Consider the following 1,067,351-nt stretch of genomic DNA (forward strand, 5'->3'; position numbering starts at 1 on the left):
GCTCATCGCGCGAAAAATCAATGTTACATCGTATCCTGTATTACAAATAAAGAATGAAATCAATAAAGTCAATGCGTATAGTTGGCATGTTGTGTAAGTGATATTCGCAGATTTTTTTTCTCAACTCATGATTTACGATTTCAATATAAATCGGATTTACGGGGTATATTTATTACACGTATATTTACACAGCATAGTATAATTACCAATGATCATTTAGTTGATTCTACGACTTTTTTTTCTCAATGTAAACCTTTACGTGAATTCACGACTTTTCAATATACAGTTTTTCAATGTCGGTCTAGACGTATTTTTACTTCTGGTGCTATAAGAGTATGTGTATTCGGTGTAGTCATAGCCTACGTTACAAATGGTGACGACGAATCGAAAATAAATCCTTATCTACGAATATCTGCTTTCACTAATTATTTGAATATACCGTGATTTTTTTCCATTTTCGGAGCTATCGGTGTGCCTGATTCAGGCAATCGGAATCACAGCTCATGTAGAGGTTGAGAATCATATCCGGCTACGGTCATCTCAAACGCCAAATATTATTTACACCACGCAAGCATGTTTTACGTGGTTTTAATGCCGGTATTCGGTACTTAAAGTAGATATTTTAGCGATACTGTATAAATAAAGATACTTTGTGGCTCCTAGGTGTTAAAAGTGCTGGAAGCAAGTCTTTAAACGACGTATTAGCAATATGATCGTCTTCAACTCACGCATACGAATTCGCCTTTGGCTCGTTCGCGCGCTCGCCTGCCACTCGTATATTGCAAACTCACGCTCGGCATTAAAAGACCTACTTTGCCGCCTTGGTACACAATCTACAATTGTTGTGACAACGTCGAATATCATTTGTTTTGACGAAGTTTCGGATGCCCGTACGGTATAAGATGCTTAACTTGAACATGGGCTGTAACTCTGATTGCCTAAATCAGGCGCACGGATGGTTTCGTATGTAGCAAAACTCACGGTATACAACATAAAAATACAGGTTGCTCATGTTAACTCCAGACAGACTTCTCGGGTGTATAGAGGTTGCCTAGGGAAACATTTTGAGGTAAGACACCCATAGTCGGAATCTCATCCGAATGCCTATGGAGGGCTCTGTAGTATTGGTACCGCGCGCTTGTTGTGTAACGAATCAGATGTAATCAACAGCCGTAAACAACAGTACGTACAAAGTTTGTGTATGAAGTCAACAAAACGACAAGCTTTAAAAAAAAGCGATAAACAACGAAAATAATAACAAAACAATTTCTTCTGGTTGGCAATATGTCAGATTTGTTACGTTCCACAAGAGTCAAATAAACACTGTGTATATACTGTAACATTGCGCTTGCGGCGCAAGTTATGGACCGCCACCTCCACCCCAAATTCTATTATCAAACGGTAGCAACGAGAAGTCATGGCGTACAATATGGGCGGAATTAGAATTGAATAGAATATTTTCCTCATCCTGTTTGTTTTAAATATCTCCCCCCATGTCTCGACTACCTCCAATCCCTTCCCATGAGCGGGCAACCCGAGAGCACGTCAACAAGGGGAACGCCGGCAGCACATAACCTCCCGAACGCTTCTATCAACCTGGGCATGCGATCTTCTCCCTGGCTTCACCCCGGGCAGGTTCCTCAACGCCGCAGCCAAGTATATGGGTCTCTACCATCAAACTCCCGAAATATCTCCATGACTTCCGTCTATCTACGGGACTGTGTCCATCAGCTGAGGAGAAAAAGGGCATCTCCGACCCATTACCGCCGAGACCGGACGACGTCAAGCCGATTCCGCGTATTTCCCGTCGCCTTCCGCGACGCGTCACGGGGACTTACTTGTAATCTGTTTTACCGACGAGGTTGCATGTACAAGGTTGCGTAGTTGAGACCTTTCTTATCTGCCTCAAATAAATTCCTCTCTTACCCACTAACCTACGGTGCTTTGTTTAACGTGTTTTGTTTCACTCTTTACCCCCACGTTCCCCTCTGCCAAAAACTGACAGCTAAGCATCCCGAGGTCAAGGTTCGCAGCTGAGAGCAGCTGTTTACCTCTTTTGTTTTTAATTGATCTGCTTCAACTTATTACCGCTTATATCGTGGTCGTTGCGACCTGGCGCCCAACAGCTTTTTCGTTTCTGATTCCAATTAAATTTTATAATTATTCCTTGTGCACGTTGCGAGCGTTTGCTGGCGACCTAGCTTGTCCTTAGCTTCCCCGTAAGGCGAGTGTGGCCGTTACAATACACACTTCGGCTTTTCGTTTTCAATAAGTTTTCCAAATACTGTTCATTAGCACTGGAAATTGTTTTTTTTTTTTACGAAGTGTATTGTTTTGTTCACTTCATACACGAATTTCGGGGGGCACTTCCGAAAAGCCCATACCTCCGACCGATTTGAAGTTTGGTATGCCTACATATTTTGACGCGCCGATGAATGAGATAATGCTCTAATATTTGCGTTTCATCGAAACTCCATTAGTTTTGATATTATATATTTATGTTCTTTGCGGCAGGAATGTTGGGGTTCGGTCTTCAACAGAACACGCATACCTGAACAACACGAAGGGTGACTGTGCAGCCCAGAGGTTAAAATAAGTTCAGCCTTCGTATGACAGGGGCATAACCACATCCACACACACACAAACGTATCTATACGCGAAAGATAACTGTCGCAGCAGGAAGGTTAGAATAAGTTCGGCCTTCGTGCGACAGGTGCATAACCGAAATCATATCACACACAAACGTGTCAATACGCTAAAGGTGACTGTCGTAGTCGAAAGGGCAGAATATGTTTGGCCTTTGAATGACAGGGGCATGACTGGGTCCACACACACATAAACGTGTCGATACGCGAGTGTTATTATTGTGAGTTTAAACCTCGAAAATTGAATATGCGGAAGTTTTCACGATGATATCTGTGGTCAGCGCGTCAAAATACAATTGGTATACCAAACTTCAAATCAATCGGAGGTATGAGCCTTTCGGAAGTTTATCCAAATTTTGTATTATTACCTAAGGCTGAATAAAACATTGTGTCGAAAGTGATCACATCTAATTCATTACACGAACAAGCGCGCGGTACCAAATCCTTCAAAGCCTTCCGCAGCTGTCAGGATGAGTTTCCAGCCATGTGTGTCTCACCTCAAAATGCTTGTCTAGCCAGCCACTATACATCTTAGAATTCTGTCCATAGTTGACATAAATACCATGTATAACATAACTGGACTGCGCATTGAGGTTGTTAAAGCAAAAATTTTATCCACCACGATATATGTTATCAAAGGGTATTCTAGTTTGGAACTTTTAAAAAATTGATTTTTTCTGTGCACATTTTTAAAGTTAAGACATTTAAGAATGTGTCGCCAAGGGGATTTGTGAAAATTCGAATTATTTTTGGAGTCACAGTTATTTTTGTGATACGCCGACTAATCCGGTCCGGCCGGCCAGGACGAATCAACAATAGACGTTAGGCAAACTCTGGCTACCTGGGGGAAGTACACACTATTGAAATCACGAATTTTATAGCTGTTTGTACTTTTAATGACGGTTTTTCACCACCTTTAAAAACATGAGCATCATGGGAATAATAATTGGTCTGGAATTTTACGCTTTCGTCAACAACCGGAATCAACAACGCATTGATCGCTCCGAGTTGCGAGCTTCTGAAGCAGAAAATGTCAATTTTAAAGTGAAAGAAGGTACACCATATAAGGCAGGGCTTGTTGATTGAGAAACTTTAAGTATAACACACCATCAAATGACTCAGACTGCGCGAAACTCGACTCCAAACTTCAAACGCGGTTTTCTCGAAACTACTTTTTCGATACGGTTGGCATGATATCTCAAATTCTGATGTACCGATTTACCTAATATTTAGTACAGAGCTTCTCTATATATCAAAGCATGACATGACAAAGCGTTTTTTGCAATTCTTACGTTTTTACTATTTTTCAAAAATTCAGAAAGTTGGAAAAAATACGCTAAAATATCATTTTCTTTCACATTGCCGCCATTTTGCGAAATATTCTTTTTTTTCCAATTTTCTTCAGGAATTTCAAAAAAATTTTTTTTAGAGATTATTGAAAAAGATGGAACCCTGTCAACCAGGATGCACTGTTTTTTTTGCGAGCTCCCACTTTGTAGAATTTAACCTTTTTCGATTTTGAATTTCTGTTGTAATAACACTTTTTTATACTTTTCAAACAGCAATAAATAACTGATAAAAAAATGGATGGTAAAAATATTGATTGGTATCTTTTACGGCGTCCGAGAGAACGCCTAAAATTCAGGCATCTAAACCGGAATACCCCCTTAAGATAACTTGGAAGGTGCAAGTAGTGGGCATTTTGGTGGGCGCTATAAAAATGTTCTGCGACCCTACTGGCCTTTTTCAGGTGACCAGCAAATGATGCTTGCTGATTATGTAACACAACCTCCCGCCCCTAACAGCGTCACGTCTTTTATGAACGACTCCTATCCGCTGGAGGACTTCACGTGATCAAGTCGTATTATTTTTTCGAAAGGTGTACATGGAGCGTGTGTGGCAGGTGGTCACCTTTCTTGCATCTCCCGTGGCGCTACGATGGCCTGTACTTTAGGGCATCGCTGCGGGTTGTAGTTACATATATTTCAATGGCATAATTACAACCACCGGCTTACATACAGGTTTGGAAACTCCAGTGTAAGGGATAGGTTGCTGATCAAATATTAAAGATCCGTTGGTAGTCTACTAGCCGTTAATAGGTTCTGTGTAAGCATCACACTTTCGCTTGCATGGGCAGCTACGGACGGGCAGTTCATACGTAATACGGTGGTCCAGACAAAGAGCAATAATTAGTTATGCTTTTATCTGTCAGTATTGAGGTTATGTATATCATAGTAACAGAACCGCAACAACACCTAGTGGTCCCGTTAGCAGCGAAATTTGGCCTTGCACGCCGCATGTAATCGTGGCACTCAGCATTGCACTTTCCAGACCTGATATATGTAAGGGGGCATCTATTAATCAGGTGATGCCTTTCTGAATAATTTTAGACTACCTCCTCGACCGAGGTTGTCCATGAGGTTTTGTTGTCATATACTGGGTGAGCTGTAAGAACAACTGTCAACATTCACCGGATACCGAAAAATACAACAATGAACATATTTTTCAACCGCTGTTGTGAACTATGATTAAGTAAGACCGAAAAAAATTTATGCAAACCTATCCTGTCACCTCTAGGTCTGTTATTTTTCTGATGAATTACTTTTTCTTAATGATTTCAATTTTGTCGGAGAATTTCAGCGACTACGGGAAGGAAGTAGTGTCTGAATCGGTAGAATAATAACACAGGCCTGCGATGGTTTCCCCTGTGACAAAACTATCTACTAATTTCGGTAGGAATAAGGTACGAAGCGATAAAAAAGATATTTGAAAAATTCTATGACGTAAATTCCCTCAGCGTTTTCTTTCTGTTTTCTTAGTACGACTAGAGTTAACTTCCAATTTTTAATTTAAATATGAATATAAATGGTAGTATCGATATTTAAATATTCATCTGCCATCACTAGTTGTTGTTCATGGTGATTTTACGCATATTTGGAGCAAGGTTGATAAAAGAGAAAAAGATTGACTGCGAGTTTTGAAAAAAGCAGAAAAAGTTATCATAAGTCTTTTTGATTTGTTTACCCTCGTCTTTTTTTTGAATTAATCCTGTTAATTCTATAATTAAATATACAGTTTCGTATTTATTGTATTTTATTTTTTCATAACTGTTATTAAAAATCAGTAGAGATGCATATCTTGCATGAAAAATAATCTCGATGTGCTGTAAAACAAAAAACTAGCGTTACATTTCAATTCAACATACCTATATACCTAACAAGAAAATGTTGTAATTCTTCGGGGATGGTCAGAATTGAATGTCAATTTATTTCAATGTTTCAGCCAGGCCCGGCCAGACACCTTCAGGACTGCATACAAAATGATGAACAAAAACATATAAAAACAATATTCTAGTTGTATAACTATCCCTTCCACAAGTGTAAGTGAAACATATTCGTTCGTTACATTTTAAACTTGAAAGGAAAAGTATACTTAAGTGACTCAAGGTCAGATAGTTTCCGTAAAGTTAAACGAAATTACCGATTACATTACATTAAAGGCGAAAACTTAGAGTTTAGGAGTGTGTGCAGGTGAATCGCAGCTTTTTCTAGAATACGAGTGGTATAAATTGTGGTAGGAAAATTAATATTACTCACAAAAATAGTAACAACCAAATGGACTAGATGTTAACTTTGCGCCATGATGAGTAGAAGTGCCTTCTTTTTCGAAAGTAGGTTTGGATTTGATCGATAATCGATACATTATGATTGTCGCATAGAGTAATACGATTTTCCTTCCTAGTCGATCATGAGAAAGGGCGCGGGAAATTAAAAATTTATAATATGTGCGAATATAGGTGACTGAGGTTCTGAACATCTGTTCTTTTGTTACAAGTGTTATTTATATTCCTGAAGATGTTATTTTCGGATGTTATCACTGTTGTGTTGTCAAAATCAAGAACATGGCCTTCTGTTAGACTGTGCTGAATGAAAGCTCATTTGTCTGGATCTTGTATTCGAATATTAGATTTGTGACCTGCGGTCCTGTTTTTTAGATGTTGAGACATTTGACCAATATAAGATTTATCACAATTGGAGCACTGTATTTTGTAAATTATGTTTATGTGTTGAAACATGGGAGTTTGGGACTTGAGATTCGCAAAAAGGTTCTGCGTGTTGTTTGTGATTTTGTAAGTTACGTTGATGTCTCGTTGTGATGGTGCTTTCTTAATTTTGTGAGATAATTCAATGACATATGGTATGGATATACATACCTTGGTACGATCTTGGTTTGTATCTTTTCCAGCTCTATTGTAAAAGACATTGATTCTGTCTTTTTTGATGTTACGTATTAAAGAAATGGGGTAGCAATTAGTTTGTAAGGTGTGGTCTACCAGTTTTAGGTTTTGTTTTCTAAAGTATGGATTGGATATTTTGATACATCGATCGTATAGGCCTATCGCGACAGATTTTCTATGTGTAATTAGATTCTGAGAAGTATAATTGAGATATCTACCAGACCAAGTGTTTTTTGGTACCAGTCAAATACGACAGAGTTGTTTTTGTTAATACCCTATAGCGTCAAGAAAAATGATGGAGTCGTCTGTAGGGATTGTTTTTCCTTTTATTTTGTTAACAAAGTCTGGAACTTGTGGAACTTTAAGAAACTTTTGGTCCTACCGCCAGAAAGGCTTTGATATGTTCTGGAATTTAAACGTAAATTAAGTTGACAATCCATTTATCAGGTATGTGTATCTGAGGATATTGATCATTGTCTAATTTTTCAATTTTCTGAATATTTTTGGCTTTTATCAACTGAAAAAGTCTAACTGCTCTGTTGATGTCTAGTTTGAATTTCTTGAGTTCGGTTGTGGATTGATTTAAGGAGTGAAAAGTAATGATTTTTTGGTCTATTAAACTTGTTAATCTAATGAAGGATTTGTATGAGTTACTGATTTCTACGATAAGTGCAGTATGTTTTGATTTTATTGTCGCACTTTCAAATGATCTATCTCTGTTGAGGTGGTTGAGACCTTTGAGATTGATATTAATAAACCATTCCAAAATTTCTTAATATCAATGTCTTAAGACAAAAAGACATTATTCGAAAATTTCTTCATTTCTCTTGATGGTGTTTCGCTATTTACTAACGTTCCGACATATTTCGCTTAAGCAATTCTGAACAGAACCTGGGCATTCGTCAAACCCCACACTAAAATTTGCAAAAGGGATTTCATCGAAGCACTGTGTACACAAAATACAAATACAGCCTCTGCTCAAGAATTTCAATAATTTTCACCCTCGCATTCAATTTACATGCGAAATCGAAAAAGATCGTAAAATCATTTTCCTTGACACTATGGGTATTAACAAAAATAACTTTGTCATATTGGACTGGTACCAAAAAAACATTTGGTCTGGTAGATATCTCAATTATGCTTTTCAGAATCTATTACACATCAAAAATCTGTCGCGATGGGCCTATACGATCGCTGTATTAAAATATCCGATCCATACTTTAGAAAACAAAACCTAAAACTGGTAGACCACACCTTATGAACTGATTGCTACCCTATCTCTTTAATACGTAACATCAAAAAAGACAGAATCAATGTCTTTTACAATAGAGCTGGAAAAGATACAAACCAAGATCGTACCAAGATATGTATATCCACACCATATGTCAGTGAATTATCTCACAAAATTAAGAAACTACCATTACAACAAGACATAAACGTAACTTACAAAATCACAAACAACACACAGAACCTTTTTATAAATCTCAAGTTCAAAGCTCCCATGTTTCAACAAATAAACACAATTTACAAAATACAGTGCTCTAATTATGATAAGTCTTATATTGGACAAACGTCTCAACATCTAAAAACAGGATCGCACGTCACAAATCTAATATTCGATCATGAGACCCAGACAAATACGCTTTAGTTCAGCACAGTCTAACAGAAAGCCATATTTTTTATTTTGACAACACCACAGTGATAACATCCGGAAATAACTAGCACAAACGTTCGATGAAAGAAATGATACACATCTTCAGGAATATAAATAACACTTGTAACAAAAGAACAGATGGTCAGAACCTCAGTCACCTATATTCTCACATATTTTAAATTTAACAATTCCCGCGCGCTTTCTCATGATCGACTTGGAAGGACAATGGTATTACTCTATGCGACAATCATAATGTATCGATTATCGATCAAATCCAAACCTACTTCGGAAAAAGAAGACACTTTCACTCGTCATGGTGCAAAGTTAATATCTAGTCCATTTGGTTGTCGCTATTTTCATAAGTAATATAACATACGTATTCTAGAAAAAGCTGTGATTTACCTGTACACACTCCTAAACTCTAGTTTTCGCCTTTAATGTAATATAATCGCTAATTTTGTTCAACTTCACGCAAACTATTTGACCTTGAGTCACTCAACAATCATAACAAGATAATGTATACTTTTTCTTTCAAGTTTAAAATGTAACGAACGAATATGTTTCACTTACAATTGTGCAAGGGATAGTTATGCAACTAGAATATTATTTTTATATGTTTTTGTTCATCTTTTGTATGTAGTCCTGAAGGTGGCCGACCGAGCCCGGCTAAAGCGTTTAAATAAATTCACATTCAATTCTAACCATCCCCGACAAATTACATCATTCTACAAACACCATGGTCAAAAATCACGCATCATTAAAAAAAAGGAATATTATTTTAAGAGGAAGTTGAAAGTTATATTTCACAGGCCTGTGTAATCAGAGAATCCAGTATATATCCAATATATATATATATATATATGTATATATCCAATATATACATATATATATATATATATATATATATATATATATATATATATATATATATATATATATATATATATATATATTTGGATATATATATATATATATATATCCAATCCAATATATATATATATATATATATATATATATATATATATATATATATAAGTCCGTAAGTTGTACACATAATAATAAATAAAATACACTTGAATAATTGGCAGCGACTTCTAAATATTTTTTTTATGCTATGCGCTTCAGCAACAACTTTTTTCTGGCACCGCGTTTTCAGGTGAAAGGCAAAAAAAAAGTGTGTAAGTTCAAGATGAACTATCTTAACTAGGTGTGTGTCTGCGTGCGTGAGTGAGTGTTGTGTGTCTTGATTTCTTTAGTCGATATCAATGTTGCATATCGCTTTCAAATAGTTTTAATATATATGTATTATAGTAAATGTATATATGACTTTAAATGTGAATAATGTTGATTCTAAGGTGTTATACGTCGTTCCAAAGAGACAGTCAATTTCTTTACAGTACTACATAGTGTGATAATTCAATTGCCAATACAAGTGTTTATAGCGGAAATCGTAACGTACACACGTTTAACAACGTACGCGCAATACGCATTCGTGCAGTGCAATGTCTAAAGTTATACGTATGTAGGTATTACATCACAGATTACATACATGATCAACTATTTGACAACTGAAACGACTCGAGTCCCGTTTCATGTTCTCTGGAATCATTTCTTATCTTACATGGATGTGTAAATTACATCACACTACTTTATTATGGTAGTAATACGAGTAATTATTATTATACGTGATTGTCGCATTTTCTTTCAGACCGGAAAATTTGCATTTCTTTACTGTCTACAAAATAATAGATTTTCCTTATGATTGTCGATGAATATCTAAGTTTCAATTTTGTTACTAGATTTTTTCTAAATATTAAATTTACTTACTTGAATTGGCGTTCTTTGAATTCATTTTTATTTTCCTTTACATGAATTGGAAAAACCTCTGTTTCGCCTAGTTTTGTATAATTTTTTTATACTCAAATTATTCACGACAAGAATAACCCATTCAATTCAAAATCATTGTATTCTCATTTGGTCGTACAGGAGGGAAATTTAAAAAAAAATCACGACCTCAACATCGCATTGATACACCGAAAGAAAAAAAATATCAAAAAAGTTTTCCTATTGAGAATTGCTTCATTATGCTACATATTAAATTCATAAAAAAATGTTTCAGGAATTCACGTTTCAAAAATCATACGGCATTCCTCCAAATCCAGTGTAATAAAGTAACCAAAAAATATCAGCCGCAAGATATACTTCTATCAGTTTACAAAAACTGTTTATATTTTAATTTTGTTTCTGTACTCATATTCTACAGTAAATATTATAAGAGAGCGGTTCCGTTCAGCATCACCAGCATTTGTTTTAGATATCTCCGGTATTTGTAAACTTCACTGGCATTTTTACATATTATCATGACTTGCAGAAAATGAGCGATAAAATGAGCTGTAAATAATTATGTTTAACTTGTTTCATACACCACTGTGATTATCCATTAATCACCAATTCATAATCAATGTATATTATAAAAGTGTAAACATGGCATATTCAAGGACCAAAAATTTCACTTCCAAAAATGAATTCTGACGTCATCTTTGAAACGACGTACAGTTATTTCATGAAATTATTATAAATATATCAACCAAAATACCGGTTATTAAAAAAAAAAACGTGTACCTATAATGTAACTATGTACGAATATACACATTAAATGATAGAAATGATAATTCTTTCAACTGATTAGTCCGAATTTCTGAAACGCGTTCATTTTACTTTTGATTAGTACGTGAATAAGTTGCGATAATCACGACATTGTCTTTATAATGGGTTAACCCTCGTCCTTCAAAAGCATGTTCAATCTGAGATCAAGCTCGCCTGCTTCGAGGGCCCACTCTTCTTTCAACCATCATGGGGAGTCTGCATTTTGAGTGCCTAAGGTATGGATGGGGAACAGAGGGTACCATCCAACGGTTAAACGGGTCAGGGTGAGCAGGCCCAAGTTAACTTCGGCACCGCCGAGGCCTTGGTTACTCCCGAAGCCCATATTTCGCTCCCACAGCATAACGAGGAGGTTCTTGTCCCTTGCGTCACAGCTACCGTATTTCAACGTCTGACAGTACTGCGGCTCCCGCGAATGACGCACCACTCTGGTCTTACGTTTTTGTAGCCACCGCTCACCGTCCCGCAAATACGTTTTCACGTACGTGTCTGCATGGAGAATCAAAGTTACATACCATGAGGTCACAACTTGAACTGTAAATAGGTGTTTGCAGTCATACTATTTGGCCAGCTTGCACAATTGACAGTAATATCTATCTTCAGGTAGACCTTTAGTTTTACAACTCGTATATTTCAACTCAAAACACAATTAAGTTGGATTTCCTTAAAAGGTACGGAAATAATGGGTCATTGGAAAGAGTTGAATTGCAGATTACAAGATTGAAGTATTGAGTGAAGTTTCTTGAATAACGTATTGAAGTAATGCGTTATTGAATAACGTTCTAAAAAGTATGGGTAGTTGAGTGAAATTTAATTTATGCATTATGAATGTAACGAGTAGTTGAGTAGGATTCATTTTCAACGATAAGACTACGGATAATTATACAGAGTTTAATTTTCGCACGTCGCAAAAGTATTGGGTAACTTGTTTGAATTTAAAGAACGTTATGGGTAACTTATTGAAGTTGATTCCGAGACAGTAAATTTGATGTGAAATTAACTGAAGTTTACTTTTATGCAGTTCACAAAATTATTCGGAAAAACTCACTTATTACAAAAGTAAGGGGTAATCTAGTCAGATTAAATGATTTTTTAAGTTAAATTGAGGAAAAACCTTATAAAATTGAACAGTAACAGACAGCTGAATGCAGTTTTAAAAATTTTCCCATAGCATATGTAATACATAATTTAGTGTTGTTCAATGATCGTGCTATGTAATATTGTAAAGATTTCAACGTACCGGGCTCGATGGGCTCGCCGGGACAAATTCCTCGTGCACAAACCACTTCGACTTCCAATGTTTCCTTGCCCATGAACAACCCCAGTTTCACTTCTCCGTTCGGCACACCTACGGAGTTGACAATAGGTAGTAATTTCGTTAGTTTAAAAGATTGTTGTACATTGCCAAATCAAAATAAAAAGTTTACAAATGCATTGACAAGGATTTTGAAGACAAAAATCACGGTATACCTACCACCGGTCAATTTGAATCCGCGGGGAGCTATTTGTCCAGGTCCCAATTTTACGTCGAGGCCTCCGTTGTCCTTAGCCAATTGACTGCACAAATGAAGAGGAGTACCAGATTAGAAGTTGCGACTTACTTGAGGATCGCATGGCGATTAGAAAAAAAATCCTTATCAAACATTTTTTTTTAATGAATTCACTCATGATCTTTGCGTTAATTCCAACGAAAGTTACAGAATAAAACTGTAGGTCAGAACCCACTCTTAGGGTTTGAGATGATTCTCAAAATGGAAGATTTTTTGTACTGTTCATCTGTTTTTAGTTTTGATTGGCATTCAGTAACGTTGTCGGCTCGTAAGCTATACATACCTCCATTTATCTTCGTCATCAGACTCGCTGTTTCGATCAAACAGTTTCTCAGGAATATCCAAGACACTCTCCTTGCGCTCACCCTGCCCTAAAAACATGTCCACAAGTAATTTGAAACTACTGAATCAGTTTTCTCACACATATCTGTAGTTTGTTAACTTGCATGACTTGTACTTTCTCCTACGAGTGATCTAATTTATACCTACGGAGCTAAATTCTGACGAATTCAAGGGCACCCATACTGTCTGCCGCTCAGGGTAAATAAATAATAGCAGACAACACCGGTGATCTTGAAACGGACAGAATGCACCTTCGTAGGGGTACGTATGCGTAAACACATACAACAATTTTGGTAGAAGTATCTTCAGTCTGAGTTTCATAAAAGAAAGTATATTTATTTTAATAAAAATCAACTTTTTTCACTTCTACAGAAAAAATAATATAGTGTGTTACAAGTGTAGAAAGTGGGTGATTTCTGATAAGTGTGATGTTTCCATCGTGAGCTGCAAAGGCGAATGCTGTCATCGCACAATTCAGAAATCTTCTATGCACACTGCAGCACAAACTTTTTTTTCAACCTGTGTAAGGGAAAGTTTGATTTAAGAAGCAACGAAGGTGACACTGACAGCTCGCATAATCGGGGTGAGGTAACTGACGCTCAGTGACACAGCGTGTAAAATTGATATGTTCCAAAGTGCGCATACATGAAAGAAGAAGCCACAGAAGCTTGGTATATAAAACAAGGAATTCAAATTGGGCACATGCGCCAACGTTGTTTTACTGCACTTTTCAGAAAAGAGACACTTTGCGCACGCTCCGAAAGCTTCGAAAATCGAACTTTCCAATTTGGAGTTGGGCAAAAGAACTCCAACATAGCTACGCTTGCATGGTTAAAATTTTCAAGAACGCATTCATCGCTTTGTTAAAAAGACATATGTACATCTATAATCTACGTATACATTCAAGTATAATGTATGTAAGGTTAAACCTTAAGGAAGATTGAATTTCGCGGACAATCGCGGGTCGGTAAGGTAGAGGCCTAAAGACGAGAGAGAAGAAGAGAAGTAAGAACAAGAACGTAACAAAATCAGATTAAACAGTAATCAGATAAATTAAACAGCTCAATAGGAAATCGACATCGAATGTTGTTTTATAATGTGACGTAATTTTCCCCCTTTGAGGTTAGGGCTGACTCAATAGGTTAAGCGAAAAGTTTCTCTGGAATAAAGATTTATTTATTTCTTGATTATTACAGTTTGCTTATTTTTCTACATCGATTACTAACCTGCAATGAAGAAACAACATTCGAAGTCGATTTCCTATTGAGCTGTTTAATTTATCTAATTACTGTTCAATCTGATTTCGTTACGTTCTTGTTCTTACTTCTCTTCTTCTCTCTCGTCTTTAGGCCTCTATCTTAGCGACCCGCGATTGTCCGGGAAATTCGATCTTTCTTAAGGTTTAACCTTACATGTACTTGCGTAACAAAGTCAAGCAAGGTATCTTACTTCTGAAACATATACATAAGTGTATGTATACGTGTAATTTATAATACGGATTACTTTTTACTCAAAATTGTCCATCTACTATAATACAGTCATAAATACAGTTTCAAACAACTTATACTGCAATTTTACATAGTATCTAACTACTTTATACTTTGTTACTACATAAAGTGAGGTTGTTCTTCTTATTATCTGTAAAAGACATTCCGCAACGTTTGATAATGAGGAGCCATGTATAATTTGAAAAATTACGTTCTGACATGTGCAAACTATATCATTTTTCAATTTCGAGGCATTACTTTTTTCAAGAAACACGTACGTCTATTTTGTCAGTTTTATGAATTGAATACATGTCTTTGAAATTTTATAACTTTTTGTCACCGGGATGAAATAAAACCTAATGCCTTTCCGCGTGAAAGGTATGATCTTTCCGAATATGAAATCCATTTTGATAGATCGTCAGTAAGCATAGAAAGAACACGTTTCCTTAACCTTGTCAGTCATGCATATGCGAAGGCCCCCAAAAAAATTAGTTTTAATTTACTGTTACAAAAAGTAAAGATTTTAAAGTTCATCCCGATAATTTACAGAGTAGGATCAAAATTTATACCATTAGATCGTGATCAAATTGGTATAAATACTCTAAAGATCTCAAATTTTCGAATTGTTTATGAAAAAGATTATGCATTAAATTGTTCGTTTTCACTATGTGTTTGATGGAAGGGTCGGCTCGGACGAACCGCCTAATAGGTGAGACCTGGTTTTTTGTGGAAACAAAGATATTTTCGAAAAATAATTACTATGAATAAGATAAAATCAGGAAAATTAATTTTAACGGAAACAATAATCGAGGTTTTATAAATTGAATTACCCTGTGTTCGGAAACATTAATGCAATAAAGGCGTAGCTAACGTGAAATCGGTGCTGCGCTGGTCGGACGAGAAGTGCCGCTTACTCTGTGGTAGCGCTTTTACAAGAAGCGGTTGGGCGTATCATCGAGCATTCAGTAGTCGCTCGGTGACGTCAAAGTTCTAGGAATAGCGAATGCCTCATTCTCCTATCCCTTGCTAAACTACAATCGTAGGTGATCATTCATTCATTGTATGCGAGAGTGAGTTCGATAGCGTTGTAGTTTTAAGGGGAGATATACACCTAGATGGTCGAAAAAAACGATTTTTTTTCATTTTCTTGAAGTTTGAGGTCTCCAGAATATCTGGTGAAAACGGCAAGTTAATATTTCGGTAAATAAGCCAGTTACAGCCGAGAAAGTGAAACGGGTTTTACGGCGCCGAGCCGACAGGCAGTGGGGGCTGGAGACTCTGAGACGTACACGGGAATAGTAAATGCGATACCGTATGGTGATGAGATTTGAAATTGTAGAAAAAAATGCGTGGGACACGTTCAAAAGCGAATGGGAACCCGTCTTCGCGGATGCAAGAAAAACAATTCCGGAATCGGCGGAAAAAACAAATTGACGGCAAAGCTTATAGATAAACTGAGCATTTACGTTGGTTTAGTTATCCGCAGAAACTGTAACTTCAAGGATGCCATGAAAAAAGCAATATGGGCAACATTTCACCATTATGGCTCAACAGACAGCAACATCATTTTTGTCCCGAAGGCCCGAATCGGGGTGCAAGTAGCAACAAGCGAAAGTTAACGAAGGACTGAAAATTTTCCGTCACGATTATTCTGCATTGCCAAAAATGGTGTGAGATGTCATCAAACCAATATACGAAGACCTCAGCAATGACAAATTCTTAGGACGTTGTGTTGGCGGATATATCCAAAACTGCAATGAGAGCTTCAACCAACTTATTTGGAAGATAGCTCCCAAAACGATGAACAGCGGGGTCAAAATCGTTAACATTGCAGTATTTCTTGCAAAATAAACGTGTAACAATGGTTTCACGTCATTATTGGAAGCTATAAACGTGTTAGGAATATCGGTTGGATCAGGAGCGCACTTGTACGCTGCGCAAAAAGACGAAACTCGCATAGCGAAAGCCGAGCTACAAGCGCAAGAACAAACTAAAGAAGGTCGAATACGGCACCGACACCAAAATTTAGGAGCTATGAACATTCCGTCGACCGGACAAGACCTACACTATGGGCCTGGTATCGATGATTCCATGTAAGTTGGCAAATTTCATGATATATTCATTCTCAAATTTTCAAACGCATTTTTCTCAAAACCACGTATTTCAAATCGGTACCCAAAATTTCTCTAAAGCCAATGAACCGTTAGCCTTGAGGTATTTTGTGGTTATTCTGTACACCATTATTTAGTACTTCTCATGGGATTTTTTTTTTCGTCACTTAATTTTTGTTTTATAGGCAAAATAATAACTAATTTTTGGCCTATAAATCACTATTTATAATGGCGCAATTTATAAATCACGCCATTTTGTCATGAATCGATATTTTTAAAATTGGCTATGACAAGTACTAGATTATAGTATCTAATTCAATAATCTGTTTGGTTTTTTGTTTTCAGATAATTTTTGAGGAAACGCCAGTGGGTACCGTATACGCAGATTTTTTTACGACGCTCCAGGGATCGCACAATATCCTTGTATATTTTTGATATTTTTCAATAAAGAAAATTAAACATACTTTTGAATGTATATAGTTTCAGATAATTTAAACCCCAATCCAAAATTTCAAACAGTTTTCCTTGAAAAAATTCACAAAAATTACCTTTTTTCCGGCTCCTAGGTGTATGTCTCCCCTGGTGCTAATAAAGACGCGTTGTACACCTCAAAAACACAGGGATGCAAAACTCTTATACTGCTCCAGCGATCAGAGTAAAACTTAGGCAGTTAATGCCTTATTTTGGAAAAAGGTGGAACGAATTTTTACTTTTTCAAAATTTGGAAAAAAAAATTACAGGTTGGTTACCACCTACTGAAGTTGGCCAAATTCTTACAGTTGCACTGAATTGATCGAACTCTCCGGTATGGTGGCCACTCGGCGATGATGAAACATACATTTTGAGCTCAGTCCCATGAGAATTGATGGTGAAATGACAAAATGGCAGCTGATCTAGTTTCGATCGAGCTGATCTCATTTTGGCGACATTTGTTTCCGAATTTTTACGATTGCCCGTAATTTTTTACTGACATTACACGCATACATTACCGGCATGCGCGTAATGTTGGTAACAAATGTCGCTAACATTAAAATGAGATTTCGGTGTACTTCGTAATCGAATACCAGATCAGCTGCCATTTTGTCATTTCACCATCAAATCTCATGGGACTGAGCTCAAGATGTATGTTTCATCACCGCCGAGTGGCATCATACCGGATAGTTCGATCTATTCAGTGCTACTGTGAAAATTTGGCCAACTTCTGTGGGTGGTAAACAATCTGTAAAAATTTTTTCCAAATTTTGAAAAGTAAAAAGACGCTTCACTTTTTGCCAAAATAAGGCATTAATTGCCCAAGTTTCACTCTGATTGCTTGAGCAGTATAGGAGTTTTGCATCCCTGCGTTTTTGAGATGTACAACGCGACTTCATAAGCACCTTAACGACAATTTATTCGTTTTATTACAGAAAATATAACAGTCAAGTTTCTAAATACTATTTGAGAAAATAGACATTTTGGAGTATATCCCGGAGTTTTCAGAGTGGAATGAATACTGAATCATAATTCCGTCGGTAATATACAAAAACTGAGTGGAGAAATGTGTTGTGATTGTATTGTTTTAATATTATATTCTCCCCGTGTGTTCTTAACCTAGTCGCTACCCTGTGTGATGATAATAATAAGCCCATAGGCTAAAATAGAGGATAGGATGAGAATAACATGGTATGAGAGGACCGAGAGGGAATGACGTGTCGTAGCAGTCATCATACCCATTTCATTTTTAAACAGCCGAAAAGGGGGACGGCCATAACCCACCTCGATCAAAATATAATCCACCGTCAAGGTGGAGATGGCTACCGATTGGGCATATAAACCAGAGCAACCCCAACTGCCATAACCCACCTCGATCAAAATATAATCCACCGTCAAGGTGGAGATGGCTACCGATTGGGCATATAAACCAGAGCAACCCCAACGGCAAAACGCTCATTCTGCACCCTCCTTCGGAGATATTGATCAGCTAGTTAATCAGCTAAGTTCTCTCAGCTGATTTAGTCTTGAATTCTTCTACAAAACGCTGTCTTTGCGTCCTTCCTTTGGAAGCGCTAATCCACCGACGGTAACAATCACCTGAGCCTTCTTAGCTGATTTAGGTCCTGCTATTTGAATTCTTTGGTTGACATCCATCTTAAATATTATATTATCTTATTTGAAATTCCCATTATCTTCTCGTACTCCTCAGAGAAGCTTTAATTAAAAGACTTGTTCATGATTTAGTGCCTGATTAGCTTCTAATACCTAATATTTATTTTTTACTCATATTTATCGTCATAATCTATTAAGATTATTCTGGTAGTTGGCGTCGGTATTCGGCCGCATTTATTGATTTATTTATTTTTGTTCATACGACCTATCTGATCATTGGTTTCGCATGTCTTTAATTTATTTTCATTTCTGTATTTGCATAAATAGAGCCATAGAGTTAGCAACAAACAAGCATTGTGTTATATTCTTATATAACTACGAGCGTTATTATTTGCAATTGCCTGCACCTCTATATCAAACATTAGCATACAAACTCTCACTCACACTCTTCCTATTCCTACGCCCGAGACGCGGCTGTGTGCCATTGTCGTGCACAACCGTTTTGCCACCCTTCCTACACCTAAATCCGTGGCGTGACTGTGTGCTGTTGCCGTATAAAGGCGCCTGCTCACTCCTTCCACACACAAACACACGCACACAACGCAGACATATTATCATCAGTACCCTCCAACGTCGAGTCATCGCTGCTATCGCACGAAATAATTCCAACCTTCGGGAGAATCCAGAGAAAAAGGAGTAACTTCCATCCACCTGCGATCGACGCTAATACGGAAAGTCACACTATTCTTGGAATATTTATATTAATTCAATTATGATACCGTTTTTACTTTACCTCGAAAACTTCATGACATGGTTTAAAATGTCTACCTTATCACAAAAAATACTTGTAATAATTTAGGTAATTTATTTTTTGGGCCTTTGAATATAACTTTTTGACAAATAATTTCCAAAGAACGTGGTTTTGGCATGTCATGAGGATATACTTCACAACTAATGTGAAATTCGGAAAGACCTCTTTCACAGAAAAACACATTAGGTTATATTTTCTCTGATATGACTGGAAGTACTAAAAATGAGGGTAAAAATCAGACGACAAGGGTCTAATGGAAAAACTGGTAAACTTGGTTAACATGTTTTCCATAAATCGTAAGGCCTAGACACGTTGAAATTGGAAGATTTTCATATCTCATTCTGCAACAAAACAAATTCAAATTTAAGCCAGATCCTAATTTTGACCCTAAAAGTCTGGTCAAAAGTTTATGGAACTGGTCGTATTTAAAAATTCTTTGCATGTAAAATTCTCATAGAATACAACTGCATTGTTAACAAAATTAGACGTACGAAGAGTTTTATTCTGAAGATTACGTAGAGACTCCTTAGAATAGTTCTGATTCATGCCACCAAATACCATATTGTTCGGTAAGCATCGTGAATACAAGGTGCGTAAAACAAGTATGGGAGGCTTAACCAACACTGTTCATGATAAATTTTTGACCAGTCTCAGAAATTGAGTTTGGGAAACCAGGAATGAAAGCATACGTTATGAAATGAACATGAACTATTTTCAAGTACATATATTATCATCATCCGTGTAGTTTATTTGGGATATTTTGTTATAGTTACGGTCAAGTCATTAGTTTGCTGTGATTACATTTTAGTAGCAATACAAGGGGGATTCTGCGTAGAAATACCTACTTTACCGGCAAAGCACCCTCCCCCCGCCCCCGCCCAGCCCGGACGCAAACCCATCAAGGTTATCCCCACTTCGGCGAGCTGTCAGCGTTCTGCGTTACCATCACTTTGAGTCTTGTCGGTAAGGGGTTACCATCGTTTTGATCCTTGTCGGTAAGAAATCCGCTAGATTGATGTGCCGGTCGGTAAGAAATTCCCTAGATTGACGTGTCGGTCGGTAAGAAGTGCTCTGTCAGTTACCGTAGATCTTACCCTTACCATGCCTATCGAGCGTGATCGAGCGGGATCGAGAATCTGCCTTACCGAGTGCAACCGCGAACCCTCAAACGTTCGAGCGCACCTCCGTGAATCCTTCAACGTCCGAACAAGAATCTTCGCACGTGTCGCGTTGATAGCTTCCAGAAAGTTCTAGAAGATTCTCCAACGATCGAGAGGTTTTCGAGGCGGAAGTCCGACGTTGGGAGGCTTACGCAATGACTCCGACAAGTTTCGACTTAACGTCGAGCGGCTCGAGGTCGAAGGATTGCGGTGCGACGTTGAATACGACGACCCTGAACGAATTCTCGGAATTTTAGGCTGACAAACAGTTCTTGGAATCGGTCGACGAGTTTCGACTTGACGTCGGAAGGCCTGCGTCCATCGGTTTTCGGTGCGACGTTGAATTCTGGAAGGTTCCGGAGCCGTGAGAAAGATAACCTGCGACCCTGAACCGATTCTCGGAATCTTAGGCAGACAAACAATTCTCGGAATCGTCCGACGAGTCGCGACTTGACGTCGAGAGGCCTGCGTCCATCGGTTTTCGGTGCAACGTTGAATTCTGGAAGGTTCTGAGCGCTTGGTGGGAGAAATATGGTATAAAAGCCTGAATTTCAGAACGTTATTCTCACAACGATTCTTCAGCTCTCATGAAGAGAACCTCCGACAAAGCACAACTACACCGGCGAATTGATCTGTTCTTAAAAAATCTTGAATACTTGAAAAAAATTGTTCATCAAAAATCTGAACTTAACAAAGTGACAAAGAAGTTGAAAAGTTTGAAATTGTGAAAAAATTAACACCAACAATGGATTTCACAAAATTGAACCAAATTGGCAAACTGCAAGAATTCCTACCAACGAGGAAGCTATCCGACTTGGAAGTTTTAAAAAATTACCGAATCACAAGTGTCAGGAGGGTACAGACTCGATTTGGTCAACGGGTGGTCGTCGATGTGGATGCGACGTTCAGCGTCTTTCTCCCGGCACGCATGGCGAAGGTACTCTGCGAGGACGACGGTCTGATGCAGAACTTGGTGCAGGCTGTCGAGGAGGATCGCTTGCTGCTGAAGTATCTGGGCGGTCAATATAACCCGGTGGAATTCACCGATGCGTCTACTCTTGAATAAGTTTGCACTTAATTCAAGTTTTAGCAATTAAGCAAAATTCTGTGCATTATTGTTTTAAAGAATATATTTTTGACAATAAATTTTCATATCTTATATAAAAATTATAATATGTTAGTAAATGATGAAATTCTTTGTAAAATTATAATATGTTAGTGAATGATGAAATTCTTATACGTCTCTGAAACACACAAACAAACAAATCATGTGATTTTAGAGCAATACACCTAGTTTCATGGTTTTAGTTGTAAAAATAAAGAAACCAATCAATTGAATATGTTGTAAAAGTTATGAATTTCGTGTGAAATAAAAGACACCAGATAATCGAATTTTTTACAAAAAGTTATGAAACCATTGTCAAAAAAAAAAAATTGTTATTGAGCAACATTATATTACGTGTTTTTCCTTGTCTTGAATAATGTAAATTTCGTACTGTTAAAAGAAGAAATAAATGTAAAATTCCATCTTACATTTTTTTGAATAGCCAAAGTCCGTTGGTTGTCACAGTCAGTTTGGCTGCCACCCCTGCCTGGTAAACGATTATGTCACTTTCACCGGTGTTGAAGATTTCGATGCTCCAAATCACAGAGGTCATGATGAAGTCGTATGGGAGCGCCGCCCACTCGCGCGGCACTACCACGTTCGAGTTCGGCAATTGATCGTACTCTATGTCTAGAAAAAAAGAAAAAAAAACTGTCATCGTACTTCATCGTATAATGTTAAAAAAATCGTATAATGTTAAAAAAAAATAGCTGACACAACTCACCGATTGATATGGCGATGTTGTTTTATTGGAAAAATCTGAAAAAAACGCACATACGTTAAATTATTTCTCTTCGTTTAAGTAAAAATCAAAAGTTGTTGCACAATAAACGTTAAATACTTTATAACTGCATTGATTTCGATCACCCACCTTGACGTTTTCACGGTTCGACTGTGAATGATTTCATCAGGCTTATGGAGCACCCCACTCTTCGTGCAGCTTCTTCAAGTGTTGAGGTTCACAATTAAACCTATACGAAATCTCGAAGTGGTTGACACTTGTCGGTTACGTTTGTAAATTACCGCTGTCTTACTCTGCTCTACTGAACTAATGCAGAGGTCTCGAAATCGTAAACCTGACACCGCTGGCAAAGTAAAAACATCCCCATCGCGCGCTCAGAGAACGATATCTACTGATACTATTGCACTACCACAGCTCTGTCTCGTACACGAAGCGTGTGAAACTTCATCGTCGAGTTCCAAGAACTGTCTTACCATCTTACACGAGCAGCAGATTCGCTCGGAAAGATCTCAAAATTTTCGTTAAAGAATATCGTTCGCTCAAGTTCGATGATATGTGTGAGTCACGATGTACCATAAAAGGGACCGCGTCGGCGTAGAGCAATCATTACGATGCGAGCTTTGCAACGATAACTCTTGTCAAGTGTGCGATTGAAGAAGAAACAAACATGGATTCCGAAAAGTGCTTGAAATTGATAAAAATCATGGAGACGGCGTTCAAGATTTTTAGCGAGAAATCTTCACCGGCCGAGGTTCAGAAATGGATGCGATTTGGAACCCAAAATACAAGGCTTCTTCTGAACAAAATTTTACGAAAGAACGCCTCGACGATCGGGGAGAAGACACGGATTTTGACAACGATCGGAATATTGAAATCGTTGACTGCAAAATTCCAACAGTTTCGAAAAGTAGGCGACGGATTACAAAGCCGACGGCGCACAGAGGATCAAATATCTAATAAACCTGGCCAAAAGTCGAGATTTGCGTAATGTCATATAAGTACGGCAAACTAGCATTTTTTGACTGATATTTATCTTCACTTTGAGCATCTAAAATATTTATTATGTGGATTTTTTTTTAAGGCTGTAACTAATGTGCAAAGTCGATGTTCTTAATTTGTTTATTTAAATAAACATTTATTTTATTATGAAATTGCCTAATGTTTATGTATATTACTATTTTTTAACTCTAATAATCTTTTAATAGTGAAGCAAAATAAGTAGAAAAAAAGTAAATTAACTATACAGCAATCATTAAAAATGATACAGTCGATTAAAATATTAAATTGTTGCTAAAAACGTATTTTTTTGTCTTTTTTCAATTCTTCTGTAAATTGCTCCGTGCCCCTCCGCGCGCTATCTCGCTCAAGAACTTTCTCGTTATGACCTAAACATTGAATTCAAGCAGGAAAACCTTGCGGATAGTTGCGCAATTTGTAATAAATGCGTGTGAAAAAAATGGGGATTTTTTGGAATTTTTAATTTTTTTAACTACATTTTCCCGAAATTCTCCTATCAAAATTTGCTCCAAAAATTTGTGGCTACTTTTTTCGATCCGCTAAGTAAAATAAAAGTATAAAGAGTTAAGTTTCGGATATTGAACCTTTAAGGTTGGAAGATAAAAACTATTATTTGCTTTTGAGGTATAAAACGTGAATAAATCACTTGCACCAAACTCAAGCAAATCCCTTTGAACGTTGAGTCAATTTGTCTAATTTGGTCTGGGTATTGTATGCTAATCAATATTTGTTCTTCAACTTCTTGATTTAATGTGTTTGTTGTTAAAGTATATTCAAAATGAGTTATACTGCAACTAAAAAGCAGTTGTTTGAGGTCTTGTGCGAAAAAAGAAACAGTTAACAGAAGTAAAAATATAAATAATAAGCAAAAAAATATGCAAAAAAACAAAAAAAATTTAAAAGTAAAAAAAAATGAAAAAATGAAAAAAAAATTTTTAAAATTAAAAAAAAAATATAAAAATTTTAAAAAATGAAAAAAATGCGTTTCAAAGTTCCCCCACCAAACCTTCTCGTTAGTGAAACGCGTGAGTAGATTTTTTAAATCGAAACTAATTGAGTGTGGGCAAATCAAAGTATAATATATGGGATTAATCCCAATTTTCAAATCTAAAGTAGAGATTTTTTATGGTTTGACCTTGAAATAACCTTGAAGGACATGTATCCGAGACTTGACACTATTTTTTTCGTACTCAGCGCATCGAAAAACGTGAGTATACCAATTTTTGTACCACGTTTTTGATTGCATTTTTGGCCAGGTTTTCGGATAATTCGGCCCACTGTGCGGCGGAGCGATCGAGTAAAATGGGAAGATTTGGAGACGGCGTTCGAGAGTCGAATTAGAACGGGTGCTGTAATAAATCTGCAACACAAGGATTTGGGTGTGTTTTTGAAAGATGCCACCTGGTCGTTGCAAGACTCAAGAACATGCTACGTAAGACGGGAAGTTTGAAAGCCAACTGTGTTTTATTCTGTAAATTTAGTGTTACAAAGAACGCTGAAATTGTGGAAGACATTAAATTTTTTAACACCAAAAATCAAGTTATCCTCCAACCACCGGACATACATGGGTGGTTCGAAGAGAATGTCAAGCAGAAAGTGATGGCTAAGGTGGAAGACTTCCAAGAAAAAGACTCTGGCTGGTCTTTGACTGAAATCATCAATTTGACTGTGAATATCAACAAGTACGTGCCACTACGAGGAGGTGTGTTCACATATACACCACTACCCAAAGATATTCAAGATAAGAAGGCCGTTGTCAACATCCGTAACAGCGACTCGTATTGCTTTCTATGGTCGGTCACCGCAGCCCTCTTTCAAGCCACCAATAAAAATCCCAATGAATTCAGCTCGTACCCACATTTCAGCTCAGTGCTACGGTACGACGGTTTGAATTTTCCAATGTCCTTAGATCAAATTCCAAAATTTGAAAAACTCAACGATCTTTCGATTAACGTCTACAGTATCGATTATACTGACAAAAAACGAATGAACAGTGAAATTGTACCCGTTTATTTAAGTCGAAGCAAGTCTAATAAACCTGTAATTCATCTTTTAATGTTAAAGACTAAAATTGACAATGATGATGATGATGATGATGATGATGATGATGATGATGATGATGATGATGATGATGATGATGATGATGATGATGATGATGATGATGATGATGATGATGATGATGATGATGATGATGGTATGGAAAATTACACAAAGAACAGAAGAATACACCATTTTGCATGTATTCGAAATTTATCACGATTAACAAGATCTCAAATTTCTGGTCACCGTGCTCGTACTTGGTTATGCGATAGGTGTCTGTCACACTTTCAATCTGAAAGATGTTTGTTGAAGCACAATGTAGATTGCCTGAACTTGAACAAAACCAAAGTTATTTTACCGACCGAAGAGGACAAGATTCTTAAATTCAAAAATTCCAATCATAAAGAAACTGTTCCATTCTGCATTTACGCAGATCTAGAATGTCTACTGCAACCCACTCTTGAAAGCCTTGGGGAAAACAGAACAATTTATCAGAAGCATACGCCGTACAGTATAGCCTATTATCTACATTGTGCGTTTAATGATTCAATTTCAAAATTCGAAATTAATCGTGGAGAGACTTGCATTCAATGGTTTGTGACTGAGTTAGAGAAATTGGCACGTTCGTTAGAAACTTATTTCAAAACTGTTGTACCAATGGAACCGCTCAATTTCCATCAAATCAACGAACTTCATTCGGCAACAGTGTGTCACATCTGTGAAAAACCGTTTACGCTCGAAGACGTCAAACATCGTGATCACTGCCATTTCACTGGAAAGTATCGTGGTGCTGCTCATCGAGGCTGCAACCTGAATTATCAAAACTCACATACAATTTCTGTGATATTCCACAATCTATCGGGTTATGATTCCCATTTTTTAATTAAAGCGTTGGCTACATCGTTCGAGGGCACAATCCAGCTTCTACCCGTAAACAAAGAAAAGTACATTTCTTTTACGAAATATGTCAAGGGAACAGATATGAAGTTTAGATTCATAGATTCGTTCCGCTTCATGCCCAGTAGTCTTGAGATGTTAGCAACGTATCTGGGCGATGATCAAAAATCAATTACACGAAAGTTTTGCCATAATTTAGATAAATTTCAGTTATTGACTAGAAAAGGTGTTTTTCCGTATGAGTATATCGATAATTGGGAGAAGCTTGAGGACAGACGATTACCGACCAAACCACAATTTTATTCGAAATTAAACGATCGGGATATATCAGACGACGACTATGCACATGCATGTGAAGTTTGGCAAACTTTTAACGTTCAAACTTTGGGAAAGTATTCAGATTTATATCTACAAACAGACCTATTCTTACTAGCTGACGTTTTTCAAAATTTTCGACAGAATTGTTGGACAACTTACAAACTGGACCCATTACATTACTACACAGCGCCCGGTCTGTCGTTTGATGCAATGTTAAAGTGTACCGGCATCGAGCTCAAGCTTCTCACTGATATAGATATGATGATGTTTATAGAAAAAGGTATCCGAGGTGGTGTGTCACAGTGTTCGAACAGATACGCAAAAGCCAACAACAGATATATGGGAGAGGCATTCGATCCCCAAGTCGAAGAATCTTATCTCATGTACTTCGATGTTAACAATTTGTACGGTGCTGCTATGAGCTTTGCTCTGCCATACAGTTCCTTCGAATGGGTATCAGACTTCAGACAATGCGACGTTCTTACCATCTCGGACGATGCGGAGTTCGGTTACATATTAGAGGTAGATTTGGAATATCCTGCGGAACTGCATGAAATGCATAAAGATTGACCACTGTGTCCGGAGCACTACATACCTCCGATCTCGAGTACAGAGCAACCGAAATTGACGACCACGCTACTTCCTAAACAAAACTATGTTATTCATTACCGTGTTTTAAAATAATGCTTACAATTAGGTCTGAAGTTGGTTAAAATTCACAAAGTTCTCAAATTCCGGCAAACACCATGGCTAAAAAATTACATAGATTTGAATACTGATTTACGGAAAAAATCGAACAACGAATTTGAAAAAAACTTTTATAAATTATTGAACAACGCAGTTTTCGGTAAAACAATGGAAAATGTTAGGAAGTATAGAGATGTCAGGCTGATCACGAAATGGGACGGAAGATACGGTGCTCGAGCTACTATAGCTAAACCAAATTTCCATAGCTGCACCATTTTTGATGAAGATATGGTAATAGTCGAATTAAAGAAAACGAAAGTCAAACTAAACAAACCTTTGTATGCAGGTTTCTCCATCCTAGAGCTTCCGAAAACTTAGATCTACGATTTTCACTACAATTATATTAAGAATAAATTTAGCAACCAAGCAAAATTAATGTACACTGATACAGATAGTTTAGTATATCACATCACCGTCCCCGACGTATACCAGTGTATGAAAGTGGACTTGCATAAATTCGACACATCTGATTACTCAGTCGATAACGCTTACTGAATGCCTTTATCAAATAAAAAAGTCCTCGGCTTGATGAAGGATGAAAACAACGGTCGAATAATGTTAGAATTTGTAGGATTAAGAGCAAAGTTATATTCATTCAGGGTCTTAGGAGATAAGAACGACAAAAAACGTACTAAAGGGGTTAAGGGATCAACGTTGAGAACAATAACTTTTAATGATTATTTGGAATGTGCTTTTCAACATGAAAATTTGATCAAAAGTCAGAATTTATTCTTGAGTCAAAAGCATGAGGTTTATACTGTGGAACAGAAGAAGGTGGCACTGAGCTGGAATGACGACAAGCGGATCGTGTTTCACAACACGACCGACACGCTTCCGTGGGGCTATAAGCCTGGACCTGAGCTTATACGTTTGAGCTTTGTAATTACCGTATCGTGATCTATAGGTTATGAAATATAATTGTACAACGTTGTATATAATTATATAGGATGTAAAATAAAGACACATGCCTATTTGCAATAGAATCTCATTTATTCAATAATGATGTTACACGTCAGATTCATTTATCCAACTGTTGTGTGTACTGTCAAAACCTAACCATTTAACATATAATTTCTTTCCACGCTTTTTGAGAATCTTCACCACGAGATAGATGTCCGGATGTTCAACCTTGAGGAGCTCCTGTTCGTAGAAACCGCCAGCGATAGTCTTTGAGCTTGTACGTGAGGGGATGAGTATTTTCCACTCGGCTTATTGTGAATATTTCAGTCGTCCAATTGGGAGTATAACCTTTCTCGAAGACGTTTTTGAATTTGCTGATTCGGACTTTGTCGCCAGTTCTGAACTTTGTCGGTTTGATAGGTATCGCTCGAAGCCCTCCGTACGCCTGACGCAATAATTGCCTCTCGTTTGCAACCGTGACGTCCGATGGTTTCATTCGTATAGTTCGGTGTTTGGTGGTGTTGTGAGCCAATACCAAATCAGATAAGATGTCGAGCCACTTGTAGCTTCCTTGCATGCTGAACTGTGTCCACATTTTGCTTTTCAGCGTACGATTGAAACGTTCACAGATCGAAGCCTTCACATTACTGTACGTGGAGTAAAGTTTTACTCCATAGCGTGTCGAAGAGATCCGAATTTTGAGTTGTAAAATTCTGTTCCTCTGTCGACGTGTAATTTTTTCGGTACACGTCCTTGAACAAGCACAGATTCCATCGCCTTTGTAACATCATCCCCGGACTTGCTCTTTATCGGTACAGCCCACGCATACTTTGAAAAAATATCAATGACTGTGAGCATGTAGTTGTAGCCTTTGTTTTGTCCAGCGTACGAAATCATATCAACAAGATCCGCCTGCCAGGTCTCGTCGATGCCACGCACATCTACACGACGACGCGGGTAATCCCGGCGTGCAGGCTTATGCAGTTCCGTCACCAGCGCTAGCTTTTCCCCGTTCATCTTCCAATGCTCTCAGTCTGGTATCCAATTTGGAAATAATTTCAGCGTTTCGAATCGACAGGTCTCTGCCTGTTCTAAAATCTGTGAAGAAGGTGTCCAAGGCTTTTCCTGTGGTGGTATCCAATACTTTGATCATTTGATCAAGATTGTCGGGTTGTTTTTGCAGCAAGTGGAATTTACGACGAAAGATTTTCAAAGTTACAGCATTGTTTGGCTCCACGGGGTCAGCTATATTGCATAGTCTTTTGTTGCGTATATCGTACGCCCATCCGCTGTTACGTGAAATCCGACACCCGGAGGACCTCGAGTGCTCGCAGCTGTGTTTTTGTTCAGCTGACGTCCAAACACGTCGACGCTCATCTCGTAAATGATTGCAGAAAGGGTGTGAATTGATTAATAAATGAATCCAGCTTCCCGCAATTCTTCGAGAATCGACATAATTTCGTTGTTGTGACTTGTATTTCCAGCCGCTTGAGATGCCGTAAGCAAACGAAGACGTTCCACCAACTCGTTTGCGTCGTCCCAGAAAATATAATCTGTTTTAACACCCTGTCGTGTAACCCAAGCCTGAGGTAGCAAAACACTTTTGCCCGTACGCTTCGATGACGATGGTGATGATGTATTGATGTTGAGCAGCTCTGCAATTAGGTGCTTGAATTTGGCGCTGGGGGTGTTTCGGATAGGCTCGGTGGCGCTGTAATACTTTCTGTGAGCATTTGTTGCGAGAAGGATGTTCTTGTAATTCTTCTTGTCGTTGGGGGTAACGTGAACGCTGTTCGGCATCTTCTTGAACAACAACTCCAGCAGACCTCGAGTTTTCGGGTAGACTGTACTTCCTATGCGAATAGAATTGCGCTCGAAGCTTATCGGTGAGTCACCAACCATCAGCCCGGCGGTAGAAAGGTTCCGTACCCCGTATAAAGTATCCAGCTCGTTCTGTCTGTTTTCATCCTCGAGCGTTCTAAGATATTCATCTTCCAATCCTGCAGATGACTCTGTGATTGTTTGATCCTCTTCCTCTGCAATTGCAAAAGAATCTTTAGCTTCAGATTCCATTTCGTTCTTCGGTTCATCCGTCGTTTCAGTTTTGATTTCTTCCTTCACCTCCTGCTTTACAGGTTTCGTGTCTCGAGAGACGTTGACTAATTCCTGCAGCGGGGTTACCACAGGTTTGAAGACATCCTTCATTGTTTCCTGCAGTGACTCTTTTCCCGTCTTGAGGATTTTATGCTTCCGTCGAATTGCATTACTCGCTTGAGCACTATGGGGCAAGACTTCTTTTTCCTTCCGAATTTCCTGCATGTTGACACAACTAGCTCAGCAACGCTACTGTTTCGTTCCCCTCGATGACCGTCTACTTTATTCCGTTGTCATGTTTATAAAATTGTCGAATCCCTTCCTATATCGACCGTTGTCGAGCTCTCGATCCTTGTCGATCACGAGGAACCCATATTTGTCACCGTTCCAGCAAGCCACACACAAGTCTTTAAACTCTGTGTACGTCATATCGGTGTTTACGTGATCGTTTTATACGTGTCTCAGGTTCATTTCGTCTTGTTTGAATAAGACCAGCAGGTTAGTGTTATCGCGTACGAGATGCTTGGGGATCTGCGCGTACGTCTGACAAAGATGGAAACAGTCTACGTCATGATGTCTACCCATACAAAAGTATGCGCGTACGTTGTCCTGCTTCTCGCACGCTACGTCATCAAATATCATGATTGAGTTAGGTTGCGTCTCGTTCGGTGCGATGAGGTGCTCATGCTCGTCGAAGGGGAAGTATTTAACACCGTCGACGCTTTCAAGCACTTGACTGAGAAACTTGTATTTCGGTTGATTGAGAGATTTTGAGTAAACGTACAGGTTTTCAAACCTCAAACCGTTCGGATGCGTTATAAGTGAGAACAATGCGTTGGTTTTGCAACAGTTAGAAGGTCCACAAAATACCGTACGTACACTACTCGGTAACAGTTCACCGTGGCGTTTTTTCGGTTTTCCATTTTGCTGCGTACATTTGTCAAAGTTCACCACAGGTAGCTTGATCGATTGTGTCTCAAACTTCATCTCGAACGTGACTGCTCGATTTTCTATAAATGCATCGTTTATAAGGACTTTCCCTCAGTCGAAGAGCGAACATGATTGTGCACACACGCGATCGTAAGCGATCCTCGAAAAAACGATCACGTGGGAGAGGATTGGTGAATAGCATCATCAACAAACTCCCGATCGAGCTACATGTTCCCGGTTACCAATACTGCGGTCCTGGTACAAAGTTGGCGAAAAGATTCGCGAGAGGCGATCCTGGTATCAATCCTCTCGACGCAGCGTGTAAGGAACGCGATATATCATATTCGAAAAATCGTGAAAATCTCGAGGCTAGAAACGTCGCGGATAGAATATTAGCCGAGAAAGCCTGGAAACGGGTTTTAGCAAAAGCCGCAAATTTAGGTGAAAAAGCAACCGCTTGAGCTGTAGCGAACACGATGAAGGTAAAAACAAAGTTAGGCATGGGCTGTCGAAAACCCAAGAGCGTTCCCTTGAACAAAATCATACGCGCGGCAAAGCAATCCATGATACCGAGCCACAACGCGACAACAAGTATCAAATCTGCACTGAAAGGTGCTCGAGAAGCTGTGAAAAAAGAAGGTGGTAAACATAACGTGCGATCACCGCGCATTCTACCGGTACCCTCAAAAGTTGGTGGATTTCTACCTTTTCTCATACCCATTTTTGCTGGTCTAAGCGCTACGGGTGCATTAGCGGGGGGTGCTGCAGGTATAGCAAAAGCTGTCAACGATGCGAGCGCGGCTAAACGAGAATTCGAGGAAAGTAAACGGCACAACGAAACAATGGAAGCGATCGCATTGGGTAAAGGTCTCCATCTCAAACCGAACAAGAAAGGTTTTGGTCTTCATCTTTCAAAAAACTAAATGTGACGCTACCACGCCGAGCGTTAACCAATTGGTATTTGTTGGAATATGCAAAATTTATGAAAATTCCGTATTTCGGAGGTATCTTTATGCATAACTAAATGCCCAAAAACGGACCGCGTAAAAACGAGGCAGCCGTCGTCAATCTTGACGATAAAGACGGTCCTGGGACACACTGGGTTGCGTATAAGAAACGTGGCAACGATGTCATCTATTTCGACAGTTTCGGTCATCTTCAACCTCCGTTGGACCTCGTGCAATATCTCGGTGTTGATAGCGTGAAATATAACGATAAAAGATATCAAGATTACGGTACGTTCGATTGTGGACACTTGTGTCTGAAATTTCTGAGCGGTGAGCTATATAAACGTCGTACATAATTTAGTGAAGGCAGTCTAACACTTGCAGCCATGGATGATTCGTTTACGTTAACGATATCGGGAACGTCTTCGATTCTCGAAGCGCAATATTTCCCCCCGATCGAACTTGCTTCAGACAAAAATTACACTATCGGTCTCGTTGAATTGTTAACCTTCAATTCCATTCCCAACGTTGACGCTGGCCACAATAAATTGTACATAGGTGATAAGGTAGTCACCATATCTACCGGCAGCTATGAAATTGAGGAAATCGAAAAGTATGTTCAAGACGCTCCGAAGAATACAGACATTGAAATCAGCATCAAACCTAACAATAATACGTTATGCAGCGAAATCAAATGTAACCACGTCATGAAATTTGAGCCTAGTGATTCTATTGGTCAGCTTCTTGGATTCACACCGCGTGTATTGACGGCTAACCAAACTCACCAATCGGATATGCCTGTAGCTATTCTCAAGGTCAACGCGTTGCGAGTCGAATGTAGCATTACAACGGGTGCCTACGTCAATGAGCGCAAAGTTCATACTATTCACGAATTTTTCCCCATCGTTCCACCGGGATATATGATCGTGGAAGTGCCGTCGCACGTCATTTATCTTCCGATCACCGTAAAGACCATAGATCACATACAGCTTCGGTTAGTAGATCAAGACGGTGACTTGGTTAATTTTCGCGGAGAAGTTATAACTCTGAGACTGCACATCAAATCGCAATAAAATATGGGTATTGTATATAACAGATTACCCAACAAGAGTTATATTAGTAAGGCGGCATGTCCCGATCAAGTCAGTCATCGATCGATTCCCAAACCGTTAACACGTCAAAACGTGGAATTCCTGATAGCTCTGGGTCTAAAAATGACACCTTTTGGAAGAGGAATTTCCAACGAATAAAACTACGGTTCTGCTGTTTCGTTGTCTGCTACGTACCATGGAGGAGGAAATCTTGAGCATTCAAACACCCGTCGCCTTCGATGAGTTGATCGCTCACCAAGAAATACATGCACACAAGCCGTATGCGTCATCAACTTTTAACAACAGCGACGAGATTCGCATCACCGTTCAGCATCAGGATTTATGCATATTACCAAGCAAGAGTTCGCTGCATGTCTCGGGAAAATTGGTCAAATCAGATGGCAGTCCAGCAGCGGTTACAACCCTGGTCAACAATGCCATCTGCCATCTGTTCGAAGACGTACGGTACGAGCTAAACGCTGTAGAGATTGACAAATGCAAAAACGTTGGTCTAACCAGTCTGCTGAAGGGTTTCGCTTCGCTCAACCCTGGTCAGGGTTGGCTTATGGAAAATGCTCGATGGCTCGATGTTCGAGAAACGAAAAACTTAACTGACGCCGATGGCAACTTCGATGTGGTTATTGCCTTAAGCATGATATTGGGCTTTGCCGAAGACTATCGCAAGATCATCGTCAACGCGAAGCATGAGCTGATTCTCACAAGATCAAAGAGCGATCAAATGCCATTGATCAAAATCAAGACGAAGACTTTCGAGTCGTGATCGATCAAGTGGAATGGTTAGTACCGTACGTGAAGCTTTCGGATCAACGAAAAATTGCTCTGTTGAATTTCATCGAGAAAGATACACCTGTCTCCATGAGCTTCCGCAGTTGGGAGATGTACGAATATCCTCTGCTACCGGCAACCACGAAACACGTGTGGACTGTCAAAATGTCCACTCATTTGTAGAAACCGCGATTCGTTATTCTCGGTTTTCAAACGAATCGAAAAAACAAAGCCGACAAAAATGCCAGCCATCTTGATCACTGTAACATCACCGACGTCAAGCTCTTCTTGAATTCCGATTATTATCCGTACGGTAACCTGAACCTGGACATTAGTCATAATCGCTTTGCACTGCTGTACGAGATGTATGCCAACTTCCAGGCCACGTACTACGGCAAGGAACCCGAACCTTTGTTGACAAAGAGCGAATTTCTACAGTACGAACCTCTGATATTCATCGACTGTTCGAAACAAAACGAGGCTCTGAAATCTGGACCGGTTGACATTCGTATCGAATTTGAGGCTAAAAATAACTTTCCCGCCGGTACATCTGCCTATTGCTTAATTTTACACGATCGTATAATCGAGTATAATCCGCCGAGTGGTGGGGTGAGAAAATTGGTATAAAATCCTTGAAGGTTGCGATTTTCGATTCAGTCTTATTCACGATGGAGTTCATAGTTGACGTGCAAGGATTCAACAGACCAGGCTCTGGTTTTACCCCAAAAGAGTTGGCAGTTATATGAGTCAACGAAGAAACTAACCCATCAATTTTTCTCTTCCAACCGCCGTGCGATTGGAATTCTTTACTCGCTCCGTTCAAGAGCGAAAATTTGTGGCTGTCACGGAATCATCACGGAATCATCACGGGTTATCCTGGGAAGGCGGTGATGTACCTCTCGAGAAGCTTAATTTCACCGTCGAATGCGTGTCGCTGCGTGACGCGTTAACGGTTTACGTAAAAGGATTGGAGAAGAAGATTTGGCTGCAGAAAGTTCTAAGCGAAAACGTTGAAGTTGTCGATCTGATGGACTTGGGTTGTCCGTCGTTGCAAAAATTGAACAAAATGTCAGATACTAAATTGAACTGTACACATCACTCTATATCACATCCAAACTGTGCTGCTCAAAACGTATTGTTACTGCGAAATTTTCCGTTGAAATACAAAAGCCTGTTGGCATCCACTCGACCAGTTCTTAATTCTTACTGTCCGGAGCTTGATGGTCAGGATACCGTTGAACAAGAGCAAACATGTAATACTGTACTCTTTATTATCAGTAAAAAAAAGTTTTTACCAATATCAACCGTTGATTCAAAACCTCTTCCCTGCTAGTTAAGAGTTAGCGTTAACAAATTTCAGAACTTTCCAGAATTCAACGTTGCGGCGAAAACCGATGGACGCAGGCCTCTCGACGTCAAGTCGCGACTCGTCGGACGATCCCAAGATCTGTTTGTCTGCCTAAGATTCCGAGAATCGGTTCAGGGTCGCAGGTTATCTTTCTCACGGCTCCGGAACCTTCCAGAATTCAACGTCGCACCGAAAACCGATGGACGCAGGCCTTTCGACGTCAAGTCGAAACTCGTCGACCGATTCCGAGAACTGTTTGTCAGCCTAAAATTCCGAGAATTCGTTCAGGGTCGTCGTATTCAACGTCGCACCGCAATCCTTCGACCTCGGGCCGCTCGACGTTAAGTCGAAACTTGTCGGAGTCATTGCGTAAGCCTCCCAACGTCGGACTTCCGCCTCGAAAACCTCTCGATCGTTGGAGAATCTTCTAGAACTTTCTGGAAGCTATCAACGCGACACGTGCGAGGATTCTTGTTCGGACGTGCGAGGATTCTTGTTCGGACGTTGAAGGATTCACGGAGGTGCGCTCGAACGTTTGAGGGTTCGCGGTTGCACTCGGTAAGGCAGATTCTCGATCCCGCTCGATCACGCTCGATAGGCATGGTAAGGGTAAGATCTACGGTAACTGACAGAGCACTTCTTACCGACCGGCACGTCAATCTAGGGAATTTCTTACCGACCGGCACGCCAATCCGGGGGATTTCTTACCGACCGGCACATCAATCTAGGGGATTTCTTACCGACAAGGATCAAAACGGTGGTAACCCCTTACCGACAAGACTCAAAGTGATGGTAACGCAGAACGCTGACAGCTCGCCGGAGTGGGGATAACCTTGATGGGTTTGCGTCCGGGCTGGGCGGTGGCGGGGGCGGGGGGAGGGTGCTTTGCCGATAAAGTAGGTATTTCTACGCAGAATCCCCCTTGTATTGCTACTCATTTTACATTCCGAGACAAAGAATATTGAACAAAAATTTCTGCATATTGTAACGCTCGCCCTGTAGGCACTGCAAGTGCCGACAGTGCGCCGGTGAGTTGTCTTTGTCCTGTTGTCAGTCAAACCTCTTTACAATCAAGTTTCAAGAAAAAGGACATCCAATCCTCAGTCGGTGCAAGGTTATGAGTTAGTACGTCAAGTTGTCTACTCTCAGCTCAGGTTTTACCCGTCGCTATTGTTGAGCGCGGATTTCATTCGTTGCTCCTGATCTATAGTTAGTGTGTTATTCCTAGCTTAGGCGCGGGTTTCATCCGTTGCCGTCGAGCGCGGGTTTTATCCGTTGCTCGCCCCTCTCTATTGGTATGTTACTCCTGGTCGAGCGCGGGTTTTATCCGCTGCTCGTTCCCTATTTATTTGTTTGTTAGTATGCCGTCGAATGACTTCAAGATATTTTTTCTTTAATAACTCTAATCTATAATTTATTGAAGAGCTTGAATAATATGTACAACTATCAATTAATTCTATGTACAGATGTCTGCCCACTTGTAGCCTTATATTATTCTTCACCATGCGTGAATTTTCTACAACTAAATGAATCAATATACTATTTGTTCAAAATATCAAAATAAAATAAAAGAAAAATGGAAAAGAGCAAAGAAAAAGAAACTAAATTGAATTGAGAATTAAAACCTCAATTGAGTAGAATATTTGAAATCGATAATTCGATGTAAATGCTGTGTATTTATTCAAACGTTTATCTAATATCTTGTGCTAGATTTTCTTTGATATCAACCGGCTCAGAGGCTGGTCTGATATGGAATGATTTTCAAAAATGCAGTGAGTTAGCCGGCTCGGTTGCCTCAGGTCTGCTGCCGATCCGTGGTTTGCCGGTCGGATATTTGGTGGCCCGTGTTGCCGTTGCTGCGAGCCCCGGTCGTCGCGTCGTCCATCTGTCGGCGTCCGGTCAGTACTGTCCACGGTCTTTGTTGTCTCGTAGTCTGTCTCTGTCGTTGAAGGTGGTCAGTCCGTGGCTCCTACTCAGGGGTTCCCACCCGGTGACCAACGTTGTGACGCGACCAGTCACCGGTCACGTTACAATATATGTGATGAAACCTCACGAACTTGTGGATTTTGGAATAAAGTGATGCAATACAGTTGTTTACAGTATGCTCATATGATATGTGTATACTCGTCGTTATTATAGTGGCATAATAACATTAATACTTGCACATTCATGGGATACTCTAACCTGAAAGAATGTGTTCAGTTCAAATATTATGAAATCTTGTTTCGAGTAGAAATATTTGAAGAGTGGTAAAAAAACGAATTAAATTTTTTCCTCGATGTAGTTAAAATATTTTGAGGTCTCGTTTCGAGTACAAATATTTCAACTTTGTTGATATTATTTAATTTTGTACTCAATATATTATAGGGTATTTTTCTACCTGATACACGATGTGTCACCGTGTTTAATAAACACACAAAAAGCTCTACTTATGTAAAAAAAACAACTAGTACGCAATTTTTGGCAATGTAATATTACAGCTTACAAAATGTCCTTTCACTCATACATGGTTTTTGAAGACAAACAATTCTCATTCAACTTCACCAAATTGCTTTCAATAGAAAAATGTTGAATACTTTGATCTAGTTGGAATCTATCTTATACGATGGCCTCCATGTAATCTATCTCTTATTGTTAGCAAATTTATCAAAACCAAACTTCATAACTTGGATCTACGAGTTTCCTTCAACTGAGTTCAAATTGATAAACAAAATCTCCCATCGGCCACTTCTTTATGCTAATTCAGAATGTATCATCCATGCAGCAAAGAAATTGTGAGAAACGTAAGGGTTTGATTATTTAGGAATATTGAAAAATTTACGTGAATTTGTAGCTACTGTAACATTTGCAAATTTTCCTGGGTTCTTATAACCTAAGAAAAACTGCGCCAGTAAATATGTTTACTCCGATCTACTGAAATTTAAGTGAATTTAAAGGGACTCCTCTTGTCGGTGGGTAGAAAATGTGATGAAAATGGCTACTCTAAGAGACCCTGCTTTTTGCGGCTGTTTGTTTGGAGGACTCATCATTTTTTACATCAAAGCCGCTTTAGTCTGAATTTTTACAAATTCGGATTTTCTACGTCAAAACTGCCTTATCATATCGTGTCACAGACTAGGATTTTAACGCCTTCTATTATAGACCAGGGTGTTTTATGCTGTGGTTGCCTTCTTATTCCGTTCAACTAAATTTTTCTCCTCCAGACCAAGGTTGTTCACGCCGTAACAGTCTACCAGGCTTGGGTTTTTCTTAAATAGTCTCAGACTCAGATTTTTCACGCCAGAGTTTTCCACTATTAGCGGTTTGCTGAAGCTGTCGAGCTATTTCGACTTGACCGTGAATCGATATGAACAATACAAAATAAAGTAACTAATAATAATTGAACTACAGTTGACCTTGTCAAGAAGAGCGCTTCGACTCTTCCCGGTTGTAACCATAGACTTATAAGATAGACTGAGCGCTCTTATGAGTCGCTTGAACCAAGGATATAAAGGACAGAGATATGTCGGGAGTATTTCTCTCTCTGTCTGGCGATATTAGTGGCGGGGACTGAGTAGAGGAGAACGAGGAGAGATACGCATATGACAGGCGCAAAGCTGTTTCACTTCCACTGCTCCGTTGTCTCCCACCATGACGTCGATTGAAAAGAGAGAGCAGTACTCCCGGATATCTCTGTCCTTCATATGTAAGCGTCAGTGCCTCTTATAGAAGCGCTCGGTCTATCTTATAAGTCTATGGTTGTAACACGCTTCCAAGTGCGCTGTGATACACCGAATACGTGTTATTTATTTACGTTTTTTGTATACAGCATCTGCAGGTAATTATTCACATTATTCACGGAATATATTATGATTATTGAAGAGTTATCGAAAGTAATGAGGAACTCTATTCCCGACTCAACCATAATGTTTACTTTTTTTGACTTGAGAAGCGGGATGAAAGTAGCATATTATTTCCAGTGCACTTTTTTCCCCCATTCCGCGAGAAATATGGCCCTATATTTCCCGCAAATACATTTTCTCACTTCACTCGGGTAGTAAACGCACCCGCGGGAATGGTCTTCGATTTTATGTTCTTGTTACTCATTGTACTATTCCGTGAAAAACCTAACCTTTGTTCGTCAAAATATTTGCACGCCAGCACTACGTGGATTACACACTTCAGCGCGGAACTGGTTACGTAAAAACTTTATTTATTCCTAGCTCAATAATAAAGTTAACTTTTTTGAGCTGAAAGGCGAGACGATAGTGGCAGATTTTTTCCACTTAACTTTTTTCACCTCTTTCGCGAGAAACAAGTCTACTGTTTTCTCGTAAATCTCATTTTTTCCGCATTTAGCGGGCTTCTAGAAAGGGCAGGAAAGGGCTTCGCCCCGTGCACCTCCACCATGGACTCGCTCCAAAACTAGACTTGAATGTTAGTTTCAGAAAAAAAAAAAAAATATTGAGGATGTGGGACCAGATGTGGGAGAAATTCTTGCATAAAAAAAGTGGAAAAAAATGTGCAATATATACATGGGGTCGCTGAGACCCCAAAATTTTTTATCATTTATATTTTCCCCGCAAAAACAACCATGATTTGAGCGCGCTGACTCCAAATACGGTAAAGTCGATATTGGGGTCAACTGGACCCCAATGTAGTGTTATGGACACCAATAAGAAAAACGAAAACAGCAAACACAAACCGCCCCAAAACGGCATCCGCTCGCGCTGCGGTCGACATCGAACGCTCAGCTTCTGTTCGTGAGTTATCCCACGTTTTGAGTCAATAGATATGGCCAGGGTTGAGTCGGAAATGAACTCGTATATATGATAGAGGAGTAAAAGTCGCCTCTTCCCTTGTGTGACTAATGTCCGAGCGAACCGAGAATAATCTCCCACCTGCGAGAATGATCTCCGACTTTATTCCCTTGTTACATAATGTACTATTTAGAGTTAGTTTTTCTTCTGTATATCTACTTATATAAGCGATTTTCAGCATTTTTTTGTGAATGCAGTGAAAATGGATCCAGCAAAGGGGAAGAATTACAAAAGTACCATTCACATAAAGAAAAAGTGGTAAGAAAACAACGAACGTGAGAGCTTTGAATATTATAGGTCAAAACGAATTTTTGAATTGCATCCGTGAATTTTAGAAAAAAACTCACGAAAAAAAATTATATCATCTGTATTTTTGGAACAATTTGGTATTAATCAATTTGTAAGGCCAAAGGCCAAAAGTTACAAGGCCAATAAGCTGAAGGAAACTCTCGTAAAACGCGACCCTGGCGGGGTACCAAGGAAACTCCACACAAAAAAAGCAGTAACTAATACTTTTCTTTGTAAATTCTGTGATACCACACCTCGGCGCAAGCTAACCAGGTACCAGGACGACCATAATTCCGATCACCGAGGGATCAACAGCTACCGACAACTATTGTTTCCAGGTCCCAACGAATTCAACCTCCGCCCCTACTTCGATTCCTAGCTTTCTCGGATGCCGTAAGGATGAACATACAGAGCAGACCGCAGCCTGTCGACCCCCGACTTATCGGCCAGGTGCCGGACCAACCCCAAAACACTACGTCTATGTTGATGAAGCTCTCGTTCTGAGGATCGACGCAGCCTTCCTATTAATAAGGACTACAATCATTCTGAGTCATGAACCATGAACATAAAGTTGCTGTAAGCCATCGTGTGACTGCATAATTTCATTAAATTATTAATTTCTTAAAAATTATCGTTGAGCGACCTCATAGCTATCGAATAAATATCTTTTTACGGCACGGGCATTGAAAAGTCCACTTTTTGTGGCAGTTTTCGTTCCGTAAAGTGACGCTTTATACGGCAGCGAACAAAGTTGCGGAATAAAGTCATCATTCCGCAGTTTTGATGCGCAGTTCGAAGTGCGCATCCCAAACTGCCGAATAAAGTAGCTTCGTCGAACAGATCGCGACATAACCTCACTCTTCGTTTTGCTTTTCAATGCCCATACCGTAAAAAGTATTGTATGTGGCATGCCCGTAAACTGTTTGTTGGCTCGGATAATTTCAGTACTCGCTTTTGGCTCGCTTTCGGCTCGCCTTCAGATCGTACTGAAATCTTTATCCTTGCTAAAAAAAAACAGGCGGTTTACAGGCATGCCACATAAATAGCTATTTGTGTCTCTGGCTTCTCTAATTTTCCTGTAATTTTATGCTAGAACTGCTTTTGTAATTTCTATCGTCTTTTCCTATCGCTATTTCTTTTTATGCTAGTATTGCTTACTGCTTGTGTATCGTACCGCGTTATATTTTATTTGCTTTTGTGCATGATTTTTGTATCGTAAATCGAGTTACTTGGAGTACAGCCGAGCGTAGATTAGGTCGCTTAATACTACCAAACTTTTGCTACCGCTTATTACTGATTGTGTATTGCTTATTGCCTGTTATACTTTTCGTGTTTCTTGAATATCGTATTTCTTTGTTAATTTAAGTTTTGCTCGTCGTAATCAGGTGTATTCAGTGTATTTCTTCATCTTGCGAACCTTTCTCTAAATCTCTCACTTGCATGATTTTTATAATGTCTCGTTAATTATGAATTAGAATTTCTTTGATTGCTACTTCGTACCTTTGACTGTTGTAAAGTATCAATTCGATTATTGTAATTAATATCCTCTCATCTGAGCGACCGATGTTTGAAGATGTTAATCAACGTCAGTTCCCCTTGTTAGTTACAGTCTATCATAAATTCGATACCAGTTCTTGTCACTGCCTATCCGCTATCATCAATTCCGTCAACTATCGATTTCCAATAAAGTTTTGCTCTCACTTTGAGAAACTAATAATTATCATAGTGTCATTTTCGAAAAACTTGGGTAAAATCACGTCACTCAGTGACGTGCAGTCTTAAGTAGTCTTTTGCATTGTACCGCTTCTTCCGACCAACGCTTAATTTCTCGGTTAACTATCACCTCCATTCAAGCTATCGTTTGACTTTATTTTAGCAGAAACCTTGTGAACTATCCTCGTTGACTAATTCTTCATTGCTACCTTTTGTAACAAACTTGACTGATCTAACGTTTGTGAATCTAATTGACAATATATGACCGATTGACCCGTTAATTTCTTTGACTTGGGCTTTTTTCTTCATTTCCTTATTATTCTCATTTCTTTAATTATCGTTAACTGCCTTGGATACCACCACTTTACTGGTTTGCGTGAGTACCTGAGCCTAGCCAGCGACACAAGGGGTTCTATAATTATTACTTCTGTGTCTTATATTTCCTTTTTTTTGGAGAATTGACGCTGAAACGTCTGGCGCCCAACGAATACCTTTTATTATCGTTTAATAAACTACCGAATAATTGGAGAATCACGCCAAAGTGTCAACGGTAAGTCCTTAGCTGAGGGTAACAGGAAGTTAGCGTTTACAATATATAGGAACATTTCTCAAAATGTTCAGCAATTTCTCTCCATTTTTAAAGTGGGTGATCTCTTTAAATTTTCTTAATTTCAAGAAATATCTTGTATTTCTGTTGGAGGGTAAGAATTGTCATCTGATATGGAGGCAGCTGAGGCATGTAAAGAAACATTCAAGAAAATTGTCGCTACACAATTGACAGGAATGCAAACTTCCAATTTTGATGAAAGTTCCTTGTGCTTTGAACCATATCCGACCAAAACACTTGCTGCTAAACACATTACCATATTTTTCTACAAAGGAGATTGCATGATTGAAAAACAATTGACTTTTCACTAATTTTTTCAAAAAAAAGTTGTATCACCAAAACGTCAGAGTTTTTAAAAATCTTACTTCAGCGAACGCTCTTATTAAAAGAGTTGGTAATGAATCTGGTCGCATTAAAAATTAACACGGTAGTGGGGGTATTGCTTGGTCGTTGATGAGGGCGGAAGACACTCTTACCAGGAAGGTTGACGGTAATACGATTTGAATGAAATATAATAATGAAACGAAACCAAATTTTACGATGTTACTTGAAATGCACAGCATGGCATGCTATAACAAAGGAATCGCAATAGTAACCCAAAAAAAACAAAACATCAAGTAAACAACATATAAATCCTGATAGAATATTTGGCTGCGTTTATTTCTAAATTCTAAGTGTTCTTCAAAGATGGTCTTAGATATCTGTGTCCTGTTTTGGAGTGATAATTTTCTACATTTCGGTTCAATCCAATTCTGATTCTCGTATCTTGAATGTCAGGAGGTCGGAAAAAATGAATTTTTTAAGAATTTTGCGTGAGAAGACTTTTAATTTGATAGAGTAAAAATTTGTACACATATTATGGTAACTTGGAACTGTATTTTACAGTTTTATATTGTAAAATTAATTATTTTGAAAGCTGCTATAGCTCATCTCGGGAGCACCTCTAAAAAAAGGTGTCTTGCGGTGAGCACGATATATCTAGAGTGAATAATGTAAAATAAAAAAACCAAAAATGTTCCGTTGATATAATGTATTATCTAGTAATTAACCGGAGAAATAAGCAAAATAATAGATTTTTGCAAAATAGTGGCTTGTGAAAAAAAGAAAATGATTCTTAATAAAATGGAAAATATTTATCAGTGAGAAAAAAATTTCTATTAATTAGTGAAAAATAAACTTGAAAAACTTGTGTCAAAATGTAAGAGTAATCGGTTAAGCCGTTTCCAAAAAATCTTGCTCGCCGACTTTAAAAACATAGTTTTGAGAAAAACGCGTTCAAAGTTTTAAAGGCACTTCACATATTTCGAAAACAAAATTGCAGCTTACATCGAGTTGTAAATATTTGCTGGTTTGACAAGAAATTTTTCATGTGTATACTTGAATATACATACATTACGAAAATTAAATAATAAGAAAATACATTTTGTGAAAATTTTGACTGTATATAACCCTTTGAAGGGGGGGGGGGGGGGAGGTCCATCGACTCAAGTAGCTACTAGAACTATAGATCGCGGATGGCTGTCAATTTTTTTCTGAATGCTGTTTTGTGTTCCAAAGAACATGCCTAAAGCTCACAGCGAGAAAAAAATTGACAGCCATCTACGATCTATAGTTCTGGTAGCTACTTTAATCGATGCACCCCCCCCCCCCCCCCCCCCCAAACTAAGCCGCTCATCTATTATTACAACGAAGCACCATTCAAACAGCTTATTCAGAGTTTTGCTTTATGGCCATATAAATTTAACCTCTATTGACTGGACTGTATTCCATGCACCCGTCTTCTTCGTGAACTCTGACAATGTAGCGGCCCAGCTAATAAGCCGAGCACATTACGCCACATGTATTATATTATTTATGATATTGTGATAAGACATTGCAACAAGAACACATTACTGAGGAATATGGGGAAGAGATGCAGGGACTATTTTGCTCCTTCAAAACGATGGCAGGATTTTGGAATGTGAACTTTCAAAATTTCAATAACGGTAATACGAAGTTGATTAATTGCTTTTTTGCAGGTGCACGGAAAGAAAAATGCTGTATATTTTACGCGTCCTGTGGTGAATGTATGGATAACACTTTTTTGGCGTTAAATCTACAGCAATTGTGGCAAGATTTATAAATCCACTCGTAAGAGTTACAAAGCCAATGGTATAAGTTACAATATGCTTAGGTAGATCTACCACAATTGATGTACATTTGACTCCAAAGAAGTGGTGTCCATACATTCATCACGGGAGATGTAAAGTCTTCATTGCATTTTTTTCGGTGCCGCGGTGACCATTCTCCGAATTCTTGCAACTATATGCGAATTACTCACTACACAAAACTTACATAAACTGTCAAATTGCATCGACGGATTTACTTCAATTTGAAATATTCTTAGTCGTTATTAATGTATAGCATAGTGAAATCATTCCTGTAATCCAACTCAGAATTTTACGTTATTAGATGTAAAATAAATGCGTTTAAACCTTAAAACTCCATTTCACCTGACCTTTTCCTACATGACTGAATCATGGAATATGGTATTCTTTCTAATCCATTTCTGTCCGTGAATTCGAGCATTCCTTGATGTCTCTGAAAAAATCTGTGCTGCGCAGTTGTCTGAATTCAGTCTTAACAAAAGTATTTGAAAATTAGGTACCGCAGGATCTACGATTACATAAAAATATCGTACACTCAAGTCGCAACTATGTATCAAGCCCGTAAACTATCACGTTTCTCGTCAGTCGGAGCAGCAAATCAATTAGGGGAACGAATAGTACCATCATCATTCTGGTCTTTGTGTCGCGAAAACTTCTTTTCCTCGTGACGTTTATGAAAATTGACTTCGAATTATTAAAAATACTTGTTATTTTGATTCTCACACACTCCTGTGTCTGACGAGGAGAATAATCGGAAGGGTGAAGATGCGGTTTGAGGTGAAATCATTCCGGTCACTCGTTTCTTCTTTCATCCAAATCATAATAGTTACATACAGTTTGTTTACTACGATTAACGGTATAATTACCATAAAGATACTTCAAAGGTGGTACTTGGTACATAACAAACATGTATACAGGTAGAGGGATAATGTGAGTAAGCGTATATTAACATATCTTTTGAACGTTATGTACATAGCTATAATCATCAAGAAACTGGGGTTATTGAATGAAGTTTTCCCTATACTTGGAAAACAAACAGATGAAATGTACAATGTACGTATTATCTTTTTTTTCAAAATAGTCAATAAGCGATGGACTGCACATATGATCTGCTGAAAAAGATTTTATATCAGATTGAGAAAAAATCATTCAACAATAATCGTTCATTTGAAGCATTGATAGGATTCTCGATACGCAATAAGATCCTAATTGGAATGAGCAAATAAGAAACGCAGAAGACAATCTGAAAAAACATTTCTAATATGTAAATAAAGTAATATGGGTATCAAATACGATAATTATACAAGCGTTCGCTAACTTTACACAGGGGCTCAGGAATGCGATCGCATCAGGAACTCCGAACGACTGTCAGACCACGAGGATGCGGGTTTTAGAATATAGCTTATTGTTAGAGTATAGAAATGTCCGCAGTGCTATATTCATCAACAACCCTTTTACACTCGACAATAATTCGGAGTTTGATGCGAACTAGAGAGAGACATACAGTTTATATACTTTTTGGTCAAAAGATGTGGACAAGTGATCGGGATTAAAGATTTAGGATTCGTGCAGTCAGGACCATAATATACACGTTACAATTTATCCTCAGACCCAGACCAATGCTAAGGAAAACCATGTTCAATGCAGTGTCAGCAGTAGATGACAGTTATTATGATAATACGAGATCCCCGTAGTTAGCCTCAACCCTGAACTTTTATTTCGAATGTTAAGAAGTCTATTTAGTAAAGTAACTTGAAATACATATGGCGTATTTAGTCTTTTTTTCAATATCAATTGCGAAAGTTATACGTGATTTAATTCAAGTGTTTTTTCTTTAACGAGGACTAAGAACCAAAAGAGTGTATCCGGCGGTTTTTCAGAATTCGATGATCTTACTACCGCGAGGGCATATGCAACAAAAATGAAGAAATGCGGATTTTATCCGCAAATTGAAGAAACAATGGAATCCCTTTTGGTTGTTGGTCTTCGATACATACCGTAGATAGCTTACTAGTATGAGGCACCACATAACTCTACTGTTTTGAATCCATCGAATGAGCTACCATTTTTTTGCAATTGGAGAATAAAAAAACTTTGCGATAATTGTTTTTCTTCAACATACTTGGAAACTTAGATTTTTTCAGCCTCTGGAGCGTGCGCAAAGTACCTTATTCCTGGACAGTTGCAGTTCGGTGAAACGACACTGTGCAAGAGCTTGGATAAAATTCTCAATTTTACACACTCTGACATTCTTGGCACATGCGCACTTTCCTATAACTTAATTTCACGCAGGGACTTTACGTACTGCCAGTAATATAAGTGGGTTGAGATCAAATCCAGTGAAAAACAACTGTAAATACTGTAGTGTTTCCGTCAATTTTCCAAGATTTTCTGAGTCGACCCACAAGCACGATAATAAATCCTATAATATACCAAAGTTTGAAGAGATTTCAATACTTAGAAAAGAGAAATAATTACGCGAGTACAATACGCCCTGATGTATCAGACGGGCGTCCGACATTCCTTTAAGAACAACGCACACATCAAATACTAGTAAAGGTAGACACATGAACGTATGAGTCGATAAACATGTATTTCTTATTGAATAAAAATTCCCATTTGCATGTTCTAGATCTGATGTAAAAACTCATATATTCAAGCACATGAAAATAGAATACACAGATAATCTTGAGATTTATAGTTTGGATGAGCTATTCATCAAGTCGACACGTAGAATCAGCTGTCGGGATTAGGTGGGGTCTTCGGATGAGTCGTAACGTTGCAAATGTATTGTGACGATAGTAGGCAACAGCGAATGCGGGACTGACATGGGTGTATTGATGGACGGCGTAGATTGATATTACAATACAGCGGGAAGACAGAAAGCTCGAGTTAGTCGGATACTCAGAGAACGAGAGAAGAGAGTAGAAGAACAGGGTGGAGAGAAAGAGAATAAATCTTACCAGAGCCCCCTATCGATGGTTGATAGTGCGTTGCGTAAATTATCGCGGTGGTGTAGAGTGCGTAAATGCACTAGAAGAGGACGATTTAGCAGTCCTCGGTGACACAGGCTCGCACTGCCACACAGTAACGGTTGGTACAACGCATCCTGGTTGTTGGATGCCGGTCGTAGCGGTCGAGGGTGGGTGGTTGTATTCGAATTGACAGAGATGGCAGGGGGTTGAGCGGTGCGATTCAATCGAGCGAATGTTACGGGTTTACGGTTGTATTTTGTTTCGAGTTCCGTTTTCAATTTTTGAGATTCACATTTTGGTTTTGGGTCGTTTGTTAGATTTTTTTTCGTTTTTGTCAATATGCAAAAAGTTATGAACGATCATCATTAATATTTTTTCAGAATAAGCCTTGTATACAAATTATTAATATACAACTCTAAACTTATATACAATAAACATAATAAAGACAGTAGCGTGATCGATGATCTTGATCAATACGTAGGCAGAAATATAATAATAGTTAATGGACAGTCGTGATTGTGCATACAGGACGTAAAAATGCATACTATAATGAAACAGTTATGAAGAAGCAATAATTATACACAACACGTGAAGAGAAGAGAGACACGACGTATAATATGCGGTGTCAAGTTGATTTGCTGATTCCGTAATTTCACATTACAGTATAAATTTCCACGATTCAATGTAATTGTATGAAAATTTATGGAGTGAGATAATTTTTTTGACTTTTTTTTTCGTAGAAGTGACGCGTCACTAGAAGAATACACGTTGAACATTCATTTTATTCCTTGCAATGGCAGAAAAAAAGAACACGCGGTTGAAGTTCACAGTAATAAGCTGATCAGAGTCACGCCTACGTCTTCAAATAATGCTGCGCTCGGAATCTGATTCAATATCTACTTTTGTGAGATAATTTGTTCAAAATTCCATCCTTACACAGGTTGAACATTCATTATTTTCAGTTTCACCGTAATCATGATCAAAAGTCACTGCTCAACTTTATCGAGATCCTCAGGTCGTTCACTCAAGCCACTTGTAGTATGAAGTTTTACTTTGTCTTCTTTTTACTGATTTCATTTTATTCTTCTGGTCTGCGTTCAGTTAGCAAATAACATTTGACTATGTAGGCGAATTTCTTACGTAGTATGAATAGATATTACTATTTAAAAAATGAACGTACAACTTCACGCATTCATTATACTTTTGCAGTCAAATTTTTCGGTCGGTGAGTAACACATGTGAATGGTAGGTAAATGCATACTGTGACATTCTCCCGACGAGATACGTATACAAAGTAACAACAGAGCATATACAGTATGAATTTCTTACGACAGTATGGTCCGTTGTTTATTACAGTTTAATGCGCTATAAGAACTTGCACATTATAGTCACATATAGATACACAGCGCTCAATTCTAATGTGACGAATGAAGCTGCGCTAGCACTGTGTCAGGTAGTCAATCGCTGTCTTTCAAAGATTTACCATGTTGGCATAACACTTAAAACTACTATTTTATACGTATATTATTCATTTACTACATTGCCTGTTCGAACCCTGTTCGGAAAATTTTATGTTTATTATGTTCGTGATAATAAATCGAAAGTACTGATACAATTAAAAATACCGCAGGCTCATACTAAAATTAAACCGATTCAGCTGCAACATACGACGCTTCTAAAAGGTAAGCATACACGACTCATTGTTTGTCCGAAATCTCAAATTCACTCATCAATGTAATTTGTAATAATATTTTGTTGATTGACAACTGTACATTCCCGTTACCGATCCTTCATTCACTTTTCCAAACAAAACAAATCTAAATAATTGAACAATCATCCTGATAAATATTTACATAATTTTTATTTTCATAGAACTAAATATAGTTTTGAGAATTTTGTTACAGCCTATGCACTACGTCTGAGATCAATTGTTGCTAGGGTGACCAACCGTTGTGAACGTTACCCCAACAATTTCGACAGTTGCTGCTGGCAGTCGTGTTCAATACCGACAGCTTTCGAAGTTTTGGACGTTACGTACATCGTGGTGAGCTGTCATCTAAATTTATGATAGTTGGTCGCCCTGGCAAACAACTCTTCACAGATTGTAACCCGTGCGCATTGAACTATAGACAATGATGGATTATTCTATCGTTAGCAATTCACACTGTATGTGTGCAAACAAAAAAATCTCCCCACGGAAATCGGTTGAGCGGATTGCTTCAATATTTCACAGACAGTATTACTGTGATGTTACACGTGATCCAGCCAATGCATTTTAAATCCGATTAGAGATTTTCAGTCCAATATCGGGATCCGAAAACCATGGAGAGAATAGCTAGTGACTATTCGATAATACCGTAATATGCGATCGCCGACAAAAATTGTTCAAGTTTGACGTGAATTACTTAGATGTGTGATGGAAAATTGATCGATAAACATTTTAAGATAAGACGAAGTAACAGAGAAAGAGAGCAAAAAATAGTGAGTGAAAAAGTTGGAAACGACACAATAACGAATAATATTTGGCAGGGTGGTTGGTCGGTCAGTCGATGGATCAAGAGCCACAGAAAGAAGAAGCGAGAGCGGAGAAGACGCAGGGGGAGAGGGAGGGAGAGAAAAAGAAATACCAAAAAGAGACGCCACGATAAAATGCAAGCAATGCATGTGATACGTATGATGTAATGCATTGCCACGTGACAAGTATAACAGGACATGTAGAAGATATCACGTAAACGATTATCCGATAAGAATGCGACGAAAATACAACGTAGAAAAAACGAACCGAAATAAAAACTCAAAATAATTAGTAAAACGAAGTAAGCATCAATAAAGCGGATGATCATGAAAATATTCATTTCTTACTGATTAAATTCATCATTCTATTATCAATACTCACGACTGCCTCGCCTTTTTTCCGATGACAGACTCATGGTTCGACCCAGCTCGCCCTTAACAGCTTTTAAAGATCTCAATATCTCATCTGGATCTCGCATTACCCTAGCACATGAACTGCGTCGGCGGTCCCGATTATAAACGACGGCTGGAACGTCAGCTTCACCAGTGCTACCACCTGGAATTAATAAGGGTATTGAAATGATTTCAAATAAATTTAAGTAGGGTCGATGTACCGATTTTGTGTCACCTTAGTATTAGTTGCGACAATGCCATACAGATAATAACAGATACAGTCAGAAAATAAATGGTACAGTCAGTTTACCGAGTAAAAGAGAGAGAATGTCAAGGTACTCCCATCTGTCCTCGTCTACCAAGCATACGCAGCGTGTCGTTGTGTAAAGGTAGAGCAGACATGAGCGGATCCACGTCACTTCGCTAAAAAAAAAACCGTCAAGTCACGGAACTTTGCGCCATTTAAAATATCCGTAGTACTATGTAAAAAAAAAAATACAATTTCAAGGATTTTGAATTTTTTTCAAAAATGGCCGAGTTCGAGCTATGTAAAGTTTTGTATACCACTGTTGCACTGCTATGTTTGAAAATTCATATCTCCGAAAGTATACATCGGAGCGGACTGATCCTGCAATCGTTCTGTTCGTAAAAAAATGCGCTTCGAAAAAAAAAAATTTATTTGGGAAAATTTTTTTTACCGTTTCTTTTTTTGATTTCGCTGCCATTTCCGCGGGACTAACAACAATTCATGGAGATAATTTTTTTCGGATACCTGTATCCTTCCTCTTTGATCCTAAAAAAAAAAAAATTGATGGAGAAGTTACCAGGGCCGGAGAAAAAAAATGAAACGTCTCGTCGCGCGTCACCGCGCGCGCCGATCCACGTCAGCGCTACTCCCGCGAATTCGGTGTGTTGCGTATATTATATACGATAAAGTGGAGTTCAATTTGATTTGATGCTCTTCCACTTACCCGGGCTATCCATTTTACGGAAATAGATATTAACCACCCTAGCCCTCAAGTATCCGTCCACTGGTCATCCTTTCTTGGAGTTAAACTGTATACCTGTTCTGAGAATTCCAGTACGGTTATGGTTCGTTGAGCATTCCTGTGCTGAAATTGGGTTTAATTCTATTTCACTCAGTTTGTGTTACATGACTGATAGATAATCTTGCAATATGTTGGCTCTGAAAAGGGCCGATATTTTCAGCGATGATTCGCAGGATAACGCTTAGTAGCCAACCTCTATTTGAAATTAATTCATAATTTTCGTCGAATCAAATTTTTCTGATGCGGAAAATAATTTTGTTTTGATGAGTTTATGAGATACTGGAATAACCGCATGTAATTTTAGAGTGCCACGAACTGTCAAGGCTTTATCGAATCGATTTTGTGAAATAGATTCTTCCGCTTGATATTCTGCAGACGTACAGTATGCAAAAGATATGCTCCGAAAATAAGAACCTGCCCAATTATACAGATCCAGCGGTGTTTGGATAGGATCGGAATTGCCAATCAGTTGTAAACTCGTACGCAAAGCTAATCTCTTAACAGTTCCACCAACACCATCACACGGCCATTTTCCATGTGATGTAGCAAAAAAATACCATTCGGCTTCGCATTGAAAGTCTTCGAAGTGATGTGTTATGTTTATGAAATTTCTTTTTTTTCTAATATTGGGAAGCTGCTCCATCGGAGAAATGAATTATTTTCTCTATAGGAATCGAATTTTGAAACTTCTCTCTGATAAAGTTGATCAACTTTTTTTGAAATAAATGAACCGCGACTGTATCATGTTTCAGATGCTCTGAAATTATCACAAAACTAAAGTGTCTCAACTGATCGTCGGCGTAAATTTTATGGTAAACCACGATTGGATGAATAGTCACCTGATTATTGGTCTAGTGAAACCCTTGCGTGGAATCTTGTACAACAAATGCATAATTCTCAGCGAAATCGCATACTACTAAAAATTCACCAACTCTGCAAATTTACAAACACCGATTTTTTTACCCGGATAACGATCACGGAATAATCGATACAATTCTCTCAAATTATTCAACATCAGATGCTTCTGAACAGATATTTTTTCACCATTTCTTTCAACGGTTATGCAGCTTCTTTGACCTGGAATTATGTGACTGACCTCCTCACTTCGATACATATACATATACACAACACACCGAGTTCGCGGAGTAGCGCTGACGTGGACCGGCGCGCGCAGTGACGCGCGACGAGACGTTTCATTTTTTTTCTCCAGCCCTGGCAACTTCTCCATCAATTTTTTTTTTTTAGGATTAAAGAGGAAGGATACAGGTATCCGAAAAAAATTATCTCCATGAATTGTTGTTAGTCCCGCGGAAATGGCAGCGAAATCAAAAAAAGAAACGGTAAAAAAATATTGAAAGAAATGTTTTTTTTTCAAATAAATTTTTTTTCATCAAAGCGCATTTTTTTACGAACAGAACGATTGCAGAATCAGTCCGCTCTGATGTATACTTTCGGAGATATGAATTTTCAAACATAGCAGTGCAACAGTGGTATACAAAACTTTACATAGCTCGAACTCGGCCATTTTTGAAAAAAATTCAAAATCCTTGAAATTGTATTTTTTTTTTTACATAGTACTACGGATATTTCAAATGGCGCAAAGATCCGTGACTTGACGGTTTTTTTTTGAGTGAAGTGACGTGGATCCGCTCACATACCTAATCGCGCGTTCACATGGTCGCGGCATAGCGCCATCAATCAAAGGATGGTCACATGCTACGCCACCATGGAGTAGAAGGGAGCCGCATCTTTAAAATAGAATATGGGTAACGGTATAGGTGGCGCTGTTGTCAACGAAGAACCGCGAACTTCCGGCCGAGTACGGCAGTACGCTGGCGCGTACATACCACGTGATACCATAGAGAAATATTCAATAAGTGACAAAGTTTAGAGTTCTGTTTTAAAACAGTTACTGAGTAGTGAGGGATAAGAATTGGTAGAACGTGCATCGCCTCAAGATGCACGACCGGTGATAAAAATCTGGTCAAAAAATAATAGAAAAAAAGGAGTCACAAATAAAAGACTGTTTAATGTACCAAAAGTAGGTTTTCAGGTTAAGAGCAAATAGTTCGGAGAAAATTTTAATGCAACTAATTGTGATGTATTTCTGTTTCAATAAGGATGCTCATAAGGATGGGTCAAAAAAACTGACTATTTTTTTTATACTTCATACTCTGAAAAATCGGTTGCTATACACCTCTAAAAAATACTCACCAAGTATGAACTCTTAATTTTGATAGGAAGGTCCTCCGCTTTATAGTTTTCCATTTGTTCCTCAGTATTAGAAACGAAAATTTATATTTCTCTATTAAATGTTCGTTAAAAAATATCTCTTCTTATATTCTTGTAGAAAATTGAAAGCTCTACAAAAAAGGCCTCGTATAATTTTTCCGTAAACCTCACCGTTTGAAAGATATCAAAGGTTTAAGTTTGATTATTTTGAGACGAATTTCTGTTTTGCTTATGAATTTTATAACTCAATAAAAAAAATTTTTTTTCAAATGCGCAGTCTATATTTTTGTAGGAAATTAACTGTTCTACAAAAATGGTTTCTTATGATTTGTCGATTAAATTAAGCGTTTCAAAGATATTCGTCGTCAAACTCCAATGGTTGCAAATTTTAACAGTTTTTGATTGATAATTCAGAAAATTTTAATACCATTGATAGTGGTGCCTATCCTGTAGGACTTCGGTTGGTGTGACTCGAAATTCAAATATCGTTGTGACCAGGTCGGTTTCTGAAACCAATCTGTTTCTATAGCCAGATGGTTATTGATGGTCGTGACATCTAAGAAATTGATACTATTGTTCAGCTTTGTCTCGATAGTGAATTGAAGGCGTGGATTATATTTGTTGAAAGTACTAAGTAAAACAGGAACAGAGTTCTCGGGAACTGCTGTGAGAATGTCGTCCCTGTATCTGTAGTAGAATGGTACCACAAAAGGTAATCTTTTTATACAATTTGATTCTCAATGATCCATCACGAAATTTGATAATACTGAAGAAAGTGGAAAAGCCATAGTTAAGCCAAGGGCTTGCGACAAAACTGTCTCGTTGAATCTAGAAATGGAAGCATTGAAACAGATCTGTAGTGCAGAAGTGAACTGATCCAGAGGGATTGTTGCTGTCGTTCAGTTGGTTCAACATCTTTGTTCTATAATCTTCTCTGGATATACAAACCGTGGTGTTACCCTTGTCAGCTTTTAAAAACGTAACCTCAGGGTGTGATTTCTTGGATTATTTAGTGTTCTTGGTAGATTCGTAGGAAAAGTAAGATTTAACTCTTGTATTGTGTTTGAAATTACAAATTTTGCCAGAAAAATCAATTCTGGCTTGATTGTAACTGCCGTGAGGAAGCACATGTATGTTGGATTCAAAATCCGCTATGAGGTTGGCAATAGGAATGGAATTATGTTTAGAAGGCTGTTATGTATAAAATAAGACGGTACCAAGCGTTATTCCATTTGCAATCGTTTATTTCGGAGCGGTGTTTAAATCGTTACTTCCGAAACGAGACTGGTCTTCCAGCTCGGGCGAGATCCACAGGTCATTGTAGTTTGCAAGAATATAGATATATAGCAAAGGCAAACCATGGACCTAAGCTTATAGCGGCCATAACATATTCCTGGATTGGAGTATTCGTTAAATTCACCACCCATTTATAATTATCTATTTTCTTAGGTTTGCGGATATTATTGTGAGTTAGAAGTTTCTCTAGATTTTTCCTATTGGATGATTTAATTCTTATAAATTCAATGTCGAGATGTTTGTTTTGAGACTCAAAGAATCTCAAAGCGATTTCCTCAGGCAGGAATTTCTTAATATACTTTGTTAAATTCAAAAGTAATTTCTATAACTTAATGACCGTCGCATGGGTGTCGCTAATTTCTAGGTTTAAGACACTGCGTTGGAATTTGTACAAGGTGGACCTAAATTTTTGTTTGTATACTTGGATGAATTGAAATCTAGCCTATCAGGTCAATTTTTTGAGAACTTCAGAAAATTGGGAAGAAGGTCATGTTTCCTTAAAATACTAATCTCTACGTGAAGATGACCATCTTTTATGGTATGATTTGGTATAGTACATATATGGGCCAATCCACCAATTATCAACGAATGATCTGGACGTGAGAAAATTGATCTGTCTGCAAATTGATCTGTCTGAAAATTTAATCTCTCTTAGTGTGTACTGAGATTGCAAACTTCAGCAAGTTTTAACTTTCTAGGACTTACCGTTCGCGAGAAATGTCACATCAAAGTTCATCATTTCGACCTAGCTCAAGTTTAAACGCGAATTATTTTATTATTACGGGCATGAAAAATTACGAAAAATATGTGTCTGATATAAGACTCACTTTTCCGGACATATTATTCATTTCTGGATAACTTCTCAAAATCAACTTCAAAAACACTCTTTTAGGCAAAAATCCACTTTTTCTCATTCGCCTCCAGACTGTATCTTCCTTTTGAGTTTTTCATGTGAGAGCTGAGATTTTTTCAGTCAGAATCACAAATTTTCAGAGTGAGATGGCCATGGGATCCTACGTGAGACACGTTTAATTGATAAAAGTCTGTTAATAATACACTCCTTTTACAATTTAACGGAATATTTTTATTTCTTTGAATTGTTCACTGCTAGAGAGAGTCTTAACCCATTGGATCACACGGGCTTCAGTGAACCCCAGGCAAACTTTGTGGATATTTTACGTCCAGAACAACTTTTTTTTTACATTATTATTTAGCAAGTATAAACATACCATTGCCATTTCAAGAGATTCAACAAAATTCGTAACTTCCAACTTCCAAGATGAATATACTTTTTTGAAAATTCATTAAGGCTCTATTTTTCAATTGAAAATATATTGCTTCACGAGTGAAATGCCGTATGTTTTAACGATATTGCGAAAATTGAAATCTCAGTGAATTTTTTTGTAAAAAAATTTCAATTTCGTGACTTTGTCTTTTTTATCAATTTTTTTAATAATACACAATCTCAAACAGAAAACAACTATAGAATCATTCGGAAGAAATTTTAAATTGGAGTTTGGCGCAAGATTCAAGTCAATACGTCAAATAGAATGCAAATAGGATCCGTTTTTCTGCACGGGGTCCACTGGACCCCGTGTGACCGTAGGATTGTTACTGGGAGACGTGAATGCAATGGGTTGAATACCAAAGTTGTCATCGGAAAAATAAAAATATTCCTTTGAATTTGAAAAAGAGCGTATTAATAACAGACTGTTATCAATTTAATGTGTCTTACGTAAGATCTCATGGCTATCCCACTATGAAAATTTGGCTTACTTGCTAAAAAAAATCTCAGTTCTCACATGAAAAACTCAAATATAAGATAAATATTGGCGGCGCATAAGAAAAAGCAGTTGGCTGCGTAAAAATGTGTTTTTGAGGTTGATTTTAAATAGTTATCTAAAAATGAATAATGTTTTCGGAAAGGTGAGCGATTTTCACATATGATACATATTTTTTTCAACTTTTTTATTCCGGTAACGATACGAAAATAATTCGCGCTTAAACCTCGATTAGGTCAAAATGATAAACTTTGATGTGGCATTTCTGGCGAACAGTAAGTCCTAAAAGGTTAAAGCTTGGTAAAGTTTCCAATCTTAGTACACACTAAAAGAGAATAAATTTTCAAGAAAGTGAATTTTATGACGCCTAGATCATTCGTTGATAATTGATGGATTGGGCCCATGTATAGTTTTAAATTTCGTAGTATCTATAGAAGACCATTACAGCTTGATGAGTTTTCTATTCGACTCAATAGAAAACCATGATCAGTGGCAGCCTAGGCCTTTCTCCTTCCCTTTCTTATTCGGCCTTTGTACAAGAGCACTCGAGGCTGAAAATTCTCTACTTCTCCCTTCACCCGAAAAATCAGAAAATGCTAAAATTCTACCGTTTAGCACATTCCTGTCCGGCGATTTGAAAGCACATCAATCACCTACGGATACTGCGTTCTTCGTCCCCTCAGTTGGATGACGTGCGGTATCACGTGCATTATCATGTGCAGATGCTAACGTTCTTATTGACGCCTTCACTCTGTGTAGACGGTCACTGCTGAGTGAGTTGGTCCCGGAACTGAGCATCCAGCATAATGTTGATTTTTTAATATCGACTTATTACCAGTACCATCTGCCACTTGCACGAAGGGAATATTTGCGGGAAGATCAGCCGTAAAAAATTTATCATTTAATATTTTGAGGGTCAATTCATCTGATGAAATAATACACGTGCCCTTACATATTATATCATCATCCACGATGGTATTGTTGTTTCCTAGATTGGTTCTGATAAGTATATCTTCATACGATATTGCTTTATCTCGGATGCGGTTATCCAGATAGTTGGTTAATACACTTTCAGCTTCTATATCGCTTTCATTATTATCATCTTTGGGTAGTTCTGAAGGTAGCTCTTTGGAAATAGATAGAATTAGAGAAAAAATCTCGGAAATTTTGACCACCTGCATATTCAGCCCCTCAGCCGTGTGTAAAGCATGTTCCTGTGCGATCGGCCGTTCAATTTCCTCGTCATTATGTGAATAGGAAGTTGTCTCATCACTCAAATTCCCAGGTCCAGTCTCCAATACGGTCGCTCTCTTATTATTAGGAAGGCCGTAAGTATTGTCCGGTGTTTGAGACACATCTTTTTGTAAAATTTTCCGCCAAACGTGGTGCAGAAACTCCAGCATGCTGGAGTTGATGATTTTAGAATAGGTCGATGTCATCGAACGTGCTGAATGGAAAAAAGACTCGCATGGCTGGCTACTCCATAACCATGGCTTCAACAATTGTTAATTATCAGTTTTTCGTAGGTATTTGACCATTTGGATAAGAGAATGCGCAAACAGCTCGAGACACGTGTATGTGTTTACCGTAATGAAATTCGCAGTTGCCGAATACCTGGTATCTTGGTGCCATTGCATCCAAGACCTCATAAAAAATACACACTGCCAGATATTCTATATCTGTAGTAGTGGAGTTATTTGGCGATCCGTGAAGGAACCCACAGACAGCCGGGACGTTTCAAGATATGTGACAGCAACCTTTGCTTCGACCACACTTTTCGTCAGTAATTGGGTGACTCGTTTATCCCACATCTTCTCCATCGCTTGGAAATTCATCTTGTCCTTTGGTCCGAGATCCGAAGGGGCGAACATATGTTAATCCTAGCTCACCTGTGCTATGAGAAACTTGAGGTAACGTGGGGATACCAAATACTACCCCATTGGTAATACAATAGATGATTTCAAAAGTCAAGTTCTGAATTTCGTAGCAATGTGAATATGGTTTTGGACAAAACTTGGAATTCCGCTAGGATTACCCAGGAACCAATAATCTCAGTGTGGCCCATCCCTCGGGATCTCAGCTGTGTTCATGTCCATCGTAGTAGCGAATGCACGGCATTTCATTGCTTAAAGTAATTTTGAATCTCCGTCAGAGGAAGAGCCAAGAATTTGGATATTTAACTTGCAAGCTTTTTTTATCATGCAGTCCCATTTGTTGATGACATCTTTGCACTTAAATTTATCATCAGTACCATACAATGATAAGTCGAATAGTGGGGGCATTGTTAACGAGGGGCTGAGCCATGATACATTACTATCCGCAGTTTCATGCTTATAATAATCCTGTATCACGACGAGACACTCCATCCGAGTTCAGTGGCAACATGAGTCCAACAAGCAGATTAGTCACAGGATCATACCAAACTTTTCCTATGATTCTCATGGCGTTCTCCAATATCCAAACTTGAAGAGAATATTGCCGCGGTACCAAAAATGCTTCCAATTCAGAAAATCGAAATTGAAAATCCTACGTTACGGAGCTGGTGGAAGCACTTATAATGTGTTAGACTACGTTATAGATGGTAACGCACCACTCAAATTTCCGTACGAAATCTCATACATTTTGCACCCTTCGAGTAAAAATAGATATGCTACAAATTTCTTACGCGTGTCAGCATCTTTACGACACTGCTCACTCCCTTTTTTTTTTGCCTGCATTTGTCTTAGCAGTATGCGTGAAGCGTGAAGGAAATTAATTCCAGGACGACTGGCATCATTGCTAGCTGTGTCTTTCTTCGCTTCCATGTGACATTTCAAATTTTCTCTAAGCATAGCATTTTCGATTAGCACTTTAATCTGGTTCCAAATAGGAAAATAATATGTAATATTTGGTGTACGGACGGCAGATCTGTTTAATTCTCTCTTTCTTCTCTCGACTCTGCTATACTGCTTCAACTTCCACTTCCCCTCTAAACAAGGTCTGTTCTTCTTTCGGACGGTGGCTCCAGACCCCAATAGCACCTTCGCGTTCGAAAATTCTTTACTGGAATCTCAGGTGTGATATCGTTTTGAGAAACTTCTTCTAAAATTGTATGTTCATCTTCCATCCGTCTTAGCTTAGAAGTTTTGAAACGAATTGGTATATCATCGTCGGATTCATTGAAAGACATAGACAGCAACTGACGTGATTCAGAAGGCCCGGAACTCAACGCCATAGGATCGTCTTCCATTTCCTAATTGGATTGGTTGGTAGAATTTCCCTCGCAACTTTCCTTGAAACTTACACTGTGGGCGTCAGGCTGCTGAAACATGTCTACCATTCGTTTTTCACCAGTTTTCGGTATTCACTGGGATATCAACTTCGTCTTTTTCCGTACATGTGCTTTAGTGTGTAGGTGGAAACTTGACGTGGACCCTTTGTTTTGCACTTTAAACAGACTTACTGAAGCGATGCAGGGAGGAAATCCGAATTTACATTTGATACCGACCTTGTATTGGTTTTCCTCGTCCAACGTGACATTTACATCCAAACATATATCTATCATCATCAGGTCGCTATCATCAGAATTCTGTCGCAGCCAATGTAACAAAATTTTGGTGAGCTATCGCGTTTTTGTGGCAATGCAGGCGCTTTGTGCGGCTTGAATGATCTTGTTTTCTTCCCTAGGAACGTCTTACTTCCTAGTACCCGTGGATGGCGTTTTCGCGGGATTTGTCTTCGATACCTTATTCTTTTCCGATCGGAAGAAGTCTATAACGCCTGTCAGAAAAGCCTTATGCCCAGATGAAAATTGAAATATTTATGAATGTAATCAAGTCGCTTTCTTCTGGGATCAAGGAAGCAATGGTCATACGTGTGATGTTCTCCATTTCTGTGAAATTTTCGGTTTTGAAACCACGTAAGATCAATTCGTTATCAAATCCCATCAAAGCTACATTTTTATGCAGGCGAATTCATGTTTGTAAATACAAGCAGGAATATTCGCGGTAATAGTTGAAGTTGACAAGTCGCTGATAAATTTTGTAGCCTGCATTACTGTACACGAAGATGAACCCCTGACCCTCATTATTGAATCAAGTACCAAATTTAGATTTCGAATGATTATGATATTATTTTCGGGCTTTGGACATAATATTCAGTTGATGTCATATTCGGTAACAGCCGAACATCGTATTCTAACCTCGATTCAAACCCCGAATTTCACGTACAATCTAATTGCAGATTTTACTTCAAAACACTCCCAGAGGAATTCGATAGCTGAACATCAAACATACAAGAATAGTAATCATACCTGATGAGCGTCAGATATGGCGCCTTCAGCTGCCATTTTGAATCAGGGTTCAAATTTAGGTTTTTTTGATAATAGATATGAAAACTGACTACCTCAAGTATGGAATATGTAGCTCGCGAGGTAGCTCGACAACGTCGTCAGCAACGCTCGTACCGACACCATGGTGAATTGGCTTTACAATGGCGCCACCTTAATTTTGGTCAAGTAAACATTGCAGTTTGCCATCCGATTACAAGTGATTACTAAAGATTACTGTAGATTACAGGAGATTACAAGTGATTACTAAGATTTTCAAAATACCAGGTGATTACTTAAGATTACAAGTGACTACACATTCCATGTACACCAGATTACAGGAGTGGTTAACTCCTTACTTGCAACACATGCGTAAATGCGTATGCAAATAAGGATAGATGAGGGTTCCTCAACTTTCTCTCTCTCTTCATCGGCACGACCTTACCACTTATTCTAACCCCTGTGTTTTGCCCACTCTATCTGCCATGATTTCTATGGATTACATTCACTATTTGCGATCTGAGGTTATGTCTACAAATGGTACAGAGCTACTTTTATTTATGAAAACACAATGTTTTGAACTATAAAATCTACTATGAATTAAGAACTTTCATCTAAAATTTGGTAAAGGCCGAACTTTTTTCGTGATTTAAGTAACTAAAGAAATTCAAAGTGAAATAATTGAATACTTAATTTTATGAAGATGGCCACTCATAGGACTGTGACTGAACATATATTTATAGAATTACAATGACTTACATGAATTCAAGGAAACTCACAATACGAACTCAGATGACTTAAAGTTACTTTAAACGACTTCAAGTAATTTCAAAAAAAAATTTCAAAGACCTTGTGCCAGCGCTAACAATGAGTGCTGATTAGCTGGATCTCAGTGTAGTTACTCGTGCAGCTGAGCAGAAACAATTTTCAAGTGAAGGAGCTATGAAATAAAAACTAAACAAGTGCAACTAATTGTAGGGTCAATCAATTGGTATTTGATCTAAACAATGTTCTCTGAATACGAAGGCACAAAAAGCGGATACATTTTCTCGGGAAAATCTCATTTTCAACAACTTTGCAAGCCTAGAATACTATTCTCTATTAATTCAGATAAAAAAACTATGTTATACAAATAATTTTAATCAATCGTGGCTAATTTTATCTATAATTGAATTACCTTCAAAACGGTTGAATTTGAATTTTTACTTAGATCTTCAATGATCAACAAACGACTCGTTTTGAATAGATACAAGTTGTGATGTGTATGTAAATATCCCCATACAGAAAATATGCCTACTTTACAAATCTCGAATATGCTAGTAAATTAATATGATAATTGAAACCCATAGAAGCTTATCGGAGCACCTAGAATAGGCAGAATACTCTGGAATCTAATTGAATGTCACAGAACTGATAGAAGGTCGTAGAAGCCTCCAGACGGCAATCGCTCTTCGCGACGCACGTCTTCTTCAATAACCCATATCTATTATTTGCAACAATAAGTAAATTATAAATAATATCTGTAAAACAATAACACCAAGATAAATGTTAAGATTAAGCAATGCAGTATTATAGTTTAAGCTGTGATTAAATATACGCGCCAAGGCGTGCACTGGTGGGCGACACCTATATATTAAATATTATACTAATGCTGTCGGTTTCCGTTTTACTCTCGCACTTCCGTCCTAGTTAACAACCTAAAAACATGTACTTCTGACACCTTTCATTTCTAAAATATAAAATCCGTTTGTAAAAAAGCTAATCACGTTTATTTTGTGTAAATATAACCTACATCCTGCAACAGGTTATGGGCCTAGGCTCGTTAAAGGTTATATTTCTGTACTTTTCTTCTGTATAAATCCGAAATTAATAAAAGTTATTTTGAGGTTAGTCTGGCCGCGTGCAAGAGCAGCTAACCAATATGGACAACGAAACAGTGAAAGTTACCAAACTGAAAGGACTTGAAAATTGGTCTACCTGGAAATTTCAAATTTCTATTTTGTTAAAAGCACAAGGAGCTTATGAGTTGATAACTAAAGCAAGACCACAAACAGCCGCTGACCAAGCCGCACCACTGGCTTCATGGAACAAAACTGATATCGCAGCGCAGAAAATCATCGCATCAACTGTGGAAGATAGTCAACTGTTACATCTGATGAATTGCAAATTTTCGTATGATATGTGGGACAAGCTGCATAACATCTATGAACAGAAAAATCAAACTGGAATACATATGCTACAACAGAGATGGTACCAAACATTGAAGATATCTACTGACAGCATAGCTGCGCATATTGCCAAAATAGAAGACTTGGCACACAAACTTAGAGCTCTCGGTGAAGATATGTCGGATTCCATGGTTATCACAAAAATACTGATGACTCTCCCTGTTACGTATAACCATTTCATCACCGCCTGGGAATCGACTTCGGAACCTCAACGCACTCTTGGAAATCTGACGGAGCGACTGCTAGCTGAGGAAATGAGGTTAGGCAATCAAGAGGATAAAAACAACGAGGCTCTAGCTGCATTAAATATATCAAACAGGTCTAAGAAACGCAACTCTGAACATTCGAAAGCTACCAAACAAAATCACAGTTAGGGTTCTTCGAATACAAATCGCAAACCAGGTATGTGCAATTACTGCAAAAAACCAGGACACTGGAAAGCAGATTGCTATAGATTAAAAAGAGTAAATGAGATGAATAAAAATGTTGAATCAGACAAAGTAACGAACGAAGCTCTTTTAGAAATGTCTGCATTGTCTGCAGATTCGAAAAATTCTAGACAAAATGCGTGGTACATTGATTCCGGGGCTACTGACCACATGTGTAGTCACAGAAACTGGTTTGACGAATTTGAAGTTTTTCAGGTACCTAGATTGATTAAACTAGGAAGTGGCTCAACCATACAAGCAACTGGACAAGGAAAAATAAACGTTCTTGCTACGCTGGAACCTCAAACATCTGGCCAAAGTAATATTTGTCCCTGAGCTGAAATATAATTTATTTTCAACTGGAGCAGCTCTTGACAAGGGAATGGAACAAGTGTCACAGGCGGATGGCTGCAAATTCACACGTTCAGAAAGAATTGAAGTGATCGGAGTACGTCGAAACAAATTGTACGAGGCACTACTGAAGGTTAGAATCCCAGAACACACATCGAAAGCACATTCAGAAGCCTTGACTAATATTGCTGGACCTTCTGACCTACAAATTTGGCATGAAAGATTGGCACACCAAGACAAGAGACACGTACAAAAATTTCTGGAGCAGAATCGTATTAAGGTTAGTGCCACTGAAGACTTTAAATGCAAAGGGTGTATTCTAGGGAAAATGCATAGGAAACCCTTTCCAAAATCTGATAATAAGGACAACAAGACATCACAGCCTGGAGAACTAATACACGCTGACGTTTGCGGACCGGTGCCTGAAAATTCCATTGGCGGTTCCAGATACTTTCTATTATGCAAAGATGACTATTCGCGCCACAAAACTGTCTACATGATCAAGAATAAGAGCGAGGTGAGTGATTACCTTTTGAAATACATCAAGAAAGTCAAAAATAAGACAGGAAATTTAGTAAAATGCATCAGAACTGATAATGGTCTGGAGTTCATTAATAATGACGTCAAAAGAATTACAGACAAGTATGGAATAAAACATCAGAGAACTGTTGCATATTCTCCTGAGCAAAATGGAATTGCTGAAAGAGAGAACAGGACGATCATGGAAGCTGTTCGCTCTATGCTATATGAAAACAACCTACCGAAGAAATTATGGGCAGAAGCTGCCAACACTGCTGTCTACGTGATGAACAGAACTGCAAAAAGTAAAGTTCCAGGAAGAACACCACAAGATGTCTGGTCAGGAAAACAAAACAAAATTGAAAGACTGATAATCTTTGGAGCCAAAGCCTACGTACATATTCCGAAACAAAAAAAAAAAAAATTGGATAGCAAGGCTGAAGAGGGAAGATTCATAGGCTACGGCGAGGACGTTAAGGGATTTAGAATCTGGTACCCTTCAACGAATATAGTAAAATACGCCAGAGATGTGATATTTATAGAAACCAAAGATGACTTACCTGCAAACAAGAAGACTGAAAAAGATGAAGAAGCTACTCTAGAAATAATACGAGATAGAGAACAAATCGATAATGTATCGGAGCATGACGATTCAGAAAGTGAGGCAAATACGCCGAATGACTCAATCTCATCAGACTATACTGAAAACGATGGAGCAGAAGGAGATTCAGAAGACGGGTCAGAAGACGTTTTTGAAGATCCAATTGGAGACGTAGCTCGAGATGAACCGCAAAGACAATTGAGGAACAGGGATACCATACGAAGACCAAGCAGATATGACGGTTTTCTGGACATCGACAATCTATTCCTTACACTAGATGGAGAACCTCAATCGTATCAAGAAGCTATCTCGAGACCAGATTCTGAAAAATGGATTCAAGCTATAAAAGAAGAAATAGAATCCGTGAAGAAAAATAAAGTCTGGACACTTGAATCGACCCAAAATGAAAAGGATGTGATCGACTGTCGTTGGGTTTTTAAAATAAAGAGACGACCAGACGGGCACGTCGACAGATACAAGGCAAGACTGGTAGCAAAAGGATATGAACAAAAACACGGAGTGAATTATCAAGAAACATTCAGTCCTGTAGTCAAATTTGATTCACTCAGGATGATCCTAGCTATCACAGCAGCAGAAGATATGAAGCTGACTCAATTCGACGTCAAAACTGCCTTCCTATACGGAAACTTGGAAGAAAACACACTGATGAAACAACCGGAGGGCTGCGATGATGGAACGGGCCGTATATGCAAATTAAAGAAGAGTTTATATGGTCTTAAGCAAGCATCAAGATGCTGGAATGAACGATTTACAAAATTCCTCAAAGACAATAATTTTAATGAGACTCATTCTGATCCTTGCGTCTTCATAAACAACGAGAAGGGAATTTTAACAATACTTGCCATCTATATCGATGGTGGATTATTAGCAACCAAAGACAAAAAATTAGCCAAAGAATTACTCCAAAAACTAGGTAAAGAATTTGATATAGTACTAAGTAATGCAGAGTTTTTCTTAGGATTTCAGATTGACAAACAGGTTGACGGATCTATAATAATACACCAGACAAGCTACGCCAATCAGTTGTTAAACAGATTCAATATGAAGGATGCACATCCAGTCTCGATTCCGGCTGACAAAAATCATGATCTCAATCCAAATCTGTATCCAAACAGTCAATTAGTTCAAGGAGTACCTTACAGAGAAGCAGTAGGGAGCTTAATGTACTTAGCCGTCGGAACAAGACCTGATTTAGCGTATGCATCAAGTACCGTGAGTCAATTTTTATCCAATCCACTTAAAATTCACTGGGAAGCTGTAAAGCGAATATTAAAATATCTAAAAGGAACTACTGACTATGGTATAAAATCTGTTAAACAGAAAGATTTAGTTTTAGTAGGTTACAGTGATTCTGACTACGCAGGCGACTCGATGAATAGGAGATCGACTAGCGGTTATATCTATAAGGTTGGCAAAAGTCCAATAGCTTGGAATACTAAAAGGCAATCGATAGTGGCTTTGTCAACCACAGAGGCTCAATTTATCGCAGCAGCGCATGCAATCAAGGAAATGATCTGGTTAAATCGTCTTAAAGGAGAAATGTTGGGTGAGAATAAACAAAAACCAAGATTACTCATGGATAATCAAAGTGCAATACGTCTTTTAAAGAACCCAGAGTTTCACAAACGTAGTAAACACATCGATATCAAGTATCATTTCGCTAGAGAAAAATATCAGAAGAATTTATTTGATTTAGAGTATGTAAAGAGTTCAGATCAAGAAGCCGATGTGTTCACAAAGCCTCTACCTAGAGAACAATTTTGGAATCTCTGTAACAAAATAGGATTAAGTAAAATAGAATAAGATAAAACATGTAAAGAGAGGAATAATACTCATTGAGAAGGAGTGTTAAAATTAAGCAATGCAGTATTATAGTTTAAGCTGTGATTAAATATACGCGCCAAGGCGTGCACTGGTGGGCTACACCTATATATTAAATATTATACTAATGCTGTCGGTTTCCGTTTTACTCTCGCACTTCCGTTCTAGTTAACAACCTAAAAACATGTACTTTTGACACCTTTCATTTCTAAAATATAAAATCCGTTTGTAAAAAAGCTAATCACGTTTATTTTGTGTAAATATAACCTACATCCTGCAACAATAAATAAAAAGCAAAATCCGAACCGCATCAATTAGTTAAAATCCAGATATCAATTGTATCATAAAGGACCATTAGAATGCAATAGAACTTTCCAGATACACATATACACAAATTCAAGAGATCCAAAAATCTGTGGGATGCACTATATAAGCGAGGTAGTCCAGAACTCCTCAGTTCATTACCGCATAATCTCTATCCGCGAAAAGTCAATCAAGTAAGAAATCCTCCTCCTAAATTTGTGAAGTGATATAATAATAATAATTAACTTAGAATATTTGCATAAAATTGATAGAAACAACTTATAGTAAATTAATAAACTCAAGTAAAAGAACAAAGTGTCCATTCTGTTGATTAGTCTAATTGTAAGACTGATTAACAATTCCTTATTTTCTTTATTTTCGTTTTTTTTTTATCTTCGATGATTTTCTTGAACGTGAATGCATACAGCAATTTCCTTTTGATCTGTGTGAAATAAATGCTAAGTGACATATACAATTTTCAAAAAGACAAGTGTAAGTGTCAGTGTGTCAGTGCGCCCTTTCCTTACAAGTCCAATACAATTACTAACCCACCTACAAGAGCTGACGGTGACACAATCGTCGGCAGTGTCTTCTTCATGCAAAGTCAGCACTCGTCCAGCGATCTGTGCTACCTAAGCATATGGCACAGAGTAATTGCTCATCTGAACATCCAATACGTGATCAGCAGTTACTAGCAATTCTCGTAAGCAGATGCGTATTCTCATCTGGCAATTTTATTGCAAGATTGCAGTTCGTTGACATACGGCAATTGACAATAACATATCTGCGCACTCGTCTTCACTTCCCTACTCAAGGCGAGGACTGGAAGTCGTAAGACGGAGCCAGAAATCGACAAGACATCGCACCCGCTTTGCACGCGTCTTGTGGATTATGAATAATCGTTAGCTAGGCCATACGCGTTTCGGGAATCTGAGGCCCCACTCACGTACACTAGCACGAGGATACACGCGATAATTCGGCAGTGTACACGCGTACGGGTGCGACGATACGTAAACAAGACACAACGATACGCGATCGGTATCCATGAATGTAAATCCGAGATAATTACCCTTTTTACTCGCGGGTCCAAGACGTGAACTCACGAGTACATTTGAAATCAATTAAAACTAAATATAAAGATGTTCTATAAGGACCGTCACAAAGTTGTATACATTAAACTGATGTTCCATTTGCAAAAATACTCATGTTAGCAAAAATACATTATAGATGACTTGCGCAGAGTTCGCTTACCAATAAAATGAGCTATCATTCAAGGAAATTGAAAAACTGAATTGGGATGTAAAAAGTACTGTGTCATAATATAAGATGTTTCACGAGGCGGGTGTCCCAAGTCCATCATAGGGGACACGTTTCTTGTTAGATTATTAATCAGTGGACTGTATTGATGAGCATCTATGGTTTTTAACATTTGTCTATACCAAGTGTAAAATAATCTCTCTATATCTATAAAAAGATCTTGGAGATACGTGAAGTTAGCGTTTTTAAGACGTTTTTCGGAAAACGCATGAAATTAGCGTTTTGAGGACGTTTATCATAAGACACATGAAGTTGACTGCTTATAGCTGTGTATTACTATAGACCTGAAGCGGGCACAGAATCTTTAATCGTGGTCCAGGTCGCCGGGACAATGTTTTTCGTCATCCGGGACCAGCATCCCGTAGTATTCGTGGTACAGGTCGACGAGAAGATGACTTCCGTCGTACAGATGGACGGAACGATGTTTTTGAAACACAGAAAGTGACTGTCGCAACCTAAAGGTAAGAATAAGTCCGACGCATAAATGAGGCGCGAAGCACCGAATTCAAGTTGATGATTTTAAATTACAGCTGCTTCACTTTTTCCAGTTCAGTGACTTTTTGACTGGACTGTACACATGAAATATTCGAAATGAGACTCTACCAAGATTCTGGGTACTGAAAAAACTGCCTATGGCAACAAAGACTTACGTTTACTGTCAGTCCCTCCTTGACTCTGGAAGCTGCTTCTCCGGCTACCTGGAAGCGATCTGCTGTAGTCTTTGTTTAGTTCGTAAGGCTCGACTTCGAGCTGTTCAGACTGGCTTGATCCCCTTCTTGAATTGGCTTGCCAGGCGTGATCAGGATGAAGAAAACACGGTTCAGGGCTTCCGTTCTCACTCTGCGTGTCATCGCTGATACTCCTTTCTCGGAAATCAGTTCTTCTCAACAGTCTTTGAGCAATTTCAGTAGACAAGGAACCACGCGGTGAACAGTGTGGCGATTTACCAAAACGCAAGCCACGTGGATCCTCCAGACGGTACCTGTACATGAGTATTTTTAGAAAATAATTCCCCATTCGTTAAATTCGCTAGTGAGAAATTATATAAACCGGTCGTGATCTGTTCTTAAAGGGTACCTTGGTTAAGAAGGGCCAAAGGACCCTGTTTCGAAATTTTCAAACTATTCGGTCAGTAGAATTTCTAAGGACATAAAAACATGTGTCCAGCAGTTTATAACTCAATAACTACCTCCACCCATTCCGGGGGTACAAAAATGACATTTTATGCATTCGATTTTTTATCTCAAGAGTGGAGTCACGGATCTTCATGAAAAAAATGGTGGGTACTCGTTACTGAAAGACTTCTTACTTAAATTAATCGCACAAAGAACCACTCCCAAAGTCCCGAAAAAATTTATAAAAGTTAAAAATCGTTATATTTCGAAAGTTAATCGGTGACGTAAAAACTTCCTTCTTGTCATTTCATTGGTTTAGATGTATATTACCTGCACGAAGTATTTCAGATTTTCGCGAGGGGTCCACCACGTCAAAATGACGATTTTTGCGCTTTTTGCCATTCTTTTACTATTTTCCACCATGTTTTGATAAACAGTTATCTGAATAGGTATAGAATATCGACATTTACCTTTTAAATACTACTTTACCTAATACCTTAAAACGCCGTCCGGTATATAAAAGCTTTAGGTTGACCAAGTGCTTTGGGTTCGAGCTAAAAATAATAAGTCGTAGCAAATTTTTTTTTTTTTTAGTTCCTCAACAAGTCGTAATCAGTTTTTCCGAATAAAATATAACACTGGTAACAATTATGATCATAATATATGGGATTCAAAGAAGGTTTTGTTCTTGTAGGAATGCCGTTCGTGATTGCATATCATCACGAAATGTGTTACTAATGGCAATTAGCAGTCACTGTTTTAAACAAATATGTGAACGAAGTTGTTTTATGCTCGCATCCATGACTGTGTAGATATACTTATCAGCTGAACAATGAGACTAATATGTCATTGTTTTTAGACCATTTTCACAGCTACAACAGTACCCTTTGATTGCGTCGATACCAAAATCATTCTCGTCGTAACGTATGTTTTTGATTGATATGCCCTGATGTTATTTTAAGTCTTATGATTCCAGGTTCTTGCTCCAGATAACTCCATCAAAGCGAATGAAAGCATTTCTCCTAGATAGGATATAGTCTGGAAAAGGTAATAGCATCCAGTGACGAGGACAAGATATCATCTCCACTGTAAACGTTTAGTTGCAAGGAATATTTACAGAATTATGGATCGGATTATGAAACAATGTTTTTCACGTATTTTCCCAAACAATGCCCGCCAATTGTCATTAGTAACATATTCCGTAATGATATGCAGTCATCAATGACTTTCCTAACAGAATAAAACTTTGTTTCATTCCCATATATTATCATAATTATCGCCAATACTGTATTTTATGCAAAAAATTCATCTTTGATTTGTCAATGAACTATAAAAACAGAATCAGTTCATTTTACGACTGATTATTTTTAGCCCTAAAACAGAACATTTCATCACCGCAAAGCTCTCATATACAGGGAGGCGAGGCTGCATATTAGGTATAATGATATTTTGAAGACTATTCTCGATATTTCATAGCTATTCAGACTACTTTTTCTCAAGACATGGTCGAAAATAGTGGAATAATGCCAGTAATTATTTAAATGAACATAAAATTTATCTTTCAAAATTTTATGACGATGGACTAATAATTAGAACATAATTGGTCCTAGCCCCTTGCAGATTTATAACCCCATACAGATTTGAAACGAAAAAAGTGGGGTACATGCAATTGATAATTCATACATGAATAGTTCAGATTTGTCAGTAACAGTTTTATTGCACTGCAAATGACATGAATTGTTCTGTGAATATTGTCAACTGCAGCTATTCTCTGCAGTCTTGACTATATTATCTATCGCATGCACCCCATGTTTTTCATTTCAAATTTGCATCGGGCTAAGAGAAATTATTTTGTACCTTTATTATGTCCGTGTCAAGAAAGATTTAAATAAAAAATTTATAATTATTTTCTGATCTAGTCTTGTGTGTGTAAATCTTTGAAATCGATTTTAAATATCTTGCTGAGAGCATAATAGAGACATGTCGCAAATTTCGGGTTTATTTCAGTTTCTTTTTAACTGATCCTGGTTGAAATCCCAGTCCGAATATGCGATTTTTTTTTCTCAAATTTTTCAGACAACCCAATGATATTGCATTGTCATTCAGTTCTGACCTATGTTTACAGTTTCAAGTCTCTAGTTCATCAGGAAGTTAGTTTCAAATTGATTGCTAAATTTGTACCGAACAGATACCGACAAACACAGACAAAGAAACAGACAGGAAGACGAAAAAGCGAGTTAATAAAAACATTCTGAGAAATTACAAGAACCGTCGCTTTCACATGTGTGAACTTAGCATCTCATTTGTCAGCATCTCATAATATCACATCAGTTCTTATGGCATCCTATATAGTTCAAGAGTTCCTGATAGTTTATAATAATAGTTCTGTTGAATTTATCTCTGAAACAGCATGAAAAAGTGAGATGCTAATGACCGGAAGTTAGCATCCCAATATAGCACAAAAAAAAATCAAACAAAAATTCGATAGATCGATAGGTGAGTTCCGTACTCTAAACTATGTGAATCCCTTATTTTTAAGAATATTTCTCTGGTCCAAGTACGTATCAATCTCTCAGGTACGTACTCTCTCTCGGAAAATAGTATTGCTCTAGCATAAGTTCAGAAATGTTTTTACGATTCTGAGGGTGTAAAAAGTTCATTTGCACAATCACAACAATAGCTCAGACCATTACCATAACTCAATGATTATAAACAATTTTGAAACAAAAATCTGGATAATCGTGAGATGCTACTGCCTGAGTTCTGCACTTCATAGAGATTTTACACGATAGTTATAGTACTCCTACAAAAGGGTAAGAAGAGTTTTGAACTTTCAACTTTTCTCGACAATTATTGAAAAAAAATGTATGAACCACAAATCCACAGGGTCGTAAGATGGCCTACACCAGTTACTTTACCACTAAAGTCACTCACGACGAGGAGATCCAGTCCTACGTTATAGTTCTAGTACTTACCGATGGGTTCCAGAGAAATTCCGACGCCTCGTTATTTTTAGAGGGGGGATTACCATCTAGAAGCTTGTCTTTGAAGTAATTGTCAGGAATTAATTCTGTGAAGACTATCAAACCTACAGTGCTGAGGTTTTTGACCCATAACAAGACATGCTTTGACCAACAACGCAAATTTTAATGAAATACTTCATTGAAATCTATACAAGTTATGTGCTGTTATGCAGGTCGTGGTGTGAGACCATATCAGCGCAATTGCCCCGCGAAGTTAATTTCGTCAGCTAACCAAGGCGACCAACGTACACGAAATGTGACAAGGCTCTGAATATCTCGCGCGTAAAGTAGCGTATTGAGATTATGTTGATATTTATTCCTATTTAGCGTAATTTTTTTGAGAAAAATGTCATTCAGCAGTACCGTAGTTGATATTAGAAGATATTTAATCGACACAATAAAGGCGTCAATGAAGAAACAAATATCAAAAGCTACAGAAATCGGATCAGTTATTTATTGAAAGAAGGAATCTGAAATTAAATGTGAAACGTCATCAACAAGTGGGAGTCTAGACAAACTGAGGCAGGTAAGTGAAAATATTGTTTATTTCAAACAGATTCTTTATTTACATAAAATTAAAAATAAATGGATTGTTGAAACCCAGTAGAAGGTAGCTCCAGAGTAGATTTGTTACAGTGCAGTGCTCCGGAAGCCAGTAATCAGTGCCGATAAACATGAAATATTGAAATAAAATCAGTAACAAAGAATGAAAAAAATGGTGTTTCTTTAAACACAAAGCTTAGGAGTACAAAAAGTAGCAATTCGTTTTTTTATCTCAATTTATTGAAAATTAGTGGTATCCAAAACAATCAGAACCTCTTGTCTAATGATAATACCTTTGAATATCTTAAGGTAGAAAACAAGCCATCATCAAAGCGAGACTAAAGTTGTCAGGCATCGAAGCTTGTAAGTAAATTTCTGATTCTGTGATCTGTGCATATAACAATATTTTCACATGTATTCAATGATGAAATCCGTTTGTTCTGACAGACTCAAAGTTTCAAGTTCGGTTAATAGGAGGAAAATAATATCTTACCTGATGGTCAAAATGTTCAAGTTGCAACGACCCTAGTTTCTCGATTGGTGCCACTCTTCCACCCATCAAATCTGCTTGTTCCGTTGTTCCATCAGACAACAGGTACCCGGGGGAATTTCTTCAGGTCATCGCCACCTTCTGAACATCAGTCGAGACAAAATTGAAGAGCACGACACGCGACAGATCACGGTGTCTGAATATTCGATCATTCTAGATTAATGGAGCCAATATTAATAAGTTTGTTATTCAACAATTGCTGCCAACTAATTTTACAGAGCAATCATTTTGTGCGATATTGTTATCCAAGCAGTATTATTGGCCCGCATTATTTTTAAAATTTTATTTTCGGCAGTTTTGATATTTTATTTCTTACTCTCTTGGCATTCAATTTAGATGAATAGTGTTTCAAGTGTCAAATCAGATTCCAGGCATGAATTTTAATAGGTAAACTGAACCAATCTCAATCTAAAAATGTTGGATAACTTCAGTAGAAAATGTCTTTAAAGTAAATATTAATTGACGGTATCATCTGACTAACTAGTTGCAGCTATCATCCATACATCAGTCTCGTTCAACTCCAGCAACGTCTACAGAATCCATTCACTTACTAGTACACGTTACAAATGATCACTTGGTCTACAGTAGGATTTACTAGCTGGCTAACTTTTTTATTATGAATCTCTATCAAGGAATTATCTAGTAACTTTTCGAAAGCTTGAAACCAGATTCAATTTTACACTCTTACCATGGTCCTTCGCTTAGACTGAAGGTTTGTGAATCGCCATTCATTACAGTTATTTCTGCATCCCATATTAACACTGTCCGAAAGAGAAAAAATCTCATCCTGAGATTGAAAATGGAATCCGCAACGCAAAAGTTATCTCGAGGCACAAGTTGCAAACAAAGAATTTTATAATGGTTTCTGACACAGAGGGATTCCTTCCGGATATCCATGTCGTTGACTGAGGATATATAAAGACTGATAGCCTTATGGGACTTTTCGTAACCGAATATGAAGGAGAAAAATTCATCGTCAAGCGGTGCCCTCTGCGTCTACCCTGCACCCGCAACTCAAATCGGTAGGCGGTCGGTACGCAAAGGTGACAAGAACTGATGATACCATCGCTCACCGCGTGTACCCAGACAATGCAGAGTCGAATATTATTATGCCTATGAAATGACGAACGAGAACGGACTGAAATTGTAATATAACCACGTATGGACGCCGCATGCCTTTCATCTATGCAAATTCATTTGAGCCAAATTTAACAATGATAATCCAACTCCATCGGAACGATAAAAATAATATTATCTAAGTAGGCTGGTTCCATTTCAAACCACCCAGCAAGGTTGGGACAAAAAATTCAAACGACTTGTAAATAATTTATATGATTTGTTGAGTAATTTAAGGGGACCCGTATTTGGTCATTTTGCTCTGAAAAAATTTCATCTCTCCGCACGGCTATTACCATTTTTTGTCAAAAACTCGATTTTACAGATTCCGTGAATTGACTGTTCTAAAGTGCTATAACTTTTGAACGAATCAACGGATTTAAGTGATTTTTTTTCAAAATGTGCGTATTTTTATCTTCTTTCAGAAAATTACAAGTTTAGGAAGATCGTCACAAAATCACCGGAGTTATTCAACGTAATGTAAAATAAACCGAAAAAATTCAACCCCGATTTTCGGGAATTGCATATTTTTTTTTTCTCTCACCAATTTTTTCTCGAATAGTTCTTTGAAGATACTAACTCTTTGCACAAGTTTCGTTAGCGGATTAGTTCTGTAAAAAGAGTTATGAATTTTTCAATATCACGAATTTTTTATATTTTCAGGTGGCTTATATTTTGTACTGTCAATCGATTTCTTTATGTTGCTACATTGTTTCTTTCTATTTAATACATGTATACGACGAAATAAGTGGGTAGGAAAAGTATGAATAATCTATTAAAAAATAAGACTATATTAATCCCAAAACAGTTCAATATTACAATAAACATGAATTCACTATAACTATGTTTGAAGCATCTCATACATCGTCAATTCATTTAAATTGTTGCTTCTTCAACCCAAGGGTGCTGACTTGTTCTTGCAGTAAAGGTACAGTTCGTATCTATATCTTTTTTCCAGACGTGAGTCTTGTGAATGCTTTTGATTGCATTCACTTTTTTTCCATTTTTCTGTTTTACTATCGCGGAATAGCTGTAATTCTTCGGGTCTAATAAGACAAAGTTTAATATAATTATTTAATTTATTTACCTGGTGTGTGCTAATATTTTGTTAATATTCTCATCCCCATTTCATTTGTATTGTATCATCACGCGTATCACCCCCCCCCCCCCCCCGTGTGAGTGTGTGTGTGCATGTGCGTGCGATTCTTTATTAGTATTAGTAGCGTCTCTTCATTATTCCGCCCATATCTAGTCCATATACTCCGTGTCACAGTATAGTTTGTTACCGACATCGCGTATAGTCGACCGCAATTGTTAATATAAAATAACAAGGACCGAGAAAATAGTCAGTATTCGATTAATATTCGCGACAACCACCGAGGGTTGTCCCTTTTGTATAATATCTTCCTGCCTGTTTGTGTTATTCATATTGTTCTAACTATTGTGATCTGGTGATATTATATCGAATAAGTCCTAGAGGAATTAATATTCCATTCCCGCGTGTGTAATTATCGATAAATAATTTGTTGGAACATTGTATGTCGAGTTAGGTGTTCTAGTTTAGCCATTTTGTACCGCTTAGCTTGGCGTCACCGTCCATTAATTGTATCCCTGATATTAATTCTTTTGTTAAAACCTTGTTATTCTCGTTTCTCCCCCCCCCCCCCCCCCCGTGTTTCCCGTCGCCTTTCGCGACGCGTCACGGGGACCTATCTGTACTCTGTTTGACTGACGAGGTGGCATGTTCAAGGTTGCGTAGTTGAGACCTTCCTTATCTACCTCAAATAAATCCCTCTTTTACCTACTAACCTACGGTGCTTTGTTTTACGTGTTTTGTTTCACTCCTTGCCCCCACGTTCCCCTCTGCCAAAAACTGACAGCTGAGCATCCCGAGGTCAAGGACCACAGCTGAGAGCAGCTGTTTACCTCCTTTTTTTTCGTTTTCTTTTGATCTGCTTGAACGTATCACTACCTATATCGTGGTCATTGCGACCTGGCACCCAACAGCTCTTCCCTTTCGGATTTCAATTAAATTTTATAATTATTCCTGGTGCACGTTGCGAGCGTTTGCTGGCGACCTAGCTTATCCTTAGATTCTCCGTAAGGTGAGTGTGGCTGTTACAATATATATATAGATAATGAAGCAATATATATATATACATATTGAAGCAACGTTTTGCACGTGATAGTTGTTGATTATGAAGAACTTCTTTTACTAGCCTGGTCGGTTACTTGGTCGATAATACGTGAAACTGCTGATACCCCCAGGCCCACCCAGGCCCGCCGAACTGTTAAGAAAAATAACCCAGGGTTATAAGTCTTCATATATATATCCTCAGTCAACGCCCATGTTACTGGATGATGTTCGGAGCACTATGAACAAGATATTGTATTGGATTCAGGTTTGAGTAAATATTTTCATGAACTTCGTTAAAAATTAGATATTCATTTGTTCCAAAGGAACAGGGGGTACAATCTTGAATCCGTCAAGTCAATATCTTTATATTAATGTCCTGAACATTGATCTAAAACACGGTTATCCTTAAAGTCAATTGTGACACTGAGGCACATTTTGAAAATGTTTATTTTCAAATTGTGTCACAGAACGTTTTTGAGTTTTACTCTTTGAATTAGATTTTTTTTAGATTAGATTTGAAATTAAACGAAACTGTAAGACCTACAATTTCCTTCGCCAACCAACAAAAGTGGCGATGATCTCTGCACGTGTCATGAATTGAATGGGAGGAAGAAATATCAGCGAACAGCAGAGATGCAATTATTTTGACTGTATTTTCTGCTGAAAGAAAAATTTTTTATTGTTATTCCCAATGTATGAGGTAATTAAAATGATCGAATAAAGTATCCCCACCTACCTGCTGCGTTTCTTCCCAGCACCCAACATTTGAACAGATTTCTTGTTGCAATCGAATAGGACGAATTTTAAAAGAGCATCAGCATTAAATTCCGACCGTTCTTTGAAGAATCAATTTTCAATAAGAAATGCTTTCCAAGCCTTTCAGAGTGACTACCTCAATCACTTGAGATTCTAACCTTAGAAATGCATGTGAACCACATCGCCGTCAGAAACAGAGTTCAACAGCAGGGACTCGGGGTGGCCAGACTGCACGGACGGCCGATTTAAGCTTGCGCATGCGCAGTTCTTGTATAGTCTCTAGATATTGTCCCGGTATAAGAATGGACTGCATGACCGGGCTGAGAATGCGATAGCGCAATAGAAAGAGGAAGTTGCATACGGAACCACTATGGGACGTTGATATGGGATCTCTCTGTCTTCGTTTAGCCGCGCATGCGCGGGGTATGCGTATTAGAGCGAGCTGAAGAACGCATTAGACAAGGATAGATGGGGCCCATATGCAGCTTTCTCTTTCTATTGCGGTGTCGCATTCACAAACGGACCACGTCCATACTTTTACAGTCTATTCTTATGAAACACACGAAAGAGTACTCGAACTATGACTCGGACTCACAACAAACCCAGAACTGATGCCAAAAATAGTATTGGTATATCTATGGAAAAAAGTCGTGCGCTTAATGTTTGATTTGGTGAAAAAAAAAAAAAAATTTACACCACATTCTCGTGAGCGGGAGACTGTTCTACGTTGGTCGTACAATTGTTGGAAATTTTTCCAGATTTGTACAAATGGTCCTTTTTTCAGTTTTCTTGGATTCAAAAAATCGTTACTCTGAAACGGTTGCTTCCAAAAATCTGAAAGAATTGATAAAAATATTTCAGAGCAAGGATAACAACAGAAAAAATCACGAAGCGAATCAAAAATGTTGTGGTCTGGATGATAGCTAATTTGACGTGGACAGCCCTAGATATAATGAACTCCCACCGTTCAGCACACGTCTTACCTCCACGTAACAGCCTTCCTACCCAGATTGATTAACATAAGAGGTCTTTTGATAATGGATACCCACAATTGTTTCCGTAAGGATCCGCGAATCGAGTCTTGAGATACAAAGTCGAATGCATAAGATTTCATTTTTGTACCCCCCCCCCCCCCCGAGGTGGTGGTGGGGTTTTTGAGTTATGAACCCTGTGCACATGTTTTCGCGACCTGAGAAACACTTCTCAATGCATTGTTTAACATCCCGAGGCAGGGGCATTTGCCCCCTCTTATCCAGGGACACGCTTTGATCAGCTCTTGAACATATTTATATACTAGCTGAGCCCGCTCCGTCCACCGTCTTGTACTGTTCTGAGTAAAAACTGCTTAAATAAATTTATCAAGCATTTCAGGTTATGCGGTAGATTACCAATCATTTATATCCTGATTCATATTATAGATCTAAGGTAATGGGGGGCACAAACGTAAGATTCGTTAAACGGAAATTGGTCAGAAAATTGAATAAACCGTACAAAAAGTTGAAGAAATAGAAAGAGGAGTGCATTTTGGAATTCGCTTGAAGTCCCGTAGGTCTTCTGTTCCCCGTCCACGGTTAAGTGGCAACATGACAGCAGATTCTGCCGTAAAAGATCTGTTAAAAAACTTGAGCAGGTATTCTGTACTTGTTAAAGAAGATAACATATTAGTATGAAAAAACTGGTGTCAAACTGTAACAAATTTCCTCTCAGAAGTGACTGCATGAGTGTGCGGTGCAGTGAGTCATAGACACGGATGCACGATTGAATAAATGCTTACTCAGAGCTAGTTATATATTGTTACACTTTTTAGCGTAACGAGTAAAACGAGGGTAAGAAGCTTAGTTAGGTGAGCAATTAAAAGGCGCTAAATGAGAAATATGCTTTGAGAAAAATGTATTTGGGGTAAAAAACGTGTTATCAGCTCAAAGTCTGAAACAGATCTGTTTTTACAATAATAGCGGTTGACGCAGCAACCTTATTCATTTCATGACATAAGAAGACTTAGTTTTCTTGCGTCACATGCCGACTACTAGATCATTAGAAAAGGGGGTAAAACGGGTGATTTTATCCTTTGTAACAATATTATTAGCACTAAATTACATATCTCTCGATGTTCTAAAGACAGTTTCTATAACTTTTTGAATATATTACAATAGCTTGCTTCCACTAAATATAACAGGAGTACATATAAAAGAGTTGAGTGTTGTACAGTCAGAAAAAAATTTGGTCGTAATGACCAGTTATTATTGTAACAGTCAACTGACTGTAGATGGTCTATGACGGACCCGTATTTACACCTAGGCTAATAATGCTCCAGCTTAAGGAGGAACATACTGTTACGAACGGCCTTCAAGGCACGGTACACGCGCCAAACGTCAAGCTGCTGGCCTGGCGCATTCCTGCGCCGTCCGCTCCCTCGTGCTGACTAGATCAGTCAGGAAGTGCATTGTCACGGGCGCGACGGCGACTCGATAGAAAACACACCCTACCGCCGACAAAACCGAGTCGTAATTCTGGATCGACCCACACCATCACGGCAGTCGAATTTGGGAAGTGTGGGAGTCAACGAGATCCCAGCCTTGCGGTAACCGAACGGTGCACCCCATCGCAAGAACCAGCCAACTGGAGGGGCCTTCCAACAAGTTACGACTAAATTTGGAGACTCAGGATTCTTCTCTACAGTACGGCTCGGGGAATCGGTGGTGTATCCTAAGAGTTACCCTCGCGTTACCCAAGGTGGCCCACTTCCTGACTCACCTGTTTCAATATCTGTAACGTAGTACCTAATTCTTCAGTTCTTTATAATTCATAGACCGACTAGCTAGATTATTCTAAATCTCTCTCTTATATTTGTATTTTCCTCATTGATTTCGTTTGTGTCTTCATCTTTCCAAATTATAAATTATATATATAAATAATTTTATTTTTTCTTTCATAAGGTTCCCTTGAATCTTGAAAGCCAGTACCATTGCCAAATTTGAAAAAGGTTTTTGTTACTCCATTTCTGAGTCCTCGGAAGTGAGAATTTTTCGTCGATGTTACCTTGCGACTGGAAAGTCACAACAATATATACTTTAATTTAACAGATATAAATGTAGGGAACGACTTGAGAATTTTCATCAGATGTTATAAAAAATAACCTTGATGGGATGACGGTACACACACATAGTAATCAATACAAGGATCAAATTCGGGAATTAAATAGGCTATTGGCTATGGTATGGCTCAGGTGAAAACTGCTATCATGGTTCTATGTCAACATATCACATTATTCTGCCAGTTGGCAACATAGGAAGAATCGAGCCAGAGACAGATATTCATCCTGCTGTTACGTCCCTGCCGGTAACTACGGCGGCGCTTTCCCTGCATCCTATCTTTATCGACGCGTAGTTATCACAAGAGAGCTTCAAGCGCTCTTACCCTATGCTTAGCTAATACCTACATACACAATTACCATCATAATATGCATTACCCTTAGATCAATAATTTTAATATTCACCATATATATATATATATATATATATATGTTTGAGCTTTATTAATGAAATAATGGTGAATAATCAAATTATTGATCTAAGGGTATATATATATATATATATATATATATATATATATATATATATATATATATATATATATATATATATATATGTCGGCGCAAGAAGCCGGCAGCCTCAGCGCTTGACGCTCGTAACTGCCATACTATTTTTGTTTTGATTTAGACCCACACGAGAGTATTGATTTTAAGTTCCGATCATTGTAATATAGCAGAGGGGAGGGATAAGGTACCTGGCTTGAATCCAAAGGTTTACCTTGGGGAAGTCGGGACTCGAAAGATCAGTGATAGTCTGAGGCTCGAGCGTGAAGGACCGAGAGCGTCTCGAAATCCCCACACTCCTACCCGCTGCTACAGTAGTTTAAGTCTATTTTGACAGAATAAAAGAATAGTGAACTTCAGAATTATGAGTGACTCTCCAGACCACCACTATCCTCCTTTACTAACTACGACATCAGAAGTGGGATCCCCGCGGCCACCTCTAATCGGACGCGACCAAGTAGTGAGAAATGAAGAGAGAGACGAACAACATTGGAAGGCACTTTTAGAAATGCAAAACCGTAATATGCTGGAATTGATAAGAACTTTGAGGACTCCCGCACCGCCATCACATTCGAAGATTATACTACCCGAATTCAACCCAGATTCGGAGGGTGCCAACGCTCGAGCTTGGTGTATAACGGCTGACCTGTGTATGGAGGAACAACCATTACAAGGCAGCGCACTCGTTATGGCGATCAGTCGGGCATTAAAAGGATCCGCGGCCGCCTGGGTCTCGCAAATCGGTTATCCCGGTATAACCTGGCCACAACTAAAAGAAATTTTTCTCGCACGTTATGATACGGTGGAAACGCCGACCGCTACACTCGTCCGTTTCAGTAAGAGTCGCCCAAAAGAAGGGGAGTGTTTAGCAGCTTATGCGGGTAGGATGATGACGACGCTAATGTCTCGTTGGCAGTCGATGTCTGTAGAGGAAATCGCAGTGTCAACCGTAATGGCTCACTGTATGAAAATCGAGCCACAATTACAACGGGTAGCTTACACCACTGAGTTGGAAACGCGTCAGAAGATGCAACAAGAACTCATGGCATTTGCCTATAGAAAACGGAGGGATGCTGACGTACCTGAAAAAACTCTGGCAAATGGACCTACCGAAGCCAAGCGACCAAGGATAAATACACCCCTGAAGTGCTTCGCGTGTGGAAAGATCGGACACAGGGCCAGGGAGTGTCGCAACAAAAATAATCGCAGCCAGCATCCAGGGAGGTCGCAGGAAATCACTGACCCAAAGGGATACACGCCAAAGAGGAAGTCAACGGTCACTTGCTTCAAATGCGGCGAAGTTGGGCACATCGCTCCGCGCTGTACTAATCTCAGTGCAAGTGGTAGCACATCCCAGACACTACGTCGTGTCGAAATCTGCCATATCAAACCTGTATCTGCCCAGCTGACACAATCCGGTGAGTCGTTTCCATTTTTTTTTGATTCCGGTGCTGAGTGCTCTCTAATTGCGGAAACGGTATCAAATAAATTCTCAGGGAGGCGAAAGCAAGCTCTGGTAACCTTACTAGGAATCGGAAAAACGAACGTAAATAGTACCTATCAATTGACGTCTGAGGTTGTCATCGACGGGTATGCAGTCGAGCTGACATTCCACGTACTCCCAGATTTCTATTTATCTAGTAATATTTTGATTGGTCGGGACTTGCTTGCATTGGGTTTTGCAGTCGAAATCTCATCCGATGCATTTCTTCTAAAACGAAAAAAATTGCCAATACTTGCGAAGTAGTTTTGAACGTTGTGGACTTACAACACGTTGATACCGATATCTCGAACAAAGAAAAATTCGAACTTCTGAATATTTTGAAAGAATTTCACCGATCATTTATAGGGGGTACACCAACAGCTAAGGTGACTACGGGTGAACTGAGAATCCGACTGATAGATCCTAATCGTACTGTACAGAGGCGACCCTACCGGCTTGCTCCTGATGAGCGACAAATCGTCCGCGACAAAGTTAAAGAACTTTTGACAGCGGGCATCATCAGACCGAGTTGTTCGCCCTTCGCTAGCCCGGTACTTTTAGTAAGCAAGAAAGACGGGTCAGACCGATTATGCGTTGACTATCGCGAATTGAATAATAATACGGTACCTGATAGATACCCCCTGCCACTTATAGCCGACCAAATACAGAGGTTAACAGGTGCAAACTATTTCACAACCCTGGACATGGCCTCCGGATTTCACCAAATCCCTGTACACCAAGATTCCGTAGAGCGCACTTCTTTTGTTACCCCGGATGGTCAATTCGAGTACTTGTTCATGCCATTCAGATTACGAAACGCGCCGTCGGTTTTCCAACGCGCGATGAACAAGGCCCTTGGTGACTTAGCTAATACTTTTGCGATCTGCTATTTAGACGATGTTATCATCCCTTCAAGAACAGTATCAGAAGGTATGCAGCGATTACGCACAGTTTTAGAAGCACTTACTGCGGCTGGATTCCTTCTCAAGTTGTCGAAATGTTCGTTTCTGAAAATGGAAGTTAAATATCTCGGTTATGTAGTGACCTCAGGGGAAATAAGGCCAAACCCCGGCAAAATCACGGCCCTCACTCAGTTACCACCACCTGAAACGGTTACTCAAGTAAGACAGTTTATCGGTCTCGCCTCCTACTTTCGTCAATTTATACCGCGTTTTTCTCAATTGACCAGCCCACTCTGTCGGCTAACGTCAGGTAAAGGCAAAGTCGAGTGGAAGCCACGATACGAAGAAATCCGACAAGAAATAATCTCACACTTGACTAAAGCTCCGGTATTAATGATATTCGATCCAAACTTTCCCATTGAGTTGCACACTGACGCGAGTTCGGATGGTTATGGCGCAATTCTGATGCAAAAAGTTGACGGCAAACCTCGCGTTGTCGCGTATTATAGTAAAAAAACAACGAGTGCAGAATCTCATTATCACTCTTATGAACTGGAAACTCTGGCCGTAGTAAACGGCATCAAACATTTTCGTCACTTCCTACACGGAAGAGAGTTTACTGTCATCACCGATTGTAATTCCATTAAAGCGTCACGTACGAAGATGGATTTAACTCCACGTGCACACAGATGGTGGGCTTTCCTTCAAACGTTCACTTTTGATGTCATTCATCGCGAGGGTAAACGTATGTCACATGTTGATTTTTTCTCGCGCAACCCTTTACCGGTACAAAAAGTTTTCGATAAAATACCACAAAAACAGATTAATTTTACCGAAATATCTCACAATTGGCTCTTAGCTGAACAACACCGTGACGATAGTATCTGTGACCTTATCTCTAAACTAGAAAATGAAGAACTCGAACCAAACACGGCAAAGACTTACGAAATTAGAGAGGGCGTGCTTTACCGTAAAGTCCAGCGAAATGGTCAGAGCAAATTTTTACCGATAGTACCTAGAGCATTACAATGGTCAGTGATAAATCATGTCCACGAGTCCCTCATGCACTTGGGTTGGCAAAAGTCTCTGGATAAAGTTTTTCAACATTACTGGTTCCCAAATATGACTAAATACGTCCGAAAATTTGTCGAAAATTGTATCACTTGTAGAGTATCTAAGTCTCGCTCGGGTAAGGTACAAGCAGAGCTTCACCCAATTCCGAAAACCGCCATTGCGTGGCACACTGTACACATAGACGCGACGGGAAAACTGAGCGGGAAAAACAATGTCAAAGAATACGCTTTTGTGGTCATCGACGCTTTCACAAAATTCGCTCTTCTTCTTCATACCGTGCGTATTGATGCTGCTAGTGCTATAGAAGCTTTCAAATCCGCGGTTGCACTGTTCGGCGCCCCGACTCGGGTGATTGTGGATCAAGGCAGGTGTTTCGCGAGTAAAGATTTTAAGGATTTCTGCAACTCTCATAACATAGCCCTCCATCTGATAGCAACGGGCACTTGTCGCGCCAACGGGCAAGTCGAACGTTTTATGAGCACCATAAATGACATGCTCACATGCGTTGAGACTAGCAAAGAGAGAACTTGGCAGCAAGCGTTAGATGACGTGCAACTAGCCCTAAATTGTACAACATCTCGCGTTACTAAAGCTAGTCCTTTAGAACTGATGATAGGTAGGGTTGCCAGACCGCTTGGGTTAATGACTCTGAGTGATGATACTGAGGAGGTTGGCCTTTCTGAGATTAGAGAGCGCGCAGCGAGGTCCATCGAATGGAATGCTCAAAAGGAAAAAGAGAGATTTGATAATACCAAGGCGAAAGTTTCAAGGTTTGCTGTTGGCGATTTTGTGCTACTCGAAAATCATAAACGAAATCAAACAAAGCTAGACCCAAAATTCAAAGGACCCCTCAAAATCACCGAAGTGCTAGCCGGTGACAGATATTGTTTAAAGGCCTTAGACAGTAACAGAACCTACAAGTACGCGCATGAGCGCTTGCGACTTATGCCCGACTGCGACGTTCCTAATGAGCTTAATCCGTGCTTAGAAAAAGAAAGTGTGGAAACACTGTCAGAAAGTGCCGATGTCGGCGGAAGTGATTGAGCTAAGACACACAAATAGTTGATACCCATTCGCTTCGCTTATTAGTCACAAGTCATAAAAACCCTACCCCACTAATGTGGACGGAGACGGCGTGATGCAACGGCGAGCGATGGGAGACATGATCACATGGTTGATCGAATCGCATGAGCGATTGATAGCTACATGGATAGCGAGCTGTATATTGATCACATGGTTGATCGAATCGCATGGGCGATTGATAGCTACATGGATAGCGAGCTGTATATTGATCACATGGTTGATCGAATCGCATGGGCGATAGTTAGCTACATGGATGAAAAAAAAAAAAAAAAAAAAAAAAATGTTCATTTTGGGAGCAACCCCAAGTTTTGAATTGGTTGTATGAACCACCCTAGATTGGGAACGTGGCAGTCCGTTAGAATTACCCTTATGTTTGTTATGGTCAGGAAGACCGAGCAGTGAACCTAATTTGCAAATTTTCAGTTGGAAAATGAGTTGAACTGATACCACACGAGGACGTGTGACAGTCAGGACGGCCGTGTCGGCGCAAGAAGCCGGCAGCCTCAGCGCTTGACGCTCGTAACTGCCATACTATTTTTGTTTTGATTTAGACCCACACGAGAGTATTGATTTTAAGTTCCGATCATTGTAATATAGCAGAGGGGAGGGGTAAGGTACCTGGCTTGAATCCAAAGGTTTACCTTGGGGAAGTCGGGACTCGAAAGATCAGTGATAGTCTGAGGCTCGAGCGTGAAGGACCAAGAGCGTCTCGAAATCCCCACACTCCTACCCGCTGCTACAGTAGTTTAAGTCTATTTTGACAGAATAAAAGAATAGTGAACTTCAGAATTATGAGTGACTCTCCAGACCACCACTATCCTCCTTTACTAACTACGACATATATATATCTATATATATATATATATACTGTAACGTGGCATTTTTTTTTGATGCTCGTTACAAGTGGCTCCCCGAACCTTAGGCGGGACTCTAACAAGGGATTTCGCGACAAGAATGATTATCTAATTCGTAAAGAGCGCCAGGACAAGGGTCACGCATCCGAAACACTGAGAGGGGACCCTTTGCAGGCTAGCGAATGGAGTATTACAGGGTCTTTTTGTTTAATTTTGTTTTAAGTATTTGCGACACCAACCAGGGAGATAGACGACGAATTCGAGAGTGTGGAACCGGCCGTAAAGAGAGACCTCAACGGAGGATACACCGCGAGCGAAGGGTCTCACACGAGGCTACGGAGGGAGCGCCAACGCTGAGCTCTGCCGCGAGGGAAACCAAGGCGGACGAGATTCCCGCTGTTGGCCAGCGAACCGTAACCTGCCTTCCTCGCGATACACCATCATGCCAACGATCGTGCTGCCTCTACGCCACTGACGAGGACTGAACACCGGAGAGTCCAACGACCAATCTGCGAGCCGCGACAGCGGAAACCGACGTTAGCGATAAGCTAGAATTTAAGAGACGCGTAATTCGATACCCAATAAGATTCGTCAAATTTCGGAAACGACAACGCCTCGGTTTGAATTTTTGGCTCGGTGTGACGGAGCAGGACACTTGCGTCCTGGTGCTGAATCTAGCGAAGGCTGCGAAAATTTTGTAAAAATAGTTTTTTGGGTTATTGAGAGAGTTGAGCGATCGATGTTAAAATTTTGGGATTCGCGGAAGACGGGACTATTGTCCAATTATCGTGACGGAGATTTTTCTGGTCTGGATTCATTGCGGTAAGCGCTATTGCTTCTTTGCGGACAAATTTCGAGAACGGTTTAGGTCGGCACACCGGGTAACGGTTGGCCATGTTGAATTGCGTCAAACAATACTCGAAATTCGTTTGCCGATTTCCTTGGTTGGTGGCCGGAGCTTGATTTTTATTTTGTTTGTTTTGCGATAACGTATCGAGTCAATTTTGGCTATTGTACATGTTGAGTAGAGTCATTCGTTTCGTTATTTGCGAGCAGCCCAAATTCCGCTGCACAGGGTCAAGTCGCGTTCGCGTGTTCAGAAACTGTCACCTCTCGTGTGGGTCGCGTATCGCTAAGTGTGAGCGCTCTGTTTGGCTGGGTTATTATTTCTAGTTTCCTTGTTTGATTTGTTTCGGAAGATAGTGAAGTTTCGGATGCGTCGCGATTAATCGCTTCGATTTAAGTTGTTAAGTAAGAATTACTGTCAAGTACTTGTAGGGTATGTTGTGCGATTAGCGCAATAATTCTGTTAGGGTTTGGCGAATAGCGCCGATATTTATAATTAAGGGAAGGACGATCACGAGTAGCGTGTTCGTATCGTTGTCGATTTTCTGTATTTTGATTTTTGTTTTGTTGATCTCGTTGAGACGAGGAACGCGACTAGCGCACGTAAATTTAAGGTCTAGTTATGATTTGATTTTCTTTCTATTTTGTTTGTGGAATCGCGGGAGGCGAATTGAGTATCTGTTTCTTTTTCCGTTTGTTTTGTATCGCTTCGAATTTTTTTTTTTTAATATATTATTTTATTTTGTTAAATCCTGTATCGTGTCGAGTGTCCGTTCTTTCTCTCCGCAAAACTACCCACCCCCCTCTCCGCGGTACTGAGCCACCTGGCATAGAGAAGGATAGCCGAGGAATTGCGAAGGTAAAGATTCGAGGCGTGTTTATCACGCCAGGCGCCCAACAAAATTTCGCGATAGCTTTGGTAAGCTGCAGATTGCATCGCGGGTTGCCGAATCATTGTGCACCAGGTTAACTCTTGGGAACGTCTCCGGGTGAACAAGAGCAGCGAAAAACCTCGTCACAATACATACTTACATATTTACATACATATATTTTCACATTTTGACCGTTATGTCTTTCAACATTAGCTTTCACATCAAACTATAATTTACGATACTCAGTTGCAATGTCTCAGGTAAGAAACACTTGCACTAAAATTTCAAAACTTAACACTCAATAAAGATAATCGAGTAGACTAAGCATTGGAAACATGGGAAGAAAGATCATACATGACTCAGAAATAGATAAAACCTCATTCTCAGAATTAGGGATAGCGCCCTTATTTAATGATCATGCGGCCAATTAGCGCATCGCCGTTTGCTTTCTAAACCAACCACCTCACGCTAATTCCCCGCCAAGATCCTACGCACTAATCAGAAACCTCACCCCCATAATAATTAACATCCTTATCCAATCATCCTAGACCCGCAAGAATCCGCGACTCCTTTTAGCTCTTCCTACTTTTTCCACCCCTTTTCTCAACCCTGATTCAAATTAGATGAGAAGAGTTTTAGACACATTAGAAAACAGAACATGAGAGAGAGTAAAATCAGACCTAGTAGAAAACAGAATTAATCCAGATATCATAGAGAAGTTTAGACTCAGTGAGAATCAATCGCGCTTTTAATCAAATCAAAACTTGAACGAAAATCGCAGAATCAAGTTATCGAATAACTAATTCAATCATCAATAGCTTAAAACAGTTTATCATTGTTATAAGTGAATATCAACAGTCATTAACCACTGTAAACTTTACTATTGAAACCTGTGAAGTTTGTGTGAATAAATGTGTATAAAAACCAAGTGTTGTCGTAAGTAATTAATAATTCCAGTCACGTATAGTGATGGTTGACACGAGCTCAAAATAACAAACTCTCAGAATTGTGGTGAGCTGAGTGTGGAAACAGAAGATTTTCCAGGCTCATAATCAACCACTACGTAAGTCAAGAACGCAACTTCAATCACGCAGCGAATCAAACCTCCTCACGACGTCCCTCTCAGCACGTAACACTGCGGACGGAGACAGGCGGAATAACCGTACCCAGCGCTCCTAGGATTTAAGGTGAAGCGCGAGGAGATCTCATGCCTCTTAATTAGTGTGATCACATTTATTAATTTCCTTTCACTCTTTGTACTTGTTGTTACTTATTATACACGCCTCCTCACAAGCTAGGGATAATAACGTGAGTGTCCACATAGTTTGACCGGCCGGTTCGGAGAAGGTCGGACTGGCCTACAACTGACCGCGACGAGCTGAGTAAAACCCTCCCTCCATCTTAGCATGTAAGGACAATTGTAAAGTAGTTCCAAACTGACAGCGCACGTCTACAGGTGATAATCTATAACAAGCAGCCTGAGTTGGGAAATTCGCAAGAAAGCCAGGGTTACCTCCTTGCATGCACTCAGAAGGACATTTGTTTATTCGTTGTAATGGTTGTGGGGGTGGTTGCCCACGGCCAGGCCAGGTGACGTGTTGTCCGAAGTCTTCTACGGGGCAGGGCTCTCCCCGTTTTCCAGACGTTGGGGTCCTGTGACGAGCTGGACTTTCGCCATCCGGAAATCTTCCTTTGCCCGGCGACCTGTTCTAGCAGAGAGGGTGGTCACAGCATCACAGCGCACACCGTGTATTACGACAATATTGCAGAGGGTGTACCCTCCGATAAGTAAGAGAATTCTCTCAGTTGATTTAGTCAAGCAAATGATCATTCCAACCACGATAAATTAGGTTAGAAGTTAAGTCTGTGACTTGTGCTGTCTTGTTCACCCTTGTAACGTTATTTTTGCCGTTTTCGCCTTTCATACCACAAATATTATATTAAATTCACGGAAATGCGCATACAAACAAGGACATGCGATATAGAATAAATAGTCAACATAGATTTCAGGGTAAATATTGAGACTTGGATGAAGATGTTTAATATAAACAAAGAATTCGGACAAACGGTAACAGGACAATTGAGTAACGTGATTGCACACAGTACGAAATATAAAGAAAAACTATTCATACACTGAATTACTCCTTAAAATACGCCTAAACTGGTTAATTGCAATAAATCATTGCAAGCTTGCTGTTTGGGACTCTAAATTATAAATGTCTCTACTTTAACAAATGATTCAAAGTTCAGCTAAGTTTAAATCAATGCATAAACGCGATTATATAAAAAAAATAGAAAGACCACTTTAATATATTTTATGCTAAATAAAGGAATGTTGCATTTGCACCTACGATTTCTTCATTCTTTAAGACTTAGCTCGGATTTTCCAATGAAAGGATGTGGCTCGGTGGCTCCCGTAGAGTGAAAGCGATGTAGCGACTGAGCTCCGGAACTTGGTCATGCATGACTCTCGTTGTTATTATACACTTATTTGACCCTCTCCGATGATAATTTGGTTCGGGCTATTTCCTTCTGATGGCAGGTGTCGCCATGTATCTGTCACACCCTTTCATGTACTTGGGTTTAACTGATTTAGTTCAATTAATTCCCCATCATTCATTGGCTTGCTTGAGCTTTTCACTCTACTTCGTGAGGGTCTTTACGCCTCAGCAAGTTGTTGGTTGTTAGTTTGTCCGCGCAATTGCCATGTTCTTATTTAAAAGACCCTATCACTCATTTCTTCCTGAATTTTCCCAATTGTAGTATAAGAATAATTCACAATGGCTGGAGAAGGACCATCATATGTTGCAGGAGCATTTTCACAATAGTACGTCACAATTATCAGAGCATAATTTAAAGTAGACAAAGAAGTTCCAAAAAAATGTTTGAGCTTGACTTTTTCTTTTTGAATTTTTCATACGAAATAATTTTTATCCAAAACATCTTGTGATGTTTCAAGTTTTCCAACAATTACAACTCTGGGAAAAATTTCAAAACTCGTTTATCTCGGAACAATATTTTTGGTGTTGTGTCGTAAGGTTTTTGAAGCACCATTGGTTCGATTGAGGTCGATGAGGGCTTGTTTTGTTCAGTAAAGAAATTCCTAAATATTCGAACAAGGGTGTTTTTTTTGCCAAAGTTGTTAGCAAAATGGAGATTTAAATTTTTGAAATTTTAGATAATTAACTGTAAATTTTTACACTGTTATTTCTCTTTCAGACCCCCGCCTCATAAGATATCATTGTTGAACGGTGAACTGATATCAATGGTGTGTTTGAAACTTGACAAAACAGGTTTGGGAAAACAACATATTTTTGTATGTGATTTTACGTCGTCCACACCTTAGATTCTTGTCCCAGACTCTGACAGCTACCTTATACCCTGTACCCTCTTCTCATCATCACCTTACTGCCTCAGTTGTTATACCGTATCGGCAAAATGCTCTCTACTCATAAACTGCAACTAGCCAGTCTAGTTCATCCCTCCCCCTATATATTCACACTCTTAAGTCATCTTCCATTCGGCCAATATCTAAATTCCTCTCCCTCCGCTTTTTCCTCCTCCATATGTATTCATTGTACCATCCATATTTTCAACAATAGATTAATTACATACTCGAACATTCAACTTCTCAATACAAGTCCCATTTATTTCCTCTTTTCTTTCATGCACGTAGTCGCCGGGTTACGAACCCGAAACAGGCCGTAATAACATCATGGCTAGGTGTCGATACGATCATCGATAGCCGCTTGTCGGCATCACAATCGTCTACCCCGTAATAGTGAAATAAACTTTGGTTTGAGAAGAAATGAATTCAGGAGTACTTGAAATTTTTCAAACCAAGCTGTATTGGTCCTCTTTAGGGGATGCAAGTGCAGGATCTTTACAATGTTGCAGGCTTTTTTGTGTGGGTCGACGTTGTGCGTGAGCCTTTTAGGCGTCTACACAGCGATCTCTTCACCTATAGCTCTGGAGCGGGGCCAGCAGTATGCACACTAGTGCAGTGGACAATCGCTAGCGTGGAGTGCTCACGGAATGCGCGGACGTAAGAGTGCGCACTAGTCATATTACGACACATAGCAGTGAATTGCAACCAACTTCAGTTCCTAACAGTCACATGGCACACTAGAATCACGCTAGTGAAGTTATGTATAAAGAAACACAATAATACGGATCTCAGGTAATTTTCAAACATATACTTTGTTTTGATGAAATGTTTCGACGTTCTGGAAACTGTATACAGTTAGTGTTTACGCAAATATTGCCTACGTTCGGTTAATATCGGTCTATGAATACACTCCACCAGGCATATGTGGTTTGATAATTTCTTTGTTTCAACGGAGTTGGCGACGCTTACAACAGCTATCAAAAGTATACTGAGCATGTCAGACTGCGCGGTACTGTGGTGTGTAAAAGTGCGTGGTCTTGCGGTGTGTACGAGTGCGCGCGCACTCTGGAAAATCATTGGCAATAGCAGAGAGTACTCTGAAAAAACAACTGAAAAGTTCGAAGGTGGCTACAAGTCTTGGAAGATATGAGACTACTTTCTCAAAGGAAATAGAAGAAGAACTGTGTAGATACATAAAAACTCTAGACGATATATTCTATGGGTTAACGACAAAAGTCCTGAGAGGCTTGGCATTTGATTTTGCCGCATTTATAAGAAATCGCATCGTTTCCACGCATCTTTAAAAATGACCGGTAAAGGCTGGCTACGTGGGTTTTTACCAAGACACGACCATATTTTCCTGAGACAACCAACCGCTACCAGCGTCGTGAGAGCCATGGGATTCAATCTCATGCACCACAGTGCAAGAGATTTTACAACAATCTTTTTGAATTAATGGTGTAGTATAAGTTTCCGCCACACGCTATTTACAACATGGATGGTTCAGGATTTTCTACCGTCCCGAATAAACCTTCTAACGTTCTCTCTACAAAAGTTAAAAGATGCGTCAGCAAAATATCTAGTGCTGAGAGAGGTACAAATGTGACTGCTGTTTGCGCGATGAGTGCAAGTGGGCAGTTCATTCCTCCTGCTTTCATATACCCTAGGAAGAGAATGAAGGCAAAAAGATACTTAAAACTACACGTCACTGGGCGACGTGATTTTACTCAAGTTTTCGAAAAACGACACTACGGGAATTTGATAGTTTGATAGGTTATAGCAAGATTGAAACTTTAGCGAAAATCGGTCGTTGACAGTATTTACGATAGCTCGGAACGGCAGTGACAAGAAAATATAATAGAATTTTCGATAGATAGTAACTAGCAAGAGAGATTAACGTTGATTAACAATTTTCACAGATCGACAGTTTAGACGAAAAAATATCATTTACAATAATCGCATTCATACCTTGCAACAGTTAAAATGACGAGCTAAAATCAACAAGGAAATTCGAAATTATGATTAACGAGAGAATACAAAAATTATGCGAGAGTGAGAGATTTAGAGAAAGTTTCGGAACACAAAGAAATACACTAAATACACCTGATTACGGTAAGCAGGACTTGAATTAACAAAAATAGTATATTGTGTAGCTAGTGCGTGAAGCAGGCGATATCCGAAGAGTGTGAAGTTTGCTGCACGAGCCGACGGCGCATACGGAATTCGCACGAGTTCGAGTGTGGTTTGCGGCACGACCCGAAGGCGAGTGCCGTAATCACACGAGGACTCGCGCAAATTCCATATGCGCCGAGGTGAGTGCTGCAATCACACTCTTCAGATATCGCCTTCACGCACGTGCTGCACACGCTATTTTTTGTAATACATGCATAGGAAAGTGTTATTTGAGAGGCAAACCAACGTCGAATTGTATAGAGTGCCGCGCGCGAGGCGGGGTCCTAACCTGAAGTTAGGCAATAGTCGAGACCGTACATACGCCGCTCAAGCCAAATGGCGTTGCTGTCGACCGTGTTGTCGGTGACAAGAATACGCTGCACCGGGAAATAGAGCATATCGAATGTGCGCATGCGCTACGAATCTTCCGCACCGGGAAATAGAGCATATCGAATGCGCGCATGCGCCAACTCTATTATTCAGGAATAAGGCCCTTTACGCACGTTACACGACCCTCGACAATGACACTTTCCATGCAGGTGTTACAAAAAAAATGTTATTCAATAACCATGAAGAATATAACATAATAAGCAACATAAAGTCAGTAGTAAGCGGTAGAGAAGTACGGTAGTATTCAGCGGCTTAATCTACGCTTGGATATACTCCAAGTAACTAGATTTACGATACAAAATTCATGCACAAAAGCAAGTAAAATTTAATATATAGTACGATACAAAAGCAATAGGCAATACTAGCAGAGAAAGAAAAGATAACGATAGAAAATACGAAAGCAATACGAGCATAAAATTACAGGAAAATTAGAAGTAAGAAAGATATTTATTCGACAGCTACGAGGTCGCTCAACGATAATTTTACAAAATTAATTATACAGCGAAATCATGCAGTCACATGACGGCTTACAGCAACTCAATGTTCGTGGACCATTCACAAAGAAACTGACATCATTCGATGCAACCAAAAACGATAATTCAGATACGAGAGGAATTGAAGTTAGGAGCAACATCGTAATCGTACGATAGAAGGGCAGAAGCCTTACCTTGGTTGGCGACAGCAATAAGCAAACACTGATTCTGAATTAAAATAAACTTAGCGATAGAAAAGCAAAAGAGCAGGAAGGAAATTAACGTACGGAAAGGAAGAAGCTAACGGTAGTAAAAACAATAAAGGAAGAAGAAGAATCAACGGTTGCGATAAAACAGAAGATAGTACGATAGAACGATAGAAGAAAAAGAAAGATTAGCTGAAGGAAATCTAGGCGTGACAATCGAGGTAGTAGCAAAGCTGTCTCCTGGCGGGTTGAGCGTTGAATAGGCAGAGTTCGGGGCCCAGATCACCGATCTTTCCGTTGTCGTCAGGTGATTCTTCTCCCCTATGATTGGTCGTTTGTTCCCCACCATAATTGGGTCACCCCTCTGTGCCGAATATCGGTTACGCGTTTTCAACGATTACCGTTAAATGTTGCACCGTAATTCCGCCGTTGATATCAACTCGTACGATTCTTCGGCTGCTTTCCCATACTATCCAGGTCGCCTATCATTGGAGATTCCTTCTACAGAGGCAGGTACGTAGGCTGTTTCTGCAAAAGTTATCAAATGGAGTGCAAGACCTCATTGTTTGCCTCCACCGGCTTCATCGTATGGACAGTGGCCTTCTGCTCACAGTATATCACGAAGATCATACAGTCGCACAACGGCTTACAGCAACTCATTGTTCGTGGGTTATGGTCCACAATGATTGTAGTCCTCACTGATATGAAGGCTGAATTGATCCTCAGAACGAAGGCTTTATCAAACTGGACGTAGTGTTTTGGGGTCGCACCTGGCCTGTAAGTCGGGGTACGATAGACTGCGGTCTGCGCTGTATGTCATCTTCACAGCATCCGAGAAAGCTGGCAATCAAAGTAGTACGGGAGGTTCATCATTTCGAAACGGTAGTTGAATTCGTGGGAAACAATAGTTGTCGTAGCTGTTGATCCCTTGTTGAATCGAAGGAGGGTGTTGATTCCTCGGTGATCAGGATTGTGATCGTCCTGGTACCTGGTTAGCTTGCGCCCAGGCGCGGAATTACAGAATTTACAAAGAAAATTATTATTTACTAGTAGTTATTGCCTATTTTGAATCAAGTTTTTTTGGAGTACCCTGCTGGGGACGCGTGTTACGAAAATTTTCTTCAGTTTTTGGCTTTGTAACGGGTCATTCTGAAATGCCACGTTACAGACCATATAGATACGAGACATGCATGTAAAACTCTATGCGCACTCTTAGAGACTCAAATGCGTACTGTTAGAGATTGGGTAGATCTGTAAGAGTGCGAATTACTTTTGTTAATCATTAATTTTTTTTTCCAAAAGTTCATGAATGAATTTTTAAGTGTTATGCCACAATGTTCCTCAAGTCCCAAAGAGTTCAAAAAAAAATTTGTGATATTTAAATGTTATTACTTTCCTTTGTATGACCAGTCAAACCTTAAGTGCGTACTCTTAGAGCACTTCTAAGCACCACCTACGCAGTATTCAATTTTTCTCTATGAGAACGCTTGGTTTGGACGGGAGGGGCCAGACAGTTGCAGGTCACGGTTGGTCATGGGAATGATTAAATATGGAAAACGTGAAAGAGTAGACCATTACTAGTTCATGAACAATGAACCCTTTTCTTTCAGTCTTGTGCTGACATATTTAAACAGCCCGGTTTAAACCCCACTCTCAGTAATCAGGAGTCTTGCCCTGAATTAATTATACAGTCTCAGCAAATGATATTAGATCCGCGAGAAAATGCCACCCTTTCAAATTCCTACCTCATTTATAAAATCCTCAATAAAGAGCAAAGCAAAATCAGAACCATTCAGATTCAGAGAAGAGACTTATCATTCGATATTATAGAGAACGGAATCTGAGAAAATCTCAGAACCTCATACACTAGTAACATGTTGCACTGCGATTGTTACAAATCATACAAACCTTAGTTGAAACCCAACTCGGAGAACTGATATAAAGAACTTAATAATAAATGTGTATTTAAACCAAGATCTGTTGGCAATAATCATATTTCAATCACACAGAGTAATAGTTGGCGCGATCAAAACTATCTAACTATCAGAAATTGGTAAGCTGTAGGACAAGTTCAAAAGAGACAATCAGCAGCTGTCCTAGATTCAAATACATCAAAATACGCAAGTCCAATGAAAAACCAAATCACAAGGCAATCCAAACTTTCTCGCGACGTTCTTCTTGGAACGTAACACTGATATTTAACTGCTGAAAGTTTAGGGAGCCTGTTACGGATGAGGCTGTTACACTAGGCATTGGTATGATGTAGGAATAGTAGGTGCGTTGCAGAAGTACTTATTGCTGAGATTTTTAGATGGAAATTTCAACGACTTCTTCCGAATGACGTTGCTGCAGACGTTCGCTTATCAGTATTAAGCCCGCGGGGTTAATGACTCATCGATTTGATATACATCTGATTTCAAGATCACAAGGATTTTAAATGATTTTGAATTGTTTCAAAAGATTTCAGGAATTGCAAAAGATTCCAGAGTCTTCTGAAGATTTATAAGGATTTCAAAAAATTTCAAACGATTTCAAAAGATTACAAGAGATTTAAAAAGATTTCAATCAATTTCAGTAGATGTTAAGAGACTTCAAAGATTACAGAAGATTTCAGAAGGTTTCCGGAGACGTCCGGGCTCAAAAAAGTACGAAAAAGGCTCATCGCCAAGCATATAGAACTTTCCAAAAAGGAGCCCAAGAGCCTCAATCACCTGCCGAAGGGGTTATGTATGGGCCAGGAATCGTTAATTAAGGATGAGACACAAAAACGGCACCGTTAGTCGAATAACTTGCATAGATCTGAGGAGACTTTAAATCCGATTGATATTAAAGTTTCGATACATCACGTTTAGATACATTCTCTACAAAGCAGCGTACGATTTCAGCGATAACTTGATCAATTTGTTTTTTATTTATGTCAGTCACCTGTTGTGTTCACATTATTAGTATTAATTGTTCAGCTACTGGCTTACCAAACCGCTCGATCATCAAGAAAAGCCTTTTGCAGCTCGACCGTGCACTCCCCCATGAAGACACTTTCTCGATCAGGGCAGTAGTCCCACAGAGTAACTTCGATGCTTCGATCCATCAGATCGTCACCGGGTACTCCAGAAAAATTGAGGGTTGCATTCCAAATTGGGTTCTGAGTAGGCTCAGCAACATCTGTTTTCAGCGAGCTCTGATCGCCACTATAAAAACCAAGATGTTCTACACAAATTGTCAACCAGAAGTGATCATTGGTGCAATAGAAACGTCTGGAGACAGTGGAGCGCTTTTTGTATAATTGATCTGGAATTGTGCAAAGAAACTCCGCACATCAAACCTACCATGCCGGAACTAGACGGAGCTTTGCATATGCTTCAGGAGCAGTTCCGTACCCAGTGTCCTCGCGAGTACACAATTCGTCTCCAGCCAGCACTGAGACTACAAGCTCTTTGCGTTCGGCTTCATACCAGACTTGGATCTGAACTCGCCCTGTGACTTGTTTTTCTTTGGCAATTTGTTCCTATAAGAATGGAATGAAAACTATTTAAAGTAACTTTAGTTATAATAATCAGAGTCAGTACTTACATCTGACAAGTATCGATCTATGCATTTGATTATACAAAGAAAACGAGTTCTATAAGTTACGATAAATAATGTATAGTATTGCAAGTAACGAATTTCATATTCTAATGGTAGGTTAAAATGTTTTAGAATTTGATTAAAGTGACAATAGTAGCCTGGTTTTCTTCGTTATCTTATTATCCTTGAATTATTATTTAACGGGGAAATATCCAGTCAACAAAACTCGTTTTTGTCTTGTCATATCATTGATTATACAGGTTCATACAAATAAAACAGTTGTGTGTGCTGGTAGTCGGACTTTATTTTTGCTGTGTATTTTTTTCCGCAGGTCATGAATTTGAAGTCAAAATTAGGGATCGATGTACAAAATCTCAAAAAAAAAAAAACAAACATAAAAACCCATGTTTTAGCAATTTTTTCTTATGGTTCTTGCATCTAAAGTTTTTTCGTTTATTTGTCTCGGTAACATGTACCAGTACTCGACAAATATGTATTTTTACGTCGTTTGGGGGCGTTCGGAGGTTATGCATGATTGAAAAAATTACAAACATGTTTTTAACCATGCAAATATATTTGTACCAATCGTGTAAAAGAGAAAAATAATTACAAATATGTTCTTGACCTTGCAAATATATTTGTACCCATTATGTGAAAGAAAAAAAAAAGAATTTACGAACATGTTTTTAACCACGCATCACCTCAAAATGGCCCCGAATGAGGGAAAAATACATATTTGTAGAGTACTGGTGCATGTTACAGAGAGAAATAAACGAAAAAAATTTACATACAAGAATCATCAGAAAAAATCGCTAAAGCATGGTTTTAATTGGTTTTTTCAAAATTTTTCACATCGACCCCCAATTCTGACTTCACATATGTGTTCGGCAGAAGAAAATAAACAAGAAAAAGACAGTCGACCCCCAGCACACACAAGTTTTTTATTTCTGTGGACCTGCGACTTATTTTGTACCGGAAATACTAAGTGGGTTGATAGCTGAAATTTCTACTTTTTTCACTTGGGGCCCACTCAAGCTATATTTGATTTTTGTGAAGTATAGGTTTGTAACCTTAAAGTAATGACCCAAGAAATAAATAAAAAATTTTAGAACTTTCAAACTGATTTGTAAACGTTGCGGTTAAAATGAGTATATTTTGCTTTGTCTATCGAATTTTCGTATTGTCCGTTAGGTCGACGTTTCAAAAGTGCAAGACCATAAACCTTTTGAATTTTGAAACATCATTTTATTACGAGATTATTGTTCAGATAAATCGTATTTTTCATATTTCACTGATTCTGTAGTTTATTGTACTAACTCTTGAGCTTTTGCCATACAAATTTTGTTGACCGGGTAATCTGTATCATGTATGTATTGTGTATTGGGAAAATGACAACTTGTCCATTCAAACATGCAAAAGCGATTTACAAGTTTTACGGGGAACGTGATGCTTTTCGACAGTATACAATTATGATAGTGATATTAAAAAGAATACTAAGGTGTCTACTTGTTGGTCGCAAAAAGTAAAAAGAAACCAAAATACATGTAAAGAAACTAAATCAATACAGAGAGAAAGTTTTACCTATTGATAGATAATTTCGTTAGTGTGTGTATATAATATATATGGTACTTTACATGATTATACAATAATAAGTATGTAATATAATACTAGATACATAATATATAAGTAATCCAATTTTCTACTCTTTTTCTCTTTTTTAAATATAGAGGTGTAGAGTTACAAAGGCGAAGAGTATTTTTATACGTGAGTTCTTCTTCGGTTTTGAAAAAATGTTTCATGTTCATTTTTCATAACGTAATTTTTTTCATCCTCTGGATGGATGAATTAAAACAACAAATTTTGTCATACTTTCTCTATAACAACTTGTACTTCTGATTTTCTCAAAAAAAAAAAAACGAATCAGAAAATTTTTGATTCGAAACTGAGAATGAACGTGAACAAAGAAGTGTACAGTCTAACAGAGATTCGGATGCAATCCCGTAATCATAGAAATACTATTGATTATTTCTTTTGATTTTTTTTTCTCACAGCCGAAGAAGATTCATGGCCTAAGCGAAGCAATCAAAAAATGAAATCAGGCTTGGACTAGCCTTGCGACTGGGTTCAATTGATTACATATGATTTCATACACGCAAAAAATTCATCATGGGAATATCATATAAGTCTGTAGTATACATACAGACTAATCGCAATGTAAATTATGTAATTTACTGTGAACACAGATTTATACCCATTCTGAAAATAAAGTGCCGCCAGTCAACGAAGCAGTCCAATTTTTTAATGGGCTCGTGAAAGCCGCAACTAAAAGGGTTGACTGCAGGGGCAGCTTATCAATCCCAAAGTAATGGAACTATGGGTCACTCTTGACACTCAAATAGATTCAAGTTTCTTAGCATCAGGTTCTTTTTGTGGAAAAGAAGATGGTGAGAAAAAGTAGAAATTTCTAGCAGCACATTTGTACTCAGTATTTGCCCTGCATGTCGTTGGGTACATTAAAAGTTACATGAATTTTGTTTTGGAATTCACACGTTGTATGTTCAAATCTATTTTATGACAAATTTGAATATCAGAATGTGTTTGTTTGACAGAAAACAACTAATGGAGTGAAAAACTAGAGTTAGGTTGAATAGTTCTTAAACATATTGGATCATGAATTTCTTACCGTTCTATGAATGATGAAAAACAGGAAACAGATTCTTTATATTTTTTCAGATTCTACCATATGTTTGTACAGAAAATTATTACGTCACATAATGTTAGATTGCAGTGAAGCAAAGATTAAGTCTAAGCATTACTTTCTAAAATTTCAGATAGAAAGAAATCCATAACCAGATCAAGCACGCCCCTGCGTCTTAATACATAAGTCTAATTCTTAAACGCAAATAACTAGTTCGTGCCAGTTGGGTGAGAGTAGCGTGTACTGAACTATAATTCACTTTTTATACACTTACATTATTTTTCATCTGCAATGTCATTTTTTTTTAATTTCAGGTCGTTTCGTTTTGTTTTTCATCTTTATTCTTCTCTTGTTCAGAGAGACAGACAGACAAGCAGAGAAATAGTGAGAGTAACAGTTCAATTTACGTAAAATTTTCATATTTATATAATTATATATATTGTTATTTAGTCTATATAACATGAAATTACATCCAACTTTAGTTATGTGGTACAATTAAAGTGAATTAAGGTAGTAAGCTGTGTGAAAATTAAAGAACACGACGCTCAAAAAAAAAAATAAAGTTTAAAATGAAAATGAAGAAAAATACGAATCAATCCCTGAAATTGTCTTGTAACATTTATTCCCAACGTTTACATTCAGTTACGCGTGAAATTGTTTCACTGTTGTATGGGTTCGTTTTCGTAATATTTTCTTCAACTTTCAACATTTTTGATGCTTTTTTGTCTTTTTCTCTTTGTTGGTTCTTCGAATTAATCCAATTATTATGTATACCAACATGTAATATTCGACTTTTCTTACGTCGGCAATGTTAAGTTGGCAGCCATCCATCACAGAAATTCACTATAACGATGATTTATTAACCACTAATGGTTTTTCAGAGCTCTGTCTTTTTTAACGATTCATGTTTTTTTTGCTTTGATTATTTTTCTTATTAGGTAATGCAGTTTGACTTCTATTGAGATTCGCAATGTATTAGGATGGCTTTAGCGATATGGTATTAGTTGAATGACCAGCGTATTGTTTTTCACGAATAACACGAATGTAGGGACACGGAAGTTGGCGCCAGCAGGAAAAGCCGTATTTTATTCGTTTGCATGAATGGATCGTAAAATATGAGGAAAAACAATCATTGATTATGAAATATGATCCGTTCGAAGCATCACATTGTTTGCGACTAGGTGATGGAATTTCTCGATGCTTTGGATCTCAATAATTATCAATCTTGATGGAATTAGATTATGTATCAATCATGCGTAGCCACAAGTTCAGGACGGGTGAAAAAACGACTTATGGCAAAGTGAAGGAAATGAAAGATTCAAACGTAACAAATTATAAAAATTGTAACCCATTCTATATGACGACAACTCATATGAAGGTCACAAGCGATATAATAATATGCCTGAAAACGCGTTAAAGTACTTTAAATATCCTCCACGGGTGTAATATAATACGTGTAACATGTTAAGTAAAGATAATATACCTGCACGGTAAGATTAGGCTATGTGCACAAATTTTCTCATCCATTTCCTTGGATTGTTATACCTGTAATGCATATGTTCATGTATGTATAAGGGTTGAGTCAGTACAAACTCCGAGAATAGAAGGAGCTTAATTGATCAATAGGCATCGTATGTGACACAGTCAGTTGCTTTGATAATAACGTAAGGACACATACGAGTAATACTGAACGATGCCGAATCTGTTGTAAAATATTACGTAATTCAAATGTCAACTAGTTTCTTAGAATAGTTCTGACTGAACTTCTGTATCGAATGAGACGTCGATCAGTTTGAACAGTTTTCTTAGAAATCATGTAGACCAGTATTGACACACTTGTTGCTACCCATGCGTGTATTTTGATTGTAATACAACGCCAATACTAAACAACTTACATTTCAGTCCTTTATCAATATTGGCGATGTAATCGGAGAGCTCAGAGCCGAAAATACCTCTGGTTTACTAATGACTAGTTTTATGAGATTTGGTTGTACGATTCGTATTCACGAACATGCTGTGGCCACTTAAACCGCCATTGGGGCCAGAGTTACAGGTACGTTTTCGAACACAGTGTGAATTCGAGGGAGGTGAAACGATTTTCCTAAGGCTGAAATTTATGTAGAGGATATATAATATACACCTACAACAAAATGCAGAAGTATGGTAAATAGCCCGTACATAAGAATGGGGGTGGGTAGTCAAACTTCATGAAAAAAATACAAGTGAATTTGATTTTTTAAAACTAAAATTTTTTTTACAAGTACTTTATTGAAAATAAAGTAAAAAATGAAATAGAATAGCCACTCCACTATTTGATAGAACAAGATTTGGCAGGCATTGCGAAAAAGTAAATATATCGAGTGTGCGATCGGCGCAGCGGGGGTGCTTGTTCTTCTATTTGTTGTTTTCTGGCCGAATTATTTTTCTCGGGAAAGATATAGGCGCGGAAAAAATTTCAGATTTTCATGATTCTTTTTAAAAAGAAAAACTTCTTCAAAATTTTTGAGCATTCGGATATTTTTTATCATACGTTTTGGCTGTTGCATCGTATTTTTCTTTGGATATTTTTCAACTCTTCGTCTGTAAACGTTTTTTCAGCACCTCCCGACTGTGAACCTGGGTCTTTCACTTCTAGCCGCTTCTTTGACCCAGTGTATACACTTAAAAAATTCCAAAAAGTTCATGCTAATATTGGAAACCTCTAACTTGACATATCAACCACAAATTTGTAGAAAAATAATTTTTTTTATTTTTTGTTAAACAAATGAAGCAATTCGGTGGGAAAGCAGTAATCTACTCGGAAAGTTTCAACTTTACAAATAATTAAGATAGTGAAACTTATAAAACGGTTAATTGAAGAGTAATAATACAGCTTCAAAAAGAAAATATTCCACTTCACTCATTTAAAATTAAATGCTCAAGTTTGGACAGGTGAAAATAAATCATTTATTAGGCACACATTTTATTATTACAACCTAAATAATCTAAGACTTCTAATCGTCAACTCTGATGCTACAAACGAAATTTCAAATGGTTAAACAAAATTATTTTGATGGTGAAGTACGCGCTTCACCTGTTCAGCCAACCTTTGGTCCCTTTTGTACTAACCTACGAAAAATATGTATAATGTTCTTCTTATTCTGTAGGTTCACTGATGCAAAAAACACGTTAAAAGTTTTTTAAAAATTCACTCACTCACGAATTTGGTCAACGCAGTCTAAAAGCCTGGATGTTTTGTTTCCGATCCGGATTCGACTTGTTCACAGCAACTGTCCAGAAGGGTCAGGGACCTTTAACTTTGGGAACCGGTTCCCCCTCTTACATAACTTTTCTTAGGTGGGGGTAGCAGCGCCATCCTTTCCCTTTTCAGAAAATTAGTAGTCGAAACCGTTTTGGCCTGGACATCAAATATCCAGGCTTACAGATGAGGGTTAAAATAACGGAGATATGATACGGTATCACCATTGGGTGGTGGCGAATTTCATCAGTGTCACATCCTCGATGCCCTCTGCCCCTACTCATTAGTTTTATTTCAGTTTTCGATTAAATTCATTTATATCTTATATTTTTGAGTCTCCGTATGCATTGTATGCATACGGCTTTCTTTATCACTTTTTACGGCTCTGGGAAATAACCACCCTCAGCTTATAATAATCTTACTCGTTAAATAATGTTACGGGATAATCCTTACCTAAACAGACTAGAATATACAAACTCTCTAACAGTAACCAGATGACCGGAAATCGCTTCTCGATATTTCCAGGTATGCAGAATCTGGCACGCACGTGCAACGGATTAAAATCCATATAGCCATCTTTGAAGTGTCTGTTTGGACAGGGTCATCCCGAACATACAGTAGAATATTTTTTATCATGTACCAAAACAAGCACGGCAATTCCCACCCGCACTCATGGAAGAGGCGGGATTAGTTAAGATAGTTTTGCATGCTACACCGTACTCAAAGGGCGAGGGTAGTTATGGCGAATGGGAAACTCAAAATTTTATCAATACTTCCTTATTGGGCAGCTCTCTCAAAGATGCTGGGAACCAATCAGGAAGTAGTTTCTCTCAATTCTCAATTCTCAGTTTTTCTGAACAGTCAGTCGTGGGATAGTCGTCAAACAGTTGTTACCGTTTCGTCAAACAATCGTGGAATAGTCGTCAAGTAGTTCTTACCGTTTCGTCAAGTAGTTGTTACATGTTTCGTCAAACAGTCGTCGTTACATAGTTGTCAGCCAGTCTTCATCGAGACGAAGCAGCTCTCAGTTTTTTCAAGACATTCATTGCTCATTGTTTATTCGCAATTCTCATTTTCTCAAGTCTTATTCTCAGGCTTCATTTTCTAATATATCTTCTCAGTTATTGACAGTCTTCGACCAGAAATCGTTCTCTCAGTTTTAGGCAGATCAATCAGACCAGAGAATCTGTTAGAAATTCAAAAGGTCTTTTATTTTATTTAATTCAACAAACTGAAACGCTAAAAGGGAATTCCGTGACTTTACATTTAAACCTTCCATATTTTATAATTAAAATCATTATAAGAATTTTCTTTAAACTTAATTTGAATAAACAAATACTCGTGTGTTAAACCTTAATTGAATAAACAAATACTCGTGTGTTAAACCTTAATTGAATGAACAAATACTCGTGTGTTAAACCTTAATTGAATAAACAAATATTCGTGTGTTAAACTTACATCGCGAGTTGAACAATTAATTACCTTTAACACCTAATATAAGTTAAGCGATCAGTAACTTTAAACAATCTCACCACCGGCCGAACACGCAGAGCCGCCCACATAGCCCGAATCAACGGTCACCAGCAAAAGGTAAGTGACCATTTTATTATCAAAGTCGGTTCAACCAAGAGGGAAAACGACATCAAAATTCAAATAATTCACCATCCGGGAGAACTAGTCCGAGCCAAGCGTTATATTTTTGGGAGTGGTTTGGTCATCAGCCAACCCAGCCCATAACATCAGACTGCATGATATATAGCATCTGCTGGACTAATCGGAAACATAACAATCAAGGATTTTTCTTTCAATAACACTCAAATTCAGAATATCAATCTTTTCAAAGTTGAAAATGTGAAAATTTTATAAAATGGTCCACTCTGAAACAAAAAAAAAATGAAATTTTTTAACAAACGATGACCATATTTTCAATAAAAGCATACTTTTCGATACTTCATCCCAAAAGTATTTAGATTTATATGTGAGATAATAGTCATGAATATTCTTGACAAATTTTGTTAAAATCGGTCGATCAGTTCTTCAGCTATACGTCACGGAAGTTTTAAAAATGTAGTTTTGAGGAAAGCGCGTTTGAGGGCGGGGTACAACTCTTGATTCAGACAGGGTCGATGAGTTATTTTCTCCGCTAACTTTTCACACCCAATGCAATACCGAAGCCCGCAGAAAAAATGAATATAATATTTGGAAGTTTTGAAATTATTCGATTTAGAAATAATGAAGATATCGAAAAACCCATACCCTTGTTTCTTAAGGGGTTAGGGGTAGTCAGAGCCGGGAAAAAATGAGTGTTTTAAATCATTTTTTTTTTTCATAGTAATTAAATTAATTTTATAAAACCAATTATGAACAATTATTCTTTGATGTTTCAAGTGTATTTTTACCAAATTTAAAAGAAAAAAAAAAAAAAACATCCGACCCTGGTTTCTAAAACATCGGTTGCCGTGACAGCGACCCGAAATCAATCGGATAAGAATAAGTCATTAGTTCAATAGTTAATCTACTCTTTAAGGTGCTTATAAAGACGCGTTGTACACCTCGAAAACGTGGGGATGCAAAACTCCTATACCGCTCAAGCAATCCAAGTGTAACTTGGGCAGTTAAGGCCTTATTTTGGCAAAAAGTTGAGCGTCTTTTTAATTTTTCAGAATTTAGAAAAAAATTTTGCAGATTGGTTACCACCCACAGAAATTGGCCAAATTTTTACAGTTGCACTGAATGGATCGAACTCACCGGTATGATGCCACTCGGTGGTGATGAAACACACATTTTGAGTGATGGAGAAATGACCAAATGGCAGCTGATCTGGTTTTCGATTACGAAAAATACCGAAATTTCATTTTGGCGACGTTTGTTACCGACATTACACGCATGCATTACCGAAATGAAAATTTGGCCAATTTCTGTGAGTGGTAACCAATCTGTAAAATTTTTTCCTAAATTTTGAAAAATTAGGAAGACGCTCCACTTTTTGCCAAAATAAGGCATTAACTGCCCAAGTTTCATTTATATTGTTTGAGTGGTATAAGAGTTTTGCATCCTTGCTCTTTTGAGGTGTACAACGCGTCTTTATAAGCACCTTAATCGAAGCTTTGTTGATTTTTTTAAACATTACCAAAATGGCGGCTTCTGAAAGGTTTTTCGTCGATTTTGAAGAAAAAAAGACTAGTTTTTTTGGTACGATGAAATAAAAGTTTTTAAATTAAAATTAAATCCTTCGATTGAAGACTAGTTTCTGATGCTCTCAATAACTGGTTTTTGATTTACAGCTGTCACCGACTTTGAGAACATAGTTTCGAGAAAAACGCGTTCAAAGTTTGAGACCTATTTTGGTATAGCCTTTTCGTTTCATTTTGATATTGGTGGATGAAGTGATACTTTCTATGTATTTTGATCCGCTGAATCCGAACATAGCATTATTTTTTTCTGAAAACCCACGCATTCAATTGTTGAAAGGCATTTGTTTAAACAATTTTTTTTTTCAACATTTTGGGCCAATTTAAAATGGGAGTAATTTCTACAAGATTTACCCTCATGTCACACTTTATGAGTTATTAATTTTTCAAAATTTTCAAATATTGCAGTTATTTAATTTAAAAAAATTGATCATTCAAGAACTATGACTTTAAGCCAAATCTCGTGGGAATAACTTTCGTTTCAAAATTGCCTGAAATATTCAATAAAAAATAATGCATACAAAAAAAATGTTTAAACAATTGCCCTCACACAATTGAATGCTTGGGTTTTCGGAAAAAATTAAATGTAGGATATCTCGAAAACTATTTGTCGGATTGACTTGAAATTTATAGGTAATATTTTCGTGACATACGCCAAGAAAAAATTCGTATGTTCACAAAAAAAATTCGTATGTTCACAAAAAAAATTCGTATGTTATGTGAATATGCAAACAGTACATGTGTTGCACCGAAAACGTCAGCGGAAGTTTGCACAATCTTATATGGCGTAGCTGTCCTGAAGAGACTCCTGTTTCGAAGAAAAGAATAGAAATTACTGTTCTCGAAGCGGTAGCTAAGTACAACAAAGGTTGCACTAATACTTGCACCAGAGTGCAACAAGAAATCGGACTGCCGATTGGGAAAGTAAGAATCCAAATGGCATAGTAACGAGACAAGAGAAGACTCAATGCCAGTAAAGAGCGAACCGCTGCTACGTTCCAAAAAGTAAGAATTGCGAAGAAAAGAGATGAAGAGCTCACCGACAACAAGATCATTAATGATATTCAGGTATGTATTCGAAGAAAATATGTTGACTATTTATATTTATTATAATTTGGCAGATCATCGTGGTGGCCATATGAAATGTACATTAGTTTTGAATAACTCCTGAGGGTACTGATGCGAAATTTGCGCATATAACCTGAAATTTGTCATTGTTTACGTCTGGCGAAATGTCTCTACCAACGCCTTGTAGTGATTGAAATATTTGGGTGATGAATAAAACACAGACTATGATATTCACTGACCACTAGTAGTTTGTTTATTCTTCATAGTAACGAAATTTTGGCTCAGTGAGATTTAAAGTGAAGTTATATAGATTTAATATCATTGACATGAACATTAGGTCATAGTTTGAGGAAACAGGTCTTGTAGCTCTTGTAAAAATGTCAATGATTGTTCAAAACATGTTTTTGACTTATCGCAATAATATTCATACGTGCCAGCGATCTGTGATTTATTTTAATAGGTATATGAATCGCTAATTAATAAATTATTACAGTTACGGACAAAACGGACGACACAGTACTCTATGGGGATACGAACATATCCGTAGAAAATGAAATAATGATATTACAAATTTCGGGTACAGACAAGGGACAATTTTCATTGAAGACAAATGTGTGATATCATGAAGTTTACACTGAACACAAACATTAAACATTGAATATAAATGCTTCGACTCTTGATAATATATCTATGGAAGGGCCGCATAGCCGTATACTTAAATTTGGAATTTTTTTAAAGCTGTGGTTTCGTCGGATTGGTCTTTTTCCTAACAGAGCGTCGTCGAGTTATTGTATGCACATTTTAATTTGTTAATTTACTTTCAACCACCAGTTTTCCCTAAGGATGCATGAGATTATTATCGATACATTTGAGTTTTGAGAGACACGTCTGTCCTCTTTGCAGGCCACGAGTCGAGAGAGCGATTGCCGATCACACGATCTTCCGGCTCCTACATATAGTCAAAATGTGGTGTCGCCAAGCGTACCACATTAGTCAAAATTTATGGCGCTGATTTTAAATGCCTGTATCGTTACAGCCTAATTGAAAAGGTATAATAAGATCTCTTCCCAAAATACATCAACGTACATTATTCGTTGTTCTGCTTTCGACTTTAGATAGAATGTCATTGTCAAACGATCCATCAATTAATGGGAATACATGTTTTAGCTCCAAACAAAGTTTCAATTGTGAAATGTTTGCTAGTGGAAGAAAAAGATGATTAGAATTAAATATAATGTACTGACAATTAACAATGATCGCACAGGACTGAGCAGCTCCTTCAATATTAGAACATGCCTCGTGCCACCACAGTTCGCAAAGTTGGCATTAAATCCAGTCTTCAGTTTGTGGATCCTTGTATTGTTCCTGACACTCTGAGCAGAAAATATCAGGATCACTATTCGATGCTACTTTTTTAGTTTTAGCTTGCTTGGTGACTTGTTTTCTTTTCACGCTTTTGGCCTTCAATCTTTCTTGCTTACGTTGCTCTGCATCGAGCTTTTATTTTCCTTTCTCCCCCAAATGTTTCTTCACAGATGAACTAGTGAGAATTTCATACCCATTTTAATTTTTTTGCTTAGTATTTACAGGTTGTTGAGTCCTGGGAAGTGACTGAATATTCCACAGTGAAAGCAGGCTTCCATTGCTATTTGTCTGATCAGTTTCTGTCTTCCTCTATCCGAGAGGCATCATTCTGTACCTCAGGGTTATCGGTATGTTTGTGCAAATTATCAGCAGTTGGTTGAGAATCCTCCACATGACTTTGTTCTGCATGTGGAGTCATAGGTCTGTCGTTATTATATACGTTCTTGATATCACGATCGGTCGTTACAGTTGCTATTCGTGGTTGGGAAAGATCTGTGGATTATAGGGCTCGATACCACAAAATTGGAAACAGTTCACTGCATTTCCAGCTGTTGCAGATTTCAGGTATACAGTATCGAAACAAGCCCGAACGTGCTCATCAGTAATTGCTTTTCTCGGATTTTTCACCATGTTAATATTACAAGCTTGGTTTTAAGGTTATTGAAGAGTGGAGATCACAGGTACAAAAAAAAAAGTTTTATTTGAGACTTTATAAGAGTATATTTGTCTTATATTTATGGATCGAGAGTTCGAGCCAGACTAAATTGTTGCGCGGAGACGAATCACCTGGACGAGCTGAGAAGGATTATCTGGGCTTGTGGTAGTACATACATGTATTAGTTATGGTTGATTAGTCAAGCTTAGCTAGAAGGCGTACACATATAATGCGAAATAATTATATCTTAACACTTCCTTTCGCATTCTAGCTAACAATATTCAGTATAAACCATATGTAAGTTTGACGGCTCCCAAACTCAGCTGTTTACATGTCAGGTCCCACGACTGGTCGGCTTGTCAGCGTGGTCTCGTTACAAGCGACTGGACTCAAGAGGAGCCATTCGCTGATAAACTATGCTGCGTCATAGTCGCACTCCGCGAATTGTTTGAAAACCGACAATTTGTGTTGATTTAGGTAAGACCTATATAGTTATATAAGTTATGTATTGTACTAAGTGTTTTCTTTAATTATAGTAATTTCTCACTGCAACAACACGTGTTGGTTATCTGATCCTGTCAACGATCATAATTGTTGAGTCTCTACGACAGAGACTTACACATATTCGTTAAAAAACATTTGCAATTTTAATTTCGGTAGAGCTTTAGTCAACATGTCTGCTAGTTGTTTAGATGTAGGTACATAAGATACATTGATATTCTCTTCTTTCTGTTTTTCACATGAATAAAAGAATTGCACATCAATAGGTTTAGTTCGCTTAGTGCAATGTAGATTAATGACTATCGATATTGCCCTTTGATTATCACAGTAGACCTCTGTGGTCAATTTTTGGTGAAAAATACAATTCATTCAACAACTGTCTGAACCATACAACAACGCAATCTGTCTCGCCATTCACCATTGTTTCGTTGCTGGCATGTAGGTACCGTTGGCAATACAATTTTATTAGGTATTTCGTCGCGTGGTGACTCGCATCGAGGATTATTGGCTGGTTTTCAAATTCTCCGTGCAGAATTTTAGTTACCCTGACGTGCGTTCGTAATATTCCACGCTCGTCTAAGAAAGGTTTTAATCCAACGATCTTACTTGCCCTCGGGTTCTTTTTTCTTTTCCTAAGCGATTTTAGCTCCTTTGAGAAACATGCCGACTGAATCTGGCGTAGCCAATAATTTTCCGCGTCGATCATATTTTCCACTTTATTACGCACGTTTGACGTATTTCTCCGTCGGTCGATTACCCTGCGTACGCGTTTTTCTATTACAAGAAGGCCTGGCCATCCCAGGAGTCGCCCAGAAAGCGGGATCTCGGGCTCTGGCGTTGCTACCACGCACACTCCCGTTTTTCGCATTTCCAAACCATCGATCGCATTTTTCGTTCAGCGATTAACAGGTTCTTCCACTGGCCCATCTGATTCCGGGTGAAGTTCGGAATCTGGTCCTTTGAACCAACAATGTTCGGCCTTCAAGACTCTATCAGACCGTCGGGAAGCATCATCCACGGGATTCAGTCGTGTTGGGATCCAATGCCATTCAGAGGCTCGCGTTAATTCGGCTATTTCTCCTAAACAGTTAGCTACGAAAATTTGTTTATTTCTTGAGTCAGAGCGTAACCAGTTTGTACTTCTTTCTAACTCATATCTTATATACTTTGCAAGTCTGCTTCCCAGGAGGGCAGCTTGAAACTCTAACCGAGGGACGGTCATCAGTTCAACTGGCGCTAAATATTTTCTATTTCATTGATTCCAAAATCTCGCGGGTCATTTGAGGCCTTGCATAGGAAAATTTCCAGCTGTGTTGATGTCTATCACATCACGCGTTCATTTTTCAGCTTCGTCGACCGATTCTTTGCTAGCCAGGAAATCGTCCATGTATCTGTTGCGGACTAGGCTTCTCGCGGCGTCAGGCTTCGAATTCGCGTATGTAGCGGCATTGCGGTTTTTTACATAGATTGCCATGCTCGTGGAGGAAGTAGCTCCAAGAATTAAACAGTTCATTTCATAAATTTCTGGGGGCTACTGTCAGAGTGGCAAACATTACTTTTTATAATTTAAACTCATTGGCGCCAACGAAGAGTTCAGCGCCATATTGTACCACCATTACCGTTATGTGTTCCGTTGTTCCGATTTTTATATTTGTCATCTACCCGCACGTTCAAAAAGACCTTCTTCAATAAATCTGATTACAACTAACTTTAATCCACTGTTTTTTACTGCAACAACTACCCATCCATCAGTAATTACAGGTTATGGGCCCAGGGAAAACAAAAACAATTAAGAACGCAAGAACAGTTAAAGTAAAATCAGTGAATTCCAGTCAAAGTAAGAATCAAGAAAAAGTGAGGTTAAGCGAACGCGTGTTCATCAAGCCATGAGTCATGAATCCAGCAAATCAAGGAGTTCAATCTTCTCAAACAAGAAATTATCTCTACCAGCGGACTACAAAGAGTGGAAATTCGCCATTCGCATGTTATTATTTTACGAAAAGCTTTGGGAATATGCGAGCGGAGAAATTACGCCCGACAGTGACGACTACATCACGGAAAAGGATCGACAAGCCCTTTCCACAATATGTTTATCAATCGATCCGAAATTATTCGTTAACGTGGAATCAGCAGGCACAGCAAAAGCAGCGTGGGACAGCCTGGCAAAAACTTTCGAACCACAAGGTACGGCTGAAAAATTAGGCATGTTGCAGCAATTAATATCCACGCGACTAGCAGACTGCAAGGGTATGAGCGAATACGTTAATAAGATGATGAGTATTGGACAAGAAATCAAGGGTACAAACTTAAAAATCGAAGAGTTAATAGGATGTATGATGTTAATCGGGCTTACGTCCACCTATAGACCAATGGCAATGGTCCTAGATCATACAGGGCAAGAATTGACAGCTGATTTCGTGAAGACTCGTCTGTTAGCAGAGGAAGGTCGTCATGCTTTCGAAGACGAACCCACTAAGAACTCAGCCTTGGCAGCAAACTTCAAGGACAAGCGCATGCGAAGCAGATCTTCGTTGGAATGTGGTTACTGCCACAAGCTCGGACACATCAAGAAAGAGTGCTACAAACTGAAAAATGCTCAAAGCAAGCAATCCAATCAAGAATCGAGAAACCAAGAAAAAAGCTCGGAAAACAACAGTTCCGGTAACAAGAAGGTGTCTGCGCTCTACGCTGCATTAAGTATCAAAGAGAGTGATTTATCAGGTCGAGGCTGGTTTGTAGATTCCGGTGCAACAAATCACATGTGCAATAATAGATTAATCATGCGTTCATATCAAGAAACATTAACCTCAGGTGTAACGGTTGCAGATAATACTCAATTAGAAACAGTCGGAATCGGAAACGTGCCGATCAATTTGTCAAATGATACAAAGATCATACAAGAAGTACTTTGTGTACCTAGATTGGCAACCAATTTGATTTCTGTCTCTAAAATGGTAGACGAAGGCCTAATCGTCACTTTTTCAGCGAAGAGGTGCCAAGTATATCACAAAGACGACTTTTCGTGTATAGGTGATATCCAATTCACAGCATCACGAGTCAATGGACTATTCAGGTCAATGAAGCATTCAAAGTAAACGAAGTCCAGTCGGCAACAGAACGCGACATTCAACAGGATATTGAGATGTCCTCGGCCCTGACGTCAAGAGCGGAAACCAGTGCAAACAATGCTGACCTATGGCATCGCAGATTGGGACATTTGAATATGCGAGATGTGAAGACGCTAGGACTTGATATCAAAAATCAACAGGTAACTTCACCCTGCACCACTTGCATCTCTGGAAAAATGTCTAAGAAACCGTTTACTTCAAGCGTCAACATTAGAGCTCAAGAAGCACTAGGATTAGTTCATTCCGACGTCTGTGGACCCCTCGAAGTGTCACTTGGAGGCTGCAAATATTTCCTAACCTTTATCGATGATCATTCAAGAAAGGTGTTCATTTATTTCCTTAAGTCTAAAGATGAGGCTCTGACTACATTCAAAGAATTTAAAGCTCTGGCCGAAAATGAGTCCGGAAAAAGGGTAAAAGTGTTAAGGACTGATAATGGTGGCGAGTATGTCAATAGAGCAATGGAAGAGTATTGCGTGGAGCAGGGCATGAAACACCAATTAACCGTGCCATACAACTCACAGCAAAATGGGATTGCAGAGAGGATCAACAGGTCACTATGCGACATGACGCGTTGCATGCTGGTGGATGCACAGTGTTCACCGAAATTATGGGCAGAGGCCTGTAACACAGCAGCTTACCTGAAGAACCGTTCACCACATTCAGCGCTGGATGGACAGATACCAGAGGACGTATGGTCTGGACGAAAGGTTAAGTTCGACCACTTGCGAGTATTTGGGTCACAATGCTACGTGCATGTGCCCAAGGAAAAACGAAGTAAATGGGAGCCCAAGGGCAAGCCGTAGATGTTCGATGGGTACAGCGATGTAAGTAAGGGTTATAGAGTACTAGATATCGAGACAGGGAATGTTAGTGTAGCTAGAGACGTTATATTTTTGGAGTCAGTGTTAAACTACAAGAATGAACATAAGAAAGACGAAGGCTGTGATGATTACTTGTCAGTATTTGAATTACTCATGAAAGATAAAGTAGAGGAAGAGAACAGAAATTTAGAATCTAGTTTAAGTTTAGAAATAAGTCGAAACACTGAAAGTGATGAGGCTAGCAGTAGATATGAAGACATAGAAAGCCAAGCTGAAAACTATGAAAGTGAATTCAATTCGTCAGATTCAAATCAAAATGAAATAGTAGATTTAAGAGAAGTAGAAGCTCCAAGGAGATCTGAAAGAGTAAAAAAGAAAAGGGTTTTTCCAGACCATGTAGTATATACAGTTTGTGCGCACCTAGGTGACCCACTGACGGTCAAAGAAGCTATGGAGAGATCAGATAGCGTGTTATGGAAAAAAGCCATGAACGATGAATTGAGGTCACTGAAAGATAATCAAACATGGACATTGGTAGACAAACCGATGGACCAAAATATAATTCACAGTAAGCGGGTATTTAAGCTCAAGCGTGATAGCGACGGGAGGCCAAACAAGTACAAAGCTAGAATTGTAGCAAGGGGTTTTTCTCAAGTATCATGTATAGATTGTGAGGAAACGTACTCACCAGTTGTAAGGCGTGAAACAATTAGATTTTTATTTGCACTGAGTGCTCAGCACAGTTATGATATCACTCATTTAGACGTAAAGACAGCCTTTTAAAATGGTGATTTAAAAGAAACCATTTACATGTATCAACCCGTAGGTGGAATTGAAAAAGGACACGAAAACAAAGTATGTTTATTAAAAAAGGCCATATATGGGCTTAAGCAGGCATCGCGTGTGTGGAATGAAAAAATTCACAACGATTTAAAGAATCTAGGCCTTAAGCAATCGGAAAAAGAACCATGTGTATATTACAGAATAAGGGATGATTGTATGCTAATAATTTTACTGTATGTGGATGACTTATTGATATTTAGTAATAACGTAGAAGAAACAAAGAAATTGAAAAATGAACTTATTAATATTTACGAAATGCAAGATCTCGGCGAAGCGAAGATGTGCATAGGTATAAAGATAAAAAAGGATAAAGCGAATGGTACGATCACAATAGATCGAAGTCAGTACATAACAGAGTTGTTGGAAACATACAACATGACAGACGCACAACCGATCTCTACACCAATGGAAGTAAATGTTAATCTCAATTACAACAGAGCTAACAGTGATAAAAAGAATGTACCTTATCAAAACTTGATAGGAGCTCTAATGTATTTGGGTGTTAGTACGCGACCAGACATAATACATGCAGTCAGTAAACTTAGTCAATACAACACGTCGTATACACTGGAGCACTGGAAATGTTTAAAGAGAATTTTGAGATATTTGAAACAAACCAAAGACTTATCACTAGTTTACACCAAAAATAATGCTCCACTGAGAGGATACATAGATGCAGATTGGGGAAATGACACTCCAGACAGATGTTTCTATACAGGTTATGTGTTCACTTATGGAAACACAGCAATTTATCTAAAAAGTATAATCAGGGAATTAACAGGTGCTGTTGAGCCAACAGTATTATACAACGATAGTCAAAGTGCTCAAAAGTTGGCATCAAACAATGTTTTTCACAATCGAAGTAAACACGTGGATATACGCTATCATTTTATCAGGGATGCAATCAAAAATGATAAATTCATATTGAAGTATATGTTAACTGAGGAAATGATTGCGGATAATCTGATAAAACCTGTACCACAACAAAAACTACAAATATGTAATAAAGGTATAGGAATGATAAATGTTTGAGGGGGAGTGTCAGAGTGGCAAACATTACTTTTTATAATTTAAACTCATTGGCGCCAACGAACAGTTCAGCGCCATATTGTACCACCATTACCGTTATGTGTTCCGTTGTTCCGATTTTTATATTTGTCATCTACCCGCACGTTCAAAAAAACCTACTTCAATAAATCTGATTACAACTAACTTTAATCCACTGTTTTTCACTGCAACAACTACCCATCCACGAGTAATAACAGGTACGTTACGTTTTGGCACTGCCGTTTGGGCGCCCGGACGTTTTGCCCCCGGACGTTTTGGCGCTGGCCATTTTGGCGCCGATCGTTCGGCCCCGAATGTTTGGGCATAGGACGTTTGGGCTCACAGATATTTAGGATCGCATTCACGATTCTCAAAATGAATTTCTCTGGTCATTATTATCCAGCCCAGGGTTGAATTACAAGCTCATGTGTAAGCCACTACTTAAACCACCATGGGGGGGCCTGCCAAAACAGCGACACCAAAACTTCCTCTTTCCCTGACACTTAGCAGGATTTCTGCCGATTATAATATCTAGATACCATATGCCGAACACCATCATAAAGTACAACAAGCAATAAAAATCGATTGCACTCAAACTAACAAGCGGAAATTAGAGGAAGAAAAACAGATTAAAAAAGAATCATGGAATATCGTATACAGTTGAGAATATTACACGTATAGTTGGCATGGGGTTTATGATATGATGCAAAAAACACATCAAGTACGAAAAAGCTCACACAAAATAGTGTGATGGTGAAAAGCATTACAGAAAACTCAAACTTAGCAGGTGCATACATAATTCACCATTTCGAACAGAAATAAGAAAGAGCTGCCATAAACCACTATGCAGTAAAAAGCTTTACAGAAAACTAAAATGAAATATATCATTTACAGTTCAGAACACAGGTTCGAAAACCTCAACGAAAGAATAGTGTAAGCATTAGAAAAAGCTACAGCTAAATCTACCATCTGATTTTGGTATGCTTATAACTGCCATCAGTCAGACAAACCAAAGAAGGATCGACTTAGCCAATCAAGCAAAAAGTTTTGTGCGATGCCTGTCAGATACTCGATAATAGTTCTATTGGCAAATCGGCGCACATTTTCGGCGAATCTCGCATCCGCGTCCTGGTATTTCCGTCTTTTATAGGGGGGTGGTATTCCCCTCAAGAATTCCGCGTAATGCGTATCCCTACTTTTTTGGACGATTCGTAGTCCATCTATGAATTTACAAATTGACGGATGTTCAACATCTGGCTCTCTTTGCAGACTTCGATGCGCTGCTCCTGCAAAATTGTTGGTCCTGTTTTGCCCCAACAAAACTCTGTTATGTACGGACCAAATTTTGGGCTCAATCAAAGGGTCCGAGCGTGTTCCATCACGTTGTAGGTGGCTTATACATATAATTATCCTGTACACCCAGCAACAACAGTATTAACGTGCATAAAGGCCATACTTCATTATATTAAGACAAACCCAAACTACAAGAAACAGATAAACGGAATGATAAAACCATGCATAAAAGTCAAACAAATATTTCAACGAATCACTCCCAACTAGTCCCGCGAATTTTAGTGAAATCTGATGAGGTGGAATTTAATATCATGAAGAGATTGAAGGTCAGTGACACAACTAAGATTACATATGCCGGTGGCAACGGTTCATAACTATACTAGATATGATATAGTATTTGTACCTCGAATCACTCCAAAATTCTCAGTAAGGATACAGGAAAATTATCATACAGCCGCATGACTGCTTGGTGTAAATTTTCTATCGGCACAAATGCCAGAGCGACGATCATTCGCGCGTTGAGCGCATATTCAGGATCGTTATCATATTGCGATAATAAATGTTCTTTTACCAATTTCCTTTTAATATTTTAGGACAGATGAAACAAGCAGCCCCGGATTTCTACCTCAGGAAACTGCTCAGCTATACTGTTTAACATCGCCATTTTACAATCCGAAGTAATGTTTTCGGGTTTGAAATCTGGTCAAATAGATTTTATCAGGATGGAAAGCCTGCAATACATTTCCTGCCTCTTATTTGGAAGCAGAGCATACAAAACAGGGAAAATATATCCGTCTCGGTCCACGAGAATAACAAACACCTACGTGAATAATGATGGTGCTAATTTGAAGGTGCCATCGATATATATATTTCGCATAAATGAGCTCCATTCTTTCGAATCCTCTCGCCCGATAAGAGAATCCGATCTTCGGCTTTTCTCGTGTCGCCCAGGAGAAATAATATCGTTTCATGCTGCATAACAACGTAACATTGATACTCATCAGAAATTTCCAGAGACAATAAATCTTTTGGTGATGGCGGTACAGCCCGAATGATGTTACGCTTCCGTTGGATGACAAGCATCCTTATGAGGCAGTTGCCCTTGTACTGCTGCCGAGGTACCCGCCATAACATTGGCCATAATTTGAGCAGGTGTCTCCACAGTCACTACCGCTCTACGTTTCATATCATTTGTGAGAATTTGAGCCTCAATTAGGCCAGGATCACTCCCATGTGTGTGTTTATTAGACCACAACAGTACCTTAAATAATAATCGTATCATACTTTCTCTAATTACTTCTCTAAATACTTTTCGCTTTATAAAGCATTCTATCCATTCAAAAGCCACAGCAATCGTTCCGTATTTCTCATGTTTGTGTGCGTGTGTGTGTGTGTGTATGTAAGATCAGTGCCCTGACCTGACCTTACCTAATCTAACCTCACTTATTCTAGCCTGTCAAAAGGAACAGCCACCCTCTGCGTATTTCACATATTTTGTGTGTGTGTGTTGGATCAGTGGGGTGGCCTATCCTGTTCTAGCCTATCTCGAGCAACAGCCACACTCTGTGTGTTTCGCATGTTTTGTGTGTGTGTGTTGGATCAGTGGGGTGGCCTATCCTATTCTAGCCTGTCAAGAGCAATAGCCACACTCTGCGTATTTCGCATGTTTTGTGTGTGTGTTTTGGATCAGTGGGGTGGCCTATCCTATTCTAGCCTGTCGAGGGCAGCAGCCACCCTCTGCTTATTTCGCATGTGTGTGTGCGTGCACGCGAGTGCGTGTGTGTGTAAGTGCGTAAGCGTATACATACTTAATTAGTACGCACACGTGTGTGAAGTCGCGTTTTACACCCATCCGTTTTTCTGGTGCACCCCTAAAACTTTTTTCCCCCACACTTACTCTGCTTGTCAAAAATATATGAATAGCCGTTGTCGACGTATTTTACATTTCCGCGAATGGAAACTAGTTTCGCCTCCATCATGAATATTTGGATTATGATCTTCCGCTACCAAACGCTACCACAGGACTGACAACACGATCGACTTGATGAAAATATTCGAGCAATATAGACACCTAGGTATTTATGTTTCCATTGAAGCCGTATAGGAATCCTAGGCATGTAAACATCAACAAACGTCAAGTGTTCATGATAACAGTAAGTTATGGCGCTAAAACGTTTGTCGCCAAAACGGCGGCACTGAAACGTCCTGCTCCCAATTTTGGGCGTTATTTCTCTGTTTTTACCACGCCACAGAATTCATTGGACTCCTCTGTCTTCAGCTCTCACTTGTATGCGCAGAAACATATCTGTAATATGACCTTTTATCGCGACTCTGAATTGTCTAAATCTTATCAGAACACCTGCTCAAGGTTCTAATAGGTCCAGACCGCGTTCAAGTAGGTCGTTGAGACTAATACCGTCTGTTCTGGCCGCGGCATCGATGATTAGTCCCACGTTATTCGGTTTATTTATTCGGGTATGTTTCGAACTCCAAATAATAGTAGGTACCATAGAGACGGTCGCTCTGGGTTTTCCGCTACTTTTGATAGACTGATATCCCTCTTGAATAAATCTTTTTATGTCATTGTATAGCGACGCCACGAAACCCGGATTACGATCTAGTTTTTTCTCAAAGGAAAGAAGGCATTTCAACGCGGTCCTTTTACCATCAATACCTCGCACTTCTTTGTACTTCCACAATAGACAGGTCTCCCAGCCTTTCTTTAATTTTCGCGTGTATCGCTCTAAGCTCTGAATCGCGTTCCTTTTTGAATATTTCCTTTTGCCCGATTCGCCGACGCCTAAATTTTCTATCAAAAAGTATTTACGGATTAAATCGTCTGATATTTTATCGTCGTTTTCTTCTGGTATTTTCGATTCCTGACGCGCAAAATCGTTTCTTGTTTTGAACTCGAAGCTCTTACGGTTTTCGTACCCGTTTACAACCTAACCCAGAAGTGTACGTGATATTCCGAGATCGCTCCCCTTTAATTTGCGAATTTCTCTAGAAACTAATGAGCGCCAGTTATCCTGCCCTATTAACATTTTTGGTCACGCTTTCTCATATGAGGAAACGTTCACTCCTAGCATCTCCTTGATCCGTTGGACCAAGGCGGGCGAAAGTGATTGCGGGGTAGCTGCATATCAGGCACTGTTCCGGCATGGTTAATCTGTCGTTTACCTTCAGCGTTTCGTATTTCTACGATTATTTTCTCTCAACGCGTGTGTACTACCTGTCTGTTGGTTATTCCAGTAAGCGTGATGAGCAAACGCGTCCCGCGTATTTCGTAAGCGTGGAGCCTTGATCTGATAAAGTGAAGGTGTCCATAGATTTTTGCGGCCCTATCACGCTTATCGGAATAATTTTCAGCGGCCCTTCCCCATTTTCAACTCAATTGCATCTACTCAAAAGCACTGGAGTCGTTTCGTTTTCCTTTGGGTCCCGTTTCTTGGAATGATTACTTTCCTGACTAGTTCCTTTATCAGGTTTGAATTCATACAAAGGGCTACGGTGATTCGGTTTGCATACGTGACAGGGCGTTTTCTTACAGTCATCGCGTCTGTGACCGAAGGATAGGCATTGGTAATAGGGACGATTATTCCCTACAACGTACCATCGTCGCCTTACGTTCTGTTTTGCAAAATCTCTGCAGTCCACCAAACGGTGGCCCAATCGTTCACCGAAAATGCATTTCTTGGGTTGATTCTTTATTTCGTCGTTTACGATCGTATCAGTGCGTTCTGAATCAATTAGTGTATCCCCACGTCAGATGTTTTTGTGACAGTGCAAACGACACCCGATTTGAGGGCCTAACGCGTTTCCTATTTCGGATATTATCGTTATTTGAAACACTTGTGGGAGGCATTTTGAGATCTAAAATCCCTCCAGCTACAGCTAACTCGGCTTCCTCGTACAAAAATTCCGCGAGTCTCTCCAGGTCTGTCTTGTCATTTGCACGTTTCACACCATATCTATTATACGCGTATTTAAAAGAGTAGGGAAGTTTACTCGCGACACTTTTGAGCAGATCCGGATGATTAAGGTAACCCGTGAGTGATAATGATTTAAAGGCACACACGGCATTTCGCAACCTCGTCGCAAACTGCGATATAATAATTTCTTCCGATTCCAAGGCTGGTGACTCGTATAAGTCCTTCAATATTTGACTTGCTACTATATTCGGATGACCGAAATGCAGCTTAAGGGATTTCATGATAGCATCCGAATCAGCGGTCGTGGCTAATAATGAACGCACCGTATCGCGTGCATCACCGTTTAGTGCTTCGAAAAGGCGCCGTATGTTCTCTCGGCCTTCAGATCTGCCAAGTTCAGATGACGTTTCATAGATCTCTTGAAAGTGCAACCATTCTTAAGGATCTTCGTGAAACTCTCATAGTATACGCGCAAATTTTAAACGATTTCCAAGACGCGAGTCACTGTCGGTTATAGGCGTTTCTCTTCGATTAGCTAAACTTTCTATCGCATTGGCCAGACGTGTTAACGGGTCATTCTTAGAAAATGCACCTAAACACTTATTATGACTCGTTGTGCTGTAGAAGTTGTAGTGGTGACGACCTTCATATGAATGTGCACGTTGCGACGCAGCATCGAAGAAATGATGTGCTGCATTCCCTAGTTGCGATGTATGGTCCGAGGTATGATGTGGTGCACGTCCTTGGTAATCTGCGTGTGTGTCTGCTTTTACAACAAAATCTTTGCTTCCTCTTCGATCGTACACTTCTGTGCCGGTATGGGATAGTGGTATGCCGTGGAGTGGCTGCCTCATTGGATCGAGTAGACCTTTCCGTAGAACCTCATCCTCGAGGATGCGCGAGACGTTTGTTTTCTTCAAATGCCGTTTCACCTCTTCATCAGCATCATTCTCTGATTTCACTGGTCGTTTCAACGCGCCATGCGTTTTTCCTTTCGAAATCTCCTCCGCAACGTCTGAGTCAAGTCTCTCTCCCAACTGTTGGCCGCGTAAGCTTCTCGCTTTCATCTCATGCTCACCAGCTTTGCCTTGAATGCGCGCACGCGTAGTAGATCCTGCACTCTGGACGCTCGATTTAGCAATCACGGGCTCAGCCATGGAGGTAAAAGTCCTCATCTTTGGCCTGACCACCTCGGGCTGCGGCAGGTTCCTTTTCTTAGGGGGCATAACGCCAATGTATTGAGCAAACGGAACGCGGAATTAAAATTCCCAATATTTGAATCGATGCAAGATAACCTTGGCTGAGTGTATAAATTCAAAATTCTGAATCAAACTCAAACTCGATGTTTCAGGTCAATCAGAATCAATCTGTTCTGTTCAAAACAAAGTTTAAACTTAATACATCTTCTGCTTTAACCCGCAGGACCTCAGGCTCCTCATCTGGGGCACCATGCTGTTCGGGTCAAGATGAGGAAAAGAAAGGTTGTTTGTAAGAAGGAAAAAGGCTCATATATAAATTGATTCATTTGACTTGATACACTCAACGCGGAGATCCTCTACAGACAGCGCCTCTCGCTCCGGCGTGCTCGCTTATACAGCCAGAAAATCTCCCCTTTTTTTCACCAATCACGGAGCGAGAGGCGCACGCAGGCCACTGGTAGTGCTTGGAATGCGCGCGCAGACGACAATGCCTGTCATTCCAAGACTCTTTCTTCCAGTACAAATTATACTTATATTCGTTAATTGCTTATTAATTATTCGGATATTATTTGGCGCTTTTGTTAATAACACAAAATGAGATAGTTTTCTGATCAAGGCCCCACACGATCAAATGAATATTTTCTTAGAAATTTAATAGAGAATAAACACTTCTTCGACAGTTGCGTTTTCAATTCTCTCTCTCTCTCTCTCTCTCTCTCTCGCTCGACGAGGTGATGTCGAGTTGAGTTGACGTGCTTCGTTTCGCCTCCGTGTTTATTTCTCTATATCCATTGCTGTATCTGTGATAAAAAGTTTTAATATAGTTCAATGGATGCATCGCTCCAATATCTTTTATCTGGTGAAATTCATTAGCAGTATCTGGTTATTAATACCATCTTTAGCCGGTTTTTCTTTGTGCTAATTTCGTGAAAATTTTTCTCTCTGATTGGGAGCCAACCGCTATTCTCTCGTGTCGCGTCGGTTAATCGGGCATCGTCATCATCTGTGTGTGTTTCGTATGTGTATTACCGCGTACCGGTGTCCGCAATTTTGCTATTTGTTTTCATTTAACGGCTGGTTGTATGGGCTCGATATGCTATTGTACTAGCGCGTTCTATGAGAACACATAAACGTTTCGTGACTGGCATACAGATGCCAACCTATGTTATCTATTATTAATCGTTGGTGTGCGTTGACTAACTACTACGAGTGAATATAGTGATACAGAGAACGGGATATCTCTCTGGTTCGCCGAGCTCTTCTCCCACTACAATACTTTCGCTTAGGCTAGCGCTGAGTTGTCTCTCTCGCGTGCCGCCTCGCTTGTTCTCTCTCCCTCTCTTTCGCCTTAGCGGTGCGTGTGAATATGTAACAGTGATATACTTAGCCGGTTACTACTATTGCGATGGCAGGTCGTTGTAGGCTTTGTGGACTAGGTCTACGCGGGCGAGGTGACACTGTCCAGTGCACAGGTGATTGTCACTCTGAGTTTCATACCTTGTGCATCAATAATCATTTCGGATGTGACGTTTCAAGTGAAGACAGTAAAAATAATTTTCTCTGTGACTCTTGCGCAATGCAACGCTCAACTATTGTGCAGCGAACACCTCCATCGAACAATGCCTCCTTACTTGACTTGAATCGTCAAATATTATTAGATAACAGCGATCTATCGCCGCATCTTACCTCGTCTGATCCGGTGCGTCAAACTACACACGAAGCTGTCTCCCTAGAGGACGTTATACGCTTGCTGCAACAATCCAGCACTAAGTCAGATTATAATTTTAGAAAAATGCAACAGTCTTTTGCCAGTGTCGAACATAATATTGCTGAGTTGAGGTGTGATATTGCCGATCTCGCATCTACTCAAGCGGCTCTAACGTCTCGCATTTCTACTCTCGAGGCTAACTCGGAAAATACTCGCTGTGAAGTGACTGATCTGGTAAATCAGAATCACAATCTTAAGGCTCAACTGGAAGAAATCTCTAACCGTGTGTCTTTGATCGACTCAAATCACTCTTCTTCGGAGCTCACGATAACCGGAATACCAATTGCATTGACTGACTCGCCGAACGAGATGGTCCAAAAAATCTTCGTTGCACTTGGTATCCCTGAGCTACTAAGTGATGTGCTGGATATCCGTAAATTACCGAGGAAACAAACATCAGATGCACCTTTTACCACAAAATCCTTGATCGTCACGCTTAAATCTTCGATGGTGCGTGATCACATCATTACCAAGAAACGGGCGAAAAAAGATTTAACTGTTCGTGAAGTATTCTCCATTGATTCACCGGGAAAAATCTTCGTAAATGAACTGTTACCATCTGCTATCTACAATTTACTCAAGAGTACAAAAGCCAGGGCAGCAGCAGTTGGCTACAAGTACGTTTGGCTGAGATCGGGAGTCATTTGCGTTCGCAAGGCTGACAATCAACCTATCATAAACATTCAACAGGAATCTGATCTCTCAAAACTTGTTTGACTACCTCCGATTCAACCAGTCACCAGCCAGCTCAATCCTCGCGTCGCTCGCCAGTCATCGTATTCTTCGCTCGCTATTGCACAATTTAATGCCAATTCGTTACTTGGTCATATAGATCTTGTCCGTGCTCACTTATCATCACATTTTTATCATATTATCTCCATTTCCGAAACGTGGCTTCACTCTGGCGTGCCTGACTCTCTCATATCGCTTGAAAATTATGCTCTCATCCGTAATGATAGAGAGGGAAAACGAGGTGGTGGTGTAGCTTGTTATATTCACGAGTCACTCGAGGTAAGAATTCTAGCATCCTCACCGAGTCAATTCTCCAATGCTCCTGAATTCATTTTACTTGAAATACGATGTCCACACGCTGAATCTCTGTTATTTACGTCGATGTATAGGAGACCGAAAGGTCTCTTATTCAACGACTACATAGAAACACTATCTCGATTTTCTTTTGCGTACAAAAATATTATCATTGGAGGGGATTTAAACTGTAACCTACTTACTTCAAACTACGAATCCTCCTTCCTTCGCGAGCTCACCACGTCGTTATCATTTCACATAGTAAAATCAGATGCTACTTTTCACACAACAACTGGAGATTCATGGCTTGATGTCTTTATAATTGATAACTCTTCAAAGCTACTATCTTATAATAAGTCCGATGCTTCGTTTATTGCAGGACATGATTTAATCGAGCTAGAATACGAGTTTGATAATGTGCCAACTATCCAACGTACCATCTCACGTCGTAATTATAAAAAATTTGATGCACCTGCTTTTCTTTCTACTCTGTCTTTGAAACTAGATGCTAATCGAATTCGTTTTTCTACACCTAATCAGACTCACCGCCGCTCTTCACATACAGACATTGACCATTTATTGGATTCTTTACGTGGCGCGATGCTTTCAACATTGGACATTTATGCACCAATTCAAACGTTTAAGGTTGGCAAGCCACATGCACCGTGGCTCTCTAACTCTCTCAGGCTTCGTATAAAAAAGCGAAATGCCCTTTATAAGCAAGCCAAGCGAGCGGGGAGTCTATTAGGACTAGCTATATACCGTAATTACAGAGACCAACTCACTAGCGATATCAGACATGCTAAAAACGAATATAATCTGCGGAGGCTTGCTGAAATCAGAGATGTTCCGAGACTGTGGAAGGAACTAGCGACTCTGGGCCTCGTCAAGCCTAATCTATCTTCACCTCTAAAATTTTTTTCGGCAAACGAGCTCAATTCTTTTTACGTTAATATCTCTAGCTCTCCAGGTGCTTGTAATGTTCAGGGTTTCGCACGCAATGAAATGGATCTACCACATGATCGTGTACTTTTCGACTTTACACCGGTTACTACTCAATTCGTAACATCCCTCATACTCAGTACTACTTCCGTCTCGTATGCTTCGGGTCCAGATGGCATTTCATTGTTTGCGATTTACAAAGCTCTCCCTAAAATAGCACCAATGCTTGCGTCTTTATTCAATGACTCTTTGATGCGCTCCTATTTTCCGACGACATGGAAACGAGCTTACATTCGTCCACTTTTAAAGGTCAATCGTCCACTCTCTCCGTCTGACACCCGTCCCATCGCAAACCTGTGTGAGCTTTCAAAAATTCTAGAAAGAATAGTCCATGGCCAAATGACTAAATTCATTGAGCAACACAACATTCTTGATTCACGTCAGTCTGGTTACCGAAGTGGTTTCAACACCCAATCAGCCTTACTTAGAATATGTCACGATGTTAGACGTGGTGTGGACGATAGACGCTTAACGATTCTCGTCTTGTTCGATTTCAGCAAGGCTTTCGACATGGTGTCCCATGAACTTTTGTTAATCAAACTATGTAACATTGGATTTTCCGATGATGTGCTCAAATGGGTTTCTTCCTATCTTTCGGGCAGATCGCAAGCAGTTATTGACTATGATGGAAACATGTCAACTTGGTTGAGTACCTCCTCGGGGGTTCCTCAAGGGTCTGTTCTGGGTCCTCTGTTGTTTTCATTATTCATCAATGACATCGGTAACGATCTTGTGCATTCTCAGCACATGATCTTTGCTGATGACACCCAAATTTACCTTAGCTGCTTGCCATCTGAACTTAATGCAGGCATAGCTCAGATCTCTTGTGATGTCAATGTTATAGCGCGATTTGCGGACTCAAATGGTCTCAAGCTAAACATCGCGAAATCGAAGGTCCTTATTCTAGGTAGTAGTACTTATATTAGTCGTATTGATACCGATAGTCTAGACCCTATCTTGGTAAATGGAGTCACTATTCCATATGTAAACGAGGCTCGTAACCTAGGCGTCACCATGTCCTCAAACCTCTCCTGGCGCAGCCAAGTCATGACTATCTCTCGCAAAGTAAATTTTTCATTGTTCAAACTAAAATATCACAGAAATGTACTCTCTCGTCAGTTAAAATCCATGCTCGTTGTTTCTCTCATCTTCCCTCTCTTGGATCACTGCTGTCTTGTCTACAACGATCTCACAAATGAATTAAACACAAAACTTCAACAACTCGCGAACAGCTGTATTCGGTTCATCTTTGATCTAAGGAGGGATGAGCATATTACTCCCTATCGCAGACAGCTTGGCTGGCTCACAATACGTTCTCGGCGCCTATACTTTCTTGGTATTTCGGTTTTCAATATTGTTCATGATAAATCTCCAGCTTATTTAACCGAACTCTTCATGAGACATACGCCATCCACTCATTCACTCCGTCCTACACCTTCAATTTATTTTAATATTCCTTCTTACCGTACTTCCTGCTATCAAAACTCGTTTCTAATATCCGCTATATATTTCTGGCATTCACTACCTCCTGTGGTTACATCTTTGACATCACTAGCCACTTTCAAAAGTAATCTTTTCGCTCACCTCTTTGCTCTTGAAGCGTAATTCTCAACTAGTTTTAAGTTATCGATTAAGAATATTTTTACTTTCTACTCCGTCTAGTACTTATTAACATTTATTACACTTACTGCTGTTCATGTAATATTATTTTGAGAAACACTATGTACAATTTATTTTAATACTCGCTCTGTATCTACATTTGCCTCAAGGATCTATCCAAGGCATAAATAAACTAATCAATTCAATTCAATTCTCTCTCTCTCTCTCTCTCTCTTTTTTAATGATCTAGCTCCTATTGTTGTAAACGATACAGTGCTCCCCTATGTTGAAAAAGTACGCAATCTTGGCGTTATCATGACATCTAACCTATCTTGGAAGAACCACATCTTGTCTATCTCTAGAAGAGTCAATTTCACCCTCCATAAATTAAAATATCATAGAAACGCATTGTCTCAAGAGATAAGAGCGCATCTCGTCAAATCACTTGTTTTTCCTATCCTAGACTACTGTTGTCTGGTATATAACGATCTCACTGGTGAGCAAAACACTAAACTGCAACGGCTCATCAATAGTGGAATTCGATTCATCTTCAACCTAAGACGTGATGAACATATTACACCATGCCGCAGGCGGCTTGGTTGGCTGACGGTTGAATCGAGGCGGCTTTACTTTCTGGGAATCTGGGTTCACAATATTTTGCATAACCGTTCACCGCCCTATCTTACACAACTCTTCACACAACCTCCTCCCCCCCAACGTCCTGCACGTCGTCTCACACCGGATACCTTTCACATCCCTCTACATCGCACATCGACCTACCGGAACTCATTTCATTTATCGGCAATTTATTTCTGGCATTCACTTCCGGTAGAGGTAACCTCCTCGCCCACACTTGGTTCGCTCAAGATTCGCTTACGCTCTCATCTTTTTGCCTCAGAGCATCACGACCATGATCGTTAATCGAATTCTAGTTATGTTGTTTCTTATGTTATTGTCAGCTCTTCCTTGCGACCGCCTACACTTATGATTCTTTTGTGCGTTACACTGGCTGACTGTACTTGCGGTTCTCTTGCGTATTACTCTATACTAGTTCTTAGAAAATCGTAGATCTATAATCAAAATACCGTAACCATAAGCTAATAGATTAACCGTATATTTAAGAAAAATAAGTGATAGAATAAATTTAACTTCAGCTGTATGAATGAGAGAAAAAACCTAATCTTTATAATGTTATCATTTAGTGCATTATTATATACTTTAATACTTTGATACTTTCTTCGTACTATTACATAATCATGTATTTACTTTGTAACTGTACTCACTTCGTTTGCCACAAGGTTTTTTACCATGGCATATTAAAAACATCAATCAAATCAAAAAATCTCTCTCTCTTTGGCCTGAGGCGGGATGCGCATATCTTGGACTGGTACCGCGCGCTCTCCTGCTCGGATCCTGAAAATCGACGGAAGTACTTTCTAGGCACGCTAACGTACGTCGTCCTAAAGGAAGAAAAACCTACCTTCCTACGTGAAATGCTCATTTTACGCGACGAATTACGAGATAGGCCGTCCAGAGGCTCACCCCTTGATCTAGCCACACCATATGCTCGCACTGCGATCGGTCAAGGCTCATACAGGCACTCTGCTACCGCTCTGTGGAATAGCCTCCCGCACTATGTACGCTCCGCCAGTTCGCTCGCCCTTCTCAAATCACGACTCTTCTCGCACCTGCTCTCTACGTGAGGCCGAAAACACCCTACGCTCCCCATCCCCCGAATAAGCCAAAGCGAGAACATACTTCTGCCTTCGGTCTTACTCACCATTATCGTATCTTAAAACTGCCTCATCTATTTAATGTACGTAGTCCAGTACGAAAGCCAGATAATGTGCACTGCATATCACTAATTACACTGTATAATTAATATTTTTATTTTTATTTTTATTTTTACGAACAAATGTTGCTCATTATAAACCATCTACTCTGTACGCTCTTATGGGCTAACCCCCAGAGCTTAAATAAACAATCAATCAATCAATCAATCTCTCTCTCTAAATACCATATCTCTTAATCCTTAAGTCACATACGAAATTATCTCACTTATTACACTGTGAACTATACCATTAGTTACACCATCACTGTAAAATTAATATTATAAAACCACTAGTTCTTATACTATCACTAAATTACCTATTATTCACTATGCGTCATTATATTACTACATACCTAAGTCACCAACAAATTGTAATTTTTGCCAAAGGCTTGCCACGGCATAATAAAGTTAATCAATCAATCAATCAATCTCTCTCTCTCTCCCATTGGAAAAAAACTTGTTATTAAAATTTTGATTGTATCCATATTGGGAGGAGGTGTCAAGATTTTTTGTAAGGCCGGTTATTGTGGTGACGGAGAACTGAATCGAACAACTGTAACCCGCAACCCCCTAGCCCGACGCTCACATGCTAAAGAGCCGGCCCTGCAGAGAAATCGGCAGCGGCCCGGCTCTGTGCCGGCTGGAGAAAGGGCACGCGTGGGCAGATGAACACGGTTTCTTATGCAAAACCAGCACACGTTATACATTGCGTAAACGCCCGCGCATCCAACCGCGCCGATCATCCAGCCGGCCGGCCTCTCTCCGTGGTTCGCGCTTGTCTACAAGATCCCGGCCATCGGCCGGGATCGACACATTCGATAGCCAGCAGCTAAGCGACACTCATCTAGCCACAGCGACCGGTAGCTCCACCAGGATAATAAAAAGCCGTAATAACGCAAACAAATCGTCCTTTTCAGGATTCGGCTTCTTTTTTTCTACTCACCTATCCGCATATCTTTCTCTCTCTATCCTTTCTTACTATTCCTTCCTCTATATTTATCTATCTCTATTTCTTTCTACCTCTCTCTCTCTCTCTCCAATTCCCCCGATACTGGACCTCTCCCCCCCTCCCCCCCCCCGGGATCACAACTTTATGCCGGCAATTATATTCATTTTCAACACGGGACGAGACGACAGAAATCAATTTACATTTATGGGGAAGTTTACTTTGACCCATTTTCGATAAATTTACAAACTGAATTTAAACTAATCCCGCCTTTGTTTTGGGTAGCACACGCTCAACTCTACTCGTTTGTTATCCCGATCTAACTGCCTCCTTTTCCTTTGCTCGCGCAAATCTTTTCACTGTCCCTTTTCGGACTTTGCTCCGATCAACTCACGTACATATACAAACACACCCACACATACATATACACACTTGCAACTCAGACCCAATCGTACATATATATCGCGACAGCACGCGCTATCGTTAACAAACTAATTTTAAATTGTAGTATATCAGTGGAAACGTAATGATTCCTTACTTCAGTAGCCGCACTTCGGCTGAAATTTTGAGCGAGTTACGGTTGCCAATCTTGAAATTGAATAAAATCATTTTGTGTACTGTGCTGTGCCAAGAGCTTTCGGACTACCACCGCGTCGACTTATCGCGCATTGTCGACAATGAAGTTCGGATTCCGGGTGTAATGTGATAGACACAAGTGTACACATTACGCGACCTTGAACTCAGCTGTCTTTGCTGGCCAACCGAGTGCGTGTTACTCATTCAAGCTTTGATTGCTCGTGCGAGTCTTATTGCTGTGTCATAGTATTGAAATTTGTATTTTCTTTCTTCAAAATGCTGTGCTGCCATCGGCGGATTCGATATTGATTTGTATATATGAGGTATTCCATCCCAAGTGTGTAAATCCGTGACCCTCACCCTCTCGGATTTTTTTGATTTTTTTTTTACATGATCGCATTGAGCCTAAAAGACACCCTCATATTTTTTCAGATTTTTTCAAACATCCCTTATCTCGAAAAAAAAAAAATTTTCAAAAAAAAAAACGCCATTTTTTTTAAATCTGAAAAAATTCTCAAAAAACCGTGATGTTACGGTACAGGGGGACGGCAGTCCATGTACCCAGCCAATGGTGTTGGTTCGGGTGCTATTTTTGTTGGTTCGTAGTCGTCGCCGTCTTAGGTCAGGGAACGGAAGGGAAAGAACAGTAATTAGAGAATGAATATAACTTTTATTTTGATTTAGAAATTGGGTGAAGTCGATGAGGAGTAGTTAAGGTAATGTTTTTTGGGGAACGGGAGTTGAAGCTGAATGAGAGAGGTAAGAGCGTTGGGATACGAGTGAGTCTTTTGCGTGAGAAAATGAGCGAGGATCCAGGGTAGAGGGGGATCGAAATAGCAAAGTAAGGGCGATAGCGAGTGGTGTAAGGCAAGATGGAAATAGGATTGTGTACGATTCGGGTAATTTTGAGACCTACTTCCGTCCTTACTAATAAACCCTCTTTTCGTTACCTTATTTTGGGCAATTTTTATATCAGAAAAGTGTGTTGTACGTTTACTATCTGGCCACTCCCCTCCGCCAAATACTGAGCTACCGAGTTCCTTTTTCCCTTCCTCAATTTTCTTTTAGATTATCGTGGTACATTGTACCTGGCGCCCAACTAAATGCCCTTCTGTTTATTTCGGCGAATTACTATTTTTCAGCCTAGTTAACCGATTAAACAATTTATTTTATTTTGTGACTAGTGGAGTAAGTCTCCGGCTAAGCATCGCTAGATACCAGGTTCGATTCCTGGCTCCGTCGTTAATTTTTCAAGTCAACCAATTAATATTCGAAATTAAATTTTTCTATATATATTGTGACGTGGTATTTTATACCCCGTCACATGGTTTGAATATCGCTCACCTTATTTTCAGAATGTCGTAAAAAGTAACGAAAACACGTCTGAGGCCAATACTCCAAAAAGAACAACTAATTAATTTATAAGTGAGACTTAATTTTTAAGCTAATTCCTGTCTTCTTTTTTTTATCTTTGTATCGCACTACGAGAACTATCTTCAACGACACCGCTTCGAGGGAACTGAATATCGCGAAGCAGAGGTCACGTACCGGGTCAACAGCCAACTATCGACAACTGCAACAGATCGGATACCGCCAAGTCAACTTCTCTCTATAATACCTGTTCTTGACACGTCAAGATTTCTATTTCTTGTTTATCGTAATTATAATATTTCGTCGTATCGCATATATCGCAAGCTAGAACCTACGTATTTCTCTAATTTCTCTTGTAATTTCTATCGTAATTTCTCTTTTAATTTCTATCATACCTGTTTTATATTATTTCGCTATACTTGATTATTTCTGACTTCGCTTCAAGTATCAAATCATCTCACTGACTTGTAATCCTTGCCTTGTCGATTAATTGCAATATCTGTTGTTCTCGATTAATTGTAATATCTCTTGTTTCTCGATTAACTATAACATCTTTTGCTTTTTGACTAACTATAATATCTCTTGCCTTCTTTTGCCAATTGTATTCTCGTATCCTCTATCTATTATCGTGCCTCATTATTGTTACACATTGCTGCGATTATTCTGTATTTCTATGTGATCATATATTTCTCGCCATACTATGCTATTTGATTTGGATTGTAACAATTAGTTTAAGAACCTTAGATTGTGCATTGCATGCTAGCCTATTTCTTATCTGCTTTGTAAACTTGCTGATTGTTATACCGAGTAAAAGTATCGCGATCACCCGCTTCATACCGCTAAATTACTTGAATAATTGTATCGCTACCGTTTTATCCTTGAACTTAACTTTCTCTCTGGCTGTACCTGAATTTCTCTACTTGTCTTTTCAGTATAATTGATACTAGTACCATTTTTTTTTAATATTGTGTTTTATCGAATTGGATACGACCCATCCCCTCTACCATTATCTTTACCTGCTGAGTGAGCTGTGCAAAACCGTCGTAGAATCTGATCTATTTCGTTTATATCGTATTCTTTAATTATCGTATCTCTGACGCTACTGCGTCTGGCGCCCAACACTTATCTCTTTTTCTAATTATCGTTTCATTTAGTGATCAGGTCAGTAACTGCGCCGTAGGGTAGCGTGATTATCCCTCCCTCAAAAATTATCTCTACTTTCCTTATTAAATAATAATCACGTTGCAATATATATGCACGTGTGGTTCTGCGGCGGGCAAGTGCATGTGTGTGGGACTTTGGTGGACACGGCCTGCAGATTTATTTGCGATGTCAAACGAATCAGCTTCCATGCAGTCATCGCCCTCGCCCATTATCTGCAAAGGCTGTAAAAACGAAGTAAAGACTTCCTCTGTTTGCTTTATTTTCCTTGGTCGCTTCCACCAAAAATGTATGGTTTTTGCAAAGTTCACTGTAAATGGTAAGTCACTTCTTAAGTGCAAAACGTGTACAGCAGTAGCATCTGCAACTTCTTCGGGTGTTGCTGAATCTTCGCGACAATACTCAGCTAAGGAATCTGTATCTCTTCCGGCCACGAAGTCTACTGCCTGCTCCGCAACAACTCGATCGCCGACTCCTCATGTTATTCTACCAGCTGTTACTCAAAATTCTGCCAAAATGGACGGGCTGTTGGCACTCCCTGCCCAGCTTAAGGACATTGCTATGCAACTTACGAGGATTAATTTTCAATATTTACTTTCTATATAGCTCGTTTTTTTAATGCCTTACTTCAGGCCTGTATTTTTCCGGACGTTTGGAAGAGAACGTATGTAATCCCTCTCAGCAAATTAAACCTTCCAAGTTCTGAGGCTGACAGTGGGCCTTATCGTTCGCCTAGTACAACAAGCTAGCATAAAGTCTGACAATGGCTTTAAAAGAATGCAAGAGTTTTTTGCTAATGTTGAACACAACATTTCTGAGTTGAGAAATGACGTCACTGATCTTCTGCCACTCAAGTGGCTTTACCATCTCGTATATCGACTCTTGAGGCTAATTGTGATGGTACTCGTAGCGAAGTGACTGATTTGGTCAACCAAAATCAGCATCTTATGGCACAGCTTGAAGAGATTCCAAATCGGGTTTCATTGATAGACTCTAATCACGCTTCTTCTGAGCTCACGCTGACCGGATTACCTATCGCATTGACCGACTCACCGAACGAGATGGTCCGTAAGGTTTTTGCTGCACTTGATATCCCTGATCTTCTAAGCGATGTACTGGATATCCGCAAACTGCAAAGGAATGGACCCTCAAATGCCTCTGCGCCTCTAACCACAATGTCTCTGATCGTTACACTCAAGTCGTCAAGGGTGCGCGACCATATCATTATTAAGAAACGGGCGAAAAAAGATTTAATGGCGAATGAAGTTTTCTCTACTGACTTACCTGAAAAAATCTTCGTAAATGAGCTACTGCTACCTGCTCTCTATAAGCTACTGAAGCACACTAAGGCCAAGGCTGCTGCACTGGCTATAGGTACGCCTGGACGAAATCTCAAGTCATTTGCGTGCGCAAATCTGACAATCATCCCATCATCAACATACATCACGAAGCTGATCTCGCAAAGCTCGTTTGACTGCCTCGAAATCATTCAGTCAATACTCAGCACGATCTTCATGCCGCTCGTCAGTCATCGTATTCATCGCTTAATATTGCACAATTGATTGCTAATTCGCTACTAGGTCATATTGATCTCGTCCGTGCTCATCTATCATCGAACTTTTATCATATCATCTCTATATCTGAAACATTACTTCACTCTGGTGTGCCTGATTCTCTCGTGACGCTTGATAACTACGCACTCATACGAAACGATAGAGAGGAAAAGCGAGGTGGTGGCGTCGCATGTTACATTCATGAGTCTCTTAAAGTGAAAATCTTAGCATCCTCTCCTGGTAAATTCTCTAATGCTCCTAAATACATTTTACTTGATATACGTTGTCCAAATGCTGAATCTTTATTATTTACGTCAATGTATAGGAGACCGAAAGGTCTTTTATTCAATGACTATATTAACACACTATCTCAGTTTTCTTTTGCTTATAAAAATATTATTATTAGAGGTGATTTGAATTGCAATTTGCTCACTTCCAATTATGAATCCACTTTCCTCAAAGAGCTCATTGACTCGCTATCGTTGTGCATAACAATTCTTCTAAGCTATCATTCACTAGGTCGGAAGTCCCATTCATTGCGGGCCATGACTTAATCGAGCTGAAATATAAATTCGATAAAGTGCCATCTATCCGACGTAACATCACACGTCGTAACTATAAAACATTCAATGCCACATCCTTCTGTTAAATTAAACGGTATAACGCGGAATCGGAGGGGTTCAAATAAGCGAGAAAGTTATCAGGATTTCGAATTATGCCGGCAATTGATTTAATTATTGAACTATTTAATTGACATACAGAACAGCACAACAGAAACCGCAAACGGCGTGTCGAGGTTCACCTCGGCACGAAAAACCAATTACAAAATACAATTAACGAATTTGAAGCTTAAATTAATTATCTATTATTTATCGCGCGCGCTCTACTTTTCGACTCCTCACGTTCGCGATCTTACACGCACTCATCTTGCTTTTGCTCGCTCGCCTTTTCCTAAGCTGTCTCTTGTGTTTCGGACTTCGCTCTGTTCGGGCCTATTACCTATATCCGTACCTTCGCACATACATAGTCACATACACATTTCGCATACATACATACATACACATTTCGCATCGCGCAAATCGTTAACACTCGGCCATCCTCACTGGTGCACGTCCTCGTGCACATTATCACAATCGAACTTCGCGCGCCGTAGCGAGATTCTTCTTGACCTTCGCGGCCTCTCAAGATTCTCATGGTCGTTGTCGTGAGTATCGGGATCTTCGGGCTCTTCGTCGGGGTCATAGTGCGGGAGCCAAATTTTTAGCTGGCTAGCGTGCGCGGTGGCGGCGTATCTACGACCTTGTTTGTCTTGTTGGAGGTCTGCAATAGCGTAAGTGGCACTCGGCAAGATCTTTGTGATAACCAACGGCCCGCGATATTTGTTTTGAAATTTTGTTGATTCGCCAGTCGTTACCCGTGCCGTTTTCATAAACACGACGTCCCCGATATTGAACTTGGCATTTTTCGACCGGTTCTCATCGTAGCGTTCCTTGAAACGTTCTTGCCCAGCGGTGATACGTTGACGAGCTTCCCGTTGTAATTCTTCAGGGGGGTGATAGTTAGCTTCGTTTTCAATAGTGAGCTCTCTCAGCCTGCCTTCGTCATGGCGTGCGTTGTACCCATGTAGCAACTCGAAGGGTGATTTTCCGGTGGTCGCATCGCACGAGTTGTTCAAATCGCGTTGCGCGATTTTTAGTTTTGCATCCCAGTCTCGTCCTTCGTCGTCCTTGATGCTCGCGCGGAGTACCGGGATGAGCGTGCTGTTCATTCTCTCGATTTGTCCATTCGCTTGCGGGTGTCGCGGCGAATTCAAGGTATGTCGGATCCCGTGACGTTGGCAGAACTCTGCAAACTGTTTGGCAGTGAAGCATGTCCCTCGATCTGAGATGATTCGGATAGGTGCTCCATAGTTGAGCACGAAATCTTCCATGGCTTTTACTACGTTCGTGACCTTGGTATTCCGTACAGCCTTTAAAATTACAAATTTTGTTAAATTATCGATTAAGGCGAACATGTATTTATTCTTCCGCGGGGTTGTAACCAGAGGTCCGAGATGATCCACGTGAACCACGGCAAACGGTCGATGACCCGGCGGGATCGGATGCAGTAATCCGGCTTGAGCACCTGGTTTCCCTTTTGAGATAATACACTGCAGGCACGCACGTATATGGTACTTTACATAGCGCCGTGCTCCAGGGAGATAATAATAGTTGGCAATTTTCGCGATCGTTCGATCCAATCCGGGGTGTCCTTGCAAGTCGTGCAATCGGATTATAAGACCTTTCCGCATCGATTTTGGTACCACGTATAGTAGTTTTTGTCCTTCTTTCTTATAAAGAATTCCTTCTCTACACTCATATCCGGTCACTTCACTTTTCTCTCGATTTGTTCGCGCACTCACTGGTTTCATTAAAATTTCTTTCTTTTTACGCAACTCATCATCCGCATACTGGTACATTGTTATTTCGTCCTGTTCACTCAATATCGCAAATATTTCACCCAACCGCTCAGTCATTTCGCTTTCGTGCTCTTCCGAACCTACAGGAGCTCTACTTAGCGCATCTACGTGGGCTTATTTAGTACCCGGGCGATGGGTTACTTCGAAATCGAATTCACTTAATTCGTTCGCCCACCGTACTATTTGCGCGTTTTTGGTTTTTTGTGTGTTTAAGTATAATAATGCTTCGCAGTCCGTGACTATTCTAAAATGTATATTGATCAATAGATTTCTTAACCGTCCTATCGCCCACACTATAGCTAGTAGCTCGAGCTTACTTGAGTGATAATTCCGTTCCGGTTCGTTAGTTCTACGACTAATTGCGTAAACAAGGTGCCAAAGATTGTCCGCCCCACGTTGTACTAGCATCGCTGCTAATCCCTTCGCGCTGGCATCTGTATGCAATTCGGTCGCGTTCTTGGGGTTAAAGGCTTGTAAGATAGGTTTGTTCGTCAGCGCTTTCTTTAACTCTTCGAAAGAGCATATTTCTGAATTTTTCCACGTAAAGGGTCGATCCTTTTTGAGTAATTCGTACAACGGTCCGGCGATTTCAGCGAATTTTGGCACGAAGCGTCGAAAAAAACTAGTCATGCCGAGAAATCGTCGTATCGCGTGAATATCTGTCGGCGTTGGGTAGTCTGCGATCGCTTTAACTTTTTCCTTGCCAGGTTCGATACCGTGTCTTGAAATTTCAAATCCAAGATAAGTTACCTTTTCCTTCAAAAATTCGCACTTAGACAACTTAACCGTTAATCCTGCGCCACGTAATGCTTCGAAAACGGCGATAAGTCTCTCCTTTAGGTCACTCCAGTCTTTCCCTGGAATGAAAATATCGTCAAGGTAGAACAGTACTACTTGGTTCCTCAACGGTCCTAACGCTTTATGCATAGCCTTCGAAAAATAAAATGGGCTATTCATTAGGCCAAACATCATTCTAGTGAATTCCCCGGTTTCGTCGGGCGTAATGAACGCTGTTTTTGCGCGGGCCTCTTCGCTCAGTGGCACCTGCAAATACCCGTGAGCTAAATCTAGCGTAATATACAAGGAGCTATCGCCTATCTTTGTTAAATGATCATCAAGATCCGGTAATGGAAAGTGAACTCTCTCCGTTTGTCTGTTTAGTTTTCGGTAATCTACAACGAGTCTAGCTTCACCGTTTTTCTTTTTGACTAACAATACTGGACCAGCGTATGGTGAGTCCGTTTCTGTAACAATACCTTCGCTTTTCCATTCTGAGACTATAGATTTTATAACTTCGCGTTCCGCGTCGCTCGCTCGGTATGCTTTACTACTTACGGGTCTCGCTCCGGGAATTTCGTGTATATCCATTTTTACGTTGTTCGCGCATCCTAATTCTTGCAAATTTGTTGCAATGCTATCGCGATATTTATTTATCACACTTAATAAGTCCTCTACTGTTTCTTCTGGCTGCTGTGCTCCCACGTTGATGTCGCCTCGTTCGATCGGTCGTCGTACTGCGTCTGGCTGCATTGTCGGTAGTCTCGATACATCGCCGCGTAGGTTTATGTTTTTTGGAGTTATCGATTGTACGGTGGTACTCAGGTTAAGTACGGGGAGATCGTAGATCTTATCATCTACTTTTATTTCAATGAAATTGACAGAGTATGGCGGTAGTTCGTGTCGCGCGCCTTGGCTTGTTGTTATCTCACCGTGCTGTTGATCTTCCTCGCTCCTTTTGAATGTCAGCTGATCACCGACTTTGTGGTATTCCACCATCGGAGCCTCTGTGAACGTACGACCCACTAACACATCTACGGATTGAGCGTCGTCGGGGACGACTCTTAGTGTCACATTGTCTACTGTCACACCATCGACTGTCATTGACGCGCACACCACTCCGGGGGATTTCACTTTAAATTGTTCCGGTCCGAAGCTTTTCAGTTCCGTTACCGTTCGTATGACGTCGAATTGTTCTAATAATGCGACGGTGGCCTTAATGGTGCACTCCGAACTTCCGGGGTCGATAAGCGCTTTCAAGTTACTTTCGTTGACACGAACAATTTTCAAATATTTATTGACCGCACAGGGATCGTTGCCCGTTATTAAATTCACCGGTTTTTGCGGCGCGTTTTGTAGCACAGTACAATGTCGTTGGGTATGTTCTTTTCCGTTGCACTTCAAGCACTTTAATTCTTTTCGCGGTTCCGGGCAATCCCTCGATAAATGTCCGTATTTGTTACAGTTGTAACATTTTGGTTGTCCAACTTCGTTTACCAACGGTGGTCGTTTATCCGTGTTTCGATTACTCGTATTATTACCAATCACCCTGGTCGTATTTGAGTTTGACGTTGCCGTCGGGTTATTGGTGGGTTTTATTCTATTAGCATTTGCTTCCTTTTGTGTTCGCATTCGATCGATCCGCTGATTGATCATCCGGTCGTATTGTAGAACGTCATGCAGTAGTTCGTCGCGAGTTGCATGTATTCGTGCGGCCATAGCGTTACACAATTCGCGGGACCAGAGTCCAATTAGAATCTGTTCTTTCGTGTCGTCAAGGTTTAGTTTGATATCGTTGCACAATTTTGCCTTCGAATGAAAATATGTGCATAGTGATTCGTCCTTTAGCTGTACTCGGTCGGTCATTCTTCTCCATAACACCGTCGTGCTTTCGGAAGTTACAAACGTTACCCGAAATGCCGTTCGAAATTGGTCCCACGATCTTATCTCGCGCGCGTTGATCGTGAACCATTCGCGTGCGCCTGATTTTAGGTGCATTCGTGCGGCTTCTGGGGCGAAATTATCTGGCCATGCGTGTAGTTGACGCATGCTTTCTATTGTTTCCAGCCAATCTGTGGCTCTCATACTCCCAGTATCACCTGTAAAGTCAACGATGTTAGCGCTGAGGTCGGGCATGACATGATACGTAGGTACTGTTTGTTGTGGTCTGGCGGGGCGGGGGGGGGGGGGGGGGGGTGTAGCGGCTGTTCGTTTGCTGTAAGTCGTTGGAAGAGAGCTTGTAATACCAAGTCTCTTCTTCTCCCTTCCTCGACCATAGCCCACATAGCGTTCTCCAATCCGCCGTGATCACGTGTTGCTTCCGTTGCTCGATCCTCTAGGCCTATCGCCTTCTCTGGATCGATATCGATACTCCCGCTCGTATTGATGGATTGGTTGCTGAGGGATCCAGCTTGATGTGAGGGTGCGCTACTTTGTTGCGCACGGGTTCCTTGCGCTGGTCCGGTTCTTCTTATGGCGCCTCGTCCTCGGCCCCTTTCATTATCACCACTATTTCGAGCAGCGTTAGCTTGGTTTTGATTGCTCATTTTTGTAGGGTCGGTCTGCATCGAGCTGAAGGAGATGTTCCTAACGGATTGTTCGAATTGATCTTCGGTAATCGTTAGTCGATCGCTTGGCATAATTTGAATCACACCACATACTGTTCATCCACGCACTCAATTGTCCTGCCATATTTGTCGGCCATTTTTCGCGCACCGGCCGTTAGGCCACGTTTTGAAATTTTACCGTCTTTTACGTTATCGGTTCTCGTTTTCGAATGAGCTATTCTCTTTTCTCCGGTAAGCGCGTTGATCATCCCACTTCTGATTGTTAAATTAAACGGTATAACGCGGAATCGGAGGGGTTCAAATAAGCGAGAAAGTTATCAGGATTTCGAATTATGCCGGCAATTGATTTAATTATTGAACTATTTAATTGACATACAGAACAGCACAACAGAAATCGCAAACGGCGTGTCGAGGTTCACCTCGGCACGAAAAACCAATTACAAAATACAATTAACGAATTTGAAGCTTAAATTAATTATCTATTATTTATCGCGCGCGCTCTACTTTTCGACTCCTCACGTTCGCGATCTTACACGCACTCATCTTGCTTTTGCTCGCTCGCCTTTTCCTAAGCTGTCTCTTGTGTTTCGGACTTCGCTCTGTTCGGGCCTATTACCTATATCCGTACCTTCGCACATACATAGTCACATACACATTTCGCATACATACATACATACACATTTCGCATCGCGCAAATCGTTAACACTTCCTTTCAACTCCATCTTCGAAACTAGATGTTCCTCCTAATCAGCTTCAATGTATAACGCACTTAGAAATCGATCACCTTTCTGATAGTTTATACGATGCGATGCTCTCTACTCTTAATGTTCATGCACCAATCCAAACGTTCCAAATCAGCAAGCCACACGCGCCATGGCTTTCTGACTCACTCAAACTTTGCATAAAAAACGCAATTCTCTTTACAAGCAAGCAAAGCGAGCGGGTAGTCTACTAAGATTAGCTATCTATAGGAATTATAGAGATCAACTCACGAGTGACATCAGACATGCTAAAAATGTGTATAATATGCAACGTCTCACAGGAATTACAGATGTATCCAGATTATGGAGGGAACTAGCATCTCTGGGTCTCGTTCAGCCAAACCTTTCATCTCTACTAAAATTTTTTTCTGCAAATGAACTTAATGCTTTCTATGTAAGCATCTCGTGCTCTTCTGGTACGAGTGATCATCAAAGATTCGCAGACAATGAAATAGCTCTTCCACGTGATCTTGCAATTTTTGAATTTACTCCTGTCACAACCGAATTTGTATCATCTCTAATATTGAACACGACATCTGTCTCGTATGCTTCGGGTCCGGATGGCATTTCATTGTTTGCGATTCATCAAGCTCTCCCCATGATAGCGCCATTGTTGGCGTCTTTATTTAATGACTCTCTCACGCTTTCACATTTTCCTGTGTCATGGAAACGTGCCTTCATTCGTCCACTTCTTAAAGTAAATCGTCCATTATCTCCATTAGACACTCCTTCTATTGCCAACTTATGTGAGCTCTCTAAAATTCTTGAAAGAATCGTCCATGGACAAATTACTTCATTTATCGAACAAAATAATATTCTTGATCCACGCCAGTCTGGTTACCGACGTGGATTGAGCACCCAATCGGCTTTATTAAGGATTTGTCACGATGTCAGACATGGGGTAGATGACAGGCGCTTAACGATTCTCGTTTTGTTCGATTTCAGTAAGGCTTTTGACATGGTATCACATGCAATTTTATTGACCAAGCTACGCAACATCGGTTTCTCTCATGGTGCGATCAAATGGGTTCACTACTATCTATCAGGCAGATCGCAAGCGGTAATAGACGATGATGGAAATATATCAAGCTGGTTGAGCATCTCATCGGGGGTACCACAAGGGTCTGTTCTTGGTCCCTTGTTGTTTTCACTTTTCTTAAATGACATTGCCGATGATCTTGTGTACTCTCAGCATATGATTTTCGCTGACGATACTCAGATGTATCTAAATTGCTTGCCATCTGAACTTGATGAAGGAATTGCTCGAATTACTCGTGATGTGAATGTTATTGCTCGTTATGCGGATACAAATGGTCTTAAGTTAAATTTTGCGAAATCTAAGGTCCTTATTTTAGGCAGTAGCACTTATGTTAGTCGTATTAATGCCAATAGTTTAGTTCCCATCTCCGTGAATAGCGTTACCCTTCCTTATGTCAACGAGGCACGTAACCTTGGCGTTATCATGTCCTCCAACCTTTCGTGGCGCAGCCAAATCATGATGATCTCTCGCAAGGTAAATTTTTCTCTGTTTAAACTGAAATACCACAGGAATGTACTTACTAGTGAACTGAAATCCCTACTTGTGGTTTCTCTCATTTTTCCACTCTTGGATTACTGTTGCCTTGTTTACAATGATCTAACCAACGAATTTAATATGAAACTTGAACAACTCGTAAACAGCTCTATTCGATTTATTTTTGGTCTAAGAAGAGATGAGCATATCACTTCTTATCGCAGACGTCTCGGCTGGCTCACGGTTCGCTCTCGGCGCCTGTACTTCCTTGGTATTTCAGTTTATAATATTGTTCATGACAAATCTCCGACATATATCACTGAACTTTTTACTCGACCTTTACCAACCACTCATTCGTTGCGTTCGATTCCATCTACGTATTTTCATATTCCTTCGTGTCGAACTACTATTTTTTTTAATTATTTTCTCATATCCGCATTATATTTTTGGCATTCTCTTCCTTCTAAAGTGACATCCTCGCCATCGCTAAATACATTTAAGAGTCGGCTTTTCAGTCACCTTTTCACGCTAGAAGCGTGAGTCTCAGCTAGTTTCAAGTAATGATTAAGACTGCTATGTTATTCTATTTTACTCTTCAATACTCAGTAAAATACTAGTTTTAGAAATACTTTGTAAAATTAATAATATTACTGCTTGTATCCACATTTGCCTCAAGGAAATATCCAAGGCATAAATAAATCAATCAATTCAATTCAATTCAATTCAATTCTATTTGGAGAAGTTTGCTATCCTGGATCCCCTGCAAGCTGGTTTTGGGAAAGGTCATAGCACCCAGACAGCCCTGCTCAGGGTATTAGACGACGCGCGGAAAACGGTTGATAACCGCTGTGCCACAATTCTGCTGCTGTTTGATTTTTCTAAGGCTTTTGACAATATTGATCACTGCATATTATTAGCAAAAGTCAAGCAGTATGGTGTGTCAAATAAGGTGATGAAGTGGTTTCATTCCTACTCGACTGGTAGATCGCAAGCAATGCAAGATCTTCTCGGTACTTACAGTAGCTTTATGCAGAACCTGTCCGGAGTGCCTCAAGGTGCAGTTCTCGAGCCTCTTCTCTTTCAAATCTTCATAAATGATATTGGGCTAAATCTGCAGTACACTTGGCACGTAATTTTTGCTGATGACCTTCAAATATACCTGCACACTCCTCCAGATGAGGTTCTGTCCACAATTGACCAAATCAGCTCCGATGCGGATGCAGTCTCAAACTGGGCCTTGCGTAATAGATTAAATATGAATGTTAGTAAGACGAAGGCAATTATTCTAGGTAGCTCTGTCTACGTCGAGCAATTGTGTCAAAGAAACCTACCACCTATTTTTATCAATGACGTAGCGGTACCTTATGTCGATACAGTCCGAAATCTTGGCTTCTTCATCTCCAGCAATCTCTCTTGGAACAACCATATAGCGCATGTTTCAAGGAAGGTGCATGCCACACTACATAAACTGAACTATCGTAGAAAACTACTCTCTCCTCAGATCAAAGCTATGCTGGTTTCTGCAATAATTATGCCTTATATCAATTACTGTAGTTTTGTTTACCACGGCCTTACCGATTATCTGAATCTCAAGCTTCAGAGGCTGGTCAATTATAGCATCAGATTTGTATTCAATCTGATGACACATGTACACGTTACGCCATACCGTTTAAGGCTGAAGTAGCAAACAGTAACTGATCGTCGTCTATTGTTCCTTAGCTCCACCTTCTACCAGATCCTTCGAACGTCCTCTCCCCCCTGCCTTTGAGAGCTCTTCGTTGAGGAAAATCCTGATATTTGACGCTTGTCCAGTTTAGCGATTGTAAATCAGACTTCCTCTTTTGCTGGTCCTGCTCACAGTACTTCCACCCACCGGAACTCTTTCACGCTCTCAGCCCTTCATCTATGGAATAACTTACCCCTCGCTATAAGGTCTGCGCCCACCCTAGAGGTATTTACGTCAAGGCTCTCTGAGCATCTACTTTCCGTTAAGTCAATTAATATCTCCATTGTCGACTGAGAGGGTCCGTTTCAACTTGTTACTTCTACTCAATTCTTAGTTTTCCTCTAATTTGGCTATTTATTACTTATTTATTCATTTATTCTGTTCGGATCTCTAATTGCTCCATCATTCACTATGTAGTAACCATGTATTCATTTCATTTTATTTTAATTTTAATTTTTATTTGTGTTTTATTTATATTTATATTTTCTATTTGTATTTTTTATTTTTATTTATATTTTATTTATATTTATGTTATATTTTTTTATTTATATTATGAACTATTTATTTGTTTATTATTATTTATCTATTATTATTCATTTTTTATTATATGTTACTCTGCCTAGTATGTTATCTATTGGTTCCTTATTGCCTTCCTTGTTTCTTGCACTTGCCTTATGGCCTTCGATTGGGCTACGGCATCAATAAACGATTTGTAATCTAATCCAATCTCTCCGTCTCTCTCTCTCTTGAGATATTATAAATTAAAACCAGTAAGTTCTGGTATTATTGATTATTATATTACTACTGACTACAAAATGTAGGTCATGTTGTGAATTATTTTTTATTTCATATCTTATTTCTATTATTACTTTTATATCATTTTGTTTATTTTGTATAATTCTTATAATTTTTTATTGTATTCGTATTCATCCACTCTTGCAGCGAATTACTGCTAAGTTTCGCTATACTTCGATTATAAATTATGTTACTACCCAAATCGATTATGTTATTTTATTTTGTTTTATTCTACATTCTAAGTTAATATATTATTAGTATATTATAATTCTACTCAACATTTATGTTATATATTTTTCAAAACAATTTTCTGTTATCATCATTATTGTTAATTGCCTCAAGGCACAACCAAGGCATAAAATAAACCAATCAATCAATCAATCAATCTTGAGTTGACTCAAGCTGACGTGCCCACGCATCGTTCCGTTCTTTTGCACGTCCTATTGGAGAAACAACTGTCGGAAAAAAAGCTGCTGCAGTTTGCTGGGGGCACATAAGTTACATATTCCATAGGCCGGCGTATTGCTATCTCAAAGCGAAAATTATTACTGTTTCAACCGATATAGTAATTCGCGTCGGGTGTGTGAAAATTGTATTACTGACAGTGAGACAACGGTCAGTCTGAAGTCGCGTTCAGTGTATATGCTACGTGAGTGTCACCAAGCGCAAACTATTTATCTGTCAATACCAGCTGACTTTATATCCGTGATCTCTTGATTTGTCTATATCTTGTGCCCAGTGTGCGTGCTCTATTTACATTCGCCTAGTGTTTCGAGCAATTATCTGCCTTGAATATACTTATAAGCCTAGGCATATACATGAGAACAATGCATTTGTGTTTGTTGTAGTATAGCTTCTACTCTTAAAACGACGACCGACATTACGCAGGAATCGTGTGTTGATATGGAGTATGCAAACGTCTAGCGAAAAAAGGATCTGAATTAATTGTTTGTATGGGTGACTGTGGTCTTGCGTATCACATAGAATGTGCGAGCCAAAAATTTCAACTCGACTTTGACGTGATGTGAGTGACAACACAACTCTGTTTTTCATTGTGATGTGTGTGTGATGCAATCCCCTGTAATTACCCCGCGCACTCCCAATGATGTACACAAGTCGCCGTCAGTTAGGAATAATGGGAATATGCCTTATCTAGATACTGTCACGCTAGCTGACCTTATGAAACAATTGCAGATGTCAAGTGCGTCCTCCGACTTGAAATTGGGAGTGATTCAAAATACACTAGCTAGCGTGAAAAATAATGTCGCCGATATTCGTGCAAATATCTCTGGACTCAAGTTATCTCATAAAATCATGGCGAATAGAGTTGCTGTTCTCGAAGCACATACCGAAAACAATCGCTCAGCTATGACGGATCTCGGATCCGAAAATCGGGCAGTCAAAACGCCAATCAGAAGCAATTACGAGTCGTTTGTCACATCCGGAATCTCCGCAAGCCTCTGCTGAGATCACCTTGACTAGCGGTCCAATGATGGTCACTGATCCGCCGAAAACGATTGTTTGAAAAATCTTTGAAGCATTAGGCATCCCTGATTCAATCAGTGATGTGCTGGATATTCGCAATCTTCCAAGAAATGCAGCAAATGTGGTTGGTGAACGTCAGGGAGCGACTAACATAAATCCTTCTTCAACTAAATCTTTTGTTACGAACGGCCCCTGTTTCCCAATATTTGCTAGTATTTATCAGGCATGCAGTCAACGCATTCCTGCACATGGTCGCTTTTCCGGAAGTATAACAAGAAAGTGAATGACGCAGAGAAACCGCGATACAGCCAATTCTGCTGAGGTTGCACCTTGCCTCATCAGCAGACAATTTTGAAATCAGGGCAACCCGAAGTTTCTTTATCGAAACCGCGGAGATTGCCGTCAGTCCTTTTGCCGCTTTTGGTGAGTGCCGCGGGCAAAATGCGCCACTACCCGAGACCCTTCCGAGGCAGCACCTAATCGCTGGAACACCGGTGCCGACATGACGGTAAAATAAGACCAGGGACGTGGAAGAAGTTGAAGGTCTTTAAACAGGACAGCTGATACATCTTACCCGGTCCCCTGGCAAGGCACTGATCGTCGCACCCGGACAGCCAGCGGTAGGTCAAACCGAAGCTGACCCGGAACGGTTAAGGGAAACACTCGGGCTCACCCCTTTGCCTCATTGATTCTCTTGTTCTAACAGTACACCCCTTACCTACTCATTTACCATAGGAATTCAATTGTTAATGTTTAGAGTAGCATACTAATAAGTATTGTTCAATAAATAATATTACAGTTAGACTTAACCTGTACCTCTGTACGTAATAAAACCGTTCGTCGTTCACCCCTCAAGTTATCTCAATAGTCAAACTTGATCATTCACTGAATCACAGGTGTCCTTAGGACTTTATTCAAGCTAAGCCCACGAAGATAGTCTCTAACCGCTCGGGGATTATCCTCATTTTTCAATAAGTTAACATCAACCGATGCCTTCAGCCTCGGTTGCACATAACACTTTGATTGTAACTCTCAAGTCTTCGATGGTTCATGATCATATTTTGCTTAGGAAACGAGAGATGAAAATCCTCCCCACAAGTGACGTCTTTGATATAAATTGTTCGGGGAACATCTTTGTGAACGAGTTTTTACCTGCAGCTGCCTACAAATTACTACGTCACGTCAAAGTATTGGCTCGAAATTTGGGTTACAAGTATGCATGGATACGCCTGGAAAGATTTGTGCATGCAAGACAGATGGATCCCCATTTATCAACATCGATTCCGAGGCTGACCTCGACAAACTCCCGTAACTTTTACCATGCAACAACCATAACAGTGAAATGATTATCGATCGAGCCGTAAATTCTAGTGTTGGTTCAAATTTGAAAATAGCCCAAATCAATGCCAATTCCCTATTAGGTCATATCGATTATATTAAAGCGCATTTATTGACTAACTTCTATCATATTGTTACACTTCAGCATAACGAGTAAAAACGAGGGTAAGAAGCTTAGACAGGCGAGCAATTAAAAGGCGCTAAATGAAAAATATGCTTGGAGAAAAATGTATTTGGAGAAAAGAACGTGTTATCAGCTCAAACTCTGAAACAGATCTGTTTTTACAATAATACTGGTTGGCGCAGCAATCGTCTTTACTTTTTGACATACGAGGGCTTAGTTTTATTGCGTCATATGCCGGCTACTAGATCATTAGAAAGAGGGGATAAAACAGGTGATTTTACCCTTTTTAACAATATAATATCTATATCTGAGTCTCAGCTTCACTCTCTATAGTGCCTGATGATTTGGTATACTTGAACAACTACATTCTTATTCGTAAAGATAGCGAGGCAAAGAGAAGTGGAGGAGTAGCTTGGTATATCCATGAATCACTCAAAGTAAAATTATTAGCAGCTGCTCCGAGTCGCTTTACTGACTCACCTGAATTCATTATGTTGAAAATTCGCTCGATGAATTCTCGACCATTACTGTTCACTTCTATGTACAAAAAACCAAAAGGGCGTATGTTTAATGATTTCATGCAGTTATTTAATCAATTTTTGTTTGCTTACTCTAATATTATCATTGTTGGTGATCTAAGTTGCAACTTGATGGCCTTGATTATGAAGGAGCTCATCTCCGTGAACTTGTTTCGTCACTGGCATTACACATCGTTGAATCTGAAGCGACACATCACTCGGCATCATCTGATAGATTGCTCGATGTTTTTATAATTGACACCCCTGATAATGTAACTTTTTTTACAAAAACGAAATCACCTTCTATAGCAGGACATGACTTAATTGTGATTCATTACGAGTTTGAAGTGATGCCGGTTATCGATCGTACCATAATTCGCCAAAATTTCAATCAATTTAACAACTCTGACTATTGTAATTCCTTCTCGTCTATACTAAGTGACTGTGCCCCTCCTGTTCATGAAAACTACGCATCTACAATGGATATAGAAAATCTCACGAATTCGTTAAGTGCATCGATTATCTCACTGTTTGATATGTATGCCCCTATGCAAACTTTTCAAGTTCGTAAGCCTAATGCCCAGTGGCTTTCTGAAGATATTATGCAGTGCATGAAAAAACGTAATCGGTCACAAAAGCACGCCAAGCACTCACGAAGCTTACTTGATCTAGCAATATACAGGCAATATAGAGATGAGCACACTGTAATTATCAGGGAGGCAAGAAACGAGTTCCATCTAAATATGCTAACGCACATAACGGATCCATCGCAATTGTGGATGGAACTATCAAAACTAGGACTAGTAAAACCGCATCAAGATTCTCCTTCAAACTTTTACACTGCCGATGAACTGAATTCATACTATATGACCATATCCAATACTTTACCGGAGTGCAATGTGCAACAACTCGATGACATTTTAACTGAGTGGCCGCTAACCGAACCTCTTTTTACTTTTAAGCCGATCACTTCTGATTATGTGGAGTCTCTAGTAACCTCGACTACATCACCATCTCACGCCGCTGGTCAGGATGGTTTATCTCTGTTCGCACTGCACAAGTCTTTACCACAATTGTCTACGTATCTCATGGCGCTTTTCAACTATTGTTTGCGATTCTCTCACTTTCCTCAGTTTTGGAAGCGAGCTTGTACAGGGTGATTCAGTACTCGGGGACCACCGGGCACTGACGGATTCCTTGTGAAAAAATAAGACTAAAATTTCTCTTGACAATTTTTTTTTAAAGCCACGGTTTTTGAGTTAGAGCCGTTTGAAGTCCACCAATCACGGTGCGCAGATAGGGCCAGGCGCACGAGCCTAGCACGAGGCTAGCGTAGGCTAGCGTACGCTGCATCGGGCTCAACTACACTAGCCTCGCACTTGGCTCGCCCGCTCGGTCCTATCTGCGCTGTGATTGATGGACTTCAAACGGCTCTAACTCAAAACCCGTTGCTTTAAAAAAAAATTGTCAAGAGAAATTTTAGTCTCATTTTTTTACAAGGAATCCGTCAGTGCCCGGTGGTCATCGAGTACCGAATCACCTTGTATACGGCTACTCTTAAAACTGAGTTCTCCTCGATTTCCGTCCGATACGTGACGAATTGCTAATTTATGTGAGCTTTCGAAGATTCTTGAAAGGATAGTTTATAGGCAGATTACAACTCTCCTGAATCAAAACAACATACTTGATCTGCATCAGGCAGGCTATTGAAATAGCTTCCTAGAGAATTTACCATGATGTCAGGAGAGCAGTTCATGATGGGTGCCTCACGATTTTGGTGCTATTCAATTTTGGCAAAGCTTTTGACACAGTGCCACACACAAATCTGCTTACCAAACTTCGTAAAACGGGATTTTCGGACAGTGCTCTTACTTGGATGTTTTCGTATCTAATGAACAGGATTCAAGCTGTCAAGGACAATAATAGGAATTGCTCGACTTGGTTGCGCACAACAACTGGTATACCTCCGGGATCTATACTTGGCCCTTTCTTATTTTCGTTATACAATAATGACATGGGAGCTAATTTGAAATACACACAGCACATGATTTTTGCTGATGATACCAAGATATATTTGAGTTGCCCTCTAGCTCAACTCGATGACGGTATTGCCAAAATAACGCGTAATGTTAACGTTATTACTGATTACGCAAAAGTGAATGGCCTTAAGCTCAACCTCGGGAAGTCCAAGTAATTAGTACATTAGTCGTGTCATACTTGACGATCATCCTCCGGTTAAAGTTAATGGTACTACGCTTCCATATGTCAATAAAGTGCGAAATTTGAGTGTTTTAATGGCATCCAATTCATCGTGGAAAAGCCATGTTATGTCTATTTCTAACTAGGTCAACTTTTCCTTTCACAAACTCAAGTATCACTGGAATGCTTTCTGTTAATCTGAAAATTACACTGGTTACCTCTCTTATGTAACAGGATGTAACGGGTGGACAGAACACAAAACTCGAGCAATTAATAAACACTGGGATTAGGTTTATATTCTATTTACGTAGAGATGAGCATATCCCGCCTTATCGAAGACAGCTCCGCTGGTCGACTGTGCGATCTAAGAGGATGCATTTCTTTGGCATAACTATATTTAATATTTTACAAAATACCACCCCGGTTTATGTGTCTAATACTTTCACCTTATCGTAACCACCTCACCGTTTACTGCGCCAGCAAGCTGCCTCTATTTTCCATATACCTTATCATCGTACTTCTACCTATCGGAATTCTTTCCATCTTGCATACATTTACTTCTGGCGCTCTCTCCCAACTGACATCACTTTAGCTTCTGCTATGGGAATTATAAAAACGTGCCTTTTTGATTATCTGTTTGCACGGGATCTTATTTCGATATAATCAATATCTAGCATGAATGATACGTGTCCCACTGTACATCATCAATACACTTTTACTTTTATCGTTACGGAATAAATTGCTACTATTATTATTCCTTAGAATATCCGACACAACATCTAATCTATCATAACTGTAAATTGTGGCATACCTAATGTAACTGTATTATTTAACTTATCTTATTTCCTATGTATATTAGTTATTGCATTGATATTGTATCCTGGTTCATCTATGATTGTTCAATACTATGTTGTTTTCACATTTTATAATTCACGGCCTCAAAATCAATCAATCAATCAATCAATCAATCAATCAATCAATCAATCAATCAATCAATCAATCAATCAATCAATCAATCAATCAATCAATCAATCAATCAATCAATCAATCAATCAATCAATCAATCAATCAATCAATCAATCAATCAATCAATCAATCAATCAATCAATCAATCAATCAATCAATCAATCAATCAATCAATCAATCAATCAATCAATCAATCAATCAATCAATCAATCAATCAATCAATCAATCAATCAATCAATCAATCAATCAATCAATCAATCAATCAATCAATCAATCAATCAATCAATCAATCAATCAATCAATCAATCAATCAATCAATCAATCAATCAATCAATCAATCAATCAATCAATCAATCAATCAATCAATCAATCAATCAATCAATCAATCAATCAATCAATCAATCAATCAATCAATCAATCAATCAATCAATCAATCAATCAATCAATCAATCAATCAATCAATCAATCAATCAATCAATCAATCAATCAATCAATCAATCAATCAATCAATCAATCAATCAATCAATCAATCAATCAATCAATCAATCAATCAATCAATCAATCAATCAATCAATCAATCAATCAATCAATCAATCAATCAATCAATCAATCAATCAATCAATCAATCAATCAATCAATCAATCAATCAATCAATCAATCAATCAATCAATCAATCAATCAATCAATCAATCAATCAATCAATCAATCAATCAATCAATCAATCAATCAATCAATCAATCAATCAATCAATCAATCAATCAATCAATCAATCAATCAATCAATCAATCAATCAATCAATCAATCAATCAATCAACCAATCAATCAATCTCTGCTTTCTCTGTATCGTGTGAGTATTGCTGGTCGCTACCTAAATTCGCCCTTAAATATTGTTAGATATTTTCTGCCGCATCCCGCCTTCGGGCGACTTGTGTTGCAGGTACTTGCAAACCACTTATTGCACTCATCCAGATTTATAGTTTTTGATCTGTTTGTCTGCAATTGACGAATTTTGGAATATAAGAAGTGTGTAACACTCAACCTTACATTCCACGAGGCTTGCGCTTGGCACTCCTCGCTGCTTCTCCGGTACAGTGTGCAGGATCAACGGATTACTTCAAGAGCGAGTATTGTGAACCACTCTTCGTCCTTTCTTCGCTCAACGACTTTTCAATTGTGACTGCTCAACACTCAAGCTACCTGTCCGCACGCTTATGAGAGCTTACTGTGTCCTGCGCTTCAAGTCACCTGAACAACGGCTCTACCACTACCACCACGTATGCGCTTATCATTCTGAGACAAACGATAGCATCGACTCATGGCATCGATTCGTGCTTAAGTATTTGCATGTCTAGCCTTATTTGTCATAAGTGCAGCAAACCTATATAGCAGCTGGCACAAGAGTAGCTTGCCCGGCATGCTTTAAATTTTGGCGATAGACCGGCGGGGGCCTAGGCAGCCGGTCTGTTCGCCGCGCTCTGCTGCGGGTTGCGAGGGTGGTCCTGCTAAGGCGGCATCGTCCGTTCGGCATCGGCGGGCCCAGGGGGAGATTGAGTCTGTTAGTTTGTGGGTGCCAGGTGGCGAGGCCGGGCTTATCAGAGACTCAGGTGGGGGCACTCGACCCCTGGGCGGCATCGATGGTCAGGCAAGCAACAGCGCGACTACTGGGTCCGGGGCTTCGAACTTCACGTCAGTCGTCCCGTGGTCCCTCCGGTTTCCCGCGACGGCAGCGCAGGGTGGTTGGTGGACGGCATCGGCAGTGGCGGCGGCAATGGCGTTGGCAGTGGCGGTCACCGTAGAGAATTGGTTGGGGGAGTAACAAAAGGCATTAGCAATAATACATAAATCTTAAAGCTAACTCTGGTTGTTCATTGGCGGCACGGCAGGACTCTCCCTTGCTCCTTAAGAGCGCTTGACGCGGCCGCCTGGGAGTGGAGGTGCGGGTCGGTGACGGGCTGGTAGACCCTTCACGTCACAATGTGCATATTATTACCGGCCGTCCGCCGTTTTTTAAATATTAGTATACATTAATTTGTATATATATAACAAGGAAATATATATATATATATATATATATAACAAGGCAAAAAGGTATACTACAAATTAATGTATACTAATATTTAAAAAACGGCGGACGGCCGGTAATAATATGCATATATATATATATATATAGTTTGGCACGTAAGGATATTTCTTTGACCTGTTGTGTATATATATATATATATATATATATATATATATATATATAAGATATAACTATTGTACGGGCTCCGCCGATTTATTAACCCGTCATACTCTGTTTAGCACGTAAGGATATTTCTTTGACCTGTTGTATATATATATAGTTCAGCACGTAAGGATATTTCTTTGACCTGTTGTGTATATATATATATATATATATGTTTACAGGTCAAAGAAATATCCTTACGTGCTGAACTATATATATATACAACAGGTCAAAGAAATATCCTTACGTGCTAAACAGAGTATGACGGGTTAATAAATCGGCGGAGCCCGTACAATAGTTATATCTTGATATATATTTATATATCTTTATAGATATCTTTATAGAATCTTAAATATAAAATAATAAAGATATATAAATATATATCAAGATATAACTATTGTACGGGCTCCGCCGATTTATTAACCCGTCATACTCTGTTGAGCACGTAAGGATATTTCTTTGACCTGTTGTATATATATATAGAAAGACAGAAATATCAACAGCGTATGCTGCAATCAACTTGGTATTCAACAAATTATTATAGCTAATATATATATATATATATACGCTGTTGATATTTCTGTCTTTCTATAGTGATCCAAAGTGACGATCCAATAAACTGCAGTTATTATTCCAATAACGTGTCTCAATTATTTCAATTACCCTACTTCCTCCTATACTGACCCTGGTCGACTCCGAGCATCCGGCTCGGGCGCGGGGGGGGGGGGGGGGGGCGCAACCACCACCGAAGGGTAATCCGACCGACCAGGACCGGTAACACCGTTACAACTAATCAGAAACCTTACCCCCATATTAATTAACATCCTCATCCAATCATCCTAAACCCGCAAGAACCCACGATTCTTTTCAGCTCCTCCTACTTTTTCTACCCCTTTACTCAATCCTGATTCAAATTAGATCAGAATAGTTCCATACATCATAGAGAGCAGAATAACTTCAGACATCATAGAAAGCAGAATATCAGAGGGAATAAAATCAGACTTCGTAAAGAACATAGTCAATCTAGATATCATAGAGGAGTTTAGACTCAGTGAGAATTTACCGAACTTTTAATCAACTCAGAACTCAAACGGAAATCGCAGAATCAAGTTATTGAATAACTAATTCAATCATCAATGAGTTTATCATTGTTATAAGTGAACATCAACAGTTATTAACCGCTGTAAACTTTACTATAGAAACCTGCGAAGTTTGTGTAAATAAATGTGTATAAAAACCAAGTGTTGTCGTCAGTTATTAATTATTCCAGTCACGCATAGTGATGGATGGCAGAGCTCGAAATAACAAAATCTCAGAATTGGTAGGTGAGTTGAGTGCAGAAACCCGAAACGGTGATCAGAAGATTTCCCAGACTCATAATCAACCACTACGTAAGTCAAGAACATAACCTGAATTACGCAGCGAATCAAACCTCCTTACGACGTCCCTCTCAGGACGTAACAGTAGATACTTTTTTGTGATCTGAAACCTGATTTCCTCTGGAAGACCTCTCTTCACTATCTCTTCCCACCTTACTGCAAAATTCTGGTGGATCGACGGAACCCACACTCTATCTTGTATGAAGCGTTGCCCGATGACACTTAGGACTTCGTTGCCCAGAGAATATTCCACGGGTGTTTGTCCTGAGTCGCATGCGGGATTGATTGTGTGAAGAATATCCGCTATCTGTTCTGTTTAGCTTGATGAGCCTTCTGTCTCATCCTGAAACTGCGTCGTATGTCCGTCCTGACGATGGATCTCCCTTGAGCTTTTCTGTCGGGATGAGATAGACATTTCTTTAGGTTACCGAGTATTAAATATCGAGAACGGATTTTTTTTCATTCCCTGATTAGAGTCATAACTTGATCTTGAAAGTTTTTTCCCCCGTTTTGCGAAAATATTGAGCAAAGCAATAACTCTGTCAGGCAGTTAATAACTAGGTCACGTGTATCATTACATTCGGAGGAAAATTATTGATGAATAACCTTTCCAACCAGGTAATAACCTGAACTCGTTTGTTTGTTGTTTTTTTTTCATTTTATTCTTGTTTTTTCTCGCATAGTCTATGAACCAACAGAGAATAATGATAACCACACCTGATTTGTCTGTGTCTATTGCGTGTCCTCTTCTTCAACATTCGTTTCAGTTTTCTTTCAAGACGCAGTCTTTTCTCCAGCAGATTTTATTTATTGTCACTGTCTGATGACGAGCTTCTACTTCTTTTTGGACTCATGTTTTCTAGAATTTGTATGTAGACACGTTTGTAATGAATGGAATAAATGGAGTGAAAAGGAATTAAAATCAGGCTCACGCACTGATCTCTATTATAACTGGATAGTGGGTGCACGGCCCTGTTGTACAAAATTTATGAAACCACCTAAAGGTGGGCAGTCGCCATCTCTTCTATGGCCACAGGCCACTTTTCAGCGGAAGGTCTGGACGAACTATTGGCGAATCGTTCGCACGTCAAATTAGTAAATGTCTAAGATTGATAAATCACTATTAACATAAATGCTATGACATATGGCGGATTAGGAAAGCGGCTTACCGAAAGTGAATTAATTACAAGTAATCAAATGATCATATTCCGACTCTAATCAAAGTAATATGTTAAACATAACCATGCCGTGTTAATTAACTGACCACTGTGGTGAAGTTTACTATCGTAGTTCAGTGCCGACAAGATTCAAATGAATGAGCAAATTATCCGATATACAAATAAAGGAAACATTAATTGTCATAAAGTTGCATATATACCTATGTAGGAGTGTTAGTGCGACACGGCCTGGGAGGGTTCATAGCGTATGGGTAGTATTCATCCCTATTTAATATCCTCGTGAGGTGTCCAAGTCGGGAATTCATTATCGGCCTGCGTGGCCCTTTATATAGTCCCTCGCGGGACCATTTGAACTGCGCGCGCAGTCGGTAGGACTGACAACAGCGCCTTCCGAGTTCTAGCGCGATCGGTAGTATGTGTTATGCGCTGACACGCGATCGGTGGTATGTGTCATGCGCCGAAATATATGCACAAATGAAATAACATTTTACAAAGATAAATAAACAAACTAATGTAGTCAGTTTTATATATGTATGTATATATGTAAAGAAAATCGCGACACTCGTATACTGTCGTCGCTTCTCTTCGGGTTTGAATCTGCCGCGTTACCGACGAAGGCCACCAACCGATGGCGCTAGAGCACGGGCCTGGTGAGATGACAGGCAGTTTTCAGAGAGAGGAGAATTGGGAAAGGAAAGTTGAAGATTGTGAAAGAGAAAAGAATGGTTATCGCTAAACCGTTATAGAGAAATAACATACCTGAAATAAAAGCTTCAAATGTTGTTTCTTTTGTATTTACAGAAAAACGCAGTTAAGCATTTATTCTAACCTCCAATTTGGAAAAGGAAACTTTATTACATATATTAAATATATTTTCCCTTTGGGTTTACATGAACTTTCAGTATTGTATCACAGCTACTATACAACACTCTCAACGTTAACTCACTCTACCTTATTCTATTTTCAACGCTTAACCCGACTTCCTCCTTCTTCGTTGTACGACTTATTATATTTAGAGTTCCTTATTTTTTCCCACGTGGCCTCCGTCTGCTTTTTGCTATTCTTCATCTTTATTTCTTTGTATACTAATCCTTGGCTTTCCTCTCTTTCTTGTTGCGCCCCCTTTCCCGTGTATACTCTGTTTTAAATTCCTGCTTATCTCTTTCCCACCCTGACAGATTTTCCGCCCTTCTTTTTCTACATTTGCAGGCTCTTGGTCTTAGCTTTACTCTCATGAATTCTTCTCTTATATACCATATATTCTGGTTTTCTAGTCCACCCCTAGAACTCATTTTATAAATTCTTCTTGAAGCGCCTCGACTGCTCTTTAGTCTGATCATCTCCATATCTCCTTCATATACTCTCCCATCGTCCATATCAGTCTTTCTAACCCTATCCTTTACATGCACCGTTTGTCTTTAATTTTTGATCATCAAGTATCCCAGGTATTCAAATTTCGTTATCTCTTCAATCTCTTCTCCTTGCCACCTCCACACTACTCTCTTGTTTTTTGCCCCTCCTCGTTGGCCTCTTATTATTTTTGTTTTCATTGCATTTGGCACTAGATCCTTTTTATCATGAGGATGAAGTTACTAATGTTACTGTCACAATGCATGTTTAGGATAAATTGTTACTTCACACTTTTATAAATGCCTAAACTTCAGTCAACCATCATAAACGAAATATACGATGATTTTAAAAAGCCAACTCCTTGGAAGTCATCCTAAAGTTGCCCAATAATCATTTTTTTCTGATGCGTCGTTACGTAAACGTTACTATCTTCAGCCTCTCTGCTATTTCCTCTCTTATACACATCACCATCCTCTGTAAAAATTATGCCATCGCCTTCTTCATCGAACTTCTGAATATTGAGCAAGCTTCAGACTTGTAATCAATAAAGAAAAAGTTATATGGTTTTTAATTCTTTGATGAAAATTAGTAGTAGGTGTTAGCAATTAGTATTTTGGAATCAATATAGAAGATGGAGGGAGTTGTATATAGTATAATATAGGTATTGAAAGAATTCAATATTAGGAATACGGTGGGACGAATTTTATTTACAATGAACGGCATAGGTAAGGTAAGGAATATACGGTAATGTAAAAGGTCAAAAATAAGGTCAAGTACAATGAATAACGTAGTTAAGGTTAGGTATATAGGGAATGTACAAGGTAAAAAAAGGGTAAGGTAAGGTGGATAAAATATCATGTGATCACATTAAGAACAGGTGTTTTGTTGACAATATGTGACCTGGATAAATTAGGTTTAATAAGATATGAACGGAAGGTGACTACTTTGGATGGATTGAGGCAATAAAGCCAGATAATTCTCAACACGCATTGCTATACCGCTATTACATTTCCAATGCAAAGTATAACAAAAAAAAAAAAAAAATTACTGGTTTTGCCAAAAAATTTGGTGGGTCATATGATGACGGATTTTCGTCCCAATAGCAGCTTCTGACGCAATTTTTGTTGCTGCAAAAAGCCGCAATTTTATGTATGCCTTGAATACATTTTCTTATTAAACCATAAACATGGTTTGGCAATTCCTCTAAGGCATCGTCAAACACGTGATCACCTGAAGACGAAAACAAAGTTTTAGGTGACTGAAGCAGATCCATTATAACTTTAGAACAGAGAACAGCAGGAAAGTTCGAATCTTGCGTCATCAAACCTTTATTAATATTTAAAGCTGCCCTTAACAGCTTCTCAGTGTACTGGCATATTTTGATTACTGACTGGCTTGGAAATATCAAACCACCTCGAGTGTTTGCCAAAATGAGAGCGCTATCACAAAATTCTGAAATGATCTGAGAATCTTGAAATGGAGCATCGCAACACTTGTCACATTTCACGATTGGATTTTTTTCATTAAGCAACTTTTTCACAACCCAACCACCCATATAAGCTACGCAATCATTGCAAAAATCAGAAAGCATTCTTGAAGGTGCTGACTCAAACTGAAGAAACTCACTGAGAATTCTTCATTCTCGTTATTTTCAACGTCTTTACATAAGTCATACTTTTCAGATATTCCAATATCAGTCAGATTGTCATAGACAGCTGCATCGTAATAATCCGCTTTTTTATTCTTCAAAGCGGCCGAAAAAACGACTAGGACTGTAGTAGAGTCCATAGCTTCAACATTTCCATTTACCGCTGCTATTTCGTGGCGTACTAGCGTTGTTTTTTACGCTGAAGAGGATTGTGTACAGGTGGGATTAGGACGCCAGCCACCACAACTTCTAATTGCACAAAAAAAATGATTCATGATAACCCTGATTTAATTTATAAGTTAGCAGGTATTTCAATTCTGACCTCTCCTGTTCAACGTAAGTATTGAAAATATCAATAACGGACATCACTGCTGTAACCAGACCCACAAAAGAAACGTATCTTATCATATTCCATAATGGTTTACCCGTTGCATCTGTAATATTTTTCAGATAGTCTGAATAAGTTACAATTTGCGACCTCTGGAAAATCTCATTGGATTGCCGTAATGGAGCCTTGATTCCTCTAGCCAGTGAATTACGTTATTTTGAAAAATCAAAGATTCTATCAATACATCGTATGAAATATATTGTAGTATCGCTTCCTTGAAATTTGGGTAAACCTAAATCTCTACAAAATTGAATAGAATCAGCCACGCTGCTGTTGAGAGTCTGAGCTGCTAAGCCAACTTTCATTTTCATTTGACGGTAGTTCACACGAGCAGTCCTAAGTTTATTTCCAGCTCGTAACACTTTCATATTTTGTAAATCAACTGGAGATGTCATAAATTTCTATTCAATGAGATTACCTTGTCCATCTTTCAAGACTTTGAAATCACCCCAACAATTTCTTACAAGTTTCAATATGTGGCAAGCATCAAATAGCGCACCAACTTTGTGGCCCGAAGACGGGTGTACAAAGAAAGGCTTAGAATAAGGCATATCAAAACTTGCTCCAAGTAAGCCCATTGTAGCAAAATGTTCTGAAGGACCATCTAATGTGACAGAGACCACTCTGACACCAATTTCATGTAATCGAGTCAAGCCTTGAGTGATAAGCCCAGTGTTGGTAGAAGAATCAATGCCATTGATTAAAAAGTACCCTAAAAGAATTTTCCAATCACTATTCAACGATACCGCCATCATGACTAACGCATCTTCAGCCAAGGGAACCGTTTCACACGTTTCTATGTTACTAGCGATATTAAAATATGATCTAACAGTTCCATTAGGTAGGTATTCCTTTTTCGATACCTATTTTGTCCAGCATAAAGCTCTGTAAAACATCTTCTCCTACATTACGTGCTTCCAATACTTTTGATTTCAAGTCATCAAAGCTTTCAGATGTAGAGCCAGGCTCACCGTTGATGGAAGCATACCATGACCTAAGTGTACTAGGGTCCGGAAGCGCATTGCGAAACTTCCTACGGACAAACCCATAGACCCTTGCGGAATAGAAGTGCAAAGTCTTGACGAATGATCTTGAAGCAGGCTGATACCTCTCTCTTGAAATGCCTAACCCCAAGTTTTTGGTGTTGCCTTTTCATTTTTTTTTTTTTCGTGCAGCTAGTACTTTCCCACCCATATTCTTTTGACTTTTATATAGCGATTCAGAAACTTTAAAATGTCGACGTCAGCGATGGTATCTGAACTAGCAAGTCCAGACTCCGTAGGAGCTCAAGTTCTACGAAGTTCACTTATTATATCTTTCAGAGAGCCTGTCTTCTTTTTCAGTCTGACGATTTGTTGCTTGTGGAGCCGTGATTCTCGATTCAGTTTCTAAACTCTTTGATTGCTGATGAATAATTTGAACTTCAGTCTTGTTGGCGTACCTTTCTAGCGGTAATCATGATTAGTGACTCGAATACGTTTGCTAAAGGAGGGGGGTGAGGGAGATGAGAAATATGACGGTTCCCTCTCGGTTGGTTTCTACTTCTCTGAGAGGGTAGGCCCAATATTTGTCGAGTCCCTCTTCGTAGCTCTGCAAGCTGGTGGTCTTTTTGGGTGAGGGTGGCTAGCCCCGATGAAGGAAGGAGGATACGGCGCTAGGCCCGCCGGGGCTTTTGTGTCGGGAAAGTTAGGAAGAGAGTGCGTCATGCAGGGGAAATAGGTTAAGGAAGGCAAGAGGTAGGAAGCTTATGGGGTGTGGTGAAAGGAAGAGTTTTCGCGGGTTTGGGAGGGGTCTCGATGAGCCTCTTTGGGTTCGTCGGAGGAGTAACGAGCGCTGGTTGAGTCTTCAGGCGGCTTCCTCCGAGTGTTGTCGCAGTGGCTACGAGTCTTGGAAGGCGGCACGGTAGTCAGTACGAGATGATGATCTCTGGCTGCGGGGGTCCCTTGGTGTGGTCCCGTAGATCTCGTCGGGGATGCTGCCTTGGTCGGTCGACTGGGTCAAGGAGGTGGAGGCGGCGCTGATACTGCAAATCCTCGAGAGCGGTGATCCGCTGACGAAGCTTCTCTAGGAGCTCCTCGGTATCGTCGAGCTGGTTCCCTGGTGAAGAGGAGTGAGGGGTGTCTCTTGGCAAGTTTGGTATTGAATACTCCAGAGGTACAGGAATGGAGATTTATTGTCTAATCAATTTTTTTTTTTTTTTTTAAACCATTGCCTTGTATAACCAATACCAGTATCGGCTTGGTGCAAAAGAATACAGCGGATTCACTGCGTGATCGGGGTGTCGACGTTGGCGTGTGCCGGCCGAACTGGGTGGTGGTGTGATCGTTGAGCTTTGATCGTTAATCGTGTGGGTGGTATCGAGTCGGTCTGACGCCGGGGCATGTTACTCAGTTAGCGCGGTACTTTCTGAGTGGGAGACGGCGCGACCGTGCGAGCGCGGGCTTGGTGTCGCATAGAGTGGGAGGGAAGTGTGGCGCGGTGGGCTGCCGTGAGGTAGCGGGTTGCCTGCTCGTAGGCGCCCTGAGGATGGTTAGAGCTATGCGTGTAACACGTTGTGTAGTAATTGGCGTTGGTGTATACTTGTTGCATTGTGAAGTGGTTGGCGGTTCTGCAATCTCATTCCATGAACTTAAGAGTGTAACTTCTACCGATGGTTCACTATCTGTATGCAGACGCTTGGTGACAGGAAATTCCCGGGATAAATTACATCTTTTTGTCACTGCAAGGACAGGTATTTCTGAGTCTAGAATAAAAAATTGAGACTTGCTCAATTATGGCATTCAACTGAAAAATAAGTTAGCTCTTCAGAAAAATAACAATGATGAAATACTATTGAGTGGTCCGATTAGAAACTTGAGTCTATGTGACTTGTACCTCCTGATTTTGAAGAAATAAAATAGGTGAAACCGCATTCAGACGCGAGCGTAATGGGTTGCCGTGGCTGCGACCAGTTGAGCGAAAACACGATTTCTCAAAGTGATCAGAGCAAATTAGACTTCTTTGATGAATAATGCAGTTTTCTGATCCCGTGTTAGCAATCCGTTTCTCGAGCAGTTTCGCATTTTCATAACGTAAGCTGCGGAACAAAGGACAATTTTACCTAGTTATATTTACTCTTACATCATTTACATTCAACCAATTTAAGTGGATTAGAGTGGCAATGTTGAAAACTTTCGAAAAATTGAACTTAGTGCAATGTTACGTACTCAGCCCCTCTTCACACTCACCACTCATTCTTCGTCCCACTTATCAATGATACTCTCCATTTCATCCGATTACACTATATTTGGTGGCTAGCGGTGGTCTTCGCTTTCCGGGAATTCAGTGATTTACTCTTTCACGTCTTTGTTACGTAAACAGTGCTTTTTGATATACTAGTGATTTTGACACCTCATCGACATATTTTGTTCCTGCTCTACGACTACTCGAAAATTAGGAAAGTTGTGTGATCCGTTTCGAATTTTACGAATTCTGTGAAATAAACACAGAATTGACGCTACGTGACACCGGAATTCTTCAAAACTTGTGACAGTGTTGACGATACCTCTAAAAAAGTCATATTCTATTTACAACGTACTTCCGACGATTTTAACCTGGCAATAACCAATAATCGCAGAGTCACACAAACGCCAAAACTATTAAACTGCTGCTTCCTGCTGAACCTCAAAGGCATCTGCCCCACAAAGATTCATCTGAATCCACCAATTAGCTATTTCCTGCTGCTACAACGAGGATTGTATCCCTGTTCGACTGGACACCTTCATTCTTCACGACACCCAGTACAACGCAGACCCACGACGACAACACCCCAAGATATATCACTCCTGTGCCATGTCACCGTCTCTAAGTTCTATCATCTTTTTGTGAGTTTACCTAACTAGGAATACATATTTAGACCAAGACTCTTGATCGAGACTATCATAATGCCAGGCGAAAACGATACGAACTCTAGTACACTAAACCGGAACTCTTATAACTCGGACATTGCAAAACTATCAACCGACGATCCTGTTAAACCGATACCCACTTTCGATGGGACTAATATTACGTTCGCTGAATTTTTACGAGATTGCTGACTTAGACTGTCACTCGTCAGGCCTTCGGAACGTCCACTTTTTGTAAAATTACTGACTACAAAACTAACAGGCGACGCAGACTTTTTAGTCAGCAATCAAACTTTCGACCACATTGATGATCTCTTGAACCGACTTGCGCTAGAATTTGATCCCAGTAAAACAATCTCCGAGTGGCAGGCTGAATTGACAACACTCAGACAGGGCGTAAATGGAACTTCATTAAGGTACGGCTCGCGTACAGAAAAAATTATTTTTAAAACTACGGCTGCAATCAGAGAACAATACAGTGCTAAAAATGCATTAGGTTTGGTCGAAGCAACGAATCTCGATGCCTTAAAATGTTTTGTTCGTGGACTAAGGCCGGAACTAGAACCGAGAATAGCAAGTTTACACCCTACATCCCTAAAAAATGCTATAGAAGCCGCAATCACAGAAGAAAGAGAATTGAAACGTAGAATAACGTTATGGCAATACACAGGTAGCCTCCCACAACTGATACAAAATAATCCCGCAACCAAGACATCTACCGCTTCTCTCAATCCACAACCACAGGCATTGCAAAACACTGGACCAGATACGATCTGTCACTACTGTAACCGCCGGGGCCACATACAGAGAGACTACCGAATACTTATATTCGATCGAACACGATCACAAAACCAACCTCCTTATACCGCTGGACAAAACCGTTACGACAGTTCCCTAAGTTGTAATTATTGTTAACGCGTTGGTCATCTAATGAATGATTGCAGGACTCGAGCTGACAACAACGCACGAAACCAAACCCCAGTAAACTACGACAGTCATTTAAACTCCAACGACGCCCGTCGGGAGAACGCGCCGACGGACGAAATTCCCCCACAGCGCTCCGTACAAAACTTAACTGCATTTGTGCAACAATCACTTCAAAACCAAGCACAGAACAACAATTAGTCGTTATAATGAGTGCTTGCGAACTGAAAACTGATTCCAAATTCATCATCGACACGGGTTCCGATATCAATATAATCAAACTGGGCTGCCTAAGATCCGAAATGCAGTGCAACATCACACCTATAACGTTGACAGGTATAACTAACGGTAGCATAAAGACATTGGCCAAAATAACACTGCGAATGAAAATCAGTGGCCATGACTTTCACATTGTTTCCGACAAATTCCCAATCAGCTACGACGGTATCCTCGGACAACCTTTACTCAAAAATGAGAAAGCGAGTATATCATACATCGCCGGAACGCTAACCCTTGATAAATCTGTATTCCCATTCAACAATTATAGCCCGCATACGAATCCACTCCAAGTCACAACTACTAATACTACCATTCCCGGACGTACGGCACAGGTTATACCGTTAAGAATCACAAATACGGAACTAACACAAGGATAAATCGATAACGTTACACTGAGGGATAAGATCCACTGCGGTAGAGCGATGGTAACTCATACAAATGGTATCGCATATACGTACGCAATTAACACAAACGAATCAGCCGTCGAGATAAACATACCAACGGTAAAACTGCAGCCAGTCACAGATGGTGCACTTTTCTTCACCGACGACGACATAACACACGCCCCAGATGCAATACTACACTTTATACCTAAAACATTTTGTATCATTCGCGGCAACTCCAGTCGAATCCCAAATTCATTTGGCCTAAATAAATACGAATTAATATCGTATCTTAAAAACCGGACAGTCAGTAAAACGATTGGAGACACAATGCTCGATTCACAACGACTCGTATACCACGCGATAGTCACAGACGCCTACTACAGTGAACCAAATATCGAAGATATCCACAATTCTGTCAACGACGTAATAAATAAACTCATACAAGATCACATTACGTCCATCTCGATACCGAACTTAACTAATGAATTAGGCAAGGCCAAATGGGAATTAATCATCCGAACAATCGCAACAACATTCGCCAAAACTGACATCGCGGTGACCATGTACAGGGTGTCTCTAAATTGCCTTCCACAGACTAGCCAGCGTGATACGTCGCTAAAATCCAACCGAGAATTTCTTCACCGGAACCTTGTACAACGCACAGTTTTTGAATTATAAGCAATAGCGCTAGGCCGATCCGAGTGCAGCATTTCATCTGGATTTGCCGCCACGAAAATTGCCGTTTTGTTTGTTTCAATGAATTATAATTATTTTTTTACGAATCAAATATCGGCACTTCCCCTCTCTCGCTGCTGAACCCCTCTCCGGCGCTGGCGACCAGTTCTGTCGCCGCGGTATTGTTGCCACGGTCCACGTTGCTAGCCGCACACACACCGGCGCGCACTTATGTGTGTGAACAGAGGAGCATCCCCAGATTGATTATACCACGAAACGCAGATCTACGAGTGAAAATAAAAATGAATCGCCAAATAAATCATGAAATGTAAGATTGAATGTTATAAAATACTCCTTAATCATCCCTGTATGCATAAAAGGGATTTCAGCTGATTGGTATGCCGTGAGAATTTACAATTATTCATTTTATCGAGATAGCTTGCGATCTTCGAAATAATGCTTCCTGTATTTTTTCAGTGTACAGAAATGCAACAGAAATTTCGCAGCAGAAGATTTTCACTGGTTTTGAATTAAATCATCGACATCAGTTTTTTGAGTGATGCGGATCCAGAGTGGCAACTTATGTTCAAATTATTGAGATCAGTCCGGTACAATTTGGCTGGTTTAACCGATTAAGATGGTCAACCTGGTTAATGAGCCCTCGGTTTAGCCGGTTAATTTGGCGGACTCTTTTTACAGAAATATTCTTCTGTAGAACGTTGTTCTACAGAATACGTTAATACAGATTGTATTTCATAGAACACACATTTAGAGCAATCATCGACTACTGAAGATAGCTAATTTAACCGTTAATTTGGTACAGTTCGATTCAATACGACTTATTTTTATTTAATCCGAATTATTATTGTTTAATTTATGAGTTTGTTGAATGTGTGTTGTGTGAAACTAGAACACTTTTCTTCGTTAATTTCTGTAGAAAAATATTCCGTACCAGAATTTTCCTGCAGAATTATTCATGCAGAATCATTCCTCATGCGAATTTCTAATTCCTTACTGTTGGGAAATGTTGAAGAAATAATGGAGCTAGAAACTGCTGTCCATGGACGATCGCTATCCAAGTTATTTACTAGTGAGTATTCCTGAAGTCACAATTTTTATCTGTAATCATGACTATTAATTTGTTTCGTTAACAACACATTTCTTAAAAATATGAACCTAATCGTGATCAAAAAAGTTAAGAATTTCATGTTTTTGAGGTGTTTGAACAAGTAGTGTTTTTATACCCTGTTTTTTTACTTTTTTAGCATAAAAAAAAGTCTTTAATAGTAATACCATCGCAGAGTTAGGTTTACATTCTAAGGAAATATGTTGTTGACGAAAAAAAAAAAATAAATTGTAATGATTACAGATGAAAATTGTCACTTCAGGAATGCTCACCAGAAAATAACTCGGATGGCGATCGTCCATGGACAGCAATTTTGAGCTCCACTATTTCCAGCGAAAACGACTTTGAAAAATTACCAGGTGTACTTCGAAACATAGATAAAATATCCTTCAAGTTTAAACAAATTCTGATTATTCCATTCCTGTTAAAAAAAATTCACGAAAATAATAAAAATTTCGGCCCCCTAAACTGGTTTCCCCGCTTAAGGTCGGAATTCCAAATTCCAAATTGCTAAGCCGCTTTCTGCAGGTTCGTTCTAACAAGCGGTGGTTCTATAAGTTCGTTTCTCCGGATTAATTTCGAAGAATGGGACAGGTTCCATAAACATCAGTCCTACGGGGTAAATGTTTATGTTCTGCAGACCCCTGTGTACAGAACATTTCCCTCTAGTACGGAATTAGAAATTCGCATTAGAAATGATTCTGCATGAATTATTCTCCAGAAAAATTCTGCTACAGAATATTTTTCTTCAGAGAGTTCACGAAGACGAGTCTTCTAGTTTTACACAACGCACATTCAACACACTCATAGATATAACATTAATAATTTAAATTGAATGAAAATAAGTTGTATTAAATTAAACTGTACGAAATTGACGGTTAAATTTACGATCTACACTAGTCGATGATTGCTCTGCATGTGTGTTCTATGAAATACAATCTGTATCAACGTATTCTGTAGAACAACGTTCTGCAGAAAAATATTTCTGTAAAAACAGTCTGCTGAACCAACCGGCTCAACCGAGGGCTGATTACCCAGGTTAACCATTTCATCTGTCAAACCGGCCAAATTGTACATCACTGATCTCAGTGATTTAACACAAGTAGCCACTCTGGATCCGCATTACTCAAAAAACTGATGTCGATGATTCAATTCAAAACCAGTGAAAATTTCCTGCTGCGAAATTTCTGTTGCATTTCTGTACACTGAAAAAGTACAGGAAGCATTATTTCGAAGATCGCAAGCTATATCGATAAAATAAATAATTATAAATTCTCACGGCATACCAATCAGCTGAAATCTCTTTTACGCATACAGCGATTATTAAGGAGTATTTTATAACATTTGATCTTACATTTTATGATTTATTTGGAGATTTATTTTCATTTTCACTCGTAGATGTGCGTTTCGTAGTATAATCAAGCTGGGGATGCTCCTCTGTTCACACACACGAGTGCGCGCCGGTGTGTGTGCGGCTAGCAACGCGGACCGTGGCAACAATACCGCGGCGACAATACTGGTCGCCAGCACCGAAGAGGGGTTCAGCAGCGAGAGATGAAAGCGGAAGTGCCAATATTCAATTCGTAAAAAAATAATCATAATTTACTGAAACGAACGAAACGGCAATTTACGGGGTGGCAAATCCAGATGAAATGCTGCACTCGGATTGGCCTAGCGCTATCGCTTATAATTCAAATACTGTACGTCGTACGAGGTTCCGGTAAAGAAATTCTCGGTTGGATTTTAGCGACGTATCACGCTGGCTAGTCCGTGGGAACAATTTAGAGATACCCTGTATAACAGCACTGCCCAAAATACTAATACCACCACACATCCGATCCGGAATATACTTTACATCAACAAATCAGCAACACAACCCGACTTCATACCAACCAGCACTAATACTGCATCCTCACGCATACAATCCCTCACTAATACACTGAACCTCACAGATTTAAACAGTGAAAAAAGAAAATCAGTCATTGAATTAACAACCACGTACAACCACTTTTTCTACCTACCGGGTGACCTGCTACCAAAAACTTCTTGAGCCCTCCACTCAATCCCAACGACAGACGATACCCCGATCAACGTTAAACAATACCGATTGCCAACGATACACAAAGACGAAATAAAAGGACAGGTATCAAAACTCCTACAGCAAGACGTTATAAAATCTGGGTAGTACCAAAAAAACCCGACGCAGCCGTTAACAAACGATGAAGAATGGTGATAGATTTTAGGAAACTGAACGACAAAATTATCGGTGCCGCATATCCACTCTTAAACATTTCCGACATCCCGGACCAACTAGGTAACGCTTAATACTTCTTCATCTTTGATCTCGCATTCGGTTTCCACAAAATCCTTATGCATTAATCCGACAGCCATAAAACCGCATTTTCTACACCGACAGGTCACTACGAATTCAAAAGAATGCCGTTCGGTTTGAAAAATGCACTTGCGACCTTCCAAAGGATCATGGACCAAGTTTTATGGGGATAACACGGAAACATCGCCTTTGTCTATTTGGACAATATTGTTATTCATGCACGAAATCTAAGAGAACATGAAATTAAATTCAAGAAACCAGCAGAACGACTCCAGACTGCGAACTTAATACTGCAAACGGAAAAATGCCAGTTCTTACGAAAAGAAGCGGCGTACCTAGGCCACATAATAAGCGAAAATTGTGTGAGACCCGACCCGAACAAAATATCTGCCGTTAAGGATTACCCAACCCCAAAGACGACGAAACAAATGAAACAATTCCTCGGATCAATCGGTTACTACAGACGTTTCATTAAGAACTTTGCCAGAATCGCTCAGCCTCTCACAGGATTATTGAAGAAAGAAATTAAATTCCTCTGGACGTCAGAACAACAATTGGCTTTCGAATCATTGCGTGACGTTATTTGTGAAGCACCCCTTTCACAATATCCAATATTCGACGAAACATTCATCCTGACAACCGACGCATCTCAATATGCTATTGGCGCCGTCCTCAGCCAAGGCAAAATCGGCAGTGACCTCCAAATCGCTTACATGTCGCGTACACTAAAGAAAGCCGAGACCAACTACTCCGTGATTGACAAAGAATTACTAGCCGTTGAAGACGCAATTCAACACTTCAGACCATACTTGTACGGTCATAAATTTATCCTTGTCACAGACCACAAACCTCTCCTACACTTGAATAATGCGAAAGATATTAATTCACGTTTAGGCAGAACCGGCGTAAAATTAGCAGAATACGACTACACATGGAAACACAAAAAGGGTATAAAAAATGTGAACGCGGATGCACTATCACGTAATCCGGTCGATACAATACAAGTTTTACCCCTAAACGTCAGCGCAGTGATAACTCAGACCTACCATTCACCCAAATGTTTCCGAAACACAGAAAAGAAACCCAAAGAAAACCACCAATTTCCTCGCCATCCACGACCAAGTACTTACGAATCGCCAAACCCCGAACCTAAAAAACGTCAGAAGCCCTGCTCGAACTCGGAAATGTCAACCTGTACCACGAATTCCGACCGCGACTCCGACTCAACTACAGATATCTCCATGGACAACATAACTCTCGGAAACCAATTAACAGCCTACCGAAAACCCGCGAAACGTAATTACATTCCCAATTGCATTTCAAACGACGACGATCTACCCAAAGAGTCGGATGATGATTTACCATTGACCCGAAGGCTACGTAATAAATCGAGAAGAAATAAACGTTTCACATTCAATAATAAAACAATAACAGATTTGGCCACAGAAAACGAAACATTAGGTGACGTACCTTTGTCCAAACGAGTCCCTACTTACGCTACGACTGCTCTACCTATGACGACGGAGGATAACGATAGTTTCAATACAACAGATACATCTGATACAACTACACATAGTTTTCCAATCATTAACGCCAAAATAAAGAGGAAACACGACTACCTGTCCACGAACGCCCCTTTCAACTCCGACCAACACAAGACTACCGAGAAATACGATCCTACTCACCAACAAACAAGTCATATACTACCTATACCTCGAGACGATATTATAACTGTCACAGGATATGTCGATTATTGGCTTTACCGTCGGAGTACATTATCCGGGGCTCCTCGGCGATCTTAGGAAATAAGGATCGATTATAAATCCATATTTACGCGCCCGAATTTCAATGGGTGAATAAGAAGACCAATCGGAATCGTGTCGAATATGCGTACCGGTGGCCGACGCGGACACGTGGGGGCTAGCGAAGACACTCTGCGACGAACCCTCGATTTGTGAGGATATATACTATAGTGTACCGTCTGTCTAAGACTTTGTGTTGTGTCATATTTGCCATATTTGTTTTATCGATTATTCAAATATCTTGTGAAGAGTACAGGAAAGAGTCGATCCCCGAGATGCCCGGATCGAGAACAAAGTGCCAAACATATAAATTACAACAACTGTAAGTAAAAATGATTTCATCCTGTCTATCGAATCTTCCTTCTTCATTCTCTCTCTACACTGGGTCTTCCAACTCACTCGCACTCCCTGAGCTTAAGTCGATCGTTGTTGTTTATCGTTGAAGCAACTGGCGCCCAAACATTTTGTGGATTATTATAATTAAAGAAATTTGTTTTTGAACCGATTCTTGAGCCCCGGCAGCTCTGACCCAAGCCGCGCCGGGTGAAAGGCTTTCAAGAGGAAAAATTAGTTGAAATGTGCCGTTGAGAAAACTAAATGAAGCCTGTCTCATAGCGAACACCAGTCGCACTCGATCTCATTCCTACGATCTTCGGCCGAGAAAGACTGAACCACAGGTCGTCTCAGCTGATTCTCACTCCCCCTCAAATAACCGCCACGCTGACAAAGTAGGTTTGTCTGACCTTAACTCTGAATCTGACCACAACAGATACTACGAACAACAGAAATCGACAAAACATAAACTCAGCGAAAATTCAACCTCAGCAATAGAGGAAAAAATTGAAAACGAAAACCCCTTTTGCTGTTACTGCGTTAGGAACAAAACCTATCATTACTACACCTCGCCCTATCGAAACGATCCCATCATTCGAACAATTCGTAATCGAGCGTGACACGACTATAACACACAAACCACAAAACATTACTGAAACAGAAGAAGACATATTCACACGAAATGACAACATGGCGCATTGTATACCAACTGACTGTTTGATAGGATGTGGAATTGCTCAAGAAATGATACGGCGCAACATCATAAATCGCGACACGATCAAATCATATTGCGTAACGTCGGAGACGTAATAGTAACACGGTACAACGATCTCAAGATTTTTAATATGATAACCAAACAACGATATTTTCAAAAACCTACGTACCCCGACATGTATAGAACTCTTCGAACCTTAGTATTAAAATCAAATTTAGAAAACTTCCAGACATTCTCAATACCAAAATTAGGCTGCGTACTAGATAGCTTAGACTGGAAGATCGTCAAAATAATGATTATACCACATTTTCCGACACTCAGATGTTCAACTCAATATTTGCTCGTTCGGAAGAAATCAAAACGCCGTACCCGGCTCGAACAATGACATTATAGACTTACCAGAACAAACGACAAGTAACGCGCAACCGAAACGATACAAATCAAACGAACCGACACACAGCACATTCGAGTGTGCTACAGGCCCACCTGATGCCGACGTCATAGCTGATAATCGGAATCATGCTGCACCCACACCCGCCTGCTCTCATTTTCAGCCTTGGCAACATGATCCCGTCAACGCACCACTACAGCTGACAAACATAAGCGAAAGAAACGACGACATCTAAATGATGCAAGATAATTACGTACACTGTATGTCCGCAGATTGCATTTAAAGAAAGGGTGTTGGCAAACAATTACTAGACATTGGATATTTGAACTCAGAAACGCTACGGGCACAGGAACCAGAAGTAAAATCAGTGATTATTTTACCAATGAAGAAAAGATTTGTTTTCAGCCTCATTACAACAGAGAAACACTACATTCGCGCGACATTACTCACTCTGCGAGAAATACTGTTCACAAAAAATATCAAATCATTCTCGATTTCAAAAATAGGCAGCGGCTTCGATAAATTAGATTGGCTAGCAATCAAAAAGGTGATTCGAGAGATATTTAATGAATCAGAAATTATTGTAACAATATGCCTTGGCGAGATTAACACACCTACATCTGAACAGCGCGAAGAGATAATTAAGGAGAATCACAGCTCTGCAATAGGAGGTCACAAAGGCGTAACAAAAACTTTCAAAATAATCCGTAACCTTTATTTTTGGCCTAACATGAAACTAGATATTAACCGATTCATACGAGAGTGCGACAGCTGCCAACGGAAAAAGCTTGTTAAAAATAAGACTAAATTGCCAATGCTCATCACCGATACACCGACGACAGCCTTTGAAAAAACGAACTTCGTACTATATCCTCAGTACTCATGTACTTTCAAGACCTTCATAACTAACCTTACAACTACATTTATGCTACAAAAATCTTGATTTCACTACGCTCAACCAAAATTTTTTTCCGGGGGATGGGCGTGTTACGTGCTCAGCCCCTCTTCACACGCACCACTCATTCTTCGTCCCACTTATCAATGATACTCACCATTTCATCCGACTACACTATCTCCAATACATCCTGTCCACACCCAACTATCTCCTTTCGTGCCCAGAACCCTGACTATGCACCCTGCTTTTCTGCACTGACTCTCGCTTCGCTCTGCTACTCGCTACTTCACTCCTGATCCACCTCTTAAACTGTACCCATCGAATAAAAAGCCATAAACAGAATCGTCAATATTCACTACATTCCCGGTTACTATAATAGTGTAAAAGCGGAGTAGAACCAAACGGCTATTCCTTACCGCTCGGGAATAACCGACAAGCAAGTCGTTACATGGAATAAGTCAGAAAAATTATGAATCCGTTTATTCCTGACTCAACGGAAATGTTTACTTTATTGACTTGAAAAGCAGGATGGAAGTAGCATATTATTCCCTCTTATACTTTTCCCATCATCCGTGGAAAATAAGTGCCGCTTCGTAGATTTGCGAGAAATTGTCAGTAATACAGAAAGAAATAGTTCAACACTGAAATTAGAAAAAAAATGCCAAAAAGACTGGAAAACTCCTTGCAATTGTAGGAACAGAACGGCACTTTCCTCCAGCTGGTCAGTTTTTCAGTTTTTCTGGATCTGGATTTTCTTTTTTTATCGATAACGAACTATTTCTTTCTGTATTATTACAAATGTTCAATAACATTGTAGTTTTCAGATTAATCAAATGGTTAGACTTACACACGTAAGGAAAAATTACGATCTTTTTGCACACAAAATCCTTTTATTTGTTCAGGTCAATAATGTGGCCAGAGCTGAATCCTGAATAATTTACCATATGCCGCGAAGGAATAAAAGTCGATTATTCGCTCGGGTAATAAACTCATCAGCAAAAATAATCTTTGGCTTCATTTGCTTGTTGTATAAAGTACTATTCTGAAACTACATCACCATTCACCCTGACCACGAGAATGCATCCCAAGAATTTGAACACAAAGTAACCACAGAATGCAGGGTGACCCAATTATCATTTAACCAGTCATGGAATAATGTACAGCAGAACGGTACCTGTAAAGCGTGCGAGTATCTCTTGGTCGCTTCCTCGATTTGCAGTAGACACATGCTGATGTTGGACTGTGAAACATAGTGGGTACACTTCCATCAGCCAGCGTCACATAGGTCCCGGCTTGTTTGTAGTGTTTTTTTAAAAGTGATCTGAACACAACTTCGTTGACTACGTTGGCACAAAATTAGTGCCAAAGTTCATATCATGCAGCCAGGACCGTAGGTATTCGGGGCCATGTAATAATTAAATATAGCGGCCCGTCGCCCAAGGATAAAATGGCTACCACGGGCCTTCAATTAGTTTCAAGTTCAGTGGCTTATCGGCTATCCAGTTATAATAGAGATCAGTGGGGTCACGCGACAGGACAAATTTCGAGTGACTTTGAAAATGTGGCGACACCAGTGTAGAGTAGGGGTACTACGAGTTGATCTTGAGGAGCTGAATACAATTATCGGTTATTTTGTACAGCAGCAGATTGATTATAATATGCTCTACTATTTGCCAAAATAAGGCATTAACCGCCCAAGTTTCACTCTGATCGCTTGAGTGGTATGGGAGTTCTGTATCCCCGCGTTTTCAAGGTGTACAACACGTCTTTATAAGCACCTTGACTCTTCTGAAGGACAGCGTAGACAAAAACTCCCGGCTGGTCCGCACCTTCAAAGGAGAGTGCGGAAGAAAGCCTGATACCGGTTCCCCCCCTTTGCAGATTGTACAAATTTAGCTCGAGGTGTGCTACTATTTTTTCGACGTGTTTGGTCTGATTGTACCAAATCGATACTATCGCGATTTGGGCCGTATTTTTGGCTTCTCATGCTTGTCTCATCTTAATTTATTTCAATATCAAGCCTATGCGCTTATGCGGAAGGTCTCTTATTGCACTCGAATGCACTTAGAGCCTTGTATCTGCTGGTTTTGACTAGAATGTATCGTATATGTACAGGGAATATACAGGTATGGTAACGCCAGATGCGTTTTGGGTGTTACACACTCATACCCGGAACGGAAAAGCGCCGAGATATAAAAGGTATATGTCTTCGGCACTGTAAGCTGCTTGGCATCAAGATTCATGATCATTCACAGAAATAGCGTTACACATGTAAGTTTGATTGCCTATTGGTCCTGTATCTATCTATTGTGACAGTTCAGCTATTTCTATACTCTCAGAATCTTTCTAAACTCTCAGATTGTTTTAAATTTTGTAGCGATGATAAATTAATAGTGTCAGCAGATCATCAGGCTTGTCAACCTTCTCCTGAACGTGATTCGACATATGTCCGATTGTGTTGAAGATTTCGATTTTGTAACAGAACCTCAGTTAACACAAGTATACGTTCAGAATCAGACGAAACCCCTACCACAAGACGTGTCATGTAGATGTCAGAATTTTGGGAGAATTATCTTTTATCAAACCGAACGTACGTCATTGATCGTTTTTAATTTTTTAACGAAGTTGAATATAAATTAACTACTTGGAACTGGAAATTAAACGACAATGTGATCTACGAACCCTGCTGGCAAAAAAATTAGACAAAGAAGTAACAAGGAAAACTGGGCGAATATCACAAAGATCAACGTTAGCAAAGCAGTATTGCATGTAGCAATAGCATATTACATTACATAGGTTGGTACGAATAAATGGACGCATAACAGATAAACCACAAATACGTCCACATTGGAATTCTGTCAGCTTAGAAAAACGAAACATTATCACGTAATTAATAATATTTGTATATTCCCAAAGAATTTGAATTACTCTTGTAAAAGTTCTGTTGATTGTTATCGCACTCCTCAAGATGTTTTTCAAATTCAGAAAAAAAACGGTAACAACGTTTCTTTCATTGTATAAAAAAAGTATTACTTCACAACAACTTAGCGCAGTTGACACAAATCCTGACGCTAAATTACATTATCTACTTTCTTACAACTATAAATATATTTCGTCTCATTTTTGTAGCGATTTGTCTAAATTTTTGTCCCACTAGCAACATAATCGTGAACCGATAAGGTTCTAATTCAAGAATCCCATAAATAATCTAACGTTAATCACAGTTGTTAACAGCTCCTTTCAATTCACTGATTAGAGCGCGTCGTACACCCAAAATCAGACTGTAATATCTTAAACAAATCTGTTTCAGAAAAATGACCACGAAACTGCATGTACTGTACATATCTTTTATTTCAAGTATGCGCAAATTTCTGGAAATTATGTATTTTGAGATTTTGCGATGTAGGTCTGAACATGCAGCATGTATTATTAATCAGTGACTTATTGTTGAGGGCTTAAAACTTTTTTAAAATAAAATGATATATTCAGACTGACAAATTTGTAATATACTTGTTGTACTTGACGGTTGAATAAAATGTGTTGTAAACAAGAAATAACTTTTTTCTATACAGGGTGATTCAGTACCCGGGGACCACCGGGCATTGACGGATTCCTTGTGAAAAAATAAGACTAAAATTTCCCTTGATAATTTTTTTTTAAAGCCACGGTTTTTGAGTTAGAGCCGTTTGAAGTCCACCAATCACGGTGCGCAGATAGGGCCAGGCGCACGAGCCTAACGTGAGGCTAGCGTACGCTGCATCGGGCTCAACTACACTAGCCTCGCACTTGGCTCGCGCGCTCGTCCCATGTGCGCTGTGATTGATGGACTTAAAAGGCTCTTACTCAAAAACCGTTGCTTTAAAAAAAAATTGTCAAGTGAAATTTTAGTCTTATTTTTTCACAAGAAATCCGTCAGTGCCCGGTGGTCCCCGGGTACTGAACCACCCTGTATGTTGGAATAAAAGGTTTATTTCTTTTGAGTTACGCTGTATTATTTTTGTATATTTTCAATGAACGAGTTTAAGTTATCCGTTGAGAGCTGACTTATTGTGAGTTGGCCTATACACGGAATTGGGTTTTGTGGAATGACCACCAAACATGGTCACAGTCACGGGATTAGGGGGTGTTGATAAACAAGAGGGGTACCGATTGCGGGAGCGGAGACGAGCGGCAGTCTGACCCGAGCAGCCGGAGAGATCGGTCCTGATCCCGTGGATTGTGAATACGTGAAATTCCGGACAAGCGATGGCCGGTCTACCAAGTGATGAACCGAACGAAGTCCCACCCACTCCGACATATAGTTTTCTCCTCATAATGCATTTATATATTGTGACCATTTATTTTTATTAATTTTTATTGTTATCCCTACTGAGAAAGGTTTTTTCTTGTAGCGCCTTTTTGGCGCTGCTAGACGTATGTAAGGCTTCAAGTAATTAACGGATTGTAGATGTTTGAACCAGCGTATTGATAGAAAGGTAGGATTTCGCACGGCAGAAGGCCGAGGGAATCTTATAATAAGAATGGCAAGCAACCACATTGGTGGCGGTATGCTTCTTTACAATTCAAAAAAATAAATAAGTTAAGGTAATAACTCGCCATCAGATACAAAATAATAGAACAAAAATAAACACTAACGTCGATAATAATTCGTGATCACGAACAGTTCAGGTACCGATATCAAATACTGTATAATATTGGATACAACTATCTTTTTGGTTGGGTCTACGCTCAGCGAGGACGGCATGGGCCACGGTCTTACATACAGGTCTGGAAACTCCATTGGATGGGGTAGGTCGCTTATTGAAGCCGTGTTGGTAGTTCACTAGTCGCCACTGGGTTCGCTGCGATCTTATCAACAGCCGCGGCGGGGCAGGGGGGGTACAGACAGACCGTAGTATTCGCTCACTCATCGTATTTATTGAAGTTATTGTTATCCTGGTAACTAGGCCGCAGCGACAACTGGTGGTGCCGCTAGAATCGAAATTTGCCCTTGCTAAGCGACACGAATAATCGTGGCTCCCAGCATAGGAGTTTCCAGACCTGTATATAAGACCGTGGCATGGGCGCACACACAAACGCAAACTCTTTCTCTCTCTCTCTCTCTTTCTCTTCACGTACGTACGACCGCATACTTTCTATCTCTGCTCTGCTTTTTTTGATCTCTTTCTGCCGCTGTGTGCCCTCGGGCGTCTTGTTGCAGGTCCTATCGCATGCTACACTCCGCGAGTCGTCTTGTGCTTAACTCAACTCAGGACGGGCTCGCCCTTTCTGCTTCTTTCTGGTGCTTTTATCCTGGCCTGCTTGCTGCTTTCTGCCCTAACCTCAACCTGTCACTGCTCTGCCGTCCAAGCCATGCCGCACGCGCCTGGTGCCGGTTCTGCCACCGTTTGCCGCCCGCTCGTTTGGGTCCTAAGCTGCCCACCAACTGTCATTCGCCTACTCTGCTGCTACTCTACTTTATCTACGAAGCTCGCTCACTGCTCGCTGGCGCCTAATCACCCGTAACCCGCCTGCACCTTAGATGCTGACATACCCTCCCGGAAATGCCTCGGCTGCGGCAGTACTATCGCCCTAGCTGCTGTCCGCTGCACCTGCAATAAGTTTTTTCATCCAGGCTGCGTCAAAAAAAGAGTTTGCTGCTCGCACCCAGCCCTCGAGGAGTTACGCCACCCATCACCTGGAATTCCTGCCCTGCAGCCTGATCCTAGGTCTGATACGGACTCTGGCTCTGAGACCGAGTTCGTTCCCTGTGCCAGCTCTCCATCGGCCCTCCCTGCTATTTCGGCTGTCCTGCAACCAACCGTTGGCCATCCTGTCTCGGGGCCCTCCACAAGTGCTCCACCATCTCTGTCGTCCGGTCTGGGGGCTGCACTTGACGCCCGTTACGATGAGCTATAAAACCTCATCAACGCTCGCTTTGGCGATTTCTCAACTCAACTAACTCCGCTGTCATCCCTCCACAAACAGCTTGATTCTTGTGTTGCTCGCATTGCTCTTTTAGAGAGGGAGAACCAGGCACTTAGAGCGGATCTTGCTATGCTTCGTAATCTGCAGCATTTCAATTACGCCGATTAGAGCCGGCCTACGACTCCCGCACATGATGCCGGTTTAATAATCTCTGGCACTCCCTGCCAAACCGTCGACTCTGCTCCTGCAGTTGTCAGGGATGTCGTGTCAGCCATTGGACTTGACTTGGCGGACGAGGACATCGTCTCGACTCGGTTTCTGATCCCTTGGGTACGAGCTCGTACGGATCAACCTATACTCCTACTTGTGGCCCTGTGATCGAATAATCTTCGTTCCCGGATAACCGAAGCGAAGAAAGCTCGTGGGCAACTCTCTACCGCTGATCTAGCAGCACCGCCTTCTGGCCCCCTGACCAATATCTATATCAACGAGGCTCTTCCCCCGGATCTGCATAAACTTCTCATGGAGGTCAAGTTCGTTGCCAAGGTTGCGGGCGTGAAGTATGTGTGGCACAAGGATGGTAAAATTTTTCTGAGAAAAGAGGATGGTGTCCGGACTCGTCGGATTCGGGCCTTAGATGATCCTAACGCTTTCAAATCATCATGACGTCCTGGCGTGGCGCATGATTTTCAGAAATCTCCACTGCCTGCTTGCACCTCTTACTCTTCGACCTCTCGGCCATCCTCCTTGGACATCTGCCACTTTAACGCCAACTTCTTGTGCGGGCACATATGTGCGCTTCTATTTCGCCGCCTCTTGCTACCAGATCATCGCTGTGACCAAGACGTGGCTTCATTCAACCATCTCTGGTTCATCTGTTGCTCTGCCCGGTTTCTCGCTTTTTCGCAATGATCGGCTCGGGAAAACCGGGGGTGTTGCCATCTACGTGCGCGATAACTTCCGGGTTGTTATTCTCTGCACCTCACTCTCGCACTATTCGGTCAGTCCTGAATACTTGATTGCAGAAATTAAGCCTCCACGTGGCCCTGCTTTTCTTCTGGCTGTCGTCTACCGTCCACCTAAGACAACGCATCTGGTATCCTTTGAGAGCGAGTTTGATCGTTTCAGCAGTAATTTCGGTCTTTCTATTGTTCTTGGTGACTTCAACGCCAATCAGCTTGTTAATACCTACGATGCTGACAATGTGCGCTCATTCTGTGTCTCGCACGGGTTGTCCTTACTACCTTTTGCGCCCACTTATCACACGCACTCCTCAAACACGTTACTCGATTTGTGTCTAGTTAGTGACCGTGACACTGTTATCAGCTTCGGGCAGACTGATGTACCCTTTATTGCTGGGCTTAAACTAATTCATGCAAGCATCAGCATCACCGCGCGTTCTTACAGAGGCTTCTCGCTTGATACCTTTCTTCGGTACCTGGAGTACGGAAATTGGCATCCCTTCCGTCAGTTCGCCTGTCTAGATAAACTACTTCAATGTCTGCAAATCAATCTCGGTTTTGCTCTGGATGTGACTGCTCCTTACAGATCCTTCACTCTGGAGCGGGGTTTGGAACCATGGATATCGTCTGATCTCCGTTCTCTAGTTCGTTCCGGGGACGCCATCTATAAGTCGTATAAACGGTCACGCTCCTTCTCTACTCTCCTGCGCTATCGTGAGGCCAGAGACGATCTGCACAAGCGCATATCTGACCCCCGTTCAGCTTTCTTTGCAAATCGCCTAGCCAACTGTACTGATTCGCAAGCCCTTTGGAAGGAGCTTAGTAACCTTGGGCTCGCATCTTCTCGCCCTAACGACTGTGGTGAATTCGCCCATGACAAACTGAATGCGCATTTTGCGTCTGTCTCTCAACAACCAGAGTCTGTCGCAGATGTCACAGCCTTTTTCTCCGGTCTTCCTCCGACTGTTTTTGATGACGATTCTTTCTACTTCCGGGACATTTCCCTTGCCACTTTTGCTATTGCTATTGCCATCTCTAAATTCTCGTCGCAGTCACGAGGCATTGACGACCATCCGTTGCGTAATATCAAAGACGATCTGCAGTTATTTTTCCCTTTGTCCTGGCCATCTTCAACCAGTCCCTCAGGACAGCGGTATTCCCGGCTGAGTGGAAAAAAGCTCGAGTTTCACCGCTAGCTAAATTTAAGTCCCCTTCCTCGCCGAAACAGTTTTGTCCGATAGCTAATTTGTGCTGTCTATCAAAAATTCTTGAGCATATCGTTCTCCAACAACTAACCGCCTATCTAGAGGATCGTGCCCTCCTCGATCCGCACCAGTCTGGTTTTCGCGTCGGTTATAACGCATGAACAGCCCTGCTCAAGCTTACCGAGGACGTTCGTCGAGGCGTTGACCAGTGTAAAGTCACCCTATTGGTACCCTTTCACTTTACCAAGGCTTTCGACTCCATTCCACATGCAGGAGTACTGGCTAAGTTGCTCTCTCTTGGGCTTTCCCATCATGCTCTAGCTTGTGTCTCCAGCTACCTTCTCGGTAGAACCCAGGCTGTTGTTGCCCCTCCGATGAGCTTTCCTCGTGGCTAATGCTGGATCTTGGTGTACCTCAGGGTTCTGTCTGAGGGCTTCTCCTCTTTATCCTATTTATTAATGATCTTTCCGGAGCTCTCCAACATACTAAGCACCTGATCTACGCGGATGACCTCCAGATCTATACCCAATGCCCTGGGGACGAGCCGTTGTCTTTGGTCGTGCGCAATTTGGGTCTTCTACTTGACAACAAACTCACGTGATCAAATCAGGTGAATCCAATCTCCAATCGCGTCTACTGCGCTCTCCGGCAGCTCTCTGTATCTCGGCGTATGCTCTCTGCCCCGCTGCGCAAACTGCTCGTCACGTCGCTAGTCTTTCTCATCTTCGACTACGCTTGCGTCGTTTATCATCTCGAGTGTTCAGAACACTAGCCTGCAGCGCCTCCTTAGCACCTGTGTGCGCTTCGTCTGTGCTGTTGCTAGGGATGAGAGGATCACACCTCATCGTCGAGAGTTGGGATGGCTTGCGGTTAGGGATCGTATCCTCTATTTCTATGGGTGCCTGCTCTTCTCCATCTTCCGTACTGGTACGCCTTGCTACCTTGAAGATCTCTTCGCAAAACGTGACCTTGCTGCTCCAGGATCTGATGGGCTGACGAGGGGTGAATATCTCATCCCTTGTTTTGTCACTGAGACTTATAAGAAATCTTTCTTGGTGGCCGGGATCTATTTTTGGCAGTCGATTCCCTCCAGCGTGAAACAGATTTCCTCGTACCCGAGTTTCAAGGCTGCCCTGCGCCTCCACCTCATCGAGATGGAGCTGAACCGAGATCGGCTTATGGCAACTACGGACTAGGCGACTCGCCATCTTCTCCCAACTGCTCCACAAACTTTTGTTCATGCTCGCTCGGTCGTTCCTCTCACTCTTACATCTTGTTTGAGCACTACATCACTACAGCACTACAATCTTAAGAACTCTCTGTACCTCTTTGTGCTTGTCCAATATTGCTATGGACATAATAAATTTCTATTCTATTCTCTCTCTCTAGTAATGTTGAAATTCTGAGTGAGTTGTCTACTAATCTACTAAATGTCTAACATATGCTTTAAATGTAAGTGCAATATCGTAGGTGAGACCGATAAGTGTAATACGTGTAAGAGACTATTTCATCCGGGCTGTTCTGATGCTTACTTAAAATTCAGGAGTGCAAATCCCTGCTACTTAAAAAATTTACTACCAGCAGAAATGAGAGAATATCTGAATAAAAATAGTGGCAGTCAAGAACGAGTGGTCCGTTCCTCGTCGTCTACCACAATGTCACAGCAATTTGTTGAAATGCTCAGTGATAAGCTCGATAAAAATAATGCCGACCTCAATTCTCTCATCAGGCAACAATAAACCGTTAACGTTGATATTACCGCGCGATCGGACGATATTTAAAATCTATTAAAGACGGTCTTGGAAAATCAAGAGCACATCTTGCAATTAGAGACGAACCAATCTCGTCTTATGAATGAAATTTGTGAGCTCCGTGCGGTTATCCCCGGGTATACCAAAACGGCAGTGACAACGGCAAAGTGAATAGTCGGAGGTAACCCGGTAGCTGTCAACAATCCGCAAATGCTCGTCACAAGAGTATTCGAAGTCCTTGGTATTCTTGAGCTTTTGAGTGATGTTTTGGAGATTTGAGTAGAACCGAGGAAAAATAACTCTAGTTCGTCGTCTCTACCAGATGTTCAAAAGCAGTTTGGCTCCATTATTGTTCAGCTCAAATCATCCATTGTGCGTGACTTCATCTTAAACAAGAAGTGATCTGTTGAAGTTTTTAATGGTAAGTAGGTTCTAGGGGTAAATCAACGTGGCCTGATTTTTATAAACGAATTACCACCCTCTGAAACGTGTGCATTACTTCGGAAAGTCATAGACTTGGAGTTATTAATTTTTTTAAATCAAGAAACTGCAAAATTTTGAAATTTTTCAAAATTTTTAACTCAGAAAGTATGACTTTAGACCTGTTATGACTTGCTCGTCGTTTATTCCCGAGCGGTAAGGAATAGGTTCGTTTGGTTCAACTCCGCTTTTATACTTTGTAGTAACCGGGAAGGTGGATAGTGAGGGTTAACGATTCTGTATGTTTATCTGTATTAAGAGCGTCTTATTTGGAGAGTAGTGTTTAGTTCGAGAGGTGGATCAGAAGTGAAGTAGCGAGTCGAGAGCAAAGGGAGAGTCAGTGCAGAAAAGCAGGGTGCATAGTCAGGGTTCTGGGAACGAGAGGAGATAGTCAGGTGTGGACAGGATGTATCAGAGATAGTGTAGTCGGATGAAATGGAGAGTATCATTGATAAGTGGGGCGAAGAATGAGTGGTGAGTGTGAAGAAGGGCTGAGCACGTAACACGCCCATCCCCCGGAAAAAAAAATTTTGGTTGAGCATAGTGGAATCAAGATTTTTGTAGCTTAAATGTAGTTGTAAGGTTAGTTATAAAGGTCTTAAAAGTACGTGAGTACTCAGGATATAGTACGAAGTACGTAATACTTCGTGGTCGTAGCATTTACAGAGTTATGGGGTGCATTGCCTTATTGGCAATGGTATAAGTAGATACAATAATTCGAAGTATAATTTTAGTTATTCGAGCATACTAGGACATGAGTGTTGGGTATATAGTGTCACTTATTTGCGATAGTAGCCTTAGTTATAAATGTCTTACATTACGTTAGTTATTTTGGTATGTATAAAAGAATCTGGGGCGATGGCATTCGCAGTAATATTGAGTCTGGTTTGAGTGTTTTATACTTAGTTTTATATATAGCTTGAAGATATCGTATATGATTCTGGTAGGTACAGGTGTTTGTTAATTAATAGCATGCAGTGTTTATTGTAATCTAAATTCTAATAACAGTAATTCGTATGACGTAGGTAGTTTCACATTTCGTTGATTAGTAATACAAAGTAGAATATAACATAGTATTGGATGAACAGAGGTTATGATTCGTAGAATGACGTGGTCTGCTGGCTACGATCGGGTCTGGTCGGCGAAAGAGTGGTATTCATGTTTTGATTTTTAATCGGTATCTGAGTTCCGCAAGTCTGTTGTGTAGCGGGCGTTTGAGATCTTGTGTTGGATGTTGGAAGTGTTGTGAATTCTATGGCGTTTGTAATTTCAGTATCACGTTCTACTGAATAGGTGGCGGGTTTCTTTTTGCGTAGGCAGTTTACTACTGATAGGAGTGCAACGAGGATTTTGCTGACCAGTGATACTTTGTTTATGACGTATAGTAGGAATAGTCCGCTGATAATAAGGCAATCATAATAGAAGGATGTTTGTAGTTGGTCGAAAGAATTTTTGGACCGTTTGTGTTTTCTGATTTCGTTGGCCTGTTCTATAATATCGTCGAGGGTTAGGCTGTTGTAGGATAAGTCTTCGGATTTGAGGAGGGGGTTTTTGTCGAGAGTGTTTACTGTAATGTCGGAAATGTCAGTAAAGTCTTCTCGTACAATAATATTGTAAATTGTGGATATATTTAGAGCAAATTTTGGCGGGAATGAATGGGTTCGTATTGAACTGTAGTAGTTGTTGGTAAGTAGTGTGATAGTGTTGAAAGTGCCGGTGCATTTACTGCCGATTTCAAAGATTCCGGAGTCGCATATGGTGACTTGGATAGGGTTATCTTTTCCGCATATAACGTGTATTATTTCGGGTATTGTTAGCGAATAAATCCAGGAATTAGATGTTACTAATTCAATCCAATATGAGCCGTCAAATGTACCAAGTCTTACGTCGCAGGTTGAGAGGTCCGTACTTGTAGGGTTGATAAGTAGACCGACTTTACAAATGATGTGGGTACTGGTGTGGAATAATGGTTGATTTTGTTTACAGATGTAAAATTTTAGTGATAGTATGCATTGGTTAAATTTTGTTTCTGTTAATTGAAAGTATAAACTTCTATCGTGGGCGATTGCTACGTAGTTGCTGCTAGGCTTTATATATGCGAACTTGTTGTTGGTCATGTCGTAATGCTGTCTCACAGGAATGGGGATCAATCGGTAGACGTTAAAAATGTTTTCATTAAGTAGCGGGATTGCAATCATGTAAATGAGCTTGTTGTGGGTGTAAATAATTTGGAGTTTGCATAATCTAATTAATTCTGACGCGTATTTGTTCTCTAGGGGTACAGGAAAATGTATCGTTGGGTGTGTACTTTGAATGTCTCTTACAGAGGATATGATCTGTTCTGGGGTGATGATTCTTGGATGAATAATTCCCTGTTTAGCGAAAAGTATGGCATCAATTAGAACGTTCAGGTCAAGTTCGTATTCGTTAGTGTATTGGTCTAACTGGAGTAGGTGTTTTGTAAGGGAATGGAGAAAGACATCTTTAGTTAAGGCCCCACCGATCTGGCATGTCATATATATATTTCGTGACGTCAGAAGCGGGGAAATTAGGTGAAAAAGCCTATACGAATCCTGCGATAACGAGAGTATGAATCTTACTCGGAAATATTTTAAATCGTAGCTTGAATAATAGTGTACGTGTGAATCTCAGTCACTGCTCAGGCAAATCGCTGATAATGTTTATAATAAAGAATGATGAAGTGAATAAAATCATGCGACAACAAACATGGCCGATCGGAGCTACCGCATGTTGAATATTCACTGATTGCACTGTTCCACAATCTCTTTCACCCTCGCCAGGGAGATGCACACGTACAAAAGCACACACGTTATCCGGGAAAACTTATACTATCAGTTATTTTTTTGTAAACATGGCTCGATTCGTATACGCGTTTTTCATGTGACAGCAGCCCGTTTATGGTCCACAAGAAGTATGTTTCGATCTGTAACTGACATCATTGGTTGGATCTAACAGAACAAGCCAATGAAACCAGCGGCCTTAGTTCACCGTTCAACGTTCAGAGGCGCTGCACGTATTTATGACGTCACGATTTGATATTCTCAAGTCAGGTCAGCGGCACCTTAATAGGGTGTGTAGTGCTATTGTTTTAGTTTCCAGCGCTTTGACTTGTGTCTCGACTTGGTTTACTTTAGAGATCAAATCGTCAAGGTGTATTTGTTGCGCGCCTAGTGTTGATTTTATGATTAGTGTTTGGTTACTCAATAGTGTGGCTATGTGGTTGGTATCATTAAATAGTCTATCGGTTTGTTCGTTGTAGTATTCCGCGTCGTTTTCATCTAATGTTCCGAACAAGGTTTTGCTGACTGAGCCTATGAAGTTGAGCGGTGCTGTTCGTTTGTATCTTTCGAAATTTTGAGTATTAGATTGATGATTGGTTGGGGTGGTATGGTCGCCAATTAATGGGCCTAGTTGATTTTGATAATAAGTAATTGTGTTCACGCGGCTTTGTAGCAATTTTATATGTTCGTTAATTCTACAATAGTTTGGATTAGAGTCGCATACCTGGTCAATAATTGTTACATATTGCTTTATTTTTTCTAGTTTACCAGTCAGGTTGTCCAAGCTTATGTAGTTAATCAGTTTCCATTCGTCGTTGTTCGTTCGTAGATTCTGTATGTGTTCTTAATAGATTCCCGGGTTGTGATTAAAGGTGAATACGTCGTATGGTTCGGCTAGTGCACATTGTATGAACTGTCCGATTCTGAAAGATATGTTCAAATTGGTTTTAGCGGACGAGGCGGTGTGTTTGTTCTTATTTCTTATCCGGTTGCTAATTTTATTTTGTTAATGTGTACTACCTTGGTCTTGCAGTCGTTAATCTGTAGTTTGGCGTTAATATTATCAATATCGATTATTTCGTACGGCCCGTTGTAGTGATCGTCGAGTTTTGTCCTCGTCTCGTTTATTAGATACACGTAGTCACCGGCTTGGAAAGAACGCTCGTTTGTATTTTTGTCGTACTGTTTTTTAGATTTACTTTTAGCGTTTTTACTGTTATTTATCGCGTCGTTCCTGATTTCTTGTAGTTTTGTGACGATTTCGCGTAAATAGTCTTTGTATGTCGCGGTCTCGGTCTGACGTCTGTTAATGTTAGAGGGCAGTCTCGCCACGGAACCGAAGATCAATTCGTGTGGGGTAAATCCAGTGCTTTCGTGGATAGAGGTATTGTAGGATAACATCGCAAATATGACCCACTTATCCCAGTCGCTTTTGTTCCGAATGTAATGTTTCAAATATTCGATGAGAACGTGATGACTCCGTTCGAGGGAGCCGTTGGATTGCGGGTGGTATGCCGCCGTCTGTATTTGTTTGATTCTAAAAACTTTGGCCAGTTCCGTTATAACTGGGCTCAGGAAATTAGGACCCTGGTCGGTCAAAATTGAAAGTGGAGCTCCGAATGTGCAGATGAATTTTTCTGCCAGAGCCTTCGCGATAGATTTCGAAGACGTTTCTTTCAGGGGTATTGCTGTGGAATATTTTGTCAAGTTATCTTGGATCGTCAATAGGTACTTATTTCCTGAGGCTGTTGTGGGTGAGGGCCCTACTATGTCCAAAAAATTTTTTTCAAAGGCTGTCGTCGGTGTGTCGGTGATAAGCATGGGCAATTTAGTCTTATTTCTAACAAGCTTTTTCCGTTGGCAGCTGTCGCACTCTCGTATGAATCGGTTAATATCTAGTTTCATGTTAGGCCAAAAATAAAGGTTACGGATTCTTATGAAAGTTTTTGTTACGCCTTTGTGACCTCCTATTACGGAGCTGTGATTCTCCTGAATTATCTCTTCGCGCTGTTCAGGTGGAGGTGTGTTAATCTCGCCAAGGCATATTGTTACTATAATTTATGATTCATTAAATATCTGTCGAATCACATTTTTGATTGCGAGCCAGTCTAATTTATCGAATCCGCTGCCTATTTTTGAGAAATGTCTGTCACGTCGTGCGATTGTAGTGTTTCTCTGTTGCAATGAGGTTGAAAACAAATCTTTTCTTCATTGGTAAAATAATCACTGATTTTACTTCCGGTTCCTGTGCTCGTAGCATTTCTGAGTTTAAATATCCAATGTCCAGTAATTGTTTGCCATCCCCCTTTCTTAAAATGCAATCTGCAGACATACAGTGTAAGTCATTATCTTGCATCATTAAGATATCGTCGTTTCTTTCGAATATGTTTGTCAGCTGTAGTGGTGCGTTGACGGGATCATGTTGCCAAGGCTGAAAATGAGAGCAGGCGGGCGTGGGTGCAGCATAATTCCGGTTATCAGCTATGACGTCGGCATCAGGTGGGCCTGTAGCACACTCGAATGTGTTGTGTGTCGGTTCGTTTGATTTGTATCGTTTCGGCTGCGCGTTACTTGTCGTTTGTTCTGGTAAGTCTATAATGTCATTGTTCGAGTCGGGTACGGCGTTTTGATTTCTTTCGAACGAGCAAATATTGAGATGAACATCTGAGTGTCTGAAAATGTGGTATAATCATTATTTTGACGATCTTCCAGTCTAAGCTATCTAGTCCGCAGCCTAATTTTGGTATTGAGAGTGTCTGGCAGTTTTCTGAATTTAATTTTAATGCTAAGGTTCGTAGAGTTCTATACATGTCGGGGTACGTAGGTTTTTGAAAATATCGCTGTTTGGTTATGATATTGAAAATCTTGACATCGTTGTACCGTGTTACTATTACGTCTCCGGTGTTACGGAAATATGATTTGATCGTGTCGCGATTTATGATGTTGCGCCGTATCATTTCTTGAACAATTCCACATCCTATCAAACAGTCGGCTGGTATACAATGTGTCATGTCATTTCGTGTGAATATGTCTTCTTCTATTTCGGTAATGTTTTGTGGTTTGTGTGTTACAGTCGTGTCACGCTCAATTACGAATTGTTCGAATGATGGGATAGTTTCGATAGGGCGAGGTTTAGTAATTACATGTTTTGTTCCTAACGCAGTAACAGCAAAAGGGATTTTTTTTTTTAATTTTTTCTTTTCTATTGCTGAGGTTGAATTTTCGCTGAGTTTATGTTTTGTCGATTTCTGTTGTTCGTAGTATCCATTGTGGTCAGATTCAGAGTTAAGGTCAGACGAACCTACTTCGTAAGCGTGGCGGTTATTTGAGGGGGAGTGAGGATCAGTTGAGACGACCTGTGGTTCAGTCTTTCTCGGCCGAAGATCGTAGGAATGAGATCGAGTGCGACTGGTGTTTGCTATAATATCGTCTTGAGGTACAGGTAGTATATGACTTGTTTGTTGGTGAGTAGGATCGTATTTCTCGGTAGTCTTGTGTTGGTCGGAGTTGAAAGGGGCGTTCGTGGACAGGTAGTCGTGTTTCTTCTTTATTTTGGCGTTAATGATTGGAAAACTATCTGTAGTTGTATCGAATGTATCTGTTGTATTGAAACTACCGTTATCGTCTGTCGTCATAGGTAGAGCAGTCGTAGCGTAACTAGGGACTCTTTTAGACAAATGTACGTCATCTAATGTTTCGTCATCTGTGGATGAATCTGTTATTGTTTTATTATTGTATGTGAAACGTTTATTTCTTCTCGATCCATTACGTAGCCTTCGGGTCAATGGTAAATCATCGTCCGACTCTTTGGGTAGATCGTCGTCGCTTGAAGTGCAATTGGAAATGTAATTACGTTTCGTGGGTTTTTGGTAGGCTGTTAATCGGTTCCCCAGAGGTATGTTGTCCATGGAGATATCTGTAGTTGAGTCGGAGTCGCGGTCGGAATTCGTGATACAGGATGACATTTCCGAGTTCGAGCAGGGCTTCTGACGTTTTTTTGGTTCGGGATTTGGCGATTTGTCAGTACTCGATCGTGGACGGCGAGGAAATTGGTGGTTTTTTTTTTGTGTTTCGGAAATATTTGGGTAAATGGTAGGTATGAGTTATCACTGCGCTGACGTTTAGTGGTAAAACTTGTATTGTATCGACCGGATTACGTGATAGTGCATCCGCGTTCACATTTTTTATACCCTTCTGGTGTTTCCATGTGTAGTCGTATTCTGCTAATTTTACGCCGGTTCGGCCTAAACGTGAATTAATACCTTTCGCGTTATTCAAGTGTAGGAGAGGTTTGTGGTCTGTGACAAGGATAAATTTATGACCGTACAAGTATGGTCTGAAGTGTTGAATTGCGTCTTCAACAGCTAGTAATTCTTTGTCAATCACGGAGTAGTTGGTCTCGGCTTTCCTTAGTGTACGGGACATGTAAGCGATTGGGAGGTCAATGCCGATTTTGCCTTGGCTGAGGACGGCGCCAATAGCATATTGAGATGCGTCGGTTGTCAGGATGAATGTTTCGTCGAATTTTGGATATTGTGAAAGGGGTGCTTCACAAATAACGTCACGCAATGATTCGAAAGCCAATTGTTGTTCTGACGTCTAGAGGAATTTAATTTCTTTCTTCAATAATCCTGTGAGAGGCTTAGCGATTCTGGCAAAGTTATTAATGAAATGTCTGTAGTAACCGATTAATCCGAGGAATTGTTTCGTTTGTTTCGTCGTCTTTGGGGTTGGATAGTCCTTAACGGCAGATATTTTGTTTGCGTCGGGTCTAACACCGTTTTCGCTTATTATGTGGCCTAGGTACGCCACTTCTTTTCGTGAGAACTGGCATTTTTCGGTTTGCAGTATTAAGTTCGCTATCTAGAGTCGTTCTGCTAGTTTCTTGAATATAATTTCGTGCTCTCCCAGGTTTCGCGCATGAATAACAATATCGTCCAAATAGACAAAGGCGATGTTTCCGTCTCATCCCGATAAAACTTGGTCCATGATCCCTTGGAAGGTCGCAGGTGCGTTTTTCAAACCGAAGGGCATTCTGTTGAATTCGTAGTGACCTGTCGGTGTAGAAAATGCGGTTTAATGGCTGTCGGATGGATGCATAAGGATTTGGTGAAAACCGGATGCGAGATCAAAGATGGAGAAGTATTGAGCGTTACCTAGTTGATCCAGGATGTCCGTAATGTTTGGGAGTGGGTATGCGCCACCGATAGTTTTGTCGTTCAGTTTCCTAAAATCTATTACCGTTCTCCATCGTCTGCTACCGTCTGCGTCGGATTTTTTGGGTACTACCCAGACGGGTAAGTTGTATGGTGACGTTGAGGATTTTATAATGTCTTGCTGTAGGAGTTTTGATACCTATCCTTTTATTTCGTCTTTGTATATTGTTGGGAATCGGTATTGTTTGACGTTGATCGGGGTATCGTCTGTCGTTGGGATTGAGTGGAAAGCTTCAGAAGTTTTTGGTAGCAGGTCACCCGGTAGACAGAAGAGGTGGTTGTACGTGGTTGTTAATTCGATGACTGATTTTCTTTCTTCACCGTTTAAATCTGTGAGGTTCAGTGTATGAGTGAGGGATTGTATGCGTGAGGATGCAGTATTAGTACTGGTTGGTATGGAGTCGGGTTGTGTTGCTAATTTGTTGATGTGGAGTATATTCCGGATTGGATGTGTGGCGGTATTAGTATTTCGGGCGGTGCTGTTATATATGGTAACTGCGATGTCAGTTTTGGCGAATGTTGTTGCGATTATTCGGATGAATAATTCCCATTTGGCCTTGCCTAATTTGTTAGTTAAGTTCCGTATCGAGATGGACGTAATGTGATCTTGTATGAATTTATTTTTTACGTCGTTAACAGAATTGTGGATATCTTCGATATTTGGTTCACTGTAGTAGGCGTCTGTGACTATTGCGTGGTATACGAGTCGTTGTGAATCGAGCATTGTGTCTTTAATCGTTTCACCGACTGTCCGGTTTTTAAGATACGATATTTATTCGTATTTATTTAGGCCAAATGAATTCAGGATTCGACTGGAGTTGCCGCGAATGATACAAAATGTTTTAGGTGTAAAGTGTAGTATTGCATCTGGGGCGTGTGTTATGTCGTCGTCGGTGAAGAAAAGTGCACCATCTGTGACTGGCTGCAGTTTTACCGTTGGTATGTTTATCTCGACGGCTGATTCGTTTGTGTTAATTGCGTACGTATATGCGATACCATTCCTATCAGTTACCATCGCTCTACCGCAGTGGATCTTATCCCTCAGTGTAACGTTATCGATGTATTCTTGTGTTAGTTCCGTATTTGTGATTCTTAACGGTATAACCTGTGCCGTACTTCCGGGAATGGTAGTATTAGTAGTTGTAACTTGGTGTGGATTCGTATGCGTGCTATAATCGTTGAATGGGAATACAGATTTATCAAGGGTTAGCGTTCTGGCGCTGCATGATATAGTGGCTTTCTCATTTTTTAGTAAAGGTTGTCCGAGGATACCGTCGTAGCTGATTGGGAATTTGTCGGAAACAATGGGAAAGTCGTGGTCGCTGTTGTTCATTCGCAGTGTTATTTTGGCCAATGTCTTAATGCTACCGTTAGTTATAGTGTCAACGTTATAGGTGTGATATTGCACTGCATTTCGGGTTTTAGGCAGCTTAGTTTAATTATATTGATATCAGAACCCGTATCGATGATGAATTTGTAATCAGTTTTTAGTTCGCGAGCGCTCATTGTAACGACTAATTGTTGTTCTGTGCTTGGTTTTGGAGTAATTGTTGCACGGATGCAGTTGAGTTTTGTACGGAGCGCTGTCGGGGAATCTCGTCCGTCGGCGCGTTCTCCCGACGGGCGACGTTGGAGTTTAAATGACTTTCGTAGTTTACTGGGGTTTGGTTTCGTGCGTTGTTGTGAGCTCGAGTCCTGCAATCATTTATTAGATGACCAACGCGTTTGCAATAATTACAACTTAGGGAACTGTCGTAACGGTTTTGTCCAGCGGTGTAAGTCGGTTGGTTTTGTGAGCGTGTTTAATGGAATATAAGTCTTGGGCAGTCTCTCTGTATGTGGCCCGGGCGGTAACAGTAGTAACAGATCGTATCTGGTCTAGTGTTTTGGAATGTCTGTGGTTGTGTATTGGGGAGAGCGGCAGATGTCTTGGTTGCGGGATTGGTTTGTGGGGGGGGGGGGGGGGGGGGATTATTTTGCATCAGTTGTGGAAAGCTACCTGTGTTTTGGAATAACGTGATTCTAAGTTTCAATTCTCTTTCTTCTGTGATTGCGGCTTCTATAGCATTTTTCAAGGATGTAGGGTGTAAACTTGCTATTCTCGGTTCCAGTTCCGGCCTTAGTCCACGAACAAAACATTTTAAGGCATCGAGACTCGTTGCTTCGACCAAACCCAATGCATTTTCAGCCCTGTATTGTTCTCTGATTGCAGCCGTAGTTTCAAAAATAATTTGTTCTGTACGCGAGCCGTACCTAAATGAAGTTTCATTTATGCCCTTTCTGAGTGTTGTCAATTCAGCCTGCAACTCGGAGATTGTTTTACTGGGATCGAATTCTAGCGCAAGTCGGTTCAAGAGATCATCAATGTGATCAAAAGTTTGATTGCTGACTAAAAAGTCTGCGTCGCCTGTTAGTTTTGTGGTCAGTAATTTTACAAAAATTAGACGTTCCGAAGACCTGACGAGTGACAGTCTCAGTTCGGCAATCTCGTGAAAATTTATCGAATGTAATATTAGTTCCATCGAAAGTGGGTATCGGTTCAACAGCATCGTCGGCTAATAGTTTTGCAATGTCGGAGTTATCAGAGTTCCGCTTTAGTGTACTGGAGTTCGTATCGTTATCGCCTCGCATTATGATAGTCTTGATCGAAAGTCTTGGTCTAGATATGTATTCCTAGTTAGGTGAACTTACAAAAAGATGATAGAACTTAGAGAAGAGGACATGGCACAGAAGTGATATATCTTGGGGTGTTGTCGTCGTGGATCTGCGTCGTACCGGGTGTCGTGAAGAATGAAGGTGTCCAGTCGAACAGGAATACAATCCTCGTTTTAGCAGCAGGAAATAGCTAATTGTTGGATTCAGATGAATTTTTGTGGGGCAGATGCCTTTGAGGTTCAGCAGGAAGCAGCAGCTCAGTAGTTTTGGCGTTTGTGTGATTCTGAGATTGTTGGTCAATGCCAGATTGGAATCGTCGGAAGTACGTCGTGAATAGAATATGACTTTCTTAAAGGTATCGTCAACACTGTCACAGGTTTCGAAGAATCGGTGTCACGTAGCGTTAATTCTGTGTTTATCTCACAAAATTCGTAAAATTTGAAACGAATTACACAACTTTCTGAATTCACGAATAGTTGTAGAGCAGGAACAAAATATGTCGATGAGGTGTCAAAATTACTAGTATATCGAAAAGCACTGAATTCCCGGAAAGCGGATCCCACCGCTGCCACCAAATGTAATGACTTGCTCGTCGTTTATTTCCGAGCGGTAAGGAATAGGTTCGTCTGCTTCAACTCGGCTTTTATACTTTATAGTAACCGGGAAGGTGGATAGTCAGGGTTGACGATTCTGTATGTTTATCTGTATTAAGAGCGTTTTATTCGGAGAGTAGTGTTCAGTTCGAGAGGTGGATCAGAAGTGAAGTAGCGAGTCGAGAGCAAAGGAAGAGTCAGTGCAGAAAAGCAGGGTGCATAGTCAGGGTTCTGGGAACGAGAGGAGATAGTCAAGTGTGGACAGGATGTATCGGAGATAGTGTAGTCGGATGAAATGAAGAGTATCATTGATAAGTGGGACGAAGAATGAGTGGTGAGTGTGAAGAAGGGCTGAGCACGTAACAGACCGAATTTTGTCGAAACAACTTTCGTTTCAAAATGGCCTGAAATACTAGAAAAAAAATGCATATAAAAAAAAACTGTTTACACAATTGCCTTTAAACAGTTAGCTGGTTCCATTTTAAACCACCCAGCAAGGTCGGGACGAAAAATTCGAACGACTTGTATATAATTTATATGATTCTTTGGGTAATTTAAGGGGACCCGTATTTAGACGTTTTGCTCTGAAAAAATGTCATTTCTTTGCACGGCTATTATCATTTTTTGTCAAAAACTTGTTTTTACAGATTCCGTAAATTTACTGTCTTCTTTAAAGTGCTATAACTTTTGAACAAATTAACGAATTTAAGTGATTTTTTTCCAAAATGTGCGTATTGTTATCTTCTTCCAGAAAATTAAAAGTTTAGGAAGATCGACACAAAATCGCCGGCGTTATTCAACGTAATGTAAAATAATCCGAAAAAATTCAACCCTGATTTTCGGGAATTGCATTTTTTTTTTCTCTCACCGATTTTTTTCTCGAATAGTTCTTCAAAGATACTAACTCTTCGCACAAGTTGCGGTAGCAGATTAGTTCAGTGAAAAGAGTTATGAATTTTTCAATATCACTAATTTTTTATATTTTCAGGCAGCTTGTATTTTGTACTATAAATCGATTTCTTTATGTCGCTACATTATTTCTTTTTGTTTAATACATGTATACGACGAAATATGTGGGTAGGAAAAGTATGAAAAATCTATTCAAAAATAAGACTATATTAATCCCAAAACAGTTCAATATTACAATAAACATGAATCCACTATAACTATGTTTGAAGCATCTCATACATCGTCAATTCATTTCAATTGTTGCTTCTTCAACCCAAGGGTGCTGACTTGTTCCTGCAGTAAAGATACAGTTCGTATCTATATCTTTTTTCCAGACGTGAGTCTTGTGAATGCCTTTGATTGCTTTCACTTTTTTTCATTCTTCTGTTTTACTATCGCGGAATAGCTGTAATTCTTCGGGTTCAATACGACAAAGTTTAATAGCTGATGCATATATTTGCTTCAAGCTGCAATATGTATATGTATATTGCTTCAATATGTTTCTTTTCGACAAACGAAGACACGTTTTGGATGGCTTCAATATGTATATGTATATTGCTTCAATATGTATATGTATATTGCTTCAATATGTATATTGAAGCCATCCAAAACGCGCCTTCGTTTGTCGAAACAGTGCAAAAATATACATTAGCTATTAAACTTTGTCTGATGAGACCCGAAGAATTACAGCTATTCCGCGAGAGTCAAACAGAAGAATGGAAAAAGTCAAAGCAATCAAAGGCATTCACAAGACTCACGTCTGGAGAAAAGATATAGATACGAACTGTATCTTCACTGCAATATGGTTGATTTTGTTCAGATTTTTGCCTCAACAAGAAGTACTTGAAATTCTCATAAAAACTTTTTTTGGTTAAGACTATACGGCCTATACATCCTTAATATAGTCTTATTTTTCAATGGATTTTTCATACTTTTCCTACCCACTCATTTCGTCGTATACATGTATTAAACAAAAAGAAACAATGTAGCGACATAAAGAAATCGATTTACAGTACAAAATATAAGCTGCCTGAAAATATAAAAAATTCGTGATATTGAAAAATTCATAACTCTTTTCACAGAACTAATCTGCTAACGCAACTTGTGCGAAGAGTTAGTATCTTTGAAGAACTATTCGAGGAAAAATCAGTGAGAGAAAAAAAAAATGCAATTCCCGAAAATCGGGGTTGAATTTTTGCGGATTATTTTACATTACGTTGAATAACTCCGGCGATTTTGTGTCGATCTTCCTAAACTTGTAATTTTCTGAAAGAAGATAACAATACGCACATTTTGAAGAAAAATCACTCAAATCCGTTAATTTGTTCAAAAGTTATAGCACTTTGAAAAAAACAGTAAATTTACGGAATCTGTGAAAACGAGTTTTTGACAGAAAATGGTAATGGTGGTGCAGAGAGATGGTATTTTTTGAGGGCAAAATGACGAAGTACAGGTGCCCTTAAATTACCCAAAGAATCATATAAATTATTTACAATTCGTTTGAATTTTTTGTCCCGACCTTGCTGGGTGGTTTGAAATGGAACCAGCCAGTTGTATGCTCGGGTTTTCGGAAAAAAACTAATGCGATACTCGAATTCAGCGTTTCGAAATACAATAAAAGGTACCACTTTATCCACCGATATCAAAATTACACGAATAGCCAATCTGAGATGGGTCTAAGACTTGAAACGCGTTTTTCCGAAAACTATGTTCTCCAAGTCGGGGACAGCTGTATCTCAAGAACCAGTGAACGGATTTTGATGAAATTCACACAGCTTATTGGGAGCATCAAAAATTAGTCTTTAATGGAAGAATTGAATTTTTGCTGAAAAACTTCCATTTGATGTTACCAAAAAACTAGTACTTTTTTCCTTCAAAATCGGTAGAAAAACTTTCAGAAGCCGCCATTTTGGTAATTTGGAAAAAAATCGTAAAAGCTTCGATTGAAGACTAAATTAACTACTGAACTAATGATTTATTCTCATCTGATTGATTTCGGGTAAACCAGGCGGGTGTAATCGCTGTTACCCTGAGCGATATCTCAAAAACCAGGGTCGAAAAAAATGGCGATAGCTTAGCCAAAATTTTTTTTTTTTTTTTTAAATTTTGCAAAAACATACTCAAAACATCGAAAAATAACTGTACATATTTGGTTTCCTGAAATGAATTCAATTACTATGATAAAAAAAATCCCTGTGCACAAAGTAATATGAATAATGATAACACCGGTCCACACGATTCTTGGGTCTGACTTATGAATGCCAAATTTTGGTTTCTTCTACGTGACTAATCAAGGAAAAAACAATTTTCTTCATCAAAGTTTGCTTTTGAAGGAACCAGAGCAATTTTTTCAGTTTTGAGAAAAATAACAAAATTTGTTGCTAATTTTATTTCGAATTCTAATCAGAAAATCTTTTGCTGAACATCGGAGTGCTTTTAATTTGATAATAACGATCAGTAATGGCATAATATTGGAAAATTATACAAAATCAAGTTCAAAAATGAATATTTTTAGTAATTTTTTTATGTTTTTATGGATATTTTCATGATGAACCCCAAATATAATCTATCACTATATTTTCGTATGAGAATTGAGTAGATAGGATATAAGAGTTCTAGATTCTAGTTCCAATTTCCGCATTACCTTACTTTGCCTACGTTAATTTAAAATGATGTGTAAAATCAAAATCTAAAAAAGTATCGAACATTTTCATATTTTTGTAACTTGAATACTCAATAACTTATATTATTATACGGAACAATCACCAGAATTAACCCCCGATTGATCTCAATTCAGTAGATAGGATATAAGAGTTCTGGATTCTAGTTCCAATTTCCGCCACCAGTCCCCCTATCCCTACAGGCCGGGGCGACTGCAGCGCCATTAAGGGGGGGGGGGGGGGGGGGGGGAGGGGGTTCTTGTCGGATCTTGTTCGACGGCGGGAGGCTCTAAGTTAGATAACGCTAGACCACTTGAAAAAATTCCTGGAAATGCAGCCTTTCAGCTCATGCCGATAATAAACGCAGTGGGATAGGGACACAAGGAGGAAATTAAAACCATGCCAGAATATTTGGAAATGTGCTTATGCATCATTATGAACCATCGCAAAAACCTTATGCACAAATCTACTAAGCGGTTCAGTCTTGGCTAATAGTCGCAGAGTCGGATTCTCACCATCTGGGTGCAATAATTACTGACTGCTGCTACGTTTTCTCAAAATGCTTTTCCCAAACAACCCTTTTCGTCAGGTCCCATAAACATAAATCACTCGGTCAAGAGTCTAGGGATCAGAATTCATCTCTATGCCGCTCGAAGCCGCTTTTCGTCAGCCGATTCTCCTACTGGGTATCTTCAATGTTTTATCTTTTTCACTGATAGGGGAGGGATGGGCGTGTGCAGGCTCAGACGTGGTTGACTACAATTTTTATCTTGGAGGCTGCAGCTGCCGCAGAACGCAGAGACCCCCCTCCCCCTCCCTTCCTCCCTCCCTCACCATCCTTCGACATAAGGGCAACACATCCATTGCAGACTCATCAGTCTTACACAACACGTGAAAGTGAAAAGTTCAGAATATCATCGTCACCAACGTCAAAGTCATGGCCGCCGAAGCATACATGGGACTCGTCGAGCAGACGGGAGGGGCGTACAATTTGTTGCGCGAGCAAACTCCCGGAAAAGGAAGTCACGATGTCTTTAATTAATGGATTGGTATTGGAGTAGCAAATATACAAGTTTTGCGAGATATTCTTCAACAGCCGGGAATGAGTGTGGGGGCGAAACAGCAAATCCGACATAAGATCTCCCTCATACAATCCTGGGTGGCAAAGATCCAGCAGCAACAGCGGCAGCATGGCCTGGTGACAGGCAGCAATATTGGCAGTTCTGCGGGTGTACAGTGGGATGATGTCGATAGCGCTTTTGCTAACCGGATTCGCACCGGCATTGTCACCAATCTTGGCCATAAGGATTTGGAGGTCTTTTTGAGCGATGGGTGGAAGATCATCGTCGGAAAATTGAAGCTGGCACAGCGTAATGAGGGGAATGTGAAGGTCAACATGATGTTGACATGCGAATTTGAACACGTCAAGCATGACGAGGTCGCCGCGGAAGTTAAAAGCTTCAATACATCCAACGTGACGATCCTCCCATCGAGTGATATAGACGGCTGGTTCGCGGACGCAAAGAACAAACTGCTCGTAAAGGTCGGAGATTTCGAACAATGCGATTCCGGCTGGAGTATGATCGAGATTTTAAATATTGCCGTGAATATCAACCGATACCAGCCTCTCGCTGCAGGAGCTTCAAGATTCGTTACGCTACCCATGGACATTCAACGCAAGAAGGCAGTTGTCAACGTCAAAAACGAGGATGAAAGATGTCTTCTGTGGGCCGTTACCGCAGTTCTCCACCCGGTCGACATCAATGTTAGTCAGATGCATAGCTATCACCGATATATTCGAGAGTTGGACTGCACAGGCATCAAATTCCCCGCTACTCTGCATGCCGTGGAAAAGTTTGAGAAATTAAATAATTTGCGAATCAATGTATATGCAATAGAATCCGAAACTTTTTCGCATCATGCAAAATCCGAGAAAAGCATCATCGTGCCGATTTATTTGAGTAAAAATCAGCATAGCGCAAACGTTGACACGATTCATCTTCTAATGCTTGAAAGTAACAATTGCCCCGAGCATGATATTAACCGCGAATTCACACCAAGATTCCACTTTGCTTGGATCAAAGATCTCTCGCGATTGGTTAGCAAACAATTGTCTAATTACAATGGCCGGCTGTTTTTATGTGACAGATGCCTGTGCCACTTCGCTGTGAAACACGCCTACGAACACCATCGGCAGGATTGTATTATGTTGAATAAAGTGCGCATGGAATTTCCAAGATCTGAAGATTTAAATTTAAAGTTTAAAAATTTCAAAAACAAAGGCACTGTCCCGTTTGTTGTTTACGCCGATCTCGAATGTATATTAAAATGCGAACCTGTAGACGAATTTCAAAACCGTAAAACATATGAAATTCAAAAGCATATCCCGCACAGTGTAGCATACTACGTACATTGCGCGTATGATGAGACCTTATCGGAGTTTCATGGCAAACGCGGCACCGATTGCATAGATTGGTTCATGCAGCAGCTTAACGATTTATCGGTTAAAGTAGAGTCACGGATCAAAAATATAATTCCGATGGAGTCTCTCACCCAAGTGCAACGCGATCGTCACATGCGCGCGAAAAATTGTCATATCTGCGAAAAGCCGTTTCCTCCTGAGGAGAAAAAGTGCCACGATCATTGTCACTTCACGGGTAAATATCGCGGTCCTGCGCATAATCGGTGTAATTTGAATTTCAGCGAGTCGCATACAATTCCAATAGTTTTCCACAATTTGTCCGGTTACGATGCACATTTTTTGATTGAATCCCTAGCTTTAATTTTTCCCGGAGCGGTTACACTGCTACCCATAAATAAGGAAAAATATATATCCTTCACGAAGCAGGTTGATGGGAAGATGATGCATTTGAGATTCATCGATTCGTTTCGATTTATGGCTAGCAGTATTGATAAACTTTCTTCGTATTCAGGCGATGCCGATAAACGTATAACACGTAAATTTTACAATAATCACGCGCAGTTCAGCTTGATGACCCGTAAAGGCGTTTTCCCTTACGAATACGTCGATTGTTGGGAGAAACTTGACGAAACTCAATTACCTGCAAAGAATCATTTCTACTCACAACTCTGCAATTCGAATATCACAGATGCCGATTATGAGCACGCTAAAAATGTCTGGGAAGGAATCCGTTTAGAGTCTTTGGGAGCCTATTCCGATTTATATTTGAAGACGGATGTACTTTTACTTGCTGATATTTTCCAAAATTTCCGGGCTAGCTGTTTTAAAACATACGATTTAGATCTGTTGCACTACTACACGGCGCCGGGGCTTGCTTTTGATGCGATGCTTAAACACACAAAGGTGAATTTACAACTATTCGATGATCCCGAAATGGCTTTATTTTTTGAAAGAGGCATTTGAGGTGGCGTAGCGCAATGTTCTAATTGACACGCTCGCGCCAATAACAGATTTATGGGCAAAGATTTTGATCCAAATAAGGTGGAATCGTATCTTATGTATTTCGATGTGAACAATCTTTACGGTGCGGCTATGAGTGCACATTTACCAATCGACTCGTTCGAGTGGGAGCATGATCCTATCGATATAACAACCCATCCGGACGATTCGCCGATCGGTTACATCCTGGAGGTGGACTTGGACTATCCTACAGAGCTTCACGAGGAACACAAAGACCTACCTCTCTGTCCTGAGCATTTCACGCCGCCAGGTAGTAAAATCCCTAAACTCGCCACCACCCTTCTCCCGAAAACGAAGTATATACTACACTATAGAAATTTAAAGCAATGTCTGAGTTTAGGTTTGAAATTAGTCAAAGTGTATAGAGTTTTAAAGTTCGCACAATCTCCATGGCTCGAGCCTTGCATCACGCTCAACACCAACATGCGCAAACAGCCCAGAAACAAATTTGAGAAAAACTTTTACAAATTGATGAATAACGCTGTGTTTGGTAAGACTATGGAGAATGTGCGAAATCACACGGATGTCAAATTAGTTACAAAATGGGAGGGAAGAGGCGGTGCGAGAGCGCTTATCGCTAGGGCAAACTTTCATAGTTGCACCGTATGCGAGACTGATATCGTTATTATAGAAATAAATCGTGTCAAAGTTTACTTTAATAAACCAATTTATATCGGTGCGGTGATTTTAGACCTATTAAAAATTATTCTGTACGATTTTCATTACAATTATATAAAGCCGAATTTTCCCGACAAAAAAGCTAAACTGTTGTACATCTACACGGACAGCCTTATTTATCAATTTAATGTGCCCGGCATCTACGATATCGTCAAACGTGATGTTGACTCAATGTTTGACACCTCGGACTACCCTCCCGACAATGTGTACGGTATTCCGCTCAAGAACAAGAAACGTATGGGCATAATGAAGGACAAGAACAACGGGAAAATTATGACAGAGTTCATTGGGTTGCGAGCGAAGCTGTACACATTCACAACGATGGTCGGGGATGAGATTTAACACGTCAATGGTACGAAAGTAAGCAAACGCGCAAAGGGTGTCAAGAATTCAACGCTGAACACCATCACGTTTGACGATTATCAGCGCTGTCTGTTGGCTTACAAGGAATTGGCTCGATCGCAATGTCTAATTCGTAGCGAAAAACATCAAGTAAGCACTATCGTACAGAAGAAATTGGCTCTGAGTTGGCAAGATGACAAGCGGCAATTGATACCTGGGCAGACCGACACCTTACCTTGGGGGTTTGCCGCTGCCCCATAAACGTGATTGTAGGATTAGCTGTATGTATAAAACTGCCACGAATACTTACGTTCGACACCTTGGACGATCTTTTGTCAAATCATTTATTCAAAAATGAAAAAAAGTTTTCCAGAAATGAAAAAAAGTTTTCCGGAAACGAAGAAAAGATTTCAGAAAACAATATCCCCATTTGAATAACACGTGAAAAAAAGTTTTTCTACTATGAAAAAAGGTTTTCCAGAAATGAAAAAAAAAGTTTCCAAAAATAAACATGTGTATTAGCCGGATGGGAAAAAATTCCTTGCATCATTATTATTACTGTTATCACGGATATGATCTATCTGTAAACATGAAAAAGAATTGACGAAATATTTTGTATAACTGTATGTTTTATTGTTATTCTGGAGAATAAATACAAATTATGCTACACGTCTGTTTTATTTATCCAACTGTTGTGTGAACTGTCAAATCCCAACCACGTCACATGGAGCTGAGCCCCACGCTTGCGTAATACTTTTCCCACTAGGTAGCCATTGGGGTATTTAACGTTACTGAGTTCCTCCTTATAGAAGTCTCCTCCGATGGGATGATCTTGATGATCGGTAAGTTTGTACGTCGGTGGATTGGTATTTTTCAAGTCGTTCACGGTGAATATTTCCGTCATCCACGTGGGCGTATACATTAATTGTATAACATCGAATCATTTCATTTAATGCGATGCTACTTACACCGATCATCTGCTCATGAAAAGTACAAACCCTCGCCAACGCTTATCATGTCCAGCCGCCTCGTCTTCGCCCCCCCCCCCCCCATCCTCCTTCCCTTCCTTCTTCCTCCTTCCCCGCCCTGTCACTTCCTCTTTATCATCTCAACCCGTCGGTCTGTGGTGAAATTTTGAGTACATGAAAAAATATGAATATCTAAATAAATAAGCAAGAACATTGAAAAGGGCTCGAAAAAAAATCATTCTGCATACTACTTGAATAAGAAAATGCTGGGAAATAGAAAAAAATTCAAAATGCAGAACAACCAAGCCAATCAGCTAAGCCGTTTATTTTAACCCACAATGCAGAAAGTAGTCTTGACCTCCTTATGAAATGTTGAATAGAATTTTGGATATGTAGGCTAATCATTAACACAACCAGTTGATGTCAACGTTTCGACTCTGTGATATGAGTCATCTTCAGGAGCGAAAATTTATTAATTCATTTGTAAAACAGAATCAAAATTTACAACTTGACTTGCACATGTCGCAAAGTCCAGAAAATAAAAATAAACGTGTGTATGCAACTTACCTTGACACATTATACATAGCTTATCACAGTGGTTCCAAATAAGCTTAGATATTTCAAAAAGGACGGACAATTTGGATGGGTATACCCATCATCTAGAACAAATTAACAAAAATTATACAACGATCCAGGAAAGCTCATGTTACAATCGAAGAGAGCAAACTAACCTTATTTACAATGCATAGAATTTTTAGGAAAGGAACAGGACGTCAGCCAATATTAATCGAGCCAGTTAATTTCTTAAGTCTTTTCTTCCGGATCTCCCATCTCTCTATTAGGATTGCGTTAGTTTTTAAATATCAAAACAAACGTAATACACAACACGTGTAAGAAGCAAAGAGGATCAAACAGGAAGACCTAAACCGGAACCGTCTCTGGATCATGGATCGATATTAATGGAGATGCGAACATCGGAAGACAAAGATGGTGTAAACGACGAAACTACAATTAAATATTACGCGTCGGTAACTGACCTAAACCCAATCAGTAACGTAACTACCTCCTAGAGTTAGAAATTAATTTAACATAAACATCGCTCAAATGTTCAATGTCCTGTCTCAAATTAACAGAAGTGACACTGCTCACAATATTACACATTTCGAGCAACAACCGATTATAATATCTAGGTTCAATATGCAAAATTTTAACATCATCAAAATCGAATTGGTGTTGTAAATTCAAGGCATGTTTTGTCAGTGCTGTTTGGTGGTCCTCACTGTCTTTATAGTTGTTTTTGTGTTCATTTAACCTAGTGTTTAAACACCGGCTTCTCTGTCCAATATAAGGTTTGCCACAATCTATACAGGAGATCTTATATACCACCTTAGATTTTCATCAAAAGGAAGACTGTCTTTGCCAGAATCGAACCACCTACGCAGATCATTCACATTTTTGCCTACAAATCTAACATTATATTTTTTGAACGTTCCAATTAAGTTTTTAAACAGCCCTGCAACATACGGAATAGAAATAAAGGTTTGGATGTTGTTATTTTCACCTAAATTTGATGTACTGTTAGTGTCAGAATGTGATATTTGTGAAACTCTTCTACTGATTACTCTGTGTAATAAGCCAGGCGGATAGTCATTCTTTATAAGCACATTAGAGATTAACTTTAGATTCCTAGTATGGTAACACTAATTCGACAATTTGATACATCTATCTACCAAGTTGATGATCGTCCCAATTTTATGTGATCGTGGATGATGTGACTTAAAATTAAGGTAACGTTGTGAGCAGGTAGGCTTTTGAAACCAATTAGTAGCAATGGTAGAAGAATCGTTGATGATAGTTATGTCAAGAAAATTAATTGTGTTATTCAGTTCAGTCTCTACGGTAAATTGTAATCGAGGGTGGAACCCATTAAAAGTGTTGAGTAATAAGTCAACAGACTGTGTAGGCACTGCGGTTAAAATGTCATCTACATATCGATAATAAAACGGCAAAGTGAATGGAAGTTTTTTGATACAACACGATTCTAACTCATCCATAACTATATCAGCTAATATTGGTGATAGGGGGGAACCCATTGGTGAACCAAAGGTTTGCGAGTAAATAGTGTCATTGAACTTGAATATCGAGGCATCAAACCAAATGTTTAAAGCAGTTAACATTTGGTCTAAAGGAATCGGTATACTAGATTTTAAATTATCCCAACGTTTTTTGACTGCGTCGATAGCCAAGTCCAATGGAACATTTGTGAACTACGATACAACATCGAGAGACACGAGAATATAATTAGATGGTATTACCTGACCTCTAATGATGTTAACTAACTCGAAACTATCTTTAATAAATGGAGCCGGTCTAGTTAGACCAATTTTTATCCAGGAATTGAAGGATTTTGCAAGTTTATATGTTGGGCTATTAATGAAGGAAACAATAATGCGAACTGGCACTTCGGGTTTATGTATTTTTGGTAAGCCGTAAGCTCTAGCAGGCACACTATTATTTGTATAAATTGAGCGTTTAAATTGAGATGAAATAAACTTTTTTTGTACCCAAGCATTCGCAAGATTGTTAACTCGAAGTTGTAACGTGTACACAAGGTCATGCTTTACTATTTTGTAAGTGTTGACATCCGAGAGTTGACTTAACATTTTCGTTGGATAATCATTACGGTTAATGCAAACTGTGGCATTGCCTTCGTCCGCTTTGAGAAACAATAGCTCAGGATGAGACACCCGAAAGTCTCTAATGGATATTATAATCTTACTATTGAAAGTACCTGTCACTTGAGGGTTACGTTTGAAATTGTTGATTTTGCTAGCGTAATCAATTCTTGCCTGATTCCGGAGTTGGGAAGGAATTTTTTGCGTACAATCTTTAAAATCAGAAATGAGCTTAGCCATAGGGATTAAGTCATTTTTGATAGGTGATCCATGATCCAGAGACGGTTCCGGTTTAGGTCTTCCTGTTTGATCCTCTTTGCTTCTTACACGTGTTGTGTATTACGTTTGTTTTGATATTTAAAAACTAACGCAATCCTAATAGAGAGATGGGAGATCCGGAAGAAAAGACTTAAGAAATTAACTGGCTCGATTAATATTGGCTGACGTCCTGTTCCTTTCCTAAAAATTCTATGCATTGTAAATAAGGTTAGTTTGCTCTCTTCGATTGTAACATGAGCTTTCCTGGATCGTTGTATAATTTTTGTTAATTTGTTCTAGATGATGGGTATACCCATCCAAATTGTCCGTCCTTTTTGAAATATCTAAGCTTATTTGGAACCACTGTGATAAGCTATGTATAATGTGTCAAGGTAAGTTGCATACACACGTTTATTTTTATTTTCTGGACTTTGCGACATGTGCAAGTCAAGTTGTAAATTTTGATTCTGTTTTACAAATGAATTAATAAATTTTCGCTCCTGAAGATGACTCATATCACAGAGTCGAAACGTTGACATCAACTGGTTGTGTTAATGATTAGCCTACATATCCAAAATTCTATTCAACATTTCATAAGGAGGTCAAGACTACTTTCTGCATTGTGGGTTAAAATAAACGGCTTAGCTGATTGGCTTGGTTGTTCTGCATTTTGAATTTTTTTCTATTTCCCAGCATTTTCTTATTCAAGTAGTATGCAGAATGATTTTTTTTCGAGCCCTTTTCAATGTTCTTGCTTATTTATTTAGATATTCATATTTTTTCATGTACTCAAAATTTCACCACAGACCGACGGGTTGAGATGATAAAGAGGAAGTGACAGGGCGGGGAAGGAGGAAGAAGGAAGGGAAGGAGGATGGGGGGGGGGGGCGAAGACGAGGCGGCTGGACATGATAAGCGTTGGCGAGGGTTTGTACTTTTCATGAGCAGATGATCGGTGTAAGTAGCATCGCATTAAATGAAATGATTCGATGTTATACAATTAATGTATACGCCCACGTGGATGACGGAAATATTCACCGTGAACGACTTGAAAAATACCAATCCACCGACGTACAAACTTACCGATCATCAAGATCATCCCATCGGAGGAGACTTCTATAAGGAGGAACTCAGTAACGTTAAATACCCCAATGGCTACCTAGTGGGAAAAGTATTACGCAAGCGTGGGGCTCAGCTCCATGTGACGTGGTTGGGATTTGACAGTTCACACAACAGTTGGATAAATAAAACAGACGTGTAGCATAATTTGTATTTATTCTCCAGAATAACAATAAAACATACAGTTATACAAAATATTTCGTCAATTCTTTTTCATGTTTACAGATAGATCATATCCGTGATAACAGTAATAATAATGATGCAAGGAATTTTTTCCCATCCGGCTAATACACATGTTTATTTTTGGAAACTTTTTTTTTCATTTCTGGAAAACCTTTTTTCATAGTAGAAAAACTTTTTTTCACGTGTTATTCAAATGGGGATATTGTTTTCTGAAATCTTTTCTTCGTTTCCGGAAAACTTTTTTTCATTTCTGGAAAACTTTTTTTCATTTTTGAATAAATGATTTGACAAAAGATCGTCCAAGGTGTCGAACGTAAGTATTCGTGGCAGTTTTATACATACAGCTAATCCTACAATCACGTTTATGGGGCAGCGGCAAACCCCCAAGGTAAGGTGTCGGTCTGCCCAGGTATCAATTGCCGCTTGTCATCTTGCCAACTCAGAGCCAATTTCTTCTGTACGATAGTGCTTACTTGATGTTTTTCGCTACGAATTAGACATTGCGATCGAGCCAATTCCTTGTAAGCCAACAGACAGCGCTGATAATCGTCAAACGTGATGGTGTTCAGCGTTGAATTCTTGACACCCTTTGCGCGTTTGCTTACTTTCGTACCATTGACGTGTTAAATCTCATCCCCGACCATCGTTGTGAATGTGTACAGCTTCGCTCGCAACCCAATGAACTCTGTCATAATTTTCCCGTTGTTCTTGTCCTTCATTATGCCCATACGTTTCTTGTTCTTGAGCGGAATACCGTACACATTGTCGGGAGGGTAGTCCGAGGTGTCAAACATTGAGTCAACATCACGTTTGACGATATCGTAGATGCCGGGCACATTAAATTGATAAATAAGGCTGTCCGTGTAGATGTACAACAGTTTAGCTTTTTTGTCGGGAAAATTCGGCTTTATATAATTGTAATGAAAATCGTACAGAATAATTTTTAATAGGTCTAAAATCACCGCACCGATATAAATTGGTTTATTAAAGTAAACTTTGACACGATTTATTTCTATAATAACGATATCAGTCTCGCATACGGTGCAACTATGAAAGTTTGCCCTAGCGATAAGCGCTCTCGCACCGCCTCTTCCCTCCCATTTTGTAACTAATTTGACATCCGTGTGATTTCGCACATTCTCCATAGTCTTACCAAACACAGCGTTATTCATCAATTTGTAAAAGTTTTTCTCAAATTTGTTTCTGGGCTGTTTGCGCATGTTGGTGTTGAGCGTGATGCAAGGCTCGAGCCATGGAGATTGTGCGAACTTTAAAACTCTATACACTTTGACTAATTTCAAACCTAAACTCAGACATTGCTTTAAATTTCTATAGTGTAGTATATACTTCGTTTTCGGGAGAAGGGTGGTGGCGAGTTTAGGGATTTTACTACCTGGCGGCGTGAAATGCTCAGGACAGAGAGGTAGGTCTTTGTGTTCCTCGTGAAGCTCTGTAGGATAGTCCAAGTCCACCTCCAGGATGTAACCGATCGGCGAATCGTCCGGATGGGTTGTTATATCGATAGGATCATGCTCCCACTCGAACGAGTCGATTGGTAAATGTGCACTCATAGCCGCACCGTAAAGATTGTTCACATCGAAATACATAAGATACGATTCCACCTTATTTGGATCAAAATCTTTGCCCATAAATCTGTTATTGGCGCGAGCGTGTCAATTAGAACATTGCGCTACGCCACCTCAAATGCCTCTTTCAAAAAATAAAGCCATTTCGGGATCATCGAATAGTTGTAAATTCACCTTTGTGTGTTTAAGCATCGCATCAAAAGCAAGCCCCGGCGCCGTGTAGTAGTGCAACAGATCTAAATCGTATGTTTTAAAACAGCTAGCCCGGAAATTTTGGAAAATATCAGCAAGTAAAAGTACATCCGTCTTCAAATATAAATCGGAATAGGCTCCCAAAGACTCTAAACGGATTCCTTCCCAGACATTTTTAGCGTGCTCATAATCGGCATCTGTGATATTCGAATTGCAGAGTTGTGAGTAGAAATGATTCTTTGCAGGTAATTGAGTTTCGTCAAGTTTCTCCCAACAATCGACGTATTCGTAAGGGAAAACGCCTTTACGGGTCATCAAGCTGAACTGCGCGTGATTATTGTAAAATTTACGTGTTATACGTTTATCGGCATCGCCTGAATACGAAGAAAGTTTATCAATACTGCTAGCCATAAATCGAAACGAATCGATGAATCTCAAATGCATCATCTTCCCATCAACCTGCTTCGTGAAGGATATATATTTTTCCTTATTTATGGGTAGCAGTGTAACCGCTCCGGGAAAAATTAAAGCTAGGGATTCAATCAAAAAATGTGCATCGTAACCGGACAAATTGTGGAAAACTATTGGAATTGTATGCGACTCGCTGAAATTCAAATTACACCGATTATGCGCAGGACCGCGATATTTACCCGTGAAGTGACAATGATCGTGGCACTTTTTCTCCTCAGGAGGAAACGGCTTTTCGCAGATATGACAATTTTTCGCGCGCATGTGACGATCGCGTTGCACTTGGGTGAGAGACTCCATCGGAATTATATTTTTGATCCGTGACTCTACTTTAACCGATAAATCGTTAAGCTGCTGCATGAACCAATCTATGCAATCGGTGCCGCGTTTGCCATGAAACTCCGATAAGGTCTCATCATACGCGCAATGTACGTAGTATGCTACACTGTGCGGGATATGCTTTTGAATTTCATATGTTTTACGGTTTTGAAATTCGTCTACAGGTTCGCATTTTAATATACATTCGAGATCGGCGTAAACAACAAACGGGACAGTGCCTTTGTTTTTGAAATTTTTAAACTTTAAATTTAAATCTTCAGATCTTGGAAATTCCATGCGCACTTTATTCAACATAATACAATCCTGCCGATGGTGTTCGTAGGCGTGTTTCACAGCGAAGTGGCACAGGCATCTGTCACATAAAAACAGCCGGCCATTGTAATTAGACAATTGTTTGCTAACCAATCGCGAGAGATCTTTGATCCAAGCAAAGTGGAATCTTGGTGTGAATTCGCGGTTAATATCATGCTCGGGGCAATTGTTACTTTCAAGCATTAGAAGATGAATCGTGTCAACGTTTGCGCTATGCTGATTTTTACTCAAATAAATCGGCACGATGATGCTTTTCTCGGATTTTGCATGATGCGAAAAAGTTTCGGATTCTATTGCATATACATTGATTCGCAAATTATTTAATTTCTCAAACTTTTCCACGGCATGCAGAGTAGCGGGGAATTTGATGCCTGTGCAGTCCAACTCTCGAATATATCGGTGATAGCTATGCATCTGACTAACATTGATGTCGACCGGGTGGAGAACTGCGGTAACGGCCCACAGAAGACATCTTTCATCCTCGTTTTTGACGTTGACAACTGCCTTCTTGCGTTGAATGTCCATGGGTAGCGTAACGAATCTTGAAGCTCCTGCAGCGAGAGGCTGGTATCGGTTGATATTCACGGCAATATTTAAAATCTCGATCATACTCCAGCCGGAATCGCATTGTTCGAAATCTCCGACCTTTACGAGCAGTTTGTTCTTTGCGTCCGCGAACCAGCCGTCTATATCACTCGATGGGAGGATCGTCACGTTGGATGTATTGAAGCTTTTAACTTCCGCGGCGACCTCGTCATGCTTGACGTGTTCAAATTCGCATGTCAACATCATGTTGACCTTCACATTCCCCTCATTACGCTGTGCCAGCTTCAATTTTCCGACGATGATCTTCCACCCATCGCTCAAAAAGACCTCCAAATCCTTATGGCCAAGATTGGTGACAATGCCGGTGCGAATCCGGTTAGCAAAAGCGCTATCGACATCATCCCACTGTACACCCGCAGAACTGCCAATATTGCTGCCTGTCACCAGGCCATGCTGCCGCTGTTGCTGCTGGATCTTTGCCACCCAGGATTGTATGAGGGAGATCTTATGTCGGATTTGCTGTTTCGCCCCCACACTCATTCCCGGCTGTTGAAGAATATCTCGCAAAACTTGTATATTTGCTACTCCAATACCAATCCATTAATTAAAGACATCGTGACTTCCTTTTCCGGGAGTTTGCTCGCGCAACAAATTGTACGCCCCTCCCGTCTGCTCGACGAGTCCCATGTATGCTTCGGCGGCCATGACTTTGACGTTGGTGACGATGATATTCTGAACTTTTCACTTTCACGTGTTGTGTAAGACTGATGAGTCTGCAATGGATGTGTTGCCCTTATGTCGAAGGATGGTGAGGGAGGGAGGAAGGGAGGGGGAGGGGGGTCTCTGCGTTCTGCGGCAGCTGCAGCCTCCAAGATAAAAATTGTAGTCAACCACGTCTGAGCCTGCACACGCCCATCCCTCCCCTATCAGTGAAAAAGATAAAACATTGAAGATACCCAGTAGGAGAATCGGCTGACGAAAAGCGGCTTCGAGCGGCATAGAGATGAATTCTGATCCCTAGACTCTTGACCGAGTGATTTATGTTTATGGGACCTGACGAAAAGGGTTGTTTGGGAAAAGCATTTTGAGAAAACGTAGCAGCAGTCAGTAATTATTGCACCCAGATGGTGAGAATCCGACTCTGCGACTATTAGCCAAGACTGAACCGCTTAGTAGATTTGTGCATAAGGTTTTTGCGATGGTTCATAATGATGCATAAGCACATTTCCAAATATTCTGGCATGGTTTTAATTTCCTCCTTGTGTCCCTATCCCACTGCGTTTATTATCGGCATGAGCTGAAAGGCTGCATTTCCAGGAATTTTTTCAAGTGGTCTAGCGTTATCTAACTTAGAGCCTCCCGCCGTCGAACAAGATCCGACAAGAACCCCCTCCCCCCCCCCCCCCCCCTTAATGGCGCTGCAGTCGCCCCGGCCTGTAGGGATAGGGGGACTGGTGGCGGAAATTGGAACTAGAATCCAGAACTCTTATATCCTATCTACTGAATTGAGATCAATCGGGGGTTAATTCTGGTGATTGTTCCGTATAATAATATAAGTTATTGAGTATTCAAGTTACAAAAATATGAAAATGTTCGATACTTTTTTAGATTTTGATTTTACACATCATTTTAAATTAACGTAGGCAAAGTAAGGTATTCATTGCTTATCTTGATTCTGAATTCACCGCTTAAAGTAGGCTATACAAGCTCTGCAAAGCTTCAAATTTGTAACTAAACAGAATTTTTTGCTTCTTACTTTATTCCTCATGTGTGTAACCGACTCCACCGACGTCTTTTAGCGACCGAATACCCGGGTACCCACGGACCTTAATACTAAAAATTTTGTTCATTCGAGTGGAAAAATTGTTTTTTCTTTAATAAATACGAATAGTTATTGACTATTGTTAGAAAAAAAATACACCAGAGCAGTATTCAACAGTTTTTGGATTCCATGAAAAAGTAACCATGTGTTCATATGCACCTAAAAAGAGTAAAGCTGTCATTTTGTTATCTATGATGCATTCAGATACGTCAGTTGCAGATGATGCGAAACAGAAACCAAAAATTATAAATTATTATAACGAATATAAAACTGGTGTTGATACTATGGATCAAATGTTTTGGAGGTACACAAGCCAACGTCGATCATTGAGATGACCAATGGCATTGTTTTTCTGTATATTAGACATCTCTTCACTTGCATTATATATTATTTATTACAAAAATAATAAAACGATTGCCAAAAAAACGACTGAACGTCGTGTATTTATGCGAAGCTCAGTGAAGAACTGGCATTGCCAATGATCGAACAGCGCACAGCGAATCCTTAAATAATGCGCCACTTCACTACGAAGATTGCCATTGAAAGCATGTTAGGTCGTCCGATAAAAGAAACTGTCGATCCAAATCCTGGCCCAGTGGTTCCAAAGGATAAAACAGGAAGAAAAAAGGTGACAGGATCTTGTCATGTGTGCAGTAAATTGCCCATAAAACGACGACGCAAGACTCGTAAGAGTTGTAACAATTGTGAAGAGCCAGTATGTGATGAACATTCTATAAACATCATTCAATGTCTTACATGTCATCAATAATGTATTTAATTATAAACAGATGTAATATTTGATTTAGTTTTTCAATAAAATTTACTTGCATGCATTTTTAAATATCATTTTCGATTTATTTTACACGCATATTACTGTAGGTACCCGGGTACCCGGTTGCTATGGGCGCTACAGCTCAAGTTCAAGTTCATTTAAAAAACAAAATAAAAACAAAATAATTTGAATGCACTGATAATTATCTTCCTTTTTAGTTAAAAAACGACGATTCGGGCGCTTAAGGTGAAATACTAATTTATTTCGGAGTTATTCATACTTACACATCGCGATGGGTACCTGGGTACCCGGTTATTATCTTCCTTTTTAGTTAAAAAACGACGATTCGGGCGCTTAAGATGAAATACTAATTTATTTCAGAGTTATTTATACTTATACATCGCGATGGGTACCTGGGTACCCGGTTATACACATAAGGGTTAATAAATTCATAGGAAATAAAACAGAATGAATCAATATCTTGTTTACACAGTTACACTGTGTAGCGAGGCCAGATTTGACCGCCTCTTTAGCGAATAGATTTATATAGTCGATCTTGGTCAAGTCAAATTTGCGCGCCTAGTCGCCAAAGCTGACCAGAGATCTCGCGTAGCCGAGCAGCCGACACGCCACGGTTTTTGCGTTTGCGGCCCAGCGAAGCGAGAGTTCTTCTTGCGACGCTTGGAAAGGAGGGTACTCACCCTTTTCTTGCGTTTAACCAAAGCTTAGGGAGCAACCAGAAAAGTGTGAGAGGAGTGCATTGTGGACCCAGATTGCCAGGAATCCACGAGGGGTCGAAGTAAAATAAAAGGTACGGTAACTGTAATCAGCATTCTATGTTTTCTCTCCGTATCCATCCCCGTTCCACAGAGAATTTGCTCAACGTTTGATTGCCGGGAGCCTCGACTCGGATTTCCACGGCCCGGTGCTGGTCACACCGCGGGCATAGCTGACCTCGTGGCCAAGGTAAGGTGGCAAAACAGAAAGTAACCTTCCTGGCGCTCAGCGACAAAAATACGTGATTAAAAAAATTCGAGAACTTCAGTAAGGTAGAAGGCATCTATTTGTCCGGATCGCTTTATCGGGTTCCATGATTACTGATCACACGACAAAATATCACACGACAAAATATCACACGTCTAAATATATCACAAACGATAAATTTCGATTTCTTCGTATACATTTTCAAAATACCATAGCTTTTTCTACATTTCACATTGTTTACAAAGTTATATTGTGCACAAATTGTTTGCAATATGTCAAAAACGATAAATTTCGATTTCTTCCTATATAAATTCAAAAACCATAACTTTTTTACATTTCGAATTCTTTACAAAATTATATTGTACGCGACTTGCTTCAAACAGAGCACAAGTTTTTCTTGATCGTACGCCGAAACAACACGCTTTATTCGTTCATCGTAATCGCGATACTTTCGGCGACGCAGCCTAGCAATCTCGCGACCGGCATCAATTTGCGTGATGACCGCCTCCGTGGTGCTTTGCTCTTTTTGCAACGCCTCAATAAATCTCCCCATTGATGCATGGGCAACTCCAATGCGCCAATAAAAGCATTGTTCGTTCATGCTACAAAAGCACCCTTCGACCGCATTATTAGTTCGAGGCTCATCGCTGAGCACACATTCATAGCAATTCCACATTCTAATAGGAATCCGAGATGAACGACGACGTGCACCAACTTTCCTACCGACATAAGTCTCCTCAAAATACACAGCGAGATTCGTCAATTCCTCGGCATGCTTCTTATAGTATTCACTTTCAATTAACGCTTCATATGCGGCAACAACATCATCAACCGGAACGAAAGCTAAAGCGATCATCATTTTAATATTCAAGGCGAACTCGGAACTCCGACTACAGCAAGATTGTATGCCAAAAGCTTGAACTTTTCGCCAAATACATTGCCCGAAATGGAACAAACATCCATTTATTTCAACATTCAGGAAACACGCTTCTAATGCCGATACAAAAGCCAATTCAAAATCAATAACAACTCGTCGAGGCTCCAGCTGAGGGGCTTGTTCCAAAATCTATCGCAAAAACTTTGTATACAAGAGTTTGGTCTTGTTAGGAGCGAGCAAATATATAAGTGGTACTACCTTATAATGACGCAAGCCATGAATAGTATACAGTTGTGAAAAAATGGACGGTACAGATGAAAAAGTACCGTCCCCCAACCAAATATCGCACTCGGCCAAAAACTGAATATTTTTCTGGGTAGAAAAAACTGAAAAACGTTTGGCGCCTCCACTATCGTGCATCAAAAAAACTTCCCCTTTTAACGTAACGGTATACGCCTCTGGGATAATCATTTCGCCACGCGAATGCGGAGTCGGAAAGGGAGTACGCACAGCCGCTCGCGCACGTTGGACGCGTCGTTCAAGAGCACTATGAGACGGTAATTCGACAACAGCAGCTTCTGATAGATCTGACAGCACTTCAGCAATAATCGCACTGGTAGCCTCACGAGATTTTTTAGCCCGTTTCTTCATTTTTTCTTCGACTTTCCGACTCTCAATAGACGCGACGTTTGGAGCATGCTTATGCTCGGGCTGATCACCGACGATAGAGCCTACAGTTACGAAACCGTTGTATGTAGATAATAATACACACTCACAAATTACGAAAAGGTCCACAAATGAAAATGCGAAAAGAGAAAATATTTGTACCTGTACGCTTATCGGAGGTAGTTCGGATGTAACAATTACAAAAACGTTTTTTGTACTCATTACAGCGCCAAGTAATTGCTTCTTTGTTTTCACGATGACGCGAATATACGTATCCATCGTACATAAGAAGCGGTTTTCCTTTCCGAGATTTTAGAAATTTGAGTGGCATAATGTGATACACTGAAGACAGAATTAATACTAAATTGTCGTTACGATTACAAACGATGTACACTCAGTACACTGTATATCATCGGGAATCATCCCCACTCTCGCGTGACTGCGAACCATTATCCCTTCGCCCGCGTACAACGCTCACAACATACATACACAACATTGATCTCCGATAAATGATAGGATAATTTGAAACATTCACGCCTTGCTGTGATATACTATCGTCGTGATATTCTTGCGTGTGTGATTTTTTATCGTGTGATGGTTTGACGTGTGATATTTTGTCGTGTGATATTTTGTCGTGTGGTATTTTGACGTGTGATATTTTGTCGGTGATATTTTGTCGTGTGATATTTAGTCGTGTTACCCTTTATCGCGTTTAGCTGCACGATCTAGTAGATTCGCGTTACAACTGTCTTGACGCTTTTTTCTAACTCACAAGAACGATTGTTACAGCTCTGGTAGACAAGTAAACACTCACTACTGTGCCTTACGTGAGTAATATGAAAATTGCTACCATTTTGATAAAAGTATTACCACGTACTGCTCGTAAAATCAATTGAGATCTTCAAAAATCACTCATCAATGTAAAATAGATAAAAGCAAACTTTAAAAGCTAAGCATGGATATTCTGGTGTTTTTCGATGCCTAGCATCAGAATTTATGCATCAAAACAGAAACCCAAAAAGAAAAAGTTTTTTGCAACAGTGTGCGTAAAATTCAATTTTACACCTCGATATTCCGGGCGTAAAATGCTCCGTTTTTAAACACTGTGAAATTCGATTTTACACTTTGTGGGTGTGAAATAAAAACATCGTTTTTTACGTTTAAACATTCAAATAATACCAAGAAACGAAAATTAGAGGACCCTAAAAGCGGGTGTAAAATAATTACTGACATTTTTTACGCCCGCATTTCAATTTTATTTCTTTTCACTGTTCTCATCTGCTCCTCATCCGATTGCGAGTTTCCGTGTCTCAGTAGCACTCGGTCGGGGCGGTCGCAAGTGTATGTATCTCATTCGCTTCCCTGCGTAATGTGTAAACACATAATCAGTATCGCTTCGACTATCAACGGTACAACACGTGCGTAGTCCTTCGGTGTATACAAAATGAGTGATAGTGACTCTATTCCGGACGATATTTTGGCAGCTGCTCAATAATTTCAAAAGAAACCTTGAATAAATTATTTTAATATAACCATTTGGGTTTTTTGGGTTCATTTGGGTTTTTGGGTTCGTTTGGGTTTTTTGAGTTCGTTTGGGTTTGAGTTTGTGATAAATTAGGATATTTGAAAGCTATGTTCAGTGTTTGGGGGGGGGGGGGGGGGGGGGGACTCTGCCCCCCACCCTCCGGGCCCGAGGCACTCTAGTGGAAAACACCTTCCGTGTGTACAACACCTTCCACATGCATAACAGCTTTCCAGTGAAGGAAACTCAGCGGAGTAAACAAAACTAGAATCGAATTCATACATTACATAAATTACTTTTATCGACGAATTTTCCGCATAATGTTGCAAATAAAAGCGTATGCAACACGGGCGTAAGAGAGGGTTTTACGGCCTTGTTACATAATATACTATTTTGTTGAACTGTAATTGTTGATCATAGCGTGCAAAAAGTTTTTGAGTTTTTTCGGATTTTTCTTGAATTGCGAAGTTGAAAAATTTTGATCAAATACAATTTTTAGCTTTGAAGTGTCCAACATACATTCTCAAATAAAAAATAAAATACGATCATAGGATCACGAAGGGTACCTAAGCGTTTAGCGAGTGGGCCGCGTTAACAAAAGATTATAATAATAAGCAAGCCTCGGTATTCCATATTGGAAAAATCAAATTTCCTTATTTATTTGGTTTTAAAATCGATTTTCAACAACTTTGTGCACAAGTGAGATATTTTAAATTATTTTTTCCGTAATCCTGAAGAAATTTTCTTTCCAAAACCGCTATAGAATAGGCGAGATCCCGGAAATTGTCAAATTCCCTATGTTTCCAATCGAAAAGAAAATCAGGGGTCCGTCGGCGCAGTTGGGACGTGGAATAAAAATCTGAAAAAGTAGAGAATTTTTTTTTTAGAACTGGTGCGGATTCATGACTATCCATCATGATGTAACATTTAACGACCACCCTAATATACAGGGTGACCCAATACCCGGGGACCACCGGGCACTGACGGATTCTTTGCGAAGAAATAAGACTAAAATTACTTTTAACAACTTTTTTTTAAAACCACGGTTTTTGAGTTAGAGCCGTTTGAAGTCCATCAATCACAGCGCAGATGGGACCGCGCGCGCGAGCCGAGTGCGAGACTAGGGTAGTTGAGCCTGATGCAGCGTACGCTAGCCTCGCGCTAGGCTTGTGCGCCTGGCCCTATCTGTGTACCGTAATTAGGGGACTTCAAACGGCTCTAACTCAAAAACCGTGGCTTTAAAAAAAAATTGTCAGGAGTAATTCTAGTCTTATTTCTTTGCAAAAAATCCGTCAGTGCCCGGTGGTCCCCTGGTACTGGGTCCCCCTGTATACAATGTTGTCATATCGAGGCTTATACTGTTGATTATATATCACGCTCATATGTCTTCAGAGCGATGAGTAATAATGTATAATTCTATATGTACAGCACCTCAGTTAGCTCAGTCTTGTCGAGCACCGCGAAGAAGGAACACTGAATAAAAGCATACCAAAAAAATACTGAATTATTAACCCATATTCCCATATCCGAATCCGTATTCAATCGGTATATTATTGTTGCAATTCGAATATCGAGATGTGGCAGTATCCAGAAATGCGCTGACGCGACAAAGCAGAGAAACACCTCTTTCATGTGGCGAAATACATATGAATGCACGGACGCAGCACTGACCTCCTAAATAGTTCATAAAAGGCAGGCAGAAGATGAGTCCGGCGTCAGAACATCAAGAGCGTAGCGAGACGCGTTATTTTGAGATTTAACCTGATTATAAGTAAAAGCCTCTGTAAGCTCTTTGGAACCAAATTCATTTCATTGTAACATAATAAACTTCACTTTTTTTACGACTTGGTTTCAACCATTAATCCAACAAACGAACTACCGAAATAAATTGTTAGTTGTCGGAAGGATCTCAGGATCCCGATTACAACATTATGGTAAAGTAGTGAAGTGAGTCGATAATATAAAAATATGGCCGCTGGGTAAAGCAGTTAATTAATAATACAACCACCTGATAACGTCACAAACTGTTTGAACTGAAATGGCCGCCTCTACGCTGTCACGCTGTCGATCTTAAAAAAAAATTATGATAAATTATTATCATCGCTTATTTACCTATACCTATGTTATACAATCTTGAGAATAATTTGTAAATTTGGTGGTAATCGGTCATGCCGGTGGTTCTATACCGGGACCATCTCTAGAAACTAAACAGGATCTGCGCATGCGCGAATTTAAATCCGCCGTCCGTGCAGTCTGGCCACCCCGAGACCCTGCTGTCAAACTCTGTTTCTGTCGGCGATGTAGTTCACATGCATTTTTGAGGTTAGAATCTCAAGTTATTGAGATAGTCACTCGGAAAGGCTTGGGAAGCATTTGTTATTGAAAATTGATTGTTCAAAGAACGGTCGGAATTTAATGCTGATGCTCTTTGAAAATTCGTCCTATTCGATTGAAACAAGAAATCTGTTCAAATGTTGGGTGCTTGGAAGAAACGAAGCAGGTAGGTGGGGACAATTTCATTGACAAAAATCATTTTCATTACTTCATACATTAAGAATAACAATGAAATTTTTTTCTTTCAACAGAAAATACAGCCAAAATAATAGCATCTCTGCTGTTAGCTGATGTCTTCTCTTCCCATTCAATTCATGACACATGCAGAGATCATCGGCCACTTTTGTTGGTTGGAAAAGGAAGTTGTAGATCTTACGGTTTCTTTCAATTTCAAATCTAATCTAAAGAAATCTAATCCGAAGAGTAAAACTCAGAAACATTCTGTGACACAAGTTAAAAATCAACATTTTCAAAATGTGCCTCAGTAATTAACTTTAAGGATAATCATGTTTTAGAGTAATGTTCAGAACATTCATATGAAAATATTGACTTATCGGATTCAACATTGTACCCCTTGTTCCTTTGAAACAAATGAATATCTAATTTTCACTGAAGTCCATGAAAATATTTACTTAAACCTAAATCCAATACAATATCTTGTTCATAGTGCTCCGAACATCATCCAGTAACATGAATATCCGGAAGGAATCCCTCTGTCGCAGAAACCGTTATAAGGTTCTTTGTTTTTAACTTGTGCCACTAGATAACTTTTGCATTGCAGATTCCATTTCCAATCTTAGGATGAGATTTTTTGTTTCGAACAGTGTTAACATGGGATGCAGAATTAATTGTAATAAATGGAGATTCACAAACTCTCAGTTTCAATGAAGGACCATTGTAAGAGTATAAAATTGAATCTGGTTTCAAGCTTTCAATAAGTTACCGGATGACTCCCTGATAAAGATTCATCATAAAAAAGTTAGCCAGCAAGTAAGTCCTATTGTAGACAAAGTGATCATTTGTAATGTGTACTAGTAAGTGAATGCATTCCTTAGACCTTGCTGGGGTTAAACGAGGCTCAAGCACGGATGATAGCTGCAACTAGCTAGTCAGATGATACTGTCGATTAATATTGATTTTAAAGACATTTTCAACTGAAGTTATCCAACATTTTTAGATTGAGATTGGTTCAGTTTACACATCAAAATTCATCCTTGGAATCTGATTTAACACTTGAAACACTATTCATCTGAATTGAATACCAAGAGAGTGAAAAATAAAATATCAAAACTGCCGAAAATAAAATTTGAAAAATAATGCGGGCCAATAATACTGCTTGGATTACAATGGTGCACGGAATGATTGCTCTGTAAAATTAGTTAGCAGCAATTGTTGAATAACAAACTTTTTACTATTGGCTCGATAGATCTAAAATGATGGAATATTCAAACACCATGATCTGTAGTGTGTCGTGCTCTTCAATTTTGCCACGACTGATGTTCAGAAGGTGGCGATGACCAGAAGAAATTCCTTCGGATACCTGTTGTCTAATGGAACAACGGAACAACCAGGTTCGATGGTTGGAACGGTGGCACCAATCGAGAAACTAGGGTCCTAGCCACCAAAACGTTTTGACCATCAGGTAAGGTATGATTTTCATCCTATTATCCAAACTTGAAACTTCAAGTCTGTCAGAACAAACGAATTTTATCATTGAATACATGTGAAAATATTGTAATATGCAAATATCATAGTATCAGAAATTTACTTACACGCTTCAACGCCTGACAACTTTAGTCTCGCTTCGATGATGTTTGTTTCCCACCTGAAAATATTAAAAGATATTATCATCAGACAAGAGCTTCTAATTGTTTTGAATACCACTAATTTTCAATAAATTGCGACAGAAAAACGAATTGCTACTTTTTGCACTCCTAAGCTTTGTGTTTCAAGATACACTATTTCTTTTATTCCTTGTTACTGATTTTATTTTAATATTTCATGTTCATTGGCACTGATTACTGGCTTCCGGAGCACTGCACTGTAACAAATCTACTCTGGAGCAACCTTCTACTGGGTTTCAACAATCCATTTATTTGTAATTTTATGTAAATAAAGAATCTGTTTGAAATAAACAATATTTTTACTTACCTGCCTCAGTTTGTCTAGACTCCCACTCGTTGATGACGTTCCACATTTAATTTCAGATTTCTTCTTTCAATAAATAACTGATCCAATTTCTGTAGCTTTTGATATTTGTTTCTCCATTGACGCCTTTATTGTGTCGATTAAATATCTTCTAATATCAACTACGGTATTGCTGAATGACACTTTTCGTAGAAAATTCACGATAAGTAGGAATAAATATCAACATAACCTCAATACGCTACTTTACGCTCGAGATATTCAGAGCCTTGTCACATTTCGTGTACGTTGGTCGCCTTGGTTAGCTGACGAAAATTACTCCGCGGGGCAATTTCGCTGACCAATGAAATTGAATCATTTGGCGCATGCGCAGTTCCTGTTTAGTTTCTAGAGATGGTCCCGGTATATGAAATAAGTGAGTGAGTAAATCAGTGATCGAGTGTCGTAAGGGTGGAAAAGTATGACGACTGTGGTTTCATGCGACTAATAGTAATTATTACCGACATCTGCATTACAGGCTCTTGTGTTTGCATAAAACAGATTCTCTGAGCTAGGTGTAAATAAAAAATCGAATCAACGAAGATACGAGATTCTACAAACGATATAAATTTGCAAAAGAGTGCGAATAACAATCAGAAACATTTGTGTCACGCACAAATGGCTAGCAAGAAAATGCCCAGAATAAGGTTGTTCGCTTTTCATATATTTGTCAAAACGAAGCTAACCAGAGCTAGTGGAAGAATAGTCATGATGCCTCAACTCACACGGTATGTTACATAAGTTGATTCATAATAGGTGACGTTTCTTCACATAACATGTAGACGATAAATAGAACAGCCTAAACCCTTTCATTTCCACCGAATGCATGACTTATTTGTTTGTTGATTTGTATGTTTTTTACCATTACCTAGAATATGTCTCGATGACCAATCCAATCAATTACACGAACATGATGGTTCAAATTAATAACAAACGACGGAATTAAAAACGAAGTCTGCCTACTGCTTCGAATCACACAGTCGACATTGATACACTATCATATTCGATATCTGCTACATTAGCTTGATTCACATCAAACACGCTTGAAGAATGAGTAGCGAGTGGAACCTTTTCATTGACTGCTTATTGTTTTATATGTTTCACAGTCACCTGGGTCATTTCTATCCTATTATCAATCCGTTAGAACAGGGAGACGTTTCACTTTGACAAGACGATGGCACAAAATGGGAAGTGGCCCGCAGGTGCGTCAAAAGTTAACACTCCATGTGTCTCATCAGAATGAACCAACTTCCATGAGACTACAAACCACCAACCTAACCTATTGATACTTTGGTATCACTAACTGCTTGCCAAGAAAACTGATATAAATGTTGATACCCGTAATCTAATAGTATGTATTGTGACGTGGCGGGTCTATCAGCCCGTCACCGACCCGCACCTCCACTCCCAGGCGGCCGCGTGAATCGCTCCTAGAGAGCAGGGGAGAGTCCTGCCGCGCCGCGCCGATGAACAGCCAGAGTTAGCTTTAAGATTTATGTATTATTGCTAATGCTTTTTGTTATTCCCCCACCAAATTCTCTGAGGTGACCGCCACTGCCGCCGCCACTGCCGACGCCGTCCAACAAACACCCTGCGCTGCCGTCGCGAGAAATCGGAGGGACCACTGGACGACCGGCGCAGAGTTCGAAGCCTCGGACCCAGTAGTCGCGCTGTTGCTTGCATGAACATCGATGCCGCCAGAGACATCCTGCTGCTGCCACCCAGGGGTCGAGTTGCCTTCACCTGAGTCTCTGCTAAGCCCGGCCTTGCCACTCGGCACCCCAAAACAACCGGACTCGGACTCCCCCTGGGTACTCCGATGCCGAAAAGACGCTTCCGCCTTCGCATAGACCACCCTCGCAACCCGCAGCACAGCGCGGCGAACAGACCCCGGCTGCCTAGGCTCCCGCCGGTCTCTCGCCAAAATTCACCTATCACCCTTCCCCCCGTAGCGCCACCGCGGGATCGCGATCGTCGAGAGCGGGCGGCCACCACATTCTCCCTTGCGCTGTGAATCAGTTAGCCACGATTACCACTGTTCTGCATCGTACCGAGTTTAGCCTATAATTATTGTGTTTATTGCTGCTTATTGTTCTTTTGTATCTGACTATCGTTGTGTAGATCATTGATACCGAGGGTTTTGGGAAGACGAGTAGTTGCCGCTTCCAAGCCAGGATCCGTTTGCCGTGCAGAAAAGGTAGGCCGACGTTAACCCAAATCTCGCTGGTTATAGTTTATCAACGGCCTCAGGCCATTTTTCTCTTCGCAACAGGTTGCCGGCCAGCTTCGGTCGGCCATTTTGATTAAAAGCCCGCGAGCCTCGTGGTAGCTAAGCTTTTCGGCCCGAGTGAGGACCCTCTTCAGAACGAATAATTTATTGATAACATCTTATAAAGATGCGACGGAAGTACATACAATATGAATTTTATCCGAAATACAAAAAATGACTTAACAACAATTTACAGTGAAGTGGGCCCTTATTCGATTATCTATCTGTTGGAACAGACACAGATTGTACTTCAATATGACAATGTCCTGACAAAAAAAGACGGTCCACGGCAGCTCCGAAGTTGGCACTCTACGTATCTCTCATTGTCCTGAACCAACTTCCACTAGCCTGCCAACCACTAACTTCATCTGTCTATCTATCAGCACCACTGACTTTGCAACGACATGGCTGATATAGTGCCAATACCTTTCTGTAAACTATGACTAGATCACCCGTAATCATATGAAAAAGACTGCAAACTCTATAACGATTCAATTATAGTATAAATGCATGACTAGTTGCATGTTTCTTGTTTTGTATATGATAGTTGTTTTGTATGTTTTTCACAGATACCTAAATTGTTCTTATTCTCAATCCATTGACAGAAATTATACTCAGTCTTAGTGTCAGTCAAAATCAGGATGTGAGCGTGCTGGATGTTTTGAACCAAAGGATTATTCACTTGTGGATTTTGCTGAATATGCCGCTGAAGACTTGTAACTTCTTTCGCGAGCTTCTAAACTCTTGTGCAATCAAATCTGTTAAGTTTGTCTGTCTGCTCTAACTGTCGAAGCACCAGTGTTGCATTGCAAGATGAAACACTCAACTATGCTACACAAGGAAATTAAAAGTAGCAGAGTAAGACTAATACTTACTTTTACCGCAAGAGTAAGACTAATGAATAGAATGCAAGCTGCTTCAAATCATTAGAAATCTCATAGAATCTTTGAAATCGTTTGAAATCTATAAAATCTTGTTAAATCATCCAGAATCCACTAATATCTTCTGTACTTGAATTAAAATTTCTTGAAATGTTTTAAATCATTTGTAAACTTGTGAAATCGCTCTTGGCAATATTTGGAACGATTTTGTTTCGTATTCACGCGCGCTCTGACGCATGTGCGTGTGTGTTTTCTTCCAGTGTTGTTCTCTTGAGTGGTGTGAGCCGATAACTGTAGTCCTCTCGCTTGACCACAATCGAACCAGTGCGTGGGCTGCCTTTGCCTATACAAAAAGTGAGAACCCGACGCGAAGCTCTACTATATTCAAATTCACTTCACAATAAAAGTGTAAAAGCCAGTACGTGTATCTCAAGAAAACTTCACCGGCTTGTGTTACTTATGAGCCCTGTTTGCCTCATCCTCACACGAGTCACAAGCGCGTACCAGCGTGCGCGTATTCAAATTATGGAATAAAACAGATTTAAAACCTCTGAAATTATGATAAATCATTCAATTACTTGTACAACTGTTTCACATTACATTTATCGTAGACTCGTTTGAAATTTTTCGATATTATTCGAACCCAGTAAAATCTTCTAAAATAAATATGATGGAATGCCGTAAAGTCAATTTGACAATGTTAAATAATATAAAGTTTTATAAAATCTTTTCAGATGTTTGTGAAATCAGTTGAATCACGTGATATTTTGTGAAATCTGGTCAAATCAGTCGATGCCTTGTGAAATGTGCTATCTACCAGATTATTGAAATGACATACGCTACAATAAATATGCCATTGACTAGTCGTTTCGAATCACACGACTTGCATCTGCCAATTCAACATTAGGTATAATTCCTTGTCATTGCAATATATTGACCAATTATTGTCATTTAAATCAATCTATTGTTCATCCTAATACTAACAGTTTCGATGTTATGTCAAATATGTTACAAGTATACGACACGTGTATGATTAAATAGTGGTAAATCATTACATATGTTTGCCTCTCGCAAACAATTCTATATGTAACTTTCATCTGATCGCAGTCTTAGATTATATTCTACCTACTCGACACGAGAAATATTAAATTTGCAGGGTGCAACTTGAAAACGACTTGGAAATAGAATAACACTGAAAACTCCAAGATTAAATACAATTATATCTGTGTAAGGTTAAACCTTAAGGAAGATTGAATTTCCTGGACAATCCTGGGTCGGTAAGGTAGAGGGCTCAAGACGAGAGAGAAGAAGAAAAGAACAAGAACGTAACGAAATCAGATGAAAGAGTAATAAGATAAATTTGACAGCTCAATAGGAAATCGATTTCGAATGCTGTTTCCTTATTGCAGTTTAGTAATCGATGTAGAAAAATAAGCAAACTGTAATAATCTAGAAATCAACAAATCTTTATTGCAGAGAAACTTTTTGCATAACCTATTGAGTCAGTCCTAACCTTGAAGGGGGGAAAATTACTACACATTATCAAACAACATTCTCGTCGAGAATAACGATGGAGAAGTTGAGATTTGACTTCAACATGAAAGGGACCACGGACGGGAAATCAAACATCATGTGCATAACCTCAATCAGGACACCTGATTGACGCACGTTCGGAATACCAGATGAACACCAACCGGCAAACCAACACACGTCAGTAACAAGCACGCCAGCCTTTACAAAAATAAAAAATACAATAAATAAAAGACACCAAACGAGGGATATATGGATCACCCTAACGGAAGGAATGTCCAAGACCTACCTAGGTGGCGATGGGAATCTTCAGTTCGGCGACCACTTCCTAGAAGAATTAACCAAAGGAAAGACGGCCACGGCTACGACAAGCGCCACGGACGAAAAAATGGTAAAAATACTGAAACAATTAATGGAAAGCAATCAGAAACCCGAGATTTGAAATGTAAGCAAAATAGCAAAGGAATTTCTGATTGAAACCTTCACTAATAAAACTCCGAACGCACGGCAGTGGATAGAGGAATTCGAAAGAGAATGTGAAAGGTTCGACGTAACGCAAGACAAAAGAAAGATTGAAATTCTGAAATGCTTCCTAGAAAAGGCTTGCATGGACTGGTATAGTTGTACGCTATTCAAGCGGTCGATAGAATCAGAGTGGAAAGACTGGAAGCAAAACTTCTGCGATACGTTTGCAAACAGAGGCTGGACACCAATCAGATACGCGATGATCTTCAGATACCAAACAGGATCTCTGTTGGAGTACGCAGTGAAGAAGGAAAAATTACTATTAGAAGCGAGAAAATCAATCGACACGGGTACGTTAATAGACCTCATCGCAACCGGTCTGCCCAACTTTGTAGCAGATAGGATCGATAGGGAAGCAGTAGAAAAAACAGAAGATCTTTATAACGAGATAGGAAAATTAGAACACTTAGTCCACAAAAAAAAAACAGCGAAGTGAAAAAAAATAAAAATTACAACACAAGAGAAAAAACACCACGTACAATATGTAGGGGTAAAGGTAAAGGCACACGCTTCCACCCTGAAGCGGAATGCTGGTTCAGGAATAAAGAAGACAGAATAAAAAGCGTGAACAACTCGGTACTGGAAGTAAAATTAAACAACCAGGACCCAAAAAACTAGACGTAACACCATTAATCACACTTAAGATAACAATAAATGAAACAGTGGACGTACTTGGAATTTATGATTCGGGCTTAAACGTGTCACTGATCAACTCAAAATTAGTACACCTGAAAATGAAAAATGAGAACAATACGGAAAAAGCTAACATAAGAACGATTAATGGTGTGAATAAAACAGAGGGGTTCGTAAGATTGAGAGCTAAAATTCTAGCTATAGAAGAAGATGAAGATGTGTTCATAGTGAACAATGAAAGTTTCAAACATGAGTTCATAATAGGTCTCCATTGTATGAAAAAATACAAAATGAGAACTTGAAAATAGAACGAAGAATTCCCGAAAACACAGGAAAACATGAAGAGGGAAAAGAAGAATAAAATAAGAAGCAGGAGAAAAGTGAAGCTGAAAATACAACAATACACCAAATAAACTTTAATGAACACATACACGTGAGTAAGTTCGGGATGTCAATAGACCACTCAAACGACCATGAGAAATCATTAATAACAAAACTGGTAGATAACTACAAACAAATCTTCGCTTAGGATAAATATGACATCGGCACGGTCAAGGACTACGAAGCAAGAATAGATCTGATAATTGATAAACATTGCAGTTAAAGACCATATAGATGTACAGTGGAGGATAGAAAAGAGATAGAACAACAAATTTCACAGCTGCTAAAAAGAAATCTCATAGAAGAATCGTATAGTTCCTTCGGTGCTCCAGTAACACTAGCATACAAAAAAGAGGAGAAAAAACGATCAAGACTATGCATGGACTTCAGAGACCTGAATAAAATACTAATTCCTTAATGACAACCATTCCCTCTAATTGGAGACTTGATAGAGAAAACAAGAAACTGCAAGTACTTTCCAAAAGTGGATATTAATTCTGCGTTTTGGTCAATTCCACTACGAGTGGAAGACAGAAGAAAAACAGGATTTGTGACCCAAGAAGGACACTACCAATGGACATGTTTACCGTTTGGACTGAAAACCTCGCCGGCTATCTTTCAAAGGATCCTGAGCAACATAATAAGGAAGCATGAACTATCAAAGTTCACGGTAAACTACATTGACGACATCATGGTTTTCTCGGAATCGTTCGAAGAACACATCGAACATTTAACGAAACTACTGGACGCAATCACGAAGGAAGCCTTCAGATTGAAACTCTCAAGATGTACGTTTGCATCGGACTTGGTCCAATACTTGGGCCATGTGATAGGCAACTCAATTTCCCCAATGAGGGATAATCTAGTGTCAATACGAAACTTTCCGGTACCGGAGACACAGAAAAATATACGACAATTTTTGGGAAAAGTTAACTTTTACAACGAATATATACCAAAAATTTCAATCATACTGGAACCGCTGCACAACTTACTGAGAAAAGGACAGAAATTCATCTGGTCACAGGAATAACAGGAAACTTTCGAACATCTAGAAAATCTCCTCTGCACGCAACCAGTTCTCACGGTGTACGACCCAAAACTACCAATACCCATCTACACGGATGCGAGTCTACAAGGCATAGGAGCAGTATTGAAACAACCACAATCAGACGGAAGCTCAGATGAAAAACCAGTAGCCTATTTCTCGAAAAAACTAAATGAAGCACAAAAAAAGCTATATATTTAGAATGCTTAGTGGTGAAAGAAGCCATAAAATACTGGCAGCACTGGCTTATGGGCAGACAATTCAAAGTTCTCTCAGATCACAAACCGCTCGAAAACATGAACATAAAAGCAAGGACAGACGAAGAATTGGGGGATATGGCTTACTATTTGTCACAATACGACCTTGAATTAAAATACCATCCAGGCAAAGATAATCTCGAGGCAGACTCTGCTCTGTCTGAGCAGAAACCCGGTGTTAGAGGCGCATGGAGAGGTGGAAGCCAATCTGAAAATAGTGAATTTAATAAGCTTGGAGGATATCATCACAGATCAGAAAAAAAACAAAAACATGGCAGACAATAAAAATGAAAGGATCTCCAGGAATAACCTATACTACAAAAAGGTGAGAAGAAAAGACAAAATTATACTATCCGAAGACTTGAGTAAAAAATTATGAGAAAAAACGCACAAGGATTTCTGTCACATCGGAATAAAACAAATGCAAAACAAAATTAGACCACATTATACGGCAAAAAACTTAACGGAGAATATAAAAGAGATCTGTAGAAATCGCGAAAACTGTAAAAAAAATAAATCAAGAGGACAATATAAATTCAGCCTATTATCGCAACTGGGTCCCGCAAAAAGGCCATTTGGAATAATATCAATAGACACAATCGGAGGTTTCGGCGGCTCACGATCGACAAAAAAATACTTACATCTCTTGGTAGACCACTTTAAGAGATTCGCATACGTTCGGACGTCAAAAACGCAGAACAGTAATGATTTCATCAAATTAACAAAAGACACATTAAAAAATGGTGACATCGGCAAAATTCTGACGGATCAATACCCAGGAATGAACTCAAAGGAATACAAGTACTTCTTAAACGAAAAGAACATACCAATCATATTCACAGCAGTAAACGCACCTTTCTCCAATGGTCTAAATGAAAGACTCAACCAAACTCTAGTCAACAAAATCAGATGTGTACTGAATGAAAGAAAAAGCAAATCAGCGTGGGCAACAATAGCACACGAATGTGTAAAAAAGTACAACGAGACGGATCATACAGTCACGGAATACAGCCCAAAATATTTGCTAGAAGGTGCGGATACCTCGATCCTGCCGAGCGAACTGAAACAGAAACAAACAAAGGAAGACCTGGAAAAAATGGGAAAATCGCTTGAGAAAACAGCATAAAATACCACAATTACAATAAACAATTATTCGATAAACACCGGGAAGAGCACGAATTTAATGTCGGGGACCAAGTATACGTGGAAAACGGAAATCGCCTAAACAGAAGAAAGTTGGGCGAACTGAGAGTCGGACCATACACAATCGCGGAAAGAATATCAAGCTCAATATGTAAAATAGATACCGGACACAAAAAGCCAGAGTCAAATCTGTTTCACATCACGAAACTCATCCCCACTCTCAACTCTACAAGTGCAGCAGACACGGATGATGCATAAAAATCTTGCACGGAAGATCTCCACCGGGGGGAGGGGGGGGGGGGGGATGTAAGGTTAAACCTTAAGGAAGATTGAATTTCCCGGACAATCGCGGGTCGGTAAGGTAGAGGGCTAAAGACGAGAGAGAAGAAGAGAGGAACAAGAACGTAACGAAATCAGATTAAACAGTAATTAGATATTTTAGACAGCTCAATAGGAAATTGACTTCGAATGTTGTTTCTTTATTGCAGGTTAGTAATCGATGTAGAAAAATAAGCAAACTGTAATAATCTAGAAATAAACAAATCTTTATTGCAGAAAAACTTTTCGCATAACCTATTAGGTCAGTCCTAACCTCAAAGGGGGGAAAATTACCACACATTATATCTGTTTCAGGAAAGTTTAAGAAAATCAATATGCAGAACTTGAACTACAGTAAAATTACTCGAAGTGTGAACTGGAATCACTGCCCAACTATACGTATGGGCCGACATATGAAGCAAGGAGTCATTGACCTGATCATTATTCATAAGAAAAGAAAACACTATTAATAACGGAGGTCTGAGTCAGCCATGTCCGCGTATGTAACCGGCTTAGTCGTCAGCGTAGCCCAGCTGACCGCCTGGTCGTTACAATACACTTTATCTAATTTTCTGATCCATCAGCAGCGTGATCATGAATCGATGACATTCTTAAGTATCTCATGAAGAATCTAACGTCAGTCACAGTTGGTCATCGTTCCATTTGGTTTATTTATTAGAACGTGTCGTACGCCCAAAACCAAACTATAATTCCTTAAACACATCTTAGTTCAGAAAAATCAATATGAAACTGATATAATGTATCTTTACTTTCGAGTATGCGTAAAATCCTCGAAACAATGTATTTTGAGATCCTGCAACGTAGGTCGCACGCGACATGTATTATTCAATGGCAATTTAGTGTTCAGAGTTCAAAACTGTGTACGATAAAGTTACGTACTTAGATCGAAAAATATTGGCTTCACTTTTTGTAATTGACAGTTGAATAAAGTGTGTCCAAAAAAAGAGAAAAAAATTTCCTGCATCATTTTCACCTCGCAATATACCTCGCAATGTTGCTATTTTGCGTTCTCATCATAGCGATTAGAAATCATAGCAATGAATGAAATATGAATGCTATAACAGATCTCAACTGGTATGATAGTTGTGGTTCAATGACAATTGAGTAGCATCATTGCTACATACTTACAAAAATTATCAAAATCTAGGCAAAAACATCTTAAATGTAAAAATACCCGTCAAGTCACCAAAACTACATCACATCACGAATACAAGAACAACTTAGGCCTTGCCTATCTCTATCGTGAAATTAGGAAAAAACCCCACACCCTAGGATCTCTCAGAAAGGAGGTTGACGTCGTGAAGTCGGACCTCGCTGTTCCGTGTAGTCATATCAAAACATCATTCCAAGAGCTACGTGTTTGGCGGGCACATTTTTCTTTAAAATTAACAAAGAATGCTAAAGCGACGAAACAATCACGGAGACTAATCCGTCACATTATGAACGTGAAATAGTGACCTGAAAATATGAATTGTACATGTTCTTATAGCGAACGATAGTATTTATTTAATCACACAGACCAAAAACTCGATGCGGCATAAAAACAAAATGCTTAAGTACTTTATGTAACATGAGGAACTGAAGTTCTAGTTTGTACAATTGACCTGCCCAATTTCTTGTGCTTACATGTTTACTGCAAAATATTTTGATTTTCACTTACTTCGTCTTAATTCACTCATAAGAAGTATCCATTTACCGGATATCGATGCCTAAGAGTGTACGGGAGGGCTGAATTGTAGGTACGTACACTTCTACGCATCAATATTCGGTCCGCAACCAACGGCATTTGATGGAATAGAAAAAACAAGAATACTATGAATAATAAAATTAGCAGAAAAAGTCATTGAGATGTTAGACTAAGTAGAGGAGCAAGGGGGATTCTGCGTAGAAATACCTACTTTACCAGCCAAGCTCCCTCCCGGCACCCCAGACGCAAACCCTTGAAGGTTACCCACCACCTTCGTAAGGTAAGATGTGCTCTGTCTATTGCTCGTCGGTAAAGAAATCCGCCAAATTAGCACGCTTATCGGTAAAAAAGGCCTCAAATTGGCTGGATCGTCGGTAAAGAATGCTGCAAATTGCCGTAGTTTTAGCCGTCGAGCGTTCTTCGTCGGTAAGAAGTGCTCTGTCAGTTACCATAGGTCTTACCGTTAGCAGGTAAATCGCGCTCTAAGTTACCATGCTCATCGAGCGGGATCAAGAATCTGCCTTACCAAGCGCAACCGCAAACCCACAACCGTTCAACGTCGAACTCATGTACGTTGAACTTCTGGAAGGTTCCATGAGTCAGCTTCTGAAAGATTCTTCCTCCGGCGATCGAGAGGTTTCGAGGCGAAAGTGCGACGTTGGGAGGCTTATGCAATGACTCCGACAAGTTTCGACTTGACGTCGAGCGGTCCAAAGACAAAGGATTGCGGTGCGATGTTGGATATGACGACCGTGAACGAATTTAGGCTGACAAACACTTCTTGGAATCGGTCAGCAAGTTTCGACTTGACGTCGAGTGGCCCGCGGTCAAAGGATTTCGGTGCGACGTTGAACGTGACGACCCTGTACAAATTCTCGCAATTGAGAATGACAAACAGTTCTCGGAATCTGTCGACGAGTTTCGACTTGACGTCGAGAGGCCTGCGTCCATCGGGTCTTGGTACAACGTTGAATTCTGGAAGGTTCTGAAATTGGTTAACGCTAACTCTTAACTAGCAGGGAGGAGGTTTTAACTCAACGGTTAAAATTGGTAGAAAACTTTTTTTATTGATAACAAAGAGTAGAGTTTTGCATGTTTGTTCTTACTGAACGGTATCGTGACCGGTTTACATACCAATTTTTTCACCCCACCACTCAGCGGATTATACTCAATTATACGATCGTGTAGAAAGCAATATGCAGATGTACCGGAAGGAAAGTTATTTTTAGCCTCAGATTCGATACGAATGTCAACCGGTCCAGATTTCAGAACCTCGTTTTCTTTCGAACAGTCGATGAATATCAAAGGTTCGTACTGTAGAAATTCGCTCTTTGTCAACAAAAGCTCGGGTTCCTTGCCGTAGTACGTAGCATGGAAGTTGCCCTATTGAAAAAATCGTCCACGAAAACGAAGTCAGTCCGACGTCGAGTGTACGTCGTAAATTACGGCGTGAACTTAGTCCGAACATACGTGTGAGCTCAGTATCATGAACCGAAATCAGAAACTAGTCCTGAAATTGGGATAGTAAACGACGTCCTCATAACGTAATGATTACGTCGTTTGGTACTTCGTTCACTTTGTCGTTTTCACGTCGTTTCTACGTCGCTTTCACGTCGTTTAGACGTAGCTGTAGATGCAACGAAAATTCTGCCTCGACGTGCATTCGCATTGTTTTTTTCTGAATCTTAATGTCGAATATAATCTCAATTTTCGTGACGCAAAGAAAAAACATTGGGCACTTATTTGCATCGCATATAATTCATTTCCTTTTTACATACATATACATAGATTTTCATGTCCACAGTCAGTCAATTTTTCCGATATGGCACTTAATTTTCCACGACGAGTATAGCAAACATTTCCTAATGGTTCGTCTAGAGGTTATAAACGCGTACAATTGATGGATTTTTTTATTTTAGTTTAACATCTTGTTTTGCATCAATGCTGTTCGTAACTTGTAGGACAAGTTCGGAGAGCGTGAATTGAATATCAAAAATCATAGTTAAATAGCTCTTTTAATTACGATACAAATATATCAATAATCATTACCAACTAATCATAATAATTCATCAAAATTCAAGTAATAAATCTCCATATTTAAAAACGAATAATTTTGAACATTCCAAAATGTATTCTCTCATTCTTAATGGTAAACATATAAAACTATGAAGTTCACCGTGATCTAAAAGATATTGAAAACTCCAAAAATCGTCATTATACCGTTCAGTTGAACTATTGTCATTAAAGTCGATAAACCTAATATGCATCAAAGTTACGAAGATAGAACATATTACCATTACGAGCACACGCAGTGTGTCAATGCTTCCTGTTTTGAAAAGTGACTGTTACTAGTATGTATGCAGGTATACTTCCTTTCCTTTGAACTATTATGTCTAGTTCCATTATTTAATCATTTTACTTACAAAAACTAGGTCAACAATACAAGGTGAGTGAGTGTAGAATAAAAACAAAATGCGCCTATACAGCACAGTGTTGTATACCGATAAGGTAAACAAAATCATTGATTTACAGAATATAAAATAAAAAATCTTAATAATAGTATAGGTTCGGAACGGCACAAAGGTATTCGTTTCCGTTCGTCGTCATATGCACACATACCTTTGTAATGTCATTGGTTAATACAGCTGATTGCTCGTTGGTAATAGATACGATGTTTGTCAACATATTACATACATTGTCGTACGCATTAGTAGTAGCAACTTCTGACACAATTGTGTACTCTTTTTTACTTGCAGCATCGACTATGAAGTAATGTATTTGAACGTACGACCCGTTTTTTAGTAGAGCGAAGGAGTTGTCAGAACGTTTTTTGCTTCGCGAGGCAGACGTGTACAAGCAAGAGTTCTTGACAATTTTGGTATAGGAAACACTGTGTTCTTGGAGGTTTAATCTTTGAAACCATAAACCGTCTACTCGGGATACAGAACCAAAATATCTTATGCCATTTAAACGAAACGATTGTTTAGCCTTTGTTGTTCCAATCGATTCACAATATTGATTTACAGCGGATGAAGAACAGGGACCAACGTGGTCGTTCAAAGCGGAATAACTGTATTTCAAGGTAACTCGACGGCATATCTGGTAGTGTACACCTTTGGCTGCGTGTATAACTTTTAACAATTCACCGTTTCCGGATTCGAGGGCATATGCATTATGCGCCCACAGGGATCCCCAATATAATATACTTTTTACCAAGTGCAGAAGCGAGTGCACATTGAAAGTCATGGCTGTCTTTCCATACAGAATCTCAGTTCCACCAACGATTTCGTGTAACAACTTATTTGCCAGTTCTACTTCACAAAATGTCAGTTTTCCCATATTGAGTATATAAAAAGCTTCTGCAAACAAAGCCCAGTGCATCAAAAATCTGTGTGGCAATATACCTGTAAGAACAACCATACTATAATAAATCGTCCAGTTCTCCCACTCCCGAGCTTTCCAGAATTCTTTCTCTGAAAATGGTCGAGTAAGTCTGACTACCTGATGTCGTGCTTTAATATTGATCATGAGTGCATCGATGGTTTTTGTCATAGCTCCAGGCAACAAACCAGATTTCTGATTATTTCCGAAAAACATAGTGGCGAATCGTTTCGCAATTCCGGCGCCACAGTGCAAGGAATCGCACACACAACCGTCAATGATGTCATGGTGTAACAAATTTATCAATTCAGACGGACGCTTGACTCCTAAAACAGGTTTACGGAATTCGGTAGCTTGCATCATGTGCTTTATTGTTTCTTTAGCATTTCTATTTTTGGGAAGATTATCGAGCATCGGATATTTGACATTTCCAGACCGTGGGTTATGAGGATTCGTTCTAACCCATTTACCGGAATGTAAGCACTGACCGCAACCGTATGAGCCATTAAATTGTGTGAATCCCTGCACTGGAGCGCGAGCAACTGCATCTACGCAGCAAATCGAAGTGAAAATTTTGACGCACAATTTTTTTCCTTCAATGATGCACTCAACACCTTTGCTTAAAAGCTTATTCATATACTCAACAAACGGCTGAAAAAATCCGTTCATATTCGGCTTATCTTTTCCAATCCAAAGCCCTGCCAGAATCAACTCCTTACTTCGTACGTGAAATGGTATCTCATTCACCATTAAAAAAATCGGCCAAATGGAATAACTCGAACTCTGAAACAAAGGTGCTCCATCGGTATTGAAAGTAACTGTAGCGTAGCTGTGTTTATCTGTTCGGTTAAGGTTTTTCACGAACTCTCGGTATTTTTTACCATCATAGATATCGCGTATGTTACCTTTTTCGTGAACCCTTTGGTTTACAACGTTGTTGTAGTATTCACTGTTCGCTTCTCGTAATTTTGATATTGGAGTTGCAACTTCCATCATGACAAAAAAGTCTTTGTATGCGTAATCCTTAACATCAACAATTGTCTCACAAATTTTACATTTCAAAAAACGATCCTTTTTGTCAAATCTACCCATGCCAGCACCACACGTACAACACGTTGCGTACAGTTTTATACAATTTTTGGGATAGAATAATTTATCAATTAAATGCCTTGTATTTGGTATGAATGGTTCAGGAAAAATCGTATTAATTAAACGAAATAGATCGGTTGTTTCAGTTAAGGAAAGCGCGTGTACGAGGACGAACTTCAAAATCATCAGTACTATTTCCCCAACAGTTTTATCGACGTGCATTGTGATTTTTTTTTTTTTGAAAGCATTGCTGTCTATCGCTGCTTCAAGCGATTTGAAACCTCGTTGCCACAAATGTTCTTCAGAAAAATTTTACTGATTGGATCATGGTTGTCATCTATTGCGTCCATGAAATAATCCTCATTGTCGCTATCATCCATGACAAAATTCTGAGCGTCTTCATTTTCTTCCTGCAACAAAAAATTATATGAACTAAATGAAAACTATTAACCAACATTTGCAGAAATTTGCTACGTCTTGCTATATACACTCCGTCAGAAATTCACTATTATTTAATATCATGTAAGTAGCATAATTCATTCCGAATTCACAAAATCCTGTCAAATGTTTCCATCGTTACCATTAGATAAGCAGCTAATTCACTTCAAATCCTTTCAATTCAATACACGTCCAAATCTATCTTCTGTATAAAAAAGTTCAGTCGCAATGTAGCCTTAAATCAGCCCCACTAAGGTCCTAGCAGTCGCTATGAGATAACGTTACTGGTGTATTGAATCTACCAACAATTCTCGATGATTATAAAAGTGACTGCCAGTTCTCTCGCTGACCGTATTTGTTGAGAGTAAGCTAAGTCTATTCCGAGTCAGTCAAAATTTTTTGCAGTAACATTCACCCCACGCGAATGACAATTTTTCACTCAAGAGGAGACAGAAATTCAAGCATATGGATTGAATAGTTGATCTTAAAAATTCGCTGATGTGATCCATCAGGCACGATTTTTAGTCTCATGGAGTAACTTTCACTGCAAATAACTTACGGAGTAGGTTTAAATACTTGTCAGTATATTTTTAGGCACGTGTAGGAGAGTGCGAAAGTTTTCATAATAGTATCAATCACTCGCAGGTCAGTAAGTAGGCGTTCGACTGGTGATACGAACACCGAAACTTTAAATTTCGTGACTACCTGAATTGCCAAATGGCTAAAAAATCATCTTTCATCGACTAGCCACTTCATCAAGGAAATTGAATAAATCAAAATTGGAAATATTAAATGAATATGGATGCAAAAAAATATTTTACTAATAGTAAAGAATGTGAAAATAATTAAAACAAAGCCTGTTCACTAAACATGTATAAAAAGAAATTGGAGGGGTAACCAAATCACACTCTATCATGGAACACTATTTCAAGGACATAAAGTATTCTTTAAGATTTTTTAATCAAATGATATCATTTGATTTGAGACGAATTACGCTGAAACTTATATATACAGCAATACACACACCCATAGTATAAATGAAATAAACAGTGCAACAATATTGAAATAACGCGATTACCTGAACCACGTTTATTCTTCCGTTTTCAACGACATCAATTTCTTCTGCCAATGACTCGATGATATCATGGGCAAGATGATTCACCTTTGGAGGACTTTCATGATGTACGAGTGTCTGCGAAAATTGCGTAGATACATTACCTATGAGTTTTATGAGCAAAAAATATGGCTATAATATGAATAACAGACCACAAAAATGACATTACCTCAGTTATTTCGAACGGCTTATCTTCAGCAATGCATGGAGCGGGAACATTTTCCACGTTTTCAATATTATTAGCTTTGAGTTGCAATTGATCATTTTCTTTTTTATCAGGGCTAGTACTGGTCGCCTACACAAGTCAACCAATAATTTATAATATATTTTCTCTACTATAATTGAGCATGTATTTATGAAATCATAATATTCACCTGTTGTGCACGTTGTCGCTTAAATCTGAACCAAGAAGACAATGGCACGGGTTCATCGGAATGAGGCTCTAAATACCGTTTTTAGCTCTTACGATCGTGGTGATTCATGATAATCTGTGGAGTGTTAGAGGAAAATGATCTGAAAATTAGAATTCCAATAATTCCGCGGAAATTATATTTCAAGGTTACTAATATTAATGGACAGGTTTGCAATAAAGGACATCTAAATGATTTTTGCAAATAACTCATTGTTAGCTTCAGGTTCAGCTCATGAACAACTGGCCACAAAATGAGTATGAAGAAAAAAATTGAAGATGGGAGAGTGATAGGGAGTGTCGGTAGATGAAGATATTGTACAAGTGTTTGAATGAGGACAAATTAAATTGGTGATGTATATGTGAGGGAAATTTTTTTTTATTTCATGATCTATTTAAAAACTGAAGAAGGTTGTACCAAGATTTTGAACGGCCAATGTTTCCGGTGGATACATTGACAAAATCTGGTTTATATTACTGAATTTTCTTCTCATTTACAATAAAAGCAAGGGATAACAAATGTATGTACTTGCGTTTTCAGTGACATCAAAGGCGAATAAAAGTCAAAACCACAGCCAACCATTCGCACTTCATGTAATCTTTTTCTTGTTAATGCCCGATCGATGGTGAATTTTGTGAAATATTATATCCGTGGATACCGCAAATCACAGGTTCCAAGCTGATACAAGGCGACAATACCATGAATAACCGCTTCGTTAGATGAAATCGGTTACAATCGTTACAATATCCCAAGCAATCAAAGCACATGCAGGCCAGCGTGTCTGAGACAAAAGATTCTCACGATTTCCAAACATCCAACGGTTACAACGTCGCGCGACGCACGGTTGCCAAATGGGACAACAGGATGAAATAAGTGTGTGTGCACCCTAGGTTTTCGCGCGTGAAGCATTGTGCGCGGCCGGGCGATATGCCCATTGCCCGACTGAAGTTTAGAGATCGGTGGGGTGGGATATGCATGTATGCCCGCTACCGATGCTTCCAGCTAACTTCTTTCTGCGCAGAGACACAAATTGCGGTATTTCCGTTAATCTGCGTATCAAAACAATGGTAACCCGTGAGCGGCCAGACTTATTCAAACGGTGGATCGAGTACGCATGTGCCAAGATTCTCCACACGCGGCGGCGACTGACACGCGGTCTTCAACTACCTTGCAAACCGAATCTAACGACACTCGCACGTGTACAGTGACCTGAGACCCAGTGGCTTGTGGACGATACGACTTGATCGAGCATTTGATTGTTGATTATGTCGCGAGAAATTACACACGCGTACGTGTTTTTCCCCAATAATCGTGCACAAAAAATTGTGCCGATTTCATTAGTGAATGATTTCCATCCGAAAACTGAAAATGACTTCGTGAAAAACAAAAAATATAAAGTGTGGTCACCAAAGAAAAACGACGGCGTCCTCCTCAACGCGCCCATTCTAATGCTGGGCTGTAAGTAACTTCAAATTGCATATTGACTTTCTTCTACAAACCGAACACTTTTCTGACCGAAACATTTTTGATGTGGCAGAATTTTATTTTACGAGTTCTCAAATTCTTAACTTCGGTCTTATTTGAGCTAAAAACTTCTTCTTTTCATTTCGAAGCTAAAGGAATGAATTTTGTTAAAAAAAAAATAGTTTTATAAAAAATTAATAACAAATTCATATTTTTATAAGCAATCAAAATGTTTAAATCGATTTTTAACAATTGCCCCCACCTCGTAGCGAGTTTTGAGTGTAACCATCGTATTCTCCGTCAAATTTTCTATTAAAAATGCACTTTTAATTGATAGAGAAATTATTATGACTATTAGAAAAAAATTAATTTATCTAGCGCGGCACGTCACATCGGCGCGGTTCCGTTGCACGCCTCATTTTCTTGCCTCGTGTCGTTTTTATCTGTACTATGAATGATTATTCTATATTTTTCATAAAATTTCTCCATCAATTAAAAATGCATTTTTGATAGAAGCTTTGTCGTAGAATACGATGGTTACACTCAAAACTCGCTAAGAGGTGGGGGAAATTGTTGAAAATCGATTTTAACATTTTAATTGCTTATAAAAATATGAATTTGTTAATAATTTTTTACCAAACTATTTTTTTTTAATAAAATTCATTCTTCTAGCTTTAAAATGAAAAGAAGAGCCTTCTAGCTCAAATAGGACCGGAGTTATGAATTTTTGAAAATCAGTCTACAAGCCGAAAATCACCAGATTCACAAATTTTCGATCCCCTCTGTTTTCCAAAATATGTAGAAGAAAAAAAAATTCGCACATACGAATCTCTTTTTTTCGATATAGAACCCGTAACAAAAATTCGGCCAAATCAAAAATGTGTCGGTCTGAAAGGTGTTCGGTTTGTGAAAAAAAGTCCCATTTATCGATAGAAATCACTAGTTGCACTATTGCAGTGTTAGTTTGTGTACGACTTGTTGCATTTTTTTTTCTTTTGTGATTCGTATAACGTTCTCGTGCGCTTTGTTTTGTTTCGGTGTTATTTGTGGCTGCATGCGCTGATGCCGTATACGTACAAAGGGTCTCGCGCATGCAAATCTAATATATAACGAGCGTGTATTTACGCAGTGAGCCTATTGTTTGCCCAGTTAACCTTCCTCTGTGTGTTCGATTTTCTGTTTTAACTAATAACAATGTAAAAATTGTAATAATTTATAATTTCGTATTTTTCGTGAAAAAAGAGAGAAAACTGCATGGAGGCGGTTTAGGCCTATTTTCCTTACATGACAAAAATATAAAAATATGAACAATCTAAATATCCATATCGAGTTACATTCGGGGTTGAAGAAAGAGCGTAAGGAACTTCGTTCCTGGTGGGGGTCCTCCGACCGCACGCGTTTTTTTTTAATCTTCGACACCGTTTCTCACATTCGTTACTCTTTCAAAAATCAATCAATTACAGGTAGTGAGGATGATGTGCAACATCGCAGAGATGAATCACGACTAAAAATTCCAAACCAACGAAATATGAGCTTCACGTCTCATTCTGGATGGTCACAAAGGAAAGCCAAACAAAAGTCGAGGGTCACAAACTCGACAATATCGGTGATAAATAGTAAAGGCATTAATAATTGCATGCTAATATCAAGATATCTACCTGTCCAATTCCAATTTAGTTATTCTGCATAAAGTTTGAAATCTGTGCTATTTTCTGCATATCTCTGCAGAAAATTGAACAACTTGATGGACAAGCATATCTGTAAATTATTGCACACTAGCTGGCGTTCCATTTGTTCGGTCACTATACGTGCTCACTCGATGGGTATCCATTGTTCCGCATTCGCTGTGTTCGCTCGGCTGTCAATATGGAAGACTACGCTAGTTATTGAACGACGAAGTCCTATTAGTCTAGAAATCTGTCACAGCTGAGAATCCAAATATTCGCGACTTCTATAAATTATAGGTTTTTCAGTAGTGTGGTGGATCAGATATCAAAATTTTGTTAATTCTGTTTCAGAAGACTAAAAAAAAGCTGACCAATGCCATCAAGGAGGCAGCACTGCGTAAAGAAGATTCAAATCTTCTACGTCGCTACCATAAATTGATAGGTCGTTCCAGTATGGCCCACGATAGCGAAAAAGGCCTCACTGAAGTAGCCTATAATGGTATTGATCGAAAAATTTATTATCCATGCGAAAATTTAGAAAAAGCACAATCTTGACACAAGGCCTAAGGTTTACCTGTAGGTATATGACAAGTGCATAGTATCCAATAGCATTTATGATACTGTGACCGGTAACTTGCAATTTAAGTGTTCACCTAATTTGATGACATTCTTGTTATTTCTGATTTGATATTTTGGTTTGTTGAAACGTTAGTGGAGAACAGTACCCTAAGTGTACAGAATTTCTCTTGACAAATATCTGCCAGTGTTCTGTTTAATGTCATGAATATTTTCCACACGTTATAGATCTACAGTTACAGAAGACAGATTCAGCAGAGACTATTTTGATTGAACATAGTAGATTGCAGGTACCGCCGGCACAGTCAGAAAGTGCTGCGTCACCCTTGGAAGTGCAGTTTCGCCGTGTCAGTTAGTGACAAACGAACATTCAAACACTCCGCAGGTATGGTATTGTTCAGTTCAGGTATTCATTCACCGTGGAGCATGTACTCTTTCACATGCAATATATGTGTCACCAACAAATATTCATGTTCGAAATACAGGGTGGAGTTCAACTTCGATATTCGACGAATGCAAAGGCTGCAGAAATTGGTGTGACGATCCAGGTCACGCGTCAACACCGTACAACCTGCCAACTACACAGGCCAGAACGTGCAAGTTTGCCTGATTCCTCAAATCCTGTCTCACAAACTCATTCGTCAAGACGGAGAAGCAGAAACGTTCTTCGGGAACGAATTCGAGACACCCGCTCACAACCTCGACGAATCATACAGCAAATAAGGTTAAGCCCCGAACGTTCGGTATCTCCCAGCGAAGACCAAATTATTTATTTAGTCAATGCACCACAGAAACAGGTGAGTCCTAGTCAGACAACCTAGTCTGCAATGAAACGCTACTGAGATATCCGAATCTAGCTGTGAGTTATATTATCAATAATTATTAAATAGTGCACGATTCTGAATGCCCAAAAACAGGTGAATATTGGAGATAATACACTAATTAATTATGACGAATGAGAGATTATGCTACACAAAACGGACTCAAAATTCGTTAGGGATGTTGCGGTCCATTCGTGGTCTACGGAAGGGCTGGCAAAACGGTGCCTGAATGCGAAGAGAGCCAACAAAGGGAAAAAGCCGAATGAGGAAATGAGACAGGAGTTGACACCCCAGAAGTACGACATCGTGAAACGTAAGCTGATTTTAATCGTTAATCTAGATCTATATGCAAATTTCGATTGATTGTAAATTCATCTGATAAAAATTCTGAAATTCAAAATTGATAAATCGCGTCCAATAGATCCTCTTTGTCTTTTCTTGAAAAATAAAATCAATATTTTTCTTGCCTAAGACATCACAGTATCAGCTGCTTATTAATTTTTCTCTATAGCGACGCTAATGTTTTTGTAGGGGAGTCTGGTGAACTGCAGTATAGTCAAAAGCATGTCCATGTCTGGCTCAATAATTATGAAACGATATACTAAACAAATATTGCAAGAACAAAGCCCAAACTGCACACCAAATTTGGTACTCGTTTTAAAGAATTTTATAGGATGAATAATCAAATCGCAATAACTTTTTATTTATATGAATGATTATCATTTTGATTATTACAAATTTACGAGTTCATAGCTTTGGTAGTTCATATTCATATGCACGATTAAATGAGTCATATGTTTCTTTTCAATATACATGTGTGCTGTTTTTACCAGGTTGCCTCGAGTACAAGTTAACTAAGATTAACCGTGTTACTGGCGCTCCGAGGAAAATCCGTATGGATAAGATATGGAGACACTTGTCAAGTAAAATTTATGACGCTCGGAGGAAGCTGGAGCTCACGAATGTGGAAGGGCATGACAATGTATGATGGACAGAGAATAAAATTTTAAGATCAATAATCAAAACATTCTTGATTCAAGACCAATCACATTCTCGCATGAATTATTAAGATATTCTCGAATCATGAAGACATAAAATATTCTTGATTAAAAAACATACTATTATTATTATATGTGCGTACACTAGGTTGTCCCTTAACAGGGTGTCTTTAAATTTTTATGCTCCCAGGGGCTCAAACACTTCCAAATAAATAAAAACGAATTCCCTGAAAATTTGAGCTCTTAATATCAACTCTCAGTTAGTCTGCTTTCCCGCCAAAGTTTCTTATGGAAATGACATGTAAAAGACAGACTTTGTTCTTTTGAATTTCATAAATTGGTGACGAATTCACCTAAAATCATGCGAAGTGAATATTTTAGTAGAGAATTAAAACCCAATAAAAAAAGATCTACAATTTTTTGCCTAGTCTACTGGTTCAAAAGTCATTTGAACTCAAAGTTTAATTTTTATAAAATTAGCGATATCATCAAGTATATTTGAAAGATTAGCAGTTCTATGGTTAAAAATATTGTATTTTTCTTGCACGTTATTTTATTCAAAATCAATTCAAGTGATAAAATTATGTTAAACCTCAATAGATGCGAATTGCAAGTCATTTTTACTGTTATCGATCGATATTGAGATTGATGAAACTGTTCAAGAGTTCTTCGAGTTCTTCAAGAGTTTTATCGATCTTAATATTGATTAATAACAGTAAAAAATGATTTTGAATTCGCATCTATTGACATAATCATTTAACACAATTTTATCACTCAGATTGATTTTGAATAAAATAACGTGCGAGAAAAATATAATATTTTTAACCATATAACTGCTAATCTTTCAAATATACTTGATGATATCGCTAATTTTATAAAAATTAAACTTTGAGCTCGAATGACTTTTGAACCAGTAGATTCAGCAGAAAATTGTACAAACCTTTTTCATAGAGCGTTTAATTCTCTAGAAAGATATTCACTTCGCATAATTTTAGGTGAATTCGTCACGAATATATGAAATTCAAAACAACAAAACATGCCTTTTACATGTTATTTCCATAAGAAACTTTGGCGGAAAAGCGCACTATCTTAGTTGATATTAAGAGCTCAAATTTCCAGGGAATTTGTTTTTGTTTATTTGGAAGCGTTTAAGCTCCTGGAAGCATGAAAATTCAAAAATAGTTAAGGACTGTTAAGGAATACCCTATTGTACATACCACCGAACTAATTCTTGTTTTTTATTTTACTCGAATGGATCGATACCTTTAACCTTAGAAGTGTTCATTTTGATTTTGACTGTTTTAACTTAGTTTTTTACGAGTCGCATATTAATTTCTGAATTCAAATTCATAAGTGCTCTAATCGAGTTTTTATATGTTAAGAATCATACGGAATGGTCATGTTATTTGATGATAAAATGAAGATGGAACAGTATATGCTGTGATTATAATGGTTGTGATTATAATGGTATATATATATATATATATATATATATATATATATATATATATATATATATATATATATGCAGTCAATTTTATAATGATTTTATATTGCAATTCGTAATGTGAAATTGACATTACATGTAGTAAAAAGAAAAAAAAATTTAGCTACAAATTTAGGGTACATCACAATTCGGATTGTGCGTGATAATATACACACATATATATACACATATATATATATATATATATATATATATATATATATGTGTATATGTATAGGAGAGCGATATTCAACCCATGTGACGGGGTATAAAATACCACGTCACAATATATATATATATATCGGGTTGAATATCGCTCTCCTTATTTTCAGAATGTCGTAAAAAGTAACGAAAACACGTCTGGGGCCAATACTCCAAAAAGAACAACTAATTAATTTCTAAGTGAGACTTAATTATTAAGCTAACTCCTGTCTTTTTTTTTATCTTTGTATCGCACTACGAGAGCTATCTTCAGCGACACCGCTTCGAAGGAACTGAATATCGCGAAGCCGAGGTCACGTACCGGGTCAACAGCCAACTATCGTCAATTGCAACAGATCGGATACCGCAAAGTCAACTTCAGATGGATGCCTACCTAGGTTGCGTACAGGGTCGTGCGTGAAGCACAACGAAGACCTCCGATCATTTAGACTTATCGGCCAGGAGCCGAACCATCGCTACAACGCCACTGCCGCATGGATGCATCGTAGACGGCGTACAGGGCTGTGCGTCAAAAACACAATCAAGCCTCCCGTCGCGGTACTTATCAGCCTGGAGCTGAACCAGCATAATATCTACTGTCTCGCCTACTATACCGCAGAATCGTAGCTGTCTACAAACCTACGATTATCGAAGGACTGCATCGTGAGGACAAGCCCGAGAAACAGTGGTGGACCACGCCGGACTGATGGTCCTAAGGATGGGAACCCTGCGTGTAAATCATCACCATCAGGAAGGCTCGGTGCAACAGTGCCGTAGGGCCCGCACCGAGTTGCAGTACCGGAGAGATAGTCAGCGCGGGGAGTACTAGCACTGCATAAGTTGACGACGCACCAATCCCGAATTCTGCAAAGTATCGATACCGCAACAGTGTGAGTAGGATCATTCTTCTCGTCGTCGTTCCTAGATCTTCTCGCACACATCGATACCGCAATACCGTGAGGGGTAGACCTTCCCCTCTCGCGAGGACCGCAAGCAGCTGACCATAGCCCTCCCACATATCGCTCGACGGATCGATATTTCTATACATGACAACGTGGGAGGAGAAGACACCCAGGAATGGACTATCGCCCATCTACACCTGTTGACCCGTACCACGTGACCCTCTGGCCCAATTATCGATCACCGAACACCGGAAAAGGATCACGTGACGAAATCTCGCCGAAAATCGACCGCGATCGTCAGGATCGCCGCTCGTCTCTTCACATTCTACGTTCAGCCGATTCCACTCAAGGACGTGTTTTCGCTATCGTATCTAGTTTTCTCTCTCGCATATCTTAACTCAGTGCTTCTATCTTTTCGCTTTCGACTACCTGTCTCTACGCTTTCCTGTATCTTCTATCTTCGTAAGTGAGGTTTTTCTTCTATCTATTTTGTGAAGCCACGAATTTACTTGCTTTATATCTTTTTCTCTCTTTTCTTACCTATTATCGATTTTCTCTCTTTTATCTCGCAGTTGCTCTGCGTGAGCCACGTGGGCTCGTATCGTATTCTCTTTTTATCTCTTATCTTATTCTCTCCCTTATTATCGAATATTGCAAGTAATTTCGCGACTGGTTAGTTTACTATTATTTGCAGTGACTATTATCTATTTCTTTGATTTATCTTGTTTGAACGATTTTCCTGATATCGCTGAATAGCAGCGCCTTACTCATGCTTTCGTAAAATATCTCTGAATACCGTATCTTATTCGAATCTCTGATTTATTGTTTTCAGTAGTGATTGTTAAATCAATTAGCTTATAAAGTCTCTAATTTTATCTCTTATGTCGTTTCTCGCTATCTAATATCTATTTTCTCTCTGTATCCCTTTTATAATTTCTCAAATATTGTTTCTTTGATTTCTTAATATTTTACTGATTTGAATATTACCGAATATCTTTCTGATTTAATTATTATCGAGTATCTTGGAGAAATTATATCGTAAGCGTACCGCGTGCGCGATCGTCTATCGCTGCGCGGTATAGCCGTTGTTCTCTTTTGACATTGGAGTATTGTGCCGTACCGAATAACACCTTTTTCACCGCTTTCTTTGCTAATACCGCTGTTACGTAGTTTGTCCGTAGATCTCTAGTTTGTAATATATCGCATTATAATACTTTTCTCTCTATAATACCTGTTTTTGCCACGTCAAGATATCTATTTCTTGTTTATCGTAATTATAATATTTCGTCGTATCGCATATATCGCAAGCTAGAACCTACGTATTTCTATCGTTATCTCTCTTGTAATTTCTATCGTAATTTCTTCTGTAATTTCTATCATACCTGTTTTATATTATTTCGCTATACTTGATTATTTCTGACTTCGCTTCAAGTATCGAATTATCTAACTGACTTGTAATCCTTGCCTTTCTATTAATTGTCATATCTCTTGTTGTCGATTAATTGTAATATCTTTTGCTTTTCGATTAACTATAATATCTTTCGCTTTTCGACTAACTATAATATCTCTGGCCTCCTTTTGCCAATTGTGTTCTCGTATCTCCTATCTATCATCGTGCCTCATTATTGTTACACATTGCTGCGATTATTCTGTATTTCTATGTGATCATATTTTTCTCGCCATACAACAATTGTAACAATTAGTTTAAGAACCTTAGATTGTGCATTGTATGCTAGCCTATTTCCTATCTGCTTTGTAAACTTGCTGATTGTTATACCAAGTAATAGTATCGCGATCACCCGCTTCCTACCGCTAAATAACTTGAATAATTGTATCGCTACCGTGCTATCCCTGAATTCGCTTTCTCTCTGGCTGTATCTGAATTTCTCTACTTGCCTTTTCAATACAATTGATACTATTACCATTTTCTTTAATATATATATATATGTGTATATATTGTAATTTAGGGAACATCACAATTCGGATTGGGCGTGATAATATATGTATATATATATATATACCGGGACCATCTCTAGAAACTAAACAGGAACTGCGCATGCGCGAATTTAAATCCGCCGTCCGTGCAGTCTGGCCACCCCGAGACCGGGGGCTGTCAAACTCTGTTTCTGTCGGCGATGTAGTTAACATGCATTTTTGAGGTTAGAATCTCAAGTCATTGAGATAGCCACTCGGAAAGGCTTGGGAAGCATTTGTTATTGAAAATTGATTGTTCAAAGAACGGTCGGAATTTAATGCTGATGCTCTTTGAAAATTCGTCCTATTCGATTGAAACAAGAAATCTGTTCAAATGTTGGGTGCTTGGAAGAAACGAAGCAGGTAGGTGGGGACAATTTATTCAATCATTCTCATTACTTCATACATTAAGAATGACAATGAAATTTTTTTCTTTCAACAGAAAATACAGCCAAAATAATAGCATCTCTGCTGTTCGCTGATGTCTTCTCTTCCCATTCAATTCATGACACATGCAGAGATCCTCGGCCACTTTTGTTGGTTGGAAAAGGAAGTTGTAGATCTTACGGTTTCTTGCAATTTCAAATCTAATCTAAAGAAATCTAATCCGAAGAGTAAAACTCAGAAACATTCTGTGACACAAGTTAAAAATCAACATTTTCAAAATGTGCCTCAGTGTCACAATTAACTTTAAGGATAATCATGTTTTAGAGTAATGTTCAGAACATTCATATGAAAATATTGACTTATCGGGTTCAACATTGTACCCCTTGTTCCTTTGAAACAAATGAATATCTAATTTTCACTGAAGTTCATGAAAATATTTACTTAAACCTGAATCCAATACAATATCTTGTTCATAGTGCTCCGAACATGATCCAGTAACATGTATATCCGGAAGGAATTCCTCTGTCACAGAAATCGTTATAAGGTTCTTTGTTTTTAACTTGTGCCACTAGATAACTTTTGCATTGCAGATTCCATTTCCAATCTTAGGATGAGATTTTTTGTTTCGAACAGTGTTAACACGGGATGCAGAATTAATTGTAATAAATGGAGATTCACAAACTCTCAGTTTCAATGAAGGACCATTGTAAGAGTATAAAATTGAATCTGGTTTCAAGCTTTCAATAAGTTACCGGATGACTCCCTGATAAAGATTCATCATAAAAAAATTAGCCAGCAAGTAAGTCCTATTGTAGACAAAGTGATCATTTGTAACGTGTACTAGTAAGTGAATGCATTCCTTGGACCTTGCTGGGGTTGAACGAGGCTCAAGCACGAATGATAGCTGCAACTAGCTAGTCAGATGATACTGTCGATTAATATTGACTTTAAAGACATTTTCAACTGAAGTTATCCAACATTTTTAGATTAAGATTGGTTCAGTTTACACATCAAAATTCATCCTTGGAATCTGATTTAACACTTGAAACACTATTCATCTGAATTGAATACCAAGAGAGTGAAAAATAAAGTATCAAAACTGCCGAAAATAAAATTTGAAAAATAATGCGGGCCAATAATACTGCTTGGATTACAATGGTGCACGGAATGATTGCTCTGTAAAATTAGTTAGTAGCAATTGTTGAATAACAAACTTATTACTATTGGCTCGATAGATCTAAAATGATGGAATATTCAAACACCATGATCTGTAGCGTGTCGTGCTCTTCAATTTTGCCACGACTGATGTTCAGAAGGTGGCGATGACCAGAAGAAATTCCTTCGGATACCTGTTGTCTAATGGAACAACGGAACAACCAGGTTCGATGGTTGGAACGGTGGCACCAATCGAGAAACTAGGGTCCTAGCCACCAAAACGTTTTGACCATCAGGTAAGGTATGATTTTCATCCTATTATCCAAACTTGAAACTTTAAGTCTGTCAGAACGAACAAATTTTATCATTGAATACATGTGAAAATATTGTAATATGCAAATATCATAGTATCAGAAATTTACTTACACGCTTCAACGCCTGACAACTTTAGTCTCGCTTCGATGATGTTTGTTTCCCACCTGAAAATATTAAAAGATATTATCATCAGACAAGAGCTTCTAATTGTTTTGAATACCACTAATTTTCAATAAATTGCGACAGAAAAACAAATTGCTACTTTTTGCACTCCTAAGCTTTGTGTTTCAAGATACACTATTTCTTTTATTCCTTGTTACTGATTTTATTTTAATATTTCATGTTCATTGGCACTGATTACTGGCTTCCGGAGCACTGCACTGTAACAAATCTACTCTGGAGCAACCTTCTACTGGGTTTCAACAATCCATTTATTTGTAATTTTATGTAAATAAAGAATCTGTTTGAAATAAACAATATTTTTACTTACCTGCCTCAGTTTGTCTAGACTCCCACTCGTTGATGACGTTCCACATTTAATTTCAGATTTCTTCTTTCAATAAATAACTGATCCAATTTCTGTAGCTTTTGATATTTGTTTTTCCATTGACGCCTTTATTGTGTCGATTAAATATCTTCTAATATCAACTACGGTATTGCTGAATGACACTTTTCTTAGAAAATTCACGATAAGTAGGAATAAATATCAACATAACCTCAATACGCTACTTTACGCGCGAGATATTCAGAGCCTTGTCACATTTCGTGTATGTACGTTGGTCGCCTTGGTCAGCCGACGAAAATTACTCCGCGGGGCAATTTCGCTGACCAATGAAATTGAATCATTTGGCGCATGCGCAGTTCCTGTTTAGTTTCTAGAGATGGTCCCGGTATATATATATATGTAAAATATATGTATATGTATTGTCACGCACAATACGAATTGTGATGCACCCTAAATTTGTGGCCAAATTTTTTTTTCTTCTTACTACATGTAATGTCAATTCCACATTACGAATGGCATCAGATAAATCATTATAAAATTGACTGCATGGTAATATTATTATTATTATTGAATATTATTATGAGGTCAATGTTTAAGGTGGAGTTTGACTGCATAATATGTAAAAAAGGAAATAAATTATATGCAATGCAAACAAGTGCCCAATGTTTTTTCTTTGCGTCACGAAAATTGAGATTATATTCGACATTAAGATTCAGAAAAAAACCATGGGAATGTGCGTCGACGCAGAATTTTCGTTACATCTGCAGCTACGTCTAAACGACGTGAAAACGACATAGTGAACGAAGTACTAAACGACGTAATCATTACGTTATGAGGACGTCGTTTACTATCCCAATCTCAGGACTAGTTTCTGATTTCGGTTCATGATACCGAGCTCACACGTTTGTTTGGACTAAGTCCACGCCGTAATTTACGACGTACACTCGACGTCGGACTGACTTCGTTTTTGTGGACGATTTTTTCAATAGGGTGGCATACATCTTGTACAGCAGTGCGAAGCGATTATGACTCATGTCCAGGTTCAGGTTTCCGTACGGATAATAGTCGGAATTCAAGAAGAGCTTGACGTCGGTGATGTTACAGTGATCAAGATGGCTGGCATTTTTGTCGGCTTTGTTTTTTCGATTCGTTCGAAAACCGAGAATAACGAATCGCAGTTTCTCCAAACAACTAGACGTTGTTACAGTCCACACGTGTTTCGTGGTCGCCGGTAGCAGAGGATATTCGTACATCTCCCAACTGCGGAAGCTCATGGAGACAGGTGTATCTTCCTCGATGAAATTCAACAGAGCGATTTTTCGTTGATCCGAAAGCTTCACGTACGGTACTAACCATTCCACTTGATCAATCACGACTCGAAAGTCTTCGTCTTGACTTTAAACAATGGCATTTGAATCGCTCTTTGATCTTGTGAGAATCAGCTCATGCTTCGCGTTGACGATGATCTTGCGATAGTCTTCGGCAAAGCCCAATATCATGATCAAGGGAATGACCACATTGAAGTTACCATCGGCGTCAGTTAATTTTTCCGTTTCTCGAACATCGAGCCATCCAGCGTTTTCCATAAGCCAACTCTGACCAGGGTTAAGCAAAACGGAACCCTTCAGCAGACTGGTTAGACCAACGTTTTTGCATTTGTCAATCTCTACAGCGCTTAGCTCGTACTGTACGTCTTCGAACAGATAGCAGATGGCATTGTTGACCGCAGTTGTAACTGCTGCTGGACTGATATCTGATTTGACCAATTTTCCCGAGATATGCAGCCAACTCTTGCTTGGTAATATGCATAGATCCTGATGCTGAACGGTGATGCGAATCTCGTCGCTGTTGTTAAAAGTTGATGACGCGTACGGCTTGTGTGCATGTATTTCATAGTAAGCGATCGACTCATCGAAGACGACAGGTGTTTGAATGCTCAAGATTTCCTCCTCTATGGTACGTAGCAGACAACGAAACAGCAGAACCGTAGTTTCATTTGTTGGAAATTCCTCTTCCAAAAGGTGTCACTTGTAGACCCAGAGCTCTCAGGAATTTCACGTTTTGACGTGATAACGGCTTGGGAATCGATTGATGACTGACTTGATCAGGATATGCCGCCTTACTAATATAACTCTTGTTGGGTGATCTGTTATATACAATACCCATATTTTATTGCGATTTGATGTGCAGTCCCACATTTATAATTTCTCCGTGAAAATTAACCAAGTCTCCGTCTTGATCCACTAAACGAAGCTGTATGTGATCTATGGTCTTTACGGTGATTGGAAGATAAATGACGTGCGACGGCACTTCCACAATCTCATATCCCGGTGAAACGATGGGAAAAATTCGTGAATAGTATGAACTTTGCGCTCGTTGACGTAGGCACCCGTTGTAATGCTACATTCAACTCGCAACGCGTTGAGCTTGAGAATAGCTACAGGCATATCCGATTGGTGAGTTTGGTAAGCCGCCAATACGCGTGGTTTAAATCTGAGAAGCTGGCCAATAGAATTATCAGGTTCAAAACTTATGCTGCCGTTACATTTGATTTCGCTGCGCGACGTATTATTGTTAGGCTTGATGCTGATTCCAATGTCTGTATTCTTCACGGCGTCTTGAACATACTGTTACAAAGGATAAAATCACCCGTTTTACCCCCTTTTCTAATGATCTAGTAGTCGACATGTGACGCAAGAAAACTAAGTCTTCTTATGTCATCAAATGAATAAGGTTGCTGCGTCAACCGCTATTATTGTAAAAACAGATCTGTTTCAGACTTTGAGCTGATAACACGTTCTTTACCCCAAATACATTTTTCTCAAAGCATATTTCTCATTTAGCGCCTTTTAATTGCTCACCTAACTAAGCTTCTTACCCTTGTTTTATTCGTTACACCAAAAAGTGTAACACTGGTGTCAGAATCGGGATTTAAAGCTTTTCTTTCGTGAGTCAATTCAGTGCGCGAATTTGAAGATGAGTGTCAGTCGTTCGACCCGCTCACGCCGCCGGGAAAGTTGTGGAGATAGCCCCTCACTGAGAGGAGACCTACAAGTTCCCGAGCCAACTTTTGCGGCTCCAGAAGCTGCACCGACGGTGACCCCTGTTACAACACCTTCGACGCCCACCGTCACCGCTTTAGACCTTCAGAAGGTCCTTCAGGCTCAACAAGAAACAGCTGAACGTCATCAGCAGCATCTGATGGATCTTCTACAGGAACAACAAGAACAGCGTCGACTGGATCGCGAGGCCCAGACACGCTCAGAAACACAAATCATCGAGCTATTCCAGTCCACAGTGTCGGCTCTTCAAGCTAAAAATCAAGCTCAGGAGTCTGGAGAACCGGTCGCTACTCCCAGAGTTTCCCCGGTACCCACTCCCAGGATGGTTCCTATCCCGACACCCCGGACTTCTCCTCGCCAGATCTTTTCGGATCAGGCTCCCCAGGATTCAAGGTCTGTCCCTTTTATTAGAGAACTTGACTGTTCTCCGATTTCGAGACCTAGAATAATAACCGAGACCTACTTTCCCGAGCCACCATCAAATGCTCAACCTCATTTCCCACAATCAAATCAAATAGATAATCAGAGAGTATTCCAAGTCCCCTCTCAAACATGTGAAAAACCTATCTGTGCGTTAAAACCGCCTATTTTTTTTGACGGAAAAATTCCGTGGGCAGAATATGAAAGACAATTTAATACAATTGCTAGACATAATCAATGGGACTCCGCCATGAAAGCTCATAGCCTTGCCTCTTGTCTTAGAACGCCAGCTTTGAATGTATTGACAGCTTTGTCAGAAGAAGAAATTTCTGACTTCGAAAAGCTCAGCTCCGCGTTGAAATTAAGATACGGTAATGATCATTTGACAAAATTATATACTGCTCAATTACAAACTAGGAGACAAGGACGAGACGAAGACCTTGCCTCTCTCGGACAAGACATAGAGCGACTGTCGCGAATAGCTTTGCCAGACCACGAACCGTCACGTAATATTTTAGCGACACAAGCTTTTTTAAACGCTATTAACGACCCGGAAGTTAAAATGGCCGTTGAAACGTCGGGTTTAACTTCCTTACGAGAGGCAATGGCCAAAGCTCTCGAGGTGGAGGCCATGCGAAAACAATATTTTGGAGCGGGCAAACTCCGCCAAGTACAGGTGGATAATAACACCTCTATAGAAAAGAGAGGTGGTCGTTCGGAAGAGACCGAGTCTCATAACCCGAAAAATAATAAAAATTACCATAATAATAGAAATTTTAAAGATAAGAATAGTCGCGGTTCTTCTCAGAACTACATTAGAAGACCTCAGTACGTCAATGACAGAGTAGACAATAGGTTTACTACCCTCACTTGCTTATTTTGCAACCAAAAAGGCCATGACGCCAATCACTGCTTCGCGTTAAAACGCAAAGCAGAGACACAGACGCAAAGCTCAAATTCAAACGCTAATAATTGGCGAAATAGTAAAGTAGCCAGGGAAGATAGTCATCAGAATTCTAATCCCGACACCTCGACCATGGCTATCTCAAAAAACTAGATTCAGATGATTTAGGAGGGCGAAAATCATCGCAGGTTGTTAGAGTAGAAAGCCCTTTTGCGACTCAGTTTTTACTAAGGAGTTTAAGACAGTCTGGTCTTTACGCACGCGGAACTGTCAATGGCGTTGACTGCCTCTGGGTAATTGATACCGGAGCAGAGGTAACCGTTGTTCGGTCGGATCTTTTAAAATCTGACGACCAGACTGTTCCCTCTTTATCTTTGCGAACAGCCACTGGAGAGACGACCCCGGTTTTGGGAGAGGTTATCGTGCAGATTAACCTCTTCGGATGTATCGACTCTCCACACAAGGTTTTTGTCGCAGATATCGAGGATGAAGGTATTTTGGGTTTAGATTTCCTCACAGCTCACGATTGCGTGATTTCCACCAAGAGGAATTCTCTGACGTCTAACAGCCGCGAAATCCCTCTCTGCTCGAAGAAAAGAAGAGTGTACTGGACTCCTCCAAGAATACGAGAAGTAGAACTCTCCAAAGACAATCATCAAAATCTGCTCCCTTCACATCTAGAAAATCTTTTTGAAAAATCGTCGACCACGCTGGATTTACAACAGAAGGAATCCTTTAAATCTGTTTTATTTAAGTACGCAGATTCTTTTGCAGTAAACAGCGGAGACAAGGGGAGATGTACGTCGGTAAAACATAAAATCGACGTCGGAAACAATCCTCCAATTAAACAAGCTCCCCGGAGACTCGCTCTCAACGGCAGAGAAGAGGTGAAGAAACTCGTTGAAGATATGCTGACCAACGACGTAATCGAGCCTTCTTCCAGTCCCTGGGCTTCTCCGATCGTCCTGGTCAACAAAAAGGACGGCTCCAAGCGATTTTGCATAGACTACAGGAAGCTGAACGACATAACCAAGAAGGACTCCTATCCTCTCCCCAGAATCGACGAAACGCTCGATCTGATTGCTGGCGCGACCTGGTTCAGTACCATTGATCTTCAAAGTGGCTACTGGCAGGTTGAGATGGATCCCCTGGACAAGGAAAAGACAGCTTTCGTCACAGGACTAGGAGGATTATGGCAATTTAAGGTAATGCCTTTTGGCTTAAGTAACGCCCCGGCTACCTTTGAACGGATGATGGAGACTGTTCTCCAAGGACTCACAGGAAAAATTTGCCTCGTTTATTTGGACGACATAATCGTTTTCGGGAAAGACTTTGAAGAAGAAGTGTACCACCTCGAACAAGTCTTCTCCAGGTTAAAACAAGCAGGCCTAAAGATGAGTCCAAAGAAATGCCATCTGTTCCAGAAAGAAGTCAGCTTCCTCGGTCACATAGTCTCCGCTGAAGGAGTGAAGACCGATCCCTCCAAGATCGAAAAGGTCTCTGCTTGGCCGACACCGACGAACAAAGAGCAAGTTCAGAGCTTTTTGGGTCTCTGCACTTACTACAGAAGATTTGTAAAAGGTTTCGCCACGATAGCCAAACCCCTCCATCGTCTCACAGGAATCAAGATTCCATTCGATTGGACTCCGGAATGCGAAGAAGCCTTCAAGAAATTGAAAGAAAATCTTACTTCTTCCCCGATTTTAGCCTATCCAGAGGTCGAACTTCCTTTTATTTTAGATACAGACGCCTCTTTGTCAGGGATAGGTGGAGTCTTGTCACAGATTCAGGAAGGTCAGGAGAGAGCGATTAGCTATTACAGCAGAGTCCTTAGTAAAACCGAGAGGAACTATTGTGTAACTCGTAGAGAACTCTTAGCTGTTGTTAAAACCGTAGTCCACTTTCATCATTATTTGTACGGGAGGAAATTCTTGATTAGAACAGACCATGCTTCTTTAAGGTGGTTACTTTCGTTTAAATCCCCCGAAGGTCAGGTAGCTAGGTGGATTGAGAGGCTCGGACAGTACGATTTCGAAATTCGTCATCGAGCAGGTTTACAACATGGAAACGCTGACGCTCTTTCTCGAAGACCCTGCGAAGAAACGACAGATTGTAGGCAATGTACTCGCCTTAAAAAATACAGAGATCCTCCTCCTACAATACGGAAGATTTCTCTTGGAGAAAACCTCGAAGATTGGAAAAGATCTCAACAAGAAGATTCTACTCTGTCTCAGGTTAAATCTTGGAAAGAAACACAAATTCGCCCAGACTGGCAAGAAATATCCTCAGCTGAGTCTGACGTCAAAATTTACTGGGCTCAATGGGACTCTATTCTTTTAATAGACGGAATATTATACCGCAAATGGGAATCCGCAGACTTGAAAGAGATCAAGTGGCAATTTTTGGTTCCCAGAAATCGAGTTCCAGAAATTCTTGCTCTTTACCACGATTCTCCTGCAGGTGGACACTTTGCCTCGAATAAAACTTTAGGCAAGATACGCGATCGTTATTTTTGGCCACGATGTCGTGCCGACGTAGAAAACTGGTGTCGGAGATGTCAAGTTTGTACGTCGAAGAAAGGACCTCGAGATAAAGGACAAAGCTCTCTCCAAGTTTACAACGTGGGAGCTCCTTTCGAGAGAGTAGCAATGGATATCCTCGGTCCTCTTCCTATAACCTACAGTGGGAATAAATACGCCTTAGTCATCGCTGATTATTTTACCAAGTGGCCCGAAGTAATTCCACTCGCCAGTCAGGAAGCCTCTACCGTAGCTCAGGCGTTCGTAAAAGAATTTATCTGTAGACACGGAGTACCTCTAGAAATACACACTGATCAGGGCCGAAATTTTGAGTCAAGCTTAATGAAAGAAGTTACTCAAATTTTAGGGGTAAGAAAAACTCGTACTACTCCCCTCCATCCTCAGTCTGACGGCATGATAGAACGTCTGAATAGAACTTTACTCCAATATTTGTCGTCCTTCGTAGAGCAGAATCAGAGAGATTGGGACACCTGGATTCCTTTTTTCCTCCTGTCTTATAGATCTGCGATTCACGAGACGACAAAACAGACGCCCGCTTATATGCTTACGGGGAGAAATCTTCGACTCCCGTCAGATTTAGAGAAAGGCCCTGTTCCCGTGCAAACTCAACTTCAGACAGATTATGCCTCTGATTTACAACAACGCCTAGAAGAAATTCATAATTTTGCAAGGGAAAGAATTTCTATGGCTTCAGATAAATTAAAAGCTCGCTACGATATACGAGCTAGAGATTTAAAATTTAATCCCGGAGATTCTGTCTGGCTTTTCCAACCTAGAAGACAGAAAGGAAAATGTCCAAAACTCCAACGAAACTGGGAAGGTCCATATTTAATAGTTAACCGGATCAACGATGTCGTTTATAGAATCCGAAGAGGTTTTCACACAAAAGCAAAGGTCGTTCACCTGGACCGGATTGCTCCTTTCGAAGATGGACATCCATCTGAATCAAACTTACCGAGAGCTGGAACATCTGATGAGGGTAAACATTAAGAGAATTTCTTCTGTCAACCGAAACGAATTTAACCTCTCTACCTGTCAAGTTAAGGGGAGATTGAATTGTTTTATTGAAGCTCGTTGCAAATTAGAAAATTTTCGAAGCTTTGAGTCTCATTTTCTCAGAGAAAACTCTGCTCTTCTCATTCAAGTGTTCAAACTCAGAGTAGTTCTCGTTGTTTATTTGTGAGTTTCCTCAGAAATCTCTTACACTCGGATTTGTTCCCACACCAGAGAAGAAGAAATTATTCTTGAAGTTCTTAAAAGATAGTTGGTTTGAAATACGCTTTATTTATTGGAATTCTTTTAATTTTATTAAATAAACAAGACTTTATAAAAAAAAAAAAAAAAAAACATTGAACTTAAGTTAGATTCCGTTAAGGAAAAAAGAAATTTCGGTAATTTTCATCATTTCATTTTTAACTTTCTGGCAACTGTGACATGATGAGGTTTCTCTTATGGACCCAATCAGCGGACTCCCTCTGCACCTTCTACACCTAGGTCCAGGTTCCCCGGTCGTAACATGAATCCACACTTTCGAACTTGAAGATTCGGGAGCCGGACTGCCAGAATACAGTAAAAAAATTGAAATTAAGGAAAGATCATGAGTAGATCTTAGAAAAAATAAAATGGATAAAAAAAAAAAAAAAAACTTACTTTAAGAGATGACACTCATAACACAAAAGACCTGGCTGTCCTTTGATGAATGTTCCATTAAGGAAACCACATTTTAGTTTTTCCCATTCTTCTTCGAATTTAAGTCGTACTTCTTCGGCATTTAGATGGGAAAAATCAAAGTAAATCCTCCTTGCCAGGACTCCGGCGTTGCGACAAGCGTGGATTTCGGACGTCATGCTTCTTTGACAATTTTTTTCACAATGGTTGTTTGAATCCAGAAATTTGTTATTTCAATTTTTTTTTTTTTTTTGTTTTCGAGATTGGTTTTTGTTTTCTTCTAGAAGATTCTTCTCATAAATCGAGTTTTGTGTCGGACCAGCTCTGATTACTTTATAATCTGAATAGAGCCACGATTATTATTTTTCATGGTCGATAAGCGATTATTTGATTTTCACATTTTTTCTAACCCATGTGTCAGTTTTTGTCAGCACTTTTTCAGGTTGTTTTATGACGTAACCTGATTTTCCTTTACCTTCTCCTGGTATTTGAGGATGACTGAAGGCCCCGATTTTAAAGAAACACTCAACGATAATCCAGATAAGATCGTTTATTTTCTCTTTTAAAAAATAATAAAATTTATACGATCCGTGCTTTTCTCAAATTCGCTTAGTGAATTCGGATTGGTCTGCCTTCACTCACGTTTGTCCTCCCAATCTAGGGTGTGCAGTTTCCGAAAGAATTCGGGACCGGCTCGCCTCCTTTCCTCTCCCTCGTTCCCGAAGGTTGAGAAGAAGCCCTAAAAACCTCCTAAGGCCACCGTCGATTTGGACTTCTGTTGGAACCTCTCCTGTTTCCGTGGTCCTTTTCCCGGATCATTTTGACCAAATTTGGATTTTCCTGATTTCCGGAATTTGGAAACTGACCGTTCCTTCGGATTTTACACGAAGCTATACACTACACACTTTTTACACTGACTTTTGTGAAAACACGGCACATAAAAGTTTGAAAATTCAGTTCAATGCTCGACTATCTGCTCAAGGTTTTCTGTGGTTTACCTTGAGACTGTGGGCAAATGCCAGATAGCAGAAAGGGAGTCTTTGAATTTTTAGAGCCACAGCTCCGACTCACCTTCAAGCGTCGTATGCTAGATCAAGATCGTTATTGTTTCAATTTGTTCGAGTCGGGACGACTCTTTTCCTCAGGGGGGAGTAGTGTTACAAAGGATAAAATCACCCGTTTTACCCCCTTTTCTAATGATCTAGTAGTCGACATGTGACGCAAGAAAACTAAGTCTTCTTATGTCATCAAATGAATAAGGTTGCTGCGTCAACCGCTATTATTGTAAAAACAGATCTGTTTCAGACTTTGAGCTGATAACACGTTCTTTACCCCAAATACATTTTTCTCAAAGCATATTTCTCATTTAGCGCCTTTTAATTGCTCACCTAACTAAGCTTCTTACCCTTGTTTTATTCGTTACACCAAAAAGTGTAACAATACTTTTCGATGTCCTCAATTTCGTAGCTGCCGGTAGATATGGTGACTACCTTATCACCTATGTACTATTCATTGTGGCCAGCGTCAACGTTGGGAATGGAATTGAAGGTTACCAATTCAACGAGGCCGAGACTGTAATTTTTGTCTGAAGCAAGTTCGATCGGGGGAAAATATTGTGCTTCGAGAATCGAAGACGTTCCCGATATCGTTAACGTAAACGAATCATTCATGACTGCGAGTGTTAGACTGTCTTCACTAAATTACGTATGACGTTTATATAGTTCACCGCTCAGAAATTTCAGACACAAGTGTCCGCATCCGAAAGTACCGTAATGTTGATATCTATCATCGTTATACTTTACGCTACCAACACCGAGATATTGCACGAGGTCCAACGGAGGTTGAAGATGACCGAAACTGTCGAAATAAACGACATCGTTGCCACGTTCCTTATACGCAACCCAGTGTGTCCCAGGACCGTCTTTGTTGTCAAGATCGACGACGGCTGCCTCGTTTTTACGCAGCCCGTTTTTGGGCATTTCGTTTCGCATAAAGACACCTCGGAAATACGAAATTTTCATAAGTTTTGCATATTTCAACAAATCTCAATTGGTAAACGCTCGGCGTGGTAGCGTCACATCTAGTTTTTTGAATGATGAAGACCAAAACCTTCCTTGTACGATTTAAAATGGAGACCTTTACCTAATGCGATCGCTTCGATTGTTTTGTTGTGCCGTTTACTTTCCTCTAATTCTCGGTTAGCCGCGCTCGCATCGTTCACAGCTTTTCCTATACCTGCAGCAACTCCCGCTAGTGCACCCGTAGCGCTTAGACCGGCAAAAATAGGAATGAGAAAAGGTAGAAATCCACCAAATTTTGAGGGTACCGGTAGAATGCGCAGTGATCGCACGTTATGTTTACCGCCTTCTTTTTTTAGAGCTTCTCGAGCACCTTTGAGTGCAGATTTGATGCTTGTTTTCGCGTTGTGGCTCGGTATCATGGATTGCTTTGCCGCGCGTATGATTTTGTGTAAGGGAACGCCCTTGGGTTTTCGACAACCCATGCCTAACTTCATTTTCACCTTCGTCGTGTTCGCTACAGCCCAAGCGGTTGCTTTTTTACCTAAATTTGCGTCTTTTGCTGACACCCGTTTTCAGACTTCTCGGCTAATATTTCATCCGCGGCGTTTCTAGCCTCGGAATTTTCACGATTTTCTGAATATGATATATCGTGTTCCTTACACGCTGCGTCAAAAGGATTGATACTAGGATCGCCTTTTGCGAGTCTTTACGCCAACTTTGTACCAGGACCGCAGTATTGGTGACCGGGAACATGCAACTCGATCGGGAGTTTGTTGATGATGCTATTCACCAATCCGCTCCCACATAATCGTTTTTTCGAGGATCGCTTACGATCGCGTGTGCGCACAATTATGTTCGCTCTTCGACGGAGGGCTAGTTCTCATAAACGATGCATTTATAGAAAATTGAGCAGTTACGTTCAAGATGAAGTTTGAGACACAATCGATCAAGCTACCTGTGGTGAACTTAAACAAAAATACGCAGCAAAATGAGGAACCGAAAAAACGCCACGGTGAACTGTGACCGAGTAGTGTCCGTGCGGTACTTTGTGGACCTTCTAACCGTGGTAGAACCAACGCATTGTTCTCACTCATAACGCATCCGAACGGTTTGAGGTTTGAAAACCTGTACGTTTACTCAAAATCTCTCAATCAACCAAAATCCAAGTTTATCAGTCAAGTGCTTGAAAGCGTCGACGGTGTTGAATACTTCCCCTTTAACGAGCATAAGCACGTTATCGCATCGAACGAGACGCAACCTAACACAATCGTGATATTCGATGACGTAGCGTGCGAGACGCAGGACAACGTACGCGCATACTTTTGCATGGGTAGACATAATGACATAGACTGTTTCTATCTTTGTGAGACATACGCTCAGATCCCCGAGCATCTCGTGCGCGATAACACTAACCTGCCGGTCTTATCCGAACAAGACAAAATGAACCTGAGACACGTATACAACGATCACGTAAACACCGATATGACGTACACAGAGTTTAAAGACTTGTGTGTGGCTTGCTGGAACGGCGACAAATATGGGTTCCTCGTGATCGACAAGGATCGAGAGCTCGACAACGGTCGATATAGGAAGGGATTCGACAATTTTATAAACATGACAAAGGAATAAAGTAGACGGTCATCGAGGGAAACGAAACAGTAGCGTTGCTGAGCTAGTTGTGTCAACATGCAGGAAATTCGGAAGGAAAAAGAAGTCGTGCGCCGTATTGCTCAAGCGAGTGATGCAATTCGAAGGAAGCATAGAATCCTCAAGACGGGAAAAGAGTCGCTGCAGGAAACAATGAAGGATGTCCTCAAACCTGTGGTAACCCCGCGGCAGGAATTAGTCAACGTCTCTCGAGAGACGAAACCTGTGAAGCAAGAGGTGAAGGAAGAAATCAAAACTGAAACGACGGATGAACCGAAGAAGGAAATGGAATCTGAAGCTGAAGATTCTTTTGCAACTGCAGAGAAAGAGGATCAAACAATCACAGAGTCATCTGCAGGATTGCAAGATGGATATTTCAAAACGCTCAAGGATAAAAACAGACAGAGCGAGCTGGATACTTTATACGGGGTACGGAACCTTCCTACCGCCGGGCTGATGGTTGGTGACTCACCGATAAGTTTCGAGCGCAATTCCATTCGCATAGGCAGTACACTCTACCCGAAAACTCAAGGTCTGCTGGAGTTGTTGTTTAAGAAGATGCCGAACAGCGTTCACGTTACCCTCAATGACAAGAAGAATTACAAGAACACCCTTCTCGCAAAAAATGCTCACAGAAAGTATTACAGCGCCACCGAGCCTATCCTAAACACCCCCAGCGCCAAATTCAAGCACCTAATTGCAGAGCTGCTGAACATTAATACATCGTCACCATCGTCCTCGTCATCGAAGCGTAAGGGCAAAGGTGTTTTGCTACCTCAGGCTTGGGTTACTTGACAGGGTGTTAAAAGAGATTACATTTTCTGGGACGATGCAAACGAGTTGGTGGAACGTCTGTGTTTGCTTACGGCATCTCAAGCGGCTGGGAATACAACTCACAGCAACTAAATTATGTCGATTCTCGAAGAATTGCGGGAAGCTGGAATCATTTATCAATCATCTGCCCTCGTTTCCACACTCATTCACAAGATGTGCGTCGACGTGTTTGGACGTCAGCTGAATAAAAAGTACTCGACAAGTACAGCTGCAAGTACTCGAGGTCCTCCGGGTGTCGGATTTCACGTAACAGCGGACGGGCAGTACGATATACGGAACAAAAAACTATGCAATATAGCTGACCCCGTGGAGCCAAACAATGCTGTAACTTTGTAAATCTTCCTTCGCAAATTCGACTCGCTGGAAAAACAACTCGACAATCTTGAACAAACGATCAAAGCATCGGATACCACTACAGGGAAAGCCTTGGACACTTTTTACACAGATTCTAGAACAGGCAGAGACTTGTCGATTCGAAACGCTGAAATTATCTCCAAATTGGACACCAGACTGAGAGCATTGGAAGATGTCCGAGGAAGCGCTAGCTCTGGAGACGGAACTGCATAAGTCTGTACGCCGGAATTACCCGCGGCGACGTGTCAACGTGCGCGGCATCGACGAGACCTGGCTGGCAGGTCTTGTTGATATGATATCGTACGCTGAACAAAACAATGGCTACAAGTACATGCTCACAGTCATTGATATTTTCTCAAAGTATGCATGGGCTGTGCCGATCAAGAGCAAGTCCGGGGATGACGTTACAAAGGCGATGGAATCTGTGCTCGTTTAAGGACGTGTACTGAAAAAATTACACGTCGACAGAGGAACGGAATTTTACAACTCAAATTTGGATGTCTTATGACACGCTATGGAGTCAAACTGTACTCCACGTACTGTAATTTGAAGGCTTTGATCTGTGAACGTTTCAATCGTACGTTGAAAAGCAAAATGTGGACACATTTCAGCATGCAAGGGAACTCTAAGTGGCTCGACATCTTATCTGATTTGGTATTGGCTTACAACAACACCATACACCAAACCATACGAATGAAACTATCGGACGTCACGGTTGCGAACGAGATGCAATTATAACGTCAGGCGTACGGAGGGCTTCGAGCGATACCTACCATACCGGCAAAGTTCAGAACTGGCGACAAAGTCCGAATCAGCCAATTCAAAAACGTCTTCGAGAAAGTTTATACTCCCAATTGGACGATTGAAGTATTCACAATAAGCCGAGTGGAAAATACTCATCCTGTGACGTACAAGCTCAAAGACTACCAAGGTCAACCCATCGCTGGCGGTTTCTACGAACAGGAGCTCCTCAAGGTTGAACATCCGGACATCTATCTCGTGGAGAAGGTTCTCAAGAAGCGTGGAACAAAATTATACGTTAAATGGTTAGGTTTTGACAGTACACACAACAGTTGGATAAATGAATCTGACGTGTAATATTAGCATGAATAAACGAAATTTTTATTGAAATAGGTATGCGTCTTGATTTCACACCCTATATGCATGTATCTTTATTCTTTTGACACTCGGTTGACACATTACACACTACACATTATGGTTATATCCTATACATTGAGATGTGGTAATTATATATAGCTAAAACTTATACTAAGGTCTAGGCTTGTATACTCACGGAAGCGTGTCGGTTGTGTTGTGAAAACACGATCCGCTTGTCGTCATTCCAGCTCAGTGCCACCTTCTGCTGTCCAATAGTGTATACCTGATGCTTTTGACTGCCTGTTAAATTCTGATTCTTGACCAAGTTTTCACGTTGTGAAACACATTTTAAATAATCGTCAAAAGTTATAGTTTTTAACGTCGATCCTTTGACACCCTTGGCTCGTTTCTTATCTTTATCCCCCCCGAACACTCTGAATAAATTCAATTTGGCCCTCAAGCCAACAAATTCTGCCATTATTTTTCCGTAACACTCATCTTTCATCAAACCGAGAACTTTTTTTATTGACTAGCGGCATTCCGTAAACATTATCAGAGGGATAATCCGAAGTGTCAAATTTGTTCAAATCCTGTTTTATGCAGTTGTATATATCAGGGACGATGAAATGGTAGACTAAACTATCGGTATCTGTGTACATTAATTTTGCCCGAGGTCCAAATTTCGTTTTGACATAATTGTAGTGGAAATCTTAAATGAAGGTTTTTGAAAGGTCGAGAATGGAGAAGCCCGCGTACAACGATTTGTTTAACTCAACTTTTGTTTTGTTCATTTTAACGATGATCATATCGTGGTCAAAAATTGTACAGCTGTGAAAATTAGGTTTAGCTATTGCAGCTCGAGCACCGTGCCGCCCATCCCATTTGGTAATCAGTCGAACATCCCTGTACTTCCTCACATTCTCCATTGTTTCACCAGAAACTGCGTTGTTCATTAGTTTAAGCAAATTTTTTCCAAATTCTTGGTTGGATTTTTTTCGAAAATCGATATTCAAATCGATATAAGTTTTTAACTACGGTGTTTGTCGGAATTTCAATGCTTTATGAATTTTTACTAACTTTAAACCTAACTGCAAACACTGGTTCAAAACGCGATAGTGAACAACGTAGTTTTTTTTGGAAAGTAGCGTGGTCGTCAACTTTGGCTGTTTATTGTTCGAAATCGGAGGTACATAGTGCTCCGGACACCGTGGCAAATCTTTATGCAATTCATGCAGTTCCTCAGGATATTCCAAATCTACTTCTAACACGTAACCGAACTCTGTTTCGTCCGGGATGGTCAGAACGTCACACTCTCTGAAACCTGACACCCACTCGAAGGAACTGTATGGTAGAGCGAAGCTCATAGCTGCACCGTACAAGTTGTTTACATCGAAGTACATAAAATAAGATTCTTCGACCTCCGGATCGAATGCCTTCCCCATATACCTGTTGTTGGCCTTTGCGTATCTTTTTGAGCACTGCGACACACCGTCGCGAATTTCTTTTTCAATAAACATAACCATGTGTATGTCGGTAAGAAGCTCGAGCTCGATGTTGGTACATTTTAGCATTGCATCAAACGACAGACCAGGCGTGTGTAATAATGTAACGGGTCCAGTTTGTACGTTGTCCAACAGTTTTGTCAAAAATTTTGAAAAACGTTAGCTAGTAAAAATACGTCTGTTTGTAGATATAAATTTGAATACTCTCCCAAAGTTTGAACGTTAAAAGTTTGCCAGCCCTTACATGCATGTGCGTAATCATCATCTGATATATCCTGGTCATTTAATTTCGAATAAAATTGGCGTTTGGTCGGTAGTCGTTTGTCCTTAAGCTTCTCCCAACTATCTAGGTACTCGTAGGGAAAAACACCTTTTCTGGTCAATAACTGAAATTCATCCATGCTACTGCAGAATTTGCGCGTGATTGTTTTTTGGTTGTCGTATAGACACGTTGCCAATTTTTAAAGACTACTAGGCATGAAGCGGAACGAATCTATAAACCGGAACTTTATATCTGTTCCCTTGACTAATTTTCTGAAAGAAATGTACTTTTCTTTGTTTACGGGCAGCAGTTGAACAGTTCTTTCGAAAAATGTAGCGCTTTGATCAGAAAATGTGAATCATAACCGGATAGATTATGGAATATCACTGGGATAGTATACGAGTTTTGATAATTCAGATTACAGCCTCGGTGAGCAGCACCACGATACTTTCGCGTAAAATGACAGTGATCATGATGTTTCACGTCTGTCGGTGTAAACGGGTTTTCGCAAATATGACACACCGTTGATAAATGAAATTCGTTTATTTGATTAAAAATATGCTTCCAAAGAATGTGCCAAATCCTCTAATTCGTTGACAAACCATTGGATGCAGGTTTCTCCGCGATTAATTTTGAATTTTGGAATTGAATTGTCAAACGCGCGATGGAGATAATAAGCTATACTATTTGGAATATTCTTTTGATATATTGTTCTTTTTTCTCGGATACTTTTGAGAGTTGGTTGTGGTAAGCATTCCAAAACCGCGTAAATAAAGAATGGGACGGTTTCTTTATGTTTGAACTTTTTGAATTTAAGAATCTTGTCCTCTTCTGTCGGTAAAATAACTTCGGTTTTGTTTGAGTTCAGGCAATCTACATTGTGCTTTAACAAACATCTTTCAGATTAAAAGTGTGACAGACACTTATCACATAACCAAGTACGAGCACGGTGACCAGAAATTTGAGATCTTGTTGATCGTGATAAATTACGAATACATGGAAAAGGTGTATTCTTCTGTTCTTTGTGTGATTTTCTATAGCATCATCATCATCATCATCGTCGTCATCATCAATTTCACACTCTATCACTAAAAGATGGATTGTAGGTTTATCAGACTTGAGTCGACTTAAATTGAAGGATACAATTTCACTATGCTTTTGCTTCTCAGTACAATCTATACCATAAACCGAGTTACACTCTCAGTCACACACTTGACACTTGTCTCTAACATCCTACTGACACAGTCAAACATGTGCCTCTGCGACGAAATTCACATTTCTACCATAATACGGCACACGAAAACAAATATTTCGAATACACAGGTTGATGAGAGAAATTAATGACACTGGGGTCAGGGCAGCTAGGTGGTCTAGTGGAGTAAGTCTCCGGTAAAGCATCTCTGGATACCAGGTTCGATTCCTGGCTCCATCGTTAATTTTTCAAGTCAACCAAAAAATATTCGAAATACATTTTTCTATACCATAAACGTTAATCAAAAGATGGTTGAGTTTTTTAAATTTTGGAATTTGTTCCAGAGACATTGGAAAATTCAAACCATCATACCGTAGCACTGAGCTGAAATGTGGGTACGAGCAGACTTCATTGAGATTTTTTTGCTCGTTGGAAAGAGGGCTGCGGTGACCGACCAAAGAAAGCAATATGAGTCACTGTTACGGATGTTGACAACGGCCTTCTTATCTTGAATATATTTGGGTAGTGGTGTGGATGTGAACACACCTCCTCGTAGTTGCACGTACTTGTTGATATTCACAGTTAACTTGATGATTCCAGTCAAAGAACAGCCTGAGTCTTTTTCTTGGAAGTCTTCCACCTTGGCCATCACTCTACGCTTGATATTTTCTTCGAACCACCCATGTATGTCCGTTTGTTGGAGGATAACTAGATTTTTGGTGTTGAAAAATTTGATGTCTTCCACAATTTCAGCGTGCTTTGTAACACTCAATTTACACGATGAAACACAGTTGGCTTTCAAACTTCCCGTCTTACGTAGCATGTTCTTGAGTCGTGCAACGACCAGGTGGCATCTTTCAAAAACACACCCAAATCCTTGTGTTGCAGATTGATTACAGCACCCGTTCTAATTCGACTCTCGAACGCCCTCTCCAAATCTTCCCATTCTACTCAATCGCTTCGCCGTCGGCTTTGTAATCCGTCGCCTACTTTTCGAAACTGTTGGAATTTTGCAGTCAACGATCTCAATATTCCAATCGTTGTCAAAATCCGTGTCTTCTCCTAGATCGTCGAGGCGTTCTTCCGTCAAATTTTTCTCAGAAGCCTCGTATTTTGGGTTCCAAATCGGATCTATTTCTGAACCTTGGCCGGTGAAGATATCTCGCTCAAAATCTTGAACACCGTCTCCATGGTTTTTATCAATTTCAAACGCTTTTCGGAATCCATGTTTGTTTCTTTTTCTTCTCCAATCGCACACTTGACAAGAGTTATTGCGGCAAAGCTTGCTTCACAATGATTGATCTACGCCGACGCGGTCCCTTTATGGTTCATTGTGACTTACACATATCATCGAACCTTAGCGAACAATATTCTTCATCTAAAATTTTGAGATCTTTTCCGAGCGTATCTGCTGCTCGTGTTAGATGGTAAGACAGTTCTTGGAAGTCGATGATGAAGTTTCACGCGCTTTATGTACGGGACAGAGCTGCGATAGCGCTATAGAATTAGTAAATATCGTTCTCTAAGCGCGCGATGGGGATGTTTTTACTTTGCCAGCGGTGTCAGGTTTACGATTTTGAGACCTCTGCACTAGTTCAGTAGAGCAGAGTGAGACAGCGGTAATTTACAAAACGTAACCGACAAGTGTCGATCACTTCGAGATTTCATATAGGTTTAAGCGTGCATCTAAACACTTGAAGAAGCTGTACGACGAGTGGGGTGCTCCATAAGCCTGATGAAATCACTTGCAGTCGAACTGTCCAAGTGTCAAGGTGGGTGATCGAAATCAGTGCAGTTATAAAGTTTTTAACGTTTATTATGCAACAACTTTGGATTTTACTTGAACAAAGAGGAATAATTTAACGTGTGAGCGTTTTTTTTCAGATTTTTTTCCCCGGAAATTCGTTGCGAAAAATCAATATCGGTGAGTTTTATCAGCTATCGCAATTTTTTTAACGTTCTGTGACAAACATTCAAGACTTCAGACGTGTGTGCTCATTTTTTTTTTCAGGTATCGAATATGTAAGGATTACCCAAAACATTTACGTGCTGCGAGAATGGGCACATACCCTTCGGGTCAACATCTCGATGGAGGGGATTGAGTTGGCAATTGCCGCATATAACGACGAGAACGACGTCTACCTCCATCAAGCGGGGGTACTGACACTGCTTGGTCGAGAAGACGACGGAACCTGGTGGTTTCGTAAAGTGTAAGACGAAGTTGTATACATGTATTAATCAAAACCTTATTAAGTATTAAGTAATACAACAGTTTCGCAACACTGATGAAAATTATTTTTTCTCTTTATTCTTCACAATAACAATTACAAAAAAATTCTAGGTATACATTAGATTTTTAAAACTACACTATTTGTTTTTTTGTGTGTCTCAGAGACGTCTAAAACATGTGTGGAGTAGTACAGTAGTAGTAGTAGTATTTTGTAATTTTGTGAAAAAATATATTCCTCAAAAAACAAATGCACATAATTTTTCTTGAATGTCTAAAACTTGAATTAAGTGCAAATTTATTCAAGAGTCGATGCATCGGTGAATTCCACCTGGTTATATTGGCTGCCCAGATACTTCAGCAGCAAGCGATCCACCTCGACTTGTACCATGTTCTGCATCAGACCGTCGTCCTCGCAGAGTACCTTCGCCATGCGTGCCGGGAGAAAGACGCTGAACGTCGCATCCATATCGATAACCACCCGTTGACCAAATTGAGTCCGTACCCTCCGATTACTTGGGATTCGATAATTTTTGAAAACTTCCAAGTCGGATAGCTTTCTCGTTGGTAGGAATTCTTGCAGTTTGCCAATTTGGTTCAATTTTGTAAAATCCACTGTTTTTAAGTTTTTGTCGGTGTTAATTTCTTCACAATTTCAAACTTTCCAACTTCTTTGTCACTTTGTTGAGTTCAGATTTTTAATAAACGATTTTTTTCAAGTCTTCAAGATTTTTTAAGAACAGATCAATTCACCCGCGTAGTTGTGCTTTGTCGGAGGTTCTCTTCGTGAGAGCTGGAGCATCGTTGTGAGACTAATGTTCTGAAATTTAGGTTTTGATAACCATACTTCTCCCACCAAGCCTTCCAGAACCTTCCCGAATTCAACATTGCACCAAGACCCGATGGACGCAGGCGGCTCAACGTCAAGTCAAAACTCGTCGACCGATTCCGAGAACTGTTTGTCAGCCTAAATTCCGAGAATTCGTTCAGGCTCGTCACGTTCAACGTCGCACCGAAATCCTTTGACCGCGGGCCGCTCGACGTCAAGTAGAAACTTGTCGGAGTCATTGCATAAGCCTCCCAACGTCGCATTTTCGCCTCGAAACCTCTCGATCGTCGGAGGAAGAATTTTCCAGAAGCTGACTCATGGAACCTTCCAGAAGCTCAACGTGCGAGAGTTCGAAGTTGAACCGTTGAGGGTTCGCGGTTGCGCTCGGGAAGGCAGATTCTCGATCCCGCTCGATGAGCATGGTAACTTAGAGCGCGATTTACCTGGTAAGGGTAAGACATATGGTAACTGACAGAGCACTTCTTACCGACGAAGAACGCTCGAGGGCTAAAACTATGGGCTAATTTGCAGCATTCTTTACCGACGATCCAGCCAATTTGAGGCATTTTTCATCGACAAGCGTCGATGCTAATTTGGCGGATTTCTTTATCGACAAGCGATAGACAGAACACATCTTACCTTACGAGGGTGGGGGGTAACCTTCAAGGGTTCGCGTCTGGGGTGCCGGGAGGGAGCTTGGCCAGTAAAGTAGGTATTTTTACGCAGAATCTCTCATGCTCCTCTACTAGACTACCCCCTTAATATACGGGATCACACACGGCACGAGGAAGTATAATCATTCAAATGGAACATAGAATGTAAATGTGCCTGCCAAATAAGTAGCTTTTGGAATGATGTTTCGATATCACTACACGCAGAAGCGAGGTCCGACATCACGACCTCACTTCACGTGAACCTACTTGCAGAGAGATCCTAGGACGTGGGGTTCTTTTCTGATTTCACGACGGAGATGGGCAGTACCTAAGTTGTTCTTTTATTTTTATTGTGGTTTTGGTAACTTGGCGGATTTTTCTACATTACAGATGTTTTTGCCTGGGTATCAGTATTGAGAGGTGCCTCATCGCGATTTTTGATATCCCATTTCAATAACACAGGAAATTTTTTCGCGAGAGTTCGGGAGAAATGCCACATCAAAGTTTATCATTTTGACCTAACTGAGGTTTAAACGCAATTTATTTTCGTATCGTTACCGTGATAAAAAATTACTACAAAATATATATCCTATGTGAAAAACCCTCTCTTTTCTGAATATATTATTTATTTTCGTATTACTTTTTAAAATCAATCTTAAAAACCCTTATTTTCATGCGTCAACAATATTTATCTGAGTTTTGAGTTTTTCATGTGAAAAATGAGATTTTTCAAGGAAGGAACCAAAATTTTTAGAGTCGGATGGCCATGGGATCTCACGTGAGACACGATTATTCGATAAAAGTCTGTTAATAATACGCTCTTTTTCAAATTTAACGCCATATTGTTATTTCTTTAATTGTTCACTGCTAGAGTAAGTTTTAACCTGTTGGGCCACACGTGGTCCAGTGGACCCCAAGCAAACCTTGTAGCTATTCTACGTTAAGAACGACTTTTTTCACATTATTTAGCAAGTATGAACGAACCATTGTCATTCGAAGAGATTTACCAAAATTCGTAACTTCAAACTTACAAGATGAATATACTTTTTTCAGAGTTCATTGAAGCTCTATTTTTTTCTTGAAAGAATATTGTTTCCCGAGTCAAATGCCGTGATGTTTTACGATATTAAACAATTAAAATTTCTTTGAATTTTTTTGTAAAAAAAAAGTTAAATTTCATGACTCTTTGTTTCTTATTGAATTGGACTATATCAAAATTCTAAATAAAAAACAACTATCAAATTAGTCAGAAGAGATTCTAAATTGGAATTTGGCGCAAGATTCAAGTCAATACATCAAATAGAACGCTAATAGGATGTGTTTTTCTACGCGGAGTCCACTGGACTCCGTGTGACCGTACGGTTGTTAATAGGAAGTGTGAACATTGCAGATTGAAAAACAAAGTTGTCATCGAAAAAGTAAAAATATCCTGTTCAACTTGAAAAGAGCGTATTATTAACAGACTTTTGTCAATTAAACGTGTGACACGTAAGATATCATGGCCATCCCAGTCTAAAAATTTCGGTTTATTAATGAAAAAATCGAAGCTTTCACATGAAAAACTCAAAAGTGAGATAAATTTTGGCAGCCCATGAGAAAAAATGTGTTTGAGAAAAATGTTGATTTTAAAAAGTTATCCAAAAGCAACTAATACATTCGGAAAGGTCAGAATTTTGACATAAGATACATATTTTTTCTTAATTTTTTTATACTTGTAACTATACGAAAATAATTCGCATTTAAACCTCAGTTTGGTCAAAATGATAAACTTTGATGTGGCTATTCTGGCGAACGGTAAGTCCAAGAAGATTAAAACTTGGTGAAGTTTCTAATCTTAGGATACACCAAAAGAGAACAAATTTTCAGAAATATCAATTTTTTGATGTCCTGATCATTCCTTGATAATTGGTAGATTGGACCCCACATTCTTGTAGAAAATTAGACGCACTACAAAAAAGGTCTGATATGATTTTTCGTCAAGTCGACTCGTTTAAAAGTTATTCAAGGTTAAAGTACCTCAAATGGTATACGATGACTTCCACAATTATGGTATATTTCATTACAAAATAAGAGCTCAAAAACACAAGACATCATATTTTTCGTAATGTTCATCAAGTGTTCTCTGGCAAAACATCAACTTTTTCACGAAATACTAATAATTGTAAGAAAAATTGATTCTCCTTACGTTTATTGGTATTTCGTAAAAAGTTTGATGTTCTGAAAAACGAAATATATATATATTAGGGTAAATCGAGAATTCTGAAAACTGTTGGTTACGCTCAAAAATCAAAGATATCGCTGAAGAAAAGGTCTCCGTGTAACGATTTGATTTCTTGACAATATGTAGGGGGTACGCGGAAAGCTCAAAAACGCCATTTTTAGCGTTTAATTCACGTAATTACCGATCATCTGAAACAGATCATTTTGAAAATTCAAATTCAATTATGTAGGGTGCCTAGATATACAGGGTGATTCAGTACCCGGGGACCACTGGGCACTGACGGATTCCTTGTAAAAAAATAAGACTAAAATTTCTCTTGACAATTTTTTTTTAAAGCAACGGTTTTTGAGTTAGAGCCGTTTGAAGTCCATCAATCACAGCGCAGATGGGACCGAGCGCGCGAGCCAAGTGCGAGGCTAGTGTAGTTGAGCCCGATGCAGCGTACGCTAGCCTCGCGCTAGCCTCGCGCTAGGCTCGTGCGCCTGGTCCTATCTGCGCACCGTGATTGGTGGACTTCAAACGGCTCTAACTCAAAAACCGTGGCTTTAAAAAAAAATTGTCAAGAGAAATTTTAGTCTTATTTTTTCACAAGGAATTTGTCAGTGCCCGGTGGTCCCCGGGTACTGAATCACCCTGTATACTCTTTCAGACCCATGTTTACGAAACATCGACAAATCGTTATGAAAGAAATTTTTTATAACTGATATTTTCACTTTTTTCCAATTAATTATCATTGAATACTGATTCTTTTCCTCTCAAACGTTTTTGTATTCCGTCCATTTTTTGCGAAGTTTGGTACCAAAATTGTTGAGAAGTGAAGATTTATTGTGGAAAGGGTCTAGCCGGATAAGATAGTCAAATCGGCGCCCATATCACCTGGAAAAGTGATTATAACCATCATGTCCGGCATGAAAAATCACGCTGATTCCTAGCTTTTTAGACCCCTAAACCCGTATGGGGCCTTATAAGGCCCATTTTAGTGATTTTTAGTATTTTGACGATATCTCGGTCAATTTTTATGCTAGAAGAATGTTTTTTTTTCAGATTGTTGGGTTTTTCAAGCCCTACAACTTGGTTTCTTCATCTGAAGAAATTCAGCCGATACGTTGGAATAATAAGTGAATTGAAATGTGTAAACATTGAACTTATGAATGTATTGTATAAGTTCAATGCTTACACATTTCAATTCACTTATTATTCCAACGTATCGGCTGAATTTCTTCGGATTCAAATAAAACGTTTGCAAACGAATAAGATGGAGAGGAAGACAACTCCACAACTATAACAACCATCTGACGTCAAAGTGACGTATAGAGTGCTTGGACGCCAAAAATCAAGGTGATTACACGATACGATTGACGAATGTCAGTCACCAGCACGGTCGTATGCCAGATATGGAGGTTAGAGAAACGAAGAGCGCACTCCGTGTTATAGGAAATCAGCTGATTCGAGATATTAATCCGTATGGTGGCGCTAGTCTATAGTGTACCCAGCAGGGTGGCCGCTGTACTCCTGCTATGCTGCACGCGCGCTTATACACTATGCACTTTTCGAGCGCACGCTATAGCGGACAAATTCGCCTCTGCGGCCATAGTATAAAATGAAGTTGGACATGACATTTAGTGTATTAGGTTGGTTACCAGGAAAGACCTAGAAGCTTGAATATGGTTAAGAAACCAAAAAATGTGGTTTTCATTTTTTTCGAGTTCGTTCCACCATTTTTAAAAATGTGAAAAAATTCAGACATATTTTGAGAGTAAAAATAAATGGAATTTTTTTTTTTTGGAGATGAGTAAGGCTTCGTTTTTAAAATATCGGGTTTTAAAATTTTCAAACGGCTATAATCATTCGAATTTTGCGCCAAATTTCTTCAATGAAACCAAGTTGTAGGGCTTGGAAAAAAAACCCAACAATCTGGAAAAAAAACATTCTTCTAGCATGAAAATTGACCGAGATATCGTCAAAATACTAAAAATCACTAAAATGGGCCTCATAAGGCCCCATACGGGTTTAGGGGTCTAAAAAGCTAGGAATCAGCGTTTTTTTTCATGCCGGACATGATGGTTATAATCACTTTTCCAGGTCATATGGGGGCTGATTTGACTATCTTATCCGGCTAGACCCTTTCCGTGTATGAGCGGATCCACGTCACTTCACTCAAGAAAAAACCGTCAAGTCACGGATCTTTGCGCCATTTGAAATATCCGTAGTACTATGTGAAAAAAAAATACAATTTCGAGGATTTTGAATTTTTTTCAAAAATGGCCGAGTTCGAGCTATGTAAAGTTTTGTATACCACTGTTGCACTGCTATGTTTGAAAATTCATATCTCCGAAAGTGTACATTGGAGCGGACTGATCCTGCAATCGTTCTGTTCGTAAAAGAATGCGCTTTAATAAAAAAAATTTATTTGGGAAAAAAAAATTTTTCCAATATTTTTTTACCATTTCTTTTTTTGATTTCGCTGCCATTTCCGCGGGACTAACAACAATTCATGGAGATAATTTTTTTCGGATACCTGTATCCTTCCTCTTTAATCCTAAAAAAAAAAATTGATGAAGAAGTTACCAGGGCCGGAGAAAAAAAATGAAACGTCTCGTCGCGCGTCACCGCGCGCGCCGATCCACGTCAGCGCTACTCCCGCGAATTCGGTGTGTTGCGTATATTATATACGATAAAGTGGAGTTCAATTTGATTTGATGCTCTTCCACTTACCCGGGCTATCCATTCTACGGAAATAGATATTAACCACCCTAGCCCTCAAGTATCCGTCCACTGGTCATCCTTTCTTGGAGTTAAACTGTATACCTGTTCTGAGAATTCCAGTACGGTTATGGTTCGTTGAGCACTCCTGTGCTGAAATTGGGTTTAATTCTATTTCACTCAGTTTGTGTTACATGACTGATAGATAATCTTGCAATATGTTGGTGGCTCTGAAAAGGGCCGATATTTTCAGCGATGATTCGCAGGATAACGCTTAGTAGCCAACCTCTATTTGAAATTAATTCATAATTTTCGTCGAATCAAATTTTTCTGATGCGGAAAATAATTTTGTTTTGATGAGTTTATGAGATACTGGAATAACCGCATGTAATTTTAGAGTGCCACGAACTGTCAAGGCTTTATCGAATCGATTTTGTGAAATAGATTCTTCCGCTTGATATTCTGCAGACGTACAGTACGCAAAAGATATGCTCCGAAAATAAGAACCTGCCCAATTATACAGATCCAGCGGTGTTTGGATAGGATCGGAATTGCCAATCAGTTGTAAACTCGTACGCAAAGCTAATCTCTTAACAGTTCCACCAACACCATCACACGGCCATTTTCCATGTGATGTAGCAAAAAAATACCATTCGGTTTCGCATTGAAAGTCTTCGAAGTGATGTGTTATGTTTATGAAATTTCTTTTTGTTCTAATATTGGGAAGCTGCTCCGTCGGAGAAATAAATTATTTTATCTATAGGAATCGAATTTTGAAACTTCTCTCTGATAAAGTTGATCAACTTTTTTTGAAATAAATGAACCGCGACTGTATCATGTTTCAGATGCTCTGAAATTATCACAAAACTAAAATGTCTCAACTGGTCGTCGGCGTAAATTTTATGGTAAACCACGATTGGATGAATAGTCGCCTGATTATTGGTCTAGTGAAACCCTTGCGTGGAATCTTGTACAACAAATGCATAATTCTCAGCGAAATCGCATACTACTAAAAATTCACCAACTCTGCAAATTTAGAAACACCGATTTTTTTACCCGGATAACGATCACGGAATAATCGATACAATTCTCTCAGATTATTCAACATCAGATGCTTCTGAACCGATATTTTTTCACCATTTCTTTCAACGGTTATGCAGCTTCTTTGACCTGGAATTATGTGACTGACCTCCTCACTTCGATACATATACATATACACAACACACCGAGTTCGCGGGAGTAGCGCTGACGTGGACCGGCGCGCGCGGTGACGCGCGACGAGACGTTTCATTTTTTTTCTCCAGCCCTGGTAACTTCTCCATCATTTTTTTTTTCAGGATTGAAGAGGAAGGATACAGGTATCCGAAAAAAATTATCTCCATGGATTGTTGTTAGTCCCGCGGAAATGGCAGCGAAATCAAAAAAAGAAACAGTAAAAAAATATTGAAAAATTTTTTTTTTCACAAATAATTTTTTTTTTATCGAAGCGCATTCTTTTACGAACAGAACGGTTGCAAGATCAGTCCGTTCCGATGTATACTTTCGGAGATATGAATTTTCAAACATAGCAGTGCAACAGTGGTATACAAAACTTTACATAGCTCGAACTCGGCCATTTTTGAAAAAAATTTAAAATACTCGAAATTTTAATTTTTTTTTTACATAGTACTACGGATATTTCAAATGGCGCAAAGATCCGTGACTTGACGGTTTTTTTTTGAGTGAAGTGACGTGGATCCGCTCATATCATTGATTCACATCAACTTTCTGTGAAAAAAACAGGTTGTTGGAATGTCAAAATTTTATTTTTCATAAATAATAACTTCTGAAATTATTGATTGTATCAGTGTTTTTTAAAAACTTTTTTGAGATGAAAAATGAAAAATAGGAGAAAACTTTTTTTGCTCGACTTTGGCGCCATCTAGGGTGAAGTTATAATATTTTCGTTTACAGAAAATTGAAACGTTTGTGTTAAAACATACTTGATTCTTTGTGAATTTTTCGATAAAATTTTTTGAGAAACATAACGACAATTTCACAGGAAGTTGGTGTGAATCAACAAAACATGAAAATATTCAAAACAAATCTTGATTTTTCAGCAATTTTTGCATTTTAAGCAATACAGATATCGAGTCTTGCAAGAAAAAAAATGGAAGAAATACAAAACCGAATGAGAAGAAAAAAATCAGTATTTAATCATAATTAATAAAAAAATAGTGGAAATATCAATTTTCAAAAATCACTTTCGAACATATGAACCATTTGTTAATGTTCCGCAAATATAGTTTCAAAAGAGTATATGTCTGGGCATCTTATATAATTAAACCAGAGATCTTAGAATGATCTGTTTCCGTTTATTAAATATTACGTAAATTTAACGCTAAAAATGGCATTTTTGTCAAAAAATCGAATCACTGCACGGAGACCTCTACTTCAGCGATATCTTCGATTTTTGAGGGTAGCCAACAGTTTTTAAAATTTTTGATGCACCCTAATATATGTATGTAAGCTTTGCGTACATGTACACCTTCAAGAATTAGACGTCTGGGAGGTGGCGACACCAGATGGAGAAGAGAAGAGGCTGTCAAGAAGAGGCTAGGGGGGAAAATAGAAAGGCGGAGGAAAACAGAGAGACAGAGAGTTCGAGAGAATACCCAGAAACTCGAAGAAATAATATATCACAGATTGGAGATGAATTGTGTATTATGAGATTAGTTTGACCTTCAATCGAGATCTGTTCAAGAGTAGGGATTGATAGACAAGTGCGAGCATAAACATTTAATTGTTGATTCTCTTTTTTTAGGTTAGTTACCCAAGTGGTGTTTTCATGTCATTATTCATTATTATTTGTTTCATCAAAATAAATTATTTTCTCTTTTTTTAGACGAATCAAGGTGTGTTTATTGCTTCAATAACCCTTGAACATATTATATGTATATGAGAGAGAAGCCACAATTTATTGACCAAATCTCGAAAATTTTGATCAACATGATATCCTAAAATATATAAATGATATGAAACATCACTTACCTGTCGGTTATCACTTCGTGTCTTTCGCAAAGAACGGATTTCTCGTCTTTAGTGACAAGCTTTGCCACCATTCCTCGTATCAATCCCCAGTATCAATTTTTGATACATTATTTTTAGTTACCTTGTGGAAACCAATGTCGGTCATATTTTCTCAAAGACACTTCTTATACCAAGAAAAATTACAGAAAGAATTGGATTGCATATAAACAGCATGGGCTATACCGCTAACGTATCTCTGTAATTAAATATGGGGGGAAATCCGAATTTAAATTTTCAATAAGCCCCTCAAAGTTGCGGGCAAATTGTACATGACCAACAGAATCGCGCGCAATGAAGCTGGCCCTAATATAACGAATCAAGACTATTTGGCTACATCCGAGCTGAAACCCAGAAATATTGTGAATAATTCGACGAGTCATGAGTTGAAATTTGAAGATGAGATATTTTGTCACCGATCCGACGATGATGTCAAAATTGGCATTCTTCATTTGCCAGCACCTTCAAAACATTTATTTGCAAATTCTACTTGGGGTATACTCATGATTGATATAATTTTGTGAAGCCGTGTTGTGATTGAGAAGTTTGTTTTGCATGCGGTGAATCCATAGGATCATTGTACTTGTTATCAGATAACAGTATTGCTGGAAATAATAAAAACTTCGTTGTTTGATAACTATAAATAAAGACGAGAATGGTCGTATTCAATAAATTAACAGAAACCGGTCAAATAATCTTGAGATGATCGCTCAACCAGAGCCTGAAAAGAAAGTTCATCAGAAGGTACTAACTACGAGTTCAAATAGTGGAGGAGTTGAGGGATAGTGTAGTGGTACCAACACATGAAAAAGGTTACAAAGACGAGGTGAAGAATTACAGGGTAGTTATATTAACAGCAACAGAATATAAAATATATCCAATGATCCTGAGCAATAGAATATTGCAGGAATAAGAAGAAAAGGGAAAATTATACGACTCACAAGCATGATTTAGAAATGAAAGAGAGAGTATGGATAACATACCTCTCTATTTGATAAAAAGATTTCATTGTCTTAAGTTACGTTTTTAAGACATTGAAACAATTGAGAAATAATCAAGACGCAACCGGTATCGCAAGGAAGACGCAACCAGGATCGCAGAGATGATTAAGACGCATGGAGTTAGCGTTTTGGATAAATTGTTTTTTGTAGAACAGGACCAGTGCTTCGTAGCCTTTGTAGTCCAGGTCAACGGAACGAGCGTATTCGTGGTCTGGATCGCAGGGACGATGTTTTTCGTTGCCCAGGACAGCGTTCCGTAGTATTTGTGGTTCAGGTCGACGGAATCAGCGTATTCGTGTTCCGGGCCGCAGGGACAATGTTTTTCGTCGTCCAGAACCACCGCTCTGTAGCATTCGTGGTCCAGATGGACAGGACGATGTTGCCGAAACACAGATGGTGACTGTCGCAGCCCAAAGATTAGAATAAGTTCGGCCTACGCATGAGTGAGCGGCTGAGCGCCGAACTTTTGAATAATATAAAATAATATAATAACACCCGAAATAATGACATCTCTAATATTTACTTTATTTAATCGGGTGGCAAGGTTAGTGTGAGAAAACCCAGAAAGTACATCTCTTACTCACTGGACAATAAACAAATGAGAACGCACAACAGCGCGAGGCGCGCGATGCGCGCAGGGGCGGAGCCTCTAGTAGAGACGATAATATAGTCTCAAGAGATATAAAGTCTCAAGAGACGATAAATGGAAGGAGGGAAGGTGTGCATGGCATTTGTAGACTTGAAGACGGTTTTTGATTAACTGGATAGGGAAGTGCTATGGAGGGCCATGGAAAAGAGAGGAGTCAGTAAGAGGATTTTAGAGAAGAGAGAAATTCAAATTTGAATGTTTTAGTGACTCGAAAAATTAACGTCGGAGCCAGGAATCGAACCTGGTGTCTAGAGATGCTTTGCCAGAGACTTACTCTACTAGACCACCTAGCCTCCCGGGCGCCCTGACTACACTATCTTTGATTTCTCTCATCACCTGTATATTCGAATTTGTTTTTTTTCGTGTGCCGTGTATTCGTACATGTTGCAGTACATGTTGTACATTGTTAAACATTCGAATTTACATTGAAGATTACATTGTCAACGTCACATTCACATAGTCTCTAATGGGCATCTGCGATGAAACTGCAATATGTAAGAGAATAATAGAAAGAGTCAAGGAAATATAGAAAGAAACACGGCACAGGATTAAAATAGGAGCGAAGGAAACAAAAACATTCTGGGTGATGATGGTTTCGAGGCAGGGATGCCATCTGACAATTAGTTCTACACTATTTAACGTGTATCGGGTGGACCTAGAGGAAACACTAAATAAGGAACAAGGGATAGGAATAGTGATAGCTAAAGAAAGGGTATGGTCACTACTAAAATAATAAAAAAGTTAGTATTCACAAAGACGAAGACAATTTTTATGTTAAAGTATAATCAATTAACAGGATAGCGCGTGAAGTGCGCTCATGCTCTGGTATGTATAAAATGCTAATCGTGATCGTACAAAGTGAGAATTTGAGAAACGTACGAATTCAGCTTCAAAAAGATTGGTGACAATACAAGGGCTACATAATGGGGTGATGAACTGCATCGGGTATCCATACAATCTTCAAATGATTATAGGCAGTACATGAGTAAAAATGGGATTCATGCCGGTGATGTCGTACTGACCGCAGCAGAAAAACTTTTGAAAATATATTTATTTGTTTTCTGTTCAAAAAATTCAGTACCCTATGAATACAGATCAGAAAATTATAGACGATTCACGCTTAAGTATACATGCAACGGTGAAAATAGTCATTATGATGTGCTGAGCACATCGCCGGGAATGGTCTTTGATACAGATTCATTGAAATTACAACAAATTCGTACACAAAGCATTACGCAAGCTGAAATGGAATTGGATGTATCGGTAATTAACAAGCGAATAGATGTATCCTCAATTATATTAGCAGTGGAAAAGTAAGGCGCGCGAAGCGCGCAGGGTCGTAAACCCTAGTTATTCAGATCATGTAAACTATACATCAATTTTCAGCTTCTGCAAAATCATTCTACTATTCTTGTATTTAAAACATATTCGAAAACGCACTTGTGACATGGGCTCCAACCGCACCGTGACTGACCATAGGATGTTCATGTAGACGACCGGTATATCTGAATATTCTAAAACTCGAGTCCAGAAAACTAAAGACTGTTATGGCTCTGAGCTCTTGGGATATTGCTTAAATGTGGTCTACATGTTCACTAGTCTGATCTGCTACGGGACACTGTCAATTGATTAACCAGGCTTCCCCATTCTTGAAGCATGTACCAACTCATCCTGTGTACATAATCACCCGGCTCTTATACATGGAAGCGTTTGGGGAAAATTCTTCAAACTGTTAAACGATATATATCCAATAATCTGAATAGATTAAAAATGAAACGTTGGAAAATATGAACGAACAAGCAATTTTTTTGACATGAAAACGTATGCCGGGCACAATTTCCTAATGTATAAGACAAATTGTGTTGCATCATGTGCGTATTGAATAATTTTCGTAAAAAATATTTATTTTCTTATTACTATCGGTATCATTGGTTTTCACATGTAATTCTGTTTTTTTTCGATTCCCAAATTTGAAACGGTATGATCTTCTCTGTCCGTATACAGACGTACATAAATACTAATGTTTTGTTTAGAAATTACAAAGTAGAGAAAAAAAACCAACCGACACCACTCACCCCAACTGACACTTCTAAGAAACGAAACAAAGCAAGAAAACAACTATAATACTTGTACGTATAATAATCATACTTATATTATGAGTTATAAAAAGTCATATCATTGATTTAACATTACTGTTATTGTAAAATTATACGTTTTATACGTACAATATGATAATTACAGTGTAATCGTATCATTCAATAAAATTTTTTCCGCTTTCCAATAGTTTTTTTTCCAAGGTGAGAAATCGTCGGGTATGGTTAGGTATATAATCTGGTGTATTTATTTGGTAGAACGTTTCGGCCGGGCCCGGCCGGCCGTCATCAGGCTACAATACAGGAAAAATACTTAAATAGTAGGGTGTACAAAGTACAAAAAACTAATAAATAAAGAATTACAAAAAATAAAACTGAAAGCGTATAACTGTGACCCTTATACTGGGTTCTTGACCAGGGAAACTGGTGTTAAACTCCGTAAGACAGAGATGCAAACATGTGGTTAATCACTCATCGCCGAAAATGCTTATCACATATACAGGGTGTCTCTAAATTGCCTTCCACGGACTAGCCAGCGTGATACGTCGCTACAATCCAACCGAGAATTTCTTTACCGGAACCTCGTACGATGCATAGTTTTTGAATTATAAGCGATAGCGCTAGGCCAATCCAAGTGCAGCTTTGCGTCTGGATATGCCGCCACGGAAATTGCCGTTTAGTTTGTCTCGGTGAATTATGATTATTTTTTTACGAATAAAATATCGGCACTTCCCCTCTCTCGTTGCTGTACCCCTCTCCGGCGCTAGCGACCAGTATTGTCGCCGCGGTATTGTTGCCGCGGTCCACGGTGCTAGCCGCACACATACGTGCGCGCACTTGTGTGTGTGAACAAAAGAGCATCCCCAGCTTGATTATACTACGAAACACACATCTACGAGTAAAAATAAAAATAAATCGCCAAATAAATCATGAAATGTAAGATTGAATGTTATAAAATACTCCTCAATCATCGCTGTATGCATAAAAGGGATTTCAGCTGATTAGTATGCCGTGAGAGTTTATAATTATTTATTTTATCGAGATAGCTTGCAATCTTCAAAATAATGCTTCCCGTACTTTTTCAGTGAATAGAAATGCAACAAAAAAATTGCAACCGAAAATTTTCACTAGTTTTAAATTGAATCATCGACATTAGTTTTTTGAGTGATGCGGATCCAGAGTGGCGATTTATGTTGAAATTATCGAGATCAGTGCTGTACAATTTAGCTGGTTTGACCGATTAAAATGGTCAACCTGGTTATTTAGCCCTCGGTTTAGCTGGTTAATTCGGCAAACTCTTTTTAAAGAAATATTTTTCTGCAGAACGTTGTTCTACAGAATACGTTGATACAGATTGTATTTCATAGAACGCACATTCAGAGAAATCATCGACTACTGAAGATCGTAGATTGAACCGTCAATTTTGTACAGTTCGATTCAATGCGACTTATTTTTATTTCATTTAAATTATTAATGTTGAATTTATGAGCGTGTTAAATGTGTGTTGTGTGAAACTAGAAGACTCGTCTTCGTAAAAATGTCTGTGGAAAAATATTCTGTAGCAGAATTTTTCTGGAGAATAATTCAGGCAGAATCATTTCTAATGCGAATTTCTAATTCCTTACTGGAGGAAAATGTTCTGTACAAATTTGTCTGCAAAACATAAACATTTACCCTGTGGGACTGATTTTTATGGAACCGGTCCTAATTCTTCGAAATTAATCAGGAGAAACAAATTTGTAGGACTACCGCTAGTTCGAACAAACCTTCAGAAATGAATTAGCAATTTGGAATTCGGAATTCCGACCTTAAGGGGGGAAACCAGTTTAGGAGGCCGAAATTTCGGTGATTTTCGTGAATTTTTTTTAACATGAATGAAATAATCAGAATTTGTTTAAACTTACAGGATATTTTATCCATGTTTTGAAATACACTCAGTAATTTTTTCAAGTCATTTCCGCCAGAAATGGTGGAGCTAAAGATTGCTGTCCGTGGACGATCGCCATCCGAGTTATTTACTGGTGAGCATTCCTGAAGTGACAATTTTTATTTGTAATCATTGTAATTTTGTTTTTTTTTTGCATCAACAACATATTTCCTTAGAATATGAACCTAACTCTGGGATGATTTTACAATTAAAAATTTTTTTTATATGCAAAAAAAGTAAAAAAGAACAGGGTAGAAAAACACGACTTGTTCAAACACCTCAAAAACATGCAATTTTCAACTATTTTGATCACGATTAGGTTCATATTCTTGGGAAATATGTTGTTAACGAAAAAATAAATAGTCATGATTACGGATAAAAATTGTGACTTCAGGGATGCTCACCAGTAAATAACTCGGATGGCGATCGTCTATGGACAGCAGTTTCAAGCTCCACTATTTCTCCAACATTTCCCTCCAGTAAGGAATTAGAAATTCGCATTAGAAATGATTCTGCATGAATAATTCTACAGGAAAATTCTGCTACAGAATATTTTTCTACAGAAATTTGAACGAAGATGAGTCTTCTAGTTTCACACAACACACATTTAACACGCTCATAAATTCAACATTAATAATTTAAATGAAATAAAAATAAGTCGCATTGAATCGAACTGTACGAAATTGACGGTTCAATCTACGATCTTCAGTAGTCGATGATTTCTCTGAATGTGCGTTCTATGAAATATAATCTGTATCAACGTATTCTGTAGAACAACGTTCTGCAGAAAAATATTTCTTTAAAAAGAGTTCGCCGAATTAACCAGCTAAACCGAGGGCTAAATAACCAGGTTGACCATTTTAATCGGTCAAACCAGCTAAATTGTACAGCACTGATCTCGATAATTTCAACATAAATCGCCACTCTGGATCCGCATCACTCAAAAAACTAATGTCGATGATTCAATTTAAAACTAGTGAAAATTTTCGGTTGCAATTTTTTTGTTGCATTTCTATTCACTGAAAAAGTACGGGAAGAATTATTTTGAAGATTGCAAGCTATCTCGATAAAATAAATAATTATAAACTCTCACGGCATACTAATCAGCTGAAATCCCTTTTATGCATACAGCGATGATTGAGGAGTATTTTATAACATTCAATCTTACATTTCATGATTTATTTGGCGATTTATTTTTATTTTTACTCGTAGATGTGTGTTTCGTAGTATAATCAAGCTGGGTATGCTCTTTTGTTCACACACACAAGTGCGCGCACGTATGTGTGCGGCTAGCACCGTGGACCGCGGCAACAATACCGCGGCGACAATACTGGTCGCTAGCGCCGGAGAGGAGTTCAGCAGCGAGAGAGGGGAAGTGCCGATATTTAATTCGTAAAAAAATAATCATAATTTACCGAGACAAACTAAACGGCAATTTCCGTGGCCGCAAATCCAGACGCAAAGCTGCACTTGGATTGGCCTAGCGCTACCACTTATAATTCAAAAACTATGCATCGTACGAGGTTCCGGTAAAGAAATTCACGGTTGGATTTTAGCGACGTATCACGCTGGCTAGTCCGTGGGAGGCAATTTAGAGCCACCCTGTATAAGAGAAAATTTACATGGAGGAAAATTTTTATTTTCTCTTTTAACAGGTTTTGAAAATACAAGAAGATAAGAGTAAATCACCAAAATTTTTTTCCTTGATACATTAATTTAGGTTGAGAAATGAGATGCGAAAACTACTTGCAAAAAAAAAAACTTACAAAAAAGGTGACAACCTTCGACTGGATGTTACTGCTTTGCCATTATGTGAGGAAGTGACGAGAAGCATGTGAACCGTCAATCAATCGGTTCATCAAGTATCGATGCCGATCTGTGATTAGTTAGATCACAGGTCGACATCAAGATGGATGGTAGAAGATGAAGCGCGAGAAATTCAAACATGCAAAATGTCAGAAGACAGGTGGCTCAGATTTTGTATATCCGTTTTTCTGTTGCAAGTAGCATTCTGGTTTTGTGAAATGTGTATCATCTCTTTTAAGATACGTTTATGCCAATTATTTTGTGTACTAACCGGATAGAGGATCCCATGAATACGATTATCCCGAATTGAAGGCTCATTCAGCGCCATTCTAGTAGCAGTGTACTAAATTTCATGTTAACTCAGCAAACAGAAGTATAAAAATTTCATATCATTAAATGTTAATGTAAAAATTCATCAATTAGGATTGTTGTTTCAGGCTTAGGCCCAAAAGGATTCTCCATCCCGGTAGTACTGAGATCATTGGTGCAGCCTATTCAACTTAAGATTTGGCTACCAAACACTGCTTATGAAGACTACGATTAGCCATATGAGTCCTTTATGCCTAAGCAGATCTCAAATAGATCTTAGAAGGCTTGACAAATTTTTATTGTTAACTGACCGATGACTGTTACTGGTAATCGTAGCAACATAATCATAATTCGCCATTTGACGCGGAAGAGTCTGATATCCCATGCCACGCCTTGAGTAAGATAACTACTCTGTTTTACAGACAAAAATGTCACGGTACGATCCTGCCGCCTGTCTTTCAATAGAGTTCAATTATTCAGCGCCTGGGCCGGCAGACACTCAGCCCACTAGGTTTTACCGATTTTTCTAGGTACACGTGTGCTAGTTATCTTCGAAAGTGTTGCTGTATTTGAATATGCATGAACGTCACAACATGCCTATAATAATATGATATATTCGTGAAATTCTCACATCATTTGAGGTATATATTGTACATAGGTCATGCACAGATTATATGATACGTATTCACCTAGGTATTTCAAAAATATTGTTAACAAATTTTAATTATAATATCGTAATTGTAAAATATGTATACGATATCTTTAAATTATTATATATGTTGATTAATTATTCTTCTCCAATACCTGATTGGAAAGTTCATTGTCCGGGGCTTGTGGAGCGCGCGTAAGGTGTCCCATTTCCAAATAGTACGGAAAGACGCCCTTTGCACGTACCTACGAACAACTGAAGTGTTCGACTCAACATTCGGGCTCTCTTTGGCGTATGCACGCTTTCGAATAACTCAATTATATGTACTGTGTGATTTAGCGAAAGTTACTTCTCCAATTTTATGCATTTTCAAATCAAACTTCCCTGCAGCGGCGTTAAAAAATAGTATTTCTTACACGTGCGAATTTTGCCTTCTATTATATGATGCGTTAACGCTGGACTTGTGCGATTGCTTCAGCCGTACTGGTACGAACGCAGCGCTTACATTTGCGGCTCACGCCGTAAACTTGACACTGAGCGGAAAGCGTCCACTTTCCGTACTTGTAAAACAATCTAATATTTTCGCAGTACTCTCCATCATTTCACAAACTAATTCAATTACTAGAAGTACCAATACGCATAATCAAAATTTTCTGTCGTTAATACTCTTTTTCATTGAATTATTTTATTATTTTTTTATAAAATTTTTCGCTACTGCGTTCTTGTATTCATTAGTCTTATAGTAAATTGGATAACGCTTTCCTGTTTACCAGATTAAAGCAAGAGTTTTTTTTACCATAGACAAACAGATAAACAGATTGACTGAAAGTTCTCTGAAAACGTGTCTTTCGGACACTGGAGATTTGAAATTTTGAATTGCTTCAGTTGAATCAGAGAACCAATACTTTTCCTGAACCACCGTGGGAAAGGAAAAGTAAAAAAGTAAGCAAATTGCTGAGTCTGCAGAAAATGATATAATACATGGTAAATCAAAAGTACATCCGAAATCTAGGTGCAAGAAGGATAGTGAAAAAAAAATTACAAATGCTGAGCGAGAAAATTAAGTGGAGTACAAACGTTCAACACATATCATATATATTTGTAGATATTCACAGATATTTAGTTTATATAGTGCCGTAACCACACAAATTTATATATATTATTCAAGTACACACATTTAACATATATTGATGCATATCTAATGAATGTCTTCGCTTATCCCTAATTTCGCCGAAACGATAGATACGATATAGATACTCGATAAATTTATTTTTATCACATTTGCATGAAAAGTGGGGCTTTGCGTAGCAGTTTAGCAGATGCGCTCAGCCGCAAACTTCACACTCGTCGCAATCCCCAAGTTTCGTCTCTTGTCACGCAATATACAACTGTTTTCTCACGTATGTTACCACCAATCTGTGACTTTTAGCATGCATCTATATACCTGTAATAATATGTGGCTTGTATGATTATCATTCTTTACTTGGAATGAAAAATATTGAACAATTATTTCGTAATCATTTATACGATGTGAAATGTTACTCTATTTCTTCTCATCTATCAGAAACTCCCATTTCCTTTTCTTCTCTAATATATAAGTAGTTATGTTTGTAACATTGCCATGTCAATCGCATGCAGATCACGGGAAACATTTTTTGTGAATACACAAAGAATTCTGGGGGAAAAACACAGTTTGTCAAATTGACGTTTCATTCTTGCATTCATAAATATTTTACAAATATTAGGATTTCAATGAAACAGCGTGGTGAAAAAAAAAGTTAGTTTTTATTCTAAAAAAATTAATTAGCCATCACCCCGTCTCAAGAGTGTTATATTTCTACCGCGCATTGTACGAATGCTTGTTCAATCACAAATATACTGTGAGTACGTATGTATTAGGTTGTTTTAGGAAAAAATAATCTGTGAATCTCCACTTTAGCCTCTCAAAAGTTTGTTTGGACTTAAAAAAAGATTCTCTCAGAACATGAGAGTTGCATGTTACGCCTAAGATGGCACCCATTCGATGTTTCACTTTCTTCCATATTTTTTTCAATTTTTGCCAAGTTCCCGTCTCAATATGTATTGGAGCATGCGCGAGCTCATGTTTCTCGTGACAACGAGCGGTAAAAAAACGATAGTTATGGCTTACTGCGTCCGCACTTGTCTAACACCTGGTGGCTGGATGGTGAATGGATGGTGACTTCATCCAAAAACATTTACAGTCAAAGCAGAAGACTAGTCGGTGGCGTATTCTATGCCTCTGATGTTTGCAGCTCAGAATATTGATATTATATGAAAATATCATCTTATCTGCAAACATCAGCGTCATGGTTTACACAACGGCCAGTCCCCGGTTCTGATGGTCATTATTTTTCAACGATGTAGTCATCACGTATTAGACAAGTGCGGACGGAGTAGGCCATAATAGTCCGGCAGCCAGCGACAGATTTTTGCGACCAAAATCATCTCAGCCGATAATTTGTGAGATGATTGAGATGGTTGTGTCTTAGAGCCTGGAAATCGTCAGCTGCGGCATCGTGGGTGGGTTGGACGATGGCGGTCACCGACGCACGTAAAAAAAATATATACACACATATATATATAGATATATATATCTTCGATACTTTTATCCCGATTGAAAATTTTACAGATGATAGTTTACATGCTACTTTGAAAAAAAAAAGATGTCAGCTGGCTGTAAGTCGGTGGAAAGATTTTCAGCCGACGCAGTGAAAGTGTCGTGCGGAAAGGTAGTGTGAGCGCCGCTCACCTATTCAAAATACACCAACTGACGGTTTTTGCCCTGGTATACAGCCAGCTGATTGTTTTTATTATTCCAAGAATCATGTCAACTCTTATTTCACAAATTTTCAACCGGGAAGAAATAATTTACTTACAGTTATCCGACACAACGCATCCTTGGGCGCGCAGAAATAAAGCATTTTTAATTATATTAATAAATACTAGCAATACTTGTTGTATCACCAATAGTAATGAATTTTTTCTAAATGTATAGTAAAAAAAAACCTTATTCCCCCCTTAACTAAATCATTTTGAGAATCCAACATAATTGTAATTGCTGAAGTGCAATCACCGTATTTGAAACACATAAGGGATACTAAATTGAAGTAAATGGACTCCAAGAAAATATATTATGTTGATTCAAGAATTCCTTTCCCTCCGTGTAGTGTGAGTAGTCTTTGCCCTTGATTTAAAAGAATTTATATTCCTGAGAAATGGGTGGATTTCCTATTTCAATAGTGAAGAAAAGTTATAGGTTATGACTACACAAAACACCCTCAATCGTGGATCACGGACTCTAACAGGTTGAACTACTGTTGCTGCATTGTTACAGAATGCGGCAGTAAGACCACCGAAGCTGCATTCTATCACTTATGGCGGACTCAGATGGACCAGTTAGCCTCCCTGCATCCCTCCACATAACTGGGCAATAGAGCACTTAGCCTGGCGCTTAAGCTGTTGAGTACAAGTTTTTCTCGCTACAGACTAGAGCGATAGCCATGCCTGTCCATTAGACTCGGGATTCCCAAACAAATGTCATCGGACACGGATGGCTAATTGTAAGTGCTGTACACATTTATCTGTTTCACCGTTGCTGTAACTACTTCTCCTCAAACTGTACTAAAATTAATCAACTGCGTCGCCGAATAAGAGAACAAATTTGGGTAATGCTAAATTTCAATCAAACAATTGGATTCTAGCCATCTGGATTCACATAATTTTGCCAGCAAAAAAAGGAACAAAACTTCATGTAACAAACGAAAAATTATAAAGTTAAAACATAAACTAAATTTCAAAACTATGATCTACTATCCATTTACATTTTACGCTTAGTGTTTACTCTGTTTCACCTGCGAGATTGGAAACTGTTTTGATCAAAAAGATTGCTCGAACTCGTTGCCTCGAAATTTTGTCTAACAAGTCATTTAAATGCAAAACGTGCGAAATTTCCCAAGTGTGAATAAACTTTTCAAGAAGAAGAAAACAATAATTTATCGAATTGTCTATCGATGGGTCCGCTGATTACTGAGTTCGACTCAGGTAGATGCTTTGCTGCTAACCGGCGCGGCGGTTAGCTCGTTAATTCATACTGAAAATCCACTTTAATCTGGTTTTGTCACTGCGCTGTCGTTGCTAACGTCGACGAAGGAAATAGGATCATCTCTTGGTTAAGCCTGCGACACAAACTTATTCGTAGTACGGAGTCAGAGTCAGGGCCGTCTTTACCCGGGGATACAAGGGGTGCGTAGTACCCGGGCGCAGGGTCTTGGGGGGCGCTAGCCGATCGCCTTATTACCTACATATACCATGCGTGATCACTATCAGTTTCAAAAATTACTCATCAAATATTCATTATACCTATGAATATATAAGCACCAATATTGTTTACAAAATACGCCTCATGCAGCTTTCAACACATTCGCTTTGCAACTTGCGATGTGCACGCCAATTTAGATTTCATTACTGCAAGAATTAAATTCATATTCCAACAAACACATGCGGCAAATTCAAAGAGAGCTTGCGGCTACAAGTCAGTCCTTGCGCGCTCTTTGACACGTGCCGCCCGCTTTTTGACATATCGCCGCCCGATTGAAGCGACTATGTGATATTTTTAGTTCTACGTAGGTTTTTCTGCGCTGATAATGTCATTTTCAGTAGGCTCAGGCCGAGTTCATCAGTAAGGTATCCAATTAGTACAGAGACGAGTGGACCGTACGGGGCGTTTGGCATATCTACTTATATTGTATTGAAAAAAGTTATTCCATTAGTACAGTGAAATGCTAATTTTGTGCAAGTAGTTTATGTGAAATTGTTGTTTTATGGAAATTAATTTGACGTTGTCAAGGTGAGTTAGTTTTTTTTTCAATTTAAAAACGTTGCGTGATACGGTATCAATTCAGTGCAGAATTAAAGTAATAAGTTTTCAACAAAAATCATGATCGGTTTCAAACGCATGAAATCATAATTACTTATGATCTGTGTGAGAAATTTCATTGTGCTTTGTTTGTTATTGGTAGGTAGCCGAATTAGTGGATGGTACCAAGAAACGATCGGGTGCTCAAAATAAAAAACGAAAACTTGAGAAAAAAGAAAACATTAAAAAGCTGACTTCTCCAACTGACAGTTTTGTTTGACCCGGTAAATTTGTTTCAATTCAGTTTAAAATAAAATGTCTGTTTTGTATTTTGGATTTCAATACCTTTGTTTCTGGTAATATGATGGTTGAATTCGCAGAAAAAGTTTTTTTAATGAAATTAATTTAACAACTCAATGATCTACTTCATGTTATTTTGAATTGCAGGCACATATTTGTCAACATCAACTGGACAATCAGAATAGATACCTACTTCAAGGAAGAGGACTGCTCCTTCAAAACACACAATCCTTCCTCGTACCTGACCTACTCCAGATGAATCAAACGCGACATCTGCTTTTTCATGGGGTGCACGATTTTTTGAAGATATCGCAAATGATCCTACTCTCTGGCCACAAATAATACCCGATAAATTAAGAGTGTTTGTAACAGATAATGGGCCAGTTCAGGTTGAAATATCTGCATATCCTGTTGATAGCTACAGTAGGTCGTTTAACGATACATATTACAGTACAAACTTACAAAATAACGAAATTATTCGCCATGATTGGCTTGTTTATTCAAAATCTACAGATTTTGTATTCCGTTTTCACTGTAAGCTTTTTAATATTCATAGCACTGCATTTAACGGTCAGACTAGTTTTAAAGATTGGAGGCATTTATCGAGAAATGTAGAAAGACGTGAAAAGAGTTCAGGTCGCATACTTTCTATCAAAAAATATTTAGAACTGAGAAATGACTTAGTAAAAGGGCAAATAGTAGACTCTGTCAATGTAATTCAAATAGACTGCGAAGAGAAGAGGTGGACGGCATTTTTGGAAAGGATAATCCAAATCGTAAAATTTTTAGCTAGTCGAACTTCAGCTTTTAGAGGATCTACTGAAAAAATTTTCAACTCAAATAACGGAAATTTTCTAAAATTAGTAAAATGTATTTCTAACTTTGATAATATACTATCAGACCACATTGCATGAATTTGAAGTGCTCAGCATCGCATGCCCCACTATCTTGGCCATAATATTCGAAACGACTTGATTAATTCAATTTGTGAAAAAATCAAAACTACTATAGTTGATCTTTTAAAACAAAACAGATACCTACTTTGACATTGAAACCTCTTTCAAATACACAATGGAAAAGTATAATTGATGCTCTAACAGCTCTCCGCTTTAATATGGATAAAATTAACGATGCGTTATACTCTACTTTTATCAATGATAAGTACGACAGTGATGCAAGAAACATGGTGAGTTCTTTGATGTTAAAACTAAAGACATAAATTCGCATGTTCAATTGTAATATGGTACAACATTCTATCAAAAATTATTACTGCGAGTAAAACTTTGCAAATTTCAGACGCTATTCTTCCAGAGGCAGTCAAAATGATAGATCTGGTCAAAAGAGATTCAAGCGCCTACCGCACACACAGTGTATTTGAACAATTGCTGCTTGATTCAAAATTAATTGCTGAAGATTTAGAATACGAACCTGAGTTCACCAAAACTGTTCGTCCGCGTGCCCGAAAATGATATCTAATTTACGAGGCTGTAGATGAGCCCATATTAGATCAAAAAAACTAAATTCAAAGTAAATTTTTATTTTTTACTACTTGACACCGCGATCTTGAAATTAAATGAAATATTTGATTCGTTAACAGAACATAACGACAAGTTTTTATTTTTGCAAAATATCGACAGTTGGAGGGCATTGGAGAGAGACCAAAAAAAACGCAATGTCTCAACATAGAAAAAAAGTTGATACATGAAAATAGATCGGATATTGACGGAGAGGATCTATTTAATAAGCTAGAATTGCTACCTTTTTTCATAAATAAAGACACAACTCCACTTGTCGTACTAAATTATATTAATTCTAATAATTTAATGTCCGTGTTTTCTAATGTTTCAACATCTTTACGTATGTGGCATTCCACGTCAAATCGACCTGACCAAAAGCCTGACCCCCTCAGAATCGTTCTAAACTTCGTGAAATCTTTTTAATAGTCGTTAAGAGTATGTGTGATTTTTTTCAGATTTTCATTCGATGCCGTTCAGAGTTGAGCAGCCCATATAGATTATGCAGACTACGAGAATGTCCCAATTTTAATTAACTATAGTTCGTAAACTATTGATCACATAACAAAAATGTTTAAATAAAAAAGTTTCAGCTTTGAGTGAACTTTAACGGAAAAATATGCAAAAATTTATCAAGGCCGCTGAAAGTTCTTAAAAACTCAAAAAATATTAGTTTTTGAGATTACTCAAAACCGGAATAATTTTTTTCGCTAAAAATTTCAGAGGATATGTTTCTCTTAATGTTCAAAAACGTCTGAAAATTTCAGAATGGGCCGGGATTTGGTTTTGAAGCTATGATTTTTTTTTTGAATTTAAAAAAAAAAAAAAAATTCCAGCACATGAAGAGTACTCTGTGGAGTCAATGAAAATATAGTACAAAATGATGAGATTCCGGTTATTTGTTATCGAGCTTTTTTCTTTCACAGTTTTCGTAAAAACTGTCATGTTATGTCGTACTGTCGTCGACATCATATGAAATAATTCAAAAACTCTTTATTCAACAACAAAGATATTAATACGGGAAGTTTTCTCATGTAATCCAAATATTCCAAATTTATTTATCCTTCCTGCGAGCTTGCAATTGCCTCTTACCCAGCAAATCACTACTCCTCTGGAGTTGTACAAGTGGGCATCTGTACCAATGAGTATTCCAGCGGTAAAAGTTGTATACTCAACAGTCGAAAATTATATCGATTCAAAGGTGATACTGGAAAAACGATTCGAACGAGTAACAACACTGACGAAGATTCAGCAGCAGCACTGCTTCATCCCAGGGACGAATGGCATCATTTGCTCAAAACTTTCTTCATCGGATACAGATCTTGTATCCCATAAAATCTCAAAAAAAAATAAATACGCGGAATCTCATCATTTTTACTGTATTTTCATTGACTCCACAGAGTGATCTTCATGTGCTAAAATTTTTTTTTTCTTCAACAAAAAAATTCAAAAAAAAATTCATAGCTTTAAAACCAAATCCCGGCCCATTCTAAAATTTACAGACGTTTTTGAACACTAAGTGAGGGATATCCTCTGAAATTTTTAGCGAATAAAATTATGCCGGTTTTGAGTAATCTCAAAAACTAATATTTTTTTCAATTTCAAGAACTTTCAGCGGCCTTGATAAATTTTTGCATATTTTCCAGTTAAAGTTCACTCAAAACTGAAACTTTTTATTCAAACATTTTTGTTATATGATTAATAGTTTACGAACTCTAGTTAATTAAAATTGGGACATTCTCGTAGTCTGCATAATCTATATGGGCTACTCAACTCTGAACGGCATCGAATAAAAATCTGAAAAAAATCACACATACTCTTAACGACTATTCAAAAGATTTCACGAAGTTTAGAACAATTCTGAGGGGGTCAGGCTTTTGGTCAGGTCGATTTGACGTGGAATGCCCCGTATATATTTAACACTTCTTGTGACAGTAGCAGAAGGCGAAGGGTCCTTTTCGGGAATGAAATTGATAAAAAACCATGATCGAAGATAGGTCGACAAATTTGGCCGAAATAATTATCAAATCGAAAATAGATCTCAAAACAGACGATATAATCAAAAAGTTTGCCAACTCGAATGCAAGAAAAATTGACCTTGATATTCAAAAATGAACCTAATTTTGTTCTTGAATAAGATATAATAGTTAAATAGAAAAATGGAACACGAAAATAAAGTTTCATTTTTTTTTTTTTTTTTGACAAGGGCGGCGCAGGCTGATTTGCGCACCCCGGCGCCCAATATGGTTGAAACAATTCAATCTTCATTTCAATCCCATATGTAAACGGATTGTTTGAAACACTTAACAGAACCTTCAAAAAGCATAACGTACAGTTTGTGGGTAAAAGCGCTAACGATTAACGTCTATTCTTTGATACTGGTAAAGATAAATTGGCAATCGAAAAACAACAAATGTAGTATATAAAGTCTTATGCAAAAATTGTAATAAATCTGACATCGGACAAACTAGCCGATGCCTGAATGTAAGAATTAACGAACAGAGAAACAACTTCACGGATGCTGATGACCAGCACACTGCTTTAACTAAGCATGCGTCACAATTAAAACATCAGTTTGATTTTAATAATTTTGAGATCCTACATATAGAACCTCGATATCATAATTGTTTGATATTAGAAATTTGTAATATTGCCAGCCATACAAATTCAGTAAATCTAAGACAGGACATCGAAAACCTAAGCGAAACGTATATAAAATTAATTACTGATATGAAATCGTAGGTAAATTACCGACTGTCTAGCTCTGTCTCTATCACTTTTACATTTCGTTTCTTCTCTCTTATCGACTTTCACTCTCTACATTACTTGTTATCTTGGTTTGCTGTAACGTTTCAATGTCCCTTCCGCTACGAAACTCGAACGAATAACACGTAAAGTTGACTCTTTCAATTGGGGTTGTCTAATCTGCAATAATCTCAATGGAGCTTTGAGAGATGAGAAGGAAAAAGGAAAAAAAGAAATTTAAGTACCATCTTTGCATCTCGGATTGACCGCTTGACGCTTCATTTCTACGATTAATCTATGTATATAAGGTCAGTTTCAATTCCAACTGTCGATCCCTTCAGCATATCAATTTCATTTTAAGCTTATAATTTTTGGTTTTAGTACGTGATGGGCATGTCCATCCCGATCTTTCTGTTTTGTTCTGTGTTACGTAAGGCCATCCAATAATTATTGGATCAAGCCTAACCCAACAAATTTTTCAAGGTCAGTCACCTTTCTCGCTCACTCTTGCTGTTACTTAGCAATATCTGTAAAATGTGTTTCCTTCAGATACACTATTGAAAAATGACTTGAAAATGACTCCAGTCAGCAGCCGAAACGTTGACATCAAAAGTATCATTGTTAACAAACGACCTTCATATCCAAGATTCCTCTACAACATTTAAACTACGAGGTCAATATTACTTCTACATGCATGTATTGTAACACGGCGATTAACACCGCGTTATGTGACCTCCGACATCCCCGTTTTTATTGAGAACGCAGCAAGGAATGCAGGCAATCGATATGGTCACTTATGAAATTTTAAGTACTATTACTAATTTCTCTCGATTTTGTTTTCCCTTTTTACCACCTATCCCGAGCTATCCTGAGCACAAAAGGCGGAGAAAGGACGGAAATCATGCAGCTACCGACGTCCATATACCGAGGGTACATCTTCGACGATGAAACCACCCTGGCAGGTGGCTCAACGCCTCGCAGCTAGTATCCGTGCCTCCCTCGCACACGTCCTCCAGAGCTACGAGACTGCCGCCTTCATCACCATCATCCACGGAGCCAATAAGAGCCGAGAATCGACGAGCAAACCAGCTTGCACACTCGACATGCCCATCTATCGCTACCTCCGTCGCCTTGGCCCGATACACATAAAATCGGCTAGGCTAATTCAGCGGGAGGCTTATCGCCAGAGATGCTGAATTAACCTCGGGAACTTCAAAGAGCTCTCTACCGGCTCGATACCGCCTGAATGTATCGCCCACGCAATGCCGAAGAGGTAAGGCACGGCGAACACTGCGTGTGCTGCGAGGCCTGCCAGGAATCATGCCCAGGAGATGCCGCCAACTATCGTACCTCCTATGAAGTTTGGCGGAGGACGCCACTGCAACGACGACGCTGCGCGAAGAAACCCCCGCACTCCTTACTTCTGCATCTCGCCTAGTCCCGATCAGACGTACTCGTTTGCCTTGGCTGCCTTTTTGTTGTATTATTTACCTTATCTTTCCGTTCGTTTTTTTTGTGTCCCGTTAGTTTTCTTTTGTCGCTTTGTGTGTTGTGAGCCTGTGTACATTGAAAAATTGCCAGGACTCTTTGTTTTTCTCCGTACGTGGGAATAGTTCCTGATCGCCTAATGTAAGTGAGCTTTTGTTACCGCTCGAACCCCCGAGACGCATCAGCTTACCTATTGTCTTCGGTGACCGTTTGGGTCGTATCTTTCCGTATCTCGGGTTTTCGTGTGGCTTATTAATTTTATTAATGACCATTTCAACGAGCCTGACTAATTTTTTGTGTCCCTAATTTTGTTCCCGAATTTTTGTTAATTTTCTCCCGCGTGGCCTTCTCTCCCCGCTTCCGCGTGGTGACGGCGTCATCATCTATTTCTTGTGTTTTCGGGTAGTTGTTTTGAATATCGTTTTGAACATCGTTTTGGCTATCGATTCCGTATGATTACTTATTGTATCTGACCGCGCTGCCTTGTTACCGTGAGTCAAAAATTATATCTCGAGTCATTGGTGCCTACACAAATTCTAATAAAGGCTGGTTCCATTTCAGACTACCCAGCAAGGTCGGGACGAAAAATTCAAACGACTTGTGAATAATTTATATGATTCTTTGGGTAATTTAAGGGGACTCGTATTTGGTCATTTTGCTCTAAAAAAATTTTGTCTCTCTGCACGGCTATTACCATTTTTTGACGAAAACTCGTTTCTACAGATTGCGTAAATTTACTGTTTTTTTTAAAGTGCTATAACTTTTGAACGAATTAACGGATTTGAGTGATTTTTTTTTCAAAATGTGCGTATTTTTATCTTCTTTCGGAAAATTATAAGTTTAGGAATATCGACACAAAATCGCCGGAGTTATTCAACGCAATGTAAAATAATCCGAAAAAATTCAACCCCGATTTTCGGGAATTGCATATTTTTTTTTCGCTTACAAATTTTTTCTCGAATAGATCTATAAAGATACTAACTCTTCGCACAAGTTTCGTTAGCAGGTTAGTTCTGTAAAAAGAGTTACGAATTTTTCAATATCACTAATTTTTTATATTTTCAGGTAGCTTATATTTGGTACTATAAATCGATTTCTTTATGTCGCTACATTGTTTCTTTCTGTTTAATACGTGTATACGACGAAATAAGTGCGTAGGAAAAGCATGAAAAATCACTATATTAATCCCAAAACAGTTCAATATTACAATAAACATGAATTCACTATAACTATGTTTCAAGCATCTCATACATCGCCAATTCATTTAAATTGTTGCTTCTTCAACCCAAGGGTGCTGACTTGTTCTTGCAGTAAAGGTACAGTTCGTATCTATATCTTTTTTCCAGACGTGAGTCTTGTGAATGCCTTTGATTGCTTTCACTTTTTTCCATTCTTCTGTTTTACTCTCGCGGAATAGCTGTAATTCTTCGGGTCTAATCAGACAAAGTTTAATAGCTGATGTATATTTTTGCACTGTTTCGACAAACGAAGACGCGTTTTGGATGGCTTCAATATGTATTGTAACGTGACCGGTGACTGGTCACAGCACAATGATGGTCACCGGGTGAGAACCGCCGAGTAGGAGCCACGGACTGACCACCTTCAACGACAGAGACAGATTACGAGTCAACAAAGACCACTGACAGTACCGACCGGACGCCGACAGATGAACGACGCGACGACCGGAGCTCGAAGCAACGGCAACACGGGCCACTAAATATTTGACCGGCAAACTACGGACCGAGCAGCAGAACTGAGGCAACCAAGCCGGCTGATTCACTGCATTTTTCAAAATCATTTAATATCAGACCAGCATCAGAGCCGGCTGATATCGTAGAGAATCGAGCACAATTTAGTAAAGACAACTATAAATAAATGCACAGCATTTATATCCAAATATCGATTTTAGATATTCTTTTCTTTTGAGGTTATTTCTTCAGGTCAATTTATTTTTCTTTTTCTTTTTTCTTTATAATTATATTTTATTTTTATTTTTATTTTGAACAAATAATATACGATTCACTTAGTTATAAGGCTACAAGTGGGCAGACAGTTGTACCTAGAAATAATTCATAGTTGTTAAGATGGTACATATTTTTCAAAATCCTCGATAAATTATAGATTATAGTTATTGAAGAAAATATCTTGAATTCATTCGACGGCATACTAACAAACCAAATAGAGAGGGACGAGCAACGGATAAAACCCGCGCCTAGACCAGGAGTAACAAACAAAAAGAGAGGGACGAGCAACGGATAAAACCCGCGCCTAAGCTAGGAATAACACACTAACTATAGATCAGGAGCAACGAATAAAATCCGCGCTCAACAATAGCGACGGGTAAAACCTGAGCTGAGAGTAGACAACTGAAATTATTAACTCATAACCTTGCACCGACTGAGGATTGGATGTCCTTTTTCTTAAAACATTAATGTAAAGAGGTTTGACTGACAAACAGGACAAAGACAACTCACCGGCGCACTGTCGGCACCTGCAGTGCCAACAGGGCGAACGTTACAGTATATGTATATTTTTTAGAGCCAAATGACCAAATACGGGTCCCCTCAAATTACCCAAAGAATCATATAAATTATTTACAAGTCGTTTGAATTTTCCGTCCCGACCTTGCTGGGTGGTTTGAAATGGAACCAGCCTAAAGCTTATACATAATCAAAAGTAACCCTTCTCTATTTCATCATCCTTCCTTCCATCATTCTCGGATCGAGGACAGTGAAGAGATCAGATCCAAAGGCACCCAAACCAACATCTCTCTCTATAAGGAGGTATTGACAACAGCTTGTTAATGCCATTCCTCTATACCGTAACGCTCTCTTTGAAATTCTAAATTCCTGTGACAAATTTCTCCTAACCTCAAGAAGAATTCTTACGACAGGTACGACAAGGATAAATTTGACAACTGACCGACTTTTCCCGCAGAAACAAGAAATGACGTTGCAATTTATCTGTAGAGAAATCGCAAGGCTTTACTGAGAACAGGGTCCCAAAAATTATCTGAAAATATCCCCGCGATAGTTCGTTACAAAAATTTGCACATGTACAATAAAATTCTTCTATTTATCGGAAAAAAACATTTATACGAACGTTCAGTAGTCACTTTTGGTCGTTATATCTATATTGTCAGCTATATACATATGCATTCATGCATAATATTCTGTAGCTATTAAATATAGACGTCTGTGAAATGTTTATATATTATGCACATACATATAATATGCCCACATAGACGTGTTGAATGACCCCGTACGTTCCGCCGCAAGGATAATAACAGTAACAATAACTATCATATGTATTATACAATATTTTAAGCAATGCTAGTACACGGAGAGATTTTTAGTTCAACCTTTTTCAGACAAGCTTGAGAATATGTTCTGTAAAAGTATAGTGAAATAAGATGTTGAGCGATCATCGTTATAAATACAAGACTAGTATAGCAATCTTGATATATAGCAAATAGTAATATTTTGAAGGAAGAATAAATTTTTACATGTCACAGCTATTCCAAAACAGTATGGGAACTGATGTGAGAAATATTGCCTGAACTGTAAAAGACTGTATTGTTGAAAATATCAGTGAAACTAGGTTGATTGTGTAACAAAACTGAAATACTTAGGTTATCCACTTATTACGGCCCGAGGCATCTTTTTAAAAATTCTATTTCAATTAAAACAAGCGAGAATTATTCTCTAGCTACTTGAACGACATCACTGCATGATACATCATCTTATTCCCATATTCATATGACAACCAGTTCCACCTCCTAGAAAAAGTCACGTAGAGACCAACGACGCTCCTTTGTATTAGCTTGAACGTAGAATCAGATTAACTGGTACCAAGAACTGAGCTCAGAAACACTAAATAAAACATAAGGGGGCCTGACCTGAAAATTTCTCTCTTTCTAAACTAACCATCTTATCAATAATTAGAATAAACCACTCATGCTTTAGCCATTGAATTAAGACAGGTAACTTAATAAGCAGTGTGAGAATCACGTTAAGATATCCTTTGTTAATATTTGAATTGTATAATCGACGAGATTGTGCACCGCTGGAGCACTCGAATTGTACTTCAGAGTAACGCTGACCATGTGGAGCAGCACCAAGAGGTCGCCCTCGCACTTCATTGACTAATTACTATACAACTTAGATGCAACTGGACCTCACGCCCAAGAAGCCATGTTTTACGTCCGTTAGGTCGCGAAGTGCGAGGACGTAAGCTCGAGTTAGCCCTTCCAAGCAGAGTAGTTCTGGAAAATTGTAGTTGTGACCGGTCTAAGGTTTCGAGCTCCCTCGTTAAAATTCAGCGTTTTACTTTATCCTGTTAATCAAAAAGGACTCACTATCACCTAAATTTCAATCATTTTTTTTCTCTACTGATTCTCGTCTTTCCGCAAATAAACACTTTATGATTATTCCACTTTCCGAGTTCGAATCAAGATCGCCGTGATTCAAAAAAATCAGGTTATATTAAGTATTAATAATAATAATCAATCACATTACCATTTCTAATTGATAATCGTTTTCGATCGATCGATAAGTCAATCATTTTGTATTAATCCAACACAAGTGAACCACTTGAAAATTTTTGAATAATAACTTTTTGGCAACAGAGATATCCAAATTCTAAATTCACAAAGACCAAGTGGCTGAATATTATCGGTAACGTCCCATTCCACCAACATTGACAGACATGACCCGACGGCTCTCAATCTTGCCGATCTTCGCATCTAAAGATAAGTCGATTCGAGTTCTTCAATTCAATATCATCCGAATCGTATTTTGACCGTTTTTTTTAATTTCTGCATAATCCAAGAATAAGTGGTAATCTTCTCCGGCCACCAGTCAGGCTAAGCATATTGTTTTCTGAACATTTTGAATTGAAATCAACATAATTGGTGCCTACCTGCAAATAATATCTTTTTTAGCACGCTAACCTCAAAATTGCGACTCTTGTCGCGATTTCTTGGCTTTCGTGATAAAAATTACGGGTAGAAACTTGGACGGACGAGGTTTTTTTGACTTGCGTTTTACAGTACTCACCTTCAACTTGTGCCGTAAGCCTTACGTCTCGCAAAGAAACCATATCCATAATCATAACGAAATGTACTATTGGGTATTCGGAGAGAGTCTCTAGTTTTCATCACGGCCTCATAGCGTAATTATACAATCTTTGAATGACCGTTGGTGTCATTTCAGCAATAATTGTAAGGTTGTTCATGCAACCACATAGGATTTTTGTTAATTAAGTTGAGGCTCAACACGTTGCGCATTCTAAGGGCAATCATCTTGGCCCAGTAATACCTGATTATTCAAGAATCTAAAATCCAATTCATGCGTGTGTTTTCACAGCTATACCGATGCATTCTTCAAAATCGTATTTATAATATAAGTCTACTTTAATATAAAAAGAGAGATACAATACTATAATAATTAACTAACTGCAGGAATAATAATCATTCTGGATACATGTGTTCTTGGTACTGATTAGACCGGTCGAAACGATCTTTAGGTCCGACTTATGAATGTCAAATTTTCGTTTCTTCTACGTTATTAATAAAGAGAAAAATAATTTTTTTTATCAAAAGTTTACTTTTGTGGAAATCAGAGCAATTGTTCCAATTTTTAGAAAAATAACTGAATTTTTCATAATTTTATTTTAAATCACAATCAGAAAAACTTTGGCTGAACATCGGAGTCTTTTGAATTCAAGAATAATGATTGGTAATAGCATACAAATGTAAAATAATACAAGATTAAGTTCAAAATTTAATATTTTTAGTGATTTTCTTGTACTTGTATGGCTTTTCTCGTATTAAACCCCAAATGTAATCTCCTATCATATTATCGTACGGAAATTGAGATCAATTCAGATTGATTCTAATGATTTTTCCGTATAATAATAACAGTTACTGAGTATTCAAGCTACAAAAATATGAACATGTTCAAAACTTTTTTAGATTTTAATGTTCAGTTTCTTACCTTCCAAAGTATTTTTGCAGTTAACATAGGGGGCATTCCAGATCAATTCGACAAGGGTCTGACCCTCACCCTCTCCAATCTGAGTCTTAATGACCGGAGGTGTTTCGTTAGCCTCAAATAACATCTCCAAATTTTTCTCAGATTTTCACCAACCCCCCTGACGCCCCCCGACCCCTTAAGTAATGATATTTTCGAAAACAGTCAATCGGACATTTTTGAAAATTATGAGAAAAATTACATAAATTCTGTAGCCAAAAAGAAAAATATCCCAACTAAAATCGAAGTAGGCAGGCAAAACTGTAATTTTTTATCAATTTTTTTACCGAATAATTTTTTTTTTTTTCAGTCATTTTGATTTTTTCGCATTTTCCAGGATTCAATACATTTTCCTAAATGCAACACCATCGGGAAAGTAATATAAATATCACTGGTGTTGCATTTAGGAAAATATATTGAATCCTGGAAAATGCGAAAAAATCAAAATGACTGAAAAAAAATTATTCGGTAAAAGAATTGATAAAAAATTACAGTTTTGCCTGCCTACTTCGATTTTAGTTGGGATATTTTTCTTTTTGGCTACAGAATTTATGTAATTTTTTTCATAATTATCAAAAATGTCCGATTGACCGTTTTCGAAAATAGCATCACTTAAGGGGTTGGGGGCGTCAGGAGGGTTGGTAAAAATCTGAGAAAAGTTTGTAGATGTTATTTCAGGCTAACGAAACACCTCCGGTCATTAAGACTCAGATTGGAGAGGGTGAGGGTCAGACCCTTGTCGAATTGACCTGGAATGCCCCATAGGCAAAGTGAGGTATCCAACTATCCATTGTTTATCTTGATTCTAAATTCACAGGTTAAAGTGGGCTTCATAAGCTTCACAAAGCTTGAGATTTGTTGCCAGAGAAAATTTTTTGCTTCTTAGTACAATAATTTCACCGAAAATAAAACAGAACGAATCAACCTCTTGTTTACACTGTCTTAACGCAATTTTCTAACTCAGTACTACACAAGAACGATTGTTACAGCTCTGGTAGACAAGTTAACACTCACTACTGTGCATTAGGCAAGTAATATGCAATTTGCTACCGTTTTGATCAAAGTGCTACCACCTGCTGCTCGTAAAATTAATTAAAATCTTCAAAACTTACTCATTGAGGTAAAACCGACAAAAGCAAACTTCAAAAGCGAAGAATAGATATTTTGATATTTTTCGATCTCTGGCATCAGAATTTATGCATTCAAACGAAAACCCAGAAATTTTTTTTTTGTCGACCTGTGTTACGTACACACCTCATATGATTTATAATATACAACACTTATCGAAGAGCATTTACGATTGAATTAAGCCTTTTCTGCTTCCTTGCATTTTAATATTAATTCCTCCGTCGACGTGACTTCGTTTAAATTTACGATTAAATATTATAATTTCTTCCGTTTTATTTTTATATCATTTACTTGTTATCGTTCATCTTCATAACCAAAATGTTTCAAAAATATATCCTAATTTTCACTAGATTAATTCATTTTCAGCCATTTATTTTGAACGGTTGAATATCTCATATTATTAATGTGAATTATTAATATAAATTACCCTCAACCATTTAGACAACTCTCACCACCCTGTATAGGATGAATGCAACACGTACCCACATTACTAACTTATCGAAAGGTAGGTTTTCTTAGTTTTCAAATTTTATTTATTGTCGATTCGTGGGAGCAGCTTTGCTGATTTATAATTATTTGCTACCACCGCTTTTTCACATCTCATCCCTCACGTTATGATGTAAATTTTTTTTTTCAATAATGCCATTGCTTATATTCTTTTGGCTTCAACAGCACCTTTAATAAAATACTCGAATATTTTATGGCTCACTAACTAGATGTATAAAAGAAAAAAATCTTTTGAGATCAACCTAACCTGGCCTTATTCTACAAGCGTGCGACAAGGCCGGCTTGAACAAAATCTGTAAGGAAGTACTCAACGTTACTGGGAAAGTAGAGCATATTAGTCCTTATTCTAAGTTTCAAGCTACTCACGTTGGAATTTGCCAAATTACCACTGCACAGTTCACGTTAGCACCACTTGATTAAAAAAAAATTTTTTAAATAATCGCCAACCACTGATAAGTCGTTTACGCCCATGGAAATATTTCGGATTTTAGGCAATTCTTACAAACTTTCTCATACCGGTACAACTTTGGTCGCCAACTAAGTTTCTGAGAATTTGCCCAACATCGAGCCACCACTTGTCAGACTGTCGTCCTAACACGGGACCAATGTGATATGTCGTTACCACATATAGCAGTGACCCGGGGTATTAGCGGCATAGACTCTCAACAACACCAATAAAAGTCCAAGCGATGTCTCGCCAATTTTTCGCAGAAGGTTATACCAATACTGAGCTGACGCTAGGTTTTTCCATCGACACGTCAATAACTTCCATCACTGACCCAACTTTAGCAGAACGTTGTGTCAGTCTTGGGAGAATACACAAGTCTTTATCATTGGCATATCATTGGCTTGGTTTGTTACACAGTCACTAGCAAGGCGCGGCGCCAGACCTGGGGCACTATAAGAGTTTACTTCGATACAGCACTGGCAGCTGCTGTTGGCCATGCCTTGACGGAACCTTGTACCAATGCCGGGCTGACGTAGAGTTTTTCTGTACAGTAAGGACAATTGCTGATAGCCAAACGAATACCAACGACGCATTCCATGCTACGCAGTTAAATCAATTTCCAGTTTGAGTATAAATTTGTAATCACGTTAACAATTTCTCGCGCGTTCCACAATAGCAGATCTTGCATAAGAAGTGTTTCGGATGCGCATGCCTTGTACGGCGTTTATCAAGATTTGCGGCAGCGAATCGCCATCAGATACCTGTAATGGACGACGAGAGTTCGGAACAAGATTTGTCTTCAATCAAAATCTATGGTTTTATTTTACAGATGAAACGATGAGTTCTTTGTTCGATACACTCTATATTTTACTTGTAAGATATGAATGACTGTCTGACTGCTACTGTGTTGTTTCTTTTCTGTTCTCTGCTACTAATGTACTGATGCTAGAGCTTGTATCAGCTAAAATAATCGAGGTAAGAGTAAGGGCTGGTAAAGTGGGGATGGACGGACACTAATGAGGATATTGAAGGTGGAGTATAGGCTTGAGACCAGGAGGTTTACTCAGAATTGCAGTTGCATGGAATTTCGGCGAATGTAGGTAGTTGAAACTAAGGGTTGTTAAAAAGAGGGATTTGGAAAACCCAGGGTATAGGAAATATTTAATCATAGGATCAGCGGTAGGACTGGGGAGGTGGTTTCTTGGCCGGTGAAATGACGACCGAAAAGGCCTGAAATTCCAATAATTAACTACTGGATGAAAAAATGTGGAAAATCTTCGGGATGGTGTACATAATAAGGACCTCAGATGTTGTGATTGCAGCACCGCTCGTTTTTGCAGAAAAAAATAAAAAAATAAACACCGTCAAATCACATTGTTTCCCGTTTTTGACACTTCCACGGCTCACGCTGCCAAAATAGTGACAGTTGGGACAAAAATGTATGGTACCAATCTTGTAGAGCATACAATTTCCTGTGAAAAAGTTAGTGACGGCACCTATCTATCTATTATACTTTAGCGGCGAGTGCGACCGGAAAAAGAAGCTCGAAAATGCTCCATTTCCACGAAAACCCCAAAAACGTACTTTAGTTGCAAAATTCGGTTTACCCATGATAATTTGTGTGAAAAAATCTGCTGATTTTTCTCATGCAAAAAAACAATCGAAACAACAGATTTCATAGACAAACATTTTTTACTCACCTTTTAAATTTTTAAAGTCATTTGTTGCTATTTTTTCAGATTTTACGTTCTTTCGTCAAACGGGCGTAACTTTTGCCCTAACTATCTGACAACGTCCAAGTTTTTAGAATCTCTTCGTCTGTAGATGATCTAAAAATGCGATCTCTTGACATGTTGCAGTATGCCATTCTTTGCAAGTAAACGAAGGACATTTTGTTTCGGACCATTTTTGACAATGAACAACTCATTTGTTGCAAATTTTTGTGTTTGCCAATTTAAAAACTCCATTTGAAGAGTGTCTGAGAATTTTCTTTCACAAGGCGGCCATTGTCGCAAAATTGTTATTAACAATTAGATGAAATTGACATTTTTCAATTTGGATAAAGTGTAATTTTTTTTCTATTTTTACCTGTACAAATTTTGCTATTTGAAGAATTACAAAAAATTTGTTAATGTCGAAATTTAATTTTGCAATAACAATATGTGTTTATAGCAATTTTTTTACAATCTCGAAATGAATTCTTAAACGATTTCTTCCGCACTGCGCAATAGTATTTTTTATTTTCACTCATTCCCATTATTTATACTATAAATTTTTAAATTGCAGTAAAAAAAATTTAAATAATAAGCATTTGAATGGTGAAATTTGTAAAGGGAAAAATATAAGAAAAAATTACACTGCACCCAAATTGAAGAGTGTTAATTTATTCTAATTGGTAATAACAGACACTCTTTGAACAGCGTTGTTGAATTAGCAATCAAAGAAATTTGCAATAAATGACCTGTTCGTTGTTAAAAACGGTTCGAAATGAAATGTCCTTTGTTTACTTGCAAAGAATGGCGCTGCTGTTGGATATACGGCAACATGTCAGAAGATCGTATAAAAAGTTACGCCCGTTTGACGATAAAACGTGAATTCTGAAAACATTAGCAACAAATGACCTCAAAAAATTTATAAAGCGAGAAAAAAATTTTGTGCCGTGAAACTTTTTGTTTCGATTTTTCTATTGCATGAGAAGAATCGGCGGATTTTTTCACACAAATTATCATGGGTAAACCGAATTTTGCAACTAGAGTGCGTTTTTGGGGTTTTCGTAGAAATGGAGCATTTTCCAGCTTCTTTTTCCGGTCGCCCTTGCAGCCAAACTGTAAAACATAGATAGATGCCGTCCGCAACTTTCTTTTAAGAAGTTTTATGCCCTATAAGATTGGTCCTATACATTTTTGTTCGAACTGTCACTATTTTGGTAGCGTAACCCGTTGAAGTGACAAAAACGGGAAAAAATGTGATTATTCAACGGTTTTTATTTTTTTTTTTTTTTCGCAAAAGGGAGCGGTTCTACAGTCCTAACAACTCAGGTCCTTGTTATGTACACCGTTCCCAACATTTTCCATATTTTTTCATCCAGTAGATAATTATTGGAATTTAAAATCGGAATCCGACTGGCCTATTGTTTTGAAGCGGCTTTGTAGATACAATGGAACTAGAAATAATAATTAACGCAGGAGTCGCAATAGATTATGGTATGTAGGCTCGGTATATTACATATCTTTCGAGGCAATAGCTAGCCAAGAATCTTTATCCGGCCCAACTACCCCCTATTTCCCCGTGTATAAGCATGGCTTTATATATCAGGAATGCGTGGATATTTCCAAATGAGACTTACGCAGCTGGTACTTGCGGTCAGTATAACCTTAGTGTGAAAGACTGGTCAAAATTTGTCAAATGTTTTCCGCAGTATTAGCAGTTGAAGGTGATAAAAAAAGTATTTTTCTTTTCCTTCTCCACGCCAGAGCGTCTTGTGGACACGATTGTGATCGACCGCGTATACTAATTGACTTTACGCCTGAAACACAGATATTTGGCATCGAAATCTCGCGCCGAATGAATTTTGGCATAAATTTGAATCCGTATTTGACTGGTATATTATGATAAAGTTACGAAGTGAGTCTATATGCCTATCTGTAACTGCCAACCCTGCTCACTCTCCTTCACTCACGTTTCCAAACATTGTAATTTGAATGAATACATTATCATATGTCTTGCAACGTGATTATTATAGTTAAAAGGAAAATAGAGATAATTCTTGAGGGAGGGATAATCACGCTACCCTACGGCGCAGGTACTGATCTGATCACGGAATAAACGATAATTAGAAAAAGAGATAAATGTTGGGCGCCAGACGCAGTAGCGTCAGAGATACGATAATTAGAGAATACGATATGACGAAATAGATCAGGTTCTACGACGGTTTTGCACAGCTCACTCAGCAGGTAAAGATAATGGTAGAGGGGATGGGTCGTATCCAAGTCGATAAAACACAATATTAAAGAAAATGGTAATAGTATCAATTGTATTAAAAAAAGCAAGTAGAGAAATTCAGATACAGCCAGAGAGAAAGCGAATTCAGGGATAGCACGGTAGCGATACAATTATTCAAGTTATTTAGCGGTATGAAGCGGGTGATCGCGATACTATTACTCAGTATAACAATCAGCAAGTTTACAAAGCAGATAGGAAATAGGCTAGCATGCAATGCACAATCTAAGGTTCTTGAACTAATTGTCACAATTCAAGTCAAATAGTATGGCGAGAAAGATCTGATCACATAGAAATACAGAATAATCGCAGCAATGTGTAACAATAATGAGGAACGATAATAGATAGAAGATACGAAAATACAATTGGCAAAGGAGGCAAGAGCTATTATCGTCAGTCGAAAAGCAAAAGATATTATAGTTAATCGGGAAACAAGAGATATTACAATTAATCGACAACAAGAGATATGACAATTAATAGAAAGGCAAGGATGACAAGTCAGTTAGATAATTCGATATTTGAAGCGAAGTCAGAAATAATCAAGTATAGCGAAAAAATATAAAACAGGTATGATAGAAATTACAGAAGAAATTACGATAGAAATTACAAGAGAAATTACGATAGAAATTACAAGAGAGATTAGAGAAATACGTAGGTTCTAGCTTGCGATATATGCGATACGACGAAATATTATAATTACGATAAACAAGAAATAGATATCTTGACGTGGCAAGAACAGGTATTATAGAGAGAAAAGTATTATAATGCGATATATTACAAACTAGAGGTCTACGGACAAACTACGTAACAGCGGTATTAGCAAAGAAAGCGGTGAAAAAGGTGTTATTCGGTACGGCACAATACTCCAATGTCAAAAGAGAACAACGGCTATACCGCGCAGCGATATAAGATCGCGCACGCGGTACGCTTACGATACAATTTCTCCAAGATATTCGATAATACTTAAATCAGAAAGATATTCGGTAATATTCAAATCAGTAAAATATTAAGAAATCAAAGAAACAATATTTGAGAAATTATAAAAGAGATACAGAGAGAAAATAGATATTAGATAGCGAGAAACGACATAAGAGATAAAATTAGAGACTTTATAAGCTAATTGATTTAACAATCACTACTGAGAACAATAAATCAGAGATTCGAATAGGATACAGTATTCAGAGATATTTTACGAAAGCATAAGTAAGGCGCTGCTATTCAGCGATATCAGGAAAATCATTCAAACGAGATCAATCAAAGAAATAGATAATAGTCACTACAAATAATAGTAAACTAACCAGTCGCGAAATTACTTGCAATATTCGATAATAAGGGAGAGAATAAGATGAGAGATAAGAAGAGAATACGATACGAGCCCACGTGGCTCACGCAGAGCAAACTGCGAGATAAAAGAGAGAAAATCGATAATAGGTAAGAAGAGAGAGGAAAAGATATAAAGCAATTAAATTCGTGGCTTCACAAAATAGATAGAAGAAAAACCTCACTTACGAAAATAGAAGATACAGGAAAGCGTAGAGACAGGTAGTTGAAAGCGAAAAGATAGAGGCACTGAGTTAAGATATGCGGGAGAGAAAACTAGATACGATAGCGAAAACACGTCCGTGAGTGGAATCGGCTGAACGTAGAATGTGAAGAGACGAGCGGCGATCCTGACGATCCCGGTCGTTTTTCGGCGAGATTTCGTCACGTGATTCTTTTCCGGTGTTCGGTGATCGATAATTGGGCCAGAGGGTCACGTGGTACGGGTCAACAGGTGTGAGAAGAATGATCCTACTCACATTGTTGCGGTATCGATACTTTGCAGAATTCGGGATTGGTGCGTCGTCAACTTATGCAGTGCTAGTACTCCCCGCGCTGACTACCTCTCCGGTACTGCAACTCGGTGCGGGCCCTACGGCACTGTTGCACCGAGCCTTCCTGATGGTGATGATTTACACGCAGGGTTCCCATCCTTAGGACCATCAGTCCGGCGTGGTCCACCACTGTTTCTCGGGCTTGTCCTCACGATGCAGTCCTTCGATAATCGTAGGTTTGTAGACAGCTACGATTCTGCGGTATAGTAGGCGAGGCAGTAGATATTATGCTGGTTCAGCTCCAGGCTGATAAGTACCGCGACAGGAGGCTTGATTGTGTTTTTGACGCACAGCCCTGTACGCCGTCTACGATGCATCCATGCGGCAGTGGCGTTGTAGCGATGGTTCGGCTCCTGGCCGATAAGTCTAAATGATCGGAGGTCTTCGTTGTGCTTCACGCACGACCCTGTACGCAACCTAGGTAGGCATCCATCTGAAGTTGACTTTGCGGTATCCGATCTGTTGCAATTGACGATAGTTGGCTGTTGACCCGGTACGTGACCTCGGCTTCGCGATATTCAGTTCCCTCGAAGCGGTGTCGTTGAAGATAGTTCTCGTAGTGCGATACAAAGATAAAAAAAAAGACAGGAATTAGCTTAATAATTAAGTCTCACTTAGAAATTAGCTAGTTGTTCTTTTTGGAGTATTGGCCCCAGACGTGTTTTCGTTACTTTTTACGACATTCTGAAAATAAGGAGAGCGATATTCAACCCATGTGACGGGGTATAAAATACCACGTCACAGTCTATAGAATAAAGAAATGGCTGCTGGGTAGAGCAGTCAGTAAGACAAGCCCCTAATGGCGCTTTTGACCGTTGAACCGCAATGACCGCTCCCTGGTGTTTTCAGCTTTTCGCGCAGTCAATCGTCAAAATATTTATAATAAATTATTATTTATATTTATTGATATTTCATCCAACCCTTAAATCAATTTTAAATTTGGTGATGATCGGCCATGCATTTTTTTTTTGTCGAATGAATCAATGAGTGAAACAGTGATCGAGTGGCATGTTAGTGAAAAAGTACGCCGGCCGTGATTTAATGCCGTTTAATGTGAATCATCACTGGCATCTGCATTGCGGACCCTTATAACAGCACAAAACAGATTCTCTGAGCTACGTGTAAATAAAGAATCAAACCAACGAAGATGCGATATTGTACAATCGATACCAATTTGCAGAACAGCCTGAATAACAGTCAGAAACATTTCTGCCACGCACATATGGTTAGCAAGAAAATGCCCAGGAAAAGGTTGTTCGTTCGAGTGGATCTGACAAAACAATACTGTTCAGATATCACCAGAGCTAGTGGAAGAATGAGAAACAAATCAAACGGTATGTTGCCTACATTGATTCCCATTAGGTTACATTTATTCACATAATATGCAGCAGATAAATAGATCAGCCCCAACCTTTTCAGGTCTATGAAATGCATGACGCATTTGTTTATTAATTTGTATGTTTTCTACCATTACCCAAACATATACTCATTAATAATCGCATAACTAGAAGAATATACATATATTGTAACGTGGCATTTTAGAATGGCTCTTTACAAGGTCAAAAAGCTGAAGAAAGCTGTCGTAAAACGCGTCTCTGGCGGGGTACTCCGAGAAAACTCGATACAAAACAGGCAACAAATACTAGTTACTAATACTTACTTTGTAAATTTTGTGATTCCACGCCTCGGCACAAGCTAACTAGGTACCACAATCCCAATCACCGAGGGATCAAGGGCTACCGAAAACTATCGCTTCCAGCTACCGACGTACTCAACTACCGTTTTATAATGATGAACCTCCCGCACTACTTTGTTTGTCGGTTTTCTCGGATGCCGCAAGGACGACGTACAGGGCAGACCACAGCCTGCCGTCCCTTGACTTACCGGACAGGTGCCGAACCGACCTCAAAACACTACGTCCGGGATTGATGAAGCATTCGTTCCGAAGATCGGCGCAGCCTTCCTATCAGCAAGAACTACAATCAGTGTAAGTCATAGTCCACGAATAAGGAGTTGCTGTAAGCCGTCGTGCGACTGCGTGATGTCTGTGATATATTGTGGGCAGAAGGCCACCGCTTATACGACGAAGCCGGTGAGGGCAAACAATCAGGTGTTGCACTCCATTCGATAACTTGACAGAGAGAGCTTACGGACCTTCCTCTGTCGAGGGAATCCCCAATGATAGGCAACCTGGACCGTATGTCAAAGCAGCCGAAGAAAAGTACGAGTTGGTGTCAACGCCAAGACATTACACAACATCTAGCGGTAATTGTAAAAAACGCGGACCCGATATTCGCCACAGAGGGATGGCCTAATCATAGTGGGGAGCAAACGACCAATCAAAGGGGAAGAAGAATCACATGACGACGACGTCGAGATCGGTGATCCGGACCCCAAACTCGTTTTATTCTACGCTCAACCCGCCAGGAGACAGCTTTGCTACCACCTCGTTCTCGTTGCTTAGATTTCCCTTCAGTTACCTTGCCTTTTCCTTTTATCGTACTATTGTTTGTTCTGTAGCTACCGTTCAATCTTTTCGCCCTACACCGTTTTGATCTACCGCTCAGCTTTTTTCCTTTCCCGTAAATTCAAATTCCCTTCCTTCTCTCTCGCATTTTTCATCGCTGAATTTAATTTAAACTAAATTCAATGTTTCTTATCGCCGTCGCCAGCTGAGGTAAGGCTTCCGCCTTTGTATCGTAGCGTTACGAAGTTGCTCTAATATCTATTTCTCTTGTATCTTAATTATCGTTTTTGGTTGCATCAAACGATGCCAGTATCTTTGTAAATCATGGTCTACGAACAATGAGTTGCGGTAAGCCGTCGTGTGACTGCATGATTTCGTTTAATAATTAATCTCGTCAAAGTTATAGTTGAGCGATCTCGTAACTATTGAATAAATATATTTTGTATTTCTGATTTCCTTTGATTCCTGTAATTTCATGCTAGAATTGCTTTTGTCATTTCTACCGTCTTTTGCTACCGTAATCTTTTCTTTCTGTGCTAGTATTGCTTACTGTTTTAGTATCGTACTGCCTATTATATTTTATTTGCTTTGTGCATGATTTTGTATCGTAAATCAAGTAACTTGAAGTACAGCCGAGCGTAGATTAAGCCACCAAATACTACCGAACTTTTCAATCGCCTATTACTAATTTTGTATTGCTTGTTACCTGTTATAATTTTCTTGTTTCTCGAATACCGTATTTCTTTGTTAATTTGAGTTTTGCTTATTATAATTAGGTGTATTGAGTGTATTTCTGTATCTTGCGAACCCTTCTCTAGATCTTACTCTTGCATAATTTTTTTATTCTTTCTGTTCGAATCTCTCTCCCTGTCAATACTCCAGCATCGACCGCCCTCGCGGCAGATCTCCGACGTGCCGGCGATACGGGGGAGTTTTCACGGAGCGATCGCGCTCTCGTCTCTTCTCTTCTCTTCGCTTCCTTCTCGTTTTGATGTGTGATTCTTCCTTCTTGACACGTGCGACCGGTGTTTTCTGATCTAACGAATCGATCGTCCAGAGCAACGCAAATCCATTTCTATTTACGCAATCTCTTTTCCAATTATTTAGTGCATAATATAATCACAGTAAACTTTCGCTGTTTTGAGTGACGCTACGTGTATTTTCGCTCATCACCAAAATACAAATTGTGAACGATAAAATAGGTTAAGCCATCCAGGTCCCAGTATTAATCCTACATATAGTAATAGTATCTCGCTAGTAATTAATAAACTTTAGACACTTTCGTTAATTATAATTCCGAATTTTCTTGAAAGTTTTAACTCGTATCTCTGAATGTTGTAAATTCCATTCCCTCTATTAAGTTACCGATCTGTGAAAACTAATAATCAATGTCAATATCTCTCATTAGTTACCGTTTATCGTGAACTCCATTTTATTTTCTTGTCACTACCGTTCCGAGCTATCGTCAATTCCGTCAATTACCAATTTTCGCCCAAGTTTCACTCTTGCTGTAACTCAATAAACTAACGATGCTCGTAGCCTCGCTTTTCAAAACTTGGGTAAAACACGTCACCCAGTGACGTGTAGTTTGAGTAGTCTTTTTGCATTCTATCGCTTATCCCGGCCTAGTCTCAATTTTCTCTTGTTAACCATCACCTTTGTTCAAGCTATCGTTCAACTTTATTCCATCGAAAATCTTGTAAACCACTCTTGTTGACTAATTATTTATTGCCACCTTTTCTAACAAACTTGACTGATCTACTGCTTGTGAATCTACTCGACAATATATGACTGAATGACCTGATAATTTCTTTAATCGAAGCTTACTTCTTTATTTCTTTACTTCCCTCGTTTCTATTATTATCGTTCTGCCTTGGATACCGCCACTCTAGCAGTTCGTGTGAGTACCTGAGCCAACGGGTTCTCTAATTATTACTACTGTATCTTATCTTTCCCTTTTTGTTTTAAAATTGACGCTGAAGCATGTGGTGCCCTACGAATACCTTTTATTATTGTTTAATACCGTACCGAATAGTTAGAGAATCGCGCCAAAGTGTCAACGATAAGTCCTCAGCTGAGGGGACCAGAAAGTTAGCGTTACAATCCTATATCTTATATAGTATTAAAGTTCGAAACCAAATTTTGGATGTCCGGATGTTCGGATGTTCGGAAAGTGACGTCACCGGAATTTTTTTTTTTCCATTACGTCATCGTCGATCTATAGTAATTGGCGGGGGCAAAATTTAGCGAGCCGAAATGCTCAGTCCGGAAACGACCGCGCAGTCGAGAGGACGCATGAAAATCGCGCTCTGCTCCAGGTACTTGACCTGGTGAATTCCGACTTCTAGGACCAGCGCACCGTAGTTCCTGCGCTCCAGGTCCACAACCTGGTGTATTTCGACCTCCGGGACAAGCGCTCCGTTGCTCATTGGCTCCAGGTCCTTGACCTGGTGAATTCTGAATTTCAGGACTAGCGCTCCGTAGTTCCTGCGCTCCAGGTATACTACCTGGTGAATTTCGACTTCCAGGACAAGCGCTTCGTAGTGCCTGTGCTCCAGGTCCTGAACCTGGTGAATTTCGACATTCAGAATTCCGACTTCTAGGACCAGCGCACCGTAGTTCCTGCGCTCCAGGTCCACAACCTGGTGAATTTCGACCTCCAGAACAAGCACTCCGTAGCTCATTTGCTCCAGGTCCTTAACCTGGTGAATTTTGAATTTCAGGACAAGCGCTCCGTAGTTCCTGCGCTCCAGGTTTACTACCTGGTGGAACTCGACTTCCAAGTCTAGCGCTCCGTAGGTTCTGCGCTCCAGGTCCTTGGCCTGATGAATTGAGAATTGATTTAAAATCTGGTTGCCTGCCTCAATGTGTTAGGCACACGGCTATTCTGCATGTACATGGAAATATTTATGGCATATTTCATGTACTTGTATTATTGTGTGATAGTAAAGTCGGAAACGTTTGTTTGGGTTTTCGTCGTAGATGAAGACTCGAACGACCTCTACATTGATCGAATTCAATGGGCGTAATGACGGGCACATGGACGTCGTGTATTCATATTGCGCTTTCTTATTTGTATGCGCTCGTGAGTTCAGGTGCTATTACCAGCGCGTGTTGACTTATACGTCTATAATAAATCGATTTTTCCGAGTTTGTAAGTGATACGTGATAAAACTAATTACATCGGCGTCAAAGGTATAATTGGACAATTCTGTCTCTGATTTGTGAGCGAGTGTGAAACTAAGCGGAAAAGAGAAGACGGGTACAAGGTAATATTACCATGAATCGACGGAGGCATATAGAATTATCTCCGGATGATTTCGCGGTCTTGCAGAGAACTGGTCAATTAGGTATGTTGTTGATTACACATATGAACAAATTCAGCGATCTATCAGAGCAATACTCAACTTTTCGCATGCAAAGTATCTTATTGGTACAAATAGACGATCAATTCAAAGTGTTCCGGAAAATGAAGCATGCGTGCAAATACTGTTTCATGGCCCGAGACATTTGGGACATTGGATTTGTGTTTACTACGATACCGAAGTATTACACAGATATGATAGCGCTAACAATAGAGTATTGTACGATGATCATAAGATATTTTTGAGCAAATTGTTACCTTATAACAATATACGTGTTGTGTTGGAAAAAGTACAGCAACAAAGTAATTACTGGGATTGCGGTGTGTTTTCCATAGCTTTCACAACTTCTGTTGTTTTTGGTGTGAATTCTTGTGAGGTACAGTATGAAATATCAAGGATGAGACCACATTTATTTAACATGTTCAATTCGAGTCATTTGATACACTTTCCATTTATACAAGTGACCTCACACAGCAATACTTCGCGCGGAACGTTTTCCACAGGTGTTTGTACGAAACATAATAATTCTAAGGTTGTGAAAGGTGTCCATAAGGTAAATATCCAAGTAAGTAAATCAATGCCACAAAAAGGTTTATCTGAAAAAAACGTATTGATGGACAATAGGGAGCAGAAACATCAGAATCGACCCCTTGATACCAAGACCCGAGTTGATTTTAAATGTACAAAGCCAAAAGCGAAGAAAATCACAGAATCTCTAGTAAAGGCAAATGACATTCGGGCGGCTGCATCACGCTACAAAGATGCAGATAGAAAAAAATCAAGTCGTGCAAAAGAATCTGAGGAGCAACTGGCCAACAGACTTAAGGCTGATGCGATACGTCAGAAGCAAAGAAGGGAAGCCAACAAAAATGTAAAAAACACGAAGGAATCCGTGGTCCGTGAAAGCGATGCAGATAGAATGAAAAGAAGACGTGAAAAAGAATCTCAGGAGCAACGAGCCAGCAGACTTGAGGCCGATGCGGTACGTCAAAAGCAAAGAAGGGAAACCAACAAAAATGTTAAGAAAACGGAAGAGTCCATTCGGGAGAAAAGTCTAAGGAAAAGAAAACGTAATAGGACAGAAGGTTTAGTGTTACCTGCGACAAAAAAAAAAAGGAAAAGTAATCCTTCCGTGATTTCGATAGGAAGGGTGGTATTGGGAAGTCCCGATTTTATGGAAGATGAAGTGGAATTACATTATCTGGGAAAAATGAATAGTTATTCGCATCAGTTTTGTCGTGCTAAACATTTTGTTTCTGAACTGCCCGGTGATAAGAAGCATATTGGTTGCTGTCACAAAGGTAAAGTACGTATTTTGGAAGATAGTTCTTATCCGAAAGAGATTCAAGCATTGATCAACGGTAATGATGCATATAGTAGGAATTTTATGAAAAATTTAAGGAGTTACAACAATTCCTTGGCATTCGCAAGTTTTAGTGCTAAATTAGAAGCCTTCAAAAGTCGAGGTCCATTTGTATTCCGTATATGTGGACAAACCTATCATAATACATATGCGCTTCATCCAGATGTCAATGAATCCCGTAAATATGGACAATTATATATTGTTGATAACGAGATCGCTACTAGAGTTCGTATGCAACATCCCGGCAATAGTGGCTGCTTACCAGAGGCATTGAGCGTATTGGATGACGTTATACGCAGGGTCAATCCATACGCGAAGGCGTTCAATATGTTGTACGAGGTGGAAAGAAACGAAAAATTGCTGTCCAATTTAACCGGTTGTCCAGTTCGTGAAGTTCGAATGTGGTTAAAGAGAGATGATACAGTTGATATGAATCGTTTCAACATACCAACATGCAATGAAGTGGGAGTGGTGTTCGTTGCTGAAGATGGAGATCCTCCGTTACAAAGAGACATATGTGTATATTCTAAAAGTAAGGGTCCTGTAAGTATGTCATCTCTGAGTCAACATGTTGACCAAATGACATATCCTCTCATCTTTCCATCCGGTCAGTCTGGATGGACGCTGAAGATGAAGCAAACCGGAGGAAAACGTGATATAACAGCGTTGCAATACTACAGCTTTATGTTGAGCGACAGAGGCGGATTTAATCCATGTCTGAGTATGGGGAGTTTATCCCAGCAATATATTGTCGATATATTGACGAAAGTTGAAAGTCATTGTCTGTATTTTATAAGAAATCAACAAAGTAAATTACGAGCAGAAACGTATAAAGGCGTAATCGATTATCTACATAACAAAGACGGACGGGATAATGCAAGGATAGGGAAAATGGTGATATGACTGTCTTCGTTTAATGGGAGTCCACGAGCTTTGCAGCAAAGTTTTATTGACGCAATGGCAATATTGCAAAAATATGGCAACCCCGGTTTATTCATTACTATAATCTGTAATCCAAAATGGAAAGAAAATGTTGAAAATCTGAAGCCTGGTCAAACTGCAATGGATCGACCAGACCTTATAGCTAGAGTACTTTGTCAGAAAGTTAGGGAGCTGAAAGCGGAATTAATCGTCAAAGCAGTATTTGTAAAGTGTGCTGCTTCTGTTTATGTAATCGAATTTCAAAAACCAGGCTTATCACATGTTCATATGTTGTTTTGGCTAGAGGAAGACAGCACAATTCGAGATGCAGATGACGTTGACAGAATAGTTTCGGCCGAGATACCCGATGAGACTAGATATCCGTTACTGCACGACACTGTCAAACAAATGTTGATTCCCCTTGCATGGACACGAAAACAAATCGATGTACGAAACGCTTTCCGAAGTATTATGTGTTGGAAAAAAATTATTATTCGAAGGGTCATTCCGTGTATCGTAGGCGAGATGACGGAAACCTTATTGTTTTTGATGTTAAGAGAGAGGATACGTAGAACTGCTAACAATAGAGACGTTGTGCGGTATAATGCGTATTTTTCATTGAAATTTAATAGTCACATTAACGTCGCGATATGTTCGACGGTGCAGTGGATGAAATATTTATTCAAATATTGCTATACAGGTCATAATTGTGCAATTGTTGGAATTGAGAATGTGCAAGAAGATTGTAACGTCATGTACAATAAGGTAGATGAATATATATCGAGGCGATATACTTGTCCGCCAGAAGGAATGCATCTTCTGTATGAATATCCGATGAATGAACAGTCCCATGCTATATACAGATTATCATTTCATATAGAAGGTGAACAAGTAGTATAGTTTGAAGAGGGTAATGAAGAAGTAGCCATAGATAAAAACAAGGAATCTACATTGCTCGCATGGTCTACTTTAAACACCACTGATGTCGAAGCACGTAAGTATTTGTATTGTGAAATTCCAAATTATCACGTTTTTGATAGAAAAATTTACAAAGTGGTCGAAACGAAAGAAATTCGTAAAACCTGTTTTGAGTAGAAAGTACTTTGTGAGTCGTAAGGAAACTGAGCGTTATTATCTGAGAGTGTTGTTATTACACGTTCGAGGAGCTCAATTATTCCAAGATGTGCGGACATATGATAGTATAATGTATTCAACCTATTTTGAATCAGCAGTTGCGCGCAAATTAGTTACTGATGACGAGGAATGGGACAAATGTCTTTCTGAAGCGTCAAGTTTTAAATTTCCGACCGAAATGTGTAGATTATTTGCATATATAAGTGTATTTGGCACACCGATTATTGCTCGCCAATGATTTGGAAACTACAAATCTGATTTTGTTGATCATAACGAGTATAACAAACAAAATGAACACAAGGCTTTGCAAGTGATAAATGAAACACTAATATTTCATGGATTTACATTGAAAATTTTCAATCTACCCGATACAGAAGAAAATTTTACAATGGTCTGTCATAATAGAAAAAATAATGAAAATACTGATAGTACGATCGCGTTGAAACAGGCAGTCAAAGTTTATGTGAATAGTTTAACCAAAAATCAAGGTGTTGTATTTAATGCGGTTTTGGCGGCAGTCCGTGGTGTATCTACTGATGAGTGTATCTATTTGGACGGTTCCGGTAGCAGTGAAAAGAGCTACTTATATAACACGATTATTTCTACGTTGAATAGTAAGAATATAATCGTATTGCCTGTGGCATGGACTGGAATTGCAGCAAACTCATTAAAAGGGGGCAGGACGGCTCACTCAACGTTTAAATTACCATTTCTTTTGAATTAACAATCAACGTGTAATATTAAACCTAATTCCAAACATGGTCTATATATTCATGATGCAAAAGTTATAATTTGGGACGAAATAACAATGGCATCAAAATACGCATCAGAAGCCGTTGATCGTATGTTAAGAGACGTATGCTGCTGCAGTGAACTATTTGGGGGTAAAGTAGTCATAGTTTCCGGTGATTTCCGGCAAACTCTACTTGTCGTACGACATGGTAGTAGAACACAAATTTCAGAAGCGTGCGTTTAAAGAAGCAGTTTATGGTGTCATTTTGTATATATGACATTGAAAGATAACATTCGTGTGTATGATGGACAAACGGATTTCAAGCAATGGTTTTTGAAAATTGGTGATGGAGTATTTTCTAATTCATTCGAATTCAACAATGAGGTTGTTACTATTCCGACTGATATACTGTCGAATGGAAATATTGTGCAAGAAATATTCGGTCGAAGTATTGATCCACAAGATTTATCAACTTTGAGTAAAGTTGTTTTAGCCCCGACAAATACCGACGTTATTGCCATTAATAATGAAATATTGTCAAAAATCAAAGGTTCCAGTGTTGACTATCTGAGTGTAGATCGTGCCTCATCTTACGCCATTATTTCTTCAGCTGGGTCTCTAAAAATACTGAAATAAATGCATAAAATGATTCATTCTTATTATGTATTCATGTATGTTTATAGAAATATTGGCAAAGGCGGGCATCCCGGAGCTTTTGTGGGGATAACTATATAACGGAACGATGTATACTGTACAAACGAAGCAAATAATAACATGTAATATGTAAATCACGCATAAACACTTCTTGAATTATGTATTTGCACACATGTTGTGATAATATTTTGATCATCGTTTATGACCCCTCAAGAAATCCTCAAGCAGCGAGGGCGTGAGGTATCTTATAAATCTCGTATAATCTGGTGAAACAATGTCAACGAGTAAGCGAGCGCACGTGCACAAAAATCCTAGCGTAGCCTAGCGTAGCCTAGCGCAGCCTAGCGTTTTACCAGCTAGACACTAGACAAACTACATACACTAGAAAAATCAGCAGCCATTCTCCTTTGTGGGTAATAGCGTTTCGCAAATCAGCTGTCACTGCCCTATGTGGAGATGTGTGCGCCAAAAACAAAGGCTGCTATTTCGTGGTGTGTATTTATCAACATTCATTACCCATTGAACAATCCTCAAGCAGTATGGGCGTGAGGTAACTCATAAATTTCGTTTCATTTGGTGTCACTGACAACGAGTAAGCGAGCGCAGCGGGCGCACGAGCACAAAAATTAGCCAATTCGAGCGAGCTTTAGCGAGCGAGGGAATATTAGCAGCTAGTTTCAAAATAATATAAGAAATATCGAACAATATTAATCCTTACGCCAAGAAATATAAATATTTGTTCGAATTAACTACAGATAAATCGGTGCCGGAATATTATTTCTATTTCATTTTGCAACTGCGGAATATGCAGCCTTAATAGTTTCTCGAGATAAAGATATTCCGACTTCTTTCAACTTATGTGTCGATCCGAAAAATCTTCGGAAAGGCGGTCATCCATATTCATATTTGAACAAACTATCATTTCATATTGATCCCATGATTTTTCCGATAATGTTTACATGTGGAAATTTAGGGTGGAGTCCATTATTCAAACAAAATCATAGCAGTAAAAAAAGACTTTCAGTTCTTCAGTATCATTCATACCGTTTAGCCTACAGGCAGAATGCCAAGTTTGATCTACACTACGACCTCGATTTAACGGCCTTCGATTTAAACGACAGTCCCCACCATGCCGCATTTATCGATCGGTTTGCCGCGTGGTGGCAGATAGTGGGGGTCGCTTCAGGCCTCCGCGGTTAAGCCCGTAGCACGGCACACATTACTTAGTAGTGGCACAAAGTGGCTTGTCGGTGGTTATGTAAACATCATGGCAGTACCGGTAAATTATACGATCCAAAGAAAGGGCTGTAGTTGCGCGCTTCATTGTACGGTACTACTGGTGACAGCGGCCGGCGCATCTGCGCAGATACTGCTTGGGCGGAGCGTACGCAACCTCGATTAAACAAAGCAGCATCGTAATGTATATATAGAAAGAATAAATAAACTCTAGTGATATAGAAAACCCAGAACATCTCGTGTCTTATTCTGCCTCTGAAAGTTACATGTTAGCAGAGCGTGGTTAGTTATCGCCGCGAAATGAGTGTCTTCGAGGATTATTCGTAGACTCGAGAAAGTTCTGGAGGTAATGGGAACACGTGGCGACGAAAGAAAAAAGGAAGTGATGAAAGTGGTTGAAAAAACTGAACGTGAAAATAGTCGAATCAACATGATGGACGAGTTTAAGATGACGCTGCCGATTTTCGATGGATCTGATTATAGCACATGAAAGAAAAGAGTGACAGTATTTCTAAGAATGAAAAAGTGCGAAAAAGTTATTCAACGAGTGAGAGCCGCCGATGAAAATGAAGCCACGTGGAGTGATATTGAATTGAAAGCCTTGAACTACACATCTAGTGCGTTGTCAAATAAGCAAAAGGGAACTTGTGAGTGAAGAAAATACGAGCTACGATATAATCGAGGAATTGGATAAATTGTATTTGCGTGAGTCAACCGCATTACAAATTTGTATAAGAAACAGATTGGACAGATCAAAATTGAAAGATTGTACAAAAACAAGTGAATTCAATAGTGCTTTTGAAAAATTAATAATTGAATTAAAGAACGCCGGTGCAACTGTAAATGAATCAGAAAAACTGAATTACTTATTGAGAACACTTTCAAGTTTGTTAAGTCATATTAGTGACTTAGTGGATGTTCTACCAGAGCAAGAAAGAACCGTTGATTATGCAATTAATAAAATCAAAATATATGAAGATCGTGAGAAAGAATAAAATCATAGTCCTAGAAACAGAACCGGAAATTCCAATGTATTTAATGTTGAGAAGAAAAGAGACGGTACATGTTTCAAATGTGGAAAACCCGGTCATTATCAGTACGAGTGCACAAGCCAAAATATCACAAGAAATTCCTGAAGAGGCACGAGAGGAAGGGGACAACAGCAAGCGCGGGGGGGCGCACGTTATCAACCCCAACAACAACGAGATGGTGGCAGTTACACTAGAGGCAATGGCGGGTATCGAGGCCGGGGCATAGGTCAACGAGGGCGAGGTGGTCAACAAAGGCAAGATCGTCAGAACACAGGTCAAGAAACGATGAACTTCGTAACAGAGGTGGAAGGGAGAGGAGGTCACAACATATAGGTAAACAATTGTGAGAATGAGTTGGAATGGGTTTTGGATAGCGGATGCTCAGACCATATTATAAATGATAATAAATATTTTGTTAAAGTTAACAAACTAGAAAATCCGATAAATATAAAAGTCGGAGATGGTCGAACATTGAAAGCAACGACTGTGGGAGATATAAAAACTAAATTTGTGACAAACGAGAATGAAACGGAAATTGAACTGATTGTGAGAGATGGATTTTTGTGAAAGAAATGGATAGAAATTTAATGAGTTTTGGGAAAAAAGCAAATAAAACCAAAATTGTTTCAATGGGGAATACGTCAAAAATTTTTTCGAATGAAAATAAGTTGATAGCAGTTGCGAATAAGGTAAATAATTTGTATAAGATAAATACTGTGTTCGAAAGTAAACAAACCTATCAATCCGAGAATGTAAATAATGGTTTGACTGTGAAAGAAAGATTTCATCGGATACTAGGACATGTAAATTTTGGAAACTCAAATATTCTGAGTAAAAATAACCTAGTCGAAGGTTTACCAAGTAATTTAGAGAGCTATTATTTAAAGTGCGGTGCCTGTGTACAGAATAAATGACAAATATTAGTTTTGAAAATAACATATAAAGAGCAAGAGAAATAGGAGAATGATGATTGTAGTAAAGCTGCAAAAGTGTACACAATGAAAAATAAAAGTGAAGTTTACCATTGGATTACAACCTATGTAAATCTAGTAGAGAATCTAACAGGAAACAGGATCAAACGCTTACGATGCGACAACGGGAAAGAATTTCTAAATAAATACATTTATAATTTAGCTAGGGATAAAGGTATACCATTGAACCTTTCCCCCCATATATCCACGAGCTCAACGGAACAGCCGAGCGTTACAACAGGTCAGTAATGGACACGGCAAGATGTTTACTGACAGACGCGAAAATTCATAATCGATTTTGGCCAGAGGTAATTAAAACGGCTGTATATTTGAAAAACAGAACGGTAGCAAACACATTGGAAAAAAACCCCGTACGAAATTATGATGAAACACAAGCCTGATATTAGAAACTTAGAACTATACGGGAGTAGGGTGGTCGTTAGAGTCCCGGAGATGAAAAGAAGAAGTAAATGGGACAGAAAAGCAGACTTAGGAGTATTGGTTGGATACGAAGACGTAGGTTATAGAGTATTAATAAACAATAAAGTGGCAATAGCGAAACATGTAGATATAATTGGAGAAAATGTAAAGCTAATAGAATTTAACGAAAATGATGATGAAAATAACTTGAGTGATAATGAGACTGATCAGGAACGTCAAAATGAAATTGAGGAAAATCTAAATGATGAATGTGACGTAAATAAAGAGAATGAAAAGGATGTGGAAAACCTACCGAGTAATAACAATGGAAATGTACAAGTACTAAGAAAGACCGAAAGAAAGAAAAATAAAGTAATAAATATGGAAATCCTATTACAAAACTGTATATATGCTAACTATGTAAGCGTAGATACTCCGGAAAGTTATAACGAAGCGATAAATAGTAATGATAGTGATACATGGCAAGAAGCTATGAATCATGAGATTGAATGTTTGAATAAAAACGATACTTGGAAGGTGGTAAAAAAACCTAAGGACAAAGAAGTATTAGACTTAAAGTGGATTTTTACAAGAAAGGCCAATGATATATTGAGAGCTAGAGTTGTAGTAAGAGGCTTTCAACAAAAGGAAATTATTGAAGATATATATTCGCCTGTTGCACGAACCCAAACATTAAAGATTTTATTAAACTTTTGTATACAAAACGAATTTGTGGTAGATCAAATGGATGTTGACTCAGCTTTCTTGACCGGGGAAGTAAAGTCAGAAGTGTACGTAAAACAACCTCAAGGTTACGATGACAATACAGGCAATGTATGTAAACTTGTAAGTTTGACGCCTTTCAAACTTAGCCTCCTGGTCCGCTGATCATGTAACCAGCGGGCAGACGACTGAGGCGCTCGTCACTATCGGCACGCCATCCTCGTTGAGGTCGAGAGTCGTTGACAAGCTGTGCTACGATACAGTCACGCACTTACTATTTCCAGTATAATTCTTACGAAAGTTGAACCTGTAGAATTATCTTTGTTATACCGACAATTTGTGTCGATTCAGGTATGTTAGCAATGATACGTGAAGAATACTTGTATTTGAGAGATACATATATCTATAACCTACTGTTAATTACAGTTGATATTACTGCAACAACACGTGTCGGTATATTAAACCACACTCCCAAACCCAATCTTCTTCAAGTCTCTGAACCGAGACACTTACAAACTAAGAAAGGCTCTATACGGATTGCGAGAAGGTCAAGGAGCGTGGTATGAATGCTTAGATGAATTCATGAAAGACTTAGGGTTTGAGAAGAGTAGAATTGATTATTGTTTATACACCATTACAAGTAATAATGAGAAACTCTACTTAATAATATTGGAAGTGAAATTAAAAATCCGATACAAAATTATGAGGATAATGCTGGTGCGCATATGTGAATATGGAAATATGGAAATTTTACGAAGAAATCGAAGTGTATAGAAACGCAATACTACTTTGTAAATGAAAACTATCAAAATAGAGAAATAGATGTAATAAAACTGAGGTCAGAAGAAAATCCAGCAGACATCTTCACGAAGGCTTTAGGTCGAACTAAATTTGAAAAGTTTGGAGAGTTCTTAAAATTAAGCTACGAATAATAGAAAAAAAAAAACAAAAAAAAAAAAAAAACTGAACAATATTAAGAAAGCTAAATTGAAGGAGGCGTGTAAGAAATAAGTAAATTAAGCTTCGTCATAATCGTATCCATACGCGTGGAAATGAGCAACACTAGACGAGTTGAGTGTCACTATCATAGACTTATAAGATAGACCGAGCGCTTCTATAAGAGGCACTGACGCTTACATATGAAGGACAGAGATATCCGGGAGTACTGCTCTCTCTTTTCAATCGGCGTCATGGTGGGAGACAACGGAGCAGTGGAAGTGGAACAGCTTTGCGCCTGTCATATGCGTATTTCTCCTCGTTCTCCTCGACCACTCAGTCCCCACCACTAATATCGCTAGACAGAGAAAGAAATACTCCGGACATATCTCTGTCCTTAATGAGCGGATCCACGTCACTTCGCTCAAAAAAAAAACGTCAAGTCACGGATCTTCGCACCATTTGAAATATCCGTAGTACTATGTAAAAAAAAATACAATTTCGAGGATTTTGAATTTTTTTCAAAAATGGCCGAGTTCGAGCTATGTAAAGTTTTGTATACCACTGTTGCACTGCTATGTTTGAAAATTCATATCTCCGCAAGTGTACATCGGAGCGGACTGATCCTGCAATCGTTCTGTTCGTAAAAGAATGCGCTTCGATAATAAAAAATTTATTTGGGAAAAAAAAATTTTTTTCAATATTTTTTTACCGTTTCTTTTTTTGATTTCGCTGCCATTTCCGCGGGACTAACAACAATTCATGGAGATAATTTTTTTCGGATACCTGTATCCTTCCTCTTTAATCCTAAAGAAAAAATTGATGAAGAAGTTACCAGGGCCGGAGAAAAAAAATGAAACGTCTCGTCGCGCGTCACCGCGCGCGCCGATCCACGTCAGCGCTACTCCCGCGAACTCGGTGCGTTGCGTATATTATATACGATAAAGTGGAGTTCAATTTTATTGGATGCTCTTCCACTTACCCGGGCTATCCATTCTACGGAAATAGATATTAACCACCCTAGCCCTCAAGTATCCGTCCACTGGTCATCCTTTCTTGAAGTTAAACTGTATACCTGTTCTGAGAATTCCAGTACGGTTATGGTTCGTTGAGCACTCCTGTGCTGAAATTGGGTTTGTAACAGATTTTTTTGTTTCTATTACAACACTAATGAAATATGATAAAAGAAATAAGAAAAGTATAAATAACATGTATACCATATATAATTTTATTTTAATTTTTCCATTTATGCTTACTCTTTCTTTATTTTTTTTATGTTTGGTTTCAAGATGAAAAAAGCTCAATAAATCAGAAAAGAAAACACAGTATTAATAATATTAATAAATAAGTCGGTTTTATATTGTGTTAAATATGGTGTAAATTGGCGAAAATATGTATAGAGATATGTGTATATGAGTGTAAATAAGACAGGTTTATGTATATAGATGTGTGTATAAGTGTAAATTAACAAGGTTGTATATAGAAACGTGTATATGAATGTATATAAGCTAGGTTTGTATGTAGATTGGTGTATATGGGTGTAAATGTTTTAAAAATGTATAATAAAGAATAAATGTCGGTGAAAATATAGTATATAAATGTAGAAATAAAACTTATCGTTAATATGCCTAGCAGATTTGCGCCTCGTTATCGTCCATTAATATTCGTTTAATTTCCATTATGTTCTCTCGTTTTCGTTTTCGTAAATCGTTCAATTTTGCGTCGTTTTATTATCCTCGTTCGTTTTGATATATTTATATAGCACTTTTATAAAAGGTTTTGAATATTTTTCGTTAACTTTCAAATAAATTATTAAGATATGTTATGTACTTTTCGTTTTCGACGAGCTCACTTAATATGGATGGTTTCACATGTTATTATATCAGGCGTCGACGAGAGAGTGAGAACGAGGAACGGTCACGACGGAACTCGTGAACACCTGACGACAGTGATCAAATTTGGCTTAAAATCTACTATACTAGTCATTTATATTAGGCGGGCTTATTCAAACCGTTACAGGTTAAATTCTATTTCACTCAGTTTGTGTTACATGACTGATAGATAATCTTGCAATATGTTGGTGGCTCTGAAAAGGGCCGATATTTTCAGCGATGATTCGCAGGATAACGCTTAGTAGCCAACCTCTATTTGAAATTAATTCATAAGTTTCGTCGAATCAAATTTTTCTGATGCGGAAAATAATTTTGTTTTGATGAGTTTATGAGATACTGGAATAACCGCATGTAATTTTAGAGTGCCACGAACTGTCAAGGCTTTATCGAATCGATTTTGTGAAATAGATTCTTCCGCTTGATATTCTGCAGACGTACAGTACGCAAAAGATATGCTCCGAAAATAAGAACCTGCCCAATTATACAGATCCAGCGGTATTTGGATAGGATCGGAATTGCCAATCAGTTGTAAACTCGTACGCGAAGCTAATCTCTTAACAGTTGCACCAACACCATCACACGGCCATTTTCCATGTGATGTAGCAAAAAAATACCATTCGGCTTCGCATTGAAAGTCTTCGAAGTGATGTGTTATGTTTATGAAATTTCTTTTTGCTTTAATATTGGGAAGCTGCTCCATCGGAGAAATAAATTATTTTTTCTATAGGAATCGAATTTTGAAACTTCTCTCTAATAAAGTTGATCAACTTTTTTTGAAATAAATGAACCGCGACTGTATTATGTTTCAGATGCTCTGAAATTATCACAAAACTAAAATGTCTTAACTGGTCGTCGGCGTAAATTTTATGGTAAACCACGATTGGATGAATAGTCGCCTGATTATTGGTCTAGTGAAACCCTTGCGTGGAATCTTGTACAACAAATGCATAATTCTCAGCGAAATCGCATACTACTAAAAATTCACCAACTCTGCAAATTTAGAAACACCGATTTTTTTACCCGGATAACGATCACGGAATAATCGATACAATTCTCTCAGATTATTCAACATCAGATGCTTCTGAACCGATATTTTTTCACCATTTCTTTCAACGGTTATGCAGCTTCTTTGACCTGGAATTATGTGACTGACCTCCTCACTTCGATACATATACATGTACACAACACATCGAGTTCGCAGGAGTAGCGCCGATGTGGGCCGGCGCGCGCGGTGACGCGCGACGAGACGTTTCATTTTTTTTCTCCGGCCCTGGTAACTTCTCCATCAATTTTTTTTTCAGGATTAAAGAGGAAAGATACAGGTATCTGAAAAAATTATCTCCATGAATTGTTGTTAGTCCCGCGGAAATGGCAGCAAAACCAACAAAAAAAACGGTAAAAAAATATTGAAAGAAATGTTTATATTTCGAATAAATTTTTTTTTATCGAAGCGCATTCTTTTACGAACAGAACGATTGCAGGATCAGTCCGCTCCGATGTATACTTTCGGAGATATGAATTTTCAAACATAGCAGTGCAACAGTGGTATACAAAACTTCACATTGCTCGAACTCGGCCATTTTTGAAAAAAATTCAAAATCCTTGAAATTGTATTTTTTTTTACATAGTACTACGGATATTTCAAATGGCGCAAAGATCCGTGACTTGACGGTTTTTTTTTGAGTGAAGTGACGTGGATCCGCTCTTATGTCCTTGCTTCAAGCGACTCATAAGAGCGCTCAGTCTATCTTGTAAGTCTATGGTCACTATATGTAAAGCGTCGGCCAACGGAGCCACGGAGAGAGAACTCGGTTCTCAGACAAAAAGGTGCTCGGAGCTCGAGCAGCATTGTAATGTATATATATACAGAAAAATTGAATAAACTCGTGTAATATAGGAAACCCAGAACATCTCGTGTCTTATCCTGCCTCTAAATTTTACAGTTTCTATTACGAATTGGATCAGGTTCCTCAAAGATTCCGGAAAATAGATTAACAGATGATATCTGTGCTAAAATTTATGGTCAAATGATTAACGAAACTGACGATTTATCAAACCGAGTAATTTCATCCTGCCACAACGATGACATGTACAGATCGACAATGACATGTACAGATTGAATGATTAGGTATTAAAAAAATCAATAGTGTATAAAAAATTTATTATAGCATTGATTACGCAAAGCATAAAGGATTCGATCAAACAGAAAATGACGTCACGTGAAATTATCCAATAGAATACTTGAATTCTTTACGATTCCCAGGACTCCTGGTACACAAATTAGTTTTTTGAAAATTGGTGAAGTTATTATGCTAATCAGAAAATTTGAGTATAAATAATGGACTTTGCAATAGAACTAGATGAAAAATTGTTAGATTATATAAATTCAATTTACAAATGAAACTTATAACCGGCAATAAGATTGGAAACATTGCTTTCATACCTAAAATATTGTTAGATACAGGGGAATATTAATCTCTTCCGTTTGTTTTATATCGCTGGCAATTTTCTATTGTATTGGCATTTGGCATAACAATTAATGAGTCGCAGGGACAAAGTTTAGAAAGTGTAGGCTTATATATTCACAACACTTTGTTTTATCACGGTCAATTGTACCTCGCTTTTTCTAAGTGTTGAAATCCAGATGCACTACTTATAGAGAATGGATCCGGTAGTTCCGAAATACAGAATATTGTATGAAAAGAGATTTTTGATTAGAGAACCAAACTAACGAAAAATTTTGCCAATCTAAGTCATATATAACATGAATAATTTATCAGTGGATAGGCCTCCTGGGGAAACCACTTTAAAAAGAACGCGCTGACGTATCTACTACGATGTGGTGAGGGAACGGCACGATTCATCAGAAATTTTAATACGAAATCTATCAAATTAAAACAACTCATAATATTCTTTGTATACTGCTCTAATACAACGCTTTTCCTTGCTCTCCTTCCTGAGGCCCATCCTCTCTCACAATTAACTTCATCTCCGTTTCCTACTCTCTCCCTTGCCAACATGGAAAAACTCAATGTGGGGGTCAGCGCGCGAAGCGCGCAGGGGGGCGCAGCAATATAAATATATGGCTCGTTCCACGTCAACCGGAACAGTCCTGTGGACAAAAATTGCGTTGATCAAAAATAACGTTTAAGGGCTCTAAATGTTCGTATTGACGTGCACTTTCAAATGCAACGTGGCCTTTTTGAGAATGTCATATATGGCGGATGAAAAGTTTAAATTTAATCAAATCTGAACAAAAAATTGTATATAGCGGTTTTCGGCGTCGCTGATCACGAATCTGAAATTAGATTTCAATAATTCAAGATGGCGGATCTAATATGGTGAATAAAAAGTTTAAATTTGATCAAATCTAGGCAAAAAACTGTACTTGAGGGTTTTCGGGGTCGCTGATCACGAACCCGAATCGGATTTCAATAATTAAAGATGGCGAATCCAATATGGCGGACCAAAAAGCTCTCATATGATCGAATTCAATTAAAAAAGTTTTGGTCCACTATACAGGGTGATTGAGTACCCGGGGACCACCGGGAACTGACGGATTCCTTGTGAAAAAATAAGACTAAAATTTCTCTTGACAATTTTTTTTTAAAGCCACGGTTTTTGAGTTAGAGCCGTTTGAAGTCCACCAATCACGGTGCGCAGATAGGGCAAGGCGTACGAGCCTAACGCGAGGGTAACGTACGCTGCATCGGGCTCAACTACACTAGCCTCACACTTGGCTCGCGCGCTCGGTCCCATCTGCGCTGTGATTGATGGACTTCAAACGGCTCTAACTCAAAAACCGTTACTTTAAAAAAAAATTGTCGAGAGAAATTTTAGTCTTAGTTTTTCACAAGGAATCCGTCAGTGCCCGGTTTTCCCCGGGTACTGAATCACCCTGTATATGATGTAACGCCCAGCCGGTCAACCAGACGGCTGATCAGCTACATCGGCGAACGCAACGGACGGGGACCGATGACGCCCGACCAACAAGCGAGACGGGACGAACGACAAGACGAGACGGACGACCAACGAGCTTGATCGACGACGCCCGACCGGCCGGCCGAGTATAAATAGAGGTGCCTTTCCAGATATCGGCACCCAGTCAGAAATCGAAAATCCGCTGCGTTACTCGTGGGCAAGACCCAGTATGGGAGCACAACGTCTTCTCTGCGTCATACGAGGTCCTTTACAACGACCGAGTGAGAGTATAGCACTTCACTGCGGCATAGTAGATACAGTAATTTGTCGAGTCAGATCGCGTAAGAGTACAGCACTTTATGATGATAAAATAATCAAGTAATCTTTGAGAAGTTAATAATTAGAATTACAAGTTCACCGAGCTACGAGTAAAGCACTCAGCTACGGCCAAAGAAACAAAATGTAAAAGACTAGTGGTTAGGCTAGCAATAAAACCGATATAGGAGTCAGACCTAAGAATCTTGGTACGAATAGTGTTATACTAGAAGAATTATTGATCCTTATATTTATTGATGTTATATTTTGTAATGTTCTGTTAATCACCTATCTTGCCATAACCTCTTATTATTGTAAAACGAATCAGGTTGTTTCTCTATCCGACATCAAAGCTTCAGCAATCGGGATGGGGACAGTTTCGGTGAACTCTTTATCTTATATCAGCTCTGACATCAAAATCCGAGTCTGCTATTTTGATCGAGGGATCCCAAATCTGATAAACAGCCACGGCTGAACAAACCCTGGTCTGTTAAAAGATTGTGATAGGCAAGATTAGGATTCGATCGGTGGATCGAGTAGGGAACGTGCCTTTAGGCTAACAACCTCAAGTGCACGTGATAGGTTGGAAGAGAGTGCTGGCTGAAAACACCCGCATCTTTCTTGAGAGCTCTGACAGACGAGCTGAGTCGCATGCGAGGCTTTGGAAAACATCCACAGCTCTGCGCTAACCGCCTCTAGCTCGAGCGTCCGAGTCTCCGCAGGTGCATCTCTGGATTCAAAACCCCGAGTTTGCACAGGGACTAGATACCTAATTTAAAGGAAAGTCGCAAAATTAGATTCAATCTCGATTTTTGCTATCACTCCCACAGCGGTAAAAATCCCACAATAACTAGCTAAATACTCGCACGAGCTATAGCAGCTCATGGTCGAAATTTGGACACGTTACAATGATCCGCCATCTTGAATTATTGGAATCCGATTTCTGGTTCGTGATCAACGATCCCGAAAACCCCCTGGGTACAGTTTTTTGCCTAGATTTGATCAAATTCAAATATTTTATCCGCCATATTAGATCTGCCATCTTAAATTATTGAAATCTGATTTCAGATTCTTGTTCAGCGATCCCGAAAACCCCTACGTATAATTTTTTATCTAGATTTGATCAAATTCAAACTTTTCAACCTCCATATTGGATCCGAAATCTTGAATTATTGAAATCTGATTTCAGATTCGTGATCAGCGACCCCGAAAACCCCCAGGCACAGTTTTTTTGCCTAAATTTGATCAAATTTAAACTTTTCAACCGCTATATTGGATCCGCCATCTTGAAATGAAATTTTGAAAATTCTGAAAATGTGAGTTCAGATTTGGATTCAGCGACCCCAGAAACCGTTATACTGAAATCGTAGGATAGATCTATGAAATTTTTTTTTTGAAATCAATGCAACCTTCAGACTCTTTAACGAAGACAGTCTCAACCCTGTTCAACGCAGAGAGCTTTTTCACATAAAATAATGTGATTTGAAGGTTTCCACAATTAGTTTGCGATTATTGGACGAGTTATGATGCCATATTGCTGCTGCTATCTTTTAAAATTCCAACTTCATATTCGTGATCAGCGATCCCAAAAACGCCCAAGTACAGTTTTTTTTTACTATATTTGATCAAATTTAAACTTTTTATCCGCCATATTAGATCCGCCATCTTGAATTATTGAAATGCCCAGATTTGATCAAATTCAAACTTTTCATCCGCCATATTGGATGCGCTATATGACATTCTCAAAAAGTTCACGTTGCATTTGAAAGTGCACGTCAATACGAACATTTTGAGCCCTTAAATGTTATTTTTTATTAACGCAATTTTTGTCTACAGGACTGTTCTGGTTGTCGTGGAACGAGCCATATACATACATATATATATATATATATATATATATATCAGACTGTATCAAAAAAATGGACTATTTTTTTTAATGGTATACTGAAAATATTGTTCAAGATAACAAAAAAGGAATACCATAAAAATTTCAGATTTTAATATTGATATTTAGAGGTGCCTCATCGCGATTTTCTACTTTCCATAAGAATAACATGGCAAAAATGGTTCTTGCTCCTTGCGATTTTAATAACTAGATAACGACGCGTCGTACAGAAAATTCATGAACATGTTTTTGTAGGAAATTGAACGTTCTACAAAAAAGGTCTCCTGTCATTTTACGATAAATCTACTCCTTCAAAAGTTATTTGAGTTCCTTTGCTGATGTCTGACCTCAAATAACTTTTGAAGGAGTAGACTTATCGTAAAATGACAGGACAATGTCATACTCCTCTATCATCGTCGTGCCACTTCCTTCCAACATGGCGCATGTAAACATCCAAGCCTAAGGTCGTCAAAATTTCTGTGAGTAATCTTTATACATCGCTTTCTCACTTTTCAATATGCAACTCTAACTTTATCTAGCCTTCATGTATGATCTATATGTATATATATTTTGTAAAATTTCACTTAGTCATAGAACTTAATGTACATGTTTCCAACCTACGCACGCTGTCCTTAATGAATGACAGTCACATGTTTCCATAATAATTGCAGCATAGACATGTTAGTAGATTAATTTTCATTGTCTAACTACAAGAAACGAATGTTTATTGAGACATTTTGTATCTTTTGTTTGAAAATAGCCTGAAGATGGTCGGCGGGGCCCGGCCGAAACATTGAAATATTAAAGAATATTTATTCATATTGGCCATCAATCGACGAATTTTTTATCCTCTATATATATACATATATAACAAAACGCCTATATATATATATATATATATAACAAAATGAATGAAGCTGTAATAAATGTTATTTTAAACGAACATGTAAATGACAAAGACAGTGATTCGACACTTGTGAAGCTTGTAAATAAAACGAAAGACAAAAAGAAAACAAAAGACCATGGATGCTGCCATATGTATTGCTGGCTCTACAGTACCTCGCTGCTGACAGTCGCGGCAGCCGGGGGTCAATAATTCCTTAGGACCAATGTCAAGCGAAATGGTCATACATTTCAGTCGCGTCAGCCGTGCTGAAAAGCATTTTATAACGGGAATCTAGTAGTGACAGTACTGTCAGTTAATTTTCGAACACAACCTCAGTCAAATAAGCAGCGTAGGGTGTTTTTTGGATAGGCAGAATCTAATCCTCCTTGTTCCTATTCTCATGAGGTAGCCCGAAAATTCCTTTATTAATAACTTAAATCAGTATGATAATTAAAAATAAACTCACAACCGATGCTCTTTCCACGAGGAGATGCTCCTGAGAAAGTTGCAAACGTGACAGTATATTACTTAGAATTATAAAGGCTATATAAGTTTTCACTTCTGTCGTGTGGTCTTAAGCACACACACTGCTCTCTAAGTAAACATAGGTACAGGTGTAGATATATATATATATACTAGACTGTTTCAAAATAAATCGACAATTTTTTTTTTGCTTTACACAATCTTAAACTATACTTGGACATCAAAAAATAATCCTTGCGAAAGGAGGGGCCGGTCCTTCAAGATTTAGAGGTGTCTCATCGGACTTTTGTCTTTTTTTATTTCGTTGATACGTAAATAATTAATTTGCGTGGATGGAACAAACATTTTTCTTGTCCTAAAATGATGAATATATTCCAAACTTATGTATAAATACTGAATATACTAGAAAAAACGATCTTGATAATCGCAGCAACCATCATCGGTCGATATATACGTCGATAAATGCAAAAAACAAAAAAAAAATACAAAAATCTCCGTAAAATTGAATTTTTCACTATCGTCAATAATCTTCAATGAATACATTCATTGATACGCTGTTACGATAATCATTTTCGGCTACAAAAAACTTGACTTATTGCAATTGGGGTATTTTTTTCTATGGTCTTGAACTATTTGGAAAAAATATTGTTTTTGTTCCTCATTTTTAGTTAGCAAATTATTATATTCCTCGACAAGGGCTATCCACGTTCAGCTGAATAATTTACTCACTACTTTCATTTGTGAGAAAACCTTTAAGCACGTTTGAAAGCTTTCAGTAGATTCCCATTGTTTGAGAGGCTCATCCAGGAAATCATGGGGCAATTCACATTGTTGAAATAAGCGCTAAATAAGTATCAATGAATATATTCATTGAAGATTATTGACGATAGTGAAAAATTTAATTTTATGGAGATTCTTGTATTTTTATTTTTTTTTTTGTTTTTTGCATTTATCGACGTATATGTATATATCAACCGATAATGGTTGCTGCGATTATTAAGATCGTTTTTTCTAGTATATTCAGTATTTATACATAAGTTTGGAATATATTCATCATTTTAGGACAAGAAAAATGTTTGTTCCATCCACGCAAATTAATTATTTACGTATGAACGAAATAAAAAAAGACAAAAGTCCGATGAGACACCTCTAAATCTTGAAGGGCCCGCCCCTCCTTTCGCGAGGATTATTTTTTTATGTCCAAGTACAGTTTAAGATTGTGTAAAGCAAAAAAAAAAATTATCGATTTATTTTGAAACAGTCTAATATATACATATATTGTAGAATATCACAGTGATATAAAAATGCAGGTATTTCGAAGATTATTAGAAGTCCAGTTGATTATAGATTTCAATGGAGAACAGTCTCTCGTATTGGCCTGTTCGTTAGTGATGCGGTATTGTTTGTAGTATTTTCTGTATTTTCATCTCCGATGCAAACGAAACCCTTTTTTCTTGCACCATTATGAATAGACTTTATAGACCATATCCCATAAACGATACCTTAAGGCGCCGCTGACTTGACTTGAAAATATCAAATCGTGACGTCATAAATACGTGCAGCGCCTCTGAACATTGAACGGTGAACTAAGGCCGCTAATTTCATTGGCTTGTTCTGTTAGATCCAACCAATGATGTCAGTTACAGATCGAGACATACTTCTTGTGGACCATGAACGGGCTGCTGTCACATGAAAAACGCCGTTACGAATCGTGCCATATTTACAAAAAAATAACTGATAGTATAAGTTTTCCCGAATAAAGTGAGTGCTTTTGTACGTGGCTAACTCTCTGGTGAGAGTGAAAGAAATTGTGAAACAGTGCAATCAGTGAATATTCAACATGCGGTAGCTCTGATCGGCCATGTTTGTTTTGGCGTGATTTTATTCACTTCATTATTCTTTATTATAACCATTATCAGCGATTTGCATGACCAGTGACTGAGTTAGCCACGTACACTTTTATTCAAGATTCAATTTAAAAATTTCCCGAGTAAGATTCGTGCTTCCGTTCTCGCAGGATTCGTAATGGCGTTTTCCCCGCTTCTGACGTCACGAAATATATATATGACATACCAGGTCAGCGGGGCCTTAAAGTTATGGCGTTAGTATTTTTTTGTAACACCTGCATGGGAAGTTCGATTTCGCGCATGGTAGAATGTGCACGAAATGACCGATTCCTGCGCTGGACAGAGAGTGTGCGTTAATGTACGTCAGCGTGAGGTAGTATTTATTACCTAACGCTAGGTCGAGCGAAACGGGTGTAACTAATGCCATCGGACGAGTTAAGTGGTGACTACGACCACGTCCGGTGCCTAGAAGGAACGATTGGGTTGGAGTACCGTCACTGCAGAGTGTTCACGTGTTCGAGAAGCTGTCAAAAACCCGAACAATAAGCAGTGAGAACGATGAGTTTGATCGAGTAATGATTCCGATGACAGCAGTGATTTTGTTACTTCTATACCTTTTTTTTCGTATCAATAATAAAAGAATAACCTTGAACTAATACATTTTTTATTCAGTGGGGCTTCGCCCCCTTCACCCCCACAAGGGCTTTTCCCCTGGACCCCTCCGCACTCCCTACCGACTTCCTTCTCCCAATTTTCTAGTAAATATCACTTTAATTTCATTTGCTTTTGACCTTCTGTAATCTAACTTCCCATCACAGGTTTTACAAAAGATCGGATGAGTAACTCGTTCGGGTTGGCGATTCCTGCACTTTGTACGCAATATGCTATTTTCCCACACAGCCGCAACAGTGGAATATTATAAAGAGGCCACCATTTAATAGATTTAGGCATAGTAAGACAGTAATACTTATACATTCAGGCCCTAAGAAAGAGCAAAAATATGTAATTTTTTAGAAATTGTATATCTACAGGTATATGGGTAAATCTATATAGATGTATGTATCCCGAGATGTATCCTAATAACATCTAGTCTGACGAAGATTGTTGTTTACGTATCGAGTTCCGTGCTCGCACAATAATAACTATACATATTTACATGAAATGGGCTTCAAGTGTGGAAATTAAGTACCCTGTGTAGTGTATCTCCGTGCACAATGTGTACCCCAATGGGTACAATCAATATTGGATATGTGAGTAAGTGTTTTATATATAATAGGTATGGATATACGGGGTGATTTATCCGTTGCTGAACACGAGTGCGACTGAGGTAGTCGTTCTACCGGGCGCTGCATAATCCGTTCTGTTTCACCCGGACCTCGCATTCAACAACGAATTAATGATCCTGTATACCTTATACGGAGTGAATTCCTAATGACTACGAGACAACGTGGTTCGTCGTCTGAAAGCATTTAATCATACGAACTCCAAATCGGTACTGGGTGCCCGATCGTCATAAATTTAAATAACAGGTCATCGCGATATACATATGTACTCTCAAAAATTTAGACAGTAACCGGTAGCCGGTTGTGGTTATATCTAAACTGTGAAAATTTTGTAGGTCAGATACATCGCGGCAACATGATGCTTGGTTGACTTGGAAACTAACCACTCTCGGGTTATAGCACGTGCGCATTAAATTTTAGCAGATGATGGGTCACGATATGTCCACACGGTCGCTATAAGGACGAAGCGAGGAAACGGTCGTTCAGAAATCAACGAACATCTTTTGACGCTTGTACAACACATCAATTATATGTAGTATGTTTCGTACATAGAGTCTCGAGACTAATGCGATTCTGAGTAAAGTATCATTCACGATTGACCCTGTGCAATGGTAGTGCTGTGGTATAGGTAGTGGTAGTGAAGTACAAAAGTATGCATGGTATTGGTATGTGCAAACTCCTGCACTGCACTACCACTGCTCCTATCACTGCACTAAGCCGATTGTGTATGATAGTTAAAGGTATGAGAGCACGGCATCCATACCCGGACCGGATACCTCAGCCGTTCTTGAGCTATTCGTTCCTCTCGCCATTTTCATTATCATGGCTACGCAAAGCGAAATCGACTGAGATATATTTGATTGGCTTGACCTACTCAGGCTTGACTCTTCTGCAGATCCCAACCAACACACAAGCAATTTTCTAGTAAAATCTGTGGTGGGTACCAGTAGACACATTTGTACTGAACGATCAGTGTGTTTGGGTCACGTCTACTAGCTTTGACTTTGAAGGGTTATTTTATACCTTTCCATCTGCCCACTCTTATCTGTTTGGGAGTCGTCTTACACAGTAAAAAGGCTCGTGATGGCGAGCTATGAGAAAATCACCAGAGACTCAACACAGGTGAATCCGTCTTTAGTGTGTCCGCCATAAACTGCGCATGGTAATTATACTTGTTTCCAACATTGCGTTCGGTCAGAAGTGTTGATTCCACGGCGGTCGTCTCAGAAGTGTTTCCTCTGCGGTGATCTGATCAAGAGTCTCACGCTCGATTTCCCGATTCCAGTTCCTACCTTGGTTTGCGGAAGCGCGCGTGCTGTCGTTAACTATAATAACAACTTTGATACAAATGACTCATTCGGGCCTAATCCACTCTTTTTTCGTTCATTACCGTACAAATGCACATCAAACTCTCTGCAAGCCATCCGGTAATGTTAAGACAAATACAAAACCATTCTCCGTTGAGAACATAGTACAGTGTCTGATAATATACATACCATTTTTAAACCCTGTGCAACGATCATGTTTTTCATCTACTATTTCTTTTTTTTGTATCTGTTCTTATAATAATCGTGATTCGTTTTATTTTTTGTGAATATTTTTAGGCGGATAAATAGTGAACATATAGTTTTCGGTCTATGTGCGAAATAATAATGATATTGATAAAAATTAATAATAGTAAAATAATACATGAATGCGTGTATACTCATAAATTCAGATTTGCGTATATGCATGTGTGTGTGTGTGTGACCGCCTGCATCTGCAGTATATATGAAAAAATGATCGCATATTTATGTATACCTATTGTACGAATAATTATCATCTATTCATGTGTTCGTCAATGTACTTACTGTAATTATACATATATTTACTATATGACATTGCCCACATAAAAATGCGAATGGATGAAAACTTCGTAATTTGGATTATTTAAAATTTTTGTACAGGCATTGAATCAAAACAAAAACCGTAAACATAGAATTATTTGCGGTAATTTTCACCACTCTACAAACCCATTCAATTGCGAGAATTACCAAAAAATATGATCAAAATCTTTTGTCGTTATATTCTGTTTTTTTTTATGTATTTTTTTTTTTTAGAGAATATTTTTCATCAAATGATTTTGTTCTCCTCCTATCAATTTGTATAAAATTATCTATAAACATCGTATGAACTGTGTTCAGGTCATTCGAGTTTTACGAATTTTTTCGATAAAAACATACGAGATCATCTCGAGATCCTCGCAGGAGTTTCTCCAGGCTATCGGACAGACCGTCAGTCTGAAAAACTAATCAATATTTTTTTAAAAAGCTGTTATTCCGAGACTTAGAGGTCCGAAAACGTAGATATTTACTGAAATGAGAAAAAGTAATTTTTCACGAAAACCAATACTTTTCTTACATCACTAACAAAGAATGCTTCTCAATGCCCTAACGCGGATTTTGGTCATGTATTTTTTTTGGGGTAATCGAAGATCCCAACAAAAAACAAACCCAAAATCGTATGCTTGCAAATTGAGATCTTCAAGGTATATGAATTTTTTTATTTCTTAAACTTCAATCTTGTCCTAAATATTTCTTATTTTACTTCATAGGCAACCACCAGTCTCGCGACCAGTACTTTGATGAAGTAGACAGAGATATTAGTAAATCAACTGATTGCAGAAGACAAACAAAAATGATGTTCACGTATCATTGAATTGAAATATCAGCATAAGAGAACGCTGGGAGTGGTTTTTAGATTTTTGAAGAGTATAATTACGAAGTCAGCCAAAGTTTAAGAGACTCTTTATTCACAAACGGTTTCGAACTAAATATATTGTAAATTGCTTAACATTGCAACGAGGTGTATGCGATATTACTGATTGCGAAGAGTACCCTCTTATTAATAGTGCTTCGTGTTCGTATTCCTTATACGGTCAACACTGGATCGGTCTTGACTGTTAACCACACGTTCATATATCAAATACCTAGAAACTGCAGATAGTTGATAACTGTAGTGATTAAGATCTTCATTTGTGAGGATCGTAAAAATAAAACTTTTATTAATAAACTTTTGAGAATAAACAGTCTTTCAATCTTTGGCTGACTTCATAATTATACTCTCCAAAAATACTCTCTAAAAACCACTTACTGCATTCTCTTATATTGATATTTTAATTCAATAATACGTAAACACGATTCTTGTTTGTCTCCTGTAATTAATTAATTAACAATATCTCTGCCTACTTGATCGAAATACTGGTGGTTGCCTATGAAGTAAAATAAGAAATATTTAGGACAAGATCGATATTTCACCGTAAACTGTACAATATTATTATCAAACAATAATTTGTATCACTCGGCAAGTCGAAAACATTTTGATTACAACATTCAGAACTGGTAGGAATAAGAAAAAAATCTCAAAATTCACATTTCTAGAAAATCTGAATTAGCAGGCGAACGGTTTGAGGGTTTTTTTATTGGGGTACCTCCGACCACGCCCCCCCAAAAAGAAAAAAAAATCACTGAAGAATTCCTTGTAAGTGTGATGCAAACTAAACCAGGACGCTTAAGCCGAAAAGAAAAAAGCTTACTAATTATTTTACGTGAGGTATTATCGTACACTGCCAGTCTCCATGATGCAAACAGTATGCCGTGCAGATTTCAATACAAGAACTACACACCTAGATTTACGAGCTGAATACACCTAAAAAAATGCTCAAAATTTTATTCAGAAACCAATAGATTATGTTTCAAGGACCGCTACTGGATCTTCAAAATTCACAGATTTAGCGGGTGCCGTCTCTAACATTCGTAAATCGGCAGTCGGATTAGGTGAAAAGATTGCATCGAGAGATTAGCTCTTCACTAAGCAACTCCACATTTACAGCTCGATTAGAAAATCTTATTGTTCGCCGCGATATCCGAAGTGGTATTGCAGTGATATTATATGTACAAAAACCTTCTGTTGATGAAAAAAGGCCGTATTTTTCTATAAGAGTGAGATGCAGCCTCTGTCAACGAAAACTTGATCGAAAATCGAAACAAAAGTATCTTGTACCTACGGCTGATGTGCGATTTTCATCACGCATACATGTGCGTCGAATATGCAGGTACCGAATGGAAGTGATAATGATTTTTCTGATCTAATTTTAAATTTCTACATCATATTTTCACAATACAATGATGTCTCATTGATAAAATATGTATTTCGTCATTTATTTCATCGAAACCTTGATAGACTTCCAATCTCGCCGATGTCATTTTTTCTCGGAAAATTCATTATTTATTCCTCAAAATAATCATACTTTTTGAAAAACTGACTTACGGGACCAAGACTACCTTGAAGTAGACTGGCTTCAGAATAACACCGTAAATTTTTTTTTCTCAGAAGTAATGAAAATTGAAAAAAATAATTTTTTTCATTTTTTCTTCTAGCTTTTTATTTCACATGAAAATCCGAAGTATCCAATATATTCAAGGTTAGGACTTCATTATAAAGGTTAGAAATATGTTTCGAAATTTTTTTAACGAGAAATTTCTAAAACTCAAAGTACCACTCATTTTTTTTATCACACGTGCATGAAAAGCGGAGCTTTGCGTCGCAGTTTAGCGAGATCAAAGTCGTCAATTTCATCTCAGTGTTGTAAGGTTAGGTCCGCGCATACACAGTTCACAATTGCTTCACTTTCATCACTTGGGAGATCACTTTCGTCCCTAGGGAGAAGAAATTGACCAGTCACGTCCCGTAAAACTACCACGCAAAGCCCGGCCACTTTTCATGCACTTGTTATAAAAACTAACGTGTGTGACAAGGAACGAAAGTTTATGATCGCAACTCGTCTGATCGCCGTCCTCGCTTCGCTCGGGCGCAAACTTCGCGATCGTTGCAACCACCAACTTTCGTTCCTTGTTACACAATATACTATTATGCTGGGATTAAAATATCAGCGCATGACACATACGTCATTCCCAAGTCATGTGTTATTTAAGGGTTGATTCATAAAAAAAAATTGTGTCACATACATTTACTCCTGAAATTGCTCGAAAACGCCTCCTTACGTGCCAAAAGTACTTCCTACACGGTTCGACATTTTTAGCTCGGTCCGACCTTTTTTGCGATGGCGAATGCATAAGGCGTGTTTTGATACTCACTGTTTTTAACGATTATGGCTAAAAATCCTACAAGTTTTAACGAGGTGACATTTTTTACCTTTAATCACCTCAAGTGATACAAAAATAGTATTGGTATCGGTCAAGTTACACAGGCCGATTTCCCTACTCGCAGTGAGGGAGCGAAGTGAATTTTTGTCTCTCTAGGGTGGAAAGTCTTTCTTCCCTAGGAAAAAAATTGAAAAACGGGTTGAACCTCGCCCCCCTCGCGGCTTGGTCAACAAGATAGTCTCGGCAGTGCAAGTAGGCTCGAGTGGCAGGCTCCGCGCCCTTGAGCAAAAACCTACTTTCCTCCCTTCGTGCACAATATACTATAACTGGCTTTTTTTGGTGACAAAAGAATTTGAAAAAATGTAAGAGTGCTCATTTGATGAAAAAAATTTCTCTTTAGAATGTATTTTCTGAATTCGAAAAGAATTAATCTTCTTTGAATATTCACAGAAATAATAACGAAAATCTAGATCATGAACGTTTCATGACTTCACATTTTTATATGGATATGCCGATATTTATGAATGATTGCCTTCTAAAAAATAAGTACATATACATTTATCTTAGAATAATTGAAAAAATCGATTTTTTTCTCTTAAAGTCACAAATTTAATCGCTGCAGTGAGGTGAAATGAAATGCCTAAAATGAAATATAAGCCCTGAATTTCAATATTTAGAGATATTTGTATCTCAATTTTCCATTTTCCATTCATTTAACGTGAGAGAAATATTGTTTGTTACTTCCGAATTTTATAACTTGCCAACTGATAAACGTACATAAATACCCGAAACACATTTTTGTAGAGCGTTGAATGGGCGACTCAAAAGATACATCGTCGTAATCGACTCGTTCAAAATGTATTCACTGTAAACATTGAATTTCCATCAATTTGACATTTTTTCGCATTCTAACTGTTGGGATTTAAAGTTATCGAATGACACTATTTATTAACAAATGATATGGTCTACAATGAAGGCTGTGTGACATTTTGAGACAGGTCCAATAGTTTTGCTGTAGATCTCAAAAAAACAAAAAATTTCATGTAAGTTTAAGTTCAACATTGAATAACTGTTGAATGAGTAGATTTATTATGTAATTACTCATCTTTTTTTATAGAGCGTTCAACTCTCAACAAAAAAATGTCTTGGATTGTTTTTTTTTTGTATGTTCACTCGTTTGCAAAGTGTAGAAATCTAAAGCAACAAACAAAATTTTTCCATTTCAAATGAATGGTGAATGAAAAATTGAGCTAAGGAACTTCTGAATGTTATATGTTAATGTTGAAGGATCACATTTAAACAGGCGTTTTGTTTTGCCTGACGGCAATTATTAAATGTGTGACTTTGTAGTAAAAAATGGTTCATTTTTTTAATCACCCTAATATATATATATATATATATATATATATATATACAGCGGGCTACGGCCTAATCCGTCAACAAAGCTCTTCCCATCTCGGTGTTTCAATTGACTCGCTCCAGGTTGGCTAAGAGGTACGGCCTGATCCGTCAACTGAGCTCCTCCCATTTTGAACGTTTTAACTGACTCACCCTGTATATATATATATATATATATATATATATATATATATTCCTTACTTTATAATACGATACGTGTAACAAAATGAAAGACATATATGTTTAAACTGTTGAACTATTGAGAAGATTCATACGTTTGTGTGTGATAAGCATTATTATACATATGGATCATGTATATTATTATAGAACATGTAACATAAAGAAAGGGTTAAACTATCAAACTTATACCGGCGTCTTTGGCAATTTCCGGCGCGTTGGTGACGATGGTGTTTTGTCCGTTTCCGTGTCTGAAAAGTAATTTTAATCTGTTAACCAATATCTTTCCCCCTAATTCTTTTACAAAGGAAGAGTGTGAGGTTGGAGTCACAGATTTCAGAGCCCTTTTGGGGTAGAAGAGTACTTCGTAATAACAAACTACAGGCCAAGTGGCAGTATTCAACACGAAGCCGTTTTCGAAACAAACCGGTTTGAAAAGTGTAGCGCAATTCATGTACCTGTTCCGCTGCGTTTGTATCGTTGAGGCGGCGTGGTTCAAAAACGGTCCGCCCCGTCCATGAAGCGAGCGACCCGAGTTCGATCCCGACCATGGATGAGGTTAATTTTTTTAATACTAGGGGCTTCACCCCTGCGCGCTTCGCGCCTCGTTGTTCGGCGCTTCGCACCTCACTATTTCCTTATACATTGTCCATTAGACAGGTGAATTCACCATTTTTTTCTTCTTGCCTTTCTTGACTTTCTCCATTTTCAACGTAAATCCTGGTTGTCTTATTGACTGTTTCTTGATATATTTAGATTTACTATCATTTGCTTGTTACTTTTGATACTTATTACTTACTATCTGAATTTTATTTTGGTTCTGCAAGATATCAAAGTGTCCACTGTTTCTGTCGCCGGTAAAGAGTAGCGGGAATTGTCTTTTATCTTGGGATCCGATTTGATGTGGATAAATTTGTTCTCCGCGATACACGATTAAACATATCTCAAAAATGTCCGCAGCTGCAGCTAATTCTGCTTCTGCCCCGTAAATTCCATTTTTATTCAAGTGTGATTTTTAATCACCAGGTGACCTAATCACGGCACCGTTTGACTCATTACCTGTAATAAAACCCGTAAAAGTTGACCAATTATCAACTTTATCTGAAACGATACTCAGCCTCATCTCTGCGTGTCGATCTTGAGTGCCGTGCGCGAAAAAGACAATTCCCGTCGGAAATCATCTCGTTTGCATATTTATTTTCTGTGTGTCATGAACAGATAACTATAAATATATTTGTCAAAGACTGTCATAAACACCCTATTACAGCTGTCAATCACTTGACACTAACTTCACAGCAACAGCAACTTTATTATTAAATGAGTTTATTTGAAAATATTCCACGTTCGACTCCTCAGCTCACATCTTGTAATGAATCATACTGTATGAGCATAGTAAGTTTTGTTTGCTATATGCTTTTTTTTTGTTTCCGGCATCTCACCCAACCGCTGACTTCATGCGTATACTATTGTTATTATAATTTTTTTTTAAATGTTGCTGTGCGGTACAGGACTTTTTTAATAGATAGAGAGACATTTTTTTTCTCCTTTACTACTTCACAGCACATGTTGATTCATCAACAAGTTTTTGAATTTATTAACGAAATGAGTGGATTGTAACGGTTTTATTTTTCATTAATCAACACTGATTTATTACAAAATATTGCAAAGGTTCACAATGTATTTTGGCTAACAATGGTGTATTAGTCGCTATCACTCTCGCTGTCTGTGCATCAGTTGCATCTATTCGGATGGTAGTTATCATAAATGCATGAAAAACATAAATTATCATGTAGACACCGACAATGATAGCAACTAACAAGTCATTGTCAACCAAAAATACGCAGTGAACGTTTGCAATATTTGGTAATAAATTGTGTTTACTGATGAAAAGTAATAGCGTTACAATCCACTCATTTTGTGGGTAAATTGACGAAATTGCTGATAGATAAACATACGCTGTCGGGTAGCAAAGGAGAAGAAAGAGCAAAAAAAAAAAAAGCTTTTTCGTGGTCGGGACCGGGCCCGGGCCGCTCGCGTGGTGGTCGGGGTGCATCGTTTCTGAGTCACGCCGTCTCGCCGATATGGCGTAACAGAGCATGTACATAAATAGCGCTGCGACTTTCAAACCGGTTTTTTCGAAAGCAGCTTCGAGCTAGATCTTACTACTTAACTTTTAGCTTGTTATAACAAAGTACTTTTTTACCCTAAAAGGGTTTTGACATGCATGGCTCCAACCTCGCGCCGTTTGCTTTGTTAAATAGTCAGATTTAATCAAATTTAAATTTTTTTTTGTACTAGAACAAGTACAATGACTGTAAGTTTGTGAAAGTACAAAAACTTTCTTAACTTGTTCACGTAGAGCATATATATGTACATATGTATGTATATGTGTATATTTCACAAGTTACTTTCCGTTAGGTTTTTCCACTTAACGTTATTCAATAGTTGTGTTTTTGGATACGGTTTATATGATAATCTAAAAATCTTTTCTCATTGTTTTTGTCTTTTGTGTATGAGTTTATTTTATTTTTTTTCAAACTTGGACTACATAGTAGCAAAATCGAATACTAAATATAACTGGCATTCATTGTATTCCTGTAAAAATCCGAAAAAAATATGCGATATGTAATTATCAGATGTTTCACAAAGCAGAATCAATTTGTCTTTCGTATATTTTATACATTCGTCAGTAAACAATATTTTTGAGAGAAGTAGATGACATGAGTTGAACTTAGAAGTGGAGAAAAATAATTTTATATATTCATAAATACCATATCCATAGATATTGCATCCGCGTGGGAAAGATCCCATATATCATTAGCACTAGCTTAAGGGGGTCATCTAGTGTTAAGGCTATTTTTTTAAATGCTGTTTGGGGGATTTTTTTTTGGACACAACATTAAAGTAAAAAAAATTCTAAATTTCGTGTCAGTTTTATTAACATTTGAACAAACTTTGTGTATTTTTTGAAGCCCATATATTTAACACAACTGGAGATACACCGTGCAACAGGAACACATATGAAAAAAAAGGTGCTCCACTGCTGCCATGATTCCGGCCGTTCTGCTTATCTGAAATCAAAAAACCAAACGCCATTTTAATTGTGAGACTTCAGGCTCTACATGGAACTAAAATAAAATCAGAATTTCAAAAAATTACATATTTTTGACGCTTTTGAAGAAAAAATTAAGAGAAGAGAAATTTAATTTTTTCTTTAAAAGCGTAAAAAATATATAATGTTTTGGAATTCTAATTTTATTTTAGTTTCATGTAGAACTAAAGTAAAAATTAAGAGAAGAGAAATTTAATTTTTTCTTTAAAAGCGTAAAAAATATATAATTTTTTGGAATTCTGATTTTATTTTAGTTCCATGTAGAGCCTGAAGTCTCACAATTAAAATGGCGTTTGGTTTTTTGATTTCAGATAAGCAGAACGGCCGGAATCATGGTAGCAGTGGAGCACCTTTTTTTTCATATGTGTTCCTGTTGCACGGTGTATCTCCGGTTGTGTTAAATATATGAACTTCAAAAAATACACAAAGTTTGTTCAAATGTTAATAAAACTGACATGAAATTTCGAATTTTTTCTACTTTAATGGTGTGACTAAAAAAAAAATCCCCAAAAAAGCATTTAAAAAAATAGCCTTAACACTAGACGACCCCCTTAACTAGATTGAATTATTCGAAATTATTTAAATAGATAATGCAAAAAAATTTGTATCACGCGCAGAAATGCATTAGAATCATGTTTAACATTAACAGAATTATCCAGCTTTATATTTGGATATTGCTTTAATAAATAATATCATACCTGGAAGATTGAATCAATTATAGTAAAAATGACACCAAGAAATTCCTTTTATATTATATTATATTGTATTATCTCATATTAGTATTATGCAAGCCTGTTATTCAACTATTTAAGGAGCAGAAACGTAAGTGTAATTAACAGGTTTTCTTACAGTTGAAAATTGATGGAGAATTATTGACTCACCCTGAGCAAAAAGATTCATTATCTATGGATGTGACCATGATACCACATTATCTTGTTTCAAGAAACAAAATTGTTTCTTTCTTTCCACTGGAAGTGCAATTTGTGTCTGCAGCACCCCGCGTTTTTGCATCATAATCGCTCTCTCTATACCATAGGCACGTGTGGGGATTTAAATAACAGCTTAAGCAACGTTAAACCCTCATTAGTTTCGATTTCTGTGTTCTTCCAATCACATTGCTTATGACAAAGTTACTTCTATTTACTACATTTTACTTAGATTGTGTAATTTTTGCATAAAAAAGGAAAAAAATATTTCAATTTCGACAATCTTCGCCTTTATTAATTTTACTCTCTTGCCATTAATTGACGAACTGCCGAGCGTTAAATCGAGTCAATGACAGCTGTAACCATAGACTTATAGGAATATTATGCGTGGTCTGTGAATCAAGCTGATGTCGTAATTAAAAAGATAGAGCAGCAGCTGGTGCTGGACCTCTCACTTTAATAAGTAAATTGGCGAGGGAAACATATAAACTCACAGAAGTATACCTCCTCGCTCGCCTCAATGCTTTCTCTACCTGGTAGCTTTTCCCCACTATGTCTACCGCGAAACAGAGAGGTTCAGCTCCAGCTGTGCTCTCTCTTTTTAATTACAACTTCAGCTTATGGTTGTAATGCACTGATCTCTACTATACACTGGATAGGGTACGCTAAGCTTTTCAGCCGCATCTTGTTGTGAACAGTTGAGCGCCATTTGCTTGTGGATTAGTGCCACATTATGGCGCTAAATTCGAATAGTTTGATACATACTACAGGTAATATAGGAGCGTTGACGTAATGGCAATATACGAAATATGTAATACCGTCTTGGCCCGAACATAAGTCGAGGTTTTTGGTAACCGAATTTACCCTCAAAAACCGTATTCGACTTATATTCGGGACTTTTTGGAGGATTTGCATTATCAACGAGAAACGTCCGTTATCGACCGATAATCGTAATATCAATCAGGAATATACCTGAAACATTGTCTAATATTGTTTGACTAAAGTTCGAAATATGTTATATACTCAATTATTATAAATAAGTATCCACCTGTAATCATAAATAATTTGCTTCTAAAATTCGACTTATATTCGGATACAAAAAAAAGTCCTGAATGAGAGGCCAAAAATTGAGGGTCGACTTATATTCAGGCCAACACGGTCATATTATAAATTGACTATTCAACTGTTTTGGGTCGAAAATTCTATTGAAGAACGTAATGGAACAGATTTATTTTTAATAGACAAAAAACAGAAAATATAAAGAGTACAATCGTTGGTACAATGTAGTTATCCAATGATAATAGAAAAGATTGTGTATCTTGGAATTTGATTTATTTATTTACAATTCTATACTCCGGTAGATGATTCAAATAATTGTATAAATTGATTCAGATATTAATTGTACATTTTCTATATTAATTTAACATTGATTTATAAATAAATTGAAGGTATAAAATTTAAGTGTATGAATTGATTGTACATTAATTGTACATTGTATATATTAATTTAAGAGTGATCCATAATTGAATTGAAGGACTAAGAATTTAATATACAGAAAATATGAATTGATTGTTGAAGTGTGCATGATCGTCTATTGCCTGCATCAAATGCATTTAAGAATTTATTTGAGTTGAGCGCGATTTATGTAGGCGTCGAAAGTGGTTTCCATAAATCCATCATATTCGTCTTCCAAGGCTGCCACGTGAGAAGGTGATCCAAGTTCAGCACACTACGGGAAGAAATAGGTGAAAAAAGTAACTCACATTACTAAAATATAGCACATGCTTATACCGATATACTTTCATATCGTTTTAGCAGATATACTTCCGCATCGTAGGTATGTAAAGTATAGCATTGTATAAGTGTGAGCATATACTTTAGCCATATTCAAGGAATAACGTTGCAGAACTATATTAAATCATTGACTAGTTATTGTTATAAAAATATAATTTGTCTTCACTAATACTATTTAGGTACTTCATAAATCAGTCATCTAGTCATTTTGTAAGTCTTATCGTTAATATTGCAAACTATACCTGTAACTTAATATGTTAACTTATAACGTTGCAGAACTATATTAAATCATTGACCAGTTATTGTTATAAAAATGTAATTTGTCTTCACTAATACTATTTAGGTACTTCATAAATCAGTCATCTCGTCCTTTTGTAAGTCTTATCATTAATATAAAGTTAAACTATTCATTGGCAATTCCAAATAATTTGACGGGTCATGTGATGACGTAGTTTCGTTCCAATCACAGTATCTGATGCAAGGCTAGTAGCAGCAAAGAGTCGTAACTTTATGTAAGTCTTGCACACATTTTTGGCTAATGAGTACACATGACTAGAGAGTTCTTCTACGGCATCATCGAATATGTGTTCATTCAGAGATGGAAATAATAATTCCGGATTTTGAAGTAAATCTTCAATGACTTTAGCACAAGCCACAGCAGGAAAGTTCGATTCTACAGGTGTCATGCACCTATTTTTATTAAAAGCATGCCTGAGTATTTCCTCCGCGCGTTGGCAAATAACAACGACGGACGCGCGGGGAAAAAGTAGGCCACCCCTAGTTTTAGCCTCCGCAAGAGCATTATCATCAAATTCGGCCCTAGTCTGCGACACTTGAAATAGTGTTTCACGACATTTTTCACACGTTACCACAAGTCTCTTTTCGTCGACTAACTTTCTCACAACCCACCCGGCAATATTACCAATGCAAGCTCTGGAGAAGCTTGAAAGGGATTCTGGAAGCCTATGATGGAATTTAAGAAACTCATCTAGAAAACTGTCAGGACTACTATCATCACTGTCCTGATCATCTAACCCGTATTTTTTAGCGACTCTAATATTACTCATGGCATCGTAAACATCTGGGTCGTAGCGATCTACTCGTCGAACTCTCGAAGTACCAGATGATACAGACAGAACTCTCGTTCCGTCCATAGCTTCGGCATTCCCGTTTGTTGCAGCTACTTCATGATGAATCAGGAGTCTTTTGTACGCAGATACAAATTGAGTACAAGTCGGATTTGGGCACCACCCCCCACAACTCCTAATTGCACAGAAGAATAACTCCAAGTGGTCCTGACTCAACTTATACGTCAGTAGATATTTCAACTGAGAGCCCTCAGGTTTCACATACGTATCAAAAATTTCGATGACTGACATGACTCCTGTAATAAACCCAACAAATGGAACGTACTTTGGTGTATTCCAAATCGGTCTACCACTCACATCTGTAATGCCTTTGAAATATTCAATTTCATCTGAATTTCGATGCCGCCACAACTCATTGCTGCGACGCAAAGGAGCTTTAAAACCGCGAGCAAAAGGATTGCGAGAGTTGAGAAAGTCAAATAGATGATCTACACATTGAATAAATTTAACTGTACTATCACTGCCTTTGAATTGTGGTAGATGTAATGTTTTATCACAGAACAAAATTGAGTCAGCTACACTACTGCTCATAGTCTGGGCGGCCAAAGCCACTTTTATTTTCATTCTATCGTAACAAATATGAGCCATGCGAAGCCTGTTTCTTGCACGCAACCCTTCCGCTTGTTGTTGTAAATGAGATTATGCAGTCACAAATTTCCATTCAATGAAATTGCCATCCATATCTTTCATAACTTTTATATTACCGAAACAATTTCTAACAAGTTTTAGCATGTGGCAGGCATCAAACACGACAAAAACTTTCTCAGCAGTAGAAGGATGCAGAAAAAAGGGCTTTGGATGGGGCATAGTAAAATCAGCGCCAAGTAATCTCATTGTGGTAAAATTCTGCGGTGGACCATCTAATGTTACTGACACTACTTTCAGGCCAATGTCATTCAGACGAATCAAACAGTCTCTCACGAGCCCTGAATTAGTGTTCCAGTCAATCCCATTAACTAAAAAATATCCTACTGGAATCTTCCAATTAGCATTTAAAGAGACAACCATGATAACCAATGCATTTTTTGCTAAAGGTAGTAACTCAGATGTTCCTATATCGCTAGCCAAATCGACATATCCCCTCACACTGCCATTCCAGATTTGCTGTATACCCTTTTTGATGCCCATCTCATCTAACATCAGAGCCACTAATACTTCGTTACCCGCATTCTTTGCCTCAGTTACTTTATTTTTAAGAGCATCAAAACTTTCGGTGGTAAAACCTGGTTCGCCCTCGATCATAGAGTACCATGATCTTAGGGTTGCCGGATCTGGTAACGCGTTACAGAATTTCCTACGTACAAAGCCATAAGCCCTAGGCAAATAAAAATGAAGGATTATGGCAAAAGACCTAAGAGCGGGGGGATATTTTTCTCTAGATATACCAAGATTTTGATTTTCACGTTGGGACTTCCATTGTCTTTTTTCCGGATGATTTGATTTTCTCCAATTTTTTTTTTGATTTTTTAGATAGCGCTTTAGAAATAGGGAAGCATCACTTTCAGCTATAGACTCCAAGCAATCTAGGCCTGATTCAGGGAGGGCTTTAGTGCGACGTAATTCTCTTACAATATCCTTTAATGAAGATATCCTCTTGTATATGCGATTGATTTTCTGCTTCTGAACTCTAACTTCCTCCTGCAAATTCTTGATTTTCGCTTTGGATGCTACAAGTTTTTTACGAGTAGTTCTGGGAGTAGTCTCGTAATGGTGATCATGGGCGACGATATTAATATTTGGTGCATTATTGTCTGGTGTTGGGGTTCTGCAGTGATTCGGAGCTGTTGTTGCTGCTGAATTTATATTCGATGGATGTACAGATTGAGAGTCAATGGCCACACATTCTGAAGAACACGATGCTTGCTGCTGTTCATCCAGAACTATAGATTCCAAAGAGCTTGTATGAATGCATTCTGTCGTTGACTGCACTAGAATGTCACCTTGATCATCTTGCCGCAAATGTTTGGCTGAAGGTATTTCTTGGAGTGGCTCACCTTTCCGTTTTTTTTGTCACCACAGGCAAGGCTGTAATAGGTAATTTGAGGTAGCAAGTTATGACAAAAGGCATTGTGCAGAAAGCATTATAGTTCTTCACCGGTATAATACTGACCAGCATTTCAAAATTTTAATAATGCATTCAGTATTTTTTGAGACAATTAAAGCTTGTTATCCTGTCTATATGTCAGCAAGGAATTAAATGACTCTAAACTGACATGTAAGTGAAATAAAATGTCACCTTTGGGCATAACAGGCAGGAATATGGAAGGGACTGCACTTTCTCTTAGACGAAGCGTAGCCTCATTTTTGCAAGAGCGAAAGCAGGTCTCAGAAAAATGATTTAAACAAAGCAGACTTGATTCATTGGGTACATAATTTTCCTTTCCCACAGCCGCAAGCCATTTCTGCAGGAGTCCTTCATTTTTTGTAGGAAATCTGGCGACAAAAAAGTGCTCTGTTCTTTTCTATGGCATAACTCATAAATGAATATTTGTTATTTTCTAGTACATCAATTGTAATATATTATGTACATATTTATTATTTTTTACTTGTGAAATGAGCGCTGCACTCCTTGAACCTTCTTTCCAGAACAGTAGACACATTCGAATTTGTATCTTCCAAACAGAGATGGAATGCTTCCTTGGAGTCATTGCACGTTGACTCCGGTTTTAACAAGGCATTCTTCTAAGAAATGCTCTGAGCACAATTGCATACTCGTTAGGGGCTTGAATTCCGAACCTAGGTTCATATTTGTCAACCATGACTGCAATAATTTTGGTTGATTCCATGGAAATCTATAATATTGACATATCAAATTTTATTGCAGGTTAAGAGATATGTTTGTTCAAAATCTATTTTCCTTTTAGGCATCGGACTATCATCAAACGTGACAGCACAACATAACCTCAACGAACGTAAGTTACCTATTATTTTTAACTCCCATTGTATTTTAGTTCGATACTTACTTATGAAAAGTCCTGCTTTTGTCAGTCTCTGCTCTTTTGCCACAATAACAACATTCCATAGGCATTATGAAATTTATTTATTGATTACGAACCACTGATGTTATGAACACTGATGAACACATTGAACCACACGCCACCCACACGCCTGCACTGCGCCACACAACTCAAAGCATCTGCACCAGCCCACGATCACGCGTCGCCATTTTTATTTGGCACTAATCCACAAGCATATGGCGTCCAAATGCTCACTAGGATTTCGATCTATACACTATCCAGTGTATAGTAGAGATCAGTGTTGTAATGTGACATTTCGTGAGCCAGTCTAGTAGCGGTCCAGGAAGGTGTTTTGGCAGCGGCCTAGGTAACTGGCCGTGGACAGAGCAATCACCCGGAAAGCGAAAGATCTTAGGTTCAAATCCCGATCGAGTCCTAGCCGTAGAATATTTTTCCGGAACCATCGAAATGCACGTTACACACTTATAAACTAGAGTTTTTAGTACTAAAGTGCACTTTTTGAAAAATGAAGACATAAATTCTACAGCATGTTCAGAATTACAAAGTCATTGCTCAAAATTGTAGAAACAATTTTTCAGAATATATCAATTCTTTTGTTTTTTCGGTAATATTTTCGAAAATTCTGAGCATGAAAATAAACAGCTCAAGCTCAGTCCGATAATGGCTACATTTTCGTAATTTTTTAATAAATTCCTAAATCAGTAATAATGCCGATTCAAGATAATTTGCAATTACATCTACAGTAATGAATTGCAACTTATGCAATGTGAGCACATCCTGTATGTGTAAGTGCGATATGCTTCATGATTGTGTGACAAATCCGTACTTTCATCATTGTTATAGGACTTAAAGCAGAAATCAATTGAATTGGTTGTTACAACTCTACGAGCAAGTGCTGTAAGTTCTGTTTTTTTTTATCTTTGGCAGCCTGATATGAATAAGAGGTGGCTCCATAGACTTGTGGACGGCGGTTTCTACCACGGAGATGAAGTGAACGACGGTCGCTGTCTTGTAAGGCACTATCGATACAGATATACGAACTATATGACCCGGCTTTCTGCATTTGCTTACATTTTCCAGGGAGTATTGTTTGGAACTAGCTCGAAGTTTTGTGATAAATGGAGAAATGATTAACTGAAAATTCAGTGACGTGCTCAGTATTAAGAATGATGCAGAAACCTACTGTAGAAAATTTTTGTTATAATCTCGGATTGAGCAGTATATGCAACTTGCCATATTGTGCACCCAGGTGTCAAAAAATCCACATGAATTTAGAGCCAAAATTTCTTAAAAGGGGAGGGGCAGTCAGGATTGTTACAAATTTGATTTTTTTTATTGATGCATCGAAAATATTCTCTGAAAATTCCAAGTGAATCCAATGAATAGTTCTCAATATATCTATTCGTACAATAACTGCAGGGCTCTATGATCTTCGCTGGCAGATAGCTGAAGGCAGCTGCTAACGATCGGTTGTGCCCGATGTATTATTCTGTCAATATATCTGTGACCGTTTAACTGAGCAGTCAACACTAGTACGTTCATAATAATAAATTATTCTGAAAAATTTATTTTGAGACGTGAAACTGAAAGAAGTTCAAGAGAAATCAAGAGTTCAGATAATGTTCGTAAGTCACGTGCCGTTAAAAGGAAAGATCTTTTTAATCCAAAAACAGCGGAACGTGACGAAAGTGGTTGTGGAATTTCATCTAAAAATTAAAAATGAACGTAGAGGATGATGTACCAGAAGAAAGTAATACCGAATATAGATTACGAAACTACTTGTGGATTAAAAAAAAATATTCCGAAGATGCCGTCATGATCTTCATTATCACGTCGTACCTGCTCGTAGAATTAAGAGTCCTAACGATGCAATCAGCAGGTCTAAGATCACTTTGAGGGACTATATCGGTAGAATGCCTTATTTTGTTAACTGAAGTTTTCTAAACAGCGTTCAAAACTCATAGGTTACAAATGATCCATTAGTCTTAATGGCTTAAGTACTTTAACATCGTAACGTCACGTTTGAATCACAATTAAATTCAGATTTTGAGTATTCACTGTGAATTAATTTATTTCTGCTTTTTCCGATACCTCGCTTCACTCCTACGTTGATTGAAAACGATTTGTCTATCCTGCTACGATGGATATTTGATGAGGAAAAAGTTGAGGGATTAAAAGAGGCCATTATCGAACCTAGTCAGAACTGTTCAGAATACAATCAAACAATGAAACGTGTCATACGCGTTCTGAGTTATCGTTTTTTCAGTTTTGAGACATGATTTTATGCACCTTAACATGCGCATTTCAGTAGGAATTATTTAAATTTTCAATTTTTATGATCAGGTTTGGCGTTCAAAAATTGTAATCAATTAAAAATATTTCACCCAGCAGAAACTGTCAAAGTTAAAAGTTTTATCACTCAAAAACTGAACGGTATGAAACGGGGAAACGTAATATTCACTACGTTCTAAGGAATGTAATAAAAAAATGTGCAAATAATTCTGAACGGTGAAAGTTGGATGTTGGTCGATTTGGTACGGATGTTCCCATCCATTCATACATTGTTTGAAAAGCGGTTGTATAGTTTATTGATCATGAAATGAATGATAATAACAATGAATCTTAAAGTGGTATTCTACAGCCTCTATAGAATTGCTAGTATATTATGCGACATATATGAAGCATATGTAATATGTGACATATGTGTTAAAGAATAATGTATGTAAGTAAACAGATTCTTCGCAAATGACCTTAGCAAATATATTTTTTTCTCAGACAAAATCGGATAACTTTGTGATAAATTGTAAATTGTGTACTCATAATTCGAGAAAAAAGAAACATTGTGATCTGAAATATACCTTCTGCGACTCAAACTATGATATGTAAATTGACAAACTATGATTTATTAAAATGAAACGCACAATGTACTTTTGAAACAAAAAGAATATGGTCAAATCATGTGATCTGTCCCACGTTATGAATGATACAGTTTGTTTCACTGAAATTCATAGTTTTCCAATTGTTCTGCCATGATAAACCCTTGAAAAAACGAATTGCCCCCGGAGACAGAAATGCAGTTTTATATCAAATCTGAAATTATCCGGATAGAAGTTTTACCGATTTAATTCAAAGTATACATGTGGTTCAAGCAGGGTCATATGTATATTTCATGATAATAATAATAATTTTTAAAGCAGCCTACAAAGTTAATGATCTCGCCTCTAAAAGAAGAACTTAGTTGTGACGTAATAACAAGTAGGAAAAGAGTATTTTGAACGAAAAAAGAATTTGTCTTGTGAATGACGGGAAAAAATGTTTTGTTGCGTAAATTGTTTAGTTTTTTGGTATTCACCAAAAAACATAATAACGTCGACGAAACATACTTCTTTCGCCATTAATCTGGAAATATTTCATTGACACAATGGTGCTATTTCAGAGTATATACAAGTTAAAATTATGACGTCTCTGAACAATTGTAGTTGTATTTAGTATTATGTCGACTTACCCAATTGCAAACCAAGGCTACCCGACGGCTTTCCAGGGCTTGGTACCATTCCCGGATCGTCAAGCAAATCGCCGATTCTGTGGAAAAACGTGGGAAATTCTGGTAAATAATTATTACTGACGTAGTTAACAGGAGCATTGGGCAAAGTGAGATAGTTTGGCAAAGTAAGATACTTTGAGAGAAATGAAACACTCATGTGAGACGAAACAGGATACCTAGAGAAAAACAGATTACCTCCAGCAAAGTGGGATGCCTGTGGGAGAAATACGACACTAAGGTAAAATTGGATACCTGAGAAGAAATTAGTTACTATGGAAAACGAGGTACTTTCAGCAAAATAGAAGACGTGGGGTAAAATGGAATACCTGGTGCAGAATGAAATACCTGGCTCAAAATTGGCCATCCAGGGCACAACAGGGTACCAGAAATAAAATGAAATATCTAGGACAAGATGAGATACTAGGCCAAAATAGAACACAGGCAGAAAAACTGTGATGTCGTGTTCAGTTAGCAGCAGAGCCTAAAGAGGTCACTTGGAAAGGAGTTAGTATGAATGTGTGTGGAAAGCAAAGGTTGGGATTTATCTATAGTTGAACTACAAAAATTGTGCTGTTGTTTTAAGACGTCCGGTTAGACTGATTTCTTCATTTTAACTTTAAACCTAGGCTTGTTGTGTAGGGTCGGAGTGTTTCTTAAATTATATTTCCTATTGCAATTAACTCAAAATTAAGCTTCGACTTGGCAATGGGGACAAGGTTGGGTAGACTAGGTACAGTCGTAACAGGGTAGGGTTGAAACAAAGTGATTATCTCGCAAATTATGGGAGATTCGGCGATGGGTTCAGGGGCGAAAGAAGCTGCACACACTGACGAACACGTTCGGACACGTAAGCTGCTTCTCTCTCTCTTGAACCCCTGTCGAACCTCCTATAATTTGATAAATATTCACTGTGTTTCAACCAAACCCTATGATAACTGTGCCCAGTCTGTTCTACCATTAACCGTGTATCAGACAATACACGTACAGCCCTTCACGGTACTGATCGTTCAGCCTGCTGTAAGGCACTCAGTCCCATTTTCGGTGACGAGATGTTTTGCAGCCAAGACTTTCCAGAGTTTGACGGGATTTCAGAAAAAAATCTAGCGAGTAGATGAGTGGACTCGCTTCGAGGCTTACTTGGTCGCTAAAGCAACAATGCGAGTACAATGCACTCCTACTGTTACTATCGAGTGTAACCTAAGTTCGGCATTAATTCTATGACTTGAACAAGAATTTCTTCCTACTGATGAGCTATATATTATTTATAACTCTCTGTTACTTCATCATAATCGAGGGAAGTGTTATTTCCCTTCCAACAACAGCAACTAAACTTGATTCATTCAATAGATGTAGTGCAATCGAATTGAACGAATATCTATATTTTTCTGTAACATTTGATTGGAAAGTTCAATATTTGAAGCTTGTTGGGCGCGCGTAAGATGCTCCATTTTCGAAAGGTGAGGTTTAATAATGTTGGTGAATGCGTACAAGTGAATTTCTTGATCTCACACACTAGGGCTTTCTGTGGCACATACGCTGTTTCAAACATCTCAATCTCACGCACTGTGTTAGTGTTAGCAAATTCTTCAAGGTGAAGGTTCAGGAAACTTAGAACGTTGTAAGGAAGCTCATAAGCAGAGACGCAAAAAGATAGCAGTTACACGTGCTTGCCCCTACTTTGGTTTATACAATCTTGCTCATTGAAAAAATACCCACTTATCTCGTTCTAATACTTCCTTTGTAAATTACCGTGCTTTGATACTGCGGATACAAAATCACCGGTTTTCTCAAGCCATGTTTTTGTTGACTCGCCTAGCTATTTCGCTTGCCTGAGGAGTAACTCGAGAGAAATGAACGTATGCGTGCCGAACTCCATACACGCAAGTGCACAGCATAGTTGCTGTTAGGAGTCTCCGACCCGCTTATTTTTCATCTCTTTGCTTAGACGGATAAACAACGAAAGTTTACAAAAGGTAATCGTAAAATGCTTTCGTCGGTTCGATTGTAAGCTACTCATTGGACACGTGCAGATCAGGGCTTGGCACGAGGCGAGTTAAACTTTTGTCATATTGCTACTTCAGCGCAGGATATTTACCTTGAATCTCACTGGTCGTCGAGTGTCCATTAAATGAAGACTGTTTACTTTTTCAGAACTACATTAAATCCAGATGTGAAAAAATAGTACATTGTATACATGTGAGGACAAATAAGAGGACAAAGAGAAAAGTAGAAGAGAAAGAACGAAAGAAAACAGAGAAAGATAAAGGAATAGTACGACAAAAGAATTTACAGCTAGCTATTATGAAATCAGCGACGACTAAGGTGATTCGCTGGATCCTCCGGTCGGGAGGACTCAAAATGAATACAACTACGCTTGAATCTGATCGCTTATGAATATTCACTATAACGGCAGAGTTTTTCTTTGTTATTCTTTACAGTGATCACACCGGGGTCCGTATGGAAGGTGTACCATTGTACGTGCACAGATAATTGAAGATTAAAGTTTTTGTATCCTCCGCCTCTGCCTATTCTGCAAGGTCTGAGATTTCAATTACTAAATTTCCAGCACTAGCATGCCAAGGATGGCCATCTGTATAGTATACCGTTCGCCTAAGATTGGCTATATGCCAGATTTTGATAGAAGGCTTCCTGCAGTACAGTCAAGCCATAATAGTATTATTGTCATGGGTGATTTCAATGCAAACCCGTGTTCGAATAGCTTTGATGCTCATAATCTGATTGTGAGTCTGTTTGTTACTGATCTAGTGTTCGGTTCTAAAGCTTATCGGGATTGGATGAGTGAGTGAGAAGGTAAATGAATAAAGTCCACAATTTCACGAGAGATAAGAGAGCGCTTGCTTCGGCATAAAAACCCTCACGGTTTAGAGGGAAAAGCCGAAGCAAGTCCTGTATTTATTCAACAATATCAGTTCAACAGGTTACAAGGTAACAAAGGTGTCTGGCGCGTTCCCTTTTAGACAACCTAATCTAGATTGAATGATCATTCAATAATCCTAATGTACTGCCAAGTAAGCACAAATCGTCAATGCACCGCAACTTCCAGTTGTTACTTGGAAGCGGGTGAAGGAGGGGGGGGGGGGGGCACTTTTAATGCACCGCAACTTCCAAGGGTTACTTGGAAGCGGGTAGTTGGGGGGTGTCCCATTTCAATGCAACCTCTTTCAATGCACCGCAACTTCCAAGGGTTACTTGGAAGCGGGTAGGAGGAAAGTGCCGCTTTCAATGAACCGCAACTTCCAAGGGTTATTTGAAAGCGGGTAGTTGGGGGGTGTCCCATTTCAATGCAAACAGCGAAGGGGCACCTCAGGTCACCAAGAGGTGGACCCGTTACCATGACCAACCTAACAACGCGATCCTCAAATCTACGCGACATGGAAAGAACTCGACGCCCGACCGAGTGCGGGAAGAACGCGATAATCGCACGCGCGGGCAGAAGATAGAAATTTAGCAGTACGTCCTACCTACTCGAGCGCTTGATTCTAAGTAAGACGTACGCGCGCGTGAAACCGGGGCTACGCGCGCGCCCGCTAGACCCGGCTCTCGCCCAGCGCGCCGCCATGCGGCCGGGTAACCTCAATGTCGGGAAGTATCAACGGTCCGCGAGGTTCGAGCGCGAACAGAGTCATTTCTTTCAGTGTGAGTATGGATATTGTTCTTTGCCGTTCAATCCATTACCCTGCTACGAGCATTACATAGCTTAACGCATGCGAGGTTAATGACCTCTCCAAAATCTTTGGTTCTTCATAATCACCCGCCACCTTTTCATCAAGTCATGACTTTATTAGTTTCAGTCTTTCATTTACCTCTGATAGGATTGAACAAAATATAATCATATATAGAGAGACCTTAAGTCCTTTCATACGAGAAGGTTGATTTACTGAACACTTTGGTAGTTGACAAAGTAAATAAAAATATTCTTGTTTGTTCCCCTTCCTGCTCTCTTCTTATTTTGCTGCAGAGAGTATGTAAAAGTAGTTATATTTGAACTATCGTCCTATCTTTACCGAAATATGAGCCCTCATTCCTTTTACCGTCTAAACTGTCTACCGTTGAAATTATCCTTATCTACTGACTGAAACGATCGCAAAAGAGTGCATGTGACATTATATCATCATTCAATCAAAGCGTGAGTGAGTGTAGGAGCCCGTAGATCGAAAGTTGATTTATCAAAATGTGAAATTAGAAATAAACAAAGAATTGTGTGAACTTGAATCCGGCTTGGTACTACAACGATATAATGTAAAATGAGGAGAAGAGTTTGAATTTACGCGCTTTTATAAAATTTGAAACGTTTAAAATTCCTGTAAAAATTATGTAGGGGAAGAGCGGGTAATGGAAGACAGCGGGTAATAGTGATCATTGACAGATTTACAATACCACAAATCCGAGAGTAGCGCGAACGATCTCTCTGCCCCACTCTGTGCCCGCCATCATAAATGCGAACGACTCCTGCAGAAACAGTTACATTACAGCCGTATTTTGTTTTTGCGTCTCGCTTATGTAAATATTCGTCGGAACAAAATAAACGGTAAGTGTCGAATTTCATAATATACCTATATAAGTCTTTCGCGTGTATTTATTGTTGTATGGAAAAATACTCCTTTCGATGTGTAGGTTCCGGCAACGGCTTTCGACGATCAGAATTTTAGGTGAGATAGGTGGTAAAACCCTCTTGATCGAGTAGATCTGGATTGAGTGATCATTTCAGCTTCTGAACTGCAACGTTTTCGGAGTATTTCCCACGATGATATTGTTTTTTCAAACAATGAATTTGAAGTAGTGATTCTAGTCGACTGCGTAACTAAAGAATCTTCGTTGATATACCACTTGTACTCAAATAATAGACTTTTTCCGATGAATAAACAAATATTTAACTTGAACATAAAATGCAATGGAAGGTGACACAACTTTGAAGGATTCGACCGCGTGGCTTGGCATTTTCTCGGTCGTATACACGACATTACTTAATGACCAAACATATATCCGTCAGAGTCGGAGCCAAATTATTCGCGTTCACATTTAAATGCTTGTCATGTCACAGGTGGGCACATTGTTCTTGAAAATTAATTATGAATGCTATTGCGACAAAGCGATCACAAAAACATGACTTGTAAATGTTCTTACAGCGAGGGACAGTATTCATGAGATCATATGAACCAAAAACTCAATGCGGTATGAAAGTAGAATGCTTGAGTACTTTACGCGGCACAAGTGGCAAAAACTCTAATTTCTACAATACAACTGTTCAGTTCCTTGGGTGTAATTGCTTGCTACAGAATATTTTGAATTTCACTTACTTTGTCTGAATTCACTTTTAAAAAGTATGCAGTTTAGGAATATCGATGTGCAAGAATGTACGGGGGAGATGAAGCGAAGGCGCCCCAGGCGCCTGCACGACAACACATACGTACACTCATACGCATCGATATTCGGCCGTAATCAACGGCATTTGATCATTGAGAAAAAATCGATCAAATTCATATATCTAATACAAAATTAACAATACGACAATCTGTTCAAAGCTAATTGATCAATTGACTTCAGGGAAGACCCTACCCAAATTTTCACCAAAAATCGATTTTTCGTTTTTTGCGGAAAAATACTCTAGGAGACTGCCCCCACCTGTGAGACAACCATTTTTGATAATTCGATTTTTTTTACCCGGTTTGCCGAATTATTTTGTAAATAAAGGTTAAACTCTAAAATTTTACTTCCATTTTCATACATCAGAGGATTTTAAAATTACCTAAAAGAGTTGAAAATACCAACCGAAGTGAGTTCCATAAAATATATAATACGCAACTTTCTTTTCAGAAAATATAAACGACAAAACTTGTTACAGTTTCGTACGCGACTGTCGCGCTTTACATATCCTCCGTCAACGTTTCAAGTATGAGCGTGTATAGATATCGACAGAGCGACCTACCGACACAATTATAACCCGAAAAGGCGTTTATCGTTAATTATTTAAGCCTCTTGGAGCGCTGCTAGGGAGGGCGCAAATCAGCGATTGTCTCGCACTCTCCCGCCTGTTTTCGGTCTCTATGGTTAGTTTACTACGAACTGTCATGTTAGCTACAACTGACAGCAAGTGTAAATTTTGCGATTATCAAATTTGATCTTTATTCATTGCTTCACAAACCGAAATTCAGAACGAATGAAAAGGAAACAACGAAGGTAAGATAGATTCATTCAACATTTAACCAAAAAATTATCAGCTGTTTGGCTATTGTGAGTACTTGTAGCTATCTGGTAGAAAAATTCAAATTTGGTATTCGTGTGGCCTTATATATAACAATATTCGAGTAGTTATTATCATGCAATTTTATTTCATGTGACGGTGAATCTGGACATGAGAGGCGAAGGAGATCAACTTCACCAGGTCATATTTGATGCTGCGAAGGGCAGAGACATGATGAGATGCTTAAGTGCTACGAGATGCAGGAGACGAGCAAATACAAAATGTCAGATGATTTATTGAAAACATTCGATTACATGCTTTACTGAATCATCTTGGACTATTGATTGAAGAGAATATAATTGTTTGTGTTGGATTTCACTAAAATGCGATTTACTCAAAACTGTATTTTTAGTTACTCAAATTGCTCCTTGCGCATGAGTTCTGCTCAGATCAACTTGTCCTTCGCAGTAAAGATTCACACATATGTTATACCTGAAATAAAGGATCGATATCATTATATTGTAAAAGGAACATAGTTTTTTAGTCCTAGATAACATGAAAAATGCTAAAGTTTTGTGGAAAAAATATGTTTCTTGTTATTATGTACGGATGAGTAGATCAATTTGAAATCCGATCCTTAAATCTCTTCGCCCGGGTGCCCTGAACACTCTCTGCGAAGATGAGGATCGAAGGATTTTTTGTAATGCGCAAGGAGCATTTTGAAATTTGCTATGTTTTTACCACTTACCGGTGCGTAACTTCTGCATTTCTTAACCAATCCTTAAGCTCAAGAAGGCATTTTCTTAGTTTTTGAGTATACTTTCACATGATCTAGAAGGAATTTCGATTATGAGAAAACTGCCAAAGTTTTTATTTTGAGTAAGGTCTTCCCTTAATCCTAGGAAGTCCTGAATTTTATGAAATATGAATCGAAGCTGCAAGTAGCAGAAAGAAACGATTTCAAATTGGGTACGTTAGTATGTAATAAAAAACAAGCTGTTAACAACCAGTCATTCCATGCAAAATTAATTGTGTTTGATCTTAGTGACGACATTACGGTGGTAGCCTCACATCTCCACGACTTTCTTGATTATTTTTTTTTTTTTTAAGTAAAGTTTATTTCCTGATTTCAAATTTCTAAACATGAAATAGGAAGTCATAAAGTGATGCAGAAAGAGTACCTTAGGTCAAGATGGGTGAAATGCCCCCCGTCACGAATTGATGAATTTGTATGATTTTGTGATAAGTTGGGACAAAAAACTATGGTACGTATGGTCCATACCTCGCGAACCCTTTTTACACCCTCCGAAGGTCCAAAAAGGTGGTTTCTGCGTTTTTTTTTCTCGAACCATTTGGGAGGAAGAATCTAAAAAAAAATCATGGCAGTAGACAACATTGGTACTTCCGTCTCAGAATTTTTTCATACTCTTGACCTGCCCATAAGCTCCCTAAAAAAATATTTAAACTTACAAAGTGGATTTTCGTTGGACAAAAAAGGGTCTGTGTAAAATTTTATTTCACGATATCATTTGTATGGTTTGACATTACTTTCATGATCTTTCTTAGATTATTAAACCTCGTGCGTCAGGTCTAGGAATACAAATTTGTGATTTATATGAATATTTTCTCATAGAAACAAACTTGTAATGATTTTACATGAAAGTTTTTGTACGAAAAACATAGTTCATTACGTCACTAAGAACAGAAGTGAGCAATTTTGATTATGGTGAAGTTTCTTGCCTGAGTGAAGCGGTTAATTAACTCTGTAAATGAAGAGATTTTTTTACATTTTTCTTGAAATTCCCTACATGGAGAGAGATTTATTTTTTGACATTTGTTATGTACTCCATGGAACAGTTTCATCACTTATGAATTATTTGTTCAAATTATTTGAAATTTTACATTTACATACGGAGCAAATTATCTCTCGCAAACCGTCGGTCCCGTCTCAAAATCTCCTTGTGCACTTAGCAGTCGTGTTAGACGATCTCAAACAGCCTCTTCATAAGTTTTAGGACATTGAAAATGTTCCGCCTAAAGTCATACGGTCTCCTGTAGATGAAATATGTAAAGCATATTTCGCCGACATGCACTTTCGTGCACCAGATTGCATATACAATACATGTATAGTTGGTCGACCGTTTAAAGCTACCGAAGTAGCAATACATAAGGGATTCTGAAAGTAGTAACATGCACCTATTTCAGTATTTGATATTTTCGATAGTAGCAATACAACGGGGATTTTCGATACAAACACCAACTGTACCGGCAAAGCTCCCTCCCGACACCCCAGACGCAAGCCTTCGAAGGTTACCCCCACCCTCTTGAGATAAGATGTGCTCTGTCGATCGATCGACGGTAAATAAATCCCCCAAATTAGCACGATCATCGGTAATAAATGCCCCAAATTAGCACGACCGTCGGTAAAGAATCTCCCTTTTCGTCGGTCGGAAGTTTTCTGTCAGTTACCATAGGTCTTACCCTTACCAGATAAATTGCGTTCTGAGTGACCATGCTCGTCGGGCAGGATCGAGAAACTGTTTGACTGAGCGCAGCCTCAAACCGTCTCACATGTCAAGTTGAGCTTCCAGGAGGTTCCATGAGTCAGCTTCTGAAAGATTTCCCCATACCTCTAACGATCAAGCGGTTTCGAGGAGAGGTACGACGTGAGAAGGCTCATGCAACGACCCTGAACTAATTCTCAGAATTGAGTCTGATAAAGAACTTTCGGAATCGTCGGACAAGTTTTGACTTGATGTCGAGAGGCCTGTGTCCGACGGGTTCCGGCGCGGCGTTGAATTCCGGAAGGTTCTGAAATTAACGCTAACTCTTAACTAGCAGGGTAGAGGTTTTGAATTGACGAATGGGTGTTTCTTGGATATGAAGGTCAATAAATAAACAACAAAATTGTTAACGTTTCGGCCTGAATATGGGCCCTCCTCAGAAAAAAATTTTATCCTCAAAAAACATCTGTTACCCAAGAAATAAAAAGGAAAAACCTTTTAAATAAAAACACGGAGTCAAATACAGCCCGGGTAATATCCCCATTTTTGATTTCATTCCGGCTTTTGAGGCTAATATACATCTAATTAAATCCGAATATATATATATATGGACAGATCCATTACTTTTCGCAGAAAAGTTGCGGGGGTGGGTCATCGATTTGGCTGCTGATTTTTTTGTCGAAAGTAGATCAGAAGAGAAGGTGATCCGGAAAATTTTAGCTCGGTAGGCCCAAATCCGGCTGCTCAAGAATTTTTTGAAATTTAAAAAAAATCGATGTTTAAGTCATTTTCAAAAATTTATATCTCAGCTTCTATAAGACTCAGAGATTCCAACAAAATGGCGTCCTTCTCTGTCAACCTTATATTTTCAAGAAAAAAATAGTCAGTCACTCCGAACTCATATCCGGCTAAGCTGGGAGCTCCCAACTGGACTGCTATTTTAATGAAATTTTCCTCATTTTCAAAAGACTCTAAAATCTACATTTTTGGAGATCAAAGGACGGTTGACGGCTTATATTCTTCGTTAAGGTATATTCTGATGTAATCTGCCCTGGTTTTGCTTGGTTGCTGCCATTTCACTGAGATATCGCCGCATACAGTAGGTCGATATTTGAAAAAACGCTGTTTTCGAATAGCCATAACTTTTTTCTATCAACTCGAAATCCGTTGAGATTTTCACGGATTATACTTCATTGTATTCCTAAACAACCCCGAGAATATCAACTTTGGCTTCGAGCTGGTTTCCAAGCTATGAATTTTTGAAAATTTCAAATTTACGATCTAATATGACATTTTTTTTGGTTTATTCTAAGTTTCGACAATTTTAAGTAGTGATACAAGGGGCATTCTGCGTCTAGATTCCTGTTACCGACACTTACCGACATTTTCCCCCGGACTCAAACCCTTCTCCGTGATGACGTCACAGTCTACTGTACCGACCATCGATCAAAATGGCGCTACCTATTCATCGACCGAAGGTTCAACCTTACCGACAGTGTTATCAGCCAAGGGTCAAAATCTTGCTGCTTTACCGACTGTTTCATCGACCGAAGGTCAAAATCACGCGGCTTTACCATCGGTCTCGCTGTTATTCCCCCCTACCGACGGTCGAGGTTTAGCGGAGACGCAAACCCTTTTGTTCCCAACGTACCCATCTCAGGAATGTTCCGGTTAACTTTGAGCGGCTTGCGGTGTGATATTTGACACCCTACATTCCGCAATTAACAGTTCCGAGAATTGTTTTCGTCAACCCGATATCAATTACGTGACATTCTTATCTCGAAAACTGCTTGTGTGATCCAAGGACCGGTATGATATAAACCACGTAACATTCGACAATTAATAGTTTCGAGAAGGGCTGGGGTGAACCACGTGATGTTCTGTTCGAGTCCAAGGTTCGATGCGTTATCAACCGCGTGACATTCTTATCAAAAATCCCAAGTCCGAAGTGATATCAACCACGTGACGTTCTTTTTCCCCACCAAGTGCCTCTCCAGGACTCTAATGTAACGAACCCTTGTGTTTATGTTTTGCAAACGGAGAAATGTGATATCGTATGGTAGCTCTCATGTTCACCGAATGACACGACACCACGCGTAATAGACACACGTATAGCTCGCTCTATAAAAAGGATTACCATCACAGCAAACGATCATTCATGTTTAAACTTGTCAAGAGCACGTGAGAAGTAAGTAAGATGGAATCCGCGAAATGTTTGAAATTGATCAACATTGTGGAATCTGCGTACAAAATGTTGAACGAATCATCGCCAACGGAGATTCAGGAATGGGTTAAATTTGGGACGCAAAATATCCGGCTTCTAAACAAAATTCTGCGGAAGGCTTTATCTATAGGTGAGAAAACGAAAATTATCACAACGATCGGACTCTTGAAGTCGCTGGCGGAAAAATTCAAACGGCTTCGGAGAACGGGTGACGGTACGCGGAAACAAAGACGAAGCGATCGCGTACAATGGGAGGAATTGGAGTCTGCTTTCGAGGGAAGAATACGAACAGGATCCATCACCAATTTGAAGCATAAAGACGTAGAGAGGTTTCTAGAAGATGCAAAGTTACTTGCTGTGACAAGACTGAAAAACGCTTTGCGGAAAACGGGGAGCCTAAAAGTAAACGCCATCCTGGCTTGTAAATTCGAAGTAAAAAGGGATGATCACACAGTAGAAGAGAACAAATTCTTTAATACGAAAAACGAAATCATCCTCCAGACAACGGATATTAACGAATGGTTCATCGAAAATGTAACAAACCGTTTGTTAACAGAGGTGGAAGATTTCCCGGAAAAGGATTCAGGCTGGTCGTTACTTGAAATTATCAATCTTGCCGTCAACATTAACAAGTATACGCCACTTCAAGGTAGTCTATATACCTACACCCCGTTACCGAAGCACATCAGAGATAAGGAGACTGTGGTGAACATCTCAAACGACTCGTATTGCTTCCTTTGGTCGGTCACCGCAGCTCTGTACCCAGCTTACAACAGAAATCCCAACATAACTAGCTCGTATCCACATTTCAGCTCAGTGCTACGGTATGACAGTACAAACTTTCCTATGTCTCTAGACATAAATACTATTTCGAAATTTGAAAAACTCGACGGACTTTCCATCAATGTTTATGGTATAGACCAAGATGGTGGGTCAAAAAAAAGTGAAATAGTACCGATTCACTTGAGTCAGAATAAGTCTGATAAACCCGTAATTCATCTCTTGGCAGTGGAAACCGAAATTACAGACGATGCCGATGATATTGATACGGAATATTGTGAAAAAAATAGAATCTTTCATTTTGCTTGGATTCGCAATTTATCACGCTTGACAAGTTCTCAAATTTCTAAGCACAATCCTCGTATCTGGTTGTGTAATAGATGTCTGATGCACTTTCAATCTGAAAGATGTTTGGCAAACCATAGAGTTTATTGCATAAGTTTAAACGAGACCAAAGTTGTTTTACCCGAGGAAGAGGAAAAGATTCTGAAATTCAAAAATTTTGACCACAAAGAAACCGTTCCGTTCTGTATTTACGCGGATCTAGAATGCTTGTTGCAAGCTACTAACATTCAATTGTCAGAAAATAGAACAATTCACCAAAATCATATTCCTGACAGTATAGCATATTACCTGCATTGCACCTTCAACGATTCCATTTCAAAGTTCAAAATTAACCGCGGGGAGACTTGCATCGAATGGTTTGTGAACGAGTTGGAGGAATTGGCACACTCGTTAGAAACGTATTTCAAAACTATTGTACCTATGGAGTCGCTGAACTTCAATCAAATTAACGAATTTAATTTATCAAAGGTATGTCATATTTGTGAGAAGCCGTTCACGCGCGAAGACGTGAAACACCGTGATCACTGTCATTTCACAGGAAGGTACCGTGGTCCTGCGCATCAAAGCTGTAATCTTAATTATCAAAACTCGCATACTATCCCAGTGATATTCCACAATCTGTCGGGTTACGATTCGCATTTTTTGATTGAAGCATTGGCCACAACTTTTCAGGGTACTATTTAGCTTCTACCCGTGAACAAAGAGAAGTACATTTCGTTCACAAAACATGTAGAGGGGACAGATATAAAGTTTAGATTTCTAGATTCGTTCCGTTTTATGCCCAGCAGTCTCGAAAAATTGGCAACATATTTGAATGATAATCAAAAATCAATTACACGTAAATTTTGCACAAGATCTGAAAAATTCGAGTTATTAACTAGGAAAGGTGTTTTTCCGTACGAGTACGTGGCTGGTTGTGAGAAGCTCGAGGACGTAAAGTTACCACCGAAAGAAAGATTTTATTCAAAATTGAACAACCAAGATATTTCGGATAACGATTATGCACACGCGTGTAAAGTTTGGCAAGCTTTTAACCTTAAAACGTTGGGGGAATATTCAGACTTATATTTGCAAACTGATGTTTTTCTGTTGGCTGACGTATTTGGAAACTTTCGACAAAATTGTTATGCAACGTACAACCTGGACCCGTTACATTATTTTACAGCGCCCGGTCTTTCGTTTGACGCAATGTTGAAATGTACCGGTATCGAGCTCGAGCTTCTCACTGACATAGATATGCTTATGTTTATAGAAAAAGGTATTCGAGGTGGTGTGTCCCAATGCTCTAACCGATATGCAAAGGCTAACAATAGATACATGAGAGATGCTTTCAATCCAGCGCTCGAAGAGTCTTATCTCATGTACTTCGACGTTAACAACTTGTACGGCGCGGCTATAAGCTTTGCTCTGTCATGCAGTTCTTTCGAATGGATATTAGATTTCAGACAATTCGATGTTTTTGCCATCACAGACGAGGCGGAGTTTGGCTACATATTGGAGGTAGATTTGGAATATCCCGAGCAATTGCATGGAATGCATAAAGATTTACCACTGTGTCCGGAACACTACATACCTCCGATCTCAGAAAGTAAGCAGCCGAAATTGACGACCACGCTACTTTCCAAGCAAAACTACGTTGTTCGTTACCGCGTCTTAAAACAATGCTTAGAATTAGGTTGAAAACTAGCTGAAATTCACAGAGTTTTAAAGTTCAGACAAACACCGTGGCTCAAAAAGTACATAGATTTAAATACAGACTTACCCAAAAAATCGAACAATGAATTCGAAAAAAACTTCTATAAACTGATGAACAACGCAGTTTTCGGTAAGACAATGGAAAATGTTAGGAAGTATAGAGATGTCAGGCTGATCACGAAATGGGATGGAAGATACGGTGCTAGAGCTACTATAGCCAAACCAAATTTCCACAGTTGTACAATCTTTGATAAAGATATGATAATAGTTGAATTGCGTAGAACGACAGTCAAACTCAACAAACCATTGTATGCAGGTTTTTCCATTTTAGATCTTGCGAAGACCTTTATCTACAATTTTCACTACAAGTATATTAAAACGAAATTTGGACATCAGGCAAAATTAATGTACACTGACACGGATAGTTTGATATATCACTTCACCGTCCCCAACATTCACGAATGCATCAAACAGGACTTGGATAAATTTGATACCTCCGATTATCCACCTGACAATGTCTACGGAATGCCGTTGGTTAACAAAAAAGTTCTGGGTTTGATAGAAGATGAATGTAAGGGAAAAATAATGGCGGAATTTATTAGCTCGAAAGCAAAGTTGTATTTAATTCAGAGTGATGGGGGAGGATAAGGATGAAAAACGAGCCAAGGGTGTCAAAGGATCCCTGTTGAAGACTATAACCTTTGATGATTACTTGAAGTGTGCTTGAAAACACGAAAATTTAGTCGAACGTCAGAGTCTGATACAGAGTCAGAAGCATCAGGTCTATACCATTGAACAGAAAAAAGTGGCACTGAGCTGGAACGACGATAAGCGTATCGTATTTCGAAACAGAACCGATACGCTGCCGTGGGGTTACAAGAAGTTGAACTGAACATCGGTATGAATTGTATCTCTAAGATGTAAAAAATAAAGACAAATACTTGAAAAATAATTTCGTTCATTCAACATTACATATCAGATTCATTCATCCAACTGTTGTGTGTACTATCAAAACCTAGCCACTTGACGTATAAATTTTTTCCCCGCTTCTGAAGCACCTTCTCCACCAGATAGATGTTCGGATGTCGCACCTTGAGGAGCTCCTGTTCGTAGAAACCACCAGCCATGGGTTGACCTTGGTAGTCTTTGAGCTTGTACGTCACAGGATTGGTATTTGCTACTTGGCTTATTGTGAATATTTCAGTCGTCCAATTGGGAGTGTAAGTTTTCTCAAAGACGTTTTTGAACTGGCTGATTCGAACTTTGTCACCGGTTTTGAACTTTGCCGGTTTGGAAGGTTTCGTTCGAAGCCCTCCATACGACTGACGTAATACCAGCCTTTCGTTCGCAACGGTGACATCCGATGGTTCCGTTCTTATGGTACGGTGTTTCGTGTTGTTGTTGGCCGATACTAAATCAGATAAGATGTTGAGCCACTTGTAGCTTCCTTGCATACTGAACCGTTTCCACATTTTACTTTTTAGCGTACGATTAAACCGTTCACAGATCGAAGCCTTCAAATTACTGTACGTGGAGTAGAGTTTGATTCCATAGCGCGACATAAGAGTTTCAAATTTTGAGTTGTAGAATTCCGTTCGTCTATCCACGTGTGATTTTTTTGGTACACGTCCTTGAGTTAGCACAGATTCCATGGCCTTTGTAACATCATCCCCAGACTTGCTCCTTATCGGTACAGCCCACGCATACTTTGAAAAGATATCAATGACTGTGAGCATATACTTGTAGCCTTTGTTTTGTCCTGCGTATGACATCATATCAACAAGATCCGCCTGCCAGGTCTCGTCGATGCCGCGCACGTCTACACGGCGACGCGGGTAATTCCGGCGTGCGGGCTTATGCAGTTCCGTCACCAGCGTTAGCTTTTTCTCGTTCATATTCCAATGCTCTTGGTCTGGTATTCAATTTGGAAATGATTTCAGCGTTTCGAATCGACAGGTCTCTGCCTGTTTTAAAATCTGCGTTAAAGGTATCCAAAGCTTTCCCCATCGTGATCTCCAAAGCTTTGATCATTTGATCGAGATTGTCGATTTGTTTCTGCAGCACGTTGAATTTTCATCGTAAGATTTTCAAAGTTACAGCATTGTTTTGCTCAACAGGTTCTGCGACATTGCACAGTCTTTTATTCTGTAGATCGTAATGTCCGTCCGCAGTGATTTGAAATCCGACACTGGGAGGGCCGCGATTACCCGCAGCTGTGTTTTTAACCAGATGCCGTCCGAACACATTGACGCTCATCTCGAAAATGAATGCAAAAGCGATAAGAGCGGCTTAATAAATGATTTCTGCTTCGCGTAGTTCTTCGATAATGGACATTATTTCGTTGTTGTGACTCGGATTTCCCGCCGCCTGGGATGCTAGGAGTAGACGAAGACGCTCCACTAACTCGTTCGGATTATCCCAGAAAACGTATTCCGTTTCAACGCCTTGTCGTGTGATCATAGCTTGCGGAAGTAGACCTTTACCCTTTCGCTGAAGCGATGGTGAATAATCCAACGATTCGGCAATGACACTTCTCAATTTGTAACTGTTATCGCTTCGAACAGCTCCATCGGATGAGTAATACTTTTTATGTGCGTTCGTTTTGAGGATTACGTTTCTATAATTTTTCCGATCTTCGTCGCTCACATAGGACCTGTCGGGCTTCTTTTTGAACAAAAGTTCCAGCAACCCCTTCGTTTCTGGGTAAAGCGTATCCCTAATACGGATCTGGTCACTCTCAAAACTCATCAACGAATCACCCAATCATTAGTCGGGTTGAGAGGTTGCGTACACCGTACACGTTGTCCAATTCACTTTTCCTCGTCTCATCTCTCATCATTTCAAAATACTCAATCTCGGTTTCATCAACAGGTGTTTCTACGATTGTTTCATCTCCTGCCGAGCAAAGGAATCATCCATTTCCAAGACTGTTTCATTGTTCGTTTCATTTTTCATCTGCTTTATTTCTTGTTTGATTTCTGCCATTTCTTGTTTCACGGGTTTCGTCTCTTTTGTAACATTCACCAGTTCTCGCAACGGAGTCACTACTGGTTTGAAAACGTCGCTCAATTTCCGAGCCGTGGAGTCCTTGCCCGACTTGAGCAATCTGTGTTTTCGACGGATCGTAGCACTCGCTTGAGCGATCTGATGTAGGACTTCTTTTTGCTCGGGAATTTTGCAGCTCTGCATGTTGACGCAACTGAGTCTGCAACGCTACTGTGTCTCTCGCTTGAAAACGCAAGATTTTTATTACTTTTCCAGGCTAATGAAAGAATCGAATCCCTTCCTATAACGTCCTTGGTTGGGCTCGCTGTCTTTGTCGATCACAAGAAACCCGTACTTATCACCGTTCCAGCATGCGGAGCACACATCATTAAACTGTATGTAAGACATATCGGTGTTCACATGGTCGTTGTATACGTGTCTCAGGTTCATATCGTCTTGTTTGAATAACACGAGTAAGTTTACGTTGTCGCGCACGAGATGTTTGGGAATACGGGCGTACGTCTAACAGAGATAGAAACAATCAACATCGTGATGCCTGCCCATGCAGAAGTAGGCTCTAATATTGTTCTGCTTCTCGCACGCTACATCATCAAAAACGATTATCGAGTTGGGTCGTGCTTCGTCCGGTGTAATCACTTGCTCACGCTCGGTATAAGAAAAATACTCCATATTCTCAACGTTGTCCAACAATTGCTTCAACAATTGGTACTTCGGTTGGTTAAGGGATTTTGAGTAGATATAGATATTTTCAAATCTAAGTCCATTGGAATGGGTTATAAGTGTGAGCAACGCATTGGTTTTACCACAATTGGACGGACCGCAGAATATTGCACGCACACTGTTCGGCTGTAATTTCCCATGCCGTTTTTGTCTTTTCACATTTTGCTCTGAAAGTTTGTCGAAATTTATCACGGGAAGCTTAGTAGGTTATGCCTCAAACCGCATCTTGGACATGACTGACCATATTTTCTATAAATACCCCGGTTTTGAACCTTTCCCGTCAGTCAGAGCCTGAACATGATCGTGCACAGAGGTAAACGAAGCAGCAAACGGCAACATCGCGGCAAAGGTCTGGTGAATAAAATCATCAACAGTCTTCCAGTCGAATTGCACGTACCTGGTTATCAATACTGTGGACCTGGTACAAAGTTGACAAAGAGACTCGCGCGAGGTGATCCGGGAATCAATCCTTTCGACGCAGCTTGCAAGAACCATGACATTGCTTACTCGCAGAATCGTGAAAATCTTGAAGTCAGGAATGCGGCTGATAGGGTATTGGCTGAAAAAGCGTGGAAACGGGTCTTTGCACCGGACGCCAATTTGAGCGAGAAAGCAGCGGCTTGGGCGGTAGCTAATACAATGAAAGTGAAATCGAAACTAGGAATGGGAATTCGAAAACCGAAAAACGTGACCTTAAGAAACATTATAAATGCTGCAAAACGATCTAGGATTCCGAGCAACGATGCAAAAGTAGCTATCGAGTCTGCGCTCAAGGGGGCTGAAAACGCTGTTCAAAAAGCGGGTGGTAAATGTAAAGTGCGAACACCGCGCGTTCTACCGGTACCTTCAAAAGTTGGTGGATTTCTACCATTCTTGATTCCTATTTTTGTTGGACTTAGTGCCACAGGCGCGATAGCTGGTGGTGCGGCAGGTATAGCAAAAGCTGTGAACGATGCGAGCGCTGCTAAACGAGAACTGGAAGAGAGCAAACGGCACAACAAAACTATGAAAGCTATCGCGTTGGGTGAAGGACTTCATTCGAAACCGTATAAAACGGGTCTCGGTCTCCATCTTCCAAAAAACTAGATGCGAAGCTACCACGTCGAGCGTTGACCGATTGGGACTTGTTGAAATATGCGAAAATCTTTAAGATACCGTATTTCCGCGGTGTTTTTATGCGGAACGAAATGCCCAAAAACGGTCCACGAAAAAACGAGTCAGCTGTAGTCAACCTTGACGACAAAGAGGGTCCGGGAACACACTGGGTTGCGTACAAGAAACGTGACGGTAACATCGGTTACTTTGACAGTTTCGGTAACCTTCAACCACCCTCGGACCTCATCAAATATTTCGGTATTGGTAGCGTTAAATACAATCATGAAAGGTACCAGGATTATGATACATTTGAATGCGGACATTTGTGCTTGAAATTTTTGAGCAGTGAGCTATATAAGTATGGTGCGTAATTCAACACAGCCAGTCTATCACTCGCAACCATGGATGATTCACTAATGTTGACAGTTTCGGGAACCTCTTCGATTCTCGAAGCGCAATATTTTCCTCCGATTGAACTTGGTTGTAATAAAAGTTATGCTCTTGGTTTGGTAGAATTGTTGACCTTTAATTCAATCCCCAACGTTGACGTTGGTCACAATAAAATTTACGTGGCTGATAGAGTGATCACTATACCTACTGGCAGCCACGAGATCGAAGACATAGAGAAGTATCTTCAAAACGTGCTAAGAAATACTAACATCAGGCTCGACATTAAGCCCAACAATAACACATTACGCAACAAAATCACATGCAAACGCAGTCTAAACTTTAAACCGAACGATTCCGTTGCTCAACTTTTGGGATTCACACCACGTGTATTGGAGGCTGATAGAACTCACGAATCAGACGTGCCTGTAACTATACTCAAGGTCAACGCGTTGCGAGTTGAGTGCAGCATTACAACGGGTACCTATGTCAATGGACGTAAAGTACACACTATTCACGAATTTTTTCCAACCGTCCCATCAGGATATAAGCTCGTAGAAGTGCCGTCGCACGTCATTTACTTTCCGATCACCGTCAGGACCATAGATCACGTTCAGCTTCGGTTAGTGGATCAAGACGGAGACTTGGTTGATTCTCGTGGTGAAGTTATAACTGTGAGACTACACATCAAATCGCAATAAACGATGGGTATCGTTTAAAACAGACATCCAAAGAATAGGTATATCAGTAAGTCGACATGTCCCGATCAAGTTAGTCATCGATCGATTCACGAACCGTTAACACCTCGGAACGTAGAGTTCCTGATAGCTCTGGGCTTGAAACAGACACCTTCTGGAAAAGGAAATTCCGGCAAATCAGAATCCGATTCTACTGTTTCGTCGTTTGCTACGTACCATGGAAGAAGAAATCTCAAACATTCAAACACTGGTCATTTTCGACGAATCCATCCGCATTACGAAATTCACGCTCACAAACCTTACGCCTCGTCAACTTTCAACAACAGCGATGAAATTCGAATCACCGTTCAGCATCAGGATTTATGCATATTACCCGGCAAAAGTTCGATCCATATCCACGGACGACTCTTAAAAGCTGATGGAACAGCGACTGTGAACACGCAGTTCGTAAACAACGCCATCTGTCATTTATTTGAAGAAATTCGCTACGGAATTAATGCGGTTGAGATCGACAGAAGCAAGAATGTTGGCTTGACAAGTCTAATGAAGGGTTACGCTTATCTGAACCCTGGTCAGAGTTAGCTAATGGAGAACGCAAGATGGCTTGACGTGGAAGAGAAGAAGAAATCAACCGATGCCGAGGGTAATTTTGACGTATTGATACCGCTTAGCACGATACTGGGTTTCGCTGAAGACTACCGCAAGATCGTTGTCAATGCCAAACACAAGTTGATTTTAACGAGATCCAAAACTGTTGTAAACGCAATTGTGCAGAGTCAAGAGGAGGACTACAAAATCGTGATCAATACAGTGGAATGGCTCGTACCGTATTTGAAACTTGCGGATCAGAAAAAAGTTGACCTGCTGAATTTTGTTGAGAAAGACCCGCCTATTTTGATGAGCTTCCGCAGTTGGGAATTGTACGAATATCCTTTACTTCCCACCACATCGAAACACGTTTGGACTGTGAAAACTTCCACTCATCTTGAAAAATCTCGATATGTTATTTTGGCCTTCTAAACAAGTCGAAAGAACAAGATCGGCAAAAACGCAAGTCATTTCGATCATTGCAATGTCACGGACGTCAAGCTGTTTTTAAACTCACAATCTTATCCGTACGGTAAGCTGAACCTGAACATGAGTCGTAATCTGTACGCACTCTTGTACGAGATGTACGCAAACTTCCAAGCTACCTACTACGACAAGAACCCCGAGCCGTTGCTGACAAGGAGTGAATTTCTTCAGAAGGCTCCCTTATTCGTTATTGACTGTTCACAACAAAACGAATCCTTGAAGTACGGACCCGTTGATATCCGCCTTGAATTTAAAGCTAAAGCCGACTTTCCCGCTGAAACATCGGCGTACTGCTTGATTGTTCACGATCGAATCGTTGAATACAACCCACTCAGTGGTGGTGTGAAAAAGTTGGTATAAAAAGCTCTCCAATTCCCACCGACTCTTACAGTTGAAACATGGAGCTCATCGTTGACATACAAGGCTTCCGTAGACCTTGCGACAACACCTTCACGTTGAAAGAATTGGCTGTAATTCCAATTTACTCGGAAGCACCTCCATCGACGTTTCTCTTCAAGCCACCTTACGAATGGGACTGTCTACACGTCAAATATAAAAGCCAAAATTCATGGTTGCAACGCAATTTTCACGGTCTACCTTAGAGCTGTGGAAATATACCGTTCGAGAAAGTGGAATGGACAATTGAATACGAGCTGAGCAAAGCTCGCAGGGTGTACGTGAAGGGAGAAGAAAAACGAGATTGGCTGATTAAAACTGTCCCCAAAGTTCAAATCATCGATTTGCTGGACTTAGGCTGTCCATCGCTTCAAACCATTCAAAAAACTTCAGCTGTACATGTACGATGTGACGAGCACACAATACCCAACGCAAAATGTGCAGCTCGAAACGTCATGTTACTCCAAAATTGGTTACTGAATCACCATGTTGTACGGATGGCGACGGTGAGCGATTTGTGCTACTGCGCAGAAATATCTACAAGAACGATCCCGCATTCCTGGCGGAAACATCATCCTGGTTACGATACTGTTGAATAAAATTATTGTACTAACGTTATAAAGTAATTACAATAAAGCTTTTTTTTTAATATTTATGCATTAATTTGATACCTCACCTTTCGCTGTTCAGAGTATAATTTCTCCCATACTAATATCATTATCAGGAGAAGGAAGGTTTTACGCTAAATGATGAACGCATAATAATTTTATTTATTTTTTTATAGAACGCATGACTTTTACAAGGTAGTGGATATATGTGATGTGTAGATCATACATAAATAAATTCAAGTTGGCCATACGGTCCACCAAGGTAGCGTATGCGCAATCGTGCATCCTTACTGGCTGTGGTCACCTTCTGGAACAGCTCTTCGTCTTCTTGGAGGGCTTTATTTAACCGGTTTGGAAGAAAAATGGTAAAGGAATCCTCCAAGTCTGCAACTACTTCGTCGTCGAACTTCGTTTTCACTCGACGAACACTGCTTACTCCGTACTCGTAGTATTCGTCAATGTCTGCCAGCTTTTTCAATGGCAAGAAAGTCTCCAAGCGTGCGATTCCATTCAATTTTGTGAAGTCCATGATGATTGTTACTGTTGAGTCGTATTGCCTCAAATCTTCTTGTGAGTTGATGCAGTTCGGATCTGATTTTTAGGAGCTGTTTTACTTCTTCGATATTCTCGATTAAAAGTTGTAGACGCTTCTTGAATTCACGTTGTTGTTGATGCGGAGTACTTTTCATGAAGAACAGCTTCAAACCGACACCGAGCTTTGCGGTTCCAACTTTTATAATACTGCTCCCCTACTTGAGTTTTGAAATTTGGTGGGAGAGGGGAAAAGAATGTCACATGGTTAAAATCACTTCAGACTTTGGACTTTTGATAAGAATGACACGTGGTTCGATATCGTGGGAACGGAATGTCACGCCCCCCCCCCCCCCCCCCAGCTATTCGCGGAACTATTAATTGTCGAATGTTACGTGGTTGATATCATACCGGTCCTTGGACCACACAAGCAGTTTTCGAGATAAGAATGTCACGTCATTGATATCGGGTTGACGAAAATAATTCTCGGAACTGTTAATTGCGGAATGTAGGGTGTCAAATATCACACCGCAAGCCGCTCAAAGTTAACCGGAACATTCCTGAGATGGGTACGTTGGGAACAGAAGGGTTTGCGTCTCCGCTAAACCTCAACCGTCGGTAGGGGGGAATAACAGCGAGACCGATGGTAAAGCCGCGTGATTTTGACCTTCGGTCGATGAAACAGTCGGTAAAGCAGCAAGATTTTGACCCTTGGCTGATAACACTGTCGGTAAGGTTGAACCTTCGGTCGATGAATAGGTAGCGCCATTTTGATCGATGGTCGGTACAGTAGACTGTGACGTCATCACGGAGAAGGGTTTGAGTCCGGGGGAAAATGTCGGTAAGTGTCGGTAACAGGAATCTAGACGCAGAATGCCCCTTGTATCACTACTTAAAATTGTCGAAACTTAGAATAAACCAAAAAAAAATGTTATATTAGATCGTAAATTTGAAATTTTCAAAAATTCATAGCTTGGAAACCAGCTCGAAGCCAAAGTTGATATTCTCGGGGTTGTTTAGGAATACAATGAAGCATAATCCGTGAAAATTTCAACGGATTTCGAGTTGATAGAAAAAAGTTATGGCTATTCGAAAACAGCGTTTTTTCAAATATCGACCTACTGTATGCGGCGATATCTCAGTGAAATGGCAGCAACCAAGCAAAACCAGGGCAGATTACATCAGAATATACCTTAACGAAGAATATAAGCCGTCAACCGTCCTTCGATCTCCAAAAATATAGATTTTAGAGCCTTTTGAAAATGAGGAAAATTTCATTAAAATAGCAGTCCAGTTGGGAGCTCCCAGCTTAGCCGGATATGAGTTCGGAGTGACTGACTATTTTTTTCTTGAAAATATAAGGTTGACAGAGAAGGACGCCATTTTGTTGGAATCTCTGAGTCTTATAGAAGCTGAGATATAAATTTTTGAAAATGACTTAAACATCGATTTTTTTTAAATTTCAAAAAATTCTTGAGCAACCGGATTTGGGCCTACCGAGCTAAAATTTTCCGGATCACCTTCTTTTCTGATCTACTTTCGACAAAAAAATCAGCAGCCAAATCGATGACACACCTCCGCAACTTTTCTGCGAAAAGTAATGGATCTGCCCATATGTATACATATGACGGAACGGTGCATATATTTTGGCGGAAGGCCGGACAGGTGATTCTACGGTGTAACCTAGATGTATGTTGCAAGCATAACCTATTCACACCCTTAACTGCGAGTTAATAGTCGCACCTCTTAACTGGATGAGTCTGAGCTTGGAGTAGCAAAAACTAGTTTTACAATGGGCCAAACGGCCCTCCATAAGGGTTGGCTCGCGGTACCCTTGATGCGAGCAGCGCGCGTGCCTGGCGGGCACTTAGGGCCCTTAGGGATTGCGCGTCGCTCTCGGGGTGGGCGTCACTCGCGGGGGTTGCGCGTGGCCCGAAGAGTTCGGGATCTTGTGACGAGGTGGCGGCAGTGGGTTGATTTCGGAAATCGGTTAACGGGTAAACAGGTGTTCGGCCCGGCTGCCGATTGCTTCGTCACAATCTCAATCGATAATGAGTAGTTATGGTTGATGTATCCACGGAGTATAAATTACGCTGAGATGTTCAATATCTTGTCTAAGATTGACAGCATTCGGATGAGCAACACATTTCCAACAAAAGACGTTTAGAACAAAGAGGTTCCGCCTCTAAAATACTGGCTTAGTGGTATTTAAAAGTCGTAAATTAACGCCGTAAAACAACGTTGGCCTCAATTAGTCAATAAGGTTCCTGTTCCTTTTGAAGAATTAATGTCATACATTAACAGCCACAATTTTTCGCTTTTCAGTGGAGCGAGTAGAGAATTCCAATCGTACGGAGGTTCGAGGAGAGAAATTCATGAGTTAGTTTTTTCAATGACTGATACGACTACCAATTCTTTTGGTATTAAACCGGGACCCAGTCTGTTGAATCCTTGCACGCCAACTACGAACTGCATCGTGAAATGTACTGAATAGAATATCACAACCTTTGAGGTTTTTATACTAATTTTCACACCCCACCACTCAGCGGATTGTATTCAATTATAAGGTCGAGTAAAATCAAGTGATAGGCAGATGTTCTGGCAGGAAAGTTATTTTTAGCCTCAAATTCGATACGAGTATCAACCGGCCAAGATTTTGAGGCCTCGTTTTGTTTCGAACAGTCGATGAAAATCAAAAGTTTGTACTGTAGAAATTTACTCTTCGTCAACAATGGTTCAGGTTCCTTGCCGTTGTCATGCAGAATTACACACAGAGGTGAACAGTGTATTATACTGTTTATTGAAAATAGAATCAGGTACGAATTCAATATAAAATGAGAGTTTTGATCAATAGTGCTAGATCTATGTATAGGCTCACAGGTCAAAATATGCGTGCATTACGCAGGGAGGCAGGAGGCAGTATTGAGACTGGCTACCTGGCTTCTCGCCGGGCGTGGCGTAAGCGCATATAAGATGCATATAATCGCAGCGCATATAAGATGTATATTAGGGTATCGCAAAAAAACCGACTATTTTTTTTTTAGTCTTGTGTGATAAAATGTTAGTTTTTGATGTTTTGAGAGCCCACTCCAAAGGACAGGTAAAAAAAAAATTTTCAAGAGGTCGCTCCACATTTTTTAAAATGTCAGAAATCGTCAAAAATCGATTTTTTTTTGTTCATTTTGTTTTTTCGTTACGTTATAATTTTATAGACAAAAAAAAAAAAAGTTTCCGAAACTTTCAGTTAAAAATTTGAATTTTGAAAGGTCGCTCATAATTTTTTTGAATTCGTTAGTGCATTACTTTCATTATTATTATTATTATTAAAATTTCATACATTTTTTTTCTTTTATTTTATAGAAAAATCGATAGAAATATACCATGAGATCAATTAAAAATCAAACAAAGTACTGAAAATATAAGTTTTTAAAACTCAATAATTTTATTCAATCAACTACAATAGTTTAACAATGTTGAAATAAACCTTTTGGTCAATTCTGAAACTAGATTTTGAATTTTGACAGGTGTTAACTTGACCTACATCAATATCATTTATTATCCATGTAATGTGTTTTTTTACAGGTGCCTTGTGGAGGTATAGTGGTGATGAAATAATAGTTCAATTGAGTTGCTCTGAAAAGAGGTTAATTTTGTTTAATTCTAATGTTTACATTCCTCATCGGGTTTATAGAGTTCAATTGAATATAAATCTTACCTGAAAAGAGAAACAACATTTAAAGCTTGTATTCCATCTCTTTTCCTTCTCTCTTAACTAATTCTATTGTATTAAATAAAGTTTTCTTATATTCCTCTCACACCTGTCATATATGTTCTCTCTAGCTATTCAATCGACTCCGGCAGTTCTCTCACGAGTCTATCGACTAGAGCAGTACAGATTAGAGTTGTCATTGCGCGGTAAATTCAATTTAAATGGAGTGTATGATTTAGCTTCATTTACATTCATTTAAAGTACGTATTGAACTCATTTTATTTGCATTGTGATATACATTACGATTTTCTTCGTCTACTTGTAATACTCTCTGCAGTTGATCTTCATTTTTTACAAATTAGTAGATACTCTTCCATTGATGAAACACCACGCTCAGCAGTGTCATTAGCTATATGTAATGCACGAACTGTATTCAAACTTTTGAGTAGGACTGATTCGAATTCCGGGTCACAGGATGTGTTTCTAAGAACTCATCACTTAAGTTTAAGGCTTTGAAGAAATATCGTGTATTTTGATTCACGAAATTGTAAATTTCCTTATTCATGATATCACATTCTTTAACTTGAATACAATTCAATGGCTGCTGTCCAGATTGTGTTTTCAAAGCTGACACCATTTTCATCTTTGTTTCAATTAAAATTTCACAATCAAAAAATGCTAATCCAATTGAATAGTCACTAGTGTACCGTAAATGTCGGAAAAACTTTTCAATACCGCTGAACTAACTTCTGATTTTGTTCTTTGAATTGGACCAGATCTTTTAGTAATTGTAAATCAATTCTCGGTGATATTGTAGGTATTTGGCAAAGAAACCAGGCTTTTAGATATATTTTAATCACAAATGCGTTGAATCATTCGAGTTTTTTCAAGACTACTTTAGATACTTCAAATTGACTCCGAAAAACACGTATTTTCAAACAATAAATTATTTTTGACATTCACCTAGCTCAATGATATGCCCCAGGCTTATTTATTGGAAAATTGGTAGGCTCACCAAGATAAATCAGGGATAATGTCAATAACTTCTTATAATCGTCTCTTGGATGCTGTTTTTCAATTGATCAAAGATCAATGAACTACTGAAGTTAGGATGAAAGGATGACAGAAACAACATAAATATCAATGGAACATACCTGTCTGATTATACATTCTAATTTGTCAGTAAGTGATTATTTCACCAGGAAGCGGAAACTCAGGATGGGGCATGTCGAGATATTCGGATCGAGGCTCACCCTATCCACCGAGGTACGCTACCTAGGAGTCACCCTAGACCCCAAACTTACATGGAAGGCCCACACCATCCGCCAGGCACGGAAGGCTACGGCCACGTACTGGGCCTGCAGAATGATAGTGGGCCAGACCTGGGGTCTACAACCAAGGGTAGTTCGATGGATCTTCATGGCCATCATACTACCTCAAATCACCTAGGCCTCGATTGTAGGCAGGGCCACATACCGGAAGGCATATGGACGCGTCTACAGGATGGCGATCCTAGGCATTACAGGGGCCCTTCGGACTACCCCAACTATTGCCATGGGGGCCCTCCTGGGCCTGCCACCTCCACACATTACGGTGGAGGAGGAGGCCTAGAGGGCGGCGCTACGCCTGAGGCACCTAGGACTCTGGAAGTGCACCGGTTTGGGACACACTGTGATTAAACCGGGAGGGAGCACCGCGGACAGCTCTGGAACAGAGCGGGGACCGCTGCACCAGCAGATTCCAGTTTAACCGAGTTTTCAGGGTAACGTACCCGCACAGAGAGACCTGGGCAAACAACCCGGACAGAATACTCTCCCCAAAAGGGCTTGTGTGGTACACAGACGGGTCCAAAACTGAGACGGGCACCGGGGCCGGTTTCTGGTGTGGAGGACCAAGGACGAGCGGGTCGCTCGCCCTGGACCCACAGCCTCGGTGCTACAAACTGAGATGTACGCCCTGCTAGCCTGCGCCAGACATATCCTGAGCATGGGCTATAAAGGGAAACACATGTATATCTGCAGTGACAGCCGGACAGCACTCAAACACCTGGACGCCTGCGTCGTAAGGTCGGTGCTGACCTCGGACTGCATCACTGTCTTATCACAGCTGGCCAAGGACAATCGCGTAAGCCTGGTATGGGTGCCAGGACACAGCGGCATCCAAGGCAATGAAATAGCTCACAACCTGGCCAAAGAGGGGTCCTCGCGCCAACCGAGCGACGAGGGCTCCCTCCCCGGCCTACCCTCTGGGCATATAAGATGCCTATCGAAGCAATGGACAGAGGCTTACTTTGCGGACCTTTGGGACTGCACGCCAGGTATGGCTCACACGAGGGCCCTATTCCAAGGGCCATCCCAAGCCCTGGCAGCCACGCTCATACGACTGAACAGGACCGAGCTGAGGACCGTGATAGGCCTCATCACCGGACACTGGTACACGGGCAAGCACCTCGTGCACCTGGGACTCAGATCGGAGTCCCTGTGCCCGAGATGTGAAGGGGAACAGGAGACCCCCCTCCACCTCATCACCCAGTGTAGGGGGCTCGTGGGGACCGCGTAAGCAGGCCCTCGGAGCTAACTACACCGGCGAGGGCAAAATCAAGGAAATGGGGGTGGGCAGGCTGCTTTATTTCGCGAAGCTGGGCGGCCTGACCTCGTTCCCTACACACTAGGGGTGCCCCCAAAGGGCCCGGGCATAATGGTCCAACAGGACTGAGCGCCTGGCCGTCCCCAATCCAACACAACAATAACAACACAACAACAAGTGATTATTTTCAGTAAAACAATGTTTGATATATTCGTTTAACAATAATCTATGAAATCTTTCACTTAGGATGAGAAGTAAACAATAGAAAGTCATAAAGTAATTGTTCAAAAACAAGTCCTGTATTCGAAAGTAAAGTGGAAAAAGCGCTGGACTATTATAGTGTCAAAATACTGAACTAATAACTTCGCTGCGTCAGTAAAAAAAGTTTCTGTCTCAACGAAATAAAACAGCGGTAATTTTGGATTATTTACTACAAAACTAATCATAATTGAAAGAAATATTAGGAACTCAGCGAAAAAAACGATTAATTGCGATCTTACTTTTTACTTGTAAAATATCAAGTTTTAAAAAAATTATATTTTCAGTTTTTTCTTTGATTTTCAGATTATTGCGTAGTGTATTCTTATCGATTTTTCTATTAAATGAAAGAAGAAAAAATTATGAAATTTTAATATGAATATTAAAAGGACGCTCGAATAAATCTAAAGTAATGCACTAACAAATTAAAAGAAATTATGAGTGACCTTTCAAAATTCAAATATTGAACTAAAACTTTCGGAAATTTATTTTTTTTGGTCTATAAAATTATACCATAATGAGAAAAAAAATTGAATGAAAAAAAAATCGATTTTTGACATTTTAAAAAATTTGGAGCGACCTCATAAAATTTTTTTTTTTTGAACGGTCCTTTGAAGTGGGCTCTTGAAACATCAAAAACTGATATTTTTTCACACGAGACTAAAAAAAAAAAAGTCGGTTTTTTTGCGCCACCCTAATGTATATAATCGCACCGCATGTATGATGCATAATCGCGAAATTTGAGCGCTTACGCTGATAAGACAGCCAAACGCGCGAAGAGGGCTGGTTTGTGCTATGCATCGTCAGTGACGACTCAATTAAGCGATTTCAATCTCCTGCAGGTTCCTACGAGAGGATGGTGAAGGTTCAAGTTCTATTACACCCCCCCGAGGAAGACAAAGACGCGTCTCTGCAATTTCTGATCTCTCGTAGGACTCTTTCGTTACGTTTAGCCTGTTCCTCAATCTTGAGTTTTAATTTCTCACGTTCTATAACTTCCAGAGCAGAGGGATTCTTAGGGCAACAATATCTGAACAACACTGAGATATATGTAGGTGTATTAAATTTCCAAAGTAAAAGTAAAATAGGCAAGGCGGATATTGTTTCGGTAATGGCAGCAATTGATGGGATCCCTGTACGTTTGAAGGTAGCCCAAGTATCGCTAACCTTGAGGGTCACTTTGTTATTCGCGAGGATACTCTCGAGGTTCAAAATGCCTTGTCCTTGCTCCTTGAGAGTATCCAAGGTAATTATATGGTGCAATACAACTTCCCAGCCGGTCACAAATTTATTTAGCGGGGAAATTGTATCTGCATGTATTTCTATTAATTGAGAAGTCGTGTATTCTACGATGAATTTGACTCGCGTTTTCAAAGTGTGAAGTTCACGACTCTGATTTGTGGTTATGACGGATGGGTCGACAATTTGAATAATAAAGCTCTGCGTTAGGGGAGGGGGCATGTTATGGTTACCTTGAATGGTTTGGAGGGTAAGATTATTTGTGAACCTTGCGTTCTTATGTAAGCAATGTCTATCACAAGAAAATGACTGAGGGTGTATTCTCTTGGTGTAGGGTCGGTTAATTTTTCGCAAAGTTCTATGCTATCGTCACGATGCCCCACGTCACGGTTATCAGCGATGAAATAATTAGTTATCTGCTTCAGTTGAGGAAACGTGACTTCTCTTATCAAATTCTTACGTACTAATTTCAAAGCATAGGTTGGATTAAGTGTGAGATAAGTACGATTTATCCTTACGGGTACCGGAGTATTCTGGATCGTCACCCATGGTTCCCTTTCTAGGTGAGGCACTGTGAGTATATAGATAAGTTTGCCTATATCTGTAGGTATCGTTAAATCGCTTATTTTAAAAAACTGCTCGTAATTTTCCTCCGTCATAGGTATTAGCGTCTTTTTATTATGGGCATCGAAAGCTTGAAGTGCTGCCTCAAGTTCCTTTAGAGTGAAGAGAGTATTGGCAATAATACCCATGCTTTCCTAATTGGATGGCAGTCATTACTGAACCAATTAATCATTGTAATTCCTTAACTTCGAAAAAACTTAGAATTACGGCTTCCGTGTACCCATGATACGCAGGCGTTTCATTATCTTCTACTTTTAGTGACTCTAATTGTCCCCATACGGTTTCTAAGGACTGTTTGAGTTTGAGCTGATTTGCATTCAAGGTGTCAATTTGGATCTGATTGATGTGTAAGAATCTCGTCACAACGAGGTTTAGGGTATCCATCGTGTTTTTTAGTGAAGATAGATTTCCATTAATTATTTCGTAATCATCTGCGTCCGCAGTTCCATAGATCGACTTTTGGATTGTTCCTGAAAAGTTCAATATTTCTCTTCTCTATCTGACCTCCGACGAGGAATCAGGCATCTTTGGGAAAAACATTTTACTTCTATGAGCTCCTCAAGCAACGTTTGTTCCAAACGCTGCTTCAAATTTATCTAAGGTTTCGCAAGTCACGTTCTTTAATGTAAGCGCTCTCGGAGTGGTTGATTTGGTGTTGTGAAGTAGAGATTCTCCTAATTTAGAAAGGCGGGGCGTCATTTGAAGAATAGACGCTTCCACGTCCAAAATTGTTTCTGAAATATTTTTATGTGAAGAGGCACGGGCAAATTCTAAGTCTAAGGCGTCAAAAGCGGACTGGGCAACGGATCGCTGACCGGGACTCCAGTAGTCCAAATAGGCATCTCGTATCGTCTGTAGGCCTCTGAGTTTGTTGCGGATGTCGTGTAATGGTTGAGTGAATCCACTCGCGGCAACGGATTGGAATATCTTCCACCTTTCCTGGTGAATGTAGACTTTCCTCACTTCCTTTTGGAGTAGGGTCCCATTGATGACGGAGACGTTGAAGTAGCCTAGGGATAGACTCCCCCACCTGTAACAGAGGAAATGAAGACCCTATTTCACCGAGATCCAATCGTTCCTATGAACCCGTTTTAATTTGATCTTAGGGATTGGTCCGGTCTTCCTTGGTTCGGTTGGTTCAGTGTCATATTTGTAGTACGGGTTGGTCTGGTTCAGATGTATCTTCCTGTAAGAAGTTACCGAGTCATCCGTGGTTTTCTTGTAAGTGATATTTCCCTTCAGTTCATTAATCTCGATAATAACGAATGGGCCATTCCAAGCCTTTTCCAGGGCATTCTGTCTTGCATTGTTCTTGACCATTATTTTATCTCCGAGTTGGTATAATGGAGTTTGTCGACGTATTCCTTGGTCCACTGGTTTCTGGTTCTTCTCTCTGGATTTCGTTAGCCTTACCACAGCTTTTTCAAATCGTTTTTCCCATTTGCGTATCCATAGCATCTTCTTATTAACCACAGTTTCCAATCTGTTTTCGTGGAAGCTATCAAGATTGTTGGCTTCGTGACAAAACATGAGGTTGTGAGGCGTTTCACCCGTGGATTGATGAATGGAAGTGTTGTGGGCACGTGACATTTCCGTTGAAACCCTATCCCAGGCGTGCATTCTCTTTTTGCAGACGGTTCGAATGTAATCCTTCAAGATACTATGCATCCGTTCTATAGAACGGTTCGATTGCGGGTGGTCGGCATCCGTGGTGATATGTTTGATATTATAATGTTCGAGAAAAGAATCGGTCAGCTCGATAGAAGATTCCTTTTCCACGTCGGTCAGAATTACTTTAGGGCACCCGAGGTTATCTATCCAGTACTCGGATAGTGCTTTGATAACTTCTACCGCGGTCTTGTCCTTTAGTGGGGCATTTTTAACGAATCATCCATAACTGCAGGAGTTGGACTGACTTTTTGAAATTACGTGTCATGTTTATATAGCTCAACGCTAAGAAATTTCAAACACAAGTGACCGCAATCGAATGTATCGTAATCCAGATATATCTCATCGTTTTATGTAACGCTACCAACACCGAGATATTTTACGAGATCGAACGGAGGTTGGAGGTGACTCAAAGTGTCGAAATAAACAACATCGTTGTCACGTATCTTATACGCAACCCAGTGTGTCCCGGTACCATCCTTATGGTCAAGATTGACGGCAGCTGTCCCGTTTCAACGCCGTCCCTTCCTTGGCATTTTGTTGCGCATAAAAACACTTCGAAAGTATAAAATTTTCATAATTTTTGCATACTTCAACAAATCTCAATTGGTCAACGTTTCACGTAGTAGCTTCACATTAATTTTTTTAAAGATGAGGAACAAAACCCCTCTTGTACGGCTTAAGGTGAAGACCTTAACCTAACGCGATCACTTTCATCGTTTTGCTATGCCGTTTGCTTTTTTCCAATTCTCGTTTAGCCGCGCTCACATCGTTCACAGCCTTCGCTATACCCGCAGCAGCCCTTGCTAACACACTTGTAGCGCTGAGACCGGCACATATAGGTATGAGAAAAGGTGAGAATCCACAAACTTCTGAGGGTACCGGTCAAATGCGTGGTGATCGAACGTTATGTTCGCTACCTTCCTTTTTTACAGCTTCTTGAGAACCTTTGAGTGCAGATTTAAACTCTAGGTGGCCGGGATGATGCCGACCGGCATTACCTCAAGGTCGAGCCATATCATTAGTTCATTTGGATAATTTTCTAGGAAAAAAATTTTCAAAGTGTGACTTGAGAACATTAATAAATGCCGGCCGCTTAGAGGTTCATTTTTGTTTTCGCGTTGTGGCTTGGAATCATAGACTGTTTCGCCGGACGTATGATTTTGTTCAAGGGAACGTTCTTCGGTTTTCGATACTACATGTATAACTTTGTTTTTACCTTAATCATGTTAACTACAGCCGAAGCGGTTGCTTTTTTACCCAAATTTGTGTCCTTTGCTAGAACCCGTTTTCAGGCTTTTTCGGCTAATATTTTATCCGCGGCGCTTCTAGCCTCAAGGTTCTCACGATTTCTCGAATGAGTTATATCGTGCTCCGTACACACTGCGTCGAGAGGATTAATACCAGAATCACCTCTCGCGAGTCTTTTCGCCACCTTCGTACCAGGACCTTAGTATTAATAACCCAATGAACACACGATAGTATAATAAACGTTGAGAAAGAGTATGAACCATTAGTTTAAAAAACGTTCATGAAGAACGGATAACAGTCTTCAGAATGTCCGCCACATAAACGTTGACTTCAACGTTTATTAACCAATTCTTATACGTATTGGGGGAAGGTTTTTAAAACGGATATTTATGTGAGTATAATATAAGTTATATTTATACGCTTTAAGTACGTTGCTACGATTCATGTATAATAGTAACCCAATTGTTAATGTATATGAAATACGTGTCTTATACGTATCACATGACCGTCAAGACTACCACTAGATGATGGTAGATATGAACGTTATTTTTTATGTCAATTAACCCATTTTTATACGTACTACACCAAGGTTTTTAAAACGAATATTCCTGCAAGTATAATATTAGCAATATATATACGTTTGAAGTCTGTTGCTCTAATTCACCTATAGTAATAACCCGATTGTAAATGTGTAATTTGATACGTGTCTTACACGCATTAAATGAATATCCAGCCTACCACTTAACAAGGGTGAAGGAACATCAGTTTTTACGTTCATAACCCATTTAAATACGTAATATAGCAAGGTTTTAGGATAGCAAGGTAAGGATCTAATCAAATGTATAAATTCCCCTCTCTTTGAGACCCTTTATTTAGTTCAATGTGTAAGATATTCTCAACAAATGTAAGATGTTTTATATATGTATATCAACAAAAATTAGACGAATCGGACTTAAAAGTCGAATAATAAACGTTTATACGTACATATGCATAGATTTTACATTTTTCAGGCGGACGTTTGTCTTATTTTTGTACGTATATAAAAGACGTTTTGTATTCCTTTCGATACGATCAAGTTTAAAGTACGGTAAGTATACAAATTGAATTTATTTTCATTGCTTTTATATAATCATGTCTTTATTTTGCAAATTTCACATTGTTACCTATCTACATTCGAAGTTACGTCGTGTTGAATGCAACTTAAAGTAGATATCACAGATTCGTAGTAATGCTTCAATTCAAAATATTACATATCATTGGTTGCCTTTGATTTTTTCTGTTGCAAAGAACGCTACACGCAATACCAGAGTATTTGAAATTAAAAAAAAAGGAATTCGATAAACAACCAAACTTCATTACAATGCAAACTGAAATTAACATTCTTCAGGTACAGATATGAAATATACTTAAGTGAACAATAACAATAAATGATATCAGTCACGAAACTCGTTCGCAATACAAACTACGTAGACGTTTTTATAGGTACGAATACAAACGACATGTAAGTGAATAGAATTACAAACCGACATCTTTGTGTGAAAAACTAGGAGGATCTTTCATCCCGTATAGCTACAAAAATATGCGTAAGTAAACAATTTAACGATAAATTACATCAGTCACGAAACTCTTTCGCAATACAAACTATCATGACTTTTTTACAGGTACGAATACAAAATATATGTAAGTGGATAGAACGACAAACCAACATCTTTGTGTAACAAACTGAAAGGATCTTTTATCCTGTATATAAATACAATAATATAGGCAAGTCAGCAATAATGATAAGTTACGTTAGTCATGAAACTCTTTCGCAATACAAAGTAACATGACTTTTTTACAGGTACGAATACAAAATATATGTAAGTGGATAGAATGACAAATCGAACACCATTGTGTCACAAACTAAAAGAATCTTTTATCCCGTATAGCTACAACAATATAGGTAAGTCAGCAATAACGATAAGTGACGTCAGTCATGAAAATCTTTCGCAATACAAACTAACATGGCTTTTTTACAGGTACGAATACAAAATATATGTAAGTGGATAGAATGACAAATCGAACACTTTTGTGTAACAAACTAAAAGGATCTTTTATCCCGTATAGCTACAACAATATAGGTAAGTCAGCAATAACGATAAGTGACGTCAGTAATGAAAATCTTTCGCAATACAAAGTAACATGACTTTTTTACAGGTACGAATACAAAATATATGTAAGTGGATAGAATGACAAATCGAACACTTTTGTGTAACAAACTAAAAGGATCTTTTATCCCGTATAGCTACAACAATATAGGTAAGTCAGCAATAACGATAAGTGACGTCAGTCATGAAAATCTTTCGCAATACAAACTAACATGAGTTTTCTACAGGTACGAATACAAAATATACGTAAGTGGATAGAATGACAAATCGAACACTTTTGTGTAACAAACTAAAAGGATCTTTTATTCCGTATAGCTACAACAATGTAGGTAAGTCAACAATAACGATAAATTACGTCAGTCAGGAAACTCTTTCGGAATATAAACTAACATCACGTTTTTACAGATACGAATACAAAATATATGTTAGTGAATAGAATGACTAGCCGAACATCTTTGTGTAACGAACTAAAAGGATCTTTTATCCCGCATAGCTACAAAAATATAGGTAAGTCAACAATAACGATAAATTACATCAGTCATGAAACATTTTCGCAATACAAACTAATATGACTTTTTACAGGTACGAATACAAAATATATGTTAGTGAATAGAATGACTAGCCGAACATCTTTGTGTAACAAACTAAAGGATCTTTCATCTCGTATAGCTACAACAATATAGGTAAGTCAACAATAACGATAAGTTACGTCAGTCATGAAACTCTTTCGCAATACAAACTAACATGACTTTCTTACAGGTACGAATACAAAATTATGTAAGTGGATAGAATGACAAATCGAACACCTTTGTGTGACAAACTAGAAGGATCTTTCATCCCGTATAGCTACAAAAATATAGGTAAGTCAACAATAATGATAAATTACATCATGAAACTCTTTCGCAATACAAACTAACATGACTTTTTTACAGGTACGAATACAAAATATTCCTGAGTAAATAAAGTGAAAACCGGAGCCACGTGATATATTCAGGCGACACAGTATAAGCATCTTTTATAACATATAATAGTTATAAAATATTGCCGATATTGATGAAGATGTTGATAAGTTGCTACGTCAACTGTGAATTGAATGCCTCATGCCTTCTTGCCTGACTCATACAAGAATCTACTTTTTGCAAGTTTCAGCCAGCTTTGTACTGCATCGATGATGTATTTGTCGGAAGAATGCTTTCCCTTAAACTGGACCTTAGCGGCATCTTTGTTAAAAACAAAACTTATTTTATAATTTTATTCAGATGAGTAGTCACAATATTTTACACTCAACATGTTTAAAATAAAATAAATTAAGCTATTAAAGATGGTCAATATCTGTAATGAATATGCATACCCATTATAACTGCCATAACCTTGACTCCCTTAAAGCGTATTTTGTTGTTCTGTCCCGCCCAATTAAACCTCATCGCCAGTTTATTGGTAAGCAGGAATCGCATCATGCTCATCACACTTGCTCTCTGACAGTTACCTCCGATCGATGACAGCCTAGTTTTCTACAATTATACAATATTCATTACACAAGGTATATATTTTGCTTTAATGTTCAAATTTTTCAGTGTCACAGTGATTTTAAGTCTGATAATTCTTGTTCATAATTAGTCAGCATTCATGAAGTGGTGCTGATTGTATGCATCTCAAGAAACACCATTTAATAAATTGTATAGTCTGAAATTCTCATCCGTCAGTAAGCCATACAGGTGTCTTGTCAATGAACACCAATTTTTGCTGGTGAAAAGAGTATCGGTTTTACAAAAATCATATTTCTATTTGCCATCATCACTTACCAAATATTTGAAATGGACTTCGGATTTCAAAAGCTCGTCCAGTTCTTCGAACGAAGCCATGTCCGTTAGAGGAAACTCGGGCATTCCAGTAGGTATTTTATTTGGTTCTAAAGAAGCCTCTAACATGATCAAAATTCGGGTAATCAATTGATGCTGGTCTTCTTGCTCCTTGTATATTTGTTCAAGCCTGTTTAATACTCGTTCTTGGAATGCTCCGTTGTCCATAGGTTGGACCGATGATGGATTGTTCACAGAAGAGCGTGGCGTTGGTGGATGACGATGTAACGAAGGAGTCAGAACTGCACTCAAATCATCTGGCATGTAGTCAGAAAGACGATGAGGAGTAATATAGCGGTCCGGTATATTTCCGCCAGTTCGTGGAGTAGCGGGTTTCGTCACTTTCTCAGTAGTGGATGCTTCAAGGGATCTTGCTCCTGGGCAGCTAGTATTCATCAATCCCGAAGTATAGTCAGATTGTGAGTGTTTGTTCTGTTGAGGAATGCTGTGCCTTGAATGGTCGTCATCTTTGCCAAAGCCATTACTAGAGGAATCCTGTAAATTATGTGGCTGCTCTGGAGTGCTGTGCCTACGCTTTTTCGATTTTGATTCCTGATGCCTTTGTTTTTTATGTTTACGGCGCTTACGCGACTCGTTCGTTGAATTTTCATTATCCGATGAATGTGAGGATGAATAAGTGCTGCTGCCGTGCATACGTTTCCTATGTGTACTTGTTTCAGCATTTTCATTCTGAGACTCTATAACAGAATTACCATTTTCCTCAACATTCGAGACGAGTGGCTCCATGTCTATATGTTGCGTCATCACTCCTCCGTCTTCGGAGGTACCGTTGTCCAGAATTTCTTTTAGTCGATCCATAATAGCTTCGTAGTCCGCTAAAAATATCAAGTTCAGTAAATTAGATCTTGACACCTTGAATTTTTATATACATATAGGATGTAGCTACTGGCAGCGTACTGATTGATATGGAGTAAGCAGATAGGATTCAAAAATGAGTGCTGAAACTTTTTGTTTACACGAGCAACTGAAGCTTGGTGTATAAAGATGATAGATATAACTGATTCTCAGTAATGCTTTGGATAGAAGTACATCAAAGTAATCATAGACTTGCAATTTCCAATATCCGAAATTCTTCAAACCTTCTGAAACTGAAGTTTGAATTCTTTCCTGACTAATTCATGATCAAAATTGTATTCCAATAATTCACGTAACGCCTGCAACGTATAAAAGAAGGACGAATGTACGCCTGCAAAATGTATAACGCACGTTCATGTATGTATGTAGGAACTTTTTTATTACGCGATTATTAGCTAGATATTTGTTCTATTTTTATATTCGAAGGATGATTAGTATCTGTTTTGGAGTTTGGAATTCCGAAACCAAAAAACGTCAATACGCGCCTTGCATTGTTCGTATAGCATGTGGTACGTGCCGTTTGTATCCAGTACTCGATGTACGGAGTATAAAGGCCAAGATTTCGCATAGGGTGTTCTCCGCTCAACAGCTATGTTGAACAACTTCTCAGTTGCCTTCCGTGGCCAATAACATCTAGTTCTGTTGTCCACCAGCCATAGCAGAGGAACTACAGCACACGTTCTGTCTTTGCCCTTCTTAAATTCCACGATAGCATACATAGTTCCTCAGCCCAGTCTTATGTGAAAATGTCTAAATGTAGCAAATATAATCCTTGCTTTTTTTTTTTTAAATTTAAAATACAACGTTCCAAGAAATATCGCACGTGTCTCGTGTACATTACGTACTTTTTCCGCGAGAAGACAAAACTAATTTATTCAAACTTTTATTTGATGAAGTACCGGAAAAATGGCAAAGCCATCTTTGAAGGGAAATCTCATACATTTATGGGATATTTCATCAACTAAGAAAGTGGTTGGACCTCGATAACTTTGAGCGAAATAAATGCCCAACTTTGACGACCGTATTGGGTTTTGATATAAACTGTGTAGATATTTAAATGGAGTTCCAATGCATTTGTACCTTCCAGCAATGTAAAAAATTGTTTCAATCACATAAACTGTCCGACCAATCGCCACTACGTTATCTGGACGTCTAGTTGAAATTTTCAAATCGTGATAAGTCAGTGAGTCACATTCGAAGTAATCGTTCTCGTTCGGATGCGGATATTTTACTCGTTTAGGAATAATGCCATTTACTGAACATTCAACTTCTGAATCCATAGTTTCTAACTCGGCAACCCTGTTGCTTATCTGTTGAAGAGGTGACTGCTTTGAACGGATCCGTCGTTTTATCTGGTTAAGATAACTTTCAAAAGGGAAGCAACTATAATTCTCTAGTGGTCCATACGCTTCTACATCGTCACAAACATGTAGTAAAGAATGAACATTATAAGTAACAAAAAAGCGATCATACAGCTCAGCCGACTGTGAAACAAAAAGTTCTATGGCCTGCTTTGCCGTATCAAGATACAAGGAGATCAGTTTTTCATTTGATAAAATTCTAACTGCAGTATGAAGTAGCAGAAAATGACGATACTTGATGTCGTCAAGAACATTGAACAAAACAACTGGACCCGCATACAGTAGAAAAAATCGAAATTCAGTGGCCTTCCACCGTTTAACTTCGCACAAACTACGAGGTTTTCGAACAAAATCTTTTGTAACGAATGGTTTTATATTTTGTATGTTAAAATCGATTGAAGCCAAATTATATCGCGAAAGTTTACAATTTCGATCTCCTTCGATCCATCGTTTCACAATCAATCGTTTCATGATTCCATAATATATTAAGTGTAGTGAATCCAGTACGAATTGCCTTACAAGACCTATTTGCAAGCGAAGTAGAGGCGATTCTCCCTTCATATGTAGCCAATCGATGTTTTCCGACAAAAAATCGCTATCCAATCTTAATCTATCGGACCTTATTCTATTTGCCGGAAAGAATAACTTTCTATTTTCGGTTTTTGTTTGAATGACACACCGCTCACATCCGTAGCGGCTTGTGTGTCCTTTAATCATTTTCAGCATAGCCCGGGCAGGTGCATCACATGTAAAATAACCTATACGAACATAGAACGTTTGACCATTGAATTGAAAACCACTGTCTCGCAAAGATATGACTTCGTCGATAAATGTATCAAGATACTGGTTAAGAGGTAGCGGCTTGCCAACACCACAGAAAACAGCAACCATGAAGGGTGTGCTATTTTTGAAAGCATCACTCCGTATTAAAATAGGCCAAAGTTCAGTGGAGCTACTCTTGAATAATGGTAAACCATCGATATTGATATTCAACGTGATTTCTTGTACTTGTTGTTTTAGCCCACTTTTCAATTTACGTATTAAACACTTTTCCAAGCCAAAATAACACATTTCCCCATTGTCAAGAGTCACCGTCTCTGAGCTTCTAGGAGTGTGTAACAGGCTCCGGGCGTCTCTTGGTAAAAAAGGATAAGCCGGCATAATCAAATTAAGTAACCCATTTATGGACGCATGCGTCAGGTTACCGTCAAACGCTAATTTTCGTAAATCTGAGAGAAACTGTATTTTATCAACACGAAATGTGAACGAGTCCTCCGTGGTATCACTATTATCAACAATTTCTGAACTGTCAGAAATACTACTCGTATCGTGCAATACGTAAGATTCGTTACAATCGTCGTGACGTGAATCTCGCATGCATTCGGAGACTAAATTCGTTATGGGTGAATTTTCAGATTCAGGTGAAGATACGCTACACAAATCGGTGGTACTAACAGTATTTGGAGAATAATTTTCATTAGAACCGTTGTAATCTGTACGTCTTAAATTATCACTAATTGCTGAAGGACTATCAATTCCGAATTCTAAATGCTGAACTGACGACATAATATTACGAACGATGAGTGCTCTCTTTCGACGTGAATGTCGTTTGCTTATCATTTTGGAATGACACGGTGGCATATTTTTCGTGGAACGTTTGAAATCTAATTTGATGAAATTTGTTTGAGTTAGTAAAGTTTTACTTGAATGTATGGGAAAACGTAGATATCAATCAATGATGGTCGTTGGTGAATCGGTATGATCTGAAACAGAAAAATCGAGTGATGGATACCAAAAGATGTACATATATCTCATGCTAAACGAAAATCAATTACAAAACAATCTTGACCTCAGTGTGAAAGTAGAATTAAATATCAGACAAGACTGTGATAAAATGTTTTCAAAAACGTTAAAGTAAAGAACCTACAATGTTGTTTTGCCACGGGTGAGATTATTTTCATATATGAGCACGCATTACGCGTAAAGCAACTCACACTGCACGTGTTACCAGTATAGTCTGAACAGTTTGAAATATAAGTGAGTGAGTTTTCAGAAAAAAGCATAAAACAAATTTAAAACAGAAGACGTACACAGCAGAGCGAAACACAGATACGGCAGAAGAAGCGTTCATTGCTTTCTAGACATAATTGTGACAATTTGGTGATCGATTCGTTTTGGTAAAGTAACGATGAAAAATAACAAACTTTATTACAAGGTAATACATGCATTATTAATCGCAGCGTCTATATCCGCGATAAAAACACTTCGCGACGATATTATACGGTTTTTAAACGAAGCTTACACGTATAAATCCGTATTTTAAACGGAAAATATACACAGAGCGAAACTTGGATACGAAAGAAGAAGCGTTTCGCCGCCTTCGAGACATTGTCATAATTCGGTGATCGATTCGTTTCGGTAAAGCAACGATGAAAAATAACAAACTTTTCTACCGGTTAATACATGCATTAATTTGACCACAGCGTCTGTATCTGCGATAAAAACACTTCGCGACGATATTATACGGTTTTTAAACGAAGCTTACACGTATAAATCCGTATTTTAAACGGAAAATATACACAGAGCGAAACTTGGATACGAAAGAAAAAGCGTTTCGCCGCCTTCGAGATATTGTGATAATTCGGTGATCGATTCGTTTCGGTAAAGCAACGATGAAAAATAACAAACTTTATTACCGGTTAATACATGCATTAATTTGATCACAGCGTCTGTATCTGCGATAAAAACACTTCGCGACGATATTATACGGTTTTTAAACGAAGCTTACACGTATAAATCCGTATTTTAAACGGAAAATATACACAAGATGTTTAGAGAGTTGGTTTTTCACTCGACGAGCAAAACACGAGGACTATAGAGAAGCCCCATCGTTATACTAAATTATATTTTGTCATATTGGCAGGCAAATTTGAAGCATCTTTAGACACAATAGCGTGCTTATATATATAGCAACAGATCCCATGGCAAGTTATCATTTATCCCCATTGTTATTTATTACTGTGAAAAAACTTACCAATTATGATGCAACGTCTTCGCGAGGAACTCGATCACTCACTTATAAGTCACGTGGCATACGCGATATTGACGTATATAAAGCGTATAACCGGAGACCATTCAAACGGACCTTTCGCAACCACCGAATATGCTAAACTGCGGTGGGATGCAAGCGTCTCTCCCACTCCGCGGAACTTGGGGGCCGGCTACAGCATGCACTTCACGTATGGGCCAGCTAATGTTTCGCGCCAATTTCTCGCAATGGTTGTCTTAGGCCACTTGAATGAGCCTCAATTTTCATCAACAAACTGAACAAATTATCTACAGCTCGAGATTTTTAGGGTAAAGACGCGTTACATTATTCTAAGAAACATTTCATCATAAATTTTTGAAATCCGAGTGCTATAGGGGGTGAAAAAAAAAAAACCCACCGAAAATCAGGACGCCAAAACGATGTCTCAGTTGCGGTTCGAACAAATCTAAAAATTTTGAAAATCCGAAAAAACAGTTTTGTAGAAGATTAAATTCTCAACAAAAAAGTCCGCAACTGACCCCCTCTACCTACCAAAGATAAGGCGTGGGAGGAGTCCGAAGTTTAGCGGACGAATTTTTGATTCCGCCTCAACGCGGCGACAAATCAATTACTCGATATTTCAAAAATCATTAAAAAAACAAATATTCATCATTTAAAAAAAACAAGGTATGCTTTATATTCAGAATCAATTTTATTTTTGCTTTTTCCAATCAATTTTTATAGTGGTTTGAAAAATTAAAAGAATAAATTAATTCTAAATGTAAAACACACCTTTTTTTTGAAATGATTGATTTTTGTACTTTTACGAATTTTTACGTATTTTTTTAATATCTTTTTCAAAAATATATTTTTGATTGCAGACATCTTCGAAACGGTTGATCTAAGGAACTTTGACCTCTAGACGTTTTTTGTAGAGCGTGAAATTTCCTATAAACCCTCTCTCTGGGATGTTGCGGAAACAAGCCATTCCGAAGTAATTGAAGTTCGGAAAAAAAAAAATTTTCTGTGTTATTTAAATGGGAAATAGAAAAGTGGATTGAGGCGAACCTTAATATCAATATTAAGAGCTCTAATAGGCGCCAAAATTCTTGTTTTTGAATGTACTTTCAACTTTTCGACAACATTAGAAAAAACTAAAAAAAATTTATATATATATTAGGGTGGTCGTTAAAAATTAAATTTTTTCAGACGCCCCCTAAAAAGCTTCTTTCTGATGAAAAAACACTGGGAAAGTTTTTTTTTTTTTCAAATTCAAAACAGCTTGTGCCTCAAGACGATCTAAGTTAATTTTTGGGTATAATCATTTTTTCTCTGAAAGTATCTTAGTAAATTTGAAATATTTCATTTTTTTATTCAGAAGACCAAATCAACTGCGAGAATTTTTGAATTGAGATTTTTGTTTATTGTTATTTTGATCAAATATTGTTATTGTCATTGATTTGAGTTCTGTAATTTTTTATATTCCGGATGAAATTGTATTTTTTCTGAAAAATTCCTAGAAAAGATGATTATACCCAAAAATCAACTCACATCGTGTAGAGGCACCGTGTTGTTTTGAATTGGAGAAGAGAAAAAAAAATTTAATTTAAATTAACTTAGATCGTCTTGAGGCACAAGTTGCTTTGAATTAAAAAAAAAAAAAAACTTTCCCAGTGTTTTTTCATCAGAAAGAAGCTTTTTAGGGGGCGTCTCAAAAATTTAATTTTTAACGACCACCCTAATATATATATATATATATATATATATATATATATATATATTAGGGTGTTTTTATTTTGGCGACTATTTTTTTTTTCGCTCCCGTCATGAAATTTTGTTGGCAATACCCGAAAAGGAATCCCCTGTAAATTTGAGCCCTTAATATTATTCCTAAGTACTCGCTCACAGCGTGTGAAGATTTTCCATTTGAAATACACGTAAACTTTGACTTTTTTTTTTCTTTTTTTTATAGCTTAGCGGCTTTTTATGCTATCACATTGTTCTTGGTCGCAATTCACGCAGAATTGAACGACCTTCAAAAGTGTTTATAACGATGTTAATGCAACTCGCACTGGTGAGACGGTACGGGTCACTAAAGCTGATTTTCACCCGAAATTCGCTGTTATCTCTGAAACAATTAACTTGACCAAAAAAATGTGAAGGAAAATTTTGTTGGAAATTTGATTTCCTACAAAAAAGGTCCTTTGGACCTATATGCTCAGATCAATATTTCTTGAGATATCGAACTTTAACCTACTTTTTATATAAAATTTTGTCGTAAAAAATTAAATTTCTATCTACATTTTTCGGTGAAGTTTATTATTCCGGAGATAACAGATCATATTATGATATAAAATATCAATAATTCAATACGTTTGAATAAATAAACCATAAAAATTTTAGACGATAAGTAAGTAAAAAAGTTCGATATCTCAAGAAATATTGATCTGAGCATTTAGGTTCAAAGGACCTTTTTTGTAGAAAATAAAATTCTCAACAAAATTTTCCTCTTCATTTTTTTGATCAAGTGATTCGTTTCAGAGATAACAGCGAATTTTGGGTGAAAATCAGCTGTAGTGACCCGTACCGTCTGAACAGTGCGAGTTGCACTAACGTCGTTAGGGACACTTTTGAAGGTCGTTCAATTCTGCATAAATCGAGACCAAGAACAATGTAATAGCATGAAAAGCCGCTGAGCCATAAAAAAAGAAAAAAAAGTCAAAGTTTACGTGTATTTCAAATGGAAAATCTTTACACGCTGTGAGCGAGTACTTATAATAGGATTAATATTAAGGGCTCAAATTTACAGGGGATTCCTTGTTGGGTATTGCCAACAAAATTTCATGACGGGAGCGAAGAAAAAAAAATAGTCCCCAGAATAAAAACACCCTAATATATATATATGCATACACATATACAATTTTTATCAGCGTGTATCTCATATATATATTTACACATATACATATACAATTATATTCATTCCGTTTTTGCCGCAATGAGATACACGCTGTTAAAAATTTCATTACATACCGAATAAAGTTGCTGATTTTTAAACGCTTAAACGAAACGGTACACTCGAATCGTTTTAAGAACGTTCGCTGTTGTCGTAGATTTAACACTATCGTTTACATGCAGTCGTATAAGCCCAGGTGTTAGGCTTACAAAATACGTATTGTCGACTCGTAAGATATGTTGTTGCAACCGCACTACTTGAATAGTTGATCATTAAAGAGTTGATAAAACAATGATCATGGTCTAAATTAAACGGTAGAAGGCTGCAGGCCGATAGAACTGCTACATATACAGTTATTCAACGCTTTTTCATCAGTGGGATATACGGATGTTGAAACTTCCATCCATACCAAATGAGGTTGCTAATTTTTAAACGTTTAAAGGAACAGTGGTACCCTTAATCGTTTTAACAACGTTCTCTATTACCGTATATTATACACTCATTTATAAGACGTAAATTGGTGAACGTTTTAAAACTAGTTGTTTGATAGTCGCAGGTGTCAGGTATACAAAATACGTATTATCGACTAGTGATACACGTTGATGCAGCCACTACTCTAAACGTTGATCATCAAAGTTGATAAAACGATGATCATGGTCAAGAGTAAACGGTAGCAGACTGCTGGACGATAAAACTGCTACATATACGGTTATTCAACGCTTTTTCGTCAGTGAGATACACGGATATTATAATTTATATCTAGACGTCATCAAGTTGTTAATTTTTAAACGTATAATAAACAGATAAAGTTCTCAAAACGTAGTCTAAACGTTTATCGCTGCCGTATAATACCTAGCAGTATAAACAACGTAGATTTCTGAACGTTTATAATTTCTACCTATACGAGAATTAAACCACCTTTACGTATATTTAACGTATCATATACTATTGTGTGTTCATTGGGAACCGGGAACATGCAACTCGATGGGGAGTTTGTTGATAATGCTGTCCACCAAACCGCTCCTACGTGATCGCTTTTTCGAGGATCGCTTACGATTACGTGTGTGCACAATCATATCCGCTCTTAGATTGAGGAAAAGTTATAATAAACGATGCATTTCTAGAAAATTCAATTACGTTCGAGATAAGATTCAAGACATAATCGACCAAGCTGCCTGTGGCGAACTTTGACAAATTTACGCAGCAAAGTGAAAAACAGAGAAAAACGCCACAGTGGACTGTTGTCGAGCAGTAAACGTGCGGTATTTTATGGACCTTCTAACTGTGGCAAACCAACGCATTATTTGCGCTTATAACACATCTAAACGGTTTGAGGTTTGAGAATCTGTACGCTTATTTGAAATCTCCCAATGGACCAGAATACAAGGTTCTGCGTCAAGTGCTTGAAACCGTCGACGGTGTGAAATTCTTAACTTTTTTTTTATATATTCTTAGTCAATAATTCTATTCTTATATTTTGATTTTGAATGATGGAAAAAGAATTGAACTAAATTATGAATTATTCGCAATACTTGTGCTTCCAAGTTTCTATATTTGTCGATATTTGAACAATTTTCATCTGTAGTTGGAAAGTAGTACAAATGCACATTCATTATGTCTTACTGTCAAAATTTAAACAAGTGGCACTTACGAACTAATTCACGCATTGATCCATACATCCATTCATATTAACACACGATTACAATACACAGAACATAGATAAATGTCTCTTGCTGCCTGGGAAGCCGAATATGTTTAAATAAATTTATCTGAAGTATGATGCGGTTTAATGACGAATCGAACAAAACACTTATCTTGGATCAGTTTTCTGGATCGACGATATCTGATACGAGAGAAATCCAACCACGTTTCTTTATGAATCCAAATGATGTCGACGATGGTGTGGTAACGTAAGTGATGAAAAAACCCCGTGCTGTTTTCGTGCTGTTTTTCGGAAATCTCCTTGACGTCAGTTCCTCAAGTCATCAGTAAATCGTAAAGTTGAATTTGTACTGGTTATTTGCACATCGGGTCTTCGGATGGCCAAGATTAAGTTCGATAATATTTCGTATCAGCCATGTGCTGAATGTACGTTGGATTTAGATTTCTCTCTCGAAATATTTGATTTGATAAGTTTACTCCCTAAATTTATGTAGATTTGGTAAGTTTACTCTCGATATTTAAATGACGGCTTCAAAAATATATAAAGGTTCACTGGTAATTCAAACTAAGTTATCACAAATTTAAAGATTACAAATTCATTGCGGAGCCGCCCAGCAACACGACTGTTTGCTTCAACGTCCTTCCCAAGAGAGCGAATTCCTCAGTCCCTTCCGGTCACGTTCACTGACCGTGCTAATCCTAATCTGTACTCGCCTAGTTATTTGCTGAGGCGCGTCAATTCAAAGTCAATATTTCGTCACAACGGTGATGAGTACTTCCCCTTTACCGAGCATGAGTACGTCATTGCACCGAAGGAAACGCAACCCAACTCAATCATGATATTCGATGACGTAGCGTGCAAGAATCAGGGTAACATACGCGCATACTTCGGTATGGGTAGACATCATGACGTAGACTGTTTCTATTTTTGTCAGACAAACGCTTGAATCCCAAAGCATCCCGTGAGCGATAACACCAACTTGCTGGTCTTATTTAACAAAATCGAGATGAACCCGAGACACATACAACGATCATGTAAAAACTGACATGTCGTGCACACAGTTTGAACACTTGTGTATGACATGCTTGAGTGGTGGGAAATATGGATTCGTTGTGATTGACAAGGATAGAGAGCTCGATAAGGGTCGATATAGGAAGGGATTCGACAATTTCGTAACCATGACAGGGGAATAAAATACATGATCATCGAAGGAAACAAAATTGTAGTGCTGCAGAGCTAGTTGTGTTAACATGCAGGATATTCGTCAGGAAAAAGAAGCCTTGCATCATATCGCTCAAGCGGGTAATGCAATCAGTCGTATGCATAGAATCCTCAAGACGGAAAAAGAGTCGCTATTAAAAATTTATGAGGGCGTGGGTGCATAGACAATCAAAACACGATATTCATATCAGTATAATAAGAAATGTATTGAAAAGAAAACTTCAACAGGCTACATCGTGTGAACATACTGGCGCTAAGACGCGGAACTGGGCCGCCCGCGCAGAAGAGAAAAAGGGGAGTGCTTTTACTCCATTCGGTTTATAATGCGCGCGCACGCTCACTCACTCTTGCATACACATACTTATCACACACATGCAGCATATCAATTACTTGAATATCTTAACAGTCACTACAAAAAAAAATGAAGGTTATCTTTAAACCTGTGGTAACTCCGCTGCAGGAACTGGTCAATGTTTCTCGACGCAGCACGAACCCCGTCAAAGAAGAGGTGACGGAAGAAATCAAAACTGAAACGTGCGAAGATTCGTTCGCAACTGCAGGAGAAGATGATCAAACTATCACAGAGTCGTCGGTGAGACCAGGAAATGAGTATCGCGAAATGCTTAACGATAAACAAAGACAGCATGAGTTGGATACTGCGTACGGGGTGCAGAGTCTTTCTACTGCCGGGCTGATAGTTGGTGACTTACCAATAAGCTTCGGGCGGAATTCCATCCACATAGGCGTTACGCTCTACCCGAAAACGAAAGGACTGCTGGAGTTCTTGTTTGAAAAGATGCCCAACAGCACTCACGTTACTCCCAACGACAAGGAGAATTACAAGAATATCTTCCTTGCGACAAATGCTCACAGAAAGTATTATAACGCCGCCAAGCTTATACGAAACACTTTGATGAAGAGACGCGCAGGGAGGTTCATCGAGTTATGGGTATTGATTCCGTGTGGTTATAGTGTACGTAGGTAATAATCAAACCCTCACAGCACAGGTGCTAACTCGGTCCCGTTTTCGAGAAATCGCAGGTCGAAGTTTTTGAGACGATTTGTTAGTTGTAACGCGCAGCCAATAAAACAACGGAGCAAGCAGCCGAGCAGCTAGAGTTCGAAACTCTCATCCGGGCGTCTCGTGTTTAAATCTCTCGGTCGACTGTCTTTTTTTTTTGCTAATTTCTAATTTAATATGACTTTTGATTCTTTCAGTATTATTCCACAATTAAAATCATATTCATATTATGTAATATAAATTTATTATATTACATAAATTTAATTATAATTATGATAATAAATTACCGTAGTAAAAAATATAATTATAATTTTTGTATTACTATCGAATACGTGAGTAACAATTTGATGATTGAATTTCGTTTTTCCTTGAATGGTGTGATAAGAAGAAGTGTTTCAATGAAGTATCAGGAAATATACATGTTGAAAGTCAGTACAATAATTTGCTTTATTATTCGAAAATCGGGAGACTTAATGAATGTACCACAAAAGTAGTTCATGAATAATAAAGCAAATTATTGTACTTACTTCCAACATATATTCCCGGGTACTTCATTGAAACTTTTCCGACTCGTCAATCCGTTTAGGGAAAAACAAAAACCAATCGTCAAATTGTTGCTCATGTAATCGATAGTTATACAAAAATGATAATTTAATTCATTACTATAGTAATCTATCGTTATAATTATAATTATATTTATATTGTCACAAAGAGTGAAATCACCTGTTTTAACCCCCTTTCTAATGATCTAGTAGTCGGCATATGACGCAAGAAAACTCAGCGTCCTTATGTCATAAAATGAATAGGGTTGCTGTATCAACCACTATTATTGTAAAAACAGACCTGTTTTAGACTTTGATCTGTAAACACGTTCTTTGTAATTAGACACATTTTTCCCAAAGCCTTTATTTCGTGCTCTTCAATTGCTCGCTTAACTAAGCTCCGTACCCATATTTTATTTTTATCACAGTGACAATATAATTTGATGAATCCGAAGAGTATAAGAAAGAGTGAAAGCTAGGCGTATCGCCTGCCGCAGCGCCATCGTGTGAGTCAACATACAAAGCTAGATGGAAGTGTGTATCGTCGGTGAGCAGTTGAATGTAGTGGAGCGTTGGTGTGAGAACGCGAAGTGGCGTGCGTTCCTATCCTCAATTCTCTAGCGTTTTAATTTTGATGTGCAAAGGACCGTTTGTTTTTTGTATAGCATTCATGCAAAAATTCCTGTTTATTGTGATGTAAAAGGTTGTGCCAGCAATAGTAAAAATAATACAACGCTGTCCTTCTTCGAGCTTCCGAAGAATCCAAGAGTGTAAGTAAAAAATTCATTGCTTAACTTAACCCTTTTTTTCTTTATTTGTCTCTCCTATCCGTATTTCGAGTATTGAAAATGAATGTTATTGGTTTTGCAATTTATGTTTTCTCATTATTTAGACGCCAAAGATGGCTTAAATTCATAGAGGTGAGAAATGATAAGCGGTCGCGATATCGAATATGTATAAATCATTTTGAAGGTAAACATATTTGGAAAAAATATCCGTGACCACTCTTAACTCCCCATGCTATACCAACACTTAATGAACTATTGAATGATCCGACAAAGCTGCACAACAAGGATAATATACATGTAAATATGGAGCAGTCTTCACCACAAACAACAGGTAAGGGAACAGGATCAGTTTCAGACCAGGCATAATTTGTACATTATCAGTATCCATCAATAAATGTGAAAAGCTATTCGTGTAGAGAAACGTTGAGCATGCCACATATTAATACTAATACAGGGTCAATCACAGTGCGACCCGACCCTGCTCTTCGCATATCGGATCACAGTGATGAACCTGATTCGTCAAAAGATCGGTGGCGTAAGGAACAAGAAACGGATGCTTGTGGTAAGAGAAGCGTTTGATATTGCAGCTAAGCAACAGTCTAACCAAATTGTAAATAAGTATCACAGGGTGAAATAGTAATCGGAACTCGCTCATCTGTACAGTATTTACTTTCTACGAGATCTATTATTAGCCAAGATTCCAAATTTGTGTTATCATTTCATAATCTACAATCTACAATTACAATATACAATTTAAATTTACAAATAGTAATTATTATTATTTTTTAATTAATTAAATTTATACAATGATGAAATTTATACTTTACATTTACTAATAATTTTTTTAGATATATTTTTAGAATTTCTACACCAATAATATTTAGAATTCATATGCACCAATGATTTTATGTCAATGTTAGATTATGTGATTGTGCATCAGCTCAAATTACGTAAACGTATTAATTGTATATCATACTTATTAAGGTTATAAAAAATATAATCACACACGTGAGATAATACTTTCACTGGGTCAGTTTTCAAATGAGACCTGAAACTTTTACTTCGTCTCTTGTTCTCTTTTCTCCATTTGCCCATCTTATCATTTTCATGTTACGATGCTGAAAAATGTCCTCTTTTCCTGCAGGCACTCCAGTTAAGAAAAGTGAATATGCTTTCAAAGTAGGTGTCAGAAGGCAGAATTGGCGCTCACAGCGCTCACCGAAAACATTACGACTTCTACTCCAATTGAAGAAGACATTCAGGAAATTACAGAGCAAATACTACCGTGTGCGGACCCGTGAAGTAAAATATCAATGTAAACTGACTTTAGACGCTTTGCTAGAAAATTCAGCTGCAGATTTACTAAAAGAGACACAAATATTGCTCCGAACACAACTCCACTTAAAAAATATCAACATGTATAGAAGACGATACAGCAACAGCTTGAAAGATATTGCGCTATCTATATTCTACCACTCGCCAAAAACCTACAGATTTTTGAGATCCTTTTCAACTTTGCCAACCACTAGAACCCTCCGAACATATCAAAACACTTTTCCGATTAAAGTAGGCATCAATGCACAGATTTTAGATAATTCGAAGGATACATTTGCAAATAAAAAAAAGAGAATAAAGTAGTATCACTATTATTTGACGAAGTAAACTTGAAACGAGAAATCAATTTCAGTCCACAGCATGATCAGTTCATAGGGCTTGCTGACAATGGTGTTGTACGTCAAAACAAACTTGCAAAGTCAGCCCTGGTTTGTATGGTCACTTGCATCAATATGAAAGCAAAACAAGTTGTTGGCTATTGGTTTTTGCCAAGTGCAAATTGCACCGACTCAACGCATGATATTATCCAAACAACAGTAGACAAATTATTCAAGTCTGGTTTATTTGTCAAAACTATCATATGTGACCAAGGTCCACGGAACATAGGCCTAAAAAAAACTCAATATTACAGTAGAAAAACCGTATTTCGGAAGACATGGTCACAAAATATTTTTAATTTTTGATCCACCACATCTATTGAAATCTCTATGCAACAATTTACGAACCTGGGCCTTATTTTACAGTGGAGGTGTTGTGGACTGGAAGGATATAGAATTATTATTTCAACTTAGTAAAGACCATAGCATTAATTTAAAACCGGAAATATCAAAAGACCATTTTAATCTCACACACTTCAATAAAATGAGAGTTTCTCCAGCTGCTCAAATATTTTCATACACTGTCCACATTGCACTTGTATGCTTCAAAAGAATGTTCCCAGAACATTTCAATCCGGCAAATACCCAAACCGAAACTTTCATTCACGACATTGACAGACTATTCGACACATTTAATAGTTCACCGAAAAAACCTAAAATACCTAATAAGTTGAATTATGCAATATCGGATGATAGCAATCACATTAATTTTTTAATAGAAATGGAAAAAAAATTCACATCATTCAAATTCTGTCATGGAACACGGCCACCTTGTATAGATAGTTGGCGATTGACCATCAATAGCATGGTATTGCTACAAGAAGATCTGAAATGTAATTATAATACCTGTCAAATATTCACAAGGAGATTAAATCAGGATCCTCTCGAAAATCTTTTTTCTGTCATACGACAACAACTTGGTTGCTCCACAGACCCATCCTTACTTCAATTTCAGATGGCTTTGCGACATATTCTGATAACCCAGTTGTCAAAGTTGTCGCAACGTTCAAATTGCAAAACTGACAACAATTTTACTCTCACAAAATTAAGTGAGATTAAAAAGATACATGTACCGACAAAGTCTGCTTGTCAAAAGATTCATATTCCCGTTTCTGGATCAACTGTGCAAGCCGAATATTCTGAAATTGAGGAGTTTGGAGTTAGTAACGCCATATATCACATATCGGGATACTTATGTGAAAAATGTCCCACCCGTCATAACTGCAGCAAGTGCAGTGAAGCTTTATTGTGTAAACGACGGGAACGACCATTTTCATTCACACAAAACTTACACATATTTGAAAACGTGTGAAAACACATCAGGCTTAAGTAATGTGAAAGAATCTGTGTATCAAACCATTTCAATATAACGCCACTATTGATACCTTAATTAATGCTAATCGTATCTCACATGTACTCTATGAGGTTTTCGAAAATACATGCCCAGTGATCAAACTCTGCTGCCCGGGGGCTACTAAGCAATTTCTCAGTACTTGGGTTCGTATTCGGTGCCATTGGCATGCTCGATATCTTTGCCGCAATGCAGATGTTGCTGTTGAAACAAACAAGAAATTCAAAAGATTTGTCAGCGAGGATATACAAATTGAATATCACCCGCTTGTAGAGCATTACCTGTATTAATTATAATATCACTTTCAGTTACCTAGTGCATTATCTGTATATTATCACTATGACTTGTATTATTACTTACTGTATAAATTTCTTTTTTTATATGTATTAATTTTTTTTTATATACTTGGACATGTCATTATTTGCATGTGTGTAAATGCATACATTTATTTTCTGCCTTACTTCTTTCCTTTACCAACACTCCACTTCTAACATAATACATTATGATACTTCAAATTTTCAAATTCACGTCCGGCGAGGTAGTATGTGTACTCTTATATTACAATGTTTACCTTTGTACAACGTAGGTTTGACTATTACTTAAAGTATACGGTAAATGAAATAATAAACAAACAAAAGTGTGAACTTGTAATATAATTGTTCATACACATGCTGCTCCGATGGGCGTGTAACCACCTGATTACTTTGAAATCATGTTTGAAATACGCGCCAGTATGTGGGTGGGGCAACGTTGTTTCGTATGTTGACTCGCCAGTCGGGACTGAAAACCGCGATACGATTTGATACATTGGCTCTTAGCGGGAGCTTCCACTCTATCTTATACTCTTTGAATAAATCCATATTATATAATCTAAGTATGATTATGATGATAATTCAAAAATTGTTTTATTAATTTTCTCATCGGAATGATACTAAAAGAATTGAAAGTAATATCAAATTTGGAATTTGGAAAAAAAAAGTCCACCGAGAGATTTGCACACAAGACGCCCATTCGAGATTCTCGAACTCTCGCCGCTCGGCTGCTTGCTCCGTTGTTTCATTGGCTGCGCGTCACGACTATTAAATAGTCTCGAAAACTTCAGCGCGCAATTTCTCGAAAACGCGGCCAAGTTAGCACCTGTGCTTTGGGGGTTTCATTAGTACCTACCCAGACTTTACCCATGCGAAGTCACTACCCGTAACTCGATAAACCTCCCTGAGCGTCCCCTCGTGAGTGCCAAATTCAAGCATTCAGTTGAAGGGCTGTTCAATATTTCTAGCTCAGGCAAAGGTGTCTCATCGTCATCATCATCACGATGTAGAAGTGTAAGGGAGGAGGTGTTTTGCTACCGCAGGCTTGAATTACGCGGCAAGGTGTTCAAACAAATTAAATCTTATGGGACAACGCTAACGAGTTCGTGGAACGTCTTCGTTTACTTATGGCATCGCAAGTTGCTGAATATACAAGGCACAACAATGAAATTATGTAAATTCTCGAAGAATTACGAGAAGACGGAATCATTTATGAGTCAACTCTCGTCGTTTCTGCAATTATTTACGAGATAAGCGTCGACGTGTTTGGACGTCAGCTGAACAAAAACACAGCTGCGAGCACTCGTGGTCCCCCAGGTGTCGGGTTTCAAATAACAATAGACGGGTATCACGATATACAAAACAAAAGACTATGCAATGTTGCGGATCCCGTGAAGCCAAATAATGTTGTAACTTTGGAAATCTTACGAAGAAAATTCAACTTGCTGCAAAAAAAAAACTAGACAATCTTGATCGAACGATCAAGGCTTTGGATATCACCACGGAAATAGCCTTGGACACCTTCTATACAGAGTTTAGAACAGGCAGAGACCTATCGATTCGAAACGCTGTAATAATTTCCAAATTGGATACAATACTAAGTGCATTGAAAGATAAACGAGGAAAAGCTAGCGCTAGTAACGGAATCGCACAAGCCTGCACGCCAGAATTACCCGCGTCGACGTGTCCACGTGCGCGGCATCGACGAGACCTGGCAGGCAGATTCTGATGATATGATGTCGTACGCTGGACAAAACAAAGGCTGCATGTATATGTTCACAGTCATTGATATTTTTCAAAGTATGTCTTGGCTGTACCAATGAAGAGCAAGTCCGGGGATGATGTTACAAAGGCTATGGAATCTGTGCTAGCTCAAGGGTGTATACCGAAAAAATTACACGTCGATAGGGTAACGGAATTTCATAACTCGAAATTTGAATCTCTCAGAACACGCTATGGAATCAAACCTTACCCCACGGACATCAATTCGAAGACTTCGATCTGTGAACGCTCTGATCGTACGCTCAAAAGTAAAATGTAGAAGCGATTCAGTATGCTAGAAAGCTCCAAGTGGATTGACATCATAGCTGATTTGGTCATCATATCAGCTCACAACACAACAAACATCGAACCCTAAGAGAGAAACCGTCGGATGTCACCGTTCCGAACAAGAGGCGATTGTTACATCAGGCATACGGAGGGCTTTGAGTGAAGTCCACCAAACCAGCAAAGTTTGAAACTGCTGATAAAGTTTGAATCAGTAAATTCGAAAACGTTTTTGGCAAAGTTTACACCCCAAATTGAACGACTCAAATATTCATAATAAGCCAGGTAGAAAATTCTCATCCTGTCACGGATAAGCTCAAAGATTATCAAAATCGACTTATCGCTGGCGGTTCCCAAGAACAGGAGCTCCTCTCAGTTGAACGTCCAGACATCCATCTAGTGGAGAAGGTTCTTAAGAAGCGTGGCAAAGAATTGTACGTCAAATGGTTAGGTTTTCATAGTACACACAAGAGTTGGATGAATGAATCTGACATGGAACACCATCATCAATTGATTAAATGAGGTTTTATCAAAAATAGGCATACGTCTTTGTTTTACACCTTATATATACATCATTGTACAAATTTATATTTCATACCCTATAGATTACGATGCGGTAATGACAAAGCAAAAGCGTATATTCTAAGGTCCATGCTTATAGTCCCACGGAAGCGTGTCGGTCGTGTTGTGAAATGCGATCCGCTTGTCATCATTCTATCTCAGTGCGAACTTCTTCTGTTCTACAGTATATAACTTATGCATTTGCAAGTTTTCGTCGCGGAAGCACATTTTGACCATGTCTGTGTAGATCTTATAGACTGCGTGTGTGGTTCTTTATGAGTGTGATTCTCCAGTAATGATGTGATTCTTATATCCGCATATCCCTGTTTAGACGGCCAGGCCATCTAACAGGCTTGAGTAGTGATACTGGAGAGTCACACTCTCAAAGAACGAACATACACAGTCTATAAGATCTACACAGTCATAGTCAAAATGTGCTTCTACGACGGAAACTTGCAAATGTATACAGACTGGACGATGGTTGTTGTTTTCTTGACCTCAGTGTTGATGTGAATGGGATATTTCTCTTGGATATGAAGGTCGTATCAAAAAGACAACTGTAAGGTTGACGTTTTGACCCAAGTGAGGGCCCTCCTCAGAACACATTTATTTACAAGACATCTGTCATAGAAAAGAACAAAACAACATTGTACATTTGTTCAGCATAAAAATTAAAGTAAAGAAAAACCAGAGGATGACAAGTGGGTTTAACCTAGTATTTACCTGGAGATCTCACTCGCGACCAAAAGCGGAGACAAACATTATTGACACAACATCTCTCATAGAAAAAAAGAACAAACCAGGTAATTATACAAGTTGTTAAGGTGGAGATAAACAAGAGAATATGAATTATAATAACAGGAGGGTACGCAAAGAAGGGGGGGGTATACCAAGTATTTACCTGGAGAAAACCGAACTCAAAAAACATGGCCAGGAGACGACAAAACATTACATAGTTTACCTAAAAATTGTTTTTTTACACTTAAATGGCACTAAAAGACCATACAACGGCGGTAAAGCAATCCTCAGCTCCCAAGCGTACATCTCAAACGTCAATTAACGGTCAAACTAAACCAAAAGGTAATTGTCACAGCAGGAGACGTGTTTACAATTGACCGCGCGAAACAAGAAGGAAAGATTAGAGCGCAAACCAAGATTACATAGACTAGAAGAGAAGAAGTAAAAGTAAAGTAGAGTGTTCCGTCGGTAATTAAAGCTATTGATTACGTATCAGCAGAGTATAGATCGAGCTAAGGTGTTCGACATCTTGTCTTCGATTTACTGAGTTTGGATGTGCGACAATATTACACATTTCAAGCAACAGTCTTTTATAATACGACGGCTCTACATCAAGAGGGCTCGCGTGGTCAAAATCAAACGCGTGATCAAATTCAATCATGTGTCTTGTGAGCGCCGTGTGATTCTCCTCAAAGAGGATTAGGTAGAGTGGAAGGTCCCATAAGGCGCCCGTGTAAAATTTCTCAGCCAGTTTCGCAGCGCCTCTGATGATTCGGGGGACGAGTTAGTGACCCCCCACTCTCCAATTTAGCAGTAGCGGTAGATTCAAATTCGAATATTGCAATCTTGGATATTTATAAGAGTGAAAAAATATAAACACAAATGTAAAATCATAGTAATACGTGTATTAATAATCACATTTTATTTCGAAACGTGAGTCCGTTTCGATATCTACACTATTTATACTATTTACAGTTTTGGTATTTACAATATTTACAGTATTAATCTTTTCTTTTTATTAACCTCTATTTATCCCTACTTTTTTTCGTTCCAAATTTCCTAATTTTTTCATCTCTTTGCTGAGCCTGAGCTGCGGTTGGTATTTTACTTTCTTCTTTCAATTTTCGCCGCAAGAACCTAGCTTCCCAATGACATCTGACTTGTATGAAAAGTAGCATAAAAGCCTTACTGCTTTCTGCGCTGCATAAATGTAAAGGAGTGCACGTCTCTATGAGTATTCGTTCCACCACCATGGTGATATTACTTGTGTGTATTATGCTTCTTATAATTGCCTTGTAATGGTGTTCCCAAGCAAGTATGGTTTTAAATACGTTTTCTGCAGCGTGAATAAGTCCATTGGTATCATTTGGGCTTAATAGTGGGAACGCTGCTTCGAGTCAGTAAACAGCGTGGATACCGTTTGCATATACACTTAGGATCAAAGTGATATATGCAAATACGAAACTCTGATCCAGCTTTTTCAACACCAGTAAATGATAGCCATTTTGCACGTCTGTAACGAACACAAAAGAGATTACTGAGACAGTACATACTGCTGTATTGCAAAACAAAGCGCGATCAAGTGAACTGGACTAGGTTATGTTATTCGTCGTTGAATACTTACATTTTCGTGATCTCGCGGAATACAAAAATATGTGTGACATGGGTGCATACGGGAGCTTTTCTTGCAGCCCTGTATCCCACATTCTTGTACCATTTTTAGTAGAGTTAACACGTTTTCACCGGTTTTTATGCAGCACACTGTAATCACTAAAGTTCACACCACACGTTAGTCGAATGGACGCGCTTCACCCAACAACTACGAGTGCCCAGAATAGAAATCTTATACGGGTGTTGTGTCCTGTTGTGTCCCCCGACTCGCTAGATGACGCTTACGGCGGCGGCTACGCGAACCTTCCACTCTACCTAATCCTCTTTGATTCTCCACATGTTCTAGAAAGTTACGTTTGTGTTCCATCAATCTTGTATGCAGCTGTCTGCCAGTTTGACCTATATATACGTTATTACACCCCTTGCAGGGAATCTTATAAACAACGGAGGACTGTTTATCCAACGGTAGTAGGTCTTTCCCCGAATCAAACAAATAGGACAGATCATGCGCGTTTTTTCCAACAAATTGTAGATTAAATTTCGAAAAGATGCGTTCAAGAGATTCAAAAAGACCACTGACATATGGGATAGATACAAAATTTTTTTCGAGGGTATCAGTGGTGTTCACACTATGATTATTCTTGCTCGAGTCATAGTCAGATAAAATTGACCTGTATCTATCATTAATATGTTTGTTTAAAAGATGCCTTGGATAACCGTTCCTGCGTAACACGCAATGGATCAATGACAGGTTCTTGCTGTAAAATTCCAAACAGGATAATCTAGTCGCTCTGTCCACGAGACAGTTAATAGTTCCAATTTTGTAAGATCTGGGATGATGAGAATGAAAATTAAGGTATCTCTGTGACCAAGTAACTTTGTGGAACCAGTCAGTTTTTAAAAGCTGTTTGTCATTGATGATAAGAACATCAAAGAAACTGATTTGTCCGTTGCATTCTATTTCAGACGTGAATTGTTACCTAGGGTGGAATTGGTTAAATACATTCAAAATTGAATCCACTTTATCAACATGCACAGCTGTTATGATGTCATCAACATATCTGAAATAGAATGAAATAGGGAATTCTAGCTTGCTTAGACAGTTCAGTTCTAATTCATCCATTACCAGATCTGACAATATCGGAGAGAGAGGTGAACATAGGTAGACCGAAAGTTTGAACATAATTGGTATTGTTAAACCTAAAGATAGTAGCGTTCATACAAATTTGTAAAGCACTAATCAGTTCATTTACAGGAACAGGTATTTTTCCAGCCATTTGAGTCCAGCGATGTTTAACAGCTGTGATAGCCAAATCTTGGGGCACATTGGTGAATAACGACACAACATCAAGAGAAACCAGGATGCAGCCAGATGGAAGTGTAACATTCTTCAAGGCCGTAACAAGTGCAAAGCTATCTTTGACCCGTGACACTGGAGGCACAATGTTATTACTAATCCAATTGCTGATTACCCGAGAAGGGCTATAAGTAGGACTGTTAATAAATGAAACGATAATTCTGATAGGAATATCAGGTTTACGAATTTGAGACAAACCATAGGCTTGAGGGGGTACGCAATCAGATTTCGCGATTTGACGCTTAAGCTGTTCTGAAATATACTTGCTCTTAACCCAACAATTCGATAACTTTCTAACTTCTTGTTGTAGTGAACAAGTGCGATCAAACCTAACAACGTTGTAGTTATCCTTATTCGAAAGCTGTTGGAGCATTTTTTGGACATAGTCCTGTTTGTTAAGGACTACTGTTACGTTCCCTTTGTCTGACTTTAGAAACAACAATTCTTCATTCTCTTTGCGGAAATTCTTAGTTTTCTTAATCTTACGAATGAAGTCATTATCAGGTTTGATGACAGGAGGAGTGTTCTTGAATTTTTTTACTGCATTAGTAAATTCAATTCTAGCCTGATTGCGAGACTGAAGTGGAACGAAGGCGATGTTGTTTTCAAAGTCAGATATTGATCTATTTATCGGAATACCTTTGGGTTCAAAAGGGATGCCAAATTTAGGTCCCATTCTCAAGACTTCAACTACATTATCCGGTAGCTCGATGTTGCTCAGATTGACTATCCACTTGTCCTCGTTAGTACCAGTAGATTGGGACGTGTGAGATTTCTTCAAATTCAGTAGATCAGAAAGTTTATGTTGACAGATCAAAGTTTCTATGACAGATGTTGTGTCAATAATGTTTGTCTCCGCTTTCGGTCGCGAGTGAGATCTCCAGGTAAATACTAGGTTAAACCCACTTGTCATCCTCTGGTTCTTCTTTTCTTTAATTTTTATGCTGAACAAATGTACAATGTTGTTTTGTTCTTTTCTGTGGCAGATGTCTTGTAAATATATGTGTTCTGAGAAGGGCCCTCACTTGGGTCGAAACGTCAACCTTACAGTTGTCTTTTTGATACGACCTTCATATCCAAGAAAAATATTCCATTCACGTATACAGATTGGGCACACGAAATAGAAACTTTAACACATAGGTTGATGAGAGCAATTAATGACACTGGGGTTAGGGCGGCTAGGTGGTCTAGTGGAGTCAGTCTCCGGCAAAGTATCTCTAGATACCAAGTTCGAATTCTGGCTCCGTCGTCAACTTTTCAAGTCACCTAATAATTCGAATTTACATTATTGAATACCTCATGTTTTTGACTTTGGATTGAATTCCGACTTTTGATCAAATTTTAATGTCGTAAAGCACACTCCAAATGATGATTAAAAGTTATTGTTCTCAATGTTGGTCCTTTGACTCTTTTAGCACGTTTTTTCTTGTTCTTATCTCCCAAAACCTGAAATTTTTATAACTTTGCTCCTAAGGTACTTATAAAGACGTTGTACACCCCAAAAACTAGAGGTGATGTTACTCGGCGGTGATAGAACACATTTGCACCCAGTCCTATAAGATTTGATGGTATAATGACGAAATGACAGCTGATCTGGTTTGCGACTACAAAGAACACCGAAATCTGCTTCTGGCGACATTTGTTACCGACTTTTTTCGCATGCCGGTAATTGCTTTGCCGACATTACACACATGCAGTACCAGCATGCGCGTAATGTCGGTAACAAATGTCGCCAAAATGAGATTTCGGTGTACTTCGTGATCGAAAACCAGATCAGCTGCCATTTCGTCATTTCACGGTCAAATTCCATAGGACTGGACTGGACTCAAAATATTTGTTTTATCACCGCCGAGTGGCATCATACCGGAAAGTTCGAACTACATAGTGCAACTGTGAAAATTTGGCCAATTTCTGTGGGTGGTAACCAATCTGTAAAAATTTTTTCCGAATTTTGAAAAAGCAGAAAGACGCTTCGCTGTTTGCCAAAATAAGGCATTAACTGCATAAGTTTCACTTTGATCGCTCAAGCGGTACAGAAGTTCTGCATCTCCACGTTTCTGAGGTGTACAACGCGTCTTTATAAGCACCTCAATCCTACAAATTTTACCATTATCTGACTGTTGATTTCATCCTGTATCAAGCCGAGGACCTTTTTATTTGCTAAGGGCATTCCATAAGCGTGATCGACTGAGTAATTAGATGTATCGAATTTGTGCAGGACCCTTTGCATACACTGGTATACGTTAGAGACGGTAATGTCATGTACCAAACTATCGGTATCAGTGTACATTCACTTTGCTTGGTTGTCAAATTTACTTTCAATTAAATTGTAATAAAAATCGTAGATGTCAGTTTCCGAAAGATCTAGGATGGAGAAACCTAGAGACAAAGGTTTGATCAGTTTAATTTTCGTTTTATTCACTTCGACTATCAAAATATCTTTATCAAAAATGGTGCAGCCATGGGAATTTAGTTCAGCTGTGGTACCTCAAGCACCGTATTTTTCAGCCCATTGCGTGATCAACCTGGCATGTCTGTACTTCTGAAAATTTCCTATTGTTCCACCGAAAACTGCAGTATTTATTAATTTATAATAGTTTTTTTTTCGAATTCATTAATTGATTTCATACGTAAATCGGTATTCAAATCGATGTAACTTCTTAGCCATGGTGATTGCCGAAATTTGAGAACTTTGCGAATTTTAACTAACTTCAATCCTAATCGCAGGCACTGTTTTAGAACGCGGTAACGAATGACATAGTTTTGTTTCGGAAGTAGCGTGGTCGTCAATTACGGCTGCTTACTCTTTGAGATCGGAGGTTTGTACTGCTGCTTATTGGTATGTAAGTCTTTGATGCATTTCATGCAGTTTCGCAGGATATTCCAAATCTACCTCTAATGTGTAACCGAACTCCGCATCGTCTGAAATGGTGAGAACGTCGCATTATCTGAAGTCTGATGCCCATTCGAAGGAACTGTATCGTAGAGCACAGCTCATAGCAGCACCGTACAAATCGTTAACATCAAAATACATGAGTTGAGATTCTACGACTTGTGGATCGAATGCCTCTTCCAAATATCTATTGTTGGCCCTTGCGTATCCGTTCTAACACCGTGACATACTACCTCAAATACCTTTCTCTATAAACATAATCATATCTATATCAGTGAGAAGCTTGAGCTCGATGCCGGTATACCTCAACATTGCATCAAACGACAGACCGGGCGCTGGGTAGTAATGTCACGGATCCAGTTTGTACGTAGTCCAACAATTCTGTCGAAAATTTTGAAAAACATCCGCCTATAAAAAATCGTCCGTCTATAAATACAAGTCTGAGTACTTTTCCAGAGCTTGAACGTCGAAAGTCTTTCAAACTTCACATGCATGTGCATAGTAGCCGTCTGGTATATCCTGATCGTTAAATTTTGAATAAAATTGTCGTTTCGCCGGTAGTCGTCTTTCCTTGAGCTTCTCCCAAATATCTTAATGCTCATACGGGAAAATACCTTTTCTTGTCAATAACTGAAATTTATCTGTACTGTGATAAAAGTTTCGTGTAATTGATTTCTGATCATCACCTAAATACGCTGCTAACTTCTCAAGACTACTGGGCATAAAGCGAAACGAATCGGTGAATCTCAACTTCTTATCTGTTCCCTTGACATGTTTTGCAAAACAAATGTTTATCTCTTTATTTGCGCGTAGAAACTCAATTGTGCCCTTGAACGATGTAGCCAACGCTTTGATTAGAAAATGTGAATTGTAACCCGATAGATTGTAGAGTATTACAGAGATAGTCTGTTAGTTTGATAATTCAGGTTAAAACCTCGATGAGCAGCACCACGATACTTTTCTGTAAAATGGCAGTGATCACGACGTTTGATGTCTTCGAGCGTAAACGGTTTTTCACAAATGTGACGCACTGTTGTCGAATGAAATTCGCTGATTTGATTCAAATTAAACGGTTCCATAAGTACAACAGTTTACAAATAAGCTTCTAACGAATGTGCCAATTTCTCTAACTCAGTCACAAACCATTAAATGCAATCTCTCTACGCATAATTTCGAAATTTGAAATTGAATCATCAAACGCGCAATGTAGATAATAAGCTATACTATATGGCAGATGCTTTGGATAAATTGTTCTATTTTCCCCAAGACTTTTAGGAGTGGGTTGTAGTAAACATTCTGGATCTGTGTAGTTGCAGAATGGTACGGTTTCTGTGTATATAAAAAAAAAAATCTCAGCATTTTGTCCTCTTCTGTCGGTAAAATAACTTTGGTTTTGTTTAAATTCATGCAATCTACATCGTGCTTCAACAAACATCTTTTAGATTGAAAGTGTGACAGACACCTATCGCTTAACCAAGTACGAGCACGGTGACCAGAAATCTGGGATCTTGTTGACCGTCATAAATTTCGAATACATGTCAAATGATATATTACATTCTTTGTGTAATTTTCAATACCATCATCATCACTGTCGTCATCATCATCAATTTCACACTCCATCACTAAAAGATGGATGCAGGTTTATCAGACTTGTTTCGACTTCAATAAACCGGTAGAATTTCACCAAGGTTTTGTTTCTTAGTACAATCTGTACCATAAACGTTAGTCGAAAGTTTGTTGAGTTTTTTAAATTTAAAAATTTGATCTAGAGACATTATAAAATTCAAACCATCCTGCCACAGTACTGAGCTCAAATGCTGTTATTGGCTGGAAAAAGGGCTGCGGTGACCGACCAAAGAAAGCAATAGTGAGGATTCGTGACCACAGTTTTTTCATAGGATTGAGTTCGTCGGGGAAGGTCAATAAAGAAAATGCCTTTAGTTGCATTTTTAGCTAAGCGACGTTTCGGCGGGCCCTGCTTGCCGTCTTCAGGCTTCTTTATTCATTGAACATAAGGAAAGTAAAAAAAAAAGGAAACAGAAAATTAGAAACCATTATTCAATGATGAAAAAACAAAAGTTAATTTAGCATTTCTTTGATACTTATGGCTTTTGGCTGTAAGACCGCATGCTCATTTTGAGGTCAAGTTGTATTGCACCTTAATTTGTAAGTGATGTGCTATTTACCCTTAGGTAATTAGCAGAGAGTAATTTTGCTACCTACATTGTACCTGAAATAATTGTTCAAAGATAATTTTACCTATATACATATATGCTAAAACTTACTTACTTACTGTTTTCAATTAGATTGGACGGTTAGGCATTTTTGTCCAGTGTGTTACGGTACAAGGGGGCGGCAGTCCATGTACCCAACCGATGGTGTTGGTTCGGGTGCCATTTTTGTTGGTTCGTAGTCGTCGTCGTTTTCGTTCAGGGAACGGAAGGGAAAGAACAGTAATTAGAGAATGATTATAACTTTTATTTTGATTTGGAAATTGAGTGAAGTCGATGAGGAGTAGTTGAGGCAATGGTTTTGGGGAACAGGAGTTGAAGTTGAATGTAAGAGGTAAGAGCGTTGGAATAAGAATGAGTCTTTTTGCATGAGAAAATGAGCGGGGATACAGGGTAGAGGGGAATCGAAATAGCAAGGTAAGGGCGATAGCGAGTGGTGTAAACCAAGATGGAAATAGGATGACAAGATATGGAGTGTGGGAATGGTAGGTAAAGACAAGCGTCAAGGAAGGTGGGAGAGACGTGAGGCGGGACGTCGGACGTAACAAGTGTGTCTCTCACAAGTTTTAAAATTTTCTTTCTAAATTTAGCATCTGCTAACATGATTGCTCTGTCAAATAGCCCAATCGCAACACGTTTTTCAAATTGTAATGCGTGATGTGACTTAAAATTGATGTATCTCCCAGACCAAGTGTCTTTTTGGTACCAATCTGTACTTAATAAATCATTCTTATTTATTATTACTGTGTCTAAAAAGCTAATTTTATTGTTTTGTTCTAATTCATATGTGAATTGGAGTCTAGGATGATATTTGTTAAAAGATGTAATGAGTTGTTGTATGTTGTTTTTGTGTAGACAGGTTAATATGTCATCCACATATCTTTTGTAAAAAACTATTTCAAATGGTAGCTTATTGATTACTGATTGTTTCAACTTTTCCATTACAAGATTGGCTATTACAGGACTGATTGGTGAACCCATAGCCACTCCAAAAATTTGTTGGTAGAAGGTGTTATTGTGTATGAAGTATGTAGAATTGATGCAAAGGTCAACTGCTTGTATAAAATGAGTTTTTATGATGGTTGTGTATTCAGCAATTAATTTCCATTTGTTTTTCACAATTGCCAGTGCTAATTTTGTTAGTATGTTAGTGTAAATACACAATTGGGCTATTTGACTGAGCAATCATGTTAGCAGATCCTAAATTTAGAAAGAAAAATTTGAAACTTGTCAGAGACACACTGGACAAAAATGCCAACCCGTCCAATCTAATTAAAAACATACAGGCAAAGAGAATCCATAAAGCTCACAACAATGACAACGTAACGAACAACAATACAAAACACAATTACTCAGCGGCCATTCCATATTGTAACATGTATGTAGCGACACCTGCTAGCAGAGCACAATATTCGAAAGAAAGTTACCATCAAAGATAGTCAAAACAAGTAGATACAACGAGAGTCATATTGACCAGGTCAGAAAATTAGATCCTGCACGTCGCTCTCTCGCCGAGTAGCCGTCCAACCGATCAGTCGCTCTACTCGTCTTCTACGGATATTTGAGAAAAATCGAGCTCGGCATCCCTCTGCAACATGGAGATGATCCTGGACGTGCAATGTTTCATCGGTCAAGGCAACCAGCTTGTACCCAAAGAAGTCGCAGCCATATACATAAACGGTTCGGGTTTGGAGCACATCCTCATTAAACCACCATGTGATTTAACCAGCCTACCAATCGAATATAGAGCTACTAACGCCTGGTTAACGCGCAATCATCACGGGATACCATGGAATGCCGGCAACAAATCTCACGATGAAGTACCGAAGATTCTGAGAAAAATTGTGAGAAATGCGTGTTACGTATACGTCAAAGGAGCAGAGAATAAAGCATGGTTGACGGAGATCCTCGGTGGCACCACGCCAGTTATTAATATGGAAGATTTATACATCGAGCCCCCTACACTGGTAAAATTGAAATATATGGAAGTGGCACCCTTGCACGACCTAAACCACGGATACTTCCCATCGGACGATACTTGTAAATACGTGGAAGAAGGATCGATTTGGTATGATGACAACCCTGAATACATCCCGGGATACAACTGTGCCTTTGAGAACGTTCAGCGGCTGAGAAGTTGGTATTTGAAGGAGTGTACCGGCTCTCTCGAGAAATCACTCCACCTGTACGAGGAATTGGCTGGTTTAAGAGCAATGAGGTCTGAGGATATCGCTTTTTTACCGAAAGAATTCGTCTACATGTTCGCATCAAATTCCATCAATGATGTGTGGGATAAGCTCCCTGAGAATATGAAAATGGATGCCAACATCTACAGTTGCCGCAGATGTACCCTGCATTATATACCCGGACCCGATGGCGATATAGTGGACGGTCCAAACCCTCTGGTTAAAGACTGTTTGGAATGCAATCGTCTGCCTAAAAAATGTAGGCAATATGTTTGAAAATACCAATAGAATTTACAACAATTACATCCTCGCTGATACATATAATTAGAATGCAGTATTCAATAAAATTATTTACATATTTAGAAAAAATAGAACTGATTGTAATTACATCCTAGCGCATACATAGAATTAAAATTTTATATGTAATAAGATTATTATTGAATTCATTACAATTATACACATATCTTCATAACTTTCATCCGTTTTTGTGAAATAAATGGAAATATTATGAATTTCATTTGTGTGAAAATATATGATAAATAATTGTGTAATTTTTTGTAATACATGATTTTACTCCCCGAAGTAATCCATAAAATCATCTTCATTATCACGAGATGTGTGGCCGGAAAAATTTTCTCAAAACACTTTACCCAAAAAACTCTTCTCGGGAGGTTTTCCCGTCAAACGTCGTAAAACTTTGTAGCATGGATCTGCACTGCCAGCCTTTCCTCATGTGATTTTTTTCCTACTTGACAGGTTGCACATGCGACTTTTCACCAAACAGCCCTTTTCGTCAGATCCCATAAACATAAATTACCCGGTCAAGAGTTTAGGGATCAGAATTCATCTCTATGCCGCTCGAAGCCGCTTCCCGCCAACCGATTTTTCCACTGGGTATCTCCAACGTGTTTATTTTTTTTTTCACTGATAGGGGAGGGTTGGGCGTGTGCAGGCTCGGACGTGGTCGACCACAATTGCGCGCAAACTCCCGGAGAAACCGTGAATTCATACCAAGATTCCACATTGCATGGGTCAAAGATCTTTCAGAAAACTGCGTTGTTCATTAATTTATAAAAGTTTTTTTTCAAATTCACTGTTCGATTTTTTTCCGTAAATCAGTATTGAAATATTTTTAGAGTAATATGTTCAATGTAAGGATGTAACAAAATTTTATCATAAATGCCGAATGCAGCTGTTGAAATTATGCGATAGATGTCTATGCCACTTTGCTGTAAAACCTACGCCTACGACCTAACGATCTACGAATAAAGTGTGCATACCATTTCCAAGATCTGAAGATTTAAATTTAAAGGTCAAACTTTTTAATAACAAAGACACTGTCCCGTTTGTTGTTAACGCCGATCTCACTAACATCTTCGATTGTTTTACCGAAAACTGCGTTGTTCATTGATTTATAAAAGTTTTTTTCAAATTTACTGTTCGATTTTTTCCGTAAATCAGTATTGAAATCTTTTTAGAGTAATATGTTCAATGTAAGGATGTAACAAAATTTTATCATAAATGTCGGATGCAGCTGTTGAAACAGATACCACGAATACTTCCCATCGGACAATATTTGGAAACACACGGGACAAGGATCGATTCGGTGTTTAATAAGATTATTACAGAATTTATTACAATTATACATATATCTTTATAACTTTCATCCGTTCTTGTGAAATAAATGTAAATATTATGAATTTCATTTGTGGAAAAATATAATTTTGTGTAATACATAGTTTTACTCCTCGAAATAATCCATAAAATCATCCTCATTATCATGATCACTATCATCATCTTCATCATCAGCATCATTTTCTATATCTATCATTATGGCGACAGTCTCATTTTCCCATTTTTCTGTAATAATTTGTATAGGCGTTCGATTATAATAATTTATGTAATATCGGCTGTTTGGCCGCGCTCGAGCCTCCCGCGCATCTTCAACGAGTCCCCGAAGTTCCTCCAGCGAGAACTCTGACGCTGCTTCAGAAAGTCCGATGGTTATTTCGTCCCCAACCTCCGCAAACCCCTCAACCTCCTCATCATCTTCAGTCCATTCATCAGTCGACCAACCATTTTCCGAGTCTGTGACGTATCCAAGGTCTCGGAGAAAGTGGGACGGCATGACATACATACTTGATAAATCTGTAGCCCAAGAAAAGTTTTCACTTATTAAAATGATGAACATAGAAAAAAAGGGGTAGAAGAAGCTAGAATTTTATTTGAATGTGATGCTACACACCAATCCTCTGAGAAATATCCCTCATCGTCAACCCTGCCCAAGCGCCCCAACCGTTCACGGGCTCGATCAACATCGTTGTGGATTATGGCGAGGTGCAAGTAGAGGGCTCCATAGTTTTCACCCACCTCCTCTTCCACCACCCACTTTTCGTCCATCTCCTCTTCCTCGGCCCATTCCTCCTCTTCGTCCGCTATCGCAACCTCCCACACCCCCGCATTCCCCATGACCTCTTCATCCTCCGATTCAAGTTGCTGCTCTTGTGCCAAATTGTCAAAATAATCAGCCCGACCGATGATGATTGTATCCGCGTCACTATCTATGTCGTCCTCTTCATTATGAAAACGACGCTCATTGATAATTATTGCTTCTGCATCGCTATCATCAGTCTCCTCATCATCAAAACCGTGCCCCCCTCGCAACTGTTTGAATGGTGGCGGCGGTGAAGGGGGTGGGGAGTCCGACAATCCTCTTTTTAAACCATTCATCTTTTGAATATGATACTAAAAATTTTTTTCCTCGAATTAGTATTGAAACAGCAATGACGAATATAAAAATTTGTGAAATTTAAAAAATTAACATTCACGGTATCGTAAGAGGACTGGTGTGGCTCTATAAGTTGTAGAAAAAAGCTTCCAAAGTGAAAATTGAAAAAGATAGAAAATTATTTGTATATTGATCAACGGTATATTATACCAAGAGAAGGAAAATTAATAATGCAAACATATGAACTTAGCGGAGAAAACATCATTATTCGTTATTTGATAAAGTACTTACAAAGTCAGCTGTTTGAAGTCTTCGAATGATCACTTTTTCACCGCTCGCTTCACCAAACACTTTTCGTACCCGGAAGATTTTTCGACTGGAAGAAAAATTTCGAAACCCCTATTCGAATGCATATCAGGTGGTGGGGGGCATGAGGCTTTCCTTGCCCGCCTGTAAACCAACCAATCGCTGACGAGCTAGCATATCACGAGATGTGCGGCCAAAATGCAGCGCGGGAATATGCAGATAAAAATTTATCAAGACACTTTACCAGAAAGACTCTACTCGGGAGGTTTTCCCGCCAAACACCGTAAAACTTCGTAACGTGGTTCTGCGCTGCCCGCCTTTCCTCAAGTGATTTCTCCCTACTAGCCCCATTTGATTAGCACGTAAAAAAAATTTTCCGAATATGAAAAAAAGTTTTTCAGAAACGAGAAAAAGTTTTCAGAAAACGAAAAAAAGTTTTCCGGAAACACAGAAAAGTTTTCAGAAAACAAAATCCCCATTTGATTAACACGTAAAAAATTTTTTCCGAATATGAAAAAAAGTTTTCCAGAAACGAAAAAAAGTTTTCAGAAAACAAATTTGTGGGTTGTTCGTCGGGCCTTACTCACTAAATAACAATGGGGTTGGTCCCGCGTGGCGGCTGGTCACGCCCCAGCCGAGTAGCGTTTTCTTAAACCTAATTCCTTAAAACTAATGAGTGAATACAGATGATCGTGTGAGTGAGAGGAGGTGTGGGTGTGGGGGGTGTGAGAGAGTGTGGGGAGCTGGTGAGGATGCAGCGGTGTGATGTGATGGCGGGAGGAGAAGGCGATTGGCGGGGTAGTTGCACGGAGGAGCCAAATGTGGGTCAGCTAACCTTTTCGTTCACTTAGCGGTGGCCTCGTCGGTGCTTCCTTTCTTTCCTGAGGCTGCCACAAGAGTGACTTCTCCGGCCGGCCCGGCGCGTCTTCGGGTGCGCCCGGGCCGGTTCGGCATTGTTCGGCCCCGCTCCGCGGGTTTGGGGCTTATTGTGATGTGCACGCGGGGTGCAACGTCACAATCTAATCATTTCACTTAATGCGATGCTACTTACGCCGATCATCTGCTCATGAAAACTACTCTTTATCATCTCAATCCGTCAGCCTGTGGTGAAATTTTGAGTACGTGAAAAAATATAAATATCTAAATAAATAAGCAAGAACATTGAAATGTGCTCGAAAAAATCATTCTGCATGCTAGTTAAATAGGAAAATGCTGGAAAATGCTGGAAAATGGGGAAAAAAAATCGAAATGCAGAACAACCAACACAATCAGCTAAGCCGTTTATTTTAACCCACAATATTAGGGGGTTCGGTAGGCTGAAAGAGCTAACTCCGAGTCAGGGGGCCTTTTAGCTACTGAGCAGCAATGACCAGAAGTAATTCATACCTGGAGCAAGTCGGCACCTTACCTGCTATAAAATGTGTAGATATACCCGTTTGGCGCCTCGGGAAGTCCTTCTTCAGATCCAGACGTTACCCCTCCAAGGTCGTATTGAATGGATCGAAGTTTCAAATATACGATTTTACATTTTATGTATTGAGCAATTAGTACATATTCAAACAATGGGAGCGGGAACATCCAAACCAGCATCCATGACGTCATATGCTCAAGCGATTGATAGGGGAGTTCAGACTCAAGCACGTTTTCCGAGCAGCATAGCCAACGTGATAACCAAAAATCATAGTTATAATGATTATATATATACGATTTGAAACGGCTACAGAAAAATTTCCATGAGATGAAAAAAAAAAAAAAATTTCAATGGTTGCAATTGTTGCAAATACCTACTCACAATCCTCGATACATTTTCCAAGTATGCATCGGCGGGATTGATAGATATGAGCCAAGAGCGTGAAAGATGTAGCTGTAGACATAAAATTAATTCAACCCACAATATTGGAGGGTTCGGCAGGCTGAAAGATCTTACTCCAAGTCAGGGGGGCCTGTTAGCTATTGACCCGCAATGACCAGAAGTCATTCATTCCTGGACCAGGTTGGCACCTTACCTGCTGTGAACTGTGATAAATCCCGGTGAAACAAGGACGCAAAACTGAGTTTTTAACCTCAAGTATTTATAATATGAGTCGTAGGTGAGCACGCATACGAGCCGGAGGCAAGTATGCATATGTGAGACGAAGACGAATATTATAAATACTTGAGGTAAAAAACTCAGTTTTGCGTCCTTGTTTTACCGGGATTTATCACAGTTCACAGCAGGTAAGGTGTCGACCTGGTCCAGGAATGAACCCCCCCCCCCCCCCCCCCCCCTGACTTGGAGTAAGATCTTTCAGCCTGCCGAACCCTCCAATATTGTGGGTTGAATTAATTTTATGTCTACAGCTACATCTTTCACGCTCTTGGCTCATATCTATCAATCCCGCCGATGCATACTTGGAAAATGTATCGAGGATTGTGAGTAGGTATTTGCAACAATTGCAACCATTGAAATTTTTTTTTTTTTTTCATCTCATGGAAATTTTTCTGTAGCCGTTTCAAATCGTATATATATAATCATTATAACTATGATTTTTGGTTATCACGTTGGCTATGCTGCTCGGAAAACGTGCTTGAGTCTGAACTCCCCTATCAATCGCTTGAGCATATGACGTCATGGATGCTGGTTTGGATGTTCCCGCTCCCATTGTTTGAATATGTACTAATTGCTCAATACATAAAATGTAAAATCGTATATTTGAAACTTCGATCCATTCAATACGACCTTGGAGGGGTAACGTCTGGATCTGAAGAAGGACTTCCCGAGGCGCCAAACGGGTATATCTACACATTTTATAGCAGGTAAGGTGCCGACTTGCTCCAGGTATGAATTACTTCTGGTCATTGCTGCTCAGTAGCTAAAAGGCCCCCTGACTCGGAGTTAGCTCTTTCAGCCTACCGAACCCCCTAATATTGTGGGTTAAAATAAACGGCTTAGCTGATTGTGTTGGTTGTTCTGCATTTCGATTTTTTTTCCCCATTTTCCAGCATTTTCCAGCATTTTCCTATTTAACTAGCATGCAGAATGATTTTTTCGAGCACATTTCAATGTTCTTGCTTATTTATTTAGATATTTATATTTTTTCACGTACTCAAAATTTCACCACAGGCTGACGGATTGAGATGATAAAGAGTAGTTTTCATGAGCAGATGATCGGCGTAAGTAGCATCGCATTAAGTGAAATGATTAGATTGTGACGTTGCACCCCGCGTGCACATCACAATAAGCCCCAAACCCGCGGAGCGGGGCCGAACAATGCCGAACCGGCCCGGGCGCACCCGAAGACGCGCCGGGCCGGCCGGAGAAGTCACTCTTGTGGCAGCCTCAGGAAAGAAAGGAAGCACCGACGAGGCCACCGCTAAGTGAACGAAAAGGTTAGCTGACCCACATTTGGCTCCTCCGTGCAACTACCCCGCCAATCGCCTTCTCCTCCCGCCATCACATCACACCGCTGCATCCTCACCAGCTCCCCACACTCTCTCACACCCCCCACACCCACACCTCCTCTCACTCACACGATCATCTGTATTCACTCATTAGTTTTAAGGAATTAGGTTTAAGAAAACGCTACTCGGCTGGGGCGTGACCAGCCGCCACGCGGGACCAACCCCATTGTTATTTAGTGAGTAAGGCCCGACGAACAACCCACAAATTTGTTTTCTGAAAACTTTTTTTCGTTTCTGGAAAACTTTTTTTCATATTCGGAAAAAATTTTTTACGTGTTAATCAAATGGGGATTTTGTTTTCTGAAAACTTTTCTGTGTTTCCGGAAAACTTTTTTTCGTTTTCTGAAAACTTTTTCTCGTTTCTGAAAAACTTTTTTTCATATTCGGAAAATTTTTTTTACGTGCTAATCAAATGGGGCTAGTAGGGAGAAATCACTTGAGGAAAGGCGGGCAGCGCAGAACCACGTTACGAAGTTTTACGGTGTTTGGCGGGAAAACCTCCCGAGTAGAGTCTTTCTGGTAAAGTGTCTTGATAAATTTTTATCTGCATATTCCCGCGCTGCATTTTGGCCGCACATCTCGTGATATGCTAGCTCGTCAGCGATTGGTTGGTTTACAGGCGGGCAAGGAAAGCCTCATGCCCCCCACCACCTGATATGCATTCGAATAGGGGTTTCGAAATTTTTCTTCCAGTCGAAAAATCTTCCGGGTACGAAAAGTGTTTGGTGAAGCGAGCGGTGAAAAAGTGATCATTCGAAGACTTCAAACAGCTGACTTTGTAAGTACTTTATCAAATAACGAATAATGATGTTTTCTCCGCTAAGTTCATATGTTTGCATTATTAATTTTCCTTCTCTTGGTATAATATACCGTTGATCAATATACAAATAATTTTCTATCTTTTTCAATTTTCACTTTGGAAGCTTTTTTCTACAACTTATAGAGCCACACCAGTCCTCTTACGATACCGTGAATGTTAATTTTTTAAATTTCACAAATTTTTATATTCGTCATTGCTGTTTCAATACTAATTCGAGGAAAAAAATTTTTAGTATCATATTCAAAAGATGAATGGTTTAAAAAGAGGATTGTCGGACTCCCCACCCCCTTCACCGCCGCCACCATTCAAACAGTTGCGAGGGGGGCACGGTTTTGATGATGAGGAGACTGATGATAGCGATGCAGAAGCAATAATTATCAATGAGCGTCGTTTTCATAATGAAGAGGACGACATAGATAGTGACGCGGATACAATCATCATCGGTCGGGCTGATTATTTTGACAATTTGGCACAAGAGCAGCAACTTGAATCGGAGGATGAAGAGGTCATGGGGAATGCGGGGGTGTGGGAGGTTGCGATAGCGGACGAAGAGGAGGAATGGGCCGAGGAAGAGGAGATGGACGAAAAGTGGGTGGTGGAAGAGGAGGTGGGTGAAAACTATGGAGCCCTCTACTTGCACCTCGCCATAATCCACAACGATGTTGATCGAGCCCGTGAACGGTTGGGGCGCTTGGGCAGGGTTGACGATGAGGGATATTTCTCAGAGGATTGGTGTGTAGCATCACATTCAAATAAAATTCTAGCTTCTTCTACCCCTTTTTTTCTATGTTCATCATTTTAATAAGTGAAAACTTTTCTTGGGCTACAGATTTATCAAGTATGTATGTCATGCCGTCCCACTTTCTCCGAGACCTTGGATACGTCACAGACTCGGAAAATGGTTGGTCGACTGATGAATGGACTGAAGATGATGAGGAGGTTGAGGGGTTTGCGGAGGTTGGGGACGAAATAACCATCGGACTTTCTGAAGCAGCGTCAGAGTTCTCGCTGGAGGAACTTCGGGGACTCGTTGAAGATGCGCGGGAGGCTCGAGCGCGGCCAAACAGCCGATATTACATAAATTATTATAATCGAACGCCTATACAAATTATTACAGAAAAATGGGAAAATGAGACTGTCGCCATAATGATAGATATAGAAAATGATGCTGATGATGAAGATGATGATAGTGATCATGATAATGAGGATGATTTTATGGATTATTTCGAGGAGTAAAACTATGTATTACACAAAATTATATTTTTCCACAAATGAAATTCATAATATTTACATTTATTTCACAAGAACGGATGAAAGTTATAAAGATATATGTATAATTGTAATAAATTCTGTAATAATCTTATTAAACACCGAATCGATCCTTGTCCCGTGTGTTTCCAAATATTGTCCGATGGGAAGTATTCGTGGTATCTGTTTCAACAGCTGCATCCGACATTTATGATAAAATTTTGTTACATCCTTACATTGAACATATTACTCTAAAAAGATTTCAATACTGATTTACGGAAAAAATCGAACAGTAAATTTGAAAAAAACTTTTATAAATCAATGAACAACGCAGTTTTCGGTAAAACAATCGAAGATGTTAGTGAGATCGGCGTTAACAACAAACGGGACAGTGTCTTTGTTATTAAAAAGTTTGACCTTTAAATTTAAATCTTCAGATCTTGGAAATGGTATGCACACTTTATTCGTAGATCGTTAGGTCGTAGGCGTAGGTTTTACAGCAAAGTGGCATAGACATCTATCGCATAATTTCAACAGCTGCATTCGGCATTTATGATAAAATTTTGTTACATCCTTACATTGAACATATTACTCTAAAAATATTTCAATACTGATTTACGGAAAAAAATCGAACAGTGAATTTGAAAAAAAACTTTTATAAATTAATGAACAACGCAGTTTTCTGAAAGATCTTTGACCCATGCAATGTGGAATCTTGGTATGAATTCACGGTTTCTCCGGGAGTTTGCGCGCAATTGTGGTCGACCACGTCCGAGCCTGCACACGCCCAACCCTCCCCTATCAGTGAAAAAAAAAATAAACACGTTGGAGATACCCAGTGGAAAAATCGGTTGGCGGGAAGCGGCTTCGAGCGGCATAGAGATGAATTCTGATCCCTAAACTCTTGACCGGGTAATTTATGTTTATGGGATCTGACGAAAAGGGCTGTTTGGTGAAAAGTCGCATGTGCAACCTGTCAAGTAGGAAAAAAATCACATGAGGAAAGGCTGGCAGTGCAGATCCATGCTACAAAGTTTTACGACGTTTGACGGGAAAACCTCCCGAGAAGAGTTTTTTGGGTAAAGTGTTTTGAGAAAATTTTTCCGGCCACACATCTCGTGATAATGAAGATGATTTTATGGATTACTTCGGGGAGTAAAATCATGTATTACAAAAAATTACACAATTATTTATCATATATTTTCACACAAATGAAATTCATAATATTTCCATTTATTTCACAAAAACGGATGAAAGTTATGAAGATATGTGTATAATTGTAATGAATTCAATAATAATCTTATTACATATAAAATTTTAATTCTATGTATGCGCTAGGATGTAATTACAATCAGTTCTATTTTTTCTAAATATGTAAATAATTTTATTGAATACTGCATTCTAATTATATGTATCAGCGAGGATGTAATTGTTGTAAATTCTATTGGTATTTTCAAACATATTGCCTACATTTTTTAGGCAGACGATTGCATTCCAAACAGTCTTTAACCAGAGGGTTTGGACCGTCCACTATATCGCCATCGGGTCCGGGTATATAATGCAGGGTACATCTGCGGCAACTGTAGATGTTGGCATCCATTTTCATATTCTCAGGCAGCTTATCCCACACATCATTGATGGAATTTGATGCGAACATGTAGACGAATTCTTTCGGTAAAAAAGCGATATCCTCAGACCTCATTGCTCTTAAACCAGCCAATTCCTCGTACAGGTGGAGTGATTTCTCGAGAGAGCCGGTACACTCCTTCAAATACCAACTTCTCAGCCGCTGAACGTTCTCAAAGGCACAGTTGTATCCCGGGATGTATTCAGGGTTGTCATCATACCAAATCGATCCTTCTTCCACGTATTTACAAGTATCGTCCGATGGGAAGTATCCGTGGTTTAGGTCGTGCAAGGGTGCCACTTCCATATATTTCAATTTTACCAGTGTAGGGGGCTCGATGTGTAAATCTTCCATATTAATAACTGGCGTGGTGCCACCGAGGATCTCCGTCAACCATGCTTTATTCTCTGCTCCTTTGACGTATACGTAACACGCATTTCTCACAATTTTTCTCAGAATCTTCGGTACTTCATCGTGAGATTTGTTGCCGGCATTCCATGGTATCCCGTGATGATTGCGCGTTAACCAGGCGTTAGTAGCTCTATATTCGATTGGTAGGCTGGTTAAATCACATGGTGGTTTAATGAGGATGTGCTCCAAACCCGAACCGTTTATGTATATGGCTGCGACTTCTTTGGGTACAAGCTGGTTGCCTTGACCGATGAAACATTGCACGTCCAGGATCATCTCCATGTTGCAGAGGGATGACGAGCTCGATTTTTCTCAAATATCCGTAGAAGACTGACTATTCGTTCCCCCGCATACCAGTTGTTATCCCCTCGAATCTGATGGAAGTGGAGGGGATACGATGTAAATTATCTGTGGCACCTAACTGCACGAAAATTCAAACTTGTTGAACTCTCCGCCGAAGTATTTCAACTGTAGACGATTTGCCCCAGCCATATCACACATTTCGGTCAGCTGATTCGAATCTTCCTGCAGAACTTTCGCGATTCTTGGTGGTAGGAAGACGTTGTATTCCCCCTCAATCTCAGCCAGAACACGTACCCCGAATTTCGTTTTGACCAGTCGTAGTCCGGTGACGTTATACACCTCTCCAATTTCGAATTCCGACATCTTCTTGGTCGGCAGATTCTCCAGGCGGCTGGCGTGGTTGATTTTTCCCAAATCCATTGCGTTTTCGATGAGAGTTTCTTTTTTCACAAGTACGAACAGTTCACGACGAGAAGATGATTAGAACAGAGTGACTATCGAAATGAATCGGTATTTTATATACCATCCATCCCCACCACGATTCTCCCATCAAACAAGACTCGACCTGCATATCGAGGGGGAAATTTTTATGCACCGCCCCCGCTCTCCATCCTCCCGTAACCGACATCTGGCATTTTTTAATAATTTTTGAAGAATCTTTTATGTGTGACAGATTTATTTCAACAGCTGCATCCGGCATTTATGATAAAATTTAGTATGCACAGATTTATTTACATTACCACCCACTGCATTCATTATCGGCATAAGCTGAAAGGCTGCATTTCCAGGAATTTTTCTCAAGTGGTCTAGCGTTATCTAACTTTGAGTTTCCCGCCGTCGAACAAGACCCGACAGGATTTTGCCCCCTCCCCCCCCCCCCCCCGCGGGCTCCTCGCGCGCCCTTTGCACCCCCCCCCCCCCCCCCGCGGACCCTTCGCGCAGCCTTCGTGGACACCCCCCCCCCCCCGCTGCGCCGCTGCAACCGGCCCGGCCGTCCCGTAGCAATGGGGGGAACCCCCCCTCAAAACGCCGCCATTGTGTTCCAGAACTCTTATATCTTTACTACCGACTTCTTAATATTTTACTGATTTGAATATTATCGAATATCTCCCTGATTCAATTATTATCGAATATCTTGGAGGAATTTTATCGTAAGCGTACCGCGTGCGCGATCTTATATCGCTGCGCGGTATAGCCGTTGTTCTCTTTTGACATTGGAGTATTGTGCCGTACCGAATAACACCTTTTTCACCGCTTTCTTTGCTAATACCGCTGTTACGTAGTTTGTCCGTAGATCTCTAGTTTGTAATATATCGCATTATACTACTTTTCTCTCTATAATACCTGTTCTTGACACGTCAAGATATCTGTTTCTTGTTTATCGTAATTATAATATTTCGTCGTATCGCATATATCGCAAGCTAGAACCTACGTATTTCTCTAATTTCTCTTGTAATTTCTATCGTAACTTCTCTTGTAATTTCTATCATACCTGTTTTATATTATTTTGCTATACCTGATTATTTCTGACTTCGCTTCAAGTATCGAATTATCTAACTGACTTGTAATCCTTGCCTTTTCTATTAATTGTTATATCTCTTGTTGTCGATTAATTGTAATATCTCTTGCTTCTCGATTCCTATAATATCTTTTGCTTTTCGACTAACTATAATATCTCTTGCCTTCTTTTGCCAATTGTTTTTTCGTATCTTCTATCTATTATCGTGCCTCATTATTGTTACACATTGCTGCGATTATTCTGTATTTCTATGTGATCATATTTTTCTCGCCATACTTTGCTATTTGATTTGAATTGTGACAATTAGTTTAAGAACCTTAGATTGTGCATTGCATGCTAGCCCATTTCTTATCTGCTTTGTAAACTTGCTGATTGTTATACCGAGTAATAGTATCGCGATCACCCGCTTCATACCGCTAAATTACTTGAATAATTGTATCGCTACCGTGCTATCTCTGAATTCGCTTTATCTCTGGCTATACTTGAATTTCTCTACTTGCCTTTTCAATACAATTGATACTATTACCATTTTCTTTGATATTGTGTTTTATCGAATTGGATACGACCCATCCCCTCTACCATTATCTTTACCTGCTGAGTGAGCTGTGCAAAACCGTCGTAGAATCTGATCTATTTCGTCATATCGTATTCTCTAATTATCGTATCTCTGACGCTACTGCGTCTGGCGCCCAACAATTATCTCTTTTTCTAATTATCGTTTTATTCAGTGATCAGATCAGTACCTGCGCCGTTGGGTAGCGTGATTATCCCTCCCTCAAGAATTATCTCTATTTTCCTTTTTTTAAATAATAATCACGTTGCAATATATAAAATGAATAAAACAATATTACTCATATCGGCGCAAAAAAAAAATCATGAAAATGTGCCTTTTTTCGGATTTAAAAACCTTACCCTTCCCTCAAATCAATATTTCCATACTTATAAATATTTTTATAAGTATCAATATTTTTATAATGTTTTTGTAAAATCATTTATCGAAAAAAATGAGAGAAAATAGATGAAAAATATTTTTTTGAGATGCCTTTCGAGTCGTTTTTATACTGTGTGTCACTTATCCAACAACAACTTCACAACCTCCTGCCGAGGCCAGGTTCCAACAAATAGCTGGCAGCATAAGTTTTTATGCCTTCGCAATTAATAAACTACCGGTAAAAAAAAATTCAGCTTCTATCATGTTTGTCATTTATTCGTTTTTTTTAACAACATTGATAAGCTGCTCATAAGCGTTGTCCCGCTGGTGCGCCGGCAGAAGTTGATTTTCTGTCAAGGAGGCGTTAACATGACACGAAAATAATGAAATTATTCTTTATCAAATGTGTCACAAAAAAATGTCACTGGCTCCCGGACTAAGATGTACGGCAATAGGCCTACCTGTCTCACCTAATTGCAAGGCGTGTGACTCATCTCGGAGCGCACGACCTAATTTAGCGTCATAGAAATTTTCAGTAAAACTTAGAAAGAAAGAAGTAGTGGCCGCAGGAGGCACTTGAGTCGATCGAGTCAGGGGAGAGTAAATTTAAAAAAGCTAAAATTGATAGGAGCCGAACCGACGAATTCTGGCGTATTTTATTTTTGATTCATTTAGTTTGTTGATTTTTCTTTAAATCGTAGATTTTAAGTTCATTTTTATGGTATATTATTTGATTTGATTGTATCATTTCGCGTGATTTTAATTTCATTAAAATTGTTGAATGAATAGTGAAGTGCATAACGGGGTTTGTTTCTTTGTCGATCACCATCGTAAAGATTAGATTTGACAGGCAGCCACGGCAGTCCCTGGTCTGCAAGTCTACAGCTGTTTCTGGATCTTCTATCCGCAGCTGATTGATAGGGAGACGGCCTCTGTTGCACAGGTCCGTGATTAGAAGGGCGCACCGGCTAACCAGTGTCGTCGACTGGTGACATACGCTGCAGTACTTATCTCTAAACCGGTCGCACCTGTTGCAAGTGTCGACAAAACGAGAGTAATTGCTGTAGTGATTGTTCATAAATTGAGGCGGCATACCATTACGGCTAGTCCGCATAGCTACTTTCTTGGTCTTTTAGGCGAGTTTTATTAAGCCATCTTTTTCCCAAACAACAGGAGGTCCAAAACCTAATTATTATTTAATTCGGTACAATTCAAAAGAACCCACTCGGCACGGTTTCTCTTAGGCTGTGAGCCTCAGAAACCGGGTTCGTTACAATACATATATTAGGGTGATTTCTTTTGAACGCCAATTATTTTTTTCTCAGTCCCCATCGAAAATTTTGTTCTTTATGTCAAACAAAAAATTCCCTACAAGTTATAGCCCTCAATATTAATATCAAGTACTCGCCCAGGGCGTGAAAAGATTTCCCATGTAAAATACACGTGAATCGAAGCGTTTTTTTTTCAAATCTCTACAACTCGGTGGAATTTTATGATATCACGTTGGTATTGGTCGCAACTCACGCAGAATTAAACGATATTCAAAAGTGTCTGTAACGTCGTGAGTCCAACTCACACTGGTGAGATGGTACAGGTCACTAAAGTTGATTTTTACCCTAAATTCTCCATTTTTCGCTGTTATCTCCGAAATGATCAACTTTACCAAAAAAATGTAAAGGAAAACTTGGTTGGAAATTTAATTTTCTACAAAAAAGGTTCAGAGGACCTGATTGCTCAGATTGATATTTCTTGAGATATCAAACTTTAACTTCGTGTCGTATAAAATCTCCATGGTTTATCGAGTCAAATGTTTTAAATTATTGATATTGCATTGGAATTTGATTTTTTTCGATTCGATTCGATCTATTCCATTGGAATATCAGCAATTCGAAACGTTTGATTCAATAAACCATAATATTAATTGGTTATATCAGATTGAAACGTTTAATTCAATAGAATATAAAAATTTTATACGTCAAGTAAGTTGAATTTCGATATCTCTAAAAATATCAATCTGAGCATGTTGGTCTAAAGGACCTTTTTTGTAGAAAATCAAATTTCCAACAAAGTTATTCCTTACATTTTTTTGCACAGTCAATCATTTTGGAGATAACAGCGAAAAAAGGAGAATCTTGGGTAAAAATCAACTTTAGTGCCCTGTACCACCTCACAAATGTTAGTTGCACTTACGCCGTTCGGAACACTTTTGAAGACCGTTCATTTCTGCGTAAATTGCGACGAAGACCAATGTGATATCATAAAATTCCGCTGAGTTGTAGAGATTTGGAAAAAAAAACGCTTCGATTCACCTGTATTTATGGGAAATCTTTTCACGCCCTGGACGAGTACTTAATATTAATATTAAGGGCGATAATTTTTAGGGAATTTTTTGTTCGACATATATAACAAAATTTTCGATGGGGACTGGAAAAAAAATAGTCGTTCAAAAAAAAATCACCCTAAATATATATATAGGTAAAATTATCTGTGAACAATTATTTCAGGTACAAATATAGGTAGCAAAATTACTCTGTGCTAATTACCTAAGGGTAAATAGCACATCACTCACAAATTAAGGTGCAATACAACTTAACCTCAAATTGAGCATGCGGTCTTACCGCCAAAAGTCATGAGTATCAAAGAAATGCTGAATTAATTTTTGTTTTTTTTATCATTGAATAATGGTTTCCAATTTTCTGTTTCCTTTTTTGTTTTTACTTTTTTTGTGTTTAATAAATAAAGAAGCCTGAAGACGGCAGGCAGGGCCCGCCGAAACGTCGCTTAGCTAAAAATGCAACTAAAGGCATTTTCTTCACTGACCTTCCCCGACGAACTCAATCCTACAAGAAAACAATATGAGTCGCTGTTACGGATGTTGACAACGGCCTTCTTATATTGAATATCTTTGGGTAGTGGTATATATGTAAACAAACCTCCTCGCAGTGGTACGTACTTGTTGATATTCACAGTCAAATTGATCATTTCAGTTATCGACCAGCCAGTCTTTTTTTTTTTGAAATCTTCCACCGCGACCAACACTTTTTGCTTGACGTTCTCTCCGAACCACCCGTGTATGTCAGTTGGTTGGAGGATAACTTGATTTTTACTATTGAAAACTTTAATGTCTTCTATAATTTCAACGTTTTTCGTTACATTGAATTTACAACACAAGTTACAGTTTGCTTTCAAATTTCCCTGATTTTGTAGCATTTTCTTCAGTCTTGCAACGACGAGGTGTTTCGCATCATCCAAAAATCTGTTTAAATCTTTATGTCGCAGAATGATGACGGCTCCCGTTCTAATTGGGCTATCGAAAGGTGTCTCCAAATCTTTTCCCCGTACTGGTGTCACATCCTCGATGCCCTCTGCCCCTACTCATTAGTTTTATTTCAGTTTTCGATTAAATTTATTTACATCTTATATTTTTGAGTCTCCGTATGCATTGTATGCATACGGCTTTCTTTATCACTTTTTACGGCTTTGGGAAATAACCACCCCCAGCTTATAATAATCTTACTCATTAAATAATGTTACGGGATAATCCTTACCTAAACAGACTAGAATATACAAACTCTCTAAGAGTAACCAGATGACCGGAAATCGCTTCACGATATATCCAGGTATGCAGAATCTGGCACGCACGTGCAACGGATTAAAATCCATATAGCCATCTTTGAAGTGTCTGTTTGGACAGGGTCATCCCGAACATACAGTAGAATATTTTTTATCATGTACCAAAACAAGCACGGCAATTCCCACCCGCACTCATGGAAGAGGCGGGATTAGTTAAGATAGTTTTGCATGTTACACCGTGCCCAAAGGGCGGGGGTAGTTAATGGCGAATGGGAAACTCAAAATCTTATCAATACTTCCTTATTGGGCAGCTCTCTCAAAGATGCTGGGAACCAATCAGGAAGTAGTTTCTCTCAATTCTCAATTCTCAGTTTTCTGAACAGTCAGTTGTGACATAGTCGTCAGTCAGTTGTGGGATAGTCGTCAAGCAGTCGTGACATAGTTGTGGGATAGTCGTCAAGCAGTTCTTACCGTTTCGTCAAACAGTTGTTACATTTTATTTCGTCAAGCAGTCGTTACATTTTTTTTTCGTCAAGCAGTCGTTACATAGTTGTCAGACAGTCTTCAACAGAAATCGTTCTCTCGGTTTTAGGCAGATCAATCAGACCAGAGAATCTGTTAGAAATTCAAAAGGTCTTTTATTTTATTTAATTCAACAAACTAAAGCGCTAAAAGGGAATTCCGTGACTTTACATTTAAACCTTCCATCTTTTATAATTAAAATCATTATAAGAATTTTCTTTAAACCTTAATTGAATAAACAAATATTCGTGTGTTAAACTTACATCGCGAGTTGAACAATTAATTACCTTTAACGCCTAATATAAATTAAGCGATCAGTAACTTTAACCAATCTCACCACCGGCCGAACACGCAGAGCCGCCCACATAGCCCGAATCAACGGTCACCAGCAAAAGGTAAGTGACCATTTTATTATCAAAGTCGGTTCAACCAAGAGGGAAAACGACATCAAAATTCAAATAATTCACCATCCGGGAGAACTAGTCCGAGCCAAGCGTTATATTTTTGGGAGTGGTTTGGTCATCAGCCAACCCAGCCCATAACAATCCCTCTGAAGCGGCAACTTGTTACTAGTTTAGTTCTTCCTATCTTCGACTACTGTGCAGCTGCCCTTACTAACCTAAACTTAAGCCTTGAGAAGAAACTGACAGTTGCATTGAATAACTGTGTGAGGTTTATACTGCGCAAGCCACTTGGGGTGCACATCAGCGGGCCCAGGCTTGACCTGGGTTGGCTCGCGCCGCACAATCGTCGGCTGTATCTTTTGGGCTGCATCTATTACGGAATGTTGGTCATGAATAAGAATGCTCTCTTATGTGAGCGTGTAAGGATGAACCACAACATAGCCAGATATAGAGACAATAATCGTACTGATACGCTCATTGCACCAGTTCCACGCACATCCACCTTCCAGCACTCGTTTCTTGTTTTGGGCACTTCCTTCTGGAATTCTTCACCGCTGGCTATCAAAACCGCTTCATTTTCAGACGTGTTCAAGACGAGTTGTTACAATTATTTGCTGACTATTGAGCGTGCTGAAGTAGTGAGTGCATTGTCTTAGCTGCTAGCTGACTGTTTGAGAAGACGTTTGTGGAGTCAGTGCAATTAATTTTTTTTTTCTTTTTTCATGTTTATTTTATCATCTATTTTATTGTTCTCTTACTTTTTTTTATAGCAAAAATGACGTTGTGGGACCAATTAATAATAATATCAACGCTATTTTCAATGCTTACGATTATGCTAGTTTTAAGTTTAAAATATGTACACTCTGTATACCTTTTTCTTTTTTGGGCTTTTGGCCGTTAGAGGACTTTGTCCTACGGCCTGGATAATAAATTACAATTACAATTACAATTTTTGAAAACTTTCAGTTCTAATAGCTTCTTCGTGGGGAGAAATTTCTCCATTTTGCCGACTTTGTATAGTTTAATGAAATCCATTTTGTTGTATTATTTGACACGTTCAAGCATTCCAACTTCTTTGTCACTTCGTTGAGTTGAGATTTGTGGTGAATAATTTTTTTCAAGTCTAATATTTTTCACGATTACGTCAATTCACTGTCGTAGTTCTAATTGTTTCGAGATTTTCTTCATCAGGGGAGGTCTGAGACTAACGTTCTGGCGTGAAATTTTGACTTTTATAGCCGTATTTCTCCTGCCATTCATACAATCCGTTGAAAACTTCTAGAAGCTTAATCAGTTGCGGAAAAAAACGTCTGCAGAACATTCCAGAACTTTATGTGTAAAGAACAAACTATCACAGCTCCAGAACCTTCCAGAATTTTACGTTGCGCCGGAAACCAATGAATGTAGGCCTCGACGTCAAGTCGCAACTCGTTGGACGATTCCGAGAATTATTCGTCAGTCTAAAGTCCGGGGTCGAAGGAGGTCTTGCTCACGGCTCCGGAACCTTCTAGATCTTGACGTCACGCCGAAAACCGATGGACGCAGGCCTCTTGACGTCAAGTCAAAACTTGCCGGACGCATTGTTTATCAGCCTAAATTCTGAGGATTTTTTCAGCATCGTTGCACAACTCTCCCAAAGTCGTACCTCTCCTCGAAACCTTTTGATCGACGGAGAAAGAGTCTTTCAGAAGCTGACTCATGGAACCTGTCAGAAGTTCAACTTGACACGTGGAAGAGTTCGAAGTTGAACGGTTGAGGGTTCGCGGTTGTACTTGGTGAAGCAGTTTCTCGATCCCGCTTAATGAGTAAGGTTACTTAGAGCGCAATTCATATGATACGGGTAAGACCTATAGTAACTGACAGAGCACTTCTTACCAACGAAGAACGCACGAGAGCTAGAACTAGGGCAATTTGCGGCATTTTTTACCGATGATCTGGCCAATTTTGGACATTTTTTACCGATGATCATGCTAATTTGGCAGATTTCTTTACCAACCATCGATCGACGGAGCACATCTCATCTTACGATGGTGGGGGTAACCTTCAAGGGTTTGCGTCTACGATGCCGGGAGGGAGCTTCGCCGGTAAAGTAGGTATTTCTATGCCGAATCCCCCTTGTATTGCTACTAGTTTTCTTTATACCTGTATCGAAAGTAGGTACGTCCTGCATTGATTGTAAAGCAGAAAACCTAATTTTTGTGTATTGGTAGAACTACATGCACGCCCTCTCTTACAGTGGGAGCAAAAACTTACTCGCACGCACCGATTCCTGATACATGAGACTCCCGCTACTGCCGTCAGCCGTTAACTGCGGTTACTCTCGCTGTACTAACCTCAAAGCTCGCTTGGTTTCAATTACTGTTTTCATGTGTCAGTGCACATAGTTCGAAAAGTAAAATTGATTAGAGATTCATAACAAACAACGAAAAAAAAAATCAACTAAACGTTCTCGTCTGATGAAACCACGGACGAAGAAGAGGTTGTAGGAGATGTGGGTGCGGAAGCGCAATTGAGTACACACACAGAAAAGTTGCCAAAGAAACCTGCTGACAGATATGTAGAAAAACATGAAAGTTCTCCGTCAAAGTCTAAAGAAAATAACTTAACTGTGTATTTTGAAGACTTGAGTTGAAGGTTGAAACCGTCAACTCTGTGGAGTATATGGTCGATGCTCAAAAAAAAAACAAACATTGAATTCAAGAGATAATATCAACACTACTTAATGAATCAACACTAGTTAATTTCATAATTTGAGAATCCTAGTCTACAATAATTCCAAAGGTCACAAACCAAAAAAATCTTCAGAGTTAAAATGGAATGAGATCATAAAATTTATAAATATATCGCCGTAATAAATATATATAGCTTATTTTTATAATAGTTTCATGTTATCTTCATCTTTGGCATTTGTGGAGCTGTTAGATGCGATGGATTCTCAAAACTATCTTGTTTCAATTAAAAGTACGAAGAAAGACATTCCTCGCCAATTCATAATTGGAGATCTATTGTATAAAATAGTCGAGCAATCCATTTCGTTAAAGCCTACTGATTCATTTACTGATAGATTTTTGATCCAATATCATGATGGAAAATGTCACCGTCAAGCTGTGAACAGGAGTAAAATTAGAGAAATACCTCGATCCATAGCTTCGTATTCAGAATTAAAAAATCCAAAACGGTGCACTCCCACTACACTACCATGCCCAATTAACTGCGAGGTTGGAAATCTAATAACGTAGCACGAGGTTGATCTTTTATTTCTGAGAAAAAACTATCAATATTTCTTATTATTTCATATGCAAAATATTCAAATATATTCGAACTTGATTCTCTATTAAATATCCAAATAATACGCAATCATACTCAAATAATGAGTTTTTTTTATAAATATCCTATGCATGAATAATCTACTTCTTTACAGGTTATGTCGAAAATGCAATGAATGACGGAGAAGAAATTTATAAGGCCATAGCGCATGGACCTGCATCCAATGCTCAATCGAATGCATAACCATCAACGAGTGAAAATTGTTCAACTGAAATCATCACTACCAATGAAGATAAAGAGTCTACACGTACAGATTTCAGATATATTAATTTTCCAGTTGATTTTGAAATAGATTTTGAGGATGTAGCTGCGATTGAAAAATTGGCTTCGTTTTGAAGTACCTAAATCACCAATGCTGTTTTTTACAACAGGAAACAACAACAAAATACTTCTAACTTGTAATAATCAATCAGAACGACGTACACATTTCACGAGAAAAAGCACCAATTTCAGTTTTTTCTAAAGGATTAAAGAATGAACCACCGATAAAATAAATAAAGCTCAAGAAACTGAAACTCAAGTGAGTGAACAAACATTGAGATCTCCATCAACAAATTCAGCTATAAACAACAATCCGTGTAATAAGTATGAGCAGTGTGCATTCCATGAAAATATTATTACCAATTTTCATTACTCAGGAATCAATTATATTAGAAGCGAAAAAAAGAATATGCAATAAAAATGATTTGAAATAAATAATGTGATAATATTATAATAAATGATATAATTGTAAAAGATTTGACATGAATAATATGATAAGTTTTTACTATGTGGTGTAATATCTTCTTTCTATCTAATAAAAAAGCCCTATACCGCGTGAAGCAACAGGTAAAAAAGATTATAATAACAATAGTGTACGCATGAAGTTGGCGGTAGGGTGAGATGCCGAAAACAAAACAAAAAGCATCTGGCAAACAAAACTTTCTATGTTCATAACAAGATGTGCACTAAGAAGTCGAACGTGGAGTATTTTCAAATAAACTCATTTAATAATAAAGTTGCTGTTGCTATGAAGTTAATGTCAAGTGATTGACAGCTGTCATCGGCTGTTTATGACAGTCTTTGACAAATATCTTCATAGTTATCTGTTTCTGACACACAAAAAATAAATATGCAAACGAGAATTATCAAGATGATTCCCGACGGGAATTGTCTTTTTCGCGCGACGGCGTATTGTGTACACGGCACTCAAGATCGACACGCAGAGGTGAGACTAAGTATCGTTTCAAATATAGTTGATAATTGGTCTACATTTACAGGTTTTATCACAGGTGATGAGTCAAACGGTGCCGTGATTAGGTCACCTGGTGATTACAAATCACACATGAATAAAAATGGAATTTACGGGGGAGAAGCAGAATTAGCTGCAGCTGCGGACATTTTTAAGATATGTTCAATCGTGTGTCGCGAAGAACAAATTCATCCACACCAAATCGGATCCCAAGATGAAAGACAATTCTCGCTACTCTTCACCGGCGACGGAGACAGTGGACACCTTGATGTTTTTCAGAACCAAAATAAAATTCAGATAATGAGTAATAAGTATCAAAAGTAACAAGCAAATGATAGTAAATCTAAATATATCACCAAACAGTCAAAAGCACAGCCAGGATTTACGTTGGCAATGGAGAAAGGAGGAGTTTCAATCAGCAGACAAGGCGATGGAGACGGTGGATGGTCGGACGTATCACAAAAGAAAAAGGAAAATAAAATTGTAAGTGCGAATAACCAAATAAGCCATAGAATAATATCAAACAAATATTCGTATACCCAGGCAAGAGGACGACCAGGATCTATGTTGACCACAAGAGAAAGCTGGTGTTTTGCGGAGTGAACAGCAACGCAAATACAGAGAAAAAAATAATATAAAAAAGGTGATTTTGGAGAATTACAGGTAGAGCGGTAGCAAAAATAATTCAGCAATGGTGAGTGGTAGCCAAAATAATTCAGCGAAGGGTGTAGAAGAATCAGAAGAATCGATTGTGATTATTGGTTAGAAAATAAATCAAGAGGACGACTAACCAATCATACTGGCAAACATGTCAGCATAAGTAATGAAACAGAACTCGAGGAGAGTAGAGAAATATCAAGTCAAGGAGATAGATCGATATCAATGGAGAAGGAACACCAATTTTCAACCAACGAACAGAAGCTTAGATTGATGAAAAAATGAAAGTAAGCACAGAAGGAATTGAACTGGACAGCAAGAGACAACGAGTAAATGAAACGACAGACGAAAAAGAAGTGTATCAACGACTTATGAGCAAAAATAACGTATCTGAAATTCAAGTTTGTGAAGAAATATTGAGTGACAGTGATACGTCAACATCGATGGTGAAGATAGCAGAGACAGGTTGAAATTAGACAGAAACAGAGAACGAGTGGAAGCAATGAATAGTGAACCAGTACTTTCTAAGCGAACTCGCCTAAGTATCATTACTGAGCATCGTTACAACGGGGATATTCAAAAAGGTATTTTCAAAACTGTGGAGCAACTAGAAAATAATTTAACGTCTTTTTCACCATAAAACAAGATGACGGATTAGATGATCTGCTGTGCGCTGTAGCAGAAGTAGCAGAGGAGGAGCTGCTGCTGGAGATGTATGGTAAATGAAAATTATGAAAAATTTATCATTCCACAGCAAAAACATCCCAAAGTGAACGATTTTTCGCTCCCTGGTCAACTTCGAACTAAATTTAAAATGATAAATGTACAAGAAAAAAAAAAAATTAAAACTAAAAAACTTGATATCAATTATTTGTACATTATAAACCAGACACAGTAGACTCTATATATCTATATGTAGACATACGTAAAAAAATCTGAAAATAATGACTATAGTAGAATAAGTCACCAAATGCAATTGGGGTTGCATGGCATCGGTGGTTTTGTACATGTAACTGGATTCGTTTACTAAAACAATCTGAGCAGGCCTGCATAGGGAGCCAATAGCAATGTCGGGTCGATCGGAAACAACCGATCAACAGTTTCAGACCTGTCATCAAATCAGCATAAATGAATTCACCTGTCTAATAGACAATGTATAAGGAAATAGTGAGGCGCGAAGCGTGCAGGGGCGGAGCCCCTAGTGCTATTATAAAAAAATGATACATGTGTGTTATACTTGTAATGACAGTATAGATGTTTGAAAAATTGCTTTCACTTATTTATTTATTTCTTTTGAATATGTGTGATGTACTTGTTTTTTTAGGTGTATTTTACACCGCCTCCGACCAGCAGCATTCGCTTCGCTCGTACTTGCGACTGTCGGAGCAGGCATCAGCATCAGCACTTGCTATAAAACGTAGTTACATTGCTTGTATACATCTGATAAGTCGGCGTACTTTTGACTCGGTATAAAGAGAAATAGTATACACCACGTGGGCAGAAGTTTGAAACCCCCTAGGAAAATCAACTTCCTGCGCTTGTGGTGTAATATACTATTTATCAATGTGTAACTCTCACCGAGAAATCACAAACGTTGATCGTGAGAATGACGAGGTTCAACTCTATCACGATTTCACTTTAACAAGTACCCACCGTTCGGAAAAAGAAGTTGATAAAATCACGCAATTTATGATACCTCACGGCAACGCATTTTAAAATGGCAATCAACGGATGAAAAATCTAGTTACTCAAGAGCATTTGAATGTACTGAAGCTTATCTGAATATTTTTGAAAAACGTTGTAAACTTTATACAGATTTCTTCGAGGAAATATTCTTGAATGAATTAGAAAGTTTATCTGATACAATTCTGAAACATAATTTTCCGTATTTGAAAAGCATTCAAATAAATAAAAAAACCTGGAACAAAAGTATTTTAATTGCTAGACAGACTAAAATTGCTTAGCAGACGATATAACTGGCAAAAGAGGCAAATTTCGATTTGCATCGATTGTTTTCATTTGAAGCGTAATGTGGTAATTGCTTATTCAATGCAGCAGATGGTAGTTTGAAGAAAGAGAAAAATAAGAGTGATGTCATCAAAGAATGAGAGACGAAGGCAGAAGTAGAATCCACTACAGATCTTGTAGATCTTGGAAATTTTACATTACGGGTGAATGTTATGCTGAACTGTCGAAACTTAAAATGGAACAAGATGCAGACATGTCAATATTTTACTGTTGCTTTTTGCGAATCTGTATCTTATCAATCAAAAGAAAAGGAACGAACAGAATTGATTTCGTTTTTGACTCGAATATTGAAAATTCTTTAAAACCTGGAGAAAGATTGGAAAGATACAAAAATGGAGTTATACATATTCACACCATTACCGAGAATGTACCTATACCAAAGCAAGATAAGTTATTTTGGGGACCGAATGAAAACAAGACTCCATTACAAAATTTTATTCGGAATAATGTTTTTGAAAAAAGTGAAGAGTATTGGCTAGGCATACTGATAGTTTGTAGTGCTACCGACGAGAAAACTTGTGATACGCATGCCCGACTTGATCGTAATAAGATGGATAACTGCAAAGGCATCATATTAGAAGAAGCAGATTCACGAATCATTTCACATGCATTGCAGTCATGTTATGAAGGAAATCGCAAAGTACTAGTTTTATCTTTAGATACTGCTAAAGTCGTACTGCGGTTACATTATTGGGTTGAATTTGAAGAAAATGTCTAGTTTTTTTTAATTTTTACATCAAATTTTTGAACATTACTTGTTACTCACTTTCTCACTAAACATATTAATTATAGGAACTTTGAATTCGAGTGGGCATAGCGTGATAAAAGGAATTTTTACCCTTGCACACTTTAACCAAAAACTCTCTGCTTTCCACAATCTTACAGGCGCAGACTGTACTAGTTGAGTTAGCATGAAACATCGTGCTTTACAAGCGAGTCCTGACATGCATCTTAATACCTTCGCCAAAGGTATTGTATAATAGATTATCAAAATGACTGATATCTGAATGTTTTTTTAAAAACTCATTTTTAACATTTTTCTTTAGGTATATTTGACGTAGACGTTAATGCTGCAGTGCACAAGGCTGGACAATACTTGGTGCAAGTTATCAAGAAAATTAATTTATCTGTAACGTTCGATAGCTTAAGATATTCGACGTATTATTTTGCTAATGTAATTTCAGATTCTAAACTTCCACCTACAAGCCAGTCTGTACAATTAGACAGTTTAAGAGCATTCTATACCACACAAACCAATCAACTTGTTGAATTCAAATTCCATTCAGTTAGATCCTTTAAAATCAGGACATTTGTCGCGATTTTTAGCGGGTTTTCGCAATTTACAAACGGATATCGGATTTGGATTCAGCGCATTAAAATACCATAACGCCAAATTTCCTTTACCCTCAGCCGAGGACTTACCGTTGACACTTTGGAGCGATTACCTTACTATTTGGCAGTTTATTAAACGACAATAAAAGGTATTTCTTAAGCGCCAGACTTCAGCATCAATTTTTAAATAAAAAAGGGAAAGACAAGGTACGAGAGTAGTAGAGAATCCGTTGTATGACTGACTAGGCTCAGGTTCTCACACGAACTGGTATAGTGGCGATATCCAAGGCAGTTAACGATAGTTAAAGCAACGAGGGAAATAAAGAAATAAGCCCTAGTCGAAAAAATTAACAGGTTAATCAGTCACATATTGCGAATTAGGTTCAAAAGCAGTAGATCAGTCAAGTTTGATACATACCATAGCAATAAATGAATGAGTCAACAATGATAGTTAACAAGATTTCCGATAAAATAGAGTTAAACAATAGCTTGAATAGAAGTGATAGTTGATAAAGAAAATTATTCGTAGGTCGGGATAAGCAATACAATGCAAAAGGCTACTTAAAGCTACACGTCACTAGGCGACATGATTTTGCCCAAATTTTCGAAATGCGATATTACGACAATTATTAATCCGTTGATTTAAGGCGAGAGCAAAACTTTATCGAAAAACGGTAGTTAACTGAATTGACGATAGCTCGGAACTGAAGTTAGTTGAAATAAACTTAACGATAGTAGAAGTAAAAGAGAAGAAAGTAAATAAATCTATGGGAAAGGAAAAAGCTGACGTTAGTAAAAACGACAGAGGTAGAAAAAGATTAAACGGTAGCGGTAGAACAAACGATAGTACGAAAGAACCATAGAAAAAAAAGCAAGAGTTACTGCAGGAAACCTAACTCAACGAAAGCGAGGGGGTAGCGATGTTGTCTCCTAGCGCATGGCGGGTTGAGCGTAGAAGAGGTTGAGTTCGGAGTTCGGATCACCGATTTCACCGTTGTCGTCAGGTGATTATTCTTGTTCCTTGATCAGTCGTTCGTCCCCACCACAATTGGGTTATCCCTCTATGGCGAATTCAGTTACGCGTTTTCAACGGTTGCCGCTAGATGCTGCGTCGTGATTTCGTCGTTGATACCAATTCGTACGATTCTTCGGCTGCTTCGGCATACTGTCCAGGTTGCCTATCATTGGGGATTCCCTACAGATACATAGACTGTCTCTGCAAAAGTCAACGAATAGAGTGCAACACCTGATTGTTTGCCTCCACCGGCTTCGTCGTATAGGCAGTGGCCTTCTGCCCACGATATATCACGGAGATCATGAAGTCGTACGACGGCTTATTACAGCAATTCATTGTTTGTGGACCATGACTCACAATAATTGTAGTCCTTACTGATGGGAAGGCTAGGTAAACCTTCAGACCGAGGGCTTTATCAAACTGGACGTAATGTTTCGGGGTCGGTCCGGCACCTGGCCGGGGACTGGGAGGTAATCGGGATTGTGGTCGTCCTAATGTTACATTTCTGCCGGTAACTACGGCGGCGGCCTCCCTGCATCCTAACTTTATCGACGCATCGTTACCTCAAGAGAGCTTTACGCGCTCTTACCATATGTCTTAGCTAATACCTACATACACAATTACCATTATAATGTGGTAACGTGTCCAGATTTCGACCAAGAGCTGCTATAGCTCGTGCGAGTATCTGGCCAGTTATTGTGGGATTCTTACCGCTCTGGGAGTGATAGCAAAAATCTCGATTGAATTTTAATTTTGCGGCTTTCCTTCAAAGTAGGGAAGAGTACGGATCAATCTCGCCGACCCTTGGGCCTTAGTCTTGACTGGTATCTAGTCCCTGTGCAAACTCGGGGTTTTGAATCCAGAGATGGACCTGTGGAGACTCGGACGCTCGAGCTAGAGGCGGTTAGCGCAGAGCTGTGGATGTTTTTCCAAAGCCTCGCATGCGACTCAGCTCATCTGCCAGGGCTCTCAAGGAAGATGCGGGTGTTTTACGCCAGCACTCCCTTCCAACCTACCACGTGCACTTGAGGTGGTTAGCCTAAAGGCACGTCCCCTACTCGATCCACCGATCGAATCCTACTCTTGCCTATCACAATCCTCTAACAGACTAGGGTTTGTTAAGCCGTGGCTGTTTATCAGATTTGGGATCCCTCGATCAAAATAACAGACTTGGATTTTGATATCAGAGCTGATATAAGATATAGAGTTCACCGAAACTGTCTCTATCCCGATCGCTGAAGCTTTTTGATGTCGGATAGAGAAACAATCTGATTCTATTTATAATAAGAGTTTATGGCAAGATAGGTGATTAACAAAACATTACAAAATACAACATGAACGAATATAAACCTGAATACTACCTCTAGTATAATCTTATTTGTACCAAGATTCTTAGGTCCGGCTCCTATATCGTTTCTATTGCTGGCCTAACCACTAGTCTTTTACGTTTTTGTTTCCTTGACCGTAGCTGAGTGCTTTACTCATAGCTCGGTGACTTGTAATTCTAACTAATCAATCCTCAAATATTACTTGGTTATTTTATCGCCGTAAAGTGCTGTACTCTTAAGCGATTTGTCTCGACAAACTATACTATCTATTATGCCGCAGTGAAGTGCTATACTCTCACTCGGTTGTTCTAAAGGACCTCGTGTGACGCAGTGGAGACTCTATGCTCCCAGACTGGGTCTTGCCCACGAGTGACGCAGCGGATTGTCGATTTCCGACTGGGTGCCGATACCTGGTGAGGCACCTCTATTTATACTTGGCCGGGCCGGTCGAGCGCCGTCGATCAAGCTCGGTGGTCGTCCGTCTCGCTTGTCGGTCGGGCGTCATCGATCCCCGTCGGTCGCGTTCGCCGATGTAGCTGACCAGCCGTCCGGTTGAACGGCTGGTCATTACAGTGCATTACCCTTAAATCAATAATTCTGATATTCACCATTATTTCATTAATAAGGCTCAAACATATATGGTATATATCCTTTTACATTTCGACCATGATATCTTTCAACATTAGCTTTTACAATAAACTATATTTTACGATTCTCTGCTGCAATACCTCAGGTTATAAACACTCGCACTAAAATTTCAAAACTTGACACTCAATGAAGATAATCGAGTAGATTAAACATTGGAAACGTGGGAAGAGAGATCATACATGGCTCAGAAATAGATAAAACCTCATTCTCAGAATTAGTGATAGCGCCCTTATTTAATAATCATGCGGCCAACTAGCGCATCGCCGCTTGCTTTCTAAACCAACCACTATTAAGAATACCAGTAGCTAAGTTAGATGCAAGTTGATACAAGATGATGCTCGAAGACAAGAAAATCATCACGAAGGGTCTAGCAATATTGTACTTGCTGTGAAACGCCAAAATTATAGGGAACAAGCAACAAAAGTATTTCAATATTATAATGATATTAAATATTATAATTGTAGTAAAGTTGGAAACAAGAGTCCACGGTGCCGACCATCAATGAAAAAAGCCTGGCTAAATTAAGAAAGAAAAAAATCCAAGTCAAAAATCATCAACTAATGATTCAAGAGGGAAAGTACTGCTGGCAGCACCGGCTGCATGTAGTGATCCAAGCAGTTGGTTCGTCGACTCTGAAACAACGGCTCACATGACATGTGAGAAAAACTGGTTGAAGGTTTATCAATACTTGAATGTCAAGGAAGAAATTGTTGTGACCAACAACGAAACGTTGAACTGTACAGGATCAGGCGACATTAAAGTGACCACGTGAGAAGGTTAAGTGAAAACTACTAACAATAAGAATGTGTTTTATGTTTCAGGCCTAGAACCAAATCTGCTCTCTGTCAATAAATTAATAGACAAGGGGGTGACGGTGGTGTTCTCCAACGAAGGCTGCAAAATGTATGATGAATTTAAATACCGTGTTATGTCCTAAGAGGGATGTTGTGAGGTGATTCTGATTCTGTGATTTCGGTGAAAGTTCTGATCTGTTCGACGGTTCGATTGATTCTTTCTGTGATATTTTAAATCACGGTTGACTTGGTGGGAAAATTAGGAGGAGTTCAAAAGAGTCGCGGTTTCTCCTGAGTCTAGAATGATTGATTGAGGGTGTTCATTCATTTGGGGTAAGGTTTCTGATAAGTGTATGATATCTCGGGGTGGAATTAGCGCAAGATGGTTGATTTGAAAAAGCAAGCGGTAAAGCGCTAACTGGTCGCAGTATCGTTAATATAAAGGCGTTATACCTGGTTCTGAGAATATGGGCTTATCTGTCTGTAAGCTATCCATGATTTCTTTTCCAACGTTTCCAGTATTTAGCTTACTCGATTATCTTAATTGTGTGCTGAGTGAATCTATTGCAAGCGTTTATTGCTTGAGCTATTGCAGCTGAGATTGTAAACTATAATTTTATGTGAAAGCTTATATTGGAAGATATAACGGTCAAATGTGAAAATATATGTACCATATACCGAGAGCATCTCTTGAAAATATACAAGAACTGCGTGTGCGCCAAATAATTCAATCTCATTGGTCAGCGGAATGCCTCCCCGCGTTATTTTCGTCAGCTAACCGAGGTGACCAACGTACACAAAATGTGACAAGGCTGTGAATCTCTCGCGCGTGAACTAGCGTATTGAGGTTATGTTGATATTTATTCCTCTTAAGCGTGAATTTTCTAAGAAAAGTGTCATTCAGCAATACCGTGGTCGGTATTAGAAGATATTTAATCGACATAATAAAGGCGTCAATGGAGAAACAAATATTAAAAACTACAGAAATTGGATTAGTTATTTATTGAAAGAAGAAATCTGAAATTTAATGTGGAACGTCATTAACGAGTGGGAGTCTAGACAAACTGAGGCAAGTAAGTGAAAATATTCACATTTTAAATAGATTCTTTATTTGCATGAGATTAAAAATAAATGGATTGTTGAATCCCAGTAGAAGGTAGCTCCGGAGTAGGTTTGTTACAGTGCAGTGCTCCGGAAGCCAGTAATCAGTGCCGATGAACATAAAATATTAAAATCAAACCAGTAACACGGAATAAAAGAAATTATGTATCTTAAAATACGAAGCTTAGAAGTACAAAAAGTAGCAACTCGTTTTTCTGTCGCAATTTAATGAAAATTAGTGGTATCCAAAACAATGAGAAGCTTTAATCTCATAATAATACCTTCTTATATTTTCAGGTGGGAAACAAGCCATCATCGAAGCGAGACTAAAGTTGTCACGCATCGAAGCGCGTAAGTAAATTTCTGATTCTACGATCTTTGCATATTACAATATTCTCACATGTATTCAATGATGAAATTCGTATGTTTTGACAGACTCAAAGTTTCAAGTTTGGTTACTAGGAGGAAAATCATACCTCACCTGATGGTCAAAACGTTTTGGTGGCAAGGGCCCTAGTTTCTCAATTGGTGCAACCAATTGGTGCATTTAGTGATCTTTGCATATTACAATATTCTCATATGTATTTAATGATGAAATTCGTATGTTTTGACAGACTCAAAGTTTCAAGTTTGGTTAACAGGAGGAAAATCATACCTTACCTGATGGTCAAAACGTTTTGGTGGCAAGAACCCTAGTTCCTCAATTGGTGCAACCATTCCAACTATCGAACCTGGTTGTTCTGTTGTCCTATCAAACAGGTACTCGGGGGAATGTCTACCGGTCATCGCCACCTTCTGAACATCAGTCGAGGCAAAATTAAGGAGCACGACACGCTACAGATCATGGTGTTTTGATTTGATTTGATTTGAGATGTTTATTATGCCCTAGCTATGCTTTGGGGCAAATGTTTCAAAATACAAGAAATATACAATGCTCGATATAAAACAAAAATAACAAGTGTGAGTATCAATGCAAAATAATAAATCAATAATACGGTTTCGTGAACTATACGCTATCTACCCAGAAAAGAATAATCACAATAAATGTATATAATACAAGGTAGATTAAAAAGAAAAAGAAAAATGATAGTACTAAGTAAATTACAAAACTCGTCGAGATGATAATCACAATACAGAGTAAAGATATAGTAGTTCTCTCAAATGGCGATAAAGCTAGAGTACATATAAATACGGTGTATAGAAACGCAGTTATAGATGGATAAATTTACCACTGGATAGCCACAGTATCAACTAGATAGAGTGCAATAAATGAAATGTCAAAAGAGAAAACAAGAGAAAATTATGAGCTAAATTCACAACATTTCGGTGACATAAGTATTGATCGCACGAATGAGATAATTTGAGATGAAAGAATAGCAGCGATAAGTACAAGTAGCATTGTTTGAAGGGAATAACAGAATCATGAGGTACAAACATGAACCTACGCAGAGGCCAAGACTAAAGCAATTATTCAATCAATTTAAGCGAAGCGAAATTATTCGCAATGTCTTCAGTCATTCGAGTTTAATCAGGTCAGAATTAGAGTAAATTCTGATAGCCGGTTGTTCGTCGTTTTTTCGCACAAAAATCTGACCTGATCTGCACCAAGCATATTTAATTCTGCCTGTTGTAACCAGAGATTTAGCTTCCCGTAAAAGTAAGTAGTCACTACGAGGAAGAAATTCATTGACGTAAATGTTGTTTTGTATGTTCGATTTAAAAACTGTACTCGTGGGAAGGTCCTTCTTCTGGCGTTTCAAGTCAATTATGCGATCTCGTGTTTGATCATTTTGGATTCATCGAGCCAATAGTAATACGTTTGTTATTCAACAATTGCTGCTAACTAATTTTACAGAGCAATCATTCTGTGCGCTATTGTTATCCAAGCAGTATTATTGGCCCGCATTATTTTTCATATTGTATTTTATTTAGTTTTGATATTTTATTTTTTACTCTCTTGGTATTCAATTCAGATGAATAGTGTTTCGAGTCTTGAATCATATTCCAGGGATGAATTTTGATAGGTGAACTGACCCAATCTCAATCCAAAAATGTTGGATAGCTTCAGTTGAAAATGTCTTTCAAGTCAATATTAATTTAGAGTTTCATCTGATTAGCTAGTTGCAGTTATTATCTGTGCTTGAGTCTAGTTCAACCCTTGCAAGGGCTAAGGAATGCATTCACTTACTAGTACACGTTACAAATGATCACTTGGTCTACAATAGGATTCACTTGCAGGCTAACTTTTTTATGATGAATCTCCATCAGGGAGTTATCGTATAAATTATTGAGAGTCTGAAACTAGATTGAATTTTATACTCTTGCAAAGGTCCTTAACTGAGACTGAAAATTTGTAAATCTCCATTTATTACAATCAATTCTGCTTCCCATGTTAGCACTGTCCGGATCAAAAAATCTCATCCTGAGATTGGAAATGGAATCCGCAACGCAAAAGTTATATAGTGGCACAAGTTGAAAACAAAGAATTTTATAACGGTTTCTGCGACAGAGGTATTCCTTCCGAATATTCATGTTACCGGATGATGTTCGGAGCACTATGAAGAAGATTATGTATTGGATTTAGGTTTGAGTAAATATTTCCATGAACTTCGTTGTGAATTAGATGATCATTTGTTCCAAAGGAGCAAGGGATGCAATCTTGAATCCGATAAGTCAATATCTTTATATCAATATTCTGAACATTACTTCTAAACATGGTTATCCTGAAAGTTGATTATGACACTGAGGCACATTTTGAAAATGTTGATTTTTGACTCGAGGTTCCTGAGTTTTACTTTTCGGGTAAAAATTTTTTAGATTATATTCGAAATTGAAAGAAACCGTAACACCTACAATTTCCTTCGCCAACCAACAAAAGTGGCGATGATCTCTGCACGTGTCATGAATTGAATGGGAGGAGAAGATATCAACGAACAGCAGAGATGCTATTATTTTGGCTGTATTTTCTGTTGAAAGAAAAATATTCCATTGTTATTCTGAATGTATGAAGTGATGAAAATGATTGAATAAATTGTCCCCGCCACGTGTCATGAATTGAATGGGAGGAGAAGATATCAGCGAACAGCAGAGATGCTAATATTTTGGCTGTATTTTCTGTTGAAAGAAAAATATTCCATTGTTATTCTGAATGTACGAAGTGATGAAAATGATTGAATAAATTATCCCCACCTACCTGCTTCGTTTCTTCCAAGCACCCAACATTTGAACAGATTTCTTGTTTCAATCGAAGAGGACGAATTTTAAAAGAGCATCAGCGTTCAATTCCGACCGTTCTTTGAAGAATCAATTTTCCAACTCAATAACAAATGTTTTCTAAGCCTTTCCGAGTGACTACCTCGATTACTTGAGATTATAACCTCAAAAATACATGTGAACTACATCGCCGACAGAAACAGAGTTTGACAGCTGCGACTCGGGGTGGCCAGACTGCACGGTCGGCCGATTTAAACTCGTGCATGCGCAGTTCTTGTATATTTTCTAGAGATTCTCCCGGTATTTATGAACTCGGCTGATGAAATAAGGGTCAATCTAGTGTATGAGAACTATCGATATAAAAGTATCGCATGTTATGTCTAAGAACTATGGTAAGAGCGCGTAAGGCTCTGTTATGGTAGCTGCTCGTTGGTAGAGGTATGGCACAGAGAAGGCGCTACCGTGGTTATCGGCAGGAACGTAACATCTGAACCAAATGTGAGCTGCTGGCAACCGTGAGTAATGTTAATAGAATGTACAAGCTGGACATTGCCAGTCCTCAAGAAGGTACATTTCCAACTGCATCAACTACTCAGGCTGAACAGGGTGCACTCTATGGTAAGAACAGTACCAATCGTGGCACAAGCGCTTCGGTCATTGCACTATCAAGGTATAGAGATCTTCAAAAATGGTATGGCTCTTCGAGTAGACTTTACTGATTCCAGTGAAAATGAAGATCATGAGTGTGTTGCATGCATTAAAGGAAAGCAGTGCAGGTTACTTTTTAACAAGAATAGAGCCCAAAAGCAATAGGCAACTCACACTTGATCCATACGATATGTGTCACTACCTCGTAATATTCATTGATTATGACATAAAGATAACCTTCGTATAAACCATCAGAACAAAGGATAGAGTATTCCAGAAATCTCAAACATTCAAGGCATGAGTTAAAACACAAACTGTACATAAACTGAAAGCATCGAGGAGTGATATTAGTGAAGGAGTATGTTAATGCAAGCTCTCAGTTTTCCTTACAGAAGCATGGAATAAGACACCAAAGCACTATTCCTCACACACCAGCACAAAATGGAGTGTCCGCGAGATGAAATCATACTCTCATTGAGAAAGTAAAGTGCAAGATGCACATCTACGTGAAGGTTACTGAGTTGAAGCGGTAAGCACTGCCATACATCTCAAAAATAGATCACCCACGAGAGCAGTGAAAGGCCAGACTTCAGATGAAAGTATTGGAAGGTATGAAGCACGCCTGGTGGCAAAAGGTTTCAGATAGTTGAATGGTATTGGTGAAATTAATAATGTGTGACTTGTGAGCAGGTGTTTCCATATGTTTTCAATGAGGACATTGAAGTAGTAAACAGTGAATTCTACTGGATATCGTAAAATGTTATTTCAGAAGTTTTGGAGGGATCCAGCGAGCCAAAATCAAAGCTATGGACGCCTTGTCAGTCAGAATATCGACGGGATACGCGGGCAGTTTATCTTTACGCTCTCGTTTAGCTCAGCAAATTTTTTTTCCAGTTGTTACGTTTTGAGAAGAACGTTGCGAGTCAATTCTGATTCACTACGTGATTCACTTATACTCTTGGATTCCGTAGGACTTTTCAGAAAAGCTGTTCTATTATATTGACCGAAGCTGATAAACTGCAAGATCCAGTGGTATACGACACAGTTGGGCTCTGTACCATCTTGACATAAGCAACAGCTTTCATAGCAATGAACAAAATTGTGAATTGTAGTCTTACTTCACTCTGGAATATTACAGAAAATTTTCATGAGAACATGGGAAAAAAATAAACAAACAAAAAATCCTAATTAATAGAAAAATGAAAAAAAGTACAACAATTTTATTAAAAATAAATAAATAATGTGGCCATATTACCACTATGTCCTCGTCGTTGATCCTGGGTTAGGCTAAAAATGGAATTATAAAACTCGTTCATGTACTCGTTCCCAATTATTTGATCATTATCAAACGAATATAGAATGAATCGTGAATTCACGATGAAAACATAAAAATATCAATTTATCGAGAGAGGAAGCAGTTCGAATTTAGATTTTTTCGAATGTCGATGGTATAAATGACCTGGAAACATATTCCAAGACCCGATTTTGGATCCATTTTAAAGCTGTTAAATGACCCTTCAGGACCACTGTGCCTACGAGCAATCGAACGTGGCGTAGTGAGTTACGTCACCGACTAGCACGCTGGCGGCCCGGGTTCAAGTATCGCGGCTTTTTTCAAATTTTTTCAAATTATCAATAAAGCGTAATTAAAAAGAAACATACGCTTGCGCTTACGTTGAAACAAATTATTTAAGGAAAAGAACTTGCAGTCGGGAGGCTCTACCAACATCTTTTCCGTGTCATGCTCGCAGTCGCAAACGGGCGAGCTGATACAGCATAATGCGCGTACGCCATGAGCCCTTTGGTACTCGTGAACGTTGCCTCATTAGCTCGATGGCAGTGCACTTCAGCACTATTTATAAGCTTGTCTTCTTTCTAACAATAATTTTTCCTGTTTTTTTTTTCTTGTGCGGAATGACGATTTATATATGGTACTGTCACATCTTCGATGCCCTCTGCCCCTACTCATTAGTTTTATTTCAGTTTTCGATTAAATTCATTTATATCTTATATTTTTGAGTCTCCGTATGCATTGTATGCATACGGCTTTCTTTATCATTTTTTACGGCTCTGGGAAATAACCACCCTCAGCTTATAATAATCTTACTCATTAAATAATGTTACGGGATAATCCTTACCTAAACAGACTAGAATATACAAACTCTCTAAGAGTAACCAGATGACCGGAAATCGCTTCTCGATATTTCCAGGTATGCAGAATCTGGCACGCACGTGCAACGGATTAAAATCCATATAGCCATCTTTGAAGTGTCTGTTTTGACAGGGTCATCCCGAACATACAGTAGAATATTTTTTATCATGTACCAAAACAAGCACGGCAATTCCCACCCGCACTCATGGAAGAGGCGGGATTAGTTAAGATAGTTTTGGATGCTACACCGTGCCCAAAGGGCGGGGGTAGTTAATGGCGAATGGGAAACTCAAAATCTTATCAATACTTCTTTGTTGGGCAGCTCTCTCAAAGATGCTGGGAACCAATCAGGAAGTAGTTTCTCTCAATTCTCAGTTTTTCTGAACAGTGAGTTGTTACACAGACGTCAAGCAGTTGTGACATAGTCGTCAAGCAGTCGTTACCGTTTCGTCAAGCAGTCGTTACATTATTTCGTCAAGCAGTCGTTACATTTTCGTCAACCAGTCTTCAACAAGAAGAAGCAGCTCTAAGTTTTTTCAAGACATTCATTGCTCAATTCTCATTTTCTCAAGTCTCATTCTCAGGCGTCATTTTCTAATGAGCGGATCCACGTCACTTCACTCAAAAAAAAAAACGTCAAGTCACGGATCTTTGCGCCATTTGAAATATCCGTAGTACTGTGTAGAAAAAAAAATACAATTTCGTGGATTTTGAATTTTTTTCAAAAATGGCCGAGTTCGAGCTATGTAAAGTTTTGTATACCACTGTTGCACTGCTGTGTTTGAAAATTCATATCTCCGCAACTATACATCGGAGCGGACTGCTCCTGCAATCGTTCTGTTCGTAAAAGAATGCGCTTCGATAAAAAAAAATTTATTTGGGAAAAAAAAATTTCTTTCAATATTTTTTTACCGTTTCTTTTTTTGATTTCGCTGCCATTTCCGCGGGACTAACAACAATTCATGGAGATAATTTTTTTCGGATACTTGTATCCTTCCTCTTTAATCCTGAAAAAAAAAATTGATGAAGAAGTTACCAGGGCCGGAGAAAAAAAATGAAACGTCTCGTCGCGCGTCACCGCGCGCGCCGATCCACGTCAGCGCTACTCCCGCGAACTCGGTGCGTTGCGTATATTATATACGATAAAGTGGAGTTCAATTTTATTTGATGCTCTTCCACTTACCCGGGCTATCCATTCTACGGAAATAGATATTAACCACCCTAGCCCTCAAGTATCCGTCCACTGGTCATCCTTTCTTGGAGTTAAACTGTATACCTGTTCTGAGAATTCCAGTACGGTTATGGTTCGTTGAGCACTCCTGTGCTGAAATTGGGTTTAATTCTATTTCACTCAGTTTGTGTTACATGACTGATAGATAATCTTGCAATATGTTGGTGGCTCTGAAAAGGGCCGATATTTTCAGCGATGATTCGCAGGATAACGCTTAGTAGCCAACCTCTATTTGAAATTAATTCATAAGTTTCGTCGAATCAAATTTTTCTGATGCGGAAAATAATTTTGTTTTGATGAGTTTATGAGATACTGGAATAACCGCATGTAATTTTAGAATGCCACGAACTGTCAAGGCTTTATCGAATCGATTTTGGGAAATAGATTCTTCCGCTTGATATTCTGCAGACGTACAGTACGCAAAAGATATGCTCCGAAAATAAGAACCTGCCCAATTATACAGATCCAGCGGTGTTTGGATAGGATCGGAATTGCCAATCAGTTGTAAACTCGTACGCAAAGCTAATGCTCTTAACAGTTGCACCAACACCATCACACGGCCATTTTCCATGTGATGTAGCAAAAAAATACCATTCGGCTTCGCATTGAAAGTCTTCGAAGTGATGTGTTATGTTTATGAAATTTCTTTTTGTTCTAATATTGGGAAGCTGCTCCATCGGAGAAATAAATTATTTTTTCTATAGGAATCGAATTTTGAAACTTCTCTCTAATATAGTTGATCAACTTTTTTTGAAATAAATGAACCGCGACTGTATTATGTTTCAGATGCTCTAAAATTATCACAAAACTAAAATGTCTCAACTGGTCGTCGGGGTAAATTTTATGGTAAACCACGATTGGATGAATAGTCGCCTGATTATTGGTCTAGTGAAACCCTTGCGTGGAATCTTGTACAACAAATGCATAATTCTCAGCGAAATCGCATACTACTAAAAATTCACCAACTCTGCAAATTTAGAAACACCGATTTTTTTACCCGGATAACGATCACGGAATAATCGATACAATTCTCTCAGATTATTCAACATCAGATGCTTCTGAACCGATATTTTTTCACCATTTCTTTCAACGGTTATGCAGCTTCTTTGACCTGGAATTATGTGACTGACCTCCTCACTTCGATACATATACATGTACACAACATACCGAGTTCGCAGGAGTAGCGCCGACGTGGGCCGGCGCGCGCGGTGACGCGCGACGAGACGTTTCATTTTTTTTCTCCGGCCCTGGTAACTTCTCCATCAATTTTTTTTTTCAGGATTAAAGAGGAAAGATACAGGTATCCGAAAAAATTATCTCCATGAATTGTTGTTAGTCCCGCGGAAATGGCAGCAAAACCAAAAAAAAAACGGTAAACAAATATTGAAAGAAATGTTTATTTTTCAAATAAATTTTTTTTTATCGAAGCGCATTCTTTCACGAACAGAATGATTGCAGGATCAGTCCGCTCGGATGTATACTTTCGGAGATATGAATTTTCAAAGATAGCAGTGCAACAGTGGTATACAAAACTTCACATTGCTCGAACTCGGCCATTTTTGAAAAAAATTCAAAATCCTTGAAATTGTATTTTTTTTACATCGTACTACGGATATTTCAAATGGCGCAAAGATCCGTGACTTGACGGATTTTTTTTGAGTGAAGTGACGTGGATCCGCTCTAATATATCTTCTCAGTTATTGACAGTCTTCGATCAGAAATCGTTCTCTCAGTTTTAGGCAGATCAATCAGACCAGAGAATCTGTTAGAAATTCAAAGGGTCTTTTATTTTATTTAATTTAACAAACTAAAGTGCTAAAAGGGAATTCCGTGACTTTACATTTAAACCTTTCATCTTTTATAATTAAAATCATTATAAGAATTTTCTTCAAACTTGATTTGAATAAACAAATACTCGTGTGTTAAACCTTAATTGAAGAAACAAATATTCGTGTGTTAAACTTACATCGCGAGTTGAACAATTAATTACCTTTAACGCCTAATATAAATTAAGCGATCAGTAACTTTAACCAATCTCACCACCGGCCGAACACGCAGAGCCGCCCACATAGCCCGAATCAACGGTCACCAGCAAAAGGTAAGTGACCATTTTATTATCAAAGTCGGTTCAACCAAGAGGGAAAACGACATCAAAATTCAAATAATTCACCATCCGGGAGAACTAGTCCGAGCCAAGCGTTATATTTTTGGGAGTGGTTTGGTCATCAGCCAACCCAGCCCATAACAGTACTAAAATTTGTACAGCTGATTGGGGCACGGGGATATCTGCGAGGGTGCACGTACAAGTGACACTACGGTGCGAAGTCTCGTTATAGACGGAGTGCGAGAAGATAGAGCGAGTGCGAGTCTGTCTATCTAATGAGTGTGCGTGTGATTATGCGGGCGTCTGTACCGCAGGATAAAAAGGCAAAGTCAGGAGATATAAACTGTTTATTTACACTCTGGATTCATCATCATTTTGTAAGGTAACTGTAACGCAGCATGTCAAAATTATCGCCTCAGCAACGCCTCTTCACGAATACAAGATTAAACGTTCAGCTCTATCATTATCCCTTCACTTGTAATGTCTACGCCAGCTACCCCCGATGAAATACACTTATTTTTACCACCCACAGAAACGGAAACAGGATATGAACGAAAGTATATGTTATACAAGCTGGTCGAGATCGACCCCCCACCCTTAAGCATTTTACAAAAGATTTGTGTCCTGGGCTGATCGGTGATGTATGATTCCGTAACCAGAACCAGCACTGCTATTCTACTCTTGAGTCCTCAGACCCACCCAAGCCCAGTTACCTCTTGAGTACTGATCATGAAATTTTATTCTGGTCTCTTTAGATTCTTAAGTCAACGGTGTCAGTTACGGAGCTTCAATTTGACGCACTGGTAGTGATACCTTTATTGCTTTTCGAATCAAACTTTTCTTTATAGGTGTTACAGGAAAAGTGTGTGTGTCATAAGTACGAATGTAATACACTATTGAATCTGTAACGCTCATATTTCACTGATTAAAACTTTTCCTTCCACATTATAGCACATCCAACGCGTACATGTTCTCAAATCCCAAATTCGGCCTCATTAGATCAGAAATAAGTTGTACTAAACATTCAGTAGCTTACTTTGATCGACTTTCCAGAAAGTTGTATTCTGCTCAAATATTGTACTACTGGACCAACGTAGACTAGAAATAGATACTATTGAATATCTCACTGTAGCGATTTGAATCTACAAATACAGTTCAAGAGAAAAAGTAAAAAAATTAGCGTACAAAAAATACACATTCTTCCGACGAGAATTAACGAAAAACTGACAACAAAAAAATGATCAGTTTTGTGCTTATATTTTTTTTTCTCCTGAAAATTGAATCCAATGGCTTAATTAACCAGTTTACCGCAGATTGTTACAAATAAAAAACATATCAAGGAACTTACATATCGGTTGCGTGTTCGACAACAAGTTCGGCAACGTCACCAGTGCGTTCCATAATTTCTGCAACTTCCTCAAAACTTCGGTCGATTAAAGACACTGTACCCCATTCAAGAACCTAAAACGAAATAAGCCACAATCTGTTCAACTTCTTTTCGTTTTGATGTAAGACAACAATTATCGATGGCAGAGTAATTTTCTCATGTACGTAATACTCTTGTTTGATTTTTCTTTTCAACTAAACAAATTGTGAATATTTTACTAACGAAAAAACAAGTTTTAACAGGAAAAAGAAAATGTGGATGAACACCATATAAATAACTTCCTGGAGTGATTAGCGCTTTGCGAGTCACCAGCGAATTCGAAAGGACTACTCTTTAGATTAAATAGCGATGAATTAGGCAAGTTTAGTGGAGAAATGGTATGTGAATTTCCTCACCACTCATGGACACACAGAACTTGAAAGCAATGGGTTTGTCTAGTAATAAGGCGCTTAAGATGCATCGAGTTGTGGTTTCTTAGTTCAAAATAGTGCGTGTTGTACAAATGACATTTACTCGATTGCTGAGATTCTAGCTTCTCTGTCTAATTGCATGTCAGCACCATTAAAAATTTGTGTGAACAAATTTCATTAGATTTCTTTTGTTTCACCGTGTATTCTCCTCAAATTTAATTCCTACTTTTCCTTCTTTCGTTTCTCCTCTGTGGTTTTTCTTCGTACTCAATCGTTTTGTTCGGTTGTTGAATATTTTGATCGGTTTAAGAGAAATCGTGTCAAATGTTCTTCTTTCTTTGATCTTTTGTGACGAAGTGAATTTTTCAAATTGTTGAATTGAAATTTCTTATGGCAGGATTCTGTATAGAAAGTTGATTTTGCCGATTACCGTATTGTCAATTACAACAGAATAACACTAATTTATTCTTTGTCTTTCTTTGTGGTGTGTTTACTTAGAATAAAAAAATATAAGTAAATTTTTTCATGAAACCCAAAACTCAGTTATCTTTTTTTAGTCATAAGATGATCGTAAATTCACGGTAAAGAAGTTTTACTTCAAGCGTGCGTAAAGGTTACACGTAATCGGTTTCTTATGGCATTGATCTTTTTTCTTTAATAATTTTTTGTCTTTTCTGATAGAACTTCAATTCATTTGTTTGAATGTTTTCAATGCTTTTTTTCTAATATGCGTGCAGACAGAAGAATACAACTTTCTCAACTTATTTTCAGATACTCATACGTTTGTTCAATTTTCTTTGCTTTTACGTAGTATTACGTTTGCGAATTTCTCTTTTTCCACTTTCGTTCAGTTTCTATTTCTCTCGTTTTATCGTGACAACTGAATATGCTCCTCATTTGAACCTCGGCATTTAATGAACTTATTCACGAAAAACTTCTGTCTATGAAAACGAGAAAGTAATTCTACCAAAAATCGATTAACTCTGTACTGAGTGAAACAACTGTATTTTACCTTATTCAATTACTCTCTTAAATGAAGAAAAAATTCATGATTTTGCAGATTTAAGATATTTAGATAATAAATAAGAATAATAAATCAAACATTGTTAAAACTTCATTTTTGAACGAGAACCTCGTGAACAAAATAAAAATATCATTCAAAATCAAGAAGAAGTATGAAAGAGATAAAGTAGTAAAATGAAATTCGGAATATTACCTTGTCTCCTTGTTGAAGTCCCGCCTTGTCTGCTGGTCCCCCGGGTACCGTCCACACAATATAAGCGAACATTCGACCGTCGATCCCAGTCTTACCCCCGACTACTCGCATTCCAAAGCCACGTGCTGAAATGAAAAAAGTCTAAATTCGAGTCTGATCCGTTAATTTCTTGATCAGATATCACCAGCATGTGTACATATTGTACGTATGTACAAACACATGCGTACATTTTGCAATATTTTATCCGCAAGGCTTTGGCAGCAGCGTTTTTTTTTTAATGTTTAGTTGTCTATTTTGTGTACTAGTGAAATCGCAGTATAATCCGGGTTCTCCCTAAAGGATTTAAAACAGATACAAGTCGCATTTTTTTCGACAGCATGAAAGAGAACTCTTCAAAATTCATACAGCCAATCAGAATAACAAACTCTTCTCAATCTTTTTTTTTGCCTCCTATTGTTCATAGCAATATAAAATACACCACAAATCAACTGCGTCAGAATATATTTTGATTCAGACAACAAATTATTTTTGCCAATGTTTCACTTCATATTTTTACTCTAGTCTGATCTGTGCTTTGCCTATGTTTCTATATTACATGACTGCATGTAAAATACACGCCACCAAGCAACTGAGAAAAATTTGGAGAATTATTCGTGTTTTCCACCAGTAAGTGGAAGTATTAAGCGAATAGGTATGTGTGCATATTACGTTTAATATTAGATAGGTATAAAGCTATTTATTTTACCCTTCAGCCCTTGAATGTGATTTGAGAGATTCCCTCGAAGGCAGATTTTGTGAGGCTGATATACCTATGTATGGCTGATACAAAACAAATAGATTTGAGGGTTTCGTAATAAGTTTTTCGTACACCAGTAGATATATTACTACAGTTCTGATCCAAGATGGCGGCGTTTCAGGGGGAGAGGGAAGGGGGGGCAATTCCTACGGGCGGGCGGGTGGCGGCAGCGACACGAAGGCGGCGAGGGGGGGCGGCGAGGGGGGCGCAAAGGAGCCCGTGAGAGGAGGCGTGAGGGGGGGAGGATTCCTGTCGAGTCTTGTTTGATGGAGGGAAATTAACAATAACCGGTTGTTTTGAAGACGTTAGACCTATTAAACAATTCCAGGAAATGCGGCCTTCAGGTCATGCCGACAATGAACACAGTGGGGTGGCAATGTAAATAAATCAGTGCTGAAAAAATTTTCTCAGAAATGTGAGATTGTTCAATCATATGTGCGTGAGTATAGTGTAAGGTAGTACACTGGTGTCTGCAAACCGAAAATAGTGTCTGGGGTCAAGACAATTTCGACGCTTCAAGCAAAAGCTATATGTAAATCCCGGTGATATCCTTTTGTGACGCGAGAGTCGATACCGTGTACCTGGCAGTTCGTCTCTGTACGTCTCATGCGTTCGACTGTCCAGATATGTAAAACAAGATCTTCTTAACGTAAATTAAAGGGTTTAATCGTTAAGTTTGAATGGAGTGTTTCTGCCCATTATCCAGTAAACCGAGTGATCTGAATCTCTTCGCTATGTAACCAATATCAATTACTAGATTTTTTATGTGCATGTGTGTTGCGAAGCGCATGTACAGAGATATTGCTGTCGAAATAAATCTGTCACAGATATGGGATTCTCAGAAAGATTTATTACAAAATTCCAGATGTCGCTGACGGGATAGTGGTGGGGAAAGTGCATCAAAAATTTTCCCACGAAATGCATGTCGAGTCTTGTTTGATGAAGAATTGTGGTGGGGGTGAATGGTATATAAAATGCCGGCTTGATACGATAGTCACTTTGTTCTCATCGTCTGCTCGACGTGAACTGTTCGCACTTGTGAAAGAAAAACCCACCGGAAACGCAACAGATTTGGGAAAAATCAACCACGTCAGCCGCCTAGAGTCTGCTGACCAAGAATATTTCTGAACTCGAAATTGAAGGGCTGTATGTCGTCACCGGACTAAGACTGGTCAGAACGAAATTCGGGGTACGTGTTCTGGTTGAGATTGACGGGTAACACAACGTGTTTTTAACACCAAGAATCGCGAGAAATCTGCAAGAAGATTCGATTCAACTGGCTGAAATGTGTAAGATGGCCGAAACAAATCGTCTACCGTTGAAATACTACGGGGAAGGGTTTAAAAAGTGTGAATTTTCATGCAGTCATAGGCTATAAATAATATACATCATCCCCTCCACTTTTACGAAATTCGAAGAGATGAAAGCTGGTGTGTAGGAGAACGAATAGTCAGTCGTCTACTAATATTTGAGAAAAATCGAGTTCAGCATTCCTCTACAATATAGAGATGATCCTGGACGTGCAATGTTTCATCGGTCATGGTAACAAGCTTCTATGCATGGCAACCCAAAGAAGTTGCAGTCATCTACATAAACGGATCGGGTTTGGAGCACATTCTCATAAAACCATCCGGTGATTTGAACAGCCTGGATATCGAGTATGGCGCTACTAACGCCTGGTCAACGCGCAATCATCACGGGATACCATGAAGTGCCGGCAACAAATATCACGAAGATGTGCCGCAGATGCTGACAAAAATGGTGAGAAATGCGTGATACGTATACGTCAAAGCAGCGGAAAAGAGAGCATGGCTGATGGAGATCCTCGATGGTACAACGTCAGTGTGGCCGATATGGAAGCGGCACCCTGGCATGATCTAAGCCATGGATACTTCCCATCAGACAATAGTTGGAAACATGTGGGAGAAGGATCGATTTGGTATGACGACAACCCTGAATACATCCCGGGATACAACTGCGCTTTTGAGGATGTGCAGCGGCTGAGTAGTTGGTATTTGAAGGAGTGCTCCGGCTCTCTATAGAAATCGTTCCGCCGTTACAAAGAATTGGGTGGTTTGAGAGCAATCAGGTCTGAGGATATCTCTTTTTCACCGATAGAATTCGTCTACACGTTTGGGTCAAATTCCATCAATGATACGCGGGATGAACTACCAGAAAATATGAAAATGGACGCCAGCATTGCCAGTTACCGCAGATATACCCTGCATTTTATACTAGTACCCGATAGCGATATAGTGGATGGTCTAAATCCTCTAGTTGAAGAATGTCTGGAATGCAAACGTCAGTCTAAAAATTGTAGACAATATGTATGAAAATACCAATAGAGTTTACAACTATTACATCCTCGCTTATACATAGAATTAAAATGGAATGTTAAATGAGATTATTTACACATCTGGGAAAAATAGAATTAATTACAATTATACATATATCTTCACAACCCTTATCCGTTTCTGTATAGCAATGTAAATATTGTAAATTACCTTCGTGGAAAAATATCTGATGAATAACTGTGTAATTTTGTGTAATACATCGTTTTATTCCTGGAAATAATCCACGAAATCATTATCACGATCACTATCATTATCATCATCAGCAGCATTTTTTTTCTGTATCTATCATTATGGCTTCAGCCTTATTTCCCCGTATTACCATAATAATTTATGTAATACTGGCTGTTTGGCTATGAGGATCCGAATCAAAAATGCAGTGTGTGAATATGTAGAGAAAATTTTCTCAAAACACTTTGGCGGAAAAAATCTTCTCAGAAGGTGTTTTTCAACAAGCATCGTAAAACTTTTTCGTTAAGTGTCATAAGCACGGATCTGCACTACCTGCCTTCCGCTAGCCGATTTTTTCCACCGGGTGTCTTCTAAGTTTTCTTTCACTGATGGAGGAGGGGTTGGCGTGTGCAGGCTCAGACGAGTTTCACTACAATTTTTGTCTTGAAAGTTGGTGCTACAGAATGTGGAGCAGACCCCCACCGCTACATTTCCAAATCGTTGCGATCCTTCCGTATAAAGGCGGCAAATCCATTGCAGACTCATCAGACTGGCGCAACACATGGAAGTCGAAAGTTCTGAACATCATCGTCACAAACGTCAAAGTCATGGCCATCGAAGCTTACACGGAACTCGTCAAGCAGATGGGGAAGGCGTACAAACTTTCAGTAAGCACGTCAGGACTCACTTCTCTCCAAGAAGTTATGATCAGAACTTTGGAGGTAAAAGCTCTAAGAAAACGATGTTTCGGGTCAGGAAAACTTCGACAAGTAGGAGTTTCAAGAGAGACTTCTAATCAACAACAAGTTGATGAACAAAATAAACCCGCTCCCTGGCAGCAATGTCGTGAAATTAAAAATAATTCTATCACACGAAAACCCTTAGAATGTGTTCATTGTAAAAAGAAAGGACATGACTATATTCATTGTTTCGCGTTGCATTAGAAAATTGATCTCGCTCGACGAAGCTCTTTTAATACTTCTAATTTAAATTCAAGTAGCTGGAGGAGTAAGAATAATAACAGAAATAATGATTTATTAAATAGGATTCCTGAAAATATACAATCTTCCAATTCAAGAGATTCAAAAAACTAGCTCTAGATGATTCGGAAGGGCAAGAATGATTTCGAAAATATCCTGATAATAACCCTATTTCCTCCCAATTTCTAATTAAAAATCTTAGACAAACAGGTCTTTATGCACACGGTTTGGTTAACCGAGTAAATTGTCTCTGGGTGATAAATACCGGGGCAGAAGTTACTGTAATTCGTTCCGATCTCATAAAATCCGTTAAGAATTGAATTCCTCAGACCAATTTACGGGCAGCCACTAGAGAGACCACTCCAGTTTAAACAGAAATGATCGTACAAGTTAATGTGACCTCGTAATGTGACCACATAAAGTTTTTGTAGCGGATATAGAAGATGAAGGAATTTTAGGAATAGGCTTTTTGTCAAAACATAATTGCGTTATTTCCTTCTGTAAGAAATTCATTCATTCATTCTCAGGGTTTCTAGAAATTCCTCTTTTAACCTCCAAAAATATAATTACTAGGTTTACTAAAGACGTTTTGCTTCCAAAGATTTAAAAGGTTGTGTGCTTAACGAATAATCCGAATGGATTTTCAAATAAATTTCCCATTCATTCACAGAATCTTTCTGAAAATTCTTGTAAAAAATTAGATTCAATCTAGAAAGAAAAGTTTATATCTATCTTATTCATATTTACAATTACCTTCACTCAAAATAACACCGATAAAGGTAAATGTAAGTAGTAATACAAGGAGAGTTCTGCACACAGATTCCTGTTACCGACACTTACCGACATTTTCCCCAGACTCAAACCCTTCTCCGCGATGACGTCACAGTCTACTGTACTGACCGTAGATTAAAATAGCGCTACCTATTTATCGACCGAAAGTTCAACCTTACCGACAGTGTTATCGGCCGAGGGTCAAAATCTTGCTGCTTTACCGACCATTTCGTCGACCGCAGGTCAAAATCACGCAGCTTTACCATCGGTCTCGCTGTCATCCCCCCTACCGACAATCGAGGTGTAGCGGAGACGCAAACGCTTCGATTTCCAACGTACCCATCTCAGGAATGTTCCGGTTAACTTTGAGCGGCTTGCGCGGTGATATTTGACACCCTAAATTCCGCAATTGACAGTTTCGAGAATTGTTTTCGTCAACCCGATATCAATTACGTGACATTCTTCTCTCGAAAACTGATTGTGTGGTCCAAGGACCAGTATGATATCAACTACGTAACATTCGACAATTAATAGTTCTGAGGATGGCTGGGGTGAACCACGTGACATTTCGTTCCCACGATATCGAACCACGTGTCGTTCTTATCAAAAGTCCAAAGTCAGAAGTGATTTTAACCATGTGACATTCTTTTCCCTTACTCACCAAATTTCAAAACGCAAATGGGGGAGCCATGTTATAAAAGTTGGAACCGCAAAGGTCAGCGTCAGTTTGAAACTGTTCTTCATTGAAAGTACTCAGCATCAACAACAACTTTTAATCAAGAATATCGAAGAAGTGAAACATTTTCTAAAAATCAGATCCGAACCGTATCAACTCACAAGAAGATTTGAGAAAATACGACTCAACAGTAACCATCATCATGGACTTCACAAAATTAAATGAAATCGCACGCTTGGAGACTTTCTTGCCATTGAAAAAGCTGGCAGACCTTGAGGAATACTACGAGTACAGAGTAAGCAGTGTTCGTCGAGTGAAGTTCGGCGACAAAGTGGTTGCAGACTTGGAGGATTCATTTACCATTTTTCTTCCAAACCGGTCGAATAAAGCCCTCCAAGAAGACGAAGAGCTGTTCCAGAAGGTGGCCACAGCCAGTGAGGATACACGATTGCGCATACGCTACCTTCGTGGACCGTATGGCCAACATGAATTTATTCATGTATGATCTACACATCACGTATCCACTATCTTGTAAAAGTCATGCGTTCAATAAAAAAATAAATGAATAAAAAATCACACACATTTTTTTTACTTAGTTAAGCCTTCCTGTACGTAGAAATGAAATTTAGGTCTCACAATTTAAAAAAAAAATGTTATTCCAAACAGCATTACACACATAACGATGGAGGATGTCAAGCTGCGTTTGAACTTGTAGTAATATTTCGAATCAAGTTTTAAAAAACGAAGAAGGTTGTCAAGCTGTGTTCGAAGCTCGTAACTGTAACGTAAACTCTACGATGAGTTTTGGGCGGACTCGGTGAAGGATAGATTGCTAGGTCAACATCTGACTTAGCGTAAGTTTAAAGCCTCAGGTCCTACGGTGTTGGATTAATATCGCTCTTGGAATGCAAAACATAACTCAGTTTAAGTACAGCTCGGTCAAGCATGGAGAGCAAGGTTCGATCATGCATTAGCTTACTTGAAAAAAATGTCTCTCTTTATAGCTGAGGTGAAGGTATAAAAGTAATTCATGAATATTAAAAAAAAGAAACCACTGCTCTGAACATCACTGAGAAAATGAAAAGGATGAAGATTGTCAAACTGTATTTTAATCTTGTTACTGTAATGTGAGGTGAGCGGACTTCATCAAGGATAGAATGCACGGCTGACCAACAGCTGAAGTAGTTGTATACAGTCAGAGGCTCGTATCTACGGTGTTGGGTTGATATCGTTTAAGTACAGCTCGGTCAAAGATAGGAACCAAGGTCGAAGGATATATAGGTTTGGTATTAAGATTTCGACTCTAGCCATCATCTATTCTATCTGGGAGAAATGAGTAAAAAACTTGGTAACAAAATATGTATATATATATATTTTGTTACCAAGTTTTTTACTCATTATATATATATATAGTAAAAGAAGTAAAAAGCCCGTTACAATATATGTATATTATATTATATCACACTCACTCACAGATTCTCTCTCTCTCTCACACTCACGTACAATATATATATATATATATATATATATATATATATATATATATATATATATATATATATATATATATATATATATATATATTGTAACGGGCTTTTTACTTCACCCGGGGGAAAGCGGGGTCGGCACAGAGGCTCGTTTACAAAAATGGCGTTGACCAACACGGCAATAGAAAGATGGAAAAATAAAGATTGACGGCACTACAGAACAGGTGTTGGGCGCCAGGCTCGAGAGAGCCGTAAGAGACTATACTCTTACCAGATTCGAAATTTACCGTCCAATAGCATTCGTTCGCCGACTAGAACGGCGAACCAAACTCACACAACCAAATCTCAAAGCGAAACTATAGCAGGGGCAAGCACAATCAAAAACAGCCGACTAGCTAGCGGTGAGGGGAACGTGGGCGCGAAAGTGAAATAGTATAGATGATAATCGAATGATTATAGATGTAATTACCAGCATTTATTAACAAGCAACGCCGTTACGGCAAGGCAGAAGGCAACAGGCAATGAAATATTTACACGGCAAGCGGTCTTATCGGTGGCGGTACGCTTCGATACAATTCAAAAATAAATAGAAATAAAACAAAATAGCATAAAATATAACACAGCAACAAAATTAAACAATTCAATAGGACACGGCAAAGATCAAGCTGTATAAGCTAGAAGCGACGAGCGGCAAGCGACCAAGATAAGCGACTAATAAGCGGCATAAAATCAGTAACAATTCAATAACTCATACGACGACAGGATCGTTGTGAAGCAAATTCGTTAACAATTTCCAAACTCAAAACAAGGCAGAGCAATTCCAAAAACAAACTTGCTAACAATCTAACAGTTTCATAAATACGAGATAATCCTTCTTCGCTTTTTCTATATTATCGGCACGGTCGCCTGTCGCTGCTTGACGTTGGTAGTTACGCTCGGCAACGACGGCACGGGCGCACACACTCACTCACAGATTCTCTCTCTCTCTCACACTCACGTACTCGGTACGCGACCGGGAAACGGCACGGTACACGATCTATTACAAATTATACGCTACCATAAAGCGGCAACTAATTAACGAATGAACAACCAGAGCATGTAAATTAATTATAAAATAAGAATAGCAAACAAGATCAACAATATAATCAACTAGAAAAGCTTAGCTACCACGAGGCTCCCGGGCTTCCACACAAAATGGCCGACCAAAGCCGGCCGGCAACCTGTTACTGGCGAAAAATGGCCTGAGGCCGTTGAGAATCTATAGCCAGCGAGGCCCGGGGTAACGTTAGCCTACTTTTTTACGGCACACACGGCGTCTTTCCTTGAGAACGGCAGTTACTCGATCTTACAGGGAGCGTACAGTGTCGGCACAGATACCAAATACGCACTAAAGCAGAATGACACAGCTAGTGATAAGCAGAAGAAAACTCAGAGCAAAGCTATTAACAGGTGACTGATTCACAGCGCAAGGGAGAGTGAGGTGGCCGCCGGCCCTCGGTGATCGCGATCCCGCGGTGGCGCTACGGGAGGGGATGATAGGTAGATTGGCGAGAGACCGGCGGGAGCCTAGGCAGCCGGTCTGTTCGCCGCGCTGTGCTGCATGTTGCGAGAGTGGTCTGGCGAAGGCGGAAATGTCCTGTCGGCATCGGCGAGCCCAGGGGGAGGCTGAGTCCGGTTGTTTATGGGTGCCGGGTGGCAAGGCCGGTCTTATCGGAGGCTCAGGTGGAGGCAACTTGACCCCTGGGCGGCAGCGGCAGCATGTCCTTGGCGGCATCGAGGTCCGAGCAAGCAACAGCGCGACTACTGGGTCCGGGGCTTCGAACTCCACGCCGGTCGTCCTGTGGTCCCTCCGCGTTTCCCGCGACGGCAGCGCAGGGTGGTCGTTGGATGGCGTTGGCCTTGGCGGCGGCAGTGGCGGCGGCAGTGGCGGTCACCTCAGAGAATGGGTTGGGGGAGTAACAAAAAGCATTAGCAACAATACATAAATCTCAAAACTAACTTTGGTTGTTCATCGGCGGCACGGCAGGACTCTCCCTTGCTCTTTAAGAGCGCTTGACGCGGCCGCCTGGGAGTGGAGGTGCGGGTCGGTGACGGGCTGGTGGACCCGCCACGTCACAATATATATATATATATATATATATATATCTTAATGTCGTTTTATAATGTTCTTGGCTTGCGGCAATTAGAATCAGGGTGAATAACGACAGTCTGTGTTTCTCTGTGAAAAGAGATTAGGTTTATTATATACATTGATTCATTCATAGAAATTAATACATTATCCTATTACCCTCCTATCGACTCACCTGTGAAAAGAGAAACGACATTAAGTGCCAATTATTCACAGTGCCCTTTCTCTAATCGCTAATGACTTACAATAGTCTATATTTAATTGCACTGATCTAATACATTGCTTGTATTCACTCTATTGTGTTTATGTGATTGTACTGTCTCTTCTATCTCTCCCGCACGGGCAGTCACCTGCCTTACCTACGTGGCGCGAGTCCGCGGGATAGTTCGAAAGTACTATGTACTTTACATATATATATATATATATATGTATGTCTGGAGGTCTTTTTGGGGACAAAATTTTTGGACATCATTTTATCATTGAAAATCACAAATTTGTGTTTCTGGTGTGGTTTTCCTTTGGAAATTCATAGATACTCGCAGTAATTTGATTCCTACATCAAAAACAAAATGTATAGGTTTTTTCCAGGACATCATGAGAAAAGGTTATTTTGAGAACCAAATTTGAAAATTCATTTGAATAATTGCAAAATACCAACAATACATTTCTTACAACATCCCAACCGAGAATTTTCGAAAAAATTTCTCAGATTCCGAATTATCGGGAAATATGTATGAAGTGGTGTTTCCCAGGTCCGCTTGAATGAATGTTTTGCAATAAGCATTTCGATTAAGTAAAGGCATTATCACCTTCGAAGGTGACAGTTTATTGATAACATTAACTCAAATTCCAATCCACACTTCCTACCTACTCTTGGAAAGAACGTGAGTAGACATAATTTGGTGTCTGCTAAACGATTGCTGCCGTCCTGGAACATACCTTGAGCGTCTGAAAGGTCTTTTTCGGACCCCTCAAATATGTACTAGTTCTTTCCGGGACCCCTCGATGCGCCATCTAATGGTGTGTTCCAGGCCACCAGCAATCGCTAAAATGGTCTTTTTCGGGTCGGATACATACCCAGGATGATGTGTTCCAGACACCACGAGAGTCTATATGTATAATAGACTTTATTTAGAGTATTTTACTCCGATTTTACTCCGCTGTATTTCAGTAATGAATTGGTCTGATCTCATGATTTAAATTATGGATTCCAATTTGTATCGAGCAAGATGGAGAATAAATTAGCGAGTATAATGTCTAAATGAGGAAAATTATTTTTCATTGGACAGACGTTGGGGAACGTCGTACGACGTATGTAGAGTCCTAAATTAGGTAAACATCAATCCTTCACTACGACTCATAGACTTTAAATAATTGTGTCTGGTCGTACAAATTCCAACAAATTCCAACAAAGTTGGCAGATATTTACAACAACAATGTGGATAATTTTTGGTGAAACTCAGGGAGAGAATTTCTTGAGTTCAGCTTTTTCTAATTTTAAATTTTCCAACTAATTTTTTACCGTGAAATGCCGGAAAATGGCGAAACCTTATGCAATTTACATTGCAAGGCTTTACTCTTTCAATATTCAATAGTTCTCCCCTTGTCACTAATAGAAAATGCATTACCAACTGACAATACAAATGTATGTATTTTCAAAAGATATTGCATTTCAGCAAATGTGATTTTGTAAGCCCCCGAAAAACCTCGACGACATGCGAATCCTTCCAAATGTGTCCGGATAATTCACACCGACGATACACGTACACGTTATATCTTTCCTTTGATCTACTAGAGGCGCTGTGATAGACCTTTTGCACACATATATATTCCCACTCTACGTCATACTCCCTGGCCTCAACTTTGCTATTCTGCAGTCTCCGCAGTCAAGCTGGAGTACGTACCAAACACCAAATTTCGACTGATATGTCTCAAAATTTGATCAAAACTTACAAATAGTGCTCTGTACCACTGTGCTCTAATACTACAAAAAATACGCCCAATAAAATCTTCGTACACGTACCAAAATTGATAGAAAAAAGAAAATTGTGGTGTGAAGCTGCTCGCCGAACGCTGCCAAAACCGAAGTCAAATCTGTTTTGCTGCGAGGACCATTTCAACGTCAGTAAAAGTCAATGATAAGTAGATTATGCCTATAGTATATTACGGAAATATGAAATCATATCTGCTAGTCAATACTTGTGATCTCCAAGTGGCATGGTTTAGGGAATACAACATAATCTTTAAAAACACGAAAATTAGAATCAATTTTTAGGTGGATTCTTTACAGATTAAAGAAGATATGGAAAATTATATGTATTACAAACAAATGGGGGGTCGGATTCTGATGAAACCATCTGTAGTGCCACATAAGTTTTATTGTCAACCATCCTGGAAATGCAGTGGGAATCAATCTACTCAAGCTAGTGTGAGTGAGAAAAGGCAAAAGTCACAAGAAGTGCTGACTGTTATCGAAGTTGAACCTCCAGCTTCTTAAACACCAGCATAAATCAAACTGTCACCGTTCGAATCCTCCAGCCCTTCTTTAAGAGAGCCGCAGTATTCCACATCTACAAAGACTAAAAGATCGACGACGCCACCGCCTCTCACAGGGAAAATTCACTACTGTCATATTCAATGTTGTAAAATAATATATTGTGTAACAAGGTGGCAAAGTTAGTCTTTTAAAACAGAGCGTCAGCTTACTTACTTAAAGTTCATTCTATCTAGTATCTAGGTATGTACCTTTTGAAGTACAGGTATGACGTATGAAACGGACCCAGGTATAGGTACAGATATTGCGACTGAACTTGAGGTACTTTGTAGGCGTTAGGTGTAGGAATGATGAAGTATATGTAGGGAAATTTACAGTAAACAAGGTTAACCCCTTGGGTACGGATTTACTTGAGAAAATATTTGCATGTGGAACGGTTAATTTTTGGTTTGACGTCTTAAACACGTCATCCACTCCTAGGGGAAGAAAGTGAATGACGTGTCTCAGACCTCAAATGTATCCAAAGGGTTAAGAATGATATATGTTTCCAAATCTTATTCATTACTAGGGGCTTTGCTGCTGTGCGCTTTGTGCGCCTCACATTGTTCGGCACTACGCGTCTCATTTCTTCTGGCTTCGAGAAGAAAAGCATGTAGTATACTCCACTGTGCAGAATCCAATCTACTAATTGCCGATCTTTCTTTTTTAACAAAACACTTTCTGGACCTTGTTTGAGGTCAAGTGAATAAGCATTATTTATTTTGTTATATAGACTTCTTGGCGGGATACCGAATTCAGCAGCAACTTGATTAAATGGTTTTCCAAATTTTATTTTGTCAATTGCAAGAGCATAGTATCTTCTTTTGTATCCTTATATTTTATTTTTCTTCACAGCTTTTTTCTAGTATTGGTTGTTTTCTATTTTTTGTCTTCAACAATGACTGCTACAAGAATATAATGAGAAATGTATTTGAAGCGTAAATAACGTCATCACTTTTGAAGTAAGGTTGTACTATGTCTATTATCTTTCCTAATTTCACTCGGCACTTGCCACTGGGGTAGCCTTCACCACCCAAAGCTTGGCTACTGGGACAGCATATTTTGTCGCAACCCAGAATCTATACGCGGGGTTTTTAAATTAGGACCAAGTTATTCTTGTGAAGAGTACTCAATTCATTTCATATTTTCTTAGCAATAAGTCCAACATGTTTTATTAACAAAATAAACGAAAACATGCTGGAATCTTTATTCAAAGTACAGCATTCTCAACAGAAACCTTATACCTGGTAAAAAAAGTAAAAAATCATGTCCCTGCAGTATAAAAAAATACTTGGACCCTTGAAAAAAAATTAATATTGCTTTTCCATGAAAAATTTTGCAATAAAAATGTCAAAAGTATCTGTTGAGGGAAAAAAATGAATTTTATAATATGAATATTCGAAGGGAATCCAAAATATCTATGATAGTATCTAGAAGTAATCTTGACCTCAATTATGTATGAATGAAGGATCTTGGAAATGTAGGTCATCAATCGAGTAATTTTAATTTTGTCTCAACGTTTCGACCCTACTATGGGTCATCCTCCGGAGGTTTATCAGTTTCTATTAACAAATAATGGACAAATTTCTAACATGCTGTTATAAGGAGACCATGTAGGCCAAAAATATTATAAATAAAGAAAGATACAATGAATATTTTTTACTAAACTAAGAAGCGTTCAAGAAGGGTTTGACATAATACATGTTTTCCCTTGTTTTTGAAGATACAAAAGATATCAACATCACACGAACAAATAACGTGCATGCCCATTGGTAAACACCAGAACAGACATCTATGATAGTGTTCGGATACTAAGTCGTGTTCAGGTACTGGTACCACTTCCTTGTATCAGTTGAACGAAAATCTTAACTGTGAGACCTTTCTAGTAGCAAGCAGCCACTCACATGAATAACTTCAAGTATCTTCGCAGCCACCTGTGACATACTAAACCACCTCATATTTGGCATATCGAGTTGAAATGAAAAAGATTCTAAAGAATGCTGATAGATTAGAAAACAATTTTGTAAAAGAAAATAAAAGTAAAAATGCTAGATCCAATTTTTTCCTTGCGTTATTTCTTACCAGAATCAGTTATTCATTAAGAACGAAATCCTGTCATCAGTTGCTATTGAGCAGTCGTTACATTAGCTAATAACATAGTAACCCATGTCATTTCATTCATAGATGATCATAGTTATGAAGCCTCGCCTTGAGCTTTGATTGCAGAACATATGTTATCGTTAGCTTCAACTGTACTTTGGGTTCGTCGTTGACAGCAGAGTTCTCAATCTCACAATATCTGAACATAATCTACATATTCCGAAATATCTACATAATCTATATACCTCCGGAACTTCCACGAGTTAACCTGTTAAACAATTAAACAAAAATATTTTATATTATTATGTAGCATATACAATTTCTCTAATATGTCTGATATTATAAACCGATGATACGATACAATAAGATTCAATCATAACCTACATTCGAGAGTCCTTGCCTCTCGGAATTGGAGCGATCGTTTAATTTCGAGAAATCGTCAATCATAAAAATGACCGCAGGTAGTGAGTTATTCTAATCCGATTTCCGTCAACGTGGCAAAACAATTGTAACACCTCCAACAATATCGATGACTAAGTAACAGGTGAAGCGGTCATTGTTTACTAAAATTATTCTCTATCAACAAGTAGAATGAAAAATATGATTGAGTATAGAATAAAAAATATTAATGAGTGGAGTGACGAATAGTTTTCGTTTACAATGACTGCTCCATCCGTTACTTTCCACTACTCTAACAATATCGGAAGAGACAAACTAATTCACACTCTATAGTAAGTCTTATACAATCGCGGGGCTGCAGACTACGCTTTAAGGTGCCTTTTCATACGCGTCAATTAACACTGATTTCGAACGTCAAACCAATAATCTATCCATAATTTGTAAACCATCAACTGTTCTCAATTGACGTTCGAAATCAGCGTCTATTGACGCGTGTGAAAAGGCACCTTTAAACTGTCAAGTAGGATACGCATGAAGAAAGTTGTGACGTCACACAAATCGCTGCATGTGCGCAAACACTTGACAAATTTCGAACCGCGTACTATTTTCAATAATTAATGACTATTGTTAGATAAATTATGATTCAGTATTAATATTTGTCTAGGATTGCCGAAATACATTTTCATCTTCTCATAGTCCATTGGCGCGTATTCGTCTTCTTTTTTTACTCAGCTCTGTATTTTCCGCTTCCGGTTCTTTCTACTGCTTGCCACGATGACGAGAAATTGGAGAAATGTCGTGTGAACGCGAATAATTATAAAAAATACTATTCACTTTATGTGTCCAATTAATTACTTTTGATAGATAAATTAGGATTCAGTATTAATATTTGTCCAAGATTGCCAAATGCATGTTTATTTTCTCATAGTCCAATGGCGCGTATTCGTCTTCTTTTTTTACTCAGCTCTGTATTTTCCGCTTCCGGTTCTCTTTGCTACTCGCCACGATGACGAAAAGACGTGTGAACGCAAATAATTAAAAAAAAACTTTGTCTGCGGGACCCAGCAATTGGAAGAAACGTTCTGAAACGTTTATATTAGTGATTTTTTCTGGAGGATCGTATGGCGTTTATCAATCGAAGAATATCTCCGTAACTCGGAAGAATGAGTGCACAGTGCGATGCAGTGGTGGGAGGTTCGAGGCAAAAATTTTAGCTTCTAGTGGTAAGTACAGCAAGTCAATATACCTATATATAATTTAACCATAGCATGCCAAAGTTCAGTCTGAAAGAATAATACGTTGTGACTCTTCGGATGGTTTTATTCCTTCATTTCAACTTTTTCAGGAATACTCGTGCGGTTATTAGTTTTTATTCTAACTTCAATGAATTTTACACTGTTGCGAGCCATCACCATTTTTAATTTTGACGTAACTTTGGTACTTTGTAAAACTATCAGATATATGAGTCCATTTATCTTTTGTTTCCCTATATCACTTATACCGTTCCAGAGGTATACATCCGCAAACAGAAGAAAGCGGCTAGTGTTAGAATTCTGAAAAAAAAAAAATACTGGAAATACAATGGGTAAAACACTAGCATTTTAGGACCACAACGACGTGGTAATCAAAATATAAGAATAACACTCTGTTAAATCAGAGGCATTTCAAGACCTTGCCGGAAGTGGTATCCTTATCAGTTCTGGTGAATTTTTGATTTCAGTTGACTGCGTACTTCCATAATTATATTTTTGTTGTTCCAAGTCAAGTCTGCAGTATGTAATGAAATGAATAATACTGTGAATGCAAATATACGTTTCAGTTCATACTGTGTATTGTTAACTCATCGATGCTGAGCAGATTTGAAATATAATCGTATCTCGCGACCAGTACGTTTATTCGATATTAAACAGTTATCAAAAATTCACCAGAACTGATAAAGAATAACCACTTCCGTCAAGGTCTAAAAATGTCTGTATTTCAACAACAGAGTGTTTTTCCTATTTTTTTCCGAAAAATCTAAGTAGCCGCACCTAGACAACATATCGCACCTACTGTATTAAATAATTCATAATGTTCTAACTAATGAACATATCATTTTCGTTGGGGTCTTAAAATCTTCGTAATTGGATATAGTATTCTCTCTGATTTTCTTAAGAATTCTGAAAGTAGACGCTTTTTTATGTTTGAAGATGTATACCTCGGGAACGATAAGTGATATCGGGAAACAAACGAAAAATGGACTCTTGTGTCTAATAGTACTACAAGGTATCAAAGTTACGTCAAAATTGAAAATGGTGACGATCCAGGCATAGGTGAAAACGCATGAACACTCCATGCACATAATTTTTTTGTTACGTGTCCCAAAAAGAATGTTTACATTTTCGCATATGTTGAATTTGAAATAAAAATAAATAAAATATTAAAAAAATAACTTCTTGAGGGATATGGACTATTTCTTACTCACTTGAAGAAAATTATTGGCCAATGAATAGCTGTATAAATAGTCGTAGGATTGACTGTACGAAATATCCTCGAATCGTTCATATGACTATTCGCACAAATATTTTGCCAAACGTTTGTACGAATAACTGGGAAAAATATCATTATAAAAAAATTGTTACGAAAATCTATGTATCGATAAAAACTATTGAATGAACTTTCTAGATTTCTTAAAATGAATTGAACAATACTGAATCACGATATCATCTCAAAATCTTCATGCAATAACTTTTTTTCATGAAAAATATTCCTAATAACTCTCGGTTTTACTTCAGATGACAAGGATCATCTAAAAGAAATCAAACAGAAGTTGGATGCTCACCCGTTTGATGACAATGAGCCAGGTTCCGAAACGCAGTTCAAAGATCTACAGGCCTTTGTATCAAACTATGTTGCAGCCAATGCTGTAGAAAAAAATGTAAATCTGGATTATCATCCAGATACTCTTCCAGAAATGGAAATGAACCTGTCGTCCATGAAAGATGTGTACCGCAATATATGTGAACAAGGGATAGTTCTCAACGTATCATCAACATATAATGAAGCAGCACTACCTAAATTTGAAACTGGACTTACAAAACCATTGGACTATATCTCTGATAAATCAGAAATCCAAACTGGTAAGACCAACTACTCTAATTCTAATTCAATACCTGATATATAAAAAAAACAAAATAAGTGTACTACTCAACCCAAATTCTAAATGAAACTTAGGGCAGAATCTTTTCACTCTACAGAAATCAAACTTGCTGAACCAGACGTAACTGACTGCGTAAACCATATAGAGATTATCTAGAGCATGAACCAACTACAACCTAACCTGCCAGTTAATCAGTCGCATAGTATCAATGAGGTTTGTACATCGAGTGAACATGTAAATATGGATGGTGATCCAGATTCTCTTGAAGAAATAGATATGATCATATCTGTGAAAGATGTGAACCACAATACATGTGAACAAGGCGGGACGGCTCCCAATCCACCATCAACATATGATGAAACAGCGCTACTTGAACTTCAAACTGGACTCACAAAACCATTGGACTATATCTCTGATAGATCAGAAATCCAAACTGATGAGACCAACTACTCAAATCCTAACGCAATACCTAATGTATCTGAAACCCAAAATGAGTGTACTAGTCAACCCAAATTTCAAACTCAACTTGGTGCAGAGCCTTCTAACTCCCAAGAAATTCAATTTGCTGAAACAGACTGCATCAACCCTACAAAGATTATCCAGAGCATGAACCAACTACAATCTGACGTGTCAGTTAGTCAGTCGCATAACATTAATGAGGTTTGTACATCGAGTGAACCCTCTATCACTGTTGGAAATGATAATCCTATTTGGACACAATTTGATGCACTCGCGTATGATAATATGAACGAATTGATGGCATCTAGGAGTGAGGTCTTAATACCAAAAGAAGACATGAACGATATTGTAGAAAATGGAACTACTGCATTCATAGATACTAATCTCACGGGACTAATATTACAAACGATGGATTATTCAATTTCAAATGAAAATATGAATGAAAATACAAAAGATGATTCGCATGATCCCATAAACAGTATATCAACAGAACAAATAGAACACGTAGAAGCTACAGTTTGTAATGAAATTCCCAACAGCGATGATGATGTCGAATCACAGAGTGATGAAGGTTCAGAATACAACCCCGAGGACCAGTATAATGAGCAAGATTCCTTGGATGTGGCTGATAGTGACGACAATCCTGATGACTCTGAAGCCTATGCTCCAAACCAGAGTGCAAATATGAATGGAAGTAAAAATCAATCAACAGATCGATCATGCAATTTATCATCGATATCAAACGTTCCGGGCACGTCAGCCTGTGATGATACCGGTATGATTGTTAAACCATCAACGGGGCCAAAAGGAACTGGAAAGTTATATTTTTGTTTTTTTGTCACAAAAAAATATCGAAAATTGCACGACATTTAGAATCAGTGCATAAAGATGAAGCAGAAGTAAAAAAATTTGCCATGCTACCTAAAAAAACTGCTGAGCGTGCTACAATAATAAAAAATTTAAGAGATAAAGGTAATTACATACACAACAAAAATTCGGACTTCAATCAAGGAGAGCTCATACCATGTAGACGACCACAGAAAAAAATGAACAAAAACGCTCAACATTTTGTGCCATGCCCCAACTGCAGAGGATTCTACGCGAAAAGTAATGTCAGATATCACTACAAATATTGCGCTGGTGGTTCTCGTGCAAACAGTAGATCTATTCTAGTGGCGGCTCGTAAGATGCTTGGCCGCATTGATCCAGCAGCATCCGTAAAATTGAGGAAAAAAGTTCTTCCTGTGATGAGGGAAGATGAAATTGTACGCCTCATACGATACGATCATCTTCTCACCTTGTATGGGAATAAAATGTGCAGGAAAATTAAGAAACAACATCAGTATAGCATGATAAGAGCACATTTGAGATTACAAGGCCGATTCTTGACTGATTTGAAAAAAATGAATCCTGAGATCACTGATTTTGCTTCACTGTATGATCCAAAATTTTATGACGCTGTTATTTCATCCATTAATAATGTTGCAGAATTTGATGAGGAGACGGAAGTATATGGGAAACCAAGTTTAGCTTCAGGTATCGGTACGTGTATAAAAAAAATTGGAGCCATTCTGGAAACCGAATGCATCAAGCAGCATGAGGCCGAAAAGAAAAGGAATACTGCTGATTTTCTGAAATTGTTTAATGAAGACTTTGGCTGCAGTGTCGGTAGGACAGTTACTGAATCTCAAATCAAACATAGACGTCAAAAAACAGTTAATCTCCCAGAGACTGATGATATTGTAAGACTCAATAATTTCTTGAATAAAAAAAGGGAAGCTGCTTATCAAAGCCTGCAGAAGAAATTCACATACGAAACTTGGCTATCTTTAGCGCAAGCAACATTAATCCTCATACAAGTGTTCAATCGACGAAGAGCAGGCGAAATAGAAAGAGTCACCATAGACGATTTCAACTGCCGTAAAGGTGCCGATGAAATCGATAAACATTCATTGTCATCACTGCCCATCGAAGAACAGAAGGCTGCTAGAAAATATGTTAGACTCACTATTTGTGGAAAACTGAATAGAACAGTGCCAGTCCTCCTGAGCACAGAAATAGTTCAAAGTGTCCTGACTATTATTCAATATCGAGGTCTAGCAAAAGTGCCTGACAACAATCCATATATATTTGGCCTTCTCGGCACCACGGACCCCAACAGGCATGTTCATCTGAGAGCCTGTAATCTAATGCGGAAGTTTGCTGAAGAATCTTCCGCAGTGAATCCAAAAGCTCTGCGTGGTACAACTCTGCGAAAACATGTTGCAACTAAGTGTGCATCAATGGATTTATCAGAAAATGATATATGTGATGTGGCAAACTTTATGGGACACCACGAAAACATCCATAAGAACATTTACAGGCAACCTGTAATAAATCGAGATATTATCAGGATGTCTCAGGTTTTGGAACAGGCAGTAGGTACAAGCAATGCCAAGTCAGAAACTAGAGACTGCATCAAAGAAAATGTTATGGATATGATGAACTCTGAATCGACTCTCCATGATGAGCCAGATAGTGCTGATGATCTGGATGACAGTCTTGAAAAGCAGAACCAGTTATTAGCATGTATCAATAACCAGAAGAAAAAACATATTCAGTCAAAAAATAAATACCGCAGTGAGTACTAGATGATTTGAATCAAATATATTGGTTTGCATAATATTTTTCAGAATAATTATGTATTTATGAAACTTTTTATTTCAAATTGGATTACATATTTGCGCTATCAAAGCGATTGCATTAAGATATAGAACTTACATTATGGATCGAGCACTAGTTACAACACATGGTTGAATTCTCGGAGATGTGTACAGGGTAGTGTAAGATTCGAGCATTCTGAGCAATGCATTCTCTTTGTTGGAAAACAGAAAAGCGCGAAAAAGTTACTTCTACAAAAAAATTCTGTGGAGTTTTTGCTTTTTATAACTTTCATTAAATTATTTCTGCAAAGAGATTCTGCTCGGAATAATCAAGTTTTGCACAAAAACAGTGACTATCAAACTGTTAATTAGAAGTTATGACTCGGAGCCTAACAAATCTATACATACATCAATTCCTATATTTCAGATTATGACGCCAAGAAAAGTATGAACGATGAATCAGTCAAAAAATCTACCGATATGGAAAGTCTCAGCAGTCGTGATTCGTGTAACAATTATTTCAATGCCATAAACTCCCGAAGTAGCGACACCGAAGACGACAATCAAGCGAAAGGTGGGAAACAAAACAAACAGGAAACAGCATTCTAACAAAATACAGATGAGGAGACGCAGATGGAGTCACGACGAGGTAGAAGCTTGTCTTACACTGTTTGAAACAGACATAACAAAATCAATCATTCCACCTTTACCAGTCATTGCGAAAAAAATTGCAAATTATGACTGCTTGAAGACGAGAACAACCGTGGTTGTTAAAGCGTGGATAAATAATCAAATTAAGAAGAGGGAAACATTGGAGTCTCGTGGAGCAAATAAAAAGCGTACGAGAACAAATTATCGCTAGATTCATATCTAGGTATACGTAACTAGTAGGATGATTGAAAAAAAAAAATTGTTTCTCGGAAATAGGTTCAGAATTTTGGCTCAGGTATAAAAATAAGCCTGTTGTGATTCTTACGGAAAATCAAAAAGTGCGATGCAGAGCGTCTCAATATTAATATTAAGAGCTCAGATTTTCACAGGCTTATTTTTATACCTAAACCAAGCTTTTGAACCTGTTTCCTAGAAAAAAAATTGTTTTTTTTTTTAATCACCCTAGTAACTAGTAATCGCACCATATTGATATTCGATTAAAATGTTCCATTATTTACTCAGCGCAAAGTAAATGAATGATCCAGGCCTATAACCAGGATGAAGCTTATATATAACCTTACTGAAGCCCGCCGCACACAGTGTTTTCTTTTATGCGAGAATCCTTTGGCGAGTCTCGCAGGCAATTTCACATAAACCAACACACCGTGTGCAGTAGGCTTAAACTAACAATAAGATGAACAACCTATACACTGTCTATCCCCACTGATCTTGAACGGAACGAAATTGTTGCTGTACCAAAGTTGAAGCCCTACGTACTTATCAGTCACAGTCAGATACGATAAAATTTTCTTTTTTCTTTCAAATTTGATTAGAGAATTTAAGATACCATGTTTTTTACACCGAAATCTGAACTATAACAATAAGAATTTAAATATACCTTATCAAGCTGTGATTCCAATATTGTAGTCAAACGATGTCATGAGTTATAAAAAGTAAGTCTTAATTACGTATTCTGAAGAGTATTTGGGTTTTATTACCTCATCTAGTCGTTACGAGAGTACTAAATGTGTTAGACCTCTTTGGAAGGTGGCTATATTAGCAAAGTATAACAATAGTATAACGTCAAACCTGGAACCAAAACTAGGAGAAACTTCAATACTATTGAAATAAGAAGGATATTAGAACATATCATTATAAGATATGTAAACACAATATAATATCAGTATTAAGTTGTTGGTATATTATCGCAATAAGTAAACGAATGTGATATTACAATTTTGAGACGTGTAGTCTGTAACATATAATAGACCTCTAAATAAGATGAATCTGTACTCTTGAGAGTAAAACTTGGATACACTGAAACACAACCTAATAATCGTAAAGATTGACAAATTGATGTTATTGAAAGTCAAAAACAAAGTTAGGTGGAATTATAGTGTGAAATGTCCAATCTGTGACATGTAAGCGTTAGTAATCTTTGGCAGCAAATATCTAAAGTATTACTGCGCACAGACTTGTTTTACAGATGACTGTCAGATTGTTGTTCAAATATGTGCTGTTTAAGAGTAAAACGATTGTTGTACTAATGTTTGATTGACCGTCTAATGATGATAGTTTAAAAAATTGTAATCAAGTTTTCCTTTTATTTCAGCGCTGTCCCAATTTATGTCTGTCGACTAAAAGTTATTCAAATATTCTGAAACCATAACCAATAAAAACTGAGGCCCCTTCCTGATTCCTGATCACAAATATGTTTCAAACTGATATTATTATAGAAATTATAAATCTATCTTCTGGATTTGATTAATTCAAAATCATATTATAATGCAATATTTGTCGGATACTGTGATTCTCATATCAATATCAATGAAGTATGACATAGGCTATAGACCTGATAAGCCTGACTATATTGGTCGAAATTTTTTGAAACGAAATGCTGCCATATGCATATAAACTTACAATAATAAATAGCAGTAGGTATACCTGATGATATATTCTGAGATTGAACTGCAATTGTAGTTATTCAGCTTATTCAGGAAGAACTCCATTAATGTGTTTTTCTATTGGATTTTATAAATCAGAATGTAACGTTACAACCGTAGTTGAATTAGTTCGATTTCAGAATACACCTTATAACTAACCTGTGACTCGAGATACCGAAACATCATTTATTACTTCGTAACGATCAACCGAAACATCTTTCCGAGACCATGTTCGTTTCATGATTATCAATGACGAAATTCTCAGAATGATTCTTAGTTGAGGTACAATGATGGACAACCACAACGGGTTGACTTCACTGAGGTCCACGTATAAATCATCAAGATCTTGTTTAAAAATTATTACGTTTAGAGACGAGGTCCTGGAACAAACCAGTGGGCCTCCTTGAAGATTGAAATTCACTTTCAGGACACACACGTACTACGAAAATCGAACTTTTGCTAGAAGGAATTTTTGATCACGACTTTTTCAGTCGTCTCGAAAACCAAAAACATGATATTATCGAAAACTCAGCTAAGTCCCCCCTCAAGGAAACGTGACTTGCAGTCAAATCACAATGCAGCTTGCCCAAGATGCTGTGACATTCGGATATGACGATATTCGAGACATTTGCGCTTCTCAATGGGCCTAAAGGTCTTTACCGGGACCTCGTTCGGCATAAAATATTGTTAATGACGAAACTCTTCAACAAAAGCCAATCATCTCTAGCTGACGTACAATGATACGCATCCACTATAGGTTGACTTTACCAAAGTTCATATATGCATTATCGAGAATCTGTTGGAAAGTTTTTGCGTTTACTGACGAGGTTCTGGAACAATCCGGTGATTGAGTTCGTACCGATGTGTATGAAAATGTATGAAAGTGTATGAAAGTGTATAAAACTGTATGAAAGTGTATAAGACTGTACATAAAATTAATATATTGGGAGTTATGAGACCGTGGCCTGGAACCACACAAATTGTCTAATTCATACAAACGTATATCGGAAAACGGTCCTTGAATATACCAATCACCAGTTATTGGTTGTTTTCGGCACAGTCCTGGAAACACACGCTGTGTATAAAAATCTTCCAGGTCCGACCTGGAAAGTACCAAATGTCCCGGAAAGAACCAATGTGTAGCAAAAAATGTCCCGAGAACGACCTCCAGATATACATATATATATATATGTAATTTTTCTTATTTATTATTTATTTAATAATTAATAATCAAAAATAAAAACGGATTATACCAAAATTTAATTAAAACTTAATATAATTATTGTACTTGCTTGATATATTATACAATGATTAACATAATTATTTTGCAGAACGACCTCATCTGAATATATATCTGAGGCTTCGTCGTATGTCATGTGTAAAAGTATGTCCCTAAAAGCGAAAAACACTTGTACTCCTTGGACGAAACCGTCCAACCACGCCACCAGATCCACCAATTCATCTATCTCTGCGGAGGAGTTTTGACTTTTCACTGCAGCGACTTTGATAAGTGTCTAACAAACACGATAAATGAACAGATTCAGAAATGTTGAAGGTAACAATAGTCGAATTCAATTACTTACCGCTTCTGTTCCGTTTACTGACGCACAATACTCCGCTTAGCACTTGAACCACTTGAACCACTGTCAGCTCACCCTGGGCCCGCAGTCTTATATAATGAACCAAACGAAACGAAATGCAAACGAAAAAATCCGATATCGTAGGGTGGTCCCCATGTTCACCAAATGTCGCTATCTCGCTTTAGGTAATAGATTTAGCATAGCCAGCTTCACGCGCACAGACACACGTACAGCTCACCCTATGAAAAGGATTACCATCATAGCAAACGATCACTCAAGTTTCAACTCATCAAGCGCAAGTGAGAAACAAGAAAGATGGAATCCGCAAAATGGTTGAAATTGATTAACGTTATGGAATCTGCTTACAAAATCTTGGAGAAATCATCGCCATCGACAGAAATTCACAAATGGATGAAATTTGGGACGCAAAATATCCGGCTTCTCAACAAAATCCTACAAAAATGCTTCAACCATTAGTGAAAAAACAACAATTATCACAACGATCGGACTTTTGAAATCACCAGCGGAAAAATTCAAACGTCTTCGGAGAACGGGTGACGGTACGCGGAAACAAAGAAGAAGCGATCGCGTACACTGAGAAGAATTGGAGTCTGCTTTTGAGGAAAGAATACGAACCGGATCCATTACGAATTTGAAACATAAAGACGTGGAGAGGTTTCTAGAAGACGCAAAGTTACTTGCTGTGACAAGACTGAAAAACGCGTTGCGGAAAACGGAGAGCCTAAAAGTGAACGCTATCCTGGCTTGTCAATTCGAAGTAAAAAAGGATGATCACACAGTAGAAGAGAACGAATTCTGCAATACGAGAAACGAAATCATCCTCCAGACAACGGATATTAACGAATGGTTCATCGAAAATGTAACAAACCGTTTGTTGACAAAGGTGGAAGATTTCCAGGAAAAGGATCAAGCTGGTCGTTACTTGAAATTATCAATCTTGCCGTCAACATTAACAAGTATACGCCACTTCGAGGTGGTCTGTATACCTACATCCCGTTACCGAAGCACATCAGAGATAAGAAGGCTGTGGTAAACATCCGAAATAACGACTCGGATTGCTTTCTTTGGTCGGTCACCACAGCTCTGTTCCCAGCCAACAACAACAATCCCAATGTAACCAGCTCGTACCCACATTTCAGCTCAGGTATGATGGTATAAACTTTCCTATGTCTCTAGACAAAAATACCATTTCAAAATTTGAAAAACTCAACGGACTTTCCATCAATGTTTATGGTATAGACCGAGATGGTGGGGAAAAAGGTGAAATAGTACCGATTCACTTGAGTCAGAATAAGTCTGATAAACCCGTAATTCATCTCTTGGTAGTGGAAACCGAATTTCTGATTAAAGCATTGGCCACAACTTTCCTGGTTACTATTCAGCTTTTACCCGTGAACAAAGAAAAGTACATTTTATTTACAAAACATGTCAAGGGGACAGATATAAAGTTTAGATTCATAGATTCGTTCCGTTTTATGCACAGTAGCCTCGAAAAATTGGCAACGTATTTGAATGATAATCAGAAAGCAATTACTCATAAATTTTGCACGAACTCTGAAAAATTCGAGTTATTAACCAGGAAAGGTGTTTTTCCGTACGAGTACATGAATGGTTGGGAGAAGCTCGAGAACGTAAAGTTACCACCTAAAGAAAGGTTTTATTCAAAATCAACAACCAAGATATTTCGGATAACGATTACGCACACGCGTGTAAAGTTTGGCAAGCTTCTAACCTTAAGACGTTGGAGGAATATTCGGACTTATATTTGCAAACTGATGTTTTTCTGTTGGCTGACGTTTTTGGAAACTGTGATGTATTTGTATAAGTAAATAAATACACCGGACTATGATAACAATGTATAGCAGCTTTATCAAGTAAATGGAATAACATGTGGTCACAGTGAACGCATGTAATAGCCGTAGCGTGGCTTAACGTGCCGCAGCTAGCGCGAGAGTGACTCGTGCCGGTGCGTGTCGCATACGCTGTTCTCTTACACACACATACACACGCATCGATATAAGCGATACTTCAATATCGGCAGACCGACGTCTGCTCTACACTCATGCGTACGCTATACGTACTCGCACACATACACCGCAGAAACATTCGACAAAATTGTTATGCAACGTACAACCTGGACCCGTTACATTATTTTACAGCGCCCGGTCTTTCGTTTGACGCAATGTTGAAATGTACCGGCATCGAGCTCGAGCTTCTCACTGACATAGATATGCTTATGTTTATAGAAAAAGGTATTCGAGGTGGTGTGTCCCAATGCTCTAACCGATATGCAAAGGCTAACAATAGATACATGAGAGATGCTTTCAATCCAGCGCTCGAAGAGTCTTATCTCATGTACTTCGACGTTAACAACTTGTACGGCGCGGCTATAAGCTTTGCTCTGTCATGCAGTTCTTTCGAATGGATATTAGATTTCAGACAATTCGATGTTTTTGCCATCACAGACGAGGCGGAGTTTGGCTACATATTGGAGGTAGATTTGGAATATCCCGAGGAACTGCATGACATGCATAAAGATTTACCACTGTGTCCGGAACACTACATACCTCCCATCTCAGAAAGTAAGCAGCCGAAATTGACGACCACGCTACTTTCCAAGCAAAACTACGTTGTTCGTCACCGCGTCTTGAAACAATGCTTAGAATATATATTATAGTTTTTACATTTTAGATCTTGCGAAGACCTTTATCTACGATTTTCACTACAAGTATCTTAAAACGAAATTTGGATATTAGGCAAAATTAATGTACACTGACACGGATAGTTTGATGTATCACTTCACCGTCCCCAACATTCACGAATGCATCAAACAGGACTTGGATGAATTTGATACCTCCGATTATTCACCTGATAATGTCTACGGAATGCCGTTGGTTAACAAAAAAGTTCTGGGTTTGATAGAAGATGAATGTAACGGAAAAATAATGGCGGAATTTATTAGCTCGAGAGCGAAGTTGTATTCATTCAGAGTGATGGGGGAGGATAAGGATGAAAAACGAGCCAAGGGTGTCAAAGGATCCCTGTTAAAAACTATAACTTTCGATGATAACTTGAAGTGTGCTTTGGAACACGAAAATTTGGTCGAACATCAGAATCTAATACAGAGTCAGAAGCATCAGGTCTATACTATTGAACCGAAAAAAGTAGCACTGAGCTGGAACGATGATAAGCGTATCGTATTTCGAAACACAACCGATACGCTGCCGTGGGGCTACAAGAACTGCATATAAACTGAACCTTATAGTGATTTCGGTGAAAAATAGGTTTGTATTTCTGTATGTAGTGTATAAAATAAAACTTTCGCAAGCCTTTCGTGAACCTTTTTGGAACTTTTGTAGACTTCTGAAAACTTGTCATACCTTTTGTTAATCCTCTTGGAATTTTTGTCAGCCTTTTGGAAACCTATTACACCTTTAGTAAACCTTTCGTGAACCTTTTTGGAACTTTTGTAGCCTTCTGAAAACTTTTTGTACCTTTTTAAGCCTTTTTTTAAGCTTTTTTAACCTCTTGAAAACAATTTGAAACTTGAAAACATTTTTCACAACTTTTATAAGCCATTCGTGGACCTTTTTGAAACTTTTGTAAACTTCTGAAATCTTGTTATACCTTTTGTTAACCTTGTAGAAACTGTTAGAAACTTTGAAGACTTTTTATAGCTTTTGCAAACCCTACGACAACCTTTTTTTGGAACTTTTGTAAGCTTCTGAAGACGTTTTAAACCTTTTTTTAAACCTTTTTTGAAGCTTTTTTAACCTTTTGAAAACAATTTGAAACTTGAAAACATTTTTCTTAACTTTTGTAAGCCATTCGTGAACCTTTTTGAAACTTTTGTGAACTTTTGAAAACTTTTTATAGCTTTTACTAACCTTCCGGCAACCTTTTCAGAACTTTTGTGAGCTTCTGAAAACTTTTTCAACTTTTTGAAGCCTTTTGGAAGCTTTTTCAACCCCCTGAAAACAGTATAAAACTCTTTTTTGTCACTTTTGTAAGCCTATCGCGAACCATATTGGAACTTTCGTTTATTGTGTAGCTGTTTTATTTATGTAACTGTTTATTCCTTTTTATACCAGACAAAACTGCGATATTCACGTTTTTAACACTAGAGACGTGTATACAAAGATCGTGTGAACACCAATGTGTCTTACTCGCACACAGTTTGAAGATGTGTGCTACGCATGTTTGAATGTAAGTACGGGTTTCTAGTGATCGGTAAAAGCAATGAGCTCAACCAAACACGATAAAGGATTCGATGCTTTCATCAGTCTGGAAAAGTGATAAAATCTTGCGTTTTCAAAAGGCGAGACGCAGTAGCGTTGCAGACTCAATTGCGTTAACATTCAGAGCTCCGAAATTTCAAGGCAAAAAGAAGTCCTACATCAGATCGCTCAAGCGAGTACAGCGATCCGTCGAAAACACAGATTGCTCAAGTCGGGCAAGGAATCTACGGCTCAGAGATTCAGCGACGTTTTCAAACCTGTAGTGACTCCGTTGCGAGAACTGGTGAATGTTACAAAAGAGACGAAACCTGTGAAACATGAACTGGAAGAAATTAAAGAAGAAATTAAGCAGATGAAAAATGAAACGAAAACTGAAACGGTCTCAGTAACGGACGATTTCTTTGCTTTGGCAGGAGATGAAACAATCGTAGAAACACCTGTTGATGAAACGGAGAATGAGTATTTTGAAATGATGAGAGATGAGACGAGGAAAAGTGAATTGGACAACGTGTACGGTGTACGCAATCTCTCAAACGGACTAATGGTTGGTGACCTGTTGATGATTTTTAAGAGTGATCACATTCGTATTGGTGATACACTCTACCCAAAAACTAAGGGTTTTCTGGAACTTTTGTTCAAAAATAAACCGGACAGGTCGTATGTGAGCGACGGAGATCGGGAAAATTATGGAAACATAATCCTTAAAACAAACGCACATAAAAAGTATTACTCATCTGATAGAGCTATTCGAAGCGATAACAGTTACAAATTTAAGAATGTCGTTGCCGAATTGTTGGATAATTTCTCACGACCCCAGCGAAAGGGTAAAGGTTTACTTCCGCAAGCTGTGATCACTCGACAAGGTGTTCAAACGGAATACGTTTTCTGGAACGATCCAAACGAGTTAGTGGAGCGTCTTCGTCTACTCCTAGCATCTCAGGAGGCGGGAAATACGAGCCACAACAACGAAATAATGTCCATTATCGAAGAACTGCGCAAAGCAGGAATTATTTATTAAGCAGCGTCCGTCGCTCCTGGATTCATCTCCGACAATTTCCAAAAGTTGTCAAAAGAATGATTTCAAAAGTTTTCAAAAAGTTTTCAAGAAGGTTGACAAAATATATAAAACGTTTTCAGAAGTTCACGAAAGTTCTAAAAAGGCTTACGAAAGGCTTGCAAAATATATAATAGGTTTCTAAAAGGCTAACTAAAATTCCAAGCGCGTTAACAACAGGTACAAAAAGTTTTCAGAAGCTTACAAAAGTTTACGAGACGTCTAAAATCAAATATCAAAAACCTAACATTACGTGAAAACGCATTCGGTCTATACGTTACGGTGGAAGGAAATTGTACTAATTGTGAGCTTGCGACAAGCCTATTGTATTCCCAGATAGTATTGGCAAGCTACCATGAGGCTACTGGTACAAGCTGTGGATCTAAGCTGTAAAACCAATATCGTCAAAAAAAAAAAAAAAAAATACGATGGAAATTCTATTCTTTAATTTTAATGAATTATATGATTTACGACCATCGTGAACAGATTATTAATGAAAGATTTACCTCTATAACTGTATTTTGTGAATATTATTATTATTATTTGAAACTATTTGTACCTTGGCGAAATAAAAAATTAACTCGTATATTGGAATAGTTCATATAATTCTATGACACCAAGTTCAACCACGCTTTAGCATTTGATCCCATCTTTGACGGAGCTGTACTCTGATATAATCACGTTCTGCGTTCCAAGAGCGATAGTTACCCGACACCGCAGATCTCGAGGCTCTTACTGTACACTACCTCAGCTGTTGGTTGACTTTGGACGCTATCCTTGACCGAGTCCGCTCCAACCTCATCGCTGACCTGAAACACAACTTGGCAAAATTTCATCTTTGCTCGTTGGTGTTCGAAATAGCACTTTCATAGGTTTAAAAACTCAATTCGAAGTTAAATTGTTTTCTTTTTCACGAAATAGAACCTGAATGACTTGGGACTTTTGACAAGAATGGCACGCGGTTAGTAACGCACCGGATCTTGGATTTAAACAGAACGTCACGTGGTTTGATATCGTGGGAACGGAATGTCACGTGGTTCACCCCAGCCATTCTCAGAACTATAAATTGTCGAATGATACGTGGTTGATATCATACTGGTCCTTGGACACACAAGCAGTTTTCGAGAAAAGAATGTCACGTTATTGATATCGGGTTGACGAAAACAATTCTCGGAACTGTTAATTGCGGAATGTAGGGTGTCAAATATCACACCGCAAGCCACTCAAAGTTAACCGGAACATTCCTGAGATGGGTACGTTGGGAATAGAAGGGTTTGCGTCTCCGCTACACTTCGGCCGTCGGTAGGGGGGATGACAGCGAGACCGATGGTAAAGCCGCGTGATTTTGACCTTCGGTCGATGGAATGGTCGGTAAAGCAGCAAGATTTTGACCCTCGGCCGATAACAGTGTCGGTAAGGTTGAACCTTCGGTCGATAAATAGGTAGCGCCATTTTGATCTACGGTCGGTACAGTAAACTGTGACGTCATCGCGGAGAAGTGTTTGAGTCTGGGGAAAATGTCGGTAAGTGTCGGTAACAGGAATCTGTGCGCAGAACTCTTCTTGTATTACTATTGATGTACTTTAATAAAACATAAAATAGAAGTAAGAGAAAAATACTTAGATTAAACAAGCGGCACGTAGACTCCCGTTGAACAGTAGAGAAGAAATTAGAAAGTTGGTAGAAGATATGTTAGCTAGTGATGTTATAGAGCCTTATTCAAGTTCTAGGGCCTCTGCTATTGTTTCAGTAAACAAAAAAGATGGCACCAAAAGATTTTGTATAGATACCAGGAGGTTAAATGATATTACTAAGAAAGATTCTTATCCTCTTTCTAGGATAGAAGATACTTTGAACATGGTTGCTGGTGCAAGTTGGTTTAGTATAATCGACCTTCAGAGTGGATATTGGCAGATAGAAATGGATTTTACAAGATAGAGGAAAGAGAGCATTTGTAACTCGCTGCGGAGGATTCTGGCAATTTAAGGTCATGCTTTTTAGGTTGTGTAATGCCCCTGCAACATTTGAAAGGATGATGGAATCTATTCTTCAGGGTTTGATCGAAAAAATTTATTTAGTTTATCTCGACGATATTATCGTCTTCGAAAAGTCGTTTGAAGAAGAAATAGAGAATCTCATGAGAGTTTTGACTCGCCTAAGATAGACAAATCTTCGAATAAGTCTGAAGAAATGACATTTGTTTCAATGAGAAGTGGGTTTCTTGGGACACGTCATCTCGGCTGAAGGGATTAAAACCGATCAAACGAAAATAGAAAAAGTTTTAGATTGGCCACGTCCTACGAACAAAGAACAAATTCAGAGTTTCATAGGTCTCTGTACTTATCACCGTAGATTGATAAACGGATTTGCCACTGTAGCTAGACCCTTACATCATGTTACAGAGAACAAAGTAGAATTTGACTGGACCCCAGAATGCGAAAAGGTTTTTACTCTTTCAAAGACTGGTTTTACTTCTTCACCTATTTTAGGCTATCCTCAGGTGGAACTTCCCTCTATCCTAGATACAGATGCTCCCCTGTCAGGTATGGGAGGAGTTTTGTCACAGGTTCAAGAGGGCCACGAACGAGTTGTCAGTTATTTCAGTCGAGATCTAAGCAGAACAGAGAGAAATTATTGCGTAACCCGACGAGAATTATTAGCTTTTGTTAAAACCATTTCCCATTTCCATCATTATTTGTGTTGAAATATGAAGATTATACTGTGCAATATAACGTTCTCTTGAGTCCAAGTGCGCATGCGTCTGGTGTGTAGCGTGTTCGTGTGTGCAAGGCTGGTATAGAAGAGCGTGCCTGCTCCCCCCCCCCCCCCCCCTTTTCCTTTCCTGTCAGTCGGCGTCAAGCGTATCGCATGGTAAGCGGCACACGATGTGCCACGTAGATAGTATAATGTGATCTAAATAAACTTGTTTGTCCTAAGGATAATTTATTTATTCAACAACCCGCCTCAATAATTCAATAATTTGTATGGAAGAAGATTTTTGATTAGAACTGATCATGCGTCGTTAAAGTGGTTGCTTTCTTTTAAAGCTCCTAAAGGCCAAATAGCTAGATGGATAAAGAGGTTAGGTCAATATGACTTTGAGATTCAGCATAGGGCCGGAATTCTGCAAACACTGATGCTCTTTCGCGAAGCCCCTGCGAGTCTTCAGATTGTAGACAGTGCTTTCGATTAGAAAATCAGCGAGTTTCTTTTGTAAGAATTCGTATGATTTCACTTGAAGGAAATTTAAATGTGTGAAAAGAAGCTTAATCAAAGGATAACATTCTAAGTAAAATAAAGTCATGGAAAAAATCTGAAATTTGTCCTGATTGGCAGGATGTATCTCCTAATGATCAACAAATAAAAATTTACTGGGCCCAATGGGACTCAGTTTTCTTTAAAAAGGGATGACTATATCGGAGATGGGAATCTCCCGATAAAAAAGAATTAAGATGGCAATTAATAGTTCCAAAAGAGGAAGTTATGGGAATTTTCACAGAATTCCATAATTCTCCGTCAGGTGGTCACTTTTCTTCTAATAAAACTTTACGTCGAATTAGAGAACGTTATTTCTGGGCTCGATGTAGAGCTGATTTAGAAGATTGGTGTAAATGTTGTGACGTCTGTGTCATGAATAAAGGACCTCGTACTAAGGGAAAAAGTTCTCTTCAAATTTATAATGTTGGACCTCGATTTGAAAGGGTAGCTATGGATATTTTAGGTCCTCTTCCTATATATAGATCTGGAAATCGTTATGTTTTAGTGATAGGAGATTATATCACCAAGTGGCCTGAAGTTATTCCTTTTCCTAATTAAGGGAAGACCCTACTCAAACAAAAACTTTGGCACTTTTCTCATAATTGAATTTTCTTTTAGATCATGTGAAAGTGTACTCAGAAACTAAGAAAATTCCCTCTTGAGCTCAAGGATTGGTTAAGAAATACAGAAGTTACGCACCATTAAGTAGTAAAAACATAGCAAACTTCAAAATGCTCCTGGCGCATTAGAAAAAATTTTGTGATCCTCATCTTCGCAGAGAGTGTTCAGGGCACCCAGGCAAAGTAATTTGAGTATCATGTTTCAAATTGATCTACTCGTCCCTACATAATAACAAGAATCATATTTTTTCCACAAAACTTTAGCGTTTTACATGTTATCTGGGACTAAAAAACTATGTTCCTTATACAGTATAATGATATCGATCCTTTATTTTGTGTATAACATATGTGTGAATCTTCACTGCGAAGAACAAGTTGATCGGAGCAGAACTCATGCGCAAGGAGCAATTTGAGTAACTAAAAATACAGTTTTGAGTAAATCGCATTTTAGTGAAATCCAACACAAACAATTACATTCTCTTTAATAAATAGTCCAAGATGATTCAGTAACGCATGTATTCAAATGTTTTAATTGAATCATCTGACATTTTGTATTTGCTCGTTTCCTGCATCTCGTAGCACCTGAGCATCTCATCATGTCTCTGCCCTTCGCAGAATCAAATATCCAATATATAATCATGTCCAGATTCACCGTCACAAGAAATAAAATTTCATGAAAATAACTACTCGAATATTGTTATATATTAGGCCACACGAATACCAAATTTGAATTTTTTTACGAGATAGCTACAAGTACTCAGAATAGCCAAACAGCTGATAATTTTTTGGTTGAATGTTGAATGAATCCATCTTACCTTTGTTGTTTCCTTTTCGTTCGTTCTGAATTTCGGTGTGTAAAGCAATGAATAAAGATCAAATTTGATAATTGCAAAATTTACACTTGCTGTCAGTTGTAGACAAGATAACAGTTCGTAGTAAACTAGCCATAGAAACCGAAAACAGGCGGGAGAGCGCGAGACAATCGCTCCTTTGCGCCCTCCCTAGCAGCGCTCCAAGAGGCTAAAATAATAACGATAAACGCCTTTTCGGGTTATAATTGTGTCGGTAGGTCGCTCTATCGATATCTATACACGCTAATACTCGAAACAAGCGTGACAGCCGCGTACGAAACCATAACAAGTTTTGTATTTTCTGAAAAGCAAGTTGCGTATTATGTATTTTATGAAACTCACTTCGGTTGGTATTTTCAACTCTTTTAGGTAATTTTAAAATCCTCTGATGTATGAAAATGGAAGTAAAATTTTTGAGTTCAACCTTTATTTACAAAATAATCCGGCAAATCGGCTAAGAAAAATCGAATTATCAAAAATGGTTGTCTGACAGGTGGGGCCAGTCTCCTAGAGTATTTTTCCGCAAAAAACGAAAAATCGAAATTTGGTGGAAATTTGGGTAGGTCTTCCCTTAAGAAGCTAAAACGGTAGCTCAAGTTTTTGCAGAAGATTTTATTCGTTGTTATGGAACACCTCTCAAACTACATATAGATCAGGGGACTAAAAATACTAATAGGGGACTAACAGGGGACAGCTCCTTACTGAAGGATTGCGCGTCAGCTTGGCGCAGGCCGTGTGCCGAAAATGAGCTAACCCTACTCATATTGCACGCGTTGTCGTTCCGATTTTACAGACAGCTGGTATACCGACGGGGTAGCGCTGCTGGAATACCGTTTTGGCGCACGGGCTACGCTGATCGGAGTAGCTGCTACTCCGATTGCAAGTGCAGCGCCTACTACTGTGATTCAGGGCGCCACGTAAACTTGAGGAGTAGCAGCTACACCGAAAGTCTCTCAGTGTGGAATGTTACACATGGGATGTTAAGACTTTACCTCCTCGTGGTACATCCTGGATAGCGCTGAAATAGTCAAAAATTGCGTTGTAACTAAAAACTTACGGACTTAATCCGGAAAACGGTCATGCAAAAGTTGTTAGTTTTGATGTAATGAATTTTTTGGTAGAAGAAAAAAGTCATGTTCCCGTTTAAAAAAAACATGTCTGCTATCGTAGCGCCACCATTTTAAATTTGAGTCCAAAAACAATTTTTTTTTCCAACGTCCCCTTTCAAACCCTATAAGTTTCACTGGAGTCAATTTTCGATCAGAGCAGTCTTTTTCGAGATAAATCAGGTGGTACTTTAAAATGGGACACCCGGTATATGCAATGTTTCAGAAACATTTCATGTGCAATATAACATTTCTGCAACTTTCGAAACGTTTTAGAAAGATTTCAAGTGCAATATTACATCACCGAAATTTCAGAAACGCTTCAGAACTATTTCAAATGCAATGTAACATATTCATAACTTTCGAAATGTTTCAGCAATATTTCAAGTGCAATGTAACATTTTCACAACTTTCGAAATGTTTCAGAAATATTTCAAATGCAATATAACATTTTCACAACTTTCGAAATGTTTCAGAAATATTTCAAGTGCAATGTAACATTTTCATAACTTTCGAAATGTTTCAGAAAGATTTCAAGTGTAATATAACATTTTCATTCTGATAAATATAATTCTGAAATGTTTCAAATGAAATATAGTGTCACCAGAACTTCCGTAAAGTTTCAGAAATATGTCACCAGTAACGTTACATATTAGATATTTCTGAAATGTTTCGAAAATATGTCAACTGCAACATAATTGTTGCAATTTAATTTAAATATTTGACACAATTATCATAGTCGACTGCGCAGTTAAGCTAATTTTCAGATATGGTATTGTTCAATTTCTAATTATTTGTGTGAAACGAAGCAATACTGTGTGTTTTTTACATCCAAATTTATATATTCAAGGTACACAACTGCTGCGGCTTTTGGTTATAAAAGCTGTCCAATGTTACCTAAGTTTTATGGGAAAACGTCACGGAGTTCTGAATTTTTTTACGGGAAAAGTTAAGAAATTTTATTTAAGCAAAATTGTCGCGTCCCTGTACAACCTTATGTCTTTGAAAATGGCAAACGGTCATATTATGACACTCGCGACCTCATGGTTTTGGACACGTGGTGTGCTGGTGATAGAAATCGACACCCAACCAATATTCTCCAAAATAATAATGCTTTTTTTCAGAAAATGACGCGAAAAAGAAAACATCATCATTTTTATTCAGCCAGACATAAGCGTCGACTTATTCAACAACAAACTTTATCAAGTGTATCTAAAATACGGCAAGCAGTATTACTGGAACGGGCCAGTTTGTCTCACCAAGTTGAAGCAAATGTCATGGAACGAGCAGAAGTTGTGTCAAGCCCTGAAAACGTTGATGTCAACCTAGAGGTTGAAAACACACAAATGTCAAGAATAGAAGAAACACGAGATGACAACATGGAGAGCAGTATAGATACTAAAAATTATAGAATAGACAATAGTATCCATAACGATATTGGCATTTCAGGCAGAAGTTCAGACATAAAGTCAAGCGTGGTCGACGCATGGTCATGAAAATGTACATAACGTTGCGAATCTTAATGAAGCATGCGATAATTCAAATGACTTGAATGATCCTAATGACTTGAATGATCCTAATGATTCAAATCACTCGGATGATTCGAATGATTCAACAGAATCACAAGAACCAATTGTTGACGACGGCTTGTTTCTCAAAGAATTCTATCAATGGATATGTAGTTATAGACCTTCAAGAGGTTCTCTCAGGGCACTCCTAAAGACTCCCCGATCTACGGAAATTCACTTCGTCCGTGGTGGCCAATACTGGCATAATGGTTTAGAAAAAGTTGTGAAATCTATTGTACAAAAGCTATTGCAAGCCGGTCACGATATTAAGAAAATTGATTTGTTAATAAACATTGATGGCGCTCCAATAGGAAACTTATCACAAAACAGTTTGCGGCCAATTTTGTGCTCCGATAATGTTTTAAAAGAGGTTTATATTGTTGGTGCTTTTTTTGGAGAAGGAAAGCCGAATAATGCAACTGAATTTCTAGATTTGTTTATAAACGAAGCAGTTGCTTTAGTAGGTAATGGAGTTTTGTTTGATGACAAATCGTTCGACGTTAGAATTCAAGGCTTCGTATGTGACGCGCCTGCTAAGGCATTCATTTTACAAGTGAAAAATTTTATACAATAGTTGTACAAAATGTACAATTGAAGGAGAATATATAGATCACACGATGCGTTTCCCATCAACAGGCGAAAATATAACTTTGAGAATGGATGAAAATTTTCGCAATTACGTTTATCAGGACGACTATCAAATTGGACGTACGAATCTAACCAAAATACCCCACTTAGGGTTAGTTTAGAATGTGCTACTAGATTACATGCACTTGATCTGCTTAGCGATTGTACGAAAATTAATTATGCTCTGGTTACATGGACCGTTAAGCGTAAGACTGTCCGCTTATGACATCAGTAGAATCTCTCGTGCGTTAATCAACTTGAGTCACTGTTTACCATCAGATTTTGTTAGAAAGCCAAGATCCTTGAAAGATATTAAGTTATGGAAAGCCACGGAATATCGTCAATTCCTTTTATACTTAGGTCCCATTGTTTTAAAAAACGTTTTAAAAAAATCCATATATGAACACTTTCTGATTTTACATGCTGCCGTTACAATCTTAGTTAGTTCGACATTGGCAAGGTATCCTCCGAACGTCGATTATGCGGAAGAACTCCTACAGCATTTTGTTCAACTTTTTAGAGAAATATATGGTGTTAAGTACATGTCACATAATGTTCATAATTTGCTGCATCTTGCTGCAGATGTAAGAAAACTTGGGCCCTTAGATGAGTTTAGCGCATTTAGATTTGAGAATCATATGTCTGTTATACTAAAATTAACTCGGAAAGGTGAAAGACCACTGCAGCACATAGCTAGGAGACTGGCAGAATATGAATATTTATCTGACGGTAACACAATGGAGAAGGACGCTCGTAAAGCTATGGAGTTTCAGAAACTTCACTTTGAAGGCCCCGTACCCAGAAATGTAGGAAAAGTCAAACAGTACAAGATCATGCGCCAATGTTCTTATTATATTAATTGTAAAGATTCTAAAAATAACTGCTGTATGCTCAACAATGGGACCATGATAGAATGTGCCAATTTTGTGAAATGCAATAAAACATCCCACGTGTTGGTTATGAATTAGATTGGATTGAAGATATGTATTCATTGCCCTGTGAATCGCAGACGTTCAATATTTGCATTGTTAAAAAAAACGGAAGCCTCAAATCATGGCCATGCAATAATATATGCCTCAAACTGATGAAGATCCCTCTTCAACACGTTACAACTTCTCATGATAACAAAATGGCTGTGTTCCCAATACTCCACACATCTGCTGACCTCTCAGCATAATAAGAATACTGTAAGCAACATTATTCATGTGCATTTTTTGTGTATAAAGTCAAGATTTGTTTGAGGAAAAAATTTTGAATTTACTACTTTTCGAAAATTGAATTTCTGATTAGTGATAAAATTCTTCCCTCCAACACTTTCAAATTGGGATTTTAATTACTTATATAGGCTTGAGGCGATTACTTAGGCGCTGCAGACACCTGACATGACGAACTTCATAACAGCTTTTCAACCAGTTATTGGCCGTCACCATGATAATCCTGATCTACTCAATTGCTTTAGACATGCTGACAGATAATATAAGTTGATGTTTTTATTCTTCGTGTGATTGCCCGTGAGTCTTATCAATTCATAGCCTTAAATATTTCAATTTTTTTCATACATACTTCAGTTCAACAATTTGTGATTTCAGATTAACTTCAATAACCCAGCGAATACTATGAGCTTCAAAATCATAGAATTCGATGATGGACTTCATGTAATACCATTTAGTTGGCTCAGTGATGATGATACAAAAGCTTATTGGTCTCCCTATGAAGACGTGATTAAAATTTGCAAATCGATAGCCAACATGGAGACCCCATTAAAAACTGATTGGGCATTATTGAATATTGTGAGCATACATGGAAGCGCAGGTAAATAAATAACTGATAGTGTCGATGAAGATAATCAGTGGTGGTTCATTGCAATATGTTCAGTGCTTACTTGTCTTATAGCACTAATCTGAAATGAAATAATATAGCTCAATCCGACTATGATATTGATATGTCGTGACCTGTTTCCAATATTGGACAGCCTGACATTGCAAATGTCGCTATATGAACTACGTTAATTGGATTTGCCAACGAATTAGTAACTGAATAAAACTGTTCACTACAGAGATGCACTTTCAGTTCTAAATCATAAAATGAATGATTATACAGCTAATGAACTTTTATGTGACGTTTTGGGTACTATTTTTTTTAAATTCATTTAAAAGCATATTTACAATAAGTGTGTATGATACACACATAAGTATGGTACATGTGTCATAATTAATATATCTTCAATATACGTGTACAGGTGAATTTTTTGTTTCGGTATGAACTCACTGTTTGGTGAGAATGATGTTTTTAGCACTTTCTGTTGAAATTGTTTTTGGCTCGCCAAGCGTGTCAACAGATTGTGCTTCAAATATCATCTTTACCCAAAATCAGTTACATTACGCGTATTGCACCTAAATTATTCTTTTGGTCCTGGGGAGATCTGTGGATACGTTCTGAGAAATGTATAAGTTATATAATGCATAGTGGTTATGTACAGGTACCTATCCCGAAGCTGCAGACAAACTTAAATTAATGTCGGATGCCTCGGACATGGAACAGTTTGCTTCCAACAAAGCTCTAAAAAAATCAAGAGCTAGGCGCCACAAGGTATCGTCTACTAGATCTGAAAGGTTGGAAGAAGAAGAAGAGGATGACCCACCTGAAGAAGTCGTCCGAAAGAAAGCTCCACCTAAGAAACCAGCTACCTTCATGACAGTCACAGAAATCAGAACAAATGACAAGCGCCAACATGGTATTCTGCAGGCCCTGCCAGTAGCATCTACCAGCACCGAAACGCAGGCTGGTGAGGACTTAATTACGATTTAGCATGATGCTTTTGTTTCACCCACATGTTCGTATCCACGTGTCTAATTCTATATCTTTTTCTTATTCATGAAACAAAGTTGCACGAAATATAGTCGCTGAAACTCGAGACAAGAGGCAAGATAAGGCTCCGATAGAAGTTTCTTCTCATGAGAATCATGACAATTTTGAACTATCTGGTAAATGTTACTACTATTAAACAACTTACAGATCAGGAATTGATAATACTTCAGTAGTTGAATTACATTGAATAATTTTAAATAGGTCTTGGACTACCGGGTTGGCTTGTTGAACAGGTTTAAATCATTGAGTGTTACACTCAGGTACATGTCCGTATATTGTCTTTCCTAATATAAATGTATCCATGAATTGTGTTGAATTTCTTTTATGTTAGAATTACATAGAGAGATACTACGTACCCTAAAACAAATTGGTGACAAACTTCAATCTATCGAGTCACGTATAGAAGTTATTGAGATACGGGGTATGCCGGCCAACCAAGTTCGCGAAGCTGGAGATAACGGCAACAATCCAGAGAGAGAGTCAATTGAAGACCTTTTCCCATTGGCAACGCTTTTGCAATTCGAAGAATTAGAAAAAAAATTACAGGACGAAAAATTTGCATCACAAACGGTAAAAAAAACCGAGTTACTATTATCATATGAAAATTGAATTCGTTATACTAAATTATAGCGGTGAACAGATTATATCGCATTATCCGTTCTCCTACACTTTTCGCAATAGAATGACTTGGATCTGAGGTGACAAAAAATAAAATGTAACATCTGTGTCTATCAAGTTCACAGTGTTGATTATTGATTAAATAATTCATATTATTCAGACGAATAACTAATAATATTGAAATAACTAACCAAATCTTTATCCAAGTCTAATCAGGAATATCGAAGTAATTTGAATATGTTGTCTATAGTATACAATAATGTTGCAACCCAACCGTGAATTCCAGCACTTATTGTTCCTCAACATCAGGCAGGTACAACACACAATGACTATAAAAACTGTTTCACATTTCAGGTAAAAGTTATTCGAAATTGTTTTTTGAGAGAAATGTTTTCTGCAGCTGTAAGCAATTTTATTGCTTTTGTACGTATGTGCGTTGGAGTAATGTGTATTTATAATGTTTGTTGTGGAGGCTTGAAGAAATTTTTTTTCTTGTGCATAATTCCTAAGTTATTGGCCATATATTCTGTGAAATAGTTTATTATACATATTTTTTCAGGTGAGCTTTTTCAAATCGATCGGTGGAAGAGATACCCACAACTTTTTAAGCAACGTACTGAAACGATTCACGACAAATAAAATCGCCATGGAGTTCAGCATGTATGGAAAGAGAGCGAAGAAACCCATTAGCAATACGTTGTTTTTGAGAATTATTATCAGTGAGTATTTGTAATGTTTGCTGTCATTAATAATTATGAAAAATTCGCATGTTCATCTTTTGTTCAACCGTCATATTTTATTTAAGTAGAAATGATAATTGTTTCAGGAGCTGCAATATCGCATAGATCAAACTTGGAAGAGAATTGCTGCGATAAAAGAAGTGAGCACGTGGCTCGCTGGAGCAAAATTAAGACTGTCGAGAGAAAAGTAAGAATCTAGAGAAAAAACTATTTTTGAGATCTAATAGCTCAATTACTTTATAGACATACGATACAAATCTGTATATTCTTATTGCATCATAGTGCCAAACTGAGATCCGACCAGGGATCCAACGAAGCTCCCGGCGAGGAAAGTAATAATTAAGATATTTGATGAACACTAATAGAAGTGTATACGAGCGTCAAAAGACTCCATTATAAATTTCCAGAACTTTATCCAGGTGTTTGTGAATAGTAGCTGATATTGTACGTTAGATATAAGAAAATATGATTATTATTTCTGATGTGGTCAACTGCAGGTATAGTTATTTCTAAGTATCAGGAGATTTCAGAATTGTGAGGTATTCCATTCGTTATTCTTGGTGAATCTTATATAGTATTAGAGTTCGAAACCAAATTTTGGATGTCCGGATGTTCGGATGTTCAGAAAGTGACGTCACCGGAATTTCTTTTTTTATTACGTCATCGTCGATCTAGAGTAATTGGCGGGGACAAAATTTAGCGAGCCGAAATTCTCAGTCCGGAAACGACCGCGCAGTCGAGAGGACGTATGAAAATCGCGGAAGATAGTTTTTATCCGAAAGCGATTCAAGCATTGATCAATGGTAATGATGCATACAGTGAGAATTTTATGAAAAATTTGAGAAGTTACAACAATTCCTTGGCATTCGCAAGTTTGAGTGCTAAATTAGACGCCTTCAAAAGCCGAGGTCCATTTGTATTCCGTATATGTGGACAAACCTGTCATGATACATATGCGCTTCATCCAGATGTCAATGAATCCCGTAAATATGGACAATTATATATTGTTGATAACAAGATCGCTACTAGAGTTCGTATGCAACATCCCGGCAATAGTGGCTGCTTACCAGAGGTATTGAGCGTATTTGATGACGTTATACACGGGGTCAATCCATCCGCGAAGGCGGTTAATATGATGTACGAGGTTGAAGGAAATGAAAAATTGTTGTCCAATTTAATCGGTTGTCCAGTTCGTGAAGTTCGAATGTGGTTAAAGAGAGATGACACAGTTGATATAAATCGTTTCAACATACCAACATGCAATGAAGTGGGAGTGGTGTTCGTTGCTGAAGATGGAGATCCTCCCTTACAAAGAGACATGTGTATATTCTACAAGTAAGGGTCCTGTAAGTATGTCATCTCTGAGGCAACATGTTGACCAAATAACATATCCTCTCATCTTTCCATCCGGTCAGTCTGGATGGACGCTGAAGATGAAGCAAACCGGAGGAAAACGTGATATAACAGCGTTGCAGTATTACAGCTTTATGTTGAGCGACAGAGGCGGATTTAATCCATGTCTGAGTATGGGGAGTATATCCCAGCAATATATTGTCGATATATGGACGAAAGTTGAAAGTCATTGTCTGTATTTTATAAGAAATCAACAAAGTAAATTACGAGCAGAAACGTATAAAGGCGTAATCGATTATCTACACAACAAAGCCGGACGGGATAATGCGAGGATAGGGAAAATGGTGATATGACTGACTTCGTTTAACGGGAGTCCACGAGCTTTGCAGCAAAGTTTCATTGACGCAATGGCAATATTGCAAAAATATGGCAACCCCGATCTATTCATTACTATGACCTGTAATCCAGAATGGAAAGAAAATGTTGAAAATCTGAAGCCTGGTCAAACTGCAATGGATCGACCAGACCTTATAGCTAGAGTACTTTGTCAGAAAGTTAAGGAGCTGAAAGCAGAATTAATCGTCAAAGCAGTATTTGGAAAGTGTGCTGCTTCTGTTTATGTAATCGAATTTCAAAAACCAGGCTTATCACATGTTCATATGTTGTTTTGGCTAGAGGAAGACAGCACAATTCGAGATGCAGATGACGTTGACAGAATAGTTTCGGCCGAGATACCCGATGAGACAAGATATCCGTTACTGCACGACATTGTCAATCAAATGTTGATTCACCTTGCATGGACACGAAAACAAATCGATGTACGAAACGCTTTCCGAAGTATTATGTGTTGGAAAAAAATTATTATTCGAAGGGTTATCCCGTATATCGTAGGCGAGATGACGGAAACCTTATTGTTTTTGATGTTAAGAGAGATGGGATACGTAGAACTGCTAACAATAGAGACGTTGTGCCGTATAATGCGTATTTTTTATTGAAATTTAATAGTCACATTAACGTCGAGATATGTTCGACGGTGCAGTGTATAAAATATTTATTCAAATATTGCTATAAAGGTCATGATTGTGCGATTGTTGGAATGGAGAATGTGCAAGAAGATTGTAGCATCATGTACAATGAGGTAGATGAATATATATCGACGCGATATGTTTGTCCGCCAGAAGCAATGCATCGTCTGTATGAATATCCGATGAATGAACAGTCCCAAGCTATATACAGATTATCAGTTCATATAGAAGGTAAACAAGTAGTATATTTTGAAGAGGGTAATGAAGAAGTAGCCATAGATAAAAACAAGGAATCTACATTGCTCGCATGGTTTACTTTGAACACCACTGATGTCGAAGCACGTAAGTATTTGTATAGTGAAATTCCAAATTATCACGTTTTTGATAAAAAAAATTTACAAAGTGGTCGAAACGAAAGAAATTCGTGAAACCTGTTTTAAGTAGAATGTACTTTGTGAGTCCTAAGGAAACTGTGCGTTATTATCTGAGAGTGTTGTTATTACACGTTCGAGGAGCTCAATTAATTATTTCAAGATGTGCGGACATATGGTAGTATAATGTATCTAACCTATTTTGAAGCGGCAGTTGCGCGCAAATTAGTTACTGATGACGAGGAATGGGACAAATGTCTTTCTGAAGCGTCAAGTTTTAAATTCCCGACCAAAATGTGTCGATTATTTGCATACATATGTGTTTTTGGCATGCCGAATAATGCTCGCCAATTATTTGAAAAATACAAATCTGATTTTGGTAATCATAACGAGTATAACAAACAAAAGGCTTTGCGAGTGATGAATGAAATACTAATATTCCATAGATTTACATTAAAAAATTTTAATCTACCCGATATAGAAGAAAATTTTACAATGGTCTGTCATAATAGAAAAAATTATGAAAATACTGATAGTGCGATCGCGTTGAAACAGGCAGTCAAAGTTTGCGTGAATAGTTTAACCAAAAATCCAGGTGTTGTATTTAATGCGGTTTTGGCGGCAGTCCGTAGTGTATCTTCTGATAAGTGTATCTATTTGGACGGTCCCGGCAGCAGTGGAAAGAGCTACTTACATAACACGATTATTTCTACGTTGAATAGTGAGAATATAATCGTGTTGCCTGTGGCATGGACTGAAATTGCAGAAAACTTATTCAAAGGGGGCAGGACCGCTAACTCAACGTTTAAATTACTATTTCTTTTGAATGAACAATCAACGTGTAATATTAAACCTAATTCCAAACATGGTCTATATATTTGTGATGCAAAAGTTATAATTTGGGACGAAATAACGATGGCATCAAAATACGCATTAGAAGCCGTTGGTCGTATGTTAAGAGACGTATGCTGCTGCAATGAACTATTTGGGGGTAAAGTAGTCATACTTTCCGGTGATTTCCGGCAAACTCTACCTGTCGTACGACATGGTAGTAGAACACAAATCTTAGAAGCGTGCGTTAAAAGAAGCAGTTTATGGTGTCATTTTGTATATATGTCATTGAAAGGTAAGATTCGTGTGTGAGATGGACAAACGGATTTCAAGCAATGGCTTCTGAAAATTGGTGATGGAGTATTTTCTAATTCATTCGAATTCAACAATGAGGTTGTTACTACTCCGACTGATATACTGTCGAAAGGAAATATTGTGCAAGAAATATTTGGTGAAAGTATTGATCCACAAGATTCATCAACTTTTAGTAAAGTTATTTTAGCCCCGACAAATACCGACGTTATTGCCATTAATAATGAAATATTGTCAAAAATCAACGGTTCCAGTGTTGACTATCTGAGTGTAGATCGGTCCCCATCTTACGCCATTATTTCTCAAGCTGGGTCTCTGAAAATACTGAAATAAATGGATAAAATGATCTATTCTCATTACGTATTCATGGTTATAGAAATATTGATAAAGGCGGAAATCCCGCAGCTTTTGCGGGGATAACTATATAACGGAACGATGTATATTGTATAAACAAAGCAAATAATAACTTTAAACATGAAATTTGTAAATCACGCATAAACACTTCTTGAATTATGTATTTGCACACATGTTGTGATAATATTTTGATCATTGTTTATTACCCCTTAAGAAATCCCGAAGCAGCGAGGGCGTGAGGTATCTTATAAATCTCGTTTTCTGGTGAAACAATGTCAACAAGTAAGCAAGCGCACGTGCACAAAAATCCCAGCCTATTACCTATCTTAGCCTAGCGTAGCCTAGCGTAGCCTAGCGTATTACCAGCTGAGCACTAGAAAAACTACATACACTAGAAAAATCAGCAGCTATTCTCCTTTGTGGGTAACAGCGCTTCGCAAATCAGCTGTCACTGTCCTACGTGGAGATGTGTGCGCTAAAAACTTTGGCTGCTATTTCATTATGTAAGTTAGTGGTGTGTATTGATCAACACTCATTACCCATTGAACAATCCTCAAGCGGGAACATGACTTTTTTCTTCGACCAAAAAATTCTTCACATCAAAACTAACAACTTTTGCATGACCGTTTTTCGGATTAAGTCCGTAATTTTTGAGTTACAACGCAATTTTTGACTATTTCAGCGCTATCTAGGATGTACCACGAGGAGGTCAAGTCTTAACATCCCATGTGTAACATCCCACACTGAGAGACTTTCGGTGTAGCTGCTACTTCTCAAGTTTACGTGGCGCCCTCAATCGTGGTAGTAGGCGCTGCACTTGCAATCGGAGTAGCAGCTACTCCGATCAGCGTAGCCTGTGCGCCAAAACGGTATTCCAGCAGCGCTACCCCGTTGGTATACCAGCTGTCTGTAAAATCGGCACGACAGCGCGTGCAATATGAGTAGGGTTAGCTCATTTTCTGTACACGGGCTGCGCCAAGCTGACGCGCGTCCGTAGCCACTGTCACGGCGAATCAGCTGCGCCGAAAGTCTCTATTTCGCCCACAATCGGCGTGTTGCCCATCACTGGTGTACGGCAATTGATTTAACAATGCCTGATTTCACTCCCAATGAAATAGTCGACATGCTCCTTATTTTAGGCAGATGTAGGGGCAATTATGCTCGAACAGAAAGGTTATATCGACGTGAATATCCTCGTCGTCGTCACCCCTCTCGTAGGACAATCCGAGTCCTCGAACAGCGAGCGAGAAGAGGTCGAATAATCCGCCAACGCCGACGTCAACCAGACGTGGTCAATGATTTTTATGGCCCGCGTGCGGCTCGAAACATGGCTATTTTGACTATGATTGCACTTGATCCTCACTTGAGCGTTCGAGTGATCTCGGAACGACTGGGTTTTCCAAGGTCCACAGTGCACCGTGTATTGAGAGGTCCGAGACTTCACCCGTACCGAATACAGTTCCACCAAGCTACGCCCAATCTTGATCCGTTGCGAAGGATCGCGTTTTGTCGGTGGGCATTGAGACAAATCGGTCGATTCCGAGAGTTCTTCGGGTTTGTTATGTTCAGTGACGAATCCACATTCAACAACCGAGGTCAGGTAAATCGATGGAACTTCCGGTATTGGACTGATCAGAATCCACATTGGGTAAGACAGTTCGATCACCAGCATCAGTGGAGTTTGAATGTTTGGTGTGGCATCATTAACGGGCAAATAATAGGTCCGCACTTCTTCGACGGAAACTTAACCGCTGCCCGTTATCTCGATTTTCTGCAAAATAATTTGCCCATTCTGCTAGAAGATCTTGATTTGGATACACATCTGCGGATGTGGTTTCAGCACGACGGTGCTCCTGCTCACTGGGCTCACGTTGTCCGAGATCAGGGCCTGGAATCTAAGATAACCCGACCGATATCGTGTTTAGTACTGCACACAACCACGGCACACTCCTTGGCGCTGCGGTCGCAGGCCAAATCCCAGTGCGACGCCTCCCTCTTACTTCCTGGATGCCCTCAACGTCAGCCACCGCCATTTTGTCAGCCATTCTGCTTTCGACAATCACCTTGGAATCACCTGTTGCTTGTCGCATTGCTGCATTATTTGAAATGTTTGTTGACGAAGAGTGTTAGATCAAAAATGTCTCGAGTTGCAAAGTGCTGTGTGCTAAACTGTTGTGATAAAACATCTATCCGGCACAGATTTCCGAAAAACGAAAAAGATGTGTTTCAAATTTGGAAACAACGAATACAACATCCGAGATTCAACGAAATCAGCGATGACCATATTTACAAAGTATATACGATGTGCGGGGCACATTTCAAACCCGAAGACAAAATCCCCAACAGTAAGAAACTGAAGAAACGAGTGTTACCGACAATTAATATACAAGGCAAGTAATATAATTTTTAGGGAAAGTCCGGAGACTTTGTTCTTGAATATTATCTGTAATTCCATACAATAATAGTGAAGATCTGTCAGGGCAAAGCCATACAAAATTTCATAGCATTTAAAAAGCATGTTATATCTTTGTATGAAAACTAAACATAAAAATAACACCAATTTCCATTGCAGGCCTGGATGAAGCAACAAAAATGATACAACATGTATCTTTCGAAGACGAAACAACAGCTCATCACAGTCATCAGCAAGTTCTACTAGAAATCGAGTTAAACACAAGGACAGGTAATTTGATCAAGAATAATTCATGTTGTATCGCGTACTAAGATTTATAGAATCACAATGATTCATACTACAATTCTAGTGAAACGAAAATTAGAAGACTCACAACCAGAGTTACTGGAAAATGAGGCACCTAAAAAATTCAGAATTCCCTCTACGATCGACAAATTTGACCACGGAATTTTCGTTAATGAAGAATCAGGTAATGATAGATACATAGGGCAAAGCGCCAAATGTCGATAAATGTAAATTAAATTGTACATATGAATTTTTTCTCAAGAATTTGTACATTAGTTATCTCAAGTTAATTTGTAAATAAAACAGACTGACAATGTTCTTTGAAATTCTTCAGACATATTGATCTCAGTGTGAAAGATTAAAAATAATTCGTCATTTGCAACGTGTTCCTGTTCTCTTTTACGTTTTAAAAGTAACGATATTTACATGTCTGTGTTGTGACAATCCTTTCGCGATGAAACAATTAATATTAATTAGGCAGTCCTTGAAATCAGAATATCTTTTGCAAATAATAATTTATTAGCCTGTGTTATTAATGTATATGAGCATATTCCATGTATTCAAATTGGGTCCTTTAAAATTTTAAAGGTCTAAATTATATAACAAACCGTAAATTTATAATCACAATCATTTACAGTTGCGGTTGAACCCAACACAAACAACCTCCACTCAACCCTAAAAAGACCTGACAAACAGATACTACGGAACAAACTGAAATCTGGGGCCTGGCAAAAACGATTATCTTCGTTACATGATGTTGGGGTTACTAGAATCAATGATTTAACTCCCAAGGCTAGAAAATTACATGAAATGGCTAGTCGATTCAAAAGATTTTCTAGAACATTGCACAAAAAATGCATCTCATTTAAAGAGAGACTCAGTATGGCAGAAAGTACATTTAAGAGTGGATCTTTACAGTATTTGACAGACAAATTAAATAGCACGACGTTCAATTTTTTCACAAGCCAGCTCCGTAACCAGAACAAACACCATAAGGGTAGACGTTACACATTAGACGATAAGATTTTAGCTCTAAGCTTAATGAAACATAGCGGAAAAACTTATAGGTTGCTCAGGAAAATCTTTGCTCTGCCAAGTGAGGAATCTCTGCGAACTTTACTTCAAAAAGTTAATTCACAACCTGGAATCAATGCTCCTTTTTTCAAAAAACTAAAAAAAAAAACAGTCGCTCCTTGCGTAAAATAGATAAAAACTGTATATTAGTTTGGGACGAAATAGCCATAGAGCCAAATTTATTTTATAATCAGAAGTCAGATAAAATCGTTGGCTTTCAAGATTACGGTAATAGTTCACGGAGTCCAAAATTTGCATCTCATGCTTTAGTTTTTATGGCTAAGGGTATTTGCAAAAAGTGGTAACAACCATTAGCGTACATGTTCACCGGAACTGGAAACCAAACCGAATTATTGCGGAAATCTATTGTAAAAGTAATAGAAGCACTTCAGAACACTGGCTTTAAAGTTATAGGAACTGTCTGTGATCAGGGGGCGTGCAATCAAGCGGCAATCAATTATTTGTTGAGAACTAAACCAGGATAGCATTTAAGCTTTTGTGTAGGCAAGGACGAAATCTTCCCACTCTATGATCCACCGCATTTATTGAAGGGAATGCGCAACAATCTCCTCACCAAAGAATTACATTTCGAAATCAACGGAGGTAAGCGAGTTGCCAAATGGCAAGACATTATAGGTCTCTATATGATGGACACAGGCGATGGCGACATGAGAATTCTGACTAAACTGACTGATCGGCATGTCTTGCCTGACAAAATAAAAAAATAAAGGTATTTCATTATACAAGTTATATTTGATTTTACAATTTATAAATATTTGTGTTGAAATACTGACTGAATTCACGTGAAAAAAAAAAATTAAAAATTCAAACCACTGCAGTAAATATGACTTTGATATTGTAGTTATCAATATATGTATTTTTCATATACTTGACCATGACGTTTTATTTCAATTGCCACAGGTTTCCTATGCAGCACAGGTTTTGAGCCAATCCGTTTCAGCCGTCATGAAAAGATTCATTCAATGGGACCCTACGACTACCACGACAACAGCAACGGCAGACCTTTGCCAGTTCATGGACCGAACATTCGACAGTGTGAACGGTTATCAGCTTAATGCGCCACCTGGCAAGGAATTACGATCCGCTGTCACACCATCTAGTCTACATATTCCCCACTGGTACGCAGCTATAAAAGTTTTTGAGACAATGAAATTTTATGACGCGAAGAGAAAAAAGTTTGTTTCGCCACCCTCAGCTAAAAACTGGAATAATACACTCCGCCGTTTAATTATTATCCATCAAAATTTGTTTAATGACGGGTGCACCTATATAATGCCCAGAGCTTTCAATCAAGACGCGCTTGAGAATTTATTTGGGTGTATAAGAAGCCATGCCGTTAGAGCAATCAAACCCACAGCAATTGCGTTTACGTCTTCTTTTAAAAGCACAGCTATAAATAAAATCACCAGCTACCACACAAAAAATTTTAATTGTAAAGACGAAATTTGTGATGGCGTTTTGGCCAATTTAAAAAATCTTTTGAATAACGACTCTGAAGAAATTGCCACGGAACAAATGAAAGATAATATAAAAGTTCCAATTAGCATACCATTGAAATCCACCAAAGTTTCAAAGTGTATTCAAGCTTATGTAAGTGGGTACATAGTAAAAAAAAAAAATGAAAAAATCAGTAGGAGAATGCTCTGACTGCATGGCAAATTTGAAAGACAGAAATAACAACTGTGATACTGAATTCATTCAAGATAAACAGTATAAAAATTGCGTGTTGACGAAGCCCAATTATAATTTTAATTATGTTGTGGGTCGGTGTATTGGATTAACAAACCATCTTTTACCAAAAATATGCTATCGAAATGATGTAATCAAGATTTTATCGACTTATCTAAAACAAAATATCCCGTTGAAAATGATAAATTGCAGAAAACACAAAATCTTCGACAGATTTTTGAAAATAATCACAAAACTTTTAGTCTTCCACTGGTGCAAGTCAGTAAATAAAATATTGTGCGGAAAAAATAGCAAATTTTTGATATTTAGTATGAACCATAACGACGTCGACGAAATTAAAAAAAAAGCGCACAACTTGTACTTGAAAACTAAGAAAAGAAAATAATAACTAAGATACCTGTTAATAGTAATGCAATTAAGTAATGATAGATTATATATAATCCATGTGTATGAATTCAAGCCATCTAATTACGTAATCATAGCTACACTTTAGTATCCGTCAAATTATACAAGTGCCTCAGGCTACCTATTCCTGGCAATGTAATATATTTACTTCGCTTTATTTTAGTTTAGTCTAATTAGTTAGTTACTTGGTTCGTCATTCAATGTATAGATTAGGTCGAAAACATTTGTATTTCTGTTACTGTATTTCATATTTTACAAACATCTAGTTGATTACGTTTTTCATAATGTAGATATCAGTAATTGCATTGTAGATTATAAAGAATATAAATAACTCTATTGATGATTAATCAGTCTCTTGAGGTTTTTCATATTTGACGTTTATTACGTAGTTTATCATGTAGAAATCAGTGATTGTATTGTTGATTATAAAGCATATAAATAACTACGTAATGATAATTAATCAGCCTGTTGAAGTTTTTAATATTTTACCTAAGCCCATCCGTCGGATATAACTGAACCAATACCTTCATTCTGAATTCGAATCTCCCGTCATTGAATCCTCGTTGATCTTTTTAATACTGCACACAACCACGGCAAGGCAAATGGCGCTGACTGCAACCGAACTCCGTCCCACCTCAAACCACGGCAGATACGCTTCTATAAATTTCTATTCTAGGGATACAACCATAAGCCACGTGAGTGTCCGGCCTATGGTAAAACCTGCGCGAAATGTAAGCGCCCCAACCATTATGCAAAGATGTGTAGTAAACACATACAAGTGGTTGAGCGTGAAGATACCGATGAAGAAGAAGAAGGTAACATAGAATCATTATTTATCGGTAGTATCAATAACATTAAATCTGATAAGGAATGGTACGAAAACATTATAATAGATAATAAATATAACCTTAAGGTCAAGCTAGACACAGGAGCTCACTGTAACGTCATATCACTAGATAACTTTAGAAATACAAAAAAAACAATAGCGAGATGACAAAAACTAATGTAAAATTAAGTGCATTTGGGGGCAGCAGAGTAGATGTAGTAGGCAAGAGCAAATTATCATGCAAGATAAAAGACAAAAAAGACTGCGAGGTTGAATTCATAATAGTAAAAGGTGAACCAGAAAATATACCCACCATTTTAGGATTGCCTTCAATAAAATCTCTTGAACTGATCAAAAGGGTTGATATTATAAATAATGAAACCACAGATAACCTCCTAAGTGAATATAAAGACGTCTTTGAGGGTAAAGGATGCATAAAAGACTATACTTACGACATCAAAATAAAGGACAATGCCCCAGGTGAAATTGAACCGTGTCGAAAAGTACCCATTCCAATCATGGAACAATTAAAAAAAGAGCTAGATATGATGGTAAAGAATAAAATCATAGTAAAAGTAGAGAAACCAACTTAATGGGTTAGCCCACTAGTTATTACAAAGAAGAAAGAGGGAAATCTGAGACTATGCCTGGACCCAACGACTTTAAACGAGCACATACTAAGGCAGCATCGCCATATACCGAGTTTTGAAGAAGTAACGTCTAGTATGCAAAATGCAAAATATTTTAGCACACTAGATGCGGACAGTGCATTTTGGCAAATCAGAATAACTGATGAAAACTCAGATCTCCTTACATTCTCGACTCCATTTGGTAGATACAAATTTTTAAGACTTGCCTATGCTATGGAATCAAATCAGCGTCAGAAGTATTCCAAGATTGCTTTCAGCAAACTTTTGGCGATATAGAAGGTATCAAAATTTACATTGATGACATTATAGTCTACGGCTCAACTTTAGAGGAGCATAATCATAGACTAGAAATGATTCTGAAAAGAGCGAGAGAAAAAAATGTAAAATTCAATAAAAACAAATGTAAATTTGAACAGAAAGAAGTAAAATACATAGGTCATAGATTTGCGAAAGAGGGTATTAGAGTAGATGACGAAAAAGTAAGAGCGATCATTAACATGAATGCTCCAAAGAACAAAGAGGAACTAGAGACATTCTTAGGGATGATAGTATACGTAGGACGATTCATACCCAACCTTTCAGAATTAAACGCTAACCTTAGAGATCTAACGAAGAAAAACAATGTATGGCATTGGGATGCTAATGCTGAAAAGGCCTTTCAAGACCTAAAGACATTACTAATAAAAGCACCAGTACTAAAGTACTATTCTGTGAACAAGCCTGTCAAGTTAAGTGTTGATGCATCACAAAACGGATTAGGAGCTGTGCTACTCCAGGATGATCTGTCAGTAGCGTACGCGAGCAGAGCACTGACTGATACAGAACGTAAATATGCAAATTGAAAAAGAAGCACTGGCAATCTGCTTTGAGTGTCACAAGTTCCACCAGTATATATTTGGTAAATCCGTAACGATAGAAAGTGATCATAAACCATTAGAGAGCATTTTCAGTAAACCTATCAATACATGTCCAGCTAGGATTCAGAGAATGAAACTTAATGTACAAAAATATATCAAAATAACATATAAGCCAGGCAAAGAACTCTTATTAGCAGATGCACTATCGAGAGCTTATTTAAAAGAATCAAGTCCTAATTTAGAGGAAGAATCAGAAGATCAAATATGCTTACTAGAAACATCACTACCTTTGTCAATTAACATGAAAAAAGAATTTATTGAGGAAACAGAAAAAGACGACGAATTGCAACTGCTCATAAAGTTTATAAACCAAGGTTGGCCACACAACAAAAATAAACTACCAGAATCTATAAAGGGATACCATACCTATTCAAATGAATTATCAGTATCAAAGGGATTAGTGTTTAAAGGGGAAAGACTAATTATACCAGAAAGCCTAAGATAACTAATTTTAGGAAAAATTCACTATGCACACTTGGGCATTGAAAAATGTAAAATAAGGGCACGTGAATCAGTTTACTGGCCACAAATGAACGAACAAATAGAAGACGTGGTAAGCAACTGCGTAGCGTGCAACAAATTTAGAAAGATAAAAAAACCAGGAACCAATGAAAATACGTGATGTACCAGAAGGTCCTTGGCAAACTTTAGGTTTGGATCTATTCATGTTTAAGGGAAGTGAGTACTTACTAGTCATAGATTACTTCAGTAAATATGTAGAGGTTGCCAAGCTAACAAGCACTGATAGTAGAACAATAGTACGCAATATTGAAATCACTATTTGCGAGGTTTGGTATACCAAACATGATATTCTCGGACAACGGTCCACAGTTAGACTGCCAAGAGATGAAAAAATTTGCAAAAGAATGGAACTTCAAACACCAAACTAGCAGTCCATATTATCCACAATCTCATGGAATGGCAGAAAGGTATATCCAAACAATTGAAGATATATTTCATAAAACGGAAGTAGATGGTAGAGATCCTGCACTAGCACTATGAGAATACCGTAACACCCCAATTGATAGAAATATATGCTCACCTAATGAACTTATATTTGGACGAAAAATAAAAGGGATAATGCCTGTGGAAACGAACAAAAACATAACTACCAATTATGATGTAACAAAACACCTACTAGAACGTAAGCAAAGTGTACAGAAACACTACTACGACTATAATGCAAAACTGACAAAACCTATGAATAAAAATGACCAAGTATATGTAAGAATTAAACCAAACAAACCACTGGAACCAGCCAAGGTCATTGAACAATGTGACCGTCCCAGATCATATAGAGTGAAATTGGACAGTAATGGTAAAACATACGAACGAAATAAGAGACATAGGATTGTAAAAAGAACATCAGCGGACTTAAGAAATAATTACAGTGATGTACTTAAAGTAACCGAACAAGACCACATTGACCTAGATAAAACAGAGACAGACAAAGCGAACGTAGACTCTAAACCAAACACAGACAAACATCAACCCATCACATTCACGCTTTCAGGACGCACTATCAAACAACCTGTAATTTTGAAAGACTACATTACATAAGTAAGATTATTAGAATCTAAGAAGAAAGCAATATTACATAATAAGTTAAGTTAAGAATACAAAGACTATGTATTGTAACAAACTAAAAGAAAGAGGATGTGATATTTAAATGTAGTACCCAAGCGGCACGTAAGAGTGCGCCACCCTACAGGGTATTCGTGTATTGGCGAGGCGAGGCAAATATAGAACTATGGCGGCGGTGCGTGGCGTGGGCTGTGTATAACTCTTACTAAATAAATAATGTTACAATAAATCGTGTCTTCCTTTACTTGTTACCGCTCCACTAAGGAACATCAAAGTGTCATTTTCGAGGGTCGTGTAGCGTGCGTGAAGTGCTTAATTCCTGAATAATAGAGTTGGCGCATGCGCGCATTCGATATGCTCTATTTCCCGGTGCGGAAAATTCGTAGCGCATGTGCACACTCGATATGCTCTATTTCCCGGTGCAGCGTATTCTTGTCACCGACAACACGGTCGACAGCAACGCCATTTGGCTTGAGCGGCGTATGTACGGTCTCGACTATTGCCTAACTTCAGGTTAGGACCCCGCCTCGCGCGCGGCACTCTCTACAATTCGACGTTGGTTTGCCTCTCAAATAACACTTTCCTATAAATGTATTACAAAAAATAGCGTGTGCAGCACGTACGTGAAGGAGATATCTGAAGAGTGTGATTGCAGCACTCACGTCGGCGCATATGGAATTCGCGCGAGTCCTCGTGTGATTACGGCACTCGCCTTAATTCCGTATGCACCGTCGGCTCGTGCAGTAAAATTCACACTCTTCGGATATCGCCTGCTTCACGCACTAGCTACACAATATACTATTGTGTGTGCTAGTATAATAATTATATTATTTCTTCATATGCTTTACGTTTAAATAAATGTTATGATATTTTTAACTATGTTTCGGTTGTCATTTTTGCATATGAACCCTTACCAGTCACAACGTACACCAGTTATGCTAACTATGAGACTGAATCGTCCGTATGCTGTTCGACACGTCTAATAAATCCTCTTGTACCTTAGTCTCTTCACGCTCAGCAGGAAAAACTTTACGTACTACGAGACTCCCGTGGATACTGAATTCAGGCGTACTCTTATTAGTCCAGTCATTATATACATTTGGAAATGCAAATGAACCAAGAAAGCTGAATTTTGAATATGTTGTGGGGAGTGCTTAGAAAAGCTCAACTTTAAGTTGTCGACCTCGATTTCCTATGTACATTTTCAGTCATCTTGAAAAAAGGGTTTAATTTAATTTTTTTTCGATAACTCGGCTGTGCGTCGTCATACGTGAATTGTTGTAATATACTTTTTTTTTTTTACGCTCTACAATTTAGGTCATATGCATTTTTAACCTATCGTTGATGGTTGTTAAGATATCGAGCGCGAAAGTTAAACATAAAGTCTTCGCAACCGATTTTTCGCTTTCGTGATATACATATATAGAAAAATTGTCCATTACGAAACTTGTAGAGCATGCTAATAGCTACAAAATTGTCCTTAGGGTTTTTTTTTGTTTGACAAAAATTACGACTGTTAGAGCGCCGTAAAGTTGGTAAGTCGGTGGAAAGTTTTGATTTCATAGCCCGCGTAGTTGTATATATGTACATATATGTTGGAATGGATTTGCGGTTGTAGAGGAAATGATTCAAGTACAATAGAAATGATTAAAACAGCAAAATTATAAATAATACGTTAAAACTTTACTATGTAATTCCATGTTTTTATGTTGTAAAAGAGGAAGATGATTCGGGTTTTTTTTATATTTAAATTATTCTACGTTTCGATGGTCCATTAAGAAGAAATGTTTCAATGCAATTAGTCACATTATTCATGAACGAAATAATGGATGGTGTAGTAAAGTTGCATTGTCTGTTAACAAAGTAATGTAGTAATGTAATAATCGGCATTACCCATAATGTAATTCCGGAATGATTTATATTATTTATTAACAAAGTGATGGATAATGTGATCTAGACTATATTACACATCTAATGCTCAATGGGTAATACAATCAACAATGCATTTTCAAAATAATGCATTTTTTACTACTGTGCATGTCAGGTATACATCGCGTCAGGCCCGTGCGTCTTGCACGATATGGTCGACTTTACGGCGCTCTAACAGTCGTAATTTTTGTCAAACAAAAAAAAAACCCTGAGGACACTTTTGTAGGTATTAGCATGCTCTACAAGCTTTGTACTGGACAATTTTCGATATATATATCACAAAAAAGGAGAAAATAGCAAAAAATCGGTTGCGAAGACTTTATTTTTAACTTTCGCGCTCGATATTTTAACAACCATCAACGATAGGTTGAAAATGCATATCTCCTAAATTGTAGAGCGTAAAAAAAACAACTAAAAAGTGTTAGATGTGAAGTGCCGAGAACTCGAAAACCGCGCGCGAATGTTTAGGTTTAAGAATGTGTATGTATAAGGATGTGTATGTATGTAGCATAACAAAAGGGCGAAAGACCGAGTAGAAGAATAGGGTAGTATCGGGCAGTACGTGCCCGTCGCTCCTAAGAGACACTAGAAGTGAGAGAATCAATTCGTTCGTCAATATATTAGTGTAAAGTTAGTCCGTGTTATTCGATGTTGGCCCGTTGGCCCAAGTATTGTTTTCTGTTGTTCTGCGTGTATTGTGTATTTCTTGTTTTTCTTAATAAACCTGTTCAATTGCCGGCAATTAACCCGATCGTCTCGTCTCGACTCCCCAATTCCTGGTCAAAGCTATCCTGGCCTTATAAATATTTAACAATTCAGAAGTGGGATGACACCCTCTCAAGAACTCTAAACCGGACAGGAAACTCGGGAGTGAACGTTAATGCAAAAATACAAATTTACGCGAAAACGTGGCTGACGGTCAACGTGCGCGAAAATGGCCGCTGCGGTGCGGAATTAGAACGTAACACGGGAGTGTCGAACGGCCAAAACGTGATTACAATGGACAAACGGTTAAACCCAATCGCGACGGCGCCTGAAGAAGAATTCGAACAATTTTTTGGGCACAATATGCCGATTACGGGAAACAGCGATCGCCCAATTATGCCGATGCGAGCGCAAGCTAATTCATTAATTAATGGCGGCGCAACTACGTCTTCTCGCGGGCGAGGAGCCGGAAGAGGAGCGATACCTCGAGGAACATCCGGAGCGCAGGCGAACCACGGATCAGAGCCCCGAACGGATATACGAGACGGACGAGGGGGAAACATCAGCGGGATGAGTGACATGGAAATTGACGACCTGACCAACTCACGCAATAGATCGCCAAATCCACCGCATAGCAACAGCGCGCTCGAGAGCGCGATATGGGCAATGGTAGAGGAAGGTCGAAGACGGGACTTGATGTTACAAGCGCTGTTCGAAAGGCTGGTAGTAAACAATGCCCCTCTACCCGCTAGCGGATTAGCACCTCAACCCCAACAAGCGGTACCAGCTTACCACGTGATGCCTGATCTAAGTTCAAATATTGGAGATTTTACCGGTAACAGCGGAAGTATCAATGCGCGGGACTGGATCCAAACAATAGAGAGCATGAAACGACTACATCAATGGCCAGATAACTTCGCTCTGGAAGCAGCACGCTCTCATCTAAGAAACGGTGCTAGAGAGTGGTTTCTGATGAACTCGCACGAAATCTCATCTTGGAACCAATTCCAAAACGCATTCCGAGCGACATTTGTAACCAGTGAGAGCACAGCAGTGCTGTGGAAACGCATGACCGATCGAATTCAGCTGAAGGACGAGGACCTCTGCACCTATTTCCACGCGAAGGCGAAACTCTGCAGGGACGTAAATCTGGACCTGTCCGATACAAAAGAGCAGATTTTAGTCGGACTCTGGTCGCGCGAGTTATGCAATACCATGGCAGCTCGAAATCACGGCACCACCAATGATTTACTCCATGACATTTTGCAGTACGATCGCATGATTGGACAACGAGTGGAGCGCATTAAGCAACAGAGGGAGAATAACCCGAACAAACCCAAACCGAGCGTCGCAGCAAGCACAGCGACACATGCAAAACCGATACCGATACCACCGAATTCCGACCGACCGGGAGATAAACGCCCGCCGCTCGTTAACGCAGAAGGCCAACCCCTCTGCTATAACTGTAATAAGTACGGACACCTCTCGCGTAATTGCACCGAACCGAAACGTATCCTAAAATGTTTGAAGTGCAATGGCACGGGCCATACTCAACGTCACTGTACGGTAGCGAGCGGCCCAGTACCAAGAACAGTGAACACGATCGAGGGAAATGACCGAGCCGCGGTCAACAAGTACCTGAAAATGATCAGCGTGAACGCAATCGAATTGACCGCATTGATCGACCCCGGAAGCTCTGAATGCACGATCAAAGCCTCCGTGGCACTGCTTGAACAATTTCGAGTGATTCCGCGAGTGACTGAATTAAAAAGTTTTGGACCTGAACAGTTTAAGGTCAAGTCGCCGGGCGTAGTGTGTGCGTCGATGACGGTTGACGGAGTGCGGGTGGATGAAGTGACCCTACGAGTTGTACCCGATGACGCACAGACGGTCGATGTGATCGTCGGACGCACTTTCACGGAAGCCCCGTATGTAGAATTTCACAAGGTCGGACACGAACTGATATTCAAACGGAGTGAAGGATTATCCCCGAATCAAGCCGCTAATGTCAAGCAACAAACTCAGATCGAAATGCCACCCCATTCGATCAACGTTATTAACGTGGAGATAGACGACAAGGTGTACGCTCTGCCTGCCATGAACTTGAGCTCGGCGCAACAAACCGTAACCCGCAGCAATACGCACCTACGCGGTCAGGTGTCGCAGCTGCCAACGCTGGACCGGATCATCACGAGACGACCCATCGAACGAGAGGATATCGACGTCGGCAGCAACCTACCTGAAGAAATAATAGAGGACTTGTTAAGTATAATAAATCGGTATCGCGATTGCGTGGCGACAAACCTGGAAGAATTAGGATGTACGGATAGCGTAAGCATGGATATTCGCGAAGCACCTGATGCAAAACCTGTAAGTAGTAAACCGTACAGAGCTAGCGATAAAGAACGTGACATTATTCGATCGATAGTTGGTGAATGGAAGGGCGAAGGGATCGTGACCGAAACTGACTCCCCTTATGCGAGCCCAGTGCTTTTAGTTAAGAAGAATAACGGTGAATACCGGTTAGTAGCCGACTATCGTAAATTAAATGCACAAACCGAAAGAGTGCATTTTCCGCTTCCCGACCTGGACGATCATTTAGCTAAAATAGGAGATAGTTCGCTTTATATTACATTAGATTTAGCGCACGGGTATCTCCAAGTGCCGTTGAACGAAGACGCACGCCCGAAAACCGCGTTCGTTACACCAGACGAGACAGGAGAATTTACGAGGATGGCGTTTGGGTTAACGAATAGCCCTTTTTACTTTTCAAAGGCTATGTACAGAGCGTTGGGTCCATTGCGCGATCAGGTAGTCCTGTTCTACCTCGATGATATATTTATCCCGGGAAAGGACTGGAACGACCTGAAAGAAAGATTGATAGCAGTTTTCGAAGCCTTACGAAACGCGAGATTAACCATCAAGTTGTCGAAATGTAAATTCCTAAAAGAAAAAGTTACGTACCTCGGTTTTGAAATCTCTAAAAACGGAATCAAACCGGGCGAAAGTAAAGTCAAAGCGATCGCGGAATATCCCGCTCCGGGAGACGTTCACGGTGTCCGTCGATTTTTAGGTATGACGAGCTTTTTTCGACGATTTGTACCTAAGTTCGCGGAGATTGCTGGTCCATTATACGAATTGTTGAAGAAAGACCACCCCTTTGTGTGGAATAATAACGTAAACAATGCATTCATAAATTTAAAACGAGCGTTGACCGACAAACCCATACTCCAAGCGTTCGATTCGAAAAAGCCGACCGAATTACACACGGACGCGAGCAGCAAGGGATTAGCAGCGATGCTGTTGCAGCGAGACGCAAACAATCGCTTAAGACTTGTGTACGCGATTAGTCGCCGAACTAGCGAGCCCGAGAAGAATTACCACTCAGGTAAATTAGAATTAACAGCGATCGTGTGGGCTGTTGGGCGATTACGTAATTTGCTGATCAATATACCGTTCAAAATTATTACAGACTGCCAGGCACTTCTATGCTTAAATACCGAAAAAACGAAAAATGCACAAATTGCTCGATGGGCGAATGAGTTGGCTGATTTCGATTTCGAAGTAAGCCACCAACCGGGTACGAAGCTTGCGCATGTTGACGCTCTCAGTAGAGCACCCGTAGGTCAACCGGAGTGTGAATGTCAGAGCGCTGAGCGATTGAGTGCAGTATTTACAATACTGAGTGAAGAGGATGAAATCTCGATGTATCAGTACGCAGACGGCGATTTACGCAAAAAACGAGAAATTTTGTTAAAACCGGTGAGTGCGCGAACCGTGCGCGAAAAAGGTGAAGTAACCGACTTTGAGTGCCGCAATGGAATTCTCTATAAGAAAAACGGGGATAAACTACGTTATGTGGTACCAAAAATAATGCGAAAAAGCCTGGTTATTAGATTTCACGACCTCCAAGGACACCCAGGCCCCGAACGTACGTTGGCGAAGCTGTCGTCATTCTATTATTTCCCAGGTGCGCGACGTTACGTAAAATATCACATCCGCGCGTGTGTACAGTGCATCATGACAAAGGGAAAACCAGGCCCGCAAGCCGGACAACTGCATCCGATTCCGCCCGGACCGAGACCCTTTTCTATAGTGCACATCGATCACCTCGGACCGCTGATCACCACCCCGCGACATAACAAACATGTATTCGCGCTGATTGATAACTTGACAAAATTTACGTTACTAAAAGCAGTAAGAAACACGAACGTCACCAACGTGGTGAAAATGCGTGAAGATTTTGTCCTGGATTTCGGCGCGCCCTTGAGGATCATCTCCGACCGAGGCACCTGTTTCACCTCGAAGAAGTTCGCAGAATTCTGCAGCCGCCACGGCATTAGTCATACCCGAAACTCCCCCCGTCACCCACAAGCGAACGGACAGATCGAAAGAACGAACGCTGTTATCATACCTATCCTATGTACCAGTGTAGAAGACCCAGAGGGAAGAGACTGGGATCGAAAGCCGAAAATCGCACAACGTGACTTGAACGATTGTGTCAATGCCACCACGGGTAAATCACCTTTCGAACTCCTATACGGCTACGTCGCCCGACACGACGAAGGTCCCCTGCGAGCGCTCACCGTAGAAAGCGAAGCCAATTACACCCGCCCAGAGGATCTCCAAGCGGAAGCCCGAGGAAGGATCATCGGCACCCAGGCCGCGTATAAAGCCCGCTACGATCAGAACCGAGCGAAGAACGCAGTTTTCTATGTCGGAGACATCGTCTTCATGAAAATCGGCCGCACCGCTACCGGAGAGTCCACTAAAATGCAGAATAAATATCGAGGACCGTTGGTAATCACCAAGGCGTTGCCGAGCGATACATATGCCATCGCAGACCTCCGCCAGGACCAAGAAGGACGAAGGTATGCTGCGACGGCCCATGCCAGCCAACTAAAAATCTGGCGTCCAAGTCATGACTCTAACGACGACCCAGAAGAAGAGGAAGAGGACGACACGGGGAGCGTTACCGACGACGCGCCGAACGAACATAGTGATCCCGACGAAGAAGAGGTAGTCGAGGAGGAGACTGGGGCTAATGCCGAACCCTCCACTCGCAGTGCGCGCCCCCCAACGTGTACGCAAAGCACCCCACCGCTACACGGATTTCGTCCCCAACTCCGCACTCAAGGACGAGTGAAAATAGGATGGCCGAATGTTAGATGTGAAGTGCCGAGAACTCGAAAACCGCGCGCGAATGTTTAGGTTCAAGAATGTGTATGTATAAGGATGTGTGTATGTAGCATAACAAAAGGGCGAAAGACCGAGTAGAAGAATAGGGTAGTATCGGGCAGTACGTGCCCGTCGCTCGTAAGAGACACTCGAAGTGAGAAAATTAATTCGTTCGTCAATATATTAGTGTAAAGTTAGTCCGTGTTATTCGATGTTGGCCCGTTGGCCCAAGTATTGTTTTCTGTTGTTCTGCGTGTATTGTGTATTTCTTGTTTTTCTTAATAAACCTGTTCAATTGCCGGCAATTAACCCGATCGTCTCGTCTCGACTCCCCAATTCCTGGTCAAAGCTATCCTGGCATTATAAATATTTAACAAAAGTATATTACAACAATTCACGTATGACGACGCACAGCCGAGTTGCCGAAAAAAAAATTAAATTAAACCGTTTTTTCAAGATGACGGAAAACGCACATAGGAAATCGAGGTCGACAACTTAAAGTTAAGCTTTTCTAAGCACTCCCCACAACATATCCAAAATTTTTCATTTGCATTTCTCGGCCGTTTTTTCGTCTATAATGACTGGACTATGTAATCACGACGCGTAGTAGCGCTGGACGCACCAAAAACTAAACATAAAGCGTGCTTACCGTCACAGCCGTAATTCCCGTTCGTTGTAAGAGCTACATGTTGAATCGCGCTTTCGCTCCAGCGTCGGCACGAGCGCACATGCTACTACAGATATCGATCCGTTCGCGCAGCTTCAAGCGTGCCAACATCTCTCGTAAATGGAACAATGCTGATAATGTGAGACACTCAGTTATTGCTTTCGTTTCGGCTCACAGCATTTTGGAAGATTCGCTGAGGAGGTATCAGAATTTTTGGATAACAGCATGTTTTTTTTTTGCCAGAGGTGTTTTCAAAAACTCAGAAAGGGTTGTCAACTGAAATTCCCTGGATCTAAGAATACATTGTTTGACGAGCTAGAAAACTCTTGTTTGCGCAAAAATAGTATGTTAACCTCGGTGAAAACTGTCATTTGTACCTCGTATGAAGTTGAGAACACTTCGGCTTCACCTCGGTGCTCAACTTCATACTCGGTACAAATGACAGTTTTCACCGAGGTTAACATGCTATTGTTACGTCCCGACGTACCGCCTAGGCGAACCTTTTTCAAATTTAAAACATAATCACAGAATTGCTTCATCTTACTCAACAGCCACAGCGCTTGAGAGTTTCGTTTCGATGATTATAACGCAAAATATCATATTGCTTCAACCGACGAGTTCCACCCCTCCTAGAGAAAGTCACGTATAGGCCCGCGTATTAGGTTTAACTTGGTGCCGTATTCAACATTACCGAGAACGCAAAGCGTGAAGTGGTGAGATAAACCCCAGCGAGTCTCAACCCAAAAGTATCTCTTTTTTTTAAGTCAAAATCATCATCAACAATTAGGCTAAACCATGCGTACAATATGTACCAAATTAAAATAGGTTGTTCATTAAGATGTATGGATGAATGTCTGAGAATTGCATCTCAATATCTTTTACTCGTAATTATAGTATGTAACCGACGAGATTGAGAATCGTCGGTCCACCGTCGGAGCACTCGAGTCAGGCCCGGAGTGACGCTGACCATGCCGATTCTGGCACCGGGAGGTCGCCCTAGCATCTCATTGGCTAATTACCGCTGTAACTTTGTTGCACCGAGGGCTCTTGGACCGTCAGGCCCAAGACGCAATGTCTTTCGTCTGTCAAGTCGCGAGGTGCGTGGACGTCAACCCGTATTAGCCCTTCTGGTCGATAGTAGTGTTCGGAAAATCTTCATTGTGACCGGCCTAAAGTACCGTGCTAATTCGTTAAACTCAAGCTTTCAATTTGTATTGTGAATTGCAAAGACTTACTGTCACCTTATTTCAAAATCTTTCCTGTTCTGTACTGACTCTCTTATCTTCGCGAATAAACATTTTCATGATATTCATTTCCTTTAATAAGAATCAAATCAAGTTCTGCCCTGATTCTACCGAGTCAGGTAATTTTAAGCGATTAATGATAATAAGATATAAACATTCAACTCCTTATTTAATTAGACTTCAACACTACATAACTAGTAAATGGTGTTAATCAGTAGATTCCTTCGCAACTTAATTCATCCAAATTTAACGTACTGCCCGAGTGACGGTAATCCGAATCTACGATCATCAACCCCCGAGTCTGCTTTGGTGGCTGATCTCGAGCTCCAACATCTATACGTAATCCATCCATTCGTACGACTCGAGGTGAGGCTCAGGTCCAGATTACTAAGACCCTGACCGACACGATCCGACGGAACTCAATCTCGACGCACCACTCTTCAAAAGCTAAGTCAATTTGAATGTTTCACTCCAACATCAACCGAATCTAGATAATCACCAATTTGATAAATTTATATTCCTATTCAAATATTGCCTATTGGTAATTAACATTCTGTTTATTGGCCAGCATCTCTAGCCAAACGAAAAATCGTCTTTTTCAATAACTCATGTCTTGGTGGCAAGCTTCACTAGCCACTCCTTTAAACCACCACTAATTGTTCACCAATACCTACATTATATAAATTCAATAATTAAATCAAACAATAGAATTGGTGCCTAGCTAGAAGTCAATATCGTTTAGGTATTTCGAGAGGTATTCTCTGGCTTTCAGCTTGGCTCCTATCACCTTGGTTAATTAATTAGAAACCATATATTGTCAACTGTGTTTTTCGCTTAAATCAAAAGTATAAGAATATGTATATACGTTCAATCTGATCGACGGAACCACACCCACAGGATCAGTCTAAACAAGGTTATCGTTCGTGGATCCTCCTGGACACACTGCAGAGTTACTCTCCTGACGATACCTTGATTATTAAATTTAGACATTGAAGATCCTAGATATCATTGTCCTGTACGGTTATCGTTCGTGGATTCTCCTGGACACACCGCAGAGTTACTCTCCTGACGATACCATACACAATTAGGACTTTATTAATAGACAAACAAATGTGTGTGTTTCCGAGATTAGGCGAAACGTAATATATATATGTTGTAATTTAACTTGAGAATGCATAAATCTAAGAAGAGAGATACAAATTACTAAAACGACCAGTTATACTTAATGCGCACTCATTATAGATCTTGCGGCCTTAGGTTATCATTTCATGTTATAACAACAAATTATGTGTAACCTGTTTATAACTTCAACCCTTATCATTTTCTAAATCGTTTGAAGAATATATTCTATATTTTACCAGTTAAATCAAATAACCCGTTCATTTCGAACAACAACCTTTCTCAATTTCAGGATTAAGTTATTACTATTATAAATTAGCCTCAACCTATTTAAATCAATCTCACAGACCTGTATAGGACTATAGCAACACGATCCTACATATACCGGCGTACCGAAAGGTAGGTCTTCCTTAGTTTTTAAGTTTTATTCAGTGCTGTTACGTGGGTGCATAATCGATTATTATCCTTAATAGTCGTAAACTCTTACCGCTCTTCTCACGCCCACCCTCCCACGTAACACTATTTTGAGACAGAAGTAACTCACTCAGTAACTTTATTCAGAATCGTATTTATTTCGAATTGCTTTTACTCGACGCGGCCTGGCTCAAGTACTGTCGAGGCTCAGAGTTTTATTATGTTGAGCGTCAGTTAGTAATCAAAATTGACGAAACCGAAGTGCGGCTAAGCTCGATCGGCTAGTAAATATTAATAGATGAATAATATTCAGACTCTACTCGCGGGGTCGATCCTGTGGGGACTCAAGGAAGGAAGAATCTGAATTTTCAAGAGAATAGAAAGACAAAATTGGACAGAATGTACAGGTTTATTTTACTTACAAATTGTTGTTGAAATCCGAGTCTTTGTATAACTGGCTGGCATATAACCTCAGTGATCGTCGATGATATTCACAAAACACGTGAACATAACTTATATTTTAAGAATGATATACGACGTACGAAAGTTGACGTAAGAGTCAATACGAAGTTCAATGTTCGACGTACAAAATGTGACACAAGAATGATCGTGCCGGCGCCCGGCTCTCGCTTCACGTGGTTCGGGTCGATAATCCGCTCGACAATTCGACGCTTGCGCACTACCCTCAATTTAAATGCCATTATTCTATTCGTCTCGAGTTAATGTGGCCTGACGGCGCGTAATATTTGATTGACTTTGCCAGAATATGAACATATCAATTACTTGTGGTCGGTTTGATAACTAAGGATTTCGACTCTGACGTTGAGTCAAATACGTAGGTGGTCAGCGGACCGAAACCAGTGAGTTCCCGAGATAATTTAATGAATTCTCGATGTATTCGCGAATTTCGGGAGGTGTTGTCTACTCCTCAGCAAGGTCATTGTTATTTTATATAAAAAACAGGAAGTGAAAGTACAAAAAAGGTACGAAAATTCACATATTCTCACGTTTTCTATCCGTTCGAATCACGGACCGACAATCGACAGGCTTCCATCCTAGTTTACGGACGAATACTCGCTGGTTTCGCTCCACTGTTGTAGAAATATCATTTTTTACACTCTCCGCGAAGGATGTCTTTCGAAACTCAACATGTGTTATCAATTATTTTCTCGCTCAGTCATACGCTGACACACACGCGTTATCATGGAATTCGTTTAGAACTTAAATGTCGCGGACGAAAAAATCATTTTTTGCACTTTTCTCTACTTTTTTTCGCCTAGGATGTCTCGCGAAACTCGACATGTGTTATCAATTATTTTCTCGCTCAGACATACGCTGACACACACGCGTTATCATGGAATTCGTTTAGAACTCAAATTTCGCGGACGAAAAAATCATTTTTTGCACTTTTCTCTACTTTTTTCCGCCTAGGATGTCTCGCGAAACTCGACATGTGTTATCAATTATTTTCTCGCTCAGTCATACGCTGACACACACGTGTTATCATGGAATTCGTTTAGAACTCAAATTTCGCGGAGAAAAAAATCATTTTTTGCACTTTTCTCTACCTTTTTCCGCTCTAGGATGTCTTCCGAAACTCGACATGTTTTATCAATTATTTTCTCGCTCAGTCATACGCTGACACACACGCGTTATCATGGAATTCGTTTAGAACTCAAATTTCGCGGACGAAAAAATCCTTTTTTGCACTTTTCTCTACTTTTTTCCGCCTAGGATGTCTCGCGAAACTCGACATGTGTTATCAATTATTTTCTCGCTCAGTCATACGCTGACACACACGCGTTATCATGGAATTCGTTTAGAACTCAAATTCCGCGGAGGAAAAAATCATTTTTTGCACTTTTCTCTACCTTTTTCCGCCTAGGATGTCTTCCGAAACTCGACATGTGTCGATAATTATTTTTCAGCTTAGTCATGCGCTACCGGACGCGTGATTATATGGAATCTGCTTAGAAATGAAATTTTGTGTTTCTAGGAATCATTTTTTCACTTTCCTTCACCTTTTTCCGCTTGAGATGTTTCCCGAAACTCGGAAACGGTCATCAATCATTTTCTAGCTTCATTATGCGCTCAAACACGCGTGATTTTACGGAATCCGTTCAGATGTTCAATTTCTTGGTCCTCGAAGTCACTTTCTTCATGCTTATAACGTCCACACGACTGATGACTTTTTCCAAACGTGGAATGATTCAACGGTTCTTCCACATTCTTTACTGTTTTTTGTACTCACGTATCCTTAAGGAGACCGTCTAGATCCCAAGCTCTCTGAGTTTCGAAAAATGAATTATTCAAACGTGTCTCACATTTCATCAATTTTTGCACTTGATAAAAATCATCAATGGACGTTGAAGGTGATTCATCACGTGCAATTCTGAACACTAAAATAAGATACGACAAAGTTTTAGAAATCAACAGCCGGTGTTAGTTCTCCGATCCGGGATCGATCCAAACTTCAACCAGCTATTTAATGACCCATATATACTCGGAGTCACTCATACATCGTTGGAATAACTCATGTATACCCGAAGTACGATTGAAATTATTTCGAAAGATGATATCCATTACATTTGGAAAACTTAATCACAGGAAAATTAGATTACAATTGAAATTTTCATTTGTCATCACAAGAAAAATCGATAGTAATTACATTCGTAAATTGTAAGTCAAAGAAAATTCGATACTGATCACATTTGTAATTTGTAATCATAAGAGAATTCAACATTAATTAAATTCGTAATTTGTGATTGGAAAAAAATTGATACAATTACATTCGTAATTTGTAATTAAAATTTTTGTAATTATGAATGAAAAATGTAATTAGTATTGTTTATTCTTCTAATTACAAATTAAAGTTGTAATTACTAATTTTCTTTCTTTCAATCACAAATTACATTTGTAATGAATTTTCTTGATATAGATGATTTTATTAATATTAAATAATTTTTCAATACAGATAATTAGAAAAATGCCCAACACTGATTAAGCGCATGAAAAAAATGCATTGTCATTATTATATTTAATATTTTTATCATGTATATGATCCATTACGTGTAACAGGGAATGAAATGTGGAAATATTTCATATAATGAATATTTTTTTATTGTTATTCTGAATACACGTACAAATTATGAACACGTCTGTTTCATTTATCCAACTATTGTGTTAACTGTCAAATCCCGACCACTGCACACAGAACTGATTCCCGCGTTTGCTAAATACTTTTCCCACCAGGTAGCCGTCGGGGTGTTTTATTTCACTGATTGTGAGTACCTCTCGTAGAAGCCTCCTTCCATGGAATGGCCCCGATAATCGATAATTTTGTACGTCGGTGGATTGGTATTTTTCACTTCGTTCACGATGAATTATACAATTGAGTGTATACATTATTTACATAACATCGAATTATTTCACTCAATGTGATGCTTCACGCACCAATCCTCTGGTCGTGAAAAGTACAAACCGTCATGGTCGCAAACCATGTCCAACCGCCTCTTCCTTCTCATCCTTCTTGTCCTTCTCCTCTTCATCATCTCAGTCTGATGGCAATGTATTAAAATTATAAGGATGTGAACAAAATGAATAAATGAACAAAAACATTTAAAAAGGCTGGAAAAAAATTATTTCGCATGTTAGTCAGATAGGAAAATATTGAAAAATGAAAGGAAATTTCAACACGCAGAAAAACCAGGACAATCAGATACACAAACGTTGATTTTCACCCACAAAATTAGAGGGTTCGACAGGCTGAAAGATCCAACTTCGAGTCAAGGAGCATCCTAGCTATGGTCCAGCGATAAACATCAGTAATTCATACCTGGAGCAGATCGACACTTTACCCTGCTATAAACTGTGTATATATACCCGTTCGGTCCATCGAGCTGTGCTTCAGGCCGAGACGCCTCCCCTCCAAGGTCTTATTGAATGGATCGCAGTTTCAAAAATACACTTCCACATTTAACATGCTGAACAATTGATATATATTCAAACAACGGGAGCGGGAAGATCCAAGCCTGCGTCCGTTCGTCATATGCTCAAGCAATTGATAGGGGTATTCAGACTCAAGTACGTTTTCCGAGCAGTATAGCCAAGGTAATAACGAAAAAAATCTAAGTTATAATGATTATACACGATTTAAAATGCTATAGAATATGACAACGATGACGATGACGCTGACGATGATGAAAGTGATAATGATGATAAAAAAAAATAATATTCTTAAGAATAATTACACAATAGAATATGATAACTATGATGATGACGATAATGATAATGATGATAAAAAAAGAATATTTTCAAGAATAATTGCACGATAGAATGTGCTAACGATGACGACGACGATGACGATGACTATAATGATAATGATTCACTTGCACAACCATGATTCAAGTTTGCTGACTTCAAGTACGTTAAAGTCGGTATTGGGGTCAACTAGACCATAATGAGGAAAACAAAAACAGCAAACACAAACTGCCCAAAAAGGGCACCACCCGCTCGCGCTGCGGTCGACATAAAACACTCAGCTTCTGTGTGTGAGTAGTTTCTTCTTTTTGCGTCAATAGATGTGGTCAGAGTTCAGTCGGAAATGAAGTCCTATATGTAACACAGGAATAAAAGTTAACTATTCCCTCGGGTGATTACTGCCCGAGCGAGAATAATCTTCGACTTTATTCCCTTGTTCCATAATGTACTAATTTAGAATACGAAAAAAAGTTTTCCTGAAACGAAAAAAGTATTCCGGAAATGAAAAAAAGGTTTCCGGAAAATAAAATAAGTAATAATTGCGGAAAAAATTTGTAGATAATTATGTTTTCTTCTCATATTGGCTATGCTGATGCGTATGTATGTACATCAGGACTATATACAGCTCGCGTAACAACGGGTGCAAATACCTATTCGCAATCATCGGTATATTTTCGAAGTATGCGTGGGTGGGACTGAATATTCCAAGGGTGTAAAAGATGTAGAGAGGTCTATATTTCATAGTGCTCGGTGATGAAGCTTCTTAAGAACTTCTAGAGTAGAGTGTTTCGAGAAAATTTTCTGTACGTGCACTTTTTTCTCACGTGGCATTTTGCCGAAAGCCAGAAGTCCTCAAACAGTTGACTTTGTAAGCACATTCAGCAAATAATGAGTAATGGTGCATGAGACAAGCTCATTAGATAACTGATACCTGTTTGCGATATTCGCGTTTATCTTGTGGAAGCAATTTGGTCCTGCCGCTGTTAATCTGGAGATCTATATTTTATGATGCTTGGTGAAAAGCCTTTTGAGAAGAACATCTTGAGATGAGCCTCTCGAGTATCGTTTTTGGTCGACATGTGTCCAATGCCGCCATCTAGTATTCGAGTAAAAATCTTTTGGGCAATGATTTATTTACATTGCCACCCCGCCGTGTTCATTATCAACATCACATGAAAGGCCGCATTTCCTGAAATTTTTTCAACAGGTCCAACGTTTTTTACATTAATATAATTAACCTGTTATCGATAACTTCCCGCTATCAAACAAGACTCGACAGGAATTTTGTCTGAGGGCGAGGGGGAGCACTAAGAGGGTTGAGGAGGCGCGAATGGCGGCGCGGGGAGGACACGAGGGGGGTGCGACAAATGCGTTAGGGGGTGGGGCGAGAAGGGAACCCCCCTCGGAACGCCGTCATCTTGGAGTAGAACTGTCGTATATACCCTACTTCCTATTGTATCGCGGACAAAATTTACTTCAGCAGTCAAACTTTACCTCACAATATTCTCACCTATGAGTTTGATAGAGGAGAACGTGGGCTGATGATTTTAATAACACACGTGAACAACACAAGAGGGACCGGTCAATAATGTAGTATTTTTCCGTGGCTCGTAAGGCTGGTCTCGAACACGCTGCCTCGGAGAAACCACTCCAGCAAAGTCGGTTACACAGGGTATAGATGGGTCTCCCACCCACGTTGAAGAACGTAGTAGGAAAAGTGGGAAGCAAGACAAAGAAAATATGGCTTAACAGAAACACAAAAAAATTTACCACGAATATCACGGACAAGAGAATAATAATCTAAAGTGACAAGAATAAAGTTATCAACGTCACAATTTTTAAGGGGTTAGAGGTGGTTAGAATTTTCAAAAAAACGAAATTTCTTGTCCATTTTTTTGGCGTTTGTTGTCTCGAAAATATTACCTGTGAATTTCAAGTCAATCCGACAAATAGTTTCCGAGATATCCTACATCCAGTTTTTCTCGAAATCCGGAGCATTAATTTGGTTGAAGGCAATTGTTAAAACAATTTTTTTTCTTAGTATGCATCGTTTTTCATGAAATATTTTGGGGTATTCTTAAACGAAAGTTGTTATTACGAAATTTGGCGTAAAGTCATAGGTTTTGATTTGAAAATTTTTTTGAAATTAAAAAATTGCAAAATTTGAAAATTTCAAAAAATCGATAACCCAAAAAATATGACTTTAGGCTCAATTTTGTAGGAATAATTTTCATCCTCAAATGGCGCAAAATATTTTGCAAAAAAATGATGCGTACAAAAAAAAACTATGCAAACCATTGAATGCTCAAGTTTTCGGAAAAAACTAATGCGATATTTGAATTCAACGGATCAAAATACATAAAAAAAGCATCACTTCATTCACCGATATCAAAATGAAACAAAAAGGCAGTTCCGAGATGGGTCTGTAACGACCTGCTGGTCGGTTATTCCCGAGTTGTAAGGAATAACAAGGGTTCGGTTCCACTTTTGCGTCCTAGGACAATCGGAAGTTAGGATGAAGGTTGAATAACTTCGTATATTTAGAATATCGTTTTATGTTTATTGTCAGGTAGTTGACGGAACAGTTTATACGAGGTGTGTAGTTCAGAGTGTAGATCAGAAGTGGGATTCGAGTAGCACAGCGAAGCGAGAATCAGTGCAGAAAAGCAGAGTGCATGGTCAGGGTTCTGGAAGATAGTCAGGTGTGGACAGGATGTATGGGACATGGTGTAGTCTGGTGAAATGGAGAGGTTTAGGACGAAAGTAGCAATACAAGGCCGGTTCTGGATACAAACACCTACTTTACAGGCCAAGCTCCCCTCCCGGCATCCCAGACGCAAACCCTTGAAGGTTGCCCCCCCCCCCCCCCCCCCCTACCCCCGTAAGGTAAGATGTGCTCTGTCTATCGCTCGTCGGTAAAGAAATCCGTCAAATTATACCCTCGTGAGGTAAGATGTGCTCTTTCGATAGATCGTCGGTAAAGAAATCCGCCAAATTAGCACGATCATCGGTAAAAAATATCTCAAATTCACTGGATCGTCGGTAAAGAATGACGTAGTTTTGACCCTCAAGCGTTCTTCGTCGGTAAGAAGTGCTCTGTCAGTTACCGTAGATCTTACCCTTACCATGCTTATCGAGCGTGATCGAGCGGGATCGAGAATCTGCCTTACCGAGCGCAATCGCGAACCCTTAACCGTTCAACGCCGAACCCTCGCACGTTGAGCTTCTGGAAGGTTCCATGAGTCAGCTTCGAGAAGATTCTCCGACGATTGAGAGGTTTCGAGGCGGAAGTCCGACGTCGGGAGGCTTACGCAATGACACCGACAAGTTATGACTTGACGTCGAGCGGCCCGAGGTCGAAGGATTTCGATGCGACGTTAAACTCAGACTGACAAACACTTCTTGGAATCGGTGGACAAGTTTCGACTTGACGTCGAGCGGCCCGAGGTCGAAGGATTTCGGTGCGACGTTGAACGTGACGACCCTGAACGAATTCTCGGAATTTTAGGCTGACAAACAGTTCTCGGAATCGGGCGACGAGTTTCGACTTGACGTCGAAAGGCCTGCGTCCATCGGTTTTCGGTGCAACGTTGAATTCTAGAAGGTTCCGGAGCCGTGAGAAAGATAACCTGCGACCCTGAACCGATTCTCGGAATCTTAGGCAGACAAACAATTCTCGGAATCGTCCGACGAGTCGCGACTTGACGTCGAGAGGCCTGCGTCCATCGGTTTTCGGTGCAACGTTGAATTCTGGAAGGTTCTGTGCGCTTGATGGGAAAAATATGGTATAAAAGCCTGAATTTCAGAACGTTATTCTCACAACGATTCTCCAGCTCTCATGAAGAGAACATCTGACAAAGCACAACCGCGCCGGCGAATTGATCTGTTCTTAAAAAGTCTTGAAGACTTGAAAAAAATTGTTCATCAGAAATCTGAGCTTAACAAAGTGACAAAGAAGTTGGAAAGTTTGAAATTGTGAAAAAATTAACACCAACAATGGATTTCACAAAATTGAACCAAATTGGCAAACTGCAAGAATTCCTACCAACGAAGAAGCTATACGACTTGGAAGTTTTAAAAAATTACCGAATCACAAGTGTCAGGAGGGTACAGACTCGATTTGGTCAACGGGTGGTCGTCCATGTGGATGCGACGTTCAGCGTCTTTCTCCCGGCACGCATGGCGAAGGTACTCTGCGAGGACGACGGTCTGATGCAGAACTTGGTGCAGGCTGTCGAGGAGGATCGCTTGCTGCTGAAGTATCTGGGCGGTCAATATAACCCGGTGGAATTCACCGATGCGTCTACTCTCGAATAAGTTTGCACTTAATTTAAGTTTTAAACAGTTAAGCAAAATTATGTGCATTATTGTTTTAAAGAATATATTTTTTCACAAAATTACAAAATACTACTACTACTACGACTGTACTACGACTGTACTACTACTCCACACATGATTATAATGAGGGGTCTGTCGAAAGCTGTTCCATCGATCTGAAAGACACACAAACACAACAAAAACTGTAACTTGAGAAAATTTTAATATACCTTAGAATCACGTAAGTTTTGTAGTTTTCATTGTAAAATAAAGAAACCAATTCATCGAACTTGTTATAAAAGTTATTACACCATTGTTCAAATACTTGAAAAAAAAATTTTATCAGCGAACGAACGGATTATGTAAAAAATTATAATATAACTTCATCTTACACTTTGAGGAATAACCACGAACCATCCCCCACTCTTTCCAAGCGGGCCGTCACACCCGCTTGGTAAACAAAAATATCGTTTCGGTCCCCATCGCCATAGATCATAATGGCAAGTTGAACCGATCGAACGAGGAAGCCTCGAGGTAGGTGCTCAGCCCATTCTCGAGGCACTTTCACGTTCGGTAGAATGTGGACATACTCCATTTCTGAGACAAAAAATAATTCCATTAGATATCCAAAGTCTTGATTGCCCATCACACACAGACAAAAAAATTTCGATATTCTGATAAAAACTCACCGATATTTTTTTTTTTTTTTCTTTTGAAACGATTCTTTTTTTCGAATTCCCGGGGGAAAAAAATCTGAAAAAAGGCACACACGTTAAATTATTTCTCTTCGTTCAAGTGAAATCCAAAGTTGTTGCACATAAACGTTAAAAACTTTTTAACTGCATCGATTTCGATCACCCACCTTGACACTTTGACAGTTCGACTGCGAATGATTTCATCAGGCTTATGGAGCACCCCACTCTTCGTGCAGCTTCTTCAAGTGTTTAGGTTCACAATTAAACCTATATGAAATCTCGAAGTGGATGACACTTGTCGGTTACGTTTGTAAATTACCGCTGTTTTACTCTGCTCTACTGAACAAGTGCAGAGGTCTCGAAATCGTAAACCTGACACCACTGGCGAAATAAAAACATCCTCATCGCGCGTTCAAAGAACGATATCTACTAATACTATTGCACTACCACAGCTCTGTCTTGTACATGAAGCGCGTGAAACTTCATCGTCGAGTTCCAAGAACTGTCTTACCATCTTACACGAGCAGCAGATTCGCTCGAGAAAGATCTCAAAATTTTCGTTAAAAAATATTGTTCGCTAAGGTTCGTTGATATGTGTGAGTCACGATGTACCATAAAAGGGGCCGCGTCGGCGTAGAGCAATCATTACGAAGCAAGCTGTGCAACGATTACTCTTATCAAGTGTGCGATTGAGGAAGAAACAAACATGGATTCCGAAAAGTGTTTGAAATTGATAAAAATCATGGAGACGTCGTTCAATATTTTGGGCGAGAAATCTTCACCGGCCGAGGTTCAAAAATGGATGCGATTTGCAACCCAAAATACGAGGCTTCTGAAGAAAATTTTACGGAAGAACGCCTCGACGATCGGGGAGAAAACACGGATTTTGACAACGATCGGAATATTGAAATCGTTGACTACAAGATTCCAACAGTTTCGAAAAGTAGGCGACGGATTACAAAGCCGACGGCGGAGCGATCGAGTAAAATAGGAAGATTTGGAGACGGCGTTCGAGAGTCGAATCAGAACGGGTGCTGTAATAAATCTGCAACACAAGGATTTGGGTGTGTTTTTGAAAGAAACACCTGGTCGTTGCAAGACTCAAGAACATGCTACGTAAGACGGGAAGTTTGAAAGCCAACTGTGTTTTATCGTGTAAATTTAGTGTTACAAAAAACGCTGAAATTGTGGAAGACATTAAATTTTCCAACACCAAAAATCAAGTTATCCTCCAACCAACGGACATACATGGGTGGTTCGAAGAGAATGTCAAGCAGAAAGTGATGGCCAAGGTGGAAGACTCCCAAGAAAAGGACTCTGGCTGGTCTTTGACTGAAATCATCAATTTGACTGTGAATATCAACAAGTATGTGCAACTACGAGAAGGTGTGTTCACATATACACCACTACCCAAAGATGTTCAAGATAAGAAGGCCGTTATCAACATCCGTAACAGCGACTCGTATTGCTTTCTTTGGTCGGTCACCGCAGCCCTTTTTCCAGTCAACAACAATCCTAGCGTAATCACTTCGTATCCGCATGCTCATGCTCGTCAAAGGGGAAGTATTTACCACCGCCGACGCTTTCAAGCACTTGACTGAGAAACTTGTATTTCGGTTGATTGAGAGATTTTGAGTAAACGTACAGGTTTTCAAACCTCAAACCGTTCGGATGCGTTATAAGTGAGAACAATGCGTTGGTTTTGCCACAGTTAGACGGTCCACAAAATACCGCACGTACACTACTCGGTAACAGTTCACCGTGGCGTATTTTCGGTTTTTCATTTTGCTGCGTATATTTGTCAAAGTTCACCACAGGTAGCTTGATCAATTGTGTCTCAAACTTCATCTCGAACGTGACTGCTCGATTTTCTATAAATGCATCGTTTATAAGGACTTTCTCTCAGTCGAAGAGCGAACATGATTGTGCACACACGCGATCGTAAGCGATCCTCGAAAAAACGATCACGTGGGAAAGGATTGGTGAATAGCATCATCAACAAACTCCCGATCGAGCTGCATGTTCCCGGTTACCAATACTGCGGTCCTGGTACAAAGTTGGCGAAAAGACTCGCGAGAGATAATCCCGGTATCAATCCTCTCGACGCAGCGTGTAAGGAACACGATATAGCATATTCGAAAAGTCGTGAAAATCTCGAAGCTAGAAACGTCGCGGATAAATTATTAGCCGAGAAAGCCTGGAAACGGGTTTTAGTAAAAGACGCGAATTTAGGTGAAAAAGCAACCGCTTGGGCTGTAGCGAACACGATGAAGGTAAAAACAAAGTTAGGCATGGGTTTTCGAAAATCCAAGAGCGTTCCCTTAAACAAAATCATACGCGCGGCAAAGCAATCCATGATACCGAGCCACAACGCGAAAACAAGCATCAAATCTGCACTGAAAGGTGCTCGAGAAGCTGTGAAAAAAGAAGGTGGTAAATATAACGTGCGATCACCGCGTATTTTACCGGTACCCTTAAAAGTTGGTGGATTTCTACCTTTTCTCATACCTATTTTTGCCGGTCTAAGCGCTACAGGTGCACTAGCGGGAGGTGCTGCGGGTAAAGCGAAAGCTGTCAACGGTGCGAGCGCGGCTAAACGAGAATTAGAGGAAAGTAAACGGCACAACAAAACAATGTAAGCGATCGCATTGGGTAAAGGTCTCCATCTCAAACCGTACACAAAAGGTTTTGGTCTTCATCTTTCAAAAAACTAAATGTGACGCTACCACGCCGAGCGTTAACCAATTGGGATTTGTTGAAATATGCAAAACTTATGAAAATTCCGTATTTCCGAGTTGTCTTCATGCGAAACGAAATGCCAAAAAACGGACCGCGTAAAAACGAGGCAGCCGTCGTCAATCTTGACGACAAAGACGGTTCTGGAACACACTGGGTTGCGTATAAGAAACGTGGCAACGATATCATCTATTTCGACAGTTTCGGTCATCTTTAACCTCCGTTGGACCTCGTGCAATATCTCGGCGTTGGAAGTGTAAAATATAACGATGAAAGATATCAAGATTACGGTACGTTCGATTGCGGACACTTGCGTATGAAATTTCTGAGCGGTGAGCTATATAAACGTCGTACATAATTGAGTAAAGTCAGTCTAACACTTGCAGCCATGGATGATTCGTTTACGTTAACGATATCGGGAACGTCTTCGATTCTCGAAGCGCAATATTTCCCCCCCGATTGAACTTGCTTCAGACAAAATTACACTCTCGGTCTCGTTGAATTGTTAACCTTCAATTCCAATCCCAACGTTGACGCTGGCCACAATAAATTGTACATAGGTGATAAGGTAGTCACCATATCTACCGGCAGCTATGAAATTGAGGATATCGAAAAGTATGTTCAAGACTCTGTAAAGAATACAGACATTGAAATCAGCATCAAACCTAACAATAATACGTTATGCAGCGAAATCAAATGTAACCACGTCGTGAATTTTGAGCCTAGTGATTCTATTGGTCAGCTTCTTGGATTCACACCGCGTGTATTGACGGCTAACCAAACTCACCAATCGGATATGCCTGTAGCTATTCTCAAGGTCAACGCGTTGCGAGTCAAATGTAGCATTACAACGGGTGCCTACGTCAATGAGCGCAAAGTTCATACTATTCACGAATTTTTCCCCATCGTTCCACCGGGATATAACATCGTGGTAGTGCCGTCGCACGTCATTTATCTTCCAATCACCGTAAAGACCATGGATCACATGCAGCTTCGGTTAGTAGATCAAGACGGAGACTTGGTTAATTTTCGCGGAGAAGTTATAACTGTAAGACTGCACATCAAATCGCAATAAAATATGGGTATTGTATATAACAGATTACCCAACAAGAGTTATATTAGTAAGGCGGCATGTCCCGATCAAGTCAGTCATCGATCGATTCCCAAACCGTTAACCCGTCAAAACGTGGAATTCCTGATAGCTCTGGGTCTAAAAGTGATACCTTTTGGAAGAGGAATTTCCAACGAATAAAACTACGGTTCTGCTGTTTCGTTGTCTGCTACGTACCATGGAGGAGGAAATCTTAAGCATTCAAACACCCGTCGCCTTCGATGAGTCGATCGCTCACCAAGAAATACATGCACACAAGCCGTATGCGTCATCAACTTTTACCAACAGCGACGAGATTCGCATCACCGTTCAGCATCAGGATTTATGCATATTACCAAGCAAGAGTTCGCTGCATATCTCGGGAAAATTGGTTCAATCAGATGGCAGTTCAGCAGCGGTTACAACCCTGGTCAACAATGCCATCTGCCATCTGTTCGAAGACGTACGGTACGAGCTAAACGCTGTAGAGATTGACAAATGCAAAAACGTTGGTCTAACCAGTCTGCTGAAAAGTTTCGCTTCGCTCAACCCTGGTCAGAATTGGCTTATGGAAAACGGTGGATGGCTCGATGTTCGAGAAACGAAAAAATTAACTGACGCCGATGGTAACTTCGATGTGGTTATTCCCTTGAGCATGATTTTGGGCTTTGCCGAAGACTATCGCAAGATCATCGTCAACGCGAAGCATGAGCTGATTCTCACAAGATCAGAGAGCGAGTCAAATGCCATTGTTCAAAATCAAGACGAAGACTTTCGAGTCGTGATCGATCAAGTGGAATGGTTAGTACCGTACGTGAAGCTTTCGGATCAACGAAAAATTGCTCTGTTGAATTTCATCGAGAAAGATACACCTGTCTCCATGAGCTTCCGCAGTTGGGAGATGTACGAATATCCTCTGTTACCGACAACCACGAAACACGTGTGGACTGTAAAAACGTCCACTCATTTGGAGAAACCGCAATTCGTTATTCTCGGTTTTCAAACGATTCGAAAAAACAAAGCCGACAAAAATGCCAGCCATCTTGATCACTGTAACATCACCGACGTCAAGCTCTTCTTGAATTCCGATTATTATCCGTACGGTAACCTGAACCTGGACATGAGTCATAATCGCTTCGCACTGCTGTACGAGATGTATGCCAACTTCCAGGCTACGTACTACGGCAAGGAACCCGAACCTTTGTTGACAAAGAGCGAATTTCTACAGTACGAACCTCTGATATTCATCGACTGTTCGAAACAAAACGAGGCTCTGAAATCTGGACCGGTTGACATTCGTATCGAATTTGAGGCTAAAAATAACTTTCACGCCAGTACATCTGCCTATTGCTTAATTTTACACGATCGTATAATCGAGTATAATCCGCTGAGTGGTGGGGTGAGAAAATTGGTATAAAAACCTTGAAGGCTGCGATTTTCGATTCAGTCTTATTCACGATGGAGTTCATAGTTGACGTGCAAGGATTCAACAGACCAGGCCCTGGTTTTACGCCAAAAGAGTTGGCAGTTATATCAGTCAACGAAGAAACTAACCCGTCAATTTTTCTCTTCCAACCGCCGTACGATTGGAATTCTTTACTCGCTCCGTTAAAGAGCGAAAATTTGTGGCTGTCACGGAATTATCACGGGTTATCCTGGGAAGGCGGTGACGTACCTCTCGAGAAGCTTAATTTCACCGTCGAATGCGTGTCGCTGCGTGACGCGTCAACGGTTTACGTAAAAGGATTGGAGAAGAAGATTTGGCTGCAGAAAGTTCTAGGCGAAAACGTTGAAGTTGTCGATCTGATGGACTTGGGTTGTCCGTCGTTGCAAAAATTAAACAACATGTCAGATACTAAATTGAACTGTACACATCACTCTATATCACATCCAAACTGTGCTGCTCAAAACGTATTGTTACTGCGAAATTTTCTGTTGAAATACAAAAGCCTGTTGGCATCTACTCGACCAGTTCTTAATTCTTACTGTCCCTAGCTTGATGGTCAGGATACCGTTGAATAAGAGCAAACATGTAAAACTGTACTCTTTATTATCAATAAAAAAAAGTTTTTACCAATATCAACCGTTGATTTAAAACCTCTTTCCTGCTAGTTGAGAGTTAGCGTTAACAAATTTCAGAACCTTCTAGAATTTAACGACGCGCCGAAAACCGATGGACGCAGGCCTCTCGACGTCAAGTCGCGACTCGTCGGACGATTCCGAGAATTGTTTGTCTGCCTAAGATTCCGAGAATCGGTTCAGGGTCGGAGGTTATCTTTCTCACGGCTCCGGAACCTTCCAAAATTTAACGTTGCACCGAAAACCGATGGACGCAGGCCTTTCAACGTCAAGTCGAAACTCGTCGCCCGATTCCGAGAACTGTTTGTCAGCCTAAAATTCCGAGAATTCGTTCAGGGTCGTCACGTTCAATGTCGCACCGAAATCCTTTGACCTCGGGCCGCTCGACGTCAAGTCGAAACTTGTCCACCGATTCTAAAAAGTGTTTGTCAGCCTGAGTTCAACGTCGCACCGAAATCCTTCGACCTCGGGCCGCTCGACGTCAAGTCATAACTTGTCGGTGTCATTGCGTAAGCCTCCCGACGTCGGACTTCCGCCTCGAAACCTCTCGATCGTCGGAGAATCTTCTCGAAGCTGACTCATGGAACCTTCCAGAAGCTCAACGTGCGAGGGTTCGGCGTTAAACGGTTGAGGGTTCGCGATTGCGCTCGGTAAGGCAGATTCTCGATCCCGCTCGATCACGCTCGATAAGCATGGTAAAGGTAAGATTTACGGTAACTGACAGAGCACTTCTTACCGACGAAGAACGCTTGAGGGTTAAAACTACGTCATTCTTTACCGACGATCCAGTGAATTTGAGGTATTTTTTACCGATGATCGTGCTAATTTGGCGGATTTCTTTACCGACGATCTATCGACAGAGCACATCTTACCTTACGAGGGTATAATTTGACGGATTTCTTTACCGACGAGCGATAGACAGAGCACATCTTACCTTACGGGGGGGGGGGGGGGGGGGGCAACCGTCAAGGGTTTGCGTCTGGGATGCCGGGAGGGGAGCTTGGCCGGTAAAGTAGGTGTTTGTATCCAGAACCGGCCTTGTATTGCTACTGACGAAGAATGAGTGGTGAGTGTAAAGAGAGGCTGAGCACGTAACAGGTCTACCCACGGTGTAATAATAAGAGGTGGTCCAACTGCCCTATACTCCCTGTATACAGCTCTGTGATTATTTCATCCTAGTACGGCGAAAATCCGCCAGGTTCTCATGCGTCGACAAGGATGAGGTAAAAAATAATGGCGGCGATCTAGCAGACAGTATTCACGAAAGTTTGACGTTTGCATGTGGAAAATCAAATCTGCTGCTGAAAATTACATGAATACATTCATATTCAAAAAAAGAGAAAAATTGTATTGTGAATGTACGTGACTATAGTGACAATATATTACTGAAAATGAAATGCATGATGAATAAAAAGACGCAGGATTAAATAAAATTCCATGGGAACACTTATTCGATGAAAGAAAAGTAATCACACTGAATTAATCATGTATTACGTATAATATTGTTATTATGTTTAAATACATGTAAAAAATTGGCCTTTTTTTTACGTAGAGTACAGTTTAGCTTGCTTTTTTTTAACCCTACTCGTCTTGACCATTTCACGACTTTTTATTTTTGTCGATTGCCGCATTCTCATAACTGTATAGTAGTGCAAACAATATGCAATAACCTCCTCTTTATGCAAATCACATGGAAATGAAAATTCACAATTCATCAGAGCATCGTCAACTGTCGCCTGATATAAATTAGATACACCGTCCTTAAAATGTTTTTCAAAAATACTTTCGACCGTCTGAAACAGTTTGAATAAAATTATGTTCGGGTGTATAAGACGTCCTTTAGTTTTTATATTCACTAGATCAGCCTCTTTGGTACTGCAATAAGAACCAGTTTGTTCATTTTTTTTTTAAAATTTGGCACTTCTCACACGTAGTCACTTTTGTCATCTTGCGGCAGATGAATCCGGTGACATAATATATAATACAATCAACAATTGATGACTGAGCGTAATCATGCTCTACATTAATAATGTCTTCACATTCGAAGTCAGTTTCATTGATTATGGTATTTAATTTTTGCTTTAGGTGTTCAACATGACTGGATCTATATGATGAATTATTATCATCATTATTTTGGAATATGGACTTTATATCATTTATGGATATGTTGGGTCTCTGTTCCTCATCTTGAACGGTACAGTTACCAAATCGAGGCGCTTTCAATAATTTGTAAATAGAAAGCATTCTATATAATTGTAAGAAAGTAGGCAGTGTTGGATGATCGTTCTGGCATCCTGCCTGACGTATTATGCCAAAAAATTGCTGAAATGAATTGGTGTAGTGTTAGGAAAATTGAATTGTTTGAATGTTCGTGGGTATTCGAAGCAGGAAAATAATCCTAATATGGGTACCTCTAGACGATCCTGGTTGGCTTTAGCTGTCAGTACATACTTGAATTGACAGGTATCCAGGAGGTAATTTGTTAGATCAATGGTTGACAATATCGTGACACGCAAACCTTCTGCTGTCGTTAGAGTAAGGAATTGCAGAGGGTTGATAACTCCGTTTATCAATTCACGCTCCCAACTATTCAGCCACTCTAAAGAATCTTGTAGTATCTAAATTAATATATGATGCAGACGCATTATTTATTTGTGAAAAACAATATACACAGAGATAGTTTGTTACAAGATCAGAAGCTGATGATAAGCATTCAGCTGTACTACTTTCTAGATTTTGATACCGACATACTTATACTAACAATAAGCTGAGTTCCTATTGTAATATATTTAATTACAATTGGTGTACGTACTTGGAAATCTTTGCTGCCCTTCTGTATTCCTTCCGCTGGATATTTTCGGTTCAACGCATCAAACAAATTGTTTATTTTTAGTGTAAATTCTTCGGTGCTTTTAGATCCCTGGAGTTTTTGAACGTTCTTACCTCGGTAAAATCTTAGTCCCGCCGCAACACTATTACTGAATATCTGTATATAATAAATATATATATATATATATATATATATATATACACATATATATAGGAAATAAGATTTTAACTAACGTTGTTAGGTGAAATGTATCAAGTGTGATAAATGTATTTAGATATAATGGTGTAGCATGAAATACGAGCTCATACTTGTGTTGCCAAGAAAACTCGCATTTTCAAACAATTGGCAGGATTATTATGATGCCTTGAAAGTTTGGGACAAACCCTCAGTAGGCCTGGGTTCAGGTAATCTTGGTCGTATAGGTTTTTATAATAATTCCAGTCAACTACTCCGCCGTCAATCTGTAAATTGGTGACCATTTCTTTCACATGCCTATCAAGATTTATCGATTAATTACAATTAAGATAATACTATGCAGGCACGTGTGCCTAGCTTTAATAACCTTGAGAGTTTTCTGCTTGTATAAACGGTTTCGAATGCATTTTATTAAATGCGGAGAATCAGAAAGTACATAAACTTTTCTGTTTACATCATACGGGTTGAGGAAATAATGGGACGGGTGATCTATTTTGCCAGATATTCCAAATTCAGACCACATTTTCCTGTTGGTCGCAGCACCGTCACAAATTATGGCATCGATGTAGCCGCCAGCCTTCTCAACTTCTATAATCGCTTGTATCACGAGTTGTGCAAGTATTCCTCCTGCCGTTGCCGATTTGCTTGCAAAAGTTGCAATTGGCTGATAAAACTTGGCGCCCAAAGAGGAAAACATGAAAACTAATGCATGATCTGCAAGATCACTTGTCGATATGTCATTGTTCTGGGTACCATCATCTACCATTCCAACAAGAGTCAAATCTTTTGCATTAACGGTCAGACTTTTCCGAACTTGCATTTCGTCAAAGATTAATACTCCATGCTTTGCTCTTTCTGGCAAGGTTTGCATTTTTTCCGGAAAGCTGTAAAGAATTGTTCGTCGAAGCCACATTTCAGATTAATCATGTGTAAGTATCTTCGAATTGTATTTCTGGATGGGAGTGGTAATATTTGATTCTCCCGCAGGAAATTATACGTCGATGGATTGCGAATTTGCAAGAGCAGATACGTTAAAAGCCATTGACTCGTGTACCTCCGACCATTGGCCGCAGCATGTTTGCCCACAGATATGCATTCTTCAATAAGCAAAATCTAAAAAGACGAAAGTTCCATGACAGCAACGAAAACTGAATTCAATTACTGTACATTCAGTTTGAAGTACCACCTGATCCGAACTAAACTTGTCCAGCCTTAAATATCATAATAATATAATAATAAATACCACTGAGTTCGTTTAGTTGTTTTATTTAAATATCTCCAGTAACGATACTTTTAAATTATTGATTAAACAGTAAGAGTAGTTATTATTGTAAAGTAATAAATATAGTTACTATGTATTAATAGATAATTCAGCAATACTATTTCAGTATGTATGTTGATATTGTTGTATATAAATTTTTAATTTTACATAATTGATTGAATTTTATAATTGTATATGAAGAACTATGTGTAATAATTGTATACTGATATATGTTATATTAAATTCCACGATGCGTGTATCGAACATGCAATTTCAGTTTCATGAGTAGTCAAATATCCTCGGTACAGGTTGTTTTTCAGAATCCCAGCAATTAATGAGGATTTCACTGAAATATGAAATAACATACCTGAGCACGAGGGAGATTCAACTTATTGACACTCTCTTTGAAAGTTGCCTGTGACATCTTAGTCACCTCATTTTGTAATTCTTGAAGCTCTGACTTGATTGCTTCGATTCTACGTTTGCTGCGTCGCAAGGCTTGCATCTGGATACGATGTGCTTTTCGCATAATTTCTATTTTTTTCTTGTGTGTTGGAGACATCACAATGTGTAGCTTCTTTGGTTTTTGTTTACGGTCCAAGTGGCGCTGCAATATTACATCTAATGACCTGCACTTGGAACAATCAGAAGACTGCGATGTGACTAAAGTGCACAAATTATGTCTCCACCTATTGGCGACAGCATCTTTATATGCGCAAGATGAATGGACATTTTGGAATCTGTCAATTACAGGACCTCCTATGCAAACCCGGACATTATATAATTCGTCAAGCGCGCTCTGAACTTCTTGAATAGTGGTTGCAGATTTTTCGACAACCTTTGCGTGCAAAACGAAAAGCTTCAGATGTAATTGCTCATTCAAGGTAATCTACAAATTGAAGTATGTATCACAACACAGATTAATATTGAATAACCTTCAATCTGAACAACGGTTCGCTAGAATGATCCTGTGCAAATATCAATTTCATTTTGAAAACCTATCTGCATCATTTACCTGCTTTACGTAGGTCGGGACTTTATTAGTATCATTAGATTTTTCAATTTGGGAAATAGTTATACATTTAGTAGGCTCCTCGTACATGTGTATACCCCAAGATAAATCTGGCAATTTCAGTTTATCAATCCCCTTAAAGATGTCATCGAATAAATTCGGCTTTTCGGTTAATTTACCACCTCCAAATTCTACTGATTTTTCTTCTGTCTCGTCATTTCGAATAGACTATATCGCAGTCAAGTCTTTGGCAATGTCAACATTATGATTATATTAATGACCAGCACGTGAGTAAATCAAACGTTTATCGCGTATTGTCTGTCAACCACTGTGCTGTCAACGTTAGATCGCCGCCATTATTGTTTACCTCATCCTTGTCGACGCATGAGAACCTGGCGGATTTTCGCCGTACTAGGATGAAATAATCACAGCGCCCGGGGGCCAGTAGGACCACCTCTTATTATTACACCGTGGGTCTACCTAAGAATTAAAAGCGATTTCCTCAAAACTATGTTTTTAAAGTCGGTGGCAAATGTAACTCAAGAACCAGCGGACGGATTTTGATGAAATTCACACAGTGAATTTGAGAGCACCAACAACTAATCTTCAATCGAAGGACTTGATTTGTATTTAAAAACTTTTATTACATGTTACCAAAAAACTAGTGCTATTCTCTTTCAAAATCGACGAAAAAACTTTCAGAAGCCGCCAGTTAGGTAATTTTCAAAAAAATCAAAAAGGCTTTGATTAAAGACTAGATTAACTATTGAACTAATGATTCATTTTTCTATGATTGATTTTGGGTAAGCCACGCGGGCGTAATCGCTGTCACCGCAAACGATGTTTCAAAAACCAGGGTTGGAGAAAATGGCGATAACTTTATCGGTTTGTTTTCTTAAATCTGGTAGAAATACACTCGAAACATCAAAGAATAATTGCACACAATTGGTTTTATGAAAAGAAAAATTATTAAAAATACTCATTTTTACCTAGCTCTGACTACCTCTCACCCCTTAGAAGGATGTTACGAGCGAACAACAAAATGATAAACGAGAAAATCATAGTACAGATAAAAATCATGTGATCAGTAGGGAGTGATTTACCACTTCAAAACAATATTTTTAATTCCGTTTTCAATTACAGACGAGAAAATACCTCGGATTTAAAAAAGACCGTCGATATTATACAGCATGGCTGATGGACGCAATGCCAAATCGAGATGACGCTCATCTCTTAACAACACAAATTCGTATATCATATTAGTCCGGTCAATTTAGACATGCAAAGTTACAAAAATTACCACCCAGCTGAAAATTGGTAGGATCGTTCAAAACACTATCATAAATAAAATCCAAAAAGTCCTTATCGATCCGATACCTGGAAAAAAATTTGCACGGGGTCAAAGGTTACAAAACGGGTTTTTCGCGATTTTCAGCCAAACGGTGAGTTTTATCACAAAATTAGTTCCGACAAAAATTGTATATCAGATAATTATCTATAAAAAATGTCCGAGTACTTTTTTCTCTAAGAGCCACTGTTTCTGAGATATAACGATTTAAAAAGTTGGAAGAGTTGTAATCGTCATAATATGTATAAGTGCACCACGTATATACGTCACTGAAGCTGTAATACAAGTTAAACGATTATTCTATCGGTCAGTGTAACTCACACATATAAAATATTATAAATATGAAAATGTCAGGTAAAAAAAAATCCAGTCCCTCATTTTATACACAGGCGTGTAACCTTGAGCAACAGCTGTCTCCTATTCAATTGTCTGCGTAGCTAGGGTCGTATTCCTGCTAAACTATTAGTCTTGAGCGCCACTCCGTAGTGAAAACACGTGTTCATTCTAACCTATATTTTTTAACCTATTCCATGCTGTTTTGAGTTTTATAACAAAAATGTCAGAATATTGTTTTATTTGTGCAAAACTTTTGACTAAAGGTCAAATTGTTACTGTTCGTTTGATACTAACGAGGAGACATGCGATGTATCACTATTGAGGCAATTTTCTTGCACCCAGGATGAAGAAGAAGAACACGGAGACGAAGAAGAACAAGAAGAAGAGGAAGCAGAAGTATTAGAGAATTATGAATCAGACAAATAAACTTACCTTTTTTTTTTAATTTACACCGCTTTTATTATCTTCAACCCTTGCCAATATCTTTTATTATTCAATAGTTTCAAATCAAACAGAATTACAACAGATCCGTGGAATAGGCCTACCGGGGAAACCACGTCGAAACAAAGCGCTAAGTACACTACCTCAAAGGTGGCGTGGAAACGTGTGCATAGTATGACGATTACAACTCTTCCAACTTTTTGAATCTTTATATCTCAGAAACGGTGGCTCTTAGGAAAAAAAAGAATCTGCTTATTTTTTATAGATTATTATCTGATCTACAATTTTTGTCTGAACTAATTTTATGATAAAACTCACCGTTTTGCTGAAAATCGCGAAAAATCCGTTTTTGTGACCTTTGACCTCGTGTAAATTTTTTTCCAGGTATCGGATCGATGAGGACTTTTTGGATTTCATTTATAATAGTGTTTTAAACGATCCTACCAATTTTCAGCTGGGTGGTAATTTTTGTAACCTCACTCTTATTTTTTCGTCTAAATTGACCGGACTATATCGATCATCCATCCGTCGTGAAATTAATTGACGAAATTTCACACGACTATTTACAGCCGAGGGATTCAACAAATCGTTAATTGGGTACACCTGAAATAAATATGGGCCAAATATTGTGAGACACAAGTCACGGAAACACTACATGCACACATACTGTAACGTGTCCAAATTTCGACCAGAACTGCTGTAGCTCGTGCGAATATTCGGCCAGTTAGTGTGTGAATTTTACCGCTCTCAGAATGTTAGCAAAAATCTAGAATGAATATAAAATTGCGGCTCTCCTTTATGTTAGGGAAGAGTATGGACCGAACTTGCCGACCCTTGTGCCCTAGTCTTGACCAATCTCTAATTCCTACACAAACTCAGGTTTTTGAAGCCAGAGTTGCGCCTGCGGAGACTCGGACGTCTGATCTAGAGGCGGTTAGCGCAGAGCTGTGGTTGTACCTCCAAAGCCTCGCATACGACTCAGTTTGTCTGTCAGAGCTCTCAAGAAAGATGCGGGTGTTTCAAGCCGGCACTTTCTTCCAATCTATCACGTGTACTTGTGGTTTTTAGCTGAAGGCACGTCCCCTCCTCGATTTACCAATCGAGTCCTAATCTTGCCTAGCACACTTTTAGTTCTACAGACCGGGATTTGTTAAGCCGTGGCTGTTCATCAAATTTGGGAATATAGCAGACTCCGAATTTGAGTTCAGAGCTGGTATATGGCATGGAGTTCACCAAAACTGTAACTATCCCGATCGTGGAAGCGCTGATGCCTGATAATAAAACAGACTGTTCTTGTGTAATTAATGTTTATAGCAAGATAGGTAAATTTTAAAATGAACGTTACAAAATAAGACAAAATATTACAAAGGTGAACAATACATCGATTTAGAATTTGTTATGCAAGGAATTTTAGGTCCTGCTCCTGACTTGAATTTAGTGCTAGGTTATTTCCTAGTCTTCTATGTTTTCTTTAATCGAGTCCCGTGGCTCGCTAAATCTTATATTCTCCCCTTCTTTCACTATTCTCTCTCTAATATCTTGCCGCAGCTGAGTGCTGTACTCCAGCTCGGATTTAATACTTGAATTTATAAATTTAATTTAGTAATATCCTCCCCCAAACTCTATTCTACTTAATTTTGACGCAGTGGAGTGCTGCACAGCCACTCGGTCTTATCTAACGAACCTCGCGTGACGCAGAGGAGACGCTGTGCTCCTAACTGGGTCGTGCCCACAAGTGACGCAGCGGATTGTTAGTTTCCGACTGGGTCCCGATGCCCTGTGAGGCACCTCTATTCATACTCGGCTGAGCCGATCAGGCGTTGTCGATGTTGCTCGTCCATTGCCCGTCTCGTTTCGTCGCACGGCCCGTCTCACTCGCCAGTCGTTCGTCTTCGGGTTGAGTCGGTCGCGCTCGCCGATGTAACGGATAAGCCGTCTAGCTGACCTAGGCTAGGGATGTGTTACAGACGAAAATTAGAATAAAAAGAAACGAAGATGAAGATGATGAAATTACAACAAATTATAAACGTTCACGATGTAAAGTGAAGGATGAAGAACTTAACATAAGAGAATAAGTACAGGGAAATGCGAGAAGGAAGCAACAGATCGAACGTTTGATGATGGCACCGTTGACGTGTTGCGCCATAAGTGAAGCTGTTTTGTTCGTCGAAATTCGGAAATTATGACTCGGAGAGTCGTGCAATAACGAAAGCTTACTCACAAAATTAGCAGGAAACTGAAAACCGAATAATTATTTGAATGAAATTTTTTCTTTCACTTCACTATGTTTTCAAAACGGACTTAAAAGTATGAAATTATCGCATGGAATGAAGAATGTGGGGCGCACGCAATACTTAATTGATGTATGAATAGTTCTCCCAAGTCAGTGATAATTTTTTGTAGCACCTGCCTGGAAAGTATTGAAACTGTTTTGTGTTTCAAATAAAATATGGGTACGTGAGCTTAGTTAACGGAATCAATAAAAGGTGTTATGTAAAATATTTGGAGGAAAATTGCTTTAATGGCAATAGGTGTTTCTCGTTTTAAGTCTGAAACAGGACTGTTTTTACAATAATATCGGTTGACGCAGCAACCCTCTTCATTTGATAAGATGAGAACGCTTATACTTCTTGCGTCACAAGCTGACTACTAGATCATTTGAAAGGGGGGTAAAACGGGTAATTTTACCCTTTGTAACACTACTCCCCCCTGAGGAAAAGAGTCGTCCCGACTCGGACAAATTGAAACAATAATGAATTTGATCTAGCAGACGGTGCTCGAAGGTGAGTCGGAGCTGTGGCTCTAAAAATTCAAAAACTCCCTTTGTGCTATCTGGCATTTGTCCACAGTCTCAAGGTAAACCACAGAAAACCTTGAGCAGATAGTCGAGCATTGAGCGGAATTTAAGATTTTATGTGCCGTGTTTTCACAAAGGTTAGTGTAAAAGTGTGTAGTGTACAGCTTCGTGTAAAATCCGAAAGAGTGGTCAGTCTCAAAATTTCGGAAATCAGGACGATCCAATCGAGCCAAAATGATCCGGAGAGAGGACCACGCGGACAAGAGAGGTTCTAATAGGAGTCCAAATCGACGGTGGCCTTAGGAGGTTTTTGGGGCTTCTTCTCAACCTTCGGGATCGAGAGAGAGGAAAGAAGGCGAGTCGGTCCCGAATTCTTTCGGAAACTGCACACCCTAGATTGGGAGGACAGACGTGAGTGAAGGTAGACAAATCCGAATTCGCTAAGCGAATTTGAGAAAAGCACAGATCGTATAGATTTTATTATTTTTAAAGGAGAAAATAAACGATCTTATCTGGATTATCGTTGAGTGTTTCTTTAAAATCGGGGCCTCAGTCATCCTCAAGTTCCAGGAGAAGGTGAAGGAAAATCAGGTTATGTCATAAAACAACCTGAAAAAGTGCTGACAAAAACTGACACATGGGTTAGAAAAATGTGAAAATCAAATAATCGCTTATCGACCATGAAAAATATGAATCGCGGCTCTGTTCAAACCACAAAGAAATCAGAGCCAATCCGACACAAAACTCGATTTATGAGAAGAATCTTCTAGAAGAAAACAAAAACCGACGCGAGAACAAAAGCTTCTTCAAAACAAAACTTGAATCCTCCAGTCTGCCGAAAAATGTCGAGACATAACTTCATTAATGCCGCTATCTTAGTGAAAAATTTTTTAATTGCTGATGGTAACGAAATTTCTGCCGAGATAATAGAAGCTAAATTCGCAGAAGAATGGGGAAAACTAAAGTATGGAGAACTAAATGCTTTGCATGTACGGAGAGATTGTGGCATGAGATGTCGACGTTGTCTTCTCAGATAGAAAGTTTTGAAGACAAATTCTCGACAGAATAAGGATTCTTTATCTTCTAACATTCTGAATTTTTTTAGTTTTCATTTCGAGTACCCGGTAGAAGAGGTTAAAGATCTGTCCATACATATCACGTTTGGAGGTGTTGGGCCCAGCTGTATTGATTGTAACGACGAATTAATATCTTTGAAAGGGAACACTGAATTTTGTGAATCTTGTATTGAAGTAAAAAATTCAACAAAAAAAATTATGGAAATATCCCATATTTTGAAATAACTTTAAATAAAATAAAATAAAATTTCATGTGTTCTTTGTTATTGAGTTAATTAGTAGAGATTGGAGAGTAGTCTTTCTATAAAATCTAAACAGATCTGTTCAGTCGTATTCTCTGCATCGATAACTATCACGGGGGCAGGTAAGGAAGAAAAAATACCTCTAACTAACCAATCTTCATGAACTTCACGAATAGTTCTAAGCAATTGCAGAGGAATCTTTGATTCTTCCTTGCGTGCACGAGAATTAATCCGAACAAAAGAGGTTTCTGGGGAAACTCGCAAATAAACTATTAAATCTACTCCGAGTTCGAACGCTTGAATGAGAAGAGCAGAATTTTTTCTGAGTAGATGAGCCTCGAAATCTCGAAAATTTCCTAACCTGCCATGAGTCTCGATAAAACAATCGCCGCTAAACATCGACCTCTCCATAATTTTGACAGGCCGAGAGGTTAAAAAAAGATGCCTATCGTACATAACTTGTTAAACGTGATGCTGGAACTGGTAGCAGTATCTATTCGGGTCTTCATACATTGATTGTAGTAAGTTGACTCCGGCAACATCACGGTACTGATCGAGGGGTTCTAGTAGGGTGCAAACCCGAGGGTCCGATAAGAATCTTTTGGTAAAGGTTGTTTTCCCGCATCCGATGTTTCCTTCGATGATAATAGAAAGTGGCTTCTTCTTATGGAGTGAAATTCCGAAGGAGAGGTTATGTTCCCAATCAATTAAAGGCTAGAAGACAAGAAGACTTGAAGTTTCTTTACTTTTCTCAGGGCTGATTCGAAGGTGATCTAACCTGGGAGGATGTTCCAGGTCCGGGTGATTCCGTTCGAGTCCGTTCCTCGAACGAAGCTATACGGTCCAAGTGTACGACCTTTTCTTTGGAGTGAGGCGTTTTTCGGATCCTGTAAACGACATCGTTGATCCGGTTAACTATTATATATGGAACTTTCCAGTTTCGTTGGAGTTTTGGACATTTTCCTTTCTGTCTTCTAGGTTGGAAAAGCCAGACAGAATCTCCGGGATTAAATTTTAAATCTCTAGCTCGTATATCGTAGCGAGCTTTTGATTTATCTGAAGCCATAGAAATTCTTTTCCTTGCAAAATTATGAATTTCTTCTAGGCGTTGTTGTAAATCAGAGGCATAATCTGACTGAGGTTGAGTTTGCACGGTAACAGGGCCTTTCTCTAAATCTGATGGGATTCGAAGATTTCTCCCCGTAAGCATACAAGCGGGCGTCTGTTTTGTCGTCTCGTGAATCGCAGATCTATAAGACAGGAGAAAAAAAGGAAACCAGGTGTCCCAATCTCTCCAACTCTGCTCTACGAAGGACGACAAATATTGGAGTAAAGTTCTATTCAGACGTTCTATCATGCCGTCAGACTGAAGATGGAGGGAAGTAGTACGAGTTTTTCTAACCCCTAAAATTTGAGTAACTTCTTTCATTAAGCTTGACTCAAAATTTCGGCCCTGATCGGTGTGTACTTCTAGAGGTACTCCGTGTCTACAGATAAATTCCTTAACGAACGCCTGAGCTACGGTAGAGGCTTCCTGACTGGCGAGTGGAATTACTTCGGGCCACTTGGTAAAATAATCAGTGATGACTAAGGTGTATTTATTCCCACTGTAGGTTATAGGAAGAGGACCGAGGATATCCATTGCTACCCTCTCGAAAGGAGCTCCTACGTTGTAAACTTGGAGAGAGCTTTGTCCTTTATCTCGAGGTCCTTTCTTTGCTGTACAGACTTGACATCTTCGACACCAGTCTTCTACGTCAGCACGACAACGTGGCCAAAAATAACGATCGCGTATCTTGCCTAAAGTTTTATTCGAGGCAAAGTGGCCACCTGCAGGAGAATCATAGTAAAGAGTAAGAATCTCTGGAACTCGATTTTTGGGAACCAAAAGCTGCCACTTGATCTCTTTTAAGTCCGCGGATTTCCATTTGCGGTATAATATTCCGTCTATTAAAAGAATAGAGTCCCATTGAGCCCAGTAAATTTTGACGTCAGACTCAGCTGAGGATATTTCTTGCCAGTCTGGGTGAGTTTCTGTTTCTTTCCAAGATTTAATTTGAGACAGAGTAGAATCTTCATGTTGAGATCTTTTCCAATCTTCGAGGTTTTCTCCAGGAGAAATCTTCCGTATTGTAGGAGGAGGATCTCTGTATTTTTCAAGGCGAGTACGTTCCCTACAATCTGTTGTTTCTTCGCAAGGTCTTCGAGAAAGAGCGTCAGCGTTTCCATGTTGTAAACCTGCTCGATGACGAATTTCAAAATCGTACTGTCCGAGTCTCTCTATCCACCTAGCTACCTGACCTTCGGGGGATTTGAACGAAAGTAACCACCTCAAAGAAGCATGGTCTGTTCTAATCAAGAATTTCCTCCGACACAAGTAATGATGAAAGTGGACTATGGTTTTAACAACGGCTAAGAGCTCACGACGAGTAACGCGATAATTCCTCTCAGTCTTACTAAGAACTCTGCTGTAATAGCTAATCACTCACTCTTGACCTTCCTGAATCTGTGACAAGACTCCACCTATCCCTGACAAAGAGGCGTCTGTATCTAAAATAAAAGGAAGTTCGACCTCCGGATAGGCTAAAATCGGGGAAGAAGTAAGATTTTCTTTCAATTTCTTGAAGGCTTCTTCGCATTCCGGAGTCCAGTTGAATGGAATCTTGATTCCTGTGAGACGATGCAGGGGCTTGGCTATCGTGGCGAAACCTTTTACAAATCTTCTGTAACAGGTGCAGAAACCCAAAAAGCTCTGAACTTGCTCTTTGTTCGTCGGTGTCGGCCAAGTAGATGTCACATCCTCAATGCCCTCTGCCCCTACTCATTAGTTTTATTTCAGTTTCGATTAAATTCATTTATATCTCATGTTTTTGAGTCTCCGTATGCATTGTATGCATACGGCTTTCTTTGTCACTTTTTACGGCTCTGGGAAATAACCACCCCCAGCTTATAATAATCTTACTCATTAAATAATGTTACGGGATAATCCTTATCTAAACAGACTAGAATATACAAACTCTCTAAGAGTAACCAGATGACCGGAAATCGCTTCTCGATATTTCCAGGTATGCAGAATCTGGCACGCACGTGCAACGGATTAAAATCCATATATCCATCTTTGAAGTGTCTGTTTGGACAGGGTCATCCCGAACATACAGTAGAATATTTTTTATCATGTACCAAAACAAGCACGGCAATTCCCACCCGCACTCATGGAAAAGGCGGGATTAGTTGAGATAGTTTTGCATGCTACACCGTACCCAAAGGGCGGGGGTAGTTAATAGCGAATGGGAAATTCAAAATCTTATCAATACTTCCTTATTGGATAGCTCTCTCAAAGATGCTGGGAACCAATCAGGAAGTAGTTTTTCTCAATTCTCAATTCTCAGTTTTTCTGAACAGACAGTTGTGGGATAGTCGTCAGACAGTTGTGGGATAGTCGTCAGACAGTTGTGACATAGTCGTCAGTCAGTCGTGACATAGTTCAGCAGTTCTTACCGTTTCGTCAAGCAGTCATTACATAATTGTCAGACAGTCTTTAACAGAATTTGTTCTCTCAGTTTTAGGCAGATCAATCAGACCAGAGAATCTGTTAGAAATTCAAAAGGTCTTTTATTTTATTTAACTTAACAAACTAAAGCGCTAAAAGGGAATTCCGTGACTTTATATTTAAAACCTTTCATCTTTTATAATTAAAATCATTATAAGAATTTTCTTTAAACCTTAATTGAATAAACAAATATCGTGTGTTAAACTTACATCGCGAGTTGAACAATTAATTACCTTTAACGCCTAATATAAATTAAGCGATCAGTAACTTTAACCAATTTCACCACCGGCCGAACACGCAGAGCCGCCCACATAGCCCGAATCAACGGTCACCAGCAAAAGGTAAGTGACCATTTTATTATCAAAGTCGGTTCAACCAAGAGGGAAAACGACATCAAAATTCAAATAATTCACCATCCGGGAGAACTAGTCCGAGCCAAGCGTTATATTTTTGGGAGTGGTTTGGTCATCAACCAACCCAGCCCGTAACAGTGGTAACAGCGGTGTGGATCGAATTTAGCCAAAAACCGGAATTTTTTTTTTATTAGTAATCCACTGATTACGACTTCAATTTTTATTTTTTCATGAGTGTGAAAACTCATTGGTGACAGCATAGCCTATTTATCTTAAAATCATGCCTTTAACGCGAAGTGCAAAGGACACCGGAAAGGTTACTCCTCTTACAGAAGCAGAATTATTAGCATATACCGAACAAGTGAATAAAGAAAAACGGTTATTAGATTTAGAACGCGAAAAAATGACCAGTACATCACAACAATTTAAAGAAACAGAGCTGCATACGCTGATCAAATTAACGCGTTACAAAATAGGGTACGAAAAGCTGAAGAATTAGTAGAATCACGGTCAGCGGATTTAACACAAAAACAAGAAGACGAAATCAAGAAACGGGAAAGTGAACTGCGAGAAAAATTAGAACAAGAATTTTTAGTCAAACAATTGGAAATACAAAAACAATTAGAACAGGAACGTGAAGAACGTGTTCAAGCACAAAGACAATTAGAAAAAACGCAAAAAAATCAAAAATCATTAGACAAACAAACAGAATCGGAAATTAGGATAGAACCAGTGTCCGAAAAAATCGAAGAAACGGTAATAAACATTAATAAAGCATTATCTCAAACTGTCGAATCAAGAGATGAAGCAACAAATATACAAATACATTCAAATGACAATTCAGATTGTAGCAATCCTATTCAAGGTCTAGGAACAGAAAAAGATCCTCAGGTATTGTTAGAAGAATGCGAGAAAGAATTTTTAAAAGAACAAGCTGAAATGCAAAAACAAATTGAAGAGTTTAAAGATAGGAAACTTAAGAGAAAATCATTAGACCCGCGTATGTTATTGCTAGCTGAACGTAAGAAGGAATACCAAAGGAAAAAAGAGGAAATGAAAAAATTACTCGAAGATTTGCAAAAAGAAGAAGAGTGCGAAATTGCGAATTTAGAAGTAAAATCAATAAAACCCGAGGAAAGCATCCCAAATTCTGAAGCAGGTATAAAAGATGAATTAGCAGACTTGAAAGAAATATTAAAATCAATTAATGTAGGTAGAACTGAACGTCCGCACAATGAAGTAGAAATCGTTACGGCAGAACAGTCAATTCCGATGGGTTCAATTGTAGCAGGAATACCATCTTACGACGGGGATAATTTACCGTTTTCTCAATTTGTCCGAGCTTGCAAGCGAGCAAAAGCTGTGATTGCACCTAGATTAGAAAAACAGCTAGTTAGGAATATCAAGGCAAAGCTAAAAGATAAAGCGTATATCGTGGTAGAAGAACAAACTTTTGACACCCTCGAATTGTTCTTAGATAAATTATCGACAGTTTTCGCACCTTCTCGATCAGTGAATTTTTACCGCGGAGAATTAGCTAGAGCATTCAAAAGATCTGATGAGCACATTATAGAATACATCGGTCGAATCAAAGACATTAAGACCGCAATTTTAGAATGTGAACGACGCACAAACAGTTACGTGAATGAGGAAACCGAAAAAGCCATAGAGTCAGAAACACTGAAGGGCTTTATAGAAGGACTGCCATCAGAATACAGCATAGGCTTACATTTAAAAGGATATACCTCCCTTACCGAAGCATTTGACACAGCCATAGAGTTAGGTGGACGCCTTGAGATGGAGAAAGCAAGGGGAAAAGTAGCTCAAAATTTCAAACAGCAATCGCAACAGGCTAATCCGCAATCAACTATAAAATGCCGAATATGTCAGCGAACCAATCATGCAACGGAAAACTATCGCTTCAGACGAGAAAACCAACCGCGAAGTGATAACGGAAGTAATAGAAGCAATAGCAATAACGGAAATAACAGTAGACGTGGAAATTTTACGCAAAATCAACCTCAAAGTGGTCGAAGCAACGAGCAAGTAGGTAATTCCACAAATGAAAATCTAGCATCTTGTAGATATTGTAAAAGGACAGGCCACACAATAGATGTGTGTCGTAAATTGCAATATCGCAGAAATATTCAAGAAAATTCGAGTAATCAGAATTCGGGAAACGGCCAGGGACCCTCGGTAACACAAAGCGGACTCCGGGTGGTCAACCAAACCCAAACAGCCATGATTGCTCAGGAGGTACAAGAGTCCGCGTCGCAACAATAAAATTAAAAATCAATGATCAAGTACCTACAATAAAAATAAAATCCAGGGACTTGATAGATGAAATAGACGTAATGATAGATACGGGATCGGAGCCGAATCTTTTAAAAATAGGAAGTCTTTCATCATTAAATAATATTGATATGAATAATGTGTTGCAATTGAGAGGAATAACAGATAGTTACGTTCACACCTTAGGATGTGTAAAAATTGAAATATCTGGAATGCCCGTTTACTTTCATGTCGTCAGTGACAATTTTCCAATTCCTCAAGCCGGCATTCTGGGAACGAACTTTTTCCAATCTCAAAAAGCAACAATTAATTATGCTCAAGAATTAGTCGAAATAAACGACTTGGTATTTTATTTCAATACGCGTGAGGTAGTTACAATTCCCGCACGTTCAAATGCTCCATTTTATATCAAAATGAAAAATAAAGACGTAAACGAAGGTTACGTACCAAGATTTACCGTAAAAGAAGGAGTATTCTTAGGAGAAGCGTTAGTTAAAAATGATAACGGAAAAGCGCACATTCGAATAATTAATTCTACGGACGAGGAGATAGAGTTGCTTGTACCGACCATAAGTTTGCTACCTAGCGAGGGCGCGATACCGCTGCACGATTCAACCTTAGGGCTTGACTTGCAGGAAAATTGCGTGAGTGATTTAGCAAATCCTCTAGTGAGAAATGGAATTTCTGAGCCAAACCTTTCCTTAGGGCAGGGAAATGACGATAGAATAGGTCAACAAAGTTTGTTTTCAAATCCAGAATTAATTTCAAAAAGAAATAATCAAAAAAATCAAAATAATAAGAGCATCCAAAATGATCATTGCAATCAAAATAATCAGAGCATCCAAAATGATCATCGCATTCAAAATAATAAGAGCATCCAAAATGATCATTGCAATCAAAATAATCAGAGCATCCAAAATGATCATTGCATACAAAGCTTTCAAAAAATTCGAAAGATTTATAAAATTGACGCAAAAACACGTTGTAACGAAATCTTAGAGCTGTTAAGACTCGAACATTTAAATGACGAAGAAGAAGAAAGTATACGTCGTCTAATATATGAAAACCAAGACAGGTTTCATATTCCCGGTGAGCTATTAGGAGCCACAAATGTTATAGAACATGAAATAAATACAATCGACGAACAACCAATAAATATTAAACAATATAGATTCCCGCCAGTTTATAAAGAAGAAATAAATAGGCAGGTAAAGGATTTATTAAATAATGACATTATTAAACCGTCATTATCTCCATATAATTCTCCACTATGGATCGTACCAAAGAAGGACGATTCCAAGGGTAATAAACGCTGGAGAATGGTGATAGATTATCGAAATTTAAATGAAAAGACAGTAGGAGACGCCTACCCGTTACCAAATATAACGGAAATTTTAGATCAATTAGGTAGTGCAAAATACTTTTCAATATTCGATTTAGCCTCAGGTTTTCATCAAATTAAAATGAGAGACAAGGATGCAGCTAAAACAGCATTTTCAACACCATATGGCCATTATCAGTTTCAAAGAATGCCATTTGGTTTAAAGAACGCACCAGCAACGTTTCAAAGGTTGATGGATCACGTTTTACGGGGTTTACAGGGTATAGAACTATTTGTTTACCTCGATGATATAGTAATATACTCAAGTTCACTCAAAGAACACGAAGATAAATTCAATTTATTAATGACAAAACTAAGAAATGCAAATTTAAAACTTCAACCAGATAAATGCGAATTTTTAAAGAAAGAAGTAGTCTATTTAGGCCACATAATCAGTGACGATGGTGTAAAACCCGATCCAAAGAAAATCGTAGCAGTTAAAGAATTCCCGAAACCCAAGAATGCGAAAAATATAAAACAATTTTTAGGTCTAATCGGTTACTATCGACGCTTTGTACCAAATTTCTCCAAGATAGCAAAACCTTTGACGGAACTTTTGAAAAAAGATATTAAATTTCTCTGGAAAGATGCACAAGAAAAAGCCTTCAATCAATTACGAGATAAATTGTGTGAAAATCCAATACTTCAATATCCGGATTTCACCAAACCATTTATCGTAACAACAGATGCATCAGGATTCGCGATAGGAGGAGTATTAAGTCAAGGTACAGTAGGAAAAGACTTACCAATAGCGTATACATCTAGATTGTTAAACCAGGCAGAGAGAAATTATTCAACAATTGAGAAAGAACTATTGGCTATAGTTTATGCAGTTAATTATTTTAGACCGTATTTATATGGAAAGAAATTTAAATTGGTCACAGATCATAGACCTTTAATTTGGTTGCACTCAGTCAAAGATCCAATGTCGAGATTCGTACGATGGAGATTAAAACTTGCGGAATATGAATATAGCTGGGAATACAAACCTGGAAAGATAAACGCCAATGCTGACGCATTGTCAAGAAACCCAGTGTTGAACGAAACACAAATATTAGCAATTAAACAACAAATCCAGGATGTGATAGGAAAGCCAACAGGAAATATTAAAATTATTTCAGGTGACTTATTCACAGTAGACCAAAACTATTCATTAGTTCATTGCGTAGCAGAAGATTTCAGTATGAGCGCAGGTATAGCTCTTGAATTTAAAAAACGTTTCGGAAATGTCAGTTGCTTGAAATCTCAAAAGAAGTCTGTTGGTGAAGTAGCTTTTCTAAAAGGTGTTAATAGACACATATTCTATTTAATAACGAAAAAAAGAAGTAACCAAAAACCAACATTAAAATCATTAGAACGAAGTTTGATATCACTAAGAAGTTTATGTGAAAATTTGAACTGTTATAAAATCGCTATGCCTAAGATAGGATGTGGTTTAGATAAATTGCCATGGGAAAAAGTAAAAGAAAAGATCGATATCCTTTTTACAGAACCATTTCAAGTACTTATATATGTCAACAAGAAAACTGAAACACCCAAAATATATAGGCCACAAGGTCAAGGACTTTCAGGTAGTAAACCATACCACGAGGGTAGTCCATCGCGAGAAGGTAGTGTAATAGCTGGCCCAAGTGTAGAAAAGGATAGAAATTCGGAAAACCCAAACGTTCAGAATACAGGAAATATGGGTCGTAAACTTCGAGACAGACAAACCATAAAAGCACCAGACAGATACACGGACAATTTTAAAATGCGTAAATGAAAATTTAAAACACATATCAATGCAGAAGATATTTTAAATGACTCTGATCTTTTTTACAATGAAAACCAAGAACAATCTAATAATACAATGAATGATGAAATTCTAGAAACTATTAACAAAAATAATAACATACAAAACACAGAAGTTCACAGATCCATTGAAAATGAAAAGAAGGAAATCATGAACAGCCCTGTTGAATATTCTGATGGTGAATCTGATAAGGATACAGAATTATCCGCAGATAGTGAAATAGAAATGGTAAATCTTGAATCAGATGAGGAAGAATCACAAAACAATCTAAAATTTATTGAGACTAGGGATAGACTTTCCATGCGAAGTGATAATTGTGTCATTTTTACAACTATTCGAGGAATTCCGTTAGATGAGGGATCTAAAGATTTGCAAAATATAAATAAATTACCAAAAATCACAGAAGCTATGTTAGGAAAAGCACGAGTAACTCCAATGGGAAGCAAGAAATGTATTGTCCTACCAATCAAGGAATCAGTAAATACACCCTTGGATCGTGATGTTTTAATAGAATCGTTAAAATCTCTATTAGATGTTGTTCGAGAATTAAATTTGAATACTTTATCAATAGCAAAAACTGGAAAAATAGATGAAATAAATTGGAAAGAAATTAGAATTTTATTGGAATCTACTTTTAATGATAATGAATGTAGAATAACAATTTGCAAAAATTTAATTAGAGTCCCATCACTCAAAGAACGTACTGAGATAATTCGAGAATATCATGCATTACCAATAGGAGGACACAAGGGAGTTACAAAGACGTACAATAGAATCAGACAAAACTATTTTTGGCCAAATATGAAACTGCAAGCAGCAGTACGTTACGGAATGTATGGAATGTCAACTTAAAAAATTAACAAGAGTTAAAACTAAGCAACCTATGGTGTTAACTGACACGCCAGGTTCAAGCTTTGAGAAAATATCTATGGACATTGTAGGTCCTTTACCTATCACTCCTTCAAACAATGAATATATTTTAACAATTCAAGATCAATTAACAAAATATTCCGTAGCAGTACCATTAAATTCAACAACCTCAATTGATGTGGCAGAAGCCCTGATCAATAATTTTATTTGTAAATTTGGAGCTCCTAAGCATATTCTTACTGATCAAGGTGCTAATCTCACAAGTTCATTAATGAAAATAGTAGCAAAGAAATTTAAAATCAAACAATGCAAAACAACAGCTTTCCATCCCCAATCAAATGGATCTATAGAAAGATCACATCATGTTCTAGCTGAATATCTAAAGCAATATGTTACGAAAAATAATAATTGGGATAAATGGCTAGACTTTGCAATGTTTTCTTACAACACAAGTGTTCATGAGGGAACAAAATGTACACCCCACGAATTAGTTTTTGGAAAATTAGCGAGACTACCTTCTGAACATGAAATAATTGAGGAATTAAATGATCGAACTTACGAAGAATACTTAGTTGAACTTTTCACCAAAATTAGAAATATCCAAAATCTGGCTAAAGAAAACCTGATACACTCTAAAGAAAAATCTAAATATTATTATGATAAAAAATTAAATTCGTTAAACTTGGTGAAAGGAAATCTAGTTTTTCTTCTAAAGGAACCCAAAAAAGGGAAATTTGGCGATCAATATTCAGGACCGTATGAAATTCGAGAGTTATTAGAAAATCAGCATGTCAAAATTCAAGTTGGAAATAAAATCAAGACAGTTCACATGAACAAATTAAAAATTTTAAAAGGGTAACTAATCATCATAGTTAACTAGAATAAGGAAAGTATAATTGTAGATTTTCAGTAATAGGCAAATCATTCTGTATAATTACGTTAAATAAGCTTCATTTAGGAATAATGATTGACTGATGTATAAAATATAAGTATAAACAAAATAATGTTAGTTGAATCTAATAGAATACTTTAAAATTAGGAAAATAATCTTTTATAATACAATATTTCCAGTCTTGGATAAATTCATAGAAATAATAATCAATAGTTTCAGTCATTTGAATATAAGTATATTGCTTTTAGAATGAATGAACAGAAAGATATAATGCAATTGTATTTAATAGTTTAAGAATATTAAATTATGCAAATATTTTCTTTATTATTAAATGAGTAGAACACTCTGTTAAAGAAGAGGGACAATGAGTAAAGTCATTCTTACGATCGCTTTATTGATGCCCATCGTAACTTGGGCACTGGTGGGATATGACTGTGGAGGAACTTCGAGGAACACATCAATTATCGACACTGCCAGCATCGGAAAATGCACATACCAGAAAAGGAACCTATTTTCGATTAAATCCATGTTCAATCGCTGCAACTAGCTGAATTTCATCATGTAGATGTCGTCCAGTGCAAAATTGAGATTGATGGAATAGTCTATCACTGTGTTATGCACTCACACAATTTTGCGGTCAGGAAAGGACGATGAGTTTATATACACGAAGTTAGCAAAGAAGCCTGTATGGGGCTTTATAACTTTGGAATAGTCAGATTGGGAAATAATGTGATTGTATCAGGACTCGTTCAGAACAGAACCAACATCAGAGATGCGATTTTTGCCGGGAAAATAACCGACACCGGAATTTGTGTTGGTGCCAGTTACGACGATGGATACGGACAATGGAAAGATGTAATTGCTCAAGGAGTAGCAATCAAATTCTCACCTCTACCGAAGGTTATCGTCGACGCACCGGAGAAGCTTACACCAATCACCCAGTTATCTTGGAAATATACCAAACCGCCACCTCTTTCTGTCAGTGGTATCTATACCGAAGAGGATTTGGAAAGTTACCGCGATCGAGTAATGTTCCCGATCGAAAAACCAGCTGTCTTGAACGCAGTTGCAAGGGGGGCAACCGGACATTCTATTTCCGAGTCTAAAATATCTTTATCAGGCTTGTTGGATGAGAACTCTTTCAATAAAATCGTCGAATCTACATCACGAAAACTCTGGAATAGATTCATGTTGTTTGGAACTGCTAGTTCTGGAGTCCTGGATGTCTACTTCACTATTCAGTTAATTAAAACTGTGATCAATGTTGGAATCCATGGGTATACTTTACACACAATTTATGGCTGGAGTATACATCTGCTGGGGGCACTACTCAGCTCATTGACAACTCTGCTGACGCATTTGGGAAAACCCAAATCGGACAATGGAAACAATGGAGAAGCTTTTACAGAAGAACAAAACATGGAAAACCCACCGGTCGTACCTCAATGACAGGCAATAAAACTCATACCCACCAGAGTGCTAGAAGACCATTTACGCGAGCGTCAAATGTTAAACACACGTTTAACATTTGAAACGGAGGGGGGAGGTGTCACATCCTCGATGCCCTCTGCCCCTACTCATTAATTTTATTTCAGTTTCGATTAAATTCATTTATATCTCATGTTTTTGAGTCTCCGTATGCATTGTATGCATACGGCTTTCTTTGTCACTTTTTACGGCTCTGGGAAATAACCACCCCCAGCTTATAATAATCTTACTCATTAAATAATGTTACGGGATAATCCTTATCTAAACAGACTAGAATATACAAACTCTCTAAGAGTAACCAGATGACCGGAAATCGCTTCTCGATATTTCCAGGTATGCAGAATCTGGCACGCACGTGCAACGGATTAAAATCCATATATCCATCTTTGAAGTGTCTGTTTGGACAGGGTCATCCCGAACATACAGTAGAATATTTTTTATCATGTACCAAAACAAGCACGGCAATTCCCACCCGCACTCATGGAAGAGGCGGGATTAGTTGAGATAGTTTTGCATGCTACACCGTACCCAAAGGGCGGGGGTAGTTAATAGCGAATGGGAAATTCAAAATCTTATCAATACTTCCTTATTGGACAGCTCTCTCAAAGATGCTGGGAACCAATCAGGAAGTAGTTTTTCTCAATTCTCAATTCTCAGTTTTTCTGAACAGACAGTTGTGGGATAGTCGTCAGACAGTTGTGGGATAGTCGTCAGACAGTTGTGGGATAGTCGTCAGACAGTTGTGGGATAGTCGTCAGACAGTTGTGACATAGTCGTCAGTCAGTCGTGACATAGTTCAGCAGTTCTTACCGTTTCGTCAAGCAGTCATTACATAATTGTCAGACAGTCTTTAACAGAATTTGTTCTCTCAGTTTTAGGCAGATCAATCAGACCAGAGAATCTGTTAGAAATTCAAAAGGTCTTCTATTTTATTTAACTTAACAAACTAAAGCGCTAAAAGGGAATTCCGTGACTTTATATTTAAAACCTTTCATCTTTTATAATTAAAATCATTATAAGAATTTTCTTTAAACCTTAATTGAATAAACAAATATCGTGTGTTAAACTTACATCGCGAGTTGAACAATTAATTACCTTTAACGCCTAATATAAATTAAGCGATCAGTAACTTTAACCAATTTCACCACCGGCCGAACACGCAGAGCCGCCCACATAGCCCGAATCAACGGTCACCAGCAAAAGGTAAGTGACCATTTTATCATCAAAGTCGGTTCAACCAAGAGGGAAAACGACATCAAAATTCAAATAATTCACCATCCGGGAGAACTAGTCCGAGCCAAGCGTTATATTTTTGGGAGTGGTTTGGTCATCAACCAACCCAGCCCATAACATAGAGACCTTCTCGATCTTAGAGGGATCGGTTTTCACTCCTTCAGCAGGGACTATGTGGCCGAGGAAGCTGACTTCTTTCTGGAACAGATGGCATTTCTTTGGACTCATCTTCAGGCCTGCCTGTTTTATCCTGGAGAAGACTTGTTCGAGGTGATCCACTTCTTCTTCAAAGTCCTTCCCGAAGACGATTATGTCGTCCAAATAAACGAGACAAATTTTTCCTGTGAGTCCTTGGAGAACAGTTTCCATCATCCGTTCAAAGGTAGCCGGGGCGTTACTTAAGCCAAAAGGCATTACCTTAAATTGCCATAACCCTCCTAGTCCCGTGACGAAATCTGTCTTTTCCTTGTCCAGGGGATCCATCTCGACCTGCCAGTAACCGCTCTGAAGATCAATGGTACTGAACCAGGTTGCGTCAGCAATCAGATCGAGTGTTTCGTCGATTCTGCGGAGAGGATAGGAGTCCTTCTTGGTTATGTCGTTCAGCTTCCTGTAGTCAATGCAAAATCGCTTGGAGCCGTCCTTTTTGTTGACCAGGACGATCGGAGAAGCCCAGGGGCTGGAAGAAGGCTCGATTATGTCGTTGGTCAGCATATCTTCAACGAGTTTCTTCACCTCCTCCCTGCCGTTGAGAGCAAGCCTCCGGGGAGCTTGTTTAATTGGAGGATTGCCTCTGACGTTGATCTTGTGTTTTACCGACGTACATCTCCCCTTGTCTCCGCTGTTGAATGCAAAAGAATCTGCGTACTTAAATAAAACTGATTTGAAGAATTCTTTCTGTTGCAAATCTAGCGTGGTCGACGATTTTTCAAGAAGATTTTCTAGATGTGAAGGGAGCATATTTTGATGACTGTCTTTAGCGAGTTCTACTTCTCGTATTCTCGGAGGAGCCCAGTACACTCTCCTTCTTTTCGAGCAGAGAGGGATTTTGCGGTTGTTAGATGTCAGAGAATTCCTCTTGGTGGAAATCACGCAATCGTGAGCTGTGAGGAAATCTAAACCCAAAATACCTTCATCCTCGATATCTGCGACAAAAACCTTGTGTGGGGAGTCGATAGATCCGAAGAGGTTAATCTGTACAATAACCTCTCCTAAAATCGGGGTCGTCTCTTCAGTTATCATCCACCTGTACTTGTCGGAGTTTGCCCGCTCCAAAATATTGTTTTCGCATGGCCTCCACCTCGAGAGCTTTGGCCGTTGCCTCTCGTAAGGAAGTTAAACCCGACGTTCCAACGGCCATTTTAACTTCCGGGTAGCTAATAGCGTTTAAAAAAGCTTGTGTCACTAAAATATTACGTGACGTTCCGTGGTCTGGCAAAGCTATTCGCGACAGTCGTTCTATGTCTTATCCGAGAGAGGCAAGGTCTTCGTCTCGTCCTTGTCTTCTAGTTTGCAACTGAGCAGTACATAATTTTGTCAAGTGATCATTACCGTATCTCAATTTTAACGCGGAGCTGAGCTTTTCAAAGTCAGAAATTTCTTCTTCTGACAAAGCTGTCAATACATTCAAAGCTGGCGTTCTAAGACAAGAGGCAAAGCTGTGAGCTTTCATGGCGGAGTCCCATTGATTATGTCTAACAATTGTATTAAACTGTCTTTCATATTCAGCCCACGGAATTTTTCCGTAAAAAATAGGCGGTTTTAACGCACAGATAGGTTTTTCACATGTTCGAGAGGGGACTCGGAATACTCTCTGATTATCTAATTGATTTGATTGTATGAAATGAGGTTGAGCATTTGATGGTGGCTCGGGAAAGTAGGTCTCGGTTATTACTCTAGGTCTCAAAATCGGAGAACAGTCAAGTTCTCTAATAAAAGGGACAGACCTTGAATTTTGAGGAACTTGGTCCACTAGGATTTGGCGAGGAGAAGTCCGCGGTGTCGGGATAGGAACCATCCTGGGAGTGGGTACCGGGCAAACTCTGGGAGTAGCGACCGATTCTCCAGACTCCTGAGATTGGTTTTTAGCTTGAAGAGCCGACACTGTGGACTGGAACAGCTCGATGATTTGTGTTTCTGAGCGCGTCTGGGCCTCGCGATCCAGTCGACGCTGTTATTGCTGTTCTTGGAGAATTTGGAGAAGCTGCTGGTGTTGTTGGGCAGCAGCCTGTTGTTGAAGAGCGGCAGCCTCTTGCTGATGATGGATGATCTTCATCAGATTAGCTTGGGTGACCTCTTACAAGGCGTTGAAGTCGGTTCAGGGGCTCGCGGGGAATCACTCAAAGGAGAATTGTCTCCGCAGCTTTCCCGGCGATGATAACGAGTGACTCTGCTGGTACTCATTATAATCACGCACTGAATTGATACACGAAAGAAAAGCTCAAAATCCCACTTCTAACACCAGTGAAACTGTTTTGTGTTTCAAATAAAATATGGGTACGTAAGCTTAGTTAACGGAATCAATAAAAGGCGTTATGTAAAATATTTGGAGGAAAATTGCTTTAATGGCAATAGGTGTTTCTCGTTTCAAGTCTGAAACAGGACTGTTTTTACAATAATATCGGTTGACGCAGCAACCCTCTTCATTTGATAAGATGAGAAAGCTTATACTTCTTGCGTCACAAGCTGCCTACTAGATCATTTGAAAGGGGGGTAAAACGGGTGATTTCACCTTTTGTAACAGTATCATTTTCGAGTCTTACGTAGCGTACGTCAAGTGCCTTATTCCTGAATACCAGAGTTGGCGCATGCGCGCATTCGACATGCTCTTTTTTCCGCCGTGGAAGATTCGTAGCTCTCGCGCGCATTCGGTTTTTTTGTTCCGTTGCAGACCGGCGTTGGTTTGCATCTCAAATAACACTTTCCTATGCATGCGTTCCAAAAAAATAGCGTGTTGAGCTAGTGCGTGAAGGCAATACTTGCCTCGTACGATTGCAAACTTTACACTTATCGGATATCGCCTGCTTCACGCACTAGCTACACAATATACTATTATAGCACTGCATATGATATGAACTGTTGCGTGACTTTTCTCAACAACAGATGTTCTCTACGCTCCTTACTATCACTTATTGCATGCGCACCACGTTTCTCGTTAGATATTATTTCATACTTTTTAGTACATTTTGAATACGTGGTGAATTACATTTTTTTTAAATTTAAATAATTATTTCTGCTTCTTCATCTTGCGCGTGTGAAATTTTACAATAGATTTTAAACGTCTTGATAAGACTATGACTGCTCAGATCCCGCGCGACGCTATTTGAAGATTGTTCGCGGCGTAGCACTCATGGCCCCCTTTATTTCCATTGCGCGGTCGGCATGTGTACCTCGGATCAGAGACGATTACGTTGCCGGGCGACACAGACGTGTATCTATTAGCTCGTTTGCATTTAATCGATGCCACGTAGCTCAAGTTCTTATATAAGAAAAATCCATGCTATTTTGAGTTGGTAAGCCTAATAAAGGAGATTTGTGTGAATCACACATACTTATGTATTCATTGAGGGCAAATTTCCATCCCGAAATTATTCAATGACAGAGCTATGTATCAATTCTAGGCCGCTGCTTCGAACGAATGTCGGTGAGTCTTTTGTCAGTGTGGGTCACTGACTACACCTGTCGTCTTGATCTGTACTTGGTAGCGTTTTCATCTGACATCTTTTACTAACCTCTGTGTATTTCAGCCATTGTGGTGTCCATTGGTTTATCGCTATCTTCGGTCTCCGTCGGTGGTCGTTGAATCGTCCTCATGTGATCGTAAGTTGTTGATATATGCTTTTTAGTTTGTAGTTTAAAATCGATTGCGAAAATTGTACTGAACAGATAAGCAAATAATATTGCAATGTCATCCAGTTGTGAGTCTTTTTCAAAGTTTCAAGTCCCTAGCTCATATCGAAGTGAGTATATAAAATCGATTGCAAGATTTGTACCGAACAGACAAATAAACAAACAAACAAATGGATAGACAATAAAGCGAAGTGTTAAAAACGTGGTAATAAAAAAGGAAGGTAACCACAACACAATGGGTAGTAAAGATTGTTAATAATAACGACTACGCAATAGTTAACTGTAAGGGAACGGTTTGGTCTGATGGGTAGCCGAACAAGGAGTGCCACGGTCAGGTCATTCTTTTCTACTTTTCCGGACGCTACGTCAAAACAGAAACGGGACACAGCTTGAAGATTGCATTTCTGCGTGAGCTTGAGGCATAGATTTATATAGACTGCGTGCTCTGTGCACTGAGCTGAAGCCGTGACAAGACAGGGAGAACAGTAGGCACAGGTGGTCTTTCTCACTCCATTTGGTGACTTGGTGGGGAAAATGCAAGGACTTATACAAGTATACCTCCCCGCTAGCCTTATCGCGTTCCAGATACTAGCAAGAACACGCAGTCTATCTTTATAAGTCTATGGCTCAATGAGGTGATGGCCGTTATTACTGGTCGAATAGTCCTGCTGAGGCGTTGAAGCACCTGCCGAGGGTGATTGGGGGTCGTATTTCAGCATGCTTGTTTTCCGCGGTGAACGTGATAGGTTCGGTACGTGCCATGTCTTAGTGACTGTATCGGCCGCCTTCTGGTGATGGTGTTTCCTCGTCTAATCCACTCTTGGGAGGGATGGAGTGTTGGGAACATAGTGAGAAATTATATTGCCCCCCTCCCCCCACCTGAAAAACCTGTAACAATTCTTCAAAATCCAAGTCAATCTTCGAATATCCATAGAATTCCTATAGCAATCCACCATCAAATTTCTTCAAACCTTTTCTGCATTTTCGAGACACCATAAAAATAACCGAAACTCAATAAAAGTTCCAACACTCCATGAAATTTCTATCCATTGGAAAATCTTTAAGTAATTGTATAAATCGATTACGTAACGAATACTCACCTCTGTGACCTTTGTCCATTACAGGATCTCTTTTCAATATCACCCGTCGTTTCGAATTTGTTCGGGGTACTGAAAAAGAAAAAAATTAATAGATACAAGAGTACACTAAATTTTTACATAATTCGATTACAGTTTATAACTACTCAATTATTACAGAGAGATTACTACATGGTGGTTGATTGGAAGGTACACAATTTGAGAGCAAACGTTACAAATGTCCTTGATTTTTGTTACACACCATATGCACACATTGACATACAAGTATGTCTCGCAGAATATGTTCTGGAAGACGAGACAATATTTTCAGAATGTTGATTCCTGATGCAAGATTTTTGTGGGTGAAACATCAGTAGTGGATCACAATTTAACCCTTGGCTGACACTGTGGGGAACTGAATTCCCCACTCCTACTCATATTCAATTAGGGCCAGTGAGAATTCTCAACGTAGTCCTTGTGATGACTTCTGTAGCTAGTTAACAGTACTATCTACTTCTTAGAGCAGTCATCATTATCCTAAGAGCGGCAGTCTACTGTTGATTGTCAAAGTAAGTGGACGGGTGGCCCTGAGGACACCAGTAAGCCAAGTACAGTGATTGGATTTTTATTGTAAGTAAGTAAGTACGTCATCTTTTAGGGTCTAAAAAGTTGTTTTTATTTCGAGAAAAAAAAATTATCAATAATTTTCATTAAATGACGCCGGAAGTAAAAGGAATTTTGTGACTAACAACATTCTGTAAAATTTGTTTGACAAATTTGAATGAGTCAACAAAAGCCTTTCTTCTGGCAATCGAGTGGAATGTCGATTTTCACTGAATCTTTTGATGTGTTTTCGTAATGGAGTTAGCTAAATATTCAAAATATAAAACAAAATTACAATTTACTACATTTTTAAAATGGACTAAAAAGCATAAAATAATACCTGGTTCCATGCAAATTTAAAACGCAAAATGAGGGGCGCATGTAATAGATTATATGAGCCCTTTCCTCGAAGAATGGCCTGACTCGACTTGGATGTTTTTTCGGATTCGCTTGTTAATACGTACACATTACCCCAACAAGTGTCTCTGTAAAACTTCGTAACATTTGCTTGCAAAAATGTAGTGAACAATAAAACAAATTTAGAATCTGATAAGACAATTAAAGTTTTTTAAATGTAATTACTTTTCGGTAGTACATTGTAACGCTTTACTGCTACTGTAATTAATAACTGATGCAATACATTCCATTTAAGACCTATTTATTCTGATTTATTTTTATTTATACGGCTACTTGAATATAGTTTCATGGTTTTTTATATCGTTAAGAGATATTAGATATTATGTATGTAAAAATTTATCATTAATAGATTTATCTCATTTCATCTCATGTTGGTCGCCCGGCCTGGCGCCTATTACCTGGGTATGCGTGCATTGATTTTGGTATGATATTCACTTTAATTTGTTTCTTCATTGTAAGCCTTGAATCGTGTTTCCAAATTTTATAGATCACCGATCTTTATATCCTTGTAACACCCCCCCCCCCCCCCCCCGTGCTCCATGCACGATTGTGCTTCTTGTGCGTGGATTGCTTCTTCCTATTGATGTTCCCGATTTCCGAGTAAATGTTGTAACTTCCGAACTGTAAGTCACTTCGACAGTGTTGATATTAGTTTGATACCTTCCGACCTTTCTACAGCTTCATCCAACCTTGCCCGGGTGTAGCCGGACCCGAATCCAAATCACCGACCAGCAGCTCGCCGCCTGAACGGCGTGACTCGACTTAGATTTTGCGAGTTGCTGTTCAGAGCCTCATTGACAGGCTGATAACTTGAAACCGAGTCCTCCCGCTCCGTAGACTCGACTACTAGCACCTAAGCTATTACGGTGCTATTAAGCCTACATCGACATATAATTCTAGATATATTCCTTAAAATTAAAACAGGTTAAGAAGTATTTGAACTCTCGTTTCCAGCTTCTGGACACTTGTTTGAGGCCATACAAGGTCTTTACAAGTTTAAAAACACAGGACCTGGCTCACTCTGTACTTTCAGGCCTTCAGGCACTTTCATGCATATTTTTTCATCCAGCGTTCCGTGGAAGAACGCGGTTTTTACATCGATCTACACTATTTCGAGACTCTTGTACGTCACTTCTGCAAGAAGCACTCGTATGCAGTCCTAACGCACTACCAGTGAGAAGGTTTCCAGGTAATCAAGTTCAGGCTGCTACAGAAATCCACGCGCGCAAAGACATGCCTTGTATCGTACGGCTGCTGCTGTCCCGTCCCTCTTTATCTTGAATACCCATTTGGAGTCCATCTAATGCTTCCGTGCCCTTTCAACTTATCTTCAATATTTATAGCCGTTTGTCTGCACCAGGGGATGTAGTTGCTTCTTGGAATGTAAAGGATTCCGCGCATTCGGCTACATTTACCTTATTGCGGTGGCTTTATCAATTGTTTGTCGCGGAGTTGTCTTTCGTCATGATGAGATTGATCAGCATTTTGTTCATTTAGAGCTTCGTGAAAAACGTCGTCCAGTGGTTGATGAGGAGCAACTCCATCGGCTTCACTTTCTTCCTCATTGACTGTGAGATGTTCACGAAGGAGAAGTGCTTCCGATTTTGAGGCAGACTGATCCACTTTGCTCCGGTTCTCGTTGAATGTGACGAGTAGCTAAATAAGACCGGTTCTGCATAGAAATACCTACTTCACAGGCAAAGCTTCCTCCCGGAATCCCAGGCGAAAGCCCTTAAAGGTGACCCCCACCCTCGTCAGATTGGATGTGCTTGTCAATCGATCATCGGTGAGGAAATCCGCCAAATTAGCACAATCATCGTGAAAACTGCACCAAATTGGTCAGATCGTTGGTAAAAAATGCCCTAAATTGCCGTAGTTTCACCCCTCGTGCGTTCTTCGTCGGAAGAAGTGTAAGTGCTCTGTTAACGACCATACGTTTTGGCCTTACCAGATAAATTGCGCTCTAAGTTATCATGCTCATCGAGCGGGATCCGGAAACTGCCTTACCGAGCGCAACCGTGGACCCTCGTACGTGTCAAAATGAGCTTCTAGAAGGTTCTATGAGTCAGCTTCTGGAAAATTCTTCCTCCGACGATCGAGAGGTTTTCAAGGTACGACGTTGGAAGGCTCAAGCAACGACCCTGGACTGATTATCAGACTCGAGGCATTCGAGGTACTGTTACGTCTTGGGAGAGACGTCGTGATGAGGTTTGATTCGCTGCGTGATTTAAGTTGCGTTCTTGACTTACGCAGTGGTTGATTATGAGTCTAGGAAATCGTCTGATCGGCGTTTCGGGTTTCCACACTCAGCTCACCTATGAATTCTGAGAGTTTGTTATTTTGAGCTCGTGCCAACCATCCATCACTATGCGTGACTGGAATAATTAATTACAGACGACAACACTTGGTTTTTATACACATTCATTCACACAAACTTCACAGGTTTCAATAGTAAAGTGTACAGTGGTTAATAACTGATGATATTCACTAATAACAACGATAAACTGCTTCAAGCTACTGATGATTGAATCAGTTATTCGATAATTTGGTTCTGCGATTTTCGGTTAAGTTCTGATTTGATTAAAAGTTCGATTGATTTTCACTGAGTCTAAACTTCTCTATGATATCTGGATTAATTCTGTTCTCTACGATGTCTGAAACTTTCCTAATCTGATTTGAATCAGGGTTGAGAGAAGGGGTGGAAAAAGTAGGAGGAGCTGAAAAGAATCGCGGGTTCTCGCGGGTCTAGGTTCATTGGATGAGGATGTTAATTGATATGGGGGTAAGGTTTCTGATTCGTACGTAGGATCTTGGCGGGGAATCAGCTTAAGGTGGTTGGTTTAAAAAGCAAACGGCGACGCGCTAATTGGCCGCATGATCATTAAATAAGGGCGCTATCCTTAATTCTGAGAATGAGGTTTTATCTATTTCTAAGTTATGTATGATCTCTCTTCCCACGTTTCCAGTGTTTAGTATACTAGATTATCTTCATCGAGTGTTAGGTTTCGAAATTTTAGTGCAAGTGTTTATTACCTGAGGTATTGCAGCTGAGAATCGTAAATTATAGTTTAATGTGAAAGCTAATGTTAAAAGACATAACGGACAAAATCTGAAAATATATGTACCATATATGTTTGAGCCTGATTATTGAAATAATGGTGAATATTAGAATTATTGATTTAAGGGTAATGCATCTTATGATGGTAGATGTGTATGTAGGTATTAGCCAAGACATACGGTAAGAGCGCGGAAAGCTCTCTTGTGGTAACGACGCGTCGATAAAGATAGGATGCAGGGAGGGCGCCGCCGTAGTTAGCAGCAGAGAAGTAACAGTACGACGTTGGAAAGCTCATGCAACGACCCTGAACTAATTCTCGGAATTTAGGCGGACAAACAATTCTCGGAATCGTCCAACGAGTTTCGACTTGACGTCGAGAGGCCTACGTCCATCGGTTTTCGCAAGCAACGACACTGAACAGATTCTCGTAATTTAGGCTGAGAAACAATTCCCGGAACCGACCGACGAGTTTCAACTGGACGTTGAGAGGATACATCGGTTTTTCGCACGACGTTGAATTCTGTAACGTTCTGAAATAAATGCACGCTAACTAATAACTAGCAGGGTAGAGGTTCTAAATTGACGGTTGAAGTTGTTGAAAAAATTTTATCAATAAAAAGATTACAGTTTTACATGTTTCTTACTCTACGGTATCGTGACCAGACTATAGACAATGCAGAGATAGACGAACTGTTTGTCTAGATGCCAATCGGTTTTTGTGTTTCTACAGATGATTTTACAATATCAATACGTTTTGAGCTGCACAATTTGGCCAGTTATGCGAAGTGTTCAAATGAGTATCTTGACATTTTCATCAATTTTTGCAACGACGAACAACCCAAATCAATTGAATCGTTGACTTCAACTTTTTTGTGCAGAACTTTTTGCAGCCAAATTTTGATTCTCAAATCCTGTTACAAACTGTGAAAGCATCACGAAGCGACATGCATTCGATGGTGAAATCAAGTTTCTCAAGAGGTACATGACCATATTCCCAGGATAGTCCGTGATGATTTCGTGACAGCCACAAATTTTCGCCTTTAAATAGAGCGAGTAAAGAATTCCAATCGTACGGAGGTTCGAAGAGAAAAATTGATAGGTTAGTTTCTTCGTTGACTGAATCGACTGCCAACTTTGTTGGTGCGAAACCAGGACCCAGTCTATTGAATCCTTGCACGTCAACTATGAGCTTAATCGTGAAATACACTAAATCGAATATCGCAACCTTCAAGGTTTTTAAACCAATTTTCCCACCCCACAACTTGGCGGATCATGTTCAATCATACGTTCGTGTAAAATCAAGCTATAGGCAGATGTCCCGGTAGAAAAGTTAATTTTTTCCTGAAATTCCATACAAGTATCAACCGGTCCAGATTGTAGAGCCTCGTTTTGTTTCAAACAGTGGATAAAAATCAAAGATTCTTACTTCAGAAATTCACTCTTGGTCAAAAAAGGCTCAGGTTCCTTGCCGTGGTAGGTGGCTCGAGTGTTTGCGTACATTTCGTGCAGTAGTGCAAAGCGATCATGACTCATATCCAAGATCAGGTTACCGTACGGAGAATACTCGAAAATCGAGAAGATCTTGACGTCGGTGAAGTAACAGTGATCAAGTATGCTCAGCATTTTTGCTGGCTTTGTTTTTTCAATTCGTTTGAAAACCAAACATAACAAACCGTGGTTTCTCGAAATGGGTAGACGTGTTCACAGTACACACGTGTTTTGTGGTTGCTAGTAGCAAAGGATATTTGTACAGTTCCCAACTGCAGAAGCTCATTGAGACGGGCATAGTTTTCTTGATGAAATTCAACAGCGTAATCTTACGTTAATCTGAGAGTTTCACGTACCGTACTAATCATTCCACTTGATTGATCACGACTCTAAATATTTTGTCTTGACTCTGAACGATGGCATTTAAATCACTCTTTGATATTGTAAGAACTAGCTCATGCTTTGCGTTAACGATGATCTTGCGATAGTCTTCAGTGAAGCCCTATATCGTGCTCAAGGAAATAACAACATCAAGGTTACGATCAGCGTCAGTTAATTTTCTCGTTTCTTGAACATCGAGCCATCCAGCGTTTTCCATTAGCCAACTCTGATCAGGGTCGAGCGGAACAAAACCCTTCAGCAGACTGGTTAGACCAACGTTTTTGCATTTATCAATCTCAACAGCGTTTAGTTCGTACCGTGCATCTTCGAACAAATAGCAGATGACGTTATTGACCAAAGTTGTGATGGGTGCTGCAGTACCGTCCGATTCGACCAATTTTCCAAAGATATGCAGCGAATTGTTGCTCGGTGGTATGCACAAATCCTGATGCTCAACAGTAATTGGAATCTCATCGCTGTTGTGAAAAGTTGACAATGCGTACGGTTTGTGCGCATGTATTTCTTGGTGTGCGATTGATCCGTCGAAAACGACTGGGGTTTGGATGCTGCAGATTTCTTCCTCCATGGTACGTAGCAGACAACGAAATAGCAAAATCTCAGTATTATTTCTCAGAAATTCCTTTTCCAAAAGGTGTCAGCTTCAGACCCAGTGCTATCAGGAACTCGACGTTCCGACGTGTTAATGGTTGGGGAATCGATTGACGACAGAGTTAATCGAAACATGTCGATGTACTATTATAATTCTTCCTTGGTAATCTGTTATATACAATACCCATCTTTTATTGCAATTTGATGTGCAGTCTCGCAGTTATAACTTCTCCGCTAAAAAGAACCAGGTCTCCGTCTTGATCGACTAACCGAAGCTGTATATGATCTATGGTCTTGACGGTGATCGGAAAGTAAATAACGTGCGACGGCACTTCCACAATCTTCTATCCCGGTGAAACGATAGGGACAAATTTATGAATAGTATGCACGTCGCGCTCATTGACATGGGCACACGTTGTGATGCTGCATTCTACTCGCAACGCGTTGCCCTTGAGTAAAGCTACAGGCATATCCGATTGGCGAATTTGGTTAGCTGACAATACGTGCGGTGTACGTCCGAGAAGCTGACCGATAGAATCGTCAGGCTGAAAACTTATTGTGCGGTTACATTTGATTTCCCTGCTTAACGTATTATTGTTGGGCTGTATGCTGATTTCAATGTCGGTATTTTGTAACGCGTTTTGAACGTACTTTTCAATATCCTAAATTCGATAGCTGCCGGTATATATGGTGGCTACTTTATCATTGACGTACTATTCATCGTGATCGTCGTCCACGTTATAAGAATAAAATTGAGGGTTAACAATATAACGAGACCGAAGACGTAATTTCTGTTGAGAGAAAGTTCGATCGGAAGAAAATATTGCAGTTTGAGAACCGAAAACGTTCCCGATATCGTTAATGTAAACGAATTATCCATGACTGCAAGTGTTTAACTGAAATTATTATATGATATGTCATGTTTATATAGCTCACCGCTCATAAATTTGAAACACAAGTGACCGCTACCAAATGTTTCGTGATCCTGATATCTTTGTTCGTTGTACTTACCACTACCAACACCAAGATATTTCACGAGGTCGAACGGAGGTTAAAAGTGACCGAAACTGTCGAAATAAACGACTTCGTTACCACTTATTTTGTGCGCAACACAGTGTGTCTCGGGATCATCCTTATCGTCAAGATTGACGACAGCTAGCTTGCTTTACGCGGTCCGTTTTTGGCATTTCGTTGCGCATGAAAGCACCTCGGAAGTATGGAATTTTTTATAATTTTTGTATACTTCAACAAATCCCAGTTGGTCAACACACTTGGTGTGGTAGCTTGACATTTAGTTTTTTAGAAGATGAAGACCAAAACCCTTTTTGTACGGCTTAAGGTGGAGACCTTTACCTAACGCGATCGCTTCGATCGTTTCGTTATGCCGTTTTCTTTCCTCCAATTCTCGTTCAGCCGCGCTCGCATCGTTCCCAGCCTTCGCTATACCCGCAGCACCACGTGATCGCTTTTTTGAGGATCGCTTACGATCGCGTGTGTGCACAATCATGTCCGCTCTTTAACTGAGAGAAAGTTATTATGAACTATGCATCTATCGAAAATGCATCCAGTCATGTTCGAGATGAGGTTTGGGACACAATTTACTAAGCTTCTCGTGGTGAACTTTGACAAAACGCAGCGAAGTAAGAAACAGAAAAAATGCCACGGTGAACTGTTGCCGAGTAGTGTACGTGCAGTTTTTTGCGGACCTTCTTAGTGTGGCAAAACCAACGCATTATTTGCGCTCATAGCGCATTCACACGGTTCGAGCTTAGAGAACCTGTTCGTTTATTCGAAATCTCTCAGTCAACCAGAATATAAGTTTCTGACTCAAGTGATCGAAAACGTCAACGGTGTTGAGAACTTCCCCCAAAGTAAGCATGAGCACGTCATCGCACCGAAAGAAACGCAACCTAACTTCATCATGATATTGGATGACGTAGCGTGCGAGAATCACGACACATGCGCGCATACTTCTGTATGTGTCGACATCACGACGTAGACTGTTTTTATCTTTGTCAGACGTACGCTTGAATCCCAAAGCATCTCGTGCGCGACATTTCCAATTTGCTGGTCTTATTCAAACAAGACGAAATAAATCTGGGACACATATCACCGATCATGTAAGCACTAACGTGTCGTCCACACAGTGTACATACTTATGTATGGCATGCTGGAATGGAAAGGAATATGGGTTCGTTGTTATTGAGAAGGATAGAGAGCTCGATAATGGTCGATATGGGATTTGACAAGTTCATAACCATGACAGGGGGATAAAATACACAATCATGAAAGGAAATGAAACAGTAGCGTTGCAGAGCAAGTTGTGTCAAAATGCAGGAAATTCTTGAGGAACAAGAAATCTTGCATCATATTGCTCAAGCGAGTAATGCAATTCGTCGTAAGCATAGAATCCTCAAGACGGGAAAAGAGTCGCCGCAGGAAACAGTGCCGGTTGTCTTTGAACCTGTGTTAACCCCGCTGCAGGAATTGGTTACTGCTTCTCGGGGTAGCACGAAACCTGTCAGGAAAGAGGTGGAGGAAGAAACTGAAACTCAAACGAAAGATGAGCAGAAGAATGAAATCGAATCTGACGCAGAAGATTCGTTTGGAACTGTAGAGGAAGAGGATCAAACTATCACAGATTCATTGGTGATATTAGTAAATGAGTATCTTGAAATGCTCAACGGATAACAAAGACAGCATAAGTTGGACACCGTGTACGGGGTGCGGAATCTTTCTGCTGCCGAACTGATGGTTGGTCACTCACCGATAAGCGTCAAGCGAAATCCATTTGCATGAGCGGTACGCTTTACCCAAACGAGCCTATCCGAAACACTCCGGGCGCCAAATTTGAGAATTCAATTGTAGAGCTGCTCAATATTTCTACGTCACGCAAAGGTATATTATCGTCATCATTATCATCATCACAGATGTTGAAGCGTACGGGCAAAGGTGTTTTGCTACCTCAGGCTCTCTGGGTTACTCGGAAGGGTGTTCAAACAGATTATATTTCATGGGAAAACGCTAACGAGTTCGTAGAACGTCTTTGATCACTTATGGCATCTTAAACGGTTGGAAATACAAGTCACAACAATGAAATTATGTCGATTCTCGAAGAATGAGGTGAAGAAGGAATCATTTATGAGTCAACTCTCGCCGTTTCTGCAATCATCTACGAGATAAGCGTCGACGTGTTTGGACGTCAGCTGAACAAAAACACAGCTGCGAGCACTCCTCATCCTCCAGGTGTCGGGTTTCGAATAACAGCAGACGGGCATTAACATATACAAAACAAAAGACTGTGCAATGTTGCAGATCCCGTGGAGTCAAACAATGCTGTAACTTTGAAAATCTTCGACGAAAATTCAACTTGCTGCAAAAAGAAACGAGACAATCTTGATCAAACGATCAAGGCTTTGGACATCACCACGGAAAAAGCCTTGGACACCTTTTACACAGATTTCAGGACAGGCAGATTACAGGACAGGTGGAAATACAACATCCGCCCCTGGCGGTGGCTAAGTGTTCGGATAGTATACATTTTTTTCGTGTAATTTAATATTACTCCTCGCTTAACTTATTATAGAAAACAATTCACGTAGCTGCGTCCACGGACTAGAATTATAGCAGTTAGGTAAATGAATAAATAAATAAATAGTAGACAAAAACCAGCAATAAATAGGGTAAAATACAGAAAAACAAGAAATAAAAATATAAGAAGAACAAAGATACAAATAAAAATAAAAGTAGAAAATAAAATAAAAAATAAAAGCAGCGTGCAGGTACGTTGAATTTTAAAGTCTATGGGTTATCTTGGCTCAGGAGTAAGAAAAAATGGGGTTTTTTATTGCGTGGGGGGGGTGGCACGGCTCCCCTCCTCTAGGACCCACTACGGCTAGGCCATCTATTCACATGGCACCACGTGAGGTACATACAATCGAATAGGTGTATAGAATTGAAATCAATAACCGAGTAGAGGTGATTAAAATCAATGAATAGGTAGGTGAAGTTAAAATCAATGAATAAATAAATAAATATATTTAAGAACAATAAATAAATAGAATAGAGACCTGTCGATTCGGAACGCTGGAATTTCTTCCAAATCGGATACGATACTATTTGCATTGGAAGATGAACGAGGTAAAGCTAGCGCCAGTAACGGAACTGTATAAGCGTGCACGCCGGAATTACCCGCGTCAACGTATCCACGTGTACGGCATCAACGAGACCTAGAAGGCAGATCTTGTTGATGTGATGCCATACGCTGTGCAAAACAAAGGCTACAAGTATATGCTCACGGTCATTCATATTTTCCAAAAGTATGCGTTTGTTGTACTGATGGAGAAGCAAGTCCAGGGATGATGTTACAAAGGCGATGGAATCTGTGCTAGCTCAAGGATGTATACCGAAAAAATTACACGTCGATAGAGAAACGGAATTTCACAACTCAAAATTTGAATCTCTCATGTCACGCTATGGATTCTAACTTGAGCCCACGTACAGCAATTTGGAGGCTTCGATCTGTGAACGCTTTGATCGTACGCTCAAAAGTAAGATGTCGGAGTAATTCAGTATGCTAAGAACCTCAAAGTGGGTTGACATCATATCTAATTCGGTATCAGCTTACAACACAACAAACATCAAACCATAAGAATGAAACCGTCTGATGTCACCGTTCCGAACAAGAGACGATTGTTACATCAAGCGTACGGAGGGCTTCGAGCGAAGCCTACCAAACCAGCAAAGTTTGAAACTGGTGACAAAGTTTGAATCAGCAAATTCAAAAACGTTTTTGAGAAAGTTTACACCCGAAATTGGACGACTGAAATATTTACAATAAGCCAGGTAGAAAATACTCATCCTGTCACGTATAAGCTCAAAGACTATCAAAATCGACTCATCGCTGGCGGTTCCTGCGAACAGGAGCTCCTCAAGGTTGAACGTCCAGACATACATCTCGTGGAGAAGGTTCTCAAGAAGCGTGGCAAAAAATTGTACGTCAAACGGTTAGGTTTTGATAGTACACACAACAGTTGCATGAATGAAACTGACGTATAAAACCGTTATCAATTTAATAAATAAGATTTTATTGAAAATGGGCATGTGTCTTTGTTTTACGCCGTATGTATCATTGTACAAATATATATTTCATACCCTATAGATTACGATGCGGTAATTACAAAGCAAAATCGTATATTCCAAGGTCCAGGCTTATAATCCCACGGATGCGTGTCGGTCGTGTTGTGCAATGCAATCCGCTTGTCGCCATTCCATCTCAGTGCCAACTTCTTCTGTTCTACAGTATATACCTCATGCTTTTGACTTTGGATTGAATTCTGACTTTTGATCAAATTTTCATGTCGTAAGGTGCACTCCAAATAATGATTGGAAGTTATTGTTCTTAATGTTGATCCTTTCACTCTTTTAGCACGTTTTTTGTTGTTCTTATCTCTCAAACCCTTGAACGAATATAACTTTGCTCCTAAGGTACTTATAAAGACGTTGTACACCCCAAAAACAAGAAGTGATCCTATTCGGCAGTGATAAAACATATTTTCACCCAGTCCCATAAGATTTGATGGTATAATGACGAAATGGTAGCTCATCTGGTTTTCGACTACGAAGAACACCGAAATCTCTGCCTGGCGACATTTGTTACCGACTTTTCGCGCATGCCGGTAATTCTTTTACCGACGTTACACACATACAGTACCGGACGCGCGTAATGTCGGTAACAAACGTCGCCAAAATGAGATTTCGGTGTACTCCGTAATCGAAAACCAGATCAGCTGCCATTTCGTCATTTCACGGTCAAATTCTATAGGACTGGGCTCAAAATGTTTGTTTTATCACCGCCGAGTCGCATCATACCGGATAGTTCAAATCATACAGTGCAACTGTGAAAATTTGGCCAATTTTTGTGGGTGGTAACCAATCTGTAAAATTTTTTTCCGAATTTTGAAAAAGCAAAAAGACGCTTCGCGTTTTGCCAAAATAAGGCATTAACTGCATAAGTTTCACTTTGATCGCTCAAGCGGTACAGAAGTTCTGCATCTCCACGTTTCTGAGGTATACAACGCGTCTTTATAAGCACCTCATTCCTACAAATTCTACCATTATCTGACTGTTGATTCCATCCTGTATCAAGCCGAGGACCTTTTTATTTGCTAAGGGCATTCCATAAGCGTTATCGACTGAGTAATTGGATGTATCGAATTTGTGCAGGACCCTTTGCATACACTGATATACGTTAGAGACGGTGATGTGATGTACCAAACTATCGGTATCAGTGTACATTGACTTTGCTTGGTTGTCAAATTTACTTTCAATTAAATTGTAATAAAAATCGTAGATGTAAGTTTCCGAAATATCAAGGATGGAGAAACCTGGAGACAAAGGTTTGATCAGTTTAATTTTCGTTTTATTCACTTCGACTATTAAAATATCTTTATCAAAAATGGTGCAGCCATGGAAATTTAGTTCGGCTGTGGTACCTCAAGCACCGTATTTTTCAGCCCATTGCGTGATCAACCTGGCATGTCTGTACTTCCGAAAATTTCCTATTGTTCCACCGAATACTGCAGTATTTATTAATTTATAATAGTTTTTTTCGAATTCATTGATTGATTTCATACGTAAATCAGTATTCAAATCGTTGTAACTTCTTAGCCATGGTAATTGACGAAATTTGAGAACTTTGCGAATTTTAACTAACTTCAATCTGTTTTCAGATTGTTTCGGAAGTAGCGTGGTCGTCAATTACGTCTGCTTACTCTTTGAGATCGGAGGTTTGTACTGCTGCTTATTGGTATGTAAGTCTTTGATGCATTTCATGCAGTTTCGCAGGATATTCCAAATTTACCTCTAGTGTGTAACCGAACTCCGCATCGTCTGAAATGGTGAGAACGTCGCATTGTCTGAAGTCTGATGCCCATTCGAAGGAACCGTATCGTAGAGCACAGCTCATAGCAGCACTGTACAAATCGTTAACATCAAAATACATGAGTTGAGATTCTTCGACTTGTGGATCGAATGCCTCTTCCAAATATCTATTGTTGGCCCTTGCGTATCCGTTCGAACACCGTGACATACCACCTTAAATACCTTTCTCTATAAACATAATCATATCTATATCAGTGAAAAGCTCGAGCTCGATGCCGGTATACCTCAACATTGCATCAAACGACAGACCGGGTGCTGTGTAGTAATGTCACGGATCCAGTTTGTACGTAGTCCAACAATTCTGTCGAAAATTTTGAAAAACATCCGCCTATAAAAAATCGTCCGTCTATAAATACAAGTCTGAGTACTTTTCCAGAGCTTGAACGTTGAAAGTCTTTCAAACTTCACATGCATGTGCATAGTAGCCGTCTGGTATATCCTGATCGTTAAATTTTGAATAAAATTGTCGTTTCGTCGGTAGTCGTCTGTCCTTGAGCTTCTCCCAAATATCTATATGCTCATACGGGAAAATACCTTTTCTTGCCAATAACTGAAATTGATCTGAACTGTGATAAAAGTTCCGTGTAATTGATTTCTGATCATCACCTAGATACGTTGCTAACTTCTCAAGACTAATGGGCATAAAGCGGAACGAATCGGTGAATCTTAACTTCATATCTGTTCCCTTGACATATTTTGCAAAACAAATGTACATCTCTTTATTAGCGGGTAGAAGCTCAATCGTGCCCTTGAACGATGTAGCCAACGCTTCAATCAGAAAATGTGAATTGTAACCCGATAGATTGTAGAATATTAAAGAGATAGTCTGTGAGTTTGATAATTCAGGTTAAAACCTCGATGAGCAGCACCATGATACCTTTCTGTGGAATGGCAGTGATCATGACGTTTGTCGTCTTCGAGCGTAAACGGTTTTTCACAAATGTGACGCACTGTTGTCGAATGAAATTCGCTGATTTGATTCAAATTAAACGGTTCCATAAGTACAACAGTTTACAAATAAGCTTCTAACGAATGTGCCAATCTCTCTAACTCAGTCACAAACCATTAAATGCAAGTCTCTCTACGCTTAATTTCGAAATTTGAAATTGAATCATCAAACGCGCAATGTAGATAATAAGCTATACTATATAGCAGATGCTTCAGATAAATTGTTCTATTTTCCCCAAGACTTTTAAGAGTGAGTTGTAGTGAACATTCTGGATCTGTGTAGTTGCAGAATGGTACGGTTTCTGTGTATATAAATTTTGAAATCTCAGCATCTTGTCCTCTTCTGTCGGTAAAATAACTTTTGTTTTGTTCAAATCCATGCAATCAACAACACACACACATTGTGCTTCAACAAATATCTTTTAGATCGAAAGCGTGACAGACACCTATCGCATAACAAAGTACGAGCACGGTGACCAGCAATCTGAGATCTTGGTAATCGTCATAAATTTTGAATACATGTAAAATTATGTATTACATTCTTTGTGTAATTTTCAATACTATCATCATCATCGTCATCATCATCATCAATTTCACATTCTATCACTAAAAGATGGATGCAGGTTTATCAGACTTGTTTCGACTTCAATAAACCGGTAGAATTTTACCATGCTTTTGTTTCTTAGTACAATATGTACCATAAACGTTAATCGAAAGTTTGTTGAGTTTTTTAAATTTTGGAATTCGACCTAGAGACATTATAAAATTCAAACCATTATACCGTAGTACTGAGCTGAAATGCTGTTATTAGCTGGAAAAAGGGCTGCGGTGACCGACCAAAGAAAGGAATATGAGTCGCTGTTACGAATGTTGACAACAGCCTTCTTATTTAGAATATCTTTGGGTAGTGGTATATATGTGAACAAACCTCCTCGCAGTGGCACGTACTTGTTAATATTCACAGTAAAATTGATCATTTCAGTCATCGACCAGTCAGAGTCTTTTTTTTGGAAATCTTTCACCTTGACCAACACTTTTTGCTTGACGTTCTCTTCGAACCACCCGTGTATGTCAGTTGGCTGGAAGATAACTAGATTTTTAGTATTGAAAACTTTAATCTCTCCTATAATTTCAGCGTTTTTCGTTACATTGAATTTACAACACAAGTTACGATTTGCTTCTAAAGTTCCCTGCTTTCGTAGGGATTTTCTTCAGTCTTGCAACGACAAGGTGTTTCGCATCATCCAAAAATCTGTTCAAATCTTAATGTCGCAGATTGATGACAGCTCCCGTTCTAATTGGGCTCTCAAAAGGTGTCTCCAAATCTTTTCACCGTACTGGATCACTTCTCCGTCGACTTCGTAATTCCTCACACACTTTTCGAAACTGTCGAAGTTTAGCTGTCAACGATTTCAGAATCCCAATTGTAGTAAAATTCTTGTCTTCTTCTCGATGGTTGACGCGTCCTTTCGTATCATTTTATTTAAAAGCCTGGTATTTTGGATACCGAATCAAATCCACTTTTGAATCAACGCCGGTGATGATTTTTCAATTAAAATGTTGAAAGACGTTTCTATGATTTTTATTCATTTTAAACACTTTTCGGAATCCATGTTTGTTTCTTTGTCTTTCGATGAAACACTTGATAGAGCTACGGTTGCAAAGATTGCTTCAGAATGACTGCTCTACGTTGACACGATTCCTTTTACGGGTGAATAACATCTTGACTTACACCTTATCGAAAATTCACGAACAAACAACGAAAAATTGTAAGGTATCTCTCGAACGAATCTGTTCCGCGTGGAACTTGTTGAAAAATTTCCACACGCGTCATGTATGAGAGAGAGCTGTGGTGGTGAACGAATCGCCATAGTGATATACGGAAGTATTATAGCTTAGTAGATATCGTTTACCGAGAGCGTTACGAGGATGTTTAATTTCGCCTACGTACTACTGCAGTAGGACAAAGTGGGATGGAGTTATCCTGCAAACGTCACCGACAAGTGTCGACTACTTCGTGATTTAATATGTGTTTAATTATGAACCTGAACACATGAAGAGGCTATACGAAGAGTGGGGTGCCCCATACGTCTAATAAATTTATTAGCAGTTGACTTGTTGAAGAGTGCAGGTGTGTGGCCGAAGAAAAAAAACAGTGCAATTACAAAATCATTACCTTCGTGTGTGTGCATCAACTTAGGATTTCACTTGAGTGAATAGAAATAATTTAACGTGTATGCATTCTTTTTTTTAGAATTCTCAAGAATTTGTTGAATGGAGTACGTTCACCTAACCCCTGATATGCGAATTCCATTGGAGTGGGTGACGAGCTTGCCTCTAGAAATATCAATCGAAGCGGTCAACTTGGCTATCATAGCTTATGAGGACGACCGAGCGATTTATGCAATGCAGGCTGAAATGTTGACAGAACTTATAAGTGAAGATATGGCAACTAACGGTTTGTGAAAGCATAAGATTGAGTTGATCTACAATGAATTATTTATGCATAATTAATAATAGTTTAAAAGATTTTTATTTTGTATTCTTTATTTCAGATTGCTGTAATGGTTCACATTGTTACAAAAAATATACCCATCTTACTTGCATAAAAATAATTTTTCTCTCACCGTTAATTATCAAAAAGTGTAAGACATTCATATATTTGATTCTGATAATTATTTTATTTTCTACTTACAACTACTTTCCGACGTTATTTACTAAAACATATATTACAATTAAGTTTTTCCATACAAGTTATTTATCGGAACATAGATTTTAATTGAGGTAATCGAAAGTCCACTTTTTATCTCATTGTTTGGAAACTTTTTCGAGTGTTGTTTTATTTCCAAATTCCACCTGGTTGTACTGTCCCCCATGGTATCTCATAAGAAGTTGCTTGCACCATCGTCTGGCATGGTCGTCTTCCTCGCATCATAGTTTACCCATCCTGTTAGGCAGGAACACGTTGACAGATAGAGAGAGAGAGAGAGGGGCGGGGGGAGAGGGCGAGCGAAACGCGTTTGCTCTAAATGACCTGGGGCAGTATTCCTCCTCAGGGCAATATAAATGTATAAACAATGTAGAGCTGTCACTTAGTAGAAAAATAGGAATACGTGTGTACACACGTCGAGTGTGTCGTTTAGATTAACAACCATACGTTGCCCATACTTCGTCTGCACCTTTTGGATGCTTGTTACTTTGTAGTTCTCAAACAACATCAGATCAGTCAATTTGTACGCAGGCAGGTATCTATCCATCTTACCAAATTGATTGATTTTCGAGAAATTCATTTTTTCCAGAGTTTTCAATTTCCTACAGTAATTATTTATCCTCCCTTTAACTCCTTTTTTCCATATCGTAATCGAAAAAACTATCAAAACAAATTTTATAAGACGAATTTTTTAAATCATATCATATTTTATGATCATTTGAGGAATATTTAAGTCACAAGATTCGACTTCTGTTAACGCATGAGGTGTTGCTTAATTGGCGTAAGTGAAGAAGTGACGTGACTTAGATCGACGATCGATATTCGGTAATTCTTGACTTGATTATGAAAGCCGCTGCTCGCTGTATTTCGAATTGAGTAAAACCTGACACCATCGCCCACTATTTACAATCTTTTTCAATCTAACGTGGCATATAAATTACTAAGATTATTTTTGCCCAATATTTTATTGACTATATAGTATTCTTTGAAATTGAGCATTTCTTTAGTAATTCTATGATAGTAGTCATTTTCAGAACTTAACACTTTTGCATTATTGAAATCGAATTTGTATCCTAAGGTGGAGTTCTGATTGACTGGGGCTGACTTGTCAAAGTCTTTGCATTTACAGTAGTATTGGTGTGTGTACAGTCTTTTTTGTAAGTGTTGAAACGTTTGACCAATGCATAATTTATTCAATCTATGTAGTGAATTTTCAAACCACGCTTGATTGGTCTTTCAAGTGAGCTCAGTCTTTGAGATTGGGAAAAAATTTTGTCGTCAAGTTTACATTTTTGAAAACAACTTTTATATCCTGTTTGTTAGGAATTTTTTGTAACTGTTTGGAAAGTCCTTTGACATAGACGTAGACAGTGTACCACTGAATAGTTGGTAAATTTTGAATGCGATCATCTTCAAATTTTACATTATTATTCTCTTAGTTTTAGGGTTTCAGAGATGATATTAAGATTCTTTTCTCTAAAGAACGTTTACGACAGTTTCAACACTCTATCGATTAAACCCGTTACGACGCTCTTTTTATCATACCATTGAGTAGTGTGAGTTAAATTGTAAGTAACTACCCAACCATGTAAGTTTTCGATGCCAGTCAATTGTTGAGACGTTATTATACCCTGTCTTGACTAGTGTACTTAACATACTAACTGCAGAGTCTTGTTACGCCCCGACGTATCGCCTCGGCGAACCTATTTCAAATTCTGCTTTTAAAATTAAATTGTAACCAAATGGTATACCTTTGGTCCACTCAACAGTGTTTGAGAATTCGATCAATGATAGACAGCGAGATAAGTGCGCTGAATCTCATATTCGTGTAGTAAATATTTCCACCCCTCCGGAAGAAAGTCACGTACAGTCTCCAGTATTGGGTTTAATTTTGTATCAGATTAACTGGTACCAAAAACTGAGTGAAGAAAGGTTGAGCTAAGATATCACTGAGCTCAACTTAGAAATCTCTCTCTTTTCAAATAATAACTGTTCATCAATAATTAGGCTAAACCACTTACAATAGAAGCACCAAATCAAAATAGACTAATTAATATACAGTATGGATAATGGTGTGAAAATTACATTAAGATATCTTTTGTTAATATTTTAACGCTGTATATGACGAGACTGAGGATCGTCGGAACACCGTCGAAGCAGTCGGAGTAACGCTGACCATGTAGATTTGGGCACCAGGGGGTCGCCTTCACACCTTATTGGCTAATTACAGTTACAACTTATTGCAACTGAGGGCTTTTGGATCATCAGGCCCAAGAAGTCATGTTCTTTCGTCTATTAAGTCGTGAGGTGCGTGGACGTCAACCCGTATTAGCCCTTAAAAATAATGGTAGTGTTCGAAAAATCTTAATTGTGACCGGCCTAAAATCTTCAGCCAATTCTTGAACCTACAAGCTTTCAATTATTACTGTCAATTGAAAAGACTTACTATCACCAAATTTCAACTCTCTCCTGTTCTTCACTTGTTCTAAGTATTTAGCGATTAGACATTTTTATGGTATTTCATTTCCTTCAAACAAATCGAGTTTGGCGCTGATTCGCAACGATCAGGTAGTTAAGTGAACGCAATAATAACAACTTAATAATAAATTTTAATTCACATGCAATTTCAATCTGATAATAATTGATCATTTTCTTATTATCAACCACGAGTGAAATATCGAGCATTTTGGACAATAACTTTCGGCATAACAATACAAATTGGAAATGCGCAAAGACTAAGTGGCTGAATATCATCGTAACAATTTCCATTGAACTTCTCGTACCGATCTGAGGTGAGACTCTGCTCCAGAATATCATTGACGCTGACCGACACGACTCGGCGGCACTCAGTCTCTCCATCATTATCAAAAGATGAGTTGCTTCGAGCAGTTCTTCCTCCAGTATAGTCTAAATCTAATTTCATCAAATTATAAAAATTACCTCTCTATAAAAACACTAAGAATTGGTAGTAAGCTTCTCTTACTATTTTCAAACGAACATATTGTTCGTATTATATTTATATTAAAGTTCAATAGTAGAATCGGTGCCCAGTTGTATTCTATATGCCTTGGTATACCGAGAGGGAATCTCCAGCCTACACATCGGCCCCATTACATGACTTTTGGATATACATAGTTAATTGCAGATTGCATTTACAAGTTGAATATTTATATCATCCCATGGAAATACATGCTCGGGATACTTTTTATCAAAGGTTGATGACTATGTGTTACAAATAACGAGAGGGATTCTCCCGACACAACCATGCATGGGAATAAATAGATTCAATAATTCAGACTGCGTGTGTCTTTATGGTTCGATGAAGTATAAATATAATTATATATTAAGATATACTGCGTTATTCTAAAAAGAGAGATACTATATAATTATAAACGAATAGCTAGATTTAATAATCCTTCAGCATAGATGTTCTTGCTACTTATTAACTATACCATTAAATATTAATGACACACAAAATTACTGAATAGCGTAAACGATTGAATTTGACCGGTTCTACAGCTTCTCTGTATTTGAAACCAAATTCTCTCGTTGACGTTAACTTTATCTAAATTCACACACCTTAGCATTATAATTTCTGATTTTATTGAGTTATAGCCGTTTAATTCAACAGACGCTATTAAACAGTAAAGGTGTACGTGTGGACATCTTTCACGCGTACCGCCGAAGTAAAGTGTCAATTATTGTTATTGTAAGAAGGGGACAGGTGAATCCCTTTCCCCCAAAATTTCCCCCAATGCTGCGTCGTTAGTCATTCCCCGAGAGCGTACGCAAATACGAAATGTAACACTATGTAAAACTCTCTCAAATAAGATCACATTGAATAAATATATTCAAGCTATTTATTAAATAAATAACGTTGTACAAATAAAAAACACAACTCCAACAGATTTGATTCTTTATATCATTCATTGTAACCGTTCATTTTCCAAAATCAAATCTTTTACAGAATACACCTTATTTTTTACCAGGTTAATTCATATTTAACCATTATTTGGGAACGATCACCTATGTATTTTAGTATTAGTATAAATTGGCCTCTATCATGTAAATAATTCTCACAGTCTCCGTACTAAGCAACAACGTACTCACATATTACCAGCTTATTGCAAGGTAGGTCTTTTCTTAGTTTTTAATTTTAATTTGTATTATAGTTACGCGGGAGCAAACATAGATTATTTCAAATCAATATCCATAACCGCTCTTTCACGCCTCATCCCCACCTAACAGTCTGTTCCAAGTTCATGAGTGGAGGTTAGTTATGGATAGAATTAATTTAATTTCTCAAAAATATCGGTAACTTTTGGTACTGTTTCTCCAAAGCTTCCATTACCAGATTTGCAATGCTGGGGCTAATGGGGGAACTCAGGGCGACTCCTTCTATTTGTTGGTAGATCGGGTTCGTAAATGTGAAAAATTATGAGTCCAGACAAAGTTTTACATTTTTGAGAAACTCAGTTTGAGGTAACATGAGTTCAGTTCAATCTCAGACCAATTTTGGAAAATATTCAATGTCACAATTATGTATTTAAAATAAGCCCCTTTTATAAAAAGTATGTAATATCTTACAGACTCTGAGGAAGCTCGACCTTGCTGATATCAAAGCATCAGAAAATAAAACTCACAGGTTTTTTGGAAAGTGACCGTTCACACCCACGAATCCTGATTTTCCTCTACAGCACTACGGTCAAGGTAAGATTCACGTCTATCTGTGTTAATACAAAGGGTAAAATCACCCGTTTTACCTTACTTTCTGATCTAGAGGTTGTCATAGATAAGAGACGCATAAAATCTTTCATGTGTTAAAGCAAGAATAAGGTAGCTGCGTCAACCAATATTATTGTTATAACAGTCATGTTTCTGAATTCTATCTGCAAACAAGTATCGACAATGAAAGCATATTCATTGGTTCTTTTATTTGTGCCCGTTGGATCATTTCTTCCCGTGCAACGGACCCTATCATTTTGTTTCGTGACGCAAGATAGTTACAATATCATCTCAATGACAATAAATCAAAACATAATAATGCAAAGTTGCACAATGTGAAGGCAGCTACAACTTCGAGGCAGTACGGAGTGAGAACAGTAATATCTGGAAGATGTAAGAAGCCCACCACTCGACATTGATAATCTGCACGTATAGAAATCACCTAACTCAAGCTACCACATGAGATGCACATCATTGTTCAGATCGCATTTACCCATATTATTTTTTGTACGAGATATTGTAGAGAGATTGTCAAAATTTTGTTTACTCATTTTACAGTTCCTTCGACGTACGATCTGCAGACTAATGCACGTACACGCTCAATCTTGAGTGAATTATCAGGCTACCAGTACAAGAGACGAAGACAACAGTGGGTAGGATATGAGAGTTCTAAATCAACATGGCAGTGAACTGATGGAATCAGCCTCGATTCCTACCGTACAGACACATAGTGGTTTAGAACGGCCTAATCCCTGGCCGAAAGTCTAAAAGTGAGAATAATAATTAAAAAATTTCTACAATTAGATTTTCGGGGTCGCTGATTACGAATGTGTTTTTTGTACAATTTTGTACAATATTTAAATATTCATTTTATCTCACGTAAATGATTACATACAATACATTAGATTAATTAAAAACTATTATCTGGTTCAGACAGATCCGTCGTACATGTATCGGTTTCTGCCAACGGTGAGCTACTTTGTGACATTACCGTCGGGTGTTGCCAGTAGAAGTTCTATCACATCAGAGGGTATAATGGTGGGTAACTTCAATTTTATCAGTATACTGCAATTTACTGTTCCACTGTTTGAAGATGAATAAAAATGTTATAAGCAATCCTACAGTAATAAACAGTAGATTGAAAAATCATATCATTATGTTTCACAAATTGTGTTTGTTGTTCATGAACTGATATATTTCGGTATATTTTTAAAAATGGCTATTGCGGTTGGAATGTTATTTTGAATATTTATTTACAATGTTAAACTGTTGCAATAATACAGAGTACATATCTCCAGAATACTTGTGAAGAGATAGAAAATATCTATAAAAAACTCTCTATACGTGGGCCCTTTTAAGCCTCAGGTGTAGAAAGCTGAGCGGAGTATCGCTATTAGTCACAGTGCGTAGAGCGCACGACAGTATGTACGGTAACACTAAAATTGTTATTATTCAAAATGGACAACCTTCGAGCTGCTAATTCTTGTACATTTCGTTAATAGATAGTTCAAAGATAGACAATAGAATGCCTGCGATAAAATGTGTTAAAATTTTTTTCTATCAACACAAATGTATTTTTAAAAAAGCGAAAAAATATGAAAATTACGACTACCGTTAGCATAACGTTTCATAAAAAACAACAAACATTTTCGAACATTGAATTACATGAAATATTTTTACATACCTTTATTAAAATTCTCCATTTTGGAAAATTGGAATCAAACACGTTTTTGTAAACTTATTTACTATTTTGTGGAGCACCGTAAAACTGAGCAGTGAAGTGACGCGCGCGTGGTCCTAAGAGAGACAACTTTCGACTGTCGGAGGAAAGCAGGTATACAATATTTTGAGCTCAGCTTAGGCGATCTAGATGCCTCAAACCTCCCTCTACAAGAATCCATTTCAAAAACATCGATATTTCGACTTTTGGCCAGGGATTCGCCCATTCTGAACCACTGTGCGACAGCCGGTATGTAACCTACAAGAGGTGAGAATTCGTACTCTACCAACAGGACTTCTTACGAAAGGGTAATCCAATTATGAGATTTTTTTGCTGCCAGATGTGTAGACAATTTACTGGCGGTATTGTTATCATAACCCCCTCCCCCCCTTCACCCCTTCACAGATCAGTTTTTGTTCTGTTTTACGGGGAAATTTCACGCAATTTTGTAATGCAATATTTCTTATTGATATTGCATGAGATTGGATACGTAAACAAGCAAAAAAAAAAACACGACTCAAAGAAAAAAGCTCTTCAAAGAAAATTGAGCGCCTACAGGACTCAAATACGGCCAGCAAGGTGCCAGCCCTAAACCTTGCCTACCATGCTGCACTTACTTGCTTGACTAGTAAGCAAAGTAACTGATATATATATATATATACCGTGTGTTAAAGTTGACCATTGATTGTCCCGGAAACGAAACCGTAATGCACCAATTCTCATCAGCCTGGTATTCATGGCAAATCCTCTACAACATACTCGAGTCCCATTAAAATCCATTAATAGGATGTTAGAACATCTCCTCGTTACTATTTGCACTCTACCCAACCGTCAGTCCCATCACTCGTAAATGGTAATACAAGGCCGGTTATGCCCACAGACTTCTGTTATCGACACTTACGAAACATCTTCCTATACTCAAACCCTTTTCTGCGAGGACGTCACAATCCGCTGTACAGACCAAAGCTCAAAATAACGCTATCGCACAGCTGTACCAACGATTTTATTGATCCAAGGTTGAAATTACGCTGCTTCACCAACAATTTTGCTGTTTGGGATCCCCTACTGACGGTCGAGCGGTAGCAGAGACGCAAACCCTTCTATTCCTCGTGCGATCAGCCTACCAATCTCAAGAATGTTCTGGTTAATCTTGAGTGGCTTCCGGTAATTAAACACCATACATTACAGAATTAATAGTTTTGAGAATTGTTTTCGCTAACCCAGATGCTTGTGTGTGATATCAGTCATTACACTATATCAAGTATGTGACATTCTTTCCCCATAACCAAGAACTGTTTTGTAAGGTCTCACGTCCGGGATGATATCAACAATGTGATACTCCACGATTAAGAGTTCTGAGAATTGTTTTTTATTAACCCGGATGCCGCTGTATGTTATCAACCACGTGACATTCTATTGCCACCGTCGGGATATTAACCATGTGACATTCTCAACTTTATGATTAGTACTCAGAACTCTTTGTCAGCTCTGATGTGATGATCGATAGATTAACACAGTTCTCCGAAGGTTTCTCAAATCAAGCTGCTGCTTGGGAATTTCTACTTTTTAGAGCTTAGTAAAGGTGTGAAATAAATTCACAAATATTTGGAAAAAAAGCTTTATTCAAAGAAATTTTTAGATTGCAGCTGAAATTACTCCATAAAGTTAGTACAATCACTTTGTTTTATTGAAAATTTTATTCCCAACGATGACAACGACGTTTATGTCTATTTTATGCAGCCATTCCCGTTTTCCTTTCTCTTTCACGTAAACCTAGCGAGCTACGCGCAACGCGTATATAATATTTTCACTCAATTTTCTTGAGCGGTACATTTCCAGCGCTCCAAGGTAGACCGTGAAAATTGCGTAAGAAGCATGAATTTTGAAATTGTATTTGACGTGTAGAGAATCCCATTCGTTAGGCAGCTTGAAGAGAAACGTTGATGGAGATGCTTCCGAGTGTGGTGAAATTAGAGCCAATTCTTTCGACGTGAAAGTGTTGTCGCAAGGTTTACGGAAGCCTTATACGTCAACGTCAAGCTCTATCTTTGAACTATGGGAGATGGTAAGAATTGGTCAGCTTTCATACCAAATTTTACACCCTTATACTGAGTGGGCTGTATTCGACAACACGATCGTGAACAATCAAGAAGTACCACTATGTTTCAGCGGGAAAGTTGGCTTCAGCTTCAAATTCCGGACGGATGTCGACAGGTCTGCACTTTAAAGATTCGTTTTGTTTTGAATAGTAAATCACAAATAACAGCGCAATTTGAAGAAATTCACTCCTTGTCAGCAATGGCTCGGGGTTCTTGTTGTAGTAGATAGCTTGAAAGTTTGCGTACATCTCGTATAAGAACGCGTGCTGAGAAGAAGTTTTCACAATCCAAACATGTTTTAATGTAGTGGGATGTAGAGTATGTTCGTACCATTCCCAACTGCGGAAGCTCATTAAAATAGGTGGATTTTTTTATAGTCCAGGAACTTTAGGATTTCACTTCGGAAAAAGTCCAACCTAGCTAAAAATTGGTATACACTTACCTGTCAGCTCTCCAAATAAGGTGTGAAAAGTCCCCTGAATTCGGTTGTACGCATAACTTGTGACAGCCCAAAACGGTGAAAAAATGACCTTCTTTCGGTTTTTTGCGAATACCTCCGTCCCTGTCGGTCTTACGGTTATAAAGTATACCTATAAAAAATGAAGAATGAAAAATTTCCCCCAAAAAAGGTCCAATAGAGTTTATTTATAGAATTAGTAGTTTTCACGTAATCTGGTATTTAAACTGCAATATAAATTTTGTATGGGTATTTAATTGCATGTAATAATCGAAATCGAGGTTTCTGTGCCGTATCTTCTCGTTTTGTTATTTTTATAGACATTCGGGTATAAATAATAGTATGTTTAATAATAGTATATAAAAATAGTATCATAAATAATAGTATATTTGTCTTATTCCAACATTATATAGATGTTGAGGTTTACCGTATAAAAATGGTATATTCAATTGTGCAATATTAACGTTCCTGTTTATAATCTTCTTATTCTAACACTAGAAAGATGTAAAAGAGTACCTTAAAAAATAAAGCCTGTCAGGTTAGGTATAATTTAATATTTTTCTTAGTGAATATTTAGGAACAGATAACTAAAAAAAATAAAGGTTATTTATGTAACTGATTTCTGACAGCTTATTCTCTTTCAGTTTCTTCCTCTTCTCTTTCGAATTGTTCTTGATTTTCCCACGAGACTAGTGGGAAATTCCCTGATTACTCAGAATCATCAATAAAATCGGTTTCTGGGTCGTCCATATCGTTTCTTTGTTGTATCAAATCTTCGATTGGGGTAGCATTCAGGCAAGATGTCCCGCGCACAACTGTTCCATAATAAGTCATTACAGTGAAAAAAAAAATTTGTTGAATTTATAAATATTTAGTTGAATACGCACGACAAAATATTTTTGGACATCAACAAAAATTTTGTCATTCCAACAGTATGTTTATCATTCCAACAAAATATACCGTTGAGATTGCAAAAATTTAGTCAATATCGAAAAATATTTTGTCGTGCGTATTCAACTAAATATTTATAAAATCATCAAATTTTTTTTTCAGTATGTTTTATTCGAATGTATATAAAAATATCAAAACGAGAAGATACGGCACAGAAACCTCGATTTCGATTATTACATGCAATTAAATACCCATACAAAATTTATATTGCAGTTTAAATACCAGATTACGTGAAAACTGATAATTCTATCAATAAACTCTATTGGACCTTTTTTGTAGGAAATTTTTCGTTCTTCATTTTTTATAAGTATACCCCATAACCGTAAGACCAACAGGAACGGAAATATTCGCAAAAAAACGAAAAAAGGTCATTTTTTTCACCGTTTTTGGGCTGTCACAAGTTATGCGTACAACCGAATTCAGAGGGCTTTTCACACCTTATTTGGAGAGCTGACAGGTAAGTGTACACCAATTTTCAGCTTGTTTGGACTTTGTCCGAAGATGAGCCCATTTTTTGCCTAAAGTTCCTGAACTATTATGAAATTTAGCAGGTCAACTTTTCTCTGATTCGCAAGTTTCAAATACGGTACGAGCCATTCCACTGTATTGATCACGATTTTGACGATAAATGCATTAATTCTGATGCTGAACGGTGATTCGAATTTCACCGCTGTTATTGAAAGTTGTCGATGGGTAAAGCTTGTGAGCGTGAATCTCATAATGCGCAATGGATTCGTCAAAGAGGACTGGTGTTCGAATTTTCAAGATTTTTTTTTGCTGTGGTACGTAGCAGGCGAAAAAACAGCAAAATCGCAGTCGTATTTGCGGGATTCCTTCTTCTAAAAGTTTCACGCCGAGAGCTATCAGGAACTCTACGTTCCGAGGTTTTAACGGTTTGAGAATCGATCGATGCCTGACTTGATCGAGGCATGTCGACTTACTGATGTACCTACTCTTGCTGTTACGTTGTTCCTCAGTTATAACTTCTCCACAAAAATCAACCAAGTTCCTATCTTGTTCCACTAACCGAAGCTGAACGTGGCCTAAGGTCCCGACATTGGTCGGAAGATACATGACGTGCAACGGCACTTCCACGATCTTATATTATGGTGGGGAGGTTGGAAAAAATCCGTGAATAATATGTGTTTGACGTCCATTGACGTAGACACCCGTTGTAGCTACCAAGCAATAATAAGATATTGGCAGGTAAATTGTACATATCGAAGGTTTGATCGCTTGTGCCACGTAATGTATTTAAGCAAACTGTTTCCATACAGCATCAAGACGCATCGAATTTTTATCATGTACAATTTATATTCTCACGTCATAATTCCGCGAATCAATGCGATGGATTAAATTCCATGATTACTCTGTCGCTATATCATTCGTAATTGATTTTCAACAAAAACGTGCCCGCCAAGTACGTAGCGCTTGGAATGATGTTTCGATATCACTACACGAAACAGCGAGGTCCGACTTGACGAAGTATACCTACTTGCTGAGAGATCGTAGGGCTTGCGGTTCTTTCCTGATTTCACCACAGAGACTGGCCATATCTAAGTTGTTCTTGAATTTTTATTGTGATTTGGTTTGGGTAACTTGGCGGATTTTCTTACATTTCAGATGTTTTTGCCTAGATCAGATTAACTGGTACCAAGAGCTGAACGAAGGAACGTTGAGCCAAGACATCAAGGAGCTTGACTTAGAAATCTCTCGCTTTGTAAATTATAACCGTTCATCAATAATTAGGCTAAGCCGCTGACATTAGAAGCGCTAAATTAAAATTGAGTAATTAATATTCAGTATGGATTTGTGTATGACAATTAAATCAAGATATCTCTTATGAATATTATAACGACGTAAATGACGAGATTGAAAATCACCGGAGCACCGTCAAAGCAGTCGGAGTAGCGTTAACCATGTAGATTCGGGCACCAGGGGGTTGCCTTTGCACCTTATTGGCTATTACTCTGCAACTTGGTTGCAACCGAGGGCTCTTGGATCGCCAGGCCCAAGAAGTCTTTCATCTGTCAAGTCGCGAGGTGCGTGGACGTCAACCCGAGGAGTTTGCCTTTCCGAGCAATAGTAGTGACCGGAAAATCTTAATTGTGAATGGCTTAGGTCTCGTTAATTCGTTAAAATCGAGCATTACAATTTACTCTTTTAACTGCAAGGACTCAGTATCACCTCACCTCAACTCTTTCCTGTTTTTGACTCATTCTTTATTATTTTGCGAATAGACATTTTTATGATATTTCATTTCCTAAAACAAATTGAGTTTAGCCCTGATTTATAAGAACCAGGTAGTATTGAGTGATCGTAGTAATAACTAAATTTTTCATCAATTCTAGTTCATAACCTTTTTCAATAAAATAACAATTCAATCAACTTGAATTATTCATTTTCTTATAAACGACCGCTAGTGAAACATTTGAAGATGTCGAACAATAACTTTCGGCGCAACAACATAAATTCAAAATTTGCAAAGACTAAGTGGCTGAGTTCAGCAAGTTCAACCCTTTGTATTCAACAACCCATACGACCGCGAGATGAGGCTCTGCTTCAGTATACATTGACGCTGACTGACATGACCCGACGGTTCCCAATCTCGTCGAACGGTGTATCAAAAGATAAGTCAATTCGAGCAGTTTTTAGACCAGTATTTTCCAAATCATTGTTTCACCAAATTTTGAAAACTACCTTTTTATAAAAACAATAAGAATTGGTGGTAAGCTTCTCTTGCCATTTTCAAACAAACATATTGTTTTTGGAGAACTCTAGTATGAAGTCGATTAGTAGAATCGGTGCCTAGTTGTATTCTTTACCACTCGGTATACCGTAAGAGAATCTCCAGTCCACAACTCGGCCCTACTGCATGATTCTAGTTCAAATATAGTTGATCGCAGATTGCATTCACAAGTAGAATAGTTTCATGTATATCTCATCCCACGCAAATACATGTTCGGGATATTTATTATAAATGGTCGATGTCCATGTGTTACACATACCAAATGGGATTCTCCCGGCACAACCGTACTTGCAATTAAGTAGATTCAATAATCCAGACAGCGTGTGGCTTCATCATTTAAATAAACATAAATTCAATCATATATCGAATATAAGCATGCGTTGATGTAAAAAGAGAAATACAAATAGAAATTGTTATATATTTTGCGTTGAGGTGGCTTAAAGAAAGAACAACTCGTCGGTGACAGTGAATATAGTATAGAATGTATTGTATATCATCAGGACTACAATGGTGCTGTGTACAGCTCAACTCCCAGCGAGTAACTCAGATATAATTTCAGTCTATACTTGAACCATAGCCCGGTGACACCTGATTTAGCTATATGTCTAGTGCGGATATTCAGGCGGTGCTTCGCATAAGTAGATAGGATATGAGAGTTCTGGATTCTAGTTCCAATTTCCGCCACCAGCCCCCCTATTCCTATAGGCCGGGGCGACTGCAGCGCCGCTAGGGAGAAGGGGGGGAGCGAGGGGGGAGCGTGGGTGGCAGGGGGGGGGTCCTGTCGGATCTTGTTCGGCAGCGAGAGGCTCTAGGTGAGATAACGCTAGACCACTTGAAAAAATTCCTGGAAATGCTGCCTCTCAGCTCATGCCGATCATAAACGCAGTGGGATAGGGACACAAGAAGGAAATTAAAACCAGGTCAGAATATTTGGAAATGTGTTTATGCAGAATTCTGAACCATCGCAATAACCTTATGCAGAAATTTACCAAGCGGTTCAGTCTTGGCTAATCGTCGCAGAGTCGGATTCTCACCATCTGGGTGCAATAATTACTGACTGCTGCTACGTTTTCTCAAAAGCCTTTTCCCAAACAACCCTTTTCGTCAGGCCCCATAAACACAAATCACCCGGTCAAGAGTCTAGGGATCAGAATCCATCTCTATGCCGCTCGAAGCCGCTTTTCGCCAGCCGATTCTCCCACTGGGTATCTTCAACGTTTTTTTTACTGATAGGGGAGGGGTAGGCGTGTGCAGGCTCAGACGTGATTGACTACAATTTTTATCTTGGAAGCTGCTGCTGCTGCAGAACGCGAAGACCCCCCCCCCCAGGATCCTTCGACATAAGGGCAACACATCCATTGCAGACTCATCAGTCTTACACAACACGTGAAAGTGAAAAGTTCAGAATATCATCGTCACCAACGTCAAAGTTATGGCCGCCGAAGCATACATGGGACTCGTCGAACAGATGGGGGAGGCGTATAATTTGTTGCGCGAGCAAACTCCCGGAGAAGGAAGTCACGATGTCTTTAATCAATGGATTGGTATTGGAGTGGCAAATATACAAGTTTTGCGAGATATTCTTCAACAGCCGAGAATGAGTGTGGGGGCGAAACAGCAAATCCAACATAAGATCTCCCTCATACAATCCTGGGTGGCAAAGATCCAGCAGCAACAGCGGCAGCATGGCCTGGTGACTGGCGGCAATATTGACAGTTCTGCGGGTGTACAGTGGGATGATGTCGATAGCGCTTTTGCTAACCGGATTCGCACCGGCATTGTCACCAATCTTGGCCATAAGGATTTGGAGGTCTTTTTGAGCGATGCGCGGCAGATCATCGTCGGAAAATTGAAGCTGGCACAGCGTAATGAGGGGAATGTGAAGGTCAACATGATATTGACATGCGAATTTGAACACGTCAAGCATGACGAGGTCGCTGTGGAAGTTAAAAGCTTCAATACATCCAACGTGACGATCCTCCCATCGAGTGATATAGACGGCTGGTTCGCGGACGCAAAGAACAAACTGCTCGTAAAGGTCGAAGATTTCTAACAATGCGATTCCGGCTGGAGTATGATCGAGATTTTAAATATTGCCGTAAATATCAACCGATACCAGCCTCTCGCTGCAGGAGCTTCAACATTCGTTACGCTACCCATGGACATTCAACGCAAGAAGGCAGTGGTCAACGTCAAAAACGAGGATGAAAGATGTCTTCTGTGGGCCGTTACCGCAGCTCTCCACCCGGTCGACATCAATGTTAGCCAGATGCATAGCTATCGCCGATATATTCGAGAGTTGGACTGCACAGGCATCAAATTCCCCGCTACTCTGCATGACGTGGAAAAGTTTGAGAAATTAAATAATTTGCGAATCAATGTATATGCAATAGAATCCAAAACTTTTTCGCATCATGCAAAATCCGCAAAAAGCGTCATCGTACCAATTTATTTGAGTAAAAATTTGCGTAGCGCAAACGTTGACACGATTCATCTCCTAATGCTTGAAAGTAGTAATCGTGCCGAGCATGATATGAATCGCGAATTCACACCAAGATTCCACTTTGCTTGGATCAAAGATCTCTCACGATTGGTTAGCAAACAATTGTCTCAACATAATGGCCAACTGTTTTTATGCGACAGATGCCTATGCCACTTCGCTGTGAAACACGCCTACGACCACCATCGGCAGGATTGTATTATGTTGAATAAAGTGCGCATGGAATTTCCAAGATCTGAAGATTTAAATTTAAAGTTTAAAAATTTCAAAAACGAAGGCACTGTCCCGTTTGTTGTTTACGCCGATCTCGAATGTATATTAAAATCCGAACCTGTAGACGAATTTCAAAACCATAAAACATATGAAATTCAAAAGCATATCCCGCACAGTGTAGCATACTACGTACATTGCGCGTACGATGAGACCTTATCTGAGTTTCATGGTAAACGTGGCACCGATTGCATAGATTGGTTCATGCAGCAGCTAAAAGATTTATCGGTTAAAGTAGAGTCACGAATCAAAAATATAATTCCGATGGAGTCTCTGACCCAAGTGCAACGCGATCGTCACATGCGCGCGAAAAATTGTCATATCTGCGAAAAGCCGTTTACTCCGGAGGAGAAAAAGTGCCACGATCATTGCCACTTCACGGGTAAATATCGCGGTCCTGCGCATAATCGGTGTAATTTGAATTTCAGCGAGTCGCATACAATTCCAATAGTTTTCCACAATTTGTCCGGTTACGATTCACATTTTTTGATTAAATCCCTGGCCTTAAATTTTCCCGGAGCGGTTACACTGCTACCCATGAATGAGGAAAAATATATATCCTTCACGAAACAGGTTGATGGGACGATGATGCATTTGAGATTTATCGATTCGTTTCGATTTATGGCTAGCAGTATTGATAAACTTTCTTCGTATTTAGGCGATGCCGATAAACGTATGACACGTAAATTTTACAATAATCACGCGCAGTTCAGCTTGATGACCCGCAAAGGCGTATTTCCTTACGAATACGTCGATTGTTGGAAGAAACTCGACGAAACTCAATTACCTGCTAAGAATCATTTCTACTCGCACCTCTGCAATTCGAATATCACAGACGCCGATTATGAGCACGCTAAAAATGTTTGGGAAGAATTCCGTGTAGAGTCTTTGGGGGCCTATTCCGATTTATATTTAAAGACTGATGTTTTGTTACTTGCTGATATTTTCGAAAATTTCCGGGTTAGCTGTTTTAAAACATACGATTTGGATCCGTTGCACTACTACACGGCGCCGGGGCTTGCTTTTGACGCGATGCTTAAACACACAAAGGTGAATTTACAACTTTTCGATGACCCCGAAATGGTTTTATTTATTGAAAGAGGCATTCGAGGTGGCGTAGCGCAATGTTCTAATCGACACGCTCGCGCCAATAACAGATTTATGGGCAAAGATTTTGATCCAAATAAGGTGGAATCGTATCTCATGTATTTCGATGTGAACAATCTTTACGGTGCGGCTATGAGTGCACATTTACCAATCGACTCGTTCGAGTGGGAGCATGATCCTATCGATATAACAACCCATCCGGACGATTCGCCGATCGGTTACATCCTGGAGGTGGACTTGGACTATCCTACAGAGCTCCACGAGGAACACAAAGACCTACCTCTCTGTCCTGAGCATTTCACGCCGCCAGGTAGTAAAATCCCTAAACTCGCCACCACCCTTCTCCCCAAAACGAAGTATATACTACACTATAGAAATTTAAAGCAATGTCTGAGTTTAGGTTTGAAATTAGTCAAAGTGTATAGAGTTTTAAAGTTCGCACAATCTCCATGGCTCGAGCCTTACATCACGCTCAACACCAACATGCGCAAACAGTCCAGAAACGAATTTGAGAAAAACTTTTACAAATTGATGAATAACGCTGTGTTTGCTAAGACTATGGAGAATGTGCGAAATCACACGGATGTCAAATTAGTTACAAAATGGGAGGGAAGAGGTGGTGCGAGAGCGCTTATCGCTAGAGCAAACTTTCATAGTTGCACCGTATTCGAGACTGATATGGTTATTATAGAAATGAATCGCGTCAAAGTTTACTTTAATAAACCAATTTATATCGGTGCGGCGATTTTAGACCTATCAAAAATTATTCTGTACGATTTTCATTACAATTATATAAAGCCGAATTTTCCCGACAAAAAAGCTAAACTGTTGTACACCGACACGGACAGCCTTATTTACCAATTTAATGTGCCCAACATCTACGATATCGTCAAACGTGATGTTGACTCAATGTTTGACACCTCGGACTACCCTCCCGACAATGTGTACGGTATTCCGCTCAAGAACAAGAAACGTTTGGGCATAATGAAGGACGAGAACAACGGGAAAATTATGACAGAGTTCATTGGGTTGCGAGCGAAGCTGTACACATTCACAACGATGGGAGGGGATGAGAAAAAACACGTCAATGGTACGAAAGTAAGCAAACGCGCAAAGGGTGTCAAGAATTCAACGCTGAACACCATCACGTTTGACGATTATAAGCGCTGCCTGTTGGCTTACAAGGAATTGGCTCGATCGCAATGTCTAATTCGTAGCAAAAAACATCAAGTAAGCACTATCGTACAGAAGAAATTGGCTCTGAGTTGGCAAGATGACAAGCGGCAATTGATACCTGGGCAGACCGACAGCTTACCTTGGGGGTTTGCCGCTGCCCCATAAGAGTGATCATAGGATTAGCTGTATGTATAAAACTGCCACGAATACTTACGTTCGACACCTTGGACGATCCTTTGTCAAATCATTTATTCAAAAATGAAAAAAAGTTTTCAGGTAATGAAAAAAAGTTTTCCGGAAACAAAGATAAGTTTTCAGAAAACAAAATCCCCATTTGATTAACATGTAAAAACAGTTTTCCGAATATAACAAAAAGTTTTCCAGAAACGAACAAAAGTTTTCAGAAAACGAAAAAAAGTTATCAGAAAATGAAAAAAAGTTTTCCGGAAACGAAGAAAAGTTTTCAGAAAACAAAATCCCCATTTGATTAACACGTAAAAAAAGTTTTATAGAAACGAAAAAAAGTTTTCAGAAAATGAAAAAAAGTTTTCCGGAAAAGAAGAAAAGTTTTCAGAAAACAATATCCCCATTTGATTAACACGTAAAAAAAGTTTTCCTACTATGAAAAAAGGTTTTCCAGAAATGAAAAAAAAAAGTTTCCAAAAATACACATGTGTATTAGCCGGATGGAAAAAAATTCCTTGCATCATTATTATTACTGTTATCACGGATATGATCTATATGTATACATGAAAAAGAATTGACGAAATATTTTGTATAACTGTATGTTTTATTGTTATTCTGGAGAATGAATACAAATTATGCTACACGTCTGTTTTATTTATCCAACTGTTGTGTGAACTGTCAAATCCCAACCACGTCTCATGGAGCTGAACCCCACGCTTGCGTTATACTTTTCCCACTAAGTAGCCATTGGGGTATTTAACGTTACTGAGTTCCTCCTTATAGAAGCCTCCTTCGATGGGATGATCTTGATAATCGGTAAGTTTGTACGTCGATTGGTATTTTTCAAGTCGTTCACGGTGAATATTTCCGTTATCCACGTGGGCATAAACATTAATTGCATAACATCGAATCATTTCACTTAATGCTATGCTACTTACACCGATCATCTGCTCATGAAAAGTACAAACCCACGCCAACGCTTATCATGTCCAACAGCCTCGTCCCCCCCCCCCCCCACGAGATGTGCGGCCGAAATGCAGCGCGGGAATATGCAAATAAAAATTTATCAAGACACTTTACCAGAAAGGTCTCTACTCGGGAGGTTTTCCCGCCAAACACAGTAAAACTTCGTAACGTGGTTCTGCGCTGCCCGCCTTTCATCAAGTGATTTCTCCCTCCTAGCCCCATTTGATTAACACGTAAAAAAAGTTTTCTGAATATGAAAAAAAGTTTTCCAGAAACGAGAAAAAGTTTTCAGAAAACGAAAAAAAGTTTTCAGAAAATGAAAAAAAGTTTTCCGGAAACACAGAAAAGTTTTCAGAAAACAAAATCCCCATTTGATTAACATGTTACGTCCGACGTCCCGCCTCACGTTTCTCCCACCTTCCTCGACGCTTGTCTTTACCTACCATTCCCACACTCCATATCTTGTCATCCTATTTCCATCTTGGCTTACACCACTCGCTATCGCCCTTACCTTGCTATTTCGATCCCCCTCTACCCTGTATCCGCGCTCATTTTCTCATGCAAAAGACTCACTCTGATTCCAACGCTCTTACCTCTTGCATTCAACTTCAACTCCCGTTCCCCAAAACCATTGTCTCAACTACTCCTCATCGACTTCACTCAATTTCCAAATCAAAATAAAAGTTATAATCATTCTGTAATTACTGTTCTTTCCTTTCCGTTCCCTGAACGAAAACGGCGACGACTACGAACCTACAAAAATATCACCCGAACCAACATCATCGGGTGGGTACATGGACTGCCGTCCCCCTGTACCGTAACATTCTGGTGGCAGCGGTTTTGCCGTCGACCTACCCTTTGTTCAGTGCTTCGGAAAATCTACGCAAGAAAAGTATTCATACGCAAAACTTCCGATATCATATCAATAAGTGATAGCCACGTAGACAGTGTTCGCCGGCAAATCAAGTGCGTACCTGACAAATTCAGGACCCGCAACGAACTGTGCAACGAGTGGAAATATACGACGCAAGAAAAGTGTTAATACGCAAAACTCCCAATATCATATCAATAAGTGATAGCCACGTCAAGAGTGTTCGCCGGCAAATCAAGTGTGAACCTGACAAATTCAGAACCCGCAACGAACTAAATATACGGACGAAAGCCGATCTATACCACACATCACCTTTTGGAACCCAAAATTGTGATTAGCCCCCACCCGTTTCTGGACGCCTGCGACGCTGGAACAAGAATTTGGACCCAAGATTGGCATCACTCAGATACCTGGAACACCAAACCGAGACTCTTCAACACGCAACGGACTTCCCCGCCTACACCCTCCTCTTGCCGACGGACGACGTACATCACATCTTCAAGTCTCACCTGCCTTCAGCCGCCTACAACCATGCTGTACCTTGCGTTTGTGTTCATCTTTGCTCTGTAAGTTTGTTGTAATCCTTAGTAATAAGTTGATATTTCATCCCCGTACCCATTGCCCATCTACGAAAATCGCTATGGCACCAACTAATGAGACCGGTCCATCTTTTTGGTCAGTAAAAGACGTCTTACCGACGATCCCTGCATTCGATGGCAACAACATGCCTTTTTACCAATTTGTGGAACAATTGCGCCACGTGGAAACCCTCATTAGAGCTTCAGACAAAATGACCCTTGCTAAATTTGCACAATCAAAAATTACCGGCCCCGCTTCCCAATATTTAGTAGGCATTAATTGCAACGACGTCGAAGACCTTATAACGGCCCTCAGCCGAGCATACCGTCCAGACATCCCCGTACGTCAATTATCAATTCAATTAGATAGAATTACCCAACAACCGCGTGAGCGTGTCATCGATTACTCATGCAGAATAAGAGTAATATCAAACGAAATAAGCAAAGCTATCGAAAAAAAACACCCGCCAGACATAGCAAGCGCTTTGCTAAATGACTTAAGAAAAGACACTGCTAGAACATTCATTAGAGGGCTTAGACCAGAATTAGAGTGGAGAATAGCTACCATCAGACCACTCCCTACCTTTGATATCGCCGTCAGCGTTGCCGAAAGCGAGGAGACCGAGTTAAATAACCGTCAAATGCAACGCTTTGCACAATATTGTACTCCTCTTACACCTATGTATCCCCCAATTTCCGTCTCTGCCTGCCAAAACGATACCCCTCCACCTCAGGTGTCCATAACCCCCTCCCTCATCCCCCCTCTAATGCCATTGCCCACACCTGGTTACGCGCATCAGCAAGCGCCCGGTATCGAACCCATGTCCTACGCCCAAGCGCTCGGTGCAAGCACCCTCGCACCTCCCGCAGATCGAACGAGGACCTCGCCGACTATTTGCCAATTCTGCAACCACCGAGGTCACCTGATCACGGAATGCCATCGCCTGCAAAATACAAGATACTGTACCAAATGTCGCAGAATGGGCCACTTTTACAATGAGTGCAACCAACCCAGCAGAAGCGACAAACTGTACTGCGATAACTGTAAGCGCAGAGGCCACACATCAGACCAATGTAGATCTCCCCCGCGTGATAACCAAAACCATGTAAGTTCGAATCAAGATTTAAACGGCAACACTGCCCGCGGGGAGAACGCGCCCGCGAGCTATGCAAACAACTAGCGTTCCGATCCACAAGACACATCTTAATAACAGCTTCAGCTGATCCCCCTTTAATTTCAATCGATACCCCTGAATTGACAAAGATCTCTAAATTTATTATCGACACCGGTGCAGACGTAAACTTAATCAAAGAAAGTTGTGTTAAGCCCTTCGTACGTCGCACCACAGACGAACGTTTGACATTGACTGGTATAACGGACGAAAAGACGGAAACCATCGCAAAAACGGAAATACGCTTTAATAACAACTCCCATACCTTTCACTTGGTCCCTGATTCATTCCCAGTCCCACATGACGGTATTTTAGGCCAACCCTTTTTACGAAAAGAGAAAGCAACTATCTCATTCAACTCAAACTCGGTAATGCTTGGATCCTCATTGCCAATCCACTTCAACAAAATCGAACAACCTCCTCCTGAAACCGCACGTGTTATCACAATACAGGCCCGCACCGCGAAGGTCATCCCGATAATAGTTGCAAACCCAGATATCAAAGTAGGCTACCTTAAACACATTAATTTAGGCAACAATGTTCTTTGTGGTGAAGCAATAGTTCGAAATCAGAACGGCATCGCTTATTCCTACGTGTTCAATTGCAACGAATCTGTCGTAGAGATAGCATCTCCAACGGCAACCCTGGAAGAATTCGACGAACCACTGAGCACAGCCATGCCCGAAATTAAGTCTACCCCGCCGAATAATTCTGACAAAAATAATGGACAAAAATCCCCCCTTCCTACCCAAACCACTTCTCATAATAATTCATTAATTCTTTCCACTGATAATCACATATCCCGTCCGCCCCATTACCCCCCCTCCAACCCCCGCCAGCTCACTGACCTCGCACATCGGCAACCTGAGCCCCGCATACCTGATAACAGTGCACCTCGTCGTGGCGCCGCAACAGTACTCTTAACTGACAGTAGGTCAGAGAGATTGGACACACTAAAGAATAGTGTGTGCCTCGATCATCTAAATGACACCGAAAAACAATCAACACTCGACCTGCTAACAGAATTTAACCATCTTTTCTATCTCCCGGGAGATAAATTAGGCCATACCAATCTAACCCATCACACTATCCCCACGACAGACGACACACCAATTCACACCAAACAATATCGTTTTCCAAAAATCCACAAAGAGGAAATCGAATCCCAGGTCAATAAACTCCTTCGGCCAGACCTTATTAAACATTCCGCATCTCCTTATAATTCTCCGGTTTGGATCGTCCCCAAAAAACCCGATATTGACGGTAATAAACGATGGCGCATGGTGATCGACTACCGAAAGCTCAACGAAAAAACAATCGGCGACGCCTATCCAATGCCCGACATCACCGAAATTCTTGATCAACTTGGCTCAGCTAAATATTTCTCTACATTCGACCTTGCTTCCGGCTTTCATCAAATTCCCATGCACCCCGATCACAGTGCAAAAACTGCGTTTTCGACGCCCCGGGGTCACTATGAATTCTCCCGAATGCCCTTCGGGCTAAAAAACGCCCCTGCCACGTTCCAAAGGCTCATGGATCAAGTCCTGCTAGGCTGACAAGGCAATGAGATGTTCGTATATTTGGATGACATAGTTATTTACGCTCGAAATTTACAAGAACATGAAATTAAATTCAGAAAATTGATGAAAAGACTAACTGAAGCCGGCTTGACTCTGCAGCCAGACAAATGCCAATTCCTGCGCAAAGAAGTCGTTTACCTTGGTCACCTTATCACTGAGTCAGGAGTTAGACCTGACCCCGGGAAGTTAGTAGCTGTGAAAGAATATCCTGTCCCGAAAAATCCCAAAAATGTTAAACAGTTCCTCGGTCTTTTGGGTTATTATCGCAGGTTTGTCCCAAATTTCGGAAAAATTGCAAAATGCCTCACTAACCTAACCAAGAAGGATACCCCTTTCATTTGGACATCCGAACACCAATCTGCCTTCGAAACCTTACGTGATTGTTTATGCAAAGAACCAATTCTCCAATACCCGGACTTCAGTAAGCCGTTTACGCTCACTACCGACGCGTCAAAATTCGCCATCGGTGCGGTTCTGAGTCAAGATAAGAACGGTGCCGACTTACCAGTAGCGTACGCATCCCGAGCACTCAAATCCGCTGAATTAAATTACTCGGTGCCCGATAAAGAATTTTTAGCCGCCTACTGGAGCATCAACCACTTTCGCCCCTACATCTACGGTTAGAAATTTACTTTAGTTACAGACCACGAGCCCCTCAAGTGGGTAAAAAGCGTTAAGAAGCCTAATTCTCGTTTATTACGATGGAGTCTAGAACTAGCAGAATACGATTTTGATACCAAACATAAATCGGGAAAAGCGAATGTCAACGCCGATGCTCTATCAAGAAACACGCCGCCTGACGTCGCACAAATCCTTCCTATAGATGCAAAACGCCCTCGTCCCACGACCGAATCCTCTGACAGCAAACCGAAAAAACGCACCAAAGAGACCCATCAGTACCCCCGACGCCCTCGACAGACCACAGACGAATCTACGAACCCGGCCCCGCTAAAATGCCCAAAAATCTCACAACCCACCTACCAAATGATATACCCCTCTGATTCTTCTGATCTCTCAGATGACGAATCCAGTGACAAAGAAACCGCAATGCCTTTTAAACCTCCCCCCTCCATCCCACCTCCGCACCCGGTTCATCCCTACCCGAAACGCCATCGAGAAACGAATTCCTCTACAAACCCTGGACCACGTAAGAGACCACACCTGAGCTACTTTTCGGACACTTCAACTAGCTCAGATGACCTACAAACCCCAGAGACGAACTCAGAAGTTGATGACATTAATTCGTCTACCGATTTACCTAGCTCCCCTCACATTCACAACCCCTCCTATAGCGATTTCCTTATAGAATGCGACACGTTCCCTCTTATGCGTAATAAATATATTAAAGAAATAAAAGCCGACCTACTACAGCAAAAAGATAATTTGGCTCACTGCATATCAGCTGATTGCCAAATGTCAAAAGGAATCGCGTCACAGCTAAGAGAACGTAAATTCATAAATCGCAAACAACTTAGAGAATTCAATCCGACTGTGACTGACGTTATTTCTACCACTCACGGACACCGAAAAATTTATAACCTAGTGACAAAGCCAAAGTACAATGACAAACCCTTACCACACGTTTTTTTTGATACCTTGGTCAACTTTAGGAAAACCTTGGAAGAAGATGGTGTAACATCTGTCTCAATCCCGTTAATAGGCTGCGGACTCGACAAACTAGAATGGAGCACGGTGCGCAAAATGATCCACTATATTTTCAAAGATTCAAAAATGAATATCAACGTTTGTCGCCTTGACCCTCCGCTTTCAACCCCCACACATCACGACGACACAACGGTGTCCGTTGATAACGCCTCAGCTGACCCCATCCCTTCCACATCTGGTAACCCCGCTCCCTCTCTTCGTCCGCCGCGTAAGAAACCGCGACCTCCGACCAAATCAGTCGCACCTCTCGCGACCCCACCTCCCCTCATAGCCACGAACGTCGTCATGCCCCCGCCTGTAGGACCCCCGCGTCGTGCTAAGAGACGCCCAACAGCTGTCCCCAGGCCAGCGAACTCTACTACTCACCCCCCTCCGCCTCCTCCCTCAGTACCCACACTGGCCTCTGATAACGACAACAGCTCCAACTCGCTCACGGATACCGAATACCATACATGCGCCCGACAATCCGAATCCGATATGGAAACCACACACCCTGACCATGACATTGATCCCAATGTCGACGACGATTTGACCGATACCTCCCACGATTTCACGAACTTTGTTGACAACTTGGACGACATACCGGTAGCTGACAATGTCAAAGACACCAATGATGGTCTTTTGATGCTCAAAACCAATTATGCACACTTTATATCAACAGACTGCTCTTGGACTAAAGGCACATCATCACAACTTGCCCACAATAATATCGTTGACCCAGATATAGTTATGACGCCCCGTCCACAGAAATTTGATATTATCGAATCCAAGCATAACAGCCGACAGATCTTTACTCTAGTACTAAAATCAAAAGAATCAGATAAAAGCAACCTATATGATATTTTTCAACTCTTGTCTAAACTGAAAACAGTCTTGACCGATTCAATTCCGAAATCCCTCGCTTTCCCAATAACGGACGATAGTTTAGGTGGACTCGATCCTCGTGTTATCCGAAAATTCTTATCTTACCTTTTCGCAGACTTACAAATTCAAATTACGCTTTGCCGCAACACGACTGTCACCCCAGACGAATGTTTACGTAGAGAAATAATTAAAGAATGCCACGAATCATTAATTGGCGGTCATCAAGGCGTCACAAAAATATACAACCGCATTAGATAAAAATATTTTTGGCCCCACATGAAAGAGCAAATCCAAGACTTTATAAGAACCTGTGAGAGTTGCCAAAAGAAAAAACTAGTAAGAGTAAAAACCAGGTTGCCGATGGTGATAACAGATACTCCTGCCGATGCATTCGACAAAGTAGCACTAGACATCGTTGGTCCTCTCCCCCTTACTAAATCAAACAACAAATACCTTTTGACGATACAATGTAACTTGACGAAATTTCTGGACGCCATCCCTTTACCTGACGCCACTGCCAAAACAATAGGTGCAGCATTCGCGAAAGAATACATTACACGTTACGGTGCCCCTCGAGCAATACTTACAGACCAAGGACAGAATTTCATGAGCACAGTCATTAAGCAACTTTGTAAACTCTTTAAAATAAAACAAATTCGAACTACAGCTTACCGCCCACAATCTAACGGATCGCTAGAACGCAGTCACCTTGTTCTCACCGAACACGTCAAGCATTACACGAATGCTGGTAAAGACTGGGATGAATACATCCGCTTTGCTATTTTCTGTTATAACACCGCGAAGCACGAAGGCACTAACTTCACTCCCCATCAGCTAATTTTCGGTTCCCATGCCAGACTTCCGACAGACGCGAACCCTGCCAGCGCTTACACCCGTTCCTACGATTCGTTCCTTCTAGATTTAATTTCCAACCTATCCAGCATACGAAAAAACGCCGCGGCTAACCTCATTTTAGCAAAGCACCGTTCCAAGACGTACTACGACCGTCGTACCAATAACCAAAATTTCGAAGCAGGCCAAAAGGTCTATCTACTAAACGAAACCCGATCTAAATTTGACGACCACTATAAAGGAGCATATACGATCAAGCGCATAATTGACGATATCAATGCCGAAATTTTCATCACCCCCCATAAGACCAAAATTGTCCATCTGAATAAACTCAAATTAGCACAGGAAGAAAGTGATTCAAATTAAACCACCTTTAGAAGTCAACAGCCGTATATTATCAATCTACCCGTAACTGCATCATATTCCGCCTCATGCCCTCGGATATCATCGCAGGTGCAACGCCCTAAACAGCGAGACAGACGAATCATCCACTGTCATGATTAAACAACTGAAACAGAACCCGGGCATCTTCTTCGAACAACTGCAAGACTTGCGTACATATAACGAAGAATGGACCCTGCTAAACTACGTGGACCTCCAAAACCTATTCGACCGACTTGACCAAGCATCAGATTTCTTGAATATAATAGAGAAAAAGTGCTCCTTGGCCAAGAGCAATTGCCAGACCGGTAATCACATCCCAATGTTGGCTAACAGAATAAAAACCATGAAAACATGTCAAAAAAGAATCGAATACCTAGTCGGCCAACGCACAGGCGAATCGACCCACTCTGAACTTGCAAAGCTAGCCCACCATCGCAAAACACGAGGCGCGATTAACTTCATTGGTAGCATATCAAAATCTCTATTCGGTACCCTAGACGTGGAAGACGGAGAATATTACAATCAACAAATCGACAACCTTTACAATGACAGCAGACACTTAGCATCTCTCCTTAATAAACAAACTAATATCGTCCAGTCAACACTAGGCGCCTACAAAAAAGAACTCGACAGCATTATAAGCCACAACCACGAACGCGATACGTTACTTACGATTCTCTCGAATGATGCAGCTATCTCAAAAGCCTTAATTACTGACAATACCTTTAGAACAACCTTACTCAACCGACTAATGGACTTGGACCGACACTTGAACGAATACGAACTTGACCTGTACAGCCTATCAGATGCCATTCTTTTCGCACAAAAAGGTATTGTCCACCCCAAAATTCTATCACCGAACGAAATTATTTCTAGCCTTAAGCACATCCAGTCTCTTAGACCGCAAATAGAATTCCCTATCCCACTAGACCCAAACTACGCCGAAGAATTAATTCGCATATCACAAATCGACATAGCGTATTCCAAGCCCAGGCTCCTTTACGTTATATCCATCCCACTGCTCAACCCCGACGCCTATAACCTATACAGACTGCTCCCCGTCCCTGTAAGACAGACGTACGACTCAACAAATAACAAATTCGCCTACATTCAACCTGGCAGTGATTACGTAGCTATAGCACTTAACCGAGCGTCATACTTCCAAATTTCAGAATCTAAATTCACTGGATGCGTTTTGTCTTTGGATAAATTCATATGCAAACTGACACAGCCACTGTTTCACCCTTCAACTCACCGACTCTGCGAGGTTGGTCTTTTTCTAAACCCCTCTGAGAAAATTGCAAAAGAATGCGATATCAGACTGACCGCATTCGATGGTACCTACTGGACAGAACTATCTACATCCAATTCTTGGATTTTCTCGTCTTCCACTCTTGAAACTCTACATATTCTCTGCTCAAATGACCACACCTCCCGTGTGACGATCTCCGGCTCAGGAATTATCTCCCTGAACGACTTATGTACGGCTAGTACCTCTGAAGTAACCCTCAAAACCTCGAAACGTTCCCAATCTACCGAGACACTCTCCTACGTTCCCAAGGTTACCCTAGATTTGAGCGAAATATCCGTTAGTCTTGATTTTAATATTTCCACTGATTTATCCCTCGTCGCCATCCCCCCCTTGCGTGAACCTTCACACATTAACTCCCATGACCTTGCCATCGCTGGCGTTGCCCTGAATGACGTGCTCAAACGCTCAGCCGATCTAAGCACACACTACCGTACTCAAAGTAACATGCATCGCCTCACCACCAGCCTCAGCTATGGCGGAATCGCCTTCGCGTCCCTCTCAGCAGTTTTCTTTTGCTACAAACTCTCATTATTTAGAAGAATCTCAAAAGTATACTCTTGCTGTAAACCCAGGCGAATACGCCACAACCTCGACTCACGTCATCCAAGACCGCAAATCCTTTCCCACCATGCCATTTCCCACCCTCACCTAGAAAATAGGTCATTCCCTAAGGACCTGTCTCCTCGCACTTCGTCGCTGCCCCGAGCTCATTCAGAAATTGAAATGATGGAAATGTCCAAGCTACGACAACACCCACGTAAACTGCCCCGCGATCAGAGCCTTGACGCTAGTTCCGACTCCCTCTTCATCTGGACAGACTGAGCCCTCTACTACATATTTATAAGAACATATCCATTGTTATGCCCAAATATCATTCAATAAAAATGTCTCAAATTACGCTATTATAATAACCGTATACACTATCTACAATTATACCCCTGACATTGTCATTTAACTTTGACTTGTATCTATAATATCTACAATCAAAACCCTAAAAATTATAATTTAACTATAATCGTATATATACTATCTACAATTATACCCCTGACATTGTCATTTAACTTTGATTGTATCTATATTATCTACAATCAAAACCTTAAAAATTATAATTTAACTATAATCGTATATATACTATCTACAATTATACCCCTGACATTGTCATTTAACTTTGACTTGTATCTACAATATCTACAATCAAAACCCTGAAAATTATAATTTAACTATAATCGTATATATACTATCTACAATTATACCCCTGACATTGTCATTGAACTTTGAGTGTATCTATATTATCTACAATCAAAACCCTAAAAAAGTATAATTTAATTATAATTGTACCTTTATAATATGTAACTACTACACGCTTAAATTATAAGAACATACCAACTGTTACAAAAAAAAAAAAAAAACATTTCTGCTAAAAATGTATACTAACCCGCTTAAACGCGCATTAACCCTAGGCGCTATACTCTTTAAGGCAAACTATATTGTAATCTTTCGTAAGTGAGTCGATACATTACCCAAAAAATTCTGTTTTCCTTCGAACATTCGGCTCTGTACCCTCACCGAATGTTCTTCCCGAAGGGGGGGCGTGTTACGTCCGACGTCCCGCCTCACGTTTCTCCCACCTTCCTCGACGCTTGTCTTTACCTACCATTCCCACACTCCATATCTTGTCATCCTATTTCCATCTTGGCTTACACCACTCGCTATCGCCCTTACCTTGCTATTTCGATCCCCCTCTACCCTGTATCCTCGCTCATTTTCTCATGCAAGAGACTCACTCTGATTCCAACGCTCTTACCTCTTGCATTCAACTTCAACTCCCGTTCCCCAAAACCATTGTCTCAACTACTCCTCATCGACTTCACTCAATTTCCAAATCAAAATAAAAGTTATAATCATTCTGTAATTACTGTTCTTTCCTTTCCGTTCCCTGAACGAAAACGGCGACGACTACGAACCTACAAAAATATCACCCGAACCAACATCATCGGGTGGGTACATGGACTGCCGTCCCCCTGTACCGTAACAAACACGTAAAAAAATTTTTCCGAATATGAAAAAAAGTTTTCCAGAAACGAAAAAAAGTTTTCAGAAAACGAAAAAAAGTTTTCAGAGAATGAAAAAAAGTTTTCCGGAAACAAAGAAAAGTTTTCAGAAAACAAAATCCCCATTTGATTAACACTTAAAAAAAAAATTTCCGAGTATGAAAAATAGTTTTCCTACTATGAAAAGTGGTTTTCCAGAAATGAAAAAAAAGTTTCCAAAAATAAACATGTGTATTAACCGGATGGAAAAAAATTCCTTGCATCATTATACGGTATTTTACGTCACTGAGTTCCTCCTTGTAGAAGCCTCCTTCGATGGGATGATCTTGATAATCGGTAAGTTTGTACGTCGGTGGATTGGTATTTTTCAAGTCGTTCACGGTGAATATTTCCGTTATCCAATTGGGTGTATACATTAATTGCATAACATCTAATCATTTCACTTAATGCGATGCTACTTACGCCGATCATCTGCTCATGAAAACTACTCTTTATCATCTCAATCCGCCAGCCTGTGGTGAAATTTTGAGTACGTGAAAAAATATAAATATCTAAATGAATAAGCAAGAACATTGAAAAGTGCTCGAAAAAATCATTCTGCATGCTAGTTAAATAGGAAAATGCTGGAAAATGCTGGAAAATGGGGAAAAAAATCGAAATGCAGAACAACCAACACAATCAGCTAAGCCGTTTATTTTAACCCACAATATTAGGGGGTTTGGTAGGCTGAAAGAGCTAACTCCGAGTCAGGGGGCCTTTTAGCTACTGAACAGCAATGACCAGAAGTAATTCATACCTGGAGCAAGTCGGCACCTTACCTGCTATAAAATGTGTAGATATACCCGTTTGGCGCCTCGGGAAGTCCTTCTTCAGATCCAGACGCCACCCCTCCAAGGTCGTATTGAATGGATCGAAGTTTCAAATATACGATTTCACATTTTATGTATTGAGCAATTATTACATATTCAAACAATGGGAGCGGGAACATCCAAACCAGCATCCATGACGTCATATGCTCAAGCGATTGATAGGGGAGTTCAGACTCAAGCACGTTTTCCGAGCAGCATAGCCAACGTGATAACCAAAAATCATAGTTATAATGATTATATATATACGATTTGAAACGGCTACAGAAAAATTTCCATGAGATGAAAAAAAAAAAAAATTTCAATGGTTGCAATTGTTGCAAATACCTACTCACAATCCTCGATACATTTTCCAAGTATGCATCGGCGGGATTGATAGATATGAGCCAAGAGCGTGAAAGATGTAGCTGTAGACATAAAATTAATTCAACCCACAATATTGGAGGGTTCGGCAGGCTGAAAGATCTTACTCCAAGTCAGGGGGGGGGGGGGGGTTCATTCCTGGACCAGGTCGACACCTTACCTGCTGTGAACTGTGATAAATCCCGGTAAAACAAGGACGCAAAACTGAGTTTTTTACCTCAAGTATTTATAATATTCGTCTTGGTCTCACATATGCATACTTGCCTCCGGCTCGTATGCGTGCTCACCTACGACTCATATTATAAATACTTGAGGTAAAAAACTCAGTTTTTTACCTCAAGTATTTATAATATTCGTCTTGGTCTCACATATGCATACTTGCCTCCGGCTCGTATGCGTGCTCACCTACGACTCATATTATAAATACTTGAGGTAAAAAACTCAGTTTTGCGTCCTTGTTTTACCGGGATTTATCACAGTTCACAGCAGGTAAGGTGTCGACCTGGTCCAGGAATGAACCCCCCCCCCCCTGACTTGGAGTAAGATCTTTCAGCCTGCCGAACCCTCCAATATTGTGGGTTGAATTAATTTTATGTCTACAGCTACATCTTTCACGCTCTTGGCTCATATCTATCAATCCCGCCGATGCATACTTGGAAAATGTATCGAGGATTGTGAGTAGGTATTTGCAACAATTGCAACCATTGAAATTTTTTTTTTTTTTCATCTCATGGAAATTTTTCTGTAGCCGTTTCAAATCGTATATATATAATCATTATAACTATGATTTTTGGTTATCACGTTGGCTATGCTGCTCAGAAAACGTGCTTGAGTCTGAACTCCCCTATCAATCGCTTGAGCATATGACGTCATGGATGCTGGTTTGGATGTTCCCGCTCCCATTGTTTGAATATGTATTAATTGCTCAATACATAAAATGTGAAATCGTATATTTGAAACTTCGATCCATTCAATACGACCTTGGAGGGGTGGCGTCTGGATCTGAAGAAGGACTTCCCGAGGCGCCAAACGGGTATATCTACACATTTTATAGCAGGTAAGGTGCCGACTTGCTCCAGGTATGAATTACTTCTGGTCATTGCTGTTCAGTAGCTAAAAGGCCCCCTGACTCGGAGTTAGCTCTTTCAGCCTACCAAACCCCCTAATATTGTGGGTTAAAATAAACGGCTTAGCTGATTGTGTTGGTTGTTCTGCATTTCGATTTTTTTCCCCATTTTCCAGCATTTTCCAGCATTTTCCTATTTAACTAGCATGCAGAATGATTTTTTCGAGCACTTTTCAATGTTCTTGCTTATTCATTTAGATATTTATATTTTTTCACGTACTCAAAATTTCACCACAGGCTGGCGGATTGAGATGATAAAGAGTAGTTTTCATGAGCAGATGATCGGCGTAAGTAGCATCGCATTAAGTGAAATGATTAGATGTTATGCAATTAATGTATACACCCAATTGGATAACGGAAATATTCACCGTGAACGACTTGAAAAATACCAATCTACCGACGTACAAACTTACCGATTATCAAGATCATCCCATCGAAGGAGGCTTCTACAAGGAGGAACTCAGTGACGTAAAATACCGTATAATGATGCAAGGAATTTTTTTCCATCCGGTTAATACACATGTTTATTTTTGGAAACTTTTTTTTCATTTCTGGAAAACCACTTTCCATAGTAGAAAAACTTTTTTTCATACTCGGAAATTTTTTTTTTAAGTGTTAATCAAATGGGGATTTTGTTTTCTGAAAACTTTTCTGTGTTTCCGGAAAACTTTTTTTCATTTTCTGAAAACTTTTTTTCGTTTTCTGAAAACTTTTTCTCGTTTCTGGAAAACTTTTTTTCATATTCGGAAAACTTTTTTTACGTGTTAATCAAATGGGGCTAGGAGGGAGAAATCACTTGATGAAAGGCGGGCAGCGCAGAACCACGTTACGAAGTTTTACGGTGTTTGGCGGGAAAACCTCCCGAGTAGAGACCTTTCTGGTAAAGTGTCTTGATAAACTTTTATTTGCATATTCCCGCGCTGCATTTCGGCCGCACATCTCGTGGGGGGGGGGGGGGGGGGGGGGACGAGGCTGTTGGACATGATAAGCGTTGGCGTGGGTTTGTACTTTTCATGAGCAGATGATCGGTGTAAGTAGCATCGCATTAAGTGAAATGATTCGATGTTATGCAATTAATGTTTATGCCCACGTGGATAACGGAAATATTCACCGTGAACGACATGAAAAATACCTATCGACGTACAAACTTACCGATAATCAAGATCATCCCATCGAAGGAGGCTTCTATAAGGAGGAACTCAGTAACGTTAAATACCCCAATGGCTACTTAGTGGGAAAAGTATTACGCAAGCGTGGGGTTCAGCTCCATGAGACGTGGTTGGGATTTGACAGTTCACACAACAGTTGGATAAATAAAACAGACGTGTAGCATAATTTGTATTTATTCTCCAGAATAACAATAAAACATACAGTTATACAAAATATTTCGTCAATTCTTTTTCATGTATACATATAGATCATATCCGTGATAACAGTAATAATAATGATGCAAGGAATTTTTTTCCATCCGGCTAATACACATGTGTATTTTTGGAAACTTTTTTTTTTCATTTCTGGAAAACCTTTTTTCATAGTAGGAAAACTTTTTTTACGTGTTAATCAAATGGGGATATTGTTTTCTGAAAACTTTTCTTCTTTTCCGGAAAACTTTTTTTCATTTTCTGAAAACTTTTTTTCATTTTCTGAAAACTTTTTTTCGTTTCTATAAAACTTTTTTTACGTGTTAATCAAATGGGGATTTTGTTTTCTGAAAACTTTTCTTCGTTTCCGGAAAACTTTTTTTCATTTTCTGATAACTTTTTTTCGTTTTCTGAAAACTTTTGTTCGTTTCTGGAAAACTTTTTGTTATATTCGGAAAACTGTTTTTACATGTTAATCAAATGGGGATTTTGTTTTCTGAAAACTTATCTTTGTTTCCGGAAAACTTTTTTTCATTACCTGAAAACTTTTTTTCATTTTTGAATAAATGATTTGACAAAGGATCGTCCAAGGTGTCGAACGTAAGTATTCGTGGCAGTTTTATACATACAGCTAATCCTATGATCACTCTTATGGGGCAGCGGCAAACCCCCAAGGTAAGCTGTCGGTCTGCCCAGGTATCAATTGCCGCTTGTCATCTTGCCAACTCAGAGCCAATTTCTTCTGTACGATAGTGCTTACTTGATGTTTTTTGCTACGAATTAGACATTGCGATCGAGCCAATTCCTTGTAAGCCAACAGGCAGCGCTTATAATCGTCAAACGTGATGGTGTTCAGCGTTGAATTCTTGACACCCTTTGCGCGTTTGCTTACTTTCGTACCATTGACGTGTTTTTTCTCATCCCCTCCCATCGTTGTGAATGTGTACAGCTTCGCTCGCAACCCAATGAACTCTGTCATAATTTTCCCGTTGTTCTCGTCCTTCATTATGCCCAAACGTTTCTTGTTCTTGAGCGGAATACCGTACACATTGTCGGGAGGGTAGTCCGAGGTGTCAAACATTGAGTCAACATCACGTTTGACGATATCGTAGATGTTGGGCACATTAAATTGGTAAATAAGGCTGTCCGTGTCGGTGTACAACAGTTTAGCTTTTTTGTCGGGAAAATTCGGCTTTATATAATTGTAATGAAAATCGTACAGAATAATTTTTGATAGGTCTAAAATCGCCGCACCGATATAAATTGGTTTATTAAAGTAAACTTTGACGCGATTCATTTCTATAATAACCATATCAGTCTCGAATACGGTGCAACTATGAAAGTTTGCTCTAGCGATAAGCGCTCTCGCACCACCTCTTCCCTCCCATTTTGTAACTAATTTGACATCCGTGTGATTTCGCACATTCTCCATAGTCTTAGCAAACACAGCGTTATTCATCAATTTGTAAAAGTTTTTCTCAAATTCGTTTCTGGACTGTTTGCGCATGTTGGTGTTGAGCGTGATGTAAGGCTCGAGCCATGGAGATTGTGCGAACTTTAAAACTCTATACACTTTGACTAATTTCAAACCTAAACTCAGACATTGCTTTAAATTTCTATAGTGTAGTATATACTTCGTTTTGGGGAGAAGGGTGGTGGCGAGTTTAGGGATTTTACTACCTGGCGGCGTGAAATGCTCAGGACAGAGAGGTAGGTCTTTGTGTTCCTCGTGGAGCTCTGTAGGATAGTCCAAGTCCACCTCCAGGATGTAACCGATCGGCGAATCGTCCGGATGGGTTGTTATATCGATAGGATCATGCTCCCACTCGAACGAGTCGATTGGTAAATGTGCACTCATAGCCGCACCGTAAAGATTGTTCACATCGAAATACATGAGATACGATTCCACCTTATTTGGATCAAAATCTTTGCCCATAAATCTGTTATTGGCGCGAGCGTGTCGATTAGAACATTGCGCTACGCCACCTCGAATGCCTCTTTCAATAAATAAAACCATTTCGGGGTCATCGAAAAGTTGTAAATTCACCTTTGTGTGTTTAAGCATCGCGTCAAAAGCAAGCCCCGGCGCCGTGTAGTAGTGCAACGGATCCAAATCGTATGTTTTAAAACAGCTAACCCGGAAATTTTCGAAAATATCAGCAAGTAACAAAACATCAGTCTTTAAATATAAATCGGAATAGGCCCCCAAAGACTCTACACGGAATTCTTCCCAAACATTTTTAGCGTGCTCATAATCGGCGTCTGTGATATTCGAATTGCAGAGGTGCGAGTAGAAATGATTCTTAGCAGGTAATTGAGTTTCGTCGAGTTTCTTCCAACAATCGACGTATTCGTAAGGAAATACGCCTTTGCGGGTCATCAAGCTGAACTGCGCGTGATTATTGTAAAATTTACGTGTCATACGTTTATCGGCATCGCCTAAATACGAAGAGAGTTTATCAATACTGCTAGCCATAAATCGAAACGAATCGATAAATCTCAAATGCATCATCGTCCCATCAACCTGTTTCGTGAAGGATATATATTTTTCCTCATTCATGGGTAGCAGTGTAACCGCTCCGGGAAAATTTAAGGCCAGGGATTTAATCAAAAAATGTGAATCGTAACCGGACAAATTGTGGAAAACTATTGGAATTGTATGCGACTCGCTGAAATTCAAATTACACCGATTATGCGCAGGACCGCGATATTTACCCGTGAAGTGGCAATGATCGTGGCACTTTTTCTCCTCCGGAGTAAACGGCTTTTCGCAGATATGACAATTTTTCGCGCGCATGTGACGATCGCGTTGCACTTGGGTCAGAGACTCCATCGGAATTATATTTTTGATTCGTGACTCTACTTTAACCGATAAATCTTTTAGCTGCTGCATGAACCAATCTATGCAATCGGTGCCACGTTTACCATGAAACTCAGATAAGGTCTCATCGTACGCGCAATGTACGTAGTATGCTACACTGTGCGGGATATGCTTTTGAATTTCATATGTTTTATGGTTTTGAAATTCGTCTACAGGTTCGGATTTTAATATACATTCGAGATCGGCGTAAACAACAAACGGGACAGTGCCTTCGTTTTTGAAATTTTTAAACTTTAAATTTAAATCTTCAGATCTTGGAAATTCCATGCGCACTTTATTCAACATAATACAATCCTGCCGATGGTGGTCGTAGGCGTGTTTCACAGCGAAGTGGCATAGGCATCTGTCGCATAAAAACAGTTGGCCATTATGTTGAGACAATTGTTTGCTAACCAATCGTGAGAGATCTTTGATCCAAGCAAAGTGGAATCTTGGTGTGAATTCGCGATTCATATCATGCTCGGCACGATTACTACTTTCAAGCATTAGGAGATGAATCGTGTCAACGTTTGCGCTACGCAAATTTTTACTCAAATAAATTGGTACGATGACGCTTTTTGCGGATTTTGCATGATGCGAAAAAGTTTTGGATTCTATTGCATATACATTGATTCGCAAATTATTTAATTTCTCAAACTTTTCCACGTCATGCAGAGTAGCGGGGAATTTGATGCCTGTGCAGTCCAACTCTCGAATATATCGGCGATAGCTATGCATCTGGCTAACATTGATGTCGACCGGGTGGAGAGCTGCGGTAACGGCCCACAGAAGACATCTTTCATCCTCGTTTTTGACGTTGACCACTGCCTTCTTGCGTTGAATGTCCATGGGTAGCGTAACGAATGTTGAAGCTCCTGCAGCGAGAGGCTGGTATCGGTTGATATTTACGGCAATATTTAAAATCTCGATCATACTCCAGCCGGAATCGCATTGTTAGAAATCTTCGACCTTTACGAGCAGTTTGTTCTTTGCGTCCGCGAACCAGCCGTCTATATCACTCGATGGGAGGATCGTCACGTTGGATGTATTGAAGCTTTTAACTTCCACAGCGACCTCGTCATGCTTGACGTGTTCAAATTCGCATGTCAATATCATGTTGACCTTCACATTCCCCTCATTACGCTGTGCCAGCTTCAATTTTCCGACGATGATCTGCCGCGCATCGCTCAAAAAGACCTCCAAATCCTTATGGCCAAGATTGGTGACAATGCCGGTGCGAATCCGGTTAGCAAAAGCGCTATCGACATCATCCCACTGTACACCCGCAGAACTGTCAATATTGCCGCCAGTCACCAGGCCATGCTGCCGCTGTTGCTGCTGGATCTTTGCCACCCAGGATTGTATGAGGGAGATCTTATGTTGGATTTGCTGTTTCGCCCCCACACTCATTCTCGGCTGTTGAAGAATATCTCGCAAAACTTGTATATTTGCCACTCCAATACCAATCCATTGATTAAAGACATCGTGACTTCCTTCTCCGGGAGTTTGCTCGCGCAACAAATTATACGCCTTCCCCATCTGTTCGACGAGTCCCATGTATGCTTCGGCGGCCATAACTTTGACGTTGGTGACGATGATATTCTGAACTTTTCACTTTCACGTGTTGTGTAAGACTGATGAGTCTGCAATGGATGTGTTGCCCTTATGTCGAAGGATCCTGGGGGGGGGGGTCTTCGCGTTCTGCAGCAGCAGCAGCTTCCAAGATAAAAATTGTAGTCAATCACGTCTGAGCCTGCACACGCCTACCCCTCCCCTATCAGTAAAAAAAACGTTGAAGATACCCAGTGGGAGAATCGGCTGGCGAAAAGCGGCTTCGAGCGGCATAGAGATGGATTCTGATCCCTAGACTCTTGACCGGGTGATTTGTGTTTATGGGGCCTGACGAAAAGGGTTGTTTGGGAAAAGGCTTTTGAGAAAACGTAGCAGCAGTCAGTAATTATTGCACCCAGATGGTGAGAATCCGACTCTGCGACGATTAGCCAAGACTGAACCGCTTGGTAAATTTCTGCATAAGGTTATTGCGATGGTTCAGAATTCTGCATAAACACATTTCCAAATATTCTGACCTGGTTTTAATTTCCTTCTTGTGTCCCTATCCCACTGCGTTTATGATCGGCATGAGCTGAGAGGCAGCATTTCCAGGAATTTTTTCAAGTGGTCTAGCGTTATCTCACCTAGAGCCTCTCGCTGCCGAACAAGATCCGACAGGACCCCCCCCCTGCCACCCACGCTCCCCCCTCGCTCCCCCCCTTCTCCCTAGCGGCGCTGCAGTCGCCCCGGCCTATAGGAATAGGGGGGCTGGTGGCGGAAATTGGAACTAGAATCCAGAACTCTCATATCCTATCTACTCGCATACATTGCAACTCCTCCCTTATCACTTTCGACTACATTTATATTGCTATTAACTGTATCGCTTTCGGCACGATACTTTACTACTTGACCAATGTGTCGTTCCCCAGTTATAGTTTCCATCTCAAACGTTACCGGAGATAATATTTTCATTATCGTTGCTCTTATTCGTTTCTTGTTTCTCACACTGAAATCATCCACCATTACTGTATCGCCAATCTGGAACTCTGCCCTATAACTACTTTTTTCATTTGCTACCTGCGCTAGCTGTTTGTCTGTTACGGCATCTGTCATGTCTGGTCTTAATAAATCGAATCGTGTTGTAATAGAACTTGAACCTTTACCATCCTCTCGTAGGAACCTGCAGGAGATTGAGATTATTTAATTGAGTTGTCACTGACGATGCATCGCACAACTCAGCCCACTTCACGCGCTTCGCGGTCTTATCAGCCTTAGCGCTCAAATTTCACGATTATATGCATCCTATATGCGTTGCGAGTATATGCATCTTATATGCGCTCACGCCGCGCCTGGTGAGAAGCCAGATAGCCAGTCTCAATACTGCCTCCCTGCGTAATGCATGCATATTTTGATCTGTTAGCCTTTATATAGATCTAACACTATTGATCAAAACCCTCAGTTCGTACCTGGTTCTATTTTCAATAAACAGTATAATACACTGTTCATCTCCGTGTGTAATTCTGCATGACAGTGTTCTGCACTTCGTTTTGTACATCATAAATGCAGGTGATCGCCCTGTTGTACAATGTTCGGTCGACCAATAATCGAATAAGAACAAATTAATAACATATTCTAGTGACTTCCCTCTCTGAACCATTTTGTAGACCTCATCTTTGAACGTTGCCACGAAGTTCTCGGCAGCCCCGTTAGTCGCGGGGTGATTTGGTGTCGTGGAACTTTGTTTAATACCGTTTCTTTCACATTATTTTCTACTACTATTGTACAGTTTTTTCCAGTAATTTTTGATGAACTCAAAATATTCTGTTTTATGCCTTTTACATAGTATACATTTTGAATATTTATTGGATTTTCATCATAATACGTTTCAAAAAGTAATTGAGCATTTCCAATTTTTGTCGCTTGCAAAATTTTTCCCATCAGCTACTTTTACATCTATCGGATATTTTAAGTTTACATAATTTTCAAAAAATTTACAATCATTGACAATATGATCTGTACAACCGCTATCGAGTAACAAATTAATATCGTTGCACTTTTCACTTGCGCTTTGATTACACTGAATGACCTTTTGGTCACTACACACTTGTACTGACCAGGCGTTTGCCCCGCTTTGGTCGTTGTTCCGCTAAGATCTTGAGTTGTCACCTCTTGGCTGGAAACCTCTGCCTCGGCCACGTCCCCTCTGGAAATTTCCTCGGTTATAGCCTCGTCTTCGTTGATGTCCGCCTTGCTGTTGACTGCCTCCTTGGTTGCCGTAGTCGTGTCTGGTGTTGCTGTTTGGCTCTGCGTGCCAACACACCATCTTGTGGTGGCCTTGTTTGCTACAGATGTAGCACGTTCCTTTTGTTTTTGTTGCGAAGGTGCTCACGTTGTTTCGACTGCTATCAGTTTGATTTCTAGTTAGATTTTTTTCTTTTATTTTGGTTTTTACATACCCAACTGTCCTTTGTTCTTCTACTTTGTTACGTCAATAAAGTCACCAATATAACTGTAACTTTGTGGTAACGCTTTAATCAAATATCTAATTTTTTCCGAGTCATCTATTTTTCCACCAGCACTTTTGAATTCATTTACGGCTTTTTCAAACTTTATGAAAAATTCTTCAACTGTGTCAAAACTTTTCAATTTAATATCATCTAATTTATTTCTTTTCAATATTTGCAGAGCAGTAGACTTTGTTGTGTACATGCTCTCAAATTTATCCATGATTTAATTTGATGTCTTGCAGTCAGAAACATATTCCAATTGTTTATCGGAAATGGTGCTAATTAATATTGTTTTGGCTTTCAAATCTGCTTTTTCCAGTCTTCTTTTTTATCTGTATTTTGTCTGACCCTTCTTGCTGGTTCAAGACATTCTTTATACTCCAATAAGGTCAACAATCTTATTTTCCAGCTTGAAAAATTTACACCGTCAAAAATAGGCCTGGCGATGTCCTCAACTTTAGCTTGTGTAGCCATTTTAATTTCTTTCAATTTTATCCTTTCGTAAACTTCGTTTTTCAAAATAATAACTTTTTCAATTTCTCTTGAAAATACTCTTCTTATTTTATTTCTTGATTCTTTTTCAATCACATACTCTTTATCAGATACCTTTTGTTCAAATTCGGGTGTTAACGTGTCACCCATATAGTCATGTGCTTTATTTCGAAATCGGCCTCGTGTTCACTATTTGCACCTTATGGCGCGCTCGACATACAAACTTTTATCTATCAACATCTCACTGGTTTCAATATTTATTCATAAAAAAAATAGTTCAATAGTCTTTATTAAACATTTTACTTTCCGTTTATCGTTATATTTTTACTTTGCAGATCACCTTTTCACGCTTTTCCACTTATTTTAGCCACGACTGTTTCGATTAACATTTGTCTTTTAATCGCTTATTTCATCCAAAAAATTATTTCAATTCTCTGTTAACTCCATCGTTTAGGCGATAAAGATCCAACTATTCTCATGTTCATTTGCACTTATAACACTTTTGACTTTTCATTTGTTCACCACCGCGTGGCTCGATTTACCTTACTTCGGGTGTTCTCGTCTTTTGTACCTTTTATTTTATTTTATTTTTTTTAATTTTTCAAACCACGCTCTGCTACCATATTGGAATTGTCGAGTGGTTGGATCAAAAAAGGAGACTTGGTGGTTCCTTAATGTTTATTTATTGATGTATACAGGGTGTCTCTAAATTACCTCCCACGGACTAGCCAGCGTGATACGTCGCTAAAATCCAACCGAGAATTTTTTTACCGGAACCTCGTACGACGCATAGTTTTGAAATTATAAGCGATAGCGCTAGGCCAATCCCAGTGCAGCTTTTCGTCTGGATTTACCGCCACGGAAATTGCCGTTTTGTTTGTCTCAGTAAATTATGATTATTTTTTTACGAATTAAATATCGGCACCGCTAGCGACCAGTATTGTCGCCGCGGTATTGTTGCCGCAGTCCGCGGTGCTAGCCGCACACATACGGGCGGACACTCGTGTGTGTGAACAAAAGAGCATCCCCAGCTTGATTATACTATGAAACACACATCTACGAGTAAAAATAAAAATGTGTGCGGCTAGCACCGCGGACCGCGGCAACAATACCGTGGTGACAATACTGGTCGCTAGCGGTGCCGATATTTAATTCGTAAAAAAATAATCATAATTTACCGAGACAAACAAAACAGCAATTTCCGTGGCGGCAAATCCAGACGAAAAGCTGCACTCGGATTGGCCTAGCGCTATCGCTTATAATTCAAAAACTATGCGTCGTACGAGGTTCCGGTAAAGAAATTCTCGGTTGGATTTTAGCGACGTATTACGCTGGCTAGTCTGTGGAAGGCAATTTAGAGACACCCTGTATACTTATGATCTACATACTATATTCTGTGAGATCTGACCATGTCTACGAGTACCGTATAACTGTTGCCAAGCGTTCTCTCTTGGCGCTATCGGCGCTCACGCATATTTACGCATACATACATCGTGCATGTTTTTCTACACTCGCTATATATTCGCGTACTATACATATATAAGTCGTTCAAGATGGGGAATTTACTTGTTTTTCAACAAAAATAATATCTTCGTGTCGGCCGTAATGCGCTTAGATTTACGGTGAGACTAACTGTGATTTTACCCATGCAAACGCTTTGTTGCACTGTCCTGTCCACTCAATTTTATCTACTTTCGCACACTTATACAACGGCTACAAATTATCTACGCAGTTCGGTAAGAATCTTGTATCATCGATCACGAAGCGTAGTATGTCTAATCCTTCTCTGAAAAAATCGCACTTTTTCATGTTTACATAAAATTCATGATTTTGAAGCCTTTCACATACTTTATCCAACGTCTCTAAGCGCTCTTTGTCCGTTCTTCCGGTTACAAAAATATTGTTGAGATACGGGATTACCCCCTCAAGCCCTGCCAAACATTGTTCGATTTTTCGATGGAAATCTCCTGGGCCTGACACGATACCCTGCCTGGTCCATCTTTGTGTACCCCTACAATCCTTTATGAGTGATTATTGTTTAGTAATCTCTACTGTATTCCTCGCACGGAATTTTCATATACATATGCTGTAAATCAATTTCAAAGAAAGTATTTCCATTGCATAGCGACATGGAAATTTCATCAATTAACGGAATTGGGTGACGATCTCTCACTAGGTTTGGGTTCAACGTTAATCTAAAGTTTCCGCATATTCTCACTGATGCGTCGGATTTTATTACCGGTACAACCAGCGTTGCCCATTCACTGACATCAACTTTCTCTAGGTGTCCTAAACTAACTAAACGATTGTATTCGTTCTCTACTTTGCCCGAAGCGCGAACGGCAAATGCCTTGCTTTAAGAGCCACAGGTTGCGTGCCTTCTTTTAACTGTAACTTCATTAGCCCCTTATTATACAACTCCGGACCCGGGCCACATAATTTTGGAAATTTACTTTCAAAATCTTTTGTTAAGTTGTGAATGTTAATTTTATTACAATCGCTCGTTTTTCTGCCTAGTGAGTTTAGTGGAATTGTCCACAGCCCGAATACTTGCAGCCATTGCCTACCTATCAGAATTGGACCGTCTCCTCTCATTATTTTTATTTGCAACTTTGCGACGCCATTATTCAATTTTACTTTCAAGTCGTCAAGTATCCCCTCTTGCTCCAATGGGATTTTGCCGTATGCATTTAATGCATTCGTCGACGGCTTCAGTATTTTGTCCGGAAACAATCACATTTTATCGGTACTTGACATCATTTCCGCGTACAATCCGGTATCTACTTCCATTTTTATAATCTTAGCATTTATCATTACGTCTAAATACATCGGATCGGCCGTTATATTACCTTAGCATTTTCTACCGTACACACACACACACGCGTGGGTCGTTTGTCGTATCACATTGTCTCCTTCGTCCATCATGTAGAAGTCATTCGCGTCACCTTGTTGACTCTCGCTGGTTCCCTCGGCGAGCTGTCCTTCCAGATGTTGTATTGTGCCTCGCTTCATGGACCATACTGTAGATACACGCCCCGTCTCCTTACATGTGTGACCGTGCTGTCTCGATACCTACAATCACGAGCCGAGTGATTACTTCTATCACAACAGAAACAGCCGGATCGTTTTGAATTCTGCTCGTTTGGATTTTCGCTTGGAGTTCTGTTCCTGTGTTTGCCGATGCCCTGTTTTTGTACCGCTGACCTCCCCATCTGCCCCGAGACGAGCCTCTTCCCCTCAAACTTGACGGCTTCCTATTTTGCTTATCGTTCTCTTGAATTCTATTCACCTCGCTCTTCGACGCTGACTCACCGACTTTCTAATCTGTCGATTCTCCGCTGTACTGCCTCCAAATTCGCTGCGATTTTATAAGCTTTGTCGTACGTTAATTCTCCTTTTTTGAATAACGCTGCCCGCGTATCATCATCTCTAAGACCACATACCAGCCGATCTCGCATTGCCTCTTTTACATTGGTGAAATTGCAATGCAGCGACAAACTTTTCAACGTCGCCTCGAAATCTGCTACTGTCTCTGTTTGCGTTTGATTTGTGTTATGAAGGTTGAATCTCTCTAGCACCTCCTGTGGCGTCGGGTTTAAATGATCTGTAATCATTTTTTTTAATGCCGCTAGCGTTTTTTCACCTGGCTTTGCAGGAGCACACAATTTGCGTAATAGTTTATATGTCTCTGCACTTATTTTCGTCAACAACACTGACCCTTGTTTTTCTGGCTTGACATCATTTGCTATGAAATAACGCTCTCGTATCTCAATACATGTCTCTCAATCTCTTCCCAGATGAAATTCCATATTCGAAGGTCCATTCGTACCATCTGCGCCAGCCATCGTGTGAGTTTTCTCCGGATTCGTTGTCGGACATAGGCTCGAAGAGTCTTTCGCAGCTCGTCAATGCTATCGTCTTTTCTGAATTCAACTTGAGCTTGCGATAACGCCTCGAAGATTGGTGGCTTATACATATTACACATTTTCATAGACCACGTAAGCGCTCGGATTTAGCTAGTTGTGCATTTCCACTACATTTGAATATAAATACGTTCGATTACGTTAGTCTCTTATGTGAATTCAAACACATTATAAATTTAATTGTCAATTTTTGGGTTTCAATACATCATTCATTTGCTACCAATCATTTCCATAAATAACGTTTAAAAAATATACTTTCTCTTTCACCAGTTTCATTCATATTTAACCATTTATTTTAAAAGATCACCTATCCTATTTCATTATTAGTATGAATTGGCCTCAACCATTCGAAAAACTCTCACAAGGGCCTGTATAGGACTAAGCAATAACGTACCCACATATTACTGGCTTATCGCAAAGTACGTGCATCTTAGTTTTCAGTTTTTATTCATTGTCATTAAGTGGAAGCAAACTTGATTATAATCACAAACTACTGTCGCTCCGTACACGTCTCACCCCACGTAACAACCAAATAGCTTCTCTCATTTTTTCAACGGTATGTCAACACCGTCTGATCACGATTTCATGATACACAGTCAGTCGTTGTTAATAGTTTAGGAATATAAGTCATAAACGCGGCTTCTATTAGAAATGAATCGGAGCTTTAAATATTTTTTTCTTCTGATCACCTCATTTTGACGTTCTAAAAAACATATTGAAATTCGAGAACGGGATCGCAGTTGCGGTCGCGTTCTTAAATATTCAAGCTCGACGGTTAACAAATTTGGTTTTTTGCGAATATCTCGCTTTTTATGACTCGGAGACCGATCAACCTACTTATTAAAATTAAAGCTGAGAAAATTCCACACCAAACAATTCCAATTCATTTTTTACGCACGACGGACGATTTACGAAAAATAGGGCGGAGAAAATCCATGACATTCATAGTATCCGTCGCCACGCCACTTTTTAGGTATTTTCACGAATATCTTGCTTCCCATAGCTCGGAGATAAATGGAGGTAATTGTCAAATAGAAAGATTGGAGAATTTCCCACAAGAAGAGTCTCGTTCATTTCTTACGTAAAACGAACTGTTTAACGGAAAATCTGCTTCGTTGTACCGTGCGTAGTATCCGTTTTCGCACCATTTTCGAGATATTTTTGCAAACATCTTGCATCTTATGGCGCGCAGACCAATTGAGTATCAGATAAAAACGAGAGATTATATAATTTTACGCAGAAAACATTGTGTTCATTTTTCACGTACTGTGGACCATCTACGGGATAAAGAGCGACGAATGTCCATTTTTGCACGACCTTCGAGATGGGATACAAGACGCGTTTTTTTTATGGTTTCCCCAGTAAACTCAATCCATATCAAGGGAAATACCACGTTGACGGCCAAACAAATAACCGTTTCAGACTGTTTTTACAGGGATAATTAATTAATAAAGAGATTAACTTTTCGGTATTTTATCTAGTGTAAATTTAGAGAAAATGACAATAGTAATTTTCTGTAATAATAACAACAGCAACAACAACAATAATACCAATAATGATAAAAAGGTGTATTTATGTTGCGATGAGGCAATCGGCAGTCGGGCCGGACACCTGTTTACCACTGATGAACCGATTCCCAAAACCGAGCCGCCGCCACCTCCTCGTCACTAGGCCCCGAACCCTTCGGGCCGCAAGCAACTCCGCGGGCCGCGCGCAGTCGTAAGGGCCCTAAGTGCCCATCATGCACGCACGCTGCTCGCATCACGAGTACCGCGAGCCAACTCTTATAGGGGGCCGTTTGGCCCATTGTGAATCAATCTCTGCTACTCCCGCTCTAACTCAGACCCACCTAGTTAACAGTGGCGACTGTTCACTCGTAGATTAGGTGCAAGTAGATATATACTAGCAAGCTACATTTAATTGCACCGTTGAGTCACTTTTCCGGCCTGCCACCAATATATGGATAGATATTCAGGCTTCACTAGATATTCATTCAGCAATATGTTCAATGAATGACCCACATATATTATATATACGTATTGTAACACGGCGATTAGCGACGCGTTATGTGACCTCCGACCTCCCCGTTTTTATTGAAAAGGCAGCAAGAAATGCAGGCGATCGATATGGTCACTTATGTAATTCTGAGTTCTATTACTAATTTCTCTCGATTTTGTCTTTCCTTTTTCCTACCTATCTCGAGCTATCCTGAGCACTGAAGGCGGAGAAAAGAGGAGAATAATGCAGTTACCGACGTCCATACATCGAGGGTACATCTTCGACAGTCAAACCACCCTGGCAGGTGGCTCAACGCCTCGCAGCTAGTACCCGTGCCTCCCCCGCACACGTTCCCGAGAGCTACGAGGCTGCCGCCTTTATCACCATCTTCTATGGAGCCAAAAATCGACGAGCAAACCAGCTCGCCTACTTGACATGCCCGTTCATCGCTACCTTCGTCGCCCTGGTCCGATACACATAAAGTCGGCCAGGCTAATTCTGCGGGGTGACTATGGCCAGAGCCAGATGCTGAGGCAACCTCGGGAACTTCAGAGCCCTCTACCGGATCGGTACCGCCTTATGTATCGCCCACGCATTGCCGAAGGGGTTAGGCACGGTGAACACTGCGTGTGCTGCGAGGTCTGCCAGGAATCATGCCCAGGAGGTGCTGCCACCTACCGTACCTTACTAAGAAGTTTTGGCAGACGACGTCGCTGTAACGACGACGCTGGGCAGACGAACCCCCGAACATCTCACTTCTGCATTTCGCCTAGTGCAGATCAGGCGTGCCTTTTTTCCGTACCTTGCTACCTTTTATATCATTCTTTGTTCGTGTATCAATTCCTCTTTTTTGTTACCGTATTTTATCTTTTTCTTTTTGTTGTTTTGTGTTTCTGGTGAGCCAGTGTGTGTAATATTAACTGCTAGGACTCTTTACTTAGTTGTACGTGGGGATAGTCCCTGACCGCCTAACGTAAGTGAGCTTTTGTTCCCGCTCGAACCCCCGAGACGCATTAGCTTACCTATTGTCCTTGGTGACCGTTTGGGTCGTATCTTTCCGTATTTCGTGTGGCTTATTAATTTATTAATGACCATTTCGACGAGCCTGACTGATAATTTGTGTCCCTAATTTTGTTCCCGAATTTTTGGTAATTTTCTCCCGCATGGCCCCCTCTCCCCGCGTCTGCGTGCCGACGGCGTCATTACCTAATTCTCGTGTTTTCGGGTAGTTGTTTCGAATGTTGTTTTGAATATCGTTTTGGTTATCGTTTCCGTTTGAATGATTATTGCATCTGATCTCGTTGTCTCATGACCGTGAGTAAAAAATTATTTCTCGAGTTATTGTGCAACGGTCGTAAATTAGCGCGCAATAGCGTCAGTTTCGGCCATCTTTGTGGCATCTTCGTTTGAATCGTCCCCGCGCTAACTTTAGGCTGACGCGTGGCGCTGATTTCGAGATATCGACTTGCTGCAGTAGATCGAAGCCGTGCTACGCCCGTGCGCCCCCCGAGTGCCCGCGCCACGGTACACTCTCTCCTACTTTAAGCGAGCCGCGCGACTGTATTCTCGTCTTCAAGGTAGATACAACGCTTGCGCAATATTCTTTCTTTCCGTTAGAAATCTCGTTACCGGTTGTAATTTCATATTAAAATTCTTTGTTTTTATCTCGTAATTTAAAGATTTCTAGTCTCACGACAGCTGACGTTTGTATCCGTCTTCAATTCCCTTGGATTTTATCGAGCCATCTGTTATCAGCTGTCCCGTCCAGCCTTTTCCGTACCTTAATTTGTTGAGTTTTCTTGTATTTTGTTTATCGAAGATTGTCTATTTTTAGTTCACGTTATTTTTTTCCGTCTTGTATAGAGTTTAAGTTTTCCTTGTATTTCGTTCATTGAAGATTGTCTATTTTAATTTACGTTACTATTTTTATTTTGTAACGAGTTTTCAAGCTTTTCGTGTATTCCGACCGATGAAGATTGTCTGTTTTAATTGTATATATATATATATATATATATATATATATATATATATATATATATATATATATATATATATATTGTATACCGGGACCATCTCTAGAAACTAAACAGGAACTGCGCATGCGCCAAATGATTCAATTTCATTGGTCAGCAAAATTGCCCCGCGGAGTAATTTTCGTCAGCTAACCAAGGCGACCAACGTACACGAAATGTGACAAGGCTCTGAATATCTCGCGCGTAAAGTGGCGTATTGAGGTTATGTTGATATTTATTCCTACTTATCGTGAATTTTCTAAGAAAAGTGTCATTCAGCAATACCGTAGTTGATATTAGAAGATATTTAATCGACACAATAAAGGCGTCAATGGAGAAACAAATATCAAAAGCTACAGAAATTGGATCAGTTATTTATTGAAAGAAGAAAACTGAAATTAAATGTGGAACGTCATCAACGAGTGGGAGTCTAGACAAACTGAGGCAGGTAAGTAAAAATATTGTTTATTTCAAACAGATTCTTTATTTACATAAAATTAAAAATAAATGGATTGTTGAAACCCAGTAGAAGGTTGCTCCAGAGTAGATTTGTTACAGTGCAGTGCTCCGGAAGCCAGTAATCAGTGCCAATGAACATGAAATATTAAAATAAAATCAGTAACAAGGAATAAAAGAAATAGTGTATCTTGAAACACAAAGCTTAGGAGTGCAAAAAGTAGCAATTCGTTTTTCTGTCGCAATTTATTGAAAATTAGTGGTATTCAAAACAATTAGAAGCTCTTGTCTGATGATAATATCTTTTAATATTTTCAGGTGGGAAACAAACATCATCGAAGCGAGACTAAAGTTGTCAGGCGTTGAAGCGTGTAAGTAAATTTCTGATACTATGATATTTGCATATTACAATATTTTCACATGTATTCAATGATAAAATTCGTTTGTTCTGACAGACTTGAAGTTTCAAGTTTGGATAATAGGATGAAAATCATACCTTACCTGATGGTCAAAACGTTTTGGTGGCTAGGACCCTAGTTTCTCGATTGGTGCCACCGTTCCAACCATCGAACCTGGTTGTTCCGTTGTTCCATTAGACAACAGGTATCCGAAGGAATTTCTTCTGGTCATCGCCACCTTCTGAACATCAGTCGTGGCAAAATTGAAGAGCACGACACACTACAGATCATGGTGTTTGAATATTCCATCATTTTAGATCTATCGAGCCAATAGTAATAAGTTTGTTATTCAACAATTGCTGCTAACTAATTTTACAGAGCAATCATTCCGTGCACCATTGTAATCCAAGCAGTATTATTGGCCCACATTATTTTTCAAATTTTATTTTCGGCAGTTTTGATATTTTATTTTTCACTCTCTTGGTATTCAATTCAGATGAATAGTGTTTCAAGTGTTAAATCAGATTCCAAGGATGAATTTTGATGTGTAAACTGAACCAATCTCAATCTAAAAATGTTGGATAACTTCAGTTGAAAATGTCTTTAAAGTCAATATTAATCGACAGTATCATCTGACTAGCTAGTTGCAGCTATCATCCGTGCTTGAGCCTCGTTCAACCCCAGCAAGGTCTAAAGAATGCATTCACTTACTAGTACACATTACAAATGATCACTTTGTCTACAATAGGACTTACTTGCTGGCGATCTTTTTCATGATGAATCTTTATCAGGGAGTCATCCGGTAACTTATTGAAAGCTTGAAACCAGATTCAAATTTAATCTCTTACAATGGTCCTTCATTGAAACTGAGAGTTTGTGAATCTCCATTTATTACAATTAATTCTGCATCCCATGTTAACACTGTTTGAAACAAAAAATCTCATCCTAAGATTGGAAATGGAATCTGCAATGCAAAAGTTATCTAGTGGCACAAGTTAAAAACAAAGAACCTTATAACGGTTTCTGCGACAGAGGGATTCCTTCCGGACATTCATGTTACTGGATGATGTTCGGAGCACTATGAACAAGATATTGTATTGGATTTAGGTTTAAGTAAATATTATCATGAACTTCAGTGAAAATTAGATATTCATTTGTTTCAAAGGAACAAGTGGTACAATGTTGAATCCGATAAGTCAATATTTTCATATGAATGTTCTGAACATTACTCTAAAACATGATTATCCTTCAAGTTAATTACTGAGGCACATTTTGAAAATGTTGATTTTTAACTTGTGTCACAGAATGTTTCTGAGTTTTACTCTTCGGATTAGATTTCTTTAGATTAGATTTGAAATTGAAAGACACCGTAAGATCTACAACTTCCTTTTCCAACCAACAAAAGTGGCCGATGATCTCTGCATGTGTCACGAATTGAATGGGAAGAGAAGACATCAGCTAACAGCAGAGATGCTATTATTTTGGCTGTATTTTCTGTTGAAAGAAAAAAATTTCATTGTTATTCTTAATGTATGAAGTAATGAAAATGATTGAATAAATTGTCCCCACCTGCCTGCTTCGTTTCTTCCAAGCACCCAACATTTGACCAGATTTCTTGTTTCAATCGAATAGGACGAATTTTCAAAGAGCATCAGCATTAAATTCCGACCGTTCTTTGAACAATCAATTTTCAATAACAAATGCTTCCCAAGCCTTTCCGAGTGGCTATCTCAATGACTTGAGATTCTAACCTCAAAAATGCATGTGAACTACATCCCCGACAGAAACAGAGTTTGACAGCAGGGTCTCGGGGTGGCCAGACTGCACGGACGGTGGATTTAAATTCGCGCATGCGCAGTTCCTGTTTAGTTTCTAGAGATGGTCCCGGTATATATATTGTGTATATATATATTGTATATATATGTATATGTATATATGTATATATATATATATATGTCGGAGAAAGGCCAGATATCACTCGCGAACTTTGAGTTTTGCATGTGGGACGCATGTTGAACCACCGTTTTATTTAACAAGATGAAACTGAACTTAACTTATCTAACAAAACTGTTTATAACGAGATTAATGTTCAATATTTTATATACACGTCCATTTGAATTTCGTGCCGTTTATTATTTTTATGTCGTTTCCCTAGAGATCGAATAGAAGAAGGCGGTGATGATCCTCTTCGTTGTTCATTTCATTATCCTCGACATATATATATATATATACAATTAAAACAGACAATGTTCATCGGTCGGAATACACGAAAAGCTTGAAAACTCGTTACAAAATAAAAATAGTAACATAAATTAAAATAGACAATCTTCAATGAACAAAATACAAGGAAAACTTGGACTATATATACAATATATATATATATATATATATATATATATATACAATTAAAACAGACAATCTTCATCGGTCGGAATACACGAAAAGCTTGAAAACTCGTTACAAAATAAAAATAGTAACGTAAATTAAAATAGACAATACAAGGAAAACTTGGACTATATATACAATATATATATATATATATAGGAAAACTTGGACTATATATACAATATATATATTGTATTTTATTTCGTTCATTGAAGATTGTCTATTTTAATTTATGTTACTATTTTTATTTTGTAACGAGTTTTCAAGCTTTTCGTGTATTCCGACCGATGAACATTGTCTGTTTTAATTGTATATATATATATATATATATATATATATCCGATTACAACATAAGTCTTATTGACTCTCCTGACTGTTTGGTTCCGCTGGATGAGCACCATGATCAGGCGTTCCTTCAACTGAACACAAGGGTCCTATGTGGCATTACCCCTAGGACTAATAAACTAGACTTCAAAAATGCTGACTACGAGGCTATCAACCAAAAACTATCTTGTGTCGACTGGGGAGTGATCTTCGATGATAATTGCATTGAATCGAATACTTGCAAGTTTTACGACGTCATTTATGAGTTGATCGCCGATTATGTACCTGTTAAAAGGAATATCCAAAGTTCCTACCCCTGCTGGTATTCTGACTCCCTTATATCTAATATCATTGCCAAGAAGAAGCTGCATAAGCAGTGGGTGAAATTTCATGTGTACAGTGACTTTATAGAGTTTAAGAGGCTAAGGGCCGTGTGCATCAAACAATCCAAAGTGGACAGAGAATCCTATATAAGTAAGGTTGAGGATAAATCCTCCAAGAACACAAAATACTTTTGGAATTACATAAATAATATGTCCAAGGCAAATGACATTCCTAATGGAATGTTCCTGCGTAGTGAAATAAGTCATGATACAAAGGAGACGTGTAACCTATTTGCTCGAAACTTTGAACTAGCTTATTTGGAAGCAGGATCTTCTTTCTCTCATCAGCTGTTGCTGAACAATGAACTAGATTTTGTAATTACTCTCGATGAAATTAAGTCTAAGCTTATATGCTTGAAGGAGAAGTCTTCTATTGATCCCGATGGGCTCTCATCTTGTTTTGTAAGAAATTGCGTAGAGTCATAGCCCAGCCTCTGCTTCTGTTATATAACTGTTCACTAACACTTGGGTACATGCCTAGTTTATGGAAAAAGATCTTCATAACCCCGGTGCATAAAGCTGGGAACAAGCAGGATGTTCTCAACTATCGACCTATAGCAATCATTGGCTCAATCTCTAAGACATTCGACTCAATAGTGACTGATCATATTAGTGAGATCTGTGTACAGCATATTATCAATAATCAGCATGGCTTTGTAAAGGGGAGGTCTACCCTCACAAACTTAATATTTTACAATAATTTCATCTCTGAAGCGCTGAGTGATGGTTCCCAGGACACGGTAAAGCAGGTTGATTCTATCTACTTGGATTTTGCGAAAGCTTTTGATTCTGTTAATCATAACTTGCTCATTTATAAACTCTCTAAGCTTGGTCTAAGTGGATGTACATTAAAGTGTATTTGCTCCTTCTTGTCAGGTCGTGAACAGCAAGTTAGGATTAAAGGGAACCTATCTGATCCCTTTGTGGCTACATCTGGAGTCCCTCAAGGGTCCCATCTTTGCCCTTCATTGTTCATTCTCTTTATTAATGATGTGTGTAAGGAACTCTCAGTTGGTACTGCTCTAATCTTTGCAGACGACATAAAAATCTGCACCAGGGTTGCAAATCTATACGACCAAGTCTGCTTACAGGAAGACCTAGAAAAAATCTCTACATGGTCTTATCTAAACAAATTAAAGCTAAACTGTAGTAAATGCAAGACCATGTCGTTTGTTCGGAGCAGGACAAACAAACTCTCATTTGGCTACACCATACAAGGCACTCTCCTGGAAAAAGTTGATACCATTAAGGACCTAGGAATTGTTTATCAAAGTAATTTCGAATTTGAGGTGCACCTTAGGGCTGCCACGTCAAAGGCCTTTAAACTCCTTGGCTTTATCAAAAGGTCGACAAAAGAGTTCAAGTCAGTCGTGCCCATTATTCATCTCTATAAAACTTTAATAAGGCCAGCACTGTTATATGGGTCGGTTATCTGGTCCCCATATAGGCTGTTTTTGATTAAAGAACTAGAATCCGTTCAGCATAGATTCTTTAGGTTTATCGCTTTTAAAATGAGAATCAAAATCAAATACGATGATCACGACTATAGTGCTCTTGCCTCCTCTCTCAATCTAGAGTCTCTAAAATCGCTGCATGTTTATCATGACCTATACTTCGTAAAAAAAAGTTCAGTCAAACCTTGTAAAAGATGATGCCTTATCCAATCTATTTGAAAGACGGGATTCTCGTTATGATCTGAGAATCTTTAGGGAGTATATTGAACGTAACTCTGCCCGGGACTATATTTATTACTCCACGATTCCGCGGTTAAGGCGAAAATGGAACAAGGTTGTTATACCGTCTGGTATCTCGAGCGTAAATTGCTTGTCTCAGTTCAAAGTAGCATTAAAATGTTTAGTTAATAGGTATCATTAGTACTGCTCAGCCTCAATATCAAATAAACCCATGTACTCAAATATTGTATTTTCAATCTATCTGTAAAGGGGTCTACCGGTTGATTATAAATAAAAAATAAAAATAAAAAAAAAATATATATATATACAATTAAAACAGCAATCTTCATCGGTCGGAATACACGAAAAGCTTGAAAACTCGTTACAAAATAAAAATAGTAACGTAAATTAAAATAGACAATATTCAATGAACGAAATACAAGGAAAACTTGGACTCTATACAAGACGGAAAAAAATAACGTGAACTAAAAATAGCAAAAACGCACTAACCAGTGTCGTCGACAGGTGACATACGCTGTACATGTTGCATGTGTCGACAAAACGAGAGTAATTACTGTAGTGATAGTTCATAAATTGAGGCGGCTTACCATCACGTCTAGTCCGCAAGGCTAACATCTTGGTCTTTTAGGCGAGTTTTATTAAGCTATCTTTTTCCCAAACAAGAGGAGGTCCAAAATTTAATTATTATTCAATTCGATAGAATTCGGAAGAACTCACTTGGCACGGTTTCTCTCAGGCTGTGAGCCTCAGAAACCGCGTTCGTCACAATATATATTGTAATGGGCTTTTTACTTCACCCGGGGGAAAGCGGGGTCGGCACAGAGGCTCGTTTACAAAAATGGCGTTGACCAACACGGCAATAGAAAGATGGAAAAATAAAGATTGACGGCACTGCAGAACAGGTGTTGGGCGCCAGGCTCGAGAGAGCCGTAAGAGACTATACTCTTACCAGATTCAAAATTTACCGTCCAATAGCATTCGTTCGCCGACTCGAACGGCGAACCAAACTCACACCACCAAATCTCAAAGCGAAACTATAGCAGGGGCAAGCACAAACAAAAACAGCCGACTAGCTAGCGGTGAGGGGAACGTGGGCGCGAAGGTGAAATAGTATAGATGATAATCGAATGATTATAGATGTAATTACCAGCATTTATCAACAAGCAACGCCGTTACGGCAAGGCAGAAGGCAACAGGCAATAAAATATTTACACGGCAAGCGGTCTTATCGGTGGCGGTACGCTTCGATAAAATTAAAAAATAGATAGAAATAAAACAAAATAGCATAAAATATAACACAGCAACAAAATTAAACAATTCAATAGAACACGGCAAAAACCAAGCAGTATAAGCTAGAAGCGACGGGCGGCAAGCGACCAAGATAAGCGAATAATAAGCGGCGTAAAATCAGTAACAATTCAATAACTCATGCGACTACAGGCTCGTTGTGAAGCAAATTCGTTAACAATTTCAAAACTCAAAACACGGCAGAACAATTCCAAAAACAAACTTGCTAACAATCTAACAGTTTCACAAATACGAGATAATCCTTCTTCGCTTTTTCTGTATTATCGGCACGGTCGCCTGTCGCTGCTTGACGGTGGTAGTTACGCTCGGCAACGACGGCACGGGCGCACACACTCACTCACAGATTCTCTCTCTCTCTCTCTCTCGCACTCACGTACTTGGTACGCGGCCGGGAAGCAGCACGGTACACAATCTATTATAAGCTATACGTTACAATAAAGCGGCAAAAGAATACCAAATGAACAACCAGAATATCTTATGGTAATTATAACAAATCAAGGTAGCAATTAAAATCAGAAATGCAATTGAATAGAAAAGCTTAGCTACCACGAGGCTCGCGGGCTTTCACACAAAATGGCCGATCAAAGCCGGCCGGCAACCTGTTACAGAGGGAAAAAGGGCCTGAGGCCGTTGAGAATCTATAGCCAGCGAGATTCGGGGTAACGGCAGCCTACCTTATTACGGCACACCGCTCCGGTCTTCCACAAGAAAAGCAAAGGCAAGCGAATACGGCACAATTCCTCCCGCAATTCGGAATATAAGCAATCAGTAATGAGGCAGCACAGAATATAGCCAAGTACGCTCAGGAAACTCAAGACACTGTGAAAACTAGACACAAGCAAATTGGTTCACAGCGCAAGGGAGAGTGAGGTGGCCGCCGGCCCTCGGCGATCGCGATCCCGCGGTGACGCTACAGGAGGGGATGATAGGTAGATTGGCGAGAGACCGGCGGGAGCCTAGGCAGCTGGTCTGTTCGCCGCGCTGTGCTGCGTGTTGCGAGGGTGGTCTGGCGAAGGCGGAAATGTCCTCTTGGCATCGGCGAGCCCAGGGGGAAGCTGAGTCCGGTTGTTTGTGGGTGCCGGGTGCAAGGCCGGTCTTATCGGAGGCTCAGGTGGAGGCAACTCGACCCCTGGGCGGCAGCGGCAGCATGTCCTTGGCGGCATCGAGGTCCGAGCAAGCAACAGCGCGACTACTGGGTCTGGGGCTTCGAACTCCACGCCGGTCGTCCTGTGGTCCCTCCGCGTTTCCCGCGACGGCAGCGCAGGGTGGTCGTTGGATAGCGTTGGCCTTGGCGGCGGCAGTGGCGGCGGCAGTGGCAGTCACCTCAGAGAATGGGTTGGGGGAGTAACAAAAAGCATTAGCAACAATACATAAATCTTAAAGCTAACTCTGGTTGTTCATCGGCGGCACGGCAGGACTCTCCCTTGTTCTTTAAGAGCGCTTGACGCGGCCGCCTGTGAGTGGAGGTGCGGGTCGGTGACGAGCTGGTAGACCCACCACGTCACAATATATACAGGGTGTCTCTAAATTGCCTCCCACGGACTAGCCAGCGTGATACATCGCTAAAATCCAACCGAGAATTTCTTTACCGGAACCTCGTACGACGCATGGTTTTTGAATTATGAGCGATAGCGCTAGGCCAATCCCAGTGCAGCTTTTCGTCTGGATTTGCCACCACGGAAATTGCCGTTTTGTTTGTCTCGGTAAATTATGATTATTTTTTCACGATTGAAACATCGGCACTTCCCCTCTCTCCGGCGCTAGCGACCGGTATTGTCGCCGCGGTATTGTTGCCGCGGTCCACGGTGCTAGCCGCACACATACGTGCGCGCACTCGTGTGTGTGAACAAAAGAGCATCCCCAGCTTGATTATACTACGAAACACATATCTACGAGTGAAAATAAAAATAAATCGCCAAATAAATCATGAAATGTAAGATTCAATGTTATAAAATACTCCTCAATCATCGCTGTATGCATAAAAGGGATGTCAGCTGATTAGTATGCCGTGAGAGTTTATAATTATTCATTTTATCGACATAGCTTGCAATCTTCGAAATAATGCTTCCCGTACTTTTTCAGTGAATAGAAATGCAACAAAAAAATTGCAACCGAAAATTTTCACTAGTTTTAAATCGAATCATTGACATTAGTTTTTTGAGTGATGCGGATCCAGAGTGGCAATTAATGTTAAAATTATCGAGATCAGTGCTGTACAACTTGGCTGGTTTGACCGATTAAAATGGTCAACCCGGTTATTTAGCCCTCGGCTTAGCCGGTTAATTCGGCGGACTCTTTTTAAAGAAATATTTTTCTGCAGAACGTTGTTCTACAGAATACGTTGATACAGATTTTATTTCATAGAACGCACATTCAGAGCAATCATCGACAACTAAAGATCGTAGATTTAACCGTCAATTTTGGACAGTTCGATTCAATGCGACTTATTTTTATTTAATTTGAATTATTGATCTTGAATTCATAAGCGTGTTAAATGTGTGTTGTGTGAAACTAGAAGACTCATCTTTGTTAAAATTTCTGTAGAGAAATATTCTGTAGCAAAATTGTCCTATAGAATTATTCATCCAGAATCATTTCTAATGCGAATTTCTAATTCCTTACTGGAGGGAAATGTTGGAGCTAGAAACTTCTGTCCATAGACGATCGCCATCCGAGTTATTTACTGGTGAGCATCCCTGAAGGGCGTTGCCTACTCCCGGCGCACCTGGCGCTTGCAGTGGTTCACGCGATGCAAGTTTTCTCTGTCATTTACAGAGATATTGAATTTGTATTAGAAGCATTTTGAAGGCAAAGAAGCAATCTGTGCCGTGTATTTTTCCGAATTTCAAAATTCTTCTTCAGAGTCGTAAAAAACGACACTGAAAGTGAGCAAAGTTTCCGTCGTGATAAAACAAGAACGAATTTTTTTTTCAAAATTCTACGAAATACACGGCACAGATCCATCTTTTACCTTTAATTCAGGATTAAGAGCAATAAAATCGAACTTAAGAGTTGCGAGAAAACTTGCACGAGCTGAAGCACGAAACAGCGAATTTTCGACGCGAAAAGCGATCGCTTGCTAGCGCCATCTTTGGCACAGGCCGCCCGTTGTACGAACTAACGGCCGTAGCAGCAGTCAGCATTGAACACGTGCAGACCCGTTATTTAAACCGCGAGCCACGAGCGTTATTCAGTGTGTCCTTCGCGAATAAATATTAGTAAAGTATCTAAAACTCCGTGATAAGTCTTCGTTAGTCATTCACTATGACTAAGATAAGGAAAATGTCACGGGAAAGTAAGAAAAAGGGCCAGGATTGGAGAAATTTGGTGCTTATCAGCGAGAGAGGTTCAGGTAAATAGAATGGCATGAAGTTTGTTTACACAGACTTGATTGTTTTCATTTTCAGACCGACTAAGTAACATGTACGTTTTATTAATTCAGAACACCCTATTTATCTAACAATCTCTTCGAATTGTTATTTACCGTCCGATTCTTAATGTGTATTTTGTTAACCTTTTCTTCCGAAAATCATTTTCCATCTTTCGTCCACTCACAATTACGAACTTATTGATGACTTTTACCGTACCGAACTGACTATTTGAGGGTTATATTAGGCATCTACTTGCCAAGGTCAATGCACAATACACTATTCAACTGAAAATATGACATGCTGTCGAAGACATTGTTGCAACGTAAAGTTTCAATGCCAGCTACGTCCGCTACATTTACGTACATTGACGTTTCGAAATGAGCCAATTATTCAGCTCCGTGAAACCTGAGACTTGACTCCTAAATCAGTTTTGTTAATTGGAAAAAAAAAATTTAATGAGCTAGCGCTGTCCTTTTCGAATAGGTGTGTTACTGTTTCATTCTCCAATAGCAATATATTTTTGCCTAAAATATCGTAAATTTGACTTGTAGGTGGCGGATGGAAAAAAAATAATTTATCTTACGTATACTACAATTGCGTGAAAAAATAAAAGATTTTCTACTGAAAAATATTACTGTCATATGCCCCGCGATTACCCAATAAATAGGTTTTTCGAAGCTAAAATAACGAACATTTTTCGGCCAATACTGAAGAAAATTTTGTAAATAGAAGTAAAAAATTTATCTGAAACAACAACCTCCTGGGGTCAGGATTCAAATCAGACCGGCTCCAATCTTTTGTGCAGACTTGTCAATCGGTTACATAATATATGGTCAATGTAGAATTACTGCGAGCCAAATGATCAACGAAGAATTGGTCGCGGAAGATATGCCAACCGAAGACACGATAACAGATAATGTTATCGAGTTTGACGAGGTTCTTAAATATTCAATTAAAAAAAGTTTGAAAGTTCATTTTGGCGTTCGGTATTTTATGGCTAATATAGGTTTGAGAATACAAAAGAATCGACCAATTTCTAGCGCTGAATAAATCTAACATCACAACTAATAAAAAAAGCTTCCCACCTAGTCAGCTAGATTTATGTGAGAACTATTGGTGTGATAAACAAATATGACCCAAAGAAAACTATTGTTAAATATCAAACCTGTTAAACAAGTACTACATTCGTGTGACACGATTTTCAATGTCCAATACAGCTACCTGTATCCATTCAAACTAAGAAGTAAAAATAACGATCGATCTTCCGAAGATCAATCTTTTGCAACCGATTTTTTGGATGAATCGATTTTTCCAGAATCAATTCGAATCGATCTTGAGAATCAATCTTTTGCTTGAGATCGCCTATACCTAGTATATTTAGTCATGGATTAGCTAACTGCTGTTGCGGGTCATTTTTCTTGTAATTTTTTTCACCTTACTGCAACAAGTTATGCAATAGCTATCTTGAAAACTCGATATTATTAGCCATAATTATTCAATGATTTGTATAACTTATTATTCGCATAATTGATATATACTTGAACCAAACTATATGTATTAGACTGTATCAAAAAATTGACTATTTTTTTTTTTTTAAATATACTGAAAATATTGTTCAGGATACCGAAAAAAGGCGCCTGTTAGAATGGGAGCTCTTAATTTTAATACTAAGAAGTGCCTCATCGCGATTTTCTACTTTCCATAAGAATAACATGGCAAAAATGGTTCTTGCTCCTTGCGATTTTTATAACTAGATAACGACGCGTCGTACAGAAAATTTAAAAACGTGTATTTGTAGGAGATTGGATGTTCTACAAAAAAGGTCTCTTGTCATTTTACGATAAATCTACTCCTTCAAAAGTTATTTGAGGTCCTTTGCTGATGTTCGACGTCAAAGAACTTTTGAAAGAATAGATATATCGTAAAATGACAAGAGACCTTTTTTGTAGATGTCCTTTGTCGATGTCAAAGTCAGTCCTTTGTTGATGTTTGACCTCAAACAACTTTTGAAAGAATAGATTTATCGTAAAATGACAAGAGACCTTTTTTGTAGAACGTTCAATTTCCTACAAAAATATGTTTTTGAATTTTCTGTACGACGCGTCGTTATCTAGTTATAAAAATCGCAAGGAGCAAGAACCATTTTTGCCATGTTATTCTTATGGAAAGTAGAAAATCGCGATGAGGCACTTCTTAGAATAAAAATTAAGAGCTCCCATTCTAACAGGCGCCTTTTTTCGGTATCCTGAACAATATTTTCAGTATATTAAAAAAAAAAAAAATAGTCATTTTTTTTTGATACAGTCTAATATGTATACGCGCCAACCTCTCCTGCAGTAAACGTATCCCAATCTCATCAACCGCGCGAAACTCATACGGGCTTCCAGAGATATTCACAGAACTCGGAACGTTTAACGCCAAGCGGCCCGGTCCCAACGGAGTGGGGGGCCAGAGCGCGCGAGGGGCATAAACTCAAGTCCCGCCCACTTTTCCCCTTGGCCGCCTAGCTTGAGTCGCGCGGGAAGCCAAAGTTCCCGCGCGAGCTGGGTAGGCAACGTCCTGAAGTCACAATTTTTATCTGTAATCATGACTATTTATTTTTTCGTTAATAACATATTTCCCAAGAATATGAACCTAATCGTGATCAAAATAGTTAAAAATTGCATGTTTTTGAGGTGTTTGAACAAGTCGTGTTCTTCTACCCTGTTCTTTTTTACTTTTTTTTGTATAAAAAAAAAAAGTTTTTAATAGTAAAATCATCCCAGAGTTAGGTTCATATTCTAAGGAAATATGTTGTTAATGCAAAAAAAAAAAATTGTAATGATTACAAATAAAAATTGTCACTTCAGGAATGCTCACCAGTAAATAACTCGGATGGCGATCGTCCATGGACAGCAATTTTTAGCTCCACCATTTCTGGCGGAAATGACTTGAAAAAATTACTGAGTGTATTTCGAAACATAAATAAAATATCCCCCAAGTTTAAACAAATTCTGATTATTTCATCCCTGTTAAAAAAAATTCACGAAAATCACCAAAATTTCGGCCTCCTGAACTGGTTTCCCCCCTTCAGGTCGGAATTCCGAATTCCAAATTGCTAATTCATTTCTGAAGGTTTGTTCAAACTAACAGTAGTCCTACTTTGTTTCTCCGGATTGATTTCGAAGAATTAGGACCAGTTCCATAAAAATCAGTCCCACAGGGTAAATGTTTATGTTTTGCAGACAACTTTGTACAGAACATTTTCCTCCAGTAAGGAATTAGGAATTCGCATCAGAAGTTATTCTGCATGAATTATTCTCCAGAAAAATTCTGCTACAGAATATTTTTCCACAGACATTTTTACGAAGACGAGTCTTCTAGTTTCACACAACACATATTTAACACGCTCATAAATTCAACATTAATAATTTAAATTAAATAAAAATAAGTCGCATTGAATCGAACTGTACAAAATTGACAGTTAAATCTACGATCTTCAGTAGTCGATGATTGCTCTGAATGTGCGTTCTATGAAATACAATCTGTATTAACGTATTCTGTAGAACAACGTCCGGCAGAAAAATATTTCTTTAAAAAGAGTCCGCCGAATTAACCGGCTAAACCGAGGGCTAAATAACCAGGTTGACCATTTTAATCGGTCAAACCAGCCAAGTTGTACAGCACTGATCTCGATAATTTCAACATAAATTGCCACTCTGGATCCGCATCACTCAAAAAACTAATGTTGATGATTCTGTTACGTCCGGCGTCCCGCCACACGTCTTCTCCACCTTCCTCGACAACCTCTCGCCTCTACCTGCCATTCCCATCGTAATGCTACACTCCATATCTTGTCCTCCTATTTTCATCTTGCCTTACGCCACTCGTTATCGCCCTCACCTTGCTATTTCTATTCGCCTCTACCCTGCATCCTCGCTCCTTTTCTCACGCAGAAGATGGACTCGGATCCCAACTCTCTAACCTTCAACATCTAGCTCTAACTCCTGTTCCCCAAAAACTCACCTCACCTACTCCCCAACGACTACGCCGCATATTTCACCCCATTTCCAAATCTCAATAAAAGTTTATTCCTTATCAAAGATAATCGTTCTCTAATTATTATTCTTCCCTCTTCCATTTCCTGAACGAGGACAGTGACGAGAACGGACCAAAAAATAGCATCCGAATCTACATTTCGGGTGGGTACAAGGACTACCGTCTCTCTGTACCGTAACAATTCAATTTAAAACTAGTGAAAATTTTCGGCTGCAATTTTTCTGTTGCATTTCTGTTCACTGAAAAAGTACGGGAAGCATTATTTCGAAGGTTGCAAGCTATCTTGATAAAATAAATAATTATAAACTCTCACGGCGTACTCATCAGCTGAAATCCCTTTTATGCATACAGCGATGATTGAGGAGTATTTTACAACATTGAATCTTACATTTCATTATTTATTTGGCGATTTATTTTTATTTTCACTCGTAGATGTGTGTTTCGTAGTATAATCAAGGGGATGCCTTGTCCCACGGACTAGCCAGCGTGATACGTCGCTAAAATCCAACCGAGAATTTCTTTACCGGAACCTCGTACGACGCATGGTTTTTGAATTATAAGCGATAGCGCTAGGCCAATCCCAGTGCAGCTTTTCGTCTGGACTTGCCGCCACGGAAATTGCCGTTTTGTTTGTCTCGGTAAATTATGATTATTTTTTTACGAATTAAATATCGGCACCGCTAGCGACCAGTATTGTCGCCGCGGTATTGTTGCCGCGGTCCGCGGTGCTAGCCGCACACATTCTTATTTTCACTCGTAGATGTGTATTTCGTAGTATAATCAAGCTGGGGATGGTCTTTTGTTCACACACACGAGTGCCCGCCAGTATGTGTGCGGCTAGCACCGCGGACCGCGGCAACAATACCGCGGCGACAACGTAGAGACTGTATATATACATTGTGACGAGGTTTTTCGCCGCTCTGGTTCACCCGGAGAAGTTCCCAAGGGTTAACCTTGTGCACAATGATTCGGCAACCCGCGATGCAGTCTCAAACTTACCAAAGCTATCGCGAAATTTTTTTGGGCGCCTGGCGTGATAAACACGCCTCGAAATCTCTACCTTCGCAATTCCTCGGCTGTCCTTCTCTATGCCAGGTAGCTCAGTACCGCGGAGAGGGGATGGGTAGTTTTGCGGAGAGGGGATGGGTAGTTTTGCAGAGAGAAAGAACGGACACTCGACACGATACAGAATTTAACAGAATAAAATAAAATAATATATTCAAAAATCGAAGCGATACAAAACAAAAAGAAAAAGAGACAGATACTCAATTCGCCTTCCGCGATTCCACAAACAAAATAGAAAGAAAATCAAATCTTAACTAGACCTTAAATCCGCGTGCGCTAGTCGCGTTCCTCGTCTCAACATGATTAACAAAACAAAAATCGAAATATAGAAAATCGACAACGATACAAACACGCTACTCGTGATCGTCCTTCACTTAATTATAAATATCGGCGCTATTCGCCAAACCCAAACAGAATCATTGCGCTAATCGCAAAACATACTCTACAAGTAACTCGACAGTAATTCTTACTCAACAAACTTAAATCAAAGCGATTAATTGCGACGCATCCGAAACTTAACTATCTTCCGCAATAAATCAGACAAGGAAACTAGAAATAATAACCCAGCCAAACGGAGCGCTCACACTTAGTGCTACGCGACCTACACGAGAGGTGACACTTTCTAAACACGCGAACGCGACTTGACCCTGTGCAGCGGAATTTGGGCTGCACGCAAATAACGGAACGAATAACTCTACTCAACATATACAATAGCCAAAATTGACTCGATACACTATCGCGAAAAACGCAAGCTACGGCCACCAAACGAGGAAATCGGCAAACGAATTTCGAGTAATTTCGCAATCAATCTTCAAAATGGCCAACCGTTACTCGGAGCGCCGTTCTAGTCCGTTCTCGAAATTTGTTCGCAGAAATTTAAGAGTGCTTACCGCTTTTCATCCACCCCAAGAATTCACCAACGTGGTAATCGGACATCCTTCGTTTGGATTCGTTTCTTTTCACAAAACTCGCGACTCCAAAAACTCAACACGGCTTCCCCGCAACCCTTCTTATTATTTATTCGTCCAAAAGCAACTCCCCGTCTTAAACTCCAGGACTCAAGTCTCTGGCCCCGCCACGCGGAGCCGAAATTCCAACCTAGCCTTCTCGTTTTCGAAATTCCTCGCATTCCATTGGGTGTTCGGTTACGCAATTCTTAAGTCTAGCTTATCGCTAATGTAGGTTTCCGCTGTCGCGGATCGCTGATTGGCCGTCAGTCTCCCAAGTTCTCCGCCGTCGCCAATGACGTGTGGACCGTGCGATTGTCGACGGGATGGTGTGTCGCGAGGGAGGTAGGCTACGGTTCGCTGGCCAACAGCAGAAATCTCGTCCGCCTCGGTTTCCCTCGCGGCAGAGCTCTACGTTGGCGCTCCCTCCGTAGCCTCGTGTGAGACCCTTAGCCCGCGATGTACCCTCCGTCGAGGTCCTCCTTCGTGACAGTCTCGATATGGTCGGATTCGTCGTCTATTCCCCTGTTTGGTGTCGTATATGCTCGAAACAAAATAAACAAAAAGAACCTGTAATGCCTAACTCGCTAGCCTGTAAAATTTCCCCTCTCAGAGTTTCGGATGCGTGACCCTTGTCCTGGCGCTCTTTACGAATTTGTTAACGACATTTATCGCGAATTCCCTATTTGGATTCTGCCTAAGGTTCGGGAGCCACTTGAGCCCGTTACAAGGCCAAAAATCCTAAGGAAACTATCGTAAAACGCGTCCCTGGCGGGGTACTTCAAGAAAACTCGATACAAAATAGGCAAAAAATACTAGTTACTAATTCTTTCCTGTAAAAATTCTATAATCCCGCGCTTTAGCGCAAGCTAATCAGGTACCAGGACAGGAAAACCACAGTTCCCAGCTACCGACGAATCCAACTACCGTTCCGTAATCATGAACCTCCCGTACAACTTCGGTTGCCAACTCATTCGGATGCCGTAAGGTCGACATACAGTGCAGACCGCAGCCTTTTGTCCCCCGAGTTACCGGCCAGGTGCCGGACCGACTTCAAAACACTACATCCAGGATTGATAAGGCCCTCGTTCTGAGGATCGACGCAGCCTTCCTATCAGTAGGGGCCACAATCAGTGTGAGTCATGGTCCACGAACATTGAGTTGCTGTAAGCCGTCGTGCGACTGCATGGTCTCCGTGATATATCATCGGCAGAAGGCCACTGCCTATACGACGAAACCGGTGGAGGCAAACAATGAGGAGTTGCACTCCATCCGGTAACCTTCCGGAAGTAGCTTACGTACCTACCTCCGCTAAGGGAGCCCCGAATGTTGTCGACGTTTACCGCTAGATGATGCGTAGTTGACACAAACACGTACTCTTCTTCAACAACGCGTAGCCGATATTCGCCACAGAGGGATGACCTAATTACGGTGGGGAATGAATGACCAATCAAGGGGAAGAAGAATCACCTGACGACAACGGCAAGATCGCTGATCCGAACTCCGAGCTCTGCCTATTGTACGCTCAACCCGCCAGGAAGTACGCGTTACACTACCTCGCTTTTGTGCATAGATTTTCTTCACCTTCCTTCTTCCTGTTCCTCTATCGTTTTATCGTTTATTCTATCGCTACCGTTCAATCTTTTTCGCCCTCTACCGTTTTGACTACCGCCTAGCTTCTTTCCTTTCCGGTAAATTCAATTCCTTTCTTTCTTTCACTTTTTTCATCGTTAAGTTTCTTTTTGATTAAAATCGTCGTCTTTTAATACCGTTGCCGACTAAAGTAAGGCTTTTGCTTCTGTATCGTATCGTTACGAAGTTGCTCCAATTTCTATTCCTTTTATCGTATCTCAATTATCGTTTTGGTTGCATCAAATGATGCCAGTATCGTTGTGAATCATGAACCACGAACATTGAGGTACTGTGAGCCGTCGTGTGACTGCATGATTTCGTTAAATAATTAATTTTCGAAAACTTATCGTTGAGCGACCACGCAACTACCGAATAACTATCTTTAGTATTTCTGATTTTCTCTGCTTCTCGTAATGTTATGCTAGAATTACTTTTGTAATTTCTACCGTCTCTTACTATCGCTATCTGTATTTTCCGTACGAGTATTGCCTACCGCTTTTGTATCGTATCGCTCATTTTATTTATTTGCTTTGTGCGTGAATTTTTGTTTCGTAAATCAAGCTACTTGGAGTACAGCCGAGCATGGATTAAGCCGGTAAATACTACCGCATCTTTTTTTTATCGCTTATTATCCATTTTGTATTTCTTATTACCTCGTAATATTTTTTTGTTTTTCGAATATCTTATTTCTGTTGTTATGGGCTGGGTTGGCTGATGACCAAACCACTCCCAAAAATATAACGCTTGGCTCGGACTAGTTCTCCCGGATGGTGAATTATTTGAATTTTGATGTCGTTTTCCCTCTTGGTTGAACCGACTTTGATAATAAAATGGTCACTTACTTTTTGCTGGTGACCGTTGATTCGGGCTATGTGGGCGGCTCTGCGTGTTCGGCCGGTGGTGAGATTGGTTAAAGTTACTGATCGCTTAACTTATATTAGGCGTTAAAGGTAATTAATTGTTCAACTCGCGATGTAAGTTTAACACACGAATATTTGTTTATTCAATTAAGGTTTAACACACGAGTATTTGTTTATTCAAATTAAGTTCAAAGAAAATTTTTATAATGATTTTAATTATAAAAGATGGAAGGTTTAAATGTGAAGTCACGGAATTCCCTTTTAGCGCTTTAGTTTGTTAAATTAAATAAAATAAAAGACCTTTTGAATTTCTAACAGATTCTCTGGTCTGATTGATCTGCCTAAAACTGAGAGAACGATTTCTGTTGAAGACTGGCTGACAACTATGTAACGACTGCTTGACGAAACGGTAAGAACTGCTTGACGACTATCCCACAACTGTTTGACGAAACGGTAACAACTGCTTGACGACTATCCCACGACTGTTTGACGAAACGGTAACAACTGCTTGACGACCATCCCACGACTGCTGTTCAGAAAAACTGAGAATTGAGAATTGAGAGAAACTATTTCCTGATTGGTTCCCAGCATCTTTGAGAGAGCTGCCCAATAAGGAAGTATTGATAAGATTCTGAGTTTCCCATTCGCCATTAACTACCCCCGCCCTTTGGGTACGGTGTAGCATGCAAAACTATCTTAACTAATCCCGCCTCTTCCATGAGTGCGGGTGGGAATTGCTGTGCTTGTTTTGGTACATGATAAAAAATATTCTACTGTATGTTCGGGATGACCCTGTCCAAACAGACACTTCAAAGATGGCTGTATGGATTTTAATCCGTTGCACGTGCATGCCAGATTCTGCATACCTGGAAATATCGAGAAGCGATTTCCGGTCATCTGGTTACTCTTAGAGAGTTTGTATATTCTAGTCTGTTTAGGTAAGGATTATCTCGTAACATTATGTAATGAGTAAGATTATTATAAGCTGGGGGTGGTTATTTCCCAGAGCCGTAAAAAGTGATAAAGAAAGCCGTATGCATACAATGCATACGGAGACTCAAAAATATAAGATATAAATGAATTTAATCGAAAACTGAAATAAAACTAATGAGTAAGGGCAGAGGGCATCGAGGATGTGACACTGTGTTATCTTGAATTGCTCATTGGAACCAGGTGTATTTAGTGTATTACTTTTATCTTGCGAACCTCTCTCAACCTCTCACTCTTGAATAATTTTTGTATTCTCTCTCTTTATTATAATTTCGAATTTCCTTGTTAATTTAATCTCGTAATTTCGACCGTTGTAAACTATCAAGTCACTTGCTGTGAATAATTCTGTCGTATAAGCTACTGATACTTGTAAATTGTCGATCACTGTCAATCTTTCACTCTGTGAATCGCGCTAAAGTGTCAACGGTAAGTCCTGGTCGGAGGGTAACAGAATTTCACGCCACAGTAGTTAGGGATGCAGCAACGGGTGTTGGCTCTGCGTCTGTAATCACAGTCTTAGATCAGACAGAACAGGTAAATGCTAACACAGAGCCTTATTACGGAGCCAAACAGTGCTCCTCATCGAATATTAAATTTAATGTAATTTAGGTTGTTTGTCCAGGACAGGATAACTCACCGGCACGGAGTTTACAAGGCTGACAGCCTTTAAGATCCCGTGAACGTGACAATATGTTACTTGTAATTAATTACTACGAAAAACAAAGTTGATTGCAGCATACGCTCTTGTATTTCTGTTTCTCATAGCGATCCACAAGATGTAGTCAATAAACTGTATTTATTATCAGAATCAAATGTTCTATTATTTCGGTACCCTATCCCCTCCTCAACTGGCCCTGGTCGCCGTTGAGCATCAGGCTGGAGGGCGTTGCAACCACCACCGAAAGGTAATCCGACCGATCAGGACCGGCAATACACTTCGCGGCTACAATATAGGTATTGTTTAAATTGGTGTTTTCATTTTGAGATAACCCTTTACCGAGATATTAATGTCATGATCAAGGGAAATTTTTTTATTTGTCTTTAAATCAAGACCCATATCCCTAAATAATTTTGAATATTATTTAATTGAAATTTGGATGATATAAGTTTAATATACATTCAATAAAATACCAGAAATTCAATCCCTTTATTGATTACTTATCCTTGTAAAAAAAAGTCTTAACAATTGATCCTTTTTTCAGCTGCCACAGCAGCTTTCTCCCTTAATATGGATTAGGCCCAGTCAGGAAACCATATAAAAAAAACGCACCTTGTATCCTACCTTGAAGATAGTGCGGAAACGGATACTATGCACGTTCGATAGACATTCGTCTCTCTATGTGCCGTAGATGGTCCACTGTACGTGAAAAATTAACACTGATATTTTTGCGTGAAATTTTATGATCTCAAATTACTATCTGATCCTCAATTGTTCTCCGAGCTACAAGAGATATTCGCAAAAATAGCTCAATAGTGGTGCGAAAACGGAAACCGCGCACGTTACAACGAAGCAGGTTTTCCAATTAACAGTACGTTGTCTGTAAAAAATGAACAAGACCTTTCTTGCGGGAAATTTTCTAATTTTTCTTTTTGATACTCACCTCAATTTGTCTCCGAGGTATGGGAAGCGAGATATTCGTGAAAATATGTGAAAAGTTGTGCGGCGACGGATACATCGAATGTCATGGATTTTCTTCGCTCTATGTTTCGTAAAGCGTCCATTGTACTTGAAAATGAGTGAAATTAGTTTGGTACAAAATTTACTCAGCTTCAATTTTGATAATCACCTTAATTTGTCTCCGAGCCACAGGAAGTGAGATATTCGCAGAAAACCGAACTTGTTAACCTTTGACCTTCAATATTTATCAACGCGAACGCAATCTCGTTCTCAATTTTCAATATGTTCTTCAGAAGGGGCAGGATCGTTTCTACAGAATTCGTTTCTACAGATATCGTTTCTACAGAGTTCTTTTCTACTGAGTTCGCTTATACAGAAGACATTTTGAAACAAAGTTCGTTTCTACATAATCATTTTTGGCCTCCAATTACTACTGGTCCGTTTCAGCATAAATATTATTTTCAATTGTTCGTTTCTACAGAATTGCGGTCCGCAAGTTTTTTTGAGTCAACACCGTTTCTACAGAGCACCGTTTCTACAGAGTTCTTTTCTACAGAGTTCGTTTCTACACAAGATATTATCTAGAAAGTTCGATTCTACAGAATAAAGGAGAAAAGCTCGTTTCTACAGAAAACTTTTCTACAGAATTGCGACATGCAGTTCGTTTCTACAGAATTTAGATTTGGAAGTTCGATTCTACAGAATTCGGTCGTAGATGTTCGTTTCTCATACATTTAATTGCAAATTTCGAACATTTCCATTCAATTTAGTTTAATCTAATATAATCTAATTTAAATTATTTGACCGCCACTTTTGGAAACGAAACGGACTTGCAGACCTGAATTTTGTAGAAACGATATCTGTAGAAACGATCCTGCCCCGAACGAACTATGCAGAAAAGAACTCTGTAGAAACGGTGCTCTGTAGAAACGGTGTTGACGCCTTCAGAACGTCAAAATAAAGCGATCAAAAAAAAATTAAAGCTTCGATTTATTTTGAACAGAAAACCTAAAATTCCTGGAGTATAAGCTTTCTATTCAATTTCCCACTTCGACTGATGCCTACATTTTGTTTATCTACGTTACACAATCGTGTACCTATATTATTCCAATGGGCCCAACACATTTTTTTCCTGTATTTTCATACGGGTTTGAATCGGCAACACTTTTGAATATTTTGTTGTCCTTATCTCTAATATAGCTTGTGTATTTCACTTCATGCAAATCTTCTGTTTTTGAGACGAATTCTTTCATTCCGTTCACCTGCAGTTTTCAGCAGATCCTTAGTGGTTGGCTTGGCAATAGACTTCATGGGTTGTCATCCATCATGTGTATTCTTCAGTTCCTTGTAATTTCTTCCAATATTGACAAGCTTTGCAGTACTAAGTTTTCAAAACGAAATCTACTACTTGAGACAACCAGTGCCCAATAATCGACGCGACACCATGGAGCCTCTTTTCTGGCTCTTTTCACTGTATTTTTCTTCAAAAATTTGCGAACAGCTTTTGTGGCTTGGTTAATGTACATCAGAATTCCATCTAGTTCCATTATTGCACAAATGTTTCAATTCCACTCCAATCAGTTCCAAGTGATCGAAAGCAAAAAATATTTGTCGTTTCAAGTGGTAGGCTTGCTGAGCTTTTGTAGGGTCGTACTTTTCAACCAAAACCAGTAATTGACAACCAAACCGAGCAATATTGATATCTGTGATTTTTACCTTTCCGTTATACGTTTTACATTTTAGAATCCCACCAATAGCAGAAACGACTGTGAGAAAGTTTACGACGCATGAGCCAAATGACGCATTCACTTTTACGTCCGAGACACTTCTTTTGAATTTTTTCGCTGGACAACTCGTGTTTGTATTATCACTCTCCGACATCCAACGATTCAGTGGATCCCATATTATTTTTTCATTTTTTTATTGTAATGAGAACACGTGGGAGATGGGCGGCAATCGGTAATATAATTGTTGCAAGAGATGACTAAGTGATCTTCAAAGTATTTATTCGTACTGACTACAATGGTTATGTATGTCATGATGACCTATTGTGTGTAGTGTTCCTCGGCACAGCCAAGGCGCGCTATGGAACGGCAGATGGTATGATGTGAGTAGTGTGCGTGTTAGTGTTATCATCTTCAACACTCTCCCTTAATACGAATGTGTACGCTGTATAACTCCGTCTCACTCATCCCCAGTGCCCTGGTGATGTCGGCGTATCTCTCTCTCGGCAACGGCTTTGTCAAAATATCTGCAACCATCCCTTCCGACGATATGTGCGCCAATTTTATTGTTTGGTTTTGGACTCTCTGACGAAGCTGAACTTGATTCTGACGTGCTTGGTCCTGTCGTGGAAGTTTGTCGTCAACTTTATTGCGCCCTGATTATCGCAATATAGTAATCCCTCCGAGAAATGTGGGATACTTAGCTCGTAGATGAGTCCTCTCGAGTACATTGATTCCTTGGTCGCCTCCGTGAATGCCTGGTACTCAGCCTCCGTCGTTGAAAGTGCCGCTGTTTTGTGCTTCCTGGATTTCCAGCTGATTGCGGCTCCTCCAAGGGTAAATGCGTACTACGGTTCCCAGTGTGCTGAGCATTGCAGTGGCTCATATCGAATTTCTTCTCCCCCTTCCTCTGCTTGATCTCAATTTCTAGACAGTATTTAGCTTCTCGTAGGTCTTTGATCTCAAATTCTTCGTTGAGACCCCGTATCAGATTTGTGATCCAGTTTTTGTCGTTCGACGTAGCCACGATATCGTCTACATAGACAGCGACTAATATAATTCGACCCTTTTGTCCACATTGAAACAGGCATGGGTCCGATATTGTTGGCTCAGTCCCAGTTTTTGGGGTGCGGCCTTAAGGCGCTCGTACGGGTTCTTTCCGGACTGTTTCAGCCCATATATTGCTTTGTGCAGTCGGCAAACTTGATCGCCCTTCGCGAAGTTCTCCAGTGTCTTCGTTGCCACTGGGAGTATTGGTTAATCTCTTCTCTTGTGTCATATAATGTACTCCAGAGCTTCTCTCAACGTCGTCGGCGTTTCCATGTATAGCTCCTCGTCGATTACTCTGTGCAAGTACACTGTTATTACATCGATTTGACGTAATAACGTTTCCATCTCCGTCGACAACGCTGGCTGCCAGTAATCTAATGATGTCCAGCCTCGTCACTGGGACAAACATCTTGACGAAGTCGAACGCAGGTCTTTCTATAAATCCCCTGGCCACTACTCGCACTTTCCTGTGCGTGATTTCTCCTTCCGCGTTCATCTTGTTTTTCAAGATTACCTATGAGTCGATTACTCTCGCTCGCTTGGGTTGTTTAACTAATTCCCAAGTTCTGTGCTGCAGATGTGAACGTACCTCCTCGGTGATCGCACGCTTCCATTCCTGTGCGTATTTTCCTTTTACCGCTTCTTCTAGCTCCACCTCCGTCATGTAGGCTATTTCTTCGACAAGTTTTACTTGTATATGTTCGTGTCTTCTTCCAGGTCTTCGACCTGCACTAATTATGTATGGAGCGGTCTTTTCTTATCTAAATTTTCCGCGCTTGCCTGGTCAAACACGTCGTCAGGATCGGGTGCTTCTTCATGCTTCCTTGGTTCGTCGCCATCTTCTTCACGACTGCATGCATTGCTCGAAGCAACACTCGACATGCTGACGTATAGGTAGAGCTTCTTTGGTGTTCTGGGTTTCCCAGTCTTCTATTTTGCGGGTCTTTCTGGTGTACGTTTCGGCGGCCCCATCTCAGGTTCTAGGTGGGTCTTCTCGGTCCTGGTTTCTCTCCCTGGCTCAGGAATGTCTCCTTCTGGGTACATGTATTCGAGATCCATTTGCAGGACGTTCCGTGATTTTAATACGGGCTCTACGATTATTGATGCGTCCCTGGTGTATTCAATTCTTCCTGTATCACTCCGTCGTATTTCATAGGCCGTGGCCGTCTCTGGATATCCAACGAGCCTCTCTTCCGCTGATCTTTCGTCGAGCCTTCCTCAACCTGGAACTTTCTTGAGTATTAGCACGACCAGCATATCGTTTGGAACATTAATCTTCATCCCCGCCAGTTGCTCTACTGCACTCGAGAATTTCTTCAGTCGTCCTCTAAAGTCGTCCTCCTCGTCCACCCTGAATGACGTGATGTCCGTAAGTGACTCGATCTTCCGTACTGGACCTTTTGAAGCGTGGATCGACCACGCCTGGAGTTTTCCCAGGGTTCCTACGAGGTGGTGCAGTTTGAGATGCTACTCAACTCCGCTTCACCCACCGACAAGATAATTTCAGCCACAGCTTTTTCGTCGTTTTTCTTCCGCTTATTCAGTGCGGCTGTTGTCACATGATCTCCAGGTACGGGGTTTGGTGCTGGGATGTTGCCGCTGACTTAGCCCCACATGTCGTATTTTAACAACACGGCCTTCGTGTGAATTCGCCATACCTCATAGTTCGAGTCGTTTAGCAACTCGATCCTCGATGATCTGTCGACGTTCACGATTTGGGGTTCTGTTTGCCACGTGGTCAAAACTACTTTTCACTTTCGGCTTACTCACTCAATACTTACTTTTGATTTTGTACTACTGAATCTTATCCACTCATCACTCGGCCCATAACCTGTGGAAGATGAACGGGAATTGGTGATATAATTGTTGGAAAAGATCGCCAAGTGAGCTTCACAGTATTTATTCGGACGGACTACAGTAATGATGTATGTCTTGATGATCTATTGTATGTAGTGTGGTGCGTATGCGTGTGTGTGAATGTGTGCATTGGCGCAGCCAAGGTGCGCTATCGAGCGCCAGATGGTATGGTGTGAGTAGTGTGCGTGTGAGTATTATCTTCCCGAACAGAACATTGAAGAGAATCTTCTGTTGTTTGCGGTCAGAACAGGTTTGCTTCAACATTTTCGTTGTGTTCTGATATGTTGCACGTCGATCTATGCTGTGGCACTGATTACGAGTTATGAAATCATGGTAACAAATGTCGGCTTTGATTTATTGGGGTAAGGAGCTAAAAGAAATTTACCTACGGGAATACTTGATAGAACAAATTCAAATCCCAAAAATGCATCTGTGGTAATATCTGATGGGTCAAAGTTATATTGCCCTTAGGTAAAATACAAAGACCTGTTTCACAAAAATCCTCATAACTCAGTCAGTTTGTGGAATCATTAGAAAATCTTTATCGCATTACAGGAAATATATATTTTTTTTTTAATTTCGAGCTGAATCAAACCCGACCAAACTCTTTATCTGACTTTGAATTCAAAATTTCACTTTTTCAACTCACTAAGGCACTTAGCTAAATCAGATACATATTCGGTAAAATGAGCGAATAGTGGACGGCATCAATATATGGAGACAAATTCTAGGAACTCTACAGGAACTGCGCATGCGCGAGTTTGAATTGGCCGTCCGTGCAGTCTGGGCACCCCGAGTCCCAACTGTTGAACTGTGTTTCTGTCGGCGATGTAGTTCACATGCATTTTTTACGTAAGAATCTCAAGTTATTGAGGTAGTCACTGGGTGTTATTCGCACGACCTGCCCGCGAGTAAGAAGGAGTCCGTGGGTGGAGAAGGAGCGAGTAAGCGAGACGAAAATGCTGAGTTACTACGTCTTTATTCGGGGAGGGCTCCCTTGCGCACAGTACAAAGTGTGGTCCGAAACTGAGTTAAGATTGCCGCTGCTGCTGCTGGCCTCAGGCTTCTTCCCCCTCTTTTTTCTCCTAGTCAGTCGCCTATCATCAGCGCATGCGCTCTGCTGTCCTCGGCGCATGCGCTTAGTTGTCTGTTACCACTACTATCCAAAGTTGGCCAAGCGAGCCCACCTTTACACTCCATCTCATGCCACGGACTATGCCACGGCCTCTGCAACAGTCTATTACCCTCCTTATCTGCTTACGTGGCGGACAGCCCTCAAGTCACCCAATGTGACAGGTCCGTCGCTTACAACCACTCTACGCGGCGGACGCTCTCTGCAAGGGACTTTTGAATAACCAAAACTAGTTTTCTTAGCATTAAGTAATGATCAAGACAAGGCGTCTGCATATGACGTGAACGACGACTAAAATTGTCCTCAAGCAAGTTTTGCTCGTAACCCTCGGTAAGGCTTGGGAAACAGTAGGTAATATATAAGAGTTCTGGTGCACAATGGCGGCGTTTCGAGAGGTGCTTCCCCCCATTCCTACGGGCCGGCCGGGCCGGCTGCAGCGGCGCGCGGGCGGGGGGGGGGGGGGTCCGCGTAGGGCGTGCAAGGGGTCCGCGGGGGAGGTGGGGCCCGCGGGGGGGGGGGGGAGCAAAATCCTGTCGGGTCTTGTTTGACGGCGGGAAGCTCTAAATTAGATAACGCTAGACCACTTGAGAAAAATTCCTGGAAATGCAGCCTTTCAGCTAATGCCGATAATAAATGCAGTGGGTGGTAATGTAAATAAATCTGTACATACTAAATTTTATCATAAATGCCGGATGCAGCTGTTGAAATAAATCTGTCACACATAGAAGATTCTTCAAAAATTATTTAAAAAATGCCAGATGTCGGAACGATAATGGGAGGAGCAAATCAATTTCAAAATAACAATTAGATACACTGAACAGATGTTTTTATTTATTCTCAATTACATTTAGTTTTGCAGCTTCTATATAATAATTGATCATATTATTAATAATTGAAAAAAATGACCTTATACATATTATTTTCTACATTCTTACATTTAACATACTACTCGAAAAATTGGCTTATACTAATTTCTTCACCGTGCCACTAATCGGACTGTACTCAACGACCCAATCGGGCAAGATCATACAGTAGGCTGCGGTGTTTCGAGGAAATTCTACGCTTGCTTCAAATTCCAGCCGGATGTCTACCGGTCCGGTTTTCAACGATTCATTTTGTTTTGAGCAATCGATGACGATCAGGGGCGCGCGTTTTATAAATTCACTTTTCGAGAGCAGAGGTTTGGCTTCCTTGTTGTAGTAGGATGTTTGGAACTGGACAAACATATCGTACAGAATGGCGTATTGATTATTGGAAATATCTAGATTTAAATTCCCATAGGGGTAACACTGTGAGTTGAGAAAGAGTTTCACATTTCTTATTCTACAATGATCAAATTCGCTAGCATTTTTCAATGCCTCGTTTTTTCTTGTAGTTTGGAATCCCATTATGACGTATCTAGGCTTCTCCAGCTGCGTCGATGCTTTGACCGCCCAGACATGCCGCGTCATTGATGGCAGCATCGAATACACGTACGTTTCCCAAGAACGAAAACTCATGGGAATGGCCGAGTCCTTGGCGATGTAGTTAAGAAGCTGGATTTTTGGCTTGTCGGCTAGTTTGATGTAGGGGAGCAGCCACTCGACATTTTCAAGGGTAATTTTAAACTTCTCGGTAGTGTTTGTCTGAAGTACTGCATTTAAATCGGTGTTCGTACGTGTGAGAATCAACTCATGTTTGGTATTAACAACGACTCGGCAATAATCCTCGGCGAATCCCAGCAGATAACGCAGCGGTATAACGACATTAAAATTTCCAGCATCATCGGCCAGGTTGATATCGGCGACGATCAGCCAACCAGTGTTCTCCAAGCCATGCTGTTGCCCTGGGGCGAGGGATAAGTATCCCTTCGTGATGCTGGTGATGTCCACATTTTTATTTCGATCAATTTTCACACCGTGCAACTCGTAACGAATTTCCTTAAACATATGGCAAACAGCCATGTTGACCAATTTTGTAGTGGCCACCGTGGAATAATCTTCTTTCGTAACTTTCCCGTAAATGTGCAGGGAGCTTTTTTCCGGTAGCGCGCACTCGTTCTGATTTTGAACGGAAATGCGAATTTCATCGTTATTCCCGAAGGTCGCTGATTCAAATATCTGATGAGCGTAAACCTCAGAGTGTGCGATCGATTCGTCAAATGTCACGGATTTCAGTATTCTTATTATTTCCTCCATGGTAACATGCACAGGATGCAGCGAACACGAATTTTTATTTTCCAAAATTTTCCACTTAATCGAAGACCTAGACTCTGGAGAAACCGAGCGTTCAGAGGTATCAGCTTCAGCGGAGATGTCAGCTTCGTCAATGGTGCTGGACGATTGATGATACTTGGCCATGACGTCTCGCTTTCATAACTTTTGCTAGACTTTTTCATCTCAAATACAATCCCCATTATTTCACCAATTTTACATGTAAGCGTACCGTTATCGTTCCTCCGCGAAAATTAATCAACTCGTCGTCTTGATCGACTATCCGCAGCTGTATATTCTGTATCGACTGTACAGCGATTGGGAGGTGAATGATGTTGGCGGGAACTTCAACAATCTTATATCTAGATGGGACAGTGGGGAAAAATTCGTGAATCGTGTGAGCCCGACGTCCGTTTATGTACGCCCCAGTGGTTATGTTGCACTCAACGCGTATGGTATTAACTTTGAGTATAGCTACCGGTAATTCGGACTTATGCATAACGTCCCGTGCTAGCTCAACCGCTTTAAACCCCAATAATCGGCCAATGGAATCCTTGGGTTTGAAGTCTACTATTTGATTGCACGTAACTTCACTGTTTAGCTCGTTGTTGTTGGCCTGCAGACTAAGGGAGATGTCGGCAGGTAGTTCCTTGTGCAGAAAACTTTGAATATCTTCAATTTCGTAGCTGCCTTTGGGTATCGTAATGACTGCCCGACTGTTGTCCGCTCGCTCTAGGTAAAATTTATTACACTTCTCCTGAATATTGGGTATTGAATTAAATGTCATGAACTCGACGAGTCCGAGAACATAGTTTTTCGTCGGCGATAACTCGATTGGGGGAAAATATTGAGCCACCAGCAGGGATGAGGTGCCCGACAGTGTTAACTACAATGATTCCGTCATGACTGATGCTCGCCAATTTTGACATCGCTCTTTTTATAGCTGCCCGCTAAGAAATTTGAGGCACAAGTGACCACAAATCACAGTATCGTATTCCTGATACCTCTTATGATTGTATTTTACGCTTCCAACACCGAGATAGTTCATCAAATCCCTAGGTGGTTGCAAATCACTAAAACTATCGAAATACACAACGTGATCACCGTTTTTCTTATATGCAACCCAATGTGTCTCGGGGCCGTTCTTATCATCAAGATTAATAATTGCAGATTCTCGCGTCTTCGGTCCTGATGATGGTAGACCATTCCGCATGGAAACGCCGCGAAAATGTGGAATTCTCATATCTTGAGCAAATTTGTGTGAATCAACATTGGTGAGTGCTCGGCGTGGTAGCTTTATTAGTCCTTTGCCGGTTGTAAGTACAGACCCATGTCACTGCGGTACGGCCTCAGGTATAATCCCTTGCAAAACGCAATCGCCTCCATTGTTGCATTGTGTCGTTTGGTCTCACTCAACTGATGTTTGTTGGCGCTAGCCTCGTTGACTGCTTTAGCTATGCCTGCAGCACCACCTGCTAGAGCTCCCGTTGCGCTTAGACCAGCCAAAATTGGAATGAGGAGGGGTAGGATGCCGCCAATTTTTGCGGGCACGGGTATAACACGGGGCACACGAACATTCTTCCCTGCCTCACGCGCAGCCGCACGGGCACCAGCCGGCGCCGACTCGACAGCTTTATGACCTGGTCGCATGGAGGCCTTTGCTGCCCTAATGATAGATTTAAGATTTATTGTCCACTTCTGCTGTTTAGTCTTCCCACCCATTGAGGGTTTTTTCTGTGACTTCGCACCGGCTCCAAGTTTCGACAGTTTCCTTGCTAAACCCATACCGAGTTTAGATTTAGCTTCCATGGTGTTGGTGACTCCCCACGCGACAGCTTTTTCACCCACACTAGCGTCCGTGACTAAAACACGATTCCACGCCTTCTCGGTAAGCACTTTGTCGGCCAGATTTCTCGAGCGATATCTCGATTCCTTGCATATGCAATGTCGTGATCTTTACATGCTACGTCCAGTGGATTGATACCCGGATCACCGCGTGCCAACCTATTGACCAATTTTGTCCTGGGCCCGCAGTACTGATACCCAGGCACGTGCAATTCAACTGGGAGATGATTGATGATTTTGTTTAGCAAACCACCACCGCGTCTCTTACGTGTGCACGTCTTCATAGTCGAACAGCAACTAACGCGAGTTCTCTAAAAAGATGAATTTGTATGCGATCATCTTAGTTCTCGTTGTCGCGTTAACCGAGCATCACGGGATTTCAAGATCAGACTAAAAACCACCTGTCGCGAATTTTGGCAAAATGGTTGACCGGGAAAAGAAGAGGAAAGAGAAACGTCATCAAAAATTACTACCAAATACCGTGAGAGCAATTTTTTGTGGCCCATCGAATTGTGGTAAAACGAACGCTCTCCTCTCACAAATCACCCATGGCAACGGATTGAGATTCGAGAATTTTTACGTTTATTCAAAATCCCTCATTCAACCAAAATATCAATTTTTGGAAAAGTTACTAGAATCCGTGCAGGGTGTGGGCTATTTTCCGTCTGGTGAAAACTGTCAGGTTGTCAAACCAGAAGAGGCCCACCCTAACTCTGTTATGATTTTTGACCATGTGGCGTGTGAGAAGCAAGATAATATCAGAGCTTACTCCAGCATGGGCAGGCACCGCGACGTCGATAGCTTTCATCTTAGTCAAACGTATGCACGTATTCCGAAACACCTGGTGCGTGACAATGCAAACTTATTGGTGCTGTTTCGACAAGATGAAATGAATCTGAAACATATCTACAACGATCATGTGAACACCGACATGACATATCAACAATTTAAGGACTTATGCTCGGCATGCTGTAATGAAGGTAAATACAGTTTTGTCGTAATTGACAAGGATAGTCAAATCGACAAGGGAAGATACAGGAAGGGGTTTGACTGCTTTATAAGCATGAACTAACGCAAACTCATACAGTTCAATTGTGACGATCAAGTCGGCAACATGGAGAGTGTCAAGATTCGTAAGCATAGCGATACGTTGAGTGAAATATCGAGAGCAAGCGATGTCATACGTTGGAAGCACAAGATGTTCAAGTTGGACAAAGACACGACCGACCAGGTTATGGGGGAGGTGTTCAAGCCCCTCGTAACACCGTTGCAAGAATAGGTGGATACTTTGAAGCAGCAGCAGCAGCAGCAGCAGCATATTAAAGAAGGAATTAAAACAGAACCGTCTGATATGACTATGAAAAAAGAAGAAGAAGATGATGCGAGTACCGAGGATGGCGAGGATAAGGATGAGGATATGGATGATGAGGAGGATTTCAAGGATGCACAGGATAAAACACTGAAATTTGGTGAAATTTCCACTACAAGCACACCCGTGTGGAAAACACTGAATTTAGTGGCACGATATTTAAAAATGTTCAGCACAAGTAAAAAGAAGGATTTAGATACCGCATATGGCGTTCGAAAGTTAGTAAAAAGTATGATGATTGGTGATTCACAAATTAGTTTCGTCGATAATCTGATCAACGTGGAAGATAAAAGTTACCAGAGTACGCCAGGGTTACTCGAATTATTGTTTAAAAAATCGCCCGATGCCACGGATGTGAATGATACGGACAAGAATGATTACATAAAAATTGTCAGGATGACGAATGCACATCGGAAACGATACCAAGCCGAAGAAAGTCTTCGCGATGATCCAAAGAGTGCAAAGTATAGAAATTTCATTGCACAACATCTTGGCTCGCCGAAAAAGGCCGGTAAAGGCTTACCCGAATATAAGATTACGCGAAAGGACAGGCAAGAAGTGGATTACGTCTACTGGGATGATCCAAATGAAATTGTAGATCGTCTTCGACTACTTATGGCGTCGCAGGCTGCGGGAAATACCAGCCATTCCAATGAAATAGTTGCCATTATTGAAGAGCTGCGGGAAGCTGGAATCATTTATTAGCGGTAGATCGGCATACATTGGTCATTCCTTCGGTGACCACCTAGCGATGAGCATAGATATATTTGGACGACAGTTGGGTCGTGGTGGGGGTAAAAAATTCATTCGTGAACCTCCAGGCGTCGGATTTAAAATCACTCCCGACAATCAGTACGATTTGGACGGTAAACGATTGTGTAACATAGCCGATCCTCAGCAGCCCAACGATGCTGTTCCCCTGAAAGTTCTAAATAGTTGAAGAGAATCGTACGAAGAGCGCATAACGAGAATCAAAGAGATCCTTAAACTGGTGCGCGCGCGTAACAGGAGTAATCACGATTACGTAATTGGATTATTGGAGATCGTTCAGAAGCTTCATGCACGACTAACGTTACTGGAGAAAACCAGCGAGGTATCAGTTCCGGTCGAGGAACAAAAGCAATTGGAAGAAGAGTTGAAAAATCCAGCGGCAAAGAGCAAGAAACAATAAAGGCGACAATGGCTGCTGAACATCACAGACCGGCTCGACGCAATTATCCGCGCCGATTCGTAAATGTACGCGGACTCGATGAGACCTGGCAAGCAGATCTCGTTGACATGTCCGCATATAGCTCGCACAACAAGGGCTACAAATACCTGCTTACAATCATCGACATATATTCCAAGTACGCGTAGGCGGTCCCGATAAAGTCCAAGAGTGGAAAAGATGTGACTACCGCCATGAAATCCGTACTAACACAGAACCGCATACCAAAGCATCTACACGTCGATCAGGGCAGAAAATTTTACAACAGCGAATTCAAGACACTCACGATGCGGTACAATATCAACATGTATTCGACATTCAGCAATTTAAAGGCGTCTATATACCAGCGATTTAATCGAACGTTGAAAAATAAAATGTGGAAGCGGTTTACTCTCCGAGGATTTCACAAGTGGATTGACATTTTGAGCGATCTAATGAAATCATACAACAACACCAAGAATCGCACGATTCGAATGAAGCCGGTGGATGTCAGCACAGTCAACGAAAAACAACTATATCGAAGCGTTTACAAGCCCCGCTGAATCAAGCGGAGTAATCGGAAGCGGAAATTTAAAGTTGGCGATCGAGTCTGGATCAGCAAGTACAAAAATGTATTCGAAAAAGGTTATACGCCCAACTGGACGACTGAAATATCCACCGTAAGTGAGGTGAAAAATACCAATCCCCCGACGTACAAACTTACCGATTATCAAGATCATTCCATCGAAGGAGGCTTCTACAAGGAAGAACTCAGCAAAGTAAAATACCCCGATGGCTACCTGGTGGAGGAAGTATTACGCGAACGTGGGAATCAAATCTATGTGAAGTGGTTGGAATTTGACAATTCACACAACAGTTGGATAAATGAAACAGACATGTAACATAATTTCTATGTAGTATGCAAAATAACAATAAAACATACAGTTCTACAAAATATCTCCACAATTCTTTTCCATGTGCACTTATATATCATATCCGTAGCAATAATAATGATACAAGACATTTTTTTCCTTACGGTTAATACACATTTTTATTTTCAGAAACTTCTTTTCATTTCTGGAAAACTTTTTTTTCTCATTTTCGGGAAACTTTTTTTCATTTCCGGAAAACTTTTTATACGTGTTAATCAAATGGGGATTTTGTTTTTGGAAAACTTTTTTTCATTTTCGGTCAACTTTTTTTTCGTTTCCGGGAAACTTTTTTTTTATTTTTGAATAAATAATTTGACAAAGGATCGGCCGAGGTGTCGGACGTTAATATCCTCAACGGTTTTATACATACAGCTATCCGTAGCAATAATAATGATACAAGATATTTTCCTTTTTCCTTACGGTTAATACACATTTTTATTTTCGGAACCTTTTTTTCATTTCTGGAAAACTTTTTTTTTCATTTTCGGGAGACTTTTTTTTATTTCCGGGAAACTTTTTTTACGTGTTAATCAAATGGGGATTTTGTTTTTGAAAAACTTTTTTTCATTTTCTGAAAACTTTTCTTCGTTTCTGGGAATTTTTTTTTCATCTTCGAATGAATAATTTGACAAAGGATCGTCCGAGGTGTCGAAGGTAAGTATTCGTGGCAGTTTTATACATACAGCTACTCCTATAATCAGTTTTTACGAGGCAGCGGCAAACCCCCAAGGTAAGGTGTCGGTCTGCCCAGGTATCAATTGTCGCTTGTCATCTTGCCAACTCAGAGCCAATTTCTTCCGTACGATGGTGCTTACTTGATGTTTTTTGCTACAAATTAGACATTGCGATCGAGTCAATTCCTTGTAAGCCAACAGGCAGCGCTTATAATCATCAAACGTGATGGTGTTCAGCATTGAATTTTTGATACCCTTTGCGCGTTTGCTTACTTTAGTACCATTGACGTGTTATTTCTCGTCCTCGCCTATCGTTGTAAAGGTGTACAGCTTCGCTCGCAACCCAATGAACTCTGTCATAATTTTCCCGTTGTTCTCGTCCTTCATTATGCCCAGACGTTTCTTTTTCTTGAGCGAAATACCGTACACATTGTCGGGAGGGTAGTCCGAGGTGTCAAACATTGAGTCAACATCACGTTTGACGATATCGTAGATATTGGGTACATTAAATTGGTAAATAAGGCTGTCCGTGACGGTGTACAACAATTTGGCTTTTTTGTCGGGAAAATTCGGTTTTATATAATTGTAATGAAAATCGTACAGAATAATTTTCGAAAGGTCTAAGATCGCCGCACCAATATGAATTGGTTTATCAAAGTAAACTTTGACACGATTCATTTCTATAATAACGATATCAGTATCAAATACGGTACAACTATGAAAGTTTGCCCTAGCGATAAGCGCTCTCGCACCACCTCTTCCCTCCCATTTTGTAACTAATTTGACATTCGTGTGATTTTGCACATTTTCCACAGTCTTACCAAACATAGCGTTATTCATCAATTTGTAAAAGTTTTTCTCAAATTCGTTTCTGGACTGTTTGCGCATGTTGGTGTTGAGCGTGATGTAAGGCTCGAGCCATGGAGATTGTGCGAACTTTGAAACTCTATACACTTTGACTAATTTCAAACTTAAACTCAAACATTGCTTCAAATTTCTATAGTGCAGTATGTACTCCGTTTTGGGGAAAAGGGTAGTGGCGAGTTTAGGGATTTTACTGCCTGGTGGTGTGAAATGCTCAGGACAGAGAGGTAGGTCTTTGTGTTCCTCGTGGAGCTCTGTAGAATAGTCCAAGTCCACTTCCAAGATGTAACCGATCGGTGAATCGTCCGGATGGATTGTTATATCGATAGGATCATGCTTCCACTCGAACGCGTCGATTGGTGAATGTGCACTCATAGATGAGCCGTAAAGATGGTTCACATAGAAATACATGAGATACGATTTCACCTTATTTGGATCAAAATCTTTGCCCATAAATCTGTTATTGGCGCGAGCGTGTCGATTAGAACATTGCGCTACGCCGCCTCGAATGCCTCTTCCAATAAATAAAACCATTTCGGGGTCATCGAAAAGTTGTAAATTCGCTTTTGTGTGTTTGTGCATCGCGTCGAAAGCAAGCCCCGGCGCCGTGTAGTAGTGCAACGGATCTAAATCGTACGTTTTCAAACAGCTAACCCGGGAATTTTGGAAAATATCAGAAAGTAAAAGAACATCAGTCTTCAAATATAAATCGGAATAGGCCCAAAGACTCTAAATGGAATTTTTCCTGAACATTTTTGGCGTGCTCATACTCGGCGTCTGTGATATCCGAATTTCAGAAGTGTAAGTAGAAATGATTATTTTCAGGTAATTGAGTTTCGTCAAGTTTCTCCCAACAATCGACGTATTCGTAAGGAAAAACGCCTTTGCGGGTCATCAAGCTGAACTGCGCGGGATTATTGAAAATTTACGCGTTATACGTTTATCGACATCGCCTAAATATGAAGAAAGTTTATCAATACTGCTAGCCATAAATCGGAACGAATCGATAAATCCGAATGCATCATCGTCCCATCAACCTGCTTCGTAAAGGATATATATCTTTCCTTATTTATGGGTAGCAGTGTAACCGCTCCGGGAAAAGTTAATGCTAGGGATTCACTCAAAAAATGTGCATCGTAATCGGACAAATGTGGAAAACTATCGGAATTGTATGCGACTCTCTGAAATTCAAATTACACCAATTATGCGCAGGACCGAGATATTTACCCGTGAAGTGACAATGATCGTGGCACTTTTTCTTCTCGGGAGTAAACGGCTTTTCACAAATATAACAATTTTTTGCGCGCATGTGACGATCGCGTTGCACTTGGGTGAGAGACTCTATCGGAATTATATTTTTGATTCGTGACTCTACTTTAAACGATAAATCTTTAAGATGCTGCATGAACCAATCTATGCAATCGGTGCCGCGTTTACTGTGAAACTTCGATAAGGTCTCATCGTACGCGCAATGTACGTAGTATGCTTCACTGTGCGGGATATGCTTTTGAATTTCATATGTTTTACGGTTTTGAAATTCATCCACAGGTTTGGATTCTAATATACATTCGAGATCGGCGTAAACAACAAACGGGGCAGTGCGTTTGTTGTTGAAATTCTTAAACTTTGAATTTGAATCTTCAGATCTTGGAAATTCCATGCGCACTTTATTCAACATAATACAGTCCTGCCGATGGCGGTCGTAGGCATGTTTTTACGGCGAAGTGGCACAAGCGTCTGTCGCATAAAAATAGCTGACCATTATAATTAGACAATTGATTGCTAACCAATCGCGAGAGATCTTTGATCAAAGCAAAGTGGAATCTTGGTTGCAATTCGCGGTTCATATTATGCTCGAAACAATTATTACTTTCAAGCGTTAGAAGATGAATCGTGTCAACGTTTGCGCTATGCAAATTTTTACTCAAATAAATTGGTACGATGTCGCTTTCTGCGGATTTTGCATGGTGTTAAAAAGTTTCGGATTCTATTGCATGTACATTGATTTGCAAATTATTTAATTTCTCAAACTTTTCCATATCATGCAGTGTAGCGGAAAATTCAATACCTGTGCAGTCGAACTCTGAAATATGCCTACAATAATAATGCACCCCGAGGGGCTCGCCACTCTTAAAATGACCGTCCCAAGTATGACATCAATGCATATGTATTTCACATATTACATAGTTATTACACTGATATGACATGTATGGCATAGGAATTACAATAGTATTGCATGTATTACATAAGTATCACATAAGTATTGCACGTATTCCACAGATTGTGCACAAGTATTACATACGTATTGCAAATGTATTACACAAAATATAACATGAATTACATGACTATTGCATACTAACTGCAGAACTATCACATGACTATTACATATTTATGTAGATGCACATTATACTACTGTGAGATGAGTATTTCTTGGTATACCTATTATCAATGTTTTTGTCTCACTGTCATTATTCACATCTTAACGGCTTGCTTGTATCACATTAAATAGTTCGATGCAACTATTTTTTCTTATAACCTCTTTTAAACAGTGAATTTTATAATAAAATTTGCATGTCAACCCTTGAATATAGTGAACAATAATTCAACTTCAATATAATTTATATATTATAATAATAATCTCTCTATTCTTATGCTTATAATACTGTGGAGAAGTTATCGGTACATAATTATTATATTTTTAAGCAATGGAGACGATCTTCAATTAAATTCTAAATCACAGCGTATTCTAACAAACCAGGTTCACTGAATATATGGTGACATCTTCGGTCAATTTTCGGGTTGCTTAGAATTAGCTTTATTTGATTTCGCGTTACATAACTTGTATCGTCCACATCTGGAAAAACGAATCTGTTGCTTGATGAATTCGTCACTTTTCGCATAAATCTGACTTCATACTCTTCTTCGCAATCTCCATCTCTTGATTGGATACTTTTAACAACGCCGATGTAATATTTTTTGTTTTTTTTTGCTGAGAAATTCGATGAGCACAAAGTTTCCAATATTTGCGTCTTCGTCTGAAAATTCAAAACGTTGTAATCAAACGTGCAACGGTTCCATATAAGGTTTTTTCGGAGCAGCATTACCTTCGAATGAAGTCTTAGGAATAATATCGAGGATCAACTTCACAACTAAATCCGAATAAAAAATATGTCCGTCGACTATCTGTGGTGTTGGTAAAGTTCGTATATATCCATAAATGCATTTGTAATCATGTGACCATACTGGTATCGGACGGAGACTAGAACTTATTAATCTATACCAGGTACATAGTACGCCAATATTTGGATTATTGACGTCAGCGCTTAATTTGGAGTATTCTCTTTGAGCCTCTGTTTTTCCAATTAGATACACGAATCCAAGAATAAGGCCTACTCTGTATTCCGTTTCTGTCTCAGTGTCTTCTCTAAAAAGCATCCATTCCCCGATACTTACTTCCGGATTCTCTTCCACAGTATTTGATCTAGTTGCTGATTCCTAAAAAAACAATAACACTCGCAATAAAATTATACCGAGAACCAAGAAGTTGAGAATTAACACTTCTTGCAGTCATTACAACGACAGTATGCGCCAATGATGGAATATCAAAAATTTGGAATCCCGACCAATTGGATAAAACAAATTACAACTCTGTTCATTGGGGTTATACATTTAGCATAGAATAATGCTGAAATATATGTTTTTTTAAGATGTAGGTAGGACAGTTTCCGCAGTATTTTGTTGACTTCGAGTCATAAGGATAGTTATTCATTGCTCATTTAGGAAGAGTTAATATGAAACTAATAAAGTACCTTCTTGGACGAATGCGGCAGTTCTACTTCCCGTACTCTCTGAAGTCTGTCGCTACTCAAACGGTACTTGTTTTTATTGAGCAGCCAACAAATGGACGATTTTCTCACGACGTATTCGGCTTGCGACGAATCACGCACGACTGCAAACGGACTTGTTTCATTTAGTTGAATTTTTTTGATGGAGTAATCTTTGAGTTCCAAAGTTCCTGTTACAGACTGCAAAGTAATCATATCATGTTCAAGTTCTGCAGATATATTGTCTTCACTTGCGCTCTCCGCTTCCTCGACTTACTCGCTGATTTCTTCGCTGTCATATTCGTCATTTGACACTAGTTCAATAGACTTTGCAGAAACAGGCAGTGTACACAAGGTAGTGTTGGAAAATATACCAAGATTCCCGAGATCTTCAATAGCTCGACATTTCGCGTTTTCAACGGTTTTCTGTATTTCTTCATTGGAAGGTAGTGGATATGTGTTGACATTAATTACACTTTTTCTCTCCTTAAACCTAGGAAATTCAATATTTTCTGATTCGTCAATGACGATTTCATTTTGTACTTGAATTCTATTGAGACGATGAATGATGTCCAACATGCTGCAGTTGACAATAGTTGAGTACGTGGATGACATAGAACGGACTTGTCGGAAAAAGCTTTCACACGGTTGACTACTATATAAAGATGGCAGGAAGAGTTCTGCTTGGTCCGAATCTCTCAGGCGTATAATGACTTCAATAAGCGTATGAGCATTTATTTCAATGCATGTGTAGCAGTTGGACGTTATGAAATTTTTACCCAAAGTGTAACTGTCATTTGACGAAATCCATGCACGCCATATCCTTAGACAAAACACAGAATACCAGAGGCTAAATACTCTTTCCAACGGGGTTAAGTCAGAATCAATGTATGAAACTAGTGTGATGCAGTATTTTCAAATACTGACATGTTCTTTCGCTACCAGGTACTGTATCACTGAGTGATTTTCTGACATTTTCCTGACATATTTTTTGAACCGAAGGGAAATTCATTTTATCCTTTTGGTCCAAGTCAGAATAAGTTACCTGGTGTTTGTCTTTAGATTGTGACTTTATTAATAGTTTAAGGTGGCTAACAGTCGCTATATTGTTTCCCATCGGCAGAATAATTGAGTGTTTGATGAAGCGATTTCTTAGCTTCGTACCAATGTGATCAGTATCCTGGCAAACAAAGTACTCACTGCAGAATTCACTGTTGAACCATGTCCAATTTTCTTTACCAACGAGGATATCAAGATTCGAAGTACCTATTTGGCTTTCAATTCGCATAGCTTTTAACAATCTTGGATCGCCATCCGAAGAAAATCCCAATACTCTGATTCCTAATTGCTGGCATTGTTCGTAAATAAATTGGAATCTGTTAAGCACGTGTTCGGCTGTGAATTTATTGTCGGTTCCAAATATGCACAGACAAAATGAAGCCGCATTTTTTATTTAAGGCTGTGCCATAATTGTGTACGCCAAAGAAGCAATTGGAATATTATGCATCATTTCTTCCATTACTTTTGGTGATGTCGCTATGTAAGATTTGCATTTAGGCATTCCATTTTTATCTCTTGGTAGTACCAACCCAATTAATTGGTTTGTTTTTGGTTCATATTGCACGGTGCCAGTAATACGTGTCGCGTCTTCGCTTAACCAAACGACTAGAGGCAGTTTGGCCTTGTTTAAGTAATCTTTCAATTCCTGCAATCGAAGCTGCCCTTCAATGATGTCTGGTCCATTTTTTGTCAAATACCGACTCATAGATGAGGGGGGTGGCAAAGGCAAGTTTGCGCATGACGTTTCGTACGACAATCTTCCACCAATCATGAAAATATACGAAGCAAACTTTTTCACTGTGCAATCGTATCTGTTTCCGCGAGACTCGGACTGACTTTGCTTTTCAGAAATTTTCATCAATTTTTTTTACTAACACGTTACTTTTACTGTTTTCATTGACTGTTGGACAAGACTTCGTTACTTTCTTCGATGCCGATTCTGTTAGTAAATTCTTCATGCAATCCTTCAATTCTGCATTATATTTTAACAACAATTCCATTTCGTTCAATGTTGAAAAATAATGTGAAATTGTTCTTTCTGCGGTAATACTTTTCATTCTTTGTCGGTAAGATTTGTCACTTCTAGTCCTTAAATCTTTTTTGATTTATTTTTTGCAGTCGGAACTATTTTCATCTATAGTCTTAGTATTTTTGGTAATACTGGTGGATGGGGTTGATAAAATTTTCTCGGAACAAAGAACCCCTTTTACGATGTTTCGAGATTGAATTCCCCCTGTAACTCATCATTTGTACTTTCAACTATTACAGCTTGTGATCCAACATCCGACTCATCACTTGACTTGTCACGTGCAGATATTTCGAGGTCCTCATCGCTTTCAATTCGATTTTTCGGCCGTTTAGTAGGTTTATCTTCCGTTTTGTCATCATACTCGTTTCTTCTAGTAAGATGCCTTTGTTTCTCGCTTCTTTCGATCTTAACAATATCCCTTCTTATTTCAACGGGCGTGACTAATTTTACGTCTTCAATAATTCTTGGTAAATTTTGGCTGAGCTTCTGGTTCTTGATTGCAACACCGGCGCTCAAACTACCGTTCGTATTCCAGTTATCAATATTGTTATTGGTGCCTTTATCGAATATATCCGTAATAAGTGGTTGAACCTTTTTACAACTGGAACTAAAAGCTGCACTATTAGCGACAACGTCTTTGAGAACATTTGCTGTATTTCTCTCCGTCTGGCCTGAGTTTGTACTAATTTTATTGCTATTGTCATCCTTGCGGGGAAATAAATTTTCCTTCGAATTTTCCACAGGGTTCAAAGTCAAATGTTTTTCCTTTACATGTTTCATAAAATTTTGACATACCCAACGAGTTTTCCTAGGTACTGATTTCCCGTACTCGGCTTTGCGTGCGGTAATTTTAGTTTTACACAGGCAACACGATATTTTCCCCGAATAGGTAATTCCTTCATCAACGTCATCTTTGACAGATACCTCTATATGTCGATTCTTCGGGCTTTCTAAAAAATCTATAAAGCTTTTTTCACCGCCTGGTTGCTTATAAAAACAATTTTTAATGAGCATGTACAATTGATCTTCTTCGCTCAGTAAATCGGGTGATTTTCGTGACTGTGGATGTAATTTCTTTCCCGATACAGCTTTTGGCGTTTCCTTGATTTTTTTTTTTCATTAATATCCTTTTCAGCCGTGGCAAAATGGTTCAACCCCTTTTCTATAATATAATTCTGAATTTCTAAGAGACAAAACCTATGCCCCGGTAGTATGCGGAATTGTTCGGGTTTGTTGCTATAAATATCGAAGAAGTCTGATTTCGTGTAATCATCTTCGCCCAACAATCCTAGCATGTCAGTTTGTACAAACCTTTCCATTTCTCGAAATGCTTCGTTTGAAAGGTTTTTTAGAGCTGCCGCTGAGTCAAAACCCAAACAGGTAAGGAGATGCTTCAGGTACAACGGTAAATCAACTCCCAGTTCCTTTTTAATTATGGTCCAAATCTTCTGTTCCTTAACGTTTCTAGCGATGGTCTTCGCCATACTATCTTTTTCTCGCTCCTTTTCTGCCTTAATCACTAATTCCTCCTCGAATTCCTGCATACTTAATACCAAGCTAGAATTTTACGTTTTTTTTTTACCCACCTCGATGAAATATTTTCGAGATCATTTAACAAATGATTATTGATTATCAACTTTGGATTAGACTTCACAGTTACCTGATGGCATTGTGAATTATCAACTAGAGTGATTAATTGTAAAATGTAATACATTTTCTGACACTTCTGGAACTAATAACGAGTAAGGAACTAAGACAAACTGGTGGAGATCTGATTTCTTAGAACTTTCATAAAAATCGTATGTTTTCATGAAGTCGATTGAAAAATTCATAAATGTTGAAGCTATTGGGTAGTGTATCACAATTTCTGAGCAATGGTAGATGACTTTGTCCTGCACTATGCGACAGTTAGGACTTTGCATTTTTTTTTAATTTCATAAATTGATAGGCAGTAAAACAATTAGGTCATATTCCCTCTTTTATCTTGGATTGACGCAAATTTAGAGGCAATACAACGGATCGAAACAACAATATGACGTCACCCACGCTAACTTACATCTACTTTTATTTATAAAACAAACCCGCTGAAATTTCACTGCCTGTAACTTATGTATAATGACAGAGGGCAGATCTTTTTTTAAATCACAAGGAACCACGACCTGATTTTCACGGGATAAGCATATGAAAATGAAAAAAAATTGATGCAAAATCCACATTGATTGTAAAAAAATTGTTTATGAGATAAGTTATTTTTTACCCTGATATTACAAATTTCATTACAATGGGAGATAATTGACAATAATGGCGACAACTCACGGACTTCTTATGCATCAATTCTTGCTCTTCGCTCTTTTCATTGTTGAAAATAAGAATTAAATGCATTACGTACCTTTTCGTCCGTTTTCGTTATTCACGTGTTGTAGCCGGCTAACTCACACAATCAAGACGAGAAATAACGGTCCATAGATTACACAAACAGTCGCCAAAGATGCCAATGTGAATATCTAGGTTATGTCACGAGTCCGGTAAACATTGCGAAGCGCATGCGCCGAAGCATGCGCGTGGCGCTGCGCATGCAGGTATTACAGGACTATTACAAGCTGTCGAACACAGGTATCGCATCGTATTTCATGACTATTGCAGCCACCATTACATAATATTACACGATTGTTACATGGTATTGATATGATATTGCATGACTATTGCAGGGTATTACATCACTATCGCATAGTATTACAAAGTATTAAACTACTCTTGCATGATATTACACGAAGATTTCATAGTATTGCACTGACATTATATACTATTGCATGACCATTATATTTGCAGCTGTCCCAAGTATTACATGAGTGATAAACCCCTCGATGCACCCTCGGAGCGTCTTTGTTGACTGGGTGGAGGGCTGCAGCTGTGGCCCAGAGAAGACATCTTTCGTCTTCGTTTTTCACGTTGACCACCGCTTTCTTGCGCTGAATATCCTCCGGTAGCGTGACGAATGTTGGAGTCCCCACGGCGAGAGGCTGGTACCGGTTGACGTTGACAGCAATATCGAGAATCTCAATCATACTCCAGCCGGAATCACGCTGTTTGAAATCTTCAACCTCAACGAGCAGTTTGTTCGATGTCTCCGGAAACCAACCGTCTATATCACTGGAGGGGAGGATCCTCACGTTGGATGTATTGAAGTTTTCAACTTCCGCGGTGATCCCATCGTGCTTTCCGTTTTCAAATTTACACGTCAGTATGAGGTTGACCTTTACATTTCCCTCATCACGCTGTACCAGCTTCAATTTTTCGACAATAATCCGCTGCGCGTCACTCAGAAAGGCCTCCAAATTCTTATGGCCAAGATTGGTGACAATGCCGGTGCGAATCCGGTTGGCAAAAGCACTATCAACATCGTCCTACTGTACACACGCAGAACTGTCAATATTACCACCTATCACCAGACCGTGCTGCCGCTGTTGCTGCTGGATCTTTGCCACCCAGGATTGTATGAGGGAGATCTTATGTTGGATTTGCGGTGTCGCCCCCACACTCATACTCAGCTGCTGGAGAATATCTTGCAAAACTTGTATATTTGTCACTCCAATACCGATCCAATGATTGAAGACATCGTGATTTCCTTCTCCGAGAGTTTGCTTGCGCAGCAAATTGTACGCCTCCCCCATCTGCTCGACGAGTCCCATGTATGCTTCGGCGGCCATGGTTTTGACGTTGGTAATGATGATATTCTGAACTTTTTACTCTTACGTATTGTGTAAGACTGATGAGTCTGCAATAGATGTGTTGCCCTCATGTCGAAGGATCGTGAGGGAGCGAGAGAGGGGGGGAGGGGGGGGCTTCCGCGTTCTGCAGCGGCTGCAGCCTCCAAGATGAAAATTGTAGCCAACCATGTCTGAGCGTGCACACGCCCACCCCTCCCCTATCAGTGAAAAAACACGTTGAAGATACCCAGTGGGAGAATCGGCTGGCGGAAAAGCGGCTTCGAGCGGCATAAAGATGAATTCTGATCCCTAGACTCTTGAGCGGGTGATTTATGTTTATGGGATCTGACGAAAAGGACTGGAGAAAAGTCACATGTGCAACCTATCTAGTAGGGAAAAATCACTTGAGGAAAGGCGTGCAGTGCAGATCCATGTTACAAAGTTTTACGATCTTTGACGGGAAAACCTCCCGAGACGAGTCTTTCGGGTAAAGTGTCTTGAGAAATTTTTTCAGGCCACACATCTCGTGATAATGAAGATGATTTTATGGATTATTTTGGGGAGTAAAATCATGTATTACAAAAAATTACACAATTATTTATCATATATTTTCACACGAATGAAATTCATAATATTTACATTTATTTCACAAAAACGGATGAAAGTTATGAAGATATGTGTATAATTATAATGAATTCAATAATAATCTTATTACATATATGATTATTGTTGTAAATTCTATTGGTATTTTCAAACATGTTGCCTTCATTTTTTAGGCAGACGATTGCATTCCAAACAGTCTTTAACTAGAGGGTTTGGACCATCCACTATATCGCCATCGGGTCCAGGTATATAATGCAGGGTACATCCGCGGCAACTGTAGATGCTGGCATTCATTTTCATATTCTCAGGCAGCTTATCCCACGCATCATTGATGGAATTTGATGCGAACATGTAGACGAATTCTTGCCGCGAAAAAGCGATATCCTCAGACCTCATTGCTCTTAAACCAGCCAATTCCTCGTACAGGTGGAGTGATTTCTCGAGAGAGCCGGTACACTCCTTCGAATACCAACTTCTCAGCCGCTGCACGTTCTCAAAGGCACAGTTGTATCCCGGGATGTATTCAGGGTTGTCATCATACCAAATCGATCCTTCTTCCGCGTATTTACAAATATCGTCCGATGGGAAGTATCCGTGGCTTAGGTCGTGCAAGGGTGCCACTTCCACATATTTCAATTTTACCAGTGTAGGGGGTTTGATGTGCAAATCTTCCATATTAATAACCGGCGTGGTGCCACCGAGGATCTCCGTCAACCATGCTTTCTTCTCCGCTCCTTTGACGTATACGTAACACGCACTTCTCACAATTTTTCTCAGAATCTTCAGTACTTCACCGTGAGATTTGTTGCCGGCATTTCATGGTATCCTGTGATGATTGCGCGTTAACCAGGCGTTAGTAGCTCTATATTCGATTGGTAGGCTGGTCAAATCACAGGGTGGATTAATGGGGATGTGCTCCAAACCCGAACCGTTTATGTAGATGGCTGCGACTTCTTTGGGCACAAGCTGGTTGCCTTGACCGATGAAACATTGCACGTTCAGGATCATCTCCATGTTGCAGAGGGATGCTAAGCTCGATTTTTCTCAAGTATCCGTAGAAGACTGACTATTCGTTCCCCGCACACCAGCTTTTATCCCCTCGCATTTGATGGAAGTGGAGGGGATGATGTAAATTATCTATGGCACGTAACTGCACGAAAATTCAAACTTGTTGAACTCTCCCCCGAAGTATTCCAACTGTTGACGATTTGCCCCAGCCATATCACTCATTTCGGTCAGCTGATTCGAATCTTCTTGCAGAACTTTCGCGATTCTTGGTGGTAGGAAGACGTTGTATTCCCCCCCAATCTCGGCCAGAACACGTATCCCGAATTTCGTTTTGACCAGTCGTAGTCCGGTGACGTTATACACCTCTCCTATTTCGAATTCCGACATCTTCTTGGTCGGCAGATTCTCCAGGCGGCTGGCGTGGTTGATTTTTCCCAAATCCATAGCGTTTTCGATGAGAGTTTCTTTTTTCACAAGTACGAACAGTTCACGACGAGAAGACGATGAGAACAGAGTGACTATCGAAATGAATCGGTATTTTTTATACCATCCATCCCCACCACGATTTTCCCATCAAACAAGACTCGACCTGCATATCGTGGGGAAACTTTTTATGCGCCGCCACCGCTCTCCATCGTCCCGTAACCGACATCTGGCATTTTTGTATAATTTTTGAAGAATCTTTTATGTGTGTAGATTTATTTCAACAGCTGCATCCGGCATTTATGATAAAATTTAGTATGTACAGATTCATTTACATTACCACCCACTGCATTCATCATCGGCATGAGCTGAAAGGCTGCATTTCCAGGAATTTTTTTCAAGTGGTTTAGCGTTATCTGACTTAGAGCTTCCCGCCGTCGAACAAGACCCGACAGGATTTTTCCGTCGCCCCCCCCCCCTCCCCGCCTCCGCCGGGGACTCACCGCCACCGGGGACTCACCGCGCGCCTAACGCGCCCCCCCTCCCGCGGGCTCCCCGCGCGCTCTTCGCGGACCTCCCCCACCCCCCCGCGCCGCTGCTGCTGGCCCGGCCGGCCCGTAGGAATAGGGGGAACCCCCCCTCAAAACGCCGCCATCGTGTTCCAGAACTCTTATATCTTAACTACTGGAAGCATATGTTATTGAGTGAGAAAATTGATTCTTCAAAAGACAGTCGGAATTTAATGATGATACTCTTTTAAAATTCGTCCTATTCAATTGAAACAAGGAATCTATTCAAATGTTGGGTGCTTGAAAGAAACGAAGCAGGTGGGTGGCGACAATTTATTCAATCATTATCGTTACTTTATACACTCATAATAACTATGACATTTTTTTCCTTCAACACAAAATACAGTCAAAATAATTGCATCTTCGCTGTTCGCTGATATCTTCTCCTCCTATTTATTTATGACACGTGCAGAGATCATGGCCACTTTTGTTGATTGACAAAGAAAGTTGTTGGTCTTACGGTTTCTTTCAATTCCGAATCGAATCTAAGAAAATCTTATCCAATAAGTAAATCTCAGAAACGTTCTGTGACACAAGTCGAAAATCAACATCTTCAAAATGTGTCACAGGGTCACAATTAACTTGAAGGATAACCATGTTTTAGAGTAATGTTCGGAACGTCAATATGAAGATCTTGACTTATTGGATTTAGGATTGTACCCCTTGTTCCTTTAAATTGGATGAATATCTAATTTTTAACGTAATTCATGAAAATATTTACTTAAACCTTAATCAAATACAATATTCTCTTCATGAAGCTCCGAACATCATCCAGTGACATGTATATCCGGAAGGAATCCCTCCGTCTCAGAAACCGTTATAAAATTCTTTGTTTTCAACTTGTGCCACTAGTTAACTTTTGCGTTGCGGATTCCATTTCCAATCTCAGAATGAGATTTTTTTCGGACAGTGCTAACATGGGATGCAGAATTGATTGTAATGAATGGAGATTCGTAAAAATTTCAGTCTCAGTGAAGGACCATTGTAACAGTATAAAATTGAATCTGGTTTCAAGCTATCAATAAGTTACACGATAACTCTCTGATAGATTCATAATAGAAGAGTTAGCCAGCAAGTGAATCCTATTGTGGACCAAGTGATCATTTGTAACGTGAACTAGTAAGTGAATGCATTCCTTAGACCTTGCAGGGGTTGAACGAGACTTAAGCACGGATGACAGCCGCAACTAGCTAGTCAGTTGATACTGTCAATTAATATCGACTTCGAAGACATTTTCAACTGAAGTTATCCAAAATTTTTGGATTCAGACTGGTTTAGTTCACCTATTGCAATTCATCCCTGAAATCTGATTCAAGACTTGAAATACTATTGATCTGAATTAGATACCAAAAGAGTAAGAAATAAAATATCAAAACTGAAGAAAATAAAATATCAAAAATAATGCGGGCTAATAATACTGCTTGGATAATATTGGCGCACGGAATGATCGCTCAGTAAAATTAGTAAGCAGCAATTCTTTTATAACAAACTTATTACTTTCGGCTCGATCAATCTAAAATGATCGAATATTCAGACACCATGATATGTAGCATGTCGTGCTTTTCAATTTTGCCCCGACTGATGTTCGAAAGATGGCGATGACGTAAAGAAATTCCCTGGGTACCTGTTGTCTGATGGGACAACAGAACAACCAGGTTCGATGGTTGGAATGGTTGCAACAATTGAGAAACTGGGGTCCTTGCCACCAAAACGTTTTGACTATCAGTTAAGGTGTGATTTTCCTCCTGTCAACCAAAATTGAAACTTTGAATCTATCAAAACAAACGAATTTTATTATTGAATACATGTAAAAATATTGTAATACGCAAAGATCATAGAATCAGAAATTTACTTACACGCTTCGATGCCTAACAACTTTAGTCTTGCTTCGATGTTGGCTTGTTTCCTACCTGAAAATATTGGAAGGTACTATTTTCAGACAAGAGCTTCCAGTTGCTTTGGATACCACTAATCTTCAATAAATTGCGACAGAAAAATGAATTGCTACTTTTTGTACTCCTAAACTTTGTGTTTTAAGATACACAATTTCTTTTGTTCCGTGTTACTGGTTTCATTTCAATAATCCATGTCCATCGTAAATAAAGAATCTGTTCAAAATAGACAATATTTTTACTTACCCGCCTCAGTTTATCTCGACACTCACTCCCTAATGATGTTCTACATTTAATTTCAGATTTCATCTTTTAATAAATAACCAATCCAATTTCTGTAGCTTTTAATATTTGTTTTTTCATTGACGCCTTTATCGTGTCGATTGAATATCTTCTAATATCAATCACGGTATTGCTCAATGACACTTTTCTCAGAAAATTTACACTGAATAGGAATAAATATTAACATAACCTCAATACGCTACTTCACGCGCAAGATATTCACAGCCTTGTCACATTTCGCGTACGTTGGTCGCCTTGGGTAGCTGACGAAAATAACGCCGCGGGGCAATTTCGCTGACCAATAAGATTGAATTATTTGGCACATGCGCAGTTCTTGTATAGTTTCTAGAGATGCCCTCGGTATATCCATATCTGGGACGTATGCTTGAGGGACCCAGTCGGTTAAGTAGACTGATAGAGTCAGCTCAACTCAGAGCTGAGCTACAGAACGCAAATCTCGGTAACGTTATCGCAACCAAGCTCTATGATTGTAAGATGGTTCTGTAAGATTAAATTTTCCCGATTCCGTGACAAAAAAATTGACTGACACAGGATTCTAATCTGAATGGTTTTTCCTTATAACTGTAGTTCTTCATAACGATTCCCCAGAGGAATTCATATTTTCATTAAAATTATCAAAATCTGATGAATCATTCTTTTAAGTAGAGGAACTTACACTATAGGATGATTTGTCGATATCCTAATGGACAGGAAAATTAAAACTGTTACAATACCACAGCAAAAAATCCCCTACAAAGAAATCAAAATATGTTGGGTAATGACAAACAGGTCGATTTGTTAGGTTGTTCCAACAGGGCTTACAGATTGTGAGACAAAACCATTTCGAACTTTGCTGACTCATCGAAACAGCAAGTTTTGTCAGTTTTTGTCAATAAAGGCATAAGAAAAAAGTATTAATAAAATGCGTTCCAAGTTTATCACTGTAACTAATCGGCAATTTCTTCTCAAGTCACTCTATTTCGTGCACTTACTTTGTATGAAAAGTGTCTAACACTTACCGAGGTCGCTGTCAACGTCGTGAATAACGATCTTGATCCCCTCACCGTCTGCTAGGCTTCCTTGACGTGGTAATTCTCTATCGTTGACGGTCGCGCGAGCTGCGTTCGTCGAGGATCCTTTAGTTACTACTGGCGCCACCGGAAGAGATCTTATTGCGTTTATATCTGGTCTGAAAGCAAAACGACGCAGGTGCGTTGAGTAAAACAGGAACAAAAAACTAAAAACAGCGCCAAAACACTCCCAGCCATTTCTTTTCTTAATTTTTACCAGAGGCAGCATAAAAAAGTTTCCACTAAAGTGTCTGTACATGGGGCTTCTTACCTCTACTGAGCGGATTTTCTTACTACACGATTCAGACTTTGAAACTTGAAAATTTTGAATTTTCTAATGAGGTTAACTTGTATGAATTCCAAGTTCTTGCGTAGGCTGCTTAGAGTCGTAATGATATAAACTTTTCCACCAATTTGACATAACTGATTTTTTTTATAAAATTTAGTATCTCAAATATTGAGAAATACTTTGTAGAAAATTTCATAGAGTTACAATTTTGATGATTCCAGAAAAAATACATATACACAGATGCGATAAAAAAATAATCAAATTGTAACAAAAATCAATTACTACAAATTACATTTTTCTCTTAATTCAGAATTTTTTTCCTAAAATCTTTTTTTTCGGTCAAGCAGTTGTGTATAATTCTGTCTGTTGACGTCTCGATCTAAGTGAAGGGTCCTTTTCAACATTTCAACATCTGTCCGTACAACGAGGAATAATAAATACTATCGACGCGCCAGCACGATTTAAAATAGGAATAGAAAGCCGGTTCTGGACCAAAATCCCTACCTTACCGACACAGTGCAGGCGTGAAACTTTTTTGCGGTGTTGGAGGTGGAAGAGGTTATGCCCACCGAGACCGACGTTGTCAACCATCCATTCTGCGTTATCATTATATCGATCATTGGAAAAAAGTCATGTGTTTTGCGCTCTACCTTACCATCATTGATGATAAAATTATCTACATTCATTCGTCGTGAAAAATACTGAACCAACTGTTACAATCTGGACGGTTTTATACCAACTTTCTTACCCCGCTACTAAGCAGGGTATATTCAATTATACGATTATGTAAAATCAAACAGTAGGCCGCGGTACCAGCTAAAAGGTTATTTTTAGCTTCAAATTCGATATGAATATTGACTGGTCCAGATTTGAGGGCTTTGTTTTCTTTCGAACAGTCGATGAAAATCAACGGTTCGTACTGCAAAAATTGACTCTTTGTCAACAAAGGCTCATGTTCTCTACCATAATACGTAGCTTGGAAGTTGGCGAACAACTCGTACAGCAACGCAAAGTCATTGTGACTCATGTCCAAATTCAGGTTACCGTACAGATAATTCTCGGAATTCAAGCAAAGCTTTACATCGGCAATGTTACGGCGATCAAGATGACTGAAAGCCAAGTATAACAAATCGTGATTTCTTCAACTCGGTAAACGTTTTCAAGGACCAACTGTATTTCGTGGTGGCAGGTAACAAAGGATATTCATACAGCTTCTAGCTGCGGAAGCTCATCGAAACAGGTGGATCTATTTCAATAAAATTCAAGAGCACAAATTGATCAGACGACTTCACATACGGTACTTTCAATTCTATTTGATCAATAATGATTCTGTAATCTTCGTCTTGATTTTGAACGAAGGCATTAAAATCACTTCTAAATCTTGTAAGAAGAAGCTCATGCTTTGCGTTTGCCATAGTCTTCAACGAAGCCGAATATTATGCTCAGGGAATTAACTATATCAAAGTTACCATCAGCGTCGGTTAAGTTTTTGATTTCTGCAACATCGAGCAATCCGGTATTTTTTATAAACCAACTCTGGCCAGGGCTTATTGACGCGAAACCCTTCAGCAAGCTGGTTAAACCAACGTTTTTGCTTCGCTTAATCTCTACAGCATTTAGTTCGTGGCATACCTCTTTGAACAAATGGCAGGTGGCATTATTGACCAGGGTTGCAATTGCTGTTGCAGTATTGTTAGATTTAATCAATTTGCTAGAGAAACTCAGCGAACTCTTGCTCGGTAAAGAGCACGAATTCCAATCTTGAATGGTGATGCGAATCTCATCACTGTTTTTGAAACTTGATGATGCACAAGGTTTGTGCGCATGTATTGCTAGGTATGCGATTGAGTCGTCGAAGACGACAGGCGTTTGAATGTTCAAGATTCCCTCCTCCATAGTACGTAGCAGGCAAAGAATCAGCAGAGTCTAAATTTCATTTGTCGGAAATTCCTTTGCCAAAAGGTGTCACTTTCAGACCCAGAGCTATCTGCAACTCTACGTTCCGACGTGTTAACGGTTCGGGAATCGATCGATGACTGACTTGATCGGGAAATGTTGATGTTTCATAACTCTTCTTGTGTAATATGTTATATATAATACCCATCTTTAATTGCGATTTGATGTGCAGTCTCACAGTTATAACTTTACCACGGAAATTAACTAGGTCTCCGTCTTGATCGACTAACCGAAGCTGTATGTGATCTATGGTGTTCAAGGCAATCGGAAGATAAATGACGTGTGACGGCACTTCCACAATTTTATATCCAGGTGGAACGATCGGGAAAAAATTGTCTATAGTATGCACTTTACGCTCATTGATATAGGCACCTGTTATAATGCTACATTCGACTTGCAACGCGCCGACCTTGAGAATGGTTACAGACATCTGGTTGGTGAGTTTTTGTAGCTATGAATACACGTGGCATGAATTCGAGAAGCCGACCAATGGAACTGACCGGTTCGAAATTTACGATGTGGCTAAATTCGATATCACTGCACAACGTGTTATTGTTGGGTTTAATGTGGACTACAATGTGTGTATTTTTTTAATGCATCTTCAACATAAGTCTCAATATCCTCCATTTCGAAGCCACTGGTAGGAATGGTGACTACTTCATCTGCGATATACACTTTATTATGCCCAACACCTACGTACGGAATGGAATTAAAGGTTAACAATTCCACGGGATCAAGAACATCGTCTTTGTCAGCAGTAAGTTCAATAGGAAGGGAATATTGTGCCTCGAGAATCAAAGACGTTTGCGATATCGTTAACATAAATAAATCATGCATGACTGTAAGTGTGACACTGACCTTATCAAATTACGTATCATGTTTATATACCTCACCGCTAAGAAGTTTCAGACACAAATGCCCGAATTCGAGTTTCTTTTATCGTTATACCTGATGCTACTAAAACCGAAATATTTTATAAGATCTAACGGAGGTTGAAAATGCCCGAAACTATCAAAATAAACGACATCGTTGCCACGCTTCTTTTATACAACCCAGTGATGTGAAACCTGTCAAAAAAGAAGTGATAGAAGAAAATCAAATCTGAGACAGCAGATGCTTATGAAATTGCAGGAGAGTAGGATGAGGATGAAACTATCGTAGAGCCATCCGTTGAATTAGAAGATGAATAACTTGAAATGCTTACGGATCAACAAAAACAGAACGATTTGAATACCGTTTTCGAGGTGCGAAACCTTTCGACTGCCGGACTGATGGTTGGTGACTCTCGATACACTCCGAGCATGAGTACATTAGCATGGGTGATTTGCGATATCCGAAAACCAAGGGGTTGTTGGAGTTGCTACATGAGGCAGTAGTCTGGTCCAAAGCGAGATTTTTCACGTCATTTTTGGGTTGGAATAATGTTTAAACCGTTGAAGTTGTCTAGATGAAATCTTACATATATATTTATTATTCCTTCGAGAATGTATCTACATTGAAAAAAAATTATGTCAAATATTTTCATGTAATTCTTAGGTTTTTTCCAACATGGTCTGCCGAAATTAACCTCAATCGGCGCCCACTCTGGGTTATGTTGTATGCATCTGAAAACAGAATATACATTTTTCAAATCTGTATCAGTATTGTGAGCACTGGTAGCAGAATTCATACTTAGAAAAATTTTGTTACAAAATGGCGGCCTGTTACACTTTGATTGAAGATATTTCATACATTTTTGAGTATTTGACGAGTTATAAAATGTGGAAAAATGATTGTGCGAATGAATTCTGCTACCAGTCCTCAGAAAGAAGCTGCTGAAGGGATGTGCAAAATTTGAGCTCAATCGGTCAATTAGTTATCGAGATATCGTGGGCACCGATTTAAAAAACTTAGTTCTGAAATAATCGCGTTCAAAGTTTTGATACCGTTATAAGAGGCTTAGTTTGAATTATTGATGCTTACTAGTTAATTGCCGACCCGGGTCCATAGATTGCTCCTTTTTCCCTTTCGTAGAAATGGTTTTGCTCTAATAGTGCTTTCTTTCTAGCAGTCCTGGCTTCTTTTCAGGGGAATAACGAACGTCTTTCGGAACAGTCGATTCTCTGTTGATTACGTAATTTTACATATGCGTATGCTTGCTGCCCGATTTTCATACCTATCGTATGTAATATCTCCAATATTGTTGCAAGCCCTTCATTGAAAATACACGTAGCTAGAAAAGTGGTAATTCCAATCGTAACAACTCTAGACTGAATGTGTTTTGGAGCGAAAATCAAAATCAATAAATTCAGAGATTCATTATAGTTTTGTGTCTTTGCTCCTAGATACCGCTCTAACAAGTCTTTCGACGAAAGATTTTCATATATGGACTTTAACGTCTCTGGAACTTGATCACAGATGGGCGGTCTATCGTGTCTAAAATCTTTGAGCGATCCCGCAGCCTCTGCGTTACGCCACTTGCAGCAGTTCGAAGGTTCCGGTGGACAATACATTTGTTGAGGGTTCTTGTCACTTGAAGCATAGCGATAGAATGTTGACCACACGGCTTTCTTCATTTCTTCGATTGAGTGAGAATTTCTTCTAATCGCTAAACTGTAGTAAGCCGTTAAGTCGCCGATTACTTCGTCAGTCAATTTTCTTTTACTTTTTCCACCTACACCTTTACATTGTTTTTTAACGTTACATGATTTTGTTCCCATTCTTTTTGAAACGTATCCAATACACTCTTTTTTTGTACAATAGTATCTTTGCCGTAAGGACATGCATCTACAATTGCTTTGTCCGTTTTGCAATCTTCATCGCCAATGTATCGAGGGTATTGCACGCCGTATTTTTCTACCGATCGGAGACACGTTTCAAATGCCACGTCGACTTCTATTTTACCCACACTGCCATGGTGGTTATTAATACAGTTTTCGTGAGTTTCGAACCAATCATCAAATTCCTCGGTGGTTATCTTCTTTTTACTCACGGCACGCGCTTGGCAAAAGCACTGTTTTGCTATATTCACCAATTACACTAGTCATGCCAAACCGTAAACTAGAACCTCGTTTTTTCCAAGTATCATTCCCTTAAGTGTTAAATAATTTTAATATTCAGATGTTGAAAAGTTTTATTGATGAAAAATTGAAGTACCAAAAGAAAAACAGTGAGCTGCGGCTATTACGGAGGGTTAAACGTCTATTAAACGTGTGATTGACGATTTATCAGGATTGCACAATCAACACTCCGATCAACTTATTTCTCCCACTTTCCGTCTGTGCACGGGGTCCTTTAGGGAACAGCCAGATTTTCCACGTGTTTCAGGATTTTGCAAAATCAGAACAAATTTAGGGTTACCTCTTTAACCGCGGTATTCATAAACGTCCGTTATACGTTGTGACGCTAAATTCTGTTACCCTCTGACGAGGACTTACCGTTGACACTTTGGCGCGATTCTCCAATTATTCGATGCGATATTTTAAAGATACGAAAAGATACTCGTTGGGCGCCAGACGCTTCAGCGTCAATTTTTAGAGAAAATGAAAAGATACGATACGATAATAATAACTAGAGAACCCGTTGTATAGCTGGCTAGGCTCAGGTACTCACACGAACTGGTAGAATGGCGGTATCCAAAGGCAGTCACAACAGTTACGGAAATAAGGAAATAAAGAAATTAAGAAATAAGCTCGAATTAAGTAAATTAACAAGTCAATCCATCGTGTATTATTGATCAGCATTCAGCCATCACAAGCGGTAGTCAAGTCAATTTTGTTACAGAAAGGTAGCAAAAGATAATTGGTCAACGAGAGTAGTTAACAAGATTTTCGTTAAAAGAAGCTAAGCTATAATTCGCACAAAAGTGATAGTTAACAAAAGAAACTAATCGTAGGTCGAGAGAAGCGATATAATGCAAAAAGTCTACTTAAACTAGACGTCACTGGGCGACGTGATCTTACCCAAATTTCAAAAGCGGCACTACGAGAATTGTTAATTCGTTAAATTGAAGCAAGAGTGAAACTTTAGCGAAAATCGGTAGTGGCGGAATTAACGGTAGCTTAGAACGATAGTGACAAGAAAATAATATTGAGATTACGACAAACGGTAATTAGCGAGAAAGATTGACAGTGATATACGATTCACAAATGTCGGTAGCTTATACGGAAGAATTATTCACGGCAAGTGAATCGATAATTACAACAGTCAAAATTACGACACTACTTTAACAAGGAAATTCGAAATTATGATAACGAGAGAAAATACAAAAATTATCCGAGATTGAGAGGTTTAGAGAAGGGATCGCAGAGTAAAAATAATACACTTAATACACCTGGTTACAATAAGCAACTTAAGATAACACAGAAATACGATATTCGGGAAGCAAGAAAATATTACAAGGTAATAAGAAATGTAAATCAATATAAGCGATAGAAAAAGGTGCGGTAGTATTTAGCGGCTTAATCTACGCTCAGCTGTACTCCAAGTAGCTCGATATACGATACGAGATTTCATGCACAGAGCAAATAATATAAAACAAGCGATACGATACAAAGCGATAGGCAATACTAGTAAGAAAAGTAAGGATAGCGATAGCAATAGACAGTAGAAATTACACAAGCATTTCTAGCATAAAATTACGAGAAGCAAAGAAAATCAGAGATACAAAAGATAAGCATTAAGCAAAGAAATTCAGAAATACAAAAGATAGTTATTCGGTAGTTACGAGGTCGCTCACGATAGGTTTTCGGAAATTAATTACAAAACAAAATCATGCAGTCGCACGGCGGCTTACAGCACCTCAATGTCCGTGGACCATGATTCACAAAGATACTGGCATCATTCGATGCAACCAAAACGATAATTAAGATACGATACGAGAAACAGAAATTAGAGCAACTTCGTAACGGTACGATACAGAGGCGAAAGCCTTACCTTAGTCGGCGACGAGATTAGGCACTGACTTTATTTTAAATTAAACTCAAAGAAAACTAAAGTGAGAGAAGGAGGGAATTAAAGTTAAAGGAAGGAGTGAAGCTAAATTCAAAACGATAGTAGGTACGAAATAGGTGACGATAGCGATAGCGATAAAGGAATAAGCGGTAGTGGAAGAATATAAGAGGAAGGTTGAAGGATTTCTACCTAAACGAGAGCGAGGTGGTAGCGAAGCTGTCTCCTGGCGGGTTGAGCGTAGAATAGGCAGAGTTCGGAGTCCGGATCAGCGATCTCGCCGGTATCGTCAGGTGATTCTTCTTCCCCTTCGGTGGTCATTCAATCCCCACCATAATTGGGTCATCCCTCTGGCAAATATCGGCTACGCGTTGTCGACGATTACCGGTAGATGAGCGTAGTTGACATCACACGTACTTTTCTTCGGCTGCTGCGTCGTACTGTCCAGGTTGCCTGTCATTGGGGGTTCCCTCCACGAAGGCAGATACGTAGGCTACCTCCGGAAGGTTACCGGATGGAGTGCAACTCCACATTGTTTGCCTCCACTGGCTTCGTCGTCTAGGCAGTGGCCAACTGCCCACGATATATCACGAAGACCATGCAGTCACACGGCGGCTTACAGCACCTCAACGTCCGTGGACCATGACTCACAATGATTGTAGCCCTTACTGACAGGAAGGCTGCGTCGATCCTCAGAACGAGGGCTTTATCAACTTTGGACGTAGTGTTTTGGGTTCGGTCCGGCTCCTGGCTGGTAAGTCGGTGGACGACAGGCTGCGGTCTGCCCTTAACGTCGAACTTACGGCATCCGAAAAAGTAGGCATTCAAAGTTGTACGGGAGATTCATGTTTACGGAACGGTAGTTGAATTCGTCGGTAGCTGGAACTGTAGTTTTCGGTAGTTGTCGATCACTCGGTGAATCAAAGAAACGTGTTGATCCCTCGACGATCGTGGTTGCGGTACCTGTTTAGCTTGCGCCGAAGCGCGGGATTACAAAATTTCTACAGAAAATATTAGTAACTAGTATTCTTCGCCTATATCGTATTGAGCTTGCTTGGAGTACCCCGCCAGGGACGCGTTTTCGGTAGTTTCCTTCAGATTTTTAGCCTTGTAACGAGCCATTCTGAAATGCCACGTTACAACGTATAACCGGCGTAGTATACAACGGCCCGTAAAATTCTTCTGTTTTCATATTTGTTAACTTACAAAACGAATAACCAGCATAATATCTATAACGGTTCTGTAATTTGATAGTCTTCTATTTTCGGTAGTGGGCCTTACTTGGACCGTCATTTTTCGTTCTGTTAGATAACAACAGTAAAAATAAAAGATCTTAACGGGCCGTTATATGTTACGCCCGTTATACGTAGAACAGACGTTCATGAATATCGCGGTAAGTGTGTATATATATATATATATATATATATATATATTGTGACGTGGCGGGTCTACCAGCCCGTCACCGACCCGCACCTCCACTCCCAGGCGGCCGCGTCAAGCGCTCTTAAAGAGCAAGGGAGAGTCCTGCCGTGCCGCCAATGAACAACCAGAGTTAGCTTTAAGATTTATGTATTATTACTAATGCCTTTCGTTACTCCCCCAACCGATTCTCTGAGGTGACCGCCACTGCCGCCGCCACTGCCGCCGCCACTGCCGCCGCCACTGCCGCCGCCAATGCCGACGCCACCCAACGACCACCCTGTGCTGCCGTCGCGGGAAATCGGAGGGACCACAGGACGACTGGCGTGGAGTTCGAAGCCCCGGACCCAGTAGTCGCGCTGTTGCTTGCGCGAACCTTAATGCCGCCCAGGACATACTGCTGCTGCCGATAAGACTGGCACCTGAGCCTCCGATGAGACCAGCCTTGCCACCCGGCACCCACAAACAACCGGACTCAGTCTTCCCCTGGGCTCGCCGATGCCGAGAGGACATTTCCGCCTTCGCCAGACCACCCTCGCAACCCGCAGCACAGCGCGGCGAACAGACCGGCTGCCTAGGCTCCCGCCGGTCTATCGCCAAAATCCACCGCCCCCCCCCCCCCCCCCCTCCCCCCCGTAGCGCCACCGCGGGATCGCGATCGCCGAGGGCCGGCGGCCACCTCACTCTCCCTTGTGCTTCGCTATTAGTAGCAGTGTTTCCTAGAGCAATTAACTGTCAGCGTTTTGAGCTTTACCGCCGTTTAGCTGTATCGAGAAATTGTATCGTAGTTTGTGCCGATTTCGCCTCACCCCGTTGAGACGAGTAACTGCCGTTTTTGAGAGGAAGACCAGACTTGTGTGCCGAGATAAGGTAGGCTAACGTTACCCAGGGCCTCGCTGGCTGTACATTCTCAACGGCCTCAGACCATTTTTCACTTGTAACAGGTCGCCGGCCGGCTTTGGTCGGCCATTTTGTATGAAAGCCCGCGAGCCTCGTGGTAGCTAAGCTTTTCTATTTGATTCTGTTGCTGATTTTACTTGCTACTCTTAATTTATATTTAAAATTACATACTCTGGTTGTTCATTCCGTAATTTTCTGCCGTTTTATTGTATCGCATAATTTGTAATAGATCGTGTACCGTGCCGCTTGCCGGCCACGTACCAAGTACGAAAGTGTGAGAGAGAGAGAGAATCTGTGAGTGAGTGTGTGCGCCCGTGCCGTTGTTGCCGAGCGTAACTACCACCGTCAAGCAGCGACAGGCGACCGTGCCGATATTATAAAAAAGCAGCGAAGGATTATCTTGTATTTGCGAAACTGCTAGATTGTTAGCGAATTTGTTTTTGGAATTGTTCTGCCTTGTTTTGAGTTTTGAAATTGTTAACGAATTGGCTTCACAACGATTCTGTATTTGCATGATTTACTGAACTGTCAATACTTTTACGTCGCTTATTATTCGCCTAGTCGGTCGCTTGCCGCTCGTCGCTTCTAGCTATTACTGCTTGATTTTTGCCGTGTTATATTGAATTGTTCAATTTTGTTTCTGTGTTATATTTTATTTTATTTTTATTTGTTTTTGAATTGTATCGAAGCGTACCGCCACCGATAAGACCGCTTGCCGTGTAAATATTTTATTGTCTGTTGCCTTCTGCCTTGCCGTGACGGCTCTTTTGTTAATGAATGCTGGTAATTACATCTATAATCATTTGATTATCAACTATACTATTTCACCTTCGCGCCCACGTTCCCCTCAGCGCTAGCTAGTCGGCTGTTTTCTTGTGCTTGCCCCTGCTATAGTTTTGCTTTGAGATTTGGTTGTGTGAGTTTGGTTCGCCGTTCGAGCGGCGAACGAATGCTATAGGACGGTAAATATTGAATCTGGTAAGAGTATAGTCTCTTACGGCTCTTTCGAGCCTGGCGCCCAACACCAGTTCTGCAGTACCGTCAATTATTACTTTGCCATCTTCCTACTGACATACATATAGAAATTTGGTTGAATCTTTGGGATACTAGATATAGATTGTAGATATGTTCATTCATTGTCAGCCTAAAAGCACGGTGAATTTTCTAAATTCTGATAATTAAGGGGGTGCCCTGATCAATTTGGAAGTTGACGTACATATCTCCAATTATCAAAGTCCACGTATCTAAAAAATAAAAAAGGGCTCAACAGCGCCATTCTATACGCAATTCTGAGCAAAAAGACTCCAATACATTTTTAATTGATCCATAAATGAAGAAAGGGCACGAAAATTACGAATTTACTATTGCGATTTCGTGGATTTCGTGCCATTTTTTTGTTTCTATATCAACTGAAAATGTATTGAAGTCTTTTTGTTCAAAATTCTGTATAGAATTGCTCTGTTAATCCCTTTTTCGTTTTTTAGATACGTGGACTTTGATATTTGTATATTTTATACGTCAATGTTGAAATCAAATAGGGTTTACCCTCAACGTTTTTATCTTTCTATTGTTCACAGCGGCGTCCAAATATATGTGGTGTGGATGAAATACGAAACCTGGTACATTTTAACGTAAGAAATTAGTTTGGTGTAAGTACAGAACATTATAATAATATGCCTCTTAATTTAAAAGTTTTGAGCAATAGACAGTTGCGTCGGAAAAAGCCGAAAATAACATCGGAATATCAGAAAACTTTGCTTGCTGGGAATGCTACTCATACCAAAGAAGCTGAAAGTGTAGCTAATTGTCAAAATTATAACGATATTCGCGTTGCTGAAAACAACATTAACGGGAAAATCGTCGATCATGACTACAGTAGTGTAGAGTCAAATAGCTATTTCAGTGACAATGAAAGCGTTAGCTTATCATTATTAGGTTCTGAAAATTTTCCAAGCTGTAAAAGTGACGAAACACGTTGTAATAATGAATGCGACTTTGTTAAAAATTTACGAACCTGGGCATGTATGAATAATATTACGCATACCGCAATAGATCAATTGCTTGTGTTATTGAAACCAATGCACTCTGTTTTACCAATAACTGCAAGAACTCTGCTTCAAACGCCAGCTTGCACCAGTACGCTCCATCTTGAAAACGGAGAAATGTGTTGTTTTGGATTAGAGAATGGTTGAACGAGCAAACTTGAAGCAGGTTTCAAAAATGAAATACAGCCTGTAAATGTATTACAGGTCGATTTTAATATCGATGGTATTCCTGTCTTCAAAAGCAGCGGAACGTCATTCTGGCCGATTTTAGGACGTAGTGTCAATTTGATCGATGATAGTCTGTTTGTAATTGCCGTTTTTTATGGGATGGGTAAGCCTTCACCGTTATCTTTGTATTTAGAAAATTTTATCCAAGAGACATTACATTTGACCGAAAATGGATTTGAATTTCATGGCAAAAAATATGTCTTGGAAATTCGTCTTTTTGCATGCGATGCTCCTGCGAGATCCATGTTAAAAATGTGCCTAGGTCATTCCGGTAAGACTGCTTGTGAGAGATGTAAGATATGTGCTATTCGTATCGACAATAAGCTCTGTTATCCTGTTGGTAAGAAATTTCGGAAGCGAAAGGATCGTCACTTTATTTCACCGCGTAAATACAATCGTCATATAAAAGGGCGCTCACCTCTCTTACGCTTATACCTAGGGCTAGTATCACAATTTGTTTTAGATCCTATGCACTTATTCTATTTGGGAGTTGTAAAAAGACTGATTCTTAAATATTGGGTCGAGGGTTCACGTGATAGTAAATTATCGAAACAAGCTCTATCGATTCTTGAACGTTTAATAAAAAAGTTGGCCCGATATGTTCCTGCGGAATTTCCTCGGAAACCGCGAGAATTGAAAGAATTAAAAAGATGGAAAGCAACAGAATTCCGCTTCTTCGCGTTATATTCCGGACCGGTTCTTATGCCAGACGTCCTAAGCTCAAAAAAGTATAAGCATTTTTTGTCATTGTCCGTTGCTGTATACATATTGTCAAATGCAACATTGTTTTCAAAGCTTGGTAAAATCGCGAAAGCGTTATTGAAAAAATTCGTTGTTCAGGGTGCTAAGTTATACGGAGCTCACTTTGTCGTATACAATGTTCATTCTCTGCTGCATGTTATAGATGATGTTGAACGGTTTGGCCCACTAGAGGAATACAGTTGCGTCGTATACGAAAATTATTTATGTCATTTAAAGCGTCTTATTCGGTCAAAGAGGTCTCCACTGCAGCAATTATGTAATAGACTCGCAGAACTGAATTGCGTACATAAGACTAGATCCTTAAAACATATGTTCTCAAATTCAAATCTTCAAACAACTCACAGGAATGTCAATCATTGGAAACAAGCAGATTTAAAATATCAATAAAACAGCCGGATAATGTAGTGGCATGTGGTAAAGAAATAGTCGTTGTAAAATCGATTGTTAATATTCATGGAGAATACAGAATTGTGGGTACTCCTTTCAAATATAAGCGGGATTTTTACAAAAAAACCATAAAATCCTCAAAACTGGGAATTTTCTTTGTTAGAAGCTTTAGTCGTGCAAAGTCTTTTTCTGTAAGTGAGATTTCCCACAAATATATTTGTTTCCCATTTAAAGATGGTTTCACTGTTATTCCGATACTACATGAAAAAATATAAGTGATGATAAACCTGACAATCAGCTTTTCCTGATTCAGCCCGTGTTCTGCAAAAATTCATCATTTCTATAAAGTTGATCAAATCTCACAACCAGTTAATATCAAAGCTCGTGGATCTAATCACTTACATATCATAGCTGATCATAACACCGAACATAAAATTTTATACGTTTACACTTGTATTCAGGGCAGCCAGACGATGTGTGCCATTGTTGAATTCGTGGTTGGCGAGAAGCGAGAATGTGCATTAGTGCCAGTTTTGTGGCTCGTGGATAATAATACTATCTGCTACTGGCCCCGTACGAAGATTAAGGAACATTTCATAAAATTAGTGAAATCAAAGACAATATATCAGAAAACGTGGCCCAAGTATCCTGTTCACAACGTTCTGCATACTGGAGGTGATTGCTTACATTTATTCACAAATACTTATGTATGATATGCAATTTATATGTAACTGTGTTTCCTATATTTAATTTGAAAATAAATTTTATGCGATTTTCGATGAACGACTCACTAGATATATATATATATATATATATATATATATATATATATATATATATATATGTATGTATGTATGTATGTATATACAGTGAGTCGTTCATAAAAAATTACATAAAATTTGATGGCGTATTCCTTACTTTTTTGATTTGATATTATTTATTAATTTATATTAGAAGTAATAAACACAAAAATGTGTGTGTGTGTGTGTACCACTTTTGATGTAAATTAACAAATAACATCAAATCAAAATAGTAGGGAATATGCCATCAAATTTCATGTAATTTTTGATGAACGACTCACTGTATATACATACATACATACATATACATATATATCTAGTGAGTCGTTCATCGAAAATTGCATAAAATTTATTTTCAAATTAAATATAGGAAACACAGTTACATATAAATTGCATATTTTACCATGTCTGAGGTGGCAGATTAATCAATTTTATAATATATTACGCCAGCATGTTTCACGCGTTTTTTCATAGGTGTTTTCCATTCCCAGAGTACCCGTTTCCATGACCGTAGAGTGAGTCTGCGAATGCACATGCACGGAATAATAAACGACCGCTTTTGACTCCTAACAGCAAAAGTAGTCATTTTTGTACAGCTTTTATGTGTTGACGCGACAAACACAGCGAACTGATCTGACATTTCACGACCCTAATCTCAATTCCGTGCTTCGTGAAAAAACACGTAACATACTCTTGTTATATGAAGTATCGTGTGCAACATGGGGGCAATGGTCTTGTCACTTTGCGTATTTGCAATATTCGTCTTTGGCTCGTACTCGTGTGCACCTACGACTCATACTGCAAACTTACGCTCGGCCCAAAAGAACGTGTTTGCCACCTTGTTATACAATATACTATTGTTGAATGTGATGTGTGATCTACAATTTAAGGCACATGCAACTATAGCAACATTATATTCATTTCAATTTTGTATCTTACTCACTTTTAACTAACCATCAGTTATTGATTTCGTATCATGTCTTTTGTATCACTTTTGGTGTTACTATTCTTCATTGCGGTGTGTTGTTAAGGGGGTGCCCTGGTCGATTTCGACGTTGACGTATATATCTCCAAATATAGAAGTCCACGTATCTCAAAAACGAAAAAGGGCTTACAGCGTCATTCTATATGCAATTCTGAACAAAAAGACTACAACACATCTCCATTTGATGCATAAATAAAAAAATGGCACAAAAACTACGAATTTATTGTTGCGATTTCGTAGTTTTTATGCTATTTCTCTGTTTCTGCATCAACTAAAAATGTGTTGGAGTCTTTTTGTTCAGAATTGCATATAGAATGGCGTTGTCAGGCCCATTTTTGTTTTTGAGCTACATGGACTTCAATATTTGGTGATACATGCGTCAACGTCGAAATCAAACCGGGCATCTCCTTTAGACGAGATTTCTCAATTATTAATATATACTAATGGATTTCCTAATTGATATATCCCGAACAGAAAGCTTCGACACACTACAAAAAACGATGACGCACATTATAGAACACGGTACATCCGAGAAGGATGGTACAGTTTACACCATCAGTAAGAAATCCACAGGGCGCTATTATGAAAGAGAGTCGCAGAGCAATGATGAAGATGGCGAGGCCAATAATGAAGCTGTCGTACATGAAAATGTTTCCAAGAAGCATAAACATACAAGAAAATCCAAGAAAAGTAAAAAGAAGAAGGTGAAGCGTCAACGTGAGACGTCTTCAGATACTGCAGACGATACTTTATCAGTTGATGAAAATTGTCCACCAATACACCATTCCTCTCCGAATCCACGACAGAATATCAACATATCAAATGCATCACCTGTTATCGTTTCTGTAAATAAAACAGTTCGCCCTTCAGCGCACAGTTTGACAAGGTCGATAACTCAATACGACCTATCAAGGTCACAAACTTTGCCTCAACCTCGAATTCGGTAGCTGAAGCTGGAACAGTAGTTGCATCCCAAAATCCACTGAGGCCCATCGACGAGAGAGCTGTGAAGTATTTGCAAGACATAAAATCTTGTGTAGACCAAAATCAACTTATGCTAAAGAAAATAATATCGAGGCAGCAAGCAACTAACGTCGACACTGTACAGAAGCCAGAGATTTTTCCGACGCTCCCAATTGAAACAATGGAAGAATTTGCGAACCTCGAAGAACTTCTCAAGTCGAATGAGCATCGAATATACCTGGTGAGTAGTGTTAATACTTACAGAATCGACGGTTATGAAAATTTAGTATGAATGGGGATATAAATTCAAATATTCAGTCTGAGTGAGCACATTATTCCGGAATCTGGAGTACATCTTACTACGTGTCTCAGTGTATAAAATGCCATGTCATAATATCGTGATACTTCTTGATTGAGATAGGTAACTATTTAATTTCTTTGTAGACACAAAAACTATCCTCTATTGGAGGCACAAGTGGCCGTCAATGTGTATTAGCTGTTCTGAAGTCTTTACTTACGAACAAATTAGCCATGCGGTTTAATTTGGCTGGTAGGAATAAAATAGCTTTCCAAAAGACACTGGTGATGCAAGTGATTTACGGTAATTTAAAAATATTTTTTTTTCTTAAGACTTTCGGTTTTAAATATACGGTACTGTCAAAGAAAAATAGAACAAAAACTTTCATTCCTATACAAACCAAGTGTACGTACTGTGTAAATGACACACTAATAATTCATATTTATTTATACATGTTGACATTCACTGCAGTTCAAGTTTTCATGTTACATTCTGGTGACTTTGTTTTTTTTTAGATGCTGTTAAAACTACTTTCTATGGTAAAGAATTCGTAAGTGATGTGAAGGAAGCAAATATAGCCGCTGCAGTGAAAGACTGGTTGAAACTCGCTGGATCCCGAGACTCCTACGTACATAAAAGACACCACCGATAGCATCTGTCTTCTCTTTCAAAATAATGTACCAATGCTTTTCATTAACTCACTTCGCCTAGATTGAAACCTTTTCCAGGGCCCAAGATAAAAGCTAACAATTTTTTTCCTTAAGATTCATTCTTTGTCCACTCGTATCCAATCAAAGTTTTTGTTTGTCTAGATTTATTACAGTTTACCTTATGTTGTGTTTTTATACTCAAGTCCAGAGTAGGTAGAAGAACGATTTTTCTCATTGGGGTACAATCATTGTATGATTAGTTTATATCGTGTTCCATTTGCTATCAAACTACTGGTTTTGGATACGAGTTTTTGTTCGTTTATATTGAATTAAGTTTACTATTTGCTGTAATACTCTTGTGAGTATATCTATATAATGTAAGTATACGTATTTGTTGAAAACTGTGTGTATATGACATTCTAGTCAACTTTCACGGATTAGCATTGATATAACTATTGTAAAACTTTTGATTTTGTTCCAATTGTTATCAAATCACCTGTATCCAATACAAGCTTTAGTTTGTTCATATCCACTTAAGTTGACTGTGTGTTCTAATCTGTATTCAAAGTCCAGAGCAGATTGAAGATGTCGATTTTTCTCATTGTCGTATGATCATTGTAAGATTATTTTATTTCAAGTAAAATAATGAATATATATCATGTTTCGCAAAGGTGTATTATCTCATTCATTTGTCTTGTACGAAATTCTCATAGGAATACGAAGGTTTAGGTATAAAATAGTGAAAATAATTTAATTGGTGCGAGTAACTATTGCTGAATAAGTTAAGAATGTAAGCGTTGCTGTGTCATCTAATTCTTGAGATAAGTCCATTTTAACAGTGTACGTAATAATATACAGTACATAAAAAATTATATTGAAAACATATTCTCAAGTTATTTGTAACACGTTTATCGGAACCGCGTGATATTCGTTAAGGTGTATTCAATTAGGCATATAATAATTGCTTCCGGATATCGTTTCTACGTTAAATCAACACACATTAACTACGTGTATTGTAACGTGACCGGTGACTGGTCGCGTCACAACGTTGGTCACCGGGTGGGAACCCCTGAGTAGGAGCCACGGACTGACCACCTTCAACGACAGAGACAGACTACGAGACAACAAAGACCGTGGACAGTACTGACCGGACGCCGACAGATGGACGACGCGACGACCGGGGCTCGCAGCAACGGCAACACGGGCCACCACATACCTGACCGGCAAACCACGGATCGACAGCAGACCTGAGATAACCGAGCCGGCTAACTCACTGCATTTTGGAAAATTACTTCATATCAGACCAGCATCTGAACCGGCTGATATCATAAAAAATCTAGCATAAGATATTAAATCAGCGTATAAATAAATCCACAGCATTAACATCGAATTATCGATTTCAAATATTCTAATCACTTGAGGTTTCATATTCTTAATTCAATTTTGTTTCTTTTTCTTTTGTCTCTTCCGTATCTCTTTTGTTTTTATATTTAGAACAAATATTATATTGATTCATTTATTTGTAGAAATTCACGCATGGTGAAGAATTAATATAAGGCTTACAAGTGGGCAGACAGCTGTACATAGAAATAATTGATAGTTTTTGGGAAATGACAAACTCGAACATGACATCTAGCGGCGAAAAATGTAACTGCTGCTGTCAAGTCGCTGCCCAGTGTTTACCAGTGTTTGCGCCGTGATATACGTGCGTTTTGTTAGTATCAAAGAGATTTATTAAAGCAGTGACTCAATAATTAAGAAAAGAAATCAACAAATAAGGATCGTGACAGTATGGGCGACATTCCGGGCGAAGGTATGAGGTTTTCGCCAAGAATCTCTAAAGACAAATCATTTTGTGTCGTATACGGCTGCTCAAGTAAACGTAGCAGAGATCCAACCGTGAGATTCCACACATTTCCGACACGTGGACAAACTTTTGTTAAAATTATCAATAAACGAGGAATATCGGAAAAAATCGACAAATTCAAGGCCTGGGAACAAGCAATAAAAATCGGTAAACCGATTACTCCGACCATGCGCATCTGTTCCTTGCACTTTAAAAAAGAGGATTATTTTCTGCCAGGTAAGAAGTACCAAATTATTTTTGGAGTTGATGTAGATTATACTATAGAAAAAAAATTGAAGAAAGGATTTATTGTTAACTTTTGCAAAGTGATCTTTATATAAATAATTTTAACACAATTCTCTGTTGCAGATGTTCAATCGAAAAGAAAAAATTTAAAAATTAGTGCAGTTCCGTCATGTAACTTGCCGAAGAGATCAACCGACAAAGTAACAGAAACTGCGGAAAATAAGAATCGAACGAAAAGAATATTAGAAAGAGAACAGAAGCGACAGTTGATTGCGAAAGAGACAGTTAAAAAAGTTGAAACCCCTGCCGGTGAAGACTCTCCGATGGAAGTGGATGCCAATGAAAAATGTGTCGAAACACAATCACTACTTGATATTCCACCACTTTCCTCTACTGCTGAAATTGGAATTCAAGTACAGAGCGGAGACCTTGTTCCAACACTACGCAGTCTTATTAAGAGTGATCGGCAACTCAGTACTCTCACTGGTATTGAAAATTTCACGATACTCGAGCGAATTGTAGATATTGTGCATATAATGAACCCAAACATTGCGGATTCAAAATCAACGGTCCAAGATCAAATATTGATGACGTATATTAAACTAGAACAAAACGCATCATATGCGCTTCTCGCAATTTTCAGTCGAATGTACAGTGCACAAAGCTGCAAAAGAATATTCCTCCGAATGTTAGACGTTTTAAGTAGAGTCCTTCGAGTAGCCATTCCTTTCCCCTCAAAGGCTGAAATCTCACGAAATATTCCGACGTGTTTCGAAGGTTTCGAAGATGTTCGTGTTGTTCTAGATTGTACAGAGATATTTTTGCAAAAACCAAAAAATCTTTGCTGTCAAATCCTGACATATTCATTTTACAAAGGAACCTACACAGTAAAATTCATGACCGGAGTCACTCCGGCTGGTATGATTTCATTCATAAGCAAATCATACGGAGGAAGATCGTCGGACAAAGCGATATTCGTAGAGAGCAACTTGTTGGAAAAGTTACAGGCAAATGATGCTGTTATGGTTGACAAAGGGTTCCTCATCGATGATATTTGCAAAAAAAATGCCATAAAACTTATTCGGCCTCCTTTTTTGAAAAAACAAAAACAATTCTCAAGCGTCGACGCATGTTTAACTGCAAAAATTGCCAAAGCTAGAGTACACATCGAGCGTTCCAATCAAAGACTCAAAACATTCAAAATTCTAGGGGATAAACTTCCATCCAAACTTGCATCGAAGATCGAACAAATATTCACAATAATTTGCGGAACAGTAAATATTGGTTCTCCAATTCTAAAAAACAACAAGTTTCCATCGTTGTGACCATCTTTTTCTACGTAACTTTGAATGGGAATAAAATAATAAATATACGTATGTTTATTTTTATATTACATAAATATAAAGCTTTATATTTCTCTCTTTTCTATGCGTACACTCAAAATGCAAGTAAATAAAAGAAACGTTGTAAATTAAACCTTAAGACAAAGATTATGTACCATCATGTTAAAATAAACGTGTTTGATTGCAAAAAGCATTTCTTTAGCAAAATTCTCATCGAAAGAAACATGCAAAACAATCATGCTGTTGTCGAAAGGTGCAAAAATGACCAAATCAGCTTGTTGCAAGTTTAAAATCGCCATGCCTGCTTGGACTTGACCGCAGTACGTATGCTTCTTTTTCAAAGTTTTACTATCGTTTGTTATTTTCAACCAGTTCAAGTTTGGTATCACGTCGGAAATTGTTTGCGTTTTTCCAGCATAAGGGCATTTAATTTCGATAAGCTTATTTGGTTTGCCATCTTTAAATATAACTCCATCGGGAGAATACCCTAGCCATCGATTTTGCTGTGACACAATTAATCCGAATTGAAAAACTTGCTCCGATGTTCGCTTCTCATATTCCTTGCGTGCAAGACTTTCACTGTCTGCGCCGTGTTTTACAAACTTGTTAGTGAAATCTTGAGGGTTGAAATAATTTTCGGATTTTTTGTGCCAATCAGGATTTTTGTTTTTACTGTAGGTGTACAGCTCATAACACCTTGATCCCGTGACTCTCATTTGGCGCTCCTTCAACCAAACCGAAAACGATGTCATGCTCTCTGTACAGATGTCCACAACATCTCTCTCCAATCCATTCAGAATATTTTGACAACATTCTCTGAGCGGGCGATGAACGCAATCCGCTAAATGTTGCATACATTCTGATGTTTGGTTCAGAAAAATCGTTCTAATCTTCTCCCTCTGGGGATCAGATACAGGGACAATACTTTTTGGAAGAATAGGAGCGTGCCGTCCAAACCTGTGTGAAATCCAAATCAAGTTCCCCAAAGATACATCATCACCTTTTGAAAAATATAGACCAGAGAAACAATAACTGCACACCTCCAAGGTTAAAAAGAAAATTTTTAGTAATTAAATGGATTCTCGTGAAGAAAGTTATGGTGTAAAAGTTCAGATTCTCAAAAGCATGCTCAATGGTTAAAAAAAAAAGTTTTCATTTATTTATTTATTTCTAATTTTATTATTTATTATAACAAACTATGGTAGTCTAGGACTAAATATAAACAAACTGCATTGGACATTAAGACCCAAAGATCCTTTTCAGAACCTTTTCCACTCCTGCGCGTAGCAGGTCTGCGAAGAGATTCTTCGCAGACTCTCAACGCAGGACGCAAAAGGGTTTCTTATGTCGAAATCTTCATTGTAGGTTTTGTTGAAAGTTTATTATAAACTAGATACACATGGTGAGCTATATTTATTTTATACTATAACTTTATGCCATGAAAATTCACTTTTTACTAGAATTTTGACAAAATACCAACACCATCAAGTTGGTACACATCGTTCATTAGAAAAGAGAGAATAGAAGAACGCTATTTTCTATTTTCATTTCTCTTGGGTTTATGTAATATATTATCCATCGTATCAAACTGGATTGAGTGTTGGAGTTGGCTGTGTGAAATGAAAGGCAGAAAGTTTTACGTGTGTTGTGCAAATGCTGATCCTGGAATTCCTTGTAGAATCATCGCTCGTATCAGCTCTTCGTCCGCAACGTTAACTACGTCGATGGATTTGAGTCGGAAACATTCGTGCTCTTCTAACGGCACCGGCTTATATTTTTCCAGTGATTTTTTTTGAGGCTCTCTCCACACGCATTTTTTGTCCGTACATGAGAGAACGTCCAGTTTATCGATATCGTTTCTAATCAGATATAATAACTTTGGTTAATTAAGAACACATTGATTGATTATTGAAACCATATTTACCTGGTAAGAAACAACAACACAGACAAACTATGTTTGCACTTTTGACTGAGTCCAGCTTTGCACGTGCAGGTTATGTTGCCGATCACTCCTGCTTTATTTAAAGTTGCGTTTATCTCGTGAGGACTGCTTTTTAAATTGGATGTTTGAAAACAGAATGCTCGGACTTTGATAATATTATTTTCACAGTCACGAGCATCCTCGCATCTGTCACACCGGATTATGTGGCCTGCATTCAGCAATTTTTCACCTTCGATGAAATTTCTGTGCGTTGGAGCTGTCTCAGCCCAAGCACACACATCGCCAGTGGTCAATCTCATTGCGAGAATTGAATGGATTTTGATAAATTCGAACCGATAAACAAATAAATATAAGCGACTCCCTATGATTTCACGTGTTAGCATGGACCGGCTGACTTGGATGAGGCCGCCATATTGAATAGGCCACGCCTCCGTGTTGGTTCCCAATAAAGTTGTACGTATTATTCAAGCTTTTCAACAAATTATAGATTAAAGTTATTAAAGAAAAATATCTTGAAGTCATTCTACGGCATACTAACAAACAAATAAATAGGGAACGAGCAACGGATAAAACCCGCGCCTAGACCAGGAGTAACAAACCAATAGAGAGGGGCGAGCAACGGATAAAACCCGCGCTCGACAGCAACGGATAAAACCCGCGCCTAAGCTAGGAATAACACACTAACTATAGATCAGGAGCAACGAATAAAATCCGCGCCCAACAATAGCGACGGGTAAAACCTGAGCTGAGAGTAGACAACTTGACGTACTAACTCATAACCTTGCACCGACTGAGGATTGGATGTCCTTTTTCTTAAAACATTAATGTAAAGAGGTTTAACTGACAACAGGACAAAGACAACTTACCGGCGCACTGTCGGCACTTGCAGTGCCTACAGGGCGAACGTTACAGTATATTGTACTAAAAATTTGCCCATGTACACGCTTATTAGACGTGTTTGAACCACGAAAAATAGAGGTTATAACAGGTGTATATTAAACGTGTACGATAACGTTTAAATTGCGTTCTTTTATACTTGTTTCATTACGTTTTTAGAAACCGTAATTTCGACGTTTCCTTTAACCGTAGAATATCTGGATCATTATTACTAATAAAAAATGTTGATGAGCACAGTCGAAAAAACCTATATCAGGGCGGACATTTTTCACGAGAAAAAACGTATGTGCTGAACGATTATTTAACTATATACAACGTTGTTCGTCGACGAATTTCTCACGATTGATTTACCAGCAATGTTTATTGGGTAGTATCACTAAATTCAAACTATCCTTACACAATCCGCAATTCTGCGATTGATTGGGCCAACTTGATGCCTCTTCAGCGCTGTGATAAGTTGAATGACGTATAAATGCCAATCCATCCTCTACCGGTATGCCATAAGCATCCGCACATCCTGGACACAACAGCTGTTCATCAGTCTCGTACCCGGCAGTTACCAGGCAAACTCTCTTCATTTGCATCGTAAGCGCACCAATATCTACCGATCTCACAAGCTGTTGTAATTTTTCTTCTATGTTGGCAGTGGGTATACATTAGGGTGTCCGTTATTTACCAAGTTGGTTTTTTTTTTTTGCAGCCCCCCTTAAATTTTTAGTTTATGATCTAAAACAAAAGATCGGACCAAAATAAGCCCTTAATATCGATGTTAAACCTTGCCCTTAAGACGATACATTTCCCGTTTAAATAACATGGGATTTTGCCACTTTTTACATTTAATTTTTTTTCTCCCGAATAAGTGAGTCTATTGCCATGCTAAGTACATATTTTCGTAGAAAATTGAACGCTCTACAAAAATGTCTTTGATGATTTTTCGATAAATTCACTCCTTCAAAAGTTATTCAAGGTTAAAGTTGAACTTATAGTAAATTTTTGGAAATTCTTACTTTATCAGCAAAATTATTATTATTTAGATAAAAATTAATTGTTTTTACGGAAATATCTGATTCTGACTGTACTATAATGAAAAATTATTAAGTAAAAATTTCCAAGAATGGAAAATAATGTGGCTAATAAGTACATTTTAGTACAGTCAGTCGAAGTTTTGAACACATCCTCCAATTTATCCTGAAAAATGAATGAAATCAATCAAAGTTCTTAACATATTAATGTACGTCATTTATTTTATTAAACTTCCTTTGGTTACATTTGGAAATTTTTTTTTATACTCTCTTACAATCTGAATTACATATTGTTCTTCATCTTCGTTTCTACTTAGAATATTAATGTATTCTTCGGTTAATTTTACAGCCCTTTCTGCAGTATCATTGACCACTTTTAGATGTTTGACGATTTCTAAGCCTCTTAAATATTCTGGATTCTTTGACCATTCACTGCTATTTAACTGAAGAAAGTTTGTGTTAATATTAAATCTTTCGAAAAATTTCAAAGAATTAGAACTGATAAAATAATCAATGTTTTTATTTAAAAACCATTTAAAATCATCCGAATCAAAAATAAAGCGTTTAGGAATATCGAACTGATCATTATTGCTTTTTTTTAAAGCCTCAACCATTTTTTGCTTTACGTCAAAAGATAAATTTTCGTCAAAAAACGCATTTCAGCCATCGTATAGGAATATCTAGCCAGTGGCAGTGCTACAATTCTGTAACTCGTTATAAGAATAACGACATATTTCATTATCTTTACACCACATACTTTCGTTTTACGAAATTTTTGGTGAATAATTTTTTATTATAGTACAATCAGAATCAGATATTTCTATAAGTTCAACTTTAACCTTGAATAACTTTTGAAGGAGTGAATTTATCGAAAAATCATCAAAGACATTTTTGTAGAGCGTTCAATTTTCTACGAAAATATGTACTTAGCATGGCGATAGACTCACTTATTCGGGAGAAGAAAATTAAATGTAAAAAGTGGCAAAATCCCATGTTATTTAAACGGGAAATGTATCGTTTTAAGGGCAAGGTTTAACATCGATATTAAGGGCTTATTTTGGTCCGATCTTTTGTTTTAGATCATAAACTAAAAATTTAAGGGGGGCTGCAAAAAAAAAAACCAACTTGGTAAATAACGGACACCCTAGTATACATAAATATTGAATTTCAGTCTAGTTTTGGAACTCTTGTTTATTTGAGTTATTGTTAGGAATCAAAGAGGATAACAAAAAGTATACAAGAAAAGGCGCCTTTCTTAGGAGTATATATTTAATTGTATTGAAGCTAAACGCTTTAACATAAGCTTCAAGGATAGTTTTACTGACGGATTTCACAGGTAAATGTAGGATTAAATTGGATACTTTCTTTAACATTGCTTGGTGCTTGCTAGCTGACGGTTTTCTTTTTCTGTATACCGGAAGACGTAGCAGGAGCAGCTAGCGCCCTCAAGCCGCGTTTACATTTTTCATTTAACTTAAGCCTAGTACTTAGGTGCGACACTTAAAGTAATTAGATTCAGCTTAACACTCCTCCTTAATTACTTTACTTCGTAATAGTTTGAAACTTACATAGGGTAGAGGTTTTGTTAAAATATCGGCTATTTGTTCGTTACTCTTTACATGTTTTAAGGTAATAGTAGATTCTAAATGTTCTTGAATGAACTTACGTGAGATGTCTATGTGTTTCTTTCCTTTTGTAATTCTCCCTTCATGGGTGTTTTGCAACATACAGATAGCTGATCTGTTATCAACGTATAAAGTTGTGGGTTTATTTAGATTTGTAATGCCTAGCTCGCTACCTAAACGTCGTATCCAGCAAATGTCATCAATAGATGATACTGCTGCTCGATATTCAGCCTCGGCTGTAGAATTTGCTACATGACGTTGCTTCTGTGTGTACCATACAATAGGACCTCCTCTCAAAATGAGTACACCACTTGTTGACTTTCCAGTCACTGGATCTCCTCCATAATCTGAGTCAGTATAGGCTATTACGTTATCATCTCCGTTAAAGAAGATTCCAAAATTCGTTGTGCCATTTAAATATTGGAACACACGTTTTACCATTCTCCAAAGACTCGTCATTGGTTTACTCATCTGTCTACTAAGATAGTTTACTGCGAAACTAATATCTGGACGACTAATTGTAGCTAAATAAAGTAAGCTACCTATGGCTTCACGATATGAATTTAGTTTATCAAGTGGTTGATCGTTTACAAATTTTCCGTCGTCAGTTATCATACCACGTTCCATCGGTGTGGATATAGGACTAGAGTTTTCAAGATTGAATCGCTTGATAATTTTCTCAGTCTACTGGACTTGGTTTACGAAAATGCCATTTGAATTTACTTCAATACTCATCCCTAAATATGACAGACGATTGCTTGTTGCAGTATTAAATGTGATCTCAAACTTTTGATTCACTTGTCTCAATATTTGTACCAGTTTAGATTCATCTTTTCCGGCAATTATTCCGTCATCAACAAATAGGATCATAATGACGGTTCTGTCTTTATTATAATAGACACACGGATCATCTTCAGTATTTTCTAATCCTAATGTTTTCAAGTACGATGAGATTTTCTCATTCCAATTTTTAGGCGATTGCTTCAGACCATACAGACTTTTAATGAGCTTACAGACGCGTCCTGAATCATCATCGAATCCTTCTGGTTGATACATATATATATTTTCTTCTAATTCACCGTGTAAGAAGGCTGTTCTGACATCGAATGTCATTAGCTTCATTTTGTTTGACGCGGCAAGACTTGGCAACAATCGAATAGATGCATGACGAGCAACAGGACTAAACGTTTCAAAATAATCTATACCCTTTTCCTGTTCAAACCCTCGCGCTACTAATCTAGCTTTCTCTGTACCATCGGATTTTTGGCGTAAAACCCAACGGCAGGATAATGGTTTAGCATCTTTCGGTAGTTCTACTAATTTCCAAGTATTCATTTTGACTAGAGACTCGAATTCATTTTGCATTGCTTTGTACCAATTTTTATCTTTCAGTGTTTCAGATACGGATATATCTTCTACTTCACCTATCATTGCACAATTGTTTGCGCTATTTATCCAGCCTGTCTCATAATCGGCAAATTTTCTGGGCATTCTTAACTCGTTACGATTTCTTAACTTTACACCCTCATTTTGATTTTCAGCTTCCATTATTTCGGAGTTTTGACTTTCATCTGAAGTGTCATTGTCAGGTGTATCGTATTCGGAATCTACTGACTCTATTTCAATATTTTCATTTTCGTTTTCATTTAGAGGCATCTGCATTTCAGTTAGACTTTGATTTGACTTAAATTTTTCATCAAAAATTACATTTTCAGAGCTTATCACATCATTTTTATCTTTGACATAGATTCTGTAACTCGGTAAATCTAAATCGTAACCTACAAATATACCTTTTATCGACTTTTTACCGATTTTTGTTTGTTTATGCTTTGGTAATAAAACGTAACAGTCACATCCAAAGATTCTAAGCTTACTTATGTCTATTGTGCGTCCAAACCACAGTTCGGCTGGTGTTTTATTCTTTTGTGAGCTTGTACCAGTCTGATTAATTGTAAATACTGCGTAATTTATTGCTTCGGCCCACAAACTTTCATCTAAACCTTTCGATTGTATTGCAGTTCTAGCTGCCTCTACGATTGTACGCATTTCACGTTCGATTCGACCATTTTGTTCTGGCGTATATGTATTAGTCTTGCTATGAAGAACTCCTAGATTATCTAACAGTTTCTTAGTATCACAATTTTTAATCTCCGTGCCGTTGTCTGACCTGAGAGTCTTAACTTTTCTGTCAAATTGGTTTTGCACCATTTTTAGGAATATGTCTAATTTTGTAGCTGCCTCGTCTTTGGTTTTGAGAAAATAAACTGTTCGGTAATGTGTAAAGTCATCTTTTAGAAGAAGAAAATATTTCGCTCCTCCTAAAGATCTAGTTTCTATCTCACCCAAGTCTACGTGTATCAGATCCAGCGGTCGTGAGGCTACTTTATTATTTTTCGGATGAGATACCCTGTGTTGCTTCCCGTAAGCACATCCTTCGCAAACATAGTCTTCCCAGTCGTTGATATATTTAATACCCTTTTTATCTAATATGTTTTTAATATACTTAATGTTTTGGTGCGCCATTCGTTCGTGCCACTGCTTTATAGAAATACTGACTAGACAACTTTCTGAAAGAACTGACTCACTCTTTGTACTTTCTGACCTATCCATACGAAACATCATTTTGAATAAATTTCCTTCCCTATTTGCTATTGCGACAATCTCATTTTCATTTTTAGTCGTGAAATAGGAATTTTTAGCATCTGCAGTTTGAATGTAACCCTTATCTAATATTTTAGTAACAGACAATAGATTGAAAGGCATCTTTGATGTGTGTAGTACATCCTTTAGCTCAATTTTACACCAACGCTCACCGTCGAATGCTTCTAACTTAACATTCCCTATGCCTATCCCTTCAATTTGGGTTGCGTCACCGATCACGACCATTACAGGCTTTTCGAGTTTTACATAATCACTCATCCATTCCATATGAGACGTCATGTGCTGTGTCGCAGCACAGTCTTGATACCATAAATCACTACAATTTGGTAAAGAATTTATGTGATTTACATTTGCAACTGATAGGCTTATCGTTATAAATGCTCGTCTATCACTTTTACTTTTTATTGACTCTTCTTTATCAGACTTTTCATTCTTATCTTTGTTGTTCCAACAATCCTTTGCAAAATGACCCTTTTTCTTACAAATATTACAGCCATAGTTTTTCTTACAATAGTCTAAATACTTTTCACATGGCCTACCTCGACAATCTTTCTTTAAATGACCTTCCTTTCCACACTTGAAACATTCAATTTTCTGACTCGGCGGTTTGTAATCTTTTCCTGACTGTTTTGATATAAGAGCGTTTCGAGAATTATGACTTTCACCTTTATTTTCGTTTAATCTGTCTTCTTCTAAACGCAAAAATCCAAAAAGTTTGTTTAGATTCTTGTCTGTACTACTCATGCAATCCCAAGAGGTTCTGAAATGATATAATCTAGGTGGCAACATATTCAGAATTCTCGATATAATCCACCCTTCCTTAATTTCTTCGCCTCCGGCTTTTAATCTGTCTGAATATTGCTGAATTTTCATGCAATTTTCAATTACGGATTTGCTCTCATTATATTTATAACTAAAGAATAGCCTTTGTAAGTTTTCGATAGTAATATCTGACTTTTTCTCATATAGAGTTTCTAACTTTTCGAGCATCAGCCTCGCAGTCGTACAGTTACAGATTTTCTTTGCTATATCGCTACTTACATTTAAACCTATTAGTGTTTGAGCTTCAATGTCTTTCTTCATCCAGGCCTTGACGCTTGCTTCAGTATCTAGTCCCTGCGGTTTAACCTCAGCACCCGTTGCGACTTGAAATAGATCCTTAGTCTTTACGGTTAGGTTCAGCTTGAACCTCCATGACTCGTAGTTGACTTCTCCCTGACTGTCCTCTGCGAGATTTTCCAGTTGAGATCTGACTGTGTCCATGACTCGATTGTTTCCAGACGTTTGTTATCCTCTTTTATTTCAATATCGTGTATACCCTTGGTTATGTCTGGGCCCATAACCTGTTGTAATTTTTCTTCTATGTTGGCAGTGGGTATACATAAATATTGAATTTCAGTCTAGTTTTGGAACTCTTGTTTATTTGAGTTATTGTTAGGAATCAAAGAGGATAACAAAAAGTATACAAGAAAAGGCGCCTTTCTTAGGAGTATATATTTAATTGTATTGAAGCTAAACGCTTTAACATAAGCTTCAAGGATAGTTTTACTGACGGATTTCACAGGTAAATGTAGGATTAAATTGGATACTTTCTTTAACATTGCTTGGTGCTTGCTAGCTGACGGTTTTCTTTTTCTGTATACCGGAAGACGTAGCAGGAGCAGCTAGCGCCCTCAAGCCGCGTTTACATTTTTCATTTAACTTAAGCCTAGTACTTAGGTGCGACACTTAAAGTAATTAGATTCAGCTTAACACAAGCACATGTCTGCTGCACCGCTCCTCCTCGGACTCATAATCGCTCGTATTGCGATCCACCATGATTATGTATCTAGCAGTATTGTTCGAAAGTATTTTTCGCAACCGCGTTCTTATACCATTCGCTACCGCATTCGCTTAACTCTCACCATTCAAAAGGTCACTCAATGTCAATACATTGTCTTACAGTCAGCAATTATACAACGCTTCTGCTACCGCTGAGAGGCTGTCCCCCTACTCCTTACCACAATATAAAATGCTGCACTGCTATCTCGCATCCTTACAATGTATTACTACAAGTTCGTCGCCTATCAGTTCTACGCTTGCGATATATATCAAGGTGATACTCGATTTTTTCATCCAGCGATTTTTCTGGACGTGTGCCATCACTGCTATAAGCAACTCATGCATGATCATACAATCAGACCGCGATCCCTAGGAACTGCATATTTTGAATCAACGTGCAGCAACTTGATTGATTTTCCCCAATATTGCCACAAGTGTCACATTTCCCTGCTCACGCAATCTGATGAGCCGGCTCGATGGGAACCACGCATCCCATTACAATCATCAGTGATATTCAGATTCGAAGACATCGAGTGGGAACCAATCTACTTTTTTCACCAGGATCTCTCCGTAGTCGATGAATATATATACGTCAGAGCTGCTGATGAGAACTATAACAAAATTGCTAATACTTTGCGTGAAGAGTAGCTGCGAGTTCAATCGTACATTGTATCACGAGTGCTGTTCATATAATTTTCGCAACAGTTTTTTGGAGGCACAATGGCAAACCGGTTCGACAAGTTTTATGCTGCAATCGATAAATTAGACATTGCATACCAGCAACTGACCACGGACTCCAACGAAGATCTCGCCTCGCAGTGGAACACTATTAGTTTGAAGCTTCTAAAAACCCTGAATGACTTGTACAGAGATCGAACCACCAGTTTTGTCGATAAACGAAAGATTCAGACTCTCATTGTTGAATTAACGTCTCAACGTGCTGTGTTAAACCCTTCAATTCGAGGTGGTTCACACGACGCTCCAGCCATTCAATGGGATGATTTGGAATCTGCGTTCGAGAACCGTTTGATCACCGGGGTAATCACCAACTTTCGAATCAGCGATCTAAAACTATTCCTCACAGCTGCATACACCGTTATTTTCGAGAAACTCAAGACATTGCTTCGCCAGCATCACCATCTGAAAGTCAACACCACACTATCTGCAACTTTTGTCCTAGATGTGAAAACCGAAACAAAATTCTTCCATACGAAGAACGCCACTCTTTAAACAACCACGAATCTGGCAGAATGGTACGAAGAGTATGTTGCATCACCTCTACTGGCTCAAATCGAAGAATTTCAGGAGCGTGATAGTGGCTGGGCCTTGATCAGTATAGATAATTTATTAGTTAACATTAACAAGTATGAGCCGTTGGTAGGTTCGATGTGGACAGATTTGCCGAGCGATATTAAGGTTAAAAAAGCCGTGGTTAATGTTCAAAATGCCGATAACGCTTATTTTGCTTGGGCTTGCGTATCCGCTCGACATCCTGCTGCAAAAAACGCCAATCGAGTAACTTCCTACCCCCATTACAATCAAGTATTCAATTTCACTGGCGTCAAATTCCCCACAAAATTAAACGATATTCCAAAATTTGAAAAACTTGATAATATTTCTGTGAATGTATTTATTTTGGAGAAACGGGGAAAGCGACATCAAGTCTTACCACTACGCATCAGTCGGCATGAAAATCTACATACCGAACACATCACTTGCTCATGTTACACGATGAAAACCTTGATGACGAATTCTCCCATGAAAGAACACACTTCTGTTGAATTAAAAATTTATCGCGACTATTCAATCATCATCTGAATGCACGTACGAATGCAATCCATGTTTGTAATCGATGTTTGCATTTTTTCTACTCCGAGGCAAAATTGCTCGCGCACAGGCTTGATTGCAGTCCTGATAAACCTTGTAAACTCACGCTTCCAGATCAGTTCAACAAGTGGTTAAAGTTTGAGAATTACTCGAACAAAATGCAAGTACCATACATAGTTTACGCAGATTTTGAGTGTTTGTTGGAGAATTCCTCACAGTCTTCTGACTCATCGCATACCAAGAATTATCAGAAACATGTACCTTACAGCGTAGGTTATTATTTTGAATGTAGTCACGGTGAGTCGCTATCATACTACACTTCCTATCGAGGTGTCTGTTGCCAGAAATGGTTAGTCCATTAATTACATGGAATCTCAGTCAGGGTAGCCAAATACTTCAATAAAAAGAAGCCGATGTATCAATTGTCAAATCAACAACAGACTGAATTCGAAGACGCTGAAGTATACCTCATTTGTGAGCCAAAATTTGTGCATCTAAATGATCGCGTGAAGGATCATTGCCATGTTACAGGACTATATCGCAAACCTGCACATACAAATTGTAATTTGAATTACAAACTCAATCGCACTGTGCCCGTTGTATTTCACAACTTGAGTGGTTATGATGCGCACTTCATAATCGGTTAATTGGCGAATATTAAATGATCCTCGCTCAGTGTTCTACCAATTACCGAAGAAAAGTACATAGTACTCACCCAGACGTTTGCAGTCTCGCCGTTAGACTTCAATTCATCGATTCTTATCGGCATATGAGTTCTAGTTTAGCCGAACTAAGTTCTCACCTGCGGCACAACGATTTAACGAATTTCACATGTCAATTCCCGAACGCCACAGATTTGCAATTCCATCTTTTCACCCGCAAAGGGGTATTTTCATATGATTACGTCACCGAAGCCGACAGACTGAACAAACGCTCATTACCCTCGAAAGAATCATTTTATGACGTATTGAATGACCAGCACAATTAAGACGAAGACTACGCTCATGTACAGAATGTTTGGGACAGTTTTATTATCACGACATTGGGCGAGTATAGTGATTTGTATCTCAAAGTCGACGTAATGCTCCTAGCAGACGTTTTTCAAAATTTCCGCGAAAATTGCCTCCGCATATATAAGCTCGATCCGGCACACTACTGTACCTTACCCGGTTTTACGTGGGATTGGATGCTTTTCCACACGAAAATTCAGCTGGAATTGCAAACTGACGTTGATATGCTGCTGTTCATAGAGGGAGGCTTGCGTGGAAGATTGAGTTAATGCTCGAATCGATACAGTAGAGCGAATAATAGATATATGACAGATTACAATTCAGAGTTAGAAACCAAATCATTGCTTCACTTGGACGTAAATAATTTGTATGGTTGGGCGATGTCTCAGTACCTACCATGCAGAAATTTTGAATGGATGCATCGTGTACATGATTTTGATTTTACGCGAGTTAGCGAAGAATCTGATGATGGATACATATTGGAGGTAGATTTAGAATACTCCACCAATCTACACATATGACATCAAGATCTACCCTTTTGCCCGAATCATCAGAAACCCCATGGTGGAAAAACTCCAAAGCTTTTAGCTACGTTGCAGAACAAGTCACGCTATGTTATACATTATCGTAATTTGCAACAGTGCGTGAAAAACGGATTAATGATGCGTAGAATTCATAGAATATTGAAATTCGAACAATCTGCATGGTTGAAGAGTTATATTGATTTGAACACGGCGTTAAGAGCCAAAAGTATTGACAAATTCCAGCAGAATCTATACAAACTGATGGACAACGCGGTATTCGGTGAAACGATGGAAAATATTCGTCAATATTCCGACGTCAAGTTAGCACAAAAATGGCATGGACGTGGCGGTGCCAAGGCACTGACATCGCGACCGAATTTCCACAGTCGAAGTATATTCAGTGAAAATTTCGTCGCGATACAGTTGATTAGGCTCCAAGTGATATTCAACAAACCAATTGACGCCGGAATGGCTATTCTAAATTTATTCATAATTTGTGTCTACGACTACCACTATTCTTTCATGTGACCAAAGTTGAAATTAAATTATAAGTTGATGTAAACCGATACGGATAGTCTTATTTATGAAATCAAATCTTGTGACGTTTATGAATTCATTCTAGACAATATTGACAGATTCGACACCAGGGATTATCCTGCTGATAATATTTATAAAATCCTTTAGGTTAACAAAAAAGTTGTAGGACTAATGAAGGATGAGAGAAATGGTGAAATAATGACAGAATTTGTTGGCTTGCGATCCAAAATGTATGTGACGCGAATAGATGATAATGAGATTGTGAAGAGAGCAAAAGGGGTGAAAAATAATGTATTGAACAATCAAATAACTTTCGAAAATTATCTCGACTGCCTTAAACAGCACGAGAGTATTTCAAAAACGCAGCAAACCATTCGTTCGAATCTGCATAAAGTGTATTCAATCCGACAATTGAAACTTGCTTTAAGCCATCACGATGATAAGCGATATTTGGTACCTGGTAGTACAGACACGTTACCCTGGGGACATGTCAAAATTACACTATCTGCATAGAAATAATATTTATTTAACAAAAAATATAAAACGGTGTGAATAAAGCGACTACAATGCATTGTCTTTATTTATCCAAGAATTATGTGATTTATCCAGACCCAACCACTTCACGAACACCTTATTACCTTTCCTCTTCAAAACTCTCTCCACCAAATATATGTCAGGATATCTCACGGAATGCAGGTCTTGTTTATAGAAACCCGCCTTGATTGGGTTTGACTGCTGATCCATCAGAAGATAAGTTCGCGGATTTGTGTTTTGTACTTTTTGAATCCTGAAAATTTCCGTCGACCAATTTGGTGTGTAACCTTTCGCGAATATCGTCATATACTTGCTAACTCTTACGAAATCTCCGACTTGATATTTAGCCGGCTTAACTTGTTTGACATTACTGTAGACAGCCGCAAGTAGCTGGTTAGCATTTTTACGATTCACTTTATTCGGCGCCATACCCGTGGTACGATGTTTGCTTGTATTGTATTCTGTCACGCACTGCTGTATATTATTAATCTATTTGTATGATCCGTTTAGACTGAATGATCGCCACATTTCATCTTTGAGTGTGCGGTTCCAACGTTATATAACCGATGCTCTCATAGCGCCGTAGATCGAGTAATGATTGATTTTATGCTTCTTCATTAACTTTTTAAATTCGGTATTGAAAAATTCTTTACCGTCGTCCGATTGAAGATTCTTAGGCGATCGACCGCTTTGAAGCACTTGTTTAAATCCATCGACAACCGATTGAGCACTCTCATTTTTCAGTGCCACAGCCCACGCAAATTTGGATAACACGTCAATGACCGTTAGAATGTAATTAAAATTCCTGTTTATTTTGGCATATTGCCGCATTTCAACCAAATCCGCTTGCCACAAGTCGTCAAAACCTTTCACGATCACTCTTCGGTGCTCAAAGTTACGACGAGCTGGTGCATGTAGCTCTCTAGCCAGATGTATTTTCTTCCCGCTCATTCTTCAAACAATAATATTAGTTTCTCGTAGTTCCTCCACTATTTAGACAATCTCATTCGTGTGAGCCGTGTTACCAGCAGCCTCAGGACGACTCAATAACCACAACGTGTCCACCAACTTGTTTGGATCATCCCAATATGTATAGTCTACTCGAGAATTCTTTCGTACGATATGTTTACTGGTGTTGAGACCCTCACCGAGTGCCGAGCGACTCGGAAATAGCTTGCGTATAATGTTCGATATTTGTAGGATGTATTCCCGCATACTTGACCCGTTTTTTGATAGCCTTTTTTTGTGGGCATTTGTTGTGGGCATTTGTTGAATCCATGATGTCGCGATATTTGCAAAGATCATTGTCGGTGTAAATATCTTCATCGGGAATTTCCTCAAACATGAGTTTCAATATACCCGGAGTTGTTTTGAATTGCATGTTTTTAACGTAGAAATGATCCAGCTCGAGTAGTTATACAAGGAGAGTTCTGCGTATAGATTCCTGTTGCCGACACTTACTGACATTTTCCCCAGACTCAAACCCTTCTCTGCGATGACGTCACAGTCTACTGTAGCGACCGTCGATCAAAATGGCGCTACCTATTTATCGACCAAAGGTTCAACCTTACCGACAGTGTTATCAACCGAAGGTCGAAATTTTGCTGTTTTACCGACTGTTTCATCGACCGAAGGTCAAAATCACGCGGCTTCACCATCGGTCTCGCTGTTATTCCCCCCCTACCGACGGTCGAGGTGTAGCGGAGACGCAAACCCTTCTGTTTCCATCGTGCCCATCTCAGGAATTTTCCGGTTAACTTTGAACGGCTTGCGGTGTGATAATTGACACCCTACATTCCACAATTAACAGTTCCGAGAATTGTTTTCGTTAACCCGATATCAATAACGTGACATTCTTTTTTCGAAAACTGCTTGTGTGGTCCAAGGACCAGTATGATATCAACTACGTAACATTCGACAATTGATAGTTCTGAGAATGGCTGGGGTGAACCACGTGACATTCCGTTCTCACGATTGGGAACCACGTGTCATTCTTATCAAAAGTCCAAAGTCTGAAGTGATTTTAACCATACGACATTCTTTTCACCTCCACACCCAATTTCAAAACGCAAGTGGGGGAGCCGTGTTATAAAAGTTGGAACCGCAAAGGTGAGCGTCAGTTTGAAGCTGTTTTTCATAAAAGGAATCAGCATCAACAACAACTTTTAATCAAAAATATCGAAGAAGTGAAACATTTTCTAAAAATCAGATCCGAACCGTATCAACTCACAAGAAGATTTGAGAAAATACGACTCAACAGTAACCATCATCATGGACTTGTCAAAATTAAATGAAATCGCACGCTTGGAGACTTTCTTGCCATTGAAAAAGCTGGCAGACCTTGAGGAATACTACGAGTACAGAGTAAGCAGTGTTCGTCGAGTGAAGTTCGGCGACAAAGTGGTTGCAGACTTGGAGGATTCCTTTACCATTTTTCTTCCAAACCGGTGGAATAAAGCCCTTCAAGAAGACGAAGAGCTGTTTCAGAAGATGGCCACAGCCAGTAAGGATACAGGATTGTGCATACGCTACCTTGGTGGACCGTATGGCCAACTTGAATTTATTTATGTATGATCTACACATCACGTATCCACTATCTTGTAAAAGCTATGCGTTCCATAAAAAAAAAAAAAATGACATACATTTTTTTTACTTAGCGTTCCTGTACATAGTAATGAAATTTAGGTCTTACAATTTAAGAAAAATGTCATTCCAAACAGCATTACACACATAACGATGAAGGATGTCAAGCTGCGTTTGATCTTGTAGTAATAATTCGAATTAGGTTTTAAAAAACGAAGAAGGTTGTCAAGCTGTGTTCGAAGCTCGTAACTATAACGTAAACTCTACGATGAGTTTTGGGCGGACTCGGTAAAGGATAGATTGCTAGGTCAATATCTGACTTAGCGTAAGTTTAAAGCCTCAGGTCCTACGGTGTTGGATTACCATCGCTCTTGGAATGCAAAACATAACTCAGTTTAAGTACAGCTCGGTCAAGCATGGAGAGCAAAGTTTGATCATGCATTAGCTTATTCAAAAAAATTTCTCTCTTTATAGCTGAGGTGAAGGTATGAAAGTATTTCATGAATATCAAAAAAAAGAAACCACTGCTCTGAACATGACTGAGAAAATAAAAAGGATGAAGATTGTCAAACTGTAACTTAATCTTGTTACTGTAATGTGAGGTGAGCGGAATTCATCAAGGATAGAATGCACGGCTGACCAACAGCTGAAGTAGTTGTATACAGTCAGAGGCTCGTATCTACGGTGTTGGGTTGATATCGTTCAAGTACAGCTCGGTCAAAGATGGGAACCAAGGTCGAAGGATATATAGGTTTGGTATTAAGATTTCGACTCTAGTCATCATCTATTCTATCTGGGAAAAATGAGTAAAAAACTTGGTAACAAAAATATATATACATTGTGACGTGGTATTTTATACCCCGTCACATGGGTTGCATATCGCTCTCCTTATTTTCAGAATGTCGTAAAAAGTAACGAAAACACGTCTGGGGCCAATACTCCAAAAAGAACAACTAATTAATTTCTAAGTGAGACTTAATTATTAAGCTAATTCCTGTCTTTTTTTTTATCTTTGTATCGCACTACGAGAAATATCTTCAACGACACCGCTTCAAGGGAACTGAATATCGTGAAGCCGAGGTCACGTACCGGGTCAACAGCCAACTATCGTCAATTGCAACAGATCGGATACCGCAAAGTCAACTTCAGATGGATGCCTACCTAGGTTGCGTACAGGGTCGTGCGTGAAGCACAACGAAGACCTCCGATCATTCAGACTTATCGGCCAGGAGCCGAACCATCGCTACAACGCCACTGCCGCATGGATGCATCGTAGACGGCGTACAGGGCTGTGCGTCAAAAACACAATCAAGCCTCCCGTCGCGGTACTTATCAGCCTGGAGCTGAACCAGCATAATATTTACTGTCTCGCCTACTATACCGCAGAATCGTAGCTGTCTACAAACCTACGATTATAGAAGGACTGCATCGTGAGGACAAGCCCGAGAAACAGTGGTGGACCACGCCGGACTGATGGTCCTAAGAATGGGAACCCTGCGTGTAAATCATCACCATCAGGAAGGCTCGGTGCAACAGTGCCGTAGGGCCCGCACCGAGTTGCAGTACCGGAGAGGTAGTCAGCGCGGGGAGTACTAGCACTGCATAAGTTGACGACGCACCAATCCCGAATTCTGCAAAGTATCGATACCGCAACAATGTGAGTAGGATCATTCTTCTCGTCGTCGTTCCTAGATCTTCTCGCACACATCGATTCCGCAATACCGTGAGGGGTAGACCTTCCCCTCTCACGAGTACCGCAAGGAGCTGACCACAGCCCTCCCACATATCGCTCGACGGATCGATAATTCTCTACATGACAACGTGGGAGGAGAAGACACCCAGGGATGGACTATCGCCCATCTACACCTGTTGACCCGTACCACGTGACCGTCTGGCCCAATTATCGATCACCGAACACCAGAAATGGATCACGTGACAAAATCTCGCCGAAAATCGACCGCGATCGTCAGGATCGCCGCTCGTCTCTTCACATTCTACGTTCAGCCGATGCCACTCACAGACGTGTTTTCGCTATCGTATCTAATTTTCTCTCTCGCATATCTTAACTCAGTGCCTCTATCTTTTCGCTTTCAACTACCTGTCTCTACGCTTTCCTGTATCTTCTATTTTCGTAAGTAAGGTATTTCTTCTATCTATTTTGTGAAGCCACGAATTTACTTGCTTTATATCTTTTTCTCTCTTTTCTTACCTATTATCGATTTTCTCTCTTTTATCTCGCAGTTTGCTCTGCGTGAGCCACGTGGGCTCGTATCGTATTCCCTTTATCTCTGTATATCTTTTTATCTCTTATCTTATTCTCTCCCTTATTATCGAATATGGCAAGTAACTTCGCGACTGGTTAGTTTACTATTATTTGTAGTGACTATTATCTATTTCTTTGATTTATCTTGTTTGAATGATTTTCCTGATACCGCTGAGTAGCAGCGCCTTACTTATGCTTTCGAAGAATATCTCTGAATACCGTATCTTATTCGAATCTCTGATTTATTGTTCTCAGTAGTGATTGTTAAATCAATTAGCTTATAAAGTCTCTAATTTTTTTCTCCTATGTCGTTTCTCGCTATCTAACATCCATTTTCTCTCTGTATCTCTTTTATAATTTCTCAAATATCGTTTCTTTGATTTCTTAATATTTTGCTGATTGGAATATTATCGAATATCTTGGAGAAATTGTATCGTAAGCGTACCGCGTGCGCGATCTTATATCGCTGCGCGGTATAGCCGTTGTTCTCTTTTGACATTGGAGTATTGTGCCGTACCGAATAACACCTTTTTCACCGCTTTCTTTGTTAATACCGCTGTTACGTAGTTTGTCCGTAGATCTCTAGTTTGTAATATATCGCATTATAATACATTTCTCCCTATAATACCTGTTCTTGACACGTCAAGATACCCATTTCTTGCTTATCGTAATTATAATATTTCGTCGTATCGCATATATCCCAAGCTAGAACCTACGTATTTCTCTAATTTCTCTTGTAATTTCTATCGTAATTTCTCTTGTAATTTCTATCGTAATTTCTCTTGTAATTTCTATCGTAATTTCTTCTGTAATTTCTATCATACCTGTTTTATATCATTTCGCTATACTTGATTATTTCTGACTTCGCTTCAAATATCGAATTATCTAACTGACTTGTAATCCTTGCCTTTCTATTAATTGTTATATCTCTTGTTGTCGGTTAATTGTAATATCTCTTGTTTCCCGATTAACTATAATATCTTTTGCTTTTCGACTGACGATAATAGCTCTTGCCTCCTTTGCCAATTGTATTTTCGTATCTTCTATCTATTATCGTGCCTCATTATGGTTACACATTGCTGCGATTATTCTGTATTTCTATGTGATCATATCTTTTTCGCCATACTATGCTATTTGACTTGAATTGTGACAATTAGTTTAAGAACCTTAGATTGTGCATTGCATGCTAGCCTATTTCTTATCTGCTTTGTAAACTTGCTGATTGTTATACCGAGTAATAGTATCGCGATCACCCGCTTCATACCGCTAAATTACTTGAATAATTGTATCGCTACCGTGCTATCCCTGAATTGCTTTCTCTCTGGCTGTATCTGAATTCTCTACTTGTTTTTTTAATACAATTGATACTATTACCATTTTCTTTAATATTGTGTTTTATCGAATTGGATACGACCCATCCCCTCTACCATTATCTTTACCTGCTGAGTGAGCTGTGCAAAACCGTCGTAGAATCTGATCTATTTCGTCATATCGTATTCTCTAATTATCGTATCTGACGCTACTGCGTCTGGCACCCAACATTTATCTCTTTTTCTAATAATCGTTTATTCCGTGATCAGATCAGTACCTGCGCCGTAGGGTAGCGTGATTATCCCTCCCTCAAGGATTATCTCTATTTTCCTTTTTAACTATAATAATCACGTTGCAATATATATGAGAAAAATTACACACATATATATATATATATATATATATATATATATATATATATATAGATGTGTGTGTGTGTAATTTTTCTTATTTATTATTTATTTAATAATTATTAATCAAAAATAAAAACGGATTATATCAAAATTTAATTAAAACTTAATATAATTATTGTACTTACTTAATATATTATACAATGGTTAACATAATTATTTTACAGAACGACCTCATCTCAATATACGTCTAAGGCTTCGTCGTATGACATATGTAAAAGTGTGTCCCTAAAAGCGAAGAACATTTGTACTCCTTGGACGATACCGTCCAACCACGCCACCAGATCCACCAATTCGTCTATCTCTGCGGAGGACAATCGGTTTTGGATTACATCCTGAATCCGCAGTCTCCGCAGATTCGGCAGATCTGGATCTGGCATATGGGCAGCATTTGACTGCCTCTGTGCGTCTGGCACCATGGTCTGAAAAAGAAATTCAGAGTTATTCTCATTTGGTGAAATATGAGTACGCTCAAGCAAGAGAAAGCAACATCGAAAACAGAATGGAAAAAGCATTGATGTTTCACAAGTATTTAAAAAATATTTTTTTTCACCGAAAATATTTCAGAAAATTCGAATGTTTTTTTCTTTTCTTTTTACTACAGTGACTTGAGTAAGTGTCTAACAAACACGATAAAAAAACGGATTCAGAAATGTTAAAGGTAACAATAGTAGAATTCAATTACTTGCAGTTTCTGTTCCGTTTACTGACGCACAATACTCCGCTTAGCACTTGAACCACTCGAACCACTGTCAGGTTTGACTGTCAATGAGCTAACCCTGGGCCCGCAGTCTTATATAATGAACCATCATGTTTATGTTTTGCAAACGAAAAAATCCGATATCGTAGGGTGGTCCCCATGTTCACCAAATGTCGCTATCTCGCTTTAGGTAATAGATCTAGCATATCCAGTTCCACGCGCACAGACACACGTACAGCTCATCCTATGAAAAGGATTACCATCATAGCAAACGATCACTCAAGTTTCAACTCGTCAAGCGCAAGTGAGAAACAAGAAAGATGGAATCCGCAAAATGGTTGAAGTTGATTAACGTTATGGAATCTGCTTACAAAATCTTGGAGAAAGCATCGCCATCAACAGAAATTCAGAAATGGATAAAATTTGGGACGCAAAATATCCGGCTTCTCAACAAAATCCTACAAAAGTGCTTCAACCATTAGTGAAGAAACAAGAATTATCAGAATACGAACCGGATCCATCACGAATTTTAAACATAAAGACGTGGAGAGGTTTCTAAAAGACGCAAAGTTACTTGCTGTGACAAGACTGAAGAACGCGTTGCGGAAAACGGGGAGCCTAAAAGTAAACGCTATCCTGGCTTGTAAATTCGAAGTAAAAAAGGATGATCACACAGTAGAAGAGAACAAATTCTTCAATACGAGAAACGAAATCATCCTCCAGACAACGGATATTAACGAATGGTCTGTATAAAATGTAACAAACCGTTTGTTAACAAAGGTGGAAGATTTCCAGAGAAAGGATTCAAGCTGGTCGTTACTCGAAATTATCAATCTTGCCGTCAACATTAACAAGTATACGCGACTTCGAGGTGGTCTGTATACCTACACCCCGTTACCGAAGCACATCAAAGATAAGAAGGCTGTGGTAAACATCCGAAATAATGACTCGTATTGCTTTCTTTGGTCGGTCACCGCAGCTCTGTTCCCAGCCAACAACAACAATCCCAATGTAATCAGCTCGTACCCACATTTCAGCTCAGGTATGATGGTATAAACTTTCCTATGTCTCTAGACAAAATTACCATTCCAAAATTTGAAAAACTCAACGGACTTTTCATCAATGTTTATGGTATAGACCAAGATGATGGGGAAAAAGTGATGAAGTACCGATTCACTTGAGTCAGAATAAGTCTGATAAACCCGTAATTCATGTCTTGGTAGTGGAAACCGAATTTCTGATTAAAGCATTGGCCACAACTTTCCAGGGTACTATTAGGCTTCTATCCGTGAACAAAGAAAAATACATTTCATTCACAAAACATGTCAAGGGGACAGATATAAAGTTCAGATTCATAGATTCGTTCCGTTTTATGCCCAGCAGCCTCGAAAAATTGGCAACGTATTTGAATGATAATCAAAAAGCAATTACTCATAAATTTTGCACCAACTCTGAAAAATTCGAATTGTTAACCAGGAAAAATGTTTTTTCCGTACGAGTACATGGATGGTTGGGAGAAGCTCGAGGACGTAAAGTTACCACCTAAAAAAAGATTTTATTCAAAATTAAACAACCAAGATATTTCGGATAGCGATTACGCACACGCGTGTAAAGTTTGGCAAGCTTTTAACCTTAAGACGTTGGGGGAATATTCGGACTTATATTTGCAAACTGATGTTTTTCTGTTGGCTGACGTTTTTGAAAAACTTTCGACAAAATTGTTATGCGACGTACAACCTGGATCCGTTACATTATTTTACAGCGCCCGGTCTTTCGTTTGACGCAATGTTGAAATGTACCGGTATCGAACTCAAGCTTCTCACTGACATCGATATGCTTATGTTTATAGAAAAAGGTATTCGAGGTGGTGTGTCCCAATGCTGTAATCGGTATGCAAAGGCTAACAATAAACACACATGGGAGCTGCTTTCGATCCAACGCTCGAAGAGTCTTATCTCATGTACTTCGACGTTAACAACTTGTACGGTGCGGCTATGAGCGTTGCTCTGCCATGCAGTTCTTCCGAATGGATATTAGATTTCAGACAATTCGATGTTTTTGCCATTACAGACGAAGAGGAGTTTGGCTACATATTAGAAGTAGATTTGAAATATCCCGAGGAACTGCATGACATGCATAAAGATTCACCACTGTGTCCGGAACACTACATACCTCCCATCTCAGAAAGTAAGCAGCTGAAATTGACGGCCACGCTACTTTCCAAGCAAAACTACGTTGTTCATTACCGCGTCTTAAAAGAATGCTTAGAATTAGGTTTGAAGCTAGCTAAAATTCATAGAGTTTTAAAGTTCAGACAAACACCGTGACTCAAAAAGTACATAGATTTAAATACAGACTTACGCAAAAAATCGAACAACGAATTCGAAAAAAAAACTTCTATAAACTGATGAACAACGCAGTTTTCGGTAAGACAATGGAAAATGTAAGGAAGTACAGAGATGTCAGACTGGTCACGAAATGGGATGGAAGATACGGTGCTAGAGCTACTATAGCCAAACCAAATTTCCACAGTTCTACAATCTTTGATAAAGATATGATAATAGTTGAATTGCGTAGAACGACAGTCAAACTCAACAAACCATTGTATGCAGGCTTCTTCATTCCAGATCTTGAGAAGACCTTTATCTACAATTCTCACTAAGTGTGCTTTGGAACACGAAAATTTAGTCGAACATCAGTGTCTGATACAGAGTCAGAAGCATCAGGTCTATACCATTGAACAGAAAAAAGTAGCACTGAGCTGGAACGACGATAAGCGTATCGTATTTCGAAACACAACCGATACGCTGCCGTGGGGCTACAAGAACTGCATATGAACTAAACCTTATAGTAATTTTGGTGAAAAATAGGATTGTATTTCTATATGTAGTGTATAAAATAAAACTTTCGCAAGCCTTTTGTGAACCTTTTTGGAATTTTTGTAGACTTCTGAAAACTTGCCTTACCTTTTGTTAATCCTCTCGGAATTTTTTTCAGCCTTTTGGAAACCTATTACACTTTTAGTAAACCTTTTGTGAACCTTTTTGGAACTTTTCTAGCCTTCTGAAAACTTTTTATACCTTTTTTAAGCCTTTTTTGAAGCTTTTCTGACCTTTTGAAAACAATTTGAAACTTGAAAACATTTTTCACAACTTTTATAAGCTATTCGTGGACCTTTTTAAAACTTTTGTGAACTTTTGAAATCTTGTTATACCTTTTGTTAATCTCGTGGAAACTGTTTGAAACTTTGAAAACTTTTTATAGCTTTTGCAAATCCTACGACAACCTTTTTTTTGGAATTTTTGTAAGCTTCTGAAGAAGTGTTAAACCTTTTTTTAAGCTTTTTTAACCTTTTGAAAACAATTTGAAACTTGAAAAACATTTACAACTTTTGTAAGCCATTCGTGGGCCTTTTTGAAACTTTTGTAAACTTCTGAAATCTTGTTATACCTTTTGTTAACCCTCTTGAAACTTTTATTAGCGTTTTAGAAACCTATTAAACCTTTTGTAAACCTTTGGTAATCATTTTTGAAACTTTTGTAAACTTTTGAAAAATTTTTATAGCTTTCACCAACCTTCTGGCAACCTTTTCAGAACTTTTGTGAGCTTCCGAAAACTTTTTCAACTTTTTAAGCCCTTTTGAAGCATTTTTAACCTCCTGAGAACAGTATAAAACTCTTTTCTGTAACTTTTGCAAGCATATCGGGAACCTTTTTGGAACTTTTGTAAACTTTTGAAAACTTTTCATACCTTTTTGTATGAGACAAAACTGCGATATTCACGTTTGTAACACTAGAGACGTGTATACAAAGATCGTGCGAACACCAATGTGTCTTACTCGCACACAGTTTGAAGATGTGTGCTACGCATGTTTGGATGTAAGTACGGGTTTCTAGTGATCGGTAAAAGCAATGAGCTCAACCAAACACGATAAAGGATTCGATGCTTTCATCAGTCTGGAAAAGTAATATAATCTTGCGTTTTCAAAAGGCGAGACGCAGTAGCGTTGCAGACTCAATTGCGTTAACATGCCGAGCTCCGAAATTTCAAGGCAAAAAGAACTCCTACATTAGATCGCTCAAGCGAGTACAGCGATCCGTCAAAAACACAGATTGCTCAAGTCGGGCAAGGAATCTACGGCTCAGAGATTAAGCAACGTTTTCAAACCTGTAGTGACTCCGTTGCGAGAACTGGTGAGTGTTATAAAAGAGACGAAACCTGTGAAACAAGAACTGGAAGAAATTAAAGAAGAAATTAAGCAGATGAAAAATGAAACGAAAACTGAAACGGTCCCAGTAATGGACGATTCCTTTGCTTTGGCAGGAGATGAAACAATCGTAGAAACACCTGTTGATGAAACGGAGAATGAGTATTTTGAAATGATGAGAGATGAGACGAGGAAAAGTGAATTGGACAACGTGTACGGTGTACGCAATCTCTCAAACGGACTAATGGTTGGTGACCTGTTGATGATTTTTAAGAGTGATCACATTCGTATTGGTGATACACTCTACCCAAAAACTAAGGGTTTTCTGGAACTTTTGTTCAAAAATAAACCGGACAGGTCGTATGTGAGCGACGGAGATCGGGAAAATTATGGAAACATAATCCTTAAAACAAACGCACATAAAAAGTATTACTCATCTGATAGAGCTATTCGAAGCGATAACAGTTACAAATTTAAGAATGTCGTTGCCGAATTGTTGGATAATTTCTCACGACCCCAGCGAAAGGGTAAAGGTTTACTTCCGCAAGCTGTGATCACTCGACAAGGTGTTCAAACGGAATACGTTTTCTGGAACGATCCAAACGAGTTAGTGGAGCGTCTTCGTCTACTCCTAGCATCTCAGGAGGCGGGAAATACGAGCCACAACAACGAAATAATGTCCATTATCGAAGAACTGCGCAAAGCAGGAATTATTTATTAAGCAGCGTCCGTCGCTCCTGGATTCATCTCCGACAATTTCCAAAAGTTGTCAAAAGAATGATTTCAAAAGTTTTCAAAAAGTTTTCAAGAAGGTTGACAAAATATATAAAACGTTTTCAGAAGTTCACGAAAGTTCTAAAAAGGCTTACGAAAGGCTTGCAAAATATATAATAGGTTTCTAAAAGGCTAACTAAAATTCCAAGCGCGTTAACAACAGGTACAAAAAGTTTTCAGAAGCTTACAAAAGTTTACGAGACGTCTAAAATCAAATATCAAAAACCTAACATTACGTGAAAACGCATTCGGTCTATACGTTACGGTGGAAGGAAATTGTACTAATTGTGAGCTTGCGACAAGCCTATTGTATTCCCAGATAGTATTGGCAAGCTACCATGAGGCTACTGGTACAAGCTGTGGATATAAGCTGTAAAACCAATATCGTCAAAAAAAAAAAAAAAAAATACGATGGAAATTCTATTCTTTAATTTTAATGAATTATATGATTTACGACCATCGTGAACAGATTATTAATGAAAGATTTACCTCTATAACTGTATTTTGTGAATATTATTATTATTATTTGAAACTATTTGTACCTTGGCGAAATAAAAAATTAACTCGTATATTGGAATAGTTCATATAATTCTATGACACCAAGTTCAACCACGCTTTAGCATTTGATCCCATCTTTGACGGAGCTGTACTCTGATATAATCACGTTCTGCGTTCCAAGAGCGATAGTTACCCGACACCGCAGATCTCGAGGCTCTTACTGTACACTACCTCAGCTGTTGGTTGACTTTAGACGCTATCCTTGACTGAGTCCGCTCCAACCTCATCGCTGACCTGAAACACAACTTTGGCAAAATTTCATCTTTGCTCGTTGGTGTTTCAAATAGCACTTTCTTAGGTTTCAAAAACTCAATTCGAAGTTGAATTGTCCTTTTCACGAAATAAAACCTGAATGACTTTGGACTTTTGATGAGAATGGCACGCGGTTAATAACGCACCCGATCTTGGACTCAAACAGAACGTCGCGTGGTTTGATATCGTGAGAACGGAATGTCACGTGGTTCACCCCAGCCATTCTCAAAACTATTAATTGTCGAATGTTACGTGGTTGATATCATACTGGTCCATGGACCACACAAGCAGTTTTCGAGAAAAGATGTCACGTTATTGATATCGGGTTAACGAAAACAATTCTCGGAACTGTTAATTGCGGAATGTAGGGTGTCAAATATCACACCGCAAGCCGTTCAAAGTTAACCGAAAAATTCCTGAGATGGGCACGTTGGAAACAGAAGGGTTTGCGTCTCCGCTACACCTCGACCGTCGGTAGGGGGGGAATAACAGCGAGACGGATGGTGAAGCCGCGTGATTTTGACCTTCGGTCGATGAAACAGTCGGTAAAACAGCAAAATTTTGACCTTCGGTTGATAACACTGTCGATAAGGTTGAACCTTCGGTCGATAAACAGGTAGCGCCATTTTGATTAACGGTCGGTACAGTAGACTGTGACGTCATCGCGGAGAAGGGTTTGAGTCTAGGGAAAATGTCGGTAAGTGTCGGTAACAGGAATCTATACGCAGAACTCTCCTTGTGTAACTACTAGCTCGAATTTAATGGGCGAGTCACCGATCACGAACCCAGCGACCCCATCATTATTTACAAATCTAATTCCGTAAACTGAATCCATTGTATTTTCTGTATCGCGAATTGAATTCATTATATAATTCTTGGCCAGAGTGCCAAAGTTTTTCTCGAACGCGCGTTCCATGTGCATTGAAGTATCATGGTCAGCCATCTACTCCATCAACGCCGACCGCGGCGATTCCGTATGAGATTCGGGGACCGGTGTCATGTAAACAGTTTCCCGCAAGACGCGGATAGTTCGCTCAATCGTGGCGTCATATTCAATATCACTGCTTTCGCGTGCATTCGGCGTAGATTTCTCCAGGCCCCCCTGCGTTAAAACACTTTCCTAACGAGCGAATGACTCGGTTCCCGTATGCGATATTTGGAGTTCGGAGTCTGTTTGTAATAATCCCAAGCCATACTATTATCAAATTCAGCATCATTTTCAGCATACACTTCAGGCTTCATAGCATCCGCTTTGAACTTAGATGCCTTTGCTATAGCAGTCAGCGGCTCAACAATCGGTTCAAAAGTTCTCTCCATCGCTTCGCTATCGGCTATGCGATATGTTTTCAATGCTTGATATTTCTTCCTCACCGCATCGCTTGCGTCCACTATCTTGCGCTCCAAATGAGTCTCAGATTTCGAGGTCTTCAGCATATTTAAAGATGTTGTACGTACACATTCAGGCGGAGGACTATAACCTCAAGTAGGATGCATCACGTTTCAACGATAAATTCATCGAACCCTCTACGATATCAACCGGAGTTCATAGGACTGTCTTTATCAATCGTAAGAAATCCATACTTCGAACGCCAGCAGATGGCGGCAAAGTACCATAATCTTTCGAATTCGTCGTACTTCATATCCGTATCGAACTTATGACGACCCATCCAGAAATTTCGCCTAACCACGTTCTGCTTATCTCAGGCAATATCACCGGAAATGAAAATCGTGTTAGGCTTGGCTTGCTCCACCGGAATTACGTCGCAATTATTGGAATAGGTAAGATAGGACACACCTGGTACACGATTTAACACCTCACGTAAATATTCATATTTCGGCTGTGTCGAAGACTTGGAATATATGTATACATTTTGGAAACGTAATCCATTGGGATTAATGAGAAGGCTGATAAACACGTTAGTTTCTTCGCAAATTGAAGGTCCACAAATTATACTTCTTACAGATGTTGGTAATAGTTTACTGCACGTCGTTGTCCAAATTTTTTATTGGTAAAGTGACTGACTGTTTTATGAATTTCATGTTGTTGCATGAGTCTAAGTGGGCGAAAACATACTGATCAGTTGTTTTTCGGACGCTTGATAGCACACATGCCTAGAGCAGAAGGAATGTTAAATACCGCGATCAATAATTTGCCCATCAAGCCACATCTACCGGGTTATCAGTTCTGCGGTACTAGAACACGTTTGCAACAACGTCTTGCCAGCGGTCAAACTGGAGTGAATTTGTTGGACGAACCCTGTCGAGAACATGAAATTGCCTATGCGAAGAGTAAAGATCTAAAATTTAGACACGAGGCTGATAAAAGGTTAGCTCAGGCAGTGTTGCAACGCAGTCGTGACAAGGACGCAAAGTGAGCAGAACGTGCAGCTGGTTGGGCTGTTAACAAAACCATGCGTGCTGAAGTTAAACTTGGCATGGGTATTAGAAAACCCTCGGTACGCGCTGCTATAACATCCGCACGTCAGGCTGTGAAAAAGTTTAAACCGACGGACAAAGGGAGCGCGATACGCATAGCGCTTGAAGCGGCCAAACAGACAATTGGAGGGGATAAGAAGAATGTTGAATTGCCCAGAGTGTTGAAGGTCGCAAAGCACGGTGGTTTTCTACTGTTATTAATACTTATATTTGCGGGGCTATTGGCCACGGGATCGTTGGCAGGTGGGACTGCCGGCATTGCCCAAGCAGTGAACGACGCATCGAGTGCAGCGAAAAAATTGGAAGAAAACGAACGTCACAATAAGACACTGGAGGCTATCGCATTGGGAGGACGAGGCAGGGGGCTTCATTTAGCACCGTACAAGAAAGGATAGGGGCTATTCTTGAAATCAACCGGCAAGCTAAAAAAAAACTCCAAAACGTAAAACTTCCGCAAGGGATTACTACAGACCGTGAACTGTTGAAATTTGCCAAAAGGTTAAAAATATCAGATTTCAGGGGGATTTTTATGAGGAACAATTTACCGAAACGGATTAGAGTTCGCAAGAGCGGTATTATAAATTTAGATAGTGATGCGGGAGTAAGGACACATTGGGTGGCCTATAAAAAAATTGGACACCATATGTATTATTACGATAGTCTTGGCAATTTACCCCCGCCGAACAAAGTTGTGCGATACTTCGGTGGAAGGAATGTTATCTGGTACAATCATGACAGGCATTAGTCTGACAACGCATCCAATTGCGGAGAGTTGTGTTCGAAATTTCCTGCCACAGAGGAATAATGTCTATAACCTTTACGTCAACTGTTAATACATTCACCCTGAGTGCAAATTACTTTCCACCCATAATTCTGAATAATCGAAAATCATATTCGCTGGGTCTAGTAACGTTTCAATCGTACAATTCGATACCCAACATTGACGGATCATGCAACAGCTTGGGTTATCAATACGATCATCGAATTACTATACCAACGGGCTCGTATACCATTAAGGACGTAAACAAATATCTGCAAAAACATATGGAATACGTGGTTGACGTTTCTGAAAATGGTAGCGCCGGTAAAAAGGTGGTCGAAGGACCACACATAATAATTCGAGCGAACAATAATACACTTGAATCGGAAATTTGGTGTAGATGGGGCTTCGATTTTTTGGATGATAACTCGATAGCGCCATTGTAAGGGTTTGATGATGGCGAGGTACGTAGAGGAGGGGAATAGCACGAGTCGACAAACCCGGCAAAAATATCGAAAGTGAATGCCGTTAAAGTTGAGTGTAGCGTAACATATGGCGCATTCAGCAATAGTTCGCAGGCTCACACGATACACGAATTTTCACCCGACGTTCCACCGGGTTATAAAATTTCGGAATCGCCGCGGAGCATCATCTACATGCCTGTGAGTGTTCGCGTCGTCGACAACATAACGTTGAGTATAGTTGATCAGAGTGGAGCACCAGTCAATTTCCGAGGGGAAGAAATCACCATAAGGCTTTACTTGAAAGAAGATTAAAAATGTTCACATACAACACGCATATAATCAAGTATCCAGCGCGGTTTCGGTCAGTGGTGAATCGCCGAGGGATACAAAAGGGCCAATTCCGAACGTTTGCTCACTTCGAAAAGCAAGAAGATTTTGATTTCGCTAGGTTTAAAACTTCGAAAATGATGTCCAACATCTTGAGAATCGATACATCGCCGGTCTACGACAATAGCATCAACCAGGCGATCGTGCATGCACATAATCCGTTTGCAAATTTCTTATACAACAATAACGACGAGATACGAATTTGGATACAACAGCAGGATTTGTGTGTGCTGCCGTGCGAGAGTTTCATTTACATTCAAGGGAAAGCTCTCAACATTGTTAAGGGTGCTAGAGATTATCAAATTGGTTCAGAGCTGGAAAAAAACTTTCTGTGTTTTCGCTTTGATGAAATACGCTACGAATTAAATGATGTATAAATTGATCGTTCTAAGAACGTTGGAATCACATCAACATTGAAAAATCATATTTCACTGGATCCCAGTGAGAAAAATGCAATGGAAATATCTCGATGGAAGGATGGTGGATATAAAAGTAACCACCTCACGGGTGATTTTAGCTTGTGTATTCCGTTGAATACCGTGCTGGGTTTCGCGGAAGATTATAAGAAAATTGTTGCCAACGCTCGACATGAGCTAATTCTCATACGAAGCAGAACTGACAAGAATTGCTACAAATCCGGCGCAGAGGCGGAAGAAATGCGTATGGAAATAACAAAATTGCAATGGAGAATACCACACGTGATACCGTCCGACGTCGCAAAGCTATCGCTATTAGGAATATTGGAGAAAAATCAACCTATACAGATGTGCTTCAGATCTTGGTCGTTGCATAAATATCCCAATTTACCGAAATCTAAAATGCAAGTTTGCTCCATCAAAATAGCAACACAACTGGAAAAACCAAGGTATGTGATATTTACATTGCAAAGAAATAGGAAGGAAAACGTAAATAATCATGCGGGTTATTTCGACCATTGCAATTTACGTAAAGTTAAGCTGTTTCTGAATAGCGATTCATATCCATTTGAGGATCCTAACGTAAACTGCAAAAATGAACAATTTGCTTTACTATACGATATGTATGCAACGTTTCAGAATTCGTATTATGGAACTGAGAATAGCCCGATTCTAGATATGCAAACATACATCAAGGATGCACCAATAATAGTGATAGATTGTTCGCGACAGAATGAATCCATAAGAAGTGCTACGGTTGAAATACGAATAGAATTCAAGAGCGTAACGGATATGGAGGATGACACGGCTGCATATTGTCTCATACTGCACGATCGAATCGTCGAGTACACACCTCTAACCAACGTCGTTCGCAAATTGTTCTGATGGATTGTATGTTCGTGTGGGCGTGCGGGGATTTATCGGAGTTGGGAATAAATTCGTGATTAAAGAAGTTCCATTACATGAGAACTCATCAAAGACCATGAGCCATCACATATTTCGAGATCCCTACGCTTGGAACCTGTTGTTGGATAAACTGCGGCATCAGGTGAAGTATCTTACACATAATTATCATGGATTTCGATGGACTGATGGTTTTACGACTTATGGCAACTTGAGGAGGATTATGCGCGATCACCTGGGCAGAACGCCGCTGGTGCTTGTCAGGGGATTGGAAAAATTTGTTGGCTGAAGGAATATGTGGGAAATTTGAATGCAGTGGACATGATGGAACTGGGCTGCCTGGCAATTGGAATGCTGCGGAAATCCTGCGATACAAAGATTGTCGATTGCAGCTTTCATGCAGGGATTTGCGCGTTTGACAACGTGCAACTCATGAGACTGTAGTAGCAATACAAGGCGGGTTCTGCGCCACGAACCCTACCTTACCGGCCAAGCTCGCTCTCGGTACCCCAGACGCAAGCCCTTAAAGGTAACCCCCCACCCTCGTAAGGTAAGATGTGCTCTGCCGATCGATCGTCGGTAAAGGAATCCGCCGAATCAGCACGATCATCGGTAAAAAATACCTCAAATTCGCTGAATCGTCGATAAAGAATGCCGCGAATTGCCGTAGTTTTAGCCCCTCGAGCGTTCTTCGTCGGTAAGAAGTGCTCTGTCAGTTATCATAGGTCTTACCTTTACCAGGTAAATTGCGCTCCAAGTTACCATGGTCATCGAGCGGCATCAAGAATCTGCCTTACCTAGCGCAACCGCGACCCTCAACCGTTCAACGCCGAACCCTCGCACAGTGAGCTTCTGGAAGGTTCCATGAGTCAGCTTCGAGAAGATTTTCCAACGATCGACAGGTTTCGAGGCGGAAGTGCGACGTTGGGAGACTTATGCAATGACTCCGACAAGTTTCGACTTGACGTCAAGCGGCCCGAGGTCAAAGGATTTCGGTGAGACGTTGGGAGGCTTATGTAATGACACCAACAAGTTGCGACTTGACGTCGAGCGGCCCGAGGTCAAAGAATTTCAGTGCTACGTTGAACGTGACGACGACAAACACTTCTTGGAATCGGTCGACAAGTTTCGACTTGACGTCGAGCGGTCCACGGTCGAAGGATTTTGGTGCGACGTTGAACGTGACGACCCTAAACGAATTCTCGGAATTTAGGCTGACAAATAGTTCTCGGAATCGGTCGGCGAGTTTCGACTTGACCATAAGTTTTCTTTGAAGAATATTGTTCGCTAAGGTTCGATGATATGTTTTAGTCACGATGTACTATAAAAGGGACCACGTCGGCGTAGAGCAATCATCACGAAGTGTGCGTGCAAACATGGATTCCGAAAAGTGCTTGAAATTGATAAGAATCATGGAGACGGCTATCAAGATTTTGAGCGAGAAATCTTCACCGGCCGAGGTTCAGAAATAGCTGCGATATGGAACCTAAAATACGAGGCTTCTGAACAAAATTTCACGGAAGAACGCTTCGACGATCGGGGAGAAGACACGGATTTTGACAATGATCGGAATATTGAAATCGTTGACTGCAAAATTCCAACAGTTTCGAAAAGTAGGCGACGAATTACAAAGCCGACGGCGGAGCGATCGAGTACAATGGGAAGATTTGGAGACGGCGTTCGAGAGTCGAATTGGAACGGGTGCTGTAATCAATCTGCAACACAAGGATTTAGGTGTGTTTTTGAAAGATACCAAACACCTGGTCGTTGCAAGACTCAAGAATATGCAACGTAAGACGGGAAATTTGAAAGCCAACTGTGTTTTATCGTGTAAATTTAGTGTTACAAAGAACGCTGAAATTGTGGAAGACATTCAATTTTTCATTACCAAAAATCAAGTTATCCTCCAACCAACGGACATACATGGGTGGTTCGAAGAGAACGTCGAGCAAAAAGTGATGGCCAAGGTGGAGGACTTCCAAGAAAAAGACTCTGGCTGGTCTTTGACTGAAATCATCAATTTGACTGTGAATATCAACAAGTAGGTGCCACTACGAGAAGGTGTGTTCACATATATATACATCACTAACTAAAGATATTCAAGATAAGAAGGCCGTTGTCGACGTCCGTAACAGCGACTTATATTAGTTTCTATGGTCGGTCACCGCAGCCCTCTTTCCAGCCAACAATAGCCATCCCGACAGAGTTAGCTCTTACCCACATTTGAGCTCAGTGCTACGATACGATGGTTTGAATTTTCCAATTTCCTTGGATCAAATTCCAAAATTTGAACAACTCAACGAACTTTCGATTAACGTTTATGGTATAGATTGTACTGAGAAGCAAAAGCATAGTGAAATTGTACCCGTTTATTTGAGTCGACACAAGTCTGATAAACCTACAATCCATCTTTTAGTGATAGAGTGTGAAATTGATGATGATGATGACGACGACGACGACGACGACGACGACGACGACGACGACGACGACGACGACGACGACGACGACGACGACGACGACGACGACGACGACGACGACGACGACGACGACGACGACGACGACGACGACGACGACGACGACGACGACGACGACGACGACGACGACGACGACGACGACGACGACGACGACGACGACGACGACGACGACGACGACGACGACGACGACGACGACGACGACGACGACGACGACGACGACGACGACGACGACGACGACGACGACGACGACGACGACGACGACGACGACGACGACGACGACGACGACGACGACGACGACGACGACGACGACGACGACGACGACGACGACGACGACGACGACGACGACGACGACGACGACGACGACGACGACGACGACGACGACGACGACGACGACGACGACGACGACGACGACGACGACGACGACGACGACGACGACGACGACGACGACGACGACGACGACGACGACGACGACGACGACGACGACGACGACGACGACGACGACGACGACGACGACGACGACGACGACGACGACGACGACGACGACGACGACGACGACGACGACGACGACGACGACGACGACGACGACGACGACGACGACGACGACGACGACGACGACGACGACGACGACGACGACGACGACGACGACGACGACGACGACGACGACGACGACGACGACGACGACGACGACGACGACGACGACGACGACGACGACGACGACGACGACGACGACGACGACGACGACGACGACGACGACGACGACGACGACGACGACGACGACGACGACGACGACGACGACGACGACGACGACGACGACGACGACGACGACGACGACGACGACGACGACGACGACGACGACGACGACGACGACGACGACGACGACGACGACGACGACGACGACGACGACGACGACGACGACGACGACGACGACGACGACGACGACGACGACGACGACGACGACGACGACGACGACGACGACGACGACGACGACGACGACGACGACGACGACGACGACGACGACGACGACGACGACGACGACGACGACGACGACGACGACGACGACGACGACGACGACGACGACGACGACGACGACGACGACGACGACGACGACGACGACGACGACGACGACGACGACGACGACGACGACGACGACGACGACGACGACGACGACGACGACGACGACGACGACGACGACGACGACGACGACGACGACGACGACGACGACGACGACGACGACGACGACGACGACGACGACGACGACGACGACGACGACGACGACGGCGGCGGCATGGAAAATTACACAAAGAACAGAAGAATACACCATTCTGCATGTATTCGATATTTATCACGATTAACAAGTTCTCAAATTTCTGGTCACCGTGCTCGTACTTGGTTATGCAATAGGTGTCTGTCACACTTTCAATCTGAAAAATGTTTGTTAGAGCACAATGTAGATTGCCTGAACGTAAACAAAACCAAAGTTATTTTGCGGACAGAAGAGGACAAGATCCTGTTCCATTCTGCATTTACGCACATCTAGAATGTCTACTGCAACCCACTCTTGAAAGTCTTGGGGAGAACAGAAAAATTTATTAAAAGCATACGCCGTACAGTATAGCCTATTATCTACATTGTGCGTTTAATGATTCAATTTCATAATTCGATATTAATCGTGGAGAGGCTTGCATTCAATGGTTTGTGACTGAGTGAGAGAAATTGGCACAGTCGTTAGAAACTTATTTCAAAACTGTTGTACCGATGGAACCGCTCAATTTCTATGAAATCAACGGATTTCATTCGGCAACAGTGTGTCACATTTGTGAAAAACCGTTTACGCTCGAAGACGTCAAACATCGTGATCACTGCCATTTCACTGGAAAGTATCGTGGTGCTGCTCATCGAGGCTGCAACCTGAATTATCAAAACTCACATACAATACCTGTGATATTCCATAATCTATCGGGTTATGATTCCCATTTTCTGATTAAAGCGTTAGCTGCATCGTTCGAGGGCACAATTCAGCTTCTAGCCGTGAACTAAGAAAAGTACATTTCTTTTACAGAATATGTCAAGGAAACAGATGTGAAGTTTTGATTCATAGATTCGTTCCGCTTCATGCCCAGTAGTCTTGAGAAGTTGGCAACGTATCTGGGCAATGATCAAAAATCAATGACACAAAAATTTTGCCATAATTTAGATAAATTTCGGTGATTGACTAGAAAAGGTGTTTTTCCGTATGAGTACATCGATAATTGGGAGAAACTTGAGGTCAGACGACTATCAACCAAACGACAATTTTATCCAAAATCAAACGATCGGGATGTACCAGACGACGACTATGCTCATGCATGTGAAGTGTGGAAGACTTTTTAACGTTAAAACTTTGGCAGAGTACTCGGACTTGTATTTACAAATGAACATTTTTTTACTGATCAACGTCTTTCAAAATTTTCAACAAAATTGTTGGACAACTCACAAACTGGACACATTACGTTAATACACCGCGCCTGGTCTGTCGTTTGATGCAATGTTGAAGTGTACCGGCATCGAGCTCGAGCTTCTCACTGATATAGATATGATTATGTTTATAGAAAAAGGTATTCAAGGTGGTGTGTCGCAGTGTTCGAACAGATACGCAAAGGCCAACAACAGATATATGGGAAAGGCATTCGATCTACAAGTTGAAGAATCTTATCTCATGTACTTCGATGTTAACAATTTGTACGGTGCTGCTATGAGCTTTGCTCTACCATACAGTTCCTTCAAATTGGTTTCAGACCTCAGACAATCGGACTTTCTTACCATCTCGGACGATGCGGAGTATGGTTACATATTAGCGGTAGATTTAGAATATCCTAAGGAACTGCATGAAATGCATAAAGATTTACCACTGTGTCCGGAGCACTACATACCTCCGATCTCGAATACTAAGCAACCGAAATTGACAACCACGCTACTTCCCAAACAAGACTATGTTATTCATTACTGTGTTCCGAAACAATGCTTACAATTTGGTCTGAAGTTGGTTAGAATTCACGAAGTTCTCAAATTCCGGCAAACACCATGGCTAAAAAATTACATAGATTTGAATACTGATTTAAGGAAAAAATCGAACAACGAATTCGAAAAAAAAACTCTTATAAATTAATGAACAACGCAGTTTTTGGTGAAACAATGGAAAATGTTAGGAAGTGAAGAGATGTCAGACTGATTACGAAATGGGACGGACGATTCGGTGCTCGAGCTACTATAGCTAAAACAAATTTCCATAGCTGCACTATTTTTGATGAAGATATGATAATAGTCGAATTAAATAAAACGGAAGTCAAACTAAACAAACCTTTGTATGCAGGCTTCTCCATCCTGGATCTTTCGAAAACTTATATTTACGATTTTCACTACAATTATATTAAAAATAAATTTTGCAACGAAGCAAAATTAATGTGCACTGATACCGATAGCTTAGTATATCACATTACCGTCCCCGACGTATACCAGTGTATGAAAGTGGACTTGCATAATTTCGATACATCTGATTACTCAGTCGATAACGCTTACGGAATACCTTTAGCAAATAAAAAAGTCCTCGTCTTGATAAAGGATGAAAACAACGGCCGAATAATGTTAGAATTTGTAGAATTAAGAACAAAGTTATATTCATTCAGGGTTTTAGGAGATAAGAAAGACAAAAAACGTGCTAAAGGGGTTAAGGGATCAACGTTGAGAACAATAACTTTTGATGATTATTTGGAATGTGCTTTCCAACACGAAAATTTGTTCCAAAGTCAGAATTTATTCTTGAGTCAAAAGCATGAGGTTTATACTGTAGAACAGAAGAAGGTGGCACTGAGCTGGAATAACGACAAGCGGATCGTGTTTCACAACACGACCGACACGCTTCCGTGGGGATACAAGCCTAGACCTTAGTATAAGTTTTAGCAATATATATAATTACCGCATCTTGATGTATAGATGTCAACCGAGTGTTAAAATAATGAAGATTCATGCATATAGGGTGTGAAATAAATACGCATACCTATTTCAATAAAAATTTCGTTTATTCATGCTGATATTACATGTCAGATTCATTTATCCAACTGTTGTGTGTTCTGTCAAAACCTAACCATTTAACGTACAATTTTTTTCCACGCTTCTTGAGAACCTTTTTCACCAGATAGATGTCCGGATGTTCAACCTTGAGGAGCTCTTGTTTGTAGAAACCACCAGCGATGCGTTGATTTTGATAGTCTTTGAGCTTGTACGTCACAGGATGAGTATTTTCCACTCGGCTTATTGTAAATATTTCAGTCGTCCAATTGGGAATATAACCTTCCTCGAAGACGTTTTTGAATTTGCTGATTCGGACTTTGTCACCAGTTCTGAACTTTGTCGGTTTGGTAGATATCGCTCGAAGCCCTCCGTACGCCTGACGCAATAATTGCCTCTCGTTCGCAACCGTGACGTCCGATGGTTTCATTCATATGGTTCGGTGTTTAGTGTTGTTTAGGTCAATACCAAATCAGATAAGATGTCAAGCCACTTGTCGCTTCCTTGCATGCCAAACTGTGTCCACATTTTGCTTTTCAGCGTACGATTGAAACGTTTACAGATTGAAGCCTTCAAATTACTGTACGTGGAGTGAAGTTTGACTCCATAGCGTGTCATAAGAGATCCGAATTTTGAGTTGTAAAATTCCGTTCCTCTGTCGACGTGTAATTTTTTTGGTACACGTCCTTGAACAAGCACGGATTCCATCGCCTTTGTAACATCATCCCCGGACTTGCTCTTGATCGGCACAGCCCACGCATACTTTGAAGAAATATCAATGATTGTAAGCATGCACTTGTAGCCTTTGTTTTGTCCAGCGTAGGATATCATATCAACAAGATCTGCCTGCCAGGTCTCGTCGATGCCGCGCACATCTACACGGCGACGTGGATAATTCCGGCGTGCAGGCTTATGCAGTTCCGTCACCAGCGCTAGCTTTTCCCGGTTCATATTCCAATGCTCTCAGTCTGGTGTCCAATTTGGAAATAATTTCAGCGTTTAGAATCGACAGGTCTCTGCCTGTTTTAAACTCTGTGTAGAAGGTGTCCAAGGCTTTCTATGTGGTGGTGTCCAATGCTTTGATCGTCTGATCAAGATTGTCGAGTTGTTTTTGCAGCAAGTGGAATTTACGATGAAAGATTTTGAAAGTTACAGCATTGTTTGGCTCCACGGGGTCAGCTATATTGCATAGTCTTCTATTCGAGAAGAAGAATTTGTTGCGAGAACGATGTTCTTGTGATTCTTCTTGTCGTTGGGGGTAACGTGAACGCTGTTTAGCATCTTCTTGAACAACAACTCCAGCAGACGTTGAGTTTTCGGGTAGACTGTACTTCCTATGCGAATGGAATTGCGCTCGAAGCTTATCGGTGAGTCACCAACCATTAGCCCGGCGGTAGAAAGGTTCCATACCCCGTATAAAGTATCCAGCTCGCTCTGTCTGTTTTTATCCTCGAGCGTTCTAAGATATTCATCTTCCAATCCTGCAGATGACTCTGTGATTGTTTGATCCTCTTCCTCTGCAGTTGCAAAAGAATCTTCAGCTTCAGATTCCATTTTGTCCTTCGGTTCATCCATCGTTTCAGTTTTGATTTCTTCCTTCACCTCTTGCTTTACAGGTTTCGTGTCTTAAGAGACGTTGACTAATTCCTGCAGCGGGGTGACCACAGGTTTGAAGACATTCTCCATTGTTTCCCGCAGCGACTCTCTTCCCGTCTTGAGCATTCTATGCTTCCGTCGAATTGCATTACTCGCTTGAGCAATACGGCGCAAGACTTCTTTTTCGTTCCGAATTTCCTGCATGTTGACACAACTAGCTCAGCAACGCTACTGTTTCGTTTCCCTCGATGACCGTGTACTTTATTCCTTTGTCATGTTTATAAAATTGTCTAATCCCTTCCTATATCGACCATTGTCGAGCTCTCGATCCTTGTTGATCACGAGAAACCCATATTTGTCACCGTTCCAGCATGCCACACACAAGTCTTTAAACTCTGTTTACGTCATATCTGTGTTTACGTGATCGTTGTATACGTGTCTTCAGTTCATTTCGTCTTGTTTAAATACGACTAGCAGGTTAGTGTTATCGCGTACGAGATGCTTGAGGATCCGCGTGTACGTCTGACAAAGATAGAAACAGTCTACGTCATGATGTCTACCCATACAAAAGTATGCGCGTACGTTGTCGAATATCATGATTGAGTTAGGTTGCGTTTCGTTTGGTGCGATGACGTGCTCATGCTCGTTGAAGGGGCAGTATTCAACACCGTCGACGCCTTCAAGCACTCGACTGAGAAACTTGTATTTCGGTTGATTGACAGATTTTGAGTAAACGGACAGGTTTTCAAACCTCGCACCGTTCGGATGCGTTACAAGTGAGAACAATGCGTTGGTTTTGCCACAGTCAGAAGGTCCACGAAACGTCGCACGCACACTACTTGGTAACAGTTCACCGTGGCGTTTTCTTGGTTTTTCATTTTTCTGCGTATATTTGTCAAAGTTCACCACAGGTAGCTTGATCGATTGTGTCTCAAACTTCATTTCGAACGTGACTGCTCGATTTTCTATAACTGCATCGTTTATGAGGACTTTCCCTCCGTCGAAGAGCGAACATGATTGTGCGCACACGCGATCGTGAGCGACCCTCGAAAAAACGATCACGTGGGAGCGGATTGGTGAATAGCATCATCAACAAACTCCCGATCGAGTTGCATGTTCCCGGTTACCAATACTGCGGTCCTGGTACAAAGTTGACGTCAAGACTCGCAAGAGGCGATCCTGGTATCAATTCTTTCGACGCAGCGTGTAAAAAAACACGATATAGCATATTCAGAAAATCATAGAAATCCCGAGGCTAGAAACGCCGCGGATAGAATATTAGCCAAGGAGCCTGGAAACGGGTGTCAGCAAAAGACGCAAATTTAGGTGAAAAAGCAACCGCTTGGGCTGTAGCGAACACGATGAAGGTAAAAATAAAGTTAGGCATGGGTTGTCGAAAACCCAAAGGCGTTCCCCTAAACAAAATCATACGCGCGGCAAAGCAATTCATGATACCGAGCCACAACGCGAAAACCAGCATCAAATCTGCACTGAAAGGTGCTCGAGAAGCTGTGAAAAAAGAAGGCGGTAAACGTAACGTGCGATCACCGCGCATGCTACCGGTACCCTCAAAAGTTAATGGATTTCTACCTCTTCTCATACCTATTTTTGCCGGTCTAAGCGCTACGGGTACATTAGCGGGAGGTGCTGCGGGTATAGCAAAAGCTGTTAACGATTCAAGCGGCTAAACGAGAATCAGAGGAAAGTAAACGGTACAACAAAACAATGGAAGCGATCGCATTAGGTAAAGGTCTCCATCTTGAACCGTACAAAAGAGGTTTTGGTCTTCATCTTTCAAAAAACTAAATTTGACGCTACTACGCCGAGCGTTAACCAATTGGGATTTGTTGAAATATGCAAAACTTGTGAAAATTCCGTATTCTCGAGGTGTCTTTATGCGACACGAAATGCCCAAAAACGGGCCGCGTGAAAACGAGGCAGCCGTCGTCAATCTTGATGACAAAGACGGTCCTGGGACACACTGGGTTGCGTATAAGAAACGTGGCAACGATGTCGTTTATTCCGACAGTTTCGGTCATCTTCCACCTCCGTTGGACCTCGTGCAATATCTTGGTGTTGGTAGCGTAAAATATAACGATGAAAAATATCAAGATTACGGTACGGTCGATTGCGGACACTAGTGTCTGATATTTCTCAGCGGTGAGCTATATAAACGTCGTACATGATTTAGTGAAAGCAGTCTAAGACTTGCAGCCATGGATGATTCGTTTACGTTAACGATATCGGGAACGTCTTCTATTTTCGAAGCGCAATATTTTCCCCCAATCAAACTCGCCTCAGACAAAAATTACACTCTCGGTCTCGTTGAATTGTTAACCTTCAATTCCATTCGCAATGTTGACGCTGGCAACAATGAATTGTACATAGGTGACAAGGAAGTCACCATATCTACCGGCAACTATAAAATTGAGGATATCGAAAAGTATGTTCGAGACGCTTTGAAGAATACAGACATTGAAATCAGCATCAAGCCCAACAATAATACGTTATGCAGCGAAATCAAATGTAACCACGTCGTGAATTTCGAGCCCAGTAATCCTATTGGTCAGCTTCTTGGATTCACACCGCGTGTATTGACGGCTAACCAAACTCACCAATCGGATATGCCTGTAGCTATTCTCAACGTCAATGCGTTGCGAGTCGAATGTAGCATTATGACGACTGACTACGTCGATAGTCGCGAAGTTCATACTATTTACGAATTTTTCCCAATCGTTCCACCGGGATATAAGATCGTGGAAGTGCCGTCGCACGTCATTTATCTTCCCATCAGCGTAAAGACCATAGATCACATACAGCTTCGGTCAGTGGATCAGGACGGAGACTCGGTTAATTTCCGCGGAGAAGTTATAACTGTGAGACTGCACATCAAATCGCAATAAAATATGGGAATTGTATATAACAGATTACCCAACAAGAGTTATATCAAGTATGGCGTCATGTCCCGATCGATTCCCAAACCGTTAACACGTCAGAATGTGGAATTCCTAATAGCTCTGGGTCTCAAAGTGACACCTTTTGGAAGAGGAATTTCCAACGAATAAAACTACGGTTCTGCTGTTTCGTTGTCTGCTACGTACAATGGAGGAGGAAATCTTAAGCATTCAAACACCCGTCGCCTTCGATGAGTCGATCGCTCACCAAGAAATACATGCACACAAGCCGTATGCGTCATCAACTCTTAACAACAGCGACGAGATTCGCATCACTGTTTAGCATCAAGATTTATGCATATCACCAAGCAAGAGTTCGCTGCATATCTCGGGAAAATTGGTCAAATCAGATGGTAGTCCAGCAGCGGTTACAACCCTGGTCAACAATGTCATCTGCCATCTGTTCGAAGACGTACAGTACGAGCTGAACGCTGTGGAGATTGGCAAATGCAAAAACGTTGGTCTAACCAGTCTGCTAAAGGGTTTCGCCTCGCTCAACCCTGGTCAGAGTTGGCTTATGGAAAACGCTGGATGGCTCGACGTTCGAGAAACGAAAAAATTATCTGACGCCGATGGTAACTTCGATGTGGTTATTCCCTTGAGCATGATATTGGGCTTTGCCGAAGACTATCGCAAGATCATCGTCAACGCGAAGCATAAGCTGATTGTCACAAGATCAAAGAGCGATTCAAATGTCATTGTTCAAAATCAAGACAAAGACTTTCGAGTCGTGATTGATCAAGTGGAATGGTAGGTACCGTACGTGAAACTTTTGGATCAACGGAAAATCGCACTTTCGAATTTCATCGAGGAAGATACACCTGTCTCCATAAGCTTCCGCAGTTGGGAGATGTACGAATGTCCTCTGCTACCGGCAAACACGAAACACGTGTGGACAGTAAAAACATCCACTTATCTGGAGAAATCACGATTCGTTATGCTGAGTTTTCAAACGAATCGAAAAAACAAAGCCGACAAAAATTCGAGCCAATTTGATCACTGTAACATCACCGAAGTCAAGCTCTTCTTGAATTCCGACTACTATCCGTACGGTAACCTGAACCTGGACATGAGTCATAATCGCTTCGCACTGCTGTACGAGATGTATGCCAACTTTCAGGCTACGTACTACGGCAAGGAACCCGAGCCTTGGTTGACAAAGAGTAAATTTCTACAGTACGAACCTTTGATATTCATCGACTGTTCGAAACAAAACGAGGCTCTGAAATCGGGACCGGTTGATATTCGTATCGAATTGGAGGCTAAAAATAACTTTCCCGCCGGTACATCTGCCTATTGCTTAATTTTACACGATCGTATCATCGAGTGTAATCCGCTGAGTGGTGAGGTGAGAAAATTGGTATAAAAACCTTGAAGGCTGCGTTTTTCGGTTCAGTCTTATTTACGATGGAGTTCACAGTTGACGTGCAAGGATTCAACAGACCAGGCTGTGGTTTTACGCCAAAAGAGTGAGCAGTTATATCAGTCAACGAAGAAATGAACCCGTCAACTTTTCTCTTCCAACCTCCGTACGATTGGAATTCTCCACTCGCTCCATTTAAGAGCGAAAATTTGTAGCTGTCACGGCATTATCACGGACTATCCTGGGAAGGCGGTGATGTACCTCTCGAGAAGCTTGATTTTACCATCGAATGCATGTCGCTGCGTGACGCGTCAACGGTTTACGTAAAAGGATTGGAGAAGAAGATTTGGCTGCAAAAAGTTCTGGGCGAAAACGTTGAAGTTGTCGATCTGATGGATTTGGGTTGTCCGTCGTTGCAAAAATTGAATAAAATTTTAGATACCGAATTGAACTGTGCACATCACTCTCTATTACATTCAAACTGTGCTACTCGAAACATATTGTTACTGCGAAATTTTCTGTTGAAATACAAAAGCCTGTTGGTATCTACTCGACCAGTTCTTAATTCTTACTGTCCGGAGCTTGATGGTCAGGATACCGTTGAATAAGAGCAACCATGTGAAACTACTCTTTATTATCAATAAAATAAAAGTTTTCTACCAATATCAACCATTGATTTGCAACCTCTTTCCTGCTAGTTAAGAGTTAGCGTTAACCAATTTCAAAACCTCCTAGAATTCAACGTTGCACCGAAAACCTTTGACCTTGGGCCGCTCGACGTCAAGTTGAAACTTGTCGACCGATTCCAAGAAGTGTTTGTCAGCCTGAATTCGTTCACGGTCGTCATATTCAACGTTGCACCGAAATCCTTTGACCTCGGGCCGCTCGACGTCAAGTTTATGAATTCGTTCACGGTCGTCATATTTAACGTCGCACCGCAATCTTTCGACCTCGGGCCGCTCAACGTCAAGTCGAAACTTGTCGACCGATTCCAAGAAGTGTTTGTCAGCCTGAATTCGTTCAGTCGGAGTCATTGCATAAGCCTCCCAACGTCGCACTTTCGCCTCGAAACCTCTCGATCGTTGGAGAATTTTCTTGAAGCTGAGTCATGGAACCTTCCAGAAGCTCAACGTGCGAGGGTTCGGCGTTGAACGATTGAGGGTCGCAGTTGCGCTCGCTAAGGCAGATTCTTGATCCCGCTCGATGAGCATGGTAACTTAGAGCGCGATTTACCTGGTAAGGGTAAGACCTATGGTAACTGACAGAGCACTACTTACCGACGAAGAACGCTGGAGGGGCTAAAACTACGGCAATTTGCGGCATTCTTTACCGACGATCCAGCGAATTGGAGGTATTTTCTACCGATGATTGTGCTAATTTAGCGGATTTCTTTACCGACGATCGATCGACAGAGCACATCTTACCTTACGAGGGTGGGGGTAACCTTCAAGGGTTTGCGTCTGGGGTGCCGGGAGGGAGCTTGGCCGGTAAAGTAGGGTTCGTGGCGCAGAACCCGCCTTGTATTGCTACTGACTGTGGTATAATGAAAATCAGGATAAGAGTAATTGCGATGAATGAAAAAACATGTATACTGATTGATTTTTATTCAATTAATACATTATTATCAATAAGGTTTCAATTCGTTTTTCTGAATGGTTCGGCGTTTGTGTTCAGGTTTGCTGCCGGGAAGTTTGCGGATTCGGGAGATGACTTTCGCAGTCAGGTCACCCAAAAGCTGATATTCGGGAGAGCTTCGGTTGGTTCGCCACCAGTCAGTCTTATCAGTTTGTAGAATATCCTTGGTATTGTAGATTTTGTTGCCGGCGTCGTTGTTAAGAGAACAGGAATGTGTATCGGTCAGTAGTTTGATTGATTCGGGAATACCAGTCTTCTGCTTGTTCTTCGGTAATACATCCCATTCGGGCAGCAGCTGACTCAAACCAAAGTCTCCGAAAAATGAGTGGTTTGATGCGGTGGGTGGCTCATCGAGTGAGTTTGTCTGTAAAAAAATGCATTGGTTAGGATGCGATCAACGCCGACGGCACTGTGTATATTTACCAATTCTTGCAGTACGGCCATTGTGTGTAGATCGTTCATCTTGCGGAGTAATTCTGATATTAGGCGGCTTGTGGCGAAGTTTTTATACAGAGGGAAAAATGGTGGGAGTACAAAACAATGATGTTTGTAGGGCAATAACTCACGTGAGAACGTTCTGCATACAGTGTAATTCTTTTGCATATGAAAGCGAAGCATATGAATGACCAATTATAAACCTGTATTTTTGCGAAAAATTATTGACGGGGTAATCGACTATTGTTATGGGCTGGGTTGGTTGATGACCAAACCACTCCCAAAAATATAACGCTTGGCTCGGACTAGTTCTCCCGGATGGTGAATTATTTGAATTTTGGTGTCGTTTTCCCTCTTGGTTGAACCGACTTTGATAATAAAATGGTCACTTACCTTTTGCTGGTGACCGTTGATTCGGGCTATGTGGGCGGCTCTGCGTGTTCGGCCGGTGGTGAAATTGGTTAAAGTTACTGATCGCTTAATTTATATTAGGCGTTAAAGGTAATTAATTGTTCAACTCGCGATGTAAGTTTAACACACGATATTTGTTTATTCAATTAAGGTTTAAAGAAAATTCTTATAATGATTTTAATTATAAAAGATGAAAGGTTTTAAATATAAAGTCACGGAATTCCCTTTTAGCGCTTTAGTTTGTTAAGTTAAATAAAATAAAAGACCTTTTGAATTTCTAACAGATTCTCTGGTCTGACTGATCTGCCTAAAACTGAGAGAACAAATTCTGTTGAAGACTGTCTGACAATTATGTAATGACTGCTTGACGAAACGGTAAGAACTGCTGAACTATGTCACGACTGTCTGACGACTATCCCACAACTATCTGACGACTATCCCACAACTGTCTGACGACTATCCCACAACTGTCTGTTCAGAAAACTGAGAATTGAGAATTAAGAAAGAACTACTTCCTGATTGGTTCCCAGCATCTTTGAGAGAGCTGTCCAATAAGGAAGTATTGATAAGATTTTGAATTTCCCATTCGCTATTAACTACCCCCGCCCTTTGGGTACGGTGTAGCATGCAAAACTATCTCGACTAATCCCGCCTCTTCCATGAGTGCGGGTGGGAATTGCCGTGCTTGTTTTGGTACATGATAAAAAATATTCTACTGTATGTTCGGGATGACCCTGTCCAAACAGACACTTCAAAGATGGATATATGGATTTTAATCCGTTGCACGTGCGTGCCAGATTCTGCATACCTGGAAATATCGAGAAGCGATTTCCGGTCATCTGGTTACTCTTAGAGAGTTTGTATATTCTAGTCTGTTTAGGTAAGGATTATCCCGTAACATTATTTAATGAGTAAGATTATTATAAGCTGGGGGTGGTTATTTCCCAGAGCCGTAAAAAGTGATGAAGAAAGCCGTATGCATACAATGCATACGGAGACTCAAAAACATGAGATATAAATGAATTTAATCGAAACTGAAATAAAACTAATGAGTAGGGGCAGAGGGCATCGAGGATGTGACACCTCCCCCCTCCGTTTCAAATGTTGAACGTGTGTTTAACATTTGACGCTCGCGTAAATGGTCTTCTAGCACTCTGGTGGGTATGAGTTTTATTGCCTGTGATTGAGGTACGACCGGTGGGTTTTCCATGTTTTGTTCTTCTGTAAAGGCTTCTTCATTGTTTCCATTATTTGATTGGGGTTTTCCCAAATGCGTCAGCAGAGTTGTCAATGAGCTGAGTAGTGCCCCCAGCAGATGTATACTCCAGCCATAAATTGTGTGTAAAGTATACCCATGGATTCCAACATTGATCACCGTTTTAATTAACTGAATAGTGAAGTAGACACCCAGGACTCCAGAACTAGCAGTTCCAAACAACATGAATCCATTCCAGAGTTTCCGTGATGTAGATTCGACGATTTTATTTAAAGAGTTCTCATCCAACAAGCCTGATAAAGATATTTTAGACTCGGAAATAGAATGTCCGGTTGCTCCCCTTGCAACTGCGTTCAAGACAGCTGGTTTTTCGATCGGGAACATTACTCGATCGCGGTAACTTTCCAAATCTTCTTCGGTATAGATACCACTGACAGAAAGAGGTGGCGGTTTGGTATATTTCCAAGATAACTGGGTCATTGGTGTAAGCTTCTCTGGTGCGTCGACGATAACCTTCGGTAGAGGTGAAAATTTGATCCAGGTTCCATCAATATTGAATGTGCTCGGTTGTAATTCACTGCATTCTCTTTCATTTGATTTTCTGACGATGATGCGTGATTTTGGTGTCAAAAAGAGCGATTGATTTTGGAATGTTATTGGTATTTCTTGATGACATGTACCTGTTTTTCTGACATTTACCGTAACGGGTACGCATTTAATTAGTTGAACGACTTCCCCTGCTCGTATGGCCATGTAGCCCGGTCCCTTCATAACGTTATATGCAAATTCATCAGGTGTATGGATGGCAAGCGTAAGGGTATTCCGCAATACCTGCTCTTCTAGGACACATTTTTGTTTGATCACATCCTTATAAACTTGAGCTATCTGATTGCTAAGGTGTTTTTCCAGATACACTATTTTAGTATTCATGTATGAAAGGATATCAACATTCTCAGCAGCGATTTTACTTTCAGCTTTTACCGGATTTGCAGAGTCAATTTCTACAATGAACAGTTTGGGGTGTTCTGTTCGTGCAATTTTATAACCACAAATTTTGAATTCTGTAGTCTTCATCAAGGCGAAAGTCGTCTTTTCGCTTGAATAAGTGTAGACATCAGGTGCGAAACCATCCTCTTGAGGCTCTCTAATCCTTAACGCTGGTCCGGTATATAAGGCATCGTAACGGTCAAGTTTACAATCATTCATTGGTGAATTTATCCAATATGCGTAAGATCCATCATTCCCAAAACAGTCCGCGTTTGATAACGTGCATCTCGTTCCATCCTTCAATACAAGTTCGTTTTTATCGAATTTCACTGTTGCAGAATATTTTTCAATTGTTATTTTGGCTACTCCTTGAGCAATTACATCTTCCCATTGTCCGTATCCATCGTCGTAACTGGCACCAACACAAATTCCGGTGTCGGTTATTTTCCCGGCAAAAATCGCATCTCTGATGTTGGTTCTGTTCTGAACGAGTCCTGATACAACCACATTATTTCCCAATCTGACTATTCCAAAGTTATAAAGCCCCATACAGGCTTCTCTGCTAACTTCGTGTATATAAACTCGTCGTCCTTTCCTGACCGCAGAATTGTGTGAGTGCATACCACAGTGATAGACTATTCTATCAATTTCAATTTTGCACTGGACGACATCTACATGATGAAATTCAGCTAGTTGGAGCAATTGAACATGGATTTCATCGGAAATAGGTTCCTTTTCTGGTATATTGCATTTTCCGATGCTGGCAGTGTCAATAATTGATGTGTTCCTCGAAGTTCCTCCACAGTCATATCCCACCAGTGCCCAAGTTACGGTGGGCATCAAAAAAGCGATCGTAAGAATGATTTTACTCATTGTCCCTTTTCTAGAACAGAGTGTTCTACTTATTTAATAATGAAGAAAATATTTGCTTAATTTAATAATCTTAAACTACTGAATACAATTGCATTTTATCTTTCTGGTTCACTATCTGGTTTTATTGGAATTTTAATCAAGGTTTGTTCATTTTCAAATATATGATGCCTTTTATACACCCTCCAATCTTTGACAATTTTCGAGCAAATGAAATCATTTTCACAATGTATCATAATGAAAGAATTTTCCACATTTCCAATTGTCTGGAAAATGGACTGTATACTTGAGACTTCCACTTCGTAGTAGAGCAACATAAAATAATTTCCTGGAATTAATACTCTATCTTGAATTAAATCGATAATCAGTAATCGTTCGGGGTCAATAATAGGACCCCTGGTTTCCACGATCCTTGTTTGTGTGTTATCGTCAACCCGTATGATCAAGCCGTCTACTGTCGGGTTGAGTATAAATAAAATTTCGAAGGGTGGGTGTACAGGTGGTATCTTCATTCTAAAACAATGCATTTATATTCAAGTAAGTTAGATTTGTTAAATAAAATTATTCGTATAAGTTCATCCAAGACTGGGAATACCATATTATGGAGGTTTTTCTGATACAATTTTTTATGTAATGAACGTATTTAATTAACATTATAATTTCCATCTGGTAATACTACGAACTATTTAGCTATATCTTATTCTTATTAGAGGAGGACGCAGTCCCTTAAAGGTATACCTGAATAGGGTTTTCCCGAGTTCAGCGGCTTTGATTTTGGCCACGTGCTAATGGAGGGGGTATGTAACCCTTGAGTATAAATAAGGGTACCCCTTTACATTTTCGTTACTCTACAATTGTTTTCCAACGAGAGTGGATATCTTTAGTCTAGTAAAAGTTATATCACTAGTGCCGAAGTTATTGAAAATGGAGCCCAGTAAGTAATTTGATTCTATATAATTTGGTTTTTGATAGTAATTTGAATTTTATTTATAATATAAAAAAAAATAAAAATATCAATTTCGTTTTCAGTTGTTACAAAGACCTTAGTTATGACTAGCATGGTCAGGGACATCTTGACCATGATGAATATATGGCTTGTGGAATATCCACTAACTGGGAATGAAAGATGGGAGGAAATGTATCGTCGTTTTGCCAACAATGCGTACTGCTTTAAAGAGCAGTATGTCATTGCCAGAAGAGGTGAGGCATTATGCAGACACTGCTACCGTCACTTCCCTGGACCATACACGCTACACAAGACCCATCGGATAGTGGAAAGGCATAGAGTACCAATTCTGAAAAGGTGTGCCGGATGCGATTCCACAATGGCACGGTTGGAGTCGTGGAAGTGTAATGTTTGCCTTGATTACTTCAACTATGTAATGTGTCAAGAAAATCAAACTATGTACCCTAACGGGTCACTTCTGAATCCCCACTAGAATAATATATTCTCGAAATTTGCTTTTTAAAATTTGATTGTACATATTTTCAATATTTGAATAAAACTAAATTCATTTTTCATTTAAATATATGTGTTATAAAATTTATTTATATATAATTTTTCCCTTTTATTAGGCTATTGTATGTAATTATAGTTAGTTATAAGAGTGAATTATCCCCTTAACATTTTTAGTTTATTCATATGAACTGTCTTGATTTTATTTCCAACTTGAATTTTGACATTCTGATTTTCTAATAATTCTTGAATTTCATACGGTCCTGAATATTGATCAGCAAATTTCCCCTTTTTGGGTTCCTTTAGAAGAAAAACTAGATCTCCTTTCACCAAGTTTAACGAATTTAATTTTTTATCATAATGATATTTAGATTTTTCTTTAGAGTGTATCAGGTTTTCTTTAGCCAGATTTTGGATATTTCTAATTTTGGTGAAAAGTTCAACTAAGTATTCTTCGTAAGTTCGATCATTTAATTCCTCAATTATTTCATGTTCAGAAGGTAGTCTCGCTAATTTTCCAAAAACTAATTCGTAGGGTGTATATTTTGTTCCCTCATGAACACTTGTGTTGTAAGAAAACATTGCAAAGTCTAGCCATTTATCCCAATTATTATTTTTCGTAACATATTGCTTTAGATATTCAGCTAGAACATGATGTGATCTTTCTATAGATCCATTTGATTGGGGATGGAAAGCTGTTGTTTTGCATTGTTTGATTTTAAATTTCTTTGCTACTATTTTCATTAATGAACTTGTGAGATTAGCACCTTGATCAGTAAGAATATGCTTAGGAGCTCCAAATTTACAAATAAAATTATTGATCAGGGCTTCTGCCACATCAATTGAGGTTGTTGAATTTAATGGTACTGCTACGGAATATTTTGTTAATTGATCTTGAATTGTTAAAATATATTCATTGTTTGAAGGAGTGATAGGTAAAGGACCTACAATGTCCATAGATATTTTCTCAAAGCTTGAACCTGGCGTGTCAGTTAACACCATAGGTTGCTTAGTTTTAACTCTTGTTAATTTTTTAAGTTGACATTCCATACATTCCGTAACGTACTGCTGGACTTGCAGTTTCATATTTGGCCAAAAATAGTTTTGTCTGATTCTATTGTACGTCTTTGTAACTCCCTTGTGTCCTCCTATTGGTAATGCATGACATTCTCGAATTATCTCAGTACGTTCTTTGAGTGATGGGACTCTAATTAAATTTTTGCAAATTGTTATTCTACATTCATTATCATTAAAAGTAGATTCCAATAAAATTCTAATTTCTTTCCAATTTATTTAATCTATTTTTCCAGTTTTTGCTATTGATAAAGTATTCAAATTTAATTCTCGAACAACATCTAATAGAGATTTTAACGATTCTATTAAAACATCACGATCCAAGGGTGTATTTACTGATTCCTTGATTGGTAGGACAATACATTTCTTGCTTCCCATTGGAGTTACTCGTGCTTTTCCTAACATAGCTTCTGTGATTTTTGGTAATTTATTTACATTTTGCAAATCTTTAGATCCCTCATCTAACGGAATTCCTCGAATAGTTGTAAAAATGACACAATTATCACTTCGCATGGAAAGTCTATCCCTAGTCTCAATAAATTTTAGATTATTCTGTGATTCTTCCTCATCTGATTCAAGATTTACCATTTCTATTTCACTATCTGCGGATAATTCTGTATCCTTATCAGATTCATCATCAGAATATTCAACAGGGCTGTTCATGATTTCCTTCTTTTCATTTTCAATGGATCTGTGAACTTCTGTGTTTTGTATGTTATTATTTGTGTTAATAGTTTCTAGAATTTCATCATTCATTGTATTATTAGATTGTTCTTGGTTTTCATTGTAAAAAAGATCAGAATCATTTAAAATATCTTCTGCATTGATATGTGTTTTAAATTTTGATTTACGCATTTTAAAATTGTCCGTGTATCTGTCTGGTGCTTTTATGGTCTGTCTGTCTCGAAGTTTACGACCCATATTTCCTGTTTTCTGAACGTTTGGGTTTTCCGAATTTCTATCCTTTTCTACACTTGGGCCAGCTATTACACTACCTTCTCGCGATGGACTACCCTCGTGGTATGGTTTACTACCTGAAGGTCCTTGACCTTGTGGCCTATATATTTTGGGTGTTTCAGTTTTCTCATTGACATATATGATCACTTGAAATGGTTCTGTAAAAAGGATATCGATCTTTTCTTTTACTTTTTCCCATGGCAATTTATCTAAACCACATCCTATCTTAGGCATAGCGATTTTATAACAGTTCAAATTTTCACATAAACTTCTGAGTGATATCAAACTTCGTTCTAATGATTTTAATGTTGGTTTTTCGTTACTTCTTTTTTTCGTTATTAAATAGAATAATGTCTATTAACATTTTTTAGAAAAGCTACTTCACCAACAGACTTCTTTTGAGATTTCAAGCAACTGACATTTCCGAAACGTTTTTTAAATTCAAGAGCTATACCTGCGCTCATACTGAAATCTTCTGCTACGCAATGAACTAATGAATAGTTTTGGTCTACTGTGAATAAGTCACCTGAAATAATTTTAATATTTCCTGTTGGCTTTCCTATCACATCCTGGATTTGTTGTTTAATTGCCAATATTTGTGTTTCGTTCAACACTGGGTTTCTTGACAATGCGTCAGCATTGGCGTTTATCTTTCCAGGTTTGTATTCCCAGCTATATTCGTATTCTGCAAATTTTAATCTCCATCGTTCGAGTCTTGACATTGGATCTTTGACTGAGTGCAACCAAATTAAAGGTCTATGATCTGTGACCAATTTAAATTTCTTTCCATATAAATACGGTCTAAAATAATTAACTGCATAAACTATAGCCAATAGTTCTTTCTCAATTGTTGAATAATTTCTCTCTGCCTGGTTTAACAATCTAGATGTATACGCTATTGGTAAGTCTTTTCCTACTGTACCTTGACTTAATACTCCTCCTATCGCGAAACCTGATGCATCTGTTGTTACGATAAATGGTTTGGTAAAATCCGGATATTGAAGTATTGGATTTTCACACAATTTATCTCGTAATTGATTGAAGGCTTTTTCTTGTGCATCTTTCCAGAGAAATTTAACATCTTTTTTCAAAAGTTCCGTCAAAGGTTTTGCTATCTTGGAGAAATTTGGTACAAAGCGTCGATAGTAACCGATTAGACCTAAAAATTGTTTTATATTTTTCGCATTCTTGGGTTTCGGGAATCCTTTAACTGCTACGATTTTCTTTGGATCGGGTTTTACACCATCCTCACTAATTATGTGGCCTAAATAGACTACTTCTTTCTTTAAAAATTCGCATTTGTCTGGTTGAAGTTTTAAATTTGCATTTCTTAGTTTTGTCATTAATAAATTGAATTTATCTTCGTGTTCTTTGAGTGAACTTGAGTATATTACTATATCATCGAGGTAAACAAATAGTTCTATACCCTGTAAACCCCGTAAAACGTGATCCATCAACCTTTGAAACGTTGCTGGTGCGTTCTTTAAACCAAATGGCATTCTTTGAAACTGATAATGGCCATATGGTGTTGAAAATGCTGTTTTAGCTGCATCCTTGTCTCTCATTTTAATTTGATGAAAACCTGAGGCTAAATCGAATATTGAAAAGTATTTTGCACTACCTAATTGATCTAAAATTTCTGTTATATTTGGTAACGGGTAGGCGTCTCCTACTGTCTTTTCGTTTAAATTTCGATAATCTATCACCATTCTCCAGCGCTTATTACCCTTGGAATCGTCCTTTTTTGGTACGATCCATAGTGGAGAATTATATGGAGATAATGACGGTTTAATAATGTCATTATTTAATAAATCCTTTACCTGCCTATTTATTTCTTCTTTATGAACTGGCGGGAATCTATATTGTTTAATATTTATTGGTTGTTCGTCGATTGTATTTATTTCATGTTCTATAACATTTGTGGCTCCTAATAGCTCACCGGGAATATGAAACCTGTCTTGGTTTTCATATATTAGACGATGTATACTTTCTTCTTCTTCGTCATTTAAATGTTCGAGTCTTAACAGCTCTAAAATTTCGTTATAACGTGTTTTTGCGTCAATTTTATAAATCTTTCGAATTTTTTGAAAGCTTTGTATGCAATGATCATTTTGGATGCTCTGATTATTTTGATTGCAATGATCATTTTGGATGCTCTTATTATTTTGAATGCGATGATCATTTTGGATGCTCTGATTATTTTGATTGCAATGATCATTTTGGATGCTCTTATTATTTTGAATGCGATGATCATTTTGGATGCTCTGATTATTTTGATTGCAATGATCATTTTGGATGCTCTTATTATTTTGATTTTTTTGATTATTTCTTTTTGAAATTAATTCTGGATTTGAAAACAAACTTTGTTGACCTATTCTATCGTCATTTCCCTGCCCTAAGGAAAGGTTTGGCTCAGAAATTCCATTTCTCACTAGAGGATTTGCTAAATCACTCACGCAATTTTCCTGCAAGTCAAGCCCTAAGGTTGAATCGTGCAGCGGTATCGCGCCCTCGCTAGGTAGCAAACTTATGGTCGGTACAAGCAACTCTATCTCCTCGTCCGTAGAATTAATTATTCGAATGTGCGCTTTTCCGTTATCATTTTTAACTAACGCTTCTCCTAAGAATACTCCTTCTTTTACGGTAAATCTTGGTACGTAACCTTCGTTTACGTCTTTATTTTTTATTTTGATATAAAATGGAGCATTTGAACGTGCGGGAATTGTAACTACCTCACGCGTATTGAAATAAAATACCAAGTCGTTTATTTCGACTAATTCTTGAGCATAATTAATTGTTGCTTTTTGAGATTGGAAAAAGTTCGTTCCCAGAATGCCGGCTTGAGGAATTGGAAAATTGTCACTGACGACATGAAAGTAAACGGGCATTCCAGATATTTCAATTTTTACACATCCTAAGGTGTGAACGTAACTATCTGTTATTCCTCTCAGTTGCAACACATTATTCATATCAATATTATTTAATGATGAAAGACTTCCTATTTTCAAAAGATTCGGCTCCGATCCCGTATCTATCATTACGTCTATTTCATCTATCAAGTCCCTGGATTTTATTTTTATTGTAGGTACTTGATCATTGATTTTTAATTTTATTGTTGCGACGCGGACTCTTGTACCTCCTGAGCAATCATGGCTGTTTGGGTTTGGTTGACCACCCGGGGTCCGCTTTGTGTTACCGAGGGTCCCTGGCCGTTTCCCGAATTCTGATTACTCGAATTTTCTTGAATATTTCTACGATATTGCAATTTACGACACACATCTATTGTGTGGCCTGTCCTTTTACAATATCTACAAGATGCTAGATTTTCATTTGTGGAATTACCTACTTGCTCGTTGCTTCGACCACTTTGAGGTTGATTTTGCGTAAAATTTCCACGTCTACTGTTATTTCCGTTATTGCTATTGCTTCTATTACTTCCGTTATCACTTCGCGGTTGGTTTTCTCGTCTGAAGCGACAGTTTTCCGTTGTATGATTGGTTCGCTGACATATTCGGCATTTTATAATTGATTGCGGATTAGCCTGTTGCGATTGCTGTTTGAAATTTTGAGCTACTTTTCCCCTTGCTTTCTCCATCTCAAGGCGTCCACCTAACTCTATGGCTGTGTCAAATGCTTCGGTAAGGGAGGTATATCCTTTTAAATGTAAGCCTATGCTGAATTCTGATGGCAGTCCTTCTATAAAGCCCTTCAGTGTTTCTGACTCTATGGCTTTTTCCGTTTCCTCATTCACGTAACTGTTTGTGCGTCGTTCACATTCTAAAATTGCGGTCTTAATGTCTTTGATTCGACCGATGTATTCTATAATGTGCTCATCAGATCTTTTGAATGCTCTAGCTAATTCTCCGCGGTAAAAATTCACTGATCGAGAAGGTGCGAAAACTGTCAATAATTTATCTAAGAACAATTCGAGGGTGTCGAAAGTTTGTTCTTCTACCACGATATACGCTTTATCTTTTAGCTTTGCCTTGATATTCCTAACTAGCTGTTTTTCTAATCTAGGTGCAATCACAGCTTTTGCTCGCTTGCAAGCTCGGACAAATTGAGAAAACGGTAAATTATCCCCGTCGTAAGATGGTATTCCTGCTACAATTGAACCCATCGGAATTGACTGTTCTGCCGTAACGATTTCTTCATTTTGCGGACGTTCAGTTCTACCTACATTAATTGATTTTAATATTTCTTTCAAGTCTGCTAATTCATCTTTTATACCTGCTTCAGAATTTGGGATGCTTTCCTCGGGTTTTATCGATTTTACTTCTAATTTCGCAATTTCGCACTCTTCTTCTTTTTGCAAATCTTCGAGTAATTTTTTCATTTCCTCTTTTTTCTTTTGGTATTCCTTCTTACGTTCAGCTAGTGATAACATACGCGGGTCTAACGATTTTCTCTTAAGTTTCCTATTTTTAAGCTCTTCAATTTGTTTTTGCATTTCAGCTTGTTCTTTTAAAAATTCTTTCTCGCATTCTTCTAACAATACCTGAGGATCTTCTTCTGTTTCTAGACCTTGAATAGGATTGCTACAATCTGAATTATCATTTGAATATATTTGTATATTTGTTGCTTCATCTCTCGATTCGACAGTTTGAGATAATGCTTTATTAATGTTTATTACCGTTTCTTCGATTTTTTCGGACACTGGTTCTATCCTCATTTCCGATTCTGTTTGTTTGTCTAATGATTTTTGATATTTTTGCGTTTTTTCTAATTGTCTTTGCGCTTGAACGCGTTCTTCACGTTCCTGTTCTAATTGTTTTTGTATTTCCAATTGTTTGACTAAAAATTCTTGTTCTAATTTTTCTCGCAGTTCACTTTCCCGTTTCTTGATTTCGTCTTCTTGTTTTTGTGTTAAATCCGCTAACCGTGATTCTACTAATTCTTCAGCTTTTCGTACCCTATTTTGTAACGCGTTAATTTGATCAGCGTATGCAGCTTCTGTTTCTTTAAATTGTTGTGATGTACTGGTCATTTTTTTGCGTTCTAAATCTAATAACCGTTTTTCTTCATTCACTTGTTCGGTATATGCTAATAATTCTGCTTCTGTAAGAGGAGTAACTTTTCCGGTGTCCTTTGCACTTCGCGTTAAAGGCATGATTTTAAGATAAATAGGCTATGCTGTCACCAATGAGTTTTCACACTCATGAAAAAAAAATAAAAATTGAAGTCGTAATCAGTGGATTACTAATAAAAAAAAATTCCGGTTTTTGGCTAAATTCGATCCACACCGCTGTTACACTGTTATGGGCTGGGTTGGTTGATGACCAAACCACTCCCAAAAATATAACGCTTGGCTCGGACTAGTTCTCCCGGATGGTGAATTATTTGAATTTTGATGTCGTTTTCCCTCTTGGTTGAACCGACTTTGATAATAAAATGGTCACTTACCTTTTGCTGGTGACCGTTGATTCGGGCTATGTGGGCGGCTCTGCGTGTTCGGCCGGTGGTGAAATTGGTTAAAGTTACTGATCGCTTAATTTATATTAGGCGTTAAAGGTAATTAATTGTTCAACTCGCGATGTAAGTTTAACACACGATATTTGTTTATTCAATTAAGGTTTAAAGAAAATTCTTATAATGATTTTAATTATAAAAGATGAAAGGTTTTAAATATAAAGTCACGGAATTCCCTTTTAGCGCTTTAGTTTGTTAAGTTAAATAAAATAAAAGACCTTTTGAATTTCTAACAGATTCTCTGGTCTGATTGATCTGCCTAAAACTGAGAGAACAAATTCTGTTAAAGACTGTCTGACAATGATGTAATGACTGCTTGACGAAACGGTAAGAACTGCTGAACTATGTCACGACTGTCTGACGACTATCCCACAACTATCTGACGACTATCCCACAACTGTCTGACGACTATCCCACAACTGTCTGTTCAGAAAACTGAGAATTGAGAATTAAGAAAGAACTACTTCCTGATTGGTTCCCAGCATCTTTGAGAGAGCTGTCCAATAAGGAAGTATTGATAAGATTTTGAATTTCCCATTCGCTATTAACTACCCCCGCCCTTTGGGTACGGTGTAGCATGCAAAACTATCTCGACTAATCCCGCCTCTTCCATGAGTGCGGGTGGGAATTGCCGTGCTTGTTTTGGTACATGATAAAAAATATTCTACTGTATGTTCGGGATGACCCTGTCCAAACAGACACTTCAAAGATGGATATATGGATTTTAATCCGTTGCACGTGCGTGCCAGATTCTGCATACCTGGAAATATCGAGAAGCGATTTCCGGTCATCTGGTTACTCTTAGAGAGTTTGTATATTCTAGTCTGTTTAGGTAAGGATTATCCCGTAACATTATTTAATGAGTAAGATTAATATAAGCTGGGGGTGGTTATTTCCCAGAGCCGTAAAAAGTGATAAAGAAAGCCGTATGCATACAATGCATACGGAGACTCAAAAACATGAGATATAAATGAATTTAATCGAAACTGAAATAAAACTAATGAGTAGGGGCAGAGGGCATCGAGGATGTGACACTATTAGGAAGCGGAAGTTGATGACCTTTGAGCTCAAGGCCGGAAATGATACTGCAGACATTATATTTTTAGGGGGAATGTGTAAATGCTGTTTCGGAGGCGTGTTCCAATGTTGCATTAAAACAGAAAGTTGATACTTTCAACAATATGTTTTAATTTCACCATCACTTTGTCGCACTTGATACAACCCTCTGTTGGCCGGGTTGTTTCGAATAAGCTGTCTCCACAAACTTGACACGTAAACGAGTCGGTTTTAACATATAAGATGTGGAATAGCCCGTTATAATCGAAGTGGGATATGTCGGAACTGAAAAAAGTAATATGAGTTAACAATTTTGATGACAGACGATTTTAAGGTGTTGTTTATACTCACTAAACGAAGGAACATTGCAGGCAAATGTAGCCTGCCAAGTTTTTTTCGCTAACACCGCTAACAGTGTCGCAACGAACTCGAGCCCACTGTTGGGAAAAGTGTTGCCGCAAGGGGTCGCGAGTTAGCCGCGTAACATCGGTCCAGTAGAGTTGGGCCGCAACTACCCCGACGTTGGTGTTGAGATGGAAGTCTACTATAATGAAAGAGATTTGTAACTGCGGATTTTTGTTGGCGAACTGCTTTTGTACGGTAGTAATGTTGTGGTGGGGTAAAAACATCTGGGGATTGTGTTATTTTTTGGGATGTGCTGAATCGCGCGATATGTGCGAAAACAATGTAATTTAGGACAGGTTTATGCGGAGGTTAAATCCCCGGCGTCTCAATTGGGCGGCTGACCGGAGGACATTGTACGCATCGTAATTGGGCAGCTGGCCAGGGTGGCGGCGAGACTAGGGTTCTACTTACCATTGCACTCACTGATAGTAATCACCCACTGATGGTAACACTCACGGGCTGAGAACCGCGATGGTAACACGTTGAGAACACACACACCTCATACGGACACACACGCGTTGGTCCAGAGCCAACATATCCACGGTAAGTCAGCTTAGGCCGGTCACACGGACGCGCGCACACCTCACACGGACACACGCACACGCGGTGGTCCAGAACCATCATACTATTGCTACTTACGTGGCAGACGATAGAACAGCAAAATCGGATTCTCATTTGCCGGAATTTCCTCTTCCAAAAGGTGTCAGTTTCAAGCCCAGAGCTATCAGGAACTCCACGTTCCGAGGTGTAAACGGTTCAAGAATCAATCAATGACTGACTTGATCGGGACATGTTGACTTACTGATATACCTCCTCTTTACCTGCCTATTATAAACAATACCCATCGTTTATTGCGATTAGATGAGTAGTCTCACAGTTATAACTTCACCACGAAAATTAACAAAGTCTCTTGATTCACTCACCAAAGCTAAACGTGATCTATGGTCCTGACGGTGATCGGAAGGTGAATGACGTGCGATGGCACTTCTACGATCTTATATCCTGGTGGGGCGATTGGGAAAAACACGTGAATAGTGTGTACTTTACATCCGTTGACGTAGGCACCAGTTGTAATGCTGCGCTCAACTCGCAACGCGTTGACCTTGAGTATAGTTACAGGCACGTTTGATTAGTAAGTTCCAGAAGCCTCCAATACACGATGTGTGAATCACAAAAGTTAAGCAATGGAATCGTTCGGTTCAAAGTTTAAAATGCGGTTGCATGTGATTTCGCTGCGTAATGTGTTATTGTTGGGCTTGATGTTGAACCTGATGTTTGTGTTTCTCAGCACGTTTCAAAGATACTTGTCTATGTCTTTGATCTCGTAGCTGCCAGTAGGTATGGTGATCACTCTATCAGCCACGTGAATTTTATTGTGACCAACATCAACGTTGGGGATCGATTTAAAAGGTCAACAATTCTACCAAACCAAGAGCATAACTTTTATCAGGAGCAAGTTCAATCCGTGGGGAATATTGCGCTTAGAGAATCGAAAAGGTTCCCGAAATTTTTAACGTAAGTGAATCATCCATGGTTGCGAGTGATCGACTGACTGTGTTGAATTATGCACCATACTTACATAGCTCACTGCTTAAATATTTCAAGGAGAAATGTCTGCATTTGAACGTATCATAATCTTGGTACCTTCCATGAGTGTATTCAACGCTACCAACACCGAGATATTTTATGAGGTCTAAGGGTGGTTAAAGGTTACCAAAACTGTCTCGGTAATTGATGTTACTGTCACGTTTCTTGTACGCGACCCAGTGTGTTCCCGGACCCTCTTTGTCGTCAAAGTTGACTATGACTGACCCGTTTTTTTGTGGACTGCTGTTGGGCATTTCGTTCCGCATGAAAACATCGCAGAAATACAGTATCTTAAAGATTTTTAGCATATTTCAACAAATCCCAATCAGTCAACGCTTGACGTGGTAGCTTCGCATCTAGTTTCTTGGAAAATGTAGACCGAGATCAATTTTATACGGTTTCAAGGGAAGTCCTTTACTCAACGCGATAGCTTTCATAGTTTTGCTGTGCCATTTGCTCTCCTCCAGTTCTCGTTTGGCAGCGCTCGCATCGTTCACAGCTTTCGCTATACCTGCCGCACCACCAGCTATGGCGCCTGTGGCAGGCACTAAGTACAGCGAAAATGTGAATCAGGAATGGTAGAAATCCACCAACTTTTAGAGGTACCGGTAAAACGCGCGGTGTTCGCACTTTACATTTACCATTCGCTTTTTGAACAGCGTTTTCAGCTTCCTCCCGATAGCTTCTTTTGCATCGTCGCTTGGAATCATAAATCGTTTTGCAGCATTGATAATTTTTCTTGAGGTCACGTTTTGCGGTTTTTGAATTCCCATTCCTAGTTTCGATTTCACTTTCATAGTATTAGCTACTGCCCAAGCCGCTGCTTTCTCGCTCAAATTGGCGCCCGCTGCGAAAACCTTTTTCCAAGCCTTTTTAGCCAACACCCTATCAGCCGCGTTCCTGACTTTAAGATTTTCACGATTTTGCGACTCAGCAATGCCGTGGTTCTTGCAAGCTGCGTCGAGAGGATTGATTCACGAATTACCTCGCACACGTCTCTTTGTCAATTTTGTACCAGGTCCACAGTATTGATTACCAGATACGTGCAATTCGACTAGAAGGCTGTTGATGATTTTATTCACCAGACCGTTGCCACGATGTTGCCGTTTGCTGCTTCGTTCACCTCTGTACACGATCATGTTCAGCCTCTGAGTGACAAGAAAGGTTTAAAACCGGGGTATTTATAGCAAATCTGGTCAGTCATGCCCGAATTGCGGTTTGAGGCACAACCTATTAAGCTTCTCGTGATGAATTTTGACATACTTTCGAAGCAAAATGTGAAAAGACAAAAACGACATGGAGGATCACTTTCAAACAGTGTACGTGCACTATTCTGCGGACCGTCTGATTGTGGTCAAACTAATGCGTTGCTCACGCTTATTTGGAAGTATCTATATCTACTCAAAATTCCTTAACCAACCAAAGTACCAATTATTGAAGCAAGTATTGAACGACGTTCACAATATGGAATTTTTTCCTTATACCGAGCGTGGGCAAGTGATTACACCGGACAAAGCACGATCCAACTCGATAATTGTTTCCAATTAAGAAGGGATTCGATTCTTTCATTAGCCTGGAAAAGTAATAAAAATCTTGCGTTTCCAAGCTAGAGACACAGTAGCGTTGCAGATTCAGTTGCATCAACATTCAGAGCTTCAAAATTCCTCCTAAGCAAAAAGAAATCCTACATCAGATCGCTCAAGCGAGTGCTGCAATCCGTCGAAAACACAGATTGCTTAAGTCGGGCAAGGAATCCACGGCGTGGAAATTGAGTGACGTTTTCAAACCAGTAGTGACTCCGTTGCGAGAACTAGTGAATGTTACAGAAGAGACGAAACCTGTGAAACAAGAAGTGGAAGAAATTCAACGAGAAATAAAGCAGATGAAAAATGAAACGAACAATGAAACAGTCTCAAAAATGGATGATTCCTTTGCTGCGGCAGGAGATAGAAGAATCGTAGAATAACCTGTTGATGAAAGCAAGGATGAGTATTTCGAAATGATGAGAGATGAGGCGAGAAAAAGTGAATTGGACAACGTGTACGGTGTACGCAACCTCTCAACCGAACTGATAATAGATGATTCGTGAATGAGTTTTGAGAGTAACCAGATCCGTATTAGTGATAGGCTTCACCCATAAACGAAGGGGTTGCTAAACTTTTGTTAAAAAAAAAGCCGGACAGGTCCTATGTAAGCGACGGAGATCGGAAAAATTATAGAAATATAATCCTCAAAACGAACGCATGTACAAAGTATTACTGATCTCATGGAGCTGTTCGAAGAGATAACAATTACAAATTGAGAAATGTCATTGCCGAATTGCCGTATTATTGACCATCGCCCCAGCGAAAGGGTAAAGGTCTACTTCCGCTAGCCATGATTACACGACGAAGTGTTCAAACGGAACACGTTTTGTGGAATGATCCAAACGAGTTAGTAGAGCGTCTTCGTCTACTCTTAGCATCCCAGGTGGTGGGAAATCCGAGTTACAACGACAAAATAATGTCCATTATCGAAAAACTGCGCGGAGCAGAAATCATTTATTAAGCAGCTCCTATCGCTTTTGCATTCATTTCCGAGATGAGTGTCGACGTGTTCGGACGGTACCTGGGTGAAAACACAGCTGCGGGTAATCGCGGCCCTTCCGGTGTCGGTGTTCAAATCACTGCGGACGGACATTACGATCGACAGAATAAAAGACTGTGCCATGTTGCTGAACCTGTTGGGCAAAACAATACTGTAACTTTGAAAATCTTACGAAGAAAATTCAACTTGCTGCAAAAGCAAATCGACAACCTCGATCAAATAATCAAAGCTTTGGAGATCACCACGGGGAAAGCTTTGGATATCTTCTATGCAGATTTCAAAACAGGCAGAGACCTGTCGATTCGAAACGCTGAAATCATTACTAAATTGGACGCCAGACTACGAGCAGTAGAATATGAACGAAAAAAAGCTAACGCTAGTGACGGTACTGCATAAACCTGCTCGCCGGAATTACCCGCGTCGCCGTGTAGACGTGCGCGGCAACGTCGAGATCTGGCAGGTGAATCTTGTTAATATGATCTTAGACGCAAGACAAAACAAAGGCTACAAGTTGTAACACGGCGATTTGCACCGCGTTATCTGACCTCCGATTTCACCGTTTCTGAGAAAAGGCAACAAGGAATACAGGCAATCGATATGGTCACTTATGTAATTTCAAGTTCGATTACTAATGACTCTCGATTTTGTCTTTCCTTTTCCCCACCTATCCTGAGCTATCCTGAGCATCAAAGGCGGAGAAAAGAGGGAGATAGTGCAGCTACCGACATTCCGACACCGAGGGTACGTCTACGACGTTGAAACCACTCTGGCAGGTGGCTCAACGCCTCGCAGTCAGTACCCGTGCCTCCTCCGCATATGTTTCCCAGATCAACATGGCTGTGCCTATCACGAACACCTTCTACGGAGCCGAGAAGTGCCGAGCAAATCGGCTCGCCTACCCGACATACCCGTTCGACGCTGTCTTCATCGTTCTGGTTCAATAAATTTGGAATCGGCCAGATCAATCACCAGGGATGTCTACGGCCGAGAATTAAAGGTGCAAACAACTTTGGGGAACATCTAAGAGACCCCTACAGGCTCAGTACCGCTTCAAGTACCGTCCTCGCATGCCGAAGGGGATAGGCACGGCAAACGCTGCGTGTGCTGCGATGCCTGCCAGAAATCATGCCCAGGAGGTGCTGCCAACTAACGTGCCACTTAAGAAGTTCGGCGGGCAACGTTGCTGCAACGACAACGCTGCGCGAAGAATCCCCGAACGTATTATTTCTGCATCTAGACTTAAACTGATCAGACGTGATATCGCTTTCGTGCCTTGTGCCTTTCTTTTGTTTATCTCCTTTTCTTATCTCGTGATCGTATCTTACCTGCTAGGCTAGTGTTTTTGGTAAGCCTGTGTCGTAAACTATCAACCAGCACTCTAATTATTGTGTGGGAGGAACCGATCCTGTTTTTCTCACGTAAGTGAGCTTTTGTTACCACTCGAACCCCCGAGACGCAATAGCTAATTTTTTGTCTTGGTGACCGTTTGGGTCGTAGTTTTCCGTATCTCGGGTTTTCGTGTGGCTGATTAATCCTATTAATGACCATTCCGACGAGCCTGATTAACTATTTATGTCCCTAATTATGTTCCGGAATTTTTGGTAATCTTCTCCCGCATGGCCCCCTCGCCCCGCGTCCGCGTGGTGACGGCGTCATTCTCGTTTTCTCGTGTTTTCGGGTAATTGACTTTAATATCGTTTTGAATATTGTTTCGACTGCCTTTTGCGGTTAATTAAATATTGTTTCTGATTTCGTTGTCGCGTTGCCGTGAGTCCAAAATCTTATCTCGTATAATTGCGCAACGGTTGTGAAATATTGCGCAATAGCGTCGGTTGCGGCCATCTTTGTGGCGTCTCCGTTTGAATCGTCCCCGCGCTAACTACACGCTACCGCATGGCGCTGTATTCGAGATATCGAAATATCGCAGTAGGTTGAAGCCACGCTACGCCAGTGCGCTCTTCGAGAGCTGTTGAGTTGTAAATCGGACGGTCCCTGGGTGGTTACGCCACCGTACCCTCTCCCCGTTGTGACGCGAGAAGTGCGACCGTACGCACCTCTTTAAGATAGACTCTACGCGTGCGCAATAACTAGTCTTCAGTTTTGTTCGAAATTTCGTTACCGGTTATAATTTCGTGTTAAGACTTTTGTTACATTTATTTTGTAATTGGACGAATTCTAGTCTCGTGACAGCTGACGCTTGTATTTCGTTTGCAATTCCTTTGTATTATATCGAGTCATCCGTTAACAGCTGTCTCGTTTAGTCTATACCGTACCTTAATTTGTCACGCTTTCTTGTATCTCGTGCGTCGAAGACTGTATGCTTTATTGTTAGTTAACGTTAATATTTTCCGTGTTGTATCGAGTTTAAGTATTCCGTATATTCCGATTATCGAAGACTGTTTATCTTAATTTACGTTATTATTTTTATTTTGTAACGAGTTTTTAAGCTTCCGTGTAATCCAATCGAAGAAGATTGTTTTATTTTAATCACGTAATTATTTTCGTTTCTTGTATCGAGTCTTCTAAATTATACTTTGTTTGTTACCATCCTTCGGCGAGAATTGTGTACGATTTAGTTAATTTTGAGACCTACTTCCGTCCTTACCAATAAACTAATTTTTCGTTCCCTTTATTTTGGGCAATTTTTATATCAGAAAAGTGTGTTGTACATTCACTATCCGGCCACTCCCCTCCGCCAAATACCGAGCTACCAAGTTCCCTCTTCCCTTTTACCTTCATTCTCTTTCAGATGATCGTGGTACATTGTACCTGGCGCCCAACAAATTTCCTTTCTATTTATTTTGGCGGATTATTACTTTTCAGCCTAATTATCAGATTTAACGCTTCCATTGTTTTGTGACGTATCGAAAGCCTTATTTGTCCTCATCTTTGCTGCTGACACGATCCCCAGTAGGCGAGCATCGATTGACGGGTCGCAAATTATATGCTCAGAGTCATTGATATCTTTTCAGAGTATTCGTGGGCTGTACCGAAAAAAAGCATGTCCGGGGATGATGTTACAAAGGCCATGGAATCTGTGCTAACACGAAGATGTGTACCGAAAAAATTACATGTGGATAGAGGAACGGAATTTTGCAACTCAAAATTTGAGTCTCTTATGTCACGTCATTGAATCGAACTTTACTTCACGCACAGTAATTTGAAGGCTTCGATCTGTGAACGGTTTAATCGTACGCTGAAAAGTAAAATGTGGAAACGGTTCAGTATGCGAGTAAGCTACAAATGGCTCGACATGTCATCTGATTGAGTATCGGCTTACAACAACACAAAAAACCGCACCATAAGAATGAAACCATTAGATGTCACCGTTGCGAACGAAAGGCTGCTATTACATCAGTCGTACGAAGGGCTCGGAACGAAACCTTCCAATCCGGTAAAGTTCAAAACCGGTGACAAAGTTCGAATCAGCAAATTCAAAAACGTCTTTGAGAAAGGTTACACTCCCACTTGGACGATTGAAATATTCACAATAAGTCAAGTAGAAAATACTAATCCTGTGAGGTACAAGCTCAAAGACTATCGAGGTCAACCCATCGCTGATGGTTTCTACGAACAGGAATTCCTCACAGTTGAACATCCGGACATCCATCTCGTGGAGAAGATGATCAAGAAGCGTGAAAAAAAAAATCATACGTCAAGTGGCTAGGTTTTGAAATACACACAAAACTAGATGAATGAATCTGATATGTAATATTGAATAAACGGAATTATTTTTCGAGTAATTGCCTTCATTTTTATATCTTAGAGATACAATTCACACCGATGCTCAGTTCAACTGCAGGTCTTGCAGCCCCACGGCAGCGTGTCGGTTGTGTTTCGAAATACGATACGCTTATCATCGTCGTTCCAGCTTAGTGCTACTTTCTTCTGTTCGATGGTATAGACTTGATGCTTCTGACTCTGTATCAGACTCCAGTGTCTGACTAAATTTGCGTGTTCGAAAGCACACTTTAAGTAATCATCGAAGGTTGTAGTTTTTAATAGGGATCCTTTGACACCCTTGACTCGTTTTTTATCCTTATCCTCCCTCATCACTCTGAATGAATACAACTTAAATCCAAAGCTAATAAATTTGGCAATTATTTTGCCGCTACACTTATCTTTCATCAAAACCCAGAACTTTTTTGTTAACCAACGGCATTTCGTAGACATCATCAGGTAGATAATCGAAAGTATCAAATCTATCCAAGTCCTGTTTGATGCATTCGTAAATGTTGGGGACGGTGAAGTGATATATCAAACTATCTGTGTCAGTGTATATTAATTTTGCCTGATGTCCGAATTTCGTTTCAATATATTTGTAGTGAAAATCGTAGATAAAGGTCTTCGAAAGTTCTAAACTGGAGAAGCCTGCATACAATGACTTGTTGAGTTTGACTGTTGTTCTACGCAATTCAACTATTATCATATCTTTATCAAAGATTGTACAACTGCGGAAATTTGGTTTAGCTATAATAGCTCTAGCACAATATCTTCCATCCTATTCCGTGATCAGCCTGACATCTCTGTACTTCCTAACATTTTCCATTTGGTTCCCGGAAACTGCGTTGATCATCAGTTTATACAAGTTTTTTTGGAATTTATTGTTTGATTTTTTGCGTAAGTCCGTATTTACATCTATGTATTTTTTGAGCTACGGTGTTTGTCTGAATTTGAGCTAGTTTCAAATCTAATTCTACGCATTGTCTCAAGACGTGGTAATGAACAACGTAGTTTTGTTTGAAAATTAGCGTGGCCATCAATTTCGACTGATCACTTTCTGAGATGGGAGGTATGTAGTGTTCCGGACGCAGTGGTAAATCTCCATGCATTTTATGCAGTTCCTCAGGATATTCCAAAACTATCTCCAATATGTAGCCAAACTCCACTTTTTCTGTAATGGCAAAAACATCGAATTGTCTCAAATCTAATCTTCATTCTAAAGAACCGCATGGCAGAGCAAAGCTCATAGACGCACTGTACAAGTTGTTAACGTTGAAGTACATGAGGAGAGACTCTTTTAGCGCTGGATTGGAAACATGTCCCATGTATCTATTGTTAGCCTTTGCATATCGATTGGAGCATTGGGACACACCACCTTGAATACCTCTTTCTGTAAACATAAGCATACCTATATCAGTAAGAAGCTCAAGTTCTCTACCAGTACAATACAACATTTCATTAAATGAAAGACAGGGTACTGTAAAATAATGTAACGGGTCCAGGTTGTACGTTGCATAACAATTTTGTCAAAAGTTTTCAAAAACGTCAGCCAACAGAAAAACATCAGTTTGCAAATATGAGTCTGAATATTCCCCAAAAGTTTTAAGGTTAAAAGCTTGCCAAACTTTACACGCGTGTGCGTAATAGTTATCCGAAATATCTTGGTTGTTCAATTTTGAATAAAATCTTGCTTTAGGCGGTAACTTGACGTCCTCGAGCTTCGCCCAACCATCCATGTACTCGTACGGAAAAACACCTTACCTGGTTAATAACTCGAATTTTTCAGAGCTTGTGCAAAATTTACGTGTAACTGCTTTTTGATTGTCATTCAAATAGGTTGCCAATTTTTCGAGGCTGCTGGGCATAAAACGGAACGAATCTAGAAATCTAAACTTTATATCTGTCCCCTTTACATGTTTTGTAAACGAAATGTACTTTTCTTTGTTCACGGGTAGAAGTTGAATAGTACCCTTGAAAGTTGTGGCCAATGCTCTAATCAAAAAATGCGAATCGTATCCCGACAAATTGTGAAATATCACTGGGATGGTATGCGAGTTTTGATAATTAAGATTACAGCTTTGATGCGCAGGACCACGGTACTTTCATGTGAAATGACAGTGATCACGGTGTTTCACGTCTTCGCGCGTGAATGGCTTTTCACAAATATGATATACCTTTGATTAATCAAATTCGTTAATTTGATTGAAGTTCAGCGACTCCATAGGTGCAATGATTTTGAAATACGTTTCTAACGAGTGTGCCAATCGCTCCGACTCGTTCACAAACCATTGGATGCAAGTCCAATGATTTTTCCAGTGACTTTTAGGCTCCTGGCTTTTATCAAAGCGTTTTCCAGTTCTGTCACAGCAAGTAACTTTGCGTCCTACAGAAACCTCTCCAGGTCTTTATGTTTCAAATTTGTGATGGATTCGGTTCGCATACTTCAAATGCAGACTCCAATTCTTCCTAGTGTATGCGATCGCTTTGTCTTTGTTTCCGCGTACCGTCACCCGTTCTCTGAAGACGTTCGAATTTTTCCGCCAGCGATTTGAAGAGTCCGATCGTTGTGATAATTTTCGGCTTCTCACCCATCGTTGAAGCCTTTCACAGAATTGTGTTCAGAAGCCCGATATTTTGCATCTCAAATTTGATCCCTTTTTGAATCTCCGTCGGCGATGATCCGTCCAAAATTTTGTACGCAGATTCCATAATGTTGATAAATTTCAAATATTTCGCGGATTTCATCTTTTTTACTTTTCACGTGCCCTTGACAAGTTTAAACATGATAGACCGGGAGATGGTGCACGTAGGGGCATCTCATTTTTCACAAATATGGCACCCCTTGAGGGGTCGAATTACATAATTAATGAAAGGAAAATGATGGTCATAGCGCTGGTCGTCGGGGCGTTATTGCATGACGATTAATCAAACATATCGGATTAATTGGGGTTTTTGAATGATTTTTTACACAAAAAATCTTGCATTTTCAGGTAGTTCATGAAAAAAAAAAAAATCCGGCGGAAGCAATATGCCATACTCATGCGGCGGGGCTTCAAGTCGACCATACTGATCAGAACAGGTAAGTTTTTTTTTTTTTTTGAACGATTTTTTACAGGTTCTTTTTTTTCAACTTGTTATTTTCAAACTGACATTCACGAAAATCGCCACGCCATACCGTTTTGACGGGTCTAAATAGTCGCCATACTGCCGTAAAGGAGTAGGTTTTTTTAAAGTTGTTAAACGATTTTTCACAGTATGGTATTTTGGTTGTTGAATGTTCATAATACAATATTACCGTAAATATACAAGCCATACTTCACGTCGAGTACAAAAGTAGTGCTATACTTGAAAAACTGTTTTTTCAAAACATTATTCAAAAAACGATTGGGTGAGACGTAAAATTATTTATCACAGTATGGCATCATTGTTTTCAGTTGATTCCGATATGACACTATCAAACAAAAAATACCTCATACTGTGAAAATGGGGCTAAAGACTACCGCATTGTCGTTGAGATGTGGGAAAAAAAAAATTCGAAACGTATTTTTACAGTATGGCATTTCGATTTTTCGAAAGTTGATATAAAAGTACACCTCAGAAAAATTGTGCCATACTTATGGCAAAGTGCAAAAGTGGTGCCATACTCGATAAACTGATATATGAATATATATATATGTATGTCCAGGGGTCATTACCAGGTCATAATTTGTCATACAGTGGTTGCTATCGGGACATCTAGTGCATTCCAGGTCGGATCTGGAAGTTTTTTATACGTAAAGTCTGTTTCCAGGACCGCACCCGAAACAACCAATACATGATCATAAGGTTTATTCCGGGACTGTCACAAATATATATTCGTATAAATACGAAGGATTGTGTGTTTCCAGGTCTGGGTCTTGAATAAGCCGATATATCGCGTTTATACACTTTCATACAGTTATACACTTTCATACAGTTATACACTTTCATACAGTTATACACGTTCATACAGTAACACAAATTTCGTGCGATCCCTGCAGCACATTGTTTTAATCCGGCATTTCGTCGTCAAACCTGCTGTTTTTCTGATCCAAAAACTAAAAACAGTTGGAGATAAGTAAAAAAAGCCCTACAATCGTGAAAGAACGATTCATCTTTCAAGATTGAATAAAAGACAATATACACTGAGGTCAAGAATTACATGGTCCTCAAAAAATAGCCTCAGATGAATAATGGAGAACATATGATGATAGTTTCAAAGATTCGCAGCGTTTGAAAAAAGTGACCGCAAGGCCAATCGAACAAAACTAACCTTTTCAAATAAAGCTTTTTGCGAAAGGTTCATGTATCTATAGGGATAGGTTCACTGTGACCCGCCAATAAATCTGTTTTCCGCTGAAACATGCTTCAGTACTATGTAAAATTGAGTTCATAAAAGACGACAAAAATTCAGATGAGACAATGATTTAAAAACCAAACGCCTCGTCTGTGCCCCACTTTTTTGTGTGAAAACATAAAAAATTTGCCCGTATATTTGTTATTAGTGTATACCAAGACTGGGACGGTCTGTTGATCTGTTCCGGGACCTAATATCTAAGTCAAGACATTTGATTCCAGAAAATTGACCGGTTAATCGGGTTGGTCGAATGATGATGTGCAAACGCTGGCATATCAGAAAAGATTGTACCTAGGATAAGGACGAGTAAACGCAGTATTAATTGAAATCCAGAATGACAGGTCCTTGAAAAAACCCTTAGACCAAACGTATAAGGTTTACCCAGTAATTGTACTATTTATCAAAAAGTAAGCTATTAAGGAACAGGCACATGATTCCCGAATGACTGTGGTTTCCTACGGAGCAATGTATTTATCTAATGTGCCGATGACTGATCCAAAGTTCATTGCGCTCGAACGTTTGCAAAAAGTGTATATTATCGGAAGCCTGTAACGGTATGTGGGTGTGTTCCAGGACTTCGTTTGCTATTCAATATTTTTCATTCTTTCCCGCAAATTAGTCAGTTCAAAATGATGAAATGTTTCAACTCTGCCTCCTCTCATTTCTATCAATTTACCGTATAACTTATCATAACGTCCTTATGAATAATTCAAGGACTTCATCTGTCGTTTTTCATGATCGAACCTTTTGGCAGACTTCATTGAACTGCAGAGCATAATAGTTGAAATCGATAGATCATCAGATACAACACGTTTTATGGGAAAACCTTAGTCAAACTGGGTCAAAGATCGAATGCATCATTTTCAAGTGCACAGTGCGAAAATTCATATCCTAAGAAAATCAACATTTAGCAATAAAATTCGAGTTGCAGGAATTTTCTTGCAGCACTTTGTTGATGAAACGGCAAAGGGTTCAAGCTGCTCCGCAAGAGATTAGAACTTTTTCCCAGCTGCAGTATTTCCCTACAACTTGCGGCATCAAGCACACGCATAATAAAATATTAAGTTCTCATTCCATATTGTATATCATTCCACAACAATCCTTTCCGATTCACGAAACACATACAGAGAGATAATCTGGGGTTAACAAAGTTCAATGCGCATGGGGGGGGGGGGGGGGGGGGGGTAAAAAAAAATCAAATTTCTCTTCGAAACAGTTTCAAAAGTTTCATTTAAGTATAAAAATATGCCCGTTAAAATTTGAGCTCTTGATACTGCCATTAAAATATTGCCCATTCCACTTTTTTATTTGCCATAAAAATAACACGGGAAAAATGTTTTTTGCTCCTTCTGATTTTTATAACTGGTTAACAATGCTTCGTCCAGAAATTTAACGGAAATATTTTTCTAGAGAATTAAACGCTCTACAAGAAAGGTCTGATATCATTTTATGATGAATTCACTATTTCAGAAGTATTTCAAGGTAAAAAATAATTTAAGGAAGTGAAATTACTTTTGAAGGAGAAGATTTATCATATCATAACAGACCTTTTTCGTAGAGCGTTTAATTCTCTACAAGAATACGTCCTTGAAATTTCTGTACCACTCATCGCCAGCTATAATAGTTATAAAAATCAGAAGGAGCAAAAACGAATTTTCTCGTGTTATTCTTATGAAAAATTCCTTTATATATATAGATAGAAGAGTGCGATGAGCAACCTCTCAATATTAATATTGAGAGCTCGATTAAAATTTCACGAGTAATATCTCATTTTTATGGTAAATAAACTAATGGTTTGATTTGCGTATTTCCGTACTCTCGACCATGCTTCCGCTTCCGAGTTTCTGGCGTCTATTATCTCTATCGAATGATTGAGCATAACATATGTTTTTAAAATAGTGTGGATCAAATTTAATAGATCCTATGTTCGTATACATGAAATTTCTTGAGTAAACTCAGATTCCTACAGTTGAAGAACGAAATATTTTATTGGCGGATTTTCATACTCTTGAACGATGCTTCCGCTTCCGACGAATACGACCACGTTTCTCGCATGTAATCCTGTTCCACGCTTGTTCGTCGCTGGCGATGGCGAGAGACTGTATAGTTTACGTGAATTTTATTAAGTATTACGGAAATTTTGAAAACTTTCAAAAATGTTTAGCTTAGTGAAATTTTGTGGTGGCTCATATTATGTGTGTCGATCGAAAAGCATCACGACAAAAAACAACACGTGCTCAGTTCGATGCCGTGGTGGCCGGTATGAAGCAGCCGTGTTGGCTTCTAACGGTAAGCAAAGCAAGTTAATAAAATGGGGTTTTGTCTTGTTTTCTGTCCTTTCCGCAATCCGCATCCTAGTTGGCCACTTTTTGTAATTTGGCACATTTTTCACACTAAAAAATATGAACTCGATATTCCAACCTTCAAGTGCCAATCATTCTTGTTAAGATTTTTCTAGCACTAAGCACTCGAATGCGTCTATTCATTGCCAGAAAAAATGTTGAATCGGTGTAGACTGTGTTTGAAGGTTGTGCTTCGAAATGTATTTCTTGAGCCCGAGGGAGAAAAATATCTCGAGGTTTGAGTGACACAACAACATTCTGAGTTAAATCAATTCAAATTAATTCACGTAATTCAACTTAGTTATTTTACTTCAAATAGTTTTTTTTTTATAAATGAATTTCTTTAATTCAAATTATTTCATTTCATTCGTGAATTTCAATTTTTTTTCTCAATACTTGTTGATAAGCCATTCAAATTAAAGTGAGTTTCAAAAAATATCAATTTTTCTGTATTTCCTGTTCATCGGATGATTTTTTTAAATTCCACTTCGTTTTCATATTTCAATTAAATTTTTTTTGTTAACAGATAGTTCTGAGACTAGTTTACACATTTTCAAAGCAACTTGACTTAATTTTCTATAATTCATTCATTTGTCATATTGACACATTAATTCGCCAAATTATTTCCATCTCGCTTGAACCTAACTTGACTACTGCGTTGAGGAGACTTCAGCGTCGAAGATACACAGCACAGTAGAAAGTCTTTTTGAGCTGTGCTCAAGGCGTACGAGTTCCACTCGCTATTGTGTTACTCGATTGTTGATATCTGAAAAACTACTCTTTCGAAATATTGATGATCCAGTGACACTCTAGTCAGACGAAACTCAACCGCCTAAGATCCATGTGTAAGAAACTTCCAACTGTGCCGATAACGCTGGATCTAACAGGTAGTATCCAGTAAGTAATACGTCTCCAAGGCTTTCAGGAAGTGAGCAAATGATAAAATATCAAAGAATACATTCGAAAGAATTTCCTGAATAATCCTGCCAAATTTTATCATTTGCTCAACCCCTGGAACTGTTCCGCCGGTATTACTTACCGATTGTTGCCTGTTAGTTTCAGTGTCATAGTGTAAAGTCCACCATGTAGTGGATATTTGTCACCAGAGTTTCTGAGACATAGTAAATGAGTTGGCCTCAGGCAACAGGTTTCCAAGGGTAGTGGTTGATCGCAGTTTACAGTGATTCAAAACAACCTTTTTTCCGTACTACACTAGATTCCCTCTTTCAATCAGTAATATCTTTAGTTTGGTAGTACCTTGTGTAAACTTCTTTACATCCTTCATAAAATATTTCAGTGGTCTTGGACGTTAAAATAGCTTTTGATTTTTATTTTTCAGATGACAAGAATGAACTTCTAATTATGAAGCAGAAACTTGATACTTTACAGCTTTTAGAGCAAGACCGTATTTCTGCAACGCAAGAAGTTCCTACTAATGAAACAATTTCTTCAAACTCTGACTGCACCAACAATTTAACCGAAATTCGACCTGTAAATACTAAACCAGACCTGAGTCCACGCCATCTCGAGTCTGAGATATCGCGTTCAGATCTTATAGGTAATTCTTACTCAACAAACAAGTCTTATACCGCAGCCCTAAGTCATGTCCATACCGAACTTTCAAGAATAAAGCAGGAACCCGATACCTTGGAGCTTAATGAGCAAGACCGTATTTCTGCAACGCAAGAAGTTCCTACTAATGAAACAATTTCTTCAAACTGACTGCACCAACAATTTAACCAAAATTCGACCTGCAAATACTAAACCAGACCTGAGTCCACGCCATCTCGAGTGTGAGATATCGCGTACAGATGTTATATGTAATTCTTACTCAACAAACAAGTCTTATACCGCAGCCCTAAGTCATGTCGATATCGAACTTTCAAGAATAAAGCAGGAACCCGATACCTTGGAGCTTGCTGAGCCGAACCGCATTTCTGCAACGCAAGAAGTTCCTACTAATGAAACAATTTCTCCAAATTCTGACCGCACCAACAATTTAACCGAAATCCGACCTGCAAATACCAAACCAGACCTGAGTCCACGCCATCTCGAATCTGAGATATCGCATACAGATCTTCTAGGTAACTCTTAGTCAACAAACAAGTCTTATACCGCAGCCCTAAGTCATTTCGATACTGAACTTTCAAGAATAAAGCAGAAACCCGATACCTTGGAGCTTGATGAGCCGAACCGCATTTCTGCAACGCAAGAAGTTCCTACTAATGAAACAATTTCTTCAAACTCTGACTGCACCAACAATTTAACCAAAATTCGACCTGCAAATACTAAACCAGACCTGAGTCCACGCCATCTCGAGTTTGAGATATCGCGTACAGATGTTATATGTAATTCTTACTCAACAAACAAGTCTTATACCGCAGCCCTAAGTCATTTCGATACTGAACTTTCAAGAATAAAGCAGAAACCCGATACCTTGGAGCTTGATGAGCCGAACCGCATTTCTGCAACGCAAGAAGTTCCTACTAATGAAACAATTTCTCCAAATTCTGACCGCACCAACAATTTAACCGAAATCCGACCTGCAAATACCAAACCAGACCTGAGTCCACGCCATCTCGAATCTGAGATATCGCATACAGATCTTCTAGGTAACTCTTACTCAACAAACGAGTCTTATACCGCAGCCCTAAGTCATATCGATACTGAACTTTCAAGAATAAAGCAGAAACCCGATACCTTGGAGCTTGATGAGCCGAACCGCATTTCTGCAACGCAAGAAGTTCCTACTAATGAAACAATTTCTCCAAATTCTGACCTCACCAACAATTTAACCAAAATTCGACATGTAAATAGTAAACCAAACCTGAGTCCACAACACCTCGAATATGAGCTATCGCGTACAGATGTCGGAGGTAATTCTTACTTAACAAGCGATTCTTATATCACAGTTCCATATCATGAAATGGTCTGGGAACAATTTGAAAAAGCTACCGATTATAATTCAATGGGGTTGATATTACAAACAAATGATCAAATTTTTGAAGAAAATACCAACAAAAACTTAGAAGATCTTTCTGAGGCATCTGCAAATAGTAGTTCAAGAAGTCTAAACCTCCAAAAACGTAAATTTTCAATTCCTAGCAAAAATACCACTGTCATCTCAGAAACTGAGTCCGACAATGACAGTGGGTCAGATTATAATCCAGAAGACGATCGTTATCAGGTAGATGGATCAGATGAAACAGATATTGGCTATGAAGATGATGATGAGCCTGGAATGTGTGCTTCTAAGATTGAGAGAAATACTAGTCCGAATGAGAGTCGAAATAAATCAAATGGTTCCTGCAATTTATCTTCGACATCCAACGTTCCTGGTACGTCTGCTTGTGATGATGAAAATATGATTGTTCAACCATCAAATGGACCCACGGGAGTTGGAAAGTTATATTTCTGTTTTTACTGCCACAAGAAAGTAACCAAAATCGCACGACATTTAGAGAGAGTTCACAAAAGCGAAGAAGATGTTAAAAAGTTTCTCGTATTACCCAAAAAAAGTGCAGAACGCATTGACCTCATAAAGAACCTGCGAAATAAAAGAAATTTTTTACATAATAAAGATGCATACCTCAATAATGGAGAGCTTATAGTTTGCAGACGACCTCAAAAAAAATGCAGAAAAGTGCTAGGGACTTTGTGCCATGTGCGAAGTGCAAAGGATTTTTTGCTAAAAGTAATGTGCGGCATCATTTTCAACACTGTGTCGGTGGCCGTCGTGGAAACAGCAGATCAATTCTAATATCAGGTCGTAAGATACTTGGTCGCGTTAATCCAGATGCATCTTTAAAATTAAGAACACGTATTCTTCCTGTAATGAGAGAAGATAATATTGTACGTCTTATAAGATATGATCGTCTCCTTACGTTGTATGGCAACAAAATGTGCAGAAAATCTACATCGCAACATCAGTATGACGGGATCAGAGCTCATCTGAGATTACTAGGCCGCTTTTTGGCTGATATCAAAACAAGAAAACCTGAAATCACAGATTTTGCATCGTTGTACGACCCAAAATTTTATAATGCAGCTATTTTATCAATTCATAACATTGCGGGGTTGAATGAAGATACGGAGATATATCGACATCCATCTCTAGCGTCTACTATTGGTACATGCCTGAAAAAGATAGGAGCTATTCTGGAAACGGAATGTATCAAGCAACATGATACAGAAAAAAAGATTAATGCTGCTGATTTTTTGAAACTTTTTGTTGAGGATTTCGGTTGTAGTGTCGGCAAAGCAGTCGTCGAGTCCCAAGCTAAGCATCAACGTCAGAAAAAAATTGAACTCCCAGTTACCGAAGATATCATAAAACTTAATGGGTACTTAAACAAGAAGCGGGAAGCTGCTCTCCAAAGTCTGAACCAAAAATTTACATTTGAGGCCTGGCTGTCTTTAGCACAAGCGACACTCATCTTAGTGCAAGTTTTTAATCGTCGACGAGCAGGGGAGCTAGAAAGAGTCGAAATTAACGATTTCAATAATTACGTCGGAGCTAGCGACATGGACAAAGATCTATTTGAGTCACTGTCTAGCGAAAACCAGGAAGCTGCAAAAAAATATGTCCGATTCACCATACGTGGAAAATTAAATCGAACTGTTCCAGTACTTTTAAGTAAAGAATCATCCGAAAGTATACAAACTATTATTAAATTTCGGAGCACTGCTAAAGTACCTGAAAAAAACCCATATGTATTTGGCCTTCCTAGCAGCGGCGACAAAAGTAGATATGCGTATCTCAGAGCTTGCAATCTTATGCGCAAGTTTTCTGAAGAATGTTCAGCAAAAAACCCAAAAACTTTGCGCGGAACAATCCTTCGTAAACATGTAGCTACTAAATGTGTAAAGATGGATTTACCAGAAAATGAGATATTTGATGTTGCAAATTTCATGGAGCACCATCAAAATATCCATAAAACATCTATAGGCAACCAGTAGCGAGTCGAGATATTGTAAGGATGTCACAAGTTTTGGAACAGGCAGTAGGAAAAAACCATACAGCAGCTGGACACGAATCGAGCAACTCCGATGCGGAAATGTCTCTCAACAAAATAGAAAAAAAAATGTATCCAGACGAAAGTTACAAACCGCAGTATGTATTTTATAATTTACCAGTTTAAAATATTCGTTTAGTGTTTTTCTTGGTGCAATTCAATTGTGATTAAGTCCAAAATAAAATTTTGAATCCATAGTCGTGCTGTAGAAATAAGAAGTAGTATTAACTGTGCTCACTTGGTTTGATACTTAGACTAAACTGCTGAAATTTAAAGTTTTCTTGACAATTTGTTTTCTTTTCTACACAATTTTCTAGCTCAAAATCTACAATCGATTACTATTTCAACCATTGAATTATTATCTGCAAATATTACAATACAAAATCTATCCTGAATTTGATAAATTTTATAATAAAAAGACTTTGTATGGGTTCACAAATGTGTTTATTGATTCCCGTATTACAGAACACAGAACTAAACGAAGTATAATCAATCGATTAAGCGGCGACATGGAGGATTTCAGCAATGATGATGTGGATGAAAATTTTTCAAATGCTGATTCTGGTTGTAGCGACATGGAAGATAATGTTGATGAGTTATCAGAAGGAGGTAACAAAAGAAAAAAGAAGCAAAATTCCAACCTAAAACCTAAAAAACGACGCTCAAGTAAGATCATACTGAAATCTTATTTTGTTAAGAATCTTGGGCTTATAGAATTTTTCTGTGTTTAAAATGGAAATAGATTGACTTTTCACATAGAAAGGCCTACTGTTTGCAATCTAGAAAGAGCACATTAATAGTGTTTCATCATTATGAAGCTGAGTAGGATTTCAATTGTCTAGATCAGTTAATTGACTACAGTGAGTATTCTAGAGTCAAGAGCTCCATCGAATTTAGGTTAAAAATGTTATTCATTCATAACGGCAAACTTCTCAATGAATAATAATTGCTTACCCTATTATCCTATTCTGTGTAGATTGTGTTGATTAAGTACGAAATGAATTCTTAATTATCATTTTCTAAATCTTTCAGCGTCACTATTTGGTAAAACTAGAAGGAAACGATGGAGTACCGACGAAGTTGATGCAGTATTGAGTTTGTTTCAGGAATATATTGATCAATCCATCATTCAACCGTTGCCAACTATAGAGAAAAAAATATCAAAGATTGAAGTTTTAAAAAATCGAAACTCTGTCACAGTTAAAGCATGGGTAAATAATCAAATAGTTAAGAACGAAAAACTGAAGAATAACATACCTCAAACCGTACTCTTGAAAAATAATTCGAAAAAAGAAAAAAAAATGTTATCGATAACCTAGATATCAACATAATGTTATATGTCCCTCGTTAAAGCTTACATTTCCTAAGCATAATTCGTATTTTGATGATTTGAAAAAGAGAAAAATATGTGATATCTTACCGTACCTTCTTCGATACTCATATTTAATGATGTCCAATAAGTTCGATTGTTTAGCTGTAATACTGAAGAAACGTGCAATTTTGCAAATCGTACTTCAAGGGTAATCTGAAAAAGAAAGAAAATTTTATCATCAGCCTAGATGTAAACAAAATAATATGATGTGCCTTTCGTGAAAGCAGATATTTTATAAGCCTAGTTTGTCTTTTGATGATTTAAAAAAGGAGAAAAATATCTTACCGTACCTTCTTTGATAGTTATAGTTTATAATATCCAATAAGTTCGATTATTTGAGTGTAATACTCAACGAACATGCAATTTTTGCAAACCTTACGCCAAGGGGTGATCTGAAAGAAAATAAAAATTTTATCAACCCAGATATCAACGAGATAATATTATGTATCCCTCGTTAAAGCAGATATTTCCCAAGCCTAGTTTGTTTTTTGATGATTTAAAAGAGAGAAAAATATGTGATATCCTACCGTACCTTCTTTAATACTAATAGTTGATAATATCCAATAAGTTCTATTATTTAACTGTAATACTCAACAAACATTCAATTTTTCAAACCTTACTCCAAGGGGTGATCCGGAAAAAGAAAGAAAATGTTATTATTAACCCAGATATCAACAAAATGATATGATGTATCCCTCGTTAAAGCAGATATTTCCTGAGCCTAGTTTGTCTTTTGATGATTTAAAAAAGGAGAAAAATATGTGATATCCTACCGTACCTTCTTAATACTAATAGTTGATAATATTCAATAAGTTCTATTATTTAACTGTAATACTCAACAAACATTTAATTTTTCAAACCTTACTCCAAAGGGTGATCCGGAAAAAGAAAGAAAATGTTATTATTAACCCAGATATCAACAAAATGATATGATGTATCCCTCGTTAAAGCAGATATTTCCTAAGCCTAGTTTGATTTTTGATGATTTAAAAGAGAGAAAAATATGTGATATCCTACCGTACCTTCTTTAATACTAATAGTTAATAATATCCAATAAGTTCTATTATTTAATTGTAATACTCAACAAACATGCAATTTTTGAAACCTTACTCCAAAGGGTGATCTGAAAAAAGAAAGAAAATGTTATCATTAACCTAGTTGATAACAAAACTAATGTGAAGCATTCTGTATTGAAGCAGACATTCATTAGCATAGTGTGTCTTATGATCATTTGAAACAGAGGATAACATGTGATATCTTACCATACTTACGTTTATACCTATATTAAACGATATCCTACGAGTTCCATTATTTACTTGAGATACCGAACAAACAAGCAATTCTTGCAACCTTACTTCGTAGAGTAATCTGAAAGAAATGTTAATATTAATTTAAATTTTGACACAATGATGTAATGAAAATTTAAATACCTGTTTATGTTTCCCGTCGGTATACAGGTACCTAGTAAGGTAACGTTCTGAACATTCAGTATGAGGAACAATTTTGATGGTTACATTACTTCCATTTCACTGATTTTAATCACTTACACTCATTTTTGAAGACTGAAAGTTTTTTTAACAGTAATTTTTCTTTTTGAAACATCGATGGACTTCATAATACGATTTGAAACACCTTACTCCATACGATTACCAAAATCTTTTTCGAGTTCGAGAGATAATGCTGGTGAAAAAAACATTCCAATCTTGCGGATCAGCTTGAATCTTACGTAGTGCCGTTCGCAAAGTGCTGCGGAAAGATTCCTGCAACTCGGACTTGATTGCGAAGTATTACTTTTTGCAGAATATGAATTTTCGTACTGTGCTCTCCGAAATGATGCACTCGATCGTTGATCCAGTTTGACTAGGGTTTTCCCATAAATTTTGTCCTATCTGATAATCTATTGCTTTCAACTGTAATGCTCTACAGTTCGATGGAGTCTGCCAAAAGGTTCGATCATAAAAAACTGCGAATAAGGTCCTTAAATTATTCATGTAGACGTTAAAGTAAGTTATACGGTAAATTGATAAAGATGCGAAGAGACAAAGTATAAACGTTTCATTGTTACTGTCTTGAAACTGAAATATTTTTGAACTGATAAATTTGTAAGAAACAAAAAAAAATTAAATGTCGAACGAAGTCCTGAACAGACCCACAGACCGTTGCACTTTTTACTTCAATCATCACCGTTCACTCGTCCAATTCGCAAGTTTTGTTCATTCTCAGACGCCAGCGTTCGTACGTCGTCATTTGGCCAACCCGATAAGCCGTTCAATTTTTTGGAATTACATGTCTTGACTTCGATACAAGGTCCCGGAACAGACCTACAGACCGTTACAGGCTTCTCGTGGCATACACTTGTCGCAAATGTACGAGAATCGAACTTTGGTCCGTTCGTCGGCACATTAGACAAGTGCATTGCTTAGTAGGAAACCTGGGTCCATCGCGGGTTATGTGAACTCATGTGCCTGTTCCTTAATGGCTGAATTTTTGATAACAAGTACAATTACTGGGTTAACCCTGTAAGTTTGGCTTAAGGGTTTCTTCCAGGACCCTGTCACTTTTTACTTCAATCATCACCGTTCACTCGTCCAAGTTTCGTTAATTCTCAGATGCTAGCGTTTGCACGTCATAATTTGGTCAACCCGATAAACCGTTCAATTTTCTGGAATCAAATATCTTGACTGATCAAAATTAGGGTCCAGAACAGGCCCACAGGCTTCTGCAGGCTTTTCATGTAATACACCGATCGTAAATGTACGAGACAACGTTTGAACGACATGGTCTTCATGTATACCAGAGATGGACCGAGTCAGTGACCAAAGATGATAGATGCTGCTGAATCAATCACAGAGCAGCTCCAAAAAAGAAGTCAGTTCTTACACCTTTTGTTAGCGTTGTTAAAACAAGAGTCGTGAACACTCCTTCACAGGGAGTCAGTTCGGGATCCAGAAAGAACCGGTAAATTTCCAAAGGGTCTGGAACACAACTTTACAGGATATCACTACGGGACCCGGAAAGGACCAGTAGGGCTTTGACCGGTCCGGAACACACCTTTACAGGGCATTACTACGGGACCCAGAAAAGACCAGTCAAGCCTTGAAGGGTTTGGAACACACCTTTCCAGAGTATCACTACGAGACCTAGAAACGACCAGTCAAGCTTTGATGGGTCTGAAACACCCCTTCACCATTCTAAGGTCCTTTCGAGGACCAAGTAATTTGTCTTCGATGCAATAGATGATACTACTCTCAAAAATAATGTTCATTCAAGTTTGATCAAAATTGATCCTCAAACTAATTCATGATGATCATTATCGGCCTTACTCAATGAAAATCACCGTAGTAACGATGCAACAATTGGAGTGGTCCTGGCAACTACCACACCATAGAATTTGCATCATAATTCAAAAAGTAACAATATTTTCTCCAAATTTCCAGCTGAAAACTGAAAATATACTAGTTCTCCGAGTTTTTCATTTCTCTAATCAAATGTTGACAAACGGTCGTGGAAAGAAACTTTCCCCATTCCGTACCGGAAACAATCTTTACGTACTTAATTCAATGCAGGGAAAAAAGTTCTACAACTATCGATGAAATTGCTTCTGAAAACCCAATATAAACCTGGTGCCTATGTTTTTTATCCAAAAAAACATGACGAAAATTTTGGTCCCTAAAACAACCTCTTGATATATATATATATGTAAGCTTATGCGTCATCAAGCTTGGCCTTGTCGGTTGTCGACTGGCGCGCAAGAGTCAGTATGTAATCAGGCTTCGAGCTGTTAGCTGTTATTGTACGGAGGTAGACAAAGGGAGCTATCGGCAATTGTATTGATTCAGGTTAGTTTAAAGTTATTCGTTCACTGTAATATTATTGGCGTTTGCTAAATTGTATGTATTGTTAATATCACAGTTAATAACTACATCTTACAAGAGTTGATTCTTCACCTACACTTCCCTCCACCAAAGCCCCTGAATTTGTGGCTTACATATATATATATATATATATGTAATATATGTATATGTATATATATATATATGTAAGCCACAAATTCAGGGGCTTTGTATATATATATTGTGGCGCGCGAAGCGCTTCAGCGACCGATTTCGGGTTGCGTACCCCTGAAGGGCCGGGGGGCCTGGCAAGTGGCCGGCCTGCGAGCCACCTCTGACCGGCAGTCAGCTAAGTACCGTGATACTCGACGCCACGTGTGAGCCGGGAGTGCCCCTTTCAGCGTGAAGAGTGAAAGTGTGTGCGAGTCTTCGAGGGAAATAGTTGCGGAAAAGGATAAATTTACTAAGCTAATAAATGTTATTCTGTTCAACCCAATATCAGTTGCATCCCATAATTATTTGATGGCCCTCTCCTACATCCGACTTCCTTGAGATCATCACAAAAACTCGCTGCGGTAGCCGTGCCTCAGTCCGCGGACACACGACCCTCGGGCCGAGAGTCTCCCGGGGTTAGCCGGCATCTCCCAGTTTGGTTCGAGGCTGGATAAGTAAAATCGCACTCGACCTGGCGCCCAGAAGAAGGACGGTGAATATAGCTTCGTGCCGGCGGGCCGTGGAACGCCGGCGCACACTTTAATTTAGGTGCTTAGGCCCGACTTGTGCCCCTTGTCGCTTTCGTGGATTCGCTACACGATTGCGGGGAGGGTGTTTTGCCACAATATATATATATGAGGTATTCCATCCCAAGTGTGTAAACCCGTGACCCTCACCCTCTCGAATTTAAAAAAATTTTTTTTGATATGATCGCATTGAGTCTAAAAGACACCCTCATATTTTTTTTAGATTTTTTCAAACATCCCTCATTTGAAGAAAAATGATAAAAAAAAAACTCCATTTTTTTTAAATCTGAAAAAATTCTCAAAAAACCGTAATAACATATAAAACTTTTCAAGCTATCACCCGTAATGGGCAGATTTTTTAAATGTGTTTTACAAGCTATTAACGTTCACAAAATTCCAAAAAATTCTCGAATAGCTCACCTTAAGCAGATATTGAATTATTTCGGTAATCAAAATAAATTTTATATTATGAATTATGAACTTTATATTCATTTTGAGTACCGAAATAATTCAATATCTGCTCAAGGTAAGCTATTTGAGAATTTTTTTGGAATTTTGTGAAGGTTAATAGCTCGTAAAACACATTAAAAAAAAATCTGCCCACTACGGGTGATAGCTCGAAAATTTTTATATGTTATCACGGTATTTTGAGAATTTTTTCAGATTTAAAAGAAATGGCGTTTTTTTTGAAATTTTTTTTTTCTTGAAATAAGGGATGTTTGGAAAAATCTAAAAAAAATATGAGGGTGTCTTTTAACTCAATGCGATCATATGAAAAAAAAATCAAAAAAATCGGAGAGGACGAGGGTCACGGGTTTACACACTTGGGATGGAATACCTCATATATATATATACCGGGACCATCTCTAGAAACTAAACAGGAACTGCGCATGCGCCAAATGATTCAATTTCATTGGTCAGCGAAATTGCCCCGCGGAGTAATTTTCGTCAGCTAACCAAGGCGACCAACGTACACGAAATGTGACAAGGCTCTGAATATCTCGCGCGTAAAGTAGCGTATTGAGGTTATGTTGATATTTATTCCTACTTATCGTGAATTTTCTAAGAAAAGTGTCATTCAGCAATACCGTAGTTGATATTAGCAGATATTTAATCGACACAATAAAGGCGTCAATGGAGAAACAAATATCAAAAGCTACAGAAATTGGATCAGTTATTTATTGAAAGAAGAAAACTGAAATTAAATGTGGAACGTCATCAACGAGTGGGAGTCTAGACAAACTGAGGCAGGTTAGTAAAAATATTGTTTATTTCAAACAGATTCTTTATTTACATAAAATTAAAAATAAATGGATTGTTGAAACCCAGTAGAAGGTTGCTCCAGAGTAGATTTGTTACAGTGCAGTGCTCCGGAAGCCAGTAATCAGTGCCGATGAACATGAAATATTAAAATAAAATCAGTAACAAGGAATAAAAAAAATAGTGTATCTTGAAACACAAAGCTTAGAAGTACAAAAAGTAGCAATTCGTTTTTCTGTCGCAATTTATTGAAAATAGTGGTATCCAAAACAATTAGAAGCTCTTGTCTGATGATAATATCTTTTAATATTTTCAGGTGGGAAACAACCATCATCGAAGCGAGACTAAAGTTGTCAGGCGTTGAAGCGTGTAAGTAAATTTCTGATGCTATGATATTTGCATATGACAATATTTTCACATGTATTCAATGATAAAATTCGTTGGTTCTGACAGACTTAAAGTTTCAAGTTTGGATAATAGGATGAAAATCATACCTTACCTGATGGTCAAAACGTTTTGGTGGCTAGGACCCTAATTTCTCGATTGGTGCCACCGTTCCAACCATCGAACCTGGTTGTTCCGTTGTTCCATTAGACAACAGGTATCCGAAGGAATTTCTTCTGGTCATTGCCACCTTCTGAACATCAGTCGTGGCAAAATTGCAGAGCACGACACGCTACAGATCATGGTGTTTGAATATTCCATTATTTTAGATCTATCGAGCCAATAGTAATAAGTTTGTTATTCAACAATTGCTGCTAACTAATTTTACAGAGCAATCATTCCGTGCACCATTGTAATCCAAGCAGTATTATTGGCCCACATTATTTTTCAAATTTTATTATCGGCAGTTTTGATATTTTATTTTTCACTCTCTTGGTATTCAATTCAGATGAATAGTGTTTCAAGTGTTAAATCAGATTCCAAGGATGAATTTTGATGTGTAAACTGAACCAATCTCAATCTAAAAATGTTGGATAACTTCAGTTGAAAATGTCTTTAAAGTCAATATTAATCGACAGTATCATCTGACTAGCTAGTTGCAGCTATCATCCGTGCTTGAGCCTCGTTCAACCCCAGCAAGGTCTAAGGAATGCATTCACTTACTAGTACACGTTACAAATGATCACTTTGTCTACAATAGGACTTACTTGCTGGCTAACTTTTTTATGATGAATCTTTATCAGGGAGTCATCCGGTAACTTATTGAAAGCTTGAAACCAGATTCAATTTTATACTCTTACAATGGTCCTTCATTGAAACTGAGAGTTTGTGAATCTCCATTTATTACAATTAATTCTGCATCCCATGTTAACACTGTTCGAAACAAAAAATCTCATCCTAAGATTGGAAATGGAATCTGCAATGCAAAAGTTATCTAGTGGCACAAGTTAAAAACAAAGAACCTTATAACGGTTTCTGCGACAGAGGGATTCCTTCCGGACATTCATGTTACTGGATGATGTTCGGAGCACTATGAACAAGATATTGTATTGGATCTAGGTTTGAGTAAATATTTTCATGAACTTCAGTGAAAATTAGATATTCATTTGTTTCAAAGGAACAAGGGGTACAATGTTGAATCCGATAAGTCAATATTTTCATATGAATGTTCTGAACATTACTCTAAAACATGATTATCCTTAAAGTTAATTACTGAGGCACATTTTGAAAATGTTGATTTTTAACTTGTGTCACAGAATGTTTCTGAGTTTTACTCTTCGGATTAGATTTCTTTAGATTAGATTTGAAATTGAAAGAAACCGTAAGATCTACAACTTCCTTTTCCAACCAACAAAAGTGGCCGATGATCTCTGCATGTGTCACGAATTGAATGGGAAGAGAAGACATCAGCGAACAGCAGAGATGCTATTATTTTGGCTGTATTTTCTGTTGAAAGAAAAAAATTTCATTGTTATTCTTAATGTATGAAGTAATGAAAATGATTGAATAAATTGTCCCCACCTACCTGCTTCGTTTCTTCCAAGCACCCAACATTTGAACAGATTTCTTGTTTCAATCGAATAGGACGAATTTTCAAAGAGCATCAGCATTAAATTCCGACCGTTCTTTGAACAATCAATTTTCAATAACAAATGCTTCCCAAGCCTTTCCGAGTGACTATCTGAATGACTTGAGATTCTAACCTCAAAAATGCATGTGAACTACATCGCCGACAGAAACAGAGTTTGACAGCAGGGTCTCGGGGTGGCCAGACTGCACGGACGGCGGATTTAAATTCGCGCATGCGCAGTTCCTGTTTAGTTTCTAGAGATGGTCCCGGTATGTATATATATATGCTTTTGTAGGATGCCTGACAAAGAGCTGTTGATACCTGTGTTGTTATACATTCACCGGGGAATACAAACGGGACTTTGAAAACTCGAGAAAATTGTTCGAGCGTTGATATCCGTAGAATATTAACTGGGATCTGTTATAAATCACGATTGCCCCTACATATAGGTTTGAAAATTTATATTCAAGGTTTTTACACGTTAAACTTTCAGGAAAAATTTGTGCCATACTGTAACAAATCATTGAAATTCCGCATAAAATGTTACAATTTTATAATAATATTATACGTATTTGACCCTTTCCACGGGTATTGCGTTATCGGATTTCTGTTTCTAGTCATTAAAATAACTGGTCAAAAAATTTTTCGGCTGTGAACAATCGTTAACAACATTAAAAAAAACCTTCTCCTTCACGACAGTATGACGACTATTTAGACCCGTGAAAACGGTATGGTGGTAACGGTAAAAAAAAAAAAAAAAACTTACCTGTTTCGATCAGTATGGCGGACTTTAAGCCCCACCGCATGAGTATGGCATATTGCTTCCACCGGATTTTTTTTTCATAAACCACCGGAAAACACAAGATTTTTTGTGTAAAAAAATCATTCAAAAACCCCAATTTGTCCGACATGTTCGATTAATCGTTATGCGATAACGCCCCGACGACCAGCGCTATCATCATCATTTTCCTTTCATTAATTATGTAATTCGACCCCTCAAGGGGTGCCATACTTGTGAAAAATAAGATACTTCCTACGTGCACCATCTCCCGGTCTATGAATGATCATTTGCTGTAATGGTAATTCGTTTTATAGGGCAAGAAATAGGTGTGTCTATTGCGCGTAGTGTAGTGTCATTCGGTGAATATGGGGGCCACCATACGATATCACATTTCTCCGTTTGCAAAACATGAGCACAAGGGTTCGTTATATCAGAGTCCTGGAGAGGTATTTGGTGGGTAGAAAGAACGTCACGTGGTTGATATCACTGCGAACGTTGGGCAGAGCAGTTCATTTGCTGAAAATGTCATGCGGTTGATAACGCACCGGACTTTGGACTCGAACAGAACGTCACATGGTTCGATATCGTGGGAACGGAATGTCACGTGGCTTACCCCAGCCATTCTCGGAACTACTGATTGTCGAATGTCACGTGGTTGATATCGGGTTGACGAAAACAATTCTTGGAACTATCTATTGTGAAATGTAGGGTGTCAGATATCAGACCGCAAGCCGCTCAAGTTTAACTGGAACATTCCTGAGATGGGTAGTGGAGGGTTCTAGGGAAAATGTCGGTAAGTGTCGGTAACAGGAATCTTTGAGTAGAATGCCTCTTGTATCACTACTTAACTCTGGTATTATTTGAATTTATGCAATCGATTCTGTGCTCCGACAAACGTTTTTCTGACCAAAAGTGCATGGGACATCTGTAGCATAACCAATCACGCCCGTGATGTGAAGAAATTTGTGAATTTGTTAATCGAGATAAATTTCTAATCCAAGCCAAATGATGTATTGCATTCTTTTCATAATTCTCTAAGTCATCATCATCATCATCATCGTCTTCATCTACATTTCCAGTTTGTACTACTTGGAGGTGAATCACAGGATTTTCAGACTTATTGCGGCTCAAGTAAACTGGTGCAATTTCACTACGCTTTTGCGTTTTTGTGTAATCTATTTCGTGAACATTTATTGGCAAACTGTTGGGTTTTTCAGATTTTGGAATATCATCTGAATTCATCGAAAAATTCAAACCGTCATATCGTAGCACTGAGCTGGAATGTGAATACGAAGTGATGACGCTAGGATCATTGTGTGATGGAAAAAGGGCTGCGGTGACTGATCGGAGGAAGCAATACGAGACGTTGTTTCTCACGTTGACGACAGCCTCCTCAGCTTGAATGCCCCTTAGTAGTTGTGTGTACGTTGACACACCACCCTGCAGCGGCACGTACTTGTTGATGTTCACTGTTAAGTTTATTATTTCGAGCAACGTCCAGCCAGAATCCTTCTCTTGAAAATCTTCCACGTTTGCCAATACCTTATCTTTCACATTCCCATCGAACTCCTCGTGTACGTTTGTTGACTGAAGGATGATTCCATTTTTGATGTTAAAAATTTTCGTTCCTTCTACTGTCTCGTCGTTTTTCACAACACTGAATTCACACGCTAGGATACAGTTTGTTTCCAAATTTCCAGCCTTTTGTACTGCATTCTTTAATCTTGTCACAATCAGGTGTTTAACATCCTTCAAAAAATCGATCAAATCCTTGTAACGTAAATTGGTAACAGCTCCGGTTCGAATTCGACTGTCGAAAGCTGAATTCCAATCATCGCATCGTATTTAATCATTCCTTCGTTAGTTGCGCAACCCAGCGCCGACTTTTTGAATCTGTCAGAATACTTTTTGAATCTGTCGGAATTTGGCTGTGAATGACTCTAGGATTTAGGCTGCTGTTTCAATTTAAGTCTTCTGGCCAATCGATAAGACTTCGCGTAATATCTCATTTAAAAGCCGAAGATTCTGAGTTTCGCACGGAGTCTACTTTTGAATTTCGGTTGGTGATGATTTTTCAGTTAAAGTTTTGAACGCTGTTTCCATGATTTTAATCAATCTCAAACACTTATCAGTCTCCATCTTTTTTCGTGCATGAGACAAAGCTGCAGTAGTAAAGTTTGCTCCAGAATGACTGATGATCGACTGCAGGATCCCTTTCAAAGTTAAAAAATGTATCAAAATTCAACGAGGAAGTTGCACATGTCTCATGTACGAGCGCTGTGGTAGCGAACAACTCATCAGATGTATGAAAAAAATGAAATGTACATACGATGCTGTCCACCTTCAGCGACTTGCCATACACTGCTTCTAGTGTTGAGTTGAAACTTTGATGAATTCTACGTAAAAGTGTTGAGTGAGATCAAGGTAATGTCATATCTATACCCTACATAGAGATGTTCTACGCTTTATGAAGTCAGTTCTGTGCAAGCTGCCGTACAGCCAAGGTGGGTGATCAGAATTCGTGCAATTGCTCAAGTTCTTACGTTCATTGTTCAACTCGTGGATTTTACTTTGATGTATAAAAAAATAATTTATCGTCTGTTTTCTGACTTCAGTAATACAGCAACAACAACAACAATAACGACAAGATGGAATACGTTCATCTTATATCCGCTGTCAAAATTTCCCTCGAGTGGGCAACAAGGTTGCCCATGGAAATTTTAAACGAAGCTGTGAATTTTGCTATAGCCGCGTACGATGACGATCGGGTGATATACCTTATGCAAGCAGATGTGTCGACGGAGCTGATCAAGGAAGATGATGGAAAGTGGTGAATTATCAAAGTGTAAGATTAAGTATATTAACAATTAATTTTTTTTATTCATAATTAGTAATAGTTTGGGATTTGAATTTTCATTTTTATTTTCTTATTGCGGATCGCTGTGGTGGTTCACATTACACACAAAAACTTATCTCAATTTTTCTAAAAAATGTACTATGAATAAACGAAAAGTGTAAACATTCATATAATTGATTCTGATAATTATTGATTTTCAAGAAATCCATTTTTTCCAGCTGTTTCAATTTCCTGCATTCATTATTTATTAAATATTTAAACGTTTTAACTCCCTTGTAACTCCGTTGAGCTCTAACTTTTGATTCATAACTCTCTTTAATTTCTCAATGTTTTTCGCAAACTTGTCAATTTTTTCTTGTAGTTCAGCTTGGTTTGTCGTTTACTTCACGAGTGGCGAAGAATCAATGCAATACCACCGTTCTAAATTAAATTTTCGACTCTTATAACCACATTTATCCCCCACTATGCATATGTTATAATCATTTATTAGATCTATTTTTATTGTTTATCAACGCAGATGTGGATCTTGAACCTTACAGATTTCAACGATTTACTGATGTATGTACATCATGTCGATATTTGTCAGAGCATTCCGAGAACTGTTTATCTTCATGAATTCTGAGAGTTCGTTTAGGGTAGCAGCAGGTTGCAGAACCTTTCATGTTTTGCCGATTGATGCAGATCGGTAGCCATCACGTCGGAGGATTCCGAGAACTGTTTTTTTTTTATAATTTAGGGGTCGAAGTTTCTACAGTTTCAACGTTTCGCTGATCATCATAAGCTGGTTGACGTCACGTCATACGGTTCGCTGGTTTATCCGTCATCGATGCAGGTGTGAATCTAGAACCTTCAGCATTTCGCCGATCGATGCAGGCCGCTCAACGTCATGCTGCTACTTGTCAGAAGATCCGTTTATTTCCTGCTAATTCAGCTTTGATGCCGATGTGGATTTTGACGTTTTTCCGATCGACGCGGGCCTCTCATCGTTCCGTCGCAACTTGTCAGATGATTCCGAGAACTGTTTGTCTTCCGACATTCTGCGAATTTGTCGTTGCGAACTTCTGAACGTCTGACTCCCTCCGCATGAAGAATCCTCTAGGAGTTGACTCACGGTGAGAGACCCTTCTAAAAGGTGGGTCTCGTCGACCCGCATGAGTTGACGTCTACCTCTGGATCTTGCTTTATGCATTTCAGTAAAAGGTTGAGAGCGTGAGACCGATGATGACAACTCAAGCAAGGGTAGAACGCCCCGATTCATTACCGATGCAGGTAGAAAAGTAGCGCTCATGTGGATAATTTTATCATAAACGATGGACGTATACAGCGTGAAACAGATGATTTTTTTCTTATGATCGACATGATGGTAACGCAGAGCGTAGAACGGTTGATGGCTGACTATGTTGGTCGCGGTGGGGAGAACCCCCTCCACCTCCCGCCGCGCGAAAGAAGGTTCATCTCCACGCTATGTCGGTAAGGTAGGGATTTGCCTCTAGAACTCTCCTTTCTTTCCTATTCTAAAGGCCAATGGAAACGTGCAGAAGTCGTCATTCCCTACGTGTTCGTATCCCCTCTGTGTGCTGAAAATTAATTGGCACAAATGTCGGATAACTCACAGCAGAAAAAGTAAACATTTTATTGCTTCTGATCAGTGCAAAAACTCCTTCTGCACAAGATTCAGGTTTACTGTTACTCAACAGATAAGCGTTTCGTATACCGCGATTCCCGTTCATGTCGAGAGGAACAAACCGATATGCGATGACACCAGAGAATCACACAAGCGTCATGTGAGAGGTGCCAGAAGAGAGGAAATTGCTAGGGTACTTGTTCACTGCCCGTCAAGTAAATGCAAATTGAATCAGTTAGCATCGGTGGATACAAACCAACTCAAAAATAGTAACCTGAACACTGCCTTGAGCTCACCAATATTAGATAAAATTTCTAGTGCACGTAACTCGAAAGATGATTTGGATCCAGATTTCACCACGTTTTTGTCGAAATTGTTCGATGAGCACAAGAAGCAATGGTCACGTACATTTGTCGATGGTCACATCCAAAGCATAATATTCAGGCCATTCTCAATCATTATGTTTACAGAGGCACAACTAAGGTTAGTAGCATCTATAAAAACTCGAATATATCTTCATTTGGACAGTAAAAGGCCTATTATTGCACGACCTAAATGGTCAGAGAAGCAAGTTTACTCGTACTCGTTAATTTTACCTGACAACAGCAAAGTAGGAGCCTTTCCAGTCGTAGAATATATCAATACAGAACACTGTATTGAGTCAGAGACGCAAGTTTACTTGTACTCGTTAATTTTACCTGACAACAGCAAAGTAGGAGCCTTTCCAGTCGTAGAATATATCAATACAGAACACTGTGTTCCGAGTATCAGTAATTTTTTGATGTGAGTTGACTTTATCCTCAAAAAATTAAAAACGCGCCGGCCAGTAGTCGACAAGATCGAGACTGACTTCAATCTGGCGTTGTTATAGCCTGCCTCGTTAGCTTTCAATAAAATGTCGATAGTTTAGTATCTGAAGCACGTGTTTGACGTACACAAGGCAGGTTGCGAATATGGGGTAACGATTCTGCACTCCTCACACCTCATACATACCATAATCAGAAAAATAAACTTTATTCGTGAGGCATAGCTGTCAAGAACGGGTAGCCGTTACCGGAGTGACAAAATTGATTCACTGTGAGAACATGGACGAAGCTATTGCAATATTTTGTTTGAATGCTTACCGTATTTGGTGAAAAAAGTAAAGCACCTGATTTTGATACGTGTATGCAGGAAATAACCAACATCGAAGGTTTGCCAGAATAGCCGATTGAAAACGATTTCTTGGATAATTGTAAATTCAGCGACGAAGAGGATAAGCCGAAACATTAGACAGTGCGTCATCAATCTCCGTATTATAAGGCTCTTCAACAGTTTACAATACGACGATGCTGAGCACTGAGGAAAGAAGTGGTGAATTAAATTAATTGGATCTCGTGATTTCTTAGTATACTTACTGCACTACCTACTACCGTACTACCCGCGGTGGTCAGTAATTGATGTGAAACAGTTGAGTGTTCTTAGAGATTCTAACGCGTCAGTGGAAAATTGGCAGAAAGGTATTGAGTGCTATATGTTTGACGGTAAAACGAAAATCCCAGCTACTCGATTCATTGAGAGTCGAGAAAAATACATGAAACCACGTTTAAGCAAAAGGCAGTACTCACTAAAAACATCGCGGCAAAAACTAAATAAAAAAAACTACAAAAACCAGCCGCTGCCATTGCTCGTGGTAGAATCTGGTCGACAAGTGGAAAGCATGCGTAGCATCACACCCGAATAAGAAGCTCCCGATCATAGCGAGGAATTTTGGCTACCCAAACAAAGGCGCAGGCTGAATTTTCATCTTCAAATGTCGAAGCTTATTTCAAAAACTCGAAGTGGTAACGCGGGTCGTGAAGCAGTAGAAACGCACAGTGTTGATGTAAGAGGAGTGGATCGCACAGAGATCGAAGCAGCGGAAACGAACCGTGATGATGTAAATGAAGTACATATACGTGATGGACGTTCAAGTACACGCTCGGAATTGAATTGCGTATCAGAATCTGGGCAATCCACAAACAACGACATAACTGAATCGGATGAAGGTTAACCTGGCAATATGGATAAAATTATTCAACAGGTCGCTAGAATATACGACAGGATTCCCAGCATTGTATCAAGAGACTGCTGGAATGTATCTAGATGAACATACTTTCTCATAAGTGTTACCCGGTTAATATTTGGACGATGAAGTTCTTAATGCATTTGACGTAATCGTGTAGAATGAAGCATAAGACCGTGGTAGCAACTTCATTGCATTTGAAACCCTGCTTGTAGCAAAACTGTTGGACGGAAATCTGAGTCCCGGCTTTCAAAAGTGGGTAGCTGCGAACCACGTATGCGACTTCGATGTCTGGTTGGTACCCGTGCACCGCCGGCAACATTGGTCCTTACTAATTGTTGATTTCAGTGGAAGGGTTTTCGTTTATTCAGATTCGTTACATGAAAATCCGCCTCCTTATTAAATAGATAGATTTTCATCGTTCATTACGAAACAAAAAAGGCATAATGAAAAAACTCCAAACTGGTCCGAGTGGGCAATGTTTGCGCCCAACGATGTTCCGTATCAGTATGTTTATGAATCCAGAGGTGATACATGTGGCGTTCACGTTTGTACCTGGGCTAAGTAATATCAAACTCCGTAGCTCTAAAATTTTATGAATTGGACATGGATGATGCGCATAAGGGATCGCTAGGATATTGGTCGAGACGGCAACAAGTGACGTAGAGGGTAGAAAACGGATCAAAATTCGCCAAAAAGTGACAGAAGATGAAAGAGGTAAAGTAAATAATGAAAAAAATCAGGATCGCAACATACAGGAAACCGCCGTGTGCGTTTCTTTCAACATTGGCACATTGCCCTTCATTTTGAATGGAACATAAGATGATGTCAAGGAAAAAAAAATTTGACCGCTAATCTGAAAATTCTATGGGTAATCCAAATCATAAAGATAATTATAGTACTCAACTATCGTAATCGCGTATCAACTAATATCCGGCCCAACATGTATTTCGTAGGAAAAATCTTCATGCATCCCCCCCCACCATCATCCCGTAACCGACATCTGGCATTTTGCAATAAATTTTTTTCTCAAGAATCCCATATCTGTGACAGATTTATTTAAACAGCGGTATCTAGCATTTGTGAGAAAAATATTTATGCGCTGATTTATATACATTGTGACCCCCACCGTGTTCATTGTCGGCATCACCTGAAAGGCCGCATTTCCTGGAATTTTGTCAAGTGTAACGTTCTTTAACTCACAACTTCCCGCCATCTAACAAGTCTTGACAGGGATTTCGTCCCCCCCCGTCGCCCTCTTGCACCGCCACCGCTACCCAGGCCAGCCCGTAGAAATCGGGGGGACCCCCCTCGCAATGCCGCCATCTTGAGCCAGAACTCTTATATATACCCTACTGACGTCACTTTCGTTGAATTTATCATATTTTAGTAGTTATAATCTTTTATGTGATATACTTTCATCAATTTGCTTCCGTGCATTTTGCCCAAAATCCTTTGAAGAATCTACTTCATCTTTTACCAGATTGATTCATAATTAATCATCTATACTCTTTGTATTACGTGAGGATTCTTCACAATCTGTTCTCCCCCAACTATCCATCCTAATAATGTTTTTTGCAGTACCGGTTGACCTTTTGCTTGTGTTACTTGGCCTTCGCATAATAGTTTTCAAAATATTCCTGCTCCGACAAGCATATTAATATCTCCTGGTACATTGAAGTCTGGATCGGCTAGTATCATATTTTCCGGTATCTTGATAAGAGAAGTGTTCAATTGTACCTGCGGTAGTCTTTCTGTGATTTGTGGTAAGATGAGATAATCTTGTTTTACAGCGAACCTATCATTTAGTGATTCCAAATCTACGGTTACAGAATATTGTACTGCCATATTTGATTGACTTACGCCGCTAAAGGGAATATTCACCTTCTTGAATGGTAGCCTCAATTTCTGAGCTAGCCTCTTTGTAACGAAATTCAACTGCGAACCCGGATCTAGGAGTACCCTGCAGATGACGGGTTTATCTTCTACATCGTAGACGTAAACTTGCGCCGTAGATAAAATTACTCTAGAATTTACTTGTTACGTACAAGAAGCAACCGTTGCTTTTTCTGTTCGCTGATTCCCTTCGCCAGTTATTACTTGACTGCTGTAAGCCACCACTAATGTCGTCAGATTTTCATGCTTTTTGTTTTCTTGATGTTGCTGATCTTCTTTTTTGACAACAATTCTTCTTTTTTTTTTTTTAACAATTAGCGCAGAGCCGAAGCTTGTTTACCTCCTCCCATTTAGCTTGGGTTGAAAGTTTTTTAAAACCTTTGCATTGATTCGTGTAATGATTTCCCTGACAGTATTCACACTTCGGTTGTGACGTGGTAGCTAGTGAAACTTTCCTATCGAATTTTGTTTTCGATTTCTCTGGGAGAGGCCTTTCCTTAGCCATGATCTGTAGTGTTTGACATCTTAAGGTTAAGTACTCCAGTAACTCCTCAAACGTGGGTGCTTCTTCGATAGACTTTGCTCCAATTAATTTTTCCCATTGGTTTCTGGAATGAAAATCTAGCTTGTTCGTTACAATATGGATTAAAATCATGTCCCAGTATTCAATAGGCGCACCTAATACCTTTAGCGCTTGTGTATGACTTCGCATCTTAACTAAGAGCTTATTCAATGCATCATAATTTACCTTTTGTATATCCGCTATATTCAATAATTCCTTCAAGTGAGCATCAATGATAATTCGACGATTGTCATATTTAGCCTTTAATAATCTCCATGCTTCCTTGTAATTGTCTGCTGTCGTCGACAGTGCTGCGACCACGCTTGCTGCCTCGTCGTCCAATAACCCTCGCAGATATTGGAACTTTTAAATATTCGATGGATACGTTTTATTATGAATTGTGGCTCCAAAAGAGTCCTTGAATTCCGTCCACTTTTGATAATTCCCATCAAAATGCGGCAATTTAATCTCTGGTAATTTTACTCGTGAGGTATTGACAATGTTACTGGTGTTAGCTGACGGCGTAATAGTTATTATCGAGTTCAGTTTTACTTTAGCAGTAGCTTTCACCTTATAGTAGTTATTTTCGAACTCTTCGATCTCTTTCTCGTCTGCTTGTTGTTTTTCTTCTAATTATCAGCATTTTCTTCGGAATCGTCTTCAATTCTGACGTGTGCAATTTTTATCTGACAATCCTTGAACTCCTTGAGGATTGCTGGTAGGTTTTCATATCGTTCTTGTAGTGACTCGAAATCATTTGGTTGAGCATTTTCAAGGCTTGTCTTGAACCTAGTTAATTTGCCTTTAATTTGGCCGCGTTGATAAATAAGCTTCCTCAACTGAGCCATGACGTAATTGATTTGAATGATTAGAAAGAATGTAAACAAAGAAAGGAGTGGAGAGGAAGGTCGGAGTCTCACTCACCTGGTAACTGCGTCTTGTTTGGTTTTACCGTCCTCCTTTTTTTTCACCGTCCGCTCCTCGCGTGGTTACTGCGTATCGGTTTGTTAAATCTTCTTGATCGATAATTTGCGTTATGTGTCATACATTCCCTGTTGTTAAGCGTGGCGTTTTGTTTTCGTATGCGACAGAGAAGATGAAAGAGTGCGATAGAGAGAGAAGAAGGACGCTACCTTTTTCCCGTCGTATTAGTTATTAGTTTTAATGTTCATTTATAAGAAACACAGATATATGTATTCTTTCACCATTTTTGATTAATTTAATTTGCTTAACACAACTATTGCCACTTGATTAACTGATAAACGTTTCTTTGTATTCCAGGTACGCGGACCTCGTGTTTTCTTCGTCTTCGTTTGCGTTTAGTTATTCATTCGCCTGTATACCCGATTAGCCGCGGATCCGGCTCGAAGGACCATTTTTATGTTGAAGAACACTCAATAAAATACACTTTTATTGTATTATAAAGGATTTGTCGAATGTTAAATCACTTTATTATCACATTATATTATCTGTTGTGCTTCTCCTCGTTCTTGTTTACAAAACGCCATTACGCTACATTCCTTTTTTTTCAAGTCTACCAACTCATTTTCTATAAAACAAAAACTAAAGGCAGTTGCCGACTTTCACAAACTAAATCCCTAAAAAACTACGTACACGAGTGATGAGCATGAGCTCGCTACGACATATATGTATAATATGTGTCTTCACTAGGAGGTGCCGTCAACAACTGGGATTCTAGAGAACAACGCTTGAGCTTTGAATTACTATTTCAGAACCCAAAAGAAAAAGAAACACACTATAATCACAAATGAAGTAAAATTGTCAAATCTCTACACACTACATTTGATAAATAAAAAATTTATTGGCTCTGAGGAATGTTAATCACTAATCTTACAATTCATCTTGTTTTCATCGCTAATTGGATGGTTCATAATCGAATTTCTCACAGGTTCACTTTCAAGCTCTGGTTGCGCGATCATTTTCAGATTATTCAAACTGTTTCTGTTGATTTATTGAATAGCATGAGTTCCGTCTTTATTTATACTTACACGTTAAATCGTTTTCATAACTAAAATTTTGATTAATTGAAGAAATCTTGTTATTTAATAATACGTACAATGGTCGTATAGATTCACCGAATGCAAACCAAACTTCTCTGTCACAGCACGGTTTCACAAAAGGATCTCGGGAATGAGATTCAAACATTAAAAATTCATTATCAAGTTTTCCTACTGCTACTGATACTCCGTTGATCCTTCGATTCGATATTATTGTCGAATCGATGACAAGATATCATACCTCCAAATTCTAACTTATGAATCATAGAAATAATCACAATATTTGAATTGTATTAGGGTAAGCTTAATCGCGCGGAATTCCAGTGGTAATATACAATTCGTTTGTGATTTTAGGGAGATCGTCAAAAATTTTACTTGTTCGAAATAGTAAATTTGTTGCGATAGAAATTACCACAACTGTAGCACCATTAGCTGTGCATTGCTCAGAGGTTATAGAATATATTGTTATCCTGATGAAATGATCCTCGTGTAATTTCGAATAAGAAGATTTGGCAGGACGCGCAGGGCAGAAATCGGACAATGATTGACACAATGCACACGCAGGGAAATCTCGTTTTACATGGGGAGGGTAAGATGCTTATGTCACCGATTGGATCTATCTTTATTACACGTGTAGTTCATAATCAGAAGCATAACAGTGGCAAGTAGTAGGGTGCGCTTCTCAGTCGTTTTCAAGGAATGAATTAAATTAACTATCAATTGATCAGTAATCAAAATTAAAAATCAAAATTGATAATCAAAAATCAGTCTTTAGTACACCATCGATCTTCTGTAGCATGAAAAAATACGCGTGATTTGCGATGTTTTAAAAAAATCATGTGTATACAAAAATACATCATTTATAACTTGTGCAAGATGCCGTGATAAACATTGTTTTCCGTGCCTCTATGATCGATGTCAGTCCAGTTTGTGCAGTAATTCGTCACTCGAACAGTACGATAGTGAATAAAAAATACGGTTGAATAAATAGTACAAAATACTAGGAATAAAAGTGCAAGTTTATTCTCCAACTAAAAAAAGAAGTGATTACATTTTAATTTTCAGTTTTGATTATTGATTAATTGGTAATTCATTTAATAAATTTCTCGGATATGGGGGCGAAGCGTACCTTACTACTTGCACCTGTTATACTTCTGGTCATGACCTACACATGTGATAATGATGAATCAAATCGGTCATGTACGCATCTTACCCTCCCCTTGTTAGATTAACCGAAAATGAAACTAAAAAATGAGGTCTACAATTAAAATCTTCCAGACGTCACATGAGCAAATATTCTTCATCAAAAACACACACAAGTAAACACACCAAAATACTCTCTCAACGCCACAAAAGCGTGGTAATCCAAGGGCGCTCGAAAGAGCTATACTCGAGCACAAACAGCAGAAAAGGCCCATAAACGGCGGTATAATACCAACCTAGAATCTCCCACAAAGTGTAGATCAGGTGGCAAAAATGTCCATCCACTTTTCAACATAGGATGACTCGAAAACAGCTCGTCTTACAAAAAAATGCAGGAGATGAAAAAGTTTTATACTAAAGAGAAATTATGAATAATGACAATTAGTTCTCTTTACTGTATTGTATTCTTTAAATAATATAGTTTTAGAATCTGTTGAAAAAGTTGATTTTTTTGAAGTTCCAACTATATGTAAGACTTTGATTACATCTCTGGTACTTAATCCATCTAATGCCAGTAGCTGCTACGTGCCGCTGCCAGTATTCCGCACCGCCCTGCTGCCACTACGGCCGGCTGGGGCCGGCGGGTGTTAGGGCATGTGCTGGGGTGCGGTGAAGGGGGGAGGAAGGGGGGTGCCAACACCACGCACTAAGAACTAAATGGGGCACTAAGCGAACACAGTTCTCTGTAAGAATTATTACGAGTGCCAGGGCCTTTCCCTTAATCATGCGTGGTGTGAACTGGCCACGCTACATTAAAAACGCGTCAAAATGAAACATCAAATGCGCACCTTACAGTTATGTCGGTTAACCATGTGGTTGCTACCAGGAAAAAATGCCAAGAGGTGTGAGAGGCTCACCTCGACATCGCCTTGTCAAAAGACCATGTTGCAGCTCTGTGCTAGCTAGGCTGTTTTTGGACATTGAATTTTAATGTGGTCTGCCAATACGATTGCCATGATAATGCCACTTGGAATTAATGTAGCATGTGAGCTGGGCTTATGGAATAATATATATGAACATAATGATTGAATAGAACAACCCGTTGTACGACGATCTTCTGATAGTAAAAATACATGGGCCTTCTTAGTGTTGTCAGTCAATTTAAAGTCAGAACTGGGTTTGCGCTTCGGCCCTTATGGAGGAGGGCTTCCTCAGATATCGGAAGAATAAGAATTATTATGATGATTTTTCAATCAATATATAGTTCTGAGGAGCCCTCCCCCTTCTCTCCACAAGGGCCGGGACGTTAACCTAAAGTTTTACCTTTTAATCGACTGATGACACCGAGAAAGCCCATACATATATTTCAACGGTTGAGAACACACCTTCATTATGAGTAAAAATATTGAATTTCGGCAAACATATTAATTTTTGTCAGGGATTAAGATAAGGGCATGGATTTGAAATATCTATGCAAGCCAACATTTTTCTGATCTCATTTTAGAAGATAAATAAATGTAATCACAAACTACTTACAGCTGTGAGCCTCTTCGTCGACTGCGTCGGTCATCGTCAGGGACGAGGGCCGGCGCTTGGCACGCTGTGACTTCGGACGTCGGCGCCGCGTCGAGGTTTATTACTTTCTCTTCCTCCGCCTCCATGTCGTATGGTAGAACCGACTTGACCGCACGAAATGATGGTCGTCGTGAGGGCACTGATCTCTCTTCATGGTCCCGCGCACCTGTTGTAAAAGTTTGAAAGGCACGTTCAATAAGATAAGGATATTTCGTGGATATAAAAAAATGATCTAAAATTATATTTTTGTCCGAAAGATATTGCATGTATTGTAACGTGTCCAAATTTCGACCAAGAGCTGCTGTAGCTCGTGCGTATATTTGGTCAGTCAGTGTGGGATTTTTACCGCTCTCAGAGTGTTAGCAAAAATCGAAAATGAATAAAACTGCGGCTTTCCTTTATATTAGGGAAGAGTATGGACCGATCTTGCCGACCCTTGGGCCTTAGTCTTGACTATTTCTAATCCCTGCGCAAACTCGGGGTTTTGAAGCCAGAGTTGCGCCTGCGGAGACTTGGACTTCCGACCTAGAGGTGGTTAGCGCAGAGCTGTGGTTGTTCCTCCAAAGCCTGTCATACGACTCAGTTCGTCTGTCAGAGCTCTCAAGAAAGATGCGGGTGTTTTAACCCAGCACTTTCTTCCAATCTATCACATGCACTTGAGGTTGTTAATCTGAAGGCACGTCCCCTCCTCGATTCACCAATCGAGTCCTAATCTTGCCTAACACACCTTTCTAACAGACCAGGGTTTGTTAAGCCGTGGCTGTTTGTCAGATTTGGGATCCCTCGAACAGAATAGCAGACTCGAAGTTTGACTCCAGAGCTGTTATATGACGTGGAGTTAACCGAAACTGTAACCATTCCGATCGTTAAAACGTTGATCTCAGATAGTGAAACAGACTATTTTTTGTGTAATAAACGTTTATGGCAAGATAGGTAAACTTTAAATGAACAATACAAAAATAAAACAAAAAGTTACAATGATGAACAATACATCGATTTGAACATTAGCTGTGCAAGGATTGTCAGGTCCTGCTCCTGTGTTGAATTTGATGTTAGGTTGATTACTAGTCTTTTATATTTTCTCTAATTATCCGAGTCCGGTGACTCGCTAATTTTCTATATTCTTCCCTACTTTATCTACTCTCTCTTTTTATTTTATTGCCGCAGCTGAGTGCTGTACATTAACTCGAACTTACTATTTGAATTTGTCAATTTAATTTATTAATAATCTCCCCGAACTCTACTCTAACTTGAATTGCCGCAGTGGAGTGCTGTACAGCCACTCGGTCTTACTTCAAAAACTAATCTTCCTGACCTTGCCGCAGTGGAGTGCTATACTGCCACTCGATCTTATCTAATTGAACTTGTGTGACGCAGAGGAGACGCTGTGCTTCTAGACTTGGTGTTGCCCACAAGTGACGCAGCGGATTGTTGGTTTCCGACTGGGTGCCGATACCTGGTGAGGCACTTCTATTTATACTCGGCCGAGCTGGTCAGGCGTCGTCGATCTGGCTCGTCTATTGTGCGTCTCGTATTGTCGTGCGTCCTGTCTCACTCGTTGGTCGTGCGTCTTCGGTTTCTGTCGGTCGCGTGCGCCGATGTAACGGATCAGCCGTCTAGTTGACCGGCTGGTCGTAACAGTATCCTTTAACTTTTTAAAAATGAACACCTTCTTATTGAATTTTCTTAACAAAGTTTATAACTAGGTATTAAGCTGAACGATAGCAATAGTGAATTCGAAAATTTACGATTATTTCATGAATAAATGATGTTATTTTTTTTTCTTATTCAAGTATTTAGTGAGTCCATTTTCTGTTTTTACTTTTCATTACCTTTGATGATATGAGATAAGTATTTGTTTCGGTCGAAAATCACTTATCCTAATTTCAAAAAGTCCTCGCATTTTCCGACCTCTAGAATTCGAATAACAGGTCCTTAGAGAAATGTAGGTCTAGTCGCTTTGTCCGACAAACTCCACTGATGATCCCAGAAACGTTTTAATGGAAAAATCTGAGACTGACAGAATTTTACAACCACATAATAGGCAAGAAAAATTACCATGTTGCGTTTAATTTAAACTCAGGGTTCTATCGAAAATAAATCAATTTTGAATGTTTTCCGACAAACCTATACTTTTCCTCCCTATTCCCTTTTTTGTGGTGAACTATTATGTTTCTTCGGGTCTATTTATCTATTTTAATTTTTTTTTTTTATAAATTTGTAGTTTTTCACAATTTATGTTTGATTTTCTTCTAATACCTTTTTATTCGGTTGTCGAGTCCTGCCAGTTTTAGAGATCATTATGGAAGGTTGTCGGACAGACCGATAGACTTTTCCCTTTTCATGGTGATGAAAAGTAACACAAGAAAAAAACTGTTTTTTCGACTTGTTTCTCTTAGACCAATGTAAAGTCACTTTTTCGCTGAACTAGCAGTTTGGTAGGCTGTAACTTCGAAACGATCATTCCGAGAATGAAGTTTTGTTGGATTTTCTTTTGCGTTATTCAACTATTTAGTGAATTTTTTTTTCGGGGGGGGGGGGGGGGCTGTTATGAACCCTTTTTTCTGATATACCAGTACTTGGGCAAGTCATAGCTTCATGGTAAAGCAGTTACACCAAGTTATGCAGTTATGCTGCAAACTTATGTATAAAACAAGAAAATAAGTATCAACTCTGTTCGAGCTGTACATCTACAAGTGTACACTTAGACCCTAATTTAACGATTAGTCACAGGACCGGTTCTACGTGAAATCCTGGCAAATCGAGTTGGCGTACGCAACGCATATGGTCTATCTGGGCATCGGCGTGCATGTATCGTAACGATCAGCTGGATAGCCTATATCCAAAAGCCAGCAGCTCACAATCAGCTGTACATACGAGCGGTATGACGATTGATGGCGATTTTCGAAGACAGCCGAAAGTAGTCGACGACGCGCATACGAAGTCAGCAGGCACAGACAGGCCGAAGACAGGCTCGCAACACAAGGTCGGGGAATCGCGAAACTCACCATGGTGCAACGCGACAAAAGAGCCACAAGCAGTATAAATAGAGGTGCGCCAGAAGGCCTCCTTACTTTTCACTATAAGCAATAGTGGAAATCTTTGTCTACGATGAAGGCAGCTCTGGAATTTTCTGAGTGTGCGAAACTCATAACAAGAACTGGGTATTTTCGGGTTAGTGAGACTCGTCCTCCTTTAGCCTGGTAATAGAATGTCCTTTTCACCATTGATTTTTTCTCGATTTCAACTAATTTGACAAAGATGTCCACATCAACATGGTGTTCTTACAAGCTGCTATTTGCGATTTTCTCTCGAATGTTTTATCATTTTCGTGAATTGCTTTCCATAGTTTTCGGATGAATCAAACCAAAAAAGTGTTTTTCGCGAGGTGAAGTGTGGTCAAATTCGATGTGACATGTAGCTTAGTCAGATACAGATATGGAAAATCTGATAATTATTACTAATTGCTCTCGCATCGCTAATAATTACTTCATAAATTTTGTGATTCTCTCCCTCTTAGTGTACGAGACAACTGGGAAAAATGGGGCATTGCTTTGGACATTAGGTCGACGAGCAGTGAATACCAAATTGTATGCGATACAAAAAATTGTCAATTCGGTCCGAGTGACGAGTGCTTCTGATTTCTTCTCAATTGTTTATAAGCATGCCAACAATTTAAACATTTGCACCTGACTAATTATCGGAAAAATTGGAAAAAAACTGAATCGTAAGATTTGTTGGTAATGTAAACGAGCGGTCAATTTGTAATCGTATCCGAAACAAAAAATGTCATCTTGATACAAGTAACACTTGCTTCTGATTGCTCTGATTGAATACGATCTTCGATGTTTGCTCTGTTACAGATTTCCAGAAAACTTGCAAAACCACACCGACTCGTTTCGTAGCAGATCTCCGAGCAGTCACAGATACGAATTCGTATCGGTATCGAAAGAATAATGTTTTAATTTTTCAATTGAAAAAATTTCATGAAATTTTTCAAAATCTCAATTTTTTTAAAGCATTTTTCCAATCCCGTGATTTGCTCCGCCTAATTATCGAGAAAACTGTAAGAAGCCAGTCCAAGTAGTTCGTAGGTTATGTCAATGGGCGAGGTATTCAAAATTATATCCGGAACAAAAAATGTGGATTCAGCCCAATTGGCAACTACTTCTAATTGCTCCAAGGTTCCTTTTCAATCATCTACTAATTTTCTCGTGGCGGATAATATAACCTTGAATATAAGTATACGAGCGAGAAATGGCCCAGGAGTGTAGGGGACATATATATATGAAGTACGGATAGTTGCGTATACGTGGTACTTCCAATTGAATTTCGTCGTCACTTGGAGCCGGTATAAAAGAAGTACTTGTATAATCGCTTAATTTGCTTGGAAATTAATTAAACTATAATTAATAAAATTATTAAAAACTATACGTTTAATTAATTTTCATCGATTATCAATTTTTGATTATTTTCCAAACTACGAAAATTAGTTTATACATTTTTACGAACGATTTCTGAACAATTGGGAATATTCAGTTCGAAATTTATTTGAGTCGTCAGCCAAGTATGCGATAGTTTCAAATCCACCGTTACTCGACGCTGAACCACGTAAGGAGCTCCTGTTATTTTCTCACTTTTCTCGAATACTATAAATTGGTAAACAATTTGAAACGAATCGAGGAGCGATCAGATGCATTATGCACTTCGGCCAAATAATCATTTTTTACGTTGAGTACACGAGTTCGAATCTGTCGCGAGTCGACACTCGGCCTTGGAATAAGTTCGTTTCAGCTTACATTTCTTGAAAACTGCAGGGAAGCAGATAACAAAATTAGTGGGTAATCGAGAAGAAACTTAGGAGCAATTGAAAGTAGTTTTCACTTGGGCTGGACCGACATTTTTTTGTTCCGGATACAATTTAGAATCCTGCACTCGTCAACATAGCCTGCAACTTAGATTCCATGGTTTTCTGGAGATTTCTCGGTAATGGGGTAAAGGCAAATGACTAAACTTAGAGATGATTTATAAACAATCTCGAAGTTATGACGACCATATGTAAGTTAGGTCAAAATCATAATTTTTTCGGTTATATGTGTTCATATATGCAGCACCTATGAGCTTCCTTACGCAGCGAGTGTTGTTTGTTACGTCCCGGCAAACCTTTTTCGGTTTTCAGAGAGTAACGCGAAAACGTTTTATTTTACTCAACATCTTGAACGGTTGAGAGTAAGTTACAGCGTAATAAATAACGCAAAATATCATATTGCTTTAACCGACGAGTTACACCCCTCCTAGAAAAAGTCACGTACAGGCCTTCGTATTAAGTTTAACTTAGTGCCGTATTTAACAGTACCAAGAACATATGTTTCCATTTCGTCGGGGAAGGTCAATTAATGAACTGGAGACTCATATTTTTTTCATTCATCGACGTTTCGACAGGGTCTCTGCCTGTCTTCTTCAGGCTATTTATTTAGAAAACAAAAAGAAGGAGACTCCTTCGATTACATGTGTGTGACAATATCTATTGTACTAATTAAGCAGGATTAATTACGTTATATCTTTGATTTGTAAGTGTGGTTAATATTAAATTATGTACAGAGAATACGAAAAAGGGGACAAGAAACCAAAAAAAGAAAATACAATGTTCATAAACGGCTTACATTTTTGTGACTGTCCTTCATACCTAAGTCTGCCTGCTGCAGCGGTTACTAAGGAAGTGAATTTGAAATGCTAGAAACAATATGGCTGAACTCGCTATTCTGTGTATGACCATGGTGGTATTGATTATGGATCCGTGATTGATTTACGTATGTGGCGCGAAAATTTTAAATTTCGATGAAGTGAAGATCATAGAATACCTGAGTATGAATGGCTAAGATTCTGAATGTCAGTGCGTTAGTTAACTGTTGTTGTTCGCCATGTTGGATCCGCCATCTTGAATTTGGTAAATCTGACCTCAAATTTGTAGTCAGCGACCCCAAAAGCCATTGTATACCAAATTTAGTGATAATTGCTCGATTTTTTGAAAATTTGTCCGCCATATTGGAGCCGCCATCTTGAATTTTGTAAATCTGACTTCAGATTCGTAGTCAGCGACCCCAGAAACCCTTGTTCACCAAATTTAATCAAATTGATTGATTTTTCAAAAGTCGCGACTTGTCACTTCGTCTAAGCCGTCATATTACATTTTACCCGAAACGAAAATTTTTTTACGATATGGGTTTTGAAAGTAGAGTTCAAGACCTTTCATTTGGGACGTTGCAGACCTCAACAGGGTTCATGATACTTGTTTTATAATTATTTTAGTAAGAAAAAAGTGCAGGCCACGTACTTTTGGCGGCCATATTTGATCGGCCATGATGTTTCGGTGAATATGCCACTCAGATTTTGGAGGAAGACTTCAAGACCTTTCGATTGACCCCCTATGGACCTTTATTGGACCAAACCAATTTTGGGCAGCAAGGGGTCATTCGTTGAGAAAGAATGACTCAGGTGTATTGGGTATCCATTCTGAGCGAGTGTATCTCTGATTAATTTCATGTTGTTTTTTCTGAATTTAGGATGTGATAAGACGATACCCCTGTCAAACAATCCAATTGCCACACTTTTTTCAAATTGCGAAGGATGATGCGAATTAAAGTTGATGTACCGACCAGACCAAGTATCCTTCCGGTACCAATTTGTTGTGACAGAGCCATTATCATTAATTAGGTATGTGTTTAAAAAGCTGATTTTGTTCTCTTTTTCTAATTCATGAGTAAATTTTAATCTAGGATGAAAATTATTAAAAGCTGACAGGAGGTCTATGATTTCATCTTTGTAAACAGATGTGATAATGTCGTCGACATATCTTTTGTAAAACGGTAATTCAAAACTAAATGAATTTATGACTGTCTGCTCTAGATTTTCCACAACTACATTCGCCATTACCGGACTAATCGGTGAGCCCATCGCAACTCCAAAAATTTGTTAAAAGAATTTGTCTTCATGTTGGAAGTATGTGGAATTTAGACATAATTTAATGGATTCTATAAATTCAGTTTTTGGAATTGCGGTGTGCTTAGCGATGTCCGTCCATTTATCACTAATAATATTAAGCGCTAGATCTACTGGAATATTGGTGTGAAGAGATTTTATAATTGATGATAATGGCTCTGTCACAACAAATTGGTACCGGAAAGATACTTGGTCTGGTCGGTACATCAACTTTAATTCGCATCATCCTTTGCAATTTAAAAAAACTGTCGCAATTGCATTGTTTGACAGGGGTATCGCCTTATCACATTCTAAATTCAGAAAAAACAACATGAAATTAATCAGAAATACACTCGCTCAGAATGGATACCCAATACACCTGATATTGGACATCCAATCTAAGCGAGTGAATAAATTCTACAATAGCATCAAATGGAATGTTCAGGATGATAATAACAATAACATCAAAGGTTCGATTCCCTTTGTATATAGCCTATCGCAGGATATAAGACGTACCCTTGCTAAACATCAAATTGACGTGGTTTTCAAAGTCTCTCACACTACTAATAATATTTTCAGCAATTTAAAATCCAAAACATCAACTTTAGATCAAATCAATACTGTATATGAAATATATTGTTCAAACTGTTCCGAATGTTACATGAGTTAGACTTCTCAACATTTAAAGAAAAGATTTAGCAACCACAAGTATGACATAAAATCGCATGATCCTGAAAAGTCTGCTCTAGTTTTCCATACACTTACACAAGGCCATAGCTTTAACTTTACTGAAGTGAAAATCATCGATAAAGAGGATAATTGGTACAAACGTCTCATTAAAGAGATGATTCACATCTCAAATAATGATACAGTTAACAAACGCACTGACATTCAGAATCTTAGCCATTCATACTCAGGTATTCTATGATCGTCACTTCATCGAAATTTAAAATTTTCGCGCCACATACGTAAATCAATCACGGATCCATAATCAATACCACCATGGTCATACACAGAATAGCGAGTTCAGCCATATCGTTTCTAGCATTTCAAATTCACTTCCTTAGTAACCGCTGCAGCAGGCAGACTTAGGTATGAAGGACAGTCACAAAAATGTAAGCCGTTTATGAACATTGTATTTTCTTTTTTTGGTTTCTTGGCCCCGTTTTCGTATTCTCTGTACATAATTTAATATTAACCACACTTACAAATCAAAGATATAACGTGATTAATCCTGCTTAATTAGTACAATAGATATTGTCACACACATGTAATCGAAGGAGTCTCCTTCTTTTTGTTTTCTAAATAAATAGCCTGAAGAAGACAGGTAGGGACCCTGTCGAAACGTCGATGAATGAAAAAAATATGAGTCTCCAGTTCATTAATTGACTTTCCCCGACGAAATGGAAACACATTGAAACAAAGTGGTCACGAAAATTCAATGAAAGTACCAAGAACGCAAAGCGTGAAGTGGTGAGATAAACCCCAGCGGGACTCAACCATGAAGTATTTCTCCTTTTAAGTCAAAATTATCATTAATAATTTGGCTAAACCATACATACCATATGTACTAAATTAAAATAGGTTACTCATTAGGATGCATTGACGAATGTTTGAGCATTACATGTAAATATCTTTTGTCCATATTTATAGTATGTAACCGACGAGATTGCGAATCGTCGGAACACCGTCTGAACACTCGAGTCGAACCCGTAGTAACGCTGACCATGCCGATTCTGGCACCAGGAGGTCGCCTTAGCATCTCATTGGCTAATTACCGTTGACTCTTAGTTGCACCGAGGGCTCTTGGACTGTCAGGCCCAAGACGCCATGTCTTTCGCCTGTCAAGTCGCAAGGTGCGTGGACGTCAACCCGGAGTAGCCCTTCTGGTCAATAGTAGTGTTCGGAAAATCTTAATTGTGACCGGCTCTTTTGTCAACTCGGGCTCCCAATTTGAAACTGTGAATTGAAGAGACTCACTATCACCTCATTTCAAATTCTTTCCTGTTCTGTAGTGACTCTCTTATTTTCGCGAATAGACATTTTTATGAGTAGATAAGATATGAGAGTTCTGGCCCACAATGGCGGCGTTTCGAGGGGGGGTTCCCCCCATTGCTACGGGCCGGCTGCAGCGGCGCGCGGCGGGAGGGGGGAGTCTGCGAAGGGTACGCGAGGGGTCCGCGGGAGGGGGGGGGGGGGGGAGGGGCGAAGGGCGCGCGAGGAGCCCGCGGGGGGGGGGGGGGCGAAATCCTGTCGGGTCCTGTTCGACGGCAGGAAGCTCTGAGTTAGATAACGCTAGACCACTTGAGAGAAATTCCTGGAAATGCAGCCTTTCAGCTCATGCCGATAATGAATGCAGTGGGTAGTAATGTAAATAAATCTGTACATTGTATACTAAATTTTATCATAAATGCCGGATGCAGCTGTTGAAATAAATCTGTCACACATAAAAGATTCTTCAAAAATTATTAAAAAATGCCAGATGTCGGTTACGGGAGGATGGAGAGCGGGGGCGGTGCATAAAAATTTTCCCCTCGATATGCGGGTCGAGTCTTGTTTGATGGGAGAATCATGGTGGGGATGGATGGTATATAAAATACCGATTCATTTCGATAGTCACTCTGTTCTCATCATCTTCTCGTCGTGAACTGTTCGTACTTGTGAAAAAAGAAACTCTCATCGAAAACGCTATGGATTTGGGAAAAATCAACTACGCCAGCCGCCTGGAGAATCTGCCGACCAAAAAGATGTCGGAATTCGAAATTGGAGAGGTGTATAACGTCACCGGACTACGACTGGTCAAAACGAAATTCGAGGTACGTGTTCTGGCCGAGATTGAGGGGGAATACAACGTCTTCCTACTACCAAGAATCGCGAAAGTTCTGCAAGAAGATTCGAATCAGCTGACCGAAATGTGTGATATGGCTGGGGCAAATCGTCTACAGTTGAAACACTTCGGGGGAGAGTTCAACAAGTTTGAATTTTCGTGCAGTTAGGTGCCACAGATAATTTACATCGTATCCCCTCCACTTCCATCAGATTCGACGGGGTAACAACTGGTATGCGGGGAACGAATAGTCAGTCGTCTACGGATATTTGAGAAAAATCGAGCTCGGCATCCCTCTGCAACATGGAGATGATCCTGGACGTGCAATGTTTCATCGGTCAAGGCAACCAGCTTGTGCCCAAAGAAGTCGCAGCCAACTACATGAACGGTTCGGGTTTGGAGCACACCCTCATTAAACCACCATGTGATTTAACCAGCCTACCAATCGAATATAGAGCTACTAACGCCTGGTTAACGCGCAATCATCACGGGATACCATGGAATGCCGGCAACAAATCTCACGATGAAGTACCGAAGATTCTGAGAAAAATTGTGAGAAATGCGTGTTACGTATACGTCAAAGGAGCAGAGAATAAAGCATGGTTGACTAAGATCCTCGGTGGCACCACGCCAGTTATTAATATGGAAGATTTGCACATCGAACCCCCTACGCTGGTAAAATTGAAATATATGGAAGTGGCACCTATGCACGACCTAAACCACGGATACTTCCCATCGGACGATATTTGTAAATACGTGGAAGAAGGATCGATTTGGTATGATGACAACCCTAATACATCCCGGAATACAACTGTGCCTTTGAGAACGTGCAGCGGCTAAGAAGTTGGTATTTGAAGGAGTGTACCGGCTCTCTCGAGAAATCACTCCACCAGTACGATGAATTGGCTGGTTTAAGAGCAATGAGGTCTGAGGATATCGCTTTTTTGCCGAAAGAATTCGTCTACATGTTCGCATCAAATTCCATCAATGATGTGTGGGATAAGCTGCCTGAGAATATGAAAATGGACGCCAGCATCTACAGTTGCCGCAGATGTACCCTGCATTATATACCCGGACCCGATGGCGATATAGTGGACGGTCCAAACCCTCTGGTTAAAGACTGTTTGGAATGCAATCGTCTACCTAAAAAATGTAGGCAATATGTTTGAAAATACCAATAGAATTCACAACAATTACATCCTCGCTGATACATATAATTAGAATGCAGTATTCAATAAAATTATTTACATATTTAGAAAAAATAGAACTGATTGTGATTACATCCTAGCGCATGCATAGAATTAAAATGTTATATGTGATAAGATTATTATTGGATTCATTACAATTATACACATATCTTTATAACTTTTATCCGTTTTTGTGAAATAAATGTAAATATAATGAATTTCATTTGTGTGAAAATATATGATAAATAGTTGTGTAATTTTTGTAATACATGATTTTACTCCCCGAAGTAATCCATAAAATCATCTTCATTATCACGAGATGTGTGGCCGGAAAAATTTTCTCAAAACACTTTACCTGAAAAACTCTTCTCGGAAGGTTTTCCAGTCAAACATCGTAAAACTTTGTAACATGGATCTGCACTGCCCGCCTTTCCTCAAGTGATTTTTCCCTACTAGATAGGTTGCACGTATGACTTTTCTCCAGTCCTTTTCGTCAGATCCCATAAACCTAAATCACCCGGTCAAGAGTCTAGGGATCAGAATTCATCTCTATGCCGCTCGAAGCCGCTTTTCGTCAGCCGATTCTCCCACAGGGTATCTTCAACGTTTTATCTTTTTCACTGATAGGGTAGGGATGGGCGTGTGCAGGCTCGGAAGTGGTTGACTACAATTTTGATCTTGGAGGCTGCAGCTGCTGCAGAACGCGGAGACCCCCCCCCCCCCCCCCCCCCTCACGATCCTTCAGTACAAGGATAGCACATCCATTGCAGACTCGTCAGTCTTACACAACCCGTGAAAGTTAAAAGTTCAGAATATCATCGTCACCAACGTCAAAGTCATGGCCGCCAAAGCATACATGGGACTCGTCGAGCAGATGGGGGAGGCGTACAATTTGTTGCGCGAGCAAACTCCCGGAGAAGGAAGTCACAATGTCTTCAATCATTGGATCGGTATTGGAGTGGCAAATATAAAAGTTTTGCAAGATATTCTCCAACAGCCAAGAATGATTGTGGGGGCGAAACAGCAAATTCAACATAAGATCTCACTCATACAATCCTGGGTGGCAAAGATCCAGCAGCAACAGCGGCAGCACGGCTTGGTGATAGGCGGCAATATTGGCAGTTCTGAGGTGTACAGTGGAATGATGTTGATAGTGCTTTTGCTAACCGGATTCGCACTGGCATTGTGACCAATCTTGGCCATAAAGATTTGGATGCCTTTCTGAGTGACGCGCAGCGGATTACAGTCGAAAAATTAAAGCTGGTGCAGCGTGATGAGGGAAATGTGAAGGTCAACGTCATACTGACGTGTAAATTTGAAAACGTGAAGCACGAGGGGGTCGCCGCGGAAGTCAAAAGCTTCAATACAACCAACGTGACGATCCTCCCCTCCAGTGATATAGACGGTTGGTTCGCGGAGACAAAGAACAAACTGCTCGTTAAGGTTGAAAATTTCGAACAGCGTGATTCCGGCTGGAGTATGATTGAGATTCTCAATATTGCTGTAAACGTCAACCGGTACCAGCCTCTCGCCGCGGGGACTTCAACATTCGTAACGCTACCGGAGGACATTCAGCGCAAGAAGGCGGTGGTCAACGTACAAAACGACGACGAGAGATGTCTTCTCTGGGCCACAGCCGCAGCCCTGCATCCGGTCAACAAAAACGCTCAGAGGGTGCATCATTATCGTCGGCATATTTTAGAGTTCGACTGCACAGGTATCAAATTTCCCGCTACACTGCACGATGTGGGAAAGTTTGAGAAATTGAATAATTTGCAAATCAATGTATATGGAATAGAATCCGAAACCTTTTCACACCATGCAAAATCCACAAAAAGCGTCATCGTACCAATTTATTTGAGTAAAAATTTGCATAGCGCAAACGTTGACACGATTCATCTTCTAATGCTTGAAAGTAACAATTGTCCCTAGCATGATGTGAACCGCGAATTCACACCAAGATTCCACTTTGCTTGGATCGAAGATCTCTCACGATTGGTTAGCAAACAATTGTCTCAACATAATGGCCAACTGTTTTTATGCGACAGATGACTATGTCACTTCGCTGTGAAAGACGCCTACGACCACCATCGGCAGGACTGTATTATGTTAAATGAAGTGCGCATGGAATTTCCAAGATCTGAAGATTTAAATTTGAAGTTTAAAAATTTTAAAAACAAAGGCACTGTCCCGATTGTTGTTTACGCCGATCTCGAATGTATATTAAAATCCGAACCTGTAGACGAATTTCAAAACCGTAAAACATATGAAATTCAAAAGCATATCCCGCACAGTGTAGCATACTACGTACATTGCGCGTACGATGAGACCTTATCGGAGTTTCACAGTAAACGCGGCACCGATTGCATAGACTGGTTCATGCAACAGCTTAACGATTTATCGGTTAAAGTAGAGTCACGAATCAAAAATATAATTCCGATGGAGTCTCTGACCCAAGTGCAACGCGATCATCACATGCGCGCGAAAAATTGTCATATCTGCGAAAAGCCGTTTACTCCTGAGGAGAAAAAGTGCCATGATCATTGTCACTTCACGGGTAAATATCGCGGTCCTGCGCATAATCGATGTAATTTGAATTTCAGAGAGTCGCACACAATTCCAATAGTTTTCCACAATTTGTTCGGTTACGATGCACATTTTTTGATGAAATCCCTAGCTTTAACTTTTCCCGGAGCGGTTACACTGCTACCCATAAATAAGGAAAAATATATATCCTTCACGAAGCAGGTTGATGGGACGATGATGCATTTGAGATTCATCGACTCGATTCGGTTTATGGCTAGCAGTATTGATAAACTTTCTTCATATTTAGGCGATGTCGATAAACGTATAACATGTAAATTTTACAATAATCCCGCGCAGTTGAGCTTGATGACCCGCAAAGGCGTTTTTCCTTACGAATACGTCGATTGTTGGGAGAAACTCGACGAAACTCAATTACCTGCAAAGAATCATTTCTACTCGCATCTCTGCAATTCGAATATCACAGACGCCGATTATGAGCACGCTAAAAATGTCTGGGGAGAATTTCGTTTAGAGTCTTTGGGGGCCTATTCCGATTTATATTTAAAGACTGATGTTTTGTTACTTGCTGATATTTTCGAAAATTTCCGGGTTAGCTGTTTTAAAACATACGATTCAGATCCGTTGCACTACTACACGGCGCCGGGGCTTGATTTTGACGCGATGCTTAAACACACAAAGGTGAATTTACAACTTTTCGATGACCCCGAAATGGTTTTATTTATTGAAAGAGGCATTCGAGGTGGTGTAGCGCAATGTTCTAATCGACACGCTCGTGCCAATAACAGATTTATGGTCAAAGATTTTGATCCGAACAAAGTGGAATCGTATCTTATGTATTACGATGTGAATAATCTTCACGGTGCGGCTATGAGTGCACATTTACCAATCAACTCGTTCGAGTGGGAGCATGATCCTATCGATATAACAACTCATCCGGACGATTCGCCGATCGGTTACATCCTGGAGGTGGACCTGGACTATCCTACAGAGCTCCACGAGGAACACAAAGACCTACCTCTCTGTCCGGAGCATTTCACACCACCAGGTAGTAAAATCCCTAAACTCGCCACCACCCTTCTCCCCAAAACGAAGTATATACTACACTATAGAAATTTGAAGCAATGTCTGAGTTTAAGTTTGAAATTAGTCAAAGTGTATAGAGTTTTAAAGTTCGCACAATCTCCATGGCTCGAGCCTTACATCACGCTGAACACCAACACGCGCAAACAGTCCAGAAACGAATTTGAGAAAAACTTTTACAAATTGATAAATAACGCTGTGTTTGGTAAGACTATGGAGAATGTGCGCAATCACACAAATGTCAAATTAGTGACAAAATGGGAGGGGAGAGGTGGTGCGAGAGCGCTTATCGCTAGGGCAAACTTTCATAGCTGCACTGTATTCGAGACTGATATGGTTATTATAGAAATGAACCGTGTCAAAGTTTACTTTAATAAACCAATTTATATCGGTGCGGCGATCTTGGACCTTTCGAAAATTATTCTGTACGATTTTCATTACAATTATATAAAGCCAAATTTTCCCGACAATAAAGCTAAATTGTTGTACACCGACACTGACAGCCTTATTTACCAATTTAATGTACCCAACATCTCCGATATCGTCAAACGTGATGTTGACTCAATGTTTGACACCTCGGACTACCCTCCCAACAATGTGTACGGTATTACGCTCAAGAACAAGAAACGTCTGGGCATAATAAAGGATGAGAACAACGGGAAAATTATGACAGAGTTCATTGGGTTGCGAGCGAAGCTGTACACCTTTACAACGATGGGCGAGGATAACGCCAATGGTACGAGAGTAAGCAAACGCGCAAAGGGTGTCAAAAATTCAACGCTGAACACCATCACGTTTGACGATTATAAGCGCTGTCTGTTGGCTTACAAGGAATTGGCTCGATCTCAATGTCTAATTCGTAGCAAAAAACATCAAGTAAGCACTATCGTACAGAAGAAATTGGCTCTGAGTTGGCAAGATGACAAGCGGCAATTGATACCTGGGCAGACCGACACCTTACCTTGGGAGTTTGCTGCTGCCCCATAAAAACTAATTATAGGATTAGCTGTATGTATAAAACTGCCACGAATACTTACGTTTGACACCTTGGACGATCCTTTGTCAAATCATTTATTCAAAAATGAAAAAAAAATTTCCGGAAATGAAAAAAAGTTTTCAGAAAATGAAAAAAAGTTTTCCAAAAACAAAATACCCATTCGATTAACATGTAAAAAAAGTTTCCCGAAAATGAAAAAAAGTTTTCCAGAAATAAAAATGTGTATTAACCGTAAGGAAAAAAAAATATCTTGTATTATTACTGCTATGGATATGATATATAAGTGCACATGGAAAAGAATTGTGGAGATATTTTGTATAACTGTATGTTTTATTGTTATTTTGAAAAATACATAGAACTTATGTTACATGTCTGTTCCATTTCTCCAACTGTTGTGTGAATTGTCAAATCCCAACCACTTCACATAGAGCTGATTCCCACGTTTGCGTAAGACATTCTCCACCAGGTAGCCATCGGGGTATTTTACTTTACTGAGTTCTTCCTCGTAGAAGCCTCCTTCGATGGAATGATCTTGATAATCGGTAAGTTTGTACGTCGGGGGATTGGTATTTTTCACCTCGCTCACGGTGAATATTTCAGCCGTCCAGTTGGGCCTTTATAGGGCCCAGTATAGCCTTTTTCGAATACATTTTTGTACTTGCTGATCCGGACTCGATCGCCAACTTTAAATTTCGGCTTCCGATTACTCCGCTTGATTTGGCGGGGCTTGTAAACGCTTCGATATAGTTGTGTTTCGTTGACTGTGCTGACATCCACCGGCTTCATTGGAATCGTGCGATGCTTGGTGTTGTTGTATGATTTCATTAGATCGCTCAAAATGTCAATCCACTTGTAAGATCTTCGGAGAGTAAACCGCTTCCACATTTTATTTTTCAACGTTCGATTAAATCGCTCGCATATAGACGCCTTTATATTGCTGAATGTCGAATACATGTTGATATTGTGCCGCTTCATGAGTGTCTTGAATTCGCTGTTGTAAAATTCTCTGCCCTGATCGACGTGTAGATGCTTTGATATGCGGTTCTGTGTTAGTACGGATACCATGGCGGTAGTCACATCTTTTCCACTCTTGGACTTTATCGGTACCGCCCACGCGTACTTGGAAAATATGTCGATGATTGTAAGCAGGTATTTGTAGCCCTTGTTGTGCGAGCTATATGCGGTCATGTCAACGAGATCTGCTTGCCAGGTCTCATCGAGTCCGCGTACATCTACGAATCGGCGCGGATAATTGCGTCGAGCCGGTCTGTGAAGTTCAGCAGCTATTGTCGCCTACAATGTTCCTTGCTCTTTGCCGCTCGATTTTTCAACTCTTCTTCCAACCGCTTTTGTTCCTCGACCGAAACTGATACCGCGCTGGTTTGCTCCGGTAACGTTACTCGTGCATGAAGCTTCTGAACGATCTCCAATAATCCAATTACGTAATCGTGATTGCTCCTGTTACGCGCGCGCACCGGTTTAAGGATCTCATCGATTCTCTTAAACTATTTAGAACTTTCAGGGGAACAGCATCGTTGGGCTGCTGAGGATCGGCTATGTTACACAATCGCTTACCGTCCAAATCGTACTGATTGTCTGGAGTGATTTTAAATCCGACGCCTGGAGGTCCACGAATAAATTTTTCACCCCCACCACGGCCCAACTGTCGTCTAAATATATCTATGCTCATCGCTAGGTGGTCACCGAAGGAATGACGAATGTATGCCGATCTACCGCTCATAAATGATTCCAGCTTCCCGCAGCTCTTCAATAATCGCGACTATTTCATTGGAATGGCTGGTATTTCCCGCAGCCTGCGATGCCATAAGTAGCCGAAGACGATCTACAATTTCATTTGGATCATCCCAGTAGACGTAATCCACTTCTTGCCTCTCCTCTCGCGCAATCTTATATTCGGGTAAGCCTTTACCGGACTTTTTCGGCGAGCCAAGATGTTGTGCAATGAAATTTCTATACTTTGCACTTTTTGAATCATCGCGAAGACTTCCATCGGCTTGGTATCGTTTCCGATGTGCATTTGTCATCCTTACAATTTTGATGTAATTATTCTTGTCCGTATCATTCACAACCGTGGCATCGGGTGATTTTTTAAACAATAATTCGAGTAACCCTGGCGTACTCTGGTAACTTTCATCTCCCACATTGATCAGATTATCGACAAAACTAATTTGTGAATCACCAATCATCATACTGTTTATCAACTTTCGAACGCCATATGCGGTATCTAAATCCTTCTTTTTACTTGTGCTGAACATTTTCAAATATCATGCCACGGGATTCACTGTTTTCCTCACTGGTGTACTTGTAGTGGAAATTTCACCAAATTTCAGTGTTTTATCGTGTGCATCCTTGAAATCCTCCTCATCATCCATATCCTCATCCCCATCCTCGCCATCCTCGGTACTCGCATCATCTTTTTCTTCTTATTTCATCGCTATATCAGACGATTCTGTTTTAATTTCTTCTTTAATATGCTGCTGCTGTTTCGAAGTATCCACCAATTCTTGCAACGGTGTTATGAGAGGCTTGAACACCTCCCCCATAACCTGGTCGGTCGTGTCTTTGTCCAACTTGATCATCTTGTGCTTCCGACGTATGACATCGCTTGCTTTCGATATTTCACTCAGCGTATCGCCATGCTTACGAATCTTGACACTCTCCGTGTTGCTGACTTGATCGTCACAATTGAACTGTGTGAGTTTGCGTTAGTTTATGCTTATAAAGCAGTCGAACCCCTTCCTGTATCTTCCCTCGTTGATTTCACTATCCTTGTCAATTACGACAAAACTGTATTTACCGTCATTCCAGCATGCCGAACATAAGTCCTTAAATTGTTGATATGTCATGTCGGTGTTCACGTGATCGTTGTAGATATGTTTCAGATTCATTTCTTCTTGTCGAAATAGCACCAATAAGTTTGCATTGTCACGCACCAGGTGTTTCGGAATACGTGCATACGTTTGACTAAGATAAAAGCTATCGACGTCGCGATGCCTGCCCATGCTGAAGTAGGCTCTGATATTATCTTGCTTCTCACACGCCACATCGTCAAAAATCATAACAGAGTTAGGGTGGGCCTCTTCTGGTTTAACAACCTGATCGTTCTCACCAGACGGAAAATAGCCCACACCCTGCACGGATTCTAGTAGCTTTTCCAAAAATTGATATTTTGGCTGGATTAGGGATTTTGAATAAACGTAGACATGTTCGAATCTCAATCCGTTGCCATGGGTGATTAGAGAGAGGAGAGCGTTCGTTTTACCACAGTTCGATGGGCCGCAAAAAATTGCCCTAACGGTATTTGGTAGTAATTTTCCATGACGTTTCTCTTTCCTCTTCCTCCCCCGACGAACCATTCTGTCGAAATTTGCAACAGGTAGTTTGTCAGTCTGATCTTGAAATCTCATGATGCTCGGTTAAAGCGACAACGAGAACTAAGATGACCGCATATAAATTCATCCTTTTATAGAACTCGTGTTAGTTGCTGTTCGACTATGAAGACGTGCACACGTAAGAGACGCGGTGGTGGTTTGCTAAACAAAATCATCAATCATCTCCCAGTTGAATTGCACGTGCCTGGGTATCAGTACTGCGGACCCGGAACTAAATTGGTCAAGAGGTTGGCACGCGGTGATCCGGGTATCAATCCATTGGACGCTGCATGTAAAGATCACGACATTGCATATGCAAGGAATCGAGATATCGCTGCGAGAAATCTGGCCGACAAAGTGCTTGCCGGGAAGGCGTGGAATCGTGTTTTAGCCAAGGACGCTAGTGTGGGTGAAAAAGCTGTCGCGTGGGGAGTCACCAACACCATGAAAGCTAAATCTAAACTCGGTATGGGTTTAACAAGGAAGCTGTCGAAACTTGGAGCCGCACAGTGGGCCGAATTATCCGAAAACCTGGCCAAAAATGCAATAATCAAAAACGTGGTACAAAAATTGGTATACTCACGTTTTTTGATGCGCTGAGTACGAAAAAAATAGTGTTAAGTCTCGGATACATGTCCTTCAAGGTTATTTCAAGGTCAAACCATAAAAAATCTCTACTTTAGATTTGAAAATTGGGATTAATCCCATATTTTATACTTTGATTTGCCCACACTCAATTAGTTTCGATTTAAAAAATTTACTCACGCGTTTCACCAACGAGAAGGTTTGGTGGGGGAACTTTGAAACGCATTTTTTTATTTTTTTTTATTTTTCAATTCTTCTGTAAATTGCTCCGTGCCCCTCCGCGCGCTATCTCGCTCAAGAACTTTCTCGTTATGACCTAAACATTGAATTCAAGCAGGAAAACCTTGCGGATAGTTGCGCAATTTGTAATAAATGCGTGTGAAAAAAATTGGGATTTTTTGGATTTTTTAATTTTTTTAACTACATTCTACTACTACATTTTTCCGAAATTCTCCTATCAAAATTTGCTCCAAAAATTTGTGGCTACTTTTTTCGATCCGCTAAGTAAAATAAAAGTATGAAGAGTCAAGTTTCGGATATTGAACCTTTAAGGTTGGAAGATAAAAACTATTATTTGCTTTTGAGGTATAAAACGTGAATAAATCACTTGCACCAAACTCAAGCAAATCCCTTTGAACGTTGAGTCAATTTGTCTAATTTGGTCTGGGTATTGTATGCTAATCAATATTTGTTCTTCAACTTTTTGATTTAATGTGTTTGTTGTTAAAGTATATTCAAAATGAGTTATACTGCAACTAAAAAGCAGTTGTTTGAGGTCTTGTGCGAAAAAAGAAACAGTTAACAGAAGTAAAAATATAAATAATAAGCAAAAAAAATATGCAAAAAAACAAAAAAAATTTGAAAGTAAAAAAAGTAAAAAAAAAGTAAAAAAAATGAAAAAATTTTGAAAAAAAAAAAAAAAATAAAAAAATGCGTTTCAAAGTTCCCCCACCAAACCTTCTCGTTGGTGAAACGCGTGAGTAGATTTTTTAAATCGAAACTAATTGAGTGTGGGCAAATCAAAGTATAAAATATGGGATTAATCCCAATTTTCAAATCTAAAGTAGAGATTTTTTATGGTTTGACCTTGAAATAACCTTGAAGGACATGTATCCGAGACTTAACACTATTTTTTTCGTACTCAGCGCATCAAAAAACGTGAGTATACCAATTTTTGTACCACGTTTTTGATTATTGCATTTTTGGCCAGGTTTTCGGATAATTCGGCCCACTGTGCGGAGTGGGGATAACCTTGATGGGTTTGCGTCCGGGCTGGGCGGTGGCGGGGGGAGGGTGCTTTGCCGGTAAAGTAGGTATTTCTACGCAGAATCCCCCTTGTATTGCTACTTGTATTTCGATAGTTTTGGTGATTGCAACCACCTAGGGATTTGATGAACTATCTCGGTGTTGGTAGCGTAAAATACAATCATAAGAGGTATCAGGAATACTATACTGTGATTTGTGGTCACTTGTGCCTCAAATTTCTCAGCGGGCAGCTATAAAAAGAGCGGTGTCACATTGGCGAGCATCAGTCATGACGGAATCATTGTCGTTAACACTGTCGGGCACCTCATCCCTGCTGGAGGCTCAATATTTTCCCCCAATCGAGTTATCGTCGACGAAAAACTATGTTCTCGGACTCGTCGAGTTCATGACATTCAATTCAATACCCAATATTCAAGAGAAGTGTAATAAATTTCACCTGGAGCGAGCGGACAACAGCCGGGCAGTCATTACGATACCCACAGGCAGCTACGAAATTGAAGATATTCAAAGTTTTCTGCACAAGGAACTACCTTCCGACATCTCCCTTAGTCTGCAGGCCAACAACAACGAGCTAAACAGTGAAGTTACGTGCAATCAAGTAGTAGACTTCAAACCCGAGGATTCCATCGGCCGATTATTGGGGTTTAAAGCGGTTTAGCTAGCACGGGACGTTACGCATAAGTCCGAATTACCGGTAGCCATACTGAAAGTTAATACCATACGCGTTGAGTGCAACATAACCACCGGGGCGTACATAAACGGACGTCGGGCTCACACGATTCACGAATTTTTCCCCACCGTCCCATCTGGATATAAGATTGTTGAAGTTCCCGCCAACATCATTTACCTCCCAATCGCCGTACAGTCGATACAGAATATACAGCTGCGGATAGTCGATCAAGCCGACGAGTTGGTTAATTTTCGCGGAGAGACGATAACTGTACGCTTACATGTAAAATCGGTGGAATAATGGGGATTGTATTTCAGACGAAAAAGTCAGGCAAAAGTTATAAAAGCGAGACGTCATGGCCAAATATCATCAGTCGTCCGGCACCATTGACGAAGCTGACATCTCCGCTGAAGCTGACACCTCTGAACGCTCGGTTTCTCCAGAGTCTAGGTCTTCGATTACGTGGAAATTTTGGAAAATAAAAATTCGTGTTCGCTGCATCCTGTGCATGTTACCATGGAGGAAATAATAAGAATACTGAAACCCGTAACATTCGACGAATCGATCGCACACTCTGAGGTTCACGCTCATCAGCCATTTGCATCATCGACCTTTGGGAATAACGATGAAATTCGAATTTCCGTTCAAAATCAGAACGAGTGCGTGCTACCGGAAAAAAGCTCCCTGCACATTTATGGGAAAGTTACAAAAGAAGATTATTCCATGGTGGCCGCTACAAAATTGGTCAACATGGCTGTTTGCCATATGTTTGAGGAAATTCGTTACGAGTTGAACGGTGTGGAAATTGATCGAAATAAAAATGTGGGCATCACCAGCATCATGAAGGGATACTTATCCCTCACCCCAGGGCAACAGCGCGGCTTGGAGAACACCGGTTGGCTGAGCGTTGCCGATATCAACCTGGCCTATGATGCTGGAAATTTTGATGTCGTTATACCGCTGCGTTATCTGCTGGGATTCGCCGAGGATTATTGCCGAGTCGTCGTTAATGCCAAACATGAGTTGATTCTCACACGCACTAACACCGATTTAAATGCTGTACTTCAGACAAACACTACCGAGAAGTTTAAAATTACCCTAAAAAAAAGTCGAGTGGCTGCTGCCCTACATCAAACTAGCCGACAAGCCGAAAATCCAGCTACTCAACTACATCGCCAAGGACTCGGCCATTCCCATGAGTTTTCGTTCTTGGGAAACGTACGTGTATCCGATGCTGCCATCAACGACGCGGCGTGTCTGGGCGGTCAAGACATCGACACAGCTGGAGAAGCCTAGATACGTCATAATGGGATTCCAAACTGCAAGGAAAAACGAGGCATTGAAAAATGCTAGCGAATTCGATCATTGTAGAATAAGAGATGTGAAACTCTTTCTCAACTCACAGTGTTATCCCTATGGGAATTTAAATCTAGATATTTCCAATAATCAATACGCCATTCTGTACGATATGTATGTCCAGTTTCAAACATCCTACTACAACAAGGAAGCCGAACCTCTGCTCTCGAAAAGTGAATTTATAAAACGCGCGCCCCTGATCGTCATCTCAAAACAAAATGAATCGTTGAAAACCGGACCGGTGGACATCCGGCTGGCATTTGAAGCAAGCGTAGAATTTCCTCGAAACACCGCAGCCTACTGTATGATCTTGCACGATCGGGTCGTTGAGTACAGTCCGATTAGTGGCACGGTGAAGAAATTAGTATAAGCCAATTTTGAGAGTAATATGTTAAATGTAAGAATGTAGAAAATAATATGTATAAGGTGAATTGTTGAAATTATTAATAATATGATCAATTATTATATAGAAGCTGCAAAGCTAAATGTAATTGAGGATAAATAAAAACATCTGTTCAGTGTATCTAATTGTTATTTTGAAATTGACTTGCTCCTCCCACCATCGTCCCGTAACCGACATCTGGCATTTTTTAATAATTTTTGAAGAATCTTTTATGTGTGACAGATTTATTTCAACAGCTGCATCCGGCATTTATGATAAAATTTAGTATGTACAGATTTATTTACATTACCACCCACTGCATTCATTATCGGCATGAGCTGAAAGGCTGCATTTCCAGGAATTTTTCTAAAGTGGTCTAGCGTTATCTAACTTAGAGCTTTCCGTCGTCGAACAGGACCCGACAGGATTTCGCCCCCCCCCCCCCCCCCCGCCGGGGATTCGCCGCGCGCCCAACCCCCCCCCCGCCCCCCCCCCCCCCCGCCGCACGCCGCTGCAGCCGGCCCGACCGGCCCGTAGCAATGGCGGGAACCCCCCCTCGAAACGCCGCCATTGTGGGCCAGAACTCTCATATCTTATCTACTTTTATGATATTTATTTCCTCAAATAAAAATCAAATCAAGCTCCGCCCTGATTCCCCAGAATCAGGTAAATTTTAAGTGTTCAAGTAAAATAATTAATAATAACTTCACGCTAAATTACATTAATAATTCGCTAAATAACATTTTCGAATCCCGAACTACTCGTTTCCATCTGAGGTGAGGATCTGCCCCAGTTTACCATTGACACTCACCGACACGATCCGACGGCACTCAATCTCGACGGACGACTCATCAAAAGCTAAGTCAATTCGAAAAGTTTACTCCAACATCAACCGAATCCATATTTTCACCAATTTGATTAATTTATATTCTCATTCAAATATTGCCTACTGGTAATTAGCATCCTGTTTTACTGGCAAGCTTCACTAGCCACTTCCTTAAAGCACCACTGATTGTTCACCAGGACCTTTATCACATCAATTCAATAATTAGATTAAACAATAGAATTGGTGCCTAGCTTGAAGTCAATATCGTTTAGGTATTTCGAGAGCTATTCTCCGGCTTTCAGCTCGGCCCCTATCGCATTGCTTAGTTATTCTGAAACCATAAATTATCACACTTTTTACGCTTAAATTAAAAGTATATCAATAAGTATATATGTTTAATCTGATCGACGGAACCACACGCACAGGATCTGTCTAAACAAGGTAACCGTTTGAGGATCCTCCTGGACACACCGAGAGTTATTCTCTTGACGATTCCTTGATTATTAAATTTAGACATTGAAGATCCTGGATATCTCTGTCCAGTACGGTTATCGTTGGTGGATCCTCCCGGACACACTGCAGAGTTACTCTACTGACGAAACCATACTTGATTAGGACTTTATTAATAGACCAATAAGTGTGTGTGTTTTCGCAGTTCAGCGGAACATAATATATGTCATAATTCAATTTAAGACTGTATAAATCTAAAAAGAGAGATACAAGCATTCAAAACGACCATATAGATTTAATGCGCGTTCAATATAGATGTTCTTGTTCCTAGTTTGCCATTTTATTTTATAATAACAAATTCTATGTCATCTTTTATATAACTTCAACCATCATAAATTTAAATTGTTTCCTCTTTTCGAATTGTCATAACATCCTGCATTATATATCATTTGCAAATTTAATTGTTACCTCGAATTATTCATTTGTTATTGTTTCACCATTTTCACAAATCGTTTGAAGAATACATTCTATCTTTCACCAGTTAAATCATATAAACCATTTATTTTGAACGACGACCTTCCCCAATTTCAGAATTCAATTATCATTATTATAAATTAGCCTTAACCTATTTAAACAAACCTCACAGACCTGTATAGGACTATAGCAACACGATCCTACAAATACCGGCGTACCGAAAGGTAGGTCTTTCTTAGTTTTAATTTTTATTCAGTGCTGTTACGTGGGTGCATAATTGATTATTATCTTCATTAGTCATAAACTTTTATTGCTCTTTACACGTCTACCCTCCCACGTAACATTTTTTACCAGTTTTCCCGGAAATTGTGAGGGAGCAAATGACGAAATTGTTACATGATCGTTAAGAAATAGGGAGTGATCAGAAGCAATATGCGCTTGTGTGAATTATCGAGTTTGATCTGCCGCTACTCGACCCTTCGCCACGCAGCGAGCATGTGTCGTTTTTCCAAGTTTTCTTGGTAACTGTCAGGGAGCAAATAGAAAAATTGGTATTTTATCGAAATGAATTCGATGAGAAATCAGAAGCAATTGTCACTTGTACCGAATTGACATTCCTTGTTTCAGATACAATTACAAATTCAGCGCTTGTCTACATTACCTACAGATCTTACGCTTTGGGTTATTTCAGTTTTCTCGGTAATTAGGCAGGAGAAAATGTTTGAATTCTACGAATGTTCATAGACGATTGAAGAGCAATCAGAAGCAATCATCACTTGGACTGAATTGACATTTTTTGTATCGCATACAATTTGGTATTCGCCGCTCGTCGAACTAACTTCCAAACCAGTGCCCCTTTTTTCCTACTTTTCTCAAAAAAATATGAAGGAGCAAATTACGAAACTTGCGGAGCAATCACGAGCGCCGCGGGAGCAATCAATAGCAATGATCAGATATTCCATATCTGCATTTGCCTGACCTATATGTCAGATCGAATATGACCACATTTTGCCTCGCGAAAACCCCTGTTTTGATTTTTTCTGATTCATCCGAAAACCATGCGGAAGCAATTCACAAAAATGATTTAACATTAGAAAAAGCAATAAGAAGCAATGCGGAGCTTATGCTATTTCCTTGGAATATTCATCGGTTTTTTTTTTAAACATTCATTCAAATTTAACTCGATTTTGTTAGTCCTCAGGTACTTGAAAACATTTTCGTTTTTTTCGCAAACCTTGTGGGAGAAAATAATAAAATTTACGGCGAAATTGGGAGCGATTAAGATGTAATTACTCGGTACAAGAATTTTTCAGAAATTTCATGATTTTTGAAAATCCGGGAATCGCCTGGCCGCTCTCGAAAATGCATTTCCGTTTTTTCGATTTCTTAATAATCATGCGGGACCAAATAATAGAAAAAAGAGAGCAATTCAGAGCAATTCAAAAGCGATTTCATAGTGTAAACTTTCTGAAGCAATTTGAAGGTCGCAGGTCAACTGCACACAGATTTAGTTTTCCACAAGTGACGTTACCTTCATCAATCAATCATTATTCTATTTCATCGGTGAAACTCCCACACGGTGTCAATCGATAAGATCTGCTTTGTTACCAATGTCCGCTGCAAGATTGTAGGTGGTGGTATTTTTATTGGGTGGTGGTGGTAGAGGAATGTAACGTTCAAAAATAGCAGTCAGATACTTTGAATAGATTTTTTCCATTTACTATTGATTACAATTCATTTTTCGCTTACACATTGTTAAATGAGCCTTTGATTCCAAGATTGACCAAAAAACCTGTACATTCTTGTATATGTAATGCTGATTATTCTTTGTTTCCAGGTTACTCATTATTAATCAAACTTTTGATGCCAAAATTGATCACAATACCTTATACTGATTTCCGTACTATACTACAAATCGGACTGTACTCGACGATGCGACCATCCAACATCTCGTGTGGAAATCTATCGAGGATCATGCGCGATTTAGGTTAGGAACCCTGACGGGAAACCCCTATTCGGAATTTCTGGTAGGGCCCTGATGCGATGCTGTCAGGGAAAGTGAAACAGCCCGCCCGACTAGTACCCCACTAGAACCAAAAGATGGCTCTGTCAGGGGCCCGTCGCGGGGTTATCGACAGTCGCAGTGTCTGAACCACTAGTTCATCCTTATATTCAATCGTCCAAAATGAATCTACGAAACGTGGAAAAACAAAAAAAAAACGTGTGCGAAAACATCATCGGTTAGAAAGAACGCTGGCAACCAAACCCCAGAATTACAGCTCTTCTTCGGAAAGCTCTTCTTTAGAAAATCGTTTAGATCCAGGTGAGTTAATTTAGCTATTTTAGGTTAAGTTAGTTTAAGTAAGGTTAAGTAAGGTATAGTAAGGGTAAGGTCAATTGTTCGGCTACATGTTCTGAGAGGGTTAGAAGTGTATTATGGGAATCACTAATGTAAAACTAATGACAGTTATTCTTCAACAGATGACAATCAAAGTAAAGCACAATTACCTCAACACGATCGTGAACTAATAGTGGAGCAATTAGGAGTTCATCGAGGAGATCAGAATGCTGCTGCTGAAGATGAGTCAATTGGCAATATGGAGAATATTAACGATCAAGAAATGGACGTGGAAGCTTCGTCTCAGGAAAATGATCCAATATTTCCTGCTGTGATAGGCAATAATAGCCCCAATCATGAATAGACAAAAGACGAAGCTGAACTTCTTAAAGAACGGGCCCTTGATTGCAATATCTCACATGTGGCGCTCGATAAATTACTAAAAATCTTAAGAAGGAGAATAATTCCGAGTCTTCCAACATCTTCAAAAATATTTCTCAAAACATCAGAGGTGAAATTGAACATTCGGCCAATGCATTCCAAAAATAACAATGACAAAGGAGAATTCGTTCATTTTGAAATTCGAGAAGCTCTGAAACAATGCTTCAACAAGAAATTACATGTAAATCAAATAGCTAAATTGCAATTCCACGTTGACGGAGTGCCTCTATTTGAATCTAGTATGCAACAATTTTGGCCAATTCTTTGCAAAATTCATAATGAACTTGACATTCACAAGCCATTTGTCGTACCCTATATATTGCGGCGATTTAAAGCCACTGATAGAAGAATGCCTCTAAGAATTTATCGAAGAACTTAGTGCACTGCAGACAAATGGCCTCCAAATAGCATGATGATGAAGCACAATTATGATGTTCGCACCAAGTGCTCCATTTGCAATACACCAGCGAGAGCATTCTGAAAGCGCACAGAAGGTCACGGTGGATACAGTGCTTACGAACGGTGAACAGCTTATGGCGATTAAATCGATGGAAAGATTGTTTATCCGGACATAAATTGCCATGAACGAACGGATGAGACTTTCCAAAATCTCGAGGACCCTGAACACCATATGGTCGTATTACCGTTGATACTCATAGAACCACCTCTCGATCTGGTGAAAATATTTTTATTGAATTGCACGCACCTAACAAGAGTTATGAAAAGACTGTTAGTCAATATCTGGCTATGTGGTCCTTTGAAGGTGAGATTGGGTCGAGTAACAAAAAATGAGATATCGAGAAGATTGCAAAGTCTGAAACCACAGGTACCCGTCGAATTCCAACGTAAGATCTGATCGATTGCCCTTGTGAAATCTTGGAAAGCAACCGAGTTAAGGTTTTTTTTATTATATTGTCGACCAATTATGTTGCAGCAGATTTCGCCAAAAAAATTGTACGATCACTCTTTACTGTTGCACGCAGGTTGCAGAGTTCTAAGTGATGATGAAGTTGCTATAACATATAACGAACAAGCAAAAATTTACTTGCGGAGTTTTGTTCAAATGTTACACAGGTGTTGTATGATTGCAGCTCTGCAGTTATAAATGTGCACAATCTAATACACTTGGCAGATAATATAGTCCAGTCAACAAGTGCTTTTTAGGTCAAAACTTTTTCTCTCTCTCCTTGAAATATGGTTGAGGTGTCATTTGATTCGAAATCGCATGTAGAAAGTTTTTTAAAAAATTCAAGGGCCGCTCGCAAAAATTGCAAAAGTTCTAAACAATTGACTGAAAAAAAAGGGCTTTGGTTTTTTGATTATTTCTCAAAAACTGTTCGAGATATTTCAAATCTGAAAAAATATTCAGAAAGAGGATGAAATTTCCTAAGAAGAAGTCTGGACTCCCGGAACTGTAGGACCAATATTTATAATTTTCCCAGAGGGATGAAAATAGGGCCAAAAATGGGTGCTCTGGCCTGCGTAAGCCGCGCCTACTTCGGACACTTTATTGATGAAAATTATTTTAACATATTGTTAGGTCGGAAACATTGCCGGCCCGCCTCACCGACTCTCCTTTTATCCCCCACCCTACCTACTACGCCGCGCGGCATTCACCCTCTCGCCTGTGACTTTACATAAGAGGCTTGCCGGTCCACGCCGCACGTATTATTAGAGACTGATTTGTGATATTAAGTAACTGTGATATAAGAGGAAGTAAAATAAGAAGACTAGAGACCAAATATAAATAATAAAATAACTATATAAAGTGTTCATCAGAGGTAAGTCTTTTATTCAATCCCCGGCCTCGTTCCTTGAAATCCCATAATCCAACAGGTTATGGGCCCAGGGCACGCGGTACATTGCGATAAGTAGATAGGATATGAGAGTTCTGGATTTAGTTCCAATTTCCGCCACCAGCCCCCCTATTCCTATAGGCCGGGGCGACTGCAGCGCCGCTAGGGAGAAGGGGGGGAGCGAGGGGGAAGCGTGGGTGGCGGGAAGGGGGGGGGGTTCCTGTCGGGTTTTGTTCGACGGCGAGAGGCTCTAGGTTAGATAACGCTAGACCACTTGAAAAAATTCCTGGAAATGCAGCCTTTCAGCTCATGCCGATAATAAACACAGTGGGATAGGGACACAAGGAGGAAATTAAAACCATACCAGAATATTTGGAAATGTGTTTATGCACCATTATGAGCCATCGCAATAACCTTATGCAGAAATTTACCAAGCGGTTCAGTCTTGGCTAATCGTCGCAGAGTCGGATTTTCACCATCTGGGTGCAATAATTACTGACTGCTGCTACCTTTTCTCAAAAGGCTTTTCCCAAACAACCCTTTTCGTCAGGTCCCATAAACACAAATCACCCGGTCAAGAGTCTAGGGATCAGAATTCATCTCTATGCCGCTCGAAGCCGCTTTTCGCCAGCCGATTCTCCCACTGGGTATCTTCAACGTTTTTTTCACTGATAGGGGAGGGGTAGGCGTGTGCAGGCTCAGACGTGATTGACCACAATTTTTATCTTGGAAGCTGCTGCCGCTGCAGAACGCGGAGACCCCCCCCCCCCCCCCCCCTCAGGATCCTTCGACATAAGGGCAACACATCCATTGCAGACTCATCAGTCTTACACAACACGTGAAAGTGGAAAGTTCAGAATATCATCGTCACCAACGTCAAAGTCATGGCCGCCGAAGCATACATGGGACTCGTCGAGCAGATGGGGGAGGCGTACAATTTGTTGCGCGAGCAAACTCCCGGAGAAGGAAGTCACGATGTCTTTAATCAATGGATTGGTATTGGAGTGGCAAATATACAAGTTTTGCGAGATATTCTTCAACAGCCGAGAATGAGTGTGGGGGCGAAACAGCAAATCCAACATAAGATCTCCCTCATACAATCCTGGGTGGCAAAGATCCAGCAGCAACAGCGGCAGCATGGCCTGGTGACAGGCGGCAATATTGGCAGTTCTGCGGGTGTACAGTGGGATGATGTCGATAGCGCTTTTGCTAACCGGATTCGCACCGGCATTGTCACCAATCTTGGCCATAAGGATTTGGAGGTCTTTTTGAGCGATGCGCGGCAAATCATCGTCGGAAAATTGAAGCTGGCACAGTGTAATGAGGGGAATGTGAAGGTCAACATGATATTGACATGCGAATTTGAACACGTCAAGCATGACGAGGTCGCTGTGGAAGTTAAAAGCTTCAATACATCCAACGTGACGATCCTCCCATCGAGTGATATAGACGGCTGGTTCGAGGACGCAAAGAACAAACTGCTCGTAAAGGTCGAAGATTTCGAACAATGCGATTCCGGCTGGAGTATGATCGAGATTTTAAATGTTGCCGTAAATATCAACCGATACCAGCCTCGCGCTGCAGGAGCTTCAACATTCGTTACGCCACCCATGGACATTCAACGCAAAAAGGCAGTTGTCAACGTCAAAAACGAGGATGAAAGATGTCTTCTGTGGGCCGTTACCGCAGCTCTCCACCCGGTCGACATCAATGTTAGCCAGATGCGTAGCTATCACCGATATATTCGAGAGTTGGACTGCACAGGCATCAAATTCCCCGCTACTCTGCATGATGTGGAAAAGTTTGAGAAATTAAATAATTTGCGAATCAATGTATATGCAATAGAATCCAAAACTTTTTCGCATCATGCAAAATCCGCAAAAAGCGTCATCGTATCAATTTATTTGAGTAAAGATTTGCATAGCGCAAACGTTGACATGCGTGGTCACCTATGACTCATATTGAAAATACTTGGGATGAAAAACTTAGTTTTACGTCCTTGTTATAAGCGATGATATAAAAATAAATAATATCATTTTGTTATCACGTTGGCTATGCGGCTCGGGAAACGTGCTCGAGTCTGAACGCTCCTATCAATCGCTTGAGCAGATGACGTCATGGATGCTGGTTTGGATGTTCCCGCTCCCATTGTTTGAATATGTATTGATTGTTCGATGCCTCAAATTTGGAATCGTATATTTGAAACTTCGATCCATTCAATACGACCTTGTAGGGGCGGCGTCTGGGTCTGAAGAAGGACTTCCCGAGGCGCCAAACGGGTATATCTACACATTTCATAGCAGGTAAGGTGCCGACTTGCTCCAGGTATGAATTACTTCTGGTCATTGCTGCTCAGTAGCTAAAAGGCCCCCTGATTCGGAGTTAGATCTTTCAGCCTACCGAACCCCCTAATATTGTGGGTTAAAATAAACGGCTTAGCTGATTGTCTTGGTTGTTCTGCATTTTGAATTTTTTTCTATTTTAGAGCATTTTCTCATTTAACTAGTATGCAGAATGATTTTTGTTCGAGCCCTTTTCAATGTTCTTGCTTATTTATTTAGATATTGACATTTTTTCACGTACTCAAAATTTCACCACAGACCGACGGGTTAAGATGATGAAGAGGAAGTGACAAGGCGGGGAAGGAGGATTGAGGAAGGGAAGGAGGATCGGGGGCGAGGACGAGGCGGTTGGACATGATAAGCGTTGGCGAGGGTTTGTACTTTTCATGAGCAGATGATCGGTGTAAGTAGCATCGCATTAGGTAAAATGATTCGATGTTATGCAATTAATGTATACGCCCACGTGGATGACGGAAATATTCACCGTGAACGACTTGAAAAATACCAATCGACCGACGTACAAACTTACCAATTATCAAGATCATCCCATCGAAGGAGGCTTCTATAAGGAGGAACTCAGTAACGTTAAATACCCCAATGGCTACCTAGTGGGAAAAGTATTACGCAAGCGGGGGGATCAGCTCCATGTGACGTGGTTGGGATTTGACAGTTCACACAACAGTTGGATAAATAAAACAGACGTGTAGCATAATTTGTATTTATTCTCCAGAATAACAATAAAACATACAGTTATACAAAATATTTCGTAAATTCTTTTTCATGTATACATATAGATCATATCCGTGATAACAGTAATAATAATGATGCAAGGAATTTTTTTCCATCCGGCTAATACACATGTTTATTTTTGGAAACTTTTTTTTTCATTTCTGAAAAACCTTTTTTCATAGTAGGAAAACTTTTTTTACGTGTTAATCAAATGGGGATTTTGTTTTCTGAAAACTTTTCTTCGTTTCCGGAAAACTTTTTTTCATTTTCTGATAACTTTTTTTCATTTTCTGAAAACTTTTATTCATTTTCTGAAAACTTTTTTTCATTTTTGAATAAATGATTTGACAAAGGATCGTTCAAGGTGTCGAACGTAAGTATTCGTGGCAGTTTTATACATATAGCTAATCCTGTAATCACTTTTAGAGGGCAGCGGCAAACCCCCAAGGTAAGGTGTCGGTCTGCCCAGGTATCAATTGCCGCTTGTCATCTTGCCAACTCAGAGCCAATTTCTTCTGTACGATAGTGCTTACTTGATGTTTTTTGCTACAAATTAGACATTGCGATCGAGCCAATTCCTTGTAAGCCAACAGGCAGCGCTTATAATCGTCAAACGTGATGGTGTTCAGCGTTGAATTCTTGACACCCTTTGCGCGTTTGCTTACTTTCGTACCATTGACGTGTTTTTTCTCATCCCCGCCCATCGTTGTGAATGTGTACAGCTTCGCTCGCAACCCAATGAACTCTGTCATAATTTTCCCGTTGTTCTCGTCCTTCATTATGCCCAAACGTTTCTTGTTTTTGAGCGGAATACCGTACACATTGTCGGGAGGGTAGTCCGAGGTGTCAAACATTGAGTCAACATCACGTTTGACGATATTGTAGATGTTGGGCACATTAAATTGGTAAATAAGGCTGTCCGTGTCGGTGTACAACAGTTTAGCTTTTTTGTCCGGAAAATTCGGCTTCATATAATTGTAACGAAAATCGTACAGAATAATTTTTGATAGGTCTAAAATCGCCGCACCGATATAAATTGGTTTATTGAAGTAAACTTTGACACGATTCATTTCTATAATAACCATATCAGTTTCGAATACGGTGCAACTATGAAAGTTTGCCCTAGCGATAAGCGCTCTCGCACCACCTCTTGCCTCCCATTTTGTACCTAATTTGACATCCGTGTAATTTCGCACATTCTCCATAGTCTTACCAAACACAGCGTTATTCATCAATCGTAAAAGTTTTTCTCAAATTCGTTTCTGGACTGTTTGCGCATGTTGGTGTTGAGCGTGATGTTAGGCTCGAGCCATGGAGATTGCGCGAACTTTAAAACTCTATACACTTTGACTAATTTCAAACCTAAACTCAGACATTGCCTTAAATTTTTATAGTGTAGTATATACTTCGTTTTGGGGAGAAGGGTGGCGGCGAGTTTAGGGATTTTACTACCTGGCGGCGTGAAATGCTCAGGACAGAGAGGTAGGTCTTTGTGTTCCTCGTGGAGCTCTGTAGGATAGTCCAAGTCCACCTCCAGGATGTAACCGATGGGCGAATCGTCCGGATGGGTTGTTATATCGATAGGATCATGCTCCCACTCGAACGAGTTGATTGGTAAATGTGCACTCATAGCCGCACCGTAAAGATTGTTCACATCGAAATACATGAGATACGATTCCACCTTATTTGGATCAAAATCTTTGCCCATAAATCTGTTATTGGCGCGAGCGTGTCGATTAGAACATTGCGCTACGCCACCTCGAATGCCTCTTTCAATAAATAAAGCCATTTCGGGATCATCGAAAAGTTGTAAATTCACCTTTGTGTGTTTAAGCATCGCGTCAAAATCAAGCCCTGGCGCCGTGTAGTAGTGCAACGGATCTAAATCGTATGTTTTAAAACAGCTAGCCCGGAAATTTTGGAAAATATCAGCAAGTAACAAAACATCAGTCTTTAAATATAAATCGGAATAGGCCCCCAAAAACTCTAAACGGATTTCTTCCCAAACATTTTGAGCGTGCTCATAATCGGCGTCTGTGATATTCGAATTGCAGAGGTGCGAGTAGAAATGATTCTTTGCAGGTAATTGAGTTTCGTCGAGTTTCTCCCAACAATCGACGTATTCGTAAGGGAAAACGCCTTTACGGGTCATCAAGCTGAACTGCGCGTGATTATTGTAAAATTTACGTGTTAGACGTTTATCGGCATTGCCTAAATACGAAGAAAGTTTATCAATACTGCTAGCCATAAATCGAAACGAATCGATGAATCTCAAATGCATCATCGTCCCATCAACCTGTTTCGTGAAGGATATATATTTTTCCTTATTTATGGGTAGCAGTGTAACCGCTCCGGGAAAAGTTAAGGCCAGGGATTCAATCAAAAAATGTGAATCGTAACCGGACAAATTGTGGAAAATCATTGGAATTGTATGCGACTCGCTGAAATTCAAATTACACCGATTATGCGCAGGACCGCGATATTTACCCGTGAAGTGACAATGATCGTGGCACTTTTCCTCCTCAGGAGTAAACGGCTTTTCGCAGATATGACAATTTTTCGCGCGCATGTGACGATCGCGTTGCACTTGGGTCGTAGACTCCATCGGAATTATATTTTTGATTCGTGACTCTACTTTAACCGATAAATCTTTAAGCTGCTGCATGAACCAATCTATGCAATCGGTGCCGCGTTTACCATGAAACTCAGATAAGGTCTCATCGTACGCACAATGTACGTAGTATGCTACACTGTGCGGGATATGCTTTTTAATTTCATATGTTTTGTAATGGATTTGGAGTGAAGAAATTTCGATAAAAAATATATCGGCCCAAATCATCAACGAGATAAAATTAAAATAGATACAACATAAAGAAAAATATATCGATAATTATATATATATATATATATATATATATATATATATAATTATCGATATATCTTTCTTATATATATATATATTGGTATAAATCGACGTATGAATAAATATAAATAAAAGGTACACCGACACACAATTAGGGGCAATAGCCAAAATCTCCAAAGTCAAGTCAAATCTCTTAAAAATATATGTATCTCTAAAAAGAATCATTCACACATACACACTAAAACAAGAACAAAAGAAACTTGACTTACAATACATAATTTATAAAGATCGACAAACAATTTTATAGAATGAAACTACTTTTTTGTTTTAACTTATCTTTCTATTTTGGGTTTTTTCCTTCCGTCGTTGAGTCGCAGTCGGTCCGTGATATTTGATTAATTTATATATATATATATATATATATATATATGTCGGAGTATTTCAAATATGTGTTGTTGTATTCTTTTACAAATCCCTGTTTAATTTATCACATTGAAATCAATAAATAAGAATTTGAACTCTTGATGAGTCTGCCATATCAAGCGTCAAGCGTTATTTTGGTAAGCTATGAATATAGCATGGCGATGAACCTTAGTAACAAACAAATGGGTTGTTGATAACTACGCTTGAACGAAATCGACAGTCACGGGAAAACGAGAGAGTTGACCAGACGTGTCGGGATCGTTACGCTTAAAGATGAGTAATATAAATCAGGAGGATCATTTTCCGTCTTCACCGTCTTTCCGAGGCTTCTCCTCGACATATATATGTATATAAATATAAATTTATAGCCCAGCAGGATCGTCGAAATGTGTGGATATTTGTAAATCAATTAATAAATACTAACAGTACTGGATATTGTTACGGACGTATTGCTTGGCCAAGCTTATATATATGGTCGTGCTCGATATCACGTCTGTGGACCGACTGCCTAGGTGACCCGTCTACCTAGGCCTCCTAGCCTGTGTCTAGTACACACACTTACAGTTTTATGGTTTTGAAATTCGTCTACAGGTTCGGATTTTGATATACATTCGAGATCGGCGTAAACAACAAACGGGACAGTGCCTTTGTTTTTGAAATTTTTAAACTTTAAATTTAAATATTCAGATCTTGGAAATTCCATGCGCACTTTATTCAACATAATACAATCCTGCCGATGGTGGTCGTAGGCGTGTTTCACAGCGAAGTGGCATAGGCATCTGTCGCATAAAAACAGTTGGCCATTATGTTGAGACAATTGTTTGCTAACCAATCGTGAGAGATCTTTGATCCAAGCAAAGTGGAATCTTGGTGTGAATTTGCGATTCATATCATGCTCGGCAGAATTACTACTTTCAAGCATTAGAAGATGAATCGTGTCAACGTTTGCGCTATGCAAATTTTTACTCGAATAAATTGATACGATGACGCTTTTTGCGGATTTTGCATGATGCGAAAAAGTTTTGGATTCTATTGCATATACATTGATTCGCAAATTATTTAATTTCTCAAACTTTTCCACATCATGCAGAGTAGCGGGGAATTTGATGCCTGTGCAGTCCAACTCTCGAATATATCGGTGATAGCTACGCATCTGGCTAACATTGATGTCGACCGGGTGGAGAGCTGCGGTAACGGCCCACAGAAGACATCTTTCATCCTCGTTTTTGACGTTGACAACTGCCTTTTTGCGTTGAATGTCCATGGGTGGCGTAACGAATGTTGAAGCTCCTGCAGCGCGAGGCTGGTATCGGTTGATATTTACGGCAACATTTAAAATCTCGATCATACTCCAGCCGGAATCGCATTGTTCGAAATCTTCGACCTTTACGAGCAGTTTGTTCTTTGCGTCCTCGAACCAGCCGTCTATATCACTCGATGGGAGGATCGTCACGTTGGATGTATTGAAGCTTTTAACTTCCACAGCGACCTCGTCATGCTTGACGTGTTCAAATTCGCATGTCAATATCATGTTGACCTTCACATTCCCCTCATTACACTGTGCCAGCTTCAATTTTCCGACGATGATTTGCCGCGCATCGCTCAAAAAGACCTCCAAATCCTTATGGCCAAGATTGGTGACAATGCCGGTGCGAATCCGGTTAGCAAAAGCGCTATCGACATCATCCCACTGTACACCCGCAGAACTGCCAATATTGCCGCCTGTCACCAGGCCATGCTGCCGCTGTTGCTGCTGGATCTTTGCCACCCAGGATTGTATGAGGGAGATCTTATGTTGGATTTGCTGTTTCGCCCCCACACTCATTCTCGGCTGTTGAAGAATATCTCGCAAAACTTGTATATTTGCCACTCCAATACCAATCCATTGATTAAAGACATCGTGACTTCCTTCTCCGGGAGTTTGCTCGCGCAACAAATTGTACGCCTCCCCCATCTGCTCAACGAGTCCCATGTATGCTTCGGCGGCCATGACTTTGACGTTGGTGACGATGATATTCTGAACTTTCCACTTTCACGTGTTGTGTAAGACTGATGAGTCTGCAATGGATGTGTTTCCCTTATGTCGAAGGATCCTGAGGGTGGGGGGGGGGGGGGGGGGGGGGGGGGGTCTCCGCGTTCTGCAGCGGCAGCAGCTTCCAAGATAAAAATTGTGGTCAATCACGTCTGAGCCTGCACACGCCTACCCCTCCCCTATCAGTGAAAAAAACGTTGAAGATACCCAGTGGGAGAATCGGCTGGCGAAAAGCGGCTTCGAGCGGCATTGAGATGAATTCTGATCCCTAGACTCTTGACCGGGTGATTTGTGTTTATGGGACCTGACGAAAAGGGTTGTTTGGGAAAAGTCTTTTGAGAAAAGGTAGCAGCAGTCAGTAATTATTGCACCCAGATGGTGAAAATCCGACTCTGCGACGATTAGCCAAGACTGAACCGCTTGGTAAATTTCTGCATAAGGTTATTGCGATGGCTCATAATGGTGCATCAACACATTTCCAAATATTCTGGCATGGTTTTAATTTCCTCCTTGTGTCCCTATCACACTGTGTTTATTATCGGCATGAGCTGAAAGGCTGCATTTCCAGGAATTTTTTCATGTGGTCTAGCGTTATCTAACCTAGAGCCTCTCGTCGTCGAACAAGACCCGACAGGAACCCCCCCCCCCCCCCTCCCGCCACCCACGCTTCCCCCTCGCTCCCCCCCTTCTCCCTAGCGGCGCTGCAGTCGCCCCAGCCTATAGGAATAGGGGGGCTGGTGGCGGAAATTGGAACTAAATCCAGAACTCTCATATTCTATCTACTCGCTTACTGTTAGAGAAACGTTTTTTGTGACGTGTGTGCCGGAATAAGGATTGATGTGTCTTACCTAGAGAGAAGATAAAAACAAAGCACCGAGAGGAAAGAGCGCCCGCAGAATGTTGAAAAAATTTCTAGAGGCAAAGAAAAAATTAGAGGTGAGCAAAAAATTACTAAGAAAATTCGTAGCGTGGTGGCATAAGATGTACACAGAGTAATACTTATTAAGAGGATAGAGTTGTACCTATTAAGAGGATAGAGAATAGAGATTGTGGAGGTAAAAAGCTAATGGGGAAAGGTGCAGCGTACACGTGCGATTAGAAGAAAAACGTGGTCGGGACGCCGGTTCGGTCGGCCATCTTGGCTTGGCGCGAAGCCAGCGTCTTGAAACGGGCGGCAAGCCGCACAACGCACGACGCTAGAGAATCCGTCCGCCACGAAGCGCGGAACTATTTTTTCGCGCGCGCATGAACACAATAGCTGCCACGTACGACCAGGCGCACGCGGTCAACCTTCCTCAGGCTCTCCAAAAGTACGCTGAGCAACAACAGGTGCATGCATAAAGCAAAATCCATGTAAAATACTTAGCTAATTGTTGGGTGGTCGTGATCAAAGGGAAGCGTGCTGTGCTGTGGAACTCTTACTGCGACTAGAGAAATCGAGGCATCTCGTCTGTGTCCCGTGTAAGCACAAGGCCTACCTAACTCCGAGAGATTTCATTGCCGTGCGTGGAATCCAACCTCGGTAACTGGGTGCAAGCACGTGTCTGGCGCAGCCGGGAGAACCGATTTTTTGTTTCGAATTGAAAGAGATTGTGTTCGTCACTCTCGATTCAGGAGCATAAAAATGACTTAAAAATTAGAAGTGACCTGTTTTTAGAATACTGCAAGAATAACAAACATAGAGTCTAGAGTTCTTGTAGCGTACTAGAGTCCGGAAAACTAGAGTTATTGTGAAATTTGTTAGAGATTTGGAATACATGGTAAACTAAGAAAGTAACTGGAATATTTCACAATGTTTTAGAATACAGGCTTAGAATATTTGCAAGTTAATCAAGATCAGAAGTAGACGTAGAAAAATTTGCAAATTTTAGAGCAACGTCGATCCAAAACACAAGAGTATATTACTGGAATAAAGAGGTTGTTCAGAGAATTCTAGAATGAGATCTACTGGTAGACTTGAGAGTCATAACAAAAATGAAGTCATTTTGCACAGTACCCTAACAGATGGAGAAGTCAAGAGAAGAAGAGCGGCTTGACAGCGACGACGAAGAGGCTCCTGTGATGGAGATAGAAGAAGAGTCTAAAAACTCGCTGCTGGCGCCCTCCCCCACTGGCAGTGGAACCTCTGGAGGAGGTGCAAAGAGTAAGAGGCCGCTGATAGAGGAAATATCGACACCTCCAAAAACAGTGCCTCCAAGTCAAGCGGAACGAGCCCCCGAACCGCAGAAACCGAGGGTGAGATGCGTTGAGGAAATGCCACAAAGAGGAGACATTCCGAAGCTGCTGAAAGTGATACAGGAGCTAAACAACAACGTAGTAATACAGACGGTCAATATAGGGTAAAGTCGGGATAGATGCCCCACCTAACGGAGATGTATTTTAAAAAAACACATATTTTATGAAAAAATCTTTTTATTGCACAAAGTTACTTTATAAAGCTTTGGTAATATTTGGACACGAACACAATTTTTTTTTTCGACTCAATCATAATGAGAATTGCGATAAATGAACATAATGTTTTGGCCATCTCACCCCAAGGGTATGGGTGAGATGCCTCACGTATGTGGGTGAGATGCCCCACAAGGGAGAGATGGCCTCTTTGTGTAATTTACGTGAAAAATGAATAAAAACAATGTTTCATTTACGTGTTACACCTTTTTGAGCTCGCTTTTCTTTTTTTCCACATTTATTGCACCTATCAAAATACATCGTACAGTTTTCATGCATCCAGTTTTCACAACCAATGCACTGCAACCAGTCTACCTTCTCTTTTGTATCGCGGTAATTTTCAAGACATTCGATACAGTAATCTTCATAAGAATTCAGAGAATCAGACGATTTTTCTTCAGAATCGCTTTCGTCTAGTGGGATTTTTTCTTTTTTTTTCACACTTTCTTTACTTTTCGATATTTTCTGCCGTTTCTGGGCTTTATTTTTGGCAACCTTAGTTTCGTTTTTCACGGGATTTATTTTTATTTTCTTCATTTTGGTACTGCAGTCACTTGAAGAATCTGACAATTCTGCATCAAAATCGCTTTCATCCACAAAAAAATTTCGTTCGGTGATTCTTGTTGTAGTTGCCCGCGTTTTTATTTTCAATCCTTTTTTTTCTTTGACAGGCTTATTTCCGGCGTTTTTGTTTTCTTTTTCCTGAAGCTTCATTCGTTTTTTATCTATTGCAGTCGGCGTGGTCAGGAGTGCTGCGGACTGTTTGCGTTTTTTATTTAACGGCAGGGGGATTTTTGGTATTGGGCGGATTTCCATCAAGTGTTTTGTCGGTGTTTCTGGTTCGTTTTGGGCTTTAGGGAAAGCCAAGGGGGCTGCTTTCAGTCCAGATACAGGGCTAAGAATGCTGGATGGTCCCGCAGTAGGTTCGACCTCTGATCCACTTTCTTTCACTGTTGAAATCGATTCAAAATCGGGTTCGAGACGATTATCGGTACGTTTGGAAACATCAGAGATTGCGAAAAAATGATCAGGTATCGCTGTTCTATCAAACGGATAAATTCCCGTTGCTCGAAACCCAGAAATTCCTGTCTGAACAGAAGTTGCTTTGATCCACGCTGTTCCAATAAGTGATCCTGCTTGCAGTCTGGTTATTCTTCTGTCCTGATGATGCAGCATCCAATTTGCGGTTGCTTGTTTAAAATAATCTTTTAGTGGCTTGAAAAAAGCTCTGTCTAAAGGCTGTAAGGCTTGAGTAGTATGGCTAGGTAAGCACAGAAGGAGTATGTCGTTAGCATCCGCAAACTCGAGCATATCCAATGCATTGGAGTGGGATACATGTCCATCCAGTATCAGAAGAACCTTTCCTGGGACTTTTCTTGGCAAAAAATGATCTTTCAACCAAGTTAAAAAAAGTTCGGAGTTAATGTACGACGATTTCTGGTTCATATAAACTTTGGATCCTGGAGGTAGTCCATCAGAGAATTCTGGTTTCTGCCGTTTGCCCTTCATAATTATCACTGGAGGAAGGAAAGTACCTTCCGCGTTGCAACATGCAATGACGGTGACATTTTCTCCTCTTTCAGCGGATGTCACTACATGCACATCTTTAGCACCTTTGGTTGCAAGTACTTTTCCAGGCTTGTTATTGAGTTGTAAACCAGATTCGTCCATATTGTAAATGCTTCCAGGCTTATCGAAAAAATCATAGTCAGTGTAGATTTTAAACAGCAATTCGAAAAATCCGTTCACTTCATCTCTAGACATGCCTTGGCCACGTGCTAGAGACAATCCCTCGGCTTGTCTAATGCTCAGTTCTCTATTTCTTTCCAAAAAAGTAACTAGCCAATCGCGCCCTGCACACTGCGTTTCTTTATTGAATCTGTGACTGATGCCAAGTTTCTCAGCGAATTGATAGGCAAGACGTCGAACACTCTGTCTATCTGGTGCAAATCCACAAGACTCGAGTCTTTGTATGTGCCTGACTAAACGTTTTTCGTTTTGCGTACCCAGTGTTCCTTGTGGCCCTAGTGGAAGCTTTTCAAGAATGCCGGAACTTCTTCGACGACGCAAAGTTCGTGAGGGTATATTGTAGTATTTTGATGCCTCGTTGACACCTATTTCACGAGCATCTATCCTTTTTATAGCTTCCCGCAGATTCTCTTCAGTCCACTGCCCCCGTGTAGCAGCGGCTTCAGTGTTTCTCTTAGTATACTTTCGAGGCATGGCTGGAAGCACAAAGTGATATTTTCCTAAAGACGGTTCATCCCGCAAATGAATGTTACCAGAAAAGCGAAAAACTGCGGAAAGTTTGGTGGGGCATCTATCCCGCAATTATCAGGGGCATCTCTCCCGAATCGGGAGAGATGCCCTTTTTGTAGTCACCTCCGTCGTAGTAGGCGTTATGAAGTGGATGTTGGCACCAAATAACCTTCAAGTACCTATCTGAGTCTACGCATGCCCATAATACATTTTAGTTAATGCTAAATAGTCAGACCTACTCCATGAACAATATACAAAGTTACAGCAACGAAAATTTTTCCAGTACTTACCAGTAAATTACAATTATCGCGAAAATGATCGTCTTTTGTTGAGCGTTCGTGCGCGCCTTCTGTCATTTCAGATACGAAGAACAGTGAAAAAATTCAGTGGCACCACCTGGTGATTATTTTATGAAATATCAAATACCGGCCATCTCTCCCACTGGGGCATCTATCCCGACTTTACCCTAAATGAATTAACAAAAACGCAGAGAAACCTATCGGAGGCAATGAGGGAAATTGTCCAAAAACTATTAGAGGCATCGGACAAAAACTCAGAGGCAGAGAGGATGCGATTGAGACGATTAGAGGTAAAGAGAACAAATAAAGAAAACAATATGGAGGTAGACTTAAATCACATAAGTACCGATAACTTGAGCATTTTAGAGGTTAAGAGGGTAGTCGCGGAAAAAACAAACTTGCAAAAGATAAATATTAAGAGGGATTACAAACTGACACAGAAATCGAACATAGACATTTGGTTAGACTACTTGAAGTCCGAATTAATGAGTAACGATTTGAGTGACGTGATAGATGATAGCTTTAGAGGTCCGACTAATCTGTCAGAGGAGTCGGAAGACAAGAGAAGAAGTTTAGTAAGAGACATAATTATAAATCATATAGATGAGTACTATCATAAGAGGATCCTTAATGTTAGAGAGCCAAAAGAGATTCTAGAGAAATTAATGACATTTAAGACGACAGAGCTAAACATCACACACACTTCTGTTAGAGCAAAACTGCACCAAATTAAAATGAAGAGAGGAGAAAAAGTAGACGATTTCTGTGAACGTTTCGAATCCATTATTAGAGAATACGACTTGTGTAAAGATGCGAACCCCCTCTCCGAACAAGAGAAAAGGGCAGCGTTTTATCAGGCCGTGGTACAAGCAGTACCCGAAGTGAGAAACGCTGACCTTACAAGAAGGCAAACAACAAAGAAAATGAGTTTAGAGGAAATAAGATCGTTCCTTTTTCAGTTAGAGGCAGAAAAGAAAGAAGAAAATGCTGCTAGAGGAGGAGGAGGTGGGCTGCAAGCAAATGGAGTATACACAAATTCATCAACAAATCAAGAGGAAAAATGCTACCGCTGCAGCAGGCCGGGACACTGGGCAAAAGAGTGCCCCCTAAACACTAAGAACTCATGGTTCTGCTATTACTACCAAGCAGTAAAGAACCATAAGGGGTCAGACTGCACAACACAAAAAGGTAACAACAAAGCCATAAACAAAAATACATTTAAAGGTAAAACTGCTCAAGAGTCGGGAAATAAGAGGGACGAGTCTAATAGAGTAAATAATAGAGGGAAAATAACGAAATATAAGAAGGACAATAGAAGGTTGAGGAGAGCGGCCACCCAGATGACAAAAGAGAATAACCAAAACGAAAACAATCAAGGTAAGAGTATAGCATATATAGATTTCATTGCTGATTCAGGTGCGACAGATCATATTGTGAACAAGACAATGATTCTAACCGATTTCAAAACATGCAAAAATAATGTTATTAAGAGCGCAAATAAAAACGAATTTGCAGACATTTCAATAGATGGAAAGGGAAGTCTAATATTAGAGTCGAATAGTGCAGAGAACAGTAGTTTTAAACTAACAGAGGTTTATGCAGCTAGAGATATATCAGAGAATTTACTCTCCCTAAGAAGGCTAGCTGATGCCGGATTCGGTATCTATTTAGACGATGAGACATTTAGAGTATACGAAAAGAGTACAAATAAAACGAATATGGAGGGAGACTACGAGAGACCGAACTGGGTGATCAGATTCAAAATCAATGGTAAGAGTAACGAGAGTGAAGCATTAAGAGTCACAGAAAACTATTGTTGTAGAGCAGAAATCTATCCGCATGAAGACCTTCCTAAACAACTGCAGATTGTTAGCTTTAATATAGGGTTGTCAAGACCGGAGGGAGAAAAAGGAAAGATAGAAAGCGACCCATCTGCAGTTGGAAGGGAGAAAGAACGGTCGGTGGAATCAGAATCGGAAAAGGAAAACAAGAGGTTAGAGGAGACTGAATCAGTAATAGAATGGGACACAAGTCTAATCACGAAGCAAATAACAAACATAGATGAACTAAAGACATTAGAGAGCATAGAGGATATAATCAGTAAAAACAAAATAGAGGACAACAAGCCAGAGCAAACAAAACTCAGTGAATCTATGTTGTGGCACATAAGGTTAGGTCACGCCTCACTGGGATATCTGAGGAAACTCTAAAAATTAGAGAAAGAATTAGAGAACGTAAACTTTGACGAAACTATACTGGATTGCGAAGTCTGCATAATGGCAAAAATGAACAAGTTGCCGTTCAAAGAGGTTAGATCAAAGGCACAAAAGCCTTTACAAATAATACACACAGATATTATGGGTCCAATTAAGCCGACTTCGTATCCGGGTACTAAGAGGTTCATAGTAGTGTCCGTAGACGAATATTCTAGATTAGCAAGAGCGTACCCACTAAAATCAAAACAGGAGGCAGGAGACGCGCTAGAGAGTTTCTTAATATCTGGAAAGAATTTGCTAGGGAAAGACGAAAAGGTATGCTATACAAAATCAGATCAAGGTACAGAGTACACGGGCGGAAAATTCTTAGAGATACTTAAGAGGGAGAAAATAGAGTCAGAGTTTTCGCCACCGTATACACCAGAGCACAATGGACTGGCGGAACGATTTAATGACATTTTGCAGAGAAAAATTAGAGCGGTAATATTCGACTTGGGCTTACCTAAGAGTATGTGGGAACTAGCGGTGGATGCAGCAGTGCATGCCTACAATAGATCTCCACACAGTGGGATTGATTATCAAACACCACTGAGGAAATTCTCCTTAGAAGCGAAATATCATTTTGGTCAAATCAAGAGGTTCGGTTGCATTGCTTGTATAAAGCTACCGAAGCCAGCCACAAAGTTTGATGTTAGAGCGATTGGAGCTGTGCTGGTGGGATACAAACCGACAAGCTACGTGCTTTGGCATCCAAATTCCAGAAAATTTATAGAGTCTCGGCATGTTAGATTTAATGAGAAAATAGTCTATAAAGACGTCTATAGAGAAAATCAGAAACAGGGAGAGAAAAATGACTGGAACTGCTTAACTCAATTAGAAGAAGACAAAGAAGAGCTGGAGGAAAACACAAACAAAGAGGAAAATCAGAGCGAAGCGAAGAAAAGAGGGAGACCGCCGAAACAGAAGCTAGAAGAAAATTCTGAAAGCATACAACCAGCAACCGAAACTCTAAAAGAGAACAACGGAGTAACAACTAGAAGTGAATCTAGAGGAAACAAGGAACTCAAAATAAAACAGCAAGCGCAAAACCTGCTAGACGCGTAGAGGATACAAGCTTTGCAAGATACGTTAGTATAGAAAATCAAAACGACTTGAATATAGAGGGTGAATTGAGAAATATACTCCTTGCATCTGTAAATAGAGACCCAGAGACGTATGAAGAGGCAATGACCAGTCTAGAGAGTAGAAACTGGAAAGAGGCAATTAGAGAAGAGTTAGAGTCAATGAAAACAAACAATTTCTGGGAAATAGTTAAGAGACCAGAAATGGGACCTGACAAAAGAAAACCCAACATTATTGACTCAAAATGGGTGTTCAAGAGGAAAACAGAAAGTGACGGCTCAACTAGATTTGAAGCGAGATTAGTAATTAGAGGCTTTAAAGATAGAAATGTGTACGAGCTAAAAGAGACGCATTCCCCGGTGTCGAGACTAGCAATAGTTAGAGCAGTATTGGCAATGGTAAACAAGTACGATCTAGAGGTGATTCAAATGGACGTGAAAACGGCCTTTTTGAATGGGGAGATCGAAGAGGAGATATACATGGTTATTCCAGATGGGTTAGAGGTAGATGAAACAATAAAAATAAACAAGGTCTGCAAACTTAAGAGGGCTATCTATGGGCTAAAGATAAGTCCGAACAAGTGGAATAAGAGGTTTACTGAAGAGATGATATAACTCGGTTTAGAGAACGACCCTCACGAACCATGTTTTTTTACGTGGAGAAAAGAAGGAAAATGGTTGTCGTTGCACTTTACGTTGACGATCTGCTGATAGCGGGAAACAATCAAGAGAGACTAGACGAGGTAATAAAGAGCTTATGCGGAGCCTTCGAAATGAAAAACCTGGGAGAACCAAAAGTATTTCTGGGTATGAACATAGAGAGAAATAGAGAAGGCGGAATTTTGAAAATTCATCAGAACACATACACAGAAAACATTCTAGAGAGATTCAACATGAGTCAGTGTAAATCCCAGAACACTCCAATGGTGACAAGGCAAGTAAACAACAGGTACAAAAGGTGCAAATTAGAAGAAAAGGAGCCTGAGAGTACTGTTGCGAAAGCTGAAACCAAAAGAGTACCATATAGAGAAGCCATAGGAAGCTTGATGTACTTGGCCAACGCTACTCGACCTGACATAACGTTCGCTGTAAACTATCTGTCGAGAAAACAATTGAATCCAACTGAGGATAATTGGCTAGAGGTAAAGAGAATCTTTAGATATCTAAGAGGAACGGCGAATGTAGGCATAATTTTCAGAGGAAAATCTGATACATTAGAAGCGCTGACTGATGCCAGCTTTAGAGACTGTCAGGACTCGACTTCCACTAGAGGATATGTAATTAACTTGTTCGGCGATCCGATCGTATGGAGAACTCACAAGCAATCCTACGTCATTCTGTCAACGTGTCAAGACGAATACCTGGCTATGAGCGATGATTGTCAAGAGTTGATTTCCTTGGAAAAATCCATAAGGTACATATTGGGGAAAACCCTGATGCCTGTCACTGTCTGGTGTGACAATATGTCAGCAGTGAAATCTACCATGATGGATGGCTGTCACAAACTGAAAACATTTGACGACAGTATAGAGGACATAAAGAGAAAACTAGAAGAAAGAGAAAAGACGGTGACTAGATTACATATGTCTGTGACGCATGGAGACTTTATTAGGCAATGCGTCAACCAAGGCAAAATAAGAGTGGACTGGATACCCACAAAGGAAAACTTAGCAGACATAATGACCAAACCATTGCCTCTGGAGGCACATAGTTCGCTTAGATAAGATAATAAACAAAGAAGGAAATTAGAGTCAACTTAGAGGCCTGTAGAATTTTTAGAGAATATATGTACAGTAATGTTCATCGATGCATGCACTGTGGCTAACTTTATTTTTTCAGTTTTTGTTTCTTTTCTACTCGTATTTTATGTGCCTATGGCCGGTGAAACAGTTGCACAGAAGAAATGGGAGAAACCACGACGACAGCCTCTCAGCGCTGTCATCCATGTAACCTCTGAGATCGCGAGGGCACGAATAACCTCTTTCACAAAGTGCATAACCCGTCATTTTAAGTATAAATATTTAATTTCATCATATTTATATATTCGTCGAGCCTTAAATTTTGAGTATAAATATTTAATTTTATCATATTTATATATTCGTCGAGCCTTAAATTGACGGCTTATGCACTTTGTGAAAGAGGTTATTCGTGCCCTCGCGATCTCAGAGGTTACATGGATGACAGTACTGAGAGGCTGTCGTCGTGGTTTCTCCCATTTCTCCTGTGCAACTGTTTCACCGGCCATAGGCACATAAAATACGAGTAGAAAAGAAACTAAAACTGAAAAAATAAAGTTAGCCACAGTGCATGCATCGATGAACATTACTGTACAAACATAGAACATATGCATTGACTTTGTTTTTGTTCACAGATGTAAAAATCTAGAGGAACCGGGCGGCAATGAGAGGGAGTGTTAGGTTGGCAACATTGCCGGCCCGCCTCACCGACTCTCCTTTTATCCCCCACCCTACCTACTACGCCGCGCGGTATTCACCCTCTCGCCTGTGACTTTACATGAGAGGCTTGCCGGTCCACGCCGCACGTATTATTAGAGACTGATTTGTGATATTAAGTAACTGTGATATACGAGGAAGTAAAATAAGAAGACTAGAGACCAAATATAAATAATAAAATAACTATATAAAGTGTTTATCAGAGGTAAGTCTTTTATTCAGTCCCCGGCCTCGTTCCTCGGAATCCCATGATCCAACACATATTAAATATAAAATTTAAGAAATGAAAAAATTCAGAGGGTTACTGGATAGATAAATGAACAATAATCAGCCTGAAAAATTTTTTTATCTCAATTTTTCATTTAGTTATGCATTGGTTAACGAACAATTTTATGTAGCTTGAATGTTAACATTGCAAATGCGATAATTGTTAAACTACAAACCTTAATTTTTTTTCCTCTTTCGGAGCTATTCTTCAAAAGCTTCAGAATAGATCCCCGTTGTAAAAATTAAAAAATTTTGATTTTTCAGTTTTTTATTACTAATTTTCATAGTTGCAAAATTAAAAACTTCAATTAATCATCGAAATTTTTTTTTTTTTCCTCATACTATTGATGATCCGTTTCTTTGATATCAGAAGCTGCATAGAAATAATTTTTTCAAATTTTTATCTCCTATTGTTTAATAAATTGTTATAAACAAATGAGTTGTTTATTAGATAATCGAAATTTTTTTCATGGAATTTCAATCTTTGATACAAATAATGATTTTTAGAAAAAAAATCGTTTCTTAAAAAAAATTTTTTGTAGCTTAAGAATAGTTTTGTTAAATAACAATTTTTTTCTACCACTTGTATTCAATATTAAGGAATCATTTTTTTGTTAAAAATCATGATTTATCTTGTTCTTTAATAACTGAAAAAAAATTCTGTTTTTATTCAAATTTTCATTGTTTTCTTCAATAAACAATTCGTTATAAACAATTAAATTTTTTTATTATATTTTTTTTCTTCTTCTACACAATAGAACAAAAACAACCAAGTATTGCTTCCTTATGAAAAAATCTTATATATATTTTTTATCGCATTTTAAAAATTCTTTTTTCCTTTACTTCATCAGTCCCACTTGGTTTTTAATGTTTAAACTTATTGTATCTTATAAACTCATGAAGATGGGATGGAAAAAGTTCAGACTTAATTGTTCTTTATCAAGTCAAGAATAAATTGAGCCCAAAATTGAAGATCTGACCTAATTATTTATTTAATTTATACCATTTTCTTATAAAAACAAGCGTTGAAAATTTTTTTTTCAAGCTTTATGCTTAATTATGTTATAAACTATAATAACTATGACTATATGACTTTAACTATCTTCAATCCAACGTATTATTTATCTATCGAGAATTTTAGCTAATAAATTCTAGTCAAAATCGACCCGTATACTTACGATTAAGTATCAATGGTCACCTAATGATTTTTGGAATTTATATCTTATATTCCTTATTCTAATGTTAATTCCACTTACTTATATTCGTCATTTTCGAAATATATACTACGAAATGTATTAACAAATAATTTCTCGTTCATTTTTAGTTTTTAAGGTGCTTTCGCTGTTAAATTTATCATAGTTTATAACATAATTAATCATAAAGCTTGAAAAAAAAATTTTCAACGCTTGTTTTTATAAAAAAATGGTATAAATTAAATTAATAATTAGGTCAGATCTTTAATTTTGGGCTCAATTTATTCTTTACTTGATAAAGAACAATTAAGTCTGAGCTTTTTTTTATCCCATCTCCATTAGTTCATAAGATATAATAAGCTTAAACATTAAAAATCAAGTGAGACTGATGAAGTAAAGGAGAAAAGAATTTTTAAAATGCGATAAAAAATATAAATAAATTTTTTTCATGAGGAAGTAATACTTGGTTGTTTTTGTTTCATTGTGTAGAAAAAAAAAAGAAATTAAAAAAAAAAAACTAATTGTTTATGATGAATTGTTTATTAAATGAACAATAAAAATTTGAATAAAAACAGAATTTTTTTTTTAGTTATTGAAGAACAAGATAAATCATGATTTTTAACAAAAAAATGATTCCTTAATATTGAATACAAGTGGTAGAAAAAAATTGTTATTTAACAAAACTATTTTTAAGCTACAAAAAAATTTTTTTAAGAAACAATTTTTTTTCTAAAAATCATTATTTGTATCAAAGATTGAAATTCCATGAAAAAAATTTCAATTATCTAATAAACAACTCATTTGTTTATAACAATTTCTCAAACAATAGGAGATGAAAATTTGAAAAAACTATTTCTATGCAGCTTCTGATAACAAAGAAACGGATCATCAATAATATAAAAAAAAGACCATGATTAATTGGAGTTTTTAATTTTGCAACAACGAAAATTAGTAATAAAAAACTGAAAAATCAAAATTTTTTAATTTTTTCAACGGGGATCTATTCTGGAGCCTTTGAAGAATAGCTCCAAGAAAGGAAAAAAATTCAAGGTTTGTAGTTTAACAATTATCGCATTTGCAATGTTAACATTCAAGCTGCATAAAATTGTTCGTTAACCAATGCATAACTGATTGAAAAATTGAGATAAAAAAAATTTTCAGGCGGATTATTGTTCATTCATCTATTCAGTAACCCCCTGAATTTTTTCATTTCTTAAATTTTATATTTAATGTGTTAAAATAATTTTTATTAATAAAGGGTCCGAAGTAGGCGCGGCTTACGCAGGCCAGAGCACCCGTTTTCGGCCCTATTTTCATCCCTCTGGGAAAATCACAAATATTGGTCCTACAGTTCCGGGAGTCAGGACTTTTTCTTAGGAAATTTCATCCTCTTTTTGAATCTTTTTTCAGATTTGAAATATCTCGAATGGTTTTTGAGAAATAATAAAAAAACCAAAGCCCTTTTTTATCAGTCAATTGTTTATAACTTTTGCAATTTTTGCGAGCGGCCCTTGAATTTCTTCAAAAACTTTCCACATGCGATTCCGAATCGAATGACGCCTCAACCATATTTTTAGGAGAGAAAGAAAAAGTTTTGACCTAAAAAGCACTTGTTAACTAGACTAATATGAAGAATATGGATTTCACTTTGAACAAAATAACAGCTTCTCCTTTCGAAAAAGAACTAGGCAAAATCAAGAAACTAGTGCGTACTCCGAATCGTCCGTTGGCTCAGGTTTGTCGTCGTCTTGAAGAAACGAATTCCGTCGATAATATACTTCAAAAAAGCCAAGTCAGTTTACCGAACACTGTGACAATTCTGAAAGAAAGTTCTACCGATGATTACGCCAATGTTTCTGTCTGAAAGCTCAAATGTAGATTCGGCATTCTCACAACATCCATGCCGAATAATCTTGTGTTGCTAAAAGATGGTTTGATTGTACGAATCAAAGATATATTCTGCTCAATTGATTCAGTTGAAACTATTCAGTATGTGGGAGAACCATGGAAAAAGCATACAGATATTTTTGAATATCCCACTAGTTCAAGTGATCTCTACATGTAGGAACTTATTGCCAAACCTTGAGGTTCGTAATCGATGGGATGGGGTTGAAATTCCGAAATTCGAAAGCACCGAAAGCGCAAAATAACTAATTTCTAACACCGAACAACGAATTTTGTTGAATGTATTGCAGCGAACGTGGACTCAGCTGGAAGTACAAGCCATAGAATGGTTAAAGTGTCGAATAAAAAGTTATGCGTAATTAAATTTATATATTATACGCTTTCCCAAGTCCGTGAGCAAACGACATGAGTAATAAATCGAATTAACAGTAATACTACAATATTAATGTCGAAGGTCTGATATTCTATCAAGTACAAAATTCCGAAAATTGGAAAGTCGAACGACTATTAATTCGAAAGTGTAGATGTAAGGAAAATCTGAAGAAACACTTGTGCGGTTTTGAGTTTCAGAGTTTCAGAAATTACCTTAACGAAAGTAAAAGATTCCGAATTATAAAGTTCCGAAATAGCAATGTTCCGAGAACCAAGATTCACGCTCATAGAATAGTTTACTCGACGCGTCGAGATAGCAGCACCGTTGACATCAGAACCCTTGGATCCGACAACGCTCCAATGTCAGTGCGGACTCTAGCGACAGAAATTAGAACTGCTCTCACCTCCATCTCACAGTTTTGCTATTATAACTCATGGGGCAAATAATACGAACGAAGGCAGGATAGGTTTACAACAGGCTGAATCCATATCAAATCGTGCAGGCTAGCGCACTCCATATTTCAGAATTGCTCGGAACTAAAGTATATTCTTTCTTGGCCAAAATGAGCAGACACGTATATTTCATTATGACCCAAATAAATTTCAGACGCCCGACATCGGTATTTCAAGATTATAAGGTAAATGCGGCATTTCCTGATATTTAACGTTCAATTTATGAAAAATATACGCCAACTTGGCAGTTTTCGCACTGTTCGCAAAATTCTTGTTTTGGAATAAGTAGAATCCCACACGCCGTCAAATCAGAATCGCAAAAGCAAAATTTTCAAAGTTCCAAAATAGCGATGTCAAAAACAGACACAAAATTTTGTTTCCAAATCGTTTTTTTGAGGATTTTTTGATTTTTTAATTTTGATCATAAAAAAACCGTATTCACCTTTTAATCTGAACAAATTGGTATTGAGCGTGCAAAACATAAGTTTCCGCTTATTTTGGCTAAGGAAGAACATACTTCCAGTTACGAGCAATTGTGGAATATGCATTACCTCCGCTGACCTGCATGATTTGAGATGGATTTACTCGATAGCGATTTAGATCTTCGCTATCGAAAGGATTGAGATGACACAATTCGGATCTTCACCTACAGACTGCATTTTACAAAACAAATTAAACGTCCGATACATGTGAATTCAGAAGTCCCTCTAAAAGTCCTCTTCCTGTTGAAGCGGGCAACTAAAATTTGGAAATTCATCAAATATTGATCTTTCAATACTCAAGGGAGTGTCTTTTCGATTTCGAAGTTGACTTTTATATCTCCATGTATCGAGGTCCACGTATCTCTTAACTAAAGCACTCCATTAATTATTGTTGAACAAAGTAAATTAAAATGAATATATAAAATATTGCGATTTCGTAGGTTCCAAGCCATTTTTATAATTCTGCGTAAAATTCCAATAAATTTGGGTGTTTTTGTTCAAAATTGCGTGTAGAATGAGGCTGAAAGCCCTTTTTCGTGTATGAGATACGTGGACTTCGATATTTGGAGATATATACCTCAACGTTGAAATCGATCCGGGCATCATTTACAATAAATGCAACAATCAATTTTACAGTCTCGATCAAGCTATTTCGTCCTTAACCCTTCTTTGACACACTTACTTTTGGTCACGATTTTCACACACCGGATGGTTTATCTGACCCGGAAGGTGCTTCATCCACCTGTCATTAACAACCCTTAGGTTAGTTTGGAAAATCAGGGATATATTTTGTATATTCTTTAATATGCCTGCAGAATTAAAGTTCGAAAAATATAAAATAAACTTGTTTCAATAAAATTATTGAACACTTTTGAACATATAAAAGTGAGCATTCTCTCTCGTTTTCGTCCGGGTCAAAATGTTCCGGACTGTCAACGAAGGGTTGAATGTGATTTTTTATCGTATCTTCACAGCCCACAAAAAATAGCCTTTCGAATTAAAAATAATGTAAATACTATCCGAACTAACTGATTTAATATTGGATTTGATCGGTCGAGCGGTCTTTCAGACATCCGCTGAATAAAATTTTGTTATGATCTCTCAAGAGTGGATGAATTAATTTCATAAAAATTGGTCCTTCAAAGTTTACTACATCACTCATTACGAATTCGAAGTCAAATTTTAAAAATTCAAAGTGAAACCAATGTGGTGGTCCAAAATCCATAAATTAATAACTTTCCATAAAAACTTGCTGGTATCAGAAGGTCTTGTGCGTTGGTGATCACAAATCTATCGCAGATTTCTTTTCTTGATGTTTTCATTATTTTTTCATTATTTATTACTTCACACTCATGTCCTTTATTCCTCGAATATCGATATCCAAACTAGAAACTGACTCGGGCGGTGGAAAGTTCGAGGGCTATAACCCGTGAAGACCGGTCAAATGAAACGCATCCGGTTTCATTCAATTTCTACATTTGAAACCTGATTGGTTTTATGAGAGTCGTATCAAAAAAATTGAAATAAAAGTGACACATTGGAAAAATTCAATGAACCTATTATAAATACATTTTTTTTTTTTATTAATTGTATTCCATTTTCATGAATTAAATTTATTATTTCATATTTTGTGTGTACCTTATGTGCGAAATTCATTGCAAACTGATCATGCTACATATAAGTGTGCCCAACTCTATTGACAGCTAAGGCCGTCCTCTAGTTTCTCGGGTCGAAAAAATCGATTTTTTTTTTTTTTCATAAATCACATCTACAACATGTGTAGAAAATGTGTGCCAAAGGATTTTTCGATATTCGAAGTGGTTCACAAGTTACGGCCCTGGAACGGAGCAGGAGCGCGCGCCAGGCTGCTCCGAAAGCCGAGCAGCGCTGACCATTGTATTGATATCCCTAAATCTAACTGCTACCTGAACCTTTTGTGAATTAGGCCCGAGTAAAGGGGAGCCGAGACCGTTGACAGACGCTTTCGAATATTGACTAAGACGCCGTGAAGTTTTAGTTCAGTTTTGCTGTGGCAGTTGCGAAGCGTACTATATTTTCTCTTGCGAGTCGCACGTAGCTGATTTTTTGAAAATAATTTTCAAAATGTTCAAGAAAGGAAGTAGAGACGCCCCGGCTCGTTACGATCGACCTAAAAAGCGAAAATTCGCAGGCAACCGACACACTTTTGAACAAGACAAGTCGTTTACATCGGCGTCAGCGACGAAACTTCGTCAAAATAAACATTTTGAAGTGACCGTTGAACAGACTGTTTTGTATTGTATTTTGAATTTTGTGAGTGTATTTTCAACCATTTCTTCGGCTGTTATTTGTAAAGAGTGCAAAAGTACGGTGACTTTCCATCAACGTGATATACGAGGATTGGGCTTTAAAATTTCTATGGCGTGCAAGTGTGAGAAAGAAAAAGAAATAGATTCATGCCCAAAAATCGGTAAAGCCTACGAAATAAATCGTCGCTTAGTTTTCGTGATGCGTTTGTTGGGAGTCGGTTATGAAGGCTATAGAATTTTCTGTGGACTGATGGATATGGGACAAGGTTTTGCTTTGAACACGTACTATTCCATATCAGAAAATATTCACTCAGCTTCTTCGGCCGTTTTTGATACAGTGTTGTCGATTGCGGTTAATGAAGAAAAGGAAATCCTTCAAGAACAAGGAAAAGCAGAAAATGAATTCACCGTATCTGGAGATGGCACATGGAAAAAAAGAGGATTTTCATCTTTATTCGGAGTTTCAACTTTAATTGCCAAGTACACCGGTAAAGTGGTTGATGCGTGTGTAATGAGTAGTTTTTGTGCTGGATGCAATTTGTGGAAAAATAAAAAAAATAATGATCCAGTTGGATATGCAGGATGGCTCGCTGATCATGAAGAAAATTGTACTCGAAATCATACTGGAAGTTCTGGGAAGATGGAAATAGATGCAGTTGTGAAAATGTTTTCTCGTTCAGTAGATAAACATCAAGTTCAATATACGACATACATAGGAGATGGTGACAGCAAGACATTCAAAGGTATTTTGAATGCAGAACCATATGGAGAAGATGTTGTTGTTGTAAAAAAAGAGTGTGTTGGACACGTTGAAAAGAGGATGGGGACTCGGCTCCGAAATGCAAAAAAATCTAATAAAGGCATTGGTGGGAAAGGTGCAGGAAAACTCACTGATAAATTGATTGGTGAGATGACAAAGTATTATGGATTAGCTATTCGGAGACATCCAGATTCTATCGAGGAAATGAGAAAGGAAATTTGGGCAACATTCTTTCACAAGATTTCCACAGACAGCAATCCACAGCATCAAAATTGTCCTGCAGGCGAATCTAGTTGGTGCAAATGGCGGAGAGCTGAGTTTCTCGGAGAGGCTGAGCAATTCAAACACAATAAACCGCCTCTTTCTGAAGCAGTTCAAAAAGTCATAAAGCCAATTTATGAGGATTTATCCAAAGAAGAATTGTTAAGCAGATGGCTGGGATCGGAAACTCAAAATAATAACGAGTCGCTCAATTCGTTAATCTGGACTTTTGCTCCGAAGCACCTCCATTCTGGGCCAAAAGTGGTTGAAATCGCCACGTTTCTCGCTGTCATAATCTTCAACGCAGAATTCGAAGCTATCCTGAAGACCTTGGAAACCATGGGAGTGAAAATCGGCCCACAAGCTAAAGGATATGTTCAACAGCGTGATAGCTTTCGGATCGACCGTTCAGAAAGGCGCACGAGCGATGTTGTAAAACAGGCCCGAATCGCGAAAAGAGAAGACAGAGCAGCTCTGCGTGACTTCCAAAAAGAAGAGGAAGGCCTATTGTATGGTCCAGGCATAGCAGATTGACGGTGAGATGAAATTTTTAGTATAAATCACATGCGCGAACTTTCAAACGCGTTTTTCTCGAAACACCATTTTTCGAAACGGTAACCACGATATTTCAGAAACTATTGCACCGATCTTGTTCAAATTTATACAGCATCTTTAATATGTTATAAGCCAGCGATTGAGCTAGGATTATCATGATTGCTTCGATAGTTATTTCGTACGAGCGAAAAACTTAAGAAAAAATGAGTAAAAAATAGAATGTAATTTTCAAAAGTGTATAAAAAAGTCAATTTTTGTAATTTAGAATTCACTCTAGTTCAATCGCTAGTCTTGAATATGAAGATTAAAATGCCGTTTGGTTTTTTGATTTCAGATAAGCAGAACAGCCGCAATCTTGGTCACCGTCAAGCACCTCTTTTACTTGATGTCTTCCTGTCGGCCACTATAACTGCTATTCTATTATACATTTTGACTTCAAAAAATTTGTAAAGCTTATTTAAATGTTAATAAAGATTATGCAAAAATAATGAGATTGATTATTTCGATGCTTTTCCCGTAAAAAAATTATTGAAAAAGCCATAAAAAAAACAGCCGAGAAACTAGAGGACGGCCCTTTAGGTAGGTGTGATATATATTTATATGTACCAAATTCTAATTTACGTTTTCTGAGTGCATGGGAAAAAGCCTGTGATTTGATGTAGATTTCAACGGGATAGAACAAGGGTGTTACCCTATACTAATCACGATCATAATACAAATCGTCTATTTGCGTCACGTTTATTCACACGCGTACATGATTAAATCGGGACCTTTCAGTGAGTGGACGAACGGCCCGTACGAAAAGTTTCATCCCGAAACAGGATGGCTCTACTACTATTATTCAAGTTTTCTATTGTTTATAGAAAAAAAAACGGTGAAAAAGTGTTGATTAGTGAGTCAGTGATACCAAGAGTGATATCGAGCAGCAAAAGTTCGACTATATGATGTGATCTATTCGGACATCTCCTGCATAATTACTACGCATATATGGGTCTCCACTTCAAGTAAGTTGTTTACATCGTCTAATTACAGTGATTGTTTTTCAAACGTGTAACAAATAATTGTAATCAAGCACTATCGATTTTGTAAGATTAGGTTACCGTAAAATTTTCTTTTTTTTTTCTTCTTAAATTGAATTGAACTGAATTAAATTAATTCTTAAATGTCTACAATTCGGTGAAAAGCTGAACGAAGCGTATAGACAAGAAACCAAAAATTGATCCTTTCGGATGCAATTGTTAAGTCTGTGAAATTTATCCAAATGATATTTTTTGATTTCGATTTTGACTTTATATATTTAATGAAAAATTTGCCGTGTTTATATTATATAAAAAATGTCTTTCGGGGAAATTTTATAGATTTGAAAATTGCATTCGAAAAGATCAATCTTTGGTATCTTATCCATACGCTTTGTTCGGTTTTTCACCGAATTATAGACATTTACGAATTACTTTAATTACTTCAAAAAACAACAGTGAAATAATTTTTAAAAATAGAAAGAATGAATTGCCCACTATGAAACTAGGCTAAGAAATCTTCAAATAAATAACAGTTTTTCATAAGAAAAAATGAAAAAAAATTGAAGAAGACAATCAATACAGAAAATGCGATTTTATGCTTAAAATTTGAGAAACTGATTAAATTGAAACATGAATGATTTTCAAAATAATCTTGAATGAAAGAGTATTTCGAAACAAAACTTTTAACCCCTCATTTTTTTAAATCACTTCATTCTTCAGAAAGTTATAGATAAACGAAAAAAATGGAAATATGAAAAAAAATCTAATGGGTGCATTTTTTAAGATAAAAATTAGAAAAACTCAGTTGAATTACTCATCATGAGCTCGAAATGAGAACAAAAATTAGCAAATTTGAAAATACAAAAGTCCAGCAGTGGCCGGTTTGGCATGGAAAGCCACATATATTATTTAGCATATATTCTTCATTGTCATTAAATAACAAATGAGGGTATATACTTCTTACATTGGATCTTAGAGTGTCATGTATAGTATGTATTTTACTTCCAGAAGAAACCCTCATTCATGCGCGCCAACTTTAAAATTGTAGGTACGTTAATCCGTTGCGGCTACACGGAGTCCAGTGGACTCCAGGCAAACTTTGTGGCTATTTTACGTTGAAAATACCTTTTTTCCATTATTTAGTATGTAGAAACGTACCATTGTCATTTCAAGAGATTTGCGAAAATTCGTAACTTCAAACTTCAAAAGAAATATCCTTTTCTCAAATTTCATTGAAGCTCTATTTTTTTCTTAAAAATACATTGTATTCGGAGTATAATGACGTACTTTTTTTACGATACAGCAAACATTTAATTTCGTCGATTTTTTTTTTAATGGTAAATAGTTAAATTTCGTGAATTAGCATTTTTTTTTTATTTTTTAAATAAAAAAAATAAAAAAATATTGGATAACTCAGAAGAAATGTCGAATTGAAGTTTGGCGCAAGATTCAAGTCAATGTGCCAAATAGAACGCAAAATGGATCTGTTTTTCTGCGTGGGGTCCGCTGGACCCCATTTGACCGTTAAATTATTATTAGAAGGTGTGACCGCAACGGGTGAAAGTTGATATTGGGGTTATCTGGACCTCAAGTTAATGACTATGGTTAAATAAAATAAATTCGTGGAAGTACTAATATCTAACGTCTTGTTGAATACAGATAATGTGTCATTGAATATTGCACATTCAAATAATATCAGTATCTAGTTTCTTGAGTGAATTTTTCTATAATCATAAATTTTAAAAGATATCAGTAAAAGAAAAGTTAATCAAACATCTAGTTTTCACTGCATCGTTAATCACGGCATCCATCACCAAGTGCCGTAGAGCGTCAACGTGCTACAGTTTGTTTTGCCTGCTACCCTACTTCTTCGTTCCTTATTATCTATAGGACAGGTACGCTGTCGACTCTTAGCTTCGAACGAAACGTGCAGTAAACAACGCAAAATATAGTCATTTCTCGCGGCGCCAGTCTTAAAACTATATGAGCGCGGCCACGCCACCTGGGTGTTAGCACCCTCTTTCATTATGAATCTTTAGTCGAAACGTGTATGATCGGTTGTCGCGCTGCTTTGTTGCTATTCTTTCGTGAACCGTGCTACGCATCGTCCGCCAAGTTATAGATTTCACTTTTGCGTGTACATTTTATTATATCATTGACTATTTCAAGAAGTGTTCGTTGGATTTATTGTTTGATTATTTGTGTAGTGTATTTTACGATATTAATCATGAACTAAATTATGTTTGAACTGTGGAATGTTTTTATTTTTTGTGGACTTTTTTAAAAGATATATCGTAGTTAACTTGTATTTCAAACTACATAACGTAGACTAATTGTTAAGCTGTTTTGTGGTAATATTATTTCTTTTGTTATTTTATCTATATGATCTTCCGTGTTTCACAATGCCTCCTCGGCCTCATGGCAATGCAAGAAGACATTTTCCGCGGAACAAGCGAGTACTGGATGGAAGAATTTTTCGTATCAACAAGACAGGAAACACAGGCGTTATGTGAGAATTATCTAGATATTTGTATCGTATATCAATCGGTGGTGATTGCATGGTACTATAAATTTATTGTCAATAAACCGACTGGTTTTGTTTGTTCGTCATCGATAACGAAAAAATATTTTTGCGGTATTCTAAGAGTGACGAGTGACGAGGAGGCCATCGAAGTAATATGTTATTCCCGGATCGGATGGAAGGGCGAGGGGGGGGGGGGGGCAATACTTGTGAACACTTTTTTCTTATTGTTAGATAAATTCTGCACGTACTGTCACGGCGTATCTTTAAAGTCATTTTAATGAAAGGTTTTATTTTTTATTATTTTTTTTTGGTAATTTAACTTACCGTTACTTCCCTACTTTATTTTATTGTAATTCAACTCAGATTTTACAGTGATTCATTCGAATTTGAGTTCATATTCGATCATTTAAATTAGATTCTCATACTTCTTGTTATTGCAAATAGAATCATTTGGATCAAAATTATTATTCTCGATTCAGGGAAAACATGGAAATCAGGGATCATTATTATTATTCTTCCCTGCGAATAATGTAAATTCTGAAAAAATAGACTCTAAAATTAATCGATAAAAATCGTGTTGAGAAGTAAAGTGCTTCTCGATCGGAAATTTTCGTAGTAGGTATGTACGAAAGGACTTTTTGAAAAATCTTGTGACAATGGAACAATACTACCCAGCTATATTTCATCGATTAGCGATGAGCACCTACAATATTTCTATAATTTCCAAGTATTCTCCACATAAATAGTAAATTATGCGGCATACCTATAAAGTAGGTTTTTTCATGCGAGGATAACAATTTTTTGTACGAGCTGAAGGCGAGCCGAAAGCGAGTAATGAAATTATTATTCGTGCCAAAATTAATAATAATAAAAATTATAATATTAAAAAATCGGTATCGGGCGTGAAAACTTCAATTGGGTAATAATGAAATATACATGTCCGCTTATTTTGGGCGTGTAAGAATTTTGGAATACGACCTGTGCTGGCCTGCATGATTTGAGATAAATTCGGCCTATATGCCTATTGTCAGTTATTAATCTAAATTGTACATAGCACCCCGGTTGTTTTTATTTTACGAGTTACCTGATCGCTTTCTGATCTGGGATTATATTTATATTCGATCGTAATGAACTTTTTCACAGTTACTTGCATTGCGGAACACCGTTTTGTAAAGGGACCGCAAAAATATTGCCTGATAGTGAAAACTTGGTTGCGGTAGAGGACCATTCCGACTGCTGCTTTGAAGACCGTTATGCCGAAGATGTGGCTGACTTTAAAGAAGCCCTTAAATCTGCGCTCAAAAGACAGTATTGGAAGCTCCGAGTCCTTTACGACAATACTGTTGAAATGTGAGTATTGGTTTTAGTCATTTTCACAATATAAATATAAATTACGTATATTTGGTCTTTTTGACACTTCGATTACCGGCTATTTTGCAAGAAGTTGCCCTGGTTGATTCGACGTTGTCTTATATATCCCTAAATATCGAAGTCCGCGTATTTGAAACGCCGAAGATGGCTTAACAGTCCCATTTCATTCATAATTCTCAACAAAAACACTCCGATTCATTTTCATTCGACGCAGAAGTACAAAAATGAATATTGTTCACAATAATGAAAAAAGAATGCTGTACATTTTTTAGCTCTTAATATCATTGTTTATTCTATTTTTCTCTGTCTGTCTCGAGGAGACGAGCATCCTGCGTGGCCGGGAGGTATGTCCACTCCGTGCGACTTTCTCTTTCTCTTCTCTCTCTGCCTCTGCGTTATGTCCCCGCCATGCGATTTTCTCTCTCTCTCCTCGTCTGTTTATCGCATGAAGGGGGCTTAACGCTATTTCCCTTACTTGACAAAATATATTCTATTTCTGTTTTAAGTAATAACAACACAAAAATAATATTAATTTATAATTTCGTATTTTTCGGAAAAAAAGAGATAAAAAATCGCGTGGAGGGGGCTTGACGCTATTTTCCTGACGTGATAAAAATATACAAATATAAGCAACATAAATCTCTAAATCGAATTACATTCAGAATTAACGAAAAAGCGTAAGGAACTTCATTTCTGACGGGAGCCCCCCGACCGCACACGTTTTTTTCGACTTTGGAATATCATAACTTGACAAAACATTAGTATTCTTAAGAGAATGAAACGTATTTTTGTGGAGAATTGAACACTCTACAAAAAAGGTTTGCTGTCATTTTATAATAAACTACTCTTTCAAAAGTTATTTAAGGTTCGTAAGTATCTTTTGACCTCAAAAATTTGACAGTATTATTTTTTCGTCATTTGTAATAAAATTTTCAACTCTCATATTGAAAAAAATAGTCGACTGTTTATGCAATCTAATGTACGCAGTAATGTTTATCAACGTTTCCGGTGGCTTACTTTTTTTTTTTTTTTAATCAGAACTGGAACGAGTTTGTAATCAATCACTTTGTAGCCAAATTTTATCTGCAAATGACTAGCGACGCAAGTGAATGGAGAAACAAACGATACATTAATCATAGAAACGTAAAATTTATATATATGCAAAGAAAACTCGTTTCAGTTTTAATTCCGAAACATTGTATGCATGGAGTCTACGCACGACAAAAGTGAAACTTCTTGCAAATTAATTGTCAAGAGAAATAATCTATTGATATCTTCTTATTCGAGATGAACCAAAATAATTGGTAAAAGTAAGGATGAGGATGATAAGTATGATCTGAAATGAAAAAAAAAAATTGTTGCGTCAATGGTTAGCCGTTAACAAACTGAGAAATAGACAAACATAGGCAGCGGTAGGAGAATTCAGTAGCATCACTGCTGCATTATTTCTTAGCATGCTACACAGAATTTAAGGCTGGCTTGGGGGGATGGAGGAACGCAGCAAACTTGGGTTAAATTCTCCGCGGGAAATTTAATTGGGTACACCGTTTGACACTTAGGTTACTAATATATTACGTATAACATATGTCATGAACATGACTGTTATATTAGCATTTCGTTCTTCATGTGATATTTCTGCCATAAAATTAAAAAAGCCGTTTTTGAGAAGAAGCGTATAACTCGGGTCAGAAAACTGGATAATTCATTGGAATTCTGGAATCATGGAATGTAAATTGGTCACAGACGATGCACCTTGACCTCGTGCTGCAAGTTCGTACTCGTCGGATACCGCATACTTTCGCTATTGCTACACAATATACTATTTACCAGTCTTTACCGATTATCTACAATAAAAAGACATAACATTATAATATGGCAAATAATCTCCACTGTTGTAACTGATTTTAACTGCTGTTATCGTTACTATCACAATAATAGGTTTCCCAGAGAAATTCGAATACGAGTACCATTCCACACTATTGTTGACTCAATGAAACGATGGCGAAAATACACATATCCGCCATGCCCGAACAGTCTAGAAGAAATGGCCCGTCAACTAGCTGATCCAGAAAACCAACGCATATTGGAATATGCAGAAGGCCGCCTGGTAACCAAGACAATCCGGGATCATGAGCAAAACATACATTTATTGATATACGAAAGCCAATTTATTGAAGAGGAATTCCAAAATTTAACAAGGATATTTATAGATGGAACGTTCCAGACGACGCCTCGAGTTGCAGGTGTCTACCAACTCGTTTCACTCCTAGGCGTTAGACATGATCACGTAAGATGCTCTAAAGTTACATATATACAATTATCCCACTTATTGTTCGAATTTTCTGTCACTAATTGACTACATTGATTCAAGGCCATACCGTTTGCTCACATCTTGATGTCCAAAAAAATAGAAGGCAGCTACAGGGCTGTTTTAAACGAAATCAAGAGGATCACGAACACTGCGCATGTAACTGTCGTCATGACAGATTTCGAGGTGGCATTACGTAACGCCTGCCGATACGTATTTGAAAATGCTATGATCACAGGCTGCAGTGTGCATTATGACCGGGTACAAAAAATTATTTCTTTCGACATCACAGTGTTAACTATACATGGGGTTCATCACTGATAAAACATCTTCTAGCCTGAACCTTGCTATCCTATTCCACCTTTCCTCTTTCAACCCCTTCTTGAGGTACCCCGGAATTCCCTCCCCCTTTATGAATTTGTAGTCTCTGTTACTTCTCGACTCTCCTATCCTACTCCATCTCTCCGTTTCCTGCCTTTTCCTCTCTATCTTCACTATCTCCTCCCCCCTCATCTCTCCTTTTTCCCATTTACTCTCAACCTCCTTTAGGTCCCATCCACTTTCTACGTAGAAGGCCTTTCTCTCTGCTTCCCACCCGCGAAGCTCCTTATCCGCCCTAACCCCTCTTCTCATCTCCATCCTACACCTCCACGCAAGCTGCCCCCCCCCCCCTCCTCTACCCTTTTCTCATAGTTACACGCCCTCATACCTGCCCTCCCTTCTAGTTAGTCTCTTTGCAGTTCCTCCCTAATCAGATACCCCGCCACCCTTCTTGACACCCCCAACACCCACCTAAGGTATCTGTCCTGCCGATTCTCTACCTCCTCCCTTCTCTTCCAACCCCATACCTCTACCCCGTAGCTAACCACTGACCATACCAGCCTATCGAATAGCCATAATCTCCTACCCTAGTCACTCTCAAACCTCCTCTTCCCTATCCCCCAGACCTGCCCTAACAATTTCGCTCCCTTCTTCACCCTCTCCCTGACATGCTCCCCCTGGTCACCGTTCGCTCTCACCACGTAACCTAAATAAACGTACCTGTCTACCTCTTCAATCTCTTTACCCAGCCAGTTCCAAAAGACCCTCCTTTTCCTACCCCCTCCCTTCCTACACCTCATTATTTTTGTTTTCGCAATATTTACCTCCAGCCCTTTCTGCCTAACGTACCTTTCCAGTGTCCTAACAGTCCCCTTCATGTCGTCCTCGTCCTTCGCCAGCAGTGCTACGTCGTCAGCGTATGCCAGCGTAAACACCCTCTTTCCCCCCGCAAGCTCGACTGTGCCCCACCTCCCCCTTTCTAATTCCTCATCTATATCCGCCATAAAGAGCACAAAGAGAAGCGGGCTCAACGGACAGCCCTGTCTGACTCCCTTCATCGTCCAAAACCTCTCCCCGACCTCTTTCCCTACTCTCACCCTACACCATGTCTCCCTTAATACCTCCTCACACCTATTTACTAGTCCTTACCTGACTCCTCACTTTCTCATGGCCTCGCAGAGCTTACTCCTGTCCACTGAGTCAAAGGCCGCCTTAAAATCTACGAACATGACTATCATCTTCCCCTTTTCCCTAGCTATCTCCCTATTTATCAAATAATTTAACACATAAATGTTGTCTATGGTCCCTCTCCCTTCTCTGAAGCCCACCTGACTTTCTGGCAACACCCCCCCCCCCCCCTCCACTTCTTCCCTCAATCTCCTCTCTAGAATCCCTACGTTAATCTTAAACGCCGAATGCGTAAGCGATATCCCCCTTTAGTCCCCCACCTTGCTTCCATCACCTTTTTTTACTACCGGCACTACCACTCCTGCTTTCCACCCCTCCGGCTACCCTTCCCCTTGCCATACCCTATTGCATAGCCTCCAGAGTTCCTTAATGACCTCTTCCCCCCCATATTTCCAGGCCTCGTTCGGGATCCCGTCCTCACCCGTCGCTTTATCATCCCTAAGACTCCTCACCATATCTCTAACCTCCTGCATTGTTATGTCCCCCTCTTCTCCTATTGCCCCCTCGCCATTTCTTCTACCTGTGTTTATCACTCTGCCCTCATCGACCCCTCCCAGAGCTTTTTTAAAATAATTGCCCCACTCCTCTATTTTTATGTCCCTATTTACCTCCTTTCTCTTTTTCCTGCCTACGTTCACTACTTACCAAACGTCCCCTTCTGTCCTTGCTGACTTTACCCACTCCTCCCAACTATCCCTATCCTTTTTCTTTTTTCCTTCACATATCCTCTTATATTTTTTCTTTACTATCAGGTATTCCTTCCTATCTACCTCCCCCTTTCTGAACTTCCTTAGGGCTTTTCTCAGCAACTTTTTCTCTTCCCTGCACTCCCCATCCCACTATCCCGCGCTACCTTTCAGCCCTTCCTGTACCTGCTCTGTCCCTTCTATTGCCGCCTTGACGTTATCTTTCAACCTTTCCCAGTCCTGCTTCAGCCCTTCTAAACTTTCCTCCCCTTTCCTAAAACCCTCTCTGAAAATCTTCCTGCCCTCCTCAGTCCATACGCCCTTGCCTCTCCGCGCCGACTCCCCTCCTGCTTTCCTTCCCGCACCGCTACCTTTAACTTCTGCCCCAACTACCACCGGCATGTGGTCCGAGTCCACCCTTTCTTCTACTCTTCGTTCTACCACCTTATCTCTGATTTTTTCCTCTATCAAGACCAGGTCTATGACCGAACACCCTCTCTTCCCTACGAAGGTCCATTCCCCCTCTTCGTCCCCCCTAATACACCCATTTGCTATAGCTCACCCTCTCTCATCTATAAACTCGCACAGCTCTTTCCCCTCTTTGTTCACTACCCTATCCTTCGACTTTCTTTCGCGCGTTTCCGTTAGACCGTCTTCGTCCGCCAACCCCCCCCCCCCCCCCCCCTAGTGTTCCCGTTCGCGCATTAAAATCTCTCCCGATGATCGCCCTATCCTCTCTAGCCTCCTCCATCCACCTCTTCATTAACCCCTTCTTCCTATCCAGGTCCCCACTTACATACACCCCCACCACCCACCACCACTCTGACCCTAGCTTCACTTCTCTCGCTACCCAGCCCTCCGTGTCCCAATCCCCCAATCTTCCTAACTCTATGCCCTCCTTTACCCCCACGACTATTCCTCCCTTCGCTCTTCCCCTGCCGCCCGCACTCGTCGTCTCTTGGATGTCCCACCTGAATCCTTTTTTCCAGCTACCGCTTATCCCCTCCCATTTTCTTTTATCCACCCACGTCTCTAGCATCACTACATCCCACTCCTTTGATCCTTTCCAGAACCCCTCATCCTTATTCCTCACTCCCGCTACATTCCAGAACCCTATCTTGAACACCCTGTCCCCCCCCCCCTCTGCCCCTCCCCCTTCCTAGACCCGGCCTCCCCATCACCTCCCCCCCCCCCTACTCGTTTCCCTCCTGCATTCTCCACCCCCCTTTTGCCTCATCCCAGAGTCGTACTCTCTCATTGACCCACATTTTCATATACCCTATTTTGACCCTATTTCCCTTCTCCCTCTCCTTGAACGCCTCTTCCATGATTAGCCTCTTTACTCTCCTCTCTTTCCATGTTGAATCATCTTCAATTCTTACTTTTTCCCCCCTCAGTCTACTTTTCGCTAGCATTACTTCCCTTTTCTCTTCTAGTCCTTCCAGCTCTACTAAGACCATCCCCTTTCCTTCCCTATCTTTCCCCCCTATCTTTCTCATTCTCTGAATTCCCCCCTTTACCCCTATTTTATGCCAGACTCTATCGATCTCTTTCCCCCAATCCTCATCTTTCAACTCCACCCCTTTTACGATAACATTTCGTCTCCTATTTTCCCGTTCCCTTTTCTCTGCATCTAGCTCTAGCTTCCTAACCCTCCTTTCCGTTTCCCTGCTGCCGGCCTCCCCTTCCCCTTCTGCGCTCTCTCCCCCTGCCATTTCTCTCTTTTTCGCCTCTAGCTCCAACTTCTTTAGCCTTGCTTCTAACCCTGCAACTCTTTCTCTAATCAGCCTCTGCTCCTCCTTCCACATCTTCCTAAGCTCCTCCCTCTACTTTCTACCCTCATCCCTAAGGTCGTCAACCCTTTCACCTACCTTTCTACATTCCTCCTTTATCCTATTGTCAATCCTCTCCAACTTTCTGAGTATTCCCTTCATATCCTCTCCCTTTGTCGGAGACCTCGCCAAGAGCTTGCTTCTCTTAAAAATCTCACTCTCCTCCTTCTCTCTCGCTAACATGAGTTCGCTCGCCGTCTCCCTCTCCTTTCTCGCGACCCTTCCCAGCTGCAGTCTACTCTGGCTTAATACTCTTTTCGAGGGCTCCGCCTTACCATCTATCATGCTCCCTTACCGACGCCTTTCAATACGAAAGAATGCTATTCGGACTAAGCGGCTCACCGGGAACCTTCCAACAGCTGATGGACCGACTAAAGGAACGTTTGCGAAGAAAACTGATATCATCAGCGTGCGAAGATTATATGATAAAATATTCGCGTACTTAGACGATTGGATAATCGCGACGAAAACGTTCACGGATCACGTCTTTTTACTAAGAATCCTAATTGACGTTCTTATCAACGCTCAGTTGGTAATAAATTTCGAGAAGAGTAAATTCGCCGTTCACGAAGTGAAGTTTCTGGGCTTCATCGTGGACAAGGACGGGCTCCGACCAGACCCGAAAAGATCAAACCAATCCTCGGAATTAAAAGACCGACAAACCGCCGAGAGCTGAGAAGATTTAACGGAATGGTGAATTGGTACCATCGGCATCTTAAGGACATTGCACTTGTGCCGGGCCCATTAAATAAGCTCACCAGTGTAAATGTACCGTGGTATTGGGGAAAGACTGAAGAAACGGCGTTTCAAGAAATTGAGAAAGCGCTTGAAAACATGCCAACGCTTTCAGCGCCAGACCCCGCACTACCGTATATTTTATACACAGACGCGTCAGACACCGGACTCGGCGCTATACTCGTGCAGCAAGACGCCGACAAGGAACACTTAGTATACCGCTTGAACCGAGCGCTCAAGGGAGCGGAGAAACGGTATACAACAACAGAGAAGGAATGCCTCGCAATAGTGTGGGCCGTGGAAAAATTGCGCGGCTACCTCGAAGGATCACCGTTCATAGTGATCACGGACCATAATTGTTTAAAATATCTGGTCTCGATGAAGAACCCCTCTACACGTTTGGCACGATGGGCACTGAAATTACTTTCACACAAAATAACGATCGAATATCGAGTCGGATCGGAAAACGAAGCGCCAGGCTACTTCTCGTGGCAACACGAGGGAGAGACAGAAGAAGCCACGTGGGACGAGATCCTCAAGACAGTCGACACCAACACACGGCTGAGGTATTTAAAAACAAGCGACTGGGTAGATCGACGAATTGCCCTCGTCAAAGAATACCCGGAACGATGTCTAGATTTTCGTGTTGACGAAAACGAAAAGCTATTCCATTGCCACCCGCACCCACTCAAAAGTATCCTGCAGGACAAATCTGCGTGGAAATTATGCGTGCGTGACGACGAAATACCGACGATCATTGAGAAGAATCACTGTTCACTAACAGCAGGTCACTTCGGCATACAGAAGACTTACCTACGAGTATGTGAAAAATACTATTGGCGGGCAATGTACCGAGACATTAAAGAGTACGTACGGGGATGTACAGTCTGTTTACAAACAAAAGCCGTAAACACCAAGAAGACCGGTGAGATGGGAATCTGTGAATATCAATATCCATGGCAATGTATCTCTGTGGATATGATCGGACCGCTGCCACGCTCAAAACGAGGTAAAACTGCATTGCTGGTTGTATTAGATTGTTATTCTAGATGGCTGGAATGCGTACCCCTCGCTGCAGCTAACGGCAAGGCAATCGCAGAATCGCTCAGGAAGATATTTCATCGATGGGGAGCACCTAAACAACTGCTCTCGGACAACGGCATCGAATTCGCAAATTCTCACCTAGCGACACTTCAAGAGGAATTCGGACTCGAACACCTGTTCACGCCCGTTTACTACCCGCAGGCGAATCCGGTAGAAAGGGTAAACAGAAATCTCAAGTCAATGCTAGCAGCATGCTTGAAGGACACGACACACGACGAATGGGATAATTGCATGAGTCAGCTGACGTACGCGTACAATACCGCAACGCACTCATCGCTCGGGGTAAGTCCGTTTTATTTCGTACACGGCTGGGACCCCCGGGTCTCCAGTAAGGACTACGATCCGCAAATAAACGGCCCGCAGACCCCTTGGCTCGAGAGAATCTCAAAAATCGACGAATTGCGTCACTGGATTGAATTAAAAATGCGAGAAGCGCAATCTAAACAAGCCGCGCAATATAATTCGCGCGTGAATCCGGATGGGCCGAATCTTCGACGTGGAGACCGCGTATATTATTCGAACAATAAACTGTCCAACAAATTGAACAAATACAGCTCGAAACTTGCACCTAAGTTTCTCCCGGGAAGAATAAAACATGCCGAATCCCCCTTGGTCGTAACCCTCGAGAACGACCAGGGAAAATAAATCGGAAAATACCACATATCAGATCTAAAGATACCGCGAAGCAGTCCACGCGCGATGAAAAACATACACTAAACTCAAAAATTTCTCAGATGACTGGTGAAGACGCCTGAGATGCATCGACGTGGAAGCGGGAGAACTAGACCGAGATGCCCGAGGGTACATTTTCCGCCGGAGTACGCCGACTGGGAACCGCCGGCGAGCACCCTCCGGGCGACGGAAGCCGCTGCTGCAAGGAGGCAACAGAACGAGGTACCAAGGAGCACCCTGGAACAAGCATACCGGCCTCGAATGCCGATGCCGCTGCCTTCAGCCCAGAAAATCTTCACAGCTCTCAGCTCCGACCCGAGAATAGCTAACAGGGACCCGGGATACGCACAGGTTCGGGCCCCACGCTAGACATAGCACTGGTAGCACCGCTGACCGCAACCGCCACCCGTCCCGCGCCCCCGGAAGCAGTGGGTGACTCCACGTCAGACACTAAGGGATACTCGCGTGACACCCTCGCGGTGCCCACGTTCGTCCTCAGAAACGAGAGGGCCTCCGAAGAGGCGGACGAGCAGCAATGGCAGCGACAGGGCGCACGACCCAAAACTATCTCACAGAAACCTGCCCACGAGGACTACTTGACGGACCGCATCGCGGGAAGTGCGCCAGTAGCAGAACCTGAAAAACTGCTTGCGGTGATCGCGGAGCAGGACAAGAACTGGGAGGAATCCCAGAACAACGAGGATCATACGGAAGAGGCCGCGGAACGGCCTGAGAGCCTACCCCAGCGGAAGAACTCGAACCAGAGACATACTCGCGTGGAATCGAACGATTAGTGGAGGACGAAGTACAGCGGCGCCTGGCATTTCAAACGGCCACCCTGCCCTTGCAAAACGAGCGCGTAGATCGCGAAACACAGACGGCAATTTGTCTGATAAGGCCGCACAGACCAGACAAGGTGCGAGGACTCCATGGACCGTGCCTGAATTGCGGTGCCATGGAACACGGGTGGCAGAGGTGCAACCGAAAGACTCAGAGAAACCAGTTCTGCCCTGAGCACAGTCTACGGGGCCGCAGCCCTTGGATGTGCCCCTGGCCACATGGCGACAGGGGGAGACGCTTAGCCTGCGCCAAATGCCAGATTTGGTTCCGAGTACACGAGCAGCCCCTATACAACACAGCCTGCGAGCGGTGCCGACTGAGGATGCTCCGGGACAAAGAAAAGGCAGTACCCTGCATCTAAGACAAAACGAGAGACTGACCGACGACTCCACGCAAGGACCAGGATTCGATGAAGGGACGAAGGAAGGAAGACTACCGTCCGCCCAAACCGAGCAGTCACGCTGGCTGCAGAGAATACTTTCAGTTATTATATGCATATTACTTATGCATAAATTGCACAAGAACTTTTTTTTTTGTTTCAAATTTTCTGTTATTTCCATTTTTATAAGAAAGTCAATTGTCATTTTCAAAGCTGCTTAACAGCGCCAAAGAGTAGGCTACGCGGTGATATACCGAACAAAATATATTTAAAGTCGAATTAAGGACCATCTGATACCTGATGTAATGCACTGCTACTTAACATGTTGAGATAGAGTGAATGGATGATGAATGATTCTAGCAAGCATTGTAAGATCCGCCAGGGGTACTTGACTCTGGGGGGGGTGGTGTGGCGCGCGACGCAAAATGAGTTTAAAATCGAGTTCGCGTACCCCGAAAAGGGGGGGGGGCCGGCAGGGGACAGGCGTCCGGGACACCACGAGGTACCGGGCGTCAGTCAGTCAGATAATTATCACCGTAAGCGACACATCGACACGCGGGTCAAGTATCGACAGGTGAGTGAAAAGTAGAGAAAGTGTTGTGTGAGTGCCTGTGAGCTGCGGAAACTGTTTACCATGGTGATTAATACCTACATCTATCAAGGTAAAATAAAAGACAATGTAATGACCATCTATCATTGTGTATTCGAACTCTTGGCTCACTCAATCTGCACCTATTCCCTGAGATTATCATAAACCCCTCGCTGCGGTAGCCGTGCTCTAGTTACCGGACACACGACCCTCGGGCCGAGAGTCGTCACCGAGCTAGTCGGCATCTCCTAGTTTGGATCGGGGCTGGGTAAAAAAAATCGCACCTGACCTGGCGCTCAAAGAAGGTGGAAGAAACTTCGTGTCGGCGAGCTGTGGAACGCCGGCACCTGATATTTAGGTCCGAATTGTGCCCCTTTCCGCCTTCGAGAGCATTCGTCACTCGATTGCGGGGAGGGTGTTTTGCCACACATTATATTGAACTTACTCGAACAAGCGGTGAATTCTGTGTTGAACCGTCTTCTCTACTTCGGTACAAGGATTTGAAACTTTTACAAAGATTAATATGATCAAGTTCCTCCCGAAGTTACCATTATTTTTATACGTACTTTATTCAGTTGTTGAAAACTGCAAGTTACATTATTGTTCATATTCAGTTAGTGTTTTCATCATCGCATGCAACTTATGTCGGTTGGATTTTAGCGACGTATCACGCTGGCTAGTCCGTGGGAGGTAATTTAGAGACACCCTGTATATTTTAACGTGGCATTTCAGAATGGCTCGTTACAAGCCTGAAAACCTGAAGGAAACTACCGAAAACGCGTCCCTGGCGGGGTACTCCAAGCAAGCTCGATACGATATAGGCGAAAAATACTAGATACCAATATTTTCTGTATAAATTTTGTAATCCCGCGCTTCGGCGCAAGCTAAACAGGTACCGCGACCACGATCATCGAGGGATCAACACGTTTCTTTGATTCACCGAGGGATCGACAACTACCGAAAACTACAGTTCCAGCTACCGACGAATTCAACTACCGTTTCGTAATCATGAATCTCCCGCACAACTTTGAATGCCTCCTTTTTCGGATGCCGTAAGTTCGACATTAGGGCAGACCGCAGCATGTCGTCCCCCGACTTACCGGCCAGGAGCCGGACCGAACCCAAAACACTACGTCCAAAGTTGATAAAGCCCTCGTTCTGAGGATCGACGCAGCCTTCCTGTCAGTAAGGGCTACAATCATTGTGAGTCATGGTCCACGGACGTTGAGGTGCTGTAAGCCGCCGTGTGACTGCATGGTCTTCGTGATATATCGTGGGCAGTTGGCTACTGCCTAGACGACGAAGCCGGTGGAGGCAAACAATGAGGAGTTGCACTCCATCCGGTAACCTTCCGGAGGTAGCCTACGTACCTGCCTTCGTGGAGGGAACCCCCAATGACAGGCAACCTGGACAGTACGACGCAGCAGACGAAGAAAAGTACGTGTGATGTCAACTACGCTCATCTAGCGGTAATCGTCGATAACACGTAGCTGATATTCGCCAGAGGGATGACCCAATTATGGGGGGGATTGAATGACCACCGAAGGGGAAGAAGGATCACCTGACGGCACCGGCGAGATCGCTGATCCCGACCCCGAACCTGCCTATTCTACGCTCAACCCGCCAGGAGACAGCTTCGCTACCGCCTCGCTCTCGTTCAGTTAGAAATCCTTCAACTTCCGTATTCTTCCTCTATCTCCTATTCCTTCTTATCGCTATGGCTATCGTTACCTTTTTGTCACCCACTATCGTTTTGATCTTTTAGCTTCATTCCTTCCTGTAACTTCAACTCCTTTCTTCTCTCGCTTTAGCTTTCTTTAAGTTTGTTTTAATTTAAACTCAGTGTTACTTACTACCGCCGCCGACTAAGGTAAGGCTTTCGCCTTTGTATCGTACCGTTACGAAGTTGCTCTAATTTCTGTTTCCCTTATCGTATCTTAATTATCGTTTTGGTTGCATCGAATGATGCCAGTATCTTTGTGAATCATGATCCACGGACATTGAGGTGCTGTAAGCCGCCGTGCGACTGCATGATCTCGTTTCGTAATTAATTTCCGAAAACTTATCGTTGAGCGACCTCGTAACTACCGAATAACTATCTTTTGTATTTCTGAATCTCTTTGCTTATCTTTTGTACCTCTGAATTTTCTTTGCTTCTCGTCATTTTATGCTAGAAATGCTTGTGTAATTTCTATTGTCTTTTGTTATCGTTATCTTTAATTTTCGTTTCTAGTATTGCCTATCGCTTTGTATCGTATCGCTTGTTTTATATTATTTGCTTTGTGCATGAATTTCGTATCGTATATCGAGCTACTTGAAGTACAACTGAGCGTAGATTAAGCCGCTAAATACTACCGCACCTTTGTTTTCTATCGCTTATTATTTGATTTACATTTCTTATTGCCTTGTAATATTTTTCTTGTTCCCGAATATCGTATTTTTGTGTTATCGTCAGTTGCTTATTGTAAACAGGTGTATTTAGTGTATTATTTTTACCTTGCGATCCCGTCTCTCAATCTCGTATAATTTTTGTATTCTCTCTCGTTATCGTAATTTCGAATTTCCTTGTTAATTTAATATCGTAATTTTGACTGTCGTAAATTATCGATTCACTTACCGTGAATAATTCTCTCGTATAAGCTACCGATATTTGTGAATTGTATATGACTGTCGATCTTTCTTGCTAATTACCGTTTGATGTAATTTTAATATTATTTTCTTGTCACCATCGTTCTAAGCTATCGTCAATTCCGTCAACTACCGATTTTCGCTAAAGTTTCACTCTTGCTTTAATTTAACGAATTAACAATTTTCGTAGTGCCGCTTTTGAAATTTGGGTAAAATCACCTCGCCCAGTGACGTCTAGTTAAAGTAGACTTTTTGTATTATATCGATTCTCTCGACCTACGATTAATTTCTTTTGTGAACTATCACTTTTGTGCGGATTACCGCTGAGCTTCTTTTATCGAAAATCTTGTGAATGACTCTCGTTGACTAATTATCTTTTGCTACCTTTCTGTAACAGATTTGACCAACCTATAGCTTATGAACTGATTAATAATACACGATTGATTGACTCGTTAATTTACTTGATTCGATCTTATTTCTTGATTTCTTTATTTCCTTATTCCGTAATTGTTGTAACTGCCTTTGGATACCGCCACTCTACCAGTTCGTGTGAGTACCTGAGCCTAGCCAGCCATACAACGGGTTCTCTAATTATTATCATCGTATCGTATATTTCCTTTTTTTTTTAAATCGACGCTGAAGCGTCTGGTGCCCAACGAGTATCTTTTCGTATCTTCAAATATCGTACCGAATAATTGGGGAATTGCGCCAAAGTGCTAACGGTAAGTCCTCGTCAGAGGGTAACAGAATTTAGCGTTACAATATGTATACCGGGACAATCTCTAGAAACTATACAAGAACTGCGCATGCGCGAATTTGAATCCGCCGTCCGTACTATTCGTACTATTCAATTGAAACAAGAAAATCTGTTCAAATGTTGGGTGCTTGGAAGAAACGAAGCAGACAGGTGGGGACAATTTATGCAATCATTTTCATTACTTCATACATTAAGAATAACAATGAAATTTTTATCTTTCAACAGAAAATACAGAAAAAATAATAGCATCTCTGCTTTTTGCTGATGTCTTCTCTTCCCACGGAATTTATGACACATGCAGAGATCATCGGCCACTTTTGTTGGTTGGCAAAGGAAGTTGTAGATCTTACGGTTTTTTTCGATTTCAAATCTAATCTGAAAAATTTAATCCTAAGAGTAAAACTCAGAAACATTCTGTGACACAAGTTAAAAATCAACATTTTTAAAATGTGCCTCAGTGTCACAATTAACTTCAAGCATAATCATGGTTTAAAGTAATGTTCAGAACATTCATGTGAAAATATTGACTTATCGGATTCAACATTGTACCCCTTGTTGCATTTAAACAAATGAATACCTAATTTTCAACGAAGTTCATGAAAATATTCAGTCAAACCTCAATCCAATACTATATCTTGTTCAAAGTGCTCGGAACATCATCCAGTAACATGAATATCCGGAAGAAATCTCTCTGTCGCAGAAACCGTTATAAAGTTCTTTGTTTTTAACTTATGCCACTAGATAACTTTTGCATTGCAGATTCCATTTCCAATCTCAGGATGAAATTTTTTGTTTCGAACAGTGTTAACATGGGATGCAGAATTAATTGTCATAAATGGAGATTCACAACCTTACAGTCTCAGTGAAGGACCATTGTAAGAGTATAAAATAGAATCTGGTTTCAAACTATCAATAAGTTACCGGATAACTCCCTAATGAAGATTCATCATAAAAAGTTAGCCAGCAAGTAGGTCCTATTGTCGACAAAGTGATCATCCGTAACGTGTACTAGTGAGTGAATGCATTCCTCAGACCTTGCTGGGGTTGAACGAGGCTCAAGCACAGATGATAGCTGCAACTAGCTAGACGGATGATACTGTCCATTAATGCTGACTTTAAAGACATTTTCAACTGAAGTTATCCAACATTTTTAGATTGAGATTGGTTCAGTTTACACACCAAAATTCATCCCTGGAATCTGATTTAACACTTGAAACACTATTCATCTCAATTGAATACCAAGAGAGTGAAAAACAAAACATCAAAACTGCCGATAATAAAATTTGAAAAATAATGCGGGCCAATAATACTGCTTGGATGACAATGGTGCACGGAATGATTGATCTGTAAAATTAGTTAGCAGCAACTGTTGAAGAACAAACTTATTACTATTGGCTCGATGGATCTAAAATGATGGAATATTCAAACACCATGATCTGTAGCGTTTCTTGCTCTTCAATTTTGCCACGACTGATGTTCAGAAGGTGGCGATGATCAGAAGAAATTCCCTCGGATACCTGTTGTCTAATGGAACAACGGAACAACCAGGTTCGATGGTTCGAACGGTGGCACCAATCGAGAAACTACGGTCCTAGCCACCAAAACGTTTTGACCATCAGGTAAGGTATGATTTTCATCCTATTATCCAAACTTGAAACTTCAAGTCTATCAGAACAAACGAAGTTTATAATTGAATACATGTAAAAATATTGTAATATGCAAATATCATAGAATCAGAAATTTACTTACATGCTTCGACGCCTGACAACTTTAGTCTCGCTTCGATGATGGTTGTTTTCCACCTGAAAATATGAAAAGATATTATAATCAAACGAGAGCTTCTAATTCTTTTGGATACCACTAATTTTCAATAAATTGCGACAGAAAAACGAATTGCTACTTTTTGTACTCCTAAGCTTTGTGTTTTGAGATACACCATTTCTTTTATTCCTTGTTACTAATTTTGTTTTAATATTTCATGTTCATCGGCACTGATCACTGGCTTCCGGAGCACTGCACTGTAACAAATCTACTCCGGAGCTACCTTCTACTGGGTTGCAACAATCCATTTATTTTTAATTTTATGTCAATCAAGAATCTGTTTAAAATAATTAATATTTTTACTTACCTGCCTCAGTTTGTCTAGACTCCTACTCGTGGATGACGTTCGACATTTAATTTTAGATTTCTTCTTTCAACAAATAACTGATCCAATTTCTGTAGCTTTTGATATTTGTTTCCCCATTGACGCCTTTATTATGTCGATTAAATATCTTCTAATATCAACTACGGTATTGCTGAATGACACTTTTCTTAGAAAATTCACGATAAGTAGGAATAAATATCAACATAACTTCACTATGCTACTTTACGCGCGAGATATTCACAGCCTTGTCACATTTCGTGTACGTTGGTCCCATAGACTTATAAGATAGACTGAGCGCTCTTATGAGTCGCTTGAACCAAGGATATAAAGGACAGAGATATGTCCGGAGTATTTCTCTCTCTGTCTGGCGATATCAGTGGCGGGGACTGAGTAGAGGAGAACGAGGAGAAGTACGCATATGACAGGCGCAAAGCTGTTCCACTTCCACTGCTCCGTTGTCTCCCACCATGACGCCGATTGAAAAGAGAGAGCAGTACTCCCGGATATCTCTGTCCTTCATATGTAAACGTCAGTGCCTCTTATAGAAGCGCTCGGTCTATCTTATAAGTCTATGGTTGGTCCCCTTGGTTAGCTGACGAAAATTACGCCGCGGGCAATTTCGCTGACCAATGAGATTGAATTATTTGGCGCATGCGCAGTTCTTGTATAGTATCAAGAGATTGTCCCGGTATAAGTCTCGAAATCAGAGACTTGGTAATTTCGAGGAATGGTGGAGACATCACGATATGTGAAGTTGCAGTAAATAACTGTAATTAAAACTCACAAAGTAATAAAATGGCGTTTACAATTAAATAATATTACATTAAATAATATTACAGACGAATATCACAATAACTTCAGCACTGCACCTGAATCAACACGATCGTCGGTATCTCATAGTGATTATGTACAGTTTTATACTGAACTATGCCGTATGACGGCTAACGAGCGACTGTCTCGCTCTCGCTGTGTCTTATACATTAGTAGATTTCGATATAAGAGCGGATCCACGTCACTTGACTCAAAAAAAAACCGTCAAGTCACGGATCTTTGCGCCATTTGAAATATCCGTAGTACTATGTAAAAAAAAAATACAATTTCAAGGATTTTGAATTTTTTTCAAAAATAGCCGAGTTCGAGCAATGTGAAGTTTTGTATACCACTGTTGCACTGCTATGTTTGAAAATTCACATCTCCGAAAGTATACATCGGAGCGGACTGATCCTGCAATCGTTCTGTTCGTAAAAGAATGCGCTTTGATGAAAAAAAATTTATTTGAAAAAAAAACATTTCTTTCAATATTTTTTTACCGTTTTTTTTTGGTTTTGCTGCCATTTCCGCGGGACTAACAACAATTCATGGAGATAATTTTTTTCGAATACCTGTATCCTTTCTCTTTAATCCTAGAAAAAAAAATTGATGAAGAAGTTACCAGGGCCGGAGAAAAAAAATGAAACGTCTTGTCGCGCGTCACCGCGCGCGCCGGCCCACGTCGGCGCTACTCCTGCGAACTCGGTGTGTTGTGTATATGTATATGTATCGAAGTGAGGAGGTCAGTCACATAATTCCAGGTCAAAGAAGCTGCATAACCGTTGAAAGAAATGGTGAAAAAATATCGGTTCAGAAGCATCTGATGTTGAATAATCTGAGAGAATTGTATCGATTATTCCGTGATCGTTATCCGGGTAAAAAAATCGGTGTTTCTAAATTTGCAGAGTTGGTGAATTTTCAGTAGTATGCGATTTCGCTGAGAATTATGCATTTGTTGTACAAGATTCCACGCAAGGGTTTCACTAGACCAATAATCAGGCGACTATTAATCCAATCGTGGTTTATCATAAAATTTACGCCGACGACCAGTTGAGACATTTTAGTTTTGTGATAATTTCAGAGCATCTGAAACATAATACAGTCGCGGTTCATTTATTTCAAAAAAAGTTGATCAACTTTATTAGAGAGAAGTTTCAAAATTCGATTCCTATAGAAAAAATAATTTATTTCTCCGATGGAGCAGCTTCCCAATATTAGAACAAAAAGAAATTTCATAAACATAACACATCACTTCGAAGACTTTCAATGCGAAGCCGAATGGTATTTTTTTGCTACATCACATGGAAAATGGCCGTGTGATGGTGTTGGTGCAACTGTTAAGAGATTAGCTTCGCGTACAAGTTTACAACTGATTGGCAATTCCGACCCTATCCAAACACCGCTGGATCTGTATAATTGGGCAGGTTCTTATTTTCGGAGCATATCTTTTACGTACTGTACGCCTGCAGAATATCAAGCGGAAGAATCTATTTCACAAAATCGATTCGATAAAGCCTTGACAGTTCGTGGCTGTTATGTTTGATAATCACTTAAACACAGTTTTATGATTAGGTATGTGTATTAATATAATGGCATGGTAAGTATTACAAAAAGGCTTAATACGCGGGTGGTGTCCTTTACGCCATCTTGGCTGTCTCTGTAGGCGCGCAACTTAGAACTATATATCTTTAGTCTAGGAACACAAGCGCCACCTATAAGTAACTAGATATACTACATTCCTTCACACTTATTCTATGATTACACATCAAATACTTTTGGCGGGTGTCTTGTTCTATTTGAACGACACGGTTCAACCTGGCTTTCAGGCATCTTAGCTGCTACGGTTATATTTTCTTTTTCATAATTAGGAACTTTTTCTCTTACATCATTAGGTACAATATCACAATGTGTATTCTCATATCCTATTGTATTATTGCTTAAAGTTACGTTTTGTTTTGGTTTAGTAGAAGTATCACAATTATCTCTCTTACTCATTTCTAAATTACAAGGTCTCATTTGGTCAGTATGCCTTTTCCACAAGCGACCATCCTCAGTGCGAACGGTGTACGTTACTGGCCCCAACTGTTCTATTACTTCGGTTTTTTTCCAATTATTGTTCATGTAGTCTTTAGCCATCGCAACTTCTTTACTTTCAAAATCGATATCTCTATTCCCTCTGAAGAATCTTTTTTGGTCCTCTTGTTTCTGAGCTACCCTTCCCTTTACTTTTGCTTTTAATAACTCCCATCGGGTTCTAAATTTCCGATTCATTTGTAATTCTGCTGGACTCACACCTGTTGTGCAGTGAGGCATTGATCTCCACTAGAAAAGGTATTTACACAGTGCTTCGTGTGTCGATATTCCCTCTTTACTCAATAACTTTAATTTAGCTTTAAACGTTTTAACTGCATTTTCCGCAGCCCCATTAGCAGCAGGGTGGTAAGGAGCAGTTCAACATGGTGAATACCGTTACGTTCTATGAAACTTTCGAACTCTTTAGAGCAGAAACTGGTTCCGTTATCAGTTACTAACATGAACGGTAGACCCCATGTGCAAAAGTACTCCCTAAACGCCTGAATCGTTTTTTCAGTTGTAATGTTACTCATTAATTTAATGTCTACCCACTTAGAAAATGCGTCGACTATGACTAGGTACATTTTCCCGTCTATTGGTCCCAAAAAATCAGCGTGGACTCTCATGTTTGGTTCTTCCGGATACTCCCAAATATGCAACATAGCTTTAGGTGGGTTTGTTGCATTCTCAAGGCAAAGTTCGCATGATTTACAAATTTTTTCAATGTCCCTGTCAATCTTAGGCCACCATATGTATGAACGTGCTAATGCCTTCATTCTGACTACTCCTGTGTGAAGACTATGTAATTCTTTTTGTAATTCGTCACGCAACGTCTTTGGGATTACAACCCTATGCCCCCACATGACACAGTTATTTTCAACAGTCAATTCGAGCTCGCGTCTTTTAAAAGGTAACAGTTCGTCCCAAGTTTCTTTTGGCCATCCCTTCAGGATATAGTTTCGAACTTCGGTCAAGATTGAGTCTTTGTCAGTTTCGTCACTAATTGTTTTAGCGCTTATTGGTATATTTTCATTAACAAAATTCAAGTACGAATAACCCTCCGGACTCTCTTTATTGTCGTCATGTTTCATTTTTAATGGAAAACGCGATAGATAGTCAGCACTATCATTATCAATTCCTTTTATATGTTTAATTTGGAAATCGTAACCTGATAAGAACACCGCCCATCTTTGAACTCTGTTAGCCGCCATTTGCGGTAACCCTTTTTTGTCTCCAAAAATAAACGTAAGAGGCTTGTGATCTGTTTCAAGTATAAACTTCCTACCGTATATGAATTGATGAAAAGCTTTGACTCCCTCATATAATGCAAGTGCTTCTTTATCTAACTGCGAATAACCCCTTTCAGCTTTGGATAACGTTCGTGACATAAATGCTACCGGTTTCACTACATCGTTATTAAAAATGTGTGATAATACTGCACCAATGCCTACTGGCGATGCGTCACATGTAACTTTAATTGGGAGTTGAGTATCGTAGTGTACTAACACCTCGTGTGATACTAAACTTTGTTTAGCATTTTTAAAAGCCTTCTCACATTCTTGCGACCAAACCCATTTGACATCATTGTTCAACAACCTGTACAATGGATTAACTATGTCAGCAAAGTTTTTAATGAATTTTGCATAGTAATTCATCTTCCCCAGAAATTTCTGTAAGTCTGTCACGGTCTTAGGTGTCTCGATTCTAAGAATTGCTTAGATTTTCTCTTTTGATATGTGAATGCCACGTTCGTCTAATACGTAACCCAGAAAATTAACTTCTTTTTGTGCAAATTCACACTTTTCCTTTTTAATTTTAAGACCTGCTTCTTGTAATTGTTTGAATACTTCTGTAAGATGCTTATCATGCTCCTCCACAGTCTTACCACTAATCAATATGTCGTCGAAGTAAACTACTACCCCTTCAACGTTCTGAAGTACCCTTTCCATTTCCCTTTGAAACAATCCCGGAGCTGAGGCTATCCCATAGCTCAGTCTGTTGTAGCTAAACAGTCCTTTGTGGGTTGAGATTGTCGTTAGCGGTCTAGAGTCTACGTCGAGTTCAACTTGTTGATACGCATGAGACAAGTCCACCTTGGAATAAATCTTTCCCTTTTCCAGGTTTGCTAGCAAGTCTCTGACCCTTGGTATTGGATGCCTGTCAATTTTAATATTTGGGTTAAGTGTTATCTTATAATCTCCACATAATCTTACTCGTCCCGTGTGTTTGAGAACTGGTACAATGGGCGTTCCCCATTCGCTGCTTCCTACAGGTGTCAAGATTCCTTCTTTGACTAGTCTGTCTAGTTCGGTCTCAATCTTTTCTTTTAGTGCGTAAGGCACGGGTCTTGGCTTAATAAATACTGGTGTAGCATTTTCTTTCAAGTAAATCTTAAACTGACCTTTAGTATATTTCCCTGTGCCCGGTGTAAAAATAGAATTAAATTCTTTACTAATTTTTTCAAAATTACTTCTAGGTTCTATAGTCTTAATCTCTGTTTTGTCCTTTTGATACTTTTGAATAACATCAAGCAATGCAATTCCATTTCTACCCAGTATCGGTGAGCTTTTACCCGGCAAGACGAAAACCTCTAGTTCGACGTCTCGACCATCATCGTTAACTATTACATCTGCGATGCCAATTGGGATAATTAGGTCGCCAGAGTAACTTTTGAAAGATCTGTTCATGGCTCTAACCTCCCCAAAAGTCTCTTTTTTCCCCTCATAATATTCTTGAGAAATAGCAGATATAGGCGAGCCTGTATCTATTTCAAAAATCATTTCTGTACCTTGAACCGTTAACTTAGCTTCCATTGGCTTGATATTATTCAGTGTGTTACTTAGAGTTTCTTTTATTTGACAGAGTCTATCAAAATCATCCTCTACATCTTGTTCCTCTTCAACAAAATGTTGTTTCTCTGATTTTGTACTTTTCGTACTCTTAGTATTATTATTATTGTTAGAGGTGGGTGCTTTACAAACTGAACTTAAATGACCTACTTTTTGACAGTTATTGCACCGATAGTTTCTGAATCGACAATCTGAAGATCTGTGGTTTTTTCTTCCACAACAATAGCAAGTGTACGAACCTGATCCTGAACCTTTACCCTTACTTTGGTTCTTTGCTTTCGCATCCTTATTCCTATCTGACGCTACATAATTCACAGAAGATTGGTCGCCGCCTCTTGATGACGATGCCATCTCTGCCGCATTCTTTTTTGCTGTTTCGAACGACACTGCCAACTCGAACGCTTGCTCGTACGTCAGCTTTTTTTCTCCGAGAAGACGTTTCTGAATCTCTTCGCTCTGCAGTCCCCATACGAATTGATCACGAAGACAATTCTTCAGATTCTCCCCGAATCCACAGTACGTCGATAGTCGCTTCAGGTTCGCCAGGAAGGTTTTGACGTCCTCCCCTTCACGTTGTCGACATTCCTTGAACTTGTACCGTTCCGTTATTTCACTTGGTGCCGGTTGTAGGTGGTTTTTCATCACCGTTGTTAGTTCCTCGAAGGTCTTTGTTGAGGGCTTCTCCGGTGTACAAAGATTTCTTAGTAATGCGTAGCCTTCACTTCCAATTAACGTTATTAAATGTGCCACCTTCTTTTTATTGTCTTTCACATCGTTGGCCTCGAAGAATTGTTCCAAACGTTCCTGCCACATTTCCCAGTCGTCAGCTAGCGAAAATTCCTTTATTGAGCCACTAGTATTATTAACTGCCATTTTTTTCGCTTTATTCGACTCTACGTTCAGTAGTTTCTGGTGTTGTAACAATTGCTCCCTTTGTGCAATGAGTTGTTTTTTCCTTTCTTCCACGTTAGCCTTTTCTGTTTCCAGCTCAGCTCTTTGCCTTTGTTCTTCTGGATTCATGCCACGCGGTTACTATGCACGAGATGATGATTTCTCTGCACGTGTTCTTGTTCTGAAAAGTTCCCTTTCAAACTCTTCGTGGCTACCTTTTTACCTCGTCGCCAATTGTTATGTTTGATAATCACTTAAACACAGTTTTATGATTAGGTATGTGTATTAATATAATGGCATGGTAAGTATTACAAAAAGGCTTAATACGCGGGTGGTGTCCTTTACGCCATCTTGGCTGTCTCTGTAGGCGCGCAACTTAGAACTATATATCTTTAGTCCAGGAACACAAGCGCCACCTATAAGTAACTAGATATACTACAGTGGCACTCTAAAATTACATGCGGTTATTCCAGTATCTCATAAACTCATCAAAACAAAATTATTTTCCGCATCAGAAAAATTTGATTCGACGAAAATTATGAATTAATTTCAAATAGAGGTTGGCTACTAAGCGTTATCCTGCGAATCATCGCTGAAAATATCGGCCCTTTTCAGAGCCACCAACATGTTGCAAGATTATCTATCAGTCATGTAACACAAACTGAGTGAAATAGAATTAAACCCAATTTCAGCACAGGAGTGCTCAACGGACCATAACCGTACTGGAATTCTCAGAACAGGTATACAGTTTAACTCCAAGAAAGGATGACCAGTGGGCGGATACTTGAGGGCTAGGGTGGTTAATATCTATTTCCGTAGAATGGATAGCCCGGGTAAGTGGAAGAGCATCAAATAAAATTGAACTCCACTTTATCGTATATAATATACGCAACGCACCGAGTTCGCGGGAGTAGCGCTGACGTGGATCGGCGCGCGCGGTGACGCGCGACGAGACGTTTCATTTTTTTTCTCCGGCCCTGGTAACTTCTCCATCAATTTTTTTTTTAGGATCAAAGAGGAAGGATACAGGTATCCGAAAAAAATTATCTCCATGAATTGTTGTTAGTCCCGCGGAAATGGCAGCGAAATCAAAAAAAGAAACGGTAAAAAAATATTGAAAGAAATTTTTTTTTCCCAAATAAATTTTTTTTTATTGAAGCGCATTTTTTTACGACAGAACGATTGCAGGATCAGTCCGCTCCGATGTATACTTGCGGAGATATCAATTTTCAAACATAGCAGTGCAACAGTGGTATACAAAACTTTACATAGCTCGAACTCGGCCATTTTTGAAAAAAATTCAAAATCCTCGAAATTGTATTTTTTTTTTACATAGTACTACGGATATTTTAAATGGTGCAAAGATCCGTGACTTGACGTTTTTTTTTTGAGTGAAGTGACGTGGATCCGCTCATAAGGGCGACATGACGGGCGTTTACAGCGAGTGCGATGTTTTCAGCACGAATCTAAACGCCTCATGTCGCACGAGTATTGAACACTGTATTTTATAACAAATGCATGAAAAAGTTGCGCACAATTGTCTGTCGCAAAATTGACTGTACTCATGTATAGGAATGCCGAATACCTCACGCTGTTTGAGGTGTAACCTGAAGAGCTTTGATAACATGAATAGCCCCAGTGGGGGGCTGGGGGCGCGAAGCCCCCCCAAATAAATTGAAAGGAAATCACTGTACAAAAAAAGTAATCAAAGAACTTATACATTTATATTCATTAACAAAATAATAAGGAGGAATTTTTTACTTTATTAACTTTAAACAAATACAACAAGATTCATGACTTCATTTTTATGACTAGAAATAAGCAATCATAATTTTGTGCTTCATCGTTAAACCTTATCGGTTACATCTATTATTTAAAAAATAACGAGGTTAAATATTCAGAATTATCAAATTTCGAAAAACACAATATAGATATTTTCTGCTTTGTTCAGTCTTATCTTTAGGAATCATCAATCATACTTTGAGTCTTTTCGTTAAACTTAGCCTATCACATCAATTATTCCTTTTTATGAAGAGGAAATTGAAAAGTGCAATTGGAGCAATTGCTTATTCCAATCGTTAGCCCTCCTTTGAGCGGAACAATCTCGATCGACGCTTTTTCATTTTCGCTGTCAGCAAGATTCAAGTTCATTAATGCTGGCGTTGAAGCTGGTATTGAAACTGGTGATGCCGATGTGGATATTGATGTCAACGATTCAGAAGTTGAAGTAGATGTTGATAAAGGTTTCAAAGAAATTAAGTTGGTGATACGACTGTATATTTTTCATTCTTCGTTTCTTCAGCGTCCAACATAACCTTCTGCAACTGCATCGAAACGCCAACCGCCATGGCGCTGGAGTGTTGTCATGTCGGCTCCACCCACGACCAGCAAAGTCGCTGACGTGTGACGCCAAGTGTGACCTGTGTGCGTATCAGGTTGATTCAATCCAAGAAATTTGGCAACTTTTTTTGGCATCTCACCGAATGAATTGATGCCGATGACCTGATTGACACACTTGCCCTTTTAAAATTGCAGAAAAAAGTCTTTGCGTCCGTTTGTTGCCTTCGACCTCAGATCATAATATTTTTTGAAAATCTGAGAACATTTGCTTTTAAGTGTAAATGATCTCAGCTTGTTGGTTTTCGTTTTTGTAATTCTTACGTGGAGCGTAGGATTTGTCTTCTCTTTGTCACTGTCCGGATAATAAACTTCGAGGTCGTCTATGGTCACGTTTCTGAGCTCTGCTCTTCGGCATGCCCCCAGAAATCCGAAGATAGCAACCACTTGAAAATTACATAGTACATATTGTCATTGCGATTCGAATTTTATTAATTCGTTTGTTCATTGATTTATTCATTGATTCATTTTAAAGTCTGTAGAGATAATATAAATGAATAATTGAATATTCTTACCTTTATTGCTAAATATTCATTGTCTGGTGCTGTATTCAAAAGTCGTTCGATATCATCAGATGTAAACGTACCAGCCTTCTTCGTTTCGCTATCAGCATCTTTTCCATCCGTTTCAAAAATCGTTTCAAGTCTGTATAGCCGATATCAATTTTATGTTTATGTTGTATTATCGTTTTTAACCTCGAAAATTCACTCCATAGAGTTGCAGGCTTCAATGTTTTCGCTGAATCGTTGAAATACGCGAGAAGCACTCTCTCCGAGAAAGATTCTGTCCTTCTAACCTTTTTCCAAGTCATGAAGTTGTAGCTTTTCAAGTAAAATTTTGTAGATTTAGCTGGCAATAACTTTTCTGCCTCCTCTTTACTTCAATGAGTTCAGGTGGAGTTACGGTATTTTGATAATCATCGTTCGAGCTCATTTTTCGTATGTCAGAATGTTTTTCCGTCTTGGAAACGATCCAACACTACACAGTCGCTGGACGGTATGTCACGAATTATCGTGCCAATAACTAAAATGGTTAAATCACGTGGCGTGCCAGAAAGGAATTGTGCGGCACGTACCGAAAACATCGCGCCAGATCAAAATACGCTCAGAGATAGCGCCTCGATACCATAAATTGAGCTTGTTCGCACGCCGTACGTAACAAGAATCTTGTTATTCACGCTAGACATGCGCAGAACGTTGTGCGCACGTCTGGCGTGTTATACTGACGATGGCTCTGCAACGTCAGAAAAGTGCCACAATATGACCGCTTTCGAGGCCCAAACAAGCAACTTTTTCATGCATGCGTCATAAAAAAAAGTATATATGGGGCATTCCACGTCAAATCGACCTGACCAAAAGCCTGACCCCCTCAGAATCGTTTTAAACTTGGTAAAATCTTTTGAATAGTCGTTAAGAGTATGTGTGATTTTTTTCAGATTTTTATTCGATGCCGTTCAGAGTTGAGCAGCCCATATAGATTATGCAGACTACGAGAATGTCCCAATTTTAATTAACTATAGCTCGTAAACTATCGATCATATAACAAAAATGTTTAGATAAAAAAGTTTCAGTTTTGAGTGAACTTTAACGTGAAAATATGCGAAAATTTATCAGGGCCGCTGAAAGTTCTTAAAAACTCCAAAAAATATTAGTTTTTGAGATTACTCAAAACCGGAATAATTTTTTTCGCTAAAAATTTCAGAGGATATCCCTCTCTTAGTGTTCAAAAACGTCTGCAAACTTCAGAATGGGCCGGGATTCGGTTTTGAAGCTATGAATTTTTTTTTCGATTTTTTTTGTAAAATAAAAAAAAAAAAATTTCAGCACATAAAGAGCACTCTGTGGAGTCAATGAAAATATAGTACAAATTATGAGATTCCGGTTATTTGTTATCGACGTTTTTTCTTTTACAGTTTTCGTCAAAAGTGTCATGTTATGTCGTACTGTCGTCGACATCATATGAAAGAATTCAAAAACTTTTTATTCAACAACAAAGATATTAATACGAGAAGTTTTCTCATGTAATCCAAATATTCCAAATTTATTTATTCTCCCTGCGAGCTTGCAATTGCCTCTTACCCAGCAAATCACGACTCCTCTGGAGTTGTACAAGCGGGCATCTGTACCAACGAGTATTCCAGCGGTAAATGTTGTATACTCAACAGTCGAAAATTATATCGATTCAAAGGTGATGCTGGAAAAACGATTCGAACGAGTAACAACACTGACGAAGATTCAGCAGCAGCACTGCTTCATCCCAGGGACGAATGGCATCATTTGCTCAAAACTTTTTTCATCGGATACAGATCTTGTATCCCATAAAATGTAAAAAAAAAAAAAAATATGCGGAATCTCATCATTTGTACTGTATTTTCATTGACTCCACAGAGTGCTCTTCATGTGCTATTTTTTTTTTTTTTACAAAAAAAAAATTCAAAAAAAAAAATTCATAGCTTCAGAACCAAATCCCGACCCATTCTGAAATTTGCAGACGTTTTTAAACACTAAGAGAGGGATATCCTCTGAAATTTTTAGCGAAAAAAATTATGCTGGTTTTGAGTAATCTCAGAAACTAATATTTTTTTGAGTTTTTAAGAACTTTCAGCGGGCTTGATAAATTTTTGCATATTTTCCCGTTAAAGTTCACTCAAAACTGAAACTTTTTTATCTAAACATTTTTGTTATATGATCGATAGTTTACGAGCTATAGTTAATTAAAATTGGGACATTCTCGTAGTCTGCATAATCTATATGGGCTGCTCAACTCTGAACGGCATCGAATAAAAATCTGAAAAAAATCACACACACTTGAGAGTATTCAAAAGATTTCACGAAGTTCAGGACGATTCTGAGTGGGTCAGGCTTTTGGTCAGGTCGATGTGACGTGGAATGCCCCATATATATCGGGGGGCAGAACCCCCCTAGTATATATAGGTAGGAATCGAAAATGACGGTCGAGTGACGGTTTTGCGTTTCTGAGAGGTCTCCGCGAGAGCGCGCGCGAGAGTGCCCAGCGTTGCTCGGTTTTTTCGGCTCAATGACTGGCTCAAGACGTTTCGCGATTTTTTTTTTTTTTTTATTATTCAGTGTAATAAAGTCATTCTGTGTTCCTGTTCTATGATATGTTAGCCCCGAGTTTGTCATTATCCTCGCGTCCGTTCCAACACCACCAGGAACGAAATACAATATCCCATATATACAGGGTGTCTCTAAATTGCCTCCCACGGACTAGCCAGCGTGATACGTCGCGATAATCCAACCGAGAATTTCTTTACCGGAACCTCGTACGACGCATAGTTTTTGAATTATAAGCGATAGCGCTAGGCCAATCCGAGTGCAGCTTTTCGTCTGGATTTGCCGCCACGGAAATTGCCGTTTTGCTTGTCTCGGTAAATTATGATTATTTTTTTACGAATTAAATATCGGCACCGCTAGCGACCAGTATTGTCGCCGTAATATTGTTGCCGCGGTCCGCGGTGCTAGCCTAAAATTCTAAACGTTTCCGACATATCCAAACTGCAACATAACATCCGAATTCTCTGGAAAAATGTCAAAAGTCTGTTATTTTAAACGTAACAGTTTCAGTATTTCCAAAATATTTTGAGATTTGACGGTTTAATATGCCGTGTCCAATATGTCTGAAATATTTGAGACTTATTTAAAATGTCACTCAACGTTTTCATAACTTCAAATAATCTTTGCCTATAAGCTATCTTTGAGATAGCAATTGAATAAAATATTAACGAGATGCAGTAAACCAAACAACATCATAAAGTTTTTACAGGGTATTCGGTGGGTTGTTGACCCCACGAGTCTACTATCATTTTATAAAAGTTATATAAGATCAATAATAGGCTACGAAAGCTTTGTTTACTACCCAGCTTGCGATGACCAACAAGTAAAACTAGAAGTGATACAATCAAACGTTATCAGACCGGCTTGTGACACGGTAGTTAGCGCCGCGTTATTTGACCTCCGTCATCCTCGTTTTGAATAAAAGGCAGCAAGGAACATAGGCTATCGATATGGTCACCCAAGTCATTTCACTTACTATTACTAAGTCTTTTGATTCTGTTTTCCTTTCCGCACCTATTTTGAGCCCTGTATCCTAAACACGGAGGCAGAAAATAGAGGGGAACAACGCAGATACCGACACCCCGACGCAGACGTACATTTTCGAGGTCTCGTCCTGGCAGATGGCTCAATGGCTCGCAGTTAGAACCCGTGCCTTCCCCGCAACTGCTCTCGGAATCTATGAGGCTGCCGCCAAGCATTTGGACGTCAGCTACGGAGCGACTGATCGCCACTAATCTCGAGCTAGCTAGCTCAAATACCGGACGTCCCTGCATCTCATTATTGCAATCGCCCTGGTCCGATACACGCCAAATAGGCCAGGCCCACTAATATGAAACATCTCGTTGCTAAAGATGTTTGTACACCGGAGAACATCAAAGCACCCTCTGCCGGCTCAACTCTGTCGGAGCTGTCGCCCACGCATCCCGCAATACCGAAAGGGTTGAGCACAGCGAACGCTGCGAGTGCTTCGAGGTCTGCCAGAAAACATATCCAGGAGGTGCTGTCACCAAACGTGCCTATTGGGTAGTTTTGGAGGACGACGACGCTGTGCCGAGCAACCCCTGAACTCCTCACTTCTGCATCTTCACTAGTCGAGACCAGACGTGTTTTTTGTTCTTTTGCTACCTTTTGTCTTTTCTTATCTTACCTTCAGTCAAGTTCCTTTTTCACCGTGTGGCTTATTAACTCTGATGACCATTTCGACGAGCCTGATCAAAATTTAGTACCCCTGATATTGATCCCGAATTTCATAACGCTTTGTTAATCTTCTTCCGCATGGCCCCCTTTCCCCGCAACCCCGTGGCGGGCATCAGTACCTCCATCCCGTTTTTGCGGTTAATTATCTTCCGTTAGTTGATGATCTCCCTATATTAATTCTGTCAGCCTGAAACTGTGTATCAAGTAATTGCGCAACGGTTGTAAATTATAGCGTCATAGCGTCGGTTTCAGCCATCTTTGTAGCGTCTCCGTTTGAATTCGTCCCCGCGCTAACTTCAGGCTGCCGCGTAGCGGTGTCTTCGAGATATCGACTCGCCGGCGTAGATCGACACCGTGCTACACCCATGCGATCCTCAAGCGTATACGCCACGGTACGTTTCCCTCCGCTTCAATCAAGTCGCGGAAACGTACGCGAGCGCTTTGAGATACAACCGATGTCTCCACTCTTTGAACTCTTCTCGTAAGAATTTTTGTTAGCAACCTCCATCTCTTGTAACGTGAAGACGTTTAAAAGAAATAAGTGCGATTCGAGTCCGCGTAACCCTCGCAAGAGGGGAACCGGGAGGGGAATAGACCGAGTGAGCTACCTTTGACCGTCAGTCAGGATTCGTCACTCGAAGGTGTAACCAGCGCGTATTGTGATCTCGGAGTCAAGTGTCCCCGTGAGTGAGTGTATGTGTAGTGCGCTACGGCTATCAGAAAGTTCGGACAGGGTGCCAGTGAGCTACATCTCAGGGATTACCGGGTATAAGGTACGAAATAAATTGATGTCCAAAACCTAATTAATTCACCCGTGTCGAATTTATCAGATTCCATTCCGTTCTTCCTCGCACGCTGTTGAGATTATCCTCGAACCTCGCTCGGTAGCCGTGTTTCAGTCACGGACACACGGCCCTCGGGCCGCCGACTTAGCTAGTTGGGGGCAAATATTCTAGTTTGGCTCGGAGCTAGATAAGACCAATCATATCCGACCTGGCGCTTAACATTGAAGAGGAGAAAGGTGAGAAAAAGCTTCGTGCCGGCGAGCCGTGGATCGCCGGCGCACGAGAAATCGGCCCGTTTATGCCCCTGCATGTCTTCGCTTCATTGCCTTGGCGATTACACGTAGGGTGAAGAAAGAGTATTTTCGTCACACTCTATTAAGATAACTTGAGTAATATCATTCAATATTACTCCGCCTATTGAGCACTACTACTATCATTTGTTACCGTTTATGAGATAGTTTTTAAACTTTTCATTACACTTTTATCTTAGTCCTTGACCAATCAGAAATCTCCAGTCTTGCGACAGCTGACTTGTGTACCCTGTTTTTACCCCGCTTGCATTATATCGAGTCATCTGCCTCCAGCTATCCCGTCTTTGTTATTCTTTTATTTTAATTTACAAGGTTTCTTTACGTTAATTCCAGAAATGACCGGTACCTGTAACCCGGTTCTCGTTTATAAGTTAATCGGTTTGTTAATATCTTACTATCACGTTTGTTACTACCTGTTATCTTTAGCTTAACCGTCTACCTGTAACCGATACTTTGGACCGTTTCTCTTTTGTTACTATGTTCTCATTGTTGAATGTCTTTCATTGTAATTTACGTTATCATTTTCGGTTAGTATCGAGACCTTCGAACTATCCTTGTTTGTTATTACTGCGCGTAGAACGTCGTGTACGATGTAGGTGGTTTTGGAGGCTTATTTCTCTTTCGTCTAATAAATTTCCTTCCGTTTACCTTTATTTGGCAAATCTAAAGAAGTGTGTCTATCGTTCTCTCCCTCGCCACTTCCTTTCGCCAAATACTGAGCTGCTGAGTTCCCTTTCCTTTTCCTACCGTCCTTAATTTCCTTTCCTCAGGTTTGTCGTGGTACTTTGTAACCTGGTACCCAACTCAAATTCTCTTCTTAGATCTCGTGGAGTATTACCGTTCATATCTTTTTGTTTATCATTAGTTCTAATTTTCCCTATTTTTTTGACCTTTCGACAGCATTATTTGTCCTTATCCTTGCTGCTGATACGAATCCTCTGGTAGGCAAACAACAATTGACGGATCGCAAGCTCTAGGTCCCAGAATAACAACTCCCAAAAAATTCTCATAGCTGAATCTAAAATACCACCACTAGCTGAGAGGATCAAATTACTGTGCTGTAACTATGTAACGAAAGTCTTGTCGAACAACAGCTAATCTATCAACAAAACGATCAATAAGTACTATAACACTACGAAAAGATCCAGGAGAAAACGGAAAAGACAAAGACGTTTTCGATGAATCTTGCATCGAAAACGTCTGTAAATTACCTTCCGACGCTATGAAATCAAACAATTATCACATGTACCAATATGAACACAATATCGTCAAACCTCAATCCCGTTCCAAAAACTACCCGGACATAAGAGTACGCAACAAACTGACTTGAACATTGCTTCTAACAACCTAGAATCACTAGACTCTTCTCCCCCCCCCCCCCCCTCTCTCTTTCTCGCTCGCTCTATTACACGGACGGAAGTGAAAGCCTATCATGTCTGTCAACTGGTACAGCTTGTGTCAATTTAAAACCTAACATGATAATCAAAAAAATAAGCCTGAATAAAAATGCTTTAGTCTTCACTACTGAATTTATTGCTATTAGAGACGCCCTTGACCTAGCACTCAACAACACTGAAACCTGCAGCGTCGTTCTCTCTGATTCTCTAGCGTGATGAAAACTCTACGAAATCCACTGATGAACATCAGATCCAATCCATACCCATTTGAACTAAAGCAAAAATATTTTGAATCCATGCAACGAAGAAACGGATTAGGTAACATCCTGTTTTATTGGATCTCATCCCACTCCGGAATCAGGGGAAACAACGCTGCAGAGACCCCCAAGCGAAATGAGCGTCAAGCGACAGGCCAACAGACACAAGCCAAATCCTATACACTGATCTAAAAGAACAGTTTGAAGCCAACATGAATTCCAACACAAAGGCGTTAATCCTGAACTCTGATCCTAAAAAAGGCAAAAAATACTTCAAAAACATTTACAAAGACAGTACGAAACCGTGGTTTTATCAAAGCAACCTATCATGTGAAACTATTGTAACGATCAACCGCTTGAGAGCTGATCATTACAAACTCAACGCCTCACTTTCCTAAAGTATCGCTGATAGGTAGCCCTAGCTGTCCCTGCCCACATCGTTCTCAAGACATTGATCATGTTCATGGCACTGTCCTCTATTTGGAAACCACGGAATTTTATTACACACACAACTTTCTCACATCATTCCAGGGCCTCAACTGAACATTATCAACTTACTCAGAGATCCGAACTCTACAGCTTGTTCCTACCTACTAAAATTCCAGTTAAGTTGTAACATACGTATATAAATACGCCTCTGTAAAAATCATGCGATCGTAACTGTACCTATACTGTAAAACCTACACACTGCAAAGCGAACAAATCTGTACTAAGATTTGAAAAGCAAATAACAGAAAATTTATTATGTATTTTATATACCTTACCGACAAAATTACTTTTCTTCGAATAATCAGTTATTTTGTTATCGCTCAATTTTATTCTTGCTTCGGCAGAAATAATACAGGAAACACTAAGGATATTTTATAAGCGACAGTATAGCGTAATGTTAAGGACGTGCCACTAGTAATTCTAAGATCTTGGTTTGAACGCCGATTAAGACATAACAATGTGAAGTATCATAGCAGACTTTGAATAGGTATTTTAATCGACATTAGAGACCAAAGATGGGTTAAGCTAATCACGTTGTAAATTATTCTATTTTATTTTGCATATTAACCATCCACAAGGCGTAAAATATATCTGAAATGTTTCTGCAACGTGTCAAAAATATCTTAGGTATGTATCGATGTTTGCATTGATAACTTAAGAAATATTCATGTGAAGTATTTTGCAAGTTATATATTTAGACATGGACCTAATTCTGACATAATTCTAAAATGATGCAACAGAATATATAACGTATTTCTGACAGATTTCTGAAATATATCGTAGAAATGTTTCTGACATATTAGCGAAATGTTCCTGACATATTCCGGAAGTATCTCAGGTTGTAGCGCAAGGAGCGATTTTAGGTATTGGATACATACGAGTATCATAGTCGGAGAGCTAGTCAAAAAAATGAGAGTTTTTTAATAACTCATATTTGATTATGAAGTAGAATTAAGGGTGTACATAAGTCAGTGCCTACTCGCAAAGTCAGTTAGTGGCAAACCTGGCGACAGTGCACTTTAAAGTATTTTTAATCATTACATCCTCTATAAGTGTTTTGTAACAGTTAAAAATTGGCGGTAAGCTTGTTAAAAGTACAGAAAAAGGTGAGGAAAACAGTAGACCGCATAGTTGCGTTCCGCTTGAAAAATTCACATGCATTCAGAAAAATCGAGGGATTTGTTGTGTATGATCGAAAAACATGCTTACTAGAAATTTCAGCAATAATTTATTGTTTGAACAATTTTTTAACAGTTTTTCAGCATCGTTGTTATTGGAAATAAATATTATTATCATCTTCAATATGGTTGATTTTTTTCAAATTTTTGCCTCAACAGGAAGTGCTTGAAATTCTCACCAAAACTCTTTTTGGTTGGGACTATATAGGCCATACATCCTTAAATCACCAACGATTAAATCTATGTTCACATGATGTTTAGATTCAATACAAACTTGATTCTTGTTGAGCATGACTCTTTCTTCGATGATAGTTGAAAATTCCTTTTCTTTCAACCAGTTTATTTTTAACCCAAATGTCTCCATTTTAATGACTCCATCTTCGCAGCCTTTAGAGCAAACCACGCATTCTTGAAAACTTAGAAAATTTCCGAAGAGTCTTTTGACGAGATCGGTTATTACTACCGCACAATCAAAGCATTCGATCACATTTTTCTGTAGACGTTTGCCCAATAAAATTGATAGAATTAATGCTCTTAGCCTGTACGATTGCGCTCTTATTTTATTCTGCATTGTGTCTATTACCAGGTTGAACATTTCATTTTTGTTTGTATTTGCTACGACGTAATCTTTGAAGTGGTCGTAATCATGAACTGCTGCTAAAAAGACTTTAAAAATTCTATCAAAAGCACAAGTGTTATCAAATGAATATTGACCACCGTTTTAGAAATAAGTTGCAAGAACATTAGTTTGCCGTTTTGCAAAGTCGGAAGATCTTCCATATTCGATGCGATAGAGAAAATATCAAGAATTTTTGGTTGACTTTTACCCAAATACTTGGCCCTCTTTTTATTTTTGGCTTCTGTCGCTTTCAAGTCCTTCATAGCAAGGCTTTTATGGTTTTTGATTTCCGTTGTAACGTTCAAGTCTGTTACCCTCTGCCGAGGACTTACCGTTGACAATTTGGCGCGATTCTCCTATTATTCGATACGATATTTAAAGATAAGAAAAGGTATTCGTTGGGCGCCAGATGCTCCAGCGTCAATTTTTGAATAAAAAGGAAAAGATACGATACGGTAATAATAATTAGAGAACCCGTTGTATGGCTGGCTAGGCTCAGGTACTCACACGAACTGGTAGAGTGGCGGTATCCAAGGAAGTTACAACAATTAAGGAAATAAGGGAAGTAAAGAAATCAAGAAATAAGCTCGAATCAAAGAAATTAACAAGTCGATCAGTCATGTATTATTAATCAGTTCGCAAGCGGTAGATTGGTTAAATTGGTTATGGAAGATAGCAATAAATAATTAGTCAACAAGAGCGGTTTACAAGATTTTCGATAGATCAAAGTTGAACACTAGCTTGAGCAAGGGTAATAGTCAGCGAAAGAGAAATTAAGCGTAGGTCGGGATAAGCGATATAATGCAAAAAGACTACTTAAGCTAGACGTCACTGGACGACGTGATTTTACCCAAGTTTTCGAAAGGCGACACTACGAGAATTGTTAATTTGTTAAATTACAGCAAGAGTGAAACTTTAGCGAAAATCGGTAGTTGACAGACAGAATTGACGATAGCTCGGAACGGTGGTGACAAGAAAATAATATAGAATTTACAATAAACGGTAAATAATAAGAGAGATTGACATGGATTGATAGTTTGGTAAATAATGAGACAGATTGACATAGATTGATAGTTCTCACAGATCGGTAGCTTAGACAAGAGAATATTATTCACAATAGTTGGAACGATAATTTATAACGGTCGAAATTACGAGACAAAATTAATAAGGAAACTCGAAATTGCAATAACGAGAGAATACAAAAATTATGCGAGAGTGAAAGATTTGGAGAGGAGTTCAAAGATAGAAATAATACACTAAATACACCTGTTTACAATAAGCAACTTAAGGTGCATATGAAGACCCGTTGTACACCTCGAAAACGCGGGGATGCAAAACTACTATACCGCTCAATCGATCAGAGTGCAACTTGGGCAGTTAATGCCTTACTTTGGCAGAGAGTGGAGCGTCTTTTTAATTTTTCAAAATTTTGAAAAAAATGTACAGATTAGTTACCACCCACAGAAATTGGCCAAATTTTCACAGTTACACTGAATTAATCGAACTATCCGGTATGATGCCACTGGGTGGTGATGAAACAAACATTTTGAGCCTAGTCCCATGAGATTTGATGGTGAAATGACGAAATGGCAGCTGATCTGGTTTTCATTTGGCGACATTATGCCGGTGATGTATGCGTGTAATGTCGGTAAGAAATTATCGGCATGCATGAAAGGTCGGTAACAAATGACGCCAAAATGAGATTTCGGTGTTCTTCGTAATCGAAAACCAGATTAGCTGCCATTTCGTCAATTCACCATCAAATCTCATGGAACTGGGCTCAAAATGTGTGTTTCATCACCGCCGAGTGGCATCATACCGGATAGTTCGATCAATTCAGTGTAACTGTGAAAATTTGGCCAATTTCTGTGGGTGGTAACTAATCTGTACATTTTTTTTCAAAATTTTGAAAAATTAAAAAGACGCTCCACTCTCTGCCAAAGTAAGGCATTAACTGCCCAAGTTGCACTCTGATCGATTGAGCGGTATAGTAGTTTTGCATCCCCGCGTTTTCGAGGTGTACAACGGGTCTTTATATGCACCTTAAGATAACAAAGAAATACGATATTCGGGAAACAAGAAAATATTAAGAGGTAACAAGAAATACAAATCAATAAAAAGCGATAGAAACAAAGGTGCGGTAGTATTCAGCGGCTTAATCTACGCTCGGCTGTACTCCAAGTAGCTCGATATACGATACAAAAATTCATGCACAAAGCAAATAAAATGAAAATTAGCGATACGATACAAAGCGATAGGCAACACTAGTGAAGATATTATTAAAGGTAGCGATAGTAAGAGACAGTAGAAATTACAAAAGCAATTCTAGCATAAAATTACGAGAAGCAGAGGAAATTAGAGATACGAAAGATATTTATTCGGTAGTTACGAGGTCGCTCAACGATAAGTTTTCGGAAATTGATTATATAACGAAATCATGCAGTCGCACGGCGGCTTACAGCACCTACGACCAGCCGAGTGAACCCGGTACCGAGACTCAACCGCTATGTGAAAACATATTGAAAATACTGGGCAACAAGCTAAGTGAGGAAAAAATTATGAGCAAGGAGGTTCATCCAGATATTGCCTGCAGATGGGAAATGATTCTTACAAAAGGACTTTCCCCTGATTCAAAATCAGAATTAAATACGAAGTACACAGCTCCATCTAATTGCACCCTTATGGAAGCCCTGGTATTAAACCCAGAAGCGAAGGCGGCGATGTTACCTAACACAATTCAGAGAGATGTTAGACTCGCAGTAATCCAAAACCAGATGGGTTGTTGTTTATCAGCTTTGGGTCAAGCATTGACACACCTTATCGAAAATAACCAGCCAGGGGACAACGTACAACTGATAAATGGGTTAGTGATGCAGGTCACATGTTGTCACACACATACTCACTCTGAAACACGACGATTATTCATAACCTCTAGTGTCAATCCGTTAGCTAAGGAAACAATGACAGGGGCTCCAATCGGAAAGTTTTTATTCGGTGATAATTTGGAAGAGCGAGTAAACTCTGCAAAATCTATAGAAAAAATATCCTTGGGTTTGAAAAATAACAAACCGGACTATAAAAAACCAGAAAACATAAAGAAATTATCTTCAAACTCCAGGAGTCTTCCTTACTTCCGTCGCCAGAATCAGCAAGCGACCACAATTCCCAGGTCAGGCAGACAACAGCCATACTACAGTGAACAGAACACCCGCAGGAGATCGAAACCACAAGGGGGCCAGAGGTTTAACACCAATGTCAAACCATCATTCCAGAGTTATCGCAGGAAACAGTAATTCCTAGCGTAAATTACCCGGCAGGAAGGTTGAGGTTTTTCAAATTAGCCTCGGAACAAATATCCACTGATAAAAAACTGTTATCTTGGATAAACGGATATAAAATTCCGTTTGATACATTACCGACTCAAAAAGCAGATACAGAATAAAGAAGATTAGAGAAAGAAACAGAATGGGAACTGAGTGACTTTGCATTTAAAATAATTGTGAATAAATTCAGTATCCCAGATATAGACTTGTTTGCCAGCAGACATAATAAAAAGTGCAACCTTTACGTATCGTGGTTCAGAGATCCAAACTCTATGACTGCCGATGCATTTACCATTTCGTGGGAAACTTTTTTATTTTACGCCTTTCCACCCTTTTCAATAATTTTAAGGGTTCTCCGAATGATACAAAACAGTCAATGTAGAGGAATTTTAGTTGTACCCTTCTGGCCATCCCAGCCTTGGTTTCCGCTATTTAACCTATTACTGGATTCTGAACTAATTACTTTCAAACCTGATATCAATTCACTTTCCCCTTCCGACAGAGAGCCACATCCCCTTTATCGAAAACTTACCCTGGTTGCCGGCATATTATCAAACAGGCGTACGAATTGAGAGTTACTCCCGAAGAGGCAGCCAAGATTTTGCTTGCTTCAATATACCCATCGACTCTGAGGTAGTACGATTCTGGGCTAAAGCTATGGCATACATTTTGTATCGCGCAGAAAATTGATATCTATAATAGCTCAATTTCAAACATTATCAAGTTTCTCACCTATCCATTTGAATCGGGCTCGTCGTTCGGTTCTTTGAATTCCTTTCGTTCAGCTATATCTCTAATCAGAAATGGAGATCTAGGCCAGAATCAGCTTATAAAGAGATTTTTCAAGGGTATACGATATCAGGTTTAATAAAAAATTATGAGACAAATCCGACAGGATAAGGATCACAGGTACATACACTTGCGAAGGAATGTTCCATATACAGTAGGGTGGGTCAAATATCAATTTTTCGATACTGAATTGGTGATGGCAAAAATATGAATTTTTGAGGTGAATAAATATTGTGTGCACAGGCTCACACTTGCAATTTTTGGTCAACATCATAGGTTCACCAATTGCAATTAAAAATTGAAAGTCGAAATAATTTTTAGCCCTACACTGTTTATGAGGAAATTTTACTCTCCACATGAAAGGTACTGACCTCAATTATGACGTAAATATTGTAGGTTCGAAGATTATTGCAAAAGCATTCAAAAAGATAATTTATATGAGAAAACTTACTTGTTAGGTAAATTTTTTGTTCAACAGAATAGAAGATAATTATATGAAATCAGACAAAAAAACATCAGTTTGATGATGAACTTTTGTTATAAAAGTTTGTCTTCACGTTTGAATCACACTGTAACCTCAAAATTAATTTGTTTCTGTTGTCAATTTGCCGTTAAATAATCAACCGAACAATCGCCTTTGTTCGGATCACCTCGACAATTTTAGAAATAAGATACCTGTGTACCCGTAAGTCAATCAATTGTTAACCTTCAGTTATAGCGAAAGGGCGCCAGATTTGGAAATGTATATTCGCTTTCGCATTCGCGAATATTGATGACAAGTATTCGCATCCGCTTTCGCATTCGCGATTACTTGCAAATTCACATTCGTTACATCACTAATATACAGGTATATTTTGTATTGCCCACCCTTTCGGATATCTATGGATTTCAAAACCATATGCAATTTTAAAATGGTGAGATTAAACAACCGGAAAAAATTTATAAGATTTAGAGGATATACCAGATCATTTTATTTTCAAAAACTTCGTAGAGAGTGAAGGAAAAAGTGGCTGAGCGGATCATGAATTTCCCGTATAGGATTCACGCAATAACACTATCATGAAACGTTCATCATTTTATTCATAGATAATGTCAGACTCAAAATAGAACGATAAAAGATTTTACACATAGAGTGTCATACCTACCACTTGCTTGGGAAATTTAGCTCCACACTTTATTGTCTGTCGGAGTCAATTACAAATGGTATTTGTATTTTGATGATCCGAAAGCATCTGTGTTACAGAGAATTGTCCAGTTGGGCATGTTATTACACCGATGTACAAAAGTATCGAGAGAGACATTTCTCCTGACATGTGTTCAATTTTACTTGCCACACCTGATGTAGCGTCTATTATACGAGAAACATCATTTGCGTATAAGTTATACAGTCGTCGTTCGTGTGGAGACGAAAAATGGATGTAAAAAAGATTTATTCCAATGCTATGTATGACGTTTCTTCCAATCATACTTCTTTTTATGATTTGAAGGGCTTTAATGGGATCCGTGTGTAAATATTGTGCAGCGATATACTCATGTTTGGCAGTTCTGAGGACTGAACTTTTATACAATATCGGCGGCTCAGGATCACCTTCTTTCATCAACAATCTCGCTGTATCTGTTCTGTAAACTTCAGTTGACTTTTCACACAACTCAGCTGCAACTTTTTTTCCTTTTGGCATTACGCAATTGCCGTTTGCCACAATCACGATTATCCCCTTTCGTGATAAAACAATCAATTTGGGTAAAGTCATCATGGTCGTTGTTGGAGATCTTGCATTTAATTTTGCTACTAAACTAATAGTGTCCTAAAAATGATATGGTAATTATTCATACAAATTTTATACACACTGTCGGCGTGTGAAGGATTGATTATTTATTTAGACTGTTTATAGCTACGATAAAGAAAATCACCTAAGACAAATTGAAGATTTCCTAATGCATCAACTTTCCACACATATTATCCGTGCCACATATCCTTAAGACAATGCTTTACAGGTTAACCACTAAACCTCCATCACAAGATCCCCGAATTTTCCAGATTTTCCAGACAAAAACTTTATAATTTTCCCTGACTAATTTGAATAAATTAGATATAGTAAATTAATAAAAATATATTCATTTTCCACATAATTTTTTTGTTGTTCCAGTACAGGCTTATAAAAGTCACTTTTTGACGCCTGTTTTAGATCTGTGAAGTGCAAATTTATACGGCCAACTTCGGAACTGCCGTATAAAGATACTTTGTACAGCAGTTCTGACTTCTGTTGCGCGGGCCGAAGCTCGTATCTCAACTGACGTCAAAGTACCTTTCCATGATTTGCTGGAAAAAATATCGTATGAGACTCGTTTGTGAAGTGTTTTACACACTAAGAATAATTTTCAGGATTCGCTTTTGGCTCGCCTTCATCTCGTACCTGAAATTATTATCGTGCCCTAAAAACACCTACTTTACCGGCATGGCGCATAATATACCATTTTTTTTCATGAAAGTACGAACTGTCACTTGCGTCACATTGTCCCATCCAGCCGATACGCACAATCAGTTTTAAGGTAATATTTAGGAATATTCAAAGTTTGAAGATAATCTTTCTGCAAAATCTCTATTCGATCTAAGTTACCTAAAGCTTAGAAAAATTGTGGAACGTATTTGTATGAAAAAAAAATATAGTGAACAATGCCGACTTTCCGCGAAAATCCCTAACATTTTCCTGACTATTCCAAAATTTCAGAATTCCTTGACTTTTCCAGAGTTCCCTAACTCGTGGCCACCCTGCAATAACGACCGAGTCTTGTTTCCTCGATTTTTCGGAAAACTAAGTGAATAATTTTTGATATAATTGTGTTTGGAATTGAACCTATAGCTGCACTAGGGGGCCCTTCATTACGTTGTTGCTACATAGACTGTGATAACATTCCAAATAAACAATACACGTCTACGTACCTCACCATTCAGAAACAGTCAATTTTTCTCCATTTCGGCAAATTTTCTCTAATATTTTACACACATCCATCGGGAATCACGAAATTAATTGATTTTTTACTATCTTATATAATTTTTCCAGGTCTTTCTAAAAATTTGAAAAAACAAGGTCATATTGTAGAGGTTTGCTGTACTCAAAATTTACCGATTGAGTATGCATTTTCTTTTACATGACCGACTTTATGCAAAAACGCGACGATCAAGGTCAAACGCTGTATGAAAACAGAAACTTCTTCGAATCCACGGTAAGACAGAAAACATGAATTGTATTACCTCAAGATTAAGCTTTAGGTGAAAAATAATTTACACGGCTACATTGTAAAAAATCGCGAAAAGTTAATTAGGGGAAGATAAAAAAAAATTGTTTTTCAAAAATTATTGCAGCTGCTCTTTTAGACATAGAGAACTATACCGGGACCATCTCTAGAAACTAAACAGGAACTGCGCATGCGCCAGATGATTCAATTTCATTGGTCAGCGAAATTGCCCCGCGGAGTAATTTTCGTCAGCTAACCAAGGCGACCAACGTACACGAAATGTGACAAGGCTCTGAATATCTCGCGCGTAAAGTAGCGTATTGAGGTTATGTTGATATTTATTCCTACTTATCGTGAATTTTCTAAGAAAAGTGTCATTCAGCAATACCGTAGTTGATATTAGCAGATATTTAATCGACACAATAAAGGCGTCAATGGAGAAACAAATATCAAAAGCTACAGAAATTGGATCAGTTATTTATTGAAAGAAGAAAACTGAAATTAAATGTGGAACGTCATCAACGAGTGGGAGTCTAGACAAACTGAGGCAGGTAAGTAAAAATATTGTTTATTTCAAACAGATTCTTTATTTACATAAAATTAAAAATAAATGGATTGTTGAAACCCAGTAGAAGGTTGCTCCAGAGTAGATTTGTTACAGTGCAGTGCTCCGGAAGCCAGTAATCAGTGCCGATGAACATGAAATATTAAAATAAAATCAGTAACAAGGAATAAAAGAAATAGTGTATCTTGAAACACAAAGCTTAGGAGTACAAAAAGTAGCAATTCGTTTTTCTGTCGCAATTTATTGAAAATTAGTGGTATCCAAAACAATTAGAAGCTCTTGTCTGATGATAATATCTTTTAATATTTTCAGGTGGGAAACAACCATCATCGAAGCGAGACTAAAGTTGTCAGGCGTTGAAGCGTGTAAGTAAATTTCTGATGCTATGATATTTGCATATTACAATATTTTCACATGTATTCAATGATAAAATTCGTTTGTTCTGACAGACTTAAAGTTTCAAGTTTGGATAATAGGATGAAAATCATACCTTACCTGATGGTCAAAACGTTTTGGTGGCTAGGACCCTAGTTTCTCGATTGGTGCCACCGTTCCAACCATCGAACCTGGTTGTTCCGTTGTTCCATTAGACAACAGGTATCCGAAGGAATTTCTTCTGGTCATCGCCACCTTCTGAACATCAGTCGTGGCAAAATTGAAGAGCACGACACGCTACAGATCATGGTGTTTGAATATTCCATTATTTTAGATCTATCGAGCCAATAGTAATAAGTTTGTTATTCAACAATTGCTGCTAACTAATTTTACAGAGCAATCATTCCGTGCACCATTGTAATCCAAGCAGTATTATTGGTCCACATTATTTTTCAAATTTTATTATCGGCAGTTTTGATATTTTATTTTTCACTCTCTTGGTATTCAATTCAGATGAATAGTGTTTCAAGTGTTAAATCAGATTCCAAGGATGAATTTTGATGGGTAAACTGAACCAATCTCAATCTAAAAATGTTGGATAACTTCAGTTGAAAATGTCTTTAAAGTCAATATTAATCGACAGTATCATCTGACTAGCTAGTTGCAGCTATCATCCGTGCTTGAGCCTCGTTCAACCCCAGCAAGGTCTAAGGAATGCATTCACTTACTAGTACACGTTACAAATGATCACTTTGTCTACAATAGGACTTACTTGCTGGCTAACTTTTTTATGATGAATCTTTATCAGGGAGTCATCCGGTAACTTATTGAAAGCTTGAAACCAGATTCAATTTTATACTCTTACAATGGTCCTTCATTGAAACTGAGAGTTTGTGAATCTCCATTTATTACAATTAATTCTGCATCCCATGTTAACACTGTTCGAAACAAAAAATCTCATCCTAAGATTGGAAATGGAATCTGCAATGCAAAAGTTATCTAGTGGCACAAGTTAAAAACAAAGAACCTTATAACGGTTTCTGCGACAGAGGGATTCCTTCCGGACATTCATGTTACTGGATGATGTTCGGAGCACTATGAACAAGATATTGTATTGGATTTAGGTTTGAGTAGATATTTTCATGAACTTCAGTGAAAATTAGATATTCATTTGTTTCAAAGGAACAAGGGGTACAATGTTGAACCCGATAAGTCAATATTTTCATATGAATGTTCTGAACATTACTCTAAAACATGATTATCCTTAAAGTTAATTACTGAGGCACATTTTGAAAATGTTGATTTTTAACTTGTGTCACAGAATGTTTCTGAGTTTTACTCTTGGGATTAGATTTCTTTAGATTAGATTTGAAATTGAAAGAAACCGTAAGATCTACAACTTCCTTTTTCAACCAACAAAAGTGGCCGATGATCTCTGCATGTGTCATGAATTGAATGGGAAGAGAAGACATCAGCTAACAGCAGAGATGCTATTATTTTGGCTGTATTTTCTGTTGAAAGAAAAAAATTTCATTGTTATTCTTAATGTATGAAGTAATGAAAATGATTGAATAAATTGTCCCCACCTACCTGCTTCGTTTCTTCCAAGCACCCAACATTTGAACAGATTTCTTGTTTCAATCGAATAGGACGAATTTTCAAAGAGCATCAGCATTAAATTCCGACCGTTCTTTGAACAATCAATTTTCAATAACAAATGCTTCCCAAGCCTTTCCGAGTGACTATCTGAATGACTTGAGATTCTAACCTCAAAAATGCATGTGAACTACATCGCCGACAGAAACAGAGTTTGACAGCAGGGTCTCGGGGTGGCCAGACTGCACGGACGGCGGATTTAAATTCGCGCATGCGCAGTTCCTGTTTAGTTTCTAGAGATGGTCCCGGTAGATTGGACAGCGCTTGAGAGGCCAAATGTGACGCCGCGTTTGAAGACCGAGTGGGGGTAGCCGTCTCCGGCTCACGCGCGCTCGCGCGAAAAGTGAATCCGCGCGTTCAAGTTCCACGAATATGGGATATCTACGGAACAAATTAGTTTATCAAGTTTTTTTTTTTTTTAATTTTTTTTTTTAATTTTAGCTTTTTCCGCTGATCATGATTTTGCTATTGGAAATTCTGAAAAATTGAAAATTCACCTCCAAATTTATTGATTATTTTTTATTTATTTTTTTAACACTATTTTCATTCAACTTTTGGGTTTAATTGGATTCTAATATCATCGTTGTGATGTTCTTCAACTACTGTGCGGAGGAAAAAAAATCGAATGAAAAATGTCCTGTTATTGGAGCACTTGTCATTCCGTTTTCAGAAAAAATTAACGAATTAAAGCCATCAGGACTACGAAAGACACCAAATGTTCTCAAATTTGGAGAATATTTTTTTTTTCTAATGAGAACTATTATGCACAAGGTTCAGAGTACAAGCAAGTTAAAAAAAAAATTCACGCAGGAAGATGTTGAAATGCTGATATATTTTTCACCATTCCACGAAGAACAATTTTTTTTCCTCGGATCAATAGTTTCGACAATATCTCTCAAAAACATGGTTACGCCAACTTTGACCGCGTGGCAAAACAAAGTCTCCCAAAATCTGTGGTTGGAAAGTATTCGGCCTTTATCAGGGACATGAGCGCCGCACGGATCCGTCGGTTATAATCGTTCTGACACGGTGTCATCACAAGGGCCCTTTTTCATACCGGGTTCCTGGACTAGTAGGGATATATTTGGGGTATTCCACACCAACTTGACCAGTGTTAAACCCCGACCATCTCAAAATCATTTGATGTTTCTTTATAACATTTCACTCGGTGAAAAACGTAACCTGATTTTTTTGTCGAATTTTTTTCATCAAATTTGTTATTTCTTGTAAATATTTAAAGTCGATTGCAAGTGCCCATTTTTTTAAATCTAAACATACTCCTAAAAATTCAGTGAATGACACAAACAACCCCCGTTAAGATAAACGTGGGCTGAAATAAACGGTTAGATGAAAAAAAAATTTTAAGCCAGGTCGCGTTTTTTACTGATTAGAATGTTAGAAAAAAATATGAAGTGATTTTAAGAAAGTCGGGGTGTAACACTGGTCGAGTTGGCGTGGAATACCCCATTTATAATTCAATTTCTTTTTTATTAAATAAAATAATTGTTTAGAAAGCAACTGAATGCTGATAAAAATGGTTTGTATCCATGTTATTTGCCTTGTAAGGTCCCGTTTTTGTGTCAACCGCAGTTATGTCGGACGCACGTATGATTTCCTTTTTACGGAGTAATTTATCTAATTCCAATGCTATGATGTTTACTCGTGGTAGCGTATTTTTCGGTGATGACTGTATGTGTGTCAGCAAGCCGGCTGTGCACTGCACTGCACAGTCGTTGCCGGTGCGTGTCTGTGTCTCAGTAAACCACCTGTGCACTGCAATAGCACGCAGTTGTCGCTGTGTGAGTTTATGTCGTTAATAGCAGATCCCTTGGAAGCGTTAGTGTTACTATAACCGCAGCGCTAAACGCCAGAGCATGATCTAGTATGGCGGTGGTTCAAGTGATTCCTCTGGTATTCAAAAATAATAAGAAATTGTTTTAATGCCAACTTCGTGGCTGCAGCAATATAAATGATAAAGAAATGCATATATTAATCGAAGTATTAATTATAAACATTATAATAAAGAAATTCAGGTATCGCTCAGACAAATAACTAAAACAAAATAATAAAGAACGACCCCTACGATTGTACAAAAAAAAAGAGATGTGGCCTAATATCGGCGCCAACTACCGAAGTAGTAAATCCCTAGGATTCAAAAAATAAATATAAACAATAGGTAATAAGCGTAGAATAAATAATGAATAATTATCAAATTTCTTAATAATATCTATGAGAATCGCATTTGGAATGTTTGAATGTCTCTAGCGAGAATAAAAGAAATGACCAATGTAATCGAATTTTCGATTAAAGAATTGAATATGACACCGAGTCAGCTGAGGAGTCTCAGCTGACTGTTGTGTTCGAAGGATGGTGCGTGTTCATATACATATTTGGAGGCTTCCCCCTTATTGTTGATATCCCGGGTCAGGTGCCAAATGTGCTATAGCAATCATTTTTTGCTACTTGTTCGCACTGATTTGACGATATCTACTGCCGAGGGTTTTTTGTGTTCACGCTTCCTAACACTTTCTTATACTAATCGTATTAGGCCTATGTGCTATTTTAAATGGTTTCTTTGTGTTGTCACATCCTCGATGCCCGGTGCCCCTACTCATTAGTTTCATTTCAGTTTTCGATTGGGTCTAGCCGGATAAGATAGTCAAATCGGCCCCCATATGACCTGGAAAAGTGATTATAACCATCATGTCCGGCATGAAAAAAAACGCTGATTCCTAGCTTTTTAGACCCCTAAACCCGTATGGGGCCTTATAAGGCCCATTTTAGTGATTTTTAGTATTTTGACGATATATCGGTCAATTTTCATGCTGGAAGAATGTTTTTTTTTCAGATTGTTCGGTTTTTTTCAAGCCCTACAACTTGGTTTCATTGAATAAAAATTTGGCGCAAAATTCGAATGTTAATAGCTGTTTGAAAATTTTAAAACCCGATATTTTAAAAACGAAGCCTTACTCATCTCCAAAAAAAAAATATTCCATGTATTTTTACTCTCAAAATATGTCTGAATTTTTTCAGATTTTTAAAAATGGTGGAACGAACTCAAAAAAAATAAAAACCACATCTTTTGGTTTCTTAACCATATTCAAGCTTCTAGGTCTTTCCTGGTAACCAACTTAATACACTTAATGTCATGTCGAACTTCATTTTATACTGTGGCCGCAGAGGCGAATTTGTCCGCTATAGCGTGCGCTCGAAAAGTGCATAGTGTATAAGCGCGCGTGCAGCATAGCAGGAGTACAGCGGCCACCCTGCTGGGTACACTATACACTAGCGCCACCATACGGATTAATATCTCGAATCAGCTGATTTCCTATAACACGGAGTGCGCTCTTCGTTTCTCTAACCTCCATATCTGGCATACGACCGTGCTGGTGACTGACATTCGTCAATCGTATCGTGTAATCACCTTGATTTTTGGCGTCCAAGCACTCTATACGTCACTTTGACGTCAGATGGTTATTCTAGTTGTGGAGTTGTCTTCCTCTTCATTTTATTCGTTTGCAAACGTTTTATTTGAATCTGGAGAAATTCAGCCGATACGTTGGAATAATAAGTGAATTGAAATGTGTAAGCATTGAACTTATACAATACTTTCATAAGCATTGAACTTATACAATACATTCATAAGTTCAATGTTTACACATTTCAATTCACTTATTATTCCAACGTATCGGCTGAATTTCTTCAGATTCAAATAAAACGTTTGCAAACGAATAAGATAAAGAGGAAGACAACTCCACAACTATAACAACCATCTGACGTCAAAGTGACGTATAGAGTGCTTGGACGCCAAAAATCAAGGTGATTACACGATACGATTGACGAATGTCAGTCACCAGCACGGTCGTATGCCAGATATGGAGGTTAGAGAAACGAAGAGCGCACTCCGTGTTATAGGAAATCAGCTGATTCGAGATATTAATCCGTATGGTGGCGCTAGTCTATAGTGTACCCAGCAGGGTGGCCGCTGTACTCCTGCTATGCTGCACGCGCGCTTATACACTATGCACTTTTCGAGCGGACGCTATAGCGGACAAATTCGCCTCTGCGGCCACAGTATAAAATAAAGTTGGACATGACATTAAGTGTATTAGGTTGGTTACCAGGAAAGACCTAGAAGCTTGAATATGGTTAAGAAACCAAAAAATGTGGTTTTTATTTTTTTTTGAGTTCGTTCCACCATTTTTAAAAATCTGAAAAAATTCAGACATATTTTGAGAGTAAAAATACATGGAATATTTTTTTTTGGAGATGAGTAAGGCTTCGTTTTTAAAATATCGGGTTTTAAAATTTTCAAACAGCTATAAACATTCGAATTTTGCGCCAAATTTTTATTCAATGAAACCAAGTTGTAGGGCTTGAAAAAAACCCAACAATCTGAAAAAAAAACATTCTTCTAGCATGAAAATTGACTGAATTATCATCAAAATACTAAAAATCACTAAAATGGGCCTTATAAGGCCCCATACGGGTTTAGGGGTCTAAAAAGCTAGGAATCAGCGTTTTTTTTCATGCCGGACATGATGGTTATAATAACTTTTCCAGGTCACACGGGGGCCGATTTGACTATCTTATCCGATTTAGATCTTATATTTTTGAGTCTCCGTATGCATTGTATGCATACGGCTTTCTTTATCACGTTTTACGGCTCTGGGAAATAACCACCTCCAGCTTATAATAATCTTACTTATTAAATAATGTTACGGGATAATCCTTACCTAAACAGACTAGAATATACAAACTCTCTAACAGTAACCAGATGACCGGAAATCGCTTCTCGATATTTCCAGGTATGCAGAATCTGGCACGCACGTGCAACGGATTAAAATCCATACAGCCATCTTTGGAGTGTCTGTTTGGACAGGGTCATCCCGAACATACAGTAGAATAATTTTTATCATGTACCAAAACAAGCACGGCAATTCCCACCCGCACTCATGAAAGAGGCGGGATTAGTTAAGATAGTTTTGCATGCTACACCGTACCCAAAGGGCGAGGGTAGTTAATGGCGAATGGGAAACTCAAAATCTTATCAATACTTCCTTATTGGGCAGCTCTCTCAAAGATGCTGGGAACCAATCAGGAAGTAGTTTCTCTCAATTCTCAATTTTTCTGAACAGTCAGTCGTGAGATAGTCGTCAAGCAGTTGTTACCGTTTCGTCAAGTAGTTGTTACACAGACGTCAAACAGTCGTTACATTTTTTCGTCAAGCAGTCGTTACATAGTTGTCAGCCAGTCTTCATCAAGAAGAAGCAGCTCTCAGTTTTTTCAAGACATTCATTGCTCATTGTTTATTCGCAATTCTCATTTTCTCAAGTCTCATTCTCAGGCTTCATTTTCTAATATATCTTCTCAGTTATTGACAGTCTTCGACCAGAAATCGTTTTCTCAGTTTTAGGCAGATCAATCAGACCAGAGAATCTGTTAGAAATTCAAAAGGTCTTTTATTTTATTTGATTTAACAAACTAAAGCGCTAAAAGGGAATTCCGTGACTTTACATTTAAACCTTCTATCTTTTATAATTAAAATCATTATAAGAATTTTCTTTAAACTTAATTTGAATAAACAAATACTCGTGTGTTAAACCTTAATTGAATAAACAAATATTCGTGTGTTAAACTTACATCGCGAGTTGAACAATTAATTACCTTTAACGCCTAATATAAGTTAAGCGATCAGTAACTTTAACCAATCTCACCACCGGCCGAACACGCAGAGCCGCCCACATAGCCCGAATCAACGGTCACCAGCAAAAGGTAAGTGACCATTTTATTATCAAAGTCGGTTCAACCAAGAGGGAAAACGACATCAAAATTCAAATAATTCACCATCCGGGAGAACTAATCCGAGCCAAGCGTTATATTATTGGGAGTGGTTTGGTCATCAGCCAACCCAGCCCATAACAGTGTTTCAAGTGCACTTAATACTTGAGTATATATTGGTTTTGACTAGAGATGGACTTTTTATCACATAAATATTGTGACTGTTTGGTGTGGTCAAGAAATGTCGTTCTAGTATTTATCCCCCTTTTGATTACATTGAGAAGTTGGAAGGAGTATTCAGACATTGTGACGGTCGATGTATTTCGGGCGTTACAACCTATAATAATTACAATTTATATTCTAATATCAACTGGTAGCAAAATAAATTAACAGTGAATATATTGTCAATGATAATATCTAAGTAATTTTTGATTACAGCAGAAAAATATTAATACGCCCTTCCGAAAGTTTCCATTTTTCTTCGCTAAAAATATCTAAAAATAATCTGCGCAAAAACTATTCTTAAACATTCGTCCAAAAGGTTGTTTATGACAGCGAGAATTTAATTGTGATTCTTTACTTTGTCAAATGATTATGTTAATTCGGAAAAATTTTGTCTTTAGTGTTATTTATAAATATTTTGTTTGAAATAATGAAGTATTCATTTGTAGATTTTGACTCTGAGTCCGAGTAAGAACACGATATCGATAAAACAAATCCAGACACAGATGATTAATTTGATGAAGAAAGCAATGCTGATTTCATTTGAAAATTTCAAATTGACGTTATATTATTTACAAATTTCGATTGAAGGAATGTTTTTCTACTGTCATAATTTTATTTAATAAAAAGAGAAATTCAATTATAAATATATCCCTACGCGCTTCGAGCTGCGCGCTTGATATTCACACTTCGAGCAACTGCTGACTGCATCTGTTTCATTCAATTCAGGTCTGACTTGTTTTTTATTTAATTAAGTATGATAACCGTGCAATAAACAAATTTTCAGCCATTACAAAACTTTTGTACTGATATCTATTTTGTACTATTAACAAGCTGAGCGCGAATTTTCAACTATTGTACAACACTTATAATGGATGTAATGATTGAACATACTTTAAAGTGCGCCGCTGCCAGGGGACCCAATGTCTGACTTTGCGAGCGGGTGCTACCTCATGTATACCTTCAATTAATCCTACTTCATATTCAAATATGAGCCATTACAAAACTCCTGCAGTTTTTCGTTACGAGTTCTTGGACAATAAGGTTCAACTTGTACCCTGAAAACTTGCGCAAATTTTGCTGGCGATTGCAGACAGGGTCAGTTTGTTACAAGCTATGTAACTTTGGTTATATTGCGGTCGTAGACATATTTGTAAAATATTTTTGTAATGTTGGTCCAGACGAATAAGGTATAAAATCGACTGACTTCTATTGTGGAAGAAGGATGGTTAGCCGATTTTTTTGTAGGTTCATTAGATACGGACGAACATATTTTCACTTACGCCCCAAAAAGTTAGGTCCGGATTTGTCCGTAACGATTGTTTAAACTTTTGAGACCCCATATATTATTGAATAACGTATTTGTTATGGGTTTTACGCGAAAATTGTTCAAACAAAAGTTGATCGTCTCATCATTTTGAAAAATACAAGACGTCGCGAGATCGATTATCATTATTTGTTTAGTTGCAAAATGGAAAGTTCCGTGGAAATAAAAAATTTCTTTTTTTTTGTTATAAATTAATGAATAAATAACATGTGGCTTTGGAACTCACGGTACAGATAATATGAAGTGTCTTCAAAATTATCGTGCAATGCGTTTTTGCTTGTGTTATATAGTTGAGCAACAATCCGCGACAAGCCAAAATCCGTATATCGTCTGCCCTTTTTTATTCAATTGGCCCACGGCTTGTCAAAAAATCATGGAGTCAGTTCGTTAGTAGTACATTCCATAAATGAAAAAAAAAATTTTTTTTTACTCGAAAATCATAATTTTTAGGCGACTTGAAATTTTTGGCTTTTAAACAAATAGAGATATCTCCGAGAATATTCATATTATTGTAAATATTATGATAGATTGTACTTGCCCTTTATTTGACGAGTAATTTAAAAAAAAAAGACCCGAATATCTCGATTAGAACCGGAGATAACGGTGTTTGAATGTTATTATGTTTATTGTTGTTGTAATTAATATTTCGGGGGAGAAAAAAAATATAAGTCTTCTCTCAACACCCCAAGCCATCACCGTGAATTTTTTCCGATCCCTAGGTGCGTTATATCTAGTAAAAAAAAATTGCTTAACGTTCGTTGAGCGCCGTTAGCCGGAGGACTGAAGCCGGGCGGCGTGGTGGGGGGCTCGAGGCTTCGCGCGCGCGGCTGGACTCACCGCTTACTTAACAAATCAATAGCTCGGTTAATAATTATCGTAAAATTTTTTTTTTTTTTACGAACTATGACATTTTTTACTCAACAATTTGAATCTGCAATTGGATTTTTAATATTTATAATTTTTTTTTTTTTTTATTAATTTTAGTCATATTCTTAAGAAATATTGCTATAAATAACTTTAGATATATAATATCTGAGTTTTCAGATTAAATGAAATGAAATAAAACCTAATTACGGTGGTATGAGTATGTATACATATATATATAGACATATAATGGAAGACCGAGAGAGAGATTCCAAGCGTTGTATCTGGTTTTTGCTATTATATTTTTATACATTAGACTTGTCCGAAATTAAAAAAAATAAAATAAAAATACGTAGGGTAATGGTAGGAAAAATTAAAGTGATTCAAGCGTCAATTATATTTAATTTTCCAATGCATAAAATAATAGTGAACATGTGACTATAAATATCCATACATTTTTTTGCTCGAACTTGTGCATACATATTATTTTATACGATAAAATTATTTGTTACATTATTGTCATATTACAAAATACACAAGTGGGGCCCAAAATCATACAAAATACAAAAATACATACAAAAAATACATACATTACATCGTTTTTTTTTGTTTCTTATAAGCAGGCGTATATTCCGGCATTGAATCATCATCGATTTCTTCTATTTCATTAGTATCCAACGCATATGTTACATCTTCGTTACTTTCGATCACATCTGTTTCCGTCTCAATATCATTGTCAATTTCGTCATCGCTTAAAATTAGATCAGGTTCGGCTGTGTTTGAACAACTTTGTCCGTGACACGTTTTACAAAGAATCGTACATTTGAGGCCTAATTTCCTACAGGTACAGTTTGAAGTACAATTTCCTTTATCACAGCCGCATGATATAATTTCCAGGAGTTCTTGAGGAATTGGCTCTTTCTTTGAGGTTATTGGTGTTAAGGTATTATTAACTTTTTTCCAACCCCACTGCATTGGGTCTTTTGAATTATCGCCATGCCATTCACGAACTTGCAGGTAAGTCCTAAGTGAATGTTCATTGGCGGCCATATCAGTCGGAGGAAGAGCGCTTAAATTGAAAGTACTGTTGAGGGTAGATTTTGTAAAGCACAAATAGCGAAATTCGTGGAACGAATGATCGTCTACTTTTTTAACGCCATACATAGTCATAATTATTTTCTGACCGGCAGCGTTTACTGAACTCTTACTAGCGTTTGGATTATTAAAAACTTCTGCATCCATTCTCAACCCGCTCAAATCATTTTTCAACAATTTAATTATCTTGGCTTTCCCTTGTTTGTATAACGCCGACGTAGTGTCACAACCAGTGAACGCATGGATAAAACCGATGAGATGTTTCATTTCGGGATACATAAAACTATTAACACCAAACATTTTCTCTTCAACTTTTCCCCGGCTTGACTTAATTAAATATAGGTTCTTTTTTGTACCGGAATTTTGCGTCAATATAACGAGCAGATCAATGTCTTCGCCCACAATAAATACCGAATGATATTGATCAGAGATTGAAAGTGCCGTTTCTACGATTAAATAATCCGCGTCTTCGCGTGCTTGTTCGACCCCAAAGCCTGCATTTCTTAGTTTTTCCGATAACATGTAAATGAGATGCGATTTATTTTTTTCGTTCGACAAAAATTTGTCTTGTGTCAGAGTTGAAGGCATATGTACATCGAATTTTACTTCTGGAGCACAATTAGCCCTCATTCTACGTTGCCGCTCAGCGCTCTTCGTAAACATCTCATCTGCTTTTTCGGGATAACCGTCGAAAACTACTGTGCAGTTAGGAGAATAGTTATTCGCCAGGTAATTTACATATCGCTCCAAAATGTCTTCAAATATCTCTGTCGGTTGCCAAACTACCTTATGCAATAAAAACCCGCCATCGATAACGTACGCATTATTCAGTGCCTTGACTTGCGGTTCAACTGGAGTGAAAAAATCGTACAACTTCGACTTTTGGGTTTTTCGCATTCCATTATCGTCAAATAGTGACAGGGGATAAGGCGCTAATTCGTGATTGAAGTAAGATTTTAATTCACTTTCGGATTTCTGAAGCACGCAAATTCGTTGAAATAGTAGTGAAGGATCAATAGTAATAGTTCTGTCGGCAACTTTCACCGAAGACACTAATGATTTAAGAGACGTAATCTTGTTACTTTTTTTATATTTCATATCTTTGAAAGTTTTTGGACACTGATTATCAATTGTTTGCCACGTATTTTCTAAGCAGGTTAATCCGATTTGTAACGCTTCGTGGCAATTTATTTTACCATCACCTTTCAATCCACTACTCAAAGAAATTATTCCTTCCGTTTGCGGAAACGGATTATGATTATCGAACCAATCTGTTAGTTTTTTAATATCCGCATTATCTCGTGAAATACGTGTAGGTCGCGCATCGATATGCTGCTCAGTGGTGGCCAAAAAAACATTACAAAACTCTGTGATTGACTCGGTTAGATAAACTAGCGCTGGCGTTGTTAGTACCCATTTAGCAAAACACTATCAGACATTCCTCTGCCTCGTGTTGGCCCTCCTATATCTTTCATCGATCTCATGAGAAATTGTTCAATAGTCATGTCTGACCAAATACCACTCCAAAACTTATTTGTGCGTCTAATAGAAAAACACCCTTGAACAAACTGTTCGTATTCTGCTTTATCCATTTTTTCCGATAAATTATACATATTTTGCAAATATAGATGAGCAGATTTTGCGTACAGGTAATGACCGCTTGAGTGGAAATATGGTAGCATTTTCTGAACCGTGTCCAGGTGCAATTGCCAATTACCACTCCTCTCTGCCTCTATAAACATTTTCACAAGTGACACCGTGTGAAAGTACTGAGTCCATAATTTTGCGGTTCCACTATTTTTCGAAAGTTTTTCCACGGTCGCAAGAAATTTGTTCTTAATAGTATTGAACTCCGAGTCATTTTTTGTACTTTCCAAAATAGTATGAGAGTTTTCGAGAAGCGCTGTTAGCTTTAAAATATCTTGCTCCGAAAAGTCTGTGAAAAATAGTATAATCTGGGCCAATGCGCAATGTGATAACGTGTGGGCTCTTATAGCTCGAGAATAAGCATGCCCTGCTAACATTTTATCGACAGAAGCGGGTGCGTATATTACAGAAAAAAGTTCTTTCAAACCACTTCCGTCCATTATATTGCCGATAGTGCCTAAGAAGGACATTAACAAAAGAAAGCTTCCTAATCTTATTACAACATTCTTCAAATTTGGATCATCTGAACAATAAATGATTTCCATTGCCTTCATATAAAGAGGCTGGTCAAAAGTTACGAAGGCTACGTTTTGATTCTTCAATTTCATTCGTTCTGCTGCTACGTTAAGAACTGTGTAAATTGTGTCGTAATTGCCAGGAGGGCTATTTAAGAAAGGAAGGCACACAATACGCGACATCAGGTATTGTTTATCTCTATTCACATTTTCCATAAATCCGTTCCAGCCTTGGACGTCAGTACAACGCGTTTTGTAATTATAGAGCCATAAAAAATCTGTTGATGTTATGTCGAATTCATATCGTACAGTCGGATTTTTTAGACTGAGATTTTCAACTGAAACATTACCGAGTCCTGACTTTCTGTACCCATCAAAATTTTTTATAGTGATCGCGCCGAATTTGCCTATAGTATCCGCCGAGGGAAGTTTTTTCAATTTGGGAATGCTTGAACCACACGAGACAGCAGAAGCTGGAGTAACGCATTCAATGCCACCCATAGCGTGGAATGTGTGTAACCCGTCAATAGTATTGATATTGTGATCCGCATTATCAAAAACGAATTGGGAAAATGAATGAGTGAACAACACACTGTCGTCGTATGAACAACAGAATCCTAACGACGACAAAATATTCAATAAACTTTTGGAGCCAAATTTTCTGTTTAACATTGCGCCCAACCCAATTTGAAGGCAAGATAAAAAGCTGCGTGGGCGAACGCAAGAGATTATTGCATGAGCAATCTATACTATTTTCGATAAGTATTTATTTTCTTTTTCTTGCTTATTATCCAAAACAACTTTTTCCAGAAATAATCGTAATGAATTTGGGATCACTTTTTCAACGTTAACGAGAAATGAATGCGGAGACGGATAATTGTCTACTTCATAATTTTCAGAACGGATATCTTGTGTGATAATCCTCGCAGCTGCAGACACAATTTTACGGCGTTCTGACTCATCATCTTCGGACTCTTGAAAATGTTTCAGCAAGATTTTATGGCCCGTGTCACGTAAACAAATTATAGGCTCATTACCGGGAATTGACGTAATTATAATATCGTTACCAAGTTTATCATACAATTGCCGTTTGAGCCACTGGTTGTTTGGGACTGATCCGGTGAAATTATCGGTAGTTTCCTTCAGAGAAAAATTATGCTCGTCAGGATGGTCTTCAATATATTTCTCGATGAGGTCAACAATGTTAGGAGTGTCCTCTCCAGATTGATCAGATAATTTCGAAGGCGGGTACATGAATTTTAGATAACAGAAACGGTGATATCGAGCTTGTGCCACAGTTGAATCGTCGGTTAAAAGTATGCGATCCATGACTTCGTTGGACCATGCATCCGATCGCAGTGCAGCTTGTTGTAAAACGATGTCTCGTGCATCTTTTAGGAGAGACACAGTTTCCCGTTTCGAAATATTTTTTTTTTTTAGCTTGATTTTTTAAAAAAGTATCGGACGCATTTTTCTCGCAAAATATACAATTGTTCTTGAAATCAAACTCTTTTGAAGTACCGGAGCGTGTGGATGCGGCGCACGTTTTTGATTTTTGGGCGTTGATGCAGGCTTGAATGCTATTGGCATGAGTGTAGCTTTTATGGCACTTACTATGGAGTATGATGTTATCCTTGCCATGGAGATCTCGATGCTTGTTGTCTTTTCTCTGGATACTCGCCTTGATTAAGGTCCCCAACGCCTTTTCTTTAAGGTGAACAGTCGCACCCTCGTCTAACGATTTCTCGCACAGGAAACAGTTGTTATTTTCCTCCATGACCGAGTAACCTACGATAAAATGAATTGTTAATTTTTATATTTATTTTAATTAAAATTGTATAACAAGTACTCAAAAAAACAATTTTTTGTTTCAATAAAAATTAGTAGAGTTGAATTTTTTTAAACGAAATCCTACAGATATTTGAAATTGGCGAATATGTTAAAATAAAATGTGTTAAAATATCTTTGAATGCATTACAGCAAGCAGATAAGATATTATTAGAAATTATAACTTACCGCAGAGCGACGTTTTTAACCAAATGTATTCAGCCACGTGTTTCAGCAAACATATTTCACACAACGTAATAATTCGTGGACAGTCGAAATACTGACTGTTCGGGATGAAGGCTCAAACAGCTATGCGTCGTGTGTCGCCTTCTTCTATACCTGAAAGACCCTTCCCCGAAAACATCTGCCTGTAGCTCAAGAAGAGAGGGTATTTCAAAGCAAAAACCCGTTATAACGCTTGGAATCTCTCTCTCGGTCTTCCATTATATGTGTATATATATATGTATACATACTCATACCACCGTAATTAGGTTTTATTTCATTTCATTTAATCTGAAAACTCAGATATTATATATCTAAAGTTATTTATAGCAATATTTCCTAAGAATATGACTAAAATTAATAAAAAAAAAAAAAAATTATAAATATTAAAAATCCAATTGCAGATTCAAATTGTTGAGTAAAAAATGTCATAGTTCGTAAAAAAAAAAAAAATTTTACGATAATTATTAACCGAGCTATTGATTTGTTAAGTAAGCGGTGAGTCCAGCCGCGCGCGCGAAGCCTCGAGCCCCCCACCACGCCGCCCGGCTTCAGTCCTCCGGCTAACGGCGCTCAACGAACGTTAAGCAATTTTTTTTTACTAGATATAACGCACCTAGGGATCGGAAAAAATTCACGGTGATGGCTTGGGGTGTTGAGAGAAGACTTATATTTTTTTTCTCCCCCGAAATATTAATTACAACAACAATAAACATAATAACATTCAAACACCGTTATCTCCGGTTCTAATCGAGATATTCGGGTCTTTTTTTTTTAAATTACTCGTCAAATAAAGGGCAAGTACAATCTATCATAATATTTACAATAATATGAATATTCTCGGAGATATCTCTATTTGTTTAAAAGCCAAAAATTTCAAGTCGCCTAAAAATTATGATTTTCGAGTAAAAAAAAATTTTTTTTTTCATTTATGGAATGTACTACTAACGAACTGACTCCATGATTTTTTGACAAGCCGTGGGCCAATTGAATAAAAAAGGGCAGACGATATACGGATTTTGGCTTGTCGCGGATTGTTGCTCAACTATATAACACAAGCAAAAACGCATTGCACGATAATTTTGAAGACACTTCATATTATCTGTACCGTGAGTTCCAAAGCCACATGTTATTTATTCATTAATTTATAACAAAAAAAAGAAATTTTTTATTTCCACGGAACTTTCCATTTTGCAACTAAACAAATAATGATAATCGATCTCGCGACGTCTTGTATTTTTTAAAATGATGAGACGAACAACTTTTGTTTGAACAATTTTCGCGTAAAACCCATAACAAATACGTTATTCAATAATATATGGGGCCTCAAAAGTTTAAACAATCGTTACGGACAAATCCGGACCTAACTTTTTGGGGCGTGAGTGAAAATATGTTCGTCCGTATCTAATGAACCTACAAAAAAATCGGCTAACCATCCTTCTTCCACAATAGAACCTAATTTTATTCTCCTGGACGTGTCCAGCAAAGTTCGCGTAACTATTTTCATAATAGCTCATAATCAAGGTATTATTTTATTGAATTAACTGACTCAAAACCATGAGCTCGTATACGGGTAAGTCCTATTTCATTCGATGAATTTTTATTTTGCAATTTCAAAAGAATTCGAATTAATCCTCACAGAATTTTTTTAATCAAATATAATTATTTGAGTGACCATATGAATTGATATCGTAATATTAATCGAAATTGTTCTGTTTACAATAATATTTTAATACTTTTGACTCGATTTTTACAAAACATTGTTGCCCCTCGAATTTTTTTCGATAAAATATGTCGAAAATTGATTTCGTTACAGAAGCAAAAAGTTCTCTTTCAGTGTGCAACTTGTTCAATTGAATTTCAAGAGAATTGTTGAGTCAGAATATATTCCACTTGAGAAAATATTTTAGCCATTGCATACCTTGGGCGAACATTGATGCTCTTTGTTGGGCCGCAGCGATGGCCATGGCGTTGAGTCCACTGGCACTCGGAGTTGCGTAGACGTCATAGGCGGAGGCCCTCCTGGGCAGTTGAACAGGCAAATTAAGTCCCGGATCGGTATGAACGGGCTGACTGGAGCCGCTAACACCCCCGGACTTCACCTCGTCATCGTAAGATCTTTGCCTCGCGACGCGAGATTTCCGCCGGATGGTCCCACCGCTTCGTTTAGAGCGACGCCGTCGTTCCTCCTCCTCATCTGCGTCAAGGTCTTCTGTCAGCTCAGAATCTGTAATTTATCATCATTCATAGGCTGAATTCTTGCTGAAATCGACCAAGCGACTATACGCAAGAAACTGATTCAGGCGCATGTAAAAGAATTACACGGTAAAGAAAAACCAGTTCTGACATTAGCAGATACCAGAAATTCCTGCATATAAAGATTGTTTTGGCTCGTTTCTGATCCCACATATAGTGAAGACGGATCTTCCGAAAGAGGTGAATCAGATTGCCCTCATTTCATGAAATTCGGTGACAAACTTTCAATTTTTCTGTGGTTTTTTCCCTGAGAGTAAATATCAGATACAATCGGGGCAATTTACTCACTTTCGAGCCACAGCTCAATATCCGCGAAGGAAAAGAATTCTCAACGTCCGGCCTGACTCTCGCTATAAATAACTGGCAATTGAGTCCTGTACGAGTGGGGTTGCGTTTTTTCAAAGAGGGGTGGGGGTTAGTATAACGAAGTTGTTTCTACACCTATTATTCACTAGCATGGTCGATGCCGATATAGTGTTCACCCATCACCAAATGTTCAATCATTTGTCTACAGATCTAAGGGTACTCGGCCAACGGCTATTATTGTGACCATCAGTAATCAGACTTTAACAGGAGCACTTCCATACAAAATACACCTCGCTAGCTATGGTACCACTCTGCTCAGTAATACTTCCGTCGGTAGGTAACCCCAATTGTCGGTAAGGTAGGAAGGTTATTCCCTCTGGTCGCGGAAATTGCAACTATAAGCCAGAATCGCTATATTCTATCTACTTATCACTCAACAGAGTTGACACGTGTTGAAACTGACTGTTTAAACCAGATGACACAGCCCTTTGACGCGACGTTTGACATTCTGTAAATTATGAAATCACATTGAATGTTATACCAAAGTAAACTCATTATGATAATTTGTAATGAATAAAATTAACTCTGAGGATAATGTCAAATTGATAAATTGATAGTATTTACAATTGGTATTGCTTCATACTATCAATCAATCAAAAAATGAGCAGAGACATTTAGTGGAGAAAATTATTCCATCCTCAACCTACGCTATCCATCATTAGCATTGATTTCAATGTTTTCAAGTTCATCAAAGTCAACTGAAATATTATACATTGTTGCAGAGCTTGAAACACTTTTAAAATCACTATGATATGAACGTGTGTCATTTTCAATAGATGCTTTCAGCTTCGTATTGACTTGATCTCTTTTTTCGTCACATGGTTTTGGCATAAATTTCGATTTAGTGTGTTGTATTTTTTTCTATACGATAAAAAAATACGTAGGTAAACGTCAATATTGAGCTTTGATCTCATAATCTGTGACATAGAACGGGAATCGAACTACGTCCAATGATTTTTTTCATCAAGTGGATCGAAGCGACAGATTTTGAAAAATTCCAACACTTTTATTTTAAATGAACAAATACCAGTCTCACCGTGATAAACATAGTAGGAAAATTTAAGTAAAAGAATTTCTACCAAGAGGTTAGCTTACTATGAAACACGCTGTTAGAAATACAGTCTGACCTTCAAATAAGAAACCAAATGCCTCCAAGGAGAAGAGTTTTCCTTATATATCACGTACCCCCACCAGGCGCACGCTCCGCGTTCACTATCTCTGTCTGTCTCTCTCACTTTTTTCCACATGCTGGTTTCCTAACCAGAGGTTCTGCGAACAAAATTCTCGAAGAAAGTTTCTTATTGCCGGGTTTTTTATTTGGAGCTTGGACTGTAATAATTACTGGAAACAAAATTCAGTTAATAATAATTATCTTACTTATAAACAAAACAACTGATAGCACGGTATCATATCAATATTTATCATGACAGTAAGATTTAATGATCACGCGTAATGTGAAGCTCTCATTCGAAACCACTCAAAATTTACTATTAACAGAAATTACAAATTGATAGCTAGCTATGGATTTCTGAAAAGAGACGTAAATCAGGTAAAGAGATTACCGATTGATGAGAATGCATTCTGTTGAGCAAAAGTGTAATCTAGAGCTGATAGCCGCGAAATTTAAATATGCATAATACAAATTTATTGGAAAACAAGGATTGAAAGAAGAAAAGAAAATTTTGCATTCTCAACTCATTTTGGAGCCATGACGTAAAACCTAATGAACAACGCGTTTTTCGGTAAAATGATAGAAAATTTCTGAAAGCACATGGCCGTCAAGTTGGTAACAGAGTGGGTGGCTTGATGGGGTGCAAGATCGAAGATTGTATAGTCCGATTTCCATAACTGAACCGTATTAGACAAGGACATATTTATAATTGAACTGACTATACTGCACATCAAATTCAACAAACCTATACATATCGTGGGTTTTTCGATTCTGCGACTTCAACTGTTCACTAGATAGGGAAAACTTTGGGAACGGGGCGAAACCCATGTACACGGACACAGATAGTCTCAAGAAGGAAGTTTGTAATGGATTTGGGGTGAAGAAGTTTTGATTATAAAATATATCGGCCCAAATCATCAACGAGATAAAATTAAAATAAATGCAACATAAAGAAAGGTATATCGATAAATATATATATATATATATATATATATATTTTACCTTTCTTCCTCAGATATATATATTGGTATAAATCAATGTATAAATAAGTATAAATAAAAGATACACCGACACACAATTATGGGCAATAGCCAAAATCTTACATCTTAAGTCAAATCTCTTGTGAACAAAGGATAAAAATATATGTCACTATAAAAAGAATCATTCACACATACACACCAAAACAAGAACAAAAAAAAATTGACTCACAATAGATAATCAACAAAGATCGACAAAAATTGTATAGAGTGAACCTACTTCTTGTTTTAACTTATCTTTTTATTTTGGTTTTGCCTTCCGTCGTTGATTCGCAGTCGGTCCGGGATATTTTATTATTCAATATATATATATAGTACACACACTTACAAGTTTTCGACAAAATTTCAAAAAGTTGTGACGAGATGGACGGACGAGACCGTATCCACACCTGGTCGTCATGTTATTACGGCCTATTTCGTGTTCATAATTCATTGACCACGCGCACGTATAAAGGATAAGAGTATTGAGAGGAACTTGAATTGAGAAGTTGAATGGCTGAGTGTAAAATTGATTTATTTTCGGAAATAAGGAGAGTGTAATGAAAAGAAGTGCAAGAGGAAAAGGGAAAGAGAGGTGAATCGATGTTGGTCGACCGAAAAATGACTTGAGATTGGTGCAAGGAGGAAAGGATGCAGGGGACTGGCTAGTTGCAGTTGAGGTGTAGGAAGAGCATTCTGCTGGTGCTGTGAAAATGAATGAATAATGAATCAAACTAGATTGAGTAGTCACTTCAACACAGGTAATGAGTAGTAATACAAGGGGCATTCTGCGTATAGATTCCTGTTACCGACACTTACCGACATTTTCCCCAGACTCAAACCCTTCTCCGCAATGACGTCACAGTCTACTGTACCGACCGTCGATCAAAATGGCGCTACCTATTTATCGACCGAAGGTACAACCTTACCGACAGTGTTATCAGCCGAGGGTCAAAATCGTGCTGCCTCACCGACTGTTTCATCGACCGAAGGTCAAAATCACGCGGCTTTACCATCGGTCTCGCTGTTATTCCCCCCTACCGACGGTCGAGGTTTAGCGGAGACACAAACCCTTCTGTTCCCAACGTACCCATCTCAGGAATGTTCCGGTTAACTTTGAGCGGCTTGCGGTGTGATATTTGACACCCTACATTCCGCAATTAACAGTTCCGAGAATTGTTTTCGTTAACCCGATATCAATTACGTGACATTCTTTTCTCGAAAACTGCTTGTGTGGTCCAAGGACCAGTATGATATCAACCACGTAACATTCGACAATTAATAGTTCCGAGAATGGCTGGGGGGGGGGGGGGGGCGTGACATTCCGTTCCCACGACATCGAACCACGTGTCATTCTTATCAAAAGTCCAAAGTCTGAAGTGATTTTAACCATGTGCCATTCTTTTCCCCTCCCCCACCAAATTTCAGAACGCAAGTGGGGGAGCAGTGTTATAAAAGTTGGAACCGCAGAGGTCAGCGTCAGTTTGAAGCTGTTCTTCATGAAAAGTACTCCGCATCGACAGCAACGTGAATTCAAGAAGCGTCTACAACTTTTAATCAAGAATATCGAAGAAGTAAAACAACTTCTACCAATCAGATCCAAACTGCATCAACTCACAAGACGATTTGAGGCAATACGACTCAACAGTAACCATCATCGTGGACTTCACAAAATTGAATGAAATCGCACGCTTGGAGATTTTCTTGCCATTGAAAAAGCTGGTAGACCTTGACGAATACTACGAGTACGGAGTCAGCAGTGTTCGTCGAGTGAAAACGAAGTTCGGTGACGAAGTAGTTGCAGACTTGGAGGATTTCTTTACCATTTTTCTTCCAAACCGGTTGAATAAAGCCCTCCAAAAAGACGAAGAGCTGTTCCAGAAGGTGACCACAGCCAGTAAGGATGCACGATTGCGCATACGCTACCTTGGTGGACCGTATGGCCAACTTGAATTTATTTATGTATGATCTACACATCACGTATATCCACTACCTTGTGAAAGTCATGCGTTCAATAAAAAAATAAATGAAATTATTATGCGGTTATCATTTAGCGTAAAACCTTTCTTCTCCTGATAATATTAGTATGGGAGAAATTATACTCTAAACAGCGAAAGGTAAGGTATCAAATTAATGCATAAATATTTTAGAAAAAGCTTTATTCAAATTACTTTATAACGTTAGTACAATAATTTCATTCAACAGTATCGTGACCAGGATGATATTTTCGCCAGGAATGCGGGATCGTTCTTGTAAATGCTTGTGCGCAGTAGCACAAATCGCTCACCGTCGCCATCCGTACAACATGGTGATTCAGTAACCAATTTTGGAGTAACATGACGTTTCGAGCTGCACAGTTTGCGTTGGGTATTGTCTGCTCGTCACATTGTACATGTACAGCTGAAGTTTTTTAAATGGTTTAAAGCGATGGACAGCCTAAGTCCAGCAAATCGATGATTTGAAATTTGGGGACAATTTTAAGCAGCCAATCTCGTTTTTCTTCTCCCTTCACGTACACCCTGCGAGCTTTGCTCAGCTCGTATTCAATTGTCCATTTCACTTTCTCGAACGGTATATTTCCACAGCTCCAAGGTAGACCGTGAAAATTGCGTTGCAACCATGAATTTTGGCTTCTATATTTGACGTGTGGACAGTCCCATTTGTAAGGTGGCTTAAAGAGAAACGTCGATGGAGGTGCTTCCGAGTAGATTGAAATCACAGCTAATTCTTTCAACGTGAAGGTGTTGTCGCAAGGTCTACGGAAGCCTTGTATGTCAACGATGAGCTCCATGTTTCAACTGTGTGAGGTGGTGGGAATTGGACAGCTTTTTATACCAACTTTTTCACCCCACCACTGAGTGGGTTGTATTCAACGATTCGATCGTAAACAATCAAGCAGTCCGCCGATGTTTCAGCGGGAAAGTTGGCTTTAGCTTCAAGTTCAAGGCGGATGTCAACGGGTCCGTACTTCAAGGATTTGTTTTGTTTTGAACAGTCAATAACGAATAAGGGAGCCTTCTGAAGAAATTCACTCCTTGTCAGCAACGGCTCGGGGTTCTTGCCGTAGTAGGTAGCTTGGAAGTTTGCATACATCTCGTACAAGAGTGCGTACAGATTACGACTCATGTTTAGGTTCAGGTTACCGTACGGATAAGATTGTGAGTTTAAAAAACAGCTTGACGTCCGTGACATTGCAATGATCAAAATGACTTGCATTTTTGCCGATTTTGTTCTTTCGACTTGTTTGGAAGGCCAAAATTACATATCGAGGTTTTTCAAGCTGAGTGGAAGTTTTCACAGTCCAAACGTGTTTCGATGTAGTGGGAAGTAAAGGATATTCGTACACTTTCCAACTGCGGAGGTTCATCGAAATAGGCGGGTCTTTCTTAACGAAATTCAGCAGGTGAACTTTTTTCTGATCCGCAAGTTTCGAATACGGTACGAGCCATTCCACTGTATGGAGCACGATTTTGTATTCCTCCTCTTGACTCTGCACAATCGCGTTTACATCAGTTTTGGATCCCGTTAAAATCAACTCGTGTTTGGCATTGACAACGATCTTGCGGTAGTCTTCAGCGAAACCCAGTATCGTGCTGAGCGGTATTAATACGTCAAAAGTACCCTCGGCATCGGTTAATTTTTTCTTCTCTTCCACTTCAAGCCATCCTGCGTTCTCCATTAGCCAACTCTGACCAGGGTTCAGAGAAGCGTAACCCTTTATTAGACTTGTCAAGCCAACATTATTGCTTCTGTCGATCTCAACCGCATTAATTATGTAGCAAATTTCTTCAAATAAATGACAGATGGCGTTGTTTACGAACTGCGTGTTCACAGTCGCTGTTCCATCAGCTTTTGAGAGTCGTCCGTGGATATTGACCGAACTTTTGCCGGGTAATATGCATAAATCCTGATGCTGAACGGTGATTCGAATTTCATCGCTGTTGTTGAAAGTTGACGAGGCGTATGGTTTGTGAGCATGAATTTCGTAATGCGCAATGGATTCGTCGAAAATGACCGGTGTTTGAATGTTTAAGATTTCTTCTTCCATGGTACGTAGCAAACGACGAAACAGCAAAATCGGATTCTTATTTGCCGGAATTTCCTTTTCCAAAAGGTGTCAGTTTCAAGCCCAGAGCTATCAGGAACTCTACGTTCCGAGGTGTTAACGGTTCGTGAATCGATCGATGACTGACTTGATCGGGACATGTCGACTTACTGGTATACCTATTCTTTGGATGTCTGTTATAAACGATACCCATCGTTTATTGCGATTTGATGAGTAGTCTCACAGTTATAACTTCACCACGAAAATTAACCAAGTCTCCGTCTTGATCCACTAACCGAAGCTGAACGTGATCTATGGTCCTGACGGTGATCGAAAGGTAAATGACGTGCGACGGCACTTCCACGATCTTATATCCTGGTGGGACGGTTGGAAAAAATTCGTGAATAGTGTGTACTTTACGTCCATTGACATAGGCACCCGTTGTAATGCTGCACTCAACTCGCAACGCGTTGACCTTGAGTATAGTTACAGGCACGTCTGCTTCGTGAGTTCTATCAGCCTCCAATACATGTGGTGTGAATCCCAAAAGTTGATCAATGGAATCGTTCGGTTCAAAGTTTAGACTGCGGTTGGATGTGATTTTGCTGCGTAATGTGTTATTGTTGGGCTTAATGTCGAGCCTGATGTTTGTATTTCTTGGCACGTTTTGAAGATACTTCTCTATGTCTCCGATCTCGTGGCTGCCGGTAGGTATAGTGATCACTCTATTAGCCACGTAAATTTTATTGTGACCAACGTCAACGTTGGGGATTGAATTAAAGGTCAACAATTCTACCAAACCAAGAGCATAACTTTTATCACAAGCAAGTTCAATCGGAAGAAAATATTGCGCTTCGAGAATCGAAGAGGTTCCCGGAATTGTTAACGTTAGTGAATCATCCGTGGTTGCGAGTGATAGACTGGCTATGTTGAATTATGCACCATACTTATATAGCTCACCGCTCGAAAATTTCAAGCACAAATGTCCGCATTCAAATGTATCATAATTCTGGTACCTTTCATGATTGTATTTAACGCTACCACTACCGAGATATTTGATGAGGTCCGAGGGTGGTTGAAGGTTACCGAAACTGTCAAAGTAATCGATGTTACCGTCACGTTTCTTGTACGCAACCCAGTGTGTTCCCGGACCCTCTTTGTCGTCAAGGTTGACTACAGCTGACTCGTTTTTTCGTGGACCGTTTTTGGGCATTTCGTTCCGCATAAAAACACCGCGGAAATACGGTATCTTGAAGATTTTTGCATATTTCAACAAGTCCCAATCGGTCAACGCTCGACGTGGTAGCTTCGCATCTAGTTTTTTGGAAGATGGAGACCGAGACCCGTTTTATACGGTTTCAAATGAAGTCCTTTACCCAACGCGATAGCTTCCATAGTTTTGTTGTGCCGATTGATCTCTTCCAGTTCTCGTTTAGCAGCGCTCGCATCGTTTACAGCTTTTGCTATACCTGCCGCTTCACCAGCTATCGCGCCTGTGGCACTAAGTCCAGCGAAAATAGGGATCAAGAATGATAGAAATCCACCAACTTTTGAAGGTACCGGTAGAACGCGCGGTGTTCGCACTTTACATTTACCACCCGCTTTTTGAACAGCGTTTTCAGCCCCCTTGAGCGCAGACTCGATAACTACTTTTGCATCGTTGCTCGGAATCATGGATCGTTTCGCAGCATTTATGATTTTTCTTAAGGTCACGTTTTTCGGTTTTCGAATTCCCATTCCTAGTTTCGATTTCACTTTTATTGTATTAGCTACCGCCCAAGCCGCTGCTTTCTCGCTCAAATTGGCGTCCGGTGCGAAGACCCGTTTCCACGCTTTTTCAGCCAATACCCTATCAGCCGCGTTCCTGACTCCAAGATTTTCACGATTCTGCGAGTAAGCAATGTCATGGTTCTTGCAAGCTGCGTCGAGTGGATTGATTCCCGGATCACCTCGCGCGAGTCTTTTTGTCAACTTTGTACCAGGTCCACAGTATTGATAACCAGGTACGTGCAATTCGACTGAAAGACTGTTGATGATTTTATTCACCAGACCTTCGCCGCGATGTTGCCGTTTGCTGCTTCGTTGACCTCTGTGCACGATCATGTTCAGGCTCTGACTGACGGTACAATTTTCGTCGATATTTTCACCACCTGTACAATCATTGCTTAATTTTACTTATTGCTAATCGCGGCGATCTCCTTAACGGAGTGGCCTGTTCCTCTCCTCGAGACGGTTCCTGGTTTGGTTTTTCCTCGCGTCTCATGATCTGATCTACATGACGTTTGTCTATACCCCCTTCATCCCATTCCACTATATACGTTACGGGTCCGCGACGTTCTATGACTATCCCTTCACACCAGCGAGAATCATTTTTTCCAAATTTCTTAGCCCAGATTTGTTCACCGCTTTCGAATTCGACTACTCTCTTCCCTTTCTTATTTTGTACTTGTCGATCTGTTTCGACATCGACTTTTTCCTCCGTTGTTGGCCGTAAAATCTCAAATCGCGTTCTCAGCTCTCTCCCTAACATGAGTTTCGCTGGTGTTTCACCCGTTGTGCTATGCTTAACTGATCTGTAATCAAATAAGAACATGTCAATTGCTTCTTGAGTCGCGAAACCCTCACGCGCGAGTATTTTGAATTTTTTTTTTTGAAGGTTTTGACGAAGTTCTCCGCCGCTCCATTTGTCGCAGGGTGTTTGACTGGAGAGAACGTGTGTTTAATTGCTAACCGTTTTGTGAATAATGCGAACTCTTTGCTCGTATACTGTCTGCCGTTATCACTTACAATTTGATTCGGGATGCCAAATCTCGAAAAAACTTGTCGGAAATGTTTAATTAAGCTTCCTGAGCTAATTGACTTTATTTCAAATACTTCTGGCCATTTTGACATAGCGTCTATAATTAAGAGGAAGTTTTGACCATCTAACGGCCCGATGAGGTCAGTATGAACGCGTTGCCATGGTCGAGTCGGCCAAGTCCATGGGTTTAACGTTACCGCCGGCGGATTATCTCTCTCTTGGATGCACTCGTGGCACGCACGCACTTCTCTTTCTATGTCCGCGTCAATACCCGGCCACCAGAAAAACGACCTAGCAATTGATTTCATTTTTACGATTCCCAAATGAGTGAGGTGCATTTCTTTTAAGATGAATTCTTGATACTTCTTAGGAATTATTACCCTATATCCCCACATTAAACAATCTTGCTCCATTGTGAGCTCGTATTTCCGTGTTTCAAATGCTCGCAGTTCTTGTTTTGTTTTAGCCTCTGTTGACCAACCCGTTCGAACGTATCTCACAACTTGTGATAATAATTGATCTGTCCTAGTCTCGCGCGAAATAGATTTCCAGTCAATACAAACAGGACCCTCGTTTACACAATCTATAAGTGTGAATTCTGCTTTTGGAGTCTTTGTTTCTTTTTCCGGTAGCGGAAGTCGAGAGAGACCGTCTGCGACGTTTTCGCTTGACTTTACATACTCGATTTTATATTGGAACGCGCTAAGGAAGGTCGCATATCGCTGCAGCCGCCTTGCTGCCATTATTGGTATTCCTTTCCCCGGACCGAATATACGCACCAGTGGTTGATGGTCGGTTCGTAGTGTGAATTCAGTGCCGTAAATATAATCGTAAAATTTGGTTATTCCGAAAATAATCGCTCTTGCCTCTTTGTCGATGATGGCATAATTTCGCTCGCTTTTTGAAAGGGTTTTTGACGCGTATGCTATAGGTTTATCTCCCTCTGGCGTTCTGTGAGAAAGAATAGCGGATATTCCGCAGTCTGACGCGTCGCATGTAAGAATGAGGGGTTTATGCGGATCGTAATTTACTAACACGTCTGCCGATAACAACGCCTCTTTCGCTGCTTCGAACGCCAGTTTACATTTTTTTGACCAATCCCAATTTTCTTTTTGTAAACATTGATAAAGTGGATTTAGTTTGGTTGCTCGATCCTTAATGAATTTTTCATAATGATTCAACATCCCTAAGAATGCCCGTAAATCTTTAATATTTTTCGGCTCTGGTATTTTTTGAATGGCCGCCACTCTATCTTTTAACGTGTATACTCCGTGCTCATCAATTTCGAAGCCTAAGAACCTTATTTTTTTCTCTAAGAAAACGAATTTCTCTTTTTTTATTTTTAGACCGCAGTCTTGTATAATCTTAAAAACTTCCTCAGTTGTGCGCACGTTTTCTTCTATTGTTTTCCCTTTGATTACTATATTGTCGAAGAAAACGTTTACGTTTGCGACATTTCGTAAAATTCGTTCCATATTTTGTTGGAAATACCCTGGGGCAGACGCTACTCCGAAAGGCAGTTTTGTAGGTTGAAATAACCCCTTGTGTGTGCTAAGTGTTAGAATTTTCCTGCTGTTTACTTCGAGAGGAATTTGCGTATACGCTTCTCTAAGGTCTATCTCTGTGAAAAATTTCCCCCCCTGTAGGTTACTAATCAGGTGATCTCGATTAGGAATCGGATGTCCATTTGAAATTATTTGGGGATTAACCGTGACCTTGTAATCCGCGCACAACCGAAGGCTCCCGTCTGGCTTCGTTACCGGTACTACAGGCGTTCCCCACTCTGAATTTTCAACTGGCGTTAAAACTCCGGCTGCTACGAGTCTATCTAATTCTTTATCGAGCTTGCCTTTCAATGCGTATGGAACGGTTCTTGGTTTGCAATATTTTGGTTTCGCACCAACCTCAAGCTTTAATTCGAAAGTCCCCTTGGTGAATGTACCAAGACCTTGTGAGAAGAGATTTGCATGTTTTTCTATGAGCTCCTGTTTGAGTAACTTAATTTTTTCCTTTTCATTTTTTATGTTGTGAATTTTTGAGTTGATTATCGTTTTTTCCCGCGATTGTACGATTTCTAGCGGCCAGATTCCTAATTTTCTAACCATTCGCGACCGATAAGCGGTGCACCTGTTTCGCCCATAGTGTATAGATCTCCCTCAGACGTTATTTTATCATATTGCATCTTAACGTTTTCAATTACGCCAATCGGGCGTTTCTCTGCGCCATCGTAAAATCGTATATTAATATTTGATTTGGATATCTTTTTGCTTTTAAAGTAACGATCGTAGTCTCCTTGACTAATGAGAGAAATTCCTGCTCCTCCGTCTATTTCCATTTTAATTACTTGATTCTCGATTTTTATCGGTAAATATTGCGGCTCTACCGTTACCAAATTACAGTCATAATTATTAACGTTCATAGAAAATAAGTCTCTATACCACTCGCAGTCTTCCTCGTCGTCGTTGTTGGAGTCGTTGCTGTCTTGTTGTAGATTGCCCACCGACGTACGCTGCTTGCTTTTCTTCTTCTTCTTACACACTTGTTCGAGGTGTCCTTGCTGGCCACACGCGTCGCACGTTTTTTTTTTGTGCCAGCATTCGCTCGCCCAGTGATTCGGGCGTCCACAGCAGAAACACGAGATGTCTTCCCCGCCGCCCCTTGGTCGGCGCTGATGAGATTGTTGTTGAGATCCGCGAGCCGAGCCCCGTTTATTCGGTGTTCCTCGTTGCGAGTTTGTCTTGGGCCCCGGATTCCGCGTCTGTGTGCGTTGTTTCCCCATGTATTGTACACTCGCGTTGTCAACATCTTCGTGTTAATCATCGGCGTTCGATGTGACCGTGTTTACGGCTTTCTTCGCTTCTTCTACAGCGGACGCTTCCTTCAATGCGAGATCCAATGTTAAGTTCTCTATTTTAAATAACGCTTTCCTGGCTTCATCGTCTGATAACCCCGTGATTAGTTGGTCCTTTATTGAATCATCTGCATCGTTGAAGTTGCATTTGATTGCTAACTCCCTGAGGGCCGCAATATATTGTGGGACACTTTCATCCTTCCCTTGCATGCGGCACCGGAACTGTGAGCGTAGCACCGTCACGTTGACTTTAGGTTTCAAATAATCCGTTGTTTTTTTAATTATTTCCTCGAAGGGAACGTCACCGGGTTTGTTTGGAGCACATATTTTTTTAATGACCGCGTATGTTTTAGCACTCACTTTGGTGAGGAAAATGGCTCTTTTCTTGACAGCGTCGGTCACATTGTTAGCAATAAAGTAGAACTCCATGCGCTCTACGAACTGCTCCCAATCGTCTTTCTCCCAATCATAGTCCACTGAAGCCCGATATTCCATGGTCGCAATTTGATTACCAGTCTGTTCTCCCTGGTCGTTGACGGCGTTGTCTGTGACTTGCACCGATCTACCACTTTCTTCTACGACGAGCTTTCTCAGCTGCTTGCGAAGGCTATCCAGGTTATTTGACTCGTCGGCGTTCTGTTCTCTGCGCTTCAATTCCTCCACCACTTGAGCTTTACTCAAGTCGTAAATCCACGATAACTTTTCCTTCTTATCAACACCGCTCATGGCCAAATTTTATTTGCGTAATCCATTATTTTCCTCGTCGCCACTTGGAGTAAAGGTAGGGGAGCAAGATAAGTGGGCAGACGTGAAGAACAAGAATGTTTATTCCGTGCGAACAGCTAGCGGGCTAGCTCGCTACTGACGACGGTGTGTTTACTATTGTATATATATATAGTACAGTATTTTGGTCGCCGAGTAAAATATAACATATACTACAGTTTGAAACCGGGGTATTTATAGGAAATATGGTCGATCATGTCCAAGATGCGGTTTGAGGCACAACCTACTAAGCTTCCCATGATAAATTTCGAAAAACTTTCAGAGCAAAATGTGAAAAGACAAAAACGGCATGGGGAATCACTTTCGAACAGTGTGCGTGCAATATTCTGCGGTCCGGCCAATTGTGGTAAAACTAATGCGGTGCTCACACTTATAACCCACCCCAATGGACTTAGATTTGAAAATATCTATATCTACTCAAAATCCCTTAACCAACCGAAGTACCAATTGCTGAAGCAATTGTTGGACAACGTTGAGAATATGGAGTATTTTCCTTATACCGAGCGTGAGCAAGTGATTACACCGGACGAAGCACGACCCAACTCGATAATCGTTTTTGATGATGTAGCGTGCGAGAAGCAGGACAATATTAGAGCCTACTTCTGCATGGGCAGGCATCACGATGTTGATTGTTCCTATCTCTGTCGGACGTACGCGCGTATTCCTGAACATCTCGTGCGTGACAACGTAAACTTACTCGTGTTATTCAAACAAGACGATATGAACCTGAGACACGTATACAACGACCATGTGAACACCGGTATGTCTTACATACAGTTTGAAGATGTGTGCTTCGCATGCTGGAACGGTGATAAGTACGGGTTTCTTGTGATCGACAGAGACAGCGAGCCCAACCATGGACGTTATAGGAAGGGATTTGATTTTTTCAGTAGCCTGGAAAAGTAATAAAAATCTTGCGTTTTCAAGCGAGAGACACAGTAGCGTTGCAGACTCAGTTGCGTCAACATGCAGAGCTCTAAACTTCCCGAGCAAAAAGAAGTCCTACATCAGATTGCTCAAGCGAGTGCTGCGATCCGTCGAAAACACAGATTGCTCAAGTCGGGCAAGGAATCCACGGCTCGGAAATTGAGCGACGTTTTCAAATCAGTAGTGACTCCGTTGCGAGAACTGGTGAATGTTACAAAAGAGACGAAACCCTCGAAACAAGGAATGGCAGAAATCAAACAAGAAATAAAGCAGATGAAAAATGAAACGAACAATGAAACAGTCTCGGAAATGGATGATTCCTTTGCTTTGGCAGGAGATAAAACAATCGTAGAAACACCTGTTGATGAAACCGAGAATGAGTAATTCGGAATGATGAGAGATGAGACGAGAAAAAGTGAATTCGATAACGTATACGGTGTACGCAACCTCTCAACTGGACTAATGATTGGTGATTCGTTGATGAGTTTTGGGAGTGACCAGATCCGTATTAGGAGTTCGGTTTACCCAGAAACGGAGGGGTTGCTGGAACTTTCGTTCAGAAAGGAGCCCGACAGGTCCAATGTGAGCGACAAAGATCGGGAAAATTATAGAAACATAATCCTCAAAACGAACGCACATAAAAAGTATTACTCATCCGATGGAGCTGTTCGAAGCGATAACAGTTACAAATTGAGAAATGTCATTGCCGAATAGTTGGATTATTCACCATCGCCTCAGCGAAAGGGTAAAGGTCTATTTCCGCAAGCTATGATCACACGACAAGGCGTTGAAACGGAATACGTTTTCTGGGATAATCCAAATGAGTTAGTGGAGCGTCTTCGTCTAGTCCTAGCATCCCAGGCAGCGGGAAATCCGAGTCACAACAACGAAATAATGTCCATTATCGAAGAACTACGCGAAGCAGAAATCATTTATTAAGCCGCTCTTATCGCTTTTGCATCCATTTTCGAGATGAGCGTCGATGTGTTCGGACGGCATCTGGATAAAAACACAGCTGCGGGTAATCGCGGCCCTTCCGGTGTCGGATTTCAAATCACTGCGGACGGACATTAAGATCTACGGAATAAAAGACTGTGCAATGTCGCAGAACCTGTTGAGCAAAACAATGCTGTAACTTTGAAAATCTTACGACGAAAATTCAACGTGCTGCAAAAACAAATCGACAATCTCGATCAAATGATCAAAGCTTTGGAGATCAGGACGGGGAAAGCTTTGAATACCTTCTACGCAGATTTCAAAACAGACAGAGACCTGTCGATTCGAAACGCTGAAATCATTTCCAAATTGGACACCAGACTAAGAGCATTGGAATATGAACGAGAAAAAGCTAACGCTGGTGACGGAACTGCATGAGCCCGCCCGCCGGAATTACCAGCGTCGCCGTGTAGACGTGCGCGGCATCGACGAGACCTGGCAGGTGGATCTTGTTGATATGATGTCATACGCAGGACAAATCAAAGGCTACAAGTATATGCTCACAGTCATTGATATCTTTTCAAAGTATGCGTGGGCTGTACCGATAAGGAGCAAGTCCGGGGATGATGTTACAAAGGCCATGGAATCTGTGCTAACTCAAGGACGTGTACCGAAAAAATTACACGTTAATAGAGGAACGGAATTCTACAACTCAAAATTTGAAACTCTTCTGTCACGCTATGGAATCAAACTCTACTCCAAGTACAGTAATTTGAAGGCTTCGATCTGTGAACGGTTTAATCGTAAGCTGAAAAGTAAAATGTGGAAACGGTTCAGTATGCAAGGAAGCTACAAGTGGCTCAACATCTTATCTGATTTAGTATCGGCTTATAACAACACGAAACACCGAACCATAAGAATGAAACCATCGGATGTCACCGTTGCGAACGAAAGGCTGGTATTACGTCAGTCGTACGGAGGGCTTGGAACGAAACCTTTCAAACCGGCAAAGTTCAAAACCGGTGACAAAGTTCGAATCAGCAAATTCCAAAACGTCTTTGAGAAAAGTTACACTCCCAATTGGACGACTGAAATATTCACAATAAGCCAAGTAGCAAATACCAATCCTGTGACGTACAAGCTCAAAGACTACCAAGGTCAACCCATCGCTGGTGGTTTCTACGAACAGGAGCTTCTCAAGTTGCGACATCCGGACATCTATCTGGTGGAGAAGGTGCTTCAGAAGCGGGAAAGAAAGTTTTACGTCAAGTGGCTAGGTTTTGATACTACACACAACAGTTGGCTAAATGAATCTGATATGTAATGTTGAATAAACGAAATTATTTTTCGAGTATTTGTCTTTATTTTTTACATCTTAGAGATACAATTCATACCGATGTTCAGTTCGACTGCAGGTCTTGTAGCCCCACGGCAGAGTATCGGTTGTGTTTCGAAATACGATACGCTTATCGTCGTTCCAGCTCAGTGCTACTTTTTTCTGTTCATTGGTATAGACCTGATGCTTCTGACTCTGTATTAGACTCTGACGTTCGACTGAAATTTCGTGTTCTCAAGCACACTTCAAGTTATCATTGAAGGTTATAGTTTTTAACAGGGATCCTTTGACACCCTTGGCTCGTTTTTCATCCTTATCCTCCCCCATCACTCTGAATGAGTACAACTTCGCTCTCAAGCCAATAAATTCCACCATTATTTTTCTGTTACACTCATATTTCATCAGACCCAGAACTTTTTTGTGAACCAACGGAATTTCGTAGATGTTGTCAGGTGGATAATCGGAGGTATCAAATTTATCCAAGTCCTGTTTGATGCATTCGTAAATGTTGGGGACGGTAATGTGATATATCACACTATCCGTGTCAGTGTACATTAATTTTGCCTGATGCCCAAAACTTCGTTTCAATATACTTGTAGTGAAAATCGTAGATAAAGGTCTTCGCAAGATCTAAAATGGAAGAACCTGCATACAATGGTTTGTTGACTTTGACTGTCGTTCTACGCAATTCAACTATTATCATATCTTTATCAAAGATTGTACAACTGTGGAAATTTGGTTTGGCTATAGTAGCTCTAGCACCGTATTTTCCATCCCATTTCGTGATCAGCCTGACATCTCTATACTTCCTAACATTTTCCATTGTCTTACCGAAAACTGCGTTGTTCATCAGTTTATAGAAGTTTTTTTCGAATTTATTGTTTGATTTTTTGCGTAAGTGTGTATTTAAATCTATGTACTTTTTGAGCCACGGTGTTTGTCTGAACTTTGAAACTCTATATATTCTAGCTAGTTTTAAACTTAATTCTAAGCATTGTTTCAAGACGCGGTAATGAACAACGTAGTTTTGCTTGGAAAGTAGCGTGGTCGTCAATTTCGGCTGCTTACTTTCTAAGATAGGAGGTATGTAGCGTTCCGGACACAGTGATAAATCTTTATGCATTTCATGCAGTTCCTTGGGATATTCCAAATCTACCTGTAATAAGTAGCTAAACTCCGCTTCGTCTGTGATGGCAAAAACATCGAATTGTCTGAAATCTAATATCCATTCGAGAGAACTGCATGGTAGAGCAAAGCTCATAGCCGCGCCGTACAAGTTGTTAACGTCGAAGTACATGAGATAAGACTCTTCGAGCGCTGTATTGAAAGCATCTCTCATGTATCTATTGTTAGCCTTTGCATATCGGTTAGAGCATTGGGACACACCGCCTCGAATACCTTTTTCTATAAACATAAGCATATCTATGTCAGTGAGAAGCTCGAGCTCGATACCGGTACATTTTAACATTGCGTCAAACGAAAGACCGGGCGCTGTAGAATAATGTAACGGGTCCAGGTTGTATGTTGCATAACAATTTTGTCGAAAGTTTTCAAAATCGTCAGCCAACAGAAAAACATCAGTTTGCAAATGTAAGTCTGAATATTCCCCCATCGTTTTTAGGTTAAAAGCTTGCCAAACTTTACACGCGTGTGCGTCATCGTTATCCGAAATATCTTGGTTGTTCAATTTTGAATAACATCTTTCTTTAGGTGGTAACTTTACGTTCTCGAGCTTCTCCCAACCATCCATGTACTCGTACGGAAAAACATCTTTCCTGGTCAATAACTCGAATTTTCAAGAGCTAGTGCAAAATTTACGTGTAATTGATTTTTAATTATCATTCAAATATGTTGCCAATTTTTCGAGACTGCTGGGCATAAAACGGAACGAATCTAGAAATCTAAACTTCATATCTGTCCCTTTACATGTTTTGTGAACGAAATGTACTTTTCTTTGTTCACGGGTAGAAGCTGAATAGTACCCTAAAAAGTTGTGGCCAATGCTCTAATCAAAAAATGCGAATCGTAACCCGACAGATTGTGGAATATCACTGGGAAAGTATGCGAGTTTTGATAATTACGATTACAGCTTTGATGCGCAGGACCACGGTACCTTCCTGTGAAATGACAGTGATCACGGTGTTTCGCGTCTTCGCGCGTGAACGGCTTTTCAGAAATATGACATACCTTTGATAAATTAAATTCGTCAATTTGATTGAAGTTCAGCGACTCTATAGGTACAATAGTTCTGAAATACGTTCCTAACGAGTGTGCCAATGTCTCCAACTCGTTCACAAACCATTCGATGCAAGTCTCCCCGCGATTAATTTTGAACTTTGAATTGGAATCGTTAAAGGTGCAATGCAGGTAAAATGCTATACTGTAAGGAATATGATTTTGGTAAATTGTTCTATTTTCTGACACTTGAATGTTAGTAGCTTGCAACAAGCATTCTAGATCCGCGTAAATACAGAACGGAACGGTTTCTTTGTGCCTAAAATTTTTGAATTCCAGAATCTCTTCCTCTTCCTCGGGTAAAACAACTTTGGTGTCGTTTAAACTTATGCAATAAACTCTATGGTTCGCCATACATCTTTCAGATTGGAAGTGCATCAGACATCTACCACACAACCAGATACGAGGATGGTGCTTAGAAATTTGAGAACTTGTCAAGCGTGATAAATTGCGAATCTAAGCAAAATGAAAGATTCTATTTTTTTTCACAATATTCCGTATCAATATCATCGTCATCGTCTGTAATTTCGGTTTCCACTGCCAAGAGATGAATTACGGGTTTATCAGACTTATTCTGACTCAAGTGAATCGGTACTATTTCATTTTTTTCCCCACCATCTTGGTCTACACCATAAACATTGATGGAAAGTCCGTTGAGTTTTTCAAATTTCGAAATAGTATTTTTATCTAGAGACGTGAGAAAGTTTATACTGTCATACCGTAGCACTGAGCTGAAATGTGGATACGAGCTGGTTATGTTGGGATTTCTGTTGTTAGCTGGGTACAGAGCTGCGGTGACCGACTAAAGGAAGCAATACGAGTCGTTGTTTGAGATTTTTACCACAGCCTTTTTATCTCTGATGTGCTTCGGTAACGGGGTGTAGGTATATAGACCACCTCGAAGTGGCGTATACTTGTTAATGTTGACGGCAAGATTGATAATTTCAAGTAACGACCAGCCTGAATCCTTTCCCTGGAAATCTTCCGCCTTTGTTAACAAACGGTTTGTTACATTTTCGATGAACCATTCATTAATATCCGTTGTCTGGAGGATGATTTCGTTTTTCGTATTAAAGAATTTGTTCTCTTCTACTGTGTGATCATCCTTTTTTACTTCGAATTTACAAGCCAGGATGACGTTTACTTTTAGGCTCCCCGTTTTCCGCAAAGCGTTTATCAGTCTTGTCACAGCAAGTAACTTCGCGTCTTCTAGAAACCTCTCCACGTCTTTATGCTTCAAATTGGTGATGGATCCTGTTCGTATTCTTCCCTCGAAAGCAGACTCCAATTCCTCCCAGTGTACGCGATCGCTTCGTCTTTGTTTCCGCGTACCGTCACCCGTTCTCCGAAGCCGTTTGAATTTTTCCGCCAGCGACTTCAAGAGTCCGATCGTTGTGATAATTTTCGTTTTCTCACCTATAGATAAAGCCTTCGGCAGAATTTTGTTTAGAAGCCGGATATTTTGCGTCCCAAATTTAATCCATTTCTGAATCTCCGTTGGCGATGATTTGTTCAACATTTTGTACGCAGATTCCATAATGTTGATCAATTTCAAACATATCGCGGATTCCATCTTTCTTACTTCTCACGTGCTCTTGACAAGTTTAAACATGAATGATCGTTTACTGTGATGGTAATTCTTTTTATAGAGCGAGCTATACGTGTGTCTATTACGCGTGGTGTCGTGTCATTCGGTAAACATGGGAGCCACCATACGATATCACATTTCTCCGTTTGCAAAACATAAACACAAGGGTTCGTTACATTAGAGTCCTGGAGAGGTATTTGGTGGGGAGAAAGAACGTCACGTGGTTGATATCACTTCGGACTTGGGATTTTTGATAAGAATGTCACGCGGTTGATAACGCATCGAACCTTGGACTGGAAAAGAACATCACGTGGTTCACCCCAGCCCTTCTCGGAACTATTAATTGTCGAATGTTACGTGGTTGATATCATACCGGTCCTTGGACCACACAAGCAGTTTACGAGAAAAGAATGTCACGTAATTGATATCGGGTCAACGAAAACAATTCTCGGAACTTCTAATTGCGGAATGTAGGGTGTCAAATATCACACCGCAAGCCGCTGAAAGTTAACCGGAACATTCCTGAGATAGGTACGTGGGGAACAGAAGGGTTTGCGTCTCCGCTAAACCTCGACCGTCGGTAGGGGGGAATAACAGCGAGACCGATGGTGAAGCCGCGTGATTTTGACCTTCGGTCGATGAAACAGTCGGTAAAGCAGCAAAATTTTGACCCTCGGCTGATAACACTGTCGGTAAGGTTGAACCTTCGGTCGATAAATAGGTAGCGCCATTTTGATCGACGGTCGGTACAGTAGACTGTGACGTCATCGCGGAGAAGGGTTTGAGTCTGGGGAAAAATGTCGGTAAGTGTCGGTAACAGGAATCTATACGCAGAATGCCCCTTGTATTACTTCTGTAATGAATCCAATTCGATTCAGTATTCATTCCGTATTTGGATATTATCAATCTAAACAACCTGGAAAAGTTAACAGAAAATATGTTTATTCTGTTTGAATAATATCGTCCGATTACATTATACTTACTACAGGGAAATCGCGGTCTTATCGTTAGCATCTAGTGACCGAAATTTGATAGTATATCTACATTGGAATATGGTATATTCTAAGGCTTTATAATGCAAAATGAGGGCATTAGCGCAAGGTATAGACGTTATTAGGAGTAGTAATGGTCAATCACGAAAAATGGTAAACTTGAAAGCCATGGTCACCAATGACGGTAATATCGTGAATGTCGTGAAGAGACAAAAATATGTGATTACTCTGGGCGATAAGAACATGTTTGCTTAGCGTTACGCACTGCTAGTGTTTGTTGCTCGAAGTTTTTATCATTTAATTGATTATACTGTGGCAAATTTATGATTTTTGCTTGAGAAAACAAGCTTTTCACAGGTGCAGATTTTGGAAGTGGTGTAATATAGTGCAGAAATAGTTGTGTTACGTAAGAATATTCGTTATCTTTCGGGTAACTTCATACATTTTCAACAAGTAGCGAAATTGAGTTCGTTTCTCGATACAAAAGTAAATAAGTAATGTAATATAATATAAGTAGTTAGGGGTAGTATAATATAGGTAGTACCGGTATTATATGTAATCCAATTAAATCACACAATAATGGTAATTTATTGTATCTAAAAATATATTTCGGTAGATGATAAGCATGGCTTCTGTTGATTTTTCTAGATTATTCCATTTAATTACATGAATACAGAATAATTACTAAATAAAGTTGGATTCTGTCGCGATAGGAAGTTGTCACCTTGATTATGTCCGAGGGAAAAGGTTCTACAAAGAAATGTTGCACACGTCATGCAGATGCGTGAAACGCGAACAGAAAATAGATATTATTTCAAAATACGCACAGAGTGACGCTGAACGATACACAACGTTGTGACGTACTCTCGGAGACTGCCACTGAGGACAGCTGATCCGCTAATCCTCATGACACACACGTGCGGTCGCGGAAGGGTACGCAAATCGCAACATCCTTTCATGAGCGCTAGAGCTCACACTTCGCACTCATGCCAAGCACAACAAATAAACGCAAAACCCAAAAGTGGTTTTGAAATGAATACTTCAGCGAGCTGGATTCATAATTCATTCATTTTGGAATGAATACTGAGTCAAGGTGAATTTGAAATTGGCTTTGGAATGAATGCTAAACCAAGTTGAGTTTATTATTGACTTTCGCACTGAATACTGAAACCTGTGGAATTTACTACTCATTTTCGGAAGCAATATTGAATCCAACAGGATCGATTATTCATCAATAGATGTAATTTTGAATAAGTTTTTTTATTCCTAATGAATAAAAAAAAATTCAAATACCCCCAACCCTGCTGATTTTATTGTGCACACAGTGAGTTCCTGATGTGATTCACCGGGAGAGCGAGGAGTAGCAAAAATCCACGACACAAACTGGCACCCAACGTGGGGCCGTCGAGAAATTTCCGTTGCAAATTTTCGAATTTGATAGTGGCGTCATGGGCTTCAGAAACTTCGAGTTAATAACGGCTGGCGGAGAGTCTAGTGAAAATTTCGATACCACCTCTACAAGCGTGAACGGGTAGGGTGACGAGATTACAGGAATTGCGAGATTTAGTAACTTAATACCTTGAGGAGGCTCGTGAGAGGCAGATGCGAAATTATAACCGCGGTCACCGTGACGTTTGCTTTGAAGTCGATAATTAACTACAGAAGAGAAATAGAGTTTTGTCGTCTGTAGCGGCGAAGTTGGCTCCGAAGTTCGCAGGCTCATTTCGCCTTACAACGATTATTTCTCCAGTTGTATATGAAATCGAGAATACCGAAGGAAAAAATCTGAGTGGGCAATTGGGGTAAAGCGCTTCTAGATTTATTTCCAATATTCACTACCAGAGGGCGTGACCCGTCTACTATCTCGGCACTTCTACAGGACAGAGGGGCGGCGGGACGGGAGCGAGAATGTGACAGTTGAAAATAATGGTAGCGTGCTTTGAACAAATGTTTTTACCAATTATAATAATATTTATTCGTCACTTCATTTATTTAGTATATTTACAATCCTTACGTGAAATTCACGGTGAGTCATATTTGGTAAATATCGTGGTGGGGGAAGTGCCACCTCATTTTCAAATTGACTTTTACCAATTTCTTCACCACACCGCTAATTGTACTGTACTCGACGATGCAATCACTCATGATCACGACCCTGATGGTGGTAGACCACTCTTGATGAAACGCCGCGAAACTTGAAATTCCCCCATCAATATCAGATTCGCGTGAATCAATCTTGGCAAGAGGCTGGTGTGGTAGCTTGGTTAGCTTTTGTCGATCGTAAACACAGGCCACTGCAGTAGGGTCTCAGGTATAATCCCTTGCCCCACACATTCGTTTCCATTGTTTTATCATGCCGTTGGGCCTCGATCAAGTTCGCACCCACGCCTGAGATATACTCGCGACACCACCCGCTAGAGCTCCAGTAGCGCTTAGATCTATCAGCTTGAATTGGACTGGGATACAACTCGAGCCGCATGCGATTCCTCCTGTATTCGACGCGCAGCCATTCTTACGTTTTCCCATCAGACGCTACCCGCTTGCTTTCTTTTTGTCGTTCAATTCCTTCATCCAGCAGAAAGTAGCAGGCTCAAATCAGCAACCATAACAAAAGTGCTAGAGAGATTCGACAAAAGCAAACAAGCTCAAATACGAACTATAACAATATATGAAGAATTAGAAATGTTAGGTGTTTCGGTCAATATTTTAGCCACTAATAATTTTATTAAAGACGTTTCGGTCCTGCGGCCTCAGTTTCCGTGGGAAAGAAATACTGAAAACAAATTAAAATCAAGCTAGAATATCTGGTAATGTGTATAAAACGACTGCAAAAACCTTATGTGGAAACTCACCACGAGGTTCAGCCTGGGTTAAGGTTCGCAGAGTCAGATCCTTCCCATGTGGGCGAAATAATTATTGACTTGAAATATTGTTGCATTTTCTCAAAAGGCTTTCCTCGAGCAATCTTTTGCTACGAATCATGGACATAAATCACTTGGGCAAGAGCCTACGGATAAGATTTCACCTCGATACCGATCGCCACTGCACTTCGGTAATCGATCAAGTATGTTCTACGTTCTCTATTTCGCCGATGGGAAGTGGACGTGTTTAGGGTCAGACGCGATTGATGACCATTTTTTCCTCAAAAGCTGCTGTTGCAGAACGTGGAAAACCCTCATCTCCCCAAAATTCTTACGATCCATCCGTATAAGGTTGGCGCATCCAACACAAGCTCATCAGTCTTACGCAGCACGTGAAAGTTAAAAATTTTGAATATCATGGTAACCAACGTCAAAGTCATGGCTGCCGAAGCATACATGGAACTCGTCGAGTAGATAGAGGAGACGCGCAATTTGCTGAGCAAGCAGACTCCTGAAGGAGGGGATCACGACATCGTGAACTATTGGATCGGTATTGGAATAGCAAATATCATACTTCTGCGAGACATTCTCCAACCACCGAGAGAAGTGTGAGTGTGAAACAACAAATCCAATAGAAGATCTCCCTCATACAATCCTGGGTGGCAAAGATCCAACAGTAACAGTGGCAGCACGGCGTGGTGACAGGCAGTAATATAGACAGTCCTGCGGGCGTCATTGTTGATAAAAAACAGACATAACATTTGGGAGTTGGAAATATGGTCGGAATGTAGTAAGTAAACCCCTCTACAGGGTGACACAGTCGGTTTACTTTCAAGATTTTTATCACGACAAATTGCTCTATTGCTTGGTCTACATAAACAGAATTCGTTTTACACAAATCACACCAATTATGCGCAGGACTGCAATATTCACCTGTAAAGTGACAGTAATCATGGCAGTCTTTCTCCTCGGGGGTAAGCGGGTTTTGGCAAACATAGTAATTGGGGGCACACATGTGACGATCGTGTTGCACTTGGGTAAGAGACTTCATCTTAATTATATTTTTGAATCGTGATTCTACTTCAATCGATGAATTTTTTCAACTCTTGCACGAACCAATCTACGCAATCAGCACCGTGTTCACCGTAAGACTCCGATAAGGTCTTATCGTACGCGCACTATGTGTATTATGCCTCCCTGTGCAGAATATGCTTTGAAATTTCATGTTTTACAGTTGTGAAATTCGTATACAGGTTCGGGCATTGATATACATTAAACATCAGTATGAATAACAAACGGGACGGTGCCTTTGTTTTTATAATTTTTGAACTGCAAATTTAAATCCTTAGATTTTGGAAATTCCATGCGCACTTCAACATAATAAATCCCGCCGTTGGTGGACGTAGGTGTGTTTTACGGCGAAGTGGCATGGGCATAAAAACATGAAAACAGTTTGCCTTCATCATGACATAATTGTTTGCTCACCAATCGTAAAAAAATTTTTCATTCAAGCAAAGTGGTATCTTGGTGTGGACTCGCGGGTAATTTCATGCTCGGGACAATCATTACACAGGCACACAAAAAAAAATGGAATTGAATGTTAACATGCTTATAAAGACGCATTCTACACCTCGAAAACGTGAGGATGCAAAATTCTCAAACCGCCCAAGCGATCAGAAAAGTGGAGCGTCTTCTTACTTTTTCCAAATTTGGAAAAAAATCTCACAGATTAGTTACCATCCACAGAAATTGGCTAAATTTTGACAGCTGCACTAAATGTATCGAACTATCCGGTATATTGCCACTCGGCGGTCATGAAACACATATTTTGAGCCCAGTCTCATGAGATTTGATGGTGAAATGACGAAATGGCAGCTGATCTGGTTTTCGATTATGGAGAACACCGAAATTTCATTTTGGCGACATTTGTAACCGACATTACACGCATGCCGGCTTTACATTCTCGATGCCCTCTGCCCCTACTCATTAGTTTTATTTCAGTTTTCGTTTAAATTTATTTATATCTCATATTTTTGAGTCTCCGTATGCATTGTATGCATACGGCTTTCTTTATCACTTTTTACGGCTCTGGGAAATAACCACCCCCAGCTTATAATAATCTTACTCATTAAATAATGTTACGGGATAATCCTTACCTAAACAGAATAGAATATACAAACTCTCTAAGAGTAACCAGATGACCGGAAATCGCTTCTCGATATTTCCAGGTATGCAGAATCTGGCACGCACGTGCAACGGATTAAAATCCATATAGCCATCTTTGAAGTGTCTGTTTGGACAGGGTCATCCCGAACATACAGTAGAATAATTTTTATCATGTACCAAAACAAGCACGGCAATTCCCACCCGCACTCATGAAAGAGGCGGGATTAGTTAAGATAGTTTTGCATGCTACACCGTACCCAAAGGGCGAGGGTAGTTAATGGCGAATGGGAAACTCAAAATCTTATCAATACTTCCTTATTGGGCAGCTCTCTCAAAGATGCTGGGAACCAATCAGGAAGTAGTTTCTCTCAATTCTCAATTTTTCTGAACAGTCAGTCGTGGGATAGTCGTCAAGCAGTTGTTACCGTTTCGTCAAGTAGTTGTTACACAGACGTCAAACAGTCGTTACATTTTTTCGTCAAGCAGTCGTTACATAGTTGTCAGCCAGTCTTCATCAAGAAGAAGCAGCTCTCAGTTTTTTCAAGACATTCATTGCTCATTGTTTATTCGCAATTCTCATTTTCTCAAGTCTCATTCTCAGGCTTCATTTTCTAATATATCTTCTCAGTTATTGACAGTCTTCGACCAGAAATCGTTTTCTCAGTTTTAGGCAGATCAATCAGACCAGAGAATCTGTTAGAAATTCAAAAGGTCTTTTATTTTATTTGATTTAACAAACTAAAGCGCTAAAAGGGAATTCCGTGACTTTACATTTAAACCTTCTATCTTTTATAATTAAAATCATTATAAGAATTTTCTTTAAACTTAATTTGAATAAACAAATACTCGTGTGTTAAACCTTAATTGAATAAACAAATATTCGTGTGTTAAACTTACATCGCGAGTTGAACAATTAATTACCTTTAACGCCTAATATAAGTTAAGCGATCAGTAACTTTAACCAATCTCACCACCGGCCGAACACGCAGAGCCGCCCACATAGCCCGAATCAACGGTCACCAGCAAAAGGTAAGTGACCATTTTATTATCAAAGTCGGTTCAACCAAGAGGGAAAACGACATCAAAATTCAAATAATTCACCATCCGGGAGAACTAATCCGAGCCAAGCGTTATATTTTTGGGAGTGGTTTGGTCATCAGCCAACCCAGCCCATAACACCGGTAATGTATGCGTGTAATGTCGGTAAAAACTTACCCGTATGTGTAAAAGGTCGGTAACAAGTGTCGCCAAAATGAAATTTCGGTGTTTTCCATAATCGAAAACCAGATCAGCTGCCATTTCGTCATTTCACCATCAAATCTCATGGGACTGGGCTCAAAATATGTGTTTCATCACCGCTAACTGGCATTATACCGGACAGTTCGATCCATTTAGTGCAGCTGTGAAAGTTTAGCCAATTTTTGTGGGTGGTAACTAATCTGTAAGATTTTTTTCCAAATTCAGAAAAAGTAAGAAAACGCTCCACTTTTTGTCAAAATCAGGCAGTAACTGCCCAAGTTTCACTCTGATCGCTTGAACGGTATAGGAATTTGGCATCCCCGCGTTTTCGATGTGTACAACGCGTCTTTATAAGCACCTTAATCGACGAAACGATGGTAATCCTATGTATATTTTGTTCGCTGCATCCGGATTTGGTGCTGGTCAAAATGTATCACGTCAGGTTCATGGGCATTTTAAAGTTAAATGGCGCAACAAATACGGGAGTAGGAGATAAAAGTGTACCTTCATGTTTTTAGGGTCACTGAATCCGAATCCAGGGAGTAGTTATACACTGCCGGTTTTGGCCCGATTAGTGTTAGTGCGTGTGCGTGTGAGTTTTGTTAGTATTAGCGTGTCTGTGTGTCAACTCCCGCTGTACCAACCGAAAGTCAAACATCCAGCTCTACATGTGAGTACAAAGTCCTGTGCGTTATCAACTACGTGACATTCTAATCAAAAGAACCGTTCAGTTCCCAAAGTCCGGTTTGAGATCAACCACGTGGCATTCCAAAATTATTAGTTCCGAGAATTGTTTTTCGCCAAACCGGATGCGGGGGTGAACCTCGTGACATGCCGTTCCCATGATATCAAACCACGTGACGTTCTTTATGTGAGTTCAAAGTCAAGTGTATTATCAACCACGTGACATTCTGATCAAAAGTCCAAAGTCCGATGTGATATCAACCACGTGACGTTCTGTTTCCCCACTATTGGAAATTGATCCAGTTAACAATACGATGTGCGGGATGCGAGGGAAACATAAATCAAGAGAGCAAAATAGGAGAAACGTCTGTTCTGTTTATTTCACCGGACGAGACTGGGGGTCTCTTGCCTACGTGCGATACAAGTGTATTGTTTTGTGTGCATTGGTGTTTGTGTTTGTGCTCTATGTGTTAATGTATGTGTGCGTGAGTTTGGTCGTCGTCGATACATATATTTCAATACCCACCAAATGCGTGTGGCGAGGACGTTATAAAAGCCACAACCTGGAATTTCATCGTCGGCCTAAAGCTGTGCTTCCTGGAGACTTTGATCAACTGCACAGTAAGAATCAAAATGATGGATTTGGCAAAACTTAACGTGGTTGCACGGATGAAGACGTCTCTTCCTTTGAAGAAACTTGCGGACCTGGAAGCCTACTTTAATTACCGTGTCAGTGGAATCCACCAAGTTAAGTCGAAATTTGGAGACAAAGTCGTCATAGACTTGTGAAATTCATTCACGGTCTTCCTACCCAATCGATTGACGGAAATTGTTCAAGAAGACGAAAAGCTGCTGCAGCAGATGGTGTCAGCCGCCAACGATTCTCGATTACACCGATATCGATATCTTGGTGGGCAGTAGAACCGACTTGAATTCGTGTACATGTGATTTCAATATCACAGTAAAAATTTTGTACCTCGTACGTCGAATATTCAATAGAAAGGATCAAAATTGTTCGTATTTTTTTACTTAACATTAAACCATCTTGTTCACGCTTATCCCGACATGTATCTGTAATTGATAATCAACTCAGGTTCTGTTTTTTTGAATCAACTTCAAATTGCGTTTTTAAATCTAAGAAACTACTGCTCTGAACATCACTAAGAAAAAAAAGATGAAGATTGTCAAACAAAAAAATTGTATTTCAATCTTGTTACTGTAACGTGAGGTGAGCGGTCTTTATCAAGGATAGAATGCACGGCTGATCAACAGCTGAAGTAGTTGTATACTAGTCAGAGCCTCGTATCTACGGTGTTGGGTGACTATCGTTCAAGTACAGCTCGGTCAAAGATGGGAACCAAGGTCGAAGGATATATAGGTTTGGTATTAAGATTTTGACTCTGGCCATAATCTATTCCATCTGGGAAAATGAGTAAAAGACTTGGTGACAAAAAAAATATATATATATATATATATATATATATATATATATATATATATATATATATTGTGACGTGGTATTTTATACCCCGTCATATGGTATTTGAATATCGCACTCCTTATCTTCAGAATGTCGTAAAAAGTAACGAAAACACGTCTGAAGCCAATACTCCAAAAAGAACGACTAATTAATTTCTAAGTGAGACTTATCTATTAAGCTAATTCCTATCTTTTTTTATCTTTGTATCGCACTACGAGAACTATCTTCAACGACACCGCTTCGAGGGAACTAAATATCGCGAAGCAGAGGTCACGTACCGGGTCAACAGCCAACTATCGTCAACTGCAACAAATCGGATACCGCCAAGTCAACTTCAGATGGATGCCTACCTAGATTGCGTACAGGGTCGCGCGTGAAGCACAACGAAGACCTCCGATCATTCAGACTTATCGGCCAGGAGCCGAACCATCGCTACAACGCCACTGCCGCATGGATGCATCGTAGACGGCGTACAGGACTGTGCGTCAAAAACACAATCAAGCCTCCCGTCGCGGTACTTATCAGCCTGGAGCTGAACCAGCATACCTACTGTTCCGCCTACTATACCGCAGAATCGTAGCTGTCTACAAACCTACGATTATCGAAGGACTGCATCGTGAGGACAAGCCCGAGAAACAGTGGTGGACCACGCCGGACTGATAGTCTTAAGGATGGGAACCCTGCGTGTAAATCATCACCATCAGGAAGGCTCGCTGCAACAGTGCCGTAGAGCCCACACCGAGTTGCAGTACCGGAGAGATAGTCAGCGCGGGGAGTACTAGCACTGCATAAGTTGACGACGGATCAATCACGAATTCTACAAAGTATCGATATCGCAACAGTGTGAGTAGGATCATTCTTCTCGTCGTCGTTCCTAGATCTTCTCGCACATATCGATACCGCAATACCGTGAGGGGTAGACCCTCCCCTCTCACGAGTATCGCAAGCAGCTAACCATAGCCCTCCCACATATCGCTCGACGGATCGATATTTCCGTATATGTCATCGTGGGAGGAGAAGACACCCAGGAATGGACTATCGCCCATCTACTCCTGTTGACCCGTACCACGTGACCCTCTGGCCCAATTATCGATCACCGAACACCGGAAAAGAATCACGTGACGAAATCTCGCCGAAAATCGACCGGGATCGTCAGGATCGCCGCTCGTCTCTACCCATTCTACGTTCAGCCTAGGTTTCGACTAGACGTGTTTTCGCTAACGTTATTCTCGCTATCTTTATATTCATTCGCTAACATTTCAATTCAGTGCCTTGTACCTGCTTCCGACAGTCGCCTATCTACTCTCTACTTTTCTTCTATCTTCTATCTTCGTGAGTGAGGTTTTTTTATCCATTTTGTGAAGCCACGAATTTACTTGCTTTAGATCTTTTTCTCTCTTTTCTTACCTATTATCGATTTTCTTTCTTTTATCTCGCAGTTTGCTCTGCGTGAGCCACGTGGGCTCGTATCGTATTCTCTTCTTATCTCCTATCTTATTTTCTCCCTTATTATCGAATATTGCAAGTAATTTCGCGACTGGTTAGTTTACTATTATTTGTAGTGACTATTATCTATTTCCTCGATTTATCTCGTTTGAATGATTTTCATGATATCACTGAATAGCAACGCCTTACTTATGCTTTCGTAGAATATCTCTGAATACCGTATCTTATTCGAATCTCTGATTTATTGTTCTCAGTAGTGATTGTTAAATCAATTAGCTCATAAAGTCTCTAATTTTGTCTCTTATTTCGTTTCTCGCTATCTAATATCTATTTTCTCTCTGTATCTCTTTTATAATTTCTCAAATATCGTTTCTTTGATTTCTTAATATTTTGCTGATTTGAATATTATCGAATATCTTTCTGATTTAATTATTATCGAATATCTTGGAGGAATTATATCATAAGCGCACTGCGTGCGCGATCTTATATCGCTGCGCGGTATAGCCGTTGTTCTCTTTTGACATTGGAGTATTGTGTCGTACCGAATAACACCTTTTTCACCGCTTTCTTTGGTAATACCACAGTAACGTAGTTTGTCCGTAGATCTCTAGTTTGTAATATATCGCACTATAATATTTTGCTCTCTATCATACCTGTTCGTGACACGTGAAGATATCTATTTCTTGTTTATCGTAATTATAATATTTCGTCGTATCGCATATATCGCAAGCTAGAACCTACGTATTTCTCTAATTTCTCTTGTAATTGCTTTCGTAATTTCTCTTGTAATTTCTATCATACCTGTTTTACATTATTTCGCTATACCTGATTATTTCTGACTTCGCTTCAAGTATCGAATTATCTCACTGACTTGTCATCCTTGCCTTGTCGATTAATTGCAATATCTCTTGTTCTCGATTAATTGTAATATCTCTTGTTTCTCGATTAACTATAATATCTTTTGCTTTTTGACTAACTATAATATCTCTTGCCTTCTCTTGCCAATTGTATTCTCGTATCTTCTATCTATTATCGTGCCTCATTATTGTTACACATTGTTGCGATTATTCTCTATTTCTATGTAATCATATTTTTCTCGCCATACTTTGCTATTTGATTTAAATTGTAACAATTAGTTTAAGAACCCTAGATTGTGCATTGCATGCTAGCCTATTTCTTATCTGCTTTGTAAACTTGCTGATTGTTATACCGAGTAATAGTATCGCGATCACCCCGCTTCATACCGCTAAATCACACGAATAATTGTATCGCTACCGTGTTATCTTTGAATTCACTTTCTCTCTGGCTGTACCTGAATTTCTCTGCTTGTCTTTTCAATACAATTGATACTATTACCATTTTCGTTAATATTGTGTTTTAGCGAATTGGATACAACCCATCCCCTCTACCGTTATTTTTACCTGCTGAGTGAGCTGTGCAAAACCGTCGTAGAATCTGATCTATTTAATTGTATCGTCTTCTCTAATTATCGTATCTCTGACGCTACTGCGTCTGGCGCCCAACACTTATCTCTTTTTCTAATTATCGTTTTATTCAGTGATTAGGTCAGTAACTGCGCCGTCGGGTAGCGTGATCATCCCTTCCTCGGAATTATCTCTATTTTCCTTTTAAATAATAATCACGTTGCAATATAAATATATAAACAAATATATATGTATATATATATATATATAAACAATAAATACATACTGTGACGAGGTTTTTCGCCGCTCTTGGTCACCCGGAAAAGTTCCCAAGAGTTAACCTGGTGCACAATGATTCGGCAACCCGCGATGCAATCTACAGCTTACAAAAGCTATCGCGAAATTTTGTTGGGCGCCTGGCGTGATAAACACGCCTCGAATCTTTACCTTCGCAATTCCTCGGCTGTCCTTCTCTATGCCAGGTAGCTCAGTACCGCGGAGAGGGGGTGGGTAGTTTTGCGGAGAGAAAGAACGGACACTCGACACGATACAGAATTTAACAAAATAAAATAAAATAATATATTCAAAAAAAAAACCGAAGCGATACAAAACAAAAGGAAAAAGAAACAGATACTCAATTCGCCTCCCACGATTCCACAAACAAAATAGAAAGAAAATCAAATCTTAACTAGACCTTAAATCTACGTGCGCTAGTCGCGTTACTCGTCTCAACGAGATCAACAAAACAAAAATCAAAATACAGAAAATCGACAACGATACGAACACGCTACTCGTGATCGTCCTTCCCGTAATTATAAATATCGGCGCTATTCGCCAAACCCAAACAGAATTATCGCGCTAATCGCAAAACATACCCTACAAGTACTCGACAGTAATTCTTACTTAACAACTTGAATCGAAGCGATTAATCGCGACGCATCCGAAACTTCACTATCTTCCGAAACAAATCAAACAAGGAAACTAGAAATAATAACCCAGCCAAACAGAGCGCTCACACTTAGCGATACGCGACCTACACGAGAGGCGACACTTTCCTAACACGCGAACGCGACTTGACCCTGTGCAGCGGAATTTGGGCTGCTAGCAAACAACGAAACGAATGACTCTACTCAACATGTACAATAGCCAAAATTGACTCGATACGTTATCGCAAAAAAAAAATCAAGCTCCGGCCATCAACCAAGGAAATCGGCAAACGAATTTCGAGTATTGTTTGACGCAATTCAACATGGCCAACCGTTACCCGATGCGCTGACCTAAACCGTTCTCGAAATTTGTCCGCAAAGAAGCAATAGCGCTTACCGCAATGAATCCAGACCAGAAAAATCTCCGTCACGATAAGTGGACAATAGTCCCGTCTTCCGCGAATCCCAAAATTCTAACACCACTAGCTCAACTCTCTCAGTAACCCAAAAAAACTATCGTTACAAAATTTTCTCAGCCTTCGCTAGAGTCAGCACCAGGACGCAAGTGTCCTGCTCCGGCACGCCGAGTCAAAATTTCAAACCGAGGCGTTGTCGTTTCCGAAATTTGACGTATCTTATTGGGTATCGAATTACGCGACTCTTAAATTCTAGCTTATTGCTAACGTCGGTTTCCGCTGTCGCGGCTCGCAGATTGGTCGTTGGACTCTCCGGTGTTCAGTCCTCGTCAGTGGCGTAGAGGCAGCACGATCGTTGGCATGATGGTGTATCGCGAGGAAGGCAGGCTACGGTTCGCTGGCCAACAGCGGGAATCTCGTCCGCCTTGGTTTCCCTCGCGGCAGAGCTCGGCGTTGGCGCTCCCTCCGTAGCCTCGTGTGAGACCCTTCGCTCGCGGTGTATCCTCTGTTGAGGTGTCTCTTTACGGCCGGTTCCACACTCTCGAATTCGTCGTCTATCTCCCTGGTTGGTGTCGCAAATACTCAAAACAAAATTAAACAAAAAGACCCTGTAATACTCCATTCGCTAGCCTGTAAAGGGTCCCCTCTCAGTGTTTCGGATGCGTGACCCTTGTCCTGGCGCTCTTTACGAATTAGATAATCATTCTTGTCGCGAAATCCCTTGTTAAAGTTCCACCTAAGGTTCGGGGAGCCACTTGTAACGAGCATCAGAAAAAAATGCCACGTTACAATACATACATATATATGTAATTTTTCTTATTTACTCATCAAAAATAAAACGGATTATACCAAAACTTGATTAAAAGTAATATTTACTTGATATCATTATTGTATTTACTCAATATATGCTATAATACTTAATATAATTATTTTACAGAACGATCTTATCTAAATATACATCTGCAGCTTCGTCATAAGTTAAGTGTATGAGCGTGTCCCTGAACGCAAAGAACGCTTGTACGCATTGGACGATACCGTCCAACCGCGCCACCAGATCCACCAATTCGTCTATCTCTGCGGAGGACGACCGGTTTTGAATTACATCCTGAATCCGCTGTCTCCGCAGATTCGGCAGATCTGGATCCTGTGGCATATGGGCAGCATTTGACTGCCTCTGTGCGTCTGGCACCATAGTCTGAAAAAGAAATTCGGAATTGGTTTCATTTGGTGAAATATGAGTACGCTCGAGCAAGAGAAAGCGACATCGTGAACAGAATGGAAAAAGCTTTCATGTTTCATAAGTACATAAAATTTTTTTTTTTTTTTTAACTGAAAATATTTCAGAAAAGTCGAATGTTTTTTTTCTCTTCACTACAGTGACTTGGATAAGTGTCTAACAAACACGATAAATGAACAGATTCAGAAATGTTGAAGGTAACAATAGTGGAATTCAATTACTTACCGCTTCTGTTCCGTTTACTGACGCGCAATACTCCGCTTAGCACATGAACCACTGTCAGGTTTGACTGTCAATGAACTGACCCTGGACCCGCACTCTTATATAATGATCCCTCGTGTTTATGTTTTGCAAATGAAAAAATGCGATATCGCAGGGTGGTCCTCATATTCACCAAATGCCGGTATCTCGCTTTAGGTGATAGACCTAGCACATGAAGCTCTACGCGCACAGACACACGTACAGTTCACCCTATAAAATAGATTACCATCACAGCAAACAATCACTAAAGTTTCAACTCGTTGAGCACAAGTGAAAACCAAAAAAAATGGAACCCGCTGAATGTTTGAAGTTGATTAACGTCATGGAATCTGCTTACAAAATCTTGGGGAAATCATTGCTAACAACAGAAATTCAGGAATGGATGAAATTTGGGACGCAAAATATCCGGCTTCTTAACAAAATCCTACAAAAGGTTTCAACCATTGGTGAAAAAACAAGAATTATCACAACGATCGGACTTTTGAAATCACTAGCGGGAAAATTCGAACGTCTTCAGAGAACGGGTGACGGTACGCGCAAGCAAAGAACAAGCAAATCTGCTTTTGCGGGAAGAATTCGAACCGGTTCCATTGTCATTTTGAAACATAAAGACGTGGAGAGATTTCTAGAAGGCGCAAAGGTACTTGCTGCGAGAAGACTAAAAAACGCTTTGCAGAAAGCCAGGAGCCTGAAAGCCAACGCAATCCTGGCTTGTAAATTTAAAATAAGAAAAGAGGATCAAATGATGGAAGAGATCAAATTTTTTGATACGAGAAACAAAATCATCCTCCAGACCACGAATATTAACAAATGTTTCATGGAAAACGTGATAGAGCGTGTATTAACGAAAGTTGAAGATTTCCACGAAAAAGAATTCAGGCTGGTCGTTAATCGAAATTATAAATCTCACGGTTAACATGAACAATTATACGCCACTACGGGGTGGTCTGTATACCTACACCCCATTACCAAAGGATATCAGAGATAAGAAGGCTGTGGTCAACATCCAAAACAACGACTCTTATTGCTTTCTTTGGTCGGTCACCGCAGCTCTGTTCCCAGCCATCAGGCACGCTACAGAAACCAGAGTGTACCCACATTTCAGCTCAGTGCTGCGGTATGATGGTATGAAGTTTCCCATGTCTCCGGATAAGAAAACCATTTAGAAATTCGAAAAACTTAACGAACTTTTCATCAATGTTTATGGTATAGACCAAGATGGTGAAAAAAAAGGAAATAGTACCGATTCACTTGAGTCAGAATAAATCTGCTAAACCTGTAATTCATCTTTTAGTGGTAGAAACTGGAATGACCAACGATGACATTGATGATAATGATGTTGATATGGAATATTGTAAACAACATAGAATCTATCATTTTGCGTGGATTCGGAATTTATCGTGATTGACAAGCTCTCAAATTCCAAAACGTGCACATCATATTTGGTTATGTGATAAATGTCGGACACGTTTCGACTCTGAAAGATGTTTAACAAAGCATAGAATCGATTGCTCGAATTTAAACGAGACCAAAGTTGTTTTACTGGAGGAAGTGGAAAAGATTCTGAGATTCAAAAGTTTCAAGCACAAAGCAACCGTTCCGTTCTGTATCTACGCGGATCTCGAATGCTTGTTGCAGGCTACTCAAGGATATTCAAGCGTCCGAAAATAGAACAATTTACCAAAATCATATTCCTTACAGTATAGCATATCACCTGCATTGCACTTTTAACGATTCCATTTCGACGTTCAAAATTAACCGCGGGGAGACTTGCATCGACTGGTTTGTGAACGAGTTGGAGCAATCGGCACACTTGTTAGAAATGTATTTCAAAACCATTGTACCTATGGAGTCACTGAACTTTGTAATATATTTATTTATTCACGGAGGTTTTAATGATTCATACAGATACGAAAATACACAATAATCATGAAATGCGATATGATTTATTAGAGCAATGAGCTCTCAGAAGCGGAGTGACAAAGGAAAAATGCGTTAACAATTGAGATTTCTAACATAGATTAACAAATTTAAATGCGAAAATATATAAACTGCTCAACAAAGCGCCGGAATAACAATGAACAACACCACAGGTGCGAAAATATAACAAGATGACTCGAGTACGAGTCGACAAGTTTAAAATTGTATAACGAAGAACATATAATACAGCAAACGATTTAAAATAACACTGGTGATCACATCAGAGATACATTAAGACACATAAATAACTAGGTAATTGTGAAATAACGACTTGACAAAATATAAAACAATGAACAAATAGAGAAAACTAGGCGGTTCGACGGGAGACTGTAACGTGAAGGTGGCTTTTCAGCTCCGCAGATTATTCAATAAATAAGCAAATGTGGCTCCAATCGTCGATAAATAATAATAATCGTCTTTCAACTCACATTCGGCATATAATTATTCTATGATGTTGGCGACAAAACAGCGATGACCAGAAAGTTGATGTGTATGTAGCTGATTGCGATGAATGAAACGGCGGTATTGACAGGTGCTGTATGCGCGATATGCAATGGCTCAACAAGTCATCCACGGTAATTGAAACGCTAATTAGAGAAATGCAATAGAAGAACAAATGTTCAGAATTAGGTCAACGCCTCGAGAGATATATACTAAATGAAACTTACCCCTTTCGGGCTATGTGAAGATGTAGACCAAGAGCGATAATGTGACGATTACAACACGTATAGGAGCGGATCCACGTCACTTCACTCAAAAAAAAACCGTCAAGTCACGGATCTTTGCGTCATTTGAAATATCCGTAGTGTTATGTAAAAAAAATACAATTTCAAGGATTTTGGAATTTTTTCAAAAATGGCCGAGTTCGAGCTATGTAAAGTTTTGTATATCACTGTTGCACTGCTATGTTTAAAAATTCATATCTCCGAAAGTATACATCGGAGCGGACTGATCCTGCAATCGTTCTGTTCGTAAAAGAATGCGCTTCGATGAAAAGAAATTTATTTGAAAAAAAAAATTTCTTTCAATATTTTTTTACCGTTTCCTTTTTTGATTTCGCTGCCATTTCCGCGGGACTAACAACAATTCATGGAAATATTTTTTTTCGGATACCTGTATCCTTCCTCTTTAATCCAAAAAAAAAACAAATTAATGGAGAAGTTACCAGGGCCGGAGAAAAAAAATGAAACGTCTCGTCGCGCGTCACCGCGCGCGCCGATCCACGTCAGCGCTACTCCCGCGAACTCGGTGTGTTGCGTATATTATATACGATAAAGTGGAGTTCAATTTGATTTGATGCTTTTCCACTCACCCGGGCTATCCATTCTACGGAAATAGATATTAACTACCCTAGCCCTCAAGTATCCGTCCACTGGTCATCCTTTCTTGGAGTTAAACTGTATACCTGTTCTGAGAATTCCAGTACGGTTATGGTTCGTTGAGCACTCCTGTGCTGAAATTGGGTTTAATTCTATTTCACTCAGTTTGTGTTACATGACTGATAGATAATCTTGCAATATGTTGGTGGCTCTGAAAAGGGCCGATATTTTCACCGATGATTCGCAGGATAACGCTTAGTAGCCAACCTCTATTTGAAATTAATTCATAATTTTCGTCGAATCAAATTTTTCTGATGCGGAAAATAATTTTGTTTTGATGAGTTTATGAGATACTGGAATAACCGCATGTAATTTTAGAGTGCCACGAACTGTCAAGGCTTTATCGAATCGATTTTGTGAAATAGATTCTTCCGCTTGATATTCTGCAGACGTACAGTACGCAAAAGATATGCTCCGAAAATAAGAACCTGCCCAATTATACAGATCCAGGGGTGTTTGGATAGGATCGGAATTGCCAATCAGTTGTAAACTCGTACGCGAAGCTACTCTCTTAACAGTTGCACCAACACCATCACACGGCCATTTTCCATGTGATGTAGCAAAAAAATACCATTCGGTTTCGCATTGAAAGTCTTCGAAGTGATGTGTTATGTTTATGAAATTTCTTTTTGTTCTAATATTGGGAAGCTGCTCCATCGGAGAAATAAATTATTTTTTCTATAGGAATCGAATTTTGAAACTTCTCTCTAATAAAGTTGATCAACTTTTTTTGAAATAAATGAACCGCGACTGTATTATGTTTCAGATGCTCTGAAATTATCACAAAACTAAAATGTCTCAACTGGTCGTCGGCGTAAATTTTATGGTAAACCACGATTGGATTAATAGTCGCCTGATTATTGGTCTAGTGAAACCCTTGCGTGGAATCTTGTACAACAAATGCATAATTCTCAGCGAAATCGCATACTACTGAAAATTCACCAACTCTACAAATTTAGAAACACCGATTTTTTTACCCGGATAACGATCACGGAATAATCGATACAATTCTCTCAGATTATTCAACATCAGATGCTTCTGAACCGATATTTTTTCACCATTTCTTTCAACGGTTATGCAGCTTCTTTGACCTGGAATTATGTGACCGACCTCCTCACTTCGATACATATACATATACACAACACACCGAGTTCGCAGGAGTAGCGCCGACGTGGGCCGGCGCGCGCGGTGACGCGCGACAAGACGTTTCATTTTTTTTCTCCGGCCCTGGTAACTTCTTCATCAATTTTTTTTTCTAGGATTAAAGAGGAAGGATACAGGTATTCGAAAAAAATTATCTCCATGAATTGTTGTTAGTCCCGCGGAAATGGCAGCAAAACCAAAAAAAAAACGGTAAAAAAATATTGAAAGAAATGTTTTTTTTTTCAAATAAATTTTTTTTTATCGAAGCGAATTCTTTTACGAACAGAACGACTGCAGGATCAGTCCGCTCCGATGTATACTTTCGGAGACATGAATTTTCAAACATAGCAGTGCAACAGTGGTATACAAAACTTTACATAGCTCGAAGTCGGCCATTTTTGAAAAAAATTCAAAATCCTTGAAGTTGTATTTTTTTTTACATAGTACTACGGACATTTTAAATGGCGCAAAGATCCGTGACTTGACGGTTTTTTTTTTGAGTGAAGTGACGTGGATCCGCTCATAGATGAATCGAAATATATTAATTTAACACGTGGTGCTGTATGGTCAGACACCGAACGGGTCTCGCCTAGTTCTGCGGTATGATGACGACGCTACGCACCTACAGCTTAGAAATCGAAGAGGGGGAACTTCGTGACGACACATGTCGTGATATTGTGAGATTGAGGGGAATCAAAATCCGTGACAACTTCAATCAAATTAACGAATTTGATTTATCAAAGATATGTCACATTTGTGAAAAGCCGTTCACGCGCGAAGACGTGAAACACCGTGATCACTGTCATTTCACAGGAAAGTACCGTGGTCCTACTCATCAAAGCTGTAATCTTAATTATCAAAACTCGCATACTATATCAGTCATATTCGACAATTTGTCGGGTTACGATTCTCATTTTTTGATTATAGCATTGGCCACAACTTTCCAGGTTACTATTCAGCTTTTACCCGTGAACAAAGAAAAGTACATTTTATTTACAAAACATGTCAAGGGGACAGATATAAAGTTTAGATTCATAGATTCGTTCCGTTTTATGCACAGTAGCCTCGAAAAATCGGCAACGTATTTGAATGATAATCTAAAAGCAATTACACGTGAATTTTGCACTAGCTCTGAAAAATTCGAGTTATTAGCCAGCAAAGGTGTTTTTCCGTATGAGAACATGCATGGTTGGGAGAAGCTCGAGGACGTAAAGTTACCACCTGAAGAAAAATTTTATTTTATATAACGATTACGCACACGCGTTAAAGGTTTGGCATACTTTTAATCTTTAAACGTTGGGGGAATATTCAAGCTTATATTTGTGAACTGATGTTTTTCTGTTGGCTGACGTTTTTGGAAACTTTCGACAAAGTTGTTATGCAACATGCAGCCTGGACCCCTTACATTATTTTACAGCGCCCGGTCTTTCGTTTGACGCAATGTTGAAATGTACCGGTATTGAACTCGAGCTTCTCACTGACATAGATATGCTCATGTTTATAGAAAAAGGTATTCGAGCTGGTGTGTCCCAATGCTGTAAGCGATATGCAAAGGCTAACAATAGACACATGGTAGCTGCTTTCAATCCAACGCTAGAAGAGTCTCATCTCATGTACTTTGACGTTAACAACTTGTACGGTGCGGCTACGAGCTTTGCTCTGCCATGCAGTTCTTTAGCATGAATATTAGATTTCAGACAATTTGATGGTTTTGCAATCACAGACGAAGCGGAGTTTGGCTACATATTAGAGGTAGATTTGGAATATTTCGAGGCACTGCATTATATGCATAAAGATTTATCACTGTGTCCGGAACACTACATACCTCCCATCTCAGACAGTAAGTAGCCGAAATTGACGACCACGCTACTTTCCAGGCAAAACTACGTTGTTCATTACTGCGTCTTGAGACAATGCTTAGAATAAGGTTGAAAACCAGCTAAAATTCAAAGAGTTCTCAAGTTTAGACAAACACTTTGGCTCAAAAAATACATAGATTTGAATACGGATTCACAAAAAAAATCAAACAATGAATTCGAAAAAAACTTGTACAAACTCATGAACAACGCAGTTTTCGGTAAGACAATGGAAAATGCCAGGAAGTATAGAGATGTCAGGTTGATCACGAAATGGGATGGAACATACGGTGCTAGAGCTACTATAGCCAAACTAAATCTCCACAGTTGTACAATCTTTGATGAAGATATGATAATAGTTGAATTTCGTAGAACAACTGTCAAACTCAACAAACCATTGTATGCAGGCTTTTCCAGTTCAGATTTTTCGAAGACCTTCATCTACGATTTCCACTACAAGTATATTGAAACGAAATTTGGACATCAGGCAAAATTAATGTACACTCACACGGATAGTTTGATATATCACTTCACCGTCCCCAACATTTACTATTGCATCAAACAGGACTTGAATAGATTTGACACCTCCGATTATCGATCTGATAATATCTACGGAATGCCGTTGGTTAGCACAAAAATTCTGGGTTTGATGAGAGATGAGTGTAACGGAGAAACAATTACGGAATTTATTGGTTCGGGAGCGGACGTATTCATTCAGAGTGATGGGGGAGGATAAGGATGAGAAACAAGCGAAGGGTTGTAATAGATTTGTTGTACAAAATTCAAATAATAAAATATCAAGTCACAACTATGAACTAAACAAAAAAAAAATGAATAAAACAATCAAGGAATAAAAATACGCAGATATTTATGTGTATGGATAAAACAAAATTAGGTTCGTGTAAATAGCAAAATTAAATAAATATATTGTGAAAATAAAAGCACTCATACATACACATTAAAATAACAACAAAACGTTAATATTAATAAATAAATAAAAAATAAATAAATAAAGAAGTAAAATAACAAAAATTGTATAAAATAATCTTGTCGATTACATATCTTTCGTTGGTCGAGTCGGTCCGTGATCAGTTGATTTTTTTATTTATATTTCCCAACAGGGTCGTCGCAAATTATTCAAGACTGGGACATAGGCGTAGATATTTGTTTACACGAATAGAAAAAAAAAATATAAAATATATACTGCAAATCGTCGTGAATCTAGTGACTTGGCCAAGTTCTAATATACTGTCTTCACCATGTCACGTCTATGGACCGACTGACTAGCTGAGCGTGTTCACCGCTCAGCTAATCCTCATACACTGTATGTGTGATATACATATATCGTCACAGGGTGTCAAAGGATCCCTGTTAAAAACTAAAACTTTCGATGATTACCTAAAGCGTGCTTTGGAACACAAAAATTCAGTCGAACATCAGAGTTTGATACAGAGGCAGATGCATCAAGTCTACACCATTGAACAGAAAAAAGTAGCACTGAGCTGGAACGGCAATAAGCGTATCGTATTCCGAAACACAACCGATACGCTGCCGTGGGGTTACAAGACCTGCAGTTAAGCTGAGCATCGGTGTGAATTGTATCTCTAAGATGTAAAAAAAAATTAAGACGAATACTTGAAAAATAATTTCGTTCATTCAGTATTACATATCAGATTTATTCATCCAACTACTGTGTGTATTGTCAAAACCTCACAACTTGACGTCTAATTATTTTCCCTGCTTCTTGAGCACCTTCTCCACGAGATAGATGTCTGGATGTTCAACCTTAAGAAGTTCCTGTACGTAGAAACCACCAGTGATGGGTTGACCTTGGTAGTCTTTGAGCTTGTACGTCACAGGATTGGTATTTTCCACTTGGCTTATTGTGAATATTTCAGTCGTCCGATTGGAAGTGTAACCTTTCTCAAACAGGTTTTTGAATTTGCTGATCCGAATTTTGTCACCGGTTTTGAACTTTGCCGGTTCGGAAGGTTTCGCTCGAAGCCCTCCGTACGACAAACGTAATACCAGTCTTTTGTTCGTAATAGTTACATCCGACGGTTTTATTCCTATGATTCAGTGTTTCATGTTGTTGTAAGCCGATACTAAATCAGATAAGATGCCGAGCCACTTGTAGCTTCCTTGCATACTGAACCGTTTCCACATTCTACTTTTCAGCGTACGATTAAATCGTTCACATATCGAAGCCTTCAAATACTGTACGTGGAGTAAGGTTTGATTCCATAGCGTGACATGAGAGATTCAAAGTTTGAGTTGTAGGTTCCCGTTCCTCTATCCACGTGAAATTTTTTCGGTACACGTCCTTAAGTTAGCACAGATTCCATGGCCTTCGTAACATCATCCCCGGACTTGCTCTTCATCGGTACAGCCCACGCATGCTTTGAAAAGTCGTCCCGACTCGAGTAAATCGTGACAATATAAAAACGATCCAGTAGTCAACGCTCCAAGGTGAGTCGCAGACATTGGCTCTAAAAATTTGAAGACTCCCTTCTTACTACCTGGCATTCGCCCACAGTCTCAAGGTAAACCATAGAAAACCTTGAGCAGATAGCCGAGCAATATAGCCAAAATCCAATATTTTTACATTATTCTGTCACATGGGTTTATCGTGTTAGTGTAAAAGTGTTATGTAATCCTCTTCATGTAAAAATCCAAGGGTGTCACAGGATCCGGGAAATCAGGGAGGACTCGAGCGGAAGTCCAAAAGAGATCCTGGAGTTTTGATACCACCACTGGGAAAAGGCGGAGGAAAGGTGGTGGGCCGGTTCTGGGATTTCTCCGAGAACAGCACACCCTAGATTGGGAGGACAGACGTGAGCAATGGTGATCGTACATTCCAAATTCGTTCAAAGAATTTAGTTGAAGAAAGATTCATTAATAAAGATCGTTATCAAATCACTAAACGTTTATTTCTAATAAAAGAAAAGAAACGATCTTATCTGAATCTGGAGAAGAAAAACCCGGCTCGTCGATCACCAGTCGTCCTCGGGAATAGAGAAAGGAATCACGGGAAAGATGTTGTGACAGGAAACATGAAAATGCTTACGAAATCTGACACAAGGGTTAATAAAATACGAAAAGCATTCAATCGCTTGTCGACCTCGAAAAATAATAGTGGCTGTTTTCACTTCGTTAATCTCATCAAAGCCTACCGATTCCAAAGCTTCATCTACGAAGAAAAAGCTTCTAGAAAGAAACAAGATCAAAAGAAATCAAATGAAGAAAGCAAAATCAACGTTGCGTTTCTTAGTAGATTTAGACTTATACACGCTTTAATTGGATAGAATTATAGAAATTTTCATAAACTTGATCAGCGGAGGCTTCAGCGTCTATGATCATAACGGGGGCAGGTAAGGAAGAAAATTTTCCTTTAACTAGCCATTCTTCGTGGACTTCATGAAGAGTTCTGAGCAACTCAAAAGAAACTCTGAGTTCTTCTTCTCGTGAGCGAGAAGAGACTCGAGCAAAACAAGTCTCAGGGAAAACTCGAAGATAAACAATCAAATCAGCTCCGAGTCCTAACGCTTCAATAAGGAGAGCGGAATTCCTGTTGAGTAAATGAGACTCGAAGTCTCGAAAATTTCTCAATCTACGACGAGCTTCGATAAAACAATTGCTACTATAAATTGATCTCTCCATCACTTTAACAGGAAGAGAGGTTATTTGAAGATGTCTATTACACATAACCTGTTGGACGTGGTTTTGAAATTGATAACAAAAGCGATCCGGGTCTCCGTACATCAAATCGAGTAGGTTAACCCCGGCAATATTACGATATTCATCTAGCGACTCTAACAAAGTACAAACCCGAGGATCGGCCAAAAACCTTTTGGTGAAGGTTGTTTTTCCACATCCGATGTTTCCTTCGATGATGATTGTCAGAGGTCCTGTTTTCTTTAATGAGATTCCAAAAGGAAGGTTGCCTTTCCAATCAATGACGAACTGGAAGAGAGGCTAAATTTGTTTCGGTTGACGGAAGAAATTCTCTTAATGTCTAACCTTGTTAGACGTTCCGGTCCTTGGTGAGTCTGATTCAGGTTGATGTCCATCTTCGAACGGAGCAAGGCGGTCGAGGTGTACAACTTTTGCCTTACTATGAGGGCCTTTTCGGATTCTATAAACAACATCGTTTATCCGGTTAACCACCTGGTAAGGACCTTCACAGTTTCGTTGTAATTTTGGGCATCGTCCTTTCTGCCTTCTTGGTTGAAATAACCAGACGGAATCTCCGGGATTAAACTTTAAACCCCTGGCTCGCATATCGTAACGAGCTTTAAGCCTATCTGAAGCTATAGAAATTCTATTTCTTGCAAAGTTGTGAATTTCTTCTAGACGTCGCTGTAAATCGGAGGCATAATCTGTCTGAGGTGATGATTGTACGGAAACAGGGCCTTTTTCTAAATCCACGGGGAGTCGGAGTTTCTTTCCCGTAAGCATACAAGCGGGCGTCTGTTTTTTCGTCTCGTGAATCGCAGATCTATAAGACAGGAAGAAAAAGGGAATCCAGGTATCCCAATCTCTCTGATTCTGTTCTACGAAGGACGACAAATATTGGAGTAAAGTTCTATTTAGACGTTCTATCATGCCGTAAGACTGAGGATGGAGGGGAGTAGTACGAGTTTTTCTAACCCCTAAAATTTGAGTAACTTCTTTCATTAAGCTTGACTCAAAATTTCGGCCCTGATCGGTGTGAAGTTCTAGTGAAACTCCGTACCTGCAGATGAATTCTCTAACGAACGCCTGTGCTACAGTGGAGGCTTCTTGATTACTTATTGGGACCACTTCTGGCCACTTGATAAAGTAATCGGCGATAACCAGAGCGTATTTATTCCTTTCGTAGGTGGTAGAAAGAGGACCGAGGATGTCCATCACTGCCCTTTCGAAAGGAGCTCCCACGTTGTATATTTGAAGAGAGCTCTGTCCTCTAGCTCGGGGTCCTTTCTTCGCCGTGCAGATTTGACATTTTCTGCACCAGTCTTCGACGTCTGTCCAGCAGTGTGGCCAAAAGTAACGGTCGCGTATCCTGCCCAGAGTCTTGTTCGAAGCGAAGTGTCCACCTGTAGAAAAATCGTGATGGAGTGCAAGAATCTCTGGTACTCTGATCCTGGGAACCAGAAGTTACCACTTGATCTCACTCAAGTCTGCGGATTCCCATTTTCGGTATAAAATTCCATTTATCAAAGCGATGGAGTCCCACTGAGCTCAATAAACTTTTAGGTCCGGTCCAGCTGGGGATATTTCCTGCCGTTCCCGACGAGTCCCCGTTTCTTTCCAGGACTTTAATTGGGTTAGAGTCGTATCTTCTTGCTGTGATATTCTCCAGTCTTCTAGGTCCCCTCCGAGTGTAATGCCTCGAATTAAACAAGGAGGGTTTCGATATTTCTCCAGTCTTGCACACTGTCTGCAATATGGCGTGTCTTCGCAAGTGTCTTCGCAAGTTCTTCTTGAAAGGGCGTCCGCGTTCGCATGTTGCAGTCCAGCTCGATGTTTGATGTCGAAATCATACTGACCGAGTCTCTCTAACCAACGAGCTACCCGGCCTTCGGGCGACTTGAACGAAAGCAACCATTTCAATGAAGCATGGTCTGTTCTAACAAGAAATCGCCTACCGTACAAGTAATGGTGGAAATGGACTACTGTTTTAACGACGGCTAAAAGTTCTCGACGGGTAACGCAGTAGTTCCTCTCAGCCTTGCTAAGAATCCTGCTAAAATAACAAATCACGCTTTCTAGACCTCCTTGAACCTGTGACAGAACCCCACCTATCCCTGAAAGTGAAGCGTCAGTATCTAAAATAAAAGGAAGATTGACTTCAGGATAAGCTGATATAAGTGAAGAGGTTAACCAAATTTTCAGCTTTTTGAAGGCTTCTTCGCACTCGGGCGTCCAATCGAAGGGAGTCTTTAGTCCCGTTAGATGATGAAGAGGTTTCGCTACGGAGGCGAATCCTTTTACAAATCTTCTATAATAAGTGCAGAGTCCCAAAAAGCTCTGTACCTGTTCTTTGTTGACAGGCGTTGGCCAGGAAGAAACTTTTTCGATTTTTGACGGGTCAGTCTTCACTCCGTCAGCTGAGACGATGTGTCCAAGGAAGCTGACTTCTCGCTGGAACATATGGCACTTTTTCGGACTCATTTTCAAGCCTGCGTGCTTCAGCCTGGCGAAAATTTCTTTAAGATTATGCATTTCTTTTGTGAAGTCCCTGCCGAAGACGATTATGTCGTCTAGATAGACGAGGCAAATTTTCCCGATGAGTCCATGGAGGATAGCCTCCATCATCCGTTCGAAGGTAGCCGGGGCGTTACTCAAGCCAAATGGCATTACCTTGAACTGCCATAGTCCTCCTAAACCCGTAACGAAAGCTGTCTTCTCTTTGTCGGAAGAGTCCATCTCGACCTGCCAGTACCCACTCTGGAGGTCTATGGTGCTGAACCAATTGGCGCCAGCAATCAGGTCGAGAGTTTCGTCCATCCTGGGTAAAGGAAACAAGTCTTTCTTCGTAATATTATTCAGCTTCCGGTAGTCGATACAAAATCGTTTCGATCCATCTTTTTTGTTGACTACGACAATCGGAGAAGCCCAGGGGCTGGACAAAGGTTCAATAACGTCGTTCGCCAGCATGTCTTCCACCAGCTTCTTCACCTCCTCCCGGAGATGTACGTCGGTAAAACACAAGATCGACCTCGGAGGCAATCCTCCAATTTAACAAGCTCCCCGGAGGCTCGCCCTTAACGGCAGGGAGGAAGTGAAGAAATTCGTTGAAGATATGCTGACCAACAACGTAATCGAGCCTTCTTCCAGCCCCTGGGCTTCTCCGATCGTCCTGGTCAACAAAAAGAACGGTTCCAAGCGATTTTGCATAGAATACAGGAAGCTGAACGACATAACCAAGAAGGACTCCTATCCTCTCCCCAGAATCGACGAAACGCTCGATCTGATTGCTGGCGCAACCTGGTTCAGTACCATTGATCTTCAGAGCGGTTACTGGCAGGTCGAGATAGATCCCCTGGACAAGGAAAAGACAGCCTTTGTCACGAGACTAGGAGCATTATGGCAATTTAAGGTAATGCCTTTTGGCTCAAGTAACGCCCCGGCTACCTTTGAACGGATGATGGAGACTGTTCTCCAAGGACTCACAGGGAAAATTTGCCTCGTTTATTTGGACGACATAATCGTCTTCGGGAAGGACTTTGAGGAAGAAGTGGACCACCTTGAACAAGTTTTCTCCAGGTTAAAACAGGCAGGCCTAAAGATGAGTCCAAAGAAATGCCATCGGTTCCAGAAAAAAGTCAGCTTCCTCGGCCACATAGTCTCCGCTGAAGAAGTAAAGACCGATCCCTCCAAGATCGAAAAGGTCTCTGCTTGGCCGAACAAGGAGCCAGTTCAACGCTTTTTGGGCCTCTGCACCTATTACAGAAGATTCGTAAAAGGTTTCGCCACGATAGCCAAGCCCCTGCATCGTCTCACAGGAATCCAGATTCCATTCGCCTGGACTCCGGAATGCGAAGAAGCCTTCGAGAAATTAAAAGAAAATCTTACTTCTTCCCCGATTTTAGCCTATCCGGAGGTCGGACTCCCTTTTATTTTAGATACAGACGCCTCTTTGTCAGGGATAGGCGGAAACTTGTCACAGATTCAGGAAGGTCGAGAGAGAGTAATTAGCTATTACAGTAGAGTCCTTAGTAAAACCGCGAGAAACTATTGTGTTACTCGTAGGGAACTCTTAGCTGTTGTTAAAACCGTAGTCCACTTTCATCATTACTTGTACGGGAGGAAGTTCTTGATTAGAACAGACCATGCTTCTTTGAGGTGGTTACTTTCGTTTAAATCCCCCGAAGGTCAGGTAGCTAGGTGGACTGAGAGGCTCGGACAGTACGATGTCGAAATTCGTCATCGAGCAGGTTTACAACATGGAAACGCTGACGCTCTTTCTCGAAGGCTCTGCGAAGAAACGACAGATTGTAGGCAATGCACTCGCCTTGAAAAATACAGAGATCCTCCTTCTATAATACGGAAGATTTCTCTTGGAGAAAACCTCGAAGATTGGAAACGATCTCAACAAGAAGATTCTACTCTGTCACAAGTTAAATCTTGGAAAGAAGCGGAAACTCGCCCAGACTGGCAAGAAATATCCTCAGCTGAGTCTGATGTCAAAATTTACTGGGCTCAATGGGACTCTATTCTTTTAATAAACGGAATATTATACCGCAAATGGGAATTAGCGGACTTGAAAGAGATCAAGTGGCAGCTTTTGGTTCCCAGAAATCGAGTTCCAGAGATTCTTGCTTTTTACCATGATTCTCCTGCAGGTGGACACTTTGCCTCGAATAAAACTTTAGGCAAGATACGCGACCGTTATTTTTGGCCTCGTTGTCGTGCTGACGTGGAAGACTGGTGTCGAAGATGTCAAGTCTGCACGTCGAAGAAAGGACCTCGAGATAAAGGACAAAGATCTCTCCAAGTTTACAACGTGGGAGCTCCTTTCGAAAGGATAGCAATGGATATCCTCGGTCCTCTTCCTACAACCTACAGTGGAAATGAATACGCTTCAGTCATCGCTGATTATTTTACCAAGTGGCCCGAAGTATTTCCACTCGCCAGTCAGGAAGCCTCTACCGTAGCTCAGGCGTTCGTTAAAGAGTTTATCTGTAGGCACGGAGTACCTTTAGTAGTACATACTGACCAGGGCCGAAATTTTGAATCGAGTTTAATGAAGGAGGTCACTCAGATTTTAGGGGTTAGGAAAACCCGGACGACTCCCCTCCATCCTCAATCTGACGGCATGATAGAGCGTTTGAATCGGACTTTACTGCAGTATTTGTCGTCTTTCGTCGAACAGAATCAGAGAAATTGGGACACCTGGATCCCCCTTTTCCGCTTATCTTATAGATCTGTGATCCACGAGACAACGAAACGGGCGCCAGCTTTCATGCTCACAGGGAGAAATCTTCGACTTACGTCAGATTTAGAGAAAGGCCCTGTTCCCGTGCAAACACAACCCCAGACAGATTATGCTTCTGATTTACAACGACGCCTAGAAGAAATTTATAATTTTGCAAGGGAAAGAATTTCTATGGCTTCGGATAAGTTACAAGCTCGCTACGATATACGAGCTAGAGATTTAAAATTCAATCCCGGAGATTCTGTCTGGCTTTTCCAACTAAGAAGACAGAAAGGACGATGTCCGAAACTCCAACGAAACTGGGAAGGCCCTTACCAGGTGGTTAACCGGATAGACGATGTTGTTTATAGAATCCGAAGAGGCCTTCACACAAAAGCAAAGGTCGTTGACCTAGACCGGCTTACTCCTTTCAAAGATGTACATCAGTCTGAATCGGGCTCACCGAGGGCTGGAACATCTAATGAGGTTAAACATTGAGAGAATTTCTTCTGTGAACCGAGACGAATATAACCTCTCTGCCTGTCAAGTTATGGAGAGATCGATTTTTAACGACAATTGTTTTATTCAAGTTCGTTGCAAATTAGGAAATTTTTGAGACTTTGAGTCTCATTCACTCAGAGAAAACTCTGCTCTCCTCGTGCAAGTGTTTAAACTCAGAGTAGATCTCGTTGTTTATTTGCGAGTTTCCTCAAAAATCTCTTATTTTCGGATCTGTTCCCGTGTACGTGAGAAAGAAACAGAGATTACTTTGGAGTTGCTTCGAACTATTCATGACGTTCATGAGGATTGGTTAGTTAGAGAAAAATTTTCTTCTTCACCTGCTCCCGTTCTAGTTTTAAAACGCCGAACTTTAGATTTTGTTTCCTTCCTCGATTTTGTTTCTTTCTAGAAAATTCTTCTATTGAATCGAGTTTTGTGTCGGACCGGCTCTGATTTATTCAGAGTCTGAATGGAGCCACGATTATTATTTTTCATGGTCGGTAAGCGATTATTTGATTTTCGCGTTTTCCTAACCCATGTGTCAGTTTTTGTCAGCACTTTTTCAGGTTGCTTTATCACACAACTCCGTTTTCCTCTAACCTCTCCTGGAACCTGAGGATGACTGAAGGCCCCGATTTTAATGAAGCACTGAACATTAATCCAGATAACATCGTTTATTTTCTCTCTTTCAAATGAAAATAAAATCTATACAATCCATGCTGTTCCCAAATTCGCTTAGCGAATTCGGATTCGTCTGCCTTCACTCACGTCTGTCCTCCCAATCTAGGGTGTGCAGTTTCCGAAAGAGTTCAGGACCGGCTCGCCTCCTTTCCCCTCCCTCGTTCCCGAAGGTTGAGAAGAGGCCCCAAAAGCTTCCTAAGGCCACCGTCGATTTTGGACTCCTATTGGAACCTCTCCTGTCCCCCGTGGTACTTTTCCGGATCATTTCGGGTCGATTTGGGTTTTCCTGATTTCCGGAATTTGGAAACTGGTCGCTCCTTCGAATTTCACACGAAGCTGTACACTACACACTTTTACACTGACCTTTGTGAAAACAAGGCACATAAAATTTTGGAAATTCAGTTCAATGCTCGACTATCTGCTCAAGGTTTTCTGTGGTTTACCTTGAGACTGTGGGCAAATGCCAGATAGTAGAAAGGGAGTCTTTGAATTTTTAGAGCCACAGCTCCGACTCACCTTTGAGCACCGTCTGCTAGATCAGGATCACTATTGTTTCAATTTGTACGAGTCGGGACGACTCTTTTCCTCAGGGGGGAGTAGTGTTACAAAGGGTAAAATCACCCGTTTTACCCCCCTTTCAAATGATCTAGAAGTCGGCTTGTGACGCAAGAAGTATAAGCGTTCTCATGTTAACAAATGAAGAGGATTGCTGCGTCAACCGCTATTATTGTAAAAACAGTCCTGTTTCAGACTTGAAACAAGAAACACATATTGCCATTAAAGCATTTTTTCTCCAAATATTTTACATAGCACCGTTAACAAAGCTCACGTACCCACATTTTATTTGAAACGCGAGTCCGTTTCAATATCAATGACCGTGAGCATGTACTTATAGCCTTCGTTTTGCCCAATATATACGATATCATATCAGCAAGATCCGCCTGCCAGGTCTCGTCGATGCCGCGCACGTCTACACGGTGACGTGTGTGATTCCAGCATGCAAGTTTATGTAGTACCGTCACCAGCGTGAGCTTTTTCTCGTTCATATTTCGATGCCCTTAGTCTGGCGTCGAATTTGGTAGCGATTACAGCGTTCCGAATCAATAGGTCTCCGCCTGTTTTGAAATCTGCGTAAAAGATATCAAAAGCTTTCCCCGTGGTGATCTCCAAAGCTTTGATCATTCAATCGAGGTTGTCAATTTGCTTTTGCCGCAAGTTGAATTTTCGTCGTAAGATTTTCAAAGTTACATCATTGTTTTTCCCAACAGGTTCTGCAACATGGCACAGTCTTCCATTCTGTAGAATGTGAACACGTCGACACCCATCTCGGAAATGAATGCAAAAGCGATAGGAGCTGCCTAATAAATGACTTCTGCTCCGCACAGTTCTTCGATAATGGACATTATTTTGTCGTTGTGACTCGGGTTTCCCACCACCTGGGGTGCTAGGAGTGGACAAAGACGCTCCACCAACTCGTTTGGATCATTCTACAAAACGTATTCCATTGGAACACCTCGTCGTGTAATCATAGCTAGCGAAAGTAGACCTTTACCCTTTCACTGAGGCGATGGTCAATAATACGGCAATTCGGCAATGACATTTCTCAATTTGTAATTGTTATCTCTGCGAACAGCTCCATGAGATGAGTCAAACTTTTTATGTCCGTTCGTTTTGAGGATTATGTTTCTATAATTTCTAACAATTGCTTCAGCAACTGGTATTTCGATTGCTTGAGGGATTTTAAGTTGATATAGATATTTTCAAACCCAAGTCCATTAGGATGGGTTATATGTGTAAGCAACGCATTAGTTTTACCACAATTCGGGTGCGCAGAATACTACACGCACACTGTTCGGAAGTAATGCCCGACGCCATTTTTGTCTTTTCACATTTTGCTCTGAAAGTTTGTCGAAATTCATCACGGGAAGCTTAGTAGGTTTTGTCTCAAACCGCATCTCGGTCATGACTGATCGGATGTTCTATAAATATCTCGGTTTGAAACCTTTCCCATCAGTCATAGCCCGAACATGATCATGTACCGAGGTAATCGAAGCAACAAGCGACGACATCGTGGTAAGGGTCTAGTGAAAACAGCCTTCCATTCGAATTGCACGTGCCTGGTTATCAGTACTGTGGACCTGTTACTGACTTATCAAAGAGACTCGCGCGAGGTGATCCGGGAATCAATCCTTGCAACACAGCTTGCAAGAACCATGACATTGCTTACTCGCAGAATCGTGAAAATCTTGAAGTCAGGAACGCGGCTCATAGAGTGTTGGCTGAAAAAGCTTGGAAACAGGTTTTCGCACCAGACGCCAAATTAAGTGGAAAAGCAGCAGCTTGGGCAATAGCTAACACAATAAAAGTTAAATCAAAAGTTGCGATGGGAATTCGAAAACCGAAAAACGTGACCTTAAGAAATATTATGAATGCTGCAAAACGATCCATGATTTCAAGCAACGATGCAGTAGAAGCTATCGAGTCTGCGCTCAAGGGAGCCGAAAACGCTATTCGAATAGCGGGTGGTAAATGTGAAGTGGAAACACCGCACATTCTACCGATACCGTCAAAAGTTGATGGATTTCTACGATTACTGATTCCCATTTTCGCTGGACTTAGTGCCACTGGCGCGATAGCTGGTGGTGCGGCAGGTATAGTAGAAGCTGTGAATGATGCGAGCGCTGCTAAACGAGAACTGGAGGAGAGCGAACGGCACAACAAAACTATGAAAGCTATCGCGTTTGGCAAAGGGCTTCATTTGAAACCGTATGAAACGGGTCATGGTCTCCATTTTCCAAAAAACTAGATGCAGAGCTGCCACGTCGAGCGTTCACTGATTGGGATTTGTTGAAATACGCAGAAATCTTCAAGATTCCCTATCTCCGCGGTGTTTTTATGCGGAACGAAGTGCCCAATAGCGGTCCACGAAAAAACGAGTCAGACATAGTCAACCTTGACGACAAAGAGGGTCCCGGAACACACTGGGTTGCGTACAAGAAACGTGACAATAACATCGATTACTTAGACAGTTTCGGTAACCTTCAACCGCCGTCGGACCTCATCAAATATCTCGGTTTTGGTAGCGTTGAATACAATCATAAAAGGTACCAGGATTATAATACGTTAGAACGCGGACACTTGTGTCTGAAATTTTTGGGCGGTGAGCTATATAAGTATCGTGCATAATTCAACATAGTCAGTCCATCACTCGCAACAATGGATGATTCACTAACGCTAACGATTTCGGGAGCCTCTTCGATTCTCGAAGCGCGATATTTGCCACCGATTGAACTTGCTCGTGATAAAAGTTATGCTCTTGGTTTGGTAGAATTGTTGACTTTTAATTCGATTCCCGAAGTTGATGCTGGTCACAATAAAATTTACGTGGCTGATAGAGTGATCACCATATTTACTGGCAGCTACGAGTTTGAAGACACAGAGAAGTATCTTCAAAATGTACTAAGAAATACAAACATCAGGTTCAACATTTAGCCCAACAATGACACATTACACAGCGAAATCACATGCAACCAAATTCTAAACTTCGAACCAACCGATTCCATTGTTCAACTTCTGGAATTTACACCTCGTGTATTAGAGTCTGATAGAACTTACGAATCAGACGTGCCTGTAACTATACTCAAGGTCAACGCATTGCAAGTTGAGTGCATTATTACCACGGGTGCCTACGTCTACGGACGTGAAGTACACACTATTCACGAGTTTTTTCTAACCGTCCCACCAGGATATGAGATTTCAGAAGTGCCGTCGCACGTCATTTACCTTCCGATCATCGTCAGGACCATAGATCACGTTCAGCTTCGGTTAGTAGATCAGGACGGAGACTTGGTTAATTTTCGTGGTGAAGTTGTAACTGTGAGAGTACACATCAAATCGCAATAAACGATGGGTATCGTTTATAACAGACAGCCAAAGAGTAGATACATCAGTGAGTCGACATGTTCCGATCAAGTCAGTTATCAATTGATTCTCGAACCGTCAACACCTCGGAATGTAGAGTTCCTGATGGCACTCGGCTTAAAACTGACACCTTTTAGAAGAGGGAATTCTGGCAAATAAAAATTCGATTTTGCTGTCTTATCGTCTGCTCCGTACCGTGGAAGAAGAAATCTCAAACAGTCAAACACCGGTCATCTTTGACGAATCCATTGCGCATTACGAAATTCACGCTTACAAACCTTACGCCTCGTTAACTTTCAACAACAGCGATGAAATTCAAATCACCGTTCAGCATCAGGATTTATGCATATTACCCGGCAAAAGTTTGGTCCATATCCACCGACGACTCCTGAAAGTTTGAGATCGATAGAAGCAAGAATGTTGGCTTGTCATGTCTAATGAAGGGTTACGCTTCTCTGAACCCTGGTCAGAGTTGGCTGATAGAGAACGCAGGATGGCTTGACGTGGAAGAGAAGAGAAAATTAACCGATGTCGAGGTCAATTTCGACATATTGATACCGCTCAGCACGATACTGAGTTCCGCTGAAGACTACCGCAAGATCGTGGTCAATGCCAAACACGAATTGATTTTGACGAGATCACAAACTGATGTAAACGCAATTGTGCAGACTTAAGAGGAGGAATACAAAATCGTGACCAATACAATGGAATGGCTCGTACCGCATTCGAAACTCGCGGAAGAGACAAAAGGTTAACCTGCTCCAATTTCAAAGACCCGCCTATTTCGATGAGCTTCCGCAGTTGGGAATTATACGAATATCCTTTACTTCTCACTACATCGAAACACGTTTGGACTGTGAAAACTTCCACTCAGCTTGAAAAACCTCGATATGTAATTTTGGCCTTCCAAACAAGTCGAAAGAACAAGATCGGCATAACGCAAGTGATTTCGATCACTGCAATGTCACGGACGTCAAGCTGTTTTTAGACTCACAATCTTATCCGTACGGTAACCTGAACCTAAACATGAGTCGTAATCTGTACGCACTCTTGTACGAGATGTACGTAAACTCCCAAGCTACCTACTACGACAAGAACCCCGAGCCGTTGTTGTCAAAGAGTGAATTTCTTCAGAAGGCTCCCTCATTTTTTATTACCTGTTCAAAACAAAACGAATCCTTGAAGTACGGGCCTGTTGACATCCGCCTTGAATTCGAAGCTAAAGCCAACTTTTTCACTGAAACATCAGCGTACTGCTTGATTGTTCACGATCGTATTTTTTGATACAACCCATTCAGTGGCGTGGTGAAAAAGTTGGTATGAAAGCTGACCAATTTCACCATCTCCCACAGTTCAAAAATGGAGCTTATCGTTGACATACAAGGCTTCCGTAGACCTTGCGATAACACCTTTACGTTGAAAGAATTGGCTGTAATCTCAATATACTCAGAAGCATCTCCATCGACGTTTCTCTTTAAACCACCTTAGGAACGGGACTGTCTGCACGTCAAATGTCAAAGCCAAAATTCATGGTTGCAACGCAATTTTTACGGTTCACCTTGGAGCTGTGGAAATATACCGATTGAGAAAGTGGAATGGACAATTGAATACGAGCTGTGCAAAGCTCGCAGGGTTTACGTGAAGGGAGGAGTAAAACGAGATTGGCTGCTATAAGTTGTCCTCAAATTTCAAATCATCGATTTGCTGGTCTCGGGCTGTCCATCGCTGCGAACCATCCAAAAAACTTCGGCTGTGCACGTACGATGTGATGAGCACACAATACCCAACGCAAGCTGTGCAGCTCGAAATGTCATGTTACTTCAAAATTGGTAACTGAATCACCATGTTGTACGGATGACGACGGTGAGTGATTTGTGCTACTGCGCAGAAGCATCTACAAGAACAATCCAGCATTCGTGGCGAAAATATCATCTTGGTAATAATACTGTTGAATAAAATTATTGTACTCACTATAAGTATTTTCAATAAAGCTTTTTCTCAAAATATTCATGCATTTATTTAATACCTCACCTTCCACTGTTGAGAGAATAATTTTTATCATCATCAGGGGGGGGGAGGAAGCTCTTACGCTGATTGACAAACGCATATCAATTTCAAGTGTTTCCTCTAATATTAAAAATACATTGTCGGGTACAAAATTTGATATATGGGGTTATTTGGAATCTGCAACACGTGACGAATTCAAGTCGGTTGTGTCCACCCAGATATCGGAGGTGTAATCGATTTTCTTTGCTGGCTACCACAATCCTCTGGAATCGCTCCTCGTCATAATCGTCTTCTTCGATGACTTTCGTTATTCGATGTAGTAGAAAAACGGTGAACGAATCCTCCAAATCCACAATTATCTTAGTACCAAATTTTGTCCTCACTTTATGAATTCAGCTCACTTGGTGGTCAAGGTTGGTTTCAAGGTCTGCAAGTTTCTTGACTGGGAGTACTTTTCCATCATTTTCTTGGTGAATATAGATTCTGCCGAATTCTCTTCTGAGTTGATTCAGGTCGGATCTGAGTCGCAGCAGATATTTTACTTCGTCAATATTCTTGATCAACAGTTCCAGTCGCTTCTTTAATGCACGTTGTTGTTTGAGAGTACTTTTCATTTGCACTAAGAACAGCTCGAGACTTACGATGAAATTCCAGGTATTGGCTTTTATAACGTCCTCGCCATACGCATTTGGTGGGCAAAAAGAACGTCACGTGGTTGATATCACATCGGACTTTGAAATTTGATAAGAATGTCACGCAGTTGATAACGCACCGGACATTGAACTCACATAAGGAACGTCACGTGGTTTGATATCATGGGAACGGCTTGTCACGAGATTCACCCCAGCATCCGGTTCGGCGAAAAACTATTCTCGGAAGTATTATTTTGGAATGCCACGTGGTTGATAACGAACCGGATATCCGACTTTCGAACTGAACGGTTCTTTTGATAAGAATGTCACGTAGTTGATAACGCACAGGACTTTGGACTCACATGTAAAGGTGGATGTTTAACTTTCGGTCGGTACAGCAGGAGTTGACACACAGACACGCCAACACTAACAAAATTCACGCGTACACGCACTAACATCAATCGGGCCAGAACCGGCATTGTACAACTACTTCGGGGTCAGATTGAACATATCGAGTCAGGTTCAAGGGCATTTCAATCAAAGTCTGCCATCATGTTTATATCATAGAATCACTCTTGTTTTCTTGAGCGACTACGAGAACTAGTTTTGACTAATCGAATATACATACCTTGACCCTAACCAGGCAGGTCAATCAAACGCAGAATTTGAAGTCTACAACCTCGAAAACATAAAGTACAATTTAACGTTTTTTTTACCATTTGATCTCAAAATGCCCTTGACCCTGACTAGATATGGTTAAACTGGCCCAGGATTCGGATCCATAGACCTCAACAACATGGCGGTACACTTTAATCTCCTACCCACGTATTTGTTTCGCCATTTGACCTTGAAATGCCCCTGAACCTGACGTGATACGGTTTGGCCAACACCAGATTTAGATTCAGCGGAAATTTACATAGGAATACCATGGTTTTGTCGATGCACGTACGAATTGATTTTTTCTTTTGTGGACCTGTGTTATTGTCAAGCATAAGAAGATGAATCGTGTGAACGTCTGCGCTACGCAAAGGCCATAGAGCATGGTTGAGCAGGGTGAAAATGCTTTTCATAAATGTATAAATGATATTCTATGGATGTGTAGATACTACGAAAACATAAAGATCCTGAAAATTTTAGACCTGAGTCTGTATTGGTCTTTTCAAAAAGTCAACAAAATAGAAATTGGAAAACAATTTTTTTCTTTAGAGTAAGTTAACCGACCTATTTGACAATCCAATACGTTATGCAGGCAATAGAGAGCTCTTACGGGCATCACGGACCAATTCCTAATTCAGTAAATTGATGATCAAAAAAATGATTTTCTCCCACTTTTCCAATTTTTATTAAGATAATTTTTTAGCAGAATTATGATTCTATCATTTTGACATTTCTCATAGGACCTTTAATGACTCGGTATTTTTTCGAAATTTTCTTAATAGTACACTGTAGTTAAAAAAAATAATGTCTTTTTTTATGTTACCGAAAAATCAAATTTTTCAACAAATTCTATTCAAATAATTGCAAATTATACTATCATTATCATATAAATGATACGCTGAAATAAATCTCTCGCATTAAAGATGAAAAGAAAATAATTTTCTTTCTTCCGATGAAATATAAAGCCCGTTAAGATTTAGTAAAAAGATGTTTTTACTTCCAGTAATTTTCTTCAATGTATTTCGAATCGAATTGCGTTTTGAATTGAGTAGTTCATGAAATTGTCGTAAGCAAGAGCACCACAGTCGCATTCAATTTACATGTGGCCATAAGGCTGGGATTTAATGAGCAGCAAAAAGTAGCAGCGGTAGCAGCATTTCTCACCATACAAGCATTCTGATTGATTGACTAAGGTTGGATTAGGTTATTCAACTGACCAAAGGACCTGGATGTTGGAAAATGCTACTGCTGCTGCTACGGCTTGCTGCTTATGAAATTGCAGCCTGAAGATTATTCATACTATTTCTAGCATACAGAGCTTCCGAAAACAGTTAAAATTGCCTAAGCTGTAATTTTGAGGTGATCGTTCGGAAAAGTAATAAACACAATAATATTTCATAAAAGAATTGTTTTCATTCATAAATACTAGTTAATTTTTCATCCGAATATGTTTTGTGACGCTAAATTCTGTTACCCTCTGACGAGGACTTACCGTTAACACTTTGGCGCGATTCTCCAATTATTCGATACGATATTTAAGATACGAAAAGATACTCGTTGGGCGCCAGACGCTTCAGCGTCAAATTTTTAGAGGAAAGGAAAAGATACGATACGATAATAATAATTAGAGAACCCGCTGTATGGCTGGCTAGGCTCAGGTACTCACACGAACTGGTAGAGTGGCGGTATCCAAAGGCAGTTACAACAGTTACGGAAATAAGGAAAATAAAGAGATCAAGAAATAAGCTCGAGCCAAGTAAATTAACAAGCCAATCAGTCGTATATTATTGATCAGTTCATAAGCGGTAGATTAGTCAGTTTGTTACAGAAAGTTAACAAAAGATATTTAGTCAACGAGAGTGATTTACAAGGTTTTCGGTTAAAGAAGCTAAGCGATAATTCGCACAAAACAATAGTTGGCAAAAGAAATTAATCGTAGGTCGAGAGAAGCGATATAATGCAAAAAGTCTACTCAAACTAGACGTCACTGGGCGACGTGATCTTACCCAAATTTCAGAAGCGGCACTACGAGAATTGTTACATTAAAGCAAGAGTGAAACTTTAGCGAAAATCGGTAGTTGACGGAATTGACGGTAGCTTAGAACTATAGTGACAAGAAAATACTATTTAAATTACGACAAATGGTAATTAGCGAGAAAGATTGACAATGATATACGATTCACAAATATCGGAAGCTTATTCGGAAGAATTATTCACAGCAAGCGGTTTGATAATTACAACAGTCAAAATTACGATATTAAATTAACAAGGAAATTCGAAATTACGATAGCGAGAGAAAATACAAAAGTTATACGAGATTGAGAGGTTTAGAGAAGGGATTGCAGAGTAAAAATAATACACTAAATACACCTGGTTACAACAAGCAACTTAAGATAACACAGAAGTACGATATTCGGGAAACAAGAAAATATTACAAGGTAATAAGAAATGTAAATCAAGATAAGCGATAGAAAACAAAGGTGCAGTAGTATTTAGCGGCGTAATCTACGCTCAGCTATACTCCAAGTAGCTCAATATACGATATGAAATTTCATGCACAAAGCAAATAATATAAAACAAGCGATACGATACAAAGCGATAGGCAATACTAGTAAGAAAAGTAAAGATAGCGATAGCGATAGACAGTAGAAATTACACAAGCGTTTCTAGCATAAAATTACGAGAAGCAAAGAAAATTAGAGATACAAAAGATAAGCATCAAGCAAAGAAAATTCAGAAATACAAAAGATATTCGGTAGTTACGAGGTCGCTCACGATAGTTTTCGGAAATTAATTACGAAACGAAATCATGCAGTCGCACGGCGGCTTAAAGCACCTCAATGTCCGTGGACCATGATTCACAAAGATACTGGCATCATTCGATGCAACCAAAACGATAATTAAGATACGATAAGAGAAACAGAAATTAGAGCAACTTCGTAACAGTACGATATAAAGGCAAAAGCCTTACCTTAGTCGGTGACGAGATTAGGCACTGATTTTAAATTAAATTAAACTTAAAGAGAGCGAAGAAGGAAGGAAGTGAAGTTAACGGAAGGAATTGAAGCTAAAGGAAGGAGTGAAGCTAAAAGATCAAAACGGTAGTGGGTGCGAAAAAGGTAACGATAGCGATAGCGGTAGAGGAATAAGCGATAGTGGTAGAATATAAGAGGAAGGTTGAGGATTTCTAACTAAACGAGAGCGAGGTGGTAGCGAAGCTGTCTCCTGGCGGGTTGAGCGTAGAATAGGCAGAGTTCGGAGTCCGGATCAGCGATCTCGCCGGTGTCGTCAGGTGATTCTTCTTCCCCTTCGGTGGTCATTCAATCCCCACCATAATTGGGTCATCCCTCTGGCGAATATCGGCTACGCGTTATCGACGATTACCGCTAGATGAGCGTAGTTGACATCACACGTACTTTTCTTCGGCTGCTGCGTCGTACTGTCCAGGTTGCCTGTCATTGGGGGTTCCCTCCACGGGGCAGGTACGTAGGCTACCTCCGGAAGGTTACCGGATGGAGTGCAACTCCACATTGTTTGCCTCCACCGGCTTCATCGTCTAGGCAGCGGCCAACTGCCCACGATATATCACGAAGACCATGCAGTCACACGGCGGCTTACAGCACCTCATCGTCCGTGGACCATGACTCACAATGATTGTAGCCCTTACTGACAGGGAGGCTGCGTCGATCCTCAGGACGAGGGCTTTATCAACTTTGGACGTAGTGTTTTAGGCTCGGTCCGGCTCCTGGCCGGTAAGTCGGTGAACGACAGGCTGCGGTCTGCCCTTGATGTCGAACTTACGGCATCCGAAAAAGTAGGCATTCAAAGTTGTACGGGAGATTCATGATTACGAAACGGTAGTTGAATTCGTCGGTAGCTGGAACTGTAGTTTTCGGTAGTTGTCGATCCCTCGGTGAATCAAAGAAACGTGTTGATCCCTCGATGATCGTGGTCGCGGTACCTGTTTAGCTTGCGCCGAAGCGCGAGATTACAAAATTTGTACAGAAAATATTAGTAACTAGTATTTTTCGCCTATATCGTATCGAGCTTGCTTGGAGTACCCCGCCAGGGACGCGTTTTCGGTAGTTTCCTTTAGATTTTTAGCCTTGTAACGAGCCATTCTGAAATGCCACGTTACAGTTTTTACTAAAATCTAATAATATTAAATGTCCAATTTGTGACCAATTGATCAAGAAGCGTGCAGAAATTCCTAAAGTTATTTCGACAGAAGGAGATTGTAGCACAAAATTCGAAGTCGCAACGGCTCAACACGAAATTGATATTATGGACAAATCAGTGCCTATTTTCCTCACTGCACTCAACGATATATATCTACGTATAATCGTATTGTTTGGCGGCAGGAAAAAATTTTTCTGGTTGCCTTCTTACGTTGGCCACGTGACCGGCTGTGCTCGTCGGTTTGTCGGCACCGGGTGACGGTATTCGATAGAGGCTCCTGGCAATCGAAGTTTGCAAATTACGGAAGGAGCGGGGAAGGAAAGGGTCAAATACACAGTATGTAGAATTAACCTGTATCTCGTTTCATTTAATCCTTCTGGGTGTCATTTTTCGTCACTCACACGCTCACACCGAGCTTCTTTTCACTCTTTTGCGTACAACGTTGAACGTGCCCACTCCACTTTGTCGAGAAGACAAATCAAGATTCTTGCCCAGCCGCGCCACGAATGCAACCCGACGTGTCGGCTGCTCGGCTACACGAGAGTAGGAACGCTTGGACAGTTCTGGATACAAATCCTTACTTTATCAACCCAGCGCGGACGTGAACCTTTTTCGCGGGGCAGGAGGTGTGGGGGATTATCCCCATCGGGACCGACGTGGTCGACCATTACCCGCTCTGCACTCTGCGTTACTATCATATCGATTGTCAGGAAAAATCATCCGATCTGCGCTCTACCTTATCATCGTTCATGATGAAATTATTCACATTGGCGTCATTTTTTTACCTGCGTCGGTAATGAATCGAGTGTTTTACCCTTGCATGAGTTACCATCATCAGCTGCTTCGTAACCGCATCGGTAATATATGAAGTTACCATCATCTGTGAAAAATCTAGCGCTTGACCTGTCACCGATATGCATCGAGCAAAATCCAGACGTAGGTGTAAATTCACGCTGTTTGACAACACTCAGAAGGTTCTGCCACCGCGAGATAGCTTTGCGAAAATTCTTTTTCCGGAGAAAGTAAGATGTTAAGGGTGTTAGCGAAACCGAATTCGCTGAATGTAAAAGGACAGTTCTTGGAATCACTAGACAAGTTGCGGCAGAACGTTAAGAGGCCTGCGTCGAGCGGCAAAACGTCAAAGGTTATGAATTCAAACCAGCATGGGAGTTGAATTAGTAAAAACAAAACGGACCGTTTGCCAAGTAGCAGCGTGACATTGAGCGGCCCGCGTCGATCGGCGAAATATTGAAGGTTCTCGATTCACACCTGCATCGATGACGAATAAATTAGCAAATCGTATGACATGACGTCAAGCAGCCCATGATGATCAGCGAAACGTTGAAATAGTTGAAGCTTTGGCACAATTTGTGAAAAACAATTCTCGAAATCCTCCGACATAATGACTAGCGATCGGAAAACGTGGAAGTCTGAAGGTTCTGACTTAAATATAAGGTAATAGGTTGTGAAAATAATTGTGATAATGAAGGAAATGATTTTATTCAAAGAACTTAAGATTACGATTTACATGAATCCATAATATTAGTATAAGGATTACATATAGGTTTCTTATTCAACGGTATTATAACCAAGCTCCAGGCCGAACAGTTTGAGAAGATATTGATAGGGTTTTATGTTTCAATAAGAATTTTAGTGAAAGAAACACTTTTATGCAGCAGAATTCGGACGTGAGCATCCGTGATGATGATCACAATTGAGTAGAGTGTGAAACATCTTGTTTTACTTTTGCAACGAATGACATCCCAACTCCATCAAATCGACGACTTTGAAATATTTTTCGCGTAAGATGTTCTCCGAACATTTCTTGTGAAGCATGACGTAGTGTTTTATATCTGAGGATGAAAGAAAGCTTGTCGGATGGTAGATCACCGCTGCTCCAAGATAATCCATGGAAATTACATTGTAATCGAGAATTTTCTCTTTCGAAAAGGACAGACAAATTGTCCCAACCGTATAGTGTTTCGAACAGGAAAACTGGTGGATGAGCTTCAGAGTTCATAGATAAAACCACCAACTCTTTCGCTGTGAAACTAAGTACCATTCTGTTGAATCCTTGCGTGTCTAATATCAATTAAATCGTGTGAAATACTAAATCGAATGCTGCAATCTGCACAGTTTTATACCAAATCTCTTACCCCACCACTCAGTCAGTTATATTTGATTATACGATCATGTGAAATCAAGCCGTATGCGGAGGTACTAGCTGAAAAGTAATTTGTAGCTTCGAGTTCGATACAAATAACGACAGGTCCAGATTTGAGGGTTTCGTTTTGTTTTGGACAGTCAATGAAAATTAACGGTTCGTACTGCAGAAATTAACTCTTCGTCAACAAAATTCGGGTTCTTTACCGTAATACGTAGTTTTGAAGTTGGCGTACATCTCGTACAGCAACGTGAAGTGATTGAGACTCATTTCCAAGTTCGAGTTTCTGTAATAATAATACTCTGAATTCAAAAGAGGTTCACATCTGTAATGTTACAGCGATCCAGATGATTGGTATGAAATGAAATTCAATAGCGACATTTTTCGTTGATTAGACGGCTTTAAATGTGGGACTAACCATTCTTCTTGATCAATAACAATTCTGAAATCTTCGTCTTGGTTTTGAACGATAGAATTCAAATCACTTTTAGATCTCGTGAGAATAAGCTTATGCTTTGCGTTACGATCATCTTGCAAAAAGCTTCAGCGAAGCCCAATATCATGCTAAGGGAAGTAACTACATCGAAGGTACCATTAGCACCGGTTAATTTTTTCGTTTCTCCAACATCGAGCGATCCGGCATTTTCCATAAAACAACTCTGACCAGGACTTAGCGACGCGAAACCCTTCAGCAGGCTGGTTTGTGACGAGGTGTTCGCTTCGCACGCTGTATGGATGAGGAGGAGGGAGACGAGAGACGGGGTAGAGGTACTGCACGCGTCAAAATGGTAGAGAACAAATATGAAATGTATTTTTCTTGCCCCCGGAACGGCCTTAAAAGCTAGAATACAAAAGGGTGGTCCCACGTGGCGGCCGGTCACGCCCCGGCCGACTAGCGTGAGCTTAAAACTAAGTATCTTGAAACTAGTGAGTGGTTACAGGCGAGTGTGTGTGTGTGTGTGTGTGTGTGTGTGTGTGTGTGTGTGTGTGTGTGTGTGTGCGTGCGTGCGTGCGTGCGTGCGTGCGCGCGTGGGTGTGTGGGGGGGGGGGGGGGGGGGTGGATGTTAGCGAGTGGTTGGCAGGACAGGTGGAGGATGAGTGCAGGGGGGTTTGGTGAGAGTGCTAAGATGAGATAGGGTGAGTGGAGGAGGAGGTGGTTGACGTCGGGGTTGCCCGAGGTTGAAAACTAGGATTGGCTGACCTTCTGTCCTGAGGTAGATGGCTGTGGCGTTGCTTCTTCTCTCACGGGTTGCTGGCACAAGAGTGGTCACTTTGGCCGGCCCGGTGCGTCTTCAGGTGCGCCCGGGCCGGTTCGGCCTTGTTCATCCTCGCTCCGCGGATTTGGGGCTTACTGCGATGTGCACGCGGGGGTGCAACGTCACAGGTTAAACCAACGATTTTGTTCTTATCAATTTTCACTGCCTTTAGTTCGTAGCGTACCTCTCAGAACAAATGGCAGGTGGCATTATTAACCGTGGTTGTGACTGCTGTTGCAGTACCGTCAGATTTGATCAGTCTCCCAGAGAAATGGAACGAACTCTTGCTCGGTAAAGTACACGAATTCTGATCTTGAATGGTCATGTGAATCTGATCACTGTTGTTGAAACTCAATGATGCATATGGCTTGTGCGCATGTATTTCTAGGTGTGCGATTGACACGTCAAAGACAATAAGTGCTTGAATGTTTGAGATTTTCTCTGCCATAGTACGTAGCAGGCAGAGAAACAGAATCGACATTTGACTTGTCGGAAATTCCTTTGCCAGAAGGTGTTAGTTTTAAACTCACAGCTATCAGAAACTCTACGTTCCGACGTGTTAACGGTTCGGGAATGGATCGATGACTAACGAACTCGCGTTATGTAAATGTACTTTCATAACTCTTCTTGGGTAATCTGTCATTTACAATACCCATCTTTTATTGCTATTTGTTCTGCAGTCTCACAGTTATAACTTCACCGTAAAAAACAAACCAGATTTTCTTCATGATCGACTAACCTAAGTTGTATGTGATCTACGGTCTTCACGGCGATCGAAAGATGAATGACGTTCGACGGCACTTCTACAATCTTATATTCAGGTGAAACGATCGATTAAATTCGTGTACAGTGTGAACTTTGTGCTCATTGATATATGCACCTAACATAATGCCATATTCGATTCGCAACGCGTTGACCTTGCAGATAGTTGCAGGCATATCTGATTGGTGAGTTTTTCTAGCTGTCAATACACACAGTGCGAATCCGAGAAGTTCACCTATGAAGTCGACTAGTTCAAAATTTACGATAGAAGTGAATATACCAGGACAATCTATTGATACTATGCAAGAAGTGCGCATGCGTCAAATAATTCAATCTCATTGGTCAGCGAAATTGCCCCGCGGCGTAATTTTCGTCAGCTAACCAAGGGGACTAACATACACGAAATGTGACAAGGCTGTGAATATCTCGTGGGTAAAATAGCGTAGTGAGGTTATGTTGATATTTATTCCTACTTAGCGTGAATTTTCTAAGAAAAGTGTCATTCAGCAATACCGTAGTTGATATTAAAAGATTCTTAATCGATACGATAAAGGTGTCAATCGGGAAACAAATATCAAAAGCTACAGAAATTGGATCAGTTATTTATTGAAAGAATAAATCTGAAATTAAATGTGAAACGTCATCAACGAGTGGGAGTCTAGACAAACTGAGGCAGGTAAGAAAAAATATTGTTTATTTCAAACAGATTCTTTATTTACATAAAATTAAAATTGAATGGATTGTTGAAACCCAGTAGAGGGTAGCTCTGGAGTAGATTAGTTACAGTGCGGTGCTCCGGAAGCCAGAAATCAGTGCCGATAAACATGAAATATTGAAATAAAATCAGTGACAAGGAATAAAAGGAATAGTGTATTTCAAAACACAAAGCTTAGGAGTACAAAAAGTAGCAATTCGTTTTTCTGTCGCACTTTATTGAAAATTAGTGGTATCTAAAACAATTGGAAGCTCTTGTTTGATTATAATATCTTTTGATATTTTCAGGTGGGCAGCAACCATCATCGAAGCGGGACTAAAGTTATCAGGCGTCAAAGCGTGTGAGTAAATTTCTGATTCTATAATATTTGCATATTACAATATTTTCACATGTATTCAATGATGAAATTCGTTTGTTCTGACAGACTTAAAGTTTCAAGTTTGGGTAAAAGGATGGAAATCATACCTCACCTGATAGTCAAAACGTTTTGGTGGCTAGGACCCTAGTTTCTCGATTAGTGCCACCGTTCCAACCATCAAACCTTGTTGTTCCGTTGTTCCATGAGGCAACAGGTATCCGAGGGGATTTCTTCTGGTCATCGCCACCTTCTGAACATCAGTCGTGGCAAAATTGAAGAGCACGACACGCTACAGATCATGGTGTCTGAATATTCGATCATTTTAGATCTATCAAGCCGATAGTAATAATGTTGTTATTCGACAATTACTGCCAACTAATTTTATAGAGCAATCATTCTATGCGCCATTGTGATCCAAGCAGTATTGTTGACCCGCATTATTTTTCAAATTTTATTTTCTGGAGTTTTGATATTTTATTTCTTACTCGCTTGGTATTCAATTCAGATGAATAGTGTTTCAAGTGGTGAATCATATTCCAGAGATGAATTCTGATAGGTAAGCTGAACCATTCTCAATCTAAAAATGTTGGATAACTTTAGTTGAAAATTTCTTCAAAGTCAATATTAATTGACAGTATCATCTGACTAGCTAGTTGCAGCTATCATCCGTGCTTGAGTCTCGTTCAACCCCAGCAAGGTCTAAGGAATGCTCTCACTTACAAGTACACGTTACAAATGATCACTTTGTCTGCAGTAGGATTTACTTGCTGGCTACCTTTTTTATGATGAATCTTGATCAGGGAGTTATCCGTTAACTTATTGATATCTTGAAACCAGACTGAATTATATACTTTCACAATGGTCAGTAGTATAGGGGCACTTTGGGGCGTCACAACAAACCCCCCTCCAGCCCCTCTCTGACGCCAGCCCCTCACCTAGGAGTGACTTGGGGGCGCGTTCCCCTTCCCCCGCCGCCCCTTGCCTAGGAGTGACTTTAGGACGCATACCCCTTCCCCCGCCGCCCCTCGCCTAGAAGTGGATTTCGGGACGCGTACCCCTTTGCCCGTCGCCCCTTGCCGAGGAGCGGATTTTGGGACGCGTACCCCTTTGCCCGCCGCCCCTCACCGAGGTGTGACTTTAGGACACGTACCCCTTACCCCGCCACCCCTTGCCAAGGAGCGGATTTTGGGACATCATTCCTGTTCCCTGCCACCCTTTTGCCTAGGAGCGATTTTCGTCCAGAAGCTTCTATGGCCCGTCAACCCCTTTTCCCGCTACCCCCTTGACCAGAAGCTATTTTCGGGCGCTGTTCCCCTACCCCGCGACCCCTGGCCAGCAAAACTGATTCCGGGCTCTATGCGAAGGCTGCTGAGTGTGTACCCTTTACCCCGGATCCCCTGTTCACGAGACGGACTCCTTCCTCTCACCCTCGTGCCCCTGGCCGCGGGACAGACTTTGGGCCACGAACTTCTCTACCCGCTACTTCTGACCACGAAGCGAACTCTGTGCCATGGACGTCTACGACTGCAGTCACTTCCTCCTCCTCCTCCTCCCCCTTTACCCCAATGATGACCCAGACTCTCTGCCTACGTCACGAACGGGACTCGTTCTTCCTTCATGCCTGTTCTCTGCGGCAGTTGTTCGTGTCACTGACCTTCCTCTGCCAGTATTTATTCTAAGGCTTACTTATACTTGGAAAATGTAGACATGCTTTTCTAATGTTGAACTATAGTCGTACTTATATATATATATATATATATATAGATAGAAGGAATGTGAATTTCGTCGCAAAGGCACAATTTGACTGTGTCTGTGAGATGTTATAGACAGTACAGTGTGTAAGACTCAGAGTGTAACTCGGTATCACTACTCAAGCCTGTTGGACGGACGCGGCCCTCCAAGAAAGATATGAAGAAGTCATATCGAAAATGCGAAGTTGGTTTGCTAGCAAATTTTATCTACAGGCTCGTCCAACAGGCTTAAGTAATGATACTGAGTTACACTCCCAATCTTACACACTGTACTGTCTATAACATCTCACAGTCACAGTCAAATTGTGCCTTTGCGACGAAATTCACATTTCTTCTACAAACAATACGGCACACGAAAACAAACAGTTCGAATATAGGTTGATGAGAGAAATTAATGACACTGGTGTCAGGGCGGCTAGGTGGTCTAGTAGAGTAAGTCTCCGGCTAAGCATCGCTAGATACCAGGTTCGATTCCTGGCTCCGTCGTTGATTTTTCAAGTCAGTTTTCATATATATTGTGACGAGGTTTTTCGCTGCTCTTGGTCACCCGGGGAAGTTCCCAAGAGTTGACCTGCCGCACAATGATTCGGCAACCCGCGATGCAATCTGCAGCTTACCAAAGCTATCGCGAAATTTTGTTGGGCGCCTGGCGTGATAAACACGCCTCGAATCTTTACCTTCGCAATTCCTCGGCTATCCTTCTCTATGCCAGGTAGCTCAGTACCGCGGAGAGGGGGTGGGTAGTTTTGCGGAGAGAAAGAACGGACACTCGACACGATACAGAATTTAACAAAATAATATAAAATAATATATTAAAAAAAAAAAATTCGAAGCGATACAAAACAAAAGAAAAAAGAAACAGATACTCAATTCGCCTCCCGCGATTCCACAAACAAAATAGAAAGAAAATCAAATCTTAACTAGACCTTAAATCTACGTGCGCTAGTCGCGTTCCTCGTCTCAACGAGATCAACAAAACAAAAAGCAAAATACAGAAAATCGACAACGATACGAACACGCTACTCGTGATCGTCCTTCCCTTAATTATAAAAATCGGCGCTATTCGCCAAACCCCAACAGAATTATCGCACTAATCGCACAACCTACCCTACAAGTACTTGACAGTAATTCTTACTTAACAACTTAAATCGAGGCGATCAATCGCGGCGCATCCGAAACTTCACTATCTTCCGAAACAAATCCAACAAGGAAACTAGAAATAATAACCCAGCCAAACAGAGCGCTCACACTTAGCGATACGCGACCTACACGAGAGGTGACACTTTCTGAACACGCGAATGCGACTTGACCCTGTGCAGCGGAATTTGGGTTGCTCGCAAATAACGAAATGACTGACTCTACTCAACATGTACAATAGCCAAAATTGACTCAATACGTTATCGCAAAAACAAACAAAATAAAAATCAAGCTCCAGCCACCAAACAAGGAAGTCGGCAAACGAATTTCGAGTAATTTCGCAATACAGTCTCACAATGGCCAACCGTTACTCGGTGCGCCGTTCTAACTCGTTCTCGAAATTAGTCCGCAGAAATTTATAAGCGCTTACCACTACGAAGCCACGTCAAAAAGGCCCCGACGCGATAGTCGGACATCTCCCGGGTTTTCTTTTTCTTTTTTTTCCTCTTTTTCTTTTTCTAACTTGCTCAATTTTCTTGGTTCCGAATTTACTTGGCTTCGCTTTCGCCACCAGGACTCAAGTGTCTCGTTCCGCCACGCGGAGCCGGAATTCCAGCTTAGCCTCCTCGTTTTCGAAATTCCTCGCATTCCATTGGGTGTTCGGTTACGCAATTCTTAAATCTAGCTTATCGCTAACGTAGGTTTCCGCTGTCGCGGGTCGCTGATTGGCCGTCCGTCTCCCAGGTTCTCCGCCGTCGCCAATGACGTGTGGATCGTGCGGTTGTCGACGGGATGGTGTGTCGCAAGGAAGGTAGGCTACGGTTCGCTGGCCAACAGCGGGAGTCTCGTCCGCCTTGGTTTCCCTCGGGGCAGAGCTCTACGTTGGCGCTCCCTCCGTAGCCTCGTGTGAGACCCTCCGCTCGTGATGTACCCTCCGTCGAGGTCCTCCGTCGTGACGGTCTCGAGGTGGTCGGATTCGTCGTCCATTTCCCTGTTTGGTGTCGTATATGCTCGAGAAAAAAATAAACAAAAGAACCTGTAATACTTAACTCGCTAGCCTGTAAAGTGTCCTCTCTCAGAGTTTTGGATGCGTGACCCTTGTCCTGGCGCTCTTTACGAATTAGATAATCATTCTTGTCGCGAAATCCCTTGTTAGAGTCCCGTCCAAGGTTCGGGGAGCTACTGGTAACGAGCATCACAAAAAAAATGCCACGTTACAATATATATATATATATATATGTATATACTTATACGAGGATGCAGATGGATAAGAAAACGGAATTAAAAACGACGCGATGGCGTATAGAAATTAAACTTATTACAGATTTATTCAGAAATTACGGATACAAATAAATGTGATGGTAGAGCGGGTATGAATACGTAACGAATCAATGACAATTGCAATGTTCTCATTTCTATACACACACACACACACAAGATATGATAGCAGGGTTCTTTCTTATTTACCAGTCTTATACGCTAGCGGCATTACAATTCTTAGAGGTACAACATTGAAGACACCTTACAGGATCAACGTTATTCGAATTAATACTGAGACTTTTACGCTTTGAGACATAGGCTGGTCGGTTGTGGAATGATTCTGCGATACGATCGTTTCTTTTGAGGTCAGAAGTACATATATTGAGAACCTGCCGCAAAGAAAAACCAGCAGCCATAAAGTGCATAAAAAAATACAAAATTGTCCACATACATCAGAAGAGAGGCTTTAAAGCTGTCTGTCGTTCCAGGCGTATCGTCTGCAATTTCTTCGTAAAGTCCGCTTATGGTGAGGGATGAATGGCGGTAATCCGAAGCTGTCAAAGTATGTTCCGTGTCCCGAGGAACTGACGAAAAATGCCACCTAGTGGCTACCGGGTCGCGTGTGGTCATCGGTGTTTGATACAAAGGCTGTCGGGCGTGTCCAGATGAGTGGTATCTGATCCGCTGCAAAAATCCCGGTCCTTCCGTTTGGAATCGTCGGCATCGCGCTCCATATCTGTAGACTGTCCATTTTGCGCTTCGTCGTCTTTTTCTTCTTCTTCTTCCTCGTCCTTGTTATCGGAAATAATCACACCACGCGCGGAAGATTGTAAGGGGGTATTCGAGCCGCTCGTAGCAGTAGTACGCAGATCGTAGGAAACGACAATTTCGCTATCGGACGTAGGTCTCGGCGAATCAGGAGAGATTTTCGATGAAGCGTCTGGTTCTGGTATGACAGCTTCTAGCGATGAATTTCTCTGTGGTGGTTGAGGGGCCTGATGACTGGACGAACTCTTCTCTTCGGTGATGCTGTGCTTACTGGCTGACGATGCTTCTGTATATTCGTATTTGGTTAGAATGTCTGTGTTGATGACCCATTTTTTGAGTTTGAGTGCGTTGTTTATCGCGCAGGCGAAAGATTCCTCCTTCTTCACACCATGGAAGAAGCACCATTCCGAAGAACGTTCCAGCTTGCCGAATGTCGGTCATTCGAGGTCCTCCAAGGTCAATACTTGTTGCGCAGTAACATTTTCAATATATTTTGATTTCTCGCGTCCGCGGGCAACAATACGATGAGTGTTACGTGCGATTTCTCGTAGATTGACAGCTAGTTGAAGCAGGGTGATGTCACCTTCGAACCACCCGATGCCGTGGTGGTAACACGTAACGTAATTACTTACGGCACGTTCTTCAAGTGGCGGATCCGCGAAGGGATATGGTGATTCTACTAGCCAATGTGCCGAGTAGCGGTGATCGAGGGTGACGACTGCCACTTCTTTCGGTATGAATTTGCCGTAGACATCTGGAAACCCTTGGATATTTATCACGTAATCCACACTTGAGCTTCAACGAACGTACTCGAGTGAACAAAGATTGCAAGAGTGATGCTGTCGCGGTATGGTTTAAATGCTGACTGACTCGGCATTGCAGTTGCGTGAGGCGTTTTATATGCAGCCATGTTTAATCGATGTCTCCAACTGGCCTGATGCTTCCCTTGAAGACGTTGGAGTGGGGGAGTGAGCGCGTCCCCTCTAGCGGAAGTCACCACCTGCTGTGTCGCGGCAGCGCCCGAGATGCGAGAGGAGTACCTCTTACCCCGAAAAATCTGTAATGACCTGACGTGCAGCATCCACTTCAATCAGATTATCGAATTCAGCGTACACCAGGCAATTCACAGTTTCTTTGAGGGCTTCGTCAAAGCGCACTTCGACCCTGAGAGTTCCGTGTTTGATGAGCAACCAGTAAGACGGACAGTTGGCGGAGAGATCCGGAGTTAGATCAAATGCCATTAGACAATTTCCTTTGGCGAACTGTTGTCGATTGATACTATTTCCGTCGTTCAGAAAATGAATCCCCGTACCGGAGAAGAGGGTGTGACAGGCGTCCACGTAGAGATCGTCTTTGTCAAAGTTCATCTGTAGCGGTTTCGATGGAACTTGCACTCCGTCGACGTACAGCGAGAGGAAATTCGGAGAGTAGTTTTGAAAATTGAATGGATTGCGTTGTCTGTCTCCGTTGAAGGCTTTATTGCTGACAAATCCGATCATCACTCGTTTCGGTAGTTGACCCAGTATCACATTGTCAAGCGTTTCTGCTTGTACTCCTGCATGTATGGTGAGGGATTTCACCTCGACTCTGGTCACGGGGTATTTCGCTGTACCTTTGGCTAGTGTCCGTGCATGCGCCAACAAGATTCCGGGGCTGATCTCCGCCCGACGAACGAGCAGCGAAGTTTCCAGAATGTGTAGCTTGTGGCGATATTCGGCTTCCATGATGCAAAAGCTATCTCTCGATCTCACGAGGCGAGGACGCAGTCCACACCGTTGAGTAGAAATTTGTCTTAATTGAATACGTCGCAGTGTAGATGACCAATGAGATCAACGGTACGGGCATTGCTTATGATCCGTTTGCGTTCGATGAATCCGCGATCCGCACCGGCAGCGTCGGCGTCGTATACATCTGATACTCCTTTCTCGTTGTCGTACCATAGTGCCGATGAAAGATGAGATTTCTTGGCGTGAGGTGCGTAATTCAGTAGGGTCTCTATGTACGCTCGATAGGCATAAAAGTTGTTGGCTGGAAAGACTAGTTTTTGATTGATGAATATATCGACTTATTGAACATTGAGTGGAGCAGATTATTAACCGGAGTGGCGTGCGGAGTGGGTGCGTTGCCTTCGCCTGCTGGGGTGACCTGAGCCGATGGCTGTAACTTCACTCGTACGCTAAGCATTGTGTGTGCCAAGTCGATGTACTCATCGCCGCTTCCAGGTACAACAAATTCAATCGGGGAATCATCGGTTAGAGATGATAGGGGTTTGTAGTGTACCCATTGACCAGCCTTAATTGACGTCTGCGTTAGTGGTAGAGAAAATAATTCCAGTTCCGACTTCATACACTTACCCGAATGCGCGTGCAGGAAGGCCATTGCTGATGTTCACGTTTTAGGCGTGCGGCGCGTGGATTTAGCGGGGTCCAAATATGTCTGTAAGGGACCGTTTTTTACAACACTTTTTCCGTTTTGTTTTCTTGGTGGTTACGGCCCACTTGGGTGCTTTGCCAATGTTTTCTTTTTCGACCTTCTCCGACTAATTTTTCCCGTTGTACCAGCCGTTCGTCGCACGACGACAAGACTGTTCACGCAGGCGATGTTTGACTGACGCGCTAATCCTACGGCTCGCCTTTTATAGTCGGACCCCTTCATGAGTTTATCAATCTTTGATTCAGCAGCTCTCTTCGAATTATGTCCCAATTCTGCGATTCGCCTCTTAACTAACTGTTTGAACGGTGTGTCGTTGTTTATATCTGACATAACGTTCATCCCTGCACGCAGTGCCTCTTTTCCGACGGCTCTGGCACCACTGGTCAGCAACGGAACTATTCAACGAAACAGGCCTCACAAGAAGCTCTGGATTCCGTGTTCTCGCTGATGTGGTGCACCTCGGTAAACCGTTTCTATGCTTCTTCCGCCAAGTTGAGCTTCGTTATGATGCGCGTAATGGGTCATGTTGTACCTGGTGTTCTTTCTTTTTTTATTTTTACCGCGTAACTCCTCACCCCCGTTTCAATGTGATTTAATCCAATTACTAAACGCGTCTGAAGTGCGGCGTAACCGTCAAAGTCCCGCGCGCGAATGGCGCTGGTCTTCCGAATTGATCTCTTATATCGATTTCGATGGTATGAAAGTTGGTCAGCATCAGTCTACAACGGTGATAAGGTTTTCATTTCTGATTCGCCTCGTGAGGTGCTGTCTTTACCACATGTTTGAATGACTCGTAACAGCGGTGCGTAAACGTCTCCAACGATGCGTGGTTCCACTAGGTCGCAATAAATAAACATCTGACAGCCAGGGATCCTTGATGATTTGTTGATTTCGGATACCTTGCACTCCGATGTCATAACTGCACCATCTTTAGCTGAACCGCAATACGTTACGCAGGGAGCCGTTTCATCTTTCGGTGGCACGTACCCTGGTGGGGGTTCAAACGTAAGCGGATAGTGGATCTCGGCCAGCCCGACTTCCCATTCACCCGTTCATTGAATCTGACGCGGTAACTGCGTAATCTAACAGCACTTTCGATTTTCCGTAAAAAACTGCATCGAGCTTTTGCTTGGTAAAGTTAGGTAAAACTGATCCCGGGCCATTTTCGTTTCCTTTGCTGCGCGAGATCGACGATGGACCAACAGAGACTGAGGGTCATGCTGCGGTAGTGCGCAATTTTATCAACTACGTGTTTTCCCCCTTCACGCGCTGAAGTTCAGGCTCGTAGAACAAACCGTCCATCACCTTGCCGTTGAGATCTTCCAAGACGTATACTATCGGCGAACGCGCAGCACTCGCCGGATCTTGAATAATTCTTCGCTCCAGTTTGCCACGTAGCCTTTCTCAAACGTGCCCTTGGTTTTACTAATTCGTACAAAGTCATTCTTGCCGAACCTCGTCTTGCCGTTTAGATGCGGTGGATAACGCTTTCGCATGTGGGCACGTGCCTTTGCAGCGTTACGAAGCGTCACTTTCGACGGTGCTATCCCAATGCTTGAGTGAACCGTGTTGTTGAAGGCTTGCACGACTTGCAGCAAAACATCAACGTAGTGTCGCGTCCTTTTGTGCGTAAAGTAGCACCACAGACGTTCCTTGAGCGTACGATTGAATCGCTCCACGATAGCTGCTTTCACGTCAGGATTACGTGTAATACGATATCGTATTCCATTGTCGCGAAGTATCTTCTAAAAAGCGCTTCCGACAAATTCTTTACCCTTGTCCGTTTGCAGTAGGTCGGGTCTGCGCGGCGTAGTGCGGAACACTTGCTCAAAACCTTCAGCAACGGCAGCCGCTGTCTTTTGTTTTAGCGGGACCACCCAAGCGTACTTGCTCAATACGTCGATGACCACCAGGAGATAACGAAAACCATTGTTGCGTCCTTTCATGGAACTCAGATCAGCCAGATCAGCTTCCCACACGTCGTCTCTGTTGGAAACGCTGTACCTTGCTCTCGGAACTTTTTTGTGCACGGGTTTGCTTAACGAGTAGGCATCCCTGAGTCGCCAGCTATTTTCTCACGGATTCGCGAGAGTTGATTTTGCGCGCGAGGCGTTCCAGAATTCGTGCCCCAGCGTAACCGGCGGTATGCGAGGGATCGTAATATCCTTCTTCAAACAGAGTCGTCATTTTTCTTCTTCAGCTGAAGTGTTTTCCAACTAGATTTTGTCCTGATGACGCGTTTGCGTAGGGCGTGTCCTACGTCGTGAGATCGGCTGGACACGGGTGTAACGTTTGCCCCGCATCACCGCTTCGTTGGCGAGCTACTGGTGCGTGTCAACGGTTGTTGCGGAGTGCCCTTCGATAGGCCCGGCGTATCGAATGTGCGTATGTCTGTCCAAAGCGTATCGTTCCCCACGTATTCTCGGGGCACGTTGAGCGTGTGAAGAAACCGTGCAAACTGGCCAGCCCCTGCGGGAGTAAAAGTCTTCCTGGAGCGCATGGTATGATTGACCAGGCCGACGATGTTCGTTCCGGGAACTGTAACGCCGTCTATTGTAACGGTTCCTGTGGCATTCCACGTGAATCGCTCTGGTACGCCACCGAGATCACGCATCAGCATTTCGGCCTTTGTGCGGTACTTTTTTGGTACTGCTGACACGACTTTCTTTGACGGTGTTTGAACATTGTCAGGGCTCGCAGCTGTGCTGGGTGATACCACTGATTCTTCGGCTGCGTTTCCGTCTTCCTCCTCCTCATCCTCCTCTTTCTCCTCGAAATCATCTAATTTCATGGGCTTGCGTGCGTCGTTTGCAAAAAACAAATATCGTTGAAGTACCTGCTGATATAGTTTCCACTTTTCTGCATCGTCTTTCAAGGGCTGGTTCAGGATGTCCTTCATCTCGCTGTCGTGCCTTGAAGCGGGATCGGTGCGAGTGGTAGATGTATTTCCAGGCGAAAGCGAAGCGGCTATACCTTCGCTGACACGTTGTTGAAATCTCTCCATACTTTCCATCGGAATTAAAACCATCTTCTTCGTACGCTCCATCTCGTTACTTGGAGAAGAGACTGGAAGCTAGAGTACCGAGTATCGGTGCGAGTAAGAGGGCGAGGACACCGTTCCTACGTTGAACAAGAAATCGCTTTTTCGACTTCCAGGTACCCTGGTTGCTGGCCAATTTTCGTAATGTCCGTTTATGACGCCCCAGACGAATTTTCTGCGCTCTGGACAGTGCTACGTTACCCTCCAAGGTGTTCAATGCACACTCACAAATGGTCTTCACCAACGAATCATCTGCTGTGCGTAGCAATGCTGATCTCTGCGTCGGGTTCAATATCTGCAAGGCGTGCAGCGCTGCTGTATTTGCTTCGGTGAAACCAGCACGAGCTCTGCGTCCGGGCGCAGTACGGCGTATTCGAGGCATTACAACTAGACGACTGGAACACAATGGGCGTTGCTGACCTTAAGGCTCCGCTGACCTGGCATGTCATATATATATATATTTCGTGATGTCAGAAGCGGGGAAATTGGGTGAAAACGCCTATACGAATCCTGCGATAACGAGAGTATGAATCTTACTCGGAAATATTTTAAATCGTAGCTTGAATAATAGTGTACGTGTGAATCTCAGTCACTGCTCAGGCAAATCGCTGATAATGTTTATAATAAAGAATGATGAAGTGAATAAAATCACGCGACAACAAACATGGCCGATCGGAGCTACCGCATGTTGAATATTCACTGATTGCACTGTTCCACAATTTCTTTCACCCTCGCCAGGGAGATTCACACGTACAAAAGCGTACACGTTATCCGGGAAAATTTATACTATCAGTTATTTCTTTGTAAACATGGCTCGATTCGTATACGCGTTTTTCATGTGACAGCAGCCCGTTTATGGTCCACAAGAAGTATGTTCCGATCTGTAACTGACATCATTGGTTGGATCTAACAGAACAAGCCAATGAAATCAGCGGCCTTAGTTCACCGTTCAACGTTCAGAGGCGCTGCACGTATTTATGACGTCACGATTTGATATTTTCAAGTCACTTCAGCGGCACCTTAATATCCTTTCGCGGAACGTAGACATAGTGATTTTCGTCCGAAGGGAAGATATTTGACCGGAGACGGCAATTCTCTGGAGTGGATTGCTTGAGGTCGAGAAATAGATATCCGTGCGGCGCTGCGGTAGCGTCGTGATAGGCCTCTTGAACAAACCTCGGATCCTCGGGATATACCTGCCTGGCGAGATGCTGAATCTGGGCGCGATCCCGTGGATTTTTAGAGAAGACTATGTAGTTTGCGTTGAGGGAAATATCTCGTTGACCGTGTCCCGTGTGAAACAGATTCTGCGTTATGTAGGAGACGCTGAGATTCTTATGATGGCAGACCTTAGTGAAAATATCCACGACAACGTTGTTTGAAGCCTCTTGCAGGAGATCGTCGATTATCAAGAGTTTCGGATCTTTATCGCCGTCGTAATCGGCGTGTTGAGGTAACCCTTCGCGGTACTCTATACCCTTATTCCCGACGTACAAAGGTTGCCATTCGTCAAAGTACCATATCACGCGACTGAATTTTGTGTTGCACATCGACGAACCGTGACGCAGAAAATTCTTGACGAAGTTCGATTTGCCGCACCCTGATGGACCGGCGATGAAGGCCGAAAACGGATGTTTCCAGCGTGTGTCCGTCATCGATGAGCAGGATTATTGAGCGAAGCGAGAAGAAAAAGAAGAATCCAGAGATGATGCGAGATCTATAAAAATATAAACAGTTGAAGACACGTTCTTTTACTATGCAAGCCTGTTCACGGCGGCGGCGGCGTCACCCCTTTGTGCGCTGACCATGAGCATAATCAAGCGCACGCGGGCCGCGCAGGTACGAGCTTGTCGGTGCGGTCATGAACGTACTAGCTGATTGAGCGTGAGACGCGTACGCCATGAGCTTGCTCGTACGCGTGCGCGCTGTGATATCAGTTCAAAAGCAGCGCGCCCCGCTGCGGTTGACGGTCTAGATCTTTTACGTGCAATCTGAGATTTTTGATTTTTACAATTTTTCATGCTGGATTAGGATTGACGTGTGGTACTAATCTTTATACAGCTGGGTGGGGCGCATACAAGCGGGTTTCTCCTAGGGTGTCCGGGCACGAGAGTCTCGCCGGTTTGAATAACGGTTGGATGAGGGTACGAAGCCCTTCGGTGGTCTCTGTCTGTTTGTTTGTCTGTCGGTCGAGCATGCGCGTAGCCTGTGAACTTCCGTCCGGGTGTTTGTCCCGCAGGGTGAGAAGACGGCAGCGGGAGCGTGAAACTGTTTGGAGGCTGGGTTGATCATCACCCAGCGCGGTAACCGTAGGGCAGCGTGTCGAAACTGTCGACGCAGCAATGCCTTTTCGCTAATACTGGCTTGCACGTTCTGCACTCGGAGCGAGTCACCACTGCGTGCAGTTCCGAACGGCGAATAGCACGATACTCCAAATTGATGGGTGCAGCGGCTTGTAGCACCATCCCTTTGATGGCCTCGAAGTTAGGTTTCGAGCTCGCCGTGTGGTTCAGCGTTATACCTTTTACCTTGCTAATTTCAACCACTTCACCATTCGGACGTTTGACGACGAATGCGTAGAACTTTGGCCCCCCAGAGACAAAAGCCCGTATAAACCTCCCACAGCCGTAAGGCTCCAGCTCATCCGTTTGATCGCTAAGGAAGTTACCCGTAGGAGGTTCATACGCGTTTGGTCGGTGGTGGTTCCGGGTGTGAATCACTGAATCAGTATCGTAGTAGAGAACGCGCCGATCGACTTTCTCGAGGTACGAGTAGAGCTTCAGCAAAGCCTGAGCAGTGGTGTACGCGGCAATCACGACGTTCGCCAGTGCTGACGGTTCAACGCTGTGTTGCGCGTGCGACCAATGCACGTAGAGTACATCGTCGTTCACAAGCAGCAAACCGGACACCTCGACTTTAGGGTTGGTCAAAAGCTCGAGCAGCTGCTGTCGCGTCTTGATAACCTCCGTTTTCACCAGGATCTCACGTTGCCGAAACTTACCCCAAAATAAGCTTAGACATAATTTAGAGACCGATCGCATACCGGGATTCTTTGCAATACGGTCGCGATCGAACCGTATACCCTCGACACGTTCGTACTCGTCGAGATACCGCATTTGAGCCAACTCATCCTCGCATTCAGCAGGCCAGCCGCTTGCCTCTTGCTTAATTTTGAGAAAGGTGTCGATGTAGTCGGCGAAATGCCCACCTTGACGAGTAGTCGGATCAGAAGATGTTACCGTATACTGTCAGATTTCGTGAATGCTCTTAATCTAATAGCCCATCTCCACGGCTTCTTTCAATTCAACGGACACCCACGTGCCCTCGAATTCTCGCGCGGCCTCGTCATCATGTCTACACTCGCCCTGACGCAAACTCTGACAACATGAGCGGCACAAAGCAAACATGAGTTTGTCATGCATGCGCACCGGCAAAATAGGGTGATAAAGATTGCGCGGCGGTAAAACTCGGCATTTGATCAACCCCTCGACTCGCGTGATGTCGCAACCGCTCGCCCCGGTCAAGAGCTTACACTCCTCTTCAACGTAGACCGTCGGGTGGCCAACCGGGAACCATCCATTCTTGCAGATGAACGGATACAACGAACAAACATCGACCTATCGTATTTCCTCGCACGCGTCGCCCGCTGCATCCGTTTTCACCTCGTAGTATCGGGAAGTGTTCCCCGTTCGACCGCCGTAGAACGCATCGCGCGGGTTGAGCGCTTCGCTCGTGGCAGTGGCAGCGGTCAGCGGGTGTGTCGCCACGTATTTCCTCATCTTGTTCTCCCTCAAGCCTCGATCAAAGACGCATTTCCACTGCTCTGTCACGCGGTAACCCAGTTCACGCATACGCTCGGTCTTTGCACGAGTTTCTTCGTAACGATTGTTCAATGACTTACCATTAACGTTACGTTTGTCGCGGTTGATCCGTAAACATTCGCGACAGATGTGCCAGAAGCACCCGTGAAATTCGAAGACGTGCCGCGTGCCGTCGCCTGCGACATGGTATCCGTTCACCTTGCGACCTGTTTCCGGAATCCGAAACTCACGTCATTTTCCGGCATGCCTAATGTAAATGCCCAGCTCGCGCTCCTTCCGGACTAGCTATTCCGGAGCCTTGCGAGACTGGGCGTCGGCAAGTCGATAGCCGCCCGGTGGCAGGATACCTATTCGCTCTGGTTTTAAAAAATTCTCACGGAACACCGCCGAGCAAGCCGAGGCAATTGTCATGCTCTCGGTAAAGGGACACACTCTGCCGCATTCCAGAAATAAGTCCCTGAATGCTACGCACCTGCGTCGCAATATATCGACGTCCGACCGGCAGTACGACAGCAATTCCGCATCAGAGTCAAACACTTGATCGTTCGTTACAGCCTCGTTGTACCACAAGTAAAACTCTGCTCGCGCATCGCTACTCATGGTATCCGGAGAGTAAAACTTTACTGCGGGAAACGGTCCCACGTAACCAACGTTGTTAGGGGTATTGAAAAGGTGAGGGAATACACCTTTCACGGAAGCAGCCGGTAGCCCAAATGCCTTCGGTAGCGCCGATAATGCCATAGGCATATACGCTAGAGAATCTAGAAAAAGGGTGTGCCCCGTTTCTAGCATAATGATCTTGCTACCGCTTAAGATGACCTGCGGTGGATTTGCAGCCCGCTCAACCATATGTAGCAGTATGAATTGCGCGTCAAAACCTTTTGCATTTTGTGCAATGCATACGATACGTGCAAAGTCGTAAATGAGCCGAGTAGCAAAGTCTACCAGCTCCTTCACCGGATCCCCTCTGAAAACACTCACGTACGAGCCCGCAAGCTGCACAGCCATTCGATATGTCGTAATCGTGGATACATTGCGTACACACTTGATGCGCTACGCACAGGTTCGGCACATGTATGTTCGTCGTCGCATCACCGTCCACCGTCCCGCATTGCTGCGTTTCAAAATCTTAGAAAATCAAGATGAAACGTTTCGGCCTGGTCGAGTCTTTTAGTGGCGTCATGTAGCAGTAGTGATTGTATGGTCTGTTGCATCGGCACGTGGCGTAAAAACGAGGTTCACAAATGTGATTCCGCCTCGAAAGATTCACGAATCGACCGCAATCCAGGCATAAGCACAGTGTTGTACTTACGGAGCGACGCGGACTGAAGGAGCCGATCCTGCGGTGATACTCCAGGCAGCCATTACCGCGAAACACGCGCCTGCAATCGGGACACTGGATTTCGCGAGACTCGCTGTTGCACGGTGGCGATGCGAGGCACTGTGGGCACTTTTCAGAGCATTGGTGTTCGTACCCGTTGTTAAATTTTCTATTGCAGGGTTGACAAAAGAAGGCCCCTGCTGCCGCCGCGGTTGGATTGACAATCGGACAATAATGCTATTCGTCTGGATAGTACAGCAGATTCAAACAGTACCTGACATCGCCTGTTCCGTTTGCTTTCACCACGGCAGTTCCGTCGTAAAATGCCGCTTCGCCGGTATCTAGCCTCCCCAACTCGTACATTGTGATGAGCAATCCCTTGCGTGCCAGATAGTTCTGGAACTGTGCGATTACATACACCATGCACCCTGTTGGCGGAATCTCTACACCATCACTTGCAACAAGATTACGAGCCTCTGCACGTTGGATGCTTGACCTAGCAAATCTCACCATCTCGTAATGCTCGTGCAGGGCGCCGCTGCGGGCCGGGCCCCTCTCGGCGTAAGCCTTGGCTACAACGAGGGCGAGAGGTAGGCACAGTCCGTCGCTGTCGATAATCTGGACGACGGATTTTTCAATACCCCCGCATGCGTCATCGGCTTCGGCTTTCCGCGGCCCGTCGGTACGCCAACGCTGTGTACCGTTACGGTAAAGACACTGTCAACGCCAAACTCTGACGCGCTCTGGGCTACGCTAAAAACTATCTTCCAAAGGTCAGTGTACCGCGAGTCCTATGTAGTCGTTACTACGGCACATTGCTACGGCATACGCATGCAGGTCTCTGAACGCATTCTCCAGCCACCCCACTAAATTAACACCCGATTCAGGGGCCGCGATCTTCATTCGTAACTCACGCCCAGTGACAGCGAATTTACGAATAAATTTTGACGATTCACCGGTAACCGTAAAACGCTTACCCAGTGAACTAGCTCCGTCCTCGGATGTCTGACTTGACTCAGACTCACTCGCAGCTTCACTCTCCCGTTCCGTTTCCTTGCCCGTGCTTCCAGAGTTAGCTGTCTCTGGCTCGTCGTTGTCGTCATCGTCATCGTTCGACTCGTATGTCACGTCTGAAGCTGTCTCTGTCTCGTCGTCGTCTTCGTCATCGTCATCGTCAGACTCGAATGTCACGTCTGAAGCTGTCTCTGTCTCGTCGTCGTCTTTGTCATCGTCATCGTCAGACTCGAATGTCACGTCAAGATCGTTATCGCGATTCATCCTGACTATACCCCCACCGGTCTGTAGACCGTAGGTACTGGCATCCTCGTTAATGCCATATGGGCCAGCATTTCGTATGACAATGGGATTCCCTGTTGTACATACAAAAACAAAATTCATCCTAAATCCTGTAGTAACGAACCGTCAATCCAATAGGTATTGTCAAATCTCGTAGATTTCACTAGAAACGCACACTGTCGAGTACCGCGTGTATACCCCGATATCGAACAGACAAATCATCTGGGGTTACCATCGCGAACCGGTTGCGCAGCCTCCTCCACAGCTATCGCCTCGTCCACCCCACGTTGCATCTCTATCTCCTCGTATCTCGCACAGGCCGCACTGAGGCCTGCTTCGTTCACCGCTGTATCCAATAGCATCGATCTTAATTTTAGCGGATGAAAAACTCGATGTAATTCTTTCCACATTGTATTTTTCTTTAATTTATACCCCATATCGGATATCCGGTTATTTAAATTCCACAATGATTAAAACCTAAACCACTCGCAGCACAAACACCATTTTAAACTTACCTGCGCGCTCCTTAAACTCGGCCATTAACCCACGAATAATCGCCAAACGGGCGGCATCCCGCCTCCGGATCACCCGCACGGCCGCACTGAGACACTCAAAATTATTTGATGTTCCGCTGGCATGAAAAAGGGCCAGCGACCGTGCTCCGCAGACCGCCAGGAGCTGCCGCAATCGCTGAAGCAATTCCGCCGGTGTCATGCGGAACAACACCTCCCGACGGAAAACGGGACGCACGCGCCGAAGAACAGCGCTGCTCTTGCGAGCTAAACTAGCCGCCTTCACCACAGCGAACCGCAACTCTGAGATTTTACACATTTTAAAATATAGGGTTCTCTTCCTCAGCAAAGCGAATTTCAAACTGCGAAGATCTCCGAGCGCACAACTATTTATAAGTTCAGTAGGTCGGGCTATGTGAAGACCAAATGCTAATACAATACGCTAACCCACCGCTTCTTCAGTTTATGAAATTTTACTTTGACCCACTAACGTAAGCCCTTCGCGGCAGCTAGTTTCGAGGCACCCATAGACGAGCTGAAAAATAAACCAAAGCCACGTCGACCAAGATATCAGTCCTCTGCCCAATACAGACTACATGTCAGTGCCGGAGGATCCATCGCTAGACCACAAAATCAGAATATGTCATCCAAATACAGGGCGTACAGTAGAAGCGCTAGCATCCTATCCTTCGTAGTATCATCTACCTGCGATTTTCGGTTGCAGGAGAGTACGTTAATTTTACGGGAACGTTGACAAACACGCAATAAGATTCCCTCAGCATCCTTTCGCTGCCCCGCAGTTATATCAAACGCTGACCCTTTCAGGTGTGGGGGGTGATGCGAGAACCGGCCTGTTCACTGTAACATCCTATGAATGATACGACATCGAAATGGGTCAACCGGTGAGATCCTTTCGCTGTTCTCTAAGGCATAACAATCAACATACCGTGAGGGTGTACCGCGGAAAGTTGGGTCCAGTCTGTCCTTCGGTGCAGGGTCCAAACATTACTCACATAACATGAACCATACTGTATACACCCGCATACCTTCTCATCATCTTTCTTCTCTTGTAACGGCAACATATACTTTCCTCGATAGACAGTAACTTCCTGCGCCACCCTCCGTAACGGACACGAGATATAAACCTATTGCAGCTTTGTCCGTTGAAGATCGTGGAATCATCTTCGATATTGAAATGAGGCAGCCGGTGAAATCCCTTTGCTGTTATCTAAGTCAAAACAATCAGCATGCCGCAAGGGTGTACCACGGAAAAGCGGGGACCAGTCTGCCCTCCGTCACACGGCCCAAACATTACTCACATAACATGAACCATACTGTATACACCCGCAACTCTTTGCATTATTTTTCTTCTCTTGTAATGTCTACATATACTTCCCTCGATAGACGGCAACTACCTACACCATCCTCCGTTACGGACACGAGATATAAACCTATTGCAGCATTGGATGCTGAAGATCGTAGACTCATCTTGCGACATCGAAATGAGACCCAGGAGAGATCACTTTTAGCATACCGTGAGGGCGTGCGACCACACTATACACACTGACAAACCTCTTTGCCATCTTGCTTTCTTATAATATCTATGTATATCAACTCGGTCACTTATGATGTCTGCGTATTTTACCCCTTGATAAATTGCATCGGTTTTACTCCCCTCGTGAAAACGGAAACGAGATACAAACAATGGCATGTGTTTAATACAGTCTGGTGGGGATCCCCTGCATGATCCGAGACATTAAAATCCTGTTAACTCTTTTCAGTTGCGTTACCAAGAGCATTTAGCAGGGGCGGGGGAATCACACCCTTTATAATCAACCCAGACGCGAGGGTGTGTCAGTCTTGCGACAACTACGAAAGAATCCTCACGTGAACTATGGCTACATCAAAATATTCTGCACCAATGGGAAACGCAGATAAAATTTATAAAACTTTCACGAGGGCTTTAAAGAAGTCTGAGAAAAATCTTGTGCTGTCGACAACATACGGTCTGAATAATTCCTTTACGAAAAAAATAATCATCGGACTCGGGTTACGGTTTGACGATCAGTTTGAGCCAGTCATCAAACTAGTCAACAACTCATCTGGGGTTGTGGGACTGTCACCTTCTTCCTGGTCGAGGCTGGCGGATGAGCTGGACAACATTACTGAATACCTTGACGTATAAGGATACACCGATGCACAATAGTACTTGAATCGAATTGAGCTTGGTAACTGCAATATGGAATTGTTAACGGCACATGGCGAGCGAGCCATCAGATTCGAAGTACCTACTGATGCCGAGGTGACTGATCCAGAGGAAAAGGAAACATTTACCACAGCCACCGGAACCCAGGACGAGAACTTCCAGTCACCCACGAAACGCCAGAAACCGTATCAACCCACTATAGTCATGCAGAAATCCACCTTCAACGGCTTGAAAGCTATATTTGTGTGTGTCGACGAACGGTTGCAGAGGCTTCAACGTTTATGCCATTCGGTGAACGAGTGTAAGAAATTATACGTCGCGTAAATAGCAGAGAAAGTGAATCTGACGCCCCATAAGGAACCGAGTCTTCATCGTATTAGGCAAATAGCGGAGAAGGAGTACGGTGCTGCTCTGGAACACATCAAATGAATAGTGAGCCCTGCCTTTGCGGAGAATTATCCCAGCATTGTTCTCCTTAAAATAACTTGTCTGTTTCCATCATACCTCGCTGTTGAAATCAAGCAAGCCATCGAAACCGAGGACAAAGTCTTGGCCAACCTTTAAACAAATTATTTCGTCGCTACCGACAATCATCGGGATGATCTCGTGGAGACTTTTTTCCAATGACGACCGAGGGCAGCGTACAACTCACAATAAATCGGGAAGAAATGGCAGGCAATGTCAGTGTTACCCTAAGAATTTTTTCGTACGAAGAGGCGCGGATCAACGCTGTTACCCACCGGCAAGCGAACGCTGATGTTGTAACTAAGTCATTGTACGCGTCTGAAGAACAACCTTAACCGTGGCTGATACTGACATTACTGGTGACTGCTATAATTATTATAGGTAAAGTGGTAATTTGGGGCGCCATAACCATGACGAATAAAAATATCTTGCTCCAGCAACAAGCAAACGTTTAGTGATAACCCTCATATTATTTGTATATGTATCACCTGAATAAACCTGCATTTATTTGTATCCGTAATGTCTGAATAAATCTGTAATAAGTTTAATTCGTATACGCCATCGTGTCGTCTTTGTTACCATTTTCTTATCCATCCGCAGCCTCGTATAAGTATGTATATATGTAAAGAAATGGTATTTCTCTAATTTGAATTTACCGGGCTCCAGAGTAGCGCGGATAAACTAGAGAGCGAACGAGTCGGCGGAGCTCGCGAAAGGGAGATAGAGATGAGAGATAGAGATGAGACAATATGCTCACAGGTACAATAAAAGACGGAACCGATTGATTAGGAAAGGAACAGATTGATTAGGAAAGAACCTGAATTGTTGTTTCTTCATTACAGGTGAGAATACAATGTAAATAGTGTAAATAGTAAGAGATAAAACGAAAATAAATTCTTTATTACAGCAACGCAATCGGTCATTTCTCCTAGTCATCCTAACCTCCAATTGAGAGAGAAACGAGTTTTATGAAATAGCATTATAAAACAACAATTTTGTTCACATTGAAGATGGGTAAGCTGAAATTCGAATTTGTGGTAAAGGGGAGTACAGATGGGAAATCAAATTGGTTGGCCCTAACGTCGATTACCACAACCGAAGAGAAAACCTACGCTATCCCGGAGCAGTACCAACCAGTGGGCCAGCACACAGAATTGATGAGTACGAGCGCTTATAAAAAAGTAAAAACCACACTACAAAAAAGGCACCAAGCAAGAAAAGACTGGATAAATCTAGATGAAGAAACAGAAAAAACCTATATAGACGAGGATGGAAACCTGCAATTTAAGGAATACCTGCTGGAAGAAGAAGCACCGGAGGTACAACAAGTTCCCGCTGCAGGTAATCTGACAGAAGAATCGCTAACAAAAATATTAGAACAATTTTCTAATCAAAAAAACGACCACAGGAAAAATTTAAAAAAGTTATCGGAGAAATTTGTCCTGGAAAAATTTACAAGCAAAAGCTCCAGCGGCACCCAATGGATGGAACTATTTGAAAGAGAATGTGAGAGATTGGGTGCACAAGAAGACGAAGAAAAAATCGAAATCCTCAGACTATTTTTGGAAGGATCGTGCTTGAACTGGTACAACTCAGTGCTCATCAAGTTCACACTGGACTCGACGTGGGAAACCTGGAAAGGAAATTTTCAAGAAACGTACGCAGACAAAGGATGGAACCCGATAAAGTATGCAATTTCATTTATATACGTAAACGGATCCCTCCTGGACTACGCACTGAAAAAAGAAAGATTGCTGCTTGAAATAAACAAATCAATGAATAAAAGCACTTTAATTGATTTAATAGCGACAGGATTACCGGACTTCGTGACAAATCGAATCAACAGAGAGAAACTAAAAGAAACAGAAAGTATTTTTAACGAACTAAGAAGCCTGGAACACCTGGTAAAAAAGAGTATTTACGAGAAAAAGAAATACACAAACCAAAACACAAACGAAAAAAATCAAGAAAAAAAACCGTGTCAGATATGCGAAAAAAATGGTAAGAAAAATCGCTACCATCCGGAACAATCATGCTGGTTTAAAAACAAAGACAAAAACGAAGCAGACAAGAAAAACCACATAAAATATGTGAACAGCGCGGAAATAGAAGCTGAACTAAGCGACACGGATTCAAAAAACTAGAAATCCCGCCATTAATCAAGATTAAACTACGCCTGCACAATACACTGGAAACGTTCGGGATATACGATTCCGGGTCAAACGTCTCCTTAATAAACTCAAAATTATTAAAACTGAAAAATAAAAGAATGGGGGCACAGAACGCAAATCTTCGTACGATTAATGGTGAGAGAAAAACAAGGGGCATAGTTAGAATAAACGTCCAAATTTTTGAAACAGAAGAGGAAACCGATTTGATCGTGATAGATGAAGAAAATTTCGAACACGATGTCTTAATTGGATTAGACATGATAAAAAAATTTAAACTAATTCAAGACGAAAATCTAAGAATCACACAGAAGATATCGGACCAAACGGGAGACAAGGAAAATTTGAATGAAGAAAGCGAAAGCCAAAAATTGAGCCAAGGAAAAGTCTTAATAAACTTCAACGAACATATGGAACGAGAAAACTTCAAGATAGGAGTAGGCCAGTTGGACAGTCAGCAAAGAGAAGAGATAAATGGACTAATAGAAAAGTTCAAAACAGTCTTCGCAAGAGATAAATACGATATCGGAAGAGTAAAGGAATAAGGAATCCAAGTACGACTATAGTTCAACATTAGAAAAGCATGTCTACATTTTACAAGTATAAGCAAGCCTTAGGGTAAATACTGAGAGGGTAAGGTCGGTGACACGAACAACCGCCGCGAAGAAAAGGGATAGAGGAAGAACGAGCCCAAACAGCACCCCGAAAATCGCTTCTGGTCAAGGGAGGGTAGCGGGGGGAAACGGGTTGACGTGCCATAGAAGCTTCCAGACGAAAATCGCTCCTAGGCAAGGGGGTGGCGGGGGTAGGGGTACGTGCCCCAAGGTCACTTCTAGGCGAGGGGTGACGGGCGAAGAGGTACGCGTCCCAAAATCCGCTCCTGGGCAAGGGGCGGCGGGCGAAGGGGTACGCATCCCAAAATCCACTCCTTGGCGAGGGGCAGTGGGGGAAGGGGTAATCGTCCCAAAGTCAATCCTAGGCGGGGGGCGGCAGGGAAAGGGAAACGCGCCCCCAAGTCACTCCCAGGCGAGGGGCAGCCGGGAAAGGGAAACGGGCCCCAAAGTCACTCCTAGGCGAGGGGCGGCGGGTGAAGAGGTACGCGTCCCAAAATCCGCTCCTGGGCAAGGGGCGGCGGGCGAAGGGGTACGCGTCCCAAAATCCACTCCTGGGCAAGGGGCGGCGGGGAAAGGGGTATGCGTCTCAAGGTCACTCCTAGGCGAGGGGCTGGCGCCAGAGAGGGGTGGGAGGAGGGTTTATTGTAACGCGCCAAAGTGCCCCTATACTACTATGGTCCTTTACTGAGACTGAAAGTTTGTGAATTTCCATTTATGACAATTAATTCTGCATCCCATGTCAACACTGTCTAAAACAAAAAATCTCATCCTGAGCTGCAATGCAAAAGTTATCTAGTGGCACAATTCAAAAACAAAGAACTTTATAACGGTTTCTGCGACGAAGGGATTCCTTCTGGATATTCATGTTACTGGATGATGTTCGGAGCACTATGAACAAGATATTGTACTGGATTTAGGTTCAAGTAAATATTTTTATGAACTTTGTTGAAAATTAGATATTCATTCGTTTCGAAGGAACAAAGGGTACAATGTTGAATCCGATGGCTCAAAATTTCCATATAAATGTTCTGAACATTACTCATGATTATCCTCAAAGTTAATTGTGACACTAAGGCACATTTAGAAAATGTTGATTTTCAACTTGTGTCACAGAGTGTTTCTGAGTTTTACTCTTCGGATTAAATTTTTTCAGATTAGATTTGAAATCGGACGAAACCGTAAGGTCTACAACTTCCTTTGTCAACCAACAAAAGTGGCCGATGATCTCTGCATGTGTCATGAATTGAATGGAAAGAAAAGATATCAGTGAACAGCAGAGATGCTATTATTTTGGCTGTATTTTCTGTCAAAAGAAAAAAATTTCATTGTTATTTATGAGGTATGAAGTCATAAAAATGATTGAATAAATTGTCCCCACCTACCTGCTTCGTTTCTTCCAAGCACCCAACATTTGAACAGATTTCTTGTTTTAACCGAATAGGATGAATTTTCGGAGAGCATTAGCATTAAATTCTGACCGTTCTTTGAACAATCACTTTTTAATAACAAATGCTTCCAAAGCCTTTCCAAGTGACTATCTCAATGACTTGAGATTGGAACCTCGAAAATGCATGTGAACTACATGGCCGACAAAAACAAAGTTTGACAGCATAGTCTCGGGGTGGCCAGACTGCACGGACGGCAGATTCAAATTCGCGCATGCGCAGTTCTTGTATAGTTTGTCCAGGTATGAGAGTTCTGGATTCCAGTTCAGATTTCCGCCACCAGCCCCCCTATTCCTACAGGCCGGGGCGACTGCAGCGCCGCTAGGGGGGAGGGAAAAGCAAGGGGGAAGCAAGAGGAAAGTGAGGGGGGGGGGGGATCCTGTCGGGTCTTGGTTGACGGCGGGAGGCTCTAAGTTAGATAACACTAGACCACTTGAAAAAATACCTGGAAATGCTGCCTTTCAGGTCATTCCGATAATGAACGCAGTGGGATAGGGACACAAGGGGGAAATTAAAACCATGCCAGAATATTCAAAAATGTGCTTATGCACTATTATGAACCATCGCAAAAACCTTATGCAGAAATTGACCAAGCAGTTCAGTCTTGCCTAATCGTCGCAGAGTCGGATTCTCACCATCTGGGTGCAATAATTACTGACTGCTGCTACGTTTTCTCGAAAGGCTTTTCCCAAGCAACCCTTTTCGTCAGGTCCCATGAACATAGATCTCCCGGTCAAGAGTTTAGGGATCAGAATTTATCTCTATGCCGTTCGAAGCCACTTTTCGCCAGCCGATTCTCCCACTGTGTATCTTCAAAGTTTTTTTTCACTGATGGGGGAGGAATAGGCGTGTGCAGGCTCAGATGAAGTTGACCACAATTTTTATCTTGCAAGCTGCTGCTGCGGAAAGCGGAGACCCCCCCCCCCCTTCCTCCACCTCTCTCCCTCCCTCCGTCCCTCGCGATCCTTCGGCATAAGGACAGCACATCCATGGCAGACCCATCAGTCTTACATAACATGTGAAAGTTAAAAGTTCAGAATATCATCGTCACCGACGTCAAAGTCATAGCCGCTGAAGCATACATGGGACTCGTCGAGCAGATGGGGGAGGCGTACAATTTGCTGCGCGAGCAAACTCCCGGAGAAGAAAGTTACGATGTCTTCCATCATTGGATCGGTATTGAAGTGGCAAATATGAAAGTTTTGCAAGATATTCAACATCAGCCGAGAATGAGAGAGAGAGAGAGAGAGATATTTATTGGGCGCCCTGGGATTAAATCCCCTCAGGCGCAGGCCAGGTACATTTAACATATATAGATCATTGGATCATCAAACAAAGTGTGGCATGTAAACGGTTAACAGTCATAGTCAACAAAAATAAATAAAATAAAAGTAAAAATATAAAAATAATAATAATAATAACATAAAATAAAGTACAATAAAAATAAAAATTAAATTAAATTAAATACAATGACATAACAGTGAAAGTAGAGTAAAGGTAAAAGTAAGAGCAAGTCACAGGAGAAATCAGGATAAAAAGTTAATATTTGAGAAGTAGAGGCAGAGTACGTATGTGCATATTAGAGATAGTGGTCAATGTACGTTGTCAACCAGTAAGGAAACATAAAATAATGTCGAAAGGATAAAAGAAAAATCGAAACTCAAAACCCTCATCGCCTCCAAGCTACTCGATCCACCCAGAGAACGACTGCAGGTTAAGAGAGGCACGTTGTACGAAGAACTGCGTTCAGCTGGTGATTCTCAGAAGGTGATCAAATAATTCCTTCTTGAAGGTACTCAAGTTATCGATTGTACGAAGTTCGCATGTTAAGCTATTCCAAAAATCTGGAGCCGCACACCTGAATGGGTGTCGAAACAGCTCATTGTGAAAGGGGGGAGCGAACAGTTGGTCCCAGGGTGCTCTGGTTCCATGGCTAGGTTCCGTCCTACACAAGTTCAGGTTGTTCGCCAAGTGTACAGGGGTGCCCGAATGTAAGACCCGATGTGTCAGGCATCCGAGAAAATACCTCCTCCGTGCCTCCACCTTGAGCCAACTCAATCTTGTATAATATTGCGTAATGTGCTCATCTTTCCTGGCATCGAAGATGAATCGCACACATGAGTTTAGGGCCCGTTGTAACAGCAGATCCGACTCTCCTGTAACATCTAAATAGGTAAGACAACAATAGTCCAAGTGCGGGAAAACAAGGGTGGTAATTAGACGAGCCCTCAAAGCAGCAGGTAGTAACTCCCGACAGAGCTTGAGCTGATACAGAGTTCCATTGATCTTTTTGGCCACTCGACGGACATGAGGACCCCACGTGAGATTGCGAGTCAGGGTGACTCCCAGATATGAAACCTCGTCAGAGAAGCACAAGGTGGTGCCATCAACCGTAATGCGAGCAAGTCGCTCCAAGTTAAGAGAGGTTACATGTCGACGTGTACCAATAACCATTGCCTTAGTTTTTGAACTGTTGAGCAACAGCCCGTTCTGGGCAGCCCAGGATAAAATCGAGGCCACGTCTCTATTGACTCTGGCTATGCACTCCCCGAGATCTTGTGGTTTGGTATAAAGGTAAATTACCAGATCATCAGCGTAGAAACCCCGTTTACAAAATTTCAGACAGTGGCCGAAGTCCGTGAGGTAAAGTGTGAACAATAGAGGCCCGAGTACGGACCCCTGAGGCACACCCTGAGTTACCGGTTCCCAAGAAGATATTCGCATGCCATCTGCCCTTAACGCTTGCCTCCGTCCAGTTAGATACGCGCACAACCAGCGCAACGACGAGTTGGATAGCCCTAGTAGCCTGAGTTTCTCAATAAGAAGATGATGACATACCCGATCGAAGGCTTTAGAGAAATCGAAGAATACCGCAACGGTTACCATCCTGGAATTCATAGCGAGTCTGATCTCGTCAGTAAGTTGTAAAAGTGCAGTATGTGTGCTGTGACCTTTCCTATAAGCAGATTGAAACGAGTCAAGTCGGTCGCGTTTCTCAAGAAAATCGACTAGTTGGTCCGCAACGATTCTCTCGAGTGACTTGGAGAGCGCGCATAAGATGGAAATAGGTCGGTAGTCATTGAGGTCTGACGGAGATTTGACTTTGGGTAAAGGACAGATCAGAGCTGATTTCCAGATGGAGGGAAAAGTGCCCGTAGTGAGTGAAAAAGCAAAAAGATGGTGTATGAGAGGCAAGATAGACGTCACAGAAAGCGGAATCAACAGTGAGGACAGATCGTCAGCCCCCGAGGCCGTCGACCTAGAGTAGAAAAGGCCTTCTTTAAAGTCTCCATGCTGATATCCGCAAAGTAAAACTTCGAGTCGTCGTATTCCATTTCACCGATATAAAAACTGTCAGATGGAGCAAATCTGGTACTGCCCTCGGCAGCACGAGCGAAATGCCTATTTAGCTCATCAGCTTGCACTGCGAGTGGTCTATCAGAAGTGCGAGCACGAACGAGACCCAGTCGTCGAAACTCGCTCCAGACAGAACGAGCATTATTAAGAGTCTGGAATATCAATAGATAATACGCATTCTTTGCTGCACGAACCTCTCTTTGTACGCGGTTACGCAACGACTTGAAAGTATTGTATTTCGCTGTGGTCCTATCCCTGCGCCATGCTTTACGAGCCTTATTCCTGTCCACCATATGCTGTTTGATCTCCGGGGTAATCCAAGGAGCAGGGAACGTGCGGGGCCTTACCAAATGTGAGGGAGCAAGCTGATCGAAGCCACCAAGGACGACGGAGTTCAGTATATTAACCTTTTCGTCGACATCCTGCGAAAGGTAGAAAGGACCCCAGTCAGCACTGCACAAGCTCTCTTGGAGACGACGTTTGTCAAAATTGCGAAAATCGCGACAAGTAAATTCCCGTGATAATTGACGAGACATCCGGAAACGGTATTTAACAAAGATACGGTCATGAGCTGATAAAAACGTAACGTCATGTTGCCCATACTCAACTAGGTTCATGAGTGTGGGGGCGAAACAGCAAATCCAACATAAGATCTTCCTAATACAATCCTGGGTGGCAAAGATCCAGCAGCGACAGCGGCAGCATGGCCTGGTGACAGCCAGCAATATTGGCAGTTCTGCGGGTTTACAGTGGGATGATGCCGATAGCGCTTTTGCTAACCGCATTCGCACCGGCATTGTCACCAATCTTGGCCATAAGGATTTGGAGGTCTTTTTGAGCGACGCGCGGCAGATCATCGTCGGAAAATTAAAGCTGGCAAAGCGTAATGAGGGGAATGTGAAGGTCAACATGATATTGACATGCAAATTTGAAAACGTCAAGCATGGCGAGGTCGCTGCGGAAGTTGAAAGCTTCAATACATCCAACGTGACGATCCTCCTATCGAGTGATATAGACGGCTGGTTCGCGGACGCAAAACACAAACTGTTCGTAAAGGTCGACGATTTCGAACAACGCGATTCCGGCTAGAGTATGATCGAGATTTTCAATATTGCTGTGAATATCAACCGATACCAGCCTCTCGCTGCAGGAGCTTCAACATTCATCACGCTACCCATGGACATTCAACGCAAAAAGGCAGTGGTCAACGTCAAAAACAAGGATGAAAAATGTCTTCTGTGGGCCGTTACCGCAGCTCTCCACCCGGTCGACATCAATGTTAGCCAGATGCATAGCTATCGCCGATATATTCGAGAGTTGGACTGCACAGGCATCAAATTTCCCGCTACTCCGCATGATGTGGGAAAGTTTGAGAATTGAATAATTTGTGAATCAATGTACATGCAATAGAATCCGAAACTTTTTCGTATCATGCGAAATCCGAGAAAAGCATCATCGTGCCGATTCATTTGAGTAAAAATCTGCACAGCGCAAACGTTGACACGATTCATCTTCTAATACTTGAAAGTAATTATTGTCCAGAGCATGATATGAACCGCGAATTCACACTAAGATTCCACTTTGCTTGGATCAAAGATCTCTCGCGATTGGATAGCAAACAATTGTCTAATTATAATGGTCAGCTGTTTTTATGTGACAGATGCCTGTGCCACCTCGCCGTGAAACACGCCTACGACCACCATCGGCAGGATTGTATTATGTTGAATAAAGTGCGCATGGAATTTCCAAGATCTGAAGATTTAAATTTGAAGTTCAAAAATTTCGAAAACAAAGGCACTGTCCTGTTTGTTGTTTACGCCGATCTTGAGTGTATAATAAAATCCAAACTTGTGGACGAATTTGGAAACCGTAAAACATATGAAATTCAAAAGAATACCCCGCACAGTGTAGCATACTACGTACATTGCGCGTGCGATGAGACCTTATCGGAGTTTTACGGTAAATGCGTTACCGATTGCATAGATTGGTTCATGCAGCAGCTTAAAGATTTATCGGTTAAAGCAGAGTCACGAATCAAAAATATAATTCCGATGGAGTCTCTCACCCAAGTGCAACGCGATCGTCACATGCGCGCAAAAAATTATTATATTTGTGAAAAGCCGTTCACTCCCGAGGAGAAAAAGTGCCACGATCATTCTCACTTCACGGGTTAATATCGCGGTCCTGCGCAGAATCGGTGTAATTTGAATTTCAGCGAGTCGCATACAATTCCCATAGTTTTCCACAATTTATCCGGTTACGATTCACATCTTTTAAATAAATCCCTAGCTTCAACTTTTCCCGGAGCGGTTACACTGCTTCCCATAAATAAGGAAAAATATATATCCTTCACGAAGCAGGTTGATGAGACGATGATGTATTTGAGATTCATCGATTTGTTTTGATTCATGGCTAGCAGTGTTGATAAACTTTCTTCGTATTTAGGCGATGTCGATAAACATATAACACGTAAAGTTTGCAATAATCCCGCGCAGCTCAGCTTGATGACCCGCAAAGGCGTTTTTCCTCACAAATACGTCGATTGTTGGGAAAAACTTGACCAAACTCGATTACCTGCAAAGAATCATTTTTACACACACCTCTGCAATTTAAATATCACAGACGCCGATTATGAGCACGGCAAAAATGTTCAGGAAGAATTCCATTTAGAGTCTTTGGGGGCCTATTCCGATTTATATTCAAAGACGGATGTTCTGTTACTTTCTGATATTTTTCAAAATTTCCGGGCTGGCTGTTTTAAAACATACGATTTAGATCCGTTGCACTACTACACGGCGCTGGGGCTTGCTTTTGACGCAATGCTTAAACACACAAAGGTGAATTTACAACTTTTCGATGACCCCGAAATGGTTTTATTTATTGAAAGAGGCATTCGAGGCGGCGTAGCGCAATGTTCTAATCGACACGCTCGCGCCAATAACAGATTTATGGGCAAAGATTTTGATCCGAATAATGTGGAATCGTATCGTATGTATTTCTATGTGAACAATCTTTACGGTGCGGCTATGAGTGCACATTTACCAATCGACTCGTTCGAGTGGGAGCATGATCCTATCGATATAACAACCCATTCGGACGATTCGCCGATCGGTTACATCTTGGAGGTGAACTTGGACTATCCTACAGAGCTCCACGAGGAACGCAAAGACCTACCTCTCTGTCCTGAGCATTTCACACCGCCAGGTAGTAAAATCCCTAAGCTTGCCACCACCCTTCACCTCAAAACGAAGTATATACTACACTATAGAAATTTGAAGCAATGTTCAAGTTTAGGTTTGAAATTAGTCAAAGTGTATAGAGTTTTGAAATCCGCACAATCTCCATGGCTCGAGCCTTACATCACACTCAACACCAACATGCGCAAACAGTCTAGAAATTGTAACGATACAAAGGCAAATCAAACTTTAAAGCCAAAATTCAACACCAATCACGACAAAACGTGATGAGCCAGAACAGCATATCAGAGGTCGATAGCGGATCGCCTATCCGGCGGACAGGTGGATCTCGCTCTCTGCGAGAAGACGCCGAAGCGACAGGTCGTTAAATTTTTGCCTCGTACGACCAAAGTATTAATTTTTCGTAAAACTCGTGCAATGAGTTTATAAATCAATGTAATTTGCTTATCAAGCGCATCAGCCGCCCATTTCAACATCCACCTTTGAGACTTATCATCGATCCTGGAGCAAAAAGACGTCAAGATCGATAGTTGGTGACGACCAACTATTGATTCTTCCAACATTCTTCACCATCCAACATCTTCGGAGCCATCCACTTCACCAGGACGATTGTAGCTAAGTTAACAAATGAATGAATCGTAGGTGCCTGTGCCACATTCATTCATTCGTCGTTTTACTGTATGCGAACAACTTATAATACTGTCTTTACTTTAAATAGATTACTTGCCGCAACTTAGAATCTTTCAATGTCGAGTCATTTTTCAACTTAAAGTCATTTGAACGGCAAGTAGTCTCATCTTTATATCTGTGGCAATTTAACGTAGGCGTGTTTTAAGGAGTGTGAATGAGTGTGTGAATGATTGTTTATTTCTTGTCTTATTTATTGAAATCTCCTCGCTGCATCTTCTTGTATATACCTTCTCGGATCAAATTCAAATAAAGGGGATCCTTTCCAGTGAACATATCTTCGTAATTTGTGCATATTCATTTAATATTCTTACCATCCTTATATCGCATTTTCATCATAATAAATTTTGAAATCATTTGTGGCGTGAAAGGTCGCAGCCCGGAAAGTAACGTCACAAAATGAATTTGAGGAGAAGTTTTATAAGCTAATGAATTACGCCGTGTTTGGTAAAACTATGGAGAATGTGCAAAATCACACGGATGTCGTATTGATCACAAAATGGGAGGGAAGAGGTGGTGCGAGAACGCTTATTGCTAGGGCAAACTTTCATAGTTGCACCGTATTTGACACTGTTTGAGAATAAGTGTTCTCAAAGGCAGCCCCAGACGGCTGTCGCTCGATGTGGACTAGCCCGCTCTCCCACGGTCGCCGAGGACGCGCCTTTACACCGGCTTCTCCGGCAGCCATTACACTCTCATTAGTCTCGCGCTCAACACGTGTTTCAAGGTGCTCAGTGAAAACTCTTTTCTCTTGTATTTACTCATGTAAGAAGGCCGCTGAATTGATTAGTATAATCAAGAAGTCTTCTCACCTGATTAATATAATCTAACGTCAACTCAGTGATTAATATAATCGTAAAGACTCTAAGTGAAATACATACATCTTCTCTCACTTTCTTACACACTCTCAGACTCTCACACATACATACCTACATACACACATTCTTATCAAACTGTAATTTTGAATAAATAGTGGAGTTATAGCAAATGTTCGACGTCCTTATCATCTTGTATAATTATTTCTCTCATTCCTAAACAGACACTGATATGGTTATTATAGAAATGAATAGAGTCAAAATTCGGTTTAATAAACCAATTTATATCGGTGCGGCGATCTTAGACCTATCGGAAATTATTCTGTACGATTTTCATTACAATTATATTAAGCCGAATTTTCCTGACAGAAAAGCCAAATTGTTGTACACCGACACTGACAGCCTTATTCACCAATTTAATGTACCCAACATCTACGATATCGTCGAACGTGATGTTGACTCAATGTTTGGCACCTCGGACTACCCTCACGACAATGTGTACGGTATGCCGCTCAAGAACAAGAAACGTCTGGGCATAATGAAGGACGAGAACAACGGGAAAATCATGACAGAGTTCATAGGGTTGCGCGCGTAGCTGTACACATTTACAACGATGGGCGAGCATGTGAAAAAACACGTCAATGGTACTCAAGTGAGCAAATACGCAAAGGGTGTCAAAAATTCAACGCTGAACACCATCACGTTTGACGATTATAAGTGCTGCCTGTTGGCTCACAAGGAATTGACTCGATCGCAATATCTCATACGTAGCAAACAACATCAAGTCAGCACTATCGTACAGAAGAAATTGGCTCTGAGTTGGCAAGAGGACAAGCGACAGTTGATACGAGGGCAGACCAACACCTTACCTTGGGTGTTTGTCTCTGCACCATAAAAACTAATTACAGGATCAGCTGTAAGTATGAAACTGCCGTGAATACTTACGTTCGACACCTTGGACGATCCTTTGTCAAATTATTCATTCAAAAATGAAAAAAAAAATTCCAGAAACGAAAAAAAGTTTTCCGGAAACGAAGAATAGTTTTCAGAAAGCAAAATCCCTATTTGATTGATACGTAAAAAAAGTTTTCCGAATATGAAAAAAAGTTTTCCAGAAACGAAAAAAAGCTTTCAGAAAATGAAAAAAATGTTTCCGGAAACGAAGAAAAGTTTTCAGAAAACAAAATCCCGATGAATATTACATATTATTGGTGGTGTATTGTACAACAAGGACGCAAAACTATGTTTTCGATCTCAAGTATTTGCAATACTCTTCTTCGTCTCGCACAGGCATACTTGCCTCCGGCTCGTATGCATGGTCACCTACGACTCATATTGCAAATACTTAGTATAAAAAACATAGTTTTGCTTCCTTATAATACAATACACCACCAATAATATGTTGTATTCATCGGGATTATAATGATTCAATATCAAATTTTACGTCTACAGCTTCATATTTTACGCTCTCGGCTCATATCCATACCGTCAATGCATACTTGGAAAATGTATCGAGGATTGTGAGTAGCTATTCGCAACAATTGCAACCATTGAAAACTTTTTTTCATTTTATAGAAACTTTTCTGTAGCCGTTTCAAATCGTATATATGATCATTATAACTATGATTTTTGGTTATCACGTTGGCTATGCTGCTCGGAAAACGTGCTTGAGTCCGAACGCCCCTATCAATCGCTTGAGCATATGACGTCATGCATGCTAGTTTGGATGTTCCCACTTCCATTGTTCGAATATGTATTAATCGTTCAATATATATTGTAACGTGTCCAAATTTTGTCCAAGAGCTGTTGTAGCTCGTGCGAATATATGGTCAGTTAGTGTGGGATTTTTACCGCTCTGAGAGTGATAGCAAAAATCGAGAATGAATATAATTTTGCGGCTTTCCTTTATATTAGCGAAGAGTACGGATCGATCTTGCCGACCCTTGGGCCCTAGTCTAGACTGGTTTCTAGTCTCTGCGCAAACTCGGGGTTTTGAAGCTAGAGTTGTACTTGCGGAGACTCAGACGCTCGAGGTACAGGCGGTTAGCGCATGGCTGTGGATGTTTTTTTTTCAAAGCCTCACATACGACTCAGCTCGTCTGTCAGAGCTCTCAAGGAAGATGCGGGTGTTTTAAGCCAGCACTCCCTTCCAAACTATCACATGCACTTGAGGTTGTTAGCCTAAAGGCACGTCTCCTGCTCGATCCACTGATCGAATCCTAATCTTGCCTATCACAACCTTTCAACAGACCAGCGTTTGTTAAGCCGTGGCTGTTTATCAGATTTGGGATCCCTCGATCAAAATAGCAGACTCGGATTTCAACGTCAGAGCCGATATAAGATATGGAGTTTACCGAAACTGTATCTATCCCGATCGCTGAAGCTTTGATGTCGGATAGTGAAACAAACTGTTTTTACTGTAACGAATGTATATGGCAAGATAGGTAATATTTAAGAGAACATTACAAAATAAAACATAAACAATTATAAGAATGAATAATGCATCTAATATAACATAAGTTGTACCAGGATTCTTAGGTCTGGCTCCTGTATTGATTCTAACGCTAGCTTGATTACTAGTCATTTATATTTTCGTTTTCTCCTGCCGTAGCTAAGTGCTATACTCCTAGCGCGGTCTTCTGACATGAAATTTAAATTTTAATTATTATTTTCCCAACCACTACTCAACTGTTTTGTCGTCGTGGAGTGCTGTACTCCCACGCGATCTGACTCGACAAACCAATCTACCTGATTTGCCGCAGTGGAATGCTGTACTCTCACTCGGTCTTATTTAAAGGATCTCGTGTGACGCAGTGGAGACGCTGTGCTCCCAGACTGGGTCTTGCCCACGAGTTACGCAGCGGATGTCGATTTCCGACCGGGTGCCAATACCTGGTGAGGCACCTCTATTTGAAGGGTGGCACGGCAGAATGGTGTAAGTCCATTAATAATGATTTCTCAGGAGAGCAAAAAAACTGTCCCAAAATTCAATGAAGTAACTTAAAAAAAAAAATGAAAAAGTACTTTGTAGAGTTTTTCGAGCTCTTTGAAATGGCGCAAGCCCCGATTCAATACAGCAATCCCCCTTCGAGAAAATGGCTCGCGAAAATCGATTTTTTCCGTGCCAGTGTAAGTCCGCGTTTCGTGCCAACTTTTTTTTTTACTTTAGATGCTGATTCAGAACTTAATAGCGATGCTAAAATTATGAAAAAAATATGGATCGAAAGTTTGATCCTTAATGACCAAGATTCGGTTATAGATTTTGAAATTCGTACGAATTTCCGAATGTCACGGGGTCAAATGAGGGATCGGAAACGGTGTAAGTGCCAAAACGAGCACATCTTTCTTACAAAATCGTGTAATTCTATAAAAAAAAAATGGTAGAACAGTATTATCTAAGTAATTCCTGATAGTAGAGTTTGGCCTGTGGAGGCATGAAGCGGAGCATATCTGTGAGGTCCTTTTTTCTCAGCAGTCAGCCCTGAACTCGTGTTGCTTCTAGCTAGTTCAAAGTTTTTCAAATCATTTAACGTCACGCCTATACAAAAATTGAGACGTGAAAAAATTTGTAGATGATAATAATCGCGCACGAAACGTGGACTTACACTGGCACGAAAAAATTCGATTTTCGCGAGCCATTTTCTCGAAGACGGATTGCTGTGTTGAATCGGGGTTTGCGCCATTTGAAAGAGCTCGAAAAACTCTACAAAGTACTTTTTCATTATTTTTTTTTAAGTTACTTCATTGAATTTTGGGACAGTTTTTTTGCTCTCTTGAAAAATCATTATTAATGGACTTACACCATTCTGCCGTGCCACCTTTCATATACCGCGAGATGGCACACTTGGCACTTACACCGTTTTGCCGTGCCAACCTTTTATAACTTCGTAAATAAATTTTTGTCAGCTATATCGTTTTGCAAGGATGTGCGTACGTATTTTTGAAAATTTTATTAAAAAAAAAAAGTAACTTCGATATTTTGGCACTTACACCGTTCTGTCGTGCCACTCTTCACTTATACTCGGCCGGGCCGGTCGGGCGTCGTCGATCAGGCTCGTTAATGTCCGTCTCGTCCTGTCGTACGTCTTCGGTTTTCGTCGGTCGCGCTCGCCGATGTAGCAGATCAGCCGTCTGGTTGAACGGCTGGTCGTTACGTGGAATCGTATATTTGAAATTTCGATCCATTCAATATGACCTCGGAGGGGTGGCGTCTGTGTCTGAAGGACTTCCCGAGGCGCCAAACGGGTATATCTACACAGTTTATAGCAGGTAAGGTGCCGACTTGCTCCAGGTATGAATTACTTCTGGTCATTGCTGCTCAGTAGCTAAAAGCCCCCTGAATCGGAGTTAAATCTTTCAATCTACCGAACCCTCTAATATTATGGATTTAAATAAACGGCTCAGCTGATTGTCTTAGTTGTTCTGCATTATAAATTTTTTCTCTGTCTTGCAGCATTTTTCCATTTAACAAGCATGCAAAATGATTTTTTTTTCGAGCCCTTTTCCATGTTCTTGCTTATTTGTTTAGATATTTATATTTTTTCACGTACTCAGAATTTATTCACAGGCCGACGGATTGAGATGATAGAGAGGGAGTGAGGAGAAGGGAAAGGAGGAAGAAGAAAGGGAAGAAGGACGGGGGGGGGGGGGCGAGGACGCGGCGGTTGAACATGATCAGCTTTGGTGAGGATTTGTTCTTTTCATGAGCAGATGATCGGCGTAAGTAGCATCGCATTTGGTAAAATGATTCGATGTTATGCAATTAACGTATACGCCTAATTAGATAACGGAAATATTCACGGTGAACGACTTGAAAAGTACCAATCCACCGACGTGAAAACTTACCAATTATCAAGATCATACCATGGAAGGAGGCTTCTACGAGGAGCAACTCAGTAATGTCAAATACCCCAATGGCTACCAAGTGGGAAAAGTATTACGCAAGCGTGGGAATCAGCTCCATGAGACGTGGTTTGGATTTGACAGTTCACGCAACAGTCGGATAAATAAAACAGACGGGCAAAATTATTATTTATTCTCCAGGATAACAATAAAACATACAGTTATACAAAATATTTCATAAATTCTTTCCCATGTATACAAATAGATCATACCGTAATAACAGTGACAAATATGATACAAGGAACTTTTTTTCATCCGGTAAATACACATGTTCATTTTTGGGAACTTGTTTTTCATTTCTGGAAAACTTTTTTACATATTCAATCATGTTTTTCTTTTCATTTTCACGTGTTAATCAAATGGAGATTTTATTTTCTGAAAACTTTTCTTCGTTTCCGGAAACCTTTTTTTCATTATCTGAAAGCTTTTTTTACGTGTTAATCAAATAGGGATTTTGCTTTCTGAAAACTTTTCTTCGTTTCCGGAAAACTTTTTTCCGTTTCTGGAATTTTTTTTTTCATTTTTGAATAAATAATTTGACGAAGGATCGTCCAAGGTGTCGAACGTAAGTATTCGCGGCAGTTTCATACATACAGCTGATCCTGTAATTAGTTTTTATGGTGCAGCGGCAAACACCCAAGGTAAGGTGTCGGTCTGCCCTGGTATCAACTGTCGCTTGTCCTCTTGCCAACTCAGAGCCAATTTCCTTTGTACGATAGTGCTTACTTGATGTTTTTTGCTACGTATTAGACATTGCGATCGAGTCAATTCCTTGTAAGCCAACAGGCAGCGCTTATAATCGTCAAACGTGATAGTCTTCAGCGTTGAATTTTTGACACCCTTTGCGCGTTTGCTTACTTTGGTACCATTGACGTGTTTTTTCACATGCTCGCCCATCGTTGTAAATGTGTACAGCTACGCGCGCAACCCTATGAACTCTGTCATAATTTTCCCGTTGTTCTCGTCCTTCATTATGCACGGACGTTTCTTGTTCTTGAGCAGCATACCGTACACATTGTCGTGATGTTAGTCCGAGGTGTCAAACATTGAGTCAACATCACGTTTGACGATATCGTAGATGTTGGGTACATTAAATTGGTGAATAAGGCTGTCTGTGTCGGTGTACAACAATTTGGCTTTTTTGTCGGGAAAATTCGGCTTTACATAATTGTAATGAAAATCGTACAGAATAATTTTCGATAGGTCTAAGATCGCCGCACCGATGTAAATTGGTTCATTAAACCGAACTTTGACTCGATTCATTTTTATAATAACCATATCAGTGTCAAATATGGTGCAACTATGAAAGTTTGCCCTAGCAATAAGCGTTCTCGCACCACCTCTTCCCTCCCATTTTGTGATCAATTTAACATCTGTGAGATTCGCACATTCTTCATAATTTTACCAAACACGGCGTCATTCATTAGCTTATGAAAATTTTCCTCAAATTCATTTCTAGACTGTTTGCGCATGTTGGTGTTGGGCGTGATGTAAGGCTCGAGCCATGGAGATTGCGCGAATTTCAAAACTCTATACACTTTGACTAATTTCAAACCTAAACTTGAACATTGCTTCTAATTTCTATAGTGTAGTATATACTTCGTTTTGTGGAGAAGGGTGGTGGCGAGTTTAGAGATCTTACTACCTGGAGGCGTGAAATGCTCAGGACAGAGAGGTAGGTATTTGTGTTCCTCGTGGAGCTCTGTAGGATAGTCAAAGTCCACCTCCAGGATGTAACCGATCGGCAAATCGTCCGGATGGGTTGTTATATCGATAGGATCATGCTCCCACTCGAACAAGTCGATTGGTAAATGTGCACTCATAGCTGCACCGTAAAGATTGTTCACATAGAAATACATACGATACAATTCCACATTATTCGGATCAAAATATTTGTCCATAAATCTGTTATTAGCGCGAGCATGTCAATTAGAGCATCGCACTACGCCGCCTCGAATGCCTCTGTCAATGAATAAAACCATTCCGGGGTCATCGAAAAGTTGTAAATTCACCTTTGTGTGTTTGAGCATCGCGTCAAAAGCAAGGCCCAGCGCCGTGTAGTAGTGCAACGGATCTAAATCGTATGTTTTAAAACAGCTAGCCCGGAAATTTTGGAAAATATCAGAAAGTAACAGAACATCCATCTTTGAAAATAAATCGGAATAGGCCCCCAAAGACTCTAAATGGAATTCTTCCTGAACATTTTTGGCGTGCTCATAATCGGCGTCTGTGATATTTAAATTGCAGAGGTGTGTGTAGAAATGATTCTTGGCAGGTAATTGAGTTTCGTCAAGTTTTTCCCAACAATCGCCGTATTTGTGAGGAAAAACGCCTTTGCGGGTCATCAAGCTGAACTGCGCTAGATTATTGTAAAATTTACGTGTTATATGTTTATCGACATCGCCTAAATACGAAGAAAGTTTATCAACACTGCTAGCCATAAATCAAAACGAATCGATGAATTTCAAATGCATCATTGTCCCATCAACCTGCTTTGTGAAGGATATATATTTTTCCTTCTTTATGGGAATCAGTGTAACCGCTCCCGAAAAAGTTAAAGCTGGGGATTCATCTGAAAAATGTGAATCGTAACCAGATAAATTGTAGAAAACTATGGGAATTGTATGCGACTCGCTGAAATTCAAATTACACCGATTATGCGCAGGACCGCGATATTTACCCGTGAAGTGACAATGATTGTGGCACTTTTTCTCCTCGGGAGTAAACGGCTTTTCACAAATATTATAATTTTTTGCGCGCATGTGACGATCGCGTCGCACTTGGGTCAGAGACTCTATCGGAATTACATTTTTTATTCGTGACTCTACTTTAACCGATAAATCTTTAAGCTGCTGCATGAACCAATCTATGCAATCGGTACCGCGTTTACCGTAAAACTCCGATAAGGTCTCATCGTACGCGCAATGGACGTAGTATGCTACACTGTGCGGGGTATTCTTTTGAATTTCATATGTTTTACGGTTTCCAAATTCGTCCACAAGTTCGGATTTTGATATACATTCAAGATCGGCGTAAACAACAAACGGGACAGTGCCTTTGTTTTCGAAATGTTTGAACTTCAAATTTGAATCTTCAGATCTTGGTAATTCCATGCGCACTTTATTCAACATAATACAATCCTGCCGATGGTGGTCGTAGGCGTGTTTCACGGCGAAGTGGCACAGGCATCTGTCACATAAAAACAGCTGACCATTATAATTAGACAATTGTTTGCTATCCAATCGCGAGAGATCTTTGATCCAAGCAAAGTGGAATCTTAGTGTGAATTCGCGGTTCATATCATGCTCTGGACAATAATTACTTTCAAGTATTAGAAGATGAATCGTGTCAACGTTTGCGCTGTGCAGATTTCTACTCAAATGAATCGGCACGATGATGCTTTTCTCGGATTTTGCATGATGCGAAAAAGTTTCGGATTCTATTGCATGTACACTGATTCGCAAATTATTTAATTCTCAAACTTTCCCACATAATGCGGAGTAGCGGGAAATTCGATGCCTGTGCAGTCCAACTCTCGAATATATCAGCGATAGCTACGCATCTGGCTAACATTGATGTCGACCGGGTGGAGAGCTGCGGTAACGGCCCACAGAAGACATCTTTCATTCTTGTTTTTGACGTTGACCACTGCCTTCTTGCGTTGAATGTCCATGGGTAGCGTGACGAATGTTGAAGCTCCTGCAGCGAGAGGCTGGTATCGGTTGATATCTACAGCAATATTCAAAATCTCGATCATACTCCAGCCGGAATCGCGTTGTTCGAAATCTTCGACCTTTACGAACAGTTTGTGTTTTGCGTCCGCGAACCAGCCGTCTATAGCTCTCGATAGGAGGATCGTCACGTTGGATGTATTGAAGCTTTCAACTTCCGCAGCGACCTTGTCATGCTTGACGTTTTCAAATTTGCATGTCAATATCATGTTGACCTTCACATTCCCCTCATTACGCTCTGCCAGCTTCAATTTTCCGACAATGATCTGCCGCGCGTCGCTTAAAAAGACCTCCAAATCTTTATGGCCAAGATTGGTGACAATGCCGGTGCGAATCCAGTTAGCAAAAACGCTATCGGCATCATCCCACTGTGAACCCGCAGAACTGCCAATATTACCGCCTGTCAGCAGGCCATGCTGCCGCTGTTGCTGCTGAATCTTTGCTACCCAGGATTGTATGAGGGAGATCTAATGTTGGATTTGCTGTTCCGCCCCCACACTCATTCTCGGCTGATGTGGAATATCTTGCAAAACTTCTATATTTGCAACTTCAATACCGATCCAATGATGGAAGACGTCGTGACTTTCTTCTCCGGGAGTTTGCTCGCGCAGCAAATTGTGCGCCTTACCCATCTGCTCGACGAATCCCATGTTTGCTTCGGCGGCCATGACTTTGACGTTGGTA

At 39.6% G+C, this 1,067,351-nt stretch overlaps 6 protein-coding genes, 2 long non-coding RNA genes and 2 pseudogenes across 9 annotated transcripts; 2 read left to right on the plus strand and 8 right to left on the minus strand.

Annotated features, from left to right (window-relative positions):
- Positions 1 to 11,373: 11,373 nt before the first annotated feature.
- LOC124414949 (regulating synaptic membrane exocytosis protein 1-like) lies at positions 11,374 to 957,920 on the minus strand. Its single transcript, XM_046896140.1, has 18 exons — positions 957,902 to 957,920; positions 957,747 to 957,812; positions 957,128 to 957,433; positions 834,483 to 834,687; positions 709,852 to 710,021; positions 591,713 to 591,781; positions 478,457 to 478,581; positions 476,792 to 476,904; positions 366,707 to 366,783; positions 353,436 to 353,494; positions 99,302 to 99,480; positions 98,948 to 99,163; positions 70,048 to 70,379; positions 51,134 to 51,307; positions 13,034 to 13,121; positions 12,675 to 12,757; positions 12,441 to 12,548; positions 11,374 to 11,689 (listed from the first exon to the last, which is right to left on the minus strand). The coding sequence occupies exons 1-18, from the start codon at positions 957,918 to 957,920 to the stop codon at positions 11,388 to 11,390; spliced, it is 2,691 nt and encodes an 896-aa protein (XP_046752096.1). The 3' UTR covers positions 11,374 to 11,387.
- LOC124414675 lies at positions 262,322 to 280,366 on the minus strand. Its single transcript, XR_006930057.1, has 3 exons — positions 280,356 to 280,366; positions 273,106 to 273,246; positions 262,322 to 262,334 (listed from the first exon to the last, which is right to left on the minus strand). It is a non-coding gene; the product is annotated as an uncharacterized LOC124414675 (long non-coding RNA).
- LOC124414664 lies at positions 396,432 to 397,815 on the minus strand. Its single transcript, XM_046895686.1, has one exon. The coding sequence runs from the start codon at positions 397,552 to 397,554 to the stop codon at positions 397,009 to 397,011; it is 546 nt and encodes a 181-aa protein (XP_046751642.1). The 5' UTR covers positions 397,555 to 397,815; the 3' UTR covers positions 396,432 to 397,008.
- LOC124414666 lies at positions 696,572 to 701,456 on the minus strand (annotated as a pseudogene).
- Positions 720,988 to 726,515, plus strand: LOC124414661 (annotated as a pseudogene).
- LOC124414663 lies at positions 889,681 to 892,250 on the plus strand. Of its 2 annotated transcripts, XM_046895684.1 has the most exons (3): positions 889,681 to 890,414; positions 891,498 to 891,815; positions 892,169 to 892,250. In XM_046895684.1, the coding sequence occupies exons 1-2, from the start codon at positions 890,074 to 890,076 to the stop codon at positions 891,811 to 891,813; spliced, it is 657 nt and encodes a 218-aa protein (XP_046751640.1). In that variant the 5' UTR covers positions 889,681 to 890,073; the 3' UTR covers positions 891,814 to 891,815; positions 892,169 to 892,250. The 2 variants fall into 2 exon arrangements, with proteins under 2 accessions (XP_046751640.1, XP_046751639.1); XM_046895683.1 differs by lacking the exon at positions 892,169 to 892,250 and having other exon boundaries at positions 891,498 to 891,965.
- A 15,812-nt stretch (positions 957,921 to 973,732) lies between the features above and the next one.
- LOC124414950 lies at positions 973,733 to 977,501 on the minus strand. Its single transcript, XM_046896141.1, has 9 exons — positions 976,773 to 977,501; positions 976,485 to 976,730; positions 975,881 to 976,342; positions 975,781 to 975,810; positions 975,620 to 975,676; positions 974,614 to 975,479; positions 974,347 to 974,502; positions 973,987 to 974,285; positions 973,733 to 973,911 (listed from the first exon to the last, which is right to left on the minus strand). The coding sequence occupies exons 1-9, from the start codon at positions 977,499 to 977,501 to the stop codon at positions 973,733 to 973,735; spliced, it is 3,024 nt and encodes a 1,007-aa protein (XP_046752097.1).
- Positions 977,502 to 1,000,734: 23,233 nt separating this feature from the next.
- LOC124414951 lies at positions 1,000,735 to 1,001,532 on the minus strand. The gene is made up of 3 exons (XM_046896142.1): positions 1,001,381 to 1,001,532; positions 1,001,225 to 1,001,298; positions 1,000,735 to 1,001,075 (listed from the first exon to the last, which is right to left on the minus strand). Exons 1-3 carry the CDS (start codon positions 1,001,530 to 1,001,532, stop codon positions 1,000,735 to 1,000,737), a joined length of 567 nt encoding a protein of 188 aa, XP_046752098.1.
- Positions 1,001,533 to 1,016,268: 14,736 nt separating this feature from the next.
- Positions 1,016,269 to 1,027,993, minus strand: LOC124414670. The gene is made up of 3 exons (XR_006930053.1): positions 1,027,840 to 1,027,993; positions 1,027,218 to 1,027,220; positions 1,016,269 to 1,016,278 (listed from the first exon to the last, which is right to left on the minus strand). It is a non-coding gene; the product is annotated as an uncharacterized LOC124414670 (long non-coding RNA).
- Positions 1,027,994 to 1,038,421: 10,428 nt separating this feature from the next.
- On the minus strand, positions 1,038,422 to 1,040,136 carry LOC124414953. Its single transcript, XM_046896144.1, has 5 exons — positions 1,040,032 to 1,040,136; positions 1,039,793 to 1,039,990; positions 1,039,421 to 1,039,711; positions 1,039,206 to 1,039,375; positions 1,038,422 to 1,039,142 (listed from the first exon to the last, which is right to left on the minus strand). Exons 1-5 carry the CDS (start codon positions 1,040,134 to 1,040,136, stop codon positions 1,038,422 to 1,038,424), a joined length of 1,485 nt encoding a protein of 494 aa, XP_046752100.1.
- Positions 1,040,137 to 1,067,351: the final 27,215 nt, after the last annotated feature.

This window comes from Diprion similis, chromosome 14 (assembly GCF_021155765.1).
Source record: "Diprion similis isolate iyDipSimi1 chromosome 14, iyDipSimi1.1, whole genome shotgun sequence".
Classification (NCBI taxonomy): Eukaryota; Metazoa; Arthropoda; class Insecta; order Hymenoptera; family Diprionidae; genus Diprion; species Diprion similis.

Excerpts from the sequence above, each read along its gene's own strand:
- LOC124414664 (XM_046895686.1), bottom strand. The coding sequence starts at position 397,554 with ATGGGTATTATTGCCAATACTCTCTTCACTCTAAAGGAACTTGAGGCA.
- LOC124414663 (XM_046895684.1), top strand. The coding sequence starts at position 890,074 with ATGTTCAAGAAAGGAAGTAGAGACGCCCCGGCTCGTTACGATCGACCT. Across the intron at positions 890,415-891,497 it reads GAAATAGATTCATGCCCAAA|AATCTGGACTTTTGCTCCGA; the intron begins AATCGGTAAAGC and ends GCTCAATTCGTT.
- LOC124414949 (XM_046896140.1), bottom strand. Across the intron at positions 353,495-366,706 it reads TAGCCTTGGTTTGCAATTGG|ACACGGAAACGGACAAAACA; the intron begins GTAAGTCGACAT and ends ATTACTTTTCAG. Across the intron at positions 51,308-70,047 it reads AGGAGGGACTGACAGTAAAC|GTGGTAGCACTGGTGAAGCT; the intron begins GTAAGTCTTTGT and ends TATTAATTCCAG.
- LOC124414950 (XM_046896141.1), bottom strand. The coding sequence starts at position 977,501 with ATGGAATCCGCGATATGTTTGAAATTGATCAACATTATGGAATCTGCG. Across the intron at positions 975,677-975,780 it reads TGGTCCTGCGCATCAAAGCT|GGTACTATTCAGCTTCTACC; the intron begins GTAATCGTAATT and ends ACAACTTTTTAG. Across the intron at positions 974,286-974,346 it reads GTCAAAGTCAACAAACCATT|TATATTGAAACGAAGTTTTG; the intron begins GTATGCAGGTTC and ends TTTCACTACAAG.
- LOC124414951 (XM_046896142.1), bottom strand. The coding sequence starts at position 1,001,532 with ATGCCAGGTAGTAAGAAGGGAGTCTTCAAATTTTTAGAGCCAATGTCT. Across the intron at positions 1,001,299-1,001,380 it reads GTGGGCTGTACCGATGAAGA|AGGAACGGGAACCTACAACT; the intron begins GCAAGTCCGGGG and ends TCACGTGGATAG. Across the intron at positions 1,001,076-1,001,224 it reads CAAACCTTACTCCACGTACA|GAATAAAACCGTCGGATGTA; the intron begins GTATTTGAAGGC and ends ACTGAATCATAG.
- LOC124414953 (XM_046896144.1), bottom strand. The coding sequence starts at position 1,040,136 with ATGTCGCAGGCGACGGCACGCGGCACGTCTTCGAATTTCACGGGTGCT. Across the intron at positions 1,039,712-1,039,792 it reads ACACTTCCCGATACTACGAG|AATGGATGGTTCCCGGTTGG; the intron begins GTGAAAACGGAT and ends TTCATCTGCAAG. Across the intron at positions 1,039,143-1,039,205 it reads GAACGTGTCGAGGGTATACG|CTTATTTTGGGGTAAGTTTC; the intron begins GTTCGATCGCGA and ends ATTATGTCTAAG.